Genomic DNA, 963,048 nt, shown 5'->3' with positions numbered 1-963,048 from the left:
CATGAATGAAGCAATGACCAAGTCCTCCTCCCTGTTTTTTCCAAATGCCTTTCTCACTTTCCCTCTCACTTTCTGACTTGCCCTTGTCCAAAGGTATGAGCTAATGCTTACCTCAATGGGGTGGTGCTGAAGATCAAAGGCAACAATACAGTCTCTATAAACTTGAGTTACTATTCTCTGCCTCTTCCCTGGCAAGGGGGATGTTGGGGAAGCTGGGCTGGGCTGACCTGGTTGGAGTTCAGATGCCCTCAGGAATTATTTATGCTCCTGCCAATGCAAAAAAGCCTTCCCATTTTACCATTCTTTAGAAGTTTTGTAGGTTTTAAAAAAGACCTTAGAGATTTCCTTCTTTGCAACTGGAAAAGAATAATTCAGGTGCAGTAATTAGGGTTAACACAGTCAGTGTTGACGTGGAGGGACCTAATGAGGTTCTTTCCTTTTTTCTCATTGGACTCTCCCAAAGGGAGTGCTTACTGCAGAAACAGGAAGCCCACAGTGATGGAGGGTCGGTGGCCTGTGTTAGTCAGGGTCCTCCAGAGAAATAGCCAAAAGGATGTGTGTATGTGCAGAAAGAGGAAGCTGGATTCCGTGCATATCCACGGATTTACACGGGAGTAGGGAGGGTGGCTGAATCATGCTTAAATACTAGACGGGCTGTCACCGACCCAGGCTCTGGAGGCTGCTTCTGGAGGCTGCTGGGAGGGGCCCCCTGTGCCTGAGTGACGTCAAATGCACCTGCAGGGAAAGAGCACCTTCCTTCCCTCAGGACTCCCCTGAGCAGAAATTTCTTAGTCATTTGTCGCGGTTTAGGAGCACAGCTGCCTGGAGACAGGGCAAGGCTGGCTGGCCTCAAGAGGTGGTGCACAAGCCCTGAGGTTTTTCAGCTGCTCCCTTCTCTGAGCTGCTGCTGCCCTCACCGTCTAAACTACTTATTCTGGCTTCGGCAACACACCCATCAAATTCATGTGATGCTAATAAAGCGGGACAAGGAAAGGAGCAGGAGGAGGTCAATGGCAATATTCTCTATGCCTGGCTTCCCAAACACATCCACCGGAGAGAAGGGGCTGGTTGCGAATTGAGGGTGTTGGTAAACCTGGTTTATGTTTTCAGGCTTCCGAAAAGGAAACTGGTGGGGCAGGAACCCCAGGACTTGAGCAAAATTGTGATGAGGGTTAAATCTGTCTCGTCTCAGCGTCTGACCCCTGCTGGTCTCCAGCCTCCTCTCGACCACTTAGAAACCCAGGCCTCAGCTTGCCTACTGCCCACTCAAGGCAGTAGATGGAGTTGTTTGTTTTTTTCTTGTAATTTTGTTTAAGTTCTTTGTAGATTCTTGATATTAGCCCTAATATCAATTTCCCTCAGTCGGAAATGCAGAAATCACCCGCCTTCTGTGTCGATCTCGCTGGGAGCTGCAGACCAGAGCTGTTCCTAATATGCCATCTTGCCAAAGTTTTATACATATTGCAGAACTCTCCCCTGAGACTTATTGGGAATTAATTATTAAACAAACCACATGAAAGTAAGATTTAGGGATAGTGTGATGTATAGCCCAACCTACTTCTAATAGATGGAAGCCACTGATATTTTTAAAAGAATGGGGCCAGGCGTGGTGGCTCACACCTGTAATCCCAGCACTTTAGGAGCTGGGTGGATCACCTGAGGTCAGGAGTTTAAGACCAGTCTGGCCAACATGGCTAAACCCCATCTCTACAAAAAATATAAAAATTAGCTGGGCATGGTGATGGTTGCCTGAAATCCCAGCTACTCAGGAGGCTGAGGCACAAGAATCACTTGAATCCAGGAGGCAGAGGCTGCAGTGAGCCAAGATTGTGCCACTGCACTCCAGCCTGGGCAACAGAGAGAGACTCTGTCTCGGAAAGAAAGAAAATGAATAGGGCTAGATGCAGTGGCTTTCCAGCCTTTCAGGAGGCCAAGGAGGGATGATTGCTTGAGGCCATGAGTTTGAGACCAGCCTGGGCAACATAGCAAGACCCCATCTCTACCAAAAATTTTTTTAAAAAATTAGAGAGGTGTGGTGGTTCGTGCCTGTAGTCCCAGCTACCTGTGAGGCTGAGGCAGGAGGATCGCTGGAGCCCAGGAGTTTGAGACTGCAGTGAGCTATGATTGTGCCACTGCACTCTAGTCTGGGCAACAGAGCAAGACCCTGTCTCCAAAAAACAACATGAGAGAATGAGGCAGGTGCTGAATGAAGAAACTGTGTAGCGGGCACAGTCTAGGAAAGAAGTAAAGGCTGCCTGAGGAATCTTGTTGTAATTATCAAAACAAGTGTATGTTATCCCAGGACCTTACGTCTGTTGAGCACTTACCAGATTATGACCTGGTTCTACACACAGCATCTTCTTTCATCCTCAGAACAAACCCAGGGGAAACTAGGCAGGACAGATTGGGCTTCACTTCTCTTACACAGATGAGGAGATGGAGCCTGGAGACGCACTGAGACTCCCTCAAAGTCAACTGCAAGTTGCAGTTTCACACGAGCACCCAGGCTTCATGGCCCCTCAGCTAAGAGTTCTCAGCAAGGGCTGAGATGGATGTCAGAATCCCCAGAAAAGTGTTTCCAGTGTATGGATATCTATACTGTGTATAAAATGCCATTCCCTTCAATAGCTTTGGCTGTCGAAACCCTCTGAATCTTAACCTGATTTTGTGCCCAGCATTGTGTTAAACACAGGGAGCCATAAAAAGAGCTCCTACCCTCCTGATGCCTATTTTTTTAAATTTATTTTTTATTTTTTATTTTTTGAGATAGAGTCTTGCTCTGTCGCCCAGGCTGGAGTGCAGTGGTGCGATCTCGGCTCACTGCAAGCTCCGCCTCCTGGGTTCACGCCATTCTCCTCCCTCAGCCTCCAAGTAGCTGGGACTACAGGCACCCGCCACCACACCCAGCTAAGTTTTTGTATTTTTAGTAGAGACGGGGTTTCACTGTGTTAGCCAGGATGGTCTCAATCTCCTGACCTTGTGATCTGCCCACCTCGGCCTCCCAAAGTGCCGGGATTACAGGCGTGAGCCTGATGCCTAATATTTAAGGACAGATAAACACGTCCTACTTTAAAATATGATGAAGTGTATACTAAGAACTTGGCACATCTTACAACAGGAACACTGTCCCATGTTGGAGTTTTTTTTTTTTGTTTGTTTGTTTGTTTGTTTGAGACTTAGTCTTGCTCTTTGCCCAGGGTGTAGTGCAGTGGTGCAATCTCGGCTCACTGCAATATCCACCTCCCGGGTTCAAGCAATTTTTGTGCCTCAGCCTCCCAAGTAGCTGGGATTACCGGCACGCGCCATCATGCCTAGCTAATTTTTGTATTTTTTGTAGAGAGGGGGTTTCACCACGTTGGCCAGGCTGGTCTAGAACTCCTGACCTCAAGTGATCCCCCCGCCTCGGCCTCTCAAAGTGCTGGGATTACAGGCGTGAGCTACCGTGCCTGGCCAGAGTTTTTTAATGTATATTTGTAGAATGAATAAATAAGTGAATCAATGAAATAAAAGTTAAGAGAGGAAGAGATGACTCCATCTGGGGCTATCAGGGAAGGCTTCTAATCATCATTGAGGTTGGACGGTTTAAAGCACAGCCACCCTCAATGTGTGTAACATGCCTTGTAATCTTTTATTCCTCTTGTTATAGCTATTTTACTTCCAGGAATTTATCCCTACGGACTTGTCAGGTTAACAAAAAAGATTTATATTCAATATGTGTTGATTTATGTTCAACAGTGTAACTGATAATTGTGAAAAAGTGGAAGCAATCTTATGGTCCAAGAGCAGGGAATAGTAGCCGTGCATAAATGAGAGTCGGTCGATCTATGTGATGGAATATTCTGCAATGTTAAAAGCCATGTTGTCAGAGCACATGTGCCAATTGGGGAAACAAATATACATGGTAGGATTATTAAAGGGGAAAAGGGTTCCAAAAGGACCATATCCAGGATAATCCAAAATTTGTAATAGCGCACGTGCCTCTGTGTGTGTGTGTGTGTGTGTGTGTGTGTGTGTGTGTGTGTGTGTGTATCTATTAAATAACAGTGGTTCTCTCTGGGGTGAGATGAAGGTAATTTTTTATTTTCAATTTCCATATTTTCAAAGTGCAGTTTTAAAAAGCAGCGGCCTTTCTCTCACTGGGCCATCAGGGACTTTGGGGGTTTGTAGATCTTTGTGGTCTATAAAGCTCTTTTTTTTGAGTTTTTCTTCTGAGCACACAAAAGGTGTGTAATATGTATCAGCACCCCAGAACCTGCTGGAGAGGGGAGAGCACAGAGGATGGGCTGAGCGGGGCAATGTAACAATTTTAAAATGAAAAAGAAAGGACGTGCTGCTTACCGTGCATGCAGGTGGACCCCAAAGTAGCTTCCTCAGGTGGCAGCGGGGTGGCTGCCCAGGGGACAGTCCCCTCCTCCTCAGCTGGCTGGATGCTCACAGCGCGCCCTTCCTGAGCTCTTGGCAAATGCACGTGTTAACCCGCTGCGGGGAGGAAGCTGGAAGTGCCGGGGAGTAGGGGAGTGAGGGAGGGCTGGACTTCCGCAGGAGAAATAAAGCGACTTGCAGTGACACTGGCTGTCCCCCTTCCCTCCCCGCCTCGCTGCCCTCTCAGCCTCCTGCTTAAGGAGACTCTTCTGGAGGTGAGGCCTGGACAAGGGCCCAAATTCTAGGAAAAGGGGCCCCTGAGGAGGGTTTGCCCTGCATGGAGGGGAGCACGTTTGCGTGTTTGTAGCAGCGTTTCTGTGTGCCGGCCCGGCTCGCCAACCTCACTGAGTTCTGGGAGCCTGGAACCTGTTTCATTCACTGCAACCAGCACGGTGTCTGGGACAGTGCGAGTGCTGCTCAGTGAGGGTTTGCTCGACGATTGTTTTATACATGTTGAGACGGAATCCACGAGCTTGAACACGACTCTTTTTCATCTCTTAGAAACATGCTTTAGGAGGCCTGAAAGCCAAGGCTGCTCCGTGGCTGTGGAGGTCAAGGCTGTGTGCGTAAGAAGCCCAGGGCGTGGGTCTGGCCTTGTGTGGGCCTGGTGCTCCTTCTCCACTGGGAATTAGGGATTAATCCCAGTAGGGGTTTGCAAATGCAGACCTTTGGTCCACTTGTCACGGGACTCTGAAATGCTGCAGGCCCCTGCCCAGGTTTTTGTTGTTGCCTCTTCCCCCAAAGTTGAATAATTGATTGATTCATTCATTCAGCTAATATTGGTTGAGCACCCACTATGTTCCATGTTCTGTTCTAGCCACTGGAGTTATAGAACAAGAGATATCCATGGGTGTTAGGAGCACTGCAGCCACTGGCAGGTCAATGCATTTACACTCCAAGTGCTCTGTAGATTTATAAGGGTTTTCTAGAAACAACACCTTCAGCTAGAAAAACAAGTGGAAGCATCAGACACTGCAACAGGTCCTGCATAGATGCGGAGGCATTTTCTCCATCCAGGTGCAGCCATAGCCTGATCTGCCATTGCTGGACAATGACATCACCTTGCTTTCTTTTCTATGACCTTCTAGTCCCAGGGGCGTCTGGCCAAATGCAGCATGGTGCCAAGGTAGGCAGAATGGCCACTGTCCTCCCTGAGACAAAGAGACAGGATCAAAAAGGATGGAAAGAATAAAAGTAAGAACAGTTTGGATAGTTTAATGGTTTGAGGGACAGATCCACCTAAGATTGTATATTTGGATAGTTTTTTTCCTAATGAAAAGTTACTTCTGATGACCACACAATACATATCCTTCCCAGAGACGAGAGGTGCTGATGTGAATTGGGACAAGATGTATTATAGGCTACGACAGGCCAGCAGAGCACTGAGAAGGTCTTTAATTGGGAGGAGTGAGGGCATTAGAAACAATTCTATAATAGAGGCTGCCTTTCCATCGTCTCCTCCCCAAGGGAATGATCAGTTTGGCACCACCTCTACCTTCTCTTCTAGTTGAAGGCATTATGTTTAGAAAACCCTTACGGCTTCTGCTCGGTTTACCCAAAGGGAGCCCAAGAAGGTCTTGGCTAGGATTTGGGGAGAAGAAAAGCAGGGAGCCTTGGAGGTGTGCATGTCCAGGCAAGCGTGGTGCAGTAGGAGACAGGGACTCAGAGAGGGATCTTGCCAGGAGTGAAGAGTATGTATTTGCTTTGAGTGGCCATCCTGCCCTATCTCCTGGGGGTGTGGAGCACTCAGTTGATTGGATGAATGTGGCACCAGCATCTAGGAAAGTCCCTCATTACTGTTCAGAGGGAAATGTCTGCAGTGGAGGGAGACTGTCCTCAAGGGAAGGGGCTACCCTGAGAGACCTTTTTCTAGTTCTGATCTGTTTTTGCCTTCTTGCCTGAATGTGCCCAGTTATAACTGAGACCAAGCACCAGTGTAACAGAGGCCCATGCATCCAGGCCCGAGCAATCTACAGTGACTGCAAATTCCCTTATTTTGTGTAAGCCCCAGAAACACTGGACTGAGGGAGGGCAACAGAAAATATCCCATTATCAACACAAGCTTCTCCACACTTTCCCCAGCGTCTGGCTCTCAGGTGTGCAGAACAAGTCCAGGGACTCTGGGACTTAGCTGACACCTCTACTCACTCCTGGCTGAGCTGCTGAACTTGTTGGGGGCCAGCTCCACAGGGCGACTAGACAGGCCTCATCCCATGAGGTCCTGAGAGGCCTGGGGGCTAGACTTGGGCCAAGGTGTTGCTGCCGTGAGAAGCACCCACCCCTAGCTCTTGAATTGCTTTCCCCCGAGGTACAGAAGGAGAAGCTGGATAGAGGAATTCACAACTCTGGGTAGAATAAAAGTGAACATTTAATGCCACCATAGTTTGATTTTTTTTTAAACACCAGATTCTTTTTTGACAACATTTTACACCTCATATGCCACAAAAAGTCAGAGATCGTAGCCAGCAAACAATGTCTTTACACTGGAAAATGCCACACAGCTTAATGGATTCATGTCACCAGTTTGTGAGAACTATAACTCTTTTTTTCTGGACTGTTCTCCAGGGAGCCTGCTCATATTTATCATAATCAAGCCAACACCTAACGTTTATATAGCTTGCAAAGGCCCATGCACAAAACTAGCCTGCCAAGGGGCTGCTGGGACCTGCCCAAGTACAGAAGAGTTGAATTTCTGACTTTAACAAATGAGTTTTATTGAAGCATTTTAACAGCAAACACTTGTGAACTAATAATGTTTTGAATGGCCCCAGTCTTCCATCTGGTTAAACAGTGGATTTCAGACAGTAACATTAAGCACTACCATTGAATTGTAAAACAAGATTTTATGAACTTATTTAGGAATTCACTGTTTCTGGCACAATAAATGCACCTGGGCAGACCTTGTCTCCACTTTTCAAATGGGCCCATTTCTACAGATAAGCATATTTATATACACATACATACATTACTAATCATGGAATTAGAGATCCAGAGCTTGAAGGAACCACAAAGATCATCTAGCACAATGTCTTCATTTTATAGGTTAGAAAACTGAGTTCTGGAGGAGTTAGGTAATATATCACGGACGGGACGACTGGCAAAGCTGGAATTAGAACTCAGGTTTTCTGTCCTATGGAATATATCACGGACAGGATGACTGGCAAAGCTGGAATTAGAACTCAGGTTTTCTGTCCTATGGAATATATCACGGACGGGACGACTGGCAAAGCTGGAATTAGAACTCAGGTTTTCTGTCCTATGGCCTTTCACCATGTCAGGTACCTCCTGTACACACACATCCGTGTATGTACACACACCTTAGAGGAATGGTATGTGTTCATGTCTACACATACCTGGTGCAATATGATCTGATGGGAAGAATCCAATAAGCTGGACTCAAGTCCCTGTTTTGCTATAAAACCACTCTGTGAACTCGGGCCAGTCAATGACTAGACTTCAGTTTCTTCATCTGTAAATGATTACCCCCAGCTCCTAGACAGACCTTTAATTTCTTCAAAGCACTTCCCATCACTTATACCACTTTCTCTTGATGCTCTCCCAGAAGGGCAGCTGTTCTGACCCCCAGTCTTCCACTCGGGAACCTGAGGCCCAGCAAAGCGAAGAGGCTCGCCCAAGGTTGCACAGCTAGTAACAACCAGGCCTGGCGGCCCATGTCCTTGCTCCTAGCTCAAGGCCTAGCCCCTCCCTGCCTCTCGGGACCCAGTGAGGGGACAAAATGCCTTAAGATTGTAAGACTCACTAAAGTACTTTGGTTTTTCCAGAGGAAAAAAACAGGTACTATATATATCCAAGCTAAGGAACTCCAATTGCTTTCCCAAACCCTCTTCAGTAGCACTAGGGGTTGGATGGGAGTCTTAGGGAAATGTAGGGAACTAATACTATCAGCACTTTCCTCAGGAATTGAATGTTGAACCATTAGGAAGAGGCTGAGTCCTCTTCCGTGCAAGCCGGTGGGCGTGGATTTCCAAGCCCATTCTCATCAAATTCAAAACGAAGGGATCTTTCCCATTTGGCTGCTTACTACAGAAACAGCTTAGATTTTGAACTAAGCCCTGTGCATTGAGGATTGGACCCTAATCCCTATTCTCTTGCTTTATCTGTCCTCTCCCCATCCCCCAGCCCATGTTTCCACTAACAGACTTTGCTTGAGTGAGAAAAACATGGAAAAAAATAGCCACAGACAGATCCAGCAAATCTCCACCTCGATGCACGGCACGTGGATAGCATTTCCAACCGTGATGCATAATAAGTAAATGAGAGAACACGAGCAATGCTGTAAAGCAACATCCTGAGTTCACAAATAAATTAGAACTTCTTCATAAATCAAATATTACAATGTGGGCTGTTAGCAGGATAGGGAATGAAAGAAGGAACCTTTTTTAGTGTTGAAGGTAATTTCTAGGTACGCATGGAATAGATGTGTGAGTGTGGTATTTCAGTACTCGCCTCCACACGTGTGGACCTTGGGAACAACTATGCTTAGAGATTAAGGTTTGTATGCAATGAAGGCTTGATACTGCCCCAAGCCGCACTGTGTCCAGTGTTATGACATTGCTGCAGGTTCTGGGTAGGGCCACCCAAAAGCAGAATGTGTTTGTTTAGGGAGGGATAAATTAGTTTCCAGGAATTTTCAGAAAAAATTTTTTTGAGAAGATGAGCTTAAATGACAGTATCTTCTCCCGGATTAGAATTACGCTTGCATTATGATGGAAATAATGAACAGGTTGTAATTTTAAAATGTGTCATTTTGTCAGGAAGATTACTAAGTGATGCACTTTATAAGCTGTTACCCACCAATGTTGACAGATACTTTCTGGAGGTGGAAAAAGAGGTATCAGAATCCAAAGAAACACTGCCCCCACCAAAATTTGAGACCCATTTACTTGCATCAGTGACACTGAACACCCAGCTTTGTTTCATTTGGTGCAGAGAAAAGTGGGCTGTGTGCCTTTCCTCCCTGCCCAGACTCCCGTGTGGTGGCATTGAAGAGTGTCCTTCATGGGGGGACAGCTGGGCCACATACCCCGGCGGCAGCATGGAGGCCCCAGGGACAGTGGCAGCAGACGGCTTAGCCTCAACTAATAGCAAACAGGACTTTCAACCTCTTTCTCACTGGCAAGTTTTCAGGGTTTAAGACGTATTGTCTTTAGAAGCGAGGGACTCTGTGTGTGCTCCAAGAATGGGTTACTAGTCCAGCAGGAAAGAACAATGAGTACAGGCAGGACTCCTTCCTTTTTTAGTTTGGAAATTAACTCATCTTTAGTCATTTTACAGTCTAAAATCCTTTTTGGAATAAGAAACCTAAAAAACCTAAAAACACTCAATATAATCAGCAGTGGCCAATGATATAGACGGCTGTGTTTGCATTGAACAAATCTGCAGATTTGTCAGCCTTGCCTTCTATCCAAAGAAGGTGGCTGGTTTACAAGGACATGAGATACACACCCAAGTGGGCACAACTGCATTTTTGGTCAATACAAACAGAACTCTGAGATTTTATCAGAAAGTCTGAGCAGCAAGCGTGAGACTTGTAGGTGCGTATAAGACTTTTTGAACCTCCACCCTGGATGGTAGATGCGGCTGGACTGAAGTCACTACCGCCTTATAAGAACATAATAGACTTCAAGTTGAAGGCTAATTTATGACAAACCAGGCCAGATTCCTGCCTGTCTAATTCCCCACGCTGCGATGCCTGGCTGTTTACCCCAGCTTCTCATGAGAGGAGCCCCTTCTCCAGCTCAGGGGTTCCCACCTTTGTCAAGACAGGACACATCTCTGCATTTGCATCTTAATGCTCCCCCATGTTAAGAATGGCAACTGGCGAATAAACAACGGGCAGAGTGTTCTGATTCCAAATCCGGAAGAGATGAAAGAGACAGCTTCCTCGTGATGTAGAGGGGAATTCAAGGACAACAAGATCAAAGTTTGCAGCTCGCAGGTGGGAACTGAAAGCCCATGATAAAGCAAACTCTCGCTCCTCAGCACCACCGTGCAATGCGACGTGGAGTGACTCCCAGGGACACAATAGCACCACCGCCCGTTCTTAGATCTTAGTTTTGCTCCGCTGCTAATGCTTCCACCTCACATATTTGGAGCAGGGGGTGAGGAGGACAGGTTCACACAAGGAGTTAGACCTATGCATCTAAATGTTAATTTCAAATATTTTTTTCTAGTCCTTTCGCTTGTGGGTAATGAAATAGAAATGGGTTCGTTGATATTCCCCCTTGCCTCCTTGGGTTCTCTATCACCAAAACCAAGGGGAGACCTGGAACTATCATGTCTGGCCACTGGGTAAGGCATCCTCCCGTGACTGGGACTGCTTCAGAATGGTCAGCCGGAACTCCTTCCTTCATCATCAATACAGTCAATTTATAGGCAGAGACAGGAACAAGCACATCATAACGTAAAATGCCTGATTTCTTCATGTGGTTTATCAATATTGGTAAATTAACATGTTTGCAGCTTATTTAGGTCAAAAAAAAGCAAAGAGAAGAGAGAGAGAATGGACAACATCAACATAAAGCATTCTCCTTCACCGTGGCCTGCGAGATCCTGCGAGGTGTTCTGTGATTGCCATCTTGGGAAGGAGTCTGACTTGCTAAGAGAACTCTTGGTTTCCTTCCGCCTTTTGTTACAGCATAAAGTTGCTACAAATGGATAAAAGCAGATTTAGGCAGGAGGCAAGCCGAATGCCACTCCCCTCGGAAGGATTCCATCGGTTTCAGTCCAGGAAGGGCACCAGGCTCTGTCACTGGCTAAAGGAAGGCAGTGCAGCATGGAAGGAACCTCAGGGGAGGATGTGGCAGGGGCGAAAGCCAAACTCATCGATGACTCATCAGATGAGTTTCTTTCCAACAAAAACAGAATATTCACCTTTGAAAATCTCCAATTAAAGACTTTTCATGAACTATATGTTTGAAACCAGCAACCAGCAGCCCAATGGCAAACTCGAAGGATTGGCTTCCCTTTGGGTCCAGAAGCCTCCAAGGATATTACTGTTAAGCAAGCCCACTTACACAAGTGCTTTGAGGCCAGAGGCGAGCCCAGAGCATGCGACTGTCCTGCAGAATGGGGTCAAGGTTAAGGAGCTCAGGGAGGTCCTGCTTCCCAGGGCAACACACTTGTCAGACTTGGGAGATACACAGAAGGAAGAACGAGCCATGCCAGAGCAGCCTCTCACTGTAGTTTAGCCTGTTCAGCCAGCAGATTTGGGCATGTCTCCTGTTTGCACCTTTGCATAGAAGCAGACTCTTATGGAAAGTGCAAAGCCAGACTCGTGACCCAGGGAGCTGGCTTCCAAAGCACATGAGCCAACAGGGCCACCTGAACCCTGTTCTGATAACAAAGGATCAGGTCATGTGAAGCTCACAAGACTTCGGTTCCCATTTACCGAGTTCAGCCAGCTGTGTGGGCTGCAGTGTCCAGAGGTACACTGACCAAGAAACGTAGTGTTTTTTTCCCCGCTTGGGGAGTGGCTGGGGCTGAGTTGTTGGTTAATAAAGACAGCCTAGCTTGGAAATAAATAGGCTCATGAAGATATGCTGCATTTGAGGGCAAAAGGGAAGCGTGCTCTGCACACGCCTAAGTACCATCCTCGATGCGAAGGCTGCAGGGACTCTTAGATTCTGGGCTGCACTATCATCAGCACCACAGCTTTTATCAGGGAAATCCCTTGACCACTCTGTACCCCAGGTTTCTATCAATCACTAAAATGGGTATCATAATTCCTAAGGGAATTGTTATAGGGAGGAACATCTGAATTTGAGGTCCTGAGTTGTTGGGAGCCAAGACCTGGACATCCATAGTCTTCAGCTATGTTCTGCCTATCCAGGGTCGTGTGAGTTATGGAGGGGAAGCTCTCTCTGCCTTTGGGCAGGAGCAAAGACTGAGAGGACAAGCCTGTCCCTTCTTGGCATAGAGGCTTTGGGACACAGGAGAGCTGAAATCCTTGTACTCTGGACAACAGACAAGATGTACAGTCTCAAGAATCCTTCTTCTAATCCAATACAGTTGAAGTCTCTGAACAAGCCTGAGAAGGTCTCTCAGCTGGGGAAAAACCCACTTTAATCAATCTACAACACAACACTAGAAAATACTAAAGAAAGAAATATGGCTCTGGTGAATTGGTTCCAGCTTTCGTTCAAGACTTTTTGGAATAAAAATGAATATGAATTTTGAGGGCCACGCAAACTGTGGATTTGTGGGTCAAGGAACCACATGTGTGGAGGACTTGAGGGGGGCAAACGGTCTACAGAACATACGGCCCACCTCCCAGGAGCAGGGAGGGCCCAGGTCGCAAAGGACTCCTCCTCCCCTGTGCTGCAGGTGCCGTCTCCTCACCTGTTCTCTAAAGCACCTGCCCCACAATCAACCTTCTGGGTCTACCTGACCACGCTGCTTGTTGGGATGTGGCATCGAGGTCACCTGCTGCTCCAAACCTACTTTGGAAACACACACACTGGCTCGTGCCGAGGGAAGTCTCTCTGTTTGAGTGGCCTCACCAGAATAACCATAAAAGACAGGTAATATTTATTCATAAGCAATACTGATTAAGAAATAGCTCTACAAACACAACTTACTTAGAAACAGCAAGTCAGAAATAGGATAAAACACCAAGAGAAAAAGAGCTGTGAATACATTTCCAAAATGTTTTTCTTGTTTGTTTTGTTGTTTTCATCTTGACTAGCACCATCTGTACACAAGAAAGTATGAACATAAATGTTTGGATAATAATAAAGATTTGCAAGGCACTTAATCAGTCATTCTGGGTTGTTTTGTGTTCGCTTTCCACAGCAATCCTACATCCACGCCCCTCCTTTCTCACGAAAGCAAGAGAAGAGTGAGGTCTCTTTTGCTAGCAGTTCTTATGTACAAACAAGGTCTTTAAGGTTCCTCAAAGTGCTTTTTCAGTCTCACAGGGCTTGGACACCCCTCGGGCTTCCCATCCTTTTCTCCTTCCACGGTGTTTGACGTTTGCACCTTTCCTACAGAAAACAAAAGAAAACTCGCCTTCCGCTCAACGCCCGCTCCAGACTTGCCACCAACCTTCATCCTCATTCATTGTCTTTGATGCCCCAGCACAGAGGGCCTAGGGGCGTGCAACATCTCTGAAGTCCTGGGGAGCGGGGGACCACTAGGACAAGGGTCTGGCTCATCTACCGGCGCCTGGAGGTGATGTCGAAGCAGGTGATCATCATGAGATGGGCCTTGCAGAAGTTGACACGGCTCTCCAGGCGCTCCGTCACACACTCCAGTGCCTCCAGGTACTCCAGGGAATCCAGCTCCCAAACCTGCTCCAAGTCAACTGCAAGAGAGGAAGAGCCTGATGGAGACGCAGAGCAAACAGGGTGAGAAGCAACTCCCGACGGCTCAGCCTGGAGCTGCCACCCCCACATCTACCCCTTGGTCTAAAGGTCTAGTTCGCTTGCCTTAGGCCACTGCAGAGTTCCCTCCTGCCTGATTCTCGGCCTCTTTTGGGTTGAAAGGAACACTCTTTACCAGTATTTAGATCCTTAAGGTTTTTTCTGAGATTCTACTGACCAATAAGGTGACATTCTAGCTCCCCCTACCTCCAGCCATGGAGGATCCAGGATGGATCCCAGGATTTGAGAGACGCTACCACACTATTCACTATCAATCAATCAAGTAAATAATTCAAGTTGAGGTGGGGAGAGTCCCTCCCTTTTGGGGGTCTCAGTTGAGTGACATTTATACCTCTGCTTCCTTATATGAAAGGACGTTTCTGGATTATAACCCAGATGCCTTTCCTGATGTTCAGGCCTGCACAGAGTAAAAAGTCTGTATCATTCCAGGCCTGAAGAGCAGGTATCTGGGATCAACCCCTCTGGCATCAAGTCCCCTGCTTTGTCCAGAGGTGGCCGGGCAGAGGGATGGGCTGCCTGGCCCAGGTCCAGGGGTCCAGCAGGCTCCCAGTACGAGGAGGAGAGGCGTGGACAGCAGTCCAAGGTGGTGGGATGGCCCTGGAACCCCAGGCACGAGACAAGCTCTGAAGAGACGAGCTCTGGGACCTCCACCTCTGCTGACAGTGTCTTTAAAGGCATGTGAGAATAGTAACTCCTACGCTGCCTGCCCTGCCTGCCTTGAGTTGCTGTGAAGAATAAAATGAGATAATAATGAACACGAACTTGATTTGAAAACGATGCCGTGCTATGGAAACACTGGGGCTTAGAGTGGCCGCTGTCTGCAGAGTGTCTTCTTTCTGCAGATGAGGTCCCTGAGAGCTGGACAGTGACGTGACTCACTGAGGCTGACACAGTTAACCAGGACTAGAGCTGGAAGGAGACCGAAGGCCCTGAATACCAGTTTAATATTTAAAAACCAAAACAAAAAAGCAAAAGGAGACATCATTCTATGACCACATCAGACTACATTACTGGACAACCTTAAAAGTGGCATCAGAATGAAGAAATAATAGAACTAAAAATGGATCTTTCCATGCCAGTCCCCTGCCTCATGCCCACAGGGAATAGTCAGCAGGCAGCTCATTGATCCTTTTTTTCATTACTGTTTTCAATTCATCTTCAAGAAACAATATATATTTCCCCTTTCATGTAGCTTTCTGTTCATTTTCTTTCTCAGCATCAAAAACACAGTGATTTTTGACATGTACAAAGACTAGAAGGAAGCAATTGTTTCCTGGAAGCATCTAAACACATATGTATTGATGTTTCAGCTTGTTCCCATCCTGGGAAAAATATGACTGACTTTGTAAGATGAAGATAATTTTCAAGTCAAGTCTGCCTTGGGCATAAACAGTTCTTGAAAATAAAATGTTAATGAAAATAGCAAAAATGAAGGAGAGAGAACTGACTGACTGAAAGGAGGCCCCTGGGATCTTGAAGTGGCCAGGGATTCCTGAAACAAGGAAAAGGGTATCCGCAGCGGGGAGGGATAAGCACAGCGCCCCGTGCGCATGTCACGCGCAGACAGTAACCAGCGCCCTCGCCCCTGTCTGCCCTCCCCATTAGCGCCTTCGATGAAAGGCCCTCGCAGGACTAGTTCATGTCTTTCTTTGCTCAAATTTCTAACAGAAGATCCAACTCCTCAGTGCATCATGCAAGCAGACACGAAGGAAATGCCTCCTGTTTTTTATTTTTATTTTTGAGACAGGGTCTGGCGCAATCTCTGGCTCACTGCAACCTCAGCCTCCTGAGTAGCTGAGATTACAGGTGCCCGCCACCACGCCCGGCTAATTTTTGTATTTTTGGTAGAGACAGACAGGGTTTCACACCATGTTGTCAAGGCTGGTCTTGAACTCCTGGGCTCAAGTGATCTGCCCACCTTGGCCTCCCAAGGTGCTGGGATTACAGGCGTGAGCCACCGTGCCTGGCCAGGAAATGTCTCCTGTTGTTGAACTTTGGGATAATAGTAATAATTACTACCAGATCCTGAGCTCTCATCCTGGGCCAAGCAGTGTAGTAAGCACCAAGAGGACCAACGGGAACTGATTTATACCTCACAACTGCCCTATGGTGTAGTCACCATTATTTTTCCCATTTTACAGCTAAGGAAGTCAAGGCTCAGAGTTAAGTGTCTTACCTGAGGTCCCACAGCTAGTATGTGAGAAAGCCAGCAGCCAAAGCAGGTCTGTATGCCTGTGGCCACAGCGGCAAATGCTGCAACTTAATATTATATTATAGAATGCTCCACAGACTGTCCCAAGAATCCAATGAGTACTTAGGGAAATGTTGTTATCACCTTATCCCTGTGGAGAGGCAGCTGCTGCGAGACTGCAGTTACATGTGGAAGGCACAGCTGGGAGGCTGACAAGTCCTGCCACTTTCTTCCGCACCTTCACCCAGGACCATTTCACACCAATATCTTTTCAACCAGCTGCTTTGGAACATAAACCTAAGCTTCCAGCCTCCACCTGTAGGCCCTCCACACTGGCTGGGGAAGACTGGAAGAGGGTTGGGGCAGTGCAGGGGAGGGGCTGTACAAAGGAGGCCTGCCGGAGGCTGAGGGCTGGATGGGAAGGGGAGGCAGAGGGAACTTGAATGGCAGGAATGTATTTCACCCCACAGACTGAGTCTTCCAGCATTAGCTCCTATATCCGTGTAATAGCTGGGACCAGACTGAAGTTTTATTTTGTGCTAAATGGAATGGTCAGGAACTAATAAGACAAGACAATTGAATCCACCTTTCAAAGAGAGCAAAATTGTCCTGAATTGTTATTAGATGGTTATGGTCATCCTGGGCTTTCTATTAAATGGAAATAACACTGTGGCTGTCTTTTTTTTTTTTTTTCCACTCAAAAATGTTTTCCTTGCTTTCTGGGTTCTCTGCGTGGCTTTTCGAGGACTGTACACTCTACCTTTTTAAGGGCTCTATAAATTCTTGTCTATTTCAGGCTAGATATGCAGTGTGATTTTGTGGCCTAGGAGATTTGTAATACAGCCTTCATGTCTGGGTGATCTTCTGCCACACGCAGGGGGAAAAATCTCATTTTCAGGTGCTTTGGACTGAGACACGTAGAAATAATCTTGCAAGAGCAATATTCACCACCCCTCTGCTGTCCCGGCCCCTCCCGCCCATCCCCAGGGGAGTAGGGCTGCTCGCTCGGTGCAACTTCCTCCATTTGATGGGCATCCTGTGACTGAGGACGAGGACACAGCCTGTGTCACTGTCACCCTGGGCTACACGCCAGCCCGGTTGAGCAGGTGAACCCACTAGTCACAAGGGTGGGAAGGCACCCCGGCCTTACATTCACTGAGCCACTTGTTGGGATCCAGCATCAGATACTGTTTGGTCGCCTCCAGCTCCTTCATCAGCCACTCGTACTTCGCGCGGACCTCGGCGATCCTCTGCTGGCGGTGTTCCAGAATCTTCAGCTTTGCATTGAAGCACATGGCCTCCTAGCACACAGACAGAGAGGAGAAAGGGCCCTTCTGCTCACACCCAGCCCACACCACAGGAGCACCTGTGAGTATCGTTGATGGAAAACAGGCTGGGCTTGGAGACGTGTGGGAGGGACATGGGTCATCCCCACCAAATTCTCCCTTGACAGACCTCAATTCAGACACCTCACAAGGTAGGACTATGACAGACCATTCTTGGACTATGACAGACCATTTTTGGACTATGACAGGCCATTCTTAAGTTGAGAAAGCAGGTGGTGGGTGTTCAAGTTGGACAAAGGTTGGTTAAGACTGGGAGCCTCAAGGAGCCAGAAAAGCCCCCAAGATCACCAGCCCCCGACCCCTGGCTTTGAAGCCCTTAAAACATTTCAGGAAGAGAAACATGGGGCTCTCTCCAAGGCCTCTGTCCAAAGGCCCTTTGCTGGGACAGAAGCCCCCTTCCCACCACCCATGCCAGAAGCCCGCTGGGAAGCCCGGGTCTGAGTTTTCTTCCCCAGGGCCCTGCCTAGCACCTGCTCAGGCTTGGTGGGGAGCTGCCACCACGTAGGCAGGGGGTGGGAAGGAGGCTGCCTCACCTTGCTGGCACCCCCTCGTCGCCGCTGCAGGCGCTCCACGTCATCGATTTCATAGACTTTAATCTCAAAGGGTTCCCCAAGGCCCCTCGGGCTGCTCCGCAAGGGGCCATCCACCCAGCGGACGCCTGTGCTGTTGGGGGGTTTTCTCACAGGGGAAGAGGTGTCCAGGGATAGTGCTGGGATAAGCCTCCGTCTCTGAGAACCTGAGGAGGGGGATAAGCCCAGAGAGTTAGTCTTTCTGAATTTCAATTTTTTTGTTGTTTTTTTGAGACAGGGTCTTGCTCTGTTGCCCAGGCTGGAGTGCAGTGGTGCGATCCATAGCTCACTGCAGCCTTGAATTCCTGGGCTCAAGCAATTCTCTTGTCTCAGCCTCCTAAGTAGTTGGGATAACAGGTGCACACCACCACACCCAGCTAATTAAATGTTTTTTTTTGAGAGACGACATCTTGCTATATTGCCCAGGCTGGTCTCAAACTCCTGGCCTCAAGTGATCCTCCCACCTTAATCTCCCGAAGTGCTGGGATTACAAGTGTGAGCCACTACACCCTGAAATTCAGCTGAAGCCTGAATTTCAATCTTTTAAATATTTTGTGGATGTAACAGAGGAGGTCATGACAAGCACCCCAGGATCTGAGGTAGGGCTAAACACTCCCACTTCCCACCACCCACCTCCACCTCTACTCCCCTAAACCAACACTTGGGCTTTAGCTCAGCAAACTCCCTGAGGAATCTTTAGAACCGCCTCCTAGTTTCCACCTGTAAAACACGCAGCCTAGGGGGCATCCTCAGCATGGATAGGTCAAAAGGTCCTAGCATTTGATGTCATTACAGGAGTTCCAGAAAACACTGTTTATTTGCTTATAACAGCAGCAGTAGCACTCACATGCACTGGTTACGTGCCTGGTACTATTTCACACACTTCACACGTTGTGACGAGGACGGCTAGTTCTCTCCCAGTATCTATCCTCTTTCTTTCACAGCAGAAGAGACCCTGGGTATTAGTGAAGCACATGGCTCCCAGAATGGAGACTAAACTCTTGCATGGTACAGGGGACTGACGTTTTGATGAGCAGATGCCAGCTGAAGCATGCCTCCTCCAGGAGACAACAAGGGGCACTCACTGCTGTGTTAATTTTCTCTATGGAGTGAACTCTGGGCTCCGAGCTCCTTTTGCTTCATATTAAACCTCACTGTTTTTGAGAGGGAGTCTCACTCTGTCGCCCAGGCTGGAGTGCAGTGGTGTGATCTCAGGTCACTGCAGCCTCTGCCTGCTGGGTTCAATCAATTCTCCTGCCCCAGCCTCCCAAGTAGCTGGGACTACAGGCGCCCGCTACCACGCACGGCTAATTTTTTGTATTTTTAGTAGAGACAGGGTTTCACGATGTTGGCCAGACTGGTCTCGAACGCCTGATCTCAAATGATCCACTTGCCTCAGCCTCCCAAAGTGTTGGGATTACAGGCATGAGCCACTGTGCCCGGCCAAAACCTCACTTTTTAGAGCCCAGATTTGATCTTGTGTAGACACATACACAATCGCATTTAGTTTCCAACAAAGTGCAGGCCCCAACTAACGAAACTAAGTAACATCGACCACGGGAATAAAGCAAATGTCTGTCTCCTTAGCGTGAGACACCTACCCTGGGAAGGGACCAGATCAGAGGGGTTTTTTTCTTTTAAATCAGTCTGATCAAGCTAGCTGACTGTTTGTTGGCAAACTGTTTAGCTTCTGTGTGCCTCAACTCTAGCTTCCAAATGGCTGCTGTGTAACAAATAAACCCCAAACCCAGCGGCTAAAACAACAAACATTGATCTCACATATCCCTGTGGGTTGGGAATCTGGGAGCAATTTTTGCCAGGTGGTTCTGGCTCAGAGCCTCTCGGAGTCGCAGGCAAGCTGTCAGCTAGGGCTGCACTCATCTGAAGGCTTGACTGAGGTTGAAGCTTCCATTTCTAAGCTCACTCATGTCATCATGGCAGGAGGCTTTAGTTCATTGCCATGCAGGCCTCTCCTACACAGGACTATTTATGACATGGCAGCTGGCATCCCCCAGAGGGAATGACCCAAGAAAGCAAGAGGGGCACCCAGCACAGAAGGTGCAGTGTCTTTTATAACCTACTTTTGAAAGTGACATACCATCACTCTGCCTTACCTCACTCAACAGAGACCAACTCTGGTAAATACGGGAGGGGACTACACAAGGGTGTGAACACCAGGAGGCAGAGACCATGGGGGCCATCTTGGAGCCTGGCTACCGCGGATGGGATATGATCAGATGGGAAAATGTCTTGGATAAGAGCCACCCTCCATCTCCTGCCAATACCCGTGCCAGGGCACCGTGTGAGATGGGAGTAGAGAAAAACACCTGGAGAGTCCTGCCAATACCCGTGCCAGGGCACCGTGTGAGCTGGGAGTAGAGAAGGTAAAAACGCCTGGAGAGTCCTGCCAATACCCGTGCCAGGGCACCGTGTGAGCTGGGAGTAGAGAAGGTAAAAACACCTGGAGAGTCCTGCCAATACCCGTGCCAGGGCACCGTGTGAGCTGGGAGTAGAGAAGGTAAAAACACCTGGAGAGTGACATTTCACTGGGCTACAACAGCTTCACAGAAATATCCTGGCGGGTATCTACTTCCTTCCCATTGCCTCCTTTCCATGCCATCTAGCAACCTTGAACTTCCTCACCACATCGATCCCTCTCAAGGTGAAGTGAGTGCCCACTGTCAGGTTAGGTGTGGTTTGGGGGCTAGGAATACCTTTTTCCTGCACACGAATGAACAAGTGTCTTGGATTTTCGTAAAATTCTGAATTTGGGTACCAGAACCTCAATCCCGTGAATGGATTGATACTCAGTTCCTGCACCTCCAGCTGAGGCTCCCTCTCCCCGCGCCTGTCTCCCTCCAGAGGTGCATGTGAGCTTCACTTAGGTGATGGTGAGGGAAGCCAAGTACTGGGGCAGGGGTAATGTGGTCAGGCTGAGGAAATGGAGTGAAGTGGCCTGAAGGGAGTTCAGGGGCGGAGATGGTGCCCTCACATTACTGGAAAGGGCACAGGAAGCGATGTTACTGCTATGCCATCCCTGGGCAAAGAAAGACTGACCCGAGGGTCCTGGTCTGGGGCCCCATATAAATAAGGGTTCTTAGATTTTCTGCATGCTCCAGCATTTCCACCTCTCAAGCAGATGCCCAGTTTTCTGCCAAGCCCGGTCTCTGCCAGGGATCCCCTCCTTCCAGGCTGCGAGTGGGGTCAGGGGACCATCAGCTCTAAGAAAGGTACAGGGGAAGCCCCACCCTGGCGGGAGTCGTGTGGTGCCCCATTGGACGCCGCCTGTCTGATCGGGGAGCCACAGCCAGGGCCAGCCTCCTGCTGACGCCGGTGGGTTGGGCTCCCTTCTGCTTTTCAACCCCTCCCTGCTCATCAGCCTGGCATTTGGTCCAGGCATGTACAAGTGCAGCATGTTCAAAACACTTGGGCTGATACCTGCCGACATGGATTTACCGCATGAAATGGCCCAGATTTGACCTGAGAAAGTCAACACTGATACTTCAGTGAAACTTCCAACCAGGACCTCTCCCACTAACAGAGGCTGAGCCCACCCCCTCGCCCCTCCTGTTCCAGGCCTGGCTGACAGCTGCGTGCAGTCAGAGGGGTCGCTGGCCCATCACAGTCCATCTTCCGGTATCATCTGCGGTGCTGACAGCCCACGTGAGAAGCTGACATTGGGCCTTCTACTCTTAACATCCCTGAGTCCAGACAGAAGTCCCCACACGAGTCTGCAGATGCTGCTGCTGAGGTTAAGTGTTGGGAAACATGGGTGTTCTGAGTGCTGAGCCCTCTCAGCTCCCCCTGGGGAATATGCTTCTGCCCATTCCCAAACTCCTGCTCCTGAGAGCCCTCCAGCATGGCTTTCGCTCCATCGCCCACTGTCTGCATTCTGATTCAAAGAGTAGGCACTAGGAAGACAGTCAAAAAAGCACGAGGCACTAATGTTGAAAGGAACTGTAGATATCAGAGCAGAGAGAGAAAGAGAATGTGAATCAATCCATGTGATTTTGTTGACCAGGAAGGGGCCAGCTCCATGATGAAGAACGATGCTGGCTGTGTGGCCTGCTGTCATGTTTTAGCTGAAAAGGCAAGTGCTCCCGTGCTGGGGATGAGAAAGAGGCAGGTTCTCCAGGGCCACAAAGCTCTCCTCGATGCCGAGCCTGGGCTTCCTCCCGTGTTCTCTGCGATTCCGAACCCCGCACCTAGGACCACAGTGTCATCTCACAGCATCAGCGCCACCTACTCTCTTTGGGGTTCTATTCTAAGGAGCTTCCTTGGTGTCTGAGAGAATCAATGACTCTCCTCCTTTTCCCCCAACTGTGTATTCAAAAAGGCTCTCATTCTGAACCTATTCTCAACTGGCTCTAGGTTGGTTCGCTTAGAAACATTCTGGAAATCTGAAGTCTGACAGCAAGCGGCTTGCCTTCCTCTGGTTTTCATTAAGCCAGTGATCACTGTGCTGCTTGAATTTATTAAAACAAAACCAGGATGTGCCTGAGAACCAAACGAATAGGAGAGGTTGGCAGAGCAAACCATGGTGCCCTCGGTGAGGAGCAATTAGTCACAAGTTTTTGTGCAGCGCCCTGGGAACTGAACCTGGTAGCCTGGGAGCTCAATTCACTACAGGTGCAAGTCACAACTCACAAGACAGGCCCATCAGTCAGTAATGTTGACTCAGCACCAAGAGAAAGGCACAGGGTCTGGCGCTTAGAATGACAAAGTAGCAGACTAGACTCAACACTTAAAGCACTTAGCACCAGCAGGAAAAGATATGAGAAATACACAGAAAATAAACATGAGTAAACTTTCAGGACTGTGCCGCCAACCAAGCAACCAGCCCATCAATGAATCAACCAATAATATCCAACAGTAACCTGCACCAGCCCAGTGCTGGGCACCAAGCAGGCTGGGTCGAGCGCAGAACAGGCCTTGCTCATGTCCAGGCGGGCCAAGGTCTGGAGCATTCCAGAACCTCCATGCTTCCCTGAGGGGCTTCTCTTCAGGCAGACCCTCCCTCACTCCAGGGCTTTTCTGGTGCTGAGCCTCCCTGTGGTGGGAATGAATTTAATTCAGACCAAGGTGCTCATCTAACTGTCAGACTTCCCCATCCAGTCCAAGAAAAGGAAAGCAAGGGAAAGAATCCAAGGAAGTAACACACCAGGATGAGGGTGAAATGTTAAGAGACTGGAGGAAGAAAATAGGATTGACATAACATATAATGGATGATAGGGGACGGGGGAGCGCGAGGACTGGGGGCTCAGGGTAGGGGCTCAGCTGGTGTAATTATGGCATCAACTGTGTATCACAGATTGACATCCTCAGCTGCTGATATGTGCACTGGCCAGGACAGACATTCCCTTCCCTCCTGGGCTCATTCTTGGCTCTGGGCTATACACAATTTCATCTTGCTGACCATAGAGGGGCTGGCAAGGAGCTGTGGATGAAGCAATGAAAATCCATCAATAAAAGCAACATCATTTCTCTCACCTTATCACGTTGTTGGTCAAGAGCCTGTAATGACTCCCCATTGCCAACTACAATAATATACTGATATTCTTTTAGAACTATGTAGAATATAGAATAATGTGTACTGTTCTTGTAGCTCCCAGATGTTCCAGGTGTGACTGTGGCTTGTGTTTGTTCCGGGTGTGACTGTGGCTTGCGTTTGCTAGCGTCTTGCTCTGCTTGCTGGGACGGTCCCTCCTTGAGTTAATCTCGCTGTGTCGCCCACAGGCCAGGCTCTTGCCGCTGGGAGTTTGCAGTCCCATCCCTGCCTCAGCCTCGATGCCCTGCGCCCTCTCTGCCTGTCCCGATGTAAGCACCCTCCCGGACCAAGCTCAATCCCGACATTTCTCTGCAGCCTTTGCCTTGCAGGATCCTGCTTTGTCTAAATGCTCTCTCCACTTGGGCCTTCACTACCCCACTCAGCATCTGGGAATGCACTCAGTTCACTGTTCTCTATTCCACGCTTTTCACCCTTTCTCTCCAATTAGATTACAAACTTCTTACAGTGGCCTTGTCCCCTGTGCCGGCTGCCTCCACCTCCACCCACACACCAGAAACTATCACCAAGCTCTAAGAGCACAGAAGATACCTGGTCAATGTTGAACAACTGAAAATAAACCCCACTGACTACAGATTGCTCTAAGGAAAAGACATCACATGACCATAACATTATTTAAATTATCTGCATAGTCTCATATGATGTGGGCAGCAGAGAGACCATGGCTATTACCTATCAATCTTCTCGTTTTACTTGCATATGAGAAAATTGAAGCTCAAAGAGGACAGTTATTCCCCAAAGGTCACACAGCTCAAGATTCTAAGCCTCCTCCTGCTTTCTAACTTAATTCACTGCACCCTGCTATGGCCGGTGGAACAAGCCCAATGCTGCACACTCCTCAGCAACATGGACCTCCAAGAATGAGAAGACAAGAAGGAACCACGGTGATATTTGGTCGTTTCTGCTGTTACATGTACTACCAAGGAATCAGAGAGGTCAAGGTTATTTTCCCAATAATTCTAGTTCATTTTTACTAAGGAAATAAGCATTAAAATATTCCAAATTCAAAAGCCATCTCAGACAAAAGATGTCTCCTCTCTGGTTCCAAACACCTCTCATAATTGTAAACTCTAGCCATCTAGTTAGGAATTTCCTTGGAGGAGTTTTATAGCTTCTCTTAAAGAAGTTGCTTTTGATTTATGCTGACCATGTCTGACAGCCACCGTTTCTCTTAATAATAATCATAAATAAGCCAGACAAGGTCACCTAACCTGAAACCAGCACATCTCCACTGCCACATCCATCATGGAGCCTGGATCTACAGCAGCTCATCACAAAGGTCTTCTGCTCTTGACATTCCACATGAAATCCATTTCTAGCACCTGCCCTGGCATTTTAATTTTACACTGTTTTCCTCCAATAGCCTTACCTAACCAGAGGCTCCTAGAGGACAGCATTTACGAGAGCACTTAGCCCAGAGCAAGGGCGTATGCAGAGCCTGCTGCCTGCTCGCCAAGCAGTCACTTCACACGTTTGTTTTTCCATCATTGTTCTTCCTCTTTACTCCACTGTAACCGCCAAACCAAACAATAAAAGTCTTGGGGAAAAAAACAAAAACCTGTGAAAGCCACGGAAATAATGAAATGGACTGGTAGACGCAAGGCACTAAATTTGAGTCCATGAAAGCACTGTGGGACACTGAAACACACGTGGCCACGCAGCCGATGCCACACAGTCATCTGGACTTTGAAGACCGAGGCTGCGTGGATTAGAATAACAAGAGTTCATTAACCAGGTACTGGGAAGGCCGGCAGATGCTTTCCTGCTTGTTATTTTTACTCTCATCAATACGTTTCAATGCCCTTGGCCCTGGCCATAAGACACAGAAGCTGCTACGTTACACGGAATGGCTCTTCCTTTTCAACTTGTCTTAAATGGGGTTCTGCTCCAAGTGCTGTCACCGAGATTGAGGGGTGAAGTAAAGCAGAGTCAAAGCGTATCAAAGACTGAAGCATACCCCCCCCCCAGGCAAATAAAGATGTCAAGGTACTGACAGCCACGATGATTCCCTACCATGCTTAGAGCCTAACATCCCCATGGCCAAGTTCTGTGATCTGTGATGAGGGGAGCGGATGGGGCTGTCTATATCATAAAACTACATCTGCATAACTACACCATCCCTTAAGGTGGATTTCTTTGATTCTAGGAAGAGGAATGGTTTATAATGTTCACTGACCACAGCCCTTACATTTGGAACATTCCAGAGTTTGTGCTCGCCTGTGGTGGGAGAACAGGAAGAAGCCACCCCATGACAGAGAACAAGCCTGTGGGGCAGTTGCTGGAGCAGTAGGAAAGGGGAAGCCCTACATCTGTGTCTCACCCCATCTTTTACTTCCACATATGCTGCGGGCACGGATCCCTGCAGGGACCTGGCTTCTGAGAGCATGTGAAGAGCCTAGTGTTGCACAGAAGGGCAGCGGGAGGGGAGAGACAGGCCAGGAGGGCAGGAACCCGGCCGCCCTGGCTTCAACCAAGCCACAGAATTGCACGTGGGGTTCTGCGTAAATTTCATTTATTTTTTTTTAAGCCCTTAAAGGATGAGCAGGGGTAATTTCTTTGGAAGCCACTTATGAGCAGAGATGATTCCAGGCAAAATTCTCAAGTAGCTTCAGTTGTTCTTGGGAACTTTTGCCTCTGTCTGTCTTTTTCTCTCCTTACCATCCTTTCATTTCTCCTACCCCAAGACCTCCAGGGCCACCAGCTCTGACCCGGGTCCTCTTCTCCTTGCCCATCATAACTTACTGTCATGTGCCACCCAAGACTCCAATTAACAAGTCTGTGGGCTTTATATATTAATTATTCTGGAGTACGTGCCTTTTGATAGGAGATTCTTAAAAATGACAAAGACTGACTGGGTGTGGTGGCTCACGCCTGTAATCCCAGCACTTTGGGAGGCTGAGACGGGCGGATCACTTGAGGTCAGGAGTTCGAGACCAGCCTGGTCAACATGGTAAAACCTTGTCTCTACCAAAGATAGAAAAATTAGCCAGGCACGGTGGTGCACGCTTGTAATCCCAGCTACTCAGGAGGCTGAAGCAGGAGAATCACTTGAACATAGGAAGCAGAGGTTGCAGTTTGGCAAGATCACGCCATTGCACTCCAGCCTGGGCGATAGAGTAAGACTGTCTCAAAAAAAGGAAAAAAAGAAATGGCAAAGACTTTCTCCAAAATCACGCATTTCAGGCATCATGGTGTGTGTGGCGGGGGGCACTGCAGGCCCTGTGGCAGGTGTGCAAACATGACTGTCCACAAATATGTTTGGGGTGGAGGTGGAGGAAGGGCCTCGCCATTCCACTTTCAATGGGACAATCTGTGCGTTATCCCACATCCCTGAGAGAGGCTGCCAGGGTCTTGCAGGCCACCAACCTCACAGGAGGGGCTTCTGAAGCCACCAGGTCATGAGGGTAGGTACCCTCACCTGATCCCTCAACAGGCTGTAAACCGTCCACAGGATCCTTGGTTGTTGAACAGAGGGGCAGGGGTGAGGGAATGGACGGCGAAGAGCCAGGCTGCCCCCAGAGCGAGCAGGTGCGGGTCATGCTGCCACCTGCATCCGGGCCCTCGCCTTTCCACCCTGCTGAGCGCCAAGGGATTCACGGCCCTAAGCCTGATGACGGCACGCAGTAGGGCAGTTTCTCACAGAGAAACCCTCCGCGGTGATGTCCCCGGCGGAGCCCCGCGGGGTGCCGGGCCGTGGGAAAGGAGAGGCCAGGCCTGGACGCCCCCTCCCCAGGGCACGGGACACCCTGGCAGTGGGGTTTGGGCAGTTCGCCCACCTGCAAGGAGAGGCCAGGCCTGGACGCCCCCTCCCCAGGGCACGGGACACCCTGGCAGTGGGGTTTGGGCAGCTCGCCCACCTGCCGCCCTCCTCACCCGCGTCCCTGCGCCCAGCCGCCTACCTGGATTGGAGCGTTTCTTCGGGGTCTTGAGGCTCCGGCACCTGCCGCCCACGGAGCTGCTGTTCTCGCTCGTGGAGTCCTGCGCCGAGGACGCGCTGCCGGTGGCCTCGCTGTCCCGCATCACGCTCTCGTAGCCGCTGCTGCCGCCGCTGTGGTAGAACAGGGCCGTCTTCCCCATGGCCGGCGGGAGCTCCCCGCTCAGCACGCTGCTGTTGTCGCTGCCGTGGCCGCTGCTGCAGCGGTGGGGCCTCCGCGGGGGCGTGATCTTGCTGTAGGGCGACGGGAGCAGGTGCGCGGCCGCGGGCTCGTCCTCGGCCAGGGCCCCCCCGCGCGCCTCCGCCTCGGGCCCGGCCCGCAGCTGCAAGCCCCGGGCGCCCGCGCCACCCTGCAGCAGCTCCGAGATGCGCCCGCTGACGGCCCGCAGGGGAAGCTTGGAGGCCAGGCCCGAGCTCCTGTTCCTGCTGAGGGACTGCGTGGACCAGGGCGTGTGCTTCCCACCGGGGGGCGAGCTGGAGCCCTGGCCCACCGCCTGCGGCAGGGACTTGGTGGAGAAGCTGAGGGTTTTGGTGGTGGAGGCGGACGGGCCGCGCGCTCTGGGGCTGGCCAGGAGGAGTCTGCTCACGGCGGAGATCTTGGACTGGCCGGCCTTGGGCGAGGCCCCGGAGCTGGGGGGCGAGGTCCCGGCGCTGCGGCCCAGGCTCCTCCCCGCGCGGGGCATGGTGCCGTCCTTGCCCGCGTGCAGCCGGGAGCTCACGGAGGACAGGCTCTCGGCCCGCTCCAGGGAGAGGCATTCGTAGTGGCTGACTGTCGCCCTGCCCAGCGAGTTGCTTCTGCTGGCCAGCTGCTCCAGCTTGGCACTGAAGAGCTTGCTGCTGCTGCTGGCGTCCTTCGTCTTGCCGCTAGGCTCGTCTGGGAGGCCCGCCGGGAAGGCGGCTGGTTGGTTCAGGGGGCTGCTGGTGCCGCTGCCGCTGGCACTGTGCTGAGGGCTGGCCCGGTTCTTCTGGTCCAGGCTGGACTTTCGGACAGGGGGCAGAGGGGGAGTCCCTTTGGGCCGAGCCAGAACACAGTGCTTGGGGGAAGCCACCTTCCCCTCCAGGGTAGCCTTGGAGGGCGGGGTGCCCGAGGCTGCACCCACCCCGTTGGTCTCAGCAGCGCAGTAATAGGAGAGGCTGTCCGGCTCCTCCTGCCGGCTGGCCTTCTGAAAGGCCCTGGGAAGGCTGCTGGACTTGACGCTTTTGTTGGGATGCACGGGGCTCTGGGTGGCCAAACCGGGCAGGGCCATCTCACACCCATCCACGACCCTCCTGAAGTTGTCAGTGACCGGGGAGGCCGACACCTCTCCGCTGCTGCTGCTGAGCCTGTCTCCCGGACTGGGCTTTCCGTCCTGCTCCTGCTCTGCTCTGGTCTCAGCATTCGAGGGGCCCGTGGCAGTCTCACACCTCATCATCCCTTCTTCATTGGGATGAGCCGTCTCTTTTTTCACTTCCTCTTCTCGTTTCAGCCACGGGTCCTCAAATTTCATCTCTTTCTTTGCACTGTTTTCCTTACTCTCCCGGGACTGGGCTAATGTGGGGCCTGCTTTGGGGGTGGCGGTGGGGGCCTCCGGCTCTTGGATGTTCCGGGGGCTCATGGCAATGCAGGGGTAAACTGTGATATTGGTCTTCATGGGGATGTACCCCTCGCAGCTGCTCAGATTGGCCGTGTTGGAGATGGTGACCATGGCCTTGCTCACTGTGGATATTTTGCAGCCTTTGATGGGGGCTGCTTTGTTGAAAGAGTCATCTCCCATCTCAGACAGGATGAGCAAGTTGTCGGGGCTGGCCTTGGGCTTCTCTCTGCACACCACAGCGGTGTTCTGGAGGCTGCTGACAAACTCCGAGGCCACAGGTTCTGCCATTGCCTCCCCGTGCCCAAAACACGTCTGGGCTATGAAACTGTGGCACGACTGCTCACCCTCACTGCCCGCGCTCATCTCGCTCAGCCAGGAGCTGATGGAAGAGCGTCTGCTCCCTGCGTCCTGGGCCTTCTCATCCAGGCTCATCTTCGGGAGGGGCAAGAACTGTGTGATGCTGACCTCGGAGACGGGGGCCGTGCTGGAGTAGCACTCCAGGTCCTCGCTGATGCTGCTGATGATGCTGACGGGCCGCGAGCCCGAGGCCAGGGCCCGTGCAGAGCAGTCGCTGTTGAAGCTGATGATGCTGGTGGGGCGGCCGCTGTCCAGGACCCCGCTGATGGTCAGCTCCTCCACCAGCGTGAACACCAGCTCGTCCTCACCGTTCAGCTCCAGTGGCTGCTGCACCGTCACCATCGTGGTGCTCAGGATCTCCTTCTTGGACTCTGAAGGAGTAGCTGCCTGCTGCTCATCATCGACAGGAGTTTCCGGGAACCCTTCGCTCCCAGCAGACATGGATTTTTTCAAAACCTGGGGGCTCATTCCAACCGGGGGCGTACGCACCTCGGGCTGCAGCAAGGACTCCCTAGACGCCACGCCGGAATCCTTGCTCGAGGGAGGCAGTGGGGCGGGAGACGGCAGGACCCCCTTCTGGGTGTAGACTTTGCATCTCTGGGAAGGAGAGCTGGGTGGCTTGTACTCCGAGGTCTTGGACAGGCTGGCGATGCCCAGCCGGGGGGAGCCCATGGGCCTGGGCTTGCCTTCCACGAAGCCGCAGGAGTTGAGGCTCTCCCGGCTGCTCTGGAGGCTGGGGCTCTGCACGAGTGGGGAGGCGCTGTGCTGGCTACTGCTGCCCGGGACGCTCCTGGGTGAGGCCGGGCTGGGGCTGTGGGCGGGTGCCGCGGCGGGCACAGGTGAGTGACTCCTCTGCATCTTGGAGGCTGGGAGTTCAGGGCCTTCTCTGTTGGTCAGCTGACCTTCGGACCCATTATCTTCCTTATCAGACTCAGAGAGTGGGCTTGCCCCCGCTGCTTGGCTTAACCGGGGGCCTCTGCTTGCCTGCTCTGGCCCAAACTGAGCAGGCAGTTCTTCGAAAGGAAAGCTGCTGGGCTCCTCGCTGCCGTCGATGCAGTCCAGCCTCTCCTGCAGCTCGGCAAACGTGTTGCACTTCAGGCAGTCCCTTTCTGACTTGCCGGCTGCAGCCTCTCCTGCCTCTGCGGGCCGGCTGTCGCCCCGGGTCTTCTGCAGGGCTGGCACGATAGGGACAAAGTCTGGGGGGCCCTCGTTGTCGGTGAGCTCCTTGTCAGAGAGGGCCGTGCCGTTGGGCCCGATGTAGATGACGGTGTCGCAGGACTGCTCGCTGCTGGAGGAGTAGTCGGGGTCGCTGGACAGGTGAGCGATGGGGAAGTCAGGGTCCACCGTGGCCCTGGTGTGGAAGGGTCTCAGCTGGGTGGGCCTGCGCATGCGGCCTTCTTCGCAGGAGCTCTCCCCGCCGGACGAGCTGGATGTGTACTGTGAGTGAGACGGCAGTTAATGTGGTGGCCTTTCCGTGGCAGTTTCCCCGGGAGCCCAGCTGTGCGCGGCAAGTGGTGAAGGCCCCTGACGACACAGGCTACTGACAGCCACCCCCGTTGGCCTCCCGCACGTGGGCCACTCGGGGTGCCATGCCCGCGCGCCCGGTGTCACATCACCACTGCATTTGTGAAGGGGAAGCCCCGTGTGGCACGCTGGGGAAACAGCTGCTCAGGAAAGGGGGTGACCATCCAGGCCCTGCCTGACCAGCTAAGGGCTGCTGGCTCACCAATGTTTGGCACCCTGTGCCGTGGAACTCTGGTTAAGAAACGCTATTTAAAGATAAAAAAGGTACAAAACAGAGAAGGGGGAAAAAGGCCCCCACCTCAGCAGCTGCCCCTGCCACTGAGTGGCCACGATCATGATGGTTTTCTCAACTACTTGCCACCCTGCCACCATCCTGGCTTGGCCTCTGCCTGAGAAAATGAGCCCAGCGATGTCCAGCAGACTCAGTATCATCCAGAAACCACTGAATTGCCAGGACAAAAGCAGCAGCCAGGGAGTGACTCCTGGACATGCAGCAGGGGAGGGGCCCTGAGAGCAGGGAGTTGAGAACCTCTTTGGTGCCAAGCCTTCGAAGGACACAGTCTCCACCTACGCAGGACCGAGGCCATGCATGAGAAAAACAATATTTTCCATCCCTCCAACGTTTTTCCTCTTGAGGTAGCAATCCATTTGTACTCTCTAAAGCGGACCAAGTGCTTCCGGTCAGGGGTCCAGGCTGGGTGACCAGGGCCAGCACCAGGTGTGGGGAGGTGACATGACTTTGTATCAGCCCCAAGGTTTCCCTGCCCCAAAGTGGACCCTGAGCCACGTGTTGTCAGCTCCAAGTCACATCTCCTGATGCTGGGGGATTGGCAACGTTGATTTGGCTTTTTCTGACTCTGTTCCAGGGCACGGCTCCAAAGGCTCCCTCATCCACCACCCCCCCACCCCGCGAGCTCCTTACCTTCGTCTTCTTTTTCTTCATCCTCAAGACTCTCGATGCAATCTGGATGGTGGACAGGGTCTCCGCGTAGCTCCCGACCGCGGCCGAGATGTGCGCGATCATGGTGGTACGGCAGTTCATGTTCCCCAGAGACTCCCGCAGCAACATGGCGAGCTTGCTCTCTCTGCCAAACAAAGTGAATTAGGCTGCATTAGCGGCCATGCTTCCCTGTGGCCCTCAGGGCAGGGCTTCAGGCCTGCACACGGCCATTTTGTTGTGGGTGGTGGTCCCCCCACCCTTTTTAATGGCATACTAATTAGCATCATTTTCCAGCATGGGGCTATTTGTAGTTGGCAAGCACCGAGCAAGTGCTTCTAACTCCAAGATGGAATCTGTGCAAAGCACCTCCCTTGGCGCTTCTGTCCTGGCTGTGATGGGATGTTCCTGGGCGTGTGTGTCTGTGACATTATACATAATGAGGCCTGGGAATAGAAACAAGAGGAGGGGATCAGGAGAAAGGGCTCTGTGCCTGGTGACTCGGCTTGCTGACTGCACGTGTGGCCTTTCTCCAGGGTTTCCACACACAGACAATCTTGCAACAAAAAGGAGTCCCCCTGCCACGAACCTGGATTAAAGATCGGTGGGTTTTTAATACCTGCACAGTTCCTTTAGCCAGGAAACTGCGGCTACTTTATTGGCATTGTCCCTTAACTCGCATATTTGCACCTAGTAGCACTGAAGGAAAAGGCATTCATATTCCTGAAGACTAGGGGAGAAACACAGAGAGAGGCCCAGCCAGTCACTCTATCCACAACAGAAAGCAGCACTTCCTATAGAGAGGCCTCCTCTGGCAACTGTGCAGGTGCTGTGCGGGGCCACTGCCCTGAGTGGTGATAATGAGGCCCTGGGGTTTGCAGGGAGTGTTGCTACGTCTTTGAATAGACCTGGAGAAATGGCTGGTTTTCTGTTCCTGTACTCGTCCCAGCATTTTTCCTGCCTTGCTTTTAAAGGCCTCTGTTTATTTCATCAACAGCACTCATACTCTCAACTGCTGCCAAATGTCATTGCATCTCTGGCACGTTCCCTGATCCTGAAGGGCTGAGGAAGCCTATTTCCCATGCCGCGTGCTCATATCTCCATGCTGTGTCTGCGATTCCAGATGAGAGGAATTCGTCCCCATGTCCATGTCTCATCACCCATCCCCTGCAAAGCTCCCTGGAGAGGGACTATCCAGCTCAGCAGACACTATGGGAGACTCAGGCCACTGTCAGCAGAGAGCAGACCATTTTACACGTGACCTGCTTCTGGCCTCAGGGAGGGAAGACTGTGGGGTAAGAGCAATAGCTTTTCCTTCTCATCTGGGATCAATTAAGGTGTAAGTTTGGCGACGCTGGGCTAAAGCTCACTTCCAGAGCAATGTAAGAATATACCAGGGCTTCCCTTCCAGCAAAATGACCAGTGATGAACGTGGCGAGGTAAGGGATATAGAGGAGGAGGAGGAGGAGGAGGAGCTGTGAAAGTTTAACTCCTTCAGAACGTTATCTGTCTAGCAGAAACCCACGGACAGCCGCACTCGACGAGGAAGCCAGGCCCCATTCCTGGCACACATTCTTAGCAGAGACGTTGCACCTGGATGCGTCTTGGGCTCTGTCTTCAATATGCGCAGTGGAGGGTGAGTTCTGCTCAGTTAGGTTGTGATCATATACAGTCAGGTCTTACATGAGTAGTGGAGGGTGAGTTCTGCTCAGTTAGGTTGTGATCATATACAGTCAGGTCTTACATGAGTAGTGGAGGGTGAGTTCTGCTCAGTTAGGTTGTGATCATATACAGTCAGGTCTTACATGAGTAGTGGAGGGTGAGTTCTGCTCAGTTAGGTTGTGATCATATACAGTCAGGTCTTACATGAGTAGTGGAGGGTGAGTTCTGCTCAGTTAGGTTGTGATCATATACAGTCAGGTCTTACATGAGTAGTGGAGGGTGAGTTCTGCTCAGTTAGGTTGTGATCATATACAGTCAGCTCTTGTTATTCATGGTAGCTGTGTTCTATAAAATATTTGTGAACACTGAATTTGTAAATACTGGGCCATTGTTCTTAGGGGAAATACAGTTTGGTGCAAAAGTAATTACGGTTTCTGTCATTTCGATGACTTTTTTTTTCTTTCTTTTTTTCCTAAGACAGACTCTTGCTCTGTTGCCCAGGCTGGAGTGCAACGGCACGATCTCGGCTCACTGCAATCTCCGCCTCCCAGGTTCAGGGGATTCTCCCGCCTCAGCCTCCGGAGTAGCTGGGACTACAGGCACGCGCCACCACACCCAGCTAATTTTTTGTATTTTTAGTAGAGACGGGGTTTCACCCATGTTGGCCAGTCTAGTCTCAAACTCCTGACCTCAGGCGATCCGCCCGCCTCGGCCTCCCAAAGTGCTGGGATTACAGGTGTGAGCCACTGCATCTGGCCCATTTCAATTACTTTTGCACCAACCTAACGTATGGTTTAGGTTTCTGTGAACCTCTGATGACAAAAGTTTCTTCAACTGGTCAATACGTAACCTTGTTAATAAGATGCTTTATTTAATACGTTTCTTCAAAATAATGAATTATATTTGGTATTTCTTTAAAATAAAACACTAGCCAAGAAGGGTTTAATACTTTCCTTCCCTTGGGTAACATGATTGTACATTTCTTTGGTGTCTAGCCTCACACCAATGCTATCTATTACATTAAATGTTCTCATCATCTGATGAATCCACACATTCAGCCACTTTTCATCTCTTCCATGGCTTCCTCATGTACTATAGCTGTTACCTTAGCACTTTCCAGAGTGGCCCCACATACAGATGGGCCGAAGGCGCATCCCCCTGTATCTCCACGTGACCCTGTGTAAGTCCCCAAGAAAACATACCAAAGACCGGCCGGGCGCGGTGGCTCATGCCTGTAATCCCAGCACTTTGGGAGGCCGAGGTGGGTGGATCATGAGGTCAGGAGATCAAGAACATCCTGGCTAACACGGTGAAACCCCATCTCTACCAAAAATACAAAAAATTAGCTGGGCGTGGTGGCGGGCACCTGTATTCCCAGCTACTCAGGAGGCTGAGGCAGGAGAATGGCGTGAACCCGGGGGGTGGAGCTTGCAGTGAGCCGTGATCGCGCCACTGCACTTCAGCCTGGGCGACAGAGCGAGACTCTGTCTCAAAAAAAAAAAAAAGAAAAGAAAACTTACCAAAGACCGGATAAAAGGATGTAACGTGGTGACATCAAGCTGGCTGCCCTGTGCGCTTCCTCTTCCTTTTTCTGGGTGTGTGTATTCTTGATTCATTAACACTAGACCCCCATGAGCACTGTAGCTCCTACCTGAAAGAAGTGTGTCTAACACATGGATTTTCTCCATAAGGCACATCACAGCCTTCCTGTGCTTAGGGACCCTAAATAGGACATCAGCACCATTCTTGGGGGCCGTTTACAGCAAAATAACCATCAGAAAGCACAAAAATATGAAAAACACAGTGCTAAGGAGACTGCAAAAAGGACACATGTGCACGATATGAGAGCCAAACGTGAAGGCAGAGCTTTGCACGCTCCACCTCGGCGGGGAACGCGTGCATCTGGCGACTCAGTATCTTCACCCCTCTGCCCGTGTCGGAGAATGACTGTGAAACCGCTGTATTGATTTTGGGGTTACAAATGCATTTCAGTGAGTAGGTGAATGTGCAAATACAGAATCTGCAAAAGATGAGGACTGCCTGCACTCTGAAGTTCCCCGTCGTCTTGTTAACCCACTGCACACAGCTGACGGCAGATCCCCTGGGTCTCCATGTGACATTACCCAGGAAGACAGACCAAAGACAGAATTGAGAGAGAACATCGTGATAGCGAACTGCCTGCCCTGTGTATTTCCGCGACTCCCCACCCATGACTCAATCACATGGTAAAATGTTTACTGCGACTCCCCACACCTGACTCAATCATATGGTAAAATGTTTACGGCGATTTTTTTAAGTCTACATTGTGGAAAGAAGCAGCGGCATGTATGCTGCTTAGCAACCGGCATTTTAGCTCTCCTTGTGGAAAGCAAACCGGTAGAGCTGCTGGTGAGCCCTTCATGTGGGCCTCTGCGGACTCTAAAAGATGTCCTTTGGGGAGTAAAACATGGTGCATAGAAAGCTGCGGCTTTCCCAACCTCATGATGATCATTTAACTTGGAATAAAGACAACCAAGTAAGGGAGGGCAGGGGAGGGAAGGGGCAGGGTACTGAAGGCTGCAAACTGTAGGAGGAACTCGGAATCTTTGGAGGGAAAGAGAAAGGTTCAAAAGAGTTTCCAGGGCAACAGTCAGCACAGACTTAGCCCACTCTTTGCATCAAGTCTGAAGAGAGAGGAAGAGAAAAGAGGAAGAAGCGTGCAGGGCCGCTGGCCACCCCCTCCCCAGAGCCAGGCGGGAGGGATGGAGGGAGGTGGTGCCTGGAGGGGTTTGGGTTGGGGGGCCCTGGCTATGGAGGACAGGTTGGGCAGGCACAGGAAGGGACTGGGGATGGAGCAGAGCTGACGGGGGCCTGAGGAAGGACCGCACCGCTCTTTCAAGTAGTTGTGTTTACGCATACATGTTTCACTCCCTGCCTACACTGACCACACTTGCCTTTGAAAATAAATTTATGCTGGGCACCGTGGCTCACGCCTGTAATCCCCACACTTTGAGAGGCTGAGGCGGGCAGATCACCTGAGATCGGGAGTTTGAGACCAGCCTGGCCAACATGGTGAAACCCCATCTCTACTAAAAATACAAAAATTATCTGGGCATGGTGGCGCGCGCCTATAATCCCAGCTTCTCAGGAGGCCGAGGCAGGAGAATCACCTGAACCCAGGAGGCAGAGGTTGCAGTGAGCCGAGATTGCGCCACTGCACTCCAGCCTGGGTGACAGAGCAAGACCTTGTGTCAAAAAAAAAAAAAAAAAAAAAAAAAAAAACACACACAAAAAAAACACAAAAAACCCCCAGATTTTTAGAAAAATGTCTTTTTAAAATCAGTGAACACTTATTAAACAAGAAAAAGGACAAAAAGAACAGGATAATGAACACACTTTAATAATCATTTTTAAAGGCATGAAAGAGCATGTTATCACTCAGGCACAGGGCTGACCAACCAGGGTCCTGCAGGCCCAAGCTGGCACACTGCCTGCTTTTGTAAATAAAGTTTTATTAAAACACAGCCACATCTATTTGTTTACATAGTGTCTGTGGCTACTTTTGTGCTACAATAAGAGTTGAGTGGTTGTAACAGAGCCTGTGTCGCCCACAAAGCCAAAAATGCTCGCTACCTGCTCCTTTGCATAAGAAGTTTGTTGACCTCTGCTCTAGAGTAACCGGGAAACAGTATCATCCCAGACACTGAACCACCAAGCAGAGAATGCAGGTCCTGACTACACACCAATCCATGGCTTTGAGCAGCAAAAACGGAAACAGGCACATGAACTGTAGGCACACAGCCAGCCATACGCACAGGCATGCTCTTTTCTAGAAAAGGGAGAGAGTTTTTGTCTTGCTTTTTTTTTTTTCTTTTTTGAGACGAAGTCTTGCCCTGTCACCCGGGCTGGAGTGCAGTAGTGTGATCTCAGCTCACGGCAACCTCCGCCTCCTGGGTTCAAGCGATTCCCCTGCCTCAGCCTCCTGAGTAGCTGGAACTACAGGCATGCACCACCACGCCCAGCAATTTTTTGTATTTTTTAGTAGAGACGGGATTTCACCATGTTGGCCACGATGGTCTCAATCTCCTGACCTCGTGATCCTCCCTCCTTGGCCTCCCAAAGTGCTGGGATTACAGGCGTGAGCCACTGTGCCAGGCCTGTCTTGCTTTTTTTTACAGTAATACCTTGGTTGAATTTAAGGATGGAAACTACACACACAGAATTCTTACACGCATGAGATAGCCAAGATAACAACAACTAATATTTAAATGCCGAGAACACTGACTGGTACCACTCGCACTCTTAAGGACAGCACCCTGGAACTACATCGATTCCAGTAACCATCCCACGCTCTACCCACTTCACCTGCAACGTGCCAGAACGCGTCGTAGAGAGATGGAGATGCTGGATGAGGATTGCCAGGTATCAAGCCAGCTCCAAGAGCTCTGATCTCCCAGCCCTAGGCCCCAAACCCCAGGGCCCTGCATTCACCCTCTGACCACCAAGAGGCGGCTGCAGAGTGAAGAGGAGAAGGAAGCAACACCAGAGGGGGACAGAACCACGGCTTTGAAATACACGCTGACTGTTCAAATATCCTCCTCACCACTGACCCTGCCTCCTTCCTATTTACAGCCAACTATCTGTGAAGATCCTTTTCTTTTGTCCCCTGAAAGGTCACCAGTGACCCTTGGAGACCAGCCTGAGATGCCAGGGACCAGGGTCCCAAGCCATCATCCCTGGCCCAATGCTCCTGGCCAAGGTGAGCAGCATCTCCGCAGTTCCTTATCCCTCATGGGAAAGGCTGTTCTCAAGGGAAACCATCACCAGCTCTGCTGAGGGCAATTCTGCCCCAAAGGGTCTCCTAGGTCTCAAGTAAGTGTCTTTATTATTTCTGACAGTGTTGAGTTGCGCCAGACTGAAACACATACCTCCAAAAGGGAAAATCACTTTATTTTTATTTTATTTGAGTTTACTTATTCCTAAGGGACTTGATGATCTCGCTGTCCATGACTGCTTCCTGAACATTCCTACGTTTGAGGCAAGACTTTGGACGCCTCCCCTCTGGGGAAGGTATCTGCTCTGCAGAAGTGGCCTTGTCTTGGCAACATTCCCTTCAAGGATGCTAATGCCTTAGGGCATGAATTACTTGCTTTGGGGTACTAGAGAAGTACCAGAAGCTTGGTATGGGCTGAGCTATCCTGATGGCATTTTCAGAAGGAGAGGTACGTGAAGTTAAAGTACTTGCTGCTCAATTTCAGATAGATAGTACTTTGTTTGTACTGCAAATGGCATAAGCAGGTCTGTCCTGCAGGATGCTGGGAAGATGACTGCATAACATTCGTGGGATAGAGAAGCCAAGTTCTCAAGTCTTCCGATGAAGGTGACTCTGGCTTGTGTAATAAAGTATTGGCAGAGATAGCCGAGGCCAGCATGCATGCTAGAGGTTCTGCAAACACTGTCATTCGGCAGTGTACACGATGATTAGTTGTCTCATCAAGGAGAGCTTAGAAGAGGTCCCTGCAGAGAACCACCCACTCTGGCTGAAGGACCAGCCTTTGTGATCCAACCAGCACACCTCCTATTATGAGGTCATGTCTTGCTTATCCTGAGACCGCTGGTTGGCAGAGGTCTTGAACTATTAAGAGTACATGAAGTTAATCTATTTATTTGCTCATCGATCTCTTTTTATGAAACACTGTAGAACCCTGAGGTGCAAGCAGCATCATTTGAGATGCCTCTGAGGCAGGATAATGCGTGGGAGAGACGCGTTCTTCCCGACACCATCCTGGTCATTTGGGGCTGGCACCATGATGGCTCTGGAATGTTGGTGGCTGTGCCCAGTGACAGGCAGGAGAGAAGTGATGGTTCCCCGTGGGGCCTGCGATTCTTGGTGAAGCAGCAGTTGTTTCCAGGAGGAGACGTGTGATGAGCATTCATGAGAGCCCTCAGGGACATCAGAAAATACTGGATGGAAAGAGTTTGCACCAAGTGGAGGTTTTACATTGCAAGTATGGGCTGGAGCCAACAAGTCTCTGTTATGATTTTAATAGTTGCCACTGTACACAGAGGAGGATGAAGTCTGGATGAAATTTGGGCCACATGAATCTATTGGATCCTAGATACCAGCATTCTATTTATCTGAATAAGATAAAATTCATGGCAATTCAACCTACTTCTGGAGAAAGACCAGCTGTAGACAGCAAACAGTCTCAATAGAATCTTTTAGAAGAAATATATGATGTAACTCCAATTTATAAATAACAGAAGGTTTCAAGTCAAAATCCTAACCAATCTGCTTTGATCTCATTGAACAAGACTCGCTTGCAATGAATGACTGAAGTGGATATAAAACATGAGTTCACTTATATGTGTCCCATGAAACTTTTATTACTCATTTATCCTTCTTACCTAGAACAATGAACATCATCGCAGTGACAACCATGCAGAATTAGCAGAACCTGAATTACTCCAGATATTCTCATTCTTAAGTTCTGCTCAGGAAGTGTATATTCATGCCAAGGCCATGGCACTCAGGTACGATATTAGAAATTTTCAAGGTAATTCACATAATGACTTATGAAAGAAATAGTCCACTAATTCCAGAATACAATTCTGTCAAGATTGAAAACTCTTTTTAGGGCCACAGAGTATTAGACTTGAAAGAATTTGGGAGATTATTGCATTTCCTAATAAAAGCACTGCCATGGTAACAGGTGATCTGCTTTCTGCTTGAATATTTTTAACTTGGGAGAACTTACCATATCCCAGTACAGCCTGTGTAATATTCTGAATAGCCTCAATTATTAGAAAGCTCTTTCTTCTATTAAACTTAAATCTTCTTTTTAATAACTTCTAACCCATGGCCACTGGCTTTGTTCTCTAGGATTATATGGGGTAAAAATAATCCCTGTTGCTCACATGGGCCCCTCACACTTTAAAGACAGTTATCATGTGCTTCTATCATGTTACCAAGACAAGGCCACTTCTGCATGGCAGTGCTCTTATTAAGAAATGCAATAATCTCCCAAATTCTTTCAACTCCAATACTCTATGGTCCTAAAAATGTTCTGTTGTTTAAGAACATTCCATGTTCCTTCCATTGCTCTTCAGATACTTCGTTCATCCAAGCTCACACTAGCCCCTTTCCACCCTCACAATTTAGCACTTCTCAGGTCAGGCTTGGGTAGTAAAAAATTTGACCTTTCCCAAAGATAGATGTGGCCTTTTCCATGAGCTTCTGGGAGGTAAACTACATCATACTCACTGGGAGTGCCTTTGTTATGGTGAGGGTTGGCCACATAAGATCTTAGGGTAGGATGGGCCATACCTGATAGTCATATGGTCCAAGCTGGTTGCAAGAGAAGGATCAACCATGTGATTTAGGGCAGGGGCTTTGGGGTCACACAGTACCAGTCCACCTGGAGACTGAGTTAGACCACATGGGAAATCAATCAATCAATCATGCCAATGTAATGAAACCACAGTAACAACTCTGGATACAAGGCTCAGGTGAGCATCCTGGGTTGGCAGTGCTCCACGTGTACCATCACACACGGATGCCGGGAAGGTAATGTAATGTGTCCTGACGACAATGGAAGCGTCCCTTTTGAAACCGTCCTAGATTCTGCCCCATGTGTCTCTTCCTTTGGCTGATTTTAATCTGTCTCCTTTCCAACATAATAAATTGTAGCCATGAGTATTTTCCGTGAATTCTGTGAGTCCCTCTAGAGAATTACGAGCCTGAGGGTCGTTTTGGGAACCCTCCAAACATGCAGTTGTCACACGTGACAGTGGTCTTGGGTGGGCTCTTTCTGCTAACTTTGTAGTTGGACCCTAATTGCTTGCAGTAGGTGTCAGTAGTCTTGGGCCGACTTGGCAGACTGGGGGCCGTGCTCTCCATGTTTGAAGTTTGGCTGATTCTGAGGAGCTCATCTCAATAAGATCCTAAGAACCTTGACTATAAGAGCTGTGTTTTCATTTTGCCCTTTCTTTGCAGTAACTCAGCCAATATGTACAACTTATTAGCTCTAGGTCAGAAAGGAGAAAATCCTACATTTATTTTTATTCAATGTAGCATAATCAGGAGTTGGAATGTCATCACTTTGATGAAAACCCAAAACAACAACTTAGAAGGTGAATTAGTGGACTTTATAGACAAATAGAAAATAATAGATCCATAGATTTCTCCTGAATCAATAGACTGCCAAAACTTACATATTCTAATGAAGTTAAAGATGAAATGAAGATGTGCTGAAAGATTCGGTAATAAGACCCTGTGCACTTACTGAGCATGCAGACTGTTCTTTAATAGATGTGTGCGTATTTGATCCACCTGCAGGATCAGATTAGGAATAATGATGTTTATATCATTACTGCAATTTAGAATGCAAACACGACTCTGACATGTTTCACATTGTCTGAAGTTTCACTTCCTTTTAAATTTTTTTTTGGCCTGAATCATTATCCTGAGTTATCAGTGCTTTGCAGTAGACATTTCCATAGACCTGTCATTTTTCACAGAGCCTTTGCAACGGTCTGTGACCAGCTTTACTGGTGGGGGGGATAAGGAAACATCTCAGTTATGTTGCATTATAACCATTACACATCTTTTGAGTCAAGATGAGCTCATTGTACTATTTAGAAACTTTGATCTCCTTCCACTTTAAATCATCCTCAGGTTTAGGAGTATGTGCTAATCACAGTGCCAGAGATCTCTGCAGCAATGCAAAAGGGACTTAGGCACTGCTGGGTGAGAGAGAAGGGGTCAAGAGTCATGTTGTCATAGTAACCCAGAGGCTCTCCCTTGATTTTTTCTTACTCTTGTCCTTCCCCAGGGACTTTTAAATAATTCTCAGGAAGAAAGAAACTGCAGAGCCCAAGTGGAATTCTGGATATAATGAAATCCTGCCCCAGCCTGGTGGCTTCTCTCAGATCTTTCCTCCCGGCTTGCCGCTTCATCGTCTCTGAACCTCCTGTGTCTCCTTCGTGATAAACTTGCATTTTTAGAACATTCCTGTGCTTTTCCATGAGTGTGAGTGAGTGTTTCAGGTAAGAAACATATGTGAAGTTTATATTTGATGTGGCATTTTGACAGCACCCCTTTCTGTAATTCAATCTACGATCTCCCTTCAAGGTTGACATTAGAAGTGTGTAGAATCTGGGCTTTGAAAAATCTGCAGGTGTATTCAGAGTTCTTTCAAAAAGACGTGTTTACTAAATAAGGCCAGGAAATATCTGAAAGGGTTTCATTTACTATTTTCTATCTGCCCCCTAAGCAAAACCCTAAGATGGCAGCGCGCAGCGGGGACTGGGCCTAAGATGGCAGCGCGCAGCGGGGACTGGGCCTAAGATGGCAGCGCGCAGCGGGGACTGGGCCTAAGATGGCAGCGCGCAGCGGGGACTGGGCCTAAGATGGCAGCGCGCAGCGGGGACTGGGCCTAAGATGGCAGCGCCCAGCGGGGACTGGGCCTAAGATGGCAGCGCCCAGCGGGGACTGGGCCTCGGGGACTGGGCCCAAGATGGCAGCGCGCAGCGGGGACTGGGCCTAAGATGGCAGCGCGCAGCGGGGACTGGGCCTAATATGGCAGCGCGCAGCGGGGACTGGGCCTAAGATGGCAGCGCGCAGCGGGGACTGGGCCTAAGATGGCAGCGCCCAGCGGGGACTGGGCCTAAGATGACAGCGTGCAGTGGGGACTGGGCCTAAGATGGCAGCGCGCCGTGGGGACTGGGTGCATTATGGGGCTTATGTTTTCCAGCTCTGGAAACCCAGGTGAGTCCCTCTAATGTTCTCCAAAGCGGTACAAGATGGTGCTTTGGGGAAGAAAATATTGGAATTTATATTTATTGATCTCATTCTTTAAAAAAAAACAATGGATTTGAGAGATACAATACAGTATTACCAACCAACTTATTCAGTGACTCTCTTATCCCTCCACATTCCTTGGAAAGGTGAAAGGGAGGTTAAATAGGACTAGGTAAAGGTCTAGGCTTGGTAATTATACTAGATTACAATTATGATTACTTCCAGCCTCCAGACTTTGGTAGAGCCAATTTTATGCTCTCTATCCAAATAAAATAGACTATGCAAGTTTGAGCCCCAAGCAGCTGTTGCATTTGTATTCACTTGACTGTGTTCTGATCTTGTGCACACAAAAGGCAGACAGGTGTAACCTTGCTCCATCAGGCTGCATGTCAGTGGGCACGCCTTGTGTTACAGGGTAACCTTCCAGGAGGGATGACAGAAACCAGCTCATTAGGCCAGGCCAGTTGCGTGGTAACATCACCCTGTCCGGAGGGATTCAGACTGGTTTGGGAGGATGCATTTGTTCGTGAAATGTCTTTCTTCCTGTGATTTCATGCGCACGTCTGTCCCTGTGCCGTGGCCTTTCTGTTTAGTCAGCAGCGTGAAGCTTAAAACAGGATTCTCATTGTCAAGGTCAGGACGAGCCACCTCCTTCCACCCCTGCTCCCTGCTCCTGACCAGTGGTCTTTCCAGCACTCAGTTGGGGATCCCGAATATGGTTCCAGGAGGCCTGGTGAAGCGCCGATGCCACCAAGACTGTTATTCCCCGAGATGGAGTCCTCGGGGCTTGCCCAATGCCACCAAGACTGTTATTCCCCTCAGGGCTCGCCCGATGGGCTCAGACTGGCATGACCGTGGCTGTGTGTGTTACTTCATTGACTGGCAGTCTGGAAGGACTCCCCCTTATCATGTGATGGTGACAAGAAAGATGATTTGGCGGCTTTGGACCTGGAGCTGGGAGGCTGAGTGAGGAGGATGAAGGTGCCTTCCTACACATCCCTGCCCGCTCTGCAGGCTCGGGGCACGCACCCCTCTATTCACTACGCCCTGAACACGCTGTGAGCTTTCGTGCCTCTCCTGCATCGGTGCTCATCCCAGGTTTCAAGTCAGAAATGCCCTTTCATCTCTGTCTATGGAAATTGTTTCATGTCCTGCTCAAATCCATGAATCCACTCATTATCATCCACTACTAATCCTTGTCATTCAGAAAAACAAGGGGAAAAGTCTGACAGAACTAGCAACCCCAAGGGACTTGTGTCCTTAGAAATCACCTGCCTTTTCCTATTTTTATTGTGGTGAAATATACATAAAATGTCCTATTGTAACCTTGCAACTAAGCGCACAGTTTAGTGGCATTGCGCCCGTTCACATTGTTGTGCAACCATCACATCCTTTATCTCCAGAACCTTCCCAAACAAACAAACTCTACCCATTAAGTAACAACTCCCCACTCCCTACTCCCCCGGCCCCCGGTAACCACCATTCTACTTTGTGTCTCTATGAATTTGCCTGTGCCAGGTACCTTGTATAAGTGGAATCATACAATATTTGTCCTTTGGGGTGTGGCTTATGTTACTCAACATGCTTGCAAGGTACATCCGTGTTATATTAACAGCATGTATCAGAATTTCACACTTTTTATGAGTGAATAATATATTCCATTAGATTTGGAAGCAACCTAAATGTCCATCAACAGGTGAATGGATAAAGAAAATGTGGTATATATACACAATGGAGTACTATTCAGCCATGGAAAAGAATGAGATCCTGTTGTTTGCAACATCATGGATGGAAATGGAGATCATTTTGTGAAATAAGCCAGGAACAGAAAGACAAACATCACATGTTCTCACTTGTTTGTGAGACCTAAAAATCAAAGCAATTGAACTCATGGGCATAGAGAGTAGAAGGATGGTTACCAGAGGCTGGGAAAGGTATTGGGAGAGTATGGGGGATGTGGGGATGGTTAATAGGTTCAACCAATTTTTGAAAGAATAAGATCTAGTATTTGAAAGTACAACAGGGTGACTATAACAACTTAATTGTACGTTTTTAAGTACCTAAAAGAGTGTAATTGAATTGTTTGTAACTCAAAGGATAAATGCTTGAGGGGATGGATACCCCATTCTCCATGACGTGCTTATTTCACATTGCATGTCTGTATCCCAACATCTCATGGATCCCATAGATATATTCACCTACTATGTACCCACAAAAATTAAAAATTGAAAGATACATTCTTTTCCATGAAACGTATATTCCATTATATTTACATACCACATTTTCTCTCCTCATTTGTGGATGAACAATTGGGTTGTTCCTACCTCTTGGCTATTATGCTTAATGCTACTATGAGCATTGGTATACAAGTATCTGTTTCATTTCCTGCTTTCAATTCTTTTTTTTTTAAATGAGACATTTATTTCACTACAATACAAAAAAAAATGATAACTAGGACAGGTGACAGGTGTGTCACCTAACTTGTGTTAATAATTTCACAATATATATCAAATCATCACATACTACACTCTAAACTTACACAGCTTTATTTCTCAACTATCTCTCAAAAAGTCTGGGGGAAATATGAGACGTTTAATATTGAAGGAAAGGAAACTAAGTTGGTAACACTAGACATATACATTGTGTGTGTGTGTGCATATATATATATATATATATATATATATATATATATGGATATACACACGCATACGATGGAATATTATTCAGCCTTTTTTCTTCATGCCCAGGTTTATTAAAAAGTGTTCTTCTAAAGATAATGTTACTGAATGTTTATATTTATTTATTTTATTTAATAGCTTTAGGGGTCCAAGTGGTTTTTGGTTACGTGGATGAACTGTATAGTGGTGAGGTCTGAGATTGTGGTGCACCTGTCACCGAAGTAGTATATGTTGTACCCAAAATGTAGCGTTTTAATCCTCCATCTCCTTTCCCCTTCGGAGTCTCCAATGTCCATTCCTCCACTCTGCCTTTGTGGACCCTCAGCTTAGCTCCCACTTATACCTGAGAACATAGGAATGTGGCTTTCCCTTCCTGAGTTACTTCACTTAGCATAATGGCCTCCAGCTCCCCTGCTTTCCATTCTTTTGGGTAACCTAGGAATGGAATTGCTGGACCATGTGACAATTCTATATGCGACTCTTGGAGGAACTGCCACACTCCTTTCCACAATGACTATGCCATTTTACATTCCCACCAGCAACGCACACGGACTGCAATTCCTCCACACCCTTGCCAACACTGATTTTCTGTTGTTGTTTTAATAGCTACATCCTGCTGGCTAGGAAGTGGTACCTTCTTGGGGTTTGCTTTGCATTTCTCTAGCAACTAATGATGCTGAGTATCTTTTCACGTGCTCCTTGGCTGTGCATATATCTCCGCTGGAGAAATGTCCATAAGATTCCTCTGCCCATTTGTGAACTGGGTGTGGTGATGGTTGTTGACTTACAGGAGTTCTTTATATATTCTGGATATTAATCATAGACATATGATTTACAAATATTTTCTCCCATTCTATAGGTTGTTTTTCAACCTCCTGATAGTGTCCTTTGTCATATAAGATTGCCTTTTCATTTGTAGGGAATACTTCATCAGTCTTCAGTTTAACTAATTTTTCTTTAGCATCTGTGGTTCAGAAGCCTTCTAACATAGGCTATACCTGTGAAGAGAGCCTAACGATGAGAGTGGCCCATGATTCCCTGTGCTGTTTTGTGTTAAAGATACTTGTCCAATATGATCCTTATTAGACTGCTAACCAGTCATTGGCTGGGGAAAACTTCAGGGGCTATTGTTAAGTGCATTTTCTGTGTATTGTCGAGGAACAAATTTCTTTTGAAATCAAGCATAACCTAGGATAAGGAAGATGATGAAGCCAACTCTATTATGATGCCTTCTGGGTATCATGTGTGGTTTAAAGAAACATGATCCTGGCCAGGCACAGTGGCTCATGCCTGTAATCCCAGCACTTTGGGTGATCTGAGGCAGGCGGATCACCTGAGGTCGGGAGTTCGCGACCAGCCTGGCCAACATGGCGAAACCCCATCTCTACTAAAACTACAAAAAATTAGCCAGGCATGGTGGTGCGTGCCTGTAATCCCAGCTACTTGGGAGGCTGAGGCAGAAGAATCACTTGAACCCAGGAAGCAGAGGTTGCGGTAAGCCAAGATTGTGCCACTGCACTCCAGCCTGGTGACAGAGCAAGACGCTGTCTCAAAAAAAGAAAAGAAAAGAAAAGAAAAGAAACATGATCTCCATGATCCTACAGTTCTCACAAAATGCACCAACTGGATAACTGGACTGGCACTTGGCACAAAGAACAGTGCATAGTAATTGGAAGGAATTAAAAGGAAATTAAGCTGAAGAATGCTTTCCATTACCAATACAAGCCTGAGAAAAGACGTTACACAGAAGCCACAACTCATACATTAAGTAACTTAAGGGAGAATCTACAAAATTTTAAAGGAGAATGATGTGGAGGAATTATCCATTTCTTGAAAAAGAATTAAGATTAGAGTTTTTTAGTGATGTTTATTTTGTTTGAAAAGAAGGTAGCTATTGTTGCACAATTCTTGCATCTTTTAAGTTGGTACGTTTGATAAGCTATTCATTTCTGACATGGGATAAATGTAGTTTGTGTTCAGGCTCTAATCACTGTTATCCCTGCAAGACCCTAACTGAGCCGTTTCTCAAAGTCCTGCTGCGGATAAGAAGATAAGGAAATAGGGGGCCGGGCTTGGTGGCTCACATCTGTAAACCCAGCACTTTGGGAGGCCGAGGCAGGCTGATCACTTGAGGTCAGGAGTTTAAGACCAGCCTGACCAACATGGTGAAACCCCGTCTCTACTAAAAATACAAAAATTAGCCAAGCGTGGTGGCGTGTGCCTGTAATCCCAGTTACCTGGGAGGCTGAGGCAGGAGAATCGCTTGAACCTGGGAGGTGGAAGTTGCAGTGAGCTGAGATTGCGCCACTGCACTGCACTCCAGCCTGGGTGACAGAGTGAGACTCCATCTCAAAAACACAAAACAAAACAAACAAACAGAAGCAGCTAAGGAATTAGGAATTAATCACATCTGACTCATGCTACTCATGCCACCTCTTTGGTCCCTTTTGTTTGTCTGTTTTAGCTTCAAAACATCTCAGAGCTTTTCAGGAGTGCTGCGAAGGGACTTGGTGAGTTGCCTGGATGGCCCAAATGTCACTCCTGCCACCTCCTTCCTGGAGAACTGCGTAGGATGGGCAGATGCCACTTCTCTTCTTCCTGTATAGCCAGGACCTAACACAGTGTCCGGCATAAAGTCGTCTTTCTATAAGTATTTAAATAAGTATCTACTGGGTGTACCTCTCCATCACAAGAAGTCTCCAGCTTCCCAACCCTACAGCTTCCAAAGCATCATCTTTTCTTTTTCTTCCTAGGAGCCACAGTCAGAATAAAACCAAAGCAGGCCAGGCACGGTGGCTCACGCCTGTAATCCCAGCACTTTGGGAGGCCGAGGCAGGCAGATTGTCTGAATCCAGGAGTTTGAGACCAGCCTGGGACACATGGCGAAACCCCATCTCTATTAAAAATATTTAAAAAAGTAGCCGGGCATGGTGGCACACGCCTGTTGTCCCAGCTACTTGGGAGGCTGAGTCAGGAGGATAGCTTGAGCCCAGGAGCTTAAGGCTGCAGTGAGCCGAGATCGTGCCACTGCACTCCAGCCTGGGCAGAGTGTTTCAAAAAAAGAAAGAAAGAAAACCAAAGTAGACGATGCTGCCTTGGGCTGGAAGGAGTGCCTAGCATAAGGCTCACGGTCCCTCCTACGTCACAGCAGAGAGATGCTTTCAGCCTCCCATCACATCCTAGAGGACAAGCCATGACCTGCTTCGTTCTGCACAGCTCACAGTCTTCAAGGGTGGATCACAGCAGAGACATTTTACACCAACATTACCATCAGGCCCCTCCTGATGTACAACGTTCCCCGAAGAGGAACAGTCAGAACCACTGCTGTGCCCTCAATTTGAGGCCAAGACTCTGGCCAAGCCACTCAGACCCCGCTGTTAGCTGTGTCTGGGTTACCACCCCCAGGCTATCCTTATACTGATGCTGCACAGGTACAAAGGTCTCCAGAGCAAAAATGTTTGATCCCAACGGGATATTTGAGTTAAAAGGGCGGATAACCCTTTTAACTTGTCCGTACCATTTGGTACGGACAAGTTAAATACCTCTGGCATGTAAAAAAGGTGTTTCAAAAAGGGCCACAAGCGTCATCTCTGCTTGCCGAGGAAGCAGCCGCCTATGTGTTAGCCTTTGGGAGGTCTTGTTACAAAGCCTAAACCTGTCCCATCCTCATTCCTTTGCAGTAACACACAGAAAGCCTTATTCAAACAAATAAGCTACCTCCGATTGTTCATTCAACAAGCATGTATTAAGAACCTAGGGTACAGGAACCCCTCCAAGGGCTTTAATTCGGCTGACCAGTTGCTCACTTGCCTAGAAGTCTCAGTGTATGCCTATCACCCTGCATCCTGTCTGGTTTATTTTGTCCTGGATTTTTCATTTCTTTATTCAAAATACAAGTAGTTATTACTAAGACTTATTAAAATGAGATGGAAGAATTGGATAGACTTTCACTTTCTATTTCAGTGGTCTCATCTAGGAACATATGAGGTTATGTGCAGTGAACAGAGTTAGCACTTTAAGACATAATGTCAGGAGTTCAAGACCAGCCTGGCCAATATGGTGAAACCCCATCTATACTAAAAACAAAAAAAATTAGCCAAGTGTGGTGGCACCTGCCTGTAATCCCAGCCACTTGGGAGGCTGAGGGAGGAGAATTGCTTAAACCCAGGAGGCAGAGGTGCAGTGAGCTGAGATTGCACCACTGCACTCCAGCCTGGGCGACAGAGAGAGACTCCGTCTCAAAAAAAAAAAAAAAAAAAAGGACATAATGTTCCAGCCAGGAGCAGTGGCTCATGCCTGTAATGCCAGGACTTTGGGAGGCTGACCGCGGGTGGATCACTGGAGGTCAGGAGTTTGAGACCAGCCTGGGCAACATGGTGAAACCCCAGCTCTACCAAAAATACAAAAATTAGCTGGGCATGGTGGTGCGTGCCTGTAGTCCCAGCTACTTGGGAGGCTGAGGCAGGAGGATCACTTGAACTCGGGAAGCGGAGGTTGCAGTCCTGGGTGATGGAGAAAGACTCAGTCTCAAAAAAAATAAAAAATAAAAAAAAGATATAATGTTCCAAGCTGAGAAACTTATTATGCTGAAATGTACCTGTAATTGATGTACCTATGTAATTCATAACTGAGCTCAAACACAGTTCTAATTCTACCCAGAGAAGCACAAGCTATAGTTTTTGAAATGTGTAAAATTTACATAAACTGAGAGTAACTGAACTACAAAAATTTTTTATGAAGTTTAAATTGGATTAAAAACATTTCATCAGTAGAGTGTGCGGTTCTCTCTTTGCTGCCTGTCAAGTTGGATTTGAGAAATATTTGACACTTGAAATAATGAAATGATAGGAAATTGCTGACATTAGGCAGCTTTTAACTTTAAAACATACTTCATGAGTCAATCCAAATGCTCTACAAAAAAAGTACTCCAGTTTTGGAAACAAGTCATCTAAATTTTGATGGCTTGTGGTTCAAAATAAGTTGTAATCCATAATCAAGTGTTCAACCAATGAAACACAAAAAGCTCAGCCTCTGAAGCCTGTAATGAATTGCAATGATTAAAAACAAAATTTGCAAACAGGGGACCCTGAAATATAGATGACAAGAGCTCAAACTGTATAGAAGATTAAAATGTGAAATTCTACAAGTATGCTCTGGAAATTGACTTGTGGGAAGATCCTTTGAAACTTTAACACACAATATTCTCACTGAATTGAGAAATGTATTTCACTGAAATAAACTTGTAATTGGTGGTTGTATGAATAAATTCACACTTATTTTTAAACAAACTGTGATATTCTATCAAGAGAAACAGAAGCCACAGTTATCAAAAACAGATGGTTTGATGTGTTAATGCACATAAACATATATGTAAATATATAGGTAAGGCAGTTGGATTATGTGAAGGAGAAAAACGCCCTGACATTAACAATAGAAAAAATAGTGTTAAGAAAAATACTACTGAAGTGGTATTAGAAGATAGTGAAGACAATGATTAAAATACACAAAAGTATATTAAGTGATTATTCTGCTTATTTTTTAATGTCCAGATAAACAATATAAAGCAGTTTTAACCTTTTTCTACTTTGATGTATTTTCTTTTATTAAGAAAGCATTTCATGTTTGAAAGTAATTTTTGAATAGAACTGTTTTATAGGTTCACCAATATAGACGGCTGTGTCAGAAAATATTTCAAAACATGAAATAATAATAATTAAGTGTCCCTTTTCACTCTCAAAAGTGGCTTCGATAATAAGTTATATGATCTCCTTACTTATTTAAAAGAAGGAGAGGTGTGTAACAGGAGAAAAAAAAAAGCAAAGGAGCAATATGATAGGCTGGGTTCCTAGGAAAACCTTCTTACCAAGTACAGTTAAATGTTGTGGATTTTTTTTTTTTTTGAGATGGAGTTTCACTCTTGTTGCCAAGGCTGGAGTGCAATGGCGTGATCTCGGCTCACTGCAACCTCCACCTCCCGGGTTCAAGCGATTCTCCTGCCTCAGTTGCTGGGATTACAGGCGCCCGCCACCATGCCCGGCTAATGTTGTATTTTTACTCGAGACAGGGTTTCTCCATGTTGGTCAGGCTGGTCTTGAACTCCCGACCTCAGGTGATCTGCCTGCCTCGGCCTCCTAAAATGCTGGGATTACAGGCGTGAGCCACCATGCCCGGCCGTGGATATTATTTTTAAGTCTTAGTAAATGCATTGTTGAACCTGCAAAAAGGTAAAGAATCCTCAGGCCAAAAAAAAGCAAGTGAAGTTGGGAACTCAAGATAAATAAGCAGAACAGGCAAGCTTTCTTTCACCCCAAAGACATCTGCCCAGCCAGGTAACACCCTGCTGAGTTTTATGTGGCAGCAGTCAAAGCTGGAGGCCTGCTCCACATGTGAATTTTCACAGGAAAATCAACCCCCAATAATTGTCCCTTGTAGGTATTCAAGACATGACTGTCTTGAAATAAGCACTGAGCAGAGGGGAAAGAAACTGTCCTGAGAATTGCGAACCCTGGTCTGAATTACATGCAGGTTTGCACGCTTAGTTCTCCATATCTGGGTGGTCAAAAATATTTCAAGCTGAGAATGTAGTTTAGACTATCCTCAACTGGCACCTGGTAGAAGTAAACACAAATGCTGTCTGGAGTAAACTATCTTTATCCCAGAGCTTGCAGAATTCTCACAAATAAAATGCCAGTGAAAATGAGTAGCCCCCAGACACAAATAAACAAAGAAACACGGCACCATGAGAAAGAGCCAGCAGAAACCACAGATGCAAGAATGAGATGTTCAAACCTAGATCACAAATAAACAACAAAAAGTTGATTAACATGTTAGAGACAATTAAACTGTTTAAAGAAATAAACAAAAAAAAATGATCACAAATGACAAAATTTCTGCTTCTGGCCATGTTTGAAAAATAGAAACTGGATTTACCCTCCAACCTTAAGCAACTAGAAAACCAAACAAACTATAAGAAAAAAAAAATGGGTTTCTGATACTGGGTAACAAGCAGCAGAGGAAAGTCATGTCTGAGAGAAGGGGAAAAGATGAGCTGAGCCTTGTAAGTGCCCCAGCTTACTGCCAGGAGAGAGGTTCCAGGCCCCCAAACACGACAGGGGACCCAAGCAGAGCCAGGCAGCCACATCCTTCTGAACAAGGAAAAGTCCAGACTTTGGGGAGATCAGGGCAGCTAAAATTTGTAGGACAAAATAGCAGAAGGGAAGAATGGAGAGAGATACAAAGCAAGAATTGGAGAGATAGAAGAGGGGAAAGAGAATAAGAGAGAAAAAAAAAAAAAGACAGAGGTGACCTGAGAGCAAGCAAGAGCTCTCTGGAGCCCTCTGGTTGAGCTCTAATCCACATGTGTACAAAAAAACAAGCAAGGCCACAGAAAGGAGAGTTGGAATAATCCTTGAAGCCAAGAAGGGATTGGAAGTCTGTGTTCAAGCAGACAGAGTGAGGAGATCTGTTTATACCCAGGGCATGCATGTGTGTGTGTGTGTGTATATATATCATTGGGTATATATGCATATTGGGTGTGTGTGTATATGTATCATTGGGTTTATATATATATTGTATATATATGTATCATTGGGTATATGTATGTATTGGATGTGTGTGTGTGTATATATCACTGGGTGTGTATATATATTGGGTGTCTGTGTATATATCATTGGGTGTATATATATATAGGGTGTGTGTATATATATATCATTGGGTGTGTATATATATTGGGGGTGTGTGTATATATATCATTGGGTGTACATATATATATATTGGGTGTGTGTATATATGTATCATGGGGTGTATATATATATATATATATATCGGGTATGTGTATGTATATATCACTGGGTGTATGTGTGTGTATATATATATGGTGTGTGTGTATATATCACTGGGTGTATATATATATAGGGTGTGTGTGTATATATCATTAGGTGTGTAAATATATATAGGGTGTGTGTGAGTATATATATCATTGGGTGTATATATATTGGGTGTGTGTGTGTATAGATATATCATTGGGTGTATCTATATAGTGTGTGTATATTATATATATCATTGGGTATATATATATTGGGTGTGTGTATTATGTCATTGGGTATATATATATGGGGTGTGTGTATGTATATATCATTGGGTATATATATATATTGAGTGTGTGTATGTATATCATTGGGTGTATATATATGGGGGTATGTGTGTATGTATATCATAGGGTGTGTGTAATATATATATCATTGGGTGTATATATATTGGGTGTGCATATTATTTATGTCATTGAGTATATATATATATGGGGTGTGTGTATGTATACATCATTGGGTGTATATATATATTGAGTGTGTGTATGTATATCATTGGGTGTATATATATGGGGGTATGTGTGTATGTATATCATAGGGTGTATATATATATATGGTGTGTGTAATATATATATCATTGGGTGTATATATATTGTGTGTGTGTATGTGTATATATATCATTGGGTGTATACATATAGGGTGTGTGTATATATAACACTGGGTGTATATATATTGGTGGTGTGTGTGTATATATGTATAACATTGGGTGTATATATATATATTGAGTGTGTGTGTCTATATATAACATTGGGTGTATATATATATTGGGTGTGTGTGTATATATATATCATTGGGTGTATATATATATTGGGGGTGTGTATATATATATATAACATTGGGTGTATATACATATTGGGTATGTGTGTATATTGTATATAATATATATGGTGTATATAATGGGTGTACATATATATGTGAGTGTATGTAAATCATTCCTCAGCGTCCTCAGAAGGTTACTGCGCTAACAGTGGGATCAAAGCAGCCCTAGGCTGTGCTGCACCTGCCTTTGCAAGGCTTAAAAGGCTCAAAAGGAACAAATTCCAAGTAACTGTGGCGATTAGTAAATACATTTCTAAATAACCCACGGATCACAAAATAATTAAAATGGGCCAGGCGCAGTGGCTCACACCTGTAATTCCAGCACTTTGGGAGGCTGAGGCAGGGAGTGGATCACTGGAGGCCAGGAGTTTGAGACCAGCCTGGCAACATGCAAAACCCCATCTCTACTAAAAATACAAAAATTAGCTGGGCATGGTGGCAGGCGCAAATAATCCCGGCTACTCGGGGGGCTGAGGCAGGAGAATCACTTGAACCCAGAAGACAGAGGTTGCAGTGAGCCAAGATCATGCCACTGCACTCCAGCCCGGACAACAGAGTGAGACTCTGTCTCCAAAAAAAAAAAAAAGAAAAAAGAAAAGCCAGGGATGGTGGCACACGCCTGTAGTCCCAGCTACAGGAGGTTGAGGCAGGTGGATTGCTTGAGCCCAGCAGGTCAAGGCTGCAGTGAGCCAAGATCGCACCACTACACTCCAGCTTCAGTGACAGAATGAGACCCCGTCTCAAAAAATGATAATTACAATGAGAAATGGAAAATATTTTGAGTGAATGATAGTGAAAATACCTGTCATTACCAGAACTTGAGGATACAGACAAAGCAGTACTTAGAGAGCAACGTAGGTGCTTACAGAACAAGAAGGGGAAACTGCCAAGCTAAGTAGCCACCTTAAGATGAGAAATAAAGAATGGCAAAGTAGGGCTGGGTGCGGTGGCTCATGCCTGTAATCCCAGCACTTTGGGAGGCCAAGATGGGAGGATCACTTGAGCTCAGGAATTCAAGACCAGCCTGGGCAACACAGTGAGACCCTGGCTCTAGAAAAAAATTTTTAAAAATTAACCAGGCATGGTGGTGCACACCTGTAGTCCCAGCTACTCAGGATGCTGAGGTGGGAGGATCGCTGTTGAGCCCGGGAGATCAAGGCTGCAGTGAGCTATGACCACATCACTGCATTCTAGCCTGGGTGACAAGACCTTTGTCTCCCCTACCCGCCCCCCCAAAAAATAGCAAAGAACAGAAATTAATAAATGGCAAATGAACATGCCCAGAACTTCCCTGTACTTAGATCCTCACGACACCAGCGCCAAATCCATGTGATAAATGACTATTACTAACAGGCAGTTTCAGTAATTCAAGCTTTGGGGTAAATTCTAAGACCTATTTGCTTCCACCAAATTCTAGACATGTGGAGAGTTGTAGTCATAAATAGGAATCTATACCTGCATCTTGTGTTTATTATTATTGCCATAGAAAAAATATTCACAGCTGACTTGCTGGAACTTTTTTTTTCTGAGATGGAGTCTCGCCCTGTTGCCCAGGCTGGAGTGCAATGGCGTGATCTCGGCTCACTGCAACCTCCACCTCCCGGGGTTCAAGCGATTCGCCTGCCTCAGGCTCCTGAGTAGCTGAGATTACAGGCATGTTCCACCACGCCTGGCTTTTTTTTTTTTTTCTTGTATTTTTAGTAGATATTGGGTTTTGCCATGTTGGTCAGTCTGGTCTTAAACTCCTCACCTCAAATGATCCGCCCTCCTTGGGCTCTCAAAGTGCTGGGATTACAGGTGTGAGCCACCGCGCCCGGCCTACTTGCTGGAACTGCTTACCTCTTTCCTTGAATGTACTTGATAATGTGACTTTTAACTGCTTTATGCCTTGTACTCTAATTTGTGCACATTTTTTCCTCTGTCCTACTGGTGCAAAAGCTCTCTGCATTAGCCCTAATGCTTAGACTAGTACTGTATATTTTGAAGATGCTTGATAAATTTGTCAAAATAACCCGGTAGAGCAAATATATGTTTGCTATTTTATCTGGCTCAGAAAATAGGGTTATAGCTTCAGTGCCTCTTCTCATCCTAAACAGGTGACAATACCACAAAACATATACTTTATCCTAGTTTAGATTGGGGATCCGATGGCCACAGGAAGCCTGCGGGCACAAAGGTGTCCTCTGGGAAGCTGGGCAGGCTACCACAAAGTTGAAGGTGGGTGTCAGACTCATATCTGTCACTAAAGATGCAAGGTTTAGATCAGGCTGGTTTCATTCAGATTAGTGCAAAATCGTAAGGAAGCTGAAGAACAAGATTCCATCATTATTATTTTTTTGAGACAGGGTCTTGCTCTGTTGCCCAGGCTGGGGTGTAGTGGCATGATCATAGCTGACTGCAGCCTCAACCTCCCAGGCTCACGCAATCCTCCCACCTCAGCCTGCCGAGTAGCTGGGACTACAGGCACACGCCACTATGCATGGCTACTATACTTTTAAATTTTTTTTTTGTACAGATGGAGTCTCACTATGTTGCCCAGGCTGGTCTTGAACTTGGGCCCAAGTGATCCTCCTGCCTTGGCTTCCTGAAGTGCTGGGATTACAAGTGTGAGCCACTGCATGTGCCCTCTATCATTATCTAGATGAGCTCATATGATAGGAGAGGTATATGTAAACAAATATTTAAAATATAAGTGCCTACATTAAAATACCATTTTAATGCCATTGAGTTGGAAGATGGAAACAACTTTCCTGGAGCAAAGAATTAGGAGGGGGGAAAGGAGATCAGAGAAGGCTTGAGAGGGGAGATGATATTTGAGATAAGCCTCAAAGAATAAGTAGGAAGGAATCCAAGAATTTTTAGTATTATTAATGGAAAACTGATTGGCTGGGTACAGTGGCTCCCACCTGTAATCCCAGCACTTTGGGAGGCCAAGGCAGGAGGATTGCTTGAGCTCAGGATTTCAAAGCCAGCCTGGGCAACATGGTAAAACCCCGTCTCTACAAAAAATATAAACTATTAGCCAGGCATGGTGGTGCACACCTGTAGTCCCAGCTACATGGGAGGCTGAGGTGGGAGGATCACTTGAGCCTGGGAGTGCAGCGAGCCTTGTTGGTGTCACTGCGTTCCAGTCTGGGTGACGGAGTGACACCCTGTCTCAAAAAGAAAAGAAAACTCACAATGTAATTGACCATATTAAATGATTAATGGAGGAACCAAGTGAGCATCTCATTAGAGCAGAAATAGGTTCGATTAACTTCAACAATCAGTTTTTAAAAACTTGTTAGAAATCCACCCACAGAAGAATATTTTGCAATATCCATCTACAATGGAAAAATCGTACAGCAATGAAGATTAAGAACCTGTAGCTGTGCGCATCAAGATGGATCTCAAAAATGAAATACTGATCAAAAGAAGGTACGGAAGGGCATAGAATAGAGTATGATTTCATTTACGTAACGTTCAACAGCAGACAAAACTAAACAGTATGTTTTGGGGGGACACATACTTAGGTGGTAAAACCTATAAGACAAGCAAGGGGATCAAAACCAGAAAATTCAGCACTGTGGTCACCGCTGGAACAGGCAGGAGGGTGACGGAAGGCAGACGATCACACAAGGGCACCTGAGCTAGTGGAATGTTCTATTTCCTAACCTGGGTGGTGGGCACACAGATTTTTTGTCATTCTATAGACTGAGTAGGTGTGTTTCTACATCTGCATATGCAACACATCTTACAATCAAAACATGTCAAAGACATAAGAAGAATCTCACAAATGGAGGAGGAGCTCCAGTACAGTACTGGAGTAGGGTATGTTCTTGGTAACTATTGATTGAATGAATGAATGAGTGAGTGAATGAACAGCCGCTGGAAGCAGAAGAATCGGCATCGGCAAAGCATGTGACTGTGGGGGTGGGGTGGGGTGTTCAGTCATCTCTATGTAGTTTCTATGGTCAGAAAGGTAGGTGTGGCCCAAATTCGGAAGAGCTCCATAGGCCACAAAAGGGTTTCAACTATCCTGTAGCCAACAGGAAGCCACTGAAGGTTTTAAAGACTGAGAGACATCAGATTTGCATTTTAAAGGGGCCTTCTGGCAGCTATGTGGAATGTAAAGAAAACAAAAATCCCGTCTTCACCAAAAGAGTTCTCGGAAGGAAACAGTGGATATGGCAGGTGCCCTTAATGAAGGGAGCAGTGAACTTTGTTCACTGTGTGTATGCAGCTACTGCAATTAGTTCTCAGCGCGCGATTTCAGGCTCAGGGGTGACAAGGTCTCGTGGGAGAAACAACCCTTGATAAGTGGTTTGAAAGACACCAACGCGGTGTTTTAAAGACAGACACATTTGACCCTCAGAAAAATGGGCATGTCAGGGCACAAAACTAAAAAAATGTATGCTTATAAATGGGAGGCTGCCAAATCTAGAAATGCCCCCCAAATTTTCATTGATCTCATCGGTAGGGAGTGAAAAGAAAGAAAAGTGAGGATAAAAAGAAACAGCAACTGTGGTCATTGCCCTAAAGAACAGAGTATCATAAAGTCTCTTAAAAGCCGACTATTCCTCAAACCACCTCTACTTCTGTGGTTCTCCTTTTGTTATATCAAAATGAAATTCAGCTCTGTTTTAGTTACAAAATTACTAGGTACATTAGACAATTTGATACAACTTAACTACTCCACAAATGTAACTATTCAAAAATTGTTCAATTAGACATGAAATAAATGAAATGAATGAATGAATTACACACAAAACCTCATTTGCATGAACAAAAAAAAAAATCTGTTAATGCTCAATTGGGCCTGAACCAGTTGTGAAACAGGTGAGAATTTATGGTTGGACACTCTGACTGAAGCTCTATTAAAGCTCAAGACAGATTTTTAATGAATTAATCCCCAACACATTTGTATGCTCCATCCTGTCCAATGCCTAATTGTGCCTAAATCAAGCCATCCTTGAATAATCACAGCCCCCTGTGGGTGCCCAAGGGCGTCTTGGGCTCTCCGTACTGTCCCCAGACCAACCTAAAGCCCTCCTTCTCTGGCTGTTTTGTTTCTGGTTATGACACAACTTGTGATATGATGGTTAGTCGTCATTAAAGATCACACTCAGCTGTGGATTCAGAGTCTTGCATTTGGCTTAGTGGTTTGTCATGATTTGTGTTGGATCATCTCTATATCAAAGCAGGGAATGACAGAACAGGTGTGAATGACTCAGGCATTTAGAGGACGGACTGTGGCAAACTTTGGAAGACACAGATGAGCGTGAGTAGAGAATGAGTGGGACTCGAGGAGGAGAGAGCTTGAGAATCACCGCTCTGTGCCATTCCTCAGCCCCACCCGACCCCTTCTTCCCTTAGTGCCGATTCAGCGCTGATGTGCGTATATTATCAGTTACTCGGTGCTCAGTGTCTGTATTCCTGCTACACTGTAAGTTGCCCAAGAATGCAGATCATCTGTTATATTCCTGGTATTTATTGTAGGGTATTTTTGAGTAAATGAATAAATGGAAAACTTAGATTTCTGCTATACATTTCTCAGATTATTTTCTCTGTATGTTTGGTGACCTCAATTAGGCTTAGAACCAGTTCCTTAAATTCCTCCACCAGTTCTTTTGGGCCAGAATCTACCTTGCTGATCAGAACAGCACCGAGTTCTATGGATGACAGAGTTAAATGTTATGAATCACGTGTGGTGTAAAATGTAAAGTGAAATTTATATCAAAGTTGGCCTTGACAATCTCTGAACGAAAACCATTCTCTCACTAAGTCCAACACAGACAAGTTTTACTCCAGCATTAAAAACATACCACCTCTCCGGCTGTGCAGCAGAAGTACTCGGCTTGCATTTAAAGGCCGTATGAAAAAGGAGTATCTTTAAATATTCAAATCACGCCCCAGTCACTGGGATACACAGATACAACTGGGGGTGCAGCAGCATCGAACCCCCACCCCAGGCTCATTCTCAGGCCCATTGGACTGTTTGAGGGCAGAGTCCTTTGCCTCCTTACATCATGACTTCACTTTCGTGCAGAGCCTGTAGAATTCTCTTAAACCAAGTATCTGTATCAGGCAGCCATGCTGTGTGTTAGGCACACAAACTCTCATTGAATAAATGCATGAGGGTTCATTTCGATAGACGGTAATTATCTACTTGGTCAAAAGAAAAGATGCGTACTTTCAAAGTCAAGGAATGCACAGAAGACAGGATGGTGGCAGAACCACGTGGGTTACACGATTCTGAAAGATGATAAAACAGTGACCTTTCTGCCTTTGAAGCACGTCTCTTTGTCTACCACAGACATCGTCTCCATGGAACCTACAATATGTTTCTGAGGTGGACGAGGAGTAAGAATGATTGAGATTTTGCTGATGGAGAAATGAAAAGCTCAGGGAGAGCGTCTGAGTGTGTGAGGTTAGCCGTGGCAGGGGTGCTAGAATCCATCTCACCGGGCCTCAGCTCAGCACTAGCTCAACGGCGCAGGTTGCAATCCATCTCTTTAGAAAGCACAGCGATTCCACCACACATACTTCTCTGGGAGCTCAGTCTGAAGAAACTTCACAAATTCCAGCTGAGAGGCTGATCACCTTAATCTGCCAGTTGTGGAATTTCCCAAAGCTTCTATTCTTAGCCAGATGTTTGAGGAAAAGCTCGTGATCTCACTTGCCAGCCCTGCCGTCATTCTCACCTCTTGCTTATCTCTTCCTTACCTTTCTTGTACTCAGCAAAGCTTCAAGGCACAGCCTGGGTGATAACCTCTCCTGCTCTGACCTGAACCTATTCACTCAGGAATGCCTTTGCATACCCAGGAGGGGCGGGAGATGGAAGCTGTCTTATCAAGTGGGCTGTGCCCAGTGTCTGGTTCTCCACTGTGGGAAACGGTCACCCTTCTTATGCAGGAGCTGCCCCAGATAAATCAGGAGGCCTTCGTGGGGGTCCTGGAGCCAGAGAAAGCCTGGTGGAGTCCTGCAGTTTCTCCCATCAGTGCGGCGTGGGAAGTGGCTCCATGAACTGTCAGGCTCTTTCACGAGAAAGATTATAGCTATATTTTATTAAAGGCTCATGAAATAGGGTGAAGCTTTCTGAGAGGATACCCTCCATTGGTGGTGCCCAGAACACGGGACCCAGACTGTCAGGCCCCACTGACAGCCATTTACTGAGGTTAGGATGCCTTCTAATCTACCCGGAGCCCTGCACACAGGTTCAAAGTCAGGAGCGTCTCGTTGCTTGTTACATTCTTTTTAATTTTATTTTTTGCCCCCTCCCCACCCCTCATCATTACATTCTTACTTGGTATTTTTTGTTTAGCCCTGATAAGTAGCTTGGGTCCTGAAAGGAAGATTTATTTCCCTTTTTTACCTTTCGTATTTTACATTCTTCATTGCCATGGGTATCTAGCCATCAGCCTGGCTTAGCAATCACAGAAACAGGTGAGACCAGGAGACCGACCTGAATGTATGAATTGGCTACCATCAGCCCTGCCCCTCGGGTCTGTGCCTTCATTCATTCACTCACTTAGAGGCAGGGTCTTGCTCTGTTGTCCAGGCTGGAGTGCAGTGATACGATCATAGCTTACTGCAGCCTCAACCTCCTGGGTTCAAGCGATCCTTCCACCTCAGCCTCCCAAGTAGCTTGGACTACAGGTATGAGCCACCATGCCCAGCTAGTGTTTTAATTTTTTTTTGTGGAGACGAGGTCTCCTTATGTTGTTCAGACTGGTCTCAAACTCCTGGGCTCAAGTGATCCTCCTGCCTAGGCCTTCCAAAGTGCTGAGATTATAGGTGTGAACCACTGTGCCCAGACTGTGCTTTTACTTATAATCAACTACACATATGCAAGCTTTGCTGGTATGTTTGATCCTCTGTTGTACCCCACTTGTTATTGCAACAAATGTTGACCGAGCACAATATTCCAGAAACTGTACTCGGTGGGGGGTGATAAACTGGGAGGCAGTGAGGCCCTGTTGCCTATTAGCTGTGTGAACTTGGACAAGATACTCAACCTTTCTGTGTCTCAGTTTCCCCATCTGTGATACTAGTATGATTACAGTACCTATGTCACAGGTTGTCAGAATGAAATATCCATAAGGCATTTAGCAGAGCTTGTGAGGCACAGTGAGAACAACGCCCGGCTGTGGTGCTCACGATGGGAAATACTCTCACCGGGGGCTCATTTATGCACCGTGCTAACTACCTTCCATGTAGCTGAAATGCCAGGAAATAAGTACTAGAAATCATTTTCTCCTCCTCCCTGTGGTCCAGCAAGTCCACGAATTAGGAACTTCTACCCCTTTAGCAAGATCAAGATAGAGTTCCCGCTCTCGGTTCTGCCCTTCTATTCACTTCCTCCAAGGGAGGAAGGAAGAAGGTCTGACTGCTGAGGCTGGTGAACGTGAGCCTGGGTGACAGCTGGCGCTGTCTGCCTGTCCCTCCCCTGCAGGCCACACCATTCTCTCCTCCACTGAGGCCGTGGGGTTGGGGAAGGGGCTGTCTACCCTTTCCTACTCTGCTAGGATTAGCAGGCTTTTCATTCCCAATCATTCTCTTGTATCTATCTGATCATTGGTTCAGAATTCAGAAAGACTTTAATAGTAACCCCAGACATTAGACATAAAGGAAGATACACTTGAAAGGCCAAAAGGGAAAGGAAGACGCCTTCCAATTTCTACCCAGCCCCGAGACCATCATGTGCCATTACGCCACAACGGCTGCTGCAGTGGACAGACAAAAACATGAGCCGTGGCTTTGCCGCCAAGAGATGATGACAGAGCTGGGGCCTGATATTCTGTTCCCAATTCAGTGAAGCTCTGAGAGGGGCCAGAATGTGGTCCTCTTAAGAATGAAAAGGACGAGGTGTAGAGTTCATGTGTCAAACTAGCGGCAGAACAACCAAAGCTTGAACCCAGTGTTTGTGACCCCGGCCGATCCCCAGACGGTGTCATTTCTCCCTGAGTGACTGGCGTGGTTCTATAATGAGCCTGGCAGAATTAATGTAGTGGCAGCTTCTGCCTCAACTCTTAAGAAAATAATAACAATCTCTCGAGATTTCTATAGCTAAATATGAAGATACCGCTAGCCAAGGAAGCAAACAGAGCTAAGGGGGAAAAATAAAAGCAAGTGAGAATGCTAAAAATCTCATAGAAAAGGGACTTCGATGTCCCAGCGACATTCTGAACTCACATTCTCTGCATCCTAACCATCACTAAAATGTATAAAAATGAGTATTTCTAAAGCAGCAATACTAAGAATTATCATTGCTGCAGTTGCCTGGCAACCTGAGACTTTGGTTATTTTATTTCTAAATAGGGAACGCTCTAAACTGGTATCTAGAGTTTGTGCAAATAGTTCTAAATTGATATTCTCCCTGTAAATCAGGGGGAGAAAATACAGCATTAATGTACATTTAAAGGAGGTTAAATATGCATATGTCTCTCTCACACACACACACACACACACACACACACACACACACACACACAGATTCTTACATGAACCTCTCCGTTTCATGCTATCTTAAACAAATCTGGAGAACTGATACTCCTTTGCATTTTTCCTGGCAAATATCTACTTAATTTCATGGTACGTCTAAGTAATATACATCCAAGTCCTGAGGAAGAGCCTTTCCTCTCCTGTGTGAGATGGGAATTCAATGCCATGGCTCCGCAGTCCCAAACCCTTTTACCTTTTTGGCACCAGGGACAGGTTTCGTGGAAGACAATTTCTCCATGGACCCAATGGGAGTAGGGAATGGTTTGGGGATGAGACTGCTCCACCTCAGATCATCAGGCATTAGATTCTCATAAGGAGCGCACAGGCTAGATCCCTCGCACACACAGTTCACAATAGCATGAGGTTCCTATGAGAATCCAGTGCCACCACTGATCAGACAGCCAACAGCCCTCAGGTGGTCATGCTCCCCCACTGCTCACCTCCTGCTGTGCAGGCTGGTTCCCAACAAGCCAGGGACCTGTACCAATCTGTGGCCTGGGGGTTTGGAACCCCGCTCTAGCTAACAGCAATCTTGAGCCCCTTTCCCCAGCTTCCCAGACCTTGAGTACTGGGTTTCCAGTTCTGAGAAAGGAGAGGCTAATCCCAAATCTCCATGGGCTCTAGGAGGAAGCACTTCTCCAGGCAAGGAGGGGAATGTCCACATCCTTCAGAGGCTCGTCCTGAAGTTCCTGCCAATGCTGGGCCTGCTGCCACAAGTGTGACCCACAGGTGCCAGAACCCCACCCTCTCTTGGATGAGAAGGTGCTTGCATTTTGAAAAAGCTGCCTCTACTTATGAAGTGTCATTTCCTTTCAAGTCACTGATTTGAACTTGAGCTTCTAGTGCTGCCTGCTGCTTTGAATGAACTGGTGTGTCCCGATGCTACAAGCTTAAAGATGACCTTGGTTCCTGACTCCTCACTAGGGCCTTAGGAGGAAAAGAGTTCCCATTATAGCCCCTGAGGATGGGTGTCCTCATCGCTTTTGTGGAACACAGCCTTCTGGAAGTGGATGTTGCCTGCGGTGTTTGCTCGTGGCCTGCAGCTTGGATCACAGATTGCCTCAGGCTCTACCAGAGAGAGGAGGAGGCGAGCTCAGCACAGCTGCTGAGACCCAAAGTGTCTCAGTGACTGATCTCAACAAACAAGGATTAGGTCTGGGTCTGAACCATAGACCAAACCCGTGAGAGGGAGGTGCCGGGCATCATTTCCACGACAGGATGGTTATGTAGCACCATTTTTCAAGATGACTGGGAGAAGCATCTCAGACAGGCATGACATGAGAGGGCCACAGAAGGACTTTCCATGAACTCTTGTTAAAGGGCAGCCAAGACATTAGCAACTAGCTGTTGTTTAGAAACAGAGTGTTTAGAAACACTGTGTTGGCAAATAAGCAAACAGGTCATATGACCCATTAAAGGAATTCTTTCTCCATATGGAGCAGCAGTCATCAATGAAGGTAAATGCTTCAGGGCTTGAAGGACGCCTGCATGACAGGTGTGTGCTTTCTAAGGGCCTGTGCCCTCTACAAAGCAACATCTAAGAGAACCAGAAATTCTATTTTGAGATAATTGGGTCATGGTGAGAATCTGAGTCTCGAAAAGCTGTGGTCCTTCAGATGAGCTGGGACATAACACCCGTTAGCCGAAGCTCAGTTCACCCTGACAGATCCTTGTGGCGGTTCTTCTGGGGGCCAACTCCTGTGGGATGTGCAACACTGGGTTTTGGCCTGAGAAGTCATTTCAACGCTTCTGCCTATTTTTTCTTATCCATTAAATGGGAAGATTCCTAGCACCTTGGTGCCCAAGAGCAGTAAGGAACAGCAAATGAATGTACCGAATAAAGAAAATTTGCAAATGCACTGTCAAAATGATCGAATGAGGGCAGGGTTCCCTGGAGGTGGAGGCTCTCAAAAATTAGAGAGTAATTTGTGCAGCCTGTCAGTGCAGAACTGACGAGGGGTTGGAGCCCTTGGTGGTCTCCCTGCCTTCCCTGCATGCTTTTCTGAATGGTGCCACCGTTGAGAACTGATTTATGGCGCCTGGACTGGCCGGCAAGCCTGTGCCATGTAATGTGCCTGTGCTGTGTAATGGCTGAGGTTGGAAACCTGCTCCACGCCTCCTGCATCTTCAAGGGCAATATCATTTGCAAAGTCAGAAGCATTCAGCGCACATGGAGGGTGCCTGTGGGAATGCCTGGGATGGGTAATGAATCCAAACTCACTTTCCAGCTTGCTCACATGACAAATAGCCTGGTAAGATGATGAAGAGGAATGAAGACAGGCTACAGCCCCTCTGTGCACATTGCAGCGAATTTCCCAGGAGCAAGCACAAGTAATGCAGGTTCCAAGTACAGAGTTGTCTGGGGAGACAAATGAAGAGGTAGTGGGGTGTCTGTGTTTTTTGGGGGGGGTGGGGGAAGGAAAGAGAATATGGAATTTGGTTTTCTATTTTTGTTCCCCCCGCCACCCTCCGTAAGTGAGCAGGAGGAGTAAGAGGAAACCTCAAGGGCAGGAAACTTCCACTTCTCTAAGGAACGCACTGCAAAGACAAGGCTTGACACCCTGAAGGTGTTTAGTATGCTAACAAAATGCTGCATAATGTGGCTTCAGAGCACTGACGGAATTGATCAAAGAAATCGGGGCTTTCCTGCTGTGCTGGGCTCCCCTGCCGTGCGCAGTGAAGGCAGCTCCGACATTTCGGGAGCTTGATGAGAAGTGGGCGTGGGTCTGCAGTGAGGCTGGGAACTGTCGAGGCCTCTGAAGCTGTGAGGAGCGAGGCAGTTTGATCCTGCCACCCACTGGCTGGGTGATTTGAGTAAACCTTTGCCTTATCTTCCTGTACCTCAAAAGAGGACAGTTTCTAGTTGATGAATCACTTTGTAAATGTACATTTGCAGATGCCAAATATTGAATCTAGGCCGTGGTCCAGACTCGGAGAAAACATTTCGGCAAGGGTCTTTTTAAGATCACGTACAATGAAGGGCATTAGGACACTGAGGGGTGACAGAACAAACGCACTGGCCAATGGATGTTTTGGGAAGGACAGCGCTGGCTGGATGGCCAGGGCCACCGTGTTTCCAGCACCAGGCAACCCAGCAAGGTCTCGATGAGTTGTGTTAGGCAGGGCAGGGCAAGGGCAGCTGGTGAGTCTGTACCCACGCCATCAACAGCTCAACCAGGCCACGGGACAGCTCCAGGATTGGGTCTTGTGCTGACACTGCATGGAAGCTAGTCTGCTTACTTGAGACACAGAAACACTTTAATGATCACTCTCTTGGTGCCAGAATAGAAGGAAGGGGACTCCTGGAATGAAGGCAGGCAGCTGTCTGCAGGGACTGGTGAGTGGAGATGTCTCCCAGGAGGGCAGGTAGCCAGTTGGTAGGGCCAGCATGTTAAAAATATGCTTAATTAACACGAAGCTTGAACGATTAATACAAACTTTCATTTATTTTTTTTTTTTTGAGACAGGGTCTCACTCTGTTGCCCAGGCTGGTGCAGTAGCGCAATCTCAACTCACTGCAGCCTCTGCCTCCTGGACTCAAGCCACCCTTCCACCTCAGCCTCCCAAGTAGCTGGGACTACAACCATGCAACACCATGCCCGGTTAATTTTTGTATTTTTTGTAGAGACAGGTTTTTGCCATGCTGCCCAGGCTGGTCTCAAGCAATCCTCCCGCCTCAGCCTCCCAAAGTGCCAGGAATATAGGTGTGAGCCACCACGCTGGGCCATAAAAACAATTTTTAATGTTTCCCTACTCATTTATAAAAAACCCAACTCTAACTAAAAGGAAGTTACTTTAAATTAAAAATAATTTCATGTTTACATGCATCTATCTTCCCGCCATCAATTCAACAACTATTTATAGAAATCATAAAAGCATGTCGCCCTGCAGAAACAGTGTAAAAGCTATAAGTAAGATATGTAATCAATGACCTCCTGCTAAGGTGCAATTTGGAATTTTATCTATATCATGATCTATGAAGTTCTGACATTAACAGACATGATTCTCATTTTATGGAAACCAGTGAGTGCTAGTACTCTTCCCTTCATCTCCAACTCCAACGGTTTCCCTCCCCTGCCCTTTCTCCCCACAAGCTGAATTTACTCAACTACAGAAATGACATCGAATGAAACTCTATAATTCTTCAACTCAGAATATTCTCCCATAGAAAAGGGTTGTTACAAGAGCCGGGAAAACCATTTCTGGGTTTATCCAACTAGGATTCCAAATTTCTAGAAATGAGATGGACAGGATTATAATCACCATTTAAGCTCCTAAAGTCAGTCCAGTAATGGTTCTCCTGGTAGGAAATAAACTCACAATGTATTTGGTGGGGGGGTCTGGCATCAACATAGGGCTGAGGGGAAGAAAAACTCCAGCACTCATTGTGAATCTCAGTAATTATAGAATACACTGCCCGACTTTTTCCTCCTACACAACAGCAACGTAGGTTTTGTAGGGTTTTTACAGATAAAACCATGAATCCACATATATTTAGTTAATCTTCACCTCATGGCAACTCTGTAAGGTCGGTGTTTTTTCCCTTTAAATAGGTGAGGATAGGCTTGACTAGATAGGTGTAACCAGACTTTCATCATTGGTTATTGGCCATAGTGTCCTAAATTCTACAATAAATTTTCTTTTTTTTCTTTTTTTTTTTTTTTTTTTGAGAAGGAGTCTCGCTCTGTTGCCCAGGCTGGAGTGCAGTGGCGTGATCTTGGCTCACTGCAAGCTCCGCCTCCTGGTTTCATGCCATTCTCCTGCCTCAGCCTCCTGAGTAGCTGGGACTACAGGTGCCCACCACCACGCCCAGCTAATTTTTTGTATTTTTAGTAGAGATGGGGTTTCACCGTGTTAGCCAGGATGGTCTCAATCTCCTGACCTTGTGATCCACCCGCCTCGGCCTCCCAAAGTGCCAGGATTACAGGCATGAGCCACCGCACCCAGCCTACAATAAACTTTTATACATGTTTTATCATTTTGAGCCTTATATTTCTGTGATGTAACATGTATAGCTTTAACCCTCATTTTAGGAAGAATGAAGGTTCATGCAGCTAGTAAGAGGCTCAGCTAGGCCTTGGCAGAAGCCTGGACAGCCAGTCAATGGCCTGCCACCACACGGTCCAATGAGAACGCTTAGTTGGGGTGATGGTGGTGGAGTGGCTTTGTCTCTGCCAGACATAGGAGCGGCTGTAATTTAATTGGAGCAGTAGTAAAGAGACAGGAAGGATCCTGGAAGTGACTAAACATTTGCATGGGAAGGCAGGTGCTAACTCCCCTAGCTTTCTGAACTCCCGAGATTGGGTTGCCAGATAAAATACATGTCACCAGGAGCGTCCCATGCAATGTTGGGGTGCATACTTATAATACAACCTTATTTGTTGGTTATCTGAAATTTGAATTTGCCTGGATATCCTATATTTTTTTGGTTAAGTCTGGTGGCCCTACCCCTAAGGATAAGCCAGTCTTCCACCCCTCACTCTCATCACTATGAAACAGGCACATCTTTATTATGGTGACAATGACCCACCACCTTCATTTGCGAGTGGAGACCTCAACTGAGATAATTTCCTATTTCCTCTAATTTGAGCAGCCTAAAGTTAGAACTGGAATAGATTTAAGTATTTCCAAAAGTTTTGAATTTGGGAGATCATGCATTACACAACTGTTAGCTAAGGCTGGTCTCTGGCACTGAACTTATAATGGGGTCCAGGCTGTCCCTCTGTGGCACACCTCTCCACAGATGGCACTGAACAAAGCGTCCCACACCATGCTTACCCCACCACATTCTTTGAGTAGAAGAGTCACTTACTTGTATGGAATGTGTTTGCTGCCATTGACGAGAGCCAGGATGACATTGCCCAGAGCAGACAGCGAGAGACACAGCCCTGAGCCTCCTTCTCGATTTTTGCTAAGAGCTTTCACACAGCTGCCGAGATCAATGAGATGCAGGCGGCTGCGACCTCCAGACACTACCACAGGGGAGAAGATAAAAGAGAAATGGTTAAGTTCTGACAAACACTCATCTGTTCTTCATGTAGCTCCTTGGGAAATCTGAGGCAAAATGAGAAGGGGAAGTAAAAGGTTGACGTTCATGACCTACTAGGAAACCCCAGAAAAATCACGCTGGGGTTGCAAATAGCATTGGTCCTCTTAAATTCTTTCCACCACGCACCACTGACCTTCTAAAGCCTACTGACATTCACACTACAAATAAGTGAATTCAAATAATTCTTGCAGGTTGAACTGAATGAGATTTTGGAGAAAATAAATGTCAAATTACAGGAGGATACGTTTCTACCTAAATGCCATTTGAATAGCAGAATTCTGAAACTCATCAAGTTAAAACCTGAATGGCTCATGAGTGATTACCTGCTTTGGTTGATCGTTATACAGAAACCAACCTAAAGCTCAGCCAGGAATCAGGTTGCAAACCCAAGACAAAAATCAGGAAGAAGTAACGACCAGGTGCAGAGACAGGGAAGACCCAAATATTTGCTGAGTATCTGCCAAGTGCCAGGTGCTGTACAAACATCAGTTTCGTTCAGTTCCCACAGTAGAATCATAAGCTAAATACTATTATCCTTTCTGTATTGATGAGAAAATAACTGTTCAGAAAACTTAAGCAACTTGCCCATGAATACCTCTGCTGCTGAAGTACAGGGAGACCAAGGTGGCAACAATTTACAAGACAGAGTACTGCAGAGGAGAGAGCTCTAGAGATTTGCAGAAGGTCCCTCAAGTGTTCAGCTGAGTACTGATCAGCACACCTGATGTAGTTTGGATGTTTGTGTCCTCCAAATCTCATGTTGAAATGTGATCCTCAATGTTGGAGATGTGTCGTCCACCCCCATGACCCAAACACCTCCCAGCAGGTTCCAACACTGAGAATCACAGGCGTCGTGTTGAAGTGTGATCTTCAGTGTTGGAGATGGGGCCTGGTGGGAGGTGTTTGGGTCTTGGGGGTGGATCCCTCATGAACAGCTTAGTGCCCTTCCCATGGTAATGAGTGAGTTCTTGCTCTTTAACTTCATGCAAAAGCTAGTTGTTTAAAAGATGCTGGCACCTTCCCCCTTCTCTCTCCTGCTCTCTCTTGCCATGTGACACGCCTACTCTCCTTTCACCTTCCACCATCATCGTAAGCTTCCTGAGTCCTCACCAGAAGCAGATGCTGGGTGCCATGCTTCTTGTATAGCTTGCAGAACTGTGAGCAGAATAAGCCTCTTTATAAATCACCCAGCCTCAGGTGTCTTTTACAGCAATGCAAAAGGGACTAACACAACATTCATGTGAGAAAACTATTCAAGGCTCAGAAATTAACTACCTAAAAAGATTGGAGATAATGGTGCACAGCACTCACACAAAGCCAGGAATAGTGCCACTTCCTAACAGCCAGCCTGGAAAACTTCACAATTCACAGGGCATTGGGTTGAATACCCAGAAGTCTTTCCCATACTTAGCCACAGACTGAACACTGACCTGATCCCACCTAACACATATTAAAAGCAAAACAAAAAAATGATCAAACTGTTTCCAAGTAATGCAACTGCATTCTAAAACAAAGCTTAAGAATATTTACAAAGTAAAGACTCGGGAAAATGAAACCCATAATGAAGAGATAACTGAAACCAACCTAGAACTAGCATAGATGTTAGAATTGACAGAAGCAGCTATTTATTAAAACAGTTATTTCAACTGTATTTCAGATGTTCAAAAAGTTAAGTAGAAACATGGAATATATATTTAAAAAGACACAAAACTGAACCTCTAGAGATAAAAACTACAATGTGTGAGATAAAAAAAATATAGTAGATGAGATGAATGGCAGATTAGATATTGCAGAATGAAAAATCAGCAAATTTGAAGATCTAGCAATAAAACTATTCAGAATAAAATATATAGGGAAAAAAAACAACAAATAAAACACAGAAAAAAAAGAGCTGTAGGACAACTTCAAGTGCCTGCTATGTGTAATTGGAGTCCCTAAAGGAGAAGACAGAGTGTGGTACAAATAAAATATTTGAGAAAAATAATGGCTAAAACTTCCCCACATTTAATGAAAGTCATAAACCCATGTATCCAAGAAGCTAAGTGAGCCCCAAGCACAAAGGAAGAAACTATATCAAGGCACATCATAACCAAACCGCCCAAAACCAGTGATATAAAGAAAAATCTTGAAAAGAGCCAGAGAGAAAAAAGCACGTTACATATAAAGGAACAAAGATAAGGATGACGGCAGATTTCTCATTGGAAATACAGGTGAGAAGACAGTGGAGCAATGTTTTTAAAGTACTAAAAACTGTCAAGTTAGAAATATACACCCAGCAAAAGTATCATTCCAAAACAAAAGGGAAATAAAGATATTTTTTGACTTAAAAATCCTAAAAGAATTCACCATAAGCAAAAACACAAGGAATATAGACAAAGGAATGAAGAGCTTTGGAAATGATAACCACATGGGTAAATATGTAATTTTTATTACTTTAAATCTCTTTAAAAGATTATTATTAAAACAAAAATCATAATGTAACGTGTGAATGATGACATATGTAAAATTAAAATGTTTGATAGCAATAACACAAAAGTCAGACGGGAGAAATGGAAGTATACTATTGTAAGGTTTTTATTCCTTATATAAGTGGTATAATATCACTTTAAATTAGACTGTGGTAACTTAAACATATATATTACAAACACTAAAGCAATAATTAAACAATAAAAGTAATAGCTAATAAACCCACAGAAGATGGAAATTGGAACCATTTAAATGTTTCATAAATCCAAAAGAAAGCAAAAAAGAGAGAGAGAGAACAAAGATCAGATGGGACAAATAGAAAACAGAAAATAATATTTTGAACCAAACCATATCAATAATCATATGAAATTGAAATAGTCTAAAATACCCTTATTAAAAGGCAAAAATCGTCAGATTGGATAAAAAAGTGAGGCTCTACTATATGCTTGAGAAATACACTTCAAATAGAAATAAACAATCATTTAAACGTGTAAGTGTGGATAAGGCAAACAGTAACCATAAGAGCTGGAGTGGATCTACCAATATTAGACAAAAGAGACTGAAGACAGTCAAAGACCTATCCCATTTGTGCTAAGACCCGCAGAGAGGCATGTACAGCACCTCCTGCTGCAGTCGTGGAACTATCCTATTGATGCAGTGTCCTCCTGGGAAAGACATGCCTTCTGATACAAGACTGGGCTCTCCAGCTTCTATTCCACAGCAGATCCCAAGAGGGCCCAGTCACAGCTCCAGACCCTCTCTCTGTAATCAGATAACTATTCTATCTCTACAGGAACTTGCTGGGTGACACACACCCCTCTGAGCTGAGACTGACCCCTTCAGTATCTGTCTCACAGCAGATCTTATGAGGGCCCAGATTCTGCTCCAGCTCCTCCTGCTGATAGTTGGGGAACTATCCTGTCTATGCAGGGACTTACTAGAAGATGCATGCCCATTTGAGCCAATGTGGCAGGTATGCCAGCCTCCATTTTTTTTTTTTTTTTTTTTTTTTTTTCTGAGACGGAGTCTCGCTCTGTCCCCCAGGCTGGAGTGCAGTGTTGCAATCACGGCTCACTGAAAACTCTGCCTCCTGGGTTCATGCCATTCTCCTGCCTCAGCCTCCCGAGTAGCTAGGACTACAGGCACCCGGCCACCCTCCATCTTATAGCAGACCCTGAGGAGGCCCAGTCTTGGCTTTAGCTCCTCCTGTTATGGGCAAGAAACTACTCCACTTGTGCAGAGACTTGCTGAGTAACACATGCCTGTCTCAGCCAATGAGAAAGGCCCATCAGCCTCCTTCCCACAGCAGATTCTGAAGGGGTCCAGTCTCAACTTCTGCCCCTCTTGCTATAGTTGGGGACACAACCTACCTGTGCAGAGACCTGCTGGGAAGTAGACTTGTCTGGGAAACTAGGACAGTCTTCAGGACTCAGGTCCCTGGTGGCCAGTGTTCCCACATAACACAAGTACCGTCATTGGGTCTTCCCCAGGTCCGTTTGGGCCAGAAAGCCATTGTGAGACTCACAGCAAGCCAGGGAATAGAGTATCCTCTAATGCTGAGATTACTGTGGTGATCACAGGGAACACAATAGTCAGTTGGCTTAGAATCTCTGGAAGACCCTCTGAAGAAGTACAGGCACAAACAAAGCCAGACTAGGAAGACTAAAATATTTAATCTCTCAATGTGTAGATATCATCATACTTCAAGCGTCAAGAACATTCAGGGAAATATGATGTCAAAGGGACAAAGTAAGGCACCAAGACTGGCCCTAAAGTGATGAAAATATGTGATCTCTCAGACAAATAATTCAAAATAGCAGTTTTAAGGAAGCTCAGTGAACTTCAAGAAAGCTCACAGAAATCTCTCAGAGAAAGTTCACAGAAAAGATTTAAAAAATAAAATTAAACAGAAATCCTGGAGGTAAAAAATTCAATAAATGAAATGAAAAATGCAATAGAGCGTATCAGAGGAATTGATCAAAAAGAAGAAAGGATCAGTGAGCTCAAAGACAAGACTATTTGAAAATAGACAGTCAGAAGAGAAAAAAAAGAATAAGAAGGAATGAACAAAGCTTATGGGACCTATGGACCAACATCAAAAGAGCAAATATTTGGGTTAGTGGAATTAAAGAGAGAACTGAGAAAGACAAGAAGTTGCAAGCTTATTCAAAGAAATAACACAGAACTTTCCAAACCTGGAGAAAAATATAAATATTCAGGTACACAAAGGTCAAAAGTCACCGATCAGATTCAACCCAAGTGAGAAGACCCCAAGACATATTATAATTAAACTCACAAAGGTCAAAGGCAAAGAGGGTCCTAAAAACAGTGAGAGAGCAAGAAAAAAGCAAATAACATACAACGGACATCAAATACACCTGGCAGCAGACTTCTCAGCAGAAATTTTACAGGTCAGGAGGGAGTGAGATGATATTATTCAAAGTGCTGAAGGAAAAAAAAAATGTTCCCCAAGGATACTGCACCAAGCAGTTATTCCTCAGAAATGAAGGAGAGATGAGTTTTCCAGAGAAAACGTATCACTACCAGACCTAGCCTATGATAAATGCTAAAGAAGTTCTTAAAAGCATAGGAAAAATAATGCTAATGTGATTGTTATATTGTAATCATGGCATCTAAACCATTTAAAATTTTATTAAGAAGATTAAAAGACAAAACTATTAAAAATAACAACTATAAAATTTTTGAGGTAGGCAAATTTTGATCTTGTGACATCAAAAATTTAAAATGTAGGAACAGAAGGGAATTAAAATGCATGTGTTTTTTTCTTTTTGTTTCTTTTCTTCTGCTACAATGAAAAGTTAAATTGGTATCACTTTTAAATAACTTGTTATAATTACAGGATGTTTTTGTAAGCTTCATGGTAACCTAAAGCAAAAATCTATAATTGATAAACAAAAAATAAAAGCAGCAAATTAAAACATGCTATCAAAGAAAATCACTTAACCACAAAAATAAGAAAGGAAGTAAGGAGGTACACTATATAACAACTAGAAAATAAGTAATAAAATGGCAGTAGGAAGGCCTTACCTATCAATAATAACATGGAATGTATATGGACTAAATTCTCCAAATAAAAGACATGGAGTGGCTGAATGGATTAATAAGTAAGACCCAAGTATATGTTGCCTACAATAAACTAACTTCACCTATAGAGACACACATAGACTAACAGTGAAGGGATGGGAAAAGCATTCCATGCAAATGGAAACCAAAAGCATTCCATACAAATGGAAACCAAAAATGATCAAGACTAGCTATACTTCGATCAGATAAAATAGACTTTAAGTGAAAAACTATATAAAGAAACAAAGGAAATTGTTATATAATAATTCAGCAAGGAGTCAATTCTGAAAGAGGATATAACAATTATGAATATATATAACCAAATAGCAGGGTATATATATATATATATAGAGAGAGAGAGAGAGAGAGAGCAAATATTAGTAGATCTAAACAGGAGAGGTAGACTACAATACAATAACAGTAAGGGACTTCAACACCTCACTTTTGGCAATAGGTGGATCATTCAGGCAGAAAAATCAACAAAGAAACCTCAGAATTAAACTATACTCTAGACCAAAGGGACCTAACAGATATTCACAGAACATTTGATCCAACTGCTACAAAATACACATTCTTCTCATCAGTACATGGAACATTCTCCAGGACAGACCATATGATAGGCCACAAAACATGTCTCAACAAGTTTTAAAAAGTCAAAATCATATCAAGTATCTTTTCTAACCACAACAGAATAAAACTATAAATAACAAGAAATGTTGGAAACTATTCAAATATATGGAAATTGAATAACATGCTCCTGGATGATCAATGGGTCAATGAAGAAATTAAGAATGAAGTTTAAAAAGTTCTTGAAACAAATGAAAATGGAAATACAATATGCCAGAACCCACGGGATACAGAAAAAGTAGCACTAATGGAAAGTTCTATAGCAATAAATACCTACATTAAAAATATAGACTCCAAATATAAACAACCTAATGTTGCACCTCAATGAACTAGAAAAGGAAAAACAAACCAAACCTAAAATTAGTAGGAAAAAAATGAGTAAAGATGGAGCAGAAATAAATGAAATTGAGACTAAAATAACAATACAAAAAACCCCAACAAAATAAAAAGTTTGTTTTTTTGAAAAGCAACAAAATTTTAAAACCTTCAGTTAGACTAAGAAAAAACAGAAGACCCAACTAAATAAAATCAGAGATGAAAAAGATGACATTACAACTGATACTACAGATACACAAAGGATCATTAGCGACCATTATGAATAACTATATGCCAATAAATTGGAAAATCTAGGAAAAAATGGAAAAATTCCTGGAAACATATAACCTACCAAAACTCAACTGTGAAGAAATAAAAACCTGAATAGGCCAATAACAAGTAATAGATTGGAACAGTAATAAAAAGTCTCCCATCAAAGAGAAGCCAGGGAACTGATGGATTTACTGCTGAAATCTACCAAACATTTAAAGAATAACTAATACCAATTCTACTCAAACTATTTTTAACAATTGAAGAGGAGGAAATACTTCCAAACTCATTCTACAAGGCCACCCTGACCTTATTTCCAAAGCCAAAGATAACAAAAGAAAACTACAGGACAATATTTCTGATAAAAAGAGGGAAAAATCCTCAACAAAATACCAATAAACAGAAGACAGCAATATATTAAAAAGACCATTCACCATAATCAAGTAGGATTCATCCCAGTGATGCAAGGATAGTTCAACATATGTAAGTCAAATAAGTTTAATACATCACACATCAACAGAATCAAGGAAAATATATGAATTACTTCAATAGATGCTGGAAAGGTAGTCAGTAAAATTCAATATCCCTTCGTGATGAAAATCCTCAACAAATTTATAGAAGGAACATACCTCAACAAGATAAGTGTCATATATTACACACTCACAGCTTATGTCATACTGAATAGGTTAAAATAGAAAACCTTTCACTAAGATCTGGAATAAGAAAAGGATGCTCAGTGGTGAACTATAAACTGTAATTATTCAGTATAGTACTAGAATTCCTAGCCAGCACAATAGGGCAAGAGAAAGAAATAAAGGGCATCCAAATTAGAAAGGAAGAAGTCAAATTATTCTTGTTTGTAGATGACATGATCTTATATTTAGAAAAATCTAAAGATTCCACCAAAAAACTTTTAGAACTGATAAATGAGTTTAATAAAGTTGCAGGATATAAAATAAACACGCAAAATGTGTAACATTTCTATATGCTATCTGTGATCAATCTGAAAGGAAATCAAGAAAGCAATCACAACAGCTACAAAAACATACCTAGTAAAAATTCAACCAAAGAAGTGAAAGATCTCTACAAGAAAAATTATAAAACACCAATGAAAGATATTGAAGAGCACATAAATGGAAAAATATCCCATGCTCAAAGAAGAATTAATATTATTAAAATGTCTATACTACCCAAAGCAATCTACAGATTCACTGCAATCCCTATCAAAATACTCATGACATTCTTCACAGAAATAGAAAAAAGAAATCTTAAAATTCTTATAGAATCACAAAAAACCCGTAGTAGATAAATCAATACTGACCAAAAATAACCAGGCTGGAAACATCATACTATCTGATTTCAAATTATACTACAAGCTATAGTAAGCAAAGAGTATACCACTGGCATAAAAACAGACACATAGAAGACCAATGGAATACAATAGAAAACCCAGAAATAAATCTATGCACTTACAGCCAACTCATTTTTGACAAAGGCACCAATAACATACATTGGGGAAAAGACAATCTCTTTAATAAATGGTGCTGGGAAAACTGGATATTCATATGCAGAAGAATGAAACTAGAGCTTCATTTTTTATCACATTATGAAAATCAACTCAAAATGGACTTAAATTTAAACCTGAAACTATGAAACTGCTGGGAGAAAACACTGGGGAGATACTACAGGACATTGGCGAATATTTTTGGGGTAAGACCTCAAAAACATAGGCAATAAAAGCAAAAATAGACAAGTGGGATTACATCAAGCTAAAAAGCTTCTACACAGAACAGGAAACAACAAAGTGAAAAGATAACCTACATATGGAATGGGAGAAAATATTTGCAAATTATTTGACAAGGGATTAATAACCAGAATATATGAGGAATTCAAACAACTCAATGGGCCAAAACCCCCCAGATAATCCAATTTAAAATGAGCAAAAGACCTGAATAGACATTTATCAGAAGAAGACACACAAGTGGCCAAGAGGTATGTGAAAAGATGTTCAACATCACTAATCATCAGGAAAGTGCAAATCAAAACCATAACGAGCTATCATCTCACCTCAGTTACAATGGCTATTATCAAAAAGACAAAAAACAAATGCTGGAGAGGATGCAGGAAATGGTGAATGCTCATACACTTGGTGGGAATGTAAATTAGTACAGCCATCATGGAAAACATTCTGGAGGTTTCTCAAAAAACTTAAAAGTAGAACTACTGTATGATCCAGCAATCCCACTGCTGAGTATATATCCAAAGTAAAAGAAATCAGTATATCAAAGAGGTATCTGCACTACCATGTTTATTGTAGCACTATTCACAATAGCCAAAATATAGAATCAGTCTAAGTGTCCATCAATGGGTAAATTAATAAAGAAAATGTGAGATAGATACACACACACACACACACACACAATGGAATATTATTCAGCCATAAAAATAATGAAATCCTGTCATTTTAAGCAACATGGATGAAGCTGGAAGTCATTATGTTAAATGAAATAAGTCAGGTATGGAAAGACAAATATCCCATGTTGTCACTCATATGTGGGAGCTACAACAGTGGATCTCATGGAGATAGAGAGTAGAAGAGTGGCTACCAGAGGCTGGGAAGGGAAGGGCAGAGGGTAGGATAAAGAGAAATTGGTTAGCAGGTACAAACATACAGTTAGATAAAAGGAATGAGTTTTAGTATTCAATAGTACAGTAGAAGAACTATAGTTAATAATAAACATTCCCAACACAAAGCAAAGATAAATGTTTGAGGTGATGAATATCCCAATTTTCCTAATTTGATCACTACACATTGTATACATGCATCAAAATATCATGTGTACTCCAAAAATATGTACAACTATGACACACAATTTAAAAATGCCAAAAAAGACTGAAGATGAAAAATGTTGTTAGAGTCAAAAAAAAAAACGTTCTATAATGAGAAATGAGATAATTCATCAAGAGGTCATAATAAAAAAATTTATGTGGCTCATGTTCTAATCCATGAAGAACAATCTGGTAGAACTGCATGAAGAAACAGACAAGTCTTTAATTATAGTTGGCAATTTCAAATACCCCCATCTCAAAACTGATATGACAAGTAGACAGAAAACCATAAGGATATAAATTTGAACAATACTATCAAATATCTACTTGACACAGAACATTCAACCCAACAATAGCAGAATACACATTCTTTTGAAGTGCACACAAAGCATTTACCAAGATACACAGTATTCTGGTCCACAGAACAAGTCTAAATAAATGTTAAGGATTCATGTCACTCAAAGCATGTTGCCTGATACAATGGAATTAAATTAGAAGTCAATGTAGAACAATATCTGAAAAACCTCCAAATATTCTGAAACTCCACAACTTGGCCCCAAACAGCCTATGGTCAAGGAAAAATTCAAAATGAAAATTTTAAAGTCTTTTTAAGTGAATAGAAATGAAAATGCAACCCATCCAAATTTGTGAATAACCCTGAAGATGTACTTAAAACAAACGTATAGCATTAAATGCCTATATCAGAAAGCAACCATGGCTTCAAATCAATGATCTCAGCTTACACCTTAAGAAATTAGAAAAAGATGAGCAAATTATAGACAAAATAATAGCAGAAAGGAAAAAAAAATAGCAGAAAGGAAAAAAAATAGCAGAAATCAACGAAACAGAAAACCAAAAACAATGGAGAAAAGTCGATGAATCAAAAGTTGGTTCTTTGAGAAGATCAACAAAATTTGTAAATCCCTAGCACAAATGATCTGGGAAAAAGAAAGACACAAATGATCAATATCAGGAATGAGATGGCCTCATCTAAAGTTCCTACAGATATCAAAAAGATAATAAAGAAACATTATGCCAGTAAATTAAACAATGTGTAAGAATGGAAAAATGTCTTGAAAGATGAAAAATTCCAAAGCTCTTTCAAGAGGTAATAGATAATAAAAATGGCCCTAGATTCATTAAAGAAATAGAATCTGTAGTTCACAACCTTTCCACAGGTAAAACTCTAGGACCAGATGGAGGCACTGGTGAATTCTACCCACCATTTAAGGAAGAAATAATAACAGTTCTACTCAAAGTCTTCCTGAAAATAGGAAGAAATACTTCCCAAGCTATACTATACTAATCTGATACCAAAAGCAAACAAGTATGTTGTTTGAAAAAAAAAAAAAAACACAAAAACCTGCAGAACAATATCCCTCATGAACATTGCCAAAAAAATTCTAAATAAAATATTAAAGAGCCATATTAGAAAATTGTATCTAGGGCTAGGCATGGTGGCTTACTCCTACAATCTCAGTATTATGGGAGGCTGAGGTGCTTCAGGCCCGAAGTTCAAGACCAGCCAGGGCAACATAGCAAGACCTCATCACTACAAAAAAAGTATAAAAAATTAGCTGGGCACAGTGGTGCACACTGTAATCCTAGCTAGTTGGGAGGCTGAGATGGAAGGAAGGATTGCTGGAGCACAGGAGTTTAAAATTGCAGTGAGCTGTGATCATGCCACTACACTCCAGCCTGGGTGACAGAGTGAGACCCCAACTCAAAAAAATATTGTATCTAGCAACAAATACAAAGGGTTTTATACCATGAGCAAGTGAGGTTTATTTCAGGAATGCAAGGTTGATTAACAAAAAAAACCTAATCAATATAATTTACCATATTAACAAACTGAAAGGAAAACTATATGATTGTTTCAGTAGATGCAGAAAAAGCATTTACCAAAATTCAGTCATTCCTGATAAAAAATCCTCAGCAATATATAAGTAGAAGGCAATATCCTCAATTTAATAAAAGGTATCTACTAAAAACTAAAGCTAACATCATACTTAATGGTAAAAGACTAAATGCCTTCCCTCTAAGATTGGGAGCAAGACAAGCATGTCCACTCTCACCGTTTCCATTTAACATTATACTGGAAGTCCTGGCCAGTACAATAAGGCAAGTACAATAAATGAACGATATCCAGATTGGAAAGAAAGTCAAATGATCTTCATTGGTGATATAGTCACCTATAGAAAAATCTAATGGATGCAATCCACAAAAAAGGTACTAGAACTAATAGGTGAGTTTAGGAAGGTTGCAGGATATGAGGTCAATGGACAAAAATCAATGCATTTCTTTATCATAGTAACAAACAATTAGAAATTAAAACATAAGGCTGGGTGTGGTGCCTCGCACCGGTAATCCCAGCATTTTGGGAGGCCAAGGCAGAAGGATCACTTAAGGCCAGGAGTTCAAGACCAGCCTGGTCAACATAGTGAGACCCCATCTCTACAGAAAAATGATACAAAAAGAAATTAGCTGGGTATGATGTCATGTGCCTATAATCCTAGCTACTCAGGAGGCTGAGGTGGCAGGAACACTACAAATTTGAGGCTGCAGTGAGCTATGACTGTGCCTCTACAATCCAGCCTGGGTGTCACTCTGTCACCCCAACTCAAAAAAAATTAAAAATACCATTTACAACAACATCAAACACATGATTTAGAGATATGATTAAAATGTGTACATAAAAACCATAAAATATTGCTGAAAGCTATCCTTAAAAAAAGATGAAATATTGCTGAAAGCTATCCTTAAAAAATGAATGAAAAGTAAAGTCTTTCCCAAACAAGAAAAAATGGAGGGAATTCACCACCACTAGACAGGCCCTGTGAGAAATGCTTGAGGGAGTTCTACATCTGGAAGCAAAAGGACAATAACTACCACCGTGAGAATACGCAAGACTGAAAAACTCACTGGGAGAGCAGATACACGAATGAGAAAGAGAAAGGAGTCAAACATCACTACAATAAACTACCAAATCATCAAGGTAAGCAATACAAGAGGAAGAAAGGAACAAAAAATATACAAAACCATCATAAAACAGTTTACAAAATCACAGAAGTAAGTCCTTACCTATCAATGACATCCTTGAATGTAAACAGTTTAAATTCCTTAAGTAAAAAATATAGACAAGATGAATGGATTTATTTAAAAAAAAAAAAAAGACCCAACTGTATGCTGTCTCCAACAAATGCATTTCATTTGTAAAGATGCACATAGAATGAAAATGAAGGGATGGAAAAAATTATTCCATGAAAATAGAAACCAAAAGTGTGCCAGAGTAGCTATACTTACATAAGACAAAATACAATGTTAGCCAAAAAACATAAAAAGTGACAAATAAGGTCATTATATTAATATAATGATAAAGGGAACAATTCAGCAGGAGACTATAACAATTGTAAATATATATGCAGTCAACACTGGAGTACCCAGATATATTATATAAAACAATTATCATTAGAGCTAAAGAGCTTGACCCCAATGCAGTAATAGTTGAGGCCTCCACCACTCCATTTTATTATTTATTATTTTTTGGTATGGGGTCTCACTCTGTCACCCAGGCTGGAGAGCAGTGGTGTGATCTTGGCTCACTGCAGCCTCAATCTCCCAGGCTCAAACGATCCTTCCACCTTGGCCTCCGGAGTAGCTGGCACTACAGGTGCATGCCACCACACCCAGCTAGTTTTTGTATTTTTTCTAGAGACAGAGTTTCACCATGTTGCCCAGGCTGGTCTCAAACTCCTGAGCTCAAGTGATTGGCCCGCCTTGGCCTTCCAAAGTGCTGGGATTACAGGTGTGAGCCAATGTGCCTGGTCCTGGTCCACCACTCCGCTTTAGCACTGGACAGATCAACTAGACAGAAAATCAATAAAGAAACATTGAACTTAATCCGCACTACAGACCAAATGGATCGAACAGATATTTAGAGAGCATTTCATTCAAGTGCTGCAAAATACACAACCTTATTATCAGTACATGGAATATTCTCCATGATAGACCATGTGTTAGACCACAAAATAACTCTCAACACATTTTTAAAAGTTGAAATCATATCAAGCATCTTAGATCACAATTCAGTAAAACGAAATCAATAACAAGAACTTTAGAAACTGTACAAATAAATGAAAATTTAAAACCATGCTCCTACATGAAAACATGCTCCTAAATGAATGAAATAAAATCTTTTTTCTTAAAACAAATGAAAATGGAAAAACACCATTCCTAAACCTACGGGATACAACAAAAGCAGTAGTAAGAGGGGTTTAGAGTAATAAATGTTTTCCTCAAAAAAGGAGAAAGATTTCAAATAGACAACCGAATGATGCATCTCAAGGAACTAAAAAAGCCAAAGCAAACTGAGCCAAAAATCAGAAGAAAGAATAAAGATCAGAGACGAAATAAACACACACACACACAAAAATTACAAAGGATCAAGAAAATAAAAGCTTGATTTTTGAAAGGAACCAAAATTGATTAAACTGTTAGACTAACCAAGAAAAAAGATCCAAATTTTAAAAAATGAGAAATGAAAAAAATACCACAGAAATACAAATGATTAGAGTCTTATGAAGAACTACACACGAACAAATTGGAAAGCTCAGGTGAAATGGATAAACTCTTGGACACATACAGCCTTACAAGATTAAATCAGGAAGAATAAAAAAATCTGAACAAATAATGAGTAACAAGAATTAATCAGTAATAAAAAGTTCCCCAACAAAGAAAAGCCCAGGACTTTAAAAGTTCAGTAGAATTAAGGAGTAAAGTAAAACCAATTCTTCTCAAACTATTCCAAAAATTGAAGAGGCGGGAAGTCTTCCTAATTCACGCAACCAGGCCACCATTATCCTAATACCAAAATGAGATACCAATATCCCTGATGAACATAGATGCAAAAATCATCTAAAAAATACTAGCGAACCAAATCTAACAACACACCAATAACATAATACACCATAATCAAGTGGGATTTATCCTAGGGATGCAATGATGGTTCGATGTATGCAAATCAATAAACGTGCACATCACATCAACATATGAGAGACTAAAACAACAAGATCATCTCAATAGACACAGGAAAAATATTTGATAAAATCTAACATCCTTCATGATAAAAACTCTCAATAAGTTAGGCATAGAAAAAACATGCCTCAGCATAGCAAAGGTCATATATGACAAACCCACAGCTAACATCATAATAAGTGGGGAAAAGCTAAAAGCCTTTTTTTTCTAAGAACTGGAACAAGACAAGGATGCCCACTTCCACCACTGTTATTCAACATAGTACTGGAAGTCCTAGCTAGAGCAATTAGGCAAGAGAAAGAAATAAAAGGCATCCAAACTGGAAAAGCGAAAGTCAAATTGTTCCTCTCTGCAGATGGCATATAATAATTAGAACAACCTAAAGATTCCACCAAAAACTCTGAGAACTGATAAATTTGGTAATGTGGCTGGATACAAAAATCAGTAGTGTTTCTACACACCAGCAACAAATAGTTGAAAAAGAAACCAAGAAAGCTACCCCATCTACTGTAGCTACTAAAAAATACCTAGGAATAAATGTAAGGAGGTGAAATACCTCTATAACAAAAACTTCAAAATACTGATAAAAAAATTGAAGAACATAGAAAAAAATGAAAAGACATCCCATGCTCATGGATCAGAAGAGTTAATATTATTTATTTATTTATTTATTTACTTCAAGTTCTGGGATACATGTGCAGAACCTGCAGTTTTGTTATATAGTTATCCATGTACTATGGTGGCTTGCTGTACCCATCAAACTGTCATCTAGGTTTTAAGCCCCACATGCATTAGGTATTTGTCCTAATGCTCTCACTCCCCTTTCCCTCAACCCCCTGACAGGCCCTGGTGTGTGTTGTTCCCCTCCTTGTGTCCATGTGTTCTCATTGTTCAACTCCCGCTTATGAGTGACAACGTGTGGTGTTTGGTTTTCTGTTCCTGTGTTAGTTTGCTGAGGATGACGGCTTCCAGCTTCATCCATGTCCCTGCAAAGGACATGATCTCATTCTTTTTTATGGCTGCATAGTATTCCATGGTGCATATGTATTACATTTTCTTCATGCAGTCTATCATTGATGGACATTTGGGTTGGTTCCATGTCTCTGCTATTGTAAATAGTGCTGCAATAAATATATGTGTGCATGTGTCTTTGTAGTAGAATGATTTATATTCCTTTGGGTATATACCCAGTAATGGGATTGCTGGGTCAAATGGTATTTCTGGTTCTAGATCCTTGAAGAATCACCACACTGTCTTCCACAGAAGTTGAACTAATTTACATTCCCACCAACAATGTGAAAGCGTTTCTATTTCTCCACAGCCTTGCCACCATCTATTGTTTCTTGACTTTTTAATAATCACCATTCTGACTGGCATGAGATGGTATCACATTGTCATTTTGATTTGCATTTCTCTAATGATCAGTGATGTTGAGCTTTCTTTCATGTTTGTTGGCCACATAAATGTCTTCTTTTGAGAAGTGTCTCTCCATATCCTTTGCCCACTTTTTGATGTTTGTTTTTCTTGTAAATTTAGGTTCCTTGTAGATTCTGGATATTAGACCCTTGTCAGATGGATAGATTGCAAAAACTTTCTCCCGTTTTGTAGGTTGTCTGTTCACTCTGATGCTAGTTTCTTTTGCTGTGCAGGAGCTCTTTAACTTAATTAGATCCCATTTGTCAATTGTGGCTTTTGTTGGCAATTGCTTTTGGTGTTTTCTTCATGAAGTCTTTGCCTCTGCCTATGTCCTGGCTGGTAGTGCCTAGGTTTTCTTCTAGGGTTTTTATGGTTTTGGGTTTTACATTTAAGTCTTTAATCCATCTTGAGTTAATTTTTTTATAAGGTGTAAGGAAGGGGTCCAGTTTTAGTTTTCTGCATACGGCTAGCTTTTCCCAGTACCATTTATTAAATAGGGAGTTCTTTCTCCATTGCTTGTTTTTGTCAGGTTTGTCGAAGATCAGATTGTTGTAGATGTGTAGTGTTATTTCTGAGGTCTCTGTTCTGTTCCATTGGTCTATATGTCTGTTTTGGTACCAGTACCATGTTGTTTTGGTTACTGTAGCCTTGTAGTATAGTTTGAAGTCAGGTAGCGTGATGCCTCCCAGCTTTGTTCTTTTTGATTAGGATTGTCTTTGCTATATGGGCTCTTTTTTGGTTTCATATGAAATTTAAAGTAGCTTTTTCTAATTCTGTGAAGACTGTCAGTGTAGTTTGATGGGAATAGCACTGGATCTATAAATTATTTTGGCAGTATGGCCATTTTCACGATATTGATTCTTCCTATCCATGAGGATGAGATGTTTTTCCATTTGTTTGTGTCCTCTCTTATTTCCTTGAGCAGTTGTTTGTAGTTCTCCTTGAAGGGGTCCTTCGCATTCCTTGTAAGGTATTCCTGGGTATTTTATTCTCTTTGTAGCGATGGTGAATGGGAGTTCATTCATGATTTGGCTCTCTGTTTGTCTGTTGTTGGTGTATAGGAATGCTTGTGATTTTTGCATTGATTTTGTATCCTGAGAATTTGCTGAAGTTGCTTATCAGTTCAAGAAGTTTTTGGGCTCCAATGATATAGTTTTCTAAATATAGAATCAGGTCAACTGCAAACAGAGACAAGTTGACTTCCTCTCTTCCTATTTGAATATGCTTTATTTCTTCCTCTTGTCTGATTGCCCTGGCCAGAACTTCTAACACTATGTTGAATAGGAGTGCTGAGAGAGGGCATCCTTGTCTTGTGCTGGTTTTCAAAGGGAATGCTTCCAGCTTTTGCCCATTATGATATTGGCTATGGGTTTGTCATAAATAGCTCTTATTATTTTGAGAAACGTTCCATCAATACCTAGTTTATTGAGGCATGAAGGGTGTTGAATTTTATTGAAGGCCTTTTCTGCATCTATTGAGATAATCATGTGGTTTTTGTCATTGGTTCTGTTTATGTGATGGATTATGTTTATTGATTTGCATGTTGAACCAGGGATGAAGCTGACTTCATCTTGGCTAACTGCAATCTCTGCCTCCCAGGTTCAAGTGATTCTCCTGCCTCAGCCTCCCGATTAGCTGGGATTACAGGCACCCGCCACCATGCCCATCTATTTTTGTAATTTTAGTAGAGACAGGGTTTTGCCATGTTGGCAGGCTGGTCTCGAACTCCTGACCTCAAGTGATCCACCTGCTTGGCTCCCCTAAGTGCTGGGGTTATGGGCATGAGCCACTGTGAGCCACCGTGCCCGGCCAAGTTTCCTTTTTCTTGTTGTGTCTCTGCCAGGTTTTGGTATCAGGATGATGCTGGCCTCATAAAATGAGTTAGGGAGGATTCCCTCTTTTTCTATTGTTTGGAATAGTTTCAGAAGGAATGGTACTAGCTCCTCGTCGTACCTCTGGTAGAATGCGGCTGTGAATCCATCTGGTCCTGGACTTTTTTTGGTTGGTAGGCTATTAATTACTGCCTCAATTTCAGAACTCGTTATTGGTCTATTCAGGGATTTGACTTCTTCCTGGTTTAGTCTTGGGAGGGTGTATGTGTCCAGGAATTTATCCATTTCTTCTAGATTTTCTAGTTTATTTGCACAGAGGTGTTTATAGTATTCTCTGATGGTAGTTTGTATTTCTGTGGGATCAGGGGTGATATCCCCTTTATCATTTTCTATTGTGTCTGTTTGATTCTTCTCCTTTTCTTCTTTATTAGTCTAGTGAAGTGGTCTATTTCCTTAATTTTTTTTTTCAAAAAACTGGCTCCTGGATTCATTGATATTTTGAAGGGTTTTTCGCATCTCCAACTCCTTCAGTTCTGCTCTGATCTTATTTATTGTCTTCTGCTAGCTTTTGGATTTGTTTGCTCTTGCTTCTCTAGTTCTTTTAATTGTGATGTTAAGGTGTCGATCTGAGATCTTTCCAGCTCTCTGATGTGGGCGTTTAGTGCTATAAATTTCCCTCTAACACTGCTTTAGCGGTGTCCCAGAGCTTCTGGTACATCGTCTTTTTGTTCTCATTGATTTCTCCCTTAATTTTGTTATTTACCCAGGACTCATTCAGGAGCAGGTTGTTCAATTTCCATGTAGTTGTGTGGTTTTGAGTGAGTTTCTGAATCCTGAGTTCAAGTTAACATTGTTAAAATGACCATCCTACTCAAAGCAATCTACAGACTCAATGCAGTCTCTGTCGAAATATCCATGACATTCTTCATGGAATTTAAACACACAGAGAAAAACCTTGCACACAAAGCAATACTGGAAAACAAAGAAACAAGCTGGAGGCATCACACTAGCTGACTTCAAAATACACTACTAGGAAGCTACTGTAACATAAAACAGGCTGGTATTGACGTAAAAAGACACATAGACCAATGGGACACAATAGAGAACCTACAGATAAATCTATCTATTTACAGCCAACTCATTTTTGACAAAGGCACCAAGAACATGCATTGGGGAAAGGACATCCCCTTTAATAAATGGTGCTGGGAAAACTAGATATCCATAAGCAGAAGGGTGAAACTAGACCGCTATCTCTTACCATATATAAAAATCCACTCAAAATTTATTAAAGGCTTAAATATTAAGACCAAAAACAATAACTCTACCAGATGAAAACATAGGGGAAATGCTTTGGGACATTGGTCCAGGCAAAGATTTTATGGCTAAGACTTTGAAAGCACAAGTAAGAAAACCAAAATTAGAAAGATTGGAGTATGTTAAACTAAAAACGTTCTGCACAGCTAAGGAAACAATCAACAGAGCAAAGAGACAACCTGCAGAATGGAAAAAAAATATTTGCAAGCTGTTCATTCAACAAGGAATTAATATCCAGGGAACTCAAAACAGCAAAAAACCCAAACAAACCCATTAAAAATTGGGCAAAGGATCTGAATAGACATTTCTCAAAAGAAGTCATACACATGGCAACCAGGTATGTGAAAAAATGTTCAATGTCCCTAATCATCAGGGATGTGCAAATCAAAACCACAATGAGATATAATTTCACCCCAGTCAGAATGGCTATTATTAGAAAGACAGAAAAAAAAAACCCACCATGAAATCTAGTGAAGATGCATAGTAAAGGGAACTCTTACACACTGTTGGTGGGAATGTAAATTAGTACAGCCAGTATAGAAAACAGTATAGATGCTTCTCAAAAAAAAACTAAAACGAGAACTACCATATGATCTAGCAATCCCACTACTGGGTGTTTGTCCAAAGGAACAGAAATCAGTATATCAAAGGGATACCTGTACCCCTATATTTATCACAGCTCTATTCGCAACAGCCAAGATACAGAATCAACCTAAGTGTCCAACAATGGATGGATGAATGGAACGGGACCAAGAAAATGTGCTCTGTATACACAATGGAATACTAGCAGTTATACAAAAACTCAAATCCTGTCATTTGTAGCAAAATGTGCTCTATATACACAATGGAATACTAGTAGTTATACAAAAACTCAAATCCTGTCATTTGTAGCAAAATGGATGGAACTGGATGTCATTATGTTAAGTCAAATAAGCCAGGCACAGAAAGACAAATATTGCATGTTCTCACTCATATGTGGGAGCTTAAAAAGTTGATCTCATGCAGGTAGAGAGGAGAATGGTAGATACCAGAGGCTGGGAAGAATGTGTGTGTGTGGGAAGGGGCGGGATGTGGGGTGCCGGGGGAGGGGGATAAAACAGGTGGGTTAACAGTTACAAATACACAGTTAAATAAAAGGAGGAAGCCGTAGTGTTTGATAGCACAGTAGGAGGCTATAGTTAACAATAATTTATTGTATATTTTCAAATAGCTAGAAGAAAATAATGAAATGTTCCCAACACAAATAAGTGATAACTGAGGTGATGAATCTCCTAAATTCCCTGATTGATCATCACACATTGTATGCGTGCATCAAAATATCACCCATAAATATGTGTAATTATATATCAATATAAAAGAAATACATGTTTAAATAATAGCTTTTTCCTACTTTAAAAAATTACTGAAGGGAACTAATAAAAACCTAAACTAGAGAGAGATACTGTGCTCCTGGGTCAGAACACTCAATACTGTGAAGAGGTCAATCATCTCCAAGTTGCTATAGCTTCAATGCAATCCCAATCAGAATCCTGGTAGACTTCTTTGATAGAAATTTTTTCTACGTAATCCATTTAGAAAGCGACTCTAAAATTTGTATGGAAATGCCAAATACACTGAATAGCCAAAACAACTTTAAAAAATAAGAACAAAGTTGGAAGGTTAACATTACCTAATTTCAAGACCTATTATACATCCACCATAATCAAAACAGTGTGGTATTGGTGTAAAGATAGACAAATAGATCAATGGAACAGAACAGAGTCTAGAAATAGTTGCACATAAATATGGCCAACTAATCCTTGACAAAGGTAATTTAGTAGAGAAATAATAGCTTTTTACAACAAATGATACTGGAAATTTTGGATACTATATTCATACACACACACAAAAAAACACCTAACCTCCCTCAACCTGAAAAAAACTACTTGAGTCCATACATTGCAAAATATACAAAAATTAACTAAAAATTGATCAAAGACCTAAATTTGAAGCCTAAAATTACAAAACTTCTAGAGGAGGCATAAGAAGAAACCTTTTTGGCCTTGGGTTAGGCAAAGATTTCTTAGATGTGACAGCAAAAACATGATTCATAAAAGAACATATAAATTGGACTTCATAAAAAAACAAGTATTTGTTTTTCAAAAGATGCTGTTGAGAATGAAGAGAGAAGCCACAGACTGAGAGAAAATATTTGCAAATACTATATCTTATAAAGGATTTGCATCCAGAATATATTAAAAACTTTCAAAACAATTTTTAAAAGGACAGAAGATTTGAAGGGACATTTCACCAAAGAAGAGGTATGGATGCCGAATGGGCGTGTAGAAGGATGCTTGGCATCATTGGTCATTAGCGAAGTGCAAACTAAAACCACAAGACACTATTACAAACCTACTATGTAAACAGGCAAAACTTAAAAGACTGACCACACCAAATGCTGGTGGGGGTATGGAGGAACGGGAACTCCCCATATAAAATAGTACAAGCACTTTGGGAAACAGCTGAGAAATTTCTTAAAAAGTTAAACATCTACTATATGGTACAGCCATTCCAGTTTTTCTTTTTTTTTTTTTCAAATATTCCCAGACATTGATAAGATTCCAGTTCTAGTATAGGTTTTTACCCCAAAGGAAAGAAAATATATGTCCATATATATATTAGACTGTTTTCATACTGCTATAAATAACTACCTGAGACTGGGTAATTTATGAGGAAAATAGGTTTCATTGACTCACAGTGAAGGAAGACACATCTTCCCATGGCAGAGCAGGAGAGAGAGCGAGTGAGCAGGGGGGAGAGTACCACACACTCTTAAACCACCGGATCTCATAACTCACTATGATGAGAACAGCATGGGGGACATCCATCCTCATGATGTAATCACCTCCCACCAGGTCCCTCCCCCAACACTGGGAATTACAATTCAACATGAAATTTGGGCGAGGACAGAGCCAAACCATATAACCATACAAAGACTTGTGCATGTATGCTCACACAAGCTGAATATCCCTTATCTGAAATGCTTGGAACCAGAGATTTTGGAGTATTTGCATATATCTAATGACATATCTTGGAAATAGGACCCAACGTAAACATTAAATTCATTTATGTTTCATATATACCTTATATACACAGCCTGAAGATAATCTTAGACAATATTTTTGATAATTTTGTACACAAAAAGTTTTTCCTGTGACCTGTCACATGCGGTCAGATGTAGAATTTTCTACTTGTGATGTCATTTGGCGCTCACAAAGTTTCAGATTTGGAGCATCTCGGATTTCGAATTTTCAGATTAGGGATGCTCAACCTTTAGTACTTTTATTTGTAATATCCCCAAACTGGAAACAACAGAAATGTCCATCAAGAGATGAATGGATCGGCCAACTGTGGTATATCTGGGCAGTGGACTATTATGCAGAAATATAAATATATGAACTATTGATACAGGCAATGAAATGATTACATCTCAAAATCATTATGCTAAGTGAAAGAAGCCACACACGAGAGTACCGTCTGCAAGATATGTTTCCTTTTACATAAAATTCTAGGAAATCCACACTAATGTCTAGAAACTGAAAGTAGTTCAGTGGTTCCTGGGTCTGGAGACAGGAAGGAAGAGGAGCTGGAGGCAGGGATTGCAAGGCTCCCGAGGAAACTTTTGGGGGTGAAGAATATATTCATTATCTTGATTGAGGACGGTTTCATAGGCATATACATATGATAAAACATCAAGTTATATGATTTAATATGTACAGTTTATTGTAGCTCAGGTATATCTCATTAAAGTTGTTAAAAAACAACAAAAAAAAAAAAAAAAAAAAAAAAAACTTGCTCACGATCCTGCAGCCAGTAGTAGAGCTAGGATTCAAACCACAGACTGACTGCAAGACCTGAGCTCTCAACTACATCCTGCGGCCTCCATCAGCTCCACGAAGCAGCCGGAGAAGGCCGCCTTTTTGCCCCAGGCCCCACTCTTCCAGAGAGGCGTGTCTCTGGGTACATCACCCACTCCTTGGCTGTCTCCCTTCCCCCCGCCTCAATCCCAGGCAGCAGCGGAATGCTGCTCCTCCAGGCCTCTGGATCCCTATCTTTCCAGGCGGCCCAGCTTACAGCCTCATACCTGGCCTGCCTCCTGTTACTGCCAGGACAGCAACTCTTCCCTCTGCCTTTCCCTACTCTGCACAGAAGGAAAATGGCAAAGGCAGAGATGGAAACTTCCCAAAGCTGTTGTGGAGGCCAAGTAATTTGGGGCAAGATTGAAAGGTGTTGGTACAAAAAGCGAGCAGAGCGTGTGGGACCCGCGTGTGTCTGGACCATTGCAGGTGGCACTCGGGGTGCGTGGGAGGGATCTAGGCATCCACGCGTCTGCAGAAGAGCCCGAAGGACAAGGCTGATGCAGCACTGCTCATGCTGTAGGATGAAAATATTCGGCAACCACTGTCCTAAGGCTAATCTGCCTCCACCCCTTCCTATCCTCAAATTCCATATCTAGTACTGAGAAAAAAAGGTGAGAAATACTTAAAGAAAGCATTGCAATTCCAGCTCTCCAGCTACTGGCACGTCTATGGCAAAGAACTTTTTACATTAAGGATGTTATATTTTGTTTCTCTTCAACTATTCCCAGTAAAACCCCTTTAAGGGGAAGATATAATGTGTCACTTCTGTTTTATGCTATTTTGTACCCTGCAAGCTTGGGTCACAGCAGCGTGCTATGGAAATAGTTATTTTTAAAGCAAAATATCATCTGTTTTGCAGCCTAATTATATAGACAGGAGAAGCTCAGATATTCCACATGCACCACAGATTAAAGGGCAAAGACAGAGACCAATTCTGACTCTAACAGTCCATTTGATGTAATGGAATAAAATGGATAATGTACATGTAGTAAAACAGAACACAAGAACAAAAGGCACAGTTTAGACTGTGCTGAGGATGATAATATAAAATACCTATAATTATACCTGCGTGACTCAAAGTAAGAGTCACATTTAGACAATGGAAAATCTACTCTCTGCTCCGTGCCTATTGGAGTTGCCGTAGGCACAGAATTGTGAATTTCACACATGGTGCTTAACTTGAAATAGTACAAGGTGAGTCAGCACAGGCCACTTGCTATTATCAAGAATTTCCATCACTTCCGGCGGCTGGGGAGAAAGTGTAGTTACACAGCAAATGAACACAATAGGTGATAATTAATAGCAGGTAAGAAGCAGGTTCCTCACTGACTTTCCAGATTTTGAGGTCAAGACTGCAGGGTTAAAGGAACACAACTCAGTCTGCCTTGAGTAATCCTTTAGTTATATTCTAATATGCAATATTTTAAGTCTAGACTTTGACCAAACCAAATTACCCACATGCCTTATTCTACCCACAGGAAACAATATAATAACGTCTCCTACGCCTGAGCCACACTTTATTAAGCACCTGGAAGGTAGCAGGAAATCCTAAATTCTCCTAATATCACTTAATTCCTATAATATCCCACAATGCAGAAATTAGCCCCATTTTACATATAAGGAAACTGAGGCTCATAGAAGTTAAATAAATCACCCAAGATCTCATAGAAAATTAATGCTAAATCTAAGATGAAAATCCGAAGCTAACCAGAAAGCATGCAGAAGCTCTTTTAACTCGCCTTCCCGCACCGTCGTAGTTCCTCCCAAACTTTGCTGCCCGTTGGAATCACCCTGGAATCTTTCAAGAAATATTGACGTCTGGTTCCCACTCCCAGCCTTTCTAATTTAATTGGGCTGGAGGGCAGCACGCACTCTGGGATGCGTTTAAAAGCCCTCCAGGTGAGTCTAATGTGTAGCTAAGTTTGGGAGCCACTGCCTTACCACCTGGCCAGGTTCAGCAATGCTCTGGGTCACCTGCATAAGAAGTTCTGCCTGACGCCCACAGCACGCTGAGGGCTCGTGGTTAGTGGAGGCTGTGGTCTAGTTTGTGCACTTTTGCTCCAAAAAGAATCAGCTGCATAGTTCTTAATAGGTCAGCTGTGTTTCCTCCTAAATTGGTTTCTGCCCCTTGTTATTTTAAATAAAAACATAAAATACTGTATAAGCCAATGAAATGATTTTGTAAAGAGAGTTAATGTTTTTATAAAAACTCAACTCAATGCTTTGAAAAGATGTGATAAAAAATGAGGATTTTTTGGACGGGTACCATGGCTCACACCTGTAATCCCAGCACTTTGGGAGGCCAAGGCAGGTGGATCGCCTGAGCTCAGGAGTTTGAGAGCAGCCTGGGCAAAATGGTGAAACCCCATCTCTACAAAAAAATATAAACTATTAGCCAGGCATGGTGGTGCGCACCTGTTGCCCCAGCTACGTGGGAGGCTGAAGTGGGAGGATCACTTGAGCCTGGGAGGCAGAGGTTGCAGTGAGCCAAGATAGCGCCACTGCACTTCAGCCTGGGTGACAGAGTGAGACCCTGTCTCAAAAAAAAAAATTTTTTTTAACGATGTTGAATTTTGTGTGAATGAGGAATTATAGAGTGGAAAATACTGTAAGAATCTAGAAAAAGTCTATACCCAGTTGGTTGTAAAGTGTTTTTTTAAGCTCTTAAATCTCTTTGAAGAAATTCAAAGCAAAAACTGAACTGTTAATACGAATGTGGTTCGTGGAAGTCAAATTAATTGAATTGAAAACTCAAAGAGAGAGCCTTGGCCCTTTGTGGTTCGTAAGATCAATGAATAAAAATACATTTGTATTATTTAATTTCAGATAACACCTTTATGAATACATCATTTTCTATAATTCCCCCTCTAACATACTTGCCCAGTCAGCTGACTGCCTCCTGACTCTGTTGCGTTGTGAGGCTTCTCTGACCTAATACCATCTGCTTACGTGAAAGGTAATTGGGTGGTCTTACTCTTCCCGAATCACAGCTCTACTAGATAACACAGAGATTAATTTTTATTTTATTTTTCATTTTTTGTTTTTGAGATGGAGTCTTGCCCTGTCACCCAGGCTGGAGTGCAGTGGCGTGATCTCAGCTCACTGCAAGCTCCGCCTCCCAGGTTCAAGTGATTCTCCTGCCTCAGCCTCCCGAGTAGCTGGGACTACAGGCGCCCGCCACCATGCCTGGCTAATTTTTGTATTTTTAGTAGAGACGAGGTTTCACTACGTTGGCCACGCTGGTCTTGAACTCCTGACCTCAAGTGATCCTCCGGCCTCAGCCTCCCAAAGTGCTGGGATTACAGTGTGAGCCACCACGCCCAGCCCAGAGATTCTTTTTTTTTTTTTTTTTTTGAAACAGTTTCCCTCTATTGCCCAGGCTGGAGTGCAGTGGCGCCATCTCGGCTCACTGCAACCCTGTAACCTCTGACTCCTGAGTTCAAGCAATTCTCCTGCCTCAGCCTCCCAAGTAGCTGGGATTATAGGCACCTGCCACCACACCTGACTAATTTTTGTAATTTTAGTAAAGAGGGGGTTTCACCATGTTGGCCAGGCTGGCCGAGGTGGGTGGATCACCTGAGGTCAGGAGTTCGAGAGCAGAGAATCATTTTTAAAACCACAGCACACATTTCATTTGGACAAAGGAGACCTGAGCACTGACGCAGCGGACACAGCCCCAGCACTGTGGCACTCTGTCTCAAGGAACCCATAGTCTAATAGGGCTTGGACAAGCTCACCAACAGCACGCAGCAGACACAGCCCCAGCACTGTGGCAGTCTGTCTCAAGGAACCCATAGTTTAATAGGGCTTGGACAAGCTCACCAACAGCACGCAGCAGACACAGCCCCAGCACTGTGGCACTCTGTCTCAAGGAACCTATAGTCTAATAGGGCTTGGACACTGATGCAGTGGACACAGCCCCAGCACTGTGGCACTCTGTCTCAAGGAACCTATAGTCTAATAGGGCTTGGACACTGATGCAGTGGACACAGCCCCAGGACTGTGGCACTCTGTCTCAAGGAACCTATAGTCTAATAGGGCTTGGACAAGCTCACCAACAGCACGCAGCAGACACAGCCCCAGCACTGTGGCACTCTGTCTCAAGGAACCTATAGTCTAATAGGGCTTGGACAAGCTCACCAACAGCATGCAGCGGACACAGCACCAGCACTGTGGCAGTCTGTCTCAAGGAACCCATAGTTTAATAGGGCTTGGACAAGCTCACCAACAGCACGTAGCAGACACAGCCCCAGCACTGTGGCACTCTGTCTCAAGGAACCTATAGTCTAATAGGGCTTGGACACTGATGCAGTGGACACAGCCCCAGGAGTGTGGCACTCTGTCTCAAGGAACCTATAGTCTAATAGGGCTTGGACAAGCTCACAAACAGCACACAGCAGACACAGCCCCAGCACTGTGGCACTCTGTCTCAAGGACCCTATAGTCTAATAGGGCTTGGACACTGACGCAGCGGACACAGCCCCAGCACTGTGGCACTCTGTCTCAAGGAACCTATAGTCTAATAGGCCTTGGATACTGACGCTGCGGACATAGCCCCAGGACGGTGGCACTCTGTCTCAAGGAACCTATAGTCTAATAGGGCTTGGACAAGCTCACAAACAGCATGCAGCAGACACAGCCCTGGCACTGTGGCACTCTTTCTCAAGGCACCTATAGTCCAATAGGGCTTGGACTAGCTCACAAACAGCCAAAATATAAGGCGGAGTAAGGCAAAAGCATAACATCCCCCACACTGCTGAAATTCAAAGAAGACATTACAAAGAGGGGAATCTGACGTCTTTGTTGAGGAGGCGATCGGAGAGGAGCGTGGCAGAGGCAAGGTGCCATTGTGGTTCCTTTCCTTTCCTTTTCCCTCCCTCCCTGCCTCCTTCTCTTCCTTCTGTAACCCTGACTTTGGTGGGAGGAAAGGCTGAAAACATAAGCATGAAAAGACCACTGAGGGGGTCCCAATTGGTGAGGTCCCAGAAGAGGCAGAAGGGGCAGGAGGAAGAATGCCAGGAGACGGGAGCAGCAGGCCTGTGGGAAGGAGCAGGGGGGAAACTGAGGTAAAGGGACCAGGAGACTATGAAACCAAAAGAAGAGAAGTTGAGGAATGCACCAGGTCAGCTCTGTCTTCTCATTGACTAAGATGCTAGTTACCTGCTGAGAGTGGCCAGGAGGCTTGAGAAGATTAGAAACGGAGGCGGTGATGGGAATTCCAGGCTGCACTCTTCAGAATAGTGTCTCCTGGCCAACATTTAAAAACATATAGATTACAAAAACCTAAAAAGATGAAACTGCCACTTCATTATTGACCAAGCGGGAGATGAGAGCCCTGTAGTGTGTGGACATCCTTGCTGCACAGGGCTTCGCTGCTGGGGACAGCAGGGGACTGGCTGTGGCTCCATTAGAAGCAAGGTTCTTTCCTAAGCCTCTTTTCCCACATCTGCCACCCAAAGAATGGATCTCCAGAGTCATATCCACCACACAGCCCTAAATACAGCATTAGTTGATTTAAGCCATTCCATGACATGTAAAGAAAACATTTGCATTGTCAAAAGAAAGCAGATTAGGCTAGGTATGGTAATCCCAGCACTTTGGGGAGGCCGAGGTGGGTGGATCACTTGAGGTCAGGAGTTCGAGACCAGCGTGGCCAACATGGTGAAACCCCGTCTCTACTAAAAAACACAAAAATTAGCCAGGTGTTGTGGTGGACGCCTGTCATCTCAGCTACTCAGGAGGCTGAGGCAGGAGAATCGCGGGGAACCCAGGAGGTGGAAGTTGAAGTGAGTTGAGATTGCGCCACTGCACTCCAGCCTGGGTGACAGTGCGAGACTCAGTGTTAAAAACAAACAAACAAACAAACAAACAAAAAAACAGATTAAAGAGTCTGATGAGATGTGTAGACAGATGAGTGTAGCACAGATGTGTGCCCATGTGCACATACATTTGTGTGCGCACACAGCAGCCCAGCCTACAAAGCCCTCTAATCCTCCCCACAGAGGCAATAAAGAGAATGAACAAATCAGAGACCCGGTGTCATTGTGGACCTTGAGCAACAGTTGCTTGCATGCTTAGATTACTCATAAAAGTGGGGCTTTTGAAATTATCTTTGTCAACAGGACAGGTGCGATCTCCGTATCATTAGCGCATTACCCTGAAGTATCACTAGTCCACGCTGAGCATCCCTAACCCAAAAAATCTGAAATCCAAAATACTCCAAGAATCTCAAACTTTTTGAAGGCCAATATGATGCCACAAGGGGAAAATTCCACACCTGACCTCGTGAGGGGTTGCAGTCAAAATGCAGTAAAAACTTTGTTTCATGCACAAAATTATTGAAGATATTGTATAAAGTTACCTTCAGGCTATGTCTATAAGGCATATATGAAACATACATGAAATCTGTATTTAGATTTGGGTCCCATTCCCAAGGGATCATTACATATGCAAATATTCCAAAATCGGAAAACAATCTGAAATCTGAAACACTTCTGGTCCCAAGCACCACCTTGTTTTAGGTGCCCAGTACACGCGTCGTTATGAGAAGCAGCTCTCTGATCAGTAGGGCTTCAGGGTCTGTTTCCCAGTGCTGGGATTCCCGAGGAGGCTCTCAAGCTATTACAGATTTAGCTTCGCAAAGCAGAGGAAGGCCTCCATGAGGCTGAAGGATCAGTCCCACTAATTCCAATGAGCTTTTAAACAGGGAGATATTTTAAGCTTAACCTAGTGCTATCTGCAAAACAGGGATACATCAACAAAGACTTTTCTATTTTGACTGGAAATGTTTAAAACTTTTTTTTGTCTGTCTACTTATATGTGTAAAATGCATTTGTGTGTAAAATTATAAATGTAAGATGCATTTGTGTGTAAAATGTATAAAATGCATGTGTGCATATGAGATTCAGAGGCGCACACAGAGTCTATTTAGTTCTTGCGGCAGAGATCTCTTCTAATGGCTTCCCTGCAGGGTGACTAATTAATAAACTTTCCCCTAATTGAGTTCTGGCTGCCAGGTCCGCAGGGATTATTACTTATATGTAAGTAAACAAAATTTCCATTTTAAACAACCCTCCAAATCTCCTCATTATATTTTAAACAGTTATAAATTCACTGAAGTCAAGTGAGTCCCAGGCGGGGAGGCCGTGTGCATTCTGGCCGGGATCCTTTCCCCTCGGGAGGGAAGAGATGTCCCCCAGGTCTGCCGATCGCACGACCCCTGGACTCCTTCCCCTTCTTTGTTCTCATCCACTGAAACATTAGGAAGGACCTAACCGAGGTTTTGGAAACCATTCGTGGTATTTGCCCTTTCTTTTAACCTGAATGCATTATTTAAAAGCAATTCTCTTTCACAACTTAAAAATAGGAAGAAGATGAGCTGGCTATTAAATATTTAATAAGGGTGCAGGATTCCTTAGGTACTGATTTGGGGTGGATCACTGGGTTTAGGGAATGTCTTGGCCTAAACTTTTGTGGAATCTGAATTTCAAGTTCTTATATTTGAAGTCATTTAATGAACTGTTTCCTTGTTTTCAAGATTTCTCCCTACTTTCAGATTCCAAATCGAAAGCAGAACTGCAAAAAAGAAAAAAAGTACAAAACCGAAAACAGAGTTGTCCTCAGTTTGGTTTGAAACCTGGAAGGAGGAGAGATAATCCCATCTCCCAAGTTTTTCTGATCAGTGCCATTTGGGAGTCATTTGGCTCAAGGGTTAGATGTTTTGCGAGTCACTCTTTACTGAAAGTACAAGAAAGTCCTGCAGGCTCTGATGATGATGATTACTGACAGCTGCTTAAAAGAATAAACTAAACATTTGTCAGACTCTTACATTGACAGGGTGAAGACACTACCCAGGAGAAAACAGTGAGGGCAGGGTTCAAGGCCAACTCCCACACAGTCAGGAGAAATGTGGATGCAATTGTGCTGTCGATTTTAAAGGTCTGCATCTCCTCATCCCTATCCGATTTTAAAGGTCTGCATCTCCTCATCCCTATCCGATTTTAAAGGTCTGCATCTCCTCATCCCTATCCGATTTTAAAGGTCTGCATCTCCTCATCCCTATCCGATTTTAAAGGTCTGCATCTCCTCATCCCTATCCGAATGCGTTTCCTTCTTTAAGAACGTGATTCTAAACGGAAGCGCTCTACATGGTGTGAGCCTGTTACCAAGAATACATCTCCCGAGAGATTCCCGTTCACTATCCTCGGCTCCTCTCCAGTGAGACTTTGCTCACCATCATGGGCTGTCGAGAGAGCTGCCCTCAAGCTAATGGGCCACTTCCCTGGGGCGCCTCGCCCGCTGTAAGTGAGGACCAGAACCTCTCGGTTCTTCACAGCAGCCACTGGAGGCAGCTCAGGGCTGATTTTCAGAGCCATAAAAAGCAGCCCCAGTTAGAGGAACTCCAGCCCCAGCTGTGGATATTTTCATTCTGTCCTGGTGGTAGGGTAGGAACCAAGCCTCCAGGCCCAGTCAAAACTGAAGGAGAGGCCAGGTGCGGTGGCTCACGCCTGTAATCCCAACACTTTGGGAGGCTGAGGCGGGTGGATCACGAGGTCAGGAGTTCAAGACCATCCTGGCCAATATGGTGAAACTCCGTCTCTACTTAACGTACAAAAATTAGCCAGACATGGTGGTGGGCACCTGTATTCCCAGCTACTCAGGAGGCTGAGGCAGGAGAATCGCTTGAACTCGGGAGGCGGAGGTTGCAGTGAGCCGAGATCACGCCACTGTACTCCAGCCTGGGCAACAGAGTGAGTGAGACTTCATCTCAAACAAACAAAAAAACTAAAGGAGCAGGCAGAACAGGCAGCAGGAACCAGAAGAAACAAGAGACGCGTGCTGCAGCATGGGGGAGTCTCAAATGCATTAGGACACTACGTGAAAGAAGCCAGACACAAAAGGCCACATCTGGGCCACACGAGTCCATTCCCACGATATCCTGGATAAACGCAAAACCAGGACAACAATCAGATCCGTGGTTGCCAGGGGCTAGAGGTCAGGGGAAGGGACAAACGGCAAGAGGGAACTTTAGCCTTATGCTCTATTTTGATAATGGTGGTGGCTACATGACTGTATAGATTGGCCAAAACTCATCTAAAGACACATCAAAGTGATGTTTTGGTGAATGTACCTTATACTGCAATAAACCTGGATTTTAACAACAGTAACTAAAGAGTAGGAAGAGAGGCACCGAGGTGGGGGAAGGGAGGCGCTTTTGCCTGGGGACAGCAGAAGCCCGCAAAGAGCTCTCTCCCCAGGAGTACTGTTGTCCAGGTCTTTTGAGCCACGAGGAGGCTTAGGGGAAATCAGGGGGAGCCTGTCCATAGATCCCAGCTGGAAGTCTTTTTATTTTTATTTTCTGAGACAGAGCCTTGCTCTGTCACCCAGGCTGGAGTGCAGTGGCACGATCTGGGCTCACTGCAACCTCCGCCTCCTGGGTTCAAGCAATTCTCCTGCCTCAGACCCCCAACTAGCTGGGAGGTGTGTGCCACCACGCCCAGCTAATTTTTTTATTTTTAGTAGAGACGGGGTTTCTCCATGTTGGCCAGGCTGGTCTCAAACTGCTGACCTCAAGTGATCTAACCACCTTGGCCTTCCAAAGTGCTGGGATTACAGGTGTGAGCCACCACGCCTGGTCCTACTTGGATGTCTTCATTCTAGGCTTCATCTACAACAGCTTTGCGGACCATCTCTGCTTTACTCAATGAGCTTTACAATTTCCAGTCCAGGGTTAGACTCTTAACTCAGTTTTCTGATTGTTTTTCTGGCATCCAGTGTCTTTGAGACAATCATGCAGAAAGCGCTGGGAGCCAGTTGCCTGTGTATTGAAAGCCCGGCAGAGCGGGACATGGAGGAACCACGGAAGCCACTGCCCGGCCAGCCCAGCAGCCCCGTTACCCACAACCTGCCTTAGGAACCCAGTGAAATCAACAGACCACTTTGCCCCTGGTCCAAGATCCCCACTGGAGACATTCAGCTGATCTGGTGCTCAACTCTTTTGGGCATAGAGTAAACACTACTTCACAGAAGGCAGAGAATTGCACCCCAGCCCGGGCTGACTTTGGAAACACAGCCAAGAGGGGTCTGTAGGGGCACAGTGTTGGGTTCCTGGCAGGGCAGCTCACTCGAAGAGCAGGCACCGTACCTGGGTTTTGACAGTAAACCTTCACTGACGATTTGAGGGAGGCAGCCAGGGTCTGGGTAGTTATTCAAAAGTCTGATTTCTATGCTATTTTAAAAAACATGGTCCATACAGTGGCCTCGAGCTAATGATGATAACACACTGCCGGAGTGCTTTGGTGGATAAATGTTGGTCTTTCTTGAGGAGCATTTTTGAGGTCTGTGAACAAAAAGATACTGTCAGGCAGTTGTTTTCTTTTTGTAACTTTGACCTCTCACATTCTCATGGCAATGACATTTGTAAATTACCTTTACCAAAGCAAACTCCTTTCCCTGGACAGTTCAAAAGTGAACTTCAGCCCAGATACTATAATTATCTTGAATTACGAGTCACTGAACTGCATATTGTAGTCTATTAAGAAAAGTTTGGCTAGGCATGGTGGCTCATACCTTTCATCCCAACACTTTGGGAGATCAAGGCAAGAGGATCTCAAGACCGGGAGTTCTAGACCAGCCTGGGCAACATAGCAAGGTCCCATCTCTACAAAGATAACCAAATAAATAGCTAGGTGTGGTGGCATGAGCCTGTAGTCCCAAGCTACTTGGGAGACTGAGGCAGGAGGATCACTTGAGCCCAGGAGTTTGAGGCTGCAGTGAGCTGTGATCGTGCCACTGCACTGCAGCCTGGGTGACAGAGCAAGACCCTGTCTCTCTCTCTCTCTCTCTCTCTCTCACACACACACACACACACACACACACACACACACACACACACACACACACAAAGGTCATGGTTGCCCAAGGGATTTCTGGCTGGGGCCAGAGCCGCTAAGGAGGCAGGAGGGTGGAGTGGCCGACTTACTTCCCCCTTTCCCGCTCTTCTCCATCCGGTACTGGTAGATGTGCAGTGTGAAGAACACGTGTGAGTTGCGGTGGTCGTCCTCATCACAGTCCTGTTGGTGGCTCCTGCGGGAGGCAATGGCGGCATCCAGGAAAAAGGCAGCCTTCTCTGCGGTGGGGGCCCGCAGCTCGCTCTGGTTCTGCAGCTGGAAGACAGAAGCCAAGAGATGAGGCTGCAGGCTGAGGAGGGCTTGCTGTCACTCATGCCTGGGTGTCCCCAGCACCATTCAGCTGGCTGTGTGTTCTGTATAGTAAAGCCACGTGCCCCTCTAAGGCTGAAAACCCTTCTGAAACAAGGTGCTATGCTCATGTGCAATTCTCAGCTTAATTAATTCATTTCTGAAAATTAATATTGAGCATACTTATTGGATGAAACCTATTTTTACCTACTTTACAGTCTAAGTAGAATCTGGAACTAGTGGGTGTGAAAAGCTGGGAGCAGATGGCTCATCCTTATCTCTGCAGAGGGCGGCAAACCAACACCCCTGGCTATCCATTTACCTAAGAAAACAGGAGCGATGTGACTGCATCTTGAGTCCAAAGATTAGATTGTTTGGAGACAGGTAGGTTGCAAAATGTGATTTGAGGCCTCATAGCAGTGGTGTCCCAAAGATGTAAAAAAACTTGGTTAGCTTTCATTTGACTCCTAGTTTTGCAGTTATTTAATTAAAGCCAATTTTAGGCCATATTTACTAGCATAGTTATAAATAAGAAACCAGTGTAAAGGGCACCCTCAAACACTCACGATACTTGAATGTCTCATCTAAATTTAGGAGATACCTATTTACCTTTAGTTCCTGAATCCATGCTCCCGGCATACTCATTAATTGATTAAAGAAAGCACACAGGGTAATGCGTCTGAATCTTATGAAAATACTTGGCAATTATTTTAAACCTGAATCACAACGATCACATTAACAGAATTGAACCAGCACTCCTCTTTTTGGGGAGAAAAGGCAACTCATGTTTCTGATTTGTTCAAAGAACTAATTTGCAGTACATGTCTTAAGGTTGGTACAAATTCTGACAATTTTCTACTCTAACTATACAAATAATTTTGAACTGTAAGAGCCAATATTTAGAACCTGAGGCCATCAAAATCCTCAGACTTCAAAGAGAGATTCTTTTGTGTTCAAAATTTTGTCTCGCTATGGAAAAATAAACCAAAGAATTTAAAAGATTTTTCAACAAGAATTAAAGGGAATATTGGTCTTTTCTTCTTTTTCTTAGCCTTCATTTAACCAGACTTTTCACCCCTTAGTGGAATTTCATCAATGAAGTTCTAAAAATGAATGGGGGTGAAAGCATATTTGAATGTCTAGAAAATGCCTGGAACAGGAGCAGTGGGTCGAGTCCTACTGATTGCATCACAGACACTGTGTAGATACTGTCTCTGCACATTTGATGCCTCAGAACAGTGATTTCCAACTGTGATCCCTGGACCGGCAGCATGAGCATCTCATGGGAACTTGTTGGAAATGCACATTTTGGAGCTCTACTCTAGACCTACTGAATTGGAAACTCTGGGGGGGTGCCCAGCGATCAGTGTTTAAACAAGTCCTCGAGGTGACAGATGCAGACGAAAGAGGACTCAGGGAAATGGAGGGATCTGAGGTGCTTTAAGCAGGGGAAGAGCATGGTCAGGTTTGAGTAATGAGTATAACAGGCCACGGGAGGTATCCTCACCTGTGCAAACAATCCCAGTTGGGAAGAGGCAGGTACTTATCAAACGGAACACCTATCTACAAAAGGAGGCATCTGACAACACGGGAAAATAAAGCCTACTGTTAGAGACTGGAAGGATTGATTATTCTGGATATGAATGAATTGCAGCTCCCGGGTCATTCCTACATCTGTTGTCAAACAGCAAAGGAGAGACCCTCCCAACAGGCTTAGCATCCTGAAATGGTGAACTGGAGCTTCTCTTGGCTTCCATAGTTCTAGCAATTATATCACGGTTCTAATTAGAAAGTGGTTATTAGTTTTTCCTGCAGCACTGCTAATCCGGCTGTAAACCAGTGCCAGAAGCACAGTTTATAGAGTCATCAACAGCCCCGTAATGGCTCTAGCTATTTGTGCAGAGCAGTAAATATTCCGGTTTGTTGTTAAACAAAAGAAAGATTGTTACTTTTTTTTTTTGAAAGGGGCATAAAGAAAGTGAATTCCATTTCTCCCCCAAATGCTGTAATTGTGGTCCCTGCTCATTGTCAATTAGAGTCAAGGTACAAATATTTAGACTGGGCAAGCCGATGGCCCCACAGCTGCAGGCCATAAAGTTCCAGTCCACTTTAAAGTAAACACCCGTAAGCCTCTGAGTTTACAGGTTCAGTGATTCACGGGTGGAGCTGCCCCAGCCTCTGAGGTGGGGAGGGAGCCACCTTGGGGCGAGCCAGGCTTCAGAAGCAATCACCTGCGTGCCGCAGATGGGGTCCTCACAGAGGTACACGCCCGGGGACTGGCCGTCCTGCAGGCTGCCCGTGGCCACCTCCGACAGCAGGTCCCGCAGGTTCTCCTCCTTCCCCCACACTTCCACGGCGGAAACCCGGACTGAGAAACGGGCGCCGGTCTTTTCCTTGCGTTCGTTTATGAGCTTGAAGAGCCAAGAGATGGCACAGGGAATGATGCCCAGGTTCTGCATGGAATCATCCTTTCCGATCATGGTGTAGGATTTTCCTGGGAGAACCAGGGAAGGAAGAAAAGCAGGTTCAGTGTCCAGGCATCATTCCACGGAGTCTCCAAAATAGATGCCAAGGATATAGAAGAAAGGCACAGGGAAGGGGGGAAAAGGGAAGAGAAGGAACAAAAAGATGAGAGAAATAGTATTTGACAACAACAGAAGGCATTTTCTGGTATTACTAACTAAATGGCTACAATAAAGAATGCTGGTTGGGCTCAGTGGCTCATGCCTGTAACCTCAGCACTTTGTGGGGGCCAAGATGGGAGGATTGCTTGAGGCCAGGAGTTCCAGGCCAGTCTGGGCAACATACGGAGACCCTGCCTCTATGAAAAATTTTTAAAAATTATCTGGGTGTGGTGGGGCATGCCTGTGGCCCCAGCTACTTGGGAAGCTGAGGCGAGAGGATCACTTGAGCCCAGGAATTGGAGGTTACAGTAATCTATGAGCATGCCACTGTACTCCAGCCCAGGCAACTGAGAGCCATCTCTTAAAAAAAAAAGAAACAAAGCAAGAGCCCAGACATGTGACAAGATTAAATCACCATGTACCTTGAGGAGGACCCCAAATATCACATGCTATCCAGTTCCTGCACTGCTTTACACACAGTGGGAAGGCTGGGCTTTTTCATCATCATTATGGTTCTTTTTATAGTTACCCCCCAGATTAAGTCCACATATTCACACTTTATATCCTGTCTCAAGTTAAATGCTGTGTATATTTTTATGGCATGAGCAAATTCTATTAAAACCCAGATCACTGCTTACATCAAGATCAAGAGAAAGGGCTGGGGAGGACGGAAGTGCAGAGAGAGGCAATGGCTTTCTGTCCTGGCTGAGAACTGGCCTCTGTGAGCTCCAGCAAGGCCTCTGTTGGAATCTCTGCCAAGGGACAGTTTTTGAAGCTCCTCAATTCACTAAACATATCAAGCGTGTAAGGGCAAGGCCTGGGGAGCAGATGGCCACAGGTCAGAAGTAAGATGGGACTGTGGGGGGATTTATGAACCCCTTGTTGGGGGGCTCTGCTGCCTCCTTTCCCAGACGCTTCAGCGCTGGAGTGTTCCCGACGGTGTGCACTGCTTTCTCCAGACGCGCCCTGGGCTCTGGGCTTTGCTTGGAGGTTGCTCCTCTGGCTTTTACAGGGGTCCAACCACCAACCCACATCCTCATGGGTGCGGTGGTGCAAGGGGCCCTATCTGCTTCCCAAACAGCGGCTGCTCAGGAAATGAATATTTTCCTGCCTGCCTTCTGGGCTTGACTCTGACCTGGACCAAGTGGGAACAACTCTGCTACTTCTCTTTCCATCTATTTGGACTTGAAGGCTTTCCTACATGAATGGGTGTCCACCTACAATGAACAACATAGGTTTTCGTCGTATAACTTGTTATTGGTTATTCAGCTCAACACCTAAGAGAAACGCAGCCCTTCCTGTCATCAGAGAACTCTGGGAGGGAGACAGAGGAATGCATGGGATGACAGGGAGCTCAACGAGCCGCATGAGAAAGTGAAACTCTCACGAACCCAGTTTGGCGTGGCCGAAACAGAACACGCAGCCATCTGCCCCGTTGACCACAGACTGGATCACCTCTGCCACGGTGCCTGCACACACTTCAGCCTGTCAGACACAAGAGGAGACACGAGCCGTGAATGGACCTCGCAGCGGAGACACCACTAACAACGAAAGTGAGCCCACCTTCCTGGGGCTTCGGGTCCCAGTGTCACTGTGTTCCCAGGTGGGTTGGCCTCTGTCGTGAAGTTTTGGAGATGCTCAGAACCCCTGGCGACCTTCCGCCCTTTGCAAGCCTGAGCATTATGCACATGCACTGCAAACCACCCTTCTGCTAATCCGTGGTACGTTTCAGCGAATGCGTCTGTAGAGCAGGCAGGAGCAGGCTGGAATGGGGGCACAGTGTGCTCATGAACCTCATTCCCTTCCCTCATCTGCCATTCTGGGGTCCCGGATAAGGTCTTTAAACTCTCCACTCACCCTCTGCTGACACACGTATACATAGAGTTTATTAAACAGGCCAGGCTTATGAGAGGGAAAAAGGTGACCCACCATTTCACAAGTGAGACCTTGAGAAACACCGTAGTTCTCACGTAAGCAAGAGGTTTGTGATATATATCTGCTTTCTCTCCTGATCTCTTTCCTCATTTTCAATTCACACCTTCCTCATTTTTTTTTTTTTTTTTTTTTTTGAGACGGAGTTTCAGTCTCGTTGCCCAGGCTGGAGTGCAATGGTGCGATCTCAACTCACTGCAACCTCCGCCTCCTGGGCTCAAGTGATTCTCTTGCCTCAGCCTCCCGAGTAGCTGGGATTACAGGCATGTGCCACCATGCCTGGCTAATTTTTTGCATTTTTTTAGTAGAGAGGGGGTTTCACCACGTTGGTCAGGCTGGTCTCAAACTCCTGACCTCAGGTGATCCACCCGCCTCGGCCTCCCAAAGTGCTGGGATTACAGGCGTGAGCCACTGCGCCCGTCCCATGCTCCTCTTTTCAAAACCTGCCTTTTCTTCCTTTTGCTACAGATACATTCAACATATAGAGTATCAGTCACCACATGGTATGTTATTAGGTGTTCTTTGGCCGGGTGTGTGTGTCTGGTCTCCAATTTGATTATTAAATCCTAGACAGGGACCAGGCTCTCGATGATGTTTTGTATTTCCCCTGAACACCCGCTAATACAGAGCTCTGCGAGCCATCAGAGCTGTCGGTTTTGTGGACTAACTTGGAGATCTGGGAAATGTCCTTCTCTTTGTTTAGCACCTGAGACTTGTCACAGAAGCAGAAAGATAGCATTATTCGCTGTGCCCTGTTGCTTTCATTTCTGTCTCGGGGCCGGAGTCAGGGCTCGTGGGAGCTCCGGGAGGCAGTGCTAACATGGGGCTTTGCAGCCCTCGGGGCAGCGTGCCTCCCGGTGGGCACCTGGGCCGTGAATGTTGTTATTCAGCAGCACAGTGAACCCAAGTATTTGGAAATCAGTTTTCTCTCCTAAACTAAAATTGAAAAACCACACTTCCAACAGCTGTCACTTGTTCCAGGGTGGTCCCCAGCAACTCTGCGGGGGGCGGGGGGCTCCTCCTGGGCCAGAGGGGGTGGCAGGACAGGGCTGCTGTAGGGCACACAGGATCTTTCAAACCCCCCAGGACTTAGGCAAGGAGAGCCCAGTGCTAACCCTGAGACAGAAGCAGTAGCGTCTTGATGGAATTTGCCAGAGGCGTGTCTGCAGAGCAGGCAGAAGGCTGCCCAATGGACTAAGCCTTCTTTGGACATAAAGTGGGATGGGAGGCAGGAGGCTGAGAAATCACCTTGAGCTATACATAAAATAAGCTGTATTTGATTCTTGAGCCACCTGGGAGAATGTTGGCTGTGTGTGGACCACACTGAGTCACCCGTGCAGAGGCCGGGGGCGAGAGGAGACCTGCTGTGCAGAGTTGGGGCGGCATCCCCTGGCACAGTTCCCACCCGGCTCTCCACTGAGAAGAGCGTGGTCAGCGGGCTGTCCATCTGGTGTGTGTTAAGAGCTGGCAGGGGCCCCGGAGGCCCCTTGCTGCTTCCCCTGGGACCTGGAGAGGCATGCAGCCTTCTCGAGCACAGCCCCCATGGGAAGGGCCAGGTCTGCAGGAAGGCTCTGCCTGCCCACAAGTCCAGGTTCTCCAGCAGGGGTGTGTCCCAGCAGAGACGTGTCCCAACAGGGGCAGCCAGCGACTGCCGAAGCCACTGAAGGGTCATATGGCTCTCAAAGGCAACCATGAAACAGGACTGTTCTAATCACTGTTTAGCTTCAGGAAGCTGATTTCCTTAGAAACGAAGAGAAAGCACAATTTCTAACTGCCCGGGTCACCACAGTGGCTGCGGCTTCACAGGCTGAAAATGAGGACTGGAGAGCACAGGCCCACTCCGCACACTCCCTCCTTTCAGGCTTGGGGGCTCCAGGGGTGCCCACCCTGTGGGGCTGAGTTTGCCCTGGCCAGCAGCATGCTGCTAATATTGGCAGTGATAACGGTAAAAATAGCCGCATTTGTTGAGCACTTGCTGTGTTCCTGGCTCTGCTGTGAGCACTTCCTGTGTGTCAACTCGAGGAATCACACGGCCTGATGAGGAACATTGTGGTCATGTCCTCACCTGACAGATGAGGAAGGACACTGAGGTCCAGAGAGGTTGAGTGACTCGCCTGAGGCCACACTGCTAGGAAATATTGGATAAAATGGCAGGAGGTCAAAGATACACCACCATACCGAGCAGGATACAGAGAGGTTAACGGGGGGAATCCAGGAAGGACGTCTGCTCGGGAAAGGGACTTTGAACAAGTGACTTCATCTTTGAGTCTCGGTTTCCTTGTGTGTCACATGAGAACATCAGTGCCTCTCTTCCTACCCCACTGAATTCTAGGAAGAGTCAAATGTGTTAATGTCTACGAAATGTCTTGAAAACTGCAAATTTATACAGACATGTAATTTATTATAACATTGGAAATGTGAATGAAAGTAAGGCATTCTGAAATGAGCGAAACTCCAGTATTGAGCATACTGAGCTCTGCAGCCGAGTGTGAAATGTAAACAAAGACTAGCAATTAAAATGGACCCTTTTTCTGGAATAAATCTAAAACGCATTCATAGTCCATGCTTGATTTAGGGTTTGCTTTGGAATTCTTACAACTTGTGGAGATTTGCTTCTGAAAAGTTTTAACTGTGTTAATGAAATTATTTGTAGGCCATTTGTTAGACCAAACGTCAGGTTTAAATTACTGAGCCCATTGGGTGATATGCCACACAAAAAATGTAATAAGGAGAGAAACCATAGAACTTATTCATAAAGTACTTTGTCTTCTTGGGTAAAACTCTTTGGGGAAACCGCATGCTCAACTTCTTAATGAATGGAGCCTGTAACATGTGCTGTGTGCCCACGGTGTAATATAGGAGCCCGTGAGAACATCGCCACCTCCTCTACTCAGATGCAGCCTGGAGGAAATTCACAGAGGCTGCAAATGGTAACTATTCGCACTGTTGTCGTCAGGTTCTGCTATAGATTATTAGTTATTATCCTATACACTGTTTAATGTAAATCTTGATAAGCACTAGAAACTTACCAGAAAGATGCAAACTCCAGGCAAAGTAGGCTATATTCTATAACCTGGGTTATTCATTTCTGCAATCAGTTCTACACGTCTGTCCCTGCTCCCTCCCCTGAAGGAACAGGTGCTGTTTCGTGCCACTTAGAGGCCCATCTTCACCAAAGCTCCAGGGTGAATCCAAAGGAGAACAGATATCTACTAGCAGCTTTAGTTGCAGCATCTGGTGAGGTCTGCAGTTCATTGGCTGCCCATGGCTCAGTAATCTTGGTACCCTGGGCCCCCAAGTAGCCTCCCAATTATGCTCATAGTAGATTAATAAAAATGGCCCCAATTCTCCACCCCAGCCTGGGTGCAACTCCCTTGCAATGTGACTTGGAGCTCGTCCAATCATTAGAAGCAATCTCTTCTCCATCTCATGAAGCTGGGCCAGTAGAATCCAGCAGAAGTGATATTGGGTCAATTCTGAGCTTAGGCCTCCAGAGACCTGCATGCATGGGTCCTGGAAACTGCCTTGAGAACTAGCCCAAGCTAGCCTGCTGGATGACGACCGACAATGTGGAAGAGAGACCAGCTGACCTGGTCAAGGCTATTCTACACCAGTGTAAGGCCAGCCAACCCCCAAAGACATGTGCCTATGGTGTGATATAGGATGATCTTATTTCGCCTGGCTGATATCCAGCCAAGATCCACAGAGCTGCCTGCCCAACCCACAGCTGATCACAGACATAAAAATGAGCTGAGCTAGGACCAGAAGAGCTGCTCAGCTGACCGATGAGCAATGATAAATGCTTACTGTATTAAGCACTGAATTTTAGGGTGATTTGTAAGGCAGCAATTCAGCGAATACAACACCTGTCCCTGAGCCTCTCTTCTTCCCCTTCACTCCACTGAGCCAGGCCACAGGATGCATGTCAGCCTCGGTTTCCCTGCCTTGCACTCTGGTTCCTTACTAGGGCTACAGGCTTGCCCTCAACCCCAGTGTGCTTATACAGGGCCTAGGAGATGGCCTAATTCTAATCAGCTCCCTGAAACACTTTTTTTTTTCCCTTCGTACAATGCCCAGGCAGGAGTAGGGTCCTACTAGATCTGTCACCAGCACCTTGACGCATTGTCCTTGTCCCTTTCTGTTATCTTCCTGCTTCTGTGTGTGATCCACTGACTGGCTCACACTTCCTTCTCCCCAAGGACAGATTTTATTGAAATCTGTGCACACTGATCCTGCCCAAGGTCTGACACCAGTAATTCAAAAGCACTGGACCATTCGGTGGAGCTCAGATTGACTCCTGAAGGAACTGGTCCATCAGAATGCTCCAGAAGACACCCTCCCAGCTCAAGGGCCCTTGTGAATGAGTAAACGTTGCCCTTTCATCAACGTTGCCTGAGCCTGAGAGGGGGCTGATACCCACCTGAGAAGCGTCTTGTGGAAAAACTGCATCGAAGGCAAACATCTTTGGAGGAACCTGGTTGCCTCTCTTTTGGAAGGCATTTTGACCTCCACAAGTCAGGGGATCGTACAAGGTGATCTGCTTCTTCCGTGGGTCCACCTTTAAGAAAGAGCTGGATTCTGAAGTATCTCGAGCCAAGGTGGAACAGATGCGAAGCATGACTTTCACCTGTTAAGAAAAGATGGGCGACAGCATGGATGAAGACAGCTGGGTGTTTTACGATGGAGCACCCTTGTATACTCTGCGATATACATGCACATGGCAGCACTGAACTTTCTCAGGATAAATTATGATGAAATGCACAGTGAATTAGCAACATCATCCTTGGTGGGTCACGGGAAAACTGATTTATTTATAATTACCAGGTAGAATATTTTGATATGCCCATTACTTCAATATGGAGCTGGCACATCATGTTCTTTGTCTTCCTATTAATATAAATTGAATATTAACTGCGCCCTCGTGGCCCAATTACACAGATGAAAAGGTAGTCTGGACTGCCAAACTATAGGGGCTGGTGCAGTTTCCTTGAAGCTCACAGATCAATAAACCATGCACATAAAAGTTAGCTCCGTAATTTACTCCTTGGCTCAGCTCATCAGGACTCTGGGAGACAAAAATCCACAGTTATTAGTGTCATCATTAAAGAACCGTGAAATGGCCTGCTTTTAATGGCCAGCATTCGAAATGTGTTCCAAGGGGCAACAGTGATAAAAGACTGGTCTGCGACGTGTTATTTGGGATCCCATTAAGCGAGTGCAGAGAAGTTGTCGTTTCAGAGAATGGAAGTGCATCTCTGGAGGGAGCAGGAGGCGCTGCCCTTTAGCCCACTTTCTGCGTGATTGAACACTGAGCACCTCTGGTACCCACCACCAACCCAGCCCCGTCCTGCAGGCGAGCGAGGTGCTTATGGAAATGCACAGTCAGCCTTGGGGTTCTAAGGTGAACAGAAATCAGGCTGAGGCCTCACACGGGTCTGGAAGCTACAGTCCTGGGAAAAGGGACAGCATTTGCTCTAACTGGCTCTTTGTTACTGTGTTGTGAGTTCAGTCCAACAAATGATGGGCACTTTTTTTGAGCACCTACTATGTGCTGGGCACTGTGCTAGGCATGGGGGATGCAAAGATATGTAATGCATAGAGTAGCAGGATAGACACAGATACAGGTAATTTTAGTAATATGTGGCAACTTCGGAAGGTATGCACAAGGATTATTTCTAAATTCCTCTCTGTGTCTTGTTCTCTTTGTCTCATCAGTTGTCAGGTTTGGTGAAATCTCTGTCATGCAATTTTGAGGAGGAGGGGTGGTTGTAATTTTTAAATAAAATATTTTCAACATATAGAAATGCTCAGAGAATCATAATGTTGTTCAAGACGGAGATCCTCCTGCCAATCTCGACTCTCTCTGCTGAGCGATGAGGACTAATCTGCAGTGAGCAAAGCTGAAGGTAAAGAATCCCAAGGGCACTGGGTCCGCAGGTGTCCTGCACCGTGTCCCCGCTGTGCTTGCCTTCTAACTTAAGAACAGTTCTCCGTGGAGATCCGGAAGCCAGTGTCCCAGTAGAAGGAGCCCGAGTGTGGGACGCACTCTACCTCTGAGGGTTTAGATCTTGCTTCTCACACTGAGGTCATAGAAAGATCCCTGCCATTTTCTCTCATATGCCAGGACTATGCTGTTATCTACACGATCTCATTTAATCCTCCCAATGCTCCAGGGTGTAGGTATGCCTGTCCAGATTTTACAGATGAGAAAACTGTGTTATATAACTTGCCCCACATCACTGAACCTGTGGGTGGAAGACTGGACTTGGATCCCACCTCCAATGCCTACACTTTTTCCATCATGCCAGCTGCTGCCTCCCACAAACAGTCACACTTCTCAGAGCCCCCATTTCCTCACCTGTACAGTAGGAATAACAATGCCCGTCATATGGGCGGCTGTGCAAACTCAGTGAATGGGCATGTAAAGTGCTGAACATGGCCCAGGCTTGTCTTGAACTCCCACCTCTGCCTCCCAAAGCACTGGGTTTACAGGCATGGGTGCCACGCCCAGCCTCAAGCCTTACCATTAACGCTGTGATTGGAAAATGATAAGATATCATGATCCAGGAGGAGGCAAGTCAAGAGAGGAGGGAGGAAGAGATCTAGGAATTGAATGCCCAGCATGTGGGCAGAGGTGGGAGTTCAAGACAAGCCTGGGCAACATGGTGAGAGCCCATCTCTACAAAAAGTTAATTAAAAAAAAATAGCCAGGTGTGATGGTGCACACCTACAGGTGCCAGCTACTTGGGAGGTTGAGGTAGCAGGGTCACTTGAGCTCAGGAGTTCAAGGTTACAGTGAGCTATGATCATGCCACTGCACTCCAGCCTGGGTGACAGAGCGAGACCTTGTCTCTCAAAAACAAAACGGCCAGGCGTGGTGGCTCACGCCTGTAATCCCAGCACTTTGGGAGGCCGAGGCGGGCGGATCACAAGGTCAGGAGATAGAGACCATCCTGGCTAACACGGTGAAACCCCGTCTCTACTAAAAATACAAAAAATTAGCCGGGCATGGTGGCGGGCGCCTGTAGTCCCAGCTACTCGGGAGGCTGAGGCAGAAGAATGGCGTGAACCCGGGAAGCGGAGGTTGTGGTGAGCCAAGATCACGCCATTACACTCCAGCCTGGGCAACAAGAGTGAAACTCTGTATCAAAACAAAACAAAACATGATAAGGTTTTAGAACTCCTTGCCCTGGACTCTGGATAGCGTGAATCACAAGCAGGATACTGTGGGGGATTCCCGACAGACAGAGCTAGTTATGAAGCACTGGGCCCAACAAGGCTCCTATTAGTAAAACACAGTCAAATCCCACACAGCCGCTACATACAGGACAGTAACCAGTAGGTATATCTGCATTCCATTCTGGCAATTTTCTTATTCACTGTGACTTTCTAAGGTCTGATTTCAGTTCCACTCATTCCTACAGATCTGCCCCAGTTACACAGCATGTGTGCTAAGAGCATGCATTCAAGTCGCAACTTTGGGAAGGTCCCTGGGACCTTCAGGCTTTCTGTAAGCAAATCTCCTAGCCCAGCCTCTGAGCATTGCAAGTCAAGGATGATGCAACGCCAGGCAGAGCTGATGGAGCCCACAGCCCACTGCTTTTCTATTTCACAATTTTGCATGCAATTTCTGGGTAACCAGAGGTGCTGAATGTAAAATATGAGCTCAGCCAGGCGAGGGCTGACAAGGAGAAGCGGGAAAGAAGGGGCTGAATGAGTGAGTCATTGGTCCAGAAGGAATGCTCCTGCATCTTAACGAAATCCCGAGCCTGCGGCTCATTTTCTGCAGAGAGGCTGAAGATCCCAGTCGCTGGTCTGGCCAAAGAGATACACACAGTTCTTTAAAAACCCACTGAGCTCCGAGCTGGGGGAAAGGCCACACTCCATTCTTTTCTTTGCAATGCGTCTAAATAAATGGACTTTTTTTTCCCTTAAAGGAAGGAAATTAAGTTTTTCTGCTTCACCTCCTTTGTATCATTATTCCTTTAGTCCGGCACTCCACTTCCTGCTTAATCTGCTATAATTAAAGTGCTTAGGAGATACCACTTGTGATCAAGAAAGTCCCTCGGACTTGTTGCCAGGAGTTCTTGCTTTTGTCACTAACACCCTTAGGTTCTTGGCAACATCTCCTCCAGCCCCGCCTCTCCCTGCTGCTCTCCAGAGAGGGTCCAGGCAGCTGTTAACAGGCACGGCCTTCTCCCCAGCTCTCGGGCTCAAAGGGACGGTCACTATTTCACTCCCAAGGGTAGACCTGCAGGGAATGGGATCCAGAAAGCTAAAGGAACAGCCTGAGTGGTGGCCAGGAAGGCCCCCTGACACCCTGATTCAAGCAAGAAGAGACTGGCATTTCCTGCACCCAAGTCCCCACTGGTCGGGACCTCGCTCTGCCCTGTTTGTTTATTCCACGGATGGATTGGGACAGCTGTTGCTCTGGACAGCAGTTGTCTTTATGTCCTGCTCATTAATCAGTTCAGCACCTTGTTCTGGACGGCATCATGGGGCTGAGGGAGAAAGGAACTGTGAGACACTCACCGAGAGAGGCAGAGCCTCGCTCCCAAACTGCACAGACACTCCATCGACATGGAGGTGATCGCTGCCACACAGCCTGACTGGAGGCTGAGGAGGAGCAGCCCCGTCATCTCTCACCGTGACCACTACACGTGATCACAGCAGACAGATATTCCTGTTTTTCCCTCGTCACGGAGCGTAGCCACATGGTGCACATGTAGGAGGCTCTTCATGGCCTGTTTCTCTACCCAGAAGCTGTCCAGCTAGAGGTTTTCTGCAGACTCAAGCGTTCAGGAGGGCTATGGGCAAATGTGACCACTGGAAGGATCCCTCAGCAGTAAGAAAAAGACTACAGATGATAAGAAGGTGGCAGGAGCAAGGGAGAACTCCATCAGCGCTTCTCATGCATGAGCTTTGTTTCAACTCACTTTGTGGATACCCACAATGAAGGCCCTCTACAGACACACAGGAACCCGAGTCTTGGCCACAATAAATGCCCAGTAAGAGTGTGTAGGTGATGATAAATAGTTTTTACCCCTACAAGGTTCTAGGCTACAGAGTTAATTCACCACTGGCCTCTTCTGATCCCTTATCATCTCTCTATCTGAACTAAAGGAGCATGCTCTAACCCAATACAAGGAAGCTAAGAACCTTGAAAAAAGGTTAGAGGAATTGCTAACTAGAATAGCCAGTTTAGAGAAGAACACAAATGACCTGATGGAGTTGAAAAACACAGCATGAGAACTTCATGAAGCACACACAGTATCAATAGCTGAATCGATCAAGCGGAAGAAAGGATAGCAGAGATTGAAGATCAACTTAGTGAAATAAAGCGTGAAGACAAGATTAGAGAAAAAAGAATGAAAAGGAATGAACAAAGCCTCCAAGAAATATGGAACTATGTGAAAAGACCAAACCTATGTTTGATTGGTGTACCTGAAAGTGATAGGGAGAATGGAACCAAGTTGGAAACCACTCTTCAGGATATTATCCAGGAGAATTTCCTCAAACTAGCAGGACAGGCCAACATTTAAATTCAGAATATATAGAGAACACCAAAAAGATACTCCTCGAGAAGAGCAACCCCAAGACACAAAATCGTCAGATTCACCAAGGTTGAAATGATGGAAAAATGTTATGGGCACTAGAGAGAAAGGTCAGGTTACCCACAAAGGGAAGCCCATCTTCCCTAGACTAACAGCAGATCTCTCTGCAGAAACCCTACAAGCCAGAAGAGGGTGGGGGCCAATAGTCAACACTCTTAAAGAATTTTCAACCCAGAATTTCATATCCAGCCAAACTAAGCTTCATAAGCAAAGGAGAAATAAAATCCCTTACAGACAGGCAAATGCTGAGAGATTTTGTCACCACCAGGCCTGCCTTACAAGAGCTCCTGAAGGAAGCACTAAACATGGAAAGGATCAACTGGTACCAGCCCACTGCACAAAGATACCAAATTGTAAAGACCATTCATGCTATGAAAAAACTGCATCGACTAATGGGAAAAATAACCAGCTAGCATCATAATGACAGGATCAAATTCACACATAACAATATTAACCTTAAATGTAAATGGGCTAAATGCCCCAATTAAAAGATATAGACTGGCAAATTGGATAAAGAGTCAAGACCCATCAGGGTGCTGTATTCAGGAGACCCATCTGAGTCACACATAGCCTCAAAATAAAGGGATGGAGGAAGATTTACCAAGCAAATGGAAAACAAACAAAAAAAGCAAGGGTTGCGGTCGTAGTGTCTGATAAAACAGACTTTAAACCAACAAAGATTAAAAAAAGACAATTAAGGCGTTACATAATGGTAAAGGGGTCAATGCAACAAGCAGAGCTAATGATCCTAAATATATATGCACCCAATACAGGAGCACCCAGATTCGCAAAGCAAATTCTCAGAGACCTACAAAGAGATTTAGACTCCCACACAATAATAGTGGGAGACTTTAACATCCCACTGTCAATATTAGAGCAACGAGACAGAAAATTAATAAGGATATTCAGGGCTTGAACTCAGCTCAGGACTGAGTGAACCTAAAAGACATCTACAGAACTCTCCAACCCAAATCAACAGAATATACATTCTTCTCAGCACCACATATTCTGAAATCGACCACATAATTGGAAGTAAATGCAAAAAAATGAAAATCATAACAAACAGTCTCTCAGACCACACTGCAATCAAATTAGAACTCAGGGTTAAGAAACTCACTCAAAACTGCACAACTACATGGAAACTGAACAACCTGCTTCTGAATGACTATTGGGTAAATAATGAAATGAAGGCAGAAATAAATAATTTCTTTGAAACCAATGAGCACAAAGACACAACATACCAGAATCTCTGGGACACATTTAAAGCAATGTTTAGAGGGAAATTTATAGCACTCAATGTCCACAGGAGAAAGCAGGAAAGATCTAAAATCGACACCCTAACATCACAATTAAAAGAACTAGAGAAGCAAGAGCAAACAGATTCAAAAGCTAGCAGAAGGCAAGAAATAACTAAGATCAGAGCAGAACTGAAGGAAATAGAGACACAAAAAATCCTTCAAAAAATCAATGAATCCAGGAGCTGGTTTTTTGAAAAGATTATCAAAATAGACCGCTAGCCAGACTAACAAAGAAGAAAAGAGAGAAGAATCAAATAGACACAATAAAAAATGATAAAGGGGATATCACCACTGATCCCACAGAAATACAAACTACCGTCAGAGAATACTATGAACACCTCTATGCAAATAAACTACAAAATCTAGAAGAAATGGATAAATTCCTGGACACATACACCCTCCCAAGCCTAAACCAAGAAGAAGTCGAATCCCTGAATAGATCAATATCTAGTTCTGAAATTGAGGCAGTAATTTCGCAGCCTACCAACCAAAAAAAGCCCAGGACCAGACAGATTCACAGCTGAATTCTACCAGAGGTACAAAGAAGAGCTGATACCATTCCTTCTGAAACTATTCCAAACTATAGAAAAAGAGGGACTCCTCCCTAACCCATTTTATGAGGCCAGAATCATCCTGATACCAAAACCTGGCAGAGACACAACAAAAAAAGAAAATTTCAGGCCAATATCCCTGATGAACATCGATGTGAAAATCCTCAATAAAATACTGGCAAACTGAATCCAGCAGCACATCAAAAAGCTTATCCACCACGATCAGGTCGGCTTCATCTTTGGGATGCAAGGCTGGTTCAACATACGCAAATCAATAAATGTAAGCCATCACATAAACAGAACGAATGACAAAAACCACGATTATCTCAATAGATGCAGAAAAGGCCTTCAACAAAATTCAACACCCCTTCATGCTAAAAACTCTCAGTAAATTAGGTATCGATGAAACGTTTCTCAAAATAATAAGAGCTATTTATGACAAACCCACAGCCAATATCATACTGAATAGGCAAAAGCTGGAAGCATTCCCTTTGAAAACCAGCACAATACAAGAATGCCCTCTCTCACCACTCCTATTCAATATGGTATTGGAAGTTCTGGCCAGGGCGATCAGGCAAGAGAAAGAAATAAAGGGTATCCAAATAGGAAGAGAGTAAGTCAAATTGCCTGTTTGCAGATAACATGATTCTATATTTAGAAAACCCCGTCGTCTCAGCCCAAAATCTCCTTAAGCTGATAAGCAAATTCAGGAAAGTCACAGGATACAAAATCATTGTGCAAAAATCACAAGCCTTCCTATACACCAGTAATAGACAGAGAGCCAAATCATGAGTGAACTCCCATTCACAATTGCTACAAAGAGAATAAAATACCTAGGAATACAACTTACAAGGGATGTGAAGGACCTCTTCAAGGGGAAATACAAACCACTGCTCAAGAAAATAAGAGAGGACACAAACAAATGGAAAAACATTCTATGCTTATGGAAAGGAAGAAACAATATCGTGAATATGGCCACACTGCCCAAAATAATTTATAGATTCAATGCTATTCCCACCAAGCTACCATTGACTTTCTTCATAGAATTAGAAAAAACTACTTTAAATTTCATTTGGAACCAAAAAAGAGCCCATATAGCCAAGACAATCCTAAGCAAAAAGAACAAAGCTGGAGGCATCACGCTACCTGACCTCAAATTATACTACAAGGCTACACTAACCAAAACAGCATGGTACTGGTACCAAAACAGAGATATAGACAAATGTAACAGAACAGAGGCCTCAGAAATAACACCACACATCTACAATAATCTGGTCTTTGACAAACCTGACAAAACAAGCAATGGGGAAAGGATTCCCTATTTAATAAATGGTGTTGGGAAAACTGGCTAGCCATATGCAGAAAACTGAAACCGGACCCCTTCCTTATACCTTATACAAAAAGTAACTCAAGTTGGATTAAAGACTTAAATGTAAGACCTAAAACCATAAAACACCCTAGACAAAAATCTAGGCAATACCATTCAGGACATAGGCATGGGCAAAGACTTCATGTCTAAAACACCAAAAGCAATGGCAACAAAAGCCAAAATTGACAAATGGGATCTAATTAAACTAAGAGCTTCTGCACAGCAAAAGAAACTATCATCAGAGTGAACAGGCAACCTACAGAATGGAAGAAAATTTTTGCAATCTATTCATCTGACATAGGGCTAATATCCAGAATCTACAAAGAACTTAAACAAATTTACAAGAAAAAAACAAACCCATCAAAAAGCGGGAGAAGGATATGAACAGACACTTCTCAAAAGAAAACATTTATGTGGCCAACAAACATATGAAAAAAAGCTCATCATCACTGGTCATTAGGGAAATGCAAAGCAACACCACAATGAGATACCATCTCACACCAGTTAGAATGGCGATCATTAAAAAGTGAGGAAACAACAGATGCTGGAGAGGATGTGGAGAAATAGCAATGCTTTTACACTTTTGGTGGGAGTGTAAATTAGTTCAACCATTGTGGAAGACAGTGTGGTGATTCCTCAAGGATCTAGAACCAGAAATACCATTTGACCCAGCAATCCCATTACTGGGTATATACCCAAAGGATTATAAATCATTCTACTATAAAGACACATGCACACGTATGTTTATTGTGGCACTGTTCACAATAGCAAAGACTTGGAACCAACCCAAATGCCCATCAATGATAGACAGAATAAAGAAAATGTGGCACATATACACCATGGAATACTATGCAGCCATAAAAAAGGATGAGTTCATGTCCTTTGCAGGGACATGGATGAAGCAGGAAACCATCATTCTCAGCAAACTAATACAGGAATAGAAAACCAAACACTGCATGTTCTCACTCATAAGTGGGAGTTGAACAATGAGAATACATGGACACAGGGAGGGGAACATCATACACCGGGGCCTGTTGGGGGCTGGGGAGCTAGGGGAGGGATAGCATTAGGAGAAATACCTAATGTAGATGACGGGTTGATGGGTGCAGCAAACCACCATGGCATGTGTATACCTATGTAACAAACCTGCACATTCTATACATGTATCCCAGAACTGAAAGTATAATTAAAAAACAAAAAACAAACCCAGGTTTTATAAAAGGAAAAGATTTGAATACTTTTCTGGTAAAATTTCCATCAGTGATCTAAAATTGCTTCTTCCAAAGGAAGATCTTTTTGATTCCATATGACTGAAAGACTCCAGAAGTTTTTTGGGGTACCAAAGAGTCATATTCCAGATGGCAATGATCATGGAGGTCTTACATAACTCCAATGCCAGGAAATCCAGGGGACAACTAAGGAGGCTGTGATCCCTCAATTCAGAGGGAGCTTTTAAACATATTTTACAAAGCCATTGCTCCATCAACCCATAGTTACCATTACAGAACCACAGACCCATGCCTGAAAGGACCCCAGAGACTCTGAGCACAGTTCAGTTATGAGTTACAGAACAAAAGTAAATTGGCTTAAATTTCTTTGCCCAAACAAAACACACAATAATAATCCTGCATGACATGTTCAAAGATCAGGGGGCTTTATCCACCTGGAGAAAGTCCAAAGCCATATGATTCCATGCTGAGTTTGGGGGTGGGAGGGCAGATGAGGGGGCTGGGGTGCCCTCCAGGCCTACTTTGGGGCAGCGACTGCTCCGTGTTGACCAAATCAATCAATCATCCATCAGCAACACCACCACAACTTCTTTACAAGTTTTACAAATCTTACAGTTTATACAGACTTTTCTCGTATCTTACTTCCATTTGGTTGCCCCATAACTGCTTTGTTAAGGGGATATTATTATAATAATTATTACCATCTTTCCTATTTTGAGGCTGCAGAGATTGACTTGCTCAAAGGCACCTGCCTGGCGAAGGTGGAAGGGCCCTGGCCCTGGACTGCTCTTCCCTCCATGAGCATCTTGGGTCATAGCCAGAGCGGAGCCATCTCTCAGGAGACTGGGGCGGGCAGTGGGGCCTGCGCCTGCACCCTGGGCGGCTGGCTTCTCCGAGGTGCCGCTGGGTGAGCTCCCGTGGTGCCAGACAGCAAATAATGAGCAGCGATGCCATCAGAGAGGGAAGATTTGCATTATTAAAAACCGGGCCGGGAAAGGTGACAAGTGGTGGCACAATAAAGCTAAGTGTGAGGGAGCATGTGCAGGACGGGAGAATGGAGCCCGGTAATGAGATGTGCTCTAAGAAGCGCTTCGGGGAGCGGAGGGGGAAGGAAATTCCCTAAAGGTCTTCATCAACACGAGTCTGTCACCAGGCAAGCCCGGCAAGGGACTGCGCGCTGGAGGGAGGGAGTTGAAACCAAGGAAGAAAGCCCTTCCCCGTGAGGCACTGCTAATGGCCGGCAGGCTTGGGGGGCCAGGTCCCCCCACCAATTAGCAGGCGTGGGACAGGGCTGGCCAGGCTGCAAGGATGGAGACAGACACATGTCGGGGGCTGGTCTGTCAGAAAGGATTGGGACTCTGACGGTGGCCTAGTTAGAAGGGGCCTCATCCTCAGCTTGTTGTATTAGGGAACTGATTTTAAATGGATGAGCTGGTGTAAAGATGCATCCAGAGACAGGCGTTCTCAGGTGTGAATGAAGTGGGGAATGGGATTCTGAGGCATGCCTGATGACCCACTCCGACCTCAGTGACACTCGCTGTCAGAGCGTCCCATCTGCGACTTACAGGGCACATGGCCTAGAGCTTGGGGGCACAGGCTCTGGAGACAGGCGGCCTGGGTTTGAGTGCTGGCTGTACGTTGATCAGTATGTGTCCATGCACGAGTGTTTAACCTCCTCTGTCCACATCTATAAATCGGCCATAATAACAGTACTGGCCTAGCAGAGTTACTGTGATCATTAAAAGAGCAAATGCCCATAACATCCCTTTCCACAATGTCAGTGACATAGTAAGTGCTCAGTAAATATTAGCTATTATTACTTTTTACTGAGGCTACTGGAAAGACTATGAACTCTGAAGGCAGACAGATCCTGACTCTTGGTCGCTGTGTGACCAGGAATATATTATTTTAACATAGTTTCCTCATTAGTAAAATGGCGATAATAATGCCTATCTTGAAGGACTTACGTGACTATTAAGCAAATAATTATCCTAAGCACTTAAAACAAAGTACGTCCTCAATAAATAATAATTGCCAACATATTGAACCCATGTCCATGACAGTGTTGTAAGAGCCCATTCCTCACTGCTTCCCTGGATCTCCCTTTAACCACGTTTGACCTAGGAGTTCAGGAGACCTAATCATTAGATTCTGAATCATCCTACACTCACAGAGCTGAGACAGACACCACACTTGCCCAACGTCATCCAATTTTTTTTTTTTTTTTTCTTTTTTTTGAGACAGGATCTCACTGTCACCCAGGCTGGAGTGCACTGGTGTGAGCTCTGCTCACTGCAACCGCTGCCTCCCAGGCTCAAGTGATCCTCCCACTTCAGCCTCCCAAGTAGCTAGGATGACGCACACATACAACCACACCCAGCTAATTTTTAAATTTCTTGTACAGACAGGGTTTTTCTATGTTGTCCGGGCTGGTCTTGAACTCCTGGACTCAAGTGATCCTCCTGCCTTGGACTCCCAACGTGCTGGGAATACAGGCGTGAGCCACCGTGCCCGGCCTGGACGCCCAGTTTTTATAGACGCGGGTTACACTAAGGTCTTCCAACTTCCACCACGCTCTTCTGCCTGATTTTTGGTAAACACTGGGTAAGTGACAACTGGAGGTTTTTCTGAATACTTGGTAGAAAAACTACTGTGAGTAGAAATGGTAAATATCCATTGGAAAGAGAAAATATTTAATAGCACAGAAGGAATTTTTGAGAAAGCAGCAGTGGACGCTCCTTAATTAGAATTTTTTTAGATGTGTTCAGTTTGGATTTTGGCACTTATTGTGAATAAAGGGCCCATTTCCGCGTTGGCCGTCCCCTCCCGCGGGGCCCAGCCGCCCCGGGGGCACAAACCCGGGACCCCAGGGACCCCGGGACCCTGCGCATGCGCGGCACGGTGCGGCCAGGGGCCCCGACCCCTGCTCTGACTCGCCGGGTGGTTTGTGCTTCCACCGGCGCCTCGGCCTCCCCTTGCAGGCCTCCCTGCCACGTTGGGCACCCCCACCCCCCGACCCCGCGGGGCCCAGCCGCCACAGAGGCGGCTTATTGTTAATAAAGGGCCCACATGAGTAAAGCTCACTCATGTGTTACGACTGTCGTTAAATAGCAAACAGTCAAGAGATGCTGCGTCTGCAGACGCAGACTCGTCTGTCAGCACAGAGATGCTATTTGGCTTGGAGAACAACAGGACCCAGGCAAAGCTGCTTTTCTTCTCTGCAGCTCACTGCATGATCAATATGAAAACTTGAGCTTGCTAACATGGCACCCGATTTAGTGTCTTCTGTACCTCCTTGCCACAGTCTCTCCACTTCTGAGAATTTCAATATCCCACTGCTTCTGGCCTTTCACCTAGATCAGTAACGTCCAGAACTCTGAAAAGAAGTAACTCAGTCTGGTGTCTGCCCAGAAATACCAGCTACCAGATCCACCGTGGAGTTTGGCAAAGCACCGTAATCAACAACCTAGTTATCTAAGACAAAGAGGCAATGACCACACTCGCCTAATAATTAGGTATACTGGATGTCTTTCTGGCGTTGTTCCCCAAAGTCCATTTTCTTTATAAAACTGTCTTTGAGGAAAACGGTCTGTGCTGGCTCCCAAGTTCCATTAAATGTGTGCAGCTCCCATGAGATGATAATTTTGTTCCTGGCAGTGGCACGTACGGAGGAGACCTGCAGAAGGAGCTAGGGGTGACAGCATCAGCCCCCTTCTCAGTGCCGCCTGGGGACAGATGGCAGGCACGTAAATACAGACCGCATTCAGTTCATCATAAAGGCCTTGCCAGCCTGCGAGATCACAGCCTGGTGGTGAAAAGAAGGCGTCCTTCTCCAGGCCCACTGCGGAAGGTGGGAAGCCCTTTCTAAAATACCCCTGGGCAGTGGGCTATTTCTCCAGCCTGGGACTCTGCAGCTTAGTTCCAGGAAGGAGAGGAAGGAAGAATCCAAGAAACTAAGGGAATTGCCCTAGTAAGGAAAACCACCGAAGGGATCTTTTGGGTCAAGAGGTGGAAATCTGGAACGGTCTTATCTAAAATGTAGGATGTTAGGTAAATTTAACTTTCTTAAGAGCCCGACGTATACTGAATGGATCACTGCACCAAACGCTACGTTCTCGTAACTTCCCCACACTAAAAGAGGGGAGAAGAGGGAGTCAGAAGGAGGAACAGAGAAATTATGCCACTATCCCTGGGACTTGGTACATCTTAGATACTTTCATTCTCATTCAACCAATAAGTAAGAGCAAGAACGTCCAGTAACTGCCCACAGTTACCCCAATTCTTTCCCCATCAGTTCTTCCAAAAGGCCCCCTTTCCCAGGACTGCATCTGTTCAATTCCACTCAGCATGTGTTGAACACACAGTATGTACAATGCCCTGAGCCAGCGAGGGGCAGGAAGGAGACCCAGAGGATGGGGAACCAGTTGGGTTTACGCATAAAACAAAAGGGAGATGGTGGCATTTCCACGTAAGAGTTCCTTCATTTTCAAGTTTTAGGTTTGGAACAAAAGCAACTTTAATTCTCTGCTTAGCTCCAATGAGTCCCAGTCATCCTGCTGCCATCTTGTTGGAAGGACTGGAGGGGGTCTGAGTGCAGGGGACAGCCTGGGTGAAGTGAAGGACGGGTTGATAAGAAGAGGGGCCCAGTGAAGCCCAGCTGGAGGAAAGGAGCAAACGCTAATGAGACGCTCCGCCACCTCCCGCCAGAGGCAAGCCACTGACTGCCCCTTTAATTCCCTTCACCGCCCCTCCGCCTGGCAGAGAAGTGCTTGCTGGCAGTGGGAGACTCAAAGCAGCAGGAGTTCAAAGCAGAATGGTAAGTTCTAATACGGAGGATCATTAGGAGGACGTGTCTTCTCTTTATTTTCTTCTTAAAATGTGTATATGGAAGATCAGATGGGGGTTAGGGAGGGAAGTACCAACTCAATGTGAAAATTACCTAATCCCAGTCTGTTCCAGTGTGCATATCATAAGCATTAAACAAAAAGCCTCACCAAATTAAAGTATATGCCGTATTCCAACAATGATAATCCCCTCTGCATGAAAGGCTGGGGCTGTGGAGGAGGCTGAGGGGAGCGTTTCCTCTGTAGCCGAGGGGCTTGGAAACCTTTAATGAAAGGCACCTGATCAATAAGGCAGACTCCTGCATTTGAGAACTTAAAAGCCTTCCTAGCACACTGTGTCTGAAGGAAACGTCAGAAGCATTTATCATGTGCTGGGACGGATGCTTTGCAGCTGCTGCTTGCCAAACTATAGATGTTAACTTTTCTTCAGCCCTGCAAATACTCTCACCAGGCCTTTTCTCTTCATACGGAATCAGCTTTCCTCCAAGACCAGAATGCAGTTGGAGGTTTGATCACGGCTCTGTAGAACAGTCCCCACTACCAGGCACTGAGACTGCAAAGTGGTCCCAGCCTGAAGCTTTGTTTCAGAGCTCTGGCTTACGTAGAGCTGTCTGATCTTGCCTTCAAGGTGAACCTACAAACTACACTTTTGTATTTCCAAAGCACTCAAGCTGCTGTTCCCTAATTGAGGCACTGTGCACAGTTCATCTTGTTTGGACTTAGAAACCTCAGTCTAGAAGAAACTAGCCCAAGGGATACAGACGGGACGGAACAATGGCCGGCAGCTCTCCCGGACTCCTGGCCACTCCCCAAATGAGTCTAGAAGATAAGCAACCAGGTGAGAAATCCATTCCTTCCTTCACTAAGCATCTGTTAAGTACCCCTTAATCTGGTCCAGGTACTGTGCGAGGCTCTGGGGTTATAAAGAGCTTAAAAACGAGTTGCTGTCTTCAAGGGGCTTACGGTTTATCAGGTGAGACAATAAAAAAACACCCCAGCATAATAGAGTAGTACAAAAGAGTTGTGTACTGGGGTTCAGTGAGGACCCAAATGAGGGGGCATTTCCACTTGGGGCCAGGAAAGATTTCATAAATATGTTCATGGATGAGGTTCAGAAGAGGACTCAGTGTCAGCTGTGCGCTCTAGGTGAGTGGGCAGCATGGCCAAGGTGCAGGGGGGCAGGCTGACCGGTGTCTTGGAACCTGCAAGTAGCCATGGGGCTTGGGGCAAGGTACTTCTATGAGCCTCAGTTTCCTCACCCGTATGATGGGATGGCAATCATGCCTCCACCTGAGAGAAGTTGTGATGAGGATTAAATGAGATAATGCATGAGAAGTTCTCGGCAAATAGCCCGGCACGTGGGAAGGGCTCAGTGAGTATTGTTTGATGTTTTTTTTTTTTTTTTTGAGACGGAGTCTCGCTCTGTCACCCAGGCCGGACTGCGGACTGCAGTGGCGCAATCTCGGCTCACTGCAAGCTCCGCTTCCCGGGTTCACGCCATTCTCCTGCCTCAGCCTCCCGAGTAGCTGGGACTACAGGCGCCCGCCACCGCGCCCGGCTAATTTTTTGTATTTTTTTTAGTAGAGACGGGGTTTCACCTTGTTAGCCAGGATGGTCTCGATCTCCTGACCTCATGATCCACCCGCCTCGGCCTCCCAAAGTGCTGGGATTACAGGCGTGAGCCACCGCGCCCGGCCTGTTTGATGTTTGACTGTAGTTGAGGGTGGAGGAGAAGTAAGAAATTTGGCTGGAAGAATAGAGGAATGACAAATTGTGGAGGGACTCCTTTCCTCAAACTAAAAAGTCTGTACTTAACCCAGACAACAGAGGGCCACTGGAGGGACAGAGAAGGAAAATAACTGGGTGATTACCACTGCTCTGTAATCACAAAACTCCAGGTGTTAATTTCTCCATCTGTAAAATAATGCTAATAACACCACCAACTTTCTTCCAATTTGGAGTGTTATGAAGTTAGTTATAGATGGGCCAGGTGGCTCATGCCTGCAATCCCAGCACTTTGGGAGGCCAGGGTAGGATAATTGCTTTAGGCCAGGAGTTTGAAATCAGCAACATAGCAAGACCCCGTCTCTATTAAAACAAACACACACACACACACACACACACACACACACACACACACTGGTCATGGTGGTGTGTGCCTATAGTGCCAGCTACTTGGGAGGCTGAGGCAGGAGGAGCACTTGAACCTAGAAGTTTGAGGTTATAGTGAGCTATGATCACACAGCACTGCATTCCAGCCTGGGTCACAGAGGCAGACCCTGTCTCTAAAAACATTAAAAAACTAAAAAAATGTATTCTAAGTGAAGCTAAAGATGAAAATGTTTGTGCAACTTGCACTTCCACAGCACAGCATTTTTAAATGTGTCGACTACGTGTTCAATGAGTTTTCTGCAGGGATTGTGTAGATGACACAACTGTAGTTAAGAGTCGGCTGTATGCATGCTAGTAGCAGCCATGTGATTGGCATGAAGGATAATGAATCAGTCAACCAACAAATGAATATTTATTAAATGCTGATGAGTAATGCAGTCTCCTTTACCTAGGAAACCTAAGGATGACAATGTATTTGAATTCATGGAAAGAATCAGAGACAGATCTGCTTCGGAACTCTCGAGAAGAGAAAGCTTGTTTTACAGTAATATACATAAATCCACAGGATGTAGGCTGCACTCCTCTAGCCATGGAATAGAACATACTGGAGGTAGCTAGGGAGCTGCCTGACAGAGAAACATCTTTTTTTTTTTTCCCTAGTGGAGAAGGAACGGCAGCCCTGGCTCCTCCATCCTCAGGATCACGTATTAATTAGCTCACCGACTAGACAGACATTTCTCTGTCCTGCCTCTGACTCATACTCCAAGTTAGTGATTGGGTTTCTGTCTCCTAACGGAAACAGCACAGACTCTTTACTTTGTAAACTTTTATAAGGCAATTGGCCACCTAATTTGAACTCCCTAGACACGTTTTTGTTTAAACAACTGTGGGTTGCAGGGAATTGGTTTCACATACGCACACAAAGGAAAACTCTTATTTTCTTACCAAGAACGGTGCATAGTTTAAGTTCTCAGACTTCATGTTGAAACACAGATTGTTGGTTTCCCCTCCCAGAGTTTCTGATTCAGTGGGTCTGGGGTAGGGCCTGACAATTTGCATTTCTAACAGTTTCCAGCTGATGGGGATCATGCTGGTCTGGGGACCACACTTGAGACCCACTGCTCAGGAGGCATGTTGGCCAAATCCTTGTGGAATCTTTCCCTCAAAATCTATTGCAAATTAAAAACACAGTGGAGGTGAATGTTATATCCTGGGAAAATGCCAATCTTATCAATTTAAAAGATTCTAGTAACTAAAGAAAGAATGTTTCTATGGTGTCAAAATCGAAGTGGCTTCTGACTCTATTCCTCAGTTGTACTTGAAAAAAATTCTTGAGTTCTAAACTGAAATAAAATAAATGTTTACCTTAGGAAGGATCAATAGGCTAAAGAATTTTTCTTTTAAAAGTTGTACAACTCCTGGATCTATATTTATTTGGTTCTGTAGCTTTTTTCTCTCATTGCTTTTATTACTATCGTAGAAGCATAAACTGCCCGCGATAGAATCCAAACCAACTCTTCCTATAGGTTCTTTTCTTTTTCTCTTTCCTCAAATAAACAATTCATTGGAATCGTACCAAAATGATACTCATTAGGAAGCCAAAATTAAAGGAAACCAGTAATTGCTCTGGGACCATCTTTCCTCCTAGAGGACACTGTTCTGGCACTGAAACTGTGTGCACATGAGTGTGTTTGAGGATAATCTTTAGCACTTCCATTCAACAATTTCTAGAGTCAAGAAGCATGTATAGTTGGATAAGACGGTCAATGTTTATTTCATGTGGAAAACAATTATTGTATTAGGCCGTTCTTGCATTGCTATAAAGAAATACCCAAGTCTGGGTATTTATAAAGAAAAGAGGTTTAATTGGCTCATGGTTCTGCAGGCTGTGTATGCATGACACTGGCATCTGCTCAGCCTCTAGGGAAGCCTCAGGGAGCTCTGACTCAAGTTGGAAGGTGAAGTGGGAGCAGGCACATCACGTGATGAGAATGGGAGCATGAGACGGGGCAGGAAACACACACTTTTAAATGACCGGATCTTGGGAGAACTCACTATCATGAGGATGGCACCGAGTCACGAGGGATCCATGATGCAGTCACCTCCCGCCAGGCCCCACCTCCAGCACTGGGGATTAACAGTGAACATGAGATTTGGGCGGGGACAAATACTTGAACTATATCAGTTATTAAAATCAGAAGACTTAGGATAATTTCCCCAGGGAAAGATCCTCTGCTTCTACAGAGGGTCCTTTTGTGAACTGTGAACGGTGAACTGCTCCACAGTTCATCCAGAATGATGTTTGGATTTGGTGGAAGCATTCCAGAATATGCCAGTCCTTCAAAACAGGGAGCCCTCACTGGGCAGGGTAGAGGAGATGCAAAGTCATGCTTCGTTGGGTAAGCGAACACTGGCCACCTTCCAGCTGTTTTTTCCAGCTTTGACACACCGAAAGTGAGGTGGTGATGTAACCCAGGCCTGCCCTGAAGCCCATTCGTGTACCACGGATCTTATTATGATACCACCCACCTACAATACAGCCCAGACGGCAACAGGTCCTCCGGCAGCATTGGAGAGGGCTCTAGTGAACTCCACCTAGAACCAGCTGATTTAACGAACTCTCATTCATGATAAGAAACATTCGTCTATAAAATGGAGTAAACGAGAATATAATGAATTTCCCCCAGCAGGTCAAGGTCAGGCTTGGGTATCTGGGTGGGGAACTGATGGTGGCAGGCAGCTCATGCAGAGAGAGAGAGTCTCAGCCAGGCTTGGCCCCGGAGATGGTTTCAAATCTGGAAGTTTCAGGCTCCAGTGAAAAACTCATTTTCAAATGTGTAAGGCTGTGAGTGCCTTGAAAGCAAGCCTGTGTGTTACTCATCTCCACAAGCCCAGCATCGCTCACGTGCCTTTCACACCACTGGAGCTCAGCTCTGCAGGACCAGTAGATCTTTAAGTCCGGGTAGAAAACTGGAGACACGAGTATTCAGCAACGGGATCTTCCCTGGGAATGCTCCGGATATGAAAGGAGATACGAAGGAAGAGAAAGAAAGCTCTACAAATAATAATGACAAATTAGATCGAAGGTTGGAAATGTTTTAAAAGCAATCTGCCCAGACTCTAAATCCTTTCTTCTTCTATTTTCAGGGGGTGAGTAGGGGGTGGTTACGCTGGCTGGGTTGCATGTGTCTGAATTATGGCCGCTGCCACCTCTGAGAGAGAGTGGGGGATGGAGTTGTTTTGCGGGGTGCAGGGAGAGAGGAAGGATGCTGGCCACTCTCATGCTCCGTGTCACTCATGCATTGGTTTAAATTCAGCACGCATCTGCAGATGGCTCACCTCTGCCTTGCTCTGTGGCAATCCTGACAGCTGCCCTCTAAGGTGGGCATATTATTGTTAAGTAGGAGACAGGTTCAAAGGAGCAAAAGGCTTCCCTAGGGTCTCACAAAAAGCAGGTGGCAGAAATGGGATTGAAACCCAGCCCTGACTCTAGGTCCTGTGCATTTTCTTTTCTACCACAATTGTCTGCCTGGGGAGACAGACGATAAGCATAAATCCTCTCGATCAAGCCCAGCCTATTGCATATAAATTGTGCACAAAACAGACCCCACACTGTATATATTTATGGTTGCTTTGCAAGTTTTATGGAACGAGTTAAAGTCGTTTTTTCCTTGTGCTGCTGTGGTTCAGTAATGCTGAAACATATTTCAGCACTTAAAAAAAAAAGCACAGGCTATGATTAAGTATATTAAGAGACTTTTAAAACTTAGATTAACGGCCTGGTAAGTTGTAAAACAACTCAAAATTGTGCAAATTTGTATTCAGGGATTTTCTAAAATTATAAGTTATTGACTTGATACATTGTAACAAGTCCTTTGAAACTGTTCTGCTCCTATTATCCAGATCTTTACTGTGTGGTTTATTGACAGAGTGAGGAACACAATGACCCCCTTGACGGGCACGTGGTAAATTCACAGCTCGTGTAGCTCTCGCTGAAGAGGACCTGCTCATCATTCAGCAAACACAGACATGAAGTTCAGCATCGGGCTCCCTGGTGTGTCTGACGGATGGGACTTCCAAAGGCTGTAAAGGTCCTTGCTCAAGTCTCAGCAGTTGCCTGGATGTAGCAGTTACACCAAGTACTTGAGTACCAGTAAAATGGCAGTTACTCCACACTGTTCACTTGGAGAATAACTGCCACTTCATGCTTATTGCTTATTTATTTCCTTCCTTCCTTCCTTCCTTCCTTCCTTCCTTCCTCTTTCTCTCTTTGACAGGGTCTCTCTCTGTTGCAGAAGCTGGAGTGCAGTGGCCCAATCTCAGCTCACTGTGGCCTCGGCCTTCTGGGCTCAAGAAATCCTCCCACCTCAGCCTCCCAAAGTGCTGGGATTACAGGCATGAGCTACCACAGCCTGCCTTGTTGGGTTTCTAGACAAGGTCCCTGAGACCCAGAAAGGTAAAGTGATATACAAAGTTCAATAATTACATGTGGTGAAGCCAGCGTAGCATCCACACCTCCTCCCTCCCCATTTAATGTCTTTTCACCAGAGAGCATGTGTTAATGAGGCTGTGGTTGTAGACTCTTATAGGAACTGAAGACCTGTAAGACCCATATCCCAGTTAGCCATCTTACAAACAGAAGCATTCACTGAATATATGTCCAGGCGAGAGAATAGGTGGCTGTAAGAAAACTGACCCCATTCTTTGAAACAAACACACGCAAGCTTCTTTCTCTATCTATCTACCTATCTTCTATTTCTCTATTATCTATCTATCTATCTTTCTTTCTTTCTTCATCACTATAATGCTCAAGAATATATTTGCAGCAAAACCCAATGCTATTCTGATCAAGAGCAAAGCCATCAATAGCTCTTGGTTGGAACTTGGGAAAAAACTGGGCATAGAGAGCCTGGTGAATACTTATCCAGGTGATACCAACTGTTGTAGGTCTCTTGAGTGTGGACCATGTATCTGAAGAAACAATTGTTTAAATGTTACTCAAAGGACCAAAAGGATGGATGTCCAAAGGGTGAGCATTTGATTTCTCCTCATGTGTGGAACTTGCCTTTTAGTGACCTGGCTGATGAGTGGCCAACGCTCTTCCTGTGCCATTGTGTCCCACACAGCCAGAATTTAATCATGCAGGAGCTGCTGGAAAGATGCTCTATGCAGAGAGAAATTAATGGAATGAACTCAGGACAAAACCCTTGTCTCGGGTCTGCGTCATTCTAATAGCAGAACAAACTTCATGCTGTCAGCAGCAAAAGAGATGACTGGAAATCACCTTTAGCTTTTCCATCCATTATGACAGCATGGGCAGAACGAGGAAGGAGGACAGCAAACAGGATGAGAAACCACAGATGAGGTGGCAGGCAGGAGGCATGCGCTGTATCCATCCAAGGACAAAGAGAGGTGGCAGGAGCTAAGGGTAAGTAAGGAGGGCTTTTAAGCTCCAGGAAGCGAAAGACTGTTCTAATCCATGCTGAGCCAATTTTCCTCCGTGCCCTCCAGACTCAGTCTCCACCCTTTTCCACTCTCCTGGTGTCCAGGGAGTGGGCCTGCCTGGACTGCATCAGCAGAACCCCCTTGCCCTCTGGAGGGAGGAGGCGAGTCCGGAGGCTCCGCCACACCTTCCTTTCCTCTGTCCCCCCAACATGGTTCCCTCCTTTTGACCCTTCGGACCTAGGCCATCCTGGCACTCTGCTATGACTAGCCCTGGTCTATCTAATTAGCCCTTTTCATTTTCTACACTCCATCCATACTTTTCTAAATAGTCCCGATCTAAGTGTGGTGTCTTTCTCCTGTCAGACCCCAACGGAAACACCTGCTCACTCGGGTAGTATCTTTTTCTCTGTTTGCATTTGCAAGCAAGGACTGTTCTTGGGGAAGGAGAGGGAGGACAGAAGAGAGTCTCATTCTGATGTCCCACTGGCAAAGGGAAGATCATGCCTGTGGAGTGCAGAAGGGGCAAATGGATAGGAAATATTGGGTGGGCACATTGGGGGTTTTAGCGTGTTATGACGCAGCATTGTTTTGCAAAGGCAGAGTTCTTTCCCAGCTGTTACAGCAGTTATGCTCAGAGCATTATGGTAATGACAGCTGACACAGTGATTATCGGCACGGTACAGCTGGAAAAACATGGCAGAGGGGAGTGGGCAGAGGTATCCAAACCTCAGGTACCTCAGGGGCAGACCCTAGAGGAAACCCGTGTCTCATGGAATGCTCACGTCTCCTTGACTGAGAGGGCCAGCCCGCCACCACTGTTCCTCCAAGGGGGAAACCTTCAGAAATAGACTGGTATTCATGAAAATCAAAGCTCTTTTTTTTTTTTTTTCTTTGAGATGAAGTTTCACTCTTGTTGCCCAGGCTGGAGTGCAATGGCGCAATCTCGGCTCACCGCAACCTCCACCTTCCAGGTTCAAGTGATTCTCCTGCCTCAGCCTCCCAAGCAGCTGGGATTACAGGCATGTGCCACCACACCGGGCTAATTTGGTTTGTTTGTTTGTTTGTTTGTTTGTTTGTTTGTTTTTTGTATTTTTAGTAGAGATGGGGTTTCTCCATGTTGGTTAGGCTGGTCTGGAACTCCCGACCTCAGGTGATCCACCCGCCTCAGCCTCCCAAAGTGCTGGGATTACAGGCGTTGAGCCACTGCACCCAGCCAAGCCTCCTTTTTAAATTTTCTTTTTTTAGAGACAGAGTCTAGCTCTGTCGCTCAGGCTGGAGTGCAGTGGTACAATCATAGCTCACTGCAGCCTTGAACTCCTGGGCTGCAGTGGTCCTCCCGCCTCAGCCTCCTGAGTAGCTGGGACTACAGATGCACCCTACTGCACCTGGCTCTCCTTTTTCAAAACTTAATTTGTTGCTATTTTTTTTTCCTAGAAAATTTCAACTGTAGGGATAAACACTAATTTTTCTTTGTGCAAAGTTTCCAGAATGTTCTTCGTTTAACTGGTGGAAAATAAAGCATTGTGATCCACACACCAATAGCAATGAAATATAGCTCACAGAATCCATCTAATTTGTTTTTCCCTCTGGATTATGACCAGGTGGCTAGGAAGAAAATAACTCAAAGACAGAGAATACCCTACTGTTCATTCATTCAAAAAATGAAAAGGAAACAGGACAGGAAAAGTTTAGAAAGGACTTTTTTTCCCTAAAGCAATGATTTATGAGGATAAAAACCACAGTTTCTAGTAGCATAACCAGAAACTATTTTCTCTCAGTTCATTAACTCTGTTCTTAGAGCCTGTTTTTCCAACCCAAAAGTCATTTCATGTAATAGTTCAGTTTCTATTTTGTTATTTCTGGCATCACTAAGACAAAGACCCAGAGAGTTGAATGAAGTTGCTGCTTTGCATGTAGGCACAGCCACTAAATGAAATCCTGTGTCTAGAGGAAAGGCACCTTGGACCAGCCTGGTGGACCTTACGAGCTATAGATGGAGCTCAAAAAACAAATGTTAAAATCGGCTCCATCCACAGCCCCAGTAACAGAATTCTTTTACCTTTATACAAGGGAAACACAGGTTCATACCTGGCTCCAGAATTAGGCCCAGCAGGAAAGCTTCTAATCTCTCAGCTATGAAATCCCTGGAAATTACATTTGTCCTCATCTGTCAGAAAGTGGCAATACCCTGGGGGCATTCATTACTTGCCACACTCCTCATGTTTCGTGCTGTGTGTGTCCTCTACAGCTGTGACCAGGAGAGAAATGTGAGCCGACTTAAAGGGAAAGACAGAAGGGAGCCCTGTGCAGACTGGCTGTTTGTTACAGCTTAAGCAAAAGTGCCAAAGAAACTCTGTGAATCAGGACTTGCACACAAGGATGGGGGTCAGACCCAAGCTGATGTCTACCTGGCTGAGAACGAGTCCCATTCACTGTATGAGGCTCATGGAGTCTTTGCCAAGGGGCTAGTCCCAGGTTCTGGGTATGTGGAGGGTCAGCATTCATGGGGAGACATTCCTCCGCCTCTTCTGTTCTTTCCCCTAAACCTGTTAACTCCTGACACACATCTTATGAATTTCTAAACCATATCGTCTAGTAGAAGATCACAGAAGTTGAGTCAGTGACTCACTGGGCCAAGTTCTATTCGTAGACAGGGAGACTGGGGAGAGTGGACTCATTGCCGCAGTTCCACAAAGCTCTTCCGGTTAGGGGATGCATTGCCCAGAGTTCCACAAAGCTCTTCCGTGTAGGGGATGCACTGCCAGGAGTGCCACAAGGCTCTTCCGGTGAGGGGATGCATTGCCGAGTTCCAGAAAGCTCTTCCTTGTAGGGGAAGCATCGCCCGGAGTTCCACAAAGCTCTTCCGGTGAGGGGATGCATCGCCCGGAGTTCCACAAAGCTCTTCCGGTGAGGAGATGCATCGCCCGGAGTTCCACAAAGCTCTTCCGGTGAGGGGATGCATCGCCCGGAGCTCCACAAAGCTCTTCCGGTGAGGAGATGCATCGCCCGGAGTTCCACAAAGCTCTTCCGGTGAGGAGATGCATCGCCCGGAGTTCCACAAAGCTCTTCCGGTGAGGAGATGCATCGCCTGGAGTTCCACAAAGCTCTTCCGTGTAGGGGATGCACTGCCGAGTTCCACAAAGCTCTTCCGTATAGGGGAAGCATCGCCTGGAGTTCAACAAAGCTCTTCCATGTAGGGGATGCATCGCCCAGAGTTCCACAAAGCTCTTCCATGCTGTTGGCTCTTTTGTCTCCTAAACCCTCTTCTCTCCCTGGAGATTGTGGAAGTGCTCTTGACTAATTCTCTGAGCTCTGTGTGGGTTGAGAGCTTAATTCTGTTGCCCAACCTGGAAAGGGCAGATGGGGGAGTCGGGACACCCGTGTCTTATGCCTGACTCTGTTATGACTTAGCTGTGTGACAGGGGACATTTTTGTTGGTCACAACTTGGAGGGTGCTACTGGCATCCAGAGGATAGAAGCTTGAGATCCCAGGAAATGCCCTACAGTGCACCAGGCATCCCCCTACGACACAAACATCTGGTCCATGACATCACTCGTGCCCCTGTGGAAAAACTCTGCCCTAGATTTGTTTTCTCACCTGTAAACTGAGAGGTTTGGATTAGATCATTTTAAAAATCATTTTCAAAGACAAACTTTGAAAAGTCGATGGTGAAGCATAAAATTTTACCTTAAATTTAGATATGAATCATAACATAAATGATGCTGAGAAGCAAAAATGAATCTCCCAAAGTATATAAGTGAAATGACAGTAGCTCTTATCAGTAATAAGGGACTGTGCCTTGTGGCTAAGGTAGCCCCTTAAGCTATAAAGATGTGAGAAATGGCATTTTATCAACAAGGTATCCAACAAGGCATTCATTTAGAGAGAAGGAAAAAAATCCCAATTTCCAAATCCCAGGCTTCCACTTAGGAGAGGCTGGAGGGAAGTGATACACACAAACCCCTCCTGTCTAAACAATGTGCCAGACAGAAAAAGGCCAGAGGTGATTCGTGTGGAAATGGGTTTTTACAGGAGCTGCAATAAAGAACCCCCTTTCCCAAGCCCTACTGAAATGAAATGCTAGCTATATAATCAATGTCATGAAGCAGAAAAGGCCTGGGGAACACCAGGGAAACCTATCTACTGGCCAGGCACACGGAGTGCAGGTCCAGAGCTGGTGAGCAGGCTCTCTCACCAGGACGTGTGACAATCATCTCCTGCTGTGTAGCTTGGGGCCCCCTCCCACTGGGCTGTCACGCTGACAGAGGCTGACCTCACAGGTCTTCTTGGAGGGTCTCAGCATTGGTATTCATCCCTGAAAAATTCACTACACCTCCACAAACACAACTGATAGCAAATATGATTACAGGGAGTTCTGGGGGAGCTGAGGAGACAGGAGACGTGTTATGAAAGGGAAAATAAAACTCCCAAACCACCAACAATGACACTTCACGTATAGATGGCTGCCCAGTGGAATGGGAACGCTGCGTCCCGGTAACTCTGGAGTCTATGTTCAAGGAAGATCTAGATAATTTAGAAATATCAGTCTGGGCTCATGAGGATCACCTGCGCTTGTGATCCTCTGAGGCTTAATTGTTATATTTCATTCTTACAGTTTTCAGATTGGGAGAAAATGGGGCACTCAAGAGCCATTTGGACTTTTCAAAGGTCAGGGTCTGAAGAGCCTGATGCTTAGACACTGATAGGGACCCTGACTCTAAAAACCTTTGCAGGAGTGGAGGTGCAGGCATGGTGGGTGGGAGGTGTGATCTCTGGCTTAGACACCAGCATGAAACACCCCCGGGAAGCATCAGGAAATGTCTTAAGTAAATGCCAGGAAGGGGAGGAGGCAAATGAGAGAGTTCAGGCCACAGTTGCCTCATTTTCATAGTTCAAGAAGTCATTCATGAAGAATGTCACACACACACACAAAACAGATAGAAAAGGTAGCCTCTGCCAAGGTCTCCTTTCCTCGTATGGACATTTATGATATTATGATATTGACAGCACTAATAATATTGTGGATTTTAAATCTTCATTTCCCCAACATTCTCACCCACATGGTAATTTGGGTGATTTAGACAAGCCACTCTCTGAGGGGAAAGTTGGAGAATGCAGAAGTTAGTGCAGTCAGCAACTCCAGCAACCTGACATATCTAAGAGTTGGAATATCGAAGGAAAATCTAAAAACAGGTCAGTGAGTGAAATCTGACCTCTACCTAGCCATGAATAGATGATTGTTTTTATTTTTCTACATTTTTTTTTTGAGATGGAGTCCCACACTGTTGCCCAGGCTGGAGTATAGTGGCACGATCTCAGCTTACTGCAACCTCTGCCTCCCGGGTTCAAACAATTCTCCTGCCTCAGCCTCCCGAGTAGCTGAGACTACAGGTGTGCACCACTATGCCTGGCTAATTTTTGTATTTTTAGTAGAGATGAGGTTTCACCATGTTGACCAGGCTGGTCTCGAACTCCTGACATCAGGTGATCCACTCGCCTCTGCCTCCCAAAGTGCTGGGATTACAGGCGTGAGCCACCGCCCCCAGCCTACCTTTTTCTTTGAAAAAGATATAAAAGGCCAGGCGCGGTGGCTTGAGCCTGTAATCCCAGTACTTTGGGAGGCCGAGGCGGGTGGATCACAAGGTCAGGAGATGGAGACCATCTTGGCTAACATGGTGAAACCCCGTCTCTACTAAAAATACAAAAAAATTAGCCGGGTGTGGTGGCGGGCGCCTGTAGTCCCAGCTACTCGGGAGGCTGAGGCAGGAGAATGGCGTGAACCCGGGAGGTGGAGCTTGCAGTGAGCCGAGATCGCGCCACTGGCGCTCCAGCCTGGGCAACAGAGCAAGACTCTGTCTCAAAAAAAAAAAAAAAAAGAAAAAAAAAAGAAAAAGATATAAAAAAGACAATCTTCCCTAAAGAGCACAATTCCTATTTTCACCATTCTTTGAAAAGGAAGATGGTGATGTGCAGGGCATACTTGGGGCAACAGAGAAGCCACCCTGACTCCCCGTCACACCCACGATGTTAGTCACAACGTTAGGCAGTGCCTTGCCTGGCCTTTGCAACCAGGAGACTCAGGCAAGAGCAGCAGTCAACGGCCCTGCCATGGACTTGAGGGGCAGAAGGTGGACTCCAACACAGCCTGAACTCCAGAACCTTCCAGGGGAGACACCGGCCCTGGAGCAACCAGCCTGTTCATGGCTCAGCCAGCCTGGCCACACCTTCCTGCTCTCAGATCATCTTGCCTGGCTCAGTCCTTTGCTTCTTGGGCACTTATTCAAATTAAATGGTCTCGGTCAGGCATGGTGGCTCACACCTGTAATCCCAGCACTTTGGGAGGTCGAGGCGGGCAGACCACCTGAGGTCAGGAGTTCGAGACCAGTCTGGCCAACAAGGTGAAACCCCATCTCTACCAAAAATACAAAAATTAGCCTGGCATGGTGGCACATGCCTGTAATCCCAGCTACTCGGGAGGCTGAGGCTCAAGAATCGCTTGAACCCGGGAGGTGGAGTTTGCAGTGAGCCGAGATCACGCCACTCACTCCAGCCTGGACAACAGAGCGAGACTCCATCTCAAAAACAAATTAAATGGTCTCTAGGAACTACTGAGGTTGGATCTGAAACCACCAGCCAAACCAAAACATGTCAGTCCTCATTCTCAGATCTTAAAGCAGTCTTCCCTTACCCACGGTTTTGTTTTCCAAGGTTTGAGTTACCCACAGTCAACCTTAGTCTGAAAATATTAAGTGGAAAATTCCAGAAATAAATAATTCATAAGTTGTAAACTGCACACCATTCTGAGTAGTGTGATGAAATTTCACCCCATCTCATTTCGTCCTGCCTGGGATGTGAGTCTTCCTTTTGCCCAGCACCTCCTGCTGTCTACACTGCCTGCCTGTTAACCACTCAGTAGCCGCCCTGGTTACCAGATCAGAAAAACAGCACATACAGGGCTCGGTACTTTCTGAGGTCTCAGGCATTCACTGGGAGTCTTGGAAGGCTATCTGAGGATAAGGGGGAACTACTCTATAGAGGAAATTGTTCTTTTTTTTTCCTTGGCCAGTTTGCAATGAGCAAAAGCAAATTTCTGCCTCGGGAGGGGTCAGTGAGATATCAAATAAGTTAAAAAATAAGCAATAAGATGATCCACAAGGAACTGACTTCAGAGGAAGCTAATCTTCACTCATTATTATTATTCTTTTTTAATTTTTTTGTGAGACAAAGTCTAGCTCTGTCACCCAGGCTGGATTGCAGTGGCTCGATCTTGGGTCACTGCAACCTCCACCTCCTGGGTTCAAGCGATTCTTCTGCCTCAGCCTCCTGAGTAGCTGGGACTATAGGCACCCACCACCACGCCCGGCTAATTTTTTGTATTTTTAGTAGAGACGGGGTTTCGTCATGTTGGGCAAGCTGGTCTCAAACTCCTGACCTCGTGATCCACCCGCGTTGGCCTCCAAAAGTGCTGGGATTACAGGCGTGAGCCGCTGCTCCCGGCCTCATTAATTTTAAAAGCACTGTGACCTCGGTAAACTTTGGGCCTGTAATGTGAAAAATCAGCATTTTAATTTAGATAAAATTTGCCCTGTGAGTCTCATGTGTAACCCTCTTGGGGACAATGACGGAGCATAACCCTTTGTTTCTGGTCTGTTTTCTTGGGATTTCTCTTTTGCTTTTGCTTGTTATTCCGTGTGTGTTTTAGTTGGACAAGAAAGGTTTTATTCTTCCTCAGGTTCTGGGCAAAATGTCAAGAACTCCATTGATATGTGTATTTATAAAGAATTTTACGCTACAGAATCTGTTCAGAGCAGGTGGCAGGAGGAGGTGAGGACGTGTTTCTCCATTTCTGCTTGGGACAGGTGCCCTTGCCAACAGAGGACGCCTGACCATTTCCCCGCAAAGACACATCTGAGCCACAAAAGGCCTTATCAGTTGATCTGCTTTTGGTCACACAGGCATTTCATAGGGTCATGCTAAATGAAGCGAACAACATACACTATACGTAGGTAATACATTATGAAGTAAATGTGGGCATTAGAATGGGATGAATGTGAGAAGTAAGGAATAGTATCATCGGGATGATTCCTTCTAGGAAAGGCAACTGAATATTTCATTTTTAAAATTTCATTTTTAATTTTAATCATGAGATAAAATTCACATAACATAAAATTTCCCACTGCAGCGAGTAGGAATTTTAACTGAGTGTTCACCGGGAGGGTCCTGAGGTCAGTGATGGCTACGGTGCTAGCAGCGCAGGATACCGTGCCTGAAAATGGGCTGGAGAACAAGAGAAGTGTGTCCTGCCACCTTTCCCGGGGCCACACCCTCAAACCAGCCACCCTACTCCAGTGGCACTTCTGCTCCCAATAAGAGTTGGGAGCTAAGTGATGAATCCCCCAGAACCTCAATGTCCTCAGTGTCGGAAACACAAAAGCACGTCTACCTCCTTCTGTCTCCAAAAGGGATCACAACCCTGACCAGGCATGAAAGGGTGCTCTGAAACATTCCAGGCCAAACGACATTAGGTAAATAAGTCCTGAGCAAGGGCAAACCATTCCTACGGCCACGTAGTAAGAGTCAGCCTGTCTCTGTTGGGGCAGGTACACAAGCCCTTGGTCTTGTAGCCTTTGCAAAGCGAGGTCGTGAGATCTGGACTCTGTGCACAGTTGCCACACTTGTCATACTTAGCAGATAAAAGCTATTCCCTGAGGATATTGTTCTAACAGAATCCCCCATTGCTAAGGCCAGCAGCACGCTCATCTTGTCTCAATCAAGGCAGAGTAAAGAGGGAAGCCAGCCATGCGTGTCTGTCACTCGGACGATTAGCCCCTTTGATGGTAGATACCTCTTTGAAAGGCTGGCTCTTACAAGCGCCTGATTTCTCCAGGAAATAATTTTCCTACGTCTCCCAAGGACAGAGAAGGATGAATGTCCTTACAGGGCGTGAACTAGAGGCTCACAAAAGAATCTGTGGAAATATAGCGAAGGTTCCTTGGTAACCTCTGACCAAACCCAAACCTTTGAGAAACAAAAGCGACAATACAGAATCCACTGTCTACACAGACAGCTTGTTAGGATGACTCCCCTCCTGAGCTACCACTTAGTTTTCTAAAATCGTGAGGAAGGCTTAATTGATTCTGTTACTTAAAGTGTTTAGAGAGCCTGACAAAAGGAAGGCAAAAGCTAATGGACAGGCACCTCTCAAGAAAAGCCAATCAGGCAGGAATTACAGAGCAGTTTATACAACATCAGTTCTGATCTGATCACTTTCTCATCAGTGAAGGAATAGTGGAGATGGAATGACAAAGAGGCAGGCTCTATCTTTCTGGAAATCTGACTTATCTGCCCCTTGATCTAGGGACCAAATAACTCTTCAGAGCTGGGTAGGTGTCTTTCTATCAACAGCGTTGATTTGGAAGTTGCATGGTATTGTGATTAAAAACATAGGTGGGGCTTGGGAGGGGAGCCCCGGTCAGTCCTAACACCACCCTTAGGTACATCACTAACATCAAGCAACGCAACTCCCATAGGACCAAAGGCAAGTACAGGGCTTTCCACACAAGGGGTACTTACTAGGTGTTTTGCTGAATCACTAAATGTGTGAACGAATCCAGGTCTTTGTCATGGAGGGACTTAGGATCTAACTGGAGAAGAGGACATGATAGAAACAAGACAGGATATGATGCAGCTTTGTTATTTCCCATGATGAACACATGGATTAGAAAGCAGATACTATTATCATTCTCGCTGATATATTTTCACTCATTATGTTAGATTTTAACATGTTAGATTTGATGATATCTGGAAGGCAATGTGAACACAGAATCAGAAGAAAGAATATGTGGCTCTAACACATAGCACAATAAGACCAATATATCCTCATTCTGGGAAACAAAATAACATAAAACAAAACAAAATACAACAATTTCAGTTTGAGCATCAGCTGACTTTTGCGACCTTATGTTTAATGATGTTTAACACTGAAGGGCTCGTGGACTCACACAAATTGTCTACCATCCACAGAGGTCCACAGTCGAAGAGCAAACACCAAGAGCTGGTGTGAATTAGAATAAGGTGTAAGGGACACAGGTATGCTCAGAAATCTCTGAAAAGCCTTTCCTGGCCCATGCCTCTCAGAGCCTCCCTGCCTCTGTGCCCACAACCCATGGGGGTGCCAAACGAAGGGAACAGACATGAATTCATATTCCCAAGATCCAAAATACTTACGGGAGGCATCAAGGAGGTAAGACCAGCATGTGGAAGGTAATGGAAAAATCCAGTATAATCATCCAGAAAGCCCCAGTTGGTATCAGTGGATGTGATGAGAAAAAGACAGATGCCAGTAACATCACGAGGAAAAAATTAACAGAATTTGGTGATGGACCGAATGTGGGATGTGCAGAAGAAACACAAAAATGATGCTGAAGTTTCAAGCCTGAGTGGCATCATTAACCTGAATTTCAATTCTCTCATCTATAAAGTGGAAATCAAAAATATTTTTCTCAGGCCAGGCATGGTGGCTCACGCCTGTAATCCCAGCACTTTGGGAGGCCAAGACGGGTGGATCACGAGGTCAGGAGATCAAGACCATCCTGGCTAACACGATGAAACCCCGTCTCTACTAAAAATACAAAAAAATTAGCCGGGTGTGGTGGCGGGCGCCTGTAGTCCCAGCTACTCCGGAGGCTGAGGCAGGAGAATGGCGTGAACCCAGGAGGCGGAGCTTGCAGTGAGCTGAGATCATGCCACTGCACTCCAGCCTGGGCGACAGAGCAAGACTCCGTCTCAAAAAAAAAAAAAAAAAAAAAAAAAATTCTCTATTTACAACGTAGGTTTCCCTCAAGGGAAAGATAAGTGATCATTAAAAAAAAAAAAAAAAGAAGGCCCAAAGAACAACAAAAGAACTATATTGGATCATCAATCAAGGTGTTTGTTTGTTTGTTTTGTTTGAGACAGGGTCTCACTCTGTCACCCAGGCTGTAGTGCAGTGGTGCAATCATGGCTCACTGAAACCTCCACCTCCTGGACTCAAGTGATCTTCCCACCTCAGCCTCCCGAGTAGCTGGAACTACAGGCATGCACCACCACATCCAGCTAATTTTTGTTTTTTGTTTGTTTGTTTATTTGTTTCTTTGAGATGGAGTCTCGCTGTGTCGCCCAGGCTGGAGTGCAGTGACAGGATCTTGGCTCACTGCAACCTCTGCCTCCCAGGTTCAAGCAATTCTGCCTCAGCCTCCCGAGTAGCTGGGATTACAGGTGCCTGCCACGATGCCCGGCTAATTTTTTTGTACTTTTTGTAGAGACAAGTTTCTGCCATGTTGCCCAGGCTTGTCTTGAACTCCTAAACTCAAATAATCCTCCCGTCTCAGCCTCCCAAAGTGCTGGGATTACATGTCCATCCAATCAAAGGCTTCTTGACTAATCAAAAAGCCCCTAGCTGAATCCTCCAGTTCTGTTATCTTTAAGGGGAACTTTTTCTTAAGGCTCGGTGGGATACTTTGGGAGACAGTCAATGTACAATGGAGTAAACAAAGAGAAAGAAGGAGAACAAAGTGGTTACTTGCTTACTTCTCTGGCTTCAAATTCAAACAATTTCCAGCAAAGGGCTCTAGATCCTCCTCTAATGACCTATCACAACATTTATTCATTGACGACAAGGAATATTCTTCTTCACAACCAACCAAACCCTGGATGCACCTTAAAGCTATTTCTCATCTGAGCCCAGTGAGCACGGGGCAAAACCAATCATGTTCATCATCTTAAACCTGGAAATAGTTGTAATCTCCTCCTGCTGAGAGTAGGAAATTCACAGGATTTAATCTCTAGTTTTAGAATCATTTGAACTGTATTCATCTTGTATCCATTCTGGTTCTGCCCAATTCAAAAGCATAGCTTAGATGAAGCTTTAAGATTCTCAAAGATCATGAAACTCTTGGGATTGTTTATGATTTCCCATATCCTTGACCCTTGCTGTGACACTAAATGAAGAGTCAGAACATGCAAGACACAAAATCAACTACTTCTCTGTGTTCTGAGTTTCATTTAAGAATCCTCTTAAGGTACCCCCATGAGACCCTGTGACGCCCAGGGCCAGCTGTGATGTTGCTGGTTCGGACCAGCAATAAACCGCTAGCTCCCTGTTCATTTTTATGCCTTTGCATATAGCAAAGGAAATACCTCAAACTATGTAATGTCTCACATGCCTTTCAAGCCATTTTCTTTTTCCTTTTTGAGACAAGGTCTCACTCTGTTGCCCAGGCTGAAGGGCAGGGATATGATCATAGCTCACTGCAGCCTCAACCTCCTACGCTCAAGCGATCCTCCTGACTTGGCCACCCACCAGGACTACAGGCATGCACCACCACACCTGGCTAATTTTTAAAAAACATTTTTTGTGGAGATAGAGTCTCACTCTGTTGCCCAGGCTGAACTCCTGAGCTCAAGTGATCCTGCTGCCTTGGCTTCCCAAAGTGTTGGGATTACATGTATGAGCCACGGTGCCTGGCTCAGGCCCTTTGAGAGCTTCTTTTTTTTTTTTTTTTTTTTTTTTTTTTTTGAGATGGAGTTTCACTCTGTTGCCCAGGCTGGAGTGCAGGGACATGATCTCGGCTCACTGCAACCTCACTGCAACCTCCACTGAACCTCCCAAGTTCAAGCAATTCTCCTGCCTCAGCCTCCTGAGTAGCTGGGATTAACCCCGGCTATTTTTTTTAATTTTTAGTAGAGACGGGGTTTTGCCATGCTGGCCAGGCTGGTCCTGAACTCCAGACCGCAGGTGATCTGCCTGCCTCCACCTTCCAAAGTGCTGGGATTACAGGTGTGAGCCACCGTGCCCGGCCCCTTTAAGAACTTTTCATTTCCCTTGAATTCAAACCCAAAACTCTTAACTCAGATGAAAATTAGTGGACCAGGAATGAAGACAATGGGATGCTCCACCACGACCCTATTCTACTTGCACTGTTAGTACTGAAAAGAAAGAGTTTTGTCCTGGGATGCAGCTGTACAACACTCTGAAATTTTGCAAAGGCCTGCTCATGGGAGTCATTTGGCAAATAAGTTGGTTTTCCAGAGGTTTTCATGGTGGGCCACTGGGGGAGCAGCATGGTTTGGTTGGAGTGAACCTCTCTGTAAGGCCTGTATTCCTGCCATGGGTCATCCCCCCATGCCTTTGGAGGCCAGAGTAAAATGCCAACATTTGATGGGGTGGGATGGGTCATCACTTCAAGCTGTCATTTCTCTCCCATGGGACCTATTCAGCGACTCCTGGGGATGGGAGGGGTGAAGGGTGCTCGGAAGGGGACAGGAGGCTGGAGAAAGCAAGTTGCCCACTGTTTGGGAAGGTGGGACTCTAGGGCACAGCTTCGTCCATCACTGGACGCTGAAAGGGTGTCTGAATAAGAAGGCTTGAAACATTTCCTGAAAAATCCAAAGAGTCATTTCTGTGGAAGCTCTTCCACACAATGGAATAAATCAGGAGCAGGAAGAATGCTAGCATGTCACAGTCCACCCGGCAGCATCTGGAATCTCTCCGGGGAAATATTAATTGCTGGCTTTTGTGGGTCTGCTTATTTCTATAGTCTGGCCTGCAGAGACAATAAACGCTGACTGTCCTAAGACAGGAGCCACTTGATTAATCACCAGTTGCTACTTCTGACCCTTGGCCGCGGCTGGGGTGCAGGGCTCTCCACTCTGGGAACCTGGGATTTGTGAGTGCACACACAGCACTCTGCAGTTTAAGCCCGTGCTTTTGGCTCACAGTGGCTACAGAAAGGAATTTTATTTTTTTATTTATTCATGTATTTATTAATTTATTTTAGTTGGAGTCTCACTCTGTCACCCAGGCTGGAGTGCAGTGGTGCAATCTCGGCTTTCTGCAACCTCCATCTCCCGGATTCAAGTGATTCTTCTCTCTCAGCCTCCTGAGTAGCTGGGATTAGAGGCACACACCACCATGCCTGGATAATTTTTGTATTTTAGTAGAGATGGGGTTTCACCATGTTGGCCAGGCTGGTCTCGAACTCCTGATCTTCTGATCCGCCTGCCTTGGCCTCCCAAAGTGCTGGGATTACAAGTGTGAGCCACCACGCCCAGCCCAGAAAGGAATTTTAAAAATCAACATGTTGCGCTTGAAAGCTTTTGTTTGGAGGAAGAAAAGTGATCGCAATGCTGTCCTTAATTTCTTTGTTTTTCTCTTTCTTCTTTAAAACAAAATCTCAGCACAAGCAACTGTATTTGTTTGGCATTTGTGCATTTTTTCATTCATATTTTACCTTATTCCAGAAAGTATTTTATACAGTGAGCACAATTATCATTGAATTTGCCAGTAACTGGCAGGACCCTGAAGGAATGCAAAATCCGTGAGGAGCCTGTGGTTCTTTTGGGTGAAAGGTAGCACCTGGCAGCAAGCCAAAGGGCATAAAGTGTGAACTGAAAAGAAAAGAGGCATCACAACCAAGAGGAACTCATCTTGCCTCTCTGTTGGGGCTGGCCATGACTGAGAAAAAGGCTCACTGACATCCTGTGGGAAACGCAAAAATCATCTGGCATGCACTAACTATGGTGATATGGCTCAGAGGTTTGCCCCTCCAAATCTCATGTTGAAATGTAATCCCCAGTGCTGGAGGTGGGGCCTGCTGGGAGGTGACTGGATCATGGCCGCAGATCCCTTATGAATGGCTTAGCACCATCCTTTGGTGATCAGTGAGCTCTCGCTCAGTTAGTTCATGTGAGAAATGGTTGTTTTAAAGAGTCTGGGGCCTCCCCCTTCTCTCTATTGCTCCCACTCTTGCCATGTGACATGCCTGCTCCCTTTGCACCTTCTGCCATGATCGGAAGCTTCCTGAGGCCTCACTAGAAGCCAAGGAGATGCTAGCACCATGCTTCCTGTACAGCTGCAGAACCATGAGCCAATTAAACCTCTTTATAAATTACCCAGCCTTAGGTATTTTTTATAGTAATGCAAAATGGACTAACATATGAATATCTTCAAAGTAAGGCCACATAAGTAAATGAAATTATCTCCTTTGTCCCATGTGCGTATATTTCAGAGGTTGAATAATGGTTAGTACTAATGTCATACCCTTAATCTCGACCTGAAGAAGAACTCACATGCAAGCAACACTGTACAAATGACCGGCAAGAACGCATCAGAGGCTCGGCGCAGTGGCTCATGCCTGTAATCCCAGCACTTTGGGAGGCCCGGGAGGGCAACTTGCTTGAGGCCAGAAGTTTGAGAGCAGCCTGGCCAACGTAGTGAGACCCCGTCTCTACTAAAAATAGGAAAAATTAGCTGGGCGTGGTGGTGCACGCCTGTAGTCCCAGCTACTCAGGAGGCTGAGGCAGGAGAATTGCTTGAACCCGGGAGGTGGAGGTTGCAGTGAGCTGAGATGGTGCCACTGCACTCCAGCCTGGGCAACAGAGTGAGACTCTGTCTCAAAATAAAAAAAACAAAAAAACCCAAAAAAAACAACAGAATACATCAGAGCCCTCGAATTCACTGTGCTCTGAGGGCCCACCAATAGCTAGAGCATTCCTGACAGCGCTATAAAATATCACCATAGTAAATTCCCAAAAACTATACAAATTTTACTCTTTAAAAAAATTTTTTATAGAGAGGGTCTCGCTCAGCCAGGCTGAAAAGCAGTGGCACAATCATAGCTCATTGCAGCCTTGAACTCCTGGGCTCAAGTGATCCCTACGTAACAAATTTTGTTCTCTGTAACAGAGCAGGGCTCCCTAACCCCCAGGCCACGGACCAGTGCTAGTCGGTGTCCTGTTAAGAAGCAGGCCACACAGCAGAAGGTAAGCGTTACCACTTGAACTCTGCCTCCCGTCAGATCAGCAGCAGCATTAGATTCTCATGGAAGCACAAACCCTATTGTGAGCTGTGCATGTGGGGGTCTAGGTTGCACGCTCCTTGAGAGAATCTAATGATAAATGGAATGCACTGGAATCTTCCTGAAATCATCATCCCCCACCACCACCCTTGGTCCGTGGGAAAACTGTCTTCCGTGAAACCAGTCCCTGGTGCCTACAGGCTGGGGGCTGCTGCTTTATAATGTTGTTCCGGAAGGAAAACATTCCCTCGAGTCTGTGCCATTTGCTGTGCTGGGAGGTGACATGTATACACCTTGAGTTTGGATTTCAGTGAAAAAGCCTTTGTTGATGCTTCGTCTAAAGATGCACAGTGAAAGGAGTCCTTCTTATCCTTTTGAATTACTGCAGACAGTGTTTAACCCAAAACTTTCACTGAGGCGATGCTGTCCCTCCCCACCAGTCAGCAACACTTGAACGGGGAGAACAAACCACAGTGGCACCATCCTGGGTTCAGAAAATGCAAACACGGCCGTGGCCCCGTTCCTGCTCCGGGAAAGGTCTCCGTGTCGTAGAAGAGAGTCCAGAACATATAGATCCCGGCAGAGATAGGAACAAACTGAAGAGCATTCTGCCCAGGTCGAATCTGTTCCCAGGGAAAGTGACAGTGTGTATCGCAGAAAATGGGGGGAAGCTCATTCTAAGTGGCGTGAACCCAGGGGCAGAGACTCAGAGTCACAAGAGGGTCTGGAATGTTTAGGGGACATTGAGGCTTCAGTGTGGCTGCAACACAGGGGAGGTGACATTTTGGGATAGGAAGGGACGGTGGGAGCCTGACTGGTACTTGGGATTGGACTGTGTCGAGCTCAGCGTGACCTGCTTAGCTGTTCACGAGCAATCTAGCTGCGAAATGAAATGATCACATTTGGTGTGGAGGAACCTAATTCTGGTGGTTCAGAGGATGCACCGAAGAGAGTGCAGAAACAGATGGATGCACGGACAGGGAGAGAAAAAGGAACCTGTAGTGCAGGGTCGGCAGGCCTGACCCGAGGAGGAGAGCAAGGTCAAGTTCAACACTGTCTCCCGGGTCCTGCAGGAGCCCGCTTCCTTCAGAGGGTCTGGGGTCCTCTTGGGATTGCTGGTAACGCAGCGGTAATTGCGTTACATATTCTAAATCTAAACAACATACCTAAACATAGAAAAGGTGTAGTAAAAACACAGTATTATAATCTTATGGGACCACCATTATACAGGCAGTCCATTCTTAACGAAAACATCGTTCCCACAGTCTCAAGCAGCCCCACTCCCGAGGCCACTGGCTGCTTCATAGGTGGGAGTTGAAGGCCTCCGGAATCTGTCAGCCATGTGTTTGAGAAGTGGCCATTAAGAAGGCAGAGAAATGGGACACGTGGAGGAGTAAGTGAGAGGGAGAAAGTTTCAAAATATAATTGGAGATACAGCAACATCATCCAATGGGCAGGAGTTCTTAATGATTCGGGAGCAAGAGGGTATATGCGAAAGACCAGTGATCCTTGAGAAGATAGAACCCACTTGGAAACATTAACCCTTGAAAGAAGGCAAAGACACGTCCCCCACTGCAATAAGAAGGAACAAGAGAAATGGGTGGAAACGGGTTGTTTAGTGAATAAGGGAAATGGGTGGAAACAGGTTGTTCGGTGATAAAATGGGGGATTTTACATCTGATGGGTTCAGTGGGGGTCTTTGGGAAGAGACACTGACTGGCATTTAACGCAAAGCATTTGAATTGTGCTGGTTTCCACCTTCAATAGACTCATTTCAGAATCATTGACTAGTGACCTCACATTCATTCCCCAAACAAACATGTACTAAGTGCCGGCTCCTATGCTGGCTGTGCTGGGGAGGTGGCAGGATGCAAAGATTAAAAGGCAATGATGGACAAGTGTGGTGGCTTACACTTGTAATTCTATCACTTTGGGAGGCTGAGGCAGGAGGATTCCCTTAAAGCCAGGAGTTCGAGACCAGCCTCAGCAACACAGTGAGAGCCCATCTCTTACAAAGAATAACACAATTAGTCAGGCATGGTGACGCATGCCTATAGTCCCAGCTACTCGGGAGGCTGAGGCAGGAGGATCACTTGAGACCTGCCGGAGTTTGAGGCTGCAGTAAGCTATGACTGCACCACTGCCCTCCAGCCTGGGTGACAGAGCAATGAGATCCTGACTCTAATAAAAAAAGGGCAATGATTTTTCAGATTCTATACAAAGGAAGGTAACTCACACTACCCAAGGGTTCTGAAGGACTTTGCCAAGATTGAGGAGTTGGCCAGGCAGAGAGAAGAGCATGGGGGAAGGGGGGGGCGGGGCTTGGCCACGTGCGGACAGGTAGATTCAGTAACTGTTAACACATGGGAAGTTGACTGGTTGTGACAGACAGTGGGGAAATCGGTGTGCATACAAACTGGGAACAGAACCTGGACTCCCGAGGCCGGTCCTGGTTCTCAGAGTGAGGATGTGCCGTCACCACGGAGCCAAGCATGAAATTTTGGGTAAATTTCTCCCTGAAGACCCCTTTTAAGCAATGTGAGGGTCCTCCTATATTGAAAGTATAACGTAAAATTGCGATTTGGGCCACTAGGTTATGTTTTTTTGAAGAGTCTGCCTGTCATACTGAGTATAAAATATTAAAGCCACAAACCGAATTTCTGTCCTCTAATCTGCTGTTTAATTTGTGACCTTCCCTACCCTCCCCAGGTCCCTCTCTGCCTCAGCATAATTCGTTCTCTGAAGGGACCACTAGCACAGCTGAGAAGTGCTTTAAGTCTGAGCACCACCGCGGAGACAAAGTACGGCTGGAGGACGAGTATCAGTGCTGAGTCTGATCTGCACACACTGAAGATGCCCCCCAGGTCATCTGGGTATGAAACAGCTGCAATCCGCAACGGCCCTGGGAGAAACCACTGAAGAGTGCCCTTCAGCATCCACAGCAAGAAAATCAGGCCACAGAAAGCTGTAAAGAGCCTTGGGATGGAGACTGAGAAGAGGCAGGACCACCTCTGACATTTACGTCAGTAGTGAGAATCAGGTGGACTGATGAAACCTCTAGTAAACCAAAGGCACCCTACACCTACGATAGTTGTTAAGATGTGCACAGACGTAGGATTGACCCACATCAAACCATCAGAGGAAGCATGCAGAGATGCAGCATGCACATGACTCTCTAGGCCTCAGTTTCCTCACTAGTAAAAGAGACAACTTTAATGAGTTGGTATATGCAAATGAGTTATGTACAAATGAAATGAGGTATGCAAATGAGTTGATGTACATAAATGAGTTGATACATGCAAATGATTGATGTATGTGAATGTATTACGTATGTAAATGAGCTGTTGTATGTAATGCACTCAGAACAGTACTCAGTACCCAGCCCTAGGGAAGAATTTTCAAATATCAATGCTGAGTCAGAATTACAGGTAAGAAGTGGTTCACACGGTTCTTGTCACAAAGAGTGACCCAACCTGGCCCCTTAGAAAACAGTTTCCTAACCTAGTTTTTGTGTGCAGATGACTGCCGTTCTCATTTCAGGTTTGCTCCTATCCCAGGGAAGAGGGGAGGTACACACACCAAATGGCTTCCCTCTGTATCGGTAGCTGCCCAGGCTGTTCCCCAAATGTCCAACTTGTCTCACCCACCCACCTACTTACTGTTGATTTGTGCCTGCGCTATTGCTGTTTCATTATTAATAAGCCAAGATGAAGCTGGAAATTGCTTTGTGCTGTTGAATTTCAGCACTGCCTCCTGTCTGTCTAATGCCCCTCGTGATAAACAGCCACCCATAGGCTGAAAAGGTTCCCAGCTCCCAGGTCACCTGGTGACTGGCCTCCGGGGTAGCACTTGTCCTGTCTCTGAGGCACTTTGGTTTCTCCTAAGGGGTCTGGGGCCACCTTCTGTTCCTCACATCTGCACAGGCTGCTATCAGTCAGGTGTCCCATGGGGCTAGAAGGGGCATGGCCTGTATCACACCTTAGCACGGCTCCCCTTAGGGGCTGCAATTTTGGAGGTGAGACCGCCCAAATCCAGAATCTTTTCTCTCCAGAGCACACACACGGGAGTCTGCGGAGGCTGTCCCTGTGCTGTGGGGACAGAGAGTGAGGGGCAGTGATGAGAGTGCGAGGAGCGGAGGGGAGTCTTCAGTGGAGGCAGCTCATTTGACAGCAGGTTTAACAACTTGAGATTTACATGTCAGGCTTCCGTGAGAGGGGAGAGACTGACAGGTTGACAGGTTTGCGTTTCCCACTTTTCCAGAAACTTATGGGGTCTCTGAGAACCTCCGTGAAGTGCGCTGAGATGTTTTCAACCTCCACACTCTGTGAAGGCAACACAAAAGCCAAGTTCCCGCTTTGCTTTTTTTTCTAACATAATTAGGAACCGAGAGTATCATAAGGAGATCAACACCCAGTAATCTCTGAATCTTAAAACAACCGCCACAAATGTCATGGCAGAATTAAAATAAAGTAATACCATAAGGTACATTTTTATCTCACAGGAAAGAAAGAAAATAGCAAGCTGTCAGGCAGCACTCCACGCATAGCTCAACAAGTCTCTCTCCTCTCTCAGGAGAATGAAAACTCCTGAGAGGCCGGACCTATGTCTGGAGGGTATCTGGGTCTCCTTCCAAAAGGGAAAAAGTCCCTGGCCAGTAGCAGATGTTCAATGAATTGAAGCGAATGAGCATCTATGTATCCACATGAATAAATGCAAAAAGGGGCAAGTAAGATACAGCCCCTTTCATCCACAACTCACGGTCTGGAGTAGGGGACACAGGCACAGTGCCTGGAGAAGGGACAAGAGGAAGGCCTGCAGGTGGCAGGTGACACGGGAGCTGGGCCTGAGGACTGAGCAGCGTGTTTCCACGCCAAAAAAACGAATGAGAGACGAGCATCCCTGGCAGAGACGACAGCAGATGAACAGACAGGGAGGCACGGGAGGCACGTCGGTAACATGTGATGCACCACTGAAATCTGTCTGGAGCCAAAACATTGAAAATACTGATTGGAAAAAAAAAAAAAATAGACCTACAGGAGCAAAACAAAAAACCTTGTTAGGCTGGGTGTGGTGGCTCACGCCTGTAATCCCAGCATTTTGGGAGGCTGAGGTGGGAGGATCACTTGAGTCCAGGAGTTCAAAACCAGCCTGGGCAACATAGTAAGACCCCCCATCTCTACAAAAACAAAAATAGGCTGGGCACGGTGGCTCACGCCTGTAGTCCCAGCACTTTGGAAGGCCAAGGTGGGTGGATCATGAGCTCAGGAATTCAAGACCAGCCTGACCAACATGGTGAAACCCTGCCTCTAATAAAATATACAAAAAATTAGGCAGGTGTGGGGGCGTGCGCCTGTCTCCCAGCTACTTGGAAGGCTGAGGCAGGAGAATCGCTTGAACCCGGGAGGTGGGGGTTGCAGTGAGCTGAGATCGCACCACTGCACACCAACGTGGGCGACAGAGCAAGACTCCGTCTCGACAAAAACCCAAAAACCAAAAAAAAAACCTTGTTACTCACCGTAGTAAAAACAGAATTCCTTAAATTTTAATTAATTAATATTCTATTTTTGAGACAGGGTCTCACTCTGTGGCCGAAGCTGGAGTGCAGTGGTACAATCACAGGCTCACCGGAGCTTAGACTTCCCGGGCTCAAGTGATTCTCCTGTCTCAGCCTTAGCTAGGATTACAGGTGTGTGCCACCATGGCTGGCTACTTTTTAAATTTCTGTAGAGATGGGGTCTCCCTACGTTGCCCAGGCTGGTCTCAACTTTGGGCTCAAGCGATCCTTCTGCCTTGGCCTCCTAAAGTGCTGGGATTACAGACATGAGCTACTGTGCCTGGCCAAATTTTAATTTAAATGCCACGTGTCCGCACACACAAAGACTGAGAAAACACACGATGGTGTTCAGTGTGCATCATATAACAATGAGCTGTTTTTCTTACATAACTGACAAGAACTCTGCCTTCACTCCGGTCAAGGATTTGAGAGCATCTCCTGTAATACTAAATTGCCTAGACAGAAAAATGCATTCAGTCACTCTCTCCCCATCTTTTCACCACTTCTTAAGCCCAAAGGTTGGCGAGATGCTGGGTCTGAGGGGCTTCTGAGTGAAACAGTGTCATGTATTTTGCCTTTTGCAAATAAATGAGTTTTCCCCGACGTTATGTTGTCCAGGTAAAGAGTAACTGAAGTAACTCAAAGTGAACATTCAGAGAGGGCAGGCAGGATGCCCTGTCCCCGCAACCTTCTGAGCTCTGATCCCTGTGGCTAGACAAACATGTATCTAGCACCTTCCTTGTCCAGGAGGGACCTGGTTCAAAGAAGGACAAACTCTGCACAGAGAAATAAATGCCCACTTAGAGCCCAGCATGGCAAGAGGCCTCAGGGGCAGGAGGGAACTTCCTTGGGGAAGCGGGGTGAAGGGATAACATCCAAATTAAAGCTTGAAGAAGAAGGATGAATTCAGAGCAAAGGAGGAAGATGGGGAGGGCCCTGCCCGGGCAGGTCAAAGGCCCGAAGGTGAGAGAAAGTGTGTCCTCTTTGCAGCACCAAAAACTACTCACTGGAGTCAAGGGGGCAGGCGAGAGAAGCAGGAACTAGAGGCCAGGGAGCCAGCCCCCTGCAGCCTTGGGCTGGGGAATTTGGACTTTGGACTAAGGGCAATGGAGAGCAAGGAATGGGGGAGCCATGTGACCAGCTAAACAGGAGTGGAGTGAATAATCTTGTTTGGAATGGAGGCAGGGTGGCCGTGGGCTTCTCCAAGCTCAGTCCCCTACAGAGTCCCCTACTGAGCCTGGGAGTCACTCCAGTCCTCCAAAGAGAAATCTACGAGGCTGTAGTTGATCACCCACTGGCCCTGTGTCTAAGCAGTCATCCGTTCCATACTGCTCCAGCTTTGATGCCAGGACCCTACTTTTCTAAGAATCAAGGGCGTTCGCAGTATCCAGGATGGATTTCTCGCTCCTGAAACCCAAGGTTGCCAGTGACCAGCCTCCTAGTAACAGCTGCTATTCCCCCTCAGTTCTACCCTCTGCCTATTTGAGCTTGGAGGGCTGTTGACTAAATGCCTTACCTCTAGTTAGAGGGACATGCCCTGAGATTGGCCTCAGTTTGGACCTTTAGCCAAAATTACTGTAGCTCACCTGTGCTTCTTCCCCTTATAGGTTTAAATCCTAGCTGGAGACCTAAATATGGACTCACCTCACCTGATACCCATCTCTTGAACAGGCGTCTGAAGCTTCTGCACCCATAGATCACTCTGGAATTTTAGTCCCAGCCTCTCCTGGTCTGGAACATCCCACCAAGCGCTGAGCTCCTAGGACCAACAGAAGGAAGAGGTGCTCCCACAGCCCCAAACCGGGCCTCATACCCCACTTTCTCCAGCACAGTTATTGGAGCCTCACAATTACCCTCTGAGGAAGTATGATTCGTTTTCCTGTTTTGCAGATAAAGAAGTTCAGGCCCAGAAAAACTGAATATCTTCCGTAGGGTCACACAGCAATTGAAAGAGGAGAGCTGGGACCTGCCGGCTGCGACGACGGCAGAGGAGGCAAAGCCAGGAGGGCTTCATTCCAGCTCCACATCCGCAAAGAGATCTGGATGACCTTAGCCTTCAAATTCAAGTCTACTTAAAATCTACGCACCTGTTCAGACTGTTCTGCCAAGTGAAGGTCAACCTATATGAATACCAACTGCTGATATTATCCAACTTATTTGGAAAGTTCTAGAATTCTACAATATTTTTAAAACTGCACCCATTTTTGCTTACACTGCAGAGCAAGTGTCCCACATACATGGCCTGGCACTTTTGTGGAGGCACTCGGAGGTGTTAGGTGAGTGTTCCTGGGCGACACAGGAAGTTAGCACCTGGCACAGATGGAGACAGATGTTCCTTGTCCCCCACTCCCAGTGTGTTACATAATGTAACTCTCAGGTGGGGTTAATTTTGGAGAATGGGCCCTTCTGACTGTGAGTTCCACGCTGCTGGGAAAATGGGATGACTGTGGTGAGCCATTGCAAGAGTGGGGAAAGGCAGAAACAAAACATTTTCATAAAGATTAATGTGCTTGGCTGGGGATGGTGGCTTGCACCTGTAAACTCAGCTACTTGAGAGGCTGAGGTGGGAGGATCACTTAAGCCCAGGAGTTTGAGACCATTCTTGATGATACAGAGACCTCCATCTCAAAACAACAACAACAACAAAAACACCAGATGCAGTGGCTCATGCCTGTAATCCCAGCACTTTGGGAGGCCAAGGCCGGCAAATCATCCGAACTCAGGAGTTTGAGACCAGCCTGGGCAACATGGCAAAACCCCATCTCTACCAAAAAAATACAAAAATTACCCAGGCGTGGTGGTGCATGCTGGTAGTCCCAGCTACTTGGGGGCCTAAGGTGAGAGGATCGCTTGAATTTGGAGGTTGAGCCTGCAGTGAGCTGTGTTCGTTCACGCCACTCCACTCCAGCCTGGGTGACAAAAGCAGACCCTTTCTTAAAGAAGAAGAAAGAAGAAAGAAGGAAGAAGAAGAAGGAGGAAGAAGAAGAAGGAGGAGGAGGAGGAGGGAGGAAGGAGGAAGAAGGAGGAAGAAGAAGAAGGAGGAGGAGGAGGGAGGAAGGAGGAGGAAGAAGAAGAAGAGGAGGAGGAGGGAGGAAGGAGGAAGAAGGAGGAAGAAGAAGAAGAAGAGGAGGAGGAGGAAGAAGAAGAGATTGATGTGCTAAAATTTGGGCATTTTTGTTCAGCAGCTGTTTCACAGAGGAAGCAGGTCATAGCATAGCCAGCATAGCCAGCATTGCCAGGCAGACGTAAGACTGTCCACCTGGAGCCAGTGTCCCCAGCAAGCCGGAGCGCTATCTCGGGACTGCATCTCCATCTCTTTGGAAACGATGAGCCTGCTAAGGAGAAGTCTCCGATATTCTTGGTGATGCACCTCTCCCTACTGCACTCCCTGGGCAAATCCCTACACAGTCTCTTCTCTAAGCTCTGTTGAATACGCAGGCCACTTTTCTCCCCCTGGAAACTGCTAAATGATTGTGAAATCAGTGGTCCACAAAATGAACCCCCCCAAGTCCTCATTTCACAGGCACCCAGTCAATGCTCGGTAAATACGGATTGGGTGAAGGGCTCCCCTCCTCCCTGGCACTGGGTTTGACAGGAGTCATGTCGGGATTTGAGACCTGACATGCTCTGTGTAACCTGGTCTTGGGTTTTTCTCCTAAATGCTCACTGACACTTCCTACAAACCATCAAAAAATGCAGGGGGTGACGTTTGTCTGTCTTTCCAGCCTTCTTGTAGGATAGCGTCTTCCACACAGGCAGATGCTCCTGAGCACCCCAACCCCAGCACCCCCTTCATCTGAGCAGCCGCTTCCTGACCCCCAACCGCCCGCTCATCTGAGCTCCCTCCTGGAAGTTTTGAGTTTAGGGCCAGAGAGGACAGGAGTCTGTCCAGTCTGCTGGTGGCAGCTGTAAGAGAGAAAGCTGGCCTGAAATGAAGAATTAAGCCAAAATGTGAGAAGAAGCACACGTAAGAGACGAGGCGAGAAGCGTCCCGGAGCACTCGAGAGATCTTAGTTCCAGGCGCTCATGACCTTCTCATGGTCTGGTTCCATGAGGCATCACAGTTTGAATTTCTATTGCTTGAAACGAAAAGAATTCCCTTCTTTATCCTTTTCCCCTCCTCCCATCCCCATTCCAGAATACACCACCTTCCAGGACACACATTATCCAAGAATCTCGCCTACCCCTGGTGCTTCTCACCTATCTTAACAGGGGCATTCTCAAAGAAGACTAGGAAACACTGGAATTTTGAAAGATATGACATTTCTCCCTCTGCGGCAAAGGCAAAACAAAGAACGCCCAGGTGTTGCCTCCAATGGAAGAGCACGGCCTGGAAGGGCAGACGACTTTCTATACGACCTTGAGCAAAGCCCCTCGCTTCAGCCTGGCACAGAGAGGAAAAGCCCAACTTCCTCATCACATACATTCAGGGGAATTCTCTCCAGAAGCAAAGGATGCGTGAGGTCTTTGGAGAGGGGTCTGTATGAGCACACGTTTTACATATGCCATTGTGATTCACGCATATGAACTAATTGCAGGGCAACCGCATGCAGCACATCAAAGCGCTAAAATGGAAACACAGGTGCAGCCTTCCCTGGCTGCTATACCGTCAGCTGTCCTCACCATGCAGTATGAATACTGGAGGAATATTAGCGTATACTCAGTGAAAAAGAAGGAGGGAGAAAGCTCACCAGGAAGCCAATTATCTGGGACAAATTTCAGCCTTATCTGCCATGGTAAGCCGGAGTGATGGCCATAATAACAGGTATTTTTAGTTTGAGCTATCTACCTGAAGAATGATTTTTAACTCTTTCTGATAGCAACTTCTGGAATCCTTAAGGATAGAGACCATGTTTAACTCATCTGGGTATCCCCAAAGTAACTAGCACATAGAAGATACGTAATACCTGTCTTCTGAATGAATCAATGGATGACCAGATGGACTAAGAGGTGATGGGTAAATGATAGGGACAAGCAGGGAAAAAGTCATATAAGGACTGTGCTATTCTCCACATCTTTGTGTTTTTCAGTTCAGGGAGTTCTGTCTGTCTGACATATGGCTAAGCATTTTCAGGGATATGAACGCAATAGGAACAAAGATTCCCACCCTCAAGTAGCCTAAAGACTCAGTGGAGGAGAAAACCTAGACCCATAAAGCGGTGACAGCAACAGAGTGGTGAATGGTTAATCAGAGAAATCTGGGCAAGGGATGGTACATGATACAAAACACGGAGAAAAGGGGGCTCAGTAGGGGACAGGGGTGGGACATGGGAGGAAGAAGGCACTTAGCCAGACCTGGAAAAGTAGGTGGGTTTGGACACAAGAGATAGAGGGGTCCATGAAAAAAGGAAAGTAAAAGCCGAGGCCAGACAAGGAAGAAAGCCACGATGGGTTCCAGAAATGCTCCCTCTCCCAGCAGTGTCCCCACAGACCATGGCTCGATAAATACTCACAGCACATCTCTTTAAACAAAAGCTGAAGTTTAAACATTTCTGTGGTCACTGTCTGGTGCTCTAGACACAGAATTCTCAATGAAATGGAATCACCCGGGTGCCTCCATATAATCTGGGATGGGACTAACCAGCCCATCAGCTCCCAGGGTGCTGTCCCCGCCTTGGCTTTGGCTCTCAGTTCTTACTATTCCGGAGTAGGGCTAAAGGATCATGGTTTTTCCTCCCACGGAATTTAGGACTTTTTTTGTTTCTTTTGGTCTTTTCAAAGTCATTTTGAGTATTAATGTACTTTCATCGGTGTGCTTAGGGCAGGGAAACATAAGTCACACGGCAATCCATATATAAAAATCCATAAAAAATATTCATATATAAAACAACACAGTGACAACCACAAAGCTATCTGAGATGATGAGGGAAGAGAGCTTGGGACTGTCAGCGGCAGAGGAGGACGACCAGCCTCAGCCTCCGCCACAGCCCCCTGCCTGCCACCCCGCCAAGGCAGCTGCAGCACGCCAGCCAGGAACATTTGCTTACTGTACCTCTTCTGAAACCAAAATGACCACATAAGGTGCCTATAGAGAGACAGTCTCATGCAGCCATCCAGAGGACAGGTTCCAGAGTTGGCGTTCATAGGCCAGCTCCACCACAGACCAGGCATGTGATGCTGGGCAGATTCCTTAGATCCGGTCCAGCTTCCTCCAGTGTAAAAGAGGAGTGGTGATGGTGGAAGCTTCCCACAGGGGTGTCATGAGGATGGAGCCTTCTGAACAGTGCTTGGCACAAGATGAATGGCTCATATGTTGTATGATTTGGAAAAGAACAGTAGAAACAAACATATGGTGTCACCCCATCCACTCTGAAAAGCGGTGTCACCTCTAGGAATTATTTTGCCCTCTCTGAATCTCAGTGTTCTCATCTATGGGCAGCATCTAACAAGCCCCTGCCTCCCCGCACTGCCCCACTGCCTACCTCTCAGGGCTGTATTAAGAATCCAGGGAGGCTGTGTGCGGTGGCTCACACCCGGAATCCCAACACTTTGGGAGGCCAAGGCAGGTGGATCACTTGAGGCCAGGAGTTTGAGACTAGCCTGGCCAACGTGGTAAAACCCCATCTCCATAAAAAATACAAAAATTAGCCGGGAGTGGTGGCATGTGCCTGTAATCCCAGCTACGCAGGAGAATCGCTTGAACCCAGCAGGCAGAGGTTGCAGGGAGCCAAGATCGCCCCACTGCACTCCAGCCTGGGCGACAGAGTGAGACTGTCTCAAAAAAAAAAAAAAAATCCAGGAAGATGACATAGGTGCAAGGGCATGGAAATTGTCAGGCCTTATACGGATGGGAAGGATCATCGCAACAGAATGGAAACCAGTGTCATCATTCCATTCATTCCCCTAGTGCGATGGTAATGTGTCAATTTGGCTGGGCCCCGGTATTCAGATATTTGGTCATATTTCTGTGGAGGTATTTTTTTAGATGAGATTAACATTTAAATCAGCTGAGTTTGAGTAAATCAGACGACCTTCCATAATGTGGTGGGCTCCATCCAACCAGTTGAAGGCCTGAATAGAACCAAAGCTGACTTTCCCTGAGCAAGAAGGAATTCTGCTTGTCGGCTGCCCGCCTTTGGACTCCAGCTGCACCTCTTCCCTGCGTCTCCAGCCTGCCCGCCAACCTCCACAGTCACAGGAGTCCAGTCCTGAAAATCAGTCAATCCCCCACCCCCACTCCACACACACACACACACACACACACACACACACACACACACACACACACCCTGCTGGTTCTGTTTCTCTGGAGAACTCTGGCTAATACACCTAGTATTTACTGAGCACCTATGACACCTATGACAGTTGGGCACCGTGTAGTGCTCTGGATTCAAAGGGGAACAAGAAGGACATGGCCCTGCCCTCATGGAGCTTACATTCGTTAAGGAGACCCACTGAACATGGAATTACGCAGATCAGTCATCTAAAGAGTGATGAATGCAATGAGGAGAAACTTTGGGGGGTTACGGAAGCACACGAGGGGGCACCCAGCCTGGATAACCTGGGGTTGGGGAGGTTGGCAGGGAAAGCCTCCCCAAGGAATTGGCATTTCACTGATATCCACAGGATGGACAGGAATCAGCCAAGGGAAGGCTGTGCAGATCCACCCTGGGAGCCTCCAGACAAGAGCCAACTTCCTTCTGGGCTTCCGGCATCCATTCCTGGCCACACTTTCACCATCTGTACTTGTAACAGAGCGTGACTGCAGGGTCGCGTGGCGTGGACATGCAAATGGTGCGTTATTAGTCCTCCAGCACCTCTGAGCCCCCTGTAGGGTGCTACTTTGCTACTTTTTCACTTTTTATAGAATGCGGAACAAGGTAGGGGAAAGGCCAAGCTACAAACCCTGCTCTCTGTTTTTCCGATTTCCTATGATTAGCTTTCCATGGATTTCTATAAAAATACCTCCCAGCGAGTATCTTACTGATTGGATTTTCAAAACATTGTCCTTCACTGAAAATCTTCTTGTGCAAATATGATAAAATATTTTCTTAAAATGTTTAAAACAGGCCATGCGCAGTGGCTCATGTTTGTAATCCCAACACTTTGGGAGGTCAAGGCGGGTGGATCGCTTGAGCCCAAGTGTTTGAGACCAGCCTGGCCAACATGGAGAAATCCTGTCTCTACAAAAAATACAAAAAATTAGCAGGGCATGGTGGCTAATGTGGTCCCAGCTACCTGAGAGGCTGAGGTGGGAGGATCCCCTGAGCTCAGGAAGTTGAGGCTGCAGTGAACCGTGTCAGGGCCACTGCACTCCAGCCTGGCTGACGAAGGAAGACGCTGTCTAAAATTATATATTTACATAAAACAAGGAGCAAATCAAATGCATGATGACGGGACAAAAATGACTGTCCCTCAGCTCATCATGGGCTAAGGCATTCCCCAGGGCCCTTTGTCCTGCTTCCCAAACTTGAGGGAAAGGGGCACATGGCCAGGCTGCAGAAGGAAATAACCTTTGGGGAAAACAACATTCTCCTTTTTCCTGTAGAAACCTGAGAGTTTCCATTGTTGTAAACTCTTCTGGGCTTCCTGTTTTGAGGCTCACAAAAAAAGAGCTTGTAGCAACTTAGTTACTAATGACAGTCAGTGAGTGAGGAGTTTACAAATTGGTTCCACACTGCCTGATCCCATTCTTGCTTCAGACCCCGGGACATAACACGCCACTTTTCCAGCATGTGCCTGGCCCCCAGCAGCTCCTCCACCAATACTGACTGCACCAATCTCACTGCATGGTCTCAGTCCTCTGCCTTTTGCCCCAGGCTGGCCTGAGCTGCTCCAGCCTAACCACTGCGCCGGTGGGTTTTCAGGGTACATACAGAAAGGGTCCTAAATGTAGTGCCGACGCTGCTGCTAGGGGAAGGGGCAGCTGAGCGTTTACAGCAGGGTGCTGGTGAGGAGCCAGGGTCGGCCTGGGAGCAGCCAGGACGGAGCAGGCAAGAGCACTCTTTTGTAAGGCATGCCATTGTGATCTCACACTCCAGGAGAAAAGAACTCAGCGGAAACTGAAGAAGCTAGCATTGGAAAACAGACCAATTTTACCATCACCGATTTCAGCGAGAAAATAACTTTATTAGCTACAGCTGGAACAGAGCTCCACTAACGAATCCACCCAGCATTCACTGTTGTTGCTTAACAGATCTCAAATGAGCTACAAGTGGACAAAATTGATATCTGAATCTTTGGTTGTGGCACAGAACACAGACGCAGACTGAGGGAACTGGAAAAGAGATTTGGCAGGAAATTTGTCTCTAGCACTCGGTGCTACTGTAATTGTTCTATTTTTGGTTGTTTTTCCTGTAATCCCAGCACTTTGAGAAGCCGAGGCGGGCGGATCACCTGAGGTCAGGAGTTCAAGACCAGCCTGGCCAACATGGTGAAACCCCCTCTCTACTAAAAAACAAAATTAGCTGAGCGTGGTGGCATATGCCTGTAATCCCAGCTACTTGGGAGGCTGAGGCAGGAGAATCGCTTGAATCTGGGAAGCAGAGTTTGCAGTGAGCCAAGATCGTGCCATTGCATTCCAGCCTGGGCGACAGAGCAAGATTCTGTCTCAAAAAAAAAAAGAATGTATCGGAATTATTCTCCCCCTCCATAATAATACATTTTGGTTCAATGAGGCATTAGAAAGGGATTCAAATATTTTCTATTTGATACGAACAATTCAGTAGGCAAGAACAGCATTTCCTATTCTGTTTGAGGCACAAAGGAAAACTTTCTAATTAACTCAGCAGTTTGGACTCACCATTTTTTTAACATAAAATATTTCTATCGATCCCATTTTAATGGGATAATTATAACAAATCATGCTTAACTTTCCTTTCATCCATTAACAAGAGAAAGACTATAGAAAGATAAGATGCTGGGAATGTTAGCTTAAAATATACCTACTGTTTCCATTCTCCTGATATCAGTAATGGTCTAATTGTGCTGAGCTTAACTAAAATGTGGTTTTTGGACAAAGACTGATCAAAAGCCCTATTCTGGCATTATAATCCATCTTATTGCCCTTTGGTTAATTGAGACAGTGGCATTTATTCCAGAGAGAATTCCCTCATTTTATCTCATGTTTTTATTCCATAAATCAGGATGCTAATTAGGAATTACAGGTATTCCAGGAGGCCCCAAGGCTGTCCACCAATTATGATAAAGGTTGCTAGCTTTTAAAAAGTCCCCTTATAAAAATTATCTTTCTTCTCCTCCTCCTACACACTTACACACACACACGTGCACACACATACACAAGCCTACCATCTCCATTTAATACCTTAAAATAGAGCCAGCAGAATTGAGATCAAAAGTTGCAAAATGGGGCAGGGCGCTGTGACTCACACCTGTAATCCAAGCACTTTGGGAAGCCAAGGCGGGTGGATCACCTGACGTCAGGAGTTGACCAGCCTGGCCAACATGGTGAAACCCCACCTCTACTAAAAATACAAAAAGTTAGCCAGGCATGGTGGCGGGTGCCTGTAATCTCAGCTACTCGGGAGGCTGAGGCAGGAGAATTGCTTGAAACCGGGAGGCGGAGGTTGCAGTGAGCTGAGATTGTGCCATTGCACTCTAGCCTGGGCAACAAGAGTGAAACCCTGTTTTTAAAAAAAAAAAAAAGTTGCAAAATGGGAGGAAAAGATTACGAATCTCTTATTCAAATTCTGATTAACAGTTTTCCACAACAAATCATCTTTTACATTCAGAAGTTTAAACTTTTGTCTTCTCCCACAAAGTGGGATGACAAGTTAGTGCCTCTTGCTGGCCCTCAGTTTCCTTACATGCAAAATGAGAGGACAGGACAAGAAGGTCTTCGAGAAAATTCCTCAGTGAGGAATGTGGACACTGTTTCCTCTTTGCCAGCGTGTGGCATGAAGCGTCACCTTCTTCCTGATGTAAAACCCTGGGACAACTCGCACCCTGGGAAGAGCAGGTGGAGCCAAGGACCACTGGGTTCTGGTCACGTCCATGTTTTCACTGTTTCTGCCTCATTTTTGCAGCTGCCTCTTTCAGGACGGACCCTACACAGTGCTCAGCGCCCCATCAAGACTTCACACGGACTGTATAGAATTTTTTTTTTTAAGTTCAACCACATTGTGTATCCTTTCTAGCACTGAGCTGGCACTGAAAGGGTACAAAGATGAAAAGAACATGTTTCCTCCTCCCAAGAAGCTAACAACCTAGTGACGGAAACTGAAATGAACATTCCACTAGAAACATAAGGGGCTGAATTCTAGCTTGCCCATAGATACGTCTTGTGGAGTATATGTACACATATCAGTGCCTGGAAGGCGTCAGGTCCCTGAAACTTAAACAAAAATGTGTTCAGAAGAGCCTGTCTACTCATATGAAGCAGGCAGGGGAAGTTCAGAGAAGTAGGAAATGCAGGATCTCCACGGAGAAAGTGGATGCTAAATTCTGTTTCTCTACTTGCACTCTGAAAGCTCAAGAACAGACCTGGTATATAAGATAGGAGACTCTGGGCTACAGGACCAAACCAGTCCTCCCTGCTCACTGTGGGTCCTTTCATCCATTTTGCTCTGTGTAGACATCTCTGGCCAGGAACGCCAGAAAATGAGTATTTTATATGTAGCGATATGCCATCCTATCATAAATCTGATCTAATTAAACCAAAATGTGCTGCTTACCCCTTCTAGTTCTCCATTTGATAATGAAGACAACAGAAAATGATATCCACACACCCTCATCAGCAGAATTAAAGGTGATCATATTAATAATGAATGAAAATGGCTTCACACTTTTTTTTTTTTTTTTTTTTTGAGATGGAGTCTCGCTCTGTCGCCCAGCCTGGAGTGCAGTGGTGGCGATCTTGGCTTACTGCAACTCCGCCTCCCGGGTTCAAGTGATCCTCCTGCCTCAGCCTCCTGAGTAGCTGGGATTACAGGTGCCTGCCACCATGCCTGGCTAATTTTTGTATTTTTAGTAGAGGCAGGGTTTTCACCATCTTGGCCAGGCTGGTCTCGAACTTCTGACCTCAAGTGATCCACCCGCCTCAATCTCCCAAAGTGCTGGGATTACAGACGTGAGCCACCATGCCTGGCTCACACTTTCTTTATACACGTCCTTGGGATGACTTTCCTGCCCAGTAACCTCTAACGGAGAATATTCTCCTAACAGTTCCCACTCTTTGCAAGAACGGGGAGTGCTAAGTTCAACAGTGGCATGGCATAGAAGAAAGCCCCTGTGTCTGAGGTCTTTCAGGTTTGCCCCAGAAATAGCATGGCCCTTCTGGCAGCGCCACCTGCGCTTCCTGAGCTCCGGGCGCCTGGGGCGGCGCTAGCAGCATACTGCGCATGTGCTGTCCAGAGGCTGGCGAAATCTACATCCGTGGGAAAAAAGAAACCGCGAAGATTAAGAGTCAGAACATTTTCCCCAAGTCGCCTTTCTCTGGAGGTATCGGTTGAAGGAAGGCTCAAAATAAGAAATAAAGGAAGAAAGGGAAAACAACCACCACCCCCAACTCTACGTAAGCTTAACTATGGAGTTTAACGTCACATGAGTTAATTTCCCAGAAGAGCTAACAATTTAATTTACAAAGCTATCAGGCTAGCTATAGTGATGAATAGGTATTATTTATGCCGTTCCCGCCCCCTCCAACAGTGAACCAAAATAAAAGAGAACTCACAATTTGCTTTTCCCAACTTTAGTGTTTAAGAATGAAGTTGTGAGTGTAGTGGGATCTAGCGGGATCCAGAATCTACTGGGATCCAGTGGGATCCAGAATTGTCCATCACATTTGAATTCTTTATGAATACTTGAAGTAAAGATGTTAATTCTGGCTCAGAGCTTTTCTCTTTGGTCATGCTTCAGGATGAGGAAGGACAGCAATAATAATGAGGAATTGGACAATCTGTGTGTAAATAAACTGCACCTTGGTGGGCTGAAAGGCATGAGATTTTCCCCGGCATCACCTCCTGAACAACAGAGAGCTATCCCCACTGTTTCTACTTGTTGACTGAGTGAATAACAGCTACCGAGTACCTTTTTTAAAAACAGTATTTTAGGGAGGCTGAGGCAGGAGAATCACTTGAGCCCAGGAGGTGGAGGTTGCAGTGAGCCAAGATCGTGCCATTGCACTCCAGCCTGGGCAACAAGAGTGAAACTCTGACTCAAAAAACAAAAAACAAAAAAAACAAAACCAAAACCAAACAAACAAAAAACCACAGTATTTTAATCTAATTTTAAAAATCTTGTTCTCCTCTTCCTCTAAGAAGAATGTAAACTGAACAGAAATCTTGTCTTTCTCTTCCATACAGTGTCACAAGGAGTTAGTAACTGAATGACTTCTACCCTAAAAGGGTAAAAGGTTGATTGTCATCAATCCAATATGACTGTCACCATTACCATTCTCACTTTTAAAAATGTTGATGCACCATGGTGTGGCTGCAGAGCCATATACTTAGCAAGTCAAACAGATAACATGCTTTGCTCTGGAAGCTTCTAATCCAAGACAGAAAGCTCTGACATTAAGCTGTGACATACTAACAAATGAACCTTAAACATGGATGTTAATTAATTGTGCAAACAAATTTCATGAAGAACTGACTTAGGAGAAGCAACCGTTTTCAAACAGATTAGAATCATCATTTACATATAAGCCAAATCAGTGAAATATGAATGGGGACTAAGCTGCTTTGATCCACTAATCATCTTTATCTGCTTATTAAGAATATCTCTATAAGACTACTTAGTAGCATAATTTGTTTATGTAACTTCAAAGTGAGACAGAATCATTTTAAGCCTACAATCCTGATTTTTCCTTAAATCAGATTGTCCTTCATATTGGCCCAAATTGGTGAGCTTTCTAAGACTGACTGGAATAAAGCACTAAGTTATAAGTACCTTAAGGACAGGTGCTCTGCCTTGTCCATTATTTCAAACCTAAGCCTACCGCTCAGCACAGTACCTAACACCTAGTAGGTGCTTAATAAATATTTGCTGTGGGCTGGGCATGGTGGCTCATGCCTGTAATCCTAGCACTTTGGGAGGCCGAGGTGGGCAGATCACTGGAGGTCAGGAGTTTGAGACCAGCCTCGCCAAGATGGAGAAACCCCGTCTCTACTAAAAATACAAAAATTAACTGGGTGTGGTGGCGCATGCCTGTAATCCCAGCTACTTGGGAGGCTGAGGCAAGAGAATCACTTGAACCCCGGAGGTGGAGGTTGCAGTGAGCCAAGATTGTACCACTGTACTCCAGCCTGGGGGACAGAGTGAGACTCTGTCTCAAAAAAAAAAAAAAAAATTGCTGTGTATCAGGAAATGCTCTAGGGGCAGAGGATCCTGAGATGGTTTGTGTGTGTGCGCGCATGTGCGTGTGCATGCCTCAACTCCAAGTACATGGAAATTACCTCCATTTCTTCCATCACCATGGCCTCCAGAAAAGCTTTTGCCTCAAGAGGTGCTCAGTGGCCAGAAATGACTCCCTGGTGGTGGCTGGGGAGTGGGATTGTTGCTGGAAACAGCAGGGAGTGGGAAGGAGGGAAGGGATGGGATAGCACGCCTCCCTTCTCCCTCATTCTGTGTATCTATTCTTGGCTGTTATTCCCCTTCCTCTCCCAATCCTGACTCTGAAAAGTATGTCTTTCCCCACTGGACAAAGGCAATTGGTTCCCAACGTTATTTTGCTACCACTGCAGTTCCATGACACTCTTGTCTCCACCCCAAATTGTCAAGGGTCATGTTTATCTAGTGACAGCCAGTGATACAGTAGGAAATAAAATGGCCGAAAGGTCCTGACTTCTTGCCCTGCTTCTGGAGTCACTGGAAAACCTGTTACCTTCACTGGGCCTCAGTTTTCTTGTCTACTAAATAAGAAGTTGCTCTACATAAACCCATGAAATCTGTTCCTATGGAGGAAGGCCTCCCAGGTTTCCAGAGGGAGGTGGTGGGTGGCTGAGGCTGAGGGGCAGTGGTCCGGCTGGGTGACAACACTCTCACCTTCAGGGCCATCTCAAGCGTTGGAGATTCCTGCTCCCCTCCTCCACTCTAGGAGACTCCAGGTCAGGTTTAAATAATCAATCAACTTGCTTTTGGGAATTCCATCAAACTTGTCTACCTCAAACCTGCCGATTTATATATAGCGCCAATTATTTATGTTCTATATTAAACTCCACTGTATTTCTTGGTGATATTAAAATATAAATTATGCAACAGATAAATTGATGGAAATTTTTCCACATGGGTATAAAGAACTGCTGTTCCTAATGATGGTGAGATATCCGTGGAGGTGGAGAGAGCAGGAGTCTGGGAGGATGGGCCTTCGCTGAGGTCAGGCAGTTTGGCACCATATGGTAGGGCAGAGTAAGAGCCTGCTGAAATGGAAGAACCAGATGCTCTGTGCAGGAAGAGGCAGGGTCTTGGCAACTTCTCGTTTTTCTTTTTCTTTTTCTTTTTTATTGAGATGGAGTCTCGCTCTGTCGTCAAGGCTGGAGTACAGTGGCGCGATCTCTGCTCACTGCAACCTCTGCCTCCCAGGTTCAAGCGATTCTCCTGCCTCAGCCTCCTGAGTAGCTGGGATTACAGGTACGTGCCGCCAAGCTTGGCTAATTTTTGTATTTTTAGTAGAGACGGGGTTTCACCATGTTGGTCAGGCTGGTCTCGAACCCCTGACCTCGTGATCCGCCCGCCTCGGCCTCCCAAAGTGCTTGGATTACAGGCGTGAGCCACCGCGCCCAGCCAACTTCTTGTTCCAATCATGGTACACATTCTCTCCAACTGTCACTTCCTCCCCCTCACTGTTACCCATGCCCCAGAAGCCTGAGCAGATCAGGAGGGTGGCCTCAGCTGCCACGTGGCCACTGGGCAGATGGAAGCCACACCTTCTCTTATGATGTTCTGTGACCCCAGACCGATGCCCCGCTCCTCGACACAGTCTCATGGGTGAACTCAGGGCTTTGATTACATTTTGGATTGCAAATCAGTGAGAGAGATATCTTTAATTTTTTTAAAAAAGTGTGAAATGCAAACTTTAGTTTACTAACAAGCATAACTCCTCATTGTAAGGCCCCTTATCTGTGGTCACTACATATGGTACATCATGAAATCAAGATTGGACCAGTGTCCTTTGCCCTCTAAACTATTTTTGTGTCAGTGCTGGGTCATCCTGCTGGCTGGGACACTCTTTCTGCTGTTTTGGTCCCTGGCCTTGGCACCCTGATGTCCTTGTCTCAGAATTCCAGGGAGGTCATTAGGGATAGAGGGGGAGAGGTCGGAGCCACCTGAAGATGCATCCACATCAACCCTTGTAGGAACCACAGACAAGGCCAGTACTGTAGGTGCAGGAGGACGGTTTCTGATGTGCTTCATTTTGAGGTGCCCTGGACAGGGCGGTATTGGGGTACATGAGCACCCCAGGCTGGCTGATCATCTGGCACCTTTTCAAGGAGATACCACTTAAACATTTGCTCACACTTATTCAGAAGAGAACTGGCTTAGAGTACAGGAGGGGAAGGTCACTGCACTGACAGCTTGATTTCACTGTGTCCAGAGCAGTTCAGCTCCGGCACTGAAGTTCCAAATCCCTCTTTGCAAAACAAGAGCCCATGTACACTTAAAAGCAGTTCAGATGGTACATTTTATGTTACCTGTATCTTACCACAATTAAAAATAAAAAATGTAAAAAAGAATAGAAGATCCCAGCAGTTACTTGGACCCACCCTCCTTAGAAGGCAGCGAATCAACCATCCACGATCACACCCGTGTGCCCCTGTGGCGTACCACGGCCCCTCCTCGGGGGCTCCCACCCACTGAGTCCTCTCCTGGACAGGAGTCCTGGTCCACACTGTTTTTTCCACCTGCTTCCATGTCCAGTGATGCTGGGGCAGGCCCTGTAGACAGCCCAGGCCACTTCCCTGCCTCCTTGGGTCTTACTTTGCTGCTGGGCCTGGGAAAGCCCTCAGCTGAAAACTGTCTGCCCTGCCCACCACCAAGGAAAGCTCCAGGACTGGATGCTTCCCCTCAGAGGAGGCACTGCTCTGTTCAATGTAAGTTTTCAAAAAATAGAGACACTCTGTGGCCCAGGCTAGAGTGCAGTGGCACGATCATTGCTCACTGCAGCCTCTAACTCCTGGGCTCAAGTGATCCTCCCTCCTTAGCCTCCTGAGTAGCTGGGACTACAGGCATCTGCCACTGTGCCCAGCTGACTTTTAAATTTTTTGTAGAGACAGGGTCTTGCTATGTTACCCAGGCTGGTCTTGAACTCCTAGCCTCAAGTGCTTCTCTTGCTGTGGCCTCCCAAAGCTCTGGGATTACAGGTGTGAGCCACAGTGCCTGACCTATTCCATGTAATCTTAAAATTTAAACTCTTCTTGGGAAAAGTACCACATGAAGTTAATACCTTCCCAACGAGGTGGTGAGATTGAGGGTGGGAGAGCATGGAAGGACACGGGAGAAACTGGGAAAGGTGAAAAGAAGAGAGGGTAGAGGGTGCAAGGGGAGACTCCAGAGAGACAGAGGCCTTCTGAGGCCCAGAAACCCAGCCATGACCGTGTTTGGGTACCCAGGGGACTGGCAGTCTGCGAACTGAACAAGTAAAATCTAAATCCCCACAGTTTAGTAGTTGCTCCGGAGCTTCAGCAAGACTAGCAACGGCGGCCAAATGAAGCCCAGGGCCGGAGTCACGATAAGTCTGTAAAGGACCAGTGAGGTCGTGTGCACCACTCCTACTTTTGATAAAAATAAAAAATTAAACCGCCACGTCTTTCTTTCACTACATGTTTGTATGAGCCCTGGCTTATTCACCAATGATGAGTAAACCGTAAGTTACTTCACCCAAACGCTTTCCTCGGAAGGGAGAAAGAATTTAGAAATGACATTTAAAAATAAAGTGATCCCAAGTGTAGCTGAGCAACAGCTTGTAAGCACGATCCTACATCTCTTCCTGAGCATTTGTAACAATTCGAAATCGCACTTGTTGGCTAGAAAGGCAAGACTGCAGCGTTCCTCACAATCCCCTCAGTGGGCTGCTTCAAAGCAGAAGTCAGGATTTCTCTGAAGAGGAGGCAAAAACTCGAAAGTGTCACAGGGAAATTATGAGGCCTCATTACGTCTCATTTCTGTACCTTGTGCTGTGGCCTCCCTCGGTCTCCTGCCCCTGCCTCGATATTTTGTGCCTTTGTGTCTTTTCTTTAAATGGCTACGATTCTGTCAAACAATGCAAAGCTGATTTTTCCCACCAAAAGCAAATCAGATCTCTTACAATCTGAAGGTCTTAGTTTACCACTTAGTGTATGCAACCATGACAATTTTCAGGACTTTCAAATGAATTTCATCTTGCCTCCTTTTCTCCCTGGCAACGTCTTATTTTAATACATTGGAGGCCTCATTTTCTTCCTCCTGAAACTTGATCCAGAACCTCGCACACTGGGCAAATGGCAGGGACGGCGGATGGTCCTACCTTGCCCAGCCCCGGGGTGTCCTTCACCTTGTTGACAGCCCTCAGCAGGCAGGGTGGGGCTGGGGGAGGGGAGGTCTGCAGAATCCCACTGAAGCTGGTTGCAAAGAGCGGTGGTTCGGCAGCGGAAGAAGTGGAAGGCCGATGTTTCTTCTTTTTAGAAGACAGATTTAACTTCTGGGCAGCTCTGGAGTGGAAAAAGGAACAATAAGGGGAAAATGATTGTACGATCAGATCTGCTAGGCTTACTTCGTTTTCTCTTAAACAACCCCTCGTTCTTTCTGAGGCCTAATCATTCCTTCTCTCCTCCTGCTCAGTGTCCTCTGTAGCAGTCCCTTACTATAACAGAGTGAAGTTAACGAGCTACCCAATCATTTATACGACAAAAGGAAAAACAAAGCCATAAAATAGCAGGATTCTGCAATCACGATTTACAAAGAATGATGTGTTATCCACCAACATTCAGCTTAAGCAGGAACAAAGCTGGGCATCTTTGGGGATAAGGGCACCCATTAAGTTCATCACTCCACAACTTCTCTGGCATAAACTCAGGTGCGAGAGACCTCATGAGCTAATTTAAAAACTCTAACACCTTGTAAAATCCAAACCAGTCTGATGAAGAACGATGTGGAGACCAGTCAAGGCATGCTATGTACAGGGCACTGGAAGAAAAACACAAGCCCCAGTGCAACAGGAAAAATCAAACTGGTTTTAGAAATATACCACCAAATCAGAAGGTGAACTCCAACCAGGGTGCAGGGCGCTGAGGCTATGGGCTGCTTACGTAGATAAGAGGATATTGTGCAGGGAGGTCTTTAAATACAAAATGCAATTCATGGTCAAGTGCGAGGAGTAAGGGGTCAAAGCACTGAAGGGGGCACAGAGTGTGAAGGCAGGGAAAGGTGGGAGGGGAGGCTGCCGGCATCATTAATAACATAGGCTGTTCCAATGACATCGTCCATCATTCAAGTGTCCTGTAACACTTAAAACATGATAATCTTGGCCAGGCACGGTGGCTCACACCTGTAATCCCAGCACTTTGGGAGGCCGAGGCAGGCAGCTCACCTGAGGTCAGGAGTTCGAGACCAGCCTGGCCAACATGGAGAAACCCCATCTCTACTAAAAATACAAAAATTAGCCGGGTGTGGTGGTGCATGCCTGTAATCCCAGCTATTCGGGAGGCTGAGGCAGGAGGATCGCTTGAACCCAGGAGGCGGAGGTTGCAGTGAGCCCAGATAGCGCCACTGCTCTCCAGGCTGGGTGACAGAGTGAGACTCCGTCTCAAAAGAAAAACAAAACAAATCCATGATCATCTTATCACAGAAAAGAAGAAGAAAACAGGGGAAGGGGCAGTGTGAGGCGAAGGCATTTCACAGACTCTAATATACTCATTTCTGGATGAATTCTTGATGTTTACACACTAAACTCTTATTCTAAGGATTCTAATTTCCTCATCAAATGTTTGAGCTGCTGCTTAAAATGAAAGGACCGCCCTGACTTTATTCTACTGATTAAAATCTTATAATTCATCCAATGTTCTTACCAGTTGCAGAACACATCACGAGAGAAGCAGGTCAGAAAGACAAAAGCAACACCGTTTGCACCGCCTCTCCCTCCCCGACCCCGGTCTCCTTCAATGGTCTGGGATAGCTGGTTTTAATTCTGTATCATTAAGTGTCATGCTTTTGATAAATTCTGAGCTAAAAAATTGCCACTGCACAAATATAGCAAATGGTGTTACCATTTCAAAGCTTAATTGTTCTCATCTGTAAAACTGAAAATCTGTTTCACAAGAGTGAAATACAGGGGGAAGAGATATGTGAGGAATTACTGATTTTGATGGGAAGATACCCTAAGTCACCCTATTGTAGGATGATGAGAAAGGGAAGGCACGGGACACTTTCTTTTCAATCAGTGAAAAGAAAAACCTAGGAATACTTTTTTTTTCATCTCATTGCTACCCTTCCTGGCACTTTCCTTCTAAAATCAAGGGTGAAATGGAATTATTCAATGACCAGTCATTCCTTTTGAAATTCTCTCCCTAAATGAACAGTGACTCATCCCAGGTCAGTCATTGGCACAAGGCATCATGGCACCTTCTAACACCCGCACACACCTCTGCTCAGCGATCCCTCCCTGCTCTCAAGCCAGCCTGCCTATGTCTCAGAGGACTAGAACAAGAAGGAAGACAGTGATCTGCCAGGAACTAAAAGATGGTGTTTATCCATCTACATTCAAGGTTCCTTTTCACAGTGTAAAAAGGACCAGGCAATGGCTATGGTTCCCACTCCCCTACCTGCTGGGGTTCCCAGTCCACATGGAGAGACAGACAGGGGAAGGGAGTGATACTGAAAGGCAGCTTAGAACGGGCAGTAGCCTCATGGCTTTTTCCTTTTTCTTATCTCTGCCACCCAGGCCCACCCCACACATCCCCTGCTGAGGAGAAAAGCGAGGATCCCTGAAAGTAAAGCACACCCCAGGATATCCCTCCAAGGTTTCCCTCCTCCCTCTCCCTCCTACAAACTTTCACGCTACTAGATCATTCCCAACAGCACATAGACATGTTGTTATTTCTCTCATCTTAAAACATAAAACACAAATCCTTCTCCTGATTCTTCCCCAGCCAGCTACTGTTCTACTTCCTTGCCCATCTTGGCCGCAAAACTCAGGGAAAGTGTTGTCTGTGCTGGCCTTCTGCAGGCCCTCTCCTTCCATTATCTATAAGCTCATTCCATTCAGGCATGTGTCCCATGACTCATCTGAAACTGCTCTTGTCTGGGTTCCCAATGACCACCATGATTGCTCAAGTTAATGGTTCTCAGCCCCATCTTGACCTCTCAGAGCAGTGAGTAGGTCCTTCCTCCTTGATACCCTTTCTGCTCGGTTTCTAGGACACCCTGGCCATTCCTTTCCAGTTTCCTTTGCTGGTTCCTTCTCTTCTGCCCAGCTTCTTAACGATGGAGGCCTCAGGGCTCAGTCCTTGTCCTCTTTACTGCTTCACTCAATCCCTTGGTGTTTTCTTCCAGGATCATGATTTAAATAACATCCTTAATGCCTATGATTAATCAATTTTTATTTCCAGCTTAGATCCCTCTCTGGAAATCCTTATTTATGTATCTAATTACCTCTTCAACAATTCCACTTGGATATCTAATAAACATCTCAAGCTTGCCAACCCTAAAACTGAAGTCCTGATGTTTTTCCTGCAAAGCTGTTACACATTCAGCATTTCCTGTATCAGAAAATGGCAATTCCATCCTTCCAATGACTTCTTCGATGCTGACCTGTCTTCTTCTCACACATAATCCATCAGGAAGTTTTGTTGGCTAAAACTTCAAAGTAGATCTGTGATCCCATCACCTCTCACCACCTTTACTACCATCTTGGTCAGAGCCACAGACTTCTCTTGCTGAATTGCTGCCACAGTCTCCTAACTTGTCTGCCATCTTCTGTACTCGCTCTCCACCTGCCTATTCACAAAGGAGCCAGAGTAACTCTTTTAAGATTTAAGTCTGCTCAAGGCCCTCCCTTTGGCTCTCCATATCACTCAGAGTAAAAGCCAAAGTACTTGCAGTGGCCTATAAAGCCTACGTGGTCTGTCCCTTCCCCCCATATCCCTCAGACCACTTTTCCTACTACTCTCTTCTTTGATGATTCTGCTCCAGTCATCCTAGCCTCCAAATATTCTTGGTCCAATCCCCATCTCAGGGCCTTTGCACAGGCTCTTGAGTCAGCCTGGAATGCTCTGCCGAGATGGAGATGGGCATATGGCTCACTCCCTCATCTCCTTTAAATCTTCGCTCAAATGTTACCTTATCCGTGAACCTACCTTGCCCATCATGGCAGACAGTCCTTTCCAAAGATGGCTGCATCCATGTGTCTCCCACAGGCACTTCTTACAACCTGACACTGATACTCTCCCCTTGAGAGGTGGGCGTCTATGTTCCTTCTTGAACCCAAGCAAAACTCTGAAATTGCCCTGGCCAACAGAATGTAATGGAAGTGATGCTGTAGAGCTTCTGAGCTTTGGATACAAAAGGCAATAATGGCCTCTCCCTGGCTTCCTTTCTTGAGACACTCACCGTGGGAACGCAGCTTCCATGCTGTGAGGAAGCCCAGGTCACATGGAGAGGGTCAAGTGGAAAAGAACTGAGGACCCCAGAAGACAGCCAGTATCAACTGCCAGACATATGAAGGAATGAGCCTTTAGAGGATTCCAGATGCCATCCTTCAAGTCTTCTGCCTGAGGTCCCAGACATCATGGAACAGAGATAAATCACACCCACTAAGTCTTATCTGAATTTTAGACCCCCAGAAACCTCGAGAGATGATAAATGATCATTGCTGCTTTTAGCCACTAAGTTTTGGGGGTAATTTGTCACACAGCCACAGTCAATAAAACACCACTCACTCCCAGACTCCTAATTTCCATTATCTTGGTTGTTCACAACCATGACACCTATTATCTTGTAACATAGCAGATGCTTTACTTGGTTACCATGTTTATTGCTTTACTGTCTGTTTCCCCTCTAGAATGTAAATTTTACCAGGGAAGAGAGCTCACGGTATGTTTTGAATGAATGAACGAAGACTACAGGAGCTGGGGATATTTAGCCTGGAGAAAAGAAACCTGGAGAAAGAGGAAGGAAAGAGTCTTTCAAGAAAGCTCTCTTTAAAGAAATGAATAAATGACATGTGGAAGTATCTTTCAAGCAAGGATGCCAGATACTTTCATAAGCCATTTTTTTGAATCTCAGAAGCCCTCGTGAGGAGAACAATATTACCCCCATTTAACAGACAAACAAGTGAAGCTCAAGGCAGTTAAATCCTGAGGCCTTTCTGACTTAGTTTGAACATCCAGCTTCCTAGATGCTAGGTAGATAATCTTAGGGAAGTTACCTAAATTCTGATAATGTTTATAAAGGCCCAAGCACAGTGCCTGGAACACAGTTGGCACATGACAATGCTATCATCATCATCATCACTATTATAAATATTATTATCAAGCCTCAGTTTCCACATAGGAAGATGAAGCAAAAATAATACCTACTTTTTTAGACTTTTTATGAGAATTTAATGACAGTACATGTAAAGCATTTAGTACACTAATCAATGATCCTTTGAAAGAATATAATAAATAATAAGTAGTAGAGCCAAGGCTGAATCTAGGCCTATGTGTCCTGTATTGTACCGTATTGTATCTGAATAGGGGTTAAACCTATGTAATACAGGTACCAAAGCAGCAGGTGAAACATAAAAGCATCTTTAGCTTGATAAGTATAAGCGACATTTCTCTCAAAATTGGAATAACCCACTAGTGATGTGTTGGCTTCATAAAATAGTGAGTGTGTTTTGTCACTGAAAATATCCAAATGGTGGGTAGAAAACTGCTTACCAGGAATACGAGGGAGAGGGATGCGTGCAGTGGGGAACCAGAATGATTTCCAGTATAGAGATTCTGCAATGACTCCTGGACTCTACTCCATTTAGGAAAGCCTCCGTTGGCTTCAATGCAGAAAAACAGTGATAGAGGAAGTCATCTTGAGAATGCATATAAAATTATTTTCTTAAAATGTGTGTATAAAATAAATATATCAGGAAATTTTCAGAATACTAAAAATTAATATAAATCACATTTTTACAGCCATAGATTCTATAATAGCATTTTATCTTTGACATCATTATAAGCAGCTGTTTGATCTTTTTTTATATATTCCAATGTCTTAGAGGTCAGCAGCTTCAGTTCTTTTCATATAGCACTTCAATGACACAGAGAAGAGAAGGTTAAGGTTGAGAAATCATTCACGTATAATTGTATTATTTAGGGACATAAAGGAGAGGCAGTCATGAGAGAATTGAAAAGGTAAAGACGGCCAGGTGCAGTGGCTCACGCCTGTAATCCCAGCACTTTGGGAGGCCGAGGTGGGTGGATCACTTAAGGTCAGGAGATCGAGACCAGCCTGACCAACATGGTGAGACCCCCATCTCAGCTAAAATCCAAAAACTAGTCGAGCATGGTGGCACATGCCTGTAATGCCAGCTACTCGGGTGGCTGAGGTGGGAGAATCGCTTGAACCTGGGAGGTAGAGGTTGCAGTGAGCCGAGATCGTGCTGCTGCACTCCAGCCTGGGTGACAGAGCAACACTCCATCTCAAAAAAAAAAAAAAGAAAAGGTAAAGACATTTTGATTAGAAGTATATTTTATGTAATTAATGCCTGATAAGTTCTTTCTTTCATAGGAAAAAATGAATGGGTTGTTTTATAAGATTTCCAGTAGCAGAAAAATTAACTTAAAAACTACCATAACTTAAAAACTACTTGTCTTATTCTTACCAAGGATAGTACAATATATTTCCTAAAGCTATTTATCCCAGCATACATCTTTAAACATCCATTAGCTTCATATAATTATCTGTGCCTTATTTCAAGGAAAAAGTCTCTCTAGCAGGATGAAATTAATATTTCCTGAACACCTATAAAAAAACAAAAAGTGGGCCAGGTGCGATGGCTCACACCTGTAATCCCAGCACTCTGGGAGGCCGAGGCAGGCAGATCACGAGGTCAGGAGTTCAAGACCAGCCTGGCTAACATGGTGAAACCCCATCTCTATTGAAAATACAAAAATTAGCTGGGCATGGTGGCGCACACCTGTAATCCTAGCTATTTAGGAGGTTGAGGCAGGAGAATTGCTTGAACCTGGGAGGCAGAGGTTGCAGTGAGCCAAGATCACGCCACTGCACACCAGCCTGGGGGACAGCACGAGACTCTGTCTCAGAAATAAAAAAAAAAAAAGTGGTGCCACACTGAGCATTATCAGGCAGTGAGGAGAAGAGCAGTAGCCTGTCCTTGGCTAGAATGTCCCAGTAAGCTCAGTCTTCCCTCTGAGTGCCAGTCCTTTCTCTCCATAGCCTCACTCATCTCACACCCAAGACAATTCTCCTAATGCATCAATATGACAATATCTGAATTCAAGGATCAGTTTAGAACTGAAATGAACTTCACATAGGATGGTTACTTGCTCTCATTGGCCAGATCTACCCAAACCTAAAAAAATGAGGTCCACACTCATCTGGTGGATTCAATGGCTTTAAGTGCAGGGAAAGTCTTAGGTCTCAATTATGTAGATTAGAGGGGGAACTTGATTTTGACTTTTTTTTTTTTGTAATTGTATAATAGACTATTTGTCAGACTATTACCCTGGATTGTGAGAACTGCAGGGTGTTCAAATGGAAAACCCGTCATTCTAAGTGCATCTCATGAGAATTAAATTGAAATCTCCTATCCTTAGTGTCTAAAGATTACTAAAATATTGACCTAGCAATCTTTTAAAAATTATTAGCTTCATGAAGAATAGAACTTTCCTTGGGGCACAGACAGGAAAATCAGGCAATATGGTAATTTTTAAGGACCTCTATATCTTTAAAAGTTTCAGGAATACTGTGTGTTCCTAACCCTATCCTAAGAATATTTCATCTTGTCTGAGGGGTGCTCAAGTGTGGGATGCTCAAATAGGTGGGTAAAGTGTTTATAAAATTTAAGAGGTCATTCGAGCTCTACAAATCCAACCCAGGTAATTGATGGGTGAGATATCAACTGAAAAACTGTGAGACTCTCAGAGCCACTGCACCTGCTGAACAGAAAGGGTCCCGACCCAGGACAGGGGTGGCAGATGGACAGTCTCCCCTGTCAGCATGTAAAGGACAATCCAGGCTGCCATTTCATGTGAAAATGGCCAGTGCTGCTGTGGGCTGCCATGGCTCACGTGCCATTATAGAACTATTTCAATGTTCTGAGGATTAAGGCTATCTGATAATAAGCAATGACAAGACAGATCACAGCAGCCCCTAGAAAAACCATCCGGTCCATGACACAGTGGGAGAAGGTAATAAAACAGATTATAAACAGCAGGGATAGGGAACAAGATCCTACGTTCTGAGGCAGAGCTCCCAGACACAGTGAAGATATTCATCCACATGTAACAAACACCATTAATGCTTTATTATGAAATAACACCTACTTAAAAGTATTTGGGCATAGCCAAGAAGCACGCTAGTCATTCTGGAACTTCTCCGTATCGGGAATAAGAGCATCCACCTTCACCTTTGTATTTTCTAATTGGCTGTCAGGGAGGTCATTTCCATGGCTCTAGAGATTGAAAAGCATATGGGGCTGGGGTTTTTTTTTTCCTGATTTTTATGTAAATTATCTATTTCATTAGTGCAGGAAGGTAATTCATGACATGACTTCAAATAACATGTTTACTGCTAGGAGGCAAACATGGTGGCCATTAGCCTCAAACAATATCATGTTAAAATACTACAGCCAGGCACTGTTATCATTTGGAAATGGATTGACATTTGCATGTTAATGCACAGAGTTAACCAATGGAAATCATCGCTGTGAATTTACCCTTAAAAATTTCCCCTCACGCCTGTAATCCCAGCACTTTGGGAGGCCGAGGCAGGCGGATCACGAGGTCGGGAGATCGAGACCATCCTGGCTAACACGATGAAACCCCGTCTCTACCAAAAATACAAAAAATTAGCTGGGCATGGTGGCGGGCGCCTGTAGTCCCAGCTACTCGGGAGGCTGAGGCAGGAGAATGGCGTGAACCCGGGAGGCAGAGCTTGCAGTGAGCCGAGATCGCGCCACTGCACTCCAGCCTGGGCGACAGAGCAAGACTCTGTCTCAAAAAAAAAAAAAAAGAAAAGAAAAGAAAAGAAAAGAAAAGAAAAAAGAATTTTCCTATGCTTCAAGGACTTGTAGAAGTTGCCCTCATCAGTGACTTCAGCCCCCGTGGATCATTGTCCTTCCCCTTGAAGTCTTATAGCAGTTGTCTTTTTGTTGTTTGCTTTGTTTTTTTCTTAAGGACAGGGTCTGGCTCTGTCACCATGCTGGAGTGCTGTGGCATGATCATAGCCCACTGCAGCCTCAAACTTCTGGGCTGAAGTGATCCTAGAGAGTAGCGAGGACTACAGGTGTGCCCCATCATGCCTGGCTAATTGAAAAAGGTTTTTTGTGTAGAGACAGGGACTCACTTTGTTGCCCAGGATGGTCTTGAACTCCTCGCCTCGAGTGATCCTCTCATCTCAGCCTCCCAAAGTGCAGGAATAACAGGTGTGAGCCACTGCACCTGGCCAGCAGTTGGTCTTGAGATGATCTATCTTATGTTTTAATGCTTAATGACAGGGTGCTTGACCATGTGGCCTTTTGCTTCTGCCTCGCCACCATCACTGCACTGTTCACTTATTCAGGGTCCATGCCATGTGTTTACTTTCTTCTATAGGCGCAGACCTGCCCTATGGCTCTGTGCCCTGCTGGAGGACAGTACTTCTTAGTCAATCCAGCCTTTGGAATTATACTAACAGACTCAGAGTTCCAAGATTAAGTAGCCTGGAATTCTAGACAATGCTTAGACCTTGGATTTTTTTTTTCTTAAAACATTTTCTATACATCATCACATCCATCCTTAACCTGGCCCTGGGAGGCCAGCAGAGAAGGTATTTGTACCACACATTACGGGTTGAAAAAAAAGAACGAGGCCTGGCAAGTTCCCTGACTTTAGCCATGGCCACAGGGCTGCTGACTCTCAGACCTGGGACTTGCATTCGTGTTTCCATCCTCTAAATCCAAGGCCTTTCTACTACATCATGTTAATTTTGGTAAATGAAAGCAGTTATTTTATTTGGGCAAAATAAAACCAAATGATAATCATTTATCTAATAATGAAGATAAAAAACCATTTACATATTTTTGTATGTAACTCAAATCAAATCATATTATACATAAGCACTTACCAATTACTGATCTGGTTGCTTAGCAACATATCTCCATATTATAGGGGGAAAATGTCTCAGTACAGTGAGTTAGGTCGTGGCCAGAATTAGGATATAAAAGGGAAATTATAACAACTACTACCACCACAAGACAACATTATTATGGCCACCTTCTACTGCCTCCTGAACCTCCCCCCACATACACAGAAAGAATGCTGGAAGCTGCTTAAAACGAATCTCAGTGTTCCGGGAAACTCAGTCCATCAGTATTTATTGAATGATAATCACAGACAAAGAACTATGCAATCAATAAGCTATAAATATCACTAAAGCCATCTTTGGTTCACCCAGCAGCTGCTCTGTATTAGAGTCTACTCCTAAATTGCACAGATGAGAAGCATCTACACCACCAAATGTTATTGATAACTTTATATTGGCTCCACAGCAGAGATAAAGAACTGGGAGAAGCCTGAAGACACACAGCAGGTAAACCCACTACAGCTGAAGAGCTTTACTCTCTGGTAGGAGCTGAAAGATTTTCCTGAATTGTGTCATCTGGGCAGCACACATAAAAACATGTGAAGTCTGTTTTTCTGGGCCTCGCTAATTTCACTTAACATAATGACCTCCAGTTCCATCCATGTTGTTGCAAATGGCAGGATCTCATTCTTCTTTATGGCTGAAGAGTACTCCATTCTGTATATGTACCACCTTTTCTTTATTCATTTGTCTATTGATGGATGCTTAGATTGCTTCCAACTCTTGACTATTGTGAATAGTGCTGCAATAAACATGGGAGCTTGGCTATCTCTTTGATATACTGACCTCCTATCCTTTGGATAAATACCCAGTACTACCATTGCTAGATTGCGTGGTAGTTCAATTGTTAGTTTTTTGAGGAAGCTCCAAACTGTTCTCTACAGTGGTTGTACTAATTTACATTCCCATCCACAGTGTATGAGGGTTCCCTTTTCTCCACATCCTCACCAGCATTTGTTATTGCCTGATTTTTGGATAAAAGCCATTTTAACTGTGGTGAGATGATAATCTCATTGTAGTTTTGATTTGCATTTCTATGATGATCAATGAATGATGTTGAGCACCTTTTCATGTACCTGTCTGCCACTTGTATGTCTTCTTTCGAGAAATGTCTATTCAGATCTTTTGCCCATTTTTAAATTGGATTATTAGATTTTTTTTTCCATAGAGTTGTTTGAGCTCCTTATATATTCTGGGTATTAATCCCTTGTCAGATGGATAGTTTGCAAATATTTTCTCCCATTCTGTGGGTTGTCTCTTCACCTTGTTGATTGTTTCCTGTGCTGTGCGGCAGCTTTTTAACCTGATGTGATCCCATTTGTCCGTTTTTGCTTTGGTTACCTGTGCTTGTGGGGTGTTCCTCAAGAAATCTGTGCCCAGTCCAAATGCCCTGGGGGGTTTCCTCAATGTTTCCTTTCGATAGTATAAACCAATTTTTAAATAAAAGCTATTCAATGTAAAACCTTCTCCTTTGTTTAAAGCCAAGTAACTACGAATGTTTGCTGAGCCAAGTTCCCTGTGTGAAAATAGACACTTTTGTACACAAAAATAAAGCAGAAAATATTTAATTAAAAAAATAGTCATTGGCATGGAAGGCTAAACAGAAGTACAAAGCAAGAGTTTGTTATTTCCTGGCTGCAGAGATCTGGATTTTAGAAAGACCAAATAAATACTCCGTCGGTGGCAGAATCCATGCCTTGCTGGGGGCTTTTGTCTCAGAAGTTCAAAGGGAAGCACCCTCTGCCTCTGTTTCTGATAAGTGTATTTACTAAGAAACCATCTGATGCTGTGGTTTTTCAGGGTTGGTGAAGCTGCTGCAATGAATATTGGGATTCTAAGCATGTTAAGAATGACTCTTCTGCTTGCCTTGCCAGGGGTTAACCCCTCTCGGCTCATTATACAGCAGCTGCTCAGTACCCCGCTGCCCCACAGTCTCGGCTCACCTCTGGCCAGACGACAGCAGGATAGCAGACACTGCAACCGATCTTCACAGCTTCCTTTAATATTTTGTATGACGGGGACTCCGATGGAGCGGCCTTACTAATGACTAAGACGCCATCTGCAAAAGCTGGGCTTCAGGACCCAAGAGAAGGTTGAGGACTTCTGCACTAATGAATCTAATTTTGTCCAGAACTTGACAAGTTGGTGCCACACTCTGTGGGCACCTAAGAACATATCGATTGTCTCATTGCACTTTTCTATTTCTGTCTGTCCAGCAAACCTAGTAAGTCAGACCCAGATACTGCCTAGACAACAAGTTCTAGGTCAAGATCTAGAGAAAAACACTCATTAAAACAGAGAAGTTCTGTTTCTGAGAGTTGGATGACCTCGGGAAGGTGGCGACTTGCTCTAAGCCACAGCAACCATTCATATTTTTAAGAGAGAGCATGCTCCACATTTTTAAGGACACTGGAAGATGAAATAACCCAAAACTTATTCCCAATTCCTGTGGAATAGAAAAGTTCAAAGGAACATTTTACCAATGTATAAACTGCCTTTGATGCCACGTGACATATGGGTTGACATGTGATTCCATAGCTTAGAGCTGCTTCATTGCCCATGCATGAATATTTATCTCCACCCACACCTACAAAGCTACCCTTCCTTTGCTCCCTGCTGTCCTGGAGGGGTGGGCTCCAACCTGCCAGTACACAGTCACAAGATCTTCATCAGGGAGGAGAAAAGCAGAAGTACGTTGGACAATGAGAGGTAAAAAGTCCCTACTTGAGAAAGCACAGCGGGCAGGATCCCTCACACTATCCTACCTGTGAACAGAGTTTTGCCTGCTGCCTGACCTCCTGACAGCCGCCGTGCACCTGGGTAACTGATGACCTGGCCACGCCTATACCCCAATTCTACTCGCTCTTCTTCCTGCTGTTTAGCCTGTGCGGAGCCCTGGGTCTCGGTCTTCCCAGATGCCCCAGCTTCTTTATTTTAGCTTCCTGATCTGCATCTCGGCTTCTGCTTGCTTGCCAGACATCCACTTGCAAGCCTCGGCGCCAGTGTGGGTGGATCTTTCTTTTTCATCTGCACTTAGGTGCACACGTACTTTTCCCTGTGCCAGCTGACCTTTTGACCATCAATCCGTTCTTATCGGATGCTCCCTGACTGCAGGTCTTTATGTTCCTGGCCTGATCTGCCCACCCCCAGGCCTGCTTAGTACCAGGGAAACTTAATAGCTTCTTGCCTTTTCCTAAGTTCCACCTAGTATGCAATTATGGAAACTGGGCTTAATACATAAATTAAAAGAACTGTAAACACCTAAGACACCAGATCCATTTAAACATGCATTAAAAAGCCATCCCGGGCCGGGCGCGGTGGCTCACGTCTGTAATCCCATCACTTTCGGAGGCCGAGGCAGGTGGATCACGAGGTCAGGAGATCGAGACCATCCTGGCTAATGCGGTGAAACCCCGTCTCTACTAAAAATACAAAAAATTAGCCGGGCGTGGTTGCAGGCGCCTGTAGTCCCAGCTACTCGGGAGGCTGAGGCAGGAGAATGGCATGAACCCGGGAGGTGGAGCTTGCAGTGAGCCGAGATCACGCCACTGCGCTCCAGCCTGGGCGACATAGCCAGACTCCATCTCAAAAAAAAAAAAAAAAAAAAAAAAAAAGCCATCCCAAAGCCAGATATAAATGATTTTAGTTAACTGACGTTATTCCTATCTTTCATGAACATGAATGATAGTGAACTGGCTGGTCTTATTAAATGGAATTGATGAAACCATGTACCTACAACCCAGCTATTTCGGTTGCCTATAAATATAGACAGAGAAAGACAATCACCGGCTAATTAAAGTCCATTCCTCATGGAATGTCAGTGCCTGATTTTTCGGCTGAGAAGCAATTGTCTATAAAATATGTACGTATATCTTTTCTAGTTTAAGGACTATCCAACTAAAATTAAGATTCCTTCAAGGGATAAGCATATCCCAGATAATCTGATTTCAAGAATCGAAGGAATCTAATGTTCTTTTCATTACACCATGCTGCCTTTTAGATGCTAGCTCCAAGTTTCTAGTTAAATCATTTATACATATGCTAATTTAATGCTAAAAGGAAGAAGCTGAATGGTCTACCATAAACAGAGAGCCCGCCTAAAAGCCAAGAGTGACCACTCATTCCTTTAGAGTTTTCCTTAGTATTTATCTTCCTTCACCGTTTGATAGAAAATTATCTTGAACAGCATGAGAAACCGAAAAGAAGTAGTGTTGTTCACTTTTAATGTCTTTATTTTGAAAGAAATAGAGCTTTATTTTGAAAAGAAGTAGAGCTTTATTTTCACTTTTCCCATATTTCAATTGTGTGAAATTAAAAACGGACATGAAATCACACACTTCAGATGTAATTTGTTGCCTGAAGCAACAAACCACTATCAAGGTGTGATAGCTAGAAATGGGCAGCCTTCGCAGAGCGAGTAAAGCCTTTAATCCGTAACTCTTTGCTGGGTACCTGTAGCTCTTTCAGAGCAAAGCTAATTAATTGTCAACGCTGGGTGACATGCTCTGTGGTTTGGGGGCGTCTTGGTTAATTAAATTTGAATTTAAGAGTCTCATTTGCTAGAGGAAGTAATTTCTTTTCCCCCCTTTCATTCTAATATTTTTATTTAACAAATTATTTACTGTAGTTGAAACCTGAAGAAATCATTAAGGTTATTTCAAAGGAAAACAATTTGCATGGGACCTCTGCATTGTACAAATAGGTACCAGACACAGAAGTCGGGCAGAATTTCTGCCCTTGACTCTGCTGAAAAGCTGGACTGCACCAAGACCTGGGCAGATGTTTAGATGGCTGGTACCTTAGCAGCCCCACTAGAGGCAGAGAGGCAGAAATTCACATCCCCTCCTTTCCTGTCTATGCTACCGTCAGGTTACCTGGGCTGGAGTGTTTGCAGATTGCTAAAAACCATGGCAAAATTACACTGGGCAATAAAGGACACTCATCACAGGCAGGTCCAAAAAGCTGTGAAGCAAGGAAAGGAGGCAGCTTTTGTTTTTAATAGAGAAGAAATCTTCAGGAAGATTTAGTTCAAATTTTCTAGTTAATTGTAAAGAAACCAGGCCCTGTTGAGCTGCATATTTAAGTAATGTTTACTTTAATGGACATGTTATTTGTAGGCAGGTGACATTTACAATATGTAAAGGTAATTTTTAATGCTATGGATACTGTTAGTTATTAGAATCCTAGGTTAAATAATTTCCATTTTTTTTGGCAGAATCTGGAGCAAAATTACATTATTTTAAGTACTCAGATAGGTTTAAAATACTATCTCAACTTTACTAACACATTGTTAATTATAACTAATTCTACAACACTAAATCCTTGGCTAAGAATAAAATCACTATGCCTTATATTATTATGAGAAAATAATATTTATGTTTTGATGGCGCTTCTAGGAACAGATTGTGTGAAAAGAAGAAAATACTTGTTCTCTAAATCAGAGCCATCCAGCTGCGTCTGTGAATATATTCAGGTGCAATTGGATAGAATGTAACTCATGTTATATAATCAATCAACCAATCAATCATCTTTTCCTTGTGTGAATTCCCACGTTTACACAACAGCTAGGCTTTGACAAGTTGCCTGTAATTTGAGATTTTATAAATTGAATCTTATTTCACATTGATTTCTATTAAAATTTCACAGACATCTTATCTGTATGTATGCTATTCAATTGAGAAGGGCTACAAACACTTTATCTTTAAATAACTGTGCTTTCTCTCTATCCTGTCCAACAAATCACTAATAACAACAAACACTGAGTCGTTCAATGCTGTATTTAAAAACACACAGAACTGACTCCTAATACGTGACTGACTGCCAAGAAATGGCTTAGAAATATATAAGATTCTTCACTTCCTACGTGAGCCTTTGCCTCCATAGACAGAAATAACTTACTTTCAAGATAGACAGTCTTGGCTTAGATCTTCATTTAGAGTATTTGGATATAAAAAATAGTTGATCCCAGTTTTCAGATTTGAGAGTCTTCTGCATGAAGCTGGCAGCTGGAGTTATGAGAGTGGATGAGATGACCCAGGGAGGTGCAGAGTAGAAGGCAAGCAGAACACAACCCGTGACAGATCCATGAAAATCCTCAATACTTCATGAGTGAATATAAAAGAGAAGATTACAAAGGAGCAGCCAGAGAGGTAAAGAGGAAGACGGAACAAGTGGCTAAGAATGTTAAATGCCCCTGAGAGACCAAAAAAGACAGAGAATGCAAAGTGTCCCTTGGATTAGAATTAATGAGTTCATTATTGACCTTGAACAGAATCAGAGGAAACACGGAGCACATTTCAGTGGGTTGAGAAGTAAATAGGGGTGGAAGAAGTAAAGATAAGGGGGGCCTCGGCTATTCTTTTGAGAAATTAAACTATGAAAGAAAAAAACATAAAATATTAAATTGTTAAGTATTTACCTAACTGCCTTAGACTGAATTATGAAGCTAAGATATGGCTTTGTTTTTTATAGAGGTTAATAGTTAACATAGAAGCATTTACAAAAAACAGTTACTTAGCTTATAAAATTAAAGAAGATATCCTTCATCTTATTATCCATGCATTTATTTACTCATGTTATTCCATAAACATTGATTGAATACCTACTTTTCATAGGTTACTATGATTTTACCCAATGTTCTCTACATAGGGATCCATTTTTTAAAAAATCCTCAAAGGAAGACTAGGTATCTCCAGACAAATCATATGTCACTTTATTGGGTAAGAATAATAAAACCTAAACCTAGTAAAAAAATACATACAGGCTTTGGAGTCAAATAGGCTTGGTTCAAATCCTGCCTCTGCCACATACTTTGATGTGGATGAAAATAACGGTAACTACCTCAAGGGTCTGTTGTGAGAATAAAGGGCGTAAGGTATGGGAAAGTGGCCAACAGAATGATCTGCACACAGTGGGAGCACACTAAATGCTTTTGTTCCCTTCCCCTATCTTTTACTCCTTTGTGATCCATTTGCCTTAGCGTCCATAAAATTCAGAGCCTAAGAAATGTCCAAGTACAATAACCAAGCTGGTCTAGGAACCGGTGTCTTTTTCTCTCTCCTCCTAACTGGTTCCCAATATATATTTTAAGATTTAAATTATTTTACAAATATTTAATGAGTTGTGTTAAATCATTTTGGGGAAATTGGTAAGGTATAAATCTTTAAACAGAAATTATATGTGACTATTCTGTATTTATTAGTCTTCTAGGTAATTTTTTTCTCACACTTTTATCAAGTTTGCCAAGAGGGGCTCACATCTAATGGTATACTGTATGCTGACATTGGATTAATCAATCCTTGTTCTTTCAAAGTTAGGTGGCTCAAAATTAGATGTTGCTGTGGTCTGAATGTTTATGTCCCTCTTTAAATTCATAAGTTGAAATCCTAACCCACAAGATGATGGTATTTGGAGATGGGGCATTTAGAAGGTGATTAGGTCATGAGGGTGGAGCCCTGGTGAATGGGATTAGTGCCCTTAAAAAAGGAGCCCAGGGAGCTTGTTTGCCCCTTCTGCCATGTGAAGACACAGCGAGAAGGCACCATCTGTGAACCAGAGTGGGCCCTTACCAGACACTGAACCTGATGGTCTCTTGATCTTTAACTTCTCGGCCTCTAGAACTGTACAAAATAAACTTCCGTTGTTTATAAATTTAGACTATGGTATTTTTGTTATAACGACCCAAAGGAACTAAGACAGGTATTGTCTGTGATTCTAGATTATCTACAGATACTCTGTTTAACTCAATCTAGAGTAGAGAATTGCTCAAGGGCACTTTTAAGCTGATGACTTCAACAGGGCTCATAAAGTCTAAAATGAAATGTGATTGGAGAAAAGAATTGTGTAAATTGAGAATATGGGACCAAATAAATGCTTTAGCAAGCATTTATTTAGTAATATAGTACTTTAGTATTTCAGAGTTCTCCCAAGAGAGGCAGAAAAGAGAAATAGTCAAGCGTACAGGATGCGAAGCCAACTGTGTGGTTTCAAATCTTCTTTCTGACACTCAGAGCTCTGTGGCCATGGTCAAGTTCCTTAACTTTCCTGTGCCACAGTTTCCCCAGCTGTAAAACAGGATGGTAAGAGTAGCTAGCCTCATGGAATTGTTGCAAAGTTCAAATAAGATTATCAGAACAGTTCCTGACGCAGAGTAAACACCTGGTAGGTGTTTGCTCCCATTATTGTTAAAATAAAACATTAATATGAAAACTATATCCTAAGTGTCTCCGTTTAGACATTTTTTCTTAGCAGCTTCTTAGAATATGAATCCTAAAGAGCAAGGTGAAAGGGATGCCTTTGCTGTAAGCCCTGCTACATCACAAGTCAGCTCTGAAGATTTCCCCCAGACCCTGTCGACACCACAACTGGCTGTAGAATATTGACTCCCATGTCAGTTTCAGGTCCTGGACATCCTGAATATAAGTTTTGGTTGTGCAGTTGGCTGGGAGGGTCTCGTTTCTAGTCAAAAAAGGACATTCTCAATTTGAGCTGATAAACTGGGGTCTTCCACAGCCTTAAATCAGCTGTCAGGGAAATCTCCTGTTAGTGCAGTTGCTTTGCCCTGAAAACCACCAGCTGAAACTAGATTCTTATGTCAACCATGTGTCTGCAGTTTTTGTGTGCTGGAGGCAATTACTTACTTGGTAGTTCCTCCTCTGACAGTGTGTCCCCATGCCAGATGAACAGGGACAGGACAACTGATTGTCAACCTCACCAGGATGCTGTAGGCAGTGTTCTGAGGCACTTAGAGAGCATGTGCGCAAAATCAATACATATGCAAAACAAAATGCTGTGTTAAGCTAACTAACACAGCTGGCCCACATCTAAATTGGGCATAGGCAGTATCATTTTCTTTAATGCACTGGAAATAAGTTGTGCTGGTCACAAAGGCTGACAGAGCCTGATTGCTATGTCCCTCATGCCCCCAGGCATCTACCAGCGTGGTCCATGGTCAAGATGAAAAATGGACCAGGCCGGGCGCGGTGGCTCACACCTGTAATCCCAGCACTTTGGGAGGCCAAGGCGGGCAGATCATGAGGTCAGGAGATCGAGACCATCCTGGCTAACACGGTGAAACCCCGTCTCTACTAAAAATACAAAAAATTAGCCGGGCATGGTGGCGGGTGCCTGTAGTCCCAGCTACTTGGGAGGCTGAGGCAGGAGAATGGCGTGAACACGGGAGGCAGAGCTTGCAGTGAGCCGAGATCGCACCACTGCACTCCATCCAGCCTGGGTGACAGAGCAAGACTCCATCTCAAAACAAAAAAAAAGAAAAATGGACCAAAAGGGTACAAAAGCACCTTACCGCTTCTTACAATGGGCTGTAATTATTTGTGTCTTCCTCACAAGACTGAACATTTCATAAGGTCAGGAGCCATGTCTATCTTTCCTACAACTGCATTCCCCAAAATTGCCTTGTCTATAGTGAGCACTACACAAATACAGACGGATGAGTGGATGGTCAGAACTGGCTCAAAATCACTGACACCACTGAAGAAGTAAGCCTTGTTGCATGTCTTCCCAACAGGGTCAGCCTGGGGGTCCTTCCAGTCTTCCCAGCCACAGAATGGTTTGGAAACATTGGTCTAGGTGGAGGTAGACTTATACTCAAGGATTGCGCTAGCTCAGAGGTTTTACAAGGCTATGGTTTGGAATATATCTGGATGTATAAGTATCTAAATATTTTCCAAAACAAGCCTGTCAGATTATATTAACAGACTCTTCATCATCTATAGGGAAGATGGTTATTTTTATTGTATAGAAGCATGAGATTCTGTTTATTGCTTTTTTTTTTTTTTTAAGACGGAGTCTCGCTCTGTCACTCAGGCTGGATGGAGTGCAGTGGTGCGATCTCGGCTCACTGCAAGCTCCGCCTCCCGGGTTCACGCCATTCTCCTGCCTCAGCCTTCGGAGTAGCTGGGACTACAGGTGCTCGCCACCACACCTGGCTAATTTTTTGTATTTTTAGTAAAGACGGGGTTTCACCGTGTTAGCCAGGATGGTCTTGATCTCCTGACCTCGTGATCCGCCCGCCTCGGCCTCCCAAAATGCTGGGATTACAGGCGTGAGCCACCACGCCCAGCCTGTTTATTGCTTTTTAACGGGTACAGCACAGTCCAACCTCTTAAGCATTCCCCAGGTTCACCAGTATCCTTGCTTTTCTGCCTCCATATCCACACCAACTAAAATACACCCTACAATGTTACAATGACATCATCTTATGGGTTAGGATTTCAGCTTATGAATTTAGAGGGAGACACAAACATTCAGACCACAGGGAACATTCATCCTACAATGTTCCCTAAGGGAAAGGCATGTGGTCCGGGCTGATCATTAATAGGGAAAGGCATGTGGTCAGGGCTGATCATTAATATTGCCCTTTCTGATGTAAGTTCCATGAGAGTGAGGCCTTTTATTTTCTTAACTGCCAGGAATGGTGCATGCTATGCAGTGGATACTCAATAAACACTTACAGAATGGATGGATGGATGGATGGATGGATGGATGGATGGATGGATGGATGGATGGGTGGGTGGGTGGATGGATGGATGGATGGATGGATGGATGGATGAATGGGTGGATGGATGGATGAATGGGTGGATGGATGGATGGATGGATGGATGGATGAATAGATTGTGTTTGTCTTTAAGGTTTGCTGACTTCTTAATGATGACAACACGTAAAATATTTCTTGGTATGGGTTTCTTCAGGCTATCATGTTCATAAAACAAATACAATTATTGTGTTCATTGTAATAATTGTTCCACATTATCATTAGTCTGTGTCCAACATGTGTTTTCCCAAGCCTCTGGGAGAGGGGTTTTTTGAAGTTGCCAGTCAAAGCAGATATGCTCACTGTGTTCTCTATGAGTTAAAGGTTGTAGACTTGTGCTTCATAAGGACAATTCCAAAAGTCAATTTGATTCGATTATTTTTTTTTTCCTATTTCTGGCCTTTAGAAATCACTTGCTGCCAGACTAGCTGGGGAAGGGCTCTCTCTCTCTCTCTCTCTCTCTCTCTCTCTCAGTTAGTTGAGTATTTAATTTTAGTTTACACTACGAAAATTTAATTTTTAAAAAATGTAGATATTTTTCAAAATTATATTTTCAGGGTAATTAAATCAATGATATTCTTGTACTTGAACAATATGTTCTTATTAGGCTATCAACTAATGACAACAATTCAACAATTCAATTTTAAACTTGTTCTGCATTTCTTCAAAATAAAAACATGGGCTAAACCAAATACAGTCATGCACCGTATAACGTTTCAGTCAAGGACGAACCACATATATACTGGTGGTCCCATAAGATAATCTTATTTTTACTGTACCTTTTCTGTGTTTAGATATGTTTAGGGACACAAATACTTACCATTGTGTTACAAATGGCTACACTATTCAGTACAGCAACAGTCCTACCCTCTAGCCTAGGTGTGTAGGAGGCTATACCATCTAGATTTGTGGAAGTACACTCCATGATGTTCAAACAACAACAAAATCACCTAATGATTCATTTCTCAGAACACATCCCCATCATTCAGTGACACATGACTATACTTAATTTTTTCTTTTCTTTTTTTTTTTTGAGATGGGGTTCTACTCTGTCACCCAGGCTGGAGTGCAGTGGTACCACCTCGACTCACTGCAGCCTCTGCCTCCTGAGTTAAAGCAATTCTCTTGCCTCAGCCTCCAGAATAGCTGGAATTACAGGCACCCACCATCACACCTGGCTAATTTTTGTATTTTTAGTAGAGATGGGGTTTCACCATGTTGGCCAGGCTGGTCTTGAACTTCTAACCTCAAGTGATCCGCCTGCCTCAGCCTCCCAAAGTGCTGAGATTACAGGTGTGAGCCACTGTGCCTGGCCTCACTGTACTTAATTTTTACCTAACCTTTTTTCTCTGTTGGATACTCAAACTTCTTAACTAAAACAAATGAGACTGTATAAATCTGTTACTAAATATAGTAAATATTCTATTACAGGACACAGTCATCCATTTCACTAGGAAATAAGTTTCCATCTTCTGAACTCTAATAACTCTCATTATATTTTTAAAATAACTTCCTATGTGTATTATTTACCTATATGTCTTACCTCCTTTCAAAGCTCTAAGCTTCTGCGGGGTAAAGCCAGTATCTTATTCAAATATTTATCCTCCATGTTACAAGGGCTTTATGAACACTGGTTGAATGACAGAAATCATGCACAAAGGGATCCGGGAGTGAGTGTGTAAGAGTGTAGCAGTCCTCACTAACTAGCTCATGGACTCTTAGCAGCTTCCTTACCCAGAACATCATTCTTCAAAGATTTGAAAATCCACAAAATACATGATCTCTAAGGTCTCTCCCAGCTCTGAAATGCTATTGCTCTGTAACCACCGCGGCGTTCTGACTCGTGACTAAAAGCATCCAAGATGTTGTTCTACACTTCTTTGGTGTTTTAGAAGGCTTATCAGTATTTTTTCCCACTATTGTGAGTTTTGGGAATTTACCTTAATAAAGTAACTGGTACCAGAATGCTGGCAGTCAGTGTTTACTACAATTGTAAAAAAGCCTTTCAGTTGCCTAAAACACGGTATAAAATCCCATGCTTTTTACTATAGATAGTTTCCAAGGGACGACTTAGGACTTTTCAAGTGAAATCAAGTTGTTTAGACTTTATCTCCTCTTCTTTCTCCTGAATAGTTTTTCCTTCTCAAGCAAGGATTTTTAGAAATGGATATACTAATACCAGCTCAAGATAAATAGGTACAACATGAACAAGTAGCGTAGGTTGACTCAGTAACAAAACCCAGGTGTGGGCCCATTATTGACCCATGATCTACTGTTTCCAGGCAGCTGTGATTGGTCTTCATCACCATTATAACATCCTATTTAAGGTGATCTATTACTAATCATTGCCTGTTTTGAGAATCTGAAAAATACGTTGTCTTAGTCATCAGGAAATATGAATAAAATTACATGACACCTGCTGGGTGCGGTGGCTCACGCCTGTAATCTCAGCATTTTGGGAGGCTGAGGCAGGTGGATCACAAGGTCAGGAGTTCAAGACCAGCCTGGCCAAGATGGTGAACCCTCGTCTCTACTAAAAATACAAAAATTAGCCGATTGTTGTGGCAGGCGTCTGTAATCCCAGCTACTTGGGAGACTGAGGCAGAGGATTGCTTGAACCCAGGAGGTGGAGGTTGCAGTGAGCCGAGATCGTGCCACTGCACTCCGGCCTGCGCGATAGAGTGAGACTCATTCTCAAAAAAAAAAAAAAAAAAAAATTACATGACACCATTCACTTTCATGGTCCTGTGCATACACAGAGAATCATGCCAATTCCTCTGCCCAAACGCCCTCCCTTCCCAGCCACCTCCTGCTCATTCTTCTAGACCCAACTCTAATATGACTCCTTCCCTCCGAAGCAGAATTATTCATCTCTTCCATATGTTCCGTGCTAGCAGAGCTACCTTGTGGCTTATCACCGGTATTATAGTTGGGATAATTTGTATGTTCACTCCTCTCTTTGATTCATTTCTGAATCTCCAAAACTTTACACAGCACCTATAATACATCAAGCGCTCAATAAATGTTTGTGTGGCAAATATCTGCTTCCTGCCCTCCATTTGGTCTACAGGTCTCTATTTTCATATTAAACTGTTGACTGGATTTTTCCTAAACTGCCAATACAGTTTCAAAAGCATAATGCAACAGAGATTAACATTTGTATTGATTTAGTCATTGTCGCCAAAAGCTAAATGCTGGAAACTATTTCTCCCATTTCCTTTTTTTTTTTTTTGAGACAGAGTCTCACTCTCTCACCCAGGCTAGAGTGCAGTGCTGTAATCTTGGCTCACTGCAACCTCCGCCTTCTGGGTTCAAGTGATTCTCCTGCCTCAGCCTCCCTGCCTCTAGCTGGGGCACGTGTCACCACGCCCGGCTAATGTTTTTGTATTTTAGTAGAGGTAGGGTTTTCGCCATGTTGACCAGGCTGGTCTCGAACTCCTGACCTCAAGTGATCTGCCCGCCTTGGCGGCTGGGATTAAAGGTGTGAGCCACCACACCCGGCCCCATCCCCATTTTTATATTCATGTTCAACTCTTTTCCTATCCCAGTGCCACAATGCAAATGTTTGCCTACACTTACTAATTAAATACCAAGAGAAAGCCCCCCACTGCGACCATGGTCAGGTGGGGGTGAAAGCAGCAGCCGTGGAGCTGTGGGGAGCAGCCAGGGCAATCAGCCCAGCGCCCCCTCCCCACCCCCAAACTCCGCCAATCACCAGCTTTTAGTCCCCAGTATCCAGGGACAGTCTGGTAACCGGAACTTTTGTGTTCAGCTGAAGAGAATGTGCAAATGACAGTTTTGGCCGTCAAGGAGCGTATTACTTAAGCAAGGAGCTTACAGATTTATGAGCTGACATCTCAGATTTGTGGCTTTGCAGTATTCCTCAACTTCCCTTTAGAGCAGCCAATAGGCACAGACAGGCCTTGCGGGCTCATTACTTCACCCCACATCTCCACCCCCACCAAGACACAGCAGGTGGTTCATTTGTGGAGACACCCAGGGTCAAAGGAAAGTGAAAAATGAGTCTGCACCAACTCCTGGGCTGGATCTGAAGAGGCGAATAATAGACCCACAGTGTATTCACTGTATAGCAAAGGCAGCTGCAGCGGGGCGTTCATATAGACGCATGTGATATCAATACATACAGCCCTACAGAGCTGCCTAGTAGCAAATCACGCTCGCGTACATGATTTCATGTCATCCTCTGCGCCATCTTGTGGCTCTACATGAGGACTGGCCATGGGAACGGACAATTCCTGTTACACGTTTTGTTGTTGCCGTTCTGCAAATAGCATTTTCTGAAGGAAAAACAGACTCTAACACCATGGAAGAGCTTGCTTCATCACGGACCAGAGTTCAAGCATTGCTATGGGAAATGTACCATTCTGCTGATAAAAAGGATAAATCCAGATATGGCCTGCAAGTCCGGGTTCAGAAAGAGAGAGCAATACGGTGCCATTCTCTTTAGTCCTGGATAGTCCCACCGTGAAAACAAACTCAGGGGAGAAGCAGAATAGAATCCAAATACTCCTCCAGGGAGAGGACTCATGAGATACAACAGAAACCCAAGTATGAGGCTATCGTCCAAACCCAGCTTTGTCAGATGCAACACCCTCTGCCCCTTCCCTGACCATGCTGCCTCCATGATGATTCTTTCTCTTTCCTCCTCTGCTTTTAGAAACCATTTTCCCTTCTCCACCCTCACAGGCAGGGATCTGAACTCCCTCATTCATACCCTGGGACAAGCCGAGTTACAGAGCGAGCCCTCCCATGCCACTGGCTTTCAGAATCTTACCTGTCATTCTGCAATGAAAAGTTTTGTTGCTCACAGTTTCAACCATCAGAGGTTCTAGCCCACATAAAGCCTGGCCTGCTTCTACAACAAATAATGGGCCCACACTGCAAGGATGGTATAAAAGAGAATATTGTTTTGTTTCACTAAAATGTGTGAATCTCAGTATCTGAGAAACCAACTAAAATATTGGTATAAAAAATGCTTTGTCCTCATACTAACTTAAAACTGAAGGCAACTGCACAGCACTCTACTCATCCAAGCCTTCCACACACATTATTTCATTTCATCTTCACTCAAGACCTGAGGCAGGGCAGGGACTCTTCATCCATTCCTTCTGTCATTTACGTATCCGTTCGGGAAACATTCATTGAGTGCTGCCCGGTCTTGACACCGAAGGCAGAGCTTTAAGACAGAGATGACAGTCGAGTGGGAAAGGCAGACAGTGATGGCTGCACGGTAAGCGTGGAGAGATGTAGGTGCCATAGGATGGCAGAGGAGAAGCCCTGACCCTCGGGCTCAGGGGATCAGGGGAGTCTCATAGAAGGAGAGAAGAAAGGAGCCAGCCAGGAGGAGGACCCGTCGTGCTGAGGGACCGGCACGAGTCAAGGTGAGGAGAGTGGTGGAGTAAGGAGTAACCCATCTAGGGCTGTAGCATGGAAGAGGGGGTGATCATTTTCTTAAGATCACTCAAATGGTTATGCACAGAGCTGGGACTCAAACACCCAGGTCTTGACTTCTACTCGAGCACGCTTTCCATTCTGTGACATTGCCTCCCTGTCTTCCCAGGTCCCCTGTCATTAAGGATCTGGGTCCTCTGTTGGAAAGTGTCTGAGAGACAGACCTACCGCTGACAGGAGAACATGAGGACAGTATTGACATCAAGGCTATGGCCAGACGCTAAGCTAAGCACCATGCATTATCTCATTTAATTCTCGAAAAACCTAATGAGGTAAGCTTCGCGTGCATTTTACTGATGGAGAGAATAGAAGTCAAGCAATGACCAGCAGTAGCTCAAATGGAGGTAACAGCTCTGGGTTCTACTACATTCAGATGTTACCTAATCGCCACTCTTCCACTGACTCCTAGAGGAAGATACGAGAAAAAATGTCTAGGAGAGAAGCCAAGTCCTTCCTCTGGTCAGGAAAACTTGCAGAGGCATTTTTCACAGGTCATTCTCCAAATTTATTTTAATTTTCTTTTTTAAAAACCTTCATTATATAAATGTCTATTTTTTATTTTATTATTATTATTATTATTTTTGAGATGGAGTCTCACTTACTCTGTCGCCCAGGCTGGAATGCAGTGGAGGATCTTGGCTCACTGCAACTTCTTCCTTCTGGGTTCAAGCGATTCTCCTGCCTCAGCCTCCTGAGTAGCTGGGACTACAGACGCCCGCCACCATGCCTGGCTAACATTTTTGTATTTTTAGTAGAGACGGGGTTTTGCCATGTTGGCTAGGCCAGTCTTGAACTCCTGACCTCAAGTGATCCGCCCGCCTCGGACTCCCAAAGTGCTGGGATTACAGGTGTGAGCCACTGCGCCTGGACTTATTTTTTATTTTTTAACTGACAAGTGGAAGTTGTATATATTTATCATGTACAACACATTGTTTTAAAATATGTACACATTGTGGAATAGCTAGACTGAGCTAATTAACATATGTATTATCTTACATACTTTTTTATGGTGAGAACACTTACAATCTACTCTCTTAGCAGCAATTTTCAAGGACGCGATGCATTGTTATTAACGATATTTACATGTTTCTCCCCCGCAGTGTCTCCAGTGGAAGAAGTGGGAAGATGAGGTTCGGAAGGGGTGCATTCTTTCAGCGTGCCACAGGCTTTGCAGCAAAACTCACCAGGAGCTTGAGAGTTCTCTGCAGTGTAGATGAAATGAGGGAGGAATGGAGTTTACAGGGAGAAAAATGTGGGCCGATGTAACACTAAGGCCAATTAGCTCAGACAAAGGGCAAAAATGAGAGCTGGCAACCTGTCTAGTAAGAAACGTGAGCAAGGCCCTAATGCAGGTGCTGTTCCTCAGGGTCCAACAGCTGAAGGCCACGCTTGGTTTTTACAACATTTCTTGGGCTCCCAGCTTTTCAGAACAGCACCCGTTGTTAGAAAGACGGCTGTCCAGAGAGAGAACATACCAGCATAGTGGGATCGTTGAGCAAAGCAAGAACACTGGCGGTGGATCTCAAGCAAAGCTTTCTGGCAGAACATCGGGCCGAAATGAAAGCTTCGTTCCATGTGTAAGGCACTGATCAGTTTAAGACTTTTCTTCACCATCTGCCCTTATCAGTTTTGACCTGCTAGGTGCTTCACAGAACTTTGCTTGAAACTTTAGAGACAACCCACCTGTCTCTCTCGCTGTCTCTTTCTCTCCTTTCTTTCACCTTGACTCTAGTATTTTTTTTTAATTGCTCAGCAGTTTTCCCGATGTCAATCAGCTGCCTCTCTCAAAGACCATGTGCAGGTATCAGCATATCTGGTCTCTTTGCTCATTCACTGCTAAAAAGCACTCTCGGTCCTCCACGAAAACACGTGAGATTCTAGAGGGGGCGGCGGGGTTGGGGGGGGGTGCAGGTTGGAGCTGTCCACCAGGGGCAGTTGAGAGGCACAAGCTGTGGGGGTGGAGGAGGGTGTGGAGGAGGGTGGGGTTGCTTCCTCTGTTAGTGAGCAGAAACTCGAAAGATGGTTTCTTTTTGCCTTTTCTTTTCTATTTCTGGAGCAAGCTTTCTCCTTTGCTCAAAATCCAGGGGCATGATGAAAGACTGTCTGTCTCCCCTAACCCAGGAAGGCTATAACTGGTATCTGCTTTAACAGGGAACCCAAAACAAGGATGAGAACTGGAATTTGGGTAAGAAAATTATTCTGTTTTTAGTCATTGTTTTTTAATGATTTTCCTTTCCCCGGCATGATTTTTGCTCTAGGTTTTCCACTCTGCTTCAAGCCTCTTCCAGATGCAGGAGTCTAACAGAGTCCACATAAACAAGAAACCAAAACAAAACGGCACAAGATCGAAAGCTTTCCCCTTGTGATACAACCACTTTATGTGCAGAGAGGCGCTCACATGATGCTGCCAACATGTGTTTTCTGTCTCAGATTTCCCTTGATAACAAAGGACATATTTTAGAAGGCGTGGCCCTAGGTGCATTTGGCCAGCAGGAATCCGAGTGGAGTTTGGGGATTTCATTTGGGTTTAGGCTGATCCCCTCGGGTGCCCAGTGCTACAGCCCTTGATGATGTTAAACCCCAATTAATAAAGTTGTTAGGAACACTTTGGGTCAGGTTTGTAAGATATGATCTCATTCTACTGCTCACAGAACTGATTTAATATTCAGGAATCAACTAAGCTCATTCATTTCCAAAATTGGCAGCCCTGCATGTTGCTTCACAGTACTCCCTCTGTCCAAGGCTGGGCAGGGTATGTTAAAAGGAAATCTGCAGAAGAGTCTTTCATGATGTTCCAAGACTCAGAGAGAAGGATGGGGGCTGGGAAACAGGCAGGGTGGACAGGTGGGAGGGACAGTAGCTCTGCCTGAGGTATGAATGTGATAGACAGAGAAAGGCAATGATAGCTCAGAAAAACTCACGACTCTTATTGTTAGAAATCCCACTTCCAAATCTATGCAAGTTTTAAGAAGCCAGAAATAGCTGCATTAACATTACCGTATGGACTTTTTTTAAAAAGTTGCAAATGACCATAAAAAATATCAGCCATCTCTTTTGATGACCTTACCTAAGTGATTTATGATCTTAAAAGCCTCCTCTAAATACTGCTTTTTAATCAAGAAAGCTTATGTTACTCTTCCTACACAAAATTAACCTCACTTCAGATTTTGAAGAAAAGGCAGATCATATTTTTAAATTTCAATTTTTCATCTTTTAAATAGCCGTTCCTTTCTCTTGTGAAATAAACTGATTTTGGTCTTCAAGTGACTTGTTTTTCCTCCCTGAATACTTAGGAATTGAAGTGCTTAAACGAAGCCCTCACACAGAAAGATGGAAAAGTCTCTGACTGGTATAAACTAGCAATGACTAGCTTTCCACTAGACAGTGGCCTGCAACCCAAGAGTGACCAGACATTGTACTCTAGAATAGGGAGATGTCCGACCTCAAGAAAAGTTGAAATGGACAGGAAACATAGTCAACATTTGACATTAGTTAAAAAACAAAACCAAACAAACAAACAAACAAACAAAAACCCTCACATTTACGCAGCCAGAAAGAACCTGCTCTGAAAGCCACAGGCTAACTTCATTTTTATGATCCTGTAAAGAGAATACATTTTAGTTCTTTGATTCTAATATGAGCCAATGTCAAATATTTTAGCAACTCTGAATAAGCCTGATTATAGCAATGACTGTCAGTTCAGAAACCTTCTTCATTTATTACCCATTTCATTCCCATCCTCCGGAGGATGTTTGTAGCTTCTATGTCGGTAGTTTGTGTGTCTCTTCTGATAGAACTAGGTATTCTGCAAGTCCATTGAACAAGAAGAAAGCTTGCACAACCTGGACCCTCCTAACTTCTTTGAAATGGTTTATGCATTTTATTTTTACTTTTCTCAAAAGGAAACTGAAAAAGTTAAAGTAAAAAAAAAATAGCAAGAAAACAGACCACCTAACTCCAGCAACATATATAACTGCGTTACTTACACTGCTTTCCAATCCATCATCATTGATAAGTCATGGCTAAATAATCAAGTGCAGAATCCATTTCTTCACGTCTGCTAATAAATAGCTTCTCTCAAATGTCTCTTGCAGATCTGGGGCCATCTCAGGAGAAAGTAAAATTGTGCGAAGGTGAAGGAGGAAAGGCTGGAAAATTCTAAAATCCATGGGGGTCTGAGAACTCTCAGAGCAGACCCTGGTGAAACATTCTTGTGATTCCAGCCTTTGGCTAAACCATGATCCTGGCCTCACTGAGCTCCCAGCCACCTTCCCAGTGCAGCTCAGCCCCTGCTCCAACATTGCATTTCCCTCCAAGAACAGTGCATGGATGGGAGAGGAGCTCACACAATCCTGCCAATCCGCACATGCAAGCACGCTTCTCAAAGGAAGCTGCACCAGTTTCACTCTGGTGTCTGCTATCTCAGAGAGAGAGAGGGAGGGAGGGAGGGAGGGGCAGAGGCAGGCAGGCAGGGAGGGGTGAAACAGGGAGAGAGGGGAAGAGAGAGAGAGAGAGAGAGAGAGAGAGAGAGAGAGAGAAGCTCTGCTAAAAGAGACAGCCGAGAAAGAAATACTTGCTACAACTCCAATTAACCCACAGTAGCTTAGGGTTCTTGGCACAGCAGCTGCAAAATATACTGTCAAAATCAAGTGTTTAAAATCTTTAATTGTACATCCCTGTACACATTTAGCCACGTATGTGCAGACAAAGCTGATGGAACCCAGGTTTTGTATATGTCTGTGACTCTGCAAGGGAACACTTGTAGACAAACAGATGCAGATATATATCCCCATGAGAATAACATCTGCATGCACGTTTCATTTTCTAAGTGAAATTGTCTAGTCTCACAGTTTGCACGCCTTAAAACTATTCCAATGCTCTCAGTAATGAAAGTGCAAACCCAACAAACAGCCCTTTGCCTCTGACCCCATCTCATCTCTGATCGTGTTTTCCTCAGTTTGGTCTGGGTTCCTGTTTCTTTTTCCCTGCCTCAGGAAAGAAACCCCCAAAAGAGAAGAAGGTAGAGAGGCGAGGCAGGAGCTTTCAGTGTGACTGTCAACTTCGCATGCCCCACTCCACTGTTCATGGCACTGCAGCCCAGGACCCTCCACAGACCCAGCCAAAGCCCAGATGATGCCCAAGGGAGGGCGTGGCATGGAGCAGAGACATGAGACCCACAGACGGGGCTCTGTAATAGCACAGGAACCGGTGAAGATGTTTAAGGAAGAAGAAGCAACAGAGGAGCTGAAGGCAGGAAGGGAGAAGGGAGAAAGGCACAGGTGAGGCAGGCTGGGAGGGGCAGCCATGGTAGCAGGAAGCACAAGGTCACCTGTGACTGATTCCTGAGTGGTCTCTCCAACCCTCCCTGTTCACCTGTGTTTCTCCATGTGGAGTCCCAGTCATCTGCACTAAAGATACCTGGACCCTACCCCAAAGATTCTGATTGAGCTGGTGGGACCATCTGCATTTTACCAAGCTCCACAGATAGTTCTGCAGGCAGGAGTTTCTGGAGACCCATTGCTTCATTGACATTGAGCAAGTGAATGGATGAAAATTGAATGACGTGAGAAGAGATCCTAATGCAACACCTATGGGAACACCAACATTTATGGAGGATAGGAGAGTGGAAACGAAACTGAAGGTGAATGGTCAGAATGGTGAGAGGGGAATGAGGAGGGAGAAGAATCACTACACGTGCTATGCTGTTCCCTTTACCTGGAACGCTCATCTTCCTCAGGCAAACCATCCCTTAAAAAGTCTCATCCTCTTGGAAACTTTTCAAAAGTCTCATCCTCTTGGAAACTTTTCTAACTCTCCCAGACATAGAGAACGGCTCCAATCCCATCTTGTTTGTATTTCTCATTGTAAGTACCTATACACACTGCCCTTCTTTATTGGCTGGTTTCTCTCTTTCTCATTCTAGGATGATGAGCTGTTTTATGTAGACTATATGATCTCTCAGTCATCATTACATGTCCCCAAATTCTGGAAAAAGTAGCTACTCCACGTGCATAAATATATCACAAGAGGATTTCTTAACCTGAGGAGTTGGTATATAGACGTTTGCTCTACTATTGGTCTTTAAACTGAACATCTACCTCCATTTCACACACTATTTTCATGCATGATACACTTCACAGTAAAGAAACACTTTAAATGTTTCTTTAATAGGATTTAGTCTAGAGAGTTATGACTTAGTGGAAAATGAAAAGAAAAAGTTTTAAGGAGCTAATCTAACAAGGAGGCAAACAAGACAAAAGGCAAAGAAAGTACCAGACTGAGGTGAACTCAGTACAAGGTGCAGCATTGCAGATGTGGTTTTTGATAAACCGATACATTTGGGACTCAGAAAGGTGTCACACTTCCATTAATGGTGACAAAGAAATCGCCTAAACAGAGATAAGCTGCTCAAAGTAAGAGCGAACTTACACTCACTCTTCTGGAGAACGACCACCACATTTAGCCCCAATGTATGAAAACGGTCACTAAATTTGGTGAAACAGAGGTGGAATGAAAGATACCAAAATAATTAGCAGAAAACAAAATCACCCATCTACTTGGCTTAAAAAAAAAAGAGGAACTGTAGATTAAAAGTTAAGGATCACACAGCACTTGGGGAGGTTGAGGCGGGAGGATCACGAGGTAAGGAGATCGAGACCATCCTGGCTAACACGGTGAAACCCCATCTCTACTAGAAATACAAAAAATTAGCCGGGCGTGGTGGCGGGCGCCAGTAGTCACAGCTACTTGGGAGGCTGAGGCAGGAGAATGGTGTGAACCCAGGAGGCGGAGCTTGCAGTGAGCCGAGATCGCGCCACTGCACTCCAGCCTGGGCGACAGAGCGAGACTCCGTCTCAACAACAACAATAAAAAAGTTAGGGATCACACTAATCATCGAATAGATGAATGAATGAATGAATGAATGGAATGGTGAAGGGTCTAGAACATCCTTGGGGAAACACCAGCACTTGAGGGGCATTTCAAACACTGTTTTCTTAGTTTTTAAAGTGTTTCATCACTTGGTGTGTACACCTGAGGAATCATGGCTCAGAAAAGCTGAACGACTTGCTCTTGGTCACACAGCTACTAACTTCCTGAACGAGATCTGGAACCCGATCTTCCACATTCAATCTGCTACACTTTCCACTGCACCACATTAAGCCCCAATGTATGAAAATGGTCACTAAACTTGGTGAAACAGAGGTGGAAATGAAAGATGCCAATAGGAATCCATCTTGAAACACAGGAGAAAGCCATCGCAAGGACCAAAGGTTGTTGTCAACCTTTGACAACAGATGTTGTCAAAACATCTGTTGGCAAGCAGCTTACGTAGTGCTGTGAAGCTGGGAATCCCTAACCAGAAGTTTGGGGTGGCCTGGCTGGGAAGGCTGCCTCCCGGGACTCTCCTCTCCACTGTCTCTCATGTTCACCAGCAATCCTGGGGCCATGTGGAGGGGACATGGAGATGTGCCTTCTAGATCTTGCTTCAAGGGAGGACTTGTTGCCCCAGCTGTGGGCAATTGGCTTCCAGCTGACAGCTTCTTCAGGATTTGCTTCCACTGAAGAAAGCCACAGAATGCTGCAGAAGGCCAAGGGCCTGCCCTTCCCAAGGTGGTTCACATCCAAAGACTGATAGCAGTGAGGGTATAAAGGCCCAGCCATCAAGTCCAACACAGGACACGAGGATGGGCCATTTATGCTCCAGCGCTTCCCTGTGGGGCTGGCCAAGGCTTTGTTGGCCTGTGTGGCAGTTTGACTTTTTCCTTGGTACAATCCTGCATCCTCCTGGTTTCTACGGGTGTGGATTTCCAGTAAACATCCTGCATGCCCAGCTCCACCTGAGTGTTGGCTTCCAGGGAAGCCAGGTTCCAACCTGCAACCTTCTGCTCTGTTTCCAGACTTATTACCAGCAATCTCCACATACACTGACCTCTGCTGATTTCGAAGCTTCTAAGCAACAAAAATGGACTCTTCCTCCCTCACCAAAATGTTGGGCAGCTAATTTTATCTCTAGAGGTGTCAGTTCTCTCATCTAGAGGAAATTAGAGGCAATGGAGCCCTCGGGCCTCCTGGGAGGTATGAGGAAGTCTACCCTCCCTGGACCAATACTGAGGGTCTTATAAGATTTCACTTCAGGCTGGGCACCGTGGCTCACGCCTGTAATCCCAGCACCTTGGGAGGCCGACGTGGGTGGATCACCTGAGCTCAGGAGTTCAAGACCAGCCTGGTCAACATGGTGAAAGCCAATCTCTAATAAATACAAAAAAATTTAGCCGAGTGTAATTACATGGTTGTAATCCCAGCTACTTGGGAGGCTGAGGCAGGAGAATTGCTTGAACCCAGGAGGTGGAGGTTGCAGTGGGCTGAGATTGTGCCACTGCACTCCAGCCTGGGCAACAAGAGTGAAACTTTGTCACAAAACAAACAAACAAAAATTCACTTCAAATGGGGAGTTTGCAGTTAAAATTTTTTTGAAAAGCACTGGTTCTGATGATCCCATAGACCCCTCCAATCTGTAGTATTCTATGATGCTGTGACTGTCTTCAGAAGACACAAACAAGCAGAATAACAAAATGGTACCTAAGGCCATCCACTAATTTGAAAAACAAAACTCATATATAAAGACAAGATCATAATACAGATTAAGAGAGCGATGGCTTTAAGGCTAAATTCTGGTTTATTGGGCAGATAGGCAACTATAAATGATGATGGAATTAAGAATAGTTTCCTGAAGGGGTTTGGACAATTTATTACTTTATAGGGCTATCAGGAGGACTTAAGATGGGTAAAGTAAAATAAAAAGTTTTCAGTTAAATGAATCAAATTCCATGACTGTAGTCTGCAATGATCTCTTCCCTCCTGACCCCAAAACACAGGAGTGTCTGTGACAAAGGCTAACTGAGGGGACATAAGAAATTAGGCCCCACTGTCCCTGTTAATATACCCGAGAGACAGAAGTAGTTTCTTTATTCCCCGCTTATAGGAAAATACCATTCCAAGTAATGGTTAAAAAGAAAATATAAGCAGCTAAAATTCGATGGAAATACTTGATGTAAAAATATATGTATGTATTCACATGCAAGGAAGAAAGTCTAATGGTTACTAAATTGTTGTAAATAATGAAAAACTCTAAACGAATCATACCCAAATTACCTTAGAATTTCCCTGTGGGAAATACCTCATGTATGAAAATCCTTAATCATTTAAAGACACCAGGATTAAAATGAATCATCCGTATTCTGAAAATACAACGCAGAGATGGTTAAAAAGAAATTTGTAAAATTTGTGCTCCTTGATGTGCTGCACCACCAAATCTACACATTTTAGTAGTGTTTATATTTGGTAATTATTTCTAAAATCCACATTGTTCAGACAGAAGGAATGAAGGTACATTACAGTATATAATGACAATTGTATATAATGCTTTATGTATGAGCCGCAGTGGCTCATACCTATAATCCCAGAACTTTGGGAGGCTGAGGTGGCTGGATCACCTGAGGTCAGGAGTTCAAGACCAGCCTGGCCAACACGGTGAAACCCCGTCTCTACTACAAATACAAAAATCAGCAGGGCGTGGTTGCAGGCACCTGTAAACCCAGCTACTTGGGAGGCTGAGGCAGGAGAATCACTGAACCTGGGAAGTAGAGGTTGCAATGAGCCAAGATTGTGCCACAGCACTCCAGCCTGGGCGACAGAGCAAGACTCCCTCTCAAAAGAATAAATGAATGAATAAATAAATTCTTTACATCTTTAAAACTTCAATTGTCTATAAATATAGATCCCAAGTCTGCTAATAAGAAAACTACACAGCTGACACTATCTGGAATAGTCAGGCCCTGTGTATACCTATTATAGACTTATTAAAAAAAAAAAAATAGGCGAGGCGCAGTGGCTCATGTCTGTAATCCCAGCACTTTTGGAGGCCAAGGCAGGCGGATCACTTGAGGTCATGAGTTCGAGAACAGCCTGGCCAACATGGTGAAACCCCGTCTCTACTAAAATACAAAAATTAGCCAGGCATGGTGGCACGTGCCTGTAATCCCAACTACTTGGGAGGCTGAGCCAGGAGAATCGCTTGAACCCGGGAGGCGGAGGTTGCAGTGAGCCAAGAGTGTGCCATTGCACTCCAGCCTGGGTGACAGAGCGAGACTCTCTCTCAAAAAATAAAAAAGTATTTTATTGCTTAATTTTCCAACTACAAACCATCATTTAGTTTGTCATTCCATAGGAAATTAGGGATTTATTCATTTAAAATTCGTTAAAATTTTACCATTTCTTTTGTAGTCTTGCTCCCTGCTTTCTACGAGGAGACAGAGCCACCTCTGACCACGGCTACAATTTTAACTAAGAGGAGAAGGAAGGGAAAGAGCAGAGAGGCTGGGCACAGTGGCTCACACCTGTAATCCCAGCACTTCAGGAGGCCAAGATGGGAGGACTCTTGAGGCAAGGAGTTCGAGACCAGCCTGGGCAACATAGTGAGACACTATCTGCACAAAAAAATTAAAAAACTAGCTGGGAGTGGTGGTGTGGACCTGCAGTCCCAGCTACTGAAGCAGGAAGATTGCTTGAGCCCAGGAGGTCAAGACTGCAGTGAGCAGTGTTTGTACCACTAGGCATCACAGGGGTGGCACTTCAGCCTGGGTAACAGAGCAAGACCCTGTATCAAAAAAAAAGAAAAAGAAAGAAGGAAGAAAGGAAAACATGAAGGGAGGGAGGGAAGGAGGGAAGGAGGGAAGGAGGGAGGGAGAAAGAGAGGAAGGGAGGGAGGGAGGGAAGGAGGGAAGGAAGGAAGGGCAGAGAAAGAGAGAGAGAGAGACCAAGAAGGAGAGAGGAAAGTGTTTGGGATGGAAGGTGGGAAGGGGTTGGAGGAGAAGCTCTAGAATGGAGCCATCTGGGCCCTGGGGAGATGGAGAGAGCAATGGGTGATGTAAAGCTCCCCAGAGAGAATAGGGCCCAGGGCCTCCTCTCTTCCCACGCTGTGGCACTGACCTCCTGGCCTTGCCCTCACCCACTCTACTCCAGAAGTGTGCAGAGAAGATATGACAGAAAGCTTGGGAACTAGTACTTTATTCAGCAGCCCCTAGGGGATACGAAAACGACCGAAGCAGGACCAGGTTCCTTTCCTTAGGAAACCCTTGTGCTGGCTGCATCAGAACACTCAGGAGAGAACAATCTTCTACAGACAGCCTTTGGATCATATCTCTGACCAACGCCTGGGAAAGGCCTACCAGGGTAGCTGGAGTCATGTGGCATCAAATCCCATAGCACAGATGGGTTGGCTTTGGAATAGCTACCAGATCCTTACAGAAGAGAATCAAAACCTGCATAAGGCAAGACAGCCACCCTGCGGCAACGCCGAGAGCAAAACCAAGTTCTAGCTCCAAGTCCATTGGTCCAGCCGGTGCTTCCAACACACCCATCACCGCCCAGCTCTCCGATACGGACAGTCATTATCCCTCAGATACATGGTGCTGGGATGCCCTTTATCTTTAGTCTCACAGACTTAAGAGAGGTTTTTTATCCCTCTCAAAAGAACCGAGAAATTCTCTCCATACAGGGCATTTGAGAACAGAGCTCTTTTGTTGCAAATAGTCAGAACATCAAACATTTTTTCAAAAAATAAAAGGTCAGATACCTCTAATATTTAGTTAGATCTGTATGGAACAAAGGAAGTACTTTCAAGAATGTAAATGGTGAATTTGGGACATGCCAATATCTTAAAAACTCATTTGGCATGTGGTATATACAGGGTGGTAGGTACTACCCAAAAGGAGCTTGGCACTTCATACAAATAACAGTTTAATTCATGTTATATACATGAAATATGAAAATCCATACATAAAATCTATATATTAATTAGCTATCCTTATAAGAAAAATGATACATGAAAATCTAGATGTAACTTTTAAAAGACAAATCAGGAAATTTTATGTGTCATTTAAAAAGAGTTCACCATGGCCGGGTGCGGTGGCTCACGCTGTAATCCCAGCACTTTGGGAGGCCGAGGCGGGCAGATCACCTGAGGTCGGGAGTTCAAGACCAGCCTGACCAACATGGAGAAACCCCGTCTCTACTAAAAATACAAAATTAGCCGGGGTGGTGGCGCATGTCTGTAATCCCAGCTACTCGGGAGGCTGAGGAAGGAGAATCACTTGAACCCGAGAGGCAGAGATTGCGATGAGCTGAGATCGCGCCATTGCACTCCAGCCTGGGCAACAAGAGCGAAACTCCATCTCGAAAAAAAAAAAAAAAAGTTCACCATAAGCTTCTTTTCCAATTAATACAGAAATTTTTCAGAGATATCCCCCTGTCATGACAAAACAGTTGGTACCCACTGATGTTCTTTAACCCTCCTACCATTTTATGTGTCTTTACTGATCCAGAGGCATGTTCTTCATACTTAGATAATATTATAATCATAACTATTATTTTCATTCATTCATTCAACAAATACATACAGAGAGTGCCTGAAACAAAACAAGACCAACCTAGTTTTGATCTTCATTGAGCTTGCAGTCTAAACTAGTCATGGTTTGCCAAGACAAGTGTTGCCTCTTCTTCTTCTTTTTTTTTTTTTTTTTTTTTGAGACAGAATCTTGCTCGCTCTGTTGCCAGGTTGGAGTGCAGTGGCAGGATCTCGGCTCACTGCAACCTCCCCCTCCTGGGTTCAAGCAATTCTCCTGCCTCAGCCTCCCGAGTAGCTGGGATTACAGGCGTGCGCCAATACACCCAGCTAATTTTTGTATTTTTAGTAGAGACAGGGTTTCACCATGTTGGTTAGGCTGGTCTCAAACTCTTGACCTCATGATCTGCCCACCTCGGCCTCCCAAAGTGCTGGGATTACAGGTGTGAGCCACCCTTCCCAGCCTGCCTCTTCTTTTTCAACATAACATCCCCTCACTCCAACTCATTCTCAAAAAGATGTAACAAAGTATGTAATGTTTGATCCAGGTCTCCATTAAATCTCCAGTTGGAAGAAATCATGCTGCACTCACTGTCCATATAAAGTAGTTCTAAAACAACAGACAAGATTCCTTTTTTATCAGAAAAGCAAAATCTAGTTATCTGTCCACCTATACTACAGGTCTGGTGTTTGCTCATCTGAAGTGCACGCCGCCTTCATTGGTTTGTATGAAAACTTTGGATGGTGAATGGCCAAGTTCTCAGATTATTATATAGATGGTACAGCTGGCGTCCCATGAATGTGCGGCAGTGCAGTAGGTACCAAAATATCAGGGTAGCACAATGTAGGCATGATGAAGCAATTGCCTAGTTCTAAAGACGGAAGTGCAGCAGAGCCAAATTTAGCAAAAGGCCCAACGGTCCTCCGTCTGTGTGTTGACAAAGGAATAGAATTATTTCAGACTGCTATATGCCTCTAAATATGTGGCTAGTCTTAGCAAGAATGCATTTGTTTACACTTTCAGTCACAAAGTCTAATTTTGATATGAATTCCTACTACCACACTAGTCCAGTGTAGCAATTATCCTCCAATTAAAAAGTGCTCTGCGGATAAAAACTAATCTCTATGATACCTCTGCAGGCATGATAACTCTTCTAAAGCAGGATTATCATCTCTTTGTAAATGTAGGAGAAAGAAGATATTTATTCCACTGGCTTCTTAAGAACAGATGACAAAGAACTCTGACCCTAGCATCAAACTAAACTGGGTTCAAATCTCTCACAGAGTAAAAACAAATCACCACCACAAATAAGTAGCTAGTCCTTACCATATGCCAGGCCAGGTTCTCGGAGCTGTCTATATATCAACTTATTTAACCCTCATTACGACTCTGTGACATCCGCAACACTATTATCCTTATTCTACAGATAAGGACATTGAAACACAAAGAAGTTAAGACCTTTTCTCAAGGTCACATAGCTCGTAAGTGGCAAGGCCAAGATCTGGACCCAGGTGGCCTGGTTGCAGTGTCCTCTCTCAAACTTTTCACACCAGATTGCCTCGAGTAAATTACTGAAGTTCTCTAAACGACTGTTCTGTCCACGAAATGGGGATAATATGGTACTGACCTCACAGGATGGCCAGAATGTTTAAAATCATGCATCTGAAAGTGCTTATAACACATCACATACGCATAGTAAGTGGTCTTGATTTTAATGAGTTCGTCATTAGAACTCAGCCTGCATGAAAAGATTCCTCTTTGATTGTCAGGGGATGGAGGTGGCATTTTAGGCAGCTCTGGCAATGCTGCTGACTGACTTACAAAGAAAGGGGCAGGACCTATGGAAGGAAATGAATTTCACCATCCTCACTGCAGCTCTTGCGTAAGATACAAATCAATTAATTCATCACATTCTTATCCCATTCAGCATCTCGCCATCAGGAGGCCCCTGCCCAGCTCTTCGGAATTCCTCCTCTGATTCAGCTGTGGCTTCTCTAGTTGGCCGGGGCCCAGCCCTCGCCCTGGTGAAGTTCAAGAGCTACATAAGCTGCCTGGCCTTGGATGTTCTTCTGAGAGTTTGGAAGGAACCCTCAGTCAGTTTCTGACAAGTTATTGGCAAAAGGAGATGAAACGCTTGCCAATTTGCTTCAGGCACCGAGCATGTTAACAGGTATTACACCAGGTGTTATTAATACGTTACTTACAACAAACCCAGTTTTCAACCTATTGTTTGGGTTATATAGAGTTATGGATTTTATACTTTACAAAGTACTGTATTTTTTCTAACTGACAAAACTTGGAATGTGTGTTGAAGAATTCAGTCCTCAAATGTGAGATGTATTTATTACAAATGAGTCTTATTTCAGAATCAGTTTGTGGGTTAAATGACCAATACCATTTCTTCAAATCAATCACTTGCTAAAGCCAAAGACTGGGACAGGTGTCACTCCCAGGGCTCAGCCAGTCAAGCTTACAGGAATGAGGTCAGTGCCCTGATGAAATGGCTTTCTTTTTCCTCTAAGGAAAGTCGACAGCTTTCACCCAAAGAAATTTCAGAGCTGGAAGGAATAGCTTTGAATGCTGTACACTTGGGGGCTTAGACAATGAATATGTAAGACACAGTAGTCCTAAAACCTTCCACCGTTCTTAGCAAGCACAGGGACTGTCTGCAATCTCATTGATGATGTGTAGCTATCCAGCCTAAAACAAAGTGCGCATTGGAAGTCAGAGAACAGGCAGGAAGGAAACGCTTCCACTCAGCCCAACCCTCAGCAAATTCCTAGAAGGGGGAGAATGTCTCCCTTAGGAAAGTGACCGTTTGATACATTCCCCACTGTGTACCTCGCACCCATGATTGCTTTAGCACTTTACCAGCCATCAGACCTACCAGCCTGAATACCACAAGCACAAACCGAACCAAACAAAACAAGGCCTCTGTCCAGCTCTATGGCCCTCCAGGCCCAGGACAGCAATTGGCTAACGGAGTGCCATGCGCACTACTGAGCTATTTCCAGACAACGTGATTTCTGAAGAAATGCTGCTCACTTTGCCTCTCTGTCCCCCTCAAATTACTTTAAAGTGGAGGTCTAGAATATATGTAAGTGGAAACTTTTTGGCTTACTCAAATTATACTCTATAAAGTTGTCTATTTATCTATGGGCTAGGGTTCCGAGCTGTGTGTCCTCAGCCAAGTTTACGTGTCCCGGAATAATAAAATCAGATAATAATCTCTACCTCACTTCCGATAGACTATGGCAGTGCAGGTTAGCTATGAATTAGGGACTCCACCCTTATTCGGCTTTGCCCCTAGACTCACCATGTAGCCTTGGCTAAATCACCTGCGTATCTGGGCTGATTTATTCAACCTCTTCAGACTATCATTATGTTGGATTAACCTAGGTTAATCCTAGAAAGGGTTTCCAGGAAAGGAAACCACAAACACACACAGACACACACACACACACATCACTATTATTCTAGTGTTCTCTTAACATTTTTAATATGAGTCAACGCTAAGGACATTGAGAATTGTCCTGAGTTTGAAGCTCCCATACATCTTTCTCTTTGGGCGAAGGTAACATGAGCTGCTTGACATCACTGAAATAAAAGAGATTTGGTCTAGATAAAAACTGATTTTAAAAAAAAAGGCAATCCAAGTTGTTCCTTCAGGAGTCACACTAGTCTGGCAACCGGTTGCCTCATGAATGTAACTGTGTCTGCTTTTCTTAAAGAACACTTGCCAATTTTCCTCTTCCCATCTAACACATGCACAAAAAAACTTCCCATTTTCCTCACCAGTTCCTTGACTGCATTTACTATCTGATGCAAGAAGAATGTGAACCCGTCCAAGAAACACAGGTAGGGAAGAGAGAGGAGTGAGAGACTAGCCTCGTTGCCTCCTCTTTTCCCCAGTACCTCTCAGATTCTGTACCTGGAAGGACAAACCCAGGAGGGCAGTGGGTGGAAACTGGCCTTTCTTGCAGGCAGCCTGGAAGAGCAGATGTTGAATTATTGAAAGTTCCTGGCTAAAAGAAGTGAAATATTAATGACCATATTATGGAGAGGAAGAAAACTTGACAATCCACACAGATTTGAACTATCTTTTCAGGAAGAAAGCTCAGTATACATGATTGAGTGCCCTCTGACACAGCTTGGAAGAAATGATCCCTTTGCTTATATGCACGCTCTGATTGCCAACTGCTGGGCTCTCTCCCGCCCCTCACTTCTGCTGGTTGCTGTGGATAAACAGTTTTCAGCTATGTTCATAAGCTCTATTTTCAGCATGTTCTTCCTTAACCCAGCTGCCTCTCCAGTGAAGATGTTTGCTGGCGGAGTCAATGATAACATTCCACTAGCTTCTAATTAAACACACGGAGCCAAGACTGATAAACTTCACATCCAGGCTGACTTATCACCTGAGTTGCCCCTGAGGTCTCTGATTCAATTTCCAGCTTCTCTGACCACACTAAAGCAAATTGGGTTAAAAATATTAGAATATAAAGTGTGACAGCCCAGGCTCTCATCTCACTTACCTCGTCCTGCTCCCAGAAGGAAGACTTCTACACAGAAAGGAGATATGCAGGGAAATGGAACAAGATGGCAATTTGATGGATAATAATAAATGATGTTTGAATGTTGAAAAATCAACTGCAAGTTACATATGGAGTTTGAGATGAATGATAATATGATAGAATAAATCTCAGCACTTTGGGAGGCCAAGGCAGGCAGATCACGAGGTCAGGAGTTTGAGACCAGCCTGGCCAACAAGGTGAAACCCTGTCTCTACTAAAGATATAAAAATTAGCTGGGTGTGGTGGCACATGCCTGTAATCCCAGCTACTCAGGAGGCTGAGGCAGGAGAATCACTTGAACCCAGGAGGCGGAGGTTGCAGTGAGCTGAGATCACGCCATTGCACTCCAGCCTGGGCAACAGGGCAAGATTCTGTCTTAAAATAAATAAATAAATAACAGTCCTTCAGTATACATAGTATAATAATGTGTGGGTTAGTTATTAATTTACATTATAGGAGTAGTTATTTAATATTTGAAGTACCTTAGGAATACACACTTCAGGGGTGAGTGGTTAGTTAGCGCTTGACGTGTAAAATTTTCATCATTTCATTTCAAACTATTGTCTGAAATCCACTGAAATTTCTTCTTTAACCTGTTGGTTATTTACAAGTAGAATGCTTAATTTCTAAACATTTGGTGATTTTCTATTTTTATGGTCATTGATTTACAGCTTAATTTCTCTCTGGTCAAAAAAAAAGTACTCTGAATGAATTTAGTCCTTTGAAATTTGTCAAGAATTGCTTTATGAGCCAACATATGGTCAATTTTGGTTAATGTCCCAGTTGTACTTGGAAATGAATTGTGTCATTGTTGAGAGATTCAGATCTTCTCTCCTAACTGATTTTTTGTCTGCCTGTTCTATCAGTTTTTGAGAGAGACATGTTGTTTCTATGATTACAGACTGGTTTCTTCTTTTAATTCTGTATATTTTTGGCTATTTAACATTAATGATAAATTAAAGATACTTATCTTTTTTTTTTTTTTTGAGATGGAGTTTCACCCTTGTTGCCCAGGCTGGAGTGCAATGGTGCAATCTCGGCTCTCAGCAACCTCCACCCCCAGGGTTCAAGCAATTCTCCTGCCTCAACCTCCCGAGTAGTTGCGATTACAGACATGCGCCACCACACCCAGCTAATTTTGTATTTTTAGTAGAGATGGGGTTTCTCCATGTTGGTCAGGCTGGTCTTGAACTCCTGACTTCATGATGATTCTTGAAAAGTCTATTTTCTCTTATATTAGAACTATGCCAGCTTATATTGGTTGGCATTTACAAGGTATATCTTTTTTTCATTCTTTTATCTTCAACTTCTTTTTGTCCTTACATTTATGAAGCGTCTCTTATAAGCAGTATTTAATTAGATTTTGTTGTCTTTAAAATACAGTCTAACAATAATTATCTTTTAATTAGAGTATTTAGTCAATTTTCATGTAACTCAATTACGGATATACTTGAGTTTATAGCTACCATCTTACAGTTGTTTTCTATTAGTCCACCTAGTTTATGTTCTCTTTCCTCTTCTTTCTTGAATTATTTTAGATTAATCAAGTATTTTTCATTCTATTTTCCCTTTTATGCATTATTTTACTAGTTGCTCTACAGATTACATTATGTGTCCTTGACCTATTATAGTCTGGTAAAATTCTGAGTTTTAATACTTCCAGATGTTATGATTTTATTACACTTTAACTCCCTTTACCCCCTTTCACTTTTTGTATTGTTTTTGTCATGCATTTAATGCTACATATATTTTAGTGCCCACAAAACCCCATTTTTGTTCTTTTATATGGTCAATGTTCATTTATATTTGCCCTATATTTATTTTCTGAACATTTTACAAAAATAGAATGGCCCATATGCCCCTCATCCAGATTCTTTAATTTTTCCACATTTCTGCATGTGAAAATTTTTTCTACATTTACTTTATCACATATTTATCCATCCCTCTATCCAGCCATCAATACATCTCATATTCTTAATACATTTGAACTTAACCACATGTTGACCCTTTCTGTCAGCTTTCATTCCTTCCTGCATTTCTGGGATCATTTTCTTTCTATCCGTATACTTCCTTTTAGTATTTCTTTTAGTGTTGGTCTACTGATGATGGATTCTTTCAATTTTTGTCCTGAAATGTCTTTATTTCACTTCAATGTTTGACGAATATCTTTATTAAGTTTGTAAACTTTTAGGTTGACGGTTACATTCTTTCAACCCATGAATATGACGTTCCATTGTCTCTTGGCATCCATTGTTTCTGTTGAGAAATGAGTTACTGTCTTAGTGTTGCTCCTTTAAAAATAATGAATTTTTTTCTCACGGCTTTAATCATTTTTCTCCTTGGCTTTTGTTTTCAACAGTTTTACTACATTGTACCCAGCTGTGGTTTTCTCTGTGTATATCCTGGTTGGGGCAAGCCAGGGCTTCTTAAATCACATTTTGAAGTAGAATTTTAGGTGTTAGAGGCTGAGAAAGGTAGGAAGGAGAGGTGGATGGGGAGAGGTTCATTAATGGATACCAAACTATAGACCAAATTATAGCTATGTAGGAGGAAGGAGTTCTGGCATCCTGCAGCACTCTCAGGTGAATATGGTTAATGATGATTTATTGTATGTTTTCAAAAAGCTAGAAGAAAAGATTTTCAATGTCCACAACACAAAGACATGATAAATGTTTGAGTTGATAGATATGCTGATTACCATGATTTGATCAGTACACATTGTACACCTATACCAAAATCATCACTTTGTATCCTATAAATATGTACCTACAAATATGTACAATTATTATGTGTCAACTAAAAAGAAAAAGAAAAATATATTGCTTCTGCCTCATTCCCTCTTCCCCTCTTCCAGGCCTTCAATTATATGTTACATGTGTTCCATATGTCTCTTCTGCTCTTTTCTGTATTTTGATCCTTTTTGTTCTCCATGTATCTCTCTGGATATTTTCAACTGATTTGCATTCCATTTCACTGAATCTGTCTTGTACTAAATCTAATCTGCTATTAGATCCACTTGTTGTGTTCTTAATATCCATTATTTCATTTTTTAAGTTCCAGAATTTCCTCTTTCTTTTCTTTTCTTTATTTCTTTTCTTTTCTTTTCTCTTTTGTGAGACAGGATCTCTGTCACTCAGGCTGAAGTGAAGTTGACTCACTGCAACCTTGACCTCCCAGGCTCAGGTGATCCTCCCACCTCAGCCTCCCAAGTAGCTGGGACTACAGGTGTGCGCCACCATGCCTGGCTAATTTTTGTATTTTTTATAGAGACAGAGTTTCACCGTGTTGCCTAGGCTGGTCTTGGACTCCTGGGATCAAGTCATCTGCCCAACTCAGCCTCCCAAAATGCTGTGATTACACAGGTGTGAGCCACCACGCCTGGCCCCAGTTTCTTTTTATGAATTCCCATTTTCTGGTGAAATTCTTTATTGTATCATTTATCTTCCTGAACATATGAATCACAGATATTTTGAAATTTATGTCTGATAATGCCAGTAAATTATGGGTATCTTTCCAGTGCCTATTTTTTTTCTTTTAGGCTTATTTCTTGGTATGCTTGATCATTTTTCATTGAAACAACTTATGAGAAAGGTAGAGACTCCCATCTTTCTTCAGTGATCGTTCGCCCAGTCCTCTGGTAGGCAGCTGAATGGGAGTGATCAAGCTAAACCAATCCCAGACTGAGCTCACTGAGATTTTGTATCGCTTGTCTACTTCAGGTTCACATCTATTTTTAGGTTATGATTCTTCAAGGATCCCAGTGGGGTATCTCCTAGCGCCTTTTCTCCTGGCTAAGCTTTGAATGTGATTGTTTTTTGTTTGTTTGTTTGTTTGAGACAGAGTTTTGGTCTTGTTGCCCAGGGTGGAGTGCAATGGCACAATCTTGGCTCACTGTAACCTCCGCCTCCCAGGTTCAAGTGATTCTCCTGCCTCAGTCTCCCGAGTATCTGGGATTACAGGCTCCCACCACCATGCCCAGCTAAGTTTCTGTATTTTTAGTAGAGACGGGGTTTCACCATGTTGGTGATGGCTGGTCTCAAACTCCTGACCTCAGGTGATCCACCCACCTCGGCCTCCCAAAGTGCTGGGATTACAGGCATAAGCCACCGCACCCCGCCATGTGATTTTTTTTTTTCCACTTAGCACTGTGATACTGAGAACTCCACTAAAAATGGTTTTTTTGCTTAGTCTCTTGCAGTATACAGTCTAATATTTGGCAAATGCTTCAAAGGGGACAACGACTGGAGTATCCAGTTCACTTTTCTGTCTCTTCCTCCCAGGATCTTGATCTCTTAAGTCTTGTCCGCCTTGGCAGGTCTGAATCCCAAATTTTGTCTTTTAAGCCTCATTATACTGCCAAAAGTTCTGCTGCCTTCTCAGCAGATGAACAGGGAGAGAAAAGCACCTTCTCCACTCTCTATAGTTCCCTTCTATCTCAGATCTTGGCCACTCAAGACCTGGTTGCCTTGGCAGCTCTCTGAGACAATTCTGGCTCAGTAGGAAGCTTCTGCACAGCATCAGCTGAGGCCAGAATCTGTTCTGATTGCTCAGTGCCTAGGCCAGTCCAAGTTATCATCTGAGAGTCTCATCAGAAGGTTACACTCCAAAGGCCGTTGCCACGCTGCCTTGGCTATCTCTATTACTGGTCAACGGCAGAGTTTAACTGGAATCATGGCAGTTAGAAATTATTTTTCTTTGGTGAAAATGGTTATGTTCAAGATATAGTGATTGGCTAGAAATATTGAGCAGGCATTCTTGCTTGTATAAAATCCAGCAAGCCCAATTAATCAAATTAGGGATTTGAACTGATTGGTCCATTGTTCAGGTCATTCCAGGAGCACTTTTCTCTGCTTGACTAACTGGATGATTATCTGGCTCATGCCATTAGTGCAATAACCGCACTTGCCTCTAGGGTACCCTTTATGTAAAATGCTGTAGGATTGCCTAAAAGGATAGGGGCGTGGCTTTTCATCAAGTTTACAAAACGAATTGTAGGACTTTTCCTGTCAGCTTGCTACACGTTTGTAAGTATGGCAGAATTTGGTTTAAGACTTATTTCCTGTCCAGGCACAGTGGTTCACACCTGTAATCCCAGCACTTTGGGAAGCCGAGGCAGGTGGATGACGAGGTCAGGAGATCAAGACCATCCTGGCCAACATGATGAAACCCCGTCTCTACTACAAATATAAAAATTAGCCAGATGTGGTGGGGCGCGCCTGTAGTCCCAGCTACTCAGGAGGCTGAGGCAGGAGAATCGCTTGAACCCGGGAGGCAGAGGTTGCAGTGAGCCAAGATCACGCCACTGCACTCCAGCCTGGGCGACAGAGCAAGACTCCATCTCCAAAAATAAAAATAAAAATAAAAGACTTATTTCCTTTGTAACATGACCTGGAAACAAGGTTTTGTAGGAGAAAACCTATAGCCCCACCTACTTTGAACTATGGGAGGCTAATGATATTGACCAAAAATAACTGCAGATACCAAATTGGCTTAGGTCAGTTTGAAAAATGTCCTTTGGTCACAAATTGATGCAAAACTTCGGTGGCCATGGTAGCCTTATTTAGTCTGGCGTGCCGCCTTTGTTTTTCTTTTAAAAATATCATGTGAACTACTGTAATGTTGGCTTTGTTTTAGCCCAATTTACCCACATTCTCTTATTAGCTCTAGTTATACACAAAGAGAAACTGAGGTTATTGAAGGGTCTCCCTAAAGATGACGGTTGATAGTTGAACACTGTATTTAAGAGAACCTCTTCCCTCTCCCCATCAGAAGAAAGCTTATAAAGCTTGTAGATATCATCTTCAACAAAAAGAACGTTAGAGAACCTGAGACTGCTTCAACAAAACACCCAGAGAACCCAGGGAGGCCTCCCAAAGTGGCATTTCTGACCACTCCGAAGGGTTTAAATTGTGTTTTGGGAAAGAGCTGACGCGGCTCAGCCCTTGTCTTCAAGGGTTCAGAGGAACAAGCCCCAAGATGCAGAGAGTACAACAGCATTGCTGCTTGTCCCGCTGTAAAAGCAGACATCAGGAAGGGCCTGGGCACAGAGTATCGTGGAAGCTTCAAACTCTTAAAACTTGGCAGGAACTTAAAGATTTTCTGGCTTGTGTCTCCATTTTACAGTCAGAGAAACTGAGGTGAAGAGAAATTTGGTAACTTAGCCAAGGTTACACAGGAGGTAAGATCTGAAGATCTGACCCGGAATTCAGTTTACCAGATTTTTTTTTTTTCTTTTGAGATTATCTGCTCTGTTGCCCAGGCTAGAGTGCAGTGGAAGGATCCTGGCTCACTGCAACCTCCACCTCCCAGGTTCAAGTGGTTCTCCCACCTCAGCCCCCTGAGTAGCTGGGATTACAGGCACCCGCCACCACGCCTGGGTAATTTTTGTATTTTTAGTAGAGATGGGGTTTCACTATGTTGGCCAGGCTGGTGTCGAGCTCCTGACCTCAGTTGATCCACCCACCTCGGCCTCCCGAAGTGCTGAGATGATAGGCGTGAGACACTGCACCCCAGCCAGTTTACTAGAGTTTTAATCCATTGTCCAGTTTACAGCTCCTCGTTTTCTCTCCTCCATAAGGAGCTCCCAGAGGCCAGTGTTTCCCGCTCAGGCTACGGGAACATTCCCCAAGGTTTACTTTATGATCCAGGCCAAGTTAGGTCAGGATCATGCTGAATCTGGCACAGGAATTTTAGGCCACCTGTGTCCATCCAGCCATCTGAGATATGGCAGAACATCCCAGGCAAGGAAAACAAAAGATCTTTGTATCAGCATAACAGACAACAATGCAGTCAGTAGGGTGGGCTACATGGAATTCTGAAATATTGATATAAAGTTATCTTCTTTTGAGAAGAGAAATACGAAAATACTGATGCCAGCAAGACAAAGCCACTTATATGTAAGCTTTGACCTAAATTTTTTAGGTCCTACATCTCTGGTTGAAATTCATTTCATTCTTTGGATGATATTGGTAGAGAACAAATATGCTGTCTTAAAAAAAAAAGAATAAACAAAATTAAATCTGTTCAGTGATTTCTCATGGGACAAACTCCAATCTCAGCAACAAAATCAAACAGGAAAAAATTCTTCAGTACTGAAGAGGTGGGTATGTGTTCAAATTTTCCATTAAAAAATGAAGCACTGTGAGGCTCTGACTTATTCGCTACTATTACAGATATTTCAAAACACCATTTACCTGCACTGTTTTGATTTCTCCAACCATAAGGAGAGTTAATGTATTTCACAAACACGGAAATCACAAAACACCTGGGATTCTTGATAGACAGGTTCACATACAGCAATAAATGCAACAGAGAACCGTTCTCAGGTATTCTCAAGTATTTTTCAACATACATATCATTTTCTAAGAATTCAGTATTGAGGAAGAAAACAAATCCAAGGTAGAATGAATGGAAAACAGGCACTGCTTTCAATGAGACACTAATATGAAACGGCTGCTTTTTATTAACAAGTAACCCACTGACAGGCTAGACATATGAACATGGACTGCATAATAAAAATGTGTTCTACAGGCCAGGTGCGGTGGCTCACGCCTGTAATTCCAGCACTTTGGGTGGCTGAGGTGGGTGGATCACGAGGTCAGGAGATCGAGACCATCCCAGCCAACATGGTGAAACCCTGTCTCTAGTAAAAATACAAAAAATTAGCTGGACGTGGTGGTGTGCGCCTGTAGTCCCAGGTACTCAAGAGGCTGAGGCAGGAGAATCACTTGAACCCGGGAGGCGGAGGTTGCAGTGAGCCGAGATCGCGCCACTGCACTCCAGCCTGGTGACAGAGCAAGACTCTGTCTCAAAAAAAAAAAAAAAAAAAAAAAATGTTCTACAGAAGCTTGGTTGGTATTGGGTCCATGGAGAAGTCTCTCGTGGATAGTCTGAGAAGAATCTAATATGGGACTAGTAAGTCTAATTTCAACATTCCTCTGTACTGGATCTACCTATCTCAGACATCACAAATCACTCCCAACACTATTTCCTGCCAAGTTCAATACTCAATGGAGAGGCCAGGCAAGTAAGATGAAACTGACTTACTGCTCTGAGGAGTCGAACAAATCTACAAACAGCAGTGCAGTGGTTACAAGTATGGGCTTTGGACGTGGAAAGAACTATGTTTACACACAGCTCAGTCATTTATTAGTGAGCAATGCTTGGGCATGTTCCTTACCTGCCCAGAACTCCTGTTTCTTCCTTCTGTCAAATTGGGATATTAACAATATCTACCTTAAAATGTTTCTGTAAAACTCAGATAATTGGTATAAAGTTCTCAGCAAAGTTCCAAGCACACTGTAAGCACTCAGTAAATGTTAGCTATTATTGTGAATAGTAGAAGAATAAGAATAACATTAGCAATGTCTAAAGAGAAAGTGTTCTGGCCCATATTAATCTAAGCCACATCACATGATACCATGACGCCTTCTACCCAGCAAGTTTACTTCTGCCTTCTCATAACCCTGGACTTTACATATACATAGCCCGACGAGGAATCAGAAATTAAAAATAAATCATTTTTTCTGCATTAAAAAATCACAAACTTAGCTAACACTGAAACTAAATATTTCAAGAAAAAGGCAGTGCTGTGTTTAAAATGTACTATATCTGAATGTCTGGAGAAATGACAGGTTGAGATACTTGCAGACTACCCCAAAGTCACTTTAGCCTCTTGTGTGGCTGACGCCTCTTAGACTTGTACCCCAGGACTTGACTGTGGATTGCATAATTTTAAAAGAAAACGAGCTATAGGAGTTACTTCCAGGAGGTACAAATATCGTTCCTACATTAGCATCAGAAGTCCAGTCCATGTTTATTCATAACTGACATGCAACTGCAATTTAACAAATGAAGCTGCATCCTCTTATCCGCTCCTGAGGGTTGAAAAGGATGTCTGAGTTCTCCTTAGGGTGTTTCAATAAGTTTATTCAAGAAAATGCCAGAAATCCAGAAGGACTGCTTTATGATGAGCGCATTTATAATGATCAGTAAGTGGCCTTTACCTAGATTCTCAGTGAAGAGGTTCAGCTGCCAGACGTGCCGCCAGACTATCCGTTCCATGTCTTGCAGTGATTGGAAGAGATGAGAATTCGCTTTCCTGTCCATGCAAATCCACTGTAAGGGATTCTAGAGTACCGGAGCCTAGAGAGTTCTCTGAGATGGAGGGTGCAGGACATTTGCAAATAAAAGAGCCTGAGGCTTAAGAGTCACTAGAGGAGCTTTAATCTTATCAGCATATTTTGCATCTACCAACTGCAAACCTAGCCTAAGGCATAAAGAATCGAGTCTTGGTCCCTCTGTTATTAAGGACTCACTCACAAAATTAACCTCTTAAAGATCTGCCCTCTGATTTTAGTGTCTGAAATGCAAATGAAGCAGCCCTTCAGTGCCTTGAGATAATTATAATAATCTTCTTAAAGCTAAAATGCTTCACTCAACTCTAAGTCTCCATTACAACCCGGACCCCAGTCTTCAGTTCATCAAAAGCCAGACAGAGGAGGATGGGGCCACGGCAGAGGAGTGATAGCATCTGTGGCTCCGATCTAATTCCAGGGATGGATGTGGACCAGGAGGTGCCTGTCCCCGAGGCAGAGGGGGTAGTTCATTCCCCGGGGGCTGTTTCTTCAGGAACTGCTCAGACGGGAAGTGACAGGTGTCATGGCTCAGTCCCTTGTCCTTCATATCCTCTGAAACAATCCTACCCAGCAAGGAGTGTACGATCTGGGTAGAGTTTTCAGAGAGCATATCTATTGTTAGGTTCTGTTGGAAAAATTCTGGCCGAATGTCAGGTGGGTACAAAGTTGTTGCTGATTTTTTTTTTTCCCCATATGGTTAGAGGATTCTTTTTTAAAGCTAAGGGAGCCTAAAAGTTGCTATCAAAGCAATGAAGACAGTGTACCAGTGGAAAGTCTGGGTTGGCCAGTGTGGTGGCTCACGCTGGTAATCTCAGTGCTTTGGGAGGCCAAGATGGGCAGATGGCTTGAGTCCAGGAGTTTGAAACCAGCCTGTGCAACATAATGAGACCTCCACCTGTACTTAAAAAGATACATGGCCGGGCGTGGCAGCTCATGCCTGTAATCCCAGCACTTTGGCAGGCTGAGGTGGGTGGATCACCTGAGGTCAGAAGTTCGAGACCAACGTGGCCGACTTGGAGAAGCCTCATCTCTACTAAAAATACAAAATTAGCTGGGCATGGTGGCAGGCGCCTATAATCCCAGCTTCTCAGGAGGCTGAGGCAGGAGGATTGCTTGAACCTGGGAGGCAGAGGTTGCAGTGAGCCGATATCGCGCCACTGTACTCCAGCCTGGCGCGTCTGAAATGCAAATGCAAATGAGACAGAGCGAGACTCTTGTCTCAAAAAAAAAAAAAAAAATTAGCTGGATGTGGTGACATGTGCCTGTAGTCCTAGCTACTCGGGAGGCGTAGGTAGGAGAATCACCTGAGCCGAGGTCCAGGCTGCAGTGAGCTGAGATTGTGTCACTGCACTCCAGCCTGGGCAAATGGACTGAGACCCTGTCTCAAAAGAAGAAAAAAAATAGGGTTAGAAGAGAGTTCAGGCCTCAAGACTACCTTTCCTTTAACTCTTTGCCCTTGATTGTGTCAAAGGGTAAGTATGTAGCCAGATTGGCAGAAAGCCCAAAAGCAGACCCTGAAGGCACACTGTGAAGCTTCCACCTGCAGAAGGTCTTGCACTTTTCCAGGCTAGAGTACTGGCCAGCACGTAGGCCCTGTGCTTGGTTGCCTACTCTGCTGTTGCTACATTGACACTTTTAATCATTTTTGAGCTAGAGTCCCTCTGTTTCATTTTGCACTGAGCCCTGCAAATGATATAGTTGGTCCTGGAGATGACATGTTTCTCTTTTAGATACATATGGGCCACCAATCTGTTTAAATCTGTTAAATGTGAAACTGCAAATTCAGATGCAAAAGACCATGTCAGAAAGATGTGGGCATGATCATACTTACAATGACACAAAGAGGTATCACGACACAAGCTACACTGGCAAAACACTTCAAGGGACTCTAACCACCCCCCCCATTCTCAATTCTCCACAATTAGAGACTCATTCCACACATACAGGGAGCCATGAAGGTTTACTATTGGGAGCCACCCCTTGTGACAAACCCGTGCCTCAGGCCCAGGACGTCCGACTTTGGGACAGTTCTATGGACAGGAAGGAAGCTCTGCAAAAGTTTAGTTTCTTTTACAGGCTGTGAGGCCTTGAGCAAGCCACTTATTAAAGCTGAACCACAGCCTGGGCAACACAGCGAGACCCTGTCTCTGCAAAAAGTGGAAACGTTAGCCAGGCATGATGGCATGTGCCTGTGGTTCCAGCTACTTGGGAGACTGAGGCGAGAGGATGGCTTGAGCCTGGGAGGCCGAGGCTGCAGTGAGCTGTGATTGTTGCTACTACACTCCAGCCTGGGTGACAGAGCGAGACCTCGTCCCAAAAAAAAATTTAATTAAAATAAAAAATGTAAAATAAATAATGAAATAAAATAAAGCTGAACCTTCATTTCTTCACCCATAAAGTAATAACTACTTTACTGGATTGCTGTGAGCACTAAATGAGATAATATGTATGAAATTATCTTACGTATTTAAAAGCTCTATAATAACTACTGGATTGCCGTGAGCACTAATGAGATAGTATATATGAAATTATTTTACATATTTAAAAGCTCTCTATAGAAACCATTTATATAGCACTATATGTGATGGTCTCCTCTCTTTTTTTTTTCCTCCCTTAAATTGCCAACTCTATCTTATACTTTGCTGAAACTTCTTCTTTCCTGAAAATGATTTATCAAATTGACAGATGCTTTTCTTCCCTCCTTTGCTCCAAATACGACCCTCGTAAAAAGAGGCAGAAGCCTTTTTCTGGAGTTTCTCACTGATTTCATAAAATGCTTACTGAAGCAGTTTCAGCCCAAATGGACAAAAGGGAACTATTACGAAAGAAGCCTAAAGACTATGTGCTTAAATTAGAACCAACATTGCTTTGCTTTGCCCACATTAACCCTTGAGAAAGCACACTGTTTTCTATTTGTAATCAGGAAATATGGATTTCTTTAAAGCTCCTTTAGGAAAGGTCAGGTCCTGTTTGAAAAGAGGGCTCACTTAAGTAAATGCCAGTATATGTAAGAATAGCAGCTGGAGGACGGGGTTGCCACCACGAAAAATACTCATATTTAACCAGAAGACAAACTGACTATTGACCAAGATGCAAAGTAGTAAGGAATCTTAACTCCTTCCTTCATTTATTTATTCATCACAGCTCTGGAGAAAATGTCAGCATCACTCGTGTGAAAGGGCACCGTGTGCCCTCTGAAAGCCTTGCCCTGCAGGCTCTGGGATCACAGAAAACGGCTACACAGCATCGCCAGTTTATAAGAAGCAGAAGAGTTTTCTCCTAAGGTTACCTTCACATGCAGCATTTAAAAACTTTTGAAGGCCAGGCACGGTGGCTCACGCCTGTAATCCCAGCACTCTGGGAGGCCGAGGCGGGCAGATCACTTGAGGTCAGGAGTCTGAGACCAGCCTGGCCAACATGGCGAAACCCCGTCTCTACTAAAAATACAAAAGTTAGCCAGGAGTGGTGGCAGGCGCCTGTAATCCCAGGTACTTGGGAGGCTGGGGCAGGAGAATCACATGAGCCTGGGAGGTGGAGGTTGCAGTGAGCCGAGATCACGCCATTGCACTCCAGCCTGGGTGACAGAGCGAAACTTTGTCTCAAAAAAAAAAAAAAAATGATGCTAGGAATATAGCATAAAACTTACCATTTTAACCATCTTTAAGTGTATAATTCAGTGGCATTAAGTGCATTCACAATGTCTTGCAACCATCACCACTATCAAGTTCCACAACTTTTTCATATCCCAAACTGAAGCTCTGTACCCATTAAATATTAACTACCCATTCTCCCTCCCCACATCCCCTGGTAATCACTATTTCTGTCTGCATGAATTTGCCTATTCTAGGTCCCCTATTTAAGTGGATTTATATATTATTGGCCTTTTTGTGCCTGGCTTCTTAGTAGAATGTCTTCAAGGTTCATCCATGTTGTAGCATGTGTCAGAATGACATTCCTTTTTCATTGCTGAATAATATTCTATTCCATGTATACCCCACAGTTTGTTTAGCCATCCCTCTGTTGAATACTTGGTCAGTGTTGTGTTTATTTCTATTTCCATTGGGAAAACACACTTAAAATACCAAGATGCCTGCTTGTCTTTTGTTATCCCAGTTAATTCAAAAAAAAGCAACTCTCAGGGGCCCAGTCACAGGCCCTCTCACACAAATCGACTCTCTTGGGAGCTTCTCCTTTGAAGAATTAAAAGAATAATAATAATAATAATAATAATAATATGAAGAAGAAGAAGAAGAAGAGGAAGAGGAGAAGGAGGAGGAGGAAAGAAGAAAGAAGAAGGAGAAGGAGAAGAAGGAGGAGAAGCAGCTCCAAATTGTTGGAACAATCTCCAAATCTGCAATTTGGAACAAAGTCCAAATCTCCAATCTCCAAACAATGCTCCAAAATCTATTTCATTTTGCTGCAAAATTCCTTTAGCAGTTTAATCTGTGAGGCAGTCTAATATTCCAGAGAGGAATCCATCCCAGAAACTACATGGACGAGTGGAGTGCCTGGTCACCATCAAATGTCTTAGAGAAGTTACAGTGTCCAGGGACAGGGTTAGGAGGGGCCTCTGTCAGGCGACCTAGATGGTGAGTCTGACTCCTCACAATCAGGCCCCTTTACTTGCAGTTCAAGGCTTGATGGGAAAGGCAGTTATGTGGCTCCATTGAATGGCTCTTCATCTGCATTTGTAAGAGAACACAGATACATAATGGTGGGACATTTCATTAGCACTTCCTTTGAAGAGATTAAGATTTAGAATACTGCCCAAAGTGAGTTAAAGTGTAACCCAGCATTATTAACACTTATTAAGAGAGGCAAGGCAGAGAGGTCACAGGTAAAGGGAAAGAGAAGATATGAAGGTAAACATCTTTGAGGTGTAAGCAGAAATCAAACCAGAAGAAATAAAAAAATGGCGTGGGATCAGCCCAGGCCTAACAAAGCGTCATTAAAGCAAAGAACTAACAATTCAAGAGAGGGCATTAGAATGAGGAAAAACATAAATGTGGAATGAGGAAACTAACTTACAGATTTTATAAAGACATAAGGAAAAACATAAAGGTGGAATGAGGAAACTCAGATTTTCATAAACACATTTTACTAATACATTACTAAGAGTAGAAAAGAACGAGGAGAAGCCTTCGCTACACTAAAGTAACAGGAAATATGCTTCCCGATTGATTCCCAAGTAGTCGCCCTGTAAGATTAGAGCTTGGAGGTTTCTCTGCCAAACCTGACAAAAATCTGCAAAATGAACGTTCCAGCACTGAGGTGTATTTAGCTTCTCCTTTTAACCTTCTGCTTCCTCTGCTGTTACAAGTTCACTACCCACGCCCTTCATGCATACGTGTGCATTCAACTGCCCACTGGAATGGGACCGTGGGAACATGCACCTGGGCGGACTTGCTCAATGTGTCCCCCCAAAATTAATTAGCAAAATTTCTTGTTAACAACGCAAACTTCATTTCTGCACTTTCCCCGCTCCCCCAACACCAGCTGTTAAGTAGCTATGGTAACACCAGCTGTGGTGAGACTGTGACACTCACAGGCACTGAAGCCAGGTCAGGAAGCACAGAGGTTCAGAGCTGGAGCTCTGGGGTCAGGCAGACCTGGATTGCAACCCCAGCTGGGTGACCTCGGACAGCTCTTTTGACCTCTCTAAGCTTTGTTTTCCTCATCTATGCATGAGGACACTAGCAGAACCCGTGAGGATGAAAATGGTGCACCCAGCACATGCCTTGAGACAAAGCAAATGCTCTATGCATGTTAACTGTGGATCATTATTTTTATTGTGACTGGTTCTGAGACAGCTTCTCCTCACCAGGCTCTTGGATTCCACACTGAACATCAAACACAGGGCACCCATGAAACCCTGTGAGATCTGGAGGGGATGCAAAAGAAGACGACCCAGAGCTTTGTCCGGCACCTGCTTCCCCAACTTCCAAAATAAATGATGCCCAGGAGTGTGAGTCCTGGCATCTGCTGCCTGGGCCTCCTCACACCTGAAGGGGAAGCTTTTTCCAACAGCTTGGACTCAATGTTCTAACACGGAATTGATGAAATGTGGTATTGCCGGAAACTGTGTGTGGCTGCCCGGGATTCATCACACCGCCCTCCCAGATCGTGAGGCTTCAACAACACAGACTACCTGGGTGTCTCCACTGGCTTCTTACAACTGGAAACTCACAGCACATATCTTCCTTAGGGAACGCATTTGCCTCGGGGTGAACCATTCACTGGTAGGAACACTAGTCGTGATCATCAGGCCACACTGGGTAGGAGGGAAGCGGGGAATGTATTCATCGAACCTCCACAGCACATCAGTGAGGTGAGTCCTCCATGGGCCCCTTCCCAACCCTCTCCTACCCAGCTGTGCCCTCGCTTCTTATTTCAAAGGAACATTTCAGGCAGATGGAACATATCACATGCACACAAAGCAGGGTACCCTCGGGCAGCTTTTTCCCCAAGCTCTCAGAAGAGCTTGGTTAATGATGTTTGTATTCAGTCCTTTGTGTTATCATATAAAACAACATGCATTTCTGAATACTCGTCTAGTTCTAATGTTGATTATAAAGGATTACTCATTGGAAGGTCTTACTTAAAAATCAGTGTCTTGACCAGGCATGGTGGCTCATGCCTGTAATCCCAGCACTTTGGGAGGCTGAGGCGGGAGGATCACGAGGTCAGGAGTTCGAGACCACCTTGGACAATATGGTGAAACCCCGTCTACTAAAAATGCAAAAATTAGCCAGGCATGGTGGTGCGCACCTGCAGTCCCAGCTACTAGGAAGGCTGAGGCAGGAGAATGGCTTGAACTCAGGAGGCAGAGGTTGCAGGGAGCCGAGATCGTGCCACTGCACTCCAGCCTGGGTGACAGAGCAAGACTCTGTATCAAAAAATAAGTCAATAAATAAAAAATAAGTGTCTTTCCCCATTGAATTGCCTACCTGACCATCTCCATCTTCAGTCAAATCTCCTAGAATCAAATATGCTCTCTCGTTTGTTATCTTTCTCTTCCTTGGCTCTGGTCTTCATTATCTAGGATGGTAAAAGTACACACAGAGCCAAGAAGAGTCCCTATCGGTTAGACGCTGCTGTGCTACCAGTGAAAGGTAAGACTGGAGCGTGCTGTCAGGTCCAACCAAGGACTGTTCAAAGTGCCAGGGGACATTGATCAAGGTCTGTGGGTGAGATTCCCAGCCCAGAGGCACTAGGGGAATTCTGAAGAAATAAACAAAGCTTAGCACTCAGTAATGATAACATTTGTATTCATCTCTTACAATAATAATCAACGCTTGGCCACATCTGTCCTCACTTGTTGAAAAAGGAAATCTCTTCCTTGTCTTTATGGCGAGTTGACAGGAGGTTTGACACTCCAGGGAAATAAAGAATTCTCAAATATTAGCTTCACGCAAAAAGATCAAAGATGTGGGAACAGGAATAAGCATTACATCTCTCTGCAGTCTGCAGACCTGAGCACTCAGTGATGCTGGATACACATCGAGTTTCCTTGTTTAATGCTGAGTTCCCAACCACCATGCTCCTTTCCCCAGGGGAGCAGTTCAAACACAGAAGCCTGATATTTTATATTGTCCTTTTTACGTTACATTTGAGCACGGGAATGGTTCAGGAGTTCCATTGTTCTCTAGACAGATTGACTGAAACATGGAAACAGAACCTGCAACCATTTGTTGCCAGCTGGGCTGGTGGCTACGGGCATTCTCTGAGCCCAGAGAGGGCCACAGAGCTGTTATGAGGCCCTTTGCCAGTTCTTGTTTATGGAGAAATCCACACAGTAGTAAAGATAAGAGAAAAGCCATTTTGTCTCTGCCATTGGTTTGAAGCAGATGCTTCTTTCTAAAGGACAAATATTCCAAAGATGGCACTTATAGGTGGCATTTTAAATAGGAAAATGCACGCACAACGCACGGCCAGCACAGTGCCTGGCATATTACAAGGACTTCTCATATGGTCATTGTTGCCAAATCTTAAATATAATATAATTGTAGATAAAACACTGTAGAGAGAAATAGGAAGGGAAAGTTTGAATCAACCAACTAATCTGGGTGAACTGCTGTCTGGATCTTGCAGACTCCTTTTCTATAAAATGAGGAAATGGGCCCAGATGACCTCTGTGGTCCCTTTCACTGAGAATATTTAATGATTCTAAGGGTTTCTATCCAAACTTTAAACATTTCTCTCTCTCTTTTTTTTTTTTTTTTAACATTTTAAAAGTATTAGGATTAAACTACTTAGCACTTGGAACACATAAGATAAATAACATCAAGAATCCCAAGTCCTCCACAGAGTGAGAACAATTCAGGTACAGACAGCAGAGTGTGTTTCTAAAAGGAAAGAGTACAAACTCTGCCTGTATACCCGGTCACTCTGCCAGCTCTGACTCTTGGAAAGCATTAGTGCAACACTTCAACTCTTGATGTACTGGTTATACGGTACCAAGCTGGCCTATAACCCACAGAAGCACGAGGGCCTGTTTATGTCACTGAATGCAGAAACCCTCAAACACCTGCTGGAAATCTGCTGAGAATCATGGAACCCCTAAGCTGGCAGAGCACTCAGAGGCCCTAGCCCAGTATGGCAGTCCCTCAGACTGACCCCTGACTGTGGGTCACCCGCTTCCACATGTTATGCCAACAGGCTGGCCCAGGTACCATGCCCAATCCCACCCTGCATGTAGTTCGGCAGTTTTTTTTCTTTCCTCCCCCCCGAGACAGGGTCTTTGTTGCTCAGGCTGGAGTGCAGTGGCACGGTCATGGCTCACTGCAGCCCTGACTTCCCAGGCTCAAGTGATCCTCCCTCATCAGCCTCCCAAGTAGCTCGGACTACAGGTGCATGCTACCACACTAGGCTAGTTTTTTGTTTGTTGTTTGTTTGTTTGTTTGGAGAGACAGGGTCACGCCATGTTGCCCAGGCTGGTCCTAAACTCCTGGGCTCAAGCGATCCACCTGCCTCAGCCTCCCAAAGTGTTGGGATTATAAGTGTGAGCCACTGCACCTGGCCGGGCAGCTTTAATTATTTGAAAGTTTTTTCTTATTTAAGTGGAAATTTGTCTATTTGCAATCCTTATCCACGAATCCTAGTTCTATATAGAGCAACAGAAAAGAAGCCTGTGTCCTTTCAAATATTTGAGTATCCTTTCTACTCTCTCCCCTTGGTCTTCTCCAGGCTGAACTCCCTCAGATTTGCAACTGTTGCTACCTGACGGTTTCTGGACCAGTCAGCATCCCATCTGTCTCTTGTTGTTATTTCTTTCTTTAGATTATTCATTTCTTCTTCTTAATCTGTATGAAGAAAGGATTGTTTTCTATCATCCTCTGACTTTCTATCATCCTTGACTGTCAAACTACATTCTCTGTATGGAAACAATGCAAATTAGCCAAGTTAGGTAAGGTGACTGCTTACTATTTGCAAATGTCTCAACCAAACAACCATTCCTCCTCCTTTACACACTGATCACAAACCAAGGTATACATGGGAGAACAAAAATATAACAACAACAACAAAAAAACTCTGAAAGCATAATCAGAAAAGAGCTAACAAAAAAGACTTCACACGATATTGATGCATATGCCTCTAAGATATTAATACCTGGCTTCTGTAGATATACCCTGGGTGCCTATAGCTCAACCAGGTTGAAATATGTATTTCTGGAGAAGCTTATCTGCGATGTCTGTTTTTAGTGATAACAGGAGCTCACTGTTGGAACTCAATAAATAGAAAAGATTATTACTCTCTGTCAACATTTATGTTGTTTTGTCCTTTGAATAAATGGGAGCCTTAGTGATCTTACTCAGTTACAGGGTTCTAAATGCCATCTAGATGCCAATGATTCCCAAATTTATATCTGCAGCCCAGGCTGCTTCCTGAATTCCAGACTCATCCATCCAGCCCTCTGCTGGACGTCTCCTCTTGATGTCTAGTAGGCATCTCCACCTCGGTGCATTCAGCTGCGCTCCTGATCCCTCAGGACCCCTCCCCATCTCATTTAATGGCAGCTCCATCTTTCCAACAGGTTATGCCAAAATCCTCGGGCTGATTCTCACAACCTTACTTTCTCTCACAGTAATCAAGAATTTTATTGGCTATCTTCAAAATACATCCAGAATCTGTCAACCCCTTCACTGCTCCCACCCTGGTCTGATCCATCACCACTCTCACCCACGTCGCTGCCATCACATCCTGCCTGGTTTCCTTCCTGCTACTCACTGTTCACCCACAGTCGATACCCAACAGGCAGCCAAAGCGACCCTTTTAAAATGCAAGTCAGGGCCGGGCGCGGTGGCTCACGCCTGTCATCCCAGCACTTTGGGAGGCCGATACGGGTGGACCACAAGTCAGGAGATCGAGACCATCCTGGCTAACACGGTGAAACCCCATCTGTACTACAAATATAAAAAATTAGCCAGACGTGGTGTAGTCCCAGCTACTCGGGAGGCTGAGGCAGGAGAATGGCGTGAACCCGGGAGGCGGAGCTTGCAGTGAGCCGAGATCGCGCCACCGCACTCCAGCCTGGGCGACAGAGCAAGACTCCGTCTCAAAAAAAAAAAAAAATGCGAGTCAGATCCTGGTGAAAACACTGCGATGGTTCCCATTTCACACAGGAGAAAAGCAATGCTCAAGTCCTTCCACTCCTCGGCAGACACCCAAGAAAGAAAAACACACCCCCACAGAAACGTGGATATGAACGTTCATCACAGCATCACTCACAACAGCCAAACGTGGGAAAACCCAGATGTCCATCCACTGATGAATGCATCACCAAAAACTGGTCTATCCATACCATGGAATACTAGTCAGACACAGAAAGGAATAGGTGCTAATAATGTTTGTTACAACATGGATGGACTTTGAAACCATTATGTGACGTGAAAGAAAGCAGACACAGAAGTTCACGTATTGTATGATTCCATTAATATGAAATGTCCAGAATAGGCAAGTCCGTAGAGCCAGAATGTTGATGAGTGGGTGCCAGCGGCTGGAAGAGGGACGTGTGTGGGTGTGTGTTTATGGTATAAAGTTTATTTTTGGGGTGAAGAAAATGTTCTGCTTGCACAGTATGATGACTAGACTAAAAACCAGTAAATTATATGCCTCAAAGGGGCAAATATTATGGTATATGAATTACATTTAAATTGTTAAAAAGGCCAAGTACTTACAATGGCCTCCTAGGCCCTATAGACTCTGACCCTCCTGAGACTTCCCCGACTTGCTCTGCTACCATTCGGTCTCTTTTCCAGCCAACCTGGACTCCTTGCTGTTCCTTGAACATGACAGGCCCGCTCTCCCTTCAAACCTTTAACCTTGCTGTTCCCTCTGCTGGGAATGCTTTTCCCTCAGAGATATCCAGACACCTGCTTGGTTCAGCTCCCCCACTTCCTCTATGCCTCTGCCCAAATCTCACCATGTTATGGACCCTGGCTACTCATGCCACCTGCACCATTCCACTTCCGTACCTGCGCTACCTTGTTCTTTTTTCTCCATAGCATTTATCACCTTCCAATCTGCCACAGGATTGACTAACCTACTGTGTTTGTGGTGGATGATCTGTCTCTGCCCCTTCCTATCCCCCACCCCCACCAGGATCTAAGCTGCCTGAAGGCAGGAATCTTCGTCTTGGTTCCCCAGTGTGTCTCAGGTGCCTGGGACAGTGCCCGGCACACAGTGCATGCTTGAAAAGTATTTGCTGAATGCACAAACAAATGAATTTTCTGTCTTGAGCTTCAAAAATATGCTTTCTAAGCCAGGATTTAGAACCAAGTGTTTTTTATTTAGAAAAGAGAAATGGGGCTGAGCTAAGAGGGAGCATCAAGCACAAATGACTAATCCCACATAATTAAAAAATAAGGGTGAAACCAGCTCCAGTTTTGCAGTTTAATTTTTACAAACTAGTAGCCTGCTAAAGTCTTTATTTTGCCAGAAACGTACTGGCTCACTCTTAGAAATATCATCTCCCACACCTGTTTCAGACTTCCACCCTTGACCTCTCCTCTCAAGGTGTAACAATTCTTTCCATCATTCCAGGGACAAGCATTTTTTCTGTTTTTCTCAGACACATCAACACATATGCTCCATTGTCCCTTTGAACTATGGGGGTGCATGTATTGTTTACACCCTGGCTGTTTATTTACTTCTCCATTAACAAAGTATAAAAGGGGTGGCCAGGTGCGGTGGCTCTCGTCTGTAATCCCAGCACTTTGGGAGGCTAAGGCAGGCGGATCACTTGAGCCCAAGAGTTCAGACCAGCCTGGGCAACATGGTGAAACCCCATGTCTACAAAAAATCGCTGGGCATGATGGCATGTGTCTGTGGTCTCAACTACTCGGGAGGCTGAGGTGTGAGCATCACTTGAGCCCGGGAGGTCAAGGCTGCAGTGAGCCAAGGTCACGCCACTGCACTTCAGCCTGGGTGACAGAGCAAGACCCTGTCTCAAGTAAGTAAGTAAGTAAGTAAGTAAATAAATAAATAAATAAATAAATAAATAAATGTGTCTTTTAAGACAGTTTCTTAAAAGCCAAAAACAATATAAATTTGCCCTTCATTGGATTTTAAAATTAATATTGAGATAAAATTCACATAACATAAAGCTCACCATAAGTATACAGCTAAGTGATTTTTCATATATTCACAGAGTTGTGCAATCACTATGCATGTAATGATGTAATCATCATGGAACACGGAATATCTTCCTCACTCACACCCTTTAACACTCACTCCTCGTCTCACTCAACACCCCCAGTTCTAGGCAACCACAAATGTATTTTCTGTCTCTATAGTTTTGCCTATTTTGGACATTTCATATAAACGCAGTTTACTATATGTGGCCTTTTGTATCTGGCTTATTTCAGCTACCAGAACGTTTACAAGGTCCATCCACATGGCAGCATGCATCAGCACTTTATTCCTTTTTGTGGCGAATAACTTTCCATTGTGCAAATACACCACATTGTTTATTCATGCATCAGGGATAGACCTTTGGGTTACTTCCTCCATTTTGGCTATTTTGACTAACGCTGCCATGAACATTCGTGTACTAATGTTTGTGTGGATGTATGTTTTCAGTTCTCTTGGGTATATCCCTAAGAATGGAATTGTTAGATCATTTGGTAACTCTGTGTTTAAGCTTTTGAGGAACAGCCAGACTGTGCCACAGCGGCTGCCCTGTTTTACATTCCCACAAACAACGTATAGACTGTTCCAGCTTCTCCACATCCTCACCAATGCTCAAAATGCCCCCAATGCACGATCTGTCTTTTTGATTATAGTCATCCCAGACGGTTTGAAGTGGCATCTCATTGTGGTTTTTATTTGCATTTTCCTAATGACTAATGATGTTAAGCATCTTTTCGTGTGCTTATTGGCCACCGGTATATGATTGGAGAAATATCAAATGCATGATTTGTAAATATTTTCTCCCATTCCTCTGATTTATTTGTAAGAGATGGAGTCTGGCTCTGTCGCCCAGGCTGGAATGCACTGGTGCAATCATAACCTTGCAATGATTTTTTTTCCCGCCTATCCAATGACCTTCTGACCCCCAACCAGGACCCGCCTCAGAATGTCTAGTGGTGCCGCAGGCTGTCCCCATTGTAAACAATGGAACCCTACAGTTTCCTCCTCACTTGTTACTCAACCAAGTCTTCGCTCAGTAGAGCTGAGGCCTGAAAACCTTCCAAGAAGCATGTACAAGTATGACCTCATTCCGATTCAGTGGCAAGGAGGCAGCCGGTGTTGGGTCAACTGTCTGAGCAGCTCAGTCTAAAAGGCAGAGATGGCCACAGTCTCCACAAAACCCAGCAGATGGGTGCTCCAGTGCCAATCAAAAGATTGTCAGTGAGTGATAAGGATATACGGACAGAGCTGTTTGTCAGAGTTTTTCATTCTGAATGGGCATATTGGTAGCACTCTACTCAATGAAAATATTGCTATTCACAGTAGTTTACAAGTTGTCATTTATATGAGCAGTGAAAACCTTTCATACCCCCAATTTTTTTTTGTTTGTTTTACAAAATATATTCCAATGAGAGAAGAGCTGTACAACATGCATGGAACTAGAGGTCATTATGGGAAGTGAAATGAACCAGGCACAGAAAGACAAATATCACACGTTCTCACTCATATTTGGGAACTAAACAAGTGGAGTTGGTGAAGACAGAGAGTAGATGGGTGGTTACCAGAGGCTGGGATGGGCAGCGGGGATGGGAGACGAAGAGAAGTTGTTTAGTGGGTACAAGTATACAGTGTGCTAGAAGAAATAAGACCCAGTGTTTGAGGCTGCGTGCGGTGGCTCACGTCTGTAATCCCAGCACTTTGGGAGGCCAAGGCAGGCGGATCACCTGAAGTCAGGAGTTCAAGACCAGCCTGGCCAACATGGTGAAACCCCATCTCTACTAAAAATGCAAAAAATAAGCCAGGCATGATGGCGCATGCCTGTAATTCCAGCTACTCGGGAGGCTGAGGCAGGAGAATCACTGGAACCAGGGAGGTGGAGGTTGCAGTGAGCCAAGATCGCACCATTGCACTCCAGCCCAGGCGACAGAGTGAGACTCCAAAAAAAAAAAAACAACAACAAAAAAAAGCCAGGAGCAGTGGCTCACGCCTGTAATCCCAGCACTTTGGGAGGCTGAGGCAGGTGGATCACGAGGTCAGGAGATCAAGACCATCTTGGCTAATGTGGTGAAACCCCATCTCTACTAAAAATACAAAAAATTAGCCAGATGTGGTGGCGGGCACCTGTAGTCCCAGCCACTCGGGAGGCTGAGGCAGGAGAATGACTTGAACCCGGGAGGCAGAGGTTGCAGTGAGCTGAGATCATGCCACTGCACTCCAGACTGGGTGACAGGGCGAGACTCCATCTCAAAAAAAAAAAAAAAAGGACCTACTGTTTGACAGATCAGTAGGTGACTACAGTTTACAATAATCTATTGTATATTTCAAAATAGCTAGAACAGAAGAACTCAAATGTTTCTAGCATAAAGAAAGGGGAAATATTTAAGGTAATGGGTATCCCAATGACACCAATTGGATCTTTACAATGATATGAACGTATTAAATTATCACATGCACCCCCAAAATATGTACCTCTATTATGTATCAATAAAAAAACCGAGAGAGCAGAGCTGCACTGAGGAGGAGCCACTGACGGGCCCCTGGCCCTTTGCAGGGATTCCTGTTCTCTTGAGCTGGGCAACCCCGGCCCCTCCTTGGAACATAGTCTGAAAAGCAGTTATTGACTTGGAAATTCACTGTGATAAAATTGGTTGTATAATCCTATTTGTTGTAAAACCTATGAAAGTATTTCAAGTATATTTTTGAAAGTATTTAGAGCTATATACCAAGATCATAATAACAGTTGCGGGCACTGAGTGGTTCTTTTGCTTGCTTTCGTTTCCTTCTTCCTTTCTCCCCCAACCCCCATTAAGAATGGGATGAATTGTGTCATTTAAAAAGCAAGTGAGTGAAAGAGAAAGGCAGTCCATATAGTGCAGAATATAGAATTCAGCCTCTTTTGTCGATGGGGGCACACTCGCCTAGCTTGCCACACCAGGAATGTCACCAACACATTCAAATGGCAATGACAGGCATCGGTTGTAAACCTTAATGTCTAATGTGTACCAAGCCAAGATCATGAACATTTAAAGCTTTCAGGTAAATCAGAAACATCAATTAAGAAATTGAAAACCATGAGACCATATAAAAGACACATCACGAAACCACTGCATACTAGCCCTCCAAAACAAAGGCGTTTGCAGCTAACCTTTGGTCAGAGGGTCTTTATTGAGCAAGTCAAAGGAGACCATGGTGATCCACACCTGCTCCCTCAGCTTATTCTCTTACTCTTGACACCTCTACATTTTCCCACAGGTCTTGACTGTATTGATTTGCCAGTGTTCTCTTATTGTTTACAGATTGTTCATTTTCCCTAAATAAAGGGTAAGTTGCACGAGACAGAGAGCAGAGTCCTAAGTGAACAACACACTGCTGTCTACACAGAAAGCAAATGACCAGGCTTGGTGATTTTCATCTCAACAGAAAACAATTCTTGCACACCTACCTCTTGGCTACATTAGGTAAATAACTTTGTGCCCAGTCTGGGGGAGCCCACTGTTTAGAGAAAGAGACAGACACATAAATGATCATTTCAGTAGCACATTGTAGGTCCATGCAGGCCTGGGGAACCCTCCTGACCCAGCCCAAGGGGCTCAGGGAGGTTGCTTGGAAGAGCCATGGCCTTGAAAAGTAAGAAGGAGTTCACTGGAGTTATCCGAGGGCAACAAGGTGAAGTGAGCCAGAGAAAGACGGCCAACCACGGCAGCCACTTATTTCTCTCTCAAATCTCTTTGGAGGGAAAATACTACATAAGATCACTATTGTTAGCATACCGGTTGAAGATCCCTAACCCAAAATGCTCCAGAATCCAAAACTTTTTAAGCACCAGCATGATGCTCAAAGAGAATGCTCACTGCAGCATTCAGGACTTCAGATTTTCATTTTAGGGTGCTCACTTGATAAATATAAGTACAGTAGAAATATTTCCAAACCCCCCAAAATTCAAAATCCAAGACACCTCTGGTTTCAAGTGTTCTGAATAAGGGATATTTCAGATATTACTCAACCTGTAATAAAGTTCTAAAAGCCAAGAGTCCACTGGTGAAGGTTTTACAAGCAGGCCAATGAATACATCCATTCACTCATTTATTCCTCAATAAATACGTGGTGAGAACCTCCCACGGGCAAGGCGCTGTGTGTTTCTGTACGTCTCACATAAGTGGAGACAGGCCTGGTGCTCTCCCTCTAGATCTTTGCCTGGCTGGTTCCCATCACAGCTTTTTGACTGGCAGGTATTTTCTGGCTTGTTTATTGTCTATATCCCTCTATCAGAATGTAAGATCTGACTGGGCGCAGTGGCTCACGCCTGTAATCCCAGCACTTTGAGAAGCCGAGGTGGGCGGATCATCTGAGGTCAGGAGCTTGAGACCAGCCTGGCCAACATGGTGAAACCCCATCTCTACTAAAAATACAAAAACTAGCTGGGTGTGGTGGCGGGCGCCTGTAATCTCAGCTACTCGGGAGGCTGAGGCAGGAGAATCACTTGAACCCGGGAGGTGGAGGTTGCAGTGAGCCGAGATCGTGCCATTGCACTCCAGCCTGGGAGACAAGAGCAAAATTCCATTTCAAAAAAAAAAAAAAGTAAGATCTAAGAGAGCAGGGGGCTTGTCTTTATTGCTCTATTATACTGAAGCACCTGGAATCATGCCAAGCACAGGCTCAATGAATGAATTGATTAATATGTATATTATATATCCAGAGAGAAAACGCCGACATACAGCTCTAAGAGATATAGAGATCTGTATGACAAGAAGTCACTCATGAGTACGTTTTTATTAATTTAATAGAACATATTATTGTGCAGTAAAATAAAACTTTTCTATTGGATAAATATATTGAAAACACTGTAACAGCAGTTGTCAACATAATTGTGACTTTTGTCTTAACTTCTATATCTTTATAGGTGTCTTTTAGTCATCTAGAGTTAAAAACATAACTATCAGGCCAGGTGTGGTAGCTCACACCTGTAATCCCAGCACTTTGGGAGGCCGAGGTGGGTGGATCACCTGAGGTCAGGAGTTCAAGACCAGCCTGGCCGACATGATGAAACCCCGTCTCTACTATAAATACAATAAAAATTAGCTGGGCGTGGTGGTGCATGCCTGTAATCCCAGCTACTCGGGAGGCCAAGGCAGGAGAACTGCACGAACCTGGGAGGTGGAGGTTGCAGTGAGCCGAGATGGTGCCACTGTACTCCAGTCTAGGTGACAGGGCAAAACTCCTTCTCAAATATATATATATATACACACACACACACACATACTATCAAAATCTAAATAATAGGCTCAACTTTGGTAATCATTTTTACACTGTTCTGCTTGAATATACGACAATAAATGTAGAAGCCAAAATAACAATGGCTTTGGCTCTCTAGAAAATGCTTCCAGCTAAACAAGATCAGAACCCATCTGAAAATTCTTGAGTCAGTCATCAAGTAAAATATATACTATATACCTATGAGAGGAGAGAGAGAGAGAATATGAAATTGATGAAATTGTACTAGGGAGTCCAGAAGGAAATGAGCATCTGAAAGCTACATAGAGATGATTTCAAATTATGCACGAATAGGCAGGGAATTCCGAAGCCTAGCACGATGGCCTTCTTGTCCTTCAGGAGACACAGAGCAAAGACAGGGGTCAAAGTGGTGGCCGGGCGTGGTGGCTCACGCCTGTAATCCCAGCACTTTGGGAGGCCGAGGCGGGCAGATCACAAGGTCAGGAGATGGAGACCATCCTGGCTAACTCGGTGAAACCCTGTCTCTACTAAAAATACAAAAAATTAGCCGGGCGTGGTGGCGGGTGCCTGTGGTCCCAGCTACTCGGGAGGCTGAGGCAGGAGAATGGCGTGAACCCGGGAGGCGGAGCTTGCAGTGAGCCGAGATCGCACCACTGCACTCCAGCCTGGGCGACAGAGTGAGACTCCATCTCAAAAACAAAAACAAAAACAAAGTGGCATTATGCTTCAGAAAAATGGTTTTTCCAAGCAGTGACTGTTTTGCCACCCCTTGCCAATTCTTCCTTTGTAACTTGAATCCACTGCTTTCTTTTCATGTCCACCCGATCCAGATTCTCAGTAACTCCAATCTAGATGATTGTGACAGCCTAGTTCGCCTCCCTTCTGCCTAACACACGAGCACTACCAGGCCCCTGGCACTTAAAATCCTTCAGGGAACTCCCCCTGCCCTTAGAATCTAAGTCTGGGTGTCAACGTCACCTCCAATCAGACCCATCTTCCCAACACGTCCTCTAGCTGAGCAAACCAAACTGAACAATCAGTGTGTGTGGCTCGGAACACCCTCCCATTACTCAGGTTTGTCTGAATCCTATCGGTTCTTTCAAGGCCTACGTCAAACCCCATTTCTCCCCCGAGACTCCCGCCAACCAACTCTGATCTACTGTGACCTCCGGTTTCTTTGAACTCCCATAGAATTCCCTTCCAGTACCACTCATTTGGCATGAATCCATAGACTGCTTTCTGCACCTGTTTAATTGTGCAATCAGAGACTAGATTGTATCCTCCTTACAGACCACAGGTAGGGAGGAAAAATGTTTTGATTAATGGTTTAAGTGAGCTGGGTTTGGGATGTGTTGCAATAGGGCTCTAAGTTGTCCATTTCTTTAAAATAAATAGTGACAATTACATTCAATCAAGGATAGACAGAAGTATACGTTTTTATCAGTTTGTGTGGCAGTTTTTAAAAGGTTTGGGTGATACAAAAGCCACTTGAAGAGGCTACCAGATACTCTTAGCTGTGCTTAGCCCCACCTGGAATTCAGGTAACCACAGAAAGCATGGTTTCGTCCTGGAGTGAAGGATAACTGATTAAGCCAGGATAGCTCTCACTATAGGTAGGGAACATTAATAATACATATTAAATATTAATAATACATACTATATGCCTGACAACTATGCCAATCAGTTCTGCTACCTATAACCCCCATCTTTTTTTATAATGGATACCACTGAAGAAAACTGAACCACAAAATCTCTACATTAAAGCCAGTTAATGGCTTGATTTTAATTGAGATGAGAGGCAAGACCATTTCAAGTCAAGGCAGCTCATCCCTGCCTGACATTCTCCCCTGAGTGACGCTGTTTCTCTGGATGCCACAGTGCAGGAGTGCATGACATTCTCCCCAAGTGACGCTGTTTCTCTGGATGCCACAGTGCAGGAGTGCAGTAGGAAGACTCCAGGTAATGTTTGTACGTGAGACTCTGGCGTTTTTGCTCCAGCCATGCTGGTAGGGAACAAGGGAGGTCATTTACGTTGCAGCCAGAGGCCAGTTGAGGAGGGACTCTTAGCAGAGCCACCCTTCTCTTTCTACCGCAGCTGATGTTAAAACACAAAACCACAAAAATACAACATACATACATATACATGAATATATATTGTGTGTAAATATTTAAAAATACATACACACAAGGTATGTGTGTATATATATTTGCATTTAAAAATAATTACTTTAGCAAGTAGTTTCACTTGCTGAAGGAATAAGAAGTATTTCCCATGCAAGAACCCTTAATTTAACAGTCCAGATGCAAACTGCTAAAAGAGCATAGCGAGGGGGAAAGAAAACACTCCAGATCGAGTTTTACTGGCAGTTCTACTGCCGGACGTTATAACTTTATAATAAAGAGAAATGTCACTCAATTCAATAACAAAGCCCCTCCCTCACCTCTCTCTCTCTCTCTCTCTCTCTAAGATGTAAGTATTTCAGACAATAATTTCTCAGCCCAAATTCCCTCTTTTGGCTAACAGCTCCCTTCTTCTCAGCAAAGGCTTTCTTATTTTTCTGTTCTTTTCTTTAACCTCTTCAGGTTCTCATAAAAATCACAAATGACTCCTGGGACATTGTGCAATGGTTCCATTCTTGGAAGAGTGAAATGCTACTACCGTGACAGGCTGCTGCCTGCTCTATAAAAAGGATGCCTGAAATAAGGTAATTACCTCTTTTGTGATGAGAGTGAAGGGAAGAGAATCCTCAGAGGCAATGAGGTGTCTGGGAAGGGGACAGAGAGGGCGTAGATATTCTCCCTCCCTCTCCTTCTCCAAACCAATGACCCCCCTCTGTCTGGTTCCATGTCAGCAATTAAGGAAAAGTGGTTTATGGTAACTCTGTAGTGTTGTGTTTTCCATCTAAGAGTCACTGGAGAATGGGTTCTTATGGAAGATAAAAATAGTCTTACGATGGATAAGCATGGCTGGAAGGTGGAAATGAAGTTGGTTTAAAAGTTTCTGATCATTCCAAATCATTAGAAAGAAATTTAAAGAATTCTGGGTTAGTGTTCCCCATCCCCACCCCCACCCTGCTTTCTGGGAAAGTTCAAAGGAATAGGAGGCCATAGATCAAAGAGCAAATGCTTCAGGGGTGTTCAACCTGGCTCTCACCAAAGGGCCTAGATCTAACACATGATTTAAACCATTATTAAAGGCAGAGACTGCTGTGTGTGAAGGCCACTGCCAACCCCCCAACCCCCACTTTTTTTTTTTATGACTCTGTTGCCCAGGCTGGAATGCAGTGGCAAGATCTCAGCTCACTGCAACCTCCACCTCCTGGGTTCAAGTGATTCTCCTGCCTCAGCCTCCCTAGTAGCTGGGATTACAGGCACACACCGCCATGGCCAACTAATTTTTGTATTTTTAGTAGAGATGGGGTTTCACCATGTTGGCCAGGCTGGTCTCAAACTCCTGACCTCAAGTGATCCGCCCACCTCAGCCTCCCAAAGTGCTGAGATTACAGGCATGAGCCACCGCGCCCGGCCTCCAACCATGTTTAAACCAGACTAATTAAAATATCAGACTGGTGGGGCCCATTAGGAATTCAGATCCAGAGATTTCCATCTACCAGCAGAGAGGGGAAGAGCTGAGACTTGGAGGGCTCTTTTTGTTTGCAGTCACTCCAGAACCAAACACTGACGGGCTTCACTGATAGAAGAAGACCCTTTTCTCCAGGAACCAGATTTTCATCTCAAACTCTCAGGGCAACAAAACCAGAATTTTCAAGAAATGAAGAATATCAGGCACCACTGCCTGGAAATGTTCCATGAAGAAGCATCTGAATGGGATGAGACCGAAACACAGAATAAAGAGCTCGCATCATCTTGGTGCCACTTTTTTCCTCATCCTTTTATCCCACCACATTGGGGGTATAAATGCCTAAGAGTTAACAGGATTTATTTTATTATGGAATGTTCAAAAACGTTGATGTTCTAGGTGAATCCTCAGTTCCAAATGTCCAAAGTCCAAAGCTCCCTGACTTCCAATCTTATAGTGTTGAGCAAAAACAGCCATTTTTAGCATCTGGTTGGACCCAAGACCTTGAGTGACTTTATTATCTAGCTGAATGCAAAAATAAGGCTGAGGTTAGACGGGCCTTCTTCTCGAAGTGAGTGTCATTCATTTAAGAAACCAGAAAGTTTTTGTGTTTTTCTTTTTGTTGGTTTGTCTTTCTTTTTGAGATGGAGTCTGTTGCCCAGGCTGGAGTGCGGTGGCGCCATCTCAGCTCACGGCAACCTCTGTCCCCTGGGTTCAAGCAATTCTCGTGCCGCAGCCTCCCAAGTAGCTGGGATTACAGGCACTCACCACCACGCCCTGCTAATTTTTGTATTTTTAGTGGAGACAGGGTTTCACCATGTTGGCCAGGCTGGTCTCGAACTCCTGACCTGAAGTGATCCACCTGCTTTGGCCTCCTAAAGTGCTGGGATTACAGGCGTGAGCCACCACGCCCAGCCGGAACCAGAGAGTTTTTAAAGCATGCATGTGAAAAGGCAGTCAAGTATTTAAGTCAAGATCCTCACAACTGTCTGCCCACACATTCCCCTTTCTTTCAAAAGAACAAGTAAAAAGGAAAACGTTTGTCATTGAAAATCTTTTCTTTCCTTCCTACAGCTGCTTTGATTTACCTTGTAAATCCCAGCCACACATTCTGCTTTAGATAGCCCTCATTTTCAACACTCTCTTAAAATAACTTCGGGTTGCAGCCTCCTTCACCAGATCCTTTCTTCTTCTGGACTTACTTGCTCCCTTGAGACAGAGAAACAAGAAAAGAAGCGTCTGCTTGCTGGACATCTGACCTGGGAGCCGGCGTGCAGGCCATTTGTTCACTCAGCTGTTACAGACTTAAAGGAGAGCACAAACCCCAGGATTTTTTATCAGGAGGGAAACAAACAAACAAACAAACAAACAAACATTCCCATCGATCTAAATCAGACTCTTACTCTACAGTCTGGTCCAGAGACTGGCTAAAAGGGGTATATGGATCCCCTGAAAACATATGCCACATTTGGTGTGTTTGGGCATTTTTCTGAGCAGCAGGGCCCACTGTTTTCATGAGATGCTCGTACTGTGCGCCTTCTATGAACACTTGCCCGTCCAGGTCCACTCTTCAATCTCTCTACTCTGCTCTGCGCCAGGAGGCAGACGGATGCAAGCTGCCTCGACAGGCTTCCTTCTGGCTTCAGGATGGGCTCAGCCCTTGGAGAGCGCAGAAGGAGATGGGAGAGGACAGGGCACTTGTCCTCCTGGCTCCTGTCCCATGATGCCTCTCAGCTGATGCTCCCGGGTCCTCCCTCTCGGGGTGGTGGTCGTGGCTTCCCCTCCTGCCCTCAGGCCTCCCCAGCGGCTGGCAGGAGCACTGCGCACCACGGCTTGCCTGCACCTGCGACAGCTTTTGTAAACAGTCCTTTCCAAAAACTCTCCGTTAGACGCAGCGCGCCATCCGCTTTCTGCCAGGACCCCAGGGATATTCGAGGAGTTGGTGACTCTAGAGAGCTGTGAATATCTACGTGCTAAAGGCACCTGTGTAAATGGGAAGGAAACGGAACACAGAGGAAAGCAAAAACCGGAAAGATACTTTCTCCGTGGCTCTTTCCATCCTTTGGTCGATAGAATCTCTCTAAGCCGTGCCTTTAAGTGAACCCCAAGCAGGAGGCATGGGGGCTCCTGCCTGAGCAGTGATGCTTTTCCCCCTCCCCTGGTCACGAGCTTAGGTGATGGGGCAACCGCCTCTCACCAGCAGCTCCCTCATCTCTCACCCAGGAGACTGCAGCGGGAACAGTCCCCACCCACAGGCGGCTGGAGGAAGAAATGAGGCAATGGGTCCGGGCGCGGTGGCTCACGCCTGTGATCCCAGCACTTTGGGAGGCCGAGGCGGGCGGATCACGAGGTCAGGAGATGGAGACCATCCTGGCCAACATGGGGAAACCCCGTCTCTACTAAAAATACAAAAAATTAGCCGGGTGTGGTGGCGGGCGCCTGTAGTCCCAGCTGCTCGGGAGGCTGAGGCAGGAGAATGGCGTGAACCCGGGAGGCGGAGCTTGCAGTGAGCCGAGATCGCGCCCCTGCACTCCAGCCTGGGCGACAGAGTGAGACTCAGTCTCAAAAAAAAAAAAAAAGGCATGAGGTAACACAGGTAATCTGCGGCTGGGTGCCCGGGCAGCCTGCAGCAGTGTCCACGTGGCTCCTGTGCATTCGAACCCCGGCCTCTGGCTCTGCACATAGCTGCTGCCCTCTGCTCACTGCTCTCTGCTCACAATTGATTAGTGACCTGGTTTGGACATGACTTGCCAGATTTCATGTCAGTGTCCCTCCACGACACAACTTCAACTGTCTGTCTTCTGGACTCTGGTACCACAACCTCAGTCCAGTCAAAAACACCGTGTGCCAGACGCTTGCACACACATGCACATACTCACACATGCACACACCCACACACACACACGCACACCCACACACACGGTGCCAAACATGCACACACCCACACACCCACACGCACAGCACACACCCACACACGTGCACACACACCCACACACCCACACAGGAACACACCCACGCACACCCACACACATGGTGCCACACATCCACACATGCACACGCCCACACACACCCACGGGCACACACCCCCACACGCGCACGCACACATACACACCCACACACCCAGACATGCACACACCCACACACACCCCCACATACGCACACACCCACACACACACACCTACACACACCCACACACGCACACACCCACAGATGCACACACGTGCTCACTGGGTCGGGGGACGGGACACACATTACCTAGGTCTGGGCCATCCTCTCCTGAGACATCGACTCACCCCTCACTGCTATTAAAACAATTCAGAATAGTCAGGTCTTTGATGGGTCTTCAATGGGTTAGCAGTAGCCATGTTTGGAATCAGAGACCAGCATATTTTTTGAACATGCATTCATTTTAAGCTCTTGATGTTTATCTCATAGTGTTTGACTTGGGCTCCTCTCAGAAACACAGGAACTGGTAGAAGTTTGAAGAAAGACTAGAAAGGGTGGGGATGGCATGATTAAATGTGGGCAAAGTCTGTGCACGTTTTCCAGAGGAGGAGGAGGAGGTGATGGTTTTGAAAGCTCTGTGGCAAAGCGGCAATAAAATACCACTAATTAAGGAATGAATCATCAGGACAAAATCATTACGGGGAAGCCTTAGGTGAAAAACCTCACAAGTATTCCCAAGTAGAAAGTAGCTGAAAGGGACTTGTCTCTGAAATGTTTATACGCAATGAAATCCTACATTCACCCACCAACAGTTTCCTGTAATCAAGTTAAACTAAACTCATACAACACAAATCAGTTCTTTTTCCATGTCCTCTTACACCTTGAATCACAATCCAGACGGGCTTTGGTGGCCCTGGAGATGGACAAACAGCAGCTGCACCACAGGACAGCAGGCAATAGGCGGGACTCACCAGTCGTGGGACAAGTGGGTATTAAGTAACTTCAGTAACCATTGACTGCAAAGTCCCAGGAAGTGTGTGCGGAGCTGACCTCTGCACTTCCCAACGATCCAAATACTTTCATGTCCATAGCTCCATTCTGCCACTCTCTGGAGCATTCTCACCCCCAGCTGCCCTTTCCCACCAGGAAAAAAGAAAACCCGTCATGGTACGGATGTATATCCAGGGGAGACACAAGATGTCATGGGAGGTTCCCATGGGAGGTTCACAGGATTTGAAGGACGGCCACACCATTGCATGAATCCTGGTTCTGCCACTTCTTAGCCATGAGATCTGGCAAGTAGCTTAACCTCCCTGAGCCACAGGTCCCTTGTCTATATAACTGCAGTGATAATCCCTACCTAGTGGGATTGACGTGAGGATTGGCTAAGGTGATGCATGCAGCAGATTGAGCACCACGGCTGAAGGGCGGCCGGGAGCACTCTTACTTACCTGTACTGGCACACAAATGGGTGGTGAGTGCTGTTCCTACCAGGCCGGTCGAAGAAGCAGGTTCTCTTCTGAGAAGGACACCGTTGAGAAAGTGTGGGTGGAGGACAGAGGGAATCTCAGCAGTCATTGGACCCACCTCATACTGTGTGCTATCCACTTACCCATTCTGCCAAATTTCTGTGTGTGCATCTCGTAGGAAGCCTTGTCTCCACAACCTGAGCACAAACTGGGCAGAAGTTGTCTCTGCATCTCCCAGAGCCTGCCTGCCTCTTCAGGTCTTATTCATTCATTCATTCATTCATTCATTCATTCATTCACACTGATTTCTTCACAGGAGGTTGTTCAGGGCAAGGATGGAGGGCACAGCCTCTAAAGTCAGTCCACCTGGAGCCCAAATCCCAGCTCTGGCAACTTTTGGCAACTAACTTCATATTCTGTGCCTCATCTCCCTCAATGGTTACTGTGAGCACAAAACAAGAGTGCCTGTAAAGTGCTCAGTAACAGGGGAACGGACACTTGGGAGTACCTGATACAGGGTGGCTGTCATCGCTAACACGGTGGGTACCCGGTGAATACACAGTGAAGATGCTACTAAAGGAATCCATTGCTGTGACAGTCACTTCCTCCCAGGACAGTCACTGTCTCCTGCTCCACAAAGGAGTAACCTATTTCTGGCTTTGATTTGCTGGCTGATAAATACTCAGTAATGTAAACTATGCCCAGTCTAAATGCGCTAGGAAGTCACTGCAAAACTCGACTTTAGCACATTGTAGATGAACTTTTCAAAAGCCTCCTCTGGGGCAAACACTACGCGTGCATATGTAATGGCGGCATTCTTTCCACATGTCTCGAAGCCATCCCCTGTGATTCGGATTTTCACATAACACCCTCCATTCTCAATGGAATTTCTGAGGAATGAGGTCAACTCATGGAGTTTTGCAAAATCCTTCCACCATTACCAGTCAAAATCTCCTGCCTTCAAGATGCCTAAACTTACATTTCTTCTTCTTTTTTTCATTTTTTAATTTTTTTTCTTTTTCTGAGACAGGGTCTCTCTCCATTGCCAAGGCTGGAGTGCAGTGGTACAATCATAGCTCACTTGTAACCTCAAACTCCTGGCCTCCTGCCTCAGCCTCCTGAGTACCTGGGACTACAGGCATGCACCACCATGCCTGGCTAATTTTAATTTCTCCTTCTCCTTCTTCTTTTTTTGGTAAAGACAGGGTCTCACCATGTTGCCAGGGCTGGTCTCAAACTTCTAGCCTCAGGCAGTCCTCCAGGCTCAGCCTCTCTAAAGGCTGGGATTACTGGCATGAGTCACCATGCCCGGCCTAAAATTAAGTGTCAGAGGCAATAGTGGAAACGATATCTGCATTCTGTCGGCAATTAAAATACTATTCTTGTCTGAAGAGAGTGCGCTGCTTAGCCATTCTTGCAGCCAACACTTCGGAGACCACAGGTGCCCTGGAAGATGCAACATAGAGCTCTCAGCTTCCCCGAGAACCACAGGGCAGCATCCCCGGGGAAGCTCTGATGGGTCCTGGTGAAGGATGGTGCAGCTGGAGGTGATGGGAGCAAAGGATGGACATTAATTTATTTCCTCCTCAGTGGGTTTCTCTCAACAAACGACCCTGCCCTGCTGTCAGATGGGCACTGTGACATGCCACTGCATGCTTGCAGGACACGTGATGAGCGGATCTAATTAGTTATAAGATTGGGAAAACCATGGTGGGGTGCAATCGTAATCCTAGCTACCTGGGAGGCTGAGGTGGGGGCATTGCTTGGGCCTGGGAGGTCAAGGCTGCAGTGAGCCCTGCACTCTTGCTGGGGTGACAGAGAGAGACCCTGAAAAAAAAAAAGATAAAAATTGGGAAAACTGAGCTGACTTTAAGAGAAAGCAGAAGCAGAATCAGTCTGGATTCTACCACGTCAGCCCTAGGTCACCCAGGCTTCTCAACAGAGTCCCCACATGTTGTTTTGGAATTTGAGGTAAGAATATGTTTTCTTCCAGGACTGCTTCACCTCCAGAGGGAAGGCAACTATCAGAGGCTTCATGTCCTCACTGAAAAGCCAGGCTCTTGGTTTCCACTCAGCTTCTCTCACGAGAATGGAAGGAAGATTACACCCCAGAACGCCTGTGCTGGGTCCTCTGCAGCCCTCCCAGGGACAGTGAGTTGTTTCCCCTAGCTCTCCATCAGCCTCACTCCTTACTATTTGTTTTCGGTCACTATTTGCATATCAGGCAGAATCCTTTCCCATCTTTGCACCTCCTGTTCTGAGCATGGCATGTGTGCAGAAGCTTTCCAGAAAAGTCTGTTGATTTGAACCATGATGGCCAAAATAACTCTGGACAGGGTGGCACCGTTTTGAGCTGCGTGTAAGCACACATGTGTGCAGGTGCACATACCCACACCGATACACGGGCATGCACACCACGGCCTGAGGTCCTCTGCCGCTGGAAGAAAAGGCAGGTTGGCATCTGTCATCGTTGCATTTCTTTGACAAAACATCAACCTTCTTCTCACAACTTTTCTTTGCCAAGTGACTTTTCAAGGACCTTCCCAAACTGACATCTCTGAAATCTTTCTTTTTCTGTACTCTAAGGGGTGGGCGAACTTTCTGCAAAGGCTAGGGTGGTAAATATTTTAAACTATATGGTCTCTGTCCAACTTCTCAACTCCTGCATCGTATCACAAAAGCAGCCACAGACAGCCTGTAAAAAATGGGGGTGGCTGTGTTACAAGGAAACATTACCAAAACAGGGGACTCCAGGCTGGATTTGACCCTTGGACCACATTTTGCAATCTCTGATTTAAGAGAAAAATGACCCAGAGAAGAGAAGATGTGCTAATTCTGGAAAAACAAAAACAAAAACAAAACAAAAAAAACAAACCTCTGGGCCAGGCGTGGTGGCTCACGCCTGTAATCCCAGCACTTTGGGAGGCCGAGGTGGGCAGATCACCTGAGGTCAGGAGTTTGAGACAGCCCGACCAACATGGTGAAACCCTGTCTCTATTAAAAATACAAAAATTAGCCAGGCACTTGTAATCTCAGCTGCTAGGAGGCTGAGGCAGGAGAATCACTTGAACCTGGGAGACAGAGGTTGTAGTGAGACGATACCATGCCACTGCACTCCAGCCTAGATGATAGAGCGAGACTGTCTCAAAAAGAAAAAACAAACAAACAAAAAACACTCTGAAAGTCATCTAGAGCCTTTCTTGACTTCCTAATTCTATCTTAGGCTGCAGGCAGGGAAAAAAAAAAAAGGTTTATGAGGAGGAGAGATCTTGAATCATGATTTTTCAGTGGGTGGCAACCTGAATCACAGGTGCACATTTCAGAGACTTTCATCCTTTTCTGTGCCACCACTGAGAGAAGAAGCCTAGCTCCAGGTCTGCACTATTGGGTTTTTATCCACTTTTGTGCCTCTGTTTTTGCTGCTTGAGAACTTAGTTCTCCCAGTTCAGGTGACCCCAAAGTGCCCGTTCACTCCTTCACTGACACAGCCAACCCTGAGATTCTTCACACCTCGGTCATACCACCCGCACATCCCACCCTGTCTTCCTAGTGACAAACAGCAGCTGGCACACAGGTGGCTATGTAGGCCACACCAGTGCAGTCTTAAGGAAGGTATAAAGGATTTGACTGTGTTGACTGTTTCTTTCAATACAAAATAGATAAGGCTGAACACAGGTAAGATCATGGAAAGCTGGAACTGCAACCCCTGGTCTGCAGGCAGGTTAGAAAGATTCCAAAAAACAAAATCGGGTGGGGATAGAAGAGGAGTTACAGGCCCACCCTGAAAAAAATAAAACCAAAAGAGGGGAGACAGGTAGACAGCTGGACCTACCAGAAACAGTAGTGATTAGACTGCTTCATTTTGTGTTTTTCCAGCACACAGGATAGAAATAATGGGCTGTTTGCAAACAAAATGCAGAAACTGGAAATGCTCAACCTAAAGCTATAATTAGTGTGTCAGTGCTGTGTGTCTGTGATATGTGCACAAAGAGAAATGCATTCCTGCTGAAGGGACTTCCTCTTCCACCTCTGTCTTCTCTTTGCAAAATTGGCTTGAATCACAGGAGGCAAGGGGAAGTAAGTCTGCAGTAAGTCCTTTGGTAAGCCTGACTCATGACATGCTCCTATCTACTGAGCTGTAAGACCATGAAACGTTTTATCACCAACTGTTCCAAACATTGATGCAAGTAATAACCCCAACAAAATTATAGCGTGGGGAGATTTAATTCTATGCCCTTATTTGTAGGCTAAGGACGCTAACATCTCTCCTAACTGGGCTCACGTCATATTTGATGAATGTTCAAACATGAGTGTACCAGTAGCATTTTCTCTGAAATTGCAGTGATTACTCATTAGTAAATGAGGGCCCTTGGGCAAAGAATCTGGTCAGAAGACTGAGTCCCGTGTTACCAACAGATGCAGGAAATTAATCCGGAAAGTTTGGTACTTAGAATGGGGATTAAAGTGCTGCAATTAACATGTACATGTACAAGATTACATCCATTACTACTCCTAAAAAATTTTATTTGACCTTTCTATTATGAGCGTCTACTCTAGGCTAAAAGAAATTAAAAGCACATGAAGATGTAGCTATATGCCTTCAGGAATACACAGGGAAGGAGGGAGCAAGGGAGAGTGAGACAGCGAGAGCCAGGGAGCAAAGAACCTGGCTGCCATGTGCGTCTAGAGCCTGGAATTTAGTCTTGGATCAGTCACTGACGGGCGGACCTTGGACACATTGAGCAACCATCTGGTTCTTCTTCCTATCTGTACAACAGCAATGCTCTAGGAAGGCTGCTTCGGTTTGTTGGAGTTTTCTTACAGCCTAAATAGCCGCTGCCTTTATATCCCTATAAACTGGCATGGGTAGTGTCTTTCTAGCACCTAGAGCACAGCCTGGGGTTAAGAGAGAGGGCTTGAGAACGACACTGCCGAGGGGTTTGAGTGGGCTCCGGCACTTGCTATAAGACCTTGGCCAAGATCCTCAAGTTCTCTGAATCTCAGTTTCCTCACTTGTCAAATGAATAGTTGAGGATCAAATGTGTGGAATCATATAAAACCCTTAGGACAGTTCCTGGCCCATAGGAAGCACTCACAAATATTAACTGGCATCATTTACGTAAAATGTCCTTGGGGGAAATGCAGGTATTTATATAATACCTTAAAAACTTGAAAAATGATTTGGCTCTTTCTAGAAAAGAAGGAGATCCATACCTATGACTTAGCAATCAATTCCATTTCCACCCTAGAGAAACTTATCTGTGTGCAAAAGGGAGCATGATCAACAATGCTCGTTGTAGCAACATTTGCAAGAGCAAAATACTGGAATGACCATACATGAGAGAGTGAATAAATAAGTTGTGAAATCTCCTATGATGTAATACTATTAAAATGGATCAATCTCAAATATATAATATTGAATGAGAAAAGAAATGTTGCAATAGGAAACAAAGTATGATACCATTTGTACACTTATGTCATCAAAGCATGAAAGCACACACTCAGATGATAAGCACCATATTCAAAATCAAAGCCACCTGTGTTATAGATGAAAGGGGGATGAGATAAAAGGAGAAATGCAGAGGTGTCAACTGTTCTGTCATGTTTTATTTCTTTAAAAACAGCAGGAAAAAAGTGCCGAAACATTAAGATTTGATAAAATCTTTCTAATATCATTCTATTTATATTTTGCATGCATACAATTTTGTTCAATTTGAAAAATACCTCTGAGCTGTCCTTTTGTTCTGATTTGCGATATTTGTCCTCTGTGATGTTCCGCTAACATTAGGTCATATATGTGGATGTGGAATATTGTTTTGGGTTTTTTTCTTCCAGCTCTCCTTTCTGGGACAATTCATTCTAAAAGCTTTTCTTATAACTCCTAATGGACTAAAAATTCTCCTACTAGCTCTGCTAACCAACACTGTACATCAATTATGTTTAGATAATAGGTCATTCTCTCATTAAAAAAGCATTTATGGGCTGGGTGCAGTGGCTCATGCCTGTAATCCCAGCACTTTGGGAGGCCGAGGCGGGCAGATCACCTGACGTCAGGAGTTCGAGCCCAGCCTGGCCAACGTGGTGAAACCCCATCTCTACTAAAAATACAAAAATTAGCTGGGCATGGTAGCATGCAGCTGTGGTCCCAGCTACACAGGAGGCTGAGGCAGGAGAATCGCTTGAACCCAGGAGACAAAGGTTGCAGTGAGCCAAGATCATGCCACTGCACTCCAGACTGGGCAACAGAGGGAGATTCTGTCTCAATAAATAAGTAAACAAATAAATAAAAATAAAAATAAAAAATGAAAAAGCATTTATGTAGCCCCTTGGGTATGCATAGCTCTGTGCCAGGCACAACAGCTGGCAAACAATAACAAGGTTACCTTATAAAAGGAGGCCAGCTACAGCAGTTTTGTTAAAATTTAAACTATTTTGGTAACTCAATTTATATTTTAAAATAATAGAATCCTAGAGTTCTTAAAAATCACTAAGAAAAACCCAAATATCCTAATGGAAGGAAGACTAAAAGCCACAGAAAAAAATTTAGCAGGATAATTTAAATGGCTGATAGACACATGAAAACATTCAACCAAATGAGCAAGAAAAGGAAACAACTTTTAAAGTGAGGTATAATTTTAAACTATCAAATACGCAAAGATCGCATTCAGTATTGGAGTGGGTTCCAGAAACTGGGCATTCATATAGTGCTGGTGTAGAATTTGGCATTGTGTATTAAGTGCCTTAAAAATATCAAAACACCTTGACTGCTAGAATTATATACTAAGGAAATAAACGCAGATGTGTACAAAGATTTGTGTGCAAACATATTCATGGCAGCATCATTTATCACAGCAAAACACTTAAATATACAACGATAAGGTATTCATTAAATAAAATATAATCCACATAATGTAATGATCTAGAGTCTTCACGGATATTTATTTTTCAGTTTATACTAAATGACACAGGTAAATGTTCAAGAGATAAGGTTAGTGAAGAAAATGTTGCATACACACAGGAATCTAATTCTGCAAAATAACTACAGATGTATGAAAAAAGATGAGAAGGTAACACACTAAAAAGCCACTAATGGTTATCCCTGACTCCTGGAATCATGGGTGTCTTTTTTCTTTATACCCTGATACAGTCTCAATTTTTTTTAATGGGCCAGATTTGTAATTAGAATAAAACATAAATTATCAGATAATTACAGAAATTTAGATCTAGAAGTGGCTCTTCATTTTGATAGACGGGAATAGGTTAAGGGAAGATCATACCCAGTGCTGAGTGGCTGAATGTCCTCCACTGGGCAGCCATGTCCTGAGGGAGACGCAGAGAAGACCAGCAAGGCCTCTCTGGCCTCAGGGGTGCTGGCAGAACAGAACTTCCCAACCAAGAGTCTAGCATTGCTCAGGGCAAGGGTCAGCCTCTCTCACTTCTTCACACTCTCTGGCTTCTTGAATATTCATCCATCTGTATCTAATAAGGCTCTTCTCAATGACGGGAGAAGAAGGCAGCTAAAGAGAGCTTTTATTTCTCTTGGCATCGTCACCTTAAGCATTTGCTTATACTGAAACTGTAGGTAGAAACTAATGCAGTATGTTTTTTTGTGTGTTGTTTTTTGTTTGTTTGTTTTGTTTTTTTCAGACAGATCTCACTCTGTCACCAGGCTGGAGAGCAGTGGTGTGATCTCGACTCACTGCAACCTCCGCCTCCCGGGTTCAAGCGACTCTCCTGCCTCAGCCTCCCGAGTAGCTGGGACTATAGGCACGTGTAACCATCCCCAGCTAATTTTTGTATTTTTAGTAGAGATGGGGTTTCACCATGTTGGCCAGGATGGTCTCGATCTCTTGACCTCGTGATCTGCCCGCCTCAGCCTCCCAAAGTGCTCGGATTACGGGCGTGAGCCACCATGCCCGGCCTGTAGTATGGATTTTAAAAAGTGATAGACGCTTAGGGGTTCAGAAATCATTAAATTCAATTAAAATCGAGCAAGGGGTGGTGCAGGGAGAGATCGGATACCAATGCAAACATGACACAGAGCCAGCCTGCAGAGGCGCAAACAACAGACCAGCAAGTGGTAGCAAAGGGCTTGCAAGCAGTAGGCTGATGAACAAGTATTCAATTTTTAGGTGCTTTAGAAAAAGCTATGCACACACCACCTACCATGTGTTTCTCCTTGAGCTCAAACATTTGTCCCAAATAGTTTGTGATCATCCAAAACTGAGACTCCAGCTTTACAGAGGGGATATGAGATATCTGGGCATTTATCCACATTGGGAGACAAAGCTCAGCCTGAGAGTTATTTTCATTTAAAGAGAGTTCCCACAATTCTTACAATAGAAAGGAGAGGAAAAAGGAGAAAGAAAAAAAATGGGGTAGGAGAGAGGACTTCTCTTCTCCTGCTGGTGGCTCTCCTGCCAGAGAACTAGGGCAGTTTCTGGGGCAGATCAGATCCTTTCCATTGAGGCCTCCTCAATAGTTTTCTCAATGTTTGCCTGAAGCAGGAGTCTGCTGACAAAGTGCTTTCAAATGCATTGTATGAAGGCTCCCAATGGAAGGTATCAAAGGAAAAGGCTAAGGTTTGTTGGCCAGGGCCTTCCTGCTCTGTTACTGATGCCTCTGAGCACCTCAGAGGGAGACAAAGGGAAGAAAACCTGCTGGACCAAAATGTGCTTTTTTTTCTTTCCCATTCACATATCAAGATGTGCAGAGAAGCCGTGAGTGCATTTGGAAGGGGCTGCTCAGGCCACAGCTGAGCCATATTTTATTTCCATCCTTCTTTGCATTTACCTCCCTGGATGCTCAGACATAGAAACTAGAACTACTTAGAAGAAAAGTAAGAAGGCAATGTTAAGTGCTGCTGTATTACGTGAAGGAAGCCAGGCTGATTAAGTTAGAGGCTATAAGGTTATGGCAAGAATGACAAAAGGGAAAGATAAGGAGACTCTGTATAGTGCAGTAAAACAGCTCCCTTCTTCACTCATAAAACTTCTAGTAGCTCTAAAATGGAGCCCTAGGATCTCATTAAAACCAATATTTCAAATATTGAGTGGGCTGAATCACCCTACTTCAACTGATTGGCCTTCCCTCAGCTTCCACGCTTCTTATTTGTATGAGTGGCATTCAGCCTGAAGGTTATTGAAACCCGCCCTTCCCAGGTCCTTAGGTGGGTTTGTGGCCCATGCCCTGCTTGAACATGATGAGAATATTGACTATAATTTTTATTTATACCATTTCAGAATGACATCATTTCTACATGGAAGTACGCTGGGCTGTTACTTTAATATCAGGATTTAGAAGTAATAAACATTTTTAACTTAATGATCATAATTCTTTCAACTGTTGCCAGAGTCCTTGGGCCCTGATTTCATCATTGGTAAACTGAAGACTTGTTAGTGTCTTATCTTTTCCCCTATCGTTTGTAATCCTGATAACAGACAAGGCAGAATCCATGCCAAAAAGTATTACGACAAATAACACTGTAATAGAAAAAGTCACAATTTACAGCAGAAGTAAAACACTTGTGAATATTTTTATACCAGATACATGGCAACCGCTTTCAAAAATGCAAAACCACATGAGCTGCAAGAAGACATAGACAGAAACACACTCAAATTAGGAGCCTTTACCCCAGGGCTGGGACTATAGTAAGGTGAAAAGGCACTCTTCTTGGTCACATAATTCAAGGTGATGGCAAAAACTCAGGAACCAAAATCAATAATCTTTTAATGCAATACTTTAAAAAATAAAAATAAATGCAAAAAATTGTGATGAATAAAATGTGAAAATTTTATATTTTATATAAAGACAGGATGCAGTATTACTGATTTTTCCTTTTGCCTCAGGCTTCTGTATGGCTCTTAATAATGCTGCTTGAAATTGCCACTCTTAGTCCAAGGTAATTCAGGGAGATTTTTTAAAAAAATAAAGCTATAGAAGATCTAAATAACATGATCAATAAAACAGATCTAGTGTTCTGGGACAACCAGATTTCTACATGCAAAGGAATGAAGTTGGGCCCCTACCTCACACCATACACAAAAAATTAACTCAAAATAGGTAAAGAACCCAAATATGAGAGCTATAACTATAAAACCCTTAGGAGAAAACATACAGGTAAATCTTTGCAACTTAGGATTTGACAACAGATTATTAAATATGACACTAAAAGCACAAGCAACAGAAGAAAAGATAAACTGGACTTCACTAAAATTAAAAGCTTTTGTGCACCAAAGGACATTATCAAAAAAGTGTAAAGACAAACTATAGAATGGAAGAAAATATTTACAAATCATATATATGATAAATGTTTGTATCCAGAATATATAAAGAACTCCTAAAACTCAACAATATAAAGATAATGGACGAAGGATTTGAATAGACTTTTTTTTCCAAAGAAGATATTCAAATGACCAGTAAACACATGAAGAGATGATCAACATCATCTCTTAGTCACTAGGGAAATGCAAATCAAAATCATGACATACCACCTCATATCTAATAGAATGGCCATAACTTTTTCTTTTTTTAAAAAAAAGGAAAATAAATACTGTCGAGAATGTGAAGAAACTGGAACCCTGGTATATTGCTGATGGGTAAAATGGGCAGCCGCTGTGGAAAACAGTTGGACGGTTCCTCAAAAAGCTAAACATACAAGTGTTGTATGACTCGGCAATTCCACTCATAGTTATAAACCCAAAAGAACTGAACACAGAGACTCAAAGAGATATTTGAACACCATCGTTCATAGCAGCATTACTTACATAATAGCCAAAGATGGAAACAGTCCAAGTGTCTATGAACAGATAAATAAATAAAAAAGTATGGTATATATAATACATACAATGATATGCTGTTATTCAGCCATACAAAGGAATAAAATTCCGATGCACACTACAACATGGATAAACCTTGAAAATATTATGCTAAGTGAAATAAATCAGACACAAAAGGTTAAATATTGTATGATTCCACTTTTATGAGTAGGCAAATCCACAGAAACAAAAAGTGGATTGGAGGCCACCAGGGGTTGAGGGGAGGAGAGTGGGGAGTTATTACTTAATGGTTACAGAGATTGTTTGGAGGGATGAAAAAGTTTTGAAAACAGGTAATGGTGATAGTTCTACAACAATGTGAATGTAATTAATGCCACTGAATTGTACAACTAAAAATGCTTAGAATCGCATATCTTAGGTTAAATGTATTTTGCCACAGTAAATAATTTTTTTAAAAAGATAGATCTTAGCCAGGCATGGTGGCTCATACCTGTAATCCCAGCACTTTGGGAGGCCGAGGTGGGTGGATCACCTGAGGTCAGGAGTTCAAGACCAGGCTGGCCAACATGGTGAAACCCCATCTCTACAAAAAATACAAAAATTAGCTGGTCATGATGGCGGGTGCCTGTAATCCCAGCTACTCGGGAGGCTGAGGCAGGAGAATTTTTGAACCCAGGAGGCAGAGGTTGCAGTAAGCTGAGATTGTGCCACTGCACTTGCCTGGGTGAGAGAGCAAGACTCCATCTCAAAAACCAAAAAAAAAAAAAAAAAAAAAAAAAAAAGATAGATCTTCTGGATACATATTATACTTTGTACCCAAAGGAGAATACACCTTCTCAAGTGAAATTCATAAAAATTGGCTATACATTAACTAACTCAGAGCAAATCTCAATAAATTCATAAATTAAAAAATAAAAACAATATTATCTGATCATAATAGAAGACAACCAGAAATAAATAAATGTAATAAAACAAAGAGGCTGTTACCCTCAGAAATTTAAAAATTTGATATTAAGTAATTATTGGGTAAAGGGAGAACTACAAACCCAAATTGCAGAATTTCTAAAACGAAATGTTAATAAAAACACTATCTATCTGAATACATAAAATACAATTAAAGTACTGAACAGTGGGACATTTATGGCCTAAATACTTATATTGATAAAAATTTTAAAAAGCATTAAATTCCAAATTCTAAAAGTTACAAAAAAGAATAACATAAAGCAGAAGGAAGAAAATAACAAACTAGAAGTAGAAATAAATGAGGTAGCAAATAGAAAAACGGTAGAATAAAAAATAAGTCAAAATGTCTCTTCAAAAAAAAACAAAAGTCAAAGTTTCCGTTGTAGGAAATGTAATGGCCGTGGGCACGAGGAATTCATTTCCATAGGAAGACACACCCCAAAGCAGTTGAAATCTAGCAAGAAATTACTTAGCAGCATATCTATCTTAAAAATTCATCTTAAAATTCATCTTAAAATATCTTAAAAATTCATCTTAAAATATCTATCTTAAAAATTCATTCACATTTCACATTGTTTTCCATACTATATCTCTTTATTTTTTACTGTTCAAAAAATGGTTCCCCTTCCCCCCACCACCAGATCTTCAAAGAAAAGCTAATGTCCTACGAAGATGTGCCATAGTGTCTTTTAGTATAAAAAACACTTTTGACTCTAAATCCTACCACAGAATACGCCTAACCCAAGAGGCGCAACATCACCAGTCTCATTTTCCCAATGAGAAGATGAAGTCACAATGAAATGGAATTATTTACCAAAGGCACCAACAATGAATGGTAGCAGAAATGGAACAACAGCCCAGTACCCATCATTAGTCTCACGCAGCCGCAGGCTGGCTGGACAGTACCCTAAACCTTATAGAAAGGCTCTTTGAGAAAGGATTAGATCATCTTTCCCATCTAATTAACATGACTCCTTTCTCCCTCTAGCATTAAAACTGAGTGGAAATGATTCATTCCACCTTTCAGAACACCTGAGGCAACAGCGAAAATCTTTTCAAATTCTAATCCCAGTCAACGAATGTCAGTGGCAGGCAAGTCCCTCAACCCTGTGAATCCAGTGATTCGGAAGGAATCATTATGTTGTTTCCAAGCTAGACGGAGAGAGCAACCTACAGATGGAACCACAAGGCCAACAGATAAAAGTAAGAGAAAATGGCCCCCAAAATACCGAGTCCAGGCAACAGTTGGTTGCTGCAAGTGGGCCAACGGAAAGAGAACAAGCAAACTCACCACGGGTACCACATTCCACCCAGATACACACCAATTGTAGTTCAGACGACAATGCTGGTGCTTCCCAAGGCAAAGCACGCACATCTAAAGACCACATTGATCCACTTTCCTCTCCTCATCAATAAATAACACATCTACCACATATGGACATTCCTCATTCCACGTAGGGTAAGTCCACTTGCAATGAATCCATTAGCAAAACACATTGGCAATAATTGCATAAGATAACAAGCAGACTGTAAAAAGCACACAGTATGACGATGTCCTTGGGACAAACTGTCATTTAAAATTCATGTTTTTGTCTTTTGAGTTTGTCTATTGTTCCTCTCCAGCAGTGAAGTATCAAGGCTATTTTACCTCCTCATTCAAATGATGGTTTTAAAGTAATCTTGATTACAGAATTCCATAATCTAGACTAAAATAGAAAAGCCATTCTAATTTCTGTCTCCCGTTTTGTCAAATGTAAAGAGCTTCGGGCTAGCCAGGTGTTTGGTGAACACACTTCCCAGCTCATATTCACTTAACTGATTAACAGTACAAAGTGGAAACGCACACGTCAGCCACAGAGAAGGTGACACAAATGGAGCTCTTGAGGTGCACTGAATCATGGAAATCAGGTGTGGGAAGAAAATACAGCCCCTCCTGATCCAGCGACAATGCAAGTGATTACTAGACAATTCATAAACAAATGCAATTCACAGGCCAGCCCTCTAAAGCCTCCTCCAAAAAAAAAAAGTTACTGGGAAAATGCATTTCCTTTGTGGTGTGTCCAGCTTGTTTCTTGGCTCAGGCTTGTAAATTGCTCTCACTGGTTTTTAGAAATGCCCTGGTTCTTTTCACCCCACTGTTCTCAGCCTACGCAAATCACTTCCATACGACAAGGATCTGTCGGGATATAGAGAGCTCAATAAAAGCTAGATCTTTGATGCCGATGGCAGCTGCAGACTCCAGCTCCTTCCCATTATCGTGATAGACTGTCTGTTGCTGTGTTCATTTTGGTTCCAAATCCACATCATGTTATTCTGAACTCGCAGGCCAGAAGCCGCAACACAGAATAAATCCTCAAGTACTGACGTGCTAAAGTAAACAGTCTCCTTGTTTCAGGCATTAGAGGTTCTCTACTGAGCATGCTATGGCTGTGAATATTTTGTATTGCTTTAAGGATTTAATAGTTTCTGGGTGCTTCTGGTTTTAAAAATCACAAGGACAGCCAAAGCCTAGTAGACCCCAATATCTGGACTCCATAGATGTTCAAGAAATACATTTTTGAGTAAATGTTTAGTTATCAAAGTTATTAAAATTATTAAAATGCAAAGTAGTTGTGTTATGCAAGAGGATTCATCACTTTGACTATAGGTTGTGATGCCAATCCCAAATCTACATGACTATCAAACTCCAGACCAAACTGAGAGGAGTTAAGACAGTGTTTCCAGAACACACCATGTGGAAAGAGCTGCAAGGCGTCCTCCAGGCTTTTGAGCATCAGCCATAACTCACAAGGTCCATGTTAATTCCTTCCTACTAAGATTAGTCCTTATCTTAGTCCAGTCCTGCTGCTATAACAAAATACCTTGGACTGGGTAAGTTAAAAACAACAGAATTCAAGCCGGGCATGGTCGCTCATGCCTGTAATCCCAGCACTTTGGGAGGCCCAGGTGGGCAGATCACCTGAGGTCAGGAGTTTGAGACCAGCCTGGCCAACATGATGAAACCCCATCTCTACCAAAAAAATAAAAAAATCAGCCAGGTGTGGTGGTGTGCACCTGTAGTCCCAGCTACTTGGGAGGCTGAGGCAGGAGAATCGCTTGCACCTGAGTGGCGGAGGTTGCAGTGAGCCAAGATCATGCCACTGCACTCCAGCCTGGGCAACAGAGTGAGACCCTGTCTCAAGAAAAAACAACAACAAAAAAAACATACAAATAAAATGGAATTTATTGGTCACAGCTGGAGGCTGGGAAGTCTAAGATCAAAGTGCCAGCAGATTTGGTGTCTGGCAAGGGCCATTACTAATGGATAGTGCTTTCAACGTGTCTTCCTATGGCAAAAGGTGATGCAGGGCATGTGAGCCCCAAAGTGGGGCGTAGCCCACAAGAGTTCTTGGCTTCACCCAGTAAAACTTCAAGGGCGAGCTGGTGGTAGGGTAGCAGAAAACAGCTTTATTAAAGAGGCGGTGTCACAGCTCCAGTAGTGTTACAGGTCCATAACTGGTCCTGCAGAGCAGGGCTACCCCATAGGCAGTGTGCTGAGAGTGGCAGCTCAAGGCAGTTTTGCAGTCATATTTATATTTACTTTTAATTACATGTAGATTAAGGGGTAGTTTATGCAGAAATTTCTAGGACAAGGGTAGGAACTTCTGGGTCGTGGGGTCACTGCCACGGAAAGGGGCGGTAACTCCTGAGTGTTGTTGGGACAATAGTAAACGGACATGGCACACTGGTGGGCATGTCTTATGAAAAGCTGCTTTTGCCCCTTCCCTGTTTTATCTAGTCCTCATTTTGGTCTGGTGTCTGAGCCCAGCTCCAGAGTCCAGCCCCGCCTCCCACCTCGAAGGGAGGGACAAGTTCCTGCTGGCCTCTTTGATAAGGGCACTAATCCTATTCATGAGGATGGAGCCCTCGAGACCTGATCCCCTCCTAAAGGCTCCATCTTTTAATACTATAGCATTGAAGATCAAGTTTCCCATATGGGAATTGTAGGGGCACACCAACATTCAGACCATAGCAGTCCTTATTAAGCACTATGAGTTCTCCTCCCAGTACGAAGCATATTCCTATGCACTTTGTAGATATGCAAAACAAAAAAGTTGGATTGGATTGAATTAGAACATTAAGACTAGACCATTACCCATGAGTCCTTAGCACCATCAGTCTCAAGTGACTTTGTGCAAAGCACCCTAAAGCACCGCAGAAGATGTTAATTCAGATGGGCCACGGGCACCACAGCAGCAGCAAGCACACCAGGAAGGCACCAGCTTGAGAGGAGCCAGCTCCACCCACCACACAGTGAGGGGAGGAGGCAAAGCCAAAACAGAACCAAGAGCTGCATCTGTAGGCAGGTTCATATGCAATCAATCCTTCAGATTATATCCTGAGAGTCTCTAGAGTCCATGGCCCACCTATATTTACAGAAGAGACCACTGGCTGTAATCAGAAACTATCTCTCCAAATATGAAAGAAAATGAAACTTACTTCCCAAATCATGGAACCTCCTTTTCTCTTTCAGGACCCACAGCAATGCTGGTGGGAACTCCCTAGTGATCACAGTAACGATTTGCTTCTCTATATAATGAGAGGGGCCAGAGTTCTATTTTGATGCTTTGGGGATTGGGGGAGAGCAGAATTATAATTGTATCAGACCCCTCCACCAGGGACCCTTTTCTATCATGAGATGAAGAGCTCACATAAGAGTTAACTGCCCTACAATAAACAGGTTTTGGAGTTATTCTTTCTATTACTCTTAAATCTAAAGGTTGCACTCTAGGTTCCTTTTAATTAAGCTCCAGAATTTCCATAATGACCAAAAGGAGATGGCCTTGGGGGCTAAAAACACACTTAGGAGTCTGTAGCCTGGGCCCTCAGACACGATGCCTTCCTGAGCCTATTGTAGAGCAGTCACCTACACAGACACTCTGTTTCTGAGGTCATGATGTCTGGGACAAATCACAGCTTCTTATACTTGGCTTAATTTTCTTATACTTTTTTGACTGACACTATATGAAATTTATCCAAACTCCTTGTATAGAAGCAGCCAAACCCAGTGTATACCTTAATATGGCCATGCGTCACAGAACAACGTTTTGGTCAATGACAGACCACATGCACAACTGTAGTCCCCAAGATGATAACACTGTATCTTTGCTATACCTTCTTTATGTTCATATATGTTCAGATATGCAAATACTTAGCACTGTCTTACAACTGCCTAAAGCGCTCAGTACAGTAACATGCTATACTGTTTATAGCCTAGAATGAATACGCTACATCATATAGCTGAGGTGTGCAGTAGGCTACACCATTTAGGCTTATGTTAAGTGCACTCTATGATGTTCGCACAATGACAGAATCACCTAACAATGCCTCTCTCAGAACGTGTATGTTATTAAGTGACAAATGACTGTATCTTTATGTGAGAAAAAGAAATGTGATGGGGTAAATGAAATAGTAATAGATGATGCCACTCAAATGAACACAGTCCCTGGAATTCATGATAAGAGTAATTTTGCAAGAAATAAGGGAGGGAAGGATGCTAATGGAATTGTTATGCTGGGGGCCCTGTGACTGGAGGAATGGAGTTCTGGGAGGAGAGCAGAGTGATGGGTGTAAAGGTAGCCACAAGCTGGGAGCCAGGCTTCCTCACCAGCCCTGTGGCAGGGGCTTATGGACACCTGGGAGAGCAAGGCGGATACTCGGTGACCAGCGTAGCTGGGCATTTAGATTCTTCTGGAGGGATCTGTGAGTATACACTATGCTTATGATCTATTTGACCTATTATTATGGAAAAATTTAAACATATACAAAAATAGAATAGCCTATGTGTCTGTCACTCAGCTTCAACAATTGCCAATCCATAACCAATCTTATTCCATGTGTATCCCCCCCACGTGCGCACATGCATGCATACACACACATACACACGCGCACGCACGCACTTCTCTCTGTAGTATTACTGTGACAAAAGTCCCATAATCATAGCATTTCATCTGCCAGTATTTTAGTCTATATCTCTAAAGGATGAGGACACTTTAAAAATTATGATTCCATTAGCATCATATGAACACTTTCATTCACTGCATTTTAAAATTGTTATCCATGACCCTTTGATGGTGCTGCCAAGGCTGGGGTTGCCTGGAAGATGAGAGATTCTAGACCAGCCTGGCTGCGCTATAATTCATGATGACCATGCCCTGGATTTCATTCTATGCTTTCCAAACAGCCCAAGGAGGAGAAAAATGCCTTCTTGTCTCCGCTTAGTCACAAGAGTAAAACCATAACATGCTTGCTTCCAGAGTCTGCAGTGTTGATTGATGACAGATACGAAGTGAGCAAAGGACAGATTCTGCGATACATTACACAGGAATTTGGGGTTCATGTTCAGCTGGGATGTATGCGAGGGATCCCCAGACTCCCTAACACAGTTGACATTTCTTTAAAATGGAAGAAATCTGTTTCCACTTAAAATGTTGCTGCTATGGGTTTATACGCTATATAATTTTTTTTACACGTGGCTATTGGTTTCGAAGAAAGACACACGTGGATTTTGGAATCTGTGGCACTTCATGTCACAGCATGGTTTCAGATGGGAAGGATCCCTGTCTTGGGCAACCCCTCACGTCATTTTCCCTTTTTATTTTCCCACCTTGTGAGAGAATGTGGAAGTTTATGTAGGAAAAACTTCCCTTCATTCTCAAGAGACGTTAGTCTGCCTTGTCCTATTATATCAAACAACGTGAACTAACCCAAGCTTCTGTTTCATGCTGACTTGGTTTGAAGGTGGCTCATCAATCAAAGGCATCTGAACTCAGTGATGAAAACACCACCTCTAGAATTCAGGAAAATCAACACCCTTTCTGTGGAAATACAGCAGATGGTGTTGCTTGAAAATACCACGGGTATCTGGTTAATCTTGCGGCTCTTTTCCCATTTCCTCAGCACCCGCTGCCTCCTGCAAGGTACGGAGGAGGGGCGGGTGTAGGTCGCCACGCTGCTGCTTAGCCCAGACCCCTTCTGTGTGCTCCTTCAAGGGCTTCTGCTTCTAACAGTCAGCCTCTTTCTCAAAGGCCTGCCCTCAGGCCACTGGAGCCTGCTTGAACCTGCAGGCCTGGAGGGCCGCTGAAAAGGCCTGGGATTCACCACCCGCCTCCTCCCCACGGCAACCATCCTAGGTGAACAGTGAGGGAGATGACCTCTCCTCTAGGTGAACAGTGAGGGAGATGACCACTCTAGGTGAACAGTGAGGGAGATGACCGCTCTAGGTGAACAGTAAGGGAGATGACCGCTCTAGGTGAACAGTGAGGGAGATGACCGCAGGGTGAACAGTGAGGGAGATGACCGCAGGGTGAACAGTGAGGGAGATGACCTCTCCTCTAGATGAACAGTGAGGGAGATGACCGCTCTAGGTGAACAGTGAGGGAGATGACCGCTCTAGGTGAACAGTGAGGGAGATGACCGCTCTAGGTGAACAGTGAGGGAGATGACCGCAGGGTGAACAGTGAGGGAGATGACCGCAGGGTGAACAGTGAGGGAGATGACCGCAGGGTGAACAGTGAGGGAGATGACCGCAGGGTGAACAGTGAGGGAGATGACCGCAGGGTGAACAGTGAGGGAGATGACCGCAGGGTGAACAGTGAGGGAGATGACCTCTCCTCTAGATGAACAGTGAGGGAGATGACCGCTCTAGGTGAACAGTGAGGGAGATGACCGCAGGGTGAACAGTGAGGGAGATGACCTCTCCTCTAGGTGAACAGTGAGAGAGATGACCGCTCTAGGTGAACAGTGAGGGAGATGACCGCTCTAGGTGAACGGTGAGGGAGATGACCGCAGGGTGAACAGTGAGGGAGATGACCACTCTAGGTGAACAGTGAGGGAGATGACCGCAGGATGAACAGTGAGGGAGATGACCTCTCCTCTAGATGAACAGTGAGGGAGATGACCGCTCTAGGTGAACAGTGAGGGAGATGACCGCAGGGTGAACAGTGAGGGAGATGACCTCTCCTCTAGGTGAACAGTGAGAGAGATGACCGCAGGGTGAACAGTGAGGGAGATGACAGCTCTAGGTGAACAGTGAGGGAGATGACCGCTTTAGGTGAACAGTGAGGGAGATGACCGCAGGGTGAACAGTGAGGGAGATGACCTCTCCTCTAAGTGAACAGTGAGGGAGATGACCGCTGTAGGTGAACAGTGAGGGAGATGACAGCTCTAGGTGAACAGTGAGGGAGATGACCTCTCCTCTAAGTGAACAGTGAGGGAGATGACAGCTCTAGGTGAACAGTGAGGGAGATGACCTCTCCTCTAAGTGAACAGTGAGGGAGATGACCGCTCTAGGTGAACAGTGAGGGAGATGACCACTCTAGGTGAACAGTGAGGGAGATGACCGCTCTAGGTGAACAGTGAGGGAGATGACCGCTCTAGGTGAACAGTGAGGGAGATGACCGCTCTAGGTGAACAGTGAGGGAGATGACCGCTCTAGGTGAACAGTGAGGGAGATGACCGCTCTAGGTGAACAGTGAGGGAGATGACCGCTGTAGGTGAACAGTGAGGGAGATGACCGCTGTAGGTGAACAGTGAGGGAGATGACCGCTGTAGGTGAACAGTGAGGGAGATGACCGCTGTAGGTGAACAGTGAGGGAGATGACCGCTGTAGGTGAACAGTGAGGGAGATGACAGCTCTAGGTGAACAGTGAGGGAGATGACAGCTCTAGGTGAACAGTGAGGGAGATGACTGCAGGGTGAACAGTGAGGGAGATGACCGCTCACCTCTGCTGCTTCCCATCAGGACAAACCCCCAGAGTTCCCCAGTATGGTCAGGCTGAAGCTAAAAGCCGCTGTCCACCGGATTTTGCCTGAGAAAGGACTCATCTTTGGCTTGTCTCTTTCCCTTTCCTGCCTCCTTTACTCCCTTCCCAGTTTCCCTGAGGACCACATTCTTAATAAATCACTTGCAGAGAAATCCTCACTTCATCAAGATCTGCTTCTGGGGACCCCGACCTAAAACAGTAAGTCACCTAGGACCCCCATCATTGTTTTTGAGTCTTCTGGAAAACAGCATCCCTTCTCAACACACATGTGCCTGAACACCCGGTATAAGAAGATGCACAAGATTTCACACGTACCCAGAGCACGGACAGGAAGCAACTCTCGCCTCTTCCTCCATCTTTGCAGTAACAGAAAAAAGGCTACCAGGCGTGGGGACTTCAGCCTGCCACTTGTCAGCCGCATGCCCTGGGTATGTTTCTTAAGGAGTCTAGGGCTCTGTTTTCCATAGTATTGTTTTAAAAATGGTAATACTGACCTCATAGTTGTCAGGATTAATGAAATACCCTAAGCCAGTGCCTGGCACCTAGCAAGTGCTCACTGGCTACCCACTAAATCTCAGTCTGCATTTTGATACGATGCCCTGTAGATCAGAAGTTACCCAAAAGCCATCAAAGGGCCAGATGCCTCTGCAGTAGGGCTCCTCCCCTGCTTCCGTCTGCCAGTGTCTGTGGATTCTGTGCACTTCCAGGGACAGGAAGCAGATGCTATCATAACCGCATGAGAAGAATGGTCCCTCGCCAAGAAAAAAGGCCCTTGACGGACTTTACTGAGGCTTTATGAGCCATCAAATGCAACAGCTGTATAATTCCAGGGAATGTTTCCACCCAACGATTGTTAAGCATCAGGAGATATTTTATTATCTTTTCCCCTCTGTTTAATGTGTTGTTCACCTTCTGCCAGGATTGTTAGCCTTGATTATCAATCTCCACATAAAAATATAGGAATGTCCTATTCTTGTTCCTCTTCCCGGGGTCTGCGTTGCTCGTTACTGTCGGACTCACACACGTTAGCCGAGTGAACTGGAACCCTCCCCTCCCAGGAGCCGGCGGATGAAATAGTGGGGAGGACAAAGAAGCAACGATGGCCATGGAGCATCAGAAAATTCTACAATTACAGCAGACTAGATGCCAGCAACAGAGGAAGAGACTCTTTTTTGTAGTTGTGGCTGAGGTACAGATATCTTGGGAAAAAGTCAATAGTTTTTCTAAAGTGTACCCTTCCGTTGTTTTTGTGTGTTTTGTTGTTGTTGTTTGTTTGTTTTAAACAAAATCTGGTGGCCGTTTCTTTTGGGAGCTATCAGGCTTCCTGCATCTTCACTTTCAAATGTGAATTCCACACTCAGCTCCTTCCTGGTGATTGGCAGGGGTGTATAACACCTACATGCTCCACACCCCTCTTAATTACGGTGGTAGACACCAGCTGGATTGCTCTCCAGGTTCCAAGCACGCAGATGGCTGGAGTTCACAATCCCAAAGCAGTAACTTTGAAATTCCACAGGAAGCCAAGGAGAGAACGCCAGGCCGTCACCTGTCCCTTTTCTGAGCAACTGCACCGATCTGGATTTTATACCTTCCTGTCTTGCCTCCTTTCAGGCATGAAACAATCCAGGTGCTTGGGTGAAATGCCTCTCGCATCTGCTCTGTTGACATTCCCACCCAAAACATGGGACACCTGAGGTCATCCTACGGCAGCCTGCCTGTGAGACTGTCCCTAAAAGGAGGTCCCATGACGTGTTTCCAATCTGGACTTGCCCAAGGGGCTTCTAGATCCTCGCCCACTTTCAGCCACCTTCAAGCTTTTATGGCAGCTGATGTGTTACATGATAAAAGTGCTCGGAATAACGGACCGCTTTAAAAAATGATGTAGAAAAGACTATTTCAGAAACAGACTAGAAGGGCTAGTGTATTGGACAGAAGTCCTGTGGCACTTAGCTGAGAATTCCATCTCTTTCTGTGCAAGAGAGGCAGGCTGTGACCCTCTATGGAGTCAGAAGTTGGGGATCTGCTCCCGAACACCCCTGGCTTTGTCTAATAGCTTGCAAGCAGCCTGCCATCTGTGGATTAATCTGGACCTGCAGATTTATATTCTCAGTCGGTACTGTGTCTTAGGATGTGGAATACAGCTTGTTTTGTTGTTCCCTAAGGCTGCTTCTTCCCCGTCTTAAGAGATAGTTCCAAAACTTAATGAATAATCTATCCACGTGCCAAATGAGCTACTCAGATTGCACCCTAGCTCTTGTCATCCGGACTAGGGAGTTCTTCCAAATGCCCGTTCTCAAATGGGAGTCTCTACCCGCTCACCAGGCTTTGCTTCCCTTTTATAAGTTGAACTTGTGAGAACCTTTTAGTTTTTTTTTTTTTTTAGGCAGAGTCTGGCTCTGTCGCCCAGGCTGGTGTGCAGTGGCACGATCTCGGCTCACTGCGAGCTCCGCCTCCCAGGTTCACGCCATTCTCCTGCCTCAGCCTCCCGAGTAGCTGGGACTACAGGCTCCCGCCACCACGCCCGGCTAATTTTTTGTATTTTTAGTAGAGACGGGGTTTCACCGTGTTAGCCAGGATGGTCTCGATCTCCTCACCTCGTGATCTGCCCGCCTCGGCCTCCCCAAGTGCTGGGATTACAGGCGTGAGCCACCGCACCTGGCCTGTCAGAACTTTATAGGAACTTCTAGGTTGAAAGAAGTGTTCACTTTGCCCAAGGGTAAGGTGGTACCTTTCACTTTGTTTCAATATTTTCAATATTCTTTCCGATGATGTCCAACACATTTAGTTACTCCTGGTGATCTTAGGCTGAATCTTCTGGCAACAAAGTCCTTACATCCCCTTCCTCAATTATAAACAGTTTCTCCAAGTCTATCATCTCATAAGAATAATTTGAATTATTTTACCCAAAATGTTTCTCCTTGCTCTCATTAAAGCTCCTCTGCTCATTTCTTCCCGTTTATTCTACTTTGATGATTTTTTATTACCTAAAATAATTTAGATTTGTGTACCAATTTGGAGATTTCCCGTGGTACTTTCTTATCTTGAGCCCTTGGGGGAAAAAATAGTTAATGAGGCCAATCCAATACATTTCATAGGGGTTCCTATTATTAACACTTTTCCTTCCAGAGGAAAACGACCACTTATTGCAACTCTATTTACTTTTTAAGACAATTCTCGCCCCATCTCAAAACATTTTCTCTAATCCCAACAAAATTCATTTATTACCTTTCTTTTTTCTTTTTTTTTTTTTTTTTGAGACAGGGTCTTGTTCCTTTGCCCAGGCTCGAGTACAGTGGTACAATCATGGCTCACTGTAGCCTTAACCTCCTGGGCTCAATCAATCCTCCCACCTCAGCCTCCAGAGCAGCTAGGACTACAGGCACATGCCACTAAGTCTGGCTAATTTTTTATTTTTTGTAGAGACAGGGTCTTGCCATGTCACCCAGGCTGGTCTCAAACTCCTGGACCCAAGTGATCCTCCCACCTCGGCCTGCCAAAGTTCTGGGATTACAGGTGTGAGCCACCATGCCTGGCCATCATTTATTGGCTTTAGTGAAATGTAACTGATATATAATAAACTGCACACTTTGATGAGTTTTGTCATATGTATCCACCTGTGAAATCATCACAGTCAAGATCATAAGCAAATCCATTACCCCCAAACATTTCCTCACAGCCCTTTGTAATCGGTTCCTCCCTCCCACCCTCACTTCCCATCAACCACTGATATGCTTCCTGTCACTCTATTAGTTTCTATTGTCTATCCTGCACTGAAGGAAATCACAGCATATGTAGCCTTCCATCTGTAGAGGTGGGATCTGGTTTCCGTCGCTTACCATCATTATTTGAGATTCAGTCATGTTGCGTGTAGCAATCGTTTGAGGATTCTGAAGAGTATCTCACTGAATGGACATCCATGTTTTTTTTGTCTATTCATTTATCAGTTGGTGGATATTTGGGTAGTTTACATTTTGGGGGCTTTGATGAATAACACTGCCATGAACATTCACGGGCAAGTCTCGACGTGAACAAACGCCTTCGTTTCATTTTTCTTTGGTATATACCTAGAGTGAAAGGTCTGGGTGGTATAAGAGTGAAAACTCAATTCCACCGCTTCTGGCATGACACTTTCAAGGTTCTCTAAAAATCAAAATAAAGTATATCCTCTCTTTCTCCTTTATGCATTTTCTCAAAGAAAGTAAACGTAGTTCTCAAAGAACAAGATGAAGAAGTAAAATATATGAGGACTTGAAGTTGTGTCTGTACTTCTTTAGAGCTTTCTGTGTCCTCCAGGACTGCTCAGTCTTAACCTCTGTAAAGTGGCACACAGCAGCTATATGGCCCAGGTGAAAAGCAATCCGTTGGGGACAGGAGGAAACATAATTTCCTCGCTTTTGGGAGCTCTGTGGTGTACAGGTGCTAAAACATTTAAGAGGCTAACCAAATTCATCCAACAGACCAGCTGGGGTGTATTATTTGAGCACACGAAAGGATTTATGGCTCAGAACATAGTGGAAAGTCAAGAAGACTTTCCTGTGTTTTGGTCTTCTGATGCTGTTAGATTTGTTTTAAAATTTATGTAAAATTAGAAAAAATAAAACGAGAGAGGAGAGAGAGAGAAGAGAGTAATGAGAGGGAAAAGTTTGAGGAAAAAAATAATGGGACTAAATTCTTAGAGTCTATGTTTCAGACAAGTCACTTCCTTATCTTGAACAAGGTCAAAGACACAAGGTGAATCACTGATTGGATTTCACGGCTGTGGTGGAGATCTTGTTTGAGTTGTCACCCTCAATGGCTCTTTTGTGAAGGGGGCAATCAAAGAATTAACGGCATGTAATTTTGAAGCTCCAGGTGTATAGGAAATAGTCTTGTTATTTTTAATTTATGAGCTCCTGTAGCAATGGACTTAAGTTAGGACTTTTCCCCCTTGCATGTGTAAAGAAATACTAGTGATGTTTAAATTTACTGCAGCTTGAACAACACTTTGCTTCCCTCCTCCCATTCCCCAGCCAAGCATGATCTAGGCTCCATAAATCAACGTTCCTCACACGCCCGGGTTTAAAGGAAATAAAGAACATGCAAAGTAATAAATCCACTGCAGATCTTTCAGACTATGGTTGGCAATCAGGACCACAGGAGAAGTGTAAAGATTAATGGTATCTATTTTTATTTTCTCTATCTTTAGTGTGAAAGCTAAAACTGAATGCTCAGGATCCTAAGTAACAAATGATATGGGATTCTCTGATTTATCCAAAAGACACGGGGATTACATTCAACACGTTAACAGGTGGGGACACTGAGGAACAAAGGATGGAACACGGGAGCTCGGCAGAGAGAGAGAATGGGTGAGTGCCACCTGAGAGTCTGCAGGTGCAACACCTCAGTAGCCTGAATACTAACAAATAAGTTCCAGGGGCCAGGTGCGGTGGCTCATGCCTGTAATCCCAGCACTTTGGGAGGCCAAGGCTGGCAGATCACTTGAGGCCATCAGTTTGAGACCAGCCTGGGCAACATGGCGGAATCCCATCTCTACTAAAATTACAAAAATTAGCCAGGCATGGTGGCACGTGCCTGTAATCCCAGCTACTTGGGAGGTTGAGGCAGGAGAATCACTTGAACCCAGGAGGTGGAGGTTGCAGTGAGCTGAGGTCATGCCACTGCACTCCAACCTGGACAACAGAGCAAGACTCACAAAAAAAAAAAAAAAAAAGAGAGGGAGAAAGTGAGAGAGAGAAGTAAGTTCCAGGAAGAACCTCAGCCAGTCTCAATATGCACTTGATAAATTGCACTAAATACAAGTTGTTTTCATGTTAAACCTAGTGCTGATTCTTGAGGTGATGAATTTTATGTGTCAACTTGGCTAGGCTACGGTGTCCAGTTGTTTTGTCAAATACTAGTCTAGATGTTGTTGTGAAGGTATTTACTAGATGATATTAACACTTAAAGTCAGTAGACTCTGAGAAAAGCAGATTACCCTCCATTCATGTGGGTGGGCCTCATCCAATCAGTTGAAGGCCTTAAGACTGCCTCTGGACTCCAGGCTGCAACATCAACTCCTGCTGGAATCTCCAGCCATGCCGATTTTGGACTTGCCAACCCCCACGATCACATGAGTCAGCTCTTTAGCTTTGCACACCACAGTGGGGAGGACGGTGGGCAGTTACTTCTCTGAACCTGTTTACAAAATGTCTACATTCCAAATTCAAACTCTCCTTTCCACTGCCACTGCTGACAACCAGGGTGTTGTGTAGGTACCTGGGTGGTTCATCACCCAGCATCAAGCAAGCCCAGGTAGCAGAGGTAGGAGACTGCAAAGAGTGTTTCATTGGCAGAATCTCCCAACTGAGAGTTTAGAATTCAGTGTACAAAGAAAATAGAGAAACTCAGCAAGCTATTTAGAAGAAAACTCTTTTTTTTTTTTTTTGAGACAGAGTCTCACTCTGTCGCCCAGGCTGGAGTGCAGTGACGCAATCTCAGCTCACTGCAACCTCCACCTCCCAGGTTCAAGTGATTCTCCTGTCTCAGCCTCCCAAGTCGCTCGGATTCCAGGTGCGCACCACCACGCCTGGCTAATTTTTGTATTTTTAGTAGGGACGGGGTTTTGTCATGTTGGCCAGGCTGGTCTCGAACTCCTGACCTCGTGATCCACCCACCTTGGCCTCCCAAAGTGCTGAGATTTACAGGCGTGAGCCACTGGGTCCGGCCAACTCCTTTCAGTTGAATAATTCTTGATGCTAAAGCGCTCACCTTAGGGACACACTTGGGCAAGTGTCCTTTGTTCCCAAGGAGCAGTGGCTAGCAGGAAGTGGCCACCTCGGACCTAGGGTGGGCAGCACACTTGCTATCCCTCCTGTCCTGAGCAGAGACTTCCACAGTGCACTGGAACACTGCATCCAGAGTGGAGCTTGGGTATATTTCAACATGGATGAGCTTACTCCGGGAGGAACAGGAGGAAACTGACAAACTTTCCACAGCAGACGCCTTAATGACTATGAGATGCACTTACCAAATGTTTATCATGCGCCAGCCTGGCCCCTGTTCTAAGAGTTGAGGAAGCAATGATGGAATAAGCTAGACAAGTACCTCTTTCCATGGATCTTACATTCTAGGAAGGGAGACAGGCAATGGACTAGTAAGCAAGTGAACCAATAAGACCATTTCTGATAATAATAGGTGCTGGAAAGCCACCTTTAATTTTTAAACAACCTGAAGACACCGGGAGAGCAAAAGCCATACTGGATGGCTTTATGAATTTTTCTGTCTTGAACCTCCATGTCCTTTCTCACTGTCCTATCCTGGGACTGGCTGCCCTGCTGGACTGAGAGCTCCCTGAGGGCGGTGGCTGTCCTCTTGCTCTCCTCGGTGCCTAACACAATACCTGGCATACAGCATGAGCTTACCAAATGCTTGTTGGATGGTTGGGTGGGTGGATGGATGGATGGATGGATGGATGGATGGATGGATGGATGGGTAGATGGAGAGATGGATGGATGGATGGATGGAGAGATGGATGGATGGATGGATGGATGGATGGATGGATGGATGGAGAGATGGATGGATGGATGAATGGGTGGATGGAGAGATGGATGGATGGATGGATGGATGGATGGATGGATGGATGGATGGACAAAAGAGCATATACTTCCAATATCTTATACCAAGTTCCCTCAGACATATCCTTGTACAAGGATGAGGGTGCTGGTAGGTTAACTGGGAGGTGACTCTAGGTAACAGCCATAAGACAGTGAGGAAGGGAGAAGGGAAGGAAGGAAGATACCAGAGTCTGTGTTCTCAAGCAGGTTATGGACACAGACAACTGGGGCTCAATCCTGCCAGGGAAATATGGGAGACAGAGTAGACCATGCCTCAGAATTATCCCCACCTAGAGACAAGAGAGCTGGGGTGTTTATCCACCAACTCCTGCCAGTCTTACCTGGGCCTGCTCCCAAGTGGCCTGCCCCCTGTGTGGGTGCAGGGGGCTCCCACAGCCAGAGGAAACCCTCGGGCAGAGTCACAGGTGCTGGGCCTTGAGAACCATAAGGTTTTGTGCAAGCAAATGATGAGGTGGCAAGGAGTGGGGGAAGAGGGGGACCAGCAGTATCTGCTATGGCCACTAGGTTCTCCCCATGTATTCCCAAGGGACTTGGAGAGAATGGTGAGTGATGGAGCTGCAGAGACAGGGAGAGAAAGGAGGTTCTTGCAGCCCAGCTGGACCCTGGCCAGGTCAGACTTTCTGAAACACTGGAATCACTGACTCTCTTTCACTACCTCTCTCAATTTTTAACCTGATACTTGGAGTTCCTCAAAGGTAAAAACAAAGCAATTATTTTTATCGCTGAACACTTTTAGGTGGTAAGAGTATGCCTAAGAACTTCAGACCAGTTTTTCCATCCCTAGTAAGTGCCTCTAAAATTCAGGATAGCCATGTTACAAAATATTCTGTTTTCTCCACAAATACAACCTTGCCACTTTGATTGAGCACTGAAGAGATGACTATGATAATAAATGGAAACTTATTAGAGAAAAATGAGCCACATTTATATTCTGAAGCACCAAAAAGACTGGAAAGAAATTTTGAGTAATGGTTTATATTTGTTCATTTTTTAAAAAAAAAATCAAAGTGGCTTGCCTGGTACTGATTACATCCCTTTTCACTACAGACCCCCAAGAGAATTTCTCTTTCTTTGTCACTGCCAAGGCCCTTTCTTTCCGTTGCTGGGGTTTAAAAGGACAAACCATGGACTCTTAAGGCTTTGGTTTTGAAGAATGCCAAGAAAATGACATGGGCCATTATTTCTAGGCTTTTGAAATTATATTTCCGGAATCTCAGTGCACTTCATGAACAAGCACACCAGGTGCCAGAAAAAAAAGCATCTAATTGCCATGTGATGCTAAGATCATTTTTTGCATATGCTGAGTAAAATGATAGATGATTATCAGAAATGGTGCACTGCTGAGTCTAACTGTGTTGAAATCAACAATGGAAAATATGCCATTTATCCTTCAGAATTATTTTTATCACTAATACTTGGAATGATGAAAACTCTGATGCTACACAATAAACTGTGCTGCTTGCAAGCACAATCCCATAACTTCTTACTTCTTCTTCTTCTTCTTCTTCTTTTTTTTTTTTTGAGACAGAGTCTTGCTGTGTCACCCAGGCTGGAGGGCAGTGGCGCAATCTCGGCTCACTGCAACCTCCACCTCCCAGGTTCAAGCGATTCTCCTGCCTCAGCCTTCCAAGTAGCTGGGGCTACAGGTGCCCACCACCACGCCCTGTTAATTTTTTTTTTTTTTTTAGTAGAGATGGGGCTTCACTATGTTGGCCAGGCTGGTTTTGAACTCCTGACCTTGTGATCCACCTGCCTCGGCCTCCCAAAGTGCTGGGATTACAGGCGGGAGCCGCCGCACACGGCTCCATAGCTGCTTTTAAATATTTGAGTCTCTTGAAAAGCAAGAGAGATCTAAGTTTTCAAGCATGGTTGATTCATTCTTTCAACATCCATTTATTAATGGATATGATGCAAGCATGATGCTAAGTATGGTGGAGGGAGTTAGACTCAGATAAAAATAAAAGAAGCATTCATCACAGAGTAATAGGACAGAAGAAATAGAAACATTCATTATTTCCCTTTTAGAGGCAAGAAAATAAAAACCTCACCTTCAGGGACATCTCTCAGTATAAAAAGGAGGGATGTCAACCAGACCTCTCCATGCTCCGGTTTTACCGAATTCTAACCGAATTATTCCGGCAGTCCCCCTTACATTCCTCCTTCTTGTACCCTCAACAATGAGCCAATTTCTTATACAGCTGATAGACAATGGCCCTGGACAGATTGGTGTTTTCATCAACCGTGTGATTCATAAGCACGCTGAGCCTCTACCCAACACCACATAATATCACACATCTTTAGTTTCTATAATGTCTTCCACATGATTTTACCCCCAAATGCTTTACATACTTCACGAAGACAGCTATAGAATTAAAATAATAAATCAAAGCAGGGGGACAGAAAGCAAAGAAGTTTATTCAAGGGAAGAAAAGATGGGTTTTCAGCGAGACAGGAAAAAGATGGAGAGCCCTACTTTGTTTGTGCTAGTCCTGTAACTAATAACTCTTTTCTCTGTTTTAAATCTTTCTTTGGTTTATTGTCCCAGGCAGCATCCCTTGTCCCATCCCTTAACAAATCCTCATCTTGAAATGACAACCAGGTACTCCCACTGTAATAAGAATCTCAATTTCCCAACACTGCTTTTTTTCATGCTTTGTTACAATGCTATCCCCCGAAAACATCTGAAAGCTGAAAGAACACTTTAATTCCTGAGCATGTGGTTTGAACTGAGTGGGAAAATTCGCAAACTTCTCCAAGCACTTCAATGCAGGACAATCTGGAGACTTAGCCGCCCATCTCCCATTTGTCTGAGATTCATTCATTCAGCAAATATTCCTAATGTAGCAGGTACCACGCGAGAGGGAGGGGTGCACAGGTGGGATTATTGTAATTTTAAACAGGGAGGTCACAGAGGGCTTTACCAAGGAAGTGGCATTTGAGCAAAGATCTGAAGGAAGGTCTGGTTAAGCCAAGCAGAAGAACAAAGCCTAGGGGGAGGGAATGGCCTTGGCACTTTTAGAGGAAAAGCAAGGAGGTCAATATGCCTAGAGCAGAGTAAGCAAGTGGGAACATGGCAGAGGAAGAGGGCAGGGGACAGATGGTGTGCACAGAGCCTTGTAAGTCACTGAAAAACCTTTTGCTTTTACTGCATGAGACTGAAAGCGATATTTTAGTAACTAACAAAATTAGAAGCATAAACAGTAGTTGGTCAGGCCAGGCGCAGTGGCTCACGCCTGTAATCCCAGGACTTTGGGAGGCCAAGGTGGGTGGAACACAAGGTCAGGAGTTCAAGACCAGCCTGGCCAATATGGTGAAACCCTGTTTCTACTAAAAATATAAAAATTGGCTGGGCGCAGTGGTTCACGCCTGTAATCCCAGCACTTTGGGAGGCTGAGGTGGGTAGATCACAAGGTCAGGAGTTTGAGACCAGCCTGGCCAACATAGTGAAACCCTGTCTCTACTAAAAATAGAAAAAATGAGCTGGGCATGGTGGCGGATGCCTGTAATCCCAGCTACTTGGGAGGCTGAGGCAGGAGAATCGCCTGAAGCCGGGAGGCAGAGGTTGCAGTGAGCCGAGATCGCACCACTGCACCCTAGCCTGGGCGACAATGCAAGACTCTGTCTCAAAAAAAAAAAAAAAAATTAGCTGGGCATGGTGGCGGGCGCCTGCAGTCCTAGCTACTCAGGAGGCTGAGGCAGGAGAATTGCTTGAACCCAGGAAGCAGAGGTTGCAGTGAGCCAAGATCGCACCACTGCACTCCAGCCTGGGCGACGGAGCGAGACTCTGTCTCAAAAAAAAGAGTAGTTGTTCCAAAAGCTTCCCCCTATAGCTTCTGTGGTGCACTTTGTACCCATTCTCTACTTTGGTCTCACATTGAGATCGTTGCATTGAGACTGCTTAGTTAATGACCCCTGTCCATTGCAACCCATCTTGAGTTTGGAGGCAGGAGAGCATGGTGGCTAAGACCATCATTGAGTTATTCAACAAACATTTCTTGAGTGTTCTTTTAGGTGCTGGAGCTTCAGCCAAGAACAAAGACACAAATGTCCCCACCTTATATTTGGAGCTTATATTCTGGCTTGTGGCCTCTGGAATCAGACACCTGGCTCGGATCCCTATGCGTTGCCTACTAGTTGTGTGGACTTGGTCAACTTACTTCTGCCCTCTGTGCTTCAGTTTCCACGTCTAAACAATGGGATAAAAACACGGCCAACTCATGGGGGCTTCTGAAGATTAAATGTGTGTCAAGAACTCAGAATAGTGTGTGGCATATAAGAAGCCCTCAAAAATGTAGGCTATTATGATTATTTTTTTTTCTAAGAGAAGGGTCTCACTCTTGTCGCCTAGGCTGGAGTGCCCTGGTGAGATCGTAGCTCACTGCAGCCTCAACCTCCCGGGCTCAAGCGATCCTCCTGCCCCAGCCCCGCAAGTAGCTAGGATTACAGGTATGTGCCACTGCACTTGGTTGCTTTTTTAAATTTTTCTCCAGATACAGGGTCTTGCTATGTTGCCCAGGCTGGTCTTGAACTCCTGGCCTCAAGCTGTCCTCCCACCTCAGCCTCTCAAAGTACTGGGATTACAAGTTGTGAGCCATGGCACCACCTGGCTGGCCAGTACGATTTTTAAATGAGTCAGTGCTGAAGGAAGGAAACATATTATAGCGGTACTGTATTAGGGTGGTGGTAGAAGTGTAGACCAGGAAACAAATTTACGCAACATATACTAGATAAAATTGCATCCTCTCCTCATCCATTGGTCCTCTCCTTCAGTTCACAGGTTTCTACTCTGCTTTTCCTGAATCTACTCCATGTCACCCCATCCTCCCTCTTCAGCCCCCAGTTCAGATCACGAGGGTATTCACAAAGAAAGAACATTTCCCCTTTTACTTTTATTCACTGTTTTCGTTAATGTCCACTGTGAGTATCACGACAATTCCAGCTTGCTGGCCTTCAGTGAGTCACAAAGTTCTATGGGAACAGAATTCTTAAAGCCCCTCCCCATCTTCTTTTTTCCCTTCAGTCTCTTCCTTATTGTTTGGTACCAGTTTTTCTAGGGCTATAAAACAACAACAAGGCCGGGTGCAGTGGCTCATGCTTGTAATCCCAGCACTTTGGGAGGCCAAGGTGGGCAGATCACCTGAGGTCAGGTGTCCAAGACCAGCCTGGCCAACATGGCAAAACCCCATCTCTACTAAAAAATACAAAAATTAGCCAGGTGTGGTGGCAGGTGCCTGTAATCCCAGCTACTTGGGAGGCTGAGGTGGAAGAATTGCTTGAACCCAGGAGGTGGAGATTGCAGTGAGCCGAGATTGTGCCACTGCAATCTGGGCTGGGAGACAGAGCGAGACTGCAACTCAAAACAAAACAAAAACCAACAAAAAAATGAAACCTCTTCAGAAGATTTAGAGGTGAGCAGTGACCTACCTGGAGCTCTGCTAAAATGCAGCTACTTGAGGGCAGGTTTCTCTCTCCGTATGGGTCACTGATATTTTCCATCACCAATGGCATCTAGTTCGTAACAGGTGAGATTTAAGGGCGAATTGCTCTTCAGCTCCTTCTGTAGGTGGTTTTTGTTCTCAGAGACATGATACCAGATCTTTATAATTGCCACAGAAGGCCTGGACAGTCGTTAGACAGATAACAAAGGGCCACCTAAACAGCCTGTAAAGGTCTCAACGAAAAGTCATCTACTCAAAAGGGAACGTTGAGAATTCATTGAGGACAGAACTCCATCCTTTTTATAGCACGTGCCATCTTCACATTATCTGTAGGATTTGGATGAAGTTTACCAAGGACTATCACATTTTCATTTAATCCTCTCCATAATCCTATAAAGCAGATATGATGATCTCCATTGAACAGAAGCAACGGAAGCTTAGCAAGGTTAAGTTACTTGCCTCAAGTCAGAATGTCAGTGTCTGGCTGAGAATTCAAGCCTGGGCTTCTCCAGCTTTCTGTTTGCTTATTCAATATCCTTCTCTCCTAACCACTGCCCCCCACCCCCGCCCCCACCACAGCATCAATTAAAACAAAAAATGCAAAATGTGCAATAAGAACTAGAATCCTTAACCCTGAGAGTATCTTACAAGAATCCCTGGGATTCTTGAGGCTTGTTGAAATTGCTTTGCCTTCAGACATTCACATCAAGACATGAACTGAGTTTTCAACCTAGGCAAAGCCGTGGAAATGATTCCCAGATGTTGGGAGCCAATTGCCAACACCCCAACCGGCCGCCAGTCAGACAAAGGACTTGTTTAATCAGAAAATGCTCCACCTGACCACATTCCCTGCAGCAGAAGATGGGAAGGGGCCGCAAACGCTGGTCATTTTCTTTAGCGTAGCTCACCATCTCAGAGTGGTGTGTGCCAAGCTATGAATGCCACTTCTGTTACGGACTGCACCCCCAACAACAGAACAGTTGGGGGTTGCTGGGGTTGCATATTGGATGTTAGGGTTATCTATTTGAGGTGTTTTAGGCATGTTTTTAGCAGAAGGGAAAACAGTGTAGACGTTAAATTACAACCACTTTTCCTTCTGTGCTTTCGCTGTCTCATAAGCAACTGAGGAGGTTCAGCTTCACACAGCAAATGCCTGAGACTGTTTTCTAGGGCCCTTGAAATCGGATGGCACTAAATATACCCTTGGTTGCTTCTTAATGTTTTCCTTTCATAAGGTGAGTTAAAGTGAGACCATATTCATAGAACTATGATTCCTAAAAATTCACTTCATCAATATACATGAGTGAGAGTCCCTTCTTTTCCAAGAAATCAACGGAGTATTTTCTAAGCAGAGTAAAGCTACGACCTGTCAGGAATAAATAAATAAATAAGAAACCAGAGGGTAGGGGTTTGCCTTCCAGTTCAGCCCTTCAAAGATCTATGTCCTGACACTGCTTGGCCACCAGTGAAGGAGGCAGGGCCGGCCAGGACAACATGAGCCCAGACATTACCTGCATCCAAGGAGGATTGACAGAGCCCCAGAGGAGGTGGTTCCACCAGGCTGGCACAGTGTTGGCTGGATTTAAGCCCCACTCACTCCTACAATTGGGCGCCCTGGTTCTGTGAATAGATGGCACAATTATGCATGTTGGCCCCGACCACAAGTGTCCCACAGGAAGCTCAATGGTAGCCCTGCTTCCATGGGAAGTCCTGGAATAGGCAGACTGAGATCTGGAATGTGAGAACGAGGGGATACACTGGGGCAAGGAGAAAAGAACAGACACCAAGTCAGAACGGGACCCTGGCAAGTGCAAGGAACTAAGGGTAAGCAAAATATGCTTCAGTGAAAACAAAACAAGAAACAGGAAAAAAAAATAATACAGTGAAGTTCTACAATATGAGCTCCTAAAAGGGCTTTTTCTTTGTTTGTTTGTTTGTTTTGAGACAGAGTCTCACCCTTGCTGTCCAGGCTGGAGTGCAATGGCGTGATCTTGGCTCACCGCAACCTCCACCTCCCGGGTTCAAGTGATTCTCCTGCCTCAGCCTCCCAAGTAGACGGGATTACAGGCGTGCACCACCATGCCTGGCTAATTTTGTATTTTTAGTAGAGACGGGGTTTCTCCATGTTGGTCAAGCTGGTCGCAAACTCCCGACCTCAGGTGATCCTGCCTGCCTCGGCCTCCCGAAGTGCTGGGATTACAGGTGTGAGCCACCACGCCTGGCCTGTTTGTTTTTGTAAAGGCATCATTCTATCATAATGGAAACAGTGCTGGACATTAACTGTTCCAAGTTGTGAAACTGGAGGCAGAACTTGTGCCCTGTCTCTCCACAGTCAATTGACGCCTAGGAGTTGGATCTCAGACACCCAGCTCAATTTTTCCTCCGCCTAGATCACCTGAGACCAATTGTGGTATGTTTAGGGTAGTTTTTCTCTGGTAATATTGTTGATGTATTTCTAAGGGGAAGAAGGGAGCATCCCTAAAGGGAACTGTACCTGACAGAAGAACAAAAGAAGCAGGAACAGTTCCACGCTCCTTCCCATCCTTCTCTGACTTCATCAACTCCAAACATATAACCAAGTACCACTGTTAAGGGCCCAGGGACTAAAGAAAGCCTTCATCATACAAGATCATATATGAAAAGCATTTGCTGAAACCATCACAGCAAGGCGCTATCTGAGTTGCTTCTCAGCGAGAGTGCGGCAATAATGGTCATCAGACCAGTAACAGCTCTCCGTATGGTCACATGAGGATACACAGCACGAAGAGCAGGCCCCACAGGGAACTAACAAGAGAAGCCACGTGGTCCTGAAGGCAGGGCCTGGGAGCCAGAGGTCAGTCCTCTCTGCTCAGCCTAGCCCTGACCCCAGGGCCTGAGCGGGGCTTGGTTTTAACACTACGGCAACCTCTGGACCCAAGGGGATACTGGTCAAATCAGTCATACAACAGTCAGTGACATGCTCAAGAGGACTGAAGAATGCTGTTCAGGTAACACAGGGAGCCATTCAAAAACAACGATGGAAGATACCACACAAGAGATTGAGATGGACAGAAAAACAATCACGTCCTGAGAAAGGAATGTGTTTGGGCCGACGGCAAGGAGTTAGAGGAGTCAGTGGGAGAAAGTGAGGGACAGCTTGGCAAGTGTGGAAGAGAAAGCAGACAACAGGGATCCCAGAGAAAGGAATGAGAGTGACGCTGTATGGAGATGAACACCAACATTTATCCAGAAAATTCCAGACCCAGGAGAGACATATTTTTCGTCAACAGGAAAACACTGTGTAAAGGTAGGAATCTTCAAGAGCAGATGGAAAAACAGGAAGGGAGGAAAGAAGGGAGGGAGGAGGGAGGGAGAGAGAGGAAGGGGGAGAGAGAGAAAGAAGCTCTAACTAATGTAACAGAGTCAATAATGAGCAAAAAAACAGAATAAAGGATTTGAAGATAGTAAGTTCTGATCTGAAGTCATCAGAACCTGAGATAACAGAATGGAAAGGTATTTGTTTATATTAAGAAAACAGGAAAATTTAAATAAAATCACGGAAAATAAAAAATGCCCTTAATATAATTTTACTTGGAAATCTGATTAGAATTTGGTAGAAAGGCTGTCAACTAAACATAAAAGCTGAACACCAAAAATATGACAATTTAGAAGTGATGTCTGAGGGCAGAACTGGAAGTCTCTGTGCTCACCAACGCCATGGAACTGGCGATACCAGCTCTGCCAAAACTTGACAGTGTCTTTGTGCTCATGTGATCTTTGTCCATTTTCACCATTTTTCAAACTCTTGCTCTGAATGTAGATGAAAATTCTACAGAAGCTAATTTTCTCCATGAATAAAAAAACACAGCTGGGCGCCATGGCTCACGCCTGTAATCCCAGCACTTTGAGAGGCGGAGGCGGGAGGATCATGAGGTCAGGAGATCGAGACCATCTTGGCCAACACGGTGAAACCCCGTCTCTACTAAAAATACAAAAATTAGCCGGGTGTGGTGTTGGACGCCTGTAGTCCCAGCTACTCGGGAGGCTGAGCCAGGAAAATCGCTTGAACCTGGGAGGTGGAGCTTGCAGTGAGCCGAGATTGCACCACTGCACTCCAGCCTGGGCGACAGAGCGAGACTCCATCTCAAAAAAAACAAAAACAAAACCCATGAGTTTTAATGGTTATTTGGGAAAGAAAATCAATGCAAAGATATGAGGTCACCCAAAAGATTCATTTTCTGTTTCAGGGTTCAATTCTATGCATAATCCAGAATCCACTAACTGCTCTTCAAATATACATGAAGGTTCCACTGCCTCAACCTACAAAGCTAGGGTTTCACCCAAGAGTTTTTATTGGGTTTCATGTACTCCATACTTTATAAGGTAAAGTACATCATTAAGTCCACCTTTATTCAAAGTGAACTGTCAGCAAATGGGAAAATCTAATGATACCCTACTTCACCATTTTCTATTAATGTGAAAATCATGCAAAAAAAAAAAAAAGGCCCTCGTTTGAAATGTTCTTGATGTTCAAAGCCAGCACATAATAGTTAACCAACTTGACGATCAGTTGTCTCGATCTCTTTTCTGGGTGACTGTTACTATTTTTTCCAGAAACAGTGTCTTTTCTCGAAAAAAAAAGGGAAGGTACTGAAATTCTGAAGCAAAGACAGCTACTAAGATGCTGACCATTTAAAGACAATCGTGAGAGGAAGAAAAGCACAGAACAGGTGCTTCATGCTCCATCGTTCTCTATAGCAGTGCATCTCAAACTATCCGGGTGAAGGACCAATTTTTCTTTTACTTCTAGTTATACACAAAATGCAAGCCCCGATTTTTTATTCTTAGATTCAACAGACAGAAAATTATTCCATCAGCAGATGTTTCTAAACGCTTCCTCTCCATTTCTATACTTATCACAGACCAGTAACCGTGTGTGGACCAGCACAGACCACACACTGCTTATTCAAAATTGAAATTCTTATTTTATAGGCATTGAATTTGAAATGTAACAAGGTTCACCCAGACCTCCACCCACAGTTCTAGAAAGTAAGCATTTAAAAACACAGGCTAATTCCACAATATGTACATATTTCAAAACATATTTTACTCCGTAAATATATACAATGTTTATTAGTCAATCAAAACAATACTCAGCACTTTGGGGGGCCAAGGCAGGTGGATCACTTGAGGTCAGGAGTTCAAGACCAGCCTGGGCAACATGATGAAACCCCATCTCTACTAAAAATACAAAAATTAGCTGATGTGGTGGTGCACACCTGTAATCTTACTCGGGAGGCTGAGGCAGAATCACTTGAACCTGGGAGGCAGAGGTTGCAGCGAGCGGAGATCGCGCCACTGCACTCCAGCCTGGGAAACAGAGTGAGTGGGACTCCATCTCAAAAATAAATAAATGAATAAATTTTAGGCCAGGTGCAGTGGCTCATGACTATAATCCCAGCACTATGGGAGGCCAAGGTGGAAGGATTGCTTGAGCCTAGGTGTTCAAGACCAGCGTGCGCAACAAACATAGGGAGACTCATCTCTTCAAAAAATAAAAATAAATTAGCTGGGCACAGTGGTGCATTCCTGTGGTCCCAGCTACTCAGGAGGCTGAAGTGGGAGGATCGCTTGAGCCCGGGAGGCTGAGGCTGCAGTGAGCTGTGATTACGTCACTACACTCCAGCCTGGGTAATAGAGTGAGATTCTGTCTCAAAAAAAAGATTTTAAAATAAAAATAAATACATTTTAAATAAAGGTTAATATCACAGAGAAAAGTGGACATCTGCATGAATGAGAGCGACGCTATATGGAGATGAACACCAACATTTATCCAGAAAATTCCAGACCCAGGATAGACATATTTTTCGTCAACAGGAAAACACCGTGTAAAGGTAGGAATCCTCAAGAGCAACAACAAATGTGTCACCTCTTATCTCTTCCTGCTTCAAATCTTCAACAAATTGGGGGTTTTTCTGTTGTTTTTGTTATTGTCATTCTACTCACCTTCTCAAACAAATTACAGGGCCTAGTAGTTTCACACCTGTTTTATAAGCAATCATCAGTTCATGATTACGGTGAAAAAAAAAAAACCCTATAATAAAGTGTCTTCCTGTGTCTGTTTAGCACAGAGAATAGGAACCTGGGGTCTCAAGTGAGAGGAAACGAGGATGGATTTCCCACTCCGCCACTCCCGGCTATGTGGCTCTGGGTCAGTAACTCAGGGAACCATCTTCTTTATCCATAAAACAGAGAAAATGGTAGGCTCTGCCTCACAGGGTTACTGTGAAGATGAAGGGGGTTTGCATATGAAGAGGTAGTTAATAGTGAGTGATGCCCACTCAGTGCTCAATATACGTCAGCCACATTGGCCACAAATTTAGCAAATGCCATCCCTCCCATATAAAACGAAATGGCCCCCAGCATAGCTGTTGCTTCTTTCTTTCTTTCTTTCCTTTTTTTTTTTTTTTTTTGAGACTGAGTCCAACTCTGTCACCCAGGCTGGAGTGCAGTGGCGCCATCTCGGCTCACCGAAACCCCACCTTCCTAATTCAAGTGATTCTCATGTCTTAGCCTCCCAAGTAGCTGGGATTATAGACATGCACCACCATGCCCAGCTAATTTTTGTATTTTTAGTAGAGACGGGGTCTCACCATGTTGGCCAGGCTGGTCTTGAACTCCTGGTCTCTAGTGATCCACCCACCTTGGTCTCCCAAAGTACTGGGATTACAGGCGTGAGCCACCATGCCCAGCCCAGGACAGCTTCCTGAAAGCAGGCCACCCCTGTGTCTTGACTTGGAGCTATAGGAGAGTTCCAGGGCCCCGCAGACTCAGAGGACTCTCTCTCCATTGCAGTCAAGCAGGAAGAGTGGAAAGTGGTGAGCACAGATTGGAGGTGTAGGAGCTGACTCTGCCCCAAACCCCTATGAGGACAGACACTTATCAAAAGCTGTCATTACCATCCCCTTACACAGCTTTGCTTCAGCTAAAACCAAAAGGCTCTTTGAACTCAGTTGACTGTCTGACAGCATAAGCTGGGCAGGTTTTGGCTTATCACATGGACGTTTGGGGACCTAACTGTCAGGTACATCCCTGGTTCTGCCTCTTGACAGGATGAGCCTGGAGCCAGTCAGTCACACTTCTGCTTTGGGTGCCCCTCAGTGACAGGGGGGTTATTAATATGCTGCCTCCCTCGCTGGGAGGTGGGAAAGCCCAGCTAATAATAGTTCTCATCAATAATGATGAGAATAACATGGCAAAATATGGTAATGAGTAAAGGGTGGGGGGGAAATCTATAGAAAGAATTGTTCTTTTTCACATGGTACTTGTTTCCCACTGTACATTGTAAACCCTTTGAATACAAACCACATACTTTTAATGCTTATACCATGAAGCTCCAAGTACTATCAGCGTTCACTGCACAGAAAGTAATAGTAAAGATTTGGGGAGCCTTAGGGATCCTTTCCAGCTCTTTGAAAGCTCATACTGCAAGCCCTTGTCGTTCTGAAGTCATGAGTTTCAAGTCTTTGTTTGCTGCTAGCATCACCTGCAGAGCCTGCCCCAGTTGACATCACTGGCCCATACATTTTGGGTTTTGCCTCAGTATCTCCCTTCCACCCTAGGCTTTCGCTAGTGATTTGTTATTCCTTTCCCTGCTGTGTGTTTGCTTGTTCGTAAATCCTCCTCTGATATCCTGACCTCTGGCCTCAGGCACACCTTGTCCAGTACTATGAGGTTCCCAGGCCCCCCTCATTTCCACATCCTTTCCCCAGCTCCAAAGACGCTGCTGGTTTCCTCGCACCAAGAATTTAAGGAGAACTCATGTTCTCCTTAAATTCTGCCAATTGGGAACCCTCACTTCTTATTTCTTCCTGCTTCAAATCTTCTGGGTTGCCTTGTGAGTCAGTCAACCTTCTGTAAAATTCTCTGGCTGGAACTGAACGGAAGACTCCACTTTCAAAGAATTTCAGGTTAGAAAGGCACGTCGGAAGTCAATTCCCATCTGAGCATTGAATGTTCCCTCTAGGATCGAGGCCAGGTAATTACTCAACATAACTTTGATCTCCCTTAGGGACACAAATCTCACTCTCTCCTGAAGCCATCGGAATTGCAAGTTCTTCATTCTGAGCTGGGAGGTCCGTCTCCTCCCTCGTTATTTAGCCTTTGCCTACATAACTGGTTGCTCTACAGAACGAACCAAGTCTCCATTTATACAATAGCCTGAGAGATAGCTGAGGGCATCCATGATGTACCCCAGAGTCCTTCTCTTCTCCAAACTGAACCTGCCATGCCATGGCTTCTTAGTCAGCCTCCTTTGAACATGTTCTAATAACCTCCTAGGAGCTTCTGTGCTTGTGACATTTCCTCATAACTGTTCCCTGTCTTTATTCTCTCCCTAAATGGCATGGACATGACCTCCCAGTGAGCTTGGACTCCCTGCTTAATGGTCTGGGACAACACAGAGATTCATGTCCAGACAGGGCTAACACAATGGTCCCCATTGTTGGGTGGCCAGCCTATACATATTTCCTATTACTTCCCACACATTCAAGTTGTCCCAAGTGTTCATACGACAATAAACACAGCACCAAAATACAATGAAGACCCTCAAAGCCGGTCTTCCAACAAGCCCTGTGTGCTGCCTTTAGGGTCCCATCATCCAGGGTCTTAGCCCTCTGTCCTCCTCTGCCTTGCCGCTGTCCTAATCAGAGCCCCTTCCCCATATTTGTGTTCTGGATGTTACCATTCATAAAGATAACAAGCAAAGCCACACAATATTCCTTCTTACTGACATAGTAGTAACCATTTCTACAGTACTTTATAATTTCTCATCATCTTATGTTAGTCTTCGGAGCGACCCTGCAGAGCAGGTATCATCCTCATTTTATACATGAAGAAACTGAGGCAGAACTGCTGCAACTGGAACCCAAAAGGTCTTGTGATTTCGTATCTGATGCTATCGCATTTATTCTATGTCCTGTTTACTCAGGAGCTTGCAAATCTTAGACAGAGAAAGTTTTCCAAGGTTCAGTTCTGAGCATTAAATTAAAACATGAGTTATACAGAAAAATGTAGAGCAATCCGGTTTCTATTTCTGGCTGTGCTATAAACTCACTCCTAGTTGAACCTTCCTGGTCCTCGGTTTCCTCATTCATAAATAAGGAGATGGAACCAGACAATCCCTGAAGTCCTTTCCTGCTCAGCTGTCCTTCGTCTCCCGCCCCGTCTCTGCCATGTTGCTAAAATTAGGCAGAAAACATTGTTGAAATACCTTTCTTTTTTGTTTCTTGTATTTTTGAAGTTCCCAAGATTAGCTGGAGAGTATTTGATAACACTCTGGCTAATCTGTCAAGAAGCGGGGGAGAAAACCTGCCATCTATTTAATAGCTTTTAAGCAGTTCAATTTCTGTAATGAGAAGATAAATCTGGAAACACCCACCAGAGGGATGCCTCTACAAAGTCCTGATGCTGCAAAAGAGCATCTTTGGAGCTACACATCAAGAGAGCAGCGACTCTCGACCCTGGGGCCTCTCACAATGTCTGCAGACATTTTTGGTAGTCACGACTGGAGGAGGGTACTGCGGGCACACATCGAGGGGTACAGGCCAAGGATGCTGCAGCCCACCCTATAACACACAGGACAGTCCCCACCACAGTTAGCTGGCCCGAGAGGTCACAGTGCCATGGCTGAGAAACTCTGTCTTAATGAATGACATCACAGAACGGCCCCAAACTCTTTCTAGTGTTTCAGCTGAGCTAGTCCACGTGAGGGGCTAACCAGCTGGGCTCATCGGAAAGAACCAAGGATCTGAACAGCTCTCTTACCGTGCAAAGAAGGAGGCGGCCACCGATGTGCCTGTGGAAGTCTCGCTGGCCACGCAGGAGCCCTGCGAGGCTGGGACACTGCAGGCGGAAGGCTTGTCTGCATTGTAGCGGTTCAGCACTGCTTCTGTTAGTCCCTCCCGGCTACTCTCTGTCATCAGCTGGGAGATCTGACAAAGAAAATGGATACGGAGCTCATTACCTGTGGCTCACTGCTTTTCCTGACCACTGACAGCATCTCTCTATTTGGGGGAGGGAGGCAAGAGGGAACAGGTTTCTATCCCACCTGCATTCAGTTACACGTGGATGCTTAGGGCTACTGGAAGGCTATTTTCCAGCATTTTAGCTAGGATACTTCCCCGTTTTCATTAAAAATAATGGTATAAAATTATCCCCCGACATTGTAAGTTTCAATTATGTCTGTGTCTTCCCTCCATTTGGAGGGGAAAACATGAACCATTATCCATGCACTCTTTGCAGCCCAAGACCAGAACAGTAACATTAACTAATGCTGGCTTCTTACCAGGAATAGCCCCGAATGCTCTGAAATGGAGCAGTGGGGCAAAGGCATAGTTCTATGAAGAGAGAAGTAAGCCTGCTAATAAAGAACATAAGGAATCAAAATACAACGGTATTTGGTGGTGCTGGTGGGGGTGGTGGTTTGCTGTGGAAAGTCAATAAAACAGGCAACATAGAGAAACTAATAAAAATAAATATAGCCACAATGAATTACCAATATTTTTTGAAGGGTTCAGATCATTTCAACAGACTTCATTTTCCTGCTGGTTCATTAAGATAAATGGCTTCTGTTTCATTCGAAATGATTGCCTTTATAATGGAAGTTCTAGTGGATGGAGCTCGGTCCATTTTGCCTAAATCTACGTAATAAGCTGTGAAGAATCAAACTTTGGGGCAAAACAAGGATGTTGTGTAGAAATACACTTTTGAAAAGTGCTAATCCCCACGGCAAATATAATAATTATGCAGGCAGAGTCTAAGTATTTGGAAAACCTGTTACTTGAAATCTTCAGTCTACTTGCAAAAAAAGAAAAATGTCAGTTTTTTAAAAAAGAGGAAACTTTAGTTGAAAAAAAGTCACCAGTCTATTCAAACCCTTAAATGCTAAGTGGAAAATGTTTCCAATCACCTACTAAATACAAGTGCAATAAAGCAAAGATCCGGAACAGTTTCCACTTTGTAACTGAATAGGCCAGCGAGCCCTAAGAGTAGCCCATTTGTGAACCTTTAAAAGTAAAAACATTTCTACTTTTCATTATTAGCAGAATAGCCATTACTCTGAATCCCATTGACTGGGAACTTTGCTCCGCTTAAATTCATGCTCTTACTTGGAAAGCCTTGGCATTATTCAACGGAAATTCTGCCAACACACACTTTCTTATTCTCATTCATTTAACGCATTATAAGGAAACTTGACCCAAGTGACAGAAACTGGAGAGGTGGCTGCAAAGGCAGCTGCTGGCCCGGAGGACATTCCTGCTGACGGAGCAGAGAGCCCGCAGAGCCTCTCCTCCGGCTTCCTTTGCTGCTGTGTGGTGCGGGCTCCCGTCCACTGGCTGCTATTGTCCCCGCGGAACAGGGCAGCTTGGAGGGCGCAGCTGAAACAACTGGAAAGCTGAGGATGTGGCGATGCACACCGTCATCCCCACTCAACAGCATCGATGAAGCTCCAGGGCGCGCATCATGCCTCCCGGACCATGTCCAAAGACAAAACAAAACCCCCAAATTCATGCGACAACTTTTTTTTTCCCCCAAGAATCTAAGACATACATCTGATTTTGACACACCGTGACATGTGAAACAAGCCACTCTGCCTGGGTTATTTCCTTTCATTACCATATTTCTCATCTAAAATTTGGAGGGAAGGGATTCCTTATGCACAAACTGTCCTGCAGGTGCCCTGCAAAGCCAGAGAGCAGCCGCTGGAACGCGTGTGGTGAATGGCAGGATGCCTGACACAGAGGCACAGCTTTCTGGGTGGGTCCAGATTCCCACATCTGGTCCAGAAGGGATGTCAGCGACCTGTGGGTTCACAGCTTTTGAAAATGTCTCTGGGCAAATGAATTTCAATGCACGAGCTTCCTGACTAGAAAGCTATTGGCTATCTTGTGCCAAGCAAGATTGTTTCTCCTAATTTTAAAGAATCAGGGATTAGTGAGCATGAGACACCAAATTCCCAAGCCTATAAATAGAACTATTCAATCATCAATTGTTTTTAAAAATCAGGATCACAGAACGTTCTAGAGCTAGAAGGGATTTCCAACATCATCATCTTCAAAACTCTTCTCCTTAGATAAGACACCTGAAGACCAGAGAAGCAATTTGCCCAAGCCAATTTGTATCTAGGAATAGGACCCTGACTCTTAAACCATTCCTAGCACCTACCTCCTTCCTTTAACTGCCCCTCTTCTAATTTAAGAAAAAAAAAAGTCTTCCCCTTCTAATTAAAAAAATGTGATATATAGAAAAAAATCCAATAATAAAACATACACATGTATCCACTACCACTATTCACAAATGTTAGCATTTTTTATCTTAGAAAATATTTTCTAAAAAAAAACAAATATTATGTAAAATTAAAACTGCACATTTTCCTAGTCACGCTGCCTTTCCTGCTCCATTTTTCAGACACAGCCAGTGTCATGATGGGGCGGGGGCAGGTCCATGTCCTTATTTCTCATGGTGTGCTTTCCATCACACTCCCTCCCTCCTTAGAACCTAACAGCTCATTTTTTGGTTTCTTTTGTGCATTCTTTAGATTTTGTTCTGCTAGTTCCACAATGGGGAGAGGGCATCCCTCCAAATGCCTGCTCTATAGACTCTCACCACCTAAAAGATCATGTTCTCATTTGTATTTATGCCCAGTATCCTCTTCAGAGATGACAGACTTTCAGAAATAACAGACCAGGATTTGGCTACAGGAACTGCTAATTTACCTCCCCCTCAGTTTCACACTCCAGGGCTCCAGCCTCGGGCAAGGTCCTCAAACACACCTCCTGCTCCTTCTGCCGTGGGGCCTTTGCTCTCCATATGGAATGCTCCCACTTTTCCTGCAGATGTAAGCTCAAGCCTCACTTCCTCCGAGAAGCCTTCTTCCAGCCTATGCTTCCTCTGCTGGATGCTTTTACAGAGCCTCAATCTTTTCCCTCAGTATCTCCACTTCGGTTCATATCATGCATTTAATAGTAAGTCATTTTCCCCCACTACACAAAAGCCCCAGGTCTCTAGGTCTAAGGCTGGTTTGCTCACCACTGTATACCAAGGTCAATACAATGGCTGGCACACAAAGATGCTCAAAACATGTTTGTGAAATAAATCTGAGCTATTCTTACTTTCTACTGCTCACGTGTATCTACGTAAATTTTCTTAAGTCTTTTAAGTAAGAGTCATTTCTTTAAAACATTTCATTGCTTTTCTATTTTGTTTGATTCTTTTTTTTTTTTTTTTTTTGAGACAGAGTTTCGCTCTTGTTGCCCAGGCTGGAGTGCAATGGCGTGATCTCAGCTCACTGCAACCTCCGCCTTCCGGGTTCAAGAGATTCTCCTACCTCAGCCTCCAGAGTAGCTGGGATTACAGGCATGCGCCCCTGTGCCTGGCTAACTTTTTTTTTTTTTTTTTGTATTTTTACTAGAGACGGGGTTTCTCCATGGTAGCCAGGCTGATCTCGAACTCCCGACCTCAGGTGATCCGCCCACCTCAGCCTCCCAAAGTGCTGGGATTACAGGCGTGAGCCACCGCGCCTGGCCTATTTTGTTTAATTCTTAAGATATGACAGTCTTTTCTCCCATCCTCATCACTGTCAAAGGATAGTGTTTTGGCTCCACAATGTTTGGGGATCAAGAGCTGCCTCTTTTTTAGTCTACTAGTTCATTTGTTCATTCATTCGTATGAACAACCATGTGTTGGGTGCTTGGTATATGTCAGGCAAAAAAAAAAAAAAAAGTAGATGCTGAAGATTCAGGAGGCTCTAAGAAACGTGCAGACATTTCCTGTCAATATCTTGTGCAAAGACAGTCTGCAAGATAGTGCTCCAAAAGCAACTTCCATTATCTCTGTTTAGCTCCATTTTTATAATTCTGAAAAACAGAAGAGCGAGGCTTGCTCTCAGTAGAAGCAGCTGTAGCTTCTTCAACAATTACAATCATATCCATTGTAGATGATTCTGAGCGAGAAGGCGCCTCCCTGTTAGACCGGCTATGGTTTTTCCCGCATACACTGGTATGCAGGTCTTTGGAGTGCTGAGTTGGATGGATAACTTCTTACCAAGGTGCCATCTTGCTTGCCACCAAGATACTTGCTAATAGGAATTTACTCTTCCTCAGCCCTGCAAATCCTCTCTAGGGTTGCAGGGTTACAGTACCTTCGGTTGTAACCGAATTGTCCTATTAATCAAAGAAACAAAATAATGACCTACTACATGAGATCTGGCTATGAAAGAAGCACTCCAATCCAAATTCTTTCTGAAGCTCTCTGAAACGGTGACAGTGTGTCTCTGAGTTGTTTTTATGTCAAGCAAAGAATGGCAGTGATCCATATTCTATGACAATTAAACAGTCATTAACAGCATAAGGGATGCCCTCAGATGTGTCTATCCCTTTGCTGCTGATAACCTCTCCTTCCTCATAGAAGGCACATTGGAAACAACATTAAGTTATGTAGACTGGTTGGCTATTGTTTCCACTTCACAGATGAGAAAACAGAGGCGAGGAGAGGAGTCCGATGATTGGTCCAAAGCCACTCAGCCGTCAAGTAGGGAAGTTGAGCTGGAAACACAGGCCTCTGATTCCCGTTTTTTTCCCCTTCCTTCTACCATCTGACCTCAGTTACTGAAGTTTACTGAATAACCTGAGCACCAGACAGACTTGGGGGATTACAAAAGGTAAACTTTGCTTAGTCTCTGTCCTCAGGAGATTTGAAAGGAAGGTAGATAAAGAAACTTGTAGTCAGCCAGAGACAAATGTTCTGTCCCTTCTCTAAAATAAGAGCGTGTGTCTGTGTGTGTGTAGAAATATTATCTGTGACTTGGAAATGCGGAAGCTTCCAAAATGTGTTTCTAGCCAAGTCTTGAGGTCAAAGAGGCCTCTGTGGGGCCTAGAAGGAAGACTCCATATTCCCTTTCTCAGTTCCCATACGTGAGCCCCGCAGCACCGGGCCTGGGTGCCGAGGCCTGGGGAGGAGGAGGAGCTGAAGCTTGGTCACTTCCGACTGTTTCTGAAGGAAAGAGGCCCTGGGCCCACGGCTTCAGCCCTGCTCAGACCAACACAAACAAGCCTCACGCACCTCAGGCCCCTACCGTGAACTCCCTCATTCTTCAGGCTTCCCACCTCCAGCCGGTTCTCAGGAGTGGCTTCCACTGAATTCCTTGAGGGACTTGAGGAGTTGACCTCCCATCCCACCTCCTCAACAGCACTTTTCCTCTTGGCTTTGGAATTTCATCTCAAGGCAGTGGCCTTTCCTACAAGTCAGTGCGACTCCCCACACTTCAAAGCAAGTCTTCCCAGGAGAGACTGCTTCTTGCTGCTACCTATAACAAAGATGACTCTGGATGTAAAACTCTGCTGGAAGCCTTGGCTACGCTAACTCCACTGGGTGTGGGGATGAGCTCCCGGAGGAAGCCTGCCCCTTCTCCAGCCCCATCTCTGGCCCCCAGGCCAGGTGGGCAGCCACAAGACAGAGCTAAGGACAGGCTTTACTGGATGCATACAGATCCCTCACTGCAGTCCTGAGGTGGTCACCTGTGGATTCCAAGACAATTCAACCCTTTCACCAAAGAGGGAACTGAGGGTCAGAGAGGTTGAGCTCCTTCCCCAAGGGAAATCAGCTAGTAGGAGGAGGAGCCACGGTTGGGATGCTGATCCATTCGGCTGAGGTGGCTTCTGTGCAGCATGTCAGGCCTCAGTTCCATCTCCCTCCCTCCACTCTCCCCTTCAGGACCACTTCCTAACTCGAGGCTGCCCTCAGAGCCCCTCCCTGCAGTCCACTATTAGAAGATGTTCTCCTGAAACTTGAGCCTCACTGCATAATTCTGAATCAAGAGCCTTACTTTTGTTATTTATTTATTTATTTTTGAGATGGAGTCTTGTTCTGTCACCCAGGCTGGAGTGCAGTGGTGCAATCTCGGCTCACTGCAACCTCCGCCTTCCGGGTTCAAGCGATTCTCCCGCCTCAGCCTCCTGAGTAGCTGGGATTACAGGTGGACGCCACCATGCCCAGCTAATTTTTCTATTTTTTTAGTAGAGACAGGGTTTCACCATATTGACTAGGCTGGTCTCAAACTCCTGACCTTGTGATCCATCCACCTCAGCCTCCCAAAGTGCTAGGATTACAGGCGTGAGCCACCGCACCTGGCCAAGAGCCTTATTTTTAAAGGACTATGGCTTACATCTGCGTGTTAGACTCTTAGGAATTTATTTCTTCTCTTGCGATACTGTGAAAGATACATGATTCTTCCTGAGAAAACCTCCAAATATCCATCTAACATGTTTGAAAACCCTACAGTGCTAGTGGAAAGGCCTCATTATCTTCGTTACGTGTATGTGTCACTGTCACCGTCTAAAAGCAGTGGCCGAAAACACACGGGGTGGTCCTAATCACAAGCTTTAAGGGGAACTAAATTTTCACCACGGGATTTTATTTGGTTTAGTTCTGATTGAAACCTGTTTTTAGCTCTCCATCTTGATTACAGGGGACCATTTCACTCCTTAAGGATATCTGTTACTTTCCAAACAGCACATCATATCCCTCGGGGTGGTGGGAAAATGAATACAGGTGGCAGCAAAAGGGGCCAGGCTGCAGGGAGAGGGTGCACATGTGTGTCTGCGCAGGTGTCGACACGTGTGCATGTGCGTGTACATGTGACATTCTCAACGTCCATGAGAATTCCGTGCACCATTAACGAGCAGTGAAAGTCTGCTTTTCACAGGCCACATCGAAATAAAGCTTCTCCTTCTATTTTAACTTTTAATTCACGTCTTTCAACCACATTTAAATGTCTACACTGATACCTCAGTATGAGGAGCTTGGTACTCATTCCCAAAGAAAGAGAGAATCCCAAAGAAAGAGAGAATCCCAAATGTGGTTACCATCTTGACCACAGAATCAAGATAAAAGACGTGTGGCTCTTCCTAAGGTTGCTTCCACAATGCAAATTGCAATCTGTAAGCTGCTGACCTTTAACTTCTACACTGAAGGAAGGACTCTGAGAGCTACCAGAGTGTGTCAGCATGGGCGTTCATCTTAAACGGCATTATTGACCCAGAAAGCTACCTCCCTCTGACTCTGCCAAGACAGCAGGGAACACCAAACAGTATCCGTTTCCTGTGTAGAGACATCTACGGAGAGCAATTGCTTCCTACTCAGTCTTTAATTAATGACATTTAATGACAGGCTCCCCCTCCTCAAATCCCAGAAAATAACATTTAATAACATTTTCTCTTACACAATTAATATCTCACTGCCTTGGGACATCTTTTATTGCTATCTGCTACTTACACTGTTACTTAATGCTTTTATAGTTTTGTAAACAGTGAGTGCTTGATAAATATTTCTGATCCAGGTTAGCACAAATCAACTCACAATTATCTTGGAAAAGACCATCCACAGCTAATTTGTAAACCCTTAGTATTGTCTTAGGATGTGTCTATGCTGTCAGCCGTTATGCTCTTAGAATATGCCAGAATACATTTCTGTGTATTCTATAAAATATAAATTATGAAAGTCAATCTGCAAAGGAAAAGATCAAACAATGCACGCCCGGATCAAAGTTAAATAATGTAGAGTTGATCACGCCGATGTTCCACTGCAGTCAGACACAGAATAGAAAGCTGACGATGATGGACGGAGGGCACCTTACTCCAGTCATCACGATGCAGTGATAGAGTCCACATAAGCCTTATTCAGTCTTTGCTCATAAGAGAGAGAAAGAAAAAAAAATTATGTCCCTTTCTATGTATGAGTCTTTGACTGCAGGAATATGTCTCAATCCCCACATCAAGTCACTTCTGGAGCTGACTATAAAAATGTATCTGGCAGAGGGGTCTCCAAGAACAGGCTCCCTCTAAGGAGCAGATGTCACTTTGTCACCCCACCAGACCCTTCCTTCCAGGTCAAGGACAAGCAGCTACAGAGGACTCTTGCTCTGACACCCACAGATGCATGCCTCTCACTTCAATGCCACTCCCCCGGCGAGGTGAAATGCTTCATTTTATGAGTTATGTTTATTTCTTCCTTGCAGGCAGAGAAACAGATGAAATGACTCACTGAGGAGGGAAGCACTGGGATGCCTCCTAACCTGGGACGGCTTCCTCTTCTGCAGCGTCTGTGTTTGTCAGTGTCTCCTCTGGATCAGGCAGGCCTCAGACCTCACTAAGCTATTCCACTCAACTCTTTCTTCCCGTGCTTCCTGACTCCAAGGTATCAGGCAAACTTGTTGATCCATTTAGACTTCACTCTCACCCTGCTTGTCTCTTTTCTTCGCGCACACCAGAGCTACCCAGAACCGCGGTGATGCCTTTCCCTGGCAGGGTCAGGCCTACTGTGGCAGTGTCATGAACCTTTCCTAAGCAGGATTTGTGAAGAGGGCAAAAGCTGGCATCAGCAAGACATGTTTTGGTTTAGACGTCTCAGTAGACATTGCAGCAAGTTAACTATTGCTGGGTTCTTGTTTGAATAAAATGTACTAAAAACTAGGGCAATAAAATGGATTTTCTCTGACCTATCTCATCAAAAGAGTTTTTATTTAAAAATAATACAGAAGAGCAAATATTGTATGATTCCACCTATCTGAAGTACCTAAAATAGTCAAATTCATAGAGTTATTGTTAACGGGGGCAGAGTTACAGTTTGGGAAGATGAAAAAGTTCTTTTGGTGGTAGATGGTGGTGATGGTTGTGTAACAATGTGAATATACTTAATGTCACAGAACTGCATGCTTAAAAATGGTGAAGATGGTAAATTTTAGGTTATATATATTTTACCACAATAAAAAAAGAAAGAAGGCCAGGTGGGGTGGCTCAAGCCTTTGGGGGGCCGAGGCAGACAGATTGCTTGAGCTCAGGAGTTCAAGACCAGGCTGGGTAACATGGTGAAACCCTGTCTCTACCAAAAATACAAAAATTAGGCAGGCATGGTGGCACGCGCCTGTAATTCCAGCTACTCGGGAGGCTGAGGTGGGAGGATCTCTTGAGCTTGGGTGGTTGGGGGCTACAGTGAGCTATGATTGTGCCACTGCACTCCAGCTTGGGTGACAGAGCGAGACCCTGTCTCAAAAAATAAGAGAGAGAGAGAGAGAATCCCACAACACCAGAGTGTTACTTGTTCTCAACTTGTTCCACGTGGCTACCTACCTGCTGTGCCATTTTAGAGAGTGTGGTCATAAGGACCATCAACGGTGAGGCCCGAGTCAAGAGAAGAGGGCCAAGAACCCAGGGTTTCTGTCTTCCAGTGACTGATATGCCTCTATAGATGTCACGAGGTGTGTTCTGCAGGGTGGCCTCAGTGACAAGATCCCACTTTGCCTATGCCCCAGGCCTACAGGAGGAAGAACTGGGATGGGAAGGAAACTCAGAGAGGAGCTAAGCTCGGAGAAGAGGGAGGAGATGGGCAGGGGAAAGCCCCCACACAAACCCAACTCTTTGGTTAAACGTCATCTGATTTCTTTATACTTGCATGAGTAATACTTGCATCCTTCTTTATCTTCCCTCACACCTGGCAAGTCACACGTGAATGACCAGTTAGCATTCCTTCCATAATGTAGTATTCCAGAGCTGGGGTGGTTCAGATCTTTTCTTAGGCTCACGATTTGCTTTTAGGCATTTAAATAGGATATAGCTTTTTCCTGCTGCTGTTGGCATGCTGTCTGCAGAGAAACAGCAGTTACTGCCCAAGCTGAAGCTTGCCCCAGACCTGGCCTAGTCCTCGCAGTTCATGTGGACACAAATCACCTCTGAGACTCTGAGGCTGGCCTTGAGTCAGACAGATAAACTCCTCTCTGTGCTGTCCAGCACCCCCAGCCAGCACCCCAGGCCAGGATGGGATTCTTATGTCCCAGGGCTGGACGTTTGATTACTCTTATTATCTTAGCTTGCTTTGGCTATAAATTTTATTAGTGGCCATAAAATTATCCATCCACAGCATTTGACTCAGTGACCTCTTGCAAAAGAGAATTCCACAACTGGCGATACGCAGGGCCTAGGAGGGCTGCCTTTCCTTCACCCTCAATTTATAGCCCTACCTCCAGCACTCTGCCTTGCATGATGAGACTCTGCAAACAGAAGAGGCTGCTCATGTTTCAGGATTCCCATTATCGGGGCTCAGATCTGGCCCCTCAGCACCTGATAACTGTTTTCTTTTATCCTTTGTATTGCCAGAAGATAAAGGGGCAGGGCTGCCCGCCTGCTCCAGGAAGGACCGAGATTCAGCAAAGGGCCAACTGCATCTCTATCTGGGGTTCCTCCCTTAGATTTCTTAGTTCCAACATGTGTGGCTTAAGATAGAGATCAAGCTTTTTAAAAAGAGTCTCCTAGAAGAGGTGATATGGTCCCACCATGAAGCTTGCAGTTTTGCACATATGCATGTGAATTCACCTTGCAGGTATGCTGGATCTCAATACTTATTCCTCAGTGATGTTTTGGGGGGTGTTTTCAGCGACATAGTCAGGGTGTATAATGAAACAAGGAGTCCAGTTGACATGATGAGATCAGCTTCAGCCTCAGAGGCCTTTGAGGATGTGAAACAGGTGGGCTCATAGATCATCATTATCACCATTGCCACTTTTGAGCACTTACCATGAGCGGGCTTCTGTTCTGAGAGCTTTATTTGTATTGACACATTTAATACTGACAACAACCCTGTGAAGCAGGCACAACTGCGATCGAGTAAGAGCTTCAATTCCGTCTGCCAGGTGGAAAAGCCCTGGAGCAGATAAGGCCTGTGGGCTTGGTTTCTCGCTACTCTTGAGTTCATATTGGGCAGCTCAGGCCCACATCATCCAGAGAATGTACGGCTCAAGTAGAGCCACCCTCTTCAGAAAATGTGCTAACAGCAAAAGATTGTATTTTAAAAAAAAGAATCATTTGGGGCCGGACGCGGTGGCTCACGCTGGTAATTCCAACACTTTGGGAGGCCGAGGCGGGTGGATCACCTGAGGTCAGGAGTTCAAGACCAGCCTGACCAATATGGTGAAACCCCGTCTCTACTAAAAATACAAAAATTAGCCAGGCATGGTGGCGTGTGCCTATAAGCCCAGCTACTCAGGAGGCTGAGACAGGAGGATTGCTTGAACCCAGGAGGCGGAGGTTGCAGTGAGCTGAGATCGCACCACTGCACTCCAGCCTAGGTGACAGAGCAAGACTGTGTTTCAAAAAAAAAAAAAAAAAAAAAAAGAATCATTTAAGAATCATTTGAATGAGTGATCATAATTAGGATTATTTGAATAACTGAGCACAATAGGCTCTCTCTATCCCGTGTTTTGTGATGTTTATGATCAAATGAAAATAAAATCAAATGGTCTGAATCTGGATGTAATTGATTTCACTTTCAATTTGCAACTCAGCAAATTCAGACTGAGTAGTCAAGATGGAATCACAACCCTAATCAACTCAACCCTGATGTCAGGGTCAGGCCAGAGGCTACTCCTAGGCCAGCTCCTATGTACAGAATCACCTGGGGGCGGCTCTTCTATTGGGCAAAGGCTACCACTGTTTCTCACTCCCAAATAGTCAACCAAGAGCCAGTGCCCCAGGAAGCATGTCTTGACCACTTGTTCCCCGCACTGAATGATCAGCGCCACCCCCTCCACAGGACTCCACTGACAGTGGACACTGTCCATGCAATCCCAGGGCCTACAGCATGTCTTGCTTTGTAACTGCCTGTTGTCAGTCTCTCTCCCCAAGTAAATAGTCAACCTTAGGACCTTAGGGACTGTGTCTGTTCTCCTTAGTATTACCAGTATAGGATGTGTCTGGATATGGAATTTATCTAATAAATACATTAATTCATACATTAATTAACAGATGTATACAAATAGGAATGGACTTAATTTAGTTGGGTTGGGGTTGTTGGAGTTTTGTTTGTTTTTAAGGGATAAAACTTTGTTTTCACTTGATTTTTAACATGGTGAATAGGGTACAGAAAGCTTTATTGAATGAACTAAGATGCTTCGGCTTATACATAATTCAATATAGTGGTAGTAAGACAAATTGCTGGATTCGGGGAAGAAAGGGCAAACAAGGAACAAAGAGAGAAAAAAGAACAAAAAGAAAAAGAGAGAAATGGGAGAAGGAAGAAAAAAGAGAAAAACAAAAAGCAATGTACACAAAGAGATGGGAAGCGGGGAGAGAAAACCAGTAATTGTTCATCTCAGTCAGTTTGAGTGTGAGATGCGACAGCCACAGCTGCAGAGCTGGAATTCTCTGGAATATGGGGCAAGTAATCATAGGAATACAGGTTCCAGGAGAGGAGAAACCAAACCCAGAGGCTAAAGGGCCCCACCCTGCCCCGGTTCTTCCCCATACCGGGCATGAGTTTCAGCTACACTCAGAGCTCTGGGGCACCAGAAGATGAAATGCACAAACTGACAAATTTAAAGACCCTGTCACAAAATTGAGCCACCCTCTTTCTTTTATCCATTTAAAAAATAGACCTGGGCCGGGCACAGTGGCTTACACCTGTCATCCCAGCACTTTGGGAGGCCAAGGCAGGCAGATCACTTGAGGTCAGGGGTTCAAGACCAGCCTGGCCAACATGGTAAAACCTTGTCTCTACTAAAAATACAAAAATTAGCCAGGCGTGGTGGTGCGCACCTGTAGTCCCAGCTACTCAGGAGGCTGAGGCAGAAGAATCACTTGAACCCGGGAGGCAGAAGCTGCAGTGAGCCGAGATCGCACCACTACACTCCAGCCTGGGTGACAGGGCAAGACTCTGTCTCAAAAAAATAATAATAAGTAATAAAATAAAATAAAAAATAGACCTAACCTTTGAAGAAAAGAGCTTGGAATTTTTGACTATTGAATACGTGCTTTATGTAACTGTTGCAGAGTGGCATTGTTTATTAGTTATGCTGCCAAGGGGAAAGACAATGAGATTAAGAGACTGAAATTAGATTAGCTGGAACTGCTGCAGCATTTAATTCTAATACACATCATGCCCTTTTCTATCCATGTTTAATCTGCCATGTCTTTCTTGTCTGTGGAGCCCATGAACATACATCTTTAGGCAGTCCCTTCCCAGGGCCTACGTCACCTCCATGTCCAAGTTCTTCACCTAAGTCTTGGCTAATGCTTGGGAAACTTTCAAGGCAACCAGCAGTGCATTATACCCTGAGCCACTCCATACCACAGCCACGAAGGAGATGCCCAAATTGGAGACAGGCTGGACCAAATTAACTTGTCACTGTAATCCTAGTGCCTAGCAAAGGGTGTGTCAGGCATCAGGCCCCTGGTAAACGTTACATTAAGTGTTAGGAACTAATTCTGGGCCTGGCTTGGTGGGAGCAACAAGGGAGGCTATGGGCGACTCATCTCCCCTCTCTTTGCCTCAATTTCCCCAGAGTGGGGAACGTGTGAGACTGCACATAGGATGACTGGAGGGCCATGCGGCTGAACGTGCCCTGTGCTTCCTAAAGTCATAATCCAGTCTAAAGCAGGACCATTTACAGATATTCCCATTACATCTCTAAAAAATGCCCCGACTTAACCTTTGAGTGGCCTTTGTGCAAAAACATACAAACATATCAAAAATGACAAAAAAGAAATTCCCTACCAAACTGGGAAAAAATTCCCAAACTGTCATTGGTGAACAAGAATTGTTTCAGAGTCAGCTGATTGTTCCAGAGTAATGCAATGGCTTACATGGTTCCAGTTTCGACTTGACACCAAACCTTGTATTCTGTTTGCCAACTGCAGAAATACCAAATCCTACACAATTCAGTAAGCAATTTTTAAAAATGGAGCTGGAAAAGCCCTTAGATCTATTCCAGGCCAAGTTCCATGTGGAAACATGAAGACACAGAAGCCCAACTTGGTGGGATGAGTGATCCTGATTCACACCCCTAGTTCACGCCACAGCCCGTTAATTGCAGCACTTATTCATGCATACAAAAAAAAAAAACAACATCAATAGGACAGCAGAACTCTGAAATGACTGAAAATCCTAGAAATACAGAGAGGGAGAGTCTCTGTAGGTTAGCCATAAGCCAGGGGCTCAGTTCTACCCAAATGACCAGCTGTGGGACCTTAATAAAGTCAATTAACCTCTCTGCATCCTAGTTGCAAAATCACAGATTTGCCATAAGGAATATTAACTAAAAACACTCTCAGGCATCTTTCTCCTCAAATAAAAATGGCTTAAGAATCAAAACCAATGCTCTAAAGCCTCTAATTGCAAACCTGCACACGGGTAGGCAAACATTTGTGGGCTGATCTTATGAAGATATTTGAAATTGTTCTTCTGCCTATTCCCTTTGGAGGTTCGGATCCCTTACTCCATGAGGCTGATCATCTAGACTTTCACATCATTCCTACATGTCCAGAATTCAAAGAACAGCTTGTCACAGTTGCTTCCCGGGAAACTCTGTTTCATTAATCCTAATTAGGACTGATCCTAATCTCGTCACCAGACCCATGACAGACTTTGCATCTGATGGTTTTCTAAACTGGTTTACCCAGGGCATTTGGAGGATTAATAAAATATGCTTATTTACATGTGTGTGTTTTCATTTTCTATTTCACTAGTAAAAATACCATTAAGAATGCTTTAAGAAGTGTAGTAATGTTTTGACTATTCTCCAAGTCCTTCCTTGAACCTGAATTCTCAAATTTAGGGAGATGGAAAAATCCTGGACCTCAGAAGATACAAAACTAAACTCCAAATTCTTTTTTTGCTGTTGTTGGATTTCTTGAGGTCTATACAATTTTCTCATCACTTCCCTGCTCTCTGCATCATTAGCACAGAGACAAAGCTCTTCTGTGAAAGTTGACACCAGAGAATTGTACCATCTCATTATGTCTTCACTAAGTAAATATTCTGCTTTTTTCCCCTGTTGTGGCTGTAACATTCCAGCCAGTGTCCTAATTTCTCCAGTTGGTGGTTCTGCTCAAATTTCTCCTCTGTTCATTTAAGACGCTGGTTTTCTCTTCTATTCTGCATGCTATGGCATTTCCCAAAGCTTGGCTATACTTTCCACTTGTTAGAACTTTATAATATGGGTCAGGCAAAGTCAATACCAACTAGCTTATTGTGAGGATATCTAACGAGATTCCCCGAGCTAATAAACCGGAACCAGCGAGATTGGCATTCCCTGACACCTCAGGGATCCCCAGCCCTGAGGGTGCTCTATTCTCAGAGTTGGACCCGGGAGTTCATCTCTTCCATATCTGCCCTTTTGTTACAAACCTTGAGTCCCTGGAGTCTGCTATTTAAAATAGAGCCAATCTTTTGGGATTCTTGTCTTTCATACACATTTGAAAAGCTATTCATCTAATCCTGAGTTAAAAGACTCTACGCTTTATAAAAAAAAAAAAAAATCAGTCTTGTTGCAATTCCTCAAAAATGAATGATCTCTTAACAACCTTTTGAGAGAAAGCAGCAACAACACCTCAGCTCAGTCTGTCCTCTTCCTTCACTGTCCCCTCAACTATGATTCCACCGCACTTAAAACAAAGGAACTTTGAAGTCTGCAGTGTTTCCATGTGTGTAGGGCAATGGTACAAAACCGTCAGCTTCTCAGATCCAGAGTCTGGAATCAATCAGGCCATCTCCAAAAAGAAGCCAGTGGCCCCAAACTACAATTTTTGATACAAATTGAGAATACGTAGCACTTGTAGTAAGCCCTTGTTAGCATGGACAACAAGCTATCTATTATGAAAGGTCAGTTCCATGAGGGCAGGAAATCAATCTTGCCTTTAGAGTAACTTTTACTTCCCTAAATAGTACCCTTAGAGTAAGTATTAAAAACTATGCTATTTGCATTTCCACAGGGCTTAACACCAGAAGTCTAAAACGTTGGCAAGAGTGAAACATGCACACATTTTGTACTTAGCTTAAGATTTAGTAGAGGTTTTTTTCCCCCAGAGCCTGAGAGGAGGCCAAAGAAACACACACACGTGGACACACACAGGCATGCAGACACACACCCCCCATGCACACACACGCATGCACGTGGACACACACACATGCGCGCGCACACACACACACCCCAGAACTGCTCTTCCAAAAGGGACGAGGCTCAAGCAGTGTTTTTCAGAAAGAATGGAAACTACTCCTTTGGGGGAAAGAATGCAAAGAAACAGCTTATGAAATATATAAAGGCACATTTGAGGATCAGTAAACATGCCCACTGAGGAAATAGAATAAAGAACCTCAAATTGGATTAGTCCTTAAAGGAACGCATCCGAAAAATGGGGTTGGAGGCTACAGAAGCTCCTTCCTTCTATAAACCTTTAAGAACAATATAACTAGTCAAGCTCGGCAGGGTGGTGTGTCCCTGTAGTCCCAACTACTTGGGAGGCTGAGGCAGGAGGATCACTTGAGCCTAGGAGTTCAAGTCCAGCCTGGGCAGCATAGCAAGACCCCATCTCTACAAAAAATTTTTTTAAAAATTAGCCAGACATGGTGGTGCACACCTGTAGTCCCAGCTACTGGGGAGGCTGAGGCAGGAGGATCATTTGAGCCCAGGAGTTCAAGGCCACAGTGAGCTACGATTGCACCTCTGCACTCCAGCATGGGCAACAGAGTGAGACCCCATTTCTAAAAATAAAAATAAATACAACAAGCCAGCTGTCTAGAATTCACTCCAGTACAGACTTACAAAATGAGGAGTTGTGTCAGATGCTAGGAGGAAAACTCTTCGCAGCCATGAGTTTTTTGATGTGTAAATACTTCTAAAGTCTAGAATCTAAACCACTATAGCCCCTAATCACTAAGTTGTAATTTCATGAATGTCCTAGACCGGCCTTAGCCCAGAATAAACCTAGTGTGTACTAAGCTTGCCCTTTTTTCAGTTGATTTTCCATCCAAGGCAGCCTTCAGTATGACATATCTATAACAATCCTATGTCTTTTATATTTCAGGCTCATTCAGCTTAAAATATTTCTTGCTATTGTCCCCTGCGTACATTTAGACACGTCAAACTCTGTCTCCTGAATTTGGGTTCACGGATCGCACTCACTCTAGTTTACAGACTATCAATTTTTAACTAGTCATTGGGAAGGAACAGGCAGTATTTATGAAAGATGCTTTATCTTCAAATTCTAGAAAAACTTCCCTCCAATCCAGGTCACCATGGGAATCGTTGGCCACATCCAAGGGTCAAACATAAAAAGGCAGCAGTGAGAATGAGAGGCGTGGGCTCTGTATCCAGCGAGCCTGCCAAACCTTGCAGACAGGAGGGACTCAGATGAAGGCACCCAGTTTAAAGGAACTTTGTTCTGTTTGTGCTTTGTTTAAATCCCAGAGTGGGAGATGACCTACAATAAGCCACTTGAACCTTTTTTCTCTGTAATTCTCCAGCTGAAATACAGTAAGTGGGAGTTCTTTCAATACTAGCTATGCAAGCCTTTTCAGAAGCTAAATTAGAATACTCCACAGCTACCAACGTGGAGAACAGCTGCTCAACAACAGGCTTGCAAGCTGAGGGCAGGCCAGCCCAGCCTCACCCTACTGCAGTCCCATGAGGCCTAGGGGAGCCTCAATCCTCCTTACCCACAGGCCAGGAGCCCCAGCCCTGCAAGCACTGACTCTCTCTTCCCTGTTGACTGCTGCTATTTGCAGTGGGGTGTTTTTTTTGTTGTTGTTGTTGCTGTTTCGGGGGTTTTTTTTGGTGGTGTTTTTGTGTGTGTGTGTTTCTTTGTTTGTTTGTTTGTTTGGAGATGGAATCTCGCTCTGTCTCCCAGGCTGGAGTGCAATGGCTCTATCTAGGCTCACTGCAACCTCCGCCTCCCGAGTTCAAGCAATTCTCATGCCTCAGCCTCCTGAGTAGCTGGGATTATAGGCATGTGCCACCACGCCCAGATAATTTTTTGTATTTTTACTAGAGATGGGGTTTCACCATGTTGGCCAGGCTGGTCTCGAACTCCTGACCTCAAGCAATCCGCCCGCCTCGGCCTCCCAAACTGCTGGGATTACAGGCGTGAGCCACCGCGCCCAGCCTGCTGTTTGCACTGTTGCTTATCTATTGGAAGCTGGAGTAATAAGAACAAACTCAGCTAAACTAAATTGGTCCTTTGTTTGCCATTATCATAAAAATTTTATGTAGGAACTAATAAAAACATGCTTTACGTGTGCAGTTACATGGGTTTACAAGGGCAATAATATCCAGCAAGTTACACCCATAAATTCAGTTATAGACACCTAGGAATAAATATGTTATCTCTCCCAGTGTTTTTGCTTATTGGAAGGAAACTGTGAACACAGATGCTTATGGCTGATCTGCGGCTTCTAAGGGCCCTTATGTCTCCCTGGATGCCTGTGAGATAAGAAAGGTCCTTTCAGAAGTTTCTGGATAATTTTCACACCTCTTTAGCCCCTTCAAAACTCTATATTAATCAGACCTCCAATCCATGTAAATGGAAAGCTTTTTACAAAGATTTCAAAAAACAAGTCGCTTTTGAAGTGAGTTCAGGATTTTCTTAGAATTTTTAAAATTAAACAAAAAGATTCAATTCTCATCTCAACTGGGAACTTGAAGCAGATTTACAATATATTTAATTAAAGAAGCTTTAATGAACTCCAAACCTAATCAAGAAAAAAAATGGGATCATTGGCTATTCAGCTTTCCCTTCCGTAATTCACTCTAAAATACACTGAATGAGTTGGGTTTTTTTTGGTCTTTTTTTATGTATTTTCTTTCCTTCTAGAGCTGAGCTTTCCAACAGAAATATAATGGGAGCCACAAATGCAAACCACATATGGAATTTGGGGTTTTCTAGTAGCCACATCAAAAAATTAAAAAGAAACAGGTGAAATTAACTTTAATAACATTTCATTTAACCCTGCATATCCAAAATATTATCATTTCAACATGTAATCAATATAAAAAAGTCTACTAATGAGATATTTTACATTCTTTTTAATGTACCAAGTCTTTGAACTCTAATATGTATTTTATACAGACCAGTCACATTCAGTTCAGACTAGCCACGTCTCAATGCTCAGTAGCCCCATGTGGCTGGTGGCCCCCATGCTGGATAGCAGGGGTGTAGAGAATCCTCAAGTAGCCAAGGTAATTTCAAAAAAAAAAAAAAAAAACTCACTATCTATGTGATTGTTTTATGCCCTGTGGGCATACATCCCTCAGGTTATAATTATGAATTTAGAATACTAGAAACTCAGAAAATATTAAAATTATATGCCATTTTAAGAGTCCAATTTGTTCTTGTCTGTAACCCATGGTAAAATAGGCGAATGTAAAGTAAATCAGGTGAAAAGGATAAATACTTAGGGCAGCCAAAAAGAAAGCCTATGTCAAAATTATCAGAGTCACATTAGAAAATGTTACCAGTCTGACCATCTACCAGCCTTAGGGTCCCCGCAGCTTGTTAAATACAGACCACAGTGAAATATCTTCTATATAAAATTGCACCCTCAGAAAATGAGCAGCCAATTTTCCTTCCATTTAATTTTTTTTCTTCAAAGAAGCCATGTACCAGATTTCTATAGCCTTTAAAAAGCAGTGTCTTCTCTCAGTCTTTCACCATTACTCTTTTTCTTAGCGTAGATACTAGAAATATCTATAAAGGTTATTTTGAAAGTAGGGGATTATACTAAGAAAGAAAGGTACTGAACATTGGTATCGTAGCTCTGATTTTTTTTAAAGTAAACTTCGGCAAATTATTCAGCTTCTCTGTGATTAAATGTTACCATCTGAAAAATCATCTCAATAATTCTAAGTCTGTATGATAGCCTGCGAGTGTTAGGCATAGTTTTTACTTGATGTGTTATTATATTTAATAATGCATATTGGTGCATCTTAAGCAAGTTTTTCTGGAGGGCAGGGACCAGAATTGCTGAACATACCCTTTACCAAGCTAACCAAAGCTCTGCATGCATAGAAATGCTTAATTATCATGCGTGTTGCTTCTCATAAGATGCATGAAAGTGCTGAGATAAGGGCTGTAAGTAAATGTAAAGGTATTTCTGTTTCTAGATTCAGAAGAGTGTGTTGTCTTGATATGAAACGAAGATTCTCAAAATGATCCTTTCTTCCTCCTCAAGGATGAAGGGACGATCTCCTTGGCAATAAGTCGGATTGACAACAGCGGAATTTGAAAATGATCTCAAAGGATCTGATCTGTTTTTGTATGATTTAAATCAAACAAAGAAAAGTCAACCATGTACATAATGTACATCCAAAATTTCTCACCCCCATCCCTTCCACCATACACAGGAAAACACTTCACATAGAAGGGGAGTGAGTCTGGACTCCAGAGAACCTAGCCTTCATTTTCAAGTGAACGAAAGGATGATTGTAAATGAGATGTACCCTAAATAAGAAATACCTCTAACAACTTTGAATAAGCTAATAAGATGACAGATAACAATAATAATGGTACAGTTAAAAGACCCTCAAAAAGAGACACGACAACGAAATGCAATCTGATCCTAGACTGGACCCCTCACTGGAGGGAGACAATGCTGTAAAGGACATTATCAGGTCAACTGAAAACAAATTGGAACATGCATGATAGATTCCATAAGGGTACTCATCAATGTTAATTTTACTGAAGCTGATAAGTGTACTCTGGCTACGTGACAGCATATCTCATTTCCCAGGAAATATGCATCGAAGAGCTTCAGGATAAAGGCTAATGGTATACGCATCTTACTCACAAATGGTCCAGAAAAAATAGTTAATTGCTAACGGAGTACAGTGAATAAGGGTGTCCTTTGTACTATTTTTATTCTTGCAACTTTTCTGTAAGTTATTTCCAGGAAATTATATATATATAAAATTTATAATTTTATAAAAATTTTATTTTAGAATTCTATCATTTTATAAAAATTATAATTTATAATTTTTTGAGGACTTTACAGAGGGCAATTCTTTGTCCTCTTTGCCTAATTTCAATAGCAAGCCCCTGGACTTTTGCGTAGAAAATGCAGAGTGATGACTGGGCTCACATCTGGTAAAGGGCTCGCCTCTCATCAACCCACCCCTCCACTGGCTATGAGCTTGGGTCCCTCTGCTTGACTTCCCCATAGAAAGAAGCCTGGGCTTTGGGTGCTGGGTCTCAGGATCATCCCAGGTGTCTGTCACCTGCTCTCATTTCTGTGGACAGACATACAGGAGGAGTCTCTGCCAAAGGTCAAAGCAAGCTTTACGGTGGCTCCACAAGCTGATAAGGCTCTCTGTAAGGAGATAACCACAGGCTCCATGAACCCTGGCTGCCTACACCTCCGTCGCAGGCAGCCGGGATTACTTTATCGGGGGTCAAGGGACCTGTGGGAACCACCTGGATCAAAGAGTAAAGGAACTGGTTTGTGAAGGTATTTTTATTGCTTCCCACCACCTCACCTCCAGAACTCCCTGAAATGACCTAATCCTTCAGTTTAAGATGGAAACTGACAAATAAAAGAGAAACATGGAAGCACAGTAGAGCCAAACCCTAGAGGTCAACAAATCCACCTTCTCTCCCGAGGGAGTAGTATTTTTCAGGGTATTCATTCAGCCCTTTTTGAGATTCTCCAAAGATGGAAAGCTCCCTACTTCACAAGGCAACACATCCCATGGTTATATAACTCTTCTCATTAGAAAGTTCTTTGCAAGTCAGCCAAAAATTACTTCCCTAAAATGCAAGAAATTTGAGAGCAGGAAACTTGTCCTCATCTGGACCTCGTCCACATGCCCTAGAGAGCAGGTGCATAAGAAATAACTTAGAAATGAACAAATCAATTAATGGATAGTCTATTCATTGGCTCCTATTCTATTCTCAGGAGCAATAAAAATCATGTCCGCTGTCTCTTCCAAACTACAGTGTCTCAAACATTTGAAGACACTGGCATGTTCCCCTTCTGTTTTCTCTGTCTGATCCAGCCCCAAATCCCCCAAATCTCATAACTATGCCACTTACTACACAATTTTAAAAACATCATTAGTTATTGCCACTGACTTTCCTTCACTCATTCATTCATTTATTCATTTTTCTACAAGGAATCTGTAGTTTAAAAAGTGGGAGAGTATGGTAAATACAATAAAGTTAACAAGCTAGAAATGAACATGTGGGCCAGGCGCAGTGGATCATGCCTGTAATCCCAGCACTTTGGGAGGCGGAGGAGGGTGGATCACCTGAGGTCGGGAGTTCGATACCAGCCTGACCAACATGGTGAAACACCATTTCTACTAATAATACAAAAATTAGCTGGGTGTGGTGGTGCATGCCTGTAATCCCAGCTACTTGGGAGGCTGAGGCAGGAGAATTGCTTGAACCCAGGAAGTGGAGGATGCGGTAAACTGGGATCATGCCATTGCACCCCAGCCTGGGCAATAAGAGTGAAACTCTGTCTCAAAAAAAGAAAAAAAAAAATGAACATGTGGAAAACAGGATCAAGAGGAGAAATCTACCAGCCTGGGCAGTGTGGCAAAACTCCTATCTGTACAAAAAATACAAAAATTAGCTGGGCGTGGTGGCGCATGCCTATAGTCCCAGCTACTCGGGAGGCTGTGGTGTGAGGATTGCTTGAGCCTAGGGTGGTAGAGGCTACAGTGAGCTGTGATTGTGCCACTGCACTCCAGCCTGGGCAACAAAGTGAAACCCTTTCCAAAAAAAAAAAAAAAGGAGTAGAAATGTAGCATGTCAAATGAAAATCTTAGACAGTTCTTATGATTGATAACAAAACTTGATTCTAACATTCCTGGCACGGAGGTGCATAGGGAAACATCATGTATTTCACAACTCCTTACTAAGAGGATAAAAATGACTAATTCCTTAGGAGAGACAAGGTTAGTCCCTGTGTCAAGGACAGATGTCTTGTGTAGGGCAGTGTAAGCCAGGAAAACTGAACCATGTAATGGATAATTGGCATCTATATTCATGGTTCATAGCAGACGCTAAAGCAAAAGTCAAATAGTTGTTGTTTTTTTTTTGTTTTTTGTTTTTTTTTTGAGATGGAGTTTCACTGTTGTCGTTGCCCAGGAATGCAGTGGCGCCATCTCAGCTCACTGCAACCTCTGTCTCCCGGGTTCAAGCGATTCTCCTGCCTCAGCCTCCTGAGTAGCTGGGATTACAGGCGCCTGTCACCACTCCTGGCTAATTTTTGTACTTTTAGTAGAGACAGCATTTCTTATAATAATTTGCAATAAAGGTTTGAAGCCATATGATTAAGACACAGTTTTGAGTGATTATAAAAATGATTATGTTGATGTTGTCCCAATGCATACATATTTTATTTGGTATTTTAATTTTATTCAAAGGTATAACTTAGAATAGACAGATAATTTGTGAGTCATCCTTTAAATGACTGCCCCTTAACAAAACTGTTCCTCTTGTGGGATTTGGAGCACCGGAGAGAAGTCTGTCTAACATTATATTCCCTTGTAAGAGTCTGAAGTACACTGATCCCATGTTTTTGATTAGTGGCTTCATAAATTTTGGAAACCATATAAACAAAAAGTCAGTATTCTGTTATAAAAATAAGGACCCTAAGCAAAGACGTCACAAGCCTGCTGCCAAACAGAAACAGGCCACAGAGGAACCTACTCCATAAAGCCAGGATTTTCTAGAGGACATGGTTTTGGGAGAGCAGAGGCTGCCACAGTTGTGAATTTTTTACAACACCATCGCTAGGAAGAAATTTCCCCCCCTGTTCTACAGATTAAGAAACTGAAGCCGAGGCTTTCAGAGGTTTGCCAAAGGTCACAGAGCTAGAAGTAGCCAAGGAAGGATGTAAATGTCAGGCTGTCTGGCTCCAAATTTTGCCCTTTGCCTATTCTATCACCTGGACTCCCTGGAGCTCACAGTGCAGTGAATAAATACAATGTCATACGGGTAGGCTGACGTGATTATGACACTTTGGGGGGTATATCAGATTGCCCCAAGAGTAAAGTCAGGTCTAGACAGAAGCATGCTGGTTAAGATTTAAATACCAGCTTGCCAGGAAAAAAGGTTCTGATTTCATAGCATCTGCCAGTTTCTGAAGTGTAAATCCTCCCACCCTGGCACACGCTTGGGCTCAGCACCCCGCCGGGTCTATCCGGGTCTATCCAGCATACCTTCAGGTCTAGAGGGCTGCGTCCAGTAGTGGCATCTGAGAAGGTCTACGTGGCACCTGGTTTGCTCTGCAGCGAACAGGAAAGTTCCCTGTTTTCCTTCACTACCTCCACTACTACCACCTAACTTGTTTTTGAAAGTTATTTCATAATTTGAGCTGTTTCTGGAGAAGGAAAGGGAAAGAAAGAATAGATTATATAAGAACCAAATCAAGCAAATCAAGAACCCAGGAAAAAACCCAGAGCCAACCTACTCCTAAGTAATATCCATCCTGGAAAGCCAGAGCATCCTAAAACACTCCAATAGTGAGTTTATTTTCAACATCGACATGCACTCAAATCTACTCACATTTGAACCTAGTATTACATTATGATTGCTCAATGTTGGAGCCAAAATCAAACTGCTTACTTTTGAACTAGCTCTATAATATTGCAGACATAGGCGAATGAAGAAACAAAACAATGACTTTGTTTAAGAAGGAGTAGGTCCTGAATAAATGCTTCTAACTCAGTAATTTCACCTACTAAGAAAACACCTTGGCTGGGCGTGATGGCTCAGTCCTGTAATCCTAGCACTTTGGGAGGCCAAGGAGGGTGTGATCACCTGAGGTCAGGAGTTCGAAACCAGCCTGGCCAAGATGGTGAAATCCCATCTCTACTATAAATACAAAAAATTAGCCAGGCGTGGTGGCGAGCACCTGTAATATCAGCTACTCGGGAGGCTGAGGCAGGAGACTCACTTGAACCTGGGAGGTGGAGACTGCGGTGAGCCGAGATCGTGCCATTGCACTCTAGCCCGGGCAACAAGAGTGAAACTCCATCTCAAAAAAAAAAAAAAAAAAAGAAAGAAAAAAACTTGAAGGTACTTTTTAATGCTTTATATTTTTATATTTTTATTTTTTATTTCTTGAGACAGAGTCTTGCTCTGCTGCCCAGGCTGGAGTGCAGTGGTGCAATCTTGGCTCTGTGCAACCTCTGCCTCCCTGGTTCAAGCAATTCTCCTGCCTCAGCCTTCCAAGTAACTGAGACTACAGGCCTGTGCCACCACGCCTGGTTAATTTTTATATTTTTAGTACAGATGGGATTTCACCATGTTGGCCAGGTTTGTCTTGAACTCCTGACCTCAGGTGATCTGCCTGCCTTGGCCTCCTAAAATGCTAGGATTACAGGCATTAGTCACGGCACGCAGCCTGCTTTCCAAATGTTTAAAAAAATACTTCTGGTTAAAGTTAGTGGATTAAATACATGCATGGAGCACTGCTCTCTCCTGAAACCCTAATAAAATGACAATAAAGAATTTTTAAGATGGCAGAAACTCACGACGACAGAGAAAATGGGAGAGGAAGAAACTGCAACAGGATTTTAACAGCTGGAGCCAAGACAGGTGAGCAGTAACTGACTTAGCAGATCCAAAGATGAGTCTCAAGCTAGTGATAGGCAAAGCTGCAAACAACACCGTTCAGACCTCAAAACCCCCAAAAGGCTCAAGAGTTGGTGGCCCCAGATATTGCAGGCAGTGAGGACAACGGTGGAGCTAAGTCCAAGGGGACTGATTGCAATTCTGTTTAAGAAGCAGTTCGAATCCCTGACCCCTTCCCCTCCCCCAGGTAGCTGGGTGACTGTACCTCCCCATCTGGCAGAGATTAAAGGTTTGTTCTTGGAGAGAATAACACCCAGGGCATCTAGGCTAGAACACACTAGGTTCAGTTAGAAGCAGGAAACCAAAAACAAGGGGGCTGAGTCAAAGTTTACACACTAAATTTGAAATCTCCCTTGTCTTCTTCCTCTTAGCTCCCAAAACCTGGCAGCCAAAATTTACACTCAGCAAGCTGGAAATTAGAAGAGTCTTTCCTGGGAGATCTCAACAACTCAAAAGAAAAGACCTAAAGAAACGGAAGAAAATGGCTTCTTCAAGTCACCACACAGGTAAGACCACACTCACCAATCCCTTCCATGCTCCTCCTTGAGTTATTCTGCGTCTCACTCCCAAATTACAATCAGTCAGCCAAGGATCACCAAATATTTGAGGAAAACATATGATACAAAAGAGAAGAAAACAAAACAACAGAAGCCATCTTTGCGGAAGGAGAAACAATACAGGAAGAATAAAAGTGAAACAGAATGAAACAAAACCAAGTATCAAACATTCTGAGAGATCAATGAAAATATTGCATCCATGAAGCAAGAACAGAATGCCATAAAAAAGGAAGATGCAGAGACAAAGTAACAACAAAGAGAAGCTCTTGGAAATTAAAATTATTACAGCAGAAAAGAACATCTCAACCAATTATTTACAAGATGAAGTTTTTACAAAGTTTGACAAATAGGAAAGAAAAGACAAATTTTTTTTTTCTTTCTTTTAAGACAGAGTTTCACTCTGTTGCCCAGGCTGGAGTGCAGTGGCGGGATCTTGGCTCACTGCAGCCTCTGCCTCCTGGGTTTAAGAGATTCTCCTGCCTCAGCCTCCCGAGTAGCTAGGATTACAGGCATCTGCCATCACGCCCAGCTAATTTTTGTATCTTTAGTAGAGGCGGGGTTTCACTATGTTGGCCAGGCTGGTCCCGAACTCCTGACCTCAGGTGATCCACCCACTATGACCTCCCAATGTGCTGGGATTACAAGCATGAGCTACCGCACCCAGCCCCCCAAAATTTTTAAACTAGACAATAACACCAAATAATAGGAGTTACAAAAACAATAAAAAAGAAAATGAAAGGAAAAACAGTGTTAAAAAATAATTAAAGAATATTTCATAGAACAGGCCAACATGAATTTGTACACCGAAAGGACTGCCAAGTGCCAGCACAAAGGATGCCATTAGCTCCACGCCAAAAGACATCCCTGTGACATTTCTCAACACTAAAGAGACAGGCTTCAGGAGAGGAACGGGCAGGGAAAGGGGAAGGGAGAGGGAGATGTGTTACATAAATGATCCAGATTCAGACTTTTCAACAGCAACATCAGAAGCTCTAAGACCATAGAGAAATGCCTTCACAATTCTGAGGAAAATGACATCTAACCTAGAACTCTAATATCAAGCCAAAAACCAACCATCAAGTGTTAAGGCAAATTAGAGAGATATTTCAGATCCAAGGTATCAAAAAATGTATCCCTTTTGTACATTTAAATGAAAAGCCACATTACACAGCTCAGCTGCAAACAGCCTCTATGTACTCAGAGTAATATTTTTATATAACCTTTACATAAATCATAATATAGAATATTGATCCAACCCAAATCATAACAAATTGTTAGGGCAATGGGAAGACAAGAAGTGAATATTTCTGTGGCGTAGGATTGGGGTGGGTGGTGGCGAAAGAGAACTACCCCTTCATGTTTCGTAATTACGCCGAAGGCCGGTGATTCTCAAACTCTTTCGTTTCAGGAGCTCTTCATAATCTTAAACATTACGGAGAGCCCCAGAGAGCTCTTCCTTCATGGTTCAATTTTTTTATCTTTTTTTTTTTTTCAATTTGCTTTGTTTTCTATGTATTTATTGGGAATTCCATCCAAAACTCTCCTTCTTGTTCTGTAACTCTGCTCTCGAAATGTTCCAGCATAGGAGTTATAAGAATCATTCCATCTTTCTGAAGAGTTCTTTCCCAGGGTCTCCTGATCTGCTCCAGTCTGGACTGGTTGCTCTGGCATAAGAGCAACCGTAAATACACTATATACCTATTGATAGTCACCATACTAGAAATTAAATGAAAACTTTAAAATATAGATGCATTTATTTATTTTAAAATAATAAACCCATCACATGTTGGCATAAATATTGTATGAAATGTAATTATTTTCTAAACAAAAAATTAGTAAGAAAAGTGGCATTGCTGTTTTACATTTTCACAAATCTCTCTCTTTTTTTTTTTTTTTTTTGAGTCAGGGTCTTACTTTGTCACTCAGGCTGGAGTGCCGTGGCATGATCTTGGAAGGCATGACCGTGAACCCCTGGCCCCAAGTGATCCTCCCAAATTGGCCTGCCAAAGTGCTGGGATTACAGGTGTGAGCCACCATCCCCAGCCCACAAATCTCTTTAATGAGTTGCTTATATTATTTTGGTTATGTGGCTTATGTCTGGATATGTGGTTTCCGTTGAGATATCTAAAGAAAACCCAGCCTCATAAAGACAAGTAGTTGGAATATGGAGGAGTATTTGAATAGGAGTATTCAGATAACTGTGTACACTGTTCTTAGAAACTACACTAAAAATCAACAAGTGGTAGTTTCTTAAAATTTCACTGAAATGAGCAATCTGAAACTATTAAATATATTAATAAACTTTTGGTATCACATTGTACTAAAATCAATTAGGCTACCTTGTACTTTGTATGGATCTTATGTTGCAAGATTTTGTAACATAATGCAAAGGTCATTTGGAAAATACTGGTTTACTGAGTTATCTGTATCTTCCAGACGTTGACCCATTCCATAATATAGTATCAAAAAATCACATTTGTTAATATCACCACAAATCTTACCAGAAAAATATTTTAGTATTGGAAAGCTTTCAAGCCCATGGTAGTAGAATCAAGTTTTCAAAATTTTATCTTTTAATTGAAAGCTCAAAATTTTATGGTGGTTTTTTTTTTTTTTTTTTTTTTTTTTTTTTTGAGACAGGGTCTTGTTATATTGCCCAGGTTGGTCTGGAACTTCCCCAGACTTGAGTGATCCTCCTGCCTCAGCCTCCCAAATGGTTTGGACTAAAGGCATGTACCATCATGCTAGGCCAAAATTTTATGATTAATAAACAAACCAAAGGAAAATAACCATTAGTTATTTTCCTTTAAGTGGCAAACTTTCATTCCTTTTGAGAAAATGTCTTCATAATACCTACTTCTCAATAACCATAGTTTGTTGGTTTGTTATTCCTTCAAGTAAAAATGTATTCTACTGGCAGAGGGGGAAAGGCTAGTAGAGCTTGCAACTAATGCAACTGACCATCCTATGCCACCCAAGTACTTCACATGTCAACATACATTTTTTGATTCAATAAAATTATTTTCACTGCCTCATCAAATAAACTCAAGTAGGCTGGGCGCAGTGACTCACACCTGTAATCCTAGCACTTTGGGAGGCTGAGGCCAGTGGATCACGAGACCATCCTGGCCAACATGGTGAAACCCCGTGTCTACAAAAATACAAAGAAATTAGCCAGGCATGGTGGCGGGCACCTGTAGTCACAGCTACTCAGGAGGATGAGGCAGGAGAATCACTTGAACCCGGGAGGCGGAGGTTGCAGTGAGCCGAGACTGCACCACTGCACTCCAGCCTGGCGACAGAGTGAGACTCTGTCTCAAAAATAAAAAATAAAATAAAATAAACTCAAGTAACACTGTACTTCTTAAAAAAAAAAAAACCCTCCAAATATCCAAATATATGACAATGAGTAATAGCATGACCAGCATAGCTTGGCGTGACCACCTTGATTCATGCTGAGAAGCCAGCAGTTTTATCCATCATTGCCTTTGCGCCATTAGAGCAAATGTCAACACCGTAAAAAAGGCAGATAGCGTCGGAGTATTACATGAAAATAGTTTCGATCTCATAAACCCAGTGAAAGGGTCTTAGGGACTCAGATGGTCTGTGGAGCACACTTTGAGAACTGCTGTAATAGGAAACTTTAACTAAGTAAATCAAGAAGGAGCAACCTAAGAATGTTAAAATAGGGAGATGAATATTAATGAGCCTTGGGAAAGGAGGAAAGGCCTCACTGCATTCACAGTGTTGGGCTGGCGTCTCTCATATCAAGTCTTATCAAATGACTTAGATCTTTAAATTATGCGCATGTACCATTTAATTTAAAAACTAATAGAAAAAACCAACATTTAAAAAAATGGATACTTCATAGGTAACTTAAGCATTCCTCCAAAACATAATTTACTGCGTCAAATATTCAAGGGAGGACAATATCTTTTCAGAGGGTAAACATGGTTATATGCAGTGAGCCTCAAAATATAATTTCATTTTTAATGTTGATGCATTATAAGCTATGGATCCCTATTAGCCAATTCTAGTAATAAAAATGGACAAAATTTAACTCATTCCAGTTCTGCCAGGAAGACTGTATACTTGCATGCACATGTGAGTGTGTGTACATGGAAAATGGGCTTTTTTTTTTTGGCCAGGAGTGGTGGCTCACGCCTGTAATCCTAGCACTTTGGGAGGCCGAGGTGGGCGGATCACCTGAGGTCAGGAGTTCAAGACCAGCCTGGCCAATGTGGTGAAACCCTGTCTCTACTAAAAATACAAAATTAGCCGGGCATGATGGTGCATGCCTGTAATCCCAGCTACTCAGGAGGCTGAGGCAGGAGAATTGCTTGAACCCAGGAGGTAGAGGTTGCAGTGAGCCGAGGCCATGCCATCGCACTCCAGCCCAGGTGACAAGAGTGAAACTCTGTCTCAAAAAAAAGAAAATGGGCTTTTTTGAGAGTGGACACAGTGTGAACCCTGAAATCATTAAGCACTAGAGCTAACAAAACGGAACTTTCCTGGCAAGAGAGAGAGAGGGAGAGACAGATTGAGAGAATGACATTCTTTCTCTGGATAAGCTTTTACTGCAAGCCTGACTTCCTTCCAACATCAGGGACGCTGCTGTCTTCTGCAATGCTTACTGTCCCAGAGTCAATTACAGGAGACTGGCTTCAGGCAAAGGTGCGCACAGTTCAAATCTCACCCTGACTTTCCTTGAAATAGTCCTTGGGCTGGTCCAGTGTTCAGAAACAACCCACCAATTGGATGTCTTCCACCCAACAGACTCAGAGCAGCATTGCTAATAGAGATACAATTGTAGACAAATTGAGTGTAAGGGTCAGATTGATCACAGTGCTGAAAGGGCTATGGGAGAAGGGCTGTTAGCCCTTTCCCCCTTAAGGTACAGTTTAGGCACCACCTTTCCAGCATGACTTAGATTCACTTCTCTCTAGGGAAGGCGGGAGGCAGACGTAGAAGGAACGAGGGACCTACTCAGTCACACTCCTGTTTATGGGGAAAATATCCTGGGCCAGATTAATTAACATAGTCATTATCTTGGCAGTTTTAAATGCTAACACAAGATGAGAAAGAAAGAGGAAATCTGGCCCAATCAGGACTGGGACGTCAATGTGACTTAGCATTGCAAGTAGCGGCTTTTGCTTCAGGAATTAAAAGTGCATCCTGCAAGTGCTACTTTAGTTTCACTTTTCATCAAAGGAAAAATATTTTCCATGTGAGCTATTTTATGTACTTTTCCTATTCCTTCCATCCAGGAAGAAGTATCCGTCAGAAAGAAAGTGGTCATGTAAATCTTCTCCTTAGAACGTTTTTTAAAAAATACTATGATAAAAAAAAAACCTGACTTGTTCATATCATGGTCCTTTCTCCAATGAGATCAATTTTCTCCAAATACTAATGGAAAGTTTCTGACCCAAAACACCTCTGTCACGATAGCTTCCACGTCACTTCTGAGGACAGCGCTCGTCTCCCAGAGATGAGCCACCAGGGAGAGAGGTCGCAACTCTGCCGCTCACTTTCCTAAGGGGAAGGCTGGAACCAGAGGTTTCAAAATGGCCTATTCTGGCCTCAAAAATAGAAGCACGCATGAGAACAAAGTTAGTAAACGCAGCCCAGGACTGTGAACGTTTCTTGGTGAATGACCAGAGGTTGGGGGAAGTGGATGAGGGAGAGAGATGGGACCTGTACTTAGCCTTGACGCCTTCCTATTCTCCCCAAACTCCATGAGTCTACATAGATGTCCAGCTACACTTTGGGCAGGTGTCAAAGCAGCCCTGTCTGCTGCTGGTATCATGCATATTAGGGAAGCAGAAATATCGGGGATTTTTTTTAGTTTGTTGCGGGTTTTTTTGAGATAGGGTCTCACTCTGTTGTTTAGGCTGGAGGGCAGTGGCGTGATCATAGCTCACTGCAGTCTAGACCTGCAGGCTCAAGCGATCCTCCCGCCCCAGCCTCCCAAAGCACTGGGACCACAGGCATGTGCCACCATGCCTGGCTAATTTGTTTTTGATAGTCAGGTTCTTGCCAAGTTGCTCAGTCTGATGAATAGTTATAAAGGAGGAATCAAGAGTTAGATTGGAGCCGGGCATAGTGGCTAATGCCTGTAATCCCAGGACTTTGGGAGGCCAAGGCAGGTGGATCACCTGAGCTTAGAGTTTGAAACCAGCCTGGCCAACATGGTAAAACCGCATCTCTAATAAAAATACAAAAATTTGCCAGGTAGGGTGATGGGCATCTGTAGTCCCAGCTACTCGGGAGGCTGAGGCAGGAGAATCGCTTGAACTGGGGAGGCAGAGGTTGCAGCGAGCAGAGATCACGCCACTGCACTCCAGCTTGGGTGACAAGAGTGAAACTCCATCTCAAAAAACAAAAAACAAAAAACAAAAAACAAAAAAAAACCTAGGTCAGATAATACAGCCTCTAGTACACCCTACCATACAACATTTAGTACTTGTTTCTGGATTACCGTTCCTATAAACAGTTCATCTAATTCAAAGCTATGAAGCATTCTTTCAGATGCGCAGGGGAATTCGTATCTGGCCTTCATCTCTGCTCCCCCAGCTGATATCTGTGCCCCTGCCATGGCATGTCCCCAGTGTGACCTGCGTCACCAAACACTGCACTTGGTGAGATCCCTCAAGAGAAGGACTAAGCCTGTCTCATCTTTACTCCCCGCTGGCACGTAGCGGGCATCCGAAAACACTGAATGAACTAAATACTGAGTAAACAGTTCAATATTTTATGCTGCACTGTTTTTCTCCCCCCAAGATCAGAGAGTGACAAAATAAGTGGTGACATTTGCTGCAGTTTAACCTGATGAAGTTGTTCATTGCATATCTTATCGATGGAGAGCTGTAAATAGGAGGTTGTTTAAGGAGGAAATGATGCTAATGGCAATCTTAAAGCCAGGTTCCTGGAGCCCTCTGAGCCTTGCTGTGTTTACCTACGCCACAACCAGGGTGTGAGTGAGGGGGAGGCAAACACATCCTGTATGGTGGGTGGTCAATGTCTAGCTCTCCTCCATAGTGGCAGCCCAGATGGGCAGCTGGAGCCCTCCAGCCCTGACCCCAGAAGTAGCACGCTCCCTCATCGCTCAGCAAAGCCTGGGTCATAGCCCCCGGCCCCCATCAAGGCACCGGAGTCACTGGGCTCAAAAGGTACAAAGCCTCAGTTAGATAGGAAGAATAAATCTGTCTTTTTTTTTTTAGATCAATTACACAGCAGGCTGAATACAGCTAATAATTGAGTGCTGCACATTTCAATATTGCTAAACTGATACTTTTCTTTTTCTTTCTTTTTTTTGAGACACAGTCTTGCTCTGTTGCCCAGGCTGGAGTGCAATGGCACAATCTCAACTCACTGCAACCTTCGCCTCCCAGGTTCAAGCAATTGTCCTGCCTCAGCCTCCTGAGTAGCTGGGATTACAGGTGTGTGCCACGATGCCTGGCTAATTTTTGTATTTTTAGTAGAGATGGGGTTTCACCATGTTGGCCAGGGTGGTCTTGAACTCCTGACCTCAGATGGCTCAGCCTTACTCTTTCGGCTTTCTCTGCACCGGTTAATAGCTCACCGTCCATGCAACACCTGGCACAGAAACCAGAGTCTCAGCCTCACCATCCTCTCTCTTTTCCCACATCCAACCAATCTCCAAGGACTTTGGGCTTCGTTCTAAATATCTGTGACCCTGCCTTCACACACGCAACCCTTCTGCTGCTGTCTTCCTCCTAAGCCAGCGGTCTGCCAACCTCCCTGTCTCCATCTGTTGGAGAAGCAGCCTTCCCCACTACCTGCCTGAGTACACGTGGCTTCACGTCGCCTAACTACCAAGGGCCGTGTCTGTAGAGCTAACGGATGAAGTCCATGTTTTGCCCTCTTTAAATGTTTTCCCTTCCTTCTCTGCCTCTTCCCCAGCTCCCGAAAATACCATTCTCATGACAGCTCCACGCCGCCCCAGGTTTGCTCCTCTTTCCATCTCTTTATAATCCTGTCCTGAGCTGCCCTCCCAGTGATAACAAACAGGCATGTACATTCAGGGTACTACAATGTAAAAGTACTCCAGACAGCGTTCAAACGCCTGGTTCTAAGCATGATGTGTTTACGGCATCCATGCACTCAGTAGATGATGTCCATACAGAGATTATACTAATAGCATATATACCTTATAAAACATTTAATGACTAGTTACTGTAATCAATATATTTGTACCAATTAACCCCAAATGTTGCACTGGTCTATTTTCCACTTAGTCTATTAGTTAGCTGTTAGGAGCTAATTAATTTCTACTTAGAAGAGGTAGCAAGATATGCAATGTTTAAATAAGTGACTTTCTTTTTAATTACTCTATTTTAGTTCCCATTTTCTTTTCTGCCAAACCTGTTGTGTAAGTTGCTAATAAATGACAGAATGAACTTATTTTCACTGAATCCTTTTATTTCTGTTGCCCACCTATTCTCAGAGATGCAGATAAATGGATAAAATCCAAAAGAGAGGAGTGAGGTGAGGGGGAAAAGTATGAATAATTTACAAGCTAGATGATTAGGTCTTAGAGTGATCAAGAGGTGATGCTGTAATTTAATAGCAAAAAGAAGAAAGAAAAAGACATAAGATGTATGGGGAGATGTGAGGTGAATTAAGGCTGAGGACTATGTAACTTAATATGAACAGTCCTAAACCAAATATATATTCTTACCTAAACCTACACATATTTCCTTAATATTTCAAGTCAGACAAAACCAGATTTCCTAAACAAGTTTACTATTAACATAAAACTTTTTATTAATTCATGGTATTTACCAGTCTTCTTAATTTCAACCAATAACAAACTAAATGCTCAATAAAACAGTTGTTGATTAAATGTTCAGGACTCCATAAATACGTGATTCCTCCATGCAGGTGGTGAGGTACTGTCTGTTTCTATCAACTTGTACCTCATTTTCCTTATCTTTAAAATGAGAATGGGCCAGGCATGGCGGTTCATGCTTGTAATCCAGCACTGTGGGAGGTCAAAGTGGGAGGACCACTTGAGCCCAGGAGTTTGAGACTGCGATGAGCTGTCATCACACCACAGTATCCAGCTGGGCAACAGAAAGAGATCCTGTCTTGATGAATTAATTAACTAACTAATTAAAATGGGAATAATTTACTTCATAGGAATGTTATGAAGCTTGAATGCATTAAGACACACAAAGCCCTCAGCACAGTGCCTGGCATATAGTAAGTACACAAGTGGTAGCTATAATTATTATTTTTGGTACTGTAATGCTAAGTTAGTGATATTCACAGATGGCCCCCAAAGTGGAGAGAGACAGTGGACTTGGTGACTGTGGAGAGACAGTGGACTTGGTGACTGTGGAGAGAAAAACAGCCTCGTAAAGCCGGAGCACACTGTCAGGGGAACGGGAAGTGGTAGCTGCTCAAAGGCATCTGCTCCAGGCTGAGAAAACCAAGAGCAGCGTGCGACTTCAGTTTTTCTCTGTGCAGGTAGAAAACCTGCCCGAGGTCATACTGAAAGTGGCAGAAGAGGGAATGGAATTAAGATTTTCGTGTTTTGTACTCTCTTTGCTGTCTGCACAGTTTTCCCAAAGGAAAGGCCATTTCAACAGCTGATACACGTTCCGCAAGTTTTAGCAACCCAGGCACACGTTCAGGAACAGTCGGCAAATCACCTTCTCAGTGGAGAGCAGATGGGCAGCCCTTTTTCTAGAAGAATAAAGCCTCTAAATGACACTTATTAGTGGACAGCACCCCTTGCCCTCATTTTGTTCAGAAAGCACCAGCAACCACCGTTCATCCTTTCTACTCATTATTTGTGTGCAAGAACTTTCATTTCTCTGCTACCAATCCTTCTCCTACCTCCTAATGGACTCATCAAAGAGGCTGCTGCTTCTAAGTTGCCAGTTACATAAACTATGATGAAGCACTGGCTGTTTGAACAGGGTGGAGAGAGTGGGCCACCTAGCCTAATAGCAGCAGTTAATCCCTGGAAGCACCTGCATTCTATCAAAAAGGCTATTTACATGAGAAAGTACAATCTGTCTTTAGAGGAAAACAAGACACCGTTGTCTTGAACAGAAACTCCAATACACAGTCTCAGCTGCCTTTGAAGTAGGCTGGGAATGAATCTCTAAGCTGGAGAGTGGACCCTGCACGAAGGCTGTGTTCAGGATATTCATCATGAGATTACTGCTAAAAACACACGGATACCGTGTTCAGACGTGAGGGATGCCTCGGTTTTCTAAATTCACCAATTCCACCGCTATTTTTCAGGGATACCGTGTTCAGACGTGAGGGATGCCTCGGTTTTCTAAATTCACCAATTCCACTGCTGTTTTTCAGGGGCATGTTAATTATTTTAGGTATGTCTGCCTCACCTTTAAATGTGTTGCCTTCGGGCTGCAATAAGCAGAGAGCCATGCTCTGTGAGTAATCTGTGTGGGTTGACTTTATAGAGCTTCTCAGGTCAGAGTTTGCCTCTCTCTCTCTCTCTCTGTATATATATATATACATATACATATATATATATGTGTGTGTGTGTATATATATAAAATATATATTCACTAAAAATAATTTATATATAAATACATGTAAGTATATATTTAGTAAAATTGTGACACACATAAAAATAATTTATATATATACAATATAGAATATACATATATAATTTAAAACCAGTGCTAGCCAGGAGTGGTGGCTCACACCTGTAATCCCAGCACTTTGGGAGGCCGAGGAGGGTGGATCACCTGAGGTCGGGAGTTCAAGACCAGCCTGACCAACATGGAGAAACCCCGTCTGTACTAAAAATACAAAATTAGCCGGGCGTGGTGGTGCATGCCTGTAATCTCAGCTACTCGGGAGGCTGAGGCAGGAGAATCGCTTGAACCCAGGAGGCGGAGATTGTGATGAGCTGAGATTGTGCCATTGCACTGCAGCCTGGGCAACAAGAATGAAACTCTGCCTCAAAAACAAAACAAAACAAAACAAGAAACAAAACACACACACACACACACACAAACCTGTGCTTAGAACAGTGTACAGAACCAAAAACAATTTATTTCTTTTAGAATAATGAACTTAATCTTCACAGCAATCTTAGGCCATAGATGCTATACTAGGGGATAGATACTATCCCCATTCTATGGAAGAGGAAATTGAGGCTTTGAGTGGTCAAGTAATTTACCAAATATTACTCAGCTTACCAATGGCCAAGAGACATGAAAAGATGCTCAACATCACTCATGATGAGGGAAACGCAGATCCACACCACAATGAGATGCCACCTCACACCCATTAGGATGGCTACTGTGAAGAGGAAAAAGGTACTGGGGAGGGTATGGAGAAATTGGAACCCGTATGCACTCTTGTGGGAGTGTAAAATGGGGCCGCTACTATGGAAAACAGTATGGTGGCTCCCCAACAAATTAAAAACAGAACCACCATTTGACCCAGCCGTTCTACTTCTGGATATATCCAAAAGAATTGAGAGCAAGGTTTCAAAGAAACATGTGTATACCCATGTTCACAGCAGAATTATTCACAAGAACCAAGAGATGGAAGCAACTCAATGTTGATACATTAATGGATAAACAAAATGTGGTATATACATACAGCAGCATACTACTCAGCCCTTAAAAGGAAGGAAATTCTGACATATGACACAATACGGATGAAACTTGAGGACATTATGCCAAGTGCAACAGACCATTAACCAGAGAAGAAGTTCTGTGTGATCCCACTTATATGAGGTACATAGAGCAGTCAGATTCACGGAAACAAAGTGGAATGGTGTTTGCCAGGGGCTGGTGGGAGGGAGAATGGGCAGTGAGTGTTGAAAGGGTGTGGAGTTGCAGTTTGGGGAGATGCAGAGTATTCTGGAGGTGGATGGATGGTGGTGATGGCTGCACATCATGTCAATGTACCTAATGCCATGGAAGAGTCAGGGGTGTCCAATCTTTCGGCTTCCCTGGGCCACATTGGAAGAAGAAGAACTGTCTTAGGCCACACTTAAAAAACACTGACACTAATGATAGCTGATGAGTTAAAAAACAAAAAGAAAACACCAAAAAAATCTCGCAATGTTTTAAGAAAATTTACGAACTCGTGTTGGGCTGCGTTCAAAGCCATCCTGGGCCTCATGTAGACTGCAGGCTGCGGGTTGGACAAGCTTGATGAACTGTACACTTAAAAATGATTCAGATGACACATTTTTTGTATGAGGCATATTTTACCACAATTAAAACAACAACAACAAACATTCCTCAGCTACTAAGCAGGTGAGCCAGCACTCACATGCAGATCTGTGTGGTCTTTCTACCAGGCCAAAACCAAGCTCCATTCTCACAGAAGATCTGTTCAGGCCACGGGTCCTTTCTGAAGGACAGATGTTAGGACACTGAATTTAACCCTTCACTACTGTGTTAAAGACCACGCTACTGACAGGGAGATGGCCCTGTCTCCTTTGATGAAGCTTAGGACATCGAAATACTTTACGGTGGGATTCTACCAGGACCACTCAGCTTCTTAGGTTGGCTAAAGTATGTCTCACTAGATGGCAGCATTGCCCACACAGCCTTTTTTTTTTTTTTTTTTTTCATCTTTTTGGCCCATCAGTGTCTTTCGGTTTTAACCCCACCAACCTCCCCACCTCCCAGGGAGGAGATACAATACAGCGCATTGAGTTCTAAACTGCTATGCAGAGGAATAAGATGAGAAACCTGGCTTGGAAATCCTAGGCACCCCAAATTGCCCCCAAAGAAATCACGTCAGGAGTGTGTGCGGTGGGTAACCCTCCCCAGGAGGCCTGCAAATCTGACCTATCTGAGGAATCGGTCCCCTTCCCTCCAGAGAGGGGCTGGGGCAGGGGCAGGGGTAAATGCATGGGAGACCTGTGTTTGACTCCCATCGCTGTCACTTCCTAGCCGTGTGACCTGGCACAGGTCGCCTGACAGGCCTGGGCCTCAGTTTTGTCATTTGTAATTCTTGAGGGCTGCCTTCTAGTCTTGCTTCCAACCATGTCTGTTGCTTGAACCAAAAGGGAGCACGTCATGAACAAGCAGGTGGGGTCAACCTCCCTGGCGACGCAGCGCCTTGCAGCCTAATGGACGGTGGGGAGCAGCCTAGTGAAGGTGATGGAAACCATCAGGCTGGCTCAGATGAGTCATCTAATTAGACAACTCCCAGCCACAGCCTTGAATATAGACATGGCTGCTGCTGTCTTTGCTTTTCATATGGAATCTTTTTTTCTCCCCAGTGTCTCAAGTCATTGCCCAGGCTCTCAGATGAGCAATGGAGGGATATGTTAACTCCTCGGGGCCAGTGGTGCTGCAGAAATGGACTAAGTCTCCAGAGTCCCAAAATTAGTGACTAATATGCTTCTAAACACCTAAATGACTCCCTCGGAGTGACTTAAGCATATGAAATATATGACTCATTAACTAATCCTCACAAATACCTCTATAAGATAAAGGCATGCTAATTCATCACACTAAAGACTGTTAGCACAGTAAAATCTCAATTAGAAATGAATTAGGTGTATGTCTGGGGTGGGGTAGGTGAGGACTTTTTTTTTTTTTTTTTGAGACGGAGTCTTGCTCTGTCGCCCAGGCTGGAGTGCAATGGCACAATCTCGGCCCACTGCAACCTCTGCCGCCCGGGTTCAAGCGATTCTCCTGCCTCAGCCTCCTGAGGAGCTGGGATTACAGGCACATGCCACCATGCCTGGCTAATTTTTGTGATTTTAGTAGAGACGGGGTTTCAGCATCTTAGCCAGGCTGGTCTTGAACTCCTGACCTCAGGTGGTCCACCTGTCTCGGCCTCCCAAAGTGCTGGGATTACAGGCATGAGCCACCGCGACCAGCCGAGGACATTTCAATTTTCCAATTTATCGAAACTTGCAAATTATATAATAATTTTAAAAGAAAGGTTTATATTTTATAAATACATAAAAGAATAGGAAAGCAAACATATTAATAATATACCATAAGCATATAGATAAGGAAACCAAGAATGAAAGGGCTGAGTCCTGTGTTTCAAAGAGTTCGGTAAGAATCACAAACCAAAAAAAAAAAAAAATCATAAACTAGGCCTGAATTGCTTGATATTTCAAATGAATTCCAAAATAATAACGTTTGACTTGTTTGGGTTATTTTAAATGTGACCTGTCCACTACGCTGTAAAATTTTAAATGATTCGAATCTATTTGCTGCTTTCCCTCCTCCCTTAGAAAGATCCCCAAATATGGGGGAAAACTGGTCAATGAGCCTTTCAGTATTTTATTAATTCACTAATGATAAAATGAGATCACATCTACTTAAAATATGACATTCTCACACGAGATGTGATGTACATATGGAAAGTTGATTTTTTGGCAATATGTCAAGGAGGGAATGTTTTCAGATTTGCAGGATAACATTTATTTTATGTGCTTGATATTCACTTTATGAAATTGGTGATTGATGTCTTTTCATCTGCCACTGGCTCTTACAATGGAAAAGAGGGTCCTGATTCCATTTAACTTGAGTCACATGAACTTGAGTTGAGTAAAAGAAAATGGCGCTCAAGGTTCAGTCAACTTCACGGAGAAGTCGCCATGTGTCACACACAGCACTAAGTATGCAAAACACGCCCTCTCACATGATCCCAACAACAGCTCTGGAAGTTTCCACTCTGCAGAGGAGGAAATTCAGGCACATAGCAGTTAAGAAGCCCGCTTGAGGTCACACAGTCAGCAAGGAACCTGGTGTTTTATTTCTGGTGCATGAGCAGCAAATCCAGCATGACCCCAACCTCTCATTGTGTGAGATTTGGATAAAATCATTGATGAGTATCAGCCTCAGACTTTCTAAAACGATCTGTTTTCTTTGTCATTAAAATGAAAAAAAGCAGTAGCTGTTGTTTCCCCCTTGGCCTGCTCACCATGGAGCCTGCATACTCCCTGGCTCTTTTCTTCAACCCATAGGAAAGTGAAAATTCAGCCTGAGGGAACAAGGTCTGGGGAGGGTGGCTGAGTGAGACAGGATGTGGGCAGACCTCTAACACACAAGACGACTGTGAAAAGCATCTACATCTAGGCAATCTTCTCTCCCACCTGTTTCACCCCCTGTGCAGGGATGCTCAGCTCTGCCCCCAACCCAAGCTTTGCCTGGGAGGGGAAAATAACTCCTCCCTTGCTTGGGTGATAATAGCCACATTCCCACCACCCCCCACCTCCCCACCTAACCCCTCTCACCCACATCAAAAAGGGGGAGGGATGGTAAGTAACTATTACTAGTAACTAAGAAATTCCCCTTGAAGGCACACAGCATCTTACCTGCTGTTTCTAGCCTCCTTTTAGAGCCTAGAAATGTTACTAAAGATAAAAACAAAAAATACAGACCAAATTATCAGCTTGATCGGTAGAGAAGGAACAAGGCTCCCCCAGCAGCAGTCTGATTAGGCTCGCAACTTAAATTTATCTACTCTCAGGTGGTGGCCCAAGAGGTGCTGTTTACATTTATGTCTGTGGCTGTGAAAGCACAAATGACTTACAAGGTATTCTGTAAGTTCAGAAGAGGAGGCTGTTATTCTATGAAAAACCCACGCATACAGGTTGATCGTTGACTTTGTCCCTGAGCATTTTTTCATTTTGTCTGGCTCTTGAGAGGCTCCCCTCCAGTATAAGGATGCATGCAGGTATGACACGTCCCTCCCTCTCTCGACTTGGCCCGTTTTCATCTTTTCCACTTGTTCCTTTTTTTTCCTCCAAGCAAAGAACATGAATGAGAATCCTCCACTGCTGACCAGCCGTGGATGCTGCACCTGCTCCTTCTTCAGAAGTGGTTCAGCAAGGAAAGAGCCCGCATGTACCTTTTACCTCTGCAACTTCACTTTTCTTCTTTTTATTTATCTATCTTATCTAGCTAGCTAGTTATCTGTCTGTCTGTCTGTCTATCTATTTAGAATGTGACCTTATTTGGAAATAGGGTCTTTGAAGATGTAATTATTAGATAGGTGCAAAAGTAATTGCAGAAATTGCTATGATTTTTAATGGCAAAACCCACAATTGCTTTTGCACCCATATAGTAGTTAAGGATTGAGATGAGATCCTACTGGATTGGGGTAGACTCTAAACCCAATGGCTTTTGTCCTTATAGAAAAGAAGAGGACACAGCGAGACCCAAGGCAGAGATTGGAGGGATGCATCAGAAGCCAAGGAATACCTGGAGCCAACAGAAGGGCGAGGAAGGACTCTTCCCTGGGGCCTTCAGAGGAAGCACAGCACGGCCGACACCTTGATTTCAGACTTGCAGTCTCCAGAACTATGAGAATACATTTTTGTTGCTTTTAAAGCCACAGGCTGGGGGCGGTGGCTCACGCCTGTAATTCCAGCACTTTGGGAGGCTGAGGCGGGTGGGTCACCTGAGGTCAGGAGTTCAAGACCAGCCTGACCAACATGGTGAAACCCTGTCTCTACTAAAAGTACAAAAATTAGCCAGGCGTGGTGATGCGTGCCTGTAATCTCAGCTACTCAGGAGGCTGAGGCATGAGCATCACTTGAACCCAGGAGGCAGAGGTTGCAGTGAGCCAGGCACAGTGGCTCACGCCTGTAATCCCAGCACTTTGGGAGGCTGAGGCAGGCAGATCACCTGAGGTCAGGAGTTCGAGACCATCCTGGCCAACATGGTGAAACCCTGTCTCTACTAAAAGTACAAAAATTAGCTGGGTGTGGTGGTGGGCACCTGTAATCCCAGCTACTCAGGAGGCTGAGGCAGGAGAATCACTTCAACCTAGGAGGCGGAGGTTGGAGTGAGCCAAGATTGTGCCGCTGCACTCCAGCCTGGGTGATAGAGCAAGACTCAGTCTCAAAAAAAAATAAATAAAAAATAAAAAATAAAGCCACATAGTTAGTAGTAAATTGTGATGGCAGCCATAAGAAACAAACACCTGTCTCTCAGCCTATCACTCATCTATCCACACACATTCATTGTTCTCTTCCCTGTACCTATTACGCCAGTGCCAGATAAATTCTTCCTTAACACTGTGGTTCTTGGACTTGGCCAAGTTCAAACCAAGGCCTGGGTCCCACCTGCAGATATTCTCATTTAATTCGCCTGGGGTGTGGCTTAGGCATTAGGATTTTTTTTTTTAATCTCCCAAGTAATTCTAGTGTGAAGCCAAAATTGAGAATTCCTGCTTTCAGGCAAAGAAATCTTCCCATTCCCCTGCTCCGGAATCCCCATTGACTGTGTCCTGCCTACCAGATAAAACGTGATACCAGCAAACACTCACATGCTGCTCTACAACGTCCAAAGTGCATTCAAGTGCATGCATTATGAAGATCTTTACCAGATGAGGTAAGAATTATTGCTGGGGCAGTTCTGTGAGATCTCCTTCTATCAGATCAAAAGGCCTCTAGCAAAGATGAACTTCCTTCTACATGAAATTCAGTGAAGTCTCTCCTTCCCCTCCCGTTCCTTCCATCCCTCCCACCCCCAGCTTGGAATGATTTCTGCAGTTTCAACAGTATGAGACTTACATAATTGTAATGACTAGCTACCAATGGAGAGTCGCTGTGGTGTGCTACTTATTATGATTCTATAACAATAGGGAAATCTGAGACAATCGCAAACCAGCGGTGCAGTATGAGTAACCTCTCATTCTGTGGTGGCACCCAGATGAAAGAATCTGACTTGTGCATGGACCGGCCGATCCGCAGGGTAACGGGGTTTGTTGTGTGAGATGAAAAGCCCACGTTCTTGCTGTCCTGCAGGTTTCTGCAGGGACTCCTTGGTCTGTAGACCCCATCCCGCTTCTCCTTACCAAGCTTTTCAGTTAACAGAAGGCTCACCAGTTGTAATAGCTTCCTATTGCTGCTGAAGCAAAATAGCACACATTTAGCAGCTTCAAACAACAAAAACTTACCCTCTTAAAGTTCTGGAGACCAGAACTCAAAAATGGCCCTGCAGGGCTGGCTTCTTCTGGAGGCTCTAGGGGAGAATCACACCCTTGCCGTCCTCAGCTTCTAGAGGTTCCTTCTTCCATCATCAAAGCCAACAGATTTGTATCTCTCTCCTCTCTGACCTCTGCTTCTGTCCTTCCACCTCCTCTCTCTGGTTCTGATCCTCCTGCCTTCCTCTTTAAGGATCCTTGTAATTACATTGAGTCCACCCAGATAGTCTAAAATGATCTCCTTGGCCGGATGTGGTGGTTCATACCTGTAATCCCAGCACTTTGGGAGGCTGAGGCAGGCAGATCACCTGAGGTCAGGAGTTTGAGACCAGCCTGGACAACATGGTGAAACCTCATCTCTACTAAAAATACAAAAATTAGCCGGACATGGTGGTCCATGCCTGTAATCCCGAGGTTGAGGCAGGAGAATCGCTTGAACCTGGGAGGTGGAGGTTGCAGTGAGCCAAGCTCGCACCATTGCACTCCAGCCTGGGTGGCAGAGTGAGACGCCGTCTCAAAAAATAATAATAAAATTAAATTAAATGATCCCCCATCTCAAGATCCTTGGCTTAATCACATCTGCTGAGGCCCTTTTACCATGTAAGGTAACACATCCACAGATTGCGGGGATTAGGGTGTGGGCATCGTTGGGGGGCCCCTATTCAGTCTACCACACCAAGCAAACGCCCAGATTGAACGTATTTTTGAAGTTTCCTAGTGAAGTCTGGGTGTTCCCTTCAGACCACGGCCCCATCCATATTCATAAGCTGTGACTACCCTTTTGGAATTTCACCCTGAACACTCTAGCCTTGAGAAATGTGTGTCCATGACCGAATATACAAATTGATTCTTTTTTCCATGTTCATAATTTGTCAAAAAGCATAAAGATACATAACCTAATATCCCTTTGACCGCCTATAAACAGGAGAAAACAAAACCCATGGTCTTAAGAATCTCTTCCACGTCATAATTGGTCTAATCGTGGCATCTTACACTATTGCCTGACTGGGTAGACACAGCAGCAAGTGGGAAGCAGGTGACCCCAGTGCTGGCCCAAGAAGGGGTGTGCTGCATATTTCAGGGCACAAGTGGCTGGATGAGCCCTCAAGAGCTGCGAAGAACGTGGATGAAAATCCTATACTCCTGACCTGCTGGAAACACCCACCCCTGTTCCTTCTTGAAAAGTGGTTCGGCCGGGAAGAGCACGTGTATACCTCATCTCCCGACATCAGCCATACTAGAACACACGCTTCTGCTTTCCACGAAGCCACAATCGGCAAAGCCTCTGAGTACAACAGCACTTGGTGGGCCTCCCAGAGCCTCACCTTCCTCCTGCAGGGGCGCTTGGAAGTCCTCTAGCACCAAGATCCCCCAGGGCTTCTGATCTCGGAGGAGCAAGTGTTATGCACCGCAGAGGTCCTGTCATTTAGCAAACCTTGATATATGTTGAGGTTGGTGTTGCTTTTACATCCTTTTGTGCCCATATATATATATATATATATATATATATATATATATATATATATTTTTTTTTTTTTTTTTTTTTTTTTTTTTTTTTTTTGAGATAGGTTCTCGGGTCTCTGTCACCCAGGTTACAGGCAGTGGTACAATCACATCTTCCTGCAGCCTGGAACTCCTGGGCTCAAGGAACCCTCTCGCCTCACCCTCCTGAGTAGCTGGGACTACAGGCATGCCACCACGCCTGGCTGATTTTTTATTTCTGTGTAGAGAAGGGGTTTTACTCTGTTGCCTAGGCTGGTCTCTAACTCCTGGCCTCAAGCAGTTCTCACCTTGGCCTCCCAAAGTGCTGAAATTACAGGCATGAGCCACCGTGCCCAGACTGTGCTCATATCTTAAAATGTAAAGTCCAGTAATGGCTGTGCTTCATAGGCGCAATCATTTCTAAAGCTGTAATAGAGACTACCTCATAATGACTTCGGCCAGTGTTCAGTCCAGCATTACCTCTCACATTCATTCCAATGCATGTTTTTAGAGAAAGCAGGAAAAATTGTATCAAGAGCATTTTCCTGCAACTCAAGGAATGCACATGGACGACCTTCATTGCATCAACGGTCCACTATGGATTTATTACTTGTAGATTAAGCTAACATCTTCTGAATTTTCTTGACAAGTTCAATCGAGTGAAATCCTATGAAATAAAGCTCTTCTATCCTTTCAAATGCCCCTGTATTGAGTGTGGCATCGAAATGCCAGCGAGGTTCTTTCCACTGCATCTAAGGATTTATTAAGTATGATTAAGACACTTCAGGTTAAAGATTAGCTTGGAATCAAATACCTGGTGGTTTCCACCTAAATCCTTGGGTTCTAGATAGGTCTTTGGCCTGGAATTCTTTCCTAAACTAGGGCCAGTCATGGAAAGTAATTGTAGTGCATCCCTGAGATAGGAGCTGTCTCTAATAAAGAACAACATTTTCACGTTAGCTGCTGTGAGGGATGTGAGAATAAAATGAGTCCCTGTTGTCCAAGAGTGTGTGATTTAGCAAAAGAGATCAAACTAGGATTTAGAAAACTCTGAACAAAAGAAGCTTCAAATCTCTCAGCCTCAGGTTTCTCCTCTGGTAAATGAAAAGGTTGAAATAGATAATTTATACCGGTATTCCTGCTTTATAGTTCATAAAATATTTTCACGCCTTCTTCTTAATTGTTCCCTATAATCACCCCATGAGGTAGGAATTTCATAGGTGAGGAAATAGACTAAGATGTCAAGCTACTAAACTGGTTTAATAGTTGGTGGGACCACAGGCTTGAACTAGGTAAGACTCTGTCTCCAAATCTCCTACCATGATGCAAAAGACAGTTACCATCCTACACAGGTGCATTCCAACACCAACATCACCAACATCCTATAACTCCGTGTGTTATGTGTACAGTCTTTCCTGCAGTTATTGACTATAATAAATGTTAATCAGGCAAAAGCAGCTGCCATTCAAAAAGAGGTAACTAATCTGTAGTTGATTACAAGGAACTAATCTAGACACATCCTTTCAAAGTCACAATTTCATGTGGTCAAATGAAGGCTGTAACACATGGCTACAAAGACGAGGAACAATAGACACTGGGCCTACTTGGGGGTGGAGGGTGGGAGGAGGGTGAGGATCGGAAAACCACCTTTTGGGTACTATGCTCACTACCTGGGTGACAAAATCATTTGTACATCAAACCCCAGTGACACACAATTTACCCACATAACAAACCTGCACGTGTACCCCCAAACCAGAAATAAAAGTTGGAAGAAAAAAGATGAAGATTCTAGAGCAGTGATTCCCAACCTTTTTGGCACCAGGGACCAGCTTCATGGCAGACAAATAGGGCGCGGAGATGGGATGAAACTGCTCCACCTCAGATCATCAGGCATTAGATTCTCATAAGGAGCATGCAACCTAGATCCCTCACATGCACAGTTCACAGTAGGGTTTCTGCTCCTAGGAGAACCTAATGGCACTGCTGCTCTGACAGGGGATGGAGCTCAGGAGGTAATGCCCACCCACCCGCCAGTCACCTCCTGCTCTGCGGCTGGCTCCTTAACAGGCCACAGAGTGGTATCAATCTGTGGCCTGGGGTCTGGGGACCCCTGCGCTAGAGAATTTTCTGCTTTCTCTGTGTGTGTATAGATTGTGCTAAATGTCTGCAGATGAACAGAAGAAAGTCTTTCTTTGAAAGCCCGTCTTATAATCTCCTATTAAATCAATTTTCTAAGATATTTAATGAGAATTATCTTTGTGGTTTGTTCAACATTTTTGATGTCATCTTAGTACTTCCTAAATTACTCTTTTTAAAATCTCTCTGGATCGATTCCTATTTATCTGTGATGCTTACAGGTTCCTGGTCTTTCTGGAGGTACTTTAGAAATGTGAAGGATATAGCAAACGAGAATCAAGAATCTTCCTACTGCAACCTTTGGAGATTATTACACAGTGGTGCGGGCCACGGGGATTGAGGGATTCGAGGGACCTTCTGTCGCCCATGTGACGCAGATTTCCCCAGGCTCACTGCTGGAAAGCCTGTCCGCATCGTTTTCATCCTTGCGACGTCTAAATTGCAGAAAGGCAGAGTCGTCTTCTCCCTCATTTCTAGAGGCTCGGGTCCCGCGGGTGTGGAGCCGCACCCTTGGTAGTGACAAGGTCTAGATGCTTCTCTGCCCGGGGAATGGCTCTGGCACTGATCCAGAGGCCATCTGCTCTGTGGGGAGGGAAGTGGGAGTATGGGTAAGCAGGAAAAATGAGGTCAGCTTTCAGAGCAGTCAACCGTCTCTGACGAGCTGGCTAGACTGCGAACTGTACAATATGTACTGCAGGGAGATGTCCGCAACAGGAGACACTCAGTCTGGCCAGACCCAGAGCCCCCACCCCAGGGCATCAGGACGACACAGTCACAACACAGGGGACGCAGATTCATAGCCAGGCACCAAATCTCTTTATCCCAGAGAGATTTCCTCTGGTCCCTTCATTACTGAGGGGAAATGCATGAATTGGTCTGTTCTGGAGTTGGAAAGAAGCAACAGAACATACCCAGGATGACCACAAGTTGGTGGCTTGTGTGAATCTTGGTTGTATCTGGCTTTGCCACATCGGGCGGGATTAGGAGCCTGTCTGCATGCCCCCAAAGCACCGCGGCATCTCTTCACCTCTGCACTCACCTGCCTTCTGTCCCACTGCAAGGACCTCAGGACAGGAACCAGGGTTTCCAGCCCAAGGCTGCGGCCCCACCCACCACCTAGCACAGTGCCTGGTACTTGGTTAGAGATTAATAAATACTTGTACAGTAAATTCTCTTTCATCTGAGTTTGGGAAGTAAGAGGAAGAACAGAATCATTGCACAAATAAAAGAAACGCACAAATAATCCCTAATCGGCCGTTTAAGCAGCATCTTCAGTGTTTCCGACTTACACACAAACTTTCACCTCACTTTGAATATTTTACAGGAAAGCACCAGTTTCATGCTCCTCTGTCCTCGCTCATCAGCGCTGGCGCAGCCGCCGAGTCTTCTAACCGGCCCCTGCCACGTGTGACAAGAGCTTCGGAGTCCTGGAAGGTGAAATGTGAGTTGTCTGTGTAACACAAGTATGTGGCTCACACAAGCCAGGCATGTGTTGAAACTATGGCCTGGGTAAAAGGATGTTCACCTGAGCATTGTATTTATAGTAGCAAAGACCTAAATTCTAATTAATTGATGTTTGGTTATATATTAGGTGGGTGCAAAAGTCATTGCGGTTTTTGCCATTGAAAGTAATGACAAAAACCGCAATGACTTTTGCACCAACCTAATAAATGAGGACATCTCCATAGCGTGGAAAATATTCATATAATGAAATATGTTACTGCTAAAGATAATATTTTAGGGAAACATATAGTGGCATGGGGAAATGTACCCAATGTATTAAGTGAACTGCAGGTCACAGAATTGAACCTGGTCACAATTTTACAAATTGCGAGTGTATGAAATGCTAGGAGGAAGTATCCCCAAATGTTACATAGTTTATATCCGGGTGACATCGACTTTTAAAGTCTCATTTAAACTTCCTCATGTATTTTAAATTTTATTTTACAACAAATATGTTACTTTTGATAATTTTCTAAATGGTATATTTTAAAACTGCAAACAAAAAAAAGCAAATTATCCCATGATGCAAAGAAGCCCTTCTCTGTTCCTGCCCTAGAAGGTTACTTCCAAGGTTAGAATGTGAAGCACTGCACAGGACGCCACTGGTTCCTCATTATATTTATATACACATCCCAGAAGATTCTATCCAAAAGTCTAGGGGCAGTGAGGCCCCTGCAGGTAAAACGAGTTCTTTTCTTTGTGACACCAGGTCTGAAAAGGAACCATATCTGGAAAAGATGTCGGCAGCTTACTTTGGGGTAGCCTAGGAAAGTTGGAAGAAACCGCGGTAGGCAAAGCCATTCCCTGGGCAAGGGGAGAGCTGGTGCTGGTTCTGCCACTGGCTGTGTGGCCACAATCAGTCCATTTCTCTAAGCATCATATTCCTTAACTGTAAAAGGAAGATCTAACACCTGCCCCACCTACCTCATAGGCCTACTGTGGGGTTAAAGGAAATAATCCATATGTTAGATTTTGTAAATTAGAAAGCACCCAGTTAAGTGAAAATTTCGACCGTCCAAGAATGCTAATATCTTAGGATAATGATCAACGTTTCCCACTTTCTTTCAAGATAGCAAGAGACATGAACACTCTCAAACGCTCTAGAGAAAGTCACCCGGCATTTTATCAACCACATTTAACTCACTCCACGTTTCCCTGTATCTTGTCCGGCGTAACAAAACTATGCTATGTGTTCACTCGACTTGTTCCTTTTTCTCCTGGGCTCACGGGTAGATTGGCTTCCCCAGCTTCACCAGTGGGAAGGTGAGATCAAGAGACTAAACTGTCTGTCTGTCTGTCTGTCTCTCTCTCTCTCTCTCTCTCTCTCTCTCACTCTTCTTTTTTCCCAATTCAGAGTCTTGCTCTGTCACCAGGCTGGAGTGCAGTGCTGCTGGAGTGCAGTGGTGCAATCTCGGCTCACTGCAGCCTCCGCCTCCTGGGCTCAGGCGATCTTCCCGTTTCAGCCTCCCAAGTAGCTGACACTACAGGCGCATGCCACCATACTTGGCTAATTTTTGTATTTTTTTTAATAGAGACGGGTTTTCGCCAGGATGCCCAGGCTGGTCTTCAACTCCTGTACTCAAGCAATCCACCCACCTCGGCCTCCCACAGTGCTGGGATTACAAGTGTGAGCCACCACGCCCAGCAAAGACTGGATTCTTGTCACTGGAATATAGATGTAAGCAACATACATCACTTCCATGCAAAGCTGGGCCCCAAATCCTCCTGTGAGATCCTCCACACACTCTATCTTCCCTCATTTCCTGGCTGGTTACAGAAGGTCTGGTGAAGGACTCTTGAGGCCCCTGGAAGATGGTGACGCATTTGGTGGAAGAAGTCTGAGTCCTCACATCACAGCGGAAGGCCACCTACCAAACACCCCCTATGACAGACCCAAGTGAGAAATAACCTGAGGTCTCTAGTCTGAGTCCTCACATCGCAGCAGAAGGCCACCTACCAAACACCCACCATGACAGACCCAAGTGAGAAAAAGCCTGAGGTCTCCAGGATCATTTGCTGTATGTACCAACTATCTTCTCTGAGTAATACACCCTTGACCGTGGCCGCCTCTCCATTCCAGTGACGGTCAATGCTCTCTGCTGCTTCCCACACCCCTGATGCAGGGGATATGGAGGCCACTTACATTAAAAATCCAGTCCTCATCCAACAGAAAACTCACCCGGGCAAAATTAGAACATCTTTAAAGATTCCCTGGGAGATTTAAGACCTGTGTTTTATTTCTATGGAGAAACTTGGGGGCATGTTCTAATTTAAATAACTGAAAAGGAAGAAACAGTTTTGGCAGCCCAATCCCAGTAGTTCTTAAGGTGAGTTGCAAATAGAAAAGAATTTGGGTCTGTCAAGGGAGGAGAGGTTAAGAAGGGCATCTACACCTCTTTTGGAAGGTATAGACAGGGAAGGCAGAGTGCCAACACGGATCACTGTTCCTTCGTATATTTTATTCTCAGCAATGTCCAGCACTTCCACAGGCTGCTTTAAAACCGTGATTCCTGGGACTCACAATATCCTTTGGTTCAAAAGCATCTCACTCATCTCACTCTCACTTAATATCTAAAATCTCTGTTAACAGGCACAACAATGATCCCCTACTATATGGCAGGTGTTGGCCTACATGTCATGCAAACACTACCTTATTTAATTCTCGTGACTCACATCCATTTATAAATGAGGGACTTGAGCCTAAGACAGGGCAAACCCCTTGTGCCAAGTCACGCTGCTAATAAGTGGACAAGTCGGGGCTTGGACCCCAGTCCAAGTATCTGTGTGGCCTACCTCTTCATGGCTCTGCCATGTGGTAAATCTGCTGGCTGGGAAGTCGCTGGCATCACCTGGACCAGCAAGGACCTCTTACACAAAGAGGGTCTCTCAGGAAGGAGACACTGAAGAGCAGAGAAAGGGCAGGTGTGGAAAGTTTGGAAGATGTAGCAACACCCTCTCAAAGCAGGCAGGCCCGGGTGGGGCACCTTGATGAGAACTCTGTGGGGGCCACATGGAAACACTGGGCTCTGAGTTACAGGGTTCCCGGGAGGAGGCAGCGGAAGGAAGTGCTGCCTACTTCTCCGCTTTGACTCCAGCCAGCCCTGCTCTTCCTGGCTCACACAGGCTACTTACCTGGTATGGGTACAGGGTGACCCCGTTGGTTCTCGACAGGGACCAGGTGCCATCCAGGTACTGGTGAGCCTGGATGGCCACCGAATTGAGGATGTTCCCATTGCTTGGACTGGTGGCCATCTGGAGGCTGACCTTGGCCTGGTGGGTTGGGGACCCGCTCTTCTTTTCCGCCCCATTGCTGACCCCAAGGCTGCTGGGTTTGCTGCCGTGCTTGTTGGCGAAGCCTGTGTAGTTGGAGGTGGCACAGGGGGCGGGCACAAAGGCCCAGTCTCTGGGCTGCTGGAGCCCACCCACGTGCCGGGACCCCACCAGGGTGGGGATGTTGGAGAGCGGTGGCGGGGAGCAGGGCGAGGCGTCGTAGTGCTCACTGCCGGCTGCCTGCTCCAACGTCAGCACCATCTGGATGGCCTCCTGCTTCAACTGGTTCAGGTGAGTGGCGCAAATGTCACAGCGGTTGTCCCGGTCGTTCCATGCCTTCCGGATGGTGTTGGGGACCTGGAGTTTGTCGTGAATCACAGCCGAGAAAGCAGGGTCCTACAGAACACAGAAGCAGAGGGAGAGGAGATTCTATAACTCCAAGGCTGCTAGTGCAAGTCAGATACCTGGCTTACCAGTCAAACCCGAGACGTACTCAAAGAGTTGGATAGTTTGATTGGCATTCCACAGAAATGAGAAGACACACTGGCAGAAAAGCCTCTATTTTTGATAAACACATTAGACAAATGTAAGAATTTTATAGTGAAAACTTTCAAAAAGAAGTTAAAAAAATAAATAAGACTTCTAAGTATCTTCTTCGCCAGGCTGGTCAAGAATATTTTTTTTTTTCTTTTTTTTTTTGAGATGGAGTCTCGCCTTGTCACCCAGGCTGGAGCGCAATGGCACGATCTCGGCTCACTGCAACCTCCACCTCTGGATTCAAGTGATTCTCCTGCCTCAGCCTCCCAAATAGCTGGGACTACAGGCGCCCACCACCACGCCCAGCTAATTTTTTGTACTTTTAGTAGAGATGGGGTTTCACTGTGTTAGACAGGATGGTCTCAATCTCCTGACCTCGTGATCCACCCGCCTCGGCCTCCCAAAGTGCTGGGATTACAGGCGTGAGCCACCATGCCTGGCAAGAACATTCTTATTCTTACATCCACTGAAGAATTATAGCCATCCCTGGGCTCTCCCAAGGTGTTCAATCAGAAGGAACAAACATTTGTCCAGGCATGATATGGGGTGAGTGCAATTCTGGACCACTGCACTGAGGTCCCTTGGCCCCCTGTTACCACAGAAAGTTAGTTGCAGATGGAGGTGCAACTTGCAACCTCGAACAGAGGTTCTGTTCTAAGAAAATCTTGGCCTTCTCAGCATTGTGTGCTAAGTACCACTGGAACAGAAGCATTTAATGGATTCAGTGAGAACAATGTCTCTTATTTACTTTGCTTTAGGATTACACAGAGAAACAAGCACCAGGAGTGTTCGTTGAGTATCAGATAGTTTCCAGTTCTGCCACTTGTGACCTTGGAGTTCTGCAGTGACCTCAGACAACTCACTGAACCTCACTGAACCTCTCGTCTGTCCACAGCGCCATGGCCTCTCCTTATCGTAAGGACCTTCCAGCTCCATGACTCCGTTCGTGGGGGAACTGGGATAGGAGAGTGTGGGCTGTGCCTATATGAACAGGGCTACTACGCCATTTGGGGGCTCAACAGTCGTTGCAGGTAATTGATAACGCTCATCTCAAGGCTTATTTACCTCTAGGACATTAGGGAGAAAATCTGCCCTTCGGAAATTCACTGTCAGCTTGCATGGGGTAGAAGCCCCATCAGAGCTGAAGGCGGTTTGCTGAGCTGTAGGCTGGTGGGGGGGAGTTGTGAGGCAGTGACGGGGCAGGAAGATCAGCATTTGGGGGGTGGTTCTTAATTAGGATCCATCTTGATTGCAGGCTCCAGCTGTTTGTTTTCCCTGTTTAACTACCCCGAACAGCTCCTCAGCACGCACTGATTAATTGATTAATAAATCAAGAGGCCTCTTTACACTGCAGCAGCAAGGGGTGGCTCAGGAGGGAGACACTCAAGACAGCCAGACACAATGATGGGAAGCAATGGGAGGTTCAGGTTGAGCGAGTCTGGTTGAGGAAGTGATGCAAACCATATGAGGCCTGTCTCGAGGCGTCCTCCTCGATGACAGGGCCAGAGAGTCTCTAATCACAACTCAGAGCGTGTAGCAGGACCTGAAACGGCCCCTTAGGGGCTGTTCCAGAACAGAGCGTCACCTCAGTTTACAGAAAAACAGGTCCCAGAGGGTTAAAAGCGTGGACTATGCCTAGATTTCTTGACCACCAGTTCATGATTTTTCACTTTAAGCCAAAGAGCCATATCCATCAATAGATTCCTATTTTCCCACGGACACAGAAGGGTTCCAGCCCCATGTTTTCACTAGGAAATGTTCATTCATTCAAACGGGATTTATTTGGGCCCCAGTATATGCAAAGATACAGTTTCTTGTTTTTTTTCACATAAGCAATGGCTTATGCTCTCAAGGCACCAAACTGTTTGGCTTCAAAAAGCCTCAAATCAATTGCTTATTTAGAATATTTTTACTAACCCAATCATATGGAAGAGGTGCCACAGAAAGGAGGCAGCTCTAAGAGAAGTCATTTCAGCCGGGCGCGGTGGCTCATGCCTGTAATCCCAGCACTTTGGGAGGCCGAGGCAGGCGGATCACAAGGTCAGGAGATCGAGACCATCCTGGCCAACATGGTGAAACACCATCTGTACTAAAATACAAAAAAATTAGCTGGGCGTGGTGGCGGGCGCCTGTAGTCCCAGCAATTCAGCAGGCTGAGGCAGGAGAATGACTTGAACACGGGAGGCAGAGGTGAGCCAAGATCACACCACTGCACTCCAGCCTGGCAACAGAGCAAGACTCCATCTCAAAAAAAAAAAAAAAAAAAAAAAGAGAGAGAGAGAGGGTGAGAAGTCATGTCTGCACATCACAGTTTATTTCCAACGCTAGCCCTTGGAGTCTGGATTTGACTCTGACCTAGGGACACAACCACTCTCCAGAAACCGCATGAGCCATCCCTGGCTCTGAGGGCCCCTCTTCTCTTTTCTTCCTTGTTTTTACTCCTCTCCCTTGAAGCACCACCTTCTTTATTCAGCTTATTGCCATTTGTGGCTCAGCTGCTGACATTTAACAAGCGGAGACTTTGGTTTCCTGCACGCCCAGTGTTGCCCCAGGCTGGGGGTCTGAGGGTGCATGAGAACAACACCCGTTCTCTGAGAGTTCACAGTCCAGAGGGCCTTCTTGGTTCCTGTACTACCTAACGCCACATGCCTCTGCTGCCACCTCTAGCCCAGTCTGTAGTGACTCACAGGACCAATCCGTACATACATGGAGCTCAGTGCTCCGCCGGGGTTCACAAGACATCAATCAGCACCAACTCCCGCTCCTCACAGCTGTCCTCCACTCACAGCTGTGCCAGCCAAAGCAAGCCCAGCGAGCACCAACAGAGCCATTCAGCACAGCTGGGCCCAACATCAATACGACCGCCACAGACAGCCAGGAAGTAGCCAACAACCCATTCCTCTCTCGTCCAGGGAAAGGCTGAGATTGAGAGTCTTTAATGAAAATGCGGTTGCTGGCTGATGTCAGAGGTGTTTCTTCAATGAAGCCACCCTTGATCTAAAACCCTTTGTGAGTTCTTATCATCAAAAGGCCTCAGTAAATCAAGTGCTTATCCACACATTATACATAAATATTTTAGTACAACTCACAACTTCAAAAAGGAATGGTCAACAGCCATAGCTTTCTGTAAGTGCTGAAATAAAGAAGATACTGCTTTAAGGGAGGGTAGTCATAAATAGGAAGAAAAGAGAAAAGGAGGCCGGGCGTGATGGCTCATGCCTGTAACCCCAGCACTTTGGGAGGCTGAGGTGGGTGGATTACCTGAGGTCAGGAGTCCGAGACCAGCCTGCCCAACATGGTGAAACCCTGTTTCTACTAAAAATGCAAAAATTAGCTGGGTTGGTGGTGCATGCCTCTAATCCCAGCTACTCAGGAGACTGAGGCAAGAGAATCTCTTGAGCCTGGGAGGCAGAGGTTGCAGTGAGCTGAGATCACACCACTGCACTCCAGCCTGGACAACAGAGCGAGACTCCGTCTCAAAAAGAGAGAGAGAGAGAAAAGAAGTCTTCAGAGCCATAGATGCCTCGAATTATACCATGCTTTCCTGATATGGACACAAAAAGAATGGCAGTGGCCCTAGGAGATGGACTAGGGCCATGTCCTCTGGATCAGCTGGCACCAAAAGAAGCATCCAGTCTGTCGTGCTGCCTAGCTCGTGGGCTTCAGAGACATCTGTATCACCTAGCTCTGATCCATCCTGGATCAGAGATAGTCTCACGGGAGCAGCGATGGGCCCACCCACAAGGTGAACTTCTATGTTTAAGGTCCCAATTTTTATTGGCACTTGGGCAACATTTTCAACCTAAAGTTTTAAGTGTAAGGATTCGATACTTAGAACACTCTTATCTTTCAGGAATATATACCAAATCATTTTTTCCCTACTTCTCCCATGAAGAGGAATACAAGAAGACACGTAGGTGGTGGAGCACCGTGGCTCACGCCTGTAATCCCAGCACTTTGGGAGGCTGAGGTGGGCGGATCACCCAAGGTCAGGTCCCCTCACTAATTTCAAAAGAAGAGAAATAAAGATAATGTGGCCAAATCTTAATTAGCCATTGTCAGAGAGGAGAATTTAAGCATCTGAAATTGAAGGATACTCCCAACATGCCAGCTCGGGGATGCTACTTCTTCCTCAGGAAAATTTTTTTTTTTTTTTGAGATGGAGTCTTGCTCTGTCGCAAGACTGGAGCGCAGTGGTGCGATCTCGGCTCACTGCAACCTCCGCCTCCCTGGTTCAAGTGATTCTCCTGCCTCAGCCTCCTGAGTAGCTGGGACTACAGGCGCCCACAACCACACCCGGCTAATTTTTTTTTTTTTTTTTTTTTTTTAGTAGAGACGGGGTTTCACCATCTTGGCCAGGATGGTCTTGATCTCTTGACCTCGTGATCTGCCCACCTTGGCCTCCCAACGTGCTGGGATTACCGGCATGAGCCACCGCACCCGGCCCTTCCTCAGGAAGATTTTGTTCGTCGATGCTTACCAGCTCCCTGACCTTTACATCTCCTGATCCGCCTGTGCTTGATGGGGTGTGAAGGACCAAGGAGACACAGAGGGTCATTCTCACCCAGAGTATTTCTCACCGCGAGACTCTCTTCGCCCCTGAATCTACACAGCAGGAGTTTGCTGATGGCGAAAGGTCAGTGTCCTTGATTCCTGTTGTTCATGAGCTCCCAGAACCACACACAAGGTATACGACCACCGCAGAGGGAAGCCAGGAACCAATCAGAACGCCTGACAAAGGAATCACGACCCATGGCTCCGGGTGGGGAAGTCACCACCCTCAAGGTTCTATCATCTGCACTGACACGACATGTGCATGGACTAAAGTCCCCAAGCGGCTCACTCTGATTGGCAAAGAGGACACAAGCACAGCGCATTCTGGAAAGACGGGAAAAGAAGAGGGGAGTGATATCTGAAAGAACACAGAGTGTGTTAGAATTAGGGTTTGCTCCAGGTGAGGCCTGAGACAGCCAAAATAACAACCGCAGTAGTGACAGCAACGAGGCCATGCCCTGAGATCGCAGGTGCACCCCTGCACCCCTGCTTGATCGCCTGCACCCCTACTTGATTAGCATGAAACTCAGGTAGAAACTTCCTTCTGTCCTACCCGGAGTCTGAACCCAAGGTTTGTCATTGTGATTCCCAGTCTGCTTTGTAAGCCCACAGCCCTTCACCCAGTGATGGTGATCACACAATGGTGCGGGCATGAACACCGCGCTGAGCACGTGAACACGCTGAATGTAAAGGCGTGAAGACATGCTGGGTAATAAGTTCACAGAGACAAAAAAAGAAAAAAACACTCTCCAGAGGAGGAAATGTTAAATGTCAGACCGCAGTTTTTCTACATAAGAAACCAAATTACCCTGGGATGTAGCAGCTGTGCTCAGCCTAAGTGATTCTGCTCTGGATTACTGCAGGGAGAGGCGATCCCATGAATGACTTCCGTTTGAACGATCGTGTTCTGCAAGCGAGGCAGCTGGGAGGGCCAAAGGCAGGTGGGAATGCGATTAATAGGGCTGCTTGCTGCAACATGTGAAAAAGGTATTGCAGAAGGTAAAGACTTTTCCACGTCAAAAGAAAAGGGAGATGTTTAATTAGAACGTAACATGATTAAGAACAGTTCATAAATGACTCAAAAGAATGGGTGAGGCATTTCTCGTCACAACCCCTGAAAATGCTTTTATTTATTTATTTTTGAGACAGAGTCTTTCTCTCTTGCCCAGGCTGGAGTGCAGTGGTGTGATTTTGGCTCACTGCATCAAGCAATTCTCTTGCCTCAGCCTCCCAAGTGGATGGGACTACAGGCGTTCACCGCCACACCCGGCTAATTTTTTTGTATTTTTAGTACCGATGGAGTTTTACTATGTTGGCCAGGCTGGTCTTGAACTCCTGACCTCAGGTGATCTGCCCACCTCAGCCTCCCAAAGTTCTGGGATTACAGGCGTGAGCCACTCTGCCTGGCCAGTTTTTATGTCCAGGTCTCATCTTTTCCAACTAGATGGTATGGACAGTGTTGACTATTTTGAAAACTTTTGGTTAAGGGTATGGGAGGTTCAAGTCCTGCTTCTATTACTTAGTAGCTGAGTGACCAGGAGCCATTTTTCACAAATCTCTCTAAGCTTCAGTCTCCTTAATGTAAAAATGGGAGTCAATAATCATACTTATTTTATTGAGTTAAGTAAGAATTAAATGTGATAATATGTGCAACATTTTTAGCACAGACCTGGCCCTTGGTAAATGCTGAATAAGTGGTAGTAATTATTATCACCCTTAAATAAATGGTAGTAATTATTATCAATGTAACTAGTCTCAGTATCTAATACAGTAACTTGTATAAATTTAGAACTTCATATAATGTTGGGATGAGGATAAGGAGGATGGTGACAATGATCTTAGGGCTGTCTTTTATCTAGGAGGATTTGGCGCTTTTGCAATTAAGAACAGAGAGGATGATAAAGAAGGGAACATATCATATTCACTTAACCACCACATCTGGTCAAGTCAAAGCCCTCTTAAATCAGCCCGGGTGCAGTGGCTCACACCTGTAATCCCAGAACTTTGGGAGGTCAAGGTGGGTGGATCACTTGAGGTCAAGAGTTTGAGACCATCCTGGCCAACGTGGAGAAACCCCATCTCTCCTAAAAATAAAAAAATTAGCCGGGCATGGTGGTAGGTGCCTGTAATCCCAGCTACTCAGGAGGCTGAGGCACGAGAATCACTTGAACCTGGGAGGCAGAGGTTGCAGTGAGCTCAGATCTCACCACTGCACTCCAGCCCGGGTGACAGAGTGAGACCCTGTCTCAGAAAAAAAAAAAAAAGAAAGAAAGAAAGAAAGAAATCACAATAGGCTGGGCCCATTGGCTTACACCTGTAATCCCAGCACTATGGGAGCCCAAAGCAAGGCAGGTGGATCAGTTGAGCCAGCAGTTCAAGACCAGCCTGGACAACATGAGGAAAACCCATATCGGAAGGAAGGAAGGAAGGGAGGGAAGGAGGGAAGGGAGGGAGGGAAGTAAGGAAAGGAGGGAAGGAGGGAAGGAATGAAGGAAGGAAGGAAGGAATCAAAATAATACTGGGTTCCTGGAGTTCCTGAGCTGACATCTCTGAGCATGGCCTGAATGACTCTCAGCTTCCTTCTCTATTTTAAAAGATGAAACACTCCAAGAGGCGTTCATTTCCATGGAACTAAGAATCTGATGCTTCTCACTCTAACAGCCTACTGAAAACGCTTCCTCATTTCTCCCACAAGAGTGACTAATGCTTCGTAGGGGCTTTGCTAGATGTTCGATTTGAATCACAGACCCATCAACTAACTGGTCAGTATCTCCTAGGAGCTGCCAACCTTTTCCCAGAAGATGTAGAAAGAGAAACCTGGCCTGGACGCGGTGGCTCACTCTTGCAACCCTAGCCCTTTGGGAGGCCGAGGCAGGAGGATCACTTGAGGTCAGGAGTTCGAGACCAGCCTGGCCAACATAGTGAAACCCCGTCTCTACTAAAAATACAAAAATTAACCAGGTGTGGTGGTGCGTGCCTGTAATCCCAGCTACCCGGGAGGCTGAGGCAGGAGAATCACTGGAACACAGGAGGCGGAGGCTGCAGTGAGCCGAGACTGCGCCACTGCACTCCAGCCTGAGCAACAGAGCGTGACTCCATCTCAAGAAAAAAAAAAAGAGAGAGAAACCTGATTTCACATCAGCGTATCTTCAACCCTGAAAATCTTGTTCTCCAGTATATCCCTTGGCTGTTGGGAAATAGGATCCCTTCACAAATAGATTCAGAGCTTAAGATGGGAAAGTAGATTCCTACTACGTACTTAAAATGTTTCCCTTAACTTTAAAGTTCATGTTCAACATGACACAAAATAAAGTGCTGAACTATACGCATGTAAGCACTAATCAAGATTATACTAGAATGCACTAAAATATTACTTTCAAATGACTGAAGCCCATCTAGACTTGATGTATTTTTTACATGTAGGCTTTAATGTGCCAGCAGGCAGCAAATGGAATTATTTTCAATCTGCAAGTAGTTGTATTAGTATAAGGCTATCAAGGATTCTGTTAATTATCTAATTATAAAATTGCTTAATGTTTCTTTTTCTTTTAATTGACTTCATATTCATGAAATGCTGCATAAATGTACTTGGCTGTTTTGTTTTGTTTTGTTTTGTTTTGAGACGGAGTCTCACTCTGTAGCCCAGGCTGGAGTACAGTGGCGCGATCTCGGCTCACTGCAAGCTCGGCCTCCCAGGTTCACACCATTCTCCTGCCTCAGCCTCCCGAGTAGCTGGGACTACAGGCACCCATCACCACGCCTGGCTAATATTTTGTATTTTTATTAGAGACAGGGTTTCACTCTGCTAGCCAGGATGGTCTCGATTTCCTGACCTCATGATCCGCCCTTGGCTGTGTTTTCTTAAACTTACTACAAAAAGATTAAATACCTAAAATTTGGTGGTGTTGCCATTGTTTTTAAAAGGTAAAATTTTGGCAGGGTATGGTGGCTCACGCCTGTAATCCCCACACTTTGGGAAACTGAGGTGGGCAGATCTGAAGTTCGAGACCAGCCTGGGCAACATGGTGAAATCCCAACTACAAAAAATACAAAAATTAGCCAGGTGCGGTGGTGCATGCCTTTAGTCCCAGCTACTCAGGAGGCTGAGGTGGGAGGATCCCTTGAGCCCAGGAGGCTGAGGATGCAGTGAGCTATGATGACGCCACTGCCATCTAATCTGGGCAGCAGAGCGAGACCATGTCTCAACACAAAAAAGAAAAAAGATGGAATTTTAACAAATACATCATTTGACCATGTCCTACAAAAATTTAAGTACTTGCCCCATTCCCCTGTGACCCAGTGTTTTGGGCCCCACACAATTTTCTTCAGGCCACCTTGTCACACGTCCCTCACTTCCCCCAGGAGCACCAGCACCAGCCTCCCTCTGTCTCATGGAAGCCCCTACATTTCCCAGCCTCTGCACCTTCACTTTGGTTCCTGCCCTGATGATAACTCCCTCTCTCCCTCATCAACCATGAGAAAACTTTTGGGGGTCATGGATATGTGCAGTATTATAATTGTGGGGATAGCGTCATGGGTGGATACATATGTCCAAAAATATCAAAGTGTACGCTTTAAATGTGTACCATTCACTGGATGTGCATGGTGAATTATGTATCACACTAAAAAAACCAAAGTCTTGTTCATTCATCCTAAGGCCCCGCTCTTCCGCGAAGTCTGACTCCCAGAAGGGATGTCTCCCTTCACTGACTCACACAGCACTTCTCTAAGTCATTCATAGCACTTAGCAAACATTTCCTTACTTAAGCTGTACATGTTCTATCTCCACCATCACAGTGAATTCCTAGGGGGCAGAAACCGTGCCATAATTTGAATAGTAATGATAACTTCTACTCTTACCCACCTGGAGTCCACTCTCAAGAAAACAGACAAGGTGATCCTTTTCAATCTTAAATCTGATCCTGCCAGTCCTCGGCTTAAAATCCTCCCCTGGCCCCCGCCCCACTTCCTTCAGAGTCAAAGTCAATGTCCCTGCCATGGGCTCTGCAGGACTCGGCCTCCTGGTCCCTCTCTGCCCTCAGCTCCTACACTTGTTCCCTGACTCAGCCTGAACCAGCCATGAAAGCCTTCTGGCTGTTCCTTGAACACACCAGGAATGTCCACTCCCAGCTCAGTGACATTGTACTTGCTGTTCCTCCTGCCCAGAAAACTCTCACCTGCAGATATCTGCCTGGCCATCTCTTACCGCCTTCAAGGTCTCAAGGATCACCTTTTCAACGAGGCCTTCCTGGATCATCTAGTGATACTGCAAACTAGCCCCAACACTCCCTAACCACCTTTCTCTGCTTTAATTCTCTCTACAGCATGGCCACCTTCTAACTACATTCCGTTCATTGTCTGTCTCCCCCTGCAAAATATAAACTAGGTGACAGCAGGCACATTTGTCTGTGTTGTTCACTGCGGAATGCGTCATGCCTAGAATAATGCCTGAAGTCAAGTAGGCACACAGAAGCCATGTGTCGAATCAATCAATGACTCGATGAATCCATTTTCAGTGAGAGAGGTTCCCACATTGAATAGCTTCATCTTTCTTAGGAATTTTTTAATTTTTTTTTTCTTTTGAGACAGAGTCTCACTCTCTCACCCAGGCTGGAGTACAATGGTGCAATCTCGGCTCACTGCAACCTCTGCCTCCTAGGTTCAAGCAATTCTCCTGCCTCAGCCTCCCCAGTACCTTGGGATCACAGGCGCCCGCCACCACGCCCAGCTAATTTTTGTACTTTTAGTAGAGACGGAGTTTCACCATGTTGGCCAGGCTGCTCTCGAACTCCTGACCTCAGGTGATCCACCCACCTCAGCCTCCCAAAGTGCTGGGAATACAGGCATGAGCCACTGTGCCTGGCCTTTCTTAGGAATTTTTATCCCTTTTTGCTTTTGTCACGTTTGCTAGTATAGTTGTGTTTTTTTGCTTGTTTCTGCTACACTTTAGTGTCCTGGGAGTACTGGGAGGGCTCGTGTGTTCAGAAAAGCCTCTAGGGCCTGTTTCTCAAAGTGTGACCTCACCACGCCCCCTGCGCAGAGTCACTTGGGAAGCTCACAGTGAGGCAGGTTTCCAGGTCCCCTCTCAGACCCCCTGTATCAGAATCTCTGGGGAGCCGGGCTCTGGAATCTGCGTGCTGACGAGCACCCAGGTGACGGTGTGGTGTGCTGTCACAGAGGAGGGGATGGGAAGGAAGGCCAAGAGGAGGCAGGGAGAAGGAAGAAGTAGACAGGGACATCTGCCTCTCCCATTCAAGGGCCTCACCCCAGCTGTGGCCTTCAGACAGGAGCCGAGGATTTCATGAGACGCTCTACCCTCCACCCAGTGAATTGCAACTCCTCCAAACACCTGAGCGTGGGGGCTGCTGCTTATTATACAAAATAATTCAAGACAATGATAAATAGCCCCGGAGACATAGCCCAGAGACTAAAGGTAGAATGCAGATGTCTTTTCACCAAATTCTCTCTCTACTCCAATGGTTCTTGACCGCTGGTAAGTTTTTTAAATTCTTTCTTCTTCTTCTTCTTTTTTTTTTTTTTTTTGAGACAGGGTCTCACTGTGTTGCCCAGGCTGAAATGCAGTGGCGTGATCACAGCTCACTGCAGCCTCACTCTCCTGGGCTCAAATGGTCCTCCCACCTCAGGCTTCCAAATAGCTGGGACTACAGCTGCACACCACCATGCCTGGCTCATTTTTGTATTTTTTGTAGAGATGGAGTTTCGCCATGTTGCCCAGGCTGGAGATGGTGATTTTGATGCTCAGGGGACATTAGGAAATATCTGGAGACATTTTTGGTTGTCATAACTGGGAGAGGGCTACTGACGTCTAGTGAGTAGAGGCCAGGGATGCAGCTAGACATCATACACTGTACAGAGCAGCACCCCGCATCCCAGCACCTGAAAAAAGAATCACTGGCCGGGCGCAGTGGCTCACGCCTGTAATCCCAGCACTTTGGGAGGCCGAGATGGGCGGACCACCTGAGGTCAGGAGTTCGAGACCAGCCTGGCCAACATGGTGAGACCCTGTCTCTACTAAACAAAATACAAAAAATTAGCCAGGTGTGGTGGTGGGTGCCTGTAGCCCCAGCCACTCAGGAGGCTGAGGCAGGAGGATCGCTTGAACCTGAAAGGCATAGGTTGCAGCGAGCCGAGATCGCGCCAGTGCACTCTAGCCTGGGTGACAGAGCGAGACTCCGTCTCAAAAATAAATAAATAAATAAAATAAAATAAAAATCATCCAGTCCTAGATGTCCGTGGGGTCAAGGTTGACACCCGGGCCTAGGTGCTCTCCTCTGATTCCTTCTCACCTGCTCTCACTGGAGATGAATCTCGATGCAGGAGGGCAAGGTGGGTGTTCTAAGCCCAGAAGCTAATGCCGGCTCTCCTCTACCTCAGTTTCCCTTATGTGGAGGTACTGAACTCTAAACAGCATGCTCTCTTCCGTTGTAGCTGGCAATGGGGTTAGAAGTGGTGGCTGTGTATGGCCACGCCCAAGGTGGACACAGTGCCCCTGGCTATGAAAACCCCACGGGCTGGTGGAATGCAGATCCTGACCGCCTGGCCCAGCCTCCAACTCCCCCGCCATCTGGCTACACAGGACATTGCCCTTCCTTGTGACAGAGGCGCCGCTGACAGTGTCACCAGCTGTTCACGAGAGAGTGTGGTGGAAGAGGCTGATGCGGCCCTGAGGTCCTGGCCATGTGAAACCGTGGATCTGGTTCATGGCTTACGAGGCTGGTCACAGAGCCTGTCATTGGCATCTCTGCCTCTTGGCCTGGGTTTCAGAGGGGACGGCTGAGGTGGCTTTTACTATGAAATCACTTCAAGCCTCTGGCCGGATTTACATCATGGTAACTTTGTAGTTTCCTTCTCGGAGAAGCAAAACAAAAGCCACGATAAGGCAAAGTCATCTTGAAGGTATAATTTCGTACAATTCTAAAGAAAACCAAAACTTGCTTTGTTCCCTCATAAAACCACATTTATGTAGCTCAGACCTCATGCCAGATTGTGCCAGGATGTGCTTGGTGGGGGAGTCATGAAGCGTTTGGCGGGAGGTGCCCCAGGCTGAGGAGACCCTCAGAGGATAAGGACCTGAGCTGTATGTTTTTGTTTTCACTCATAAACATCAGAAATAACAACACAGCCTTAAGCAGAGGATGTAAAATCCTGGCAACATCTGAACTTGGGGGTCTACATTCACAACTAACAACTCCAAGACCTACCTGTGAGGTCCAGAATTTCACCGTCCATCCTGAGACATCGTGTTTGCTTATTTGGGGACTGATGAATTAATCCTAGGCTACTCAGCCACACTTCTTACCCCTCTTTCTTCCATAATGATCCTTAGTGAAAAGGTCTGAACTGAAAATTCACTGAGATGAGCAAAGCATCACCAAAGCAGCTTTAAATACAGCAGGATGGTGGTGGGGAGGGCGGGAGGAGCAGGAAGCATTTCTCCAGGAACTTGGCCACACCTCTCTGCCAGCTCCAGTCAGTAACTGTCATTCTTGAGAAGTCAGTTGCAACCAACTATTACACACCCACGAAGTCAGAGAACCGGCCAGCCATTCTCAGCTTAGACCCCCACCTCATGAATCATGACCTGGGTGGCTGCAGGGCAATGAGGATTTCTGGGCCTGACCACAAGGATGTGCCACGATCCGAATCTTCCTCGGTGTGTGCCACCCCTACCGCCCCTCCACCAAATAAAGCTAACCTCTTTAGAGGCTGCCATCTTTACTGGCTTCTCAGAGAACTTTCATGGTAGGGAGAGCCGGCAGAACATCTTGAGCGTCTGAGCAAAGGCTGAGGCTGTCTTTTTTGAATGAACCTTCTAGATGTTCCCACACCACCTCAACCACAACAAGCCCAAGCTAGTATGTGAAAGAGGGAGAGGGGGTGAGTAAACCAGGACCCCTCTCCCTGCTGCCTCTAGTCATTCCAACACACAGGAGCCTAGAGTTTGACAGAGCACAGCTGTACTTCTCTGCTATACTGTTAAACTGATTTGTCCTCACATTTTAAAAGACAGCCTTCTGACTATCTTTAACAGATCCTGTAAGATACAGATTTGAATCAATCAATTCATATACATTGTCTACTTATATAAATTAATTCTACAAGAAACTTAAAACGATAGCCACTACAACTCCAAAACCTCTAACGTGATAATCGTATGAATAATATGAGCAGACTCAGTGGAAAAGAGTAAAAAGCAAAAGTCTATAGCAAGAGAGCCACTTCTCACCTTTTCCCTACTCTACACACCCACCCACGCCCACCACACACACACACACACACACGTGTACATCTCTTTAGGAAGAAACCACTAAGATAGTTCTAGTCGTGGGGTTGGGGAACCCGTACTAGTAAGACAGGCTCAGGAGTTGAGATTCCCAAAAATGCGAAGAAAACTCACCTCCCCGTCCCCACCTGCCTCTATCACTTTTCCTTGAATCGATTCTGAAAAAGTTAAAAAAATGTTCGTAAAGTGATTGTTGTGGTCCAAAAAAGGATTAAAATGACAAAACTGTACTCCAAGTATTTCCCAGGTGACTTTAAACTGGAAGTAGGTGGGCCAGGCACAGTGGTTCACGCCTATAATCTCAGCACTTGGCGAGGCCAAGGTTGATGGATTACTTTCAGTTAGGAGTTTGAGACCAACCTGGCCAACATTGTGAAAACCCATCTCTACTGAAAATACAAAAATTAGCCAGGTGTGGTGGTGGGTGCCTGTAATCCCAGCTACTCAGGAGGCTGAGGCAGGAGAATTGCTTGAGCCTGGGAGGCGGAGGTTGCAGTGAGCTGAGATCGCACCATTGCCCTCCAGTCTGAGTGAAGGAATGAGACTCTGTCTCAAAAAGGAACACAAACAAACAAACAAACAAAAAACTGGAGGTAGGAATGGTAGAATAAAAACCTAGAAGACACTTTAAAATCAATTTTAACTTTGGTTTTGGTTACAGGTTTCAATACAATTTGAGAATATTTGAGAAACACAGTATGGGTGGGACTTGGACCTTCCCTACTGATAGACAATCAGAAGAAATGAAAGATTGAGGGACGATCTCTCTCACACACACAGCCACATTCTAAAACTTTCAAATCTCATTTTTTCATGTAGTGCTTTCCAATATAAATGCAGACAGGTAGGTTTTTGCCTAGTTAATCTATTCATTCAATATATCCATTCATTTACCTCTTCACTCACTAATTTCATTCATTTATAAAACACTTATTAAGTGTCTAATTGGGCCAGGTCTTTTTGTAAGTGCTAGAAACAAACATGGTCTCAACCTTTATGGTGTATTACAAAACAAGCTGTAATCAAAGGCTCAAAACAGAAAATAGCTCCTCATCTTCATCTTGGGAGCTGATGAAGGAGTCAACAGACTGGCCAGAGCTCTGGACCTGAATTCTGAAGACCTGGGTTTTAGTCCAAGCTTTGCCTTTTCTAGTGTCACAGCCTTGGCCAAATCATTCAATCTTCTTGAGCCTTGGTTTCCTCATCAGTAAGACTGGGATAACACTTATCCCCTGCTGCTGATGTAAAGATTAAATGGAATCACAGACATCAAAGCACTTTGTGAAGAGCTCTATAAACATAACATGTTATTACAAATGCTGAGTTTTCCCTATGTTTAACACGTGAAAAGGCATAGCTGAGTTTTCCCTATGTTTAAGACGGGAAAAGGCATAGCTGAGTTTTCTCTTTGTTTAAGACATGAAAAGGCATAGCTGAGTTTTCCCTATGTTTAACACGTGAAAAGGCATAGCCAGGGAAGAAGCCACACACTTCTCATTCAATGCACTTCCCAGTTTGCAACTAGGGAGCTCAAGGCCCACGTATCAACAGCGATGACAGAAAAACAGGACCAAAAAGGGCCCACCCAGGTAAGCCTTTGTTTGGCTCTAGAGAGAGGCAAAGATGAAAGTATGAAGCCCAGCTCAATGTCCGGCTCATTTTCCAGACCCTCCATGCGGACAGGGAAACGCGCTCAGCTAAGTTTATCCCAATGCATAGGTCAGAAGAGATAAAGCCAGAAGTGGCTCAGTGTCTTCCCCGGTCTACAGTAAGATCCATGTCTTGTGTGCTCTGTTCCATGCTTGTTAGAATACATGTGAGGAGTCAATTCCTTGCCCTCCTCCCCTCACTGCTTTGGTGACCAGGAAGAGGAGTGGGATTTTCCAGAAGGACAAACCAACAGAGTCCCACATCATTTGAACTTCCATTATCAGCCTACTTATAAGCCAAGGAAAGAGAATCATTAAATGCTTTGGAGATAGTTACCCATGAAGACTTCACACATATATACACTGCGATCTTGGAATTGTCTCAAAGCAGCAGACCAAAGAGAAGAGATGTCCCCTCTCGGGCAGGTCTGGTGGTTCCTCCTGCACAACCTGTGGTCAGTTTTCCCCAGAGACCATACCTGGGATCCTGGAGCAGGGCCTGAGTGCTCCGTGACCAATAAAATGGAAAGTACCCCCAGGGCATGGCTGGCTAGAAAAACACTTGGGATGCAGCTTAACCTGGGCTTTGATGGTCCCAGGTCATATGGTAGACCAGAGTCTACCCATGGTCAAAGATCAGCTGTGGGGACGGCATTCCTGCTCAGGGGACAGCAGCCCAAAGATGAGAAGGACACTTTGCACTGGGATGAGACTGGAATCAACACGTTCTTCAGGACTGGCAGAATGTTCAGTGGCCCAAGACGTAAGGCAGACTTCAGAAAAGGTCGAAGGGTTTCATGGTGGTCTGTGGAGCTACATAAGGACCTGCCGCTTGGTGAGTCCTTAAGTTATCCAGAGGTGCCTGAACTAACACAGGTAAAGTCACCAGACCTCCAGTAGAAAGAAGGAGAATCTGATATGGCAAGATCTGTGTCTTCATGTGGCCATTGACCAGATGAATGACTCTGCTACGCACAGAAGGTCCTCAGCCCTGTGCACACCTCTGAACAAGCTAAGCTACCCCAGACTCAGGCGGGTCCACCAACCCGGACAACTCCAGCCCAGCAGTCTTTGGAACCGCTGGTTGAATTTCCGTAGGGGAAATGTGATGTGCAAGTATTTATGAAAAAAAAATATATATATATATACTCTCTGCACTTTTTTGTACTCCCAATGATGTGGTCAGGAGGTTACCAACAAGATTTTAAAAACTGCTCTAAGACAAAGCCTTTGGGAGTATGATCTTGTAAATGGGTTTTAGGTGCAATTCCTTACTGATTTTTCACAAAAGCCTGTTCTCAAAGGACTGCAGAATTGTGTTCATTATACTTGAAACAAAGATATGCTCAATATTAACTCCACTGTGTTCAGAAGCTGAAAACAGAGCTCAGCTGTAGACAGTGGCTTGATTAATACCAGATCTTTCCACATTATTATTTACAAGGAGAGTTTTAGTTGCTTTTTCTGCAAATAGTATAACCTGATTTATTGTTAACTATGCCTGGCCATTTTTCTTAGAACCTAATTCATTAAGCCAGTATTACTGAGGCATTCTGAAAAAACCTTTAAACCCGAGGCAGTTAATATCAGAGTGAGTTTTGTTGGCTTTTTTTTTTTTTTTTTTTTGAAGTTTATTTCTCTTAAACAAATCAACATTAATGAGTGAGTACTGTGTGTTTCATAGGTTTAGGGATGTGGTAAAACAGGATTATTCAAGTTTGTCTTTTAAAATTATTGTGGTCCTGTAGTAAAACAACCTGTTAATGTTATTATTTAAATTATTTCCATCCATTACCATCAACGGAAAACATGCTGTAAAATCCTCTGGGATCTTTTATTACAATTTCAGGTACATTTATAAGTGTCTTAAAACTTAAAGGAAGAGGAAAGAAGACATACCTTTATGATTTTATTCAAGTATCAATGTGAATCTATTTACAATCAAAGAAATTTACTTTTAAAAAGACCAAGCACATGGAGTTTTGAAAGACATATGTCTATGCCTTCCCTGTGGCAACTTCATTGATTCATTCAACAGAATATTTATCGAGCACCTATTATACCCAGTTGTGCGATAGAGCCATGAACAAACCAAGGTCCCTGCTCTCACGGAGGTCTCTTCTGAAGCAAAACCAGTAAACAAGCACACACAGGTCACGTCACATGTGACCTATGGAGAACAGTAAGGCAGGGCATGGGAAAAGGGACTTTGTGTATTGGAATGAGGCCCTTTTCCACAGCATGCTCAGAGTTGGACTCTATTCAGGGACACTGGAGCAGAGACCGGAAGGCAGTGAGGCTGTGAGCCACAGCAGGCATCGTGGGGAAGCGACCCAGGCAGGGGAGCAGGCAGACATGAAGGACTGGGTGGGGGCGAGTTGGCGTAACTGGGAACAGCAAGAGGCCGGCGTGGCTGGAGTGGGATGAATGAGGAGGGGAGATGGTTGGACATGAGGCCAGAGAGACCGCTGTAAACTGAACGTGGTGTTGCCCCACAGAATTCATATATTGAAACCTAGTCCCCAACATGATGGCTGGAGGTAAAGCCTTTGGAAGGTGATCAGGTCATGAGGGTGGAGTCATTAGGAATGACATTAGTGCTCTTAGAAAGGGGACCCAGAGAGCTTCCTCGCCCCCTCCACTGTGTGAAAACACAATAATGTGCCATCTATGAACAAGAGGGCCCTCCTCAGACACTCAAGTTGCTGGTGCCTTGGTCTTGGACTTCCCAGTCTCCAGAACTGTAAGAAATACATACATTTCTGTCGTTTATAAGCCACCCAGACTGTGGTGTTTTTTTATATCAGCCTGAGCAGACTAAGACCAACAGTCTCAAGTTCAGGGTCAAGGTCCAGGCTAGGGATACAATTTTGCAAATCAATAATATACTGATAGCATTGGAAGTTACGGGCCTGGGAGGGATGGCATAGGGAGTCAGTGCAGGCAGAGCAAAGGTCTGATGAATGATCATTCCACGATTTATTTAGAGCAGATGAGAGGAAACCAGCACAAGGTATTGAGAAGGAATAGGTAGTGAGCTCAAAGGAGAAATCAAAAAGTGATGTTCAGAAAACAAGGCAAAGAAAGTCATCCAGGAAGGAGGGAATGATCTACGGGCAAATGCTGCAGATAGATCAAGTAAAATGAGGACTGAGAACTGACCATTTTATACCACTTATGGCATAGAAGGTAAATTCTTCAACCTCTCTGTTTCTCAGTTTCCTCACCCATAACATGGGGAAAATAACGGTACCCGCCTTAGGGCTTAAGCAAGTGAATACACGTAAAACACTTAGAACAGTAACTGGCACATAGTAGGTGCCAGTCAACAAATATTTGTAGAATGAATGAACGTGTTATAATGATCAGATTACAATTATTATCTATTACAAATGTTATTTAGTCTTGATTATCATCAGTGACCTTCATAAGAGCTTTTGATTGAGTGGTGGCAGCTAAAAGATAAATGGAGTGGGTTCAAGAGAGGATAGAGATGAGAAACTGGAAACAGAGAGTATAAACACGCATTTTAAAAATAAATTTGCTGCAAAGATAATCAAAGAAATGGAACAGGCCAAGTGCAGTGGCTCACGCCTGCTATCCGTTTAGGGGGAGACAGGAGGATTGCTTGAGCCCGGGAGTTCAAGACCAGCCTGGAAAATGTAGCAAGACCCCATCTCTCAAAAAAAATTTAAAAATTAGCCGGGTATGGTAGCATGCACCTGTAATACCAGCTACTTTGGAGGCTGATGAAGGAGGATGACTTGAGCCCAGGAGTTCAAGGCTACAGGGCTACAGTGAGCTGTGGTTACGCCACTACGCTCCAGCCTGGGTGACAGGTAAGACCCTGTCTCTAAAAAAAAAGAAAGAAAGAAAGAAAGAAAAGAAAGGGGACAGTAGTTAATGAGATGTGTGAGGTTAAGAGAAATTTATTTTTTAAGTTGGGAGTTATAATAGCATTTTTGTATGCTAAAAGGAGTGATTCAATCAAGAGAGAAGAAATGATGATACAGAAAGAGGAGAACGCTCTGCCAGAGGGTGCTCGAGCCCACTAGAAGTTAATGGTCATAAACTGGAAACAGTCACCACGGCTGTGTTCTGTTCCACCCAGGCTCAGCTGGGCACAGACAGGTACAGAGGACATGGGCAACTGGATTTTACCAAGGCTGTAGTTTTGCAAGGAGAGTGGGATGAAGAGAGAGATGGGTAAAGAAGTTAATGTTATAAGATAGTAAAGCAAGGTAATGATTAGATAATCAAGGACTCCAAACTAGACAATGAGAGACATGAAGACATGAGGTAGGTGAGAAAGGGGGAAAAGATGATAGGATGGATGGATTTTGCACTTCAGTGAGGTGGAAGAATTGTTTTCAGTCAAGGTTTTAGGAGAGAAGAAAGAGGTGGTGATCAGAGAATGGGATGCTTGAAATGAGATGATGGAGCTGGAGCATAACAGATAATGACTGCATTATCAGTCTTTACAACCGGTAATAAGCTCTAGGGTATAGTTACGGAAATGGGGGGCTGAGGTTGAGTGAAGAACAAGGTCATCGGAGAAGAGGAGATTAAGGACCTGAGAAGCCAGAGTACCGAAGGATTGTCTACAAGAACACTGAAATCACAGGTGTTACTGTCTGACAAGTAGGGTTGGTGTACTGATAGCACTCCAGGAGCGTCAATCCACAAGGAACAAGGTGGCATGGATCAGAGATGAATAGATGACTGCAACAATGATCTGGTGGCCAGAGATGCAAAGCCAGGGGTCTCCAGGAGGAGGGAAGGATGATCATGGAGCAGTGATGAGGCGCTAGCACCAAACGTGGTGGTTCAGGGTGTGGGGACAAAGCAGATGTGGCTTGAGAGGACTTCGGGGAGCAGTTAGGAAGATAAGGTAAAGGGACTGTATTAGTCTGTTCTTGCATTGCTATAAAAAAATACCTGAGGGCCAGGTGCGGTGGCTCACGCCTGTTATCCCAGCACTTTGGGAGGCCGAGGCAGGTGGATCACGAGGTCAGGAGTTCAAGACCAGCCTGGCCAAGATGGTGAAACCCTGACTCTACTAAAAATACACACACACAAAAAAAAATTAGCCAGGTGTGGTGGCAGGTGCCTGTAATCCCGGCTACTCGGGAGGCTGAGGCAGGAGAATCGCTTGAACCCAGGGGGCAGAAGTTGCAGTGAGCCGAGATCATGCCACTGCACTTCAGCCTGGGAAACAGGGTAAAACTCTGTCTCAAAAAAAAAAAAAAAGAAAGAAAGAAAGAAAAAGAAATACCTGAGACTGGGGAATTTACAAGAAGAGAGGTTTCACTGGCGCACGGTTCTACAGGCTGTCCAGGAAGCATGGTGGCATCTGCTTCTGGGGAGGCCTCAGGCAGCTTCCAATCGCGGCAGAAGGCAAAGTGGGAGCAGGCAGTTTACACCGTGAAAGCAGGAGCAAGAAAGAGCAAGGAAGGAGGCGCCACACACTTGTAAACAACCAGATCTCACGAGAACTCACTCACTATCACGAGAACAGCAGCAAGGGGAACGGTGCTTAGCCATTCGTGAGAAACCACCCCCGAGATCCAGCCACCTCCCACCAGGCCCCACCTCCCACGCTGGGATCACAACTGAACATGAGATGTGGGCAGGGACACAGATCCACACCATCACGAGGACCTCTCAGGAAAGGCGCTGAGGGTGTGGGGAATTTTGCTGATAACGTGCTGTGTGTTCCCGTGGAAAGGCGTGGTGAGTAGGAGAGAGGTGCGGAGGGGGACGAGGATTTTCCGAGTCTCAGCTTCCTGTTGGGAGAGGCATAAACAGAGACGCAAGGCTCGAGGTGGTTAGATCTGATGTTTCCCAGACAACTGTGTGTGAGGCTGTGAAGTCGCAGAAGGAGGGAGGGGATGAGGTTTCTCCCAGGAGTGGCCTCTGGGGCGCCACCTTCACTCCAGCTGCGGGTAGGGCAGGGGTGGGGTGAGGGCTTGTGGGCTCTTCATTATAGAAAACACCTGCAAGGTAACCAGCGTGAGCATCTCCTCACTTGCGCCTATGGCCCAAACATGACATTCAAATATGAGTCAATGGTCACAAGGTTGACTGAGCGAGAGAATGCAAGAGAAGAAAATTTACCCTTGCTGCTGGGGAATAGCTCAGAATACGAATGTAGTGCCATCTCCACGTGTGAAGATACCATGGAACCCTCCATCTCCTGCAGAATTAGCTACAGTGTGTACGCGGAGGCATCGGGTGGGGTATAGAATGAACTCAACTGAAGCCGGGGGATAGAAGGAAAGAAGCGGTATCACCTGTTTTTCCACGAATCAACGTAGATCAGTCCGAAAAATGTAACTGTGAGCTAAAAAGTCAAGTTGTCAAGGGATACGTCCAGCCTGATACCACTCACACAACACATGGCCGCGGTATGCAGTCTGTCTGTATCCTCAGGCTTCTCACACACTGGTAAAGATTATCTGTGCGTCTAAGCAGAACCTAAGGCTGCCTGGCGGAAGGCCAGCATCCCAGCAGAAGAACTGGGCAATAGAGAAGTGGCGGAGCCCAGGAGTGTGGCAATTACTGAAGCAGAGAAGGACTCCAGGGTCATCCCAGAAGCCAGAGTGATTGCCCTTTTCCAGCCAGGAAAGCTCATTATCCACATTCATGTACAGGATACATTTCCTTTTTTTTTTTTTTTTTTTTTTTTTTTGAGACGGAGTCTAGCTCAGTCACCCAGGCTGGAGTGCAGTGGCGCGATCTCGGCTCACTGCAGGCTCCGCCCTCCGGGTTCACGCCACTCTCCTGCCTCAGCCTCCCGAGCAGCTGGGACTACTAGAGGATACATTTCTATGAACTGTTTTTAAAGGGGGATATGACTCTTTTTTTTCCAAACAAAATCTTACACAGAAGGCTAATGAATGAATGAAATTAAGAGATGGAAGAAAAATAAAGAAAGGAGAGAGGGAGGAAGGGAGGAGAGACAGAGAAACAGGGAGAGAAAAAAGAAAAGGAAAGAAAGAGATAGGGAGGGAGACAGGGAGGGGGAAGGAGAGACAGAGAAACAGGGAGAGAAAGAAAGGAAAAAAGAGAAGGAAAGAAAGAAAAGAGGGAGGGAGGGAGGCAGCGAGGCAGGGAGGAAGGAGGGAAGGAAGGAAAAAAAATCACAGTAGTTCTAGTTAAAGCATAGCAAGGCCAGAGCCCTACCTGCACCCCAAGAAAGCCCAGAGATTCTGCTAAGGAAGCCCTTGGCCCCCCCGAATTGCAGCTACAGAGGACTGGATGTGTAGGAAGTATTGTGAATTTCATTATTTTTTAACACTGTTACCTTCATCAGTTGTGACAGCAGAACAAAGGTTTTCTTATTTGTTTTCTGTCTTTCAACACATAAATCAAAACCATACCTCTGCCAATTCTTCTCCTTTACAGGTGGAAGGTTGCAGCTTCATGAATTATAAGTCAACATCTCACGCCCAAATATATCTATTTTACTTGCAATTTTTCTGGCCTGTCAAAACCGTCAAGCACTGACAAGAATAATACACTGGGTTTTGCGGCTGGCACGAATGAAGTCGTTATCAATTATGAGAAGAAAAATTGCGTTTAAATGTCAATTACAAAGATGACTCCTACCTATAACCTACTGCCAAAAATGTAAAAGCTAAAGTTTAAGAATTTAGCATGAACTTTATGAAAATTCTATATTCATTTTCATAGCAGCCTTCGTTATGCTGATTTGAACACAGACCTGAGTGTATACAGGATAATAATTACCCTGGCAGAGCAGAGGCAGAATGGAGATATTCCTCATAAAGACATAAATTGTGGTAGGAAAAAAAAAAAAGATTGCATGGAACTTTTTAATGTTTTAAATGGTTTTTATGTATTAAAGGCATGAGGTGGCCCTGATCTGAAATCTCACATGATCCTCCTGTAAATGCATTAACTATCTTCTTCCAACACATCACACCCAAATAACTAATACACTCCACAGACCAAAGGAAGTCATTTATCAAATTCAACCATAAACAAACTTATAGTGAAGACAGACACCTGAAATATATATTTATGGCTCTCCCTTTCCAAAATAAACACTAATCTAAATTCTTTTTTTTTTTTTTTGAGATGGAGTCTCGCTCTGTTGCCCAGGCTGGAGTGCAGTGGTGTGATCTCGGCTCACTGCAAGCTCCGCCTCCCAGCTTAAAGCAATTCTCCTGCCTCAGCCTCCCAAGTAGCTGGAATTACAGGCGCCCACCACCACACTCGGCTAATTTTTGTATTTTTAGCAGAGACGGGGTTTCACCATGTTGGCCAGGCTGGTCTTGAACTCCTGACCTCAGGCGATCTGCCACCTTAGCCTCCCAAAGTGTTGGGATTACAGGCATGAGCCACGGCGCCTGGCACATTAATCTAAATTCTTAATCTCTGACTCTTCTCCAAATCCTATGTCAGGTTGACGTCTCCATCCTCCCTCCCTCCCCTTCTTCTTGCCAAGGCCTCATTGACCTGCATCATCACCTCCCAGGGTTCTGCAGTACTGAGTTCTAATTCTGGTAAACCAGACTGGATTGCTCAGAAATTGTAGCATGGTCCCTTTACAGGCCTCCAGCCCCGGGTCTTTGGGAAAAATAGGGAAAAAACAAAAACAAAAACAAAAACCAGAATTGACTTCAGAAGAAAGGTAGGGAGCAAAATGACTAGAGGCCATAGACGGAGGAGCCACCGGTGGGTGACGGTCCCATTCTCTCCTTGTCCAGACTGCTCTCCCTAGATGCTTTAGGCAGCATCATTAACACTCTTAATTACACAGCAACATACTTTTTGCAAAAGTGAATTTATATAAAAACACTGAAGACTGTCTCTGCACTTTTCTTTCTGCACCCCTGGATGGAGAAAACCACGCGGCTCACTTCTTCATCTTGGTGCAATGGTTGCTGGTCTTGAAATAAAAACTCACTGAAGGCAAGAAGCCATTTACTTGGTTAAATGTGTGAAAAATTGGTCAGGGGTACATTCTACTACTAATGTGCGCACAATCTGTATTTAATATCACCATCCATCCAGGGCTCAGAATTAAATGTCTACGGCCAAAGACTAACAAGGTTTGGGGATGTTTTCCAGTTAGTCACCTGGTATGGTTTCCCAAGCACAATTTCTGGTTTACGGTTCAAGAGGAAACAAAGGATTGCTTTCAACTTGGTATGTGGTCTGAGAATTTGAAAATCCAGAACTGAAGTGAAAAGAAAATCAACATCCCTGTGATACAATGTCATGCTAACCCTTAAGGGGGAGGGAGATGGGCGTAGATGGTGCCACGGGAACCAAGTGACAGGAGACGCAGGAGCTTAGACACTGCACAGCTGTGCACCTCCCTCTGAGCTCTGCCCCAACTGGTGACCCTCCCTGCCCACCAGCCTGCTTAGGAAGTGAGACACAGATCATTTAGATGCTTTAAAAAAGATGAAGGAACTTTTCAATGTGGAGAACATAGTCTCCTGTGTTGAACCAAGTTTATAAACAAGCTTTTGTTTCCCTACAAGTTTCTCTAGGTGCCCAGAGAGTTCACCTTCTCTGAAGACTGCACCGTGCTGGGCCCAGTGGCTCACTCCTGGAATCCCAGCACTTTGGGACGCCAAGGGGGGAGGATCACTTGAGCCCAGGAGTTTGAGACCAGCCCGGGCAACCTAGTGAGATCTTGTCTCTACAAAAATTTTTAAAAAATTAGCTGAGAGTGGTGGTGTGTGCCTGTAGCCACAGCTACTCTGGAGGCTGAAATGGGAGGATCTCTGGAATCTGGGAGGTTGAGGCTGTGGTGAGCCATACTGTGCCACTGCAGGCTAGCCTGGGTGACAAAGCAAGACAGTGTCTCAAAAAAAAAAAAAAAAAAAAAAAAAAAAAAAAAAACTGCATCTTTTTAAGCCCTTGGCTTTTCCAGTTAAAGCTCCCAGGAATAATCTCAGAAACAGACTGAAGAAGACTTCCCTTTAGAAATCAGGGTCACTAACATTACAGACGCAGCTCCGGAGCTCCCCTGCGATGACCAGCACTTGACTCTGGAGCACTGAATGGGTTTGAGTGAAACCATCTGGCTTCAGTATAGACTCACCCCAAGGGAAAAACGAGAACATCTGAGGCACTGGGATTGGGAAAGGAGGATGGGAGGATGGACTCAAACTGTAGAAATGAAAAGTGTCAATAAAATGATGCTAGTCAATTCCATCTCCTAAATACGTCTCAAATCCACTGTCTGCATCCACTGACGTCCCCACTTTGGGCACTGAGGCCACCATCATTTCTCACCTGGATGACCGCAGTGCATTTCCCTGTTCCCTCCCTTAGATCGTGGCTGAAACGTCGCACCCTCAGAGAAGCTGCCCCGCCTCCAGACCAAGTCTGTCTCCACATTGAGCCTTTCTATCCAAAACCCCTGCACATTTCTTTAAGTGCACATATCACAAGGGTTGCTGTACAACTCATTAGATAAAGAGTTGTTGAATGCCTCTTATCTTCATTGGAATATAAACCCGATGAAAGCAGGACCCTGTCTATCTTACCTCTGTGTTCTCAGGGCCTGGTACATGGTGCCGTATACATCGTAGGCTCTCAGTAGGGCCTACAAATGAATGAGTGAATAAATGAATGGTCACTTTGCCCAGGGCCACTTAGAATAAGATGTTAGGGACAGGGGCTGCAGAAAAGCAAGGCTAGCCCTATTTATATGTTAGTACATACTCAGCCATCTGTATCCGTGGGTTCCACATTTATGGATTCAAACAACCATGGATTAAAAGTATTCAGAAAAAAAAAAAAGGATGGTTGCGTCTGTACTTAACACGTACAGAGTTTTTTTCCTTGTCATTATTCCTCAAACAATACAGAATAACAACTATTTATATAGCATTTATATTGTATTAGGTATTATAGGTAATCTAGGCATCATTTCAGATATACCGGAGGACGTACCTGGGTTATACGCAAATACCATGACATTTTATACCAGGGACTTGAGCATTTGTGGATTTTAGTTTCTGTAGGAGTCCTGGAGGCACTCTTCCACTGATACTCAGAGACAATTGTACCCTCCAATGAGACTCTAGCTCAGCTGGAACATTTTGTCATTTTTCTTATGCTTTCCCTGTTTCCTGTAGTGATAAGGACAGTAAGAAAGACGACTCCTCATACCTTCCAGCCAGTATTGGGGGGAAATGGGTTTCCAGAAGGTAGGGAGGTTGTTCAAACCCCTGGGCCTGGGGTAGGCTAGAGGCTTGGGCCCTGGGCCCTGGTGTTCTCCAACACGGCCCAATGGGGAAGAGCAATTTGATATGTATATAAAATAAAATCAAGGGACCTAGGACTGTCATAATCCACACTCAGTAAATCCTATGGCACACATGCCAACTGGTAAATCTTGACAGAGCATACATGTGTGAATCTCTACACAACTGCAACAGCTACTTTGATATGGGTCACACAGAATTCTTCAAAATGAACCAATCTTCTTATATTTAAAACAAGGTGAAAATATATATTCATGATTTTGTGACTATACTAAAAATTACTTTAAAACGTCAATTTTATGGTATATGAATATCTCAATAATAAAATGGCACTTACTTCCACATCCCAAATCCAAATCACGTTTTAGTACCTATTTTATGATAATATACATATTTTACCCATAGGAATCTACAATCTCAGAAACTTGTCTTCCTTAATGAGTTCTGGGCTACTGACACTATAAAATTAATGGAGTCCAGTGACATATATTAGCTAGGCTGTGCAAGGAGGCTATCAAAGTGAGCACTAGTGAAAGCTCACACTAATGTGGTATCAGCCACATCCGTACAGAATAATAAACCAACATGGCCGCCTTAGCAGAAGAAACTTTATCCATTAAGTCAGTGACAAAGGCCACAAGAATAGCCTAAAAGGCCGGGTGCGGTGGCTCATGCCTGTAATTCCAGCACTTTGGGAGGCTGAGGCAGGTGGATCACGAGGTAAGGAGCTCGAGACCAGCCTGACCAACATGGTGAAACCCCGTCTCTACTAAAAATACAAAAAAATTAGCCAGGCGTGGTGGCACAGGCCTGTAATCCTAGCTACTCAGGAGGCTGAGGCAGGAGAATCACTTGAACCCAGGACACGGAGGTGGCAGTGAGCCGAGATAGCACTACTGCACTCCAACCTGGACAGAGCGAGATTACGTCTCAAAAAAAAAAAAAACCCTAAAAGCAAAATTCTACCCTATGAAGCATACCTTTCTTGCCATTGCAGTCAACTTCTAGTACCAATGAAATATCCCACAAGACCCTATGTAGTCTGGGATACCTAATCACTGAATCCTTCTGACTGCTAGGATCTTATGTAAGCTTTGGGGGTGATCGATGCACCTCTACTCAAGGAGCTATTTTGGGGATGGTGAATGTACAGGGAGGCTTCTGAGGGGTGTACACTTCCTCCAGAAGGCCTTTGCCCTTCGGGTCAGAGGTTACAACATACTGCTCCATGCCATCAGCTGACTGAAGCAGAAAAGACTCAGAGCTAATTTCTTAGAAACTCTCTTCTAGAGCTATGTCTGAGAATGTGGTGCTCACACTTAGTTGTGCTTACTACCACACAGAAATGCGTATGTGTTCACACTCGTGTATATGGATCACTTGGTAATGCGTGCAAGTGAATCAGATGTATACATAAGCACAAACCAACATTCAAGAGGAACCCAACATCTGGATTGGGGACTGGCAAACTTCTGCTATAAATAACCATTAAGTATTTTTGGCTCTGCAGGCCATATGGTTTCTGTCTCAACTACTCAGTTCTGCTGAGGGGAAGGAGGAAGTTGCCATCAGAAACACGTAAATGAATGAGCATGGTTGTTTCCAATAAAACTTTATTTACAAAAACAAGCAGCAGGCTGGCTTTGGTCTGCTGACCACAGTTTTCTGCCTCCTGGTGTACATAATGGAAGCCTGTACTCTTTAAGAAACAAGTAAACCATTTTGAAGGAATCTTGCTAGAGTAACTTCATCTTCCTACAAAGTTATGAGATATAATTCAAGCTTTTGATGATTCAGCGTCTACTACGAATGTTAATTAATTTCATTCCATGCCGCATGACATAGTTTCCACAGGCACGGTAAAGTGCAAAAAGTTGTTTGCCCCAAACCAGACGGCTGTGCTTAGAGACTCTGTGTCTGCTTTCTGTCCCCTCTCTTCCTGTCAAGCTGTTAGCTGTCGCTTTGTTGGTTTTGCCTTTGTGATTGTCTTTATCTTTAGTTTGCCATTTCTGATCTGCTCCCGGCCAAGCACGCTATCTAAAGGAGACCTGGCTGCGAAGGGTGATAAGTTTCTTTTAAAGAAACACAAGCATGAGCTTTGTCACCTTTATGCAGCCACTGCATGGTCTTCTGGACTTTCTAATTTGTCATTTATTTTAAATACTTATGGTTGCTCGATAAATGACTTATGGGTGAGATGTTACTCTGTGTGTGTGTTTGTGTGTGCACCTATAAACACACACACCATAGTCATTTATTTATTAATTCAATAAATATTTATTGAATTCCTATATGTGAGTCAGTTCTAAGAATATGGACTACATTCGTGAACCAAAGATTGGAAAACCAAAACACATATACTCATACACGGGTGCACACACACACACACACACACACACACACACACACACATTTCCTAAGTACTTCTAGGTCACCAGGCTAAATGAATGGCCAGGCGTGGTGGCTCACACATGTAATCCCAGCACTTTGGGAGGCCGAGGTGGATGGATCACTTGAAGTCAGGAGTTCGAGACCAGCCTGGCCAATGTGGTGAACCCCCGACCCCCGCCACCCCTACTTAAAATACAAAAATTAGCCAGGTATGGTTGGGGGTGCCTGTAATCCCAGCTACTTGGGAGGCTGAAGCAGGAGGATCACTTGAACCCAGGAGGTAGAGGTTGCAGTGAGCCGAGATCACACTACTGTACTCCAGCCTGGGTGACAGGGCAAGACTTTCTCAAAAATAAATAAATAGATAAATAAATAAATAAATAAATAAATAAATAAATAAATAAAACTTCTAAATGCTCTCCACATCCTCCCAAACATACACACAGAATTGCTTCTACTTGATAAACCAAAATGCCCACTCACTCCAATTTTCTCTTTGTACCTCATTTCCCGCCTCCTTTCTTCCCATGGAAGCAAAGGTAAGTCACAAACCTGCAGAAAGACAGGAGGCCCAGCCGACTACCCAGGAATCCAAGTGGTCAGCTTGTTCTTGGATCATTTAAAACTGCTTCTTCAACTGTTAATGAGGCAATACATTCCTGTGATCTGGGAGGTGAACCAAAAATCCTAGCCTAGTTTCATTTCAAATGGACTAATTAGCAAAGAGCCAGTCTTTCCAGTTTAATGAAGTTGCATTTTCAGTTCCTGGCCACTTTGGAAAAAGAAAGGTAAGAATTCATAGGGTATCAGATGTATTCAGGTGAGGAAGGTCAAAAAGCATGTTGATACGGAAGGTATGTATAGGAAAAAGCAGGAAATGACTAAACCTGGAGGCGGCTTCAGGTGCTCTCCCAAGAATGAGTGCTCACAGGGCTCCGCACGAGCCGCCGCACGAGCCTGCAGAGAAGCAAACCATTATTCCAGAGAGAACCTTTTCCTGCCAGTCCAGCTAGTCCTGATTCCACGTGCGTGAAGAAAGGCAAAACAGCATCCCTCCCCAGAGCAGATCAAGGTCACTGCGACCTTCACCAAGTGGCCAGATCCACCACGCAGCCGCCAGTCGGAGGCACCCGCATACCATGACCCCTGTCTTGCACGGTGCCCCTAAATCCTACAAGCGGGTCTCCTGCATCCCCAGAGCAGTCCTTTTTCTGATGGCCCACTCACTCTACGCACTCCTGTCTCCTTCCTCTCTCTTCTTTCTGAGAACAGTGGATGGTGCTTCTTCTAGATGGCATCCGTGCAGCAGAAAGCCCAGCGGCTATGCAGAGTGGAACAGCAATCCCTGCGTGGGACTCTCCTTTCCCTGCGTGGGACCTTCTTTCCCTGCATGGGACTCTCCCTGCGTGGGACTCTTCTTTCCCTGCGTGGGACCCTCCTTTCCCTGCGTGGGACCCTCCTTTCCCTGCGTGGGACTCTCCTTTCCCTGCGTGGGACCCTCCTTTCCCTGCGTGGGACTCTCCCTGCGTGGGACTCTCCTTTCCCTGCGTGGGACCCTCCTTTCCCTGCGTGGGACTCTCCTTTCCCTGCGTGGGACCCTCTTTCCCTGCATGGGGCTCTCCCCGCGTGGGACTCTTCTTTCCCTGCGTGGGACCCTCCTTTCCCTTCGTGGGACCCTCCTTTCCCTTCGTGGGACTCCTCCTTCTCCGCGTGGGGCTCTTCTTTCCCTGCGTGGGACCTTCCTTTCCCTGCGTGGGACTCTCCTTTCCCTGCGTGGGACTCTCCCTGCGTGGGACCCTCCTTTCCCCTCGTGGGACTCTTCTTTCCCCACGTGGGACCCTTCTTTCCCCGCGTGGGACCCTTCTTTCCCCGCGTGGGACCCCCCTTTCCCCTCGTGGGACTCTCCTTTCCCCTCGTGGGACTCTCCTTTCCCCGCGTGGCACTCTCCTTTTCCCGCGTGGGACTCTCCTTTCCCTGCGTGGGACTCTTCTTTCCCTGCAGGCGTTGATGGGCAGCACATCCCATCCTGACTCCTTCCCAAGCTTCCTCCCTCACAGTCCAGACTCCTCCAGATTCTACCTCATTCAGATGATGCAGATTCTCAGGCTAAGAAAACCAACCTCCTGGTCTGTCATGTTTGGCACTAGAGTGCGTATATGTGTCTGTGTGTGTCACACAGGTAAACCACAAGCAGGAGCCTGGGATGCCAGGCCAGGGGAGGACAAGGCAAAGCCAAAAAGGGGAAGTGGCAATCCAAGACTGGATTAGACTGAGACGGGTGCCATGAGGTCAGCTGAGCCTTGCCCCAGGCTGCAGGGCCCATCTGGGGTCCGTGATGCCTCAATTATGCCTTCATTTTTAGCACAGAAGTGCCAGTTGGACCACAGAATCCAGAGAGCAGACAGACAGTCTGAAGTCCCCAGACACAAGCAGGGCAAAAGGAAATCAGAGATGCTGCACTGGTGCTGGGCCTCAGTGGTTTTAGCTGCCTCATGCTTTCTTACAGATAACTGAAATCACAGCCCCAGCGGAACATGCTGGCCACTCCAGATTACATCCAGTTCTCGCCCAACTTAAGGTCATGAGACCTGGGTTCAAATCCCAACTCCGACACCTAATACATGTGTAGACTCGGTCCAGTTATCTACCCTCTTTACCCTTCGGTCTCATCTATGAAAATGGAACGGCAGTCATACCTACTGTACAGGGTTAGTAGGAGGCTGACATGACAGCAGTTATGGAAAGTACTTGACGGAGGTAGACATAGAGAAAATGCTCAGAACATCTCACCCTTGGCAGAAAATAGACACACACTCTAAGGTGCACTGCAGGCTCACTCCTCATTCTTGATTGTTTCTGTTTCTGTTCCTTTGTCTGCCCCGCACCCATACTCCTCTCCAGAAGATGCCCCTTCTCCTCTGCTGACCCTCCAGGGAGCCGGGGTCTGACCCCAGATGGAGGTCACTCTTCTGAAGGCTCCTGCAGGGCAGCTGGCTTTGCAACCTTCCTGTGCATCCAAGTGGCCTCTCACCTACATGTTTTATGAGGAGGGACTGACTGATCGGAATTTCACTCTTTGCAGAAGACATCTGTTTTGAGGGCAGTAAAGACCTAGGTGGCACTGCTTTGAAGGCAAAGAAATGAAGGGCAATTACCTTGCCATTAATCAACCAGGATACAAGGACTGAACAGAGTTAGTTAACACCAGGAACGAACATTTTCATAACATTCCTGCGCATTAGGAATGAGCAAAACACAAATTAAGTTAGTAGCCACCTATGAGATTGCTTGAAACATGTCAGTGTAGATTTTAAAGCTGCATGTAGAATGCAAGACACTAAAAGGAATTACCACCACTTCCTCTGAAAAATAAAAAGAGAGAGAGGCCATTGCTGCTCCCACACACATTGTTTCTTGTACCTTGCTGTATGGGTAACAGAAGATGACTGAACTTTTCTGCTTCCTTCTAAGCCCCAAATAAATCGCCCACCCCAGCCCACCTCACCCGACATCCACTCGTAGAGGAGATTTTTTTTTTTTTGACACGGAGTCTCACTCCGTCGCCCAGGCTGGAGTGCAGTGGTGCGGATCTCAGCTCACTGCAACCTCCGCCTCCCAAGTTCAAGCAATTCTCGTGCCTCAGCCTCCCGAGTAGCTGGCATTACAGGCGCCCACCACCATGCCTGGCTAATTTTTGTATTTTTAGTAGAGATGGGGTTTCAGCATGTTGGCCAGGCTGGTCTCAAACTCCTGACCCCAAGTGATCCGCTGGCATCGGCCTCCCGAAGTGCTGGGATTACAGGTATGAGCCACCACACCCGGCCTGAGGAGATATTTAAGTTAAGGCTCTGGAGAGGTTCAAGGTTAGGATCAAAAGATAAAAAATGGAGAGTTACAAGCATGTGCACACACACGTGTGTGTAAAAATGTAACATAAATTTACCATTTTAATCATTTTTAAGTGTACAGTTCCATGGCATTAAGTACATTCACATGACTGTGTAACCGTCACCACCGCCCACCTCCAGAACGCTCTGCATCTTCCCAAACTGAAACTCCGCACCCACTAAACACTCACTGCCCATTCTCCCGCCAGCCCCTGGAAACCACCACTCTACTTCGTCTGGTTTGTCTCTATGAATTTCACTGCTCTAGGTGCCTCACCTAAGTGGCGTCACACAGTATTTGCGCTTTTGTGACTGTGGCTGATTCGACTTAACATCATGTCTTCAAGGTTCATCCAGGCTGTAGCGTGTGTCCGAATTTCATTCCTTTTTACGGCTGAAACAACATTCTATTGTATGTAGAGACCACATCTCGTTTATCCATTTATACGGTGACAGGCCCTGGTGTTGCTTCCCTCTTTTGGCTAATCGTGGCTAATGTGCTGTGAACATGGGTGTGGGACTATCTGTTGGGCCTTCCAGTATTCTATCAATCCAGCCACACTGTCTCCGTTCTGCTTTTCTCCTGCATGCTGACTCTGATTTCTTCTTTCCCACCAGTCCTTTGATTCTTGCTGCCCAATAAATCCTTGGCACCACCATGATGGCTTCATGTTGGCACCCCTTCCCTACATTTTGCCCTTTTTCTGCTGGATTTGGAGAGACCCATTGAAAATACAGTGTCTCCAGGAGATGTTTCTGAGCAGTCCTCTTCCCTTCTGCACTTGCCTTAAGTCTGCCATCGACAGCAAAGCCAGTCCCTGTGCCGAGGAGAGGCAGTGAGATGACATAAAAGCCACAGATACCCCAAAGACTGGAAACTTATGAGCCATGAACGGAAGCCAGGTCATAGTGCTGGGCGCCAGCAAACCAGCCAGCACTCCTCGCTGTCTTGTGCAAAGCATGACACACATAAGGGACCCACCACCCTGAGTGAAAACCAGCAGGGCTGTGGCTTCCAGGAGACGACTCACAACATGTCAGCAGTGGGGGTGGGAGTAAGTGGTGGGGGGAAAGGCAAGACAAAGGTGGAGGCTGAAACCAACAGGGGAGAGAAAGGTTAGATCAGACAAAAGCTTGCTCACTAAAGAATTTGCTAGGGAAAAATAAAAATTAAAAGGAAGTGCTTACTTCTGGCATTCAGAGGCTAAAGAAAGAACATTTCAGACTGTAAATCCAGATTTGGGGAGCGAACACTGATGAATTGTGAGAACCCCCATTCTGACCTGAAATGCTATACCCACCTCTCACCTGCCCCCTTGGGAGACGGGTGGGGGTTATGTCATTTTTAGTCATCTGCCTGAATGAATTTACAACAGTTCAAAGAGAGGTTGGCCTACACACTCCTCCAACCACTGATACACAAATGGTCTTAGAAGACGGTCTGCAGCAGCGTAATCCAGTTCATAACCATCTGCTTACTGCATTTCCTGATGAGGACTTCATTTTTTATTGCTATTTATTTATTTCGAGACAGAGTCTTGTTCTGTCGCCCCAGCTGGAATGCAGTGGTGCCATCTTGGCTCACTGCAATCTCTATTTCCTGCATTCAAGTGATTCTCCTGCCTCAGCCTCCCGACTAGCTGAGACTACAGGCACCCACCACCACGCCCGGCTGATTTTTGTATTTATAGTAGAGATGGGGTTTTGCCATGTTGGCCAGGCTAGTCTCGAACTCCTGACCTCAAGTGATCTGCCCACCTCGCCTCCCAAAGTGCTGGGATTACAGGCCTGAGCCACCACGCCTGGCCTCCTGATGAGGACTTCAGACCAAAGTAAATCTCACTTTTTAAAAATCCCTGCATTTTCTACATACGAAAGAAGTGTACGCTATCACATTTTGTACATTGTCTTATTACTATGCACTATATAATAATAGTCCACAGTGAATATTGTACAGGGGCTATCTCTCCATCTATCATCTGTAGCCAGTTGTTGACCTAAAATCTCACAGCCAACTAGAGCTCCATGGAAAATAAATCCTTCCTCAGCAGCCACCAATCCAGGGACAGTCCCACGCTCCCTGGAAATCCTATCTCACTTAGAGACGAAGTGTCACAAAGGTGTCCACCACAGGTAGCACCTTACTTCAGGGTGGACGCGATGTTCTGGCAAATGTGGGTACCTCAAATTTCCTTCACCCATTTTCAGATCCGCGTTTTCATTTAAAGTCTTGGACGACTGCGGGCTTTTCTTAAGAGCACCTTGAGTTGTTTGGTCCTCTGGTTTAAATATGAAGAAAGAGTGTCGTGAGCTGTCATTTTTCTCAGCTTGTGCCCTGCTTGTGAGGCTCTTCTGAAGCTCCTGGCTCAGCACCCCCACAACTTGGCACCGTGGCGCTGGGAAGCCTCTGGTCCGCACGTGCACCCTCCTCCGGCAAGAGCGCGATCCATGTCTCGGTCACTCGCGCGGAATGAGAAGCCTGTGCCTCCGCAGCAGGCTCTGCTCTGCCACCCCCAGGCCCTTCGTACCCTACGTCATACCGCAGACTCCCACCGCCCCCTGCCGCGGCTGCGTTCCTGCTCTGAGGCTCCCTCCTGGACATCAGCGTCTCAGGATCATGGTTTCTGCTCACCGTGTGTGCATTTTCCATCCGGCCTCTCCAGAATCTCTAACCGCCCCCGTTCCTTACTTACTACGTGGGCTCTCTCTCTGCGGGGACTTCCCGCACCTCATTGGTGAGCCTGCCTTTTAAAAAAAGCACTTCATTTGAAATCATTAAAGGAAGGAGTGAATATATCAGACATCCTCCGACACCCCCACTCCCTCCCCGACTCTCCCCCGACTCTCCCCCCATTACCCCGCTATTCCCTCCCCCAATCCCTCCACCACTCCCTCCCCCACTCCCTCCCCGACTCTCCCCCGGCTCTTCCCCCATTACCCCCCTATTTCCTCCCCCACTCCCTCCCCGACTCTCCCCCGACTGTCCCCCTATTACCCCCCTACTCCCTCCCCCACTCTCCCTCCCCCACTCCCTCCCTCCTCCCTCCCCCACTCTCCCTCCACTCCCTCCCCCACTCTCCCTCCACTCCCTCTCCCACTTCCCCCAGTCCCCCCACTCCGTCCCCACTCCCTCCCCCACTCTTTCCCCACTCTCCCCCCACTCCCTCTTCCACTTTCCCTAGTCCTCCCACTCCCTCTAGTCCTCCCGCTCCCTCCCCCACTCCCTCCCCCCACCCACCCGTTGTCCCTGCTGCTCATCTTCACACATGCGGTGCACCAGCCTGCCTGTCCATGGCCTTCTGCCTGGGATTCTTTATGGAGAATTTCACATGAGGCCATGTGACTGCCCCTCACACCCCCTCCCCAAGAGTCTCAGCCCACACGCTCTGCAGCCCCTCCTGGCTAGGAAAAGATGGCATCTCCCACTCCTGAATTTCCTCCTCAGGCCAGCCCAGGTGGGCCTGTGTGCTAAAAGCAGACAATTCTACATGGAGCCTTGGGACCAGACAGTGGACTGTGTCTGCTCAGATAACTCAGCTCCTAACATTAAAATCCTTTTTGGGGGCCAGGCACAGTGGCTCACTCCTGTAATCTTTGCACTTCAGATCGGTTGAGCCCAGAGGTTCAAGATCAGCCTGGGCAACATAGCAAGACCCTGTCTTTACCAAAAAATTTCACAATTAGCCAGACACGGTAGCTGTAGTCACAGCTACTTGGGAGGCTAAGGGAGGAGGATAATTTGAGCCTAGGAGTTCAAGGCTGCAGTGAACAGTGATTGTGCCACTGCACTCCAGCCTGTACAACGGAGTGAGGCCTGTCTCTTAAAAAATAAAAATAAAAGATTTTTTTAAACACCTTTTTTGGTCTTATTGATTGTATACATGTCACTCTATTGTTTATTTAACAACGATTTCGTTAGCGTCTACTATGATATCATCTAGCAAACCTTCAAGGTACACATGAGAGAGAGAGTTGGGAGCCTGGAAAGGGGCAGGGGCAGGAGAGTGGGAGTGAATGGTGAGTGAGTGAATGTGTATGAGGGGTGTCATGGCGGCCTCCAGCCATTCAGCCACTGCAGAAGCAGGACGGGAGGGGTCTGGACCCTGTCCTTCCACACATGGAGGGTTGGGCTATACTTCCAGACTCTCAGGTGCAACTAATTCCTGGGGCCTCATCTGCCTGTGGTTCAAGTCCAAGGAGAGATAGTGGCGATGAGGGTGGAGCTCCGGAGCTGCAGGCAGGAATGCCACGGTGTTTATGTAAGTCCACTCTGCCCTTCCCACTTGCAGCACTGGTGATGGCCGTGGCCCTCTGACTTGTGTTAGTGGCAGATGATGGGCGGACTTCCCTGAAAAGCAGACACTTCCCTGAGGCCTGGCAATTCTCGAGTTAGAACGCAGCCCAATCCTGAGACCAAGTCAACAAACAATAATTGATCCCAACTGGGAAACACACTTTGGAAATAGTCTCTAGGGACTAGGGTCCACCTCCTATCCTGTCCCCACCTCCAGAAAATAGAAAACCACAGCAATGGCTAAAGCTTTCCAAACATACGACCTCTTTGCGAGCCTGTGAATTCAGCTGGTGTTTTCTAGCAATATCCAGATGCCCTCATTTTAATCCACAATTTCATGCCTTTTGCACAGAACTACAAAATGACAGAAAATTAGAGAAAAATACCCTCTAATAGATTATAATATACTAATAAGAACACACAATGAATCACAGAATGTGGGTGGACATAAGAACCGCAACAGAGACACGGTCTCACTACGTGGATGAATGGACTCTCCCAGCTGATTTCCAGGGTCACTGCTCCCCTGTCTGTCTTCACGAGTTCTCGATGAGCGACAACTGGACCTGTCTCAAACCCTGTGTCCCTCCTTGTAAAAGAACAGCCCTGCCAGTGTGGAGACCAGGCGTTGTGACCAGGAGGGCGGTCACAGTGCCAAAATGAGTGTCGTGCCCTTTCCTGCTCATGGGTGCTAGTCCTTTATAAACCAACTAAAGGCATCACCACATTCCCTGGTCTTTGCTAGAAGGAGCCTAGTGTCAGTTGGTGGTCATGGTGCACTGGCCACTCTAGGAATTCCGCAAACCACACCACATCACAGCATGAATTAAGGCAGGCAATGCTTACAGCAAATACACAGGCATTCAGTTTAGCTCTATGCTTGACATATCTGGGTAACTAACAAGTAAAACTAATATAAGGTACCTAAAAGAGAAAGTCTTACAAGGTGAAATTGCAACTACTAATTCTTTCAAAATCTTGGCCTATATTAGAGATCTATGTTTATGAGTATGAATAAATAAATAGAAACAGACTGCAGGCCACAACGAACCCTTAGTCCCAGCATATTCCCTAATTTTACAAATGTTAGGCCTGGGACCCCCCTCCCCCCTGCAAAATAAGTGACTCCCCCATAATGACATGCTCCAAATGGCACAGGAGGCTCAGGCACCCCCACCTCCCAGCCTGGGTCTCTCTCCCGCCCTCTCCTCAGCTAAACACAGAAACACAGCCTACCAGCAAAGCAGTTCATTCGGAGACCTCCTGCCCACCCTCACCTGTCACTCTCCTGACAGGCCGTGACAGGACTCAGATAGTCCCCTCTCTGCCACTCTTCCCTTCATGCTGGCTAAGTGCAGACTCTTCCCTTCACACTGGCTAAGTGTGGATTGGCATGTCTAGGATAAAGACATTCTCACGATCCCAGGTCAGAACCATTCTTGTTTTCTGGAAGTCACAAGTTCCTGAGGTCTGATAAAGCTCATTTTGCCACTGAAAATATTACCTTCATAAAAACATAAACGCTCTCTTTTCCCATTGATCTAATGTCTTAAGTCATTAGAAAATACATTTCATGGAAAAAATAGCTAAAAATATGTCCATGTGTTGCAGTCATTTTAGAAGAAAAGATGTCAGAGGCTAGACTCTTTCCTTCTCAATGCTATAAACAGTGGTTCTTGACTCTTCCAGGGACACAGAGCTCTGGAAATATCTGGCATGTAGGAAGCATTCAATACATGGGAATTGTCATAATTATGAAAACAAAACCCTCTCTCAGCACACAGTATCAGGGGAGTCAGGACTCATGGATCCCAGAGAAAGAACTTCCGCTGCCTCCTCTGACAGATGTCGAATTCTAGAGATGTTTCATAGCTAAAAGTTTGGGGAGCAGACAGACCAAAATGCAAGGGAGGAAAACAAATGAGAAAGGAAAAACAACTCGAGCAGTCTATGCAAAAACCAGATGGAACAAGTAAGGTCTGCTGCCACTTATTCTATGCTCTGAGCATCTAAAATGAGACCACTACATCAGGGAAGTCTTTTTGATTCAAACACTCACATCTGTTTCATTTCATATAGGGCATAAGTAAGGGGGAAATAAAGAAAGAAATCGTAATGGTCCTAACCAGAGACTGAATCACTGTAAAGCTAAAGGAAGCTCGAGATTCAGGGCTCCTCACCTGCCTGGGTGCCTTCCAAAGCCATAGGAGGGGCGCCAGCAACATGTATACATGGTCATCTGTGTTCCATTTCCTAAAGAAGGTCCCCCAGATTGTAAAAGGCTTAGGTCCGTTTACAAAACTTGGTTCCAACATTGCTGAACCTGGAATAATTTTTTCAGTTCTTCAGATGGTAAGGAGTAGGAAAAGAAGAGAGAAGTGAAAAACAACTGTAAGCGATAGGAAACAAAGACTGAGAGATGGATGTGAAGGCAAGAAGAAGGGTTCCCACTAATCCCTTGGCCTCTTGGGGCCTGATCCTTGATGTGCAAAAGGAGAAACTGGACTGGCCAGATGACTTGGACATCACCTCCCGGTTCTATGATATTTCACAGTTATAACTAAATACATGAATTTTTAAAATCCCGAGTATGATTCTTAGGAACACAGGAATGACTGCTAAGTCTGCGGAAACCAAAAGCTTGTCCTCCTGACTGCTTCTATGAGAGGCAGGCACCATGGAGGAGGCCGGGCTGTCTCCTGGTCCTTACCAGCTGCTGCTCCTTGTGCCAAGCCTACAACCAAAGCCTTGGCACACATCTGAACTTTTCTGGGCTCTTCGTAGAAGTCAGCATTTCTGAGCATGATGAGGCCACAGAAATGGAAAACAAACAGTGGTCCGGAACCTTTGCCTGGCGGTCCTGGGGTAAACTTGGCAGCCGTTGGCATTTGAATCTCTGGGCTGAGGACAGGGGAACTAGCTGGGTGGGAAGAAATAAAGCCACTTCCCTCAATTTGTGAGAGGCTGAACAAATCTACCACTGTCCAGAAATGCCATTTCTTGGCTGAGTAACCCTAAATAACCCACCTAGTAAATCATGTTAATGCTGTTTCTGTTGGAATATTCTAACGGCTTGTTTTCTTTCTAAACAGAACACCTTGTGACAATAAAAAGGAAGTCAGGAGATAAACTGTGGCTGCTTGAGGCCTTTGGTTTACATTTGAAAAACATCAGTTAGATTGACTGCAACGGTGCTCAGTGTGCGCTGTGAAGAACACGCCTTACTTTTAGAAGAGTCACATGCACTCAAATCTCGATGGGTATTTCTCATCTTGACTGTGACATGATTGCCCGTCTGAGTAGGGGGAGTGGAGTTCTGAGTCCCTGCCCACTGCCCTGCATCAAATCCAGTTGACAATGTTGTTGCTTTCACGTTCCCCATTGTCTCCCTCGTATTCTCTCCATTTAGCAATAAGCGAGGGAGCAGCATTTAGCCTCACACGCAGTAGTGGGAGGTGATGGTCAAGCCTGCAACAGTAGTTCCAATCAGAAAACCTACGTCACAAACAATACCACCCCCCCTCCGCCACACACGCTCTACCTGGCACACCAAATGCTGTCCCAGGATTCATTGGATTGAATTGACGTTCCTATTCCTAGAATCAGAAGGCTGGATGAAATGGATTCTTTTTTTTTCCTTTTTTTTTTAAATGGAGTCTCACTCTTGTTGCCCAGGCTGGAGTGCAACGATGCGATCTTGGCTCACCGCAACCTCTGCCTCCTGGGTTCAAGCGATTCTCCTGCCTCAGCCTCCTGAGTAGCTGGGATTACAGGCATGCACCACCACGCCCGCTAATTTTGTACTTGTAGTAGAGACGGGGTTTCACCATGTTGGTCAGGCTGGTCTCGAACTCAGACCTCAGGTGATCTGCCTGCCTCGGCTTTCCAAAGTGCTGGGATTACTGGCGTGAGCCACCGCGCCCAGCTGAAATGGATTCTTAAGCCTGTCTTTATGAATTCTCTGAGGACAAGGTGGCATGCAGTGGAATAAGGTTGGTTTTAAGCTAAAGTCAACAAATGACGCTCACGGTGAAAGTGAGAACAAATGCCACACATAGCAGGTGCAACTACATGAAACTGCCTATTTTTGCAGGTCAAGATCGTGAATCCTGGCAATTTCATATGGTTCAACTTAATATATATAAAGAAGCATGGGTACACAGATATGGAAAGGATTAACTCCACTCTGGGTATGTGTGTAAGGAGGTGGGCAATGAATATCATTTTCTTTCTTTTTTCTTTTTTTCTTTTTTTTTTTTTTTTTGAGACAAGGTCTGGCTTTGTCGTCCAGGCTGGAGTGCAGTGGCGTGATCTTGACTCACTGCAAGCTCCGCCTCCTGGGTTCAAGCGATTCTCCTGCCTCAGCCTCCTGAGTAGGTGGGATTACAGGTGCATGCCACCACACCTGGCTAATTTTTGTATTTTAAGTAGAGACGGGATTTCACCATGTTGGCCAGGCTGGTCTCGAACTCCTGACCTCAGGTAATCCGCCCACCTCGACCTCCCAGAGTGCTGGGATTACAGGCATGAGCCACCGTGCCCGGCCCCCATTTTCTTTAGGAACATGGCATCTTGGGTTGTCCTGCCGTGTTAACAAGCTTGCCATATCCCAGCAGCCGTGTGCCTGAGGGATGGCCGTGTTTCATGCCTGGCCCTGTGATTGGAATCTCAGAACTGGATGCTCCAGAGGCAGTGCAGGGCCCCAAAGCAGGAGGGATTTCAAGGGAAGGAAGATAGACAAATGACCTGGGCACAAAGCTAAGGAGAAACAATAAAAGAGGAAAAAGAAGGAATCCCAACCACAAGCACTCAGCTTCATTTTATTCTCGACAGCCTCTGTCATCCTGCAGTACAGAAAATGTTCTCTGCAGAGATTCCCGAGCCTCTGGCAGAGCATTTCCATGAATTTCATAGTAAACATTTTGACTGTTTATTGTTTCCATGGAAAGAATTCTTCTTCCTCCAGCTAGGACATCTCAAAATTCCATAAGAAGGGGAATCTATGTCTTGAAGATGAGATGTCCTAAACAATATATTCTGATATTTTTTCCAGCAACTCTGTCCACCATAGGGAGTCTATTCCAGGTCTGAAAATACACTTCCTGCTCAGCCTAAGCTGTGCAGAACCCACATCAACTCCACCTCCAACCATGCATGGCAGAGCCCACCCCACCTCCACCTCCAATCACCCACATCAGGGTCCACCCCACCTCCACCTCCAACCACCCCTGGCAGAGTCCACACCAACTCTACCTCTCACCACCCATGGCAGGGCCCACCCCACCTCCACCTCCAACCACCCACATCAGGGTCCACCCCACCTCCACCTCCAACCACCCCTGGCAGAGTCCACACCAACTCTACCTCTCACCACCCATGGCAGGGCCCACCCCACCTCCACCTCCCACCACCCACATAAGGGTCTACCCCACCTCCACCTCCATCCACCCATGGCAGGACCACCCCACCTCCACCTCCATCCACCCACGGCAGGGTCCACACCAACTCCACCTTCAAGTCCACCATATGCTTCCCCTGTTTATTCCCGTACAGCTGGATGTCCTTGAGGACACACAGTAGGAGCTTGGTAAATGCTTTTGAGTGAATAAGCGAATAAATAGATGGGTCGATTAATTAGTTAACAAATTAATGACTACATGAACAGGTGGTACCTTTGAGAGTGGGTCTTTTCAGAGCCTTTCTTAACTAAAAATTGGAGTGGCACTTTCCGGTGGACTGAAGGGCACTGTTCTGAGGAGAACCTTCCCCAGAAATCCAATCCGCCATACAAATCTGTGGCTCAGTGAAAGATGCTGCTCGGTCTTGCCATCAAGAGAGACCTTTCTCAAAAGGCTGATCTTCTTAATTTTGTTCAATGAATTTCTTGCAGTTTTTCCAAACTTGTTCATAATTTCGTTACAAAGCCTCTTGAAATTGTGACCTTTGTCTACAATGAAGTTATTTTTCCTATATTTCAGAAACTTGGTAATTGTATCAAGTTTCAGGAACCATAACCTCTCTCAACCACATTTATAAAATGAAAGCAAGGACATCCCCCTTCTGAGAGACTGTTGAAAGATCAAATGAGGTAATGTCTGCAAAAGAGCTTTGCAAAACTGTAAGACACAAAATACATACGTCACAACCACACATATCTACACAAATCCATGCGTGTATACACATCCATACATGTGAACATTAATAAGATAATAGGAATAGAGATACTTATATACAAGCTATATAACATAAATATTAATGGCATAATGCTTTTAGTCTAGAAGCGTACTTGAAGTCCAACACAAAACTCTCAGTCTGTGTAACCTCATTTGTCCTAAGTCAAAGCCAACTATCAATAGGACTTGCCCAGGGTCACCCAAATATAGTATCAATAAGAGACTTGGGAGCAAATTGGAGAAACGTTCATCCATGAGCTAGAGGTGTTTTCTACTAGACTATGCTGCCACCTAACTTACAAGGTTAAAAACATCCACATTTTACCACATTGGCACTAGAAGAATGAGCATTCATCATCAATGAATCATTGGTTATCTGACCCTCGGTTACCTTTTTAACAACTTTGCTCTGCCCTTGTTAAAAAGCAAGAAGTGTTTTAAGATGTTCATGATCCTTCGTCTCTTTGTCACTCGGGGCATCTTTAATAATTATAAACAACCACTACCCAAACAGCAGAAAACACAATAATGTTTAAATATGCCATACAAACAGGTAATCAGTTGTTAAACATCAGTTACTAGATGCATCATTTGTTCTTCTGTCCATTATCATGCTGACTTTAGAGTACTGTCTCTTCCATCAACCAATGTTAGTATTCGTTTCTTCAATCACAAAAAAATTGTGTGCTGATCTGTAGGACATGTGTCTGAGTTGTTCTGTTCTTGGATTTGGGGTGAGAGGGAGATGAGATCTAAATGTACTTTCCTTTTTGTGTGTGATTTTTATTTATTTATTTATTATACTGTAAGTTCTCAGATACATGTGCAGAACATGCAGGTTTGTTACATAGGTATACATGTGCCATGGTGGTTTGCTGCACCTATCAACCCGTCATCTAGGTTTTAAGCCCCGCATGCATTAGGTATTTGTCCTAATGCTCTCCCTCCCCTTATCCCCCATCCCCCACAGGCCCCGGTGTGTGATGTTCTCCTCCCTGTGTCCATGTGTTCTCATTGTTCAACTCCTACTTATGAGCGAGAACATGCGGTGTTTGGTTTTTTTGTTCCTGTGTTAGTTTGTTGAGAATGATGGTTTCCAGCTTCATCCATGTCCCTGCAAAGAACATGAACTCATTCTTTTCTATGGCTGCATAGTATTCCATGGTGTATATGTGCCACATTTTCTTTATCCAGTCTATCATTGATGGGCATTTGGGTTGGTTCCAAGATCTCAACGTACTTTCTTGGTTCCTCTCACAGTCTAGTTGTGGCCACAGGGGCCCTGCCAGCCTCCAGGAGTTAAAGGTGAGCTCCAAGGTGATGCTGCTTTCTATGGGAATCAAGTCCATCACCTTGGCTACAATAGTCAGGGCTGCTGGGTTGAATGGCTGAGCGAACTGGCATGGCCTGTCCTTTCCAGGCCTCGGTTTTAGAGCACTGGCCAATTGCGGCTCAATCAGCAGCATCTCAAATGGGAATAAGGAAGCCTTGGTGGTTATTTTGTGTTCTCCTAATGGTCTTTACTTGGGCAAGCTGTTTCCTCCTTCGAAGCTTCGGTGTTCTCCATCTCAATGGATACAAATATCTCCTAATAGTCATCATTTACAAAACAGCCTAGCATGGCTAGGCTACACTAGAACTGAAATGAGAGTTTTGCTGATTTTCCTCAGAGAAACAAAATTCTTGGTAGATGACAACCATCAGATTTGTTATATTCAGCAAGGACATTGCTACCATGAGGTGAATCTATTGGCCACATTCTAACCAATAGCAAGAATAGGCCTAGGAGAGGGTGACAAAAAGAGACACTTGTTTAAGAGTTTACCTTCATGAAAAAATGTAACTTCGATGGAAAGAAACCAGTGAATGTTCGTTGTTATTGATAAAACCAACGAAGGAAACACATCAAGGCTCAACATGGTGGTAAAGGCACAGTACATGGTTACAACTATCTGACATTCTAGAAAAGGCACAACTGTGCAGACAGAAAAAGACCACTGGCTGCCAGGGATGAGGGTGGATGGTGGGAAGGATGAATAGAGAGAGAACAGGGGGCTTTAGGGTAGTGAAACGACTCTGTGTGATACTGTAATGGTGGATATGTGATTTTTTTTCTTTCTAACCAGAACACTTTTGTGACAATAAAAATGAAGTCAGGAGATGAACTGTCACTGCTTGATGGCCTTTTGTTTACATTTGAAAAACACAGGCCAGGTACGGTGGCTTACGCCTGTAATCCCAGCACTTTGGGAGGACGACGCGGGGAGATCACCTGAAATCAAGAGTTCAAGACCAGCCTGACCGATACAATGAAACCCCATCTCTACTAAAAATACAAATATTAGCCGGGCATGGTGGCGTGTGTCTGTAATCCCAGCTACTCAGAAGGCTGAGGCAGGAGAATTGCTTGAACTTGGGAGGCGGAGGTTGCAGTGAGCCAAGATCACACCATTGCACTCCAGCCTGGGTGACAGAGGAGACTAAGCCACCAAAATAAATAAATAAATAAAACAAAACAAAAACAACAACAAAAAAAACCAGTTAGATTGACCGCCACTGCACTAAGTGTGCTCTGTGAAGGACAACACATCTCACTTTGGGGAAATCACACTTGATCATGATCACTGGGTCTTTATTCATTTGTCAAAACTCATACAATGTACAAGACAAAGAGTGAACCCTAACATAAACTATAAACTTTAGTTAACAATAACGTATCAATATTGGGTCATCAGTTGAAACAAACGTAGCACACTAAGGCAAGATGCTAATAACAGGGGAAACTGAGGAGAACGAGAGGCGGCACATGGGAATTCTGTACTTTTCATTCACTTTTTTTCTATAAGCTGAAAACTGCTTTTTAAAAAGTCTATTTAAAAAATAATAATAATAAAGTAGTAAAGGGATTTTGAGGAAGTAGCTTTGGATCAGGACTCAGAAGTCCTGGGGTCCTGCCTGCTGCCTCTGCACTGAACAGGGTGTGTGGTGTGCACGGCACATTGCTGTTCTGAGCACTGTGTGAACTGTGTGGAGGTGTGCAGGGCACATTGCTGCTCTGAACCTCCAGTCTCTCATCTGGAACAAATATGAACAATAGCTGGCTGACCTCACAGCGTGGACCATCATAATGTCCAAATAAAATAGTATACATAAAATACTTTGTTAACGGCAACATTCTAAATGAATGACACAAACAGATTTTCTAAAGGAAAGGGTAATGGTAGACAAAATGATGACACTGAGTCTGTGTTCTTATACTCCCAAATCATTCGCACGTAAGGAATCCACAGCTAAGCTACAACAGAGAAATAGCATGGACTCAGAAATCGTATCCTCAAAATGCTTCCACTCACATAGTCTCCAAGCCACATGGCTGCACTGTCATGCACAGTCTCTTCTTCTCCAACCTGATTTTAGAAAGAGACCAGAGATTTCATAAGTAGTGCATCACAGTACTAAAGTTATTCACATAAAACCTCCCTGGGAAATGACCTACAATTTTAATCAACTTTCATCCCCAGTAATTAATGGAGACATTTTTCCAAGAAGGACAGAGATTGTGTGAGATGCACACACACACGAGAGGACAAAGTTTGGAGATCACGGAATAGTTTGTAATCCAGATACAGGAAAACATTTAATCAGTGTTTTATTTTGATTAAAAAAAAAAAAAACTTGGCGTAGTAATTACTTTGCCAAGCACGAAAGATGTAAGAATGAAGTCACCTCAACAATAAGTTTTCAAAATCACTTGGTGACAAGTTGTGTTGATGGCTGTTTGTCAGGCCTGGCACATGGCCAATGGCAGAAGACTCCACGACAAATGCTGAGCAAGAAGTGGCCCAGCAAAATGCCACATTGTCACCCACTCTTCCGCAGGCTGTTATTTATGCTAAATGATGACAGCTGTGAAAAGTCTCAAAGTCAGAGAGCCCAGGAGATAAAAGCACAAGGATGGAGTTCCTAGAAGCGTGAGCAAATAAGTGAATTGGATCTGGACACATGCTACACATATACATGGCTTGTATAATGTTTGTTCAGCTTGTGTTTTGCTTTCCTGGGAGCTGTAACTTAAAGGAAAGGAATACCCATAGCTCTCTACTGAGTTTAACCTCCTTGGGTCTATTTCCTTAGTGGCAGGTTGACTCCATCAAACCCAAAGCCGTAGGCACCCAAAACTGTTGCCAATTTGCCCCATTCTAGCTAAGAGCAAATATCCCTGTGTTCTTCCTGTTTACAAAAGTTTACTTCTTCCTAAATAGGAGTAAAATGCAGTAGATTTTGGTTTTTGTTTTTTTTTCCTCATCAATCTTGGCTCAGGCTGATTTCAAATAGTAAAAGTTTCCCTTGTGACCGAGAAACTCTTTACTCTGTTTAGTTAGATCTTGTCTCATTAGCCCCTGTTGACCTACTCTGGCCTCATGAAATTTCAGGGATGACGGACACACAGCAGCCTGGGGAATTGAGTTATGTACAGTTTGCAAAGTTTTCAGAGCCACCTTTCACTCTGGAACTCTGATGCATATGCCAGAGTCTCCCGAACTCATCCTTGCTGCTTTCCCTATGAACTTAGGGAGTCGCAGCAAAGTCCCTGCTTGGAAAGGCTAGCATCCAGAGGTCACAACACAGCTCTGGGATAATTCCAGCACTGCTCTACCTGCAGATCCGGAGCCAAGCAGATATTAATGAGCAAGAAGGCAAGTAGCCCTATCAACTTGTATATTCCTCAGGGCAAAGAAGCCCCTCAGAGGAAAAATGGAGGCATTTGGCCATGCCCAGAAGGATGATCAGGTTGGTGCTGGCAGAATTCTCCCTTTCCAGAATCTTCTTCTTCCCTCGTCTTGCTGAGGGTAAGTGGAATTCACACCTGTATTTGCCAGTCATTCCTTGTATTGCCTTTACCCCCCAAGCAATGACAAGAGTTGACGTTGACTGATTGATTTGTTTTGTCTTACAGTGCCCTGTCTGTTGTGTGTACTTAATAAACATTTGCTGATTTGACCCAGAATTAAAACCTAATATACTTAGGGATCTCCTAGATCTCCTCAGAGTTCTCAGTCCTTGCAACAGAGGCAATCTGAACTGAGAAGAGAAACCATGTTTTTGCATCATCTATGCTTCTAAACGAGGGTGCCTCTGGAGAGAGGTCAGGCGCTGCACTAACCTGGAAATCAGGTGAAGTGTAACCTGTAGTGTTAGAGACATTAGCTTGTTAAGAGTGTGAAATCCCCATGCGTGCCCCATATTTTTCAAGGCCATTGAAGACGGAAAGATAAGACCCAGCGGCCACTCTACGTTAGCAAACTTTTCTTGTTTTAGACCTTAACTCTGCGCATCTGAACATCTGCAAGTTGCTGGGAAGGAAGTCAACCTGCCATCCATGGCAAGTTGAGGCATCCATGACGTACTTTCCCGCCCAGCACACCCACCTCTGCCCAGGCCCCTTGGTCCAGCATCAGGGTGTGCAGGAGCTGGGGGAGAGGGACCGGAAATGTGAAGAAAGGGGTGCAGCTCTGGAATGCGGGTCTTCCCTCTCCGACACTTACAGAAACCAATTCTCTTTGGCGGCCAAGCCAGAGGCATTCAGTAGCTTTGTGCTTTTCATCATCATTCAGCGGCATGCAGCTTCCCAGGTTTGCCTCCTCATTCCAAATAAAAGCCCAGGCTCCATTCAGTTTCTTTTCAAGTAACTTCATTCCCCAAGGTGGTATTTAGGTGATTAGTCTGTTTTTCTCAGCAGTGCCCAAAACAAACGGCCTCCCTTCCAGCTCTGGCCTCAAGCTTAGAATAAACAGATCAATCAACCCTGGGGGATAGCAACAACCCCGTGAAAGCTCACAGACAGTGAGCCCTCTGGGCCTGTCAGACAAGAAAAATGTAAGGGATATTAGGCCCGTGAACACTGTGGTTGGTTAGCTAGAATTTTAGGATTTCTAGAGCTAATTTCTAAGAAGGGACCTTAGCGCAACTCCTTCCTTCTACCGGGAAGAGAACTAAATTCTAGCTTTTAAGATCTTTTAATGATAGAGAATTGAAAACAGGATGTCTATTTTTAAGCAGGTTTCTAGATTTATTTTCCTCTTGTTGAACAGTAAAGCACAAAACAACACAGCAGGAAAATTCCAGGCAGGGAGTACAGAAAATCCAAATCAACCCTGAAATGTTGAAATCGTATATCACCACCGTGTAACAGATCCAATATGCACTCCTGACTACAGCATCCATCACCAGGTCTCGGGAGTCCCTCCACCCGGGCTGGACAGCCCAGGCGCCAGGACTCTTAAAGGAAACGCACCAGGAAACACACAAAATGCAGGTTTTTGTCCCTTGAAGGTGATTGTGAGGGTCCTTGAACTAGTTCTGGTTTGTCAAAAGCCCCACAGAAATCACACTTGTATTCATATTTAAGTATTCTATAAAATGTAGCAATTGTACCAAATCAGTATAGGGAAACTGGCCATCCAAGCCAGTCAAGGACACTACTGGGTGGTGAGATGTGTCTAGGTATTTTAAGCTTGCAGACAGCTGGCAAGGATAAATGAATTGTTACTTTATAAATGCAGGAATAGGAAACAGGCTACAACTATCTCTTAAAGCACATTCTATCAGAAAAAAAATAAAAGAGGCCGATGATGATTAAAAAAAAATTGAAAATCATTGAGGTGGATTTTCACCTTCGGGACAAGAGGTGAGAGAATTTTTCTACTGAGCCAAAATTAGTCTCATTTGGGGAAGAATTTTCCAAAATAAGAAGCACCCAGGGGCCGGACGCGGTGGCTCATGCCTGTAATCCCAGAACTTTGGGAGACCGAGGCAGGCGGATCACCTGGGGTCAGGAGTTCAAGACCAACCTGGCCAACATGGTGAGGCCCCATCTCTACTAAAAATACAAAAAAATTAGCCAGGCATGGTGGCGGGTGCCTGTAATCCCATCTACTTGGGAGGCTGAGGCAGGAGAATCGCTTGAACCTGGGAGGCGGAGGTTCACACCACTGCACTCTATCCTGGGCAACAAGAATGAAACTCCATCTAAAAAAAAAAAAAATAGAAGCAGCCAGAGAACCAAAACATGACTCAGTCTCAGCAATTTTCCTTGCAGTGCGGTCATCCACTAAGCCTGGTGACATGAAACAGGCTGTGGTCTAGTTAGGCCCACACTTTACTGTGCAGTCTGTGTTCTGAGGACTTCCTTTGATTGGTATTCTATTTGCATTTGTGGAATTAATGATATGTACTTTAATAGAAATTTATTTTTATTGTGGCGAAGTATCCATAAAATTTGCCATTTGAACCATTTTTTACTCTCTCATCTGTTGCCCAGGCTGCAGTGCAGTGGCACCATCACGGCTTACTGCAGCCTCCATCTACGGGGCTCAAGTAATCCTCCCACGTCAGCAGCCTCTTGAGTATCTGGGACCACGACGTGCACCACCACACCCGACTGATATTTTTCTTTTTCTTTTTTTTTTTTTTTTGCACTCTGTCACCCAGGCTGGAGTGCAGTGGTGCAATCTTGGCTCACTGCAACCTCCGCCTCCTGAGTTCAGGAGAGTCTCCTGCCTTAGCCTCCCAAGTAGCTGGGATTACAGGTGCCCGCCACCATGTCCAGCTAATTTGTGTATTTTTAGTAGAGACGGGGTTTCACCACATTGGCCAGGCTGGTCTTGAACTCCTGACCTCAGGTGATCCACCTGCCTAGGCCTCCCAAAGTGCTGGGATTACAGGCATGAGCCACTGCACCCGGCCTTTTTTTTTCTTTTACAGACAAGGTCTCACTCTGTCGCCCAGCCTGGTCTCAAACTCCTAGGCTCAAGCAATGTACCTTGAACCATTTTGAAGTGTGGGTCTCAGTGGCATTAGGTACATTCACATTTTTGTGCAACTGTTGCCACCATCCATCTCCAGAGCGTTTTCATCAACTCAGACTGAAACTCTCTACCCATTAAACAGTAACTCCAATGGGGATTATAGCCAAATAATTTATTTTTATTTTTATTATTTTTTTGAGATGGAGTTTTGCTCTCGTTGCCCAGGCTGGAGTGCAGTGGCACAATCTCGGCTCACCGCAACCTCCACCTCCTGGGTTCAAGCAATTCTCCTGCCTCAGCCTCCCGAGTAGCTGGGATTACAGGCGCCCGCCACCACACCCAGCTAATTTTGTATTTTTAGTAGAGACGGGGTTTCTCCATGTTGGTCAGGCCGGTCTCCAACTCCCGACCTCAGGTGATCCACCCGCCTCGGCCTCCCAAAGTGCTGGGATTACAGGCGTGAGCCACCGCGCCTGGCCTTAAAGCCAAATAATTTAAGTACATAATGCTAATAGCATTTTACCATTAATTATGTATTATGTGAATCTATACCTTGCTTGAAAATGATTTCATATGAAAATGTAAGACGTTTCTTCAGCTCTTGAGGAAGCGTGCTGGGATATAAGGCAACTGACGAATGGAGGGCACCATACAGGTAGGCGCTGACACCAAAAGCAAGAGCAATCATGGTCAAAGCTGGAAAATGACCATCCTGACTACAGCTTGCAGCACAGCCAACAGAGGTGAGGGTGAGCCAGGAGACGTCCCCTCACCCAGACAAGCATTCAACTTCACAGACCTCATTTATCCATTCACACGACCATTCATTTGCTTATTGAACACATAGTAGTCAGTTGCTTCCATGTATTAGCTAAGCCCTATGCTGAATGTAAGGGCTGTTTGTTTGTTTGCTTTTTCTTTTTTTCGAGACAGAGTCTCGCTCTGTCGCCCAGGCTGGAGTGCAGTGGCACGATCTCGACTCACTGCAACCTCTCCCTCTGGGGTTCAAGCGATTCTCCTGCCTCGGCCTCCCGAGTAGCTGGGATTCCAGGCGCCCACCACCACGCCTGGCTAATTTTTTTTTGTATTTTTAGTAGAGATGGGGTTTCACCATGTTGGCCAGGCTGGTCTCAAGCTCCTGACCTCAGGCGATCCACCTGCCTAGGCCTCCCAAAGTGCTGGGATTACAAGTGTGAGTCACCGCCCCCCGCCTGAATATAAGTTTTTAAGGGCAAGTGCTGCCAGGAGTCCCTGTCTCTGACCCCAAGGGGTTTGCCATCTAGCTAGGGACTCACATACAAGAGCAGGCCTCCTGAGACCTGGACAAAGAGGGACGTGAGTGAGGAGGAAATACCTCAAAGCGGAGGGAACAGCAGGTGCGGAGAGCGAGAGGGGGAAGAGAGAAACGCTCTTTTGAGAGGACTGAAAGGAGCTTCACAAACCCAGATGACAGGAGGGGTGCCATGAAAGAAGAGACTGGGGAGGGTGTCGGGGCCCAAATCAGGATGGGCCTCAGTCTTGCTAAGGAGCTTTAACAGTTTCAGGACAAGGTGAGTCATTGGGGATTTAATGACGAAAATGGTATGTGCACCACAAGAAGCCCAATCTTCAGCTGATCATGTGCAGAGACTTAGGAAGACCGCACAGTTTATATCTGTGAAATATCTGCTAAACACTGCGACTTTCTTCCCGATTAATTCCAGGTGGTGTGAATGCTTGCCGCGGGATCTGTGACAGGGACATGGTTAAAGGGGAGCCTGCTCCACAGAACAGATCTTTTGACCGCTCAGACCTGCAGACCATGTGGTGCTCATGGCTAGTGGTCACCAGTATTTCCGGGTCTTCTCCCCTTCTTACACACTCGGAAGACACAGTTTCACAACCGCCCGTGCATCGGGCAGGGCTGCACAATTAGAGCCAGCCCACAGGCTGTGACTGGCTATGAACTTCTCTGTCATTTTTGGGCTGCCAAACTTAAACACCCTTTCGACAAAGCTCTTCAGTCTGCTTTCCCTCTTCAGTGCACCCTAAGTCCTGCTGACATGGAAGTCATGAGATCTTCCCTGGAGAGTGACCTGGCCCCACAGGGGACTTTGCATAAACCAGTGAAGCCATAGACATCTGGTGTAGCCACAACTTAACCCAGCTTAGCCTGGCTGATGCAGGCAGGTGCAGTGTCAATCCATCTTTTTGTTTGTTTGTTTGTTTGTTTGTTTTTTGAGATGGAGTCTCACTCTGTCGCCGAGGCTGAAGTGCAGTGTCATGATCTTGGCTCACTGCAACCTCTGCCTCCCAGGTTCAAGCGATTCTCCTGCCTCAGCCTCCCGAGTAGCTGGGACTACAGGTGCGCACCACCACGCCTGGCTAATTTTTGTATTTTTAGTAGAGACGGGTCTCACCAGGTTGGCCAGGATGGTCTCGATCTCTTGACCTCGTGATCTGCCCGCCTCAGCCTCCCAAAGTGCTGGGATTACAGTCCTGAGCCACGGCGCCCGGCCAGTATCCATCCATCTTCCCTTGAATTTGTTCTCTTGCAGATACTATTATGGTAGTGTTTTTGCATTAGTATCTCTAGTATTAATATGAGACAGCTGGTGAGGTAGAAAGAGCATTGATCCAGTTTCCAAAAAGAACTGGGCTCTAGAACTGACTCTGCAACCCACCAGCACATGAACTTGGGCATGTCACGTAACCTCTCTGAGACCTACTTTTTTCCATAAAAAGGGGAAGCAACACTTGCTACCGCCCACCCCCACCTTAAGAGTTGATGTGAAGTTTAAAGTCCAAAGGGAAAATGTGTGTGAGAATGTGAGGCAAGGTACCACTCCTGTGACCATTTTCCTACCATTGCTAATGAGTGTCCTAGGGGAGAAGAAAAGGAATGAATTAGAATTGTTTTAAGCTCCCCTCCTCTCGCATACACACAAAAAGAGAGGCAAACGACTCCTGTATTTATGTAGATTAAAAATCTCATTTTGTTGCTCAAATCATTTCAGGTCTCTTGAAAGCTCATGTGAAAGTTGATTATCACATGCAGGCTCAGATAATTTCCCCAGAGAGCTAAACAAATTAAAATATATTTTTTAACTCCAACAAGCTGACACGGGCCATCAGTTGCATCCTTAGGACAAGTTCCATCATGTGGCTTTAATCAGAAGCTGGGTGTCTAAGCAATATTTACCTGGCGGGAAGGGAGGTGGCACAAGCAAGGGGCCAGGAAGTGGTTCATCAGGATCCTCCAATTCTAGTGCCCATTATTCCCAGATAGCCATCTCCATGCTGTAGGTAGACCCAGCTGTGCAGTCAGATGCTGGGCTCTTTATAGGATGACTAAGCCATCAGCCTACCACTCCCCGGAGGAGGTCTTCAATCTGATATGCATAAAACCTCACCTCAATTCAGCGTGGCTGATTCTGAGTTAAACGGTGATTTTTTTGTTTCTTTTTCTGAGATGGAGTCTTGCTCTGTCGCCCAGGCTGCAGTGCAATGGCATGATCTCGGCTCACTGCAACCTCTGTCTCCTGGGTTCAAGCCGTTCTCCTGCCTCAGCCTCCTGAGTAGCTGAGATTACAGGCGCCTGCCACACCAGGCTAATTTTTGTACTTTTGGTAGAGACAGGGTTTCCCCATGTTGCCCAGGCTGGTCTCGAACTCCTGACCTCAGGTGATCCACCCACCTTGGCCTCCCAAAGTGCTGGGATTACAGGCATGAGCCACTGCGCCTGGCCAAGGGGTGATTTATTTATTTATTTATTATTTTTATTTTATTTTATTTTAGAGACAGGGTCTCACTCTGTCACCCAAGCTGGAGTGCAGTGGTGTGATCTCTGCTCACTGCAGCCTCGAACTCCTGGCTCAAGCAATCCTCCTGCCTCAGCCTCCCAAGTAGCTAGGACTACAGGAGCAAACCACCATACCCGGCTGCAGTGAGGTGGAACTTCCCCAAAAAAGAGCAGGCGAGTCTAACTTCCCCAAAAAAGCAGCCTGAAAGCTGTGTAACAGGAGACGATGACAAGACAGCGACCAGCCTGAGCTTCAGCAAGCACAGATCTACACATTCATCGCTGTGACAACGACCCTGCAGACCCAACACGGACCACCCTCCCACAATGCAGAGATAGTGGCCACTGCTCCATGGGTCACAGGCACCCTTGCTGAGCTGAGGTCAGCTCCGAGAGATGCGGGTCATCTGAAAGGAACAATCAGGCGGTGAGAAAAACCAGAGACAGGCGAGTCTAGCTTCTCTCTTCCGCTTTTGCTTTTTAGGAACATCTGTGTGCTTTGTTGCCCCATTTCCTTTCTCCTTCTTCAGCTTCATGCTGATGTTGACACAGACTCCTGATAGAAATTCCTGAGGGGTACAGTTGGAACTGGCAAGACAGTGAGGTGGGGTGAGGAAATCAGAGTGTAGCGTCAAACAACTTAAGTTTCAATCCCTGCTCTGATACTTGGGAGCTACTCATGACACCAGGAAAGTGCTTTGTAAATTGCAAGCAGAGATGGGAAAATTAGTGGTTCATTTGCAGCTGTGGCTCTGCAGGTCACCTTTCCACAGTGCCGGCCCAGCGGGGCTTCCCACACATCACAGCCGCTTCTGCAGGCATCCTCCCTCCCCTGGGCTCTCTCCCCATCGTCCCGCGTTGCTGCTGCTGCCTGCACATGCCACATACACAGCCTTCCCTGCACACGTGCCTGCTGCTTCCTGCCTTCAGAGAGCAAAGCCTTCGAGTGCAAAAGAAGGCAACATCTGAATGAGCTTCCAATACAGATCTCTCCCCCATTTTCACCGCTGAGAGTAAAGGGAAGATAGTTTTATTCAGATGAGGGCCTTGAAAACAGCACATCGTTTCCTAGCTAGGTGACCTTGAACGAGTTTCCTAAGCTCTGAGTGCCTCAGTCCCCTTAGAATATTGTCATGATGCTAAGTGAGAGAATATATGTGAAGTGCTTACAAGTATGCCATAAATGTTATTAGTGATATTGTTATTTTAAGAATAAAGTTAATGGATAAGGGAAAACAAAACCCTCCCACCACTCCATGACATCAGTTAGAAAGCCTATGAACCCAAAGGTTTACCTCTTCAAATGTAAAATAATTGTACAACTAGTACCTAAGACCACGCTATCTCTCTTGGCATATGGAATGTTTGTATTTGCCAGGGTTCTCTGGAGAAACAGAACTAATAGGATATATATATATACATATAGTGAGAGAGAGATATTTATTGATTGATATGTATATATAGTGAGAGATATTTATATATAGTGAGATATATATTTATTGATTTATTATATAAAATAAATATTATATATAATATATATTATAATGTTACAACTAGTACCTAAGATCACGTGACCTCTCTTTGCATATGGAGTGTTTGTATTGGCCAGAGTTCTCTGGAGAAACAGGACTAATAGGATATATATACATATAGTGAGAGAGAGATATTTATTGATTTATATATATAGTAAGAGATATATATAGTGAGATATATATTTATTGATTTATTATATATATTAAATATTATATATAATATAATATATATTATAATTTTACAACTAGTACCTAAGACCACGCGGCCTCTCTTTGCATATGGAATGTCTGTATTCGCCAGAGTTCTCTGGAGAAACAGGACTAATAGGATATACATATATATAAAATATACCTAATATATATATATCACTATATATAGTGAGAGATATTTATTAATTTATTTCATATTATATATTATATATATAATGAGAGAGGTATTTATTGATTTATCATAAGATGGAGAATGACAGATCCCAAGATCTGCAGTTGGCCAGCTGGCGACCCAAGAGAGACTATCACCACAGTCCCAGTGGTAGTCCAAAGGGCTGAGAACCAGGAGACCCGATGGCGTCATTCCATCCCAAAGGCTGGCAGCCTTGAGACCCAGGAAGAACTGATGTTTCAGCTGGAGTCCCAAAGCAGCATGTCCCAGATCGAGCAGTCAGGCAAGAGGACTTCCATCTGACTCACGGGAAGGCCAGTTCTACTCAGGCCTTCGACCGATTGGATGAGACTCACCTGCACCAGTGAGGGCTATTTGTTCACAGACACACCCAAGAACAACGTTTGACCAAATATCTGGGCATCCCGCGGCCCAGTCAAGTTGACACAGAAAATTAACCATCACAACGTCATTGACAGCATTATTGGCACTAATAATCCCTGGTATTCCAGGCAATCCTGATGCACATGAGCCCCTCCATCCCTCAGCTATGCTCCCTGCACACACCCCTCTAGAGCACAATGCACATTTGCTAGAATGTCCTGATTGTCCATCAAGGGTGAGAGCCACATCCTCAGAAAAAATGGCCCTCAGGCATCTGTGCTGGAAATAGCCATTCTTCCTTGGCCAACTGGTTTGCTTTTATCTTAAAAGCCCTAGATTCTGTCACTGACTCCTTTACCCACTGTCTGTTGAGAAGCTCATGGTGCAGTCTGTAGGGTACTTCCAGCCCGAGCTTCGTGCCTAATGGTATGTATTCCACATGCGGACCTCATCTTAGAACTGAACCTGTTACTCCCTCTGATCCTCATCTTCCCTTAACCTTCATTTCCTCACCTCATGATTCTTTCTTGTTCCATTCATGTTTTTGTTTTGTCTTGTTTTGAGACAGGGTCTTATTCTGTTGCCCAGGCCAGGGTGAAGTGGTGCAATCACAGCTCACTGCAGCCTCAAACTCAACCTCCTCAGCTCAGGTGATCCTCCCGCCTCCGCCTCCCATGTAGCTGGGACTACAGGTGCACGCTACCATGCCCGGCTACTCTTTTTATTTTGTATTTTGTAGAAGCAAGGTCTCACTATGTTACCCAGGCTGCACACATGCTTTTTTTAAAAACACACTTCAAGTTTATTTTAGAGCAAGGCAGGTATCCATGCAAGGAAGACATATGAGCGTGTCTTCACGAGCACATAGACCCAAGTAGGTTATTTAATCTTCCTCTCTCCACTACCTAGCACCTTGTCATTTTCCCCAAAACTGCTATTCAGTTGGCCTGATCTGCACTTTGATAGCCTGTTAAATTTCACCATATTTGTCATGTAAAAAATGTTCCAGGCGTCACCAAACTTCTGTATTTCAAAGACAAGGCCACACAGCCTTCTCATGCCTCTCCCTCTCCCAGAATTCCAGGAGCGTGATGACAAGTATTTCTCTGTAAGGGTCTTTGGGGTCTATACTTCTCCCCTAACCCAGAGGCCGGTTTAAACTCTCTCTGGGAAAAATTCCCATTTAATCGGCTTGAAGGTAGATCACAGAATTCTGAGATTCTATTATTTCAGAGTAATAGAAACGAGTCAGATGGACAGTTTTGAAATAGAAAATGGTCTCAAGAGTTAACAATTGATATCAAAGTTGGACTGAAAGATTAACCAGTTAAAGATTCCTGGTAGACCTGGCCAACATGGTAAAACCCCGTCTCCACTAAAAATACAAAAAATTAGCCGGGCGTGGTGGCGGGCACCTGTAGTCCCAGCTACTTGGGAGGCTGAGGCAGGAGAATTGCGTGAACCCGGGAGGCGGAGCTTGCAGTGAGCCCAGATCGCGCCACCGCACTCCAGCCTGGGCGACAGAGCGAGACTCCGTCTCAAAAAAAAAAAAAAAAGAGAGAGAGAGATTCCTGGTAGAGATAATTGTGGCTTCAGAGGAAAGGGAGGGAGGGGCAATGAGATTTGGGAAGGAAAGGAATGATTCAACTATCTTCGAAATGTTTTTCAACTAAAAAAACATCCAAAGCAGATATGACAAAAAGCCAGCATTTGTTAGACACAGGCGGTGGTTTGTTTGTTATATCACTCTCTGTGTATCTGAAATACTTTTAATTTGATAAATATATTTACTGGAAAAATTCTGTTTTTAAACAAAGATTTCTAGAGAAAATGAGCTTTATGCTGAACTTGAATAGATATTAGGGGCTTATCACCCAAGACAAAAAAAAATCTCTGGGGCCCATTCATTAGCAGAGGAGCCAAGGAACAGAGCAGAACACTAATTTATTTACCAGATCACAATTCCTCCTCGCTGAAATGGATTTAAGTGTTTTCACAGAGCTTCTGGCGTCCTAGTCCCTCTTTGTCACGGTCCGGCATATGAGACGGTTTTGTTTACAACTATGAAACGCTGCCAATCTCTTCAAAGACAACTGTACCCAGAAAAAGTGCATTACCTCATCTGACAAACTAATGTAGATGATAAAGAATCTTAAGAGTGCAGCCAAAAGTTAATTGACACTAATTTGAATAGTTACCAGGATTACAGATAATAATAATACCCTGCACAGAGTTTTGAGAGTTTCAAAAATCTCTTTATAAGTTTGATCCTGCATTGTTCTTGAAAGACCCTTGTGAAAGAGATTAGTAAAAACAGTATCCTATCTGGGATCACATCTAATAATTTCACAACCCATTCATTCTATCCAGTGATAAAAATGTATCACGTACCAATCAGATAAGTTTAGGGGTCAGGTGTCCTGAAGGATGCCAATATGAGCAAGCCGACATCCCGGCCTTAAAGAGCTCTCGATCAGATAGAGATCATATGACAGATACAGAAATAAATATAACGCAAGGCAGACAGTGCTAAGGCTTATAAGAGGGATGAAGGAATATCTTTCTGGAAGGAGAAAACATATCCAGTTTGACGAATTATGGCATTTGAATAACATGTAAGGTTTACAAATGTATAGATGGTGGGGGGTGGGGAGGATTCCATATAAATAAAAGGCTTTAAAAGCCAAGCTGCAGAGTTTAGACTGTATCTAGAAGGCAGTGGATACATTTTAGAGCACAGACAGGTATCTCTGGTTTTCAATATTTTTAAAACAGCTCTATTGAAATATAATTCATCCATTTATATTGTACAATTCTATGCTTTTTAGTATATTTACAGGGTTGTGCAACCATCATCGAATTTAGAACATTTTCATTATCTCCTAAAATAAATTCCATATGCATTAGCTGCAACGTCCCAATTCAGCCCCTGAGAATGAGGAATCTACATACTGTATCTACAGATTTGCCTCTTCTAGACACTTTATATCAAAGGAATCATACAATATGTCATCTTTTGTGTCTAGGTTCTTTCACTTACCATAATATTTCAATGAATGAACCACACTTCATTCCTTTTCACTGCCAAGTAATATTCCATTATATAGATCATGCCACATTTTGTTTATCCATTCTTCAGTTGATAGACATTTGGGTTGTTTCTATTTGGGGGCTATTATGAATAATGTTGCTATAAACATTCATGTACAAGGTTTTGTGGATACATGTTTTTTCATAACAAGGGTAGAATTGTTGGGTCATATGATAACATTGTGTTTAACTCTCTGAGAAAGTGCCAAGTTCTCTTCCACAGGGGCTATATCGTTTCACATTTTCTTTTCTTTTTTTTTTTTTTTTTTTTTGAGGAGTCGTCTCGCTCTGTCACCCAGGCTGGAGTGCAGTGGTGCGATCTCGGCTCACTAAAGCTCTGCCTACCGGGTTCAAGCCATTCTTCTGCCTCAGTCTCCCGAGTAGCTGGGACTACAGGCGCCCGCCACCACACCCGGCTAATTTTTTGTATTTTTAGTAGAGACGGGGTTTCACCATGTTAGCCAGGATGGTCTCGATCTCCTGACCTCGTGATCCACCTGCCTCGGCCTCCCAAAGTGCTGGGATTACAGGCGTGAGCCACTGCGACCGGCCTCATTTCACATTTTCAACAGCAATGTATAAGGATTCAATTTCTCCACATCCTCATCAACACTTCATATTGTTTATCTTTTTTATTCTAGCCATGCGAGTATAAATGAGGGGTATCTCATTGTAGTTTTGACTTGTGTTTCCCTGATAGCTAATGCTGCTGAATTATCTTTTCATGTGTTTATTGGCCATCTGTATATCTTCTTTGGAGAAATGTCTATTCAAATCTTTTACTCATTTTTATAATTGACTTGTCTTTTTATTATTGAGTGGCAAGAGTCTTTCATATATTCTGGGTACAGGTTCTTTATCAAATATGTGATTTGCAAAAATTTTCTCCCATTCTGTGGGTTGCTTTTGTCATTTTCTGGATGGTACCATTTGCAACAAAAAAAGCTTTCCATTTTGATATAGTCCCAAGTCATCTATTTTTTTCGTTTGTCCCTGTGCTTTAGATTTTCCCACATATTTTGTCAGCATACTCTTTGATTTTCTCTTCACATGACAACAATTTTGTTATATCAATTTTAGAGAGAAAACAGAAACCTAATTCAGTCCTCTCTCTAGCATGGGGGTGGTGATTTTTAAAAACATATAGCTTAAAAATGTTTCCATGTCCTGGTTCTGGCTCTGTATCTTTTTCCTCCACTATACCCACACTTCTGGTGCTGGACACTACACAGCACATTCATATCATGACTCAACCTCTGGGCCTGGGCAAGCTGGCACAATGGGCAGGAGGAAGCCATTTCTGCACTGAGACCTCTCATAATCATTTTTTTTTTTAAAGATGGGTCTGTCTCGTTCTGTCACTTGGTCTGGAGTCCAGTGGTGCAATCATGAATCACTCAGTTTGGACTGCAGTGGTGTGATCATAGCTCACTGCAGCCTCAAACATCCGGGAGGCTGAGGTAGGCAGGCATGTAGGTAGACGGATGGATGGATGGATGGATGGATGGAGGGATGGACGTATGGATGGATGGACAGGCAGACAGGCAGACAGGCAGATGGATAGATAGACAGATAAAAGAAAGGCTTGCAGTATTAGGCTACATCTGAATTTTTTTTAGACTTGGGCTTGTCTGCAAACTGGTGAAAAATCAATAAAGCAACTTCCCAGAGATACCCAAAGAGAAGGGATACTTCCTCCTCAAAGTTAGTGAAGGCACATATTTCTGACGATTCAAGAGCCAAATCTAAAATGATACCAACTGCATTTTGTTTCATTGGTCAGACATGCCTTCCTGAATAAAAACATCCTCCTGATTCCCCAATCGCAAGGCAATTAGCAGAAGCACTTGCCATCAACTACTGAGCCTTGCTCTGGTCTTGTTTAGCAATTGGATTGATCAGAGAGGAGAGGAGGTATACCTGGATATCGATGGGTCTCCATGTTTAGAACCATCTCTAGAGGGAATATATCAAAACCTCACTCCCTGCTATCACAAAAGAATGAGACTGGAATCCATCTGAAATCCCATCAGATTTATTTGTTATTAGTACTTTTTCTTTCTCCCAAAGACAGTGTAAGATGTGCCCCCTGGGTCTGTGGCTGGCTTATACTCCTGCAACTGGAATGCTGCTTTATTCTTCCTTAGTGTAAAAAGATCTGCAAATCTGTGAGCTTCCCCCTGGGATCCTCGTTGAAGCAGGGAAGATGGTGGAGTTGGAAAACTTCCCAACATAGTCATTAACTCGAGAAGTATCACATTTACTCTGTGGAGGAGGCTGCACCTGTACTGAGTGTCTTCACAGTCTCACACCTCCTTCCCTCTTCATGTGGTGTCACAGCCAAAGACGATGTCACTTTGTGGCACAAGAGCCAGTAATAATTGTGTGCACCTCAGGCAGGACTTGCTGAAGAGGGCAGAAGGGCCCAGTGCAGCTAGGGTGCCTTATGTATATTTTATCAGTGTTTGCTCTAAAGCAGAAGTTTCTTTTAGTTTTGATTTTGGGGGAATTCCATGTTTCCTTCACAGCACCTTTAGTTAATATAAGAAACTACTACTGTTAGATAGTCTTACGGTGTGCAGGCAATAATTAGCCAGATGCAAACAATTAACAAATCCAAATTAATTCTGCTAAGATTGTGCGAATAAATCATGTAAGTTGATGTACTGAGTTCAATGTCAGGGCTGGAAAGGATCTTTAAGAACATTTAGGGCCGGGCGCGGTGGCTTACGCCTGTAATCCCAGCACTTTGGGAGGCCGAGGCGGGCGGATCACGAGGTCAGGAGATCGAGACCATCCTGGCTAACACGGTGAAACCCCGTCTCTACTAAAAATACAAAAAATTAGCCGGGCGTGGTGGCGGGCACCTGTAGTCCCAGCTACTCGGGAGGCTGAGGCAGGAGAATGGCGTGAACCCGGGAGGCGGAGCTTGCAGTGAGCCGAGATCGCGCCACTGCACTCCGGCCTGGGCGACAAAGCGAGACTCCGTCGCAAAAAAAAAAAAAAAAAAAGAACATTTAGTTTAGTTCAACAAATTCATTTTACAGCAGATAAGGGAATTCAGGTGCAGCAAAGTAAAGAAATGTGTTTAAGGTCAGTGGATGTGTTACAAGTAGGACTGAGAACAGAACCCAGATTTCCCGGTGTATTCTAATTTTCTAATCACCATGTAAATGTCCATTTGCCATTTCTTTCTTTTTTTTTTTTTTTTTTTTTTTTTGAGACAGAGTCTTGCTCTATTGCCCAGGCTGGAGTACAATGGCACGATCTTGGCTCACTGCAACCTCCGCCCCCAAGGTTCAAGCGATTCTCCTGCCTCAGCTTCCTGAGTAGCTGAGATTACAGGCACCCGCCACCACGCCCAGCTAATTTTCGTATTTTTAGTAGAGACAGGGTTTCACCATGTTGGGCAGGCTGGTCTCAAACTGCTGACCTCTTGGTCCGCCCACCTTGGCCTCCCAAAGTGCTGGGATTACAGGTGTGAGCCACCGCACCCCGCACATTTGCCATTTATATTGCCACGTACTTCCTTATGTTTTAGAAGAAATAACAAATTCCCTGATATGTTGGGAAATTCCTCGATGTTTCTTACTGCTTCTGTGACACAGAAAAAGGAGGGAGGAGGTGAGGACTGTGATGAGAAAGCTATTAAGTTCCTTGCTGCTGAATTGATGGCACCACTGCCTTCAACACTCTATCCAGGAACCACCCATCTTGAGCACTCTATCCAAACAATATAATGTCCAATTTTGGTTGCATAAAACTGGATGCTATCACATGACTCAATGCATTTGGACATGTATGTGCACGGCACAACTATCACGTTCTAGAAATAATCCCAAAACGGTATCTTCACCACATTATGAGCTTTCTCTCCCAAGACGAGATTATTGAGGCCAGCAAAGGCTGACACTCCTTATGGCATCAGAGTAAATATATATTAGATTTTTCTGACTCGTACTGACAAACATAATCCGGTTGCTTTGATTACATATCAACAAACAGGACCTTGATTATGAAGCAGCAAATAGACTGATGTCACATTCATTAGAAATGCGGGAAAGATGATGGGAAAATGCCTGCTTACAGATGTACTCACGAATGTTATGACAACAGAGAAAACCAAATTCTTCATTCCTGACAATCAAGTGGTAGAGTTTATGGACCCTGCTATTCCACTTATTCCAACACTGACAGAAAACAATGAGAATGGGTTAGAAGGACTGAAACAAAAGTGGATTCTGAGGACACAGAAAGTGAACAACAACTGGGGGGTTGATCCTACTTAGCCTTTCAAGGTGCTGGGGATACCGTTTTTACACATCTCAACAATGGCTGAATAATCTGGAGGTTGCAATCTTCACACTTATTGATAAATAATTGGGTACTAGAAGGCACAGGGCTTGACCAGGGATTTCTTTGAGATCCAATTGAGCTTTTGCGGTTCACCCACAGGCTGTTAAGCTTTGAACCAGATTCACTTAGCGGTAAGCATTTGAAATGATAACAGCAATATAACATTTCCTCTCTTCTGAAGAGCTCTCTGATGCGGGCTTCAGAGAACAAAGCCCATCTGACAGATGAAGACGTGCCTACAAGTTAAGATACAGGGCCAATGACAGGGTGATCTGGGACTCCGCGCCAAGTCCAAGAATCCTACTGGGTCCAACCCCCAGAGTACCACTAAGCAGCCCGGCCAGACTTTGGCCAGGCAGCCACTTTCATGCACTGCCGGGCTGTCCATTTCTATAAACACGCAGCTGAAGAGACGCCAGGAATATCTCCAAAACAGAAAGCCCTGCTTTTGTCTGAGAAAGCTGCTCTGACCCCAAAGGAATGCACAATAGGAAATGAAAGTTGGACAGAAAATCAATTCCAACAGGAAACAGGAGGATCCCTGCTCAAGCTCAGTTCCAAGATATATCACTGTAATAACCCAGAGCAGCCTGGCCAGGGAGCCTCGGCCTCCACTCCTGCATGCGGCAGGAAGGCGGGAGAAGAAAGTGGCCCAGGGAAACCACAGTAGAGCCATGGCCATCCGCTGTCATTTCAATGAGGTTTAAATTCATTTGTGCCTCGGCCGAGCGTGGTGGCTCACGCCTCTAATCCCAGCACTTCAGGAGGCCGAGGCGGGTGGATCACCTGAGATCAGGAGTTCGAGACCAGCCTGGTCAACATGGCGAAACCCCCATCTCTACTAAAAATATAAAAATTAGCCAGGTGTGGTGGTGCGCACCTGTAATCCCAGCTACTGGGGGGCTGAGGCAGGAGAATCGCTTGAACCCAGGAGGCAGAGGTTGCAGTGAGCTGAGATAGCATCACCGCACTCCAGCCTGGGTGACAGAGTGAGACTCCATTTCAATAAAAAAATTAAAAATTCGGCCGGGCTTGGTGGCTCACACCTGTAATCCCAGCACTTTGGGAAGCCGAGGCGGGTGGATCACCAGAGGTCAGGAGCTCGAGACCAGCCTGGTCAATATGGCGAAACCCCGTCTCTACTAAAAACACAAAAATTAGCCAGGTGTGGTGGTGTACACCTGTAATCCCAGCTACTCAGGAGGCTGAGGCAGGAGAATCACTTGAACCCGGGAGGCAGAGGTTGCAGTGAGCCAAGATCGTGCCACCGTACTATAGCCTGGGCAACAGAGCAAGACTCTGCCTCAAAAAAAAAAAAGAAAAAAGAAAAAAAATAATTCATTTGTGCCTCTATCAATGAAGGGATGATGATTGTGTTTTAAGAGGAACTTGAACCAAAGACAGAAAACCCTTTTTAAAAAGGAGAGGTAGAAGTAATGAGTTGGCTTGACCTGGGACTCCACACCAAGTCCAAGAATTCTACTGGGTCCAATCCCCAGAGTAGAACGAAGCAGCCCAGCCAGACTCTGGCCGGGCAGCCACTTTCATGCACTGCCTGGCTGTCTATTTATATAAACACACAGGTGAAGAAATCTTAATAAAATGAACTTGCATTGAGCAAATCAATAGACTGTAATTCCCCACAAGAAGAAACTGCTATCTTTGGAGGTTCCACTCAACAAATAGTTGCTGTTAGGTCACGATCTGGGCCAAGTACTAGAAATAGAAAGATGATAAGATAAACTTATCCATACCAGGATTTCAGCTAGGCAGCAGGACACTGTGTTTTCACCAAAACGACTAGAAGTCTCTTCACAGAAGGACATTTTGCAATGTCTGCTATCCTCAGTTTCCCTGCTGGAACAATGGGAACCCAGTTCAAGACATCAACAGAGATGTTCCCAGGAAGCTCTCAGCCTCTCCTCGCAATCTCTGACTCACTTTGCCAGCCTATTAAATGGGTCGTCTGCAGACCTTAGTCATGAGAGTTACTACAGTACAAGGAGACTTATTTAGTAAATGGCCTGGTAAGTTGCTTAAAATGGTGGCTATTGCTGATATTATTTACTCGAATGGGATTTTGTTTTCCAGCTGGTACAGCAGAACGGTAGAAAGCATTCTGGATGTGGACCCCGCAGATAAGCTCTCCAGATCCAGCTCTGACCAATGTTAGCTGGGCAACCTTGGACATGCCCCCTAACTTCTCTGAGCCTCCGTTTCCTCATGAGATGGGGACACCTGCTGAACTCTGTCTCAGGACTGTTGTAAGAACTGAAAGAAGTTTTTTATGCAAAAGTAATATGAAAATTCTAAAACATTTTGCAAACTACTTAATTTTCATTACAATCTTCCTAATAATGTTTTTCTTACATTAGATATAAAATTAATTTGCCTTTCCTATGAAAATACCATCTGATAGTAGAAGGTCAGCTGGGTGAGGAAAAGCTGGCACGACATCAGAAATTATCCTTTATCCTTTTACAACCCATCATGTGGGCGACCCAAACTCAAAAAAAAAAAAAAAAAAAAAAACCCAGAATTGGATGTAAATGCAGTGTGACAGCCTTTCATTTGATCACACTTATTGGAAAAAGGATTTCATTTTCTGCACTAGACTCTGGGCAGCAAATAGGGCTGAAGGTAGTAAAGGCTGGCACCAACGCAATAATAATAAGGAACAGAATAAAAACAATGCGCCTGTTCAAACTGAGCTCTGGGAATGAGCGTTAAGCTAAAAGGCAGGCGGGAGGCAGCGAGCTGGGTTAGGAACACAAACAGGTTTAGTAATCAATCCAAAATCACAGTTGTGAAAACCACATAAAATGCCATCTGGCCTCCTGGATCGTGTAGAACATTAAGCAAAGGCAGCCTTCCAAGACACATGTTCTCATTTCTCTGAGAACAGCGCTTCTCCTTACCCAATCAACTGTGAAAGAGTCACCCAGATCCTGGTCCAGTGTTTCCGCCTTTGCCAGAATTGTTCGGAATGCTAGCGAAACAGCTCGCGGATCATGGGCAGCGGAGGCTGTTCATCCCTGATGTTTTCTGGATTTGGAGAGCTAATTGGTGACATGTGGGGTCTCTCCTGCTTTCCACACACTGCTATGACCACTGCCATCTTCCTCCTGCCTTAAAGACATATCTAAGCATAGCTTGTCAGCTATTCTGAAAACTAATTTTCTGTGTGGTATATGTAACATGAGAGTTATCAATTTAACCATTTTTAGGTGTACTATTCAAGAGCATGAAGTACATTAATGCAGTGGTTCATACATTGTTTTGCAACCATCACCAATCGCCATGCCCAGAACTTTTTCACTTTCCCAAACTGAAACTCGGCACCCATTCTCCCTCCCTCTAGCTGCTGGCAACCTCTATTCTACTTTCTTTCTCTATGATTTTGCCTGTCACATGAGCAAAACCATACAATGTTTGTGCTTTTGTGTTTAGCTTATTTCACTTGGCATAATGTCTTCAAGGTTCATGTTACCGCTATAGCACGTATCTTTCATTCTTTCTCCACGCTGAAGAATATGCCATTGTATGCATAGACCACATTTTGTTTATCTCTTCATCCATCAATGGACTCTAGAAACTAATATTTGTATAGTATGAGCCTACTCGTAGTGAATGAAGGTAAAATTTCCTTATGAGTTAGAACATTAGGGCTGGGCGCGGTGGCTCATGCCTGTCATCCCAGCACTTTGGGAGGCTGAGGCAGGCAGATCACCTGAGGTCAGGAGTTTGAGACCAGCCTGGCCAACATGGTGAGAGCCCGTCTCTACTAAAAATACAAAAATCAGCTGGGTGTGGTGGTGGGAGCCTGTAATCCCAGCTACTTTGGAGGCTGAGGCAGGAGAATCACTTGAACCTGGGAGGTGGAGGTTGCAGTGAGCCAACATCACACCACTGCACTCCAGCCTGGGCAACAGAGCAAGACTCTGTCTCAAAAACAAACAAACAAACAAACAAACAAAAACTGATGCCCATCAGGCATCAGTCTTTCAGATTCACAAGCACACACAACATCTGCCACCATGGTGTCCCATCTCCAAGCCACGAGGCTATGGGTTCAGGGAGGACAGAAACCATGTCCTCATTTGACCCTAGTCCCACTCCCATCAACTAGCACAGTACAGAGTAAACCCATAAATGTTTGATAAAGGACTAAGTAATACATTTTTTCCTTAGGCAGAGCCTACTCCTTTTCTCTAAGTCCAATTATTTTCTAAAAAATCATAGTTTCTCAGAGGATATTTCCTCCAAAGAAAGGCTTTCAAAAGACAATTGTGACTCTAATTTTTCAAGGCAAAATTTATTGAATCAGCAAACCAGAAAGACAGTGTATGGCAGTAGAAAGAATAATAGACATGGAATCAGCAAAGACTCAAATCCCACCTCTGCCTTCCACTTGGCTGTGTGACCTTAGTTAAGTCACCTGGCCTCTCTGAATTTCAGTTTCATCATCTGTAAACATGGAAATAATAAAAATTGCTCTTTTTTATTTTTTGAGACAGAATCTCACTCTGTCACTCAGGCTGGAGTGCAGTGACGTGATCTCGGCTCATTGCAACCTCTACCTCCTGAGTTTGAGCGATTCTCCTGCCTCAGCCTCCCAAGTAGCTGGGATTACAGGTGTGTGCCACCACGACCGGCTAATTTTTGTATTTTTAGTAGAGATGGGGTTTCACCATGTTGGCCAGGCTGGTCTTGAACTCCTGACCTCTGGTGATCCACCCACCTTGGCCTCCCAAAGTGTTGGGATTACAGGCGTGAGCCACCATGCCTGGCCTTCACAGAGTTACTTTGAGAATCAAATAAAATCTCCAGAGCTGACAATTTATATTAACACAGTTCATACTATTAAGTTTGGGTAGGTCAGTTCTGCTTGCTTCAGCATATACACAGAAAAACAAGGCCTGTGTTGCTCTTAAGCGTGCTAGCTAAAAAGTCGGGACATAAATGAAATGATTCAAGAGTGCTTACAAGTTCTGTGTGGAAAAACTACAAAATGAAGTACAGTCCTGAGATGAGGCCAGAAAAAGAATTTTTGAAGAGCTGAATGTTGACTGAGCTCCCTAGGAAAATGGCGGGCATGAATCAGCAGGGAGCAGAGGGGATGGAATTCTAGACACATGATGGAAAGTTCATAAAGACGAGGACGTGGAAGCCAGTAGCTGGGCAGGGAAAAGTGAGGCCGACTTCGTGAGCAAGGATTTTGTTCCTAACATTCTGGGCATCCCATGGCGATGGGAAAGCAGGGGATCTGGAGTCTGAATCCCGCAGGGATGGTCCTTTGGCTGCACGTCCCCCACCCAGGACTGACCTTGGTGCACACTGTGCGGCTCCAAACCCACTTCCAGCAGCTGCCCGGTGGCACCTGTGTCGGGGCCCTTATATCCCCACTCAGATTACGACCCACATCTCTGAACTATTCTGCTTGCCTCTGGTTCTGAACACACTCCAATCTTGTAATCATGGAGATTCAGAATGTCTTATTAAGGGGTGTCAGCCAGTGAGATGGTTCTTCAGCACAGAACCTGTGAGAAGACAGACTTCAGTTAACACAGATATTAGTCACTTGCTCCTAAGTGGGGAATGCCATATGTAACACTGCGCACCCCTGTTCTCTGAATTTACCTTGGGTAAATATCCTAGCCCATAAGAAAAAAAAAAAGACAAAACGTGAAAGGTTGCTGAACCCTAAAACTTCCTTCCCCAAAGTCATAGGTCCTAGTAGCATGTACAACCCAATTCAATAAACTCTAAGCATTTTAGGCTGGCAAACAACCAGACTCTGAACATCTAATGAACGTCTGTCATGTGTTCAACATTACGCTAGATGCAGGAGGTACAAAGATGAATAATGGAGAGGCAGAGAAGTGTCCACATAAGTTCAAGTGTGAACCAGAGCTGTGTCAGGCCAACTCAAGTTCTAAACACAGTTTCACGCCCATTCAGGCCTCCTTATTCCTCAAGGCCATCAAGTCAAGGCAAATCCACCCAAGCCACCCTCAGAATGCAGCCCAAAGAGTTTCTCAGGCAAATCCAGCGTGCTCAGAACTAGTTGGAAGAATTTTTTCTAAATGGACTTACAGGATATCTTACTTCCAATTAGTTCTAGTCCATGAAAAGTAATATTTCCAGTAAGGACTTAAGAAAATAGTAAACAGAATCGTCATCTCTAATGTTCAAATGATCTCTTCCCAGTTCACTCTCGTCACCTCCTTCCTGGCTCACCATGTGTGCAAATGCGTCAACATCTCATGTGCTTTCAACACAGACTGAAAACGCCACTGAATGTGAAATCAAATGAGACCTTGAGAGGCAGGGATTATGATTTCATTCACTAAATGAACTGATGATATGGATGTGAGGACAGGAACCCATGATACGGACCCATGGGTAGAGTTCTCTGTGTCTTCCTTAAACTCGACCTTAGCCATCTGCCACTGCCCAGTTCAACCTTATTCTTCTAAGCCTGCGTCTGTATCACACAAATGACTAGTTGAGTCAAGCAGTCAACCGGTTCCATTTTGTGAAAAATCAATTAAAAAACTGACTGAATTGACCATTTGTTGAACTGAAGTATCAAAATAATTCAGCTAAAATTTTAAACCAATGGTGTGTGTAAACATTTCCCTAGGATGTATAAAGTTATATCGAATGTTTGAAAAGGGTTATTTTCTCTCCATCCCAAATAACAGGTTTTTTAAAAACATGTTTATGCTTCATTATTTATGTCTTGATTGGTGTCACATACTATACGGGCCCTAACTCTCTGCAATTTTCCCCATGAGTTGAAAGAGACTAGGATGTACTTTAGAAAATATGAGAGCAGTCAAAAACAGAAGCATCTGCAGAACTCAGCCTGGCTCCCTCAAGAACCCAGCCGGGCACAGTGGCTCACGCCTGTAATCCCAGCACTTTGGGAGGCCGAGGCAGGTGGATCACTTGAGATCAGGAGTTCGAGACCAGCCTGGCCAACATCGTGAAACCCCATCTCTACTAAAAATACAAAAATTAGCCAGGTCTGTTGGTGGGTGCCTGTAATCCCAGCTACTCGGGAAGCTGAGACAGGAGAATTGCTTGAACCCGGGAGGTGGAGGTTGCAGTGAGCCGAGATCATGCCCCTGCACTCCAGAAGCCTGGGTAACAGAGCGGGACTCTGTCTCAGGGAAAAAAAAGTAATAATAATAAGAACTAGTCTGAACCCTTTCCTGGTCTCCACTTCCAGAAATTCTCTTCTCTCTATTCCTAATACAGCTAGACCAAAAAAGAAATTCAACCATTTAGATAAAAAACCAAAAGCCTGCTACATACCTGGTTGAGTTTCACATTGTTCAAGGGTAGTCTTGTTAACTTTGACTCCTTAGGAAGACAAGTCAACTCATAAAGCAATTCAGAAAAAGGAAAGGAATTATTGTAAAATTTTGAAAGAAAAGCTATCCAACTCCTCCAAAGATGTAAGATGGGACTGCGCAGAGGAACCGTGGAAGGATTGTCCTGTATAGTTAGACCCTCATGCTTTGCTTCTTGCCTTGAGAACAGAATAAGAGAGGGAGGGGAGGGGAGAGGGGGAGACTTACCACAGATCCTCTCACTTTATGACTTGGAGGGAAATGAGAGCCTGGAGACCCCGTGGGAGGTTTCCAACACAACTGTGCCACCTTCCATTTCTATAGCTCCTTTCTCTGAAAAACCTCTAAGCGTTTTATGAACCTTGCCATAGACTCCGTGTACACAGCCCCTCAGGACACAACACAGGCCACCATCATGGTCTATATTCTTTAAAGGAAGAACTCAAAACAGTCAAACAGACTTATTTCTCACCCGGATTCTGCCCATGGAAAATCAGAGTTTTAACTTGCAAATTCAAAGACTTATTCATATTGATGCTTCTTCCAAGAAGACAAAGCAAAATGACTACATTCCATTTTATACATTTTCCTAAACAAAAAAATAAAAAGAAATCGGCTGGGTGCAGTAGCTCACGCCTGTAATCCCAGCACTTTGGGAGGCCGAGGCGGGCAGATCACCTGAGGTTGGAAGTTCAAGACCAGCTTGACCAAAATGGAGAAACCCCATGTCTACTAAAAATACAAAATTAGCCGGGCATGGTGGCACAAGCCTGTAATCCCAGCTACTCAGGAGGCTAAGGCAGGAGAATTGCTTGAACCCGGGAGGTGGAAGTTGCGGTGAGTGGAGATTGCGCCATTGCACTCCAGCCTAGGCAACAAGAGTGAAACTCCATCTCCAAAAAAAAAAAAAAAAGGAAAGAAAGAAATCTTCCTTCTTTAATGACCAGGCTTTTGCCCAAGAATCTCTTCACTACCAGGAGCCATCTGCTGTGAGGCTCAATTCTACCTTCAAAGACCTGGAAGCCACCAGGGCTGGGGGAATCAGATCTGGGCACTTTGTTCATTTGTGTCAGGAGCAGAGTCCACGCTGGTCATTTGTTCCCCATACCTGACCAAATCCATGCCCTGCAAGGGTCCAACCCCACAACATCTCCTGTGGCCGTCAACCACCCCCTCCTGCAGCATAGTGTCAATCCCAGTGTCATCATCTCTGCTGCCAGCTCCCCAGACTCAGCCATCACCAAAACAGACTGATCAGGACATTGCCAAGCAAAAACAAAACAAAAGAGACAAACCAAGTAGAAGACAGAGCGAAAACAAGGTTTTTCTTAGCCTTGGGGATAGGATTAGGAAAGATTAAACACACACACACATACACACACACAAGACTTGAGTCAAAAGCCTCTCTCAATTACATTTCTCAGATTTTATTATATTATCTTTGTGGCACAGTTATTAAACATTAAAGATAATGACTTCATTCTGTAAGTAACCTAATATTGAACATGATTGATAAGCAGACCTGGGCTTTGAAGAAAACTCTGAATGTTAAAATTCAGGAGCAGGGACGGCACCGAAGCAGTTTGGGCCACAAGGTTAATGAACTGTCAGCCAGAGGGTGGCTGCAGATGTTTCATTAGGAGGAAGCTGTGTTGTTATGACATTGCTTCTGTGACCCAGCGAGAACCGAGGGAAGGTGGAAAGGGAAATGGCCTAGCAGATACACATCTGGTTGACTCCACTGACAGTGATCTGCCAGCCACTTCCAGAATCATTCAGTGAAGTTAGAGAAATGCTGCCTGAAGATGCTCCCGGGAGACAGCGCCAGAAGGAAGGCCTCTGTGTCACACAGAAAACCAGATGCCTAAGGCAGTGAAAGGTGTTGCTGAGTTACCACATTTTTTAAATGACATCCAATGAAAAGGTAAAATAGTACCCAATGGGGGGAATATGGGCAAGGGGGAAGTAGAGGCAGGTGAAGCACCTGCTCTGAGATCCCGAGGAAAAGGAGCCGTGCACCATCCCCTCTAAAGTGAGCCACTAGCAAGGACCGTTTGAGGACTTACACGGCGACACTGAGCCCCTCTGCCGCCTTGCCAGCCAGCCAGCCCACATCAGAATGAATGGGGGTTGCACCACCGGGCAGCTGGCAGTGACGGTTCCCTCTCTTCCCCAGTGCACCAGCTTCCGGTGCCCCATGTGCACTCAAGGCTGAGAGGACAGTCTGGAACAGAGCTCAGAGGGTTTCGAAGACTGCACACTCAAGATTTGAACAAATACCATGACAAGGTTCTCAGTAACTTTAGTGCGAATTCGATGTCATCGGATTGCTTTCTTCCTCACACCCCGCTGGGTAGAGTGTTTTGATGGTGGAGAATGGAAGGAATTTCATGTCCAGCCTTGCACGCCTCTACATGTATTATCTATGCAGCCCAGGATGATTTTAAAAAGTAAATTGGGTCACCTCCCCTGTGTCTGTAACCCTTCAACAGCTTTCCAGTCATCTCTTGGGAAAGTGCCTTGGCTCACCCAGCCCCAGGAGACCCGGTCTGGCACACCTCTGCCATCCCTCACCCCTGAGCTGAAGCCATTCTGTCCTCTCCCAGTTTCCTGCACCAGGGCCCTTCTGCACACTCCCTCTCTCTGAAAAGTGCTCCACCGTACCGTCTCTGGGCCCCACACTGTCACCGCCACCTCCTCCATGGCGAGAACACCCCTTCCTACCCACCTCTTAGGTCGCAGCTTAAATGCCAGGTCCTCAACAAGGCAGGTCCCCTCTGTTACCTGTTTCTAGTCAAACATCCATTTCGTAGTTTCTAGTCAAACATCCATCTTTCCCAGTGGAGAACAGGAATCTGTCTTTCTTGCTCACTGCTGTGGTCCCGTCGGGTGTGGGGTCTAGTTTATACAAGATGCTCAGGAGAACAGTAGGTGTCCAGGATGTATCACCCATTGAATAGGAGGACCTGGGCGCTGACAGCCACACAAGGCCTGCATGCTTGGGTCACAAAGCAGTGGAGGGATCAGGGAATAGGAGATGGGGAAGGGCAGGGATTCAGAATGCAACCAAAGAGAAATTTTATCTTCTTTGGAAGACTTTCCAAGACTTGGGCTAAATCTAATACTTGTTGGACTCAAAGTAGTCAAGTGCTTTAGAGTACCTACACTATGCCAAGAATAATAGATTGTTTGCAAAAATGTCCTCAATTACTCTCCTCCACGTATCCCTGCCTCTTTAAAACCTATCTTTGCAGTTCCTCCTCTCAAAGAAGTCAGTTTTCCTTCCCTTTAAGTCAGGACTGGCTCTGTGACTTCTGCAGCCAAGAAAATACAGCAGAAGTGATGATGTGCCAGTTGAGCCTGGGCCTCAAGAGGTCATGCATACTTCTGCTCCCTTTCTTACAGCCCTGCCCAGTTGCCACTTGAAAAAGCCCAGGCTAGCCTTCTGGAAGATAAAAGATCACAGGGAAAAGAGACAACACCCCCAGCTGAGGCCTACTTAGAACACCCAGCACTCAACGGCCTGGAAGCTGACCACAGACACATGAGGGAGCCCAGCTGAAACCAGCACTGACCAGCTGGGCCAGCCTAAACTGCTAGTCTGCAGAATCATGGCTAAATAGCTGCTGTTTTAAGACACTAAGTTTTGCAGTGGTTTGTTATGCAGCAATAGATAACTGATACACCAAGTAGGGTTAGAGGCATTTGAACCAGAGCAACTCCATCTTGAATAGGAGCTGGGTAAAATGAGGCTGTGACCTGCTGGGCTGCATTCTTAATCACAGGATGAGACAGGAGGTTGGCACAAGATACAGGTCATAAACACCCTGCCGATAAAACAGGTTGCAGTAAAGAAGCCGGCCAAATCCTACCAAAACCAAGATGGCCACGAGAGTGACCTCTGGTCGTCCTCACTGCTACACTCCCACCAGCACCATGACAGTTTACAAATGCCATGGCAACATCAGGAAGTTACCCTACATGGTCTAAAAAGGGGAGGCATGAATAATCCACCCCTTGTTTAGCATATCATGAAAAAATAACCATAAAAGTGGGCAACCAGCAACCCTCGGTTCTGATCTGTCTGTGCAGTAGCCATACTTTTGTTTCTTTACTTCTCTAATAAACTTGCTTACACTTTATGGACTCATCTAGAATTCTTTCTTGCATAAGATCCAAGAACCCTCTCATGGAGTCTGGATCGGAACTCCTTTCCAGTGACAGTAGGTACTGAAAATGCAGACATGAGTAAGGTATACCTAGGTGAGACAGACACTACTTCCATTCATTCATTCATTCATTCATTCATTCATTCAATAAAGGTTTGATTAAGCACCTACTGAATGCTAGGCTCTGTATTAGATCCTGGAGATATAGAGGTGACAAGACACAGTGCCTGACCCCAAGTAAAAGAGGATATAGACAATAAATAGGCAATTCTAAAATAAAGTGGATGAAGTGCTAAGACGGGAATAAGGAAGCCTAACAGAGCTGGAGGAAGGATGGAGGGTAGGGTGGTTTGGGAGGGAGGGTATTTTGGGAAGACTTCTCAGAGAAAGTGATGTCTAAGCAGAGACCTAAAGGATGGTTTGCTTAGTCGGGAACAACAGAAAAGGTTTTTCTAAGCAGAGGGTTGCTACTTCAATCTGTACCATGTTCAGGCAAAAGGAGGATAACATGTATTGTTTCCATTACATTTCCTGATGTTGTTCCTCTCTTTGTTGGTCTTTTGAATGAACTGAGAAAACTCAGGAATAAACTCCCAACTCTCCTGCAGAAAAATTGGGAATCCTATCACCACATCAAAAGTTTCAATTGAACACACCTCCACCCCCAAAAAAGGAAAGAAATTCAGATGGATGAGAAAGGAAAATCCAGAGGCTCTGATTCTGTTGTTATTCAAGGGGAAAAAAGACTTCAAGACTTCATTGGAGCCACAAAGCCACAGTTTAAGTCAGCAATTTTCACCCTTGATGTCGCATACCACTCCTGATTACACCAATTAATTAAAGTGGGTGCATCTGGTTCCTTCTCATTTTCTGCTATCAGGCAAAGGGTAGCTAATAATAAATGTTTATTAGATGATTTTTTCAAGTCCATACACTTGCCGAGTCGAAAATCACAATAATAATAATTGCCTGGGGTAACAGAAGGTTCCACAATGCCTGGATTCCTATAGCATGCCGGTAATTTCTTTGATGATAGTCTTCTCTTCAATGACAGAAGATGCTTTCAAATCCCACCCTGTAACCACATTTACGACTAAATCAAAATTCTAATTTCATTATACTTTATAAAGAGTGTTGTCTGAGTTGATCAATCAGCTCTGGTGAAGATTCCAAAATTAATGGTGATGGAGAGAGAAACATTTTGTTACTGAGATACCTACTGTTAGTCATCAAATCTAACAGCCATTGGCTACAAACCAACCCGACTTCCTCTATATGTAAGTCATGCAGAAAAAGGTAGCATTAACTTCAGAAGCATTCAAATACAATGGAACCCATTATGTTAGCTGCCTGTGTCATAGGCATGGAAGGTTATTTAAAAAAAAACAAACAGTTGTGGCATTGTTTAGATTGACTTTCTTCTTCCCAGTAAAAACTCCCTTCCTTGAACTAGCAATAGTAAACTGAAAACAGGGTATTCAATTGCCATGAAGTCTTTTAGGGAAAAAGAAATATTTTAGGAAAAAAAAATCAAGACCTTTGGGTTATCCTTGTTTCTGTAATTATAGGGAGGTTATAAGAACTAATTCACAAACCTATGCATGGTATAGCTCTTCTTCCCCAAAACGTAACGGAACTAGACAAAAGTAGAATCAACTCATTTAGACTTAAGCCATTCGGAACCCCACCATCCATGCATTCTGTGATGCTGTCTCTCCGGGAGTCCTACTGGCCCAGCGGCCCACCACAGTCAGGCAAGACTTCATCCCTGATGGACCCCCAATCTTTACGGCATATGTTCCCATGTCCTTCTTCCACACGAGTGCCACCTTTTCCAGGGACATTTGCTCAATACTCTTTGGCATCAGCTATCATTTCTGGTTGGAAGTATGTTCCGGAGGCATTTAGAACTGATCGTTAAATGGGATGCTGCATTATCCTCAATCCATTTATGCTGTCCATTTTCCTGTCTTCTGTTGGTTGCTAAGGAGATTAGTGTGAAATGGGGTCCCTGTCCTAAGGGGTTAATCATTTTACACTGCTCACTCCCCACAGAAGTCATAATCTGCTGTGTGTGAAATCATGTTTAGTTGCTGTGAAAATGATTACGATGCTCCGAATGGAACATGATGGCCTCAGGTGGGAGATAAGTATTCAGAGCAGATGGACTCCGAGAAAATACAAAAGTTCTTCCAGGAATAATGCTCGCTCCGAAAGTAGAGTGGGATGAAGAGATGGTACAAACAATATGTAAGAAAATATGAAAAAAAATAATTTGGTATATGGAACTTGATTCTGCTGGTGGATTTCCCAGCTGTCTCCTTTTCTGTTCTTTTTTTTTTTAAGCCTATCATAGTACTCTTGGAGTACCTAAAAGATAATTATCAAAACCCAGAAGATGGTGGGAAAAATAAGTATGAAAGATGGAAAGGAGTTGTCACTTTTCAATGAAATTCCCAAGTTACTACTGAAGTTAGGAATTCCTTGCTCCCCTGTGGGCACGTGTCAGTAAAGAGATCAGGCCGGGCGCGGTGCCTCACGCCTGTAATCCCAGCACTTTGGGAGGTCAGGGCAGGCGGATCACCTGAGATCGGGAGTTTGAGACCAGCCTGATCAATATGGAGAAATCCCGTCTCTAATAAAAATACAAAATTAGCCGGGCGTGGTGACGCATGCCTGTAATCCCAGCTAATTGGAAGGCTGAGGCGGGAGCATCACTTGAACCCAGGAGGTGGCGGTTGCGGTGAGCCGAGATCGTGCCATTGCACTCCAGTCTGGGCAACAAGAGCGAAACTCCGCCACAGGAAAAAAAAAAAAAAAAAAAGAGAGAGAGAGATGAGACACACAGGGACCCTCAGATCAAAGGCTCTTAATAATTACACAATCCGACCAATAATTTGGAAGAAAAAAACGCATTTATATACTTTACAAAAAACTAGAAATAACTAAAACAATATGCAAACAGTGTCCAATTGTAAGACTCAAATTCTGCTTTTTAATGGCTTAAAGTAACAAACATTAACCAGTACACGAAATGAACCATATATGAATCCTTAAAAAAAAGTTTAATAAAAATGAAATGAAATCATTAAAAATATATACTGATCACCACAATGGAAAAATAGCCCCAGACCTGCAAATATTTCCTGTTATATGTGATAAACAGGTTTCTGAAAAGTTGTAAGAAAATTTTTTAAAAAATTTTGTTTTTTTTGAGACAGAGTCTTGCTGTGTTGCCCAGGCTGGAGTGCAGTGGCAAGATCTCGGCTCACTGCAACCTCCACCTCCTGGGTTCAAGCGATTCTCCTGTCTCTGCTTCTCGAGCAGCTGGGATTACAGGCACATGCCACCATAGCTGGCTAATTTTTTGTATTTTTAGTAGAGATGGGGTTTCACCATGTTGGCCAAGCTGGTCTCAGACTCCTGACCTCAAGTGATCTGCTTATCTCGGCCTCCCAAAGTGTTGGGATTACAGGCGTGAGCCACCGCACCCAGCCAAAATTTTCAAATTGCATGAAATTTTTAATGTTTTGGAAAAGTTTGCTACTTAAATTTACCTTGCACCAACTCCTTTTATAAAGTGAGGAATCTTTCATTAATTTATGAATAGCCACCACCTAATTTATCTTTCTTGTAAATATAACAAAAGATCTAGATGTCTTGAAAATAGAACAAGTTTGTATCCCATTGTTTTTCAGCACAATGAGGATATAGTTCTTCAGTGGCTTAAGAATCAATATTTAAAATGTGTGAGTTTGACACGTTTTATTGTTTTTATTTTTAGACAGGGTCTCACTCTGTCGCCCAGGCTAGAGTGCAGTGGTGCCATCTTGGCTCACTACAACCTCCGCCTCCCAGGTTCAAGCAATTCTCGTGCCTCGCCCAACTGGGTAGCTGGGATTACAGGTGTGCACAATCACACCTGGCTAATTTTTGTATTTTTAGTGGAGATGGGGTTTTGACATGTTGGCCAGGCTGGTCTCAAACCCCTGAACTCAGGTGATCCACCCAAAAGTGGATCTGGCCTCCCAAAGTGCTGAGATTACAGGCATGAGCCACCACACCCACCTGAGTTTGAGTTTTGTTTTACCTTGTCCTACCCATCCCGGCCACAGGTTATCCACAGGTACCCCCAGAGACCAGGTGACATCCTGACGTATGATGAGTAAGTTGTAAGAAACGATTCTCCCACAGGAACTCCTGTTCTCAGGAGCCCTACCCTGCCAAAGTAGCAAAGCTGGGGGAAGCAGTGAACCTCTTGAGTTGGCATTCTCCTGATGTTCTTTTTCTTTTCTTTTTTCTTTTCCTTTTTTTTTTTTTTTTTAGAGAGAGGGTCTTGCTCTGTCATCCAGGCTGGAGTGCAGTGGTGCCATATAGCTCACTGCAGCCTTGAAATCCTGGACTCAAGGAATCCTCCCACCTCAGCCTCCCAAGTAGCTGGGATTACAACTACGCACCACCACACCTGGCTAATTTTTATTTTTCATTTTTAAAAATTTTTTGGTAGTGATGGAGTCTTGCTTTGTTGCTTGCACGTGGAGCAGACTGAACCCAACCCACAGTGGGGCACCAGGCTGGTCTCAAACTCCTGGGCTCAAGTGATCCTCCCTCCTCGGCCTCCCAGAGTACTGGGATTACAGGCATGAGCCACTACCACACTTGGCCTTTTTTTTTTTTTTTTTCAATTTTAGGAAATATCTCATCTGGAATATCCCACCTGAGAGACTTCAGGAGTAGAGATGAACATACTTGAGTAATAAATCAAACCCTCAGGAAATGTAAACGTTTGAGAATGGAATTCAGTGAGCACAGATCCACAGCACTAGCAAGCAGAGGTAAAGGAAAGCAATTTCCCTGTGGCAAATTGAATTAATGATCAAGATTCTCTACCTGTATCTAGACCTTCTGCCATGTGACTTTGCCGCTCCTTCCACTAGAGGCAGAATATGTTTCCTATTGGACTGAGGACCACATGAGTGGCTCTAGCTAACGGAGCATGGGCAGAAAGGAAGTGCATCAGGTCTAGACCTTAGGAGGCATTGCATGTTTCTGCTCATGCATGTTTCTGCTAGGCACTCTTGGAATAAATTCTGCCACTGCCATGAGGAGAACATGCTCTATGGATCTGAGGAGGATGAGAGACGTGTGGAGCAGGCTGAACCCAGCCCACAGCGGGGCACCAAGCTGAGCTGAGCACAGCCTGGACCAGCAGACCCTAACTGACTCCCAGACACAAGAGCAAAAATAAATTATTGTTTTTGTTCGCTTGTTTGTTTGTTTTTTGAGACAGAGTTGCGCTCTTGTTGCCCAGGCTGGAGTGCAGTGGCACGATCTCTGCTCACCGCAACCTCCACCTCCCAGGTTCAAGTGATTCTTGTGCCTCAGCCTCCTGAGCAGCTGGGATTACAGGCATGCGCCACCACGCCCGGCTAATTTTGTATTTTTATTAGAGACGGGGTTTTCTCCATATTGGTCAGGCTGGTCTTGAACTCCCAACCTCAGGTGATCCGCCCGCCTCAGCCTCCCAAAGTGCTGGGATTACAGGCATGAGCCACTGCGCCCGGCCAAATTATTATTTTAAATCACTAAGTTTTGTGGTGACTTGTTACACCACATTAGGGCAAAAGATAACCAATATCTGGTATGCTATTTTATTGGTATTTGCTTTACATTTTTAGAAGTATAGGAATCTAAATGAGAGAACTCTACAAAAACTAGGATTCCCCAAAGGTCAACACACTCAGTGGGTTTACTCAAACAAAAACCTGCCCCACAGAAATGAACTGAGGATACAGGCCCCTCTCAGACTTTGTTCTGGGTGCAATAAATGAAATGAAGAAATGCCTGCCTGAGTTTAGGGCTGGAGTCAGAATTTACACCACCTGCGTTTTCAAAAAAACCCAAAATGTATTTGTAGGAGGCCTTGGGCTGGTAATAATACTCCAGGTATCTGGAGAAATAAAACCCCAGTCCTTTCTGGAAGAAGATCCTCAAAAATTCCCCAGAGATAAAATTATAAGGAATATGAATCCTAATTTTAAAATTACTGTAGCTAAATCAACACAGATACACCTTTTTAAAAGTAACATTTAGAAAATCAGTATGTTGAGAAAAATACATACTATATACCATTGATAAAAAGTTCAAAAGGAAGCACGACTAAGCAATACATTATTTAAATATTTAATATGTGGTTAAAAAACTACATTAATATCAAGGGGTTGATTGATACTAAATTCAGCACAGTGGTTGCCTCTGATGGGCTAGAGAGGGAAAGGAGGGATGAGGGAAGCCGCATTGCGTAGGGACTTCAAAAGTGCTGCTCATATTCTCAAGCTGCGGTGCGCAGCGGCTCACGCCTGTAATCCCAGCACTGTGGGAGGCCAAGGCAGGCAGATCACAAGGTCAGGAGTTCGAGACAAGCCTGGCCAATATGGTGAAACCCAGTCTCTACTAATAATACAAAAATTGCCCAGGCATGGTGGTGGGCACCTGTAGTCCCAGCTACTCCGGAGGCTGAGGCAGGAGAATCGCTTGAACCCAGCAGTCGGAAGTTGCAGTGAACCAAGATTGTGCCAGTGCACTCTAGCCTGGGCGACAGAGTGAGAGTCCGCCTCAAAAAAAAAAAAAAATTCTCAAGCTTGGTGGAGGGTAAATGGATGTTCTTTTTCACCACTATTCTTTAAACCTTATCTTTACACTACATATACTTTTTTGCACACAGGTTTTACAATAAAAGTAAACAAATAAAAGAGAGGCTGCACAGGTACCAGACTGCCTACAGCCCAAGTCTGAACAGTGTCACAGACCAATAACTCCCCAGAGCCAGCAAGGTTTTCCAGTGGTGACCTTCAGGTGACCTTCCTCTTTTCCAAGAGGGTAAAAAGAAAAAAACAGATGGTGAAAGGTACTCATCATGAATGGTTTAGGGGGCAACACTCTAAAAAGAAAGCATATGGGGTGTGAAGAACTGATGAGTCGGGGCTTGGGCGGATTGGGCTTGAGGTGGTTGGGCTTGCGCGGATTGGGCTCGCGGTGGGTGGGCTTAGGCAGATTGGGCTCGCGGTGGGTGGGCTTGGGCAGATTGGGCTTGCTGTCGGTGGACTTGTGCGGATTGAGCTTGCTGTCAGTGGCTGTGTTGCTCTCCGGTAAAGGCGTGTTGTTTTTGACAGTGACCTCTGGGCTGGGATGGTCCATGCTCCAGGTGGTGGCAGGGGGAGCCAGGCTGGAGCCATGGCTAGTAGGTGGTAGCAGCTGGACTCACCATTGTAGCTGTAGAATTTGCAGGCCATTAGGTGTTGCAAGCCATGAAGCACATGGAGCCTCAAGCAGAACAAGTTTTTCAAAGTCTACCAAAATCTGCCTTCGGTGGTGGCTACTACAGAGGTGGGTTTGAACCCAAAATGACAAAATGGGAAGCAGCATTAATACTCCATGTATGCCCGACTGCCAATAAGGGAAAATAATTGCTGCTCACAGACAAATTATGCTCTTTTTCTTTTTTTTTAAAGGAGCGGAGAGTTTAATAGGCAAGAAGGGGCAAGAAGGGAGAAGGAAGAAGCTCCCCTGTATAGAGACAGAGGGAGCGGGGGCTCCAAAGCGGAGACAGGGAAACCCACCTGCCCCAGATACCAGCTAGGTATACAGAGGCTGGAGGAGGCGATGTCTGATTTGCATAGGGCTTAGGGGATTGGTTTGATTGGGCATGTCATTGATGTAGCCCTGGAAAAAGCTGGCCCTCCCACCCTAGCCTTCTAATATGCAAATGCAGGACACATGATGTTCTACACACTTGGGGATACGTGGGGGCGGCCATGTTGCTAGGAACAGGTGGGGAAAGGCCAAGAAAGTGTGGGAATCGCCATGTTTGGGTGGACCCAGTTTCTAACGGCTTCCATTTGCATATCAAAGGTTGCCACCTGGCTCTAAGAGACTGGGCTTTACGAGAAACTTTTCCGGAGATGCTTTAAAAAACGAAAACTTTGAAGTCAGGTAGTGTGATGCCTCCAGCTTTGTTCTTTTGGCTTAGGATTGACTTGGCAATGCGGGCTCTTTTTTGGTTCCATATGAACTTTAAAGTAGTTTTTTCCAATTCTGTGAAGAAAGTCATTGGTAGCTTCATGGGGATGGCATTGAATCTGTAAATTACCTTGGGCAGTATGGCCATTTTCACGATATTGATTCTTCCTACCCATGAGCATGGAATGTTCTTCCATTTGTTTGTATCCTCTTTTATTTCATTGAGCAGTGGTTTGTAGTTCTCCTTGAAGAGGTCCTTCACATCCCTTGTAAGTTGGATTCCTAATACTACAAGGCTACAGTAACCAAAACAGCATGGTACTGGTACCAAAACAGAGATATAGATCAATGGAACAGAACAGAGCCCTCAGAAATAACACCGCATATCTACAACTATCTGATCTTTGACAAACCTGAGAAAAACAAGCAATGGGGAAAGGATTCCCTATTTAATAAATGGTGCTGGGAAAACTGGCTAGCCATATGTAGAAAGCTGAAACTGGATCCCTTCCTTACACCTTATAAAAAATCAATTCAAGATGGATTAAAGACTTAAACGTTAGACCTAAAACCATAAAAACCCTGGAAGAAAACCTAGGCATTACCATTCAGGACATAGGCATGGGCAAGGACTTCATGTCTAAAACACCAAAAGCAATGGCAACAAAAGACAAAATTGACAAATGGGATCTAATTAAACTAAAGAGCTTCTGCACAGCAAAAGAAACTACCACCAGAGTGAACAGGCAACCTACAAAATGGGAGAAAATTTTCGCAACCTACTCATCTGACAAAGGGCTAATATCCAGAATCTACAATGAACTCAAACAAATTTACAAGAAAAAAACAAACAACCCCATCAAAAAGTGGGCGAAGGACATGAACAGACACTTCTCAAAAGAAGACATTTATGCAGCCAAAAAACACATGAAAAAATGCTCATCATCACTGGCCATCAGAGAAATGCAAATCAAAACCACAATGAGATACCATCTCACACCAGTTAGAATGGCAATCATTAAAAAGTCAGGAAACAACAGATGCTGGAGAAGATGTGGAGAAATAGGAACACTTTTACACTGTTGGTGGGACTGTAAACTAGTTCAACCATTGTGGAAGTCAGTGTGGCGATTCCTCAGGGATCTAGAACTGGAAATACCATTTGACCCAGCCATCCCATTACTGGGTATATACCCAAAGGACTATAAATCATGCTGCTATAAAGACACATGCACACGTATGTTTATTGCGGCATTATTCACAATAGCAAAGACTTGGAACCAACCCAAATGTCCAACAATGATAGACTGGATTAAGAAAATGTGGCACATATACACCATGGAATACTATGCAGCCATAAAAAATGATGAGTTCATGTCCTTTGTAGGGACATGGATGAAATTGGAAATCATCATTCTCAGTAAACTATCGCAAGAACAAAAAACCAAACACCGCATATTCTCACTCATAGGTGGGAACTGAACAATGAGATCACATGGACACAGGAAGGGGAATATCACACTCTGGGGACTGTTGTGGGGTAGGGGGAGGGGGGAGGGATAGCATTGGGAGATATACCTAATGCTAGATGACGAGTTAATGGGTGCAGCGCACCAGCATGGCACATGTATACATATGTAACTAACCTGCACAACGTGCACATGTACCCTAAAACTTAAAGTATAAAAAAAAAAAAAAAAAAAAAACGAAAACTTCCCAAGGACCCCTTTTCCTCTTTATCTGCCTAAAATAATTTCTTTTCTTTTTTTTTTTGAGACAGAGTCTCGCTCTGTTGCCCAGGCTGGAGTGCAGTGGTGCGATCTCGGCTTACTGCAAGCTCTGTCTCCCAGGTTCACGCCATTCTCCTGCCTCAGCCTCCCGAGCAACTGGGAGTATAGGCGCCCGCCACTATGCCCTGCTAATTTTTTTTTTTTTTTTGTATTTTTTGTATTTTTAGTAGAGACGGGTTTCACCGTGTTAGCCAGGATGGTCTCAATCTCCTGACCTCATGATCCACCCGTCTCGGCCTCCCAAAGTGCTGGGATTACAGGCGTGAGCCACCGCACCCGGCCAAAATAATTTCTTAATAACTCCTACAACATTCCCCACTGTGGAGATGCCACACTAACTGCTGTTAGGGGGTTCTGGGTGACGACTCCTGGCTACTTCTGCTGAAATGGGGCGCCCAATGGGGAGCAGCAGCTAGGCTCCTCCTGGGGTTGATCTGGACCTCAAGAGGAGAGATCACCCAACTCACAGAAGCAATCAAACTCCAAATGGTACTGTAAACTGAGCCACACATGGACACACCATTCTTCTAAATTATGCTCTTAAATCACTCAACGGAGTGATTTAAGCAGCCAAATCAATGAAGCTTACATAGCAGCCAAATCAATGAAGCTAAAGATTTACGAGGGAGTCAAGCTAAAAAAAATGAAGCAAAGGTATAATGAGTTTTAAGTTCCTATTAGTTTATGTATATGAGTACTAACTTTGTATAATAAAATGCCTCAGAGCTACAATTTTAAAAAATGATTTAGCACAAGCTAAAAAAAAAAAAGAGTGATTACTTGGGGAGAAATGAGAACAGTCAGCTTTTGATGAAGATCTGTGTGGCCGCTGCTTCATACAGATAAAAAAAAAGCATCAGGCATTAGCCCCTAAACCTCAAAGTGCAATCAAGAAAGTAAATGTAGTCTGGGCACGGTGACTCATGCCTGTAATCCCAGTATTTTGGGAGGCTGAGGTGGGAGGATCACTTGAGCCCAGGAGTTGAAGACCAGCTTGGGCAAGATGGCAAAACCGCATCTCTACAAAAAATTTACAAAATTAGCCCCGTGTGATAGTGCATGTCTGTAGTCCCAGCTACTCAGCAAACTGAAGCTGGAGGATTGCTTGAGCCCAGGAATTTAAGGCATTAGTGAGCTATAATTGCACCACTGCACTCCAGCCTGGGGTGACAAAGCAAGACCTCCTCTCTAAAAAAAAAAAAAAAAAGAAAGAAAAAAGGAAAGAAAAGAAAGTGAATGCACTCTGTCTGCTGATGAGTGTGAGTGCCTAAAACAATACAGAAGGAGTGATAAGAAGACCCCTTCCCTTGACTTCAGCTAATTATGAGTTCTTTTCAGACACATATGGCTCCAAAACTACCTGGGAGCACATTTCTTAGCACAGTTCCATGCATGGGAACAGTGGTTAACATTCCATGATCCTTCCCCATCTCCTTCAAGAGGGTCACGTGCTCCGTAAGCATGACAGAGGCTTCGTAAGGAACTGGCTATCAGACACGTTGTGTGAAAGCTGGGCTGTAAATAGAATGAATCTGAGGAGAGCCTGGGCTGTGGGCTTAGTGTCCAGCTGTTTTGAAATTGATTCATTCATTACTCCTGCATGGGGGCAAGTCCCATAGTGGTTACTTGGTACTTCATCCATCCAAGAGATCAGTGAGTCTCCATTTCATAGGCCAGAAAACAGAAAGATGAGCTAACTTTCTAAAAGCTAAACAGCAAGCGTGTGGCAGAGCTGGGGCTGGAACTAATGAGCCCAATGTACTGGTCCCAGGAAGAAGTTTCCCTTCTTTAGAGAGGAAAAGCAGAATACAAGAGATGCATCAAAAGCAGAGTGTAAACGTGTGAGGGTAGGAGTAGGTAGAATTTATTTTCTAGGGAACCCCCATCACCAATATTTATCTTCATCTTTCCTTCTAACAAATTAAGACTTAGTAAGCATGCTGACTATTCCCCACACTAGACTTCTAGAAAGAAAAATAAATTTCTGATTCAGGAAAGGAACTGTTCATGCCCAAAAGAGAAAGCAGAGACCTGCCTTTATGTCAAGGCTATCGATTTAGGCCGGAAATTCTGAATGCAAAGTAATGAAATAAAGGAGTTCTGAAAATGGCAAGTGATGTAAAATAAAGGGTATACTTAATAATGTCCATGACTTGAAAAGGGGACTTTGGCAGCAAAATCAGTGCAAAGAAATGAATAGTCAACAGTACCAGATGAAAATGGATGAAATGAGTCCTGCTGACTGAAACAGGAGAAAGAGGACGCTGATGACACATGGGAAACAATACAGGTAAATTGTTCTCCTCAAATTGATGCATGGTGTAGAGTCTGAAGTGCGATTTCTATGGCAATACTTGGGGAAAATTATAGCACTCTAATGCAGGTACAGTTCTTCCTTTTGTTATTATGCCACCTCCCTTTCCCCTAACCCTTTTAGAATAATTTTCCTGCCTGCCCACTTTTACTCACTCCCAGTATTTAATAACTTCACCCCACCCCTTCCTAATTTTTTCCCTCCATGCTTTGCCATGAGCCGTCAGTGAAATTGAGATACCAGCCTATGACGAAATTATTTGCAAGATGTTGACCATGAAAGGGGACAAGAAGCTACAATAGATATTCAGGGATAAGAATGAGGGCAGCATACCTCCTTGTGGTTTTACCTGATGCACCAGGGGTTCTTCCAACCCCCATCCTCCCTGCAGTTCTACTCCAAGCCCCCTTCCCACTTCCCAGTCACCATGACTGCAGACACTGCTGCACCCAAGAAGAGCATTGGCAGAAAATGGCTGCACAAAGAATCACGTTAGAAGAGAAAGAAGGCAAGAATGCAACCTGTAGCTTTTAGGACGTTTCTTTTACTTTTTTTTTAAGTGGTTTTTGTTTGTTTGTTTTCAAACAAAATCCTATATTAATCCCCCTAAAAATAACTTATCTAAAACTTGTTTTGGTTAATGAGGCCAGGGGTCTGGAGCCACACAGGCTCAGCCTTCACCTCGCACACTCCCCACAAAGCAGCCCACAGGGCACCTGCAGGGGGCACCAAGAGCACCTTCAGGAAGCCCCAGGGCACTGAGGAAGGCAGTTTGGACCTCACTGAACAGAAATCCCTAGTCAAAACACCTATGTGGATAACAGCCGTAGATACAGGTGGGCTCACAGAGAGTGAAGACATAGATAAGGCTATTGACCAATAAAGGTCTAAAATCCTCCTCCTAGATTTTTGTAGTAAAACTCCCAAACTCACTTCCCATGTCCCTGGGGCTGCTGTAACAAATTACCACAAGCCTGCTGGCTTAGAGTAACAGAAATTCATTCTCTCATACTTCTAGAGGCCAAAAGTCCAAAATCAAAGGTGTCAGCAAAGTGAGTTCCTTCTGGAGAGCCTAAGAGAGGATCCATTCCACACCTCTCTCCTAGTGTCTGCTGGTGGCCAACAATCTTTGGCATTCCTTGGCCTATAAACATAGTATTCCAGTCTCTGCCTCTACCTTTGCATGGCCTTCTCCTCTGTGTTTGTGTCTCCTCCATTTCTGTCTCTCATGACACTTATCATTGAAATCAGGTTCCACCCTAATCTAAGAAGATCTCATCTCAAGATCCTTACCTTAATTACATCTGTAAAGACCTTCATTCCAGGAAGTGACTTCGGCAACATGGCAAAATAGGAACTGCAAGACCCTCTTTGTCCCTACAGAGACAGCAATTCAACAAAAATACATAGACTACTTCCCTTTGTGAGAAATACGGAAACCAGTTAAGAGGCTCCTGCATCTCAGGCTGCTGCAAAACCAGATGATCAAAGCTGGCAGGGAAATTCATGGCATCCATTCACCATAGTCCCTCCCCCAGGTCAGCACAGTGTAAGCAAGAGGAAACTGCCAGCTCCTCGCTTCTCCCGGGAGCGGGGAAGAGTAGACTGGATCATAGTCCAATGTCCAGGCTTTTCAAGGGGACTGCCCAAGGGATGGTTTAGAATAGGAAAGGGCGCCAGGTCAAGGGATGCTGAGAATAAAGGAAATGGTTTAGATCAGCATGTACTTATTTGTCATAGTCCATGCCCTCTAGCTCAGCACAAAATAAACAGGAGAAAACCCCTAACTCCTTACTTCTCCCTGGGGAGGAAAAGAGTTGGAGCATGTATTCAAAGTTCTAGCTTTTCAGGGAGAATTTTTTTTTTTTAAGATGGAAGTCTCTGTTGCCCAGGCTGGAGTGCAGGGGTGCAATCTCAACTCACTGCAACCTCTGCCTCTCGAGTTCAAGTGATTCTCCTGCCTCAGCCTCCTGAGTAGTTGGGATTACAGACACCTGCTACCACACCTGGCTAATTTTTTAATAGAGTCGAGGTTTTCCCATGTTGGCCAGGCTGGCCTTGAACTCCTGACCTCAGGTGATCCACCCACCTCAGCCTCCCAGAGTGCTGGGATTACAGGCATGAGCCACCGTGCTTGGCCCAGGGAGAATTTTTAAAGCAACAAAAGAGAAGCAAATTTTCCCATACAATAGAACCCCTAAAAGGCTATCAGTGGACTTCACAGCATAAACCTTGCATGCAAGAAGCAAGTGAGACAATACATTCAAAGTGCTGAAAGAATAAAAACCTGTCAACGAAGGATACTTTCCAAGAATAAAGACTTTCCCAAATAACCAAAAGCAGAGGAGTTCCTTGCTACTAGACTGACTTTACAAGAATTACTAAAGGGAGTCTTTCAAGATGAAATGAAAGGATGCTAGATAGGAAAATGAAAGCATATAAAAGTATAAAGTTCACTACCAAAGGTAAACATATAGACAAATACAGAATACTATAATACTGTAACAGTAGTGTTTAAATCACTTTTAATTCTGGTATACAGATTAAAAGACAAAAGTATACAACCATCTGATCTTTTGAGAAACCTGACAAAAACAAGCAATGGGGAAAGGATTCCCTATTTAATAAATGGTGTTGGGAAAACTGGCTAGCCAGATGCAGAAAATTGAAACTGGACCCCTTCCTTACATCTTATACAAAAATTATCTCAAGATGGATTAAAGACTTAAACGTAAGACCTAAAACCATAAAATCCCTAGAAGAAAACCTAGGCAATACCATTCAGGACCTAGGCATGGGCAAGGACTTCATGACTAAAACACCAAAGCAATGGCATCAAAAGCCAAAATTGACAAATGGGATCGAATTAAACTAAAGAGCTTCTGCACAGCAAAAGAAACTATCATCAGAGTGAAAAGGCAACCTACAGAATGGGAGACAATTTTTGCACTGTATCTATCTGACAAAGGACTAATATCCAGAATCTACAATGAATTTAAACAAATTTACAAGAAGAAAAAAACAACTCCATCAAAAAGTGGGCAAAGGATATAAACAGACACTTCTCAAAAGAAGACATTTATGTGGCCAACAAACATATGAAAAAAAGCTCATCATCACTGGTCAGGTCATTAGAGAAATGCAAACCAAAACTACAATGAGATACCATCTCACGCCAGTTAGAATGGCGATCATTAAAAAGTCAGGAAACAATAGATGCTGGAGAGGATGTGAAGAAATAGGAATGCTTTTACACTGTTGGTGGGAGTGTAAATTAGTTCAACCATTTTGGAAGACAGTGTGGCAATTCCTCAAGGATCTAGAACCAGAAATATCATCTGACCCAGCAATCCCCTTACTGGGTATATACCCAAAGGATCATAAATCATTCTACTATAAAGATTCCTCAAGGATCTAGAACCAGAAATATCATCTGACCCAGCAATCCCCTTACTGGGTATATACCCAAAGGATTATAAATCATTCTACTATAAAGACACATGCACACATATGTTTATTGCGGCACTGTTCACAATAGCAAAGACTTGGAACCAACCCAAATGCCCAACAATGATAGACTGGATAAAGAAAATGTGGCACATATACACCATGGAATACTATGCAGCCATAAAAAAAGGTGCATTCATGTCATGTCCTTTGCAGGGACATGGATGAAGCTGGAAACCATCATTCTCAGCAAACTAACACAAGAACAGAAAACCAAACACCGCATGTTCTCACTCATAAGTGGGAGTTGAATAATGAGGATATATGGACACAGGGAGGGGAACATCACACACCGGGGCCTGTTGTGGGGTGGGGGGCTAGGGGAGGGATAGCATTAGGATAAATACCTAATGTAGATGATGGATCGATGGGTGCAGCAAACCACCATGGCATGTGTATACCTATGAAACAAACCTGCAGGTTCTGCACATGTATCCCAGAACTTAAAGTATAATTAAAAAAAGACAAAAGTATAAAAAATAATTATGTAAAATATGTTAATGGATACACAACATAAAAACATGAATTTGTGACATCAATAACAAAGTGTGCAGAAAAGCATATAGATTTTGTATGTGACTGAAGTTGTTGTCAGCTTAGAACAGATTAATATAACTATAAAATGTTTTATGTAATCCCCATGTTAACCACAAAGAAAATATCTATAGGCGATACACAACAGAAAATGAAAAAGTAATCAAAGAACATTGCTAGAAGAAAAATGAGGGAAACAAAAAGGAAGACAGTGAGAGGGACAAAAGAGCTACAAGGTAGATAAAAACAATGAGCAAAATGGCAATAGTAAGTCCTTGCCTATCAGTAATGACTTTTCATGTAAGTGAATTAAATCCCTCAATCAGAAGACATACAGTAGCTAAATGGATTTTAAAAACAAGCTTCAGCTATATGCTGTCTACAAGGGACTCATTTTGGATTTAAAAACACACATAGGCTGAAAATGAAAGGGTAAAGAGAGGTAGTCTACGTAAATGGTAACCAAAAGACAGCAGGGATGACCATACTTATATCACACAAAATAGACTTTAAGACAAAAACTGCCACAAGAAACCAGAAACAACATTATTTAATGATAAAAGAGTGAATTTACCAGGAAGATACAACAATTATAAATATGCATGTAGCCAACATCAGAGACCCAAAGATATAAAACATGGACAGAATTGAAAAGAGAAATAGGAAGCAACACAACAATAGTAGGAGATTTCAATATCCCACTTTTGTTTTTTGGGGTTTTTTTTTTTTTTTTTTTTTTTTTGAGATAAGTCTCGCTCTGTTCCCCAGGCAGGAGTGCCATGGCACTATCTCGGCTCACTGCAAACTCTGCTGCCTGGGTTCAAGCGATTCTCTGGCCTCAGCCTCCCAAGTAGCTGAGATGACTGGCATGTGCCACAACATCCAGCTAATTTTTGTATTTTTTTTAAGTAGAGACAGGGTTTCACCATGTTGCCCATGCTGGTCTCAAACTCCTGACCTCAAGTGATCCGCCCACCTCGGCCTCCCAAAGTGCTGGGATTACAGGTGTTAGCCACTGTGCCTGGCTCAATATCCCACTTTCAATAATGTATAGAGTACAGTATGTCAGCCAAACAAAAGGCTAATAAAAAAAAAACAGAGGACTTGAAGAACACTACAGATCGAGGGACCCAACAGACATTTATAAAACATTTCACCCAAAAGCAGCAGAATACACATTCGTTTCAAGTACACACAGAACATTCTCCAGGATACGTCACATGTTAAGGCACAAAACAAGACTTAACAGATTTAAGAAGTTTAAAATCATACCACATTTTTTTCAACCACAATGGAATGAAACTGAAAATCAATAGCAGAAGAAAACCTGGAAAATTCACAAATATGTGAAAACGAAACAATTCACTCTTAACCACTGAGTCAAAGAAAACAATCACTGGGGAATTTAGAAAATACCTTGAGACAAACAAAAATGAAAATACAACACACCAAAACCTGTGAGCTGTAGCAAAAACAATACTAGGAGAGAAGTTTATAGTAGTAAACACCTATGTTAAAAAAGAATAAAGATCTCAAATAAACAACCCAACTTTATAACTGAAGAAACTAGAAAAAGAAAAAAACAAACTAAGCCAAAGTTAGCAGATGGAAGGAAATTATAATAAAGATTATAATTGAAAGAAATGAAATAGAAAATATAAAAACAATAGAAAAAAGAAACAACCAAACCAAGACTTGATTTTTTTAAAAGAAAAACAAAATTAATGATCTGTTTTTTGTTTGTTTGTTTTTTAAAGAGATGAAGGGGGCGGGTCTTGCTATGTTGCCTAGGCTGGTCTTGAACTTCTGAGCTCAAGTGATCCTTCTGCTTCAGCATCCCAAATAGCTGGAACTACAGGCACACACCACTGTACCTGGCAAAAATTGACAAACTCTTAGGCAGACTAACTAAGAAAAAAGGAGAAAAGGTCCAAATAAATAAAATCAGAAATAAAAGAGGGGGCATTACAACTGATGCCACAGAATAAAAAGTATTAATAAAAGACCACAGTGAACAATTATATACCAACAAATTAGATAACCTAGAAGAAATGGATAAATTCCTAGAGATATACAAACTACCAAGACTGAATCATGATGAAACAGAAAATCTGAACAGATCTTTTACTAGAAATGGGATTGAATCAGTAACCAAAAATCTCCCAAAAAGAAAAGTCTAAGACAAGGTGGTTTCACTGGAGAACTCTACCAAATATTTAAAGAATTAATGCCAATCCTTCTCAAACTCTCCTTAAAAAATGAAGAGAAGGGAACACTTCCAAACTTGTTTTTTGAGGCTAGCATTATAGTGATAACAAAGTCAAAGACACTACAAGAAAAGAAAACTACATACAGCCCAATATCCCTGATGAATACAGATACACAAATTTTCAACAAAATACAAAACTGAATCAAAAGGACATTAAAAAGATAATATATTATGGTCAAGTGGGATTTATCCCAGAGATGCAAAGATGGTTCAATATACAAAAGTCAATCAATGTGGTACATCACATTAAAAGACTGAAAGATAAAAATAATATGATCATCTCAAAATATGTAAAAAAAAAAAAAAAGCATTTGACTGAATTCAACATCCTTTCATTATAAGAACTGCAAGAAACCAGGAAAAAAAGGAAATTGCCTCAACATAATAAAGTCCATATATGAAAAGTCAACATCCTATGTACATGGATTACAAGACTTAATAAAGTCCATATATAAAAAGTCAACATAATAAAGTCCATATATGAAAATTCAACATCCTATGTACATGGATTACAAGACTTAATATTGTTAAAATGTCCATAGTACCTGAAGTGAGTCATAGATTTAATGAAATTCCTAGCAAATTCCCAATGGCATTTTTTGAAGAATAGAAAAAAACAGTCCTAAAATTCACATGGAACCAACCACAAAGGACCCTGAATAGCCAAAACAATCTGAAGAAAAAAGAACAAAGCTAGAATTTTCACACTTTCTGATCTCGAAACATCTTACAAAGCTACTGTAATCAAAACAGTATGACATTGGCATAAAGACAGACACACAGACCAGTGGAGCAGAATAGAGAGATCAGAAGTAAACCCACATATACACAGAGAAATGATCTTCAGCAAGGGTGCCAAGACAACACAGTGGGGAAAGGATTGTCTCACAAAGTGGTGCTAGGAAAACTAGATACCCACATGCAAAAGAAGCATTGGATCCTTATCTTACGCATACATAAACCTCAACTCAAAATGGATTAAAGGACTTAAATGTAGACCTGAAACTACAAACCTCCTAGAAGAAAACATAGGGGGAAAGTTTCAAAACATTGGTCTTGGCAATGATTTCTTGGATATGCCAACAAAAGCAAAAATAGACAAGTGAGATTATATCAAACGAAAAACCTTCTGAATAGCAAAGGAAAGCATCAACAGAGTGAAAAGGTAACCTGTGCAGTGGGAGAAAATACATGCAAACCATCTATCTGAAAAGAGATTGATATCTAAAATATACAAGGAATTCCTACAACTCAATAGCAAAAGCAAATAAACCAATTTTTAAAATACATAAAGGAAAGGACCTAAATAGACCTTTCTGTAAGGAAAACATACAAATGACAAGCAGGTATATGAAAAGATGCTCAATATCACAAATGTCAGAGAAATGCAAATCAAAACCACAATGAAGTATCACCCCATGCCTGTTAGGATGGCCATGATTATAGAAACACAAAAAGAAAGGAAAGGAAAGGGAAAGGGAAGGAAAAAGGAAAGGGAAACAAAGAAGGAAGGGAAAGAAAAAGGGAAGGGAAGGGAAGGAGGAAGGGAAGGGAAAGGAAAAAGGAAGTGAAGGAGGGGAAGGGAAGATGGAAGGGAAGGGAAGGAAAGAAGGAAAGGAAGGGAAAGGAAGAAGGAAGGGAAGAAGAAAGGAAAGGGAAAGGAAGAAGGAAGGGAAGAAGAAAGGGAAGGGAAAAGAAGAAGGAATGGAAGGGAAGAAGGGAGGGAAGAGAAAGGAAGAAGGAAGGGAAGGAAAGAAGGAAGAAGAAAAAAGAACAGCAGAAAGTAAGTGTTGATTAGGATGTGGAGAAACTGAAATCCTTGTTCACTGTTGATGAGAATATATAATGCTGCTGCTATGCAAAACAGAATGGAGTTTCCTCAGAAAATTAAAAACAGAACTACCATGTGATCTAGCAACCCCACCTCTGGGTATTTATTCAATAGAATTGAAAACAGAATCTCAAAGAAATATTTGCATTCCCATGTTCGCTGCATCACTGTTCACGATAGCAAAACAGTGGGAACAACCTGAACATCCACTGATGGATGAGTGGATAAAGAAAATGTGGTCTATACAGACAACGGAATATTATTCAGCCTTTAAAAAAAAAGGTGGCAGGGGGTGGGGGCAGGTGCGGTGGCTCACGCTTGTAATCCCAGCACTTTGGGAGGCCAAGGTGGATGGATCACTAGATCAGGAGTTCGAGATCAGCCTGGCCAACACAGTGAAACCCCATCTCTACTAAAAATACAAAAATTAGCTTGGCGTGGTGGCAGGCGCCTATAATTCCAGCTACTCGGGAGGCTGAAGCAGGAGAATCACTTGAACCCAGGAGGTGGAGGTTGTAGTGAGCCAAGATCACACCACTGCACTCCAGCCTGGGCGACAGAGCTAACCTCCGTCTCAAAAAAACAAAAAACAAAAAAAGGAAATCCTGTCACTACAATATGAATGAACCTTGAGGCCATTATACTAAGTGAAATAAGCCAGTCCCAGAATACAAATACTGTGTGATTCTATTTAGATGAGGTAGCTAATGTAGTCAAAATCAAAGCAGCAGAAAGTAGAATGGTGGCAGCCACAGAGCAGGGAGGAGGGGGAGAGGGGCCGTTGGGTGGGAGGAGGAGGGGGAGAGGGGCCGTTCGGTGGGAGGAGGAGGGGGAGAGGGGCCGTTGGGTGGGAGGAGGAGGGGGAGAGGAGCCGTTCGGTGGGAGCAGCATTTTGGTTATGGAAGATGAAAAATTTCTAGAGATCTATTGTACAACAGTGTCCATATAATTAACAATATTGTATTGTACACTTTAAAATTAGTTGAAAGGGTAGATTTTGTTGTTGTCATTGTTATAAAAAAGACCTTTATTCCAAATCAGATCACATTCTGAGATTCTAGGTGGACACACCTTTTTTGGTGGGTCCCTATTCAACCCACTACACATGTATACACAGCTGTGGCTCACCTGTACCAGACACACAAAGCAGTTGTCCGCTAGGACCAAGCATCCCAGTTTGCTCAGAACTGTCCCAGTTTTAGCACTGAAAGTCCTGTGTCCCATGCAAACCAGGATGTTTGGTCACCTTAATGTTGGCTCAGAAAGATTTAGAATTATTATACAGTATTAACAAAAGAAATCAAAATATTTAACCAGGGATGACTGGAGGATTGGAGGAGATACCTAGACAGAGGGGCTCGGACTGGTTCAAATGTCAGGTCTAATCCTCCCGGGCTCTGCTTCCTGTGTGCTGACTTGTATGTCTGTACTTAAACTGTTTCAGCAGTCCTAACAGTGCACTCTGGAAACATGGCTTCTCAGGGCCATGCTGCTAACTTCCCTCACATTGGTCTAAAATCCCAATTTTTAAAAAAAAAACTTTATTATTATTATTATTATTATTATTATTATTATTATTATTATTATTTGGAGATGGAGTCTCGCTCCATCACCCAGGCTGGAGTCCAGTGGTGTGATCTCGGCTCACTGCAACATCTGCCCCCTGGGTTCAAGTAATTCTGCCTCAGCCTCCTGAGTAGCTGGGACTACAGGCGTGTGCCACCATGCCTGGCTAATTTTTTTTGTATTTTTTAGTAGAGATGGGGTTTCACTGTGTTAGCCAGGATGGTCTCGATCTCCTGACCTTGTGATCCACCTGGCCCGGCTTCCCAAAGTGCTGGGATTACAGGCATGAGCCACCGCGCCAGGCCTGTTATTATTTCTTTACAGACGGGGTCCTGCTGTGTCACCCAGCCTAGAGTGCAGTGGTGCAATCATGGCTCACTGCAGCCTCAACCTCCTGGGTTCACGTGATCCTTCCACCCCCATGTCCCGAAGTGCTAGGATTATAGGCATGAGGCACTGTGCCTGGCTCCTGAAATTCCTGTCTTTATTGCCAGTCTTTAAGGATCTTCCTGGTGATTAGGACAAGCTTCTAAATCTGTGTTGAGCAATAAAAAGCTGGGCTATAAGAAATGTCCCAAAATACCCAGACAACCAGCATCAGGCTGCAAGTCTCCTGAATTCATTCTTTAAAGCTCCCTAAAAATATCACCCACAACCCAGAAATATCTGTCACCCCAAAACGTTTAAGGAGACACATTATATATTCTCACTCGTAAGCCTCAATTTAAGAATTCCTCAGAATATGTTCCAAGTCCTTGGAGTTTGTAACTCACTTGGAATTCTTGCTTCTTTATCACTTTTCTCCTTTTGTGTGTGTGTGTGTGTGTGTGTGTGTGTGTGTGTGTGTGTGTGTGTGTGCATTACTTAGCTGTCGCCAGTAGTATCTGTTCTTGGCTGCTTGTGGCTTAATACGTGGCTGAGCAGAGCTATCACATATGCCTGCATTTGCAGGTAACTCCAGTTGAGCTTTTCTGCACACACCAAAATAAGAAATGAGATTTCAGAAAAGAGTAAAATTACCTCTGAGACTGCTGCACTGAGAAAGGGCACTCACAGGGTTGTGCCTCAACTCAATCCACAGATTAGTCCTCTGCTCTACGGTGTACTTCGCAATGCTGGGCTTGTAACATCCAAGAAGCAATTAAGATGCCCAGTAATAAAGAAAAAACACATCCTTTCAGTGTAATAACCTTTGTTATTCTGAATGTATACACTACCAGCTGCACACATTCTTGTGTGTTGATACCACAGCTGACTTTCTTAGTAGAGAAGATGGCCACAGTGAGGTAAAAGCAGTGAGCAAGGAATTTCACACGTGAAGAATATTTGTATCATAGCTTAGATGTGGCAGGCGGCGAGGAGGTTTGTGCAGAATGAAATGCATATAGCAGGAGCTGAGCATTTAGGGGAGACACTGCAAATCCAAATCAAACCTTGCTTTCTTGAATACCTAGTATTAGCATATGCACTGTGGAGAAGAAGTGCATATACTAAAAAGGATAAGGATAAGACCAGGCCCACAGGGGGCCTGCCCTTCAGTCACATGTTAATAAAAGTGTCTGCATTTAGTGAGGTTTACTATATGCCATGAATTTTCAGTTACTAAACACAACATTCTCTCACTGTACAGATAAGGGAACTGAGAAAGTCATAGGCTCAGGGGCACACAATTAGAAAATGGTAAAACAGGCCAGGCACAGTGGCTCACATCTGTAATCCCAGCACTTTGGGAGGCCAAGGCAGGTGGATCACAAGGTCAGGAGTTCAAGACCAGGCTGACCAAGATGGTGAAACCCCGTCCCTACTAAAAATACAAAAATTAGCCGGGCGTGGTGGTAGGCGCCTGTAGTCCCAGCTAATCGGGAGGCTGAAGCAGGGAATTGCTTGAACCCGGGAAGCGGAGGTTGCAGTGAGCCAAGATTGCGCCACTGCACTCCGCGTGGGTGACAGAATGAGACTCCATCTCAAAAAAAAAAAGAAAGAAAGAAAGAAAGAAAAGAAAATGGTAAAAGATGGATTCAAATCCTGGACTGACTCCAAAGCTTATTCTCTTTCCACCAGGGTCTGTTCCTGGGAGTGGAATGGCAGAACTGTGTGGTAATAGAGGTAAGAATAAATTGCTTTCAAAAGTTGTGCCAAATTACAGTCCTGCCAGCTGTGTATGAGAATTTCCACTGACCAATATCCCTTGTCAGCACTTAATATTATCAGACTCATATTTTCACCAGTCTGGTTGGTATCAAATGGTATATCATTATGGCTTTAATTTGGGGTTCCTAAATTCTGATGATTAGGTACCTTTTCATAGGTTTATTAACTATTCCTATTTTCTCTAAAATCCCTGTTCAAGTCCTTTGCCCATTTTCTTTTGAGTATCTTTTTCTTATTTAATAGTTCTTTACATACTCTAAATACAAATCCTTTTTCAGTTATATATATTGCAAATAACTTCTCTAAGTTTGTGGATCTCTTTTACTTTATGGTGTCTTTTGATAAACTGATATTCTTTGTTTAATACAGTCAAATTTAGCAATCATTAATTCATGGTTTATGCTTTTTGCTTATGCTTTAAAAAGTCATTCTTGGGTCGGGCAGGGTGGCTCATGCCTGTAATCCTAGCACTTTGGGAGACTAAGGCAGGCAGACGGCTTGAGCTCAGGAGTTCGAAACCAGCTTGAGCAACATGGCAAAACCCCATCTCTGTATAAAATACAAAAGAAATCAGCCAGGTGTGGTGGTGTGTGCCTGCAGCCCCAGCTAGTCTCAGTCCTAGCTGAGGTGGGAGGATCACTTGGGAGGACGATTTGAGCCTGGGAGGTCACGGCTGCAGTGAGCGCTGATCACGCCACTACACTCCAGCCTGGGTGACAGAGTGAGACCCTGTCTTTAAAAAAAAAAAAAAAAAGTCATTCTCTACACCACTCATGAAAATATCTTCCTATATTCTTCCCTAAACTGTTTAGAATTTGCTTTTCACATTGATGTATTTGGTCTACTTCAAACTAATTTTTTGTATATAGGATATGTGAGGACCTTCATTGCAACCTCTTGAAAATATGATTTTTAAGTTGTCTCAGCACTATTTATTGAATAATCCTTCCTTCTCCCACTTGTCCACAATGTTTATCTGCATAACCAAGTTTCCTTACGTAGAAGTCTATTTCTAGCTATCTATTTTGTTCCATCGGTCTATTTGTTTCTCCCAGTGTTAATAACATCGTGTCATAACTATTTATTGCTTCATAATAAGTCTCTCCGTATTTCTCAACTTTTTTTTTTTTTTTTTTTTTTGAGATGGAGTCTCACTGTGTCACCCAGACTGGAATGCAGTGGCAAGATCTCCACTCACTGCCAGCTCCGCCTCCCGGGTTCACACCATTCTCCTGCCTCAGCCTCCCGAGTACCTGGGACTACAGGCGCCAGCCACCACGCCTGGCTAATTTTTTTTTGTATTTTTAGTAGAGACGGGGTTTCACCGTGTTAGCCAGGATGGTCTCGATCTCCTGACCTTGTGATCTGCCCGCCTCGGCCTCCCAAAGTGCTGGGATTACAGGCGTGAGCCACCGTGCCTGGCCAGGGCTCTTTTTTTTTGTTTTTTTTGAGACGGAGTCTCGCTCTGTCCCCCAGGCTGGAGTGCAGTCGCTCGATCTCGGCTCTCTGCAAACTCTGCCTCCTGGGTTCACACCATTCTCCTACGTCAGCCTCTAGAGTAGCTGGGACTACAGGAGCCCGCCACCACACCTGGCTATTTTTTGTATTTTTAGTAGAAACGGGGTTTCACCTTGTTAGCCAGGACGGTCTCGATCTCCTGACCTTGTGATCTGCCTGTCTCAGCCTCCCAAAGTGCTGGGATTACAGGCGTGAGCCACGGCATCCAGCCTGGGGCTCTGTTTTTTTTTGTTTTGTTTTTTTTTTAAGAACAATAATCTAGAACAAGTTGGCATGACACTGAGACCAAAAGTTTCCATTTTCTTTGAATAACACTTAAATAGTGTTAACAGTGAAGAGATCACAGTGAACTCCAGTTCTCTGTTTGCCCGAACAGAAAACAAAGATGTAGTCATTTGGGGCAAGAAGCATATATGTTTAACCACAAATCCAACTATTAGAGATACCAATAAAGACAGTCATCAGCATTAGTGAACATTCACTCTATGCAGTAGTGTTTTACGTACATTGTCACATTTAGGATGTTGCTGAAGATATAAGAAAGGAAAAAAATAGAAGAGACGGAGTATCTTTTTTAAATGGTCATTTACCTTAAAAATGTCTTTTTAAAAAGAGCTTAGAATTCTTTGGTGATAGACCTCGTAATATACATGCCAAGCACTGCTGTTTTATAAAACACAAGTCTATCATGGAACACACTTTGAAGAGAGAAACAATACACTATTGTGTCTAGCAAAGTTTTGGTCAAAATCTCAGTTTTGCATGTGTTTGTATTTAGAGAAATAAGTCTGCCTTAACAATTCTTTAATCAGTGGCATAATAACTTAGAAGCTGCCATCTGTGAGTTGAATCATCTACATACTGGAAAAAACTGCTGAAGATCCTGAGGGAAAAGGCTCAGCGTGAGAAAGCTAAGCAGACACACACAGAACGGACCACAAGATGACAAAAGAACCGGTTAACTCCTCCAATCAGCCAAAGTTATTTCACATTCTGACGTCTGTTAACTAACTGTGTTTCTCTTCTTGTCAAAATGCATTTTTTGGAATCAGCCACACTGGTGAAATGATGGATGCTAGACTCTAGGAGAAGAATCCTCCACAGTGCTTACCTTTTTTGGGGAAATGGGTCTGGCAAGTCCCATGTCTCCCAAGGGGTCTAGGAAGCCTAATAGTCTATAAGCTCCTAGACCAATTAACCTGAGTCCTGAGGGCAAGATGCAAATGAAATCAACAGCAGGCGCTGCCTTTCATCTTTCTCTCCCTAGTGCCCTCCTAGCACATACTAAGTATTCCATCAGTGTTTGTGAGATGTATCTGCGTATCTCTTTGAACAGTTCATGATAGATGCCTGCAAACTGCTCACTAGAGCGTGTCAATGCATCAACCGTGCTAACATTATGACTACTGAGTGAGAAGGGAAGCACCGAAGTGCCAAGAACCCAAACCTAGAGCTCGATACAGCACTGATGAAGGAGGCATGGCTTCAGATGCAAGCCCTCTGCCTTCCCTTCCGAGTGGAACAAGCAATCAGGATGTGAACCCCTGCGTAAAGAAACACAAGATTTCAGAGAAATTAACAGCTTGGAAGAAGGAGCACAAGCAGAGGGTGAAGCAGAAGGCATCAGCAATCCACTCTTCAGGGCTAACGAGGGACCCACCTCCCAGTGGATGTTTCTCCTACCGTACTGGGGCTACAAAAGCAGTGACCTGTAAGTCTGATGCAGTCTTCTGAAGTTCGCTTGTCATGACACTCCTTGACTGCACCCCGCCATGAATCACTGAATTACAAGGATGATGGTAATAACAAGAACAATGAATACTTACAGAATTTTTCTTATGTGCCAGGTATGGTTCTAAGTGCTTTAACATACACACATATGAACTAATGGGGATGAAGTTCTCTCCCTAACTAAACCCTAAACACTGGTTGGAATGTCACTGGTGTTGAGGCTGCATGTGAATAGAGCAGCCTGCTCTGTGAAATGAACATCTGTCTTTCATCCTTCTAAAAATTCCATTCTACTTCCAGAGAAAGACTCAAGAGTCTCTCATTAAGAACTCATTCCTGGCCAGGCGCAGTGGCTCACGCCTGTAATCCCAGCACTTTGGGAGGCCGAGGTGGGAGGATCACTTGAAGTCGGGAGTTTGAGACCAGCCTGGCCAACATGGAGAAACCACGTCCCTCCTGAAAATACAAAAGTTAGCCAGGCGTGGAGGTGCATGCCTGTAATCCCAGCTATTCGGGAGCCTGAGGCAGGAGAATCGCTTGAACCCCAGAAGGTGTGGGTTGCAGTGAGCCAAGATCGCGCCATTGCACTCCAGCCAGAGCAACAATAGCGAAACTCCATCTCAAAAAAAAATAAAAAACAAACAAATAAACAAAAAAAGAACTCATTCCCTCACTGCAGACTCTACCTGGAAAAGAAATTAAAAAGTGACGCACAGGTAGATGTTCAGAAGACCCGCCCCATGTCTTCCAATGTCTCTTAAAAGTCAGCAAGGAAGAAGCAGCTCTCACCAAGGAAATAAAATTGTATGCAAAGCAAAATCACAGGTAATCAAAATGAGAAGCCCCTGAACTTTTCTTCCATCAGCCGGACAGTTGCTTTCATAGTGGCTGTCTCCTATGTTCTGTACAATAATGATTCCTGTGTATTTCGGTGTATATATCACATGAGAAAAATAAGGCTCTCCAAAGACAAACACAAAGACATGCCCGATCTGTGTGTCAGCATGGGAATCAGAGGTAATAATGTGCTCGTCACACCTCAGTGCAGACAGGATATTTGAAAAATGTTAACAACACTTATCAGTGACCAAAGGAGCATGAGGCAAACTGCTGTGGAGAGAAATAACTCTAGTGTTGGATCCAGGGGCCATCGGTATCTCCCAGATTTTGGGCTTCTGCATGTGAAAACCATCAAGAAATACAAGGGTTGAGCCGGGCATGGTGGCGCACGTCTATAACCCCAGTACTTTGAGAGGCCAAGGTGGGTAGATTGCTTGAGCCCAGGAATCTGAGGCCAGCCTGGGCACATGGCAAAACCCTGTCGCTACAAAAAATACAAAAACTAGCCAGGCATGGTGGCGCATGCCTGTAGTCCTAGCTATAGAGAGGCTGAGGTGGGAGGATCACTTGAGCCCAGGAGGCAGAGGCTGCAGTAAGCTATGATCACGCCATTGCATTCCAGCCTGGGCAACACAGCTAGACCCTGTCTTGAGAGAAAGAAAGAAAAGAGAGAACGAGAGAAAGAGAGGGACAGACGGAGGGAGGGAGAGAGGGGGAGAGAGGGAGAGAGAGGGAGGGAGGGAGGGAGGGAGAGAGAGAGAGAGAGAGAGAGAGAGAGAGAGAGAAAGAAAGAAAAAGCAAGCAAGCAAGCGAGCGCGAACAAGCTGGGCGCGGTGGCTCATGCCTCTAATCCCAGCACTTTGGGAGGCCAAGGTGGGCGGATCACCTGAGGTCGGGAGTTCGAGACCAGCCTGACCAACATGGAGAAACCCTGTCTCTACTAAAAATACAAAATTAGCCAGGCCTGTAATCCCAGCTACTCGGGAGGCTGAGGCAGGAGAACTGCTTGAACCTGAGAGACGGAGGTTGCGGTGAGCCGAGATTGCACCATTGCACTCCAGCCTGGGCAACAAGAGTGAAACTCCATCAAAAAAGAAAAGAAAGAAAGAAAGAGAGAAAGAGGAAGGAAGGAAGGAACGGAGGAAGGAAGGAAGGAAGGAAGCAGGGAGAGAGGGAGGGAAGGAAGGAAGGAGAGAGAGAGAGAGAAAGAAAAGAAAGAAAGACAGAGAGGAAGGAAGGAGGGAAGGAAGGGAAGGAAAGGAAGGAAGGACAGGCAAGAGTTGACATCTGTGACTCTGTGATTGCATCTGTTAGCCAATCAGTCATCAATAAGCATCTACAGAGAGCTATGTCCAGAGTCCTAGGCTAAAAGACAAGAAGGCTATTGAGTTAATAATCTAATAACAAAGATACTGTGGCTGAAGTCCAGAAACTTAATGATGTGTGTCTGCAGTCGGGAGCTTGGTTCTGTCTGTGTGGGTTGAGCACCCACCCCATCCAGGCCCAGTACAAGGGAATGCCAATACAATTAAGACACAGATGCCAGCATGACATTTACACTTGGCAGAAGGTAACAGATGTGTGAGAAGTACTTCCCTCTTCCTGCCAGTCAAAGGAAGGAAATTCCACCAGGTGGTGTGAGCACTGACCGCAAACCGGTACACATGCCTCCAAAGTTGTTAATCCTATAGGCCTCGTTGAAATGCATGTATTAAACATGTTCTATTTATAAAATGTCAAAGTATACTTATTGCTTATTCCTTCCAGTTCCCTAGAGGGAGTCCAACACACTCACTTCTCTTCTTACAGGTACCTGAATCCCAGAAAAGGTAAGTGACCTGCACTTGGGCCAGGAAGTTAGCAGAAAGACTAGGATAAACCTCCAAGCACCTGCCATGGGTGCTGGCCACACTCCATATCTCAGTACTGCACTGGCCTGAATTACATTATGCTCTTCAGTGACAGAAAGGCCCAAGAATGTTGCATACTTACAGATTAACCAGCACTGTTTCCTGATTCTGCAGGCCACGCTTCTACCGAAGCCTATGGGAAATGAAGGGAGGGGCAGGCAAACAGCCCACTGAGAGAGTCCAGCTTCTCACCATCAACTCCACCAGTGTTCTGTTACCTCCTCTCCTTGCCTGGCTCATCAGGCTCTCCTCCGACCCCATCCCACCAAAAAAGCAGCAGGAGGTACATCCTTTCACCTCTCAGATAAATGAACAGCATCCTGTCCCACTATGCTATGCCTCAGTTGTGCCACACTTCAAGAAACTCAGTAGAGAAAAGCTCACCTTTTTTTTTTTTTTTTTTTTTTTGAGACAGGACCTCGCTCTGTCACTCATGCTGGGGTGCAGCAGTGCAATCTTGTCTCACTGCAGCCTTGACCTCCTGGGCCTAAGCAATCCTGCTGCCTCACCCTCCCAAGGAGCTGGGACTACAGGTGCATGCCACCATATCTGGCTAATTTTTTTTGTATTTTTTCCAGAGACAGCATTTTGCCATGTGGCCCAGCCTGGTCTTGAACTCCTGAGCTCAAGCGATCTGCCCACCTTGACCTCCCAAAGTGCTGGGACTGCAGGCATGAGCCAGCCTGCCTGGCCAAGCTCACCCTGTCCATTAATTATCAACATTCAAGAGGCTTCTGAACATCATAGGAGGTTGACTAGCAGGTTCTCAGTGGGTGAAGTTTGCTTTTAGTGACCAGGCACAACCAAACCCAGTATTCTCTCCCCTGTTCTTTAGTATCAGCATGCTCACTTCCTCCGGCCTTATTCTCTAGAATCATGACAACTGATCTGACAAGGGTATTTATGTTCATTGAACTGGCCCTCACAACCCTGCCTGGTAACACGTGTGCATTTCAGCGATGGAGCCTCAGTCCTCACCGTCCAATGGGAAGGGATGTGGTGGGGCGGGGAGGCCAGTGAGATAAGACATTGGATATCATGATTACTCCATCTCTATTCCTCAGTCCGCACCACCTAGGCAGGCACTGTTGGGGCTAAGCTCCAACAAATGTACAACAATGAAGAGATAATAATGTACAAAAATGAACAGAAGAACTGAGTGGGGAAACACCTTAAGAAATCACCCATTCCAAAGCCACTTCTTTCAGTGATAAGCAGAATGCAGCCAGCACTGCCATGTAACTTCCCATACCCACCCAGCTAGGGGCACAGCTTGAGGTCTAACATCTCCCAACCCATGGAGCAGGCTCAGCGCCTGGGGGGCTGTTGCAGAAACTGGACTGGCACACATGTTGCACGAAGCGAGGGGCACCTGTGATTTTTATGTGGCCTTGCTTTTACTCTTCATGCCAGAGGCCGATCAGCATGCCACACACTGCAGAGGGCTCACGCATGGGAAAACCGGAGCGGAGATGGGTTAAGCAACCTGGCAGACACACGGTGAGTCAGCAGCCATCACTTCTGCCTCTGCCTCCCAGCCACTTGCTCTCACCCCCGCCCGTGGGTCCTGCTTGTTCTGATTTCATGCCCCCCCACCATGCTGTGCTCCTGTAGCTGCCTTGCTATGGTTATCCTTGGCAAACCCCAGTGTACTGTTACCCCAGGCCCGGGTCAGATGCTGTGAGAAGGCTCTTGGAATGAGACGCCACAGCTCCACGCAGAGCAGGTGGAATTTGGAAAGGGGCCAGTTGCTAATCACAGTAAGACAAACTTTCATTTTAGTCTCTATTTTATGGATCCCATTTGTTTACCTGCTCATTTTTGCAGGTTAGCCAGGAATGAGCTTTGATCCTGCTCCAATACCAACACCACTGTTTGCCCACGGCATTCAGCAAAGGAAGCTTGGTGAGAGAGGCAGGTCAGAAATGAGCTCCTGCTTTGGGTCCCCAGGGCACCCAGGCCTCCTCCCGCATGCACTCTGGTACCTGAAGTTCACATCTCACGGGGCCCCAGAGGCCCAGTATGGTTGTTTGTCTCTTCTGTGTCAGACCTGCCTTTCAGTGGGATGGACAGCAGCTCCTAGAAGGGGCTCTGTCTTACACCTCTGGACGCTGGGGCTTCATGTACAGCGAACTCCATAAACACCGTAGGTGGTGACGAGGAGGAGGAAATCATAATGAAAGCAAGGTGATGACAAACTCAGCACTGTCTAGAACAGTAGCCACGTCAAGCTCCCTAGGACCCCAGGCCTGGGCTGCTCTCAACTCACCACCGGAGAATGTGACAAGATCGAGAAGCTTCTGAGCAACATTTTTTTTTTTTAAGACAGAGTCTCACTCTGTCACCAGGCTGGAGTGCAGTGGCATGATCTCAGCTCACTGCAACCTCCGCCTTCCCGGTTCAAGCAATTCTCCAGCCTCAGCCTCCCGAGTAGCTGGGATTACAGGCATGTGCCACCATGCCCAGCTACTTTTTGTATTTTTAGTAAAGATGGGGTTTCACCATGTTGGCCAAGCTGGTCTTGATCTCCTGGCCTCAAGTGATTCGTCCACGTTGGCCTCCCAAAGTGCTGGGATTACGGGTATGAGCCACTGCACCCGGCCTGACCAACTTTCTTGATCACAAATATCTACCCCTGTCCTCTGCCACCTAAGCAAGGGCCACTGTGATGCTTCTAGACACGGGAGGGCTTTGGTGGGAAGCTATTTCTCCTGTCCAGCCTTCCTCCAGGCTGATGTGCAGCAAAGCTTTTCACACGACGGGCCCTGAAGAGTAACTCGTTTAACGACAAAAATTCAAGGACCATGGAGAAAAGTGTTCCAGTCTCTTCCCACTCATTGAGAGGTGAGCTGAGATGACATTTCAGATGCCCACACACGTATTCCCTCGAGGCAGGGGATATCATCTGTCAATCCCATGTAAACAAAAGGAGTCAAACTCTGTAAAATGTTTGAAGAGACTTATTCTGAGCCAAATATGAGTGACCGTGGCCTGTGACACAGCCCCAGGAGATCCTGAGAATGCGTGCCCAAGTGGTCGGGCTATAGCTTGGTTGTATACATTGTAGGGAAACACAAGAGGTCAATCAATACATGTAAGATGTACATTGCTTTGGTCCTGAAAGGCAGGACAACTCAGAGGATTGCTGAGGGGGTTCCTGGTCACAGGTGGATTCAAACACTTTCTGATTGGCAATTGGTTGAGTTTATCTAAAGACCTGGAATCAATAGAAGGGAGTGTCTGGGTTAAGATAAGGGGTTATGGAAACCAAGGTTCTTATTATGCAGATGAAGCCTCCAGGTAGCAGGCTTTGGAGAGAATAGATGGTAAATGTTTCTTATCAGACTTCAAAAAGTGCCAGATTCTTAGTTAATTCTCTACTGGATCAGGAAAAAGACCTGGGAAGGGAAGGAGATTCTCCACAGAATGTAGATTTTCCCCACAAGAGACAGCTTTGCAGGGACATTTCAAAATACATCAAAGAAATATATTTTGAGGCAAAATACTTTTATTTCTTTTGGGGCCGGCTATCTGTCAAGTTGGTATCTCATTGCTACAAAGAGTCCGCTTTGTCAGTCTGAAGTCTCTATTTTAATGTGAATGCTGGTCAGCTGTGCCTGAATTCCAAGGGGAGGAGGCTGTAATGGAGGCACGTCCCACAGCCCATTCCCATCACCGCCTGGATTAGCATTTCAGGCTGACTTTAGAATGCCCTTCGCGGAGAGGAGAGGTCCATTCAGTTGGTTGGGGAGCTCAGAATGTTATTGTTGGTTTATACCCACCTGGGTCTTACAAAAAGTCAACCAACTCTCCTAAAAGTGGGGAAGGCTGAGCAGCACTGGCCAGGGGCAAGGACACAGGACCTCAGCACTGCAGCCCTCAAGGGCTAACCTTGGCCTCAGCTTCCTCATCCGGACGATGGGGCTGTTGGACTCAGGGAAGATGAAGGTCCCTTCTAAATCTAACATTCAACATTTTGCTTCCAGGTGTCCTGAGACAATGTGCACATCAGCTTCTTGTTTGCAGCTAGTACATGTCATGGACCCAGGTTACGTAAAGTCAACTCAGGATTTGATGTCAAATCCCAAAATGTTAGCCATATTCCTGGTCTGCAGCAGGGGTGACCTGGGAGCCATTTGAAGAGAAGGATCTTAGATTTTACAGATGAGAAATGTAAGACCTTGAGACGTCAAATAGCTTGTTCGAAGTCACACAGCTGAGAAGGGCATACCCAAATCCCGGCCCTTTCCAGCACAAGGCAGGTAGGAAGGAGGGAGGGTAAGCAGCAGAACACCAAAGGCAGAAACCAATAAAAAGGAAGGAAAACTTCCTTACAGTGGCTTTAAGTGACTCATTTAATCTCTTCATGCTTCCTCATTTCTACTTCTCAAGGAAGTATTTCAACCATTTACTAACTTTAAGTACCATGAAGGAATGGGTTATGTGAAACCAAAGAAGAACCATGTCTAACAATTTAGAAATTGCTACTCTCTGGGCAAAAAAATAAGAATACATTAGTGGTACCATCTTGTTAAAGGGAAAAAAACAATTTCCATGTCCCCAGATTTTCTTAAATGGTTTTTATGTGAGATTTTGCATCTATAATATACTGCTGCCTTCAAGAGTTTGTTTTAACTCTCAGAACAGGAATATCTCAAAAGAAGACAAACTGATTTTTGTAAGAGAGCCTGGCAGCACTGCCTTCTGGATCTGCCTTTACAGCACGAAGCCACTGGGTCAGCTCATGTGTGGGCAGTGGGTTGTAAAGGGCTGTGTAATCGTACCAAGCAAAAAACATACAAATCACATGATGTACAAAGTGCTTTTGAGAATGAGCATGTGAAAATAAGGGAGGGCTCTCCAAAAGGAAAACTCACAACCTGACCATGTTTCTGATTTCAATCTAAATGGGTTTCACACAGCTCCAATCAGGAATCTCAACAGGAATGTTCAGAGACTTCTCCTCCAAAGGACACTGGCTGTAATGAAGCTGGACACTTAGTTGATTTTGGCCGGTGGAGAGATGGATAGAGGGTGTGTTGGCCCATGTTGCGCTGCTATAACACAATACCTTGGACTGGGTAATTTATAAAGAGCAAAAACTCATTTCTTTGCAGTTCTGGAAACTAGGAAGTCCAGGATCAAGAAGCCAACATCTGGTGAGGGTCTTCTTGCTGGGTCATAACATGGTGGAGGGCATCACATGAACAAGAGAGAGCAAGAGAAGGAGGCTAACCTCATCTTTTTATCAGAAACCCAAGATAATTCCCAAGATAATGACATTAATCCATTCATGAGGGCGAGTCCTCACCACCTAATCACCTCTTAAAGGTCTCACCTCTTAACACTGTTACGGAGGATGAAGTTTCCAACATGTGAACTTTCAGGGACACATTCAAACCACAGCAGAGGGAATGTTTACTTTTAAAGTAAAAATAGGGTTCGTTTTTGTTAAGAAAATGGAATTGCTATGTCATAAGCCATGCTCCTGAAAGGTATACAGTTCCAAACCTGAAACAGGCATGGCAAAAGCCCACACAAGAATAGCTGCCTGCATAGCCCCCAGGGTACAGCCCTCTTGGAATGCACTGGCAGCAAAGGACACGGGCCTCATGTGGGGCATCAGAACAGCTCCACAAAAAATTACATGTGATGTCATAGCACGTAACTGAGATCAATAAAAGGGGAAGACGTATTTCCTCCCCAGTCACTCTTCCCCCAGAACTAAGAACCTGCCATTCTTATATGCACTTTTGGAAATCTCCACAAGTATCTTTCAATAGGAACTGCTCAGACCCAAAACCTGAGCTCATCATTTCAGCCAGGATGCCTTTCAAAAATAAGTCATCATTCGAAAAGAATGTGTTATTTTTCCTTTAGCAAAAAGGAAAGCCCTCCTCCCCCAACCCCCTTTGTTAATTTTCATAGAATCGCCTTTACCCTCCCCCTGTAAAACATGAGGAAATTCCAATTTTTTGCTCTGGAAAGTTACAACGCCTGAGTAGTTCTGGGTACGATATCCAGCAGAAATTACTATATGTCTACCATGTGCCCAGCACGGCCACTTATGCCACCCTATCCATGGGACATATGCAACCTAATAAAATTCTAGAAATAAAGTTAATCAGAAAGAAAAACTACTGCTAAAGTCAATGCGTTACAGGTCATCTTCTCAGTAAATATTGAATGATCTAGAAAATGCCCATAATGTTAAAGAAAAAAAACAGCACTTCAGCTGGGTGCAGTGGCTCACGCCTGTAATCCCAGCACTTTGGGAGGCCGAGGCGGGCAAATTACGAGGTCAGGAGATCGAGACCATCCTGGCTAACACGGTGAAACCCCATCTCTACTAAAAATACAAAAAAATCAGCCGGGCGTGGTGGCGGGCGCCTGTAGTCCCAGCTACTCGGGAGGCTGAGGCAGGAGAATGGCGTGAACCCGGGAGGTGGAGCTGGCAGTGAGCAGGGATCGCGCCACTGCACTCCAGCCTGCGCAGCAGAGCGAGACTCTGTTTCAAAAAAAAAAAAAAAAAAAAAAAAAAAGCAGGACTTCAAAGTCTATAGACAGGAAAATTTAAAACAAAATTTTTTAATCTATATATAATTTAAGAATAAATATAAAAACTGAAAAGTCCTATAACCATTTTAAAAAATTAAGTTAGTAGTTCAAAATTGACACATGAATAATCCCCATGTCCAAATGCCTTTAGAGACAAATCCTACCAAACTGTATTAATCCAATCTTACGTAAACTCTTCAGAGAGTAGAAAAAGAGGAAACATACCCCAACTTATTTCCTAAAGCTAGTATCACTCTGAAACCAAACTAAATGAAGGGAGTGCAAGAAAAGAAAATTATAAGCCACATTCACTAGCAAACAGATGTGAAACTTCCAAATGAAATGTTAGCAAGTCAAATCCAGCAATATATTTTAAAATAATAATAATGACCAAAGCATCTTTGATGCAAATAATATAAAAATCATTTAACACTAAAAAAATCTCTTAATGTAACTCCTACATTAACATATTAAGAGGCAGGGCCCAGTAGCTCACACCTGTAATCCCAGCACTTTGGGAGGCCAAGGCGGGCAGATCACCTGAGGTCAGGAGTTTGAGACCAGCCCGACCAATATGGTGAAACCCCATCTCTACTAAAAATACAAAATTAGCTGGGCTTGGTGGTGGGCGCCTGTAGTCCCAGCTACTCGGGAGGCTGAGACAGGAGAACTGCTTGAACCTGGGAGGTGGAAGTTGCAGTGAGCCGAGATCATGTCACTGCACTCCAGCCTGAGCGACACAGCAAGACTCCGTCTCAAAAAAAAAAAAAAAAAATTAAGAAAAAAATTATCACCTCAATGGATGTAGAGAAAACATTTCATAAAATTCAATTCTGATTTATGAAATTTAAAAAATATTAGCAAACTGGGACAAAAATTTCCTGACCTTGATAAAGCATGTGTACCCATATCACACAGTGAACATCATACTTAATGGCTAAGTGATAGAAGCAGTCCCTTACAAAACTTAGAACTGACAAGGATTCCCACCATCATTACTTCTATTCAACATGGTTCTAGAGACCCTAGCTAGAAGAATATGACAAGAAAAGTCAATAAGAGGAATTAGGATTAAAAAGAAAGAGACATATTATCTGCAATTATGACAAAAGAGTCATAATTGCAGACATATTATCTGCAATTATGACAAAAGAGTCATAATTGCAGACATGATAATCTACATGGAATATTCAAGAGGATCCACAAGGTATTAGACTTAATAAAAGAGTTCAGTTTGTTATATATCTCATTAATAGTAAAAACCCATACAGGTCAACAGCAATCAATCAATTAGAAAATGTAAGTTTTAAAAAGAACAATCCATTCACAGTAACAAATAATAACCCTAAAGTACCTAAGAAGAATTCCAACAAAACATGTTAATGTCTTTATGGAGAATATAAACATTTACCGAAAGGTAATAAAGAAAACATACATGAATGAAGAGCTATATAATATGTTCATATATGGGAAAACCAATTTTCTTTTTTCTTTTTTTTTTTTTTTTTGAGACAAGGTCTCACTCCTGTTGCCCAGGCTGGAGTACAGAGGTGCAATCTTGACTCATTGCAGCCTCAAACTCCTGGGCTCAGGTGATTCTCCCACCTCAGCCTCCCTAGTAGCTGGGACTACAGATGCGCACCACCACATCCAGCTAATTTTTTGTATTTTTAGTAGTATTTTTAGCAGAGACGGGTTTTTACCACGTTGCCCAGACTGGTCTCAAACTCCTGGGCTCAAGTGATCTGCCTCCCAAAGTGCTGGGATTATAGGCATGAGCCACCAGGCCAAGCCAAGACCAGATATTTGTAAAGATGTAAATTATCCTTACATTAATCTAAAAATTCCAAGCAATTCTGACAGAAAAATTCATATACATTAATCTTAATATATATTAACCATATATATATATTTTTGGCAGAACTTGACAAGCCAGTCATAAGAGCCAAGAATCAATAAGACAAGGCAGGGGACAATTTATGCTATTAAATATTAAGATTTATAAACTCAATTAAATGGTGTGGAATTTAGTTCAGAGATAGATAACACAAACAGGAGAACTTGGTATGCCAGAGGAAGCATCACAAATCCATGAGGATATGATAGACCATTCAATAAACAGTGCAGAAACAACTGGCTACTTCTATGCCAAAAATGATAAATGAGATTCATATCTTTTACCAGTCACAAAAATAACCTCCAGTTAGGTTACAGTCTTAAATACAAAAAGGAATGTGTTAAAATTATTAGAGAAAGATATAAGGAGCTACCTTTATGAATGGGGTAGGCAAGGATTTTTTTGCATGATATTAAAATTATAAAGCGTTGAAAAAGACAGATATTACTGCTGGATGAGCAAAAGACAATATAAACACAGATTAGGAGAAGATATTTGAAATGAACATAACCGTGCAGAGAAAAGTTAAAATTAGAAAGTTAGAAGACCTGCCTGCAAGGTTGACTCTTGGCTGGCATCTGAGAACTTAAGATTTCAGGAGGGTTCCTACCATTCCTAGAACTGGTAAGAGTGACTCACTGTGCCTAAATATTTGTACAAATAGTGTGGTTTATGCTAAACACCTGCTTACCTTCTGAGAATCTGGAATTTGGGTACAGGCAAGGCAGAGAGGTTGCCTATATAACCAGCCCCCAACAAAAACCTTGGTCCCTAAGTCTCTAATGAGCTTTCCTGGTAGACACACTTCACACCTGTTGTCATAATGTGATGCTGGGGAAACGAAGTGTGTCCTATGTGACTGGAGAAGACTCTTGGAAGCTTGCACGTGGTTTCCTCTGGACTCCACCCTCTGTGCCTTTTCCCCTGGCTAATTTTGCTTTATATCTTTTTACTGTAATAAGTCTTTGCTGTGAGTAGGACTATAGGCTGAGCCTCTTGAGCAACCTAGTGAGTTACTGAGCCTAGAAGTGGTCTTGGGAACCCCCAATACGATAACAAAAGATTTACATTCAAATATCCTAAAATTCAATTACAATAATGGACACAAATAAGACAATACAATGAGAAAAAACACGGGCAAAGAAAATGAATAGGCAATTCTTAAAAGAGAAAACTCCCATGGTCAATAAAACTATGAAAAGATGTTCCATCTCAAAACAAGAAAACATCGTTTTATCCTCATCTGAGGATGGCAGGATTTTAGAATCTGAAAATATGGAATGGTAGTGAGATTTGCAGAGAAGCCATTTTGGAGAACAAACTGGCAACATCTAGTTAAGCTGAAGACTATGTATGTGTCCTGTGAGCCAGCACATTACATGACCAAGACAGGTATGAAGAGTTACTTGCACAAGTTTATTATAGCACCGCTTGTAACAGTGTCCATCACAGGAAGAAAAGCTAAGTAAATCAAGGTACAGTCATTCATCAGAAAGTTATACCACAGTTCAAATAAACCAAATGGATAGATAAATCTTGAAACTGTCAAGTTCTCAACTGATATGTGGAGCATCTTACCATATTAAATAATTTTAAAGCATACAAAATATACGGTATTGTACTTTACTATATATAATACGCCTACCTACAAAGAGATGTAGGTACCCATAAAAGTATGTAGGAGGCTAATTTTGGTTATCTCTAAGGAAAAAGAAAGTGCAACAGGATGGAAAGAAGAGGGAAATAAGAAGCCTTCGACAATAATGTTTCTATTAAAAAACACATCTGAAGAAAGTATGTCAACATGCTAAATATGCATGAAAGCTACACGGATCATGTTATATTATTTCCTATAGATTTAAATTTTTTAATATGTTTCATAATTTTTAAAATTTGATAGATATTTGGAGGATAATTTTTAACACAGATATTAAGTGGGAAAATAGGATTTCTTCTGTCTCGTGGTATAACAATTTATAGATAATCTAGGTAAGGTTGCCTTCAGATCAAATGTTAATATTATTCTAACCTGTCCTGGACAAACTCCAAAACAAAGCAATGCTTCCCAGATCAGTTCTGTGCATTCAGTATCCAAAATAAATTGCATTTTGATGCAGTGGCTCACGCCTGTAATCCCAACACTCTGGGAGGCCTAGGAAGGTAGATCACTTGAGCTCAGGAGTTCCAGACCAGCCTGGCCACCATGGTGAAACCCCATCTCTACTAAAAATACAAAAGTTAGCCAGGCGTGGTGGTGGGCACCTGTAGTCCCAGCTACTAGGGAGGCTGAGGCAGGATAATTAACCCGGGAAGTGGAGGTTGCAGTGAGCCAAGATCATGCCATTGCACTCCGGCCTAGGCGACAAGGTGAGACTCAAAAAAAAAAAAAAAAAAAAAATAGATTAACACATATGCACAAACAAGGGAGCCGACACAATGTCAATTGTTGTGAAACAGGAATTCTGTTTGGCCATTAAAACTCATCTTGTGGCTGGGCGCGGTGCCTCACACTTGTAATCCCAGCACTTTGGGAAGCCAAGGCGGGCGGATCACAAGGTCAGAAGATCGAGACCATCCCAGCTAACACAGTGAAACCCTGTCTCTTCTAAAAAATATACAAAAAATTAGCCAGGCATGGTGGCACACACCTGTAATCCCAGCTACTCAGGAGGCGCTTGAACCTGGGAGGTAGAGGTTGCAGTGAGCCGAGATCATGCCACTGCTCTCCAGCCTGGGCGAAAGAGCAAGACTCCATCTCAAAAATAAACCAAAAACAAACAAACACACAAAAATCACCTTGCTCCACCTGTTATAGACAGCTGCCACATTACCTCCTCTAACACTGCTTCACTTGCCCCCTGCCTTACTCAGCTAAAGCGAACTCACTTTCTTTGTTCTTATTTCAAACCTCTCTCTAAAAAGGCAACCTGCAGGAGTTTCTCCAGAGATATAAAATCTCCATGAAGGCTCCTTCAATACACAAGACAACAGAACATATTAAGTATATTCACATCCCACTGACTGGTTTCCACTCGGAGGTACAGACTGATTTACACTTGATTTCCTCGATCCATCATTTTCTGGCTATTTCCATAGGAGAATATATGTCAGAGATATTGGCAAACATCTCAGATGGAAAAGAAGAAATAAACTCACAAATCAAGTTCAGTTTAAACTACCGTGGGGATAATCACGTGTTCGCTTAAAGAGAGATTTTACGAGGAGGTTTAACCATAAAAGCGACAAAGTGTTATCGGAGCCTGCTGTGAAGAGCACGTGGGCTCATTACGATTTAGTTCTTGGCGTCAACAATCTTCATCACAGCAGAGCATGCAAAAGCAAGAGAGTGTCTGTGACCATGATTAATAGTTAGTGGATTTGGTGAGGATTGTTCCCAAGTTCAGGAAGTAACCAGAGTTCAGTCTCTGGCCAAACCTGTGTATCTTCATACAGGAAATGCTGTTCTAGGACAGTTACGGAAGCAGAATGCAACTCTGGAGGAGTGTGAGAAATCTAGAAGGTAAGCGTGCCTTCTCACGGGCAGGCGGAGGCATGCCAGGCGCCCTCAGTGATGCCGTGCTGAACGCTGGCTCTCAGTCCTCTGACGGCAGCTCCCTGCAAAAAGTCCTTCCACTGTCCAGACAGCGTTCCAGCTAATACTGCTGAAGTTCCCAAGTAGGTCGCCGTGTCTTTCTCAATGTGCTCAGTTATTTTGGGGTATAAAAGTATACTACCAGCATTTTTATCACACCGAGGGAAAAAAAAAAAGCAATGCATCTTAGCTGTAAGGCTCAGACTCACCCAGGCTGTTGAGCATAATGAAGCCATTTGGATGTGCACGGCCGTGTTGGCACTGTTGGTGCTGTGACTGATAGAAGTAGTTTTCCCTCATCTTCCCTTATCACCCAGTGAGACTGAGGACCGGAACCAGGGCTAACACGGGCTCTGGTGAGCTGAGGGCATCTGCTGCAACACTTCCCTGCAGAGAAGTTCAGAAAGGTACAGAGAGCAAAAGAAAAAATGGCCAGGATTTCTGCAGAATGTCACGATAAAATAGTGGTTGAGGCCACGAGGCTCCTCTCTGTTCCCTCTTCTCCAAACAGATGACTTAATTGTTCTGGGGCAAGGCCTGCCTTCTAGTTTAAGAGATGGCTGATAGTTCTTCAACATGTCTTCATGATTTTCCTAATACACCCAAAATCTAGTTTCCAGCCTTCAGGACCCTGCAAGTCTGCTCTGCATCCCTCGGGCCCACTTCCTCTTACTTCCATAAACAAGCTCGCTCCAGCGACAGCCCAGGGCTGCCACGCCATCGTGCCCTGCTTCTCGGGCAGAATGTCAGCCTCTTCTCTTCGTTAGCACGTCCTGCCTCAAACATTCACCAATTTTCTATTCCTCCAAGCATCTCAAATTTTATTTTTATTTTTTTTAAGATGCAGTCTCGCTCTGTCGCCCAGGCTGGGGTACATTGGCAGGATCTCGGCTGATTGCCACCTTCCCTGCCCAGGTTCAAGCGATTCTCCTGCCTCAGCCTCCCGAGTAGCTGGGATTATAGGTGAGCACCACCACGCCCAGCTAATTTTTTTTTTTTTTTTTTTTAGTAGAGATGAGATTTCACTATGTTGGTCAGGCTGGTCTCAAACTCCTGACCTCAAGTGATCCACCGGCCTTGGCCTCCCAAAGTGCTGGGATTACAGGCACGAGCCACCATGCCCAGCCAAAATTTTAAATATTAAAAAAAGAAAAGAAATCCTAAGCAGCCACAGTGGCAGGCACTGTTAAGAACACAGAAAACTAAGTGATTTACACTCTGAACAATCTGTCTAGATCTTTACCCTCTGGCCCCTCTGCACTTACAATCTACATCAGTGTCAATGTGGTGACATGTTGCTTTTTTAAGTTTGTGTGTGTGTGTGTCTGTGTCTGTGTGTGTGTGTGTGTCTGTATCTGTGTGTGTCTGTGTCTGTGTGTGTCTGTGTCTGTGTGTGTGTGTCTGTGTGTGTGTGTGTGTGTGTGTGTGTTCTGCCCTTACAAGCAAGCCTTTCAGGGCCCATCTATATATATTATAATGTCTCCAAAGAACCCAGTACACAGCTCTGCATACGCTGGAATTCCTTTGTCTTCTAACCAAAGAAAAGAGCCCAGATTTTTGTCTTAGGATGACTTGAAATTCACGATATTTAACAACTCTGTGGCATGGGCATCAATCAGAATGGATTCCTCAATGACTATGGGAGTGGGTGTGTGGGTGTCTGTCTTCCTACCAGAATATAAACCAGCTGGAGTGCTGAGCAGAGCCCTGGAGACCCACTGTGGGGTCAGGTGCCAACGCTTTCATTGCTGATTTGTGGGGAGGTCCCAGAGATCCCAGAGGCAGGGCCTGGGTGGTGGGGAGACTGGGACTCAGAGCAGCAGCTCTTGACCAACACGTGTGGCAGTGTCTCAATATTTTAACAGGTGGTGAGTGGTGTGGCCACCTGTATGTGTACCAGCTAAATATTCACCTTGCTGTTGATGCTGCTGAAGACGAGGATGATGAAGACAACAGCATTGCTCATCCCCAGACAGATCAATGATTCCGAAGAGCAGAGCGTTGGCTCAGGGGGCTCCACCTAAAAAGTGGAACTTTCTGAAAGGGGTTCTTTTCAAGAAGGACATTTGAAGAGGCAAAAATTCCAGGGCTGTATTTTTAAGTCCTTTATTCGGCTGTAAATCTTAAGTCCACCCACAGTTGATCAAGAAAGCCACACAAAGTTACTCTGCAAACCTTTCTTTTTTTTTTTTTTTTTCTTTTTTGAGACGGAGTCTCGCTCTGTCGCCCAGGCTGGAGTGCAGTGGCACGATCTCGGCTCATGGCAAGCTCCGCCTCCCAGGTTCAAGCGATTCTCCTGCCTCAGCCTCCTGAGTAGCTGGGACTACAAGCATCTGCCATCATGCCTGGCTAATTTTTTTTTTTTTTTTTGAGACGGAGTCTTACTCTGTCACCCAGGCTGGACTGTAGTAGTGTGATCTCGGCTCACTGCAATCTCCGCCTCTTGGGTTCAAGCAATTCTCTGCCTCAGCCTCCTGAATAGCTGGGATTGCAGGCACCCGCCACCACGCCCGGCTTTTTTGTATTTTTAGTAAAGACAGTTTCACCATCTTGGCCAGGTTGGTATTGAACTCCTGACCTCGTGATCCACCCGCCTCGGCCTCCCAAAGTGCCGGGGTTACAGGCATGAGCCACCGCACCCAGCAATTTTTTTTGTTGTTGTATTTTTGTAGAGATGGGGTTTCACCATGTTGGCCAGGCTGGTCTTGAACTGCTGACTTCAGGTGATCTGCCTACCTTGGCCTCCCAAAGTGCTGAGATTAGAGGCGTGAGCCACTGCGCCCGGCCGCTCTGCAAACCTTTGAAAGGTCTGCAGTCTAGACTGAGCCAGGTGTGTAAATAAAGCCCTACCCTCTGCTGAGAACCATTAACACATGTTCCAGGAAACTGAAATCTGACCAGGCATCACCCCATTCAGAAAGGGCAACAGCAAGACTCGGCATTCTCAAACTCCCCATCTTGGGACTCAGCCGAGGGGTGACAGCAGTCTGCACCATCGAGGGCTTTGATCATCAGTAGACCACCTGGTGGCTATCTCAGAGAGACAAACAGGCAGATTAGGCATCAGGGACAAAGGCCAGATCGCTCAGACAGACACCAGGCAAAGCCATGGACAGCTCTGACATCTGCAGACCCTCAGACCTTCCATTCAGATCCCGTCTGCTAAACAGGCAACTGCCTCCATCAAGTTCTTTTTTCTTCTGAGTGTTTCATCAGCCCACCGAGGCTCACAGGCTCCCTGCATGGAGTTCTACAGCTTTCAGACAGAAAAGAAACAACGAACCTCAGGACTGTGGTGACTGGAAATTCTTGAGCGTTTAAAACATTTCATCCTCTTTTCAGCCGATTTCACCCTTCTGACTTGTGATCTGGATAAACTGACTGCCATCATGAGCAGTCATGATGATAATCTCTGAATAAAGTAGAAGGGACTTAGAAGAACAGAAGGAATCGTTCATAGGAATAACAGGAGGACTAGGAAGTATCCAAGTCCAAAGCAGTTCTGTGTGTGTGTGTGTGTGTGTGTGTGTGTGTGTGTGAGTGTGCGTGTCTGTGTGTTCCTTCTCACAAACGTTTTCAGATAGTTTGAAGTCTGGTTACAAGGAACACCTAAGACAACAGTATGAAGAGAGAGGACAGAGAAGACGGGTGTCACATTGGAAGTCAGGGGAGGGGAGGGTCTCTTGCCATTTCATGAGTCTTCCTCTGTGTTCCATGACGTAAATGTCCCCCTCATTTTCTGGGCCTGGCTCCCTCTAGAACTCGACTAAGTACAATAAAATTGGTCTACAGCAAAAGTCTTTCCCAACTGCAGCTGAAGCTTAGAGTGCCATCCCATAGTCACAGAACTTTAAAAGCAAAATACTCACCCTTTCACGGATTTTACCCACCCACTACATATCATGACAATATGCAAGACGTCATTCCATATTTCCCAAGAAGAGACTCTGACGTATCTTGGATTGTCTTTCAGAGTAATGGAACAAATGGGCTTTTAGAAGAACATATAGAATGATATTTAGAAAAAAATATAAAAGGAGGCCAGGTACAGTGGCTCACTCCTACAATCCCAGCACTTTGGGAGGCTAAGGTGGAAAGATTGCTTGAGGCCAGGAGTTCGAGATCAGCCTGGGTAACATAGCAAGACCCAATCTCTACAAAAAATAAATAAATAAATAAAAATTAGCCAGGCATGATGGTGCATGCCTGTAGTCCTAGCTACTCAACAGGACAAGAGGCCGAGGCAAGAGGATTGCTTGAGTGAGGAGCTGGAGACTGCAGTGAGCCATGATCACACCACTGTATTCCAACCTGGACATCAGAGTGAGACCCTGTCTCAAAAGTCAAAAAAGGGAAAAATAAAAAATAGAAGGCTATAGAAAGGGTATCTTTCTTTTCCTTTCCTTTCCTTTCCTTTCTTTCTTTTTCTTCTTTTTTATTTTTACAAGACAGAGTCTCACTCTGTTGCCCAGGCTAGAGTGCAGTGGCATGATCTCGGCCCACTGCAACCTCCACCTCCCAGGTTCAAGCGATTCTCCTGCCTCAGCCTCCCGAGTAACTGGGACTACAGGCGTGTGCCACCATGCCTGGCTAATTTTTTTTTGTATTTTTATTACAGATGGAGTTTGTATTTCTTAGATAAACCACTCAAAAAGCATAAGCAATACAGAAGAATGGGGGTAAATTTGGCTTTATTGAAGTTAAAACTTTTGTTTAAAAAGACTCTTTAAACACTGTGAAAAGACCAACCACAGACTGGGAGGAGAAACACGTTATGCACATAGCCAACAAAAGATCCTTTTATGTATGTGTGTATATATATATGTGTGTGTGTGTGTGTGTGTGTGTATATATATATATGTATGTATATATATAGAATCCATACCCTACATCAGTAGGGACAACATATGCATCAAATGGAAAAATGGGCAAAGGATGTGAACATTTAGGTCATGGAAGGGGAAACACAACTGGCATTTGCAAAGATGGTCAATCTCACCAGGAACCAGGGAGATGCTCGTTAAAACAATGAGATAGCACTTCTCACCCATGTGATTGGCAAATATTTAAAGTTTGATAAAGACAAGTATTGGCAAGGGAGAAACAGGATGGGCATGTCCAACTGGAACAGCCACTTTGGAGAGCAATTTGGTGATAAGTTGTAAAGTTGAAGACATGTACAACTTATGACTTGACAGTTTACCTCCTCTCTCCTCTGAATATATCAGAGAACTTCCATGTAGGTGCAAAAGAATACATATGCAAGAATGCACACAGCAGCACTGTAGGTAACTGAGGGAAAAATCCGAAATGTCCATCCATAGGAGAAGTAAATAAACCACATATGGCTGGGCGCGGTGGCTCATGCCTGTAATCCCAGCACTTTGGGAGGCCAAGGCGGGCAGATCATGATGTCAGGAGTTCGAGACCAGCCTGAGCAACATGGTGAAACCCCGTCTCTGCTAAAAATACAAAAATTAGCCAGTTGTGGTGGTGCGTGCCTGTAATCCCAGCTACTCAGGAGGCTGAGGCAGGAGAATCACTTGAACCCGGGAGACAGAGGATGCAGTGAGCCGAGATCACGCCACTCCACTCCAGCCTGGGCGACAGAGCAAGATTCCATCTCAAACAAACAAACAAACAAACAAAAAACCACATATATATACAATGGAACACCATGCAGCTGCTAATACTATACATGTGTCAACTTGAATAAATTTCAAAAACATCATATTGAGTGAAAAGGCCAATTGCTGGTCATGCACAATATATAATTTACATACAACTTTTTATTAGTCCAATACAATGTATGTGTTTAGATTTCTTAGGTAGAATATCTAGCTCAAATGAGAACACCATACATGGGCTAGTTAACACAAGGGTAGACATTATCCTTTGCAAGGAAGGAGACCAGGAGTGGGAAAGGGCACCCTGAGCGCCTCAGCTAAATCTTTATTGTTTCATTCTTTAAAATAAAACGAGATTTGAAGTACATACGGCATAGCAGTAAGATCTGATAACGCTAATGCCGGACATTCAATATGTTCCCTATTTTGGGGGGGGAAGGCATAGAGACAGGGTCTCGCTGTGTAGCCCAGGCTGGTCTCAAACTCCTGGCCTCAAGAGATCCTCCAGCCATGGCCTCCCAAAGCACTGGGATTATGTTATTCTCTATTCTTATCTATGTGTTTGAAATATTTAAAAATAACGTGAGCTTTGAGATGCTATTTTAAATCTAACAGTCAGGCATTTTTCTCTTTTGTTTCCCAGGCAAAGACAGACATTCCAGGCAGAGGAAATAGTGTGATGAAAAGCACAGAGGATCTAGAAGGCGTGAGAATTTCAAGGAATGACAACGCCTGCATCTCGAATGGCTGGAGATGAGGCTGGGTGAGTCAGGAATGAGCCTTGAAGGCCACCTGAGAAATGGGGACTGAGCTCATACCACAGGCTAAGGGGATCCACCAGGGCCGAGTCCCCAAAGCAAGCACCTTCCAGACCTTCCAGAGGCTGCACCCAGTGCTCCCGCTGCCGCTGTGAAGCACTGCCCACAGGAGGGAGCGGGCAGCCAGCTGGGGCTGCCATGGGCCCTGGACGGGGCTGTGTCCGCCGCCATAGCAGCTGTTCCCGTGGACCTCCAGCTGTCCACAGGATGACACAGGTGGACACAGCGTGAGTCACTGTCTCCTGAGGCCATTGGGCTGCAAGGAAAGGGCAGGTTTGGGCCAGCTTTTAAGAAGGCCCTCGACTGTGACCTGTAAGGCACCTGGGAGCCCTTCTCCCACTTTGGGGGTCCTGGGATTCTGCTGCTGCTGCTTCCTCCCATGCTCTGAACACAGCAGTGCCAGCTGGTGCCCAGCTCCAAGTTCCACCTCTTCTCCTACTTAGAACCAGACCACCACGGACAGCCAACCTCCAGCCAGCAGGCTCTGGAGAAGCCGATCCAGCTGCCTCCCTCTGGCCAAATGAGGATCTAAAACCCACCGGCCGCTTTTCCTCTGTCGGGGCACCCTCTGGCTTCGTGGTCTTCCTCTGGCTCTGGCCATCCTGGTCATTCCACCTTCACTTCACAGATTAGGTCCCTGCTAATCTCTGGGAATGACACCTCTAAATCCTTCAGAGCTGCACTCAGGAAATTCCGACATTTACTGGTAACGGGAAGAAACTGCTCACTACCGATGATTTTCCTGACAGGTGTATTCTGACCCAATAAACAGCTGCTTAATAAGGCTTGGCAATACTCTGTTTCCCAATCCCCAGGCCCTGTGAGACCCAAGAGTAGGAAAAGGTGGAGATCCATGATCCCTGGGCGGGGACTCTGGGGGCAGGGACCTTGGGCCGGGCCAGAGTCCTTTATCTTTGAGCTCAGGGCACAGAGGAAGCAAGTTTCTTTCCACCTCATTCTCCAAGTCACTTCAGGCTCTCTGCCAGGCTGGTTCTGACCTTCCTCCAGCCTCCCTGAGCCACCTGGCCCACAGCCTCCAGCCTCCCTCTGGCAGGTCCCTGTAGCCTTCCAGCTCCCTCCCACAGCGGCATCTCCTGCCTCTCCCAGCTTCCCTAAATGTATTGTTGCTTTTCTGATATGGCTATATCTCACTAAAACTTCCCTTGTTGCTCTTCTCTGCTGTCTCCCCTCCAGCCCTAACAGAGCTTTTGGTAAAAATGTTAATATATCACGAGCCCCCTCCTACCTTTTTGAAATTTTCCCTAGAAGGAAAAAGATTAAATATAATCTCACGAGAGTCTGAGGGCAGTGGTATTTCTCCACATTCTATACACACTCGTATGTCTGTACATGTATGTGTATATGCAGCTTCCTCTAAACGAACCGAAAATGCAGGACTTTAAAATTCCAGGACTTATGAAATGGAAAACAAATTCTACAAACCCAAAGTTACAATTTTCAGACATTTCCACACTGAGGTATATACACTAAGGTGCGACTGATCAACCCAACTCTACAAATTACAGCAACTATGCCCTGCCTTCCCCTCCCCTAAGAAGAGAAAAATAAAGCGAATGTGGCCATGGAAGCGGCGAAAGTGGACTCAGGAAGTCGTTAGGCACCAGAATAACCCCTAGGGATGCAGAAAGACCACGTGGTTTTCACGGGAAATGACTCTCTTTTTTTTTGAGACAGAGTCTCACTCTGTTGCCCAGGCTGGAAGCACGATCTCGGCTGACTGCAACCTCCGCCTCCCGGGTTCAAGCAGTTCTCATGCCTCAGCCTCCTGAGTAACTGGGACTACAGGTGTGCGCCATGACACTCGGCTAATCTTTGTATTTTTAATAGAGTTTCTCCATGTTTCCCAGGCTGGTCTCAAACTCCTGACCTCAAGTGATCCGCCCGCCTCGGCCTCCCAAAGGGCTGGGATTACAGGCGTGAGTGACCACACCCGGCCGGAAAGTGACTCTTTATATAGTAAAATAAAAATACACTGTCAGGAAAGACAACTTTTGGAAGGAAAAACACTAAAACATTCAGAAAATCATTTTACTGGTCAGGACACAATGGCTCATGCCTGTAATCCCAGCACTCTGGGAGGCCAGATCACCTGAGGTCAGGAGTTTGAGACCAGCCTGGCCAACATAGTGAAAACCCGTCTCTACTAAAAATACAAAAAATTAGCCAGGCGTGGTGGCGGGCACCTGTAATCCCAGCTACTATGGAGGCCAAAGCAGAAGAATTGCTTGAACCTAGGAGGCAGAGGTTGCAGTGAGCTGAGATCACGCCACTGCACTCCAGCCTGGGCGACAGAGAGAGACTCTGTCTAAAACAACAATGAAAACCCAAACAAAAGAAAATCATTTTACTAACCATAATCCTAGTCAATGAATCAAAAATGTGTTCTTCACCTATTAATGGCATTAAGTTTTTGATAAAAATTGATGCAAAGAAAGAATTCGCTTTCTAGTAAATCATTAAAACGTAGCTCTTCTGGAAAGTGAATCAGATGGTCATTTTTATTGGCTCATGACCTGTTTTATTGGCCTCATGTCAATATCTGCTTCTTCGCCTTGTGCAACATCATCATTTTCTGCGGGACTGCAGCCTGATATCTGCACGGATGACGGAAGAACATGGAGGCATTCTCTGGAGGACGCGTTAACTCCTGCCCATGTCCATCTTCCACTAAATGTCCTGGGCCTCCCACTACACAGGCCATTCTGAGAGGGGAAGTAAAATGAATGGGCTGGGAGAAGGACAGCGACGTGAGGCAGAAAATACAACTCTTGCAGTAGATGGTGGAAAACGAAATTAGACGTAAGAAACCACGTCTCCATATCAAGAGCTCCTCAAAGTCGGGTCTACAGAGAGTTTGCTACCAACACCCAGAAGGAAGTGTAGAAATTGAGACTAAGCATTTAGAATTTTTTGCAGCAATATGTATAATTTTAGATCAATTGGGGTTTTTTTGTTTTGTTTTGTTTTTTGAGACAGTTTTGCTCTTGTCACCCAGGCTGGAGTGCAGTGGCACCAACTCAGCTCACTGCAACCTCCGCCTCCCAGGTTCAAGCAATTCTCCTGCCTCAGCCTCCCGAGTAGCTGAGATTACAGGCGCCTGCCACTACACCCAGCTAAATTTTTGTATTTTTAGTAGAGATGGGGTTTTGCCATGTTGGGCAGGCTGGTCTCAAACTCCTGACCTCAAGTGATCCACCCGTCTCTGCCTCCCAAAGTGCTGGGATTACAGGTGTGAGCCACCATGCCCAGCCCAATTGTTCTGAGTAATAAAAAAAATTGAGGACTTTTTAATGTCTTTTGGGTTTGGGATTTTTTTCCATTTTTCTATTCATTTTTATTGTCTTTGATGGATAGGTTGATCTGCAACACGATATGGAAAATTTGAAAACTGGTCCTTCATCAAATACAGTTTGAGAAGCACTGCTCTATATCACTCTCCTATGTTTAAAAAGATCAGAGTTTTGTGATTCTCAAATGACAATATTCTTTTTTTTAGATGAGATGAAGTTTCTGTCACGCAGGCTGGAGCACAGTGGTGCGATCTCGGCTCACTGCAACCTCTGCCTCTTGGGTTCAAGTGATTCTTGTGCCTCAGCCTCCTGAGTAGTTGGGATTACATGTGCCTGCCACCATGCCCAGCTAATTTTTGTATTTTTTTTAGTAGAGATGGGGTCTCACCATGTTGGTCAGTCTGGTCTTGAACTCCTGACCTCAGGTGATCTGCCTGCCTTGGCCTCCCAAAGTGCTGGGATTACGGGCATGAGCCAGCATGCCTGGCCAAATAACAACTTTTTTTTTTTTTTTGAGACAGGGTCTTGCTCTGTTGCCCAGGTTGGAGTGCAGTAGTGCAATCATGGCTCACCACAGCCTCGACCTCCGGGGCTCAAGTGATCCTCCCATCTCAGCCTCCCAAGTAGCTGGGACCACAGGCACATGTCACCACGCCTGATTAATTTTTACTTATTTACTTAGCAGAGATGAGGTCTCACTATGTTGCCCAGGCTGGCTCTGAACTCCTGAGCTCAAGCAACCTTCACGCCTTGGCCTCCCAAAGTGCTGGGATTACAGGTGTGGAACACTGCACCCAGCTACAATATTCTTATTTGAACAAAAATTTGCAGACTCCCTGTATTAATCCAAACAAATACAGTCTGTACAAAAGACAGTGTTGCCAGTAAAGAATGGAAGGAAATGTGTGTGTTTCCGAAAGGCTGAAAGTAGTAAACTGGGAGCTCCCATAAAGGCTTTTTTGCCATGATGCTCATAGACCCCCTGGGCCCCGGCTGCAGCATCACCATCCACCAGGGTACGGTTTTGCTAAGCAAGGGAAGCAGGCCTTACCACGGCTGGGTGATCACAGGGACCATCACCCACCCAAGGCTTCCTGGGTGCTGGAGGAGCACTTTCCCGTTACAAAAACTCCATCCAGATGGCTTCCAGGAGCCAACAGTGCCTTGAAATGGGTGGCAGGAGGGCAGACCAGCTAACAGAGAAATAAGATGATGCCATATGTCCAGAGAGAAGGGAGGTTAAACATTCACATCTGCTCTAAGTCGTAGTCTAAGGATGGACTTTAGAGTTGCGTGGTATGAGACAGAGCTGTAAGTTACATCTGTCTAGCCCTCATTTAGCAAAGGACACGCCACCAGGGGCAATGGGCAAGAATGGGAGGAAGAAAGAAGGGAAGAAGTAGAAAGAGGGAGCAGAGGACAGAGGAAGAAAGAGAGATAACCAGCCAGCCAGTGTGCTGCTGAAGACACCACGATCTTCATTGCAGACAAATTCTGCTACGTTGTGAGCCTTAGAAGCATTTGTGATCACACGGACCAGAGACTCAGTCCCAGATCGGCCTTAAGTAATTTCAGACAAGTCACTTTACTTCTCTGTGCCTTATGTTTCCATCTACAAAATGAAGGTGTTGGGCTATGTGGTCTCATTCATTTATTCAAGCAACACACACTGATTAGGCACCTACTGCATGCCACCCATGGTGTTCTGCCCTGGGGATACAGCAGCGAGCAAATCCCAGCCCCCACGGGGCTCACGGCCACACACACTCAGTATTCCTTTCCCCTAGCATTGGCATTCTCAGATTCCGCATCATGTATTTTTATTTCTACACTCCATTGTTTTCAGGTTTAGACATTCTTACCAAAAATAGGAAAGGACAAGGAAAAATCAAGTCGCATGCATTATAAAATTTGCTTCAAGAAAATACAACATACCAAACTTCAACCTTATAAAACAAATTTTATTCATAGCATTGCTAACATTATAGGTTTATAAGAAATTCACTTAAAGGTTCTTTTAAATAATAAAAATCCTATAGTTCACATATTAATAATTATAATATTGATTGTCAATTACGTCCCAGGAACTATGCTAAGCCATTTTATACGCAATATCCTTTAACTTTCACAATAAATCTATGATGGAGGCAACATTTATTCCCATTTTAGAGTTGAAGACGTTGAGGCTGAATGAGGTTAAAACTAACTTGCCCAAAGCCCATGGCTGGTAAATGATAGAACCAAGACATGAACTTGGCACTTACATGCTTAACTTTCTTACCTGTATACACCTTGGTCATTAAAACATAAGTGATGCCAGAGGCTCACTCACGCCTGTAATCCCAACATTTTGGGAGGCCGAAGCAGGCAGACTACAAGGTCAGGAGTTCGAGACCAGCCTGACCAGCATGGTGAAACCCCGTCTCGACTAAAAATAGAAAAATTAGCCAGGCATGGTGGCGCACACCTGTAGTCCCAGCTACTCGGGAAGCTGGGGCAGGAGAATCACTTGACCCCAGGAGGTGGAGGTTGCAGTGAGCCAAGATGGTGCCACTGCCCTCCAGCCTGGGTGACAGAGCGAGACTCTGTCTCAAAAAAAAAAAAAAAAATAAGTGATGCAGTGTGTACAAGCAGCTTATAGTGGTGGGGTGTTTTGGGAAGGCGATAAGCACTGTTTATTCTAACTACTCAAAAACTTATGCAAATGACAAACCCGGTATTTCACTCTCATGTCTTAAAATTGTACACACTGTTCCTGCTTAGCACACTGACTATTATTTCAGGAGCTTCAGACTTTACTCCAGTTTTCTGTGGACTTTTCCTTTCTATCTATATTCTGAACCCTTATTCCCTTCCTCCCTCCCTCCTTTCCTTCCCTCTTTCTATATTCTGAACCCTTCCTTCCTCCCTGCCTCTCTCCCTCCGTCTCTCCCTTTCTTTTCTTTTCTTTGTTTCCAGAGTCTCTGTCACCCAAGCTCGAGTGCAGTGGCGTGATCATAGCTCATTGCAACCTCAAACTCTTAGGCTCAAGCGATCCCCCCACCTCTGCCTCCTGAGTAGCTAGAATTAAAGGTGAATGCCACCATGCCTGGCTAATTTTTCTTTTTTTTTTTAAGGAAAGGATCTTGCTATGTTGCCGAGACTGGTCTGGAACTCCTGGCCTCGAGCCATCCTCCTGCCTCAGCCTCTCAAAGCACTGGAATTACAAGCATGAGCCACCACACCCAACCCGTATGTCTTAACGGAAATTTAAAAGCAAATATTATTGAACTGACACAAATGTTCACTTTGAATGACAAAGGACACCTACCTTTAATTAACTATGGCCTTTGAAGTATAACCTTAAAGCAAGAGAGTAATGACCTAGTTTATACAAATCTAACATATTCGAATATTTTCCTGAACACATCAGCTCCACAAAGGAAGGGAAGCGGAGCCCCTCCACAGGCAACTCAACCCAGCGCAGTAGGGACAGAGGAGGAGGCCGAAGGGACAGTGTCAGTTGACACTCTCAGCTCCACCAGGCAGGAGGATGGGGAAGCAGATCTCTCCCACGGACTCTGCCTTCTGAAAGACACAGGGGCAGGAGGCCAGGAGGACCTCCTGCAGAGCCAGCCTGTGTGCCACCGGGTGTCCAACGGATTGGCTAATGGGCCCACTGCTGCTGGCGGAGGGCAAGTCCTTTTAACACAACAGGCTTTTATTCTCTTAGAAACACTTAATAGCAGGCCGGTGTTGCGAGGCCTGGAAACGGCGCTCCCCTGCTGAGCTCACGCAAGTCAAAAGCTTTCAGCCAAACCAAGGAAATGCCCTGCTGAATAAATCAGTGCCCTTCTCCTCGCTTTTCTTCTTTGCAAGCCGCCGGGAAGAACTTCCACCTGCAGACTGGAGCACCCCAAGTCAGGAGGCCAAATTGCGGGCCCATCTCCAACCCAGTCCTGCCCACATGTAACCCAGGAAACACTGCTGTCTCACCAGCACGCCTCACCACACTGGGAAAGTTCTCCCGCCCAGTCCTGTAGCCATCCCTCCCTGCACGCAGAAACGGGAGGTGCACCCAGGAAGCCCTGAGGCCTGGGAGACCCATCTCCATGGAGCACCCCACGAGGCAAGCACAGCACTCAGGCTCACCTGGGGCTGTGCCCCCTGACAGGTGTGTGACGTGTGTGAGTGTGAGTGCGAGGTACAAGTGTGGGTACCACCCAGCCCGGCAGGGGGGCGTTAGATACCATTTTATTGGGTATTTACTTAGAGGTATCAAACAAAGTTCCAACAACGAGAAAGTTCAGAATTTCCTCCACTGGGAACAGGCTACGGTGTTGAAATTTCTTTTTTCTTTTCTTTCTTTTTTTTTTTAAGAGGGAGTCTCGTTCTAAAGGCCAGGCTGAAGTGCAGTGGCGCGATCTTGGCTCACTGCAACCTCCACCTCCTAGGTTCAAGCAATTCTCCTGCCTCAGCCCCCTGAGCAGCTGGGATTACAGGTGCCCGCCACCATGCCCAGCTAATTTTTGTATTTTTAGTAGAGACAGGGTTTTACCACGTTGGCCAGGCTGGAGTCTCAAACTCCTGACCTCAGGTGATCTGCCCGCCTCAGCCTCCCAAATTGCTGGGATTACAGGTGTGAGCCACCGCGCCCAGCCCGAAACATTATTTCTAAGTCCCAATTTTCCATTAAACTAGTATCATGTATATCATTCACAAATAACATGTATTTATGAAGCTGGGCACTCTACTGAACACCACAGATGCATGATCTCAGCAAATGCTCACTCTCATCAGACAGGACAGGTACTAATAGTGTTCCCATGTTAAGTTTACAAATAAGAAAATTATGACAGAGAGAACATGAGATTTGGAATATGTGTCTGTGGTTAGTTAAGAGATTTTTTTTTAAGTGTGTGTAGGGAGAAAGAAAAGTGGCAGGTGGCAAATCAATCTTGTTCTAGCTGGACACTAAGAGTCTGCAGTGTTTCTCACACTTTATGTACATACAAGTCACCTGGGTATCTTCATACAATGAGAATTCTGTTTCAAGAGATCTGGTATGGGACTGGAATTCTGCATTTTCTAACAAGTACCCAGGTAATATCTTTCCACTGGTCCTCAGGTCACGCTTTGAGTAGCAAGGTACTAAGGATGAGGACAGAGAAAATCACTTTACATATGAAATTGTGCATAAAGTTTTGCCATGCCTAAAACTTGGGGTCTATGTGATTCCAGGATCTTTCTACAAAGTAGAATATTTCTTGATCACTGCAATGTTCGATATAACTTAAGGAGTAACACATTCACAAGGCAAATTCTACAGAATCATTCACTTCCTTCTGGGCCCTGTGAGCCTCTTGGAGGATGGAAATGTGTCCTAATCATTTCATTATGCCCAGAGCCTCATACATTGTTTGTCATTTACTCAGTGACTAATGAACGCTTGCTGAGAAAGTGCGTCTGTAATCCCGTTAGTTTCCACAAGTGAGATGAAGATGCCAAGTAATCAGGCTACAGACCCTACAATTAGGGCAGGGATAGCAAATATATTTCAACTTCCAACAAATGCAGATAGAGTAGTAATGGCTGCCTCGTGTGCTACGTTGAGTAGAATTCTGAGGCTTCACTGGGGCTCAGTGAAAAAGAGAACCATTGCCAAATCACATATTGATGTGCAACGTGACTTTGGAGGAAAGGAAGGAAACCGCCGGGTGCGATGGCTCATGCCTCTAATCCCAGCAGTTTGGGACGCCAAGGCGGGTGGATCACCTGAGGTCGGGAGTTCGAGACCAGCCTGACCAACATGGAGAAACCCCGTCTCTACTAAAAATACAAAATTAGCCGGGAGTGGTGGCTCATGCCTGTGATCCCAGCTACTCGGGAGGCTAAGACAGGAGAATCGCTTGAACCTGGGAGGCAGAGGTTGCGGTGAGCTGAGATCGCACCACTGTACTCCTGCCTGCGCAACAAGAGCAAAACTCCATCTCAAAAAAAAAAAAAAAACAAATGAAACCACATGTATTTGCTACCATTTCTAGGTTAGGAACAAAAGGAGGTAAATAGTGCATCTAGATCTTCTCTGTAACATAAATAATGAAGTCATAATTAAGGAGTATTAGCTCTTTAATACAATAAAACATTTTTAATGTTTGTAAGAACTACAAGCCTAAATCTACTCGGGTGCCTTCTCAATAAAATTTACCAAATTCCACATTTCTACTTCTTTTCTTAGAAAACCCTTTCATCTACTCCTGACTGTCCTGCTTCAGGTCTTTTCCAAGCTCCATTAATTACTTGCACTTTTTCCCTTCTCTTGCTTTACAAATTTGGCGTCTAGAGCTGCCAAAGCCATATCCTAATTTCTTCAGAGATTCTGGATTTGGTGAAAACATTGCAATCTAGCTCCATTGTTTTATTATTCAAACTTTCTTGGCAAGGATCTTATGGATGGATACGTCCGATTAATCTCTGAAACATGAAGCCCTCTTTCAAAGTAGTTTTGCATCTTTTGTTCAAACCACCAGTTATTTTGACAAATTTCCTTAGTCTTCTCTCTGTTTGATGGTAACAACCCTCTGGCATATTCTTTAGGAAGGAGTTGTTAGGACAGTAGTCCCTGAGTTCTCGTAGGATTAAAACTTTTTTTTCGATAACTTTGATACTTGAAAGACAGATGGGCTGGATTTAAAATTCTTGATTCAGATGGTCCTTACCTTTCTTGAAAACATTGTTCCATCCTTGTCTTGCTTTGCACGTAGCTGTTGATAAGGCTGATGCCAATCTAATTTTTTTTTCTTTTTAAGTGACTTGGTATTTTTGACTGGAGGCCCAGAGGTTTGTTTTCTTCCTCCTCTTCCTCCTTATCCTCCTCCTCCTCCTTCTCCCTCATCTTTAACCACAAAGTTTATGAGGATACATCTAGAATTTAATCACGCTGGGTCAATTTTCCCAGATGCATGTAGAAACTTTCAGTATGTAGAGTCACATCTTCTTTTTTCCATAAAGAATTCTTGGATTCTAGTTTTATTTATTTTTCTTTTAGACGAAGTCTTGCTCTGTCACCCAGGCTAGAGCGCAGTGGCACGAACTTGGCTCACTGCAACCTCCACCTCCCGGGATCAAGCGATTCTCCTGCCTCAGCCTCCCAAGTAGCTGGGATTACACGTGCCTGCCACCACGCCCGGCTAATTTTTTGTATTTTTAGTACAGACGGGGTTTCACCATGTTGGCCAGGCTGGTCTCAGACTCCTGACCTCAGGTGATCTGCCCACCTCAGCCTCCCAAAGTGCTGGGATTATGGATGTGAGCCACTGCGCCCAGCCTAGATTGTAGTTTTAAATATTAGTTTTATTCCATCTGCTTGTTCTTCAACTTCAATTTTGTGTGTTGGACTTTCTTTGCCTAGCTTATATATCACTTTTTCTCTGATTCTTTTCACCTCTCTTTATCTCATTTTTGTTGTCTTGAATGGTTTCGTTCCTCTTCTCAATATCCCTTATAATTTTTTTCAGTAGAATCTGAATGGACATCTTGTAATCTCGTCTTCATGCCTGAGATGATTTTTTTTTGTCTTTTTCCTCCATTTCTTTCTGGCATGTCATAATCTTTAATTTTACATTTTCCAGCATTTTGTTTGAGATTTTTCAAATTTCTGGTATTAGGTTTTCTTTCATTTCTTTAAATGCTTGTGCAATTATATTTAGTTCATGTTGGAGGTGGTGTTAACAATTTTCATTTTCTTCATGGTTGTTTTCAGGGAGTATTTCCTTCCTTCGTTTTCTTTTTCCTTTCTTTCTTTTCTTTTTTTTTTTTACATGAAGTTTCGCTCTTGTTGCCCAGGCTGGAGTGCAATGGCGCAATCTTGGCTCACCACAACCTCTGCCTCCCGGGTTCAAGCGATTCTCCTGCCTCATCCTCCCGAGTAGCTGGGATTACAGGCACACGCCACCATGCCCGGCTGATTTTTGTATTTTTAGTAGAGATGGGGTTTCTCCATGTTGGTCAGGATAGTCTTGAACTCCCGACCTCAGGTGATCCACCCGCCTCGGCCTCCCAAAGTGCTGGGATTACAGGCGTGAGCCACCACGCCCGGCAGTTTTCTTTTTATAGCAAATTTTTATGGATGTTTGCTGCCATTTTCTGGTCATTCTTACATCAATTGGATTTTCTTAGACCAGCAAAAATAGGTCTGAAATCCCTTGGGTGCCTCTAAGTTTCTTATTTCAAGAGCACTCTCTTCAGTTGTTCAAGTGCAGTATCTTTGGAAGTAACATCGTTTTTGGTGGGAGCTGGGAGTTAGCTCTGCTGCTTCGGGACATTTATTTCCCCAAGTCTGCGGTACACCTCGTCTCTAGTTACACTGTAGGTGTGGGTTCTGAGTGTTGTTGTTTTTTTTTTTTTGCTTTTTGTTTTGTTTTGTTTTTAGATGGAGTCTCGCTCTATCGCCCAGGCTGGAGTGCAATAACGCGATCTCGGCTCACTGCAACCTCCGCCACCCGGGTTCAAGCGATTCTCCTGCCTCAGCCTCCAGAGTAGCTGGGATTACAGGCATGTGCCGCCACGCCCAGCTAATTTTTCTATTTTTTGTAGAGATGGGGTTTTACCATGTTGGCCAGGCTGGTCTCGAACTCCTGACTTTGTGATCCGCCCACCTCGGCCTCCCAAAGTGCGGGGATTACAGGCGTGAGCCACCGAACCCGGCCTCTGAGTGGTTTTATTTGCTCTCTTTGTTCATCTTCATATACATCAACAGGAGAATGAATAAAGAAATTTGGAAAATAACAGAAATTAAGATTCAGATGACAGTCACTTTGTTTTAATCCAAAGTATTACTTTGCTTACAGAATAATCAAACACTACTTTTAATCAGTACTTTCAATAGTTACAGTGCCTGTCACTTATAGGAATAGGATGAGGCTAAAAATGTTAGGAAAATAAACGCAAACACAGTGAGTATACATCAGATTAATGAACAACAGGATGGCCAAGACAAAAGGTACCGGGCACATCAGCTGCTGACGGACAGCCTGGATTTTGCTGTAGTGCGTAGCTCTGCTCTTACCTGCGAATGTGTCAAAGTTGAAAGTTAGTAAGTCACGGCTCCTTACCTGCAGGAGTTTGAACTACAATGTACCTCTTTTAGAAATGGTACCCTCATCACTCCAGGCAGAGAATATCCTGCTCTTAGAAGATCATTTGGAAGCAAAATTTGCAACCCCCCTAAAAATACAGTTTGGGAATTTGACAATATATCCTGTCAGAGACACATGGGTAAGATAAATCCGGCAGGGGGCGGTGGCTCACGCTTGTAATCCCAGCACTTTGGGAGACCGAAGTGGGTGGATCACATGAGGTCAGGAGTTCAAGACCAGCCTGGCCAACATGGTAAAACCCAGTCTCTACTAAAAAAAATTTTTAAAAATTAGCCAGATATCGTGGCACGTGCCTGTAGTCTGACCTACTAGGGAGGCTGAGACATGTGAATCGCTTGAACCTGGGAGGCGGAGGCTGCAGTGAGCCAAGATTGCATCATTGCACTCCAGCCTGGGCAACAGAACGAGACCCTGTCTCAAAATAAATAAAGAAATACAATAATAATAATAATAATAAATCCCTCTAGCTGGAAGGTAACCTTATTTTCTCTTGTTAAAGCCATCAGGCTACGATTAGGAGTCAGTATCATGCGGTGATTGGAGAATGAACTCTGGAGTCAGGTGACGCTAGGCTCCTGCCTCTGCTCCATCACTACTAGGCGTGCAGCCTCCAGGGGTGAAGCAACCTGCTACATTTCAGCTGCAAAATGAGGGTAACATTATCTCCTCAGATTACTGCGAAGATTAAGTGAGATAATACATGTAAATTACTAAGTGTATCTCCTATATACAGTAAGCACTCAATAATTGTATTTTATTGTTATCAATATTATCATCACTCTTTCCTCTAGTCCTACTTACAACTGCGGAAACTGCCTTTTGTTTTTTTTTTTTTGAGATGGAGTTTTTGCTCTTGTTGCCCAGGGTGGAGTGTGGTGGTGCAATCTCGGCTCACTGCAACCTCCACCTCCCAGTTTCAAGCAATTCTCCTGCCTCAGCCTCCCAAGTAGCTGGGATTACAGGCATGCGCCTCCAGGCCCAGCTAACTTTGTATTTTTAGTAGAGGTGGGATTTCCCCATGTTGGTCAGGCTGGTCTCGAACTCCCGACCTCAGGTGATCCGCCCGCCTGGGCAACTAAGGATACATGGGAAGATACCTGGAGATGCCCCTTGCATGCAAACATCTAGATACAAAGGTGGTGCTAGTTATGGAAATGTACAAGTGCAGGGAATGATCAAAGCTCCTGAAAGAGGGCCCCCTCAGGAGGTGCTGGAACAATAGGGAGAGCAAGGGAGAGTGAATGGAGAAGGCTTCCGATGTCCCAATGTGCTACAGAATCCATGTTATAAGTGGCATGCGTGGGACCCTATTAATACAGGTGGCCTTTGAAGGCAAGTCTAAGAATGTTATATCATTGTTTCCATGAATAAATATAGCCACAGTGTGTTTGTTTTGTTTTGAGACAGAGTTTCGCTCTTGTTGCCCAGGCTGGAGTGCAGAGGCGCAACCTGAGCTCACTGCAACCTCCGCCTCCCGGGTTCAAGCGATTCTCCTGCCTCAGCCTCCTAAGTAGCTGGGATTACAGGTGCCCGCCACCATGCCCGGCTAATTTTTTGTATTTTTAGTAGAGATGGGGTTCCACCATGTTGGCCAGGCTGGTCTCAAACTCCTGACCTCAGGTAATCCACCCACCTCAGCCTCCTAAAGTGCTGGAATCACAGGCGTGAGCCACCACACCCAGCCTCAGAGTGTTTTTTTAATGACTACCAAAAGGTTTTTGGAAAATAACCCAAATATAACAGTCTGATACATTTAGTGGCTCAGGAAACAGTGAGTCTAATACTGTAACTGTGTTCTTCCCTTCTCCTATCATTACAAGTTTTAAATTCCACACTCCAGAGCAAAGCAGGGAGCAAGCTCAGAGGGTAGTATCTCTGCCCGTGAGGAATCCACATGACAGACAACCATGGTCAAGGGCGGTGTGACAGGGGTGGGAAGAAACAAGAGAGGCCAATGATGGCGAAGAGGACGGAGGCCGCAGCCTTAGGCCCAGATGCAGAGGTGCCAGTGGGTTTCCATGTTACACTGGCTTACCCCATCAACCTGTGCTACATCACATGGGAAGTTTTGTTACACTGCTAATTTTAGCAACATTATAGACTTGAAATCCTCTGGCTGTGGAAGGAAGGGGAATTTCTTTCTGGACCTTCCAGGTAAGCAAATCCTGGCTTAATCCAGTTTTCCTTCCTTTCTGATCTGCCCACGTTTCAGCTCAACCAGACAGACACACACGCCTCTCCGCAACTGGATCTGGGTAATAATGTCACCTGGTACTGAAAAGGGAGCTGTTCCTCAAAAATGCCAAAAAACGACATAGGACTGGCCCGTGCTAGGGGTGGACTGAGTGAATGGTGCACCATTCCCTGTGGGTCATTCGAAACAAGCTGCCTGTCTTTCAAGAATCTGAAAGATGCTGCCTGACAAAGCAGGACCGTGGCACTGGATGTCCGTGAGGGTGCCTGAAGAAAAGTGGAAATAAGCTGGTTTCACTTAGGCAAAGGGCAAGCCCACTGAGCTTTCTTACAGCAAATTAGAAGCTTAAGCCCAGGAACCAGAATGAACATCACTGTGATCATGACTGGCAGCACATGATTCTGCCATCATACCCTTTTCGTTCCCAAACTCAAAGAGATGCATCTGGCCAGGTGCGGTGGCTTATGCCTATAATCCCAGCACTTTGGGAGGCCGAGGCGGGTGGATCACCTGAGGTCGGGAGTTTGAGACCAGCCTGACCAACATGGAGAAACCCCATCTCTACTAAAAATACAAAATTAGCCGGGCGTGGTGGTGCATGCCTGTAATCCCAGCTACTCAGGAGGCTGAGGCAGGAGAATCGCTTAGAACCTGGGAAAAGGAGGTTGCAGGGAGCCGAGATCGCGCCATTGCACTCTAGCCTGGGCAACTAAGAGCAAAACTGTGTGTACAAAAAAACAAAAAAAAAAAGAGGTGCACCCTCCACAAGAATACAGACTGAGGGCTGAGATGCCCAACACAAATGCGGCAAAGAGAGAAACCTCATGCCTTGATGGTGGGAAAGACTTAGCGTTCAGTCTCTGCTGGGACAAGGGAATAAGACAATGCACAGCTGGCTCTCTGCAACCTGAGAAGGCCAGCTGATCCACAGGCCCCAAGTTCACGTCCTCGTTTGCAGTTTCATCTCTTTCACGATCAGGGGACTTTAGGTGGAAGTGCTGTCACTGGTGGACGACTCTTCCCCACTGGATTCCAGATCTTCCCCACTTTGCCCACCTTCCTGCAGGTCATGAGGGCCCTGAGCTCAGCACTGCTGCTGCCCCTCGTGGGGAACGCTGCTGACTGCATGGATCGTTGTGAAGATGAAGCGAGATCATGGACATCAATCACTAAGCACAATTTCCTGCACACAGTAAGCACTCAACAATTGCTCTATTTTGTTTCTAACATGATGTGCTCAGTGAAACGCAAAACAAATTTGCCAAGAGTTTGTTCCCTTAATCCTGAACCCCCTGTGCATTTTAAGGGAAGCCAGACCATATGGTTCAGATTTCACTCACAAATAAATCAGCATGACGTTTGATCAGTAAAAGCTGTTTTATGCTATTGTTTTTATGGGCCTTTTTATCCCAAGCACTAAAATAATAATAATAATAAAACCTAGTTGTGTTTTGCTAAGGGTAAATAAACTCGGGCTCAAACCCTTCCATCCCTACGGACCGAGGAAAGGGGAATGCCTCTGATTATAGCCAAATGAGTCCTCTCTGGCCTCCAGCCACCTGCACAGGACTTGGAAGACGAGGGAAGAACCCCTAGCAAGGAAAGCCAGAAATGTGGATGGGTGAGGGTAGCCCCACAGAAAAGGAGTCACTGACTCCCAACAGGAATCATTACATGGCAGGAGCAATAGGCTCATTCCTCTTCTCTGACACGGCCGGTGTAAGCATCCGACGCATGTTTTCTCCATCAGCCCTCCTGCAGAGGGCCATCGACTGCTCTTTGCAGGAATCTGCAGCCTCAGCAGACTTAGATACACAGAGATTGGACAGGAAAGTACAGCCTGTGGCCATGTTGTTAGCCACAGATACTAATACTATGGGAAATAGTTTCCTATGGCAAAGGGCACCCCCAGGACCCTTCTCCTTGGTTTAAACAACAGCGCTTTAACTGGCCCTTCACCAGGTACACATCTGGCTATGCAGGACTCTCCCACCCAAGGTTACTGCCACCTCAAGTCCTGTGGGTATCAGTCCCCAGCTTTGCTTTTTACACAGTAGTATCTCATCTCTATGAATTCTGAAATTGTGTGTTTTGCTGTTGTAAATTTGTAAAAAGGCTATTATAGTCTCAGACATTGTGGTAGAAGTGTAAAATGGTGTAAACTACCTTGGAAACTCATCTGGAAGTTTTTGTGGTTGGAGAATATAGAGAAAACTCAGCCTCACACAGATATGAAGTAGGAATATGAAGAACTATTTTAATAGCCTTTTCAGATAATTATGGCTATTCATCTTTGATACAAACCAAAACTTTAAAAGTGGTAGTTTCTTAAAGGTTAGTTGCAATATGGGCCCTGAAACCGTTATCAGTAAACTTTTTCTACTCCACTACATGGAAATCCATTGGTCTACGCCACAGTTGGAATGGAACTTTTACCTGTGTATAACTGTATAATATCCTACACAGGTCATTTAGAAAATAATTATTCAGTGAGTTATACATATCTTGCAAATGTTGATGCATGTCATTATGTTTTTAAATCATATGTCAATATCACCACCAATCTTGTCAGAAAAATTGTTAGTTATTGGGAAGCTCTCAAGTTCATGGTGACAAATACAAGTTTTCAAAAATTCTAATTCTTCCTTGCAAGTTCAAGTTGTATCAATAGCAACAAATGCTGTCAGCTGTTTCCCTTGAAGTGACAGCTTCACTGCCACATACGCAAACCTGAATAACTGTAGTTGGTCAGTTGCTCTTCCAGGTAAAAATGGTGTTCCATGAGAAAAGCAGCTAGCTTGGCTGGCAACTCAAACAACTGCGTATACGCCCTTCCTGAAGACAATCGTGCTACTACGGTGGAGTGGAAGTGCTTTATGAGGACCTTCCATTACATCATACAGAATTTTTTTTTTTTTTCTTTGAGACGGAGTTTTGCTCTTGTTGCCCAGGCTGGAGTGCAGTGGCGCAATCTTGGCTCACCGCAACCTCCGCCTCCCAGGTTCAAGCGATTCTCCTGCCTCAGCCTCCCCAGTAGCTGGGATTACAGGCACGCGCCACCACACCCGGCTAATTTTTGTATTTTTAGTAGAGACAGGGTTTGTCCCTATTGGTCAGGCTGGTCTCGAACTCCCGACCTCAGGTGATCCACCCGCCTCAGCCTCCCAAAGTGCTGGGATTACAGACGTGAGCCACTGCACCCGGCCATCATACAGAATATTAAAAGAACATGTATTCAGGGGCTGAGATTTAAAAAGATGCACATCTGTTCTGCTTCACCCAGGGCATTTTTAAGTGATGCTGACTCCTTTTTCTGTAAGTTGGTGGTGATGAAGAACACACTGACAAAGGTACAGTTTGGTGCTACTGCCTCAATTTACCCACCGTTACCTTTGCACCATCTACGTACATGTCAGCACAGTGTAGAGGAGAAAAATGTCTCAGAATTATAATGAAAATAGCTGTGACATATGGGACCCCCTGAAGGAGTGTTGGAGAACCTAAGAGGTCTGCAGAACACACTTGCAGAACTGCTGTGCTATGGAGTGAAAGAAGTCTCAGACAAAGCGTGCATCTGTTGTTATTCCATTTATATGCAATTCTAAAACACACAAAACTATGAGAACCACTGTTCTAACTTTTTTCTATGGTGGAAAAAAAATAGAATAATTGTTGCCTCCTGGGGAAAGGAGGCTGAAAGGCTTGACTGGAGACGAGTTAAGGGGGATTTTCTAAGCCAATGGTAAGGTCCTCTGTCCTGACAGGAGTCTGGGTTACACAGGTGCATGCCCTGACCAAAGCTCAGTGAATGTACCCTTAAGACTTCTGCATTTCATTGCATGTACATTTCACATCAAAAGAAAAACACTGTAAATAAATATGGAAATCTAGTTAATGATATACATACTTAAATATGTAGGAGGAAGTATACCAGTGAATCCAGGTTTCTCTGAAATGTATCAGAAAATAAGATGGATTCCAGCAGGGGTTCTCAGCTTCAGCACTGCTGCAATCTGGGGCTAGCTGATTCTCTGTGGTGGGGGCTTGCCATGTGGAATGCAGGCTGTGACCAGCGTCCCTGGCCTCTACCCACACCAGATGTCAGTAGTACCCTATCCCAGCTGTAACAACTAAAACTGTCTCCAAACACTGTCAGATATTCCTGGGGGGCAAAATCACCCCAAGCTGAGGACTGCTGAATTAGAGGGAATAATGAATGAGTATGTGAGAAAGCAAACATAACAAAGTGTGAAAGGGATAAACAAGATGATGGGCATACAGGTACTCACGAGAAAATTCTTTCAGTTTTACTGAATGTTTGAAATTTTTCATATTAAAACATTGGGTTAAGAAAGGCTATTGTGTATTAAGTAACGTTTTTTGCACTTAATATTATATTGTAAAGTTTAGCCATAGGATTATATGTCATTACAATTTGTCGATTTGGGGGTATTGTTTTTAAAATTTTTGAAAATTTTGTGTGAAAAACTCTATTGTTTATCCACTCTCAATATGCAACATTTGGGTTGTTTCAAGGTTTTGCTGTGGTGCTGCTATGAATATTCTTGTACAAGTAATCTGTAATTCAACCTCAGGCTCATTTATTGATTTTGCTTCCCTTCTGTCGTATTTTAATAAGGCTGCTCTATTTTGAGATTAGATAAAAATTCACCTATATTTTCTTCTAGTTCTTTCAGAGTTTCATTTTCTACAATTAATTGTGTAAGCCTCTAGAGTATACGTTAGTGTTTTTGTTTGTTTGTTTGTTTTTGAGATGGAGTCTCACTCTAGTCACCCAGGCTGGAGGGCAATGGTACGATCTCGACACACTGCAACCTCCGCCTCCCGGGTTTAAGCGATTCTCCTGCCTCAGCCTCCCAAGTAGCTGAGATTACAGACACCCACCACCACACCTGGCTAATTTTTGTATTTTTAGTAGAGACGGGGTTTTACCATGTTGGCCAGGCTGGTCTCGAACTCCTGACCTCAGGTGATCCGCCTGCCTCAGCCCCCAAAGTGCTGGATTACAGGCGTGAGCCACCAGGCCCGGCCCAGACCATTTGTTAAGAGGGTCTTTCCCCCGTCACTAAGTTGGCATGTGATATTTCTTAACCATGACAACGTGCCTTTTCCTCCACAGATAAAAGAACTGAGAATGTACTCTAGAGTTGCACTCTTCACAGCTCGGGAGAATGACTGTTTCCCTCTCTGTCTCTGCCAAGTGCCACTTTCTGTCATGCATGTCATGCAGTTGAACATGTTTGATTCCACGGATATAAATTCCAATTCACATTATCCATATCCATTATCCATAGAACAGTCAGTCAGACCTAGAAGCCAAGGCTATTGACTTCTCTATACTTTAAAGGATAAAAACAATCACATTTAAAATTTTACTTCAAAACTCAGAACTGAATCTCACAAATACCAAGCTATCTGGTAAGGCTGCCTGAGTTTGTCAAGTTGAATGCAAACACAAAGTATAAAAAGTAGGAAGAATAGGCCAGGCACGGTGTGCCCACACCTGTAATCCCAGCACTTTGGGAGGCCGAGGCAAGCTGACCACCTGATGTCAGGAGTTCAAGACCAGCCTGGCCAACATGGTGAAACACCATTTCCACTAAAAATACAAAAATTAGCCGGACGTGGTGGTAGGGGCCTGTAATTCCAGCTATTTGGGTGGCTGAGGCAGGAGATGGTTTGAACAGGGGAAGCGAAGGTTACAGTGAGCTGAGATCATGCCATTGCACTCCAGCCTGGGTGAGAACAGTGAAACTCCATCTCAAAAAAAAAAGCAGGAAGAACAGAATTTTTTTTTTTTTTTTTTTTTTACTTCAAACTTCAGAGAAAGGCCACTTCTGACTGAAGGGCCACCACGCTTGTTAGAAATATTGCTGAGTGTTTTCAGCATGTGAGAAACTCTTTCCAAAGTTTTGCTCATTTATTCCCTTCTTTCTTTGGGTTGACCTCACAAGTTTTGTTGGTGACATTAGCTCCCCTGTTTGCCGTTACTGTTGATGCTCTTTCAGAAATATTTGGATATAGGCTACACACTTTCTTAAGATTGGAGAGGGAGAAAAAAAAACTCATTTCCCATTAACAAACTTATTTATACAAATGTCACTTTGGAACTTAACTGACACCATGTGCCTCCTCTGACACCAGCTGAGGGAAGGCAGTCATTAGAGGTCACACCAAATGGGGCTGTCCTGGGTCACTGTTTGGTTTTTATGGCCACTGTAATCCCTGGGGCCTGCTCCTTCCCGATCCCCTTCTTTCCCAGGCTTCAACTTGAGCATCCTGCAGATAAAACTGAGGACAGTGGAGCCGTGTGAAATTCATTACCCGTGGGGGACAAAACCACTCAGGCTGTGGTCTTCCCTCCCCAAAAGCCTGTCCATACCCACCCCAGCCCCCAAAACCCACACCCCATCCTCTTGGAATTCTCATTGTGTTTGGAAATTCTGTGGCTTTCTGAAACAATGCTGGTGTTTCTGGTAGTTAAAGAAAACCAGCTGCAAAACAGCACAACCTCCTTTTGAAAGAGACAGTATTTAATGCCTTAAAGAATGGATCTCAACCTCGCCCACCCATCCCCACCACCCACACGCTTTATTGGGATATTGTACAGTCACATGCCTTACTCCTTCGGGGTGCCTGACTAGTGAGGCGCACTCTCCACCTCACCCCGCGGAGGCTTCCCAAACCCAAAGCAAGAGGAGAAACGGAAGGGGAGGGAGCACAGGCTGTGAAGACCCTGGACCCCGGACCCTGGACCCTGGACCCTGGACCCTGGACTCCATCGTCTGGTCACTGAACCTCTCCAAGTCTCAGTTCCGACACTGGTGAAAAGTGGAGTCAGTGATCATTCTTACCTTAAAAGCCCACAGGGTTACTGTGAGAATTAGACGGGAACATCCACGGAAGGCTTCAGACCCCAGTCAGGATGACTTTCCTATCGGTGATTATTGTTACTATCCATCTAAACTGTCAAAGGGGAAACAAGTCTCAAGGAAGAAAACACTAGCTGTTCCTCTGATTTTCTGTTCCCACACCCCCCAAATTACCCACTGGTCTTCAACGCCACCTGGAACATGGTGCGGAGAGAGAGGCCGAAGCTCTCCTGGAAACACCCAGCAAGGACCCCTCCTGAAGGCCAGCTGTCCCCCTGGGCTCTCACCTCTGCCCCCTGCATCAAGTCTCCTATGAAGGCAAGGGAAGAAGCCCAGCAGAGTTTGGGCTGTTCGGAGAAGTCAAATAAGGTGGAATTTGCTAGGAACCCCCATAGTCTTTTGAGGCCTAGATATGGCTGTCCCAGTGGCCTGGGTGGGAGTCAGTGCTCTGTCCCCTGGCGCAGCCAACTCTTCCCTGGAAAGCAGGGAGCTGGCAGGAGAGGCAGTGATCAGGGTGAAAACTCAGGAAGACACACCTGGTGTTCTGGTTTCTTTCTTTGTTTTCTTTTTTTTGGGGTGGAGGGGACAGGATCTCACTCTGTTGCGCAGGCTAGAGTGCAGCGGTGCAATCACAGCTCACAGCAGCCTTGACCTCCTAGGCTCAGGTGATCCTCCCGCCTCAGCCTCCTGAGTAGCTGGAACTACATGCATGTGCCACCACACCTGGCTAATTTTTTGTATTTTTTGTAGAGATGGAGTTTCTCCATGTTGCCCAGGCTAGTCTGAAACCCCTGGGCTCAAGCGATCTGCCTGCCTCAGCCTCTCAAAGTGCTGGGATTACAGGCATGAGCTACCGCGCCTAGCTGCAAATACCTACTTCTATTAGAAACCAGAGCAGACTAGGCGCAGTGGCTCGCGCCTATAATCCCAGCACTTTGGGAGGCCGGGGCAGGCAGATCACAAGGTCAGAAGATGGAGACCATCCTGGCTAACACGGTGAAACTAAAAAATTAGCTGCGCGTGGTGGCGGGCACCTGTAGTCCCAGCTACTCGGGAGGCTGAGGCGAGAGAATGGTGTGAACCCGGGAGGCAAAGCTTGCAGTGAGCTGAGATCGCATCACTGCACTCCAGCCTGGGCAACAGAGCAAGACTCCGTCTCAAAAAAAAAAAAAAAAAAAAAAAAAAAAAGAGGTAGGTATTTGCTACCTCCTGTGTGATGACAATGCTTTCCCCTCTCAGACAGACACAGAGAAGTAACCCACGGTCAGAACAAGACACTCTTGACTCTTGGGAGAGGACATCTTCCCAGAGAGTAGATGGGGGCAGATGCTCCCTCCTGGCATACACAGTCTTGGAAGGGTCAGTGCCAACTGAAATGGCAAAGTCAGAAATGCCAACAAGAACCGGGGAAAGGGTTTCAGGTCTGGCTGAGTCAGCTGCCTGTCAAGCTTCTACAAAAAGCAGGAGTTAAGAGCCAATAACTTTTTAGTGGTTCATTCTGCCCCAAGCTCCCTTTTTTAAAAAGGCTCATCCTGTTTATTAATTCATAGATTTAGAAACATAAAGCCCCCCTACGGCAAGGTACCATGTATATTTGCTTATTAAAATTCTGAGCTAGAGCGCACATGTGAAATAGACATTGAAACTGTTTGTTCCAAGGCAGTCCCATCTTAGGCGATTCCATGCGGCACACTGCAGAGCTCCTGGGGTCACCCTGGGCTAGAAATGGGGCAGAAGAGACACCTCGGTTCTTGTTCTTCCATAGAGAGTTGATATTCAGATCTCCCGGCGGATTGAGTGAAAACCATCGGCCCCACACCCAATACCCTCCTGCTTTTTCCTCACTCACCCTCCTCTGCTCTTCTTTTATCTCTCAGATGGGTGGACAGGTAAACAGGGAGAAGAAAGACAGCCATAGAGTTCCCTTCTGCTTTTCACCTGAGCCCTCCCTTCCCCTTCCCTCCCTCAGAGTGACAACTGCTGCTACTATCCCTGTTTATCTTATGCTAACCAGACCAGGAGATGGGATCCATCTGCTGAGGGGACCCTAAGGCACCCCACTGAGAAGCCACAGGCACAGTCTGCCCCCGAGGGCCCGAATGTCACTGCTCTGGTGACATGAAAGCTGGAGTAGCCCCTGGGATTCCCAGCCTGAGTTCTGGGGCCCCCACCATGGCCTCTGGCCTCTGCCCGCTGCACAGGATCCAGACATGCTGGACTGTAGGTGGGCTCTCTTCAGAGTCACCAGGCAAAAAGGATAAAGAAAAATGGCCAAATACTGAGTCACCGCATGGGGGCTTTGGAAAGAATGCAGGACTAAGCCCAGTTCCACCAGCAGTTGATGAATCTCAGGCAGCTCATTTATTCTCTCGGTGCTTCTGTTCCACTTTTGTAAAATTCGGGTGACAAGAAAACCTAACCGGCAGGTTGGTGATGATCAAATGGGATGGCGCATGTGGGTGTGCAACTGCTGGCAGCTGTGACTGTTCTGCGGACCTGTGCTCTGAACTTTGGTTTCCTCGTCTGAAAGATGGAGATAATCATCTTTACCAGGCCAGCACTCAGGACTCTTGGCGAGCAAGGCGGGTATCGTGAGATTACAAATCAGGAATAATATGTGTGTCGTGATATTAAAATAAAACAATCGACCGGGCGCAGTGGCTCATGCCTATAGTCCTAGCACTTTGGGAGGCTGAGGCGAGCAGATCACCTGAGGTCAGGAGTTCGAGACCAGCCTGGCCAATGTGGTAAAAATCCCCGTCTCTATTAAAAATACAAAAAAAAATAGCTGGGCGTGGTGATGGGCACCTGTAATGCCAGCTACTAGGGAGGCTGAGGCAGGAGAATCGCTTGAACCCCAGCAGCGGAGGTTGCAGCGGGCCGAGATTGTGCCATTGCACTCCAGCGTGGGAAACAGAGCGAGACTCCGTCTCAAAAAAAAAAAAAAAAAAATTAACAAATAAAACAATCACCACCAGAAAAGAGAGTGAGAGTCATTTGTTGTCCAAATTCTAAAGAGAAATTTTTTTTCCAACTAAAAGCTTCTCTCCTCAATACGGCGTTTCCTGTTTCACTGCTAAATTGGGTGGAGGTTTTTGTTGTTCTTGTCATTGTTGTTGTTTTAACCATTGACACCCTTTTCTCCTTTCAAGTTGCATTAGTTTAGGGCAAATGAGACCTCAATCAGAGGGGAATTGGACATCACATTTGTGTCCCCAGATGAGGAGACAGTAATGGGGAACCTCCCTGCTGAGACAAATATCCTTCCCTGTGGGCGGGATGCCTCTGAGGCTGGGTCAGGAAGCAACAAAGGGAGCTCTCTCAGAAGCTCCAGGGACTGCAGTTGGCTCCCTGTGCTCTGTGTTGCCTCTCTAACAGATGCAGTAGCACAGTGATCTCAAATATGAAATAAGGCAAAAGTGAAACGATTTTATATTAAACACTTCAAAAAACTGCAGACGCAGTTGAGGCAGGAACGTGGTCCTCCTTTGAAGATCACTAAACCTAGCTAACTCTTTCAACACACTGATTTAGCCCAGAAAGAACCAATTTGCGAAAGAACCAAGGTCAAATATGACATTCCACATTGCAGAGCCGGGTGATGCCTATTTCCAGGGAGAGCAGCTCCCCATCTGACTAAACGAGCTCTTCTTCATTTAAAACCCAGAGATGATTCCAGGGAACATAAAGCATACTTTCCGAAAGGCTACAATACATCAATTTTTCTTGCCTGCGTACCATCTAGATTTAGCCACTTAGTTCATCTTAATAAACAAGTTACTCATTCAAAGGAAAATAAATGAAATGTTTTGCCTTGAGGGACAGTTTTATTTTTAATAGTTTGGTGCTACAGCAACAGAAGTAATATTCTGCCATCTGAATTGCCTTTTGTTCTTCGGGACTTCTTGAGGGTGGGGTGGGGGAGGGCGGGGTAAAGGTTGCAAGTCTCTGAGTTTACCCTGTTCATAAACATAAATGCAAGCTCCTTCTCCTGCCCTTCTTTTTGTTACAGATACATCAGATGTTGCAAGGAGCTTATTTAAAGAAATGGAAGTTTATCGTCATGTCAATGCTGTATCTTTGAAGTTTTTGTGTGTGTGTGTTTTTTTTTTTTAAAGCAAGTAATTCCCATAAAAATGGAACTCAAGGAGAAGGGATATCTCTTAAAGAAATAACAGGTAATATGCACAACTATGATGCTGGGGTCTGATTCCTATTACTTATTTATTTTTTAATTAATTAATTTTTTTTTTAGAGACAAGGTCTCATTATGTTGCCCAGGCTGGACTCGAACTCCTGGGCTCAAGTGATCCTTCTGCCTGAGCCTCCCTAGCAGCTGGGACAACAGGTGCTCACCACTGAACCCAGCTTTGACTTCGTTTAATATAAAGTCAAATTTTCTTTTAATATGTAATCTTGAAAGGAAGATGAGGTCATGCCAACATTATACCACTCTAAACAGTAGAGAATATAGGGGCACATTTTCAAATTATCTAAGGAACTCACATCATTAGTCCAAAAATATTCTGATCATAGAAGCCTCTAAAAAAACACAAAAGCACAAAGACAATACACAGTCACCCAATTTCTTCTATCCCAGCTTTCCAGATCCAGCACATACCCTAAAAGGGGCTGTAAGCCTCTCAGGAGCAGAGACCAGCTTCGATTCCATTTTCCACACCCCGAGCCCAGCATAAGGCCTGGGGCAGAGCTGACATGGAATGAATCTATGTTGAAGGAATGGATGCGTTAACTAACAAATGAAATGAATCCTCCAGAGGAGGAGAAGCCTCCACTGGCTTTCAGAAATGGAAGAGGGTAGAGTTCTCTCTCCACAGGCCCTGAGGAGCAGCATCTGCTTCATGTCTCAGAGCTGTGGCCTCCCTGGTCTCAGAGAGGCCTGTTCACGCATCAGGCAGCTCTGTCCTTCTCGGGAACTGAATCTACTTCACACCAGTCCTGGAAAACACCCTCCCAATAGCACGGTGAAGGGAGGTTACCTGGACCGTGTCATGCTGGGGCCGCTGGCTGGAGGGCACCTGGCTGGTCACCAAGGAGCCGGGCCCTGAGAGTACTCGGCCACCCTTCCTCCCATGGTGGCTGCCATCTGGCACCCAGAAACCCAGCCTGAGGACGTTTTCCATCATAGCCTGAGCCAAGCAAGAGAGGACAAACAGCAGGGAAAGAGCTTTAGTCTGGGAAGGGAAAGAGAAACTTCCCAGAGAAACTTTGGAAGAGAAGCTTAAGGGAAGGGTTAGGGAGATGTATGCAGAACAAAGTAGATAATCCTACCCGTTCTCCGTGGCCCAACTGACATGCCACCTCCTTCATCAAGTTTGCCCTCATTCAGCCGATCTCCCAAGATGCCTCCCTCTTCTTAACTCTGACTACTCTCATTCTGCTGCTCAGCATTTCCCTTTTACCGCCTACCATATTCTGTCTTCTATGTCGTTATTTATTTACTTATTTATTTTTCAGACGGAGTTTTGCTCTTGTAACCCAGGCTGGAGTGCAACAGCACAATCTCGGCTCACTGCAACCTCCACCTCCTGGGTTCAAGCGATTCTCCTGCCTCAGCCTCCCAACTAGTTGGGATTACAGGTGCGCACCACCAAGCCCAGCTAATTTTTTGTATTTTTACTAGAGACGGGGTTTCACCATGTTGCCCAGGCTGGTCTCAAACTCCTGACCTCAGGTGATCCACTTGCCTCACATGTTCATGTCCTGTACTATCCCATTTTAGGCTTGAGGCTGGGCTCTTCAGCACACCTGCACTGGACGCCCGCTCAAGGACTTGCCCTCTGTCTGGCAAAAAGCCTTCAAATGGGATGGTAATGTGTTATTTATTAGGCCAGATTGTGGATACAGATTGTTTGTTACATTCTTTATGCTCCTTTGTATTTCTGACAGAGTTTATGATGATATTAAAAAAATGTTTTTAGAGGCAGGATCTCACAGTGTTGCCCAGGCTGGAGTGCAGTGGCCCAATCAGCTTACTGTCACCTTGAACTCCTGGGCTCAAGCAATCCTTCCACCTCAACCTCCCAGGGAGCTGGGATTACAGGCACACACCACTAAGCCTGACTCTTTTTTTTTTTACTTTTTGTAGAGATGGGGTCTTGCGATGTTGCCCAGGCTGGTCTCCAATTTCTGGTCACTGAGGTATGTAATGAGCAGTGTTAAATTCAAGGGTATCTGGGACTCCCAGCCACTGAAACATCTATTTCAAATGGTCTTCCCATTTATCAGGTTTTCACCAAATTATAAACTTCGATGTTTAGGTCCCATCTACACATCCCTCCTTCCTGTGAAACAGATTTCCCTGCTAACAAAATCTCAGCGGCTGGTCCCTTTTGAAGAAACAATAATGTCATGGGAAGGGGTGTGGACAGAACTGTGGGAGTCTTACTGTGTGGCAACTTTAGAAAAATGTACGTTCCAGGTACAACGACTATCCCGTAATTACCTCAAGGTAGCCCCAGGCTCCATCCTCAATCAGGAAATTCTGCGTCAAGTGGAACTTAAAGTTGGGGCACCACATCTTTCATCACCTAAATAAGGAGTAAGGAACGGGCAGAACAAAGGTGCGGCACACGGTCACGTGTGCATCCACACCACGCACAACGCCTTCTGATGATGATGAAAGGCTCCCAGCGCTCTCAGGGTGATTGACTGCCCAGGCTCCGGTGAAGGAAGGCTCTGCTCCTAACACAGAAAGGAGTCTGGCCCTGCCTTCCTGCCCCACGCCCTTCTTTTCTTCTCTGTCCTCCCATCTCTCTTCCATTACCTCTGCTTTAGGTCTGCCTGGATCAGGCACTTCCATCCCTGAACTCCACCAGCGATCTCTGGGAGTTAAGGGTTTGCTGATCCCTCTTCTCAGAAAGAGAGGGAACACAGCTTTGGCTAAAAGACAGAAGGAGCATGAGAAATGGGCAGACCCTTCGTCAGCGTGGTAGCCTGCAGAGTTTATTTAACCAGCCAGCAGGAAAGAAAAGAGGACACTCCCACCAGGGTCTCCATGTGAGCAGATGGCCTGAAGTGGTCATGTGGCCCCTCTCCAGGCCCCCCACCAGCCTGAGAGTCTGTCTTTTGGGGTTAATTGTGGTAACCAAGCCCCCTTAGGGCCTAGTTAATTTCCTCTCCCTCCAGAGGTTCATTCTTAAAAATCTAAGATTGACCTAAATTGTTCTGAACCGAAAGGAAATCAAAACGAACAAGGTTAATTGGAAAAAACAGCACTCTGGCTACCTTAGGGTTTTATTTGCTCCCCCCTTGGAAAGCCACACTGATTTAAAGGATATTGGTCAACAGGCCTAGAAATGTGTGAATGCTGTTTATTAACTTGAGCTTTAATCTAACTGGGTCAACTTCTCACTCAGTGTTAGCGCCAGGGAGAACCCCCATCAATGACGTCTAGAATCCTTTGTAATTATAGTCATGAAAAATGCCATATGCTGTAAAATAATTTTACTCAATTCATGGGTATGAAGTGCTCCTTAAGTGGACGGGACTCTACTAAAGAGTGACCGGTGAGGAACAGGAATGGTAAAGTGGGGCGGTTCGAGCACACGGCTGACTCGGGGCCCGACGGTGCCGCCTCTCAGGGCGACAGCACGCAAAGTTACACCAAGTGCTCAGGCTTTGGCTCTAAAACCAAGGGGAAACTCGCTGAACTCATGCCGGCAGGCAAACGGAAGTTAGCTGACTGAGCTGCTGCTCTCGATGGTAGCAAAAGAGAGATGCAAGCCTCATTCACCCGTAGGATTGGGGGCAAAGAGGAGAGAGAAAACCTGCATTCGCTTTTCACCCTTAACTGCCCGGAGGCATCACATCTCTTGTGTCAATGTGGGGGATCTGGAGAGGGAAACACAACAGCTGAGAATGGAGCAAGAGCTGAAAAGGGACCTCTCAGGGGTTTGCGCCCATCACGTGGGAGAGAACAGGTGGCACGGGCGGCAGGGTGTCCTGCAGGAACGCAGAATTCCAAATCGCAGACCCACCACTTCCTGTTTTATCATGAGCAAGACTCCTAATCTCTTGAGGCCCCCAATTACCCACCTTTAAAATGGGGATGAGCAATAAAGACACTTCTCTCCCAAGTGGAATTATGGGAAATTGCTTCTAAGACGGAGACCCCAACCGTAAAATTACCAAGCACTGAAATGGAGGCCAGCCCCACCGCCCACTTCTGCCTAGAGCATCCCAAGCAGGCAGTGTTGTCGGGAAGGGTCTGGGGGTGGGGAGGGGCAGTGTCCCTGGGCCACGGCTAAGGGGGGACCCTTCCTCAAGACTCCAAACCGCCATGCTGGAGGGAGTACCACTTCCCACCAGCCCCAGGCTTTTCAGCCCCCTCCCAGGCCCCCGCTGAGGAGCAGTCGGGCAGAGCCCACTGCCGTGGGTGCAGGCCGAATGGAAATCACAAGCATTTGATACGGTGCGGTGCCAGCAAGCAGACTCTGCACTTTCTAAGAAACTGAGAAGGAAACAAGTGCTCCCAAGACAGAACTAAATGGTTCCTGCTAGAAAGTTCTTCCCCTGTTTGTGGGTAAAGTAAGGGAAGATGAGGAAGAGAAGAAACAGAGGATTTAAATTTTTTTCTTTATAAAAAGTTATCATGAGGCCAGGCACAGTGGCTCACATCTCTAATCCCAGAGCTCTTAGAGGCTGAGGCAGGAGGATCACTTGAGGCCAGGAATTGAGGACCAGCCTGGGCAACACAGCAAGACCCCATCTCTACAAAAAGTAAAGAAATGAGTCAGGCTTAGTGGTGCATGCCTGTAATCCCAGCTCCTTGAGAGGCTGAGGCAGGAGGATTGCTTGAGTCTAGGAGTTCAAGGTTACAGTGAGCTGATTGGGCCACCGCACTCCAGCCTGGGCAACACAGTGAGACCCTGCCTTGGGTTTGCAAAGCCGGCCTCCAGCACTGGATCATTTTGGGCCCTGTCAAGGGGCAGACAGCTAGACAGTCACAGCGGGCAGGGGATGGCCCAACTCTTTGGATGGTGAGTCTTTTGCATCTCGAGCAGGGAGAGACTTTCTACTGCCATGACTAACTGGGAGAGCCTCAGGCCACACAGGGGCTCAGACACATGTCTGGGGATCTTGCGGTGACTGCTCCCGTCCCACACCCAGCCAAACCAGATCCCGGTTTGGCTGGAATCAGGGCCTTTTTATTCACAAAAGAATATCGCGTTCAGCAACAGTTGGCTAGTCTCTCCCGTTCAGGCCCATCGCTGGGAAACATCACAAGAAGACACAAGGCCTATACAAGCATTCCCTTGGTGTGAGCTTAAAAACCGCCATACTCCTGAGGGATATATTTTTGGTCTGGAAAGACAAATAACGCTGTGGTGTCCCAAGAAGAACAGAACATCGCCAGTGGTAAAGGATAATGGGTGGAGCTGTGGAGAGGCAAATGTGTCTTCTGAAAGGGCTTCCTATGTCTAGGAGGTTTGTCTGGGGAAGAAAAAATGACAGAAGACCTGGATGCTCCGAACAGCCCTGCAGGACTAGCTGGCTGAGGACGGGCTTGGGAATGTCCTTGGTCCCTGCACTTGGAACTGGCTGATCTCCCCACACAAGGACAGGGCCTACCACAGGCTCTGGGACTCCCTGGCTCTGAGTCCAGCTTCTCCTCCTACGGTGATGGCCTCCTCTGGAAACACTCACCCTCCAGCTTCAATTCTTTTATTTGCATTAAACAAATTTTTTCACTCACTTCATGTTGTATTTTAAAATACGTTTTTTCCTCCTTGGGGAAAAAAATCCCACAATATAATCCAAATACAGTAAAAAAAAAAAAAAAAAGCTTAGGATATTGGGTTCCAGACAGTTCAAAAACTCTGCCAAAAGATTATATTTACCACCAGAACACCACATCGCAGAACAACTTCAGGATTAGGATATTAAAGTGAAAAATACTGAGTAATCCAGCAGCCGCAAGCCTGTCGGTCCTTCCCTCACTGCAGAGTGGGCCTGTGCGGGGTGGTCCCAGCAGCTGCCCCGGCTGGTTGGAGCCCATGGTGCCACCTAGGCAGAGAGGCTGAGGCCAGAGGCTGCGGGTGGCCTGATGTCACCCTGCCCATCCCTGGAATGAAAGCACAGCAGAAGCTGCAGCTGCGGGGCCTTGGGGGTGGGCTGACTGGGAGAGAGTCATGCTGTGAGGCTGCAGACACCCTGGGAGCTGATGGTCCCAGAGGGGTGGAGCCTGTATCTGCACCTCTGTTCCAACCAGCTGCATGGCACAGAGCTAGGCTTACATCCTTCCTGGCCTCTGGATTTTGATCTGGGCTAAGGCTGGAGAGCTTGATCATTCTGGCCAACACTCACACTGTAAGCTGACCCCCACAGGTTAACAGTCACCTTCCTTCCCAAGACCCCAGTATCTTCTTACGGGTGTAGTTTCCAGTAAGCAAATGCCTTGCACGCCGAGCGTGCCACCCGCAGCTGAGTCCCCTGGGTCGGGCAGTGCCCAGGGAAAGCATGGCCACCCACAAGCTGCCACAAGACCCCCAGGCCCTGTTTCCAATCTGCATTTCCCTTTTGATCTCCAGTCACTTCCTTGCACATACCAAATGCTCAAGTCAAAGCCATAGGCACCTTGCATTATTTCTTATGTGTGTACAATGTTCTCGGAATTTACCCCTGAAATGCTCAACCTCCACCGTCCACCGATGAGAATCTCTCATGCTCCAGGCCAGCCTTTCCATGAAGGCTTCCCGGCTCACCCCAGGGAAAAGAAACACCTCTCTCTATGTCCCACAGCTCTTTCTGTAACCTTTTAGAGCTCCCTTTATGTTTTTGTTTTTTCTTTTCCACTTCTACACGTGTTTCTGTACTTGTCTCTTCTTCTCCATTTGATTCATCCATTTGTTAATGTTTTCTTTTTTTATTTTTTTTCTTGTTTTATTTTTTTTAGATGTAGTCTCACTCTGTCAGCCAGGCTGGAGTGCAGTGGCATGATCTCAGCTCACTGCAACCTCCGCCTCCCGGGTTCAAGCGATTCTCCTGCCTCAGCCTCCTGAGTAGCTGGGATTATAGGTGTACACCACCATGCCCAACTAATTTTTTGTATTTTTAGTAGAAATGGGGTTTCACCATGTTAGCCAGGCTGGTCTCAAACTCCTGACCTCAGATGATCCACCCGTCTCAGCCTCCAAAAGTGCTGGGATTACAAGCGTGAGCCACTGCGCCTGGCCTGTTAATGTTTTTCTAAGTGTCCACTCTGTTATCGGTTCTATAGAGGATACTAAGAACAGAGGAGACGAGATCCTTGACCTCAAGGGACTTACAGTCTGGCGAAGAACTAAATAGCAATGGCATCTAATAAATACCCAAGGATGAGCAGTTGGTTTCATCTTCATACTCCCTAAGTGCCCAACACAGAGCCGATGGCCACACAGTGTTTAAACAGACACATGAAAGCAGTGACAGCGTTTTTGCTGTAAACACACAAAGAAGGTAGGAGCTGGGCTAGCTGAGCTCACTGGGACCTATAGTGGCGACTCACACATGCTACATTTTGAGATGAGATGCTGAAGGAGGTGGTGGCCTATATCCCCTCCTGGAAACCCTCCCCTGAATCTTACCTCTACTGCCCCCAAAGCCTGGCTGCGCACACTAAAAATCAGCTCCACCTGGAGATGTTGGGTCCTGGGTGGCAAGAAGCAAAGGAAAGGCAAAGAAGTCTCGTTTTCTCACTATCGACATCCGCTTGCCTCCCCAGGCCTCCACCTCAACATCTTTAACCTGAGGACTTTCTGTGCACGTACCCACGGCTGTGCCACCTCTCCTGAGGAAGGAAAATGAGCGTCAAGCAGCAGCAGCCAATTGGCTCTGTGGATGAGGCTAACTCAATCCCACTCGCCAGCAAGCCTGTTTATTTTATGTCCTTAGAGAGAGAAACACCCCTGAAAATGACCAACTTGTGTCAATTACAGAACACAAGGGCCTGGTGTTATCAATGGGGGAAGATAGATGTAAATTACAGCACAATGAACTCCGGTGAATTGGCTGTTAAGTGGGACAATGGACTAAAAGATGTTGTTTGGAGCACCTCATTAATAAAATTCAAAATTGTTTTCTGCAATTATGTGCAATCATTGCTTATTTTACCCCCAGCCAAGTAGAGTCCCACTGCCAGCCTATCGCTTTGGTTTCAATTGCCAAGAAAATTTCCCTGGCACAGAGGTGAGAATAGAAGAGGAAGCTCAGATTCGGATTTGAGGAGCCCTCGATTAACAGAGAATTATCTGTCAGGAAAAGAAATCTGCTGGAAAAGGGAACCAAGTGTCTCTCCAAGGTAGGGCTCGGGCACACAGCCCACCTCCGCGGGGGCTTCCAGATGGTTTTGCAGCCAGACAGCAAAAGGAAAGCTACTCTCTTCTCTGATACTCCCTCCTGCTACAGCTCTTTTATGAGATACATTTTTCAGGACATCTAACAGTGTTTGCACCTGGTAAGGAACTCACTAATGCAGGACAGAAATGGACACATCTCTTTACCAAAAAGGATGATGGTGTGAAAAACGATGTGTACGTGTGTTTGGGGGGAGCTGTGGGAAGTGGGTGGTGGAAAGTGGAAACTACCAACTTAGCACGGAGGAGGGAAAAGTTCCTCAGGCCTTCAATGTAGACCATCCCATGGTTTCCTCCAAAGTGAATGCCCCAGAAATTCTATCATGTTTCTTCCGGGTCCAGTAAACAACTCTCCCACCGGTCCTTAGGGAGTATGAAGATGAAACCAACTGCTCATCCTTGGGTATTTATTAGATGCCATTGCTGTTTAGTTCTTCACCGGACTGTAAGTCCCTTGTAAGTCCTTATCTACAGAGCCCACGTCTGCTACTCACTCTGTAATTTACCCCTCCTGCTGTGGCAGCTCTTCCCGCCAAAGTTGTCTTTCAAGTTAGCCAATCGGGTTCAGTTTAGATTGTGCGGTCCAACTCCAGCCAATGGAGGCAGGACACAGCAGTAAGGACAAGCTGCGTTAGGAATGAAAAAAACCCTTTCCCTCCTGTGTTCGGTGTGCTCTCGTGGCAACCAGTCCTGTGAGAAGCACCCTTCTGCAGAAGTAAATTTGCCTTGCTGAGAAATCTCTTTTTTGAGTGCTCGTTCTCCTTGTGACTCCTAGCTTTGCTTCCAACACAGGGAGTCCTGCCTTAATTCCATGCATCCTATTCTATTTATTCATCCATTTGTTCATTCAGGAATGCCCCACTCTGCCCTTCTCTGCCAAGTACCTTGCTAGGCTTAAGGGACACAGGCTTCTCTCTCCGAGGACCCTAAGCCGAAATCGTCAAAGCAAAACACATCCCATTTAAATATCATCATGCTAATTCAGACTTGATCATTCCAGCTGGTCAAAATCATTTGGATTCTTAATTCTGTGATCTCTGAATCTTTCTGTATTTTCCACATTCTCTACAATGGCATATATTACTTTTAAAAACAGAAAAACATTTTCACTTCCTGTTTAAAGTATAATGTTTTATAAACTAACTTAAGATATTTAATTTTTTTAGGAGCAAAGAAGCAAAATGGAACAGAGGTGGCCTACGGTCAGAGAGTTCATGGAAATTTGCTGGTCCTGCCTTGAACACTCAGACCTGAAGCACACATTCCTTTGCATGGCTGCAGTAAACAGCAGCATCAAGATCCAGGGTTGGAGACCACTCTCCAGTATTCTCCCGGCCTCCTTCAATAGTGATGCATCTTATTCCTCAAAGCAGCCATGACGGTTCATTCTTCAGATCAATAACTGCCTGCATAGCTATGTGCAACTGTGTCTTAGGCTACTCCACAGACTACAGTTGTTCTCTTAATGTCAAGAACACATTCTTGCATGATTATTGGATTAAACAATTGTCTTCTATCCCCACTCCCTTTCCCTACTCATAAGGAAAATCAATTTAAGGCATATCACATGAAATGCTTAATCCTTTGTGCAAAGATAAAGGAGGGTGCCCAGGACAGATGCAAAGAGTGGAAGAAGTGGGGACCACTCTGGGTGCAGGTGCAGTGACAGCTGAGGCTTCACATCCCACATCTGTACCCAAATATACCATTTCTGCCCACCCAAGCAAAACATTTTCCCAGAGTTATGCTTTAAGCCTTTACAGGGAGCTGGAGAATAAGAAGGGACTACTGATAACTTCAGGACATTATGTTTGAGTAAATATAAGAGAACCCAAGGTATGAGTCAACAAAGAGGGACCCTGGGTGCCCCGCCTGGTTCTCTGAGGATGGCAAAGACCAGCAATCAGAAAAGTCTCCTTGGGGGCTGGGCTCAGTGACTCACTCCTATAATTCCTGCACTTTGGGAGGGTGAGGTGGGAGGATTGCTTGAGGCCAGGAGTTCCAGACCACCCTGGGCAACATAACAAGACCCCATCTCTTTAAAAAAAAGTTTTTTAAATTAGCCAGATGTGGGCACCTGTAGTCCCAGCTACTTGGTGGGGGTGGGGGTGTGGGTGGGGGTGGGGGAGAGTGCTGAGTCAGGAGGGTCACTTGAGCCCAGAAGGTGTTCAGTGAGCCATAATCCTGCCACTGCACTCCAGCCTAGGCAACAGAACGAGACCCTATGTCTAAAAAAAAAAAAAAAGAAAAGAAAAGAAAGAAAAAGAAAACGTTCCTCAGGAAACTGTTCTGTTCTGTCAGCCCAGCACGAAATCCTGTGGCAGGAACATCATGGAAGTAGTTTTACACAGGAAGATTTGGTTGCTAGCATACCAGCCATACCATAAGGTTGCCAAGTGAGTGTAGCAATTGTGTAATTATTGTGGAAATGTAGTTCTCAACCACATCTTTCTTATGGTAATTAGTGTTGCTGGTTGAGCATATTATTATTATTATTGTACACTTCAAGTATTATTCCCCCTATATTCTTATAAGATTCAATAAGGCAGTAGTATTGCTGTGCTCCAGTTGTTTTTGCCTATAGAATAGGAATTAGTATACTTTCCATACACCTTAATGATAATACCACTATGAACTCTAGAAATAATTCCAGCATATAGTGTGCTTAGAATAAACTGCATTTACAAAAACAATACACTACACTAACGGTCTTTTTAACACGATGTCATACCCTGGTATGCACAAAAGCCAGTGGATCAGAAAGGCTGTGTTTAGAATGTACTCTACGGCCATATTTACAGAGGATGCAAAATACACACATGGACTCCATTTCACACCCCAACCAGGCCTGTTAAATGAACAATTAAGAAACAAGGCCCAGCACAGTGGCTCTCTCCAGTCATCCCAACACTTTGGGAGTCCAAGGCAGCAAGATCACTCAAAGGCAGGAGTTCAAGACCAGCCTGGGCAACATAGCAAGACTCCATTTCTACAAAAAGAAATTGTTAAAAATTAGCCAGGAATGGTGGTGTGCATCTGAGGTCCCAGCTACTTGGGAGGCTGAGGTGGGAGGATCACTTGAGCTGAGGAGTTCGACGCTGCAGTGAGCTATGATTCTGCCACCGCACTCCAGCCTGCGTGACAGAGTGAGACCTCATCTCTTAAAGAAAAAAAAAATCACACAAAATAAAGCCCTGGAAAAACTAAAAACTTAAGATTTTTAAGGGGATTATTTGCTCTGTGGTTGAGACGAAGCCATAAGAGAAATTTAAGAGATCCTTACAACAGCCAGGCGTGGTGGCTCACGCCTGTAATCCCAGCACTTTAGGAGGCCAAGGCAGGTGGATCACCTGAGGTCAGGAGCTCGAGACCAGCCTGGCCAACATGGCGAAACCCCGCCTCTACTAAAAATACAAAAATTAGCTGGGCATGGTGGCGGGCGCTTGTAATCCCAGCTACTCAGGAGGCTAAGGTAGGAGAATTGCTTGAACCTGGGAGATGGATGTTGCGGTGAGCCGAGATCGCACCACTGCATGCCAGCCTGGGTGGCAGAGCAAGACTCCATCTCAAAAAAAAAAAAAGAGAGATCTTACAACAGAGAAGACGCATTTCATTATAGTTTGAAATGAGTACAGTTTGGAGTGATGCTCCAAATAGTGTTGATACTTAGTGCTCTAACTGGAAAGTCTCCTGTATGAATTATTACCATCCATGAAGCCCCAGTGCCGTTTTCATTTGTTCCTCTCTCCTAGGCCTGATGTACCTTCCAGATCCCTTGTGAGAGCTCCTCTCCATGTCCCTAGCCAGTATGTCACTGCCACCTGAGCCGTGCAGGACAATGACTGCAGAAGGACATATGAAGTAAACCTACAGCATCTGCGTGTGAAGATGTAAGCTCATTGCTGACTCAGAGCTAACTGGCTTGGGGACAGCCTATGGATTTATCCTCCTCTGGAGTATGATTAGGAACTGGACCTAGTTCCTAATTATATTCAAGTAGCTTTGGTTGATAGCAGGTCCTCTGAAAACTTTATCCTGAAGCTCTTTCAACACCAAAGTTCACGTGGCAGCACCCGCTCCCCTCTGCTCTAGCAACTGGAATACGAATGTAGCCACAAAACATACAGGAAGTTTTCAGATTCACAGGAATAAATGTCACGGGGGGAGATGCCAAGATGCAGGATGCACAGAGACAAGGAGTGGAGAGGGAACTGAACGTCCAGGGAAAAGCGCTTTCATGCGGCACCTCCAGGGAGCAGGGAGAGGAAGCGCATCAAAAACTGCATGCACCATGTAAAAGTCCACTTCCTGATTCAACAAGGAAGACAAGTAAGAAAATCTTTACAAGTGGACAAATGCTAGCGGTGTGGCAATTGGGGGTCCCAGTAACGCAACCCACACACACTTTAAGAAGTATCTGTCCCATGGTGGGTTGTGACAGCTTGAAATCTATGCTGTTTGGGCATATGCCCAGCTAAAATGCAGATGGACACATCTTGAAACACCACAAGATAATCAACAGATATCTGTTGAATGAAAACCTATGGGAAAAGTAGGAGAAGGAGAAAGTGATGTGTAGTATTAAACATCTGTGAATCCAAAAACATTCTTGTGGCAATCCACGCAAAAAGCAACGATCGTTGTGCCCATTTTTCTTATGGATGCCAAAATCAGCTTCCTTGTAACTTTAACTCATTTTCTTTTTTTTTTTTTGAGACAGAGTCGCGCTCTGTCACCCAGGCTGGAGTGCAATGACACAGTCTCGGCTCACTGAAACCTCTGCCTCCCAGGTTCAAGCTATTCTCCTGCCTCAGCCTCCCAAGTAGATGGGACTATAGGCGCACACCACCATGCCTGGCTAATTTTTGTATTTTTAGTAGAGACTAAAAATGTTGTCCAGGCTGGTCTCAAACTCCTGACCTCATGATCCACCCTCCTCGGCCTCCCAAAGTGCTGGGATTACAGGCATGAGCCACCGCGCCCGGCCTTTTTTGTTTTTGTTTTGTTTTGTTTTTTTTGAGACAGAGTCTTGCTCTAGTCACCCAGGCTGGAGTGCAGTAGTGGGATCTCGGCTCACTGCAACCTCTGCCTCCTGGGTGCAAGTGATTCTCATGCCTCAGCCTCCTGAGTAGCTGGGGTTATAGGTATGCGCCACCATGCCCGGCTGTTTTTGTGTGTATTTTTTTTTTTTTTTTTTTTTGAGATGGAGTCTCGCTCTGTCACCCAGGCTGGAGTGCAGCAGCGCGATCTCAGCTCACTGCAAGCTCCGCCTCCCGGGTTCACGGCATTCTCCTGCCTCAGCCTCCTGAGTAGCTGGGACTACAGGCGCCCGCCACCACGTCCGGCTAATTTTTTGTATTTTTAGTAAAGACGCGGTTTCACCATGTTGGCCAGGTTGGTCTCGAACTCCTGGCCTCAAAGAATCCTCCCGCCTTGGCCCCCCAAAGTGCTGGGATTATAGGCGTGAGCCACTGCGCCCGGCCACTTCAACCCATTTTCAAACAGAGAAACTGAGGTTCAGAAAAATGAAGTAATGTTTTCCAAGCTCAGACCGGTAGATCAGGATGTGAACCTAGATCTGCCACACTTGAGAGGCCACGCTCTTCCCACTAAACCTGATTAGTCTGTGTATGCCAGCGTAAAAGAATTTCTCATCATTTTCTTGGGACAAACTTAGTTAAGGTAGAGGGTACACAAGGAGTGCTCTGCAGTGAGGGCAGTGAGTAACGTTGCGAGAGATGGCGAGGTAAATGAGAGCTTTCCTGGCTAATAATATTTCTCAGGTCTTACTGAATGTGAATAATAATAGTGGCTCTCATGAAAGGGCTTGCAGGGAGATGTGGTACAAATGGCCAAGTCCTCGAAAATGGGATAATTGAGTACATATGGCCTGCCTCGCAATCCTAAATAAAGCTGCTCTGTCATTCTAATGCCCCAAGGCCAACATAACATAGACCAACAGGCCTCCTGCCTTTAAATATTCAGGCTGACTTATAAAACAGCAACGACCTAAGCAAGGGCAACTTTAAAACCCCAACAGGAAATAAAAGACTTCTCCCTGGAGCATGAAGTCAAGCTGCCTCCTCAAATACAGTCGTACTCCTGTGCTGCAGAGTAGCTGGGGGTAAAAAGGATCCCTATTAAAAACATTCCTGCAGAAACATGGCAAAATGAGAAATGGATCCCCTTCCCCCCGCCCCCACGCCTCCTAAAAAGGGGGCTTGTCTCCCGCTTAGAACAGGCTTTAAATAGTAGATAATGACTTCTGGTAATGCTTAGCTTTGATTTCTTCAGGTGGTGAACCTAAGGAAGTGGAAAGCTGGTTTTATGTGAAAGCAGAGATCTAAGACCTGAAATTACAAGTCATTTATTGTAGTTATCCTCTGCCTCTAGGTTGTTGTCTTAAAAGTTACAAAGGTGCAATTATCCAGGTGGCTAACAACCTTTCTGAATTTAGAATTCCAGTGGTCACAGAAAAAACCATGGCAGGGCTGAAGGTTAGAAGCGATTGGAGGAATCTAAAAATACTAAGCATTCAGAACGCAGTCACAAGCCCTTACTAGCATTTAAATGATCTCTGTGTCCTCTCTACTAACATCTAACTGTTAAGGCAGGTCACTGTGCTTGCTCCATGATCAGGATTATTTTATTTCAAGCATAATATCATCCACATTATAACTGCTATGTTATTTCAAAATGAAACTGATCTAGACTATTTGTTGCGTGTTTAACTTGTAATACCTTAAAAATCAGGAGGCGAGGCAGTGTGTGTACTGAGACAGGACTGTATTTAACCCAGGGAGGTGGTCCAGACCCAAGAGCCAGCTCTGAGGCTCAACTCTAATTCTTAACTGTGTGGCCTTGAGCAAGCCTCTTAGCTGCTGTCGTCTTCAGCTGTCTTGGGTGTAAAGTGAAGATAATCCTGTCTCCTTTTTAGGGTTGTTCTAAAGAAATACTGGGCACAGGGTGTGGGCTTAATATGCTTTTTAAGAAATCAGTTACTTTTTCTACAAAACAAGAATAAAGAGGCATCAACAGGGGTCACACAATGACTTTCACGCCCTTTGGAAAACGTCCTGTACTGTGGTCCCATCAGTATTATGCCTTTACTCATACATTGTGATTTTAAGAACGTTTGAAAAACCCTATACCCTCAATCAGCCCTGCCTATATTTGAAATTCAACAATTAGATAGTCCATCCTTTGGATTAAAGCTGCGTTCTCTATGAAAAGGCAGGTTTCCACTCCGGAAGAGATAACAATAAAAATTCAGGCCTCTATCAATCATTTATGGTAACAATTTTTTACCCCTTTCTGAAAACAGAGAGAAAAAATGTATATTAAAGTAAGCAGGGGCTAAAGAAGGGAAGTAAAAGTCAGTCTCAAAGGGGAAAGAGATACAGAATTGGGAGGCTGGAGAAATTTATGAGTATACATGTACATTTCCATATACAAAGATATTGACACATTCTCTTGGGATGGAGATTGTGCCAGACAGCATCTGCTGTATAACCCTTGCATTAATGATATTCCAAAATATTTAGGATTTTAGCCACAATATTCCTTCCTCAAAGTCCCTAGAGCTGCAGAAGATTTAAATATTTTGTCTCGGAGATTATCAGAGCTCTAGACAAGATGAACCAGACTCAAGAGACCAGAAGGGAAATAAAGAGCAGTTCATGAAATTCCACTCCTGGTTGAATGCTGTGTGCTGCTGCAGTAGTCGCCCTACATCCTTTGCTGAGCATCTGTGAAAACGAGATTTAGGAGAGAAATGGGATTTGGGAATATCACCGCCCCTATCTTGGAAATTAAACACAAATAAGCCACTAAAGAAATAGTCGTGTGGGATTAACGAGAGTGTGCATTCCTTGTGGGTGTTAGAACAATCTCGTGAATTTTTTAAAATCCCATCGCACAATGATAGCACGGAAGTGTAGACACAGGATATGTTCCTTTCGATTTGCTGCTGACAGACTGTAAACTGCATGAGGGCAGAGGCCGGGTTTGTTTGGCTGACCATCAAAAATACCTAACACAAATTTGTGACACATATCTGCCCTTCAATAAATATTTGTGGATTGCATGAATAAATCAATGAACAAGTGGATGGGTGGATGGATGGATGGATGGATGGATGGATGGACAGATGGATGAGTAGATATGTGGATACATGGGCCAGGCACAGTGGCTCACTCCTGTAATCCCAGCACTTTGGGAGGCTGAAGCAGACAGATTTCTTAAGGCCAGGAGTTTGCGACCAAGCCTGGCCAACATGGTGAAACCCCATCTCTATTTAAACATACCAAAGGAATTGGCCGGGCATGGTGGCGCATGCCTGTAATCACAGCTGCTTGGGAGGCTGAGGCAGAAGAATCACTTGAACCTGGGAGGCGGAGGTTGCAGTGAGCCAAGATTACACCACTGCACTCCAGCCTGGGCAACAGAGAGGCCATCTCAAAAAAAAAAAAACCAAAGATATGTGGATATATGAACAGGTATGATGGATGAATAAAGAGACACATGGGTCAGATTATTTAAAACTGGAAACAAAGAAGCAACCTGAATTCTCCCCTAATCAACTACGCACTACCATCCAACATACACCCTGAGCACCACCACCCTCAAGAAGGGAGGAGGGAGGGAGGAGGGAGGGGAGTATATATGTGCACACTTGCGTGTATTTGCCCTCTGTTGGTACGAGGGCACCCTACCAGGAACAAGTGTAAGGACATTTAGATTTGCATCTGATAGAGACAGAAAATGATGAAAGTTTGAGGTTAAAAGGTTTCCTCACCAGTGCACCAGGAGTAAGGAGACCTGCGTCTTGCCTTAGCTCTGTCACCAGCCTGTGATCTGGACAAAGCAATTATCTTTCTGGACCTTAGTTTCTTCATCTGTAAAATGAATGAAGTGAACTTAGATGCCCTGAGGCCCCACCTAGTCTGTCCCCTGCTTGGGACTCCAGCCTCAGCTCAGCTCAGCTCAGCGGCCACACTCTCCCGCCTCCCCCGACGCTGCCGCAGGGGCTTCCTTTCCACCACCAGCTGCACACCACGCCTTCCTGACCCCCCGGTCTACATTAGAACCCCCGTTACACTCTCCAGAGCATCATCTTTCCTTTATCTCAGTTAGAACTTCCTAGTTATTTATTATTATTTGTTAAATGTCTGCCCACACCCTGACTGTAAATAACAACATTTACTGAGCACTCACAATTTTTTTTTTTTTTTGAGACGGAGTCTCTCTCTATTGCCCAGGCTAAAGTGCAATGGTGCGACCTCGATCTCGACTCACGCAACCTCCGCCTCCCAAGTTCAAGCGATTCTCCTGCCTCAGCCTCCCAACTAGCCGGAATTACAGGCCCCCACCACCATGCCCAGCTAATTTTTGTAGTTTTAGTAGAGACGGGGTTTTGCCATGTTGGCCAGGCTGGTCTTGCACTCCTGACCTCAGGTGATCCTCCCACCTTGGCCCCCCAAAGTGCTGGGATTACAGGCGTGAGCCACCGCACCCAGCCAAGCACTTACCAAATATTACACTCTGTTTTAATCACTTTACATCTTTATTTATTTTAATCCCTATATTAAATAACTTTGAGGTAGATGCTTTTATCATTCCCATTTTACAGATGAGGAAATTGAGGCCAGAGACACAAGTAACTTGTCTGAGGGCACATAGCATAGTAAGTACTGATCTGGAATTTGAACTCAGGCTGTCTGCTCCAGAGACTGCATGGACTCTGGTATCCTGATTTGAATCTCCCAAAACACAAGTACTGGAGGTCTGTTTTGCTCACCACTGTATTCCTGACACCTGGCACAATGCCTCAGTGAGGCAGCATAGTAAGCCCTCAACGAGTATCTGCTGCAAAAGGGAAGGATGTGTGGGTGGTAGGAGGAAGGGAGGGAGCAGGGGAGGAAGAGACAAGACAGGATCTCATTCCTTAGCTTTTTCTGCCCTCAGCTTGGCTAAAGTCATCTGCTTAAGAGAGAGCTGAGGCTGGAAACCACTGAGAAATGCTCAAATGTGAAAGTGAAATCCATCTGTGAAACTCCAGTACGCATGGGAGTGCTAATAATTTTGAGGACACCAGAAAAATCACACATTAATTATCCTGGGTGGTGAAACTGTGCCTAGTTGTCGTCTATATGGTGAACATCATTTACTTTACTTTTGGGCATTAAAATTTCAAAATATCTCCTGTGTCACTTTATATAAATACACTTCCCCGGGGGCACTTTAACTTTTGACTCTATCTTCTTCTGTCCTATTTTCATTCTTTATAATCAGCATGTATTACTCATACATTTTTATATCAAATACTAAAAATAAATCCTCAAAAATATATACCTTTTCTCCATTGCTTGACCCTGCTTCTCAAATCTTCCTAATGAATAACTTACACAGCCCCATCGTTAGCCATGAGACTTCTGAAGTGTGTGAGCACGTGTGTGTGTGATGTGTGTAAAAAAAACAAAGTTATAATTATATTGAATTAAAATAAAAGATCAGTCTCCACTGTCCTCTTCAAAGTGCTTTTCACTGGAAAAGCAATAACCTGGGAACGAAGCCTGCCCTGCCCCTCCTCAGATCTTCCTGGCTGATTAATCCTATTCAAAGCTAAGTGCTGAAGGATAATAAAGAGGTTTAAGCTATGCCACACACCAGTTCATTAAAAATAATAATTGTTCTCCTAGAAGGCCCATGGTTTATAAGAGGATTACAAGAATAGAAGCAGGAAGACTATGCAGCGCTTTCTTCTTACTTCTCAGGCCTGCAACATCTTGAGTGTGGAAGGTTGTTATTCAATCACCAAATATTTATGATGGGCCTACTGTGGGCAAATAATTGGTCGGGTGATGCAGAGGATTCTAATATGAATAAAATCTAATCCGTGCCCTCTGAGTGGCTCGACGCACTTGCCAACATCTCCAAATGCGGAACAGAATCAATGAGGAGTAGGATTTCTTATCTCAAAATTGTTCTTCCGCCAAACACCGAAGGAGCTATATTTTGTTCCTCTTAAAGAGTTTACCATCCAGAAGGGAAAAATAAGATAGAAAATAAATAGCTACAGCACACAGTACCTCTGAGGATAGGGGTAATAGGACCGTGGTCAAAGCAGGGTATGCTCGGAACCATTTGAGGTGACCGGCAATCATTTCCTTAAAAGAGTAGCCTTGAGAAAAGCTCTAATAGATGGGTAAGATTTTGATGGGATTTTGGTAGGAGCCAAGGAGAGTAATCAAAGTGAAGGAAGATGCACTTAAAAAAATATCCAAGGGAGAATTCTGAGGTCCGTTAAGCCACACCTGTCTGGCTTGGCTATGGCAGTGGTTCTCGGAAATCACCTGGAAACCCGTTAGAAATGCGAGTTCTGAGGCCCACCCCAGGTCTACTCTGGAGGTGGTGCCTGGAGCACAGTCAATGAAGGGGATATGGCTTGGAAAGGTGGGAGGAGACCGAGAGGTCTGAGGCATTTACACCCAGGTCACCATTCAACAGGAGAGCCAGGGAAGGGCTTTGAGCAGATCAGTGATATCATAAGAGCTGTGCTTGACAATCAACTCGGAAATATGCTGGAGGAAACACAGTGGAAGGTTGTTTTCAGAGCTATTAGGAATGGGAAGAAAATGGACTTAGGGAGCCCAGGTAGAAGCTTAGAGACAGGGGCTGTCATCCTAATCATTGCAAAGGGAAGTTCACAGGATGTATCCACAGAGTAGCTGCTGGGAGGAAACAAAAGACTATACATCTTATATCTCATTTACCAGGAAAATAGTGGTCTTGTTAAACGGGGTCTTCCTACAGGGACACCATCAAATCATTGTGTCCTTGGATCTGTCACCATAATATATAAGGCTCTAAAACCATACAAAACACTAGAAACAAATAGTTCTATCATCCTCCTGCCACAGAAGGACATCCTGAAGGACCTCGAGGATAACCTCAAGCCCCAGGCAAGGGCTCCAGTCCCTCCTTTTTCCACTTTGATTACTCTCCTTGGCTCCTACCAAAATCCCATCAAAATCTTACCCATCTATTAGAGCTTTTCTCAAGGCTACTCTTTTAAGGAAATGATTGCCGGTCGCCTCAAATGGTTCCGAGCACACCCTGCTTTGACCACAATCCTATTACCCCTATCCTCAGAGGTACTGTGTGCTGTAGCTATTTACTTTCTATCTTATTTTTCCCTTCTGGATGGTAAACTCTTTAAGAGGAACAAAACATAGCTCTTTCGGTGTTTGGCGGAAAAACAACACCTGACAGGCAGATGGGCCTTCCCAGGGCACTCGACATGCTCAGCCTCCTTCCCCCGGCCCTGAAGCGGAGCCCCAGGGGCAAAGAAGAGCCAGCTGTTGCTTAAGTGACCTCCGCTGAGGAGATCAAAGGAAGGATTTAGGAAAGGAAGATGCCCCTCCCCGTCAATCCTGAAAAATCACAGGCTCCTGTTTATGTGACCCACGTCTCCCAAGGAATTCAAGCAATGTGTAGTTCAAAGACCATAATCCACCTAGCGCATCTCACAAGGTCAGGTGGGAACAAGGTTGCCCACCATCACGACACGCCTCCTATTTAAATGACGGTGGAACTGAGGCGCAACAAACAAATGATGTTATTCCCATCTCAGAAAGACTACGACTCCCCAAAGTCAGTGCCAAATAAGCACTAAGAAAATATATGCATAATTGGAAAACACTACTAGCAGAGATTTTACTCACTTCAGTAAAAGTGACATGCAGCAGTGGTGATCTACCTAGGTGGCAGGTGGAGAAAAGAAACCTACTAGGGATATTCATCAAATGCAACAGGAATACAATGGTGGCTTTCTGAAGGATGTGTGTAAAGGAATCCCTCCTCCCCAGATCACACTGGTTCCTACATAAAATCCTAGTAGAGCCCATAAAAAGTAACAATGATTGAGGCCTCCCAACTAGTTGCCTTTATAAAATAGCCACTATTTAATTTTCCCCATAAGCTAAATGCCTTGGAGCCTTATATATGTTTAGATTATATAGTAACCTTGGGCAAACAACTGTTAAAATCTTCAACCCTCTCCTACACACACACACCCCCATACACATGTACTTCACAGAGTGAAGAAATTACCAGTATTTCTATTACAACAGATTTTGGCTTTTTGAAGAAACGCCAATACCTGATTACCAGCATTCTTATTCTTCTGGCTATATGGGAGCCAGGGCCAGCATTTCATTTGAGTCAGTTAAACATGGTTAACACTAACAGGCTAAAATATCAGATTTGAAAGTAAAAACCAGGCCAGGTGCAGTGGCTCGCACCTGTAATCCCAGCACTTTGGGAGGCCAAGGTGGGTGGATGGCCTGAGGTCAGATGTTCGAGACCAGCCTGGGCAACATGGCAAAACCCCATCTCTACTAAAAATACAAAAAACTAGCCAGGCATGGTGGCACATGCCTGTAGTCCCAGCTACTTGGGGGCCTGAGGCAGGACAATCGCTTGAACCCAAGGGGTTGCAGTGAGCCGAGTTTGCACCGCTGCATGAGGAAGACTCTGTGTCCAAAAAGAAAAAAAAAATTATTTTGTTTCCATAGAGTTTTGTTTGCAGTGTCACTATGTTACCAAAATCTAGGCAACTCTAACCCCATGCACCGTGCTCAGAGAGGGCCTCCCTTTCCATAACTGCCTCCTGCATCAAGCACTCTATGTAAACGGAAACTCTAAATCAATTCCAAATGAGGGGCAAATTTTAAAACTGTGCCACCACGATGAATTAGGCCTCTCCAAACCTGAACTGCAGTAGAAATTAGGTTCAAAGACGAGATAATGGCCTTATATGGAAGAAACTACCATACGCCTTCCTACAAAATCACATTTTCCTACAGAAATCAAATGACCCAGTGTCCTACGTGGAATGCTTTAACAATTCTAGTGGTATTATTTTGATATTATTTTCAAAAGTCCATGGAAAGTTCATAAATGATCAGTCAGCAGCAAAAAGAAACTTTCTGGCGTCCATGTCATTTTCTAGCGCCCCATGGTCCAGGTCCTAACACGATCAATGGACGCAGCCCTGTCTCTGCTCTGAATCTTTCTCTGCCATTGATTTGCCAGTTGTTTCATCAGATGGCAGCCTTGGCCTACTGTGCCTGAGTTGCTGCCTTCATAAAGAACAAGTAAGTTGTCATAAATCTGGCGCAGTGGAGGGACGCTCTGGCGACAGATGACTCAGGTTTGAACATGGGCTTCTCCACTTACTTGACTTCTCTGTGCTTCAGTTTTCTCATCTGTAAAACTGGGATGATAACAGTACCTACATCTCAGAGGATTGCTGTGAACATTAAATGATGTAACACATATAAAGTGTTTAGAACAGGATCTGGTTCTTTGAAAGCTCTTAACGCATGATGACTATTATTACATTCCTAAAATGAGAAAAAAATATGAAATTTTGAAAAAAGGTTATTTAAAAAGGAAAGCCTAAGCTTTCCGGTTTATTTAAAAAGGAAAGCCTAAGCTTTCAAACCAATTGAAACAGACTGAGTCATATGATTGTCTTTGGTGAACACAATGGCAATAAGAAGTCAAGTACCAAAGGAACATAAATCATTCTACCATAAAGGCATATGCACACGTATGTTCACTGCAGCACTATTCACAATAGTGCAAACATGGAATCAAGCTAGATGCCAATCAACAGTAGACTGGATAAAGAAAATGTGGCTCATATACACCATGGAACACTATGCAGCCAAGATCATGTCTTTTGCAGCAACATGGATGGGGCTGGAGGCCATCATCCTAAGCAAACTAACACAGGAACAGAAAACCAAATACCGTGTGTTCTCAATTATAAGTGGGAGCTAAACAATGAGCACACATGGATACTAGGAGGGGAACAACAGACACCAAGACCTACTTTGAGGGTGGAGGGTAAGAGAAGGGTGAGTCTCAAAAACTACCTATTGGGTACTATGCTTACTACCTAGGTGATGAAATCATCTGTACAGCAAATCCCATGACACACAACTTACCTGTATCACAAACCTGCACAGTGCCCTGAGACTAAAAGTAAAAAAAAATTATCTGTTGGGTGTAATGTTCACTATTGAGGTGATGGGTACACTAGAAACCCAATCCCCACCACTACAGAACGGGACACGTGCACCTGCACACGCACCCCCCAAATCTGTGATACCACACAATCAATAAATACATAGAAGAAGTCAAGTATACTAGAGATGAGAGTTCACAAACTCAGGCCTGTTATCTTTAGACTCCTCTCCCCAAGAAGGAAGAGTTACTGTGGGCTCTGGAGGCCCCTAAAATAAACATACCTCTTTCCTCCCTCCTGGAAGTTTATATTATTTTAAAAAGTCATCAGTATAGATGATCATTTAGCAGGAGACAGAGTTTGAAAACTATGTAACTTAGTTTATTCAAGGATGATTTATATAATAAATTCTTAAGACAGATATATGAGAATCAAATTTTTACAAAATATCTCAAAATTAAAAATGTTTTTAAAGTAATGTATGCCCTTTTAGGAAACACAGTTTACTAGGGGAGACCAGCAGCCATCAATATTATTCTCTGCTAATATTGTAGCAAGCATCCTTTTTTTTCTTTCCTGTGAAGTTTTAAACTGTCTAGACCAGAAAATACTTACATTTGAGGTTATATCCTGCTTTTTTATCACTTAGCATTAATTATATCATGAGCACGTCCCCTGAAACATGGGAAACATTTTACAAATGTTATTTTAAGAGACCACACAGCATTTGATCAAATAGATTGATCATAATTTCTGTAACCATTTCCCTAATGCTGAACATGCAGCTTCTTTCTAATTCTTTATAATTATTTTTTTTAAATGCTTCAGGAAATACTTTTGTGCATTAATCCTGGTAGTTAGGATTATCCCCTTAAGATAGATTCCCAGAAATAGAACTACCAGGTCAAGGAGTAAGAATAATTTTAAGGTTCATCACACTGCTTTCCAAAATGGTATTAATTTATCCTTCATTATATGAAAGAATATCACATTTTACAAAATCTTTGTTAAGCTGCATCAAAAATGGTAGCTTACTGTTGTTTCGATTTGCATTTATTTGATTACTAATGAAGTTGAACAATTTTTCTTGCGTTTGGTAGCCATGTGTGTTTGTTTCCCCTTTTGCAAAGTCAGTTCAACTGCCTTTGTCCCTTAAACTACTGCGGTCTTAATGTTGACATTAGCAATTTGTATTAAAAATTCTATATTAAAGATATTCATGCTTCGTTGTAATTTTTTACATTCTCTGCAGATTGTCGCCTGCCCTTTGATTTTGTCAACGTACAAATGTTTTCTGATATACAGAGTTTAATTTTTATGTAGTCAAACCTGTCTATATTTTCTCTTGTGATACCTTCTATTCTATCAAGCTTAGAAACTTCTTTATCCATATATTTCCTTCTAGATTTTTTTATATATATTTAATCCTTTTTGTTTGCTTGTTTTGAGACAAGAGTTTCACTCTTATTGCCCAGGTGGGTGTGTAGTGGTGTGATCTCGGCTCACTGCACCCTCTGTCTCCTGGGTTTAAATGATTCTCCTGCCTCAGCCTCCCGAGTAGCTGGGATTACAGGCGTCTGCCATCACGCCCAGCTAAGTTTTGGATTTTTAGTAGAGATGGGGTTTCACCATGTTGGCCAGGCTGGTCTCGAACTCCTGACCTCAGGTAATCCGCCCGCCTCGGCCTCCCAAAGTGCTGGGATTTTACTCTTTTCAATGTTGGGAGGTAACTTCTCCCCAGCATTCTACCCAAATATTGGTGGCATCTTATCACAGGAAGAGCCAGATTACAAATGAACAAATATTCATATTTATGCATATCTGGTTCTTATCTCTTTTTTTTTTTTTTTTTTTTTTTTTTTTGAGACAGAGTCTTGCTCTTGTCACCCAGGCTAGAGTGCAGTGGCACGATCTTGGCTCATTGCAACCTCCGCCTCCCAGGTTCAAGCGATTCTCCAGCCTCAGCCTCCCGAGTAGCTGGGACTACAGGCACCTGCCACCACACCGGCTAATTTTTGTATTTTTAGTAGAGATGGTGTTTCACCATCTTGGTCAGGCTGGTCTCGAACTCCTGACCTCAGGTGATCCACCCACCTTGGCTTCCCAAAGTGCTGGGATTATAGGCATGAGCCACCACGCCCAGCCTGGTTCTTATCTCTTATAGGGAGACTGAGGCATCATAAGCCTAAGGGAAAATGACTACTTTCTTCAAATCAAAGAGTATTTTATAAGAATGCTGAGATTTTAATAGACATCTGTAAGAAATGTAAAAAAAAAAAAAAACAAAACAAAACATTCAGGGAAAACTTATAGGAAAAGATGTCCTATGTATAAAACCAAAGTGGATACTGGAACAGGAATTAGGAATTGGTGTTCTCAAAGTTGGCAGAAGGTACTCCCGGGAAAATGAGAAGCTGTTTCCAGTGCAAGTGCAGTGCCGTGACTGCTTGTGGGATGTGCTAATGGGCACCTGTGAGGCTGCTGCCCTGTACCCTCCAATCTAGAATCCAGGCTAAAGACCCTGCAGCCAGTGTTACAGGAAAGATTACAAACCAAATGGCTTAGTTCTGATAAGACCTAGGCAAAAAAGAAGGAAGAAGTCCTGACAAGAGAGTCCCAGCAATCTGAGCACCCGGCTGTGGAGCCCTCGGGGGAACATCCCATAGGCTGCTGATATGGTCTGGCTGTGTCCCCTCCCAAATTTCATCGTGAATTGTAGCTCCCTTAATTCCCACATGCTGTGGGAGGGACCCAGGGGGAGATGACTGAATCATGGGGGCAGTTTCCCCATACTGTTCTCATGGTAGTAAGTCTCACGAGATCTGATGGTTTCATAGGTTAATTTCATCTTGAATTGTAGCTCCCATAATTCCCACGTGTTGTGGGAGGGACCGGGGAGGAGATAATTGAATCACGGGGGTGGTTTCCCCCCATACTGTTCTCACGGTAGTGAGTAAGTCTCACGAGATCTGATGGTCTCATAGGAGTTCTCCTCTTTCACTTCACTCTCTTTCTCTCTTGTCTGCCACCATGTAAGACGTGACTTTCACCTTCCACCATGATTGTGAGGCCTCCCCAGCCACATGGAACTGTGAGTCCATTAAACCTCTTTGTCTTTATAAATTACCCAGTCTCATGTGTGTCTTTATCAGCAAAGTGAAAACAGACTAATATGACTGCCTTCAACTTTGTTAACACACAACCTTCCAGCTCTAGAGAGGACAGGTCTCCTCCCTGCCACAGAGAAGGCGCAAGGTTCTAACTTCTGGGGGATCACACAGGTGGTAGGGGGCTTACCTCTAATTTAGGAGCCCCTTGAGAAAGAAAACTCTCAGCGGACATCTAGAACAAGAACACTCCACAGCCTGAGGTTCACGAACCCTGAGATCACCCAAATACCCATTTCCAGCACATCCAATTGTTAGTGTAAAATCGTCTGTAAACATTGCTTCTTTGTGGCTCAAGAATAACAGTGAGATAAACTTTAAATGACAGTTTGCTGTTTTGTTATGGAAATGTTAACAAGGTGTGTTTGGCCTAGGAAACATCATTATCTTTTGTTTTCCTGGGGAAAATGATATTGAAAAGTTAACCAGAGTTCACTTTCCAGACCTGGAATAACATAAGAAGAGATTTATTATATCATATTTCCCAGGATTTGAACAAAAGCATCAACAATGCAAGATAATGACAGTTCACCATTTTTATTATGGTAAAATACATGTAAACTTGACTATATTAGCCACTTTCAAGTGTGCAGTGGCATTCAGTACGTTCACATTGCTACGCAACCATCACCACCATCATCTCCAGAACTTTTTCATCTTCCCGAATTGAAACTCTGTATGTTAAACAATAACTCTCCATTCCCCTCAACTCCAGCCCCTGACAACCACCATTCTACTTCCTGTCTGAGTCTGATTACTTTATGTACCTCGTGTAAGCAAAGCCATACAACATTTGTCCTTTGTGACTGGCTTATTTCACTTGGCATCATGTCTCCAAGGTTCATCCATGTTGTAGCCTGTTTCAGAATTTCACTCCTTTTCTGAACAATATTCCATTGTAAATACATAGACCACATTTTGCTCATCCATCCATGATGGACACTGGGCTGTTCCCACCTTTTGGCTACTGTGAATAATGTTGCTACGAACATGGGTGTACAGATATTTGTTTGAGTCCCTGCTTTCAATTCAACTGGGTTTATACCAGAAGTGGAACTGCTGAATCATATGTAATTCCTTGTTTAATTTTTTGAAAAACTGTCGTATCATTTTCCAAAGCAGCTGCATGATTTTACATTCTCAGCAGCAACACACACATGTTCAGTTTTAAAATCTGTACATCTTTGTAAGAGGAACTAACTTGGGAGCTAGTTCCTTAAAACATATCTTCGTCATCAGTTTGCAAAGCACAGAGGGAAAGTTGAAATGTCTCTCTGAATTGAGCTATTCAGTCAAAACCAAACATGATGGTAGGAAAGTAAGATCTTGGGACAAATAGGGGCTATTCGAGAGAGAGGTGGGCTTTGCTGGTTCCCAAACTGGCCTCACTTCCTGCCTACTCTCCCGGCTTCACCGACCACACCCCTGTTCTACTGTGTCTTGAATTTGCCTCTTTTTTTTTTTTTTTTTTTTTGGAGATGGAGTTTCACTCTTCTTGCCCAGACTGGAGTGCAATGGTGCGATCCAGGCTCACTGCAACCTCCACCTCCTGGGATCAAGTGATTCTCCTGCCTTAGCCTCCCAAGTAGCTGGGATTACAAGCGTGTGCCACCACACCTGGCTAATTTTTGTATTTTTAGTAGAGATGGGGTTTTGCCATGTCGGCTAAGCAGGTCTCGAATTCCTGACCTCAGGTGATTCGCCCACCTCGGCCTCCCAAAGTGCTGGGATTACAGGCATGAGCCACCGCGCCCGGCCTTGAATTTGCCTCTGATTCCAATTTCAGTGTTGATTAACCTCATTCATCCTCATCATTCAAACTTGAATTTCCTCAAGATCAGAAAAATAATCCTCAACCACAATTTTCATCATATCATCTAGAGCTCAAAAACATGAATTCCACATCCTTTGCCTGTTCTTCAAGGCCCTTAACCAACTTTCCCTATCATGTGTCTAATAAATGTTCTAATAACTCTTTATTATCATCTCTTATAGCCACGAAAAGTGTGTTACACTCTCATCAACCTCCCCCTCTCCAACATAATTACTCAAACCCACTCAGAAAACTGAAACACCAAGAGCCTTCCAATCCACATTCTCCTAAAGTACAGGTGGGTGTACTGAGACTTCTGTCAAGACAAGAACCTGAACCTTCTCTTGTACTGTCTCTCAAGCTGGTTAAAAGAAAGCGACCACAGCAATACTCCTCTGCATTAACCAAACCACTAGTTATGCCTAGTGTCAAAGGTCTTTTTTTGTATAAATGTATGGGGTCCAAGTGTAATTTTGTTACATGGACATATTCCATATTGGTGAAGTCTGAGCTTTGAATGCATCCATCACTGGAATAAACTACATGGTGTCCATTCAGTAATTTCTCATTCCTCATCAACCTGCCCCATCTTTGCAATCTCCACTGTCTGTCTTTCTCTATTGTCCATGTGTACACATTATTTAGCTCCCACTTATAAGTGAGAACACGCAGTATTTGTCTTTTTGTGTCTGACTTGTTCCACTTAAGATAATGGCCTCCAGTTCCAGGCAAAGATCTTATCATCTTTTCTTCTAGAGAATTAAATTACTTAGAAAAGTACCTGGCTTGGCTGAGTGCAGTGGCTCACACCTGTAATCCCGGCACTTTGGGAGTCCAAGGCGGACAGATCATGAGGTCAAGAGATCGAGACCATCCTGGCCAACATGGTGAAACCCTGTCTCTACTAAAAATACAAAAATTAGCTGAGCGTGGTGGTGCGCGCCTGTAGTCCCAGCTACTCTGGAAGCTGAGGCAGGAGAATCACTTGAATCCAGGAGGTGGAAGTTGCAGTGAGCCAAGATCGCGCCATTGCACTCCAGCCTGGGCTACAGAGAGAGACTCTGTCTCAGAAAAAAAAAGAAAGAAAGAAAGAAAAAAAAAAGTATTTGGCTTTTTATCCAACATTACCATAGTTCCTTTGGTGATGATGATGATGATGATATAATAATACTCTTTGCATCTGATGTCACTTTAATTGACAAAACACTTCTGCTATTTCATTTGATTCTGTCTGAAAGATAAGCAGGGCAAGTACTAAGAGTCCCACTTTACAGAAGGCCAAGTTAGAGATACGTAACTTACTGCCTGGCTAAGTAACAAGAAAGGAAGTTAGACTAAAACCTCCAGGTGTTTGGACTACTGACGTCATGACCTCTCACCTTTGACTCCTACACCCCCTTTCAAGCTCACTTTCTCAGAACAGCTACTGTCGACAGAATTCACTGGGCTGCCTTTCACCTCACAGATGCAGGGAGCTTATTGTATCCCAGGGAGTAACTTATTAAGGCTGTTTAGCTGGTTTAGCTGCACCCAAATAAAGCAAAAAATGAAGAAACTCAGTAAGGTGCTCGCAGACAACATTTAACCCAAGGTTACGGAAGCAGGGTCCATTCTTTGCGAAAGTGGCTTTTCCTTAACTGTCGAGGCTGTAGCCGGCATCACTAGAACCCAGCTCGGCCCATGACTCATCGAAGGGGGCATTCTGTTGATGTGGCTGTTATTTGGAAAATTAGCGCACGTGGGAGAAGGGACCATCTTAAGAAAATATAGGGCCAGGCGCAGTGGCCCACGCCTGTAATCCCAGCACTTTGGGAGACCAAGGTGGGTGGATCACGAGGTAAGGGGTTCGAGACCAGCCTGACCAACATGGTGAAACCCCGTCTCTACTAAAAATACAAAAATTAGCTGGACGTGGTGGCGGGCACCTGTAATCCCAGCTACTCAGGAGGCTGAGGCAGGAGAATTGCTTGAATCCGGGAGGCGGAGGTTGCAGTGAGCTGAGATCACGCCACCGCACTCCAGCTTGGGCGACAGAGTGAGACTCTGTCTCAAAATAAAATAAAATAAAATAAAATAATAAAAAGAAAATATAAATAGCTTTTCTTTAACTCTCAAGGTTGTAGCCAGCATCACTAGAACCCAGCTCAGCCCATGACTCATCAAAGGGGGCATTTTGTCGATGTGGCTGTTATTTAGAAAATTAGCACACATGGGAGAGGGGATCATCTTAAGAAAATATAAATATTAGAAATACAAGTGAATAAACTGGTGGTAAATGGAATCCTTGAAGCTGGTCTGTAAATTGCCAGATGACAGCTCATTCCTGTGACACACAGTTGGAGTGTCCCACTCCTTCAGACTTTGCTGAGAGAAAAGACAGACCACAGTGTTTGTTGATTGACACAAAGCTGACTTTTGGGGTAATGACAGCCTCAGAAAGCATGTTTAGATCCACTTAGTCCCAACACAACTTGTACCTTTCGATTTTATCCAGACCCCCCTCCCTTCCTTGTGCTATTCTTGAAGGTTGGAACCAGGTTTCATTAAGTATCTCCGCCACCTGATTACCTGAGGTCAGGAGTTCGAGACCAGCCTGGCCAACATGGCGAAACCCCATCTCTACTAAAAATACAAAAACTAGCCAGGTGTGGTGGCGGGTGCCTGTAATCCCAGCTACCCGGGAGGCTGAGGCAGGAGAATCGCTGGAACCCGGGGGGCAGAGGCTGCAGTGAACCAAGATTGCACCACTGCACTCCAGCCTAGGCGACAGAGCAAGACTCTGTCTAAAAAAAAAAAAAAAGTATTTCCACCACCTTAGCACACAGCAGAATGTCAAAAATGTGAGTTGAATAAATTTGAATTGAATGATTAGCATAATCCCAGAGAAGCAATAAAAAATTTGGCTCTGAACGCTAACTATGGATTTGGATGTCTAGGATTCCAATCTGGAATCCCCTGATCTCCCATTGTACTGGGCTGCAAATAGCCACAGAAATGTCTAATTAAGTGCTCTGGGCAGACTTCTGCAGTGCAAGCAAGACGCTCTCTATCTGCTACAGCAATAATAAACCTCTGTCTACCATCTCAGATTTAGGAGGAAGCAACCTGGCAGCCACACTCGCCAAAAACAATTCACCACTCATTACACAGCCACTGTTTTCTCAGAGATATAAGGTTTGGGTGCACCTCCGTTTATAGTAAAAGAATCCCTGAGAAGTTCATTTTAATTGCATCAATGAGAAACTGCTCTCTTGAAGGTAACAATGGCTAGATTATTTTGTGATGAGAAGTAACACTCCATATTTAATTTGTTGCATAAATTCAGATTTTAAAATTTTGACTCCTATTTTTACACAGGACAGATGAGTACATTTGATTTTCAATACTTTCCCCCAAGATTTTAAAATCAAATAGCAGATGAAAGAACATTAAAAGTGAACCTGCTTCCCCAGAGATTATAAAGACACATTTGTGTACCTGTGTGCACAGATGACGACGCACATGTGTACACACAAACGCCAAGGCCAGAGTCTAAAGCCAACCCAGGATCCACTCTCCATTCTCATTCAATGTGCTATAGGGCTGAGCTATTTCTTGCAATATGTCCAAGATGTTTTAAGACCTGGCCTGGAGCTCATGTTACAAAGTATTAAAGTTCACCTTGACACTCTACCATTCAATTTGCCTTTGTGATTAGTGCCCCAAAAGGGAATATCCTACAAGTTCATTCCATCCAGTGACTTCTACCTTGTGTCACTAGTCTTGGATTTTGGTAAAAATAAGTCTAGCATCTCACTTCCCCCCACTTTCCCAGAGCTATAACTGATCCTTGGGGGACTTGGAGGAAAACCACAGGTATACTTAAGAAAGCTCAAAAAAAAAAAAAAAAAAACAACAACTCCCACCCATACCTGTTGCAGGAGGTTAGGGGTCAAGATGTAGGAAAAAATCCAATGAAAGCAAGAATGTAGTCAAAAACAGAGAGATGGCTTCATCAAATAACTATATGACAGTACCCCAACAAAAAACTCCATCACTCTGTCTGCCCTTCTGACAACCTGCTTGGCAGCTGTGCCCTGGTGCCATTATGGCTTAATCGTGTCATACCGCCAGGTCTTTCTCTGATGCTTAATTTGCTTTGTTCCCCAACCCCATGCAGGTGAGGAGGTCAAGCTTTCTTCTGATGAGTGCCAAGGCCCTGGAGTCCATCTCACACCTGCAGGTTGCTTCTGTGACAGTTCTCCCACCCTCAGAAGATGTGTTAGAGATTCTGTCAGGATCTCCAACTCCAGCTTGCTCATGTGCCAAATTCTTACGTCAGTCTTTGCAATCTTGATTCTACCCAGCATGTGACGGCCACTACATATGCTTTGTTAGAAAATGAAGGACAGAAAAGAAAATCCACAGTGGTCATTCTAAGTCTATTTTCTTGAAACCTGAATGAGTCTGGAAAATTTCTTTATGCAAGAAAAATGAGTGATCTTAACTCGAAATGGACCATAGACCTAAGTGTTGGAACCAGAACTATAAACTCTTAAGACAAAAATCTGGAAGTAAATCTTCATGATCTTGGATTAGACAACTTCTTAGATACCAAAAGCAATAAAAGAAAAATTGATCAACTGGATCTCATCAAACAGAAAACTATTGTGCTTCAAACAACACCATCAAGAAAGTGAAAAGATAACTCACAGACCAGGAGAAAATACTGGCCAATCATATATCTGATAAGAGACTTATACCCCAGGATATATTAAAGACTTACAACTCAATAACAACAACAAAAATAGCCCAATTAAAAAACACCAAAAGGTTGAATAAATGTTTTTTCCAAAGAAAATATATGAATGGTCAATAAGCACGAAAAGATGCTATACCTCATCGGTCATTAGTGAAATGCAAATCAAAGCTACAGGGTGATACTAGCATCGAAAGCCTCATCTGTTGCTGGGAGGAATATAAAATGGTGCTGCCATTTGGGAAAAGAGTTTGGAAGTTTCTCAATGGGGCCGGGCGTGGTGGCTCACGCCTATAATCCCAGTACTTTGGGAGGCCGAGGCGGGTGGATCACGAGGGTCAGAGGTTCAAGACCATCCTGGCTAACACGGTGAAACCCTGTCTCTACTAAAAATACAAAAAATTAGCCAGGCATGGTGGCACGTGCCTGTAATCCCAGCTACTCGGGAGGCTGGGGCAGGAGAATCACTTGAACCCAGGAGGTGGAGGTTGCAGTGAGCCGAGATGGCGCCACTGCACTCCAGCCTGGGCGACAGAGTGAGACTCTATTTCAAAAAAAAAAGTTTCTCAAAATGTTAAACATAGAATTGCCATATCAACTACCAATTCCACACCTAGGCATCTATCCATAAGAAATGAAACCATATGTCCACACAAATTGACACACAAATGTTCATAACAGCATTATTCATAATAGCCAAAAACTAGAAATAGCCCACATAGCCATCGACTGGTGAATGGATATACAGCATGTGGTATGTTTATACAGTGGAATATTACCAGGCAATAAAGAGAAATGAAGTACTGATACATGCTACAACAGGGTGAGCCTTGAAAACACTGTACCAACTCAAAGAAGCCATCTGCAAAAGGCCTCAGATTGTATGACTTTGTTCATGTAAAATGCTACAAAAGGAAAATCTACAGAGACGGAAAGCAGATTAGTCTTTTCCTGTGCCTGGGAGTGGAGTAGGGTGAAGACTGACTGATAATGGGCCATTTCCTTGTGGAGTGACAGAAATGTTCTAAAATTAGATAGTGATGATGGCTGCAGACCTGGCAATAAATGGAAATGCACCGAGCTGGACATTTAAAACAAGTGAATTTCATGGCACATAAATTGTCTCAATAAAGCCATTTTTTATAGAAGAATGATCTCAGATTCCTAATTGGCCAAGAGTTAGGCCCGCACACGTTTAAAACAGGTGAATTTTATGGCACATAAATTGTATCTCAATAAAGCCACTTTTTGGAAGGGAATGATCTCAGATTCCTAACTGAACAACAGTTAGGCCTGCACCCAAACTATCTGGTCCTCAAAATTAGCATTAGCTAGCATTAGCACGGTCGCCAGCATCTCCTCCTCTGCCATCTCACTGTCCCTGCCTCCTTTTTCTGTCTCACAAAGCTGAGACTAGAGGGCTCTTGTCATAAAAAAATAGACCCAACAGTCTGCAGTTTCCCTAAAAATCACCATTTCCCAAGAAAATCAGTCCTAAAAGAAATCGAAGGAATAAACCAAAAACATGAAGTACTTTGAAACCTGTCGCTAGGTTTTCCTACAGCTCATAACCAACCCAGCCACACACACACCGCAGGTCCTTTCCGAACATGGCCAGCTGTAGCCATGTTTATTTTTGCCTGGGCTATAATATAATGGAAGAATTTTTTTTTTTGGCTTTTTTTTTTTTAACTTTACTACGTTTTTCTCTCCTGAATTCTCCTGAGCTAATGTGATACAATCTTGAAAATTTACACCATAATGAGATCAAGAGGCATTGGCAACAGCCTCTGTAGTAAATTGGCATCCGTGCTAATCGATAACCTACTTTCAAATGAAAAGACGCAGACCCAATCCATCCTCTACACCAAGGCTGCCAAGCAACAGAACACGCCGCCTTCTCAGGGTGAGAGCTAATTGCTGCTCTCACAAAGACAGGGGCAATCTTATCCAGGTGATCCATTAGCTGGAAACTACTAGAAAGGGAGCAAGAAAGAAGGGGGGGAAATCGGGGTAAAGAGGTTAAACAGCACAAAAGTGATTTCAAGGGAAAAAAAAGGGCTTGAATTTGTATGTGAAAGAGATAATGGCACGAAACTTTAATGCAGAAAGGTCGCTGAGAGCTTTGGCAAATTCCTCTCTGGCACAACCACTGTTGCAGCTCTCAGGCCTCTCAATGTCTGACAGGGTCTGTCACAGACTGGGACAGAGAAGAAGGGGGTGCACAATGTCCCCCACCCTATCTTGCCCACAAAAGAGAATAGGAATCCTGCAGTTGGTGTTCAAGGTTACAGTGGACTGTGATCGTTTCACAGCACTCTAGCCAGGGTGACAGAGCAAGGCCCCACCTCTAAAAAAGAAAAAAACAAAAAGAATCCTGCAGCAGTGACTCTAGAAGGACCCCAAATCCTGCTGTGGTCACGAACAAGTGTATGAATGTCTCTGTAGCTCGGCTTCCTTCTCTTCCCCCACCCCTACCCCCACCACCACCATTTCCATGGTGACCACTGGCCCATGAGCCACAGGCAGGAAAACTAACACAGTACTCCGGACCACATGAGCACAGCTGAAGATTTTTTTAAAGTGACCACAAATCCCCTCTCTTAAAGGACTGGGCCACATTTAGTCAAGGTCACAGTTCAGGAAATAGAAACTGGAGATGATAGCTAGCACCTACTGAGCATTTACTTGGGCTAAGTATTTTAAAAGAGATTATTACCTCATTTGCCTATAACCCTGAAAGGAAGGTGTTCTCCCCATTTTACAGATGTGGAAGTTGAGGAAGGACACAGTTGAGTAAGTTGCCCAAGCTGCAGGACTATTTAAGAGGAGAGCCAGAATTAGAACGCAGACTCCCTGGACTCCAATGGCCACACTCTTAACCACTCCTCTCTCTCTCTCTCTCTCTCTCTGCTACCTGCAGGATCTGAAGCTGAATGTTTACCCCAAAGAGAAAGATACATGAGTCTCTCCTACTCTTAGAAATGGGGGAGGATCTGACATCCTCCAATATTTCATAGGAAGACGAAAGTTCCAGTGAAGCCAAATGTTTCAAAAGCAAAATATCTCTGATACTTCTTTAAAAGCATGGCGACAGCCTCTTGCCTGTCTCCAGCTGAGATCTTGCTTCGAAATTCCCTTGCTGCTGCCAGCGATTATCCAGGCACACAGACATGGTCCTCTTACAGTTCTTCATCAGGATGCAGGGGGTGGGGTCCCTGGCCAGGCCCCCCAGGCGCTGCCTCCTCTGCTCACTGTCTTTGCCCTCACCACCCAGGCCCGCACAGGCCATGCGCCAGGTGCTTCATGCCTCACTGCCTCTGCCCCGCAACTGCAGCTCTCCAGAACATCCTGTCCACCCTCTGTCTCCAAAGCAAACACCTGCTTGTCCTCGTGGCTCAGATGAAAGGTCCACCCCTGGTCTTTCTGACACCTCCTGGATTACCCGAATTCTACCCACCCACTCTTGTGCCACAGCCTTTACGACAGTTGTTTGCTTGTTTACACACTTATCTCCCCTCCTGGTTGGTAAACTTCTCACGACCAATGTTGGGGTCTCCTTTGTTTTTGTTTTGTTTTTGAGTCGGAGTCTCGCTCTGTCGCCCAGGCTGGAGTGCAGTGGCGTGATCTCGGCTCACTGCAACCTCCACCTCCTGGGGTTCAAGTGATTCTCCTGCCTCAGCCTCCCGAGTAGCTGGGACTACAGGCGCGCACCACCACGCCCGGCTAATTTTTGTATTTTTAATAGAGACAGGGTTTCGCCATGTTGGCCAGGATGGTCTCAAACTCCTGACCTCAGGTGATCCACGCGCCTCAGCCTCCCAAAGAACTAGGATTACAGGCATGAGCCACTGCGCCCGGCCTCCTTTGTTTTTGAATCCATAGTATTTAACACAGAGAAAGTGGCACATATTGGGAGCCTGATAAATGTGTGATAAATGAATACGTGAATGAATGACTTAATGAGGTCACGTGGATCTTTCTCTTTAAAGCATTCTCTGGAGAATTTCAAACGCTATTTTATTTAAAAATATTTTAGAGTGGAGAGGGGGAAATGGGAGCCAAGAGAACTATTTGCTGCTTTCACAAAGACAGGGGCAGTCTTTTTAAATGTCGTTTTGCCTATTTACAAGTTTTCATTAAATATCTCTAATGCTTAGAATATCTGTCAAATATGAACATTTGTATACAGCTTAAAGTACAAATGTCAGTAATTATTTAAAAAAAAAAAACATGGTTAAGAATTGTTCCAAGTAAATGCTTGATAAGAATTATTTACCCAGAGGCAAGTCCAACGTCAGGTGCCTGAGGAGTAAGGGACAGAGCCCCCGTCTGCTCGGATGGCTGTAGAGCCGGCCCCACTTGCCCTCCACTCAGACACTGCATGTGGCAAGCCCACGTCACAGGCGGTACCACCAGCCTTTATCCCCAAAACCTAAGGTGACACCAGGCTTGACACGGGCAGTCTTACTCAGGTGATCTATTAGTAGAAACTACTAGAAAAGGAGCAAGAAAGGGGGAGGAAATCAGGGTAAAGAGGTTAAACAGCACCAAAGTGATTATTAAACACTTTAATAACAAAAGTTATTGCTTAATGCATTTGGAGTTTTGGTTTGAGATGATGGAAGTGGGTGGATGGTGGCGATGGCCGTGCAATGATATGAAGGTACTTAAAGCCACTGAACCATACGCTTAAAAAGGAATAACATGGGAAATTTTATGCTATACATATTTTACTACAATTAAAAAGGAAAAAAACTTAGAATAAAGACTACCAAGAGACTGACGACTGAAGAGACAGCTCAAGAATGGATCACTGAAGGGACTCAGAAAAAAGCATTTGAAAAAAAAGCAAAGCCCAAAAGACACCGCTCCTCTTATTTTAAAATACAGCCCCAAACCCACGATGACAGCTCCAAAGTCAACCTCGGATATACGGTTGTGCTTGAAAGCTCTAGAACTCCTAGCACAGCACAAACACATGGTAGGTTATCTGTTTTCTGAACGTGACTAGCATCACTTGAATAAGTGGCTCAAAGCGTAGGAATTATTCTGATGAACAGGTCTTTCTCCTGTAACAAAGCAGTGACAGTCAGATGTGACCTCTGTGATTTGATACACTCCTAAGGGACAAATATCTCTGCCCAGAAACATCCCAATCTAGCTGCCAAAGATAGCTCTGCTCACCTGCACAACCTGGCCTCATTCTCGATCTTCAGACCTTTCCTACGTGGAGGCTAACCCCAGTCTAAACCCACACCAAATCTTCATGTAACCTTTTTACCTTCTCTCTAAACAAAAAACCCTAATCCCCGCTGACTGAGTCTTTCATTTTCTCGGCTAAAAACATAGGACCTGAAGCCATTAAACTTGTGATAGGAAAAACCAGGGTTCCAGAGGTTCAGGAGAGCATTTTTCTCCTAGTCTCATTTGAAGGGTCATTTTACTAATCAGAAACAGGCCTAAACTGCCATCACCATTATCCGTCACCAGAAGGCCAGGGGGAAAGACACACACACACACACACACACACACACACCCCTAAGGACAAGTAAAATCAAAACCAAAAGGCAATGAATCCTACCCCTTCATTTCACATACAGTGAGGTAAATAATGGCGCTACAGCAACTTCATTTGCAGAGATCCAGGATGCCAGGAAGTCACCTCTCCTGCCCTCTGCTTCACTGGCTTGCTCAGCCGAGCCATTCGTCAGTGTGAGCCGTGTGCACTGCCACCGTAAATGCCCCCAACATAGTCCAGGTTCTTCAGAAGTTTGAAACTCCAAAACCATTCCCACAAAAATATCTCTAAATAGGGTTTCCTCTTTAAAATACAATATAGAATGTAAAAAAATGGGGTTTCTTGGCAACACTCTTTTAAGAGATAGTGTTATCCTAGGCGGAAGTAGGAATCAATAAAGGCAGGGGGAATGGGACAGGTGCAGTGACTCATGGGCCAGATGTAGTGACTCATACCTATAATCCCAGCACTTTGAGAGGCCAAGGCAGGAGGCGTGAGGCCAGGCATCTGAGGCCAGCCTGGGCAACACAATAAGACCCCATCTTTACAAGCAATTTAAAAAATAGCTAGGCATGATGGCACACACCTGTAGTCCCAGCTACTCAGGAGGCTGAGGCAAGCAGATCGCTTGAGCCAGAGAGTTGAGGCTGCAGTGAGCTAGGATCATGCTGCTGCACTCCAGTCGAGGCGACAGAACGAAACCCTCCCTCTAGAAACTACTTAATTAATTAAAAATAAAGGGAATGGCCATACCCCTGTGTGTCTATGCTTAAAGATTTTATGGCAAAGAGCTGGCCAAGGCTACCAGTAAGCCCGCTGTAAACTACCAATTCACAAAAGTACCAGAGGCTGATAAATGCTTCATCCCAGGTTATATTCAAAAGTAAACATGACCGTTAAAAGTCGCAGGAAGACTAATCTGAAAGTCAAAGGCCCCATCGCCTGCTAGCCCATCCTGTGAGCCATGTTCCTTCCACTACAGATGAAGGCATGGTTAATAGGAGTGGGCCAGCTGACCCACAGTTTCCTAGAAGCCTTTAGACTGGGTATGAAAGTGCTGAACTAGGTTCCCTGCTTGTTGGCGTCTTGTGGGGAGTGGCTCACACGTGGCATCTTATATAACACCCATCAGGGCCTTTGGTAGCTTTCATCCCTCCAACTCCAGGCTTACCAGCAAGTATGCACCTCCAGGAACATCTGGGATGCAGAAAAAGAAGGAACTAAATCCCATGATAGACCCTGTGGGAAGGATGCTTCCTGAACTCTGGTCTCCTTCCATGAAATATGGCATTCTACTTATTAGCAACTTCCAGTATGACCTTCATAGATCTGACACTACTTTTCCCTAAACAAATATGTTTTGAAGGCCAGGCGCCTTCAAGGCACCTGTAATTACAAGGCTCACGCCTGTAATCCCAGCACTTTGGGAGGCTGAGGCAGGCGGATCACCTGAGATCAGAAGTTCAAGACCAGCCTGACCAACATGGAGAAACCCCGTCTCTACTAAAAATACAAAATTAGCTGGGCGTGGTGACTCATGCATGTAATCCCAGCTACTCGGGAGGCTGAGGCAGGAGAATCGCTTGAACCCGGGAGGCAGAGGTTGCAGTGAGCTGAGCTCGTTCCCCAGCCTGGGCAACAAGAGTGAGACTCTGTCTCAAAAAAAATATCTATATCTATATCTATATATCTATATCTATATATATAGATGTCTATATATATAGATATAGATATCTATATATATAGACATCTAAATATATAGATATAGATATAGATATATATGTTTTGAGAAGAAAATGTCAGTGTCTCACAGGGAATAAACATTGAGGCAAAATTTCTGAAAATAAAATTTCTCCACCCTTCAATAAAGCCCGTGACTCTTTTAACTCTACACAAGAAGAGAAAACAATTAGAAATGGAACAAACGAAGAGGCTTTTGAGTAAATATGATTACAATAAAAGAGATCATATGACTTGAATTATGGTCTCTTCACTATTTTTAATCATGTGTGGACTTAGTGACTTTCTACGCTTTGCCACAAAACTGCATCTTCTCATCTTTTATACTTGCTTTTTAAAAAATCTTGCATTGACAGAATCTCAAAGAATCTCAACCAACAGAAATTTGCCCTTAGCTGGCATTTGTAGGGCTAATAGCCACCCGAAACCTCAAAATAAACAGGCAACCATGCCTGTTTACTTTGCCTCTTCCAAGTTCCCTGTTCTGATTCTCTGTGTTCTCGTCTCCACCTTACCTGAATAATCCATCATGATCACGTTCACAGCACATAAGTAATGCACTTTACAAAAGCATCTCTAGAAATTGAAGCTCCATTCTTAGATTTTCCCAGACTTACTTCTAGCTGCTATCTAGTGTGTATGTCACCCTATCCTCCTTCCTTTCTCTACTGAAATGCACTAGAGTCTGGAGGCAGATTGGCTAGGGGTTGTAATGGAATATGTAGCCTTTCACCTCTGGGTCACTATGCTGAATCTGGGCCACATCAGCAGCATCTGAAAGCAGTTACTGTACCATCTAATGGCCTTGCTAAAGACAAAAGCCACTGTTCTAGCTTTTCACCCTGGTGGGAAGTCTCAACCGGGAGAGACAGCAAGGAATGAGCAATGGGCCCCCAGGAGAAACTCCCAGTTAGCCACAGTCCACGAGAGTGGTTTGAAGGAGTCCTCTGCAAGAGAAGCTTGGAGGCTTCATAATCTGATGACTGTGGTACTTCATCTGTGGCCAGACACCATGGTATACATTATGATAATTCCCATTCCTTAACCGAGGAAGCATGAGACACCTGCAAAAAGGTAAATAAATTTCAATAAACCCTGAAATCCCACAAGCTCCAAAGGGCCCTTCTCCAGAAAAGCCCTATGGGGAGTAAAGCCAAAGAATAGGCAGAAGACGTCAGCTCTGTCCTAAGCTCACTGGTGACACTCATCAAGCGTCCAGAGCCTAGAACAGCGCCTGACACAGAGTCGATACTGTAAAAATAGTTGCTGAGGGGCCAGGTGTGGTGGCACATGCCTGCAGTCCCAGCTACTTGGGAGGCTGTGGCGAGAGGATCGTTTGAGCCCAGGAGTTTGAGGTTACAGCGAGCTATGATTGCACCACTGCACTCCAGCCCGGATGACAGAGCAAGGTTCTGTCTCAGTAAATAAATAAATAAATAAATAAGTACATACATAGTTGCTGAATAGGAGTAAAAAAAGAGTTTCTTGGTCTCTCTGTCCTTCTCTCTCTTTTTTTTTCTTGTATTACTGTTAGAGATGTCCTTCTCTTTTGTCTATTAAGTGAATTTAAGAGACACCACGCCACATCTGGCCATGATACTCCTTAAAGGGGTGTAAAGAGAAAGGTGGGAAAATAGTGGCAATGACCCAGTACAGTGTGGCCTGAAGAACGCAGCCATATAAATATAAGGTGGTGTTAACTCAGCAGATCTTTAAAAGGGTCCATTTGGTCTAATTCCAAAAGAGTCATACACATAAAATGTGTGGGCAGATTTGGAAAAGTTATGCTGCCATTGAGCATATTGCTGTCAAGCACCCAAGAGATAATAAATCATTTTTTTGGAGTTTACTGCAAAATGTGCGATGTAATTATAGTAATGTATCAGTAACTACTATGCAGGGAACCATTTAATGTGCTGCTCTCACAAAGACTGATTTGCCGGCTCAATGTGTTTACTTAGTGATGACGACTGCCCTGCCCGTGTAAAACTTTTCTAACGACCACAGGCACAAATAAAAGAGCTGTCTTGCACTGAGTCCTGCAGAACAGAGCAGCGTGGGTCTGGCCCGTGTCACACGTCGTACCACGGCAAATGCAGAGGGAGGAGCTAAGGGGCTCTTGGCTGCCAGGGCCAGCCCTATTCTCAGAAGGTCCGTGGAAGTAAGAGAAAGGAGAGAAAAAGGTGGGGGGGACTCCTGCATCCCTCTATAGCCATTCACCTGGCCCCAATTCTCAATAGCATCCCCTTTCCCTCCAAGGGACTGCAGTGAGCCTCACAGGGAGGCCGGGGAGCAGGAAGGGCTGTGCAGTGAGTGCAGGACCACAGCCTCCCCGGCCCGCGTCTCCAGGCATCTAACCTCACTGAGCTTCTTTACCCGTAAAGTGGCCTGTCTCATAGGGTGGATCAAACGTGAGACTGCTTGTAACGTGCTTGGGAGTCTCTGGTGGCCAGATTGTACGTATTACCATGATTACCCTCATGAGCCGTCACTGGGCGACCAGTGCACAGGGATATCACTTCCGTCAAATACAATTTTGTGACACAACTTATACTACTTTCCGTGTGTGTGCGCCCAGTAAAACAACATAACATTGACCTCTCATAATAATTTTTCAGCGTGCAGCTCAGTGACATTATGTACGCCCCCACCATTGTGCAACCACCACCACCTTCCATATGCAGAATTCTTTTCATCTTCCCCAATTCTTGGTAACCACCATCCTACTTTCTATGTCTATGAATCTCACTACACTAAGTATCTCATATCACCAGAATCATATAATATTTGTCTTTGTGACTGGCTTATTTCACTTGGCATAATGTCCTCAGGGTTCATCCAGGTCATAGCCTGTGCCTGAATCTCCTTTTTTTAGGGCTGGATACTATTCCATTGCATGGATATACCACATTTTGCTTAGTCATTCATGTGTCAGCAGACACTTGGGTAGCTTCTACATTTTAGCTATTGTGAATAAGGCTGCTATGAACATGGCTATCGTACTGCTATACTGATGTATTACACGGTATCATCACTTGTTAAAACTGACATATAAATCTTACATTGTTATTTCACTTCTTGTGAAATTGATGTGGTGGGCCACCCTCTTTGTTTTGTTTTTGTTTTTGTTTTTTGAGATGGAGTCTCGCTCTGTCACCCAGGCTGGAGCGCAGTGATGCAATATCGGCTCCCTGCAACCTCCGCCTCCTGGGTTCAAGCAATTCTCCTGCCTCAGCCTCCCAAGTAGCTGGAATTACAGGCGCATACAACCACATCTGGCTAATTTTTGTATTTTTAGTAGAGATGGGGTTTCACCATGTTGGCCAGGCTGGTCTTGAACTCCTGACCTCAGGTGATCTGCCCGCCTCGGCCTCCTAAATTGCTGGCATTACAGGTGTGAGCCACCATGCCCAGCTGGGCCACCCACTTTGGACACCTCCTGTCTGTCAATGCTGCATTTCTTTGGGTTCCTGCAGCCCCTCAAGGCCGTTTCTGGTCTCTAGCTATGAGATTCCTCACCTTCCTCAGTCTTCTCTCACTAACTCCTCTCCATCATCACCCCTTCTAGGAAGCTACCCCTTCCGACTCCCTCCCAGCCATGACACTTCTTAGGCGGGGCCTGTAAGAAAAGAAAGATGCAATGTTCCAGCAGCCCGGAGCCATGCTGGCTGCTCCCCAAGTGTCCTAACTCTGCACTTACCACGTGGCTTCTGTACCCACCCCCCCCACCAGACTGGGAGGGACTTGAGGGCAAGGGCTGCGTCTTAGTCATCTTTACATCCCCACCACCAAGTCTAGACACACGAATGTACGGTGAAGGCCAAAGAAATGCTGGACAGGTAGATGAGTGGATAAACAAACAGGTGGATGGATAAGGAAATGAAAAATGAATGAACTGACTGTTAATGAGATGGAATGAACCCTGGAGTCAGGAGGTCGCTGTCTAAAAGTGTAAGTTTTACTTTTCCCTTCTGGCAGTTTGGGATGGGAGCTTGGATACTCACATTTAATGAATGACTACCATGCAGCAGACAAAACACGCCTGTGAAGCAGTTATTATGATTAACACCATCGTGCAAGCGAGGAAACCAACACGGAAAATGGTTAAGGCCTTCTCTAGGTTCCCAGAGCTGGTATGCGGCAGAGCAAAATATACAAATCCTGATGGGATGGCCAGACCCCAAGAACCATGCTCTTCATCAGGGAACTGTAATGCAATGCTGGACACCCTGTAGGTTCCCTCTATGCCATCGTTCTATGATTATAAAATGCTAATAATTTAAAAGAATATGCTGAAGTTCCCAGGAGAAAAGGCAATTTATACAGTGTTAAAAACTAATGGCCTTTATTTCAATTGACATAGGATAGTGATTTTTGTCCCATGTAAGAATTTTTTTTTTGAGATGGAGTCTCACTCTGTCGCCTAGGCTGGAGTGCAATGGCGCGATCTCAGCTCACTGCAACCTCCACCTCCCGGGTTCAAGCAATTCTTCTGCCTTAGCTTCCGGAGTAGCTGGGATTACAGGCATGTGCCACCACACCCAGCTAACTTTTTTGTATTTTTAGTAGAGACGGGGTTTCACCATGTTGGTCAGGCTGGTTTCGAACTCCCGACATCGTGATCCGCCCGCCTTGGCCTCCCAAAGTGCTGGGATTACAGGCGTGAGCCACCGTGCGGGCCCCATGTAAGAATTATTAAAGACGATGCTCTTAAACGATGTGCTGAAGAGATATAATGTGCTGAAGAGGTGCTCTTAACTAATGTGATGAACTCTACTCTATTTCTCTTTGGGAGAACCAGCACGACCCTGTCAATGTCCGTGGAAAAACCATCCTGCCTCCTTGTCACTTTCACCAAAAGATCAAAACCAGCTCACTGCATTCCTCCACTCTCTTCAAACTCCAAGGTAGTCCAAAGCCTTTAAAGGGAGATTTCTTTCTTATTCTCATGCCCAACTCCATTGGGATGTAATCACATGTTACCATCTCACCAAATAATGGAGACAGTGCAGAATCAATTACCAGATAAAGGGAAAAATTAAACCAAACATGAACACTGCCTGAGGGGTCAGTGTCTAGACAAGTGACCTCATGCTTGCTGCAACAGACTGAACGCTTATGTTCTCCCCAAAATCATGTTGAAACCTAACCCCCAAAGTGATGGTAGTAGGAGGTGGGCCTTTGGGAGCAAACTGGGTCATGAAGGCAGAGCTCTCATAATTGGGATTCCTGCCCTTACAAAACAGACCCTGGAGAGCTAGCCAGTCCCTTCCACTACGTGAGGACACAGCAAGACAGTGCCATCTATGAATCAAAAAGCAGACCTCACAAGACACTCAATCTGATGGGGCCTTGATCTCAGAATTCCCAGCCTCCAGAACCGTGAGAAATCAGTATTTCTGTTGTTTATAAGCCACCCAGTTCGTGGTATTTTGTTATAGCAGCATGAATTGGCTAAGACATTTGCCCTCTATGTTTGGTTCTGATAAGTTTCGTCCCTGGAACACCTGGAACCAATTGTAAGCATCCAGTGAGCATTCCCACATGTCTTTATTCTGCAAGGGTAGAAGTGGATATGAGGGCATGAGACTTAGCCAAAACAAGGACGTATTGACTGACAAGAAATGCAAGGACCCTCAAACCAGCCGACCCATAAATGCCTAGACTAAGCTCCACCGAGGTGAAGGCGCTGCTCTTACTCTGTGCTCCCTGTGAATTTCACTCTTTGCTGGAATACAGGAGGCCATGTCAGTGGGATGGCATCACGGCACTTTCCAGGACTCACCCAGGCATCATCTCCCATCCCGCCATTTGTCACCACCGTCCCATCCTCTATCATCCTCTTCCTTCACACCAGTGACGTTTTGGTTATGCAGCAGTGGACGGGTGATTTTTTTTTTCAAAACACCAGAAATCTACTTGGTACACAGGCACCAAACAAAAAACAAAGTGAACAAGACAGGACATTAACTACGCTCACGGAGTGTAGTGTCAAGGAGATCCACATGGGCAAGAGAGCAGCATAAATAAATCCTCTTAAATCTTTGAAGGAGATTCAGAATCCAGAGGTTTTCTGGGTGACCCTGGAGAAGCCTCCTAAACCTCTGCATCATTTTGTTATCTCCTTCCTGACCACCATAAAGGGGCATTATGGAGGATCCCTAATAATTATGAGCCCTCTATAAAAAAGGTAAATTAGCAGAAACCACCACCACAAAAAGCCCACAGCCGGGCAACTTCCTTCCCCCAAGTGGATGCCTCACACAGGAAGCAGAGTGCCTCATTGGATATATTGAAACCATGCCTTTGTATCGCATTTACCACCCCGGCTGCAAAAAATGCTTGTAAAGCCATCATGGGAGGACTAGGAGCTGCCAACCGCTTCCTCTGCTCTCAGCCTGCCGAGAGGGTCAGCCATCCTTCTCTGCTGAATGCTCTTGTAATTGCACGGCCCACTTTATTAGCTGCCTTGACCTCCAATAAAAGCTTCAGCCTAACAATGTCTGAAACCTGGGGCAGAATGTCTACCGTGTTACCACCTTACATGCTGCCTTCAGGGCCTCCACAAAGTGCTTGCGCGCACACACACACACACACACACACACACACACACACCATGGCCCGTTAGAAAGTCGAGTGCATGGACAAACTTAGGGGCAAAGAACAAGAGGAGAAATAAAGGGTAGAATGTCTGAGGACACAGGCAAGCTTGCATGGAGGGTTTGCTGTGGGTTGGATGTGTCTGGCTGCAGAATGCTCCATTCACGCCCTGGTAAGATACGTGCAGAGAGCTCGGTGGAAGGACGAGGGAGGGGCACCAAGTGGTGTTCCTGGGGCTCGTGCTCCTCTGTGCCTGTTCTCCACTCTGCTCCAAAGCCATCACGCGCTCTGGACTAGTTAAACAAAATCAAGTTCTGCTTTTAATAGCTATATTCCCTGAATTGTGTTTAGACTCAAATACAAAGTATTAGATTTGAAATAAGAGTCAGGGAAACATCCCCCAGGAAGTAGATATTTTAAAGAGGCAACCTTGGCTAAATGATTAAAGAGAAAAATAAAAATCGATGATAACTGCATGGGCCTCGTTGACTCAGCGGGCAGCTACCTGTTCCATTCTTTCCCAGACCACAGCATCAAACACTACGGGGCATTAAACCCACGTCAGGGGCATGTGATATGTAAATACTGGCCTAATCAATATGGCTCTGTCTAGGCATTTGAAAGAGCAGAAAAAAAGAGAGAAATCAAAGGGAGCAAAAAGATTTTGGAAAAAAATCAGATGAAGAATGATGAATAAAATGTTTATAGAGTTCTGGTGTTCCTATACTGCTACTCAGGAAGAACTCTTCGTATGTTATTTCTAAATCCTAATCAATATGGCAGAACTTTTAATGTAAAATTAACTACAAAACATCCTTATTTCTAAGGCAATACTTTTCTTCAAATACTCCATACTAAATCTCTCTTCTAGAATCAATTGTCCTTTTGTTTGTCTATTTCTGCTTAGAAACACATTAGACAGTAAAACAAATAGCTTTATTAAGAAACAGGAAGAACCCTGTCAGTTTATGATCCGAATTCCAAAAGCAGAAGCATCAGCAACGACGGCGCTACCGGCCCCTCCGCTTGGCTTCCGGTCCCTCCCCTTGGCTGGACGGACAAGGAGGTCGCTGCGGCGGCTGCAGATGAGATGTCCCACAAACATGGCAGCCCACAGAACAGCTTCAGCCAGAAACCCACTTGGATTTTGCCAGGCACATCCCTGTGGAATCTGGGTTCACGGAGTGGACTCCCAAAGCCTCAGCTTCACAGAGACTCACAGGCTTGGGAGAAGCTTAGAGCCCACCGACTACCATGCTCTTAGATTACAAAAGAAAAATCAAGCACAGGCCAGCTAGGTGATTCTCCCAAGATCATAATGCTTATCAGTGCTGGAAGCAGGACTGCACCTCTGTCCCCAGATCCAAGGACAGTCCTTTTTCACCTAAATATCTGGGATTGTAGACAACCTTGGATGCGTATACCACCCATTTCTTTGTTTCCTCGCCCTCTCTCTCATCCGTCCTCCTCCTCCTCCCCTCTTATTCCTCTCCTTTCTATCCTCCTCCCATCTATCCCTCAGCCCCCATCACCACGCTGCCTGTCTTGGTAAAGGACACCTGATGCTCTAATTCCCAGCCATGGTACCATGGGGAAGACACTCTGCCACCTGCTTAGGACTGAGACTCCCTGCTGTGCAAAGTTACACAACTGAACTGGGCAGGTGATTTTTTTTTTTAAACAATGGTGGCTGCTTCCAGTTGTTTGCCTGAATTCAGCTGTTTATTTTCTGTACAACCATTTGGTTAGATAGCTCGACAGCTTTTGGTGCTGGTTGTTATTGCTGGCTTCTAATCAGTTAATAGGTGAGTCTCCCATTCTTGTGTGAAGCCACCAGTTAGGTGGAGGAAGGGTTGGGAAGTAGTGATTATAACCCCAAAGAAAGCAACCACTCTAAATACGATGATAGAGTTTCATGGGGAAGTGTAGCTGCTCATCACTGCCAACTCAAAGACAAAATTACACTGCAGAAAAATCTCAAGTTCTATCGGTTCCTAGGTTAGCTCAGAAAAAAAATCCTGAATTAGCATATACAGACCTCAGACATCACTTAGATAAGGACATATCAAAATAAAAGTTTCTATTTGTCACCCCTGTGATAGAAAAGCGGATTTTAATTTATTATTTGCAGCTCATGCTTTCAAGCAAAAAAAAAAACAATTATATAAAAAGAAAGTTTACACGTAAGAACCATCAAAGATTTTAGAACCATGCTGTGTGGAGAGCTAAAATTTGTTCCAATAACTTTTTGTGGTTGGCAACAGTATTGAACGTAAACTCCAATAAGTAGAAAAGGAAAATCAAAATAGTCCCTCAGCTGTAACCTGGTCTATAACACTTAAGACATATTTATCGTTCTGCATATTTAAAAAATTAATAATACTTACTCTACCCTCAGAGCCTTCTGCTTTGCTAACCTCTATAGCAACGTTCAGAATGTCTCGGTTTTTTGTATTAGAGCTCACAGGATCCCTCTCCTCCACGGTCACCTCCAGCCCTGAGAGCTGATGTATGTGCAGGATATCCTGCTTGGTGGGGGAGGGTGACTTCTTTATTCCCAGACTTCCCATGGGGTCTGGTTGGAATCGATGTGATAGGATCAGCAAAGTACAACTGCAAAGAAAACCGTCTGAGACAGATAAAGCTGGATTGGAAGGCAGATAAGCCCAAATTCCTGGTGCGGCTCAGATCTGCACATCGCATGCGCAGTCACTGGAGGAAATCTGCTCTCCCTCATTCCCCGGAGCCGAAATGCCAAATGCCACATCTGCAAGTCTCCCTGGAGGGGCTACGAGAGGGGCCGGGCTTAAAGAAGGGATTTCCATCTGTGACAAAAAACTCTCAATCCATATTCATGGCACCTCAACCCAAAGGAGTCGCTATTTACATCCACTGAGCTCCCTTAAACTTTCTGTGGTGACAACTCTACAAATGAATAAATAAGAATGAGATGCTTTATCCACTTGGAGGTGAAGAAACAAAGACGCACTGAATGCTTTCATTTTCTCTGACTGCTGTTTCTCCATTTTCGTGTCAGATGGAAGGAAGGAAGGAAAAAAGGAAGGAAAGAGGGAAGGAAGGAGGGAAGGAAGGAGGGTAGGAATCTTATATAAAATTCAACTTCCTGTGGAAAGTCACTGGAATAATAACAGAAAGCGATGGTTGACTAGCATCTCACAATTTCACCTAATCCTCACGATCCTCCTGGTGGGGCTCTGTCATGACTCCCACTGTAGAGATGAGAATAACCACGTTTAGAAAGACCAAGGCTTGCCCAAGGTCACACCCTAAGTGACGGAGCCTGGTTTTGCACGCAAGTCTGTTGATTGTAGTTCTTCATTTTAAGATAATAAGAGCCTCAAGAAGTGGATCTCTTGTATCTCAGTGTCCTCAGCAACTCAAATGCTGCCTGAGATGTCCTCACCTCTCAATCTATTCCTGGACACAATGCCATTGGCTTTCTCCAGGGCACCAGAAATTCTTCCAACAAAGACATCCAATGACCTCCTCCTTGCCAGTTCAAAGAAAACCTCAGTCCTTACTTCCTTGACCTCTCCAGGGCATCAGACCTTTTGTCACCCCTATGCCCTGAAGCTCACTCCTTCCTCAGTTCCCATGACACTGTCTTCTCCTGGTTTTTCATCCCTCTTTTCTGGTCCCTCCTTCTTGGTCTGTCTTCTTAGCTCCTCAGGCCACTGGTCCCTTCGATGTCAATGGTCTCCACCACTTCATGTTCAGCTGTCTGTCGTCTCACCCCACACATCTGTGGAGAGCTCATGCCGTCTGTGGATTCCATCACCTTCTCTACGCTGACATCCCCCAGATCCATATCTCCACCTCAGAAGCCGCTCTAGAGCGCCAACAGGAGCCCATTGGACCATTCCACCTCAAGCTCTAGAGACCCCAATCAATTTAACATCCACAGCCATCCTCGAACACTGGGCTCACAATAACAAAACCCCTTCTCTGCCTGTATTCTTCATCTCCATAACTGGCAGCACCACCCACACACTTTCCCTGGCCAGAAACCTGGGAGAATGCATCATCTTTTCTCCCTCTGGCCCCGTATCTCAGCAGCTCCCCATGGCGGGTTTTCTACATATGATATGTGTCAGGCCGGAGCTGCCTCTCCCTTCCCTCTGTACTACCCTAGTTCAGTCTGTGTCATTCTTCACTCAAGCCACTGCAAGGGGCCTCCCAACTGGTCTCGGTGACACCACTCTTCCAACCCATCTTCTTGCTCATTCTCACAGCAATCTTTATTTTTTTTTTAAAGATGGAGTCTCGCACCGTCACCCACGCTGGAGTGCAGTGGCATCATCTTGGCTCACTACAACCTCCGCCTCCCGGGCTCAAGCGATTCTCCTGCCTCAGCCCCGAGTAGCTGAGATTACAGGTGTGGGCCACCACGCCCGGCTAATTTTTGTATTTTTAGTAGAGACGGGGTTTCACCATGTTGGCCAGGCTGGTCTCGAACTCCTGACCTCAGGTGATCCACCCGTCTTGGCCTCCCAAAGTTCTGGGATTACAGGCGTGAGCCACCGTGCCTGGCCAGCAATCTTTCTTAAATGCATATCTGATCATTTCACTCCCTTCATGAGTGCCCTCCAATGGCTGCCCACGTCCTACAGGATAAAGTCCAGCCTATAGCCTACAAGGCCTTTCATCCTCCATCTGCCTCCTTTCCAGCCTGTCACGCACTCATACAAATACTGTGTATGGTGACCATGTGCGACTTCAGTTCCCCATATGTAGGGGGCACGCATCACCCCTTCCTGGCCTATGCCTGCCGTTTCCTGTGGCTGGAACGCTTACGCTTCGCCACGTTCCTTGCCTGTCTCTGACACTAGACTGTGAGTTGCTCCAGGGCAGGAATTTTAGTATTTTTCCTATTTGGATTATAATGTGGCATAGTACTAGAACTGGCACATAAACAGGAATCAAAAATGTTCATTGGCATATGAATATCAAAGCAAAAACAATAAATGAAATATTAGCAAATTGGATCCAGAAGCATATCTTTCAAAATGCACTGTGGCCAAGTGGGGTTTATTATGGGAATACAAGGATGGTTCACTATTAGAAAATCAATAATAATAACTCACAATATTAACAAATCTAAGGAGAAAAATTGCATGATTCTCTCTCTAAATACTGAAAAGACATTTGGCAAAATATAATACCCATTCCTAATAAAACACTAAAGTAGGAATTGATGGATATTTACTTAACTTTAAAAAATATAGACAGATCTCAGTCCAAAAGCCAACATCTTAATAGAAAAAAATATATACACATGCCCACTATATCGCTATTATGTAACATTGTGTCAGGAGTACCAGCCAATGTAACAAAAAAGAGAAAACACTTAGAGGCATAAAAATAGCAAAGGAAGAGAGTAATGATATCTGTATTTGAAGAAGACAAAATTTTTTGAAAATCCAAGAGTACCAATTTTTTAAAAATCAGTGAATATAGTAGAATTTAATAAGGCGACGGGATATAAAACATGTAGATCAATATCCTTCACATAAATAATTATCAATTAAAAGAGATAATGAAAGTGAAGACTCCATTTACAATAGCAACAAAAGCTATAATACCTAAGAAAAAGTTTAACAAGAAATGTGCAAAGCCTATATGAAGAAACTCTTAAAAATTGCTAAAAAGTAGACTTGTTCAAATGAAAAGGTATTCCATGTTCTTGGGAAAGATTCAACACCATAAAGATGCCAACTATTCCCCCAGGTTAATGTATACATTCAACACGGTCCTAACAAAAAAAAAAATTGGAGTTAGGCAAGGAAACTCCTAGAAAAGAAAGGCACTATTTGAGGGAGAGAGAGCTAGCCCTGCCAAACATGAAAACATGCTACAGAGCTTCCATAATTAAAATAGTGTGGGCCAAGCGCAGTGGCTCACACCTGGAATCCCAGCACTTTGGGAGGCCAAGGCAGGCAGATCACTTGAGGTCAGGAGTTCAAGACCAGCCTGGACAACATGGTGAAACCCCATTTCTACTGAAAATACAAAAATTAGCTGGGCATGGTGGTCCGTGCCTGTATTTCCAGCTACTTGTGAGACTGAGGCGGGAGAACTGCTTGAACTTGGGAGGCGGAGGTTGCAGTGAGCCGAGATTGTGCCACTGTAACCCAGCCTGGACAACAGAGTGAGAACATTCTAGAAGATCCTGTAATAGGTCCAGATACAACTGAAAATTTGATTTATGACAATGGTGGTATCTTCAATTAATGTGAGAAAGATAAATTCTTTTTTTCACAAGAAGAAGTCTGCAAGTAAGAAGAATGTTTTAATAAAGTGGGGACAACTGGATAGACATTTAGAGAAAGATGAAATTTGATCTATATCTTTCATTTTGCACCAAAATAATCTCTCAATGGATTAGAGATCTAAATATTAAAAAGGACACTATTTAAATACTAGAAGAAAACATAGGTGAGTTCTTTGAGACCTGGAGGTGGACAAACATCTTTTTAACAATCACTCATTTCCAATTTTCTCAGATAGGCTCTGGAGCAGTTCCAAAGGCAATGGTAAGCCAATGATGGATACAAACTGAGTTGATATCTTGACAAATATTTCAAAAGTACATTAGGAATACAGGTGTATCCCCAGTCCTTTTGCATCTACACGAATGTACTTTAAAATAAGATATTTCTGCCTGTAATCCCAGCACTTTGGGAGGCCAAGGCGGGTGGATCACAAGGTCAAGAGATAGAGACTAGCCTGACCAATATGGTGAAACCCCATCTCTACTAAAAATACAAAAATTAGCTGGGCGTGGTGGCGGGCGCCTGTAGTCCCAGCTACTCGGGAGGCTGAGGCAGGAGAATTGCTTGAATCCAGGAGGCAGAGGTTGCAGTGAGCCGAGATCACGCCACTGTACTCCAGCCTGGGCAACAGAGCGAGACTCCGTCTCAAAAAAAAAAAAAAAAAAAAAAAAAAAAGATATTTCTGATGGGTGCATCTATAGGTATAAAAGAGCGATTGGGAGCACATTCTCAACAGTGCTCCTTCGCCACAATAACACCATAGACGAGAAACAGGAAAGAAAGGATGCTGATGAATAGCTTGTGACTGCAGAGAGTGGTAAAAAGGAAATTTGTCTTGTATTCCTGCAAAATGACCAAGAACCCTCCCAGACACCAGCCAATTTGCAATCTTTTTGAGGACAAAACAGAGCAGAGGTCTGGCCGCCCTGCCGATGGGGCACTGAAATGGCCGGCTGAAGAACTCTTCCTCGCAGAAGGTCAGGACGGGGCCCTCGGGCAGGGTTTTCTGTTCAGGAAGGGATGACAACAGGGTCTCCAATGGGTGCACGTAAATATAAGGAGGTTCCTTCCCCCCGCCCCTTGCATTCCAGCCAAGACAATTCCTCAACTCAGAACCTGACAGTCTCACATACTTTCCCCCAACCTCCCCACTCACTGGAAGTAAAATTCTCATCTGTGAGCCCAGGAAAAATAATAACCATCTCGAGCCGGTGCCTCTCACTCAGTCAGTTCTACTCACAGGGACCCTTAACAGCTTCTAGGGGAAAGTGTGATTGGATTTCTCTGTTCCTTGCATATTTTTTCTTCATGCTTCCTTCTATGATCTTAACCACATCAAGCACTTGGAATTCCAGGGTAAAAAAGAAAAAATCACGTTCATCTTCATTTTAATATATGAGATTATGTGTGTGTGTGTTTCAGTGTAGTTCGTGGTATGTAGGACAATCGTTGTTAGCCATTTATTACATATTATTATTATTACTATCATCGCTATTGTTGGCCCACTCATGGTACAATCTGTGATATAATGCCAAATAACAAATGGCAACTGATGTTGCCTCCATTTTAATTGACTTAATCCTTCCAAATGCTGACAAACTACCAGCCTCAGCCATTTAAAAATCACATTTCTAATGTAGTAATCCTATCTGCAATGGGTGTGGAAGGAATTATTGCAGGCCAGGGATTTTTGCAAAGTGAATTAAGTCACTATAAAAACTGACCATGTTGCTTCACAATTAATAGTCTGGTAGAATGAACTGCCATTATTCCACAGCTTGCTAAGCCTTAAAAAGAGATTACTGCTCACATGTCTCTCCTGGGAATGTTTTTATAAACTCCCAAAATGTTTCAGAAATTTTCAAATGATAAATGCTGTAGGACTTTTTCATGACTGCTATTATCTACTAACTGCTCCTTTATCTAAAATACTTCTGATATGAGAAAGACTCAAATGAAGCTTTTTGAAAATAGCCACATGTTCTTAGAAGAAAGAGAAGATTTCAGCTAGAAGTCCCTTATAATTAATAAGTACTCGAAATGCAATGTCTGTTTTATCCTATCTATAAAATGTTTTATGATGGCTTTTGGGGGACTTTTTGCGTCTAGTTATTTTTCCATACCCCTCTTTTGGAGCTGGCAAAATACAGAAATATGCATGTGGGGATATCTATATCTCCTCAAGTCTAGACTTACTTGGTCTCCGGCTATTTAGAGTCCACGTTTGGCGTTTTTAACCCCTATGACGCATTCCTTTCTTTCATCTCTGTGATTCCTGGCCACCCTTCTCAGTATGTCTGGCTAATCTTCCTGATATTTCTGGGGCATAAATGGACTCAGAATATCTGACTGAGAGACAATCAGATAGGAACATAGTTCTGCACTTTTTTTTTTTTACATAAAAGATTTTCTTTTATTGATATGGAAATGAACAGATGTCTGATAACCTTTTGCCAACCTGGAGCTTTACTGCTTACTCCAGGGAATTTCGTTGGGCTGTTGTTTCGTAGGACTTGCCCAGTCCATTCAAAAGTTCTGTCACAGATATCAGAATGATCTAGGCTAGCCCAAAATTGAGCAATTCGTTCCTTGGCCCCTATTTCTGGCTCAGTGCCCTGACTGTGTACAAAGCAGGAAAGATGCTCTTGCCATTGGACATGAAATGGTTTTGTATTCACACACTGGAAGGCTACAGTGGGTAAAAGGGCCATTCTCACTTAAAATCTCAACACTTTACACGTCCACATTCTTTTATCCGACCACTTCCACTCACCGGCACCAAAAGAGAAACGATATAAACCCAGTAAGTACTTTTTGTACTGATCAAGGTAATAAAAGTCAATCTGAGTGTTTTACAATCTGCCACCAAGCACAAACGTCTACTCACCAGGTAAGTTGCTATCGGAAAGGATGAATACAGAGTATCAACAGCAGAGCTATGTGAGCTCACAGCTGTCACTTCTACACGCCAGTCTTGAGATAGCCAAAAACAAAGTGTTTTATTATTAAATCTGCCTCCATCTCTTTCCAGAAAGCTCAGACTCGCTGCATGGAAAACCAAACTCATGATCATCCTTCCCTCTGAGCTCCATCCAATTCCATGTCTCCTCCTATTTCCTACCTCAGCCAACACTATCACCCACTCCGTTACGTTCAAATAATGTCATTTTCTACCATGAAGCCCTATCCTCCATTGGAGTGCTCAGAATAAGATGGTTCTTCTCAGGCCACCAGAGCCAGGCACTAGCTCCTGGAACCAACCAGATACCCGGAATGGGCTCTCTACTACTTCACCTCCCCTCCTTAACCAACTGTTCCAAAGACAGAACGGGGGATTCAATAGGGCTTGCTACCTACCAACAGGCACAGTGTGAGAACTCATATGGCAGCATGTTTAGAAAATATACAGATGAAATTAGAAACTGACAGGAGTAATATCTTATAAGAAAAACCTTAAATTCTGTAAAACATAAATCTAACAGAATCTTAGCTCATTAATAATCATCAACCCTCATATCTTTCTCTAAAGAATGAAAGCACTTTTCAGACCTTACCTTGGATCATTTTAATGACGTTTTAATAGTCTCATTCATTTTTTTCCTTAGGATATTAATAGGAAAGTTAAAAAGTAGAGAGGAAAACTAATTTACCCAATGTCACAAAGTAAATCAGTGGTGAAGAAGAACCAAAACCAAATCCATCCTAAAATATTAAGGTTCCTGGATGTGCTATTCTGCTTTTGACTTTTAAATATCTACCTAGGAGACATTTAATACCACCTAGTAGAATTTAACACTCTATTTAAGAAAATATTTCCCAAATGCAGGTAAGCATCTTAAGCAAATTACACAGATGATTTTTGTTAATTACTCCTCAAAAACATGTCTTTATCTTCCAGACTCTTACTCTTCAGAGCGAACTGAGCGAACTGCATGTTGGAGTCACAGTGACACCTCTTGTTCTAATGAAACTTAACTCCTTCTGTGCCTGAGGGCTACAGTGGTCCACAGTTTGTTCATTAATATTGCTCCGGGAAGAAGAAAAGTCTTATCCAAGTTACATGGCCTCCATCCATGGTACACCAGAGAACATGGCAACTGTTTGGCTATAAGGTTGCAAATGCTAAAGGTATAATGGAAATTGTACCTAAATGCAAGGTACAAATGCTTAAAACACACACCACACACACACACACACACACACACACACACAATTATTATTCACAAAGGCTTGCAGAAATTTTGTAGTTAAAATTGAGGCCCCACATCTCATTACTAACAATGAGCTGATGCAAAGCATCCTTCTTCCTGGCTGAGCCCTGTCTATGCCCTTGCACCAAATGTCACGCTTTACTGTGCTGCTTCACATATAAAACTCAGGCGACTGTGGTACTATGTGACATTCACGTATGCACTTAAAGTGATCCCCTGTGACTGCCCCCATGACTGCCAGGTCTTCTCTAGATGTCCTTGGATCACTCGAAGTCATTGTAGAGCATGGGGGTTCAGCAAATCCAGTGTTTCTTCTGGGGCCATCACCTCACTCTGACAATACAATCAGTTTACCAACAAGAGTTTTACCTTATCACATACATAAAATTGGCAAATATATTGAGCTGCCTCCCGTGACACTGTAAGTGAATGTTCCAGGCTGTTTCTATAAAAACAAGATTCCAGCTGGTCACAGGACTCCATAAAACATGATGGATGCGTATGAGTTTCAACATTTGTTTCCTCTGTAGATTTTCCTTCCCCTCCTCTTTTTTTAAATGAGAAGAGTGTATTTTGATCGGCCTTTGCATATAGGAACACCCAAAGCCACAATAAGCCTATTATAAGAATAGGTCCTCAAGAAAGGTCTAAAATAATTTGGTAGGCTGTAACGTATTAGGACTGCCAAATATCAGCTACTAGATCTTTAAGAACCAAGGTCCTTCCATCTTTATCAGATGCTCCCATCCAGTTCAACAACCTCACAGCACCCTACATTCCCTCCACAAATGTGAAGACATTGTGAACTGTGCATTTTGTGGTTGTTATCTGTATCCTCCACTAGAATCTAAGCTCCACGTGGACAAGGACTGCATGAATGGACCTGGTATTTTCATTGCTGTGCCTGACACAGTGCCTCGGATGGAGTAGAAAATCAATGAATATTGATGAAGGATCACGAGAGCAAATAAATCTGTGAATGAAGAAACGGTGTTAAATCGGAAGGTCTAGCACGCAAGAGCGAAATAAGCTTTTTGATTCCTTGAGATGTATCCTTGGGATGTCACGGCAGATGTATCAAACTACAAAAACGGTACACTGACAACCATCCACGAGTTCATTATTCTTGAGATAAGTTCTGCATTCATAAAACCAATTCTCCTGGTGGTCATTTCCCCCATTTTAAGTTTCACAGCGTCTGTGGGCATTTGTTGAATTTAACCCTTGCCTATGAAAACATCAACGTGTGTATCTGCATACGCAGGTTGGGCCAGCAGACGCAGTCATTCCTAAACGCCTACTCGAAATCACAGTATTTCATTTCTAAAGTCACGGAAATAATAAACCAGAAATTGACGTTGAACCAACAGTGTCAAAAACCTCTACAGCAATCCACTCTATTTCCTTGATATTGCTCTCTAACCACTGATAAAAACTCTTTGAAGTGGCCGAGTAAATATGATCATTTGATAGTACTTGGACCCAACAGTGCAAATACAATCGCATTGCTATCCCCTGGGGGCTCGGGCCAGTCACACACTGCGGGCAGGGTTGCTATGGAGGAACCAGTGTGCTTGGCGCAGGAGCAGGCCAGGAGGGAGCACTGCTCCGAAGAGCCACCCGCCTCCGGATCTTCCTCAGACACACACACAGACTGAGAAGGGGAAAATGCTGGCTTTCGAGTATGTTTCTGTTTCTGCAACCGCGGAAAGGATGGACCACAAACAGGCAGTGGGAAATGCCAGCTCCGAGCATCAGCTTGCTTTTACAGCTCCCGCTGACATTTTTGTAAAGGATCACAGGTGGGGGTGGGGAGAAACATCGAAAGCGCAGCCTGCAGCCGCCAGGGAGAGCTGGGAGGGGGCGGCAGGAGAGACCACCTGGGGGCCTCCCCCGTGGGCCGTGAGGCCTGTGGCCACGGGCGCCCCTTCGCGCTCGGGACTCGGTCCTCCTGCCCCCCGGGCGGCCTGGCTGAGGAAGGGGCATGGGTCGCCCCGCGTGCTAGAGCCCCGTGAGGTGTGGAGCATCCCCAGCGCCGCCGGGGGCTCTCGCGTGGAGCCGGCGCGCAAGGTCGCGGCGGGCTGAGCAGCTGCTGTGGGTGGCGGCCCGGCCCCGCCCTCCCGGCGCCTCCCCAGCCAGCCCCGCGCGGCGCTCACCTTGCCCGGGAAGGGCCCCGGGAGGAGCAACCTCAGGGCCTGCCTCTTGAGCTCCACCAGGCGGGCGTTGCAGTTCTCGCACCAGACGCCGCGGTCCGAGCCGGGGGAGGAGCCGCCGCCGCTGCCGGAGCCCGGGGAGCCTGTGCCGAAGCCCGGAGAGCCGCCCAAGGAGCCCGGCGAACTAGTGCCGATGCCGGGGGAGGCGGGTCCCGGGGAGCCGGTGAACGAGCTCGGGGACGAGGTGCCCGAGCCGGGAGACGGGGTCCCCGAGGAGCCGAGCGCTGAGCCCGCGCCCTCAGGAGTGGGCCGGCTGCCGGCGCGCGACTCCTCGTATGCTTTCCGGTACCAGCTTTCCGGGGAGAAGGGCGCTGCGGGCTTGGTGGGCGAGCAGACTTCATTCACCTGCGGGGAAGACACGCCGGTGTCAGGGGCTGCAAGGCGGCGGGCTGCAGCGCCCAGGAGCTGGGTCATACGTGCGCCACCAAGTACCCGCTCGAACCGCCCACGGGAGTCGGTTGGGGACCTCTCCAAGCCCTGCGGCCAAATTGCCCTCCGTCTGTCTCGTTAATTGTCCTTAAGTGAGTCCCCACCGCCCAGGTGACCCCTGCGCTGGTCCCCGGTGGCCTCCTCCTGGGGTCAGGAAGGGGACTCGCTCGGGGCCGTTTCCACGGCTTCTGCAAGGCGGGGGGGATCCATAGGTTCAGCGCCCCACGCTTTTGAAGCCGGCACCTATCCCAGCAAGATCCCGGGAACAAAATCCTGGAAGACCCTATGGGGGGGGTAGGGGGAGGGCTGTGATTTCAGGATTTTTATTCATACGGGGTCCAACTCTCCGGATCCTGCAGGTAAACGAGAGGCTCTCACGGCTCCAGCTAAACGATCCGAGGTACTGCCCAGCATTCATGGGAAACCCTCCCCTTCGGCTTCACTCTGCCTAGAAGTGCAGGAATGCGGCAAAAGTTACGGGTGCGTGGAAAGGAAGGAACGAGAGGGCTGAAAAAATTCCGAGAGCGAGGCGAGCGTGCGGGCGTCCCCGCGGCCGACCCGCCTCCGCGCACTCACAACCCCGCCAGCCCCGGGGGCGCCTCTGCAGCGGGGGAGAGCTCGGGGCCGGGGCCGCACGATCCCGGGGAAAGGGGGACCTCCGCCGAGATGGGTCTGGTAACGCGTCTCCGCGTCGTACCGTCACAACTTACCCCGTATTTCTTGCCCCTGGTGGAGACCGCAAGCCTCTCTTTATTCCCAGCTACCGAATTCATGGTGGCTTTTCCAGAGGAGAGTATCTAAAGGTTCCACCGACGCTACATCCAGAAGGTCCTCCAACCCAGAAGCGTCCCCCGGCTGCAGGGGGCTGGCTCTCAGCCCTCAGGGCAAGGTTTCTTCAGCGGTGGGGTGGGAGGGAATGAAAGCAAATGGATCCCACAAGTAATAGCACCAATTTGCAGAAAGGGTTGGGGTCGCTGGTTTATTCTTCTCTTCAAAGCATGCTTTTCCTCGTCCCCTTCTGCCTCTTCCAGCCGCACGTCCTCTTGTCACGGCCACATCCACAGAACTGGCATTTTCTTCAGCCAAGTCAGTCCGTGCTCCCCCACGAGGAAAGCGAGGGATACAATCAGGGCTCGCGGCCGCTGCCGGGAAGGTGGGAGAGCCGAGCCGAGTCAGCTGTGGGAACTTGTCTCCTTCACCGAGCTTGGTAACTGAGTTCAAAGAAATTCTCCCAAAATATAAAGATCCAGACTCGGGGAGGAGCCTCGGCGTGTCGCCGAGCCAATATCCGCCGGCCCGTTTCGCCTGACAGTTGCGCGAGGGCCGGGAGAGGGGCGGCTCCGCGTGGCCCGGGAGCGGTCGGCGGTCACAGCGCGCGTGTGCGCCCGGGCGCAGCGCGGAGGAGCCTCGGGAACCTGCCGCCCTCGCCGCGCCGGCCGGGATCCATTTTATGTGGCGGCGCTCGTGCCTGACATTGCGAGGCCTGGAGCCGGGCTGGGGCTGGGGGCGGGGGATCGTCGATCTCGCCGCGTGCGGGGAAGTTCCTGGCGCGCGGCCCGGGCCCGGGGCTCTAATGAAACGCCGCTGCGCGAGCCTGGAGCCCGGGGGCCGCGCGAGCGAGCGTGGCTGGACGGAAATGCGGTGCCCCAGCCTCCCCCGCCCCCAAGTTCTTTCTCTTCCTGACAAGGCTTGCAGGTCTGTCTGTGAAACGCCGTGCAAAAGGGATTGAGTCACAAACAAGTCCACAAACATGCCGGGTCCTCCCCCCGCCCTTTGTTCTCGGAGAGCTGCCGGGCAAACCTTTTCTGGAATTGCCCTACCGACCCCGGGCCGGCCGGGGGGCCACCCTCCCCGACCGCAGCCGCAGGACTAGGGCCCTTGGTCCCCCGCCCGCCCGAGCCCCGGTCTGTGATGGACTAAGCCGCCCGGGGCTGGGACAGGTGAGCCTGGTGACCCAGCGGGCCGCTGCCGGGCAGGGGAAACTGAGGGCTTCGCCGCGCTGCACGCGGACGACTCTGGCCTGGAGAGGGGGTGTGGCGCGAGCTGGCCTTGGCCTCTCCTTGCGTGGGATCGGGCCCCTCGCCCCCCGCCGCCCGTTTCTTCCTGCGCCTGGGCCCCGCGGGGTCTCCGGAGCACCCCGTCATCGCTCCCTCTCCGATCGCCCCCCGCCCCAGTCCCCCGGCGCAGCGCCCAGGAGCGCAGGAAGCCGGCGTATGCCAGGCTCCACACGTGGCTGCTCTGGGGTGTCATTTTTCATTTCACGGGAGGACATTTCTTCTGGTGAGCCAGCAGGTCTGTTTTGTTGTGACCTTTAATTAACACCCCGCGAGACGCCTCTGGAAGGACTGGCCGGGCGCAGGGATCACGTGGGGTGTAACGGCATCTCCGCGCCCGCGGGGAGACCCAGCCCGGGGGTGGGCGAGGGCGCGAAGGACGTTCAGGGCTTTCTGGTCGCTGACTTCCTTCTGAGCTGTGGACGACGCAGGAGGGGGCAAGAAGACAAAGGTTCGGGGTTCTGGAAGCCTGGGGCCACGCCCCCACTCTGCCTTCCTCGGGGACAATTTCTTCTGTGCCTCCCGTGCTCTGCCCCACTCCTCCCCGCTCCAGCTCCTGCGCGGGAATATTTCACAGCCACCAAAGCGAGGTAAAAAGGTCAAAAGGAAGATGGCAAGAACAGAGTGGACGTTTCCGTTACGTTCCCACTTCCAATTTAAAAGCGATCCTATCAATAGGGGACCTTAGGGGGCAGGTACACCTCCAGGCAGCACGCGCCAGCTCCCACCCGCATCTGTATTTCGCGTAGGTGCCGCGAAACACATCATCGCCATTGGCCACGAGCCGCTTATCAGCCAAAAAGCAGCGTGTGGTGAAACGAGCCGGCGAGGCCGCGGGTGGGGAAGGTGGGGTGTCGAGGGGGAGTGTTGGGGAGCTGCGCGATCCACCTCGGAGACGGGGGAGCCCAGAGCTGCTCTGATTTGCATTTCTAAGTAGCTGGGGGCCCAAAGCGTGTTTGGTGGGCTCCGAGCGCCCTCTGTTGATTAAAGTTTATAACCGGAGGCTCTGCAAGAGTTTTTAAGAAGCTTTCAAAAATTGATGTTTATGTAAAATGTATATACATAAGATGAAACGCACACATTTTAATTGTTAAGTTCTATGAATTTTGACAAACGTGTACTCTGCGTAGGCCACCACCTCGATCAACATCTATAAATTCCTGTCCCTCTTGAAGGTTATCTACCTTTTCCCAGGCAATCCCCACCTCTCATAAGAAACTACTGTTCTGATTTCTATCAGCATGGGTTAGTGTGGACTGATCTGGAAGGGTTTTTAATTCATAGAATCCGTACAGCATGTACTCTTTTGGGTTTGGCTTTTTTCACTTAACACAGGTTTTTGAGTTTCATGTTGTTGCTAGTATGGGTCTGTTTTCTATCTCTACTCTCTTTCATTCTTCTGTCTCTCATGCCTTTTTTTGTTAATTGAATAACTTTTCAGTATTCCAGTTTCATCTCTCTGTTGACTTTTTAGCTCTGATGATTATAATATGGATTTTTTTTTTGAGGCAGGGGCTCACTCTGTTGCCTGGGCTAGAGTGCAGTGGCGCTATTATGGCACACGGCAGCCTCCATCTCCCAGGCTCAAATGATCCTCTCTCCTCAGCCTCCCTAGTAGCTGGGACTACAGGTGCACACCACCACACCTGGCTAATTTTTTTTTTTTTTAAGTAGAGACAAGGTTTCCCTGTGTTGCCCAGGCTGGTCTCAAACTCCTGAGCTCAAGCTGTCTTCCCGCCTCCGCCTTCCAAAGTGCTGGGATTATGGCATGAAACCACCATACCTGGCCTATAATATGAATCTTTAACATTTCATAGGCTACTTAGAATTAACATTGTGCCGCTTCACCTAAAATGTAGACTTGCAACCTCTCCATCTTACCTTCCTCCTTTGTGCTACTAATTTGATATATTTTACATCTACATGCATTATAAAATCCACAAAACAATTTCATCAATTTTACTTGAAACAATCTGTTGTCTTTCAGTGAAAATGTCAAGTTTTTTATATTTACCCAGTTTTGTCATGTCTGGGGCTCTTTATTTTTTTTCCTTTAGAGGCAAGTTTCTAACTGGGTCATTTCTTTTAGTGTTTCTTATAGTGAGGGTCTCCTGGCAACAAATTCTCAGATTCTGCTTATCTGAAAATGTCTTTGTTTCACTTTTGTGTTTGAAGAATCGTTTAGCTAGACGTAGAATTCCTGATTGACAGTTATTTTTCTTTCAGCCCTTTGAGGATGTCATTCATTGCTTTTTGGCCTTCCTTGTTTCTGATGAGAGGTCAGCAGTAATTCATATGGACAGTCTCCTGTATGTAATGTGTCTTTTTTTCTCTGAGTTCTTTGAAGATTTTTTCTTTGCCTCTGGTTTTCAGTAATTTGACTATAATATTTCTATATGTGTTACTTTTTGTATTTATCCTGGTTAGGGTTTGCTGAATTTCTAGGATCTGTAAATTGATCTGTAAGTTTTTTACCAAATTTGGGGGATTCTCAGCCACTACTTAGTCAAATATTTTTTTCTGCCCTGTTCTCTCTTTTTCCTCTCCTTCTGGGATACCAATTACATGTTTGTTATTACAGTGCTTGATATTGTCTTATAGGTTATTGAAACTCTGTTCATTATTTACATTTTTACCTCTTTACAGACGGAATCATTTCTATTGCTCCTTTATTAAGTTCGCCAACCTTTGCTTCAGCTGCCTCCAATCTGCTGTTAAGCTGATGCAGCTGATCCAAAAATTGCATATGTGTGTGGGTGTGTGTGTGTGTTTCCAGTTCTCTGTTTTTTTCCCCCTTTAAATCCTTAAACATATTTACAGTAGCGTATTTAAAGTTCTTGTCTGAATTCCAACCTCTGACTCATTTGGGGGTCACTTTCTATTAACTGATTTTTCTACTGACTCGGAATCACATTTTCCTGTTTCTTTTCATATTCAAGAAATTGTAACTGTATATTGAATATTGTAGATGCTACATCATAGAGATGCTAGATTCTATTCCCTTCCTTGAGGAGTATTGATTTTTGTTCTAGCAGGCAGTTAAGTTACTGATGGGTCACCTCGAACTTGAGGAGGCTTGGTTTCATGCTTTCTTTGAGTGGTTCTAACTAGCTTTTGCCCTGAGATCTAAGGAAAATCCCTTAGTCCTGGGACTGTTCTTTATCCCCGAGGCGCAGCCCTTCTGCAGCTTCAATGGAAAGCCTAACCGCTTTGCCAGTCCCCTCTAACTTGGAACTCAGACTCCAACTCTGCTCCGTGCACTTGACAGGACTTGCAGTCTCTGCTCAACTCCTTCACCATGCAGTTCCTGCCTTCTCTCGACTTCCTGCAGCTCTTCTGGGTGTTCAGAGTTCAACTCATCAGCCAGATTTGAGGGAAATTTTAGTGGATTTCAGGGCTGCCCCAGTGTGGCTCTCTCCTTTCCTGGATTCTCCTTCCCCCTCTCCAGCTACTCTTGACAGCCCTGAACTTCACCATGGAATGCCTCAAACCCTACGACTGGCTTTTTTCTTGTGCTCTAGTCACAGTGCTCAGCAGACTGGAAGGAGGGCCCTAGAACCCTTCTTTTAAGGATTAGATCTTCGAACCCCTTCCAGTCTCTGCCTGCTTCTGGCCATTCTCCAGGGCCCTTAAATGGGTTGGTCATTGTTGTCAGTTTATGAGAGTTTTCTTTGGGAAATTCAACGTTGTACATAAGATACTCCCGAATTCTAGTTTTAACGGTGGCTTTTTCAGATCTACCTTGGGCTTTTGGAATTCTTGTTGTTTCAAGGGTTTTCTTTCTATGAATTAGCAGCCTGTAGCTATAATTTGATTCTCTATTAGACTGAGGAATTTCAGTGTTGCAACTGAAACCTTTACTCATTACTCATAGATAGATAAATGATATAGATTATAAATATACATGTTTTTCTTCTTCACATTTGAGGATGTTAACACTATTACTTCAAGATTTAGGTGGGAAAAGACACTCATTTTAAGAATGAAAAAATTATATACTGGCTTATAAAAGCCAAGAGTTTTTTTTTTTTTTTTTTTTTTTAAGACGGAGCCTCACTCTGTTCCCCAGGCTGGAGTGCAGTGGTAAGATCTCAGCTTATTGCAACCTTCACCTCTCGGGTTCAAGTGATTCTCATCCCTCAGCCTCCCAAGTAGCTGGGACTACAGGCATGCACCACCATGCCTGACTAATTTTTGTATTTTTAGTAGAGACGGGGTTTCACCATGTTGGCCAGACCAGTCTTGAACTCCTGACCTCAAGTGATCTGCCCACCTCGGCCTCCCAAAGTGCTGGGATTACAGGTGTGAGCCACCACACCCGGCCACCAAGAGCTTCTATGAACATCAATTTATTGATTCCGTTGATATCCCTGGGTGAAAAACATATCTTTCTGGTGTATCCATGAGTACAAAGTGCAAAGAAAGCTAAAGTCCATTACCTGGCTAAGAATGAAATTTTTATTCCATATTCCTTGTTGCTTAATTATTAAATGGACATAACTTCTTTGGGAATGCCTCACGGGACTTTTATATTTCAGAGAATGCAGTTTAGCTTTCCCATTATTTATAACTCAGGGGTGAATAGATCATAAATTTTATAGCTAAAATATATTATATCATTGTGTTTTTGAAAGTCTGAAAGTATAAATCAGAAATAAAAAACCAGCCAGGTGCGGTGGCTCACAACTATAATCCCAGCACTTTGGAAGGCCAAGGTGGGTGGACTGTTTGAGCCCAGGAGTTGAAGACCAGCCCAGGCAATATAACGAGACCTCATCTTTACAAAAAATACAAAAAAAAAAAAAGCTAGATGTGGTGGTGCATGCTTGGTAGTCCCAGCTACTTGGGAGGCTGAGGGGAGGATCATCTGAACCCAGGAGGCAGAAGTTGCAGTGAGCCAACATGGCATCATTGAACTCCAGCCTGGGCAACAGAGCAAGACTGTTCAAAAAAAAAAAAAAGGCTGGCAACTTCTAATTGCTAAGTTGACTGTACAGTACAGCAGATTTCACTCCTCTTCAATATTTTGCTTTCGAAATAATTTCCATATCAGTTCAGGCACCAACATGCCGACAGAGCCACTGAAGTGCGTGTGCTAGAGACGGCTGTGTTTCTCCTTGAAGAATAATTAAAGCAGCTTACACTGGCCACGTGGTATCTTGATGAATATGCAGACAATATTTGCATATGATCTTCTGGTGTTCTGAGGACCGTATGATCATGCGGGGGCCACCAGAGAGTCATCGGCAAGCTGGTAACGTGAATCTGTGTGCCTGGTCATTATTGTGGTATAAGAGGAGGGTTGTTATCCTGCAAGCTGAGAAAGGGTTTCCACTCTTGAAATATCATTTCAATCATTAATCATTTTAGCCTTATAAATTCCTTCCACGCTAAATTCCAAGGCTTGATTTCAGTCTGAAATTAAAAGTTCAGATGATAAAGGTAGATAGAGAGAAAAGATATGAACCAAATTTGTGTAGTCAGAGTGATACATTTTTTTTTGGTTGTTAATTTTATTTTGTTTTGGGGTTGGGGGAGAAAACTTAAAAAAGATTTTAAAAGACTTTAAAAAGATTAAAAAGAGCGAGGAGGATCAGACAATGTGTCCTCAGCCCACTGACCTTGGGTTCCAGATGCTCACAACCTTGGGCTGTGCTGCCCCTTCCACAGAAGTAACCTGCTTTGAAAAGGGATCACAGCATCCAGTGTAGCTCTGTTTATAATAGCGAAGGGGAGAAAAACAGCCTAAACGCACAAGAGTGGGGATGGGTTTAATAACTCACAGTCTAAGCCAGGCACAGTGGCACACACCTGTGGTCCCAGCTACTCAGGAGGCTGAGGCTGGAGGATGTTTTGAACCCAGGGGTTCGAGGCTGCAGTGAGCTATCATGGTGCCACTGCACTCCAGTCTGGCCAACATAGTGAGACCCCATTTCTTAAAAAAAGTAAATAAACAACTTACAGTCTAGTCAGACAGTGGAATACCTTGCAGCCCTTACAAATGCTCATAAAAGAATAATGGAATGCAAAGATATTGATCATATATTAGTGTTAAGTTAAAAAGTAAAGTATATGCAATATGATAATAACTCAGTAAAACCAAAAGAAAAGTATATATGTATCAGGAAAAAAAGATTAGATTTTAACACCAAAATATTAAAAAGCATAACAATTCTTTGGGGGGAGTTGCTAATTCTAATTCTGTTTTCTTTTTACTTTTGTTTGAGACAGGATCTCACTCTGTTGCCCAGGCTGGAGTACAGTGGCACAAGTGTAACTCACTATAGCCTTGAACTCCTGGGCTCAAGTGATCCTCCTGCTTCAGCCTCCCAAGCAGCTGGCAACTCTAATTGCTGGGCTTCGGGCATGCACCACCATACCTGGCTAATTATTTTATATTTTTTTATACAGACAGCATCTTGCTATGTTGCCCAGGATAGTCTCAAACACTTGGCCTCAAGTGATCCTCCCCGCACCTCAGCCTCCCAAAGTGCTGGGATTACAGGCATCAGCCACCATGACCAGCCTCTAATTCTGTTTTCTAAGACAGAATTTAATATTAATATTTAATATTCTTAATTTAATATTCTTATGAGAAAAAGATTAAAAGGAACTTAAAGCAAGTTTCAGTGTCAGAGAGGAATCACAAGAAGCTAGAGGGTAAACGATGTGTGTGCCCACAAAGCATCCAGACACACACACACACACACACACAATGTGAGCAACATGCACACATTGCACACACACACAGCTGCATGCCTAGCCAAAGCCAGGATACAACAAAGCAGGCTGGGCACGGTGGCTCACACCTGTAATCCCGACACTTTGGGAGGCTGAGGTAGGAGGATCACTTGAGGTCAGGAGTTCAAGACCAGCCTGGCCAACATGGTGAAACTCTGTCTCTACTAAAAATGCAAAAATTGGCCTGGCGCGGTGGCTCACGCCTGTAATCCCAACACTTTGGAGGCTGAGGCGGGTGGATCACGAGGCCAGGAGATCGAGACCGTCCTGGCTAACATGGTGAAACCCCGTCCCTACTAAAAATACAAAAAAAAAAAAAAAAATTAGCCCAGCGTGGTGGCAGGCACCTGTAGTCCCAGCTGCTCAGGAGGCTGAGGCCGGAGAATGGCGTGAACCTGGGAGGTGGAGCTTGCAGTGAGCCAAGATCGTGCCACTGCACTCCAGCCTGGGCGACAGAGTGAGACACTGTCTCAAAAAAAAAAAGAAAAATACAAAAATTCACCAGGTGTGGTGCGCACCTGTAGTCCCAGTTACTTGGGAGGATGAGGCAGGAGAATCACTTGAACCCCAGAGGCAGAGGTTGCAGTGAGCCGAGATCATGCCACTGCACTCCAGCCTGGGCAACAGAGTGAGAGGGAGCCAGGAGTTCAAGGCTACAGTGAGCTATGTTTGCACCACTGTGCTCCCTGGACAACAGATAGAAGCCTCATCTCTCTCTCTCTCTCTTTTTTTTTTTTAAAGGCAAAGCCAAGGAGAGTGCCAGGGAAAAACATAAACCCTTCCTTGGTCCCCAAGCAAGAACCACACACAGCTTAGGATCTGAGGTGGAAGATGTGGGTAGCAGGTGGGGCATAAAAAGCTAAAAAGCTGTGGAAGTCCAGAACTTAGAATAAAATACAACTGGGCCTAATTGAGGGTAGAGGATGGGAGGAGGGAGAAGATCAGAAAAAATAAGTATTGGGTACTAGGCTTAGTACCTGGGTGACAAGATTATCGGTACAACAAACCCTCGTGACACAAGGTTACCTATATAACAAACCTGCACATGTACCCCGAACCAAAAATAAAAGTTAAAATAACGAATAAAAAAACCCACTACCTATATGATTGGTGACTGTTCCAATGAATTCAAAAGAGAACCAGACTAGAATATCATTTTCTTGCTGGGGGGTGGCGGGGGGGAGTTCCTGGAAACATTTTTATTTAAAATTTTTAAAACAGCACTCAAATTACAGGCAGGAGAATTGCTTGAGCCCAGGAGTTTGAGACCAGCCTGGACAACATAGTGAGAACCCTGTCTCCACAAAACTAAAAAATTAGCCAGGTGTGGTGGCATGCACCTGTAGTCCCAACTACTTGAGAGGTTGAGGTAGGAGGATCACTTGAGCCCAGGAGGTCGAGGCCGCAGTGAGCCATGCTGGGGCCACTGCACTCCAGCCTGGACGAGAGAGTGAGACCCTCTCTCAAAAAAAAAAAAAAAGTGATGGGACGGGAGGGCCTTACAATTCCATAATTAGAAAACAAACAACCTCATCAAAAAATGGGTGAGAGACATGGACAGATATTTCATCAAAGAAGCTCTGTGTGTGGCTAATAAGCACATGAAATGAGGCTCCACATCATTCGTCATTAGAGAAATGAAAATTAAAAATACAAAGGACACCACTTCATACCCACTAGAACGACTATCATCAAAAAGACAGGCAATGACAACATTGTTGAGGATGTGGAGAAACGGGAACCCTCATGCGTTGCTGGTGGGAATGTAATATGGTGTGCTGTGTTGGAAAACAGTTTGGCAGTTTCTCAAAAAGTTAAACATAATATCACTGTACCGTCATCAACTTCATTCCTTAGTATCTATCCCAAGAGAAATAAAAGCATATGTTCACATTCACACAAAGACTTGCACACAAAAGTTCATAGTGGCATTATTTATAAATAGCCAAAAAGAGGTGAAATGTGCCTCAGCTGATGGATGGACAAAATGCGGTGTATCCAAAAATGGAGTATTACTGGGCAATAAAAAGGGATGAAATACTGATATACTGATAGACATCACAACACAAATGAATCTCAAAAGCATCATGCTAACTGAAAGAAACCAGACATGACAGATCACGTAGTGTGTGATTTCATCTATATGAAATGCTCAGAAGGCAAATCTGTAGATAGAAAGTAGCTTAGTGGTTGCCTGAAACTGGGGGTAGGAACAGGGATTAATTGTAAATGGGATCTTCATTGGGATGATGAAAATGTTCTGAAACTGATTTATGGTGATGGCTGCACCACTCAGTAAATTTACCAAAAAATATTGAACTGTGCACTTGAATAGGGTGGGTTTTATCATATGTAAAATATGTCAATAGTGCTGTTTTTAGAAAGTGATGGGAGAGGTAAAGGAGGGGATGGAAATTGGGGATCAATTTCAGAGCTGTTGGCACTCAATCGGCTAGGCTTGGAGACTAAACTGATGTGCAGAGATGGCAAGGATGATTTTCAGGCATATGAGCTGGGCAAGAGAGATGAAATACCATTTCCAACAACAAGAAAAGTGGGAGGAAGATGATGCATTTGATTTAGAAAAGATATGGCCACAATACACATATACACCATGGAATACTATGAAGCCATAAAAAAGAATGAGCTCATGTCCTTTGCAGGGACGTGGATGAAGCTGGAAGCCGTAATTCTCAGCAAACTAACACAGGAACAGAAAACCAAACACTGCATGTCCTCACTCGTAAGTGGGAGTTGAACAATGAGAACACATGGACCCAGGGAGGGGAACATCACACACCGGGGCCTGTCGAGGAGGGATAGCATTAGGTCAAATACCGAATGCATGTGGGGCTTAAAACCCAGATGACAGGTTGATGGGTGCAGCAAACCACCATGGCACATGTATACCTATGTAACAAACCCGCATGCTCTGCACATGTATCCCAGAACTGACATTAAAAAAGAGAAAAGATATGGCCACAATAATCCAGTTGTCTTTTCCCTCTGAAGCAAAAGTCCCAGAGAGAGAGTTAGCCTGTGTGCCCACTTCAGGAATCCCAGCATGTCCAGCTAGAGTCCCCATGGGGTCTAGCTTCATGTCGTCTTGGGAGAGGGGACCCCAGCACTGGGAAGATCATCAAAAGACACTGGCTGATTGCTGTTGGGAATAGAAGAGCCATTAAAGAAAATGAACTGAGAATGTGTGCTTAATTAAAAAAAAAAAAAAAAAGTTGTGATACTAAGAACTCTGTAAAGAACTGCCAGAACAAAGTTGCCGTGGCCAGGAGTAAGGCACGGGCTGTCTCCACCTAAGCCATACGAGCCGCAGCAGGTGCAGCAGCTTCAGCTGTGGGAGCGATGGCCACCAGAGTCAGCCGTAAGGGTGGTGGGCAGAGAAGCACACACAGCCCAGAGAAGGGCTTCAAAGACCGTGGTGGAGACACGGAAGCAACCTGAGGACCTGCTCAGGGAAGAGAGGGACTTGCTGGGGTGTGGGATTCCAGGATTCCTCCAATGAGGGCTTAGAATCAAGACCCATTTTTCTAAGCAGTGCTGTTGTTGCCCCCTGGCTTGACTGTCATCTCACAGCTGTGTGCTGCCTGAGGCTGGGCACCAGCACGGAATTGCTAAAGCCTCCACCATCACTGCTGCAAATGTTCCCTTTGCCACTTCCCCCTTCACCTCATCAGCTGCACAGAATCTGCCATCACGTCTCCATCCTCTCAATTCTAAAGGTTCACTAGAAAATCAACAGTTCTGATCTACTCACATGGGGCCCATTCAACTCATGAGTTGGAAATGCAGTGTATCTGGATGGAGGAACAGACAGGTGGATAGATGGGTGGGTGGACAGATGGGTGGGTGGACAGATGGATGGACAGGTGGATGAGTGAACAGACAGGTGGACAGAGTGGGTGGACAGATGGACGGATGGGTGGACGGGTGGACGGACAGACAGGTGGGCAGATGGGGGAGTGGACAGATGGACGGACAGGTGGATGGACAGACGGGTGGGTGGACAGATGGACGGACGTGTGGATGGACAGACAGGTGGACAAAGTGGGTGGACAAATGGACAGACGGGTAGATGGGTGGATGGACAGACAGGTGGACAGAGTGGATGGACAGATGGACGGACGGGTGGACAGGTGGACGGAGAGACAGGCAGACAGACAGGTGGGCAGATGGGTGGGTGGACAGATGGACGGACGGGTGGGTGGACAGACGGGTGGGTGGACAGATGGACGGGTGGACAGGTGGACAGACAGGTGGACAGATGGACAGATGGGTGGGCAGACAGACGGGTGGGTGGACAGACAGGTGGGTGGACAGATGGACGGATGGGTGGACGGGTGGATGGATAGATGGAAGACGTATGACCTTGGGTGAAGAGAGGGATCAGGTGAGAGTAACTGGTCAGTAGATGCTCCTAGGTGGGGACTGTAGCAGCTCACAGTTTCCTATGAAAAGGCTGAGATGGAGAGCAAGCTGTGACCCTTCCTGCTACTTTTCTAATTTTAAAAAAAATCACAAGATTTAAGTGTAAAGCTTCATTTAAAAACAACAGCATAGGTAAGTGTTGGGGAATTCAGGAGTTATGGTCTCCACAGCAACATTCACGTGGCCACCCAACTACTAGCAAATAAATGAAATTAAGCATTTCTATTGCCCTTCACATTCAGCCGTATGCTAAGCAGTCACTTTATTGGTTTATAATTCCTCACAGCCACCCGTGAGGGAGGCAGCCTCCTCGCTCCCACAGGAAGGATGAGGACACCAAGTCCCAGGAGAAGAATGATGCCCAGAGAATCCCGTCATGGGACGAGCCGGGACAAGCCGTGATGAGCCATGACAAGCCGTGACAAGCCATGACTAGCCATGACTAGCCGTGACTAGCCGTGACTAGCCACAAGGAGCCGTGATGAGCCGTGACTAGCCGTAACTAGCTGTGACTAGCCATGACCAGCTGTGACTAGCCCTGACTAGCTGTAACTAGCTGTGACTAGCCATGACCAGCTGTGACTAGCCATGACTAGCCATGACCAGCCGTGACTAGCTAGCCATGACCAGCCGTGACTAGCCGTGACTAGCCATAGCTAATCTGACTCTGTGTGTAACAGCAGGCTGCAGGGTGCAATGCCACTCACAAGGTTGCAGAGAGAGCCGAAGACAAATCATTATTAAATGCCTGCTGTGCACTAGGTCCTGCTAGTGAGTTCTTTTCAAGCTCCTCCCAATGAAGACTGCATCTCAGGCAACTAAAGAAGCAGTAATAAAAGCCAGGGGCCACAATGCTCTGAGTGGGCAAGAACAGGTGAAGAACAGGTGAGAGGAAACACCCCACAGCCCCAGTTTGGCTGTGCTCTCTTATGTCCAGCTTCACTGCTGCACACAACTGTGACCATGTCCTAAGAGAAAGAAGAAAAAAAACCCACTAATGGTTCATGAGAATGAGGAGCGAGGAAGATCCAGGTCCTAGAGAGAGGAGGCTGTCTTGCGTACTTGATCACCTTTGGACCGTTTCACTCATTCCACAGATGAAAAGTCCCCAAAAGAGGTGAGAGATGTTTACTTAGATAAAACTTTCACTGTAGCGAATCTTAGCAAATCTCAGCTCCCAGAAGAACACAGGTGCATGGATTGAAAACACAACCAAATGCTCTAGGCCACAAATTGTGACATGTGACCCACAGGCCCCAGGAAGGGAGGCCTGACACCAGCACTGGCTCTGGCCTTAGCTCTCATCTTAATGTTCTTTAAGGGGGAATAAAAAGCAACAGATAAAATGCAGGGATGAGCTAAATCGAGAGGTGTTGCCAACACACCTGCAGAAGGGAAAATAAAGTGTGAAAATATGGAGTCTCAAAAGTATGAGAAAATCAAAGGCATGAAGGCAAGCCAAAACATCAAACTTCCTACTCACGGAGACAATGACCCTGACTCTGCATGGTAGACATTTGGAAAGCAGTTCTTGGCTAGGTGCAGTGGATCACACCTGTAATCCCAACACTTCGGGAGGCTGACGCAGGAGGATTGCTTGCGGCCAGGAATTTGAGACCAGCCTGGGCAGCATCCTAAAACCACATTGCTATTTTTTTTTTTTTTTTGAGACAGTCTTGCTCTGTCACCCAGGCTGGATTGCAGTGGACCAATCTCAGCTCACTGCAACCTCCGCCTCCCGGGTTCAAGCGATTCTCTTGCCTCAGCCTCCCAAGTAGCCAGGACTACAGGCGCCCGCCACCATGCCCAGCTAATTTTTGTATTTTTAGTAGAGACGGGGTTTCACCGTGTTAGCCAGGATGGTCTTGATCTCCTGACCTCATGATCCACCCGCCTCGGCCTCCCAAAGTGCTGGGATTACAGGCGTGAGCCACTGCGCCCAGCCAATTTTTTTTTTTTTTCATTAGCCAGTTGTGGTGTACATCTATCATCCCAGCTACTCAGGAGGCTAAGGTGGGATGATCTCTTGAGCCCAGGAATTCGAGGCTGCAGTGAGCTATGATCATGCCGCTGCACTTCATCCTCATCGACATAGTGAGACTATCTCTTCAAAAAAAAAACAAAAAAAACAGCCATACAAAAGCATGAGATCATGTCCTTTGCAGTGACATGGATGGAGCTGGAGGCCATTATCCTAAGGAACTAACTCAGAGACAGAAAATCAAAACTGCGTGTTCTCACTTGTAAGTGGAGGCAAAACAGTGAGTCCACATGGACATGAAGATGGAAACAGTGGACACGTGGCCTCCAAAGTGGGTGGGCAGGGACTTGCAGGGAGCAAGGGTTGAAAATGTACCCATCAGGTATGATGTTCACTCTCTGGGTAATGTGTACACTAGAAGCCCAGTATACAATGTACCCACGTAACAAGCATGCCCATGTACCCCCTCAATTTGAAATAAAATAAAATTTTAATAAATAAATAAAGCAGTTCTCCCTAAAGACAGGCAAGAGATAATGGAATTAATGTAAACTTTAATTTACATTAATTAAATGTAGTTAATGTAAACTTTAATTTACATTAGTTATGTAAATGAATAATTTACATTAATGAAATTAATTATGTAATTAATTACATAATTAATGTTCAGAAATAATGTAAACTTTTGCTACATTAAGGGAGGCCTACTTCCTGCAGGAAGCGTCTCTCGATGAGTCCCACTGATCCATGACACTCTTCACAGTCCCTCTGGGACTGCAATCTGATCTTCCCTAATCACTAACAATATAGCTATGCACGTGCTATCCATTTGTGTTTTTATTTGCCCTCTTTTCTCTATTAAATTGATTACTCCTGAAGAGTTCTAAACCCACTGTGCAGAGCTAAGGTGCAAAATGATTGCTAATTACAGAGCTCTGACTCAAGATTTGAGACACCCATTTAAGGGTTCAAAAATCTGTGCATTATAACCATTCGACTCTAAGCTCCTTGAGGCTGGTAGCCAGGTCCTTAATCTTTGTGTCCCTAACACTCAGCACAGCACTGGGTGTGGCTCTGGTTACAGGTATATGGAGGAACTCAGTATGTATCATGAATCTAGTGCGTTGCTTTCATGTGAAATAGCTCAGTTGAAACTTTTTCTTTTTTTTTTTTTTTTGAGACAGAGTCTCCCTGTGTTGCCCAGGCTGGAGTGCAGTGGCGCAATCTCAGCTCACTGTAACCTCTGCCGCCCAGATTCAAGCAATTCTTCTGCCTCAGCCTCCCAAGTAGCTGGCGCTGCAGGCACCCACCACCATGCCTGGCTAATTTTTGTATTTTTAGTAGAGATGAGGTTTTGCCATCTTGGCCAGGCTGGTCTCAAACTCCTGACCTCACATGATCCATCCACCTCGGCTTCCCAAACTGCTGAGATTACAGGCGTGAGCCACCGCACCCAGCCTGAAACTTAATCTAAAATATTGCATTCTGTTCTGAACATCTTATTGCCCGAAAGATAAATGTAGTGTATGATCACAGTAATTAAACAACTTAGAAGGGATGGCTTCAAAGTGAAGACTGAAGCAACTAGAATATGTATAAAATCTAAAAATAACTGGTAAAACAAGACTGTTTTCAGGAAGTCCATGTCTAGGGGTGAGAACAAAGAGAGAAACACACCTAGTTTAGGAGGTTTCAAAGGAGGGATGGATTTAAATTAAAATTAAGAAAGTGTAGGCAAGCTTTCAAGGTGAAAACAATGACCGTAAAATCTAGCAGACTGTGAAGTCATCTTCCTTAGTTACTGGAGGCCCATCACTGTTGAATTTTAAATGACACCTGGAAGATTCTCTAGTGCAATATTCACTTCTCTGCCAGCATAGAGCATTATGCTTTAGCAGTTTGGTTTTCAGAATAATTTATACTAAGTGATTAGGACTTCCCCCATATTCTTCTCTGGATAAAGTTAACATCGTTATTTCACTTAGAACTGTGAGAAGCCCCAAAATACAAAAAGCCTAAATGATATGCCAACACCACCAAAGAAGTTAGTGTGGCAGGGAAAGGGTTCGAATTCCAAGTTGCAAGCCACACTTCTCCCTACTTACCCCTCTCCGTGCCACAGTGAACAAGCGACTTTGCTGTTGCAGGATTCCCTGACCCAGAGCAACATACTTCTTGAGACCTACTCATGGCTTCTGTTTTGACCTCCCAAGTGCTACATTCAGGTCATCTTTATTTTTATGTTATTGACAAATTTACATAGACGTTTAAAGCCTTTCCTTCATGTATGCTCTTGTAGCTGAGATGCCCAGAACTGGTGTTTCCACCCCTTTATGGGGGAGGGGGAATGTAATCTAATGTTTAGAAGCTCAGGCTCCAAAGTCAGAAAGCCAGGGTTGAAAATGTGGCCCCACAGCTTTCTAGCTATGCAACCTTGGGCAAGATACTTAGCCTCCACTTTCTCTTTCCTCATCTATAAAATGAGGATGAAGACTGGGCACAGTGGCTCACTCCTGTAATCCCAGCACTTTAGGAGGCTGAGGCAGGTGGATCACCTGAGGTCAGGAGTTCCAGACCAGTCTGGCCAACACGACGAAACCTGATCTCTACTAAAAACACAAAAATTAACTGGGCGTGGTGGCGTGCACCTGTAGTCTCAGCTACTTGGGAGGCTGAGGCACGAGAATCGCTTGAACCCAGGAGGCAGAGGTTGCAGTGAGCTGAGATTGCACCACTGCATGCCAGCGTGGGTGACAGAGTGAGACTCTGTCTCAGAAAAAAAGAAATGAAATAAAATAAAATAAAATGAGGATGAATAATAATGCTTGCCTCATGAGGACTAAATTCGGTAATTTATATGAAAGGCTTAGAATAGTACTGGACACATAGTACAGCTCAATACACTTAAGCTATAATCATTACCTTTTGGTAATTTAAGGTAGACATTCCCTCCACATGTGGACTCTGAAATCTGACAGACCTCAATCCTTGAAATTCATCTGCATCATTGATCTCTTTCTTGGAGAGTCTCTTCCCACAAAAAGGATAACTTGGGGGGAAGCAAGAAGAGAACACAGGGTGGCATCTTCTGCCTCTGCTGGGTCGTCGGCTGGTTCTCCACTCTGGTGTGCCAGCTCTGTACTGGGGAGTAGAAAGCCTGGGGACTATATTTCCCAGTATACCAACTAGGAGCATTCCAACTTAGATTGGGCCGCTGAGAGGCACTCGAGTGAAATTTGGAAAATAGAAGAGAGGCAAGCCGGCTTGCTGCTCCCCCTTCAACAGGTGGCAAACACGGCAAGCATGAGTTTGCCTTGGCATTTGAGCATTTCCCCAGTGAATCCCACCTTGGTACTGCAGGCAAATGTGACCCTGGCAATGGTTTCTGCAGGTTCTGAAACTTGTTGTTTTTCCTGTAACTGGTGGTGGGCCTGAGGGCAATGAATGGCTTTCCTGAACCTTCGCACCTCTAGCCTTCCAGTGATTTTGAAGCTCTAATTCCTAGATCCCTAAATCTCTTCTTGCTTGAACAAAGAAGAACACTAGAGAAGTTACATTATGTGACTTCAAATTATACTACAGAGCTAAAGTAACCAAAACAGCATGTTACTGGCATTAAAAAGGACACATAGACCCCCGGAACAGAATAGAGAACCCAGAAGCAAATCCACACACCTAAAGTGAACTCATTTTTGACAAAGGTGCCAAGAACATACACTAGGGAAAAGACAGTCTCAATAGATGGTGCTGGGAAAACTGGATATCCATACACAGAAGAATGAAATTAGACCCCTATCTCTCAGCATACGCAAAATTCAAATCAAAATGGATTAGAGACTTAAATCTAAGACCTCAAACTGTTACAAGAAAGGAGTCTTGATCCAGACCCCAAGAGAGGGTTCTTGGATTTCGTGCAAGAAAGAATTCAGGGAGAGTCCAGAGAGTAAAGTGGAGGCAAGTTTATGAAGAAAGTGAAGAAATAAAAGAAAGGCTACTCCACACACAGAGCCCTTGGGGCTGCGGGTCGCCCATTTTTATGGTTATTTCTTGATGATATGCTAAACAAGGGGTGGATTATTCATGCCTCCCCTTTTTAGACCATATAGGGTAACTTCCCAACATTGCCGTGGCATTTGTAAGCTGTTACGGTGTTGGTGGGAGTGTAGCAGTGAGGATGACCAGAGGTCACTCTCGTCGCCATCTTGGTTTTGGTAGGATTTGGCCAGCTCCTTTACTGCAACCTGTTTTATCAGCAAGGTCTTTATGACCTGTATCTTGTGCTGACCTCCTATCTCATCCTGTGACTTAGAATGCCTTAACTGTCTGGGAATGCAGCCCAGTAGGTCTCAGCCTCGTGTTACCAAGATCCTATTCAAGATGGAGTTGCTCTGATTCAAACGCCTCTGACAAAACTGTGAAACTACTGCAAGAAAACATTGGGGAAAATCTCCAGGACATTGGTCTGGGCAAAAATTTCTTAAGCAATACTTTGCAAGCACAGGCAACCAAAACAAAAATGGACAAATGGGAACACATCAAGTAAAAAAGCTTCTGCATAGCAAAGGATGCAATCAACAAAGAGATGAGACAACCCACAGAATGGGAGAAAATATTTACAAACCACCCATCTGACACGGGATTAGTAACCAGAATATATAAGGAGCTCAAACAACTCTATAGGAAAAAGTCTAATAATCTGATCAAAAAATGAGCAAAAGATTTGAATAGCTATTTCTCAAAAGAAGACATAGAAATGGCAAACAGGCACATGAAAAGGTGCTCAACACCATGATCATTAGATAAAGCAAATCAAAACTGCAATGAGGGCCGGGCGTGGTGGCTCACGTCTGTAATCCCAGCACTTTGGGAGGCCGAGGCAGGTGGATTGCCTGAGCTCAGGAGTTCGAGACCAGCCTAGGTAACACGGTGAAACCCCGTCTCTACTAAAATACAAAAAATTAGCTGGGTGTGGCAGTATGCACCTGTAATCCCAGCCACTCAGGAAGCTGAGACAGGAGAATCACTTGAACCCAGAGGTGGAGGTTGCAATGAGCCAAGATTGCACCACTGCACTCCAGCCTGGGCAACAGAGCAAGACTCCGTCTCCAAAAAAAAAAACAAAAACAAAAACAAAAAAACTACGATGAGATATCATGCCAGCCCAGTTAAAATGGCTTACATCCAAAAGACAGGCAATAAGAAATGCTGGTGAGGATGCAGAGAAAAGGGGACCCTTGTGGGTGGGAATGTAAATTAGTAAACCACTGTAGAGAACAGTTTGGAGCTTCCTCAAAAAACTAACAATTGAGCTACCGTATGATCCAGCAATCTCATGGCTGGGTAGATACCCAAAAGAAAGGAACTCAGTATATTGAAGAGATGTCTGCACTGCTGCTTGTTACAGCACTATTTACAAGAGCCAAGATTTGGAAGTAACCTAAGTGTTCATGAACAGATGAGTGGATAAAGAAAATGTGGTAGATATGCACAATGGAGTACTATTCAGCCATAAAAAAGAATGGGATCCAGTCATTTGCAACAACATGAATGGAACTGGAGATCATTGTATTTAGTGAAATAAGCCAGGCACAGAAAAACAAACATCACATATTCTCACAATTAAAATAATAGGACTCATGGACATAGAGAGTAGGAGGATGGTGACCAGAGGCTGGGAAGGGGAGTAGGGGGGTGGGGATGGTAATGGGTAAAAAAAAAATAAAAAATAAAAAAAAGAATGAAAAAGGCCTACTATTTGATAGCACAACAGGGAGACTGTAGTCAATAATAACTGTACATTTTAAAATAACTTAAAGAGTGTAATTGGGTTGTTTGTAACTCAAAGGACAAATGCCTGAGGGGATGGACACCCCATTCTCCATGATGTGCTCCTTTCACATGGCGTGCCCGAACCAAACATCTCATGGACCCCACAAATACACACACATACGATGTACCCACAAAAATTCACAAGAAAGAAGAGAAAAATCTCTTCTTGCTTGAAATACCTAGAGCGGCCTCTGTCTTTCTGATCGATTTATTGCCTGAAGGAATGGAAGTCTCAATATACTCATTCAACAACTATATTGAGTGCCTAAAAGCAAGGCCCTGCTCTGGGTGTTAGGAATACAGCAGCCAACCAAACGGAAAGAGACCTGCCCTCCTGGAACTTACATTCTAGCGGAAATAAATAGGAATTGATAAGGGCAGGGCAGGTAGGACAGAGAGTGTGGGGTGGGGCAAGGGGCATCCTTATTTCCTAGGGTATTTGGGGAAGGTTCATTGCTAACAGGAGATCTGGGCTGGGACCTGCAGGAAGTGAGAGCCCTGGGCAGGAGGCTGTGTGGAAGGGCATTTAGAGCAGAGCGGATGCCGGCAACAAAGGCCCCGAGGCAGGAGCGCGCTCGGCGTGGTCTACGTGAGGAACAGCAAAGTCAACGGGCCTCTGCGGCTGCCAAGTCAGGGGAGAGCAGCACGAGGTGATGGCAGAGGGATACTGACAGCCAGCCTGGACATCCCATGGGGGCCGTGGTAAGCCCTTTGGCTTTTACTCCAAGAAAGATAAGAGGCCAAATGGAGGCTTCAGAGCAGAACAGCGACACGTCTGTTTTATGTTTTATTCAGATCACTGTGACTACACGTTGGGAACATAGTTACAGAGGCAAAGACCAGGAAGGATGTCATTGCAATCATCTAGATGACAAATAAAGGCAGCTTGGACCAGGCCAGTAGCCATGGGAGGAGGAGCACTGGAGATAGATGATATAGATCTAGGTGTAGATATAGGTAGATATCGATGATAGATATCGATGATATAGATAGATATAGATGATAGAGATAAATCTATATGTGGGTGTATTTTTAAAATTGTGATAAAGTCCATATAACATACTTCCCTGGCAGGGAAGGTGCCATGATCATGAAGATGGTTTTCCCAGAGTGAGGCTCACCCACTGCACTCCAGGTAGGCTGACCCCTGCCATTTCTCCAAATGCAGGAAACTCAACTGCATAATTTGTGGTAGTGGGGGACTTTGTCCACGCTTCTCCTGTGTCACTCTTGTCCAATGAGAGATCATAACTTGAAGTCGGTGGTCTTTATTGTATAATTTATTTATTATAAAAATGCATACAACATAAAAGCATCTTCAGCGTTTTGGAGTGTACACTGAGTGGTATTACATACATTCACATTGTCGTGCACCCATCACCCCCATCCATCTCCAGAGCTCATTTCATCTTGCAGAACTGAAACTTTGTACCCATTGAGCAGTAACCCCCCATTTTCCCCTCCCCAGAGCCCCTGGCATCCACATTCCACTCTCTGTCTCTAGGAATCTGACTCCCTGAGGTACTTGAGATAAGTGGAATCACAGTGTTGGTCCTTTGGGAACTGCCTTATTCCCTTACCATAATGTCCTCAAGGTTCACCCATGCTGACTGGCCAGATTGTGAAGGTAGGATTTGGCGGATTGGATGAGGAGGGAGAGGGAGAAAGAAGGGAGGCAAGGATGATTCTGAGACTTGGGGCCTGAGCAGAGGAATGGAATGCTTGGTAGAAGGTGAGCTGATACCCGAGTCCACAGGATGTCCAGCTTCCCGTCTCTTCTGTCTCTGCCACACCCCACACACTGCCCCAGCTCTCGGTGGGCAGAGGATTCTTCAGGCCTTACTGCAGCTCACATGTCAACAAGAGATGCTGAAACATTTTCATCTTTCCGTCATCCAAATGAAGGAAATGAGGGGCCGTGGATATTCATCCTCCCCTCTGCCAGTGTAGGGAAAACAGAGAACAGATGAGGCAGGAGCATCAGAGAACAGATGAGTGTCTCAAGGGCGGATCTGCGCACCCTCGGGATCAGCAGTGCACTAGGAACTCCTGTGAGATGAGAGGCTGAGACAATCGCACACACATTATCTTAACCCAAACAAGGAGTGAACGTCCAGCCAGAAAAGCTTCTCCCCGTGCCCGGCCCCACAGGCACCAGACAGCTCAGTCCCTGCTTCACGAGCAAGCGCTCAGAGCCCACGGCTTGCTTCTTTCCTCTTCCCACAGCCACCCCGCTTGGTCAGCCCTCAGTTCCACATAACTGGGGAGATGGCAGTAGTGCCCCATGAAATTTGTCCCATCCCCATTAAGTGGTTTTCTTGTTTGTTTGTTTGTTTTTGAGATGGAGTCTTGCTCTGTCACCAAGGCTGGAGAGTGCAGTGGCGTGATCTCAGCTTGCTGCAAGCTCTGCCTCCCGGGTTCAAGCGATTCTCCTGCCTCAGCCTCCCGAGTAGCTGGGATTACAGGTGTGCACCACCGCACCCGGCTAATTTTTGTATTTTTAGCAGAAACAGGGTTTCGCCATATTGGTCAGGCTGGTCTCGAACTCCTGACCTCAGGTGACCCGCCCGCCTTGGCCTCCCAAAGTGCTGGGATTCCAGGCATGAGCCACCATGCCTGGCCTCCTGTTAAGTCTTAAAAGGAGCTACAGATGCATCTTTCCTGGAGCACAGCTTGGCGGTGCCATTCCCTGCTCAGAGCGTGTTAGCGGATCTCATTGTCTAGAGCATCAGTTCCATGGTAGGAGGGACATCCCGGGGCACATCAGGCGTTTTGGAGGAGCTCTCTCCGACTATCTCCAGCCCCTGGAGCTTCTCTGTGAGCTGGACCTTCTCTCCCAACCTCGGAATCATGGGTCTGCGGCATCAACTCTGCGTGGCCTTCAAGGCCGTCCTGGAGCCAGCCCCGGAATAACCCCACTATGCTTCACCTCCGCTACTCTTGTCCACAGACTCTAAGGTCCAACCAAACTGAACGACTAATTACTCCCTGACGAGCTCGCCCCCTCCCACCTCTGTTTTGCCTTCGCCCACAATGGCCTTCCTCCTCTCACCACATATTCATTCAGATCCTTCCTCCTACCATGCCCAGCTTCAGTGCTACCTCCTCCAGGAAGCCCTCTCTGATATCTGCAACTGGGTGCACTATCTTCTTCCCCAAACCCCCACAGCCATCTCGTGTGGGGTGTGGGCTGCTTTCTTGTGGCTGTGATTTCCTATAAAATCTTTCTCTCCTATCAGACCATGAACTCTCCAAGGACGCCATTCGCCCACATTCCTATTAGTTCCCCTCACAGGGCCTCACACGTGTCTTTTAGGCTTCAGAGTTGGTTAAATCAACAAAGAAATGAGACAATTATTTATTTTAGTCAGATATTCAACTTAAAAATCATTCAGCGGGGGCACTCCTGAGACTGTCAGGATCATGTTCGGTTCCTCGCAGTTTGCCGGCTATTGGCATTTGTGTCATCACACACAGTCCGATGAGGTGACAACAGAAAAGCATATCTCACTTCTGTTGTAGGTTTCCATTCACTTTCGGATTCTCAATCGCCCTCTATTTCCTCAGTGATACTCCAGACTTTTCAGATGTTCTCATTGACCCATTCATCTTTCTTTCTTTTTTTTGCAAAACCAAAAAGCAAGAAAAGAACTTTATATTTTGTCCAATAGTCCTAAGAAATTTTCCCTGTAGAGAATGTCATCTAAGTCAAAACAAGGGTTGAATAGGGGCACCCAAATCAGTTATCACTTAGGGCTGTTATAAGAAATGCCAAGACTGGGTGGCTTAAACAGCAGACAGTCGTCTCTCACCGTCTGGAGGCTGCAAATCCAAGATCAAGGTGCTAGCATGGTCAGTTCTGGCGAGGACCTGCTTCTGGGCTCAAGAGCACTACCCTCCCCCCGTATCCTCACATGGTCGGTCTCCAGCCTCTTCTCATAAAGGCGCTGATCCCATTCATGACGGCTCCACTCTCACAGCGTAATCACCTCCCAAAGGCCCCGCCTCCAAATACTGTCACACAGGGATTAGGATTTCAGCATAGGAATTCTGGGGGGACACATTCAGTCCATGGCCCCCTGTACCTGTGAATGTGATCTTATTTGGAAATAGGGTTTTGTAGATGAAATTAAGTTAAGGATCTTGAGATAAGATCATCCTGGACTTAGGGTGGACCCTAGATCCAGTGACTAATGTCCTTATAAGAGAAAGAAGAGGGAGATTGGAGACACACAGACACTGTGGAGAAGCGCGGGAGAAGAGGTCCTGTGAAGGCAGAGAGGCAGGGACGGGAGTGACGCAGCGGCAAGACGAAGAACGCCTGGGGCCAGCAGTAGCTGGAGAGGCAGGGGCGAGGGCGATCCTCCCCTAGGACCTAGGGGGAGAGCGTGGCCCTGCTGCCACCTGGATTTTGGATTTCTGTTTTGAGCCATCACGTTTGTGGCAACTCACCCTGACGGGCTTAGGAAACTAGTGCGTTAACCCATTGCATCAGTGCACAGAATAACACCCCGACTTGTTCCTGGGCCAGCCTCCTACCTATTAGACCCTACCTCTCATTCCTTTTTTTTGTTTGTTTTGTTTTGTTTTGTTTTGTTTTGAGGCAGGGTTTCACTCTGTTGCTCAGCCTAGAGGTGCAGTGGCGTGATCATGGCTCACTCAGCCTTGACCTCCTGGGCTTAAGTGACCCTCCCCCTCAGCCTCCCAAGTAGCTTGAACTGCAGGTGCATGCCACCCTGCCCAGCTAATTTATATATATATATATATATACACACACACACACATATATATACACACACATACACACACACACACACACACACACATATATATATATATATATATATTTTTTTTTTTTTGTAAAGACGGGGTTTCACCATGTTGCCCATGCTGGTCTCAAACTTCTGGGCTCAAGCAGTCCTCCTGCATCAGCCTTCTGAAGTGCCAGGATTACAGATGTGAGCCCCCACGCCCGGCTTCTCCCTCCTTTTTATCATTCCCTCTCCCCTCGTCTTCCTTGGCTTTCCTCCTCACACCTCCTGCGTTTGGCCCCCTTCCATTTTCTTTCTGCTTCTCTTTCCCAACTTCCCCCTCATCATGCCACAGGGACTCCTGGGCTCCGTGCCACCCCCCTGGAAGTCCCCCATAATGAAGCAGGATTTATGCCTCACACTTCACCGTGGGAGAGCAGAAACCTCTCATTTGAAGCAAAAGGCACTGAAAATAAGCAAATAGTTATGCATTTGTCACTATCAGGTCCTAGCTGGCTTCCGCCCTACCCCCCGGCCCCCACCATCTTCTTACTCATTCAGGTCATCGTGTCCTCTGATACCCAGTAATTTCCATCATTTTCTACATGCATTTCTGTTGGTCTTCTGAGAACTGTGATTTTCCAAAGCAGAAAGGGCACATCGTCTTTCCGGAGCCTGGAAGGTGCAGGCACTGATGCGTTGGGGGAGATCACAGTGTGACAAGGATGGGGTGGGAGTGTGTCACCCCCCTTTGTACCGACCCTCAGCAGTGGGGAGTGAGCAGAGGAGATAGAACCTGGGAGGAAGAGAGATTTCCAATTACTTCCTTCCCGGTCCCTTCTCCACTGGAGCCTGTTATTCCTCTGCTGCTGGGGCCTCTGAATGTTCTCTCACTGAGCCAGGAAAGAGCTTAGTGAATAAAGAACGAGGTGTCCTAGCAGTGCAGGGAAGATGTCCAGGACAGTGAGTGTGAACGTGGGGTCCTGGAGAATGTGCACGCCAGCCCTGCCGCCTGGTGGGCTCTGCAATCAGCCCCCCAAAACCATTCACCAATCACCTTAGACAACTGCGTGTGCAAAAGCCCTCTTTTTGTGTCCTTTGAAGCTTATATTTTTTTATCAGGCTGGGGGCGTGGCTCATGCCTGTAATCCCAGCACTTTGGGAGGCCGAGGCGGGAGAATCACTTGAGCCCAGGAGGTCGAGGCTGCGATGAGCTATGATCATGCCACTGCACTCCAGCCTGGGTGACAGAGTGAGGGCCCATCTCTACAAAAATTTAAAAATTAAAAAAAAAATCTTTATCAAAGAAATACATGTGCAAATAATATCAAAAGGCTTATTTTTTAAAATCCCCAGTCCTGGCTGCCCCTCCCCTCCACACCTGTCCTCCTCCCCTCTGAGGTGACCATTTTGAGGTTTTTGAGGTATTCACCTCTGCTTTTCTAAATGCGCTTGCTCTGCTGTTTCTTGATTTATCCATTTGAGACATCAGCTCTTTACTCTGTGCTGTGGTGCATGACAATTTAGCTCTTACCGTACTCACTGCTCGCTCCTCCTCTCAACAAGACATTAATAAAAATAGGAACGGGCTCTTATTTCTGGAGCGCTCACTAGGTATCAGGCACTGTTATATTCTGGCAGGGTGGCCCCCTTCCCTCCCTGATGCACTCTCCACGCGGCTCCCAGGACTCCCCACTCCCTCCCTCTGGTTCCTTCCACCGAGTCACCTTCTCGGATCCGTCCCTTCTCTGTACCCTCTGAAGGATGGGCACCCAGGGCTCGGTCCTCCGGCCCCTCTTCTCCATCTGCGCTCCCCGCCGCTCATTGGTGGTCTCACCAGTCTCGTGGTTCCGAAAATCTTCCCTGTGCTGATGCCTCCCAGAGCCCCATCTCCAGCCCTGTCCCCAGGCCCCTCAACACTGGCCCGATTTTGAGGCTGTGCCTCCAGAAGACAGAAGCAGCGTGGAGTCATGCAGTCAGGATGGGGCTGGCAGATGGAAGTCCTCGTCTAGAACTGGCCCTACCACCTCCCAGGAGTGTGGCCTCTGGTGACAGACTTCACTTCTCCACCATAAATGTTATTGCTTTCTCTGTACAAATGCTCTTTCTTACCCTGTGGATTGACTATAAGAATCAAGTCATGGCGAGGGTTTTGGAAGTGGAAAAGCCTTACGTTAGTGGAATTGGTTATTATTTCTCTTTTTTATTTTTTATTTTATTTTCAAGATGTGGTCTTGCTCTTTAGCCCAAAGCTGGAGTGCAGTGGTGCGATCATAGCTCACTGCAGCCTCGAACTCCTGGGCTCAAGTGATCCTCCCACCTCATCCTCCCAAGTACAGGCTACAGGTGTGTCACTACCCTGGCTAATTTTTTTTTTTTTTTTTGACTTTTTGGTAGAGACAAGGTCTTGCTTTGTTACCCAGGCTGGTCTCAAACTCCTGGCCTCAATGATCTTTTCACCTCAGCCTCCCAAAGTGCTGGGATTACAGGCATGAGCCACTGTGCCCAGGCTGTTATTTCTGCTTGTACTCCTCCACACTTCCTTTTCTCTCTCTTAATCTTTCCCATTCTGTCCTTTGTGATCAGCATTTATTTCACAGCCATTTATTGAGCAGCTAGTATGTGGCAGGCACCGTGGGAGCCACACACAGGGCTCTTGCTTGCACGGGGGTCACAGCCTCACTTTCAAAAGGCCTGGGTGCGCCTTGGTCTTTGTTTTCCTCTCCATTTTCTTTTTCTTTTCTTTTTTTTTTTTTTTCCTAGATGGAGGTATGCTCTTGTTGCCCAGGCTGGAGTGCAGTGGAGTGATCTCGGCTCACTGCAACTTCTGCCTCCTGGGTTCAAGCGATTCTCCTGCCTCAGCCTTCTGAGTAGCTGGGATTACTGGCACCTGCCACCATGCCCAGCTAAATATTGTATTTTTAGTAGAGATGGGGTTTCAACATGTTGGCCAGGCTGGTCTCGAACTCTGGACCTCAGGTGATCTGCCCGCCTCGGCCTCCCAAAGTGCTGTGCTTACAGGCGTGAGCCACCGTGCCTAGCCTTCCTTCCATTTTCTTTCCCTGTCACTCTCATCCTACCTTAACCCTCAATGATTCTGTTCTTTAATAGGTCTAATTTCATAAATGAAACAGATGCTTTACTCATTATATTATTGTTGAAATCCATGTTCCTTTTTAAAAACACGAGTGAATACTGCTTCTTTAAAAAAACAAAAAACTTCCCTAGAGTAAGTTTCTTTTTACTGAAGGGTCTCATATTTATCTTTTTTTTTTTTCTAGAATCATTGACCCTTTCCAGAAATAAGCTCCTTGACAAGTTTGTTTTCACAAATGCAGGCAGATATAAATATGCCGTCATATTTGTGCAATTTACAAAGTTGTACAATCCTCAAAGTAGTTGATCCTCACTTTCATCTCTTCCTAAACAAAATTGCAATCCAGAAAATAAAAATATCCCTTAGAAAACCTCCACACCTGTCTGAAGAACTTGTGGTGATAATGATCTCCGTGGAGTTGGATGAGCCTCTGAGTCTGACAAGTGTCTTCTAATCTGAAGTTTTGCACCCCTGGTATTTGTGACTATGACCCGTAATCTTCTTTTCACAGTATTAAGTGTGTCGTAGAGCCAGAGTCTGGTTGGCTGAGGGCCTGTTTCTCAAATCTGCGTGGTCATGTCAGAGGCATTTGAATCAGAGTGATGAGGGGCTGAGTAAAATGAGGCTGAGATCTGCTGGGCTGCGTCCCCAGCCTGTTAGGCATTCTAAGTCACAGGATGAGACAGGAGGTCACCACAAGATACAGGTCATAAAGACCTTACTGATAAAACAGGTTGCAGTAGAGAAGTGGCCAAAACCCACCAAACCCAAAATGGTGATGAGAGTGGCCTCTGGTCGACCTCACTGCTCATTATATGCTAATTATAATGCATTAGCATGCTAAGAGACACTCCCACCTGCGCCATGACAGTTTACAAATGCCAGGGCAATGTCAAGAAGTTATCCTACACGGTCTAAAAGGGGGAGGAACCCTCCGTTCCAGGAATTGCCCACCCCTTTCCCTCATGAATAATCCAGCCCTTGTTTAGCATATAATCAAGAAATAATCATAAAAATGGGCAACCGGCCCGGCGTGGTGACTCACGCCTGTAATCCCAGCACTTTGGGAGGCCGAGGCGGGTGGATCACGAGTCACGCCTGTCATCCCAGCACTTTGGGAGGCCGAGGCGGGTGGATCACGAGGTCAGGAGATCGAGACCATCCTGGCTAACATGTGAAACCTCATCTCTACTAAAAATACAAAAAATTAGCCGGGCATGGTGGCGGGCGCCTGTAGTCCCAGCTACTCGGGAGGCTGAGGCAGGAGAATGGCGTGAACCCGGGAGGCGGAGCTTGCAGTGAGCCGAGATTGTGCCACCGCACTCCAGCCTGGGCGACAGAGCCAGACTCCATCTCAAAGAAAAAAAAAAAAAAATGGGCAACCAGCAGCCCTCGGAGCTGCTCTGCCTATGGAGTAGCCATTCTTTACTCCTTTGTTTTCTTAACAAACTTGCTTTCACTTCACTCTATGGACTCCCCCTGAATTCTTTCTTGGGCGATATCCAAGAACCCTCTCTCGGCGTCTGGATCGAGACTTCTTTCTGATAACAGTCCTACTATCTGTGGAAGCCCTAGGGTCCTGAGGAACTTGTGAGGACAATCTGGCTTCCTGGGAAAACCCTCAGCCCCAGCCACTAACAGGGCAGGACATATGGGGAGGAAAGAGCCTTGATATCATCCCATATGTTGAAAAACAATTGCTATTCCAACTACAGTTGCTTCTGCCTTCTAAGGCAGGTGTCATGATTCATGTGATGTGAAGATCAAGTCCTTGCCTTCCCTTTGGCTTAAAAAGATTGCTGATGGAAAACTGAGAGAATTTGATTGAGTTGAGGCATAGGATAACCACCAAGTTTGTGCAGGTGCTTGCAGCCCTAAGGGGAGAGGTGCAGAATGGGTGGTCCCTTGCTAAGCAGAGGCTTTGGAAATGCCGCAGCAGGAGGTGGGAGAGTGGAATTGCTCTAGGAGGTGAGACAAGGAGCTGACATTGAGCCAGAGAGGGAGAGCCAAAACCTGGGGGAAGGCTGGGCTACAAAGAAAGGACAGAGCCAGGGAGAAATTTCCCACAGCAGTAATGGTGAAAAACACTTTTTTAAATGGGCGAATATCATGGATGCTCGTAGCAACATTTTCGTAATAGCCAAAAAGTGAAAACAGCACAAATGCTCATCAGCTGATGAAGGGATAAGCAAACATGGCATCTCCAAACAGTGGAACGAAGTGGTGTGATCCTGAGTGGGGTCTGTGAAGCACAGCAGGCTTGGCCAGCCACGGTAACCACGATGGGTCCATCGCTGGATGGGACCAGAAAGTGAATACGCCGAGGCATAGGGTTGTAGCAGAGAAAGAGGTTTCATCGTAGGGCCACCGAAGGAGGAAATGGGAGGAAACGTCAAATCCATCTCCCTGAGGAGTTTGGGGCTGGGGTTTTTAAGGGTTTGGGAGTGGAGACTGGAGTGTGGAGATGGTTGATTGGTCGAAGTGTGCAGGGTGGAGTCATGGGAGAGGGAGACGAAGCTGTATTTTCATGCTGATCACATTCCTCTGTGGGGGTCTTCAAACTGGTTGGTGTCGGCTGTTTTGCTGGAATTCAGGATCTGAAAAACATCTTAAGCAAGTCTTAAACAAAAATCTTATGATTCTAATGTCAGAGATCCCATCTATTTTAAACAAAAGCCTTGTGATTCTAAGGTCAGAAATTGTATCTATAGGAACAACGGGGATGCAAATGTTACCTAGTGCTACGTCACTGTTGGTTACAAGGAAGTGGGTCAAAGTGCAGGCTGACTGATGCTTACTTACAACTATATTTCTGTCCAGAATTCTTCTTAATCCTGTGAGGATGGCTCACCATATCGTGCTCAATCATGGTGCCAAAATGCCTGTCCTGGGGCTGGACACCTAGAATTCCCCTCCAGGCCAAGTGACGGAGTCTGTGAAGCTTGAGAACGTTGCCACTGTCAGCAAGCTGCGGTGCTCATACCATGAGAAGAGCCTGATAAAGGAGCCTGTCAGAAGACCCTCAGGGGACCACCTGGATTCCTACCTTATTCACTGGCCAACAGGCTATTTTTCCTGTTGGATGGGACAGACAACGTGGTACCTAGTGACACCAACTTCATGTCACATGGGTGGCCACATGGAGGAGCTGGTGGATGAAGGGCTCTGAAAGCTTTTGGAATCTCCAACTGCAGCCATCTCCAAGAGATGGTAAAGAAACCTGGCTTAAGACCAGGTGTGGTGTCTCAGCCTGTAATCCCAGCACTTTGGGAGGCCAAGGCGGGAGGATCACTTGAGCCCAGGAACTCGAGGCTGCAGTGAGTTATGATCATGCCACTACACTCCAGGCCTGAGTGATAGAGTGAGACCCTGTCTCTAAATATATATATATATATATGACAGACAGAAAAAAAGAAACCTGGCTTAAAAACAGTGGTTAACCACAGTGAGTGCCACCTGCACCCACCTCAGGAGAAGTTAATCCAGGGCTGCCAATCCAAAGGCAAGGTGGTGACTGCCTGTAGTCCCCTCAGCTCTCGTGACAGGTCTGGGGGATCCCAGCACCAAAGCAATCACAGCCAAGCACAGTAAAAAAAATAAACAAATAAAAACGCAGCCCAGGTTCTGATCTGGTTTCCCATGCATAGGAATTTGGTGGTAATTCCTATCATCATTTCGGTGGTGATGCTGGAACGCACTGCTGAAAACTTGGAGGACTTCGACTTTCAACTGAGCAGCCTGATGTGACCACTGTAGTCAGCTACAACAGGAACGGGAGGGTCTGTGTCTTGGTGAGCTGTGCCTCCTGCAAGGATTACCCCTTCAACACTGAGCTTTAAAGCTATAGGTACCTGCTCTTCCCCCAGTGCCTTGCACCTCTTTTTCCTGCCTCAGTTTTTCTAGCAAGTGTAGTATGGCCTGTGTCCCTTAACGGCGGGTCAGCAACCTGCAGACTGGCCAGCACGGGTGTGGTCAGGTTGATGCTGTGTCCAAAGAGCAGTTTGTGTAGACGAGACGTCTCTTCCAGTTTTCTTTGCCCTTTTTCTTGTCCGGCTGGGAGAAGTACATCCTGAATACCCTTTTCCAGCCAAAATGAAGCAAAACCTACGGTCCAAATAGTGCCACTTGGAGTTGCGTTTTGACTGCTGGAACTGTAATCCCTGTAGCCAGTCTCCTTGCCTCAAATAAAAAGTGAGGCTTTTTATTTGTGAGCTTAACAAAAAAGAATGAACTAAGGATATACATTACAACATGGATGAACCTCAAAAGCCTTACACTAAATGAAAGAAGCCAGACACAGAAGGCCACATATTGTATGATTGTGTTTATGTGAAATGCCCTGAAGAGGCAAATCCACAGACACACAGGAAGATTAGCGGTTGCCCGAGGATGACGGTGGGGGAAGGGGAACTGCTATTGGACATGGGGATTCTTTTTAAGATGATGGAAATGCTTTGTAAGTAGATAGGAGTGATAGTTGCACAGCACTGTGAAGATACTAGAATCCATTGAATTGCACACTTGAATGGGGTGAATGTTGGCTGGGCACAGTGGCTCACATCTGTAATCCTAACACTTTGGGAGGCTGAGGTGGCAGGATCGCTTGAACCCAGGAGTTTGAGACCAGCCTAAGCAACATAGCCAGACCCTGTCTCTACAAAAAATAAAAAAAAACATTAGCTGGGCGTGGTGGCATGCACCTGTGGTCCCAGCTACTCAGGAGGCTGAGGCGCGAGGACCCCTTGAGTCCAGGAGGTCGATGCTACAGTGAGCTGTGATCATGCCACCTGCATTCCAGCTGGGGTGACAGTGAAACCCTGTCTCCAGAAAAAAAGTGGGGAGGGGATGGTGAGTGTTGAGGTATGTGAATGACTATTATATAAGCTGTTGTTTGTAAATGGGCTAATATTAAAATTTAAACTGTGTGCTGTCACTTGCTACTAAGTCACTCTGCCTCGTTTCTTCACCCTTCGTTCAAGGTGTACCACATTCAACGCCATGCTTCTGGGTACTTCTAAGCAAATGTTTGGATGAATATGGAGAGAAGAGAACAGCTAGACAAAGCAAGATACAGAGAGGAGATCAAGAGTTAAGGAAGCAGCCGGGTGCGGTGGCTCATGCCTGTAATCCCAGAACTTTGGGAGGCTGAGGCGGGAGGATCACTTGAGGTCAGGAGTTCGAGACCAGGAGGTCACCAGACCATGGTGAAACCCCGTCTCTACTAAAAATACAGAAATTAGCCAGGCGTGGTGGTGTGTGCCTGTCATCCCAGCTGCTCAGGAGGCTGAGGCAGGAGAATCTCTTGAACCCGGGAGGTGGAGGTTGCAACGAGCCAAGATCACGCCACTGCACTTCAGCCTGGGCGACGGAGCGAAACTCCATCTAAAATAAAATAAAATAAAATAAGAAAAAAGAAAAGAAAAATAATTAAGAAAGCAAAAAAGTAGATGAAGAAGTAGCTAAGACAAGCCTAAGGCCTGTGAGGCTGCTGAGGGAATTTTCAGTAGAGGAGCCAGACGGAGGGGTTGATGCTTTGCCTCCTGCTGGAGGCACTGGGACTGCGGGAGATATTTGCTGACGCTGGACAGCCCTCGTTTTGGTTCAGATCCGTACCTCTCCCCCACGCAGCACATACACTTTAGGGAAGGCCAGCCCGGCCTTTGGTAGTAGAGGTGCAGCACTGTCTCAGGCCTAAGCTAGGCAGTGATGGTTCCAACAGGGACTTGGCTGATCAAGTCAGAATAAAGTTCAAGACTGTTTCATGGCTAGGGATAGAGGTATTGTTTCCTGGTGATCTGTCTCTGCAAGGGAAAGACCATGGGCTGTCTCTGCCATCTTGAGGATATGAGGAAGGGGGCTGCCTGAAAATGAAGCCAACCCAAAGAAACAGATGCAAGAATTGGATTCTGATCATGGCATCTGAGCCCTGGATCAAGCTGCATCTGAAGCTATGTCTGCTTTTGGACTCTTCCGTTACATATAAGCCAGTTAATTCCTTTTATGGGTTGAGCTTTCTGTTACTTGGAACAGCAACGATCACATCTATGGTCAAATGATAATTTTGTAAAATACAAAGACTGCAAATACACCTCCGTATTTCCCTATTATATCACTTATTTCTTTGTTACAGGTTTATAAAAAGGGGCATAAAACTTCCTGAAAATTCTGCCTACATAACATTTGTATGAGTTTCATAATTAATAAAAATATACAAAGGTTTCAAAACTAAAGAAACTTAAGAAAAATGTAGTTGACCAAATTAATTTTGAACTGTATTTGCCCTAAATATTTTAAAAGTAGAAGTCTATGCTTGACAAACCCAGATGAACCTGGCTTAACACCATTCCTGTCAACACCTCCACTGTCCGGTCTTTGTAAAAGGCCAGGTGTCATATTGTTTGAGGCTTTAGCGGCCTGCAAGGCAAAGTGGGCCAAACCTAACATTGCTTTTAACTGGTAATCTGCCCAAATTGCATTATTCCACGTTATTCATGTATCACCCCCGAGGTGCCTTCCCATTGAAGAAATTAGCTCAGAAGCTCTTCATTTAAGGTGCGAAGTGACAGGTGTCTCTGTATCTAAAATGGAAATTATAGCAATTGCTGAAAATGTTGCAATCACTGCTTGGGTATACAAGAGACACACCCAAAATAAAATGTTTGAAAAATGCTGAAAATAAAAGGATAAGCAAAAGTCTACCAGGCAAAAGAAAATGAGGAAAAGGCTGAAGTCTAGTTCTACATGAACCAGAACAGCCACTGCAATTTAAACTCGAATTTCTGTTCTGAACAGCATTTTTGTCAGGAAAAAAATACAAATAATAAACAAATAAATCAGAGTTTCTGAAAGATGGAAAACTGCTTCCATATTCTTGAGAAGGGAACTGGTTAAATAAAATATGGCACATTCACGCAATAGAATACTACACAGACATTGAGATCGATGAGGTGGGTATTTATACAATTAGGAACTGAGCGTATGGGACCTGTTGCTTAGTGAGAAAAGTGTGATGTGTAGAGATGCGTGAAGGGCGCATAAGGATGCTACCTGCCTGTTCACACAAGGATTCCCTGGAATCGGTGCACTCAGGGGAGAGGGATCCGAGTGGTTTTGGGACACATTTATAAAAAAAAATTAGTTTTTACTCTATGAGCCTTCATACCTTTTGAATTTTGTACCACATATATTTTATTCATTCAAAAAAATAAATTAGGTCAGTTTCTTTTTTTACATCTTTCAGATTATGGTCATCCATCTTATTTTAACTAAATGGCCAACAGCCTCTATCTGATGCCCCAGCATTATCCACTGGGTTCAGTTCCTTGCTCTTTTATTTATTTACTTATTTACTTATTTTTTATTTTTTTTTGAGACGGGGTCTCGCTCTGTTGCCCAGGCTGGAGTGCAGTTGCATGATCTAGGCTCACTGCAAGCTCCACCTCCTGGGTTCACGCCATTCTCCTGCCTCAGCCTCCCGAGTAGCTGGGACTACAGGCACCTGCCACCACGTGTGGCTAATTCGTTCTATTTTTAGTAGAGACGGGGCTTCACCATGTTAGCCAGGATGGTCTTGATCTCCTGACCTTGTGATCCGCATGCCTCGGCCTCCCAAAGTGTTGGGATTACAGGCGTGAGCCACCGTGCCCAGCCTCCTTTTTTTTTTTAGACAGGGTCTTGCTCTGTTGCCCAGGCTGGAGCACAGTGGCGTGATCATGGCTCACTTCAGCCTCCTGCCTTAGCCTCCCATGTAGCTGGGACTACAGGCATGCATCACCATGCCCAGTTACTTTTAAATTTTTTTTGTAGAGACAGGGCCTCGCTTTGTTGCCGAGACTGGTCTCCAACTCCTGGCCTCCTGCCTCGGCCTCCCAAAATGCTGAGATTACAGGCATGAGCCACTGTGCCAGGCTCAGTTCTTTACCCTTAATGGTTACTTTTAGTATGAAAAAAAAAAAAACTCTCCAATTTCTTGTATATTGCTCTTTGATGAAAGAATTTGGGGTTAACCAACCCTTAATGTTGCATTTCACTTCATATTCGCACTTCATTATTATTTTGACCACTAGAAGTGAGAAATTATTTTACTGAAAATCATGAATATGCCTTGGTCAAGAGTTCACACTCTTTTTTTCTGTTTAATTAGAAGTACTTGCTTGAATAAACTGTAAACTTACCCATGATTTCCACTTGTGTTATTAATGGTTCTAGCAAACTGGAATTTTCCCACCCTCGCATAACAGCCAGAGGCATGGGTTGGGCTCCGCCAGCATCTCATACCACCAGCAACCAGACAATGCCCAATTCCCTACAGCCTTGGCCCTGCCCCATCATCAAGAATGAGTCAATCCCTCCCCTCTCCCTAGCTGAGGAGCTCATCAGCTGTCCCATGCAAGTAAAGTTCTCTCCTTATATAATGTCTTCTGGAAATCAAAGCATTTCATCAACTGTTGTTATCATTATTTTTTTCTTTTCTTTTCTTTTCTTTTCTTTTCTTTTCTTTTCTTTTTTTGAGATGGCGTTTTGCTCTTGTTGCCCAGGCTGGAGTGCAGTGGTGCGATCTTGGCTTACCACAACCTCCGCCTCCTGGGGCTCAAGCGATTCTCCTGCCTCAGCCTCCTGAGTAGCTGGGATTACAGGCATGCACCACCACGCCAGGCTAATTTTGTATTTTTAGTAGAGACGGGGTTTCTCCCTGTTGGTCAGGCTGATCTCGTACTCCCGACCTTAGGCAGTCTGCCTGCCTCAGCCTCCCAAAGTGCTGGGATTACAGGCGTGAGCCACTGCGCCCGGCTTACTGTCATTGTTTTACAGCACGTAGTATCTTCCCGATAAAGGTTTCTCACTCGTTTTTAAAATGCTCCACAAGGTGACACATGGTGTTCTCCCAGTTCTCCGAAGAAAGCTGCAGGGGCAAACTTCGAGGGCCTTCAGGAAGCCACAACCTCACCTGGCTCCCTCCCCAGCCAAGCCCAGCGCACCTGTCCCTGTGTTGTTCTTGGCTACTCTTCTGTCCTTCAAGATTTACTGATGGTGTAATGGAAGAGACTAGGCTGCGATTTCAATCTCAAAATGCACCCTAGGGCCAGGGTTTGCTCTAATTCTCCCTCATCTATTTCTCATGGCAGATCTTAAATATTTTTGACACTAGGGTCTTTCAGTTCTCGGTCTAAGTGTGCAGGAAGTCAGACAGGGCAGGCCCATCACGTAGTTTTGTAATTATTCAAACTTGAGTAATGGAATTCTCAGGTAGCGTAATAGAGGTTTTTGCTTAAGTAAACATCCCACAGCCTGGAAGTCATCATTTCCCATTTTAAGCGTATTTATTTATTTATTGGAGACAGAGTCTCACTCTGTCACCCAGGCTGGAGTGCAGTGGCACAATCTTGGCTCACTGCAACCTCCACCTCTGGGTTCAAGCAAGTCTCATGCCTCAGCCTCCCAAGCAGCTGGGACTACAGGTGCACACCACCACACTCAGCTAATTTGTGTATTTTTAGTAGAGATGAGGTTTTGCCACGTTGGCCAGGCTGGTCTTGAACTCCTGGCCTCAAGCGATCCGCTTGCCTTGGCCTCCCAAAGTGCTGGGATTATAGACATGAGCCACCGTGCCTGCCCTGAAGCATATTTAAAACTAAGTGGATGTGTGAGGTCAGGAGTTAGAGACCAGCCTGACCAACATGGTGAAACTTCATCTCTACTAAAAATACAGAATTAGCTGGGCATGGTGGTGCACGCCTGTAATCCCAGCTCCTTGGGAGGCTGAGGAAAGAGAATCGCTTGAACCTGGGAGGCGAAGTTGCACTGAGTCAAGATTGCACCACTGCAGTCCAGCCTGGGCAACAAGAGGGAAACTTCATCTCAAAAATAAATAAATAAAATAAAATTAAAATAAAAATAAGTGGATGTGCTTTATTTTCTCTGTTATCATTTATCAAAAGAAGGAAACCAGGCCGGGCACGGTGGCTCATGCCTGTAATCCTAGCACTTTGGGAGGCTGAGGCAGGTGGATCACTTGAGGTCAGGAGTTCGAGACCAGCCTGGCCAACATGGTGAAACCCTGTCTCTACTAAAATACAAAGAAATTAGCCGGGTGTGGTGGTGAGTGCCTGTCATCCCAGCTACTCAGGAGGCTGAGGCAGGAGAATCACTGGAACCCGGGAAGCAGAGGTTGCAGTGAGCAGAGATTGTACCACTGCCCTCCAGCCTGGCAACAGAGCAAGACTCTGTCTCACAAAAAAGAGAAGGAAACCAGACTTAATAACAACAATCTGAATGCAAATTGCTTAACCTTGGATATCTTTGGGAGCTTCCCAGTATTGGTGAAAAGAATGAAGAAAAACAATTTTCTTTGCAGGGCTTACAGGCTTTTACATTGATATTTCTGAATGTCAGATAAAATCGTTGCTGGCTTTATAAGTATTAACCACAGAAGGAAGATAAAAACAAAATATTTTGTACTACACAGCACACAAGAAAAAGCTAAGGAGACAGGATTTTATTATACAGCTCTTCCGTGTATTTAGTTGATAAAATATTTCTACAAGACCAGCTTTTATGCTACTTTGACAACATTAATCTTTGTGTCTATAGTTTAAGATAAAAAATAGGTTTTAGCCAGATACTCAAGGTGACTGAAAGCCTTACAAAAAACAAATAACAATTTTATCTATATGGTATAAAATACAAACAAGAAATCTAGGCACTTTCCTCTTGCCCTGGAGAGTTTCTTGTTCTGACGCCACCTCTGTTTGACGAGGTGGACACTAGCTAGCTCTTGGGGCTTTGTGCTCTTGCAGATGCCAGCTCCACCCGAAACTTCCTATTTGTCCTTTAAGACACAGCTCAGATGTCACCTCCTAATTTCTAGACTCCTCAAGCCAAAGTTTTTTTTGTTTTGTTTTGTTTTGTTTTTAAGAGGCAAGGTCTCACTCCATTGCCCAGGCTGGAGTGCAGTGACTCAGTCAAGGCTCGCTGCAGCCTCTAACTCTTGGCCTCAAGCGATCCTCCCAAGCAGCCTTCACTTCCGCCTCCCAAGTAATTGGGATATAGGTGTGAGTAACCACACCTGGCTAATTTTCTTTCTTTTTTTTTTCCTGGTACAGATAGGATCTTTAGGCCAGGCACAGTGGCTCATGTCTATAATCCTAGCACTTTGAGAGACTGAGGCAGGCGGATCACTTGAGGCCAGGAGTTCGAGACCAGCCTGGCCAACATGGTAAAGCCCCGTCTCTACTAAAAATACAAAAACACTAGCCAGGCATGGCGATGGTACCTGTAATCCCAGCTACTCAGGAGGCTGAGGCAAGAGAATTGCTTGAACCCGGGAGGCAGAGGCTACAGTGACCTGAGATCACGCCACTGCACTCCAGCCTAGGCGACAGAGTGAGACCCTGTCTCAAAAAAAAAAAAAAAAAGAGATAGGATCTCACTCTGTTGCCCAAGCTGGTCTCAAACTCCTGGCCTCAAAGAATCCTCCTGCCGAGCCACGGCACCAGGCCCAGGTGGTCATTTTGTTTTCTGTGCTCTTTGCCCATCAGCAGTGCTTTGTCCATCATTCTGCCCTGGTGTTGGCCACTGGTGTGTGATTTGCCTGTTCACACGCCCACCTCCCTCACTAGACAGCCAGCCCTATGAGGGCAGGCACTGTGCACGATGGTTCTTTGAGCCCTGCTACATAGTTTGGTGTGCCATGCTCAAGGAAGGCACTTACTGATGAATAAATAAATGAATGACAGTGACTGAAAGAATGAATGAGTCCTACATGTCAGAGTTGGCAAAAAGAGGTAAGTTGAGAAACTATTAACCCACTGTCACCAGGTTCCCTGAACTTCACTTCTCAACTAAAAAGTGCACCTTCCCAGAAGGGACAGCCACTCCTGAAGATCCAGGAAGAAACACTATTCCCTCCCCATTGCTAAAGAGTGGGCAATAATTTTTTTAAATAAGTAACTTAAAGCCAGGCAGGGTGGCTCACGCCTGTAATCCCAACACTTTGGGAGGCTGAGGCAGGCAGATTGCTTGAACTCAGGAGTTTGAGATCAGTCTGGGCAACATGGTGAAACCCCATCTCTACAAAAAATACAAAAATTAGCCAGGTGAAGTGGCGTGCCTATAGTCTTAGCTACTTGGGAGGCTGAGGCAGGAGAACTGCTTGAACTGGGGAGGTCGAGGCTGCATGAGCCGAGATCGTGCCACTGCACTCCAGCCTGGATGACAGAGCGAGACCCTGTCTCAAAATAAATAAATGAATAAATAATAAAATAAATAATTTAAATCTCAGCTGGGGACGGTGGCTCACGCCTGTAATCCCAGCACTTTGGGAGGCTGAGGCGGGTGGATCACAAGGTCACGAGATCGAGACCATCCTGACCAACATGGCAGAACCCCATCTCTACTAAAAATACAAAAATTAGTTGGGCATGGTGGCATGTGCCTCTAGTCCCAGCTACTCGGGAGGCTGAGGCAAGAGAATCGCTTAAACCCAGAAGGCAGAGGTTGCACCGAGCCAAGATCACTGTGCCCTCCAGCTTGGGCAACAGAGCAAGACTCTGTCTCAAAAATAATAAATAATAATGATCATAATTTAAATCCTTGATTAATAGCCTCTCCCTTTACTACACTTTTATGAAATAAAAAATCTGCCCTATTTCACCAAACGAACAGGCAGGCTGTTCACGCATCGGTGAATTTCCTCTTGAACGAGTCCTCAGCCTGACAGGAAGACTGGCAGGAACCGGCTGCTGGCCAACCACTTGGCTTTGCATGGTGGTGTCCCCATGGATGTTGTACATGAAGGAATCTAGGGACATCTTAGGAAGACAATTTTTTTTTTTTTTTTAGATGGAGTCTCACTCTGTCGCCCAGGCTGGAGTGCAGTGGCGTGACCTCAGCTCACTGCAACCTCTGCCTCCGGGTTTCAAGCAATTCTTCTGCCTCAGCCTCCCAAGCAGCTGGGATTACAGGCACCTGCCACCACACCTGGCTAATTTTTTTGTATTTTTAGCAGAAACAGGGTTTCACCATATCGGCCAGGCTGCTCTTGAACTCCTGAACTTGTGACCCGCCTGCCTCGGCCTCCCAAAGTGCTGGGATTACAGGTGTGAGCCACCACACCCGGCCCAGGCAGACAATTTTTAAAAAAAAGAATCCCAACCAGTGAGGCCTAAGCTACCAGTAAGGGAGTTGGTAGCAGATCCCAAGCAATGGCGTGACAGAAACAACATCCTGCTTTTGGATGCTTTTAAAATGAATTGCTTCCTTTTCCTTTTCACTTCTGTGAAAAATAAAATGTAACAGAACAAAATCCACTCTCTTTTATTTCCAGACTGGACATCACAGTGTACCAATGGTTGTCCCAACAATGACAAACACCAGCCTTGGACCGTGGAGTCGGGCAGGTCTGAGTTGGGAGCCCCACGTCATCACTTGCTAGTACCATGCCCTTAATCTCTGTGTGTGTCAGCTTTTCTAACTAAACTGGGGACAAGAGCCATCACCGTAAGCTTCTTGTTCTTGGTGGGATTAAATGAGATAAAGCGCGTAAAGTGTCGAGTGTGGCGTTTGGCACATGACAGATGCTTAGTGACTGTTAGGTGTTAATATTATTATTGTTTGTTATTACTTTAATATATTTCCAGCATTCGTTCCTGTTCTCATATTTGAACACGTTAATGTTCGTATTGTATGATCATAAGTGGCATATTAATTTTAGGTTAGAAATTACCATATTTTCTATAGCCAGCTCCTCTTTCTACGGCACTTTTTCCCAGGAGCTGCCATTTCAGACAATAACCACGTCTTCAACTTTTCTGTTTCTCGCAGTACTTAGCACAGTGCAGAGCACACAGCGGGCCTTCTAAAATGCTGCTGAATTGAACAATGAGAAGACAACAGAGTAACGTGACGATATAGTCTGTGCTCTAGACATGGCCTGTGGTCAGCAACCTCCACTAATTGAGTTAAGATCCCTGAAAGCAACTCTTAGATACATTCTTAAAAGCTTTTCTCAGGATCTTTATGAAGGAGCGCCTGGGAACCTCATAACACTGGCATTTTCATCATGTCTTACTTGGCTGACTCGCCTGTAAGACACGGTGATAAGCTCTTAGGGGGGAAACTTTATAGGAAAAATAATCTTGGAACCACAGCAGAATAAGCAAACATATTCTTTAAGGACCAAGGTAAGGTGTATCCTGTTTTTTAAAATATAAGATACTACTGTAAGAATCACACTCAAAATAGTATCAGGGGCCAGGTGCAGTGGCTCACGCCTGTAATCCCAACACTTTGGGAGGCCGAGGCAGGTGGATCACTTGAGGTCAGGAGTTCGAGACCAACCTGGCCAACATGGTGAAACCACTGTCTCTACCAAAATTAAAAAATTAGCTGGGCGTGGTGGCAGACACCTGTAATCCCAGCTACTTGGGAGGCTGAGGCAGGAGAACTGCTTGAACTCAGGAGGCGGAGGCTGCAGTGAGCCAAGACCGTGCCACTGCACTCCAGCCTGGGTGACAGAGAGAGACTCCATCTCAAAAAAAAAAAAAAAGGTAACATGAAGGAAGAACGGGAGTTACTGTTTGAGGAGTATGGAATTTCCATTTGGAATAAGAAAGTTCTAGAGAAGGATCAGGGTGATGGCTGCACGACAATGTGAATTTATTTAATCCCCCTGGACTATATGCATGGAAGTGGTTAAAATGGTAAACTTGATGTTATGTATATTCCACCACAGTTAAGTAAAAGTATAAAGAAGTTTAAAAGTTACCTGCTTTCACAATGTCTCTAAGCATATGAACACACATATATAGTAAAATTTTCAATAACCTTTTCTCACTCAGCTGCATATTTCTTTTTTAAGCTCCAATAATCTTAAAGGTAACTTTAAATGAAATAAGTAAAGGAATAAGGATCATCCATAAAAACAAATAAGGCCGGGTGCAGTAGCTCACACCTGTAATCCCAGCACTTTGGGAGGCCGAGGCAGGCAGATCGCCTGAGGTCGGCAGTTCAAGACCAGCCTGACCAACATGGAGAAACCCCATCTCTAGTAAAAATACAAAATTAGCCGGGTGTGGTGGCGTGCGCCTGTAATCCCAGCTACTTGAGAGGCTGAGGCAGGAGCATCGCTTGAACCCGGGAGGCGGAGGTTGCAGTGAGCGGAAATTGTGCCATTGCACGCCAGCCTGGGCAACAAGAGCGAAACTCTGTCTAAAAAACAAACAAACAAACAAAAACAAATAATAACGTCTTCCAGATTATCTTTTTTCCTGAGACAGGATCTTGCTCTGTCACCCAGGCTGGAGTGCAGTGGCGCAAACACTTCCCACTGCAGCCTCAACTTCCTAGGCTCAAGCAATCCTCTGGCCTCAGCCTGCAGAGTAGCTGGTACTACAGGTGCGTGCCACACCCAGCTAATTTTTTTTTATTTGTATAGACACGGAGTCTCACTACATTTCCCAGGCTGGTCTTGAACTCTTGGGCTCAAGTCATCCTCCTGCCTCAGCCTCCCAAAATGCTGGGATTACAGACATGAGCTACTATGTCCCACCCCAGTTATCTGATGTTGGCCATAGGACAGCAGGGTTTTCTAAAAGTCCCCTTACCCCTGGACCCCTTAAACTTTAGGTGGGTTCAGGTGCCAACAGGCATGATGTTTACAAAAGAAATTTCAAGGTCAGAAGGAACAGGCTGCCTTTGATGAAAGTGAAGAGAAGACAGACAAAGAAAGGAGGCACTGCGAATACGTTCAAGAGGAAACAAAGAAGCCAAAATCTATAAATATGAGTCAAAGACATTCACGTCACCTTCATTAGTCTATTCATTTTGCACCAACTGCATTGTAAACAAAGTGTTCTTCGCTCTGTGCAGTCAATATTCTGCAAATGACTTTGGAAGATTCGGCCAGGTTGAGGGGAGAAGGAGCCATACTTTCCTTTTACAACTAGACACTTTGCCCTGCGGTCAGCAGGTGGGCAGAGGCTGGGAGTGCTGCTGTCCCTGCAGGTCACCGGGTATCAGACCCACCCACATGCATTTGGTGGTCTCGACTCAGTGCCCACGAGTGCAGACCTGGGTGAAGAAAGGAGGAGGAGGTCTGACTCCCTGCTGCCTTTTAAAGATATCTTTGCTGCTCTTTCTCATTATCCCCTATTGCCAAAAAGTAAATTATAAAGTTAATTTTTAACAGCAAAGCATGCATGCTTTTCTGGTATAAATTTATTAGCAGGTTCAGTATTCTGATTGTGAAACCAGGTTTTCATAAACATGCACATGTAGTTTTTTTTTAATTAAAAAATTTATTTTTTCTTAGCACTCTGTGAGCTGGTATACCATAGCTGACATAGGTAGAAGTTTCTTCCCAAAAAGGAGCTTTCTTTCCTCCCATTTTATAGTGTCTAAGTCCACACTATAACCACACTAAAAGCTAGCAAACCCTTCTGGCTGTTGGTGTCAATGCAGAAGCCCTTTAAGGAACAAAGGGTGAGGAGGCCACTAACATTTCCTCTTAATGCCTTCTGTGGCCACAGAGCCACTGACCACTGTGACTTACACATGCCCTATAAACATGTCCCAAATTGCAGAGCCTGAAGAGCTTTCAAAGAATTTTTGTTTGTATGTTTTTGCCTTCCATACACAAACTGGAAGAAACAATAGGCTCCTCCTTGATTTGGGCAAAGGCCCTGCTCTGGCCCTCAGCGGGGCGCTGTCTGGCTGGCAGGCCATCTGTCTGTGGTCCATTAGAGTTAATGTTCTTATTTCTTTCCTGCCCAGCAGAATATGCCCAGAAAAGTCAAAACTAGGTCCTGTCTTATTTAAGAAGTCTCATTCTTCAGTATTTGTGTGCATGGTATTGAAACAAAGTCAACATTCATTCAACTTAATTCTTTGTTTTGTTTTGTTTTGTTTTGTTTTGTTTTTTGAGAAGGAACCTCATTCTGTCGCCCAGGTTAGAATGCAGTGGTGCAATCTCGGCTCACAGCAACCTCCACCTCCTGGGTTCAAGTGATTCTCCTGCCTCAGCTCTCTGAGTAGCTGGGACTACAGGCGTGCATCACCATGCTCGACTGATTTTTTGTATTTTTAATAGAGATGAGGTTTCACCATGTTGGCCAGGCTGGTCTCGAACTCCTGACCTCAAGTGATCCGCCTGCCTCCGCCTCCCAAAGTGCTGGGATTACAAGCGTGAGCCACTGTGCCCAGCAGAATTCAACTTAATGCTCTTTTAAAAGTTAACGAAGTCTTTACTCCAGTTACGCAATTGGCCAAGCATTGAAGATTAAAATGGGAGGGACTTATGGTTTAAAAGGGAAGTCAGATGATAAATACTTACACTACAAGATAACACACGCTTAATAAAGACATCCACATAAAAAAAGTACCATAGGCTATGGGAAGACAGAGCTGATAGCACATCTATTTAGGTGAGAAGGAGCAAGGACAGGCCACCGCCGAGCTGAGGCAGGAAGTCTGAGGTAGTTCAGCCCAGTGGTTAGTGCCTCGCACAGGCTTTGTAGCAGAGAGCCGGGTCTCCCAACATGGCCCTGCCACTTGCTAGCTTTGTGCCAGAGGCATTGAGATAACCTCTCCGAGCTGTGATTTCCTTACCTGTAGAATGGAAGTGATCATTCTTTTTAGCTAGTCAACTCATATGCTATTATAGGGGTTACATTAAATCAACTAACATACATAAATGACTCTGCAGGTAGCAGGTGCCCAGTACGTGCGGCCAGTATTATCAGTTAACCTAAAAGCGAAGGGTGATGTGGAGGAAAGAGCGATGCACACCCAGGCGTACCGGCATGAGGGTGCTTGTCTTCTTCAGGAAAGACCTCAGAACCCTTGTGTGAATGGAGGGAAGCAGTGCAGGGGAGGAGGCCAGAAAGGCCAGCTGTGGGCAGTGGGGACCTCTGGGGATTATTAAGCAGGAGGGTAATGAGACAGAGATTGTCCCTGTCCTTCCATCTGTGCCCCTCTCTAGCCCTTTGAGCCTTTCCATTGCAATAGCTGGCTTGACTTCTACTGCCTAAGGGGTTCATGAGCCCCCTGCCTCCAAGTACATGCAGGAGGGGAATGAACTGCTACAGAATTGACACCTCTCATTGCCTGATGAGAGTCGGAGTATAAATAACCGAGCTCTCTCGCCCCTCAGGCAGGATATCTCTGAGGCATGTATTCTACGAGACTCCTAGAGTTGCCCAGCAAGATTCAGCTCCAGTTACGTGCAGAGGTAACTGGCTCGACAACACACCCTTTACTGGCCTGCTTCCCTTTCCTGTCTTCCTTCCCTACTCACATACTATTGTTTCCTCCCAAATACAACAACTACACCAGAATCCTCGTTTCAGGTTCTGCTTTTGACAAAACCCATACTGAGGTACAAGCCATGGCCATATCTATTTAGAAAAATACTTCTAAAAGCAGAGGAATAATGGATCGGATGGGGCTGAGCCTAGAGGCAGAGTTAGGAGGCTATGGCAACTGTCAAGGAAGGAGGGGATGAGGGCTGGAATCATCTCGTATTATAGGAGTAGAGTGGAAGGAGGGACCCCAGAGACGCTGAGGCAAGTCCTAGAGACTGATGCCTGTGGTCTAGGTTGGACAGAAAAGAGAGCTGAGAGGAGGAGGAATAGACTCTGCTGCATATGAGAGACCAGCACAACATTCAGCTGGAGAATGTCTCAGTGAAAGGCTGGATCAAAGGTTTGGATCTGGGAGTCCTTGCAAGTGTAGCTGGGGTCACGGGGATGAATGAGGCTACTGGGAGAGATGAAAGAAGTTGAGCTGAGGCTAGAATCCTGGGAACACTAATGGTTAAGGGTGGAAATAGAAAGAGGCCTCAGTAAGACATAGAAGCAATAGTCAAAGAGAAAAGGGATAACCCGGAAACAATGTGTCTTTTCATCCAAGGAAGAATTTCAGCAAGGAGGCATCACTGGCAAGCATTCAATGTTGCAGTGAATTCAAAAAACGTGAAGAACTGGACACAGGCTGCTGGGATTGGCAATGGGCATGTCGCTGAGGACCTCAGCAGTCTCAGTAAGTACTGGAGACAGAGTGAGACTGCAGGAGGCTGGGAAATGGAAGGGAGGGGCAGCAAGCTCAGGGTGAGGGGAACATTTCTTCAGAATGCTTGGCGGTGGAGGGAGGGAAAGAGAGACTGGGTGACGGGTGGGTGACGGGGAGAGACGTCTAAAGGAAAGGAAGGTGTTCTTTGAAAAGACGGGGTGGACTTGACTAAGACTGTGGTCTGAAAGCGATAAGCACAGGGATGGTGACAAAGTCAAGGGGAGAGCATGGAGGGAATCTCTGGTGGAGGAAGGGCAGTGAGGAGGTAGCCCGGAGTGGGAACAACAGCAGAGGAGGAGTTAGCCTCCAGGAGGACGCGGAGCTTCTGAGAGCGGTGACGAGGTGAGGATGGATGAAATCACAGGTAAGCTTAGAGATGATGACTATTGTGCCCAGCACAACTGTGCTTGGAGGGAATCTGGGCTGGGCTGGGGTTGGTAGTGGAGAGTGTCACCAACTAAAGGGTAGCTCTGAAAAAGGGGCTGCTTTAGGAGCCCGGTGCCTGGAGTGGTGCACAGGGGGCTGTGATTGCCTGGAAACCGAGCAGGACTGAGAACCAGGAGAGGGCAGCGTGGAGGAGGAGCCCCTGCCAAATGCAAGCAGCCCTGGGAGGCTGCGTCAGACAGCAAAGGCAGGAGGTGACCTGCGCCACAGTCCCTGCCCCATCAGTGCCCCACAGCGGCACTTCTGCCCCTAGAGCTCTTAGATGCCAGTTGGTCTGTGAAAGGGAGATTTGGCGGTGTTAGAGGCCAAAGGTTCTACGCTCTCTGCTGAATAAGAGGCGAGGTCCTCCGATCAGAACAGAAGGACCCGGGGTGCACGGCCTTGCTGAAGAGTTGTAAAGATTAACTTAGTGTTTATTAAGGGAAGTTAGTGTTGTGTGCGATGTGCAGTCCCATAGTGCCTGGGCCAGTGACCCCACCCCTGTCCCCCACTTGCCTCCTTTCCGCTTTCTGGGTGCAGAGTCTTCCTTTCTGCCCCTGTGCTCGGCTCTCACGCCTGCCCACTCGACCTCACTCCTGCCTCGCTGCTCTCAGGACCGACTCCTTGACGTAGCCATTTATGTGGGTGACATCATCAGGAAACCAGAAGTGCAGGGTTTCTTTGGAATCGGATTACAACTGTTTGGAAATAGTTCTAGTTCCCATGTCATATGAATTCCTTTTTGTTTGTTTTTTGTTTTGTTTGTGTTGAGACAGAGTTTCACTCTTGTCACCCAGGCTGGAGTGCAATGGCGCAATCTTGGCTCACTGCAACCTCCGCCTCCCGGGTTCCAGCGATTCTCCTGCCTCAGCCTCCCGAGTGGCTGGGATTACAGGCACCCGCCACCACACCCAGCTAATTTTTGTATTTTTAGTAGAGACGGGGTTTTGCCATGTTGGCCAGCCAGGCTGGTCTCAAACACCTCAGGTGATCCGTCAGCCTCAGCCTCCCAAAGTGCTGAGATTACAGGGGTGAACCACTGCACCAGGCCACCATATCATATGAATTCTTAATTCCTAGATCAAGAAAATCTTGAAATTATCTGGTTAATCCTGGTTATTCCTGCAGAAATTTCCCCAACTTTCTACCTAGCTTACAAATCCAAATTTATTGGTAACCAGTTCATATCGATGAATGACAAAATTTAAAATGGAAGAAACATAGATATAACAAGGTGCAAGTTTGAGTTGTGTGAACATTTTTCTTATTTTTAAATATACATTATTTTAAATATACAATTTAAATATATTAAATATTGAAATATATTTAAATGGTTGTAAATGTTAATTATTTAACATAGGGAAGAGTTATATTCAGAATTATTATGGAATTCATGGTGTACTGTTATCATTTATCTAAATAATTATTCTAAATCATCTTTTTCCTTATAACCCTATGATATTTGAAACCTGTTTTATCAGTCTGTGATAGCTTCATTAAATCAAGTCCAAACACTTCACTTCCTCCCAGAGAGATTCACTGTGACAGAAAGAGCAGTGTAACTGCTAATGCAAACACTGTAAATCACCAGAAACTAATAAGGGAAGAAGAATGTTACCAAGTGTGGTTTGGCTAGCACACAAGCCAAAGGGAGGCTTATACGTCTCATAAGGGATACAGGCAATTTTAAGGCCCACCTATGACACACACACACTTACGAAAGTAAAATGCATATTTCTGTTTGTTTTCCAGAGACAGGGTCTTGCTCTGTTGTCCAGGCTGGAGTGCAATACTGCAGCCTCGAACTCCTGGGCTCAAGTGATCCTCCTGCCTCGGCCTCCTCAGTAGCTGGGACTACAGGCATGTGCCACCATACCCAGCTAATTTTTTAAAAATTTTTGTAGAGATGGGGTCTCACTTTGTTGCCCAGGCGTCTCTCAAACTCCTGGCCTCAGGTGAACTTCCTGCCTTGGCCTCCCAAAGTGTTGGGATTATGGGCGTGAGCCACAGCATCCAGCCAAAAATGCATGTTTTCAAGAGAAATCAAGAAATATTTTGCTTGAAAAATTAAAGAAAAGAAGCAAACTGCTGTGCCTTTTCTGAACAAACAGTATTTCAAAGAAGCCGAATAGTTGATGGCAGAATATTATCTTGGGTTTTTGTTTTTGTTTTTTGTTTTTTTTTTTTTTTTGAGATGGGGTCTTGCTCTGTGGCCCAGGCTGAAGCGCAATGGTGTGATCATGGCTCACTGCAACCGCCATGTCCTGGGCTCAGGTTATACTCCCTGAGCCCTGAGCCCCCTGAGTAGCTGGGACTACAGGCACACACCACCATGCCTGGCTAATTTTTCTATTTTTAGTAGAGATGGGCTTTCTCCATGTTGCCCAGGCTGGTCTTCAGAAAATTATCTTTAATAGAGGAATTCCACTGCATAAATGAAGAAGGAATGATAGAATCTTTTTAAAAAAAAATCACCATTTTGCAACTCCTACTAAAATAATGTTAATGGCAACCATTAGGTGACAGGTTGATGGAGAGCTTCATACAGCCTAGATCAGGCTGACAGCTACTGAGTATGAGGAGTGACAAAAAGAGACAATCCAGACATTATGTTACCTCCTGAAGGAAGGCAATAAAAATTCACCACTTCCAATGAAGTTGATTTGCAAGGAAAGAAAAAACAAAAACAAAACTGAACTTGACATTGATCGAGCCTCTAGATATAAAAATTGGTCTACGGGAAATACAGGGAATAGAGGGACGTGTTAAACACAACCACAGAAATGCAATCGGACAAGTCCAACGTGCGGACAATTCTACAGGACCAAAGACCAGGCTCTTCAACAAATGAAAGACAAGAACAAAAGGGGAGGGAAAGTTAAAGATTTAGATACGCATCAACCAAATGCAACACGAGGACCTTGTTTGGATCCTGATTGGAATAAACCAATGGTAAAAGCATATTTATGAGACAAGAGCGGAAATTTGAAAGTATTGCATATCGGACATTACAGAATTATTGTTAGCTTTTTAAGATATGATCGTGGTTTAATGGTTGTGTGGGGAAAAGGGGAAGGAGGTCCTTATCTCTACCTTTTCTGGTAAAGATAACATCAAAGCATTTATAGGTGAAATGATGTGATGTCTAGAATTTGTTTTGAAATAACGAGCAGGGGTGAGGATGGAGGTGAGGGAAACTGTTGAGGGAGAATAGGTGAAGCAAGATTGGCCATATGTTAATGGCAATGCCTAATAAATACACGGGGGTCCATTTAGCCTATTCTTTTTTCTTTTCTTTTTTTTTTTTTTTATGACAGAGTCTCGATCTGTCCCCCAGGCTGGAGTGCAGTGGCGCAATCTCCGCTCACTGGAACCTCCGCCTCCCAGGTTCAAGTGATTCTCCTGCCTCAGCTGCCCGAGTAGCTGGGATTACAGGCATGCGCCACCACACCCGGCTGCTCTTTGTATTTTTAGTAGAGACGAGGTTTTGCCATGTTGGTCAGGCTGTTCTCAAACTCCTAACCTCAGGTGATCTGCCCGCCTGGGCCTCCCAAGGTGCTGGGATTACAGGCCTGAGCCACCACACCCGGCCCATTGATCCTACTCTTTAAGGGTTAACATTTCTTAATAGAAAGTCCTTTTTTAATCACCTATGCTGGTGATCAGTGTCTTGCAAAACCAGCTGCACAATAACCTCAGTTTGGTTGTGCTCCATCCACAGGCTCTTCTCCTATATCCCCACATCCCCATCAAAGTGAGCACCTCTTCTTATTTCCACTGTCCCAGGAAAGAAAGTTTGAACCACCCAGTCATTGTCGCTGGCTCGGCGTATTCCGTCTGCAACTTCCCCGCCTCTTTTTACTCTGTCTTATCCCTAAGCCCACTCTCCCTTCTTAGGATCTTGTTTACAGATTTTAGACCGAGAATGGGCCTTCTTTTGTCATCACCTTCTCACCAGTTTCCAGCCATAGCCCACTCCACAAGCAGCCACTCTTCCTCTCCCCACCTTTTCTTTAGTGGATCCAGTGCTTGGTACTAGGAAGCTCTGAGTCAAGCAGTGCTTCCCAGACCACCCTCCTCCGGTCCCCTCTCCTGACCACAGAGGACCACCTCTGATCCTCGTCAGCCTCACAGGGTGGAGGACTGAAATAAACAATGCTTGGCCTCTCTGGTCCCCCCTCCTGACCATAGAGGACCACCTCTGATCCTCCTCAGCCTCACAGGGTGGAGGACTGAAATAAACAATGCTTGGCCTCTCTGGTCTCCCTCCTGACCATAGAGGACCACCTCTGATCCTCCTCAGCCTCACAGGGTGGAGGACTGAAATAAACAATGCTTGGCCTCTCTGGTCCCCCCTCCTGACCATAGAGGACCACCTCTGATCCTCCTCAGCCTCACAGGGTGGAGGACTGAAATAAACAATGCTTGGCCTCTCTGGTCTCCCTCCTGACCATAGAGGACCACCTCTGATCCTCCTCAGCCTCACAGGGTGGAGGACTGAAATAAACAATGCTTGGCCTCTCTGGTCCCCCCTCCTGACCATAGAGGACCACCTCTGATCCTCCTCAGCCTCACAGGGTGGAGGACTGAAATAAACAATGCTTGGCCTCTCTGGTCTCCCTCCTGACCATAGAGGACCACCTCTGATCCTCGTCAGCCTCACAGGGTGGAGGACTGAAATAAACAATGCTTGGCCTCTCTGGTCTCCCTCCTGACCATAGAGGACCACCTCTCATCCTCGTCAGCCTCACAGGGTGGAGGACTGAAATAAACAATGCTTGGCCTCTCTGGTCCCCCCTCCTGACCATAGAGGACCACCTCTCATCCTCCTCAGCCTCACAGGGTGGAGGACTGAAATAAACAATGCTTGGCCTCTCTGGTCCCCCCTCCTGACCATAGAGGACCACCTCTCATCCTCGTCAGCCTCACAGGGTGGAGGACTGAAATAAACAATGCTGGGCCTCTCCAGCTGGTTACTTGTTCTTTCCCTTATGAGGAAGACATCTGATTGGATGTGTGAAGCTTTGCTTTTACCACATTTTATCACTTTTCGAAAGTCTGTATTGGACCTGCCTCCTACTCTGTTTTGTATGTTTTTTGTTCTCCCAACAAATGGGAATTTAAGGCAAATCTATAAGTACTCCTGCCACTGGGATTTAAAAGTGGCCGGGTGCAGTGGCTGACGCCTGTAATCCCAGCACTTTGGGAGGCCAAGGCGGGTGGATCACCTGAGGTCAGGAGTTTGAGACCAGCCTGGCCATCATGGCGAAACCCCGTCTCTACTAAAGATACAAAAACTAGCCAGGAGTGCTAGTGCATGCCTGGAGTCCCAACTACTTGGGAGGCTGAGGCAGGAGGATCGCTTGAACCTAGGAGGTGGAGGCTGCAGTGAGCTGAGATCACATAATTCCACTCCAGCCTGGGCGACAGAATGAGACTCCATCTCAAAAATAAATAAATAAATAAATAAATAAATAAATAAAGTTCCTAATGACACTGATTATTACAATGGATTCAGAGGTTCTGTACACATCGTTTTCCCCACAGGTGAATCCTGTCTTGATTTGAGAACTAGTAGGACCACAGTTTGGCCTCAGGCTCCAGACGCATTCTCCAATCTAGCTTGTAGAATCAGGAGATATTAGGCTGCTCATAAAGTGTCCCAGAGATTTCTGTGGTCTCCATTTAACCAGTGAGTTGTGTGTCTGTGCACTATTGTGTAGAAGCACGGTGCAAAAGCAAGTAAAATGATCTGTAAATCTCTAACACAAACCAAACTCTTCCTCTACTTATTGCCTAATAACACATCATTAGCAAAAACCCACTGTTGGCCCTGATCTCGTGTCACAAAAGATTGATAACGTCATTGGAAACCAATAGGTACAAGATGAACCTAAATCGTCTTATGCCATATATCCAGGAAGCTTTTAGAATCCAACCTGAAGCAGCTCCCACTGTTCAAAAATGGGATACTGTGAACATCAATAAGAATAATGACGACAATGGATTGAAATATACCAAATATTCATGACTTTATTATAATACTAAAAAGCAAAAAATACTTGATATAAATATATTAAATTATCACATGTACCCTGAAAGCATGTACATCTATTATGTATCAATTTTAAAAAATAATTTTAAAAACTACTTGGTTGCTGTTAAGGAATATTGAGAAACCTTGAAAATATTGAAAACTGATAAAGGAAAATACTTATAAATCAAGGAAATACTAGTAAATGAAGAATGATAGAATTAGATTATCACCATTTTGCAGTCCATAATGTATTAATATAGACCTAGTGTTCATCAACAATAGTACTGACGTCATAGAGAGACAATCAGATATCATGTACTTCCTGATAGAAGGATACAACACCTGTAAAGTAATCTGGTCCCGCCAAATCAAACCTGAATTTGCTCTAGATCCAATTGCCAATTTATCAAGTAGAGAAGACAGACAAATACATTAATTATATATACCATGATGATGCAACCAGCAAAACCAGGATGTGGGAAATTCTACAGGACAAACAAGTTGGTTCCTCCAATAATTAAACTGCAAGGATAAAAGAAAGATTGGGAGTAAAAACTACACATTAAAAGAAACTTTAAAAACATGTTAGCCAGGCCAGGCGCCGTGGCTCATGCCTGTAATCCCAGCGCTTTGGGAGGCCGAGGCAGGTGGATCACCTGAGGTCAGGAGTTCGAGACCAGCCTGGCCAACATGGTGAAACCCCATCTCTGCTAAAAATACAAAAGTTAGTCGGGCGTGGTGGTGGGTGCCTGTAATCCCAGCAACTTGGGAGGCTGAGGCAGGAGAATCGCTGGAACCCGGGAGGCGGAGGTTGCAGTGAGCCAAGATTGCGCCATTGCACTCCAGCCTGGGTGACAGAGCAAAATTCCATCTCAAAAAACAAACAAACAAAAAACCCATGTTAGCCAATCACAAGATTCACAGTTTGAATCTTGACTCCTAATTCAAACTGTGAAGTATTTATTATTATTATTATTATTATTATTTATTTTGTTGAGACAGGGTCTCACTCTATTGCCCAGGCTGGAGTGCAGTAGACCGATCACTGTTCACTGCAGCCTCAACCTCCCAAGGATCAGGTGATCCTCCTGACTCAGCCCCCTGAGTAGCTGGGACTACAGGCGTGCACCACCACACCTGGCTAATTTTTGTATTTTTGGTAGAGACAGGGTTTCACCATGTTGCCCAGGCTGGTCTCGAACTCCTGAGCTGAGGCAATCCACCAGCCTCAGCCTCTCAAAGTGCTGAGATTACAGGCATAAGCCACTGTGCCAGGCCTCTGTATAGTATTTTTTTAAGGTCATTTATTCATTTACGGGAAAACTGATCTTTTCGACACTGGATATATGATAACATTAAACAATTATTATTATTATTATTACTACTACTTTTGAGATGGAGTCTCACTCTGTCACCCAGGCTGGAGTGCAGTGGCATGATCTTGGCTCACTGCAACCTCCGCCTCCGGGGTTCAAGCAATTCTCCTGTCTCAGCATCCCGAGTAGCTGGGACCACAGGCACATGCCGCTATGTCCAGCTAATTTTTGTATTTTTAGTAGAGACTGGGTTTCACCATATTGGTCAGGCTGGTCTCGAACTCCTGACCTCAGGTGATCCACCCGCCTCGGCCTCCCAAAGTGCTGGGATTACAGGCGTGAGCCACCGTGCCCGGCCAAACCATCATTATTTTAAAGGGACGATTATAGTATTATAGGTAATTTTTAAGAGCCTTTATTTTTAAGTATCTTTTAAATATACCTACTGAAAAAAATTATGAATAAAATAAAATAATGCCTTACATTTGCTTCAAAATTATGAGGGAGGTGACCTCTGGAGATGGGGACAGGATTGGCCTCGAGTTGATGGCCGGCGGGGAGGGTGATGTTACATGGAGATACACTGTACCATTGTCTACTAACTCTCTATAGTAAAACATTTTACAAAAACGTGTATTGTAGCTTAAAAATGGGAGATTCCTCTCTGCCTGGCAGGATGATTTATGGAGTTACTATTTTTTGTTTTTTCCTTCTGCTGTTAAAAGAGAAAAAAATAAGTCATCCTTCCTCACATCGTCTTCTCACCACCCCCTCAAGCGATCAGCGTGTGCTTTGAGTCCCACAGAACTGGGGCTTCACTTGCAAACGGGGCAGAATTAATAGGCCTTTGTTTTCAGAAAGGCTTTGCATGAACAAACAGCTGAACTGTCTGGAGAGAGCAGGTAGGGTCTCTGGGCCAGGAATGGGAAGGCTGTTGACAGGGCCTGTGGCCTGTGGCCTGGTGTCGGGGCAGGGCGGGGCTGCGTCCCAGCATCAGAAGGGTGGGCAGGGCTGGTGGCTGTGCTGTTGGCTGGCGGGCAAACTGGAGGGAAGAACTTCCCTTGTCCTAGGGTCTGGCTGTCACTCAGCTTTCTCTCCTCTAGTCTCACTATGGGCTTTTGCCAAACGTCATGTCGATATAGTCCCTTCAACAATCTGTTGAAAAAGCCCCCCCTTGAGAGAACTGCTCAAGCTTCTCACTGGTTTCCTCACAAGGGTCATTCCAGTTTCCGGAGCAGTGGACTGGGGAGGGGACAGGGCTGCTCAGGCGATGATGTAGGTGACGGAGCCAGTTTTGGTGTTCAACAGTTGTCATGTTCTTGGTCCGTATTGTTAGGTTTCAGAGGCACCACATAAACCCCCAGGCCTCCTCTTATTATGACTGGCCAGTAAGGGACTGGAGTCACACTTGATTTAGAAAAAATGAAACGGTGTTTCTGGGACAAGGGTGTGATGGTTGCATTTCACACCTGAGGATCACATGTTGCCCGTTCATTCTTTTCTGATAGTTTAAAATTAAGAACCCCAGTGCCTCTGCAGTTACCTTTAGGCACACCATTTTTGTGAAGGGCTTACTTTCGACAGCCGCCACACGGGCTCCGCTGGATCGAACTCCGTTCAGTTCTGCAGTCAGAACAATGGCAGTCAGGCCCGGCCTTGACCCCCGGCCTCCCTACTCAGAGAAGAATGGTCCTCAGGACTGAAGGTCACAAGAATTTCAGAGACACTGAGAAACCACAGCATCAGGACAGTTCACTCGGACTGTGATGAGAAGGGATATTCGTAGATTTCAAAGCAACTGAAAAACGCGGCGCTACCACTGGGTTGCACACAAAATACACTAGAATTTTCTAGTCTATGTGAGTCCAGCTTGCCTCAGGGACTCCGAAGGACACTGAAGAGAAACAACTGGGTGATGGAGGCCCTGGGGACACAGGATGGGGGACGGAATAGGACCTGGGATTGCCCTGATACTATGTTTGCCTTGTATCTTTTGCTGATCTTTCTCCTTCCCTATCTCTAACTTTGGGTTGCCCCCAGGTTCAGCCCTCGGAGCCCTTCTCTTCCCTACTCACCCTCCCTCTTTAGGGGATCCCATCCAGCCCCACGGTTTTAAACATCTTCGGTGCACTGACCACTCCAACCCCAGGCTCTCCGGAGCTCCAGACTTATATAGACAGCCTGGATGTCTGGTTGGCTTCTCAGTGGGAACACGTCTCAAACCACACTCTCGATCTTCCCCCTCAACCTTAACGAATAGTATGTCGTTGCTGAGACCTAAACCTTGTGATCATTCTTGGTGTCTTTTTCTCTACTTCCATCCCATCCACTGGGAAATCCTGTTGCTTCTACCTTCCAAATAGATCCCAAATCCAACCGCCTTTCACTATCCACCATTATCTCCCCGGCCTGAGACACCATCTCCCTGGTAATGTCCCCTAACTGGCTCAGCACCATTCAATGGCATCTCTTCTTCTCTCCACATTTAGCTCCAAATCCTTTCCTGGCCCACAAGGCCCTTCATGCTCGGGGCCCTGCCCACCTCTCCGTCCTCATCTGCTTCTCTCTCTTCACTCAGGCCACAAAGGCCTGGGGTGCTCCTTGCTGATCCTGCTGGCTGCCAAACACGTGGTGCTTGATGTTCCTCTACAAGGAATGCCCTTTCCCCATGCCCCTTCATTTCCTTCAGGCCACTGCTCAAGATCCCCTCCTTAGAGGGGACTTCCATGTCATTCTAGATAGGACAGTACCCCATCACTCTCACCCCTTATCCTGCTTCATTTTTCTTCATAGTGTTAATCCCGACATGACATATGTTTATTGATGTATTATCTGCCTCCTACTGTCAACCTCACAGCCAGAATTCAAGTTCCTTAAGGACAGGGACTTTGTTTTGTTTGCTAGCGCTGTTTCTTTTCTTTCTTTCTTTCTTTTTTTTTTTTTGAGAGGGAATCTTGCTTTGTCTCCCAGGCTGGAGTACAGTGGCATAATCTCAGCTCACTGCAGCCTCTGCCTCCTGGGTTGAAGCAATTCTCCTGCCTCAGCCTTCCAAGTAGCTGGGACTACAGGCGCCCGCCACCATGCCCAGCTAATTTTTGCATTTTTAGAGATGGGGTTTTGCCATGTTGCCCAAGCTGGTCTCGAACTCCTGACCTCAAGTGATCCACCCACCTTGGCCTCCCAAAGTGCTAGGATTACAGGCGTGAGCCACCACACCCGACCAGTTTACTAGAATTGTTTCTAGCATAGAATATCACTAATTAAATATTTTATTGAATGAATGAAGTTAAAATGACATGTACACCCTTTCCATGAAGTCCCTGAGGTCACAAGTTTAGGAAAATGGACTTCCCTACTCCCGGACATCCTATAAATACCTGTACCCAACCTCGTTATATAATTGAAGATATTTACTATATAGAGAAAATATTTATATTCATTCATTCAGCAGATATTTACTGAACACTTTGTAATGACAGATACCACTTACTAAGCCCTGTGTGCAGACAGCCCATCATGCTCAGAGTAAGCCTACAAGGTAGCTATGATTTCTGTCACTTACAGATGGGCAACAGAGGACAGACACATCACGTGACTTTCCCCAGGTCACATATCCTATACCTGACACAGCTGGAATTCAGCACTCTTTTCCCTAAGCCATGCTATTAAAAAGCTACTTCAGCATTAGCCTCAAGCCATCTCATTCTAGAACATTCTCACCCCCCAGTATTGGCAGCAGAATTGCCAATGTGAACACATAAAACATTTGCAGTTCATCCTGCCACTTCCTCTATGAAGTCCTCTGTGAGTCCCACAGGCAGAGCCAGCTGCTGTCATTGACCCCAATGCACTTTGCTAACATTGCTGAACAACTCTTGCTCAGTGTCATTATTGGTCTTCCTGTCTCTCCCATGAGGCTGAAATCTCTCAAGGACAAGGGCTATGTTTCATACTCATTTTGGCATCTCTGGTACCCAGCACAGTGTCTGGCACATGGTGAGAATCCAATGAATGCTGACTGAATGAGCAAATGAATTGCATTAGGAAACACTGTCACAGCCTAAGAAGCTGGCATTTTGGTGTGAGCGCGGGAGGCCAGTTGGCCCCTCGTCCCGCCTGTGTTGGACATTCTTCACTTCTTTTGCAGGCTTATTTCCCCAGTTCCTATTTTGTTGCTTGAATATTTGTGCATTTCCTGCTAAGTCTACTGTGCAATAGTGGCTCATTCTAATTGCCTCCTGCAAATAATATTTGTTCTGAAAGAAACTGTGTCTCTGGAATTCAGATTCTGTCTGTCATGTTGTGCTTTGTGGGCTCCATTTCATAGCAGCCGAGGGGTTTGTTGTTTCTATCTGAAAAAACAATCTGTGAGGCTCCAATTTGGTGCTTCCTGGAGCTAATCCAATTGAATCTTTCAGTACATTGCTGTGGGCCTTTAGAAAGCTCCACTTATCAATGGAATGCAAATTTTTAAAAGATCAATGAGATACTATTTTTCCCTATCTAATTGCAAAATAAAAAGCAAAAATATGCTGAGGAGGGTTTAGAATGTGGGAACAATCTTTCTGCAGGACAGATTGAAAACACATTAGCAAAAGACTTAAAAATAGGTCCCCATCACTTTAAAGGTGACCCAACAGTTCTGCTTTTCGGAATGTATTCTAAGTGAACAATTAAATTAAGATTTAACTACTAGGATATTGGTCACAATTTATTATAATAGTGAAAACTGAAAATTATTTAAATTATGAAGTATGAGGAACTAATTAAATAGGCCAGGTGTGGTGGCTCTAATCCCGGTTCTTTGGGAGGCCAAGGTGGGAGGATTGCTTGAGGCCAGGAGTTCGAGGCTGGAGTGAGCTATGATCGTGCCTCTGCACTCCAGCCAGGGTGACACAGTGAGACCTGTCTCTAAATTAATTAATTAATTAAGGTATCTCCAAACAATAAGATACTATCCAGTCACTCAAAGTTATGTTTTAGGTGAGTACACACTATCATGGAAAGATTGTTCCTTATGTATTCATTTAAAATAGCAGATTACATAATAGCATATATGGTCTGATCCTGTAGTATTGTCGTGTTTATTATTTATTTATTTCTCTTCCCCAATAGTACCCTGATTTCTCACCAGAGTATTTTCTCCCTCCAGCGGGGTGTAGCTGGTGGTTGGAGGATTCCTGCCTTCCACATGGCTGCCTAGAAGCAAGGTCCTTCCTTGCCTGCCCAGGCCAGACGGAGCTCAGCTCAGTGGGCTGTGTCTTGCAGGCCTTGAACCTGAGCCAGTGCAAAGCCATCCCCTGCAGCAGCGGCCCTGCACGGGCTGTTCCGGTTGTGTGATGTTTGCTATCCTCTTGCACCATGCTTCCTTGCCCTCAGATGCCCCCTTGGCTCCTGTTGGCCTGAGCCTGGTGCCCCAGTCTCCAGTAGGCTCTGTGAGCACTCTTTCCTCAGCCCAGGTGCCTTCCAGTGAGTCCTGCTTTCTGTCCTTATGGTCAAGGACCCTAACTGATAGGTTCCACAGTGATATTATTCTAAAGAAGTTCTATAGAGAGACACATCCTTGGAAAAAGCTTTCAGAAGAGATGAAGCAAAGCATTAGTAATGGTGGTTAACTTCTGTGGAATTAAGGGGTTTTCCTCTTCTTTTTTGTTTACTGGCATTTTCCAATTTCTCTTTATTGCTTGGGAGCCACTCTAGTAATTTTTAGAGTATTTTACACTTTACATTGTTTTTCCAAAAGAGCCCTTCCTGAGAAGATTCTCTAACGTAGCCATCTCACAGTGAGGTGCCCCTGCAGGGAACGCAAGATAACTCCTCAGGGTGCAGGAAGAAAACCAGGATTTGTTTTAATTTATATTTATGTTCTGTGTTAGAGTTAAATCTCATTGACATCTTCCTGGGGTCCATACAGCAGAAATGCATGTACCAGGAATGCACGTATCAGGAAGGCAGGCGGCTGTCCTGAAGGAAGCTCGGGGAGCCTTCGCTCGTGTACTCATTCCACCTTGCTTATTTCCGTGCAATCACTAACCGTACAGGTGGCCAACTGAGTGAAGGATTTGCAGATGTTATTTGGTTTTAATGACACCAGTCCTCAAAAACTGATAAGAGGCTTAAAAAGTTCCTAAAAAGTAACCTCGAATTGAAGATATCCCAACACCTAAGCACAGGGGGGTTTTCCGAGAACAGTGGGGCCGACAATTCCACCAGGATGAGCTCTTCATCATGTTGTGTAAGAACAAAGACAGGCTAATCGGATTTGATAAAGAAGAACTAAGAAAACTTAAACATTATCAAGACTAGTTGGAAAATAGACTTACCTCTATTCTCATTAACAGTGAGCTTTGCCTAAGTGCGGATCATACCTTGAGTTAGTAACCAGGAATGGTTACCAGCCAGCAAGACAGTTTAAAACTAGGCATTCAGAGCATGGAAACACATCTTGACATGTTTAAAAGCTGTATTTAAAGTCATGCAATACTCACCTATACTTCAGTACATTTCCTAAGTTTGGTGATAAATGCTTAGAAGCCTCTTTTGAGATTTCTTACTAATAGCTGAAAACTTAATGCCGGGGCGTGTGGGGGGAGCCAGCAAGATATATTTGGCATTTTGACCTGCCACACATATAAAACCATGGCCCGATTTTCATAGTGTGCTATTTTATCTTATCTCCTTCTCCACAGAACTAGGTTTGGCCTCAATTTTTCAACTTGTGATTTTTCTTTTCTTTTCTTTTTCTTTCTTTTTTTTTTTTTTTGTGAGATGGAGTCTTGCTCTGTCGCCCAGGCTGGAGTGCAGTGGCACCATCTCGGCTCACTGCAACCTCTATCTCCCGGGTTCAAGCAATTCTCCTGCCTCAGCCTCCCGAGTAGCTGGGATTATAAGTGCACCACCACGCCTGGCTAATTTTTGTACTTTTGTGGAGACGGGGTTTCACCATGTTGCCTGGGCTGGTCTCATACTCCTGACCTTAAGTGAACCGCTCACCTCAGCCTCCCAAAGTGCTGGGATTACAGGCATGAGCCACTGTGCTTGGCCTGATTTTTCTTTTTTAAGAAAAATAACAGTTTCTTCAAATGATTAAGAGTGTTTTCTCCACTAGATGAGGTAAATAATTCCTGCTGCTCTAAAAGTACCATGACTGATAGCACATTTTTAAAAGAAGAAAAAAAGAAACCTCTTAAGGCCTCCTGTTTTCACATTCTAGAAATAAACTTAACGCCTTATAATTAATAGCACCATGACAGCAAACCTCGGCTATCTCCCCACCAGCAGCCCAGGTATGCGCACGTTCTCTCCAATTAGTTTTCTATTATTTACCTACTTCCCCACCTCCCTGTCCACACCCAGGCAGCAGATCTCCATCCCTGCCCCTCCCTCTCTCTTTTTCTCTCTCCCTCTCTGCCTAGCTGGCTTTCTGTAAATAATTATTTGTGTCATAGCTTACAGCTTTTTAAACATTTTCACTTTTATTATTTCATTTAATTTTCACACCAGCCCCGAAAAGTGTTTTTTCCACTTTACAAATTAAGATGCAGAAGCTCAGCAATATTTTTTTATTTTTTTGAGACAAGGTCTCTCTCTGTCACCCAGGCTGAGTGCAGTGGTACAATCATGGCTCACTGTAGCCTCGACCTCCGGGGAAGCTCAGCAATATTAAATGTCTGGGCCAATTACGTAATCAGTAAGCAGCAGAGCCTAACTCCAAATCCCACACTTTCATTCAATATCAGAGCCCCAGGTAGTGCTTTTTACACACAAGCGTGCATAAGGATCCCCTGAGAATATTAAAAATATAAGTTTCCTGGACCCTACCTCCAGAGATTCTGTTTCAGGGGTCTGGAATGGGGCACACCTCCCATTTCTAACACCCTCCTTCCAGATGCTCCTGAAGCAGATGATTGGCAACCATGCTTTCAGAAATAGGCAGGCCTAGGAGGCAGCCACCATGCCTGGCACCCATGAGGCTCTCCGTTTATTTAAGCAGCCCAGGAGGGTAAGGTAGTGACACTGATCTTCAAGGAACTGTCTGTATAAACAGGGTACTTTCTTACATGGAAGGATTTAGAAAAGCGAAAGGAAGGAAGACAGGAAACTAGGAGAGAGAGATCTAAACACATTCCATCCCACAGAAAATACTCCTGCCCTTAACGAACAGTCGTAATCCCAACTAGCCTGCTATCTTGGACTCTTTTTTGTCTCTTGGGCATTTGGTACTTAGACACTGGGTGACTGCAAAGGGGACTAAATCTCTGCATTGCTTCTCAGGAGGGAGAAGGACTAGAGCTGGGCTCTCTATTTTACAGACAGAGGTGCACAGGAAGTGAAGCGCCTGATCCAGAGTGAGTCACACATGAAGCTGGGATCAGAGCACAAGATCGCCAGACTCTCAGGCCTGTGTGTCGGGTCCTGAGTCATGCACCTTCCCCAGCAGTGTGAGAATAGAGATGGCTTTCCACAGGGCCCGGCCAAGCTGTGGGGTATGGCAGGCTCTGCGGAAGCCAGGAGTCATGAGGGTAAGCAAACTTCCTGCACAAGAGGCCAAGCACTCTCCTAGTCGGGAAATGGCATATGGTGACTTACATCAGATGCTGCGGGCGAGGTCAGTGAGCTGAAGAGGCAAAATACACATTGAAGTGATTTGAGTGTAAAGGAAAATGTTCCCTTTGCAAACAAGGTACGTTTATTCTGCAACTTAGGAGATAAAATGAGATTTCTGTGGGGAGTCTATGTTGTGCTTTCTGGTGGCCTTAAAAGAAACAGACAAATTTGTGCTAAAGATAAAAATGAATTACATTCCACAAAGCCAACTCTATGAGACTAAACAGAGAGGATTGCCTTGAGACAAGATGTGAAGTTGAACATCAGTCCGAACTTTTGAAAGAACCCTCGAAGGTGGGGCTGGGGAGGTAGGCAATCTCGACGCAAGCTTCCTCTACTGCCTTCTGTGCAAGAGGGTGTCTCCTCGGAGACAGAATATGATGTCATCACTTGATCATCAAGAGATTAGGGTTCATTCACCAGACTGTACTTCTTTAATGGCTTACAGGTCTTAACGCAGAGCTGTCCTGTATGCTCCAAACAAGTCCGTGCCTGGGTCGACGCACTGGGCGCTAGCACACGCCTCAGTGCTGCATGTCCGTGCTGGCCCCTGCCACCGAATGACATGCCCCTGGGTATGCGTCCACCTTGAAGGGTATTTCATATCTCAGCCATCCTCCTTCCCCGCTGCAATGTGTTCCTATCATCAACAGCCTGTCTGCTGATGTTCCGAGGATCACCACACTCCTTTCCTCCTCCGTCTCCGCCCTGTCCTGAAGGCACGCGGTTCATCCTCATCTCTGGCTGGTGATTCTAGCATGCACGGCCGAGCCAGTGGCACATCAGGTCTCTATTTGGATTTTACCTTGGGAAAATCTCAGGTTATCCTGGGGAAAAAAATGATCTTGGGAAACTAGAGAAGGAAGAAATGCCTTCCATTCTTACCACTGCTGGAATTATCTGTCAGGAAGCCTTCCAGAAGTGACGATTCCTCACCACCGTTTTTACTCACTATTTTTTGAATGGGATGACCACATATTAATCATCTAAACTGGAACATTTCTAAGAGTACAAAGGAGACCTATTAATAATTACACTGGGACAGGTATAGTCTGGAACTACCACGGGCAAAGCAGGACAGACGGTCATCCTACCTCTCTAGGCCATGAGTAGGACAAAGACACGTAGGCCAGAGTCCAGGATGACCCCAGCTGACCAAAAAAAAAAAACGTAAACAGAAATAAGCTTCATTCTTGCAAACCTCTGACACGTGGGAGTTTTGTTATCACAATATAACCTAGAAAAAGCTGATACAGCCACTTACTGCTGTGTAACTTCTTGATTGTCACCTTTCTAAAATGGGGATAACTTAATAGCACCTGCACCGATGGGTGGATGTGAGGATGAAATGAGTTCATGTACGTCAAGCACTTAGGACAGTGCCTGCAACGCAGGGAACAGTCAACAAACGTCAGCCACTCTTACTATTTATTCACATAATAACACAGGAGAAGAAAAGAAACACTCTAAGAACACATCGAAGCGAAATTTCAAGGGAAACATATTATCACTCAGGAATTATCACTCAGGCAGGAAAGACCACCCCTTGCTACCAACACCAGCCACTTGCCCTTTTAGGGCCCCGAGCCCTCTCACCCCCTCCCATCTGTCACCCACTCCTCCTACCTGTTACCCACTCCTCCTACCTGGGTCTTTCCCTCATGCGTTAGCCCCACGGACACCATCGGAACTGCTTTCTCCCAGATTCCTCGGCCTTTGATTCCTTCCACCTCACGCACATGACAAAACCTTAACCCTGGTACAACAATCTACCTTTTTCTTTTCTTTTTTGCTCCTGAGCACAAAATCTTCCAGGGTTTCTTGAAAATCCTTACATGGGCTCTTTCTCAACTCTTTCTCCCATTTCCCACAAGAGATATTCCAAAATTACACCATTCTCTTGAAACTCTATAACCTACTACCTTCCTCTCCAAAAGGCAGCAGAGGCCATGAGGTAGGGACCACAAGCGTTGGTTCATTGTTCCTAAATCTCTTTATTGCTCTGGAAGCTGGCCCCTCCCTTCACCTTCTCTGTGGGCTCTCAGCCCTTGGACTAGAAATGAACTTGCTACATCCACCCATCTTCCAAAAATCACTCCCCGAGCCTGTTGTCCGTTTCCTCCTCTTCACTGCCGAATAACTTGTCCTCCAGGCTGCAACCTTCTCACATCCATTCCTTACTCCATCCACTCAACTCCATACCCTGTTGCTTCCCCACATCTGCTGTGGGAGAGGCCCTCAATGAACTCTCCATTGCTAACACCAATGGACGTTTTTTCCGTCTTTAACTTCCCTCTCCTCTCCACTACATCTGGCATGGCCACTGCCTCCTCCTTGCAATTCTCTCCGATCTTGGCATCCAAGATGCTTCTTTCCAGCTTTCCCTCTTCTCAGGCTTCTCCTTCCCAGTCTCTTTTGTGGGCTCTTCTTCCTCTGCCTTCCCGTAAATGCTGATATCCCCCATGGTTTTGTTCTAGACTGTCTTCTCTTCTACTTTCAAGGCATTAATACTACTTACATGCTGACAGTTCCAAAATCCAGGTCTCCAGCCAGATCTCCCTCCTATATCCAATTGATTATTGAATGTCACCCTTTGGGTGTCCCAAGGTGTCTGCACCCAACCTCATCATTTTGCTTACCAAATGCCCCACTTGCTCCTTGGACTTCTTATCTGAATGAATGGCACTTTTACCCATCGTCCGAGCCAGAAACCTGGGATTCATGCTTGACTTTTCCCAGTCTATCCCCTCCCACCAACCAAATAGCCTACAAACTGGTCTCACTTCTAGTCTTGACCTTTCAAATCTATTTTCCATGCTGCTTACAAATGATCTTTCTCTGTGATCTTCAGAATAAAGTCCAAACTCTCACACTGAAACCTTAACTCAGCACCTAACCCGATATCCTTAATGATACCGCTCCTGTTTACCACTCCAATTTCACCTCTCATCATGACCCCCAAATCTCCCACATTCCAAATATACTGAGCTGCTTTCAATTCCCAGGTGGTTCCATGTTTCATGACACCTCTAGGGTTTCTGGACTTGCTGCTCACCTGCTGAAATGCCCTGTGCCCCGCCACCCACTTACTAAACTACTCGTTTTAAAGTCAGGAGCTTCCTGTCCTGGGAAGCCTTCTCCGCTCACTAGCACCTTTCATCTTCCAGAAAGCTCTCTCCCTGCAAGGCTGAGTAGCTGCCTCTCTTCGGCACTTGCACGGGACCCTGAACATGCCCCTATCTGAAATGTGGCTGCTGACTGCCTTGCAGGCTTCCCTCACTAAACTGTGACCTGGATTCGTTAGGGACTCCGGTTCCCAGCACATCATCTCATGGTACTCCTTCAGTGTTTCATGAATGAATGAACAGCGACAGTCTCTTGGGTAGCAGCCGCCTCTTTTGGGGGCAAGACTACATGCCTGAGGAAGGCTCACAGCAACTCTAAATGTTTACATCTATGTAGATACACACATATAGTGGTGAAGCCATCTTCAAATAGAGACCCGTGTGTGTGTGTGTGTGTGTGTGTGTGTGTGTGTCTTGTTATAACAGAATATCTAAGTTTGGAAAATTGTTCACTTCCCTTTACTTTATCTTCCCCTTTGCTTGTAAGTTGCCATATAGTTGCCATATAAGATGCCAAGATCGGAGAGAATTGCAAGGAGGAGGCAGTGGCCATGCCATATATTTTTCCATTGTGACTGCTTGTGCTTCATTCTGCTCTTTCAGGAGCTGTACATTTGCACACCATAACATTTCTCAGTATTCTTACTCAGTATTCAGGACAATGCTCCCATGACAGATATGCGGAGTGGGTGAGAATTCTAAAGACAAAGGGAGAATTGCCACTACCTTACACTATCAACTTCCACTCAACCTTCTTTTCTCTAGTTCCAATGATCTCAACTCCTTTAGCTACTCCATAAATGGTGACATGCTGGATCAGCAAATATAAATGTTTACACTAAGTTATTATTATCCCAAATGATATTTGTAATTGGCACTCATAAAAAAATAAATTAGTAATATTTATTTTGATAAATCACCTTCCACACTCAGATTGATGAAGCATTTGTTATTGTTTAAAAAAGAAGCCTTCATTACACTGCTACTCGTTTTCGAGTGGTTCGTTCTGCCCCCTCTTAAGATCTTTACATGCCAAACCTTGGGTAATTAAGTCATTTTCATTTTGTCAGCTTAATTAATTCGAAGGTGACCTGAGTTTTATTGTAGAAAATAAACAACAATCCATTCTAATGTTAAAATGTTTTAAGAATAGTTTTTAAATAAATAGTAATTTATCATTCTGTAAGGCTAGACATACTAAATTTGGTTTAAAGTGTTACGATCATCTTTAAAAACAAAGTGTCTTAAAATAGTTATGTCACAAGGTATTAAATATCACATATAGGAATCCTAAGATAAGATGTGAAATTAACAAGAACAAGCAATTTCTAAAATTGTTCTTTCAATCAGAAATTATCTTTAGAACATTTAATTTTCATCTATCACCATCATTGTTATATAGTCCTTGTAATTAATTGAATTTGATTCTGGATCAATTGCAGCAGACAACATTTCTTCCATTTCCTCTTGAGAAAAAGGCTCACCTCAGAGAGACAAAAAGGAAAATTTATCATTTAGGATCATCTGATTTTTTTCTCTTTCCACTAGCCAGCTTAATAGCCATGGAGCCCCACAAGCTCCCACAGTGCCACTAGTTACGCTCCCTGGAGCTGTAGAGCCAGGACATCACGACAGTCCAGAGGTTCAAAGACAAGGCTATTGTACACCCTGGTAGATTCTGGACTTCTTTTAGCCTGCAGATGTCATAGATCAAGCAACCTCTAGAACACGTCATTTCAGGCAAAACAGTAGGAAGACATACAGACATCATGAACAAGGTTATTTATTTAGATTAAAACTTTTGAAATTACCAGAGGATTAACTTGAAGCCCCAGTATTTGATGAAAGATGGAAGGAAGATAACTGAGTGGTTAAAGCACAAGTTTGGATCCACATGCTGGCTGCCTCTCACGAGCTCTGAGATCTTGAGCAAGTCACTTCACAGCTCCCCACCTTAGCTTACCTGTCTCTAGAATGGGGGTGATAACGACACCACCTGTCACATAGGGTTGTCATGAGAATGAAACGTGTTATGATTTGAATGGGACTTAGAACAGTACCTGGCATAGAAGCAGCAACATGCAAGTGTTTGTTTAAAAAATTGTTCTGAGATCTTCCCGGCTGCTAAACACTGTCTGATGCAATACACATTCCTGGACACTTAGGGACTTCTATCTTGTAGGAACTTGATTCAGTGTGATTTATTTTATCATATGACATCCAGGGCTGTAGGAATGCATATTCTCAAACTAGTGTGTTTGATACTTTGTGGATATTAGGATGAATGTGCAAGTAGCTTGAATCCATATTGTTATATAGCATAAATGTACTTAAAAACAATTTGTAGAATTCTGAGACTCTCAAAGCAGCAATTCTTAAGCTCCTATTTTACCAAACTAGTCAACTGCTATTACACTTAGCTGATGGGTCTGTTATATTAAATCGTAACTTAGATTTGTATAGATTTACATCTTACATATTACTTCCAAACATATTGGTTCATATATGTGGAAGGTTTGTAATAATACTTGCTGAGTGAATAATTGAAAACATATGTATTCTTATTTGACCATACCTGTCCTATGCTTAGTCCGCTGAGATACTCAATAGTTGATCTTTAAGTACCATGAACTCTCTGTAAACATACCATTTTCGAAATTATCACACAGCACCTCCAAGTAAACCACGTGGTCGCACTGTCTCTGTATACACTGCGGTCTGTTCTGACCTTTCTGTTTGAGTCAGTCTCATTACCATCATACTCGCCATCGAGGGCAAAGCCTTGGTGGTACTTTGGATTCAGCTCTCAGCTTTGTCGCCTACACTCTGTTACTCATCATGACCCATGGATCCTGCCACAGACAGTCCTATTGTACCAATCCCTTCTTCCCATTGCCATTCCCACTGCCAGGTCAGGCCCTTATTTGGGTGCCCTCAAAATGCTGAAATAACCTTCTAAGTGGCCTCCCTAGTCCAACCTCTTTCTTATGCATCTAACAAACCGACCAGCACCAGAAAAACCTTCTCACAATCACTCACACACCATGTGAGTCATCTGCTCAAAAGCCTGTAATACTTCTCCATCGCCCACAGGATGAATTCCAAACTCCTGAGCCTGGGACTCCACAATTTAGTCCCAGTAAGTCTACTGAAGTTAATTTCCTGCTGTTTGCCAACATTACCCTCTGGGCCAGCTAGGCTTATTTTCTCTCTGAAATAGCATGTTCATTCCTACCTCCCCATTTTTGTTCAGACTGTTTTACACATCGATAATGTCTCCCTCTCATTAGCCCCTTCACCTGGTCTTCATCATCTACTCATTCACTCATTCATTCAACAAACATTTGTTGATATCTACCATGTGTGACAGAATTATAATGCACAAGAGTTTACCTTTGCCCTCAACAATTTAACCATATACATTCTACCATCTCAAAAAACCTATTTTCTCTTTAAGTCTTCCCAAACCAAGTTTTCCAGGCTGGGCCAGCCCTAGTTGATCTTCTGATATTTAGCTTTCTATTGTCTTGTATTGTGAATTATTTTATGTTAGTTTTATTTCCCAAATAAGATTGTAATATCCTTGAGAGAGGAAGTAGATTTAAGTATCATTATACCTTACTACACTTACTAAATATTAAACATATAGTAGGCACACAACAGTAGGAAAATCTAACTGTTTGGGCCATTTTGACTAAATTCATGTTGCCTGATATATAACCTAGGATTTACTTTCTTTAGACTAATCCTCAGGATGAAGAAGCTGATGCTTTGAAAGTCGTAACATCCCCATCAGAATTAATCCCGAAGGTAATTTTAACAATGGCGTCAGAGTTCTTGGGTGGCAGCTGTGACGGCCTTGCCATTCTGACCCTCACTCTCTGTATTCCGCCTTAAGGTGGATGAAGCTGGAATGGTCAAACCAGTTGTGCGTGTAGATGCAGTCTTAGTCTTCCCTACTCAAAATCACTTGCGCTTTTCATTCTGCCTCAAGTGATTAGCAACTCTGAGTCATTCAGGACCCAGTCTGTGAACCAGAGAGCTCTAGCTTTGTATGGGAGAAGGCAAGGGGACCAATATGAGGATGGTTTCAGGAGACTGTCCATCAGGCTACTGACCTTCAGTGTAAACAAATTTACACATCAGCCTAGCAGAGAGAATTCCTAAAGGAAATATGTTGGCATATATATATAAGTGTGCAGGTTTTATGTGTGTGTATGCATATATGTATGATGGGCCATGTTCAAAACAAATATATATGGTTCAATTAACATTAAAAAAGGACATTTTTAGTGTTAAAAATGACCTCAGTATTCAATTGAGGCTACATTATCTGTAACTTCACTGACAGAAAAGCTCTTTAAAAGGGAATTTTTACCAGCACTGTGGGAAGCCAAGATGGGTGGATCACCTGAGGTCAGAAGTTCGAGACCAGCCTGGCCAACATGGTGAAACCCATCTCTACTAAAAATACAAAAAATTAGCTGGGCGCAGTGGCCTGTGCCTGTAATCCCAGCTACTCGGGAGGCTGAGGCAGGAGAATCACTTGAACCCAGGAGGCGGAGGTTGCAGTGAGCTAAGATCGCGCCACTGCACTCCAGCCTGGGTGACAGAGCAAGACCGGATCCGTCTCAAAAAAAAAAAAGCCGGGGCGCCGGGGGGGGGGCGGAATTTTTATATTCTTTATTCAAATCTTCAATCTAGGAAGAGGCCTTCATTTACAGTGATCGATAGTTCATGTTTTCCAGATGGCATATCTTTTATTCTGGAAATGCTCTGAATGCAATGCCTGAAATTATAGAAGTAATCACTGTGCTTCACAAAATTCTACGAGACAACAACCCATCTCCCCTTTCCCTACTCTTTGTCCTCTTAACCCCCACAGAACAGAAACCATCCCCAAGCCAAAATAGCAGGAACAGTAAATAACTTTCACCAGAATGACTGATTTTAAAGTATCCCCTATAACTTTCGCATAACTGTTAACAAATTATTAATTCCTCACATAAGTCATTGTGATAAGTAATAAATCACACTTACCTTCTTCAGTCATATACTTGATCAGCTCGTCCTTAGTAAGAAACCCACGTTTAGCTGAATCTAAAACCTAGGGGAAAAGAAAAGATAGATATTATATTTTTCATTTGGTGAATAAGTTCTACATGATAAATTTTTCATATATGTGTGTATGTAAATAAATGTATTTATATATATGTATATGCATATAAGCTGGAGTTTACATACCTCAAAAGCTCGAAGAAGGACATCTTCTGGAATTGGTCTGTATCTATAATTATGCAATAAAATGAGTAAATGCCGTGGTATTTACCGCAGTCTTTACATAATAAATCAGCAGTCTCCAACCCTTTTGGCACCAGGGACCAGTTTCATGGAAGACAATTCTTCCACAGACCAGGGGAGGGGAGGGATGGTTTGGGGATGAAACTGCTCCACCTCAGATCATCAGGCATTAGATTCTCATAAGGAGCATGCAACTTAGATCCCTAACACGCACAGTTCACAATAGGGTTCGCATTCCTATGATAATCTAATGCCAATGCTTCTCAGACAGGAGGCGGAGTTCGGGCAGTAATGCTCACTCTCTTGCTGCTCACCTCCTGCTGTGTGGCCCAGGGGTCCTAACAGGCCAGGGACTGGCACCAGTACCTGGCCTGGTGGTTGGGGATCCCCGTAATAAATGACCACATAAAACAAAATAGGGCTGGGTATGGTGGCTCATGCCTGTAATCCCAGCACTTTGGGAGGCTGAGGTGGGCAGATCATCTGAGGTCAGGAGTTCGAGACCAGCCTGGCCAACATAGTGAAACTCTGTCTCTACTAAAAATACAAAAATTAGCCAGGCATGGTGGCATGCACGTGCCTGTAATCCCAGCTACTCGGGAGGCTGAGGCAGGAGAATTGCTTGAACCCAGGAGGTGGAGGTTGCAGTGAGCCAAGATGGTGCCACTGCATTCCAGCCTGGGTGACAAAAGCGAAAGTCCATCTCAAAAATAAAATAAAATAAAATAAAATAAAATAAAAGCTGCTAACATACTGGGATGATAATACTTGCCTCATTGAAATCTTTTTGGATTTCTGGATATGAAAGTTGAAAATACCTCAGCCCCACAGGAAATATTTAGTGCAAAATCACTGACATGTTTGAGGTTATCTATTAGCTTTTTGGACATCAATTTATCTGGGCACAAGACTTCTATGATGAACCAACTATGGTAAGCTAATGCTATATTTTTGCTAGAAAAATATTAGGATTCTTATTTATCATTGATAATTCAAAACAGAAGATACTAAGAATGTTGATTTACGATCTTTATAGCTTATTTACCCTCTAATTATGCTTTGCTTAGGATAACACTAGTGTGGTTGATATTTCTAAGCAGGTACCAACTGCCAGTTCAGAAGTAGCTTGAAAGGTTAGAGGGAGGCCACCTTAGGACACACTGCTTGAGTATAACACACAAAGTGAAAAAGCCAAGCGTCCTGAAATGAATGGATTCATAATTCTGACCATTACTTTGCCTTAACAATTGCATTTACTTACTTACTTTCTTTCTAGTAGTATTTCTGTCATCACCGGAAGAAATTTTTCGAATCGAATGTATCCAGTGGGTTCTTCTTCCTCTACCTAAACATTCAATAAGTAAATAGCCATTTAGTCATTCAACAAATGTATTCAGCAACTAGTTGTTCCAAGCACTGTGCCAAGTGCTAGAGACTCTGGATGGTGAGCACACTTGGGCGTGACCCCTGCTCACAGAGATGGTCCTTTACTTTATCTTTTTAAGATTTACCTTCATCATTCAACTGGAGCACAGCTGATACTCTGATCAGGGAGACAGACATTAATCAAGAAACAGCAACCAAAGACACTGTGAACTGATGTAAGTACAGTGAGGGGAAGGAGCATGGGTCTGTAAGAACAGCCAATAAAGAACACTCGGCCGGGCGTGGTGGCTCACGCCTGTAATCCCAGCACTTGAGGAGGCCAAGGCAGGCAGATTACTTGAGGTCAGGAGTTCAAGATCAGCTTGGCCAACATGGTGAAACCCCGTCTCTACTAAAAATACAAAAATTATATGGGCGTAGTGGCGCACACCTGTAATCCAAGCTACACGGGAGGCTGAAGCAGGAGAACCACTTGAACCCGGGAGATGGAGGTTGCAGTGAGCCGAGATCGCACCACTGTACTCCAGTATGGGCAACAGAGCGAGACTCCATCTCAATAAAAAAATAAAAAATAAAAAAATTGCCGGGTGCGATGGCTCACGCCTGTAATCCCAGAACTTTGGGAGGCCGAGGTGGGTGGATCACGAGGTCAGCAGATGGAGACCATCCTGGCTAACACGGTGAAACCCTGTCTCTACTAAAACTACAAAAAATTAGCCAGGCATGGTGGTGGGCGCCTGTAGTCCCAGCTACTCAGGAGGCTGAGGCAGGAGAATCACGTGAACCCAGGAGGCAGAGCTTGCAGTGAGCCGAGATCAGGCCACTGCATTCCAGCCTGCGTGACAGAGCGAGACTCCGTCTCAAAAAATATATATATATAGATAAATAAAAAAATAAAAAATAAATAAAATAATAAAATAAAATAAAAATAAAAAAATAAAGAACACTTCTTAGACCAGGAGACCAGGGAAGTCATCCATGAGGAAATAACACTCCAGCTGATTTAGAGAGTATGAGTAGAAGGTAATGAGACAGAGACAGCAGGGGAGAGACAGTCACCTAGAGGAAACTGAATACGCGAAGACTCTCTGCTGACACATTGGCGGCTAGGAGGCTGGAGTACAAGGAGCAGGGAGAAGGCTTCAAGATGAGGCTAGAAAGAGAGACAGGGGCCCGACGGCAGGGCCTTCTTGTCCATGACAGTGATAAGGTTGCTAGCCTGAGAACAATGGGAAATCAGTGACGGTCTCATAGATGCATGTTTTGGAAGAGCACACTGCTTGAGGGTGAGGCAGCTTCTTCAGTAGTCTAAGCAGATATGACAAGGGCTTAGATTGGAGTGGCGGCCATGGAGAGAGAAATGGATGGCTTCAAAAAATATTTAAGAAGTGAAATTGGTAGGACCTGGTCCTGCATTCATTATGAGTAAGGATGGAAAAAACAGAGGATTCAAGGATGACTCCCAAGATTCTGACTTATACCACTGGGATAAGGTGATGCTTTTCCCTGAGATAAGGAATCCTGAGTGAGGGACCAGCTGAGGGGACCAATCACGATCTCAAGGACCAACTACATCTTAAATCATCATAATACGTATTAAGTACCTATATGGTAAATAGAACTTTGTCACACCACCACTAAATTAGAAGACTATACCTGAGAAAGAGAATGTTTGGCACTTAGCACTAGTAAATGAGAACAAAACAGATCCCTGCCCGTGGGTTCGACTTGGATGGAGTGGCTGAACAAAACACCATTGACCTTAACTTTCATGTCGGGCTATCTATAAGGAGCTGTACATTTTCCACTCCCTCTCAAGACTCCTATTAAAAGGCTCAAAGATCCCAATTCAGCAGATGAGCTTTGGACAGATTTATTCTTCGAGCAAAAACAAACAAACGAAAAACTATAGGTTGCTGCTAAGTGGAACACACCATCATCCAAATGACTCCTATTTTTTAATGTTTATACTAGATTCACACCTAGCAAGGTAGAACCCTCAGACTCCACTCTCGGCAGAAAATTCAGCGCATTCAATGACAGAATTGTGTGTTTCAGAATTTCTGAGCCCATCCATTCATGAACAATTGTCTTCAGCTGCCTCTAAGTCCAAGGCGAGCATTTTGCAGGTGAATGTTCATATGGCTCTGACGCACTTGAGCAGCACTCTGCAACTCCCCACCTCAGGAGCCCCGGGCAAATACAATGGCAATCCTACGAGGTTATCTCCGGAGGAGGAATTTTAAAATTAAAATGTTGAGTTGCTATTCTGATTACTCCAGAAATTTGCTCCAGAAGCAAGAGCAATGGTTTTTTTCCTTTCCTCCCACCACCAACAAACCACTGTAGAGCAGGCAGTCTCAACCTTTAAAAGACCAAAACCCCTCTTTAGCTTACATGCACCCTGATCAAGCTACGAACCGTGGTTTGTTTTTCCAAAGGAAGTTCAACTCTATAATTCCGTCTCCATCGTGGAAGAACTCACAAATGACACATAATATACGCCTCATATCGCTTCCCCGGGTTCCCTCACAACTTTCACAAACCCTCAGGGATGTGAACATTATGGTGCCAACTCCGCAGATCTTTCTTGCCTAATAGATGTTTGTGGAACCAAAATTATACGAAAATAAGTTAAAACAAAACAGCCAACTAGTCAGAACAGCAGAGGGGTCATAAGTGTTCTTTGTTATTGTTGTTTTTACAGAGGGACAACGAATAAACAGGACTTGTGGTTAGAAAAGAAGAAGAAAAATGATTATGACCATCTTCAACTTGGGCAGAAATTGTAAAATCTTTCTATGACCCAACACTGTCCTCTAGAGGCCGTATCCAATTTGTTCTTGAGTACAAAAACATGTATAAGCAATGGCATTAAAAACAATAAAATTATACAATAATTCTAAGTACAGAATTCATGGAATGTTTAATATAGACACTATTTTATATTATAAAAGGATTTTATATTTGAATAACCTTTGGATTTTAGAATAGTTTTAGATATACAGAAAAGTTCCAAATATAATACAGAGTTCCCATATACCTCTCTCACTCAGTTTCCTCTATTTTTTTCCAGTCTTACTGAGGTATGATGGACAAATAAAAATTGCATATATTTAAGGTGTGCCACACGATGTTTTGATATACATATACCTTGTGGAATGATTACCACACAGGCTAATTAACTTATCCACCGACTCACTAGTTACCTTTTTTGTATGTGTGGTGAGAATACTTGAGAACTACTCTCTTAGTAAATTTCAAGTATAGAATAATTATTAACCATAGTTACCACACTGTACATCAGAAATTGTTTTTCTTATCACTAAAAGTTTGTACTCTTTGACCAACATTTTCCCATTTCCTCTACCCCCACCCCCGGTTAACTACCCATCTACTCTCTGTTTCCATGAGTTTGACTTTTGAAAATGTAACAGAGATCATGCAGTATTTGTCTTTCTGTGTGTCTGGCTTATTTCACTTAGCATAATGTCCTCCAAGTTCATCCATGTTGTTGCAAATAGCAGGACCTCCTTTTTTAAGGCTGAATAATATTCCATTACATACGTGTGTGTGTGTGTACATATACTATCCACTCATTTGTTTATAGACACGTTGTTTCCATATCTTAGCTACTGTGAATAATGCTGCAATAAACATGGCAATACAGATAGCTCTTAGAGATTCTGATTTTATTTCTTTTGGGACTTATACCCATAAGTGGGATTGTTGGATGATATGGTAATTCTATTTTTAGTTTCTTGAGAAACCCCCGTACTGTTTTCCGTAGTGGCTGTGCCAATTTACACTCCCACCAACAGGTTCCTTTTTCTCCACACCCTCACCAACACTTTTGTCTTTTTGATAGTAGCCATTACAATAGGGGTGAGGTGACATCCCATTGTGGTTTTGGTTTGCATTTCCTTGATGAACAATGATGTTCATATACCTGTTGGACATTTGTACATCACCTTTGAAAAAATGTCAGGTCCTTTTTTCCGTTTTTTTTAATTAGGTCGTTTTTGTTTTTGCAATTGAGTTGTCTGAGTTCCTTATATGTATTGGAATATTAATCCCTTGTCAAATGTATGGTTTGCAACATTTTCTCCCATTCCATAGGTTGCTCCTTGTTTCTTTTGCATGCAGAAACTTTTTAGTTTGATGTAGTGCCACTTGTTTATTTTTGCTTTTGTTGCCTGTGCTCTTAGTATCATATCCAAAAAATCATTGCCCAGACCAATGTCAAAGAGCATTTTCCCTATGTTTTCTTCTAGTTTTATGGCTCCAAGTCTCACATTTAAATCTTTAATCCAGCTTGAGTTGATTTCTGTGTATGGTGTGAGATACGGATCCAATTTCATTCTTCTCCATGTAAATAACAGTTTTCCCATCATCATTCATTGAAGACACTATCCTTTCCCTATCGTGTATTCTTGGCACTCTTGCTGAGGATTAGCTGGCCATTTATGCATGGCTTCATTTATAGGCTTTCTATTCTGTTCCAATAGTCTATATGACTGTTTTTGTGCCAGTACCACACTGTTTTGATTACTTTTGCTTTGTAACATAATTTGTAATTTCATTTGTGATACAATTCCTCTATTGTTAACTCTTACATTATTATGGTACACTTGTCATAACTAATGAATCAATATTAATATATTATTAGTCACTAAATTCCAAACTTTATTTGGATTCCATTAGTTTTTCTAAAATGCATTTTTCAAATATGGTATATTCCAATGTCATAAAAAAGAACAAGAAGAATAGGGTAGATGTTTAATCATGCTGATACCTTGATCTTAAACTTTCAGCCTTTAGAACTGTGAGACAATAAATTTCTATTGTTTAAGCCACTCTGTGTGGTGCACTATCAAAGCGGCTCTAGCAAACATTATAACTAACATATATTCTAAGTGTATATGACATATTTTTAGCCAAAGACTTTGAATCACTATCATCAAGCAGAAGTCTGATCAAGTTTGAATCACTATCATCAAGCAGAGCAGATATTCAGAATTCAGAACTGTATTTCACGCCTGTAATCCCAGCACTTTGGGAGGCTAAGGTGGGCGGATCACGAGGTCAGGAGATCGAGACCATCCTGGCCAACACGGCGAAACCCCATCTCTACTAAAAATACAAAAATTAGCTGGACATGGTGGTGTGCACCTGTAGTCCCAGCTACTCGGGAGGCTGAGGCAGGAGGATCTCTTGAACCCAGGAGATGGAGGGTGCAGTGAACCAAGATCGCACCACTACACTCCAGAGCAAGATTCTGTCTCCAAAAAAACACAAACAAACCAAAAAAAAAAATGTATTTCACAGAGTTGATGCAGAAATGCAGAAAAAATGGTGCAATTGGGACCTATTTTCTCCAGGAGAAAACTCAATTATACTGAAATGAATTCAAGAAAGATTCCATATATTATATCAGACATGTTTGAAAAGACTACAAAGTCATTGCATTTCTTCACTTAAAGCAAAGTCGTGTTGGGAAAATCCACTTGACTTCTTTCTGTATTGGTCAGAGTCTTTTTTAAAAAACAGATGTTCTACAGTACTAGGTATGAAAAGTAAATAAAAAAGACATTACCTTTCTTACAGAGAAAAATCACAATATATTCCCCATGTTAGACCAATAATAGTTAAGAATGTTATTAAAATTCATCCTCTAGCTTCAGCATGCTCATGTCTAACAGGGGGACCAGTAACCTAAAGGATGGTTGTGAAGGTTCCATGAGATATGAAGGTGCTTTGTGAACTCTGAGAGTCAATCATGACGATGATGATGATGATTTGTACCAGCAGTGTACACACTTCTGGTTCTATGACATGCAATGGCACTTTTTCCTAAAAGACTCAATCGCTGGTGCTGAAATTTCAGGCACATCCTCCCCGACCCACAGTGTAGACCCACCTGTTTATACAGAAGTTTGCCTCTGCCGCCTATCCGTAAAATGCCACGTGGAATGTGGCAATTAAATAAGATAGCGCACGGAATTGCTAGGCGCATTCAACACCTTCTCCCTCCCCGCTTGTTGCCTCGCCCCATGTCTAGAGGGCAGGCTATGTGGGTTAGCGGTGATGCCTCCACCTCTGCTGTTTCCCCACATGGCCTCTTTGGACTGAAAAAAAGGCGAGAGTAACAAATATCCACCAAACTCCACATCCCTCCCTTCAAAAGACAGAAGCAACTCACAAAACAAATACATCTTGTTACTGCAAACATGAATGAGGCAAAGTAAGTTAAGTCTAGTTTGTTTCTTCTATGGGAAGGGCTAACGTGGAGTAATAATTTAAAAGTAAGCCGGGCAGCGTTTGTGAATGTACAGGAAAAACGTCTTTGCCAGAAGATCCCTCGAGTGTAGCCTGCTAAAAGTACCATTCGCAGGGAATTCATCTTAACAGTGTGCCAGCAGATGCTCACCTGGAAAACCAAGGCCCTGATACGCCTGGCTTCTCCTCCTGCAAAGAATTAAGGTGGAGTAGGTGACCTGAAGAAAATATACTGCCTTCATTGCCACACAAAGGGGCCCAAATTCTGGAGGCTAACACAGTGCCTTCCGGCACTCCACAGTCTCTCTCCTCCTCTTCCCCAATATGGAGCCATCTCAATAAATACTGTGGGACTTTTTAATAATATCAACATTTATCTCAGCCTCAAAGCATGTGGCAAATACTGTGCTTCTCACTCTACTTTGGTCTAAATCAATTTTCTTAATCCATTTTGGATTTGAGGAAATACAGGCACAGAGAGGTTAAGTGCCTATCTGAGGGCGTCAGGGTCCGGCAGGTGTTTTGACGGGATCACAGCCTGGAGTTCTTAACTTCCACTTGCATCGAGAAATCATCAGGCCATCTCTTTTCTCATAAAAGCATTATTTATTTTAATGCTGAACCCACTAAATAGGCACAATAAAACACACCGTGAAAATTCCTTTCTCCCCAGTGACATAACAATCAGTCAATAAACTGAACCATTTCATGCTTCACAAAAAACAAGATAATGTCAGTAGTTAAGATGGTTTATAAAGCATCTGCATTTCAGCTAGTTCCAGGTCACCAAATCAGATACACATGTGAATGTTTAAAAACTGTTTGTAGTAAAAAATATAAAAACCATGAGATAGTTCACATTAGGCTCTAAATAGTATAGATACAAATTTTGACATAAACTATGTTTCAAAACCAAAACATAAACACAATTTAGAAAATATTTCTCTACCTTGAATAGAACAAAATCACAATAATTAATTGGCATCTACCAAAAATGTTGTCTTTAAAAACAAAAATTTTAAAGCCACTTACTTTAGAAAAATTATTTATTCTAAAGATTCCAGAGGCTGCTGTGCAACCACGAGGCTGCACGAGTCTTCTGGGTTATAAATTCCTTTCCTATTTAAGTGCAAGTGTTAAAAACAGATGAATCACCAGAGAGTCTAAGAATCAACAGGTGGCTAAATCCGGTACTTAGTAAGATCACTTCCAACCGAGAGTTTCTCCAATTTGAAGAGATGGGGGAAAGGCTGCAGCAGTGCCTGTCAGACCATTAATTTCCCTGTTTTAATCCTCTGAGGGTGGGGCTTCAGGAGCACCAGCTACACTAATTGTTTCATCCTCTCCAGTTCCAGTTTCTCTACTTAAGGGTGAGTGCCGCTCCCACGCCAAGTAGTTTTATTGTATTTGATAGAGATGGTGATTGCAGCAAGTGTTGCAGCAATCATCTCACTAAGATACTCTTCAACCCCACTCAGACCAAAAACAATGATTTAAAGTTGTGTTGCAATATGATTGGAGGAAAAGCTTTATTCTTGGTTGTGATTAAGCAAAGGAGCAGTGGTTAACACAATAAATATCTGAATATACTGATGAACAAAAAGTGACCCTCCTTTCCCTAATAAGAAAATCCCCTAAAGGAGTTTTGGTCAAGTTAAATATATAAACTTTACTACGTCCACAGCTATGTTTCAGATCATGTATGTAACGACGTTAATTTAAAAATATTGCTCTTTATTTTTGCATTTTAAAAACCAACTTTATTCAAACTTTCAACATGCATCTTCAATAGTGTCTTTGTGACCACTAGACAACTTTTTGAATGATATAATGCAGTTTTCTTTTCTTCTTTTTCTTGTTACAGAGATAATACATGTTCTTTGTGGAACAGTGAAAAATAGAGACGAGCACAAAGAATACAAATCACGCAGGGATTCGATCCTGTCATCTACAGATCACTTCTGTATATACAGTGCTGGAGAGCTTTGTTTTAGTTTTATATTCATTAATACAATGCTATATCCACATATTATATTTGTGTATGTATTATATATACATGTATATATATATTTTAGCAAGAAATAGAATTCTAGCGTCTTTTTTTATTTACTTAACACTGTGAACATCTTATCAAGCCATTAGTCTTTTTTTAATTAATAAATTTGAGTTTGTTAAGAGTAGTTTTATGTCACAGCAAAATTAAGTGGAATGTCCAGACAGTTCCCATATGCCACGCCCCGTCCCCTGGATTGCTCTCCCCATCCTCAGCCTCCCCTACAATCAGCATCCCCACGAGAGTGGTATATGTGTTAAAAATTAATGAAGCTGGCCGGGCGCAGTAGCTCATGCCTGTAATCCCAGCACTTTGGGAGGCCGAGGTGGCCAGATCACCTGAGGCCAGGAGTTTGAGACCAGCCTGGCCAACATGGTGAAACCACACCTCTACTAAAACTACAAAAATTAGCTGGGTGTGGTGGTGCATGCCTGTAGTCCCAGCTACTCGGGAGGCTGAGGCAGAAGAAACACTTGAACCTGGGAGGCAGAGGTTACAGTGAACCAAGATCATGCCACTGCACTCCAGCCTGGGCAACAGAGTGAGACTCTGTCTCAAAAACAAACAAACAAAAAAAATTAATAGAGCTACATTGATACCTCTTTATTACCCAAAGTTCATAGTTTTCATTAGGTTTAATTCTTTGTATTAGGCTGTTCTTGTATTGCTATAAACACTTGAGACTGGGTAATTTATAAAGAAAAGAGGTTGAATTGGCTCACAGTTCTGCAGGCTGTACAGGAAGCATGGTGCTGACATCTGCTTGGTTTCTTGGGAGGCCTCAGGGAGCTTCCAATCATGGTGGAAGGTGAAGAGGCAACAGGCACATCACATGGCCAGAACAGGAGCAAGAGAGAGTGCGGAGGGAGGAGCCACGCAGTTTTAAATGACCAGAGCTTGTGTGAACTCAGAGCTTGTGTGAAGTCATTTATCACCAAGGGACGGCCCGAGCCATGCCTGAGGGATCTTCCCCCATGATTCAAACGCCTCCCACCAGGTCCCATCTCTGACACCGAGGATTACATTTTAACATGAGATTTGGGCGGGGACAAATATTCAAACTATATCGCTTTTGGTGTTGTACATTCAATGGGTGTGGACAAATGCATAACAACAAGTCTTCACCATGATAGTATCACACAGAGTAGTTTCACTGCCCTCAAACTCCTCTGAGGCCAGGCGTGGTGGCTCATGCCTGTAATCCCACACTTTGGGAGGGCAAGGTGGGTGGATCACTTGAGGCCAGGAGTTTGAGCTCAGCTTGGGCAACATGGCGAAACCTCATCTCTACAAAAATTTTTAAAAATTAGCTGGGCATGGCATGTGCCTGTAACCCCAGCTGCTTGGGAAGCTGAGGTGGGAGAACTGGCACTCCAGCCTGGGTGACAGAGTGAGACCCTGTCTCAAAAAAAAGAAAAAAGAAAAAAGGTTTCTTCAATGAATTTTCATGGCTTGATAACTCATTTTAGTGCTGAATAATATTCCATTGTCTGGATGTACCACATTTATTTATCCATTCACCCACTAAAGGACATCTTGGTTGCTTCCAAGTTTTGCCAATTATGAATGAAGCTGCTATAAGCATCTGTGTGCAGGTTTCTGTGTGGCCATAAATTTTCAATTCCTTTGCATAAATAAAAGGAGAAGAGTGCTGGGTTATGTGGTAAGAGGATGTTTCGTTTTCTAAGAGAGTGCTGCACTGTCCTCACCAATGGTGAAGGAGAGTTCCTGCTGCTCCACTTTCTTGTCAGCATTTGTTGTTGTCGGTGCTTTGGATTTTATCCACTCTCATAGGTGTGTGGTGGCATCAGTCTTTCACGACATACTTGTAATGACTGCACAGCATTCCATTCCACAGACAGACCAAGATTTGTTGAACCATTTTTGTGTTAATGGACACTCAGGTTGTTTCCAGTTGTTGTTACAAACAACCGTGTGACTAACATCTTTGAAGTAAAATCTTTCTGTTTGTTCTCCATACAGTATCTCCTCCAGAAACTGATCAATGAGCTTGTATATTTTTTTTAGCTTATTGATAAGTATTGCTAAAATGCCGTCCAGGAAGGGAGTATGAATACCACCATTTTCTACTGCTATTAGCAATGTGCAAAAGTGTCAATGCCAGGAACTTACCACTTTTAGAAACTCTTTGCCAATTTCAATATCCAAGGTTCATTATTTCTAAGTTCTGCCTTCCATAAAGCATGGACACGGACACAATTCAGACAAGTTCCTTGCCATGTTATAGCAACGACGTCCTTTCTTCCGGATTCCAATACCTCATCCCTCATTTATGTCTGTGACCTCAACAGAATTGCCTTTGCCATCCATATTTCTACCAACATTCTGTTCTTGTCTACTTAGATAATCTCTAAGAAGATTGAGGCTCTCTCTACAGATCTCTTCTCTGAGCCCTCATCAGAATCACCATTAGTGCTCTGTTCACAGCAATCCAGGCTTTTCTAGCATACACCTCAAAGTCTTCCAGCCTTGACCCCCAGTTCCAAAGCCACTTCCACATTGTCAGGTATTTGTTATAGAAATAGTCCCACGAAGATCAATTTCGGTCTTAGTCCAATTGTGCTGCTATGACGAAGTACCTTAGACTGGGTAATGTATAAACAGCATACCTAACAGCTTGCAGTTATGGAGGTTGGGAAGTCCCAGATCAGGGTACCAGCAGCCTTGGTGTCTGGTGAAGGCCTGGTCTCTGCTTCCAAGATGGGGCCTTGAATGCTGTGGCCCCCAGAGGGGATGAGCACTGTGTCCTAACATGGCAGAGGGATGCAAGGGCAAAAACTAGCTAATTCTCTCCAGCCCTTTTATAACATTGCTAATCCCGTTCGTGAGGGATCTACTCTCTCGACTTAATTGCCCCCTGAAGACTCCACCTCTTAATACTATCTCATTGGGGTTTAAGCTCCAACATATGAATTTTGAAGGGGCACATACATTCTGACCACAGCATCATAGAAACATGGCAATTAAGTTTTACTGAATAAAAGAGATAAATAAAACCATTTAGGAAAAAATTACCCAAAATGTACAAAGGGCTCCAAGCTGTCAGATATGACCCAGGGAAAGGATGACTATAAATTATTCCAATCTAACTGCTTACTACCATCAGACTGGTTTGTCTAAAGTACAACCTCCTTCAATAAAAACAAATACGAATTAAAATAAAATAAAATGCAAATCTCATCATGTTATTCTCATTTAAAACCCTTCAGTAACCCATCACTGCCTTGGCTTGCTTCACAAGGCCCTCTGGCATCTGAAAAGGGCCTATACTTTATTCAAATAATGTTTATCATGCAGGATCCATGATATTAAAAATTGTTAGCAACCTTTACCAATAGATGAATGGATATGTAATATGGAATATTCATTTAATGGAATATTATGTTTCTATTTATTAATATGGTCATTGCCATATAATTAAATATTAGGAAGCGATTGCACTCCTATTATAGTAGAATATTGGCATGGAAAATATTAATGATATTAGTATAGGTGTCCCTCTGTATCCATGGTGGATTGGTTCCCGGACTCCTCATGGATACCAAAATCTGCAAATACTCAACTTCCTCATATAAAATGGCACATTATTTGCATATAACCTATGCACATCCTTCTGTATACTTTATTGGTTTATTTTTTATTTAGAGACAGGGTCTTACTCTGTTGCCCAGGCTGGAGTGTGGTGGTGCCACGATAGCTCACTACAGCCTTGAACTCCTGGGCAAAAGTGACCCTCCTGTCTCAGCTTCCCAAGTAGCTGGGACTATAGGCACACACCACCAAGCCTGGCTAATTTTTAAAAATTTTTTTGTAGAGACAGGGTCTCACAATGTTGCCCAGGCTGGTCCCGAACTCCTGGCTTCAAGCAATCCTCAAGCCTCAGCCTCCCGAGTAGCTGAAACTATTGGGGTGCACCCCCATGCCCAGCCCATCTTCACCATTTTTAAGTGTACAGTACAGCAGTGTTAACTACATGTACATTGTTGTGTAACAGCTCTCTAGAACGTCTTCATCTTGCAAAACTGAAATTCTGTACTCATTGAACAGCAGCTCCCCTTTCCCCTCCGCCATTCCCCGGCCACTACTGCTCTATTTTCTGTTTCTAGGAGTTGGGCTATTTTGGATACCTCACATGCAGTATTTGTGCATTAATACTTATAACTACAGGTGACCCTCAAACATGGGTTTGAAATCCATGGGTCCACTTCTCCATGGATTTTCTTCTGCCTCTGTTACCCTGGAACAGCAAGACCAAACCCCTCCTCTCCTCGTCCTCCCCAGCCTACTCAGTGTGAAGACAATGAGGACGAGACCTTTATGATGACCCACTTCCACTTGTTGGATAGTAACTATATTTTTGCTTCCTTATGATTTTCTTAATAGTATTTTCTTTACTCTGGCTTACTTTATTGTAAGAATTCAGTAAATAATACATATAACATACAAAATCTTTGTTAATTGATTGTGTATGTTATTGATATGGCTTCCAGTCAATGGTAGACTATTAGTTTAAGTTTTGGGGGAGGCAAAATTATACTTGGATTTTCAACTGCACGGGGGTCGGTGCCTTGAACCCCCATGTTGTTTAAGGGTCAACTGTAGCTTGTTTTGCTTAGCATAATATCCTTAAGTTTCATCCATGTTATAGTAGAACAGGATTTCTTTCTTAAAGCGTTGGTTTCTAAAAACTAGATAACAGAAGGGAAAAATCATTTTGATGTAATAGTGAGTGAAAAAGGTAAAATATTCTGGTTGTGTCTGAGTGATGCACAGAAGAGAGATCATTCCCTTCCTTTTTTTTCTTGTGCAATTTAATCAGCATGCATTTTTATAATGAAAGCTTTGTAATAACATGGAGATATAATTTGTGATATAATTAGGTGGAAAAAAGCAAGATTCAGAATTTTACCTACTGAATTATACTATAAGATTATAGTTCTGCCAGGTATGGTGGCTCACATGCTCACACCTGTAATCCCTGCACTTTGGGAGGCTGAGGTGGGAGGATCACTTGAGGCCAGGAGTTCAAGACCAGCCTAGTCAACATTTCAAGGCCCCGTCTCTAAAAAAAAAAAAAAAATTAGCTGGGAGTGGTGGCATATACCTGTAGTACCAGCTATTTGGAAGGCTGAGATGAGAGGACCACTTTAGTCCAGGAGTTCCAGGCTGCAGTGAGCTATGATCTTGCCATAGTACTCCAGCCTGGGTAACAGAGTGAGACCCAGTCTCTAAAAAAAAGAATACGATAGCAACAAAAAAAATTACAGTCCAGTTAAAAACCTACACAGAAAAATAATATGTAAGGAAGTGTACCAAAATATTAACAATGATTATATTAAGGTGATGGCATTGTTGGAAAGGAAGTTCCTATTTATTTAAAATTTTTTGTAATCTGGATATTACCTATACAATAAGAAATCTGGAATAAAACCGTATTTATTAGTCTATTGCCGTGATTGTTTCTGTTCTATATAAAAACACGTTTTATTTATCTAATAAAGAAAAAACCACTTTTGAAGATTTCCCTGGGTCACGTTTTCCCGCTGCTGATCATGGCTTTGGCATCGTTAAATGTTTTCCTACCAATTACAAATAAGCAATACTCTCAGTATATGCTTTTTACAATATATTCTCCTCATTGCCCCAAATTTACCTGATGCTACTCGAAGTAATGGCTGGATGGTAGCCATTACTAACTAATCTGCAAAGTACCATCAGCTCTATAATTAAATTCCAGCATCTAACATAAATAAAAATTAGAGCAGATCAATTCCATTCTCCCCCATCTCCCAAAGGCAGGATGTGTAGGAACAATAACAGATAAAACATTTCATATCACCAACTACTTCAAAATAAGAACATAATTACTCCCACCCTTTCTCATTCTCTGAGAAACTTGATACAGTCAAATTCCAAACGATGTAAAGTCCCAGGGCTCTTCCAGAAGCTCAATGATAGAGTCCAGGCACAGGCTGATAGAAATTCCCACTTCACCAGGGTGTAGATTACGTGGATCTTGTTCTACTAACTCAAAAGCCAATTCCGAAGTTTCAAAGAAAAAAAATCCAAGGATACTTAACCAATTAAGAATAATGAAAGATGGAGATTTGGGACCTCCGGGGCTTGTGGTATGCCTGGAGTAGTATGATACTTTCCATCCAAGATGAAAAGTGTAGGAAATGATTCACTAGTGTCATTACATTATTTTAACTGGTTACTGGGGAGTATTTATCACACTTTGACATCATAGTTGTCTCAACACTATAAATGTAACATTAAACCACTGACCACAGATATAAAAAAAACTGTAACATTTGTTTATGGGTTTCCTCACTTAGCGAAATGAGTAGGGACTGAATACCATCTCAAATATTTAAAAATGCATGTATTGGGCCAGGCGTGGTCATGTTGGCCGGCACCTGTAATCCCAGCTACTCAGGTGGCTGAGGCAAGAGAATCACTTGAACCTGGGAGGTGGAGGTTGCAGTGAGCCGAGATCATGCCACTGCACTCCAACCTGGGCGACAAAGTGAGACTCTGTCTGAAAAATAAGTAAATAAGTAAATAAATGCCATTGCAGTCATTCATGGAGAAATGACAAGGCTTGGACTAAGGTGATGGATGTGGAAATGATGAGAAAGTTAAATTTATAATGTGAAGGTAGAGATGGCAGAAATGTGTTGATGTATTATAATATCGGATTTTTCCAGAAGTCCAATTTCAATTTCTTGTCACTGGTGAGTTTAATCCAGTTGCATTTATTATGATTTTTTTTTCTTTTTGAGATGGAGTCTCACTCTGTCACCCAGGCTGGAGTGCACTGGCGCAATCTCGGCTCACTGCAAGCTCCGCCTCCCGGGTTCACGCCATTCTCCTGCCTCAGCCTCCCGAGTAGCTGGGACTACAGGTGCCCGCCACCAAGCCCGGCTAATTTTTTCTACTTTTAGTAGAGATGGGGTTTCACCATGTTAGCCAGGATGGTCTCAGTCTCCTGACCTTATGATCCGCCCACCTCGGCCTCCCAAAGTGCTGGGATTACAGGTGTGAGCCACCATGCCTGGCCTATTATGATTATAAGTACCATTATCTTATGTTTTCTAGATACTCTGATTATTCTATGCTTCTTTTCTGTCTTTTTGGACTGACAGAATGCCCTCTAATTCTTTTATCCTCTATATCAGTTTGGAAGTTATGCATTCACTTTATACTCTTTTGTAGTTACACTTAATATTTACACATGCATACTTAATTCACTCCAATGTATTACATCTTATATGCTATAATTATCAGTGCTTTAGTCCCAACATTTACTAATGCTCTCTTTCTAAAGACTATTACAATGTCTCATCTAGATTTACATTATTAATACTTTTCTCAGGAGTACTGTTGCTATTTTCTGACTAATCAAATATCAATGAAACTTCTGTGTTAAGGAGGCAAACTGTATATCTGCATCTAACTTTACTCTCTCTCAAACCTTATTAAAATTGCAGTAAAGAAACATTTGTTAAAATAATCATACACCTACTTAGGAAGAATAGGAAAAAATATAATGGGAATAAAATTTTGGAAGCTGAGAAGTAGATGGATGAGTGGCAATAATCTAGTAGATCTAGAAAACTGAACCCAAGACAGTAGTGAGTAAAGAATCCTCAAAAAGCATTGGTTGCTTCTGGAAATGAGGATGAGGGACCAGGAACTAAAATTAGGGGAACTAGGGTAAAATATGTTTGAAAAGCTGTAAATTCCCTCTCAGTTTTCCCCACTAAGTGACTGCCTGCCCTCCATCCCTGCAGGAGTTTCGAGATTTACCTTCTAAAGAGTGTAAACAGAAGGTGTCCGAACTGGCAGCTAGACGCTTTTGCCTCCCAAGCAGAAGACTGAACACTCTATTCCAAAGAATCAAGCCTGCACGACAGAAAAATCCCCAACACTCCGATGCGGGTGATTCCCAGATTACCCAGTGATGAAGTTTAAAGTTGACAAGTTCCATGCATGTGTTTGTTAGGAACTGACAGCCAAGGTTTATCAGACACTGAGGAAAGCTACTAACAAAAACAAAGACCAGAACAGACACAGGTATCAACTTGGAGAAAACAGATTATGCAAAGAGAAGAAAACTTCAAATAAAGTAACACTATTATCTTCAGAGATCTGAAACAAGAACAGGATGCTATTTAAAAAAGAACATTCAAAGAACAAAAACAAGCTACTGGAAATTTAAAACACAACAGAAATGAGAAACTCAATAAAAATATTGGAAGACAAAGTTCAAGAAATCTACCAGAGAGAACACAGAGACAGAGATGGAAAATAAGTGAAAAATAAGAATATTAGGCTGGGCGCGGTGGCTCATACCTATAATCCGAGCACTTTGGGAGGCCGAGGCGGGCAGATCACTTGAGGTCAGGCGTTCAAGACCAGCCTGGCCAACATGGTGAAATGCCATCTCTACTGAAAATACAAAAATTAGCCGGGCGTGATGGCATGCGCCTGTAATTTGGGAGGCCAAGGCAGGTAGATCATTTGAGGTCAGGTGTTCAAGACCAGCCTGGCAAACATGGTAAAAACCCTGTCTCTACTAAAAATACAAAAAAAAAAAAAAAAAAAAAAAAGAAGAATGTTAAAGACTAGTCCAGTCCAGAAACACAAAAATGAATAATAGGAGTTCCAAAAAACAGAAAAAAGAAAACAAAATAATTGCAAGAAAACTTCCTGGAACCAAAAAATACAAGTCACTAGTTTGAAAAGGCCCACCAGGTACCTAACACATTAGATATGTGTTTACACCAACGTAAATCTTTGTGAAATTTCAAACTCTGGGGAAAAAAAACTGTCCAGAGTTTCAGGAAAAAAAAAATTAATGTTTATATACAAAGGATTGGGAACCAGAATGGATTTGCACTATCTCAATAGCATTACCAGGAACATGAAGATGAGCAGTGCCTTCAGAACTCTTACTGAAGACCTGAAAAATCCAAATCCATTTAATGAAGAAAAATCCATTGAATGTAGAATTCTATTTCCAGCCAAAGATTAGCATAATCACTTTCAAACATACAAATCTCAAAAATTTTACCCCCAAGGCACTCTTTCCCAAGAAGTTATCAAATAATATGTTAAAATGCTAGAGGAACTAGAAAGAGGAAAACTTGGGATAGAAAGAAGTCCAACCCAGAAGGAAAACAGTGACTCCCAGAAATATCACAAAGATCCCAGAATGATGGCTGTGCACAGATGTCGAGGTCAACCATCATATGTAAAGGGACAGTTTTGTTAAGAACTATCATTACCATGGTCTCCCTGCCATGGTATCCTCTTTTGATCCAAGAACAGAATTCCAGGATAAGCCTGGCCCAGTTCTTATCACTGACCTATCTTTACTATGTGCTGGTCAAGTTTCTGCTCACTCTTGCCCCACTCCTTGGATCTGATGAGGACCTTCATTTCATTCCTAAGTAGTTTTATGCTTTGATCTAATCCTGAAAGCCAGGGGTAGGCCCTAGTGAGTTTAGAAATAAAATATATAGAGCAGCCAACTCCTTTTGGTCATATTCTACTGGACACTTAACACCTGATTCGCATTACAGCTCTTCCAGACGACAACTATGGCAGCCATGAAAATTCAATTTTCTTTCTCTTTTTTTAAAAAAAAGTTGAGATCTGGGCCGGGCGTGGTTGGTCACGCCTGTAATCCCAGCACTTTGGGAGGCCGAGGAGGGCGGATCACCTGAGGTCAGGAGTTCGAGACCAGCCTGGCCGACATGGTGAAACCCCGTCTCTACTAAAAATATAAAAATTAGCCGGGTGTGGTGGTGCGTGCCTGTAACCCCCAGCTACTCGGGAGGCTGAGGCAGGAGAATCACCTGAAGCCAGGAGGCAGAGGTTGCAGTGAGCCGAGATTGTGCCACTGCACTCCAGCCCGGGCGACAGAGTCAGACTCCATCTCAAAAAAAAGAGTTGAGATCTGGCTCTGTTACCCAGGCTGCAGAGCAGTGGGCCACCATTGTGCCTCATTCCTGAGCTCAAGCAATCCTCTCACCTCAGCCTCCCAATGAAATGCACCTCTTAAATCTACAGTTGCAGGAAATGTAATTGAATGATGATCCTAGCCATCATATTTGAGCCAAGGCCATCCATCCAATGGGCTGCTCCAGGCAATAATGAAGTGTTAAATCCCAGCATAATCTGGCTGAGGAAGTGCTGGGCCTAATAAGGAAAGAAAAAGACTATACACTAAAATCGCAAAAGGAATTAGATAGGAATTGGCTCCTGAACTAGGAGCTAGGGGAGTACCCCTGAGATTGGATGAGAGTGCTTGACCAAGAGGTCTGGAATATAAAACTGGATAAGCAAGAATTCATCGACTTCAGGCACTTTCTCAGGACACAGACTTAACACTCTGGCAAGGACCCTAGGAGATGGGGCACCCTTGCTGCGAGGGTGAGACCTGGAACAAGTGACACCAAACCCTGAGTGAAGTGGAGACCTGGAACAAGCGACACCAAACCCTGAGTGAAGTGGCAAACCAAGCTGACGGAAGTGGGAGGGCAGAATGGGCATCTAATGAGTCAGAAGACTCACTGGAGGATTCTGTTCCATGGGAGGGCTCAGATGCACTGCTCACCAAGGGTATCAGGCTGGTGAGAAAGGCACTGGTGTCACTAAGTTCTGTGATGGTGTCTTCTGCAAGCCAGGGTTGACTAGATTAGGTAATTGTAGACCTGGGTTTGTTAAATCCATGTAATGATTTGCTAGCCAGCTCTCCTACACCCAGGTAACAGAGGCCAAGCAGAGTTGTTTGAGCACAGAAGTTAAGAGGCCTCATATAATGAGCAGACAGATTGAAGAGGGAGTCACGGGGAAAGGTGGAGATGGTTAATAGAACATAGCACGCTTAGGAGCAAAACAGATGTGGAGCCAACAAAGGTGCTGCCTAACATCTACAACCAAAAAAGGGCAAGGATGGGGAAGGGGAGGATGCAGATGGTCACCCCAATAAAAAGTCATAATCCGTGCTTAGTGCCTAAGCCTGAGTCAATAATCTGACAAACATAGGTCTTACTTTTAAATCATCTTTTAGTTTTCCTTTGTAATTAGTTGAAGTTCTCCATAATTCCACTTAGGTTGGAACTTCAGAAGACATAGACCTCTAAATAACCTTTCCATTTGTATGAAAATGCCATTATCTCCTCCCAGCTCCCATACCCTGAAGATCCTAGAAGGCGCTAACTTAATATTAAAAGAAGGATTATTTGGTAGCCTATATGTCGGTAAGATTTTTCACTAATCCTTCTCACAGTTGCCAGTTTTTGTGATATTCCAAAAGGCAGAAAGTATTTGCAGGAAGTTGCTATTTATAGAATATAAACTGCATGGATCAAAGTTAAATGATTTTTAAAATGATCTATTTCAAGAGAAACACCATATTTGAAATTGATCTTCAGGAAGCAAAGGGCTGAAAGTTATAAAAATTAAAGAGAAAAGAATGTGTCTACACTAAAGTTCAAGTACATGACAACCAGAGAATTTTACAAAGGTTTCAACTTTTTATAGGACTATTTTTTGTTTGTTCGTTTTTTTGAGACAGAGTCTTGCTCTGTCACGCAGGCTGGAGTGTAGTGGTATGACCTCAGCTCATTGCAACCTCTGCCTCCCAGGTTCAAGTGATCCTCCTCCCTCAGCCTCCCAACTAGCTGGGATTACAAGTGTGTACCACCACACCCAGCTATTTTTTCTATTTTTAGTAGAGACAGGACTTCACCATGTTGGCCAGGCTGGTCTCAAACTCCTGACCTCGAGTGATCCACCTGCTTCAGCCTCCCCAAGTGCTGGGATTGCAGGCGTGAGCTGCTGTGCCCAGCCTTATAGAGCAATTTTAAAGCATATACACACATACATTTAAATAGTTTGATCTCTGAAACTATTATAGAACATTTAGCAATATGACATTTACCCCTAGATGTTGACTTTTACGGGGCTTTGATTTTCTAAATGTGTTTACATGTATTCACTATTAAATGTATTTAAATATGTACAAATACATACTTGTATTTATCAATTCAAATTTGTGCTTTTTTTATGTGCTTTTTTCCCACCCATTTATTTGGAAAAGTTCTTAAAAGGTAGTTATACCCAAAGCTGTTTATCAGTAGAATTTAATTAGAGTAAATTGTGTTCGTATACAAATATAGAAAAATATTTACAGAGCTTAATAGCTCAGTGACCCCTACTGGTACATAAGTATTCTAAATATCTGTAATTTTCAAAGGTTGTGTCATGTCCCTAAAAAAGGGTAAAAATAAAATAAAACTTTAGGACCTAAGCACCCACTGTGGCTAACTGCCCAAACCAGTGGGGATTATTATCCTAGAGAGCCACCAGCAGTGCAAGCAAACTCAAGTATGTACTGCATGCCCACCAAGTAACAGTTGATTCCTCGGTTATTAAATTTAATCCTCATAAAAACATTTTCATGTTATTATACTCCTTTTGCAGATGTGAAACGAAGCTTTGAAGGATTAAGTGGCTCATTGAAGGCCACATGGCTATAAGTGGTAGCTGTGGAGTTTGAACTCAGATCTTCTAGTACTAGATGTGGTATTTGTTCTACTTTGGCACAGAAGCCCATAGATCAGGAGTTGGCAACCTTTTTCTGCAAAGGCCAGATGGTAAATATCTTAAGCTTTCCAAGCTGTAGGTCTCTGTGGCAACTACTGAACTCTGCCCTTGTAGTCAGGAAACAACCATAGATAATATACAAATAAATGAGTTTAGCTGTGTTTCAGTGAAACTTTATTTACATGCACAGGCGGTGGGCAGGATTTGGCCAGGGGCCATGATTTGCTAACTCCTGATAGAGATTAAAACATACAAACAAACCATAAAGGGACTAGACTCTAGAGATCCTCCTTTTCTGACCTTCGGAGGTATTTTTCATTATTGCTTCACTTACTATCCTGAGCATGTGATGATGATGATTTCGCTGTAAATTCGTCCTCTAGTTCTTACCTCTTCCACACTTCCAGCTTGCTTTTCCCTAACACTAATTCCAGCTTTGTGCAGAAACACTTTAAGGCAGTAATCAGTATCTTTTTTTAATGTGAGCATCAATTCAGGAAAAACAAGCTTTTCCTCTTACTCTTGGTAAAAATAGCTTTATTGAATCCCAAAAGGTAAAAACAATGTGTTCTTACAACTTAGATTCCTTTACTGAATATTTCCAAATGCTTCAAAAAATTGCTACTGCTTTTTGGTCACCAAGGTGCTAATATCTGTGCAGCAGACTCATCTTTCTAATCTTCCCTTCCTTAACTTTACATAATGCTTTAGGATTCAAAACATGCATTCTTGTACCTTCTTTCATTTATCTTTGAAGCAAACTTTGAAGTAGTTATTATTATGGAGAAACTGACACTCAACAGGGGTTAAGTGACTCACCACGGTCACAATTCCTTCTCTCCAACTTAATGTTGAACAAGCAGGTACTGCGCTAGGTGCAAAATAAAGAGATAAAATTCCACCTCCTCACCTGTCTCCTGTTATCCCCTTTGCCATCCCCAGACTCCACTAAAATCTTTGTGCCTAGATAAGCAATTCTGAAAAGATTCTTCTCCTGGCCAGGTAGCTTTTTTCCCTTAAAGTCTCTGTTGTTGAACCGAATGCTGCATTTGAAATGAGATCAGAGACCTTTCTGGAAAGTCAAACAGAGCATGAAGCACTCTCATCGTGGGCTGCTCATCCACTGCCTTATGGGATCATTCACCTCCACTATTACACATGACTCGTTTTTAAACTTCTTAGACTCTCTGGTCAATGTAAAGTTCATTCTTGATATTTTATTCTGTTTACTACTTGTTCTAAAAGTTAGTTTTATTTCCCCAAATAAATAAAAATTCCTTACTGTCTCTGTCAATAGCCTTTCTGCATACGGTCAGCCCCTTGCATCTACTGGCCTCTTTTCAACTAATTTTACAGAGAGGATCATTTCTACAGTGGGTTCTTTATTTGATCAGTTGTGTTACTTGTTCATAGTCATTTCTTCAAGATCTGCTCAATTCTTTCAGATTTTGTTGGTTGGCTAATATGAATAGTTATCCTAATATTTCCACTGAGCACATTCAGTAGTTTGGGGCACTTTTTTTTAGTTTCCGGTAAGGATTGTTTTTAATTACAAGGAGTAGCTCTCACACAGAGAGCTGGCTGAATGAAACCTTTTCGCCGTACTCACCTCTGCAATCAGATCATGCAGCTCTCCTTCCGTAGGACAGCATCCTAATGACCTGATAATTGTTCCAATCTCTCTGGAAAAAAAAAAGTTTTCAATGGTTTTAGAATATAAACTCCGAAAAGGCCAGGTTTCTCCAAATTATCTCAGAGCATATTTTGTAATGTAGGAAACCAAATCACTCCGATATTGCCTCATGATTATAAAAGATGTTTTCTGGGGAAAGAAAAAGGAGGATAAGTGAACCAAAGAAAGATGAAAGAAATGGTTTCATTGACTGGCAAATGCCTTGCCTGGGCCAATATAAAAAAGTTCTAGAAAGAAAAAGAAACATTGGCCATGTACCAACTGACGTTAAGTGTTACTTAACTCTTTTGAGCCTCAGTTTCCACACCTGTAAAATGGGGATGATAATGTCTACCGCAGAGTTTTGTGGTGAAGTTGACATTAGTATCAGAGTGTTAAAAGCATGGCCTCTAGCGCCAAACCACTAGGGTTCAAATCCCAGCTCTGTGACTTACTAGATTGGAGAGATCACCTACCTAATCAATGTGTGCATAAGCCTACCTGGTAGGTAAAACACAGTGACTTCCTTCAAACACTAAGAACCAGGAAGGGGGATACACTAAGGGTTAAATAAGAAGAGCTATCATAATACAAAGCACATCTCCTGGCAGAGCAGCGACTCAATAAATATGAGTTATTCACCTCTCCCTGCCCCCATCATAACGTAGTTCAATTCCACAAATAACCTAAGAAAAGTATAAATGCTATTCAATACTCTCTGAATATTAAGACAGGGATGTGTAATTGATTACGAAATACTTCCATTCAAAATTATCAAAATTAAAGTTGTAATGTTTGAATGTTAATTTAATTTCGCAAATATTCACTTAACTAGAGTAGTTAATTTCTTTACCACTCTGGATAATTTTAGTGGTATTATATTTACTCCCTATTTACAAAGAAAACGTTTTAAATAAGAATTTTAAATTTCTTCACTGAAAGAGGTTGCAGAATAAGTATCAACTTAAAAGTGAAACCTAAAGTCAGTAACTGTGGAATATAGGATTCTTTTCACTTACTCATCTTCCTTCTTAATAAATGAAGGGCCAACAAAACATGTACTATCCTCATGTCAAGTATATTTCCTTTTTTCCCATTTTCTTGTTTTTTTTCTTTCATATAGCAAAGATATTATTATTATTATTATTATTTTTAGAAAGGGTCTTGCTTTTGTTGTCCAGGCTGGAGTGCAGTGATGCAATCTCAGCTCACTGCAGCCTTGACTTCCCAAAACTCAGGTGATCCTCCCACCTCAGCCTCCCAAGTAGCTGGGACTACAGATGTGCACCACCATGCACGGCTAATCGCACATTCTCACTCTTATTGCAGGCAAGAGTTTTGAAGGAGGGCAACACAAATCGCACATTCTCACACTTACTGGAGCTAAATAAGTTGGTCTCAGGGAGGTAGAGAGTAGAATGATGGTTACCAGAGGCTGGGAAGGGAAGAGGAGAAGGAGGACAAAGAGATATTGGGTTAATAGGAACAAATATATTAGTTAGATAGAAGGAGTAAGTTCCAGTATTTGATAGTACAGTAGGAAAATTAGAGTGAACAATTTATTCTATTTTCAAAATAGCAAGAAGAGAAGAATTATAATGTTCCCAACACAAAGATAAACGTTTGAGGTGATGGATATCCCAATTGCCCTGACTTGATCATTACACATTGTATGCAGGTATCAAAATAGCCCACGGACCTCATAAATATGTACAACCATGATATATCGACTTTTTAATTACCAAAAAAAAAAAAAGATTTTTGAAGGAGACAAGATTGGGAAAAGACAAATTCTAGGCCCGTGCTAGACCAAACAGCAGCCACCAACTACATCTGGCTATTATGCATTTGAAATGTGACTACTGCAAATGGAAATGTACTGTCAGTGTAAAATACACACTGATTCCAAAAGCTTAGTATGAAAAAGAAAATGCAAAATAGCTCATTAATAATTTTTAATATTGGTTACATGTTGAAATGATAACACTTTAGACACATTGGGTTAAATAAGATACGTTGTTAAAATTAATTTTACTTGTGTTAAATTATTAGGCTCGTGCAAAATTGTGGGTTTTGCCATTAAAAGGGCAAAAACTGCAATTACTTTTGCACCAACCTATATAAGTTTCGCCTAAAGCTGCCTCCTTACATGTTTTAAGCTTGACCTAGAGGTTTCCGCATATATAGTGAACTGCAACCTAACCGGATGTTACAACAGACATAACCTACTCATGCCCCAATCACAGAGTTTCGGCCAATCACAGCCAACGGTTCAAACCTTGTTCAAAGGAGGCCAACTTCGAGCTGTAACTACACCAGCTGTTTCTGCACCTCACTTCCATTTTCCGTACATCACTTCCCTTTTTTTGGAAGGGTGAGCTGATTCTCAGATGGTTCTTTGCTCAATTAAATTCTGTTAAATTCAATTTGTCTAAAGTTTTCCTTTTTCTTTTTTTTTTTGAGATGGAGTCTTGCTCTATCTCCAGGCTGGAGTGCAGTGGCACAATCTCGGCTCACTGCAACCTCCATCTCCCGGGTTCAAGCAATTCTCCTGCCTCAGCCTCCTGAGTAGCTGGGACTACAGGCATGGGCCGCCACGCCCAGCTAATTTTTTGTATTTTTAGTAGAGATGGGGTCTCACCATGTTGGCCAGGATGGTCTTGATTTCTTGACCTCGTGATCCACCCACCTCAGCCTCCCAAAGTGCTGGGATTACAGGCGTGAGCCACCACACCCGGCCTTGTCTAAAGTTTTTCTTCCAACACCTGTTTCTTTTTTACTTGAAAAAATGTGGCTAACAGAAAATGGAAAATGATAGACTATGCAAACTCCTTCTGGACAGGGCTTTTCTAGGGAAGAGCTTCCATCTGGAGTCAGACTGAGAAGAGAGCAGATAAGGAGAAAGTGAGAATTCCACTGTGCTGTGTCAGCAACAGAAGCCTCCATGTTCCTCTCTGGGACACTCCCAGCTACTCAGGAGGCTGAGGCAGGAGAATCGCTTGAACGCAGGAGGCGGAGGTTGCAGTGAGCTGAGATGGCACCACTGCTCTCCAGCCTGGGCAACAGAGTGAGAATCTGTCTCAAAAAAAAAAGTATTAAGCAAATGTAAGGTATGGAAATTTGTGTCACAATCTCACATACGGTACTTGAGTAACCTGAGTATAAAATGTCTACCTTGGGTACAGTATTAACAGGATACAGGAGGAGCTGGTAACATTAACTGGAGGGTGGAGAATGCCTTGGAGGAGAGCAGGTGGCAGGGGCAAAGGCTGGAGGAAGTCTTTTCAGCATCTACCTTTTGAATCTTTTGAATTACAAACAAATGAATACATACATTTTAAATTAAGTAACTTAGTCTCAGCTACTAGGAAGGCTGGGGCAGGAGGACGGCTGGAGGCCAGGGGTTCAAGGCTGCAGTGAGCTATTACACACCTGTAAATGGCCACTGCACTCCACCTGGGCAGCACAGCAAGACCCTGTCTCTAAAAACATTTCGTAATAAAACAACTTACAACTTCATAAAATGAATATTCTAGCTGGATGATAAAAGGCTGTAATTGTCTTAAACACATAAGAGAAGCACAGTCTGACCCAGGGATAGGCAGCGAGCGGCAAGAAGAGCAAATAAACCTAAGAGAGAGTTCGAAGGAGTCATCAGACTTCATGAGGGAGAGGAAAGTCAAAAGAGTTAAGAATTTCTTATCAGTTGGTAATGAGTTACAAATATCGAGGACTGCATCAATCACTGAGTTCAGAAAATAGAAGGAGAAACAGGCCAGGCGCGGTGGCTCACATCTGTAATCCCAGCACTCTGGGAGGCTGTGGGTGGGAGGATCACTTGAGGCCAGGATTTCAAGACCAGCCTGGGCAACACAGCAAGACTGCCATGTCTACAAAAAATTTTAAAAATTAGTCGAGTGTGGTGGCACGTGCCTGTAGTCCCAGCTACTCAGGAGACAGAGATGGCAGGATCGGTTGAGCCGAGGAGTTCAAGGCTGCAGTGGACTATGATCCTGCAATTGTACTCCAGCCTGGGTGACAGAGTGAGATCGTGTCTCTAAAAGAAATACCAATAAATGTGCAAAATAAATAAAAATAAATTTTTAAAAAGGAAGTAAAAAAGTTTAGGTGAAGGGAAATGAAGAGTTCAATCTGGGACATGTTGAATTTCCAACATGCTTGTTCTTGCTGGTTATGCCATGAAAACCCTGACCATCTCTCAGGGCTATGCCGCAGTGAGCAGCCTCGAGAGATGACATAATGTCTCCCTCCAGGCCAAAGAGCAGGCTTGCTTCCTGCTTGCTATAAAAGCAGTAGATATCCCCTGTTCTGTTCCCTGAAATTCTCTGTTCTGAAAGCTCTGTTCCCTTTCTGTGATGCCACCCATTTCCTGTGCAGGCATCCAGCTGGGCCCATCACCAGGAAAAGGTGAGGGCAGGAGTAACTGTCACCCACAAGCTGATGCTCATGTTGCCTGCTGTGCCAAGAGGAATGAAGTCCTTTGTCACTGACTCAGGAGTCTCAAGTCTTGTGCCAACATCCATGAGACAGTAACAAGCTAACTTGCTAGCTTACAAGTGGGGTAAAATCAAACCACAGACTTGATACTCATAAGAGTGCGAAGTGCAGGAGAAGGATCTGGCTGGAGACGTGGATCCGGTCATGAAGCCACAGGAGCAGAAGAGCTCCTCTACGTAGAATGTATTGGCTGGGAAAGAGAAGGAAGAGGTCTGAGGAGTACCCACATTCAAGGAACGATCCAAGAAAGAGGAACCCGCATGAGAGATGGAGCAGAGCAGCCAGAGAGGGAAGTGAACATCCAGGAGAGGGCCGGGGCGTGGAGGCTAAGGAGAAAAAAAATGGAAAGTCATCCTTGGCTTTCCGATGCTGCTGAGAGGTCGAGGGAGGTAAATTCTGAGAAACAGCCACTGGAGTTAGTAAAAAAGGAGATCAGCTATGATTTTGACAAGGGCACTCTCCGTTGAAGGTGGAGGAGAAATTAGATTGCAGTGGGTCAAGGAGGATCTAAGAAGTGAAAGGGAGAAGTCAGGCATGGTGACAGATGCCGGTAGTCCCAGCTACTCATGAGGCTGAGGCGTGAGGATCACTTGAGCCCAGAGGAAGTGGGGGCGAAGGTTGCAGTGAGCAGAGATCGTGATGTGAACAGACACTGACTTGGCACTCCAGCGTGGGCAACATACACAGACCCCCACATCAAAAAACAAACAAACAAAAACCCCAAAAAACAAACAGAAGTAAAGGGGAGGGAAGGGGTGTCTGGAGAGGAACATGGTGTTAAAGAGGATGTTTTTTCTTTTTTGATACTGAAGACCTGAATGATGTGAGCATATTTTAATGCTACTGGGAAAGAGCCCGTGCAAAGAAGGCTGATGCGGGCGTTGTTCACTGGGTGGGTGGGTTTCCTGAGAGGGTGGGAGGGCCTTGGCCAGGCACTTAGCGCTCAGTGTTCTTCCAGCCACCCCCATCCTAGGTCCTGCCGCCTGCAAGGTGCTACATGTGAGAGAATGGCAAGTTCTTCCCTATCATAGGAAATTTCCCTCTCCCTCTTTCACATCCCCTTGAGGAACCCATCACCATCCTCTTCTCTGCTGAGCGAATCTGCTATGGTCTCACCTGCCCGGGTAGACCCCAGAAAACAAAGCCCACGTGATTGACATCTTGCAGGCATTAAGCAACTTCTTTCTCTCTAGTCTCGAATCACAAAGGCCTGATGATATAAGAAAAAAAGGCAAAGATTCTTTTGCTGATGAGGCCACAGTGGCCTGAAGAACAATACCACGGCTTCCTCAAGAACTCTCCCTGTACACCTACAAACTGCTCCACTAGCCCACCTATATCTCACCTATGTTCTTCTCTTTTCCTCTACTGCACTGGATGAGGTTCCTTCCTCTTATGGAAAGCTAATCTCTCCATTGAGCTCTGGGGCCCTGGAAGCTGTGCTAAGGCTCCCTGTGGCTGAGCCTGGTGCAGACGACACGGATGCTGTCCCTGTCTCAGGCCTAGACAGCTCATGAGCACAATGCTTTTCCTCTCTCCAGTTTCCCCCAGAGACTGCACTAAGCCTTGGAGTCCCAGAACAGCAAGTCTTCTCTGAGTATCATTGATGGGTTCTTGGAAACTACAACCGTAAGCAAAAGGACATATAACAAAACCATTTTTTTTTCTCATCAACTTTGTAACAACATTATTCAAAGACTTGCTGTACATCATTTCATTTAAAGTCGCAGTTTCCAACAACTGATTGAAAGGTTAAGAGAAGACTTACTGTACAATATAAGAGCCAAAAAGAAGCCACGAAAACTACTAACTTTTTATTGGTCTTGACAAGTAGGGGCACAAGATTTAATCAGACTTAGAAAAGTAATGTGACTTATCTGTTATCTCAAGTTTTATCATACAATTCATATCTGTATCCCTAGTTTGTCTTTGGAAATGGGATGATGAAGAAACTCACATAAAAAGACTTCTCTGTCCTCTGTGTAGTACAAGGCAAGGTCCTCTGCTGAGAGTGAATGGCACGGAAGAAAAGAGACAGTCTGAGCTGTGGCTGCGCTCCCTCCAGCACTTACCGTCACCACAACTTGCCACCAGGTGTGTATCTCTCAAGATGGCAAGCCTCCTTCTCACTCTCACATTCTAAAACCTGCACTTCTCCAGAGCTGCTGGGTATTTCTGGGTGCTCCCCAGAGGCCCCCTCTATTCTTCTCCACCTGCCCAGCTTCTCCAGCCGACTGACCTCTGCTTCTGTGCCAGGCTCCCTTGCCTCAGGCTCCCTGCTGTGCGCAGTCAACACAAGGCATGGCATGCATCTTCTACTGCTGTGTAACAAGCTGCCCGCCACAGAGTGATGGAATCAACCACGGCTTATTCTTTTCCGCCATCCTGCGGGTTGGCTGCGTGGTTCCTCCGCTAGCTTGGCCTAGGCTCACTCACGCAGCTGTGCTTGGCAGTTAATCTACACACGGCTGCTCAGTCCTCTACACTCAGCCACTCAAAATGGCCACTGTCACCACCCTGAACTCTGGGCCCTTCACCCTCCATCCTGCCTGCTGTTAGTCCATAATCCTGAACATCTCAATTTTCACTTTCTTTGTTCCTGCAAAGCACTGCTGCAATAAATAATAAAATAAAAAAGCGTGGCCTATGACAAATTCACCCCCATCCAACATCAAATCTGTCCTGGGTGTTGCCTAACAATCCGCTCAGTCGTCTGTTGACTTCCTGGCAAACTCCCTCAAAACAGCTATTCTGCAGCATCTCTTGCCTCAAGCTCCAAAGTACTCCCTCCCTTCATCTCAGAAAACGTCCTTATCACCCACTTCCCTCCCTTCATCTCAGAAAACGTCCTTATCACCCACTGCACTCAACAGATGTGAACTGCACGATCACTGGGTGCTATTATTAATCCTCACGTCACCTTTACAGTCGCTGACTTTGTACCACTTTAGAGGAATGTCCTATAGCTCTTGCCTCGTGCTCGTAGCCTTGGAGAAATAAAAAGTGCTCCTCCTCAAAGAAGCAAATCTCCCTCTTAGTTTTTCGTTTCCACACTCAGCTCTTGTTCTTCACACAATTACCTCTCCCTCTCAGCATCTTCATTATTTTCTTTATTAGCTGTTTCCTCTTTTGCCTTAAAATATTCAGGTATCTTCCTTATCTTGAAAAAACTTGATAGGTGCTTCGCCACTCTATTCTATTTCCCGGCTTCCTTTCACTAATCACAACACTTCTTCTAAATGGCTTATCTTGTAACCGCCAGCTTCATTTCGCAACATCCACCCCATGCCTCACCGCGCTGCAGAATCCTGCCATCGGTAGCTCTCCACTGCTCAGCCAATCAGCCAGTGTCTCCCTCCCACTCCCTCCCTTCCCTCCTCATCTCCACTTCCCTTTCTCCAATAACCTCCTTACTGTCCCCTACCCCCAAGCTTCTGGCTGCAAAATAATATCGATGGTTTTGTCTTCCTTTTGGGTGGGGGGGATTGAGGAGATGGGGTCTGCTCTGTTACCCAGGCTGGAGAAGTGGCACGATCACACTCACTACATACTCAAACTCCTGGGCTCAAGCGATTCTCCTGCTTCAGCCTTCCGAGCAACTGAGACTACAAGTACACACCATCATGCCCAGCTGATTTTTTTTTTTTCTTAATAGAGACAGAGTCTTGCTATGTTGCCCAGGCTGGTCTTGAACTCCTGGGATCAAGCAATCCTCCTACCTCAGCCTCCCAAAGTAGTGGGATTACAGGCATGAGCCTGGCCAGGTTGCTACAGTTTAAAGTATTACAGAAGGTGGCCTGGACAACATGGCAAGTCCCCATCTCTACCAAAAATTTTTTAAAAATTATTGGGGTATGGTGGCGCATGCCTGTAGTCCCAGCTACTTGGGGGAGGATTGCTTGAGCCCAGGAGGTTGAGGCTGCAGTGAACCGAGATCGTGGCACTGCACTCCAGCCTAGGCAACAGAGTGAAACCCTGTCTCAAAGTAAAAAAATAAAATATTTCAGAAGGCTAAGAGAATAAGCAGAATCTTAGATCTGGACAAAAAGAAGAGGACTGACCTCAATAAGAGCACTTGCAGAGGAGAAAAAGAGGAAGAAAAAACTCCAAAAAAGAGCCAGCAAAAAGAAAATTGAGATCACAAGTATAGAGTACACCGTGGAGGAATATGGCTATTAAAGAGAATGATGCACATCCTACCCAATAGCTGAGAGTTCCACAGCACTTACTGTGTGCCAGGGACTGTCCTGACACAGTAATCCCTACATTAACTCACTGAACCCTCACAACAACTAGGAGGTAGGTACTATTATTGTCCCCACTTTACAGATAGAAAACTAAAGCTCAAAGACATTAAATAACTTGTCAGGGATCACGTAGAGTTAATATTCAAGCAGTGACCCCCTCAGCACTAGGGAAATATAGGAGAGAGCTGGGGAGAAGTCTGACAAGAAGGATGAGTAGAAAACGGGGATGAGGGCTGGGCGCGGTGGGTCACGCCTGTTATCCCAGGAGTTTGGGAAGCCAAGGTGGGCAGATCACCTGAGGTCAGGAGTTCGAGACCAGCCTGGCCAGCATGGTGAAACCCCATCTCTACTAACAAGAGCGAAAATCCGTCTAATAAAAAAAGGGAAAAGAAAAAAGAAAAAAAAGACAACGGGGATAAGAACAAAAGAAAGTCACTCCCAATGGGAGAAAAGTAGATTAAGTAGCTTTCTGGCTCAAGAATGAACATCTTCTCTAGGTCTTCCAGGAGGAACAGTCCTCACATCCCTCTCCCCTTATACCAGGATCATGATCTGCATGGATGTGATGGCCTCTAGCCATCAGGTTCGTCTTCGCAGAATCCAGTTCTACAGTGACTTATTACGCGTGCCAGACTCTGGTGTAAGGTGCTTTAAATATTCTTCCTCACTTCTTCCTCATGACAGCTTTGTGTGAAAGGTACTATTTTACAGATGAGGAAAAGTGAACCACAGAAAGGTTAAGACATTTTCCCAAGATCACACCGGTAGCAAATGGTGGAAACGGGATTCACACACACAGCCTAGCTCTCATGCTACCTGCCACTGCGACTGCTGCCTCTCACAAATCTCAGTCAAGCACTTGGACTTAAAGGAGAACTTCTGAACTATACCACAGTGCTTCCAAAGAAAGCTGTGGATATTCCACCCCACGGGAGCTTTGACCGTAGATCCAGGGCCGCAAATTGTTGACCCAAGTGACAAATTTGGCCATCGGGTATTTTTGTTGTTGTTGTTGTTGATGATTTTTTCTTATTACAGTTTTTTTTTAGTCTAGGATTGGCGTGTTTATTTGTTTAGGTGGGGCATACATACATGTCATGAGTACAGTATGAACTCTGTCAGATTCTCACTTTTATATCACAGGCTGGCCCCCATAAGAATTTCGGTCTATCACTCCCAGAAAATATCAGTTTTGTACTGTTTAGAAATGCACCTGCAAGAAGCAGAGGAATGAGCCAAATGACACCTTAACCCAAGTGATCTGACTCTAAGGTTATTTTTAAGAGCACACACAGACACTGTGGCTTATGTAAGAGAATGTTCTTGTCTTAGAAGACCTACACTGAGGCTGGGCACGGTGGCTCATGCCTGTAATCCCAGCACTCTGGGAGGCCGAGGTGGGTGGATCACTTGAGGCCAGGAGTTGGAGACCAGCCTGGCCCACATGGCAAAACTTTGTCTCTACTAGAAATACAAAAATTAGCCAGCTGTAGTGGTACACACCTGTAAGTCCAGCTACTCGAGAGGCTGAGGCATGAGAATCACTTGAACCTGGGAGGTGGAGGTTGCGTGAGTCGAGATCGAGCTACTGCACTCCCATCTGGGTGATGGAGTGGGACTCTGTCTCAAAAAAAAAAAAAAAAAGAAAAGAAAAAGAAAGAAAGGAAGACCCCAGCGGTGCACACCTATAGTCCCAGCTACTTGGGAAACTGGGGTGGGAGGACCACTTGAGCCCAGGAGTTCATGTCCATTTCCCACCTGGACAATATAGCAAGACACCTTTCTCCAAAAAGAAAGAAAGAAAGAAAGAAGATCCACAGTGAAGCATTTCAGGGAAAGGTTACAATGTTTACAGTTTACTCTCAAATAGTCTAGCAAAATGGTGATGATGAAAATAACAATAATAATAAAATGTATAAATAGGTATGTGTGTTTGTGCATATATAGAGAGAAACGGGGGAGAGAGGGAGAAGGAGAAAGAGGAGGCAAAAACAAATGTGGCAGATCATGAGGGATTGGCGAATCTAAGTAAAAGTGTGCAGGAGTTCAGGGCAACACTCTTACCGTTTAGAAGTTTGAAATTTTTTAAATAAAAAGATTTTATTTAAAAAAAAAACAAGATAAGCACATTTCACTCTCATCCATCAAAACCACAGTAATAACAAAGGATAACAGAAACCCTGCCTCATATACATAAACTACTTATACAACAATTTACTCTGGTGTTATACTATCTGTATCACTTTGGCTTCAGAAGCTGGTTATGAAGGATGTCTTAATCCTCAGTTTCATAACAAAATATATTAGTTACAACATTTTCACTCAGTACTTCAGAAACTTGGAGACCCTGGATAGACCTAAAATATTGTTTCCTGAAGTAAAAGTTGAGATGAGGCTGTGTATCAGCCTACCATTCCTTGCAGGTAAAAGAAAGGCACAGTGGACCCTTCAACAACATGGTGTGAACAACACAAGCCCACTTAGATGTGGATTTTCTCCTGCCTCTGCCACTCGAAACAAGACCAACCCCTCTTCCTCCTCCTCCTCCTCCTCAGCCTCCTCCATGTGAAGATGATAATCAAGACCTTTATGATGATCCACCTCCTCTTAAGGAGGAGTAAATATATTTTCTCTTCCTTTTTTTTTTTTTTTTTTTGAGACAGAGTCCAGCTCTCTCACCCAGGCTGGAGTGCAGTGGCACCATCTCAGCTCACTGCAACCTCCGCCTCTGGGGTTCAAGCGATTCCCCTGCCGCAGCCTCTCAAATAAGAGATTACAGGTACGTGTCACCATGTTCCACTAAGTTTATTTTTTTATTTTTAGTAGAGACGAGGTTTCACCATGTTGGCCAAGCTAGTCTCAAACTCCTGACCTCAAGTGATCCACCTGCTTTGGCCTTCCAAAGTGCCAGTGCTGGGATTGCAGGCATGAGCCACTGCACCAGCCCCTTATGATTTTCTTAATAACATTTTCTTTTTCGTTTTTTTTTTTTTTTGGAGATGGAGTCTAGCTCTCTCGACCAGGCTGGAGTGCCGTGGCACCATCTCAGCTCTCTACAACCTCCACCTCCCAGGTTCAAGCGATTCTCCTGCCTCAGCCTCCTAAGTAGCTGGAATTACAGGCGCCCGCCACCACGCCTGGCTAAGTTTTGTATTTTTAGTGGAGATGGGGTTTTACCATGTTGGCCAGGCTGGTCTTGAACTCTTGGCCTCAAGTGATCCACCTGCCTTAGCCTCCCAAAGTGCTAGGATTACAGGCGTGAGCCACTGCGCCTGGCCTAATGTTCTCTCTTATTAAAGTAACATTAGTTTACTTTAGTGTAAGAATACAGTAGATAATCCATATAACATATAAAATATGTGTTAATTGACATTTATGTTATCAGTAAGGTTTTCAGTCCACAGCAGGCTGTTAGTTGTGTTTTGGGAGAGTCAAAAGTTACACGTGGGTTTTCAACGGTAGGGGAGATCAGTGCTCCAAACCCCCACGCTGCTGGAGTCAAGTGTGTGTGGAAAAGACGAAGCCCTTTTCATCCTTCACGAAGGCTGATGAAAGCAGCACTGCGAGTGGCTCCCTGCTGCTGGAAGAGAGATGGCTTTTCAGATGGACTCGTTGAGCCCCAGGCTCAGCTCATCAGCGGTAGCAATGGCTCGCCCTCTAAAACGGAGCAGCGGCTCCCAGCTGAAGGATCACACTGACCTCAGCTCAAGGCAGCTCACCAGTCAGGTGCCTTTCAGTGGCAATTTGTTGACATAGTTGCCCAGTAAAGGCAATATAAGAGAGCGAGTGAGAAGAAAAAAATACAAGGGCAAATGAGGTAGGGGAAGGGAGGTGGTGTTTAAATATTAATCGCCCTTTCCTCTCAAATGTCTCTTTCCTCAAATGATAATGAAATGAGATGCATTTATTTCAAAAGGACTTCCAAATTCCTTGAGATGAGAATAAAAACAAATTACAGCAGAAGCAAAAACGACTCAGAGCTTCTCTTGTCCTCCCATGTTCTGAAATACGGGGCTAGAGGCAAAAATGACCGAATGATCCTATGCACTATCCTCGCATCGTATTTCTGGTGCCAAAGACATGGGAAAACAGCAGAAGGGGCCAGGTGAGCCCTGCACATGTCCAGATGGTATCCGGATGGAGCTGGGATCCTGGCCACAGTGGAGGAAACCGTATTGCTAACAGTTCAGCCTCAGGAGTAGTGAGGATCCTAAAGGTGAGCTAAGAATAAAAGAGACAGCGAGAAGGAGCACAGGTCAGGAAAATATGAGGCCATTAATTCTGAGAAAGAGATCGAGGTCTGTCTGCAAAGGGAGACAGCTGAAGAGAAAAATGTAAAAACACTGAAATAAGTGAAAAGAAAGTTACAGGAGATAGGAAAAAAATTCATAGCTTAATGATGAAAATAAAAGAAAGAAGTTTAGAAATAAGAAAACAAGACATTAGACAGGAACTAGAAAATGAAACAAAAATATAACATAATTGATAAAATCATATATAATATTAAGGTTGGTTAACCTATTTCTACTAAATGAAACTTTGAATTAAGTGAATTGATTGAAGATTCAAGTAAAGCTTTTAGGCCAGGCTGAGGCAGGGCAATAGGGTCTGGAGGCAGGGATCCTAAGGCTATTTCACACTGACTTCCTAGAACTAAATTGAAAGGAAAACCCTAACTTTCCAGCCTAAGTAACAAAAGGACCAGAGGCTACTCCCTTTGCAAACTCACTACCTTTTCTGGTAGGCAGATGGGAAATTGGCTGTCTGCAACAAACCAGACTGACTGCGGGTTGAGTCTTCGTTTGCATCTTTGTTCACTCCGGCCTCTGAATGGTTGCTGTCCACAACCAGTCAGACCGATGGCTGCTGTCCACAACCAGTCAGACTAATGGCCTGCCAAGTCTGTTTGCACAGAGGTATAACTTTGTAACTTCACCCTAGCCTCTGATTGGCTGCGAAAACCAACTCCTGTTTGCACAGGGGTGTGACCTTTGTAACTTCACTTCAGCCTCTGGTTGGCTGCTTTCTGCAACCATTCAGACTGACTGTGGGCTAGCACTTCATTTACATGAGATGGACGTGAAGTGGCCAATGGAAAACTGCTAGCGGGTATTTGGACCCAAGAAGATTCTGCATCTGGACCCTGGAGCTGCTGCTCTGGCCCACTCCCACACTGTGGAGTGTACTTTCATTTTCAATGAATCCCTGCTTTTGTTCTTTTGTTGCTTCATACTTTGCTTTGCTTTGCTGGGCATTTTGTCCAATTCTTTGTTCAAAATGCCAAGAACCTGGACAACTTGCAGTCACAACCCTCGACCAGTGACAAGGCAAGGTGGCTCACACCTGTGATCCCAGCACTGTGGAAGGCTGAGGCGGGAGGACCACCTGTGTCCAGGAGTTCAAGACCACCCTGAGCAATACAGTAAGAACCTGTTTCTACAAAAAAATGTAAAATTAGCCAGGCATGGTGGTGTGTGGCTGTAGTTCCAGCTACCCTGGAGGCTGAGATGGGAGGATGACTTGAGCAGGTGAGGTTGAAGCTGCAGTGAGCTCTGTGATGCTGCCATCACACGGCAGCCTGGGTGACAGAACAAGACTCTGTCTCAACATAAATAAATTCAATTAAATTAAAGCAACCTTTTAAAACCATTTTTAACATTATTAAAATTATTAAAGAATTTAAATTATTGAAGTTATCTTTTCAAAAAACTATTTAAAAAACTGAAACCAAGCCAGCCATGGTGGCTCACACCTGTAATCCCAGCACTTTGTTGGGGCTGGGTCGGGGGAGGGGGTACCGAGGTAGGTGGATCACTTGAGGTCAGGAGTTCAAGACCAGCCTGACCAACATGGTGAAATGCCATCTCTACTAAAAATACACAAACACACACACACAAATAGCCAGGCGTGGTGGCAGGCGCCTGTAATCCCACCTACTAAGGAGGCTGAGGCAGGAGAATCCCTTGAACCCGGGAGGTAGAGCCGAGATGGTGCCACTGCACTCCAGCCTGGGCAACAGAACGAGACTCCGTCTCAAAAAAAGTAAATAAATAAATAAATAAATAAATAAATAAATAAATCCAGCCTGGGCGACAGAGTGAGACTCCGTCTCAAAAATAAATAAATAAATGATAAAATAAAATAAAAAACTGAAACCAATGTAGTAAAATAAAATTAAAATCGTTTTTTAAAGTTTAATAATTCCTTCTTTTGTTAAGTTTTTGGAGTAGAGAAAAAACATATAAACTCGTTTTGCATATAGTAATGGGCTGGTTATCACTGGCTCCTCATAGGCAAAAAGTCCTGATTTGGATCCTTTTTTATTTCCATTGTGGTTTTATTTCCATTGTTCCAAGATCGATTTCAAGCTGCCAATTACAAACATGAAATCACTAAAGGTGGAGTCTGGAAGAAATGACAATAGCATACCATTATATGGTACATCCACCACACATACACTAGACACAAATAACCTCAAAGTATGAGTAAAATATAATAAAGTAATTACGAAGTGGTAAATTGTATTTATTACAATTACCTTTCTTTTTGTCATTGTTAATAAAAGCATTTATTTTGCATTTAATACAGAATAACCTGAAAAAATATGGAACGCTTCACAAATGTGTGTGCCAGCCTGTGTAGGTGCCACGCTCATCTTCTCGATGTTGTTCTGATCTTAGATAAGTGCTGCTGAAGAAAGCACCCTTGTTTTTTAATATAACTGAATTGTCTATATAATTTATTTCTAATATAAACTAGCTTTAACAATAGTTTGCAGAACTCCTGAAATTTAGCCATTAGCTCTTGTGAGCTGGGATAAGTCGGCACGGTCTGGCTCCAGCACACCACTGACGCTGAGAGTCAAAATCACTTCATTCAGACAGCTAAAGAGGCCTTCCTGGGGCCGTCCCTGCACGGGTTCATCTCCTCAACAGCGAGAGTGGCCAGGAGCAACTCACTCAGTATTCTACCATGTACACAAAACAGAAATCAAATACTACTCTTGAAAATAAAATGTTGTCCCTTTGAAAAATAATTTTCTTCCTTTTAAATCGATTTCATGGGATTAAAAAAACGCTAACTCCTCAATTTTGGTAGGCTTTTGAAAGAAAGTGAAAATCAACTGTTCCATATAAAGTATTTAAAATATGCTGAGACATTTGATTTCTTTTTCTTTCTTTCTTTTTTTTTTTCCTTTGAGACAGAGTCTCGCTCTGTCGCCCAGGCTGGAGTGCAGTGGCATAATCTCGGCTCACTGCAACCTCCGCTTCCCAGGTTCAAGCAATTCTCCTGCCTCAGCCTCCCAAGTAGCTGGGATTACAGGTGCCCACCACCATGCCCAGCTAATTTTTTGTGTTTTTAGTAGAGACAGAGTTTCACCATGCTGGCCAGGCTGATCTCAAACTCCTGACTTCAAGTGATCCGCCCGCCTAGGTCTCCCAAAGTGCTGGTATTGCAGGCGTGAGCCACCGCACTCAGTCAACATTCGATTTCTTTTGTCAACGTAGATGTCTTATATTGATAAGAAGTACAAACTAACTCCAAAAGCCTTTATGGTTACAAGTATTAAAAATGTTTTTCTGTACCTGTGCTATATATATAGTAGTGGGCATAGGAGTAAGACTATTTGGAGCAAATGAGCCCCAATAAGGTGGCCCAATCGTGGTGTCATCATTTAATTATGTATAGCATTTGGACCACTTAAAATGTTTGACCCGGGGAAGCTTGGTTCTTGGCAGGCTGGCATTTAGTGGGTGTAGTATCAAGTTCCTGACACAAGGGGGAGCCAGTGCCATTGAGCTAGGCTGTGACTTCAGTTTAAGGGCAGCCTAAGGTCAAAAACACCAAAGTGAAGACCAGATTCAGAATATTTCACACAATTATAAGAGACAAAAAAAAATAGGCAAAACATTTTACCTGCTCTATTAAATAGCTAATATTATGCTAAGGATAAGAGAACATTTAAAGCAATCCAAAAATGTCTAAGGACAAAGCAGGATCTGAAAATGTTTTCATTCATTTAACAAATATTTGAACCCTATGATGTGCTGGTATCGTTTACAGAACAGCAGAGAACAAAATAAAGACCTCGCCCTTACGGAGGGCATTTTTCACACATGTACCTTATTTTGGAAAAGCCATGAAATGAAGGTAAAATAATGACGAAATCTCTTTCTTCAGCAGAGCTATTCTGTTCAAAAAAGGCCTCTTTTATCCAAGGTCCCTCTAATCAAGAGATCGTGTCTCCACTGCTAAGATATGCTTCCTGAACACCTGGTTCTAACTTGCTGCAGTGTTATTTCTTATATAGTCCTATGTGCTAGAGTTTGTAGCCCCCTAAAAAACTCTGGATCTCCTGTATATCATTAAAAACAAAAGCTCTACAAAATACTGGATATTACAGAGTGACTGAGAAACAATTTAACCACACGGTCACTTTTCATGTGCCATGGCGCAGGCACTCCGCAGCATTGCGATTACTATGAATTAGACAAAATCCCTGCTGTAATGGAACTTACAATCAAGGGAGTGAAAGAGTAAACATAAATAAATCTAAGCGAATTTTAGGTAGTGATAAATACAATGAAGAGATCAGCACCATACCCATGATTGTCATAGCTCTATCAGTTTGCTAGGGCTGCCATAACAAATTACCATAGACTGTGTGACTTAAACCACAGAAATTGATTTTCTCGGTTCCGGAGGCCAGAGGTCCCAGATAAAGGTGTCAGCAGGTCGGCTGCTTCTGGGGCCTTCCTCAATTTGTAGGCGCCACTTTTTCTCCCTGTGCCCTCACCTGGTCACCCCTCTGTGCGCGAGCATCCCACTGTCTCTCTGGGTGTCCAAACTTCCTCTTCTTAGGAGGACACAAGTCAGATTGGATTAGGGCCCACCCCAATGGCCTCATTTTAACTTAATCACCTCCCTTTTGTTTGGGCTTTTTAACTTAATCACCTCTTTAAAGACCTTATCTCCAACTAAGGTTTCATTCTGAGGTATACTGGAGGTTAAGACTTTAAAACACGAATTTGGAGGGGACGTAATTCAGCCCATAACAATAACAATAATGACATCTTACAACTTACTGCCACCACCAAGCTTGCCTGGCCACCATTCCCTCTTGCCTGCACCACTGCAATAGACCACAGGCTGTCATTCTGCTTCTGCTCTTGATGGCCATCTCAATCCATTCTCACAGCAGCCAGAACAATCTTTTTAAAATGAAAATCATAACATGTAATGCCCTGCTTAAAACCCTTCAATGGCTTTCTGGTCAACTTCTTCCTGATCAACTGCACCGAGAAACTTCTTTTTCACAGCATGTAATGCTCTACGTCATTTGGCCCTGCCAACGTTTTTGGCTTGATCTTACACCACTCTCTAGCGACCTCACAGGTACACTATCCTCTTTGCTTTTCTCCAGCATCCTAATCCTTTCCCCTTCAAAGGGCCTTTATATTTGCTCTCCCCTGCTTCACACAGCTGACTCCTAATCTTAAAGTTCTTATCTCGAAAATTACTTCCAGAGACGCACTCCCTGACCAGAACGTCTAAACTATTCCATCCCACCTAAACACACCCCAATTCTCTAATGTATTATCCTACTTTATTTTCTTTATAGCACATTTTGTTACATCATCCTGTTTTATTTACAGTGTAGCATTTATTACTATTTGAAATTGTATTTATTACTTGTTTACTTTTCTATTATCCACCTTTTTCCTCTAAAATATAAGTTCCTGGAGGGCAGAGGCTTTGGCTTTCATTGCTATATTCTAACACCTAGAAAAAGCTCACACTTAATAAGAAATCAAATATTTGTTGAGTAATTCATGTTTGTGTGTTTGTTTTTTATAGACAGGGCCTCACTATGTTGGCCAGGCTGGTCCTGAACTCATGGGCTCAATCGATCCTCCCGCCTCAACCTCCCAAAGTGCTGGGATTACAGGCATGAGCCACCGTGCCCAGACAATAATTAATTTGTAGAACACTTTATAGCTTGAAAAATGCCTTTCACTTAAACAGTACTTTCATATATATCCACTCATTTAATTCTAATGTCAATCTATATTATATTCCCTATTTTAAAAATAAGGAGACTAGAACTTTGAGACGATATCTGACTCGCCCTGCTAGTAACGTAGCTAGTCTGGGGCAAAATTGGAAATTGGTCCTATCCTCTGACTCCTGGACTTGTCTCTCAGCACTTTTTGCAATAACATCTTAGAACAAATCTTGATGGCGAGTGTGATTCAAGGTGAAAAGTAGTGGCAGAGAAAAAGACTCAGGTGCAGACCAGATCCTATGCTGTCTGCATATTTCACCAAGAGGCCTTGGTCATAACAAGGGTTCCATAAATGTTTACTGAATTAATAGACTATGGCATTTTTCTGTGTTGGGAAAGGCCTAAGTAATTCTAAATTCCACATTGCCCAATGGCTGCCGACTGCCCAACAAAATGAGAACAAGCCCACTGTCCTGGAATTTCCTTTTTAAAAATAACACCAAAACGCCGCTTGGCAAAAACCACAGTAATAACATTCACAGGCAAGATTGACCAACGGATGCTACTTGTGGGCCAGAGTTTGAGGGGAATCAATATTTGCACAGTCTTAAAGTATCTCCTCCAAGGTATTTACCAAATACAAAAGGAAAATTCATAACTTTGCTGTGGGGAAACCTGGCAGACACTATCTTAAGCAAGCAATTAAGGTTAACATCATCAGTACTAAAGCAGAGCAACATCATGTATTCCCTGACATGATGCTCTGAGAAGGGCACAAACTCACTTGTGTGTAGTATTCTCGCCAAAAATATACTGGCTCAATCTAATCACAGGAAAATATCTGGCAAACCCAAACTGAGGGACATTCTAAAAAAGAATTCAGCAGGATTTTTCAAAAGTATCAAGGTGATGAAAGAGGAACTGTCACAGACTGGAGGGCTAAAGAGACAAGACAACAGCGCAGGACAGCGTTCTGCACGGATCCTGGGAGAGAGGAGGGAATTCGTGGGAAATTGGTGAAACTCCAGTACATCTCTAGTTCAGTTGATGGTACTGAACCAACGTTAATTTATTGGTTTTGATCATTGTAGTGTAGTTATGTAAGATGTGAATGGGGTGAAGGATACACAAACTCTTTTTTTTTTTTTTTAAGAGGCAGCGTCTCACTCTGTTGCACTCTGAAGTGCAGTGATGCCATCATAGCTCACTGCAGCCTCGAGCTCCTGGGTTCAAGCAATCCAACCACCTCAACCTCCTGAGCAGCTGGAAGCACTGTGCCACCACACTTGGCTTTTTTTTTTTTTTTTTTTTTTTTTTTTTTTTTGTAGAGACAAGGTTTCATTATGTTGCCCATCCTGGGTACTATGTTTTTGCATTTATATAACTCTAAAATTATTTCAAAATAAAATGTTTTTTAAAATACTGGATAGTATTTCACTGTGTAAACATATCACATTTTCCTTATCCATTCATTCGTTTGGACACTTAGGTTAATTCCCTATATTGGCTATTGTGAATAATGCAGTAAATAAGGGGGTGCACTGAAAAGATTAAATTTCAAAATAATGGCATACTAGATTCCTTTTTTCTCTGTGGTCAAGAAATGGAAATTTCTGGTTAATCAAATATTTTTAAAAGAGTTACCACTTTTACACAATATCAGGGATATTAGCCATTTACAATGTAAGATTTTTCTCAAGGTGTTATTTATCTCTTGATTTTATAATTCTTTTTTGGCTTGAAATTTTATTATGTAAAATTTTATTAAATTTTAAAATCTTTCTACTTCTGGCTTTTGTTTTGAGTTATTTTTCCTACTCCAAGTTTATAATGGAATTCATTCATATTTTTAAATACTTAACAAGGTTTTGTTTTAAACCTAGATACTTGTTGCACACAAACTTTATCTTACTATACAGCATGAAGTACAGACCCAATTTTATATTTTTCTAAATAGCTATCCAGTTAAATCTATGTTTTCCTCACACATCAGAGATGCTATTTATATCCTATATTAACTTTCCATATGCACTTGGAACAATTTCTGGATTTTCTATTTCATTGATCCATTATGCCATACTGTTTTAACAATAGAGGATTTGTAGTATGTTTTAATATCAAACAAAGCTAAACTCACCACCCTACTTTTTTTTTTGAGACGGAGTCTCACTCTGTCACCCAGGCTGGAGTGCAGTGGCACGGTCTCAGCTCACTGCAAGCTCCGCCTCCCAGGTTCATGCCTTTCTCCTGCCTCAGCCTCCTGAGTAGCTGGGACTACAGGCGCCTGCCACCATGCCCAGCTAATTTTTTGTATTTTTCGTAGAGACAAGGTTTCACCATGTTAGCCAGGGTGGTCTCGATCTCCTGACCTCGTGATCTGCTTGCCTCGGCCTCCCAAAGTGCTGGGATTACAGGTGTGAGCCACCACGCTGGGCCACCTTACTCTTTATCAGAGTTTTCTTGCCTATTCTTGCTAACTTATTTCTCATATGAAAATTAAAATTCACTTATCTAGGTCCAGAAAAGATCTGGTGATATTTTAATTGAGACTGTGTTAACTTAATAAGTTAATTTAGAATTATTTGGCATCTTTATAATTTCAAGTCCTCTTATCCAACAACATGGTATGTCTATTTGTTCATCTATTTTTATATATTTCAAGTTATCTGAATTATGTAGCATTTATATGGTTTTTGTTATATTTTTGTCTATAAATTTTAGCTTTTTTGTTGCTATTGTAAATGAGTCTTATTTTCCATTATATCATCCAACTGGGCATTGTTTGTATAGGTGAACGCTCTTGATTTCTATGTATTAATTTTATTCCCTACTATACTTTAGCAAATATTATTTTTCTTTGTAGTTTTTCCATTTATTTTCTTGAGGTTTCCAGATATTTAATCATATATCTGTGAATAAAGATAGTTCTTTCTTCTATCTTTTCTACCTTCTACCATTTAACGTCAAATACTTACGTGTCTGTTATCACCTATATAATTATATTGCTTAATACCTCTAGTCAATACTAAATAATAACAGCAAATGCGGATATCTTTATCTTATTCCTGACATTAATGAAAATGCTGTTTGTGCCTTCTTTATTAAGTAAGAAACTAGATTTTGGGCTGAAACACACATATTTTATGCTAAGAAATCATGTCCTTAATTTCTACTTTATCGAGTCTTCAAAATTATGAATGTGTGAATTCTGTCAAATGCCTCTATAGAGATGATCCTATGATTTTTCTTCACAGATCTGTTTATATGATGAATTACATTAATAAACTTCCCAACACAGAACTATTTTTACATTTCTGGAATAAACTCCATTTGCTTATGTGTGCCACTGAATTTTGTTGCTAACATTTTATCTACAATTTTTGTACAGATATTCATAAGATTGTTTTGTAAGATTTTTTAATGCAGTCTTTTTTAAGTTTTTGGTGTCAACATTATACTTACTTTGTATTCTCTGAAAGAGATGAAGTAGCACTAGAGCTAAAATGTTCTTCTTTGATAGAATTATCCTGTGAAACTATCTGGATTGAAGCCTTTTGGTGAGAGAACTCTGAAAACTTGCCTAATGATTCTATGTAAATTGGTGTGTTTAGAGTTTCTATCTTTGTGAGATCAGTTTGTTTTGCTTTTTCATCAATTGATTTTTTAAGTGTGTAATCCAGTGGCTTTAGTATATTCACAAGGTTGAGCTACCATCACCACCATCTAATCCCAGAACATTTTAATCACCCCATAAAGAATCCCCATACCTGTTAGCAGCTACGTCCATCCCTCCCTCCCCTTACCTCCTCACAACCACTGATCTGTGTGTCTACAGATTTGCCTGCTCTAGACATTTCATATAAATGTCATACACATGTGGCCTTCTGTGTCCAGCTTCTTTCACTTAGCAGAATGTTTCCTAGGTTCATCCGCGTTGTAACACACATCAGTACTTCATTCCTTTTATAGCTGAACAATATTCTATTTTATAAATACATCACGTTTCATTTATCCATTCATCACCTGATTGACATGAGTTGTTTCTATTTTTTGGCTAGTATAAATAATGCTACTATGATCATTCATCCACAGGTTTTTGTATGGACATATTTTTTCATTTCTCGTCAGTATACGCCTAGGAATGAATTTGCTGGGTCATATGGTAACTCTACATTTAACTTTCCCAAGAACTACTAAACTGTTTTCTAAAGTGGCTGCACCATTTTATATTTCCACCAACATTTGCTATCTTTCATTTTTAAAATTACAGCCATCCTAGTGGATCTAAAGTAGTATTTCACTATGGTTTTGATTTGCATTTCCCTGATGACTAATGATGCTTAGCATATTTTCATGTGATGTTTTGGCCATTAAATAATCTTCCTTGGAGAAATGTCTATTCAAATACTTTGTCCACATTTTAATTGGGTTGTCTTTTTATTGTTGTCAGTTTTTTATATATTACAGGTACTAGACCCCTTATCAGATATATGATTTGCAAATATTTTCTCCCACTCTGTGGCTTGTCTCTTTATCTTCCTGACAGTGTCCTTTGAAGCACAAAGTTTTTAATTTTGGTGAAATTCAATTTATCTATTTTTGTCTTGGGTTGCTTGTTTTAGGTATCATAGCTAAGAAACCACTGCCTAATCCAAAGTCACAAACATTCACATCAATGTTTTCTTCTAAGGGTCTTACGATTTTAGCTCTTTATTGAGATCTTTTATCTTCTTCTTCTTCTTCTTTTTTTTTTTTTTTGAGACAGAGTCTCGCTCTGTTGCCCAGACTGGAGTGCAGTGGTGTGATCTCGGCTCACTGCAACCCCCGCCTTCCAGGTTCCAGCGATTCTCCTGCCTCAGCCTCCCAAGTAGCTGGGATTACAGGTGTGTACCACCGTGCCCAGCTAATTTTTGTATGTTTAGTAGAAATGGGGTTTCACCACGTTGGCCAGGCTGGTCTTGAACTCCTGACCTCAGGTGATCTGCCTGCCTTGGCCTCCCAAAGTGCTGGAATTACAGGCGTGAGCCACTGTGCCCAGCCCTTTTATCCATTTTGAGTTAATTTTCATATATGGTGTGTGGTAGGGTCCAACTTCATTCATTTGCATGTGGATATTCAGTCATCCTAGCATCATGTGTTGTAAAGACTATTCTTTTTTCTATCGAATTGTCTTGCCGCCTTTATTGAAGATCAATTGACCATAAGTGTAAGGGTTTATTTCCAGACTCAATTCTATTCCACTGATGCATGTGTCTAGCCTTACATCATCATGCCAGTATCACAGTCTTAATTACTGTAGCTTTTCAGTAAATTTTGAGATCGGGAAATGGGAGTCCAACTTTGTTATCCTTTTTCAAGATTGTTTTGGCTATTCTAGGTCCCTTACATTTCTATATGAATTTTAGAATTAACTGTCAATTTGTTTAAAAAAAAAAAAAGGCAACCAGGATTTTGATAGAGATTGCAATGAATCTGTTAATCAATTTGGGGAGTATTGCAATCATAACAATATTAACTCTTCCAATCTATATACATATGACTAGGACTGGTTCTGGCAAATTGTATTTTACTAGAAAGTTGACCATTTTAGCTAGGTGTTCAAATTCACTTGTATAGAGTTGTACAAATGACTCTCATTAGATTTGAAATTTTCCTATGTTTTAATCATTCTGTCTCCCAAGTTATCTTGCATTTGTCCTTTCCCAAATAAGACACTGCTAGTGATTTATCTTTCTATTAAACTTTTGCAAAAAAAAAAAAAAAACTTTCATTTATTGGTTCCTACTGTTACACTGTTTCCCAACCCCATTAATTCTGTTTTTATCTTCATTAATTTCTCCTTTCTGCTTTCTTTCAGTTTACCTATTTTCCCTAGCTTTTTTGAGTTGGATGTTCTGTTCATTTTCTTCATGCTTTCATTTTTCTTTATATAGGCATTTAATGAGTCTTAATTTGGTTGTATCTCATAGATTCTAACATCATTTCCATTTTCTTTTCTTTTTTTTTTTTTTTTTTTTTTTTTTTGAGATGGAGTCTCATTCTGTTACCCAGGCTGGAGTGGAATGGCACAATGATGGCTCACTGCAACCTCTGCCTCCTAGGTTCAAGCAATTCTCCTGCCTCAGCCTCCCAAGTAGATGGGATTACAGGTGCATGCCACCATGCCTGGCTAATTTTGGTATTTTTATTAGAGACAGGGTTTCGCCATGTTGGCCAGGCTGGTCTTGAACTCCTGACCTCAAAAGATTCGCCTGCCTTGGCCTCCCAAAATGCTGGGATTACAGGCATGAGCCACTGCGCCCATCCTGTCATTTCTGTTTTCAAATCTAGTTTCCATTATTGTTATTTTCTTATAAGTTTTCAATTTAATTTTCCTAAAATTTTACCTTTGAACTAAGAAGGGCTTTTTTTATATAGACTTTAAAAATGTTTTCCAGGTTAAGATACAGATTTAGGTATGGAAGAGATTTCCCAGAAAGGGTGTAAATGAAAAGAAGGATGGAGATGAAACTCTAGCAGACATTAATAGTCCAGATAGAAAGATAATCGTCCCAAAGCAGAGGCTGAGAAAAAAGAGTCAGAGGTGTTGGATGAAAACAAAAGATGCCGGCTGTGGTGGCTCATGCCTGTAATCCCAGCACTTTGGGAGGCTGAGGCAGGTGGGTCATTTGAGGTCAGGAATTCAAGACCGGCCTGGCCAACATGGTGAAACCCCATCTCTACTAAAAATAAAAAATTAGCCGGGCATGGTGGTGCACGCCTGTAATTCCAGCTACTTGGGAGGCTGAGGCAGGAGAATCACTTGAACCCAGGAAGCAGAGGCTACAGTGAGCCGAGATTGCGCCACTGCACTCCAGCCTGGGCAAGTGAGACTCTGTCAAAAAAAAGAAAAAAGAAAGAAAGAAAGGAAAGGAAAGGAAGAGAGAAAAGAAAAGAAAACAAAAGACAATCATATGAAAAATAAAGTAAGAGACAACAACCTCAGGAAAAACAGTTTGAACAGGATGGGACGGAGAGATAGAAGTGAAATTACAAATTGCACGTTGAAGAAGGAACAGAGTGCTCAATAAAGAGCAAACTCTTTTTTAAGATTCTTAGCTGTAAAGAGAAAGATAATCATAGGGCCTTAGCCAGGGGTTTTAGTGGGTGGAAATTTTTTAGTTTTGTTTTATATAGAAGGCGTTTGTGGGAGAAGGTATTTCATCCATAATCCTTTATATCCTTTTCCCAACGTAGACAAGGGCATTCCATGCTCACTGCCTCCGGGAGAGGAGAACTCGGCAGAATACAGTTGGCAGGGTAAGTGCCCAGGAAAGCTTTGTTATGAAAAGGGATAGTTACTTGCCAGGGTGTGGCTAAGGCCCATAAGCTACCCACACCGGCACCTGTGGAGACCTCCTTGATTCTGCCTGGCTTTGGGCTGCGGGTTCATAAAGGTCACCAGGTCCAGTTGGGTTGGAGAGCCCGCCGTGTGCCAGCTCTGTGCTGCTCCTTCGCATGCAGTACCGGACTAGCCGTGCTGTGAGGCCGCTCTGAAGCTCACCCAGGATTAAGAACTACTGCTCTGGTCCGCACGCCAATGGATCTACCATCCTAAAGCTAGAGTTTGCTTTCTTTTTTGGGTTTTTGTTTTTTTTTTTTTAATCCTGAAATGTTGCTCAGGCTGGTCTCGAACTCCCAAGCTCAAGCAATCTTCCGTCTCAGCCTCCTGGGTAGCTGGGACAGCAGGCGTGCACCACCACACCTGGCTAGGGTTTTCTTTCTAAAAGCCCAAATCTCATCTTATCCCTTCTCAGCATTTATGGATTTGTATTGCTTACACAATGAAATCCAGGATCCTAGAGCAACAGACAAGATCATTCACTGAATGGCCCCAGCCCACCTTTACAGATTCATTTCCTAATAACACCACACAACTAGTTACATACCCCCAGCTAATATTATCACACTGTATATAGAGAAAAGGCAATGTTGTATGCGTTACAGAACTCAAATAATAAATACATTTTGTCATCAGTAAGTTTATAACTTAGCAGAGACAGAAATACAAGCTTTCAGTAAAAAACAGAAGTACTCTTAGAGTTATGTGAGCAAAGGAAATATGGCATAAATGAGCTCTCAGTAGAAACTGGAGCTGTTACAAAATGTACTCAGTAGTTTTAAGAAAAAATAAACATTTGAGTGTCACTTCTCAGTAATCAAAAACATGAAACAGAAGATGGCGATGGGTTAGGAGCTGGTGTAACTACCATCCCTTTAAATTAACCAAAAGCTTACTTGAATTACAGCACTTACAGCCTGGCTCCTGGACTGGTTTCATTACTGCATGGCACCTCTGAACACTTGTTTCTAACCCCTTTAAAGATAAAAGTAATGAATTCCCATGCTACCTGGGCCCTGCTACTATAAGCAAATCTTCTCCCTTTCACAGCCATTTCAATACCATGCATGCCAGTCTTGTCTTTCTCACCCCTGCCTCTCAGACACCTCGCCTTACTATATATGAAGATGAAATGGATGAAGTTTTGTTACTTCTTCTATCTGTGATATAGAAAACACTGAACTCTATTGCTACAGTTGGCCATGGTAAAGATGGAGTTTACTTGCTCTGTGCATAAAGTGGTATCACTAGTTACTAACCCCTACCTTTCTGCAAATAAATTCAGAGGCAGTTTCAGAATACTCTGGAACTCTCGCATGAATCTATACAAATGTATTGATATCCACAGCTTGGGATTCGGGGAGGAAGGCTTAAAGAGAGACATTCTTTATGTCATGCTTATCAGGAGTAGCAAAGCGATGGTCGCTCTCCCATACCCCATCAGCCCTCCCTGAAGGGGGCCATCCTGTTAACCAACTTCCGCCTGGGACAGTGCTCACCAAGATACCTAAGGAGCCCAAAGCCTTCCTTGGGTCCCTGTGGAGCAAAATCAATAATGCCACTATGTGAGGATAACAGCCACTGCTGTAACAAACTCCAGCCTCCAGTGGCTTAACACAATAGTCATGGAGACGGCTCACATAAAATCCAAAATGGATTTTCCTGATCGGTGGATGGCTTTCCTCCGACAACTCATTCAGGGACCCAGCTCCTTCCATCTTGTGGTTCCATAATTTTCAACATATGGCTTCCAATGTCACTATACTGTATATATCAAGCTGTAAAGGGAAAAGCACCTCCCACGTGGGAGGTTTCCATGGACCGGGCCTAGAAGTAGCACCCATTACCTCCATCCACATTTCATTGGTAAAAACTAGGTCACATGGTCTAGCTAGACCATAATTCCCAGCTCCCCTCTATCTGCAAGAGAATCTGGGAATTACAGTATAGCTATGTGCTCAGGAGGAGAGGAAACAGAATTAGACTATGCAATCTCCACCACAGCCGACCACCATGACATGAATCACTAGCACTACCAGGGAGGGGGATGGTAATAAACCGGTGAGTTTACCACAGAGTTCCAACTGTTGGCCTAGAAACTGTGTTGGAATGGCCTAACACTAGGCTCAAACAACCTCATTAGGATTTGGGGTAACTATATCAGATGAGCAGTAAGGTCTCTGCCAAATCCACACTTCCCTCCCCAGAGTTTCTGAATGTATAGGTTGCTATGCTTTGTACCATTGGACCTGCCTCCCTAGGCACAGATACTTGAACCAGAGATGGCTACTTAACCAAAATAAGGCGTCCCTCTATAGGTGTGCAAGAGAGGGGCTGATGCAGTTGAGCTCTGCTCAACAAAGGCACACACTACTGAATATTGACAAATGACCAAAGCCGACTTTTCTTCTTTTTTCCTTGGGAGTTTTAAAGCAAGACATACAGATGGAAGAGAGATGGAAGAGGAACGGCACAGAGAGAGAAGGCAGGTGCAGAATCACAAAGCATCTGAACCCATGAGGAGGTAGACGCAAAGGAGTAGGAGACACACAGCAGGATCAAATCAGTCGGGAGCAAAATAGGAAGAATCTGGAAAAGAAGAAATAAAAGCAGGTGAGTAGAATCACCAGCATGTTAGATTACCAGGTGATGTGGAGTCACCAGAGTGACTTGAAATACGAGAGCCCCTGTGTTACCCTAATGGCAATAAATGTCCTTCCAGTACACTGAGAGGCTGGAATGCTGCTGAGGGGACTTTTTGCTATTCCTTATACAAATGAATTCCTTGTATTAAATGGCATAGTATTTGCATATAACCTAAGCACATCCTTCCATATACTTTAAATCCTCTCTGGATTACTTATAACACCTTCTATCACTTATACTTATTTCCAAATACGTCCTTACAAGAAACTTGCTCGAACTGAGAAAACTTAAAGAATATTTGGTCCCATCCAACCTGACAGAGCATGACCAACAGAATGATAAAAAGGAGCCCCGTTTCCAAACAAGTGTGGGGCCACAGGAATACACAGTAACACTTTCTGGCTTGTGTCCATTCTATATTTCAAAGCTAATAAAGAAACTACCATGAGCTGTTCTTTGTGGTGCATTTGCATTAAGTCTTCCACACTTTTCGAGTGAATCTAATATTAGATTTCCTCTGTTAAGGAGAATAGGTTGAGGCTGCAGGACGAATGAATCTGGAAGCCACAGAGGGTACACACCCAGAGGCCTCAGGAAGTACACTCTCTGAAACCACCAATCCTCAGACAGCCTCTGGCTCCCCACTTTTGAAATCATACAGCAAAATTTGCACTTGATCAAGACAGTCCAATAAGAACAATAGGCTGGGCACAGTGGCTCATGCTTGTGATCCCAGCATTTTGGGAGGCTGAGGCAGGCGGATCACTTGAGGCCAGGAGTTCGAGACCAGCCTGGCCAACATGGTGAAACCCCATCTCTACTAAAAATACAAAAATTGGCCAGGCGTGGTGGCTCCTGCCTGTAATGCCAGCTACTTGGGAGGCTGAGGCAGGAGAATCACTTGAACCCAGGAGATGAAGGTTGCAGTGAGCTGAGGTCACATCATTGCACTCCAGTCCGGGTGACAGAGCGAGATTCCTTTTCCAAAAAAAAAAACAGGGCTGGGCACAGTGGCTCACACCTGTAATCCCAACACTTTGGGAGGGCTGAGATGGGCAGATGACCTGAGGTCAGGAGTTCCAGACCAGCCTGGCCAACATAGTGAAACCCCTTCTCTACTAAAAACACAAAAATTAGCTGAGCATGGTGGCGGGTGCCTGTAATCCCAGCTACTTGGGAGGCTGAGGCAAGAGAATTGCTTGAACCGGGGAGGTGGAGGTTGCAGTGAGCTGAGATCAGGCCACTGCACTCCAGCCTGGGTGACAGAGTGAGGCTCCATCTCAAAAACAAAAACAGACAGATACCTGTAATCCACAGTCAACCAAAGTTGGCCTCCAAAGATACAGAAATGGCCTTCTTTATTAAAACAGCCAGTAATGGGCCCTGAAGAGGGAAGCCTGAATCCAAATGTTATTTTTCTTGTCACAATGCCATTCCTATTAACTCCCATCTGTAAAGCCTGGAACATAGCCTACTGGGATATCTAGGACCGACCCCATGCCCTTTGTGATGTCCTCCAATACATTAACCCTTATGGCATTTATGCCACTTAGCCTAAGCTTGAACTGGAGAGCTACCTCCATTCCAGATCCCCGAACGCTACAGAAAAGCCATAAAAGCAAGCTTCATCACAGATATGACCCCACTCCATGGGAATCATACCATAGTATGAAAGTAAGTAACCATTTCAGTAAAAACAGGGTATAAGAAAATAATATACCTGCATTTCCTTGTGTATGGCTAGAATCTGGAGTGATCCCTAGAAACTAGTATTCTGGTTGCCAATATTTTAGAGGGAACTGGGTGACTGGTGGAAAAGAGTTACAGGGACTTTTCTTTGAATTTTATTCTCTTTGGATTTAAACATGTGAACATATTATCTATTCAAAAACTTTTAAGCTGTAATCCCCTTTCCTGATTGCTCCTTCATATTCTGTAACTGCTCAAGTTCCACTCCTCTCTCTCAAATCTTACTTCCCCCACATCTTTAACAAACTCCTCTTCCAGTCTCGGTCAGAGTGGGTTTCTTCTTTATCCTGCACACCATCCCACTCTCAGAACGTAACTATAATGATTGACATATCTCTTCTCCCAACAAGAAAAAAAATATTCCTCTTTAAGAAAAGGTAAAGATAAAATAAATTGGGCATCCAGGGTTTATTTTTTGGCAGTGCAGGAGAGAAATAAGATCTTTGAAAAGTTCCACACTAATAATTCTAGCCCAGTCACAATTACAGCAGCATCATATTACAAACAACCTACATTTCTAAAATTAGGAAATATGTTAAATTCTAGTATAGTTACACATTGGAACACTTCTTAGCCATGAGAAATGATTGTGTAAATTTATAAGATGTCATTCAAGTAAAAAGTATTCAAGCACAAAAAAAACATGTAAAAGATAAAAGAGGCTCAGCATGGTGGCTGACGCCTCTAATCCCAACACTTTGGGAGGCTGAGCAGGCAGATTGCTTGAGCCCGGAAGTTCAAGCCCAGCCTGGGCAACATAGGGAGACCCTGTCTCTACAAAAACTAAAATTTAGCTGGGTGTGGTAGCGTGTACCTGTGGTCCCAGCTACTCAGGAGGCTGAGGCAGGAGGATCGTGTGAGCCCAGGAGGTCGAGGCTGCAGTTAGCCGTGATGGCACCACTGCATTCCTGCCTGGGTGACAGACGGAGACCCAGTCTCAAAAACATCCATGAGCACTTCCTGAAAAAAAAAAAAAAACTGACAAGAGAATCAACACACAAAAATAAATCAAAGAATTCAAGGATGGAGAAAAAAATGAGAAAATGTGGTTAGTGGTAATTTCATTCAAATATACAAAACTACTAAAATATGTGTGAATACTAAACAAAGTATGAACATTCTACCTTGTCAGTGTAAAAATAAAAATATACCTAAGATAAATTGGGGGTTGGGAGAGAAAACGTAGACAGAATTTTGGAAGTGCTAATGTCCTTATCTTTCACAGCAAGGAATCAACTGACACTTTTTATATTCGAAATAGATAGTTTAAAAAAACACACAAGGACTACAGTCTCTTAATGTTTTTCTCAAAATCTTTTCTGAACTTAAAATAAATATCGTCTCTTATGGCTAACAAACATTTGAGATTCCACAATTTCTTCAACTTAATTTTTTTTCTTTTGTCCCAGTCAAGTAAAATTAAAGTAAGTCCTTCCCACATGAAGATTATATCCTAGATTTTTTCTTCAATATCTTTTTCCTTCCTTTCCTTTCCTCCTTCTTCCTTTCTCATTAATTTCCCACCCTTCTATCCACTTATTTTATTACACAGGGATAGAAAGAGCTCTAGAATAATAGTAGTCTAACATTAAAAATTATTATTTCAGGAAGTAGAATTTGGAATGACTTTAAAAAATTCTCTTTGACTCTTTTCTTTAATCCCAGTTCATCAAAAGGACCATGATAAGAAACCAATTTTTAACAAAGCAACTACAAAGTGAGATGGTAAAGAGATAAGATATAAATCACTCTTTTAAAAATATTTATTTTTATGTGTAGTTGTACAGTATTTCAGAGAAAAGTACAGGAGAAAATACGACAGCCAATACCAAGATTTAACAGATGTTAACATCTTGCCACATTTTCTTCAGAATTTTTTTCCTGACAAGAAAGCATTGCAGAAACAGCTAACATTCCACTCCTCATCCCTTCTCCTTTCATCTTCAGATGCAATCACACCACTATTCTGAGGATAATCCTTATCATTTCCATGCATATATTTGTATTCATAAACAATATTTACTATTATTTTGTGTATTTAAAGTGTATATATATGGTACTATGTTTCCGTCCTTTTGTAATTTTTTAAATTCAACGTTGTTTTTTGAGATTTATCCAAGTTACACATGTAGTCTTAGTTCATCATTCACTTCATTCATACATGTGAACAATCACTGCATGAATAAACCTGTTTTTACAATTCATTTCTTATTGAGGGGTGTGTGGACCCAGCAATTCCCATTCCTCTTCCATGTTTTTCCATTGCACAAATGCAGACCCAGTATCGATAACAGTTTTTATAAAGCTCTCTGAGTAGCTTCCAGCTTTCTCAGATAATAACTGTCTTGGGGGAACTGTCCATGCAATCTCTCCACATTGCTCACACTTTCTACTACCTGATAAACATGAATTGCGAAATGTTATTTTAATATCTCTTCAAAACAGCACTATATGTGAAGAAGTAAAAGTAATATTTATGGTACCTCCAGTGCTCCTAGGAAAAGTTATTTCTAATCCATTACAAATAAGTTATTGTTACTATTTCTTACAGAATTTTAGACAGGACCTAGTACACTCAAGGTTCCTGCCAATTGCTAACGAAGCTGAAGTCTCCCTATCAGTAAAAGAAATAAATATTGGATACCAAGAGCCTCAGAGACTTATACTGAGTTGAAGATGGAAGCAATGAAAAAAGAGACTCACTGTATTAGCAAGTGGATACTTGGTGCTGCTGGACTGCAAAATTTGTCTAAAGATTAAGAAAATATTAGGGAAAATCTCCTATAGATAGGGCAGGTATAAAGTAAACACAGTGTACTAGTCCATTCTCATACCACTAATACTGCTATGAAGAAATACCCGAGACTGGGTAATTTATAAAGAAAAAGAGGCTTCATGGATTCACAGTTCCACATGGCTGGGGAGGCCTCACAATCATGGTGGAAGGCGAAGGAGGAGCAGAGGCACATCTTACATGGCGGCAGGAAAGAGACCGTCTGCAGGGGAGCTGCCCTTTATAAAATCATCTGATTCACTACCACAAGAACAGCATGGGAAAAACCTGCCCCTATGATTCAATTACCTCTTACCGGGTCCCTCCCACAACATGTGGGGATAATGGCAGCGACAATTCAAGATGAGATCTGGGTGGGGACACAGTGAAACCATATCACACAGAATAGTCTGGAATACTAAAAATAAGGTCGCACTGTAAAGGCATTGAAGCATAGGAACAGGACAGATGGGTGTGGCTTGGGAAAGGGGAAAGATTGGCACTTTTATTCCAGGATTGGGCCCCATCTCATTTTAGCTCACCAAATTCTTGAGTATCAACCTGTTCTGAAATTGATTAGAATGGAGTGTTAAAAAAAGTAAGTTGATATTTTTTATTTGATATTCTTATACTCTTGTGGCTTAAGTGGTGCTGGCATTTTTATTTCAATTTTATAGATAAGGAAAATGAAATAAAAAGAGGGTGACACATAGAAAATGCATGATAGAGCCAGCAACTGTCTCTACGGACTTGTGGTGTACTTTTATTCCATTAGATTACAAAAAAACTGGATTTGTTTGTGAATAAGATTAGAGTCATTTTCAAATTAAATTTATCAGCTACATGGAAAAATTATCTTCTTTACCTTAGAGGCACTCCTTGTGGGTGTATTTTGTCCCCACCAAATTAGCTTTATTTAGGGGAACCTAAATTTATTCTACTAAAACTACTCGAAATGACATTCGTTTGTTTCCAAAAATTAAATCCATACTCCAAAGGTGTGTAATTTGACTAAATTAAAAAAAAAAATCTGCATGCCAGAAAGTAAAAGTAGAGTGAAAAGATAGATGACAGACACATCATGACTAAGGCTGAGACCTTTCATATAGAAAAAGATCAATAATTCAGTGGGAAGAAATGGGGAAAAATCATAAACTGTCAGGTCAAACAAAAGGAAATACAAACAGTTTTAAGAGATATGAAAGATGTTCTAATTTAGAAAATGAAAATTAGGCTGGACATGGTGGCTCACGTCTGTAATCCCAGCACTTTGGGAGGCCAAGGTGGGTGGATCACCTGAGGTCAGGGGTTCGAGACCAGCCTGACCAATATGGTGAACCCCCATCTCTACTAAAAATACAAAAATTAGCCAGGTGGACACAAGCCTGTGATCCCAGCTTCTCAGGAGGCTGAGACAGGAGAATGGCATGAACCCAGGAGGCAGAGGTTGCAGTGAGCTGAGATCGTGCCACTGCACTCCAGCCTGGGCAACAGAGCGAGACTCTGTCTCAAAAAAAAAAAAAAGAGAAAGAAAAGAAAAGAAAAAGAAAATTAACACTGAGTTTCTATTTTTCACATATTAGATTGGGAAAAAATCCCAATGCTTGATAATTAAAGCTTGTTTCAGAAGGACTGAAGAAACTGGTACTCTCACACAAGATGAGAGACTCTATCATCAAGATAGCAACATCTACCAAAAATTGTCAAGCCCTTTGACATATTTCCAATAATTTACCGAGAAAAAGTTCTCACTTTTGTGAGATGATATGCATGCTAAGATATTCTCTGCAGCATGAGCTATTATAGCAAAAGCCTGGAAACAACTTAAACGTCCATTAGTAAGGAGATTAATTCAATATATTATGATTCATCCATACAATGAAATAAGGATAATTTTTTTTTTTTGAGATAAGAGTCTCGCTCAGCCGCACAGGCTGGAGTGCAGTGGCACAATCTCGGCTCACTGCAACCACCGTCTCCCGGGTTCAAACGATTCTCCTGTCTCAGCCTCCCAAGTAGCTGGGATTACAGGCACCCGCCATCATGCATGGCTAATTTTTGTATTTTTAGTAGAGACGGGGTTTCACCATGTTGGCCAGGGTGGTCTTGAACTCCTGACCTCAGGTGATCTGCCCACCTCGGCCTCCCAAAGTGCTGGGATTACAGGTTTGAGCCACTGCGCCCAGCCAATTTTTATATATTAATAAATAGTCAAGATATATTGATAAGTAAAAAAAGCAGAGTGCAGAATGGTTTATATAGTATCATACCATTCACGTTAAAAATAAACACATATCCTACAACTCAAAAACCAACAAAATAAAACAACCTGGTTTAAAAATGGGCAAAGACTAGACACTTCTCCAAAGAAGATGTACAAATGGCCAATAAGTACATGAAAAGATGTTCAATATTACTAATCATTAGGAAAATGCAAATCAAAGCCCCAGTGAGATACCATTTCACACCCAGTAGGATGGTTATTAGAGAAACAACAATAACAACAACACCCCCCTCCAAAAAACCAACAGAAATGACAAGTGCTGGCAAAGATGTGGAGAAAACAGAATCTCTGGGCATTGCTGGTGGGAATGCAGCATGGCGCAGCCGCTGTGGAAAACAGTACAGTGGTTCCTCAAATATCAAACACAGAACTACCACATGATCCAGCAATTCCACTCCTGGATATGCACCCAAAAGAATTAAAAGCAGAGACTGGAACAGATATCTATACACCAGTATTCATAGCAGCATTATTCACAACAGTCAGAAGATGAAAACAACCCAAATGTCCATCAATACACAGATGGATGAACAAAATGTGGGATATAAATACAATGGAATATTATTCAAAAAAGGAATAAAATTCTGACGCATGCAACAAGATGGATGAACCCTGAGAACATTACGCTACGTGAAATAAACCAGACACAAGACAAATATTGTTTGTTTGTATTTTAAAAATGGAATGCTTCACAAATTTGCATGTCATCCTCGTGCAGGGGCCATGCTAATCTCTGTAGCGTTCCAATTTTAGTATATGTGCTGCCCAAGCAAGCACAGGAAGGACAAATATTGTACTCTTCCATTGATATATGAGGCACCTAAGATAATGAAACTCATAGACACAGAAAGCAGAACGGTGGTTGCCACAGGCTGCGAGAGGGTGGGATATGGAATTATTGTTAAATGGGTACAGAGTTTCAGTTTGGGAAGATGAAAAAGCCTAAAATGGATAGCGGTGATGGTTGTAGAGTAATGTTAATGCCACTGCATTCTGTACTTAAAATGATAAATTTTAGGTTATCTATATTTTACCACAGTAAAAAATACACACATGCACACACACACACACGCACACGCACATGCACATGCATACTCATACATATTTGCATGGAGAATCTCTGGAAGAATTAGAGAAAACTGTAACAAACTTTGCCTTTAGAAAGGGGAACTGGATAGGTAAAAAAGAGATTTATTTATCACTATATATTATTTCTACCTTTAGAATTTTATCCCATGTACATATATCATCTATTCAAAAATTTAATTTTCAATCAGTCTTCTTAACTTCTAAACACAGAGCAGGAAAATATATATAAATGAAAATGTGGCTGGGTGCGGTGGCTCATGCCTGTAATTCCAGTACTTTGGGAGGCTGAGGCGGGCGGGTCACTTGAGGCCAGGAATTCGAGACCAGCCTAGCTATCATGGCAAAACCCTGTCTCTACTAAAAGTATGGAAAAAAAAAAAAATTAGCCGGGGGTGGTGGCACACACCTGTAATCTCACTATTCCTGGTACTTGGGAGGCTGAGGCAGGAGAATCGCTTGAACCCAGGAGGTGGAGGTTGCAGTGAGCCGAGATCACTCCACTGCGCTCCTGCCTGGGCAATAGAGTGAGACTGTCTGGAAAAAAAAAAAAAAAGTCTGTGTTTTATATGAGGCAAAATCAGAATGTCCCTAATTAGTGATATTGAAAACCTGCCCAATGTTTTTCAAGGCGCTAGCTTTCGAAAACTATTTAACAAGGAAATGAAAAAGGAAAATAAAATGCTTCAGATCTTAAGAGATCGATATGGAACATACGGAAATAAGTAAAAAGTTCTAGCCAGGTGTGGTACGTGCTTATAGTCCCAGCTCGGGAGGCTGAGACAGGAGGATCGCTTGAGCTCAGGGTTTCAAGGTCAGCCTGGGCAACATAAAGAGAGCTTGTCTCTAAAACAAAATATGTATTTTAAAGTTCTTATGAGAGTTTTGTTACATACAGCATAACATTGCTCATCCAGATTAAACAGGGGCAAAACAAGTCTGAGTTATTTACTTTAAGAACATAAAATGGGGCCAGGCACAGTGGCTCACGTCTGTAATCCCAGCACTTTGGGAGGCTGAGGCAGGCGGATGACTTGAGGCCAGGAGTTTGAGAACAGCCTGGGCAACATAGCAAGACCCTGTCTCTACTAAAAATACAAAAATTAGATGGGCGTGGTGGTGGGCACCTGTAATCCCAGCTACTTGGGAGGCCAATGCAGGAGAATTGCTTGAACTCAGGAGGCAGAGGTTACAATGAGCCGAGATTGGGCCACTACAATCCAGCTTGAGCCACACAGTGAGATGCCATCTCAAAATAATAATAATAAAAACTATATATATATAAAGTAGAATAATTATAATAGCTAATACTGTTCTTAGCTTTAAATCCCAAGCTAATATTGTTCTAAGAGCTTTAAAAATGTCCACTCACAATAGTGGTTCTCAAACTTTTTGGTCTGATAACTCCTTTTACAAACTATCAAAAATTATCAAGGCGCTCAAAGCGTCTATGTTTGTGTGAGTTATATGCATCTATATTTACTATCATATTAGAAATTAAAGCTTACATTTTAAAAATATGTATTTATTAATTCATTTAAAAATCATAAATCAACCCAAATGTTTACATAAATAGTTGTTAATTTTTTAAACTATATTTTCCAAAACAAAAAGTATATTTAGAAGAATGGCATTGTTTTACATTGTTTTACATACGTTCAATGTAAATATGTAACACCTGGCTTCACAGAGGACAGCTGCATTCTCATATCTAGTTCTGCGTTCAATCTGTTGTAAAACTGCACGTCATGTAGCCTTTGAAAAACTCCAGTATAAGGCTGGGTGTGGTGGCTCACGCCTGTAATCCCAGCACTTTGGGAGGCCAAGGTGGGTGGATCACCTGAGGCCAGGAGTTCATGACCAGCCTGGACAACATGGTGAAACCCCGTCTCTACTAAAAAAAAAAAAAAATACGAAAATTAGCCGGGCGTGGTGGCGGGCACCTGTAATCCCAGCTACTTGGGAGGCTGATGCAGGAGAATTGCTTGAACCCGGAAGGCGGAGGTTGCAGTGAGCTGAGATTGCACCATTGCACTCCAGCCTGGGTGACAGAGCGAGACCCTGTCTAAAAAAAAAAAAAAAAAAAAAAAAAGAAAGAAAAACTCCAGTATATACTTGTGGAAACAGTGAGAATGAAAAGAACAAATACTGTCTTAAATTTATTATGAAAATAGTTATGACTTCACAGACCCCGGAAAGGGTCTTGGGGGCACTCTGAGAACTAATTACTTATACTATGAAACCTAGGAGGCAAAGGTACATGGAGGCACAAAGAGAATAACAAAGTGACTCGCAGTCACGGAGCTGGGATGGGAACCCAGGAAGTCTGATTCCAGACCTCAGGACTGCCCCTCAGAGGTGGAAGGGCAGTAGCAGGAGCCCAGCTCATAATGCTTTTGACAGTGGGCTGGTGGCTGCCCAGCATTTGGAATACCAGACTTTCCCTTTATCTAATGCAATACAATTTCAAATCAAATATTTCAATTTGTGCAAAGCAGAGATAAGGGAAAGGGAAAGTAGCCACCACAAAATTCTAAGACCTAGACCTCTCAGGGGACCTAGATCAGCCCTACACAGGAAGTAACACCAAACCTCCACCTGAGGGATAAAGCAGTTAGGGGAGGAACAGCCAGTGCCTGGGGGCGGGGGGCGTCTCCAGGAACAGCTCTCTCTGTCCTGCCCCCACTGAGCCATTACATATCTCTCCCTCCGTTCAAAGACACTTCTTTCTTTTTTATTTTTAGACAAAGCCTCACTTAGTCGCCCAGGCTGGAGTGCAGTGGTGCAATCTCAGCTCACTGCAATCTCCACCTCCTGGGTTCAAGAGATTCTAATGCCTCAGCCTCCCAAGCAGCTGGGACTACAGGTGCACACCACCATGCCCAGCTAATTATTTTTATTTTTTAGTTTTTAGTTTTTATTTTTAGGAGAGATGAGGTTTCACCATGTTGGCCAGGCTGGTCTTGAATTCCTGACCTCAGGTGAGCCACCCACCTTGGCCTCCCAAAGCTTAATTTCCAATTTATAAAGAGTGGCCGAGTGCAGTGGCTCACACCTGTAATACCAACACTTTGGGAGGCTAAGGAGGGTCTATCACTTGAGGCCAGGAGTTCAAGACCAGCCTGGGCAACATAGCAACACCCCTGTCACTACAAGAAATAATAATTAGCTGGGCGTGGTAGTCCTAGCTGCTTGGGAGGCTGAGGCAGGAGGATCACTTCAGGAGTTCAAGGTTACATACAGTGAGTTATGATCAAGCCACTATAATCTAGCCTGGAGGACAGAGTAAGACCCTATCTTTAAACGAATTTTTTAAAAAGAGTGGATGGTAATGATACCAGCAGCATGAGAACATTCATTATAAACTTTAAAGTGATATACAAATTAACACAGGAAAAATTATAAAGCTACATTCATCCATGTTGTTATTCCTCAAATATACTCAGCAGCAATATTTTAATGCTAAAAACAATAACAATTTTCTTAGTAACCATCTTTAATTAACAAAGCAGACTCTTTAGGTTGTAAGAACATCCACTTTCCCTCAGGGCCTCGGTAAAGTTATTTTAACTTTCAATGGAAAAAAAGATTCAGCCCATAAACACGTTTTCTTTTACTGAATTGGCCCTTTTACCAAAAAAGGCCTGGCATCATTGCTGTCAGTGATCGGGAGATTTTCTTTTCACTGCTACTGTCAGGAAGCCTGAAGGCAGAAGAGAAGCCCCTGATGTCTCTAAAGAGTAGGAGTGGGAGTGTGGGCAGTGTGGCATGCCCACAGTGTAGCAAGAGACTTGGCGTTAGAGAAACCTGGTGTGACATGGAGCAAACGATTTACCTTCTCCTTGTCTCTGGAAACCGGAGATGCCAACCCTTAACCCATAAATAAAAAGATTAAAATGAGGTAATCCACGTGAAGCCTCTGGCACCCAACTACACGTAGTGTGTTAGATGACAAGCCTCAAGCAGATGCTGGTTTCTTTTCTCTCTTTTCCCTCTCTCTCATAATGCCATACTTTCCCTGACTTCTCTAACAATACCTCTGTCCCCCGCCCCCAGGAGGAGAACCCTTCAAGGAGAGGTCTGAGGTCAAGGCACTTGTCATTCATGTAGTTAGTTATTCAAATTGCAGGCCGGGCTGCCTGCTGCACCCCCTCCCTAACCCTACCACCACCACCAGCACCCTGCCCACTCATTTCCTACTGGGATACCCACAGGAAGGCCTGGTGTTCCACAATGTCATTCCCACAGAATGCAATGTGACCACAGCCACCGGAGCTGTATGGTGCTGCAGCTCTGATGGCACTGGTTTATAAGCATCAAACAGTTCCTTTCCAGAACCATTTTCAAACCACTTCCCACTGCTTTGCTGGCCTCTCTACTAGGTTCTGGTCTTGAGATTGCAATCTCATCAAATAACCCTCATTTAGCCCGGCCTCCTGAAAGGATGGTTTCATTGCCTTTTTTTTTTTTTTTTTTTTTGAGACAGAGTCTCGCTCTGTCGCCCAGGCTGGAGTGCAGTGGCATGATCTCAGCTCACTGCAACCTCTGCCTCCCGGGTACAAGTGATTCTTCTGCCTCAGCCTCCAAAGTAGCTGGGATTACAGGTGCCTGCCATCGTGCCCGGCTAGTTTTTGTATTTTTAGTAGAGACAGAGTTTCACCATGTTGGTCAGGCTGGTCCTGAACTCCTGACCTTAGGTGATCTGTCCACCTTGACCTCCCAAAGTACTTGGATTACAGGTGTCAGCCACCACGCCTGGCTTCATTGCTTTTCTTTGATGTGTGTGGCACAAACCCTACAATTCTTATTAGCGTCTAATCTCTTCTCTTAAGGGGTTTTTTGTTTGTTTTGTTTCAGTCCCAAGCTGTGTCCTCCATTTCAGACCTACCAGTATTCATGTCTTCTCTTGCCTTTTTATGTTCTTCTGTTTGGGTTCTTTTTGCTATTTTACAGGGGGAGTGTGTCATCGCATAAGCATTACTGTTTCCTTGCAATATCCTATTTGTGGCCTTATAATACATATTTATGTGTTTTACAAAGCAAATGCTGTTCCTTCACTCAACGACTATTTCCTGAGTACCAACTATGTGCCAAGCACTAAAGCTAAAATAGAGTTCATCTCAGTCACAGAGTTTACAATTATAGGTTGGAACAGGCAATGAGAATACAGTATATTGTTTCTACCAGAGTATGAAGAATAAGAAACAGTACTTATCAAAGCAATAGCTAGCAAAGACCTTTTACGGAGCATGGAAAATAAATACTTAAAAGAGCATAATAAATCCAAGGTACAGTGTAAAAAGAGAAAATAGCTCTCTTGTATCTTATGACTTGTATCAGTAATTTAAAAGTGTAACAAAAAAAAAAATATTTCCACACCTCACATCCACTGTATTATTCGACTCATGGTCAAAGACTTCAAATGCCTCTTTGATTTTTTTGTGAAATTCTGCTACTATTATCTCTGCAAAAGACAAAGTAAATAAAAATTAGTTTACTTTAGCTTTGAATTCAAAACAAAAATTCTAATAACCAGACTAGCAATCTTAATAAGTAAGCATATGAAGAACCCTCTCCTTATATTTATGTATCATTTAGCATGTTTAACTTCCTCTGGAGATGTCAAAGGATACACTGTATTTGTAAACATTTTTTCTGAGGCAAAATATACATATGGTAAAGGTGCACTGATCTTAAATACACAGCTTAATTAAGTGTTTACATACGCATATACTCATGGAACCACTCAACCACTCCAATCACGGTGACAGAATATTTCCAGCAGCGGCCTCTCTATCTCAAGTCCTTTGGGTAGAGTCGTAGCCTGAGAGGCACAGTGAAACCAATAAAAACAGATACTGTTTGCTTATCAACAGTGTTCCCTGCCTACCTTGCCTTATTCTTTGCTTGTGGAGTTGGGGGAAGAAAGGCATAAAAACCAACATGACATTTACTCAAAAAGCTTTCAAACTAGTTTTGGACTATGACTTACATATATGAAACACTCATATATATATTCAGTAAACAGTTACCTAGTACTTACAATGTGCTAAGGTTATGGCAAGGAACAAAATAGAAAAAAATTCCTGCCTCCATAGAGCTACTTTTATTGGGAAAGAAATATAAGCTCGTAATATTCGATAAAATACATAGTAAGGCAAATGGTGTGAGAAATAGAGGAAGGAATAAACAGGGTAGGGACACGAGGAGTGCTGGGCGTGGGTGGGGGAGAATGGGTTGATACGGTGGTCTTAGAGAGGCCTGCCTCTGTGGTAAGGCGACCCTTGGGCAGACACCTGAAGGAGGGGAAGGAACCAGCCTTATGAACAACTGCAGAGTTTTCAGGCAGAGAGAACAGTAAGTGCAGAAGAGTAAGAAATAAGATCAGAAAGGTATGAGTTTGAGGGTGATTGTAAAGAGGCCTTGGCTAGGTGCGGTGGCTCACACCTGTATTCCCAGCACTTCGGGAGGCCGAGGAGGGTGGTTCACCTGAGGTCAGGAGTTTGAGACCAGCCTGGCCAACAGGGTGAAACCCTGTCTCTACTAAAAATACAAAATTAGCCAGGCATGGTGGCGCATAACTGTAATCCCAGCAAGTTGGGAGGCTGAGGCAGGAGAATTGCTTGAACCTGGGAGGCGGAGGTTGCAGTGAGCCGAGATTGCGCCATTGCACCATTGCACTCCAGCCTGGGCAACAAGAACAAAACTCCATCTCAAAAAAAAAAAAAAAAAAAAAAAAAGCCCTGTAGGCTACTTTAAGGATTTCGGCTTTTACTCTGAATGAGATGAGAAGCCGCTGAAGGGTTTTTCCAGGCAGCACAGTGATGCGGTCTGCTGATCACTTTGGCTATTATGAAAAGGGTGGAAGCAGAGAGACCAGTCAGGAGGCCTCTGCAATACTCCAGGTGAGAGATGTGGGCCAGAATGGTAGCAGTGAAGGTGGTGAGAAATGTCAGCATTCTGGATATATTCTTTCTTTCTTTTTTTTTTTTTTTTGAGACAGAGTCTCTCTCTGTTGCCCAGGTTGGAGTGCAGTGGCTTGATCTCGGCTCACTGCAACCTCCACCTCCCGGGTTCAAGCGATTCTCTTGCCTCTGCCTCCTGAGTAGCTGGGACTACAGGCGCACACCACCATGCCCAGCTAATTTTTTGTATTTTTAGTAGAGACAAGGTTTCACCATGTTGGCCAGGATGGTCTCGATCTCCTAACCTCATTATCCACCCGCCTCAGCCTCCCAAAGTGCTGGGATTACAGGCGTGAGCCACCGCGCCCGGCAGATTCTGGATATATTCTAAAGAGCAGAGCCAACAAGATTTGCTGATAAATTTTATGTTAGGTGCAGAGAGAAAGAAAAGGGTTAAGGCCAACTCCAAGGTGTTTGGCTGAGTGAAAGAATAAAGGACAATAATGTAATTAAGTCTCTAAATTGTGCTAAGCATGGGAGCTCATGCCTATAGCAGTTTGGTAGGCCCAGGCAGGAGGATTGCTTGAGGTCAGCAGGTCGAGGCTGCAGTGAGCCATGATCACACTACTGCACGCCAGCCTGGCGACAGAACCAGACCTTGTCTCAAAGAAAAGAAAAAGGTGTCAAAATGTATCAAACAGTAAATACAGTAGGACACCCAGAAAGAAAGAGATTAGGCATGAGTTTAGGTAATTATTTCAATTAGAAATATAATACCACCCAATAGTAGAAAATAGGAAATTTTAAAATCAGTCAAATTCTCTTCCCCCTAACATAACTACTCATCATTTTGCTGTATTTTCTTCCAATCTTTCTTCATACATATTCTTTTATATATGGCATTGAATAACTACCATTCACTCACTCAACAAATATGTACTGAATAAACACTATACACCAGGTTCTACGTCAGGTACTGTATATACTTTTACAACCGTAGAGAAAAAAAGAAACCAAAGCTCAGAGAGGCTAAGCACCTTGCCCAAGATCACAGAGTTATTGAGTGGCAGAGCTGGACTGAACTCAGATCTTCCTCATTTGAACAATCCTGCTCTTCTCCCCCCACACCCCACCCCACCTCACCTCACTCCACCCCATCCCACCTGTTAGTACTTACAGTATAAAATCTTAACTCCTTAATTACTTCACGTAAATGTTATATTTTTCCAGGTTGCAACATAATTTACACAACCTTCCATTTTTAATGGTACCAAAATAATACACCATAATTTATTGATATTATTTTTTCTTTATTATAACACAGCAATAAACTTTTGCTAATTTAACAACAAATAAATATTACCTCATTATTTAAATTTACACTGCTTTGATTACAAATGAATCTGAATAATGATCCATATGTTTGTTTACCATCTCTGTTTTCTATGTTATGAATTGTCTATTCATGTTCTCTGCTCAACCCTACTGGGATCTTCAATTATTTCTTTACAATTTGCATGACCTGTTTGAATAATAAAGACTTAACCCTATGTCGAAGTTACTGCAAACAATTTTCCAGGTCAGTTGTTTGAACTTGTTTTTCTAAAATGAAAACAGCTCCATTTCCTTTCTGATGATCAAAATCATACACAATTACTGGAGGAAAAAGACACAGATGAAAGTTTAAGTTAAAATCACTTCAAATTCTACCCAGAGTTAACTACTCTTTTCTTTTTTTCTTTTTTTTTGTCTTTTTTTTTTTTTTTTTTGAGATGGAGTCTTGCCATGTCGCCCAGGCTGGAGTGCAGTGGCATGATCTCGACTCACCACAACCTCCACCTCCCAGGCTCAAGAGATTTTCCTGCCTCAGTCTCTGGAGTAGCTGGGATTACAGGTGTGCACCACTACCGCCAAGCTCACTTTCGTATTTTTAGTAGAGACGGGGTTTCACCATATTGGTCAGACTGGTCTCAAACTCCTGACCTCAAATGATCCAACTGCCTCAGCCTCCCAAAGTGCTGGGATTACAGGTGTGAGCCTCTGCGCCCGGCCCAGAGTTAACTACTTTTAATGTTGTTCTCTAATCTAATTTCTCACTCAGCAATAAATTGGATCTTTCATTCTCAATAAATATTCATTACCTTATTATTTTTAGTGACTGCCTGATATTCCATTATAGAGCTTTATCAAAATGTATTTAATCAACCCTCCAATTGTGGATGTTTAGTTTCTGATTTTTCATTATTATAATCAATAATCAATTCTTTATTGAACAATCCTGCCCAATTCACCTTTGTATATTTGCCTTATCTCACTGAAATTCAACGAGTTGAACACAGTTGAACTAGCAAGGTTCTTATTAGCCATAACAGTATCTTGGGAAAATCTCTCTGGTTACGACACTGCCACTGCACAAAGCTGATGTTTGGTTTTTAAATTTAAGGTCATTTTAAAAGTACATTATCCTTTATTTTTAGGTAGTCACATCTGTTGAGATTTCTTCTCATACTGTAAAGTTGAGAAACTTATCCTTTGAAAGGCCCAAGAGAGAGACAAAGAAAAATCACCCTTTTTCTCGAGGTCTGGCAAATACTTAATTCTATTTTCTTCAACAATTTACAGATAGATTTACTGTGGTTTGTTTGTTTGTTCTTTGTTTTTTGTTTTTGACACTGGACAACACACTGAGTAATTCATCTGAAGTTTATTTTGATGTGATTCAAAGTGAAAGATTAGCTTTTCCTACTTTACCAGGTGCTTGATTCCTTGCACTTTATCGTGTATTATCATCTTTTATGTGATTGAGATTAATTCTATCAATTGTCCATTCTGTTAATTCTATTCTGATTTGCATTTCTAGTCTTGTGCCATTACCATAGCATTTTATTTATTGCCACTCTATTAGCCTCTTTTTAGGAATGTTCATCAATACCAATTTATTATTCCAAAGGAAATACAGAAATCCATATACAATTTAGAAATTCCAAATGAAATACCATTGAAAGTTTTATTGCTATTGCAATCAGCTATACATTGAGAATTAACATTTTAGAATAGTTTTCACATCTAAGAGGTGTATATTTAGATATATATATCCCTTATAGATCTCTAAATTAAATATTACATATTTTGAGGTTCGTCATGTAAGTCACACACAATCCTCCAAGAAGATGATGCCTGAGTATTTTATGGGTTTTGTAGATATTGTGATGAAATATTTTTTCGAGCCCTGTAATTTCAAGTGTTTGAGGTAAAAATTGAATTTTTGCTATTGATTATATATTTCCTGAAAAATGTATTAATTAAAATCTTTCAGTTGATTATTTTATATTTTCTAATAATACTTTTTGTATTATCTTCTTATTGTATCTTATTTCTCTGTCATGACTCATGGCACTGGCCAGCACTACCAAAGCAACATTAATGCATAAAGTGATAATAATCCATTTTATAAAAATATAATTATTATTATTAATAATCTAGAACACTAGTCTTTTACCAATAAGTATAATGCTGACTTTTGTTTTGAAATAGGTAAAACTTATAATTTATAATTTTATCCTTCCATCTCTAAAGAACAGGCACTAACTTTATTTTTTAGTTTCCAAACTTTATTTGCATATTTTAAAAAGTGTGCATTCCAATAATTTAAAACATTTGAACAAAACAAATGGCACTCTGATTAAAGTGCATTTACAGCCTGCAAGGCATGAATTTTTAATAACTTCTTATCAATATATTTTCTAAACTGTGTTCTGTTTAACACTCATTCCTCAAGGTGCTTCTCTTGAACTCCTGACCTCGTGATCCACCTCCCGTGACCTCCCAAAGTGCTGGGATTACAGGCATGAGCCACTGCGCCCAGCCAGAGCTTCTCAATAAAAGGCTTCAGTGATCAAAAATGTCTGGAAAACTCTGAATATTATGGTTTATATATAATATTTATATGTAGTTCTATATGGTCATTTATAGTGTGTATTAGTATATTAAAGTCTTTGGAATGTTCTACAATCATGAAACTTAACTTTGTTCAACACAGCATTTCCCAAAGTCACTTGATCATCGAGTCTCTTTTTTCAAATTATCATCTATCAGGAATAATTAATGCCTTAACTGAAATCTAGGACTACCCTAACTCAGGAATCCTTACCCACTGGACATTGCAATACAAGTTAACCATCCCTAATCTGAAAATGCTAAATCCAAAATGCTCCAAAACCAAAACATTTGGAGGTCCCAGGCATTTCAGATAAGGGTCACTCAACCTGTACAGTATACAGTAACCTTCTAATCAAAACACAGCATTGCAGGCAGAGACTGAAAGTCCGGTGTTTGCTGTTGCTAACAGCTGACACAGGTATTCTGGTGATGCCACTGTGCTGCTTCATTACCTTGAACACATTATTTTTTCACTTCATGAATGGTACTTCATATTTTTTACTGGTAAGTACTTCCGTGTGAATAAATGTAAGAAGATGATTGCTTATCAATATCAATTCCTATCAATTTAGGGTCAGGAATGATGCTGATGCCAAACAACCAGCTTGTCCTCATGGGTGGCTGACATAGTGATATTTTTGCTTTCTGATGGTTCTATGTAGAGAAACTTTGTTTCATCTACAAATTATTTAAAATACTACATAAAATTACCTTCAGGCTATGTCTATAGGGTTTATATGAAACATAAATGAGTTTCGTGTTTAGACTTGAATCCCTTTCCCAAGATATCTCATTATGTATATGCAAAGATTTCAAAATCCAAAAAAATTAGAAATCCAAAATACTTCTGGTACCAAGTATTTTGAAAAAGGGATACTCAAGGCTGGGCGCGGTGGCTCACACCTGTAATCCCAGCACTTTGGGAGGCCGAGGCAGGCAGATCAAGAGGTTAGAAGATCGAGACCATCCTGGCTAACACGGTGAAACCTCATCTCTACTAAAAATGCAAAAAATTACCCAGGTGTGGTGGCGGGTGCCTGTAGTCCCAGCTACTGGGGAGGCTGAGGCAGGAGAATGGCGTGAACCCGGAAGGCAGAGCTTGCAGTGAGCCGAGATCGCACCACTGCACTCCAGCCTGGGCAACAGAGTGAGACTCCGTCTCAAAAAAAAAAAAAAAAAAGAAAGAAAAAGGGATACTCAGCCTGTAAAGTGGATGGATTAAAGGGGTACCCCAAAATACTGATCCTCTTATCTCTCATCTCTCAGTGTGGCCAGATGAAGTCAGGCCCCAGAAAGCAGTCTATTCCAGAGCTTCCCACAGGGGGACCAGGGCACGACAGGCTCCGATGGCAGGCCTCCTGTTCTGCACAGCGACAACCACAACAAATGCCATCAGGCACCCACTGCTCCCCATTGCCAAGTGTGTGACATATCATGTGGTCTTCTCCTTCAGAGGCCAGATACAGAATGCACCATTACCCAGTAGAGAGCTCCTGGAGAAGTTTCTGTTCCAGGTGCCCAAAGAGCATAGTGTTCATTCCAGTGTGCAACTACTTCAAACTGACAGGGCTCATGGCTCTAGGAAGCAGTCCCAAATCTTTATCTTCACATACTATGGGCTACTTCCATGCCTCCGTAACTGATATGTCCTTTCAGTAGCAGCCAAGCTTGTTGTGCGGCCCTAAACACACATGCATGAGAGGTCGGGAGCGGTGGCTCATGCTTGTAATCCCAGCACTTTGGGAGGCCGAGGTGGCCAGATCACTTGAGGTCAGAAGTGTGAGACCAGCCTGGCCAACATGGTGAAACCCTGTCTCTACTAAAAATACCAAAATTAGCTGGACGTGGTGGCGCACGCCTGTAGTCCCGGCTACTTAGGAAGCTGAGGCAGGAGAATCACTTGAACCTGGGAGGCAGAGGTTGCAGCGAGCCTGAGCCAAGATTGTGCCACTGCACTCCAGCCTGGGCAACAGAGAGAGACTCCATCTCAAAAACAAACAAACAAAAAACACATGCATCATATATAAATTAAATCTTCATTACTTTGAAATAATTGATATGAGACAGTTCAACTGGATTAAAAAATCATTTGGGGGGCTGGGCGCAGTGGCTCACGCCTGTAATCCCAGCACTTTGGGAGGCCGAGGAGGGTGGATCAGGAGGTCAGGAGATCGAGACCATCCTGGCTAACAAGGTGAAACCCCATCTCTACTAAATGTACAAAAAATTAGCCGGGCATGATGGCGGGCGCCTGTAGTCCCAGCTACTTGGGAGGCTGAGGCAGGAGAATGGTGTAAACCCAGGAGACAGAGCTTGCAGTGAGCAGAGATCGTGCCACCGCACTCCAGCCTGGGTGACAGAGCGAGACTCCAACTCAAAAAAAAAAAAAAATCGTTTGGATTATTAGAAAATTTTCCAAGTTATATTGGTTAATTAAAGGAGAAGTTTTTAGATGATATAATTTCAACTGGTTTGAAATATTCCAGGCAGGAGTATCACTGACAAAGGCACAGTGAAAAAGCACAATCCAGCCGGGCACAGTGGCTTATGCCTGTAATCCCAGCACTTTGGGAGGCCGAGGCAGGCGGATCACAAGGTCAGGAGTTCGAGACCAGCCTGACCAACATGGTGAAACCCCTGTCTCTACTAAAAATACAAATTAGCCGGGCGTGGTGGTGCGAGCCTGTAATCCCAGCTACTCAGGAGGCTGAGGCAGGAGAATCACTTGAACTTGGGAGGTGGAGGTTGCAGTGAGCTGAGGTGGTGCCACTGCACTCCAGCCCGGGTGACAGAGCGAGACTCAGTCTCAAAAAAAAAAAAAAAAAAAAAAAAAGAAAAGCATAATCCTTGGGAAACTACAAAAATTTGTGCGAGGGCCAGGTGCAGTGACTCATGCCTCTAATCCTAGCACTTTGAGAGGCCAGGCTGGGGGCACTGCTTGAGCCCAGGAGTTTGGGGCCAGCCTAAGCAACATAGCGAGACCTCACTTCTACATACACACACACACAAAATTTTTTAAAAAGCAATTAGCCAGGCATGGTGGCACATGCTTATAGTCCCAACTACTCGGGAGGCTGACATGGGAGGATCCCTTAAGCCCAGGAGTTCAAGGTTGCAGTGAGCTATGATAGCACCACTGCACTGCAGCCTGAAGGATCTTGCTCTGAAAATTTAAAAAAAAAAAAAAAAAAGTGTGAGAACATGTTAAGAGATCACATTTTTGAGATAGGTAGGGGCCTAGTTCATATTTTGATTTTTTAATGGTTGGGAAAAATGCTTTTACATTTCTGCATGAACAGTTACTCATTGGTAGTAAATGATCAAAAATTGAAGAGCTCATATTAAAGATTTTTTAAAATCAGGAATTGAGTACAACTATTTCAAGCAAAAAGTTTGATATTAAAAAGTAACACGTTGGGAAGCAAGCTCAAGTTCCACCTTTAACATTTTAAATACATTTGGAACTTTTAAAAAAGGGTCATCATTTTAAAATTTCCTAATGCTCTGTTTTATTTTCTTATAAATTTTTTTACATAATGAAATACATAACAAAATTTTTTAACATAATGATTTTTTTAATAATCAAGCCTCATGTAGAGTCCCAAAGCTCATCTAGTTTTACCAGATATTGTGTGCCACACAAATATTATTTTCCATGCTCAGGGTTTTTGTTTGTTTCTTTGTTTTTGAGACAGAGTCGTGCTCTGTCCCAGGCTGAAGTGCTGTGGTGAGACCATGGCTCACTGTAGCATCAAACTCCCAGGCTCACGCAATCCTCCCGCCTCAGCCACCTGAGTAGCTGGAACTACAGGCACAGACCACCATGCCTGGCTAATTTTTTTTAATTTTTGTTTTCATTTGTAGAGACAAGGTCACTCTGTGCTGACCAGGCTGGTTTTGAACTCCTGGCCTCAAGCAATCCTCCCACGTTGGCCTCTCAAAGTCCTGGGATTACACACGTGAGCCACTGAGCCTGGCCAATGTTTAGGTTTTAAAGTGATAAAAGCTGAGAAGCACTACCCCAAAGTCATTACCCATCTTGAAGTCCCTTTCAGAACTGGCTGCTCATTCTCCCGTGGCTTACCTATCTCAGGGACTTGGGGAAGGTTAGCAATAGAGAGCTCCCCATTGCTACTCATAGCCCCATACTCCTAATCTGCCATATTTTTTGCCAGCTTCTCTAATGAAGGAAATTTTCAAACACACAGAAAAGTTGAAAGCTTAGTGTTACAAGCAACTCTATACCCACCGCCTAAACTATTGTTAATATTTTGCCATTTTTTGATTCCTCTTTCCATGTCTGTCTGTCTCTAAGTCAATTGCAGACATCAGAATAATTCATCCCTAAATACTTCAGCATATCTCCTAAAAATAAAGACATTCTCCTGCATAATCCCAATGCTATTATGACATCTTTAAAAATTAACAAAAATTCACTAAGATCATCTAATATCTATTCCATATTCAAATGTCTCCATCTGTCCCTAAATGTCTCATAGGTATTTTTTTCATACTAAAATCCAATCAAAGATTATGTACTGCATTTGGCTGTTACATATTATTTTGTTCTCTTTGAAACTAAAACAGTCCTCCATCCTTCCCCACCCCTCCCCACACACATGAAATTAGCTTGTTGAAGAGACCAGGCTTTATAGCATCATACAGAATGGCCCACAACCTGGACTTGTCTGGGAGCATCCTTGTTTCAACTTCATATTAAAAACTACTACTCTATTAAGGTTCATCACTTGAGGACACATAATCTACTATTCCTTCTCACTGCTATCTTCTACTGATTCCCTGATCACAGTCCTCCAAATTTCTCATTCTAACAAATTCATCTTCCTAATTCTATTTGATCATCAACACCTTTCAACCTTTCTGGGGTTTTTTGTTGTTGTTGTTGTTGTTGTTGTTTGTTTGTTTTTGAGACAGAGTCTTGCTCTGTTGCCCAGGCTGGAATTCACTGGCGCAATCCCAGATCACTGCAACCTCCACCTCCTGGGTTCAAGCGATCCTCCCACCTTAGCTCCCCAAGTAGCTAGGACTGCAGGCCTGTGCCACCATGCCCAGCTAATTTTTGTGTTTTTAGTAGAGACAGGTTTTTGCCATGCTGCCCAGGCTGGTCTCAAACTTCTGAGCTCAAGCAATCCACACATCTCAGCCTCCCAAAGTGCTGGGATTACAGGCGTGAGCCAGTGCACCCGGCCATCTACTTATAAACCCTTCTGAACTCTGTTCTTTCCCTTCCATTTCCATTGTCATTGCTTACGATTAGACTACAATCCCAGCACTTTGGGAGGCCTAGGTGGGTGGATCACTTGACATCAGGAGTTTGAAACCAGCCTGGCCAACATGATAAAACCCCACCTCTACTAAAAATACAAAAAAAAATTAGCTGGGTGTGGTGGCATGCGCCTGTAATCACAGGCTGAGGCAGGAGGATCACTTGAACATGGGAGGTGGAGGTTGCAGTAAGTGGAGATCGCACCATTGCACTCCAGGCTGGGAGGCAGAGCGAGACTCTGTCTCAAAAATAAATAAATAAATAAATAAACACTCATCACTTCCAGCTAAATTAATGTAGTCACTTCCTGCCTTTTTGCCTTTAGTCTCCTTTCTCTCACTTCCCATTCCACCCATCAAACCATAATCCACATTTTGCTAGGATGATCTAAAATGCAAATTTAGTAATTTGACCGTCTGGTTTAAAATCCTCCAATGGTTCGCAAGGCCTTTCAAACTAACATTCAGACTCCTTAACCAGGCGCACAAAGCCCTTTATGAACTTAGGCTCCTACCTATCTCAAAAATGTGATCTCTTCACACTTTTCCACACAGATGCACTAGGCAGGAAGTCTCTGTAGTGTCCCAGTGATAATGCTTTTTCCCAGTGCCTTTGTGATGGACACTCCTGCCTGGAATATTGCCCTCCGCCTTTGTGACGGACACTCCTGCCTGGAATATTGCTCTCCTCCTTCCTGGCTATCTCCCATTCGTCACTCACGTTTAAGAGTAACTGACCTTTTGAAGGCTTCCCTTCTCTTTTTTGTTAAGTACCCTCCTATGTAATCATGTAGCATACATGCTATCTCTATCATAATAGTCTATCAAACCATATTATAATTAGCAGTTTACTTATTTGTCTCACTTTCCATACTGTAAACACCTTGAGAATAACTCTGATAGTACCTGTAAACCTACTAAAAACTCAATAAGGCCGGGTGCCAGTGGCTCACGCCTGTAATCCCAGCACTTTGGGAGGCCGAGGCAGGCAGATCACTCAAGGCCAGGAGTTCAAGGCCAGCCTGACCAACACGTTGAAATCCCGTCTCTAACAAAAATTAGCCAGGTGTGGTGGTGTGCGCCTGTAATCCCAGCTACTCAGGAGGCTGAGGCATGAGAAAAACTTGAACCTGGGAGGCAGAGGTTACAGTGAGCCGAGATCACACCACCACACTCCAGCCTGGGTGACAGAGTGAGGCTCCGTCTAAAAAAAAAAAAATTAATACCAATCTACCAATCCTTCACAAAATCTTCCCAAAAATTGAAGAGACGGAAGCACTGCCCAACTCATTCTATAAGGCCAGTATTAACATGATTTAAAAAAAAAACAAAACTGAGACATAAGAAGAAAACTACAAACCAACATCCATTATAAATATAAATGCAAAATCCTCAACAAAACACTTGAAAACATAATCCAGCCACTTTATGGGGGATTATCCACTATGACCAAATGGGATTTCTCCCGAGAATGAACATATGAAAACCAATCACCATAATACACCACATTAATAGAACGAAGAGGAGCAAAAAAACCATGTCATCTCAATAGACACAGAACAAGTATTTGACAATACATAACATCTTTTCATTATAAAAACACTCGGAAAACTAGGAATAGTGATTTGATCATAGCACATTATGTGTACATATCAAAATGTCACACTGTGCTCCATAAATATGTACAATTATTATGTGTCAATTAAAAAATACTTCTTAAGGTTATTGTTTAAAAGAAAACTAGGAATAGAAGTGAACTTCCTCATCAGGATAAAAGGTATTTATGAAAAACTCACAACTAACATCATACTTAATGAATGGCAAAAGGTATTCTGCGTGCCCTTAGAATAAGCATGTCTTAGAAAGGAAATGTCTGTTTTATGTTAATCTGGCACACACGTTAAGGGGAGCTTCTACTGTATTTCTGAAGCTACTTTGGTCTAAGTTTATAGCACAGATGCCAAAAGCATGCAGTTTTGGGAAATGTTAGAGAAATGGCCAATATACAAAATATCCTTTTAAAACATATAATTCACTGAGTGTGGTGGTACATGCCTATAGTCCCCGCTACTCAGGAGGCTGAGGTGGGAAGATCACTTGAGCCCAGGAGTTTGAGACTGGGTAACATACCACCTTTAAAAAAAAAAAAAAAGTATCATTCTAAGTTTTGTAATGAGAGTACTTTGAGAGTCAGGCTATTTGTTACTGATACACTGTGTCAGTATACTTTTGTTTTTCATTTTGTTTTGTAGAATACAAATTCCTAAAGAGTTTCCTGTATACTCATCTAGAACTATTCTAAAAAATATTTAAGAGTGAGAACTATAACAATTTTGTCATGTAAAAAAAAAATCAATCCAAAGCTGGGTACCATGGCTCACACCTATAGTCCCAGCTGCTCCAGAGGCTAAGGCAGGAGGATCACTTAAGCCCAGGAGTTTGAGACTAGCCAGGGCCACACAGTAAGACCCCATCTCAGAAACAAACAAACAAAAAAATCAATCCAAGAAGGAAATACTCTACGAGTAAAATATTGTTTGATTTAGTCCAATTCTCAAAACTCGAAGGTGGCACATGCCTATTGTCCCAGCTACTCAGCAAGCTAATAGCTTGGGCCCAGGAGTTCAAGTCTAGCCTGACAACATAGGGAGACCCTGCCTCTAAAAACAAAACAAAACAGGCGGTAGTTCACACCTGTAATCCCAGCATTTTGGGAGGCTGAGGGGGGAGGATTGCTTGAGGCCAGGAGTTCAAGACTAGCCTGGGCAACATAGTGAGATCCTGTCTCTACAAAAAAGTTAAAATTCTAAAATTTAAATTTAGCTGGGCATGGTGGCACATGCCTGTAGTCCCAGCCACTTGGGAGGCTGAGGTGGAAGGATCACTTGAGCCCAGGAGGTCAAGGCTGCAGTAAGCCATAATTCCACCACTGCACCCTAGCCTGCTCAACAGAGCAAAACCCCATCTCAAAAAAAACCTCCAAATGATGTCAATCTTCCCCAAATAGGAAAACATAATTATAACAGAGATTACAAAAGAGGCCAGTAAGTATGTATATATTGCTGGTTAAGAGCACTGACCTGGAGCCAGCCACCATTGGCTTTACCATGTACTAGCTGTGAGACCTTGGGCAAGTTACTTAACCTCTCTGTGCCCAAGTCTCCCCACTTGCCACATGGTGATAATAATAGTATCTTCTTTGGAAACCAGTATCGTAGTTCCTCATAAAGTTACACATCAAATTACCATATGATCTAGCAATTCCACTTCTGAGTAAATAACTAAAAGTATTGTAAGTGGGAACTCGAACAGATACTTACACACCAGTGTTCACAGTAGCATTATTCACAATAGACAGAAGGTGGAAACAGCCCAAATGTCCATCAACAGATGGATAAACAAAATGCGGCATACACATACAATGGTATATTACTTAGCCTTGAAAAGGAAGGAAATTCTGACACATTCTTATAGGGTAGATGAACCTTGAAGACATTATACTAAGTGAAATAAGTCAGACACAAGACAAATTATTGTATGACTCCACTTATCTGAAGTACCTAGAGTGCTCAAACTCATTAAGGCAGAAAGCAGAACGGTAGTTTCCAGGAGGGGGAGATGTGAAGTTATTGATTAATGGGCACAGAGCTTTAGTTTGGGGTGACAAAAAGGTTCTGAAGTTGGATGGTGGTGGCGGCTACACAACAATTTGAGATACTAATTCTTAGGTGTGCTTTTTAAGTGATTACCCTTTATATTAACAAGGTTGATTTTTTTTTCTCTTACTTAAAAATAATTCAAAATACTAAAAAAAAAAAAAAATCTTCCAGAAAAGAAACTAAGGCCTGAGCAACATGGCAAAACCCTATCTCTACAAAAAAACACAAAAATTAGCTGGGCGTGCTGGTGTGCACCTGTAGTCCCAGCTACTCAGGAAACTGAGGCAGGAGGATGGCTTGAGCCTGGGAAGTCAAAGTGAGCCGAGATCACACCACTGTACTTCAGCTCGGGCAACAGAACAAGAACATGTTGGAAAGAAAGAAAAGAAACTAAAGAAACATAAGGAAAAGTTCAAATTCTTGCTCCTTAACTTCCCTATAATGAAACAGAATGAGAGTACGCAAGGTGGGGATAGGCTCAAGTTTTTTTAGTAAGACACATTGAAGGAGTTTGGATTTTATTTTAAGGACAATAGCTATCAAATGAAGATTTATAGAGTAGGGAGTATCTGGCTAGATGTATAATCAATGAGGATAACTTAACTGGAAGGAAGCAAGGCTGGAGGCAGAGAGATGGTTAAGCGATTGACACAGTGATGGGGAGGAGGTATGAATGCACTGTACCCTGTGTTCCCCATAACACCGTCATTGTGTGATGGTCTCTTCTTCCACCTTCCATTAGATGTTCGATCAGTAAAGTCCGAGGCCTTATCTCATCACTGTTGTATCCCAGGCCCTAGCATAAAGGAGACACATGAAGAGTACTTGGTGATCAATAAAAATTGTCATATGAGTGATTACGTGATGAAAAAATAAATCATCCCTGGTATTTTCACTTCAAAGCAAAATCTGAGAAAGGACCATGCTTTCAAATAACATTCAATAAACATTTATTGATGGAAGATGACCTCAAAGAAGAGTAAGTCAGTAAGGAACATTTCTTGAACTGACTGAAACCTAACATTGAGTATAACTATTTCTTTCAAGAAATTAGCTAGGGAAAAGAGAACTGAAGGGTTGGCAGAACCAAGAGAAAAAAAATTTAGAAAACTTGAGAATGTGAGGAAAAAGGACGAACTCAGTCAAGACAGCAGTCTAAAGATGTAAGTTCTTATTGCCTGTAACCTGTGCCTTCAACTTCATCCTTCACACTGTTGCTAAAGTGGTGGGCACAATATGTGTATCTGATGACACTTCTCAGCTTCAGTGCCCCACCATCTACGGGGTAAAGTCAAGGATCAGGAGCAAGACACAGGAAAACCTCCCTGGCTAGTCAGCTATTCCTGCCTTGCTCTTGACACCACCTGCAATAACTCCCCAGGGTGAGAGAACCAGTCCCAGGCCAGTTACATGTGAACCACCCAAAAATATAGATCTATAAGCTCTGCCCCTGGAAACTCTGACTCAACAGGTCTGGGGTATGGCCAGGAATTTGTATTTTTACAAAGGTCCTCAGGGGACTCTGATGAGCCACCAAGTTTGGGAACCACACTGTATTAGTATAACATGGCATTTATAAAGAGCACCAGGTTTTGCATCCAGAAAGACCCCAAAACAAATCCCTCCTTGATCCTTTATAGGCTAAATGGTCTTGGGCAAGTTAACTATTTTCCCTACGTATTGCAGAGATTTTTCTATTCTAAAATGGGAATAATACCTTAATCAAAGAATACTGTAAGTATTAAATGAGAAAATATATGTAAAGTACTTAACAAGTATACATAAACATATACTATGTATGTATGTAAACTCAATAGATGTTAACTGTTAATAACTCTATTTAACACCTAACTGTTCAAACCATCTCCACCTCCTCACCATTCTCAACTTTTGTTCATGCCCCTCTCTCTGCCTGGTACTTTCCCCTGATTTTTTTTCCCCTGCTGGCTGCTGCAGTCTCCTCCACCAAGCCTCCACTGACATAAGCCCAATCTTCCTTCCCTCCTAGGGGAGGGCCAAGTACCTATCCTCTATGATTCCACAGTACCCTGTGCTTACCCCTCTTCATTCATTCAATAATATTTATTGAGCACCTCTTAGGTATTAGACACTGAAGACACATTTTTTTTTTTTTTTGAGATGGAGTCTCGCTCTGTTGCCCAGACTAGAATGCAGTGGCACAATCTGTGGTCACAGCAAGCTCCGCCTCCAGGGTTCACGCCATTCTCCTGCCTCAGCCTCCAGAGTAGCTGGGACTATAGACACCTGCAACCATGCCCAGCTAATTTTTTTGTATTTTTAGTAGAGACGGGGTTTCACCGTGTTAGCTGGGATAGTTTCAATCTCCTGACCTCATGATCTGCCTGCCTTGGCTCCCAAAGTGCTGGGATTACAGGCTTGAACCACCGTGCCTGGCCACTGAAGACACATTCTAATAGAAAATCATGTATCAAACAAATTACACAAATGCAGCAGTCTCCCTTTGTCCACAGTTTCACTTTCCACAGTTTCAGTTAGCACACTCAACCGTGGTCCAAATATATTAAATGGAAAATTCCAGAAATAAACAATTCTTAAGTTTTAAGTTGCACGCAGTTGAGCAGTATGATGAAATCTCACGTCATTCCACTCCATCCCTTCTTCATCACAAGAAGGGTGAGTACAGTACAATAAGATATTTTGAGAGAGAGACCAGTCACATAACTTTTATTACAGTATATTGTTAAAACTAATCTATTTTATCATTAGTTATTAGTATTCAGCTCTTGCTGTGCCTCATTTAAAAATTAAACTTTATTGGCCGGGTGTGGTGGCTCACGCCTGTAATCCCAGCACCCTGGGAGGCTGAGGCAGGTGGATCACCTGAGGTCAAGAGTTCAAGACCAGCCTGGCCAACATGGTGAAACCCCATGTCTACTAAAAATACAAAAATTAGCTGAGTGTGGTGGCACATGCCTGTAGTCCCAGCTACTCAGGAGGCTGAGGGAGGAGAATTGCTTGAACCCGGGAGGCAGAGGTTGCAGTGGGCGGAGATCCAAGATTGCACCACTGCACTCCAGCCTGGGTGACACAGCAAGACTCCGCCTCAAAAAACAAACAAAACAAAAAAACAAAAAAACTTTATCATGGGTATGTATGTATAGGAAAAACCATGGTATATATAGGGTTCAGTACTATCCATTGTTTCAGGCATCCACTGGGGGTCTTGGTGTAGTATTCCCCATGGATAAAGTAAGGAACTACTATAATTACAATCATGATTAAATTATTGCACAGCAATTATTTGTGTCTGTCTTTTTCCCACTAAATAATAAATACTTCAAAGCTATATCAAATTCATCTTTATATCTCCTGTATTCAGCAATGTCTGACAAAAAAGGAATATTAATAAATAATCTTAACTAAGAAGGAAGGCTTAATTAATGATGAGGGGTCCTGGAGAAGACAAGTGTGGATGACATCATGAATATAAATGGAAAAATTAGCCTTGAACAAGAGAAGGAAGAGCTCTTCTACTAAGATAGCTAAAGGGAAACAGGAAAAGACAATGTTGATTAGGTACATTTAAAGACAGAGGCAACAAGTGAAGGGATTCCAGGCCTAATGGCTCCTATTTTTGAAATAAGAAGCAAGATCATCTAGTGAGAATTTGGAGGTTAAAGTTGGATCAGGAGGCTTTTTTTTTTTTTCAGGAGGCTTAAAGGCAGACTTCTCCCCATTCCCAAGCCAGTAGTGGGCTAAAGTAGACATTTGTCAATATTGCTGCCTCCTCCTCCACTTCCTCCTTTTTCTCCTCCTTCTATTCTTCCCCTCCCCTTCCTCTCCTTTTCTTTCTTTTTTTTTTTTTTTTTTTTTTTTGACCCAGGATCCAAACATTCGTTGTCTTTTGAGGGAATCCTATTATGTATAATATTGGCAGAAAAGTGTCTACCTTCTCACTAAGTAAGCCAAAGAAGGCAGATCTTTCCTCTCCCAGCTCCCTGGTAGCAAAGGAATAGGCATGTGACCTATACTCAGCCAATCAGATGTTCTTGTGCAAGATTTTGAATCCTAAGCAGGTAATATAAAAATGGAGAGACAGTATTAAAATTATTTATGGGAATGGCAGAAGAAATAACAGCAAGAATGTAGGAGCAACAGCACATTAACCACTGTCCTAGTGCCATGGCATTAGCTGGGGTATATGCTGCTGGGCCTCTTTGCTTCCTGCCCATTTTCCAAGCTGGTTCTCCAGCTTCCCTGTTGATTTTGTGAGCTACCTACTATCTTCTAATAAATTCCTTTTCTACTTCATTAGCCAGAATCGTTTGATATTAGCCATTTGTTTGACTGATAAGCCAATTGGGGGAAGGGGGTCAGCCTAGACATCTTGGTAAGATCCAACACCGGTATTATATATGTAAGGGAGCTGGGCGCAGTGGCTCACGCCTGGAATCCCAGCACTTCAGGAGGCCAAGGTGGAAGGATTGCTTGAGCTCAGTTCAAGACCAGCCCGGGCAACATAGCAAGACCTCATCTCTACTAAAAATAAAATTTTAAAATTAGCCAAATGCAGTGGTGCACACCTATAGTCCCAGCTACTCAGGAGGCTGAGGTGGGATGATTGCTTGAGCCCAGCCATTCGAGGCTGCAGTGAGCTGTGATCGCATCACTGTACTCCAGCCTGGAGAACAAAGCAAGACCTGGTCTCAAAAGAAAAAAGAAAAATAAAATAAATATATATGTAAGGGAGCAGAGTACCTCTGGAAATTAGGAGATGGTGGTCAGTCAATAGAATGAAGGAGTCAAGATTTCAGAGTGTCTTACAGTCTAAAAGTCATGATAGTAAAATGTTGGAAAGAAGTGGAAGTGAAGGTCACTGGAGTTGAAAAGAACAAGGATGATGAAACTAGCATGTTGCATGGTAGTCCACCTGGCTACTGAAGCCACCCAGAATGATAGTGGAAGAGATGGACAGAAAACTGAGAAAAGAGTGCCAAAGTCTTTGATAAACAAGGGATAAGCTACAGGCAGACTAATAAATGACAGTGACAAAGAATGACAGAAAATGATTAAGATGACACGAATTTCAGGGCCAGACACAGTGGCTCACACCTGTAACCCCAGCACTTTGGGAGGCCGAGGTGGGCGGATCACCTGAGGTCAAGAAGTCAAAATCAGCCTGGCCAACATGGTGAAACCTCGTTTCTACTAAAAATACAAAAAATTAGCTGGGTGTCGTGGAGGGCGCCTGTAATCCCAGCTAGTCAGGAGGCTGAGGCAGGAGAATTGCTTGAACCCAGGAGGCAGAGGTTGTGGTGAGCCGAGATCACACCATTGCACTCCAGCCTGGGCAACAAGAGCGAAACTCCGTCTCAAAAAATAAAAATAAACCAAAAAAAAAAAAAAAAAGATGGCACGAATTTCAAAGGAAGAAGAATTTTTACATGAGGGTGAAAGAACAATGATTTGGAATTGGAAGTAGACTGATTCAGCTTACTGGCTTGAAGACAAAATGGTATGGAAGAATGAACAGCTTTCATTCAAGATGGTCCCCGAAGAGTGGCATTCTAGCAGGAAAGCCAGGATTTAGTTAAGACAGAGATGAGAGGGGTAGTCTATAAAAAGAGTATTTGTAAAGAAGTTTATTCACGTTAGAGTAAGTCTGACGCTCCAAAGGACTCTATGGAAAGTGTTGGAAGGAAAGTCAGTAGAAGAACGAGATAGGATAGGTTAAAAAAAATAAAAAGGTCAGAGCTACACAATCAGCCCTCTGTACACCCATGGATTCAACTGTATATTGAAAATATTTGGGGAAAAAACTGCATCTGTACTGAACATGTACAGTCTTTTTTCCTTATCATTATTCCCTAAACAATACAGTATAAAAACTATTTATACAGCATTTACATTGTATTAGGTATTATAACTGATCTAGAGATGATTTGAAGTATACAAGAAGATGTGCATAGGTTATATGCAAATATTCTGCCATTTTATGTAAGGGACTTCAGCATCCGTGGATTTTGGTATCCACAGGAGGTCCTGGAGCCTATCCCCGCCACATGCCAAGGGGTGACTGCATGGAGAAGGGAATACAAGAAAAAACAGTTGAGCAGAGGTGTCCACATATAAAATAGACATTAAATGGCTGCTGCTAAACATAAGTATAATGAAGAAAATTCATATTTAAATACAAAGGCAATGATGCTATAGAATATTTATCCACTCCTTTACCTAAGGCCTAGGCTCCAAGCGTTTATTCCCAGGCTAGATTCGAATCTGTCGTGAACAAGTTACTTGATCTCTTTAAACTTCAACTGGGGGTAGCAGTTCCTTTCTGGATTGTAAATGCCAAATCAACAACATGTGACAGTCTAACACAATGCTTAGAACATGTAGGCACTCGTGCCCAGTAGGCTACGAAATTCTTCAAGACAGGGTTGTAGAAGACAACGTCCAGATAGCTTCCAGTGATTCCTGCCTCCTGGTAACGTCCATATGGCTTCCAGTGATTCCCGCCTCCTGGCTTTCACACATTCGTGCAGTCCCCTTTCACAATACACCAGGGCTGACCCATGGGACCAACAGAATATGGCAGAAGTAACAGCACATCACTTTCATACTAGATTTTCATGTTGGCCCCCCCACACCCCTCTTATCACGAGTCCTGCGGGAAACCAGCTGCCTATGGGTAACCCCACTCAAGCAGCACTCAAGCAGCCTATGGGAAACCCCAGGAAAGCAGAGTCTCTGCCCAACCAATCCATCAGATTACGGCAGCCCCAGCCAACATCTTGACTACAACCTCATGAGAGACTCGGAGCCAGAACCACCCAATTAAACAACTTCTAGATTCCTGACCCTAAGAAACTGTGTGAAAAAATAAATGTTTATTGTCTTAAGCCACTAAGTTTTGGGGGTAATTTGTTACCACAAAATAGATGACTAATAGGTAATAGTACTAGATAACATCTAGAGGTATGGTACGGGAAAACGGGGAGCTGGCGTAACACATGCCTAAAAATGTGGGAGAGGCTTTGCAGCCAAGCAGTACTGGCCCTTCCGTAGGCTCTAGGTTAGAGCTTAAGGGAAAGTGAGGAAAATCACATTGGAAACTGCAAAGAGAGATCCTTTTTATGCAATAGCAGAAATTTTGCAACATTGTCACCTGTATCAACATGGAAAGTAGAAAATAAACTGGGTAATCTAGATAAGGGGATTTCCAGGAAAAGCACTGAAGGTGCTTCCTGGTTCCTTCCAGTTGCGCATAATAAAATACAAGAGATGGGTGGGCTCGGTGTCTCATGCCTGTCATCCACACTTTGGGAGACTGAGGTGGTAGGATCACAATCACTTAAGGCCAGCCTGAGCAACACAGAGAGACCTCATCTCTACAAAAAAATTTAAAAATAGTGAGGCACAGTGGCACATACCTGTAGTTCTTGCTACTCGGGAAGGTGAGGTGGGAAAATCGCTTGAGCCCAAGGAGTTCAAGGTTACAGTGAGCTATGATCGCACCACTGCAATCCAGCCTGGGGGATAGAGTGAGAACCTGTCCCTCTTTTTTTTTTTTGAGATGGAGTCTTGCTCTTGTCACTCAGGCTGGAGTGCAGTGGCACAATCTCGGCTCACTGCAACCTCCACCTCCCGGATTCAAGCGATTCTCCTGACTTAGCCTCCCAAGTAGCTGGGGTTACAGGCGCCTGCCACCACGCCCGGCTAATTTTTGTATTTTTAGTAGAGACGGGGTTTCGCCATGTTGGCCAGGATGGTCTGGATCTCCTGATTTCATGATCTGCCCGCCTTGGCCTCCCAAAGTGTGGGGATGACAGGTGTGAGCCACCGCGCCCGGCCGAGAACCTGTCTCTTTTAAACAAACAAACAAAAAATAAAATACAAGAGGAGAGATAACCTAAAGGAAAGCCTGTTAAACAACAAGGAGCCAGGAATTGCTAGTTGTGAAAATTCCCTAGATCTCCAGATGGCAAGAAAACACTAAGAAGTGGCTTCTTAAAGATCAAATTTAGGGCACTGCCAGGAAAACATAATACAGTATATGGTTCTACAGTCCTTTCTTAAGACTTCAGAATTACCAAATGTGGTGCATCAAGGCAACATTCAGACTAGCAAAGAATCTCTAGAAAGTTTGAGGGTGAGTCTTACAGATCCTTTCACTCAAACAACAGGGTTTAAAAAGAAGTTTAATGTCCCAGGCGCAGGGGCTCACACCTGTAATCCCAGCACTTTGGGAGGCTGAGGCCGGCAGATCACGAGGTCAGGAGTTTGAGACCAGCCTGGCCAATATGGTGAAACCCCATCACTACTAAAAATACAAAAATTAGCCAGGCATGGTGGCATGCACCTATAGACCCAGCTACTTGGGAGGCTGAGGCAGGAGACTCACTTGAGCCCAGGAGGCGGAGGTTACAATGAGCCGAGATTGTGCCACTGCACTCCAGCCTGGGTAACAGAGCAAGACTCCATCTAAGAAAAAAAATAAAAAAAGAAGTTTAATGTCTCTTAGCTATCTTAGTAGGAGCCAAAGACAGAGAACAGCTTATCTCAAACAAATTTGTGTATATGGCTTTTGTCTAATGGACAATAAGATTCGTGGGAGACCTATGAAAAATTTTAAAAGGAAGCTATTTGCAGAAACACCTTAAGCCTGAACTAAAAATGACAAAGAGATTACAAAAGGAAAAACGTTCTTTGGACTCCCAAAACTTCTATTGACAGGAATCAGGCTTAGAAAACTGCTTAGCTGTAAACATGTACTACTTCTCGTAAAAGAAAAGATGACAAAGAGTCTAACCAAGAGCTCAGGGGACAGAGCTAAAGGCCACCTAGAATCACTTCTGGACAGTAAGACTGAGTCCTAATCAATAAATGTCCAATACTTGCCAGGCTCAGTTTTATGAACCACGACTCCTGTGTTCCTCCCATTTCCTCCTTACTATGGAGGAATACCAAAAAGTATACCAAAAAAAAAATGTATCCCCAAAGTTCGTGTGTTGGAAACTGAAACCCCCATGCAAGTTTTGGGAGGTGGAAGCTTAAGAGGTGATTAGGCCACGAGGGCTCTGCCCTCATGAATGGATTAATGCTGTTATCTTAGGAGCACGTATGTTATAGCAGGAGTGGGTTCCTTAACAAGAATGAGTTCAGCCTCCTTCCCCATCCCCATATGATGCCTTCTACCATGTTATGATGCAGCAAGAAGGCCCTCACCAGATGCAGACCCTCAATCTCGGACTTTCCAGCCTCCAGAAATGTGAGAAATAAATTTATGTTCTTCATAAGTTACCTAGTCTGTGGTATCCTGTTACAGCAGCACAAATACACGAAGACATCCTCTTTTTTGATAGAAGTGTCTGTGGATGTTACCTTTTCCCATTGTATGTTGAGTGGTAAGGGGCAAGTAACATCTCTCTAGTTCACAGGTCTATAGATCAAGAGAAACCACTCAAGAAGTCATACATAAGTAGCTACAGCCAAGGAACCTCATTACCACCTGGGCTTGATTTAGATATGATATTCTGGACTTTGAGCTGATGCTGTAATGGCTGTAATGGGACGGAAGGCCCATTCTAGTGGGCCTTTGGAGAGAGTGAGTGCATTCTACATGTGCGAGAAACGTGAATCACTGGAGGCCAGAAGGCAGACTGTGGTAGCCAGCCTCTGAGATGGTTCCCGATGACCCTCACCTCTTGCTATTTATACCACTGCGCAGTCACCACTGATATTATATAGGGTTAGTTTATGTCACCAATAGAATAGAGCAAAAGTAATGTTTGGTTACTTCTGAGATTATGTTATAAAAGATATTGTGGCTTCTGTGTCATCTCTTTCTGTCTCTTGAATGACTCACTCTATGGGATACCAGATGCAATGTTGCATGTACAGTCAAGTGGCCTATAGAGAGTCTCATGTGTCAAGAAACTGAGGCCTCCAGCCAACAACCAATAAGGAACCAAGGCTTCCTGCCAAAAGTCATGTGAGTGAGCCCCAGACTATGAGAGACCCTTAGGCACAATCACCCAGTAAAGCTACAGCCAGAAATTATGAGAGATAATAAATATTTGTGGGTTTTAGCTGCTAGATTTGGGAGTAATTGGTTACAGAGCAATAGCTAACTGACACAGGCACTACGTCAAATTCATTCTTTTTGTTTTTTGTTTTTTTGGGGGCTTTTTTTGAGACACAGTCTCACTCTGTTGCCCAGGCTGCGGTGCAGTGGCACAATCTCGGCTCACTGCAACCTTCGCCTCCCAGGTTCAAGTGATTCTCCAGCCTCAGCCTCCAGAGTAGCTGGGATTACAGATGGGTACCACCATGCCTAGCTAATTTTTTGTATTTTTAGTAGAGACAGGGTTTCAGCATGTTGGCCAAGCTGGTCTCAAACTCCTGGCCTCCTGTAATCTGCCCGCCTGAGCCTCCCAAAATGCTGGGATTATAGGAGTGAGCCACTGCGCCCAGCCTTCAAATTCATTCTTTTACTTCTGTAATCCTAGTTGTTTAAGAAATTTTGCAAATTCAATTAATTTTCTTTTCCCTTTCCCTCTCTCACTGATTTGTCACTTTCTCAATAAAGAATTCAAGGTTTGAAAAATTATTGTGGCGGCAGTATTCAAAAAACTTTCCTTCACTAAACACACACTTAACTGTGTTCCACTGCTGCTGTTGTCTATACTTTAAGGGAAATGTGGCCCAATTTAGCTTTAGAATGAGCAGGATGGCTTTCTGTCTTCTCATACTTTGCCATTTTACTGTAAACAGCTTTTTCAAATTGAAGAAAAGTTTTTCCTTGTTGAAAAAATTATCAAGCCTAAAAACAGCGTGCAATCACAGATACGTCTATAAAAAGATGTCTGTCAACTGCGTTTGCTAGTTAGAAGAAAGCTTATTGCAGTTTCCAGCTCCCTGTCGGCTCTTCCTATCTATGGGTTTTGGTTTAAAACACATACTCACAAAATGTTAAAGGCCTTCTATAAACCAAGTGATTTTCTCTTGAATAAATCAGTCCAGACAGTCAATTGTAACAGCTTTCTTTACTTTCTACACTATGAAAACCAGAAAAACCTTTACAAGGCTCGAACCACATGAAAATTACTTAAAACATACTGAATGTCAAGAAAAAAAGTTTCCTTGTGAATATTTGTTTATGATTTTAAATAAATATCAAGATCTTTACATGACTTTCTAGAGATTCAGAGCCACTCCTATAAAAGTTTAAAAAGGTGGTAATAGCAAAATGCTGACCAAACAGGCCCTGACTCCTACTGCTCTATTTCTCTACCTCACAGGGCTGTTACGAGGATTAAAAGTCATAATGTATACAAAGGGCATAAAGCTGGACCATAGTAAACAAGTTACAATAATGGAATCAGAATAATCCAGAAAGCTAATACAAAATAGAAATTATCTGCCAAAAATTCTGACTCATTCCCCAAACCTGACCCCACCCTGTGACCTCCAGAGAGGGAAGAGGCTGGGGATTGAGCGAATCTCGAATGGCCAGTGATCGAACCAACCATGCCTACATAATGGAACCCCCACAAAAACCCTAAACAAAGGGGTTCCAAGAGCTCTGGAATGGCAAGCACATCCACATGCCGGGAGAATAGTGCACCCAACTCCACAGAACAGAAGCTCCTCAGCTGGGGTACCTGGCAGAGCTCACCGCACCCTTTATGTCACTCCATCTGTTTCTTCATTTGCATCCTTTATGATAAACCAGTAAATGTTAAACAAAGTGTTTCCTTGAGTTCTGTGAACCTTTATAGCAAATTATGGAACTAAGAAGGGGGTTATGGAAACCCCCAATTTGTAGCCACATCTAACTGAAGTGTGAGTAACTTAAGGATCCACTACCTTTAATCAGCAGTTAGCCTACTTTCCTAGGGAATGGTCTTGTGGGACCAAATCCTTAACCTGTGGGATCTGTAGTAACTCTGGGTAGTTGGTATTAAATTGAGTTGAATTGTAGGACTCCCAGTTGGTGTCCACAGGGAACTGGAGAATTGTTTGGTGTGGAAAACCCACACATTTGGTGCCAGAAGTACTGAGTAGAACTAGATCCTAGCAGTAGTAGTAGTAGTAGTAGAAGTACAAAAAAAAAAACACCACCCACATTAGGCCAGGCGCAGTGGCTCATGCCTGTAGTCCCAGCTGCTAGGAAGGCTGAGGTGGGAAGACTGCTTGAGCCTGGGAGGCGGAGGTTGCAGTAAATCGAGATTCCAGCCTGGGCAACAGAGCAAGACACTGTCTCAATAAAACCCCCCAAAAACACCACACCTTGATGGGGCTATGTCATAGTGACATAGGAGCCAGCGAAAAGAGCTTCCAATGGCCAAAGCTGAAACAATTTGAGCAACAAAATGAATAAAGTAGTACTGGCTCATAACCCAAAGTATAAAATAAACATCCAATGTGTCCATACTGACAGGAATGAATGATCAAGTGCAGTAGTCTCCCCTTATCCACGAGGGATAAGTCCCAAGACCTGCAGTGGGTGCCTAAAACCTCAGATAACACCAAGCCCTATATATACTATGTTTTCCCCTATTCATACATGCCTGTGATAAATTAAGCACATTAAGAAATTAACAACAGTAACCAATAATAAAATAGAATAATCATAACAACATACTGTAATGGAAGCTATATGAATGGCCTCTCTCAAAATATCTTATTGTACTGTACTCATGCGTCTTGTCATATGTGAGACGATAAAATGCCCACGTGATGAGATGAAGTGAGGTGAATGACACAGAGCACCATGATGCAGTGTCAGGCTACTGTTGACCTGATGATACACCAAAAGGAAGAGCACCTGCCTTGGGAGATCCCGGGTCATCCCGAGCCATGACAATGTTCATGGTTAAATGTCAGAAGCAGAAGATGTCAATGATTAAAGACAGGTAGCATATACAATGTGGATAAACTGGACAAAGCGATGATTCACATCCTGGTAGGACAGAGAGAGATTTCGTCATGATACTCAAAATAGCATGCAATTTAAAATGAATGGTTTATTTCTGGAATTTTCCATTTAATATTTTCAGATCTTGGTTGACCTTAGTTAACTAAAACCACGGAAAGCCAAACCATGAATAGAGGAAACTGTAAATAAATATATAGGAGAAAAGATACAAATCTTCTGTTCAGAAGAATTTCAAATAATTCATGTAGATTCTCTGCCCTCAAGGAGGGAAGCATAACTCCATACTCCTTGAGTGTGGGCTGCACATATGACTTCCTTCCAAAGACTACGGAATGGGGAGACAGAGTTACCACAGTGGAGAAACCAGACAAACACTACCTCAGCCAGGCGATCGAGGCTAACATCAACAGTGATCAATTGTATTGATATTAATAGTACATAACCTTGATGTCATGTGATGAAAATGGTACTTTAACTCTGTGGTCTCCCTCCTAAAATCCCATTCCACCAGTCTAATCAGGACACAAACATCAAATTCTAATAGAGGGGCATTCTGACCCATTCTGAAAACTGTCAAGGAGGTCATTAAAGACAAGGAAAACCTGAGAAACGATCACAGCCAAGAGGAGCCGAAGGAGCCATAGCAACTAAATGGTAACCTGGTGTCCTTGATGGGACTCCGGAGCAGAAAAGGACATTAGGTAAAAATTAAGAAAATCTGAGTAAAGTATGGACTTTAGTTAATTTTTAAAATTACTTTATTGGCCTGGTGTGGTGACTCATGCCTGTAATCCCAACACTTCGGGAGGCCAAGGTGGGAGAATCGCTTGTGCCCAGGAATTCAAGACCAGCCTGGACAACAAAGTGGGTCCTTGTCTCTACAAAAAATAAATAAATAATAACTAAATAAATCAAAATTACTTTATTAACATTGTACTTTGAACAAATTTTGCCACCATTTCTAGGTTGCAATACAGTGTCATGGTTAAGATCACAGACTCTAGAACCAGACCACCTGGTTTAAAGATCATATTCTTACATATTCATACGTACATAGCTCTGTAATCTTTAGGATAAATAACTGCTCAAATATTCAGTTTTTCTCATCTGTGAAAAGCACAATATCGAGTATCTAGCTGACAAGGTTGTTTTGAGGGTTACCACCTGAACTATAGGAATATTCAATCAAAGTTACCCATTATCATTACTAATTTTTTGTAACGTAGGGAAGTTGCCTAGTATCTCAGGAAAGTAAGTTACACAGATTTGGTTGAGAGAAAATAAGTTTTCTATTAGTCATTCACAGGAAGCATATATGGAAAGAGAGAAAACAGGCAAAGGTCTAATGTCACACTCAGTGTTATTAGCATTACTTTTCATGAAGATATAAGCCTTATAGGAATCTGATGACATTTCACTAACAATATTTTGGAACTAGCAATTACTATAATTTTTGCAATGGGTTGGATACGCATATCATCTTTCCTAAATATTAAATAAAATTTTTTATTTCATGCTCCTTTAAAAATATATTATTTACCTTATTTTTAGTTGTTCCTACTCTAATAGGCCACAAAATATAAACAGCAGTGTTGCTTATTATAAAATAAATATAACTAAATTAGTATGTCAATATAATAACAAAATGCCACTTAATTGATAAAAATCCCAGTTGAGGCAAGTTATACCATTATATAATAATTCTCTAGCTACCCAGGAGGCTAAGGCGGGAGGATCGCTTGAGCCCAAGAGTTCAAGGCCAGCCTAGGCAACATAGTGGGACCCGATCTCATTTAAAAAAATAATAAATTAAATAGTTCCCTTTTCACTTTAATTCCATATTGGGTATATGAAAGCCAACAATTTCACACTGTATTTGTTTTCCATCAATGGAAATGCTGCAAAGACTAAAAAACTACATATTGCACTAAGTTAAAATCTAAACCATAGGAGAAAAACAACAAAAAAAGTTAAACTTAATTTCGAAAGAACAAATTAATGATAATAAATACAAAGGAGCAGTCATAACAAAACACAAGTCAAATCACCTAAGGATATAAGAGAAGTTTTTTAAACAAATAGTGCAGCTGAGTTTTTTCTAACATGGAGATGTCTGTTTACATATTTAAATATCTAATTAGATACTCAAAATCCCACCTACAGAAATTAAGATAAAATAATAAGCCCCAAGAGGAATACTTACCATGGGAACTGTTTAAAGCATACAAAAAAGAAGGTAAAGAAATGCCCTCAAGGTTAATTAACTGAAAGTACAGATAATGTTATTGTTCTATTTGACCCAATTAATACCAATACATATTCCAGACATATGCTGTCAAAAAAAAAAAAATCAAGAATCCAATTCTTGGCCTTTGGCTGGGGGGGTCAGGGGAGAGAGGTGGTAGGAATAGTTCTTTGAGAATTCTTTTTTCATAAACAACTTGATCCAAAGACAATATACCACCAAAACACTAGGCTTAAAATGAAATACCGTAGCTGTGGCTCACACCTGTAATCCCAGCACTTTGGCAGGCTGAGGTGGGCGGATCACTTGAGGTCAGGAGTTCGAAACCAGCCTGGCCAACATGGTGAAACCCCATGTCTACTAAAAATACAAAAAAAAATTAGCCAGGTGTGGTGATGCACGCCTGTAATCTCAGCTACTCGGAAGGCGGAGGAATGAGAATTGCTTGAACCCGGGAGGTGGAGGTTGTAGTGAGCTGAGAACGCGCCATTGCACTCCAGCCAGAGCGACAGAGCAAGACTCCATCTCAAAAAAAAAAAAAGAAAGAAATACTGTACTCAATCATCATCTACTTTTATGTTAATCTGTGCTTTCATTTATGAAATGTTTGTTGATCAGCTACCATCTACTATAAATACATTCTAACTTAAAAGGAAAACAGACCAGCTATAGTAAATCACAACAGATCAGTGCTAAAACTTAGTGACATACACAGACAGCCCTACGGAGGCACAAGAGTGGCACCCACCTCAGACTTGAGGATGGACCTTAGATAAAGATGAGAAGCAAGAGTCAGAAGTTGGACTGAAAGGTGTTCATTCATCCCTGTCTCCTCCAGTCCCCACATCCAGTCACAAAAACGTTTAGACTCTCTTGACTCTCAAACCTTCTCTGCCATTTCCTCCGCTGCTGTCTAATCCAAGACACCACCATCATTATCTGCTCTTGCCGTGCTCCACCCTTCCACAGTGCAAGCAAGTGATCTTTTTTTTTTTTTTTTTTGAGACAGGGTCTCACTATGTTACCCAGGCTGGAGTGCAGTGGCTATTCACAGGTGTGATCATAGCTCACTGCATCCTCGAACTTCTAGGCTCAAGCAATCCTCCCACCTCAGCCTCCCAAGTAGCTGGGACTCCAGGCTCGTGCCATCACATCTGGCCAAGTGACCTCTTAAAAACATAATGAATTGTATCATTTCCCTGTTTAAAAAGCTCCAATGGCTCCCTCTTGCTCTTGTATAGAAGTCAGCCTCCCTGACCTGGTCTTCACAAAGACCTGGCCTCTGCCTACTTTCAAACTTCATTTCACACCATTCTTCCCACCTTCATGTCTCCATTCCAGCCACAATGGAGCCTCGTGCAACTCCTCTAATAAGCTATGCTCCTTTCTTACTTCAGGCTTGTAAATTCGCAGTTCCATCTGTTACTAGTAGTAGTTTTTGGTAGAGGAAATGTCACATTCAAAGCCACTGAAGTAAGAAAAATTTAAATCAGACCAGGCATGGTGGCTCATGCCTGTAATCCCAGCACTTTGGGAGGCCGAGGTGGGCGGGTCACCTGAGGTCAGGAGTTCAAGACCAGCCTGACCAACATGGAGAAACCCCGTCTCTACTAAAAATATAAAATTAGCCAGGCATGGTGGCACACGCCTGTAATCCCAGCTACTCGGGAGGCTGAGGCATAAGAATCACTTGAACCTGGGAGGTGGAGGTTGTGGTGAGCTGAGATCATGCCACTGTACTTCAGCCTGGGCAACAAGAGTGAAACTCTGTCTGAAAAAAAAATAAAAGAAAGAAAAAAGAAAAATTTAAATCAGATGTCCCTTTTGTGGAACCCTGAACTTTTTTGAACTGCTTATAACAATTATGTATTTTTTTTTTTTTTGAGATGGAGTCTCCCTCTGTTGCCCAGGCTGGAGTTCAGTGGCACGATCTCGGCTCACTGCAACCTCTGCCTCCCGGGTTCAAGCAATTCTCATGCCTCCGCCTCCCAAGTAGCTCAGATTACAGGTGTGTGCCACCATGCCTGGCTAATTTTTGTATTTTAGTAGAGACGGGGGTTTCACCACATTAGCCAGGCTGGTCTTGAACTCCTGGCCTCGAGTGATCTGCCCACCTTGGCCTCCCAAAGTATTGGGATTACAGGTGTGTGCCACCACACCTGGCCCAATAATTATGTAACTCTTTAATGGTTCTCTCCTCTACAGCAATATCTAAGAGGACAGGGCCCAAATCTGTTTTATTCCCCAACATCTAGCACCAGGCCTAACACGGTAAGTAAGGACTCATAACATTTCTAGAGCTCTTACGGCATGTGAAGTTCTCCACAACATCCTTTACCACCACATGGGACAGGCTCTGCTATGCTCCTCATTTGACATGTGAAGAAATTAGAACACCTAAGTACCTTGCCTAAAGTTATCCAGCTCTAAAGTGGCAAAGCCAGAATTTGAGCCCATAAGGATTAACTACAGACTTCATGTTCTTAACCACTAAGCAATGCTATTTACTAAATGAAGTCTGGGATAAGGAAACAATATGTGCGCAGGCTAGCACTTTCATTACAGGAACAACAAAGAAATTGCTCTCTATGATGAAGCGTATAATGAAGTGTAGAATGCGTGAATGGTGATACCACACATGTAATCAGAAAAAAAAAAAAAAAAAAAAAACCCTGGAGACAGAAGACATCCTTGTCTGTTTTGTTAGAATTCAGACTATCCTAAGGGTAATGGGAAGACATTAAGGATTTTAGGTAGAGAATTCATTAACCAATAACCAGATTTACAGCATAATAAATGAAAACAAGTAAACCAGGTAAGAGGTTTTTGTAAGGAGCCAGTAAGTACAGATAAACACGTATGTGTCAGGAAATTGAGGGAGTTTTTTTTTTTTTTTGAAGGGGGGGTGTTTTTTGACAGAGTCTTGCTCTGTCGCCCAGGCTGGAGTGTAGTGGCATGATCTCGGCTCACCGCAACCTCCACCTCCCAGGTTCAAGCGATTCTCCTGCCTCAGCCTCCCGAGTAGCTGGGACTACAGGCGTGTGCCACCACACCTGGCTCATTTTTATACTTTTAGTAGAGACAGGGTTTCTCTGTGTTGGCCAGGCTGGTCTCGAACTCCTGACCTCAGGTGATCCACCTGCCTCAATTTCCCAAAGTGCTGGGATTACAGGTGTGAGCCACCACACATAGCCTATTTTCAGTATTTTAAAAGGATTCACAGAAAAATACATTTACTCTTAATAAGAAGATGCAAGGTGCCATCAATGTGCTACTCCTGGTTCCTGCATTCTTGCAACAAATATTTACAGTGATTACTATATCCTACACATTTTCTAAATCCAGGGATTTAGTAACAAAAGAAACAAAATATCTAGTTTCCTATCATTTCCACTGTAACAGGATAGAGAGACAATAAGCAAATCTGTATTTTATCCTGATCATAAGCTCTGAATGGCAATATGTGGGTCTATGATTGATTTCTTTAAAATTGGAGAGAAATAATGTAATTAATACAAAAGGATCACAAGGTACTCACAGAATTGGGAAATTGGGTTATCCTCTGTAACTAGGAAGACCCACCAGAGATGGGATTCAACAAAATTATTCCCCCCCCCCAAAAAAATTAGCCAGGTACGGTGGCATACACCTGTAGTCCCAGCTACTCAGGAGTCTGAGGTGGGAGGACCGCTTGAGCACAGGAGTTTGAGGCTGCAGTGAGCTAAGATTGGGCCACTGCACTCCAGCCTGGATGACAGAGAGAAACCCTGTCTCTCCAGAAAAAAAAGAAATTTTTCCAAAGTGGGTAGAGGATGAGGATCAAAGCTGGGTCAAAAAAAAAATCCTTGTATAAGAACATTTACAACAGAACATTTTTAAACAATTTAAATATCTAACAGTTAGACAAACCTTAAGTAAATCATAGTGACCATAAGTATTAATGTTAGGTTAAGTTGGTGCAAAAGTAATTGCGGTATTTCCGGTTACTTTTTTTTTTTTTTTTTTTTGAGACAGAGTCTTGCTCTACTGCCCAGGCTGGAGTACAATGGCATGACCTTGGCTCACTGCAACCTCCGCCTCCTGAGTACAAGTGATTCTCCTGCCTCGGCCTCCCGAGTAGCTGGGATTACAAGCATGCGCCACCACAACTGGCTAATTTTTGTATTTTTAGTAGAGACAGGGTTTCACCATGATGGCCAGGCTGGTCTCAAACTCCTGACCTCAAGTGGTCCGCCCACCTCAGCCTCCCAAAGTGCTGGAATTACAGGTGTGAGCTACCACGCCAGGCCCGATTACTTTTAATAGCAAAAACCACAATTACTTTTGCACCAACCTAATATAATGAATGCAACTCCTTTATATGTCTTTAAGAAATACTTGTGACATGAAAAAATGTTTCTAATAGTAAGTGAAAAAAGCTGGACATAAAACCATATTCAATATCATCTCAAGTTTGTAAAACAAAACAAAATACAAATCTGCCTAGACAAAACCTAGAAGGAAATACACTGAAATGGCAAAATTCACTTTAAATTTTAGATCAATGTTTCTTAACAGCATGCTCATCCTGTGGTAACTTGTTAGAAATGCAAATTTCCAGACCCCCTCACTCCAGATTACTGAGGGTGAGACCCAACAATCTATGTTTTAACAAGCTTTCCAGATGATTTTCTTCTTTTTTTTTCCCTAGGAGATTGGAGTCTCACCCTCTTGCAATGGCGCGATATCAGCTCATTGCAACCTCTGCCTCCTGGATTCAAGAAATTCTTCTGCCTCAGGCTCCCAAGTAGCTAAGATTACAGGCACCCACCACCACACCTGGCTAATTTTTTGTATTTTTATTTTTAGTACAGACAGGGTTTCACCATGTTGGCCAGGCTGGTCTCGATCTCCTGACCTCAGGTGATCCACCCGCCTCAGCCTCCCAAAGTGCTGGGCCCGCTCAGCCCATTTTTTCAAATATTTCTTCTGCTCTATTCTTTCTTTTCCTTCTGGCATTCAATTACATGTTATTTCACACCTTTTAAATTATCCCATGGTTCTTGGGTGTTGTTTTTTCATTCTTTTCTCTCTTTGCAATTCAGTTTGGAAAGTTTCTAGTGACATACCTTCAAGCTCAATGATTCTTTCCTCAGCCACATTGAGTCTATGGACTCCAGGGTCCGAGTGATTCTCCTGCCTCAGCCTCACAAGTAGCTGGGACTACAGGCACACGCCACCACGCCTGGCTAATTTTTGTCTTTTTGTAGAGATGGGGTTTTGCCATGTTGGCTAGGCTGGTCTCACACTCCTAACCTCAAGTGACCCACCCTCCTTGGCCTCCCAAAGTGCTGGGATTACAGGCATGCGTCACCAAGCCCGGCCTGAACCTTTAACATATTAATCACAGTTCTTTAAATTCCTTGATAATTACAAAACACCCATTATCATATATCTAAGTCTGGTTCTGATGCTTGCTTTGTCTCTTCGGGCTGTTTTTCTTGCCTATTAGCATGTCTTGTCATTTTTTGTTGGAAGCCAGACATGATAGTAATCAGCTACTAGTGTGAGGCTTTACCCCAATCTGGCTAGGAGTAGGGCTGTGTTTAATGTTTGCTGTAGCTGTAGGTGCCAGATTCCTCTTCAGGCTTCCCTAAGAACTTGTCCTTAAATAGAGTCTCCACCTTGTAGGTCTTCCAGCTGCAAGCCGCTGTCAGTTGGTCTGAGTTGTATTCCTGTTGATGTGGTGGTGAGGGATGGGTGAGGAGAATTCTATCAACTTACGATGAAATCTCAGTCTTTTAGTGGACCTGTGTCAATGGGCTGTGACCTTCACAAGTGTTTTTCAGCTTTTTCCATCCGTTGAGATAAGACCAGACTAGCGGCCACTGAAATTGGCCTTTTTATGAAGAATGCACTAGCATATTTCAAAAGCGTTGCTTTCCCCTTCCCCTGTTAAACCAACCTTGCTTGGCTCTTCACCAGAATAACCCCGTGGGGTTCCTAGGAGTAAAACCGGAGGAAGTGTGAGGGACCGCCTAAGACTGCAGGCCTCCAGGAGTTTCTCACTCTCATGACAGTCCACACGCAGCCTCCACCAATTTGTCAAAATTAACAAATATTTCTTGCAGTTTATGGCTCCAGGAGCAACCGGAGTGATGACTTCCAAGCGCTTACCTTTTGAGCTGAAACTGGAAGGCTGCTTTACCTATCTAAGCCTCCATTTCCTTACTTGTGGAAAGCGGGTAACAGAGGCACCTACCACATAGATTTATTGTAAGGATTAAAGGACATAATACACGTAAAACATTCAGCCCAGTGCCTACTTCAGAGTAAGTGCTCTATAAATGTTAACCATTGGGGAGTTTTTCCCAACATTTTTAAGTGCTTCCTTCATGAAATTCTTCCTACTTGGCTTTTGTGACACTATTTGCTCATTTTCCCATGATTTTGCAATTGTGCTTTCAATCTTATTCACAAGTTATTTTTCTCTGTTCAATTACTGATTTTTACCCAGAGTTCTGATCCTAGTCACTTCTCCTTTCAGTCAACATTTTTTTTTGGCGGTGGGGTGGTGGGGTGGGGACAGAGAGTCTCACTCTGTCATCCAGGCTGGAGTGCAATGGCGTGATCTCGGCTCACTGCAACCTCTGCCTCCCCAGGTTCAAGCGATTCTCCTGCCTCAGCCTCTCAAGTAGCTGGGATTACAGACGCCTGCCACCACACCTGGCTAATTTTTGTGTTTTGGGTAGAGAGGGGGTTTTGCCATGTTGGTCAGGCTGGTCTCGAACTGCCTACCTCAGGTAATCCACCCGCCTGGGCCTCCCAAGGTGCTGGGATTACAGGCGTGAACCACCACGCCCGGCCTCAGTCAACAAAATTGTATCCATTTTTTCTGGACATTCTCAACCATTCCCAAGACTACAACCACTTACAGAGGAATACATTCAAGCGATCCAACACACATCATTCTCATTTTTCATTCAACAGATATTTAGGTACCAAGCACACAGTGCTGCCTATGTTATATCTCAACCTGAATGCCTCACAGGCACCCAAACTCAACATGTGCAAGACTAGAACTATTATTTACATAACTCTACTATTCCTCTTTATTCTTTGTTACCCAATCAGAAACCGTGTCCCTGACCTGACTCAATATTCATATCTGTCCTATTACAAAATCTATCCATTTCCTCTAGCCTATCTCCTTGTTTCATTCCTGACTTCCATTACTTTGGTTCAGGGTTTTATCTTTCTGGACTACTATACTGGGACAAACCTGGAGTCCCAAACCTGGAGTCCATCTAATCCACTGAGCACACTTGCCCAAGTGATTTTTCTAGACAACAAATATGATTGTCTCTTGCTAAAAAAAACTTTATTTTTTATTTTTTCATTTTTATTTTTTAGACAGAGTCTCATTCTGTCAGCCACGCTGGAGTTCAGTGGTGCAATCCTGGCTCACTGCAACCTCCACCTCCCGGGTTCAAGTGATTATCCTGCCTCAGCCTCCCATCTTGTTAAAAACTTTTTTTTTTTTTTTTTTGAGACGGAGTCTCGCTGTGTTGCCCTTGCTGGAGTGCAGTGGCGTGATCTCGGCTCACTGCAACCTCCACCTCCTGGGTCCACGCCATTGTCCTGCCTCAGCCTCCCAAGTACCTGGGACTACAGGCACCTGCCACCACGCCCAGCTAATTTTTTTTTTTTTTTTTTTTTTTTTTTTTAGTAGAGACGGGGTTTCACCGTGTTAGCCAGAATGGTCTTGATCTCCTGACCTCGTGATCCACCTGCCTCGGCCTCCCAAAGTGCTGGGATTACAGGCGTGAGCCACTGCACCCGGCCTTGTTAAAAACTTTTAATCACTCACCAATGCTTTAAGAATAAAAATTCCCACATCTCCTAACCCATCCTAAATTTCGGCCATATTGAGTCTTCACAATTTCAAGTATGTTATTTCTTCTCTTCCTGAAATATCCATCCCCTACTTGTTCTCTGTGCTATTACACCTTCAAGATAAGCCTGGGGCTGGGAGTCGTGGCTCACACCTGTAATACCAACACTTTGGGAGGCCAAGGTGGGCGGATCACATGAGGTCAGGAGTTCCAGACCAGCCTGGCCAACATGGTGAAACCCCGTCTCTACTAAAAATACAAAAATTAGGCCAGGCGCAGTGGCTCACACCTGTAATCCTAGTACTTTGGGAGGCCAAGGCAGGCGGATCATTTGAGGTCAGGAGTTCGAGACCAGACTGGCCAGTATGGTGAAACCCCGTCTACTAAAAATATAAAAAAATGAGCCCAGCATGGTGGCACATGTCTGTAATCCCAGCTACTTGGGAGGCTGAGACATAAGAATCGCTTGAACCCAGGAGGCAGAGGTTGCAGTGAGCCGAGATCACGCCACTGCATTCCAACCTGGGCGACAAGAGCAAGACTACGTCTCAAAAAAAAAAAAAAAAAAAAAAAAAAAAAAGATAAGCTTCGGTTATCTCCTTCAGAAAGCCAACTTTGATTCAACATTCAGCAAATACTGAGCTATATGCCATGCTCTGGGTATATGCATGAGCATGACCCCTATCCTTTTGGAAGTTAAGAGTCTAGGAGAAGCAGACATCAAACAACACATCTACAGGCAATTACAAAATATAGTATGAAAGAGGAAAAAAACAAATAGCTATGAGAGGGAATAAAAAGGGGCTATAATTTAAAGAGGGTGTGTGTGAATCAGGTGACTCTCCCCAGGCACCCAATCATCATACATGTGCAACTATCATAGCACTTATCACATTATTGTATCATTGTCTCCTTAGCTGCCTATCTTCCTCTTTAGATGGAAATTCTTCAAACCAAAGGTCAGATAAATTGACACTAACAAGCAAAATCTTAAAAAGAATAAAAAAAAAGGCAATGTCCAAATTCTAGTCCAGGTTTTTAAACTCCCAATTTTACTAGTGCATTTAAAAAAATAAAATTATGGGCCAGAGGTGGTGGCTCAAGCCTGTAATCCCAGCACTTTGGGAGGCCAAGGTGGTAGGATTGCCTGAGGCCAGGAGTTTGAGACTAGCCTGGGCAACAGAGCAAGATCTTATCTCTACCAAAAATAAAAATGTTAGTTGGGCACAGTGGCACGCCCCTGCAGTCCCAGCTACTTGGGAGGCCAAAGTGGGAAGATCACTTGAGCCCAGAAAGTAGAGGCTACAGTGAGCTGTGATCAAGCCACTGCACCCCAGCCAGGGTGACAGAGTGAGACCTCGTCTCTTTTTTTTTTTTTTTTGAGACGGAGTTCCGCTCTTGTTGCCTAGGCTGGAGTAAAATGGTGCTCTCAGCTCATCACAACCTCCGCCTCCCGGGTTCAAGTGATTCTCCTACCTCAGCCTCCCGAGTAGCTGGGATAACAGGCATGCGCCACCATGCCCAGCTAATTTTGTATTTTTAATAGAGACGGGGTTTTCCCGTGTTGGCCAGGCTGGTCTTGAATTTCCAACCTCAGGCGATCCGCCAGCCTCAGCCTCCCAAAGTGCTGAGATTACAGGCGTGAGCCACTGCGCCCGGCCTAGATCTCATCTCTTAAAAAATAAAAATAAAAACTAAAATTACTTTTTTACAGTCTTAATATCTATAAAATCCATACTAGAGGTTTACAAAGGATTGTCAAGTACAGGATCTGGTAAACACACTTTCACAAGTGGGTAAGAATAATTTTTAATTAGCATATTTAAGTGGGTTTTTAAAGTTTTGTAGAACTGACATTAAAATGAGATTTTAAAAATAAGTGCCCCTAAAAGTCTAATCACCCTGCTATCATCATCATCTCCTGGGCTCCCCCACGTGTCCTTACCCATTTACACATATAATTTTTATATATTTGGCTGCAACCCAACAAGTGGACATACAACCATTTATTTTGTATGCCCCATTAGTTGGACATGCAAATGTTATCTATATTTTCAAATTTATAGATAACTTTATGTTGATCATTTTTGTGCTTAGAGCATTTTTTATTCTTTTCAGAATATATTTCTAAGGATAAATATCCAGAAGTATATTAAAGCTCAAAGCATGTGGACATCACTTTTTATTATTATTTTTTATTTTTTTGGTTTTAAGAAATAGAGAGTTTAACAGGCAAGAAGGAGCAAGAAAGGAGAAGGAAGAAGCTTCCCTGTACAGAGACAGAGGGATGGGGGCTCCAAAGCCAACAGAGGGAACCCCCGACTTCTTTATTATTATTTATTTTATTTTTAGCAAAGATGAGGTCTCAGCATGTTGCCCAGGCTGGTCTCGAACTCCTGGTCTCAAGTAATCCTCCTACCTCAGCCTCCCAAAGTGCTGAGTTTACAGATGTGAGCCACCTTGCCTAGCCATCATCATTTATTCTTCAATACAAATTTCCAAATTGCCTTTGAAAAACAATGTACCATTTCTTTCATTCTGAATGTACTCAACATTTTCTATTTACTAAAATGTGGTAAAATACACATAATGTAAAACTTACTGTATTAACCACTTTTAACCATATAGTTCAATAGTGTTAAGTACCTTCACACTGCTGGGCAACCAATCTCCAGAACTTCCTTCATCTTGCAGAACTGGAACTCTACACTCCTTAAACAACTTCCCATTCTCCTCTCCCCACAGCCCCTGGCAACCAGCAATCTACTTTCTGTCTCCATGAATTTGACTTCTCTAGGTACCTCATGTAAGTGGAATCACAGAGTATTTGTCTTTTTGACTGGCTTATTTCACTTAGCATGATGTCTTTCAGGTTCATTCAAGCGGTAGCATGTGTCAGAATTTCCTCCTTTGAAGGCTGAATAATATTTCACTACACGTATATACCACATTTGGTTTGTTCATTCATCCGCTGATGGACACTTGGCTTGCTTCCACCTTTTACCTACTGTGAACAATGTGCTATGAACATGGTTGTGCAAATATCTCTTCGAGGCCTTGCTTTCAATTACTGTGGATATATACCCACACGTGGAACTGCTGGGTCACATGGTAACTCAACTTTTAACTTTCTGAGGAACCGCCATACCACTTTCCATAGTAGCTGCACCATTTCTCATTGCCACCAACAGTCCACGAGGGTTCCAGTTTCTCCACATCCTCACCAATACTTATTATTTGGGGGACTTCTGGTGATAATAGCCTTCCTAACAGGCGTGAGGTAGTATCTCACTGTCCATTTGATCTTTAAAATTATGACTATTCTTGAGACATTTCTGTAAATTTTATATATCAGAGCAAAAACAAATTTCAGTCCAGTTTTTCTTCAAATTTTTTTTTATTCTGAATAAGAGGAAACAAATTAGGCTTCAAAAAGCTAGTCTTCTTGTTTGCTTAGTCTTAACCGGATATTTATATTGGTCTAAAACAGGAAGAAAACTTATTAAATTACCCCAGAAATATGCAGGAATGCATTATGCATGATCCCAATTGGTAAGACTTAAAAGTTTTCTTAACTCTTATGTTTTATTTGTTTTTTTGTTTTGAGATGGAGTCTTGCTCTGTTGCCTGGGCTGGAGTGCAATGCTGCGATCTAGGCTCACTGCAACCTCCATCCCCCAGGTTCAAGCAATTCTCCTGCCTCAACCTCTAGAGTAGCTGGGATAACAGGCAACCACCACCACACCCAACTAATTTTTGTATTTTTCGTAGAGAGAGCGTTTCACCATGTTGGTCAGGCTGGTCTCGAACTCCTGACCTCAGGTGATCTCCCCACCTCGGCCTCCCAAAGTGCTGGAATTACAAGCAGGAGCCACCACGCCTGGCCAACTCTTATGTTTTATGTTAAGCAGATACTAATACTTACTAATTCACTAGATACGTACCAAACACTTTCTTTCCCATTTATTCAGCATTCCTTTATTGTATTTTTTATTTATTTATTTATTTATTTTGAGACAGAGTCTCACCCTGTTACTCAGGCTGGAGTGCAGTAGTGTGATCTCAGCTCACTGCAACCTCCACCTCCTGGGTTCAAGCGATTCTCCTGCCTCAGCCTCCTGAGTAGTTGGGATTACAGGCACGCGCCACCACACTCAGCTAATTTTTTGTATTTTTAGTAGAGACAGGGTTTCACCATGTTGGCCAGGCTGGTTTTGAACTCCTGACCTCAAGTGATCCACCTGCCTGGGCCTCTCAAAGTGCTAGGATTACAGGCGTGAGCCGGCCTCAGCATTCCTTTGATGCCAGGCACTGTGGCAGGTGCTGGGGATGTAAAAATGAATAAGAAAACATTGTCCCCATTACAACATTATGAAATATTGGGGGTATAATTATCCCCACTTTACATCTGAGGAACTTGAAGCTACTTATGTTTAGCATCTCGGCTAAGATCAGATAATTAGAGCTTGGGGAAGACGGAATTCAAATTCAAGTCTTACTTCAAAGCTCAACCTTTGTACTGTCCCACAGGCTACACTCTATACTATCGACAGTTACTATGAGGCCAGGCAGGGTGGCTCATGCCTGTAATCTCAGCACTTTGGGAGGCCAAGGCAGGCAGATCACTTGAGCTCAAGAGTTCGAGCCAGGCGTGGTGGCTCACGCCTGTAATCCCAGCACTTTGGGAGGCCGAGGTGGGCGGATCACAAGGTCAGGAGATCGAGACCATCCTGGCTAATACGGTGAAACCCCATCACTACTAAAAATACAAAAAATTAGCCGGGCGTGGTGGCAGGCACCTGTAGTCCCAGCTACTCGGGAGGCTGAGGCAGGAGAATGGTGTGAACCTGGGAGGCAGAGCTTGCAGTGAGCCAAGATCGTGCCACTGCACTCCAGCCTGGGCGACAGAGCGAGACTCCATCTCAAAAAAAAAATAAAAATAAAAAAAATAAAGAGTTTGAGACCAGCGTAGCCAACACAGTGAAACCCTGTCTCTACAAATTAAAAAAATTAGTCGGGCATGGTGGCTTGCGCCTGTAGTCCCAGCTACTTGGGAGGCTGAGGTCGGGGGAATCGCTTGAGCCCAGGAGGTCGAGGCTGTAGTGAGCCGTGATGGCACCACTACATTCCAGCTTAGGCAACAGAGGTTGCACCACCACATTCCAGCCTGGGCAGCAGAGCAAGACCCTGTCTCAAAATAAAAGAAGAAAAAAAAAACAAAGACGTTATTTAAGGGAACCCTTTTTATAAAGTAATAGGCACCTGAAATTTCTGTTTTTTACTTTATATTTCCAAATGTTGGGTTTTCAAAAGAGTGGCACAATGAAGGAAATCAGAAACAAAACAACAAACCTTGTAAAACCTCTTCCATTTAGGAGGTGATAATTGAATTAGAGGCACTTTATCAAGCAATGTTATCAAAGCACGCAAAGTAACAAAGAATATTTTAATAGAAACAAAAATAGTAAATCCTAGAGTGAGCTTTTAATATCTGCAGCTTACTAAAAAGTTCTTACTTTCCAAAGCTCACTGGCTGCCAAAAGTTCAAATTTTATAACTAAGCAGTTTGTTTCCTAGACGTGAGTCTAATTACAAACAGAAGATCCTTCCAGTCCTATATAAAATTCTCTAAGAGACAGAAACAATAAGATTTAAGGAGCCAAAGAATCAACAATTGCATTGACTCTCCATTTAAACAGACAAAACAGAAGGAAAAGAAAGAACAAAACAAAAAATGTTCTGGCTGAGGAAACTTTGGAAAAATAATAAACCTTCAAAAATATTTTTTCTCATCCCGTTTCAAACATTCTTCTTTCAGTTAAAAAAGTGGTTTTAAAAATAATTTGGTTCTAAAGGTTAAACTTTTAGCTAATATAATTCTGTATAATTTTTAATCTATGAAAAAATAAATTATACTGTATGAAAGCAAAAAATGCTACAAATAAGTATAACAACTTCAACGTACATAATCTTAGAAAAAAATTTTATGAGCACAATAGCCCCTTCTAATTTAGGTAATTTTTCTTATCAATATTCTCAATACTTCTATCAAAGTTAATCTCTAAATATTGAAGAAGAGTGGATAGGATAGGTACCCTGAAACTTATTCCCCCTTTAGAACTTTTAGAAATCTCAATATTAAGGATGAACTATTTAAAACATATGTGTATTTCTACAATGAGGTTTTTTGTAGTTGTTTTTTAAAGACATGCTAGTGAATACCGTGGCACTGTGAAATAAAACGTTTTGTTGAGCCAGATGGAATAGAAGAATGTATCTTACCGGTAAAGCAGAGGGGAAAAGAGACCTAAAACGAGTTTTGTGTACTTTTAGGTATAGAATAAGTTTGGGGAAAATAGCTAGGAATGCTTTGGTTAAAATCTCATAAGCTGTCTTTGATTAATTCAAATGTTCTGAATTCAACAAATATTTATTGATTACCTACCACGTTCCAAGCACTCTGCACAACACTCAGTATTAACAGATCAGAAATGGTCCCAGATCTTTTGGAACTTAGAGGGTACTGAACACATCCTTCAAAATTATCCTTTCTTTTGTGTGATTCCACGGTCATCAAATGACTTCTGAAATACAAATTCACACTACCCGAAGCTTAGTACCCATAAAACAGTATATTATTATATTAGTATATTGCCAAAATTATTATATTAGTATATTGGCAAAATCAGCCTTCAAGTCAATGTATATACCCTTATTTAAATTAATAAATCATTCAGGTTTGCACATCAGTCTTTTATGAGTTTAGTTGAGTGAATCCTCAAAACTTAATCAATTCTGATTAATTGGTTAGACGTAATTTCTGAAAATTCAAAATACAGTAGCTGACAATCAAATATAGTAATAGACTATTTCCATAAAAAGATCTTACCACCAAAATGAGTCTCTACTTAGTTTATCCTCTAACAAAATGCCTTTATTTCATAATACCCTTCACAAACTGCAATTAGTTAATCCATAAAACTGTTAACAATAAATGAGATACAGCACATGAGTGCTTCTCGAACTTTGTTTTTTGTTTTTGTTTTTTTTTTTTTTTGAGACGGAGTCTTACTCTGTCGCCAGGCTGGAGTGCAGTGGTGTGATCTTGGCTCACTGCAGCCTCCGCCTCCCCGGTTCAAGCAATTCTCCTGTCTCAGCCTCCTGAGTAGCTGGGACTACAGGGCGTGCCACCACGCCCAGCTAATTTTTGTATTTTTAGTAGAGACGGGGTTCACCATGTTGGCCAGGATGGTCTCGATCTCTTGACCTCGTGATCCGCCCGCCTCAGCCTCCCAAAGTGCTGGGATTGCAGGCGTGAGCCACCGCGCCCGGCCTTCTCGAAAGTTAATGTACATACAAATCACCTACAAACATGTTAAAATGAAGACTGATTCATTATTAGGTCGGTGGCAGCCAGTGATGTCCAGGCTGCTGTCCACGGACTACAAGGATACACACCTAGCACAGTGGTTGGCACCCAGACTACTCAGCCCAGTTAACTATTTCCTCCCATTTGTAAATTTCTCATCTCCCTTACTCATCTCACCTTCCTTGGAAGCAAAGACAATGTCTTTCATTTTCGTATCTTTCAAAGTTCTAAGTAGAATGCCTTATCTACATAATGGCATTGAATATATGTATTCTGAATGAATGGCATCCAGCTTTTAACAGTCATTACTTCTATGAGTTATCGACAAAATTGTTTCTCTGAATTTACTTTAAATGGAAAAAAATTGTTCAAAAGCTGAAAAATCAGGAAAGCTCTCAGTTTTTAAAAAACGAGAAATACTGTATTTGTACCATACTCCAGTGCGTTTTTTCTCATGCTGACCTAACCAAGTCTTTTTTAAGAAAATAAATATCCATAATTACCTTGCTAGTTTATCTCCTAATGGCTTTTTTTTTTTTTTTTTTGGTAAAGAACAAAAATAAGCCATCCATTTTTCTGGGAAAGTTTTAAAATTATCCTTTTCTTTGTATGTAAGGGCATCTTCGTAAAGCTAATACCTACAAAATAATCCTGGCTTCTCAGATTAATATTACATAAAAATCACGGTATCCTTGTTATCAATAGAGAGATCGTTGGCAGTTTCATGTGTTTCTTCGCCGATTTTCTGTGATCACCGGAACAAGTGACTAAATATCTCAGGGTTCGTTTCTTCCCTTGTAAATATTAGCTGTTAACCTGACCACACTTGGTTCTATGCTGAGAAAAATGGTTTGAGAGGGTGTTTTGAGCACTCCAGAAAGAAAACAAAGGACGAATATTATTTTCACTTCCTACTTGTTTACCTTTACTGTTTCATGGCTTTTTGGATATTTTTGGGTGACTGCCAACTATCAAACACAATTATTTTTTAGTACCTAAGGGCATGGTAACAAAGGATCGGGTTTTAATCATACCATGAACTGAAAACAACATGAACGGTCTTGCAAATAAACGTAATCACTTTTTGGCTTCTCCGCACAGACAACACATCGATGCCTCCGAACTGGCGACCTTAAGCCTCGAAGCGCAGTCCCGCCTCTGCAGGCGGCCACCGCGCGGGGCTGGGTGGTCCCCTGGGAGAGGCCCGGCCGGCGCACAGCGGTTCCAAGATCTCAACCAGGTTTTGGTTTTTCGTCGTTATTAAAATTGCTGTTTGGGTGTGTGTCTTTTTTTTTTTTTAAGACAAGACACTAGGCCAATTGCGCGGCGCTAGCCGGCGGCGGGGCAGGCATTTCGGAGGACCGGGAAGCTCGGAGGCAGCGGCTGTGACCTCCAGACCGTCCTCCTGCGTCCTCATTAAGGAGGCAAAATGGTGGCCGCGAACGCCATCAGGCTGCGCCAGCGCGGGGTTTCGGCGCAAACAGAGGATCCCGTCAGATTCAGGCGGCCAGAACTCCTCCTCACCCAGGCCACCCCCCGGGGCCCACAGCCTGGACAGCTACGGGCGTGGCGCCTGCGGCACCGAGACCCCAGGCGAGAGTGTGGAGGCGGCGGCGGCTTCCCCGCGACCGTGAACAACGACGCCATTATCAGCACCCCCTGCCGGCGCCTCCGGCGCAGCCCGCGCAGGATGCAAGGCCCGGCCTCCGAGGGAGGGGGAAGGAGGACGGGGCGGGAGGAGGGGAAGAGGGTGAAGAGGGCGGGAGGAGAAAGAAGAAGGCGGGAGGAGGGGAGAGAGAAGAGGGAGGGAAGAGGGGAGAGAGGCGGGGCGGGGCGGGGGAGAGAGGCGGGGCGGGGCGGGGCGGAGCGGCGGGCCGGGCGGGCTACGGGGACGGGGGCAGGGCGACTGCTGCTGCCGGGTGGCCCCCTCCTCAGGCCGCCCTTTCCCTGCGGGTGGGAACTCCAGATGGACGAGGGCCCACCCCACCCGGCGCTTCCCCGTGCAGCCCGGGGTCGCGGCGGGCGGCGAGGGCAGCGGCTCCCCGGCTCCCCTACCTTACCTTCCCTGTCCTTCTCGTCCGCCATCTTGCTGCGGAGCCGGTCGCCTGGGAGATGCCTAACGATAACCTCGGCCGCGGTGTCCCGGCCTGCTCAGCGCCCCGCGGCGAGCCTGGCCTGGAGGAGGGGCCGCTCTGAATCCCGGGGGAGGAAGACCCTTGGGCGGGGCGGGGCGGGGAGGAGGCTCCGAGCGCGCGCCCTGTCCCCGTTTCGCGCCACGACCCTCGCGCTGGGGGAAGACCAGAGGCCCCGTCTGCCACCCGGCCCCCGGCCTTGTCCCTCCAGACCCGAGGCCGGAGCCGGACTTGTCCCGGGCCTAGCATGTTGCTTCATCACACGGTCCCCAACCCCTCCTTTCCCTTATTTCTCATCCATTTGGGGACAGCACGCGCGCGCACACACCCCTCGCCCCCTCCTGTCCTGTTTGTGCGACGTGGCGTTGCTCGATTTTTGTTGTTAACTGCAGATTTTGAAAAGCGCCGGAGAGCTAGGTGAAGAGCTGGGCTCCCAAGGGGGTGATAGAACCAGCCCGCGGCCCGGCCTCCTCCTCCCGCTTCCCATTCGCAGCCCGCCTCCCGCCGGGAAGCGGCCCGGCTGCTGCAGAACGGCCGCGCCTGCCCTCCCGGTTTCTCCCGTCCAGTCTTCACCGTCCTTTCCCAGAGAAAGCGACAGCACAGCCTATGACAACCGAAGCTAAAACGGAAAAACTGGGCCGGGCGCAAGAGGAAACCAGAGCCATTCGACTATTGCTAGAGGAGAGGAATAGCTGCAGGAAAACATGCGCAAAATAGCACAAACATTGCGTCGTCAAGGCTGCAATGTCTAATACAAAATAGAAGGTTCTCATAGCAACAAAAACGTGCCCATGTTGTGCTCAGTATTACATGCGTTAAAATGTTCTTAGTTGTGAAATTTGACATGACCGCTAGTTAAAGTTACAATGGAAGTTTTAAATCCCGCTTTCCGAAAACTTTGCAGCTATAGCATGAAGTTAAATTTTTGTCTTATTTTCTGGATAAGTTTACTATACTGGAACATAGTAAAGCTCTTTTTATAAAGAGCTTTGAATAAAATACCTAATGATGTGGTTGAAACGAACACCTATTTTCAAAACTAATCTTAAGTGGTATTTCAGTGCATATGTTATGTAAAAGCAATTTATAAACTAAATTTTAAGAGCCTTCAAAATACAAGGTACTCGTATTTAATGACTTAACAGTTTTAATGCTTTTATTGTTTCTATAATCTCTCAGGAAATCCTAAAACTGACTATATTTTTCTTTATTAAAATAACTTTTTCTGTAGAAGATACCCATTTGGCGCTGTGATCAGCATTCTACTTGAAATTGAATATAAACAACTGAATCATTACAAAATGGCTCATGTTAGAAGATACTTAAAACGAATACAATCTTGTACAGTAAATGTTTAACACCCCAAAATAACGAAAAGTAATTATTAGCATTCATTTATATCTAAATCTCAGTCAATATGATCTAAATATTTGTGTTTAAAGACTCCCCCTTTCCATATAGATAATGAAGGGCTTTGAAATAAGTGTAGGAAACCCTAAGTTTGGTCTCAGGCTTCCTATTCATTCACTATGCTTTTTCGTGTGCTGTTTACAGTTTCCTTTTTCTGGAATGCCTTTCCCTGCTTTTTTCCCCCGCCAACATTTCAGCTTCCCACAGACACACATTTGTGCCCTCCTGGTTGTCCTGCAGGATGACCTTTGTTTTTGTTTTTGTCTTTTGTTTTTCGAGACAGGGTCTCGCTCTGTCGTCCAGGATGGAGTGCAGTGGTGTGATCTCTGCTCACTGCAACTTCCGCCTCCCGGTCTCAAGTGACCCTCCCACCGCAACCTCCCAAGTAGCTGGGAGGAGCGGCGCGCGCCACCATGTCTGGCTAGTTTTTGTATTTTTTGTAGAGACAGAGTTTCCCCATGTTGCCCAGGCTGCTCTCAAACTCCTGAGCTCAAGCGATCTGCCGCCTGCCTGGCCCTCCCAAAGTTCTGGGATTACAGGTGTGAGCCACTGTGCCTGGCCAGGATGACCTTTTTGAAGTCACCTAGTCATTGAAGCTTTCCCTCTCAGCCTTTTCCTCTGTGGCCCCATGCTTATAGAGCCTCCCACATTGATTTGCAGTGCCTTCGTTCGTTCACTTTATTTCCACCTACCAAACAGTAAGATCTTGAAGACAGAAACGGCATTATTCGTTTATATATCCCCGGTATCTAGTACAATTTTTCTGTTTGCAATAATAAATGTCTTAAAACTTAAGAAAGGAGTAAGTCTTCTCAATGACTTTTTTTAAAAAAGACCCAGATTCAGCACTTATTGTATGTAAGACAGACCTTCCTTTTACATTACATTTTTCATCAGTAAAAGTACTGGGCCAGGCGCGGTGGCTCACGCATAATCTCAGCACTTTGGGAGGCTGAAGCGGGTGGATCACTTCAGGTCATGAGTTAAAGACCCACCTGGCCAACATGGTAAAACCCCATCTCTACTAAAAATAGAAAAATTAGCCGAATGTGGTGGCTCACGCCTGTAATCCCAGCTACTCGGGAGGCTGAGACAGAAGAATCGCTTGAACCCAGGAGGCAGAGGTTGCAGTGAGCCGAGATCCGCCACTGCACTCCAGCCCAGATGACAGAGCAAGACTCCATCCCCAAAAAAAGGTACTAGTATTTCATGTTAATAAAATGGAATTCTTATATAAACATATATAAATTAAAAATTATTTTAAGAGTTGAACAGATTTCTCTGCAAATCCCCCTATATTTTTATATTTTTTAAACTAACTGTATTCAGCAAAGCTTTTTATTATTTAATTTATTCCAAACCACATTAATCAGTATTTCTCTGAACTCCTACAGCACATTTAAAACAGTACTGTTTCTCTAGGTGTGGGTGAGTAAAAAAATATTTAATATATGTTAATTAACTTCCGCATCTCCTGACCCCACTAAGGTTTGAATAGGAGCCTCCCCCTTTATAAACCCTTTTTATATACCCACACTACCTAGCCTAATTGGGGCACATATTAGCTGCTTCATACATACTTTTCAACTGCCTAATTTGCTGATTAGGCATAAAAGTATATAATTCTGGAAAAGTCTCCACAAGGTGAAAATGATTATCCAAATAATAAAGGCCCACAATGCCAGTGAGTACATTATCTGCATTATGCTGATATTTGACTCCTTTCAACTCTCTTTGGTTGTAGAAACATGACCGATGATTATATTACACTTTTAACTCTTTAAATATTATTAGCTTGCTTTGGACTGTGGAAAACTAACTACAATCATTTTTATTCCTCAGAATATATTTTGCGGCCGGGCACGGTGGCTCATGCCTGTATACCCAGCACTTTGGGAGGCCGAGGTGGGCAGATCACGAGGCCAGGAGTTCGAGACCAACCTGGCCAATATGGTGTAACCCCGTCTCTACTAAAAGTACAAACATTAGGTGGGCATAGTGCTGCAAGCCTGTAGTCCTAGCTACTCAGGAGGCTGAGGCAGAAGAATCACTTGAACCCAGGAGGCAGAGGTTGCAGTGAGCCAAGATCATGGCATTGCACTCCAGCCTGGGTGACAGAGCAAGACTCCATCTTAAAAAATATATATATATATATAGATAGATAGATAGATAGATGTATATATACATATACGTATACATATACGTATATGTATACGTATACATATATGTAGAGTATATATACATCTACGTATATGTATACTCTACATATATGTGTATATATACATATATACTCTACATATATACACATATATATGTATATGGCTTCTGAGCTATAGCTTGAGTAACTTGTTAACTTGTAATACTTGAGTAACTTGTAATATTGTATGCTGCCAAAGCATTTTTTCACTTAAACATCTCATCGTGATTTTCAGAAATTTAGAATCGGAAAATCGTTTTTGATCCCACTCATGGATATATAAACTTAGGGCTAAATCAGAAAAGCAAGCACATAGTTTTAGACAATGACACTTATTTGCTTAATTACTCTATGGAGCCAGGTGGATATGTACAGGTTATGTCCTTTTGCATGCTTGAATTTATAGTGAGTTGAATCTGTTCAGACAGCCATCAGTGATGTGTCCGTGAGGAACACAGAAAATGTTTCTTTTTGTTTAAAGGAATTTATTTATTTACTTATTTTTACTTTTTTTTAATCATACTTTAAGTTCTAGGATACATGTGCACAACGTGCAGGTTTGTTACGTATGTATATATGTGCCATGTTGGTGTGCTGGACCCATTAACTCGTCGTTTACATTCGGTATATCTCCTAATGCTATCCCTCCCCTCTCCCCCCAAAAATGTTTCTTTTGAATGCAGTTGACTCAGTTACCTAAGATGTGAGTGAAGTGGAAAGGGTAAGTGGTGGGAATAATGCAAAATGATAGTTTAAAAATCCTTCATGCCCTGTTTACTTTCCTAATATGGAGATAATTGAAATCTGGACTGGGAATAATTTTTTTTTAAAAAAACTGGATTTTCCTTGGGCATTGCCATTTACTAATCTCATGATCCTGGGCGAGTCATGTAATCTCTTTAAAACTTATTAACTCATAAAAATAGAAGTAACAATGTCCAAACTTCCTATTTTAGAGTTTTCACGAGGCGCAATAGATGTAACTGAAAGCTTCGAGAAGTTTAAAGGACTTGCAAGGAAATCTACTGAAATAAGCCCCATTCCACCTGGGCAGAAGCACTCAGACGCCAAACCCCACCTTCTGTCCTGAAATTCACCTTCCACTAGGAGAGTTTGCTTTTCTAATGCTTCAAATGCACAACGGGAGATGTTCTGACTTCAGGGTTTCTACCCTTCACTGCTGTAATCTGCTGCCTGTATGACATGCGATCTGGTTTACACCGTACAGCTTATCATCTTCAGCTTGTGGCCCCTTCCTTGTTTCCACCTTGCTATTCAGGAGGGCCTGTAAGGGTATCTGGATTCCTTGAGCTGTAGATGCAGGACAGTGAGAGGGAGGGAGGTAGTTCTCTGGTCTAATTTCAGTTTCCTAACTGAGGGTACATGCCTTCCCTGAATGATCATCATCAAAAATATCCAGCCCTTCATGGAAGACACCACCCCTCCTCATAGATGAGTCCCTGAGCTTATGATCTCAAAAGGAAATCCTTATCAGAATACAACAGAATAAGGACATAGTTTCATTACAGTTATAATAATAAAAGTAGTTCTTCTTTATTAAGCTGCATGAGGTACTTTGTATTGTATTAGTATTCACGTTTCACAGATAAAAATACCACATCTTCACATAAATGGCTTGGTTAAAGCTCACAGCCAGTAAATAAGAGAGCTGGTTAGGAATCTAGTTCTGATTTCAGAGTCACTGTTTTGTCTGTCTGTTTGTTTGTTTGTTTCTTTGTTTGAGACAAAGTCTCGCTCTGTTGCCCAAGCTGGAGTGCAGTGGTGGGCTCACTGCAGCCTTGACCTCCCAGACTCAAGTCATTCTCCCACTTCAGCCTCCCAAGTAGCTGGGACTACAGGTGTGCTAACCAGGATTAACCATGGCCAGCTAATTTTTTATTTTTTGTAAAGATGGAGTCTCCCTATGTTGTCCTGACTGGTCTTGAACTCCTGACCTCAAGCAATCCTACCTCAGCCTCCTAAAGTGCTGAGATTACAGGCATGAGCCACTGGGCCCAGCCATCACTGTTTTTCTGCTTCTTTATAAAATAAGATATTGTTAGATCCTTTCAATAACCCAAATATTTAGAGAAGAATGTTAAGAGCAAACATTCTCCACAGAATTAGTCACCTCTCTCTCTGCTTTTCTTTCTTTTTTACTGCTTCAAAATATCAACCCAAGCATCTGGCAGAGACTCTTAGAGACTTGAAAGAACCAGATAGTGGCATGCACTTTGTCCTCGTCTGGAAAGACAAAGAGGGAAACTAAACGTCTGGCCGGATGCTGGCTCTTGGAAGGCAGGAGTGGAGGCGAAATTTACTCCTCTACCATGAGCTAGTAGTGGGCTCTCGCCTTCATACTTCTCTTTCCTTCCCGCCTTTCTGCAGCTTTAGGTTTCAGGCCTCTCAGTCAAGAGGGAGAAATTTAATTGTGTTAAATTCTTGGCCCTGGACAAGATCATTTTCAGTGCCAAAGCTCGTTCAGGCTTTCCAGGGAGACCCGGCACAGGAAGCCCGGGTGGCAGCATTTGTGGGCAGCTTGCGAGTAACACTTACATGAAACCACAGCTCTTAAAGCATTTGGAAAAATCACACGCTGGCCCTGTTTCTCTCAAAAGCACATGTTCCTTTATGTTTCTCTTTAATATAGACCTTGACACAGCAAGTCACGATTTAATTCATTACTTAAACACTTCCTATCCCAACCAGCATTTTTCAGGCACACTTATTGCCAGGCTAAGTCTCTGTTCTTTATTTATTGAAAATAAAACCTTAAAGGTGAAGGATGGTAGCTGATCCAAAGATTCAATACGTGTTTATGGTTGCTCACACGACCTCTTCGTCCTCATGTGTAAAAATAGAGGAAAAGTGTAAAAATATGCTGCTAATTGATTTTGGAATGTTTTGTTAGTTCCAGCTCCAAAAATAAATCTTTGAAATTAGGTTTCATTTATGTTAACATTTACATCAGGAGATAATGCTGTATAGAAGAACAAGGAAATGGTCTTAGGAGGTAAAGGGGTCCAGGATTGAATCTCAGTCCACTACTCATTAGCTAGAAAACTTTGGACATGTTACTTCCTCTCTGTAACATCAGTTTCCCCATCTGTAAAATGGAGATAAGAAGATGAGTCACCATTTTTGTTTTTGTTTTTTTGAGGCAGTCTCACTCTGTCACTCAGGCTAGAGTATAGTGGTGCAATCTCGGCTCACTGAAACCTCTGCCTCCTGGGTTCAAGCAATTCTTGTGCCTCAGCCTCCTGAGTAGCAGAAATTACAAGCGTGTGCCGCCATGCTCTGGCTGGTCTCAAATTCCTGACCTCAAGTGATCCATCCAACTCAGCCTCCCACAGTGCTGGGGTTACGGGCGTGAGCCACTGTGTCCGGCCTTGATTCACCATTTTGGACATGGAGGCAATCTATAGTTCTCTCTTACTTGTGGCTTGATTTGATTTTAATTTTAATTTATTTATTAATTTTGTGAGACATAGTCTCACTCTGTCACCCAGGCTGGAGTGCACTGGCACCATCTCGGCTCACTGCAAACTCTGCCTCCTGGGTTCAAGCAATTCTCATACCTCAGGCTCCCAAGTAGCTGGAATTACAGGCATGCAGCCACCACGCCCAGATAATATTTGTATTTTCAGTAGAGATGGAGGTTTCACCATGTTGGCCAGGCTGGTCTTGAACTCCTGGCCTCAAATGATCCACCCACCTTGGCCTTCCAAAGTGCTGGGATTACAGGTGTGAGCCACCGCACCAGGCCTTGATTTACTTTTTCTGGACTATGTCCGTGTCACCCTCCAGTGACTCGAGGGCCAATAGTGGTAATGTTTGGAGCATTTACTGTGTTCTAGGAAGTATGTCAAGCATTTTACATGGACTATCTTATGTAATCATCACAATAGCCCTGTAAGAAATATACTAATATTTCCATATGAAACATGAGGAAACCAAGAGTTAAGATCCCCAAATTGCTTCTCTGAAAGGCAAAGCCTCTCTACTGCTCAGCCCCAAGAGTCTCTTCCAGGTTGTGCCTCAGAATCTTACTCTGGATTTTTTCTTTTCCTCCGTGTATCAAGCCCCAGGGGCTTAGCCTGCTTTTCTCCCCCGGAGGGAGGCATACACCATCCAATGGGGTGACAGATGAGGGGCACTGTGAAGGGGGCTAGAGTCCCCCAATCTTTCTAGCTTCCACCCTCCTTGTTACCCTTGAATGTAATCATGTACTTTTTTAAAAAAAAAAAATTATTTAAAGAGTTTTACTGCTGAGCTATGGGGAAAGAGATAGGATAATAAAATTAGCAAGCAGAAATATTATAAAGGTTCTGGAATGTTAGAAAATTTTTACAAACATGGCTCCTGATTCAGAAAGTTCGTGAGTCCCTCTGAGATGGTAAGAGGAGATGCCTGACACGTGGCACACGTGGCTTCTCTGTCACCTGACCATTCCAATGCTGCCAGCACTATAATTAATTTTCCTTCCCAGAGTTTCCCCAGATGAATGGTAGTCCATGAGGCTCTGACAGGACAAAGGAAAAATATCCTGGGTCTGAATAAACAGTTATATGTATACAGTATGTAGATTTTTATTTTTATTTTATTATTATTATTATTATTATTATGAGACAGAGTCTCTCTCTTTCGCCCAGGCTGGAGTGCAGTAGCATGATCTCGGCTCACTGCAACCTCTGCCTCCTGGGTTCAAGTGATTCTCCTGCCTCAGCCTCCCAAGTAGCTGGGATTACAGGCATGCGCCACCATGCCTGGCTAATTTTTGTATTTTTAGTAGAGACGGGGTTTTGCTATGTTGGCCAGGCTGGTCTCAAACTCCTGACCTCAAGTGATCCACCCTCTTCAGCCTCCCAAAGTGTTAGGATTGCAGACATGAGCCACTGTGCCCGGCAGTATGTGGATTTTTAAATTGCAATACGCATTCAACAAGCAGATAAGTAGTAAAAACTGAATTTGTACTATGTTTTATATTATGAGCAATTACAATACTATTTTGAGCCTTAAAATTGACCAGAAAATTGAGCCAGACACGGTGGCTCATGCCTCCTTTGGGAGGCTGAGAGACAGGAGGATTGCTTGAGGCCAGGAGTTCGAGGTTAATGATCTTGCCACTGTACTGCGTACCTGTGTGACAGTGAAACCTTGTATCTTATTTTTTTAAAAGGTTACAGTAGAGGTGGGGCAAGGAAAAAAATTGAGCAGAGAATGACTCAATGCAGTACCTGACCTTGACTGTGCAGGCCTGGGTTATGGACACTTACACTTAATAAGATGCTTAAGAATAAAAATCAGTTGAGACTAAATATTCTTGTGAGTTGGAAGCTAACTCCTTCCTAAAGTCCCACATTACCTAGTAACTACCCTAGAACAAGCATCTGCAGCCCCATTTTCAACAGAGAACGTCACTACGCAATGCAGTGCAAACACGTAACAGTAAAACATCTTCACAGTTTGGCTGGGTTTTTCTCTACACTCTTCCCCCACCCTTACCCCCCGCCCCGCCTTTTTTTTTCAGGTCAGCTATATTTTCAAGGAGGTAAGGGAAGGTGTGAGACTTGGAAATGAATAGTGGTGACAGGAGTGAGAAGTTAGAAAAGGAAGTTATTTTTAGGAAGGCTTGGATGGAAGGGAAAAGTGAGTTGCATTTGGGGCATGGAGCTAGGGGAAGTCAGGCCAAGGGACAGCTGGGTAACTGTTGAAGGGTTTACTTCATTCTCTAGTGCCTCTCATTTCTTACATATTCGTAATCCTTCCTCACCAAGTAGTAAAAGGAAGGCAGGCACAAACTCCTGGGGGGGCTCTTGTTCATTTTAGCCTCCCTCTCCAGTCTTGGAGGGGGACGATTCACTCGGCATTCAGAAAATGCTTCTGGAGCACCTACTAGGTGCAGGACTGTCTTCTAGGTCCAACAGGGAGTACACAAACCTGATAACTGCTCTGCAGTTGCTGAGGTCCTTTTACAGCTGGTAACAATGACCCACAAACTTGAGACACTCACCCACCAAAACTACATTCTCCTTCAAATAGTATACAGCATGTATACTATGCCCTCATCATGGCCACAGCATACCCAGCAATGGTTTGTATCTACCTTTTTTGAAAATTATCAACTGGCAATCCAAAATGCCATAGAAGTGTCATCAGAATAGACTAATAGTATCTTTCCCAGGAGACAAGTGGTGAGGTATTCCTATTTGTAAAAAGCAAGGGATTAGGGATTTAAGTAATTTGGCTAAGTTTATTCACTAAGTTATTTTATTTCGGTGCCTTAAGTGGGTCTCAAGGCCTTTGAATTTGTAGACCTTTAAGTAGAATATTAACTAGAAATTTCATACTAGTTGTGGCTTATTTGAAACCAAATAACTAAACCTAGCACTTTATTTTTTTGCCTTGATCGTACGTTTTTCATGTTATATGATTAGGGCAAATACAATTTTTTAAAAAAAGGATATAACCAAGAATTTAATACTTTTAAAACTAATGGCAACAAACACAAAACCTTCCCTAAATCATCTTAAAAAACCATGCCTATGCAGAATTGAGGCTCCTGTATAGCTTCTTTTTAACGCCTTTCTCTTTAAAATATGAGTGCTCATAAGACTATGACCCTGTCTTTCTTTGTATTGTTATTGTTTAATGATCACTTTAACAATGAACGGCAACGATGGGAAAGCCAGGCCCTAGACACCTGGATTTTATTTCTATTTTTGCCCCAGTGTCATTTAGGAATGTTAGGCCTCTACGCCCCCCTTTCTTTAAAACGGGTATGACATTTTTACCACTTAATACTTATGCTTTGAAATCTTAGGATAATCATTGTCTATTTTCCGTAAGTATCACCTAGTAATAACACTAATAGAATTTGGGGATCAGCCGGGCGCGGTGGCTCACGCCTGTCATCCCAGCACTTTGGGAGGCCGAGGCGGGCGGATCATGAGGTCAGGAGATCGAGACCATCCTGGCCAACACGGTGAAACTCCGTCTCTACTAAAAATACAAAAAATTAGCCAGGCGTGGTGGCGGGCGCCTGTAGTCCCAGCTACTCGGGAGGCTGAGGCAGGAGAATGGCGTGAACCCGGGTGGCGGAGCTTGCAGTGAGCCGAGATCGCGCCCCTGCACTCCAGCCGGGGCGACAGAGCGAGACTCCGTCTCAAAAAAAAAAAAAAAAAAAGAATTTGGGGATCAAAAATGTGAAATAGGATCACTGTGTTGATAATGTTAAGGGCAAATTTCACTTCCAATCCAGGGCCTAGACACCTACATGCCCTCCATATCTGTACTAAACCATAAATGGGCCAAACTGTCCAACCTTGACCGCTCCTGGCCCTTAATGCTTCATCATAGTCCGTAGCAAAACACTATTGCTAAGATAAAGTAGAAGAGAGTGATCTCAGCTAGACACATTCCTATTTTTAAAGAGGACTATGCTTCAATATCATTCTATCTTTGCTTTTACTATTAGACTTTATCTTTAGAGCAGATTTAGCTTTACAAAATAATTAAGCAAAATGTAGAGTTCCCCTATACCTCCTTTCTGCCTGCCTCCCCACCGGTCTCCCCTATTAGTAACATTTTAAATTAGTGTAGGCTGGGCACGGTGGCTTTTGCCTGTAATCCCAACACTTTGGGAGGCCGAGGTGGGCGGATCACGAGGTCAGGAGTTTGAGATCGGGCAGGCCAACATGGCAAAACCCCGTCTCTACTAAAAACACAAAAAATTAGCTGGGCGTGGTGGTGTGCACTTGTAATCCCAGCTACTCCAGAGGCTGAAGCAAGAGAATCACTTGAACCTGGGAGATGGAGGTTGCAGTGAGCTGAGATCACACCATTGCACTCCAGCCTGAGTGACAGAGCAAGAACCCCCTCTCAAAAAAAAATAAACAAATGAATTAGTGTAACCCATTCTTTTTATTCTATAACACTCACCCGTGCACGCACGTATGTGTGGGTGTGGTCTTGGACTTCAGGCCTCAGGCAATCCTCCCACTTCAGCCTCCTGAGTAGGTGGGACTACAGGCACACACCACTGAATCCAGTTTATTTGATAATTTTTAAATAATTAGAGAGAGCTATTGCTTCCGCAAATAAGAAAATAAGTATTTTAGTGAGCTTAAGCAGTCAGACCTATTAGCTACCAACAGAAGAATTACTTTGGCACCATTTATACCCAAACTAAAATCATTGTATTTGATAGGAATGCTTATATTTAAATAGCTGTTCAGCTAGTTGGGGGCATAATTTGCAACAAACATGGTAAAGAAAGCCCTAAACTTTTCACACTAAACCGTAGACTGAGGCTCTACTCCCAACTCTTCCCTCAGCTGGTGACTTTGGCTGAATCTCTGTGGAACTCTGAGTTGGATTAGAAAATCTAAAAGAGACCTTTCCAGTTCAAAATTTTATTAATTGATTAATACTTTGTTTTCCAAAGTGAGTGGAAGGCTATTTTATGTGGCTCATGATTTTAATTTATTTATATAGTTGTTTTTATTTTAAGGTATATTTAAACATCTGCCTCAAACTCAGATTTCACAGATATCATTGCTTACGATGAGACTATGTTTTAAAAATTGGACAATTTATGTCAAATTAAAGAAAATGTTGGTATCTAATAGTACAAGTAACATGGACCTGACAAAAATCAGAAGTGAAGGGTGGCTAGGTACAGTGGCTTACACATGTAATCTCAGCGCTTTGGGAGGCCAAAGGCAGTAGGGTGGCTTGAGTCCAGGAGTTCGAGGCTGCAGTAAGCTATGATCATGCCACCGCACTCCAGCCTGGGAGGAGACAGAGAGAGAGAAAAAAGAAGTAAAGTGTATTAGTTCATTCTCGAATTGCTGTAAAGAACTACCCAAGACTGGATAATGTATAAAGAAAAGAGGTTTAACTGACTCACAGTCCAACAGGCTGTACAGGAAGCATGGCTGGGGAGGCCTCAGGAAATTTACAATCACGGCAGAGGGTGAAGGGGAAGCAGCACCTGTGATGAGGCTGGAGAAAGGGGAAGAGGGAGCAGGGGGAGGGACTACACACCTTTAAACAACCAGATCACGAGAGAACTCACTCACTATCACGAGAACAGCAAGGGGGAAATCCACCTCCATGATCCCATCACCTCCCACCAGGACCCTCCTCCAACATGGGGGATTACAATTCGACATGAGATTTGGGCGGGGACAGAAATCCAAACCATATCATAATGTATAACTGAAAAAATTCAGGAAATACTGGATTAATTAATATATTCATCCATCCAAGACATCCATCTCCACGTCGAAGAGAGCTGTGTCCCAGAACTCTTTTTTTAAACCTAAATAATTTGGCTCAATTAATGAACAAGTACCTTGGACTCTACAGGTGAAAGAAAGCACAATAAGAAAAGTATTCGGTTGGTGCAAAAGTAATTGCTGTTTTGCCATTAAAAGTAATGGCAAAAACCGCAATTAATTTTGCACCAACCTAATACTATATCAGAGAAATGCTTGCAAGTTAAGTAGCACAGACCAGGAGCGATTAAATCTGATTCCAAAATCCCTCCAACAGTTCCTGAAACTAGACAAAGTTTACAGGGCCAATTTGCAAATAAAGAGAAGGGCTGAATTAACCGGTCTTAACTTTTTTCATGGTATAACAATTTCCTTATATTATGTGGCATATGTAATCTGACATATTAACCATGAACTTATCCAAGTATTCAAGTTCATCCATAGCTCTTTCCTAAGTAAAATGCTGTCATGATTCTATCTTTAGGCAACCTTATTCCCTGCAGCACCAACTGGCCTTGCATCTGGGAGGACAGCAGAAATTTCTTTTTACATTTTTTCATTATTTATTTATTTATTTTATTGAGACAGGAGTTTCACTCTGTTGCCCTGGCTGGTCTCGAACTCCTGGGCTCAAGCGATCCTCCTGCCTTAGCCTCCCAAAGTGCTGGGATTACAGGTGTGCTCCACCGTGCCCAGCTTAGAAATTTGACTCTTATTTCCATTTGAGATTTCCTTCCCTTACCTCAAGTATCTAAAGCATGTTTTGTTTGTTTGTTTGTTTTTGTTTTTTGTTCTTTTTTCAGAGACAGAGTTTCACTCTGGTTGCCCAGGCTGGAGTGCAATGGCATGATCTTGACTCACTGCAACTTCCACCTCCCAGATTCAAGCGATTCTCCTGCTTCAGCCTCCCCAGTAGCTGGGATTACAGGCATGCGCCACCACACCCGGATAATTTTTGTATTATTAGTAGAGATGGGGTTTCTCCATGTTGGTCAGGCTGGTCTCAAACTCCCAACCTCAGGTGATCAGCCCATCTCGGCCTCTCAAAGTGCTGAGATTACAGGCGTGAGCCACCGCGCCTGACCAGCATGTGGTGTTTCTTTAATCCTCATGTGGACCATATAAGGGCAAAAAGAATAATGCGTCTTATTCATCCTTATAAGCCATATACCTTTGTTCAATGTCGGAAACAAATACTTGTTGAGCCAAAAATTTAGATAACTTAATTATGAATAAAGCATGATCCGCTTCTGCCGAACATACACTTAAGATATCAGTCATTTGCAAGTTTCATATGTTCAGTTTTCTGGATTTTTCCGTGTCCTAACCATAAGAAGTCAGAAGGCAAAGAATTTGGAGCATATGTCTCAGTTCCTCTACATGAGTTACAATATAGTGCCCTACCCCCTCAGCTCTTTTAGAGAGTGGACAGCAGGCACTACACGTAAACAATTATTTCTGCGGTGTGCAAAGCTGTCATTGCGATACCTGCTATTTGATGCAATGTCCTGTATTCAAAGATTCCTTTACTAATCTCCTATTTAAGTTTGGGCAGTCTTCACTGATGTATGCTGATTGTTTCTTTGTCAGAAAGTAAAACCTTTTTTTTTTCCTTAGCTTCTAGGAAAATCAGTCCTCAATTACAGTAATCCGCTTATCTCAAGTATTTAGTAATCTCTTGCCTCTGTTACTTTTAGAAAATGGTAATAGCTAATGTTTAGAATGCTATGTGCTAGGATCATGGCTAGCATATAGGACTTTAACAGCCACAATGACTCTATGAAGTGTATACTATGACATTTTAGGACACCGTGACCTAGAGAAGCGAGACTTCTTGTCCAAAGACCTGCAGTTAGTATTGACCAAACACAAGTAGCCTGACTCCAACACCTGCACTGCTAACCACTCTCCTGTGTTTTTATCCTCAATTATTCTATTTCACATGGTGTTTTACAAATAAATATATTTCAAGCTTTTGTTTTTAAAAAAAGGAGAAAGTTATTGATCCTAAATTATCAATTGTGTCATAAGTCTTTCTGTAGGTTTTTTTGTTGTTATTTTGGTGTTTTGTTTTGTTTTTTTTAAGACAGAATCAGTCTCGCTTTGTCGACCAGGCTGGAGTGCAGTGGCGCGATCTCGGCTCACTGCAGTCTCTGCTTCCCGGGTTCAAGCAATTCTCCTGCCTCACCCTCCCGAATAGCTGGGATTACAGGCACGTGCCACCACGCCCAGCTAATTTTTTGTATTTTTAGTAGAGACAGGGTTTCACCATGTTGGCCAGAATGGTCTCGAACTCCTGACCTCAGATGATCCGCCCACCTCACCCTCCCAAAGTGCTGAGATTACAGGCGTGAGCCACCGAGCCTGGCTCATTTTTTGTATTTTTAGTAGAGAGGGGATTTCACCATGTTGACCCGGATGGTCTCGAACTCCTGACCTCAGATGATCCACCCGCCTCGGCCTCCCAAAGTGCTGGGATCACAGGCGTGAGCCACCGCCCCGGCCTGCTTTGGTGTTTTTAAAAATATGGAAAGCTTCATGAATTCATGTATCATCCTTGCTCAGGGACCATGCTGATCTTCTCTGTATCATTCTTCTTTTATATTTATAATGGATCTGCTTTTATGTTAGTATCCCATGGAAAGTTTTATTTGGTGTGATGTGCCATTACTCCAGTTTATAATAGACATCCCTCAGTCATTCTCTTCTTGACGTACATGGAACAAGACTATGTGATTTAAGGATATACATTTCATGGCTTCCTCCCTAAATAGTGACACCCACAGCTGAAGCACCCACCCTAGCAACTGAGAGAAAGTAATTGTGTGCTCCAAACAACAGTTTAAAAGTAGGAGGCTGAGGGAGAACCTAAGCTCCACGCCTTTTCCTGAGTCCTTGGCACAGTGATTGCAGTTTTATCTGGCATACCAGTTCCCGGGGTTTCAAATGACAGAATGGCAGCATTAACCCAACTCTCTAAGGCTGCCACTGTAAATTGACTGAGCACAGAGGGTATATAGCTTCTGTCCCCATCCTTTCTAGTTATCTACCAGTCTAGCCATCTGTGTATCTGCACCCCAAATATTTTAAACATTAACCATCCTCTCTCTTACACCTAAAAATGTTGAGGAACTATATATTGTTGTAGTGTATCTAGTACGTGCTAATAAGTACCAAAATCTCAAAATTAATAGGTTTGTAAATGGTGCTATTGCAGATAAATAGAATGTGTCATCTTAGTTTATTTATTTGCATGCATATGTATATGCATGTATGCATATATATGTGTGCATGTTTTCTGCTATAGAGAATAGAACAAACCTGAAATGGAGGTTGGAGAATTTTATCCACATGTAGAATCAGTGTGTGCCTGCGCTTCCTTTTCTCTGTTGCAACCACTGTCAACTGCTTTCCATGACTTAGTATCTTAGATTGAATTTCTGCTCTTGCTATGTTTAGAATCTATTTTTAACTTGGCCAACTGATTTACTATGGAGCATGTGAGCGTTGCTATTTTAAAATATATAATAGTTGTCCCCAGAACCCGCTAAAAACTCTATAGAAAAACCATTGTGGGCCCGTCCCATTCCATGGCACATTTTCCAGAATGTAGGGTAATGATTTTAAAACAAAATAAGCATTTACTTAGTTCCTAACGTGTATCAGGCAACAGGCTGTGTGCTTATTTATGTTTTCTTAGTTAATCCTCAAAAAAATCCTGTGTTGGTAGAGATTTCTTGCCTTACCAAGCACATTGTAACCCTGCATGTAAGTATGAAGCTGTGTACTGAGAGTAAAGATCGTGGGTATTCATGCCAATCCATCCTGAATTCACATCCTACCTTTGCCACTTGTTAGCTACGTGAACTTCAGCAAACTACCAAACCTCTCTGAGACTCAGGTTTTTCATTTGTAAAATAAGAACAATAATACTTCCTTGCAGATTGTTATGAAGAAATATTGATGGAGTTGACGTAGCATATTATGCACTTCTACAGGGTCTGGCACAAGCAGTAACACAGGAAAAAGTAGTTACTGCTATTCTTTTTTTTTATTATTCTGAATTTTTTTCGTGTCCTGGAAAAGAAAAAAAAAATTCAAAGAGTTTGGAAGATGCAGGTTAAAGTAGCATGTAGTTAAAGGGTCACTACACTGCTCCTAGAACTCTTCGACCTGGGCAGTTTCAATTTGAGCGGCTGGAAGCTGTAGTAATCCAGTGTGGCTTTTGAACAACTGCCAGGCCTTTCCGTTGGGGCCTTTCGCCCCTGGGAGTCTTCAGACATCTGGAGGAACTTCATGAGTAGTCCCTGGTTATTGTTTAACAGAATATTAGCTTTGAACAGGTGTGTCTTTGCCTGCTGGGTCTCAACGCAACTTATGAAGAAGCAACTCGTCATACACCTACAGGGCAAATTCTTGGTTCTTATATCTGCATCCAACTGGGGCTGGGTTAAAAACCACGTGTAATGATTTCAGAATCCCTACAGTGCTCTCTAGGAGACCAACTGGGTGCTTTCTGGATCAAGGGCCCAACGAGCTTTTCTGGATGGTCTTGAGATGGTGCCTTTTGACTTTGAGTTTTCCCTGAATGCCAACCAATACAACAGATTTGGTCTATCTCCTCTGCTCAAGTGGCTCTTTAAGTTTGGTTTTCTTTACTGCCAGCTATGGAACTATTACATTACGAGACATTGATACAGTTTCTTCAGTTTAAAGGCAGGAGTTACGAAACCTTGGCTACTGAGGTTGACGTGGAAGCAGGAAGGGGTCTTATTTTGGCTGGGTACCTACTATAGTGCCAGGAACTTCACAAGGGAGGTAATACCATTGCACCAGGCAAGTTGGGGGAACTTTTCTCCCAACACAACTATATTTGCTTAGCATCAAATCTCATATTTAGCTTATTTCTGTTTTCTTTTCTCTTTCTCTTTCTTTTCCTTCCTTCCTTCCTTCCTCCCTTCCTCTCTCCCTCCCTCCCTCCCTCCTTTCTTTCTTTCTTCTTTCTTTCTTTCTTTCTTTTTCTTTCTTTTTCTTTCTTTCTTTCTTTCTCTTTCTTTCTTTCTTTTTCTCTCCTTCTTTCTCTCTTTCTTTTTTCTTTCTTTCTTCTTTCCTTTTTAAGGCGAGGTCTCACACTGTCACCCAGGCTGGAGTGCAGTGGCATGATCATGGCTCACTGCAGCCTCTACCTCCCACGCTCAAGTGACCTTCCCACCTCAGCCTCCCAAGTAACTGGGACTACAGGCTCATTCCACCACACCCAGCTAACTTTATGTTTATTTTTTGTAGGATGAGGACTCACTATGTTGTCCAGGCTGGTCTCAAACCCCTGGACTCAAGCGATCCACCCACCTCAGCCTGTCAATGTGCTGGGATTACAGGCCTGAGTCACCACGCCAGGCCTTTCATAGTAGTTTAAAAGCAAATTGTTTTATATGACTATGGCAAGAAATAAATCATTTTCTTCTGGTTAACTAAACAAAGTGAAAAGAAATTCTGAGCCATCATCCATTGAGTGTCTACTGATAATCTATGTCTCCTGGCTGGCGTGCAATGGCTCAGGCCTATAATCCCAACAATTTTGGAGGCTGAGGCAGGCAGATTGTTTGAGCCGGAGTTCAAGACCAGCCTGGGCAACGTGGCGAAACCCGTCTCTACTAAACATGCAAAAAATTAGCCGGATGTAGTGAGTGGCACACGCCTGCAGTCCCAGCTACTTAGGGGGCTGAGATGGGAGGGTCGCTTTTTTTTCTTTTTAGACAAGGTCTCACTCTGTCTCTCAAGCTGGAGTGCAGTGGCACAATTATAGCTCACTGCAACATCAAACTCCTGGGCTCAAGCGATCCTCTTGCCTCAGCCTCCTGAGTAACTAGGACTACAGGTGTGTGCCACCACGTCTGGCTAATTTTTGTATTTTTAGTAGAGACAGGGTCTCCCTGTGTTGCCCAGGTTGGTCTCAAACTGCTGGCCTCAAGTGATCCTCCCACCTCAGCCTCCCAAAGTGTTGGCATTATAGGCATGAGCCACTGTGCCCGGCCAAAATTTTTAATATCTCTCTCTTGTGCACAATCCTGTTTAGAAAACTCTTGTTTTATTTGCCTTAAATAGGCAGTCAGGGTTTATGTAAATTGTTGATTGTTCATATACAATTTTATCAGCAACAATCAAATATACAATCACAAATCTTATACAGTTGCCCAAACTATTCTAAAAAAATAGATTTTGAATTTTAATGTCTAAATCTAGCTTACTAGCCAGGCATGGTGGCTCATGCCTGTAATCTCAGCACTTTGGGAGGCCAAGGCAGGCAGGTCACCTGAGGTCAGGAGTTTGAGACCACCCTGGCCAACATGGTGAAACCCCATCTCTACTAAAAATATAAAAATTAGCTGGGTGTGGTAGCGGGCATCTGTAATCCCAGCTATTCAGGAGGCAGAGGTAGGAGAATCGCTTAAACTCAGGAGGCGGAGGTAGCAGTGAGCCGAGGCTGTGCCACTGCACTCCAGTCTGTGCAACAGAGCAAGACTCTGTCTCAAAGTCAGTCAATCAATCAATCAATCAATATAGCTTACTATCCTGTTCATTGTATCTAAAAAGTGTCCGTGTTTAAAATTTTGGTGTTCTTGGTAAAATATTTGCAATGAATTGGGCATCTTTGTAGAAACAGTTTAGTTTTCATTTGAATGTCCAGCAGGCAGAGATTAGAAATTGTTATAAAGTCAATCTATTTTAATGTGGTTCATTTAACTGATTTAATCCATATATTATCAGACTTGAATGGGACTTTTCAGGGAATTTAGTTTGCCTTCTTTGTATTTAAGGCTTTCAGATTTTATAGAAGTAAACTCAGTGAAAAGGATAGTGTTATTTAAAATTATTTTGCCACTATTTAAAAAGATTAACTATTTTTTCAATCAGTGGCTCACGCCTGTAATCCCAGCACTTTGGGAGGCTGAGGCGGGCGGATCACAAGGTCAGAAATTCGAGACCAGCCTGGCCAATACGGTGAAACCCCGTCTCTACTAAAAATACAAAAATTAGTTGAGCATGGTGGCGGGCGCCTGTAATCCCAGCTACTCGGGAGGCTGAGGCAGGAGAATCACTTGAACCCGAGAGGCAGAGTTGCAGTGGGCTGAGATCGCACCACTGCACTCCAGCCTGGGTGACAGAGCGAGACTCCATCTCAAAAAAAAAAATAAATAAATAAATAAATAATAAATAAAATAATAATAATATATGCACAAGGTACAAAATTCAAAAGTTACAACAGCTATATAGTGAAAAAGCAGCCTGCCTCCCTTCTTTCCCCCGAACTGATATCCCTCTCTAGATATAGTTGTCAGCTTTTTGTTTCTCTCTACTTTTTAAAAACCAGATGCAAATATTTAAGTTCTTCGAGCAGTGTCTGGTTACCTTCCTTTTAGAATAACAAAAAAAAAAAAATGGCATAGCATAGCATCTTTCCAGAATCCTGTACAAGGTGTTTATTTTACATATGAAACACAGAGAAAATAAAATGTGCTTAGTTTTCACTGAGCCTTGGGAAAGTCTTTTATTGCATATTAATACAATAATGATAGTAAGCTAACATTATATATAACTACAATGACCATATATTGTATATTTTAAATAAATACAAAACTCATTGAAATTCAAGATAATAGTCTTAATATTTGATAATCATTTTTGTATATACTATTTCTCTGATTTGTAAATTCTTGAATTAAAACTTCTCATGAATTTATATAGGAATTGAAAAAAATCTAATTTCCCCTAACTGGAATTCAGTGCTGCTTTTCTAATTTTTTTTATATGCAAGTTCAAAAAGTAGTACGTATGATCTGTGCTCCCAGAAACTGACCTGAAATAAGGGGGAAAAACAAGTAGTATGTACTGGACATTTTACGTATATTATGTCTAATTCTCATAACAGCCTTGCAAGATTGGGTTTGTTGCCCTCTTTGGAGATGAGGAACCTGAGGCTCTGAGAATTGAAGTGACTTGCCACAGGTTCACAGCAAGAAGTGCAAAGCTGAGGTGTACACCTAGTTCACACCCACATCCTGGTCCACAGTGTTGTTAGAAACACAGAATCTACTAGTCTGGAAAAAGGTGGGATGCTTGACAGTGTGGATCTCACTTCATTAAGGCACGTGCCAAAAGCCTGAAGACATGTTCCTAAACAAAATGGAGTTAGGGATGCTAGAGGAAATAGGTTAGGTGAAGTGATAACAGATAAAATAACCCTGTTCTCTAAAGAGCTGATTCACAGCCAACGTATTTCTGGGAGTAGGTACAATAGGGCTCTGTCCTTGGCCCTGTTCTAATCAACGTCTTATTAATGCTTGAGACCAGAGCAGTGAGTAAAATATGGTAGAACTTATAAATAACTATTGAACAAATTAATGAATGAATAAGGATATTTGTGTTGTGCTGATCATAGCTTTATTTTATTTTATTTTATTTTATTTTATTTTATTTTATTTTGAAACAAAGTCTCGCTCTGTCACCCAGGCTGGAGTGCAGTGGCACGATCTCAGCTCGCTGCAACCTCTGACTCCTGAGTTCAAGCGATTCTTGTGCCTCAACCTCCTGAGTGGCTGGGATTACGGGTGCATGCCACCATGCCAGGCTAATTTTTGTATTTTTAGTAGAAATGGGGTTTCACCATGTTGGCCAGGCTGGTCTCAAACTCTTAACCTCAGGTGATCCGCCCGCCTTGGCCTCCCAAAATGCTGGGATTACAGGTGTGCACCACCGCACCCGGCCAGATTTTTCACTGCTGAGTTGAGTTTCTTGTATATTCTGCATATTATTCTCTTGTCAGATGAATAGTTTGTAAATATTTTCTCCCATTCAACAGGTTATCTCTTCATTCTGTTGATTTTCTGTGCTGTGCAGAAGCCTTTTAATTTAATATAGTCCCATTTGTCTATTTGTTTTAGTTGCCTCTGTTTTTGAGGTCTTAGCCATAAAATATTTGCCTAGACCAATGTCCTGGAGTGTTTCCTTCTAGTAGTTCTACAGTTTGGGGCCTTACATTTAAGTCTTTAATCCATCTTGAGTTGATTGTTGTATATGGTGAGAGACAGAGGTCTACTTTCATTCTTTCGCCTATGACAGTCCAGTTTTCCCAGCACCATTTATTGAAGAGGGTGTCCTTTCCTCAGTGTATGTTATTGGCACCTTTGTCATAAATCAGTTGGCTATAAATATGTGGATTTATTTCTGGGTTCTCTATTCTGTTCCACTGGTCTATGTGTCTATTTTTATACCAGTACAGTGCTGTTTGGGTTATTGTAGCCTTGTAATATGTTCAGAAGTCAGATGGAAAAATGCCTCCAGCTTTGTTCTTTTTGCTCAAGATTGCTTTGGCTATTCAGGCTCCTTTTTGGTTTCATGTGAATTTTAGGGTTGTTTTTCTTTCTATGAAGAATGTCACTGGTATTTTGGTAGATTCATTAATCTGTAGATTGCTTTGGGTAGTATGGCCATTTTAACAATTCTAATTCTTCCAATCCGTGAGCATAGGGTGTCTTTCCTTTTGTTTGTGTCCTCGACAATTTCTTTCATCAGTGCTTTGTAGTTTTCCCTGTAGAGAGCTTTCACCTTCTTGGTTAAATTTGTGTGCAGAGTTTTTGTGTGTGCATAGTTATTGTACGTGGGATTGCCTTCTTGATTTATATTTCAGCCAGTTCTTCATTGGTATATAGAAACACTACTGATTTTTGTATGTTGATTTTGCATCCTGATACTTTACTTAATTTGTCTATTAGTTCTAAGAGTTTTGTGGTAGAGTCTAGGTTTTTCTATTTTTTTTTTCTTTGTATAAGGAGTCTGACACCATAGAGATTTTTCTAAATATAAGCATGTCATCTGCAAAGAGGGACAATTTGACTCCTTCTTTTCCCATTTGGATGCCTTTTATTCCTTTCTCTTGCCTGATTTCTCTTGCTAGGATTTCCAGTACTATGTTGAATACGGGTGGTGAAAGCATAAATCCATCTTACAACCTTTTAATACAGTACTTTTAATGTTAGGCACAGTTTGTTTCTGTCGCTTGTGATAAAAAACAAGAAAGATATATATCTACTTGTTCTTCAGTGCACATTGTATATTCAGCGAGGTTCTTGGCTTATGATATCTGCTTGGACAATGACAAAAATAGGTAATCAATGCTGGCTAACATTAGCAAGGAGGAGAGAAAAGTTGAAGCTAGTGGCTGGACACTAGGGCTATTTTTATTCCCTATTATTGTGAGTTTTTGAGAGAGATTCCAAATGCTTCCTGGAATAATCCAACATTGCTTGCATTTTGTAGGGAGTTCTGTACTAATGTCTATATGACCTACGAACTATTCTTGCCAAAGAAATTGAACCTGAATCTACTCAAGCTTCCAAAGCTTTCATTTACAGAAAATGCTGGGGAATGTAAAGTTAAATGACACCAGGAGGGAGCAAACAAGCAAATCCAGGATGTGAGATATTTTATACATCAATTAAACAAGTATCTTCTATAAGTCAATGACATGTTTTAAATAAGTAGGGCACCATGAATGTATATACCTAATATGTACCCACAAAAATTAAAAATAAAAAAAATTTTAGATGCGTTGGAAGAAGAGGACTCAAAATCAAAAGAAACTTGAGATATTGTAACACCCAAATGTAATATGTACATTCTGATTCAAACATACCAATTGTGACATACAAAGAAGAGTACGTTTACAAGTAACAATCCAAAAAGAAAATTTCTCCAAAACCCATTATTGATATAGTGCCATAGAACACTTTGATGTTAAATAATATGATTTTCATGTAATAGTAATAAAAATATACCCTGCAAAATAAAAAACAGTAGTCTGAGATGTATGAGTTCTAATTATGATTATTGTTCTGTGAACTTGAACACATTACATAATACAGTCAGCTGTAAAATGGAAAGACCAATACCTCATGAAATGGTTATTCAAAGCACCTAATAAAAGTTATGGTAAAAACATGCTAAGCGTAAGTGCTAAAGCTACAGCTTTCAAATAATAGTCCCATAGTGTGGTGGGCAACCTCTGGGGTGGCCCTCAGTGATCTTCTCCTGCTGAGATTCCCACCCTTATGTAACTCCCTTCCCTTGAGTATGATGTCACTTCACAAATTAGGTTACAAAAAGGGGCCAGGCCTGTAATCCTGTAATCCCAGCACTTCGGGAGGCCAAGGCAGGTGGATCACCTGAGGTCAGGAGTTTGAGACCAGCCTGGCCAGCATGGTGAGACCCGGTCTCTACTAAAAATACCAAAATTGGCCAAGCGTGGTGGCGGGCACCTGTAATACCAGCTACTCAGGAGGCTGAGGCATGAGAATCTCCTGAACCTGGGAGGTGGAGGTTGCAGTGAGCTGAGATCATGCCACTGCACTCCAGCCTGGGTGACAGAGCAAGACTCTGTCTCAAAAAATAAAATAAAATAAAATAAAAATACAAAAATTAGCCGGGTGAGTTGTGGCCAGGCGTGGTGGCTCATGCCTGTAATCCCAATGCATTGGGAGGCCAAGGCAGGTGACCACAAGGTCAAGAGTTCATGACCAGCCTGGCCAACAGGGTGAAACCCCGTCTCTACTAAAAATACAAAAAAATTAGCCGGGCGTGGTGGTGGGCACCTGTAATCCCAGCTACTCAGGAGGCTGAGGCATGAGAATCTCTTGAACCCAGGAGGCAGAGGTTGCAGTGAGCCGAGATCAGGCCACTGCACTCCAACCTGGGTGACAGAGCAAGACTCTGTCTAAAAAGAAACAAAAAAGAAGAACAAAGAAATTAGGTTACAAAAAGATTAGGATTCGAGGTTAAGTTACCAGCAGAAGGATAATGAATGAAAAAAGTCATCAGTCTATCCCTACCTCTACACAGATTTTGCCTAAAGTAATCTCAGATCGTGACCTTGAACTGTTGATTTTGGGAGCTGGGTGATGGATAACAGAAAGGATCATTGTATGTTTCACTGGACTATTTTTAAAATCTTAACCATGTTTTTTTTTTTGAGACGGAGTTTCACTCTTGTTGTGAAACAGACCTCCAGAACTCTTTCACCTTGCAGAACTGAAACTCAATACCCATTAACCAACAGCTCTCCTTTTCCCTTCCCCATAGCTCCAGGTAACCATCATTCCTTCCACTTTCTGTTTCTATGAGTTTGACTCCTCCAGAAACCTCATGTAGGTGGAATCTACAGTATTTGTCCTCAAGGTTCATCTATGTTATAGCTTGTGACAGGATTTTCTTCCTTTTTGAGGCTGCATAGTATTCCATCATGTATATATACCAAATTTTGTTTATCTATTCATTCATTGATGGATATTTGGGTTGCTTCCACCTCTTGGCTATTGTGGATAATGCTGTCATGAACATTGGTTTGCAAATATCTCTTCGAGAGCCTTCTTTTATTTCTTTTGGATATGTACTCAGAAGTGAGGTTGCTGGGTCATATGGTAACGGTATTTTTAAATTTGTGAGAAACCATCATGCTGTTTTTCATGGTAATCACACCATTTTGCTATCCCGCCAGCCATTCACAGGGTTTCCAATGCCTCCACATCCCCACCAACATTTGCCATCTTCTGGGGTTTTTTTGGGTGGGGGATTGGGGGGAATAGTAGCTATCCTAATGGGTGTTAGGTGGTATCTCATTGAGGTTTTGATTTGTATTTTTCTAATGATCAGTGATGTTGGGTATCTTTTCATGTACCTGTTGGCCACGTGTATGTCATCTTTGGAAAAATGTCTATATAACTCCCTTGCCCATTTTTTATAGTTTTTTTTCTTTTTTTCATTAAACTTTTTATTATTTTTATTTTATTTATCTTTTTTTTTACAGAGACAGGGTCTTGCAATATTCCTCAGGCTCACCTTGAATTCCTGGACTTAAGTGATCCTCCCAATTCAACCTCTTGAGTAGCTTTTGACTACAGGCGTGCACCACTGTGCCTAGGTTTTTGCCCATTTTTAAATAGGATTATTTGATATTTTGTTGTTGAGTTGTAGAAATTACTTATATATTAAATAATTGTGAATATTTTGGATGTTAACCTCTTACCAAATATATGATTTACAAACGTTTTCTTCCATTTTGTAGGTTGCCTTTTTACTCTGTTGATTGTGTCTTTCGATGCACACAAGTTTTTAAGTTTGAGGTAGTCTCATTTGTCTTTCTTTCTTTCTTTCTTTCTTTCTTTCTTTCTTTCTTTCTTTCTTTTTCTTTCTTTTTCTTTCTTTCTTCCTTTTTTAAGAAAGGCAGAGTGCCACATGCAGCACCTCATTTGGATGTGTCTGGAGTCTTGGAAGCTTAACTACCCTACATTCTCCTACAAATGGACCTTGAGAGCTTGTTTGAAGGTTCTAGCCGGGGAGTGCAGCTACTCTTATACCCTTGACCGGAGACCAGTCCTCCTCTATCTGGGATGGTTGTCCTCTTAAACCAAGCGCACAGCTTCGGGAGGCGAGGGAGGAAGGGGACACGTGCCTAGTCAGCCAGGTCAGCCAAATCAACCCTGGCAATCAATGGGGTGACAGGTGCCACAGCCAGATCACCCTCACATCCATATTTTTTTTAACTGTACTTTTGGTGTTGTATATGAGAAATTATTGTATATGGGAAATTCAATGCCATAACGTTTTTATCCTATGTTTTCTTGAAGGTATTTTAGAGTTTGAGGTTAATTTTTAACTAATGTAATGTGGTATAAAATAAGGGTCTAACTTCATTCTTTTACATGTGGACATCCAGTTTTTCTAGCACCATTTGTTGAACAAACTGTCCTTTCCTCATCAAGTGGTCTTGGCCCCCTTGTTGAAGAATATTTGGCTATGCAAGAATTTATCTCTGGGCTCTCTGTGCTACTCCATTGGTCCATATGTTTCTCTCTATACCAATAGCACACTGTTTGAATTACTGTAGATTCGTAATGTATTTTGAAATCAGGATGCTTTCGTCTTACAAATTTGTTCTTTTTCAAAATTGTTTTGGCTCTTTGGGGTCTCTTGAGATTCCATATGAATTTTAGGATCTATTTTTCTATTTCTGCCACAAACACCATTGATATTTTGATAGGGATTGTATTAAATCTGCAAATGGCTTTGTGTAGTATTGACATCTTAACAATATTAAATCTTCCAATTCATGAACGCAGAATGTCTTTCTATTTATTTGTGTCTTCTTTGATTTCCTTCAACAGTGTTTTATACTTTTTAGTGTACAAGTCATTCACCTCCTTGGTTAGGTAAATTCCTAAGTATTTATTTATTTATTTTTAGAAGGAGTTTTGCTCTTGTTGCCCAGGCTGGAGTGCAGTGGGGCGATCTCGGCTCACTGCAACCTCTGCCTCCTGGGTTCAAGCAATTCACCTGCCTCAGCCTCCCTAGTAGCTTGGATTACAGGCATGTGCCACCACGCCTGGCTAATTTTTATATAGAAGGGGTTTCACCATGTTGGTCACACTGGTCTCGAACTCCTGACCTCAGGTGATCTGCCTGCCTTGGCATCCCAAAGTGCTGGGATTACAGGTGTGAGCCACCACGCCCGGCCAATTCCTATTTTATTCTTTTTGGTGCCATCCTAAATGGAATTGTTTTCTTAATTTCTTTTCCTGACTGTTCATTGTTCATGCATAGAAACATCCCATTAACAACAGCAAAAAAAAAAAAAAAAAAAAAACAGGAATACAACTTTTCTGTTCAGAAATTTTCATATTCCTGCTATTTTGTTCTTTACTGATGCTCCAGAGGAATTGTTTTATGGACTTGATGTCCATTTGGAATAAATGGAGAATTCCGTGGAAATCAGAATGTCAGTAACATACACATTTGCTTAAAAGGCTGAACAGACTTGCAAGTACCCCATATATATACAATTAGAAACACGAATAGGATCATTCATAATTCAAAAGAAACTTGTTTGCATAGCACCAACAGCAGAGAAATTTGGGGGCCGGAGGAGGGGGCCTCTGTGATTACCCAGATCCTTGAAAGGAAATATTAGGCCCCTACATCAGTTGAGACTCTTTTACTTACACTTGGCAGAAAACCCTTCATAAACTGCCTCAAGGGGAAAAGAGGATGCGCATAATGGCAATGTTCTGAGGAACTGGATTTGAGCTTGGCTTGATCCAGAGTTGAAATAATGTTACCACCTCCAACACCATCCTTAGACCAGAGCAAGGGGGCCTGCGCTGAACCCTGCACTGGAGGGCCCTGATATCACAAATCTGAAAATGGAGAAACATTTATCTGTCAGTTTAGGAAATTTTTTTTTCGAGACAAATTCTGACTCTGTCACTCAAGTTGGAGTGCAGTGGTGTGATCTCAGCTCACTGCAACCTCCACCTCCCCAATTCAAGTGCTTCTGCTGCCTCAGCCTCCTGAATAGCTGGGATTAAGGGTGCCCACCACCACTAATTTTTTTTTTTTTTTTGAGACGAGTCTCACTCTGTCTCCCAGGCTGGAGTGCAGTGGCGCGATCTTGGCACACTGCAACCTCCACCTCCCGGGTTCAAGCAATTCTCCTGCCTCAGCCTCCCTAGTAGCTGGGACTACAGGTGTCTGCCACCACGCCCAGCTAATTTTTTGTATTTGTTTTTAGGAGAGATGGGGTTTCACAGTGTTAGCCAGGATGGTCTCGATCTCCTGACCTCATGATCTGCCCGCCTCAGCCTCCCAAAGTGCTGGGATTACAGGCGTGAGCCAACGCACCCAGCCTTAATTTTTGTATTTTTATTTTGTATTTTTGTATTTTTAGAATTTTAACCCCAACAGGGTTTCACCATGTTGGCTAGGCTGGTCTCAAACTCCTGACTTCAGGTGATGTACCCACCTCGGCCTCCCAAAGTGCTGGGATTACAGGAGTGAGCCACCGTACCCGGCCAGGAAAGATTTTAGATTTTTTTTTTTTTTGAGACAGAGTTTTGCTCTTGTTGCCCAGGCTGGAATGCAATGGCACGATCTCAGCTCACCAAAACCTCCGCCTCCCAGGTTCAAGCAATTCTCCTGCCTCATCCTCCCGAGTAGCTGGGATTACAGGCGTGAGCCACCGTGCCCAGCCAGATTTTAGAATTTGATGACTACTGAGTGGAGGGGAATTACAGGAGAGAGATGCAGGTACATCCCCAGTGCAGAAGTGAAAGTCTTTTGGTTGTTTCATTTGGCTGCACCAGGCGCAGGCCTGTAGGCCTGCGTCGTCCAACGTCTACACACGGCTGTTGAACACTTAACATTTAGCTATTCGAAATTGAGATGTAAGCGTAGAATACACACTGGATCTTGAAGATTAGTACAAAAGAAATAAGTAAAATGCCTCATTAATAATTTTTTATATTGGCGACATATGTGTGTGTCTGTGTGTGTGTGTGTGTGTGTTTTGAGACAGGATCTCATTCTGTCACCAAGGATGGAACACAATGGCACGATCACAGCTCACTGCAGCCTCTGCCTTCCCGACTCAAGCCTTCCTCCCACCTCAGCCTCGCAAGTAGCTGGAACTATAGGCGCACACCACCATGCCCAGCTTATTTTTGTATTTTTTGTAGAGACAGGGTCTCTCCATGTTGGCCAGGATGGTCTTGAACTCCTGGCCTCAAATGATCTGCCCCCTTGCCCTCCCAAAGTGCTGGGATTTCAGGCGTACACCTCCACGCCTGGTCAGCTATATGTTGAAATGATAATATTTTCATCTCTTTCTTTTAACTTTTTATAATGTCACTGCCAATATTGGTTTCATTACGTATGTGACTTGCATTCTATCCCTATCAGGCAGCACTTTGTCTGGGCCGACTGAGTTTCCCAGAAAACCCCACTTTCCCTCTCCTCTGCTCTGGCAGTTTGGGGAGGTGCTTAGAACTGCTTGAAATGTGTGGGGAGAGGGGAACCTGCCTACCCCAGCTCTCTGGGTGATTGACAGGTCAGTCCCCTTCCCGGGAGTTTGCCCAGATGACCTGGAGTCAATCCCCTTCCTGCCCAGCTCCCGCCATGCCTGACTGGCGCCCTTCAGCTGCTGTTGCATAGGGCGTCACAGAGCAGGCGTCCCTAGAAGCTCCCTTGGGACCCACGGGGGCAACCCCAGGACAGGAACCTGTTCAGAGTGGTAGAGAATGGCACCATCCTACTGCCCCAAGGGGGAGGTGGAGGAAAGGCTTTCTAGTTTTAATGAGGGGCCAGCTGTGGCTGCCAGGGTGATAGAATGGAATTTTATTTATTTATTTATTTATTTATTTATTTATTTATTTATTACTTTTGGGTTTTTTTGAGATGGAGTCTCACTCTGTCACCCAGGCTGGAGTGCAGTCGTGCAATCTCGACTCATTGCAACCTCCGCCTCCCGGGTTCACACCATTCTTCTGCCTCAGCCTGCCAAGTGGCTGGGACTACAGGCGCCCGCTACTAAGCCCGGCTCGTTTTTTTGTATTTTTAGCAGAGTGGGGGTTTCGCCATGTTGGCCAGGCTGGTCTCAAACTCCTGACCTCAGGTGATCCACCTGCCTCGGCCTCCCAAAGTGTTGGGATTACAGGCGTGAGCCACCGCGCCCAGCCTACAATGGAATTTAATGAATACTGTCATAGGACAGTAAATACTGTACTCCCAAATTCACACATTTCTAGAGAGATTTTCTTCCCCTCTCCCCACCCCCACCTTTTTGGCCACGGGTATTTGGAATATGAGGATTGGACCAGACCTTAAGATGACTGTCAGGAATCCGCTTTAGGCCAGGTGCGGTGGCTTGAGTCTGTGATCCCAGCTACTTGGGAGGCTCAGGCAGAGGCCAGGAGTTCGAGACCAGCCTGGGCAACACAGCAAGACTCCTATCTCCAAAATAAAAAATAAGTTAAAAAAAAAAAGGGATCTGCTTTAGCCCAAATCTACCCCTGCACCAACCTCCCTGGGATATCCGGTGCTTCCACAAAGACCACTCGGCTTCCATCCAGCTTAAGACAACCAGAGTGCATACTATATTTTCTATGCTTGCTTTATACCACATTATTCATTTTTCATTTAATCGTTTGATATGCTATTTAAGGTACTTTTCTAGGTATTTGGATTCTGACATCCCATCTGACTAAGGAGCTTACTGTCTTCCTTACTCTTAGACTGTTCCTGAGTGTTCTGGCGCAGTGGACACTCGATTGCTATTGACTATCAGTGGAACCTATTATCGGACTCCCCTGGAAAGAGGTCTTGGCCACCAGTATAGGCCATTCCACTCTATAACTTCCAGGTCATTTACTAGGCACAAGACCATCATGACCACTCTAGTTAGCATGCAAAACACAGGAGGCAATATCTGGTCATGACTGGATCATTGCTCTGCATATCTGATAAAAACAACAACAATCTGGCCACGCACAGTGGCTCACGCCTGTAATCCCAGCACTTTGGGAGGCCGAGGCGGGCAGATCACGAGGTCAGGAGATCGAGGCCATCCTGGCCAACATGGTGAAACCCCATCTCTACTAAAAATACAAAAATTAGCTGGACGTGGTGGTACGTACGTGCCTGTAATCCCAACTACTCAGGAGGCTGAGGCAGGAGAATTGCTTGAACCCGGGAGGCGGAGATTGCAGTGAGCCGAGATTGTGCCACTGCACTCCAGCCTGGCGACATAGCAAGACTCAGTCTCAATAATAATAATAATAAATAAATAAATAAAATAAAATAAAATAAAAATATCTATGAGAATGTCATGATGAACAAGGCAAGTTTACCTGGCAGTACATGGATGTCAGATCCCTGCCCTGGACTCCAGTACTATGTGGTTGACCTGCCCTCTGATGATACGTTTCTATGCCTCACATGAGCTGTTGGAGGAGAGGTACTTTTGCTTTCATCTAAGTTGGCTTGGATTTCTATCTAAAATGTCTTTCACATACAAGCAACCAACAAATATATGGAAAAAATGCTCACCATCATCAGGGAAATGCAAATCAAAACCATAATGAAATACCCTCCTATACCAGTCAGAATGGCTATTACTATTATTATTATTGTTTTGTTTTGTTTTTTGAGACGGAGTCTTGCTCTGTCACCAGGCTGGAGTGCAGTGGTGCAATCTTGGCTCACTGAAACCTCCGCCTCCCTGTTCAAGTGATTCTCCTGCCTCAGCGTCCTGAATAGCTGGGACTATAGGTGCGCGCCACCATGCCCAGCTAATTTTTGTATTTTTAGTAGAGATAGGGTTTCACCATGTTGGCCAGGATGGTCTCGATCTCTTGACCTCGTGATCTGCCTGCCTTGGCCTCCCGAAGTGCTGGGATTACAAGCATGAGCCACCATGCCAGCCCAGAATGGCTATTATTAAAAAGTAAAAACATCAACAACAACAACAAACAGATACTGGCAAGGCTGCAAAGAAAAAGGAACACTTCTACACTGTTGGTGGGAATGTAAATTAGTTCAGCCACTGTGGAAAGCAGTTTGGAGATAGCTCAAAGATTTTAACAAGATTGGCCAGGTGTGGTGGCTCATGCCTGTAATCCCAGCAATGTGGGAGGCCGAGGTGGGAGGATCACCTGAGGTAAGGAGTTCGAGACCAGCCTGGCCAACATGGTGAAACCCCTCTCTACTGAAAATACAAAAATTAGCTGGGTGTGGTGGCGCATGCCTGTAATCCCAGCTACTCGGGAGGCTGAGGCAGGAGAATCGTTTGAACCTGGGAGGCGGAGGTTGCAGTGAGCTGAGATTGCACCACTGCACGCCAGCCTGGGTGACAGAGTGAGACTCCATATCAAAAAAAAAAAGAAAGAAAATAGAAAAAAAGAAAGCTAGAAAATTCGGTTAATGCCAGATTGCAAAATGCTGTATATCTCATATTGAATTTCAAATGTTATCTATAGATTATAGACAACATCTATAGATTCTAGAACTGGGGAGTGACTCAATCACACCTGTGATTCAGAAAGATGATAGGAGGCAGTGGAGAAGCTGGATTCAAGTGGGCAGGACGAAAGGTAGGGTGACCAGTGGGAAGCTGGCTCTTTAGTGCAGGCCAGGCAGTGGAGGGCTGCAGTGGTAAGGATGAAGAATAGGGGATTTATATTTGAAAGACATTTTATTTGATTTGATTATAATTTCAACATTTATTTTAGCTTCAGGGGTACATGTGTAAGTTTTTTACCTGGGCATATTGTGTGATGCTGAGGTTTGGGGTATGACTGATCTTGTCACTTGGGTACTGAGCATAGTTCCCTATAGGTGGTTTTCTAACCCTTGCCCCAATCCCTCCATCCCTCCATCCCCCACAATCCCTCCATCCCCCACAATCCCTCCATCCCTCCCAATCCCTCCATCCCTCCCAATCCCTCCATCCCTCACAATCCCTCCATCCCTCCCAATCCCTCCATCCCTCCCAATCCCTCCATCCCTCCCAATCCCTCCATCCCTCCCAATCCCTCCAATCCCTCCATCCCTCCCAATTCTAGTGGTCCTCAGTGTCTAGTGTTGCCATCTTTATGTCCATATGTACCCAACATTTAGCTCCCACTTATAAGTGAGAACATGTGGTTTTTGGATTTCTATTCCTGCATTAATTTGCCTAGGAACTAATGGCCTCCAGCTGCATCTATGTTGCTGCAAAAGACATGATTTCGTTCTTTTTTTATGGCTGCGTAGTAGTCCATGGTGTATATATACCACATTTTCTTTAACCAATCTGCCTCTGATGCCCATCAGGTTGATTTTGTGTCTTTGCTATTGGGAAAAGTTCTGCAATTAACATGTGAGTGCAGGTGTCTTTATGGTAGGACAATTTATTTTCTTTTGGATATATACCCAGTAATGGGATTGCTGGGTTGAATGGTGGTTCTATCTTAAGTTCTTTTTTTTTTTTTTTTTGAGACAGAGTCTCACTCTGTTACCCAGGCCGGAGTGCAGTGGCATAATTTCAGCTGACCACAACCTCTGTCCCCTGTAATCACAGCTACACAGGAGGCTGAGGCAGGAGAATTGCTTGAGCCTGGGAGGCGGAGGTTGCAGTGAGCCGAGATCACACCAATGCACTTCAGCCTGGGAGACAGAGTAGGACTGTCTCAAAAAAAAAAAAAAAACATGTTGTTGATTGTTGATTGTTGATTTTGTAGCAGGGTCACACACAGGTGAAGAGAGACTCATAGAGAAAGTGATTCTTGAGCTTGGGTCTCTGAAGAATGAGTAGGATTCTTGCTGGATAGAAAAGCAATGTGCTATGGTGGAATCCATCTCTTATAAGCCCAGAACCTAAACCCTAAATTCAGAGACTTTGGACTGTTTGCTGCTTAACAGTGAGCGTGCTGCAAAGACAAATAACAATGAACACTTATTTCATGTAAACTGCACGTCTGGCAATGTATTAACTCATTTAAACTTCACAACAAGCTTGGGAAATAAGATACTATTATTATCCCCATTTTAAAGGTGAGGAACCTGTAGAAGTTGAATTAATTGCCCTTGGTTACATAGCAAGTAAGTGGTAAATTAAAACCCAGGGGTGTGGCTACAGCTCTTAACTGCTGACATGAAGCCTCTAAAATGAGCGTTTATAAGAAAGCCTCCCTTTGTGAGTTGCAATGCATTGCACAAGTGTTAGTTATTATATTATGCAAGGAAAAAGCCTTTTCAGGTTAAGAGGGCAGTATGAGAAAATCTACAAGATTTTAAAGCATTCAGGAATTCCTTTTTGCTAAAGATTTTTGGGGGAAGGAGGGTTGAGGCAGAGCAGGCGTATCACTAGCCAGAAAGCTAGAAAAGTGGGCTGGGCATGGTGGCTCATGCCTGTGATCCCAGCACTTCGGGAGGCCAAAGTGTGCACCACCACACCTGGCTAATTTTTGTATTTTCAGTAGAGATGGGGTTTCACCATGTTGGCCATGCTGGTCTCAAACTCCTAACCTCAAGTGATGCACCTGCCTCAGCCTCCCAAAATGCTGGGATTACAGGCGTGTGCCATTGCGCCCAGCCTCAACATGCTTAATTGAAGATGTCATTGATTGTGGGGTGAACCATTGTTTTGTGCATCATTAAGGAAAAAACCTGTCAATAATAATTGTGAGACCCGGCACAATGGCTCACGCCTGTAATCCCAGCACTGTGAGTGGCTGAGACAGGCAGAACGCTTGAGCCCAAGAGTTTGAGACCAGCCTGGGCAACATGGCGAAACCTCATCTCTACTAAAAATACAAAAAAATCAGCTGAGCATGGTGGCATGCACCTGTAGTCCCAGCTACTTGGGAGGCTGAGGTGAGAGGATTGCCTGAGTCCTGGAGGCAGAGGTTGCAGTGGGCCGAAATCGTGCCACTGCACTCCAGCCTGGGTGACAGTGAGACCCTGTCTCAAAATTAATAATAATAATAATAATAATTGTGAGACACCATCTATTGTAAGATGCATCTGGACTTCAGAGACAATAATGTACATCTTAGAATAGGTGAAACAAGGTCATCCCTCCCTTAACTGGGTGAAGGTGGCAGGCTGTGAATATCTCTAACAAGCACACCTTGTACTACATCATAGTTGGTTGTTATTGGGGCTGCTTTCTCTGGTAGATATGAGTAACTTTAGGTTAGGGAATATATCTAACTTACTTTGCTATTTCAGTGCTTACCACTGTGCTTGGCACAAGATAGATATTCAATCCCAATTTGTTTCATGTAAATTGAAATCCTAGTACATAGCATCATATTAGACACTGTGAGGGGTACACCGAAATTGAAAGATCTGGGACTGACTTTGTATAGTAAGAACACTTCAGTGACCCAACAACTTAAGCAACATACATTGGCAAATTGGTCAGCTTGCTTTGAGGCATAGAAAAATAAACGATGTCGTCCAGGCGCGGTGGCTCATGCCTGTAATCCCAGCACTTTGGGCGGCCGAGGCGGGTGGATCATGAGGTCAGGAGTTCAAGACCAACCTGGCCAAGATGGTGAAACCCCCGTTTCTACTAAAAGTACAAAAATTAGCCAGGCGCGATGGCAGGTGCCTGTAATCCCAGCTATTCAGGAGGCTAAGACAGGAGAATCACTTGAACCCTGGAGGCGAAGCTTGCAGTGAGCCAAGATTGCGCCACTGCACTCCAGCCTGGGCGACAGAGCCAGATTCCATCTCAAAAACAAAAAGAAAAAAAAAAATTAGCCAGGTGTGGTGGCGTGCGTTTGTAGTCCCAGCTACTCAGGAGGCTGAGGCAGGAGAATCGCTTGAACCCGGGAGGCAGAGGTTGCAGTGAGCCGAGACCATGCCACTGCACTCCAGCCTGGTGACAGGGTGAGACTCTGACTCAAAAAAAAGAAGGAAAGAAAAAGAAACCATGTCACAGGCTGCCTTCCATATTGGTACTACTTTCCACAGGAAATAAGGGCCTTACCTTGCTTGGAATTGTTGCAAATACACATACATCTTATGGAGGTTTTCAGAGACAGATGGACATTTTGCCAGCAATGACAATAGACGATATTCCTAGAGGCTTGAAGATATCTGCTTTTGAATTAAACATAGCGAAAGGCCTGTTCCTCCTACAGCACTTTTGGATACACCTATTCTCTGGCTTCCTTTCCCTCCTTCTGAAGGGCTTCGATGACCTGCCTTTTAAAGTTTAAAAATAGGTGCCCAGACTAGGCTCTGAAACAGTTCAAGAACACAGCATCACAGGAATCCCAGATTCTATAAAAATTTTGGCCGCATTTTCTTTTTTCTTTTCTTTTCTTTTCTTTTCTTTTTTTTTTTTTTTTTTTTTGAGATGGAGTCTCGCTCTGTCGCCCAGGCTGGAGCGCAGTGGTGTGATCTCGGTTCACTGCAACCTCCAGCTTCCGGGTTCCAGCGATTCTCCTGCCTCAGCCTCCCGAGTAGCTGGGATTACAGGCACCTGCCACCACACCCAGCTAATTTTTGTGTTTTTAGTAGAGACGAAGTTTCACCATGTTGGCACAGCTGGTCTTGAACTCCTGACCTCAGGTGATCCGTCTGCCTCAGCCTCCCAAAGTGCTGGGATTACAGGAGTGAGCCACTGCACCCAGCTCGCCACAGTTTCATTCCTGTAAATACGATGACCTTTGTCATCGTCTTAAAAGCAAAAGCAATACCACTGTTTTTTATTTTGTTTTGCTTGTTTTTGCTTACCTTTCATCCAGCAACTAATCTTTTTTTTTTTTTTTTTTTGAGACAGAATCTCACTCTGTCACCCAGGCTGGACTGTAGTGGCGTGATCTCGGCTCACTGCAACCTCTGCCTCCCAGGTTCAAGCAATTCTCCTGCCTCAGCTTCCCAAGTAGCTGAGGTTACAGGCATGCACCACAACACCCAGCTAATTTTTGTACTTTTAGTAGACACAGGGTTTCACCATGTTGGCCAGGCTGATCTCAAACTCCTGACCTCAAGTGATCTGCCCACCTCGGCCTCCCAAAGTGCTGGGATTACAGGCATCAGCCACCATGCCTGACCTCAATTAATCATTTTATTTCTATTTTTATGTTTTTGTAGAGACAGGGTTTTCCTATGTTGCCCATGCTGGTCTTGAACTCCTGGGCTCAAGAGATCCTCCCACTTACTCCCACTTTAGGAGTAAAGTGCTGGGATTACAAGCATGAGCACTGCATCCAACCAAACAATTCATCTTTAAACGAAAAGAAAGCTCCAAGTAGTGCAGAAAAGCTGCTTCTAGAACCTTCTCTGTTGTCCTCGAGCATGCACAAGTGCAAACCTGGTGGTCTGGGGAACACCAACTGATCCACCTGGAAAATGTGAAGATGAACTTCCTCTCCACTGACAAGGACATCTTTAAAGGAAGTTCTTGTCTGGATTTCTTAGTGACTGCAGGTGAATGTTTATCCTGCTTTCCCTCTTTCTCTTTAGGTGTATAAAACCAAAGAGAGGCCAGGCACAGTGGCTTGTGCCTCTAATCCCAGCAGTTTGGGAGGCCGGGGCAGGTGGATCCCTTGAGGTCTGCAGTTCGAGACCAGCCTGGCCAACATGGTGAAACCCCGTCTCTACTAAAAGTATAAAAATTAGTGGTGGTAAGTGCCTGTAATCCCAGCTACTAAGGAGACTGAGCCAGGAGAATCGCTGGAACGCAGGAAGCGGAGGTTGCAGTGAGCCAAGATTGCACCACTGCACTCCAGCCTTGGCGACAGAGTGACACTCCATCCCAAAGTGAAAAATAAATAAATAAATAAATGAAACCGAGGAGAGTGGATGGTCCATGGAGTGCTACGTATATGCCTTGCCCATATTTTCCTTCTAAGACATGAGCATGCTTCGCGCCTGTCACCTTACTTTGCATCATATAATGCTGTAACCTTGGCCACACCAGACTGTACTCTGAAACAGCTCCACCAAAGCCAGTGGGCTATAAAAGCAGACCTCCGTCCATGAGGTGGCCTGGTACACGCATCTCCCCACACAGCAGGAGTAATCCATATTGAATGGTGATGAACTGACCTAATCAGATCCTTTATCTTCAGGACTTTTGAATGTGAACCAGAGAGAAAGCATAGAAATGGAATCTGAGGGCCGGGAGCGATGTCTCACACCGGCAATCCCAACAGTTTGGGAGGCTGGGGCAGGCAGATCATTTGAGGTCAGGAGTTCGAGACCAGCCTGACCAACATGGTGAAACCCCGTCTCTACTAAAAATACAAAATTAGATGGGCGTGGTGGCACATGCCTGTAGTCCCAGCTACTCTGGATGCTGAGGCAGGAGAATTGCTTGAACCCGGGAGGTGGAGATTGCAGTAAGCAGAGATGACACCATTGCACTCCAGCCTGGGTAACAAGAGAGAAATTCTGTCTCAAAAAAAAAAAGAAAAAAAAAGAAGAAGAAAGGAAGGAAGGAAGAAAGAAAGAGAAAGAGAAAGAAAAGAAAAGAAAGAAATGGAATGGAATAGAATCTGAGGAAACGAGTTAGCTGCGTGGGCATGACACCAAAGCAAGCGCAAAAAGCTTCAGCTCTAGAGAGGAGGCCACTTACCTGCCATTGCTTTTACAAAACATTGGTTGGAATGTTGGCCTGACCATTTTGGCCAGGCTGATCTTGAACTCCTGACCTCGTGATCCACCCACCTCGGCCTCCCAAAGTGCTGGGATTACAGGCGTGAGCCACCGGGCCCGGCTGACCTTTGTATTCTTGGTTGTTATTTTGAAAACTTGAAATAGGCTGGGTGCAGTGGCTCACGCCTGTAATCCCAGCACTTTGGGAGGCCGAGGTGGGTGGATCATGAAGTCAGGAGTTCGAGATCAGCCTGTCCAAAATGGTGAAACCCCGTCTCTACTAAAAATACAAAAATTAGCTGGGCATGGAGCTGCATGCCTGTAATTCCCAGCTACTCAGGAGGCCAAGACAGGAGAATCGCTTGAACCTGGGAGGCAGAGGTTGCAGTGAGCCAAGGTCTTCCCATTGCACTACAGCGGGGGCGACAAGAGCGAGACTCCGTCTCAAAAACAAAAAAAAACAAGGATCATTCTTTTCTTCATAAATTTATGTCTTTATGCAAATATTCCACACAGTAGCTTCCTAAAAGTGGAATTTGGAGGGCCAAAGGGAATCTGCACTTAACCTTTTAATTGATGTTGCCAAATACCTTTCTACCACTTGAGATCATCTAAGCCTCCTTTCCTTTCTTCCCATCTAGAGCATGTAACCAAGGTGGATTCAGCTACACTGGAGATCAGTTGCCCCATCCCCCTGAAGTTGATTGTGCCCAAGTTAAGAATATCTAGTGGAATGTGTTCCTTGTTACCTGAGGAGTGAAGGTGCGTCTGTTCGGGCTGTCAGTCTGTTTTGCAGCACCTCGCTCAGGTAAGCTACCCTGGAATGAATACCTCCTATATTTTGAAAAATCCTTGTGGTTGTCATTCAAGTACTGCTGTATGCTGGTGTCTATCCTCATAAAAGACAACAGTCAAAAAGACACACACATTAATTTCAAATGTGTGACGCAGGGCAGCAGTATGCACTGATATCGAACCTAAAGAAGATGAATGTTTTACATAAGGCTGCACCACGGAAATTTTATGTATGGAGCTTAAAGTTAGAAGCCAGCCTCGAAGTCTGCTATTTAGAGGGCCATGTCCAATGATATTCAAGTTAATAAAGCAAAAATTGAATTAAGGAGGCCAAGCATATCCTTTTAAAATGTAGCTGACTAAAGTGCTGATAGCGAAGCTATCAGCTGGCTTTTGTATTTTTTGGCTTTTTTTGTATTTTTAGTAGAGATGAGGTTTCGCCATGTTGCCCAGGCTGGTCTCAAACTCTTGGGCTCAAGCGTTCTGCCTGTCTCAGCCACTCACAGTGCTGGGATTACAGGCGTGAGCCATTGTGCTGGGTCTCACAATTATTACTGACAGGTTTTTTCCTTAATGATGCACAAAACAATGGTTCACCTTACAATCAATGACATCTTCAATTAAGCGTGTTGAGGCTGGGCGCAATGGCACAAGCCTGTAATCCCAGTATTTTGGGAGGCTGAGGCAGGTGCATCACTTGAGGTTAGGAGTTTGAGACCAGCCTGGCCAACATGGTGAAACCCCATCTCTACTGAAAATACAAAAATTAGCCAGGTGTGGTTAAACGGAAGGTCTTCTTCATTCAATAACGATTCTTATAAGTCTGCATGCCATGTACCAAGGACTCAGAGACAATCAAGACATAGTCCTCGACCTCAAGGACATGACGGATCTATGAGACATGAAATAGGAACACAGTGTTAGGGGCAACTAGCCTGTCCTGATGGACCTGGGGTGGATTTCACAGAGATGATATTTAAATGGAGACTGGAAAGGTAAGTTGACATTTTCCAGGTGCAAAAAGAAGGGGAAAAGCATTTCAGGCAAAGGCACAGGCGTGTAAAAGGATCTGGCAAATCTAAGGGATGTGGGAAATGCGAGAATTTCCATGCTTTTGGAAGACAATGATAATACAGGTTTCGTCAGAAGTGTTCCATCTGAGGAGCATCCTTTATGAGCCACATCTCAGACTGGGCCCTTTATTTCTGTCTTCTTTCCCTGTCTGGAACGTGCTATCCAATATGGAAGTCACTGGCCACATGTGGCTATTGAGTGCTTGAAACATGGTCAGTATGACTGAAGAACTGAATTTTTAATTTCATTTTAACTTAAATGTAAAAATGCATACACTTGATTTAGTTGTTGGAAAATTTTTTAGTTTGTGAAGAATAACTTGGTTATGTGAATCTACTTTTTCAACTATAAATTTTATGCACTCTAAATACAGATCAGGCCAGGCGCAGTGGCTCATGCCTATAATCCCAGCACTTTGGGAGGCCGAGGTGGGAGGATCACTAAAGGTCAGGAGTTCGAGACCAGCCTGGCCAACATGTTGAAACCCCATCTCTACTAAAAATATCAAAAAAAATTTAGCTGGGCATGGTGATGCATGCCTGTGTAATCCCAGCTACTCAGGCAGCTGAGGTGGGAGGGTCCCTTGAGCCCAGGAGGTGAAGGTTGCAGTGAGCCGAGATTGTGCCACTGCACTCCAGCCTGGGTGACAGAGTGAGAACCTGTCTCAAAACAAAAACTAAAACAAAAAAAAACAAAGAATGTAACACATCTCATTGATGACTTTTTATATTGATTACATGTTGAAATGATATTTCAGCTATATTGGGTAAATAAAATATATTATTAAAATTAATTTCATCTGTTTTCCTTTTTAAAATGTGGCTACTAAAATTTTTTGAATGACATACATGGCTCATACTATATTTCTATTGACATTGCTGGTCTGGACCCTCCTCACTCATGCTTGGAGCTCTTTAATAGTTCCCTAACTATTCTTTGTGCCTTCTCTTGTTATACATACTCTCTACTAGTTTAATCCTCTCAAAACACTATTTTAGTTTTTTGGGATGGGGTCTCACTTTGTTGTCCAGGCTGGAGTGCAGTGGTACAATCATGGCTCACTGCAACCTCCACCTCCTGGGCTCAAGCGATCCTCTCACCTCAGCCTCCTGAGTAGCTGGGACCACAGGTATGCACCACCACACCCCACTAATCTTTTTAAATTTTTTGTAGGGATGGGATCTTGCTGTGGTGCTCAGGCTGGTCTCGAACTCCTAGGCTCGAGCAATCCTCCCACCTTGGCTTCCCAACGTGCTGGAATTACAGTTGTAAGCCCCTGTACTCAGCCTTCAAAGCACTACTTCTACCAAACGAGGGATGCAAATTCCTAAATCACTTCTCAAGTCCTAGAACATCAGCTCCCTTCTCCCTCGCCAGTCTGTTTCATGGGCCTTCTCCATTTCATCCAGCCCTCCCTTCAAAATCCAGCTCCTTGTTTCCTTCTCTCTGGCCCCAAACCTCAGCTCCATCTTCTGATTCTTCAAGAAAAGCTAAAAAAAATCCAGATTTCTATTTGGAAATTTCTGATTTGCAAAATGTTGACAACTCTGACAGAGACGGCCTACCCAATAGCCATTCCCCCTTTTCCTTAGAACACTGCTTTGAATCTGGGCAGCAAGCTTCCTGGATAAAATAATACATTTCCCAGTCTCTCTTGCACCATGGGTGGATAATAAGATAAATGGGGAAATTAAAGGCAGCCACCTCAGCTGGGAAATGTCCCCTTTTGCTCTCTCCGTCTTTCTCCTTCCTGATAGAATGAATGCAGATGGCTGGAACCCTGGCAGCCTCCTTGTATCATAAGACAGTACTGAGAGTGAAAGCCATATGGCAAGAATGGTGGAGCAGAAAGATGGCTGCCTAGGTTCTGGCTGACTCTGGAGCCACCATCTTGAATTGCCTATCTTTGGTTTGTCTTTTACATGGGAGAGGAATAAACCTCCATCTTATATAAGCCACTAATTTGGCTTTTCTATTCATATGTGGCCAAACCTAATTTGACAATTACTTCAGTGGTTTAAAAAGCACTGTGGGCCAGGTGCGGTGGCTGACACTTGTAATCCCAGCACTTTGGGAGGCCGAGGCAGGCAGATCACAAGGTCAGGAGTTTGAGACCACCCTGGCCAACATAGTGAAACCCTGTCTCTACTAAAAATGCAAAAAATTAGCTGAGCGTGGTGGCAGGTGCCTGTAATCCTAGGCAATTGCTTGAACCCGGGAAGTGGAGGTTGCAGTGAGCAGAGATTGTACCACTACACTCCAGCCTCAGCGGCAGTGGGAGATCCGTCTCAAAAAAAAGCACTGTGAAGATGCAAAGAAACAAAACAAACAAACACAAAACGTGCCTACGGTGCACCTAAAAGCAAAGCATCTGGGCCTCAGTTTACCAATTTGAAAAACTGGTTCATTTCATTAAATGATCTATGAAGCCATTTCCAGGATTAAAACTTTTTGTACATGTTAATTTATTAATCACATATATGAGTGCCTGTTATTTACCAGATACTATTTTAGGTGCTGGGATACGGCAGTGAGCAAGAACATAAATTAAACTCCTCTAACATTTGCACTGTGAATCATTCAGTGCCAATCTTTAAGCCAAGATCAGCCACTCGCACAACTATGTGAACAAGTCATTTAATTTCTGTGTTCTGATGAGTCTAATCACCAAGGAGGGTTAATAATGCTTTAGCTTGGCTGGGTGCGGTGGCTCACGCCTGTAATCCCAGCACTTTGGGAGGCCAAGGCGGGTGGATCACCTGAGGTCAGGAGCTCAAGACCAGCCTGGCCAAGATGGTGAAACCCTGTCTCCACTAAAAATACAAAAAAATTAGCTGGGTGTGGTGGCAGGCCCCTGTAGTCCCAGCTACTTGAGAGGCTGAGGCAGAGAATTGCTTGAACCCAGGAGGTGGAGGCTGTAGTGAACCAAGATCACACCACTGCACTCCAGCCTGGGTGACAGAGCGAGACTCCGTCTCAAAATAAATAAGTAAAATAATAATGCTTTAGCTAGGCTGGGTGTGGTGGCTCACATCTGTAATCCCAGCACTTTGGGAGGCCAAGGCGGGGGTGTCACTTGAGGCCAGGAGTTTGAGACCAGCCTGGCCAACATGGCGAAACCCTGTCTCAACTAAAAATACAAAAGGTAGCTGGGTGTGGTGGTGCATGCCCGTAATCCCAGCTACTCCACAGGCTGAGACAGGAGAATCACTTGAACCTGGAGGCGGAGGTTGCAGTGAGCCAAGATCACACCACTGCACTCCAGCCTGGGAGACAGAGTGAGACTCTGTCTAAATAATAATAATAATAATAATACTTTACCTCACTAGCAATAGCTAATATATGCATTGAGTGCTTGACATAGATGATCTAATTTAATCCTCACATGAGGTGATCCCCAATGTCTTGAGAAAAATAAGAAGAAATTAGGTAACTTGTTCACAGCTAGTAAGCACTAGAGCCATCTTCAAAACTCAGTTTAATTCTTTGGACACTTTGAGGATCAAATGAAAATAATGAATGCGAATATATATGGGGAAATTAGCAATTGCATACAAATTCTTTCTCTAAGGTCACGAGAAAGGTCACTTGAAAGAGAACTAAAACAAAGTTTCTAAGTAGATGATGTGTGTTACATATATAAAGAGCTAATAGGTACTGCTTACTTCCTGTCAGAGACATTGCCAAGTGCTTTGTATCTACTGCCTACCAGGAATCAAATAGTGGCCTACGTGCTGAGGACACAGAGATGAATCATTATGAACAGGTATACTGTAGAAATGAACCCACTATATTTGGGGAACATGATTTAATGTTAGCATTAAGCCTCAGCAGACAGTAACATCCTGCTTTCTTTCTATATATCCTAACGTGTTTACCAACTTATTATAATTAGCTGGGTCACTGCCCTGATCAATATCCCTGAATAATAGTTCCTTAAGTCATTTCATCTTTTGGTTATTTTTTCAGTCTTGGAAGAAAATAACCTCCACAAAAATGCTATGAGGAAAACTTAAAAATGTTAACTTCTGCAATCCCTGTTACATATGACAAGTTGAACATAAGTCTTTATATCACCTCTCCCAAAATTCTACTAAAATGAGCACATTTAAAATTAACCATGGATTAATTTAAATGTGCTGATAACAAGCACATTTAAAATTAACCATGGGTCAGAGACCATTCTAAAGGCTTTTGATATATTAATTGGTTTAATCCTCACAATTAAGGTACTAATCCAGTGAGGTAGGTACTCATATTATCCTCATTTTACAGAGAAGATTCTAAAACTTTCTAGAAAGATAAAACAGGTCACACATAAAAGATCAGGAATTGGAATAACGCCATATTGCTCTATGTCAACATAAAATCAGCATTCGTTTTCTCAACAGAAGAAATTGAGAGATGCCTTCAAAATTCAGAGGAAATGTGCTTTTCAAACTAAAATCATAATCCCAGCCTGTAGAAGAAAGTAAAATAAAAACATTTTCTACCGTGCTCTTGCACAGCAAAAATTTTATTTGTCCCATGCTTTTTCTCAGCAAGTTACGGGCAGATGTACACCCCTCCCCACCACAACGCACACATGGCAAATCAAGAAAGATGAGTACATGAGATCCAAGAAACAGGAAATCCCACACAGCAAGGAGTTCAAGAAAATTTCCAAGTTGTTGGTGAAGAAAAATCCCAGGTGTGTGGTGAGCTCAGAGAGCAGTCAGTCCTGGTTAAAATAGGCAGAGAAGGTTCTGGTAAGAAAGTATTCAAGAAAAGAATAAAACTAATGGGTTATTTCATGTATTTGATCAGTTTACATCTTTATTGGAACATTTAGGGTTGATTTAGTAGTAAGTACACAAAAAATGAAGTAAATAAAAAAGTGAGGCTGGGAGTTTGAGACTAGCCTTGGCAACGTAGCGAGACCTCATCTCCAAAAAAACAGAAAAACTGGCTGGGTGTGGTGGTGCATATCTATAGTTCTAGCTGCTTTGGAGGCTGAGGCAGGAGAGTCCCTTGAGCCCAGGAGTTTGAGGCTCCAGGGAGCTATGACGGTACCACTGCGCTCCAGCCTGGGCAACAAAGCAAGACCTTGTCTCTGAAAAAAATTTTTAAATGATTTAAAGCAAGACAATTATTAACCAGGAAAAACACATTTAAAACTTTAAATTAAAAATCATTAAAAAGTAAAAGTTAACAAACATTAGGAGAACCAAAAAGAGTGTACAAGAAAAATGTAATTAGCTGTGAACTATATAAAGATGGAAATGCTATTTATTTAACAAAAACAAGGATATGACTACACTGGAAAAATGATGGGAAGGTAATGGAGCAAGAGTTGGGAATTACCCTTCTCAAAAAGAAACAAATACATTCGGCCAGGCATGTGGTTCACACCTGTAATCCTAGTACTCCGGGAGGCCGAGGCGGGCGGATTACCTGAGGTCAGGAGTTTGAGACCAGCCTGGTCAACATGGTGAAACTCTGTCTGTACTAAAAATACAAAAAACAATTAGCCAGGCATGGTGGCATGTGCCTGTAATTCCAGCTACCCGGGAGCCTGAGGCAGGAGAATCGCTGGACCCCCGGGAGGCGGAGGTTCCAGTGAGCTGAGATTGCACCACTGCCACTCCAACCTGGGCGACAGAGCAAGACTTCATCTCAAAAAAAAAAGAAAGAAAGAAAGAAAGAAATAAACAATTACATTCAAATAATCAATAGGTTGAGTTGATCATGGTTGCCTCTGGGCAGTGGGTTGGGAAGGTGGGACAGGAAATGCGTTTTTTCATTATAAATGTAATGACTCCCATGTCCTAACTTCAATTCTTTAACCTCATGTACACAAATTAAATTTAAAAATTACTATAACTTGTGTAAACTATCCCCTGACTTTTCCAGCTGCCTGATGTATCAAGTCAAATTCTTCAGCCTGACCTTAAAGTTTCTCTACAATCTGTCTCCACCCTCCCTATATAATCTTATCTCTGATTTTTTCTCCCATCTCGTACTCTTAGTTTCAGTCAAGAACTATTCACTTGGCCTTCCTTAACCCTTTCCAAACATTATGCACCCAGCCTGGGATGTTCTCCCTTTTATCTGATCCAAACCCCTACCAGTGGATGGAAGAAGCCAGCACTAGAGTGAAAGTTATTCTCTGAGAACATTAAGAAGCACCAAAATGTTGTGAATGAGCTCAGCAGATTGGTAGTTTGATACACTGAGAAAGAATGAGTTCATAGAAGAGGGATAGTCTGTATGTATCTATAAAAGTAAGTTGCTGAATTATTCCACATAAATTCATTAAGTGCCTACCATGTGCCAGAGGCATATTACCCTGGGTGCATATAACAGGAGGAGGTATAGTTAAATACCAAGAATTCAGAGGGACAAAGGTATTACAATGAGTCTCTAGAGGACTAGAACTTTCTAGAAAAAAAGGAGTCAATGAACAACCACAAATGTCTCATCTACTAAGCAGACACGGTCTCTGTAGGGAGGGACGCTATGGGCTTGATGATATTTAGAGAATGGTTTATCAAAGTTCCATTTTGTGTCAGGCTAGGTGCTTTACATTCATTAAATCTGGCCCGCACGATAGCTCAATGGGATATATCTGTTACTATTTGCAGTTTGCAAATGAACAAACTGAAGCTCACGAAAGCCAAGGTCTCACAGCCAGAGTCAGAGGTGAGATTTTAATGCCCATTCTTGCTCCGCTACAGTCCACGGCCTCCACAGCCAACCAAATCATGCTCACCAAATCATGCTCACCAAATCATGCTCACCAAATCATGCTCATCAAGCAAACTTCTGATTTAATTTGACGTCACATGTAGGAGAAATGCTCTGGTTAGTCAATCTAATCTTACTTTACTAGGCAGTTGTAGTAATAATAAAAATATTGACTGATAGCATATATTGAACATTCGTTGGGCGCCAGGCTAAGAATTCCATGTGCGTGGATTAGAAACTATTATCCCTCCTTTACAGATAAGAAAACTAAGGCATAAAGGATGTTAATAACTTGCCTGGTGGCACACAACTATGAAGAGAGAGAGTCTGTGCTCTTGATCATTCTATGTATTGTCATCTAACATACACAATATTATTGAAAATATGACTTATTCATTTAAATAATATGTAGTGAGCACCTACTCCATGGCTTGGGGCTTGCTGGGAGAATATCAATGAAGTATAAGACCTAGTCTCTGTCTTGTAAATATGTACAGTTTAAGTGAGGAGGCAAGACATACGTAGTAAAATTATTGGATAACAATCAAGCTTTGTATATAATTAAGTATTGAATTGATTAGTGCAACCAACAAGGGCATTGAGATTTCAGAGAAGAGGAGCTCATTGAGCTCCGAAGCAGAGAAGAAGTTGGGGTTGAACAGAACCCAGCAGAAGAGAGAGAGGATTCTAGGAAAGAAATGAGAATGGTGTCTAGCGGAAAGGGACCTACTGGACCCAGTGGGTAGAGCAGTAGGATCCACAGGCAACTTCCTTCACAGCCTTACCTCTGACATTTTCAAGTTCAGAAGCGCCCTTCTTGGGCTGCTGATCCAATGCTCTTTCCAATTCAACTTTTTTTTTTTTTTTTTTTTTTTGAGACAGAGTCTCGCCCTGTTGCCCAGGCTGGCCTGGAACTCCTGCGTGATCCTCCCTCCTGAGTAGCTGGGATTACAGGCATGCATCACCCTCTGGCCAATTCAGCTTAAAACAAGAAAGTGCCAACACGGTAGCCTGAGCTTCTGAGTTTAACCCCTTCATCTCCTAAATTAGCTCCTAAGAGATTCAGGGACTGGGAGACTGTATGTCACCGGAAGGTAAAGCAAAATGTGTCTTGTTCATCACCATATCCCAGCGCCTCTAACAGAGACTGCCTCTTGCAGGTGCTCAATAAATGTTTATTAAGGAAGGAAAGAGCCTGCATAGCTAGCTGTCACTGTAGCCCAGTGGTTAATAATGTGAGGGGCAGCAGGGTGGGGTGGAGCCCAAACTCCCAGCTTAACATCTGGCTCTGCCGTGTGCCAGCTGTGTGATCTTACACAGTCACTTCACCTGCCTGTATCTCAACTTTCTCATCTGTAAAATGGGTCCTATGAGAGTATCTTCCTCATAGGGTTATTGTGAGTATTAAATGAATTAATAGACACAAAACACTTAAAACAGGGCTGGCATCTATTAAGAGCTACTTATGTTGCTCTTATCAGTAGACTGGCTCCAAAGCCAGACCACATGGATTGAAGCCTATCTTTGCTGTTTATGAAGAGAGTGGCTTCTCTGAACTTCAGTTTTTCCATTTGTAGTGTGGATATTATACTAACATAATAGTATCTATCTCATAAGACTATTGTAAGGATTAAATGAGTTAAAAGCATACAAAGCACCTAGCACAGGCCCGGAGCATCCCTCGATAATATAAGACAGTTACTCTCCTTGCTTAGTCACTGGGCTTTTCCTCTTACTCCACCACTGCAGCTGGCAGGTGGTAGCACATGTCTGAATTAGGCAAGACTTTATTTATGGAGTTTGTGTAGTTCTACCACTATCAGTTCCTCTTCGGCTTCCTTCTAGGGTAATCTGTACTTTAAAATAAATTTTAGACTTTTTATTATGCAATTTCCAAACATATATAAAACCAGACAGATGAACACAGTGAACCCCCAGGTACCCATCTCCCAGCTTCAATGATTATCCATCATACCACAATTACTTTCTCTCCTTACTGCCACTAGGTTATTTTGAAACAAATTCGAGATACAATTTCATCTATACTATTTCACTATGCGTCTTTAAAATCGAAAGAATATTTTTTAACATAACCACAATCATATTGCCACTCCTACGCATTTTTATAGTAATTCCTGCATATCATCAAAAAGCCAGCCAGCATTCAAATTTCCTTGATTTTCTCATAAATTATTTTATTTTACTTTTGCTTTTTTTTTTTTTTTTGAGATAGGGTCTTGCTCTGTCATTCAGAGTGCAGTGGTGTGATCCTGGCTCACTGCAGCCTCAATCGCCCAGGCTCAAGCAATCCCCCCATCTCAGCCTCCCAAAAAGGTGGTACCACAGGCATGTGCCACCACGCCTGGCTAATTTTTTAATTATTTGTAGAGACAGGGTCTCACTATGTTACCCAGGCTGGTCCTGAACTCCTGGCCCTCAAGCAATCCTTCTGCCCCAGCCTCCCCAAATGCTGGGATTACAGGCATGAATCACTGTGCCCAGCCAAATTATTATTTTTTAATTTATTATTTTTATCATGGTAAAATACACATAACATAAAATTTACCATCTTATTCATTTTTAAGTAAACAGTGGTATTAAATCCATTCATAATGTGCAACCATTACCATCATCCATCTCCTTAACTCTTTTTTTTACAATCTAAAAAAAAAAACAAAAAAATACCAGTATCCAAACAAAGTCCGGATGTTGCTTTTGTCTGAAGTTTCTTGGTCTCTTCTGACCCTAGAGGAGTTTCACGCCCTCCTTCTCTACCCCCTTGCAATCTATTGTTGAAGAAACTGAATGATGCGTGCTGTAGAGTTTCTCACTTTCTAAATTTTGCTGATTTTGCTTCCCCATGATGTCATTTAATATCTTCCTCTGACCCCTGGAATATTACATAGTCTTTCATAATACGTCAAAGACTTCTATGGTTGTGTCAGAAGGCTACAGGAGCCCTGGCTGAAAGTGGGGTATTTGGGCCATCAAATAAATAAGTAAATAAATACTGTAGCATATTAAGACACATCAAGTATGGTAACATCCACCGGTTGAGAGTAATGCTCCAAAAATAGATGGATTGGTCACCTTTGGAGAGTGCTAAGGAAACAACTCTTTATTCCAAAAATAAAGAGTAAGGATCAAGTATTTATTTTGCCCTTCCTGTATGAACTGTATTTAGGGTAGCCAAATAATTGATGGGAAAAGATCCTGCTGATACATGAAAGAAATGATAAATTAAAATATTGCCATTTTGCAACCTCTAATGAAATGAAGTATCTAAGCAATGATTATCAATGGCTGCTGAAACCACAGGTGAAGAGCTGAAGGAGAACTTTATAATGGACATATCGGGTTGACAGGATCCGAGCCCACTGATCAATCTTAACATCCCTGAGAGACACCCCAGCAGGTATGATGCGCACTGGATGTGACACAGTAGGAAGTCTGCAGCCTATGAAACAGACATACCAAAACAAATCTGAATCTGAGCAAGCCTCTCTGTGTAGCTCCCAGCTCGAAGGTAGTTTGTACTTTTTTTTCCAAAATGAGCAAATACTAAATAAAAAGCCAACAAAAATCCTTAGGCACATGTCCAACTGAACACCTCCTCATGGTGAGTGCGGGAAAACAGTCCTAGTCAGTACATTTGGGCCCCCACAGTTATAAAACCATCACATTCCCGAGGTGAGAATAGTTCTGCATATAACAAGTGGAAATTGCAGAGCGGAGGGGGCTTTGGACTTTTGGATGAGCACGGAGAATCTTTGTTTATCCTAATCTACAAGGTAAACTCGTTTCACACATGACACGGCTTTCAAATACATGGCTACTGCGTTCAGGAAAACGGTGTGACAGAGGCAAGCTGGCATCTGACAGCGGAATCATCCGTCAAGAATCCCTGGCGACGTGAGAGAGAGCGGAGGTGGCTCTGACGCGCCCACGCGGCTCGGGTAGTCTCCGCAGCCCCCGCGCGCACGTGGCGCGGTGTGGGTGTGCGCGCCCCCGAGCTGCCGGCTGCGCCGGTGCGCGCAGTTGTCAAGTGGGCTGGTGCCTGTCCCCGCCTGCCTCCCCGGGTCCCCGCCTGCCTGCCCGGGTCCCCGCCTGCCTCCCCGGGTCCCCGCCTGCCTGCCCGGGTCCCCGCCTGCCTCCCCGGGTCCCCGCCTGCCTCCCCGGGTCCCCGCCTGCCTCCCCGGGTCCCGCCGCGTGGTGCCCAGGAAGCGCGGGGCTCCTCGCACACGCTGCCGGCCTCATTATTTCTTTAAACCTGTTCGTATTTATAATCCAATTCCGGAAAACCCAAGACCCATAGGCTTCTCCCTCCCTACGCTCCAGTCTCAAATTCTGCATTCCTGGGTAAAGCCATGTAGATGCGGATCTCATTTTGACAGATAACTAAATTACATATATTTCGAAAACCCGCAACTCTCATAAGATTTTTACCAGCTGGCCACCAGTGCCCAACATATTGCACATTTTGGAGTCGTTTAGTTCTCCACTTTCTACTTACGAGCACTGGTACCTTTTTTTTTCTTTTTTAATTTATTTCAGGGATCACATGAAAAAATATGAATTACAAGGAATGAAATTTCAATACAAAAATGAGTCCTAGATTCTTACCTTAGGTGGACTCTAATTATTATTATTATTATTATTATTATTATTTTTTTTTTTTTTTTTTTTTTTTTTTTTTTTTTGAGACAGGGTCTCGCTCTGTCGCCCAGGCTGGAGTGCAGGGGCGCAATCTCGGCTCACTGCAAGCTCCGCCTCCCGGGTTCACGCCATTCTCCTGCCTCAGCCTCCCGAGTAGCTGGGACTGCAGGCACCCACCACCACGCCCTGCTAATTTTTTGTATTTTTAGTAGAGACGGGGTTTCACCGTGTTAGCCAGGATGGTCTCGATCTCCTGACCTCGTGATCCGCCCGCCTCGGCCTCCCAAAGTGCTGGGATTACAGCGTGAGCCACCGCGCCCGGCCTATTTTTTAACATATAGGAAGATTTCAAAGTCCACTGGATTCTTACTATTTTGCTTTTGAATGCATAAAAGAAACAGCCAAATAACACTTTTCAATAATTTATTTTTAAAAGTTATTTTATTCCTAAACAGTAGAGTTCACATCTTTTTCTGCTAAGTTCTTCCACAAGCTGGCAAAGGATCCAAGATGTAGCCTGGCATTTATCTTTGTTCTCTTTGCCACTCTCATGGAAATATGGTGAATGCAGTCCGTTCTTAACGGTCGTATTTAGCCTCGGTTCTGTGAATTCGATTTTCTTTTCCTTTTTAAAGGCGATAGAGTGGGATCCAATAGACGTTGGAGCTGACTCTGAGCTTTTTTGACTTGTACGTGTCACATCTGAAGGCAAGTTCCCTCGTGCTGGATGAAAGCTAAAAGGCTGGGTGCCCGGTTTACCATCAGCTCAGGGCAGAATAATGATGCGAGGCCTGACATTTAATACACCAGTGATCCCAGATATTGCTGCTGAAAGCTTTCTCCACAAAGCAGGAACCAGAAGAACCTTACGGCAGTGTCTGACTTTAATTCACAAGTGAGGGAGCCGTGAGGTGAGGGTCAACTATCACGTGTCTCTTCAACACAAGGGAAAGAACTGCCCAGCAAAGAGAACCCTATGTATGTCATAAATATGAGCTCACAGAGTGCGTGGACCCTTTCAACGCAATGTCAGAGGCTGCCTCTGCAGAATTGTTTTAGATAGGTTTTTAACCCTGTGGGACCCTGCCTCATGGGAACAGTGTCTATGCTGCAGTCTCTAAGCAAAGAATAGACTGGGATGCCTTTTGTAGGTTATATCTGCATGTTTTTTTCTCCCTCTAAGTCACCTTACCCCAGAAGCTCTCTTTTTATAAGATATCCTACTAGGATTCTTTAGGAGGGGAAGGGAAATGTGATTCTTATGTACGGCAGCTGTCATTTCATGTACTTGTCTTTACTTCTTTGTTAGTGGTGCTTATCACAAAATATTATTAATTACTTCAATTCACTAATTATCTTGTTTTTCAGTTGGTTTCGACAACCACTAAGGGACATTACTAAGGCTCTGCTTCAAACCAATACCGTGATTGTTAAAGTTTCAAATGTGTATTTCATAAGCAATTGTTGCTAAGGATTTTTTGTTGAAAAGATAAAAAGTATTATTTGTTAAGTATCATCCTTATCATGACATCAATATACTGAATATGGCTTCCACTTTTTCCAGGGCATTGAGAAGGCCTGAGCTTCTCAAGGTCATGGCCACCCCATTCCCTTCCAGTGTTCTAACACTGCTAGGACTATAGGCTGTGCACAGAGAGTATTTGCTAAATAGACAAGAGGCTCCTATTTCAACTTAGTTCATTTTTTTTGTTATAAGAAGTGGGCACTGGTGAGAAATCATGGAGCACAACTAAAAAGAAAAAAGAAAGCTTTGAAAATTTCAGCTCTGCAGAGACTGTGGGAGGAGAGGAAATCCTACCTGTAAAATAAAAACTTGTCTTAAAAAATAAATATAAGGAGAAACTAAAACCTAAAGTGGAGAAATGAGATACTGGGCTTGATTTCATATGCCATCCTTGCCCGCAATGAACTGGTTATCTTAATGGAACACAATAAGTTAATTTATCATGCTGATATTCAAAAAACAAACACGATGATTAGCTCAGGTTCCCTTAAAATAATTTCCTTTTAATTACACATAAGCAGATACTTATTATGCTGAATTAATTAATCTTAGAATAAATTAATCTTAATGTATACTGATACGGAGCATTATTCCATGTCTGAAAATTGGCCAGAATTTTTTCTTGGTTATGAGAGAGAGCCTGCCGTAATCTAAGTCTATGTGGGATTCTTTGACGTACAAAGAAGTTATCAACTTGTAGAGCTGGGAAGAATCTTGGAAATCTCATGCTCCAACTGGTTCAGTTTATCCAAGAAGGAACTGGAGCCCAGCGTGGTGAGAGGACGAGCACCAAAACAAACAGGTGACCGGAGCGTGAGCGTCAGAAGCTCCAGCTGCTGCCCTAGTCATTGATGCAGGTTCTGTCCCAGTGAAGGGGGGAACATAAGCTCCCTTCACTGGGACAGAACTACATCAATTACCCCTTCAGTATTTCATCTGGAGTTTTTCTCCCTTTCCAAAACTTTTAAAACACAGTATTAGAGAATTTCCAAATAATAATAATAATAATAGTCATAGAATGCCCTCAAATTCACAGAAGCATTACATATTATATGCAAAATTATGATATAGAAGATATTTCATCTTTTGAGAGAGATGTATAAGAAAAGAAAAATGTAAAACAGATTTTGTCAAATTTGCTCAAATCAATTTTTTTTGAGGTTTTGTTTTGTTTTGCTTTTGAGATGGAGTCTCACTCTGTTGCCCAGGCTGGAGTGCAGTGGCTCGCCCATGGCTCACTGCAACCTCTGCTTCCCAGGTTCAAGCGATTCTCGTGCCTCAGCCTCCCGAGTACCTGGGACTACAGGTGCGCACCACCACGCCCAGCTAATTTTTGAATTTTTTAGTGGAGACAGGGTTGGTCTCTACTAAAGGCTATTGGTCAGGCTGGTCTTGAACTCCTGGCCTTGAGTGATCTACCCACTTCGGCCTCCCAAAGTTCTGGGATTACAGGTGTGAGTCACCGCACCCGGCCATGAACTTCTTGAGTTTTAATCATGTGTACCAACATAAAGGATCAAACTTGATAGTAAGACAGGGGTGCAATCTTACGAAATCTAATCTAAACAATTTAAAGAGTGTCAGTCGATAATTTTCAAACTTTTATTCTTAAAAATATTGCTCAGAACCCTAAAACACCGTAACAGATGTAAGTGGAGCTGCTCTGGTTAAAGTTGAAAAAAAAGAGTCCCAGTGACTTGGCCTCCTTTCTTTTCCTTCATTGGAGGCTGTATGGCTCAGCTGGAAAACCCAGTGATTGAAGGGAATTCCTAGAAGCAGTCAGAACTAAGCCTAGACAAACAGTGGTGCATGAGCGTGGCTGAGCTGTTTTATTATGTTCACAACCAGTTTAATCACTATCTCATGATGAATTTAGCTTTGCCTCTCTGATGGTAAGTTCAAATATACTCTTCTCTCTCTTTAAAAAAAATTTTTTTTGAGACTTGCTCTGTCGCCCAGGCTGAAGTGCAGTGTTGCGATCTCTGCTCACTGCAGCCTCTGCCTCCTGGGTTCAAGTGATTTGCCACCATGCCCAGCTAATTTTTGTATTTCTAGTAGAGGCAGGGTTTCACCATGTTGGCCAGGCTGGTCTCGAACTCCTGACCTCAGGTGATCTGCCCACCTTGGCCCCCCAAAGTGCTGGGATTACAGGCATGAGCCACCGCACCAGGCCTCTGTCTCTCTCTCTTTTTTTTTAAGTTCTGTATGTTTTACTTGATCTTTCATTCTCTGTGGCAGAGTTTTAAACTATAAGATGTGTAAGAATCACCTGGGAATCTCCTTGAAAATACAGCTTCCCAGCCTCTATTCTTTTTTTTTTTTTTTTTTTTTTTTTTTTTTTTTTTTTTTTTTTTGAGACGGAGTCTCGCTCTGTCGCCCAGGCTGGAGTGCAGTGGCGGGATCTCGGCTCACTGCAAGCTCCGCCTCCCGGGTTCACGCTTTTTTTTTTTGAGACAGAGTCTGGCTCTGTTGCCCAGGCTAGAGTGCAATGGTGTGATCTTTGGCTCACTGCAACTTCCATCTCCTGGATTCAAATGATCCTCTCACCTCAGCCTCTCAAGAAGCTGGGACTATAGGCATGCGCCACCACGCCCAGCTAATTTTTGTATTTTTAGTAGAGTTGGGGTTTCACCATCTCTCGAACTGGTCTTGAACTCCTGACATCAAGTGCTCCACCTGCCTTGGCCTCCGGAAGTGCTGGGATTACAGGCGTGAGCCACGGCGCCCGGCCACCGGCCTCTATTCTGCAAGTTCCGTCTCAGGAATTCCGGAGTGCAGCCCATCAATCTGTATTCTCACAGAGACACTTCAAGTGAGCTGCAGGCCCCTCAGTGAGCAACACTGTTCAGGAGCGTCTCATAAAATGCCTTACACGAGGCGCTTATGTATCACGCTTATTTCCTGAATTTAATTTTCATCATATTAATTAAAGAGGGGCTTCATATTTTCAGGTCCTAATGATTATGCAAATTATGACAGTACTAACTGATAATCTCATAATTATATATTAAATTGGAATGGGTGCATAGGTTTTTGACAAAAATGAGTCCTGTGGGGCTTTATGGAAAGTACTTTGAGTAAGCAGGAACCTTAATACAGTAAAGTAATAAATTGAAAAACCACTAATGAGGCTGGGCACGGTGGCTGGTGCCTGTAATCCCAGCACTTTGGGAGGCCAAGATGGGAGGGTTGCTTGAGGCCAGGAGTTCAAGACCAGCCTGGTCAACATAGGGAGACCCCATCTCCAAAAAGGAAAAAAAAAGAAAAAAGAAAAACCACTAGTAAAGAAAATGTAGAAGGAATCTTCTTTCATGTGATAGCATTTTTCTAACTGAAATCAGCAACTAACATTATACTTAGGGATAAAATCCCATAGACATTCATTTACAAATCTGAAACAAAAGCACAAAGTGTGTCCCCTCATCGCCACCATTATTCAATGTTGTTCTGGTAGTTTTAGCCCATGTAAAAAGATGATGAAGAAATGAGCCTATTGGGAAAATGAGATTAAATGATTCCCTTTTTTTTGCAGTTGCTATGTCTGTGTAGTCAGAAACCCCAAGAGAATCAACGAAACACTGATGGAAAGAATAAGAGAATTCATAAAGTAGCTGGTTATAAGACCGATATTAAAAAATAGCTTTCCTATAAACCAGTTACAAAATAGAGTGGGAGAAGTCAAAATATCAACCAAAGAGGATATAAGTCTAAATACAAACAAAATGAGAAGTGTAAGAAAACTTTAGGAAGAAAACTAAGAATCTCTCCTGAAGCACTCGAAGCCTTCAGTCAATGGAGAGGCATGTCCTGTTCCCAGCAGGAAAGATTTCATATTAAAACACTGTCTCCAAATTAATCTACACTTTAACTCAATTTCAAACAAAAAATCCAAAAGGATTTTGCTGGAAATTAGCAAAGTGACTCCAAAGTTAATCTGGAAGACTAAATGCATGGCAGTATCCAAATACAATGTTAAATTTCGCAAAGGTCTCTCTTAAAAAGGAACATTCACATTTACTCCTTCGGTCTTCTAACTTTGTAGAGTAAAATTGCCTCCATTTAATTTTCATTTGATAGTTGAGAAACTGAGGCACAGTATGGCTACCTTTAAAAGGCCATTTCTGGCCAGGTGGGGCGGCTCACGCCTGTAATCCCAACGTTTTGGGAAGCCGAGGCAGGCAGATCGCTTGAGCCCAGGAGTTTGAGACCAGCCTGGGCAACATGGCAAAACCCCGTCTCCACTAAAAATACAAAAAAATTAACCAGGTGTGGTGGTGTGCATCTTTAGTGCCAGCTACTTGTGAGGCTGAGGCGGGAGGATTGCTTGAGCCTGGGAGGCAGAGGCTGCAGTGAGCCGAGATCGTGCCACTGCACTCCAGCCTGGGCGACGGAGTGAGACCCAGTCTCTAAATAAATAAATAAATAAATGGCCATTTCCATGAACACTCATGGGATTGCCGTGCTCTCTCTACTAGACCAGTGCTGTTGTCAATTATATTAGGTTTTTCCCCTGTCATTATTTTTATTTTTTTATCTCAACAAATTTTTGACTCAGTACCTGACTATCCCATGGAAATAACAAAGCCCAGCCCCAATATCACTTCTTGTATCTGTCACGATGATGCAGACTCTCATCTCTATCTCTCAGCGTAATTGCATGAATCCCAGTGACTGTGATTTCTACATGGCTCAAATTGTAACCTATTTTTGTAGTTCTCTGCAGACCCACCACGGTTTCCATTCTTCCTTCATGTTCTCCTTGATCTAGAGTAAAATACAGCTTTCCCATCAGAAGTTATTCTTGCAAGGATTCTGTGTGCTTTGCCTATATTTAGTCACCTGAATCCTCTTATCTGTTTCAGTTTTCACCATGAAAATTGAACTCATTGAAATATCCAAATTTCTATTTCTAGCCAAAGAATCTGGTAATCTGCAGGCCAGGCACAGTTGCTCACGCCTCTAATCTCAGCACTTTGGGAGGCCGAGGTGGCTGGATCACAAGGTCAAGAGATCGAGACCATTCTGGCCAACATGGTGAAACCCCGTCTCTACTAAAAATACAAAAATTAGCTGGGCATAGTGGCACATGCCTGTAGTCCCAGCTACTCGGGAGGCCGAGGCAGGACAATCAGTTGAACCTGAGAGGCGGAGGTTGCAGTGAGCTGAGACTGCACCATTGCACTCCAGCCTGGCGACAGAGGGAGACTCCGTCTCAAAAAAAAAAAAAAAAAAAAAATCTGGTAATCCCCAAGAAAATAGTGATTACCAAATCATCACACTATAATTTTTAAAATAACATACTGAAAGCACTAAAAGATTCTTGGTAGACCTGAATTAAGTGTGACTTTGTATGTATTTTACTACTAATAATAACCATAATAGCAGTTAACATGTGTTAAGTGTTCACTGCGTACCAGCTGCTGCTCTTTCTGAGCACTTTACATGCATTAACTCATAATCTCAACAACCCGATTCTTCAGTTACATTTATAATTTCTGTATTACAGATACAGAAATTGAGGGACAGAGAGATAAAAGCCACTTGCTTATAGTAAAAAGCAAACAAATAAATAAGAACAACCATAGCAAAACAATTGCTAAATGACTGCACATTTAAGGCCGCAACTTTCAGATTGCATAGTTTCTTTAGACGTGTTACTCACCCAAAGTACTTGTACTAATTTTGTATTTTAAAAACCCATCATTGGAAATTAAGACCCTATTCCATTTGAAAAATATATCTGTGTATTATGTGGGGCAGAGGTCACCCACCCAGGAGTTTGCAGATTTCCCCAAATTGCCTTTCTAGTATTAGAAGAGCTTGACACAAATATAAAAAGTTTGTCAGGCTTCCTTTTCTCTCCTGGAGAATGATCTTTCCAAATAATTAACAGTGGAGACCTCTGTTCCCACCTCATGTGAGTGGTTGCTTTTTTTTCTTTCTTTTTTGAGATGGAGTCTCGTTCCGTTGCCAGGCTGGAGTGCAGTGGCATGATCTCGGCTCACTGCAACCTCTCCCTCCCGGGTTCAAGCGATTCTCCTGCCTCAGCCTCCAGAGTAGCTAGGACTGCAGGTGTGCGCCACCACATCCAACTAACTTTTGTTTTTTTAGTAGAGATGGGGTTTCGCCATGTTGGCCAGGATGGTCTCAATCTCTTGACCTCATGATCCCCCCGCCTCGGCCTCCCAAAGTGCTGGGATTACAGGTGTGAGCCACTGCACCCGACCACAAGTGGTTGCTTTTTAAAGTCTTACTGCCTGGCCGTGGTATTGAATTTCCACACAGGTGCTGCTGTTGCAACTCTTCAACCTAGCAGTCAACCTAGCCATTTTAAAACATTTATTAAAATGAAACTATGCACCTTCTCTATAGTTGCTGTTCAGTAATACTTTCCTGTCCGGATGGTCGGTTGGAATGAATGGATGGAAGGATGTATAAATAACCTCATTCTTCTTTGTGTACCTTGTGATTTGAGGAGAGGGTCAATTATCAGAATATAAAAGACGAGTGGTCTCTAGGTGCAAAGAAGTAGACTTAATTAGGAGACTGTCCTGGGAAATGTAGTATTGGAAATGTTGAAACTATTAAGAAAAGAGAAAATACACAGCAGTATCAATATCGATATACATGCGCCAGTGAATTCTAGTGTTGGATGGGCTCTGTTCCTTGCTTGTGTCTTGTTCTCCTGCATCACCTGTCTTTTGTTGTTGTTGTTGTTGTTGTTTTTGTGTGTGTGTATTTTTAGTAGAGACAGGGTTTCACCATGGTGGCCAGGCTGGCCTTGAACTCCTGGCCTCAAGTGATTTGCCCATCTCGGCCTCCCAAGTGCTGGGATTACAGGTGTGAGCCACCACACCCAGCCCTGCATCACCCGTTCTCAGCTCAGCTGTGGTGATGAGGATCTCGTCACTCTGGACTCCCCGTACTGTTTCCTTCCCTCCTTCCTTCCGGGTCTCCCTAGGTTGCCCAGGCTGGTCTCCAACTCCTGTGCTTAAGCTTTCCTCTCACCTTGGCTTCCCAATGTGCTGGGATTATAGGCGTGAGCCACCGTGCCTGGCCTGTGCTGTTTATGATTGATGGTGACTGTCCCCCCTGCTTTTGGTATCTAAAAGATCATACACTTCATAACTGTATAAAATCACTAAAAAGGGATTGATTTTGTGATGTCACAATTTTTGTCCATGTAATCGAAATGAAAATTCTGGCAGTAATTTTTCTTAATACCTTTCCTTGGAAGGTTATTTTTAAGTTAGTAAAATAGTAACTGGAAGACTGACATCCTTTCCACATATTACTTTTTTTTTTTTTTTTAAGACAGTCTCACTCTATGGCCCAGGCTGGAGTGCAGTGGCACAATCTCAGCTCACTGCAACCTCTGCCTCCAGAGTTCAAGAGATTCCCCTGTCTCAGCCTCCCTAGTAGCTGGGACTACAGGCACGTGCCCCCCAGCCCGGCTATTTTTTTTTTTTTTTGTATTTTTGGTAGAGACAGTTTTATCATGTTGGCCATGCTGGTCTCAGACCCTGGCCTCAAGTGATCCGCCTGCCTCGGCCTCCCAAAGTGCTGGGATAATAACAGGCATGAGCGTGCCCAGTCCGCATATTACATTTAAGTGTAGTTTTTTGTTTTTTTTTTCACATTCCTGTGGATATACTAAATGCCAGTGAACTGCACCCTTAGAAATGGTTAATTTTGGCCGGGTGCGGTGGCTCACACCTGTAATCCCAGCACTTTGGGAGGTCGAGGCGGGCGGATCACCTGAGGTCAGGAGTTCGAGACCAGCCTCAACATGGAGAAACCCCGTCTCTACTAAAAATACAAAATTAGCTGGGCATGGTGGCGCATGCCTGTAATCCTAGCTACTCAGGAGGCTGAGGCAGGAGAATTGCTTGAACCTGAGAGGCAGAGGTTGCTGTGAGCTGAGATCGCACCATTGCACTCCAGCCTGGGCAACAAGAGCAAAACTCTGTCTCAAAAAAAAAAAAAAAAAAAAAAAGAAATGTTTACTTTTATGTCATGTGATTGCATCTCAATACAAAATAATTCACGGCCAGGTGCGGTAGCTCACACCTGTAATCCCAGCACGTTGGGAGGCCAAGGTGGGCAGATCACCTGAGGTCAGGAGTTCGAGACCAGTCTGACCAACATGGTGAAACCCTGTCTCTACTAAAAATACAAAATTAGCCAGGCATGATGGCAGATGCCTGTAATCCCAGCTACTCGGGAGGCTGAGGCAGGAGAATCGCTTGAACCTGGGAGGCAGAGGTTGCAGTGAGCCGAGATTGCGCCATTGCATTCCAGCCTGGGCAACAAGAGTGAAACTCCATCTCAAAAATAATAATAATAATAATTCACATAACAAATTCACCATTTTAACCATCTTAGAGTGTACAATTCAGTGGTTATTGTTTTTTAGAGCATACTCACAATGATGTGCAACCATCACCACTATTTTTTTTTCCTGCATCCAGTCATCCACTAACGTCACCACTATTAATTCCAAAATATTTTCATCACCCGGCTCCCAAAACCCCATACTCATTAAAAGCAGTCACTCTCCGTTTTCCCCTCCTGCAACCTATACAAATACTAATCTGCTTCTAGGCCTGGCGCGATGGCTCACGCCTGTAATCCCAGCACTTTGGGAGGCCAAGGCGGGCATGTCATTTGAGGCCAGGAGTTTGAGACCAGCCTGGCCAACATGGTGAAACCCTGTCTCTACTAATAATACAAAAATTAGCCGGGGCGTGGTAGCGCACGCCTGTAATCCCAGCTACTACAGAGGCTAAGGCAGGAGAATTGCTTGAACCCGAGGCAGAGGTTGCAGTGAGCCGAGATCGCACCACTGTACTCCAGCCTGGGCGACAGAGTGAGACTCTGTCACAAAACAAACAAACAAACAAAACCTACTAATCTACTTCTATCTTTACAGATTCGTCCCTTTTGGACATTTCGTATAAATAGAATCCCAATATGTGCCCTTTTATTTCTGGCAACTTTCACTTAGCATAATGTTGTAGGTTCACCTGTGTCGTAGCATGGATTAGCACATCATTCCTTTTTATGGCTGAAGAATATTCTATTGTATGACTTTATCATTTTCTTTATCAGTTGATGGACATTTGAGTAGTTTCCACATTTTGACTTTTATGAATAATTCCTCTTTTGTTTTTTGGAGATGGAGTCTCACTCTGTTCCCCAGGCTGGAATGCAGTGGCGTGATCTCGGCTCACTGCAACCTCCGTCTCCTGGGTTCAAGAGATTCTCCTGCCTCAGCCTCCTGAGTAGCTGGGATTACAGGTTCCTGCCACCACACTCAGCTAATTTGTTTGTATTTTTAGTAGAGGTGGGGTTTCATCACGTTGGCCAGGGTCGTCTTGAACTCCTGACCTCAAGTGATCCACCCGCCTTGGCCTCCCAAAGTGTTGGGATTACAGGCGTGAGCCACTGCACCTGACCTTTTATGAATAATTCTCTCGTGAACATTTGTTTATAACTTTTTGTGTGAATATATGTTTTCAGTTCTCTTGGATACATACCTAGGAGTTGAATTGCTGGGCCACGTGGTAACTCTAGGTTTAACTTTTTGAGGAAATGCTCAACTACTTTCCCACAGCAGCTGCACCAATCTGTATCCCCATAAGTACTGTACAAGGGCTCCTATTTCTCCACATCCTTGCCAACACTTGTTATTCCTCCTCCCCCTTTTCTTTTAATTATAGCCATCCTAGTGGGTGTTATGAGTGCTATCTCATTGTGGTTTTGATTGGCATTTTCCTAATGACTAATGATGCTGAGCGTCTTTTCATGTGCTTGCTCATTGGCCAGTTGGTTCCTTCTTATTCTTCAGGTTTCATCTTCTCAGAAAGAACTTTTCACGGAGCATGGTGGTGCACGCCTGTAATCCCAGCTACCCAGGAGTCTGAGGCAGGAGGATTGCGTGAGTCCAGGGGTTCAAGGACAGCCTGGGCAACATAGTGAGACCCCTGTCTCAAAAGTAAATAAGTAAAAATAAAAAATAACTTTCCTAACAAACTTTCGGAAGTCAACCTTTCCCCTATAATTATTTCCTAGGGTTATGTTAGTGTCCACAGAGTACTGACCACATTCTGTTATGATTTGATCATCTTGTTGACTGCACTTAGCCAAGCACAACTGCTGGCACAGCATGGGGGCTCCGCACTTATTTAATGAACAAGTCAATGCGAAGATTAATGAGACATAAAATCAAGCAGTGTTAGGACTGCCATGGTGGCTCACTCCTGTAATCCCAGCATTTGGGGAGGCTGAGGCAGGCGGATCACTTGAGGCCAGGAATTTTAGAACAGCCTGGGCAACATGGTGAAACCCTGTCTCTACTAAAAATACAAAAATTAGCCAGGCCTGGTGGCAGGAGCCTGTAATCCCAGCTACTCAGGAGGCTGAGGCATGAGAATCACTTGAACCCGGGAGGCTGCAGTGAACTGAGATCGCACCACTGCACTCCAGCCTGAGCAACAGAGCGACACTCCATCTCAAAAAAAAGAAAAAAAAAAAAAGGAATACAGGAAATCAGACAGATGAAACCGGATAAGAAGCTGACACAGAAAAAGTAAATAGTGGGAGGAGAGTTGGTAGGAAAACTCTCGTGACCACTGAGTTAAGTGTCAAAAGCAAGCCTAATGTAATGGGACAAAACGGACAAAATATGCCTTTAGCCTTAAAAAATGTTCTTACCCTTTAACTTAGTAGGTTTTTTTTGTTTGTTTTGTTTTTTGTTTTTTCAAGACAGGGTCTCACTCTGTCCCCCAGGCTGGAGTACAGTAGTGCGATCTCCACTCACTGTAACCTCCACCTTCTGGGCGCAAGCAATTCTCCCACCTCAGCCTCTCGAGTAGCTAGGACTGTAGTCACATGCCACCATGCCTGGCTAATTATTGTATTTTTTGTAAAGATGGGGTTTTGCATGTTGCCCAGGCTGGTCCTGAACTCCTGGGCTCAAGCGATCCACCTGCCTCGGCCTCCCAAAGTGCTGGGACTACAGGCGTGAGCCACCATGCCCAGCCTAGCAGTTCTTTTTAGAAATTTATCCTGAGAAAATAATCAGACATGTGGGAAAATTTAGGTTACGAGTATCCCCACTGTGGCATTTCACCATAATATCAGAAAGTTGGAAACAACATAAATGCCCCTCAACAGGGAACGAATGGTTCTATAAACCCACAGTGGCATTGTCACATGATAAAATACTATGCTGCCAGAACCAGTGAAAATATTTACTGAAATATTAGAATTTAGCTTTGGGCAGAAAGAACACAGAAACTGGGAAATGAAATGTTCAGAACTACTGATTATTGAAAAAAACAACAACAAAACTTCAAGGGCTAGGGCCAGAAACACAGCCCTCAGTCTGAAGGAAGATCCTTGAGAAAAGTTGAAAGGAAACTGGGCGCGGTGGCTTACGCCTGTAATCCCAGCACTTTGGGAGGCCGAAGTGGGTGAATCACCTGAGGTCAGGAGTTCGAGACCATCCTGACCAACATGGCGAAACTCTCTACTAAAAATACAAAAAGTAGCCGGGCGTTTGGGAGGCCGAGGCGGGCGGATCACGAGGTCAGGAGATCGTGACCATCCTGGCTAACACGGTGAAACCCCGTCTCTACTAAAACAAAGACCAAAAAATTAGATGGGCGCGGTGGCGGGCGCCTGTAGTCGCAGCTACTCGGGAGGCGGAGGCAGGAGAATGGCGTGACCCGGAAGGCGGAGCTTGTAGTGAGCCAAGATCGCGCCACTGTCACTCCAGCCTGGGCGACAGAGCGAAATTCTGTCAAAAAAAAAAAAAAAAAATTAGTCACGTGTGGTGGCGGGCGCCTGTAGTCCCAGCTACTCGAGAGGCTGAGGCAGGAGAATCGCTTGAACCGGGGAGGCGGAGGTTGCAGCGCGCCGAGATCGCGCCGTTGAACTCCAGCCTGGACAAAAAAAGCGAAATTCCGTCTCAAAAAAAAAAAAAAAAGAGTCCCTGCGAGCCCCCAGTCCCCTCCACCGTGAGGACACAGTGAGAAGGTGCCGTCTCCGAACCGGAAGTGTGCACTCACCAGACACGGAATTTGCCAGCGCCTTCATCTTGGACTTTTCTGTTTTCAGCATTCTGAGATAATACATTTCTGTTGTTTGTAAGCGGCCAGTTATGCTATTTTGTTATAGCACCCCGAATGGACTAAGACTGAATAGGCTGAGACAGGATAAGGATGAGAGGAAGAAATGGTGCCAGGCAGTGGAAATAGCAGAGGTAAAAACCCTGCGGTGGCAAGAAGTCCAATCTGACTGAGAAGTGGGGTGGGGCTGGGAGGAGTCACGTGAGAGAGACTGTCTGGGTGGGCAGGGATCACACCATGCAGGGCTTTGCTGGCCACATTCAATAAAAACTAGGGATTTGGGACTAAAATCAAAAGCATGTCACTAAAAAATTGCTGTTGGTCTATTCTGGTAAGTGACATTGTAAGAGTTCCCCCTCTTCTCAAACTACCTTTTGGGATGTTTGCTCCTTCCTTTCTTCCTTCCTTCCTTCCTTTCTTGAGATGGGGTATCCCTGCTCTGTTGCCTACGCTGGCATGATCATAGCTCACTGCAGCCTCGAACTCCTGATTGCAACCTTCCTCCTGCCTCAGCCTCTGGACTAGCTGGGACTACAGGCATGCACCACCACACCTGGCTAATTTTTAATTTTTTTTTTTTTTTTTTAGAGACAGGGTTTCCCCATGTTACTCAGGTCAGTCTCGAACTCCTGAACTCAAGCGATCCTCCCACCTCAGCCTTTCAAAGCACTGGGATTATAGGCATGAGTCACCGTGTCTGGCCTGGCCTGTTTTTAGTATGTGGTCTCACACGCTTGGGCCACAGTTTATTGGAGCAGAAGTATCTCACTCTAAATTTCTAACCCTTTTTTTTTTTTGAGACGGTCTTGCTCTGTCACCCAGGCTGTAGTGCAGTGGCATGATCTTGGCTCACTGCAACCTCTGCCTCCCGGGTTCAAGTGATTCTCCTGCCTCAGTCTCTCGAGCAGTTGGGACTACAGACGTACACAACCATGTCGAGTGAATTTTTTGTATTTTTAGTAGAGACGAGGTTTTGCTATGTTGGCCAGGCTGGTCTTGAACTCCTGGCCTCAAGTGATCTGCCCACCTTGGCCTCCCAGAGTGCTGGGATTGCAGGCATGAAACTCGCAGCCGGCCTCTAATGCTTTTTTTTTTTTTTTTTTTTTTTTTTTTTTGAGACGGAGTTTCACTCTTGTTGCCCAGGCTGGAGTACAATGGTGTGATCTTGGCTCACCGCAATCTCCACCTCCCGGGTTCAAGCAATTCTCCTGCCTCAGCCTCCCAAGCAGCTGGGATTACAGGCATGAGCCACCATGCCTAGGCCTACCAAAGTCCTGGGATTACAGGCATGAGCCACTACACCCAGCAAATGCTTTTTTTAAAGTAGACTTTTATCAGATGTATTTTATAGTCTAAGAAAGTTATGTCAAGTATTAGCTTTTAATTCTTAAAGAGAGCAAGAATTTACCTTCTATGAACATTTAAAGAACATCTGAACAGGATCAAACTCTTTTCAGATCTAGAGACGACATGAAAACAACCCCAAAACGAGGGTTCAAGTATTTTCCTTTAACAAGGTTTCAAGGAGAAAATCTCTTTAAAAAAAAAAAAAACTTTTATTATCTGATTTGCTTATGTGCTGTTTTGCTTAAAGAATAATACAGTTTGTTGTGTGAGATTAAAAGTCCATATTCGTGGTCATCCTGTAGATTTCGGCTGCAACTCCTTGATCTCTATACCTCATTTTCCTACTCCTTACCAAGGCTTTTTTTTTTTTTTTTTTTTTTTGAGATGGAGTCTCCCTCTGTTGCCCAGGCTGGAGTGCAGTGACACGATCTCCACTCACGGCAACCTCTGCCTCCTGGGTTCAAGCGATTCTCCTGCCTCAGCCTCCTGAATAGCTGGGATTACAGGCACCTGCTACCATGCCCAGCTAACTTTTGTATTTTTAGTAGAGACGGGGTTTCACCACATTGGCCAGGCTGGTCTTGAACTCCTGATCTCAGGTGATCTGCCCACCTCGGCCTCCCAAAGTGCTGGGATTACAGGCGTGAGCCACTGTGCCCGACCCTTACCAAACATTTTAGGTGGCCAAATGCTTACCAGAGGTAAATGACTACATATAAAATATTTGTGAGATTTTCTGATGAAGTTTGAATGTCTCCTTTAGACCAGTGGTTCTCAGTCCGAATGATTTCGCTTCCAGGGGACATCTGGTAATGTCTGAGATGTTTTTGATGGTCACAACTTGGGAAGGTGGTCCTTCCTATATAGTGGATAGAGGCTGGGGATGCCACTGAACATCCTATAAAATACACAAAACAGGCCGGGCGCGGTGGCTCACACCTGTAATCCCAGCACTTTGGGAGGCCGAGGCGGGTGAATCACGAAGTCAGGACTTCGAGACCAGCCTGGCCAACATGGTGAAACCCCATCTCTACTAAAGATACAAATAATTAGCCGGGCGTGGTGGTGGGTGCCTATAATCCCAGCTACTCGAGAGACTGAGGCCGGAGAATCACTTGAACCCGGGAGGTGGAGGTTGCAGTGAGCCGACATCTCTCCATTGCACCCCAGCCTGGGAGACAGAGCGAGACTCCATCTAAAAAAAAAAAAATAAACCACACATGACAACACCCCCTTCCCTGCCCAACACCAAAGAATTATCTGGTGCAAAACACCAATAGTGCTAAGGTTGAGAAACCCTGTTATAAAGTAAAGAATGAGCCAGTGATCTTCCATGGAAGGGGTGTTATTTCTCTCTCTCTCTCTTTAATTTCCTTTTACACAGAAATACCATAAGATTTAACAAAAACAAAAACATTATAAGGATTCCAATTATATGACATTCTAGAAAAGGCAAAACTATGATGACAGTAAAAAGTTTGGTAGTTGCCAGGGGTTAGTGGGAGGGAGGGGTGAACAGGCAGAACACGGAGGATTTTTAGGGCAGTGAAACGACTCTGTATATTATTGCACTGGTGGATACGTGTCATCATATACTTGTCAAGACTCATAGAATGCACAGTACCAAGAGTGAACCCCAATGTGAACTACGGACTTTGGGTGATAATGACTATCTGTGCAGGTTCGTTGATTGTTCGTAAGAATGTGCCACTGTGGGGCACTCTATGTGTTGATATGGGGGAGTCTGAGGGGGAGGGGTGGGGAGGAGGCATCTGGGAACATTGCTTTCTGCTCAGTTTTGCCCAAACAGTGCTAAACAAATTGAGTCTATATAAAAAAAAGTTAATTGGAAAAACAAAACAACATTTCAGAAACATGGTGGATTTTCCGCTGTGAGATGTTACTTGAGAAAAAAGGATTTAAAAATTCACAACTAATGTTTATAACAAAACGTATCTTTCACTACAAAATTCTGAAAGTTGTGTCATTGCTAAAGACGAGCTTCAACTGTCAAGGCTGGGTAGAACAGCAGTTACCATTTTATGGTCCCTGGAACACTAGTTCTGCAGGATGTTAACAGGCCTTGCTTGAAGGAAAGTGGGAAATCCAGGTGTCATTTTTTCTGTTTTTGTCTTTTTCCTTTCTTGAAGAACTGCTCAGGGCCTTCCAGAGGTTACTGTTCATTGTAAATCCCTATGGGGGTTTATTGCAGGCAGCATTTCCCAAATTTCTGTGACCATAGAACCCTTTCTTTTTAATTAAAAAAAAAAAAATTAGGACTGGGTGCAGTGGCTCACGCCTGTAATCCCAGCACTTTGGGAGCCCAAGGCGGACGGATCACGAGGTCAGGAGATCGAGACCATCCTGGCCAACATGGTGAAACCCCGTCTCTACTAAAAAAAATACAAAAAATTAGCTGGGCGTGGTGGCACGCGCCTGTAGTCCCAGCTACTCTGGAGACTGAGGCAGGAGAATCACTTGAACCCGGGAGGCAGAGGTTGCAGTGAGCCGAGATTGTGCCACTGCACTCCAACCTGGTGACAGAGTGCGACTCCATCAAAAAAAAAAAAAAAAAAAGGTAGATTCAAGGGGTATATGTCCAGATTTGTTACATGGATATACTCATAATGCCGAGGTTTGGGCTCCTATTGAACCTGTCTCCCAAACTGTGGACACAGGGCCCCCAGGAAGTGGTTTTTAACCCCGTCTGCCTCCCCACTCCCTCTTTCTGGAGTGCCCAGTGTCCATTGTTTCCATCTTTATGTCTGTACAGACCCAGTGTTTAGCTCCCACTTACAAGTGAAAACATGTGGTATTGATTTTCTGGTAGAACTCTTCTCTCTGTGTCTTTTTTTTTTTTTGGTAGAGATGGGGGACTCCTTATTTTCCCTGGGCTGGTCTCGAACTCCTGGGGTCAAGTGATCCTCCTGCCTCAGCCTCCCAAAGTGCTGGGTTTGCAGGTGTGAGCCACTGTGCCGGGCCCATGAACGCTTTTCTTAAGGAACATCTCAAAGGGCTATTTTGGACACATGATGTTGAAGATACAAGAGGGTCATCCTCGCGGGTTAATACCGTGGTCTTCATGGCTCAGGCCTTCCCTGTCGCCATGTTTCCTGATTTGTAGGTCTCCTTGCTTGCTTATTTTGGTTGCTGCCCTCAGTGTTCTCAATACTGTTATCTCCAAATCTTGCCCCATTCCCCCAGAACTCTGAGTGCAATGCCCACTGTGGGGTACCCCCAGCAGAGTGGATGGCATGTTCCTCAGCAATTTCCTCACAGTGTGGCCGAGGGAGCCTCCCCCAGGGGCGATTCTGGCCCCAGGCCTCATTCGTGTGTGGCTAGTCCTGGCTGAGTCAAGCTTCCGGCAAGCTTGCAACCTTGTGGGCTCTGATCAGGCCTAGCTGCCTCTAAGAAAGAAAGGTGTTGAATTTCATTCTCTTCTCATTCTGAAGGAAATTCAAGTCCTTTTAAAGAGTATAGGGTACATTTTCCAGGTAAGCTTCACTAGGCCTGTCTGCTGATGCTCCCCAGCCCCTCTTGCCTACATACAGGGGAGTTCCTGTGTTTTCGTGAGTGGGTGAGCCTGTGCTATTCTGGTTTTTCTCTCCTGGCTGCCAACAGAGCAGGTGTTTTTCATGCAACACAAGAGCTGCCAGGATCCATGCTGCCTCTCCTTTTGTGCTTAACACTTGTGTCTGGGCTGTCTGGTGCTGCCAGAACTGGAGTTTTATTTCTCTATCCTTCTTCTCCCATTGCATGAAAAGATGAAGCAAGCTGTCAGACAGATCCAAAATGTTCTCCTTTGTCTTTTTTTTTTTTTTTTTTTTTTTTTGAGATGGAGTCTCGCTCTGTTGCCCAGGCTGGAGTGCAGTGGTGCAATCTCAGCTCACTGCAACCTCTGCCTCCCGGGTTCAAGCAATTCTCCTGTCTCAGCCTCCTGAGTAGCTGGGATTACAGGTGCCCACCACCACGCCCAGCTGATTTTTGTATTTTCAGTAGAGATGGAGTTTCACCATATTGGTCAGGCTGGTCTCAAACTCCTGACCTCAGGTGATCCACCTGCCTTGGCCTCCCAAAGTGTTGGGATGACAGATGTGAGCCACCAAGCCCAGCCTCCTTTGTCTTTATAAGGGAGAAAGAAGGCTGGGCACGGCGGCTCACGCCTGTCATCCCAGCACTTTGGGAGGCCGAAGCAGGCGGATTGCCTGAGGTGCAGAGTTTGAGACCAGCCTGACCAACATAGAGAAACCCCGTCTCTACTAAAAATACAAAATTAGCCAGGCATGGTGGAGCATGCCTGTAATCCCAGCTACTCTGGAGGCTGAGGCAGGAGAATGGCTTGAACCCGGGAGGCGGAGGTTGCCGTGACCTGAGATCGCACCACTGCACTCCAGCCTGGGCAACAAGAGGGAAACTCTGTCTCAAAAAAAAAAAGGAGAAAGAATTTCCAATTTTTGTTTTCTTAACATTTCAAGTGGAATATCTGGTCATCCCCTTTAGAAGCATTTTCCCAAAAAAACGGGATACTATTTGAATGCGGTTGTCTGCAGTGTTTCGAATCATTAAATATTGAGGAGCTACTGTATTCCAGGCACTCTACTAGGTGCTGGGGATAAAGAGATGAGTAAGACATAACCCATAACCAGAGGGTGCAACCAACAAGAAATAAACAATTTCCACAGAGTGGGCAGTGGTGTAAGAGTTCTGTGCACAGGGCCTGTGGAGCACAGGGGCAAGTAGCGCACTTACCTGGGGGTTTTGTGGGTGAGCGGAGCAGAAAGAATTTTTTTTTTTTTTTAGAGATGGGGTCTTGCTATGTTTCCCAGGCTGGTCTTGAACTCCTGGACCCTAAATGATCCTCCCACCTCAATCTCCCAAGTAGCTTAGACTACAGGAATACATGACTGCACCCAGCTTTTAAGAGACTTTTGCTGGAAATTCTAGCATAGTACATTTCATTTAGCCTACCATTCAGTATGGCATTTTCAACTTCTTTTGTATAACACATACAATTGTGAGCGTTTTAGTCATTTTCATCTTGTTTGGGACCTTAAAGATTATTGCTAGATGGACAGCTGCCAGCACTGAAGTGCTCGTTTTGTCAAAAGTAGCAAGAGAAAAGTCACAGCAGAAAAAAATCTCTCGAGGTGTCTTAGGGATCAAATGATAGTAAATCACACGTGGATGACATTTTAGAGCTTGCAAAGCACTTGCATATATTGTCCAAGTTGATACTGATGATAATCTTACCAAGTAGGTAGGGAGATTGCTGATTAAACACAGCAGAGTCAACACAATGTTTGTCTCCATGGCTTCCTGGGGTCTACTAAAATGACAGAAAAGAAATAAAATGAGTCTAAACCCATAGCATCAAAGAGAACAGAAGAGAATATTACAGTGAATGACAGCAGTATATTTTGAGACTACGGAAGTCATAAGAAGCGAGTAACTCACATAGCAGGGAAGCGGCACCAGATCAGAGGAGGATGCTGATGTACACAAAAAACCGTTAAAGGCTCGGACTGCGAGAGACAGGTTCTGCCAAGTGGGGCTGGAAACAGGGAAACTGGTTCCAAACCTGTGGAAGAGTTCCCATCATGTTCCCTCCACCTCTCCACATAGCCAGGTGAACACTCCTCCCCTCCACCCTGCCCCCGCCCTGCCGGCACGAGTCCAGAAGCTAATTTTTGGGGAAATGGAACTGCAGGGGTCCAGATTCGGGAACAGCTGACATTCTGGAAGGCAGGGACGAGGCACTGGGCTGAAAGCAAGAGGGGCTACATGAAATGCAGCCAGGCCCTATCCCTGCTTGTCCTCAGAGTGTATGGTAGCCCCACCCCTGTTCTCAGGTAGAAGAATGAGTTTTTCTTGGAAAAACTGTTCCGTTAAAATATTAAATAGCTGGGCCACGCGTGGTGGCTGACGCCTGTAATCCCAGCATTTTGCGAGGCCAAAGTGGGAGGATTGAGTGAGGCCAAGAGATGGAGGCTGCAGTGAGAGCCTAGGTGACAGAGTGAGACACTGTCTCTAAAATAAATAAATAAATAAATAAATAAATACCCGGGCGCGGTGGCTCATGCCTGTAATCCCAACACTTTGGGAGGCCGAGGTGGGAAGATCATTTAAGGTCAGGAGTTCGAGACTAGCCTAGCCAACATGGTGAAACCCCGCCTCTACTAAAAATACAAATAATTAGCTGGGTGTGGTGACCAACGCCTGTAATCCCAGCTACTCGGGAGGCTGAGGCAGGAGAATTGCTTGAACCAGGGAAGTAGAGGTTGCAGTGAACTGAGATCGCACCATTGCACTCCAGCCTGGTGACAGAGTGAGATTCCGTCAAAAAAAAAGAAAAAAGAAAGAAAGAAAGAAAGGAAAGAAAAAGAAAATAACTCTCTGAACAGGCATGACCCTATCACCCTGGAGTGAAGTTCAACATTACCAAGCCTTGCTCATGTTTCCTCTCAGCTTTGTAGTGAGTCACTGTTTAATGTGAATGGTCCTACAAGGATTGCTGGGCATTCCATGATCCCGTATGAAAGACAAGGACTAAAATAAACAAACGAATGATGGGGAAAATTTTGAAGAAAAAGGCAATGCAGGACATGGACAAACACTTCCAGAAATAGATGAAATTGCTGTTCTCAGAGAGAGAGATAAGATAAAGTGACAGCAAATTTTATGGGAAATGAGGCAATTTCCCATAATATAGAAATAAATGGACGACAAGCAAGAAAATAATTTAAAATAAAGGATTATCCAGATAGTCTAATAGCCAACTAATAGGAATTAATTAATTAATTAATTTTTTGAGATAGAGTTTCACTCTTGTTGCCCCAGGCTGGAGTGCAATGGCGCGATCTCGGCTCACTGCAACCTCTGCCTCCCGGGTTCAAGCAATTCTCCTGACTCAGCCTCCTGAGTAGCTGGGACTACAGGCACCCACCACCATACCTGGCTAATTTTGTATTTTTAATAGAGAAAGGGTTTTACCATGTTGGCCAGGCTGGTCTTGAACTCCTGACCTCAGGTAATCTGCCCTCCTCTGCCTCCCAGAGTGCTGGGATTACAGGCATGAGCCACCACACCCGGCCAGGAATTTAATAAGTAGAATATAGAGAAGAGAAAATTACCAAAGAAAAAAAAACTCAGGAGAGTGGGCCTCTAGATTCAAAGGGCCTATCCAGAAAAATTAATGAAAAGATCTACACTAAGTCATATCTTCATAATATTTCAGAAGAGGCCGGGCACGGTGGTTCACACCTGTAATCCGAGCACTTTGGGAGGCTATGGTGGGAGGATCACTTGAGCCCAGGAGTTCCAGAGCAGCTTGGGCAAGATGTTGAGACCTCATCTATACAAAAAATCAAAAAGTTAGTCCAGTGTGGTGGTGCAGGCCAGTGGTCCCACCTTCTCAGGAGCCTGAGGCGGAGGATTGCTTGAGCCTGGGAGGTGGAGGTTCCAGTGAGCTATGATCGTGCCACTGCACTCCAGTCTGGGTGGCAGAGTGAGACCCTGTCTCAAAAACAAACAACAAAAAAAATTCGGAACACTGGAGATGAAGAGAAAACATTAATCCATAGAAGGCAAAAAATAAATATTACACATAAAGATTCTGGAATCAGAATGGCAGTGGAACTCTCAAGAACAGCATTGGAAACTGGCAGACAACAAAACAATGCTTTCAATATTTTGAGGAAAAAATAATTTTTTGAATTAGAATTCTCTGCCTCACCAGACCATTAATCAAATGAGAGAGTAAAATAAAGACATTTTCACCTCCTGGCCAGGCATGGTGGCTCACGCCTGTAATCCCAGCACTTGGGGAGGCCGAGGTGGGCGGATCACGAGGTCAGGAGTTCGAGACGAGCCTGACCAACATGCTGAAACCCCGTCTCTACTAAAAACAAAAAACATTAGCCGGGCATGGTGGCACGCACCTGTAATCCCAGCTACTCAGGAGGCTGAGGCAGGAGAATTGCTTGAACCCAAGAAGTGGAGGTTGCAGTGAGCAGAGTTGGAGCCACTGCACTCCAGCCTGGGTGACAGAGGGAGACCCCATCTCAAAAAAAAAAAAAAAAGACATTTTCACTTCCTGGGCACCTTCTTCCAGAGCCACCAGAGGCTACACTCCACCAGAATGAGGGGATAACCCACTGAAGAGTAGGACCACAGTCAGGACAAAGGGATCTGACCCAGGAGAAAGGTGAAAGGGGCCTCCAGACGGCAGCTACACCCAGAGAGAGCCAGTCCAGAAAGGAACTGGGGCCCTGAAGTCCAGGGGAAAATGGACACTGATAGCTACATTATTTCATGTGTGTTTGACCACGTAGAAAATCTTATGCGGGGGTTTTGCAATTCAGTTGGAGAATGTGGAAAGAAATAGTAATAATGACATGGGAAATTGAGCAAATGGGAAATTAAATAGTATAAGAAAGAGAATGTAATGCGAATGCATTACTTAGCTCAACAGTGAACAACACTCACATAGAAATAATAGGGTCAATAATAAATATTGGCTTAACCAATATCTTGATATAATTATGTTTGCAGGGTTGAGGAAGTAGAAGTGGCAGGCTGGGATAATATGAGAGTAGAGGCCGGGCGCGGTGGCTCACACCTGTAATCTCAGCACTTTGGGAGGCCGAGGCGGGTGGATCACCTGAGGTCAGGAGTTTGACACCAGCCTGGCCAACATAGTGAAACTTCGTCTCTCCTAAAAATATAAAAAATTAGCTGGGCATGGTGGCGGGCGCCTGTAATCCCAGCTACTCAGGAGGCTAAAGCAGGAGAATCGCTTGAACCTGGGAGGCGGAGGTTGCAGTGAGCCAAGATTGTGCCATTGCACTCCAGCCTGGGCGACAAGAGTGAAACTGCGTCTCAAAAAAAAAAAAGAAAGAGAAAGAGAGTAGAATACCTTCATCCTGGCTGGCGTGGTGGCTCATGCCTATAATCCCAGCAATTTGAGAGGCTGAGGCAGGTGGATTCCTTGGGTTCAGGAGTTCAGAGATCAGCCTGAGCAACAGGGCTAAACCCTGTCTGCAAAAAAATAAAAAAGAAAAAAAAATAGCCAGGCATGGTGGTGTGTGTCTGTAGTCCCAGCTACTAAGGAGGCTGAGATGGGAGGATCGCTTGAGCCCGGGAAGTTGAGGCTGCAGGGAAGCATGGTCGTGCCACTGCGCTCCAGCTTGTGTGACAGAGTGAGACACTGTCTCAAAATAAATACGTAGAGAGATGTAGCTATCTCCTATTGGTTGTGTTTCTTTGGAGAACCCTGATGAATACAGCATCACTTCCGCCATGCTCTATCGGTCAAAGCAGTCACCAAGATCCACCCAGGTTAGAGGGGAGGAAACACAGAGCCCCCTACTCCATTCTGTGGGAGAAATGTCATGGTCTCATTGGAAGAAAAGCATTGTGAGCTGGGAGATATTGTAGCCATCTTTGGAAAATACAATCTGTCACAGGCAGGGAACTGCTGTTTTTTGTAATAAACCTTATAGTACTATCTCACTATTTAAACAGTGTATGTGTATCATTTTTATAAAATGATAAAAAAATCTTAAATACAAGTTTAGTGCATATAGAAGCTATTCTTATGATCCTTTGGCAAAAGAGGAGAATGCTGTCAGAGAGGTTAAGAGAATGTTTGAGTTAGGGCTGGGATTTGAATCAGATCCATTGATCTTCATTCAGAGCTCTTTTCTTTATTACTAACCAGAAGACCAAGGGGAGTCACTGTCATTTACATTAATGACCACAGCCTATCTCAATTATAATAGTTAACAAGTGGGCTGGCTCTCCAACCTCAGCATGCTAGCTTTACCTGTTAGCCTGAATATTAATATGAACTTTGAATGCAAATGATCAATCTCAACTAACCAAGATCAAAGCAGACACTGTTGCTGTCTAATATGATGCTTCGTGTGTCTGAAAATGGAATTTGTATTTTTAGACAGCAGATCCTGGAATTGGAGTTGCACTTAGCATCCTTCAGGGTGATTCTGCCTTAGGCTTGGAATTTTTTTTTTTTTTGAGACGGAGTCTTGCTCTGTCGCCCAGGCTGGAGTGCAGTGGCACGATCCTGGCTCACTGCAAGCTCCGCCTCCCGGGTTCATGCCATTCTCCTCCCTCAGCCTCCCGAGTAGCTGGGACTACAGGCGCCCGCCACCACGCCCGGCTAATTTTTTGTATTTTTAGTAGAGACGGGGTTTCACTGTGTTAGCCAGGATGGTCTTGATCTCCTGACCTCGTGATCCGCCCGCCTCGGCCTCCCAAAGTGCTGGGATTACAGGCATGAGTCACCGTGCCCGGCCCAGCCAGGCTTGGAATTTTTAATGTCCACTTAAAACACACACACACACACACATATACACACCCACCCACACACACACACAAACACACACACACTCCAAACTAAAATAAAACAAAAATGAAAACAGAAGTCTTTCAAATAAGGCTCTGCCTAGATCAGGAATGCTACCCTTGCCTACTCTCAACATACACAGGCACAAACCACCAAGTTTCCCAGGAGAGGACACTGAACTTGGGCCTGTGATAGCTCAAGGCATGAGCCACTGGTCTTCAAATCCATCCCCATTGCCAGCACATCGCATCACTCTGCCACTGACTCACTCCTTCCGAGGAGCTACCGCTATTCCCAGACCACAGCCGAGGACTAGGACACAGATTCTGGGTGGTCAGGTATATTGGTCAAGTTTGAACCTGGTCCATGAAGCAAGAATGCCTCATGCAAAAAAACATAAACTGCAAATAGAAACAGGAGGAAGAAGAGGAAGAGCCTCCCCACATTACATACTTGAAATGTTTAATGAAAGGTGTTCCTGCTGGCTTCGTTGAAAATGATCTTTACAACTTTCTAATTGGACAGATAATGCACCTGAGAATCTGGACTCAAGTTATGTGACCATTAGTGGAATCTACATAACTGTGCCTAGCAGGAGTTGAGTAATTCTAAAACTTACTTTTGGCCGGGCGCGGTGGCTCATACCTATAATCCCAGCACTTTGGGAGGCCGAGGTGGGCGGATCACCTGAGATCAGCAGTTCGAGGTCAGCAGTTCAAGGCCAGCCTGGCCAACATGGCGAAACCCCATCTCTACTAAAAATACAAAAATTAGCTGGGCATGGTGGTACACACCTGTAATCCCAGTTACTGAGGAGGCTGAGGCAGGAGAATCACTTGAACCCGGGAGACAGAGGCTGCAGTGAGCTGAGGTTACACCACTGCACTCAAGCCTGGGTGAGAGTGAGACACCATCTCAAAAAAAATAATAATATTAATAACATTAAAGTTACTTTTTTTTTTTTTTGAGACAGAGTCTCGCTCTGTCGCCCAGGCTGGAGGGCAGTGGCGCTATCTCAGCTCACTGCAAACTCCGCCTCCCAGGTTCACGCCATTCTCCTGCCTCAGCCTCCCGAGTAGCTGGGACTACAGGCGCCCACCACCTTGCCCAGCTAATTTTTTGTATTTTTTAGTAGAGATGGGGTTTCACCACGTTAGCCAGGATGGTCTTGATCTCCAGACCTCGTGATCCGCCCGCCTCGGCCTCCCAAAGTGCTGGGATTACAGGCATGAGCCACCGTGCCCGGCCTAAAGTTACTTATTTAAAAATGCAGGGCATAGAGGGAAGAAAGGGGAAGCAAGAGTGGAACACGATCTCTCAGAAATTCCATTGCAAGGCCGGGCATGGTGGCTCACACCTGTAATCCCAGCATTTTGAGAGGCTGAGGCAGGTGGATCACTTGAGGTCAGGAGTTTGAGACCAGCCTAGGCAACAGGGCGAAATCTTGTCTCTACTAAAAATACAAAAATTAGCTGGGTGTGGTGGCAGGTGCCTGTAATCCCAGCTACTCAGGAGGCTGAGGCAGGAGAATCACTTGAACCTGGGAGACAGAGGTTGCAGTGAGCTGAGATCGCGCCACTGCACTCCAGCCTCGGCGACAGAGCAAGATTCTGTCTCAAAAAAAAAAAAAAAAAAAAGAAAAAAAATTCCATTGCAAATATAAGGGCTCAGGATAGTTTTCAAAAGAATCCAAGTCCGAAACGTCAGAAAGAAGGGGAAAAATTTTTTGGCAGTGCTGGGCAAGCTGAGTTGGTGGTGAGGCTGTGGCAGGTGGAGGGGTTATAACCAAAGAACAAGGGATGGGTGTGTGAGGGACCATAGGAAAAGACGGAATTCCTTTTGAGCCCAAATTAGGGCTGCAGGGTAGAACTCAGCCTTGAGATAGGAAAATGGAAATGTAGTACCCAAATAGGAGGATCGTAACAGGGGCTTGAAGATGCACCTAGAAGAGATTTGTTAGAACTCTGTGTATGCGCAAAGCTGAGTTAGGAGGTGATATCCTCACTATTCATTATGGGCTGAATTATGTCTCTCCAAAATTCATATATTGACATCCCAACACCAAGAACCTAAGAATGTGACTCTATTTGGAGATAGTGCCTTTAAAGAAGTAATTTTTTTTTTTGAGACGGAGTCTCACTCTGTCGCTCAGACTGGAGTGCAGTGGCACGATCTTGGCTCACTGTAACCTCTGCCTCCTGGGTTCAAGTGATTCTCCTGTCTCAGCCTCCTGAGTAGCTGAGATTACAGGTGAGCGCCACCACACCCGGCTAATTTTTTTATTTTTGGTAGGGACGGGGTTTCACCATGTTGACCTGGCTGATGTCAAACTCCTGGCCTGAAGCGATCTGCCTGCCTTGGCCTTCCAAAGTGCTGGGATTACAGGCATGAGCCACTGTGCCCGGCTCCTTCATGCATTTATCATCCACGTTTTGATGTTAGGTCTAGCAAGACCGTTCAAATGCATAGGTTGATACAAATTTTTGATGAGATTTATTAAAATAAAAGATGCAGATAAAAAATGCACTCCTGATTGATTTATTTATTTTGCTCAAGTATGGAAAAGAGAGTTCTCTTGGCCACTAAAGCCCTAATTAAAAAATAAAGCACATTGTGATTGGAGAGCCATACTCTATATACATAATAAATGAGGCCTTAGACGGGCACACAGGTGGAGCTGACTGACTGGCAGGCAGGGCATATTCTTTGTGGCTTCTTTGGCCCTGAGGAAGCACATTTTTTAAAACCAAAAAAATAGATAACCAACTATAATAAAGTGACATGGAAAACTAACTTTATAAATATAATACTCTAAGAGGCCAGAATGGGGAAAATGGCAGCAGAGAAATGTGTCCTCATAGATTTGAACTGGGTCATCCGCAAAGCTTTGGCGATTGCTCTGAAGACTTCAGATTTTATTCTGGAAGCATGTTGAGGCATCAGAAGTGCCAAGAGCTGGGCGTGGAGGCTCAGACGTGTAATCCTAGCACTTTGGGAGAATGGTTTGAGGTTAAGAGTTCAAGATCAGCCTGGGCGACATAGCAAGGTGCCCCCATCCCCAATCTCTTAAAAAAAACAAAGTGCCTGGCCAGGCGTGGTGGCTCGCGCCTGTAATCCCAGCACTTCGGGAGGCTGAGGCGGGTGGATCACAAGGTCAGGAGTTCAAGGCCAGCCTGGCCAATATTGTGAAACCCCGTCTCTACTAAAAATACAAAAATTAGCCGGGCATGGTGATGTGTGCCTGTAATCCCAGCTACTTCGGAGGCTGAGGTAAGAGAATCGCTTGAGCCCGGGAGGTGGAGGTTGCAGTGAGCCGAGATCGCGCCACTGTACTCCAGTGTGGGCGACTAGAGCAAGACTCCAACTCCCCCAACCCCCCAAAAAAAGTGCCAAGAGGTAATCATATTGGTAGTTTATTAACTTAACTCTGAAAGCCAGAAGGAAGAGGATGTAGCACAGATAGGGGCCCAGAAGTAGGAATAATTCAAAATAGAGATAAATAGGAACTGAATGAGGGCAAGAGCCATGAAAATTGGGGAAACATATGGATTTTTTCAGAGATATTCAAAGATAGAAGCAAGAGGACTAGGTGGCATTAAATTTAATGACATTAAAGACCATTAAATTAAAGGTCTAGGCCAGTGCAGTGGCTCATACCTTTAATCCCAGCACTTTGGGAGGCTGAGGCAGGTGGATCACCTGAGGTCAGAAGTTTAAGACCAGCCTGACCAACAAGGTGAAACCCTGTCTCTACTAAAAATACAAAAATTAGCTGGGCACGCTGGTGCATGCCTATAATCCCAGCTCCACCGGAGGCTGATGTGGGAGAATCGCTTGAACCTGGGAGGTGGAGGTTGCAGTGAGCTGAGATTGTGCCATTGCACTCCAGACTGGGCAACAGAGCAAGATTCTGTCTCAAAATAAAATAAAATAAAATAAATAAAAGAAAAAAGAAAAGTCTAGGGAAACAGTAAAGTCAAGGCTTCTGGCTTACATAATATATTAGTTTTCTATTGCTACTGGGACAAATTATCACAAATCTAGTGTCTTAACATAAATTTATTATCTAACAATTGTGGTGGTCAGAAGTCTGAGAGGGGTCTCACTGGGCTAAAATTAAGGTGTTGCAGGGCTGTGTTTCTTTCTAGGGGCTCTCAGAAGGAATCTGTCTTCCTGCTTTTTCCATTTTCTAGCAGCTATCCACATTCCTTGGCTTGTGGCCCCCTTCCTCCATGTTCAAAGCCAGCAATGGCCGACTGAGTCCTTTTCCTTCTGCATCTCTGACCCTTCTTTCATGGTCACCTCTCTATCTGATCACAGCCAGAAAAGGTTCTCCACTTTTAAGGACTCACGTTGACAGACTAGGCCCAGCTGGATAATCCAGGAGAATCACCACATCTCAAGGTTTGTAACCATAATCACATGTGCAAAGTCCCTTTTGCAGGAATTAGGACATGGACATCTCAGGGGTCATTATTCAGCCTAGTGAATAGCCTATCAAAGAGCCCAGTTTTTCTAACTGACCCATTATCGGGTCGTGAAATCAATTTAATAATGCACCACCATTTTTAAAAGGGGAATAGAAATTAAGACAGTACAATGTATTAGTAAGAGTATTCATGTTTTGTGAAACTTCAATCTAGTTTTTTTATGTGTGTATGTAGTCGATTGTGATGTAAATATATTTCTTTCTTTTTTTTTTTTTTTTTTTTGAGACAGAGTCTTGCTCTATTGCCAGGCTGCAGTGCAGTGGCACGATCTCGGCTCACTGCAACCTCTGCCTCCCAGGTTCAAATGATTCTCCTGCCTCAGCCTCCCAAGTAGCTGGGACTACAGGCACATGCCACCACGCCCAGCTAACTTTTGTATTTTTAGTAGAGACGGGGTTTCACTATGTTGGCCAGGATGGTCTCAATCTCTTGATCTTGTGATCCGCCGGCCTCAGCCTCCCCAAGTGCTGGGATTACAGGCATGAGCCACCGTGCATGGCCAAAATATATTTCTTACTGGAAGTCACGGGCAAAAATGTTTGAAAGCTATTGACTTAGACGACAGGATGATGAGTGTGTTAAGCAAAATAGGACATAATACTAATAGATAACGTTTACGGAATGTTTGTATGAGCCAGCTGGGCCTAGTGTTCTAAGGGCTTCACTGGCATTAACCACGTAATCTTCCCAATAATCCAATAAGGTAGATACTGTCAATATCTCCACGTCGTAAATGAGGAAATGGAGAGAGAATGATTGTCTTGCTGAAAGTCACACAGCTAGAAAATTGTACGGCTGGAATTCAATCCCAGACAGTTCAGCTCCTCATTCCCAAACCTGTGTGCTTGACACCACTCTGCTGTGTCTAGGAGCACCCAAGACCTGAGGAGGAAGGCAATCCTGCCTCTCCGGTTTGTCCAGCTACCCTGAGAACCTTTGCCCATGCATAGTATCCTGTTTAAAATAGGAAATACTGGCTGGGTGCAGTGGCTCATGCCTGTAATTCCAGCACTTTGGGAGGCTGAGGTGAGAGAGGATTGCTTGAGGCCAGGAGTTGGAGACCAGCCTGGGCAACATAACAAGACTCTGTCTCTATTGAAAACAAAAAAAAAGAAAGAAAAGAAAAGAAAAGAGGCCGGGCGTGGTGGCTCACGCCTGTAATCCCAGCACTTTGGGGGCAGGGGCAGGTGAATCACTTGAGGTCAGGAGCTCGAGACGAGCCTAACCAACATGGAGAAACCCTGTCTCTACTAAAAATACAAAAATTAGCTGGGCATGGTGGCGCGTGCCTGTAGTCCCAGCTACTCAGGAGGGTGAGGCAGGAGAATCACTTGAACCTGGGAGGTGGAGGTTGCAGTGAGCCGACATCGCACCACTGCAGTCCAGCCTAGGTGACAGAGTTAGACTTTGTCTCCAGATAAAAATAAAAAAAAAAGAAAAGAAAAGAAAAAAAGGGAAAAAGGAAATACCAATACTGCAGAGCAGAAAACAAACTTCTTCCATAACTCTGGTGTGTGTTGGAGAAGAGGAAGACTCAGTCCAGAGTCTACAGTGAGCTTCCCTCTACAGGCAAAGACTGAACTTCAGCCGAGAAGTTGAGCATAAGTGTAACACTCACCATTAAAACTAATATGTATGAAATTACTATTGTTCCCCAAAGGTCCTTAGTAATAAAGGACTTAGTAATAGGAAAACTTTCTTGGAAGAGATACATGCAATATGTCACATATCACAGATACACATATACAAACTATGTTTCAATGGAAGGTATTCTACTTATTATCATAGTAACTGTATTAATCCATTTTCATACTGCTATGAAGAAATACCTGAGACTGGGTCATTTATAAAGAAAAAGAGGTTTAATGGACTCACAGTTCCACACGGCTGGGGAGGCTTCCCAATCATGGCGGAGGGCGAAGAAGCAGCAAAGTCACATTTTACATGGCGCAGGCAAGAGAGCATCTGCCCGGGAACTACCCTTTATAAAACTATCAGATCTCATGAGATTTATTCACTATCATGAGAACAGCACGGGAAAGACCCGCCCCCATGAGTCAATTACCTCCCTTTAGGTCTCTCCCATTACACGTGGGGATTATGGGCGCTACACTTGAAGATGAGATTTGAGTGGGGACACAGCCAAACCATATCGGTAACCAAAGAAAAAGTAAGTGATTAACCACCGTGCTCTCTGCTATGAAAATGGGAGAAAAGGTGCTGACCCTTTTCCCTTGAACTAAGCATAGAAATAAAATAGATGAAATTATTTTTCTTTCTGGTCAACTTTGTCCCAAATCATTAACCTCACAAAACACTTAGGAAACTTTATTTCTTGATCCACACATCAAGGTAATAATACCTTCCTCGGAATTGTGAGAATTTGATGAGGCTAGTATACCAAAATTAATTTGTAAACTATAGGGTGCTAAGATGTGAGATAACTATATTTGTAATGTAATTTACTTATCAAACATTGATACAATGCCAGGAACTTGGTATCGTTTTAAGTGCTTTGCGAATATTAATTTATTTAATGCTCACAAAAACTCTATGGTATATCTTGTTGTTTTCATTTTTTGAATGAGGAGAAAACTGAGGCATAGACAGGCTAGGAAACTTGCCTGAGTTCACAAAGCTAGTAAGTAAAAGAAAAAGGTTTCTTCCTCTGGCAGCCCAGCGCCAGAGTCTGGTACTAACTGGGATTACAGGCATCTGCCACCATACCCAGTTATTATTATTATTATTTTTGGTATTTTTAGTAGAAACTGGGTTTCACCATGTTGGCCAGGCTGATCTTGAACTCCTGACCTCAGGTGATCTGCCCACCTTCGGCCTCGAAAAGTGCTGGGATTATAAGTGTGAGCCACCCCGCCCGGCCAAGTCTGTGCTCTTAACTGCTGTGCTGTGTCAAATCTACTAGGGATATTAGAATGAGACCTTTGCCTAGATGTCAAAGGCATCAGGCATATGGAAGCCAAATGAGACTCCCAGCTTCTTATGAAACTATTGTCTCCTCTCTACTTGTTTCTATTTTGTCTACGTCCATTTTGTGTCCTGTAACAGATATCGAGACTGGGTATAGTTTCTGGAGGCTGGGAAGTCCAACGTTGAAGGGCATCTGGTGAGGTCTGCATCTGGTGAGGTACTTCTTGCCACATTATCACAGAAGGGCAAGAGAGAATGAGAGAAAGAGAAGAGAGAAGAGAGGGGGCAGAGAGTGAGTGTGTGTGTGAGAGAGAGAGAAGACAGAGGCTGAACTCATCCTTTTAACGGAACCCAGTCCTGAGATCATAGCATTAATCCATTCATGAACGCAGATGACCTAATCACCTTTTAAAGTTCCCACCACTCAGCACTGTTGCTTTGGGGATTCTGCTTGCAACACATGAACTTTGGGGGTCATATTCAAACTATAGCCTTGTCTATCATTGAAAATCTGGGTTTAAAGGGGTCCTTCCTCCTGATAGTAGCTACCATATGACATCAGACCTTGAAAATAAGGAACATTATTTCCTTTTTTTCTTTCTTTCTTTTTCTCTCTCTCTCTTTTTTTTTTTTTTTTTTTTTTTGACAATCTTGCTCTATCGCCCAGGCTGGAGTGCAGCGGTACCATCTCAGCTCATTGTGACCTCCACCTCCCAGGTTCAAGCGATTCTCCTGCCTCAGCCTCCCCAGTAGCTGGAACTACAGGCCTGTGCCACCATGCCCAGATAATTTTTGTATTTTTAATAGAGATGAGGTTTCACTATGTTGGCCAGGCAGGTCTCGAACTCCTGACCTCAAGTGATCCACCCGCCTCAGCCTCCCAAAGTGCTGGGATTACAAGCGTGAGCCACCACACCTGCCCAGAAATATTATTTATCACTCTGATTAACCTCATACTTTTGGTGTTCCCTTCTTTTTATAATGCCTCCTAATTTTTTATTATACAGTATGTTGCTTATCTAAACTATACTTCCTTTCTTTATAAAAAGCCTGAAGTTGATTATAAGGGAAGAAACATGATCACCATTTAAACTACAGATAGTAGACAAGCAGTGTGCAATTCCTTTTTGAAACTGGATGAGTGATACTTGCTGTCAAGGATGCCCAGAAGGTTTTGCGACAGGTGGGCGATGGCTCTCAGGATTCTCAGGCATGTGACCTAATTGGCTTCTGCCAAACTGACCTTTACGCTAGTAATGTGCCTTCCACCTCCGAGTCAAATGTAACTGTTTAGGTATAAAATAGAAACATTTGCTGAGATGTCAGGGAATGAGAGCCAGAAATGGGCAGTTGAAAATAGTAACACAAGGGATAAAGAAATTGAAGAAGATGTGTTGATTCAGGCAACAGAAAGTCAGGAAGACGTGGCTGATAACATGAAGGCCGGGCGCGGTGGCTCACACCTGTAATACCAGCACTTTGGGAGGCCAAGGCGGGTGGATCACCTGAGGTCGGGAGTTTGAGACTAGCCTGGCCAACGTGGTGAAACCCTGTCTCCACTTAAAAAACTACAAAAATTAGCCAGGCGTGGTGGCACATGCCTGTAATCCCAGCTACTCAGGAGCCTGAGGCACGAGAATCGCTTGAACTCGGGAGGTGGTGGTTGCAGTGAGCCAAGATTGCACCACTGCACTCCAGCATGGGTGACAGAGCGAGACTCCATCTCAAAAAAAAAAAAAACAAAAAAAAAAAACAAATTAAAAAAAACACAAAAGTAAGGGGAAAGAGAAGAAAGGGTGAAAGTCAAAGAATCTTAATGGTAACAGGAAATGTTGTATTGTTTGTGGGAGCATTTTGTAATGGGGAAAGGCCTGAACAAATACTGAATTTTTGTCTGTGCACTATTTTCGATTTAGCAAATATTAAGCACATATTAAGTGCTGGCTGCTCGGGGTATAAAGATAAATAAGACCTGGCTATCTAGTTAAAACATGTTTTACACACGAAGGGCAATCGGATTTCAATTTTTAGTCTATTTTATATACTATTAAATAAGTCCAAGAGTGGACTTTATGTCTTACCAAGAGCAGGCACCCTATGAATGTTTATTGAATTGAAATATTAGAGTCGGATAGGAGCTGGTTCAAATTTATTTATACATTTATTTAGCACTTTTTTTTTTTGGAGTGCAATGGTGCTATCTCAGCTCACTGCAACCTCCGCCTCCCGGGTTCAAGCGATTCTCCTGCCTCAGCCTCCTGAGTAGCTGGGACTACAGGCACACACCACCACACCCAGCTAAGCTTTGTATTTTTAGTAGAGACGGGGTTTCACCGTGTTAGCCAGGATGGTCTCAATCTCCTGACCTCGTGATCTGCCCACCTCGGCCTCCCAAAGTGTTGGGATTACAGGCATGAGCCACTTTTTTATTATGGTGAAATACACATAATATGAAATTTGCCATTTGAACCATTTAAAAATTTTTTTAATTCTTTTTTTTTTTACACCAATCTCTTGTCCAATAGATATTTTAACCCGTTTTAGGTGTACAGTTCCATGGCATTAAAGACATTCACACTCTTCTGCAACTATCACCACCTTCCATCTCCAAAACTTTTTTTATCTTCCCAGATGGAAACTCTGTACCATTGCATAATAACTCCCCACTCCCCATTCAACCAATTTTTTTTTTTTTTTTTTTGAGACAGAGTTTCACTCTTGAAGCCCAGGCTGGAGTACAATCGCATGATCTTGGCTCACTGCAACCTCCGCCTCCCGGGTTCAAGCGATTCTCCTGCCTCAACCTCCCAAGTAGCTACAGGTGTGCACCACCATGCCTGGCTAATTTTTGTATTTTTAGTAGAAATGGGGGGGGGGTTTCACCAAGTTGGCCAGGTTGGTCTCGAACTCCTGACCTCAGGTGATCTGCCTGCCTTGGCCTTCCAAGGTGCTGGGATTACAGGCATGAGCCACTGTGCCCGGCCAACCAATTTTTATATAGTCCTTCATTCAACAAGTACTTATTGAGCACCTGCGATTCAGCACAGTCCTCACTGTGGGAGGTCTGGGTTATAGAATAAATGAGAGGGTACAATCTAGGGAGAAAGACAAACATAACCAATGGGTGCGGTGGCTCATGCCTGTAATCCCGGCACTTTGAGAGGCCAAGGCGGATGGATCGCTTGAGCCCAGGAGTTCAAAACCAGCCTTGGAAACATAGTGAGACCCCTGCTCTACAAAAACAATAACAAATATTAGCGGGCTGGGGAATGCCTGTAGTCCTAGCTACTTGGAAGGCTGATGTGGGAGGATCACCTGAGTCTGCGAGGTTGAGGCTGTGAGCTGTGATTGCGCCATGCAATCAACTGCACTCCAGCAGAGTGAGATCCTGTCTCAAACAAACAAACAAACAAACAAATGGTGAAGAGCTAATGTTTGCAGAATGCTCCCATGAGCAGGCCCTTTGCACTGATGCACTCCTTTGAGGTAGGTGTACGTTCCCAACAGTTCCCAGTATAACAAGCACGACGGAAAGGGAGCTGTGGGCTGTGACTGGGGAGGAAAGCTCAGTCTGGAGGACATTAGTTGGTCTGGGCCGTCAGGGTTATGCTGAGAGCTAAAGGCTGAGTCAGGGTTAGGAGGCCAAGAGTATTTCCATGGCAGGCAGGACACCAACGCAGGCTCTGGGAACAAGTGGGTCCCTTCATCCCTTCCCTGATGAAGCTCAGAGAAGCCTGGGATAAGGCTGGAGAGGTAGCAGGAGACACCTCCCTCCAGGAGGGCCCAGGGGAGGGTTCCTGCTCTACCTCCAGGGCCGTGGGAAGCCGCTGCAGAGCGTGAAGCAGAGCCTTTAAAAGATCAATCACTCTGCCCCTAGTTAACAAATGATTCATTTCTCTGCCATTCTTTATTATCATGTTGATGGCATGTACACTAACTTTGAACCACCTGTGATAGAAAAATCACTAGTAGTTACATTGTAAAATCTTTGGTTTTATGTCTGAAGTTCCTGTTCTGGGAATTCACATTTCTCTTAAGTAAATGATATAACCAGGCTGGGCGCAGTGGCTCACAGCTACAGCTGTAATCCTAGCACTTTGGGAGGTAGAGGCGGGAGGATCGCTTGAGCCCAGGAGTTTGAGACCACGACCACCACAACAGTATAACCAGATTCTGAAGATCTGACAAATGGAAAAAATTGGAAATTAGTCCCATTTTGCAGCCCACCAAACCTCCCCTGTGTTGGGAAGAAATCATAGCACTTCTCTGATAGATACAATGTATAAGCCTAAAATATAACTGGCCTTCCTCCCTCAACTTGTCAATTCAAGTCTTCCCTGGGGGAAGGGAGATAAATTCCTGCCGTTCCTTCTGGACTAAGTGTAAATTAAGATTCTGTTTACCAAGCGCTTAATTAGATTGCCTAGGCAATATTATCCATCATAACTTGAGAGAGAGTGTGCTTCAAGCTCGTTTGTTATAGAAGTGTGGGGCTGCCTGAGGAGGTGTGATAAAGTCCAAGTTTGGAAGTTCCGTTTCTGGAGTTCAAAATATAGATCCCTTAAGCACTTCCAAAGTGCACCCTGAGACTGCCCTGCTTTTTAGCTGATAGTGTCTTCATGTCAAATCATGGATCACTGAGGAGTCCCAGGTGACAGTGGGATGCACAGGTGTATCCCCATTACCAGAAGAAAAGCTGTCCCACTTGATGGGCAGTCAGTGACTTTATCTTCATATTTTAAAGCACTACACTCTTCTTCTTCTTTTTTTTTTTTTTTGAGATGGATCCTCGCTCTGTCACCCAGGCTGGAGTGCAGTGGCACCATCTCGGCTCACTGCAACCTCTGCCTCCCAGATTCAAGCAATTCTCCTGCATCAGCCTCTGAAGTAGCTGGGATTATAGGTGCGCACCATCACGTCCGGCTAATTTTTGTATTTTTAGTAGAGACAGGGGTTTCTCCAAATTGGCCAGGCTGGTCTCGAACTCCTGACCTCAGTGATCCGCCTGCCTCGGCCTCCCAAAGTGCTGGGATTACAGGCGTGAGCCACCACGCTTGGCAATAAAAGAACTTTCTAGGCCGGGCACAGTGGCTTGTGGCTGTAATCCCAGCGCTTTGGGAGGCTGAGGCAGGCGGATCACCTGAGGTCGGGAGTTCGAGACCAGCCTGACCAACTTGGAGAAACCCCGTCTCTACTAAAAATACAAAATTAGCCGGGTGTGGTGGCGGGCACCTGTAATCCCAGCTACTCGGGAGACTGAGGCAGGAGAATCGCTTGAACCTGGGAGGCGGAGGTTGCAGTGAGCCAAGATCGTGCCATTGCATTCCAGCCTGGGCAACAAGAGCGAAACTCTGTCTCAAAAACAAAAAACAAAAAAACTTCCTAAACCAGACATGGTGGTTCACACCTGTAATCCCAGCACTTTGGGAGGCCAAAGCAGGTGGATCTCATGAACCCAGGAGTTTGAGACCAGCAGCAAGGCAAAACCCCATCTCTACTTAAAAAATACAAAAAATCAGACAGACATGGTAGTGCGTGCCTGTAGTCTCAGCTACTTAGGAAGCCAAGGTGGGAGAATCACCCGAGCCCAGGAAGCCAAGGCTGCAGTGAGCCAAGATTGTGCCACTGCATTCCGGCCTGGGCGATGGGGGTGAGACCCTGACACAAACAAACAAACAAACAAACAAACAAAAACCAAAAAAATCTTCTGCCTCCCTTTTCTCCAAAAGTATATGTTTATAAGTAGGTAGTAATTACATAGCATTCACAGGTTAGAATTTTTACATATGTGATTCTTACACCCCCAGGGTAGACAGGACAGTGGTAATTATCATTTTACAGGTTAAAAGACTGAGACTGAGAGAAAGGAGCAACTTTGCCTGGCTGGTAAGGGGTATAGTTATTTACTAAGCAATGTCGGATCTACACAGGCTCATTCATTCCATATGTTTCATGTCCTGAGTGCTTACCCTCCAGGAAACGATAAGGATACAAAACAAACTAGACATCTAGCTTGAGCCCCCATTAGAAGGTCAATCAGTAGGAGAAATAGAAACAGAGAGAGAAAATAATGAAACCACAGGGCAAGAATAACTTTGGAGATTTTGGCCAGGCATGGTGGCTCATGCCTGTAATCTCAGTACTTTGGGAGGCCGAGGTGGGTGGATCACCTGAGGTTAGGAGTTCGAGACCAGCCTGGCTAAACTGGTGAAACCCCATCTCTACTAAAAATACAAAATTAGCTGGGTGTGGTGGCAGACGCCTGTAATCCCAGCTACTTGGGAGGCTGAGGCAGGAGAATCACTTGAACCCAGGAGGTGGAGGTTGTAGTGAGCCGAGACCATGTCATTGCACTCCAGCCTGGGCAAAAAGAGTGAAACTGTCTAAAAAAAAAAAAATTCTGAGATTTTAGGAGCTCAGAAAGGGCACACCTAATCCACTCAGGGGCGGTGAGGATGCGTGGGGGTAATTCGGAAAATCTTCCTAGAGGAGGTGACACCTAAACAAAATCTTTTTTTAGAAGTTTTTTTTTTAGTTTTTTTAGAGACAGGGTCTTGCTGTGTCACCCAGGCTAGAGAGCAATGATGTAATCAGAGCTCACTGCAGCCTCGAACTCCTGGGCTCAAGCAATCCTCCCGCTTTAGCCTCCTGAGTAGCTAAACTGAATATTAAAACAGAATAGAATAAGTAAGGCCTATCCTCATACAATCTCAGAATCACTGTGGGATCAGATAATGAGATATTTCTATGTTTAATAAAGGATAAATGGCCCATGGTGGCTCACACCTGTAACCTTGGCACTTCGGGAGGCAGAGGTGGGAGGATCACTTGAGGCCAGGAGCTCAAGACCAGTCTGGGCAATGTAGCAAGACCTTGTCTCTACAAAAAAAAAAAAAAAAAAAGTTAATTATCTGGGTGTGGTAGCTCACACCTCTAATCCCAGCTACTTGGGAAGCTGAGGCAGAAGGATGGCTTAAGCCTAGGAGTTCAAGGCTGCTGTGAACTATGATTGTGCCACTGCACTCCAGCCTGGGTGACAGAGCAAGACCCTGTCTCAAAATAATAATAATAATAATAATAATAAATTATACATATGACAATTAATTAACACATGATACAGCTGGGCAGTGACTCGGGGAGATGGTGAGTGGAGAATATGGCATCACTACTTCTTGCTTACAACCAAAAAAGTTGTAAAATTCTCTTTCTCTCTCTCCAGATCCACCTAATGAGACTGTGCCTTCCTTCCACACATCATCTCCTCTGGGACTAACGTTTCCCTTTGTGACTACACTCTGTTTCAGAACACTCCTTGGCGTTCCGTTCAATCTTATTTCAATGGTATAAAGATGCAGGGGAGAAGAAACAATTTCCTAAGCCTCACGTGTTGCTAAGGTTTGCTTTGGTTCTGTGACTTAATTCATGTGCCTTTTCATCTGAATCAGCCACTTTTTGGTTGAGGGGGATGAAAGGAACTGCTTCATGGTTCAATACCTTCATATACATTTGTCCAAAAAGCTGAAAAATCTGCACATTGTACATCCTTTTTCTTCTTAGTAAGCACGGTGCCCACAACCACAAAACATTCCCTTTCCTTTCTTTTTTTTTGAGACGGAGATTCGCTCTTGTTGCCCAGGCTGGAGTGCAATGGTGTGATCTCGGCTCACTGGAACCTCCGCCTCCCGGATTCAAGCAGTTCTCCTGCCTCAGCCTCCCGAGTAGCTGGGATTACAGACATGTGCCATCACACCTGGCTAATTTTGTATTTTTAGTAGAGATGGGGTTTCTCCATGTTGGTCAGGCTGGTCGTGAACTGCCGACCTCAGATAATATGCCTGCCTCGGCCTCCCAAAGTGCCGGGATTACAGGCATGAGCCACCGTGCTGGGCCTCCCTTTCCTTTCTAATGGCAGCACTGTTTAGAGAATTAACCCAAATGGTTATAGTTGCCAAGATTGGATGGTCATGTGAGGGTCCAAAACACCACTGGAATTTAAGAAAACCCTAGCAATCTTAAGTAATCTTTCTTCACAGCCCTCTTTACCCTTCTCAAGATTAATTGATCCATTTGACCTGAGTCAGAGTGGCCTTTAGTACTTCTCACCTGTTTTGTATTTTTGTTTTTTTTGAGACACAGTCTCACTCTGTCACCCAGGCTGGAGTGCAGTGGCGTGATCTCAGCTCACTACAACCTCTGCCTCCTGGGTTCAAGAGATTCTCCTGTCTCAGCCTCCCAAGTAGCTGGGATTACAGGTGTGTGCCACCACGCCTGGCTAATTTTTGTATTTTTAGTAGAGATGGGGTTTCACCATGTTGGCCAGGCTGGTCTCGAGGTCCCGACCTCAGGTGATCCGCCTGCTTTGGCGTTCCAAAAATGCTGGGATTACAGGCATGAGCCACCATGCCCGGCCCTCACCTGTTTAAATAACTTCCTAACTGGTCTTCCGGCCCATGCCCCCTTCAAGATTCTTTAACCCAAGGCTTACAAACATATCACCAAAGGTGGTTTTTTGTTTTTGGCCTACATAAGTTTGGTCATCTCTAAAATTCAGTAGCTATTATATAAAAATAAAGATTTTCCCACTTCCCTTAAACAAAAAACCGACAATCCTGGGTCCCATTTGCAGATGGTCCTAGGCGACTGCTCCCTTTCCATAGAGGCCCTCACTCCAGCTCACAATCTCCATCACTCCCTCTGGCACCACTGACCTGGAGCCAATGCATGACCTTGTCATGTATTATTAGATGGCAGCTATTACACCTGTTGCTATTTATTTATGTTTCCTGCTTACGACATATGTGAACATGTGCATTTTCAACACTCTGATGCCTACATGATCTTCCTAAAATTCAGACCTGATCGAGCTACTTCTCAGCTTAACATTCTTTAATCCCCTCACTACCCACCTCTTTATTAGTGGATGAAGCTCCAACTTCTTAGCTTGGCTGGGTTCTTCTTAATCGACCTCTTTGTCCACTATAATAATTTCCTAGCCCTGCTCCTGCAAGCATGTCCATTCATACTGAATTATAGCCACAGGAATGCGCCTCGCCTCTATGCATTTGTAAAGGTGGTTCCTCCTACCTGGAATGCCCTTCCCTCTCTCTCAGCCCTGCTCACTCTTTGAAGACTCAACTTAAGTCCCTTTGCCCCCAATAAGCCCCTTGCTCCATCTCCTGTACTGAATATGTACCTCTATCACGTATGACTCTTGTAATTTAATCATTGATTTGCCTGTCTCTTTCTTCAGGACTCTATAGCATAAAATTTGGCTGGAACAGAGTATGCCATTTATAACTCTGAAATTCTAAATTCTAATGATTTCTTTCTTTCTCTTTTTTTTTTTTTTTTTTTTTTTGAGATCGAGTCTCACTTTGTCGCCCAGGCTGGAGTGCAGTGGTGTGATCTTGGTTCACTGCAAGCTCTGCCTCCCGGGTTCATGCCATTCTCCTGCCTCAGCCTCCCAAGTAGCTGGGACTACAGGTACCCACCACCACGCCCAGCTAATTTTTTGTATTTTTAGTAGAGATGGGGTTTCACTGTGTTAGCCAGGATGGTCTCGATCTCCTGACCTCGTGATCCGCCCGCCTTGGCCTTCCAAAGTGCTGGGATTACAGGTGTGAGCCACCCTGCCCGGCCGGGAAATTCTAATGATTCCAACTTTTTGGTGCAGGAGAAAGAGCTCGGGCACGAAAGTCAGGCAGCCCTGATTTGATATCTCAGTTTACCATTTATCTATCTTGACCAAGTTCCTTAACCCCTCTGATTCCGTTTCCATATCTATAAATTGAGAATAATAATTCCTACCTCACATAATTGCTATGAGGATTAGAGGTATTTTGTATAAATGCCTGGTACAGTGGCACAGGCACTTAATAACTGGCAGTTAATAGCACAAATAAACAGATCAGGAAAAAACACACCAGACTTAAAAAATAGCCTATTTAATGTGGGCTTAGATGAAGCAAAGTGAAAGCAGGAAAAAGGCGGAAAAGTTATGAGTATGCACAGTGTCTTGGCAATTAGGACGATGCAGGAGACACTTTTAGTTTGATTTTTTTCCCCTTAACCTGACAGCTTTTGATGGAAGACTTGCTTAATTATCAGCTGGCAGAAGTCTGCAAATGATAGGCAGCTCTGTGTATAGAATAATGAATATGATATAAGATAATCTTAGCTAATTACTGTTTACTTGCAAATGTCGTACAACTGGCTTCTTGAGTGTGTGTGTGAAGTTTTGTCTTGTTTTGTTTTTGCACATGTGAATGTTTGTGTGGGGGGAGGCGTGCCTACAAACCTACACCATGGGAGTCCTGCAGACAATAGCTCAGCAGGTGGTCAGGACGGCTAGCTCCCCTTGCAGCCATGCTAGTGTTCCACAGCATCTAGCTAAGGCTTGTCCTTCTCTGCAAACTGCAAACTCCTGGAGGCCCGGGACTGGTCATTCACATCTGCTTTCCTTGCACGTAGTATAATACTTGGTACATAGCAGATGTTCAATAAATATTTTTTATATAGATAAATGGATGAATTGGGAGTTGACTATGTACGTATCTATGAATATATGATATTTATAGACATTTATGTTGTTCCATATATATAAGTTCCATATATATTATATATTTATGTTGTGTTTTATATATATGTATATACACACGCACATACAATCTCACACACTTTTACTCCCATTCTCTCATTCCTGGGGCCAACTTTCCATTTAGTCTGGCTACTGAGTCACATATAGACTATATAGTTCCATCCTTGGTGTAAATTAGACCTTTGAAACAGTCTATAACAGTGCTATCCCAAAGAACTTTCTGTGATGATGAAAATATTCATTATCCAGTATGAGACCAATGGCCATGGAGGCCCTTGAAATGTTGCTAGTCTAAATGAGGAATTGAATTTTGGATTTTATTTCATTTTAATTAATTTAAATTCAAATAGCTACATGTGACTACTGTATTGGTCAGTGCCAGTCTAGAATCTCTGACATTTCTATGTGCTTGTCCAGATAACAGTCATCTGCTAGATCACAGATAACACTTTTTGATGGCGCTTGTATCTGGAGTTGGAAGACTTTTTTTTTTTTTGAGATGGAATCTTGCTCTGTCGCCCAGGCTGGAGTGTAGTGGTACAATCCTGGCTCACTGCAACCTCCACCTCCTGGGTTCAGGCGATTCTCCTGCCTCAGCCTCCCAAGTAGCTGGGATTACAGGCACCCGCCACTACCCCCTGCTAATTTTTGTATTTTTAGTAGAGATGTGGTTTTGCCATGTTGGCCAGGCTGGCGTCGAACTCCTGACCTCAAGTGATCCGCCCACCTCGGCCTCTCAAAAGTGTTGGGATTACACGCGTGAGCCACTGCACCCAGCCTACATGCACTATTCTTAACACAATAAAATTGTTTTGAGGAAAAAATCCTTTATGTGCTTGCAAAGCTTTTTAGTTCAGCAAAGCCCAGTTTATCAAGTTGCGAAGGTGCTGGTTCATTCAGGAATTTAAATTCTTCCTCATGGTAATCTGAACCGAAGTTTCTTATGAATAGGTAGCACTTTTTCCTCAGTGACTGGTGCTTTATGGAAACTTCCTGCTTGTTCACATTGGGCTAAGCATTATGTCAGATAGGATCAAAGTCAGAAAAAAGAAAAGTGGTTCATTTGGGCTTAAGAAATATAAATTGGCGGGGTGCGGTGGCTCATCCCTGTGATCCCAACATTTTGGGAGGCCAAAGTGGGAGGATCACTTCAGCCCAGGAGTTCGAGATCAGCCTGAGCAACATGGCAAAAACCCATATCTACAAAAGTAATAAAAAATATTATCAGGGTGTGGTGGCGTGCATGCCTATGGACCCAGCTACTTGGGAGGCTGAGGTGGGAGGATCACCCGAGCCTGGGAGGTTGAGGCTGCAGTGAGCCCTGATCACACCATTGCACTCCAGTCTGGATGACAGAGCAAGAGCAAGACCCTGTCTCAAAAAAAAAAAAGAAAAAGAAAAAGAAAGAAATATAAACTGAGTAGTGGCTGGGCGCAGTGGCTCATGCCTGTAATCCCAGCACTTTGAGAGGCCAATGCAGGCGGATCACCTGAGGTCAGGAGATCAAGACCAGCCTGGCCACCATGGTGAAACCCCATCTCTACTAAAAATACAAAAATTAGCCGGGTATGGTGGCGTGCATCTGTAATCCCAGCTACTTCAGAGGCTGAGGCAGGAGAATCACTTGAACCCAGGAGGCGGAAGTTGCAGTGGGCCGAGATGGCGCCACTGTACTCCAGCCTGGGTGACAGAGTGAAACTCCGTCTCAAAATAAAATAAAATAAAATAAAATAAAATAAAAATAAAATAAAATAAATAAATAAACTGAGTAGTTGTGAGTCGGTGCTGGGAGCCAGGAGTTTATCACCTAATGGGGGAGATAGTAACATCAACAGTTTGAAAACGGTACAGTAGGTGCAAAGGGAGCAGTGTCACAGTGTTTAGTTTTTCCACGGAAGCATCTGTCACAAGAAGGTCAACAGTTTGTCATGTATGAATGTATAATGGTCAATGTACTGGACGCCTGTGAATTTGATAATCCGAAGATAGAATGGTTATTTCCTTTGTGGAAGTTGAGTTTTGGTGAGCGTTAGCAGTCTTCACCTGGTAAATATTTTAATTATCAGGAAAGCCCTGACATCTTACTATCAACCACATGATTCCAGTTTTCCTACCACTTTCTTTTCTAATTGGCACATCTTATTTTATAGAAGTTACATAATTTACACGAAGACAGAGATCCATAACATCAAAGATAAGATGACTCAAATAAATGCCATTTACTTTAAAACTTTTAACCTATTAAGCCGGGTGCAGTGTGCGCCTGTAAGTCTCAGCTACTTGGGAGGCTCAAGTGGGAGGATCACTTGAGCCCAGGAATTCAAGTCCAGCCTGGACAAAATTGCAAGACACTGTCTCTAAAAAAACCTAAAACTTTTAGCCTATTGTGGTACACAAATCTCATGTAAATAGGAATATTTTGTACCATTTAAAATTCAAAGCCTATAGTACTGAACTATGGCACAGTAGTTCAAATTTCATGTCTGCTGGCCGGGCGCGGTGGCTCACGCTTGTAATCCCAGCACTTTGGGAGGCCGAGGCGGGCGGATCATGAGGTCAGGAGCTCGAGACCATCCTGGCTAACATGGTGGAACCCTGTCTCTACTAAAAAAAAACACAAAAAGTTAACCAGGCGTGGTAGCAGGCGCCTGTAGTCCCAGCTACTCGGGAGGCTGAGGCAGGAGAATGGCGTGAACCCAGGAGGCGGAGCTTCTAGTGAGCTGAGACTGTGCCACTGCACTCCAGCCTGGGCGACAGAGCAAGACTCCGTCTCAAAAAAAAAAAAAAAATTTCATGTCTGCTAATTAATTATAAAATACTGTGAGACTCTAGAGCAAAGTTTTAACAAGTAAAAGCTAAATATGAATAAACTATTATTTCAAAGTTTAACGAAGCTTGCCCATTTATAGTTTTCTTCAGGTCAGCAAAAACGAAACTCATGGAAGGTTCCCCTTGAGGGGGCCTCTACAAATCTAGTTTACTCCGCTTTTTTTTTTTTTTTTTTTTCCTGATACAGGGTCTTGCTCTGTTGCCAGGGCTGGAGTGCTGGTGTAATAACAGCTCACTGCAGCCTCAATCTCCTGGGCTCAAGCGATCTTCCCACCTCCCTGCTCCCAGGTAGCTAAGACTACAGGCATGTGCCACCACACCTGGCTAATTTTTTTTTTTTCAGTAGAGGCAAGGTCTTGCTATATTGCCCAAGCTGACCTCGAACTCCTGAGCTCAAGCCATTCTCCCACCTAAGCCTCCCGAAGTGCTGGGATTACAGGTATGAGCCACCATGCCTGGCTTGATCTGCTTCATTTATAGACAAGAAAACTAATATCCAGAGAAGTCATGCAATTCGCTCAAGGTCACACAGTTGGTTATCATAACAGCGCTGGGCCTCGAAGTCAAGTCTGGTACTTGTGTTTTATTTTTTAAATGTATTTTTGAAGACAGGCTCTTGCTCTGCTGCCCAGGCCGGAGTGCAGTGGCATGATCATTGCTCACTGTAACCTTTTTTTTTTAAGACAGAGTGTCACTCTGTGGCCCAGGCTGGAGTACGGTGGCGAGATCTTGGCTCAATGCAACCTCTGCCTCCAGGGTTCAAGCGATTCTCCTGCCTGAGTCCCCCTAGTAGCTGGAATTACAGGTGCCTGCTACCGAACCCAGCTAATTATTTTGTATTTTTAGTAGACAGGGGGTTTCACCATGTTGGCCAGGCTGGTCTCAAACTCCTGACCTCAGGTGATCCACCCACCTTGATCTCCCAAAGTGCTGGGATTACAGGCGTGAGCCACCACACCCAGCCTGCTCACTGTAACCTTCGACTCCTAGGCTCAAGTCATCCTCCCACCTTGGCCTCCCCAGTAGCTAGGACTACAGGCACTCACCATAATGCCTGGCTAATTAAAAAATACTTTTTATTTTTATTTATTTATTTATTTATTTTTAGAGACAGGGTCTTGCTATGTTGCCCAGGCCGGTCTTGACCTCCTGGACCCAAGAGATCCTCCCACCTCTAGCCTCTCAGAATAGTGAGATCACAGGTGTGGGTCACTGTACCCAACCTACATACTTATGTTTAGACTTTGCTTCACTTATTCCCAGATTGACATCTTACCACAAACAATTCATTGATAACTTACAAAATACATGTAGTTATAATTTCCTTGATAAGATTTAGTATTAATCACTCAATCGTAGGTTTTTTTTTAACTAATTAATTTATTTAGATGGAGTCTCGCTCTGCTGCCCAGGCTGGAGTGCAGTCGTGCAATCTCGACTCACTGCAACCTCCACCTCTCGGGTTCAAGCAATTCCCCTGTCTCAGCTTCCTGAGTAGCTGGGACTAAGGCGCTGGCTAATTTTTGTATCTTTAGTAGAGGCGGGGTTTCACCATGTTGCTAGGCTGTTCTAGATCTCCTGACCTCAGGTGATCCACTCACCTTGGCCTCCCCAAGTGCTGGGATTACAGGTGTGAGTCACCGCGCCCAGCCAATCATAGATTTTTAACTGCCTAAAATTGTTCAGTGTGTCTGATGAAGACTACTATTTTTTGAGCTTTTACTGTGTGCCAAGCACTGTATTCAGTTATTTGTTGAATTTCCCCAACAACTTCAGGTGGCAAGTATTATTTTTATACATGAGTAAACTCAGGCATGGAGAGAAAAATAGCTTGTGCAAAATCACGCAGCGACTATGTGGTACAGCTTCGACTTTCTGAGTTGAAAGTTTGCACTTCTAACCAGAACTTGGTACCTCCTCCCTTGCAGCTGGGCTTTCCTGTTTGTCTATGTGAAAATGTCTACTTTTAGTACAGAATACTTTGGAGGTGTTTCTGACTCTTACATCTTTTGTAAAATACATTGGAAAATGTATCTCAGTATATTTTATGCATCTTTGATTAATTTAAATTGGGCTTGATCGTGCTATACAAAAAACACAAAAACAAAAAAAGGGGTTAAGGCCGGGCATGGTGGCTCATGCTTATAATCTCAGCACTTTGGGAGGCCAAGGTGGGTGGATCAGTTGAGGTCAGGAGTTCAAGACTAGCCTGGCCAACATGGCAAACCCCTGTCTCTACTAAAAATGCAAAAATTAGCTGGAGGTGGCGCACACCTGTAATCCCAGCACTTTGAGAGGCCAAGGCGGGTGGATCCCTTGAGGTCGGGAGTTCAATACCAGTCTGACCAACATGGTGAAACCCCGTCTCCACTAAAAATACAAATAATTAGCTGGGCGTGGTGGCCAACGCCTGTAACCCCACCTACTAGAGAGGCTGAGGCAGGAGAATTGCTTGAACCCGGAAGGCAGAGGTTGCAGTGAACCGAAATTGCGCCACTGCACTCCAGATCAAAACAAACAAACAAAAACCAAGTTAAATAGAACAGCCTCTCGAGTCCTTTTAATTTAGCATTCTTGTCCCCTCATGTCACTCTGCTAACAACGTTCTATGTCTTCCCTCCTCCTGGAGGTGTTTTAGTCCATTTGGGCTCTTCTAACAAACATCATAAGCCGAGTAGCTTATAAACAACAGACACTTATTGGTCGCAGTTCTGGAAGCTAAGAAGCCCAGCGCCTCAGTGACTGGTGAGGGCCCGCCTCCCCACCCAGGGCACCTTCTTGCTGTGTCCTCACAGGGCAGAAGACACGAACGCTGGTCTCTTCAGCTCTGTATAAATTTTCTAATCCCATTGATGAGGGCTCCACGCTCATGACCTCGTTGCCTCCAAAGGCCTCAGCTCCTAATATCATGGGGGATTAGGTTTCAACACAGGACTTTTGTGGGGACACAAACGTTCAGTCCATAGCAGAAAGCAAAAGCCAAAGTCCTTTACAAAACCACCCACGAGGCTGCTGGTGATCTGTGTTTTCCTCTCTCCCCTCTCTCCTCTCCTACCCACTCCCATCATTCCCCGCAGGCCTGAATTCTTTTGTCTTCCTCCCCCAACCTCCCCAGCTTTATGGAGGTATAATTGGTATACGATAACTGCATATAGGCCGGGCACGGTGGCTCACGCCTGTAATCCTAGCACTCTGGGAGGCCGAGATGGGTGGATTGCCTGAGCTCAGTAGTTCACGACCAGCCTGGGCAACATGGTGAAACCCTGTCTCTACAAAAATACAAAAAAAAAAAAAAAAAAAAAATCAGCCGAGGGTGGTGGTGAACGCCTGTGATCCCAGCTACGAGGGAGGCTGAGGCACAAGAATTGCTTGAACCCGGGAGGCGGGGGTTGTAGTGAGCTGAGACGGTTCCACTGCACTCCAGCCTGGGCAACAAAGTGAAACTTTGTCTCAAAAAAAAAGAAAACCCTGCATATAACTAATAAATCTATACATATTTGGTGAGTTTGGACAGACATACACACGCATGCTACCATCACCACATTCAGGAAAATGAACATATCCATTACCTCCAACAGTTTCCTTGTGTACCTTTGTCCTTTTTTTTCTTTTTCATTTTCCCTTTTTTTTTTTTTTTGAGGTGGAGTTTTGCTCTTGTTGCCCAGGCTGGAGTGCAATGGCGCAATCTCGGCTCACCGCAACCTCTGCCTCCAAGGCTCAAGCGATTCTCCTGCCTGAGCCCCTCTAGTAGCTGGGATTACAGGCGCCTGCCACCGAACCCGGCTAATCTTGTATTTTTAGTAGAGACCATGTTGGTCAGGCTGGTCTCAAACTCCCGACCTCAGGTGATCCGCCCGCCTTGGCCTCCCAAGGTGCTGGGATTACAGGCTTGAGCCCACACTGCTCCCGGCTCTTTTTCTTTTTCTTTCTTTCTTTCTTTTTTTTTTTTTTTTTAGACGGAGTCTCGCTCTGTTGCCCGGGCTGGAGTGCAGTGGTGCGATCTCGGCTCACTGCAAGCTCCGCCTCCAGGGTTCACGCCATTCTCCTGCCTCAGCCTCCCGAGTAGCTGGTATTACAGGCGCACGCTGCCACGCCCAGCTAATTTTTTGTATTTTTAGTAGAGATGGGGTTTCACTGTGTTAACCAAGATGGTCTTGATCTCCTGACCTCATGATCCGCCCGCCTCGGCCTCCCACAGTGCTGGGATTATAGGCGTGAGCCACCGCGCCCGGCCTTTTTTTTTTTTTTTTTTTTTTGAGACGAAGTTTTGCTTTGTCCCCCAGGCTGGAGTTCAGTGGCTCAGTCTCAGCTCACTGCAACCTCCGCCTCCCAGGTTCAAGTGATTCTCCTGCCTCAGGCTCCTGAGTAGCTGGGATTACAGGCGGCCACCACCACGCCTGGCTATTTTTTGTGTTTTTAGTAGAGATGGGGTTTCAACATGTTGGCCAGGCTGGTCTCGAACTCCTGACCTCAGGTGATCTGCCCACCTCAGCCTCCCAAAGTGCTGGGATTACAGGTGTGAGCCACCACTCCCGATCTTGTTTTTTGTTTTGTTTTGTTTTTTTTGGGGGGCGGGGGGGAATGAGAATATTTAACGTAAGATCTTAACGGGTTTTTTTCTTTTTCTTTCTTTTTTCTTTTTTTTTTTTTTTGAGACAGGGTCTCCCTCTGTGGTCCAGGTTAGAGTGCAGTGGTACAATCACGGCTCACTGCAGCCTTGACTGCCGGGGGTCAAGTGATCCTGCTACCTCAGCCCCTTGAGTAGCTCGGACTACAGGCGTACCACCACAGCCACCTAATTTTAATTTTTTGTGGAGATGGAGTCTCACTGTGTTCCTCAGGCTGGTTTCGAACTCCTGGCCTCAAGCCATCTTCCCATCTCGGCCTCTCGAAGTGCTGGGATTACAGACATGAGCCGCTGGGCCTGGCCAGCAAATTTTTAAGTGCAGGATACTTTGTTAACTGTAGATCTCTGGAACTGCCTCATCGTTATGACTATAAAATGTTTTTGAGAAAGTATTGAAAAAATATTTGCTGAATAAATTGTGTGACAAAGTATAGCATTTCCTTTGCTTAAACCTCAAAAATGTAAGCTAGACATGCAGAGCACCAAAACTTTGTAGTTACCTCTCACAGATCAATTATTCATAGGTCATTCTTGAATCATTTTTTGTTATTGAGAATTAACTTGTCTCCTCCGGCACGCGGTATTCTTGGTAGCCTCTAGGATTTGACACAGGGGGAATTTAAATTGTCTTAGAGGTCCTTCAGAGATTTACAGGAAGTGACCTGCACTTTAACAGGTCTCTGTAGAGCAGGACTATCATGATAGCATTAAAAATATAAGAAGCAAAAATGATCAATAAGATGTCACCATTTGTACTTTGAAGTGGTAACATAAGACTATGGAATGGCATATTTCCTCTGTTTGTGAAAAGGATAGTATGATGATGGTTCTTTGAGCAGAAATTGTTTTTCTTTCAAATGTTGTCTAAGACAGCACAATGTAATAGAAAGCCCATTGGTGTGGGGGGTGAGGGTCCCAGCTTCCTGGGCAGTAAAATGAACAGGACTGCAGATCGATCTCCAGGCCCCATCCAGCTCTAAAGTTCTCCAAAACTTTTGGAGATAAAGCCATAGAACTTTCTTGTGAGCATCAAAAGTTGTATTTCATGTTTATTTTTGCAACTGACTTAATGTTCCAAGAGTGACTGTTACAGATCTACTATATGTAGATATACAATCTTTGTTTTCATAGTTTAGTGTTTTCCAGTAAATGAAATTTGTTTTCATATAACTAATATTTAAAGGTGTAAATAATATCTAGGACACATAAATTTAAGGAACCATCATAATTGTATTTAACTCTGATTCATTAAGGGATTAGTTATCTAGTTTGTGAACATGTAAACCCCCTGTAGCTCTCTTCCCATTTCTGAACGAAGACAAAATTTCAAATTCCAGTTTGTGGCTTATTCATAACCTTCAAAATTATAACCAAAGGCTAAAATGAGTTTCTGGCACTGTTTGGAAGTTTCTATTTTGGGGGCTATCCTCACCACTTAACTTGAACTGGGGATTATCAGTAGTACTGTACATAGTCCATTAATTTCAAGTCAAATCATTTCACAAGTGTTAATATTTCACGTATACATGACTGCAAGGTATGGTAGAATGCTTCATAAAAGCTACCGAAAATAAACTTCAAAAATAAAATGTATCAATTAGTTAAATCATATTAGCCTATGGGAGAAATTTCAATGTGTTTACTTCCAAATTTCAAATTAATAATGGGGCAATATTATTGTGCCACCTAGAGCACCAAACAGTGGGTATAAACCATCTCCTTAGTCAGATGGAACACTGGCTGGACACTGCAGATTATCTAGGGTTTAAAATGTTAACTTCTATCACGAATCTAAATTCTGACTTCCCTATCTAAAACTTCGAGACATCACATCTTTTCTTTAAAGAGAAAAAGTAAACTTCTAACATATAAAATAACGGATTTCAAGAGCGATAGTCCATTTTTCTTTTTACAAAATCACAGCCCTTGATTTTTCGTAAACTTTAAGTTTCAGAATAATTTGGTCAAGAGTATTTCTACAGGAATAGGAAGAGAATCAAGTGGGCCTATAATCAAAGACCTAGTTGGGTCTCACCCTCACGGTTAGCTACTGGGACTTCGTAGCTGATGACCAGGTCCTAAAGTGGACAGAACAAGTGTTACTGGAGGTCCGTCTTTGTGGTAGCTACAGAAAACTTGGAAATGCAATTCTGAGGTTTATTCAGGGTTATTAAGAGCATGAGAATAGCTGCCCTGCAAAGGCAGGTACACTAAGGTTTGCAGTATGGAGTAGTAAGCAAAGCCTCTACTTCCCAGGCCCCGCACCCGGGGTGTGGAACAGACAAAAGAACGGTTCTGCCCTTGCCCTTCTCGAACTTAAAATCCAATTCGCAAGGCAGGACTTACACAAATTAAACCAAATACGGTATTATGAGGAAAAGAGCCGCTGCGTGTAACAGTTGCCAATGTATGCTATACCAGTCAAAACTGAAATACGATTTGAAGGAGTTTTAAACGAAGAGCTGGAGAAACACATAAGAAGGCAGATCTAAGATGGAAGAAAAGGCGGATTCGGGTTGAAACGCCAAGTTGAGGACTGAAGAAAGCATTTGGATAAAGCAGCCTCCAAGCTGGGAAGGAGAAAAGCCAAACGAGTATAGCCACCAAAGACCCAGAAAGGCCAATATATCATGCAGTGAGTCGGTTGAACTGAAAGGCGGTTTCCTTTTCCTCCATTTGCTCAGTCCCAATTGGAAGCGCACTGCGCGGCCTCCACCGCGCTCTCGGCCCGGGTTCGGCGTGGGGGCGGGGAGGTAAGTACGGTAATGGGCGGGGCCGAGCGCGGGCGCGCTCCGGCTTTCCTCCTGCGCAGTGCTCCCGTCAGCGCAGGGGGCGGGGCGCCTATATTACGTGCGCGGCGCCGCTCCTGCGAGAGGACGTTGCGTGCTCGCTCGCGCCAGGCGAGTCTCCGCGTCTCCCTCGCGAACTCGGTGAAAGGAATTGGCGCCGTTCGACACCAGGCGGATCCGCTCTGCAGCACGAACCCATCTCCAGCCGCAGCCGCAGCCGCCGCCCGGGCCGAGGAGCAGCCGCAGCAGCCGCCACCAGTGGCCGAGTGAGCGGAGCCGAGTTTGAGGCAGCGCCTAGCGGTGAATCGGGGCCCTCACCATGAGTTCCTCGCCTGTTAATGTAAAAAAGCTGAAGGTGTCGGAGCTGAAAGAGGAGCTCAAGAAGCGACGCCTTTCTGACAAGGGTCTCAAGGCCGAGCTCATGGAGCGACTCCAGGCTGCGCTGGACGACGAGGAGGCCGGGGGCCGCCCCGCCATGGAGCCCGGGAACGGCAGCCTAGACCTGGGCGGGGATTCCGCTGGGCGCTCGGGAGCAGGCCTCGAGCAGGAGGCCGCGGCCGGCGGCGATGAAGAGGAGGAGGAAGAGGAAGAGGAGGAGGAAGGAATCTCCGCTCTGGACGGCGACCAGATGGAGCTAGGAGAGGAGAACGGGGCCGCGGGGGCGGCCGACTCGGGCCCGATGGAGGAGGAGGAGGCCGCCTCGGAAGACGAGAACGGCGACGATCAGGGTTTCCAGGAAGGGGAAGATGAGCTCGGGGACGAAGAGGAAGGCGCGGGCGACGAGAACGGGCACGGGGAGCAGCAGCCTCAACCGCCGGCGACGCAGCAGCAACAGCCCCAACAGCAGCGCGGGGCCGCCAAGGAGGCCGCGGGGAAGAGCAGCGGCCCCACCTCGCTGTTCGCGGTGACGGTGGCGCCGCCCGGGGCGAGGCAGGGCCAGCAGCAGGCGGGAGGTAAGAAGAAGGCGGAAGGCGGCGGAGGCGGCGGTCGCCCCGGGGCTCCGGCGGCGGGTGAGTGCTGCGTTGTACGTTGCGCGCGGCGGGAGGCCCGCGCGGGGTGGGGACCGTGCCCCAGGCCTGCCGGAGCCCCGCAGGGGGAGGGAGCCCCGGGCGGGAGGGCGCCGCGGTGAGGGTGGGGGAGGGGGCGCGGGGAATCCCAGATTAGCCGAGAGGCCTCGGGCTCGGGGCGTGTGTGTGCGCGCGCGCGTGTGTGTGTGTGTGTGTGTGTGTGTCGGCGGTGGCAGCGCCTCCATTATGTGGCTCGAGAGCCGGGGGGAGCTGCAGCTGCCGCTGTAGGGGGAGGAGCCGCGGGCGGGCGGCGGGAGGGAGCCCGGTCGGCCCGCGGTGGCGCCGTCGCGCTGCGTGCGCGCGGTGCGGGCACATGTCTCGGGGGGAGGGGAGAGGCCCCAGGTCCCGGGGCGGGCGCGCTTTGGCGGCTCCTCGCCGCTGTATTGTGCAAGGAGCGCAGGGGCTCGGCGTGACGTCACTTCCGGCGGGAGGAGCCGGGCGGGGCGGGGCGGGGGGCGGAAGATCAGTACAATGCGGCCGCGGGGAGCGCGGGCCCGCGGGGGAGGGGAGCGCCGCCGCGCCGGGCTCGGCCCCTCCCCCTCTCTGCGCTCTCTTCGGGATACACGTGGGCTTCGGGCCTGGGCCGCGCAGTTTTTCTTTGGCTTTCTCGAATCATCGAGGAGACTGGCAAAATTAGTAATGTCTTTAGACTGCGTCACTAGCGCCAATCGAATTCGTAGTTGATTGTTCTTTGAATTCACATTTGAGTCCTCGGTTAAAACCTCAGTTAAAAAGCAGGATAAAGTCGAGCTGCTTTGGTTCTCGGAACGGAAAAGCGTTTTTTTGTTGTTTAGAGGCTTGGCCTTTATGGGGCTCGTGTGTGTTTTAGGGGACGGCAAAACAGAACAGAAAGGCGGAGATAAAAAGAGGGGTGTTAAAAGACCACGAGAAGATCATGGCCGTGGATATTTTGAGTACATTGAAGAGAACAAGTATAGCAGGTATAGGATGCTCACCTAGTTTTACTCATCCCTTATTCGTTCGTTGATCGGAAAGCTGTATCAGGAGACAATTCTGTCTTTCAGAGCCAAATCTCCTCAGCCACCTGTTGAAGAAGAAGATGAACACTTCGATGACACAGTGGTTTGTCTTGATACTTGTAAGTGAAGCTGTTTCTCCCCAATTATGAAATGCGGTGATGGTGGTTTTTTTTTTTTTTTTTTTAGAAGTCTTAATGCTTAAGTGCAGCAAAACTTGGGTTAGTTTTTTTAAAAGCAGGAAGATAATGGTTTACATTCAGAACCTAGTAGTTTAATATTTAGCACGTCATCAGTTGTATTAAGTGGATTATTTTACAGGCTCTAGGAGTTTCGTATTTTTATGACTTGAAAGTTCTCATTCTTAGGAAATGTAAAATTAATGCCAGTTTTTGACTAGCTAACGGAAACTTGTAACACTACCTATAATTTAGCCTTACAGGCTTCTACAATAAAGTAATTCATTTTTTTGTGGAATTATATTAAGTGAGCTATTTGGGCTAGTTAAATATTTACTAATGACTTCTCCCATTAGCACACAAGTATATTCCCTATTTTAAAAGATTGTAATATTACTTTTTCAATAACTGCTCTTTTGTTCTCAATTCCAGTTCAGTAGCTGCTGCTTTAAACATAAGTTGATTTCTTCCAAAGACCTGAGGCAGCAGCAGTGGGCTATCACTGGGCCACTAGCTTTCTTCAGCAGCGAATGGTATCAATGGCAGTGCAGCACTGTAAATACTGCTACTTTACCCAGTTGGGTTGCAATTGAGTGAGAAAGTATTGCAAACCTCTAAGTGGGCTTTGACTGTCAGACTTGTTTTTTTTTTTTTTTTTTTTGTTACAAAAAAACGTAGTTGGTTTAGTGATGAGAATGTACAACTCTGGGTGTGATAAATAGACCAAAGGATAAAAATAACTGTTTCAAAAGTATCAGCTATGGTGTCAGCCTGCTGTGTTAGATGGAAGGCATTGGAGCTTAGCTTCTCATGTTTTCTTGTACAAATTGGCTTTATTCAGATTTGTAAGAGTGTCAATGTAAAACTCTTTCTTACTGGAATATCCTTTACAGAAGGTTGAGATAGTCATCTGAGCCTTTTTAAAAGAAAAAACTGCAGGTGAAAAAGGAGTTAGTTGATGTGAAAGTTTTAGTGAAATTCTGGGTTGTATAAATAAGTTGCTAGGAATTGGCAAGGTAGTGAAGTGGTGACTCACACAGGTAATGTAATTGTTAGATTTTTTAGCAAATCAGGAATATGTCAATATAAGTACAATGTTGAATTCAAACAATCTGTTGAATTAAATTCTGTTGATTAGAATAACTCTAATTTAAGAAAAATTCCAAACTGTAGATTTATTTTTCTCTGATCAGTAAAAAGAAAATGAGTTCCAGCTTGACTTTAGCTGTTCAAGTGAGAAGTCTGAGGAAGTGCATGTTAATGAGCCAGTGACCCATAGGTAGCTGGGTTAAAGACACTTTGGATTTGGATAATCCGGGAAGCAATTAATCCCTAATTGTTGAACAGGCAGTCCTGGGTAAAGAGGACCTAAAATGCTGCACTATTAACAGCATTAGACGGCCAGGTTTGTACTTCATAGTTTTAGGCTGTCTTCTTCACAAGTTTTAGAAAAAGAATTTAGGAGCTAGAGCCCTGGTGCAGGATCAACAGCAGCTCATACTCCTATTTTAAAATAATTTGGTCGTGGCCTCCCTTCAGTTTTAATGTGGCACTGGTAAATCTACCTGGTTCTGGCATGCTTCACTTTGATTTCCTGCTATCCTCTACTGCTTGCCTCTAAATCAAGGTAAAGAGCAGAGCAGGTATGTATTAATGTCACATTGTCTTGATTATTTTAAATACTTAAAATATACATGTTAAACCTTGGTATTAGTTTCACAGGCAGTTTACTTTTCAGTACATAATTTAACAGGAGTGACTTGGTGGGAGTGGGGCTTTAAACTGAAAATTGGAACAACAGCATGATGTGGAGAAAAGTTGTGCAGCATTAAGAAGTACATGCAAAAATTAAGTAACCAAGTTTTGTCTACATAGCAGATATGTTTACATTGGATGTCAAAAGTAACACAGTATTTGATATAATTACAGATAATTGTGATCTACATTTTAAAATATCAAGAGATCGTCTCAGTGCTTCTTCCCTTACAATGGAGAGTTTTGCTTTTCTTTGGGCTGGAGGAAGAGCATCCTATGGTGTGTCAAAAGGCAAAGTGTGTTTTGAGATGAAGGTAAATGCAATTTTATGATTTGTTTGTTTGTTTGTGGAGACAGTCTCACTCTGTTCCCTAGGCTGGATTGCCGTGGTGCGACCTAGGCTCACTGCAACCTCCGCGTCCTGGGTTCAAGCGATTCTCCTTGCTTCAGTCTCTCAAGTAGCTCGGACTAGAGGCACACACTACCACACCTGGCTAATTTTTGTATTTTTAATAGAGATGGGGTTTCACCACGTAGGCCAGGCTGGTCGCCAACTCTTGACCTCAGGTGATCCACTGTCTCGGCGTCCCAAAGTGCTGGGATTACAGGCATGAGCCACTGTGCCCAGCCTTTTTTTTTCCTTTTTAAAATAGTGACAAGGTCTCACCATGTTGCCCAGGCTGGTCTTGAACTCCTAAGCTCAAGTGATCTGCCCGCCTGAGCCTCTCAGAATGCTGGAATTACAGGTGCTTCATACTGCTAAGTTATCAAAGGTACTTATTTTTGAAGCTTCCTGTAAATTAAAAGAGGAGCTTGGAACCTTCATTTTGTTGTGACAGTTAATCACGGTTGTTATGTTAGAACTTGCCATGCAGAGCTAGGCGATTTTTTATTTAGGGTACTTCATTTTTATCAAGCATTTGAAAGGGCCACCAAAGAGTTAAAAATAAAATTTGGTTACATTACTGCTTTTGTTGGTGAGAAAAACATTAATTGTATCCTTTAATTGGCTTTAAGTTAAAGACTGACAACATGAACTTTAAAAATATTAAGTATTCTTTTAAATATGGGTCAAATAAGTATTTAACTCTTTAAATTTCAAGTTATAAGCACATCAGTTTAAAGTTCTTACAAATATTGGGGGTGGGCTAGAGTGTGCCTTCTTTGTATTTATAGCTAGAGGAAGATTAGCCCGTGGCGCAATGAAATATGCGAGAGTTAAGGGGTTACCTCCTTGGTGTATTATTTTAATTATTTAATGATTTGACTTTCAGGTTACAGAGAAGATCCCAGTAAGGCATTTATATACAAAAGATATTGACATACATGAAGTTCGTATTGGCTGGTCACTAACTACAAGTGGAATGTTACTTGGTAAAGCTTCTTTTTGACTGATGTGGGCTCATGAATGTTCAGGAGGGTCTGATTTCAGTGTTTTTTAACTAGAGGGCATTCTAAGCCTTTTGTCTGTTTTTATCTATTCTGTTAATACTTCAGACAGGTAATATTAGCACATAGTAGGCACAGGCTACATTTTAGTTTTTGTTCCTTTATTAGAAGTTTATGACCAATGGTTGAAATAAAATCTTACCCGTGATATGCAAATCGTCAACTAATTTGGTCTCTGCGTATATATCCCTCCTAACTTCCATCAATTCTGGTACAGAGATAGAAAAGTAATAGTGTCAGTGACAGGTGATTAGGTTATATGCTTATTTCTCTTGTAGCCTACATCTTAAGTAGTAAAATAGATGAGTCTTTGGACTATTTTAAACATCTACTTCATGAAGATTAATTATTTTCTTAGGTGAAGAAGAATTTTCTTATGGGTATTCTCTAAAAGGAATAAAAACATGCAACTGTGAGACTGAAGATTATGGAGAAAAGTTTGATGAAAATGATGTGATTACATGTTTTGCTGTAAGTTAAAGCTAACTTTCTATGTATAAATGGCAAAGTTAGTAGCTATATCTAGGAACTTTAAAGAAGCTTTACTGAGGTCAGTTTTCAATATGAGCAACAAAATACACCAGTCCCTGGATTAGTGTAAAGACTTCATTCAGCAGTTGAATTGGGAAAACACAGGACATTTTTGAGGAACTCACTAATTCATTTTGACTGAAAACAGTGAACATGAAATTGACCTAGAAAATTCAGTCTAGCTTCTAGGTCAGTATTGTTTCTGGTTCTGGAGATACGTGCTTCATGGTTTACAACCATCAGATTTCTTAACTGTGTAGCCCTTAAAGGCCACCTAATAGTTCTTTAACCTGTAGCTTCCACAGGATAAGCTTTGCTCCTAATTTTAATTCTTAGTTTTTTAGAAAGTTTAAGGAAGCAGATTTTAACTGTTGAATTTTTTTCTGTGTAACAGAACTTTGAAAGTGATGAAGTAGAACTCTCGTATGCTAAGAATGGACAAGATCTTGGCGTTGCCTTCAAAATCAGTAAGGAAGTTCTTGCTGGACGGCCACTGTTCCCGCATGTTCTCTGCCACAACTGTGCAGTTGAATTTAATTTTGGTCAGAAGGAAAAGCCATATTTTCCAATACCTGAAGAGTATACTTTCATCCAGAACGTCCCCTTAGAGGATCGAGTTAGAGGACCAAAGGGGCCTGAAGAGAAGAAAGATTGTGAAGTAAGGGATTTTTTTTTTTTTAACTGTGGCATTTGAATATTGCTTGCCTGGCACAAAATGACATTTAGAAGAACTAGATGATTAGTCTGTTTCATTTACTTTGTGCTGTGCATATTGCTCTTAAGTAATTGTTTCCCCCTTATGTTGACTGTTAATCTTTCCATAAACAAATTTTTGTCCGTTAGTGTAAGGGCTATGAAAACTTAGATATTTAAATTGGCCTTAACAATATTTAAAGAATTATTAGGTGGTGTCTACTGACAGTGAAATGACATTTCTTTTCTTTTCACTAGGTTGTGATGATGATTGGCTTGCCAGGAGCTGGAAAAACTACCTGGGTTACTAAACATGCAGCAGAAAATCCAGGGAAATATAACATTCTTGGCACAAATACTATTATGGATAAGATGATGGTAAGTAAAATGTTTAGGGCCTGATCTCAGTGTTTAAAATAGACTGGGAGAGGCTGGGCATGGTGGTTCACGCCTGTAATCTCAGCATTTTGAGAGGCTGAGGTGGATGGATCACCTGAGGTCAGGAGTTTGAGACCCACCTGGCCAACATGGCGAAGCCCCGTTCCTACTAAAAATTTAAAAATTAGCTGGGTGTGGTAGTGGGTTCCTGTAATCCCAGCTGCTCGGGAGGTTGAGGCAGGGACAATTACTTGAACCTGGGAGGCAGAGGTTGCAGTGAGTTGAGATCGTGCCATTGTACTCCAGTCTGGGCGACAGAGCAACACTCCGTCTCAGAAAAAAAAAAAAAAGAAAAGAAAAATTATAGACCGGGAGGTATTCTAGGTAAACTTTTTGTCTTTGTCTCTATCCATTTTGTTAGTATCTTAAAGAGATGGGAGGAAAGGCAAGATTAAGTTGGTTCTTTCAACTCTGAGGGTAAACTGCCTTCCACTGGCTAGGCTTCTGTTTTTTTCCGTAGTGTTTTTGAGCTCTTAACATCTAGCAGCTAAAAAGAATTGAGTAAGTGTAAGGTCTTGTTACATAGTTTAAGTGACCCTGTTTTTGTAGCAATAATGGACAAAGGTAATATTTAAATTATAAAATGTTGCCTGCTTTACATATAGATATGAGTTGAATTTTAAAAAGCATAACTTATTAAAATTCACAAGTTCAAGGGGAAATTTTAACTTTTGAATATAGGTGGCAGGTTTTAAGAAGCAAATGGCAGATACTGGAAAACTGAACACACTGTTGCAGAGAGCCCCCCAGTGTCTTGGGAAATTTATTGAGATTGCTGCCCGAAAGAAGCGAAATTTTATTCTGGATCAGGTACGCTGTAGCTTTGAAATTGAAAAATATTAACTGATAATTTAGATAGATTGGTGTAGAATTAATGTTTAGGGTTGTAAACATAAATTTCTTTTTTTAAAGACAAATGTGTCTGCTGCTGCCCAGAGGAGAAAAATGTGCCTGTTTGCAGGCTTCCAGCGAAAAGCTGTTGTAGTTTGCCCAAAAGATGAAGACTATAAGCAAAGAACACAGAAGAAAGCAGAAGTAGAGGGGAAAGACCTACCAGAACATGCGGTCCTCAAAATGAAAGGCATGGAATTTTAATTCTGTTACTGTGTGAAATCTTCTTTTTAAAAGAATGTTTTTCCTACATATTCTGCTTGTGTAACTATGTTAAATCTATTAGGACTTAGGCCTCCTGAAAGTTAACATTTTTTCCAGCAATACTGCTTCAGGAATTAAAATTGCAGTTGTTACATATGCATATATGTTTGGTCTGTTTTTATTTTTAGGAAAATATGTTACTAAACCTCAAGAATTGTCAGCTTTAGGATTGTGAGGATTCGTGGTGGGTTTCTAAATTAATAATATGACTTTGTTTCCTGCAGGAAACTTTACCCTCCCAGAGGTAGCTGAGTGCTTTGATGAAATAACCTATGTTGAACTTCAGAAGGAAGAAGCCCAAAAACTCTTGGAGCAATATAAGGAAGAAAGCAAAAAGGCTCTTCCACCAGAAAAGAAACAGAACACTGGCTCAAAGAAAAGCAATAAAAATAAGAGTGGCAAGAACCAGTTTAACAGAGGTGGTGGCCATAGAGGACGTGGAGGATTCAATATGCGTGGTGGAAATTTCAGAGGAGGAGGCAAGTTAATTTTGAGTGTTCTGTATTTAGTTCAGGATCGAAACAAGTGATAATTTTATAGTTTGGATGTAGCTGAAGTTTCTTCCTCATTAATGGTATACTGTCACAGTAACTAAAGTATTCATGTGATTTGATATTAAATACACCTAGGTTATGTTAATGGTTAGAATTAAACATTTCTTTTGTCTTTAAACAATTATTTTTGGAGAAAAAGGAACAATCTAGAGGAATCCTAAGTCTTCTGTATAAGTAGGGTACAATATACAATGAAACTAAAACAGCTCTTGTCTTTTAGCCCCTGGGAATCGTGGCGGATATAATAGGAGGGGCAACATGCCACAGAGAGGTGGTGGCGGTGGAGGAAGTGGTGGAATCGGCTATCCATACCCTCGTGCCCCTGTTTTTCCTGGCCGTGGTAGTTACTCAAACAGAGGGAACTACAACAGAGGTGGAATGCCCAACAGAGGGAACTACAACCAGGTAATGATTCAAGATCCCTGGAAGCATGATTGATAACTGTAGCTTAGTCTGGAAAGGTGTGAGCTTTATGTTGGGGTGTCTTAGTAATCCGTAAGGAACATGATAGGCATTGACATAAGGAAAATTGAACTAGTAATGGTGAAATGAGTCTACTTACTTTTGAGTTTTTTCAGGTGTACTAAACAAGTCAGATGCATTTCTCATAATGAATAAAAAATTAAAACATAAGAAACCAGCAGAGGGTATCCAGAATTTGTGTATTGCTTGCTACCTAAGATTAGGGGCTAGCAACCTGTCCATTTCTGCTCCTCTCTCTCACCCCCACAAACCTAACAAGCAATTGGGCTCAGAGCTCTTAGAGAGTATTTCCTTTTTGTAGAACTTCAGAGGACGAGGAAACAATCGTGGCTACAAAAATCAATCTCAGGGCTACAACCAGTGGCAGCAGGGTGTAAGTAATTTCTTATGTGCTTTATGTACATTAATTGTATTTTGAGTTCCTAAGATTTATCAGTCTTGAAAAAGATCTTGTTCAGGGATTGAAGTGTTTATAAGTGTTAATAGGGTAAAGTGTGAATCGTCTTGCAGTAGTAGCCATAATCTACCTTTTGAAGGCAAAATAGGTTGAAGATTGCTATAAGTTAAATTTTTTTAATAAAGTAATATTATTTAATATATACAGTTCTTTTACTGCTAGCTTTAATTGTGTAAACTAACAAAGTCATGATGTTTCGTTTTGTAATGTGTATTGATAATTATGGGATATTAAAACTAAATCTGGTTTGGTAGAAATCAGAGGTATGACAGGTATAAATTTGTTTCCAGCAAATTACTCTGAATTAGATTCATTGTCATTTCCTAAAAACAGTTTGAGTGGCTTATTGATGTTTTTTCTTTAAAAACAAAATTTTCTCTTACAGCAATTCTGGGGTCAGAAGCCATGGAGTCAGCATTATCACCAAGGATATTATTGAATACCCAAATAAAACGAACTGATACATATTTCTCCAAAACCTTCACAAGAAGTCGACTGTTTTCTTTAGTAGGCTAACTTTTTAAACATTCCACAAGAGGAAGTGCCTGCGGGTTCCTTTTTTAGAAGCTTTGTGGGTTGATTTTTTTTCTTTTCTTTTTTGTACATTTTTAATTGCAGTTTAAAAGTGAATCGTAAGAGAACCTCAGCATTGTGCACGATAAGAGAATGTGTCAGTATTTCAGGGTTCTACATTTTATCTGTAAAATGTGACTTTTTTTTTTTTTTATCACAACAGAAGTAAAATGTTGCTTTGTACCTGGTGTCTTTTATTAAGAATTTACTCCCCCCATTTCTCACAGAGAATAACAGTCGGGAGTCATTGTCACAATATAATAGAAATGTTAGCAACCAGATTCATGTAAGGACTAAGTGGTCCTCATGAATTGCATTAAGACTCTGTACTGCTCATATTACACTCCATCCTCTCTGTAGTTTGCTGGGTAGTGGAGGGGGTAAGCTAAATCATAGTTTCTGACAATAACTGGGAAGGTTTTTTCTTAAAATAACAATGGAATTGGTATAATTGGGATTGAAAACTAAAACTTGGAACTAAGATAGAGAAGATGGAGTGTATGTAGAAGGGCTGTTAAAAATGTAAAACTTGGTTGCATTATTTGTGGAGGCTCAAACTTGTGAAGGTTAATACCATAATTTTTCCATTTGTTCTGCATTTTGATTCTGAAAAGAAAGCTGGCTTTGCCCATTTCTTATTAAAAAAACTTGTTGTAAATCCAGTTGTCTAATGGGATCTATATGAAGTTAGCCATGTCTGTATGCCCTTCTCCCACAAAATACTGTATAACTAGTGTGCTTGTAGTAGTTAACTCCACCATCTTTGTAAGCTAATGAAATTGTGAGTCACCCATTTATATCTTAATTTTTAATCATGTCAGTTCTTGAATGGGTATCTCCTTAGCCTGCTGATTTCTTTTTCTTTCTAAAGAAAGTGGGTGGAGAAATTAATTTAGACGTTTGTTTGCAATAAAAAGAATTCATTTTACTCTTGTTTTGGGATTCTCGCCATCAAGGTTCAAAATCCCTTTATATAACTCCCAAGAGGAGAAATTTATTAAGTGTGTGCTTTCTGGACAGCTTATTCTTTACTCTGCATAGAACATTTAGGTTTTAAAAACTTAAATGTATACTGACAATTGATACATAATTATGAAGTAAAGTTGAATTCTTCCCTTCCCCTCCCCCCCAGACAACTTTTAACATATTTAATGAGGGGAAAAGGTACTGGCTGGGAGAAGTTAACACTGAGTTTATCATCTTTACAGAATGCTAATGCTGTCCTCAACTGATTATTTTATATACATATATATGATACATGAAACTCTGGGATCAGATGCTTTTAGAAGCCATCATGCAAGCCAGTCATTGATGTCACTGCTACACAACACTGCTAACTTGACTGTAGCTATGTAATAACATTAGATCCCCTAATTGTAATTATATTGGGTTTGCACAGAACACTTTAATCTTCCCCTCACCAATGTGAAGTGAGGAATCAGGAGTCAAACTGTAGAACTAAAATTTGACTTCAGTCTAGCGTTTCCTTGGTGTTTTTAGGTTGCTTTGGTAAGTTTAGGTTTGCTATATTTCTGATTGCTTAGAATTTTGTTTTAGCCCTTTAAAATCAGATCATAAATATGAATTCATACTTCTAAGGAATTTTCTTGCTATAAGCTGGAGTTTAGGTGATGTATAGGTTCAGTTGAGACATTTTTGGAACAGGCAAATCCTTAGTTAACATAAGATATTTAACAGTTGAAGATAGTGTCATGGATTTTTATCTTTTTTAGCAAGTAATGCTAAGAACCACTGGCCTGAGCTACTACTCTTCAGTATACATTATTAGGATTGCATAGACTTACTAGAGGAACAGTTTCAGGTTTTGATGCTAATCAGTGTTGTGTCCTAAAGTTGTCCTTTGTGCCTTTAAAAAGTTTTGGATATATCTTCTAGTTTAAAATTGCTTATTAAGGAATTCATTTTATAATTGCAGTGGGAAAGTAATGGTCAAGTAACACTAGGTAGACTATCATGCCTGTTTAGCCCAGAGAATTTGGGGGGAGAGAGAATAGATAAAAATGGCACCCAGAAAAATGTTAAAATCTTTAGTCAAGACTAGAATTAATACAATTGTCTACACTTGTATGGCAGAAATAACCTTATAAAGTGTTTAAGGAATTCAGAGAAGGGAATGTACCAAATAAGCAACAGGGAGAAAATTAGGTAAGAAGTAAGATACGAACGAGAAACCTGATTTATTGCTCATCCTTCCCTTGCCTCCCTAATGGCAAGCAAAACTCTGAACATCTGAAAAGGATGTAGTTCTGGACAAATCCTGACTACCCAGAGGAAACTCACTGTGAGATTGCTGTTGATTTGAAGGGTGCTTTCACTAAGGTTATATTTTAAAGTAGAATAACACATGCTGAGTGTAAACTGGCTTTGGATTGGTCAGCTGCAGTAGTACAAAAACAGCATAGAATTTGAGAAAACTAAAACTGCTATGAGATAGCTATGAGAAAACTAAAACTGCTATGAGATAGAAATGATGTAAAATTATGTGGAAAGTTTTCCCTCATATACTCACATACAGCCTTTGAAGGGCTCTGGCTCTGACCGGTTGATGGCCTTGAGCGAGATGAAATCATGAAATTGAGTCAAATCAATTTGACATTGAAATGACAAGAGGAAACTCTTAAATACATAAAAACAAGCTCTCATTTGCCTAGGATAGATACTGTCTTAAAAATAAAGACTGAACCTAGATGTTCTGAGCACTAGCAACAAGGTATTTTAACAAGTTTAAAGGAATTCTCTGAAAAAGTTATAAAATTATTCTAGGAAACATAACCATAATAGTGTTTTAAGGGACTTTCACCTGGGGATTTTATATTCATGAACAGAGTGTATTCTGTATTTAAAATGTCTCATTTGTGGGAATTGGATGACATGTTTTTTGATAAATTTATTCACAATATAAATTGACTTTTTATTCTAGGACCATGTGAATAATGGGTTCCATTGCACAAATACAAATATTTTAATAGCTTCTTAGGCAGTGGTGTAGACATCTTGGATATAAATAATTGTAGATCTTGTATATTTGATTTTTAAAAAACTAGAATAAACAGAGAGGCATAAACATATCTTAGAGTCCAAGTGGTAGTGTTTAGCATTGGATATAATAAATGGATGTTTTACAAAGTGTTTCCATAATTCTCTTCCTATACATAAATGTCTTGTTTTCAAAAGTGGATGGAACTTGGCTGGGTGTGGTGGCTCACGCCTGTAATCCTAGCACTTTGGGAGGCCAAGGCGGGAGGATCACTTGAGCTCAGGAGTTTGAGACCATCCTGGGCAACATAGTGAGACCTGGTCTCTTGAAAAAAAAAAAGTGGATGGAACTTGTAGCAGAGAATTTTATCTACTTCTCAACCTGCTTCAGAATACCCATTTGAGATGTTCCCCTGGAAAGATGAACACAATACTGCATCTGAAGCCATTTCTTCCCACCTAACATTCTTAAAATGATTAGAGTCTAAACTTTGTCATTCATTCCTAATTCTGGAGCTCTGAGGTTGAGGTGTTCAGAGTTTGGTGAATAATTGGGTTTAAGTTTTAACATTTTAGTAATAATAAAAGCAAACACATACATGTTAAGGCCTGACAATAGGTTGCAATACCCATGCATTGGGACTCATACCCAGCATAAATGGTGAGGGACTGAACATTAGTGCTTTGAGCAAGAATTGGTTAACTACCTGAGATCTCTAAAACAGTAATTTGAATTACTAATACATAAACCACAAGTCTCTTCGAATTGTTAATTGCCTAAATTTACCCTAAAACTTAGTTAACGCTGCAGTGCCTTTATTAAAGCTTTTTTTTGGGGGGGGGTGTGGGCACAGCTACTCCATAACTTTAAATTTTAAAGCATGAAGGTGATCTAGCTAGTGTTAGTGCTTGAGTTGGTAGTTACATAGGCTGCTCTTGAATCGTCCTGTTTTCTTTGCCTAGTATTAGCACCACAGGTACATATTTGTAAAATAAGCATTAAAAGTACTTTGTCCAGCTAACTCATGTTGGAGTGACCTTTGTCTTACTAACCTTTGTTACTAAACTTGTTAATTAGAATAAGCCCTTGAGAATTTGGAAGTGAGCTATACTACTAATGTAGTATATATCTCTTGAGTGTGTTGGAGTAGATGAAAAACCAGGGGTCCCCAAGGGTATATTTTTGAAATTGAACAGAAACAATTCATCTTAATATTTAGTTTTCATTATGTTTAGCTTAATATGTGTGCTAGTTTATTTGGCGTCACACTTATGTCAATCTCAAGTCATGCAGAAATAGCACAGTCTCAGAAAAGAGGTTAGGTGGGAAATAGATGATATGCTTACATTATTGAGCAGGACTATGCTTTCACATCCTAACCAATTGACTAAAAATATAAATGATTGAAGTAATTTTCATTAGTTGCCCCAGGAGTCTTTAATAATAGTTTTAAGGGATAGTAGATTGGACATAGATAGATGGGTTATTCATAATGGATATTCATAATGGATATTCATAATGTTAACCTAGAATTATTCAGAAAATATAACACCTATGTAGTAGAATCTATTGATTGTAAGCCTAGTGTTGGTAGGCAAACATGTTGATGATGGGCCAGGACATCAGTAATCACTACTTGGTTAGGCAAGTAATTAGGACAGGGATTGTAATCATGTCAATTTGTAGCTACCTAATTTTTATTGATTAGGATACTTTATTTTTCATGCCAGGATTCAGCATATACTTAGGTCTTGAGCAGGGGCTTTGCTTTTAAAGCTGAATCCTGGGCATAAGAAGCTATGTACTGTAGTTGAAAGTGAAGTAAATGTCAATGTAGGCTAGTCTCTAGAGAAATGTCTTCTATAAAGATTCAGGGTTTTTTTGCACCATTATGATCACCATACTGTGCCAATGACATAGTTACTCATGAGCATGTCCAGTCTGTCTACATTAATGAAGGATAATGCAGAGATCACAGGCTGGAGAGTTACATCTGACAGAGAAGTGCTGCACTATTGGGGCATATTCTTTCCTGCTATTCCTTTAACAGTTCCATTCTGAACCTTACAGGAAGTAAAATAAGTTATGTCTGGTAAAATATACGTTGCAAACACTTAAAGCATTGCCACAAATTGGTGACAGCCAAGACATTTTTAAAAATTTTAAAACACCAAGAATAGACGTGGCTAGTACAGACACCAGTTTATAAGTGTGACATTAATGCTATAAAAGTTAAAGCATATATAGAGATACCTAAAGAGTTATTGGGGCTTATTTAAATGTCAACTAACAAAGGAATTTTTTGAGGCAGCTTGTATCCTGTATCAGTTGTTTGTAGTTAAAGATTGGGAGAGTCATGGTCACGTACAAGAAAAAAAGATTCCAACATAACTTTTTTTTTTTTTCTTGAAAAGTAAAGCAAACAAATGTGTTGATTTACATTTCATCTCCTTTTCCTTAGTCTGTCCATGTGAATGTGCTGTGTGGAAGAGTTAAAGGGCCCAACTAAATGTTCCAGTGATTCCAATAGGTATTCCAAATTAATTGCTGCTTGTACATTTAATAGTTATGTTAGGCTTCCAGAATCACTTTAAATAGGACTCTTTTTAAAAGATGGGGGAAGAGAGTAATTGGTAATCAGATGGACAGAGTCTCTGTAACAGAAAAAAAAGGGTGTTTTCTCTTGCATATCTGAGGTGAAGTGTGTATTCTGTGTGCTCTTAGCAATTGGCAGTCCTCTTGCTTAGGTTTACAGGTGTATGTGAAAATAGACCTGAGTCTTTTCAAAGTTAGATCATTTTTCTGATTTCATCTTTTAACTTTTGGCAATACATTTGTTTTGATATCCACCCTACTTGGTAGAGTGTAAGTACTTCCTTACAATGTTCTAATGTAAAACAGTGCATAGGAGACCTTTCTGTCCTTGGTTGCCCAAAATCTTTTTCATTTCTACTAAATTCAGAAATACATATTTTTACTAGCTTATGAAAATTTGGAAAATAGCTTGACATCCTTTTGGATAATGAAGTGATTAGTTCATATATTGAAGTATATAAAATCAACTAGGAAGTAAATTCAAGACTGAAGGAATGGGAGAGCTTGTGTGAGTTTTGGTTGTATCAGTCCAGAATATGTAATTTTCCATTTCCCTGAAAAAGACTTCAGAGGAAATTTATTTTCCCCACTATACGCTCCAGAATGTCTTTCGGTGAAATGAGAGGGCTTGGGCTCTTCTGATTCTAGACGTAGCTATCAGAGTTTGCTTAATGAAATATGGGTCTACTCACAAATAAAGCAATTTAATGGTTTCGAAAGAGTAGGCAACTTGTGGTTTCATTACCATTTCTGTTCATTTGAGAAAAATCATAAAATTACAGAAAAGGAAACATTCATTTCAAAAATAAGCTTTGAATTTAGATGGTAAGGCATATATGTTTTATTTCACATGACTTCAGGGTAGAAGTCAAATGAAGAAACATTTCTATGGAAACTTACCCTTTAAGAAACCAGTATATGCAAAGAATGATTGATACCCCCTGAGGGTGTGCCATATAATAGGTGACTGATAACATACAGGATTTAATTCTTAGAATAATTAAGAACAGATATCACCCATTACATTGACCTACATTTTTCTAAAGTGAACAATAGAAACCTCTCTCAGAATTAGTATTTGCCTATTAATGTAATCAGTGTAGCCTTCTCAACATAAAAATGTCCTTATTCTAGAACATGGAAGCGTACGGCAAATGCAACGGTTGAAAGCACTGAAAAATATTTGTAAAACATCTGTAGTGCTCACATTATGAACTTTAAATGTAATACTTTGAAAACCATCTTCATAATTTTTTTGTTCTAACAGCTTCCTTTTTAAGAAAACATTTTAAAACATTTTAAAATGGAACTTAATGTGCAAAATAAGTTGTGTAAAATACCAGTATTTGGGTGGTGGAGGATATTGGTATATTATATTGACCTGGGTTGATGACTACTGGACTATTTTAAGATACCTACTTCCAAAACTTATTTTATTCTAGAGGACCACTAAAAATCAGAATTACAGCAATCATTTTAATTTTTCTACTTTCCTTGTTAAGGTCTTCTGCTTACCCAAAGAATAGTGTATATCTTAACATGACTTTTAAAGGGGTATCTTGATCCCCATCACAGATTTTTATCTATGAATAGAAGGATTGAAACCCTATTTGATCCCTAGCTCTTTGCTGAAAAGTGCATAAACAGGAATCCTGAATTTATTATATAGACCTCCTCGCATTATATAATCGAAGCAAAGGGAAACCAGCGATGGAGTAGAGGTACGTAGACTAAAGAGATGCTTGCAAATGATGGTACCTAGGGATAGTCACATTTTCTTGTTGCCAAACTCAGACAATATAATCACAAGTCCAGAGAAGAGCTAGTTAATTTTAAATTCCCCGAGGTCCTTTTACTGAGATGGAAAAGCACAAACAGTCAAGGAAAACCAAAGAGGGAGGGGTGAGGGAAGGGGAAAGTGCATAAAGCACTTAAAGATTTTTTAAAAGTAGGTATGATAGATAAGCCACAAGAAGTTTTTAAGACTACTAATAACCATAATTCTATTTTAATCAGCTATTTAGCTGGTACCTACTGCTATATCACCTAGTGTGACATTTCGGAATTAATGGAACAATGAAGGAAGCTGTACACTGGAGGTTCCAGGTGGTCATGGAAGGTAGGTTACTCTTAAAGTTTGAAATTGTAAAGTGTGAAAGTCTGGATAGAGGGGAAGGGGAACCTGGACTATTTTTATTTTTTTTTGAGACGAGTCTGGCTCTGTCGCCAAGGCTGGAGTGTAGTGACGTGATCTTGGCTCACTGCAACCTCCACCTCTCGGGTTCAAGCAATTCTCCTGCTTCAGCCTCCTGAGTAGCTGGGATTACAGTTGCACACCACCATGCCAGGCTAATTTTTGTATTTTTTTTTTTTTAGTACAGGCGGGGTTTCACCATGGTTGGCCAGGCTGGTCTCGAACTTCTAACCGTGTGATCTGCCTGCCTTGGCCTCCCAAAGTGCTGGGATTACAGGCGTGAGCCACCGCACCTGGCCAGGAACCTGGACTGTTTCTTTTTGTCTAGCATTTATTGACTATCTTGTGCCAGATACTTGGATGAGAATGTAAAGATAAAAATGGCCAAGGTTTTTGCCAATGAGAAACTTAGGCTGTATGTGATTGTACCAAATACTGGTGACCAAGAAAAGCACCAACTATTATAAGACACAAAATAGTGAGAACTTAAATGAAAAGGTGATTGTAATTCCCAGAAGCTAGTGAGCAAAAGAATGGAAAGTTACAGAGAGGAGGTAAAAAAGGCATTCCAAATGAAATGAAAAAGTTGGGAGTGGCAGCATGGATATGGTATAAAGGTCATAGTGCACTGGGCATGGTGGCTCACGCCTGTAATCCCAGCACTTTGGGAGGCCGAGGCAGGCGGATCACCTGAGGTCAGGAGTTCGAGACCAGCCTGGCCAACATGGTGAAACCCTCTCTACTAAAAATACAAAAATTAGCCAGACGTGGTGGCACGCACCTGCAATCCCAGCTACTTGGGGGGCTGAGGCAGGAGAATCGCTTGAACCTGGGAGGTGGAGGTTACAGTGAGCCGAGATCACGCCATTGTACTCCAGCCTGGGCGACGAGAGTGAAACTCCATCTCAAGAGAGAAAAAAAAAAGGTCATAGTGCATTGAAGGTTTGGCAAAAAACTAAATAGTTTGGACGTGAAGTTGGATGGTAGGGTAGACATTGATAGGAGAGACTTTCGTTCTACCAGTCTCTCCTTATTGAGGGTGGGTGTTACAGACTTTGGTAATTTATTAATACACTTGTAAAATCTTAATAGCATAAGAATAAAAATTATTAGTGATCATGTAAATACATGAAACATTTAAAAAATAATCCAACCAAATATGTTACAACTTTGTTTTTATCCAGGTTTCCAGTTTATGCAAACTTCTGTGAAAATGAGCTTTGTTATTGGTGAAGACATTGGAAATTTTACCAGCCAAAACAGAGTTTCTCTCTTATTCAGGGTAAGATGTAATTGCAGTGTGCTAGCGCTGGAAGGGACCTGTTTTATATGTTATGTATGTTACACGTCAGCCCTCCATGTCCTCCAGTTCTGCATCCTTGGATTCAACCAACTGTGGGTTGAAAATACTGGAGGTAAAAAGACAAAAAATAACAATGAAGAACAACAACAAAAATACACAGTATAATAATTACATTTACATAGCATTTATTTTGTATTAGACATTATAAGTAATCTAGAGATGATTTAAAGTATATGGGAGAATGTATGTAGATTATATGGAAATATGAGGGTATTTTATTTAAAGGGACTTGGGCCTGTGGATACCAAGGAATAACTAAGGTAAAACTGAGCATAAGTGGCCTGTCCATATTTTGTTAAATATCAGATTATTGATTAGTGATCATCAACATTTTCCCGCATTCATGCAGTGCGGCCTCTGAAAACATGGTTGAACATCCTATGGAATTTTTTTTTTTTTTTGAGATGGAGTCTCACTCTGTCACCTAGGCTAGAGTGCAATGGCGCGATCTTGGCTTACTGCAACCTCCGCCTGCCCCACCTCGGGTTCAAGTGATTCTCCTGCCTCAGCCTCCTGAGTACCTGGGACTACAGGCATGCACCACCACGCCCGGCTAATTTTTGTATTTTTAGACGAGACAGGGTTTCACCCTGTTGGCCAGGCTGGTCTCAAACTCCTAACCTCAGGTGATCCAACTGCCTCGGCCTCCCAAAGTGCTGGGATTACAGGTATGAGCCACCGTGCCCAGCAGAATTTTTTAACTATTTGGTTACGACTAATTTGGATAATGTAGTGCATGCAGCTTTGATTTGTGCCACTAAGAGTGGGCAAACTGTCTTCCTTTTTGTGAATCAGTAAAAATTTTCCCTCAACATGTGTTTGACAGTTGTCATTCACTGCTAAGTTAAGGCATTTGGTAAACCACACAGCCTCTGCATCCTTCCTAGCGACAGCCACAAGAAAAGGTGGGCATGGGAGGGAAAATGCTCTTGTGAATTGAACTGGAGGCAAGCTCCACTTTTCTTTAGAAAAAGATGTAGATCAAAATAACTAATATTTTCTTCCTTGCTCGATTTCTGTGCCTTCCATGGTACATCAAAATAATAGGACCAGTAATGGCCACAATCCTGTTGACTGCTGTTACCTTCGCCCCAATATTTCTTTAAGCATTTCTTAAGCATCTAGCTTGTGTTTTGTTATATTTAACAGATTTTCTTAAAGTATTGTATGAATTAAAACCAGAAATAACTTCATTTTCCTAGAAAGGGATAATTTCTCCCGGAGAATAAATCCTGAGGATTTAGTTAGATGCTGTGGGTATTGTATTTTAAATAATATTTTAATGGGAGCAGCTGATTGACTTTCAAATGGATTGTTTACATTAATAGTAATTCTGCAGTTGTTTTACTATTGCATCAGTCTGCCAGACAAGTTCCATGTGCATATTTTAATTCAGAACTAATTATACTTAAAAATTTAAACCCTGCATACTTCCCCAAAAATGTTTAGGGCAGTTAAAAACAACTCTTTTGGAAGATGACTCGCATTTTAAGAAATGAGAGAACACTGTCAAATGATGAATGCATTTAAAAAATAATTTGCAAAGTGATAAAAGCCCTTAGTTTTAAATCTTACAATGACATTAGCTCTTACAAGAACTCAGTAAGTATTTGCTGTTTTTTAATGGGATAGTAATAAGGTTGAGGTTTTTGTTAAGGGACGTTTACTTATCATCAAACTCTATACTTACTACTACAAGGAAACTCCAAGTACATTAAACACTATGTTTTATAATTCTTTGCCACACTGCCAATAAATTCTGTTCACATTTTAAGGATGACAAGTCCACTATATGTAACACGTAAGAATGCTATCCTGGCAGTAGACACAGGGCCAGAATAAACTGGCAAGTTTTCATTCCACACAAGTGTGGGAAAAAAATGACTACAACTTAAACTTTATTTACTTGATTGAGAGCTTATTGCACATGAAATGTTTTATGTGGTTGATCTTAACTTCGTTTACATTGACTTCTATGCTCAAGATTGTTCAATTGCTGCTGCTGCCGTTGTGTTTTCTTTCAGGATCGAGGTGGGTACCTTCATATAATATCTTCTTTTTAATTTCTTCTCTGGCAATTCTTTCCTGGATTCTTTGCTTTGCATAATTATACCTACAATGAAACCTTAGAAGAAAAGAATATGAATAAATTGTTAATATAAAGTCCTACAGAAATTAATTTATGAAATTTCTCTAAATCACACAAAACTTAAATACAGATGACTACTACCCTGAGACTGAAAAATATGTTCTAATTTATAGTGCTATTTTTGGGCAGTTTTGGTGTCAGAATACCTATCAACACATTCTTTTTTTATTAGGAAAAAAAGGATGTCTACATAACAATTTGTAAAGTGATAAAATCCATTAGTTTTTAAGTCTTCTGATAGCATTGGCTATTATAAGAAACAAGTATTTGCTCTCGTTTTTAACGGGATAATAATGCTATGTCTACATAAAATGATTTCTACCACCTTAAATAGCTCACTGTAGAAATTCATGTATAAATGGAACCATATAGTACATACATATCATACTCTTAGGTCTGGCAAATATTTGAGGTTCATCCATATTTTATATTCACTCATCAGTAGTTGTAAACACATTCTTAAAGTAGCATTTTCAGATATGAATAAGCAGGGATGAAATAAGTATTAGGGTAAGGGAAATGGTTGAGGCTTTCCTAAGTGAAGTGTAAAAACCACAGCTTTCTTTTTAATGGGATGTCTAATATGCATTTATCTGTTCAAGCATTTTAAGATTTCCATGAAAATGTCCTGAAAAATCAAGATTCTTCATTGAGGGTGAGGATCTCCCAATGGGAGACTGCTCTGAAAAGAGCATGTGCTTTTTGAATTAGATAACCTACTATAATCATGGATGTTCTTGAATACTTAGCAAACATACCAGCATCCCAAAGTCACCAAGATAAACCCTCCTACTCCAACATCACATGATCTTCTAATTCTACCTGTAAAAATAAGCATAACAATTAATTAGAATATAATTACGTTATATACATTACTCCACCTAGAAAAAAAAATAGTTCATTATGTAGAGAAATGCTTTTTTTAGTACATAGAGAAATAAAAAATACAGATACTCACTAGTGAACAAAAAATGTCCAAAGCCAGCCACAACAGATCCTAATGAACCATACAATATTGAATGCCGGGCGCAGGGAGTATTTTCAACATCTAAAAATCCTAGGAGCTTAAGGGACTAGAATGAAAAAAAAGAACCTAGATTGAGTAAGAAAGTATTTCATTTTGGGGTGCTTTGGCAAAAATGACAATACACCATTTCTTTTCTTGTAGTTGAGGGTTTAAACTAGAGTATGTGCCACGTGACAACCTAAATCAGCTTGCGTTGTCTTTGTCCACCTTTGGTATGCAGTCTGAATCTTTAAATCCGAAAACCTTACAAATTGGACCGGAAAACCCTTAAGCAGTAGGGTAACTTGGAGCTGTATCTTAATTTGCTAATCAACTGACTTGGAAATAGGATAATTCATTTTATGAGCTCTTTAAATGAGTTTATTTGGGAATATGCCTATCATTGGAATTGAAAGCAGCATAGCTTGCTTCAGTAACTCCAATAATTTGGGAAGCAGAAATGGAAAAAGTAATTTGAGTCATGTTTGCTTATGTAGTGCCGTTTAAAATTCCCCTAGTAATTACCTTTCATATTTTATTAACTAGGTTAACATCAACTGTGGTTGTAAGAGTAAATGTTTCACCTTAAGATAAACATGGGCAATATATTAAACTCTAGTCTGTTTTCTTGCCTGTGAAGTGAGGCTGCACTTGATTATATTTGATTCTTTGTTCGTAATACATGGGAACGACAGCTAAGTGTGGTGAAAAACGCGGGGATCCAAAGAGCTGGATTTTTATCTCAGATCTGCCGCTAACTTTTGTATCCTATAGGCTACTTTTATTTCTATGGTCTCAATCTATAACATGAATGGGTTGGGTTAAATGACTGAAGTTCCTTCAAGTGCTAAAATTCTTTTTCTACAGTCTTCATTGGATTTATGTATTTCTTATTCCTAATATGTTTAACTGGGATGTCTGTCACTCTAGGGCGGCAAGACAGACATTTAAAAGTAACAGTCACACTGCTGAACTGGCATTTCTGTTAACACAAAAGTTTAGAAAACTCACGGTAACTGTTACTTGATTTAAGTGTATATAAAATTTTCAGTAAGGCTGCTTTTAAAAGGAACCACTGTCCATTTAAAGGTTTCATAGTTATCTTCAATGGGTTAGTATTGTTTGGGGCAGGACATTAAACTAGAAGGGATTCTATAGGATGAGGTGATACCTAGAAGGTAATATATTGTAAGGCAAAAGAGATTAGAAGAAATGGGGAAAGGATAGTAAAAGGCAAGTCAGATTAAAGGTTGAAACATGAAGATATTCTCAATTGTATTTCTGCCTATGTTTGCTTTTTTGGCTCAAGCATCTGTTGGAAGAGACAAAATGTGACTTGGTTCATAATAAAGCAAGAATTATTTACTCTCGGATCATTCTATTCCATTTTTTCCCTCTGTCTGGCCCCGTTCCCACCCGCATGCCTAACATAGGATTGCTTCAAAGCTTTGCAGTACAGTTCTTCACATTACCAAGAGGTTGGGGGATTTCATTTAGCAAGACGACTTTTTCCTATCAGCTTGAGAGCCCAGGGGACATATGATCATGTGGGTAGTGTTATGCAGGTGAGGAATGCTGGACTTAGCGCTCCAGTCCAGGACTACCTCTAAACTAGACTATTTCCCCAAGGATGGGATGCTGGGGCCAGAGGATTAGTACCAGTTTGATCTAGTCTTAGGTGCAAAGATGCAAGTGTGAGACCAGCTTGTACCACAGGATAGAATTAAGTATTTTCTAGTCCCACTCTCAGATTCTGATTTACAATCACTGGAATCTATGTTTAGAAAACTCTAGGTGGTTTTTTCTGATGACTGTCATATTGGGGAAACACTGCTTTAGGAAATTTTATTTTTTTAAATAAAAGTAAATTTGCAAACAATAGGAAAATAGCTCAGCTGACTTTAAAGGCAAATATCTAAATAGAAGCTACACATCTTATTTAAAATAGTGCCTTCTGAAACAAACCCAATCCCCAACAAAACTCTGGTCTAAAATAATAGTGGTTGATCTCATAATTAAGAGCTGCTGGTGGGGGAGGTAGGTATTAGTGCCAGGCTCTCTACATGTTTTTTAATTCTCTAGCCTTTGTGTGAGATTACCTCTGAAACAGGCTCGGGGACTTAAGAGGCTAATAATAAGTGTTGGCAGGAGTGGAGGCAGAAGTCAGTTTCACCACAAAGCCTATGACATTTTCATTGTGCCAAACCACATCATTAAGAAGTAACCAAGGCTGGAGGGTTTGGTGGGGAGCTTTCCAGTTGTCACATATCTAAGGAGTAATAAGATTCAGTACATAAATCCCTGCAATTTCTATCAAAACAGGAAGAATATGCAACGACTTGAGCCTGTATACCTTTACAGTTAAGTACACTGAACTGTAAAATGCTCAGAAGTGGAGATGAATAAAGGATCCCGGGCATAACTCCCTTTGAAGTATTCTATTTATATACGGAAATATTCTGTTCATAATATACATGCCTTTAACATTTCTCTTCTATTCCTTAAGTAGCCTGCATACTTAAGATTTAACTCTTTGCCACTAACAAACGGGAACCCTTAAAAATAAATTAAGGAAATGTCAGACATTTTTTAAGCTTAGATTTAGAAAAGCAGCTTTACCAGCTCACCCTGATCAATCTAAGGAAAGCTCAAGAGATTTCCAAGCCAGAATGTCAATAATGTATAGAAATAGATCTGATCAAATTAGAGACAGTTGATTTTCCACCACTAAATCTGCTTCAGTGCCCGTATTTCTTTCCTCTGGTTGCAAAGGATGAATTGGCCCTATTCCTATCTAATGCTAGTCTTCCCACTTGGGCACTTGATTCCCCTCTTGCATACTCAAGGGCTTGGCTTCTATAGCTACCCCTTTCATTTGCATCGTTAGTTTTTTCACTTGCAATAATTTACTATCAGCCCTCTTGGCCAGGTGCAGTGGCTCACCCGTCATCCCAGCACTTTGGGAGGCCAAAGTGGGTGGATCACTTGAGGTCGGAAGTTCGAGACCAGCCTGGCCAACATGGCAAAACCCTGTCTCTACTAAAAGTACAAAAATTAGCCAGGAATGGTAGCACATGCCTGTAATCCCAGCTACTCGGGAGGCTGAGGCAGAATCGCTTGAGCCCAGGAGGCGGAGGTTGCAGTGAGCCAAGATGGCACCACTGCACTCCAGCCTGGGCAACAGAGCAAGAAGACTCCATCTCAAAAAAAAAACCCAAAAATCCTCTATACACCCCTCTCCTCTCATCAGCCACCTAAACCACCATCCTTTTGGGGCAAAACTTCTGAGTGTAGGTGTGCTTTTCTACTTAAAACCTCCCATTCTCCCTTTAACTCACTTGAGTGAGGCATCTATCCACTGAACTTCACTTGACACCAGTCAAGACCTCTAAAAGACATCCACTGCAGTCTAAATCCGCATCTCAGCATATGTGGCACAAATTATCATTTGTTTTTGAAACTTTTTTACTTTTACTTGGCTTCAAATACGTCTCCTGGTTTTCTATTTCATTGACATTTTTGTTGCTGTTCCCTCCTCTACAGACCTGATTCTGAAGTGCCACTCTTAACTCCTTTGGAATCTAGTCTCTTCCTAGGTATCCCAAGGCTTTCAATTAAATGCCATTATATGATGACTCCAGATTTCTAAATCAAACCCTAATCTCTCCCAAGCTTCAGCCTCATTCATCTGCTTAATGAATGACACTTTTATGTATAAAAAGCACCTTGAACCTCGTATTTGCAAAATATATTTTCACCTCCAAACCTTCCTCTTAATGGCACACTACTCAACCAATTTTCAGACCCAAAAACTAAGAGTCATCCTTGATTCCTTCATCAAATCCACATCAAATATATTAGCAAGTCTGGAAGGATCCACATTCTAAATACATCCTGAGCCAGACCACTGCCCACCAACTTCATTGCTAATACAGGTTGAGCATCCCAAATCTGAAACTGATACATCAAAAGACAATTTTTTTTTTGAATTGGGAAGCTCAACCTGTCCTATCAAATTACCATCTATCAACAGTACCTTTCAGATCTTGATTCTACTCATAAAAATGTGTATCAGATGACTATAATAAGTCCTCTGTAGCCTCCGATTATGCTCAGAATCCTTACCATTGCTCCAAAGGCCCTACATGATCCCATGCTCTTTCATATCCTACTCTTGTCCACTAGTCCAGGTACAGTGGCCTTGCCATTCTAACAAGCCGAGATGGTTATTACCGAACGAACACATGCTGCCTTTCTCCTGGATCTTTGCATGACTGGCTCAGTAGAAGTCTTGCTTATTGATTCCTCCAGTAGAATGTCAGCTCCTTAAAGGGATTTTTCCTGTCTTGATCAGTCTAGTACCTCGTTCAGTGTCTAATACTCAGTAGGTACTCTAAATATTTTTTGAATGGGTGAATTAAGAATTTACCTGAATGTGAATTTACCTGTATGTACCAAATTTCACATTTTAAAGTTTCTTAAAGGACAAGAATGTGGCAGAGGACAGTTTTTAGGGGCTAGTTCTATCAAGGTATGCCAGCTTGGTAACTCCCATTTTTACTTTAGGTTTGCTAATTCTTATAATAAAATAATCCTCCCTGGGTTGTGCTGGAATGATCACTGACAAATTCTTTTAAAAAAAATAACCGCAGGCTTCCTTTCTGACAGCACCTTGGGCTGTTAATTCATCATAGCTTCTATTAATTTAATTAGCTTTTTGATGGGCTCTGATAGGTACTACTGTTTCATGAGCAATTTTTGTTTTTTTGGCCTCCCACCTCTGACTGTGCTCGGTTTGAGGCTTATAACTATCTTCATTTCAACAACTACAGTATTGTTTTGCTACTTACTGATGGGCCAGTTAAATAGGTCAATGTTGATCCTCTTTTAAGTTTTTTTTTTTTAATTTCCAATGGATTAAACCACCTTTATGACCTTTAAAAACAGCAGTTATCTCCTACCAAAAGTCCCATTCAGGATTCCAGTGTTTATCACAAAACTGAATCTAGGATTTACTGTGTGTATGCAAAGATCTTTTTTTTTTTTTAAACACTAAGCTTATTCCAGATGGGCAGTGTATGGGACAGTAAAAACAGATAAGGCACCAGTAGTACGTAAACTGACAACCTGTTGGATATTAAGTATGAAAACAATTTATACAATATTTGTTAATATTAACCATATGATCTGATGTCATGGCCAAATTTGGATGGAAGCCCACCAGAGAAGCAAGCAAGAGCAAGAAGTGAGCAGAATTTCCAAGCTGGGAGAATATCTTAAGTATATATTAGGAGCCATTTAGCACACAGTGGGTCTTCTATAAATATTTGCTCGTGATTAGCCAATGTTACGATCTCCCTAGTTTATATTAAACTTTTTTCCTCTTGCATTATTCTTTTCTGAATACCTGTTCTGCCCTGAGGATATAAATTAGGTTCCCTGCTCTTAATAAGGAGCCCAGGAAAAGAGGAAAACAAGATCATTTATTACCTTCCAATATGATAAATGTAACGACGTACAAGATGCCTGGGAAGATGGGGAAAGTACGTAAGTCAGCTTTGGTGAAACACAGGAGCCCTTCCAGGGAGAGCGCTTGGTTTAGCTTTACTATACCAAGAATTTGGGTTTTATCCTTAAAGAGATAGGATGGGCTGCTACGACTGGATGTTAGGCAGAGGAATGAAAACTGTCCAGTTTACAGGCTGGAAAGGGCCAGCGGACAATAGTGGAAGGTGGATTCAGGAGAGTATGGAGACAGGGACACCAGCTAGGGAGGCTACTGGTGATGGGGAAGAAATCTTAACCCTTCATCTCATCGTAGTACAATCAAGTCATCCCTCAGCAATTACTCCTATGTTAAATGTGATGAATACAACGTGTTAAAGACAAGGCACCTGTCCTCAACGGAGCTTTAATCTCTACTATTAGCCTTTACTAACAAATTACAGTGCAGTGCCCTTAGCAGCAAAATTTTCTCGCCAAAGATTCAGTATTGTTAGCTTATTTCATAATGACCTGTAGTAAGTCATTAGTACTACTGGTCCCCTCCTCCCCCTAGTTTTGGTCAATTTTGTCCCGGCCACTTAGATTAAAATGTTGGAGGCTTGGGATAAGGACTAGGAACAGTTAAAATAGTTTCAAGCCCATGGGTGGCAGAGAAGCCAGTGACACGTGCTCCGGGCCTAGGAGCTCCGCGGAGAACGTCCTTACCCACCGCCCACCCGCGGCGCGCGCCCCGCCGACCCCCAGGTTACCTTCCTCTCCTCGGGCTCACCGGGCTCCGGCGGGGCGGCCATGAGGACTACTCCGCGACTCCACCCGCCCTGCACCGCCGGGGTCGCGGAAGCAGAAGCCCGGCTGGCCGCGCCCCTCCCCGTCCCGCCCCCACGCGCCGCCGCCTCCCGCCCTGTTCCGACGCGCCGGCCGCCATTTTAGGGAATGTTCCTAACGCTCCGCAGTGGCCGCACGGGGCCGGGCTGTCATGTCCTTTGTTCCGTCGAACGGGTCACACTTTCTTCCAAGCTCGGCACACAGCCTGCAGGGGCGGGAGAGCGGAAGGAGATGGGTTCGGAAAACAAACCGACTCCTAGATTCCTGGCGAGGTGGGGGCGTAACCGAGCCAGACAGCCCCGCTTCCCGCGCCAGCCCCCTGCTCCGCCCCAACCGCCATTTCTAACCGTCTCCGGCGCGCGTGCTCACACGCACGAGCCTCGGGCGCGCGCCGAGGGGCGGGGCCGCTGCTTTGTCCTGCGGGGTGGGCCCCACCGCGGGGGTCGGCCCGGCCCCAGCCCCCAGCCCGCCCCAGCCCACCGACCCGGAAGGCGCTCCGCGCTGGCTCGGCGGCCCTCGTCCCCTAAGTGTCCTTTGTCCTTCCGGCCACGGGACGAGCCCTTGGTGCCGGGGCAGCCCCACTCTGCACCAGCAGCCATTTAGTCCCCCGCGCCTGCCTTGCGCAAACGGGGCTCCCACGCCCACCCCACTTCCTCCCTTTTATAGTTTCATTACTAAGTGGCTTTAACATAGAACCGCGCAGTTCGCCTAAAGGAGACTGGGGACAAAATGGAGGGAGCAGCTCGCTAATGAACATGCGTCAGCACGTTGGTGTCCGCGGAGAGGGCGCGCGTGTGGCGAAGTCTTCCGGCGTCCCCGAAGGAAAAATGCCTCTGCAACGTGCATTTTTGATGTGAAGTCGTGTTCCACGTTTCACTCCTCCCTAAGACTGCGACATAACGTGAAACAAAATACTGCATATTGTCGAGCTCAATGGAGAACGCGTGCATGCAGGGTCGAGCCCATTTTTCAGCCATCAAAATAATACAATGCAATTTTTTCTAGTATTTATAATTTTTCCCCTTTAACTTTATGCCTCCTTTATGTACTTCTACATTTCACGTTTAGGTTATATGTAACCTAAGGGCACTCCTTAGGAAACTGGACTTGTAGAATATGTCATTGTGCAAAGTCATGCTGCTTCGAATTATGCTGCGCGCTGGCACACAGCAAGCGCTCAGTGTTAACGATGTCGAATTCATATTAAGTACTGTTCATTGGGCGTTTTCTTACTCCGTAAGGACCTTACTTGCATGCCCATTTGATACCTTTCTACAATCCCAGTAAAATACACAGTTAAGGTTGTGTATTTATGTGTCACATTTTTTTTTTTGAGGTTTTTTTTTGCGGGGGCGGGGGGGGTTTTTTTGTTTTTGTTTTTGAAATTGTAGTTAGAAACTACATACTGTGCCGGGCGCGGAGGCTCACGCCTGTAATCCCAACACTTTGGGGGCTGAGGCGGGCGGATCACGAGGTCAGGAGTTCGGGACCAGCCTGGTCAACTTGGTGAAACCTCGCCTCTACTAAAAATACAAAAATTAGCCTGGCGTGGTGGGGGGCGCCTGTAATCCCAGCTACTCGGCAGCCTGAGGAAGGAGAATAGCTTGAAAACGGAAGGCGGAGGTTGCAGGGAGCCGAGATCGTGCCACTGTACTCCAGCCTGGGAGAAAGAGCGAAACTCCGTCTGGGCGGGGGGAGAAACTACATACTGCTCTACTGTTTGCTAGGGAAAAGAAAAAAAGTCACCCTACTGGTGATATCCTGCCAATTCTGGATTCTCTGCTGAAATTATAATGCTAACTATGCTTTGAACTCCGGATCTGAAAGGCCGTGTTGAAGGTAGTAATATTCCATGAAGGAGGGGGAAATCCTTTTGAAGTCATTGTTGATTATGTTGTAAAAGGAAAACTGGAAAAGTACCAGCTAAAACACCACCGAGTCATCCTATTTTATTTTTATTATGACTTTGAAAATTTGCTAGAGTAGACATTGTTGGGGTCTATTTCATTTGTCTTTGAAAAGTATTTTCATAAGGATGATTTATTTTTTATTTTTTATTTTTTTTGAGACAGAGTCTCACTTTGTCGCTCAGGCTGGAGTGCAGTGGCGCAATCTCAGCTCACTGCAACCTCTGCCTCCCGGGTTCAAGTGATTCTCCTGCCTCAGCTTCCTGAGTAGCAGCTGGGATTACAGGCGCCTGCCACCACACCCGGCTAATTTTTGTATTTTTAGTAGAGAAAGGGTTTCACTATGTTGGCCAGGCTGGCCTCAAACTCCTGACCTCAGGTGATACGCCTGCCTCTGGTTTCCAGAGTGCTGGGATTACAGGCGTGAGCCACTGCGCCTGGCCTATTTTAAAATTTTTATTTTCACAAAATTGCATATAATATTTCCATTTTTAATTGTTTAACAGTTATAGAAAGGAAAGTAAAAATCTCAGTTCTTTCTCTCCTTTTTAAGGTAAATATAACTAACAGTTTGATGTCTCTCTTTTCAAACTCTTCTTTATCCTTCTTAAAAACAATTATTTGTAGAGACGGGAGGTGGGGGATGGTGTGTCACTTTGTTGCCCAGGCTGGTCTCAAACTCCTGGACTAAAGTGATCCTCCTGTCTCACCCTCCCAAAGTGCTGGGATTACAGACATGAGCTATGGCACCCGGCTTTTTCTTAATTAAATATTATTACACGAGGCCGGGCACGGTGGCTCATGCCGGTAATCCTAGCACTTTGGGAGGCCGAGGTGGGTGGATCAGCTGAGGTCAGGAGTTCAAGACCAGCCTGGCCAGCATGGCAAAACCCTGTCTCTACTAAAAATACAAAAATTAGCTGGGCATGGTGGCACACACCTGTAATCCCATCTTGGGAGGCTGAGGCAGGAGAATCGCTTGAACCCAAGAGGTGGAGGTTGTGGTGAGCCGAGATCGTGCCATTGCACTCCAGCCTGGGCAGCAAGAGCGAAACTTCGTCTCAAAAACAAAAAAAAATTATCCCACGAATACCTATATTTTGTCTTAATTAAAACAACACTGGAATATATGGGGTAAATAATGAAAGGCTCTATGTCACACTTGCCTCCACGCTTATGTATACATGTATCTGTATGTGATACACGCTGAAATGACACTGTACCACATCATTTGCATTCAGTAATTTACTTTTTGCCATATATCTGGGAACTTGTTTGATTTATGTACTACAGATTTACTCATTCATTTTAATGACTGCTTAGTAATCCTTTCTTTTCTTTCTGATTGACATTTCTTTTTTTTTTTTTTTTTTTTTTTTTGAGACAGCGTCTCGCTCTGTCGCCCAGGCTGGAGTGCAGTGGCGTGATCTCGGCTCACTGCAGCCTCCGCCTCCCGGGTTCAAGCGATTCTCCTGCCTCAGCCTCCTGAGTAGCTGGGACTACAGGCGCCCGCCACCACGCCCAGCTAATTTTTATATTTTTAATGGAGACGGCGTTTCACCATGTTGGCCAGGAAGGTCTCGATCTCTTGACCTCGTGAGCCGCCCACCTCGGCCTCCCAAACTGCTGGGATTACAGGCGTGAGCCACCGCGCCCGGCCTCTGATTGACATTTCTGAAAGTTTCCATTTTTTACTAATCCCCAAAAATGCTTCAATCAGCATCTTTATGCATACATATATATCTGTGTACATGTTCAAGTATTTCTGTAGGGTAAATATCTGGAAGTGGAATAACTGATTTAAAGGGGTATACACAATTTAAAATGTAATACATACTGCTAATTTGTCCTCCAAAAATACTATCAATCTACATTCCCCACCAACTGTATGGGAGAGTTACCTGTTTCCTCACCTTTTCAACACTGCATATGTTCACATTTTTTAATTTGGGGGAGGGTGGGCGTGATGGCTCAGGCCTGCGATCCCCTTACAATTTGAGAGGCCAAAGCAAGAGGATCTCTTCAGGCCAGGAGTTCGAGACCAGCCTGGGCAACAAACGAGACTCCTCCCAACACCCATCTCTGTCAAAAAAAAACAAAAAACAAAAAACAAAAAAAAAACAAAAAAAAAAACCAAAAAAAAAAACAAAATTAGCTGGGCTCAGTGGCATGTGCCTGTAATCCCAGCTTTTGGGGAGTTTTGGGGGTAGCTGAGGCAGGAGGAAGCATTGCTTGAGTCCAGGAGCTTGAGGATGCAGTGAGCTATGATTGTGCCACTGCACTCCAGCTTGGGCGACAGAGCAAGACCCTGTCTCTAAGCTGAATCTCATGGGGGCGGAAATGGTATCTTATTGCTTTAAACTTTTCCTGATTGCTACTGTGGTTGAGCATTCTTCCAAATGTTTATTGACCGTTCTTTCTCTAAGAATTAACTTTGTATAGCTTTTGTGTGTTTAAAAATTTGGGGACAGCACTTTGGGAAGCCAACGTGGGCAGATCACATGAGGTCAGGAGTTTGAGACCAGCCTGGCCAACATGGCGAAACCCCGTCTCTACTAAAAATACAAAAATCAGCCAGGTATGGTAGTGTGCACCTGCAGTCCCAGCTACTCGGGAGGCTGAGGCAGGAGAATTGCTTGAACCCAGGAGGCGGAGGTTGCAGTAAGTCGACTGTGCCATTACACTCCAGCCTGGGCGACAAAGTGAGACTCTGTCTCAAAATAAATAAATAAAATTGGTTGTGTATGTGATTTTCGTGTTAAAGTAGCTCTTTACAAGCATAGTTTTTAGTCCTTATATATGTAACGAATATTTTCTGCATGTTCACTTATTTGTTGTTTTTGTTTATGGGGTCTTTTATTTCTCAAACGTTTTAACTCTTTTTTTCTTGCAGAGTCAAATATGTCAATATTTCCTTTTATGGTGCTTGATCTTGTGTCTTGCCTAAGTAGGCATTCTTGACTCATAATGAAAACATACTTTCATGATTTTGAAAATAATTCTATACTCCCTTTCTCATTCATAATTTTGAATATTTTTTCTTCTAAAAAGACCAACTTTTGGTTTTACTATTTTTTATTTCATTTTCTATTTTACATTTTAAAAAATTTACCTGATCTATTCTATTGTCTTTTTTTAGCTTTTTGAATTGACTACTTCATTCACTTTTTCTCCGTCTTTTTTGGTTTCTAATGAATGTCGTTATGACTATAAAATTCCCTCTGAGAATCATTTTATTGTTCATTATATCAGATTGTCATAGAGGTAATGTTCCTGTTAATCTTTCCTAAATTTTGTATAATTTCAGCTTTTATTTCACAAGTGAATATGATTGGATATGCTTTTGTTGTTCATTTCTATTTTTTGTCTTATTATGTCTTATACTGTGGCCTGTTTATTTCTACTTTTGGGGGTTTATTGATTGTATGTGGGGTGTGTGTGTGGTCTTACCTAAGAGATATCATTTCTGGCCTGGCATGGTGGCTCATGCCTGTAATCCTAGCACTTTGGGAGGCTGAGGCAGGTGGATCACTTGAGGTCAGGAGTTCAAAACCAGCGTGGCCAACGTGGTGAAACCCCGTCTCTACTAAAAATACAAAAAAATTAGCCGGGCATGGTGGCGCATGCCTGTAGTCCCAGCTACTCGGGAGGCTGAGGCAGGAGACTTGCTTGAACCCGTGAGGTGGAGGTTGCAGTGAGCCAAGATCGCACCACTGCACTCCAGCCTGGGCAACAGAGTGAGACTCCGTATCAAAAAAAAAAAAAAAGATATCGTTTTGTTCCTGTTACATGGGGATTTGGAAAGAATGTGCATTCTCTATAATAGCATTAAACCAAGCTTATCAATTGTAATATGTTGTATATTATCGTTATATATAAGTATGTAAAATATAATAGCATTCGGTCAAGCTTATCATTCAGCCATATTTGTATTGTAATGGTTTTTCATTGCAAGCAACAGACTCTGACTCTAGTTATCACGAACAAGAAGAAAAGGTCTTCCCTCTGTTGGGAAGATGTGGAGAAACTTACCGAATTGAAGAGAAAGCCGAAGAACCAGGTCTGGAAAGGGACAGCATTCAGGACACGTCTGGCAAGAACAAAATGAGTGGCTCTTCAGGATTCCCTGCTAGGAATCATGGCCGTGGCCTCTCCAGTCTGACGCCTTATATTGTGCTTTGTGTTTTTATCATGTTGTCTTGTGAGACTGACTCCCTGTGTGTCTGGCGGTCGATACAAGTTATGATTCCAGGCCGGGCGCGGTGGCTTACGCCAGTAATCCCAGCCCTTTGGGAGGCCGAGGTGGGCGGATCGCCTGAGGTCAGGAGTTCAAGACCAGCTTGGCCAGCATGGTAAAACCCTGTCTCTACTAAAAGGACAAAAATTAGCCGGGCGTGGTGGCGCGTTTGTAATCGCAGCTGCTCGGGAGGCCGAGACAGGAGAATCGCTTGAACTTGGGAGGTGGAGGTTGCAGTGAGCAGAGATCACGCCACCGCATTCCAGCCTGGGCGACAGAGTGAGATTCTGTCTCAAAAAAGAAAAGTAATGATTCTAGAAGCCGGGAGTGAGGTGGCCATTTAGCTTAGTGGCAGAGCAGAACCTCTGATTGATTGATTGATTGATTGATTGATTGATTTATTAAGGCAGAGCTTCACTCTCGTTGCCCGGGCTGGAGTGCAGCAGCGCAATCTCGGCTCGTGATCTTGGCTCACCACAACCTCCACCTCCCAGGTTCAAGGGATTCTCCTGCCGCAGCCTCCCAAGTAGCTGGGATTACAGGCATGTGCCACCACGCCTGGCTAATTTTTGTATTTTTAGTCCAGATGGGGTTTCACCACGTTAGTCAAGCTGGTGTCGAACTCCTGACCTCAGGCAATCCACAGGGCCCGGCCTCCCAAAGTGCTGGGATCGCAGGCGTGAGTCACCGCGCCCAGTGAAAACTGTTCTCTTAAAGGGGTGCCTTCCCTCCGGTGGCTGTCAGTCCCCTGGGACCCCGCCCGGAGTTTCCGCTTTCATTCCCTCCTGTGGGAGGAAGTGCAGTGTCAGGAATCGCATCCTAGAGGTGCGGTTATCTGCAGGCTACAGGATGGGCTGAAGGGAAACAGGGACGTCACTTTAGGGGTTTGGGATGGGGGCTTTGCTGGCAAAACTTACTTTTTGAGGTTCTCTCTTTGGCTTGTCTGGGGTTGTTTTTAATATGTTGGGATTAGAAATCAATGTGATTCCAAGTGTCTTGTACTCAGAAAATTTTAACTGTCTTGGTTTGCTGCTGCTGCATTCTCCTGGCTTCCCAGCAGTTACCAGCTTATTTATATATATAAATTTATATAAATAATAAATATATACATATACAAGTTTATATATAATCAATAACAAATATATATATTTATATATATTTTTTCTTTTTTTCTTTTTGAGACAGGTCTTGCTCTGTTGCCCAGGCTGGAGTGCAGTGGTGGGATCTCGGCTCACTGCAAACTTTGCCTCCCGGGCTCAGGTGATCCTCCCACCTCAGCCTTCTGAGTAGCTGGGACTACAGGTGCCTGCCACCATGCCCAGCCTAGAGAAGGGTTTTGTCTTGTTGCCCAGACTGGTCTCGAACTGCTGAGCTCAAGTGATCCACATGCCTCGCCCTCCTAAAGTGCTAGGATTATAGGCGTCAGTCACCGTGCCAGGCCTTTTATATTCTTTCTGTCATTTCAATAGGTTTTGGAGGAAAGAGTGATAAAAGTTTGTGTTCAGTCTTCTATAACCAGAAGTCTGCCTCAGTAGTATTTGTGTATGTGAGTACTCACATGAGTGTGTGCATATGTGTAAGTCTAATAGTACTACAGGGCTTGTAAAGAAAACCAGCTGGCCGGGCATGGTGGCTCATACCTGTAACTCCAGCACTTTGGGAGGCCAAGGAGGGTGGATTACTTAAGGCCAGGAGTGCGAGACCAGCTTGGCTGACATGGTGAAACCCCGTCTCTACTAAAAATACAAAAATTAGCCAGGCGTGGTGGAATATGCCTGTAGTCCCAGCTACTCGGGAGGCTGAGGCAGGAGACTCACTTGAACCTGGGAGGTGGAGGTTATAGTGAGCCAAGATCACGCCACTGCACTCCAGCCTGGATGACAGAGCGAGACTCCGTCTCAAAAAAAAAAAAAAAAAAAAAAAGCCAGCTCTTTTCTTTCTGCACATTTCTCTCTACGCTGGAGTTCTGCACCCTGCAGGTAATAACTTTGGTCTCTTTTGGCCCTTTCTTCTGCCAGTTTACCTTCTTATTTCTAAATAAAATGTTCATTCTGCTATTTCTTGATTTTTTTCATTTGAGGTGTTATCTATTGATAATGAATATTTAGCTCCATTTTCTGCACCCTTCTCTACCCTCATCCTCTCAGTGTGGTTACATCACATTTTAAAAAAGTTAAAACCGCCGGGCGCAGTGGCTAGTGCCTGTAATCCCAGCACTTTGGGAGGCCGAGGTGGGCGGATCACGAGGTCAGGAGTTTGAGACCGACCTGTCCAACATGGTGAAACCCTGTCTCTACTGAAAATACAAAAATTAGCCGGTCGTGGTGGCAGGCACCTGTAATCCCAGCTACTTGGGAGGCTGAGGCAGGAGAATCGCTTGAGCCTGGGAGGCAGAGGTTGCAGTGAGCCAAGATTGTGCCACTGCACTCCAGCCTGGGCAACAAGAGCAAGACTCCATCTCAAAAATAAATAAATAAATAAATAAAATAAATTTAAAAAAAAAGTTAAACCAGCATTCAGTGTGTGCATTGTCGTGATGGTGTAAGTATTGCTCATAGCTGAGCCATGCATAGTACTATGATTTCATTGCTTATAAAACTTTTTATTGTTCCTGGAGTTAATAACTGTTTTGTTTATTTGCTGAATTTTGTTGAAGCCAACTCTTACTGGCCCTTGAGAGCCGATTGTGGACATCCTTTGCCAACTCTGCGTGCAAATGTTGGTAGTTTGAAATCAGCTACGGTGGAAGTATTTATGCCACAGAAATCAAACAATGCTACAAATCAGGGCCTCTTGTTTTTTGGGCTTTTTGTTGTTATTTTTCAGAGAGGTGGTTTACCAATACACCACTGAACATACCTATCCATTTTTCCCTGGAAATTCTCCTACAGAGTTATAAAACTCTCCACAATATGGCCAAATGTATCACATGATCCACCTGTCAGTACTTTTTTTTCTTGGAAACATCACCCCTGGAGTTTTTTTTTTGTTTTTTTTTTTTTCGAGACAGAGTCTCTCTGTGTCGTCCAGGCTGGAGTGCAATGGCATGATCTCAGGCCACTTCAACCTCCACCTCCCGGGCTCAAGAGATTCTCCTGCCTCAGCCTCCCGAGTAGCTGGGATTATAGGCGTGAGCCACCACGACTGGCCTCCCCTGGAGTTTTTGTCTTCCTGCTCCAGTCAATGATGGCTGCTTTCTAAGACTAGTTCCCACTTGTTGTCCTGGAGGGTCTTGTAAACTCATGCTGAACCACCTGCTCCTCCATTCCACATCATTCTTTTCTTGGCTTACTCCTTCATTTTGGAGAAGAGTATCCTTCAGCAACTTCCTGGAAGTTACTGAAGAGAACTTTTTGCAGAGAAGGTATATATTTTAAGATCTCATATGCCCACAATATTTTTGCTCCTTTCAACTTCAATACCTGGTTAAAATTGCATTTCTACAATTATTCTCCACCAGAATGATTATCCCTCCTAGATATAAAGCAGTCTCCTACATAACCATAATGCTGTTATCACAACTAAGAAAACTAGCAATAATTCCAGAATACCATCTAGCATATAGTACATATTCAGAGTTCCCCAAGTGTTCAAAGAAATTTTCCCAATTGTCTAAGCTTTTGTTGTTTTCAGACATGCTGCTGCCTATGGTTGCTATATCTCTGGGTTTCCTTAGTCTAGGACAATCTCCCCATCTTATTTTTTTTATGACATTGATTTTTTAGGAAGTCTAAGGCGATTGTTTTGTAAAATGTCCCACATTCTGGATTGTCTCTTGGTGTCATTTAACTTGTCTGTCTACTATCCCTTTCTTTCCTCTAAACTGGAAGTTCAGTCTAGGGCTGCCTAATCCAGTATCATAGCCACAAGCCTCATGTAGCTCTGGAGCCCTTGCAATGTGGTGAATACAGCTGAGGAACTGAATTTAAATTTCATTTCATCTTTGTTAAGTTGAATTTAAACTGAAAAACTGATACTCAATTCAGTGATAGGAAAAATGTATGTGTGGAACAACTTGGAGCTAGTTTTTCAATTGCAAATTTTATGAAATCTAAATACAGATCAAGTATTTCCAATGAAGATTTAGCATCTGAATTGAAATGTACTTAAAGTGTAAAAACACATGCTGAAAATACATGACTCAGTACAAAAAAGAATATAAAATATTAATTTTAAAATATGGATTACATGTTAAAATCGTAATATTTCGGATATACTGGGTTAGCTAAAGTATGTTTTTAAACTAATTTCACCCCGGGCTTTTCTCTTTTGTTTTTACTTTCCAAATGCAGTTACCAGAAAATTTTGAATTACATAAGTGGCTTACATATATTTGTATTGACATGTGCTGGTCTAGGAGCCTGATTCAATTTAGGTTAAACATTTTGGGCAAAAATACTTCTAGACGATGTGGATTTCAAATTTTATCACATTGGAAGGCACATACGTCAGATTGTGCTACCATTAGCGACGCTAACTTTGATCACTGGGTTAAGATGGAGACTGCCAGAACTTGCCATTGTAAAGATACGCTTCTCGCTTTCAATTAAAAACCCATGCAAATATCCTGTTACCAAAAATCTGTTCACCTAATGGTTTTAGCACTTTGTGAGTATCCTTGACGGAATCAGCGATTACACTGGAGTTAGCAAATGTTGACCTTATTCTGTCAATCCATTTATTAGCTAGCATTCGTCTGTGAAGCACTCCCGCCTCCCTTTTCATATACATGTATCTTTATATGAAATATTTATTTAATGGGTTTCAATTAATTATGGTTATTCTTTTTGAAGCCCACATCCTTTCCTTGAACATTCCCTGGCCATTTCTTCAAGGAACTCTTGTTTGTTTCAGTGGGGATTAAGTTGCTTCTTAAAGCCCCTTGAGATGAATTTTTTTTAAGTATAAGAAGAACACTGAGGCCGGGCACGGTGGCTCACACCTGTAATCCCAGCACTTTGGAAGGCTGAGGCTGGTGGATCACTGGAGGTCAGGAGTTCAAGACTGGCCTGGCCAACATGGTAAAACCCTGTCTCCGCTAAAAATACAAAAATTAGCCGGGCATGGTGGTGGGCACTTGTAATCCCAGCTACTTGGGAGCCTGAGGCAGGAGAATTGCTTGAACCTGAGAGGCGGACGCTGTAGTAAGCCAAGATCATGCCAGTGCATTCCAGCCTGGGTGACAGAGCGAGACTCCATCTCAAAAACAAACAAAACAAAAGAAAAAACCATTGATACAATTTTATTAAAGATAATGCTTTGTATATACATGTCAGTTCCATCTACATTGCTGATCATAGAATGAAAGCATTGCACCTTGTTTTTGAGCCATTATTTTCTTTAAATGCATATTAAAGCTATATCTTGGCTGGCCTTAGGTTTCATATCTGCAAAACTGAGATTATAATACATCTCTGAAAATGAGGACAAGAAATAGAATATGCAGAGTTCTGGGCTCATTCTTGTTGCTGTGTCCCTGGAGACCCAAGCTGGGCAAGCCTCTGCTCCTCATCATTATCATCATCATCTCCCCAATTCCCAGTTCTTTATTATTATTATTATTTTAAAATTTCAGTTGTCTCTGACAGAAAGACCCTGTCTCCAAAAAAAAAAAAAAAAAAGCGGTACATTCCATGGCTGTATGAGGGTCCTTAGAGTCAATCTTTTCTGAAATATATCCATATGAATTTGAGATTAGTTATCTTGAAGTGCATAGAAATTACTCATATTCCTAATACATTTATTAAGCACTGATGAAGGGATACTTATTACCCTTTTTTTTTTTTTTTTTTGAGGCAGTGTCTCGCTCTGTTGCCCAGGCTGGAGTGCTGTGGTGTGATCTCGGCTCACTGCAATCTCCACCTCCTGGGCTCAAGCGATCCTCCCACCTCAGCCTCCCGAGTAGCTGGGATTACAGGCGTGCACCACCACACCCACCCAGATAATTTTTGTATTTTTAGTAGAGATGGGGTTTCACTATGTTGGCCAGGCTGGTCTCAAACTCCTGACCTCAGGTGATCTGCCCGCCTTGGCCTCCAAAGTGCTGGGATTACAGGCTGAGACACCTCACCCAGCCCAGAATACTTACTAACTTTTTAACGTATCAATATTTAAGGACTTTGACATAACTCCTTTTGCAAATTTTAGAATTATTTTTTCCCACCTAAACCAATATACATTTACATTTGGGTTGTACATGCATATAAAAACATGCACATTTTACTGGGCTTTATACCACTGTTTGAGATGGCAGGTAGTGAGTGACACGGAGGGGCTGGGGGCTGGGGGACCTCTTGCCAGCACCTTGAACCCACAGTTGCACCTCAACTCTCTCCAGCTCTGCCACCTTGAGCCAGTCACTGGACCTCAATTTCCTCCTCTATAAAAGGAGGTATTAGTGTCTCTCCCTCACAGTGTAACGTTGAATCAAAGATGTTAAGAGATTTGCTTAAGGTTACGCAATTATGCAATTAGTATGGATATCAGACTGTTTTTTGTTTGTTTGTTTCTTTTCATTTGAGAAAGAGTCTCGCTGTATCACCCAGGCTGCAGCGCAGTGGCGTGATCTCGGCTCACTGCAACCTCTGCCTCCGGGCTCAAGTGATTCTCCTGGCTCAGCCTCCCGAGTAGCTGGGATTACAGGCGCCCGCTACCACACCTGGCTAATTTGTGTATATTTAGTAGAGACGGGCTTCACCATGTTGACCAGGCTGGTCTTGAACTTCTGACCTCAGGTGATCCAACCTCCTTGGCCTCCCAAAGTGCTGGGATTACAGGCGTGAGCCACCGCGCCTGGCCCTAAGTGGACGCTTTCTTTCCAGCAATCCTTTGTGGAACTTCTGTTTTGCATTTAGAATGGGAAAATCGTGTTTGTATTTGAAGGCGAATTTTCAAAGGCACAAGATGTTAAGTCCTAACCCTGAGAACTGTTTCATGGGCAGCAATATCAGCTAATTAAATTTGAAAAAAGGAAAGACAAAAGGAGAAAAAAGTTAAAAATAATAGCATACAGTTAGGGAGCCATTGAACTTCTGTGCAAACTTATTTGGATTTTGTTTGGTTAGTTGGTTGTTTTTGTTTTTGTTTTTGTTTTTTAGACAGAGTCTCACTCTGTCACCAGGCTGGAGTGCAGTGGTGTGATCTCAGCTCACTGCAACCTCCGCCTCCTGAGTTCAAGCGATTCTCCTGCCTCAGCCTCCCAAGTAGCTGGGATTATGGGCGCCCGCCACCATGCACAGCTAATTTTTGTATATTTAGTAGAGACAGGGTTTCACCACGTTGGCCAGGGTGGTCTCGATCTCTTGACCTCATGATCCACCCGCCTCGACCTCCCAAAGTGTTGGAATTACAGGTGTCAGCCACCGCACCTGGCCTGTTTGTTTGTTTTTTGAGACGGAGTCTCGCTCTGTCGCCCAGGCTAGAGTGCAGTGGCATGATCTCGGCTCACTGCAGTCTCCACCTCCCAGGTTCAGGCGATTCTTTTGTCTCAGACTCCCAGGTTGCTGGTATTACAGGCACCCACCACCACGCCTGGCTCATTTTTATATTTTTAGTAGAGATGGGGTTTCACCATGTTGGCCAGGCTGGTCTCAAACTCCTGACCTCAAATGATCCGCCTGCCTTGGCCTCCCAAAGTGCTGGGATTACAGACATGAGCCACCACGCTCAGCCCCTTAATTAATTTTATTTATTTTTATTTTTTAAGACAGAGTCTTGCTCTGTTGCCCAGGCTGGAGTGCAGTGGTGCGATCTCGGCTCACTGCAACCTCTGCCTCCTGGGTTCAAGAGATTCTCCCACTGTTACTGGAAAGGGGTCCCAATCCAGACCCCAAGAGAGGGTTCTTGGATCTTGGGCAAGAAGTAATTCAGGGCGAGTCCATAGAGTAAAGTGAAAGCAAGTTTATTAGGAAAGTAGAGGAATAAAGAATGGCTACTCCACAGACAGAGCCGCCCGAGGGTTGCGGGTCGCCCATTTTTATGGTTATTTCTTGATGATATGCTAAACAAGGGGTGGATTATTCATGCCTCTCCTTTTTAGACTATATAGGGTAACTTCCTGACGTCGCCATGGCATTTGTAAACTGTCATGGTGCTGGTGGGAGTGTAGCAGTGAGGAAAACCAGAGGTCACTTTCATCACTATCTTGGTTTTGGTAGGATTTGGCCGGCTCCTTTACTGCAACCTGTTTTATCAGCAAGGTCTTTATCAGCTGTATCTTGTGCTGACCTCCTATTTCATCCTGTGACTCAGGATGCCTAACTACCTGGGAATGTAGCCCAGTACATTTCAGTCTTACTTTACCCAGCCCCTACTCAAGAGGGAATTGCTCTGGTTCAAATGCCTCTGACATTTCCCCCCTCCCTTTTATAAGAGAATCCTTAATCCTAAGAGTTGCAGAGGGACAAAGATCCATCTTCTGCAACTTCTTCAGGCTGAATAGGGGCAATTATATTACTGCCCAACTACTGGGTCTTTTGCATTCAGGGTAGAGAGGAGCTCAGTCAGAAAGCATCCATATGGTGAGGGCCATTCATAACTCTTGAATTCCGACAGAAGGTGATATCATAAGTGTTAAATTTAAGAAAACGTTGAGTAAACTTATCCTCATTTTTACACAAAGAGTACAACAACAATATATTCCACAAGAGTAAAGCAAAATAAGTAAAATTATTCCAAGTAAACTAAATTAGAAGGCTTCCCATCAACTGGGCAACTGTTGGAACTAAGCTGATACGGGGTTGTTAGCAATTCCAATGCATGCCCAGAATTAGAATACTGATCCAGATTTTTACATTACCCATCCCTTTTTTTTTTTTTTTGAGCTGCAGCCAGAGATCACTGGTTGGTTCACAGGAATAAGCAGGGTTAGCCTAAATTACAGAAACAAACTTAAAAACAACTCATGAGACTAGAATCTAATAACAGGTGTATTATAGTTCTTGAAATATAATTTTTCTCTCTCCAGTTTCTCATTTTTACTAAATACAAATCATGGTAAGGCCGATTTACTTTATTGTATTTGGTCTGATTATTTGTATAAAATGCAGCAAGAATAATTATTTTTCACAAAAGGTGTTTTTAAATTGGCTTTGATGGAACTCTGTTCCACAGAAGGAATCTTAGATAAGACTTTTTCAGAGCCGAGCCCTGCCATGGGTTTGTATCCTCAAATACCTGTGGGATGAGTACATTCCTCCCATCTTGGGATCCCAGATAACTTGGGGCTCCTGGGCCTGTTGGAAAGTGACATTCTTTACTTCCCATGGGTCAGAAACCCTGTACAGGGACTGTGTGGGCAAGGTATGAGGCCTGTTTTCCCAAGGGGCTTTTATTGGCTCTGTAAGTCAAGTTTAATTCCTTAAAGGAAAAACACACCATTCCGGTTAAAGCCTTGGTAAAATAACCAGCTTTTCCACTTGTGTCCGGTTACAAAAGAAAAATTATTGTTGCAATTAGGCAAATAACTATATTGCCATAAGTTAAGAATACTCTCTAGTTTGCAAATTCTGGAGAAAGCAGGTACAGAGAAACAAATATGCTCCAAAGTTTGTTCATAGGAGTATATTTTACTCAATTGTTAAAAAATGCAGGCCAGACGCGGTGGCTCACACCTGTAATCCCAGCACTTTGGGAGGCCGAGGTGGGCAGATCACGAGGTCAGGAGATCGAGACCATCCTGGCTAACACAGTGAAACCCCGTCTCTACTAAAAATACAAAAAATTAGCCAGGCATGGTGGTGGGTGCCTGTAGTCCCAGCTACTCGGGAGGCTGAGGCAGGAGAATGGTGTGAACCCCGGGAGGTGGAGTTTGCAGTGAGCCGAGATCACGCCACTGCACTCCAGCTGGGGCGACAGAGCAAGACTCCGTCTCAAAAAAAAAAGAAAAAAATGCAAATAGCTCAAAAGAAAAGTTTTCTTGACTCTGAAAAGCAAAACAAAGGATCAATAATATTTTAAGCAAAGTCAAAAAGATGACTTCAGAATTACTGACTTGAGCTGCTGCAGTTATCTCCTGCTGTGTTTGATATTCACGGACATTCCAGTTCTCTGTGAGAGTTCTGAAAGTTTTTTCCTCTATTTTAATATCACAATTTCCAAAGTTATCAGAAACCTGCATTTAAGAATACCTGTTAGAGTTCTCTAGTTGATTATAAACCACCTTTTAAAGAGTATTAAGACAACAATTGTCTGTGGATGGCAAAATGTCTTAGGACAGCCACAGTCAAAAACATGATTGACAAAGGATGTTTTTCTTTGGCCTGATTATTTGTATAAAGTGCAGCAAGAATAACTATTTTTCACATAAGCTTTTTTTTTTTGCTTTTTTTTTGAGATGGAGTCTCGCTCTGTCGCCCTGGCTGGAGTGCAGTGGTGCTATCTCAGCTCACTGCAAGCTTTGCCTCCCGGGTTGACGCCATTCTCCCGCCTCAGCCTCCCAAGTAGCTGGGACTACAGGCGCCCGCCACCACGTCTGGCTAATTTTATTGTATTTTTAGTACAGATGGGGTTTCACTGTGTTTGCCAGGATGGTCTCGATCTCCTGACCTTAAGATCTGCCTGCCTCGGCCTCCCAAAGTGCTGGGATTACAGGCGTGAGCCACCACGCCTGGCCCACATAAGCTGTTTTTAAATTGGCTTTGATGGAACTCTGTTCCATAGAAGAAATCTTAGATAAGACTTTGGTTTTTTGGTTACCTCTGTGGCATACAATGATTTTCTGTAACAATTATAATTATTAATAACATATACTAAGTCATATCAGAATTATAGGAATTTCCTATTATTTTGGAACATATGCCAATAACACATTTATACAAATACAGCCCAAAGAAAAGCAAACACCGTTTCATATTTGACAATGTTTCCTGTATGAGTTTTGTACCAAATAAGCCGAATTTCACCTTTACATTAGTGTACTATTAATGTTAAACCCAATTCTTTTTTTTTCCCCTTTTTGAGACAGAGTCTGGCTCTGTTGCCCAGGCTGGAGTGCAGTGGTGCAATCTTGGCTCACTGCAACCTCCACCTCCTAGGTTCAAGCGTTTCTCTTGCCTCAGCCTCCCGAGTAACTGGGATTACAGGCACGTGCCACCGTGCCCAGCTAATTTTTTGTATTTTTAGTAGAGATGGGGTTTCACCATGTTGGCCAGGCTGGTCTTGAACTCCTGACCTCAAGTGATCCTCCCGCCTTGGCTTCTCAAAGTGTTGGGATTACAGGCGTGATTCACTGCACCCAGCCAAACCCAATTCTTAATAAAACCCTATAGACACATTTACCCAATTTTAATGTTTGACCCTAAGGTAAGATTCTCATAAACTTTTTATAACCCTTTACAATTTTTGTTAAAGAGCAGATCATAAGCAGATTTTTGCTTCAGGAAAAACCTGTTGTGTTTTTTTCCAATGTTTAATTTATGCAAAAACTGAATAATACCCAACTTTAGCCAATATGTTCATACACAGCAAGGTAGGTAAACTGAACAATTTCCAAAAGTCAAAGAAGCAGTTTATAACCTCAAAGCATTTAGCAAACATCTGACCTGCATAAGTTAGACCAAATATTTACATTTTTGAAGATATTTTTATTTTACCAATAATCTTTAAAACTGTTTCCCAAAGATTACTTAAGTCACATGAACTAAAAGGCATTATACTTTATACTTTTCTGTCAAAATATTTGATTTAAGCACTTGTTTTTAAGCCAATCAACCCAAGCTCTTTTATATGTAAACGTCACACACACGACACACATAAATACGCAGACAGACAGAAGATAAAGGACTCATTCCTCAAGCCAGGAATTGGACCCTGAACCCAGGCTGCCACTGTGGAAAGAGAAAGCACAGCCACATGGTTACAAGGTCGAGCTCCCAAGGACATACAAGACAAGAAGGGAACCTCATCCAGTTTTTTTCAGGGACCTGCAGCAAAGTTTTTGTTTGTTTGTTTGTTTTGAGACGGAATCCCACTCTGTCGCCCAGGCTGGAGTGCAGCGGCGTGATCTCGGCTCACTGCAACCTCCATCTCCTGAATTCAAGCGGTTCTCCTGCCTCAGCCTCCTGAGTAGCTGGGATTACAGGCGCTCACCACCACGCCCAGCTAATTTTTGTATTTTTAGTAGAGACGGAGTTTCACCATGTTGGTCAGGCTGGTCTCGAACTCCTGACCTTGTGATTTGCCCGCCTCAGCCTCCCAAAGTGCTGGGATTACAGGCGTGAGCCACCGCACCCGGCCGAAGTTTTTAACTGACCAGTGTGCTGGGCCGTCTCTGAACAGCGGGCTTATAGGTGTCCTAGGCCCTCATTCTGTCCTAAGATACTCCTCTCCATCACAGAACACAGAAAGACAGGCAAAGCACACCAGATTCACTACAGTTTAAGATTAGCCTCGCAAATCCTTTCTTCCATTCATCAAAACTTCATAGAGGAGATAAACAGTGATTTTTACCATTTAACCCATTTGCACAGAGAGAGAGGAATGCATTGCCTGAGGCAGGGTGGGGAAGGTGAGGAAGGTGAGGAAGGTGAGGTGCTCGGGGAGGCCAGAGAAAGACCCACCCATTGCAGTGACACTGAAAAGTCCAGGCGGCTGCTTGTCGGTCGTGAAGGGATCTTTTCCAGAAGTCCCATCAGCTCTCAAGTTTCCCCTTTTAGGGAGAAAAAAGCTCCCTATGTCCCACGATCCTGTACACGCTTAATGCTGTCACCCACAGCCATCAGCAAAGAGTGCAAGGCAGATTAATCTAAAGAGAACAGCAGTTAACATCCCATAGTGCCAAACCCGTTCTTAGCTGAAAGGGACTTTACTGAGAGGGGCCTCTAACCCCCTAAATCTTGGAAGGGACTCCAACCCTCCTAAGTTGGGCTTCTAACCCAAGGTCGGTCAAGCGTCCTTGCCTTTTGTTTTTTTTTTGTTTTTTGGAGGCCGAATTTTGCTTTTGTTGCCCAGGCTGGAGTGCAGTGGTGCAATCTCGGCTCACTGCAACTTCTGCTTCCTGGGTTCAAGCGATTCTCCTGCCTCCTGAGTAGCTGGAATTACAGGCACCTGCCACCACGCCCGGCTAATTTTTTGTATTTTTAGTAGAGACGGGGTTTCACCGTGTCCTTGCCTTTTATTAAGAGGGGCCTCTATCCCACTCTGTCTTAGGAGAGACTCTAATTCCCCTAAATTGGGCCTCTAATCCCATCCCACCCTTTACCAGAGTACTCCACCACTTACCCAAAGTCGGCCAATCAGTGCTCCAGTCTATTTCCTTTGGGTCGGGGGTTTCTTCAGTATCGTCCCTTCCATGATTTGCCAGAAAGATGTTACTGAACCCCATCACTTACCCAAAGTTAGCCTTTGGTTTTTTGTTGTTGTTGTTTGTTGTTGTTGTTTTTGAGACAGAGTCTTGCTCTGTCGCTCAGGCTGGAGTGCAGTGGTGCGATCTCAGCTCACTGCAACCTCTGTCGCTGGGGTTCAAGCGATTCTCCTGCCTCAGCCTCCTGAGTAGCTGGGATTACAGGTGCGTGCCACCACACCGGGCTCAAAGTTAGCCTTTGGGTCGGGTGTTTCCACACTATAGTCTCTTCCGTGATCACCAGAAAGATGTTACTGAAAAGCGGTCCCGACCCAGACCCCAAGAGAGGGTTCTTTGATCTCGTGCAACAAATAATTCAGGGCAAGTCTGTAAAGTGAAAGCAAGTTTATCAGGAAAAGTAAAGGAATAAAAGAATGGCTACTCCAGAGAGAGAGCAGCCGCGAGGGCTGCGGGTTGCCCATTGTCATTGTTATTTCTTGATGATATGCTAAACGAGGGGTGGATTATTCATGCTTCCCCTTTTTAGACCACAGAGGGTAACTTCCTGATGTTGCCGTGGCATTTGTAAACTGTCTTGGAGCTAACAGGAGTGTAGCAGTGAGGACGACCAGAGGTCACTCTCATGGCCATCTTGGGTTCGGTGGGATTTGGCCGGCTTCTTACTGCAACTTGTTTTATCAGCAAGGTCTTTATGACCTGTATCTTTTTTTTTTTTTTTTTTGAGACAGAGTCTTGCTCTGTCACCCAGGCTGGAGTGCAGTGGTGGGATGTCGGCTCACTGCAACCTCCGCCTCCAGGGTTCAAGCAATTATCCTGCCTCAGCCTCCTGAGTAGCTGGGACTACAGGCGCGACCACCACACCCAGCTAATTTTTTGCATTTTAGTAGAGACAGGGTTTCACCATGTTGGTCAGGCTGGTCTCGAACTCCCAACCTCAGGTGATCCGCTTGCCTTGGCCTCCCAAAGTGCTGGGATTACAGGTGTGAGCCACTGCGCCCGGCCAGCATATGACTTGTATTTTTTGCCAACCTCCTATCTCATCCTGTGACTTAGAATGCCTAACAGGCTGGGGATGCAGCCCAGTAGGTCTCAGCCTCATTTTACGCAGCCCCTATTCAAGATGCAGTTGCTCTGGTTCAAACACCTCTGACACCACCTCCGCCTCCTGGGTAGCTGGGACCACAGGCGCGCCACCACGCCTGGCTAATTTTTGTATTTTTAGTAGAGACAGGGTTTCCCCATGTTGTCCAGGCTGGTCTCAAACTCCTGGCCTCAAGTGAAATGCCTGTGTCGGCCTCACAAACTGCCAGGATTACAGATGTGAGCCACTGCACCCGGTCACCTATAAAAATTTATAATCCAGCCCATGGAAGATCTGCCCCTCCCTCAAAAAGAAAGTTTTTCACTGAGTGTAGCTACAGTTTTCTCCGGTGGGTTTCACTCACTCATTTCATTCATTTACTTAAAGATGTATTTTAGAGCTGGGCACAATGGCTCATGCCTGTGTGAAGGGAAAATACATCTCGTGGTCCCAAAATGACTAAGCTAAAGGGAAAAGTCAAGCAGGGCAACCTGCCCCCTATTCTATTCAAAGTCACCCCTCTGCTCACTGAGATAGATGCATATCTGATTGCCTCCTTTGGAGAGGCTCATCAGAAACTCAGAAGAATGCAACTGTTTGTCTCCCATCTACTGTGACTTGAAGCCCCTCCTTGCTTGGAGTTGTCCCGCTTTGTCCAGCCTTTCCAGACTGAACCGATGTTCATCTTACACATATTGATTGAGGTCTCATGTCTCCTAAAATGTAGAAAACCAAACTCTCCCCCTACCACCTTGGCCACACGGTGTCAGGAACTCCCAAGGTTCAGTTTAAGAGGCTGTGTCACGGGTGTGCATCCTCAACCTTGGCAAAATAAACTTTCTAAGTTTACTGGAACCTGTCTCAGATTTTCAGGGTTCACACCTGTAATCCCAGCTACTCAGGAGGCTGAGGTGGGAGGATCGCTTGAGCCCAGGAGTTTGAGGCAGCAGTGAGCTATGATCATGCCTCTGCACTCCAGCCTGGGCAACAGAGTGAGACCCTGTCTCAAAAACAACAACAACAACAAAAAAAAAAAACAGCAACAACAAGTCCCAGTGGCTCACGCCTATAATCCCAACACTTTGGGAGGCCGAGGTAGGTGGATCACAAGGTCAGGAGTTTGAGACCAGCCTGGCCAACATGGTGAAACCCCGTCTCTACTAAAAATACAAAAATTAGCTGGGCGTGGTGGCATGCACCTGTATTCCCAGCTACTTATGAGGCTGAGGCAGGAGAATCACTTGAACCCAGGACGTAGAGGTTGCAGTGAGCCGAGATAAAGAAAAAAAAACTCGATCGTCTGCTATGTGCCTAGCACTCCTCTAAGGGTACAGCAGTGGACAAGACAGACACACTCAGTCCCCCCTTTCAGGAAGCTGATGGGCGATGGGCAAAGGCAAGTAAAAGTTTTGAGATGATGTGTTGTGCTATGAAATGCCACCATCTTAGGCTGGCGCTCTCTCTTTTTCTCCGTTAGATTTTCACTCTGGGAGAAGCTCGGTACCATGTTGTAAGCAGTCCTATGGAGAGCCCAGTGGCAAGGCCTCCTGCCAGTAATCAGCAATAAACCTGAGCCTGCTGACAACCATGCCAGTGAGCTTGGGAGCTGGTCCTCCACCCCGGCAAGCCTGAAGAGGACCCTATCCCTGTGACAGACCTTGAGCAGGAGCTGTCCAGCTTAGCTGCTCCAGGATTCCCAACCCTCAGAGACTGTGTGCGATGATAAATGCTTGTTGTTTTAAGCTGCTAAATTTGGATGTAATTTGTTCGGCAACATTGAAGAACTACAGTTCTTGACTCTCTTGTTCAATTGTCCTATCCACATCCTTGGTAACCTTCCATCAGTGGAATGAGCCTGGACCTTCTCGTGAGCTCAGAACCAGGCTGCTGAGTATTGCTGGAAAATTTCACAAAACGGGGCATGTCGTTTTCATGTCCACCCATGTCATTTGGATCCTCGACACTGCTTCACAGTGTTTTCTAGTGAACTCTCTCATTTTCAAATATTCTCCTTTTTTTTTCTTAATTTTTAAATTTTTCTTTTTGAGTCAGAGTCTTGCTCTATCACTCAGGATGGAGTGCAATGGTGCGATCTTGGCTCACTGCAGCCTCCACCTCCTGGGTTCAAGCGATTCTCCTGCCTCAGCTTCCCGAGTAGCTGGAATTACAGGTGTGTGCCACCATACCTGGCCTCAAGTGAGCCTCCCATCTCAGCCTCCCGAAGTGTTGGGATTACAGGCGTGAGCCACCATGCCTGGGCTGTTTTTTTTTGTTTGTTTGTTTTTTGTTTTTTGTTTTTTTGACAAGGTCTTGTTCTGTTGCCTAGGCTGGAGTGTGCAGTAACCCGATCATAGCTCACTGAAACCTTGAATTCCTGGGCTCAAGCAATCCTCTCACCTCAGCTTTCTGACTGGCTGGGACCACAGGTATGCACCACCACACGTGGGTAGTTTAAAAAAATTTCTTGGCCAGGCGTGGTGGCTCACGCCTGTAATCCCAGCATTTTGGGAGGCCGCGGTGGGTGGATCATGAGGTTGGGAGTTTGAGACCAGCCTGGTCCACATGGTGAAACCCCATCTCTACTAAAAATACAAAAATTGGCTGGGCGTGGTGGCAGGTGCCTGTAATCTCAGCTACTCGGGAAGCTGAGGCAGGAAAATCTCTTGAACCTGGGAGGCGGAGGTTGCAGTGAGCCAAGATCATGCCATTACACTCCAGCCTGGGCGACAGAGCAAGACTCCATAAAAAAAAAAAAAAAATTTGTAGAGACAGTCTCATCATGTTGCTCAGGCTGGTTGCAAACTCCTGGGCTCAAGTGATCCTCTCACGTTGGCCTCCTGAGTCACTGGGACTACAGGCCTGTGCCACCACACCTGGCTCCACTGTTTCTGGCCTCAGGCCTCTTTGCCTCTACTCCATTTTTTTTTTTTGAGATGGAGTCTCCCTCCGTCACCCAGGCTGGAGTGCAGTGGTGTGATCTCGGTTCGCTGCAACCTCCACCTCCTGGGTCTAAGCGATTCTCATGCCTCAGCCTCCCAAGTAGCTGGGATTACAGGCGTGTGCCACCACACCCAGCTAATTTTTGTATTTTTAGTAGAGATGAGGTTTCACTATGCTGGCTAGGCTGGTCTCGAACTCCTGACCTCAAGTGATTCATCTGCCTTGGCCTCCCAAAGTGTTGGGATTACAGGCATGAGCCACCATGGCCGGCCTCACTTCCACTCTTAGTGGATGTCCTCACCATCCAGTCAAGAGGGAAAAGAAAAGCCATCTGCCAGGAGTATGCCCCATCACTCACCTTTGACTACCTGTGCCCTCACTCACTTTCTTTCTTTCTTTTTTTTTTGAGACAGGGTCTCCCTCTTTCACCCAGGCTGGAGTGCAGTGGTGCAATCATAGCTCACTGCAGCCTCAAACTCCTGGGCTCAAGGAATCCTCCCACCTCAGCCTCCCAAGTAGCTGGAACTACATCACGCAAAACCAGTTTGTATTTTGCTTGTGTAGAGACAGTGTCTTGCTATGGTGCAGGCTGGTCTCAAACTCCTGGTCTCAACCTATCCTTCCACCTCGGCCTCCTTGACCACTTTCTTCTGTACCAGAGGAAGAGCTGTTATCAAATTTAAGGCCAGTTTCTTCTTCTGGAACCTCCCTCCCATCGCTTCCTACTTTCTCGGGCTCCCTCCTTTTTCAAAAACTTTCCTGTCTGCTGGCTCGCCTTATCAGGCTATAACCAAGTTCTAGTCTCTCCAGTGTGAAAAATAAAATACCATCTTTCAACCTCACATCCTCCCCTGTCTACTTCCTTGCCCCTTCTCCCCTCCAGAGTTAAATTTCTTGAACAAGTTGTCTGTTGCCTTCCTCACTGTCTTGAGAACCTGACCTCTACTTACTCCTTCATCCGTTCAGCCTGGCCTCTGCCTCCATAGGCCACCCAAACTACCCACGCAGAGGTTACTGGTGGTTTCCGTGATGAGAAATCCACAGGCTACTGATTGTTATAGAAACATAAAAAAAGAACTTCATTATGGGAAATTTCAAACATACCTATAGGTGGAAGGAACAGTGCAGTGAATTCCCACGTGTTCCATGCCCGGTGTCCACAGTCACAACTCACAGCCAATCTTGTTGCCACCATCTCCACCTGCTCCCTCTCACCTCACCCTGGATAAGTTTAATGAAAACTCCAGATAGCATATCATTTATCCCAAAATATTTCAGTATGTGTTTCAAAAACAGAAGAATTCTCCAAGGCCCATTTCAAGTCTTTATTTTGACCAACCCTATCTGACAATTTGGGTTTATTTCTTTCTTGAAACACTCACGTCCCTAAACTTTGATGACACCATTTTTTCTTACTCTTCTTGGTTGCTCTCCAGGCTGTAGCTGACTTTTTAAAAAAAATTTTTTGAGACAACGTCTCGCTCTGTCGTCCAGGCAGGAGGGCTGTGGTGCCATCTCGGTTCACTGCAACCTCCGCCTCCTGGGTTCAAGCGATTCTCCTGCCTCAGTCTCCCGAGTAGCTGGGATTACAGGCGTCCGCCACCACACCCGGCTAATTTTTGTATTTTTAGTAGAGCAACAGGGTTTCACCATTTTGGGCAGGCTGGTCTCAAACTCTGGACCTTAGGTGATCCACCCGCCTCGGCCTCCCAAAGGGCGTGGATTACAGTCGTGAGGCTCCACGCCCGGCCCTTAGTTGAGCTTTTCTTTGTCAGCTTTTCCTCCTCGAGGCTTTGCCAGGGCCCTGACCTTCCTTTTCACACTGCCCACCCTTCCCAAAGCTGCAGCCGCCATCCACAGGCCCGTGGCTTCCGGCGTCAGCCTGTGGCCTCATCCCCTTTCCTGAACGCCAGACGCTGCTGCCAAACTCCCTGCCCGGCGACTCTCCCCGCGCCTCTCACAGGCGCTTCGACTTGACATCTTTCAAACTCAGCGCATCCATCGTCTTTGCCACCAAACCTCCCTCTCTGCTGTGTTCCTCCTACTCTGGCCTCATTTCCGTTCGTCAAAATTCCTGAGATTTTAATGTAGTTTACGCCAGTTGCATACATTTAAATGTGGGATAAAATTTAATTTTTTTTTTATTTTGGAAAATTTCAAAAATGCCCCTGATAAAGGAAATAACATAGTGAGTGCTCAAACATTCTTGATCCAGCCTCAACACCCAACGTTTGGCTCACCTTATTTCATCTGTTCCCCTCCACTCTTTTTTTTGCTAGAATATTTTAAAGCAAATAATATACATTGTATTACTTTACCATAAATAGTTTAGTAGCTATCTCTGAGATATATGGGCATGAAAAACAATAACTTAAGTCTGGGCACTGTTGCTCCTGCCTGTAATCCCAAATCCCAGCGCTTTGCGAGGCTGAGAAGGGAGGGTTGCCTGAGGCCACGAGTTTGAGACCAGCCTGGCCAACATAGAGAGATGAGATCCTGTCTCTACAAAAAAATAATTTAAAAAGAGAGAGAGAGGCCAGGCGTGGTGGCTGACGCCTGTAATCCCAGCACTTTGGGAGGCCAAGGCGGGTGGATGAGGTCAGGAGTTCGAGACCAGCCTGACCAACATGGTGAAACCCCGTCTCTACTAAAAATACAAAAATGAGGCCGGGTGCGGTGGCTCACGTCTGTAATCCCAGCACTTTGGGAGGCCGAGGCAGCCGGATCATGAGGTCAGGAGATCGAGACCATCCTGGCTAACAAGGTGAAACCCCGTCTTTACTAAAAATACAGAAAATTAGACAGGCGTGGTAGCTGGCGCCTGTAGTCCTAGCTACTCGGGAGGCTGAGGCAGGAGAATGGTGTGAACCTGGGAGGAGGAGCTTGCAGTGAGCCGAGATCGCGCCACTGCACTCCAGCTGGGGCGACAGACCGAGACTCCGTCTCAAAAAAAAAAAAAAAAAAAAAAATTAGCCGGGCGTGGTGGTGTGCACCTGTAATCCCAGCTACTCAGGAGGCTGAGGCAGGAGAATCGCTTGAACCCAGCAGGCAGAGGTTGCAGTGAGCAGAGATCATGCCATTGCACTCCAGCCTGGGCAACAAGAGCAAGGCTCTGTCTCAAAAAAAAAAAGAGAGAGAGAGAGAAATAACTTCGATGTTATTATTATATCTAATAAAATTACCAATATGTTCACATTTCCCTGTACATCTCTAAAATGTCTTTTTATAATTGCTTCATTCAAATTAGGACCCAGATAAGTGCCACAAAGTGGCTTTGGTTGCAGCCTCTTTTAAGCCTATTTTATTTTATTTTAATTTGAGATGAAGTCTCTGTTGCCCAGGTTGGAGTGCAGTGGCACGATCTCGGCTCACTGCAACCTCTGCCTCCTGGGTTCAAGTGATTCTCCTTCCTCAGCCTCCTGAGTAGCTGGGATTATAGGCATGTGCTACCATACCCGGCTGATTTTTGTATTTTTAGTAGAGATGGGGTTTTACCATGTTGGCCAGGCTGGTCTCCAACTCCTGACCTCAGGTGATCCACCCACCTCAGCCTCCCAAAGTGCTGGGATTACAGGTGCGAGCCACTGCACCCAGCCTTTTAAGCCTATTTTAATCACTCCTCTTACCTGCCATTCCCCAATGTCATTTATTTATTTATTTATTTTTGAGACAGAGTCTTGCTCTGTTGTCCAGGCTGGAGAGCAGTGGCACAATCTCGGCTCACTGCAACCTCCATCTCCCGGGTTCAAGTGATTCTCCTGCCTCAGCCTCCTGAGTAGCTGGAATTACAGGTGCCCATCACGCCTGGCTAATTTTTGTATTTTTAGTAGAGATGGGGTTTCACCATGTTGGCTAGACTGGTCTCGAACTCCTGACCTCAGGTGATTCGCCCACCTCGCCTCCCAAAGTGCTGAGATTACAGGCGTGAGCCACCATGCCTTGCCCCATGTCATTTATTTTTGAAGAAACCAGGTCATGCCTGTAGAATTTCCCTACGTCGGATTCAGCTGACTGATTTCTGTTGTGTCATTGTGTTTTTCCTCTATTGTCCATATTTCCCATAAACTGGTAGGCAGCGCTAGAAGCTTGATTCCATTCAGATCTAATTTTGTTGGTGAGCACATGTCATAGAGGTGCCATCTACTTCCTGTTCCTCACTCTCAAAAACTGGTCAGTGGGTTGAGGTGGTGTCAGTCTGATCCCCCATTACAGTTTCTCTATAACCTTTTGCCTGATGTTTTAGTAGCTGTTGATGATTGTTGCCTAAATACATTATTTCATTAGTTGCTACCATTACTTCTGGATTTACTAACTGGATTTTCATTTAAAAAGAACTTTCCTGGCTGGGCATGGTGGCTCATGCCTGTAACCCCAGCACTTTGGGAGGCTGAGGCGGGTAGATCACCTGAGGTCAGGAGTTCAAGATCAGCCTGACCAACATGGAGAAATCTCGTCTGTACTAAAAATACAAAATTAGCTGGGCATGGCGGTGCATGCCTGTAATCCCAGCTACTCGGGAAGCTGAGGCAGGAGAATCGCGTGAACCCGGGAGGCAGAGGTTCCAGTGAGCCAAGATCGCGCCATTGCACTCCAGCCTGGGCAACAAAGTGAGACTCCGTCTCAAAAAAAATAAGTAAATAAAAATAAAGACCTTTCCTTCATTAACTCTTTGGTTACTTTGAAACACAGACTCCTGGGCATGTGGCTCATGCCTGTAATCCCAGTGTTTTGGAGGCTGAGGTGGGAGAATCACTTGAAGCCAGGAGCTTGAGACCAGCCTGGGCAACATAATAAGACCCCATCTCTCTAAAAAGAGGAAAGAAAGAAAAAGAGAGAAAGAAGGAAGGAAGGGAGGAAGGAAGGAAGGGGAGCAAGCAAGGGAGAGAAAGAAAAAGAAGAAAGAAAGAAAAAGAAAGAAGAAAGAAAGAAAAGAACTTAGAAAGAAAAGAAAAGAAAACAAAGAAAGATGCAGAGTATATAGGAAGACACAGGATAAATGCTTGACTCACTCCTTTCATTTGCCAATTTTCAGCATAATGTGTTGGTCCCTCAGCAACCTCCAAAGACAACAATGAGGGATTTTTCATGGGGGTGGAGAGGACTTGATATAATGATATATCATTACATTGTATATAAATTTAATATAAATTTTTATGTATATTTTATATAAATTTTATAATTTTGTTGTTTTCCATCCATTATAGTGATTATTCTTTTTGATGCTGAAATTATTCCATTTTTTACTTCATCCAATTAGTTCCTGTATCTTTGATAAGACTCAAGAGGTCTTTAATAGTTTCCTTCCTTCTTTGATAAGATTCAAGAGGTCTTTAATAGTTTCCTTCCTTCCTTTTTTTTTCTATTTATTTAAATTTTAAAAACTTGTTGTTTCCCCCCAGTGGCTCCTTATGGACCCAAGCTCTCTTACTTTCTGACACAAAGGCTATCCCTGGAACATCTTGTACATTTTCTTTTCTTTTTTCCTTTTTTTTTTTTTTTTGAGATGGAGTCTCACCCGGTCACCCAGGCTGGAGTGTGATCTCGGCTCACTGCAACCTCCGCCTCCCGCATTCAAGTGATTCTCCTGCCTCAGTCTCCCAAGTAGCTGGGATTACAGGCCTGCACCACCATGCCTCGCCAATTTTTTGTATCTTTAGTAGAGACGGGGTTTCACCATGTTGGCCAGGTTGGTCTCAAACTCCTGACTTCGTGATCTGCCCACCTCAGCCTCCTGCAGTGCTGGGATTACAGGCGTGAGCCACCACACCCGGCCTCTCCTAGTGGATATAGTATTTGGAACCCAAGAACCAGGCCCCAGGAGAGCTCACTGCTACTGAGAGCCATTTCGTCTAGGCTCTTTCAGTGGGCAGAGGTAGAAAAAAGTTTCAAAAATCATGAATTCATATTTATATTCAAATTAGGATATTTACAATCTAGGCACTAAGAATAGTCATTGCTAGTAGGTGTCATTGCTTTTTTTTTTTTCTCGAGATGGAGTCTCACTCTGTCACCCAGGCTGGAGTGCTGTGGCGCAATCTCAGCTCACTGCAAACTCCTGGCCTCCCGGGTTCAAGAGATTCTCTTGCCTCTGCCTCCCGAGTAGCTGGGATTACAGCTGCCCTCCACCACTCCCGGCTAATTTTCGTATTTTTTGGTAGAGATGGAGTTTCACCATGTTGGCCAGGCTGGTCTTGAACTCCTGACCTCAAGTGATCTGCTCGCCTTAACCTCCCAAAGTGCTGAGATTACAGGTGTGAGCCACCGCGCCCGGCCAGGTGTCATCGCTTCTTGTTCTTTTTCGGTAGAGTTACCGTCATTAAATGAAACACACATTAATGGGTTGCAGGGGTCTCACTTTCATGTTCTTTTCCATTCTGCTGTGTTATTTGTCCATAATAACCCTACAACACATATAATATTTAAGTCTAGAACTTAATGGGACAACTTGGGTGAATCTCAGAAATAGAAGGTTGAATGAAAAGAAAGGAGACAGAAAAATGTGTACACTGTAGGTTACCATTTATCCAAAGTTAAAAAACAGGCCGGGCGAGGTGGCTTACGCCTGTAATCCCAGCACTTTGGGAGGTTGTGGCAGGCGGATCCCTTGAGGTTAGGAGTTGGAGACCAGCCTGGCTAACATGGTGAAACCCCAACTCTACTAAAAACACAAAAATTAGCCGGGCATGGTGGCGGGCGCCTGTCATCCCAGCTACTTGGGAGGCTGAGGCAGGAGAATCGCTTGATCCTGGGAGGCCAGGAGGTTGCAGTGAGCCGAGATTGCGCCATTGCACTCCAGCCTGGGCGACAGAGTGAGACTTCATCTTAAGAAAAAAAAAAAAAGCAATGACACCTACTAGCAATGCCTATCCTTAGTGCCTAGATTGTAAATGTCCTAATTTGAATATTAATATGAATTCATGATTTTTGAAACTTTTTTTCTACCTCTGCCCAGGAGGCAGGAGAATCGCTTGAATCTGGGAGGCAGAGGTTGCAGTGAGCCAAGATTACACCATTGCACTCCAGCCTGGGTGACAGAATGAGACTCTGTCTCAGGAAAACAAAACAAAACAAAACAAAGAAAACCTGAAAAAACAAAAACAAAAACAAGTCCGAAATTCAAAAACAAAAATCTATGCCCCAGAAGTTGGAAGGCGGGGTCAGTGAACGGGAGGGCCACAGTGCTGGGCGCCGGGAATGTTCTTTCTGTGGGTGTTGATCGCAGATGCGTGCTCACTTTGTAAAAGGTCATCTAGCTGTACACTTATGATTTGGGCACTGTTCCCTGTGTATACTTTATTAAAGATGTACTCTAGGAAGATTGAACCTGTGTTAAATCCCAGTCCCTAATCTAAGCGTAGTCTCTTCATAATTTTGTTTTGTTTTGTTTGGAGATGGAGTCTCGCCCTGTTGCCCAGGCTGGAGTGCAGCGGCACGATCTTGTCTCACTGCAACCTCCACCTCCTGGGTTCAAGCAGTTCTCCTGCCTCAGCCTCCCGAGTCACTGGGATTACAGGCGAGCACCAACTATGCCCGGCTAATTTTTGTATTTTTGGTAGAGATGGGGTTTCGCTGTGTTGGCCAGGTTGGTCTTGAACTCCTGACCTCAAGTGATCTGCCCACCTTGGCCTCCCAAAGTGTTGGGATTACAGGCGTGAGCCACCACGTGCGGCCTCATAATCTATTTTTTGGGAGTCATCTTTTTGCTTTATTTTGGTTCGAAGAGCTATACAGTCATATGCCACATAGCAATGTTCCTGTCAAGGATGGACCAAATATACAAGATTATATTATTATAAGATTATAATCTTAGAATCCCATAAGATTATAATACTGTATTTTTACTGTACCTTCTCTATGTTCAGATATATTTAGATACACAGATACTTACCATTGTGTTACGATTGCCTACAGTATTCGGTAAAGTAACATGCTGTACGGGTTTGTAGCCTAGGAGCAATAGGCTACACTATACAGACTAGGTGTGTAGTAGGAGGCTGTACCATCTAGGTGTGTGTAAGTACACTCTGTGATGTTCACACAACTACGAAATCGCTGAATGACGCATTTTCCAGAATGTATCTCCATTCTTAAGTGACACATGACTGTACACTTTGGGAGGCCAAGGCAGGAGGATTGCTTGAGCCCAAGAGTTGGAGACCAGCCTGGGCAACATGGCAAAACGCCATCTCTTAAAAAAAAAATAGAAAAATTAGCTAAGTGTGATGGCATGCACCTGTAGTCCCAGCTACTCAGGAGGCTGATGTGGGAAGATCACCTGAGCCCGGGGAGGTTGAGGGTGCCGTGAGTTGTAACCACGCCACTGCACTCCAGCCTGGGCAATGAGTGAGACTCTGTCTTAAAGAAAAAAATAAAAAGAATTAAATCATGGATTCTATCTTGTAGGAGTTTAAAATCAATTTTTGCCATAATCTTCATCATTGGGAAGTGGTCACTGCATTCTCTCATCCATCCATGGGAAGTGGTCACTGCATTCTCTCATCCATCCATTCATTCCTCAGCATTTGTGGAGAATCCACCACCTCTCTGTTGAGAGGAACAGCATTTCTGAAACCTGGAGTAAAGGTGAGAGCTACATTTTACTTACCATTTACAGGCCAGGAATGACACTAAGTTTTATATATCTTTTTTTTTTTTTTTTTGAGATGGAGTTTCGCTCTTGTTGTCCAGGCTGCAGTGCAATAATGCAATCTCGGCTCACTGCAACCTCCCCCTCCCAGGTTCAAAAGATTCTCTTGCCTCAGCCCCTCTAGTAGCTGGGATTACAGGCATGAGCCACCACTCCTGGCTAATTTTGTATTTTTAGTAGAGACGGGGTTTCACCATGGTTGGGCTGGTCTCGAACTCCCGACCTCAGTGATCTGCCCGCCTCAGACTCCCCAAGGGCTGGGATTACAAGCGTGAGCCACCACACCCGGCCTAAGTTTTATATATCTTTTCTCATTTAACTCTCACAACAACCTTATGAGGTTAATATTTATTATCCTTATCATCCATATTTAATGGAAGAGAGAAGGGAGGCTTAGGGAGGTTAAATAATTTGTCCACACTCACATGAGAGTGGCTGAACTAGGAGGCTGCCTCGGTGCTGTAGAGGCCAGGGCCCCTTTGCTTAACTGCTGCATAAGCTTTGGGAGAGGACGTGGTGGAGGAGGCGTCCTGGACGCAGCAGTGGGCCTCTGGGACCTGAGGCGGCAGGGGCAAGAAGCAGCCTGGACTTTCGGGACCCTATGGGGGTACTTAACAGAGCCAGAATGAAATGTGTTCCCAAAGCTCTGGGGAGTGTCCTTGAATGAGAAAGGCTGGGTTTTGGCTCTGGAGATGAGGCATGGGGTCCATAGAGAGAACCAGGGCTTAGCAAAAAGCCATGGTGTCCACCGAGCGAGGATTCTTTCGCTGCAGCTCTCCACATGTGGTCCTGGCGGGTCCTCCTGTCCTCTTTTCTTTCTTCACCATCAAGCAGCAGTCCACCTCGGCACCACCCACATGCTATCACCGCAGCAGGAAGGATCTGTGATTCCAGGGCGCCACTAATGAACTAGTACGCGAAATCTCACAAAATAGTCATGTGTATACACACATACACACATACTGTGTGTATCACAGCATCACACTTTTGGGCCGGCTGGAAAGGCACCAAAATGAAATAATACCAATCAGAGCTAAAGGTTAGGATTTACTGCTGTGTTATTTATTGCAGCCTTGTAGAAAAAACCAAAAACTCAAAGCATCTTATTTTCTCAGCCTGTGAACAATTCATAAACGTTTTGTTTCCTCAGCAATACAAAGCATCTGAGGTCTGTGATTTATTAACAGGAAGAAGTTGTTCTTCCCCTTTGAGAAAAGATAACGATTACAGGAGAGCTGCTTTCTCACCTGAGAGGTAGGGCCGTTGAGCCTCGCCTAAGCTCGTATCACTAAGATTCTGTGACCCGCAGCCCTTTCCACACCACAGGTAAGGAAAGACGGCTCTTAGATTACTAGTCGTGACTGGCCTCACCACCCCTCCCCAGCCTGGGCCCTGCAGAGGCCGTCTCTCACTCTGTGTTGGCCCTCGAAGGCTGGCCCGTCGCTGTGTGGTTCTCAGTCCATCCATAGCCCAGTGACACCTTTCAGGGAGGCTCCAAATAGCTCTCACGTGTTTCTCTCCCTCCGCCAGGGGGCTATCGTCTCATTAGGAGACCACCACAAAAACTTTTCACCTCCATTCTCCACACACTAAGTCTTGAGGTTTTTGGGCTGAGCACTGTGGCTCATGCCTGTAATCCTAGCACTTTGGGAGGCCAAGGCAGGCAGATCACTTGAAGTCAGGGGTTCGAGACCAGCCTGACCAACATGGTGAAACCCCTGTCTCTACTAAAAATACAAAAATCAGCTGGACGTGGTGGCGGGCACCTGTAATCCCAGCTACTCAGGAGGCTGAGGCAGGAGAATCGCTTGAACCCAGGAGATGGAGCTTGCAGTGAGCCAAGATTGTGCCATTGCACTCCAGCCTGGGCAACAGAGCAAGACTTCCTCAAAAATAAAAAAAAAAGTTTTAAGGTTCTTTTTACCGTGGTTTATGAGGCTTTGTTCTAATAACTCAAATAAATTGAAGCTTATCTTAAAAGAGGATAAAACTACGGTATTTTCAGTGTATACCCTGTATGTACACATCACATGTTGGACCCGACTTTCCAAATACGATTCGCCAGCATTGGCACTCACATATGTAGCTCATGATCAAAGGGCGATGAATAATGTTGCTTCATCCCGAGACTCAGGTGGCGTTACTGAAGCATTTAGCATCCCCCTTTCATCAGTGCCAGTGCCGCAGATGCTGCGGGCAACAAATTGTGCGCCCTAGTGGTCCACACGAGTATTTCTCATTACAATATTAATTGTAAAGTGTAAAAACCAAGTTACAAAAACCCACCGCGTTTTTATGTTGCTGGGGGAAGATTCCACAAATTTCTGCCATCTACTTTCTTTATACTCTTTTAAAGCTTTTTTTTTTTGGAAAATAAAACATAAATACAGAAAATCATACAAAAATGAATGTATAGCGTAATGAAGGCAAACACCCTTGTAACTACCATCCAGGTCAAGGAATAGAACTTTGCAAGCCACTGAGAAGACCATCCACGGGCCCCACCCCTATCACGTCCCAACCACCACCGCCGCCAAGAAACCACGAAGACAATCACTTGGTCGTGTTTCTTTATAGTGAACACCTGGGACTCTATGGTTGTCCAGTTAAAAAAGTCGTGGCTGGGCGTGGTGGCTCATGCCTGTAATCTCAACACTTTGGGAGGCTGAGGCAGAGGTGGGAGACCAGCCTGAGCACCATAACAAGACCCCATCTCTATTTTTTGAAAATTAGTTATGATTTTAAGTCTCCGAAGCTACAAGTTTCCCCTCTCTTTCTTATTCTGACAATTTATCTGTTGAAAAACCTGAATCCTTTGACCTGTGAAATTTCCCACAATCTGGATGTTGCTGATGAAGTATTCTCGGTGGAATTCAATGTGTTCTGGATTTCCTACGATGTAGCAGCTGGATCCCAAGGTATGATGAGACTTAGGTTCAGACTCTATGGCAAGACTAAGTCACTACTGGATCTTGAATCAGGAAGCACAAAACGCAGGTCAACTCTGTTGCTATGTTAATAGTCATGGATGCCTGATGCCTAAAGCCATTAATCCACTGACAATTACAAAATTGTAATACTCTAATTCTACCGCTTTTTTTTTCATTTGTTAGTTGCAATACCTTTTTTTTTTTTTTTTTTTTTGAGATGGAGTCTCGCTCTGTTGCTAGGCTGGATTGCAGTGGCATGATCTCAGCTCACTGCACCTCCAACTCCTGGGTTCAAGCGATTCTCCTGCCTCAGCCTCCCGAGTACCTGGGACTACAGGTGTGTGCCACCAAACCTGGCTAATTTTTGTATTTTTAGTAGAGACGGGGTTTCACCATGTTGGCTAGGATGGTTTCGATCTCCTGACCTCGTGATCCACCCACCTCAGCCTCCCAAAGTGCTGGGATTACAAGCTTGAGCCAACGCGCCCGCCGGTCTATTAGTTGCAATACTTTCATAAAGAGATGCCTCCTCTCATCTACCATTAGGTTACCCAGTGGTACAATCCATGTAGGAAAGTTGGGAAAAGTACTAGATTCTTTTCTCTCGTAAGTTTTCTAAGATAAGGAATGGGTCCCCCACCCTCCTCTCCCGGGAAGAGAATTGGTTCCCTAGCATCCTCCAAATGTGATGATTAAAAATGTTTGAATATAATTAAGAACTTAGGGATTTAAACATATTTGATCATTTTCAGTCCCTTGGAATTATTGAAGCATAAATTGTGTCATCTTCAGTAAGTGGATGCCTTTTCCAACTGGCTCCTGAATCCTTCTTACATGGCCCTAGTAGTCTTCGGTAGTTTTGTTGCTATCTGATGTGACTAGATGATATGACAAAGGTCAAAATGTATATTTTCTGCCCCAAACTGGGAATCAGTCATTTCTTCATGAAGCATTTGTTTCTTTTAGTGGGAAATGGTATTTGAAGACGGTACTCTGGGCATAAAGATGCTGGCTGCTACTGTGCTGGTCGTTGCTTTGCTTTTGGGCCTTCTCAGTGAAGATTTTGCATATATAGACACATGAAGAGAATAGAATAGAAAATACCTCATGCATTCACACTGATACTTTACATTCAGATTCAGAACAGCAAGGAATTTTACCTAACCTCTACATCTTGAGAATCCTGTATACACATTCTTCCACGTTGAAAATATGATTCTCAAAACCAAAATCTAGAATGGAATCAGAATACCTCATCTTGCGCATTTGATGTGTCCGCATTACTCATAACAGTGTCGGAGCTGCAATACTAATATTACCATCACTAATATAATTACTAAAAAGGTTTTTTAAAAAGCTTTTTTTCTGTGTGCTTGCTCACACATTTTTAAATGTGTGTGCTTGCTCACACATTTTTAAATGTGTGTGCTTGTTTTTTTGTTTTTTGTTTTTTTTGAGAGGGGGTCTCGCTCTGTCGCCCAGGCTGGAGTGCAGTGGTGCCATCTCGGCTCACCGCAACCTCTGTCTCCTGGGTTCAAGCGATCCTCCCACCTCAGCCTCCCGAGTAGCTGGGATTACAGGCATGCACCACCACACCGGTTAATTTTTGGATTTTTAGTAGAGACATGGTTTCACCATGCTGGCTAGGCTGATCTCAAACTCCTGACTTCAAGGTGATCCACCCACCTCGGCCTCCCAAAGTGCTGGGATTACAGGTGTGAGCCACCACACCCAGCCTTTAAATGTATTTGTAAATGTTCTTGTCCCATTTTTAAAAATGGCAGTACTCAGCTGGGTGCAGTGGCTTACACATGTAATCCCAGGACTTTGGGAGGCTGAGGTGGGTGGACTGCTTGAGTGCAGGAATTTGAGACCAGCTGGATAACATAATGGCATTCCATCTTAAAAAAAAAATTGCCGGGCATGGTGGCATGCACTTGTAGTCCCAGCTACTTGGGAGGCTGAGGTGGGAGGATTGTTTGAGCCTGGAAGGTTGAGGCTACAGTGAACTGTGATTGTGCCACTGCACTCCAGCCTTGGTGACAAAGTGAGACCTTGTCTGAAAAATATTAAATGAAAAGTGAAAAAATGGCACTACTATACACTATCAGAGCATGTGGTCATTACAAAGTATACTCACTCCCTTTTAACTCTTAGTCTTAATTCCACAAGTAACTACACATTTAATAGTTACCGCTAGTTTTTATTTTGATGTCTGAATAGAGCAAAAGTTCTATTCAGGTCAGGTTCATTTTCTTTGTAAAAAGAGGAGGGAAAAACAAGACCAGTTGTGCCCATGTTGAGACGGTTTACACATAGTAGATAACAATGGCATTGTATGATGCTACTTAATACATTTCTTGAGCTCTTTTGCACATATATGTTGGAGAATTTCACATTGATGACCCACCATCCCATCTTTGTGGTTGCTGTTAATGGTGGTTAGGACAGTAGGGAAAAAGGTCTACTTTCTCCCTTCTGTTACGCTAGACCAGTTTCTCAACCTCAGCACTTTTGGCATGTGGGGCCGGATAATTCTTTGTGGTGGGGGTGCTGTCTGTGCCTTGTAGGATGTGTAGCAGCGTCCCTGGACTCTACTCACTAGATGCCAGTAGCACTCTTCCCCCTAGTCGTGACAACCAAAAATATCTCCAGACATTTCTAAATGTCCCCTGGGGACAAAATTGCCCCTGGCTGAGAACCCTGCACCCGGTTGCTGTTTTGACGCTCATAGATTGGACACGTTGCAGTTTTAAGCAGTTATCCCTGAGTAAAAGGGACTATTACAAGGTTCAAAGTCCAGACTAATGCGCTCTCATCTTCAAGCAATATTAACATTCCTTGACAGGAAATTTGTAGCAGAGAGCTAACTTTGTAACAGTTTTCTTTTTTTTTTTTTTTTGAGATGGAGTCTTGCTCTGTCATCCAGGCTGGAGTGCAGTGGCGCGATCTCGGCTCACTGCAACCTCGGCCTCCTGGGTTCAAATGATTCTCCTGCCTCAGCCTCCGAGTAGCTGGGATTACAGGCTCGCACCACCATGCCTGGCTAATTTTTGTATTTTTAGTAGAGACAGGGTTTCATCATGTTGGCCAGGCTGGTCTCGAACTCTTGACCTCAACTGATCCGGCTGCCTTGGCCTCCCAAAGTGCTGGTATTACAGGGATGAGCCACTGTGTCCTGCCAACGATGATCTTTATTATAATAATAGCTAATAGTATAATAATTAACGTAGTATAACATATTCACGCAATTCACAAAACAGTTTTCACTTATACTATTTATTGAACTAAGTGGGGATTCTTAAATCTTCCTACTCTAAAGATGAGAAAGCCAAAGCCCAAAGCAGTGAAGTGTCTTGCACAAGGTCAGCATAACAGTAAGCAGCAGAGTGAACGACAGGTTCTTGATCAGGCTCTCATCTTCATTAACTGTGTCTTGGATTATTGTCTGTCCTTAATGCACAAGAATAGACACACACACATGCAAGTTCATGCAGACAACCTTTTTCTTGTTGTTGCTAACCTTTTAGAATGGCTCTTACAATTTCCATGTAATTACATTTTATTCCAACAATAAGCCAGGAATCCACCATTAAGGGAGGTTCACGATGTTATTGCATATCCTACCACCAGGTGTCGCCATCGTATACTCACACGTGTTTCTTCCATTGGTGAATTCCTAATTCACTACATGCTCCAAGGAGTGATCAGCTAATTTATTTATTTTTTGGAGACAGGGTCTCGCTATGTTGCCCATGCTGGAGTGCAGTGGGTATTCACAGGTGTGACCACAGCGCACTACAGCCTTGAACTCCTCGGCTCAACAGATCCTCCTGCCTCGGCCATCCTGGTAGCTGGGACTACAGGTGTGCACCACTGTGGCCAGCCAGCTGATTTTAAGTAAGTGTATCCTACAGCAGGAAACAGTCCAAAGAGAAGAATGAGGATTAAAAGGTGAAGAGGACCAGGTGCAGTGACTTATGCCTGTAATCCCAGAACTTTGGGAGGCCAAGGCAGGTGGATCACATGAGCAGGAGTTCAAGACCAGCCTGGCCAACATGGTGAAACCTCATCTCTACAGTCTAAGAGCAATGTCTAGGCCAGGCGCGGTGGCTCGTGTCTGTAATCCCAGAACTTTGGGAGGCTGAGGCGGGTGGATCACGTGGTTAAGAGATCGAGACCATGCTGGCCAACATGGTGAAACCCCGTCTCTACTAAAAATACAAAAATTAGCTGAGTGTGGTGGCACACGCCTGTAGTCCCAGCTACTCGGGAGGCTGAGGCAGGAGAATCACTTGAACGCGGGAGGGGGAGGTTGCAGTGAGCTGAGATTGCACCACTGCACTCCAGCCTGGGGACAGAGCAAGACTCCATCTCAAAAAAAAAAAAAAAAAAAAGAGCACTGTCTAACCCTTTGAATGTGAGGACATTTTTGCTTCTCTATGGTGGCGGATATCTTGAAAATTATAATTATGCATGGACCTTTTTTTTTTTTTTTTTGGAGACAGAGTCTCACTCTGTCGCCCAGTCTGGAGTAGAGTGGGGTGATCTCGGCTCACTCTAGCCTCCGCCTCCCAGGTTCCAGCAATCTTCCCACCTCAGCCTCCTGAGTAGCTGGGACTACAGGCATGTACCACCATGCCCAGCTAATTTTCATATTTATTTTTTAGTAGAGACAGGGTTTCTCCATGTTGGCCAGGCTGGTCTTGAACTCCTGACCTCAGGTGATCCACCTGCCTCGGCCTCCCAAAGTGCTGGGATTATGCGTGAGCCACTGCACCCAGCAGCATTAGTGTATTTTATGTGTGGCTCAAGACAATTCTTCTTCTTCCAATGTGGCCCAGGGAAGCCAAAATGCTGGACACCTGTGGAAGGCATCTTAGCATCAAGGCCAAATGACTTTTCAGATAGTAAGGGCTGTGCTGCAGGCTCTGAGATGGAGTTTGATGGGCAGGATGTTTATTAAGGAGTGCCCTTGCGATCAGCACCTATAGAAGAGAGGAGGCAGAAACAGGAGAGGGCAGAGGGAGAAGCTAAGCTGTGATGTTGGCCAATGACAGCCTTGGCCAACCCCCGAGGAGCTCTGCCACAAATATGGCCCTTCAGAGTCTTCTTGAGTTGGGCTGAGATGGCTAGACCTTTATACTTCTGCATTTATGGGCAGTGGCTGTAGGCCACCCTAGACAAGGTGTGAATATCTGAAAGTGAATATTGAGGGCCGGGTGCAGTGGCTCACGGGGATCATGCAGCGCACGTCTGTAATCCCAGCACTTTGAGAGGCCAAGGTGAGAGGATTGCTTGAGGCCGGGAGTTTGAGACCAGCCTGGGGAACATAGCAAGACACTGTCTTTACAAAAAAAATTTAAAAATTAGCCAGGTGTGATGGCAGGTGCCCATAGTCCCAGCTACTTGGGAGGCTGAGGCAGAAGAATCCCTTGAGCTAAGGAAGTTGAGGTTGCAGTGGGCTATGATGGCCTCATTGCGCTCCAGTCTGGGTAACAGAGTGAGACCCTGTCTCAAAAAAAGAAAAAAAAAAGGAAGTGAATATTGAAATATTAATACTAAATCAAAATGGCATGCTTTGAGTATTACTGACTTTTTAAAATTTTTTATTTTTTTTGAGATGGAGTCTCGCTCTGTCACCCAGCCTGGAGTGCAGTGGTGCGATCTTGGCTCACTGCAACCTCTGCCTCCCAGGTTCAAGCAATTCTCTTGTCTCAGCCTCCTGAGTAGCTGGGATTACAGGCATGTGCCACCATGCCCAGCTAATGTTTGTATTTTTAGTAGAGACGGGGTTTCACCAAGTTGGTCAGGCTGATCTTTAACTCCTGACCTCAGGTGATCCACCCATCTCGGCCTCCCAAAGTGATGGGATTACAGGAATGAGTCACCGTGCCTGGCCCACATTTTTATGCTAGTAAGAGAGAAGAGTGATCACAGAATCATTGATCAGTCACAGTTCGTGGAGGCCATAAACATAAATAACATGGAAGTAGGCTCTTTGGCCTTCCAAAGGTCAAGACTAAACCAAGCCCAGTTAGCAGACTGGGGCCAAATGCTGAAACTAAAGTCCGATTTCCATGCATATCTAACCATTTGACCGGAAATCCCATCTCTAGGAGTTGATTCTAACTGGTGGACATATGGTGACCGTGTCCAGCATCCATCCTTCCCTTGGGGAATTTTCACCTTGGGCTGGCAGAACCCAGAGTTCCATGGTTCTCAAGCAGCTGGGACGACAAATCCTCCTTTGAAGGGTGGTCAGGTGGGGGCATCACAGTGTTGCCCATTGGATACAAGAAGTTGTCATCATCGCGGGAAGGGAGCTATGTGGGTGGATTGGAGTGACAGCAACAGAGGGTCGGGGAAAAGAAGGGGCACCACAGGGGAAGGGGTTGGGTGTGGAGGGACGGGAGGAGGGCGAGGGCAGGGTGTGTGAGAGGAGGCTACGGAAGAGGAACAGTCACGTTCTCATTCTGTCTCCCTCCTGTCTTGCTCATTCATGTGGAGGGCGGAGGGTGAACTGAGTTGGGAAGAAGGAGGGAAGAGGGGGAAATTGTCACACAGTTTGTCTCTAAGGCTGTCATGTCCTCAATGGCTCCAGCTGTTGCTACCCCTCGATGAAATCTGACTTTGTCACTGGCTAGTCACCAGAAACCAGACCTCCAGGTGGCTCCCTGGCTTCTCCCCTGCCTCCCCAGTTCCCATCTCTCGCTGCTCAACACCATGAGTAAATGCTATCGTGTTTTGTTGCATCTTCCCCACTTGAGTTGATTGTATTGAATCAGTCACGTCTTGGAGCTCGTACTGATCTTAGAAGTAGCCATGGTTTCTGCTGTGTTGTTTTAGGTTGTACATAGTCATATATACCCCTCTTGGGGCTCAAAGATAAAGGTACACGTTGGAGAAAGTGAAAATGAACTGTAAGCATTTATTGCTGTTTTGAAAAGAACTTGTTTGTTTTAAAATTTGTTGTGAAGATAATATAGGCCGGGTGCAGTGGCTCATGCCTGTAATCCCAGCACTTTGGGAGGCTGAGGTGGGGAGTCACCTGAGGCCAGGAGATCGAGACCAGCCTGGCTAACACGGTGAAACCCCGTCTCTACTAAAAATACAAAAATCAGATGGGTGCGGTGGCAGGCGCCTGAAATCCCAACTACTGGGAAGGCTGAGGCAGGAGAATCGCTTGAACCCGGGAGGCGGAGCTTGCAGTGGGCCAAGATCGTGCCGCTGCACTCCAGCCTGGACAACAGAGCAAGACTCTGTCTCAAAAAACAAAAACAAAAACAAAAACAAAAACAAATACAAAAAAAACAACCTTCTTAGCTTTACAAGATTATCTGAAAGTGACCGGCCAGGCACGGTGGCTCACGCCTGTAATCCCAGCACTTTGGGAGGCAGAGGCGGGTGGATCACGAGGTCAGGAAATCGAGACCATCCTGGCCAACATGGTGAAACCCCGTCTCTACTAAAAATACAAAAAATTAGCCGGGCGCGGTGGCGGGCGCCTGTAGTCCCAGCTACTTGGGAGGCTGAGGCAGGAGAATGGCGTGAACCCGGGAGGCGGAGCTTGCAGTGAGCCAAGATGGCGCCACTGCACTCCAGCCTGGGCGACAGAGCGAGACTCCGTCTCAAAAAAAAAAAAAAAAAAAAAAAAAGATGTCTTTGGTGAATAGATATTATTAATTTTAATATTGTCATATCTATTAATCTTTTTTTTTAATAGTTGTATTATTTACACCTTAAGAAATCCTTCCCTGGCCAGACGTGGTGGCTCATGCTTATAATCCCAGCACTTTGGGAAGCTGAGGTAGGAGATTGCTGGAGCCCAGGAGTTCAAGACCAGCCTGGGCAACATAGTGAGACTCTGTCTGTTTAAATTCCCACTTTGACTTCATTCACTCACCAATCATCGATGCTGGTCACATTGAGAAGAGGGCTTCTATTGTAGTTGTACTTACTTTAAAAGAGATCCTGGCTGGGTGCCGTGGCTCACGCCTGTAATCCAGTACTTTGGGAGGCCAAGGCAGGCAGATAACCTGAGGTCTGGAGTTCAAGACCAGCCTTATTAGGTTAGAATATCAAATTAGCCATTAGATATTAAAACCTATTAGCCATATTAGGTTAGAATATCAAATATTCTAACCTAAAACATAAAGTGAATATTGTTTTTGCTGATCTCTGAATGCAAGGCCAAGGTCTTCTCTTTGAGTATGGATCAGTTGAGTGGAATTCTGTGTCCTTTCTTGTGTAAACACACTGATAATTCATCATGGACAGTATCCAGTCTTGGTTACGTAAGTGGAACAAGAATTTAGACAGATGCTAAACAATCTGAGTGCCAAATCCTTTTAGGTTATCACAATTTTTTCTTTTTTAATTTTTTTTATCAAGATGGTGTCTCATTCTGTTGACCAGGCTGGAGTACAGTGGCACCATCTCGGTTCACTGCAACCTCCCCTTCCAGGGTTCAAGAGATTCTCCTCTCTCAGCCTCCTGAATAGCTGGGATTACAGGCGCCCGCCACCATGCTCGGCTAATTTTTGTATTTTTAGTAGAGAAGGGGTTTCACCATGTTGGCCAGGCTGGTCTCGAACTCCTGACCTCAGGTGATCTGCCCACCTCGGCCTCCCAAAGTGCTGGGATTACAGGTGTGAGCCACTACGCCCGGCCTATTTGTGTTTTTGATTATACTTTTTGAGTGAATGTGAACTGATATCTCATGGTGGTTTTAATTTGCATTTTCCTAATGGGGCATTTTTCAGTATCTTTTTTTTAAGATGGAGTCTCATTATGTTGTCCAGGCTGATCTCAAATTCCCAGGCTCAAGCGATCCTCCCACCTCAGCTTCCTGAGTAGCTGAGATTGCAGGTGCACCACTGTGGCCGCTGCGCGTCTTTTCATGTGCTTATTGGCCGCTTGTATATTTCTTTGGAGAAATGTCTCTTCAGATTTTTGACTACTTTAAGATTCTGCTATTTGTCTTTCTCTTTTTTTTCAGGTCTGGTGAACAGAAAGTAGTATTATTTTTCTTTTTGAGTTGTAATAGTTCTTTATGTTTTGGATACAAGTCCTTTATCAGCTATATGATGTGCCAATATATTCTCCCAGTCTGTGGACTGGCTTTTTCACTTTCTTTTTAATTTATTTTAATATATTTTTTATTTTTTTTGAGACAGGGTCTCTCTCTGTTGTCCAGGCTGGAGTGCAGTGTCACGATCATAGCTCACCGCAGCCTTGACCTCCAGGGCTCAAGTCATCCTCCCCTGCCTCAGCTTCCAGTGTAGCTGGGACCATAGGTGCATGACATCACGCTCTGCTGCTTTTTGTATTTTTTTGGAAGAGATAGGGTTTCACCATGTGGCCCAGGCTGGTCTTGAACTCCTGGGCTCCAGCAATCCACCCACTTTGGCCTCCCAAAGTGTTGGCATTACAGGCATGAGTCACCCCACCCAGTCTTTTATTTTTAATTTTTGAGTCAGAGTCTTGCTCTGTTACCCAGGCTGGAGTGCAGTGGCTCCATCATGGCCCACTGCAGCCTTAACCTCCTGGTCTCAAGCAATCCTCCTGCCTTGACCTCCGGAAGAGCTGGGATTACTTGAGCATTGTAATGAGCCACTGTGCCCAGCCATTTTCACTTTCTTGATGGCATCTTTTGAAGCAGAAAAGTTTCTAACTTTGATGAAGTCCAATTTATCTACTGTTTTCTTTGTCACTTGTGCTTTTGGTGTCATAGCTAAGAAGGCTTTGCCCAACCTAAAGGCATGAAGATTTCTCCTGTGTTTTCTCCTATAAGTTTTGTAGGTTGTGCTTTTATATTTAGGCCTATGATCCATTTGGAGTTTTTTGTGTATGGTGTAAGGAAGAGGACGTCCAGTTGTCTTTGTACAATTTGTTGAAAGGATTATTCTTTCCCATTGAAAGGTCTTAGCACTCTTGTCAAAAAACAATTGACCATAGAAGTGAGGATTTATTTCTGAGCACTCCATTCAACTCCATTCAACTCCATTCATCTGTATGTCTGTCCTTCTGTCCATTCCACACTGTCTTGATTTCTGAACTCTGTACTCTTTTGAAATTGAGAAGTGTGAATCTTCCAACTTTGTTCTTCTTTTTCAAGATTGTTTTGGCTATTCTGGGTCCCTTGCATTTCTGTATGAATTCTAAGATCAGCTTGTCAAAAAAGTCAGCTGGGATTTTTTTTTTCTTCACAATCTCAGCTGAGATTTTGATAGGAATTATATTGAATCTGTAGGTTAATGTGGGGAGTATCGCCATGTTAACAATATTGATTCTTCCCATCCATAATGTGGGATGTCTATTTATTTAGTTCATCTTTGATTTCTTCCAACAATATGTTGTAATTTTCAGAGTGTAAGTTTTGTATTTATTTTGTTACATTCATTCCTGAGTATTTTATTCTTTTCAATGCAATTATAAATAGAACTGTTTTCTTAAGTTTACATTTGTACTGTTCATTGCTAGTATATAGAAATACAGTTGATTTTTGTATATTAACCTTGTGCCCTGCAACTGAACCTATTTATTAATTCCAATAATAATTTAGTAGCTTCCTTAGGATTTTCTATATGTAAGACTGTGTCATTTCAAATATAGTATTGCTTGCTCTTTGCCAGCCAGACGCCTTTCATCATTGTCTTGCCTAATTGTCCTCCCATCAGATATTTAGGGCTGTTGTAATCATCTGGATTGGCTGAGTCCTTGACATTCCGAATGTTACACATCTAGAGCCATGGTTAGAGGTTTGGGCTTCTGAGCTAAGCAGAGCTTTCCTTTTGACAAGCTGACAGCCCCTACCAGAGTGAGGATATCAGCTCTTCTCCCAGGCTCTGCTAATTAACGTTTCAGTGGAGGCGTGATATGTGGTCAGTTTCCTCCACAGTCAAAGCAGGTCTCACTCCTTTGAATCCCCAAAGGCACATACACCCTGCAGCTCACGCGTGAGGGTCTCTCCACCTCTGCCATTGCCTTCAGCCGCCTCAGTCTTCTTTTTCAATACCCTCTGCTAATCCCCGCCACTCAACAGTTCTCCCAGGACCAAGCTCCTTTTCTCTGAATACTTAACAACACACTTGAACAGTTCTAAAACTTTTGACAGTAGAGAAATGTGGGTGTATTCTCATTTTGAACTCACAGGAAAGATGCAGGATCGGCGAGGTGCTGAGGCAGCGAAGTGTCAATCATGCATGTGAACACACACACACACACACACTCACACACAGAGTCGGATTTCCTGACAGAGGGTAGAAACTCTCCATGACTGTCATGGGAGGGAGCAGAGACTTTTCTCTTCTCTCATGTCACTTTTTGAACAGAACCCACTGCTGTGACATGTGTAGGCAGCAGGTCTCATCCCGGGAACAGCCCGACGGCCTGGGAGCCGGCATTTCTGAGCCACTCGCAAGCAGAGCAGGCAGGCAGGCCGGCCCACAGGTGCGGGGCCCACCTGAGGAAGCAGGAAGGGCAGGAGGGCCGCCTTCCCCTTCACTACTTGGGAATCCTGCCATCCGTCCAGCAGAGTGGCCGGGAATACACCAACGGTGGTGATTTTTCCAGCACTGACAATTGCTGGGGTGAGCCGTGGGCTGCTCTGAATTCAGCTCTCCTGCCGAATAGATTCAATCGAGGTCTCCAAGTGCCGACGCTCAGCGCAGAGCAGCTCCGTTCCACGTCAGTCACCCACACCGCTCTGGGCTCTTTCTCAGTGACGGGGAGGAATGAGTGGAGAGTCTGCTGATGCACTTGGTTCCTTGCTGTCCACGGTGAGAGTTGATTTTCCTGGCCAATCTTTGCAGTTGAACTGATCACACTGCAATCTGTAGTTTGACAGGGTGGTAGGCTTTGCATCCAATTTGTACATAAAATGATAATATTACGAGCACTAGGTGGGGGTGCTTAACAGTTCAGAAAAAAAGGACTTTCACTTCCCTCCTCAAATGTTTACCCCTCAGGCCCTGAGAGGTTGATTCTTCTCACAGGGAGTAAGCACAGGAGTCACCTCCACCTCCCCCAAACCACCTCCTTCCACCATAAGTGGAATGGCACTTCCTGCCCCCTTGGCATAGGATCTGCTGCAGGTTATGGTGGGCCTCCATTTTCCATTAAAGTCCAGGAGTAAAACCATATACGGTTGCATAAATTAAAAGTCACTCTTGAATTCAGTGCTAATAAAACTTTCTGCAATGATGGAAATATTCTGTAGCTGCATCGTCTAATATGGTGGTCACCAGCCATATGTGGCTACTGAGCACTTGAAATGTGAAGTGCTCATTTCATTCTGAAAGAACTGAATTTTAAATTTTATTTCTTTTTTTTTTGGTGGGCGGGGAGCGGTTTGAGACAGAGCCTCGCTCTGTCACCCAGGCTGGAGTGCAGTGGTGCAATCTCGGCTCACTGCAACCTCTGCCTGCCGGGTTCAAGCGATTCTCCTGCCTCAGCTTCCCGAGTAGCTGGGATTATAGGTGCCTGCCACCATGCCCGGCTAATCTTAGTATTTTTAGTAGAGACGGGGTTTCACCATGCTGGCCAGGCTGGTCTCGAACTCCCGACCTCAGGCACTTCACCCACCTCGGCCTCCCAAAGTGCTGGGATTACAGGCGTGAGCCACCGCGCCCAGCCTCTAATTTTATTTCATTTAAACTTCATTTATTTAGAGACAGGGCCTGCTGTGTCGCCCAGGCTGGAGTGCAGTGGCATGATCACAGCTCACTGCAGCCTCAGTCTCCCGGGCTCAAGTGATCCTCTCACCTCAGCCCCTGGAGTAGCTGGGACCACAGGTGTGCACCACCACACTCACCTAATTAAAAAAAAATTTTTTTTGTGGAGATAGGGGTCTCACTATGTTGCATAGGCTGGTCTTGAACTCCTGAGCTCAAGCAATCCTCCTGCCTAGGCCTCCCAAAGTGCTGGGATTACAGGTGTGAGCTGCCACCTCAGCCATTTAATTTTTTTTTTTTTTGAGACGGAGTCTTGCTCTGTTGCCCAGGCTGGAATTTAGTGGCGTGATCGATCTCAGGTCACTGCAACCTCTATCTCCCGGGTTCAAGCAATTCTGCTGCCTCAGCCTCCCGAGTAGCTGGGACTACAGGTATGCACCACCATGTCCGGCTAATTTTTGTATTTTTACCAGAAGTGGGGCTTCGCCATGTTGCCCAGGCTTGTCTTTAACTCCTAAACTCAAGTGACCCTCCTGCCTCAGGCCCCCAAAGTGTTGGGATTACAGGTGTGAGCCGCCGTGCCTGGCCCCCAGACATTTAAATTTAAGGAGTCCCATATTGGCTGGGCACGGTGGCTCATGCCTATAATCCCAGAACTTTGGAAGGCTGAGGCAGGAGGATCACTTGAGTTCAGGAGTTCAAGACAAGCCTGGGCAATGTGGTGAAACCCCGTCTCTACCAAAAATACAAAAACAGCCCGGTGTGGTGGCCTGAGTCTGTGGTCCCAGCTACTCAGGAGGCTGGGGTGGAAGAATCGCTTGAGCCTGGTAGGTGGGGGTTGCAGTGAGCTGAGATGGCACCACTGTACTTCATCCTGGGTGACAGAGTGAGACTCCAGAATCACATATGGCTAGTGGCTATGGTATCAGACAGTACAGCTCTATATAGAAAACATAGAGACACCAGAGGTCTCCCATGTCAAAGACATGTCTACTCTTGGGACAGTGTTGCAATAAAAAAGGTATCATCTTAAAAAGTTTGAGAGATCTAAATAAATTTAAGCCTTTTTTTTTTTTTTGCTAATGAGGTGAAAGAGTATCAATTCCCTTAAAAAATTTAACCACCAGGCAAAGGTCTTTTTGCAAAGAAAAATTTGGAGTGTTTTAAAAATAAGAGTTTTTTTTTCTAAAAATTGTATCCTATTAAATAAAAATTTAACTACAAAAATAAAAAGGTTTTGGGGATTGTGGAAATAATATATTCAGAGGGATTATAGTTATAAATGACATAAGAATTTGGATTGATCTGAATACTCTCTTTCTTGCTAAATCAAGCCTTCTTTCATCTGTCAGGGTTTTCCTGAGAAATGAAGCAGTAAAACTCTGCAGCAATAACTTGGATATATGTTAGTTGGGCTATACCAGTGGTTCTCGGCCTTAGTGGTACATTGGAATCATCTGGGCTATACCAGTGGTTCTCGGCCTTAGTGGTACATTAGAATAATCCGGGCTATTCCAGTGGTTCTCGGCCTTAGTGGTACATTGGAATCATCTGGGCATCTTTACTAAAACACTGGTGCCTGGGCCCCATCCCCAGAAATTCTCATTGAATTCTATCCATGCTGAGCCCAGACCAAACTTCCTAGGTGACTTTACTCACTAATTACTGAGCTAACTCATCACCACCAGGTGATTCTAATATCCAGCCAGGGCTGACAGCCACAGGCCCGGCTAGTTTTTGTATTTTTTGTAGAGAGGGGGTTTTTCATGTTGCCCAGGTTAGTCTCAAACTCCTGAGCTCAAGCGATCCTCCCACCTTGCCCTCCCAAAGTGCTGGGATTCCAGGCATGAGCCACAGCACCCGGCCTCTGTTTTTCTTTTGTAAATTACCCAGTCTGTGGTATTCTGTCACCGCAACAGAAAGCAAACTAAGACAGGTGGTTGATGATGCAGAAGAGCATCTACTTTTTCTAGCTTCAGGAAAAGAGAGCGTACGTCCCTCCTTCTCATCTTTAAGATTCTTTCACCAGGCATCAGAAGAGCAGGGCCTGCAGTTTTCAGGGGTGAGTGCTTGAATCCCATCAACAAGCACTGAGGAGGGGGATGGAAGCAAGCTGAGAAGCGGAAGACTTCAAATATATATATATATTTAAAGGGCAGAGAGGAGTATTAACAAGTGGAGTATGGGGCCTGCAATATTTTGCATTTGCAGTGTAGACCTGTTAGTTCACAGCTGTCTGGTCAGCTGCCCCATTTATCCATGGAGTTTGAGGCTTCCATGCTGTTTCCATCACAGACTTCTCACCCAGAAAGCTGCAGGGACTCTATGACTAGACACACCAGGATACACCAGTCTTTTTTTTTTTTTTGAGACAGAGTCTCGCTCTGTCATCCAGGCTGGAGTGCAGTGGCATGATCTTGGCTCACTGCAACCTCCACCTCCTGGGTTCCAGCGATTCTCCTGCCTCAGCCTCCCAAGTAGCTGGGATTACAGGCATGCGCCACCATGCTCGGCTAATTTTTGTATTTTTAGTAGAGACGGCTGGCCTGGCTGGTCTTGAACTCCTGACCTCAGGCGATCTGCCCGCCTCAGCCTCCCAAAGTGCTGGGATTACAGGCCTGAGCCACCACACCCAGCCTAGGGTATGCCACTCTTTAAGGATCTGTCCTGATGAGCTGTCACAGCTTCTTTGGATAAGCCTGCTTCTGTGGCTTCAACCTCTTATGATCAGACAAGACTTCCGTAGGTTGACTTGGCCACTGCCTGTTGTAGCTCAAGCACATTTCTTCCCGTCAGCTTCTATGGAGACAGCGAGCAACCATTTGGGTCCTTGCAATCATAAACAAGCTGTTTTTAAATCATCAGTGAATGAAGGGGGACATCACACACCGGGGCCTGTTGTGGGGTGGGGGGAGGGGGGAGGGATAGCATTAGGAGATATACCTAATGTAAATGACGAGTTAATGGGTGCAGCACAACAACATGGCACATGTATACATATGTAACAAACCTGCACGTTGTGCACATGTACCCTAGAACTTCAAGTATAATAATAAAACAATACTAGGCAATAATTAAAAGTTTCCAACGATTGATATAGCCACGAATGTGGAGGAATTTAAAATCTTTTTCTCAATGAAAGAAGACTTACACAGCTAGATGAATCTCTAAATGGGCAAAACTAATTTATGTTCAAAGAAATCTGAACCTTGATCATCTGAGGGGTTGTGGTGTATAAGATTTGACTGTAAGGGGGCCCCAGTGAACTTAATGGTATATTGGAAACACTCATTTTTTTTTAGAAATATGAGTTTCAGCCATGTACATATTTTTCAAAACACGTCAAACTGTAACATTTAAGATCTCTGCGTTTAATCTAAACATATCTCAATTTCAAAAATGAAAAAAAAAAAAGAAAAGGAGAAGCCTAAAAATTAAACTCCAGGACAACCAATAAGTTATAGAAGAGGAGAAATGTGATCATTGTTCTCGACACTGCTTTGTTGTGAATAATACTAACAAAGGTAAAATAATGAAAATACAAAATATCAACTTAAAAAAAATTATCAGTGAAATTCTTCCCAAGTCAAGAGCCAAGAACCTACAGCTGCTGTAACTTTTTTCTTTTTTTCCTTTTTTGAAGAGATGAGGTCTTACTCTGTCATCCAGCCTGGAGTGCACTGGGGTGATTATAGCTCACTGCAGCCTCAAACTCCTGAACTCAAGCCATTTTCCTGCCTCAGCTTCTCCGGTGGCTGGGACTACAGGCATGTGTCACCCTCTCCAGCTAATTTTTAATCGATTTTCAGAGTTGGGGGATAGTTATGTGGTCCAGGCTGGTCTCAAACTCCTGGGCCGAAGCGATCCTCCAACGTCGGCCTTAGGAGCAGCTGGGATTACAGGTGTGAGCCCCCACACCCACCTTCCTATAACTTTTCTTACTACTAATAAAAATAATCTCCATTCTCCAAGTGCCTGCTCTGTGTCAGCCACTGTACTAAGTACTTTACACACACTGTTTCATTTCACCCTTCAGTAGTCCTATGAAGTAGGTAGCATTATTCTCATTTTACTGGTTAAGAAACTGAGGTTTAGGCCAGGCACGGCGGCTCACACCTGTAATCCCAGCACTTTGGAAGGCTGAGGCGGGTGGATCACTTGAGGTCAGGAGTTTGAGACCAGCCCCGCCAACAAGGTGAAACCACATCTCTACTAAAAATACAAAAATTAGCCGGGTGTGGTGGCACACGCCTGTAATCCCAGCTACTTGAAAGGCTGAGGCAGGAGAATAGCTTGAACCCGGGAGGTGGAGGTTGCAGTGAGCCAAGATCACTCCACCGTGCTCCAGCCTGGACAACAGAGTGGGCTAGGTCTCAAAAAAAAAAAAAAAAAAAAAAACCAAACTGAGGTTTAGAGAGATGAAATGTTTTTCCCAGCATGAAAATCCGAAGTGTCAGAGGCTGAGGTCAGCCCGGGCCCTGCTGGCTCTCTCGTTACGCTCTTCACGGCCTTGCTGTTTCTGCGGTGGCTTGAAGGAGGGGAAGTCAGAGAGGGGCCAGGCTGCAGTCGTTTCTCTGCGGTACATGAGGGTGAGGGCTCTGAAAACCATCCTCATGGGTGACTACTAAGATAGTCAGGCTGTGGGATCATCCCACTTGCTTCAGCCTAGACCTTCCTGTCCACGAAACTGCACACATTTGTGAGCACTCGCCACGTGGCTGCCGTGAACGCCCGTGGACATCGGGACATGGCAGTGACCCAAACAGAAAAAACCCCCACTCCCAATGGCATTTTAGAGGGGGGACAGACAATTAACAAGGTTAGTAAGTACAGCATATGTTATTTACTTGTTTATTTATTTAGAGGCAAAATCTTGCTCTGTTGCCCAGGCTGGAGTGCAATGGCATGATCTCGGCTCACTGCAACCTCCACCTCCCAGGTTCAAGTGATTCTCTTGCCTCAGCCTCCCAAATAGTTGGGATTACAGGCACCTGCCACCATGCCTGGCTAATTTTTGTATTTTTAGTAGAGACGGGATTTCACCATGTTGGCTAGGCCGGTCTTGAACTCCTGACCTGAAGTGATCTGTGTCTTGGCCTCCCAAAGTGCTAGGATTACAAGTGTGAGCCATTGCACCCAGCCACATATAGTATGTTTGATGGCAGTAGTGCTAAGGAGAAAAAAATAGCAGGCAGGGTGAGTAGGAAAAGCTGGAGAAGGGTGAGCCTTTTTAGAGCAGCCTGTCTGGGGTCAGAGCAGCCCAGGCAGACAGAGTGGAAAGGACCAGCCCTAAAGCCTGGCGTGTGCTCAAGGGGGTCAGTGTGGCTGCAGCACAGGGGATGGGGGTCAGCAGGGAAGAGCGCGGAGAGATAAGAGGCAGAGTCAGCTAGGGGCTGCAGGCCCACGCTAAGGTCTACAGCTTTTCTCTAACTGAAAATGCATTTAGAGAAGGCTTTTAAGGAGGGGAGTGACAGAATTGAATCAGATCTTTCTGAAAACTGCTGAGAGTAGGTTGCAACGGGGTGAAGACAGAGCCGTGGGGCCTGTTAGGACACTACTGAAGTAACCCAGGTGAGGAATGATGGTGGCAGTGGGGGAGATGGAAAGGAATTGGGTTTGGATGTATTTTGAAGGTATTGCCAACAAGACTTCCTAATGAGCTGGCTGTGTGGGGTGAGAGAATGCAAACTGAGGAATGTCTTTGGTCTGAGCAACTAGAAGAATAAAGTTGCCTTGAACTGAAATGGGGAGACTGCCAAAAGGCTGGCTGAGTGGAGAACTGGGAGCTCTGTGAGGCTGGAGATGCCCATCGTCTAATGGCAGTGGGTAGGTGGGTGTGGAGCTCAGGGGAAAGGGTCTTCCTGATGATAAAAATTAGAGAATCAGGCTGGGAGCAGTGGCTCATGCCTGTAATCCCAGCACTTTGGGAGGTCGAGGCAGGCAAATCACTTGAGGTCAGGAGTTCGAGACCAGCCTGGCCAACATGGTGAAACCCCATCTCTACAAAAATACAAAAATTAGCCGGGCATGGTGGCAGGTGCCTGTAATCCCAGCTACTTGGGCCACTTGGCAGGCTGAGGCAGGAGAATCACTTGAACCTGGGAGGCGGAGGTTGCAGTGAGCTGAGATCATGCCACTGCACTCCAGCTTGGGCGACAGAGTGAGACTCCATCTCCAAAAAAAATTAGAGAATCATCGTTATATCCATCATATCCATCTACACCTATCAGATATGCAGTATTTAAAGCCATAAGACAAGCTGAGATTTCCTCAGCATTGAGTATAGGTATGCAAGAGAACGTCCGAGGATTGAGCCCTGGAGCACACTGACAGTTAGAGGTCAAGGATAGGAAAAAGACAAACAAGGCCGGGCGCGGCGGCTCATGCCTGTAATCCCAGCACTTTAGTCAAGGATAGGAGGATAGGAAAAAAACCAACAAGGCCAGGCGCGGCGGCTCACACTTGTAATCCCAGCACTTTAGTCAAGGATAGGAAAAAGAACCAACAAGGCCGGGCGCGGCAGCTCACGCCTGTAATCCTAGCACTTTAGGAGGCTGAGGTGGGGGGATGGCTTGAGGCCAGCTTGGGCAACATATCGAGACCTCATCTCTATTAAACATTTAAAAATTAGCCAGGTGTGGTGGTGGGCACCTGTGGTCCCAGCTACTCGGGAGGCCGAAGTGGGAGGATCACTTTAGCCTGGGAGGTCAAGGCTGCAGTGAGCTTTGATTGGGCCACTGCTCTCCATCCTGGGTGACAAGGCAAGATCTTGTCTCAAAACCACCACCACCACCACCAACAAAACCAACAAAAGTGCTTGAGAGACGGTGTCTAGAAAGGCAGGAGGAGAACCAGGAGTGGGCAGCATCCTGGAAACCGAGAGAAGAAGGCGGTTCAAGGAGGAGACAGCGTCAGTTGCATGTCATGTCACCAACGGGTCAAGCAAGAAGAGGGCCGACAGGTGACCATGGAATTCACCAGTGACCTGAACACTGATTTAGTGGCATGGTGGGGGCAAAAGTCCAGCTGTGGTGAATTCGAGTGAGGACCGGAGGAGAGAAATCAGAGGCAGAGAGAAGAAGAGTGTCCTCCATTCTTTCAAGGAGTTTTGTTGTGAAAGAAGGTAGAGAAGTGGAGTGGAAGCTGGAGGGGGAAGTGAAGTGAAGAGAGCTGTTTTTTCTTTTCTTCTTAAGATGGGAGAAATACAGTATGTTTATGAGCTGATGGGATTAATTCAATCGAGAAGGAAAATGCGGAGGTGCAGGAGAGAGAAGACAGAGCGGCAGGAGAGATGTCCGCGAGTGGGCCGCAGGGGCTGGGATCCCATCCCACGGAGGGGCAGGTGGGGGCAGGGCAGCTCACCCACGCCGCGGGGAGAAGGCTGAGTGCTCAGACACAGACACGGGGGGTGGGTGGGCGCGCTGGTGAGAGCACGTAGGAGCTCTTTTCTGGTGGCTGCGATGTTCTTGGTGGCATAGGAAGCAAAGTTGCTGAGAGGGAGGAGGGGGAGGAGGTGTTGAAGGTGTAGAGAGAGAGGAGAAGGTATGAAATCATCACCTGGGAGAGTGGGAGAGAGGAGACGAGAGAAGTGTGATACGTTTGTGGAGCATCAGTCAGGGCCCACTGGATTTTGTCAGCAATGCAAAGGGTGAACAGAGGCTGACTGAGTTTGTTCTCCAGCCATGGGGCGATGCAGGCCCAGAGCGGCTGGAGAGTTCCATTTAACCAGGGGTGTGATTTCATCAGAGAGAACCTCAAAGCGAGAAAGAGGTGAAGAAGTCGGAGGGTATAAGCAGATGAATGACCGTCATGATTGGATCAGGAGGGAGGGGAGGACGTGGGGGCTGGGGGACAGTGAGAAGGTGGTGAGGTCTCTATAGGGCAGGACTGTAGGTCTTGGTGGCTCACAGGATTGCTGGAATTGGGGGGCCGAGGGAGTAAGCTGGACAGATAGAGGACATGGTCAGGAGTGGTTGGAGAGCGGGTGTAGGCGCTGTAGGTCTGGATAATGATGAGGTTAAGGGTATGACTCTGGGTGGCTGAGAACAGAGGGGTGGAGGTTCTGGGCCTGGGCAGCCTCAGGCTACACTGACTGGTGCTTCTGTGGGCACTTCGGTCCTCCTGGAGAGCCTCTATGAGCGTCATGCTCTCTGTGTGTAGGTGCCAGCAGCTTTGCTTGGGGAAGGGACCCCACAGGTGCCATTGGGGCATAAAGGACAAGAAAGACAGATGAGAGAGAGGGGAGAGGGGCAAAACAAACAATCTGGTTTACATTGAGCACCCCATTTATAATTCCCCTGCTTCACTGTGTCTTCCATTCTGTAACCACAGGCCATCGATGGCTGGTTCTTGAGTGAACGAGTCATCTACTCCATGAGACATTTTGTGTGAGTGTGCAGCCCTGAAGCACAACCAGGCTGGAAGCCCGGCCCCACTGCAGGACCCTATGCCTAGAAAACGAGCTTTCCCTTTCCTTGAATTGAGTTCGCTGGGTTTGTTTCATGCTAGTAACTTGTGGGTGGGGAGCCAAGAGGGTGTGTCCTGTCCCAGGATAGGCAGCTGAGGAGGGTGTGTTTTGGGGGGCAGGATAGATAGGTTTAACCCCGCTGGCCACCACCCCATTAGAGCAGCTGAGGTGAGCTTCTCGTGTCTGCTGGAATCCTCAGTTTGCCTGGGTGTCCTCCAAAGCTATCCCTCCCTGGGGACCTGCAGACCTGGGCAGCTCCTAACTCCACCTGGGAGTCAGCCATGCTGTCTCCTGCATGGTACAAACATCTCTGTAAGTGACTGTGCTCTTTGCCATAAAAGAAAGTCTAGTGCTCTCACTGTGTTAGCATTTGACCACCCACCCTCCATCTTCCTGCTGTGATAACCATGCGGGGTGGTGTCCACCAAGCTGAAGAGGGATTTGATTTACTTGACTTGATATCAAGAGGCACTGTACTTTGGGAAGTCACTTACCTCTCTTGGGCCTAGGTTTCCCGATCTGTAGAAATGAGTAATAATTTATGTTTTTCTATAAAGCTGCTAAGAAGCTCAAATGAGATATTTATGAAAGTGCTTTGTAAACTGTACGCTGTAAAAACAAGTTACCTGTTATTGTCTTATCTTTGTAGAAATAACAGCAAATAAGTACAAGAAAGATGAGAGCGAGAGAGAGAGAGACCGTGAGCGCAAGAATTACACCCGGTATGGAAGACGACTCTAAATAATGTAAGTCTTAGAGGAGCCAGCCATCCTAGAGCAGATTCCCATAAAAATCAAACCAGGAAAAAATAAAGAAGAGAAGTTAAAGTTCATTGCTGGAAAACCATGTTTTTCTTTGAGCCCCTGTGGGAGGAGGTTATTATTTTAGTGCAGGAAGAGGACTATAATTCAGTTCTCCCAATCAGAGCCTTCTGATGCGTTACCATGATTCACAGGCTATGACTCACACATTAGAATTCTCACTAGTACATTACCAATAGTTTATATTCCTTAAAAAGGAGGTAAGATGAAGAAGAGCGATTACATAATTGTTTTTATTTCAGCTTATACCTTGGGTTTATCTGACATGAAATTTCACAAAGAGGAAGTTTCTCTCCACTTGCAAAGAAAAAAAAACTCATTACTTTATTCAGAAATCACATTTCCAAAATGCTTGTTAACCTCAGTACTTTTGCTGTCACACTTGGTAAACTACTGTGAAGGAAATTAATTTCTTTTGTTATTATTATTATTTTATTTGAGACAGAGTCTTGCTCTGTTGCCCAGGCTGGAGTGCAGTGGCACAATCTCTGCTCACTGCAACCTCCACCTCCCAGGTTCAAGTGATTCTCCTGTCTCAGCCTCCCAAGTAGCTGGGATTACAGGCGCCTGCCACCACGCTTGGCTAATTTTTTGTATTTTTAGTAGAGACAGGGTTTCACTATGTAGGCCAGGCCGGTCTTGAACTCCTGACCTTGTGATCCACCTGCCTTGGCCTCCCAAAGTGTTGGGATTACAGGTGTGAGCCACCGTGCCCAGCTGTTATTATTTTTTTTTTTAAGAAACTGGGTCTTACTCTGTCACCTAGGCTGGAGTGCAGTGTTGTGATCGTAGCTCACTGTAACCTCAAACTCCCAGGCTCAAGCAATCCTCCTGCCTTAGCCTCCTGAGTAGCTGGGACTGCAGGCACACACCACCCCAGCTGGCTGATTTATTTATTTATTTAGATTTTTGTGGAGACAGAGGTGTCGCTTTGTTGCCCAGGCTGGTCTTGAACTCTTGGCTTCAAGCAATCCTCTTGCCTCAGCCTCCAAAAGCGCTGGGATTACAGGGGTAAGCCACTGCACCTGGCCAGAAATTAATTTTTTTTTTCTTTTTTTTTTTTGAGATGGAGTCTTGCTCTGTTGCCCAGGCTGGAGTGCAGTGGCACGCAATCTCGGCTCACTGCAACCTCCACCTCTCAGGTTCAAGCGATTCTCCTGCTTCAGCCTCCCGAGTAGCTGAACTTACAGGCACGCGCCACCATACCCAGCTAATTTTTGTATTTTTAGTAGAGACAGCATTTCACCATGTTGGCCAGGCTAGCCTCAAGTGATCCACCCGCATGGTACTCCCTAAGTGCTGGGATTATAGGCGTGAGTCACCACTCCTGGTTCAGAAATTAATTTTTCTAAGGTCAGCAATACAAATAAATCAGTGTGAAACACCCTAACCCATAAGATTTCTTCACTATCAATAGCCATTCTAAAACACATTTATTAGATATTTTTGAATTATGTTATTGTGAATTATATTTTTCAAAATTAAAAAAATCCACCAGTTCATCAAAACACAAGTAAATACTCTCTTTTCTACCACCCACTCATGTCCATCAAAAAGATCAATCAAATCTAATATAAACATCAAGCCAGATACACCAAAGTTATTAGAATGGCTGGGTGTGGTGGCTTATGCCTGTGCTTTGGGAGGCTGAGGTGGGAGGATCACTTGAGCCCAGGAATTTGAGACAAGCCTGGGCAACAGAGCAAGACCCCATCTCTACAAAATACACAAAAATTAGCTGGGCATGGTGGTGCATGCCTGTGGTCCCAGATACTCAGGAGGCTGAGGTAGGAGGATCACTTGAGACTGAGAGGTCGAGGCTGCAGTGAGCTATAATTGTGCCATTGCACTCCAGCCTGGGCAACAGAGCAATGAACATTTTATTTATTCCATTTCATTGATGTCAAGCTCACATAATCACAAATATTCTAATCTGGGAGATTCAAAACCTGTTGATGATCTGAACGTTGTCTAGATTCTATTTAAATGTCTCCTGCGGGCTGTAAAGCTACACACTTCCCGTGGAATAAAGACGTTTACGTGCTTTTTGAGTTAAACCACTTTGACTGCATTAGGCCAGGTCTACACTGACTTCACAGGATATTGAAATGATGATGATGATGAATGTTTATTACTTACCTGAGTAACTAAAGTGGTTTAGGCACTTTGCATGTATGTTTTTTATTTATTTATTTATGTTTTTGAGACATAGTCTCACTCTGTCGCTCAGGCTAGAGTGCCGTGGTGCAAACCCAGCTCACTGCCACCTCAACCTCCTGGGCTAAAGCAATCTTCCCACCTTACGCTCCCAAGTAGCTGAGACTACTGGTGCGCACCACCACGCCCAGCTAATTTTTTTTTTTTTTTTTTTTTTTTTTTTTGAGACAAAGTCTCGCTCTGTTGCCCAGGCTGAAGTGCAGTGGCACGATCTCGGCTCACTGTAACCTCCACCTCTCAGGTTCCAGCGATTCTCCTGCCTCAGCCTCCCAAGTAGCTGGGATTACAGGTATGCGCCATCATGTCTGCTAATTTTTGTATTTTTTAGTAGAGATGGGGTTTCACCATATTGGCCAGGCTGGTCTCAAACTCCTGACTTCATGATCTGCCCACCTCGGCCTCCCACAGTGCTGGGATTACAGGCGTGAGCCATCACACATGGCCCCGGCTAATTTTTTATTAGTAATTTTTTGTAGAGATTGTGTCTCACTATGTTGCCTAGGCTGGTTTTGAAATCCTGGGCTCAAGAAATCCTTTCGCCTTAGCCTTCCAAAGTGCAGATTACAGTCATGAGCTACCATGCCCAGCCTCATATACACATTTTAATTCATCCCTCAATACTGAGTTTGAGAAAACAGCCTCAAAGAGGTTAAATCATCTACCAATGGTTACTCAGCAAGTGGGTGGCTGAGCCGGAATCCTAAACCATGTCAATCTTTTCCCATCATATGACACAATGCCTAAATAAACGTTCTACCAAATGAAAGGCGAAGCTCAATGTGAAGAATTTTAACAAGGCACTGGATTCAGATCAAAATTTTAATTTGGAGCCCAAATCATTTAGATCAGTTCTCTGCCTTGGCTAACCTAATCGGTGGATCTCTACTTCAATGGGTGCCAGAGGATTGGGTCTCAACGAATATGCACTTGAAAAAACTAGAAGGAAAAAAAGTCCTTTGGGCAACATGTCTTCAAAAAAATCAACCAAAACTCCCTTTGGGGCTGTGGTTTTCCCACAGAATCAGAGAGGAATCAGGTCTTATATCAGTTTCTTGCTGCCCAGAAATTTCAAAGCAACAATGTTCAGAAGGAGACTCTGAGAAAGCACGACAGCAACAAAAATGGAAGGAACCAATGGCTGCAAGGTTCTTGCATGATGTGACCTCGGCTAGGTCATCTTTTCCTAGATCGATAGGTTTGGCACCTGCTGTGATTGGACTGGGCTCCTGTGCTTTTGGCAATAAGGGTCCCATAGCCAGAACTCACTGTTGTCCTTCCTTTCAGGAACTTCTCTTGAGGCAAAAGAGATGCCCCTCGAACTAACTGAGCTTTAACTTAATGGAACCCAGACAGGAGCTGCATGATCCAACTTCCTATCCAGGGATTCTGAGAGGCTGAACAATTCTAGCCAAGAAAACGTAAGCTTGTTGGAAGGAATTTATAGCAGTGTTATCTCCTAAGACATTCCACATGCCCACTCCCATCACCCCAGTAAAATATGTTGAATTGCCGGGTATGGTGGCTCATGCCTGTAATCCCAGCACTTTGGGAGGCTGAGGCAGGCAGATTGCTTGAGGCCACAAGTTTGAGACCAGCCTGGGAAACAGAGAAACCCGTCTGCCGAGACCAGCTTGGTTGTGGATACCCTAACCCAGTGGCACTAGAGGAATTAAAGACACACACACAGAAATATAGGGTGTGGAGTGGGAAATCAGGGGTCTCACAGCCTCCAGAGCTGAGAGCCCCAAACAGAGATTTACCCACATATTTATTGACAGCAAGCCAGTGATAAGCATTGTTTCTATAGATTATAGATTAACTAAAAGTATTCCTTAATGGAAACAAAGGGATGGGCTGAAACGAAGGGATGGGTCTGGCTAGTTATCTGCAGCAGGAGCATGTCCTTAAGGCACAGATCACTCATGCTATTGTTTGTGGCTTAAGAAGGCCTTTAAGCGGTTTTCTGCCCTGGGTGGGCCGGGTGTTCCTTGCCCTCATTCCGGTAAACCCATAACCTTCAGCATGGGCGTCATGGCCATCAAGAATATGTCACAGTGCTGCAGAGATTTTGTTTATGCCCAGTTTTGGGGCCAGTTTATGGCCAGATTTGGGGGCCTGTTCCTAACACCCATCTCTACTAAAATTACAAAAATTAGCCAGGCATTGTAGTACACACCTGTAATCCCAGATACTTGGGAGGCTGAGGCAGGAGAGTCACTTGAACTCAGGAGGTGGAGGTTGCAGTGAGCCGAGATCGCACCACTGCACTCCAGCCTGGGTGACAGAGCAAGACTCTGTCTCAATAAACAAACAAACAAACAAATAAATAATGTTGAATTGAAGCATAGTATACATTGAGAAAAGGGCATAAATCCCTAGTGGATAGCTCCATAAATTTTCACAAGGTGAACATACCTGTATAACCAACATCAAATCAGGAAATAAGACATTACCAATAACCAGAAGCCATTCAAGCCCCTTCTCTTTCTCTCCAGAGCAGACACTCTCCTGACTTTGTTACAGAATATATTAATTTTGCCTGAGTTTATATTTTATATAATTGGAATTCAATGTTGTACCTTGTGATGGTTAATTTTATGTGTCAATTTGACTGGGCCACAGGGAGCCCAGACATTTGGTTAAACCTTATTCCGTGTGTCTGTAAGGGTGTTTGTGGATGTGATTGACATTTGAATTGGTGGACTGAATAAAGCAGATTGCCCTTCCCAATGTTGGTGGGCCTCATCCAATCAGCTGAAGGCCTAAATATAACAAAAGGCTACTCCTCCCAAGAGTCAAAAAATTCCTCCTGCCTGATTGACTGTTTGTCCTGCCTTTGGACTCAGACTAAAACATCAGCTCTTCCTGGGTCTTGAGCCTACCAAACATTGGATCAAATCTTCATCATTGGCTGGGTATGGTGGCTCATGCCTGTAATCTCAGCACTTTGAGAGGCTGAGGCGGGTGGATCACCTGAGTTCATGAGTTCAAGACCAGCCTGGCCAACATGGTGAAACCCCATCTCTACTAAAAATACAAAAATTAGCCGGGTGTGGTGGCATATGCCTGTAGTCCCAGCTACTTGGGAGGCTGAGGCAGGAGAATCTCAGCCTCAGGAGGCGGAGGTTGCGGTGAGCTGAGATCATGCCACTGCACTCCAGCCTGGGCGACAGAGCGAGACTCTGTCTCAAAAAAACCCCCCAAAAACCAAAAACAAAAAACTTCACTAACAACTCTCCTGAGTCTCCAGCTTGCCAGCTGCAGATCTTGGGACTTCTTGACCTCCATAATTGTGTGAGCCAATTCCTTATAAAAAATCTCTTTATACATCTATTACTATGGTTTGAATATTTGTCCCCTTCTGAAACTTACATTGAAATTTAACCCCCAATGTGGCAGTATTGAGAAGTGGGGACTTTAAGAGGTGATTGGGTCATGAGAACTCTGCCTTCATGAATGGATTAGCCAGGCGTGGTGGTGGGTGCCTGTAGTCCCAGCTACTTGGGAGGCTGAGGCAGGAGAATTGCTTGAACCCAGGAGGCGGAGGTTGCAGTGAGCCGAGATCGCACCACTGCACTCCAGCCTGGGCGACAAGAGCAAAACTTTGTCTCAAAAATAAATAAATACAAATAAAAAAATAAATTACCCAGTTTTAGGTATTCTGTTCTAAGCAACAAAAAAATGGACTGAAACATCTATACCTATATCCATTCCCTATTAGTTCTGTTTCTCTGGAGAACACTAATACATACCCTGCTTGCTTTTACATTTTTACTTAATGTAATGAACAAAGTCTGCATTTATTAACAGACTTGAACTGAGCACCTACAGTATCTGGAGTACTTACCAAGCATCTGTCATGTCTTATAAATGAAATGTTTATTTTCTCCAGGATTATAATATTGATGAAATCAAAGCATCTAGAAGACCGTGCATTCCATTTTTAATCTAGCTGAGATGGCATAATTCATACCTCCTCAAATTTGGACAATTATAAATGACTCAACCAGCGAGTGCCAAATTCCACCTACACCCTGAGTATACCTGAAGCAACCACCGAAACCCAAGCTAATCGCCAGATGTATGCTCACTGAGTGGGTAACTTACCTAACCTTGAGGTGAGCTAAGAACCAAACACACTCACAGTTTAAAAAGAATGTTTTGGAAGTGGATTTTATTTTATTTATTTTTAGTTTTAGTTTTTTTGAGATGGAGTCTCACTCTGTCACCCAGGCTGGAGCTCAATGGCGTGGTCTCGGCTCACTGCAACCTTCACCTCCTGAGTTCAAGCGATTTTCCTGCCTCAGCCTCCTGAGTAGCTAGGACTACAGGCGCATGCTACCACACCTGGCTAATTTTTGTATTTTCAGTAGAGACTAGGTTTTACTATGTTGGCCAAGCTGGTCTCGAACTCCTGACCTCATGATTTGCCAGCTTCTGCCTCCCAGAGTGCTGGGATTACAAGCATGAGCCACCACACCCAGCCTGAAGTGGATTTTATGAATAAAGACTTTGTGGCTACCTGTTATCCTACAGAGTCTGATGTGGCCTTCACTTTAATACTTCCTCAAATAGATAGTAGTGAGATGGAAGAGGCAGGAGAAATATACATCTGGGGTCAGTGAGCCACCACACGCATTTCCATGATAATTCTCCATACTGGCCAATTGATCAATCATATATTGGAATATAATCCAAATGCTAGTCAAGGCCTCCGTGTCCATCTGGCTCCTGTTTGCATCTATCTCAAAACCTCACATTACCCTCCATAGAAATCTTGGCCCCTTCACTGGTTTCCACCAGAAATCCACCTAGACAGCTGTTTTTTGAGTTTTAATAGAATTTTACTCAGGGTTTGGGGGTACAGGCATCTCATTTTAATACAATGTACAGCATCCCTGTCTCATTTCTTATTCTCTTTTTGCTTTTCCTTTTTCTCACAAGCTCCATAAAGTACTCTCCTGATCTTCTGGCGAATAATTCAGCAAACGTCTTTCGTTGCTTGAGAATGCCCTGGGAGGCCTCCTTCTTATCCTCAGTAAGCTTGTCAGCATGTTTCTTCCAAGCACATATAGCACTTCCCCAGAGAGATCTAACAAAATAAAAAGTTTCCTCTTCTCATTATAACTTGAGTGATAACATGATTTCTATTGCTCAGCGTTAGTCTAGGCCCAGGGAGATATATAGGAGAATAGAAGATGATTCCTATCCTCAAGGCATTTAGAGTCCATGGAGAGATAATTACTAAGCATGAAATAGTTGGAAAATGCTTCAGTACCAGGCTATGTGGTAATGTCCATGCACTGGGCATTGAGAATAGTGCCAGGTCAGCTCAGCTCAGCCAGGGGAAAACCATCTTCAGGTGGGTGTGTGGGATGGGTTGAATTTGGTTTGGCTGCGTGGTGGGAGGAGAACAGTTCCGGGTAAGGGCACAGCATCAACAAAGTCATGAGTGTGGCAAGAAGGAGTGTGAGTGTGAGTACTGATGAGAAATAAACCTGGTTGAGAGAATGGAGTGAAATTATGAAGGGCCCTGAAAGCCAGACAGAGACGTGGACTGTGGGACCAGTGATAATGGAGATTCCCCAGCAAGTTCCTTGAGCAGAAAGTGACACACAGAAAAAATTGTCTGACAGCTGCGTACAGGATAAACTGGAGGGGAAAAGGGAGACCATCTGTTACAACCAAGCACTCAGACTGACATGTGGGTGTTTGGGATTAGGAGGGAAATGGGAAGGGAGATTGAAAGGTGAATCTGCTGGCCGGGCGTGGTGGCTCATGCCTATAATCCCAGCACTTTGGGAGGCGGAGGTGGGTGGATCACCTGAGGTCAGGAGTTCGAGACCAGCCTGACCAACATGGAGAAACCCTGTCTCTACTAAAAATACAAAAATTAGCCGGGCGTGGTGGTGCATGCCTGTAATCCCAGCTACTTAGGAGGCTGAGGCAGGAGAATCACTTCAATCCGGGAGGTCCACCTTATTGGTTGCAGTGAGCCAAGATCGCACCATTGCCCTCCAGCCTGGGCAACAAGAGCAAAACTTTATTTCAAAAAAAAAAAAAAAAAGGTGAATGCAAAAAACTTAAGCTTCACTGATCTGTAATTGGTCACAGGAATAAAGGAAAGGGGGAATGACTTGAGGGAGGCAGCCCCTCTCTGGATTCCAAGCCCTGCTTGGGATCAGAGGGCAGTGGCAGGAGGTGAAGGCTAAAGGTGCTTTTTAGTCTGGATGTTTGCGTTTCCCTCTGCATCCCTCCCTTCCTCTCCCGCTGTCATTCTCTCATCTTCTGTGTTCATTCTTACCGGGACATCTATACATGCCTCCCAGGTACAGCCCCCTGAGGTTCTGCTTAGCGAGGGATGAAGGGCTACCAATGACCCAGCAATAAATAGTAAGTGAATTTGTCTTGCATCGTGCCTGCAGGGGAATCTTTTCTAAGTTATTTAGAACCTTGAATTGTTCACTCTAAGGAAGGGCTTCTTAACCTGAGGACTATGGATAGATTGCAAGAGATCCATGGAGTTAGATAGGAAATTTACTAACCTTGAACTGAAATTGAGCATTATTATAAATCCAGGCAACAAACCACAGTAGCATTATCAGTCCCAGTGACTTGGTCACCATCAATGGAAATCACAGACATTTTTATATCATGTTACGGTTGTTTCAGAGAGCATGAACTATCTTCTGCACTTATTACTACTTTGCAATTTTAACAGTGAAACGAGACCTCCCACTTTATCTTGTTATTGAATGTGGTAATTTCTCACAAATATATGATTGATCAGAAATTTTAAAAATACTTTGGCCAGGTGAGGTGGCTCACATCTGTAATCCCAGCACATTGGGAGGGCAAGGTGGGAGGATCACTTGAGGCCAGGAGTTTGAGACCAGACTGAACAACACAGTGAGATCCCATTTCTACAAGAACTGAAAAGATTAGCTGGGTGTGATGGCACATGCCTGTAATCCTAGCTACTTGGGAGGCTGAGGTGGAAGGACTGCTGAAGCGATGATTGCACCACTGCACTCCAGCCTGGACAAGAGTGAGACCCTGTCTCAAAAAAAGAAAAAAAAAAGAAGGAAGGAAGGAAGGAAAAGAAAGGAGGAAAGAAAACGGGAAGGAGGCAGAGCAAGACGGCTGAATAGAAGCCTCCCAATTGTCCTCCCCACAGGAACGTCAAATTTGACAACTATCTACACACACACACACACACACACACACACACACACACACACACACACCCCTTCATAAGAATCAAAAATAAGGTGAGCAATCACAGTACCTGGTTTTAACTTCACATTGCTGAAGGAGATACTGAAGAGGGTAGGAAAGATAGTCTTGAACTGCTGACTCCACCCCTCCCCAATCTCCTAACAGTGGCCGTGAGGCACAAAAAGAGAACCTGTGTGCTTGGGGGAGGGAGAGCGCAGTGACTGGGGGACTTTGCATTGGAACTCAGTGCTGCCCCATCACAACACAAAGTAAAATCAGGCACAACTCAGCCAGCAACGGAGGCAGCATTTAGATCAGCCCTAGCCACAGGGGACTTGCCCATCCCAATGGTGGAAAGCCGACTTTTGGCAAATCTCGCCACCATGGGCTAAAGTGCTCTAGGATCCTAAATAAATGTGAAAGGCAGTCTAGGCCACAAGGACTACAACTCCTAGGCAAGTCCTAGTGCTGTGCTGGGCTTGGAACCAGTGGACTTGGGGGCACATGGCCTACAGAGACACAAGCCTGGGCAGCTAAGGGAGAGCTTGTGCCACTTATCCCCCGACCTCAGGCAGCACAGTTCACAGCTCTGAAAGAGACTTCTTCCTCCTGCTTGAGGAGAGGAGAGGGAACTTGGAAACCAGCTCAGCCACAGTAGCACAGGGCACAAGGTAGAGTCATGAGGCCTCCATTCCAGGCCCTAGCTCCTGGACTACATTTCTAGACATACCCTGGGCCAGAAGGGAAACTGCTGCCTTGATGGGAAGGACACAGTCCTGGCAGAATGCATCACCTGCTGACTAAGGAGCCCTTAGACCCTGAATAATCAGCAGCAATACCCAGGGAGTATGTCATGGGCCTTGGGTGAGATTCTGAGACGTGCTGGCTTCAGGCATGACCCAGCACATTTCTAACTGTGGTGGCTATAAAGAGGGACTACTTTTGCTTGAGAAAAGGAGAGGGAAGGGTAAAGGGGACTTTGTCAAAACCAGGCAGAACTCAGCCTAGGTATAATCTCAGCCACAGTGGGGTGTAGCACCAAGTGGGCTCTTGGGGCCCCTAATTCTAGGCCTTGGCATTTGGATGGCATTGCTGGATCTACCCTAGGCCAGAGGGGAGCCCACTTCCATGAAGGATGAGTCCTAGGCCTGGCAGCATTCACTACCAGCTGACTGAAGAGCCCTAGGCTTTAAGTGAGCATTGGTGGTAGCCAGGCTGTACTCCCCCTGGGTCCACGGTGGTGGTGGCCATGAGGAGAGAATCCTCTGCCTGTGGAGAGGGGAGAGAAGACTGGGAAGGACTTTGTCTTGTAGTTCGAGTGCCAGCACAGCTACAATAGGATAGAACACCAGGTAGGTTCCTAAAGTTTCTGACTCCAGGTCCTGGCTCCCAGATAGCATCTCTGGACCCACCTAGCACCTGGGGGAACTTGCCGCTCTGAAGGGAAGAGCACAAGCCTGGCTTCACCACCCACTGACTGTAGAGCCTTAGGGCCTTGAGCAAACACAGGTCGTAGCCAGGCGGTGGTTATAGCAGGCCACGGGTGGGACCCAGAGCTGCGCTGGCTTCAGGTCTGACCTGGTGCAGTCACAGTAGTGGTGGCCACAGGGGTGCTTGTGTCACCACTTCCCCAGCTCCAGGCAGCTCAGCACAGAGAGAGACTCTGTTTGTTTGGGAGAAAGGTAAGGAAAGAGAACAAGAGTCTCTGCATGGTAATCTAGATAATTCTTCCAGATCTTATATTCAGTACCACCAAGGCAGTACCTCTAAGAGTCTGTGGTTACCTCTAAGAGTAACCACAGTGTTACTGGGCTTGGGGGGCCCCTAAGGCAGATATGGCTGTAGTGACCAAAAGCTTAGATCACAACACTCAAGTCCCATCTGATATGCACAAAGCCTTCCTAAGAAGGACAGGTACAAACAAGCCCAGACAGTGAAGATTATAATAAATACTAACTCTTCAATGCCCAGATACCAATGAACATCCACAGGCATCACGACCCTGCAGGAAAACATGCCCTCACCAAATGAGCTACATAAGGAACCAGAGACCCATCCTGAAGAAGCAGAGATATTTGACTTTTTGGACACAGAATTCAAAACAGCTGTTTTGAGGAAACTCAAAGAAATTCAAGAGAACACAGAGAAGGGATTCAGAATTCTATCAGATAAATTTAACAAAGAATTGAAATAATTAAAAAGAATCAAGCAGAGATTCCGGACCGGAAAAATGCAACTGGCAAACTAAAGAATGCATTAGAGTCCTTTAATAGCAGAATTAATCAAGCAGAAGAAAGGATTAGTGAGCTCGAACACAGGCTATTTGAAAATATACAGACAGAGGAAACAAAAGAAAAAAAGACTGAAAAACAATGAAGCACACTTAAAAGGACCTAGAAAATACCTCTGAAAGGACAAGTCTAAGACTTATTGGCCTTAAAGAGGAGGCAGAGAGAGAGAGATGGGGTAGAAAGTTAATTCAAAGGGATAAAAACAGAGAACTTCCTAAACCTAGAGAAAGATATTGATATCCAAGTACAAGAAGGTTATAGAACACCAAAGAAGACGACCTCAAGGCATTGAATCATCAAACTCCCAAAGGTCAAGGAAAAAGAAAGGATCCTAAAAGCAGCAAGAGAAAAGAAACAAATAACATACAATGGAGCTCCAATACATCTGGCAGCAGACTTTTTAGTGGAAACCTTACAGGCCAGGAGAGAGTGGCATGATATATTTAAAGTGCTGAATAGGCTGGATGCAGTGGCTCACGCCTGTAATCCCAGCACTTGGGAGGCTGGGGGGTGCGGATCACCTGAGGTCAGGAGTTAGAGACCAGCCTGACCAACATGGAGAAATCCCATCTCTACTAAAAATACAAAATTATCCAGGCGTGGTGGCATACGCCTGTAATCCCAGCTACTTGGAAGGCTGAGGCAGGAGAATTGCTTGAACCTGGGAGATGGAGGTTGCAATGAGTTGAGATCAAGCCATTGCACTCCAGCCTGGGCAACAGGAGTGAAACTCTGTCTCAAAAAATAAAAAATAAAAATAAAGTGCTGAAGGATAAAAGAGTTTTATCCTAGAATAGTATATTTGATGAAAATATCCTTCAAACGTGAAGAAGAAATAAAATATAATCCCAGTACTTTGGGAGGCCGAGGTGGGCAGAACACGAGGTCAAGAGATGGAGACCATCCTGGACAACATGGTGAAACCCTGTCTCTACTAAAAAATACAAAAATTAGCCGGGCATGGTGGCACGCGTAGTCCTAGCTACTCGGGAGGCTGAGGCAGGAAAATCACTTGAACCAGGGGGCAGAAGTTGCAGTGAGCTGAGATCGCACTACTGCACTCCAGCCTCATGACAGAGTGAGACTCTGTCACAAAAAAAAAAAAAAAATGAAAGAATTGAAAGAATATCAAGTATTTTCTCTGACCACAATGAAGTAAAACTAGAAGTCAACGACAGGAGGAATTTTAGACACTATACAAACATATGGAAATTAAACAGTATGGTCCTGAAGGACCAGTGGGCCAATGAAGAAATTAAGAAGGGAATCGAAACATTTATTGAAACAAATGATAGTCGAAACACAACATACCAAAACCCATGGATACAGCAAAAACAGTACTAACAGGGAAGTTTATAGCTATAAGTGCCTATATAAAAACGAGGAAAAACTTGGAATGAACAACCTAAAGATGCATCTTAAAAAATCAAAAAAGCAAAAGCAAACCAAACTCAAAATTAGTAGAAGAAAAAATATTATAAAGATCACAGTAGGCAAGGTGCAGGGGCTCATGCCTATAATCCCAGCAGTTTGGGAGGCAGAGGCAGAAGGATGGCTTGAGCCCAGGAACTCCAGACCAGCCAGGGCAACATACTGAGACCCTGTTTATACAAAAAAAATTTTTTAAACTAAGCCGAGCATGGTGGCACATGTCTGTAGTCCCAGATAATTGAGGGGCTGAGATGGGAGGATGACTTGAGTCTGGGAGGTTGAGGCTGCAGTGAGCTGTGAGTGTGTCAATACACTCCATCCTGGGCAACAACGTGAGACTATCTCAAAACAAAACAACAGAAATAAATAAAATTGAAATGAAGAAAACAATACAAAAGATCCATGAAATGAAAAGTTTGTTTTTTTAACAAGATAAACAAAAATAACCAACTTTAGCCAGACTAAGAAAAAAGAGAGAAGATACAAATAAATGAAATCAGAGATTAAAAAGGAGACGTTACAACTGATACCACAGAAATTCAAAGGATCATTAGAGGCTACTATGAGCAACTATGTGTCAATAAATTGGAAAATCTAGAAGAAGTGGATACATTCCAGACACACCAAGATTGAACCATGAAGAAATTCAAAACCTGAACAGAACAAAAACCAGTAATAAGACTAAAGCCGCAATAAAAAGTCTCCCAGCAAAGAAAAGCCTGGGACCTGATAGCTTCACTGCTGAATTCTACCAAACATTTAAGGAAAAATATTACCAATCCTACTCAAACTATTCTGAAAATTAGAGAATACTTCCAAACTCATTCTATGAGGCTAGTATTATCCTGCTGCCAAAAACAAACAAACAAACAAACAAACAAAAAAAGTAAAGAAAAGAAAACTACAGGCCAGTATCCCTGATGAAGACTGATGCAAGAATCCTCATCAAAGTACTAGCAAGACCGGGTGCAGTGACTCACGCCTGTAATCCCAGCACTTTGACAGGCTGAGGAGGGCAGATCACCTGAGGTCAGGAGTTCAAGACTAGCCTGCTCAACATGGTGAAACCCTGTCTCTACTAAAAATACAAAAATTAGCTGGGTGTGATGGTACACGACTGTAATCCCAGCTACTCAGGAGGCTGAGACAGGAGAATCGCTTGAACCCGGGAGGCAGAGGCTGCAGTGAGCCGAGATCTGAGATTGCACCACTGCACTCCAGCCTGGGTGACAGAGCAAGACTCTGCAGCACCCCCCTCAAAAAAAATACTAGCAAACTGAATTCAATAACACATTTTTAAAAATTAGCCAGGTGTGGTAGCATGCACCTGTAGTCCCAGCTACTTAGGAGGCTGAGGCAGGAGGATCACTTGGGCCCAGGAAGTGGAGGATGCAGTGAGCCAAGATTGCGCCACTGCACTCCAGCCTGGGTGACAGAGCGATACTCTGTTTCTAAAAGAAAAAGAAACAAAATGGATTAAATATTTACATTTTAGACCTCAAACTATGAAACCGCTGCAAGAAAACAATGGGGAAACTCTCTAGGACATTGAACTGGGCAAAGAAAACAGTCAACAAAGTGAAGAGACAATCCACCAAATGGGAGAAAAATGTTTGCAGATTTTCCATCTAACAAGGGATTAATAACAGCAAAAATTAGCTCGGAGTGGTAGTGGGCGCCCGTAGTCCCAATTACTCAGGAGGCTGAGGCAGGAGAATCACTTGAACCTAGGAGGTGGAGGTTGCAGTGAGCGGAGATCGTGCCACTGCACTCCAGCCTGGGCAACAGAGCAAGACTCCATCTCAAATAATAATAATAATAATAAAAATAATAACCAGAATATATAACGAGCTCAAACAACCCTGTAGGAAAGGCTGGGTGTGGTGGCTCATACTTGTAATCTCAGCACTTTGGGAGGCTGAGGTGGGTGGATGGCTTGAGTCGAGGAGGTTGAGACCAGTCTGAGCAGCATGACAAAATCCCATCTCTACAAAAAATACAAAAATTAGCAAGGCATGGTCATGTACCTGTAGTCCCAGCTACTCAGGAGGCTGAGGTGGGAGGATTGCTTGAGCATGGGAGGCGGAGGTTGCAGTGAGCAGAGATTGTACCACTGCACTCCAGTCTGGGTGACAGAGAGATCTTGCCTTGAAACCAAACAAAATGAAACAACCCCCCCAAAACAAACAAACAAAAAACCTCATAGGAAAATATCTAGTGATCCAATTTTGAAAATGGGTAAAAGATCTGAATAGACATTTCTCAAAAGACATACAAATGGCAAACAGGCATATGAAAAGGTGCTCAACACCATTGTTCTTCAGAGAAATCCAAGTTAGAACTACAATAAGATATCTCACCCCAGTTAAAGTGGCGTTTATCCAAAAGATAGGCAATAACACATGCTGGCAAGCATGTGGAGAAAAGGGAACCCTTAAACACTATTGGTGGGAACGTAAATTAGTACAACCACTATGGAGAATGGTTTGGAGGTTCCTCAAAAAACCAAAATAGAGCTGCCATACAAGTGTTGGCAAGAGTGTATACAAGAGTGTAAAAAAGAAAGGAATTCAGTATATCGAAGAAATACCCACTCCCATGTTTGTTGCAGCACTATTCACAATTGCCAAGATTTAGAAGCAACCAAAGTGTCCATCAACAGATGAATGGATAAAGAAAATGTGGTACATATACTCAATGGAGTATTATTCAGCCATGAAAAAGAATGAGATCCTGTCATTTGCAACAACATGGATGGAGCTGGAGGTAATTATGTTCAGTGAAACAAGACAGGGACAGAAAGACAAACTTCACTTATTCTCAGTCATTTCTGAGAGATAAAAATTAAAACAATTGAATTCATGGAGATAGAGGGTAGAAGGATGGTTACCAGAGGCTGGGAAAGGTACTGGGGGTGCTGGTGGAAAGGTGGGGATGGTTAATGGGTACAAAAAAATAGAAAGAATGAATAAGATCTAGTATTTGATAGCACAACAGGGTGACTATAGTCAACAATAATTTAATTGTACATTTAAAAATAACTAAAAGGGTATCTAATCCCAGCACTTTGGGAGGCTGAGGCAGGTGGATCACTTGAGGCCAAGAGTTTGAGACCAGCCTGGCCAACATGGTGAAACCCCATCTCTACTAAAAATATAAAAATTAGCCAGTTATGGTGGCATGCACCTGTAATCCCAGCTATTTGGGAGGCTGAGGCATGAGAATTACTTGAACCCAGGAGGTGGAGGTTGCAGTGAACTGAGATCATGCCACTGCACTCCAGCCTGGGTGACAGAGTGAGACTGTCTCAAGAGAGAAAGAAAGAGAGAGAGAGAGAGAGGAAGGAAGGAAGGAAGGGAGGGTATAATTAGATTGTTTTTAACACAAAGGGATACCCCATTTACCCCGATGTAATTATTATGCATTGCATGCCTGTCCCAAAATATCTCATGCATTCCATAAATATATACACATACTATGTGCCCACAAAAAATTTTTTTAATTAAAAATGAAAATAAAAAATTAGCCAGGCATGGCGTTGGACACCTGCAGTGTTACCTACTCAAGGGGCTGAGGCAGGAGGATTCTTTGAGCCCAAGAATTTGAGGTTACGGTACGCTAGGCTTGTGCCGCTATCTTCCAGCCTGGGTGACAGAGCAAGACCCTGTCTCAAAAAATAAAAACAGAATAATAAAAATAAAATATTTGATATGATTTGTTTCCTTTATAATTCTATACATTTTACTTTTAATGTGTCTAGAAACATTATTCTTAGAAGAGGTTCATAAACTTCACCAGACTGGCAAAGGGGTCCGTGGCACAGAAAAGGTTAAGAAACCCGCTAAAGTCTCAGTGCGGGTCTGAGCCCTGTTCCTGGGCATGGAGTTGCCGCCGTTCACCGTAAATATGGCTCATGCATGGAAGACCTGCCACCACGTGGGACTCATGCAACACGGTTGCCTGGAAACTAAAGCCCGATCCGATTGTTACTTTTTTTTTTTTTTTAAGGAAAAAAAGCATCCGATGCCTGTAGAAGGCTGACCATGATCTCCTTGCTCCTACATTCCTCAAAAGACCACCCCCAGGAATTTCCAGCTCCCAGCAGGGAGCACCCTCTTTCCTCCCCTGCACATCGTGGTCTGCCGCTGCGGGGTGGCGGGACGGGGGATCAGCACACTTAGAAATAATCATAATACGGCCGGGCGCAGTGGCTCACCCCTGTAATCCTGGCACTCTGGGAGGCCGAGGCGGGTGGCTCACCTGAGGTCAGGAGTTCGAGACTAGCCTGGCCAATGTGGTGAAACCCCGTCTCTACTAAAAAAAAAAAAAAATACAAAAATTAGCTGGACATGGTGGCACATGCCTGTAGTCCCAGCTGCTCGGGAGGCTGAGGCAGGAGAATCACTTGAACCTGGGGGGTGGAGGTTGCAGTGAGCTGAGATCGCACCACTGCACTCCAGCCTGGGCAATAAGAGCAAAACTCCATCTCAAAAAAAAAAAAAAAAAAGAAAAGAAAAAGAAAAAAAAGGAAATAATCATAATAATCCTCCCTTTTCTCCAATATTTATTAAGCCCTTCCTTTATGTAGGGCTATGTGCTGGGTGCTAGTACATTATGATGAGCCTCAGTTTCCTCAGGAACTCATAATAATATCTCACTTCTCATTGCACTTCACAGAGTACTTTCATACCTCCCATTTAATTCTCACTCCTTGAAGTTGATATAACCATCTTTGTTTTACAAATGAAGACACTGCGAATCAGTAAGGGAAGAAACATCCCCCTGGCAACTGTCAGAGCCTGGGTGTGAAAACAGGCCCTCCGCTGCTGCTTCTGTGGCGTGGGGACGCCCCCTCTGAGCCACTGCTGGAACCAGTTTCTCTGCCGGATGCCCACTGTGACCCGTGGCATGCCCTGACATGGAGGCTGGTTGGATGGGTGTGGCTTGTGGCCTCACCAGGGCCCTGGCTTCCCTAGTTAGCCCCCTGAGACCAGCCCCAGGGTCAGATGTAACGGTAACAATCGACATCTGGCAAATTGGAACACCTTGTGGAGTGTGTCCTCACCTATGCTCCGGAGACTGGCCCTCTTCATAAGCTATGTGGAAAGAAATCCTCGAGATGCAATGTGAAGCCACTCTCTGAGAGCAGCGCACATGGGCACCTGAGGGTCTGGGAGGCAGCCCGGGGCTCTGGAAGGTGCACCATGGTGGACGGTGGACGGGGCACATTTCTTAGGCCCTATACCAGTCAGGGGCAAATGTCCTACAGGACCCCCCAGTTCCTTTTGCTTCTCAGGTTACCTTTTTTTTGAGACTGAGTTCCGCTCTTGTCCAGGCTGGAGTGCAGTGGCATGATCTCAGCTCACAGCAGCCTCTGCCTCCCAGGTTCAGGCGATTCTCCTGCCTCATCCTCCCGAGTAGCTGGGATTACAGGTGCCACCATGCCTGGCTAATTTTGTATTTTTAGTAGAGATGAGGTTTCACCTTGTTGGCCAGGCTGGTCTCAAACTCCTGACCTGAAGTGATTGGCCCGCCTTGCTTCCCAAAGTGCTGGGATTTCAGGTGTGAGCCACCGCGCCCAGCCTGCATCTCAGGAGTTTCTCACTCTTGTTGCCCAGGCTGGAGTGCGGTGGCGCAATCTTGGCTCACCGCAACCTCCGCCTTCTGGGTTTGAGCGATTCTCCTGCCTCAGCCTCCTGAGTAGCTGGGATTACAGGCCCCACCTCCAGTCCTGGTTAATTTTTTGTATTTTTAGTAGAGATGTGGTTTCACCATGTTGGCCAGGCTGGTCTTGAACTCCTGACCTGAGTGAACCACCCGCCTTGGCCTCCCAAAGTGCTGGGATTACAGGTGTGAGCCACCATGCCTGGCCCTCAGGGAACCTTCTAATTGCAGTTTATTTCCCTGAATCCTGACCTCTCAGTGGTTGACTTCTGTGGATGGATTATCTGTGTCAATGTTGCTGGAGTGGAAGACAACAAATTCAGCCTGGGCCATGTTGCATTTCCTTAAAGTCTCAGGTGAAGTGCCCGGCTGTGAGATGGATGCCGTCACGTCACATGGAAATGCGAATGCTGTGCATTCCTTACAGAAATTCCAGACACCAACCCCATACTTTGTTGTGGAAACAATTCTTACGGTAGTTTTAAAATCTGGATGTCAAGGAAAACGAAATCTTATTTTTTCAGCTTCTCAGCAGCTTCACTCCTGAAAAGACGCAGTGCTAATGATTTAATTTGCAGACCTTAAGGAATGTTCTAATTACAAAGGGTGTTAAGTATTCTATGAAGAGGTAAAAATTTTAAAATCTATTTGCGTTACTTTCCAGAATTTTTTTTAAAAGTGCAACCTGAGAACTTGTACTGTTTCTGTCTCTGAGATACCAGGTGAGCAATTCACACTTAATAGATTTTGTCACAGAGATTTTCTCTGTTCTTGCAAATGCTTTTGTAGGCTGGGGAAGCTAAAAATAGAGCTGAAGATAACATTCATCACCTAAAATATACATAATTCTAAAGGTCTGCTGCGTACAGTGATTTCAGGGCTGGCAATTCTCTGCCCAATGCCGGCTGTTTTGATAAGCCTCTAGATGGTTCAGGTTACAATACTGCTTAGCATTTAGCACCGTCGGACATTTAAATTCACATTATCTGGTGACTGAAGTGATGTATTTGTGGCACTCCAAGGGAGGAAGTGGTTCTCATTCATAGGGTATAAGCCACTTTGGATTGGAGAAATCCAAGTTCCAGTTGGATTTTCTGGTGAGTTCCTAAATGACCTTGAGAAACTGGTTCACATGTGAGCTGAAAAATCTTAGTCTCAGCAGGGCATAGTGGCTCACGCCTGTAACCCCAAGCACTCTGCAGGGCTGAGGTGGGAGGACCACTTGAGCCCAGGAGTTCCAGACCAGCCTGGGCAACATAGTGAGACCTCGTCTCTACAAAAAACAATTTTTTTTTTTTTTAATTAGCAGGGCATAGTAGTATGCACCTGTAGTCCCAGCTACTTGGGCAGCTGAGGTGGAAGGACTGCATGAGCCCAGGAGTTAGAGATTTCAGTGAGCTATGATTATGCCACTGCGCTCCAGCCTAGGAGACAGAATGAGATCTTGTCTCAAAAAAAACCCAAAAAACCAAAAAAAATCGTAGTCTGTTGTATTCAATAAAATGAATATGTCATATTTCTTGCTTGAAAGAGTTTGAGTGTATTGAAGGGACAGACACCCTGCATCTTACATATAACGTAATGCTCCACATCCCTAAAGCTTGGGTACAGTGGCGTGTACAACAGTGGGTATGATGGTTTCTTCACCCCTGAATCAACATCACTTTCCAGCTCCTGCAACCACACCTACCTAGCCAGAATCTCTGTCCCAATTACAAGCTCCTGGGTGACAGATTTTTTCTTTTTTTTTAAATCTTTTTTTTAAAAAAATAGAGACAGGGTCTCACGATGTTGCCCAGGCTGGTCTCAAACTCCTGGCCTCAAGCAATCCTCCCATCTCGACCTCCCAAAGTGCTGGGATTACAGGCAGAAGCTACCAAGCCTGGCCCTGGGGACAGAATTTCTCTGACTCAGTTTGGATTCTATCCTCTGGCCTGAGAGGAGGGGGGTCATTTAATAGGGAGGCTGAAGGCCTGGGGCAGTTCTGAGGGGATGAACAGATGCCGAGCTGCAAAAGAAAGCCATGACTAGGCTGCCTCTTCCAAAATCCACCATCTAGCCCCATCTCCACTGGTGGGAAAGTTCTGAAAACCTGGTTCTGACATTTTAGCAGCTGTTATCGAAACCACAGAGATTGAAGCTTTTCTTTCCTTTCAGATACAACATTAATTACTTACTCATATTTTTTTCTGAGGCTGTGTTGACTGTTGAGTGTTCAATAAGGAATGTGTTGACTGAAATAAATGTGTTGGGCTTTCTTAAATAAAACATTTGCCAAGATAAATGCAGCCTTTGGCCCAAGTCCCTTTTGAACAAAGCAGAGACTGGAGCATATCACTTATCCTAGCCATTGAGGGCTCAGCCCCAGTTTATTTGAATCACCTGCATTTTCTGCCCAACAACCTCAGGGTGGGAGGACCTCTTCAGTGCACACCTCGAGAACTTGGAGATTGCTGACACACTCACACGGTGCATTGCCCGAACTCTGCACTTGACTTCGACAGAAAAGGCTCTGGCCTAGCCGTCCACAAAAGGCACCAATGGCCTCGGGGTTGCGTGGGCTGCACCGCCGCCTGGTTTGCTGTGCCGTAGTCACAGCTATACCAACCAAGAGCTTCACAGCTGTCCTTGGACTAGACTGGCCTAGACTCGCAGCGGACATCTTTCTCCCAGGCTGGATGCTTCCTGCCCTTGAACATCAGACTCCAAGTTCTTCAGTTTGGTGACTCAGACTGGCTTCCTTGCTCCTCAGCCTGCAGACGGCCTATGGTGGGACCTTGTGATCACGTGAGTTAGTACTTAATAAGCTCCCCTTTATTTATATATATATATGTATATATATATTTTTATATATATTTATATATGGTGTATATATATTTATATATGGTGTATATATATTTATATATTTATATATGGTGTGTGTGTGTGTGTATATATATATATATCCTAATAGTTCTGTCCCTCTAGAGAACCCTAAGACAGTGGCATCTAATACCAAGTCCGTATTCAGACTTCCCATTTCACAGCCAATTTATCTAAATCAGGAAGCTTACAGAGCCCACTTGTTGTATTGGTTGTTATGACCTCAAAGTTCTAGGAGGAGAACTCAGGGCAAAGGGCAGAGGCAGTGGAGGGTGGCTGTGTCTTCCCAGCCTCCTCCCCTCTGAATTCTCTTTCTTTCAGAAACTCTCTCTAGATTTGCTCTCCCATTACCTTATCTGGATGCAAGCTGTAGTTTGCCTTTAAAACTTTGTCCCTGTAAGGAACTTTGGGGACTTGGGGAAGTGGGAGGTGAGGAGGGGGATGAGGGATAAGAGAATACATATTGGGTTCAGGGTACACTGCTCAGGTGCAGATGCACCAGCATCTCAGAATTCACACTGTAGAACTCGTCCATGTACCCCAAAAACCACCTGTACCCCCAAAACTATTGAAATTTTCAAAATAATTATAATGTTAAAAAGATGGCCGGGCACAGTGGCTCACGCCTGTAATCCCAGCATTTTGGGAGGCCAAAGCAGGCAGATCACCACGGATCAGGAGTTCAAGGCCCAGCCTCATCAATATGGTGAAACCCTGTCTCTACTAAAGATACAAAATTAGCCAGGCGTGGTGGTAGACACTTATAATCCCAGCTACTCAGGAGGCCGAGGCAGGAGAATCCCTTGAAACTGGGAGGTGGAGGTTGCAGTGAGCCGAGATTGTGCCACTGCACTCCAGCCTGGGAGACAGAGCAAGACTCTGTCTCAAAAAAAAAAAAAGAAAGAAAGAAAAAACTGTCCCAGTGACTATAAAAAAATCCCTTTGTATATCTTCTTAATCACAAAGGAAGTAGGCTGCCATCATCTAAGAGGATTACAAAGGCAGCAAAAACATGGAATAAGCCACAGAAAGAACTCAGAGTATACAACGCTATGTTTACGAGCTGGAGGTTCATGATCTACAATAGCTAATGTGATTAACAAGCAAACAGAGCCGGTCCCTTTGCATCCCTGGTTTAAGGGAACTATTTTCTATTCCCAGGAACCTGGTGCAGCTTCGTCTGGGCCCTTCCTTTCCAGCGCCCTGTCTCCACATCGCTGGGGCCTTCCTATTTCCCAACACAAGACAGCATCTAATTATGCATCTAATCCTTCCGTAAGAACAGTAGCAAAGCCTTCTCTCATAAAAATCCCATATCTGGCCGGGTGTGGTGGCTCACGCCTGTAATCCCAGCACTTTGGGAGGCCGAGGCAGGCGAATCACGAGGTCAGCAGTTTGAGACCAGCCTGCCCAACATGGTGAAAGCCCATCTCTACTAAAAATACAAAAAATTAGCTGGGGGTAGTGGTGGACGCCTATAGTCCCAGCTACTCAGGAGGCCGAGGCAGGAGAATCACTTGAACGCAGGAGGCGGAGGTTGCAGTGAGCTGAGATGGCGCCACTGCACTCCAGCCTGGGTGACACAGTGAGACGCCGTCTCAAAAATAAATAAATAAAAATAAAATAAAATAAAATAAATACACAAAAAGACAAACAAACAAACAAAAAAACCCATATCTGTGCCTGATTGAAATCTTCCAGACCTCCCTCTACCCCTGCCTGGTAGTTTCTAGTTGTCCATCCGGGAGGGCAAGTCAAATTCCCAGCTGATCCACAAGGCAGGGTTCTATCCACAAGCCTTTCCTAGCTAGCCTGTCATCTCTGCTCAGCCGCAGAGCATTCAGTGGCAATTTGTTGTTTAGTGTCCTCACTTGTGAAATGGGAGTCTCTTTCTACCTATCTCATAGGCCTGTTGTGAGGCTGAAATGAGATCCTATATGCAATGCCCTTACATTACTTAAAACAGCAAGAGTTGGCCGGGCGTGATGGCTCACGCCTATAATCCTAGCACTTTGGGAGGCAAAGGTGGGTGGATCATGAGGTCAGGAGATTAAGACCATCCTGGCCAACATGGTGAAACCCCATCTCTGCTAAAATACAAAAAATTAGCAAGGCCTGGTGGCGGGCGCCTGTAGTCCCCACTACTCCGGAGGCTGTGGCAGGGGAATCGCTTGAACCCGGGAGGCGGAGGTTGCAGTGAGCCGAGATCACGCCACTGCACTGCAGCCTGGGCGACAGAGTGAGACTCCGTCTCCAAACAAAGCAAAGCAAAACAAACAAACAAAAAAACACCAGCAAGAGTTAATGAATGGAAGTGATGATGGTGGTTGTGGTAGTGTTAGTTCAAACGATGCTGACTCAAGAATATTTCTCCCCCTTCCTCATTCATCCACCCACCACCTGTGATCTTACTGGGAGGTAATCCTGCAAAGGTCTACGTTATAACAATAGAAACATCCTTAACGTAAGGAGGTGCAAAAGAATCCTTCTTAGGTAGAAATATGTATCTCTAGGAAAATACCAAGCATGCTTCAGGGAGGTAAAATCCTGAAGTCAGCCTACAAGTGTCAAAAAAAAAAATCAGTAGAAAGGAGAAACTCCTTTGCCATGAACAAGGGAAAAGGACTAATTTTATTTTTCTTCCTGAAAAGAGGAGAAAAGAGAAGTAGCAGGATTAAAAGAAGCTGGTGGCCAGTTGCAGTGGCTCACGCCTTCAATCCCAATGCTTTGGGAGCCTGAGGCAGGAGGATCACTTGAGCCCAGGAGTTTGAGACCAGCCTGGGCAACATAGTGAGCCCTGTTTCTACAAAACATAAAAAATAAACCAGCCTGGGCAACACAGTGAGACCCCTGCTCTACAAAAAATAAAAAATAAAAACATTGGCCGGGCACGGTAGCTCATGCCTGTAATCCCAGCACTTTGGGAGGCCGAGGTGGGCAGATCACAAGGTCAGGAGTTTGAGACTAGCCTGGCCAACATGGTGAAACCCCATCTCTACTAAAAATACAAAAATTAGCCGGGCGTGGTGGTGTGTGCCTGTAGTCCCAGCTACTTGGGAGGCTGAGGCAGGAGAATCGCTTGAACCTGGGAGGCAGAAGTTGTAGTGAGCCAAGACTGCGCCGTTGCACTCCAGCCTGGGTGACAGAGTGAGACCCTGTCTCAAAAAAAAAAAAAAAAAATTAGCCAGGTGTGGTGGTATGCACCTGTAGTCCTAGCTACTTGGGAGGCTGAGGCAGGAGGATCACTTGAGCCCAGGAGTTAGAGGCTGCAGTGAGCTATGATTGCACCACTGCACTCCAGCATGGGTGACAGAGCATGACCTCATCTCTTAAAAAAAATGGAGAGAGGAGGCCAGGAGCAATGGCTCACGCCTGTAATCCCAGCACTTTGGGAGGCTGAGGCAGTCAGATCACAAGGTCAGCAGTTCGAGACCAGCGTGGCCAACATGGTGAAACCCCATCTCTATTAAAAATACAAAAATTAGCCAGGCATGGTGGCAGGCCCCTGAAATCCCTGCTACTCATGAGGCTGAGGCAGGAGACTCGCTTGAACTCAGGAGGTGGAGGTTGCAGTGAGCTGAGACCATGCCATTGCACTCCAGCCTGGGCAACAGAGGGAGACTCGGTCTCAAAAAAAAAAAAATGGAGATAGGAAGAGTGAGAGAGGCTAGAGCTTGGCCTCCACGGCTCCACAGAGGTAGAGAATACCTTGGGAACCATGATGTTTGTTGTTCTTTGGGAAATTGTTTACATTTTTGTGGTGTGAGCCCCTTATCCATTCCCACTTCCAAAATCCTTTTTTTTTAAATAGAGACAGGGTCCTGCTATGTTGCC

At 44.2% G+C, this 963,048-nt stretch overlaps 6 protein-coding genes, 7 long non-coding RNA genes, 1 other non-coding gene and 6 pseudogenes across 44 annotated transcripts, besides 63 other annotated features; 11 read left to right on the top strand and 9 right to left on the bottom strand.

Moving 5' to 3' along the window:
* Nucleotides 741–1,241: an enhancer, noted in NCBI's record as "H3K4me1 hESC enhancer chr1:245878266-245878766 (GRCh37/hg19 assembly coordinates)". NCBI's record gives its function as "activates a minimal SCP1, AML or CMV promoter by ChIP-STARR-seq in naive H9 embryonic stem cells {active_cell/tissue: H9 hESC(naive)}" and the evidence as "EXISTENCE:reporter gene assay evidence [ECO:0000049][PMID:30033119]".
* Nucleotides 4,187–4,686: an enhancer, noted in NCBI's record as "H3K4me1 hESC enhancer chr1:245874821-245875320 (GRCh37/hg19 assembly coordinates)". NCBI's record gives its function as "activates a minimal SCP1, AML or CMV promoter by ChIP-STARR-seq in primed H9 embryonic stem cells {active_cell/tissue: H9 hESC(primed)}" and the evidence as "EXISTENCE:reporter gene assay evidence [ECO:0000049][PMID:30033119]".
* Nucleotides 4,687–5,188: an enhancer, noted in NCBI's record as "H3K4me1 hESC enhancer chr1:245874319-245874820 (GRCh37/hg19 assembly coordinates)". NCBI's record gives its function as "activates a minimal SCP1, AML or CMV promoter by ChIP-STARR-seq in naive H9 embryonic stem cells {active_cell/tissue: H9 hESC(naive)}" and the evidence as "EXISTENCE:reporter gene assay evidence [ECO:0000049][PMID:30033119]".
* Nucleotides 6,773–561,220, bottom strand: KIF26B (kinesin family member 26B). Its single transcript, NM_018012.4, has 15 exons — nt 560,718–561,220; nt 559,522–559,923; nt 348,838–349,371; nt 296,460–296,626; nt 175,255–175,438; nt 113,422–113,628; nt 108,461–108,554; nt 106,677–106,939; nt 104,229–104,412; nt 69,925–70,084; nt 31,810–31,972; nt 27,398–30,800; nt 17,897–18,099; nt 17,168–17,318; nt 6,773–13,747 (listed from the first exon to the last, which is right to left on the bottom strand). Exons 1-15 carry the CDS (start codon nt 560,778–560,780, stop codon nt 13,599–13,601), a joined length of 6,327 nt encoding a protein of 2,108 aa, NP_060482.2. The 5' UTR covers nt 560,781–561,220; the 3' UTR covers nt 6,773–13,598.
* LOC105373265 (uncharacterized) lies at nt 17,297–50,042 on the top strand. Its single transcript, XR_007066988.1, has 6 exons — nt 17,297–17,385; nt 20,059–20,450; nt 21,509–21,683; nt 31,754–33,460; nt 42,300–42,513; nt 48,410–50,042. It is a non-coding gene; the product is annotated as an uncharacterized LOC105373265 (long non-coding RNA).
* Nucleotides 67,197–67,710: an enhancer, noted in NCBI's record as "H3K4me1 hESC enhancer chr1:245811797-245812310 (GRCh37/hg19 assembly coordinates)". NCBI's record gives its function as "activates a minimal SCP1, AML or CMV promoter by ChIP-STARR-seq in naive H9 embryonic stem cells {active_cell/tissue: H9 hESC(naive)}" and the evidence as "EXISTENCE:reporter gene assay evidence [ECO:0000049][PMID:30033119]".
* Nucleotides 92,980–93,499: an enhancer, noted in NCBI's record as "H3K4me1 hESC enhancer chr1:245786008-245786527 (GRCh37/hg19 assembly coordinates)". NCBI's record gives its function as "activates a minimal SCP1, AML or CMV promoter by ChIP-STARR-seq in naive H9 embryonic stem cells {active_cell/tissue: H9 hESC(naive)}" and the evidence as "EXISTENCE:reporter gene assay evidence [ECO:0000049][PMID:30033119]".
* Nucleotides 103,786–104,286: an enhancer, noted in NCBI's record as "H3K4me1 hESC enhancer chr1:245775221-245775721 (GRCh37/hg19 assembly coordinates)". NCBI's record gives its function as "activates a minimal SCP1, AML or CMV promoter by ChIP-STARR-seq in primed H9 embryonic stem cells {active_cell/tissue: H9 hESC(primed)}" and the evidence as "EXISTENCE:reporter gene assay evidence [ECO:0000049][PMID:30033119]".
* Nucleotides 104,287–104,787: an enhancer, noted in NCBI's record as "H3K4me1 hESC enhancer chr1:245774720-245775220 (GRCh37/hg19 assembly coordinates)". NCBI's record gives its function as "activates a minimal SCP1, AML or CMV promoter by ChIP-STARR-seq in primed H9 embryonic stem cells {active_cell/tissue: H9 hESC(primed)}" and the evidence as "EXISTENCE:reporter gene assay evidence [ECO:0000049][PMID:30033119]".
* Nucleotides 109,332–110,162: an enhancer, noted in NCBI's record as "H3K4me1 hESC enhancer chr1:245769345-245770175 (GRCh37/hg19 assembly coordinates)". NCBI's record gives its function as "activates a minimal SCP1, AML or CMV promoter by ChIP-STARR-seq in naive H9 embryonic stem cells {active_cell/tissue: H9 hESC(naive)}" and the evidence as "EXISTENCE:reporter gene assay evidence [ECO:0000049][PMID:30033119]".
* Nucleotides 132,023–133,222: an enhancer, noted in NCBI's record as "CDK7 strongly-dependent group 2 enhancer chr1:245746285-245747484 (GRCh37/hg19 assembly coordinates)". NCBI's record gives its function as "activates an origin of replication core promoter dependent on BRD2, BRD4, P300/CBP, MED14 and CDK7 cofactors, with strong dependence on CDK7, by STARR-seq in HCT116 cells {active_cell/tissue: HCT116}" and the evidence as "EXISTENCE:reporter gene assay evidence [ECO:0000049][PMID:35650434]".
* LOC124904571 (uncharacterized) lies at nt 153,626–154,603 on the top strand. The gene is made up of 2 exons (XR_007066989.1): nt 153,626–153,804; nt 154,010–154,603. It is a non-coding gene; the product is annotated as an uncharacterized LOC124904571 (long non-coding RNA).
* Nucleotides 231,529–232,292: an enhancer, noted in NCBI's record as "OCT4-NANOG-H3K4me1 hESC enhancer chr1:245647215-245647978 (GRCh37/hg19 assembly coordinates)". NCBI's record gives its function as "activates a minimal SCP1, AML or CMV promoter by ChIP-STARR-seq in naive H9 embryonic stem cells {active_cell/tissue: H9 hESC(naive)}" and the evidence as "EXISTENCE:reporter gene assay evidence [ECO:0000049][PMID:30033119]".
* Nucleotides 247,491–248,690: an enhancer, noted in NCBI's record as "BRD4-independent group 4 enhancer chr1:245630817-245632016 (GRCh37/hg19 assembly coordinates)". NCBI's record gives its function as "activates an origin of replication core promoter dependent on BRD2, P300/CBP, MED14 and CDK7 cofactors, and independent of BRD4, by STARR-seq in HCT116 cells {active_cell/tissue: HCT116}" and the evidence as "EXISTENCE:reporter gene assay evidence [ECO:0000049][PMID:35650434]".
* Nucleotides 249,443–249,944: an enhancer, noted in NCBI's record as "NANOG hESC enhancer chr1:245629563-245630064 (GRCh37/hg19 assembly coordinates)". NCBI's record gives its function as "activates a minimal SCP1, AML or CMV promoter by ChIP-STARR-seq in naive H9 embryonic stem cells {active_cell/tissue: H9 hESC(naive)}" and the evidence as "EXISTENCE:reporter gene assay evidence [ECO:0000049][PMID:30033119]".
* Nucleotides 378,124–378,418: a silencer, noted in NCBI's record as "tiled region #12100; HepG2 Repressive non-DNase unmatched - State 23:Low". NCBI's record gives its function as "represses a minimal TATA promoter and a strong SV40 promoter by Sharpr-MPRA in HepG2 cells {active_cell/tissue: HepG2}" and the evidence as "EXISTENCE:reporter gene assay evidence [ECO:0000049][PMID:27701403]".
* Nucleotides 404,776–404,951: a silencer, noted in NCBI's record as "fragment chr1:245474556-245474731 (GRCh37/hg19 assembly coordinates)". NCBI's record gives its function as "represses an EF-1alpha promoter that drives an FKBP-Casp9 reporter gene in an ReSE screen in phorbol 12-myristate 13-acetate-treated (for megakaryocytic differentiation) K562 erythroleukemia cells {active_cell/tissue: K562(+PMA)}" and the evidence as "EXISTENCE:reporter gene assay evidence [ECO:0000049][PMID:32094911]".
* DNAJC19P8 (DnaJ heat shock protein family (Hsp40) member C19 pseudogene 8) lies at nt 432,989–436,452 on the top strand (annotated as a pseudogene).
* Nucleotides 456,847–457,714: an enhancer, noted in NCBI's record as "H3K4me1 hESC enhancer chr1:245421793-245422660 (GRCh37/hg19 assembly coordinates)". NCBI's record gives its function as "activates a minimal SCP1, AML or CMV promoter by ChIP-STARR-seq in naive H9 embryonic stem cells {active_cell/tissue: H9 hESC(naive)}" and the evidence as "EXISTENCE:reporter gene assay evidence [ECO:0000049][PMID:30033119]".
* Nucleotides 458,583–459,450: an enhancer, noted in NCBI's record as "OCT4-NANOG-H3K27ac-H3K4me1 hESC enhancer chr1:245420057-245420924 (GRCh37/hg19 assembly coordinates)". NCBI's record gives its function as "activates a minimal SCP1, AML or CMV promoter by ChIP-STARR-seq in naive H9 embryonic stem cells {active_cell/tissue: H9 hESC(naive)}" and the evidence as "EXISTENCE:reporter gene assay evidence [ECO:0000049][PMID:30033119]".
* Nucleotides 459,451–460,320: an enhancer, noted in NCBI's record as "OCT4-NANOG-H3K27ac hESC enhancer chr1:245419187-245420056 (GRCh37/hg19 assembly coordinates)". NCBI's record gives its function as "activates a minimal SCP1, AML or CMV promoter by ChIP-STARR-seq in primed H9 embryonic stem cells {active_cell/tissue: H9 hESC(primed)}" and the evidence as "EXISTENCE:reporter gene assay evidence [ECO:0000049][PMID:30033119]".
* Nucleotides 481,144–481,663: an enhancer, noted in NCBI's record as "OCT4-NANOG-H3K4me1 hESC enhancer chr1:245397844-245398363 (GRCh37/hg19 assembly coordinates)". NCBI's record gives its function as "activates a minimal SCP1, AML or CMV promoter by ChIP-STARR-seq in naive and primed H9 embryonic stem cells {active_cell/tissue: H9 hESC(naive and primed)}" and the evidence as "EXISTENCE:reporter gene assay evidence [ECO:0000049][PMID:30033119]".
* Nucleotides 481,688–509,761, top strand: KIF26B-AS1 (KIF26B antisense RNA 1). Its single transcript, NR_151721.1, has 5 exons — nt 481,688–481,818; nt 490,063–490,188; nt 499,902–500,067; nt 501,999–502,051; nt 509,412–509,761. It is a non-coding gene; the product is annotated as a KIF26B antisense RNA 1 (long non-coding RNA).
* Nucleotides 501,751–502,950: an enhancer, noted in NCBI's record as "BRD4-independent group 4 enhancer chr1:245376557-245377756 (GRCh37/hg19 assembly coordinates)". NCBI's record gives its function as "activates an origin of replication core promoter dependent on BRD2, P300/CBP, MED14 and CDK7 cofactors, and independent of BRD4, by STARR-seq in HCT116 cells {active_cell/tissue: HCT116}" and the evidence as "EXISTENCE:reporter gene assay evidence [ECO:0000049][PMID:35650434]".
* Nucleotides 513,294–513,504: a silencer, noted in NCBI's record as "fragment chr1:245366003-245366213 (GRCh37/hg19 assembly coordinates)". NCBI's record gives its function as "represses an EF-1alpha promoter that drives an FKBP-Casp9 reporter gene in an ReSE screen in K562 erythroleukemia cells {active_cell/tissue: K562}" and the evidence as "EXISTENCE:reporter gene assay evidence [ECO:0000049][PMID:32094911]".
* Nucleotides 520,366–521,173: an enhancer, noted in NCBI's record as "OCT4-NANOG hESC enhancer chr1:245358334-245359141 (GRCh37/hg19 assembly coordinates)". NCBI's record gives its function as "activates a minimal SCP1, AML or CMV promoter by ChIP-STARR-seq in naive H9 embryonic stem cells {active_cell/tissue: H9 hESC(naive)}" and the evidence as "EXISTENCE:reporter gene assay evidence [ECO:0000049][PMID:30033119]".
* Nucleotides 535,758–536,258: an enhancer, noted in NCBI's record as "H3K4me1 hESC enhancer chr1:245343249-245343749 (GRCh37/hg19 assembly coordinates)". NCBI's record gives its function as "activates a minimal SCP1, AML or CMV promoter by ChIP-STARR-seq in primed H9 embryonic stem cells {active_cell/tissue: H9 hESC(primed)}" and the evidence as "EXISTENCE:reporter gene assay evidence [ECO:0000049][PMID:30033119]".
* Nucleotides 536,259–536,759: an enhancer, noted in NCBI's record as "H3K4me1 hESC enhancer chr1:245342748-245343248 (GRCh37/hg19 assembly coordinates)". NCBI's record gives its function as "activates a minimal SCP1, AML or CMV promoter by ChIP-STARR-seq in primed H9 embryonic stem cells {active_cell/tissue: H9 hESC(primed)}" and the evidence as "EXISTENCE:reporter gene assay evidence [ECO:0000049][PMID:30033119]".
* Nucleotides 559,272–559,811: a silencer, noted in NCBI's record as "silent region_2029". NCBI's record gives its function as "represses an Ori minimal core promoter by ATAC-STARR-seq in GM12878 lymphoblastoid cells {active_cell/tissue: GM12878}" and the evidence as "EXISTENCE:reporter gene assay evidence [ECO:0000049][PMID:35858748]".
* Nucleotides 561,679–561,878: a silencer, noted in NCBI's record as "silent region_2028". NCBI's record gives its function as "represses an Ori minimal core promoter by ATAC-STARR-seq in GM12878 lymphoblastoid cells {active_cell/tissue: GM12878}" and the evidence as "EXISTENCE:reporter gene assay evidence [ECO:0000049][PMID:35858748]".
* Nucleotides 561,679–562,408: a biological region, named in NCBI's record as "H3K4me1 hESC enhancer GRCh37_chr1:245317099-245317774".
* Nucleotides 561,733–562,408: an enhancer, noted in NCBI's record as "H3K4me1 hESC enhancer chr1:245317099-245317774 (GRCh37/hg19 assembly coordinates)". NCBI's record gives its function as "activates a minimal SCP1, AML or CMV promoter by ChIP-STARR-seq in naive and primed H9 embryonic stem cells {active_cell/tissue: H9 hESC(naive and primed)}" and the evidence as "EXISTENCE:reporter gene assay evidence [ECO:0000049][PMID:30033119]".
* Nucleotides 562,409–563,084: an enhancer, noted in NCBI's record as "H3K4me1 hESC enhancer chr1:245316423-245317098 (GRCh37/hg19 assembly coordinates)". NCBI's record gives its function as "activates a minimal SCP1, AML or CMV promoter by ChIP-STARR-seq in primed H9 embryonic stem cells {active_cell/tissue: H9 hESC(primed)}" and the evidence as "EXISTENCE:reporter gene assay evidence [ECO:0000049][PMID:30033119]".
* RNU1-132P (RNA, U1 small nuclear 132, pseudogene) lies at nt 582,115–582,277 on the top strand (annotated as a pseudogene).
* Nucleotides 584,398–586,993, bottom strand: LOC124904572 (uncharacterized). The gene is made up of 2 exons (XR_007066991.1): nt 586,360–586,993; nt 584,398–584,672 (listed from the first exon to the last, which is right to left on the bottom strand). It is a non-coding gene; the product is annotated as an uncharacterized LOC124904572 (long non-coding RNA).
* On the bottom strand, nt 590,976–746,523 carry DRC8 (dynein regulatory complex subunit 8). Of its 22 annotated transcripts, none has more exons than XM_017002539.2 (9): nt 745,762–745,876; nt 742,778–743,696; nt 713,973–714,084; nt 698,879–698,963; nt 656,747–656,819; nt 634,043–634,122; nt 632,721–632,763; nt 632,517–632,583; nt 591,331–591,511 (listed from the first exon to the last, which is right to left on the bottom strand). In XM_017002539.2, the coding sequence occupies exons 2-9, from the start codon at nt 742,904–742,906 to the stop codon at nt 591,438–591,440; spliced, it is 663 nt and encodes a 220-aa protein (XP_016858028.2). In that variant the 5' UTR covers nt 742,907–743,696; nt 745,762–745,876; the 3' UTR covers nt 591,331–591,437. The 22 variants fall into 22 exon arrangements, 21 of the variants coding, with proteins under 21 accessions (XP_047288023.1, XP_047288024.1, NP_001137415.1 ...); XM_017002540.2 differs by having other exon boundaries at nt 591,331–591,500; XM_017002538.2 differs by lacking the exon at nt 591,331–591,511 and adding an exon at nt 605,179–609,070.
* Nucleotides 608,268–608,768: an enhancer, noted in NCBI's record as "H3K4me1 hESC enhancer chr1:245270739-245271239 (GRCh37/hg19 assembly coordinates)". NCBI's record gives its function as "activates a minimal SCP1, AML or CMV promoter by ChIP-STARR-seq in naive H9 embryonic stem cells {active_cell/tissue: H9 hESC(naive)}" and the evidence as "EXISTENCE:reporter gene assay evidence [ECO:0000049][PMID:30033119]".
* Nucleotides 608,769–609,269: an enhancer, noted in NCBI's record as "H3K4me1 hESC enhancer chr1:245270238-245270738 (GRCh37/hg19 assembly coordinates)". NCBI's record gives its function as "activates a minimal SCP1, AML or CMV promoter by ChIP-STARR-seq in naive H9 embryonic stem cells {active_cell/tissue: H9 hESC(naive)}" and the evidence as "EXISTENCE:reporter gene assay evidence [ECO:0000049][PMID:30033119]".
* Nucleotides 616,199–616,708: an enhancer, noted in NCBI's record as "H3K4me1 hESC enhancer chr1:245262799-245263308 (GRCh37/hg19 assembly coordinates)". NCBI's record gives its function as "activates a minimal SCP1, AML or CMV promoter by ChIP-STARR-seq in primed H9 embryonic stem cells {active_cell/tissue: H9 hESC(primed)}" and the evidence as "EXISTENCE:reporter gene assay evidence [ECO:0000049][PMID:30033119]".
* Nucleotides 616,709–617,218: an enhancer, noted in NCBI's record as "H3K4me1 hESC enhancer chr1:245262289-245262798 (GRCh37/hg19 assembly coordinates)". NCBI's record gives its function as "activates a minimal SCP1, AML or CMV promoter by ChIP-STARR-seq in primed H9 embryonic stem cells {active_cell/tissue: H9 hESC(primed)}" and the evidence as "EXISTENCE:reporter gene assay evidence [ECO:0000049][PMID:30033119]".
* Nucleotides 629,895–631,094: an enhancer, noted in NCBI's record as "CDK7 strongly-dependent group 2 enhancer chr1:245248413-245249612 (GRCh37/hg19 assembly coordinates)". NCBI's record gives its function as "activates an origin of replication core promoter dependent on BRD2, BRD4, P300/CBP, MED14 and CDK7 cofactors, with strong dependence on CDK7, by STARR-seq in HCT116 cells {active_cell/tissue: HCT116}" and the evidence as "EXISTENCE:reporter gene assay evidence [ECO:0000049][PMID:35650434]".
* Nucleotides 663,629–664,130: an enhancer, noted in NCBI's record as "H3K4me1 hESC enhancer chr1:245215377-245215878 (GRCh37/hg19 assembly coordinates)". NCBI's record gives its function as "activates a minimal SCP1, AML or CMV promoter by ChIP-STARR-seq in primed H9 embryonic stem cells {active_cell/tissue: H9 hESC(primed)}" and the evidence as "EXISTENCE:reporter gene assay evidence [ECO:0000049][PMID:30033119]".
* Nucleotides 668,674–669,174: an enhancer, noted in NCBI's record as "NANOG-H3K27ac hESC enhancer chr1:245210333-245210833 (GRCh37/hg19 assembly coordinates)". NCBI's record gives its function as "activates a minimal SCP1, AML or CMV promoter by ChIP-STARR-seq in naive H9 embryonic stem cells {active_cell/tissue: H9 hESC(naive)}" and the evidence as "EXISTENCE:reporter gene assay evidence [ECO:0000049][PMID:30033119]".
* Nucleotides 669,175–669,675: an enhancer, noted in NCBI's record as "NANOG-H3K27ac hESC enhancer chr1:245209832-245210332 (GRCh37/hg19 assembly coordinates)". NCBI's record gives its function as "activates a minimal SCP1, AML or CMV promoter by ChIP-STARR-seq in naive H9 embryonic stem cells {active_cell/tissue: H9 hESC(naive)}" and the evidence as "EXISTENCE:reporter gene assay evidence [ECO:0000049][PMID:30033119]".
* Nucleotides 672,173–672,277, bottom strand: RNU6-999P (RNA, U6 small nuclear 999, pseudogene; annotated as a pseudogene).
* On the bottom strand, nt 683,586–693,952 carry LOC107985725 (uncharacterized). 2 transcript variants are annotated; one of them, XR_007066990.1, is made up of 2 exons: nt 693,909–693,952; nt 683,586–685,550 (listed from the first exon to the last, which is right to left on the bottom strand). It is a non-coding gene; the product is annotated as an uncharacterized LOC107985725 (long non-coding RNA). The 2 variants fall into 2 exon arrangements; XR_001737765.2 differs by lacking the exon at nt 693,909–693,952 and adding an exon at nt 688,171–689,915.
* Nucleotides 693,087–693,190, bottom strand: RNU6-1089P (RNA, U6 small nuclear 1089, pseudogene; annotated as a pseudogene).
* Nucleotides 744,861–745,230: an enhancer, noted in NCBI's record as "active region_2849". NCBI's record gives its function as "activates an Ori minimal core promoter by ATAC-STARR-seq in GM12878 lymphoblastoid cells {active_cell/tissue: GM12878}" and the evidence as "EXISTENCE:reporter gene assay evidence [ECO:0000049][PMID:35858748]".
* On the top strand, nt 745,336–751,001 carry EFCAB2-AS1 (EFCAB2 antisense RNA 1). Its single transcript, NR_111907.1, has 2 exons — nt 745,336–745,393; nt 746,226–751,001. It is a non-coding gene; the product is annotated as an EFCAB2 antisense RNA 1 (long non-coding RNA).
* Nucleotides 745,401–745,490: a silencer, noted in NCBI's record as "silent region_2027". NCBI's record gives its function as "represses an Ori minimal core promoter by ATAC-STARR-seq in GM12878 lymphoblastoid cells {active_cell/tissue: GM12878}" and the evidence as "EXISTENCE:reporter gene assay evidence [ECO:0000049][PMID:35858748]".
* Nucleotides 745,501–745,860: a silencer, noted in NCBI's record as "silent region_2026". NCBI's record gives its function as "represses an Ori minimal core promoter by ATAC-STARR-seq in GM12878 lymphoblastoid cells {active_cell/tissue: GM12878}" and the evidence as "EXISTENCE:reporter gene assay evidence [ECO:0000049][PMID:35858748]".
* On the top strand, nt 745,635–751,001 carry LOC124900416 (uncharacterized). Its single transcript, XM_054328428.1, is given in 4 exon segments — nt 745,635–745,879; nt 745,881–745,950; nt 745,953–749,232; nt 750,397–751,001. Coding segments are annotated over 3 exon segments (549 nt in total). The 5' UTR covers nt 745,635–745,667; the 3' UTR covers nt 746,220–749,232; nt 750,397–751,001.
* Nucleotides 745,871–746,050: a silencer, noted in NCBI's record as "silent region_2025". NCBI's record gives its function as "represses an Ori minimal core promoter by ATAC-STARR-seq in GM12878 lymphoblastoid cells {active_cell/tissue: GM12878}" and the evidence as "EXISTENCE:reporter gene assay evidence [ECO:0000049][PMID:35858748]".
* Nucleotides 746,321–746,460: a silencer, noted in NCBI's record as "silent region_2024". NCBI's record gives its function as "represses an Ori minimal core promoter by ATAC-STARR-seq in GM12878 lymphoblastoid cells {active_cell/tissue: GM12878}" and the evidence as "EXISTENCE:reporter gene assay evidence [ECO:0000049][PMID:35858748]".
* Nucleotides 747,669–748,173: an enhancer, noted in NCBI's record as "H3K27ac-H3K4me1 hESC enhancer chr1:245131334-245131838 (GRCh37/hg19 assembly coordinates)". NCBI's record gives its function as "activates a minimal SCP1, AML or CMV promoter by ChIP-STARR-seq in primed H9 embryonic stem cells {active_cell/tissue: H9 hESC(primed)}" and the evidence as "EXISTENCE:reporter gene assay evidence [ECO:0000049][PMID:30033119]".
* RNU6-947P (RNA, U6 small nuclear 947, pseudogene) lies at nt 761,242–761,347 on the bottom strand (annotated as a pseudogene).
* RN7SKP55 (RN7SK pseudogene 55) lies at nt 771,990–772,303 on the bottom strand (annotated as a pseudogene).
* Nucleotides 774,725–774,804: a silencer, noted in NCBI's record as "silent region_2023". NCBI's record gives its function as "represses an Ori minimal core promoter by ATAC-STARR-seq in GM12878 lymphoblastoid cells {active_cell/tissue: GM12878}" and the evidence as "EXISTENCE:reporter gene assay evidence [ECO:0000049][PMID:35858748]".
* Nucleotides 775,045–775,184: an enhancer, noted in NCBI's record as "active region_2848". NCBI's record gives its function as "activates an Ori minimal core promoter by ATAC-STARR-seq in GM12878 lymphoblastoid cells {active_cell/tissue: GM12878}" and the evidence as "EXISTENCE:reporter gene assay evidence [ECO:0000049][PMID:35858748]".
* Nucleotides 797,202–797,561: a silencer, noted in NCBI's record as "silent region_2022". NCBI's record gives its function as "represses an Ori minimal core promoter by ATAC-STARR-seq in GM12878 lymphoblastoid cells {active_cell/tissue: GM12878}" and the evidence as "EXISTENCE:reporter gene assay evidence [ECO:0000049][PMID:35858748]".
* On the top strand, nt 808,671–851,723 carry LOC124904588 (UPF0764 protein C16orf89-like; the record flags this gene model as incomplete). The annotated part of the gene is made up of 4 exons (XM_047439568.1): nt 808,671–808,820; nt 816,957–817,022; nt 851,474–851,542; nt 851,619–851,723. Coding segments are annotated over 4 exons (390 nt in total), but the record flags the coding sequence as incomplete, so codon positions are not given.
* Nucleotides 810,012–810,212: a silencer, noted in NCBI's record as "peak809 fragment used in MPRA reporter construct". NCBI's record gives its function as "represses an SCP1 promoter by STARR-seq MPRAs in K562 erythroleukemia cells {active_cell/tissue: K562}" and the evidence as "EXISTENCE:reporter gene assay evidence [ECO:0000049][PMID:32103011]".
* Nucleotides 846,935–847,534: an enhancer, noted in NCBI's record as "H3K27ac hESC enhancer chr1:245031973-245032572 (GRCh37/hg19 assembly coordinates)". NCBI's record gives its function as "activates a minimal SCP1, AML or CMV promoter by ChIP-STARR-seq in naive H9 embryonic stem cells {active_cell/tissue: H9 hESC(naive)}" and the evidence as "EXISTENCE:reporter gene assay evidence [ECO:0000049][PMID:30033119]".
* Nucleotides 850,626–851,456: an enhancer, noted in NCBI's record as "H3K27ac hESC enhancer chr1:245028051-245028881 (GRCh37/hg19 assembly coordinates)". NCBI's record gives its function as "activates a minimal SCP1, AML or CMV promoter by ChIP-STARR-seq in naive H9 embryonic stem cells {active_cell/tissue: H9 hESC(naive)}" and the evidence as "EXISTENCE:reporter gene assay evidence [ECO:0000049][PMID:30033119]".
* Nucleotides 851,233–851,292: an enhancer, noted in NCBI's record as "active region_2847". NCBI's record gives its function as "activates an Ori minimal core promoter by ATAC-STARR-seq in GM12878 lymphoblastoid cells {active_cell/tissue: GM12878}" and the evidence as "EXISTENCE:reporter gene assay evidence [ECO:0000049][PMID:35858748]".
* Nucleotides 851,457–852,288: an enhancer, noted in NCBI's record as "NANOG-H3K27ac-H3K4me1 hESC enhancer chr1:245027219-245028050 (GRCh37/hg19 assembly coordinates)". NCBI's record gives its function as "activates a minimal SCP1, AML or CMV promoter by ChIP-STARR-seq in naive H9 embryonic stem cells {active_cell/tissue: H9 hESC(naive)}" and the evidence as "EXISTENCE:reporter gene assay evidence [ECO:0000049][PMID:30033119]".
* Nucleotides 851,513–851,612: a silencer, noted in NCBI's record as "silent region_2021". NCBI's record gives its function as "represses an Ori minimal core promoter by ATAC-STARR-seq in GM12878 lymphoblastoid cells {active_cell/tissue: GM12878}" and the evidence as "EXISTENCE:reporter gene assay evidence [ECO:0000049][PMID:35858748]".
* HNRNPU (heterogeneous nuclear ribonucleoprotein U) lies at nt 851,662–865,908 on the top strand. Of its 2 annotated transcripts, none has more exons than NM_031844.3 (14): nt 851,662–852,588; nt 853,475–853,586; nt 853,671–853,744; nt 855,731–855,870; nt 856,831–856,930; nt 857,364–857,476; nt 857,931–858,194; nt 858,488–858,607; nt 859,349–859,477; nt 859,580–859,748; nt 860,047–860,301; nt 860,597–860,781; nt 861,161–861,232; nt 861,702–865,908. In NM_031844.3, exons 1-14 carry the CDS (start codon nt 851,898–851,900, stop codon nt 861,753–861,755), a joined length of 2,478 nt encoding a protein of 825 aa, NP_114032.2. In that variant the 5' UTR covers nt 851,662–851,897; the 3' UTR covers nt 861,756–865,908. The 2 variants fall into 2 exon arrangements, with proteins under 2 accessions (NP_114032.2, NP_004492.2); NM_004501.3 differs by having other exon boundaries at nt 851,680–852,531; nt 861,702–865,905.
* Nucleotides 852,593–853,272: a silencer, noted in NCBI's record as "silent region_2020". NCBI's record gives its function as "represses an Ori minimal core promoter by ATAC-STARR-seq in GM12878 lymphoblastoid cells {active_cell/tissue: GM12878}" and the evidence as "EXISTENCE:reporter gene assay evidence [ECO:0000049][PMID:35858748]".
* On the top strand, nt 861,988–862,118 carry SNORA100 (small nucleolar RNA, H/ACA box 100). The gene has a single exon (NR_132782.1). It is a non-coding gene; the product is annotated as a small nucleolar RNA, H/ACA box 100 (small nucleolar RNA).
* COX20 (cytochrome c oxidase assembly factor COX20) lies at nt 871,142–880,899 on the bottom strand. 8 transcript variants are annotated; one of them, NM_001312871.1, is made up of 5 exons: nt 880,872–880,899; nt 880,449–880,729; nt 874,147–874,261; nt 873,947–874,010; nt 871,142–873,164 (listed from the first exon to the last, which is right to left on the bottom strand). In NM_001312871.1, the coding sequence occupies exons 2-5, from the start codon at nt 880,488–880,490 to the stop codon at nt 873,029–873,031; spliced, it is 357 nt and encodes a 118-aa protein (NP_001299800.1). In that variant the 5' UTR covers nt 880,491–880,729; nt 880,872–880,899; the 3' UTR covers nt 871,142–873,028. The 8 variants fall into 8 exon arrangements, 5 of the variants coding, with proteins under 5 accessions (NP_001299800.1, NP_001299801.1, NP_001299803.1 ...); NM_001312872.1 differs by lacking the exon at nt 880,872–880,899 and adding an exon at nt 879,685–879,720; NR_132420.1 differs by lacking the exon at nt 880,872–880,899 and having other exon boundaries at nt 880,469–880,729.
* Nucleotides 880,194–880,483: a silencer, noted in NCBI's record as "silent region_2019". NCBI's record gives its function as "represses an Ori minimal core promoter by ATAC-STARR-seq in GM12878 lymphoblastoid cells {active_cell/tissue: GM12878}" and the evidence as "EXISTENCE:reporter gene assay evidence [ECO:0000049][PMID:35858748]".
* Nucleotides 880,524–880,573: a silencer, noted in NCBI's record as "silent region_2018". NCBI's record gives its function as "represses an Ori minimal core promoter by ATAC-STARR-seq in GM12878 lymphoblastoid cells {active_cell/tissue: GM12878}" and the evidence as "EXISTENCE:reporter gene assay evidence [ECO:0000049][PMID:35858748]".
* Nucleotides 880,654–880,773: an enhancer, noted in NCBI's record as "active region_2846". NCBI's record gives its function as "activates an Ori minimal core promoter by ATAC-STARR-seq in GM12878 lymphoblastoid cells {active_cell/tissue: GM12878}" and the evidence as "EXISTENCE:reporter gene assay evidence [ECO:0000049][PMID:35858748]".
* Nucleotides 880,814–881,153: a silencer, noted in NCBI's record as "silent region_2017". NCBI's record gives its function as "represses an Ori minimal core promoter by ATAC-STARR-seq in GM12878 lymphoblastoid cells {active_cell/tissue: GM12878}" and the evidence as "EXISTENCE:reporter gene assay evidence [ECO:0000049][PMID:35858748]".
* Nucleotides 881,314–881,373: an enhancer, noted in NCBI's record as "active region_2845". NCBI's record gives its function as "activates an Ori minimal core promoter by ATAC-STARR-seq in GM12878 lymphoblastoid cells {active_cell/tissue: GM12878}" and the evidence as "EXISTENCE:reporter gene assay evidence [ECO:0000049][PMID:35858748]".
* Nucleotides 881,877–882,636: an enhancer, noted in NCBI's record as "H3K27ac-H3K4me1 hESC enhancer chr1:244996871-244997630 (GRCh37/hg19 assembly coordinates)". NCBI's record gives its function as "activates a minimal SCP1, AML or CMV promoter by ChIP-STARR-seq in primed H9 embryonic stem cells {active_cell/tissue: H9 hESC(primed)}" and the evidence as "EXISTENCE:reporter gene assay evidence [ECO:0000049][PMID:30033119]".
* Nucleotides 899,017–899,843: an enhancer, noted in NCBI's record as "NANOG-H3K27ac-H3K4me1 hESC enhancer chr1:244979664-244980490 (GRCh37/hg19 assembly coordinates)". NCBI's record gives its function as "activates a minimal SCP1, AML or CMV promoter by ChIP-STARR-seq in primed H9 embryonic stem cells {active_cell/tissue: H9 hESC(primed)}" and the evidence as "EXISTENCE:reporter gene assay evidence [ECO:0000049][PMID:30033119]".
* Nucleotides 899,844–900,670: an enhancer, noted in NCBI's record as "OCT4-NANOG-H3K27ac-H3K4me1 hESC enhancer chr1:244978837-244979663 (GRCh37/hg19 assembly coordinates)". NCBI's record gives its function as "activates a minimal SCP1, AML or CMV promoter by ChIP-STARR-seq in naive H9 embryonic stem cells {active_cell/tissue: H9 hESC(naive)}" and the evidence as "EXISTENCE:reporter gene assay evidence [ECO:0000049][PMID:30033119]".
* Nucleotides 901,054–901,153: an enhancer, noted in NCBI's record as "active region_2844". NCBI's record gives its function as "activates an Ori minimal core promoter by ATAC-STARR-seq in GM12878 lymphoblastoid cells {active_cell/tissue: GM12878}" and the evidence as "EXISTENCE:reporter gene assay evidence [ECO:0000049][PMID:35858748]".
* Nucleotides 906,585–907,085: an enhancer, noted in NCBI's record as "H3K27ac hESC enhancer chr1:244972422-244972922 (GRCh37/hg19 assembly coordinates)". NCBI's record gives its function as "activates a minimal SCP1, AML or CMV promoter by ChIP-STARR-seq in naive H9 embryonic stem cells {active_cell/tissue: H9 hESC(naive)}" and the evidence as "EXISTENCE:reporter gene assay evidence [ECO:0000049][PMID:30033119]".
* On the top strand, nt 912,433–944,940 carry LOC107985372 (uncharacterized). Its single transcript, XR_001738568.1, has 5 exons — nt 912,433–912,572; nt 937,360–937,456; nt 941,033–941,166; nt 943,641–943,866; nt 944,693–944,940. It is a non-coding gene; the product is annotated as an uncharacterized LOC107985372 (long non-coding RNA).
* Nucleotides 954,974–955,620: an enhancer, noted in NCBI's record as "H3K4me1 hESC enhancer chr1:244923887-244924533 (GRCh37/hg19 assembly coordinates)". NCBI's record gives its function as "activates a minimal SCP1, AML or CMV promoter by ChIP-STARR-seq in naive H9 embryonic stem cells {active_cell/tissue: H9 hESC(naive)}" and the evidence as "EXISTENCE:reporter gene assay evidence [ECO:0000049][PMID:30033119]".

The sequence above is a fragment of the Homo sapiens genome, chromosome 1, assembly GCF_000001405.40.
Source record: "Homo sapiens chromosome 1, GRCh38.p14 Primary Assembly".
NCBI classification, from domain to species: Eukaryota; Metazoa; Chordata; class Mammalia; order Primates; family Hominidae; genus Homo; species Homo sapiens.
This window is presented reverse-complemented; position numbering and strand designations above follow the sequence as displayed.

Coding starts and splice junctions, on each gene's coding strand:
- KIF26B (NM_018012.4), bottom strand. CDS start 560,780: ATGAATTCGGTAGCTGGGAATAAAGAGAGGCTTGCGGTCTCCACCAGG. Junction 296,627..348,837: donor TCACCCTGTACCCATACCAG/GTAAGTAGCCTG, acceptor TTTCTTTGTCAG/ATCTCCCAGCTGATGACAGA. Junction 18,100..27,397: donor GAAGAAACGCTCCAATCCAG/GTAGGCGGCTGG, acceptor CCCCCTCCTCAG/GTTCTCAGAGACGGAGGCTT.
- COX20 (NM_001312872.1), bottom strand. CDS start 880,490: ATGGCCGCCCCGCCGGAGCCCGGTGAGCCCGAGGAGAGGAAG. Junction 879,721..880,448: donor GTGAGCCCGAGGAGAGGAAG/GTAACCTGGGGG, acceptor CCATCTTCCCAG/GCATCTTGTACGTCGTTACA. Junction 874,262..879,684: donor TACATTTATCATATTGGAAG/GTAATAAATGAT, acceptor TTTTCATTCTAG/TCCCTTAAGCTCCTAGGATT.
- DRC8 (XM_047432064.1), bottom strand. CDS start 742,906: ATGACCGTGGAATCACACAAAAGAAAGGATAATTTTGAAGGATGTGTT. Junction 714,085..742,777: donor TGCAGAGTGCTTGGAACGTG/GTAGGTAATCAA, acceptor CCTTTATGCTAG/GGCCTGGGATACAACAGTGA. Junction 628,961..632,516: donor CAAGTATATGACTGAAGAAG/GTAAGTGTGATT, acceptor TGTCTCTCTGAG/GTGAGCCTTTTTCTCAAGAG.
- HNRNPU (NM_031844.3), top strand. CDS start 851,898: ATGAGTTCCTCGCCTGTTAATGTAAAAAAGCTGAAGGTGTCGGAGCTG. Junction 856,931..857,363: donor TACAAGTGGAATGTTACTTG/GTAAAGCTTCTT, acceptor TTATTTTCTTAG/GTGAAGAAGAATTTTCTTAT. Junction 859,749..860,046: donor TGCGGTCCTCAAAATGAAAG/GCATGGAATTTT, acceptor TGTTTCCTGCAG/GAAACTTTACCCTCCCAGAG.